Below are 1,153,433 nucleotides of genomic sequence, written 5' to 3' on the forward strand. Positions count from 1 at the left end.
GGCGTTTTATACATACCAGATCCCCAGTGAAGTGGACACCGATTGCACGAGTTCCGGGGTCACGTGGCATCATGATGTCATTATCCGGCTGCCACTGTCATGGTAACATACCACAACCGGCGCACATATGGCACGTCTCCTGCCATTCCCTCCGGTCAGAGGTTACACATTCTCAGGGCGTCATCATCTGTTCCAGGTTGTCATAACAACATAATGCCAACAGGATACAGATGACACGTCTCCTGCTGTCACCACCTGATCGCAACAATCGCACCCACATAACAATACATAAAATACATTACATGAAAAAACAAGAGTATATACAGCAACACGGATGAGTTAAGGGTGTACATTTAACATACAAGAAAAGGCAACATGTACAAATGCAAGAATAGGCACCGTGACTGGTTCGAATAAGCATATATATAATACACAATACCTAATTAATTGCTAAGCCAGCCCCCTAAACAGTTCAATCAATAATCGCAATCATGATACATGAGAAAAATATATGGTACTTGTTTCCTAGCACGGCGCCCGTCGGGTGCCATCGCATACCATAACTTAAGGAATGCGATGGGACGCGATCAGACCCGACCGACCCAATTTTTAACCTTCAAAGACATTTGCCGTACAATTAAAAAATGGGTCGCATCGCATGCCATTATAATGGCATGCAATGCGATGCGATGCGACCGACCTGATTTTGCCATTGGACCCAATGTTAAATTGTACCTGACACCCGATTTTACATTGGATCCAATGTTAAATGCACCCCAGACCCGATTTTTTATTTTATACCCATCCTAATGGTTAATTATTATGTCAAATGCCCCCCATTGTTAACGCCACGATGAACGCCAACCCGAAGCGTGGCGAGCGCAGCAAGCCCGCGAGGGGCGGCGGTACGCGTCCTCCGACCTTTTCATACCCCCCACTTTCCACGTCGGCGTGGAGTTGACTTTATATAGTGTGGCGTGTGCAGCGAGCCCTACGAGGGGACGCGTAATATGTGTGAAGTAATGCGCAACCCCTCCCGGGGCTCGCTGCGCTCGCCACGCTTCGGGATCGGTGGCTCGCTGCGCTCGCCACACTATTGGTTATGAACCATAAGTCTGTGAAGACGTAGTACGGCACTGGCACATGCGCAAAGTACCACGCATTGGTACTTTGTGTCCTATGTCCCTCTGCAATGTGATCTGAATCAGGCCTTCAATTTCATAGAAACATTTTGCACTGCTTTGCTATGATTGAAAGACTCGATGACGCCTAGTCAAAAAATATCAAGATCTTTAAATTACAAAGTCAACCTATTATTGTTGCTACAATATGCTTAGAATGGTGACTCAGAGTATATTTATATTATGATTATATACTATTTTATATTATACTGCTTTTAGTCATGATTTCTTTATCCTAATAATGGATGATTTCTAATGATGTCACAGCTCAGCAATTCTAATCCTTCCTTTCCATATATTTATATAAACTATAGTAGAGTCTTTGAATCCAGAAAAAAAGTCTATGGAGTGACTTATCTGCAAGCTTATCTAATGTGAAAGTTCAATCATTTCACGGATTCTTTAGTGTTCCCTTGTGAGACATAATATAGGGGAAGTGTTCTTCAGGAAACACATCTCCAGGGGTATTGCAAGTCTCAAGGAGAAATTCAAGACTTGTAAAAATTCTATACAGTACCTTTTAATGGACAGCGAGTGAAGTAAGACACAAAGAAATGAGGATCCCCCACACCACTGTGTCATTTACTACACTTCAGTTCCTTTCTGTCTTCAGCCATTGTCTTAAGGCACTGTGAATCACATCGTATTGTGTCAGATGCTTTGATGGACAGAATAGAGTATAATATACATCCCTGGTTACCAATGATGTTACAGTACACTGCTCTGCCTTTGTCGCTTTCCTTTATAACAGTGTTTCCCGACCTAAAGGCCCATACACACTGGGTGATTTTGAAATGAAAGCAGCCCAGTTTTGTCGTTTGAGCTGCTTTCAGCTCAAAACAAAGCCACCCAGTGAGTATGGGCCAGCGATCCATACCATAGCATCCTGTTATGGAAAGCATTTCACAGCTTTGAAAATCAATGGGCAGGGGGAAAATCACTCAGTGTGTAGGCACTGTGCAATTTTCAGCCCAGCGATTTCAGCGATGCTCACTGTGCATACACGCTGGGCAAAAGCGCCCAGTGTGTATGCGCCTTTAGTCTTCAAGGCACACAGATAGTCAAGATAGACTATCTTGGAGAGTGTACAAAGAAGGGCAACTAAAATGGTGCATGACCTACATCACAAAACTTACCTGGATAGACTAAAAGATCTTAACATGTATAGTTTGGAGCAGAGAAGGGAAAGGGGGGACATGATAGAAATCTTCAAATATATCAAAGGTTTTAACATAGTACAGGAGGGAAATTTTCTTCAAAGCAAAATAATAGAACACGAGGACATGCACTGAAACTGGAGGGAGGTAGGTTCAGGGGAAATGTTAGAACGAATTACTTCACAGAAAGGGTAGTGGATAAGTGGAATAGCCTCCCATCAGAGGTGGTAAAGGCTATGACAGTAGAACAATTTAAACATGCTTGGGATAGGCATATTCATATCCTTACAAAGAAATAAGGATTAAAAATGATTGAGATTACCTGAAGGGTAAAAAAAAGGGGCAGACTAGATGGGCCAAATGGTTCTTATCTGCCGTCAAATTCTATGTTTCTATGTTTCTATGACTGCACAGCAGGGTTGCCTACCCTCCCGGAATGGCCGTGAGTCTCCCGAAAATCGGGTCCCCTCCCGACCCCCCGGAAAGGTGGGCAACCCTCCCGGATTCAGGGGGACCCCCACTGCACCCCCCGATCGCGGCCATCTTATCCCTACCTCGGCATTTAAATGCCGCTATCCGTGGGTCTCAGAGGAGGGGGCGGAGCTAAAACGGCACAATCGCTTCTCCCGGAGAGGAGAATATAAAAGTCAGCAACCCTGCTGCACAATCATTTGTTCTATGTGATACTGACTAAACAGAGTTGATCATTGGCATCGAGCCGGCATCACATGCGGCTGTACACTGTGCGATTCAGACTTATTTTCTATTCGATTTTGTCTATATAGTTGAAATCAATATCCAGAATCTCACCATGTGTTCAAATCTTAACAGTCCAGGCTTTAAGACTAAGGACCAGATGTACTAAGCTTGAAAAGTGATAAAAAGGAGAGTGATAAACCATCAGCTCCTAAATGCCATATCACAGGCTAGGTTTGAAAAATGACAAATAAGAGCTGATTGGTTGGTGGTTTATCATTCTCTATTTTATCACTTTTCAAGGCTTAGTACATCTCAACCTAACAAAGATGATGAAATCTAAATAAATTATGTACTAATTACTTCACCTGTGCTCAAGAAGGGTTGAACTTAAAACCTGGACTGTAAATGCCTCCATACACTAACTCAACTTGGGCCAATTTCACCGGTTACCAACGGGTTGGGCCGAGAAATTGGCTCAAATCTGGTTAGTGTGGTGTTTCCCTCCAATGCGCGGTCCTGTGTGCATTGGACATGAGTCGTAGGTCGGACTAGCATGCAGGTCTGAGCTCGGACCTCCCTCCCGGTGGAGGGCCGAGTAGGGAACAGGGGTCGCATGTGATCAGTCACAAGTTAAACACCGTATGTGATGGATCACAAGCTACCCTGCCATCCATGAAGGTCCTTGGCGACTCTCAGGTGATCGGTTGGGCATACACTGCTGCAAGAAATGGCAGTAGTGTATGCTCAGTTTAAGTGTGTCTTGAGGACCACGATTAGGAAACAATGCAAAAGGTTAGGATAGTATTTATATTACCTTTCACACTATCTCATTTTGCAGCTATTTATCAGGTCGAGAAAAACTTTATTAAAAGATCACCGCTGGCAGCACCATGTCCAGCTTCAGTCTACCCCAGAGAAATGATTTGGCCGATATCTTTGCTTTGCAATTGAGAAGTATTTTCAGGTAAAATAATGCAAAAAGATCAGTGGCGGTTTTTACTTATGGGCTGCAGCTCCTCCAGGTAAAATCTGCCACTGTTCTCTTTCTAGTGAAGCCAGATGCAGGCTGTAAGACTGCTCTGGCTTCACTGTGACTGGCAGTGACTTCTCATTGGAAGTCCGACCTGCCAGTCAGCCAAGGCAGTCCCATTGAGAGATGTTCCCTCCCTCTAGGACGCCTCTATATGGGCTGCTGTGAGGCAGCCCATAAAAAACGGCGCATGTGCCAGACCCAGGACCCTGATTATGCCTCTGTGGGCTGCTGCAAAAGCAGCCCATAGAGACTGGGGGCCAGTGCATGTGCAGTACCACAGAAGCTACTGCGCATGCGCCAGCCCCAGCGGTCGGGAGCGGCAGCGGTGGGGACCAGAAGCGCAGCGGCGCAGAGATAGGAGCCTCCGCTGAAAAAGATGCATACTGTAGAGGCTTGTTGCATGACATCTACATGTCTGGAGAATTATCCAGTAAGGTCTGTTTTTCCCCCAGCAATGCCTGTGTGTCTGCAACTTCTTTTGAATTCTAGCAGCAGACACATTCCCATCTTAGGCTTGATTCAGACCTGTACATCGATCTGTTAAAAACACTATTTGGTGATTTTCACAGATCTGCGCATGCGTGCTCGTGGCAGCACGCATGCAACAGCTCTGAAACCACGATCAAAGGAGATCGCAGTTTCAGTGCTAGCCTGTGGGCAGCGATGCGGAGTTGCAGGGCATGGCATTTTGTGGGAGGGGTCTAGACAATGCAGGTGAGCCCAGGCCGCTCGAGAGGAGGGCCACGACGGCTACATGGTAACCAGGGCCGCCAACAGTGGGGTTCTGTGGGTACAGCTGTCCCGGGCTTCGGCCTCTGGAATGGCCCGGGCAGCTCATTTTGCCCACAGCAACCCTCTGCTTGGTTTCTTCAATGCAGGAAGCCGGCAGCCAATTAAAATGTTGCCCTGGCTTTTGAGCCAATCAGAGCTCGTGTATCGTTAGCTAATCAGAGTGACTGCCGGGACACAAGCTCTGATTGGTTCACTCGCTGGTGCTGCATTTTAATTGGCCACAAGCGTCTTGCATTGAAGAAGCCAGGCTGTGCTTCCGAACCTGCTGAGTCAGGCGATAATTGAAGTGAGGGGGGGGGGGGGGAGATGGGGGTCCGCGCTGGGGAGGGGGCTAGTGGGGCCTGGACTGAAAATCAGTCTCGGGCCCCAAAATTCCTGGTGGCAGCCCTGGTGGTATCACATGCAACTGCTGTGACCCAGAATATGGAGGGCATGCGCCTGGCTTTGCAGCTAGGCTGGAATATCTCAGGGCAGGACCCAGTGGGAACCTGCATGCAAGTTGGCCGTGCCCTGCGCTAGACTGCCCAAAAATTGGCAACACTGCAACTAACTGCGAATCAGCCCCTTAGATCATTATGATTACAAAAAGTGGTCTCTTTACAGCATCTGCATGGGGACATTCAACTAAAAAAGACTTGTGAATGTGTATCAGCGTATGGGCACAGGGATAAAATAGGTGCAGCTTATCACACGTCTCCAGGTATGCTTTGCATTTATTTCACCGAGTCAGAAAGTGCTGAGAACGAACTTCCTCAGACTTCTTACAACTCTCTGAACTGAAGCGAGCCACCGGTCATACATGCGACACGCCTCCCAGCCAAAAAAGGCTAATGCTAGGAAAAGATATTAAGAGATTACTCTAGCTGAACTTCAAACAGTTAGTTTAAGAGAAAAACCGTGTATAAGATTCCCACATGGCTGGGCAGGCTGAGTGAATAATCCTCAGTCATTTATTTGAAAAGCACAGCCAAGCCATTAAAATGCAAATTCCGAGGCTCTAATGTATTAGCTCTGGTATGGTAGAGTAAATGGTTTACTCTTGGCCTTCCTTCTTGTAGAATTTATTGAAGTTGCAGCAAAGGATTGCTGACAAAAATATTTCTCTTTTTTTCACCCTTAAGCGAGGATGGTAAGAGAGACACTATTTCCCAGCAGTAGCCGTAAGGATAATGTAATGAGGGATGGATAGATTCTCAGTTCCCCATCTAGACAAATGTTACAAATAAAGCAAACACTGCTGACCTCCCATTTCTAACACTGAGCAAGTTGCTCACTGATAGGGACACATATATCAAGCTTTAAAAGGTGATAAAATGGAAAGTGATAAACAACCAGCCAAGCAGCTACTAACTGCTATGTTACAAGCTGGGTTTGAAAAATGACAGGCAGGAGCTGATTGGCTGGCTGTTTATCTCTCCCCACTTTATCACTTTTTGAAGCTTGATACATCTGGCCCTAACTCCTATTTTGTGTAATTTGGAGGCTTTGCCACAGCAGGACTCCTATATAAAATATTTGCTTGCTATACATTATACAATGTTTTGAGAGCATAGGGGGAATTCAATTATCTGCGTAAATTATTGCAGCTAAATGATCAAAGGGGAATTCAGTTACACCTGAAAGCTGCCATTATTGGACAGTGCACATGGTTTTGTCCATTTGAGAAGGAATTTGCCTCTGAGCGTGAACCAGTATAAGGCCCTTTGTTTCACCTGCAAGAAGGCAGGAGAACTAAAGTCCCCAATAAGTGGTATCTTTTTGCTGCCAAGATTGCAAAAACACATGGATCCCAGTGTTTTCATGCAAAAACAAGTTACTTACTACATTAATAAAAAGGAGCCAAAATCGAATTGCCTGATACCACCTTTGGGCAATAAAAGGCAGTATATGTCCCTTTTCTATGTGCAGTAATTTACCGCGATCAATTGAATTCCTATGCCATGATAGTTTTTGCTATTAATTTGGGTGATAATATTGGTGACCTTACTAAGCCAACATAGTGTATAATACATACAAAGCCAAACACACACTAGAGACAATATATATTTAACAATATGAACAATAACAATATCATCAACTATATATTTTGTTCATATTGTCCATTGTGTACGCTCAATATTGTGAGCTATGTCTGCTCCCATGGGTTGTCAAGGAAATCTGAACATACAGCTCAATGGGGATGCAATTTAAATCCCGGCGGTCGGGATCCCGGCGTTGAAAATCCCAACGCCGGAATCCCGAACGCCGAAATCCCAACACTTTCTCCCCCCGTGGGTGTCCACGACACCCTCGGAGGGAGAATAAATTAGTGTGCTGAGCGTAGCGAGGCACCGGGCCCGCTGCGTGGTGAGCGCAGCGAGCCCGCAAGGGGGGGGGCGATCCACGTACCCCCCCTTGTCGGGATTTCGGCGTTCGGGATTCTGGCGTCGGGATTTTGAACGCCGGGATCCCGACCGCCGGCTTTTCATGCCGAATCCGCTCAATGTTGAGTTTATCGTCAATGACTGCATGTTTAGTGCCAGGCCAGGTGATGTAAGTGAACAATATTGTTAATGATATCATTCAGTGTGTACGCACTGGATCATTCATCGGGCAGCACTGCAGATATCATTAACGATATCACCGGTGACACAAATCGTCTAGTGCAGTGGTGGGGAACCTCAGGCCCGGGGGCCGTATGCGGCCCCCGGAGCTGGTCTGAGTGGCCCTCCTACTCACCCGGCAGCTTTGCCGGGAGTCTAGTACAGGGGACTTCTTGCGAGAGGTCGGTAGTTCTTGCGAGATTCCTCTTAATTAACAGCAACCAGAGACTGTCAGTCCTATTCAGCGGCAGCCGCCGGAGCGTGGGATGGCTGAAGCAGGACAATTTGTAAGAGACATTTTTACATATGGCCCCCGATGGATTTTTCCACCATACAATTGGCCCTTGGCACAAAAAAGGTTCCCCACTCCTGGTCTAGTGTGTACACAACTTAAGACATCTGTAGGTGACCTGATACAATACAATCTAGTGTTGATGGACAAATTAGTCAACTTTAATGTCAATAGCGCAGTTAAAGTCTAATGACCTTACAGGTTTTGCAGGTATTATAAATGTCTGCTATTGCAGATCAATACTGTAATTTATGTAATCACTTTAGTTTTATTTAGAATCTGTTTAAAATCAATCATAAAAACTATAAGATTGTAACGATTGTGTCTCAATTGTGATTTAAAACATTTGGACAGGATTCCCAATAGCAAAATGCAACAAAATATGTTGGTGCTGTAGAAATACTGTAAATGTTAATAAATAATACACCAGAATCAAAACATGCACACAGTGCTGTATGGCTACAGTTTGAGGCTCCAAGAACTGCAATAAGACAAAGAATAAATGCAATTTTCATCTTCAATGGGATATATTGAGTAAAAAAATAAAAATAAACCCACTCTGCCCTAGGATCGCTCTTGCTGCTGTTCCATGGATGTTGTGAATGAAGACGATTGGAGCATAATGGTGGCTTCTACGTTAGTACTTATTTTATTTAAGGTTGCAATAGTACTTTTTATGTAAGACTGAAATTATACTTCTTTTTATGTAAAGCTGAAATACTTTTGTCTTAAGTTGTGATAGCACTTTTATGTAAGAGTAGTCGTACATTTATGCTTATGCATTTCTTGTTCCACATACCCTTCCTAACCACAGCAGGGCAAAAGCTGCTGCAGCAGCCAGAGCATGTCTCCAACTATCCACCTACCCCACCCAATCACAGCAGAGCAGAAGCTGATGCAGTAGGCACAGCTAGTCTCCAACTATCTACCTTCCCTTCCCAACCACAGCAGGGCAGAAGCTGCTGATGTAGGCAGAGCAATTCTCAAACTCATGGGCGTAACTACACTAAGGCAGCCACCGCCACCGCTTGGGGGAGCGAGTGGCAGCGCTGTCTGTGTGGGCGCCGGCATCCAGCACTTTATACTGCCGCTGCCCACCCCGCCCGCCGCCCGCGCTGATGGCTGGCTGCACAGCCAGCCCACCCATATTGATGTGACGCGCTGGCGTCACACCGCGCTCCCCCTCCCTCTCCCCCGCCCTGCGCTGCCCTCCTCCCGAGTCCGTACAGAGCAGGGCTGGCGTCTAGGCTGAGGGAGCTGCAGCGCGCAGCTCCTCTCATCATCTCCCTTCCCATGGGGCTTAGCAGCAGATCCGGGGCTGGACGCGGCCAGAGGCAGAGCTGGGCTGGCTGGAGGAAGAGACGGGCTGGCTGGAGGAAGAGAGGGGCTGAACGGAGGCAGAGACAGGCTGGGCAGAGACATCCTCCTGACTGACAGCTGGTCTGAATAGCGGCTGGTGGTGGAGGAGCGCGGGCATCTTTAATCCTGGATGGGTGAGCTTAAAGTACATGTCGGCTGTGTGTACTGTAGTGTATGTATATTGTGTGAGTCTTTATGCTGCAGCTGTGTGTATGGATGTGTGCACCTGCTGTGTGTATGTATGCTAAAGTTTGTTTGTGCATGTGGGTGTCTCCTGTGTGTGTGTGCAGGGCCGGCCCTAGGCATAGGCATTAGGCATACTAGGCAATTGCCTAGGCCCTAGGGGCGGCAACGTCCTTTACTATTGGTGGCCAGGGCAACCTCTGCAAAGCAGGGAGGAGCAGTACTGAAGAGGCTCTCTCCCTGCTGTGATTATGATGCCCCCCCCCGGTAGGTACCTTGCGGGGATCGGTGCTGCGCTGGGTCCCTTTGGCGGATGTGAGGTCAGCAGTGAGGTCCCTGCGGCGGATGGGAATTGGGAACTACTAGTCCCCATCCGCCGCAGGGACCTCGCTGCGGACTTCACATCCACTGCAGGGACCGGGTGCCTATAACACAGGGCCGTATTTCTGCTGCTGGGTCTCCACCAGAAGACAGCCAGGGTCCCGGAGCTTGCTGACCGTGCCAGGAACCGGCCACGCATGGCGTCTCCTGAGGTTGCAGCGCGGAGCACCACTTCCTCCTGCACACTGTTTGGACCGGGTGTCAGCTCATCCAGTGCTCCCCAGACATCAGCAGCCTGCTGCGGGCCCCAGAGCATGGCCACCTGCGAGTACGTAGCTGGGATGCGACTGGCCGGGAGTGGGAGACGGACTGTTCAAATTGTCTAAGCAGGAGCCAGGGGATATCATAAGGTAGTGGTCTGAATGTGCCTTGACTTGTAGTGTGGTGGGATGTATATATGTATGTGTATGTATATATGTTTGAGAGCGCCAGTGTGTGTAGTATGAATGACAGCGGCAGTGTGTGTTGTATGTATGAATGACAGCGCCAGTGTGTGTAGTATGTATGAATGACAGCGGCAGTGTGTGTAGTATGTATGCATGACAGCGGCAGTGTGTGTAATATGTATGCATGACAGCGGCAGTGTGTGTAGTATGTATGCATGACAGCGGCAGTGTGTGTAGTATGTATGCATGACAGCGGCAGTGTGTGTAGTATGTATGCATGACAGCGGCAGTGTGTGTAGTATGTATGCATGACAGCGCCAGTGTGTGTAGTATGTATGAATGACAGCGGCAGTGTGTGTAGTATGTATGCATGACAGCGGCAGTGTGTGTAGTATGTATGAATGACAGCGCCAGTGTGTGTAGTACAGTATGTATGAATGACAGCGCCAGTGTGTGTAGTATGTATGCATGACAGCGGCAGTGTGTGTAGTATGTATGCATGACAGCGCCAGTGTGTGTAGTATGTATGCATGACAGCGCCAGTGTGTGTAGTATGTATGCATGACAGCGGCAGTGTGTGTAGTATGTATGCATGACAGCGCCAGTGTGTGTAGTATGTATGCATGTTAGCGGCAGTGTGTGTAGTATGTATGCATGACAGCGGCAGTGTGTGTAGTATGTATGCATGACAGCGTCGGTGTGTGTAGTATGTATGCATGACAGTGTCAGTGTGTGTAGTATGTATGCATGACAGTGTCAGTGTGTGTAGTATGTATGCATGACAGCGGCAGTGTGTGTAGTATGTATGCATGACAGCGCCAGTGTGTGTAGTATGTATGCATGTTAGCGGCAGTGTGTGTAGTATGTATGCATGACAGCGGCAGTGTGTGTAGTATGTATGCATGACAGCGTCGGTGTGTGTAGTATGTATGCATGACAGTGTCAGTGTGTGTAATATGTATGCATGACAGCGGCAGTGTGTGTAGTATGTATGTATGTATGAATGACAGCGGCAGTGTGTGTAGTATGTATGCATGACAGCGGCAGTGTGTGTAGTATGTATGTATGAATGACAGCGCCAGTGTGTGTAGTATGTATGAATGACAGCGGCAGTGTGTGTAGTATGTATGCATGACAGCGGCAGTGTGTGTAGTATGTATGTATGAATGACAGCGTCGGTGTGTGTAGTATGTATGAATGACAGTGCCAGTGTGTGTAGTATGTATGTATGACAGCGGCAGTGTGTGTAGTATGTATGCATGACAGCGGCAGTGTGTGCAGTATGTATGTATGAATGACAGCGGCAGTGTGTGTAGTATGTATGCATGACAGCGTCGGTGTGTGTAGTATGTATGCATGACAGTGTCAGTGTGTGTAGTATGTATGTATGTATGAATGACAGCGGCAGTGTGTGTAGTATGTATGCATGACAGTGTCAGTGTGTGTAGTATGTATGTATGAATGACAGCGGCAGTGTGTGTAGTATGTATGCATGACAGTGTCAGTGTGTGTAGTATGTATGAATGACAGCGGCAGTGTGTGTAGTATGTATGCATGACAGCGTCGGTGTGTGTAGTATGTATGAATGACAGTGCCAGTGTGTGTAGTATGTATGTATGACAGTGTCAGTGTGTGTAGTATGTATGTATGAATGACAGCGGCAGTGTGTGTAGTATGTATGTATGAATGACAGCGGCAGTGTGTGTAGTATGTATGCATGACAGCGTCGGTGTGTGTAGTATGTATGAATGACAGCGCCAGTGTGTGTAGTATGTATGAATGACAGCGGCAGTGTGTGTAGTATGTATGCATGACAGCGGCAGTGTGTGTAGTATGTATGCATGACAGTGTCAGTGTGTGTAGTATGTATGTATGAATGAATGACAGCGGCAGTGTGTGTAGTATGTATGCATGACAGTGTCAGTGTGTGTAGTATGTATGTATGAATGACAGCGCCAGTGTGTGTAGTATGTATGAATGACAGCGGCAGTGTGTGTAGTATGTATGCATGACAGCGGCAGTGTGTGTAGTATGTATGTATGAATGACAGCGTCGGTGTGTGTAGTATGTATGAATGACAGTGCCAGTGTGTGTAGTATGTATGTATGACAGCGGCAGTGTGTGTAGTATGTATGCATGACAGCGGCAGTGTGTGCAGTATGTATGTATGAATGACAGCGGCAGTGTGTGTAGTATGTATGCATGACAGCGTCGGTGTGTGTAGTATGTATGCATGACAGTGTCAGTGTGTGTAGTATGTATGTATGTATGAATGACAGCGGCAGTGTGTGTAGTATGTATGCATGACAGTGTCAGTGTGTGTAGTATGTATGTATGAATGACAGCGGCAGTGTGTGTAGTATGTATGCATAACAGTGTCAGTGTGTGTAGTATGTATGAATGACAGCGGCAGTGTGTGTAGTATGTATGCATGACAGCGTCGGTGTGTGTAGTATGTATGAATGACAGTGCCAGTGTGTGTAGTATGTATGTATGACAGTGTCAGTGTGTGTAGTATGTATGTATGAATGACAGCGGCAGTGTGTGTAGTATGTATGTATGTATGACAGCGGCAGTGTGTGTAGTATGTATGCATGACAGCGTCGGTGTGTGTAGTATGTATGAATGACAGTGCCAGTGTGTGTAGTATGTATGTATGACAGTGTCAGTGTGTGTAGTATGTATGTATGAATGACAGCGGCAGTGTGTGTAGTATGTATGTATGAATGACAGCGGCAGTGTGTGTAGTATGTATGCATGACAGGGTCGGTGTGTGTAGTATGTATGAATGACAGCGCCAGTGTGTGTAGTATGTATGAATGACAGCGGCAGTGTGTGTAGTATGTATGCATGACAGCGGCAGTGTGTGTAGTATGTATGCATGACAGTGTCAGTGTGTGTAGTATGTATGAATGACAGCGGCAGTGTGTGTAGTATGTATGCATGACAGCGTCGGTGTGTGTAGTATGTATGCATGACAGCGCCAGTGTGTGTAGTATCTGTGGTAGAAGATGGTGCTATCTGTGTCCTGGGGAGAGGGGATGTAAAATGGAGGTAGATTTTAACCTCCATTTTACATTTTAATTTGATTGCTCTGCATCAGATGAAAACATTCCAAAGTGCACTAGTGGATGGGGCCTTAACACTTGAAGAGACCCCCTCCCACCACATAACAGAATTTAGCATTATTCGTTGTGCTGTAATGTGAATTTTTGCTCAATCTGGGTGCCATAACGTGAATTTTGGATCATTTTGTATGGCATAACGTGAATTTTGACTCATTCCATGTGATTTTTGGCTTATTCTATGTGGCATAATATGAACTTTAGCACATTCAGTGTGGCATAATGTGACTTTTGGCTCAATCTGTGCGGCATAATATGTAAGGGGCAAGTATAAGGGGCCTGCTATTGTGTTGCATGATGTGTAAAAGGGGTATATGGTGTGCTACAATACATTGAAAGACTCTCTCTCTCTGCTGTCCTTATCTCTCTCTCTCTCTCTGCTGTCCTTATCTCTCTCTCTCTGCTGTCCTTATCTCTCTCTCTCTCTCTCTCTGCTGTCCTTATCTCTCTCTCTCTGCTGTCCTTATCTCTCTCTCTCTCTGCTGTCCTTATCTCTCTCTCTGCTGTCCTTATCTCTCTCTCTGCTGTCCTTATCTCTCTCTCTGCTGTCCTTATCTCTCTCTCTCTCTCTCTGCTGTCCTTATCTCTCTCTCTCTCTCTCTCTCTCTGCTCTTTCTGCTGTCCCGCTCTCCCATGTCTTTTCTCTTTCTGTTGTCCTTTTGTCTCTTTCCACTCTTAGTGAGTACATGCATCCTGGCAAAATATATATATATATATTTTTTTTTGTCTGTGGGAGGGGGGGGGGGGGGGGGGGGGGGGGCGCCACAAATTTTTTAGCAGGGGGGAGCAAAATTTATAGTTACGCCACTGCTCAAACTATCCACCTACTGGAACACAGCAGACCAGAACTTGTTGCAGCAGCCAGTGCCAAGTCTCCAACTATCCACCTTCCCTAACCAACCACAGCAGGGCAGAAGCTGTTGCAGCAGGCACAGCAAGTCTCCAACTATCCACCTGCCCGACAACAGCAGGGCAGAAGCTGCTGTACAGCCAGAGCAAGTCTCCAACTATCCACCTTCCCTTCCAAACCACAGCAGGGCAGGAGCTGCTGCAGCAGTCAGAGCAAGTCTCCAACTATCCACCTTCCCTTGCCAACCACAGCAGGGCAGGAGCTGCTGCAGCAGGTACAGGAGATCCCGAAAACCCTCAAGATAAGCAAATAATCAAGAGAAAAAACAAGTGACTGGGATCGATCTCACAACAATATCTACAGTGTTCGATTCACAGACCACTCTGCCGATGAGTCGCTTATTAATTTAATTTCAGTGTGTCGAAAGGTTTGTAAAGTGAAAATGTTTTTCATTTCATGGACCCTTATAGGCCTTTAAGGGTCAACTTAAGGGAGTCTGTTTATTGTGTTGTATTCAGAAAGTCATAAGCTTTCCAATGACATACCACAATGCATTAAAACAACAGGAATAGAATGGACCCTTATGACAGCAACTTTAAGGGCCAACTCAGGTATTGAGATACCTAATGGTAGAGCCGGGCCCTGAGAAGGAGAAGTGTAGGGCAGGGCCGTCTTAACAGCAGTGTGGGCCCCTGGGCAAAGCAATGCATTGGGGGCCCTTACCCATTCTCTCCTCCTAAGGGTGGGGGGTGCTATCAGCAGCAGCTTTGATGTTCCACAGGTGGCAGGGGGTGCTCTATCTTCCAATCAACATGTAGGACCTGGAGCAGTAACTTCTGCTAATTACTCCTTTACTGCACAGGAGGTGGGAGGGTGAACACTAGCGTGTGGAAGGGGGCACTGAGCTGAATGAAGGGTCCCTTTAAATTACTTCCAGGGAGGTAGGGGGTGTTTTATATGCAGGGGAGGGTTGGATAATGATGTGGGCTTAATATTCGGCATTTTCCGGTGGAAGGGCAGCATGTTTGACTGCAGATATCGCCATTATCTGGAAATAGATTTCTTAGCCTTCCAGAGTATAAAAACCTAGAGTTCCAACTTTCAGGAGGTGCTGGGAACTTAAGGATCAGAGATCAGGAGCCAGAACAATCCATTGTCAAAAATATAAAACTGTACACCAGACGTTTGTAGCTGGAGCAGGGACCGGCTGCTGGAAGGCTGATATCTCTAGTTCTGGGCATGATAGAGACAAGCCGCTAGTGTCGACAGAAAGGGTCTCCCAGCTTTTGGAATATACTCTCAAGTCAGAGGGAACCTGAGAAATATGACTGGGAATTGCAATTAACAGGTCGGATGTGGACTGCTTCTTTGAAGTTGGATATCTCCAGTTCCCCAGTGCCGATTTTCAAAATTCTGGTATCCCCGGAAAAAGGGGATTCTCGGCTATCAGCATAGGGCCCTTATACACCTGGGGCCCCTGGGCAAGTGCCCATTAAGCCCATACGAAAAGACAGCCCTAGTGTAGGGGAGTTGGAGCATTATTTGCTGAATAGGGCCAGATATTGAGCAGGCACATTATTATAGAAGGCAATCAGAGGAGTCGTCAGATGCAATATTATTCTTCTAAAGGATTGAAATATGTCCCTTCCTATTGCACTTGAGCAGAGAAACACATTGGCTGCTGCACTTAAATCACTGTAATAAAAATCTTCACATTTATAAAAGCCCCAAATGCAAAACCAGCTTGATTGTAACCTGGCTCTTTATATTTCATTTAATGACGATGTAAATGACATCTCTTGAGATGAACACACACAGCTATTATTTTATTTATTTATTTATTAACAGTTTCTTATATAGCGCACACATATTCCGCAGCGCTTTACAGAGAATATTTGAAAATTCACATCATTCCCTGCCCCAGTGGAGCTTACAGTCTATATTCCCTACAGCATGTACACGCACACAGACATTCTAGGGTTAATTTTGTTGGATGCCAATTGACCTAACTGTATATTTTTAAGGTAGCACTCCCCACTGGCTGAGTTTTTTAGGGGGAGCGCTACCTAAGAAAACCCACCACGCTGTTCCCCTGGGCCAGGCAGCGCGATGAACACTATGCCAGCCACTGCCCAGTCCTGTACTCCAGCGCTATGGCCCTGTTCCTGGCAACGCGGCGTGTCAGTAGCCGGTGCTGGAGGCTTCAATAGAAAAGCTGGGGGGGGGGCGGGGTGAGGAGGAGGCACGGCAGAGGAGAGGGAGCCAGCTCTCAACAGTGGTAATCCTGAGAATTTTCCGGGCTTGCCAGACTGGGCACTGAGGCACAGCCCAGAAAATTCTCGGGATTGCCACTGAAGGGGTTAATATGTTCTAAATTTCTCAATAATTAACTTTTGGTATATGGGTGCTATGAAAACAAGTCTTATACTCTAGCGTGCCATGACTGAAAAAAGTTTGCAAACCACTGACCTACAGATGGAGCTGGCCTCATGCTTGCGGGGGCTGGCAATAGAATCACCAGCCGTCAGGCCCCACCATCCGTCGGAAGGGGGCGTATGCGCACAAGACACTCCCCGGCGGTCCCTGCCACCCAGCCGTTGAGTGACTGAAACACACGTACGTGTGAGACGCTTGTGCGTCCCAGTCTAATGGAGTACCTTTCAGCCAGCGCTCGCCAGCGGGGACATTCTGGCGAGCACCGGCATTGAATGAGAGGGGCTCCACCTGTACACTAATGGATGTGTATGATAAAAAAAACAAGAAATGCAAATTATTTTTTTTAATATTAAGGAGTAGGTATGGCAGTATGGCAATCCACATAAAGAATGAGATGAGAGGAATTTGAGAGGGATTTGAGTTAATAAGAAAAATTTAAGAGAAAGTTGTAGAATATAGAAACATAACATTTGTGAATTCAACTTTCCGATTCTTGTTGATCCCTAAACTTATTATAACACACACTGGTAGACCAACAGTTACTGCAGAAGCTGAGAGGGCTTGAAAACCTTTTTTAAAAAAAAAGAACAAACTCCCACCAAACTAATAATATTTCCAAGCTTGGACCACAATCCTGCTGCCTCATGACGTGGTTTTGCAGAGCAGAGTACAAGCTACTGGTCAGCAGGGGAAATGAGAAACAAAAGAGAACTGTTACCAGTCAGTGGAGCTAAAGGCAGTCTGAATTGGTCCAGAGCATCCTGATTTATGGCAAGTGATAATGTGTTGTGAGACTTGCAACCCAGAGTGCTGTGCGGTGTGACCTGTAAAAATAAGTCTATTAACCCTAATCAATCTCCCATTATGCACTCTTGCCCTGCAATTTAACAACCAATGGGGGTTTCAAAGGCCTAACAGCTCACTCTGAACTAACTCCATTGTCTTTTCTAATCAGTGTCCATAAAAGCCAAGCAGCTTCTTCACAGCAGTAAAATTGCTGCTGGTGTTAAAAGAATCTTTTCATGTTTTAATGAGAAAAGTGGTGAATTGTTTTTATTCAGAATTGCTAAGAGCTAATTGAGGCCCTCGGGCATCCTGCTAGAGATGTAGGGACTGATCGTCTCACCGAGTCCTATGCCGCAATTTGTCCCAACAGTGGGGAGTTGTCCTGACTGACGTTTTTGTAAATTAAGAAATGGGACTTTTCACTTATTTTATGACAGTATAATAATGAGGCCAATGGCAGTTTTAGATTGCCATTTCAGGGTGGTTTTGTTGATCAGCTGGATGAGAAAGTTGTTTCACCATTTTTGTCAGTGTAATAATGGCTGAGAACAATGTGATTCCACCAGCTGCTTTAAATGTTTTACCACTTGCTTTCTGCAAAGCAGAACAGGCAGTCAAAAATGGTGCTGGATTTCACAGAACTTAGGTTTATGCAGTGCTAATTTTCATCAACCCTCTTTTCCTGAACTTCTCATTAATTGTGCCTAATATGTGGGCCACAAAAAAACAGTTTTTTTGCCCAAAGTTTATTTTAGGCAATTCAGTCCAAGCCTGTATTTCTCCCGGGTGTAGTATGGTGCTCCAATAGGGGGGATCCCAACGGTCAGTATCCCGACTGCTGGTGCTCCGACAGGGGTCGAGCGCAAAGAAGCCCTTTGCGGGTTCGCTAGCTTGCTACGCTCGCCACAGCTTCTGTTCTCCCACTATGGGGGTCGTGGACCCCCACAAAGGAGAATAGCCCCTGTTAGTCGGGATCCCCCCTGTTGGAGCACCAGCAGTCAGGATTCCGATGTCGGGATACTGACTGTTGGAATCCCCCTGTTGAAGCGATATCCGGCACCCATTTCTCCCCCCAATAGTCCGGTTTTCAAAAACACATAGGATACAGATAGCGACCATTCAAAACGGTCACTTGTCAGGGATTTCTTTAGTCACTGGGCTAGTGGATAAAATTGCTAATACTGTAGTTCTCTGTTTTGGTGCTATTTGAACAAACCCAAAGTTATCAACAAGCTAAAATAAATAACAGGGGAAAAATATGTATTTCTATAATAATTTATTATTTATAAGTTTTATTGTAAACATGTAAAGACCGTCTCTTCTAAAAACTGTGGGCAGTATTAAGACATTTCCGAAAATATCAACGGTATTGAAGCCCATGCAGATTTGGCTTTGAATCTGCATTGTTTAAAATGGCTGCTGGATAGTTAAATCTGCCCCCAGCAGTGGCGGAACTCCCGGAGGCAATGGAGTCATTTGCCGCCGGGCGCCAGCCTTAAAGGGGGCACTGACTCCATTGCCCCCCATGCCTGGCAGTATGCAGTCGTCGTCCCCCTCCCCCCGCCAAGTGTCAGCCGCCAACAGGAGCAGACCAGGACTCGCAGACTCCGCAGCCAGTGCGATACGGTGCCCCCCCCAGAAGAAAAGTATAGCTCCATAGCACACCATACGAGCTCCCGGCAACCTGGCGCAGCTGACAGCCACGCGTGGTGTCAGCGGCCGGGTGTCAGCCTGACCGGCCGCCCGTCACCAGCAGCCATTGAAGCCCCCCCCCCCCAGGGAGAAGCATACACGGGGAACCCCCAGCCTGCCGAGGCCGCTCCAAGCTCCTGCTCAGCCGGCCCGGAGCAGCGCGATCATCAGAATCCCGTGGAGCTGCAGCGCAGCAAGCCGGGGACAAGTAGAAGGTACCTTTCACCCCCTCATCCCTCCTGTCACCTCACACCCAGACAGCCCCTGCGTTGTGGCCCAGAAGGGATCAGCACCATGGGGCCTTGTGCTGGTCACATAGCATTGGTGCTGCCCACCTCCCACTCTAGTTCTGGGTGCCTGCATCCGGGCTGTAGCAGCACCAGGCTGGTACCCACAACTCTCATTTCTCTGCCTGAACCCCCCAGCCCCCATCCTCTCTCTCTCTGCCTGACACCTCTATCTCTCTCCCTCTTTCTGCCTGACACCCCTCTCTCTCTCTGCCTGACACCCCTCTCTCTCTCTGCCTGACACCCCTATCTCTCTCTGCCTGACACCTCTGTCTCTCTCTCTCTTTGAATGACCCCCCTAACCCTATCCCTTTCTCTGCCTGACCCCACTCTCACCCATCTCTCTTTTCCTGAACCAACTAACTGCTTGAATTCTGCTCTCATCCCCTTTCTCTTTACCTGACCCCCTCTCTCTTACCTATTCCTGACACTCTCGCTTTCCCCACACTTTCTATCCCTGACATTATATCTATCCCTGACACTATCTAGCTCTACCCTTTCTCTCTAGCTATCTATTTATGGGGGGGGGGGGGGGGGCACCAACTTTTTTCTTGCCTCCGGGCATCATAGAACAACTTACGCCACTGGCCCCCAGTTTTTGACAAAATTCATATGTATTTCAACTGTTCAATGTTTTCCGACAGTCGGAAGAATGATTTTTAGTCCTGAAAATCATTAAATTGTGCGAATTTGAGGACATGTGCGATTTTGAGTTAGAAAAAAAAAAAAAAAGGCATGGGGTCCCCCTCCTGAGCATAATCTTAATCTCAATGATCTGTGCATGGTCTGTCAAATTCACCTGTCAAAACCTGGTCTATTTCTTTGGCAATTTTTAGTAACATTTACCAAAAATCGCATCCCATTAAATTTGCTAATTGTATATTTTATATTCGGAAAACATCTAGATGCAAATTGAATTGTTACTTGCTGGGTTAGAATGTGAAAATTTGCAGAAAAAGTGTGATTTTTTTTCGCTCGCAAATCGCATCCTATAAAATGGGCGATTTTTGGAAAAAAGTGGATTTTGCTCCTTTTGCTAAAAAATACCCCCCCCCCCCACCCCCCCAAAAAAAATTGTATCCTATTAAATGTCACCCACAATTTTTTTTAATAGCTTCAGCCCCAGACCTGGCGTTTGTGAGACGATTGGTCAGGAAAAATACCTCTGGCTTCATTTATTTGGACCATTGAACCCATTTTGTCTGATGAAAACAATTATTATGAGCCCTATTTATCACAATCCACATTTTAATGCAGATGATAAATTATTTTCAGAATGGTGTTACCAATAGGAAATGGGTCCCAGGCACTTCACCGAGGTGTCTGTCTAATTGAGCAGCTGCTCGAGGAAAGGAAATAGTCAATTCTTTTCTAAGAATAGGCAACACATAAATACACATTTTACTGAAGCAGGCACTCAGAATAATTATTAAAATAATTTCAGTGGGATTGACTGAATAATCATTTAACAATTAAACATTTCTTAAATAAAAGTAATTAAATTAATATGTTCATAAAAGCATAAGTCACATCATAAAGTAACCAGGAATTCCGTATATTATTATTCGTCTTGATCCAATATTAGTTTTGCGGGATGTTGGTTAGGTATCAGCAGGAATCTACAGTGCATCTAGCCAAAATATCAAATGTTATACAGTAGTATGAATGATAGATTGACTTAGGTCGACCACTAACCACCTTCAAATGGTTGACATACTCAATGTCGACATTGGCAGAATGTCGACACAAGACATAGACATGGTCGACACTGAACAGTTCAACATGAATTTTTATTTCACGTTTTTTGTGTCTATGTCATCATGGTCACCGTATAAGTGTACAGCACGCTTGGCACACTATTCTATTCTTGCTCTATGTCCAATTAGATGGTAAACAATGAACCAACAGGGTCTAAACCAGGGCTGGGCAACACTGGCCCTCCAGATGTTAGTGAACTACACATCCCAGGATGCTTTGCATTAGTTTTGCTATGTGGCCATGCAGAAACTGCTGCAAGGCATGCTGGGATGTGTAGTTCACTAACATCTGGAGGGCCGGTGTTGCCCAGCCCTGGTCTAAACCAAAAAACATGAAACACTCGTGTCGACCTTTTCTGTGTCAACCATGTCTCTGTGGAAGTGTCATAGCTCTTACATTTATACAGTGGGAGTTTCCCACCATGGAAGTCATACCATATGGATAGTGTTAGATATGTATCTTCTGCAATCTGCTCAAATTGCTATTTGCGTAAATTACTTAAGACACATTTTTCTTCATATACAAAATCATGTAAGAAGCTTGCATCTGCATATTATGCAAATTGTATATTTTGGTTCTGTTATTGTGAAATGGTGGCTACATTAACTCATGGAGATGCAGTCTAAAAGAAGTTGTCCCTCAAATCCTATGCACAAACACGGAGCTGACAAAAGAGAATCCAACAATCTCTTTCAGGGAAATGCCAAGTTTGTAAAGTGAAACTGGAATCAAGGTGCACAAGTCAACTCTACGAAGGCCTCAGCATAATACTGGTCTGCACAGAAAGTTGTCCAAAAGCCCTTTACTTAATTTCAAGCATGTACTGTAAATGGAGGTGAGCGCTTGTGTTATCTCTTTGTAAGGTCCTGTTTCCATAGTAACCGAGCAACAGTAACTGCGAATGCACAACCTCAAACCAATGGACCTTCTATGCTCACACATCTTATTGCAGGTTGTTCATCCTCCATCCTCCAAGGGAATAGGACATGTTCATGAGTGTTCTTGTCTGTCACACCCTACAGACACGGTGATGCCCCTGCTTTTCATTGGGTTACCAAGGCTTGTGGAACTACAAGTCCTACTGCCAATGCTGAATGTATATTGGGCCTGATTCATATGTGATCGTTGCTGTTGGAATACTCACAACGACCAATTATGGACAGACTGCGCATGCGTACGGACCATAGTACACAGGCACTACTCTTTTTCCTTGACAGGAAGCCGGGGGTGCTAGCCTTTTAGTGGAAGTGTCAAGAAAAACATAAGTGTGCCAGGAAAAATGCAGGCATGCCCATGGAAAAGGCAGGCGTGCCAAATCATTTTAGAGGAGTGAGTGTGATGTTAGCTCGATCAGCAGTCTAAGGGCGGTATCACACACTCCGGCTCCTGCCGGACGGCGAAATCCCACACGGTCAGGAAGCCGTGCCGTGCACAGTAGTTGTGAATGGACACTATTGTGTCCATTCACATGGCCTGGCCGTCCGGTTGCAGCCGGATCCCGCCACTGGAAGGGATGGCTGCCGGGCTGTGGCCATCCCCTCCATTCTAAACTGCTGTGTGCAGCACGGCTTCCAGGCCGTGCGGGATTTAGCCGCCCAGCAGGAGCCGGAGCGTGTGAAATCGCCCTAATAAGTCCAGGGCTTCTCAGAGCCTGTGAACAGTGGTGGCCAGTAAGGAAACCATTTGATGGTGTGTAACTTAGAAATGGTTGTGGAAATATCTGCACGGCTGCGATTGCTTTGCATACACATCTATTCCCATGGCATGCACATGAATTCACAGGATGGGATTTCACTCTAGCGGGGCGGCGTTTACCTGATCACTTGCCGCTATAAATTAGCAAATATAGGTAGTTTCCACTTTGCGCTCTCCTATTGTGGTGTATGTAGTGTGACAAAGGAAAGATTGTGCAAATGTTTATCAGTGAAGGAATGTTTTTTTTAATATAAAAATACAATTGCTAACTAAATGTGCCTTTGATCCGAAAGATCTATGACAAGTCATGCGCAGTATCACTCTGTGCTGACCCTTTTGGAGTTAGGGGTGTCTTTTAGGGACTCCTTTTTCTATAGGTTCCTCACCTGGAACCTATGGTCAGCCAGAGGTCACTGTGGTGGACTATGAGTGCCTTTGTTCAATTGCAGGGGGAAAGAATGTAATAAGGTTGCTATAAGCAACTATCCAGATAATGTCTCAAGTCTCTAACAGGCAGCTGACAGTGGCCTTTAAAGTCTGAGTATTGACTGTATTAGCGGTGTCCCGCTATACAGTCTCTTAACCCACTCCGATGTCTCTGCAGCCTGTGCGGTATTAAGGTATTGTCACAGCCGACCAGCCGACCACGATGTCCGTATCACGGTCCACACTTATGGGCGGTCGATGTCTGTGTCGCTGCTCGTTTACCCAAAGCAGCTCAATACCGCTCGATGGGGATAACCTGGACACTCGCTGGTGTTATCGGGAGGTAGTGGAGGTGTCGAGCAGCGCACCCGTATTCTCATGCTTGCTGTGGGTTTCAAAGTCAATTTACGGTTACCGATGTCCTGGATGTGTCTCCAACACATTTCAGCCCTGCTTGGCCTTTATCAAGGATACCATAAGGTGCTTTAGATCATGTTTATATGGGTGTCCATATTTTATGGACACCTATATAACGCGTTGGAGACACATCCAGGACATCAGTAACTGCATATGGCCTTTAAAAGCCACAGCAAGCAGGAGAATACAGGCACGCTGCTCGACACCTCTGCTACCAGCGAGAGTCCAGGTTCTCCCCATAGTGTGGTATTGTGCTGCTCTGGGGAAACAAACAGCGATGGATTGTGGACTTCCTTACTGATAGAAAACAAGTTGTGAAAGCAGGGAAATTCAACTCCCAAGTGCAGTCAATCAGCACAGCAGAAACCATCTAGAGCTCAACCCACTCAAAACCGTCAAGATGGTAGTGGACTTTAGGAAGAAGTCTGTTGGTGTTCCTCCGCTAACAATTAATGACAGTGTGGTGTTGCTGGTGGACTCCTTCAAGTTCCTAGGAACCACAATCTCTCGGGACATTAAATGGGGACCCAACACTGATGCTATTGTTGGAAAAGCGCAGCAGAGGCTATTCTTCCTTAGGCAACTGAGGAATTTCAACATCCCACAGAAGCTTTTGCTCCTCTTCTACTCCGCAATTGTTGAGTCTGTACTGTGCTCCTCCATACTGGTCTGGTACGGCTCCAAACAAATGCAGACTCCAAAAGGTAGTCAGAACTGGGGAGAAGATCATCGGGTCAGACCTTCCCTCTGTCCAGGACTTGTACCTGTCCAGAGCAAAAAAGCGGGCAACGAAGATAGTTAAGGACCAACTACAGTACATTATGGCCAATATTTGTTTAACCTGCTGCCATCAGGCAGATGCTACAGGGCCATTCCCACCAGGTCCACCAGAAGCCTAAAAAATGTTCTTCCCTCAAACGGTTCTCCTGCTGACACGTGAACTCCTGAACATCTTACTGTCTAGTCACACCATAACCCTCTGCACATAATCTAACACTGTGTCCCCTCGGAATATCTTACTGTATCACTGTACATGTTCCCCCACCTGTTTATATTGTTTATTGTTTATAATGTATACTGTTTACTTGTTACCCTCCTGGCTGCTGCACAGCAAACCGAAAACAAATTCTTAGTATACGCAAGTATACCTGCCCAATAAAGCTAATTCTGATCTGATTCCAAGAGTAAAGCAAGTTGTCCGCTATCATGAATTTAATTTTTTTTGCCTTTAATGAGACAATTAGTTTCATTAGCAGAGGATAAAACCTGCATTTAAAACTGCTGGAGGAAATCAAATAATTTGAATTAAATCTGCTTTTCCCTGCCAAAAATAGAAGACTGCTACATAAATCATGTTTTTCACGGAAAGTTTTCAGTCGTTACTTCCAGATTCTTGGTGACTGTGGCTTCTTACATCATACTGAGAAACTTTAGATATTTTGTATCCAGCTGTCTAAGGGCATTAACTTGATAATTACCAGGTAGTGGAGTGGGGGCAGTACTGGCGCCCAAACAGCTTGAAAGATCTCCTTATGGATGAGATCTCCAATAGCCCTAAAGGCACTTTCAAGTAATGCTGAACTTATGTGAATTTATTATTGAACCTTTCTATAAAAGGCACTACACTGAAGCATTGCTTATTTAACAAATAGTGGATGTCATTTAGGAAGCACAAAATGGTAGCAGTGCAAAGTGTCTCTAATTGAAAAACTGCCTAGCCAGCTAGCAGAACATGTAGGTTTATGGTGATGTGCACAATTGAGAGTTCAATTTACCAAAACCATTTATTAGAATTAGTACAAAGAGTGGAGAGGGACTTGTCTTGCCATGTGAAGAGGGCTGCAGCCATTTTTATTCTACAAAAAATACTTAAAGCTTTTATTATAACTTATTTACAAAGTGCAGACATTATTTTTCATTTTAGGCTAATCTGGGCACAAGTGCGATGTTTGATTCAGAGGATGTGTGAAAATATGCTAATTTAACAGTTAACAGCCACCAGGATTTGTATACAGACACCCACTGGAGCCTTTTGAGCAAATGCTCAACTATCATTTGCTCCAATAAATTACCAGATTTTTGTTCAACCAGAGTGGACAATAAATCTTTAGGTGTATAGACAGCTTAACTCTTAGCATCCATGCATGTCCACGAAACACTGAGTTCAGTTTATGGTCACTTAGAATGACCACTGCAACTAATAATGTGTGCACACAGGCCAATTCGGCGGCCACCGATATTGATTCGATATCAGCGGCATTGAAATTGAGCAGCATGGCCCTCATTCCGAGGTAGTAGAAATAGACTGTGCTGAACAGTCTATTCTACTTTCAATTCATGGGGCGGCATATCGGGATTGAATTGCGATTGGGTATGCCAAAACACAGGGCCATTTGCACTAATTTGCTATTGATTTCAACTATATAGTCAAAATCAACATCCCAAATTGCACCATGTGTACACAGCTTAAGACACTATAGAAGCTAGTATTATTTATCTATATGCCACATTTCTCTCCCTGTTACCTCCCACAACACATTCACTCCCTAGTAATAAGTTGTGATTGAATCCTAACTGTGACTATCCTCGCAATTCACTTGCCTTGCATGAGCATTGTGGCATTGACGCATGTGCAGACCATGATAATTCTTTGATTGTGTGATCGTTAAAATAGTTTACAGTACAACTACAAATCAGGCCCATAGTACGCAGTTCTGTGCAAATAAGAAATAGTACAAATTAAAAGGACATAATACAAAGGTAAAGCTAGCCCTACCACAATTAATGAGGGGTGTAGAACACTTCACACATAAGGTTATGATACTAGTTTGCAGCAGTTCATAGTTGATGGACATCTAGTTGAGTATTTTTATTTTTCAATTTGCGTTTTAAAGTTCCTCTTGGTCTAGAAGATTATTAACTTCCTATCAGCAGATGTGAGATTGGATAATATCCCCACACATGAAATCGTAATTACTAATATAATGAACTTCTAACTTATCTAAATATAATGACAGGCAACTAAAATGCCAATAAAATCGTTCAACCATTATTTGTTTTATAACACTTTAAATATGTATGGTGGTGGAAGAAAGAACGGCCAGATGATAAGTGACATTACATCTTAAAGCTGATCTCATGTCCATGACATGCCTTTTAACCCCTTGACCAAGCCAATAGACAGCTAAGGCCCCAAATATCCCCCTAACACACCATAATATGGACGGCCAAACAGCCAGTTCCCCATACTCCTCCAGTAGGGAAGGTCCGACTGTATCAGTGTATTGGGAAATGAGTGCATTTCCGTAAAGTAACGCAATAGCCACTGCACTGCCATTCTTTCCCACCACGTACAGGTTGATAGACCCAAACCGGAAAAGACAAAGAAAAATGGGCAGGGAAAAGGTGGGGAATCTGGAAAAAAAAGGCAGATCCTAACTATCCCTAGTCACAAGATCCCTACAGCTTCACCCTAACCACTCCCCCTTAAACCTAATTGGTTAAACATTCCTAACTTGTTAACCACCAAACTCCTGTGTGAGACATCACCAATCTCTCACTCCCTATGAGTTTATATTTGCACTTGCTCATTCAAGCATTCACTCATCATTCCTAGTGTACTCCGAGCAATGTCAGTAAATGCAGTAAAGACAGAGAATGGGCGAGACAAACATTATCTTAGGAAAAATGAAAGGGGTATTGCTAAAGAAAGGATGGCAGATTTACGGAAGCTTCTGAACATACACTCGAAGGAGTTGCCCATAGCAACCAATTTAGATTTTGTCTAGAATGCATTATAGATATGATAGCCAACAAAACACCCTCCACTTTTTATTTTTAGGGCGGATTCCAAAGATACACAAAGGGAGCAAGTTGCTGTCACAACTGGGGGCCTGATTCAGACCTGATCGCTAGGCTGCGTATGTTCACAGCCTAGTGAACAGGTAAACGCCCACCAGCCGGATGCCTGCCTCTCTGTCACTAGCATGCAAGCAGATGTTTACGCTAACAACAATGGATCACCATCGAATGATTTCTCTTGCCTACACTAAGAAAAGTCAACCTGGACTGACTTTTCTAGCACCCGCTATACACTGAATTTGTGGTGGGTGCCTACCTTGTGTGACGTCTGCAGGGGTTTGCCCAGCATTTTTATGGGCACCCTGGAATTACCCAAATAAATGTATTCAAATACATATCGTAACAATAATTATAATTCATGTATAAACATTGGAGCTTGAGAGGTGCTGCAAAGAGGAATGGGTGAAACTGCCCAAAGATAGGTGTGCCAAGCTTGCGGCATCATATTCAAAAATATTTGAGGCTGTAATTGCTGCCACAGGTGCATCAACTAAATAATGAGCAAAGGCTGTGAATACTTATGTACATGTGATTTCTTCATTTTTTTATTTTAAATAAATTAGCAAAAATCTCCCAAAAGCTTTTTTCACATTGTCATTATAGATATTGTGTGTAGAATTTTGAGGGGAAAAAATGAATTTATTCCGTTGTGGAATAAGGCAGTAACATAACAAAATGTGGAAAAAGTGAAGCGCTGTGAATTCTTTCCGGATGTACTGTACAAGCGGCGGTGGAGTACCTGCTAATTAGAAACCTCCCATAGACTCTATGGTTGAATCATTGTTCTAGAACAGTTTATCAGTTGTGATGTCAAACTGGGTTCTAGTCCAGCTGTCTATAGAGGAACATACTATAATCCCCTTCTTGGCAATAGAGTGTGTATTATATGGTGTTTTGTCTCTTAGATGGATTAGGTTGTGGTCAGACTGGAAATATTACTTCACAATGTTATAGTACTCACTGGCTAGCTCCACAAACCCCAGAATTTTAACTTTGCTATAAAAGCAAATCTCCTAGATTGACCTACTTTTTATTTATTGGAATCTTGTAATTCACTTAAATAATGGCACAAATTAATGCAGAATGGAATATCTCATTTTCCTTCATTCTAGCTTTGTAAAATTACTTTACAAATTTGTGATTTTTTTTCCATTTTGTATATTAATTTTAATTTTTTTTAAATACTTCAATATATTTTTAGTTATTATACAGGATAAATTACTTTTCTACAATTGTTGATTAATTCACTTTTGAAAAGTTAAAATATTTGTATCTTATTTAAAGTGATCTTCACAATCTTCATAACATTACTTTCTTCTGAAATATATCATAAAAATTAGCATTTTAATGGTCTCGCCAATTTATCAGACAACAAAACAAGGTACTGTACTGTATGATGCCATGAGTCTTTGCATCGGACTTACTCACAATAAGTGGACAAAATAAGAGGATAAAACCTAATATTTATTCTTGAGAGCGAAAATATAGTATTTCCACTAAAAGCTTGTGGCAGCCATTTTGTGAGCCTTACAAATGCAGCTTATCCATTCACCAGCCATTTTGTGCCTCATACCTCAGTGATAACACAAGTAATTCTTAGTGAATTTATAAGAAACTATTGATTCATCTGACACAATGGCTGCCTCTACTGTGTATTTGATTTGCCTACTGTAATATGCATGAATTTGGGCATTAAACAGCAATGCAAACGATACAAGATTCCTCATGTTTTTTTTCCTGGAATTCCCAGACAAACAATATTGTGTGTATACACTGAGGATTTTATAAACAATATTGTCAGCGGCCACATCCAGAAGCATGCTGTTGTTGCCGATATCCTCAGATTGAGCTGCATGTACAAACGATGGCATCATGGATCATTACCGATATAGTTCATAGACACTAGACGATATACACAAAAATATCATTACGACTCGATGTAGTTGTGCATAGGTTTTAAACTGTCATCTAATGTGTACACACCTTTAGCCATTGACTATACAAATAAAAATAAAACATTTTGGCAAGCATTACAAAAATTCAATGTATAAATTTTATTTTGTTGCACATCTTTAAACTTAAATAAGAAAAAGCAGCAAGCAGAGAGGCAGTTATAATTTCATGTCAACATTGACCCCACATTTATTGATCTCCTGCAGATGGTAAGCAAGGCTCCATATCTCAATACTGTGCTCACAGTATAGCCTCAGAGAAACACATTCATTATCTCACTCTTCATTAGTGCATTGTATTGGATAATATTGGGCAATATGCTAATTGCCCTTTAATTATAGAGATATTAAGGATCCTCTAGGTATTCAAGGCAAGAGACAAACTGACATCTGCTACCGTCAATCTGGAAATGACAATAAAAGATAACTGTTCTGAACAATGAAGATCATTTATCAAAGGGAGCAGCTAACCCAACCCTACTACTTACACAAACTGCACATCTAGTGTTTCTCCATTGTGTTAGAGTCCATTTTAATTGTCAGTAATTGGGGGTTAGGAAAACCATATGCTGTATCTCTAGCAGATCCTCAGCACTGAGGTTGGCTTTTAACAAGTATGGTAAAAACAGTCACATGTGAGTACTTCTGTGAAAAGATTCCTAGTTTCAGTCATTGACCGAAAGAACTAGTCCCCAAAATCTTATTTACATGCTTTGTATAATAGTTTGTGTTTACGAGTTTAATGCAATATCCTCTACAAGTAATGCTTTGATCATCTAGACCAGGGCCGTTCTACTGGAAACTTACAATCCAACGAATGTAGCTAAACTAGAATATGAGCCCAGACGTGGTCTGAAACCTTCAAAGCTTCGGAAACATTTGCATTTGTAGAGTTTTTAAATGATGAAAAATATGTTTGTGTGGATTTTTTCTGTGGTAACTATCTTCTCACCTATGGTTGCTTTAAAAAGTGGCCTTTGTTTAAGAAATAATTTATTTCCAAAACATTGTGTCATTACTCCAACTTTTATTGCTTTTGTGACTCAACAAAGGAAAAAATAGACAAGGCGATACAAATGGTCCAGATTTACGGTCCGTATTACATACGGTATTACATAGTCTATGGTAATTTGCTGTCTGGGGGTAAAAAAGTATTTTATTGCGATAAAAACCCGATAGTCATGTTGGCTATCTTATCAGAGACCATTTTGTCATTTGGCAAATTATCCTGTATCGCACAAAAATATCCAAAGCATCTATGCTAACAACCAATGTAAATATATCAGAAATTAGCCAAAGTAAGGGCCTAATTCAGACCAGATCGCAACATACATTTGTTCTCTAAATAGGAAAAACCATGAGCCTGATACAGACCAGCTCACCAGGCAGCGTACACTCGTAGCCCACTGCCCCAACAAATGCCCACCACCTGAATCCCCTAGGTAGTATGCAAGAGGATGTGTTAACTAACACATCCCCTCGCATGTAGCCACTAGCAGGAGAAATCATTTGATGTTCTCTCACCATCGAATGATTTCTCCTGAATTCAGACAGCCACTGATTCCCAAAGATGGGGTGGGCATTGATGCCACGCCTGTGTTCCTAGGGGAACAACCAGTGTTTTCATGGGAGTATTCTACTGATGCTCCCCCCTGTCCATCCCCTCCCTCCACCATGGGAACGCCCTGGTGAGTGTGACGCTCACCGAAGGCATTTGCACAGGGGGACTGCACATGCGTTTTTTGCCCATAGGCATGCGCAGACCCGCAACATCGGCCCCTGGACCGAATTCACTCAAGCGGACCTGAATCGGGTGTGCACTGCAGGTGGGGAAAATGTCACATGTGCAGAGAGAGTTAATATAAGTCTGATTCCATTTAGAGAAGCAGCAGTTACGGACTCCATTCTGAAAATGGAGGTGTGTCACCAGGGGCGGGGGGAGGCCAGGATTGCCATCAGAGGATGGAGATTTCCTGGCCTCTTGCTTGCTGCTGCGATGACCAACATGCATGACCCCATGGGCAGCGATAGCTACTCCTTCCACATCTTAATCAGGCCCATAGTTTTGCATTGCTACTCCCCACCGCATCTTTAATTGCATTCAGACTTAATCCAGCCTTTATACCAAATAAGAATCTGCATGCCTTCTTTCAGTGGGTTCAATAAAGCTTTCTCTTCCTGGAAGACATTACTTCATTGCAGGGCTGTCCCTTCTTTGTGGATATTTAAAACAGATTCCACATGCTATACCCTTATCTTCAATTGAAACACATAGCAATTTCCATAACGAGCACTCACTTTCTTGCTACACTTTGCTGGACGATTACTAACAGTTATGTACAGAATTCTATTTGCTAACAGTTCGGACCACGGGTAAATATATGGAAACAAAACATGGGGAGATTTTGGTGAGCAGAGAACTACCAGAACAAATAACAACAATCTATATATCTGTAGGAATAAAGGAGAATGGAACCAAGGTGCACTACATATGGTAAATGGACCCAGCAAAAATTGCATCTGAAATTTTCAAATTTGTTGGGGACAGTCCAATGTTTTACCCTGTGCAGAGTGAGGTTCATTGTTTTATTTTTTATTTGACACATATTGCTCATACTGTACATTCCCATTTTTTCCAATATACACAAAGGCTAATTTGGCATATCTTAAATGCTTTAAAATGTCTAATGGCTCAAGGTTGTAAAAAATAATGATCCACTTTAAATGTCTGCCATAAATGAGAGTTTGTTCACAAAATAAAACTTATTATATGTATTATCAATTACTCTCCTGTTAGATTTTCTGGCTGAAATTCCGCAGAGCTCCTCCGTGCATTCTTTTTTGGCCTATAGTCTGGCTAAGTGCTGGCTTCTAGAGACATGGTAGATACACCAATCGTACCCTCATCAATCTAGTATTTGCTACTCATTTCACTGTGTCACTATTTTGCTTTAGGAGATTATTGGGGGAAATTTACTTAGATGTGAATTAAACTTCACATATGATGTTGCTATGGGCAACCAATCAGATCCTGTCTACTATCTTCTAGGGTGCAAAATAAATAAGAAGTAGCTTCTGATTGGTTGCCCATAGCAACATCACATGTGAAGTAGAATACACATCTTAGTAAATTTCCCACTATTTACTGTTATTGTGCATTTAGGTTTTTTTGTATTTAGTGTTCTAGATACAGCAGATACCCTTCCTGCCCCATCCCCACCACCATTGTGACTAAAGTGTTCACTTTGTGTTATACGGCCTACACACATGCCGATATTAAGGCATTTTCTAAGCGATTTTGCTTAGTTTTGCAAAGTCGCTTAGCAAATGCCCTCACATCGGTGTATGTGTGGGGGCTGTATCGGCATCGGTGCGCGTCCCCGCGCGTCTTTATCGGTGGCCGAGATTGACGGACAGTGTCCATCAATCTCGGCATCGGCAGTGTTCTCCCACCGGAGAACACTGGTGCTGTCCGCTCGCTTAGCACACAGAGCTGACAGCTCGCTCTGTGTGTGGGCTGTCAGCTCTGTGTGCTAGGCGATAGCTGCGCAGCACAGCCCGACCTAGCATAGCTAGGTAGCCCTGCACACATCGGTATGTGTGTAGGGCCCATTAGGATGGCTCAGCTGCTGACTGCTATTGATTATTACATACATTGTAAGTGAGACATCATTCATTTAATGCCACAATTAACTAGTTATGGTCATTTTGTTATTGACCTAAAACCTATTCTTTGTTGTTATAAAATTGTGACTATAAATAGTATTTTCTAACTCACTTTCCCCACTAATTCTAAATGGATTGTTTCATTAATTTTCAAATTGCATCACAGTATTCTGTGTTGTGTTGAACCAGTAGTATGCCCAAAGGTCATTAAAATTAGTTAGTGAATTATTTCCTTTCATACCGAAGCCATGTCATAGCAACTTAAAACCTGTTCACTTTGCAGACAGATCCTGGGTTCTTGCCACGGCATCTCCTCTGTCGGCACTGAGTTCATACTAGGGCACAATCTGAATAAAGTTTGTATATAGTTTGCATCTTCTCCCACAAACCTACCTTTTCCAGCAATGTACCCTATCATACATAAATGTTATTAGGGGAAATCATTTTATTTTTCATACAGTACATTGACCTTTGGTTTGGGTTTTGGAGTTTTAGCAATCATAGATGGGTAGCATCAGGAAATGACAGGGTCATCTGGCCATCTATGGTGCTTCTCTGTCCTGGACGTTTAACCTATCACTATGTTTTTGAACTTTGTAGGTAGGGATGGCAATCGTTGCCATTTCCATCGTTGGTTGCCATCAATGGCAATAGTGCAACTGGCCATCGATAGTGCTAAGCTATGCAATGGATGACCATCAATATTTTTACCTATCGATGGTCATCCATTGTGTTTGATTGGCCTGCGGGTCAATCAATCCGAGGGGGTGGAGCTTTGCAGGTGTCAGGGGTGGAGCTATGCTCCGTGCCCCGGCATTTTGAAAAAAAAACACATGTTCTGCTGTGCCATTGATGGAGGGAAACCATCTGGTTCTCCCCCATCGATGGCAAAAGTATTTGAAATCGGCGGTTTTGAAATCATCGATGGTCGATGGCCATCCCTATGTGTAGGTGGAAACCAGAGCATATATAATAAATCCACACAACACAAGGATAACATACATACTGTATTAGTGGGACTCAAGCTAGTGACTCCATTTTGAAAGGCATCAGTGCTAACCACCATGTCACCAAATTGCCTTTATAGGTAATAGTGCTCTTAAAAATCAATTTTAGATCCCAACTCATTTAATGTTTTATGTGTTTACATAACCTGCTACATTTTTACTACATATATTGCTTTATTTTTCTGCCATCCTATTGTGTATTGTTTTTTTTTTTGGATTATTTAAATACACCAAACAGAGCTGCTGTAGTTACCATTAAGCTATCCTTTGATTCTATTTTATTCAGTACTGCACTGAATCCAAGGCCAGGCTATGAAAAATAAAATGGTTTCCCCCGACCCACAGCAGCTTAATACCATTTATGTATTTCATAACAATTGTGTCTGTATAAAGACCCAGCCGCGATGTGCGGAGTTCACCTAACTGCTGCTCCCTGTGAGCGGTGAGCGGAGAGCGGGAGAATCTCTCCTGCACACAGCAGCCTTTCTCTGGCATTCCTCACACAATTCATGGATGAATGTAAAGAGACAGCATAGGTTATTTCCCTCTGTACAATCTGCCAAGGAAAACTTGGTCATTACAAGCTAGCAATTTACATTTTTGGCTTCTTAAGTTGAAGCCAATTAAGGTTCATTTTTAAGTCAATCCAGTCACAAACAAATACTAAAAATCCTTTTTACTGGTCTTACCACTTTATTATCACCTCATCTTTTGGTTTTCCCCAGTGCTAAACTCCAGTCTGCTGTGGCTGTGTCTTGAAAGCTTGGTTCTGGTTGATTAGTTGATGCATATTTGTAGGCTGGCCATGTAATATGACATCACAATTATCATGAATTGCATTACATGGGTCTAGGGGTTTTATGATGTTGTTGATCCAAGTTGGAAAGATTTATGATTAAATGCTGGCCTCTTTCACTTCATTTATTAAATCATTTTCTAAACATTATTAAAAGGGGCATGTAACCTACAGGCAGGCATTTTGTGAACTGAAACAATTTTCACCAGCAGATCTATAGCTAAATATTTTGTTCTCACATCTCTAGGTTTAAATTAGGCCATAAAGCTCTCAGGTGGCACAGTCCACTCACCTACCTTACCATATTATTTGCAAACGCCAATACACTTTCTCAAACATGAAGACACCTCAGAGGTACAATGGAGGTCACTTTGGTCTGCATGGGGGAGCAATGTTTTGCTATTGCGCATGCGCATTTCTGTGCATGTGCAGGCTCCATTTGCTTATTGCAATGTGTATGGGCACCTTTAGTGTTGCATGCTGGGTGTGACAAGGATAAGTATGTTTTTGTACATAAAAATTGGGGGCAGCGCGGACGGTGTAATGGTTAGCATTACTGCCTCACAGCACTAAGGTCATAGGTTCGATCCCCACCATGGCTCTAAATGTGCGGAGTTTGTATATTCTCCCTGTGCTTGCGTGGGTTTCCTCCGGGCACTCCGGTTTCCTCCCACAATCCAAAAATATACAGATAGGTTAATTGGCTTCCAACAAAAATTGACCCTAGAATGTCTGTGTGTGCGTGTACATGTGGTGGGGAATACAGATTGTAAGCTCCACTGGGGCAGGGACTGATGTGAATGTTCAAATATTCTCTGTAAAGCGCTGCGTAATATGTGTGCGCTATATAAGAAACTGTTAATAAATAAAAAATAAATAAAAACATTCCAGCCATTAATTTCAGCTCATATTAGACTTATGGGGCCAAATGTGAGAGTGAGAGTTTCAGAAAGTGAGAGATTTTGGGAGAGTTTCCCCATGTTTTTTAAAGCAGCAATCAATTGCACTGCAAAACCAGGTTGATTTTGCCATGTAATTGATTGCTGCTTTAAAAAACATGGGGAAACTCTCCCAAAATCTCTCACTTTCTGAAACTCTCACCCTATTACATTTGGCCCATGGTGTGTACACAAGGTGAGATGTGCCGTGCGATGCGATACCCAATGCGATACCCAATGCGATCGCATCATATTGCACGGCATGCATGCGATTGCATACAATTTTGACTATATAGTGCAGATTTGCACTATATAGTCAAGGCAGCCAAGTCTTTCTGCCGTGCGTTAAGGGAGCGCGCATCGGGATCTGCATGTGATCTGCGTGCGACACCGATGCAATTCTGATTCAGAATCGCAGGGTGATTGTACCCGTGTGTACACACCATTAAGCAGGTTTTTTTCTAAACCTACTGCTTAATGTGTATCAACCTCAAGACCTCATTACTGAACCTGTATGATACATTGACATCACTCCAACATTTAGGGCTTGACAATGCATGTGCGAACTCTACCACTTGACTGCTAAAATAATTAGCTACAATCTAATAGTGAATACAGATGCATGAACTGGCTGTGTCACTTCCAGAGCTCCATTTACAGCTCTCTCCATGAATAGCACCTTCAGCATTGGGGCAACACTTCATAATGCTTCAGTTGCTCTGAGAAACCTGTGCCAATGGATCAACGACAAATCCCAACACTTCGTTAAAATCCTCATGAATGGAAATAACACTCAGCAATATAGCCGATTATTACTGCTCATTAGCGCTTAAAGCCTCTAGAAAGTATATATTTCAGAATTTAGTTAACGTATTAAATAACTCCTTTCTTTTTCAAAGTTTCATATATGATTATGATGTAACTATAGTTGGTTATATTGGCATTTGAGTGTGGATTGCACAAACCACTTTAAAATGCTATATAAGGTGGTCAATAATGTATCACATTATTTAAATTAATGCAAATTAAATGAATTTGGAAAGTATCTCTGTACAGATAGAATAAATATAGAAAGTAGCAGTAGACAAGTGGAATGAATGCTGCAAGTCATGCCATATGATATGTATACATGTATGGAATGAACGCTGCAAGTCACACCATATGACATGCATACATGGTCACGTAAAGTAGAACGCCAATGGGGTAAATCTCGTAATCTGACTGATTTCCTCACACATAAGTCTATCTACTACTCCTACTGCAATACTTTGGACACTGCCAAACAAACGTACTTCCAATCTCTCATCTCTTCTCATGCCACCAACCCTAAGTGACTTTTTAACACATTTAAGTCTCTTATTTACCCTCCCCCTCCTCCCCCACCGGCTACCATCAGTGCACAAGAATTTGCCTCCTACTTTAAGGACAAGATTGATAACATCCGAGATGAAATGGTATGCTCTTCCACAACCTCTAACTCTCTTTCTTCCCCACCTGAATCACAAATGAAAAGGACTTTTCCACACTCTTCTTATCCTGCTACTCTACTACCTCTCCTCTTGATCCTATACCTGCACAAGTCATTAAAAATCTATCTCCTGTTCTGTCCTTAACTAAAATCTGCAATCTCTCTCTTGCTACTGGTACTTTTCCTTCTTTGTTCAAACATGTAGTGATCACTCCCATCCTGAAAAAACACAATTCTGACCCTAACTCTCTCTCTAACTATCGTCCTATCTCTCAGCACCCATGCCTCTCCAAGCTACTGGAGAGACTTGTCTACTCTCGCCTCACACACTTTCTTAACTCTCACACCCTATTAGACCTGCGTCAGTCAGGGTTTTGTTCCCAACACTCCACTGAGACAGCACTGACTAAAGTGGTGAATGATCTGGTAACTGCCAAGTCTAAAGCGTGCTCATTGAGAGGGAAGCTTGCATACTAAAGTGAAGCTTGATTACTTAAGTGAGTTGGAAACTGAAGCAGGTGAGTTAGAATACTGAAAAAGGTGAGTTTGAACACAGTCTAAATTTTCATATTCTGTTTTATTGTAATATATTCATCTTCTTTCTATCCTATTGTAACCTGTTGCTCAATGTTGACATTTAATTCATTGTATCTATATTTTTCCAACATTGTATTTCATTTTACTCATTCACTATTATTTTCTCTTATCTTTGCCACACATTTATTGCACTCACTTCTGACCTTCTCTGTTCCCTTCATCCTCTCACTTGTTGTTTCATACTTAATTGGATTACTCAATCAACCTGATTTTACCCACTGGTCTCCTCTCTGAAAGTAGTTCCTTGCCTGTTACCTTCTCTCTCACTCTGTTTTCTACCAAATCTACTACAGACGCTGTCTGTCCTCCCAAATCCCTCTGTCTGCTTTCACTAACCTACCCTCTCACCTTCGGTTCCTCATGGCTGTTAATCTCTCAACTTCACTTTCTCCAACTGCTCCTCCCCCCTCCCATCCCATACCTATCCTGACCACTCGCCCCCGCACCCCCACCCTCCCAATGACCCCCCCTCGCCTCTGCAATCCCAAAAACCTTATCCACATAAATACACAACCCACCTCCCCTCTTTCCTGTGCACTATGGAACGCCAGATCCATCTGCAACAAACTCCCTGCCATCCATGACCTATTCATCTCTAGAGCATTCCACCTCCTTGCTATCACCGAGACCTGGCTCTCCACCTCTGATTCTGTCTCTCCAGCTGCTCTCTCCCACGGTGGCCTCTCTTTCTCTCACACTCCCAGGCCTGACGGTCGCCAAGGTGGCGGTGTGGGTTTTCTCCTCTCAGCCTCATGCACCCACAGTGTCATTCACCCTGAACCCTCTCTCCTTTTCTCCTCCTTTGAGTCTCACTCTATCCGTCTATACTACCCCTACCACCTCCGTGTCGCTGCAATCTACCGCCCCCCTGGCCCTATCTCCCAATTTCTTGACAACTTTGCCGCCTGGCTTCCCCACTTCCTCTCCTCCGACCTGCCATCTGTCATTCTTGGTGACTTTAACATCCCCTTGGATAACCCCGCTGATCCTGGCACCTCCAAACTCCTCTCTCTCTGCTCCTCTCTTGGCCTATCTCAGTGGACTACCTCTCCCACCCACATCCAAGGACACTCCCTCGATCTCGTCTTCTCTCGCTCTTGTTCCCTTACTGACTACACTATCTCAGCTTTTCCTCTTTCTGACCATCACCTCATCTCCTTCTCCCTCACTGCTTCCCCCTCTCCCACCCCCCCTCCCAAGCGCATTGTCTCACGGCATAACGTCAACACACTTAATCTTGCTGCCTTCTCAAACACGCTGTGTCCTCTTCTCGCCCCAATCGCCCTCATGTCCTGCCCGAACCTCGCTGCCTCCCTCTATAATGACACCCTATCTTCGGCATTGGACTCTGCCTGCCCTCCCTCCTCTATCTCTCTTCGATGCTCCAACCCCCAACCGTGGCACTCACCTATCACCCGATTCCTTAAAAAGTGCTCTCGCACTGCTGAGCGCTTCTGGAAGAAATCACGCTCCCTTGCGGATTATCTCCATTTCAAATTCATTCTTTCCTCCTTCAGCTCTGCCCTTGCTCTGGCCAAGGAATCCTACTTTAAGTCCCTCATCCTTTCCCAATCATCCAATCCCCGCAGGCTCTTCGCCACCTTCAACTCCTTGCTCTCCCCCCCTCCTCCAGCTCTTCCGTCCTCCATCGTAGCCGCTGATTTTGCTACCTACTTTTCAACCAAAATCTCCTCTCTCAGGACTGCCATCACTGCTGCCATGACCTCACCCTCTCCCTCCTCCCCTCCTACATCTCCACTCCCCTCCTTTCAACCCCTGTCCTCATTTTACCCCACCACTGCTGCTGAAGTCCACTCTATCCTCCAATCCGCTTCTCCCTCCACCTCCCCGCTCGATCCTGTCCCCTCCAATATTATCCGTCGTCTCAGTCCATCAGTCTGCTCTCACCTGGCTCACCTCTTTAATCTTTCCCTATCCTCTGGGATCTTCCCTTCCTCCTTCAAACACGCTCTTGTCTCCCCAATTCTCAAAAAAACAAATCTGGACCCCAACTCTCCATCCAACTACAGGCCCATCTCCCTCCTCCCTTTTGCCTCCAAACTCCTAGAACGTCTGACCTATAATCGTCTCCTAAGCCACCTTACTGCTAACTCCATTCTAGACCCCCTCCAATCCGGGTTCCGCCCTTTACATTCCACTGAAACTGCCCTGACCAAAGTCACTAACGATCTACTATCGGCTAAATCCAAAGGCCTCTTCTCTATCCTCATCCAGCTTGATCTGTCGGCTGCCTTTGACACTGTTGACCACCCTCTCCTGCTCAACACCCTTCGCTCCTTTGGCATCACTGGCACGGTCTTCTCCTGGTTCACCTCATACCTCTCCGATCGCTCCTTCTCCGTCTCCACTCCGAGCTCCTCCTCTCCTACTACCCCCCAGCCAGTCGGTGTTCTCCAAGGGTCAGTCCTTGGCCCTCTCCTCTTCTCCCTCTACACCACCTCTCTGGGCACCCTCATCAGCTCCTATGGTTTTCATTACCACCTTTATGCTGATGATACCCTAATCTATCTCTCCTCCCCCGACTTATCCCCATCACTCCTGTCCAAGGTCTCCGAATGCCTCACGGCCATCTCAGCCTGGATGACCCAACGCTTCCTGAAACTAAACATGGCTAAAACTGAACTTCTAATCTTCCATCCCCCGAACATCCCCTCTTCTCCCACTATCTCCATCAGCATTGGTGAAACCGAGATCACGTCCACCGACCAAACGCGCTGCCTCGGTGTCATCATTGACTCCTCCCTCTCTTTCACCCCCCACATTCGTGCTCTCTCACAGTCTTGCCGCTTTCACCTACGCAACATCTCACGCATCAGACCATTCCTCTCCACTGACGCGACCAAAATTCTCATTCACTCTCTTGTCATCTCCCGCCTTGACTACTGCAACATCCTTCTCTCTGGGCTACCTCTCACCCGCCTCGCACCTCTCCAATCCATTCTTAACGCTGCTGCTAGGCTCATCTTCCTCTCCCGCCGCTCTACCTCCGCCTCCCCCCTCTGTTTATCTCTTCACTGGCTCCCCATTCCTTTCCGAGTTCTCTTTAAACTCCTCACCACCACCTACAAGGCTCTCTCCTCCTCCACAGCTCCCTACCTCTCTTCACTGATCTCTATCCACACTCCCTCCCGTCCTCTTCGCTCCATCGCTGACCGCCGACTGACCTCTCACCTAATCACCTCCTCCCACTCCCGTGTCCAAGATTTCTCTCGCGCTGCCCCCCTGCACTGGAACAACCTCCCGCCACCCATCAGGCTATCTGATTCCCTTACCTCCTTCAAGCGCTCCCTCAAAACCCACTTTTTTCGACTAGCCTATCCCTCCTCCTAACCTCTTTTGATCCTCCTATCCTGCCTCCGTTCCCCTCCGTTCCTACTTATCCTATTGTATTTCGTTCGTCCACCCACCTATTTTTAGTATGTTAACTCTTATGAGCAGGGCCCTCCTTCCTCACGTACTCACCCTACCTCATTACCTCACCTGTGCTCCTGTCCTGTTCTTCCCTTCCTCTACTTCATCTTCAGTCTCCTTGACAATTTTGACACCTACTTCTGAACTGATGCTGATTTTAGTTCTACCAGCTATACCCCTATTTATACTGTATCTTTCAACACACTCTGTACGTTACCTTGTAATTTGTTTTTTTGTTTGCTATGTACGGCGCTGCGGACACTTTGCGGCGCCTTATAAATAAACGTACTACTACTACTACTAAAGGTCATTACTCTCTACTTACTCTTCTAGATCTTTCTGCTGCATTTGACACTGTTGATCATACTCTTCTCATACAAACACTGTACTCCCTAGGTCTTAATGATACAGCCCATTCCTGGTTCACATCTTAACTATCTGATCGCTCTTTCAGTGTTCACTTCTCTGACTCTACTTCCTCTTCACTACCTCTGTCAGTTGGAGTTCCGCAAGGCTCAGTCTTAGGTCCTCTGCTTTTCTCAATTTATACCTCCTCTCTTGGCAAACTCGTCAGCTCTTTTGGATTTCAGTATCATTTATATGGGGATGATACTCAATTCTATCTATAACCCCAGAGTTGCCACCAGTGGTTTTGGGCTGAGTCTCTGAATGCCTCTCTGTCATCTCATCTTGGATGTCTTCTCACCACCTCAAACTCAATATTTCCAAAACGGAAATTCTTATATTCCTTCCAACTAAGAACAGTTACCTTCCTGATTTCTCCATCACTGTTGACAACTCAACAATCTACCCTACCCCACAAGCTCGTTGCCTAGGGGTCACCCTCAACTCTGAACTGTCCTTTGTTCCCCACATTCAATCTGTCTCCAAATCATGTTACATGCATCTAAAAAACATATCCAAAATACGACCCTATCTCACCCAAGACATTACCAAATCTAAACATTCATTCGCATGCCTGCGGGTAAAGTTGGCGAGCGGTAGGTGGGCGTTCGTAAAGGCGGTTTTAGTAGGATCACAAAGCTGTCAAATTCGCAATTTACGATTCAACCAGAATGACTCCCACAATGTAGAGTTCTTCAAAATTCAAAAGCAGGATATCTGCACTAGTTAGAACATATATGAGAATAATGAAATGTGCTGCTGGGGTTTAATTCCTCTGATTCATACATAACCCCTAATGACAGCATATAATTACAATGTATGTCCATTGTATCCCTGGACTAAACAGCCTAGGTTTGTGTTCATTTTCCCTACAAGGTGATTACAGTACTTGTCATCTGTTTAATGGGACACATTCATCACCGGCGTTCAGGATACCGACGCTGGAATATCGACAGCAGGCATCCTGAACGATGAGTATGCAGAGAGCAGGAGTGTTTGTCAAGGCGACATGGGTAATAGGGTCGACTCAATGAATGTCGGCATACATTAGGTCGACACCTGAAATAGGTCAACAATGCTAAGGTCGACATGGTTGGAAGGTCAACACAAGCATTAGGTCGACAGTGAGAAGGTTGACAGTCAAAAGGACGGCATGAGTTCTTAAAAAATGTTGGCCCATATGTTGACACAGTCGACATGGACACCATCTAAGTGTACCGCTGCGCTCGCGTTGCTTTGAGCAAGGTTATATTCTCCCGCCACACCATGGTGGATGGGAGGGTATGAAAAAGTTGGCTCCAAAAAATTTGAAAAACTCATGTTGACCTTACAACCCTGTCATACCTAGCTATATCAACCTTTTTCAGGTGTTGGCCTTAGCCCTGCCGACCTTCAGTGGTCAACCTAATGTATGTCGACTTTCATAGGGTCAACCTAGTGACCGTATCCTGGCAAGGGAAGGGGGTTTTATGTTTAGGTATTAGTGGGGGGGACTTAGGGTTAGGTTGCGGGAGGGTTAGGCTTAGGGGGGTAGGAGGACAGGGTTAGGGTGCTACAGAGCCATTCTCTGATTCGTGATGCCGGGATCGGTCTTTTGATTGCTGACATACTAAACACTAGGATATCGTATGATGACCCTGGTTAATGTGTACAATTCTACATACGGATTCACATAACACTGATATACAAAGTGGCTGAACCAGCTCTGCCCCGACAATGCCATAATATTATTCACAAGAGAAAATATTTAGTGTTTGTGGAGACTCCATTGCCAGGTTAGTCACATACTGATTCATGTCATCAGGTTTCTAGCTGACTGGTACAGTCCCAACTCATAGTGAAAAGCATTCTCCATTCAGTGTGTGGCTCGTGGAACTGAACCAAGAGAATCATGCTGGAGAGAGATACTCTAGATGTTAATTACCAAGAGTTTCAGGGCCCTGGCAGAACACCTGGGAGGCTGCTGGAAAAATGATCTAGATTCTGGAGAAATATGACTTCCCTGGGTTGTCTGCGGTATGTAAAGTGCAGTGAGGGTGGCCAGATAGCACAGGAAGATGGAGACATAGTTTAATATATTTGGACCCTGTCCTGGCACCGCAGTATGTAATAACAGAGGGGAGGGGGGGGGAATACTTATCCACAAACTAGGTGTTATCTAGGCAATAGCACTGGATACATTCTCTAATTCCTTTTTACTACACAATGCTTAAAGGGCCACTAAAACTCTAGATTCCCCAAATATCATAAACAGTGATAAGTACCTGAAAGTCAAGAGGTTTTATCTGACACTCTTGATGAGGCATCTGAAAATTTTTGTAACAATAGTTATAGCTATCTATTAGAGAGGTTCCTCAAATTCCTACCTTTGGGAATGGGCCAGTAGCCTACATTACATGAATAAGAAAAGGGGTGATTTTCTCCATCCATGGATGTAGGGAAACCATCTGGCTCTCCCACATCAATAGCAAAAGTATTCATCATCGGCCATAAACCATAGATAATTTCAAATCATCAATGGTCGATGGCCATCCCTATTTCTCCATAGCTGAACATTCACAGATTGAAGTAAGCCCATAGTAAAAAAGAGGGGGATGTTAGAGGTTGCGCTACTAACTGCAGCTGGTACTGGGGTTGTCCGCCCTAAATTGTAAAAAACCAAAAGGTGTACCAGCACTGGCTGTGAACCAAAATAAAGAATAGTAAAAATATGGAAATGTTTCTTCTAAAGTAAACAATTTTAATTAAACAATAAAAAATATTAAAACATATGGGGCGAAATGTAACGGGAGGCAATTTTTTTTTTTGCGTTTTTTCCGCAAAATATGCCGTTTTCGGGCATTTCCCGACAATCGCATATTTTATAGGGTGCGATTCGCTGCAAAAAATCACACTTTTTGCCGCGAAATCGCACATATTGAAGTGATGATTTTTAGTCACACTTCAATTCGCATCCAGATGTTTTCCCATTGGGAACTCTAACTCGCACATGTAATAGGGTGCGATTTTTGGTAAAGGTTACCAAAAATCGCCAAAAAATTAGACCAGGTTCTGGCTGGCGAGTTTGACAGAACCATGCACAGATCATTGTGATCTGTGCATGGTTCTGTCCAAAAAAAGGGTTAAAATTAAAAAATGGAAAAAAAATGCGTGGGGTCCCCCCTCCTGAGCATAACCAGCCCCGGGCTGAAAGAGCCGGACCTGGTTTCATAAAATCACAGAAACAAGCAAGTCGGGGTTCTGTGTATTTTATAAAACCAGCACCAGGCTCAAGGGCCGGTCCTGGTTCCCAAAATAGGGGGGACAAAATGAGTAGGGGTCCCCCGTATTTCAAGAACCAGCACCGGGCCCAACCAGCCAGCAGGGTAATGCCACAGCCGGGGGGAGACTTTTTATATAAGTCCCCCCGGCCAAAGGATTCACCCCCTGACCGGTCAGCATGGGCAGGGGTCCTGGGGAAGTGGGGACTCCCCCCCCCTCCAGAACTTACCTGCCCATGCTGAAGCCCGGGGCTGTCCTCGATGCCCCTGCGCGGTGGGCATCGAGCTGATACTGGTGTAAAAAAATAGATGAAAAACTATTATCTTATACCGTGGAACTATGAGTCCCAGCAAGCCTCCCCCGCATGCTGGGACTTGGAGAACCACAAGCCCCAGCATGCGGGGCATTAAAGGGTTCCATAAAAAGATTGAATAAATTAGATGTGAAATGTGCACGTATCCATAAATTCAAGCAATATTGCATTAAATAATTAGATTTCGACCATTGTTCAATAAATCAAATGATTATATGCATACTTTATGTACCACACCACGCAATGCGTGGGCCCGCTGGTCGAATATCGCGTCAAAAGATAGTATGTTCAGCACATAATATATATTAAATTGCATGAGCGATCGCATGTGGTTTTTAATCACATGCGATCGGTTGAATCAAATGGGCAGGTGGAAGGAACGCTGACCGCATCTATCGGAGTAGGGAAGCACTGTGAAGGAGTGCTGGTGGGCAGCAGGGGTCAGTGGCAGTGGCATAATTTCAAAAACAATTTAAAACACTGATCAGCGGCCACCTGTATGTGAGGCCTCTGATTGGCTCTCTCAGCCAATAAGAGGGCTGCCCAGTGTCATAATTTTTTTTTCAAATTCTGCCGCCGCCGCTGACCTCTGCTGCCCTCCAGCGCTATGCTACTCTGATGGACGCCGCCTGCCCTTTTCCAACACCTGATATGGAGTCGCAGTTGGCATCCCACATCGGGTGCTAGAAGAAGGCACTTTAGGCACCCTAAGATGCGACCAAATATGATGTGATGTCGCATTGCAATGACGCATCACATACAAATACATAAGTGTATGGGCACCATTAGTTCAACCTTGATCTTGTGAACCTTGATGATTTTGGGTTCCTCTTCAAGGTACAAAGAGTATATGAAGAAAATGTATTAAAACTTCTCAAGAGTGGAGAAGTAGCTGCTTGAAACCAATCAACTTCTACATATCATTTGCTAAATGTACTTGATGCTAGATAGAAGCTCATTGGTTAATATGGGCAACTTACAAACTTCTCCACTCTTTAGAAGTTTTGATACATTACCTTACATTACAATAGGGAAATATTTCTTACTAACAGTGAGCTTTGGGCCTTGTTCAGCATGCTGCGCAAATATAGGATCGTAAACAAGCAATTTTCGGAGTACCGTGCATGGTCTGAGGCCACACAGCGCATGCTTGGACTTCATAGTGTTATTACTTATAGGAAAGATGTGATCGCACTTTGATAGTGGTGGGCAGCGACATGGCATTTAGAGTGGTACACAGCATCTGCAACGAGCAAGATGGCAGCAGTGTGCCAACCTTCCTAGCCAGGCTGCACAGGTAGGGGTCAACCACAATCATTGCAATCACTATGATGTTTTTGGCAATTCCTGTGCAACAGCAGTTAGATTGTGATAGCATTGCTGGGTGACTCTTAACATGCTAACTGACCTTGCCTTATGCTTAGCGGCCCCCAGTATGCAATCCATAGCAGTAGCAGAATCTGACACTGAACCTGAGTAAGGCCCTTTGTATACAAATAATAAATAAATCAGATAAGATAAGATATATTGAAGCAGATTTATAAAAAAAAAAATTTTGTTACGCAGTATGCGATTTGGGCCAAATGGCATGTGTAGACATTCCTGCCGACCCGATACCCAGTCCCATGCGCATCGGATCTGAGTTGGCCGATCGGACCATTTGCACATAAGATTTGAAATCTTATGTGCAGCTGGAGCTGGAGCTGGGCAGGGGTCACAGAGAAGCGGCGGGTGGACCAGAGAGCTTTCAGCCAATCAGTGGCTTCCTATTCATTTGTATGGGCTTACTTTTTCTTGCAGCTTGGCTCCGTGCTCCACCTGCCAGGCTCTTTGATCCCCAAGCTGACTCTCTTATGTCCCCCTCCTGCCACCTCTGTGTACATTGCCCCCCTGCTCCCTCCACCTGCAACTCCCCGGGAGTTGCATGCGATTCATCACGTGCAAAACTTGGCACATTAAATGCCTAATCTTGTGTGACTGCTCACAATCAGGTCCAACTTGTCCTTAGGGCAGTGGTTCCCAAACTGTGTGCTGTGGCACCCTGGGGGACTTGCTGGGGTGTCCTGGGTTGGTGGTCCAGGACCAATTAAAGTTTTTCATGTCCATTATAATAGTCAAATTGTGCACAAATAGAAGGGAATCCTGTCCATTGCCACATAACTGATCCTAAGGATGAGATATAAACACAATTTATTTAACTTAATATTTGTTTCTGACTTTCTCAACGAGAAACCTTTAGCCTAAGGGTGCCGCGAGAATAATTCTGATGCTTTGAGGTGCCGTGATTCAAAAACTTTGAGAACCCCTGCCTTAGGGTGTTTATTTCTTGACTCCCAGTGACAGTATACAAAAATAATAGACAAAGTATAAAATACATTTAAAAAGTAGTATATTAGTACAGGTTGAGTATCCCGTATCCGAGTATCCGTTATCCGAATTATTCCGAAAACCATACATTTCCAGAAAGTGAATAAAAAATATTTTTTTTGCTAAAAACTCACTGGGGACATTTGTAACAGCACTACTGGTGACATGATATGTAACTGGCACTATATACTGTATGTGCAAGAAAATGATTGCTTGGCATTCAAATTTAATATCTGAGATAGTACACAAATTTTGTTTCATGTTTTGAAACCTTGTTTTTGAACAAATAAAATATTTTTGTGTGTATTTTAAGTGGTAATAAAATATATTTGTGTGTATTTTATGTGTTTATTCAGCATACATGCAAGATACTTCAAAATACATAATTAAAATATAAAAATATTCCGAAATACGGAATAATCCGTTATCCAAAATTCTCCTGGTCCCGAGCATTTTGGATACGGGATACTCAACCTGTAGTAGTGTTTTTCTCCAAACAAGTTTGTGAACTGTAGGCTTGTGCAATAAATATTTATTGACAAAAATAATTGAGATAAAGTGATATTTACTTATACAACAGCATAGTACTTAAAAAGAAAAACTATAGAATATTTTTTTTAATAATTATCCATAGAATATCATAAAAATAAAAGGCATATTGTTACTAATCCAAAGTTAGTCATTATTATTATTTTTATCGTTTATTTATATGGTGCCACAAGGGTTCCGCAGAGCCTGACAATACATAGATAAGCAAAAAAAAGCAATTTACAGTACAAATACAAATTAGTACATGGTAAATAAAAGACAGTTGCTGCAGCAGACACTGACACAATTATAAAAGTGTCAGAAAGAAATTCTTAGAAAAGCACGAGGAGAGAGGGCCCTGCTTGTGAGAGCTTACATTCTTCAGGCAGTGCAATTGTTTTTTTTTTGTAGATCATGACCAGCTTCCACAGGCAATGTTTTTTTTTTTTCTTTTAACAACATGTAAGTTTATTGAGTATATATCATCTGCACTCTCTAGCCTATTACTGTAATGTGTATTAATAATTTGCTATGTTAATAAAAAAATATATATATCTACACCTCCTATCAAATCCTAGCTCATCAAATCCTAGCTCATTCCCCAGCCCTTTGTAGCCATCAGAGCCCTTGTTCCCCACCACGGCCATCGCAGTGCTGAGTAGTCTTGGCTGCCAAGTAGTCCTGGCTTGAAAAGTCGTTCAACGGGGAATGGGTTTCTCCCTATGTGCACAGCTGCAAATGAAATTGCAGCTGTGCACATGGGCGGGATTTTGTCCCGGGTGGGGCAGGGTTTGTTGGGCTCCTAATATATGCAGCCTAGCGATCAGTTCTGAATCAGGCTACAAGAACAGAAATACACTGAATAAAATGGCCCACCCACTCCCACCCTCGGAATTCAAACCCTGCCCATTATGTAAATAGCCTTTTACAGGAAACATTTTCAGCAAAGTCTTTCACCTCCTGAAAATCTCTTGCTCTTTCGTAAAATAGCTCAGTGTGTACGCACTACTTTGGTGACAGATATATCTATCAGAGATTTTTGCAAAGTATTTTAAGATGAAAATCTCCTAGTGTGTATGGGCTTTAAGGGCTTAAAGTGAAAGTATATTTATCCTTACAGCACAGTTCCACATAGTTCTCTATGATTATATGTATGGTATTACGGATGAGGGACAGTGTGATCCTCTTGGTTTTCTTGGAACAGTCAGAGCTGTGTATGTAGAGAGGAGCAGTGAGTCGCTGTTCCAGGCATTGTGGAGACGGCGCATCTGACATTTTGGATATCGCTATCGTTTGATGGTGCATCATGTGTGATTCAGGACATTTCTCTCTGTGTTTCATCTTCAGATTGCAGACTGCTGTTTGTACATTGATATTTCTGGGCCCGTAGGTCACAGCATCTGATGAAAGATAAGTGACTGTTTAATCCCTGATGTACCTCCCTGAGATATCATTTAGTCAGGCCAAATTACAATGAAAGGTTACTCACATTCCAGCACAATTTAAGCCGCAGGCTTTATTTCTTAATGTCGTGACAAATACAGTATTGGAATTAATGGCTACTAAAGACTCCCTTGATGTCAACAGAATTATCTGCCTCTGGCTCCTGCCAGTGGGATTAAGAAAAGGCTCATAACCGGATTTTCCTTCCAATGTTCCCTGTTAAATATAATGCGGCGTAACTACATTATATCAAACAGACACTTCCAGGCAAACTGGGGTGAGTGTGCTCTGGTCATGGGAAAGACTTGAGCGCCCTCATGTGGATACTTCTCATAGCACATGCAACTCTTTTTTGCTACAGTAGCTTTAAATGAATAAGTACTGATTAGGAAAACACCTATACAGGCCTGATTAAGGGTTCCAGCTGTTCTATGGAAATACAGAAGTGGATGCCCCACCCCCCCCCCCACCCACACACACACACACACATACACACACAATTATCATTTTTTCTGATCATCATGATTTGTCAGCGTTTGACTTTTTTCTGATCACTCTATATCAGGGGTGGCCAACCCGCGGCTCTCGAGCCGCATGCGGCTCTCCCCCTGATCATGTGCGGCTCCTGCTCCCACTGGAACAGAAGCCGCAGCGCTGCCCGGCGATGCGGCTATATCTGGAAGGCAGCACTATCAGAGCTGCGCCGCCGCTGTCCTTAGCTTGGGGTATAGCCAAGTAGCAGGGCAGCGCTACCCCTGCAGCTTCCGCTCCAGTTTTTCTCCCAGCTTCCACCTCTCCTGCAGGAGTAGCAGCCCGCCCCCCGTTAAACATGTGGTGCTGGCGTGCTCCCCTGACGTCGAGGATCGTCATTCATGGCGCAACAATAGTGCGCGCAATATTTGAAATGTCCGCTGGAAGGGACACCAGAAGGGGAGCAGAAGAGTGCTCTGCTCCTCTCCCCATAGAAGCAGCTGCACCGCTCTCCACCTCTACCTACAGCAGTAGGGAAGGCTGGGATGGCCTGGCCCTCATATAAAAATTTACAGTAAGTGGCACTTTTGGGGGCATTGTTAAAAGGACACTACTAGTGGCAGTATGTGGGGGTATTAAGTATTGCATAATGTGTGGCATGTGTAAGGGGCATTACGGGGTGCAGCATCATGTGTAAAGGGCATTATGATGTGCAGCTTCAGTGTGCAGCATCATGTGTAATGGGTACTATGATGTGCGGCATTATGTGTAATGTATACTATGGTGTGCGGCATCATGTGTAATGGGTACTGTGGTGTGCGGCATCATGTGTAATGGGTATTATGGTATGCGGCATCATGTGTAATGGGTATTATGGTATGCGGCATCATGTGTAATGGGTACTATGGTGTGCGGCATCATGTGTAATTGGTACTATGGTGTGCGGCAGATCTTTTTTGGCTCTTTACCTCTGACCGATTGGCCACCCCTGATCTATATGTCTAGTGTCCTTGAGTCTCTGAAGCTACATCTCTTTCTCAAACATACACAAACACAGAAGGTAGCAGTGTAGCTTTCGAAGCTCTTGCTTCAAGCAGGCTTAAGGTGGCCATACATCTACAGATGGATTGTCAGATTGGGCTTGTTGGAACAAAAACCTGTTAATATCTGAATGACAGTTTGTGGCAGTTTTCCAACAATTCAAATCAAATGGTCAACTGTCATTTGCTCTCATCCACTACCAGGATTTTGTCCCAACCAGCCCATTCTGACAATCGATCTGTAGATGTATGGACAGCTTTACTAATAATACATGTCTATTCAAAACCCCAGTACTCAGCAGACTTAGCAGAGCCAGGGAACATGGGGCTGTGCTGAGGTTGGAGGGGGTGGGGCTTAGGAGGCTGCAGGAAAGGATTAGAAAGCTGGTATGCCCCCACAGTGCCAAAAAGCTGGTATGCCCCCAAAGTGCCACAAACTGCTATGCCCCCACAGTGCCACAAACTGCTATGCCCCCACAGTGTCACAAACTGCTATGCCCCCACAGTGCAAATTTCCCAGCAGCAGCACTCACCATTGTTGCTGCTGCTGCCAGGCAGGGAGAGGACAGTCTGGTGTCCCCCTGCAGTCCTCCTGTCATGTCACCGATGGGAGGAGAGCACAGCACACCATGCGTCTCCTTCCCCCTCACTTCCCTGTGACTGGGCTGTCCACCAATCAAAGCTCGCTGGCTGGCTCCTGATTGGCTGCTGGCCCGCAAGCTCTAATTGGCAGACGGCCCAGTCACAAGGATGCACAGTAAGGGGTAGGAGAGATGCGCGATGCGCACTCTCCTCCCCTCAGAAGGAGAAGGGATTCAGGGAACCGGCAGCAGGGGGGACTGGGACATACGGTGGGCAGCAGCGGGAGCAGGAGCCACACTTTACAAGGGGGAGAGCCGCATGAGGCTCAAGAGCCACAGGTTGGCCACCACTGCCCTATACTCATTATGCCAGGTATTATTATTATTATTATACATTTTTTATTATTATTATTATTATTATTATTATTATGCTTTATTTATATGACACCGCAAGGGATCCGCAGCGCCCAATTACAGAGTACATAAATGAATAAACAAAACAGTGACTTACATTTGAATATAATAGAGGACAAGTACAGGGGACATAACCACAGCTGCATCAGCAAAGGACACTGGGATAAGTACAGTATCAGCATGGCAGAAAATCGCAGCATTTGGTACCATCAAAGATGGTTAAGTAAGAGAAGGAAAAGCACATGAGAAAAGAGGGCCATGCTCATAAGAGCTTACATTCTAAAGGTAGAGCCCCTTTTAAACATTAAGCAAGGTAGAGCCTCTGTACCTCTATCCTCCTTATTCTTATAATTCCCCACCCTTACACAGGGTGCAGCGTCAGTGAATTGAGTTCAAGTCTGTGAGCTGGGTGTAGTTTAGTGTAGTGTCAGTGAGCAGAGAGTGTGTATGTGAGCAGTATGTGTGAGCAGAGTGTAGTGTCAGTGAGCAGCGTGTGTGTATGTGTGTGTGTGTGTGTCAGCAGTGTGTAGTATCAGAAAGTACTGTTTGTGTGTGTGTGTGTGTGTGTGTGTGTATGAGGGCAGGTGTAGTGTCAGTGAGCAGAGAAGGGCGTAGTGTTAGAGAGTAGATTGTGTGTGTGTGTGTGTGTATTTGTCTGTGAGAAGCCTTCTCTGAAGCACATGTGCTGAAGCTTACATTACTTGTCAAACACGGTTTACGCAGGAATCCCAATTTTGATAGAGACTTTGAAAGAAAGATTGAGTTAAATTGGAAGAAAAATAACCCTGAAAGTATAATTATGTATGCCTAGCTTAAGTCTGCTTTGCCCAACTCAGCCAAAAGAAAACATTTCTCTCAGACAATAAGAATTTTAATCAGCAGCTGCTCCTTCCTGTGAATAGAAAGGGGGCTGCTGCTGGCCACATATGCGCTGCGGATGACTGGCAGCTAGGACTACCAATAGGAAGTTGCTGCTAGTCATAGTCACAGGCTTTACTAATGGTGAGGATCTGGCGGTTTTTATGCAGCCCAATTACTCTTTCTGAGATACCCATCAGCTGTGAATACTGTATATAGTTTAACCAGTATGTATTCACATATTTACCCAATCAGTTACGGTGTGGAGTAGTTTTAGTTATGTCAGGTCCCAAACCTTACAGTATGTAATGTAGGGGGACATTTACCAAAATGGATTCGTAGAAAAAAGGTGTATTCGTAGGGAGAAATACACCTTTTTTTTACGAATTTGTATTTTCGGGATTTACAATCTCAAAAATACAACAATTCGTAGTCCTAAAGATGGAACATTCGTATTTGTAGTTACAAATACGAATGTCCTTCACCATCGATAGGATACGACAGAAATCACCATTCAAAAGAATGGTGGTTCCTGATGTACTAAGCAGCCGTACTGATAATACGGCTGCTAAGTGGTGTAAAACACCCACGCAAATACGACAGGAAAATAGAACACCATTTTCCTGTTCTATTTGCGTTTTAGCCTGCACGGATCAGTCAGATCCGTGCAGGCTGCAGTGTAAAAAAATAGAAAAAAAAATAAATATTAAAAAAAAAACGGCGTGGGGTCCCCCCCACAGCCATAACCAGCACCAGGCTGACAGAGCCTGGAGCCGGTAATTAAAAATCAGGGAACCCGACAAATAGGGGTTCCCCGATTTTTAACAACCAGCCCCAGGCTCCAGGTCCGGGGCTGGTTCCCAAAATACGGGGGACAAAATGACTAGGGGTCCCCCGTATTTCAAGAACCAGTCCCAGGCACAACCAGCCAGCAGGGTAATGTCACAGCCGGGGGACACTTATTATATAAGGTCCCGCGGCCCAAACATTAACCGTACCGACCAGTCAGCCTGGCCAGGGGCCCTGGGGGAGTGGGGACCCCCCCAATGAAGGGGTACCCCCCCTCCAGGACTTACCTGACCAGGCTGAAGCCTGGTACTGTCCCCGATGCCCCTGGGCGGTGGGCATCAGGCTGATTATGGTGTAAAAAAAAGATGAAACTATTGTTTTTTACTGTGGCACTACAAGTGCCAGCAAGCTGGGACTTGGAGAACCACAAGTCCCAGCCTGCTGGGCATTAAAGGGCCCGCTGGCACTTGTAGTTCCACAGTTAAAAAAATAGTACAATAAACACACTGACACAATGAAAATAAAAGTTTAATACACACATTACATACATACTGATACTTACCTTTCTTGATCCCGTAGGTAGCCCTGGTCCTGATGTCCTGTGTCATCCTCCAGGTCCATGTCGGCTGTCTGCGTCGTCCTCCAGGTCCATGTCGACGGTCTGTGTCGTCCTCCAGGTCCATGGCGGTGTCCGGGTCCAAAGAAATCCATGTTGGAGCTGTGGAAGGAAATCCTACTCACCTGGTCCTGCGCTGAAGAAGTCTTCTCTTGATCCGACGTAATCCAGGTAATGTTGAAGCTGTCGCCGGTCCCCGCTGTCTCTGCATCGCGCTGAGGAGAGATGCTGAGATATTTCATACTCGGCGCCTCTCCTCAGACTGAATTCTATTGGCCGCCTAGCTGCCAATCAGGAGCCGAGAAAGTCGGCTCCTGATTGGCCGCTAGGCGGCCAATAGAATTTAGTCTGAGGAGAGGCGCCGAGTATGAAATATCTCAGCATCTCTCCTCAGCGCGATGCAGAGACAGCGGAGACAGCGGGGACCGGCGACAGCTTCAACATTACCTGGATTACGTCGGATCAAGAGAAGACTTCTTCAGCGCAGGACCAGGTGAGTAGGATTTCCTTCCACAGCTCCAACATGGATTTCTTCGGACCCGGACACCGCCATGGACCTGGAGGACGACACGGACCGTCGACATGGACCTGGAGGACGACACAGGACATCAGGACAAGGGCTACCTACGGGATCAAGAAAGGTAAGTATCAGTATGTATGTAATGTGTGTATTAAACTTTTATTTTCATTGTGTCAGTGTGTTTATTGTACTATTTTTTTAACTGTGGAACTACAAGTGCCAGCGGGCCCTTTAATGCCCAGCAGGCAGGGACTTGTGGTTCTCCAAGTCCCAGCTTGCTGGGGAGGCTTGCTGGCACTTGTAGTGCCACAGTAAAAAACAATAGTTTCATCTTTTTTTTTACACCATAATCAGCCCGATGCCCACCGCCCAGGGGCATCGGGGACAGTACCAGGCTTCAGCCTGGTCAGGTAAGTCCTGGAGGGGGGGGGGACCCCTTCATTGGGGGTGTCCCCACTCCCCCAGGGCCCCTGGTCAGGCTGACCGGTCACAGGGATGAATGCTTTGGCCGGGGGGACTTGTATAAAAAGTCTCCCCCCGGCTGTGGCATTACCCTGCTGGCTGGTTTTGCCTGGGGCTGGTTCTTAAAATACGGGGGACCCCTACTCATTTTGTCCCCCGTATTTTGGGAACCAGCCCCAGAGCAGGAGCCTTGGGCTGGTTGTTAAAAATCGGGGAACCCCTATTTGTCGGGTTCCCTGATTTTTAATTACCGGCCCCGGCTCCTTCAGCCTGGTGCTGGTTTCGGCTGTGGGGGGGACCCCACGCCGGTTTTTTTTTTTATTTATTTAATTTTTCTATTTTTTTTTACACACTGCAGCCTGCACGGATCTGACTGATCCGTGCAGACTGCTAGAAATAATTTGTATTAGCAGCCGTATATACGGCCGTTAATACGAATCATTACACCATCGGAGGGTTACAAAGCAGTCGTATATGACTGCTTTGTAATTTCCCCTCCGGAACACGAGTTTGCATACGACTAAAACAGTCGTATGCAGCCGTAGGGGAAATACCAATACGAAAAACTAGGTTTTTCATATTGGTAAATTTCCCCCGTAGTGTCAATAAGATATCATGGTTCTATAATTATCACTAACTCCCATTCGCTATTACAGGACTTTCATCAGGCTTCCCCCACCCTACTGCATGTATTGCCCTGCCGCGCACAATAAGACTCTCCACAATAAGAGCCTCCAAACGTATTTATTTATTTACAGTTTCTTATATAGTGTAGCAGATTCCATTGCAATTTACAAGTGTAAACAGAGATAAAACAAACTGGGTAACAACAGACAGACTTGGAAGTAAGAGGGCCCTGCTGCAAGCTTACAATCTATAGGGGTATAGGAGGGAAACACAAGGACAGGCACCAGTAATAGCATAGCTTGTAGGTCCAAAAGTTAAGCTATATAATACATAAGTGCCTCAGAGGGTTATGCATATGGAAATTAAATATGATAGGCTTGCCTAAAGAGATGAGCTTTCAGGGAATGCTTGAAAGTTTGGAGACTAGTATAGAGTCTTATTGTGCATAGAAGGGCATTCCATAGGGTGGGAGCAGCCCAATGAAAGTCCTGTAATAGTGAATGGGAGCTAGTGATCCGTGCAAAAGAGACACGCAGATCTTGTGCAGAGCGGAGTGGTCGAGATGGGAGATATTTTGAGATAAGTAAAGAGATATATGCTGGTGCAGCATGGTTAATATCTTTATATGCTAGCGGAAGGGTTTTATAGTGAATACGGTAAAACACAGGTAACCAATGGAGGGACTGGCAGAGCGGATCAGCAGACGATGAGCGTCTTGCTAGGAAGATCAGCATAGCAGCAGCATTTAAAATGGATTGCAGTGGTGTGAGTCTGTTCTTGAAAAGACCAGTTAGGAGACTATTGCAATAATCAATGCTGGATATTATTAGTGCATGGATAAGAGATTTAGTTGTGTCTTGAGTGAGATAGGGTTGTATTTTGGATATGTTTTTTAGATGCATGTAACTTGATTTGGTGACAGATTGAATGTGGGGAACAAAGGACAGTTCAGAGTCGAGGATGACCCCTAGGCAACGAGCTTGTGGGGTAGGGTAGATTGGCGAGTTGTCAACAGTGATGGAGATACCAGGATGGTAACTGTTCTTAGCAAGTGGGAATATAAGTAATTCGTTTTGGAAATATTGAGTTTAAGGTGGCGAGAAGACATCCAAGATGAGATGGCAGAAAGGCATTCAGAGACTTGGCCCAAAACCACTGGTGACAACTCTAGGGTTGATAGATAGATTTGAGTATGATCTGCATATAAATTATACTGAAATCCGAAAGAGCTGATGAGTTTTCCAAGAGAGGAGGTATAGATTGAGAAAATCAGAGGACCTAAGACTGAGCCTTGCGGAACTCTGACTGACAGAGGTAGTGAAGAGGAAGTAGAGTCAGAGAAGCGAACACTGAAAGAGCGATCAGATAGGTAAGATGTGAACCAGGAGAGGGCTGTATCATTAAGACCTAGGGAGTACAGTGTTTGTATGAGAAGAGTATGATCAACAGTGCCAAACGCAGCAGAAAGATCTAGAAGAATAAGTAGAGATTAATGGCCTTTAGACTTGGCAGTTACCAGATCAATCACCACTTTAGTCAGTGCTGTCTCAGTGGAGTGTTGGGACTGAAGTGGGTCTAATAGGGTGTGAGAGTTAAGAAAGTGTGCGAGGCGAGAGTAGACAAGTCTCTCCAATAGCTTGGAGAGGCATTAGGAGCTGATAAAACGATAGTTAGAGAGAGAGAGAGAGTTAGGGTCAGAATTGTGTTTTTTCAGAATGGGAGTAATCACTGCATGTTTGAGCAAAGAAGGTATCAGTAGCAAGAGAGAGATTGCAGATTTTACTTAAGGAAGGAACAAGCACAGAAGACAGCGTTTTAATGACTTGTGCAGGTATAGGATCAAGAGGAGAGGTAGTAGAATAGGAGGATAAAAAGAGTGTGGAAACTTACTTTTCATTTGTGAGCCTAAATGAAGAGAAAGTGCCAGAGGGTTCAGGTGGGTAAGAAAGAGGGTTAGATGTTGTGGAAGAGCATACCAATTCATCTTGGATGTTATCAATCTTGTCCTTAAAATAGGAGGCAAGTTCTTGTGCACTGATGGTAGCCAGTGGGGGAGGAGAGGGAGGGTACAGAAGAGACTTAATTTGTTAAAAAGTCACTTAGGGTTGGTGGCATGAGAAGAGATGAGTAAGTATGTTTGTTTGGCAGTGTCCAAAGCATTGCAGCAGGAGTGGTAGATAGACTTATATATGAGGAAATCAGTCAGATTACGAGATTTACGCCATAGGCGTTCTACTTTACATGACTAAGTTCATAGTTGTCTTGTTATTTTGGCATCTAAACCTGCAGGGAGTGTAATGGGTAGTTGGCAATGCCGGTGCAAACGCCATGGTCATGGGTAGAGGAGTCGAACAACTGGGAGAGGCCGAGAGAGGAGGTAAGAGAGAAGAGTTTGGAAGCATGCAGAGATTGTGGACTGTTAATAGCAATATTGAAGTCACCCAGGATGATGGTGGATGTTACGAATTTCGGGTGTAAACCCACAGCCGGGACTGCTGTTTAGAACAGCCACAGCGGAACCCTATTCTGCCTCTGTTGACCCCCAAAGAGAGGTGACCGGTTTCCGCAGATACTAGGCTTCGCCTGTAGCCGCCACGTTTGAAAGGGCGAGTTAAGCCCGCCCAAGCTCCGGTGCAGCCAGGTGTTATGAGGTGACAGAAAACCGGGGACCCCCTAAGGGTACAGCCAAAAGGAGAACTAACTAAGAGACCTAACTGAAAATTAAGAAAAGGCAACTTGCCAGAAACTGGCTAACGCAGCTAATGCGCCAGCGACCTAGTCGCCAAACACCAGCGACAGCGTCGCATACACAAGGATAAATTACACCACACCAAAAGCACACTACACACTGAACAAACAACACGGAAGGCCTGAGACCGTCTTGATGGGACAAGAACCCCAACAAGACACGGCGGAACCCCGAAGTAACCTCTGACCCCTCCAGAGGTAAAGAACGCAAAGAGATCTTGCTCAGGAGAGCAACCAGAAGATAAGTAATAAAACAGACTCCCCAAAGGGGAACTTACGGCACCAGGGAGGACTGCCACAGATCCTCCAGGACCGACCCCAGGAACAGGCTGGGAACAGGACTGGGAACAGGTCAGGAACAGGTCAGGAACAGGCTGGGAACCGACCAAAACCAGTAGCAAGCAAGAGGGGCAGGTGAAGGCTAGCAAGACGCTATCACCGGCGTGGACATGAAGGACAACCTCCCTTAAAAGGGTAGTCCTGTCCAATCAAGAGGCAGGATGCCTGCCCAGCCTCCCATTATGTCTCCCCCCGGCGTGCTGCTCCGTTGCCAGGTTGCCGTGGCAACCGCCGGGCAGAGGAAGTGACGCTGAGCGCCACTCTCCTGCGTCCTCGCTGCCCGGCAGCTACGGGAGCCGCACGCTGCTGCCGCGCCCGACAGCTACCTCCCCCGGCGTCCTTGGTTGCTAAGCAACCAGCCCTAGCGACGCCGGAGAAGGAGGAGTGCACGGCCGGGAGCTGCTGCAGCCCCGGACCTTGCCGTGCACGTCCTCCGCGTGCAACAGTACCCCCCCCTTGAGGAGGGGTTGACAAACCCCTAGACCCGGGCTTGTGTGGAAAGTCCTGAAAGAATTTTCCCTTGAGTCTCGGGGCATGTAAATCTCTGTCAGAGACCCAGGATCTCTCCTCTGGTCCATATCCCTTCCAGTGGACAAGGAAACGAAGTGAGCCACGGGAAATCTTGGAATCCAGAATCCTCTCTACTAGAAACTCGGGTTGCCCATGGATCTCCACTGGAGGTCTGCCTTGAACCATCTTTCGAGGGAATTTCCTCGAAGAAATCACTGGTTTAAGGAGAGAGGAGTGAAATGTATTCGCAATTTTGAGAGACCTGGGAATTTGTAAGCGAAAGGCTACTGGGTTAACCTTTTTTATGATGAAGAATGGCCCAATGAATCTGGGACCAAACTTAGACGAAGGTTGCCGAAGTTTAATGTTACGAGTCGACAACCAGACTTTGTCACCCACCCTGAAATTACAAGGCCTCCTTGACCGATCTGAAAAGACTTTTTCACGAAAAGCAGCCTTTTTGAGGGCCAAATGCACCTCCCTCCAGATGACCCTTAAGCGAGAGGTTGATGAAGATGCCACCACTGGCCCTTCCGGACCAAGTGCATTGGCCTTGGGATGAAATCCGTAGACGGCAAAGAACGGTGACACCTTGGTAGATGAATGGTAAGAATTGTTGTAGGCAAACTCGGCAATGGGCAAAAAATCTGACCAATCATTCTGTGCCTTGGAAACAAAAATACGCAAGTACTGCTTCAGGGACTGGTTAAGCCGTTCTGTTTGACCATTAGACTGAGGATGGTAGGCAGAGGTCAAACTGAGCTTAATTTTCAGGGCGGCACAAAAGAGTCTCCAAAACCGTGCAATGAACTGAGGACCCCGGTCAGACACAATATCCTTGGGTAACCCATGGAGTCTAAAGATGTGTTGAAGAAAAATTTTGGCCAACTCCTTGGCCGACGGCAACTGTGGCAGAGGCACAAAATGAGCCATCTTACTAAAACGGTCTATAACGACCCAAATTACCTGAAAGCCAGAGGACACCGGCAGGTCGACCACAAAGTCCATGGCAATATGGGACCATGGCCTCGACGGTATGGCTAAGGGCAAAAGTAGACCAGTGGGCAGAGACCTTGGGACTTTGTGCCTAGCACAGTCTGGGCATGAAGAGACAAACTCTCTAGTGTCCTTAGAGATGTCAGGCCACCAGACACTACGGGAGAGAAGTTTTAACGTCTTCTCCACTCCAGGATGCCCTGCAATCCTGCTGTCATGAAACTCCGAAAACACCTTCCTTCTTAAGGGTTGCGGAACATAGAGACGACCGGTAGGCACTTGACTAGGAGCCTGATTCTGCACTGGACGGAGAAGCTCTTCCAAGGTCTGGGTGAGACCAGAATGTATGACTGAGGCAGGAAGAATGGGTTCCACAGGTAACTTCACCTCCTGTTTGGGAAGAAAGCAACGGGAAAGTGCATCTGCCCTGACGTTCTTTGACCCCGGCCTGAAGGAAATCAGAAAATTGAACCGGGTGAAAAATAGAGCCCAGCGGGCCTGCCGGGCATTCAGGCGTTTCGCTGACTCAATGTACTGTAAATTTTTGTGGTCAGTTACCACCAACACTTGATGGCGGGCCCCCTCCAGCCAGTGCCTCCATTCCTCGAAGGCCCATTTGATGGCAAGCAACTCCCGGTTGCCGACATCATAATTAACCTCCGCCGAGGAAAATTTCCTGGACATGTAGGCACAGGGGAATAAACACAAGGAAACAGGATCCTTCTGGGACAAGACAGCCCCTGCCCCTACCTCCGAGGCATCTACCTCAACGATAAAGGGCAGCTCAGGATCAGGGTGTCTAAGGATGGGCGCGGAAACAAAGGCCTGTTTGAGTGTTACAAATGCTTGTTCCGCCTGTGGTGACCAACTAGAGGGGTCAGCCCCTTTCTTAGTAAGAGCCACTATGGGCGCCACCAGGTCAGAAAATGAACGAATGAAGCGTCTATAATAATTGGCAAAGCCTAGAAATCTCTGAATGGCTTTCAGATTTGTAGGCTGCACCCAATCCAGAACGGCCTGCAGTTTCTTTGGTTCCATATAAAACCCTTCTGGCGAGATTATGTATCCTAAAAAAGATACCTTAGAAACCTCGAATTCGCATTTCTCTGGTTTGGCGAAAAGATTGTTTTCGCGGAGTTTCTGGAGAATCTGACGAACCTGGAGGCGATGCTCTTCTAGGTTCTCAGAAAAAATCAAAATGTCGTCTAAGTAGACAACCGCGAATCTTCCCAGGAATTCTCTCAATACATCATTTATAAAGTCCTGAAAAACTGCAGGCGCATTAGACAGACCAAATGGCATCACGAGGTATTCGTAATGCCCGGTTTGCGTACTAAAGGCCGTCTTCCACTCATCCCCAGATTTTATGCGGATGAGATTATAGGCCCCTCTGAGATCGATTTTGGAAAATACTTTGGCCGAGCGGAGCTGATCGAACAGCACGGAAATCAACGGTAAAGGATAGGTATTTTTTATAGTAATCTTGTTGAGAGCTCGGAAGTCAATGCACGGTCTGAGTGACCCATCTTTTTTAGAAACAAAGAAAAAACCAGCACTAAGAGGGGACTTGGATGGCCTAATAAACCCCTTTGCCAGGCTTTCTTGCACATAGTCCTGCATAGCCTTGGTCTCGGGGCCAGAGAGTGAATACAGTCGGGCTTTAGGGAGTGGTGCACCAGGAACTAACTCAATGGCACAGTCGTAAGGACGATGGGGTGGCAATACCTCGGCCTTACCCTTTGAAAACACATCCGCATAATCTGAGAAGCTGGGTGGTATGCTTTCTACAGAAACGGCGGCTAACACTACGGGGTTGAGGATACAATGCCCTGAGCACCAAGAACTCCAGCGAGTTATCTCGCCCGACTGCCAATCAATGGACGGATTATGGTTATGCAACCAAGGATGACCCAAAACTAAAGTAACGGCTGTGCAGGAAGTTAGGTAAAAGGAAATATTTTCTGAATGAAAGATACCAATTTGTAACCGTAATGGTGGAGTCTGGTGAGTAATCACCCCAGTAGAAAGAGGACTACCATCCAGACCTCGTAACGCAATGACGTTGTCAAGAGGAATTTGAGGAACACCAATCTCTTTGGCAAAAGAAGTGTCCAAAAAATTCCCTGCAGCCCCACTATCAATGAAGGCCGAAAGAGAGGTCTCAGTACCATTATAATGAAGCCTAGCCGGGACTAATACCGCATTACGAGAGGAGATCTGCTGCAGACCAAAGTGAACCTCCCCACCATTCACTTGGTCCGAGCATTTCCCGACCGATTGGGACAGTTGCGCAGCACATGGCCTTTGCTACTGCAGTAAAGACAAAGACCCCCACTTATCCTGCGGGCCCTCTCTTCCGGAGAGATTCTGAACACTCCGACTTGCATGGGTTCATCCACCTCCTCAGGGGGAGTGTAGACGCAGGTGGTAGGTCTAAAGGAGGAACCCCTCTCCGACCTCCGTTCCTGGAGACGCCTGTCAATCTTAATAGCCAATTCCATCAATTTATCAAGGGTTTCCGGCACCGGATATTGAATAAGGCTATCCTTAATGGCCTCGGATAACCCAAGTCTGAATTGGCTCCGTAAGGCTGAGTCGTTCCACCCACAGTCGTTTGACCATCGGCGAAACTCTGTGCAGTATCCCTCCACAGGATCTCTACCTTGTTTTAAGGCGCGCAAATGACTCTCCGCAGATGCTTCCCTATCGGGATCGTCGTACAACAGTCCAAGTGACTTAAAAAAGGCATCTACCGTAAGGAGCGCGGGGTCGTCTGGTTTCAAGCCAAAAGCCCAGGTTTGAGGATCTCCTTGTAACAAGGAAATGATCCACCCCACTTGCTGGGCCTCAGACCCTGATGATCTAGGTTTTAACTGAAAGTATAATTTACAACTCTCCCTGAAATTAAAGAAATCTTTGCGTCTTCCGGAAAACCGGTCTGGGAGATTCATCTTAGGTTCAGGAAGCATCGCAGCCGCTCCCCGAGCAACATCTTCCTGTGACTTGACCCGCAGAGATAAATCCTGAACCATTTGAGTAAGGTTCTGGAGCTGGTTGGCGAATGCCTGAGCGGGACTGGTAGGAGACGGGTTCATATTTAACTGCAGAAGTACACCAAAAATCCAGCAAACTGAAAGCAATCACAGGTACCCAGGAAAAGAAGAAAAATAATCCCCTACTCCTAAATCCTGTGACAAAAAAAAAATTATATATTTTTTTTTTTTATGAGGCCGGTGATAATGTTACGAATTTCGGGTGTAAACCCACAGCCGGGACTGCTGTTTAGAACAGCCACAGCGGAACCCTATTCTGCCTCTGTTGACCCCCAAAGAGAGGTGACCGGTTTCCGCAGATACTAGGCTTCGCCTGTAGCCGCCACGTTTGAAAGGGCGAGTTAAGCCCGCCCAAGCTCCGGTGCAGCCAGGTGTTATGAGGTGACAGAAAACCGGGGACCCCCTAAGGGTACAGCCAAAAGGAGAACTAACTAAGAGACCTAACTGAAAATTAAGAAAAGGCAACTTGCCAGAAACTGGCTAACGCAGCTAATGCGCCAGCGACCTAGTCGCCAAACACCAGCGACAGCGTCGCATACACAAGGATAAATTACACCACACCAAAAGCACACTACACACTGAACAAACAACACGGAAGGCCTGAGACCGTCTTGATGGGACAAGAACCCCAACAAGACACGGCGGAACCCCGAAGTAACCTCTGACCCCTCCAGAGGTAAAGAACGCAAAGAGATCTTGCTCAGGAGAGCAACCAGAAGATAAGTAATAAAACAGACTCCCCAAAGGGGAACTTACGGCACCAGGGAGGACTGCCACAGATCCTCCAGGACCGACCCCAGGAACAGGCTGGGAACAGGACTGGGAACAGGTCAGGAACAGGTCAGGAACAGGCTGGGAACCGACCAAAACCAGTAGCAAGCAAGAGGGGCAGGTGAAGGCTAGCAAGACGCTATCACCGGCGTGGACATGAAGGACAACCTCCCTTAAAAGGGTAGTCCTGTCCAATCAAGAGGCAGGATGCCTGCCCAGCCTCCCATTATGTCTCCCCCCGGCGTGCTGCTCCGTTGCCAGGTTGCCGTGGCAACCGCCGGGCAGAGGAAGTGACGCTGAGCGCCACTCTCCTGCGTCCTCGCTGCCCGGCAGCTACGGGAGCCGCACGCTGCTGCCGCGCCCGACAGCTACCTCCCCCGGCGTCCTTGGTTGCTAAGCAACCAGCCCTAGCGACGCCGGAGAAGGAGGAGTGCACGGCCGGGAGCTGCTGCAGCCCCGGACCTTGCCGTGCACGTCCTCCGCGTGCAACAGTGGAGATGTCAGAGGATAAGAAGTTGGGGAGCCAGGCAGAGAAATCTTCCAGAAATTGAGATCTGGGAAGCCCAGGTTAGGCGATAGATGGCAGCAACACGCAGAGAGAAAGGTGAAAAAATCCTAATAGAGTGAACTTCAAATGATGTGAATGTGAGTGATGGAACTGGTGGTAGAACTGAGTAATTGAAGGATTGTGACAGTAGTATACCTACCCAACCTCCTTTGCAGTTACCAGGCCTGGAGATGTAAGTGAAGTGGAAACCATCATGTGACAGTGCCACAGGCAAGGCTGTGTCTTACTTTCAAGCGTTCCCTAAAAACTTACCTCTTCAGGCAAGCCTATCATATTTAAGAACCACACACATAACCCTCTTAGGCACTTATGTATTATATAGCTTCCCTTCTGGACTTGCAAATTGGTGGGAATGCTATTACTTGTGCCTGTCCTTGTGTTTCCCTCCTATATCACTATAGATTGTAAGCTTGCAGCAGGGCCCTCTTACCTCCAAGTCTGTCTGTCATTACTCAGTTTGTTCTATCTTTGTATAATGTATAGAAATGGCTTTCCTGGTGTTCAGTGGAGACCTCAACACAACCAATCCATATTACCAGCCAACCTGTTTGTTTATGAAGACATAGGGCAGTATTCAATGAGAATTTTGACGATGTGCAGCGAATCCTGTTTAGGATTTGCTGCACATTCGCCACTGCCCGCCGCGTTCCGGAGCCTCGCCGGCTCCAGTATTCAACGAGTCAGGGGCTCACTGCCCCTGACCGGCGAATTTTAACTCCTGCGGCGATGCCGCAGGGAGCCTGAGGACGGCGGCAGGCAGGGAGATGGAAGTTTCCCTGCCTGCCCCAGAACGTTTGTGGGGGGGAGGTGGGCTCCCTGGGAGCCAGGCAGCACAGGCTGCCCCCCGGGATAGCCAACAGGGGAGACCGGTTATTCACTACACCCGATCGTGCATATGTAATGATTGGGTGCAGTGAATATATGAATATCTAATGAGCGGCTCAGCTCCCGGCCCCCTGCTGGCTGCTCTGTGTAAAAAAAAAAAAATATATATATATATATATATATATATATATATATATATATATATATATATATATATATATATATATATATTTTTTTTTTTTTTTTTTATTAAATATATATTCATGTGCTATAAGCACATGAATAAAAATAGCATGCCCCTCCTCAGAATAAAATTCCTGATTTTTTGACCCCAAATGTAAAAAACAAAACACTTTATTTTAAAAGTTCACATTCCACTTCACCATAAAAAGATAGCGATTGCTACTCGGCGATAAAAACCTTGAAATGTATTCGCCATCTGGTCATTGAATAGGGTGATTCACCGTTTTAGTCAAAAAAATCGCCTTACAGCTCGAAAATAGCACAAAATCGCCATAAAACATGGCAAATCAGCCTCATTGAATACTGCCCATTATGTTATAACATAATGTTGCATTTGAAAACATGCCAGTGGATAACGAAAAAGTATCTGAAATGTTTAATTTGGCTTGCCTTTAATCACCTAAACAATCTCTGCTTCAAATCCGTGGAGAAATTTTGTGCGAGATACATCCCTCCCAATACAAATGTTGCAGACGAATGGGCAGCACTCCAACAGACTTGTTTTTAAGTAAAAAAAAATAGCCTTTAATTAGAGTCGTCCTTAAAGACAGGTTTTACGGCCCTGAAACACCTTTCCATTATTAAAGGCTATTTTTTTTTTATTGAAAACAAGTCTATTGGAGTGTTGCCCGTTCCTCTGCAAAATGTCTACAGTATATATACATATAGTTCCTCTGCAAAATGTCTACAGTATACATATATATATATATATATATATATATATAAAGTCCAGTATAAAGAGCACTCACCAGTCTTCCAATCTCAATGCCAATAAAAGTTTAATACATCACCAAGTTTTCAAAGCAGGATGTCTATATATATATATGTATGGGAGTGAATGTCAGCACTCACACGGATTTCCAGAAAGAGACTCCAAACACAGAGTAGTGGTCAACGTTTCAGATTTTAATCTGTTTTCAAGACCTGACAAACCAACAGATAATCACACAAAACATACCTTTATACCGTGTCTGTCCTACATCTCCTCCTCTCTTTCCACCCACCATCAGCGTGTGCCAGAGTCCCCACTACTTCTGGGTTCACAGGTGTGTGCGTCATTCAATGACATCATCCCGCTACGTCTTGCACAGTATCTCGTTGCTACGGAAACTGGACAGACTGACAGCGGTATCCTGTTGCTCCGTAACAGAGCGGAGACACCTTAGGGTGATCTGTCCCCTTCTGCCAAGGCACACAGGCTGCCTGCAGTGTGTCGCTGTTTACACACATCCAGAGTGCTAGGGATCGCAGGATGGGGCATCAAGCTGCAATGCTGGCCGGGCCGCCGAGTGAGGCGTCCGGTTGCTAGGCACCTGTCTGATAGCTACGAGGAATAGGGGGAACTGGAGCTGTAACACAAAAAAAAATAACATAAAAAAAGCCCAAATGCATAAAACAACAAAAACAAGTGTGGGTCCTGCAAAGAAGGCACAAAAAAGGTATAATGACCGGGAGATGTGGAGACTCAAAGGAACAAATTAAGGGGGAGTTGTTCATTTAATCCTTTGGGGTTCATGCTTTCCAGTCTGAAAATCCAGTAGGCCTCAAGTTTGAGCAATTTTATAGCTCTGTCCCCGCCTCTGTCCAGAGGGACATGGTCGATGATTACATATTTTAAGTTCACCATAGAATGTTTTGCCGACACAAAGTGCCGGGCTACTGGTTGATCACGAAAAGTCTGAATCATTTTGCCCACTTAGACTAGGCCACATGGGCACGTAATCAGGTATACAACATGGGTACTGGTACACGTAACGGGATGTTTGATGGGCATCTGGTAACCTAAGTGTGGATGGGAAAAAGCTCTGGTGTTGCGCATCTCACTGCATGTGGTACATCCCATATATATATATATTCACAGTACGGATGGTGTAATGGTTAGCATTACTGCCTCACAGCGCTGAGGTCATGGGTTTGATTCACACCATGGCTCTAACTGTGCAGAGTTTGTATATATGTTCTTGCATGGGTTTCCTCCAGGTACTCCGGTTTCCTCCCACAATCCAAAAATATACTGGTAGGTTAATTGGCTCCCAACAAATTAACCCTAGAATGTCTGTGTGTGCGTGTACATGTGGTAGGGAACATAGATTGTAAGCTCCACTGGGGCAGGGACTGATGTGAATGTTCAACTATACTCTGTAAAGCGCTGCGGAATATGTATGCGCTATATAAGAAACTGTAAATAAATAAATAATAAAAACAAGGCACTGGGACACTGTATAATGTAGAAAAAAGGGATAAAGAGTGGGGTCCCTAGGGTAGAAGTCCTTTACTTGATAGAGCATGCAGGCTGTGTCCTGCTGGACATAACACATACAGAGGTCTGTCTGATAAGCAGAACATCTTCAGAATTAGGGACATCATTAACTCTCATGAATTGCAAAGTTCCTTTCATTAAAGGGCAGCCCCTTGTGCCTAGCACCATCTGTTCAGTATCACACACGTAGCCCCAGGCTGTAATATAAATGCCAATGTAGATCTCTTCATTAAAGACAAGGTGATTCAGCAGGTCTTCTTTATTGGAATCCACAATGGAGTTTGCGCAGATTGATCCCAAAACACTGATCCTCTATTGTTTGTTTAACAAATAAATGTTCTTTGCAGGATTTCTTGTGGGATTATAGTACATCTTAAATCCAATGTATTTGTCCACCTGCATTTTTCTTATTTACTGCTAATTTATGGCAGACATTGGTGCTGTGTTTATTTAATCTTTCAAGGTTTTATTAAATTGGTTATTGTGCTTTCTCTCCCATATCAGATGTTCCAGGGATGACTTAAAAGGCATTTAATTAAAGTAACAGAGACAAATCATCTCTACTGTATCTCAGAAGACATATCTCCTAGAAGTGCTGCTTGGTCACCTGCAATATACTATATAAGACTACTAACTGTGAGTTCTACCACCCTTGACATATTGTAATTTCTCATACTTCAGCACAAAATCCATCACATTGCTGCACCAAGCCCATCTTCCTCAAGCATGGCACCAGTAAACCTAAATTCTTCCATTAGGAAACACAATATTAATCCTCTGCTTTGCTGACATTGTACAATGGGTCAAATGTAAAAGGGTGGAAGAAAGCGGCAATCATTTACATGGCAAAATTAACCAGATTTTTCAGTGTAAATGATTGCCGTTTAAAAAACAATGGCCTAATGTGTGCATCCGGGGCACATCTGCACAATTACATAGTAATAGTCACAAAGGACATCAATGAAGAAAGTAACAACATTTGGGTTACTCCTTTGCATTTTGATGCTTTGTAAATGAACCCCCCTGAGTTATTTGTATTGACTGAGCCTTTGTATAGAAAGAAGTGTTTTTAACATGACAGAATTCCATTTGTGATTGACTGCAGACTGAGGGTAGTCCAAGAGACTCATTGGTTTGGTCATTGTGTTCTGTCATAGATTTTTCTATTTTAGTTTTTTTCCCCCTTCATTTTATTTCTTATTAGACTAGCATAGATCATTGAAGACACTCGGAGGCTGGACACATTTTTAAACCATATTTTATCCAAAAATCATGGTGCAAGAAAGCTCCAATGTTTCAGGGGCCAACAGAACCCCTTTATCAAGGTGTATATATATATATATATATATATATATATATCACGTCACTGCTTGGCCACGCCCATCGCATTTCATCACTCAGTTTGGACCCCTGACGAAGTCCAAACTGAGTGACGAAAAGCATTGGCTGTGGCCAAGAGGTGACATGATCCTTGATGTGCGGTATCCACTTCTCCCTACCACAGCGTGCAATGCTGTGCGGCTTGAGATGGCTGATGGAGGGATACGTGTGACTGCTAACTACCGTTGCTGGCAAGCTGTTCATTTTATGCTTATATGTATGTGAACTTTTTTATTATATAAATATATTTGGAATTATAGCTCATTGTGCACTCTTCTCAAAATTATTTTGCATATATATATATATATATATATATATATATATATATATATATATATATATATATATATATATATATATATATATATATATACACATACATCTATGCACAAGGACCGTCACACCGTTTCCAAAAAGGCAGTTACCGGGGTGCATCCGCCGGGAGGGAAATGGATAGACAGGAGGTAGCGGCACTCGCACGGATTCCACAATGAAATTCACAACCAGTCAGGTTTAGAGTTTAAGATAACGTTTCGGAGTATCAGTCCTTTATCAAATCAGAAACAACATAGAGTGACAAAGAAATAAGCTTACCTAAATAGAAGAACCAGCACCAGATCCGCCTGCGTGTGCAGCTGGGCGGGCGTCCACTGAGCCTCAACGTGCTTCCGGGTGTCGTGACGTTCACAGTGAACGTCCTCAGCGTGAAAGCTTCGTTGGTTGCCTGGCAACCCCCGCTCTGCCTCGCCGCCGGCTAATCCTGTGTGTACAAAACAAACAGTGTCAAAAACATTACATCACGCGTGTAAGTGGACATTTCCATATGTCTGGACCAGCAGAGTCCAATCACCATACTTTTCAATAGTAAATATATCGCATGGCATCTGTCAATAAAGAGTACTAAATCACGAAAATATACAAAAGAAAGACAAATACAATAAATGCAAAACTACAAAGAACGGGTCAGAGAAACATGTTAAGGGACCACTGTTCATTGAGACCTCTTGGCCACATTGTATCAAGGTTGTATATCCAGCGGCTCTCTAATTGGAGAAGTCTCTTGGCCCGATCACCTCCTCTCAAACTATAGGGCACCTGATCGATAATGGTATATCTCAGACTAGAGAGGGGATGTTTGGCCAGCATGAAATGGCGCGCCACTGGTTGGTCATGTTCTTGTTTCTTGATGGCTGCTCTAATTGCTGTCCTGTGATTGGCAATCCTTTCCCGTAAGGTCCTTACAGTTTTGCCAACATAACATTTGCCACATGGGCATTTGATAAGGTAGACAATGAAGGTGCTAGTGCACGTCAAGGGGTATTTGATGGAGAATTTAGTCCCTAAGAAGGGGTGGTAAAAAACCTTGGTGTTGGAGAGACCGCTGCAAGTAATGCATCCTGTGCACCTGTAGCACCCACCCACCCTGCTTTTGGTGTTGGGGGAGTTTCGAGTGGAAAGATCTGTGCGTACAACCCATTCGCGGATATTGCGCCCTCTTTTGTAGCACGGCATGAGATTTTTGTTCTTCAAGGATGTAAGGCTTCTGTCCTGTTGTACCACAGGCCACAAGGACCGGGATTCAGACGAGACAATCTGGTCAGCATCGGTAAAGTCCCTAACCCACCCTATTCTATTGTCTTTGGAGGGATCTTTTTTAACCCACATATACATATTTGAAATGTTAATTACATTATTCATTTAAGATGTGTTTTATTTATATAACTATTGTTCTGGGAATATCAGGCATATTCATTATCATATTGTTGGTGGAGGGTGGATCCGCACAGACTATTAATTATAACAATTAATTTATTAGAATCACGTTGAGACCAATATTTTAAACTATTTAAGAAAATTCTGTTAGGCATCAATTGGTGGTGCGCCCAAACATTCAGAAATTACAACTGAATAAGGGGATTGGCTTGAAAAGACGCAAGCCAGAAAGAGCAAATGTGCTTTTTGGGCGCACTTGTTACGGACTTGGGGGTTACCCACCGTGGAAATCCAGAGACAGTACGTGAGGATGCAGGAGGCAGGGAGCTGGAGATCAGGCGTGAGCCCGTAGCCGGGACCGCTGGTTAGAACGGCCACAGCGAAACCCTACACTGACTCTGTTGAGTCCCCCGGGCAGATGGAATACCCCTGCGGTAGTGCTAGGCTTCGCCTGTAGCCGCCGCGTTCGAAGGAGCCGGTTAAGCCTGCTCCGACCCCGATGCAGCCAGGTGTTATGTGGTGACAAGGGGTGAGCGATCGCCAGGGGGTATCTCAAAAGGCAGATCTAACTAACGGGCCTACCTGAAAAAACCCCTGACTAACCGGCACCAGGCCAAGGACGGGACAGCGCGACCGAGTCGCAAACACCAGAACAAAGCAACAATAGGGTGCCACCAAACCAAACACGCCAACATAAAAATAGTACTCTTAAAGTGACGGTACCCCAAAACAGACGTAAACCCACAGTTGTGGGCCTCTCCGAACCATGGAGAGCAGAACCAGGATAATAATGATTATAACTAAGGAGGAAGGGCCGCTTGCCCGTAGGAATAAAGAATAAGGAACCAGGCTCCACTGGAGCACTTACGTGACCGGCCCAAGACTGGACACTGACCGCAGCAATCGGGCGGCTGGATAACGGCTGGACTACGGCTGCACAGTGACCGCAGTGAGACGGCAGCTGGACAATGGCTGCACCACGGCTGGAGGTCCCTGGACTAGGACAGCAAGGGGACAATGATATTTGATCCAGACTGCAGCAGGATAGGACACTTGACTGGACCCAGACGACACAGGACAAGACTGTAAACAGGACCCAGACTGAAGTGAGAAGGACTCCGACAGAATCCAGACTGAATGGAACAGGAGCAGGACCTAGGACCAGAGAGCAGTATATCTGCAGCTAACAGCAAGCTATCACTGGCACAGATCCCCAGGAGAGCATGGTTTATAAAGGCCTCAGGTGATTGAAACAGCTGGTGAATCTCCAGGCTGCTCCTGATTAACGAGCTAATACCTCACAGCCTGTGAATAATAGCTCAAAGAACACAGGGCTGTAATGGCAACAGACCTACCACTGGAGGCCACCAGTGAGTCAAAAGCCAAACAGAAACAAAACAGATTGAACCATAAAACCTGGCTCCTGACAGTACCCCTTCCTTGAGGAGGGGTCAACAGACCCCAAATTCCAGACCTCCAAAAAATAATGAGCATCTGGACCCTGGAAAGAAGGGGCAAAAGCAAAACTAAAACAGACACAAGCTGTAACCACAGCTTTGACAGTGCCCTCCTGAGGGTGACCACAGGGCACAACAAAAAAAAAAAAAAGAAAAAAAAAAATGATGATCCTGGAGAAAGATTAATGTTTCTTTCTTCTCTTTTTCCTAGACTTCGAAGGAAAAAACAATTTCAGACCCCACACATTATCAGATCTGATGGTACCCTCTCCCAAGATACCGCTATGGGTTACCAAATCAGAATCAGAGTTGAAGTCTCGATCTGAGGAGATCATGAGAGTCTTTTTAACAGATGGAATCTCAGAAAGGGAAGAATGTCTTAATTGGCCATTGGCAGAACTCTTATTGGATTCCCTAGACCCAGAATTACAGGTACCAGATGTGTCCAAAAATTTTTTGTCAGGAGTCAGTGAGACAAAACCAATAGCTAAACTCCTGGATTCCGGACCAAGCGATGAGGCAGAAGAATGAACAAACAGAGACTGTGAGTCTCCAGAAGCCAGGTCCTTAAGCCCCGGCTTATGCTGGGCACCACATTTCCAGGAGCTGGTGGAACCCCATCCTTCTTTTTGGGACTGAACTTCTTAATAACCGCATCACAAAAAGAGGAGAGATTCTGAAGGCAAGGGTCACAACACTTGATCAGCTTGTAAGCCCATGTCTGAGGTCTACCCCTAAAGGCAGAAATGAGGAGGTATATAATATTAGTCCAAGTGACCCCTGAAGCTGGTCCTGATTCAAAAAGGGAAGTATAGTGTTTAACCAGGGCAATAAAATGGGCAAGATCTCCATCAAAAATGATGGACGTAGGGACATCCACCTCTGGGACCTCAGAACTGGAATTCTCTATGGGAACAACAACCTTTGGGTCTAAGATTTCTGAAGCCTCCCGAGAAGCTGGCAAGACAGAAATGCTCACTGGGTTTGCGGCCCTCAAGAGCCTCGCTGAGGCTGTAGTCTTTGGGACCTCAGACAAGGATATGGCCACCCCTTCCGGGGACACAGCTTCTATGATACCACTTGAGGCTAGATGGACTGAGCCCCCCTCAGGGCCCGGACTGACAGAGCCCCCCTCCGGGACCGGACTGGCAGAGTCCCCCTCAGGGACCGGACTGGCAGAGTCCCCCTCAGGGACCGGACTGGCAGAGTCCCCCTCAGGGACCGGACTGGCAGAGTCCCCCTCAGGGACCGGACTGGCAGAGTCCCCCTCACGGACCGGACTGGCAGAGTCCCCCTCACGGACCGGACTGGCAGAGTCCCCCTCAGGGACCAGACTGACTTGCCCCCCTTCTGGGGCGAAACAGACTTGCCCACCTTCTGGGGCGAAACAGACTTTTGGGCCCCCACTCGGGGCCTTTGGGCCCCCACTCGGGGCTACGGCCTTTGGGCCCCCACTCGGGGCTACGGCCTTTGGGCCCCCACTCGTGGCTACGGCCTTTGGGCCCCCACTCGGGGCTACGGCCTTTGGGCCCCCACTCGGGGCTACGGCCTTTGGGCCCCCACTCGGGGCTACGGCCTTTGGGCCCCAATCGCCCTTGCCGCTAGATGAGCCCCCGGCATCGGACTCGCCTAAGGAGACCGGGACTCCTGGATCCACAACCTCAGAGGCAACACCAAGAACCCCAAGATCGGGGAAGATGTCACTAGAAATCCCGGCTGAGACTGATGTCAGGGATTCTTTTTTCGGAGTTATGCCTCCCAAGGCCTCATCAGGAGCAATGACCTCCATAACTCCATGTGGGGTTAAGTTCCCCAAGACCCTCTTAGGGGCGACTGTTTCAAGGACCCCCTCTGGGATTATGCCACTTGAAGCCCCTTTTGAGGGAAAAACCTGAGACTCCTCTACAGGACTTAGCAACTCCAACATTGAAAGAACGTTGAACTCCCTGACTGGAAGACTAGCATCCAACGTCTTTCTGTCTGGAATCTTTGTGGATGAATTCCACATTCCCGTCTGATTCCGTACCACAACATGGGGCGCTCTAGTCCTAGGACCCCAGTTGTAAGTCGGAGCGCTACGTATGTGGGGAGTGTGGTCAGGTTCCTCCTGCTTAGAGGAGACAGGTATAGATGTAACCTCCTGATACCACTTGGATTGAGGAAAATCCTTCCCGGTACCACCACCAGGTCTGCGCAATTCGCAATACTGGAGAAAGTGGCCTGATTCCCCACAATACAGACATAGGTTAAAGTTTTTACGCCGTCGCCGCTCTTCTGGTGTGAGCCTTGGCCTTAAAAAACTTCTATGTCCCTTCTGAATCTCCTGATCTGAAGTTTGACTGACTACCCCCTTAGCCAGGGTCTCCCTAGGAGCTGGTTGAGCCCCAAAAACCTCAGACAGATCCAGGAAAATTTGGGTTAACAGATCTTGCAATTGCAGAAATGACTGCTGTAGACCCTTAACCCGCTCAGGTTTTAATTCTGTAAAGGCCGTATTTAAGGCCATCAAGGAAGCTTGCAAGGCCTGCATGATTAAGTACAGCAATGAAACAAACAGACAAGACCAACTGGGCAAGCTAAATAAAGCAAAACCCTGTAACGGGCAAAATGCGGGAAGAAAAAAAAAATCTTAATATGGACAAATCTATAAGTCCCGCAACCAATCAAAAACACCCAAATCACCTTGAAACAAAATTTTATATATGCATGTATACCTATGACTACTGTGAACACATGCATATATCGGTATGGCCAGTGATAATGTTACGGACTTGGGGGTTACCCACCGTGGAAATCCGGAGACAGTACGTGAGGATGCAGGAGGCAGGGAGCTGGAGATCAGGCGTGAGCCCGTAGCCGGGACCGCTGGTTAGAACGGCCACAGCGAAACCCTACACTGACTCTGTTGAGTCCCCCGGGCAGATGGAATACCCCTGCGGTAGTGCTAGGCTTCGCCTGTAGCCGCCGTGTTCGAAGGAGCCGGTTAAGCCTGCTCCGACCCCGATGCAGCCAGGTGTTATGTGGTGACAAGGGGTGAGCGATCGCCAGGGGGTATCTCAAAAGGCAGATCTAACTAACGGGCCTACCTGAAAAAACCCCTGACTAACCGGCACCAGGCCAAGGACGGGACAGCGCGACCGAGTCGCAAACACCAGAACAAAGCAACAATAGGGTGCCACCAAACCAAACACGCCAACATAAAAATAGTACTCTTAAAGTGACGGTACCCCAAAACAGACTTAAACCCACAGTTGTGGGCCTCTCCGAACCATGGAGAGCAGAACCAGGATAATAATGATTATAACTAAGGAGGAAGGGCCGCTTGCCCGTAGGAATAAAGAATAAGGAACCAGGCTCCACTGGAGCACTTACGTGACCGGCCCAAGACTGGACACTGACCGCAGCAATCGGGCGGCTGGATAACGGCTGGACTACGGCTGCACAGTGACCGCAGTGATACGGCAGCTGGACAATGGCTGCACCACGGCTGGAGGTCCCTGGACTAGGACAGCAAGGGGACAATGATATTTGATCCAGACTGCAGCAGGATAGGACACTTGACTGGACCCAGACGACACAGGACAAGACTGTAAACAGGACCCAGACTGAAGTGAGAAGGACTCCGACAGAATCCAGACTGAATGGAACAGGAGCAGGACCTAGGACCAGAGAGCAGTATATCTGCAGCTAACAGCAAGCTATCACTGGCACAGATCCCCAGGAGAGCATGGTTTATAAAGGCCTCAGGTGATTGAAACAGCTGGTGAATCTCCAGGCTGCTCCTGATTAACGAGCTAATACCTCACAGCCTGTGAATAATAGCTCAAAGAACACAGGGCTGTAATGGCAACAGACCTACCACTGGAGGCCACCAGTGAGTCAAAAGCCAAACAGAAACAAAACAGATTGAACCATAAAACCTGGCTCCTGACAGCACTCTTTATATGTATTTATGTAGTGTAATATTAGTTCATTAAAACGTAACTTTTATTGAGACTTATATTTCTAAAAGAAAGATGACTTTCTAGCTCTATTTATTTAAAAAAATTAAATAAAAGAGAAAAAGTTAAAAATGTCCGCAGGTGCCAGTCTTGCTCTGCTATGATTAAGTCAGAGTGTATACTGGTCAGGCGTGCAGTTAAACGTTACTTTCATGGGCATTCCTTGGTAACGCCGCCTGTTTCTTCAGGCTTTATGTAGCACTAAATCATCACTCCCTCTGATTATTTTTCAGGGCAGGTGCCGACAAAGTTTATTGTGACTATTGTTGGAATGAATTTCCTATTGTGGTCACTGTCAGATTACCCCTTATCCACACTTAGAATTGTTGTCTGGAGTCCAATCAATATTAGCACTTGGGAAGTTATCTACTTATTCGCTGTGCAGCAGATAGTTTAAATAGCCACGTGGGAGTATTGGCATGCATTCATTCTAAGGGAATCACACATACAGATGAAGCATACCCCTGCAGTAGGTTGTTCCTTGGCATCATGTCATTATTTTGATCAACCTTATGTGTACCATACCAGGTGTTCACCAGGGATTGGCCCTCTGATTACTGGTCTGGCCCTCTATATGTTCTATTGCTTATGAAGCCTTCTAGGGGTATACAGGTACACTATGTGTTGTTATCAAAATTCTATGATGTCTGGTTGACTGCTACGGGGAGAAGAACACTTCTGCTGTCGGGTCAGACGTATGACATCCCTGATACGTCTAGTAGTGCAGGGACAATGTCATAGAGTCTGGCCGGATGAGAGAGTGTTTGAAGATTAGAGTTTGCTGAAGTATAGTCGGGTAGTCTGGTTCCCACAGACTTCTGCTTTTGAGGATCTGTATTAATACATCGAACCCCCAATGAGAGAGCCTGTTGCTGGTCACCTACTATTCCCGGAAATTACTAGGTACTTTCAACCAGTCCACAGCAATCAATGAGCAATCATTCAATTGTAATCGCCTGATATGCTCTTTGTACTTGGAGACATAGTTGGATCATTTATTTCAATACAAATTGTCCCGTATTACAGTAATATATTACCACAGTGATGCTGATTCCCTAATTTAGCTGCTGTAGATCTCCTATATCAATAGTGTGTGATAACTATATTAATGTCACCACATTGCACAATAAATGATTAGCACCAATAACAGACCACACTATATGGAAAACTTTCTTGAACCGGTGCACTAAGAAGTGCTATAATTGAGCAAATATCTATGCGATATGTAAGTATTTCAGGCTGCACTATCACGTTGCCAGACAAGTGGTACCGCTATATCACACTATAATCAGTGATCCTATGTCATAAGCTGCGTATAAATATCCACAGCATTGATAAATTCAAACATAGAGCTCAATTGGTAACGGTGCGGGATAGTGCCCGTATTATCTGCATAGAACAAATGCTAAATATACATTGATATAGTATGCAGGTACTCCAGGCTGCTTTATATAAATAAATGTGCAGTTAATTATAGGTGTGTATACATAAATTGTACTGTCACCATGCGCCCACTGACTCGTGTAATCAGAGCTCAGTGGCGTTGGTACCTGACCCGTCAGGCTAGGTAGCCGTGTCGGGAGCAGTGGCGTAGCTAGCATGGAGCCACTGGAGCTCAAGCTCCAGGCGCCAGAGGTTGAAATGGCGCCGTGCACTGCTAACGGCACCTGCTCTGTCTTCTCTGCTGTGCCCCCGGCTCACAATATCAGCTGGAGCCACAGCCGGAAACAATGTTTCAATGTTTTTTTTTATTTAATTGCTGCAGAGACGAAGACAGCCTTGTCTCCGTCTCTGCACTTTCTGGGGCCACTCTGCTCAGAGCAGCTCAGCTGCTGAGGCTCCTCACAGAGAGCTCAAACAGCACACAGCAGAGCTCAGCTGACCGGATTACACAGACAGGAAGCATGTGCACTGTGCAGGCAGCAGCAGCATCAGCAGCTCCTCTCCCGGCCACTGTGACTGATGTCCTCCTCTTCTCCTCCTCAAAGGTGTTGGTTAGTGCTCCGTGGGTGTGGGGGGCCACTGGCAGTGTGTGCTGCAGTATATGTATGTTTGTAGGTTTATATGCTGTGTGTGTTTATGCATGCTGTATGTGTGTGTATGATATGCTGTGTGTGGGTTTTGTGTGTATGCATGCTATTTTTATGTTTGTAGGTATCCTGCATGTGTATGTATGCTGTATTTATGTATGTTGTGTGTCTGTGTATGTGTATATATGTATGCTGTGTGTATGACTTTATGCTGTATGTATGTATGTATGTATGTATGTATGTACTGCATGCTGTGTGTGTGTATCTATCTATCTCGTGTGTGTAGGTATGCTATGTGTGTGTGTATGCATACTGTACATGCTATTTGTGTTTGTGTGTGTGTATGTATGTAATGCAATAATGTAATAATTAATTATAGGAAAGTGGGGAGGCCTGCTAAAAATTAGGTGGTGCGGGGGGGGCACACACATACCCTTGCTCCGGGCACCATGTCACCTAGCTACACCGCTGGTCGGGAGGGGGTCCGTTGGATAGCCGGCTGTTCGGATCGTCTGAGGACTGTACAGGTCAACGAGTAGTGACGTCTGTGTGAGATGCCAAAGTAGGACTCCAATATTTCCAGCCGGTTATTCGATCCATCTAGATCAGTACAGACCAGGGGAGGTGATGCCTGCGGAAGACGCGGAAACAACGCGTCTTTTCAAGCCAATCCCCTTATTCAATATTCATTATCATGGCAGTGTAGGAGGTATTATGCTGTTTTCAAAGTGACCTGTGACATTGTGATCAATAGGATATTATTTGGTGGTCAACTAACATTACTAATGACCTGCCTTTGAAAACAAGCACTAAAAACCATAGAAACCACAGGGTGGTTGTTTCATGCTCGTTGCTCGAATCCACACTTTAGGGCAGTAACAAAGCAGAAGCCATCTATAAAGGGGGGCATGGTCTTTGTCTATCTGCTGACAGGGACGCCCCTGCAGTGCACATTTCCCCTGCCCTGCCCACTTGTACTTGCTCATGTACTCAGGCAGGCTCAGCATAGGAAAGAGGAGAGAGGGTTGGTGGTGCATCCTCCTCCTTGGCTCCTGGCTCCTGGCGCTAGTTCTCCACCAGAGCCATCCTCCCTATGCAGCCTTTGTTTACTCCATGTGCTCCGGTGTCTTCTCACAATCTAAAAATATACTGGTAGGTTACTTGGCTCCTTAGAATGTGTGTGCATTTACACGTACATGTGGTAGGGAATATAAAATGTAAGCTCTACAGGGGCAGGGGCTATGTGTGTGCTATAGAATAAAAGTGTTTGCCATGGACACTGCTGCTGCGTAGATGCATTGAAGCTTGTGATATGTGTTACTGAATTTCAGAACATTGCAGTCTGCATAGACAAGCCCATACCTGGACTTACATATACTGTAGGTATCTCCTAGTGATTAGATAATAAACCATTGGAGGTTCTTTCATTTTGAGGAATGGTAGTACCCGCATAATAGGGAAAGATATTGACACTTTGAAGCATTGGGTATTTGACACACTATTACATTAAAAAAATACTGTATATTGATGTAAGTATAATCGGTGGTGCGGGGTCACTCTACATTGTAACAAAACAGAGACGGTCAGTGCTTCCCAGTCACACATTGCATTACCTGCAGCGCTCTGTGAACCGCTGGTCATCATTGGATGTCCCTGCTGGTGTCCCGCTGTTGCCTCTGTGACATTCTGTCGGGCAACATTCTGTCCCAGAGGCCCAGCGTCCTGCTGCACATCCCTGCAGGTCAACCACGATGGCCTTGGTGCCATTCTCCTCCATGGGTAGTACCATGACACTTCCTGGTCATCTGGCCCTGACTTCAGGGCTGACTTCCCTGCAGGACTGACTTCCCTGCAGGAGTCAATCAGCTCCCTTAGTTAATCAGCTCACAGCAAGAGGTATAGAGCCCAGCTCGGGGAAAAGAACCCTGTCAGTGCTTTGTTGTCTATCAGCCTGTACTGAGCTCCTTCTTCTCTCTACTTTCAAGACACAGTGCAATTACCAGCCTCAGCACTCCCTGACTCCAGGTGTTCATTAAGGACAGCTTCTACCATTTTGAAGCTCCTTAAAGAGACAGTACAGTTCCATCTGCAGCTTCACCTGGCTTTAGGCAATCTTTCTGTCCTGACCTGCTTATGCTCCCAGCTTCAAGCACCTCTGCTTCCTGTATTATTGATGTCCCCAGCTTCAAGCAACATTGCTTCCTGTACTGCTGGTGTCCTCAGCACCGAGCAAGCCTGCACCCCTGCATTGCTGGTGTCCCCAGCTTTAAGCAAGCCTATGTTCCTGTATTGCTGGTGTACCCAGCTTCAAGCAACACTGCAATTGAACTGCTGGTGTCCCCAGCTTTGAGCAAGCCTGCACTCCTGCATTGCTGGTGTCCCCAGCTTCAAGCATCTCTGCTTTCTGTATTGCTTGTGTCCTTAGCTTCAAGCAAGCCCATGCTCCTGTACTGTTGGTCTCCCCAGCTTCAAGCAACACTGCTACCTGTACTGCTGGTGTCCTCAGCGCCAAGCAAGCCTTCACCCCTGTGTTGCTGGTGTCCCCAGCTTCAACCAAGCCCATACTCCTGTACTGCTAGTGTCCATAGATTCAAGCAACACTGCTACTATACTGCTGGTGTCCCCAGCATTGAGTAAGCCTGCATTCCTGCATCGCTGGTATCCCCTATTTGTGCAAGGAGAAAAGAAGGCTCTTTTTTGGGGCACACTTATTTTAAGCTATTTTAGGGTTCTGGGATATGTTTTGGTAACCTCCTCTCAAAATAAAGTAAAAAATAACTTTTATTAATATCCGTTTAAAAGATCAATATTGATAATAAAAGGTACACACAAACACACAGAAAAATAGTTGGTAATAGACAAATGACAGGCAGCCATCCAGACGTGCGACTGTGATGGCTCTGTTCAAGTCCCCAATACCATCTACTTATTTAAAAAACTAATTAAATATAGGTAATTTTTCTGAAAAGTACATTTGAATTATATAGACTCCCTTATGGCTGAAATTGCCTCTGAACCTCGGATCCAGGCTGAGAGAAAGAAGTTATATATACACATACAGTTAATTTCAGTGCTTCATATAGCATACATGATATCAGGGGCATATTCAGGAGAAAATGACAGGGGGAGGGGCACCATGATAGGAGAGGGTTTGGGAGGGGGAGGGTGTTAGTGGTGCCAGTGTACATGCTAAGGGAGCGGCGAGAGAGAGGAGAGCAGAGAGAGGGCGGGAATGGGATTAAAAATAGGCTCTGGCGTTTAAAGTACACCGGCCCACCTTGGCGACAAAATTGAAGGATGTAGTTGTGCGCGCGCCGAAGACGCGCTAGGGGGAAAGTGGGTGTGGCCACTCAAAAGGGGGCGTGTACCACACCATATACAACTTCTACACATTATGCAACAAAATACTAGACCCCATTATACTTGCCCCTTACACATGATGCCATATGGATTGAGCCAACATTCACATAATGCCACATGGATTGAACCGAAATTCATACTGTATAATGTTACATGGATTGTGCCACAATTCACATAATGCCACAAAGATTAAATCAAAATTTACAATATGCTTCATAAAAAGGGACATTGCCCGCCAAAGACGCGCATTAAAAATTTACACCATAATGCCCATTACATGTTAAGCCACGTATAATGCCATAATGCCTATTAAAAATTATGCTACATACTGTAAGTGCTGCTTACCTACATGCTCATTGCCAAGGGTTCCATTCTCATTGCCAGGGGTTCCATACTCATTGCCAAGGGTTCCATGCTCATTGCCAGGGGTTCCATGCTCGTTGCCATGTGTGATTACATGCTCATTGCCAGGGGGGAATATATGCTTGCGGTAACTGGAGGACAGCCACCGCCAGGCAGAATTGACAGCCATTGACAGCTAGGCAGAGAGCAGGGGGCTGCCCGGCTGTATTCAGAGCACTACAGGTCCCGACTATTTGAAATAATACCCCTTTCGCACTAGAAAATGCAGGGATTTACCAGGGAATATTGTCTCAGGATCATGCAGGGACATTCCTGGGTTGTCCCCTTTTACACCAGCCTAGTCCCTGCATTTTCTGTTTTTTCCCTTTAACCGGCTATCTCGTTTAACCGGCTATATCTTCGGAACCAACTGACCCATTTACATGAGACCAGTATCATATTGCAGAACTTTTAAGTGGGCTTTTTGGTCCCGTGAAACTGGAGTGCTTGGTTCCAGAGTAATCTGCCCTCAAAGAACAACCATGAAATTACATTTCAGGGAAAAAAAATCGGTTTACCCACAATATCTCCGGAACCAATTGACCAACTGGACCTGCCAGATATCACATTGAAGGCCCATCGATGTGGGTTCGAATGACATCAGCCACAAGTTTCTGTGATGCCGCGGGGTGAAATTGCAGCCGTCGGACCTGGGTGGGGGTCAGAATTATCGGGTCCCATGTTATCCTATGGGGAAAATGTTCTAGCTTTGTCTGGCGATATCTCTGGTTCCCAGGGGGCTAGCGACACGGGGCTGGGCTCGTTGGAAAGCCCCGGTCCTCAGCAAAATCACAAGGGGGGCACATGCCTGGGTTGTCATTTGACATTGCAAGGGGTCATGCTGTAATTTGGGGATGAAAGGGAGTGTGAAAGAAGATAAAAAGGTAGAATGGAAGTATTCTATATATAGTGTAGAGAAAAAGTAATGAGAGAGAGAGAGTGCAAATTGCTTAAATAGCACTTAAATTGTTCCTACACAGTTTTATCAATTAAAGTAATTGGAGGGTTACCTCCAGTCACTCTCTAGATAATGACCACTTGTTGGGGTAACAATAGGTTAATTGGTCTCCCTCACTATACACAGTTTTACTCAAATCATATGTGACTATGCAGGTATCTCCATTACCATACATGGAGTGATGCAGTAACGTTCATGGTTTATGAGTTTCCTTTCTCGCTTAATCACAATATATTCAAATATTCTGGATTTCTAAAAACAGCTCGTCACAAATCCCAGATTTAAATGGTATTAATGCCCAAATTATATCCAAATTCATATGGTTTGCAGGGGGAGATCCCCTGCTACCTGGTGTTGCACAACAGCTCTCCAAAGCCCAGAGCACACTGTGTTCATGCAGTACTGCGGAAAGGCTCTGAGCGGCGACTCTGCTGATAGCCATGTGTGCAGTGTCCGGGCAGCCCTCTCTGACTGAGCAGCCGGTCCGTGTCCTCTGGAAAACTAATTTCACCCTGTAATGGGCTTGTTCACCTTATTGGCAGTCCCCAGCTCCCCGCAAGTCTTCACTCCTGCATTCCTGTATCACTGGAATCCCATGCTCCAGGCAAGCCTGCACTCCTGCATCGCTGGTATCCCCAACAACTGCGTGTTGATGCAGTTCTCCCGGGTCTTCCCACACTCTCCACGTGGCTTCTCTCATCATGACGACCGCACGATGCTCGGGGCCTAGTTTTTAAAAACTGCCAAACAAACCAATTTCAGCCACAGTTATGGCACACCCTGTCGCTGGTGTTTGTCAATGGTTTGTTAAACTGTGTATATCCTGTTAATGTAGGAAAGTTTCATCTTGCACCTCTTTTTTGGTGGGGGTCCAAGCAAAGCAATTATTTCAGCACCAGTTGTGGCAGACCCTGTCACTGAAATTATTGGTTTGTTAAACTCTGCATGTCTACACATTGTCCTTGGGCCCTCCTACCCTTATGGGGGGGGGGGGTGCGGGGAGCCTACCCGGCCTGCTGAGACACACGGGATGATGCCCTGCGATGCCTAGTGATGCCTAGTGGTGGCTCCGGCCCTGTGCCCTGCTGCCCTTTCCTTGAAAGCCTGTATCGTCTTGCCGACGTAATGTCGGCCACATGGGCAGCTGATCAAGTAAACGACGAAATTGGAAGAACAAGTAACTCGCTGCCTGATCTTAAAGGGTTTTCCTGAAAAGGGGTGCCAAAATGTGTCCCCTGGCGTCATATAATTGCATTTTACACACCCTGGTTTGGGGGTCCCTAGAAAGAAAGATGGACTAGCCCACACTGCGTCAACCACATCATTCTTGACTAGGTAATCCTTTAGATTCCTACCCCTGGTGTAGGCACACATCAATTGCGAATTCTGTAATGATCGCAATGTTGGGTCAGTACGGCTGATGGGCCAATGAGATTTTGCCATCCTATTCATGGAACTACTTTTAGGATACAGTTGACCCCAAAAAATTGCTTCTTTTTTGTAGAAGCAGACAGGGCTTGTTCCCTGGATAGGGCTAAAGCTTTCTGTTTTGCCTTCATCAAATCTGTAAGATGATACCCCCATTCTATAAATGTATCCACCATCTTAGACAAAGCCACTTCCAGCTCTTCCTGGTCGCTTACAATGCAGTGGACCCGTAGCATCTGTGAAAATGGGAGTCCTGTTTTTAATGAAGTAGGGTGCATCCAGCCATCACCCTACTCCGGCAGCTGGGAGCAGTTTCTAGATGCATCTCCCTAGCAATTGGAGCGATGCGGAGACAGCTGGTGCAGTGGATGAGCTCACTTCTGGGGGCGAGTCCGATGCACGCCCGGCCGCCGGACGGACAAGCATGGTGCGAGATATAAGTACCGTATATATGTTTGTCCCCACATCATGTATTTATAAAAATGGCAGCAGGCATTGAAACGTCGGCTCTGTGATGTGCTTATGCATTGGTTTTACACATTATAAACTACATTGAACAGACTCCTGGAGTGACACCGTGTATTCCATTTCTAGTTTACTTCTATGGAAGGCACCGGGGGCACTTTTACTTTTTCATATTGAGGGTGCCGGCTCGACCTCTGCTGTATATATATATATATATATATATATATATATATATATATATATATATATATGGGTTAAATGATAAAATATGTTGGAATACTGTTACGTGATTGCTGAACAGTATGTCCATCATTGATTGCTGCCTTGTCATATATTGTTATATGTATGCATTTTCTCTGTGTTTTTCCTTTTTACATGTATTATGTCTCACATTGTTTTGTACAAGTGTTTGTTTGTTATGCATAATGTATTATGCTTTCTGTCCCCCTCTCTGCTTGTCTGCAGGGCCGCTGACGCCACCAGGAAGTATGGAGGGTGGCGATATGGACGCTGAGTGGAACGCAAGCGGTGCCGGTTGCCTAGCAACGGCGCCTCAGCGTACTCCCAGTCAGATGACGTCACTAAGCCCGGCTTCCGGCGGTGAGTGCGTGCGTCTCGTGCAATGGACGGCGGAGGGAGGAGAGACTTCGGTATCAGGTATTTATGTATGTTTGGTGTGGTGTTTCTTTGCTGTAGTGTATCCTGACGAAGGGGATCAAACCCCGAAAGCTTGGTTTCTTAAATACACGCTTTTTATATGTTGAATTCCTGCCTCCGGAGTGCCATTCTTGTTGGAGTTTGTATATATATATATATATATATATATATATATATATATATATAAATAAAATATATACATATATACACATATATACTGCAGGAGGGACCTGTCGCTCAGGACTTAATAGTATAGATGGTACTTTCTCCGGTGCCTCCTTGTGAGGGATAGCCACCCTCCCAATATATGCAGAAAGAAGAAGTGGCACTCGGAGGCTTAGGTAGTGGTGAAAACAGTGGATGCTTTTAATCAAAAACAATCTACGTTTCGGGGTTCGGCGAGCCCTTCATCAGGATTGTATCCTGATGAAGGGCTCGCCGAACCCCAAAACGTAGATCATTTTGGATTAAAAGCATCCACTGTTTTCACCACTACCTAATCCTCTGAGTGCCACATCTTCTATCTACACATATATACAGTACATATATATATATATATACACAACTCAGTCTGACTAACATCATAATACACTTAAGCTGGCTCCCTTACTTGTTTTTAGCCAGCAGTAGCACTGAAGAGGAGAGCCGATTCTGCTGTTCACTTTGCTGCTCCACATACGTGCTGCTAGGATGTCCCTCCTCCTACACAGCCTACGCGCTCAGCCATTGTGACTGAGCCACAGGCTGCCTTATTGGATAGCTGAGCCGTCACTCGGTTGCCATGTAATGCTACAGGCCACTGGCGCCCGGCGGCAGCTCAGCTGTCAATCAGCGATGTGGGGATGGGGAGGTAGTAGAGAGTCAGGCCAGACTTCGGAGTGCTGGCCAGCAGATAAGCAGCCTGGCACTACTAGCCCTATCGCTAGCACCAGTGACATGTTTGCCAGCTCAGTAGCATCATGGCAGCAGAGCCACCAGCAGACCTCGCCAGCGCTGGCTCCTCCAAGCCACGGCGGGATCTGTGGGACCATAGTTACGCCACTGAATATATTAATAAATGGCAAGAGATGATTCATATTGCTCTAAAATTGGCCAACAGCACTAAAAGACTGCTGTAATGCATACTTGCCTACTTTTCAAAACTAGTTTCAGGGAGATTATAGTTGGTGTGACGCTCCACCCAAAGGACGTGTGTAGTTCCATATATGGAGAGATTGTGAAAAGAGACTATAAACGTGGCAACTAGAAGTGTGGGTGTGTACTGCTACATCTGAGAGGAATCTTTTAAAATGACTTATATCCAAATGTAGATGAGCCCCCCTAAGCAGTTAGTAAGCGCTACTATACTTGGTAATGTGCTGGGAAATGGCGCTGATGATTCAATGTAAATGTATCTGTCTCTCCTTTTTCCCCAAAAAAATGTAACAGTGTAATGTGGGCTAGGTGACATAAGGGAGATTGCTAGACTAATGAGGGAGAGAGGGAGATTGCCGCTATGTCAGGGAGTCTCCTGCAGAATGCAGGTGGGGAGCTAACTATGATGTAACAGTGTAATGTGGACTAGGTGAAATAAGGGAGATTTCTAGACTAATGAGGGAGAGGGAGATTGCTGCTATGTCAGGAAGTCTCCTGCAGAATGCAGGAGGGTAGGAAACTATGATGTAACAGTGTAATGTGGGCTAGGTGACATGAGGGAGATTGCAAGACTAATGAGGGAGAGAGGGAGATTGCTGCTATTTCAGGGAGTCTCCTGCAGAATGCAGTAGGGAAGGCAGCTATGCTGTAATGCCATAAGAGGCTGCACAGCTGGTATAAGCCACTTACTGTATGCATACCTCCCAACATTATGGAACTCAGACTCCGTACTCAGACTCTGCATGACCCAGCCTTGTGTGCCTGGAAAATAGGTGTGACCTCGAATAAATGGGGTGTTGCTTCACAGAATGTCTCTGCTCACAAAGCCATGCCTCGTTTTCACTGCTGTTGGGGGCATGGGACTGTCCCGTGGCAAAACCAGACTCTGCTCCTGACGATCGAGCCCAGCAGCAAAATTATACAAACTATTCATTCATTAACTAGAGAAGCAATAAGCTACATAGATGCAAGAAGTGACTGTGCGTATGCAGAGGACTAACATAAAGCAAAATGTTTTATTGTCAGTCCTGTCTAAATTATAATTTTCTCTACTTTCCAAAATGATTTAAATTTGGTAATTGATTTTAATTCTCTATATTGTAGCTGCCAATTACTTTGGTACACAATCTTTGAAATGCAGTTACAACTCATACCATACCCATCACTTTTTTAAGCTGCTGTGCTATTCTACTTCCAGCAGAGGGCATACTTGCACATACACAAGATTACAAATAAATGCAGCAGTGGTACAATATGTACAGGGGTAAGACAAAAATATGGAAACACCTAGTAAAATAGTGATTTTATTTCTTAATAACATGTAGAACTGCCTTAAGGGGCTGATTTATGGGCAATGGCACCCTAGGCACCATAAAAATAGCAGACCTTCTCTACCTTATATTATTATTTTCATTAATTGGTTATATTATAAGCCCTTATTTCATGACTGAAAATGTAGTATAATAAATTTAAAAAGCCTTGAACTATGACATTTAATTGTATTTTTAATTATGTATGAATATTTACTAAGTTGGACAGTTTACAGGGGCTGTCCTCCCCATTTACATTCTACTTAATGTGCTGTATGGTACATTATAGTGGAAATGTTTTCCACCATAGGCGTGCGCAGCCTATTTTATTAGTGGGTGCACAATTGGAGGGGCATGTCTATCGCCGCCTACTGGGCGTGTCTATCACTGCCTACTGGGCGTGTCTATCACTGCCTACTGGGCGTGTCTATCACTGCCTACTGGGCGTGTCTATCAGCACCTACTGGGCATCAATGCAAACTAAGCAGTGATATCAGATAGCCCCATACACACTAGGCAACATTGGTCACAATATTGCTCAAAAAAGGTCTTTCTGAGCAATATTGTGACCAATATCGCCTAGTGTGTACACTGTACATCGTTAATGACCCTCTCCCTCATCCAAAATGGACAAGGATGACCGTCGCTCCCACCTGCCGTTGCCTCCCTTGTGGCCAGCATAGTCAAGTGTGTATTCACTTGCTGATGCTGGACCCCTCCCCCCCAATATTGGCATTGCCAGTGATCAGCAAATGTGAATAAGGTTTTAAAGCACCAACCAATTAAGCCTTAGTGCATCAAGCATTACGTTTGTTACAATATATTCCCCCCTTGGTCATCTCTCCCCTTACAGATGCCTGCAGCAGACACTCAGTGACTGCTGCAGCAGCTCCTACCCACCATAGTAAATTCAGTCAGTAGTACATTACACAGTGTGCTATGTCATTTGCATTTATTACTTACGATTCCATTACTGTTTTTACTTCTCACCAAGGAAATAGCAACATAGCTTGCTTCCACCTAGCAGCTCACGCTGGCTCCTGCTCGGACTGGAGGTGCCGAGTGACAGCGCAGTGGCATGCTGCTGGCTCTGAAAGGCTGCAGCAGGCGGAACGTGAGTGCGGATAAGAGGATGGTCCGGGTATACGCTGTGACATCACAGCATTGTGCACTGTGATATCTATAGGGGCAGGGCCGGGGGCTGACTTCAATGGAGCCCAGCCAGCTCCTCAGGTCCGCGCGCCGCAGCAGCAACACACGGCGCCGTGATCAGTTTGGGAGCGTGTGTGGGCGCAGGCTGGAGACCGGCGGCGACAGGCAAGTTATGCTGTCCTGACCGCCGCCGGCCACGAATCAGTTTTGTGTGCACTCATGTGGGGGATGCTGGCGATCATTAGGAGGTGCCTGTGCACCCCCGGCACCCCCCGTGCGCACGCCTATGTTTTCCACTCTAAATTCCCCACAAGACAGCGCAAATTCTTCTTGGAATGGACAAATATACATCCTGATCAACAATGGACTCTTAAACCATTTTTCATACCAAACTTGTGCAAGTTCCTGTAGTGATGTTGGATAACATGACGTAAACCTGTTCTTAAAAAATGACTGACCACATGGACTCCATGATATTGTGGTCTGTTGCTTGTGTATGTGGGGAAGGGGAGGGGGGGGGGGGGGTTGTATCAGGGAAGAAGAGACACCTCATGCTAAGTGTAATTTTTTTGCTCTTTTAAAACATGCAATTTTCATCTGAAAATTGCAAATGTACAAGGCTGGATTGAAAAGTAATGACTCAATGGCTTTAAGTTTTTTTATTTGTGAACAGATTTGAACACTTTTCTTTGTACATGATAACTCAGTATATCCTCTATGTAATGCACTATTCATTTTTCAACGTAGTCCCCATCCCTTTCCCATCATGTGCACCAACACTTGACAATTTGGGAAAACCAGTTGGAGAAGAAAGCTGATGATTGCTGTCGACACCAGGACCCACCTCTTATTTTCTCACACAAAACACATCTGAGAAATCCAATTATTTATGTTTTACCTAAAATCCCTAAAACATTAATTAATCCACCTGGGAGGCCCATTGCTTCCTACTTTGTCAGCCTTTGTCCCAGTTTATTGAGTTTTGGTTGCAATTTACTGTATAGAGCACCACTTATTATTTAAAAGACACCACTGACTTCATTAATAAATTAAAAGAATTAGGGCCATTACCACCTTCCTCTCTAATTGTTTCACTTGATGTCTCAAGTTTATACACACATATAAGGCATGGTGATGGATTGGTTGGTTTGGTTGTTGAGCTTGGTTTCTAATAGTCCAGATTGCAAGGGTCCCATCTTGTTACTGTTAATGAAAATTGCTTTGACAAAAAAAGTACTTCCAGGGAGGTAGGGGGTGTTTTATATGCAGAGGAGGCAGTGGCAAACGCAGGATTTTCAGAAGGGGGTTTCCAGAGGGGCGGAGCAAAGCACAGAGATGGACACTTAGGTGACCCAGAATATGCCGGGTCAGTTAAAGTACTATAGATAGACCAAATGTATATAAATAATAATATACAAAAAAAAGCAAAAAAAAAATATATATATATATATATATAGGTATAGCAATAAGAGGCGGCACTCCAAGGATTTTCAAAAACGATTTTTAGTGATGAGATGACACCAACGTTTCGGGGCACTGACGCCCCTTTGTCAAGGTGAAATAAATACAGTGAATGACAAGAGTATGCAAACTCTTACCTTAAATAGGGTGAACCACCGTCCCTCCCTCCATGCTGCTGGCGTGGATTCCCGTTTCCGCCTCTGCGTGTAGACGGAAGCTGCCATGCGACAACTTCCTGTGGCTGGAACGCAGGGTATGCACGGATGGAACGCACGTTGTGCGTGATGACCTGTTAACTGCGACCATTCCACTGGGTTGTTATGGTAACTACCCAAGCGCATGAGGCTATGTCAGGAGAGCCCGCCGTTGCAGGAGAAAAGAGAATATATTTATGTTAAAAAACAACACTGTGCAAATACATAAGTGAAGCAAGAAGACATGATATAAATACTATCATGATAAACAATAAGTGAGAGCAAACGGCCAGTGTGCAAACAGTAACATAATACAGTAGAAAAAGTGCTGGGATTTTAAAATACTTAGGTAATAAAAGGGACAGGTACTGAACGTATCGCATGAACTGGACTAGCAAATATGCATTACTATGTTATTAGTATTATTTATATGCAGAATCACTGCTAGATATCGCTGTTCCCCATTTAACGGCAGTGGGTTACAAGAACACTGACAACGGTAATTTGTCATTCAGGCCGAAGGGTTTGACTGCATTCAATCGGTGGATCCATGTTGTTTCTAGTCGTAGTAATTTGCCTTCCCTGTCACCTCTGCGGATGGAGGCTGGTACATGGTCTATGGCCATGTGTTTTAGGTCTGACAGTCTATGTTTGGCCAATGCAAAATGCTTGGCCACTGGAAGGTCGGTGTTTTTAGAATTCCCAGCAAGCGCTTTTTTAATTGAGGAGCGGTGATTGGCCATGCGATCCCGCATGGGTCTGTTTGTTTTGCCGACATATATGAGATGACACGGACATTGGATCACATACACAATGTATGCCGACATGCAATTCAAGACGTGATTGATATGGTAGCTCCTGTTGGTGATTGGATGTATAAACACAGGGCCTGTGAGCATATCAATACAGGTGGTACATTTAATACATTTGTAACATCCATTACTTTTGGTAAGTATGTTAGATATGGGGATTTTATTCCTCTGCTCAAAGCCAGTAATGTCGCCGTGTACCAACACGTCTTTTATATTGCGCCCCCTCTTGTAACATAACATTGGGCGTTTGTTATGGAAGCAAGGTAGATGTTTATCCGTCTTTATAATTGGCCAAAGTGCCCGTGTGGCTCTGGGTAGTACTTTGCTGGTGGGGGTAAGCTGGGTAACGAATGGAATCACTTCCTCAGGGGACTTGGAATCTTTCTTGGACTTGATGGTTAACAACATGGATCGGTCCATCTGCAGTACTTCCTCTTTTTGGGCTTGTAGTTGTTTTCTTGGGTAACCCCGGGTTTCGAATTTATCCACAAAGGTGTCCAAAACTTGGGGTAATAACTCTGGTTGGCTGGTTATTCTCGCTGCCCTAATCATCTGGGATTTAGCTAGAGATTTTTTGAGAGACAAGGGGTGGAAGCTGTTTGACCTTAGTGTAGTATTTCTGTCCGTGGGTTTTATAAACAGTTCTGTTTGGATGGACTGGTCTATGATTTTGACTTGTACGTCCAAAAAGTTGATGGAGTTACATGATTGTTGATATGTGAGTTTGATGGATGAAGGTCTCTGATTTATGTTGTCAATCAACTTGTGCAGTTCTTCTTCACTGCCCAGCCACACCATAAATAGATCGTCTATATATCTACTGTATGTAAGAATTTTATTGGCAGTTTCAATGTTGTTAAAGAACATCTCATGTTCTTGTTGAAACATGTAGATATTGGCAAAAGATGGCGATACTGGGCTCCCCATTGCGCACCCGGTTTTCTGGCGGAAGAATTTTCCTTCAAAAAGAAAGTAGTTTTTCGTCAATGTTAGCTCCATCAATTTCATGAATAGGTCCAATTGGATATCATTCATGTTATTGGACACAAGAAAGGACTTCATCACTGCTAGCCCGTGGTTTTGGGGGATGCTGGTGTAAAGGCTGGTCACATCCATTGTGACCAGCCGGGCCTCCTTTGGGATCAAAGAAATGTTGGAGAGGGTATTGAGGAAAGCAGTGGTGTCCTTAATGTACGATTTTTGGGATGAAATGATGGGTTGTACTATTGAGTCCAGAAACTGAGATATCGGTTGGTAGATGGAATCGGGTGCGCTAATGATTGGGCGGCCTGGGGGGTGCAGCAGGGACTTGTGGATTTTGGGAACTGTGTAGAAGATTGGAATACGCGGTGATTTTTGTGTTAGTGCAACACGTAGTTTTTCTGATATCAGGGCCTCCTCATGTGCTTTGGTTAAAATGCCATCAATTTCAGCTTTGTACTTGTCGGTTGGATCGTCTTTTAAGGGTTCATATACCTGTTCATCCAACAATTGTCGGTACGCTTCCTCCTTGTAATCCGCCAGATTCTGTATTACCAGGCCACCCCCTTTGTCCGCTGGCCTGAATACAACATCTGTGTATTCACCCATTTGTTTTAGGGTGGTTTGCTGGACTCTACTTAGATTTTGGTGCGTTGGATGGGGTGCCTGGGAATATCTGGATACAGATTCATCCAATAGCCGCAGATAAGAGTTTATAGAAGCATTGCTGGATGGCGGGTCGAAAGTAGACTTACTTCTATTTCTCAGGAAGTCTTGATACACTGGTGGAACAGTTGAAGGGGCAGGGGGCTGGTGTTGGAAATGTTCTTTTAAACGGAGATTTCTCCCTAGTCTGTATAGGTCTGTTTTCCATCCTAGCTCCCTGTGTTGGGTGGTCGGCACGAATGTCAGGCCGTGATTTAATATTTGCATTTCTGTGTCACTAAAAGTTCTGCTGGATAGGTTATACACTATGGATTCGGCGTGTTTGCTGCTTTTTTTGCCGCTCCGCGTGTGTTGGCCTCCCCGACGGGTGGTCGGCCGCTTGCCTTTCTGGAGGTGTTTTTCCTGCTTGTCGACGGGCCTAAAGGGTCACTTGCTTCTGGAGCATCAGATTCGACTTGAAAATCACTGTCGCTGTTAGACGAGTGAGGCGGATTTCTGGGGGCCGCACTCCGCGCCCGTCGGAAAGGTCTTGTTTTATTGCGGTTAAATGAGCGGTCAGTGGAGGTTCCTGTGAGCCATCTATACACCATGTTGTGCTCATAGTCCTCTTTGACTATGAGGTATTTATTGCGCTTGAATTGGATCAACTGTTTTTGGTACCCATCTATTTGAGTTTGTAATTTGCCGATCCAATCTTGGCTTGTGTCGGCAACAAGCTTGGGTTTGTGGTCCAATTCAAATGTGGCTGCTTGGTCCCTCGCAAGTAGCAGCTCCCTGCCGGATTCCTCCACCACAAGCACCATGAGATCATGGCTACACTTGTTGAGGATTCCTATCCATTTTCTACAAAAGTCGACATTATGTCGACCTATTGTTGGCGTGTTCCGGATTCTAAATCCGCGGGGGATCATACCTTCCCTTAGGTAGTCAGATAGTGACACGCCATGCAGTAAAAAATCCACTTCCCGTTTTTTAATTTTATGCCACTGGCGATAAAGATGTTCTGAGTTAGGACCTTCTTCTATGTTGGAAAGACTTTGCGTAAACAATGCCCTGGTTGAGTCCTCCTCTGAGTAACTGAAGTGTTCACGTTTGTCCAGGGTTAACCCCTGGAAGCCAGGTGTAATGGTAGACGGGGTCGACGCAGAGGCCGATAGAGAAGTCAGGTTCCTGTCCATTGTAGCCGATATATGGGGACTGGCTGAAAACATGCTGGTGGTTCCAGATAAATGCTGAATCAACGTGCAGGTCACTTGTGAGTCCCGTGGGTAGACGTGAATAGGTGAGGTGGGGGGGTGGGGTGAGTAATTCACCGTAATGTGGCAAGAAATTTGCCTGATGCACGGGGGTGCCCTGGCTCCGGGGAACTGCAAGGAGTTCAGTGGATACAGCTGGGTGCGGTCCGGCACTCTCCCCTCTTCATACACTGGACCTCGGTGCCCTCCAAGTAAACAGGGTAGGTATAGCAATAAGAGGCGGCACTCCAAGGATTTTCAAAAACGATTTTTAGTGATGAGATGACACCAACGTTTCGGGGCACTGACGCCCCTTTGTCAAGGTGAAATAAATACAGTGAATGACAAGAGTATGCAAACTCTTACCTTAAATAGGGTGAACCACCGTCCCTCCCTCCATGCTGCTGGCGTGGATTCCCGTTTCCGCCTCTGCGTGTAGACGGAAGCTGCCATGCGACAACTTCCTGTGGCTGGAACGCAGGGTATGCACGGATGGAACGCACGTTGTGCGTGATGACCTGTTAACTGCGACCAATGGTCGCAGTTAACAGGTCATCACGCACAACGTGCGTTCCATCCGTGCATACCCTGCGTTCCAGCCACAGGAAGTTGTCGCATGGCAGCTTCCGTCTACACGCAGAGGCGGAAACGGGAATCCACGCCAGCAGCATGGAGGGAGGGACGGTGGTTCACCCTATTTAAGGTAAGAGTTTGCATACTCTTGTCATTCACTGTATTTATTTCACCTTGACAAAGGGGCGTCAGTGCCCCGAAACGTTGGTGTCATCTCATCACTAAAAATCGTTTTTGAAAATCCTTGGAGTGCCGCCTCTTATTGCTATACCTACCCTGTTTACTTGGAGGGCACCGAGGTCCAGTGTATGAAGAGGGGAGAGTGCCGGACCGCACCCAGCTGTATCCACTGAACTCCTTGCAGTTCCCCGGAGCCAGGGCACCCCCGTGCATCAGGCAAATTTCTTGCCACATTACGGTGAATTACTCACCCCACCCCCCCACCTCACCTATTCACGTCTACCCACGGGACTCACAAGTGACCTGCACGTTGATTCAGCATTTATCTGGAACCACCAGCATGTTTTCAGCCAGTCCCCATATATCGGCTACAATGGACAGGAACCTGACTTCTCTATCGGCCTCTGCGTCGACCCTGTCTACCATTACACCTGGCTTCCAGGGGTTAACCCTGGACAAACGTGAACACTTCAGTTACTCAGAGGAGGACTCAACCAGGGCATTGTTTACGCAAAGTCTTTCCAACATAGAAGAAGGTCCTAACTCAGAACATCTTTATCGCCAGTGGCATAAAATTAAAAAACGGGAAGTGGATTTTTTACTGCATGGCGTGTCACTATCTGACTACCTAAGGGAAGGTATGATCCCCCGCGGATTTAGAATCCGGAACACGCCAACAATAGGTCGACATAATGTCGACTTTTGTAGAAAATGGATAGGAATCCTCAACAAGTGTAGCCATGATCTCATGGTGCTTGTGGTGGAGGAATCCGGCAGGGAGCTGCTACTTGCGAGGGACCAAGCAGCCACATTTGAATTGGACCACAAACCCAAGCTTGTTGCCGACACAAGCCAAGATTGGATCGGCAAATTACAAACTCAAATAGATGGGTACCAAAAACAGTTGATCCAATTCAAGCGCAATAAATACCTCATAGTCAAAGAGGACTATGAGCACAACATGGTGTATAGATGGCTCACAGGAACCTCCACTGACCGCTCATTTAACCGCAATAAAACAAGACCTTTCCGACGGGCGCGGAGTGCGGCCCCCAGAAATCCGCCTCACTCGTCTAACAGCGACAGTGATTTTCAAGTCGAATCTGATGCTCCAGAAGCAAGTGACCCTTTAGGCCCGTCGACAAGCAGGAAAAACACCTCCAGAAAGGCAAGCGGCCGACCACCCGTCGAGGAGGCCAACACACGCGGAGCGGCAAAAAAAGCAGCAAACACGCCGAATCCATAGTGTATAACCTATCCAGCAGAACTTTTAGTGACACAGAAATGCAAATATTAAATCACGGCCTGACATTCGTGCCGACCACCCAACACAGGGAGCTAGGATGGAAAACAGACCTATACAGACTAGGGAGAAATCTCCGTTTAAAAGAACATTTCCAACACCAGCCCCCTGCCCCTTCAACTGTTCCACCAGTGTATCAAGACTTCCTGAGAAATAGAAGTAAGTCTACTTTCGACCCGCCATCCAGCAATGCTTCTATAAACTCTTATCTGCGGCTATTGGATGAATCTGTATCCAGATATTCCCAGGCACCCCATCCAACGCACCAAAATCTAAGTAGAGTCCAGCAAACCACCCTAAAACAAATGGGTGAATACACAGATGTTGTATTCAGGCCAGCGGACAAAGGGGGTGGCCTGGTAATACAGAATCTGGCGGATTACAAGGAGGAAGCGTACCGACAATTGTTGGATGAACAGGTATATGAACCCTTAAAAGACGATCCAACCGACAAGTACAAAGCTGAAATTGATGGCATTTTAACCAAAGCACATGAGGAGGCCCTGATATCAGAAAAACTACGTGTTGCACTAACACAAAAATCACCGCGTATTCCAATCTTCTACACAGTTCCCAAAATCCACAAGTCCCTGCTGCACCCCCCAGGCCGCCCAATCATTAGCGCACCCGATTCCATCTACCAACCGATATCTCAGTTTCTGGACTCAATAGTACAACCCATCATTTCATCCCAAAAATCGTACATTAAGGACACCACTGCTTTCCTCAATACCCTCTCCAACATTTCTTTGATCCCAAAGGAGGCCCGGCTGGTCACAATGGATGTGACCAGCCTTTACACCAGCATCCCCCAAAACCACAGGCTAGCAGTGATGAAGTCCTTTCTTGTGTCCAATAACATGAATGATATCCAATTGGACCTATTCATGAAATTGATGGAGCTAACATTGACGAAAAACTACTTTCTTTTTGAAGGAAAATTCTTCCGCCAGAAAACCGGGTGCGCAATGGGGAGCCCAGTATCGCCATCTTTTGCCAATATCTACATGTTTCAACAAGAACATGAGATGTTCTTTAACAACATTGAAACTGCCAATAAAATTCTTACATACAGTAGATATATAGACGATCTATTTATGGTGTGGCTGGGCAGTGAAGAAGAACTGCACAAGTTGATTGACAACATAAATCAGAGACCTTCATCCATCAAACTCACATATCAACAATCATGTAACTCCATCAACTTTTTGGACGTACAAGTCAAAATCATAGACCAGTCCATCCAAACAGAACTGTTCATAAAACCCACGGACAGAAATACTACACTAAGGTCAAACAGCTTCCACCCCTTGTCTCTCAAAAAATCTCTAGCTAAATCCCAGATGATTAGGGCAGCGAGAATAACCAGCCAACCAGAGTTATTACCCCAAGTTTTGGACACCTTTGTGGATAAATTCGAAACCCGGGGTTACCCAAGAAAACAACTACAAGCCCAAAAAGAGGAAGTACTGCAGATGGACCGATCCATGTTGTTAACCATCAAGTCCAAGAAAGATTCCAAGTCCCCTGAGGAAGTGATTCCATTCGTTACCCAGCTTACCCCCACCAGCAAAGTACTACCCAGAGCCACACGGGCACTTTGGCCAATTATAAAGACGGATAAACATCTACCTTGCTTCCATAACAAACGCCCAATGTTATGTTACAAGAGGGGGCGCAATATAAAAGACGTGTTGGTACACGGCGACATTACTGGCTTTGAGCAGAGGAATAAAATCCCCATATCTAACATACTTACCAAAAGTAATGGATGTTACAAATGTATTAAATGTACCACCTGTATTGATATGCTCACAGGCCCTGTGTTTATACATCCAATCACCAACAGGAGCTACCATATCAATCACGTCTTGAATTGCATGTCGGCATACATTGTGTATGTGATCCAATGTCCGTGTCATCTCATATATGTCGGCAAAACGAACAGACCCATGCGGGATCGCATGGCCAATCACCGCTCCTCAATTAAAAAAGCGCTTGCTGGGAATTCTAAAAACACCGACCTTCCAGTGGCCAAGCATTTTGCATTGGCCAAACATAGACTGTCAGACCTAAAACACATGGCCATAGACCATGTACCAGCCTCCATCCGCAGAGGTGACAGGGAAGGCAAATTACTACGACTAGAAACAACATGGATCCACCGATTGAATGCAGTCAAACCCTTCGGCCTGAATGACAAATTACCGTTGTCAGTGTTCTTGTAACCCACTGCCGTTAAATGGGGAACAGCGATATCTAGCAGTGATTCTGCATATAAATAATACTAATAACATAGTAATGCATATTTGCTAGTCCAGTTCATGCGATACGTTCAGTACCTGTCCCTTTTATTACCTAAGTATTTTAAAATCCCAGCACTTTTTCTACTGTATTATGTTACTGTTTGCACACTGGCCGTTTGCTCTCACTTATTGTTTATCATGATAGTATTTATATCATGTCTTCTTGCTTCACTTATGTATTTGCACAGTGTTGTTTTTTAACATAAATATATTCTCTTTTCTCCTGCAGCGGCGGGCTCTCCTAACATAGCCTCATGCGCTTGGGTAGTTACCATAACAACCCAGTGGAATGGTCGCAGTTAACAGGTCATCACGCACAACGTGCGTTCCATCCGTGCATACCCTGCGTTCCAGCCACAGGAAGTTGTCGCATGGCAGCTTCCGTCTACACGCAGAGGCGGAAACGGGAATCCACGCCAGCAGCATGGAGGGAGGGACGGTGGTTCACCCTATTTAAGGTAAGAGTTTGCATACTCTTGTCATTCACTGTATTTATTTCACCTTGACAAAGGGGCGTCAGTGCCCCGAAACGTTGGTGTCATCTCATCACTAAAAATCGTTTTTGAAAATCCTTGGAGTGCCGCCTCTTATTGCTATACCTACCCTGTTTACTTGGAGGGCACCGAGGTCCAGTGTATGAAGAGGGGAGAGTGCCGGACCGCACCCAGCTGTATATATATATATATATATATATATATCGATAGGGAAGAACCGGCACTCACAACTCACGAATCCAACTGCTGGGGTGCCATATCCCAGGCTATAGTCCAACTGAAGAAGGGTTACAGCCAATATAGCAAAATGTTCAAAGTAGAGAGCACTCACCAGACTGTTGCTTGTAGATGCAATATAAAAAGTTTTAATACATCACCAGGGATTACAATCTGTACCTGTAATCCCTGGTGATGTATTAAAACTTTTTATATTGCATCTACAAGCAACAGTCTGGTGAGTGCTCTCTACTTTGAACATTTTGCTATATATATATATATATACTAGGGGATTCATCGCGCCCTACGGGCGCTCTTCACACCGTCGTAAGGGGCTGCGCCCCCTTAATTTGTGAACATTTGTATATGAGAAAGATGGTTAGAATTGTATGACAGATGCCTGTATTGCAACTTGAGTCAGTGACAGATTAAGCCTTCGGGGGGCCCGGGGTACTTTAGACAGGAGGGCCCCCTTGCACTTGTCATTACTGGCCGCAAACTGCATGGGAGAATATTACACTGTCAAAACAGAGTAAAGGCAGAATAAACTTGGTCAATCGGTAACTGCGGGGGAGATATATATATATATATATATATATATATATATACATGGAAAGGGCAAAAGGTACCTGAAACCGCGCCCTAATAACAGAAAGCAGCAACTCTGGTGAACATCCGGTCACCCTGCCATATTTTCTTGCCGATCCTTAATGTTAATACCTTTAAAAGGTGCGAGAAACAAAGTATATGGGGACATACCTTTTGTCAGTTAAACAAGTGTTCTGATATTTGGCGACATATATACTTCTACAAAGTTCTTGTTTGGGATATACAATTGTTCTATCAATTAGAGACACTTCAAGAAGTGCAATCGTACTTTTTTCAATCAACGCATCAAACGCCCCTGATGAAGTCACGGAGTTGACGAAACGCGTTGGGCCTGCCATTGTATTGGAATATTGCAAATTGTGGGAAATGACTCTGTAAAAAGACTGTATAACTCTGTATGTTCTTTAAGCCAAATTGGAGGTTTTTTTTATTAAATATTTGTATTTTTATATAAAAAAGAAAGTTGTATACTTCACCACAGCGCACTCTGATCTTCTCTGTATGTATATATATATATATATATATATATATATATATATATATATATATATATACATATACACACACACACATATACATACTGTTTACATACATAAGACATGAAAAGCCTGTGTTTGTCCCTCTGCACTTTACTCTGTAGGAGACCTCACAGTCCTAGTGCTGCCTCTTATTAAAAACCCTCCCATGACTAAGCTGCTGCTGCTGTTCTCCATGGGCCTGAGAAGCATGTAATGAGCTCCACCAATCAGAGCTCAGCACAAACCTGAGAGGTTTGACACTTTGCCCTCTGGTGCAAAGTGTCACGGGACTTAGTCAACTCCCAGTAATTCACAGCACACTTGTGCAATCAGTGTGCCTTGGCTCCCGATGCTCAGCACCATTAATCATTGTCACATTGGCAGATAGGTGAAGCTGCAGCACTACCCCACTCCCATGCACAAAACTTTTAGCTAAAAAAAAAAAAAATACATACATGCCAACCACAGGGGGCCCCTAGCTAGAGGGGGGCCCAGGGGCACTGACCCCTTGTGCCTCCATTATAATCCGGCCCTGACTTGAGTTATAGGTGAAATGTGTTAAATAGAGAGCATATGATGTGGAAGGGGTGTGTATTGTTTTGTTTAATTAAAAAGCGGTTACAGAGTAAGATGTACATTGATAGTGTGAATGGTACAGTGACATTTGTGGGTGTGGGGGGGGGGGCTGTGTGTGCATGTTGTTTAGGTGTGTGTGCAATAGTATAGTAGGGTGTTTTTGAGTCAGCGGCTCCCCACTGGCGGAGGTCACAACACAGGAAAACAGGAGGCTGGGTAGTGATAGGGGTGTGTGGGCATAAGGGGGACTAAAGAGGAGGGTGGGAGATACTGTGCAGCTTCTGCCAGTGGGTGAGGGTCCAGTGTGGCAGTACAGGAGTACAGGATGTCCCCTAAGTCAGTGTCTCCTCCTACTGGGTGGGAGTTAGTGTCCATGAGAGCAGGAGGCTGGGCTATGAGGCATGATAGGGGCATGTGGACAAAACAGCGTCAGCGACTCCCCAGTGATGGAAGTTACGGTTCAGGAGAGCAGGAAGCTGGGTAGTGATAGGGGTGTGTGAGTATACAGGGGACTAAAGAGGGGCTTAGGGGTGCTGTGAATTGTGGGAGGGGCGCGGGGGGTGCCGTGAATCAAGGGAGGGAGGGGGCGCAGGTGTCCGCGAATTGCGGGAGAGGGCGGGGGTCTGCAAAGCGTGGGAGGGGGCGTGAATTGCGGGAGGGGGGGTTGCGAATTGCGGGAGGGGGGGGGTGACGTGAATCGTGGGAGGGGGCGTGAATCGTGGGAGGGGGGGTGCGCGGGGGGTCCGTGAATTGCGGGAGAGGGGGGCACGGGGCGCGATGAATCACCTAGTTGGTTAGATATTCTTGTAGAAGGATGGTAGGATGTTGCTGTCATTCAGAATGCATTTACATAAACAGTAATAGTAGCAGTAAAAGATCTGACTTAAAACACCTACAGTAAAACAGAACAGGTGTTATATATTATACAAAGAATTGGTTGATGATGTGTAGGTTGAAAAAATCAACACAGAAAGGTCAACACATGTAAATGTTGACATAAGTGTGGCACTTCATTGGTGTCCTGTCCATGTCAACACATGAGAATGAATATGAAAACATAAAAAAAAAAAAATCTTCAAAAACTCATGTCAACCTTTTTCATTTTTGACCATTGCCATGTCAGTGTTTTGCATGTGCCATTTAATCCTGGGGTTGCCGTGAATCGGGTGGGGGGGAGGGAGGAGGTGAGAGGTGAGAGGTGTCCGCGAATCACGGGAGGAGGGGTCGTGGGTGGATGCCGTGAATTGCGGGAGGGGGGGTCGCGGGGGGGTGTGGGTGCCGTGAATCGTGGGAGGGGGGGACGCGGTGGGTTGCAGTGAATCGTGGGAGGGTGAGTCGCGGGGGCGGGGGTTTGCCGCAATGACAGGAGGGGGGGTCAGGGGGATCGCGGTAGGGGGGCTCGTGGGGGTGGGGGGTACCGCAAACCGCGGGAGGGGGGGCCCGGGGGGTTGGCGCAAATCGTGGGAGGGGGGGTCGGGGGGTGTCACGGGGTGGGGCCGCAAATCGCGGGAGTCGCCGCGAATTGCGGGGGGTGTGCTGCGAATCGCGGGAGGGGGGTCGCCGGGGGGTGCCGCGAATCGCCACAAGAAAAAATCAACATAGAAAGGTCAACACATGTAAATGTTGACATAAGTGTAGCACTTCATTGGTGTCCATGTCGACACATGAGAATGAATATGAAAACATTGAAAAAGTGAAAAATAAATCTTCAAAAACTCAACCTTTTTCATTGTCGACAATAGCCATGTCAGTGTTTTACATGTGCCATTTAATCGTGGGGTTGCCGTGAATGGGGGGGGAGGTGCATACCTCCCAACATGACTCTCTCCAGGAGGGATACATTGCTCTGTTTCTGGACTTTCTTCTTAATTTATGGATTACCATCACCTGTGCTTAAACACCTTTCTTATCAATTACCCTGTTTAAAACAGGTGATGACAATCATATATTAAGATGGAAGTCCACAAACAGAGCATTCTGTCCCTCCTGGAGAGGTTTATGTTGGGAGGTATGGAGGTGTGGGGCGCTCACCTGTTGTGTCTGGTGAGTAGCTGTGTCTTTGCTGTGTAACATGGAGAGGCAGAGGGTGTCCACTGTCTTGCACTGTGGTCTCACTGGGCTGGTTCTCAGTCATGTGAGTCAGTCATGTGAGTCAGAGGCTCCACCTAGCGTTACAGCTTCAGACACACTTTGAGTGACAGATGTAGCCAAATATATAAGAGATATATATAGTAGGAGAAGAACCTACTTTTCTGATGAAGGATTAAAATAAATCCGAAAGCTTAAAACTTATCGACCCTTGGTGTGGGCTGTTTATTGGCTGTATGAAATCCGCCGAGTGCCGCCATCATACCCTGCTATATATATATATATATATATATATATATATATATATACAGTATATATAAGCAGGGAAAGAACGGGCACTCAGGGTCTTGTTAGTAGTTGAAGCAGAGACTGTTTATTCAGTCAGAAGGTCCGTCTACATTTCGGGGTCTCCCCCTTCGTCAGGACAGGTAAGTGGTATTATAACAACAGAGTGCAATACATGTGAATTATATAAGCTCAGTGACTTACCCCCTCCTGCAGCTTGCGCTCACTCTCCGGGACCGCTGGGCTGACTTCCGGGTGCGATCGCGCCGTGATGACGTCACTGTGATTGACAGTGTCATCCCTCCGGCGCATCAGAGCGGGGCTGGCCTGCGGTCACGTGGGGCGGGCTGTGGGAGGCAAACAGAGCGTCATAGAGTACACAGTAAAATACATAGTAAATGCAAACAGTGACAATTCATAGTTCAGTGACATGTCTGTACTGTGAATGATAAATCCAGGACACAGCACCTAGAAAAATAAGCATGCAAAAATTAGTGATAACGCACTGCAAAATAGACAAAATAACTATAATTGAGGTGGTGCTGACATCTAGTGGTGGACATAGGTAATGGATGAAAAAAAGGGTAGTTTAAAAGCGAAGTAAGCTAAACATGGTACAGTAAATACCGGATTTCATGTATACCGTGTAACATGGGTGCTGGGTGTGTTCACAGCACTACCTGCAAGAGTATGACTGCCGTTTAGACTGACATGTGTCTGTAAAGGGGGGCAGAAATCGCCCGTGGGTACTGCATGTAACTCAGTTACCCCGTGTGCCAGCAGCGTCATGCATGGGGTGGCAAATTAGCAAATGACATGGCTAAACTACATGTGACCTGGAACAATGGCTCTGAGAGAAAGGGAATTTACAAAAAATTTACAAAAAATTGTGAAGCCCCAAGGACTCGTTGAGGCCCTTAGGGGCCAGTGTATCCAATTTGTAGATCCACTGTGACTCCAATTGGAGGAGTTTTTTGGATCTATCACCCCTGCGAATTGAAGCTGGAATGTGGTCTACAATTCTATAACGGAGCATGGCCATATTGTGTTTTGCTCGGGCAAAATGCCGAGCAACTGGTTGTTCGCTCTTGCCAGATACAAGCGCTGCCCTGATGACACTACGGTGTTGTGCCATACGGACCTTGAAGGCACAGTCGGTTTTGCCGACATAATTGAGCCCACACGGGCATTGGATGACATATATAACGTGACTGGGGGTACACGTTAGGGGCCACTTGATTTAAAATTTCTTACCAGAAAATGGGTGAGCTATCTCGGTGCAGGTGACAAGGTAGCTGCACGTTGTGCAACCCAAGCACCTAAAGCACCCTGTTCTCGTGGGCCTAGTGGTTCGGGTCTGTGCTTCAAAATTGGTGATTTCAGTCTTAATGAGAAGGTCACGTAAATTGGGCCCTCGCTTGTAACTGGGCATGAGCTTGGTATGTTTGAACATGGGCAGGTCAGGGTCACTTTTGACTATATCCCACCACTGTTTGGCTTTACGGGACGTGACCAAGCTGGTAGAACTGTAGTCATTGACCCAAGGGATGCTGGGTGGTTTGACCTTAGGACTACTTTTGGCGATCAAATCAATGCGGTTTTGTGCCAGTGCTTTTGATTTTGCCAGCAGCAGTTCGGTAGTGGGGTAGCCCCTCTGCTCAAATTTTCTGACCATAATGTCTAATTGTTTATGTGTCTCACTGATGGTATCAGTGATTCTACAGACCCTAAGAAACTGAGAGTATGGCAGACTTTCCACTGTGCCACGGGGGTGGAAACTGTCATGTCGCAGAAGGGTATTGCGGTCTGTGGGTTTCACAAATAAAGATGTATGGAGCTGGCCATCAGTGATGGAGATGGACAGGTCCAAAAATGAGATGGTACTTTGACTGGTGGTAAGAGTGAGCTTGATGGGGTGCGCAGAGCTGTTCTGGGTCTCTACCATGTCAGTAAGTGGGGCTAGAGGACCTCTCCATAACAAGAAGAGGTCATCTATGTAACATACATAAAGATCCATGTTGGAATGGATACCAGGGTTGTCGAGAAGTAAAGATTTCTCAACCTGCCACATATAGGCATTTGCAAAGGACGGAGCTACTGGGGAGCCCATAGCACACCCCGTCCTTTGCAAATAGTAGCCTCCATCGAAAAAGAAGTAGTTATGTGACAGTGTATGGCTCAACAATTTGATGAAAAAGTCGACTGGTGGTCCGTGGTACAGCAGGTTATTCTGGATAAGTGTGGCCACTGCTTGTACCCCCTCTGGGTGTGGGATACAAGTGTAAAGACTTGTGACATCTAGAGTCGCCAGTGAGATATCTGATATAATTCACATGTATTGCACTCTATTGTTGTTATACCATTTACCTGTCCTGACGAAGGGGGAGACCCCGAAACGTAGATGGACCTTCTGACTGAATAAACAGTCTCTGCTTCAACTACTAACAAGACCCTGAGTGCCCGTTCTTTCCCTGCTTATCTACAAGGGGCTGAAAGGTCCCTATCGCTGGCACCTGGGCACGTTTAACACCCTCTGGCTACCCTAAGTCCTGCTGTGCCGGATCCATTCTCTGTCTATATATATATATATATATATATATATATATATATATATATATATATATATATATATATATATTACACACATACATACATACATACATAGGCATCAACAGCAGTGTAGACCCCTGGGCATAGCAATGTATTGTGTCCCCTACCGATCCTCCAGCGGTAGGGGTGGAGGAAGCTTTGATGTTGAGGGGATATTATATCAACCGCTCAGCATGTAGGGCCTGGATCAGTAATTTTCACTAATTACCCCTTTACTGCACAGATGGTGGGAGATGAGGTGGGAGAAGGGGGCATTGGGCTGAATGAAGGGGCCCTAATACATTACTTCCAGGGTGGTAGAGGATGTTTAATATGCAGAGGAGGGGTGTATAGTGGAGTGGGCTTATTATTCATAATTTTCTGGTGGGAGGACAGCTTGCTTGACTGCAGATATCTCCAGTTTCCGGAAATAGATTTCTTAGATTTTAATTTAATTAAAAACTAGAGAATCCCACCTACCAAATGGTACTGGGGGCTGGGGGATCAGAGTTCAGGAGGCAGAGCAATCTGCCAACGAGAATATAATACTACATACCAGGTGTGTGGAGCTGGAGCAGTAACCAGCTACTGGAAGGCTGATATCTCTGGTTCTGGGAATAGAAGAGACAAGCTACTAGTGTCCATCAGAGAGGGAGAGTCCCAGCTTTTGGAATATACCCTCAGAAATATACCCTAAGTTCGACAGAATCTGAAATATCTGACTGGGAATAGCAATTAACAGGCTTGGATGGGGACCACTGCTTTGAAGTCAGATATCTCCGGTTCCCAAGGGCCGATTTTTAAAATTCTTGCACCCATGGAAAGAGGGGACCCTCAGCTTTCAGTCTAGGGCCCTTAGACTCCAGGGGGGGTTTCTGGGTACTCAGAAACCCCCCCTGCGTGCGCTACTGGGAGGGTTGGATAATGGAATGGGCTTAATATTCGTCATTTTCCGGTGGAAGGACAGCTTGTTTGACTACAGATATTGCCATTATATGGAAATAGATTTCTTAACCTTCAATAGTATAAAAACCTAGAGTCCCAACTTTCAGGAGGTGCTGGGAACATGGGGATCAGTGATCAGGAGCCAGAGCAATCCATTGACAAAAATATAAAACTGTACACCAGACGTTTGGAGCTGGAGTAGGGACCGGCTGCCGGAAGGCTGATATCTCTGGTTCTGGGCATGATAGCGACAAGCCGATTTTCAAAATTCTGGTATCCCTGGAAAAAGAGGATCCTCAGCTATCAGCATATACACCTGGGGCAACTGGGCAAGTACCCATTAAGCCCATATGAAAAGACGGTCCTGGAGCACTCACCAGTTAAACATCAGGTTTTTTAATTTTTACTTTTCAAAATAATAGTATCTTACTTTGTGGATCAGTGGATTCTGTAGGTCAACGTTTCGGCCACTGGAGGGCCTTTGTCAAGACAGCTCAATACTCACAACCTCACAGCTCAGGAATTGCATATATTATATTATATTTATGTTCTCAAATTGGCTAATACCATGTGCACTGCAGGTGGGGTAAATGTAACATGTGCACCTCACCCAATTCTGATCCTCTCTGCACGTTACATTTGCCCCACCTGCACTGCACATGGTATTGCCCATTTTAAAAACTAATTTTCCCCGCAATCAAGTCTGAATCAGGCCCATATTCCCGATTCGCCAATTTAATAAGTTGAAATATATATTTTAAAGACTATGTCACCAATATTTGGACCTTCCCAATACCTTACACCATCGATTTACCACTATCTAAAGCAGCCGTGAACAGGACACATTTCCCAATCCACAATAACTTAGTTAGAAGAACAGTTCCTCCTAAATAGGGATTGTAGGGAGGCATGCAGTAATGTAGGCAAACCTCACAACATCAACTTGTTTTCCATTTCCAATGGACAGATGCTCAGACATCCAGCAAATGAGTTACTCTGAATTTTATTTTTTGCTTCTTAGTGCACAGATATTTGGTACAAACAATGAAAAACATAAAGCAAAAAACTAGTGGGAACTTACGAGTCCAGATTAGTATCTTGTACAATTGGAGAGGGCTTTATATCTACTTACTAGACCTAGTCATTGTAAAAGTGCAAATGTATATAGTCTGCAGAAAAACATGTCCCGTCCAGCATGATCATCTTGAGTATGAAATATTGTAGAATTACTACTAACTTATTACTTGAGTATGGTGTTATTACCCTCTGTAATCATAATTATGTCAGACAGTAAAAGGATGTAGTACACAAAAGGGGCAGACATTTTGGATATAGGAAGTGGCCTTGGTGAATTGCAGGTGTGGTGGGACATGTTACGTGGCATTTAGAAAGGCACTTGTCTCCTACAAGCATGCAGAAACACACATAAACAGCCACGTTGTTGTTAGCTGAACCAGTTCTTCTGGAATAGAACATATGAATCAGTGACGTGCATTGAGGTCAATGGCTTGGGAGGCACTGGCTAGTATTACAGACAGATTTATACACACACATGAGACCGGTGGTTCATGCGGGCATTATACAATAGGGTGTTGCAAATTTGGGGAGTTTTGACTATAAAATTATGCAAATAGTACAAAGATTATCAATTATAAATATCTTGTTTGTATTAATCAAATCAATTTTAGTTAAACCCCTCGAGTATGCTGGAGTATGACAGATGAGGCTCAGTCTCTCTGCATCCCCTGTACGCATGTTACTGCTATGAATGCACAAGGAAGTTAGTGTCCCTATCTGAGCAATTTTCAGTGAATTATTAGGCTGCATTATAATGAAAATACTGAAAAACGGTTACCTTCACAGTTTTTGAGTAAGGGGGGCCCGTAAGTTTGATAATTCATCGTCAAAGAGGGCATATTTACCAATCTACTGATGTACAGTACCGTACATATGTATTTAGATGCGTCACTTTCACAACACAATCTGCCTCTTGTGAATTGAACCAGATCAGAGTCCAGTTCTTTCACTGAATCATGTGACCCTGACATCATCATCAGTATCCTCATCATCATCATGACATAACAGAGCTTACAATGATCACTTCACCAGTCTTCTAAGCAGCCATTTTTTTTTATTATTAAATATTCACATAGACCTCACTTTATAGAACTAGACAAGTTCAATGGTTTTATTCTCAAAATAACAAAACAGTAAAGAAAACTAAAAACATAAGATGTTACTGGGTCAAAAATTAGACAAATGTTAAAATACTGTATAAGGAATGGTCCAAAAAAATTGTCATAGCACCACTTTTTTTCTTTCATTTTAACCTACATGGTGAGAAACAACTTCTAATGTCTTTCAGTTAGATATCAGAAATGTTAGGTCAATTATCTAGAATGTTTTTTTAGAAGCGAAACATTTGGTAAAAATTTTGGCTACCTTGTTATATATATTTATATATTTATTTACGTATAATACATGCACATTGGTTAAAATAAAAAATAAACATATATTGTACTTTTCTTCAAACACTTCTAAATTTATTTGAGATATCCTTCTAGAGACAGGCATACATCCAGCTGGTAAAGTCCCTCTCACTTTCTGGCACTGCAAAAATTTGCAATCTCCACTGGCAGTGTAGGGTCAATTCAAAGAAGGCCTTTGCCCATTAATGAGAAGGCCATAATAACAAAACAGTACTTGAGAAAGCAATAACACATTGAAATGTTAAAGGATTTTGCTACAAGCCAACTGTGGTGTTTTTCAATGCCTCCACACATTGGTTTGAGAAAGAGATAATTACGTTATTGTTTTCAGTACAATGCCCAAAAAAGGTGAAATATAACAAGGCTTAATTGTCATATTCACACATGATAAACATCTTCCACAGTACTTTGGCGTGGCTTCAGTGCAAAAGTCAAATGGCATTTTGAAGAATGACCCTCCCGCTTGCTCAGCCTCATTGCCAATTCTGCTTTGGCTCACTGTCCGCGCACTACGGCCACTACCCCGTATAAGTTCCATCCAGGTCACAAGCCTCTCTCTCTGCATATGAACCAGGTGAACACTTACGGTAACTGCTATGGAGTATTAGCTTCAAAATGGCCTTTGTGCTATAAGCACCTCTCTTGCTCTAGCATCAGCCTTTTTGTATCTGGTAAGGAAGCCATGTTTTTAATGCCGGTAACTGCATTTTACTCCATATGGGGTAGCAATTGGTACAGGTTAAGACTGTTCATATCTTATTGTAAGGCACACAAATTGGATCTTTTGTTTTGGGGATGCTATCCACACACAAAAAATATATATTTTGTAGTAGACACTTTTTTTGTTGTTGTTTTTGGTTTTTAAGCTTACAGAAGCTAGAGGTCAAAATAAGCAAACAATACTATGTACATATATGTAAAAAGTGTTATAAATAGGTTTTTAAACCATAGATACTATTTACATCTTCAATTAACACAGGAACCTGCCCCCACCATACTCTCTCTCTCTCTGGTGAGGGGAGGTTGAAATTTTTGGTTTCACTTCTTTAGGATCCCCTTTAAACTTTGTATTGAGCTTTTTTTCCCCCAGATGTGGTGGTCTTCAGGTGTTTATTCGCGCTTCCTCAAGATGACATAAATTATGCCACTAATAGCGGCTAACGGGAAAGCCACCCAAGCCAAAATATAGGCAAATCCAAAGTTGGCCGCAGGGTCCTTATTCCATTCTGTGTGCCGCACAGTAAAGATGATAGCTCCAGCCATCACACACAGCCCTAAGAAAGATAAACAGGACATTAGAGTCAAATAGAAATATTTTCAGTCATTGAGCCATATATGAAACGTCCAGTGTTAAAAAACATTTTAATTGGCTACCTAAGTTGACATGGCTGTAGTTCAGCCCAAAATATAAACTATAGGTGAAGTGTATATATTGGTCATCTAAAAGTGCTGTTGTGTAGTACAGTGCGTTAGGTCTATTCCACAGTTTATTGACTTTAATGCAATATAACTTCATTATACCTTATAGAGTGTTAATGATGATAAACACTGCGCCCAAAATTTGTCCGTCTTTTTGCTGTCCAGTCAAAACCGATGTGTGTGAAATGGCCCTATGGCCATATAAGCATTCTACCGTCAAACTGCCCACTAGGGGCAGCACCCATTATTGTTAAAAATGAATTAACATTTACAGAATATATTGCTGAACATTTTTTTATTTGGAATAGCTGATTTCTCATCTGGCCTCTTTGTTCTTTATTTTCTATGAATTGTCTCATAGATTTTAGCTAATATTAATTTGCAGAAGCTCCTGTCATAACTAAAATATAGTTTAATGAAGATTTTAGAGCAAAATAGAAATAAATTCTCCTCCTAAATTGATTGAATTAAACCCCTATTCACTGCCACAATAACATGGGTTCATGCCATGTTTAACCAGGTTTCGGTTCAGTTGAAAAGGGATAACCTGGGTCCAGTGACCTGGGAATCCGACTCAGCTAGCTTGCAGGGTTAGTTCTGGTAAGGGGCCTGAGTTTCAGTGCAATGTAAATGGGTAAGCCAGGTCAAAGTGATTTATTCGCAACATACTGTAGGTATGGACAAGCCGTGGACAAATCCCCAAATGCAACCCATCATTTTAATCTAAAAGATGTATTGATGTATTAGCTAAACAATTGGCCAGTAAATCAGGAGTATGCTAATCCCAAGCGAGCATGCTAAGTGCTTTATTGAGCCGTGCTTCTTAACCAATGGCTGTCTCAGGAGTATGGCCGCAGGTCAGTATTGTAGTGTCATCCTATATTCTCAAAACTCTTGCAGCTGCTTAATGTACAATGCAATGGCGAGCTGCCATAGAATAAGCACACATGTTAAAGTATTTGTCACTGATCTCCAATCCCAACGTTTGTAAAAAAAAGTTCAGAGAAATCTTGTTTACAGATTAATTTAACAGCGCCAGGACCTTTTTGCTAAGTGGTCGGTCTTTTCCAACTTGTAAGAGCTGCATTGTTTGCTGCAGCAAATTCTGTGGCACCGGCCATTCCTTTATAATTGTATTCTAAACTGGCCGCAGGACACCTACATTCCTGGCTGGGGTGGCTCTGTCACAATGAGTGCTTTGTTCACGAAAATGCACAAGTGGGCATTTTGCAGGCCAGGTCATTTGACTCTAACAAGCCAAACCTCCCACTTGTGTGGCACCGACATTTAAAGAAAAGCAAGACTGTGTCAGTGGCATTTCCTGGAAGACTAGAATAATGTCCCTTAAAGATCAGGAAGAGGGCGGTGGCACAGAAAACTGCCTTGAACAATAAAAGAGCTGCTGCAAGTATTATTATGGACCTTCTGTGCATATTATACATAACTTAAACAAAGGAAAATTGTTACAATAGTTTGTGGCTCAAAATGTTAAAATAAAGAGAAATATACTTACCTTATACTGTATGCATGTTTCACTGGATCTACCAGGGTGACTTACGACTGCAATGGTCCCATAACGCACTCTTCCCTGCAATGCCAGTGGGCAGATTGCTGGGCAGGGCTGAGAGCTAAGCAGAGTGCAGCATGCAGTCATCAGTACCCTGGGAAATCCATCAATGGAGCATACAAGATACTTTGATTCTGCTTTTTATTTTCACAATATGAGCTAGTCTGTCTGTTTTTGTCTAGTATGCAATAGAGAAATTATTGCTATTTAGAACCTTTAGTAAATTTACCCCATAATACCTCTGGTTCTGTGATATAGGATCACCCATGTTTAAGTCGACAATGCACATACAGGGTGAAATTTAATAGGATGAGAGAATCAGAAAGTGAGAGATTTGGTAAGAAATCTCCAGTTTTTTAAAGTAGCAATTATTAACACTGCAAAATCAATCTGGTTTTGCAGTGTAAATGATTGCCGCTTTAAAAAAAAAACCTGGCAAATTCTTACCAAATCTCTCACTTTCTGAATCTCTCATCCTATTCAATTTCACCCATTGTGTCCAAGGGGACCCTTGTGACATTCGACACCAAAAAATTCCATGAAAAATACATCAACCCTGTTACAGTCAACCCTGTTCCTGTTGATCATTCAAAGGCGTCGATCTCCTGTCACTGTCACTGTCTATCTGGACATCGTTGACCAAGTTTAGGCGTCTAACTAGATGCCTTTGACCGCTAGTGGCATTCGCAGCAAACAGGTATTTATTTACCTATTGACATTCGTTCCCTCTCCTGCCACCTGGAGAAGGAAGACTAAGGTGCATTGCAACAGGGGTTTACATACTGCCCAGCACCTGGTTCTCACTAAGGAATCCGTGATCACACACAGGCTAGTGTGTTTATTCTTCACTGGCACCTGAACCTACCCAGCCCTGGCTCTAAACCAATTTTATGCGGACGTACACCACTGCACTTTATTGTCGGACATTATCTATCTCCAGAGGAGGTGAGCATAGCACCACTTTGATAAAGATTCTATAAACACAAATTATCTGTACCGGGACCTTGATTTGGCTGTTCACATTTTTAATCTATTGGAAATTATTTTTTATTATATTGTGACACCTGTGTTGATTTATGATTCTTCTATTTTATTTTTACATTTATATTACATATTTCAACTGTATCTGTGCTCTTTTTAATATTATTAATGTTTCACGATTTGCAGTGTAGGTCAGAAGAAGAACTACAGTACCATTGGTGCAGCAGGTGCAGTGCATTGGGGCTCCTGAAGACTAAGGGGCCCACTGCTGTTCCTGTCATCCTCTTCTTGTCACCCTCTGTTTTTTTCCTGTCACACTCTGCCATGTTGCAAATTGTGAACTTGGGTTGAGGTGGAGGTGCCCAAATTATATTTTGGGATCTGGGCCCACAACCCACAAGTTCCATCACTGGTGTAGGTACATTACTGCTAATAATTATATGTTATCCTCTTATTGTTAATATGTAACTGAAAGAAAAATGGAAGACATTTTGGACATTATGGGGTAGATGGGCAGGCCTCTATCACTATATTATATTCATTATTTTTATGCATGCTATTCTTTGTAGTATTTTATCAATATATTCTGTTTATATAATCACACTATATTGTGAAAATCTGTACAGTCAGAGATGAAGTTACAGTAACATACATGGAACAGAAGAGGAGATGGTTTTTCTCTCCAGAGCTTACAATCGTACATTATTTTTTATCTCAATTGTGCCCCTTCACTAATAAACTGGTGCAGTATGCACAAATCTGATGTAGCCCATTGAGGCAAATCAGGTGAAAGCTCCCAGCCATGTTTCTATTAAAGCACAGAATAAAAAAAAAGCACTTGCTCAGTGTTATGTAAATTTGTAAATGACACACCGGCTAATTAAATTAGCCTATTTGTATTTATTTGGTTTCTAAGGAGATATATATATACAAGATAGCAATGTAATGTTACAATAAGGTTATATGTGTTAGCATACCACTGACATTTTAGGTACCAATGCAACCATTAAGACCAGACAGCTGCCCAATTAATAACCCACAATGAGTCAGCGCCCAGCTATGTAACAGCATGGAAAGCTGATAATCCAGAGCTCAAATAGCCTACCCTACTGAATGAATGGATGAATAGTAATCTCTAGCCGGCATTTATATAAACTCTGCAGACTTTTCATCACACATGGTAACCGTATTTTTATAAATGCTGAACTTAAAAGACAACTGCATATAAAACTGAAATGTCCTTTTTTGGTTACCGTTCTATAAGTTAGCGATTTACACTGTATATTACTTATCTTGTGTTCTGCCTTAATCAGTTTTAAAGAAACCTACTGTATCACTATTGTGTGCTTTTGTTAACCATTTACAGCAGATGGAGTGCTTAACGCCTCTGCAATCTTCACCCATGATCCCAGCTCTTACTTAAACTTACGAAAGAGAATACTTGTTGACTAAGCTGAAGTGCTCTGTGCTGCTTTTAAATGAATGTTGCTATTGACTAAAAGTTTTAGCTTCGACCACTTAACCTACTGGATAGATATGTGTGACTTGCATTTAAAAAGTAATTACAGATGACCTGGCCCTGGTCAAATGTACCCACCATAACCCTAATGATGCGGTAGCCTGATATTATGTGTTTGCACCACTGCAAACTAGAACCTTTAAAAGCTGAAACCATTTTTGCTAACATGACAGTATCGCAGTATCACTTACCTGCAAGAATTTGAAAGATCCCAGTTAGGTAGAAGCGTCCACCTTTTGTGAGGGTGAACAGCTGGCAGAAGAAGAGAAACAGGGACAGAACGCTGAAGATTATAGATAGTATCATCATTGCTTGGACAGACTGGAGCCATTCTGTGAATGAACATAAACACAATTGTTACTTATTCATAATCTATAAACACAAAAGCACTTAAAATGTGTATGAAATGTAATTTTTATAGATTGTGAAGAACCTTAGGTTATTGTATGTAAGCATATCCATACTGTCAATTATCTAATCTTGGAATACCTTCCAGATGCTAAGTGAAGGATCAGTTATATTAGCCAGGATCTTTTAGACAGTCTTTTAGTACAAATGGAGATGAAGGCAATGAGAGTGGTAAGATATTGGCAGGTATTCAATGCCGGTGCGAGCGGCCTGCGAGGGGGTTAAACTGCGAGGATCACAGAAAACCAGTGATCCTCGCAGTTTAAGCCCCGCGCCGGCCGCTCGCACTATGCAACGTTCCGGGGGAATCCTCGCAGTCACAGAACGGCGAGGATTCCCCTAAACTGCGAGAGCCGCGGCTAGTGCAGCAAACTCGCTGTAATTAGTCTCAATTCTCGCAGTTTTTGGAGGCACATTCGCAAATTCCCCCTCGCTCAAAAAACGGAGCGAGGGGGAATTTGCGAATGAGGGGGGTCAGTTGAATACTGACAGGGTGAGCGGTGACTGCGAGCAAAAAGTCCTGCTCGCAGTCACCGCTCGCCCACGGCATTGAATATATGCCATTGAGTTGCATCTGTTATCATCACTTTGTGAAAGCATTGTACAGCCTGAATCAGTATCTGTGAGAATGCAGCCAATCAATTCTCTAGGATCTAGTGACATCAATGAGGCATGAACCTTGCAGCTTGTTAGTTCTCAATAAATTAAACATAAGGGGGTCAAAGGGAAAAGTTGCTGTTGCAACAGTTTAGATATGTGGGCGTGTGGCAACAGCAATGCAACTCATCTCATTTGTAGATGATCGCATGCCAGATTCTCTGATTTTGTATGCAGTCAATACAAATAAAAACCTGTGGATCCATAGGCACCATAAATACAGTACATAGCTGTTCTTATTCCCCCATGAGGGATCTCACGGCTGACAGAATTGACCCAAAAATGATTATAATTGTCAGATAGATCCACTTGCCGCTTGGAAGTTTTATTAGTTCTTAATCCATCTTAACAGTCATATATAACATATTTAGTCATATATATATATATATATATATATATATATATATATATATATATATATATATACACACACATACACACACACAGTATATGTTCATGAGCAGGGCCCTCCTACCTCCTTTTGACTGTCTGTAAATACCCTGTTTGTTGTATCACTGTCTCCTTTTGTAAAGCGCAACAGAATATGCTGCGCTATATAAGAAACTGTTAATTAATAAATAAATAAATAAATAAATGTACAGTCGTATCTGGCACAGATCCAGTCACAGCTGTATGGATTGTGTTTTATGTCTTTCCCAAAAAGACTTTCCACAGAACACTTCTCAAGCAACTGTAAAGGAACCCCATATCTTCAGGACACATCAATGGAGTTTGCTTTCCCACATTTACATCAAATCATCTAGAATGGACACTTCAGTGACTGCCTATGTAGATAGTGCTGCATTTCTTGATCTGGAAAGTCAATGTATTGCTGAACAAATAAAATAACACAAATTTTATGAGCACTGTCTTATTCCCAATGTATATTAAACAATACAATCAATCTCTCTGAGGGGAAACCTAGGCTCTTATAGTCTAAAAATGCGCTCTATGAGAGGCAGCCCCAGTATAACCACCAGGCTCTAATAGTCTAGTAATGCCGTATCTGAGGGGCAGCCCCAGTATAACCACCAGGCTCTAATAGTCTAGTAATGCCGTATCTGAGGGGCAGCCCCAGTATAACCACCAGGCTCTAATGGTCTAGTAATGTCGTATCTGAGGGGCAGCCCCAGTATAACCACCAGGCTCTAATGGTCTAGTAATGTCGTATCTGAGGGGCAGCCCCAGTATAACCACCAGGCTCTAATGGTCTAGTAATGCCGTATCTGAGGGGCAGCCCCAGTATAACCACCAGCTCTAATAGTCTAGTAATGCCGTATCTGAGGGGCAGCCCCAGTATAACCACCAGGCTCTAATGGTCTAGTAATGCTGTATCTGAGGGGCAGCCCCTGTATAACCACCAGGCTCTAATAGTCTAGTAATGCCGTATCTGAGGGGCAGCCCCAGTATAACCACCAGGCTCTAATAGTCTAGTAATGCCGTATCTGAGGGGCAGCCCCAGTATAACCACCAGGCTCTAATAGTCTAGTAATGCTGTATCTGAGGGGCAGCCCCAGTATAACCACCAGGCTGTAATAGTCTAGTAATGCCGTATCTGAGAGACAGCCCCAGTATAACCACCAGGCTGTAATAGTCTAGTAATGCCGTATCTTGATCTGGAAAGTCAATGTATTGCTGAACAAATAAAATAACACAAATTTTATGAGCACTGTCTTATTCCCAATGTATATTAAACAATACAATCAATCTCTCTGAGGGGAAACCTAGGCTCTTATAGTCTAAAAATGCGCTCTATGAGAGGCAGCCCCAGTATAACCACCAGGCTCTAATAGTCTAGTAATGCCGTATCTGAGGGGCAGCCCCAGTATAACCACCAGGCTCTAATAGTCTAGTAATGCCGTATCTGAGGGGCAGCCCCAGTATAACCACCAGGCTCTAATGGTCTAGTAATGTCGTATCTGAGGGGCAGCCCCAGTATAACCACCAGGCTCTAATGGTCTAGTAATGTCGTATCTGAGGGGCAGCCCCAGTATAACCACCAGGCTCTAATGGTCTAGTAATGCCGTATCTGAGGGGCAGCCCCAGTATAACCACCAGCTCTAATAGTCTAGTAATGCCGTATCTGAGGGGCAGCCCCAGTATAACCACCAGGCTCTAATGGTCTAGTAATGCCGTATCTGAGGGGCAGCCCCTGTATAACCACCAGGCTCTAATAGTCTAGTAATGCCGTATCTGAGGGGCAGCCCCAGTATAACCACCAGGCTCTAATAGTCTAGTAATGCCGTATCTGAGGGGCAGCCCCAGTATAACCACCAGGCTCTAATAGTCTAGTAATGCTGTATCTGAGGGGCAGCCCCAGTATAACCACCAGGCTGTAATAGTCTAGTAATGCCGTATCTGAGAGACAGCCCCAGTATAACCACCAGGCTGTAATAGTCTAGTAATGCCGTATCTGAGAGACAGCCCCAGTATAACCACCAGGCTCTAGTAGTCTAGTAATGCTGTATCTGAGGGGCAGCCCCAGTATAACCACCAGGTTTTAATAGTCTAGTAATGCCGTATCTGAGGGGCAGCCCCAGTATAACCACCAGGTTCTAATATTCTAGTAATACTCTCTTTGAGAGACAACCACAGTAACCAACCAGGCTCTAATAGTCTAGTAATGCTCTCTATAAGAGACAACCACAGTAACCAACCAGGCTCTAATAGTCTAATAATGAAGGACAAATTTAATAAAGCATAATGCTTTTATCGGAATAATCAAGCAGAATCTCTCTAGACAATAGGAACTCTTCTCCTGAATTATTTAGTATTTACACATGCACCAAATTACTAGAACATTTATATTCACTGGCAATGTTAAGGTATACCATCCATCAGTCAGAATGTGCTGGGCCTCTGTGCACTATTTCCTGTGGATGGACAATTACGTAAATATCTGATCTTTCCAGTTACAGTATCTACAAAATGTCTGGAACAGATCTAATGACTAACATGACCATTTTATCCTCAGCTCTGAGAGTCTCACTATTCCACTAACATTTCAAAGACTGCTGCATTTAGAACATTATTTTGCAACAAATATATATATATATATATATATATATATATATATATATATATATATATATATATATATATATACACAGTTCCACAAGAAAGAGGCACACGGACACCAGTCAGCAGTTTCAAATAGGATAATTGCCCAAGACGGGGTGGTGTCCCCGAAAGCGCTTGATAGTGCTATGCCCAATACATCTATTTGAAACTGCTGACTGGTGTCCGTGTGCCTCTTTCTTGTGGAACTGTATTTTATGTTTGGAGAGTGCACCGGATCAAGCTGTCTGGGAGTGCCGGCATATAAGGATTATATATATATATAAATAAAATAGCGCAAGATGGCGCATGCCATCAGATGTGATGAAGATGGACCTGGCGGGCATTGGTGGAAGAGAACACTCGGTGGGGTTTTAAGGTACGCCATTTTGCCTGTACAGTTGTGATCTTGATCACAGTGATAAACCGAAATGTCGATCTGACACACTGGGTGGTATTCAATTGTTAAACACCAGCATTTCAGCTCGCTATCACATGGAGGAGGTGAGCTGAGATGCACAAATGTGTTGCTAAACCTGACCATAATGAGCATGACACACACAACTGAATTTTGGCCCAAAAAATTATGTTAGATGGAAGAACGGGCGCAATATATCAATTGAATACCACCCACTGTGTCTTCTGTTTTCCCAACTGTTAATAAGTAACTGCGCCAGGTCCCATGCAATGGACATTTTTTTGCATCTTTTTACCTGAAAATGCATCTAATTCACAATGTGATGTCACTAAGGAGGTTATTCTGGTTGGAACGTAAATTTCCGAATTCTTTCGGAGCGGTCCGCACACCATGCTGTGCGGACATCGTACGAAGAAATGCCCACCGGTCCTCCGCATACGGACGGACTCACACTTTAAGAACAGGGTGTGTTTACGGACGACATCCAAACCTTGCGTGTGAGGTGGACACACACATATTCTGCACGGTCTTACAGCATTTGCACGGTCTTACCGCGTCAGAACGGACGGGAACCTGCCCGTACGCACGGATGTGTGCTGTTATTGGTGAATGTAAAAGTGACATATACATTTATATTAGTGATAGCAAGTTCTGTCCATTGCTTACAGTGTAAATGTGTGTAAAAAATGCAGCCGTGCTTTCAGCTTATATTTGTGTGTTTTGTGATGGTCCATTTAAGCTGCAATGGTTCCAATTGAAGCAATGAAAAGAGTGTAATTAATGAGTAATGAGTAAAGGAGTGGATTGTATTGTGTTCAGCTGACATTGGTTCAGGTGCGGCCGTACTGATTGGGCGTTCCGAATGCCTAGCGCATGACCGAGTGGTGTCCGCAAAGCAATATTTGCTTATGAAGACCGCATATTTCCTGCCTTTTTGTTCGTGTGCAGTCGGTGTGCTGTCCGAATGCACGCCTACAAGAATTAGTGCACTCCCTCGTGTACGCCCATGTTTACGCCCAGTTTAGCCCACTTTGAAACTACGCCCCTGTGTAGTTACGAATGAGGCCCATATTACGCCCATATTTCCCAAGTGAATACAGTGCACATTTCTGTACGGTATTAGTGAGAACGAGTACGGAGACCTTGCGTTGCCCACGCATGCACAGACGGCTAAAAAACGCATCGACCAGAATAAGGCCCTAAGAGGCACCAGGAGACTGTACTGAATAGTTCGATATGTATGTTAGGTGCTACGATGGAGCAGCTGTGACTTTTTCAAGTTCTGTTGTGCTTCATATACAGATCTAGAAGTGTCAACTATCAAATTAATCAGCACAGTCTCCAGGTGCATCCTAGACACATTGCATTGCAATATAAACTCTTTTTCCAAGAAAAAGATGCAAAAAAGATGTCTGACACTAGCAAAGTTACATGGGACGTGGTGGCTCGCTCCAGCCAGGTACATGGAATATTGAGACGTGTGGTATGAGGACACGTGTATAAAGATGACTTCAAACTATCTCTTTGTCAGTTGAACCTTTCAACCTGTATCAGTTGATTTTGATAAAAAAAGTGTCTGGGTTCTAACCCTAAGTCCCTTCTTCCTACCTTATTCATAATAACAACAAATTAGACAGATCTTTATTATTAGAACTATATTAGAATTTATTTGTTCATTGTTAAATAAATATCAGACCTCTCTCTAAAATACTTAGCTAAGATGCTTCATAAACGTAATAAGCTTGAATGGATCTAAATTTCTGCCAATGTCTTTTAGAAAATTTGATTAAGTTATTCCATCACCTTGTGATGCATTGGTCACATCTAACTGTGACATGCAATAACTTTCTATAGAATGAGACGTAACAAGGTAAACGCTAATGCAAGAGTAGCTATGATATTAATGTCCTTTACATTCCAGAGTCTTTGCTAATCACTAAATGGGGGAAACTGTCAAAGAAAGAAGGACGAATCCTCCCTCGAATGTACCAGCAGCTTGTTCATTATGCCAAGGCCCAAAATAACAGAACTGATCTGGCCCTGCATAATTTGCATACATCCCAACATATATATATATATATATATATATATATATATATATATATATATATACACAGGCAAAATATTAGAAAAATAAGCTAGGCTCCTGAACTGCACAGAGTACACCCCAGGTCATCACCACAGGGCCACTTCTACTTTGTGGCATGCTCATCTAAAAAAACTGGGATAGTCTCTGTTCCCCAGGTCTGCTGCCTGGATGTCATATTGTCTCCTCCCTCTCCTTCGCCCCATATTCAAACTTAATTAATAATGCCGCTTCCAGCTCCATAATATCACTCGCATCAGACCCTTCCTGTCCCAGGATGTAACCAAACTAAAAGCCCATTTGTCATCTCTTCTACTGCAACCTCCTCCATACTGACCTCTCCTGCTCTCATCACTTCCTCTCCGGTAATGCTCTACATCTGCCTCCCCTTTCCACCAAGTCCTGAACTGGCTCCCTTTTCCCTTCAAGGCTCTTGCTAAGTCCAGTGCTCTCTCTATCTCCAACGTTAACCACATACATGCCACCACCTGACCTTTCCAATCGCCAATGACCACCATATTTCCTCCTCTATGAACACTACATCTAGCCCCCGAATCCAAGATCCATGTGCTGCTCCTCAATGAGATAAAGTTTCTCATTCGATTAACTTCAATCCAGCCATGAAAACCCCCCTGTTCATAAAAACTCCTTAGTCCACCACCTCACCCTCTTGCCTCCTCCATCTCTCCCACTCTAACTTCCTGCCCTCGGCTCCCATAAAAGGACTTTCTCCTTGTGTAATCTCTGTCCCCACCCTTCCCATTAGGCTGTAAGACCCTATGAGCAGGGCTCTCCTGTTCTCACTACTTACATATCTGTGCTGGGACTACACTCCACATCTCCTACTTGGGCTCTTTGCCCCTGGACAGTGCGGCTGATTATTAATTACCCGGGCCCAGGTCTGATGGAGGGGCCCATTAGGCAAATCACAACACAGCACATGTTGCTGTGTGCTGGGCTTGAGCGTGGTACTTTAAGTGATATTTTGTCTGTATTTTATTCTAAGGGTGGTGACTACTCCTGTGATTGGTCTATGCCCCCTAAAAGTTTCTGGCCCCCGCCAGGCTCTCTGCTGCCCTGCCCCTGGACTCCACTATTTTGTTGGTTCGCTATGTGCCAAGCTATGGATACGCTAAATATTATTTTGAATATTCTCTTGTGTAGACTACATTTGAATTTCCTGTAGTGGTTAAGCACAAAAAAAAATTCTAATTATAGGGACTTCCAAGCTGCATGAAGAAAAAGGTAGGCATGTTGATTTTTAGAAAAGAACCTCTTTGGTGTATATTCAATCCTGTGAGCGAGCGGTGACAGCTTCCTGCACGCTGTCACCGCTCGCCCTGTCAGTATTCAACTGACCCCCCCTCATACGCTGATTCCCCCTCGCTCCCTTTTTTGAGCGAGGGGGAATCGGTGCATGTGACTGCAGAAGCAGTGAAACCCACGGCTAAATGCAGTGGGTTCGCTGCATTAACCGCTGGTCTCGCTGTTTGGGGGACATTGAATAGGGTGAGCGGCCGACGAGGGAGTTAAACAGCAAGGATCGCTCGTTTTCTTCAATCCTTGCTGTTTAACCCCCTCACCGGCCGAGGCAAGCGGCATTGAATACAGCACTTAAACTTTAATCGATGGTTTCTCCTTACAGCATTCCCAACAATAGAAATGGTTTCTCTGCACAGCATTACTGATATCACAGCACTTATGAGTCTCACGAGTTTACGGAAAAAATATTTTTTATGACAATCTACCCCCATAAAATAGTTTATCCAAAAAATAAATCAGAAGATACCACTTTACAAAACCCTTTACAAAAAATGACTGGCTTACATAATTTCTCAAATTCCCCATCCCCTCACAGCCAAAAAATGGTTTCTTTGTTTTTGTGCCAATAGCCTTCCATAATGCCCCTCCACTCCCTAAAATGTCATAGCAGAAAACGTTATCAGTCTGCCTAAAACATTTGTGGCTGTGGACGTTTCATTGTAAGAATAATCAAGTAAAAAAGTCATTTTATTTCATAGCAAAGTGACGCTACAGCTGTAGAATGTTGTGTGTGAGAATCATGGTCATTTGATCGGCAGCCAAATGACTCACAAGTTATTTTCCACCATATTAACGAGTGTGGATTCAACCATGAACAAGTGACTTACAGTGACACCAATCCACCACAAGAGGGCACTACAAGCAAAAAAAAAATCACAACACATTTCAGCTATGAGGTTGGAACTTCAGCTAGTTTGAAATTTGAGATTTAAGTAGAAGCAATGGTCTATAACTATTTTTATCCAAGTTGTAGCCAACCTATTTGAGAATCTGAAAGGGCAAAGCTCATAAATAACCTCCAAAGTGAATTATGGTTTGTTTAGTTAAAGTGTGGTCTGGCGTCCAGGTTTTTTTTAGAGACAGGTGTGTGATATTAGTATTAGGACTGTACTTTATTTATACAACAGGGGATCAGCAAAAATATTGCCTGTTTGTGTGTGTGTGTAAAATGGTATAGATATATCACAGATCTATACATAAACAGATATGTATTTTTTCACTATTGATTCAATGAAACTACATAGTCCATATCAATGTTTCAGGTCCACAGCAAATCGGCCGCCCCAAACAACTTTTTTGCTTAAAATCTTATTTTCATAATTAAGACACATACAGATATGTCCACATGTAGAAGTGACAAAACTACATAACTACTCTATATATTGTGTGACTGAGTCTGAATCTGCATGAAAAGTGCATTGATTTGAGGAGCCACAGATTTACCTATGTCAAATTCCATTGTGCTTTATCTGTGACTGTACCAATTCCTTTGCAGGTAAAGGGGGCTATTCAATCTGGGATCCCGACTGTTGGAACATCCCATTAGTTGGAATCCTGGGACGGTTTTTGCCCAGCTCGACTGAATCCCGACAGCCGGAATTCAATGTTCCGGCTGTCGAGTGACGGTAAGTGGGCGTGTCAGTGAAAATGGCCGTGGATTGTTGAGAAACGGCTGTGAATTTCCACGGCTTGTATTAAAGTTGGATCTGTTTTGTCGGAATCTGCCTTCGATGCTGTAGGAAATGGCAGCATTGAATAGACGGCGGTCGCTATTTCCCCTGTTGGAAATAGTGTCTGGCATTGAATACCCCCCAAAGTTGCCGCCTAGAGTGTCCGGTACACTGCTACTCCAAATGTCGGTAATATGCCCAGAAAGCGAGGGCACATCTATCTATCTATCTAGAAGCTGCCAGGAACATTATCCCACCCGATAGTGGAGTATTTACTATTGTACAATCATTATATTCATTCCCATTGATGCCTCACTCCTGCTGGTCGGACAGGTGTCCTGCCCTTCACCTGTTATTGACCAAAGTTCTACTCACCATTGTTTGAGGCGGTGAGGCAGTTCCATGTGCTGCTGGCCCCCTCACTGCAATTCTGCCACAGATCTGCCGAATAGCTGTTATTCACCAGCCAGCTCTGGTGAAGAAAGAAAAACATCCAAAGTGTTATAATAAAAAAGCAAATATAAGGCCCTTTAACTTTGCTGCACATTGCCATACTGACTACCATTCTTACATGATCACATACAATACAGACACTGTGGGCTCTAAAATTATAATGGTTACCCTTTTGTATGCGCAGTACCCACAAAATAATGTGTAACTGGGAGTGGCGTTAACATTGTTAAAGGCCAGGAGGAGGCGCTGTATATCTTGGCAGGTGACTATACCCCGTTCATTGACCTGCCCAGACTGTACTGGTTCTGTGGCCAACACCTTATGGAAAAGATGACATGATCTGAAAACATAACATAGTGCTCTGATCAAATGTAATTGTAAGGGAAAAGCCATCTCTTATGAGATACAGTACTACAGTCTCATGTTCTGCCTATTCCATGGCGATTTCATTCATTATTATCTACAGGGGTTGTTTGCGAATCATTAGTCGAAGTGCTGCCATGTCCAGTGCTTTATAGAGATTACACAATGTGCTGACAATGAAGCATCACTGATCGCCATACAGCCCTGATATGAACAGAGGGGGCAGTCTCTGACCAGGGCCCCTACACTGCTGCTAATGGTCCCCCTGTATGTGTTTAAGCAGATCTATTTAGCTTGGTGAAATGATAAAGTGACTGCTGATAACGCACCAGCCAGTCAGCTCCTAACTGCCATTTTTTAAACCCAGCCCGTAACATGGCAGTTAGAAAAAGCTGATTGGCTGCGTTATCAGCGGCCACTTTATAACATTACCAGGCTAAATAAATCTGCCCTATGGAATGTGTACAGAACCTATACAAAGGAAAGAAATGAAAGAATCATCAAGATATCCCATTACTTCATGCAGAACATAAACCAATATAAGACAATACATCCAGACATACGTCACGGAGAACAAACAAGATCATGGGTCAAATGCACCAGGATTTAAAAAGCGATAAAGTGGAAAGTGATAAACAACCAGCCAAGCAGCTCCTAACTATCATCATTCATACCCAGACTGTAACATGGCATTCAGGAGCTGATTGGCTGGTTGTTTATCATTCTAAACTTTATCACTTTTTTAAGCTTGGTGCATCTGGCCCATTGTCCCTAATATATAAATATACGTATGTAAAATGACATAAATAACATTTTATTTATCATGACATAAAGTATTCAATATGTATTGCTTAAGTACATACTTTTGAAAAATGTCATTTGTCTCAGAGAAAACCCCACACTTGTTCTAAAGCAACTAAACGGTCCTAGAAGTAGCTCTAATGAAATAACTTTGTAGCAATAAAAACTACAAAATCCAGAATGCTCCAAAAGGATCTGATCTGCTCCTGAAGCTGCAGCATTTCCCAACCGAGCATTGTGTCCTGTAGGCAGCCTGCATTGGGTGGTAGCCAGCCCTCGCAGCACGCAGGTAGGGGGGTTGGGGCTGCTTATAAACTAAACACACAACCACTACCAACCATAGTACCGGTGATGTGTACGTTTCTGGAGTAGGTAATCCCTAAAATACCAAGGACTCCAGCAAGGAAACACTCTGTCAACACTGTCTGGGTGACTATTAACCCTGAATCTCCCTGTTTCCAGATGGGAGAAGGCATCTACAGCGTTTCTCTAATAGAGGAAACTGATGTATGTCACTTTAATAGAACCCTGTATTGGTTTAGTCTGATCAAGAACACAATCTGAAACATCAGGCTATCTGCTTTTATTTCAATAATGTTCTTTTCATAGGAAGTGGAAATAAATCAACATGGTTAATTGTTTTTTTCAGCCCATCTGGTTGTAATTTTAAATCCAACCCCCAAAATCATCCGCCATGTGCAGCCTATTATTTTGGGTATGAGAAATTCTAGAACCAGTAACACCCCTCCTGATTTACAAGCTGTATATAGTATGTATATGGGAGTAGGCAGCTTCCAGCAGAGTCTCTCCGTGCATTTCACGCATCAAATTTCACATTTTCAATCCCTGTGCAAAATCCGCAGCCCTTTCCCTCCAAGAAGCACACAATGCACATTGTCTATATGAAGCCCCCCTCCCGTGCACATCTGGAGAACAGATTCTGTCCAGACTAGCTGAGACATCCTATATATTATTTACATCTAGTCACCTGACAAAGCCCACAATGAGAATACACAATGTTTATTTTTCTTTCCATATTTATAAATAATAGATTTACTGTATTGTTCCTTTTCAGTCACTAACGAGCCAGACACACACAGATTCATACAATCATTCCCTACCTTTTACAAAATAAACTGTCAATATATAAAACTCTCTTTTTATTACTATTTCTGGAAAGGCAAACTATAACTAGTTTCCATGATAGCAATAAGTAACAGACACAGTTGTATACGGTAAAAAATATGCAAGAATAAGTCTAACCCTGGACACGGGCTACGATTAATGTCTAGATTCCCCAGCCATATGTATACGGACACATATGTTTACAACTGTTATATTATCTGCGTACTAAAGTTGACATAAAAAGTTTGGGGTACTTACACTGACAATCGTGGACACAAATAACAACACCAGGACGGCAATATGCAGAAGAATGATCCCAAGCAGTAAAAGAAGCATTTTCAGTCAAGTATTCGGATTCCTGCAGAAAGAGAAAAACTTTGGTTTATTTCCACTGTCTCCCTCTGACTGATTCCCGTTACACTTCTTCCACCAGCAACAGCTCTCTGAAGCCACAGTGTGAGGGGGAATACTGCAGGGTATGATCCAGGCATGGGTGTGTCAATCTGTATCTATCCGTCCATTGGCCACCAGAGGGAGCTTGGGCATCACAACTCAATTTTTTTTTTTAATGGTGTGATTTGTTAGTATGGATTTTTCCCCCATTGAATCAAGTTGGACATAGCTTTAGTAGAACTTGTGTGTTTGCTTAGTCAGCAGCAATTAGTGATGATAAAATGTTGTACTGTTAATATTTACTTGCGTGCACTGTCATAGCACAAATACCATCCTTATTGGTACCACAAATCCTTCAATAGTTAGATGTTGTCCAGCTTTGGAAACAAAGAGTTAACCCCAAGGGTTTTCTTTTTCCTAACCAACACACCCAGAATTCCAAATTCTCCACATCTGTTTCCAAGTTCTTCCAGGGACCATGGGTTAGTATCCAAGATTTTATATTTATTTATTTTTGTGACTGACATATAGGATTAACAACAACAAAAAGTGTGGAATTTGGGGTTTCCTTCTCAAACTGAGCAGAATCTGGTTTCCTGAAAAGATACAGAAATCCAGTGCAGATATTCTACAGTACATAGAATTATAGCAGACACTTGATCGTTACTAGTGCAGGCAGGGCCATCTTAACAACAGTGTGGGCCCCTGGGCAAAGCAATGCACTGGGGCCCTTACCCATTCTCCCCTCCTAGGGGTGGGGGGGTGCTTGCAGCAGCAGCTTTGATGTCCCACGGGTGGCAGGAGGTGCTCTATCTTCCACTCAACATGTAGGACCTGGAGCAGTAACTTCTGCTAATTACTCCTTTACTGCACAGGTGGTGGGAGGGTGAACACTAACGTGTGGAAGGGGGCACTGAGCTGAATGAAGGGTCCCTTGTAAATGACTTCCAGGGAGGTAGGGGGTGTTTTATACGCAGGGGAAGGTTGGATAACGGAGTGGGCTTAATATTCGTCATTTTCCGGTGGAAGGGCAGGTTGTTGACTGCAGATATCGCCATTATCTGGAAATAGATTTCTTAGCCTTCACTAGTATAAAAACCTAGAGTCCCAACTTTCAGGAGGTTCTGGGGACTTGGGGATCAGAGATCAGGAGCCAGAGCAATCCATTGACAAAAATATAAAACTGTACACCAGACGTTTGGAGCTGGAGCAGGGACCGGCTGCTGGAAGGCTGATATCTCTGGTTCTGGGCATGCTAGTGTCTTCAGAAAGGGGAGAGTCCCAGGTTTTGGAATATACTCTCAGAAAAACTCTATGTCAGAGAAAACCTGAGAAATATAACAGGGAATTGTAATTAACAGGTCGGATGTGGACTGCTGCTTTGAAGTTGGATATCTCCAGTTCCCCAGGGCCGATTTTCAAAATTCTGGTATCCCTGGAAAAAGGGGATCCTCAGCTATCAGAATAGGGCCCTTATACACCTGGGGCCCCTGGGCAAGTGCCCATTAAGCCCATATGAAAAGACGGCCCTGAGTGCAGGTCCAGCAAGGACTTGCTGCATAACTGGCATTTGTTACATTTACATAGTGCCCAACACAATATCCCAGCTCCAAGGTTGCAGGGAGTGTCTGTCAGTGACTGGGATTATGACTGAAGGTTATTTAAAAAAAAAAAAAAAAACACTCTGTCAATGTGTAACAAATTAACAAACAAACAAATAAATAAATAAATAGATAAATATTAAAATAAGAGCCCTTTGTATCTGCCACTGTGTATTCATTTGTATTCATTTTTTTTTAATTTAAAATAAAACCTGAATATATTCTTCCTTAAATGTTCTGTATTGAACCTTAATATAAGTAAGGGATTTAGGAATATAATCACATCTTTATATCAGAACTTATTTTATTATACAGTTATGATTTACTATGCTTTTAAACAAAACTTATGCACATTACAGTAAAAATGTATAATAAAAAAAAAAAGGAAAAATGCTATTAAGTGTGAACAAATCCCATTGTATAACCTGTTACATAGAGGAGGGAAGGCAAGTGTGATGATATGGGTGTGTGTCCCGTTATATGCAATATCAGTACGATGACTCAAAGGCACACCCAACATCGTAATGCAAAGGCAGTATACCCGCACACAGCGATAACCCTAAGCCAAACTAATACATGCATGACACAATACACGATTACTGATAAGATAATAAACAAGGAGAAACGGCATTTAGGTCTGCATTAAAGTAGATGATGATATATATATATATATATATATAATAACATCACTGTATATGAAGACTTACCGAGTGCTAGATGTGAAGGTTAGTGGTTTCCACCCCAATGAGAAAGCAGCTGTAGGGAGAGCAGCCAGATGCAGCAGACCCAGGAGATGTGTGCTGTTTCCCCTTGGTGGTCAGACTGAGTTATTTGAGGTTAGATGCTGGAAGTGTGAGGATATAAGTTTCCCTATAACAGAATAGACGCCCAGTGACGTTGTATGGCGGGTGTGTCACTCGCAGACATCACCCCGAGCAGCAGAGATCGCGTTCTATAAATAAAGACTGGAGGAGGATACAGGGAGTGGGGAGGACATCAGAAGTGGCTTTACTCATTCTGTGCTGTGTGATGTCACCACGGAATGTGACATTTCTCACATGTACTGTACCCTTGTTTTGTACTCTGAACTTACTGCACAATTCGGTTGGCTTTGGCTTCCCAGTTGGTGTGGAACTACAAGTCTCATATACTGAAGCATAGCATGAAAACGCTGTTTGTAGGTCCCCCAAAAGCACAGAGGTCTTACTTTTGTCTAAAATACACCAAGGGCGGAATGCATCCCTTGCAATGCTTGGCGCCAGTCTCCACATGCATACCGGCATCTAGTACCGCCATATATGCATGAAGGACAGCTTTTTCAGTAAGAACCGTCCTTTGCGATGATTGGACTTCTGCGTTTTGGATCTGGAGTCCTATCTGCATGCGTTTCAGTAATGTGTGTACCGCCAGGGATGCTGGGCGGGATCTGGTAGGATCCATCACAGTAGGACAGTGGCAAGTGAGGAGTTTGACTGGGGCGGTACACCTGTCAAACCGTAACGCAGGTGTCCTAAGGGGAGCTCAGGGATGACAGAAACCTCCCGTGGAGCAGAAGGGCAGGTTTCTGTCCTCCCTGAGCTCACTTCAACGGCGATTCAAAAATGGCATTGCTCACCGGCGATTTTAAAATGGCATTGCTCACCGGCGAATTTAAAATGGCATTGCTCACCAGCTATTTAAAAATGGCATTGCTCACCGCATCCAAGCCTTGGTGCATATGCCAACTGCTGCCAAACCTTTTCAGAAGTTTGGCTGCATTTTTTACTTTCATGCATCTCGCCTTAAGTGAGTCTTAAGTGAGTCTTTGACACACTTGAATTTCTATCACATATAGGGGCAGATGTATTAAGCCTTAACAAGAGATAAATGCAAGGGTGATAAAGAGAGATAAACGTCCAACCAATCACATCCCAACTGCCATGTTACAGGCTGTGTTTGAAAAAGCCAAAGAGCTGATTGGCTGGACGTTTATCTCTCTTTATTACCCTTGCATTTATCTCTTGTTAAGGCTTAATACATCTGCCCCATAGTACCTTATTCTGGTTCATGCGCACCGTTGGGAATTTGCAATGGTGCGCAATGTTTTTGTACTGCGCATTTCTGCACATGTGCATGTACTGGGTGCAAGTGGCCATGGCGAACAGTGTTCGTTGGGCGCACGCACCCTCTCCTGAGGGTGGGGGCGGGTGGTCACGCCCATGGGAACGCCCAGCATTTCACGGGTGTTCCCATGCTTTTGATGTGGAGTCCACCAGCAGCAGTGGGAGCTGGAACTTGCGGACGGCTCCAGCTACACCCTCGCGGCAGCCAGCGCCTGTTGACGAGCTGCTGCTGTTGGAATCAGCAGGGATCGAGCTGTTTGTCACTGATTTCAATAGCAGCAGCCCGTCAACAGGTGCCGGCTGCCGTGCGGGTGTAGCTGTAGCCGTCCGCAAGTTCCGTCTCCCACCTGAGGGAGTGGAGACTCCCCTCCAAAGAGATTCCTCCGCCCTGGCTTCATTCATCCAGGGCTGAAGCCCCGGGCTTTCCCTGACATCCCAGGGTGATGGACTCCTGGCTCATGCATGTAAAAATTACAATTAAAAATATTGCTTTTTACAGTCAAACTACAAGTCCCAGCAGTCCTCTCCGCATGTTGGGTCTTGGTGAACCACAAGTTCAAACATGCTGGGCATTAATTGGCCCCCTTAGACTTCTAATTCACCTGACAAAAGAAGGTTACAATAAAAACACACACAAACACACCTAGAATGGTACAGCTTTATTACACACATTAGTTTTACACCAATATACATTACCATCTCTCGCTCTGGTGATGAACCTCTGCTGCCCCCATGTTATCATTTGTTCCGATGTTGTATGGTGCAAGACTGACGTAGTGGGCAGGGGACAGTGGATCCTGCTGGGTTGTTGCTCTGAGCACCACATTTGTCTGGTGGTTTCAGCTATGGCTTATCGGGAGATACGTCCTTGTTTCTCCAGTGGCTGGCTGATTCACATCTATGGGTCGCCAGTCACTTGTTACCTATTTCATTGAATTTTGAAATGATGCATTCTGTGTTTGGGTCTATCTCCGGATGATTATGGCACTCATTTGTTCCGTATTGGTGCTGCTACAGCTGCCGACAGCCGACAGTTGTGTGCTGTCCAGCATGCAGTACATTTCTTCTTTTCTCCCGGGCAGCGTGCAGGTTGATGTGTCCACAGCTGGCTTCAGGCTGCTGCTCCATATCCCAGCAGCACTATGGCAGCGGCTGTGGAAGTGACTGGGAGCACCAGCTTCAGTGGCAGCAGCGACATCTCCAGCACTGGGGAGGAGGAGAGGACCGGGCACTTCTTCCAGACCTGCAATTGGGACTATGACGGCTACATCAGCAGGTACAGGGGGAGGGGGGGGGGCACAATGTTGTGCAGCCTGTTACTTAAATCCGGCCCTGTGTAGGTGGAGGTCAGTTAATATTGGTTTGGTCTTGTGAATTTTTCCCTGAGGGACAGCTCCTTTAAAGAAAGCGTTTAGAGTTTTTAGTGCATAGGCGTGCGCAAGGGGGGTGCCGGAGGTGCACAGGCCCCTCCTAATGACCGACACCCCCAACATGATTGCAGCACATCCTAACAGGTTGCCGAGAGGGGGACGGGTATAGTTTACCCGGACGCCGGGTTATCTGTGTAGTTGCAGCGGCCCATCAGTCCCCTGCTGGGCCGCTGCTGCCATCGGCAGTTCTAATTAATAAAGACCTAGAAACTATGTCCTCTGTTGGACCGACTGCGCATGCGCAAAAGCTCTCGGTTAATGACAGCGGCCAGGCAGAGGAGTGGTGATGTGCAGCTGCTTAGGCGCCACTGGTACGGCTGACCAGCTTATTGCACACCACAGGCCATTGGCTTTAGCTTTACCTCTAGCGGAAAAAAAAAGCTGCATGCAGCCTTGATTTATAACAACAGAAGAAGGCACCTACTCAATTAAATCTATAAAGTGAGTAAACCACAGTGTATATAGAGTGCCTGAATGTGTATAAGAACATTTATTTTGATACTGTATGCATCTATGATATCTACATTTTTTACATATCATGATATATACATCGAGCATAAAAGCCCTGGCATCAAGCATGAAACCCCTAGAAATCACCATGTAGATAAGCGATACTTACAGTATGTTGCATTATATAAAATTGTTAGAACGGTGTGTGGTATCATATGTAATAGGCATTATGGCATGTGGCATAATGTGTAATGGTCATCACGTGTGTCAAATATTGTGTAATGGGCATCACAGGGTGTGGCATAATGTGTAATGGGCATCACGGTGTGGCAGAATGTGTAATGGGCATCACAGTGTGAGGTGTAATCAGCATCACGGTGTGAGGTGTAATGTGTAATAATGGGCATCACGGTGTGAGGCGTAATGTGTAATGGGCATCACGGTGTGAGGCATAATGTGTAATGGGCATCACGATGTGAGGCATAATGGGCATCACACTGTGAGGCGTAACATGTAAGGGGTATCACAGAGTGAGGCGTAATGGGCATCACAGTGTGAGGTACAACATGCAATGGGCATAACAATGTGAAGTGTAATGTTTAATGTGCATCACGGTTGTGAGGCAGCAATTATGGTGTGTGGCATAATGTGTAATGGGCATTACAGTGTGTGGCATAATGTGTAATGGGCATTACAGTGTGTGGTATAATGTGAAATGGGCATTACAGTGTGTGTGACATAATGTGTAATGGGCAGTATGGTGTGTGGCATTATGTGGAATGGGCATTACTGTATGTGTGGCATTATGTGTGATGGGCATTATGGTGTGTGGCATAATGTGTAATGGACATAATGTTGGGTGGCATTATATTGAACGGGCATTACGTTGTGTGGCATTAGGTGTAATGAGCATTACAGTGTGTGGCATTATGTGTAATGGACATTACAGTGTAAATTGTTGCAGTATGCCTTCGGCACGCACTGTCCCTGTTTCTAGTATATTTGGGGGGAATGATTAATTCTGAAGTGCAAATACATAAATAAGTCACCTTTTATTTAGTTTGCATTGATGCCCAGCAGGCTGTGATGGACACGCTCAGTATACAATGATGGACATGCCCCTCCAATAGTGCGCCCCCTAAGAAAATGGGCTGCGCATGCCTCTAGCCAAGTCCTCTAGGGACATCCCCAGACCAGGTGGGTCCCTAGATACACTTTAGTTGAGCTGTCTCTTGAGTTGATTAAGTAGGACGGTTGGTCCAAAACGCTGATTTAGAGTTATCCCCATTAGTGCAGGATGAAGAGTTCGGCACTACGAGTTTCTGATGGAAGTGGGGATGGAGGCAGTATCCAGCTGATCTATCATTTAATGCAACCGTTCTTCTCCCCGCCACCATTAGAGGGACATTTTTAATTGATATTTAATTTCAAATAGGCCTTCCTCACAGAATAAATAAGCTGACCCCTTTCACCACAATTACATTTTTTTGTGTCGTTATTTTAGTGCTAAGAATGGTGCATGGATGCTATATGACATGGAGAGTTTTGTAATTCGATGGTATGACATCATCAAGGGATTTCTCTTCCATTTGGCCGCATGCTAGCACGCAGGGGGGGGGTTTCGTGGAGCTCCATTTACCTGTCCATTAGGCTGTGATAAGCTATAAGCAGCCTAGCGAACAGGTCTGAATCAGGCTCTTTATTGGATGTGGTCATGTTCCTAACATTACTCAGTTATTGTTTGTGTTTTGAGTGCCATTGTATTTTACTATACTGTGTGTGGTTGTGCCGCTGTCAGCTGCTCTCCAAATAATAAAATAGCAACAACAAAAAATATTTGTGTCAATAAAAAATCTTTTAAAGTCTTTTTTTTTTTTAAATGCATGGAACAGGTAACAGTCCTTCATATCAATATATGTTCGTGTGGAAATATTATTACTGTCCTGGTATATAGAAATATACTGTATTGATTAGTTGAAGAACAAGAGCAACCAAGTGCTAGTCCCACAGTCATAGTTCTTTTTCAACATCTACTTTCAAGAAGATCTGAATGTATGACAAAGGCATAAGAAAGGGCACTCCAAATCTAAACAATGTTTGACAATCTTAAAGGAAACGTCTATGAAGAGGGTTACTTTTGAAAAATGCAAAAATGGCCAACATGCCATACACCGCATGCAGTAGCAAGGAAAAGCTCAGAGCATGGCATTTATTGCGAGTGGTAACCCTTTATGCACTAGAATTCCTATTGCGAAAGCCAGGGTTATTCACGCATTTTCTGTTATCTTGTATGTACCACCTTTTTGCTTTGACTATAGATGTTTCACCTTTAAATCAGTGCACAAAAAGAACACTAAGGTGTGCTCACAAACTTCACAGATCCCTGCCAACATTTTTATCAGATCGACCAATTGCTTTAAAACTTATGATGTCACCATAGGCGTGCGCAGCCCATTTTCTTAGGGGGTGCACCATTGGAGGGACGTGTCTATCACCGCCTACTGGGCATGTCCATCACGCCCACTGGGCATGTCCATCACGCCTACTGGGCGTGCCCATCACGCCTACTGGGCGTGTCTATCAACACCTTTTGGGCGTCAATACAAACTAAATAAAAGGTAACTTATTTATGTATTTGCACTTCAGAATGAATCATTCCCCTCAGCAAAAATTTACACCGTAATCCATAATAGACGTCACACACCCATTACTAGTAAGCCACATACCATAATGCCCATTACACATTATGCCACACACCGCAATGCCCGTTACTCCTCACACTGTGAAACCCATTACAGATTATGCCACACAGTGATGCCAGTTACCCATAATTTGATACACGTGATGCCCATTATACATTATGCCACACACCGTAATGCCTAATACATATAATGCCATATAAGTACAGCTTACCTATATGCTCGTTGCTAGGAGTTACATGCTTGATACCAGAGAATTCATGCTCATTGCGCAAGGGGGATTATATGCTCATTGCCCAGGGGGATTACATGCTCATTGCCCAGCAGGGGATTATGTGCTCAATGCCCAGCCTTGTGCCCCGGGAGACGTACTCGCAGACACAATCACAGCCATGGAACTATGTATCAGATGGGGATCATTTAAACAGGATGTGAAGGGATTATATCTGAGAAAGAGTTTGCTGGTGGCATAATCCAACCCTGAGCTGAATCAGCCCTAGGCATTTGCTAATGCCTAGGGCTGGCTTTATCCACTGTGAGACACCCTCCCCCCACCTCCTGACCCCCAGTGTATTTAGCGTCAACAAACGAGCAGGCTCCCTGGTGGCCATCCACGGCACACTCACCCTCCAGCAGCCACAGGAGCACCGTTCTGCACACCTCCACGGAGAGGGACAGCATGGCAGGCAAGTCTGACGCTCATAAGAAAATAGTGCACGTGTCCTCGCACGGCCCCCTGTAGATTGGTGTCCCGCTGCTGTTGAGCTCCTGCAGATCAACAGCAGCGGGACGCCAATCAACAGGGGGCCGTGCGCAGACATGAAGGAGGCTGCTGGACACTGGTGGGCAGGCTGCCTGCAGCGGGGACTACTAGAATATGCTGCCACAGCAGCACTGATCAGCAGCCAGCCCGGCCGAGCAGCATTGTCATTGCTGCTGCCGGTGAAAATGTGGTGCTGCAAACGTTGGGGATGCCGATCATTAGGAGGTGCCTGTGCACCCCTGGCACCCCCTGTGAGCACGCCTATGGATGTCACAGAAGTAGATAGACAGTGTCTGCCCATGTTTGTTTGTTTTTTATTTCAAATAATTAAATAAAAAACTTTTTGGCAAATACAAATAGTCATGGTTATGATTGGTTGTGACTGACTGCTATTGGATTCTGAAATATATAATCAAAAGACTTTGTGTGCAGCACTCAAAACTGGATAGATGACCCTTGAATTTGCCCACCATTGTGCCTTGAGATAACAGCCAAATTGTCTGAGTTTGCCAGCTCTCCCAGAATCACTCTCTGCTAACACATGGGGCAGTATTCAGGTGTGTTGTTTGATATTGAAGGATTTATGTTGTCAAATAAACCATACATGACATTAGACACTGCATTTTTTCTGTACCCCATTCTGAGTATCCTGGGGAACACCAAGAGCCACCAGCAGAAGCTGCAATCACCGTTGAGTAATGGTGCAATACAGGTATTATCCAAGAATTGGGAGAATATATCATATTGAGTGTATGTTTTTGGACTCACAAAGTGTAATTTCATAGTAAGAATAACCCACGCAAGTTGAGACTTAAGGTTGGAGAAGCACAGGAGCAACCCCATTAGATCCCACTATCTTTTTGGAATTTATTGTTGAGTTTCAAAGGTTAGAGCTGTACACTCATTTACAAATACAAATTTACCTTCACTTCTCATTGCCAGGGTATGTTGGCATTTAGGAAACCAATATTCCCTGGCATCCTGGGCCCATCTCGTAATGATAAATTGTCCTTTGTTCTTGGCTAAGAAAAAAATGAATGTAGAGAATGACATGTGGTAACTCCGTCATCATATACAGACATTGTGTCCTCAATGATTGTGCAGAGCATGAGAAACTCTACTCTGATTAGTTAAAGTCCACTGTTTGTAACCAATCTAAATGGTTTTTCTTATGCTTTATACCACTGGACAAATGTGATCATATTAACTGTTTATTGGGAGTTTTATGGATATTGTTTGCATCAGTAAGCAGCGGTTCAAAAGGTGCAGATCACCATGTGCAATGCCAAACATAGGAGTGGTGTAAAGCACACAAACAATGGTCTGAATCAGAGAAAATACATTCAGTGGAGAAACAAATCACACATCATCTGCCAGTCAGAAGGGCACATCTGGGTTTCACAGATGGCAGGAGAATGGTTGGTTCTGGACATATTAGATTGAGTGCAGATAACATCTACTCACCGCATCACACAATAGGGGGTGTACACACAGTGCGATTGCCTTGCTATTTTATCGGGATCAAATCAGGATCGAATCGCACAGCAAGCTTAATGCTATTTTTCTATTTGATTTCAAACCTTTGGAATGAAATGGAACTCTGACTGCAGCCAGGCTTTATCCAACCTCACTATTGTGTTTTGTGACTGAATGTTTTGTGACACAGCTATGTTCAAAAGTCAAGTTAGGGTGTAAGCTCTGTCAAGAGTTCATTGCCATTCACAGATTGATGGTATCTGTCACTGTCTGTCTGTGCTGCAGTATCCCGCCCCTAGGCCATCCTCCTCCTTTGTGTTCCATCCACAGGATGGGCATTACTGAATGAAATCAGTTACATGTTTGCTGTGCAAGAGCCTTATAGGGCATACATACGGGTCAGATTTGTCTAATTGTCTATTTAATTGTTCTTATACTCTATAAGCAAAATCGAGTCAAAATTGAATCAAAATCGAACACTTTAGATGCGTGGCCCCCGTGCATCAAAATCAAATAGAAAAATAGACTGTGCAGACAAGACTATATGGGGTATTTCTGATTCACTCGGAAAGGCACAATCACTCTCTAATGGACAAAACCATATGCAATGCAGGTGGGGCTGATGTAACATGTGCAGAGAGAGAATTAGATTTGGATGGGGTGTGTACTTCAAACTGACATCTCTATTGCAGTGTAAAATTAAAGTAACCAGTATTTACCCTGCACAGAAACAATAAAACACCCAAATATAACCCTCTCTGCACATGTTACATCAGCCCCACCTGCAGTGCACATGGTTTTGTCCATTAGAGAGGGATAGTGACTTTCCGAGTAAATCAGAAGTACAGGTCTGAGATATATATATTCAAAATCGAATGTGTACACAGTGCCGTGTGATTCAATCCCAATTTGATTGTCAAATAGGGGAAAACTAAAATGACCTTCTACGGATCAACAGGCACATTCGTCATATCCATTTTCTTTAGATATTTTTGCAATACATTTTTGTTAATGCATAAAGCAGATATAATTTGTTATGTTATGTTTAATATGACAAACTTTAGTTATTTAATGAAATTATTATATTGCTCGTGCACTTTAAGAATAGGATGAGGTGAGCTAAAGTGAACCATGTCCTGCTATTAACGATAGTATTGTAATAGGATTCATAAAATAGAATAGATATATATTAGAATTTAAGCTCTCACGAGCAGGACCCTCTTCCCTAATATGCTTTTCCTTATCAAACTTAAACCATCTATATTACTGACATGCTGATGCTTATTCCAGCATCTTGTGTTGTTGCAGCTATATTTATGTATCCTGTGCTTGTCCTCTACTGTATGTCACTGTTTTGGTTATTGATTTATGAACTCTCTTAATTGGGCGCTGCGGACACCTTGTGGCACCATATAAATAAAGGATAATAACATCATTATGCTACCAAAAAAATGCTGTTTTAGAGTGTGCTTTAAATTTTCCTGCTTCTTCTTGGGCATGAGGGGCCCCGAGGAATATATAGTTGCATAATGGGGTTCTGAGAGTTATATATAGGAACATGAGGTGGTTCTAAGGTCTCTGGGGCATTATATGTTTCTGAAGCATATAAAGAGGCATGAAAGGGCTCTTGAGTGACATTTTTATGGGGCTTAGACTGGGCTATTATAGAGAGCCATAAGAGGGGTTCTGAGGCATATCATGGGGCAAGAGATTATACCTAAAGTATAAAAAAGGGGCACTGGTTCTTTAAATTATATGTTTCTATGCAGAGCCAGATTAAGGTCTAAATGGGCCTGGAGCTGAAAATGATCAAGGGCCTATTATGCGCAATAATAGGGGTTGCGGCCCGCACCTAATAATGTGGGGGATGTGACCAGTGTTCTGTTTGGGTGGTCTGCTCATGGGTGTGTCTCTATTTGTGTAAATACTTTCAACTAATTATATATATACCTGGAAAATGCAGGGGGCTGGCATAAGAAAAATGCAGGGAGATATATTGGCGGGTGCACTCCAAAGGTGCACCCGCAGGACGCCGATGTCCTAAGATACTTGCGGGGTGAGGCGGCACTCCAGTTATAAAAAAATACTGAAAACCAAAACTTGGTAGACAGTATGTCAGCACCTTTTATGTGGTAACCTAAGTTTACCACACCATATACCCCTTATACAAATCATGCAACACAATAGTAACCCCCTTATACTGTACTTGCCTCTTACACATTATGCCACATGGAATTAGACAAAATTCACACCGATTCACACTATGGCACACAGATGGAGTCAAAATTCACGTTGTGCCACACAGATTAAGGCAACAGTCACATTTTGCCACATGGATTGAGCCAAAATACACACTATACCAGGCATGTCCAAACAGTGGCCCTCCAGCTGTTGTGAAACTACACGTCCCAGCATGCCTTGACATAGTTTTAGCATTCCCTAATTGCAAAACTGTGGCAATGCATGATGGGACTTGTAGTTTCACAGCTGGAGGGCCATAGTTTGGACATGCCTGCACGATACCAAACAGATTGAGCAATAATGCACGATATGCTTCATAAATAAGGCCATTGCGCGCCAAAGGCGCACAATAAAAATTTACACCATAATGTTCATTACATGTTAACCCTCACACCATAATCTCCATTACGTATTATGCCAAACACCATAATGCCTATTAAAAATGATGCTACATAAGTGTTACTTACCTACATGTTCATTGCCAGGGGTTCCATGTTCATTGCCAGGGGTTCCATGCTCATTGCCATGTGGGATTACATGCTCATTGCCAAGGGGAAATTCATGCTCGCGGAAACTGGGGGACAGTCTCCGCCGGGCAGAAATGACAGCCATTAACAGCCGGGCAGAGAGCAGGGGGCTGCCCTACTGTATTCAGAGCACTGCAGGTCCCGGCTATTTGAAAAAATACCCCTTTCATACCAGAAAATGCAGCGAATATGGTCCCAGGATCATGCAGGGACATTCTCGGACTGGCCCCTTTTACAGAACAACATGAACAGCCATGAAATTACATTTCAGAAATGAAAAAAAACACAGTTTTACCTGCAATATCTCTAGAACCAATGAACCCATATGGACCAGGTATCAGATTGAAGGCCCAGCGATTTGGGTTCGACTGAGATCAACCTCAAGTTTCTGTGATGCTGTAGGGGGAACTGGCAGCCGTTGGAACTGGGTGGAGGTCGGAATTAGCGGGTCCCATGTTATCTTATGGGGAAAACGTTCCAGGTTTTCCTGGCGGTATCTCCGGTTCCCGGGGGGCTAGCGACGCGGGGCTGGTCTCGTTGGAAAGCCCTGACCCTCAGCTACAAAATGGGCCTATTTGGAGAGTGGGCCTGGAGCTATAGCTCCATCAGGCTCATTGTTAATCCGGCTCTGTTTCTATGAGGGAACAGAGTTTTTAGATAATAGTCTGAATTCTGACAAATAAAGTGATTGTAATACAACTGAGGTTATTTCAGAAATCTAAAAATAAAAACCTAAAAACGATACTGGGAGTATACTTTTGGCTGGGATCGTCTGCTACATTATATTGGAGTCCATTTGGTCCTAATTTAAGCAGGATCATTATTGGTAACTATCCCTATTGAGCTGTCCACTATTCACAATAAGGAACACATTTCCTATTTAGCAGAATATTTCTTTTTAGTTAAAAGACTGGGTACTTGTGTACTAGCACGGTGCCCCGATAATTAGTTGGCCAATTTTTTAATCGAATCGCATCGCATGCCATACACCCGATGGCATGCGATGCGATGCGACGCGATTTTAACTCATATTCGTTATTAAATTGTATAAGCACCATAATGGGTGCTTTTAAGCACCCTAATGGGTGCATACAATGCTTAAATGCACCCCCACGCCACCCCCCCAAGTATAAAGACAGCGGTACGCGTCCTACGACCTTTTCATACCCCCACTATCCACGTCGGCGTGGAGTTGAGAATAGAAAGTGTGGCAAGTGCAGCAAGCCACCTAGCCCAAAGCGTGGCGAGCCCCGCGAGGGGACGCGGATACCTGTGAAGGCCGGGAGGGGACGCGGATACCTGTGAAGGTATCCGTGTCCGCTCGCCATGCTTCGGGCTCAGTGGCTCGCTGCGCTCGCCACACTTTCTATTCTCAACTCCACGCCGACGTGGATAGTGGGGATATGAAAAGGTCGTAGGACGCGTACCGCCGCCCCTCGCGGGCTCGCTGCGCTCGCCACCCTTCGGGTTCACGTTTATACTTGGGGGTGCCGTGGGGGTGCATTTAACCATTGTAAGCACCCATTAGGGTGCTTATACAATTTATAATCGCATCACATTGCATTGTATGGCATTGTATGCCATATACAATGGCATACAATTTTTAAACTGTATGCCATTGTACAACATCGGCCGATATCGGCCAATATCGCATCGCATACCATCGCATGCGATATGGTCTGTGATGCGATGGGCGCCGTGCTAGTACACAAGTACCAAAGACTGAGTATGACACTCTATTAATTTAAGAAATAAACTGAGACTTACATAGTCTCCATGGAACTCGCACAGGGGTACTGCATTTCTGGGCGTACCCACCAAAACACTGGTAGCACCCCAGAAAGACACTGGATGTCCCTATGCAAATGCGGGCATTTACCTGGCTTCCAGTTCTTGGACAAAACATTAATTCGCAGTGCGGCGGGGATATTCGTTGGGTGGCGGTGGATGGGCATTCGCACGGCTGGCGGGTGGCGTTTGAGGGATTGCTTATCAGCGAACTACTGCTGCTTAGCGAGCCAGCCAGAATGACCCCCTCGGTGTGATGTTTCAGGTGTCTATATACTTTTGCAGTGTAATAGTTAGTATTGTCTTTTTTCTGCCATGGAATTGTAATGAAATATATTATTTTGTCAAAGTCAAAAGTCAAAAATGTGCTTTGCTTTGTGTAACCCAGTATATTAATGTTTATTGGGATCTCCTAAAATACCATCCCCCTCCCCAGATCCTTTTGTAGCCAGATACATAGGGAAAGTCAGGGGTCTCGTAGTAACCTCTGTTTCCTCTCCTTGAAGCCTGTACACTGGTAACTTTCCCTAGACCTTGCCGCAGGCCTCTCTGTCACCAATGTGAAATAATAAGATCATTGTAGTGGATTTAGGGACAGAGGCCCAGTGAGGGGCTCGCAGCCTTCCTAGTAGCTACACAAAGTCGTGTGTTATGGGCATATGGAATCTGGAAAATGTATGACTTTTTGGCAGCTATGTTAGGAGGCAATTTATATGACTGAGTACCTGCAGTTTTCTGCACCAGATTTGTGCACAATATAAAAGTTTCTATCCCTGCTGGAAAATGTTTATTACTAATTCAATGATAATAGCAAGTACATAAAACCTTTACAGATGTACAGTATGTGTATATGTTGCTAATGTCCTCTTCCAAGATGGAACTGTCTCCTGCGCACAGTGTATTTGTAGATTTTCTTTTGTCTACAGTGGTGGTAGCAATTTATTTTACTGAGCCAATATCTTGCCTGCCAATTCACTACATCGCCTGAGGCACGAGGCACTAGTTCCTACTTCCTGGTAAGTGGGTGGCTGTGTTCTCACAAATAGCTTCATTCACTGTACTAGACAGGTCCATTCTACTTTATTTACTAATTAACCTCCCAGACAACAGCGCAACTAGTACTTTATGGGCTCCGTAGCAAAGTCTTCAAAGCCCCCCACCATCAACATTGTCACTACAGTGACCCAGTGGAGTAACTACTGTAAGGCAGCCCCAGCAGCCGCTTGGGGGAGCAAGCGGCAGCGGGGTCTGTGTGGGCGCCGGCACCCGCTCGACGCACTGCTGCTGCCTGCCGCTGCCTGCTGGCTGAGCACCGGAGGGGAGTCAGCCATGACAGAGATGACAAATCCAACCCACTGATTCAATTGACTGTACACAGAGCCGGCTATTGGCTACTGTGTACAGGATGGGCGTGCTGGGGCGGCCTCGGATGTGTCTGAGCCAGGGGAAGCAGAAGTGTCTGCTGGTCTCTCTGCCTCTCTTCTGTTTCAGCTTCTCCGCTGAGGAAACACGCTGGAGAGGAGACCAGGGGGCGCCACAACTTTTTGGCATGGGGGAGCAAAATTTATAGTTACGCCACTGCAATGACCCTATAGGGGGGGGGGCAGAAGAGAGAGCGATGGGATTGGGAGACAAAAATGTCGATGTAGTTCAGCTCACTGAGAATAGCACTGGAAGGGAGCTCCTGGGGCTATTCAAATCAACTTGCGGTTATGTTGGAGAATGCCGGTACTCGCAGGTGTTTATTCCAAGTATTGACATTCTCCAACTAAAGTTGGTATACACCATGCTAGGGCACAAAATACCATGGTTGAGATAGTTTTGTCAGATTTCCGCTCGCATCCCTCCTGGGATTTTTTGTTGTTGTTGTTCATTGACTCTATTTTGTATTTTTGTTTCTACAATCTGTTAAGTACCTTAAGTCCTATTTGAAAAATGAGTGCTTTATAAATAAAATCATTATCATGATAATTATTATTTTTTAGATACCAGTGGCTATATCAAATGTTAGTGCATACGGGCTGGTGCAAACACTAATACTAACTGTGTATGTTTGGCTGATTGTGAATTCATCTGAGAATCTGATACATGTGCCTGCCTGTTTCCTTTAATGGACATATATTATTTAAATATTTTCATTTTATTTACTTTTACTTTTAAATTGCTTTTTTTTCTGCCTTCACACATATTCAGTATGGAAAAGAAATCAGGTGTATTTACACACCGAGGGGGTTATTCTGGTTGAGCTGCTCGGATGCAAATTTGCATCCTTGCGAGTCAGACTAACCCCACTTTGCGAATACAAGGCGCGTTCCTTTGCATTGGTTGCGAATGGATGTGTTACATAAACATCCATCCGCAGCCTGCAGGGAAACACCCACATCATTCGATGGTTGTCGACTCAACCAGAATAACCCCCTCAGTGTGTAAATACACCTGTTTGATTTTCCATACTGAATATGTGTGAAAGCAGCAAAAAAAGTAATTTAAAAGTACACGAAAATATTTTAAATGTCCATTAAATGAAACAGGCAGGCACATGTAGCAGGTACATGCTCTGAGGCACCCTTACGTATGCGTGCACACAGAAGGAAGTGGGCGAGCAGCTGACATCTGGTTATGTCAGGTACCCGCCCCCGGCGCCCACATCATGGCCTCATTGGTATAGGAACGCCCATGAAACGCTGGGCATTCAAATATGCCTCCTGCCCGCAGTCTTGAGTGCATGCACCCAGCGATCTGACTATGCGCAGTGGGTGCACACACCCTGCATATGCACCAAAATGCGCTTGCGCAGTAACACATTATCAGTCCCCTTGTGAACGAATAGCCTTTGTGAATAGGGTGACCAACTCATCCCTTTAATCCGGGACACATATTAATTACACAGGTTCTGTGGCTGGCTTTCACCTGGTTTTAAACTGCCACACCTCAAGACTCCATTTCACCTGGTTTTAAACTGCCACAGAACCTGTGTAATTAATATGTGTCCCGGATTAAAGGGATGAGTTGGTCACCCTATTTGTGAACGGGCCTGAATAAGGTCCCGAGTCTACTCTTAACACAGTATGTGGTGCACGTCGCTAGTGAGCCACACTGAGCAGAGTAGTGTGGCTTACATGACTTCTTCTTCAAATGTTTTATCTTTTTTACATGGCGGGTGCAGCAAAACACCACTCGTGCTGTACCAGGTTGCAGATAAAGCACAGGTGTAGATGAATGAAGCAGTGATAAGGGATGAGAATTGAGCCAGTGGAGAAGTTGCCTATGGCAACCAATCAGCTGCTCTGTATAATTTTATATTATGCAAATTGTAGATGTTACTTCAGTGCTGATTGGTTGCCATGGGCCAATTCTCTTCTAGCTAACTTCTCCTTAATTATCACTGCTTCATACATCTACCAAGGGGAACTTGACATGAAAAAAAGTCATGGATGACCCACTATATAACTAGTATGGCATATCAAATTTATCAGTACAGTCTCCTGAAGTGGTTGTGTTGCATTCAATTGCTTGTGCATCAGTCGCACAGGACCTTGCATGCCAAGAAGGGCTTTTTGGCACAAATGCACCAAGAGTGTATGAGGACATATCACCTGCTTTTGACAGAGTAATGGGGATGGGGAGGGGCCAGTGCAGGGAGGTGTGATCAGCTCCCTTCCTCAGGAAGTATTGGTAATTGTGTGGCGCAAAGGAAGGGGGGTCGCCATCATGTGGGCTTCTGGAGGCAGGTGGGCACCAGCAGCCGATCGCTATTGAATGCAATATCCACAGGCACATCCAGTAGAGAGAGAGAGAACAATGACTGCTTCTGTAGCTGCCTCTTTCCCCAACGCAGAGCACAGCAATGTTTGTGCTGGACTGGGGAGAGGCTGCTGCTCAGTGCTCTCTCTCCCCATTGTAGACAGCAGGAGGGGAGATGGACCCCTCCCCCTCTCTTCACCACTGACAAAACTGTACTGCATAAATGTATTTGGGTTGGGTCAGTACTATATTTCTGGAAAAATAGGTCCAGGAACTCCAGGTCTGGGGGTGGATCAATTAAATAAAAATAGTGAGAGAGATGTATATATTGTATTTAGAAACAATGGCACTTACAGGTGACTTTAAAATAAAACGTATCTAATGGAAAGTACATTTTGGCCCAGAGCAGGTTCAGGAACCCAGTTCCTGATGATGTCATATTTAATTAGAGATTTAGGAACTCAGGGGTAGATGTTTGAAGCAGTGATAAGGGAGGAGAAGTGCTAGCTACATTATCACCGGCCAATCAGCTCCTGACTGTTAAGTTATAGGCTGGGTTTAAAAAGGGACAGTTAAGAGCTAATTGGCTGATGATAAAGTACCAGGCATTTTTATCACTTCTCCTCCTTATCACTACTTCATACATATACCCCTGAGTTCCTGCTGGTTCCTTCTGAAATATAGCACTGGGATGGGTATAGGTTACTGTTTCCCTTCCCTAAAACTCCCTACCCGCAACCTAACCCTCCCTTCCTGCAACCTAACCCTCCCTTCCCGCAACCTAACCCTAACTCTCCCCTTGCAGCCTAACCCAAACCATCTCCCTGCAGCCCAACACCCCAGTGGCAAATGCAGGGGGGGTTTCTGGTTGGCCAGAAATCCCCTGACAAAGGTTTTTTATTTTCCATCGGCTGCTGAGCGCTGACATCCTGCTGCTTCCGAGTGCCTGTCAGCTCCTGTGCAAAGTTCGCTGCGCATTGCAAAGCACAGCAGACAGCAAACGGGAGCACCAGGTACTGAATAGTGGTGGCCACTTAAAAGCAACAGTGGTAAGACAGCAGGCACTCTGCAATGGCCAGATGAGAATGAAGCGGTAGGGAAGTTGTCAGTCAGCCGCTGTAGGAGCAGCACTTACACGACCTCAGCATGAGAGAAGCAAGAGAGGTGGCCAATCACAGTGTACAGTCCAGGGACGGATACACAATACATACATGGGTTGCATGAAGGGTGGCCAATCCCGGGATCGTTGGGATCCTGGGATTTGGCCCCAAATTGGATACTCCAATCCTGGGATTTCGGGATTAGACTGCTCATGCGCTGTCTAATGCCGGGCAGTTTCTGAGCACCCGCTCAGAAGCTGCCCGGCTGTTCCCGACCCCGGCATGCGGCCTGCGCAGCGTGACCTCTGACCGTCACGCTGCGCAGGCCGCATCGTCTAGCAAAAGATGACTGCTCCTATCCTCCCCTCCTGCCCAGCTAGTGCTGCCGCTACCTGCCGGAGGCACCAGGCAAGCACCACGGCAGCGCTGCTGTCTGCCCCGCTCCTGCCCGCCTATGTAAGTAATTCTGCGGGGCGGCACCAATCACCCCCCCGCAGCGCTGCTCTGCCCCACTCCTGGCTGCTACGCACCCGCCCGCTCATGTAGGGGTGGACAGGGTGTGTTTTTCTTTTAGGGATGCCAATTCTGGGATCCCGAGAATCCTGGGATTGAGCATTTTTCAATTCCGGAATCGGGATTGAAAAAATGCCCCGGGATTGGCTTCCCTAGTTGCATGTACAGTATGTATGTATGTATGAAGTCTGTCCTGTCTGTCATTCCTACTATATATATATATATATATATATATATATATATACTGTATATATGTATATATATATATAGCTCACTCCCACGGCGGCACTCCAAGGACGAAATAAAGAGTCAACACACACCGTATGTTAATATATATATATATAATCCACTGACATTTATAGTACACAAATCCTGCGTTTGCCCCTGCACCCCCCATACTTGTGCTCTGGATTACAACTGTCAGGATTCCAGCATAGGCATTGTGACAGTTGCCGGAATTCCGGTGGTGATCTTCAGACCACCGTCATCTGGGCCATTGGGATACCAAGTACATCCCATGTATTTATGTGCATTTTCTATTTCCTGAGTTGAAACAATGATAAGCCAGTAAAACAATAGTCTTACTTTCCCTCGGCTAAATTATGAAATGTAATAAATGACTTTCAATATATTAGTGTTAGTCATTGTGGGTTGCCATGGTGGTGTTTTGTGCTTGTAAGGGATATACCTGTAGTAGAACACAGGAAGGAATGGGGGTGTGGCGGGGAGGGGGGTCCCTGTTAGAGTGTGACTGTGTCACATGGAATCTCACTGTGTGATTAACCTAAGCACAACTACAGTATATCAATCAGTTGGGAACGCTGTTCATGTGACTTCTGAAAGGGAATCCTGCATAGCAGTGGGGCTGTGGTTTTCCACTTGTTAGTGGGTTTTTTTTCAAAGCATCCCGCAAAATAACTTCACATTCTTACACAAAGGCTGTTTGGTGGGAAAATAGCATTTACAACTGTTGTTTCTCAGTCAGCTGCTTAAAGGAAAAATATTAGCAGTTAAGGATGAGAGTATTTTACATTCCATGGAGGGCGCAGGGGGAGTGGCACCTATGTAGTGTTGAGTGGAGTGGATTAATAATGAGGGGAGGTAGCTCCACCCCCTCTATGTGATATACAGTGTGATATTACACACAGCCGCCCACTTGGAGCTCCGTGCAGACATAGGAGGTTATTCTGTAAACGCCGCCCGCAAATGTCTGCCTGTCGCACACGCACACCCATTTCACCCATATGCATGCAAATGGATGTTTTGCATAGACATTCATTTGCAGCTGGCTTGCATGGATGAAATCATTCGATGGTCACTCTCCGGTGACATGCTGATATGCGGCGTCTTGTTACGGGAAGAGGGTGGACCATGGGTGCGGCGTCACGGGCGAATTACCATGGGAACGACCAGCGTTTTGTTGGAGATGCCCATGAAATGCTGGGCGTTCCCATAAGCATGACTGGTGTCTGCAGCCACATGCCCCAGCCCGCACTGATCGGTGTGAACGGGCTGGCGACTTGTATAGTGTCCGCTTGCACAGATGGCCTGCATCTGCCAATATGCGCATGCGCAGTCCATCAACATCGTGGAGGATGAATCAGTATGACCACCATACTGTAGAGCACCAGATTGAGATGTGCGCATGTGCAGTATTGGTCTGTGACATCAGATGCAGATGTCATTTGGGGGTGAGGAGGGGTGGCAATGGACTCTCATTTCCCAAAATGTTGGCGCATTGCCGCTGTTATGGCACAGTGACAATGCCAGGATCTCTGTTGGAAGACAGAGATTTCCTGGCCTCTTTGTTGGTACTGCGTGGCTGGCTAGTGCAACACAATGGGTCTCACAGCTGGCCAGTGGTATGGCAGATGATCCAGTGCTGCACTAATGCAAGTAGGAGGTGCAATGTCTCCTGGTCATCCTGCCGTTAATCATGGAAATATATGATCAATAACCAGGGATATGGTCAATAATCCCCCGCATACCATCACACTTTTCAATGTTATTGTTTAATAGTGTCATTTGCATTTTAGTCTTTTGACTTTTTATACACATCACAGCCGTGAGTATAACTGGATTTGCTCTGTCAAATGACACATACTTTCCACTGACCAGAATAACGGACAAGACGAATATGCCAACCCTGTAATAACTGAGACACCCTATTAATGGCTTCAGAATCCCGGTTGTGATCTCTGCCCCTTGCTGTGTTTAGTTTTATTTTCCATGAACACTGTGGCATCGGTGAAGGCAGGTGAAGGCATTTACTTATGTCATCTCTCAAAAGAAAAACAAATAAAAATACAACACGCTCCCAGTTAGCAGGAGGTTGAGCTGCTCAGTGGTGCAAGAAAGTGCGTAGTACATACTTAATAACCACTTTGTAATGCGAAGTAACCTGCAACAATCATTCAGGCATTTCACTCGCAGATAGCATTTGCCTTTCACTTGAATTTTGCTCCATTTTCAGCAAAAGGCATTATATTTTTAAAACTTATTTCTCGCTATAATTAAAGTGTAAAGCCCATACACACACTATGTGATTTTTAGCTAAAAGTGGCTCACTTTTGGTGTTTTGAGCTAAAAGCAGCTCATAATCCCAGCGTGTATGGTTCGATGATGAGCGCTGATGCGCACTCCTGCACCATCGCCGGCTGCCGCCAGGCTGATCTACCAGCCGAGTGAAACACTTTCCATAGTCCCCTAGTATGAAAAGTAGTACACCCCCGATGAAAATAGCTGGGATGGGCGAAAATTGCTCGGTGTGTATGCATTGATTTTGATTTTCCGCCCAGTGATTTTCACATCATTGCTCCACATACATGCTGGGCAAAAATGCCCCATGGTGTGTATGAGGCTTAACTGTCACATATAAATTGGCGTGGCAGCTATACTGAAGGTTAAACCAATATTCCCAAGAAGCAATGACGTTATCTTATCATTCGCATAATCTCTTCTTGTTTATCTACTTATCTATATCTTCTAAATGAGCTACAGTTTCGTAATCTCTCTTTTTTTTTTAGTTTTTACTTTTATTGTTCAAATATCACATTAAGGTGCATCATTGATTACACAGTAGAGATCCACCAAGGACAGAAGGAAATCATTTATTCAGCAAGGTTTGGATCATCAAAACATGTGACTGCGGACATGTGATCTATTTTTACTAACATGAATTGGTATCTATCTTTGTTATGATTAATTCATAATGGGACAGTTTTTTTTTCAGATGAGGTCCACAGTGGGGTAAGAGGGGAACAAAGCCAATTTCAAGTCATTTCTGGAGCAAAAAAACGGCAACAACTGAAGTTACTCATTTAAATTAGCAAAATGGATAATGTGCCCTGATTTAATTATTTAAGGCCCATACACACTAGAAGAATATTTTTCCTATCTGTCTGGTTGGAATGAAACTCTGGAAATTTTTGGTAGCAAATGACAATTGACCAATTGCTCCTAAACATGGAAAACAGACAAATTGGTCCTACAGAGAAATTGGTTAAATCAATTTATGCAGATGACTGCTTTTGTCCATTTTGCAGTGGTTTGGGAGCAAACGGTTGATTGTAATTTGTTCCCAGAAATGTCCAGTTTTTCATTCCATCCAGCCAGATTGGAAAGATAATCTTCTAGTGCGTATGGACCTTTACACCTTTAACCTGTCAATCCACAAGTACAGTAACTAGTGACTTGGGCTCAGCTCACAAAATGGCTGTTTTTGCCGGAAAAGTGTAAACAGTAACATACTGTTTTTTTGTTGGGAGCCAGTTTACCTAAAAGTATATTTTTGGATTGTGGGAGGAAAATGGAGTACCTGAAAGAAGGAAACTCACCCAGCAGGGGAGAACTCTACACAGTTAATGGGCCTACACACAGAAAGATTTGCTGAGCATTGTGAGTGTTTATAGCTCACTCAGAACACCCAGCAAGATCACTCAGCAAACAGCGATGTGTGAGTGACACTGTCAGAACACTGGCCCTGATTGGTGATTAAGTAGATTTATCCATGCGTGGGGCCATGCATTGCTATTGCTATGGCCCCTACACACGGAGCAATGTTGAGGCATTTTCTAAGAGATCTAGTGAGACACAATTGACCATTACACCACCCATACTGTTTCTTATTGATACTGTTAAATTAGTATAAAAACTGTAAGCAGTACTTAAAATCAGAGTGAATCAGAGACATCATTTGTGAGTGGCTGTTATATTTATTTTTAAAAAGTATTTTTTTTCTCTTCCCTTAATTTAGTTTTTCGTAATATAGTGAAATAATAGATCCCACATTCATTTGTGCTGTCCCTACACCATCTGAACAATGACCACTGTTTTCATTTTTTGCTAATGCTGTGTTATTAGTGCGGCATTTAACATGTTGTTACTGGAACCTGCAGGTTATTTTGGGTAAACTGTTATGGGTTATGGGCAAGATCCCAGCTCTGCCTCTGCTCATAACTTGGCAGGTGAATAGTGGATTGTAAAATGGCACAGCTGTAAACTCTCAATGCGTGACGTGTCTAAAATGGTGTGTCTACTGTAGTTCCAAATAAATGCTGTACTCCTGTACTCTAGAGGTGTCTCAGAACAAGAAGAATGCTGGCCTTAAAGATCATCTCTTGCCTATACACAGTGGAGGCAGCCATTTTGTGGGTGAAACCATACCGCTTAACATCTGGCTGAAAGGAGGCATGACTGAGTACTGTTAAGGTATGTGTCGGTGGAGGCATCAACTCTCAGTCATGCACTAGGTCACCAGAATACGCTTCCCAAAGATAATAGTTCAATGCCGCACTAATAAGTGGGACTTTAAAATGATATGAGTGGAACATACAGTACCTCTAATGTATCTTATTGTGAGACAGTACCCTTAATACAAGACTGCCCAACCTTAATTGGGGCAGTTGGAAATCTGGTCAAATTTAGCTTTCCATAATATCACTTTAATCTGGGGTTTTGGATTTCAGTGGGTTATTTAATCTAGGTGAAATGCAGGCTTGACTTTAGCCAGCCATGGAACCTGTGTAAATCATAGCTGTCCCAAATGAATGAGATATTATATCAAGCGTAGTTAAAGTAATATTATTGATTTATTAGGAAAGTATTACCTACATTATGAATTATAATATTGTGCATGATTAACCCCTTCAGTAGTGGGTTTTTGTTGTTGGGAGCGCTCCCCCCTGGGCAAGATTTTTATGGGAAGCACTCCCTAAAAAAAACCCACCACTGCCTCCCCAGGTCTGGGTAGTGCTGCTGAAGTGTCAATCAGCCGGCGCCGGAGACTTCAATACAAATGCCGGTGGGGAGGGGGGAGGAGGAGGGAGGAGGAGGCGCGGCAGAGGGAGCCGGGCAGCACTGAAGCTGCCTGAGTTCAGCGATTATTATTATTATTATTATAATTTTATTTATAAGGCGCCACAAGTGTTTCGCAGCGCCGTACAAAGGAACAATACAGGGAGACAAAGCTTGGCATAACAATGAATAAATAACAAAAATACAGTACAAATAAAGAGCGCCACAGATCAATACACATTACAGCTTAAATATAAGTAGTGAGGACTCAATCAACATACAACTAGAGGCTAGATGCCAATGATGGAGATGAGTATGCAGACGAAGATGGTCACTGAGTGTTAGATTATAGGAGAGCTGTGAGTGACATGTGAAGAGAAGTGGGCTTTGACAACAGGAGGGAAGAGGGCCCTGCTCAGAGGAGCTTACAATCTCGTAGGAAGGGGAGACAGACAGATTACAAGAGGTGCACGCGAGTGGGTGGTGGTTAGCTAGCAGGATGTAAAAGGGCAAGGGGTCGGAGAACCAGCTGGTTTATGCAGTGGAATGGTATGCTTTGATGAATAGGTGAGTTTTCAGTGCCCGTTTGAAGCTTTGGAAGGTTGGGGAGAGTCTAATGGAGCGAGGGAGTGCGTTCCACTGCAGGGGTGCAGCACGGGCAAAGTCCTGTACTCTAGCATGATTGAACTCAGCAGTGCTGCCAGGCTCTAAACAGTGGCAATCCCAAGAATTTTTCCGGGCTTGCCAGACTGGGAACTGAGGCACAGCCCGGAAAATTTTCGGGATTGCCACTGAAGGGGTTAATATTGAAGAGGCATTGGGCCAATTTCATACTCGTTGGAACCCCAATGCCACTAAAGGTCCACACACACTGGGCACTGGGCAACGGAATGATGTGGGTCCCAAACCATCAGTTATCACTTAGATGAAACTAGCAGAATTTCTGTGTTTGTTGGAATGTAGGCGGTAGGTACTGTATAATGCAATTTTAGACAACTTGGATAACCAAAGTATAGTCAAAGGGATTCAACATGTCTATTATTCAACATATATTATTGCATTTCTCAATAGAGAATAAAACGCTACTAGTCTGTGGAGCACATAAACTAAAGGGGATATCCAATTAGCTCTGGTACATTTTGGCCTATAAACATGGCCTGATATCATGATAAATGACTGATCATTATTATCGCAGTGTCCAACTAGAGGCAATTTTTATTGGCTGAAAATGGACTCACCATGACATGAAAACACATGGGACCCAGGATAAGTTCTGATCCCATGTGTTATTGCGGCTCCGGTTGCTGCTTATTGGGGATATATGTGAGTATTGGGGGGAAAGGACGCCGGTATCTGGGCAAATAGGATAGCTCCCTGCGAACCAGCTAACCCCTATAGTCCACAACAATACAATTATAATTAAATAATAAAAGGTGATGTTGAAAGATGGTGCTTCTCAAAAAAATACCCAATTTGAGGAGCACCATCTCCCCCTATGAGTCTATAGATCTAACTCAGTAGCCTAATGAACCTCCTGATTTATTAAATAATTTCTTTTTCTTTAGTTTTTTTGTGCATGGCGGGAGACGGGTTAGAGAGATCAGGGCGCATTGAGCAGAGGAGCATGCAGGATGGGCTCCTGTGTAAGACAGGCTTGATGGAAAAGATAACCCAATTATATATATTATATTAATGTACAACTCCTACATCATCACATTGTAGAGAGCACTTAATGTTTTCTGCTATGTAGCATTCAGTAAAATGTTCAGCAAATACTTAACTGCTTACCTTGAATAACACTAACTGAATATGCCGCTGTCTGAAGGAAATCTCTTTATGCCTTACTCAGCAATAAAAGCAGTATATGTATACTGTATATATAAATATATATATGTATATATATGTACATATATATATATAGATATGGAAAGGGGGTTGATAAAAAGTAACAGTGACCTTCGGTATCTACAAACAATGCAATCTAGTATAGTGAGTTTTATACTGGCGTGTATCAAAAACCGGTGGGAAGAGAAATGGCCATTTAATACACACCAGTATTATACTTTATACATTATACTAGATTGCATTAATCTACGTTAAGACACAGAAACCGTGAAAAGTTCATGGATTTGAGTGTAATCATGGTCTGGGCACCTGTTAACCCGCTAGTTTTCAGGAATTTTTTTTTACCCCCTGAGGCAGGGGAAAATAAACCCCCAATAACCCCTAGCTTTGGGGTTAATCAGATAGCCCCAGGGGAACAATAAGACAGTTGTAATCTACAGCAGATAATTTTATACCGTCCTTAGCCTTTTCTCCCCAGAAAAAAAAGCTAAATACTGTATGGATTCATTTTTAAAAAGATGTTGTTTGATAAGATAATGTTTCTCATGGGTTTGGCCTCAAAATTCAAAAAGTAGCGCTAATATTAGTGCGCAATCCTCCGCTTCATACATTTATCCCATCTCCTCTTCAGAGTTTTTCTAGATGTTACGTTTGATGGGGAAAATATTAGTATTAACAAATGGACCCCTCATTTTATGGGATTCGGTATGGAATACCGGCGGTCGGAATCCCGGCGGTCAAAATCCCGACGCCGGAATCCCAAACGCCGAAATCCCGGCGGTCGGGAAATTGACCACATCCCATTTTATGTTATAGAATTATGCTCTGCTAGAAGTGGTTTGGATATACTTATCTTATTGTCTTAATGAAAATGTGGCTTGTGATTTATTTAATTTTTAATGTGAGTGGAACTGGTCCACCATGCAAAATGCCTTACTCGTTTTCATTTTCTTTGTGGTTGGATTTATTTGGATTGTCCTCTTCTTGGTGCAATAACACTAGAAACAAATAGAAAACATCTTAAGAATAAAACTTGTAGGGCAAACTACACATTGCTCTATTATCTCAAGGGTGCAATAACCTTGTCTTGCCTGTGCTCAATGCTTGACATCCAATATGTGCCTCATCAGACTTTTGTGTTTGTGTACTGATTTCTTAATTCCAAACTCTTCTAATTTTTTGAAGGACAGGTCATAGGACAAAGCCTTTTTATATCCCGGTCTATTTTTATGCTTCATTTACTTTTGTATCAAATTAGCCATGCAGATCTCTTAAAGGGGCATATTTATTAAGTCTGGGTAATTGATAAAGTGGCTGGGGATAACACAACACCCAATTAGCTCCTAACTGTCAAGTTACAGACTGGGTTTGAAAAACAACAGTTAGGAGGCAGGGCCGTTATAACCGGCGACTTTATCACTTCACCAGGCTTAAGAGTTTAACATAAGTTGGCCATAGTTGCTCTCACACAAAGCTGGATTAAAGACCTGATTTCGGTAAGATGCGAAGCTCGCAGCTTACTGAATGCCAGAGAGCCCTCCCCACCGCCCCGCCGAAAGTCCCCCTTCCCTGCTGCCGATTCCTATTGCTACCATGCAGGGAATGTGCACCGAAGACACACCCCCTCGCATTTCTCGCTGCAGGAGAAATCATTCCATGGGCACCGACCCTGCCTATATCACACTGATACACCTACCTATCTATCTATCTATCTATCTATCTATCTATCTATCTATCTATCTATCTATCGGGCCTAATTTACATTGGCTCGAAAGCAGCGAATATAATGGCTTACTGAGGACTGAAACGCCACCCTGTTGAACGCCCCCCCACTCCCGCCAGCCTCCAAATCCCCTCAATAACATGCAAGGGGATGTGTTCGAGAACACCTCTGCTAGCAGGAGAACTCATTCGATGGTCGCCCACTATCTAATGATTTCTCCTTCATTCAGAAATAAAAGTCAGTCTAAATTAACTTTTATTTCCTCCGCAAATCTCTGAGAACGGGGTGTTCGCTGATGTCCTGTGACATCTCTCAGCAGGCATCGGTCCCTGCCGCGTACTCATGGGAACGCCCAGCGGCCCTCTTTCCCCACAACGAAGGGCCCGATTAGTGTGTAACTCACTGAAACTGTCCGTTGCTGTGGTCTTCGCACGCACTTGTGCATAAGCAGATGCCCAAATATCGGAATGGTGCCAAATTCGCCCTGTTCCGAGTGCATGTGAATCAGGGCCAAAGTGTTCATGTATCCACGAGTCTATGCAAGAATATATGATTTGTAAATATGGGTGGTATATTACTGTTTTGAGCACTTTTACGACACCGGTAAATACATTCTTAGTTATCATTACTGTAATGTGTCATTACACATTGTAAAACATCTAGTAAGCTATTAACAAAACCTGTGCCCTGTGAGGAAGAGTTGTGGTGATACCGTACTCAGCTTATTGTAGAAACTGTACTGAGTAAAGCAAATATTTGCAATTAGGACATTAGTTACAGTTGTGTTACAGAATAATACTTTCAGTAACATGACAACTATCTATACCTCACTTGTGTGCTATATGTACTATGCTCAATGCTGCACTTCACAGCCCTGTCATTCTCCCAACCGCAATCCCATGATGAAGAGCAGGAAGTTTAAGAGAAGATACGCTGAGCCCTTATTGGAAGAGCATAGCACATGACCCAGTGACCCCTGTGATCCTGAAAATACATACAGTACTACTGAGCAGGAAACTTATGAATCCTTTTTACCTCTTTCACATTGCAAATGCCGGGTTTCTGGGAGAGCATGATCTAGTGGTGTTTTTTGCCAGTGCCTACAATGCAGCCTATAATTCCAAATATACAGTAGGGCAGCATTTACCCTTCAGTTGTGAACACTGGTGCTATAACTACCCACAGTGCAGCCCAGAGCTCCTTATAGTAATATAGGACAGCATTAACCCTTTATTGCATTGGTAGCCAACTCCAATCCTCGAGAGCTACCAACAGTTCACAGTTTCCAGACAACCTAGCTGCTGCACAGGTGCACTCATTACTCACTGACACTTTTTCAAAGATCCACAGGTGGAGCTAATTACTTCACTTGTGATTCTGTGAGATGTGAGAAACATTAACTGTTGGTAGCTCTTTAATGGTTCTCAAAAGTTTTTGATGTTTGCTGCCATTACTAATACATACCTCCCAACTTAGCGCCCAAAAAGCCTCGGGGGCGTGGTGTATGCAATTGAGAGCGTGGCTTCTGCAAATGAGGCCGCGCCCCTATTTTCGTGCCACTGAGTATATGCTGTGCGCAAGTGCACAGCGTCTATTTTGTCAGATTGGGGGGACTCTCAACTGCCCCTCCCCCGCAGCGGGACACTGCCGGCCACGGCAGGGACACGGGAACGTTCCCAAAAACCAGGACGTTCCCACGTTAAGCGGGACAGTTGGGAGGTATGCTAATATAAGTGCAGTGATTTGGGTGTGTAAAAAAATGAATGTATAAAAAAAAAGTGTTTGTTCAGGGCAGGCAGTGGCACAGTGTTCCAATAATGCTCACTAGGTGCCATGCAACCACATTAATAATATTAATGCTCTGTGGGTGGCAGTGTGAAGTTGTTATCATTTGTTAAAATTTTTTTAAAAGTTCGTTTTTGCAAGTTTTCTTGTGTAAAAAAAATGTATGTATTAAAAAACATGTGTATGTTCAGGGTCAGGCAGTAGAACTGTGCTACAATAATGTTCATTAGGTGCCATGCCACCATGTTAATAATATAAGTGCTGTATGAGTCGCAGCATGTCAAAATGTATGTTAAAAAAAAAAAACTTAGTCAGTGCCATGCCCCCACGTTAATTGAGCATTAGAGACATCTTTACCATTAATTACAGTAACAATCCAGAGAATTGTGGAGGATTATTTTAACCATTTGCAGTCCAATTTTTTTATTTTTTTTGCAATTCAAACAGTCTGGTTTAAATGTTTAAATTAATTGTAAATTTTTCGGTACTTGTGTATTATCACGGCGCCCGTCGCGTTGCATTGCATACCACTAATTAAGGTATGCGATGGACCCGAATTGAGGCTTTTCCCGGGATGAGTGTACAATTTTAATATCGCGTCGCATCGCATTCCATTATAATGGCATGCGATGCGACCCGATTTTTAATTGTATCCCCACCCTGATGGGTAATGAAAATGTTAAATGCCCCCCCATTGTAAACCAGGGCCGGTGCTATGCCCCGCAGCGCCCCAGGCAGGGGGGGTGCCCCGCCACTCACCGAGAAGTGATGCAGCGCCCGCCGACGCCGAGCCTGGCTGTGGGGGGGTGAAGCAGGCGTGGGCACCACCTCCGAGTCAGCGAGTGGGGGTGGCGGTAGGAGCTTGATGCATCCACAGCTGAGTCTGACGGGGGGGGGGGGATGATGAGGACCTCAGTTGGGGGGGGGGGGGGTTTGCACCGGACACTGCTCATCTGGCTCCAATCGAGGGAGTAGAGCTGCTTCCAAATGCCTCCCTCCAGTGGCCGGCGCCCTAGGCAAATGCCTAAAGCTGCCTAGTGGTGGCGCCAGCCCTGTTGTTAACGCCACCCCACTATCAATGCCAACCCGAAGCGTGGCGAGCTCGCGAGGGGCGGCGGTACGCGTCCTCCGAACTTTTCATACCCCCACTATCCGCGTTGGCATGGAGTTGATTTTATACAGTGAGGCGAGCGCAGCGCAGCGAGCCCGCAAGGGGCGGCGGTACGCATCCTCTGACCTTTTCATACCCCCACTATCCACGTCGGCGTGGAGTTGACTTTATATAGTGTGGCTCGGTGGCTCGCTGCGCTCACCTCACTATATAAAATCAACTCCATGCCGACGTGGATAGTGGGGGTATGAAAAGGTCGGAGGACGCGTACCGCCGCCCCTCGCAGGCTCGCCACGCTTCAGGTTGGCGTTGATAGTGGGGTCGCGTTAACAATGGGGGGTCATTTGAACATAGTCATTACCCATCAGGGTGGGTGTACAATCTAAAATCGGGTCTGGGGGGCATTTAACATAGGAATCAGGCATGTGGGTGCCTGTACAATTAAAAATCGGGTATAATCATATGGCATGCGATGCGACGCGATTTTGTGGTTGTACAATGCCCTGCGATGGAAATCGGGGGTGCCGTGATAATACACAAGTACCAATTTTTCTTTTTTATTCAGAAATTGCCTACATTGAATGTTGAATGATGTTAATGTTCTCATTTTAAAGTGGTTCACCATTGGATCTGCTACTAGTGTTGGGGCTGTTGAGCCTGACTAAACATTGGATCTGAAAGGGTTAATGATAGTGTACAAAGGACCATGTCAGAAAGTCCTTTTGACTACTTGGAGGAAAAAAGGCTATTGAGAGCCCATTATACCAACTTGCAATGCATAACTTACAGTATTCTGCCAACCCTTCAGAGTGTACTTTGAAAGCGTTTTCAGCACAGTCGGGAAACTTGTGAGAGATCGGTATAGGAAAAACTTCAAAATATGGAAAAAATTATGGTCATAAATATAAACTACAAATTCCTTAGTGAAGACCATTCCTGACAATTATATCAAAGAAGAAAAGGACTAATATTTACTCATTTCTCTTGGAACCACTAATACCGAAGTCTTTAGGCCTAATTTAGATCTGATCGCAGAACAAACACGTGCAGAGAGAACAACAGGGTTTTTCCCATGTTGAAAACAAAGTTGTGCTGCGATCAGATCTGAATTAGGCCTAAAGACTTCTGTATTCGTGAATTCCATAAGGAAATAAATATTGGGTTTGCATTATTGCATTATCACGGCACCCAGTTTTCCTACGTACAGCACCGTAGGGAAATCGTATTGCATCGCATCACATGGGCCATTTTATGTAATTTATTTACTGCTCTCTCAGCCCCGGGGGATCGCATCGCATCTCCCGCAAAGTCGAATGCAATCGCATGCGATTTTATAGGGTGTGCGATGCCATGACATTAGCTATACCATAATATCAGTGTATGACATACAAAGATGTCTTAGCCCCCCCCCCCCCCCCCCCGTTCACTTCACCCTGAAGCGTGGCGAGCCCCCACTATCCACGTCGGCGTGGAGTTGATTTTATGTAGGGTGGCGAGCGCAGCGAGCTACCGAGCCCTGCGAGGAGATGCGGATTACTTTACATGTATTCCGCGTCCCCTCGCCGCGCTTCAGGCTCGTGGCTCGCTGCTTTCGCCACACTATATAAAATCAACTCCGACGTGGATAGTGGGGTAATGAAAACGTCGGAGGACACATTCCGCCGCCCCTCGCAGGGGCTGCACTCACTACGATTCAGGGTGGCGTGGATAGGGGGTGGGGGGCCTAAAACATCATTGTATGTCATACAATGATATTATGGTATAGCTAATGTCATGGCATCGCACACCCTATAAAATCGCATGCGATCGCATGCGATTTTGCTGGAGGTGCGATGCAATGCGATCCCCCGGGGATGAGAGAGCAGTGAATAAATTACATAGGAAAATTGCATCGCATCGTATGGCCCTTAAAATGGCCCATGCGATGCAATTTTCCTACGCAGAATAGCCCTCTAAGCAAATTGCTTAATGGGCGCCGTGATAATACACAAGTACCAAATATTGTGTGATAATGATGTTAACACTAATAAAGATCATTAACAAAACAACACTTTTAGCTGCCTTAACCATTTGAATGCAAATGTTGCTTTGAAAATCCTCAAAATGGGCCAGATTCTGGTTGAGTCGCTAAGCAGCGTAAATTTGCTGCTTAGCGAGGCATTTAGCGCTGCCCACTAGGCAAGCAAATGCCCAGACCCTGCTTACATTTGAATTTCCCCACTGCATTGCGAATGGATGTTTAGCATAAACATCCATTCGTAGGGGAACGTGCAGGGAAAAAATAATTTAGTGGTCGCTGAATATCGAACGATTTTTCCCCTATTCGCAAATAAAAGTTAGTCTGCCTGGGGATGCCCAGCGTTTTCCTGGGTGCACCCACTGGTTTTGTGGGCACGCCTAGGAAACGCTGAGTGTGACAGCCCCCTGCCCGCATTCATCACCTTCCAAGCCCCATGCAAACACCTCGGAGCTGTGTCTTTAATAGTGTCGCCTATTTCATTGGGGTGTGATATGTTATTCAAAATAGGAATATAAAACCAGGCCTGATTATCAGGGAGCTTTTTACAAAGATACTTTGTTGCAATACATTGAAACTTTGAATTGTAGCATTTCTCCACTGATTTTGATTCCAATATAAGAGAAATCCTATTCTAACTTCCAACTACTATACTGTATCTTGTAAAAGATATTAAGAGAGAGGACAGAGAAATAACCCCTCGATATATATTGTGATAAATCCCAGGAGTGACCTCATTATTATAGGCAAATACACATAGGTCCTAGACGGTTATTATCAGATGGCATCTTCAACTTTTATATTCCTATTTATGCGGATTACAAGGGAAAAATGCGGGAAAAAAGTGCGGTGTGCGGCGATATGGTGCGATTTTAAAAGGTGCGAAAAACTCACATTCTATTAAATGTCACCCAAAGTGTCTATAAAAAGATGCATGGATAAATGGAACCCAAACGTTGTGTCTTTGTGCATAAGTTATATTTTGGATTCTTAATTGTGTTACATTTATTCTATAGTACTTACAATGTCAAGTTTTCACGTGATAAATATCTAGAGTCTAACCATCTGTGTCAAATCTTCTTAAATGTAGGTAAATTATTCCTACTTAAATAAATATATTTTTCTTGTGATACTGTGTAATTAATCAGAGCTATCCATGCCGTTAATTCTGGACCATCCTTAGACAACCAGGTTCTAGCGATCAGCAATTTGGCCAGCGCACACATATTAAATACGTGTGCTTTATCAAACTTATCTACCGTTCTATTCAAACAGATACTTAATATGCAGCTTTTAGGGTCTAACACAGATTATGATATGCCGGTCTTAACCAGGGTCTTTGTCACCTTTCCCCAAAATGCCTTCAACACTGTGCATTCCCATATCAATTGCCAAAACGAACCCGTCTCTTTACTGCATTTAGGGCACAAAGAGGATGATCTACCCCCCATATTCACCAGCCTTGTTGTAGATAAATATGATCTGTGCAAGATGTATAGTTGCACCTGTTGAGGTTTTTGTTTTTTTTTGTCTTTCTTTTCTCTTTTTCTTAATGACAGACACAAGGTATTTACTATTTTTTAGTATTTACTAAAGGAAGGGTATAGGAAAAAAAATGTAGTCACTTAATAATTGGAATCACAGTTATCCAACCAGTCTATATGAATCACTGTGGACAAACCCAGCTGACAATAATGTCACAAAAGCTACAGTATAAAGTATACCCTGTATCGGAAGTGGCAGTGGTACTGTGTGTTAGGCCGGAAAAATTATTACGGGACATGAAAGGAGAGTGTACTTGCAAAATCGCACCTAAGCAGCAATTCCCCCCCATCCACCCCCACTAATGTACTGTAAAATCTAGGATTGTAGCATGGCGCCTCACTGTCTTCACAACATATGTATTGTATATTTTAAATAAGCAAAGTACTGTAAATGTCTACTTCTAAATGAGTATCTGTTATCTAGTACAACCAATCGGTAGTTAAACTATGTTGAAAAAAACATCAAAAAAACGTACTGGATATGTCTATATAAATGTCTATAATTGTTTTAAAATCAATAAAAATTCAATCATTAAAAAAAATGTCACCCAAAGTGTCAAAGTGGGAAACCTGGTTCACATATTGGTATAAAATAAGTTAGTAAGCCACCATTTATAAACACACCCTACCGTTACCTTGTATTCACTTGTTGATTCAAGTGTGTTTGTCATATTTCGCTAAGTTTTAACCATAAGAATAAAGGTTACATTTTAACTTACTAAAGACCGAACAGGTGCACCCTTTAAAAGACAATCTTTCTCTCTTTTGTTTATGATTAAACTGTGCATGCCATTTTTAATAACCAGCATAAGGGTTTGTGGGAGGACCCAAGGACAATTCCATCTAGCACCACTTTTCTTTTCTGTCACAGTTGTGTGGCAATGTTTCAAGCTACTGTGTTGTTACCGCTGCTCTGTCACTTAGTAATCAACCAGCTCGTTGCAGCTTTCGGCTAATATTGGTTAAAAGAATATTGCAAGCTGTAATATGGTCAAAATTGTCTGATAATTACTTGATATTAATGTTATTGAGGTTAATAATACCTTAAGCTGGGTACACATTAGCTTATAGTTGATGATAGGAACGATAACAATATCGATAAAGATATTTCTGTGCATATCAGTTGATATGTCCATACTATATTGTTAAAGCTGCTTGCTCCTGTGGGTCGTTATCGACCATCTTTCATCTGTACATGCAGTAAAGTCCTGACTATATCGTTAATGACAGCATGCTCCTGGATGTGGCCACTGAACTATATTGTTACTTATATTGTTTAATGTGTATGCAGTTTGTCAAGGAGTTCTAGACAGTTTAAGGGAAATCATTAGTGATGTTGTATCATTGGCACTGTTGTCTAATATACACCTAGTTTAAGGAACAAAAACAGGCCCAAAATACATGATTTTAGCTCAGTGCTTCCCAACTTTTTTGAATCACAGCGCAATATAGTGTCAGAATTTTATCCACGGCACCCCTAGGCCAAAAGTTTCTTATTGAGAAATTAAGAATATAATATAAATGAAATAAACTGTGTTCATGTCATCTTAAGGTTTAACGGACAATGCTTGCCTACATATATTATCAGAGGATTGTCCTGAATCAGTATTTCCATAGGGATCCAATGTTTTGTTTGTTTTTAAATCGCTTTGTATCTATGCCATTATCAGCTGACTGGACTGTGGAGTTCCCTGACCATACAAAAAACAGATGAAGCCATGTTGGGCCACCTTTATTATTTTCATTAAAATTTGTTTTTTTGCATTTTTCTATCTATTGTTGAACAAGTTATACATAGTCTCCTACGGCTTTATTGTAAAGCTGTCAAATTCTACCCATCTACTTGTATTTTCCATATTGCCACTTTTACATTGCACCTAGACCACTGTGTATATTTTATGTACTTGTGTAGCATGGAATGCTATGAGACAAGTCAATTGTGAAATCTTTATGTAAAACATTACACATTGTGTATCACACCCATAGACTGTTAAACCACCACACACTATAGAGCAACAATCATTAGCTTCAGATATAAAATGATTCTTTGATGCTCCACTGTTATGTAGCACACATGATTTTAGCATCCAGCCTATGTGTAGCCAACCAGTCGAGGTGTACTCGGGAAACTCTTCCTCATGCCCATACATTTCTCTTGGTCGATAAATAGAGAGTTGGCCTTGATGGACAGATCATGCTCAAGGTTGGTCTTTGTATGGACTAACATCTGTAGTGTGTCCTCAGCTTCCATAAGGCGTTTCTGTAAGGCTTGAATTGTATCATCAATTTCTTGAACCTCCTGGACAAGACTAAGGACAGAAAGATTGAGAAAGAAAGTGTATACATTTAATAGTTGATTAACAGGAAGTTAAATGTACACATGAATCAAGGAACCTTTGTGGTGCAAAGGAACCATGTCTTTCCTGGACTAAGTACTATACAGTACTAAAACTTGTCATACTCTATATTAATCAATCAGACTTTACATTTGGAAGGCCATAATGAGCAAATCCAAACTACATATGTCTTCATACACTGGTGGTGCAGTAGTGCCAAACATCCCTTTTGGTGGACCAGGTCCAGAGTGGCTCAACTTACGCAAAGCTATGTTTTGCTCAAATGTGCATTTTAGCACTTCATCTATGATACAACAGCTGCATCTTTTTTTCATACCTAGACCCATTGTGCTTTATATACAGATAGAGCGCCTCTCATTCAGCACAGGGAATCTCCAGATTCCCAGCACTGTCATACGCTGGCGGAGGCGCACACCATCCGATAGGGAGGCCCCGAGAGTCTCACACGCACACGCATCCCCGTCGTTCGGTGATGGGCAGCGGAAGCTCCACCTGTTTTCGCTTCAGAGAGATGGGCTGGGTTAAGGGGGTGGGGTGGAGGTGGCGGGGACCGGCAGAGAGCACCGTTGGAACGGGGCACGTGAGTGTCTCATGTGCACCCCCTTCTGACGGATAGCGGGGGCTGGTGGGGGCTGAATGAGCTGCACTCCCGGCTGAATGAGCTGTGCTCCATCTGTACGTACATGTGTTGTATCAAATTCAATAGTGTAGGCTCTGGAACCCATTTTTTGCATCTAAGATGTACATTTTATCAGGAAAGATGAGAATAAAAGGAGCAGCTTTCCATGTGGTACATTCGCAGCAGGCATCTCACTCTGCATGGTGTATGGAGGTTTGGGGAGTAGAATTATTAAAAAACAGGTTTAAAAACAGAGAGATGGTGCCCATAGCAACCAATCAGATTTTAGCTATTATCTTTTAGAAGGTTCTAGATAAATGTTGAGTAGAATCTGATTTGTTGCTATGGATGTGTCCTCATAAACCCATAGATAGAGTGAGGACACATCTGTAGCAGCATAAATTAATTCTGACTGGACGACTGTGGAAATCAGCTGCAGAAATTGATAAATTATGATTAACTTTCACATGAGTGAAATCGTGTAAATTCTAAGCCCAAATCTGCCTGTGTGGCATTTATAACACGCTGCTTCCAGACAAGTTATATTAGAAGAATTTTCAGGAGGAAGCAAAAGGAAAATTATTAAGTAGCTAAAAGGGGCCAAAAATACAGTACATTTAATAAGTAAATCAATACATTTCTAGAATGTGAACATTAACACAAAAAAGCGTTTACCGTAGTTGGGCAAGATCCCTGCAGAGTTCCACATTAGGACGCCTGGTGCGTTCATCAAGACGTGTCTGAGCGACTTTCAGTGGAGCCATTTTGTCTTTAATTGCCTTTTTAATAGCTTCTATGGTCATTTCAGTCTGGAAGATTTCTTGAAGTGTCTACAAAAAGGTAGTAGAAAAGTGTATGAAGTATTACTTTTATTTGTGTCTGTTTAACCTGTTTTAATGTTGTTCTGAAAACAGAAGAAATGAAGGTTCTGTGGTTATTTGGTCTAACTGCTGGGTCAGGCAAACACAAAACAACAACGAGAAGCGTACTTGTTTAAACTATGTTACACTTACACTATCTATACTTGCAAAGCATGTATTATCACTGAGGAAGAATTGCTTCTTTAATGTTCAATGTTAGCTCTAACAGGCAGCTCAGAAAGGCGTATAAATCTATTACCATGCCCATGGCGTAATCTAGTGAGACTGAAGTGTTGAGAAACACTCTTGATACTCTTGGCACGCACATGAATTCTGAGTAAAGGTTCACAGAATTTCATTCCCGTTGTCTGCTTGGCCATGGACTTGGAGTGTCTCATATCTGTGTGTTTTAGCTTTTCCAAGGAGGATGGTAAATATTAGACAATAATTGTACATACATTATTAATTGAAATTGATTTGTAGGCACATGAGCAAACAATAAATGATCTAAACATGCACCAATCACGTACACAATGATTCTGAGTTGTGAGCAAATCATAAAAAGCACGTAACTTTCTACCTGGAGGAATCATGTAGACTGCAGAGCATGGAAATGCATTGCATTATTATGCAGGGTAAACACTGGCAGCTTTTGCATGTAGCCCACAAATGCTGGGCAGCTTTATTTGAGCCCCTCTCAGGTATAAATCTGTGTTATGATGGACACCAAGTGGTACTAGGTGGAGCTATTGTGTTGCCCAGCAGTCCTTATAGCCTCGTGTCTGCTAAAACATCACCATTAACAGCCACTTTTCCCCAGTGGATTAGGTCCACCAGGTACTGCGGTGCCGCCAGGGCTTACTAGGGGACAAGGCTACTACAGGAGGCTGGGCAAGGCAAGTATGGAATTGGAGTCAGGTTGGGACACAAAGAAAGGACCAGACAGACAAGGAACAAGAATACACTACTGTGTGCGACTGCCACCGGACCACTGCGGCAGATGGTGCACGCTAGTGTCACTGTACTGCAGATGTTATCCTAAGTACAGGGTAGTGGACCACAATGGCAGGGTGAAGTGTAATGGTCGCTGAAAAATTGAAAATAAAATACAATATGAATGCAATAAAAAACATTGACCTTTGAAAAAGCTGCACATACGCAGTGAAACGCGTTAGGCTATCACCCCGCTCTCGAATTTTATCTCATTGGACCTATGGTTCGAACCAGTCCTGGATCTCTGTTTGCCCACTTACATTCAGCTGGACACATTCAACGCTACCCACTATCCTAAAGGAATCCATATAAGGACCCAAGCTAACTATTGTCTTGTGTGACGCCAACCCCAAGGAGGAAAGGCACGATACATTAGCCCCACGGCTATATACCCACAAAGGACCTATGGGCTCATCCATCTGAGAATCTCAATCAGGATTATTATACCCCTAGGACATTATAGTAATGAACTTTGGTAACTTCCATCTGGACTTACAGTACCTACAGTCGGGTGACTATACTGCTAATATTGCACTTTTTAAACGTTATTGGTTTTTATTGCATTCATATTGCATTTTTGTTTTGTAAAAGCTGCTTCACAAGGCAGCACATCACATAGCACCCTAGATATATCTATATATTTATTTTTCCTATAAGTACCAGTAACACACTGACAGAAAAAACAACTGGCTACAGAATCCATATGATAGTGGAATAGAAGATAGAGCGACACAGACCGGACAAGCAGCGGGACCAGACCGTGGGGCAGTACTGGTTACAAACAGGACACATGAATAATCCCAGGATACAAAAAGAAGCAAACTCTGGGAAACAGGATCCAGATACGGTAGGTGAACACAGAGCTGGACAGGGGGTGCCGGACGGGATCCCGACAGTCGGGATCCCGACAGGCATTTACCAGACGTTGGGATCCCGACTGTCAAAACACCGACAACCGGGTTCCGACAGACGGCCACCTGCTATTTTCCCTAGTGGGGCTCCATGACCCCCATAGAGGGAGAATAGAATAGGTGTCTCGCATAGCAAGCCACCGTGCTCGCAGCGTGGTGAGCGCAGCGAGCCCGCAAGGGGCTTAGTTGCGCTCGCCATGCTGTCTGGGTCCGGCCAGTCGGGATCCCGACGTCTGGATAATGACTGTCGGGATCCCGACTGTCGGACCCCTATACCTCACCCTGGACACCCTGGATAAGATCTGGTTGGTAACGCTGGATGTTAAAAGCCTGTATACCATCATCCCGCATACTGATGGTCTACAGGCTGTTGATCAGTTCTTGATCCAGCAAGCTGATTATGCAGGCCCTGATATAAAATTCTTGTTGGCTTTATTGAAGTTTATATTGACTAAGAATTATTTTCTGCATAACGGGAGGTTTTGGCTGCAGTTGAATGGATGTTCCTTGGGCTCTAACGCAGCTCCGGCGTATGCCAACATCTACATGTTTGCCATCGAGCAGGAACTATTCTTTAATCATCCTTCAATTGCATCCAAGATCTCCCTATATCTAGGATTTATTGATGATCTGCTTATTTTTTGGTCTGGTCCAATTGCTGAATTGATCAATCATGTGGAGAGACATAACAATAGTCACAGCCCGGTAAAACTGACCATTTCCTATGATCAGAACACAATTCACTTTCTGGATGTAGCAATCCATTTAAACAATGGTAATATATCCACTACATTATTCCAGAAAGACACAGATCAAAACAACTTGTTACATCATTCCAGTTCTCATCCTCCCAGGCTCATTGATGGTCTCCGATATTCGCAGATGCTACGCATCAAGCGAATAGTATCAGACCCTAGAGCCACCGAAACACAACTTGATTTGCTCAATACACGCTTTAGGGACAGGGGCTACCACCAGGATGCCCTCCCTCGGGCAAGGCAACGTGCATCTAATGTAACCCATGAGCAATTATTAGCTCCTAAAAATCCTAGCGCATCAGATAACATCCTCCCGTGGGTCACTAAATGTAATACCCAAAAGTCCCACCATTAATAAAACTTCCAAAAAATTATGGCCTATCGTTAAAAGTGACCATGATATTGGCCTAAAGGACACTACACTCGTCTGTTGTCATGTTACCGTAGAGCGCCTAATTTGAGAGATATATTGGTGAAGGCTGACATCACCAATTACCAACTCACCCCTAAATCACATCCTAGGGGTTGCATTAGATGCACGTGCACAGTATGTTCGTACATGATACCTGGTAATATTTTCTATCACCCCCACCGGGGTAATAAGTATGAGATTAAATTCACTTTGAGCTGCGAAACTAAATTTGTAGTATATCAGTTAATTTGTCCTTGCGGTCTCTCATACATAGGAAAAACTGAGAGAACCTTCAAGGAACGCACACCGCTCAACCAGTCCCCAAGCACTTCACATCATTGCGCTATCGCATGATAGACCATGTTCCACCTGACATTAGAGGTGGAATAGGGGACTGAAACTATTTAAATGTAAGACACTGTGGATACACCGTCTCGACATTTTAGCACCGCGCGGTCTTCATGAGAATCTGGGGTTCTCTTGTATGACCTGTTAATTGATATATTTCATCTTCACTGACACTACGCATAGTCATTTATTAATGTAATCAAGATATCTATGCTTCCTCATTTGCTTGCCCATTTGTTTGTCATAATTTAGAAGGTTGTATCTACAGCGCCTAATTATAAGTCTTCCTCCTCCGTCTATTTTAATACTTGCGGCGCTGACATCAAGGGCTATTTGAATGACCATATATATGTTTTCTTTTTTCCTGTGTCCTGTAATATCTGTTATTTAGGATCATTAATTTAATGAGCACCGACATTGATCATTATTTGTCGGTATTTACTTATTGTGTATTAACTCCAACTTTTACATATTGCCGAGATTTTAAATGTATGTCTTTGTATGTTGTTAGTTACTATGGTGATGGTACACAGACGCTAGAGCCGGCTGGCCTAGTGTGATGCAGGAACACCCGCAGACGTCACCGGTTCCTGCATCATTGGTGCACTGGGTGATAAAGGTATGTGTGTAAAGCATTTACTCCTTGAGCCTGATGAAAATGCCATATTAAAGCAGCATTGAAACTTTGCTAAAACTTTATCGATATCCTGACTGTTTATTGCTGAGAGTGCTGCCCTCCCCCCCTGTCGTTTTTATATATATATATATATATATATATATATATATATATATATATATATATACATATAAACACACACACACACACATATATATGCTTTATAGACAGTGAGGCGAGACCCCAAGCTGTACCTTTGCTAGGTGACTCTGGAGCTTGTTCTTGGCATCTGCTGTCTCTGAGATCCTGTTGGTAAACATGACATTCACCAAATTGAATTGGCTCCACATCTCATTGGAGGTGACGTTTAGAAGACTCTCCACTTCGTCCCGCACCTTGGCAGATGCCGCTTTTTCACTCTGTGACCTCAAGATGTTGTCATCGGTGTATCTGGCCCATGACTCTGGAATGGAGATACTAGTGGAAAATGATTAGATTATAGTCTCAGATAATTGTTTTAACATAGAAATAATAAAAAAGTAAAATGTGCAGTATATTTCTCTATTAATGTATATGTCACATTAATATTGGTGAAATAAAAAAAATATTTAACTAAAATACAACCATAGGATCCAGTGCAGCACAGCTGACAGTATCACTGCACTATCCCCTCATGCATTCTTCATGCATATTTATGTCTGATTGGTGAATTTGTGGCAGGGCTCGAAGTGTAGCAATACACCAATCAATAGTCAAATATATGGAGGCAAGAGAAGTATATTTGCTACTATTCCCCATTATTGATAACGGTGCTTGTGTAGTTTCACAGCGCCATACTTGTGTAGTTTCACGGCGCCATGCGTCTGAGTCCCCTTGCGGGGCTCGCTTCGCTCGCCCACACTGCGGGCTCGGTGGCTCGCTACGCTCGCCACACTATCTAAAGTCAACTCCATGCCAACATGGATAGTGGGGGTATGAACTATCCATGTTGGCATGGAGTTAAGTTACTTTATTTTAGATAGTTTGTGCCGAGCGTAGAGCCTGGAAGTAGTACGGCGACATGCTGGGGCCGTGAAACTACACAAGTACCTTGATAACAAAAATGTTCATTTTGTACTATTGTAATATATTGCAAATGAAATGTTCATATCATCATGTTCATGTTCAATAGTGCATATTCACAGATATGAAGTGCGCCTATTAACTGTCAGATTCTGTCATCTGATTTCAGACTGAATCAAACAAACCAATTCATTGCAAAGAATTTGTCAATAGAATTAAACACGCGCCTCAACAAGAAGTCAACAAGAAGTTCAATCATACCCATTAACGTTCTGAATGGATTTTGGACAGTAGGCAAATATTGTCTTCATACACAGAATATTGGGGTTTATTTATCAAGGAGTGCTAACTCGTTGTGAATGATAAAACTTATTGAGTATGAAAAATGGTGCCCCAGCCAAACTACCCATAAATGGCATGTATTCAGCTCATAACCATCATGTGTTTTAAAAAAGACAGTTATAATTTATCATATGCAACTAGGGATGCCAATCCCAGGGCATTTTTTCAATCGGAATTGAAAGATTAGGGTTGGATTGGTTTCTCTAAAAAAAAAAAAAATGCCCTGCACATTTACTTACATGTGCAGATATCGCCAGGAGCAGGGTGGGCGGTGCAGCCGGGAGAGGGGTTGTGGTCTGCGCAGTGTGACCTCTGAGCCACCCAGCCGGTGATGGGTGAAGCCATGCAGTATCTGAGCAGGTGCTCAGATGCTGACCAGCATTAGACTGCATTTGCGCAGTATAATCCCAAATCTCCCTTACATAGACTAATGAGCAGTGGCTGCTATCACCAGGTGGCATTGGCTAGTGGATAGCTGTACCATTATACACGCTGGAAACCCATGTTCGATTACAGTGTCAATTACTTTTTTTATTGAAACATTTATGAAAGTTATATGTAATAAAAGTAGGTACGCACACACAAAAACAAAAATGTTTTCATAAAAGCCTTTTTGTGTGACTCCATGCGCAAGAACCATAGAGCATGCTGTATAATGTTTAGTACTATGCCTTACGCACGGTGTCTGTATAGCGCCTTCCCCCAGCCAGATTGACTGAATCAGCCTCTTCCATTGCATTCTCTGAGAAAAGTCTCCCAGTGAAAGGAGGCGGGGGTTGGGGTGGGCTCAATACAGTATCTTCAACACAAATCCACAATGGGAGTGTCTGAGACACTGTAGCAACTCATGTTTCACGAATAGTGCTACGGCTGCATCTGAATGGGAGCACTCTTTTACATACTGTACACTAGGGTTACCACCTTTTTGTTGAGAGATTCCCAGACAGTGGCCCGCCCCTTGACACACCCACTGCCCTGCCCATGTCCCGCCCCCAGCTCCGCCATTTGACCCGCCTTGTGTTGATTTTTTTTTAACCTTTGCTTCAATTTCATTCTTGATTTTGCATACCATAATGCCAGTTACATGTTACATCATACACAGTAATGCCCATTACACGATATGCCAGAACTGTAAAAAGTTTTTTGGTAAGGAGGAACAATACAGACATAATGCTAATTACATGTCACACACCCATTACATAGTGTACAAAATGCCATAGTATACCACATGCCATAATGCCCATTACATGTTATGCCACACACAATGATGCCCATTACACATTATGCTTATTACTTGTTATGCCAGGACTCAATTTTTTCTGAAGATAGGGACAACACATACACCACTGCCACCTCATAAACAAGCGGAGGGAGCCGGGCGGCCGGGGCGGGCAGACGGGGGACTCATTCCCGGGCTATGTATAGTCCGGAGAAGCCACCCGTCCGGACTCCGGACGCCGGTCTAAATTACCAGACTGTCCGGAGTAATCCCGGACGGGTGGTAACCCTACACATGCCGCAGCCTAAACCTAACCCCTACCCTGCAGCCTAACTTTATCCCTACCTAATCTTAAACTCTCCCGACATCCCAAAACTGAAAATACTGACCCCTCTAAAAATCCTAAAATAACCCTAATCCCTAACCCGCCCGTCCTGACCCTAACCCCCCCCCCCCCCACACACACACACACATTCTAACCCTTACTCTCCCGCCCCTATAGCCTAACACTAACCCTCTGTGACAGCCTAAACCTAAATAGCAGGCAGGATTAAGGGCTCCCAAGTGACAAACATCAGATACAGATTATGCCTACCAGGGACAGCACATAAATAGCGCAGAGCAGGAAAAGGTCAGACTGTGTAAAATGGACTCATATTTACCTCTACCATGGACCTCCTATACCTGACAGCTGGGTGGGCGGGGCTTGTTCTCCTAATGCGGGCCGGTGCGGTATACATCAGTCAGTCAGCAAGCGTGTTGTGCACGGAAGTAGGGGAGGGCGGGGCTGACTGCAGTTGCTGCGCCCAGAGGCCGTGGCGCTATTTAAAAAATCGCGCCTGCCCTGCTCGCGGTCCAGCTGTCAATCAGGAGCTGCCGCACCCGATTGGCTGGCTGACCACGAGCAGGGCAGGCGCGATATTTGAAATAGTCACAGGCGGAACTGCTCGTCCTCCTCCTCACACAGTCACAGCGCTGCCGGTCTCTAGCTGACTGTCCCCGGCAGCGCTGTGCAGGATCTCCAGTCCGCTCTCCAGTTCCCGGACATTGTATAGTCCGGGAATGGCACCCATCCGGACTCCGGACACCCGGTCTAATTACCGGACTGTCCGGAGTAATCCCGGACGGGTGGTAACCCTACTGTACACTCATGAGCACTGGCTGGCTGCTATCACCATTCACACAGTACATTTTTAAAAAGCTGCACCTAATAATATTTTACAGACACACAAACAGCTGTTTCCATAACTAGCAGTCCGAGCGATTCAATACGCTAATATGCTTTCAAATAAAGTAACAGTAAAAACCAATGTAAATCCATTTCGTATGCAAGATGAACGGCATGTAACGCACGGCATAATGTACAGCGTGTGATGTAGGAAGCCGGTTTCACCATTTTGTGACAGTGCTATAGGCTACCTACAGTACATGCAACACAATGGCACAGCGCCCAACAGGCCCTCGGGATATCCCTACTCTACTCGGGAGTTAAGGCTCTTTGTTCGCTGGAGGGACGTGTCGCTCGTCCAGCAACAAGGAGAAAATCCTTAGCATACACTGTGGCACAGTAATGCACGCACCTCTGAATACAATCTGCCACAGTAATCACATGTAATCACCCCATGGCAACAAGTCGCAACAAGCAGGAAATCTCCCGTGGCAATGAGCATGTAATCAACCCATTGCAACAAGCAGAAAATCGCCCATGGTATAGTACAATACTTACTGCCCATTACGGACTGTCAGGGGTCCCGCTAGACAATGTCCATCATCTCTCTAGGGACCTCACTGTCCTCGTCCTGCGGAACCTCTCCCATATTGCACAGCTCGCTCTCTGGTAGGCCTCTAGTGTAGCCCTGTTACTGGGCAGTGGTCTGTCCCACCAGGCCACAAAGATTGAGCTCTCCGTGGCTGTAGGGGCGAGCATGTCTACCAGCCAGTATGACTGTGCTGTGACTATGGAAACACTCAAATGGCGCACCCACATGTGTCCTGCGCGGAGCAGGTTTCCAACAACATAGAAATCATGGAGACACACGGAAAGCTTTTTATATAACTTACCTAAATGTGTTAATAACATATAAAAAATCCCTTTATGAATCAAACTTGGGCCTACAACATGCAGAGCGGCACGCTTATTCACTAGCCTACAACACTTGGTGATAGCCAATGCTCCTATTCAGAAGCAGCTGTAGCGAAATGAGCCGCACGAGCATCTTAGATGTTCTTGAGTTGTTTTCACAGTAATCCGCTCTTTTCACAAAGAAGTAGGTTGGACAGCAGTGCCCTTACACCTGTGGAACCTACTGTATACCATTGCTACTATATCTTAATAGTTGTGGGCTCCCATGAAGCCTTGGCTTACCGGCAGCCATTTTGTTAACCTCCTCTGTGCTGGAGTCTGTCCTGCTCATACGGTACTGTACTGTATGTCATTCCTGCTGTAGCGTACTGTATATCTGTGGATCCTATACTGTACTGTACCTACAGTATGCTACAGGTACTGTAGATTCATACTGTACTTTACGGTTATTTTTTCACGTGCGCCTCACACGCACGTGCGCCACATTCTTGGCAAAGTATTAATTGTACCCTCAGTATTCGCTCACTTGTCCCATAGCCAGTTATAAAATAATGTAATGAGACACATCCATGCAATTGTATTTAGGTAATAAAAGTGTCTATCTAACTTACTGAACAGCACAGTAATGTACGGTAGTAGTAAAGTAGTTCCTGCGCTACAGAGCATTTTTATAGTCACTTCACGCACACGCAATCTGGATTACTTCACTAAAGCTTTGCAGTACACATCTTATGCATGCGCAGTGGAGATTTTAAAAAGCGACATCTGGTGGATGATAGCTGGTATTGTACTCATCTGGTACTGCCATAGCCAAACGCCACGCTGTGATACGTATTGCGCTGCCTTGCGACTAGGTTCGCTGTGGCGGGTTAGCGGTACAATCGCCATAGGAAGGCTAGCCGAGAGCGACTCTATCTGCATAAGGCAAATATTTGCTTATAAAATACTAGTGTCTGCATATTGAGTGCTTGTAAAATATTTACAGCCTCTCAAACTTCTAACAGTCAAGAGATAATTGAAATGAACATACCATGCATCCATGCGTTCCACTCCTCTGTAGTAGCCAATTCCATCTGATGTATTTCTCAGGTTCTGGCATTTATCATCGATACGGTAAGCTGTCTGCTTGTCACTGATGTCCCTTTCCAGCTCATGCTGAGCCGACCTGTTTGAACTGGAGAAAGAATTATGGTCACAGGACAGAAGACCAAGCCTCATCTGAGAGCTCAAAGTAGTTTTCTGTTACACAGTGTAGATAAATCCTTCCACTGTTAGATTACTGGTAGTTCTACAGTTACACATTATACCTTTAATACATCATGTGAAGCTCTCCTGGTTAATCCACCATTATACCGCATTACAACACCAAAAGAAAAAATCTTTACACCTATACATCTGGAACAAAAACATGGGATTTTTGGGGTAAGTCTCCATAAGACTCTTACTGCAAGCCTACCGAGGGAAGATTATATATATATATATATATATATATATATATATATATATACATACACACACACACATACATATGCATATACATACATACACACACATTTATAGATGATAGTTAGACAGATAAAACCACTAAGTTGCAGGTGACCACTCAGAGACTTAATAAGGTTCAGCCATGCATAGGTGCCGATTCTGTGGGTGCTTGAGGGCCCGAGCACCCACGGAAATTGATGAGCACCCACCCGCTCAGCAGCGGCCTACCCGCCCGTGTCCCACTGCACTCCCCCTCCCTCGTCGCTGGCACAGGTACTGTGTGGGCATTTATGTACCTGCACTGTGGGGGCATTTATGTATTTGGCACTGTGGGGGTATTTATGTATTTGGCACTGTTGCCATAATTTGAATATTGGAGACAACTGTGCTGCGTAATATAAATCAGTATTATTTTGTGGCCCCACCCCTTTCCCATAAAGCCACTCCCCTATATATTTGGCTTGAGCACCCACCAGCAAAAGCATAAATTGGCATCTATGCAGCCATGTGATTTAATAAGTGATCTACATTTCGGGGTCCACTGTCCCTTCTTCAGGATAAAAGCATATACGTATATATAAAAGAAGTGAACAAAAAGGCATCTCAAATCTTAAAGCTATATATCACATACTTCAGAATGATCACAATTTAAGTTGTAAGTTCTGGCTTGATCTTTGAAAATACCGCAAATATCTCTTTACAGAGAAGTATTCTAACCCATTTAAGCTTGTGATAAATCATTATTTTGTGCCACCTCTGCAGTTACCCTGTAAATCCTCTCAGACCAAGAAGGTAGCCATGGTTCTGACATTGTACTCTGTGATACTGCAGCTCTGTAGCTTTAGTTCTCTCCTCTCTTTAATCTGTAAGTTTTCATGGGCAGAATCATCCTCCAATTTATGTATATGAACAAAAAATTTTGAAAAATGAACATTTGTTTTAGACTTTCAGTGGCGTAACAATGCTGCCGCAGACTTGGGAAAGACAGTTGGCTTGGGAAAGCCAGCACAGGTGGGGCCTGCAGGGAGCAAAGGAAGTGCGGCAATGTTCCCTCTAATTGTACAAAGGCTGTGTGCGGCAAAAGATTTTGGCTGTGCAACTTTGGAAGGAAATTTAAAATTTTGTGCGTCACTTATATATAACTGGAAAATGACGTTCAGCATTTGTGTTAACTTTACTTCAAAATAGTTTTAAACATTTAAACATTCAAAACACAGCACACAATGTAATTAATGGGTGAAACACACATTAATTGAGTCCAAAACTGCAAAAAAGGACCACTGCTGCTTTGTGCGCTCTGTTCTAATGTCTGTGCGCACGCTCTTCGAGTTGTGTGCGCGCGCACGTGCGCACAGCTTAGAGGGAACACTGGCGGCAACCATGAGTACTGCTGGAGCCCGCACCTGGTTTGCAGTCCTGCCACCGCTGGAGGTCTAAACTGTGTGCGCTGTCACCTTGGATGTAAACTGCACAGCTGGGCCCATCCTTGCTGGGTCCTCCTCTCAGGTGGCCTGCCTTGATGGATGGCTGACATGGTGGCTCGGCCTAATGCTCCTCCCACTGCACTAGTGAAGCCTCTGTCCTGGCATCCCTGCAAGTTACACCCCGGCAAGCCACACCTGTTTCTATGGAGGCTGCTGCCTGAGACTCTGCCTCATTCACCACTGCCAGCCTCCGCAACTGCTGCTGCCAGGCTTCTCTCCCCTCTCCATAGCAGTCAGAGACCTGCTGCCGACAGTTCAAGTACAGTTCACTGGTTCAACACACACACACCATGGAGCTGGTCAGCGCCGCTAGTCCTCACTGCAGGAATCCCGCACTGCACACCGTCTCTTTTCAGTGCTGCTCCACCTCACCCAACACCTCAGCCTAGCTTCTAATGGCCTGTGGTTCCCCTATTTGTCACCTCTCAAGGGATCCCAGTATGTGACCCATCCAGTGAAGCCTTAAGCTGCTGGGTCCTAGTGTCCCCACATATGTCTGCTGACTAGGGCAATGGGGATCTCACTTATGATGTTTCACACTGTGTGTGTGTGTGTGTGTGGGGGGGGGGGGGGGGGTATATAATGGGGGTGGTGTATACTGTGTGTATGGGGGTATATAATGGGGGTGGTGTATACTGTGTGGGGGAGGGGTATACAGCATTATAGTGTGTGGCGTATATTGTAAGTGGCATTATGCTCTGTGGCGTATAGTTTAAGTGGCATTATGGTGTGTGTCATATAGTGCAAGTGACATAACGATGTATGGTGTCCACCACCATTGTCATTGCTGTCTTTCCAGATAAAACCTTATTCTATATATTTATTTTATAACTTCATAGTACAACACTGTTATCAATTGTATAAACAGAAGCACATAGGAACCACCATGGCTGTGTACTATGTGTTATCATGAATTCCATAGAAATGTATTTTACCAATGAGAGAACATACCGTAAACACAATAATAATGTCCCTTTAAGGCGTATGTTCAAGTGTCTATGAATCTCTTCCATCTCGTCATGCAATACCAACCTCTACTGTAAATGGGCACATTCCTATTGATAGCACAAGTTATAGAACAATGGCCCAAACATGTCTTACGCGAGCTGTGATGCAATCTTCTCTAGATGTCGTCTCATCTTCTCTTGGCAGGACTTGATGGTGTCTACTTCCTGTTTAAAGCAAATACAATATATAACAATAAAGGCAGTGTTGCAAGTAAGGGGGTACGGCGTGGTACGGAGTACCTGTAAGAAATATGTTGCAGGTACGCAGTACCACTTATTCCCTGACCCACTGTCAATTCTATTTTTATTGTAAGTCTAAATATAATGCATCCGCAGCCCGCCCACCCAGTGTTATGATTGGTGCTGTATGCAGCTACTGGCTACTGCTGATTTAGCCTGTCACACGGTGCCGACAGCATGAAGAGCAGGCTCCACAATTGTAAGTACAAGCTGCCCGGCTCTCCCCAAGCAAGAGCCAACCCACCCCCAGTCATTCCCTGTTTCTCATTCCCTGTCTCCCAATGCCATGCTACTATTGTCATTAATACCCCTTTTACACCAAGTGAGAAACCCAGGTTGGACACAGGTCAGTGTTGGTGTAAAAGGGGCCACCCTGGTCCAGTAACACTGGTTTCCTACCCAGGTCCTGACCGAAGTTAAACACTGGTTAGACCTGGGTCGTGGGTGGTGTAAATGGTCCCAACCCAGGTTCCACAGGGGAGCTCACATGGTTGATGCTGTACTTTTATACCGCTATGTGTCCTTGAGCACTGAATAAAACTTTTTGAAAAAATATTTAACAAAATAAACAAACCGACATTTTTCAATGCTAACTTTTCATGTCTTTTTTATTTTATTTTTTTAATCAATGACGGAAGGTTGACTGGAAGTTTATCAGTCCTAAAATGGACATTTTTTAATGTCATCCAAAGGGAAAAGCAGGGCTGACCCAGGTTCAGTATAAATGGCGCAGACCTGGGTCCGACCTGGGACATAGTGCTGTGTAAATGGGGTATAAAGCTGGGTTCAACCCTGGAAACTCCTGTGTACAAAGATCAGGTCTAACCAAGGATTTTGGTTTAAAGTGGGTATAAGTCACTCCCCTAGCTTTGTGTGACCATGCCCCCTCATGACACATGGCCACGCCCATTTTTGGTGGAAGCTATCAGTACCACCAAGAAAAAAATTCTACTTGCACCACTGGGGGTGGGGTGTCACAGGCATGTGCAGGAGAAAATGGTGGCAGGCTGTCACTTGCAGGGGGTTGCAGGCATGCTCAAAAGCCAGAGTGGAGGAAGCAGGCTGTCACTTGTGGTGTGGGGGGGGAAATCAGTGGGTACATGCAGGTAAGATAAGGGAGGCAGACTGTTGCAGGGAAGGGCTGTGCAGGCACACACACTTACTGGGGGGGGGGGGGGTACTTTCATCTTAGTGAGGGGGCAGGCTGTCACAGGGGGGGGGGGGGTGGCAGGCACATTCAGGTGAGAGGGTGGAAGCAGGTTGACACCTGCTGATGGGTCTATAGGCACGCGCAGGTGGGAGAGGGGGGCTGCTGTCACAGGGATATTCAGGTGAGAAGAAGGCAGCAGGCACAAAACGGCTTTTAAGTTTAAGGCACATATAATCCCCCCTCCCGTTACCTACTATTAGCTGAGCTTTATATCGCTGTCTCTCCGACGTCCCTGCGCTGTTAGCACGCCACAATCTCAGTGTGCAAACGCCCGGCAAATGGATGGGGCAGCTGCAGCGCCCTCTAGTCTGGCGCTAAACGCAGCCTGTCCTGTCCCAGCACCCGCCTCATTCCCGGATCTGACGGAAAAGGTAGCAGGCAGTGCTGTATCTATAGAGGATGCAGGGGATTGCCTGCTGCATCCTCGGGCCCCCCCAAGCCCTCGGGCCCCATAGCAGCTGCATCCCCTGCACCTTCTATAGTTACGCCACTGTATGGAAGCTATTTAATATATAGACTCATGCAAGCCTTCCCCTGGTGACACAAAGCAGCAGGAGGGGAGACACAGTCCAGAATACTGAAGGGATATGGTCGTTTGGTCGACCTAAAGATGGTCGACAGTCATTAGGTCGACATACTGGAAGGTCGGCAGGTGTCTAGGTTGATATGGCTCAAGGTCAACATGTGTTAGGTCAACACATGCAGAAAGTGGATGGGTGTGATAACTTAAAACAGGCGCCGGAAAGTAGGTTCAAAAGTCAAATTTATTACCTAAAAACAGTGTTATGTTGGCAAAAAAAAGATACTAAAATATAATTTCTAAAAAAGCAGGCATGAATCCTTACCCACATGCGTTAGGTTGACATGGGTTAGGTCGACAGTCAAAAGGTCGACATGGGGTTTTTCCACCGTTTTTTTTTTTAACCGACAGGCGGTATTTCTTTCCCTACCATCCACTAGGGTGTGGTGGGAGAATAACATAGTGTGCAGGAAGCATGGCGAGCACACTTAAACCTGTGTCCATGTCGACTGTGTCGACATTCGGGTAAACAAACCCCATGTTGACCTTTTGACTGTCGACATAATCCATGTCGACCTAGACCCCTTGAGGTATGTAGACCCAACGGTGTCGACCTAATGACTGTTGACCATCCTTAGGTTGACCCAATGATCCCATTCCCTACCAAATCCATAAATGGGACGACATTGTTGTATCTGCACACACTCCGATACAACGGACCATTATTTCATCCATCGGGCAAGGTTTACTGCTGTATACTAATACTTACTGTATACCATCCAACATCTACATTACTCATCTCCTCACCTACTTTTACAGCTCACAGCATCTATTCCATCATTACACACCTTCCTACACCACCCAACATCTACATAATCTCCTATCCTCACCACATCTGGTCCATCACGATAAGCTTTCCTGCTCTACCCAACATCTACATCATTTACTATCCTCACCACATCTGGTCCATCACTATAAAGGTGCCCACAGACGCATCGATCCCGGCGTGCGTTCTGTGCTTAACTAGCACGCATCGCATCGTATGCCTTGTGCATGCAATGTGCATGCGATGTGATGCGATGCGATAAAAAGCTAGTACAAAAAGTATGTGCAGCACATACTTTTTTGTACTGTGCGATGAGGTGCTGCGGGAGCGCGCACCCCATCGCACCGCCGGGATCGGTGCGTGTGTGGGCACCATTAGCCTTCCTACACCACCCAACATCTACATCAGGGCTGGGCAACACCGGCCCTCCAGATGTTGATGAACTACACATCCCAGCATGCCTTGCATCAGTTTCAGCATGGCCACATAGCAAAACTAATGCAAAGCATCCTGGGATGTGTAGTTCATCAACATCTGGAGGGCCGGTGTTGCCCAGCCCTGATCTACATCATCTCCTATCCACACCACATCTGGTCCATCACTATAAGCCTTCCTACACCACCCAACATCTACATAGGAATTAGGGAAATGTCATGGAGTGCATCTTTAACTCTCCAAATGCAAAATGAGTCTGACATCTCATGTGCACAGAGAGTTAGATTTGGGTTGGGTTTGTACTTCAATCTGACATCTATATTTCAGTGTAAAAATAAAGCAGCCAGTATTTATCCTGCACAGAAACAAAATAACGCACCCAAATCTAACTCTCTCTGCCCATGTTACATCTGCCCCACCTGCAGTGCACATGGTTTTGTCCATTAGAGAGAGATTTAGCTTCTGCAAGTGAACCAGAATCATCCCCATGGTTTTCTGATAGCAATTCTCCCCCACAAAGAAGAATCTACCCGGAAATCCCAGACTACAGTTAATTCCCAATTTAATTACCTCCAAATATCTCCTCACATGTTTAATAAAAGCATACTGTACAATCTAGGTGCATAGAACCCCTTGCTTTGATTTATCGGGTGTGGATTGTATTGTCGACCACACTTAGCTAGACAGTCATTAGGTCGACACCGTTGGGTCGACAGTTGGGAAGGTCGACAAGTGTCTAGGTTGACATAGGTGAAGGTCGACAGGTGGCAAGGTTGACATGGGACAATGTCGACATGGGTTTAGGTCGAAACAGCGTTTGGTCGACACGGGTTAGGTCGACAAGGTTTTTGCAGTCTTTTTACACGAATGTCGGCACAGTCGACATGGACACAGTTGGATGTAAACCGCAGCCCCTCGCATCGCTCACTTTGCTCCGGGCACACTATTTTATTCTCCCACCACGCCCTAGAGGTTGGTAGGGCATGAAATACCGCCTGTCGGCACATGTCAGCTCAAAAAAACAGTAAAAAAACATGTCGACCTTCCGACCTAACGTTATGTCGACCTAAACGCATGTCGACCTTCACCTATGTCGACCTAGACACCTGTTGACCCAACGGTGTCGACCTAATGACTGTCGACCTAAGTGTGGTCGACAATACGACCGTATCCCCTTCAATACAGCACCAATAAAGGCGTTGAAACAGGCTTCATGTGACATTACTTTCTATAACAAATGCATGATACACATGAGTGTAGCAGGAGTGACTGCATACATTTGGAGGCACCCAGCAAGATAATATAGTTACAAGTACCATATATACTCGAGTATAAGCCTACTTTTTCAGAACAGTTTTTATGTTGAAAAAGCCCACCTCGGCTTATACTCGAGTGAGGGCCCCACTTGAGTCAATAAGTTTTCCCAGTTTTTTTGTCGTAAAATTAGGTGCCTCTGCTTATATTCGGGTCGACTTATACTTGAGTATATACGGTAAGTGCAAGGATCAATACTGTGTTTTCAATACAGGTTGAGTATCCCGTATCCGAATATCCGTTATCCGAATTATTCCGAAAACCATACATTCCAGAAAGTGAAAAAAAAATATTTTTTTTTTGCTAAAAACTCACTGGGGACATTTGTAACAACATTACTGAGGGAATGATATGTAACTGCCATTATATATGTGCAAGACAATGATTGCTTGGCATTCAAATTCAATACCTGAGATAGTACACAAATTTTGTTTCATGTTTGAAACCTTGTTTTTTGAACAAATAAAATATATTTGTGTGTATTTCATGTGTTTGATGTGTTTATACAGCATAAATGCAAGATACTTCAAAATACATCATTGAAATATAAAAATATTCCGAAATACGGAATAATCCGTTATCCAAAATTCTCTTGGTCCCGAGCATTTTGGATACGGGATACTCGACCTGTATCTATTTTAGAATTCTGCTGCTGTCAACATTCTATTTTAGAATTCTGCTGCTGCCAACATTCTATTTTAGAATTCTGCTGCTGCCAACATTCTATTTTAGAATTCTGCTGCCGCCAACATTCTATTTTAGAATTCTGCAATGGCGAGCCTATAAATATAAGTGCCCAGAGTTACTGTCCTCATTCTGCTGCCACCTCTTGACAAGACAAGTCACACTTTAGAGAGCTGAAAGCAGAAGTCAGTTGTCATGCCTGCTGAACTGTCAGCAAAACAAAACCGGCCTCAGATTCGGCCTGTGGAACCCAAACATGGGCAGGTCTCTGTATTTTCAGATCTAACCCCAGCCAAGATCAAGCCGGTGACCCAGGGCAGGGCCAAGCCAGTGACCCAGGGCAGGGCCAAGCCAGTGACCCAGGGCAGGGCCAAGCCAGTGACCCAGGGCAGGGCCAAGCCGGCAGTCCCAACGATGCCGAAGCCGGCAGTCCCGGTGAAGCCGGCAGTCCCGGAGAAGCCGGCAGTCCCGGTGAAGCCGGCAGTCCCGGTGAAGCCGGCAGTCCCGGTGAAGCCGGCAGTCCCGGTGAAGCTGAAGATGGCAGTCCCGGTGAAGCTGAAGATGGCAGTCCCGGTGAAGCCGGAGGTGGGATTCCCGCTTACTGCCAAGAAGGGATACATGGTCCTGCCAAAGATATCAGACGAGGTCCTGCCCAAGCCAGCAGTCCCGGTCAAGCTGAAGATGGCAGTCCCGGTCAAGCCGGAGGCGGGATTCCCGCTTACTGCCAAGAAGGGATACATGGTCCTGCCAAAGATATCAGACGAGGTCCTGCCCAAGCCAGCAGTCCCAGTCAAGCTGAAGATGGCAGTCCCGGTCAAGCCGGAGGTGGGATTCCCACTTACTGCCAAGAAGGGATACATGGTCTTGCCCAAGATATCAGACGAGGTCCTGCACAAGCCATCAGTCATGCTCCTGCCAAAGCCATCAGTCATGCTTCTGCCAAAGCCATCAGTCATGCTTCTGCCAAAGCCATCAGTCATGCTTCTGCCAAAGCCATCAGTCATGCTTCTGCCAAAGCCATCAGTCATGCTTCTGCCAAAGCCATCAGTCATGGTCCTGCAAAAGCCGGAAGAGATGAAAACTGATGCTGCCGCATGCACACCTGATTCCCCAGCCGAGCAGATGAAACCTCGCTCGCTCAGGTTAAAGGTCTCCAAAATGATGAGACGTGCATGCTGTGGGAAGACAACTGACTCAGATTAACCCCCTTCCCCCCCTCCCCTCCCCCAACCAACTTGGTGAGACTACTATGATATTCTATGCTGTGCTTAGCTACGCTATGCTAAGAACATGTTCTTAGTACAGCTTAGCTAAGCACAGGATAGCATTGCATAGATAGATTTAGCTAAGATTATGTTAAGACTATGCTAATCTATGCTATGCTTAGTTATGCTATGCTAAGACCATGTTCTTAGTATAGCATAGCTAAGCACAGCATAGATTAGCATCTATGCTATGCTTAGTTATCCTATGCTAAAACCATGTTCTTAGTATAGCATAGCTAAGCACAGCATAGATTAGCATCTATGCTATGCTTAGTTATGCTATGCTAAGACCATGTTCTTAGTATAGCATAGCTAAGCACAGCATAGATTAGCATCTATGCTATGCTTAGTTATGCTATGCTAAGACCATGTTCTTAGTATAGCATAGCTAAGCACAGCATAGATTAGCATAGTTTCAACATAATCTTAGCTAAATCTATCTATGCTATTCTATGCTATGCTTAGCTATGCTATGCTAAGACTATGGTCTTAGTATAGCTTAGCTAAGCACAGCATAGAATAGCCTAGCACAGTCTCCCCCTCCTCCGAAAAAAATAAAAAAATTAAAAAAAAATTAAAAAAATTCAAAAAAAATAAAAAAAATTCCAAAAAAATAAAAAAAATTCAAAAAAATAAAAAAAATTCAAAAAAAATAAAAAGAATTAAAAAAAAAATTTAGAAAAAAAAAAAAACGCCCCTCCCCCCCACCTGATGAGGTCACCTTGACGTGGTAGGTGGGCTCACATTAATGTGCTAAGAACCTCAATGTCCCCCATGTTACTGTTATCGGTCTCTGTACTTCATGTGCATTTGCTTTCCTTTCTGGCTGAGCTCTGCTTTTAAACCCTCATGGTCTTAGTATAGCTTAGCTAAGCACAGCATAGAATAGCCTAGCACAATCTCACCATCCTCTCCTCCAAATAAAAAAAATCAAAACAAATAAAAAAACAAACAGAAAAACATTACAAAAAAATTTAAAAAATTGTAAAAAATCCCCTCCCCTCCACCCACCTGATGAGGTCACCTTGACGTGGTAGGCGGGCTCACATTATTGTGCTAAGAACCTCAATGTCCCCCATGTTGTTATTGGTCTCTCTACTTCATTTGCATTTTCTTTCTTATCTGGCTGAGCTCTGCTTTTAAACCCTCAGTGCCATTATTATGACATCATATGACTTCACAAATACCAGTGTGCCACACTATTCATTATATCATATGTTTGTCCATTGGGGGGCGGTGTACCCCCTTTTATGTTATAATGGGCAGCAGCCTCTTAATCAATTGCGCTCTCCATTCCACCACTACTGTTCATATCCATAGGAATTAGGTCATGGAGTGCATCTTTAACTCTCCAAATGCAAAATGAGTCTGACATCTCATGTGCACAGAGAGTTAGATTTGGGTGGGGTTTGTACTTCAATCTGACATCTATATTGCAGTGTAAAAATAAAGCAGCCAGTATTTATCCTGCACAGAAACAAAATAACGCACCAAAATCTAACTCTCTCTGCCCATGTTACATCTGCCCCACCTGCAGTGCACATGGTTTTGTCCATTAGAAAGAGATTTAGCTTTTGCACAGTTGGATGTAAACCGCCTCCCCTCGCATCGCTCACTTTGCTCGCGATGCTTCGGGAACACTATTTTATTCTCCCACCACGCCCTAGTGGATGGTAGGGAATGAAATACCGCCTGTCGGCACATGTCAGCTAAAAAAAACTGTAAAAAAAGCATGTCGACCTTCCGACCTAACCCATGTCAACCTAACGTTATGTCGACATAAATGCATGTCGACCTTGTCCCTTGTCGACCTTGCCACCTGCCGACCTTCACCTATGTCGACCTAGACAACTGTTGACCCAACGGTGTCGACCTAATGACTGTCGATCTAAGTGTGGTCGACAATATGACCGTATCCCCTTCAATACAGCACCAATAAAGGCGATGAAACAGGCTTCATGTGACATTACTTTCTATAACAAATGCATGATACACATGAGTGTAGCAGGAGTGACTGCATACATTTGGAGGCACCCAGCAAGATAATATAGTTACAAGTACCATATATACTCGAGTATAAGCCTACTTTTTCAGAACAGTTTTTATGCTGAAAAAGCCCACCTCGGCTTATACTCGAGTGAGGGCCCCACTTGAGTCAATAAGTTTTCCCACACCACATCTGGTCCATCACTATAAGCCTTCCTACACCACCCAACATCTACATCATCTCCTATCCTCACCACATCTGGTCCATCACTATAAGCCTTTCTACACCACCCAACATCTACATAATCTCCTGTCCTCACCACATGTTTTCCATCTCTATAAGCCTTCCTTCTCTACCCAACATCTACATCATCTCCTATCCTCACCACATTTGGTCCATCACTATAAGCCTTCCTACTCTACCCAACATCTACATCATCTCCTATCCTCACCACATTTGGTCCATCACTATAAGCCTTCCTACACTACCCAACATTTACATCATCTCCTATCCTCTCTACATCTGGTCCATCACTATAAGCCTTCCTACACTACCCAACATTTACATCATCTCCTATCCTCTCAGTTGTCACAGGAGTGGCACTCAGTGGTGCAGAAAGTAGGCCCATTTCTCTCCGTACAGCAATGCAAATACACAGGAAAGTGATGGAGGGGAGGGAGAAATTGACGGACGTGAACAAACGCAGCCTGAAACAACTTGATCGAGCCTGTCTTCCATCTGACTGCATAGCACAGTGGTGTAGTTTTAATGCAGTCTCCTGGCAGCATAAAACACTATAATCAGGCGTTTGTCATTAAAGGAGCAGCCACAAACAACTTGACCTTTGTATACTGAAGGACGCTGTCCCTCTGATCTCTTCAAATGATGTTGTTGCACCAGACGTTCATTATTTCGCATTGGCAGGATATTGTGCTGTGTATGAAGGTTTATACATGAATAAGTTCACTACTGTACGTGTAGGTGAGCAGGTACCCAACTACCTAACATTACACAGCCAGCATCTCTGTGATAACAATCTCCTGCCATTGTATGGAAGCAGGGGTGTAACTAGAACTTTATGGGCCCCATAGCAAAAATCTTTATAGGGCCCCCCCCCCCCCCCGAGACTGTATGGTGGCGAGAGTCTAATGGTGCGTACACACTGTGAGATGTGCCGTGCAATGCGATTCAAGATCGCATGGCATGGCGTGGCATGCATGCAATGGCATACAATTTTGACTATATAGTGTAGATCTGCACTATATAGTCAATGCAGCCAAGACTTTCTGCCTGCGATACGGGAGCAGGCACTGGGATCACAAGGGTTAAAACCCTTGCGATCTGCATGTTATGCCGACACGAAGTTGACTATATCGTCAACATTGGAAGGCAAATTGTACCGTGTGTACACACTAAAAGATAGAAATTGTCAGGGAAAGAGAGGAAGACAGTATCAGAGGGCAATAAAGAGAAATGTGTGTGTGTGTGTCAGGGTGAGAGAGAGGGAGATCAAGCTGGGAGGACATTACTGAGACAGGAAAAACAGGTGGGCATAGACAGATTGGGGGGCATGGACAGATAGAGTACCATACTAGAACACAGATATGTACAGACAGGTGAGAAGGGGCCATAGATGGACAGAGCACCATATTGGTGTGTAGCTGAATGGACATACAAGGGGGCATATGTGGACAAAGCAGGGCCAGATTGGTAACTTAAAGTATAGGTGGGATTGTATTTAGGAGAAAGTCAGAGAGAATGCGGGGAGGCTAACACATTGAGAGGTGCAAAGGGGGAGACTGCAACATACTGAGGAGAGAGGGGAAATGTGTAAAGAGAATAGAGGAGGAAAAGTGAAATCTGTCAGACACAGAGATGGTAGGAAGGTCTGACAGAAGGTTCAGGGGTGGGCAGTGTTGCAAGTAAGGGGGTACGGCGTGGTACGGAGTACCTGTAAGAAATATGTTGCAGGTACGCAGTACCACTTATTCCCTGACCCACTGTCAATTCTATTTTTATTGTAAGTCTAAATATAATGCATCCGCAGCCCGCCCACCCAGTGTTATGATTGGTGCTGTATGCAGCTACTGGCTACTGCTGATTTAGCCTGTCACACGGTGCCGACAGCATGAAGAGCAGGCTCCACAATTGTAAGTACAAGCTGCCCGGCTCTCCCCAAGCAAGAGCCAACCCACCCCCAGTCATTCCCTGTTTCTCATTCCCTGTCTCCCAATGCCATGCTACTATTGTCATTAATACCCCTTTTACACCAAGTGAGAAACCCAGGTTGGACACAGGTCAGTGTTGGTGTAAAAGGGGCCACCCTGGTCCAGTAACACTGGTTTCCTACCCAGGTCCTGACCGAAGTTAAACACTGGTTAGACCTGGGTCGTGGGTGGTGTAAATGGGCCCAACCCAGGTTCCACAGGGGAGCTCACATGGTTGATGCTGTACTTTTATACCGCTATGTGTCCTTGAGCACTGAATAAAACTTTTTGAAAAAATATTTAACAAAATAAACAAACCGACATTTTTCAATGCTAACTTTTCATGTCTTTTTTATTTTATTTTTTTAATCAATGACGGAAGGTTGACTGGAAGTTTATCAGTCCTAAAATGGACATTTTTTAATGTCATCCAAAGGGAAAAGCAGGGCTGACCCAGGTTCAGTATAAATGGCGCAGACCTGGGTCCGACCTGGGACATAGTGCTGTGTAAATGGGGTATAAAGCTGGGTTCAACCCTGGAAACTCCTGTGTACAAAGATCAGGTCTAACCAAGGATTTTGGTTTAAAGTGGGTATAAGTCACTCCCCTAGCTTTGTGTGACCATGCCCCCTCATGACACATGGCCACGCCCATTTTTGGTGGAAGCTATCAGTACCACCAAGAAAAAAATTCTACTTGCACCACTGAATAAAGGACAATAGTAGTTGGACGTGTATAAAAACACAAACTTTGGTACTTGTTTCCTAGCACGGCGCCTGCGATTTTGATTGTATCCATCGGGTCCTAAAAAATTGCGTTGATTGCATCGCATGCAACCAAATCGCATGCGATGCGATCGACGCGATTTTTACATCGGAACCAATGTAAAATGGTCCCTGAGACCCGATTTTACATTGTGCCCAATGTTAAATGCCCCCCAGACCACAATTTTCATTGTATACAACCCTGATGGGTGAAATGCCCCCCCATTGTTAATGCCACCCCACGATGAACGCAGACCACGAAGCGTGGCGAGCGCAGCGAGCCCGCGGGGGGGTCGGCGGTACGCATCCTCCGACCTTTTCACACCCCCACTATCCACGTTGGCGTGCAGTTGTTTTTATATAGTGTGGCGAGCACAGCGAGCCACCGAGCCCCGTGAGGGGACGCGCATTACTTCACAGGTATTACGCGTCCCCTCGCGGGGCTCGCTGCGCTCGCCACACTTCGGGCTCGGTGGCTCGCCACACTATATAAAATCAACTCCACGCCGACATGGATAGTGGGGGTATGAAAAGGTCGGAGGACGCGTACCGCCGCCCCTCGGGGGCTCACAGCGCTCACCACGCTTCGGGTTGGCGTTCATCGTGGGGTGGCGTTAACAATGGGGGACATTTGACATGTAAAATGCCCATAAGGGTGGGTATACAATGAAACATTTGGTCAATTGGCTCATTTAACATAGTTCCCTATGTAAAATCGCGTCCATCGCATCGGTCGCATCGCATGCCTTAACTTAAGGCATGCGATGGACGTGATTTTATAATTGTCGGGGAAAAGGCTAAAAATTGCCCTGATATCGCGTCGGTCGCGTCCATCGCATACCTTAAGTTAAAGTATGCGATCACCTGCGACGGGCACCATGCTAGGAAACAAGTACCCAAACTTTCATTTTAAGGTTAAGATGCCCATACACTGAGATTTTTCCGTGCGTTTTGAACTTTATTGCATTTGCATGCGATTTGCATACGATGTGATGCGATGTGATCAGAAGACAGTACAAGTATGTGCAGCACATACTTTTTGTACTGTGCGATGAGATGCCCGCAGGAGAACTCACCGCATCACACGGTGCAATGGCACCGTGTATAGGCACCTTAAGACATAGAACTATAGACTAAAGAACTGCCAAACAACATTTACATAAACAATAGGCCATTATTGAACAGAAATCCTAAAAGGGAATGCCAGCTTTAAATAATTTAGGAAATAAAGGAGAAATGAGTGAATTAATTACACGTTTGCAGTGATTTGTGTGAGATAGGTATGTATTTTGGAATTTTTTCTGTCACAATACTATACAATGGGTATTCAAGCTTTCTTGAATCTATCAACCAGTAGCAGATTTACTGCTATTGGGCCAAAGCAATCACTCAGGGCCCAGCTGATCTTAGAACAGGATTGAATCTGTTCCTGTTACTGGCCCCACTGTTCAATCTGACTAAGGAGCTGTCTAAGCGCCAAGGAGGTCACAGAGTTTAAGGGAGAAGCATTAGTTTTGTGCAAGATATTAGCCCAAAGTGTAGGCAGGGGGGATCCAATTTAAAAGGTGCCACATCCTTGACATCATTGGGCACATTACTGCAACTACAGGGCTGCCAGAAAGCTGCATGTCTGTCTGTCCATCAGTGAGGCTAATCATTGTGAATTTCGCAGCAGAGAGCCATGGAGACAGCTGTTTTGAGACCTGATAAGCAGAGCAGTCTCTTTCTTTCGGCAGCTCCCACTTGTGCTTGGATCTGAGGGGCAGCACTGAGGCTGCCTAGCACTCAGATTTAAGGATGACTGATGTCTACTCAATGGTGGCAGAATCTGTCTTTCAAGCCGTCTGCTTTTTACCATGTTGCTTTTCATGTCTATATCCAGGGAGATATAGAAGTGAGCATTGGCCTTTAGATTTGAGATCTGGATGAAGTGAAATTTTAAGAGATATTCTTGGGAAGAGTGCACCGAACACTGACAGCAAAGATTCGCCCCTGACCAAGTAAGGTAAGAAGTAGGTTCCCCCCACTTGCTGAAAAGAAACCCCCTCCCCTCCCCTTTCCTCTTTTCAGGCCACGCCCCTTTTCACTGGCGTTTTTGTATGGCTCATGTGATTACATTTCACATGAGTGACAGAAAATGAAGTGATAGGATTCTAAAGAATGTTAGTTCAGCTTTCAATATTTCTGTAAGAACTGTGTGAAGGTGACCAATATTTTATAAATAGGTTTTTAATATTGTATCTTTAACTTGAATATGTTGGTTGTAAGTCACTCCTCGCAATAGTTGTTTTCTATTTGGGATTACTAACACTGAGAGAAGTTGGGCAAGCCAAAATGCCCCTCAAACAGGGACTGTCCCACAGGAGTACAGGGTTAACCCCAGCGGGCCCAACTACCTGGGGCTCACCCCCTTCCTCTAGAATTCAGGATGCATATCTTGATAAAGGGATTAACCTCCCGAAACCTCGATACTAACTCCTTGAGTTGACTGCATTATTTTGCTACTATATACAAGTCTTCAGAGTGCTGCTATTTAAATCTTCACTATTTATCCCTGGAATCAGGGACGGAGGGCAACTGGAGCAGACGTGATTGGTTACACCGTGCTAGTGCCGGTTCCTTGGATCCATATATATATATATATATATATATATATATATATATATATATATATATATAACAAAAGAATGATTGGCGGCACTCAGAGGTCTTTTCAAATGTATATTTGAGCAGAAAAGCTTGACGTTTCGGAGCTTACGCTCCTTTTTCAAAAGCGTGTGGGTAAGATATATAATATATCAAGGGGCCCAGACCATGCACTAATGGATAGTCAAGGCTCTAAATATGGGCCCCCAATAGGACCTTCAGGACCTTAGTCCAACACTGCCAACAAAAATGTCATAGTTAAATAGTCCAAATGGTGCCAGGATAGAGGACTCATACCAAGAGACATTTTCTTGCTTTGCATACCCTCTGTTGCACTGATGTATCTCTCCCCACCTGGGGATGTGGTGAGTTTGTGGTCTTACCTGCAGAAGCTGTTTCTCCACATCATCGTGTACGAGGTCTATAGACATCCGCTTTTCTCTGTGATACAGACATTCCTGAGCTACCTATTAGAAAGTACAAACAATCAGACATTATAATTAAATGACCCTTTTGTAATGACAGCACTGTCAACTCAATAGACACACGCACAACACAACAATCTATGGAGAAAACAAATGCACAGTGATGCATAGTCTTTTCATATCTCTGTGTATAGTTACCTGCATGTAACTGGATACAGCAAATGGACAAAGACTGCAAACGTCAGGTCTGCTGCACTGGGTGCTATACATCAGCACTTTTACACCTGTTAGTAATTTATCCTCTGGCATTCTGACCTTGCAGAGATAATTAGTGGTTTTCTTTTATTCAAGTGCACAATTTGTAAGATCATTTACAAAGTGCAAATTCTTCTTTGAATGGTGTTCAAAGCCTTAATTTCTGCATGTATGCCATACCTACAGTTATAGAAGCTTAACTACAGTGAAGGCAGAGGCTGCCATTTCTATGGGGCCTGGAGGTTTAGGAGGCCACCTGCAGCCAGCCTCGCTGAGTTGCTCAAATCAAACGGAGACAATTTTTTTTATTTTTTACATTTATTGCCACTTTAAACTTACATATAAGGCCCTACAGACCTCTGAATAAAGAAAGCTGAATTCAGTATTAGAATGAATGACCAACAGCCATAAGATTCATTTTTAACAGTTAATGAATTTATTTTCATACAAACTCTACATCATTTTGGGTTTAGGGGGTATACAATATTTTCCAAGATTTACGGTGAAATTTACATTCAACCTATTCAATTAAAGTTCAGTTGGAAAACACACTGATCGGTGAATTAGTCGCCAATCCAAGTGTTTTAGTCGAAACTGTAGCCGCATTCTGCTGATGCATTTTAAACTTTTTACAACATGGAAGCTGCATCAGCAAAAAAATCGCCGCAATTGAATAGGGAAAGTCCATTTTTGGTGGGATAATTGAATACCGCACTTAGTATTTTGCTACTTGAGTAATGCGAGTGTCATACTTGGGAATACTCTATTGCTCCACTACTGCCAATTTTTAGCTATGCAATTGTATACCCCTCATGTCTATGAATGCATTCAGTGCTTCACTTATGCTTATTTGTCAGTAGTATACTTCTTATTGATGATATCAGTGCAATCCAAAATAGTGATCATGGATATGCTGCAAATGAGTCACTTGTACACAATAATGAAAGCTTATTATTTATTAGTACACAAAAGTTATGAACATAGAGGCTCATGGAGCACTGGCAAGTCCGGCATGGGGAATCCACAGCCAGAATAAAGCTTACATTCAATGATGCTGCCGGTATCTGCTCTCCAACTCAGTTTTTCATAGTACCTGAACCCTCTTTGTCTCATGAAAGAGAACACTTAGGATGATTTAGGATAGTTCTTCTCTAATCCAAACACTGGGGCACTGTAAAACTGTATACACACCTAAAGATTCATTTATCCAAACAATCTGGTGGGAACAAAAATCTGTTAATGTATGGGATTAAAGGAAAATTGAACATTTGCTCCCAAACACTGGAAAACCTACAATGTCATTCAGACAAATTGGCTAAATCCCTATGATTTAACAAATGTATCACAATGACTGCTTTTGTGCATTTTCCAGCATTTGGGAGCTAATGGTTGATTGTCATTTGCTCCCATACCAGGTTTTTGTTACCACCAGATGGGTTGGACAGATAAATCAGGGACGGCCGATCGCAGCGCTGGGGGCAAGCCCAGCACCAAGGTAAGCTGCTGGGCTGCCCCCAGTCACTGTGCACCTACCCGGCCCCATCTGCGAGGTGAATAGATGCCGCACACAGGCATCCATTCACCTCCTCCCAGCCTCCCAGAGTACAGCAGACAGCAGCACAGGCTGTTTACGTCTCCCGCCCAACCTCCATCTTGACCGCAGGATGCTGTGGTCCACAGGTTGGGCTTCCCCCATTGATGTAAACGGGTGCCGGGTCCGATGACCAGGCGTACCTGTTTACACTGCCCTCTACCCAGGTCCTTAGCCATGTTCAGCCCAGGTCAGGACCTGGGTAGAAGTCCCGTGTAAATGGACACGGGTTGACCCATTTACACCACAGCTGACCTGGGTCTGACCCACCGCTGACTCTGGTTTTTGGCGGCAGTGTAAAAGGGGTATAATACTATACACGTGTGCTCCACCAAGAAGATATAGAAAACATGCACTGTTAGTGTGTCCTGTGGACCTGTCTTGAGAGGCACTTATTCAGGGTATTAACACCAAGTGTGCTGTTAACTGTGTCATGTTATACTTTAAATTAATTTCTGTTAATCTATGTAATGTAAATTGTGTAACAGATTTACAATCTGTAACAATGTGACACAATCGTTTTACTGTTTGGCCTTTGAGTGTTACTTTAAAGAAAATAATTAAATCCAAAGACTAAGAATACTGTTGCAGTGTTTGTAGCAACTACTGTCTTCTTTGAAGCATCTATTGTTACCTGGCTGTGTCTAGGGTGCATTACAGTACGGCCTGGTTACACTGTTTACTCACTCCCAGGACTCAGCCTAGGGACATTTATGAAGAGACTCGTGCCACAACTTTAGTAATACATTATAAGCATTTGTGTGTATAAAAAGTATTCGGTTTAGAAAATAACTAATATTTAAAGAATATGCCCTTGTTTGGTTTATGTTCACCAAACAAACAAAGAATGGACCCTATAATCAGACACAGAATAGGACTATCAAGGCATGCTGGAACCATAGGTGCCGATTTATGTTTTTGCTGGTGGGTGCTCAAGCCAAAAATATAGGGGAGTGGCTTCATGGGAAAGGGGCGTGGCCACAAAATAATACTGATTTATATTACGCAGCACAGTTGTCTCCAATATTCAAATTATGGCAACAGTGCCAAATACATAAATGGGTACTTGTGTAGTTTCACGGCGCCAGCATGGCGCCGTGCTACTTCCGGGTTCTACACTCGCCACGAAATATGTCAAAAAAAGTAAATTAACTCCATGCCAACATGGATAGTTCATACCTCCACTATCCATGTTGGCATGGAGTTGATTTTAAATAGCGTGGCGAGCGTAGCGAGCCACCGAGCCCGCAGCATGGGCGAGCGAAGCGAGCCCCGCAAGGGGACTCAGACGCACGGCGCCATACTGGCGCCGTGAAACTACACAAGTACCCAAAAATGCCCCCACAGTGTCAAATACATAAATGCCCACACAGTGCAGGTACAAAAATCCAACCCACAGTGCCAAATACATAAATGCCCCCACAGTGCAGGTACAAAAATCCCCCCCACAGTGTCAAATACATAAATGCCCACACAGTGCAGGTGCATAAATGCCCACACAGTACCTGTGTCAGCGACGAGGGAGGGGGAGTGCAGTGGGACACGGGCAGGTGGGCAGCTGCTGAGCGGGTGGGTGCTCATCAATTTCCGTGGATGCTCGGCCCTCAAGCACCCACAGAATCGGCACCTATGCCTGGAACCATATACTGTATACTGCCCTGTGTTGAAAAGCTCTGTATCAGTAGCAGTTTATTGTGTTTTATTTTTTATTTTTATATTACTGAAGTCCCACAAGCTATGTAACAGTTGCATATTTCTCAATAAATATGTGTCCCTGTCCCTGGATGTGAACATTGACAGATGCAAGCAATCTTCAATTACTTACTGCTGCAATAAAAAAATATTATTGCTTTAAAACGCATTTTGCGATTCCAAATGCACCTTATGGTATGTACATACGGGTACAATACGCATGAGATTTTGATTATATAGTGTAGATCTGCAGTATATAATCCAAGTCGCATGTATGTCTGGTGGTTTGCCGTGCGATTCGATCCCGATGCGATCTGATTACATCGTGATCGAATAACAAGCCTAATCAACCGTGTGTACATTACTCTGAATAAGTGTTATATGTGATTATTCATATATAACAAAAATAAACTTTCATTTTAAGTCTCCAGGAAAAAAATCTCATCTTGACTTGTTTATCTGTATATTTCCATAAACATTAATTTGCGTTATAATGCGTGTTTATCCATGTGGAAACATCAGCCATAGATTTCAGTATACCAATTACCAAGTAGTTGCTTCCTATTCAAGTGCCATGGTTTATCCTGTAGTAAGATTTCAACTGTATACATGAAAATCACTGGGAAGCTATGCACCCTTACTGTATGTGTCACATACAAACATTGTGACATATTGGGGTCCGTTTTAAATAATAAAACAGATGAAAATGGCATAGACAAAAAGGATGTTTTATCATGTTGTTATCAGCAGGTATGGAAAAAAGGCTGCAAAGTAAAAATGCTTTAAAAAAAAAAAGTGTTAGTAGTTTATTTGCACAAAATGCAAAGTGAATAAACAGAATCAAAATCGAATTCAAATCAACATTTCGAGTATCAACCCTTTGCCTTCAAAACAGCATCCTCTAGGTACACTTGCACACAGTTTTTGAAGGAACTCAGTAGGGAGGTTTTTCGGTACTCTTTACCTAGAACGGCGCCCACGATTGAAATCGTGGTCATCGCGGGTAAAAATCGCGGTGATCGCGGTAATCGCGGGCATCGCGGGTAAAATTGGATGGTCGCGATGCCCGCGATGACCGCGATCACCGCGATTTTCCCATAGGGAACAATGTTAAAAAAGGCTGATTGACCGCGATTTCACTGTTAAATGGCTCAATTGACCCGATTTGGCCATATTAACCCTGAATTAGGCCCAATTAACCCTTAAATGTCCCCAACAATTTTTAACGCCACCCCACGATCCACGCCAACCCGAAGCGTGGCGAGCGCAGCGAGCCCGCGAGGGGCGGCGGTACGCGTCCTCCGACCTTTTCATGCCCTACTATCCACGTCGGCGTGGTGTGGGAATATAATAGTGTGGCGAGCGCAGCGAGCCACCGAGCCCGAAGCGTGGCGAGCGCAGCGAGCCCCGCGAGGGGACGCGGATACCTTCACAGGTAGACGCGTCCCCTCGCGGGCTTCACAGGTGTCCGGGTCGCCACGGACACCTGTGAAGCCCGCGAGGGGACGCGTATAACTGTGAAGGTATCCGCGTCCCCTCGCGGGGCTCGCTGCGCTCGCCACGCTTCGGGCTCGGTGGCTCGCTGCGCTCGCCACACTATTATATTCTCACACCACGCCGACGTGGATAGTAGGGCATGAAAAGGTCGTAGGACGCGTACCGCCGCCCCTCGCGGGCTCGCTGCGCTCGCCACGCTTCGGGTTCGCGTGGATCGTGGGGTGGCGTTAAAAATTTTTGGGGACATTTAAGGGTTAATGGGCTCTGTGGCCCATTTAACATTGATTCCTATGGCAAAATCGGGTTGATTGAGCCATTTAACACTAAAATCGGGTCCATCGCGACTTTTAACATTGTTCCCTATGGGAAATCGTGAGCATCGCGTCGCGGGCATCGCGGGTACGTTTATGGCCGGCCGCGACGCGACCGACGCGATTTTTCAGGTTTAACATGGTTTTCAATGGGAAAATCGCGGGCATCGCGTCGGTCGCGTCGCGGGCAGGCATAAATGTACCCGCGATGCCCGCGACGGGCGCCGTTCTAGGTAAAGAGTACCGTTTTTTCATATCTCAGAGAACCACAAATCTTTTGCCGATGTACAGTAGCTTGTTCAAATTCTTCGGTCTCTTCATTTAATCCCAGACAGACTCAACGTTAAGATCAGGACTCTGTGGGAGCCATATCATCACTTACATGTATTATTATTATTATTATTGAAAAACTTTTAGAAGCAAAATTACTAGAAATTAAGTCATCTGTGTAGCTCCCAGTGTGACTTCTGAACCTCTCAAAATAGTCGATTTGATGGTGTGTTTTCTCCAGAATGCATGTTTAGCCCCCTAGTTCAATAGGATTCAGATCAATGGTTACACAAGGCCAATTCATAACAGTTAAATGTTTTGGTACTTGTTTCCTAGCACGGCTACAACGATCTTGATCTAGGGCAACGCAGGTAAAAAAATTGCGTCGGTCGCATCGCATGCGGGCAAAAAAATCGCATGCGATGCGACCGACGCGATGCCCGTGATTTCCCATAGGGAACAGTGTAAAATCAATTTAACCAAATCAACATAGGGAACAATGTTAAATGGGCCAGAGACCCCCAAAAAAAACCCTGACCAGTGAAATGGCCCCCCAAAAATAGTTAAAACGCCACCCCACGATCAACGTGAACCCGAAGCGTGGCGAGCGCAGCGAGCCCGCAAGAGGCGGCGGAACGCGTCCTCCGACCTTTTCATACCCCCACTATCCACGTCGGCGTGGAGTTGAGAAAAGATTAGTGTGGCGAGCACAGCGAGCCCCGCGAGGGGACGCGGATACCTTCACAGGTAAACGCGTCCCTTCGCGGGCTTCACAGGTATCCGCGTGCGCTCGCCATGCTTCGGGCTCGGTGGCTCGCTGCGCTCGCCACACTAATCTATTCTCAACTCCACGCCGACGTGGATAGTGGGGGTATGAAAAGGTCGGAGGACGCGTACCACCGCCCCTCGCGGGCTCGCTGCGCTCGCCACGCTTCGGGTTCACGTTGATCGTGGGGTGGCGTTTACTATTTTTGCGGGGCCATTTCACTGGGGGGTTTTTTGGAGTCTCTGGCCCATTTAACATTGTTCCCTATGTTGATTTGGGTAAATTGAGGCATTTTACATTGTTCCCTATGGGAAATCGCGGGCTTATTTTGGCCGCATACGATGCGACCGACGCAAATTTGACTTTTTCAATGCATTTCAATGGGAAATCGCGGGCATCGCGTCGGTCGCATCGCAGACCATTAAAAATTACCCGCGATGCCCACGATTATGGCCGTGCTAGGAAACAAGTACCAATGTTTTATTATTGTCCTTTTGTATGTGCTTTTAGCTCTGAGTTTCGTGTCTTTTTCTTGTTGAAGGCCCAATGACCTGCAACTGAGACAGAGCATTCCGACACTGGACAGTATGCATGGTTCCAGAATGCCTCCATAGTCCTGAGATTCATAGTTCCCTGCATAGATTCAAGGCACCCATTGCAAGATGCAGCAAAGCAGCCCCAAATCATAATTGTCCCCCCCCCCCCCCCCATACACACACACACCACATGTTAAGTGCTTTTTTCATTTGAAAGCTTCATTTTTTTCATCTGTGAACATAGAGCTGCAGTGACCTGCCAAAAAGCTCTACTCTTGACTCCCCTGTCCAAAGGGTATTCTTCCAGAAACATTGTGATTTTTATATTCATTTCAGTCTTTTTTTTTGGTTTGTTTCTTTATAAGTGGCCTCCCCCTGGTACTTATTCTATGGAGCCCACTGTCACTCACAAAGACGACATACTATGAGTTGAGTTGAGTTCACTTTGTACTTCTCTGGAAGCTTTGCTTGGCTCTTTTCTCCCATTTTCACTATCTTTAGGTTTTAATCTGGGGTCAATATTCCTCTTGCAGCCATGTCCATGTAGGTTGCTACCATCCCTTGAGCTTTATACCTCTTAATAATATGTGCAACTGAAGTCACAGCAACATCAAGCTGCTTGGATATGGTCTTATAACCTTTACATTTAATATGCTCGTCTATAAGTTACATTGTGATCTACCCAGACAACTATCTCCTTTGATTTCTCTATACAGAGTGGAACACATGAGGATAATATTTTTTTGTCTATTTAAATAGGCTGAATGAATGATGAGAAGATTATAGACATGTGTGATACTAATTCAAGAAAGCAATTTGTTTGAATGATCAATATGGTCCAAATATTTATAATCTTTTCTAAAGGGTACAAATCTGTCCATGCTATTTTAGAAGATCTTTTAGAAAAAAGATGGACTCACTGATGTAGCTCTGTATATAGATATTAAATAGTAGTTCAAATTTATTTTTAACAGGACATTACCGCCTTTTGTACTGTATATGATTGTTTAAAACACTGGTGAGCCATTATAGGTTGGCAGTTCACACATGGGCCTTTGAGGAGTCATATGAGTCCCACTTTACATTAAAAATTGTTCCTCTTAGGTACTTTTAGCAATTATAATATAACAAATTGATCACATTGATACCCCTTTCAGACAGCAAAATTCAGGGTCCCACTGGGACTTTGAAATGGTTCAGTCCCGGTGAAACCCTGCATTTTGGTCCGTTCAGACAATATTGCTGGTTCGCTGACGTCATCAGGGGGCGCGGCAGAACGGCGGAGAATCATCAGAGGGCGCGAAAGGAGGCAGAGCTTAGAGTTGGTACTGCTCAAAGCACTGCCTCCTCCATTGGTGTGAACAGGCAACAGGTCGCTCGACCCTATTAACCCGTTCACACCGCAAAGCAACAAACCGGTAAGAACCCTTCTTTTTTACCGGTTCGTATTGCCATGTTGCTACCCGTTTGTGGGACCAGGTAACCCCTTTCACACCGCACCAATTACCGGGTCGAACTGGCAAGAAACCGGCATGAACCCGGTAATTAGGTGCGATGTGAAACAGGTTTGATGTGCACAGTTTATGTGGAAATCTGGGACTGGTCAGTGTTTTAACAGTGAGAACACAGAGGTCACATGTCTATGTAGCCAGTTAAGCCCAGTTTACACGGTGAGATATTGGCTGATGGCCAATTTTGACTAGGTGCACAAGAGATTTTGGCTAGATGCACCGGACATTTTGACTGATCTAGTCAAAATTGCTTTGCCTGCACAGTCATAGCATAGTAGGCAATATTGACTAAGCAGGAGAAAAACTTGGAGATTTTGGCTAACCTTCTTGGGGATGTTCAAAATCTCCTGCCAAAATCTCACCGTGTGTACACCAGTCTGTATTCGGATGTTGATGTCATAGACAGATCAGAGTGTAGTACTAAAGTCTATGCAAGCAGGATAGTCTGTGATTGTACTGTCAGAGTTAGGGCAGTACAGTTACATAGCCTGTGTAGTATTGTGGATTATATAGTGATTATTTCGTATTCTGTGAATGGATAGTACTGTTGCAGAGTGAGCAGGGTAGATTTTCATTTTACTAGGCCCAAGATAAAACATTTCTTGGATTGCTTCACTTGTAAATATTTTCTAGCTTACAGTATGCAGTACATGCAGCCACTATCATTAACCATATGCCTGGGTAGTTGCTTCAGCCTGGCCTGTCCCTGACATGGTCACATCTGATGCAACCAGTCAGAAATGACCATTCAGCATTTGATCTGGCAGCCTGCCCCCCCCCCCCCCCCACACACACACAGCTGCAGACAGTGGCAACAATAGGGCGAAATGCTAAATAAGCTGCCCTTACCTTCCCTATGTACACCAGAAGCTGCTAAGAGGAGCTGCCACCACAAAATGCAAGTTCACAAAAGTTGCACTGTTCCGTTCATCAATGGTTTAAATATTTACATCTCTTGACCATTGATGTCTAACGGTTAGTCCTGCTGGACTGACATGAAAAAAAAAAGATATGGAGGTGACTGCGCTAATGAACAAATTATGGTATGGTGCTCAAATCAATATTTAGGATATTTAATATACAATTTATAGAATACAATGTACAATAAAAAAAATTATTTAAAAAGATTTTGAATTTTCCTAAAAATGAGGGAGGGGAGGGGGAAAGAGGGAGGATATCAGGGGGTGACTTGACTGGTTTAATAGTCCATATGGTACCGTATTTTTGGGCCAGTTGGTTAAGTGGTAGTCCTTTTCCGTTTAGGGTAACACCTCACTGTTGTTTGGTGGAATTGGTGGCTCCGATTAACCCCGTGGGCTGTCCCAATGGAGGGTGCAAGATCTCCTGCAGATTCTGTAGCCCAATAGATGGTATGGGGTATCTCTGGGTGTTTGTAGATCCCAGGAGGAGTTTTGAGTCCAACAAGCCAAAATTTCTGCAGAGGTTAAACGGTTTTGTAGCGGAAGTGTAGAGGTGGATGCAGTCAGTCAGCCCCCTATAGGAGCGAAACGCATTCGTGAATCACCTGGGGCTGACTGACTGGATATCCTCCCTTTTTCCCCCTCCCCTCCCTCATTTTTAAGAAAATTCAAAATCTTTTTAAATCATTTTTTTATTGTACATTGTATGCTATAAATTGTATATTAAATATCCTTAATATTGATTAGAGCACCATACCATAATTTGTTCATTAGCGCAGTCACCTCCATATCTTTTTCTGTTTGTCTATATTGGGGAGTGACACCCCCATTTTTTGTACTGCCGCTTGACCACACAGCTCTATCTCCTGCGCCTCCACTAAGATAACCCAGTTATCTTATTTTCTTTCTTCACCTGTTGCCCATGAAAAACAAAATGTGGCTGCCAGTGCCAGCAGGCCGCTGCGGCTCCCCTGTGACATCGCTGTGGCATCCCAGGGAGCCACAGTGCACAGTTTGCGAACCACTGACCTACAGTATGTTCATTTAAAATATGATGGATATAATTTTAATAGATGTTATTGACGTAATACAATCATAAACACACTGAGAATTTGAGGTTTTTGGAAAAAATATTAGCTAGCTAAGTGGTTAAATTCCTGCATATGTACTCTGTGCATCCTAAAAGTCTAAATCTGCTCCTCACCTCCATAGTACCGGGAATAGGTGGTAGTGAGCTCTCTTCGGGCCCTGTCCATCACCACACAGCCTTATGCCTAGGGCCTATGGCAGTCTGACTGCAAAATCTCTCCCTAACCATACAGCAAAAACACAGTTGGGAGGAGTGCTGTTATCTAACAGGACAGCAAAAGGTGTGCGGAGTCCACGAGGCCCACTCTGTGTTCCGTACTAGCCAGGCAGATATCCCTGAGATGCTGTGGGCTCAAAGTTTCACAAAAGTTAATGAAAACTTCTATATACTCTGACATTGAGCGTCAGGGTAAAGATCAAAAATGTAAATTGGTTAGAAAATGTTGGGCCTTCCACAATTTAGAACAGTTTTTGGCTTTGTAGGGTGCTTTTTTATTCTTGGTAACAATGGGGGTTATTCTGGTTCTCACACTGTGAATTTGCATGCAAGTGTGATGTTTTATAAATGCGCATGCGCATTTCTGCGCATGGGCATGTGCCGGGCACGTGCAGTCATGGCGACAGAGTGTTTGCCGGGGAGATACCCACCCAAGACTGTGGGTGGGGTGAGGGGGGGGGGGGGGGGGGGCATTGGGCCAGGGGATTCGCCTAGCATTGGGTGATGGGTACGCCCAGCATTTCATGGGCGTTCCTATGAATATGCTGGGCGTTCCCATGGAAAATCGCCCAATGATGTGGGTGCGAGGGCGGGCAGCTTACATCATCGGATGCCCACCCAGTTTCTGTCAAGTGTGCACGCAAATCTAAGTGACTCGAGAGTCACTTAGATATGTGTGCACCTTCCACATCATTCGACAGCGACTATCTAATGATGTGGGTGTTTCCCCATAGGCAACGAATAGAGGTTTGTGTTAAACATCCATTCACAGCCATGCAGGGGAACCCGGCATGCGAGTGAGTGGGGGGGCGGTCAGACCTGCGAGTGGCAGGCTGCATCTGGGGGACTCGCAAGGCTGCAAATGTAGCAGCCTTGCACGTCAACCAGAATACGGGCCAATTTTCAAGATGGTGTTTCCATGAGAGACCAATAAATCTGGTATGAAGGCTATTAGCAATTCATTCAGTCTACCTTGTATTGCCTGTTTCTCTAGTAACACTTTAGAGATTACAATTGTATAAGTGGTATTTATTTGTCTGTCTTCTATACTCTTTCATAAAATGCAACTAATCCCAGGTTAAGCATTATGTTTAGTAATGGATTATGTACGTAATTACTTCTAGCAGACTTATTTATTATTTATTTATTTGCAGTTTCTTATATAGCGCAGCAGATTCCGTTGCGCTTTACAATAGTAAACAGTGATAAAACAAACTGGGTAACAACAGACAGACATGGAGGTAGGAGGGCCCTGCTGCAAGCTTACAATCTATAGGGATATAGGAGGGAAACACAAGGACAGGCACCAGTAATAGCATAGCAGTCCCACAAGGTTACAAGTCCAGAAGGGAAGCTATATAATACATAAGTGCCTCAGAGGGTTATGCGTGTAGAACTTAAATATGATAGGCTTGCCTGAAGAGGTGAGTTTTCAGGGAACGCTTGAAAGTTTGGAGGCTAGCGGAGAGTCTAATTGTGCATGGAAGGGCATTCCATAGGATGGGAGCAGCCCGATGAAAGTCCTGTAATAGTGAATGGGAGCTAGTGATCCGCTCAGATGAGAGACGCAAATCTTGTGCAGAGCGGAGTGGTCGAGATTTACAAACATAACACTCTCTTATTATATACAAAGCAGTCTATCATTGTTTATCCCCACTTGAATGTCACCATTCAGATGTAGAACTGTTAAGGGATGGTACCAGTCTTCTGTATACTCATTTTAGATTCTGATTTAAAATTAGCAGGTAATTATGCTGTTTTATTAATATAGAAGTGCCAAATACTGCTGTTCACTGCTGTTGGTAAGGTTAGTTATTTTACAACCTATTAAATGATAGTAATGGTAGTAATAAAATCAAAATTTCAATATCTTCAAACTAAAAAAATGCACATTACCTGTAGAGGTCCTTCTGTTTCTGCAAGTGCCCTTTCCAACCGTCTCTTCACCTCAGACAAGGCATTTGTTTCACCAATTATCTGGTCAATTTCATGATTGATCTCAGATCTCCAAAAAGCTATGTCATTAACTCGTTCTCCCAAATCTTTACTAGTGTCATTCTGGACCTTTCTTGTCTTCTGGTCCTTCTCTTGAATGAGTCGACTGGTGTCCACACGTAATCTTTCCGCACTACGCCTGGAAGATTCAGATTCTCTATAATTATTCTGACTTGATTTGTACCAGTCATCTGGAGTGTATCTAGTAAAAAGTGCTGTTCTGTTGGCAGGGAAAGAGAGGCTTTGCGCTGGTTTAAGACCTGGAGCACTCTTGGAGAGTGGAGCTAGTGTAGGCGTTGTAGATGCAACCTTATAATATGTACTTGGTCTCCATGGCAGACTCAAGCTATGGCTTAGAGTATAGTGTGGGAATCGGTTCTTGTAACTTGAAGCCATTGTAGATATGGCTGGTAGAAAATTAGCGGATGTTGGCCTAGGGCGAGCATAAGTTGCCGTTAAGGTGGAACCAAGAAGTTCCATGATGAACGCTGTTGCCTATACAGAAAAATAGATATTGTTTCAATTAAAATATGATCAATCTATAATTTCATCAGCTGCGTAATTACTACTTTGATTAATTAAGACATAGCATATACCAAAACCAACCATTAGCATAAGACAAATATCTACTCATCAGTATGACAAAGTATAAGCGATAAAATAATACTACTATTCAGTTATTTTATAAATATAGGGATGAAAATATTCTGAAAGAATGACAGCACTGCACATTGTGGCTGATTTATGCTCATGTATACCACAAAAAAAAAAAAAAAAAAAAAAAACAAGTGACTTTGTATCTGACATGCTGTAATTCAAGGGTAGGAAATACATTTATATTTTTCTGTGTAAAGGTAAATATTGACTGCTTTTGCATGTAGCCCATAAATGTTTAAGGCAGTCATCACAAAATTGTCAAATTGCCCCAATCCGTCACTGATGTGGGAAGCTTGAGTCTCTCTGCACTTTACATTTACCCCACCTGCAGCATGGTTTTGCCCAGTTGCTTGCTTTTTTACTTTACTTACGAACATGAATAAGGTCTATTATGCCCTCATTAAAAATGTTTCATTTTAGAATGCCATATGCAAGTGAATCCCAAGCTGTGTGCCTAGGCACCTTGGGGTGCCTTGAGACTCTTGTAGGGGTGCCTCAGGTTGGTGGACAAGACCAAATCAAACTATTTATGATCAAAGGGATAGGAAAAACCATTGCTGGTGGCTCCCAATCACAAACCATCAGAAACACAACTGTACACCATCACACGTAAAAGACCATGGGGATGACAAGTAGACAGAATTTTTAAAACATTTCTCAATGAACTTTCATCTTTGGGGTGCTATGAAAAAAATGCCTATACTCTCGGGTGCCGTGATTAAAAAAAATTATTCTGACTGACAGGATGCTGACTGTAAGTATGCTGGGGTGGGTTAGGCTGTCTAGGTTTAGGCACTAGGGGAGATGGCTTAGTGTAAGGCTGAGAGAACAATGAGTGATATCATTTAAAATATTACTAACTGTTTATGGGGCTTAAGGGGGGAATTCAATTAGATTTGCCCGGCCAGACGAAAGCCTGATTCGTCTAAAAGTGCTCGCTACCTATGGTGTAACGAGCACTTTTGACCAAGAGGTAGAGTGCTAAAAATGTGCGTCAGTGTCCTCCTGGCACTTGATTAAATTTCCGCCTAAATGTTAAATGAAAGGAGTTGAAATATAATTTGAAACATATATAAAGAGTAAAACTAGTTTTTTGGTGAGGCATAAACAACACAGGAACTTTGTACGCAATAAGTGGACCTAGAGCTGATGTGGAACCAAAAATACCAGCATGTCCTGCAACAGTTTTATCATGTCCAAATAGTAAATCTATGGCAGGGCATAGTGGGATTCGTAGTTCTACCGTAAACTTTAAACTAATGACTTCCTAAATCATAATAGACTGGGAAAAAAGAAATTTTAGTAAATGATAGCTACAATTACCCACTAATAAAGAGCATGTCAGCATTCATTAATTGTTTGCAACTCTCTGGCAATAAGAGCTCATGTTTCACCTCTACTTCTCTCTATTGTCTCCCTCTAGATTCAATAGCCACCCATGGGGATTAGTGTTCTCCCTGCATTTAAAACCCTGTAGCAAATACATTCTGAGAACAATAAACACTTCAATATTCTATAAATATTTCCTCACTAGTGCTACAACTGTAACTAATAGTAATATAGAGCCGTGGTTCTTAAACTCAGTATATATAGGAACTCAACCAGGTCACTCAGGAGGTGCACAGGTGTATTCATTACTCACTGACACCTTTAAATAGATCCACAGGTGGAGCTAATGTTTCATTTATGATTCTATGAGGCTTGCTGGAGGTTTCCCGTACTCATGTTGGGTCAGCTGCTCAAGGGGACATTGTCTTCCTTTGCAATGCTGCTGTGGGGGACAAATGTCCCCACTGTGGAAAAACTGCTACCCAAGGTGTGGTTACCAGCACCGCACAGCTGTTCTTATTTATTTATTTATTTTTGAGAGGGTGCAACCATGTCTCCTTGGCCTGGTGACACCTCCTTCAGTACCCAGGCTTATGGTTATTCTCAGTGGCCCTGCACAGATCTACAGTAACATGGTGCCCCCCCCCCCAAAAAAAAAGTAGAACGTTGAGACTAACTCCTGCAACCGTGAATATTCTTCACTTTCTAAACTAAATGACCCCACTTCCTCCTCAGATTATAGAGAAGGCCTATGCCTTTGCTTTTCTGTGTCTTCACAAACTTTTGTTGTCAGTCATTAAGGACTATGCTTTTAAATGACTTACAATATTTACAGAAAAGAGTTCATTGCCCCATATATATATATATATATATATATATATATATATATATATATATTATGGCCAGTAAATAGTAAAGTATTTTCATCTATAATGCATTTGCCTGGAATAGGAAACCTGTGGATCATCAACCGCTAAGGAACTATAAGTCCCAGTATGTGCTGGGAACTTCTGGCTGCCAGTTCATGCATAGAATTGTAGTGAAACTACAGCTGGAAAGCCAAATGTTGCCCTGTAATTAACAGGAGGATTATTTTTAGGCTTGCATTAATTATTAATACAGTAAAGTCATTATTTCCTATAGTGTACAGTATATGGCACTTAATGGCATTATTATATTGTGCACAAATAGAGTAATACAATTATCACTGTCGCTGTCAAGTAACATCTCTCAGCTATTGTGGTGTGTGTGTGTGTGTGTGTGTGTGTGTGTGTGTGTGTGAGTAAAATGACTTACAATTGTGGGCCTGCCATATGTCTGGTGCAAATTAGGTACTCTTTACCTAGAACAGCGCCCACGATTGAAATCGTGGTCATCGCGGGTAAAAATCGCGGTGATCGCGGTAATCGCGGGCATCGCGGGTAAAATTGGATGGTCGCGATGCCCGCGATGACCGCGATCACCGCGATTTTCCCATAGGGAACAATGTTAAAAAAGGCTGATTGACCGCGATTTCACTGTTAAATGGCTCAATTGACCCGATTTGGCCATATTAACCCTGAATTAGGCCCAATTAACCCTTAAATGTCCCCAACAATTTTTAACGCCACCCCACGATCCACGCCAACCCGAAGCGTGGCGAGCGCAGCGAGCCCGCGAGGGGCGGCGGTACGCGTCCTCCGACCTTTTCATGCCCTACTATCCACGTCGGCGTGGTGTGGGAATATAATAGTGTGGCGAGCGCAGCGAGCCACCGAGCCCGAAGCGTGGCGAGCGCAGCGAGCCCCGCGAGGGGACGCGGATACCTTCACAGGTAGACGCGTCCCCTCGCGGGCTTCACAGGTGTCCGGGTCGCCACGGACACCTGTGAAGCCCGCGAGGGGACGCGTATAACTGTGAAGGTATCCGCGTCCCCTCGCGGGGCTCGCTGCGCTCGCCACGCTTCGGGCTCGGTGGCTCGCTGCGCTCGCCACACTATTATATTCTCACACCACGCCGACGTGGATAGTAGGGCATGAAAAGGTCGTAGGACGCGTACCGCCGCCCCTCGCGGGCTCGCTGCGCTCGCCACGCTTCGGGTTCGCGTGGATCGTGGGGTGGCGTTAAAAATTTTTGGGGACATTTAAGGGTTAATGGGCTCTGTGGCCCATTTAACATTGATTCCTATGGCAAAATCGGGTTGATTGAGCCATTTAACACTAAAATCGGGTCCATCGCGACTTTTAACATTGTTCCCTATGGGAAATCGTGAGCATCGCGTCGCGGGCATCGCGGGTACGTTTATGGCCGGCCGCGACGCGACCGACGCGATTTTTCAGGTTTAACATGGTTTTCAATGGGAAAATCGCGGGCATCGCGTCGGTCGCGTCGCGGGCAGGCATAAATGTACCCGCGATGCCCGCGACGGGCGCCGTTCTAGGTAAAGAGTACCGCAAATTATACTGTATACTGCTGGAGGCATATGTGGTAAAGTGAAGTTCTTCCACTCATCTTGTGTTCTATCAATGTAAAATAATGACATACGTGTTTTCTAAAATGTAATATCTATTTGCTCATAAAGGCCCGTTTACTAAGGATCACATATAAAATGCAATCTGGTGGGGATCTTACAGTCCAGGATCGCATTGCAATATGCGATCATAACACCAAGACAGGGGCTTCTAAAGGAGTCCATCCCTGTGATATGTTGTGCTGGGTGTAGGGCTGGGTGTAGGGGAGTCTGCAGAAGCGCGGTTAATGCTGACCCCGCTCATAATACTGCCTTGCTGGCAATGCAGTAAGTAGACATAGGCTACAATGAGTTACCGCTGCAAAACCTTATGCAATGCTGCCAAAAAGATACTTATAGTGGATGCAGCTGCGAACGGGGGGGTTGGGGGGATCTCGATACCTGCTGCGGTCCCTCATCATACATTTCAGAAGTATTTCATATTTGCGTCTAAACCACAAAAAAGTGTGTTTTCGGGGAATAAGTCGCAAATATTAAATGATAAATGGGCCCCTAAACTTTTGTTTATGCTGAAAAAAAATAATAAAACAGAAAAGCACTTTATCCTGTTCTCATATTCATAAAAAAATGACAAGTTACTATTAAAGGTGCAGTCCCCTAATGGGCCCTACATGCGGCTGACGAGCGTTCTAAGCAATGCAGCTTCGAACGCAGAACGCTTGGTCTCAGCAGAGCGCTGTGTGCTGAGGGAGGTGTTGGGGTCAGTGTTCTCCGTTGAAAACCCTGCGTTTTCAGGCATTTTCTGAGTGATTTAGTAAAATCGCCCAGAAAATGCCTGAAAGTCAGCCAGTGTGTGGGGCCCATTACACAGAGGCCAGATCTCTCACATGTTAAACATACATGTTGGATGTACAGTACATGGAGTTAATGGATAGATCCTATAGGGAACATATACAATCAGATGGTCATCATCGGACTAAATTTACTAGACAATCATCCTGTTCAACATTGAATAATCATCTCATTTATTTATTTATAGTTATAGTTTATATAGTGCACACATAATTCCGAAGTAAATATTTGGTCAATAACATTATTTGCTGCAGTGGAGCTTGCAATCTATGAACCTAATTTAGATTTCAACGCAGCTTTTCTAAGCTCACATCTAAGCTGCGGCAGCCAGTTTGAGTAACCTGAAGGTTATGCAGATTGCCAATGGTCCCACAGAGTGATCAGATGCTGCATCGTCGGACGCAGCAGCGGATTACACATGCAGGCAGGATGCATCTATTTAAACCAGAGACCTTTGGCTGCAGGCTGCATAGCTTATGTTAGCCTCACTGCTGCATCCAAGGACGTGAATCAGAATCCAAATAACCTAACTGTACGTTATTGGATTGTGGTTGGAATCCGAGCACCACCGGATGGGGAAACAAAAACTCCACACAGATAAGGTCTTGCTGGGATCAACATGAGACCTCAGTGCTATGAGGCAGTAATGCTAACCATTACACCAATGGTGCTGCCCCAATTTATGTCTAATGCTACCTCATTCACATTTTTGGGGCAGATTTAAAGTATGAGGCAGCCGCACGTTTGTCTTTTGGCGGTCACTCATATGTAACTTTATGCAAATGCAACTACAAAGCCCATTCCGTGCATCCGAATGGGCAAGGATAAGACTCCTACTGTCAGCTTCTGTAGTCACAGAAATATCAATTTGTGCGCCTTAATTGCAGATGCAGTTTCTCCAAAGTGAACAACTGAGCATCTGAGTACACAAACACAGAGTGACACGCCTGAGGTACTACCACAACACTCACCTAAATTGGACCATCGCATTGTGATTGTTTTGCTACCTCTCAGTCACCGCCCAGGAAGCCTGCGCCGTGTGACATATGCACAGCCACAGAAGTAAAAGAAAAGCACTCCGCTGTGTCCCACATTGGCAAGGCAACTCCGAATCAGGCCCTATGTGTCTAGCAAATATTAAATCCAGCAATTATAAACTGGCAACAGCACATTGTTACAGTATGCAATATTAGTTGTAGGGCCAGACTGACTTGCCTCTGTACTACATGTCTCTGTACACCATGCCTCTGTATGGTTATAGTACAGGGGGTCAACAATAACTAGGCCGACAGTTACTAGGTCAACCACTAATTGTCAACATACCAGAGGTGGACAATGACAGAAGGTCGACAGAAGCTTAAAGTAGATATGGGCATGGTCAACGCAGTTTTTGTTGTATATGTCGACATGGACACATATAATCACACCGCGTCCCATCGCATGGCTCGCTGCGCTCGGCACACTATTATATTCTCACTCTATGCCACTTGGATAGTAAAGTATGAACCAAGTCGATCTAAACAAAAAAACATGAAAAACCCGTTTCAACCTTTTGAGTGTCGATCATGTCCCTGTCGATCTTAAACTTGTCGACCTTCTGTCATTGTTGACCGAAGGTATGTCAACCATTCTTAGGTGTCGACTTAGCCACTAGTGACCAATAGCAGTCCACCTAGTGACTGTCGATCCAGGGACCGAATTCTGTACATGCCCCAGTACTCAGGCTGGGCCGGGGGGCAGGGTGCCATTTCCCCCCGGGCCGCTTACCCAGTTAGTGCTGTGGGCCGTGACGCTGTCCATTGTATTCCTTCCTGCATTTAACACTTCTCCTGAGTGTCAACTGCTCCGCGGCTACAGAAAAATGGCAGCCGGCCCCCTGCACTGTGTCCTCAGTGCCGAACAACTGCCTTGACTGCCTCCAGCAACAGCCAAATATGAGTCAATCTGCACGTATGACCGAGGACGGAGGGGGAAGAGAGGAGATGGCAGGTTCAGACTCGGACACATGCTGCTTTAGCAAACTGCAGTTAGCAGCGTGAAGATAGGTGCAGGGCTGGGGAGGTCGGGTGTCTGTGCCTTGTTTTATTGTTTTAATAGGATGAGGTGCCTATATATATATATATATATATATATATATATATAGCTATGTATGTGTGAACCTGTGGAGTACTGTTGTTTTTATACATGGGAGCAGCCTGTGTTGTCCTCCTGTTCTTATGCAGGAGGAGCAGCCTGTGGTGTCCTTGTATTATGCAGATGGAGCTGCCTGTAGTGTCCTGTTTTTGTTGTTGTTATTATTATGCAGGTGTTTTTCCCAGCCCCAGTCCAGAGCACAGGCCCATAAGAACACCCCCCCACCCCCCCCCCCCCCCTGCACCATTTTTTTTTTGACCGATCACGCATTGCGATCGTAACTTCGGTGGGGTGGGGGTTCTTATGGGCCTGTGCTCTGGACTTGCCCCCTAGGCTAAAAGTTGCCAGTCAGCCCCTGCCTGTACTACATCTGGAATTAACCTCAACAAAATCAGGGTGAGAGATGTAGCACAATAATAAAATGACCAGAATGTAAATCTTACAACCTTTCATTTGTTACTAAAATAAGCTAAAGAAAAATAAGGATAATTAAAAGACCACATTCACCTTTGACACCATCGCAAACTGAATAAATTCTTTTAAAATCAATAAAATAAATACTAGTACCACTTACAGTACCTACATATTACATTCTTACAGAGTGGTATACTAATTCATAATGGTAAAATGACAAAATGATACAGTGACACCCTGCATTCCATCGCTTGATGAGCACATCACTGGGTTTGTAAATGAGACTGAAATTCAATAGTGTATATGTCTCTGCCATTTGCTGCACTTTTGAGAAATAAATATCACATATAATAATGAAGTGTACCAATACGCTGTATTCTGTATTACTGTCTCTGTAGATGTTTGTGTGTGTATATATTATAGAACTATATGATGATGATCTGATCTTACACATAAATTGCATTCGATACTAGTATTTATACATTGCCACCAGGACACACATTGGTTTTACAAATAGATGTATTTTTGTATAATGTGCTGTATGTATGTGTGCAGGCAGGGACTCACCTGCAGCAGGTGAGTAGACAGGTACTAGTGTACTCCTCTGGCTGCTCCTCCTGCTGACACCAGACCTCAGCATCACAGCAAAGCCGGCTCATACACATACACAGGCGTCGTGCTCCACCTTTATAAAGTTTCAGATTGACGCGCCAAGTGACCACTGTGCGTGCAGCATAGACAGAGCGGGGCGGGACGTAGCCAATAGCTGGCCAATAGCTTTGCCTGCAACGGGGCACTAGAGTTCCCATGGACGCCGCATTGTACCTAGCAACCGGAGTTAGTGATCTGGCTGAGAACTTGCTGGGGGGTGAGGAAGACATGACTGGGCAGGAATAGAGGGGTCTCTCATCCCTGGGCTTAGTTTGATAGATGATTACCATTCATCACAGCATTACTGTACGCTTATATATCTACAGTGTGTAGATCTAACTACAAATCATCTCAGTACATACATTATACAGTGTGCATGTAGAGGGAAGTAAGTAGAGAATTCTTTTTTATGCATGCTGAGCATAATGTGCATATTGCTATACAAGGAAAGTCTGTATTGTTACTAAATTAGCAATATGTATATAAATATACATGCACGTAAATACAAACTTTAGAGTCAGGACAGCTATAGTTAGTTACAAGTAGGTGTAGCTGTTTTTCTGTAAATGACACTGATAAAAGGCCTTATTTGCTATTCAGAAGCTTGAATAGGAAACCGTTCAATTGGGATTTGAGATGTTTGAAAATTCTATTTCAATTTTTTTTTTATTCACCTTTTCTTACTAAATCTGGGGTCAGCCGGACACTACAAGCTCAGGAATGCAGAGTTTGATGTCCGGTCCGGCATTCCAGGGTCTTGTTCGGGGCCTGGTGTTAACTTTTACCCATACCCGGGGATGGAGAGATTACAGCCTCCTGATATGGTCCAGGGATGAGATACTGTAATAACCAGAACGGTCAAAACCATTTATGGAGATTGTAATCTCTTCCTCCCAGCCTCCCCAATGACTGCTGTCACTTTTTGTTTTACATATCCTCCAACAGGACCCATTCCATTAGGAACAAAATACTCTGAATCTGGACTTCCATTTATTTATTTATTTATTAACAGTTTCTTATATAGCGCATACATATTCTGCAGCGCTTTACAGAGAATATTTGAACATTCACATCAGTCCCTGCCCCAGTGGAGCTTACAATCTATATTCCCTGCCACATGTACATGAACACACAGACATTGTAGGGTTAATTTATTGGGAGCCAATTAGCCTTCCAGTATATTTTTGGATTGTGGGAGGAACCCAAAGTACCCGGAGGAAACCCACGCAAATACGGAGAGAAAAAGGTGACAGGTCTCAGACAGGTTCCTGGAAAGACACCAACGCGTTTCGCTGTCACTTCAAGGGCAGCTTTTCCAAGGTTGAAAAAGCTGTCCTTGAAGTGACAGCGAAACGCGTTGATGTCTTTCCAGGGACCTGTCTGAGACCTGTCACCATCATCCTGCTATTTTATCTGGACTTGCACTTTATCCCCACCAAAATGAGATATTCATCTCCCAAACACAATAGCACTCTAGAGAGGATCCTCACTCCACTATAGTCCTCACGGACTGGGACACCTCCAGAGAGCCATACAGAGATTATGTATTGGAGCACCACTTCATAAACAAGCACAGCCGCACTTTAGAGAGGATCCCCAAAGCCATTCAGTCCTCGCAAAAGGACCGGGACACCTCCAGCTGCAAACTGGGATTACAAAATTGGACTCCACCTATCTCCCTTCTCCATTAGTGCCGGGACTTTGAGTGACCAGAGCAGGTTATATATTATATCCAGGGCCGGCGCCACCACTAGGCAAGTCTAGGCATTTGCCTAGGGCGCCGGCCACTGGAGGGCGGCATTTCGCCCCCCCATGCAACGGGTACCTGTTGTGCCATCTGGGGAGGAAGGGGTGTCTATTCCGGAATCTGACAGGAGCCCGCGCGGGTACCTGTCCTGCGACGCTTTGTGTATAAACCTGGCGGCGGCGGCGGGGGTCCCTGCAGTGAATAATAAATAACAAGCTCTATCCGGCGGCGCGGGAAGTGCTTCTATTTTGAAAACACTGGCCGCACGCTGATTCAGCCAATCAGCGTGCGGCAAGTGTTTATTCAAACTAGAAGCGCTTCCCGCCCGACCGCCGGATAGAGCTTGTTATTTATTATTCACTGCAGGGACCCCCGCCGCCTGGTTTATACACAAAGCGTCGCAGGACAGGTACCCGCGCGGGCTCCTGTCAGATTCCGGAATAGACACCCCTTCCTCCCCAGAAGGCGCAACAGGTACCTCCCCCCCCCCACACACACACACACACCATGGCACTGGGGCGCCCCCACCCCGACTCGCTCCGGTGCCTTGCGCCGGCCCTGATTATATCTCATACTTTTATTGACAGATCCATATGGTATATTCTTTTTTAATAACAATATTGCCACACAATATATTTGTATTTCTGTATTTTTATTTAATAAATATGTTTTGTATTACAATTTGATTGCATCATTAAAAGAGCGCTGCGTACCCTCCTCTTTTTTCATACCCCTACTATCCAACTACGCATGGAGTTGATTTTATATAGTGTGGTGAGTGCAGCGAGCCACCGTGCCCGAAGCGTGGCGAGCGCAGCGAGCCCCTCGAGGGGACGCGGTCTCATATGAAAAAAAACGGGAGTCCAGATATTACATAAGTACCCAAATATATATATAAACCAAAACCTTGACTCACTTTACCTATAATTACAGTTCGAATAAAAATGTTACTTTATTCAATTTCTGCGCCCCCCTGCATTATGCTCGTATCTGGCCTGCCACATCTGTCTGTGGTCACGGTCCCGTGTCTCCATGCGCCGACTCCTGCTGCTATAATGAAAAGTTACCGGCAGACAGCAGCGGGTAACTATAGCCCCGTACACCCCCCCGGCGCTCATGCTTTCTCTGCGCCTCCCCGCCACCGCGGGGGCTGCGGAGCTATAGTTACGCCACTGTACATAACCATAGCTCCATAAGCAGAGGGCACGCAAATATGTATTAGTGTGGCATAAAACCACATATTTGGTGCCATCAAAGATTAAGTAAGAGAAGGAAAAGTACATGAGGGAAGAGGGCCCTGCTTGTGAGAGCTTACATTATGATGCCTTCTCATAATTTTTTTTTCTAATGTAAGATCCTTTGGAGTACTATAGCATTCCAGGAGTATAGCAGGTGGTAGCAGTAAGAAGGGTGTGATGAATTTTTGGGGAGCTAATCTATAACCTACTGACAAGTATTTTAGATGCACTAACAGTAGCATCTCACATCAAGCATACTCAGGTGAGTCTGGTGCCTGCAATTGGATCGTAAAATTGAGATAGCCCTTAGATTCTAATATCATGATATTTCGGTGTTCAAAGGTGGCAAAATAGAGGGAAAGTAGTGATTTTGCAGAGTTGATTCTATGACACAGACCATTGTCACTTCTGTACTGGCAATGGATCTTTCAGGGTTCAGGGATATTTTCCTCTCCCATGATCTCCAAAGCTCTAAAGATCCTCTTCTTTAATGTAAATGGTTTATTACAATACTGGTATGTAATCAAATACCCTATATTGCTATTACACCTAGGCCGACCATCACCCAGGATCAACGTTTGTCTTCTCTAAAACATTTAAGTGCATTTAGCAAGTTACACAAGGTCACCTCATCATTGGGAGCAATTCGCTTTTAGTGTTAAAAGTTTTAAACTAGCCCATGTCAAATCTGTTCCCCCCTTCATGCAGATATATAAACACTACTCATGACTCCCAAATACTCCCAGGGGGGAATTTACTAAGATGGGAGTTCTATTTCACATAGGAAGTTGCTATGGGCAACCAATAAGAAGCTACTTATTTATTTAGCACCTTCTAGAAGATAATAAATAGTATCTGATTGGTTACCTATAGCAACATCCCATCTGAAATAGAACGCCCCCTCAATGTCTGACATAGCCACAGCTGTCGTACCACAGTAGTCCTTCCACCCTAAAGACCTCCACTAACACAGTGTTCTTATGGTGACCACACAAGGTGTGATTATAGATTTAGCACAAATAGCATTGTGTCTAGTTCAAAATGTGGCTTAGTTCAAATCGCATAGTGTGTACAGTCAAAATCATACAACTGTCTCGCTTTTCACGGGATCGTCCTGGTTTTCAGGGATATTCCCACATCCCGCCTGGGGTCAGCAGTTTCCCAACTTGATCTTTGAGAAAGCCACCGAGATACGCAGGTGGGGAAACGCATCAGTTCATACTCATTTCCTGCTCACTGACACTATTGCTGGCCGGCACCTTGGTAACCTGCTTCCCCCATGCAAGATAACTAGACGCGTGCGGACCTGTTGGAATACAAACACAAGTGTACAGGGGAGCCGGAGGAGAAATCCAGACCATTGAGAACACAAGAGTCACCGTAGCCTGTGACCCATCACAGGAGACCTTGCTCTCCCGGGAGTGGAAACTATGGCCCTTATTCAGATCTGATCGCAGTACAAATTTGTTCTCAAAATGGGCAAAACCATGTGCACTGCAGGTGGGGCAGATGTAACATGTGCAGAGAGAGTTACATTTGGGTGGGGTGTTTTGAAACTGAAATCTAAATTGCAGTGTAAAAATAATGCAGCCAGTATTTACCCTGCACAGAAACAAAATAACTCACCCAAATCGAACTCTCTCTGCACATGTTAAATCTGCCCCACCTGGAGGGCACATGGTTTTGCCCATTTTGAGAACAAATTTGTACTGCGATTAGATCTGAATAAGGGCCTATACCTCACATGTGTTACCCTATTGGTAACAAACTAATACTTTCCAAATGTTGAACCACTAACCCGATACCAATATACTAACACTATCAATGCTGGATGCTCCTATAACCCACGATCTGGTCTTATTGAACTAATCCAGTCAACCAATCAAGGTCTGCGATAGCAATAGTAGTATAAATATCTGCATAATACTCCTAACAAAGAGCAATTAACCCTTGATATGGACTCTTTGAATATTAATATTTGAAAGGATTAACATTTTATCTATAGTTGTATTTATATGTTTGCATGTATAATTGTATAACTGTATGTTGTCTTTTCCGTGTATAATATACCAGCTGGTAATTATATGTGTTCAATAGAAAATCTTCCCTTTTTCTATGGATTAAAATAAGATTTTTGGTATTTTTAAATTTCGATTGTTTATTAATGGCAAATTATATTCAGCACTCCTAGCACTGTCTAAGCTTTTGTATCAGTCTTTTCTTGCCCCCTTAAGATTGAGTAAATCACATCTAGACAGCAGCTGTAGTGACTGCCCTTCAGCGCTTAGAATAATTCCTTCTCTCTTTTGGTTTCTCGCGGTGGGTGCAGTTGAGATTCCCTCCCTGTCACCCATCTAGTCCTGCAGTCAGAGGTGCTGGGAGCATGGCCGTCAGCTTACAGAGCCTATACCCATGCCCCTACAGTGCCAAAAATGGGGTGTGGCCTCGCGGAGGGTCGTACACCTTGCCACTAGGCCACACCCCCAACATTTAGGGCACGCGCCAAAGCAGTGTCCCTCTTTTAATTCTACCAAAGTTGGGAGGCATGTGTATAGGCACCTAGCACACATCTTACCATGTGTGTGCACCATTAGTGCTGCAGCCTACAGCTCTTTAGTCTAACATTGCCACAGCAGCGCATGCAGCCCAATGGCCTTAACTGACACAGCTTTTCACAGTCTGCCCTAGCAGTGCTTAGTTGCACCCACAGGCTTTCACTGACAATGACTTATTTCTGTAGGCAGGGCTGGCTCTACCATTAGGCAGCCTTAGCCAAAAGCGCAGATCTCCAGAAAAATGGAGGGCCATGGGCATAGGGAAGGTGGAGCCGACGGAGTGTGAGCTCCAGCACTGAAGAGTAGCAGGGCACCTGGCACCACACTTGCTGCCCACCGGTCTGCCCTCCAGATGCCGACTGCCCATCCACTACCGAGGCACAGAGTCTCTGACAGCATTACAGAGACCCTGCGCCCCGGCCACCGCCACAGAGAAGACACACTAGAGGTACTCCTGTACCTCTACTGTCTGTCATACTGACAGATGCTAGGGGTGCAGGAGGACCTCTTTGCAGCAATGGCCATCTTTAGAGGGGCTGCGGCACAGGGTATCTATTGCTGTTAGAGACTCTGCGCCTCCGTGGAAAACCGGCAGTCGTCATCTGGCATGAGGAAGGGTGGGCAATAAACATTTATTTGCTCCTGGGCAATGCACATTTAGCTCCCCCTGGGAAACAAGCATATTCTCCCCTGGCTCAGAGCATGGAACTCCTGGCCACAAGCATGTAACCCTTATGGCAACGAGCATGTAATGCCCCTTGGCAACAAGCATGTATCCCCCCCCCCTTGGCAACAAACATGGAATCCCAGGCAATGAGCATATTACCCCTGACAATGAGCTTGAACCCCAGGCAATGAGCATTTTAGCCCTGACAACGAGCATGGAACCCCTGGTAACCAGCATGTGCGGCACTTCAGGGGGCATTATGTGTTTAAAAGGCACTAGTGGGGGCGTTATATGTGTATGCAGCATTAGTCGGGGCATTATGTTTGTAAGGCAGCGACACTAAAGGCGGCATTATTTTTGTTAACACTTGTGGGGGCATTATGTGTGTAAGGCAGTGGCACTAAAAAGGCCTTTTTCTATATATGACATAGTATAGAAAGACAATACAGAGATTTCCCTGCTGAATAAACAGAACCTCTGAATGACCCTAGTCTGTTTGTTTGTCTTTGAGAGATGGCCAGCACCAGCCATCAGCTTAAGGTGCCCACAGACGCATCAATTATCAAATGCGTTTTGTACTTTTTAAGTACAAAACGCATCTTATGTACAATTATCGGGTGGTGTTTATGGGCTTGTGCGACGCGATGCGCGTTCCCGGGAGCCCGATATTGTATGTCTAAAAAAGTACGTACTGCATGTACTTTTTAGACTACATCTGAAAATTAACAGTACAAACATGGGTTCATCGCATTGCATCGCATGCATCCAAGTGCAAAAGTTTTGCCCTGAAGAAGCGTTTAGCGAAATTGCGCGTTCGGCACCTTTAGCCGTGCGGGTGTTCCTAACTGTGTGTGTGCTATACTATATGCAAACTCTGTGTCAGTGACAGTGCTGCTATATCTCTAGCCCTTTTAAGGGCTACCGCTCGACTCTCTGTGCCGCTCAAACTTGTGCTGTATGACAACCCGCACAAGCAATACATGAGCAGCGGCTTAACTTTTTGACCCGCAGCTCTAAGAATAGTGTTAACCCCCCCCCCTTAACCCTGCCCATCTCCCTGAAGTGGAGACAGGCAGGGACCCACTGCAAAGCCGCTGAGAGACTAGGAGGCGCGTGCGCATGAGACACTTGCGCATCTCAGTTTAATGAAGTTCCTGTCCTCCGGCGCTCGCCAGAGGGGACGTTCTGGCGGGCGCCAAGCAAAGATGACAGGGGCTACATCTGTACACTACGTTTGTAAGTAGAAAAAAAGAATCATTATTCCTCTGAAATTATTGAGCAGAACATGGTGTGAAATTGTATGGCTATTCCATCAAAGACATTTTTAAGAATGTGTACAGATTCCTCTACTTCTATAGAATATCTCCCATTGTGCCACTGGTGTTTATCTCAGCACTGCGGGTTCTTCATGTCTAATGCCTGTTTGAAGAAGCAGCTCAAAGCTTTGATATTCTTGTCTACACTGTTATCAAGAGCTGAGCCCACTTAATGACAGAATAAGTCATCTTGTTGAAAGCTCCCTCTGACATGAAACAGTAGGTCATTATTATAAAAAGAGAGGATTGTTTTGAAACAGAGAGTCCCCTCTCTTCTCCTTGTACGTTAATAGCTACTGTATAACGTCAGTTACTAATTATTGTTATTTTTATTCCTACCTCAATATTTTTTCCTGTAGAAATTGATGTGATGACGTACCCTGCCATTGAGTGCCCACTATGAGTCTAGAACAATGTTTGTGCAGACAAATATGCATTAAATGTTTCATGTAAAGTGGACATTCTGACCATTGCAATGGTTTCTTTAGGCATAAAGGTGGGTTAAGAAATGCTGTCATCTTAAATTCTATAATTTATCAAACCTGTGTTTTTATAATGATACAGAATTGATATTTCTTTATTTGCATACTATTAAAAGGCATTAAAAGGATGAAGGCTGACTAAAAACAGAGAACTAATAAAAAACTACTCTTTCAAGCATATAATACTGTATGTACTGTTGATAATATACTACAACACATGAAAGTTGTAGAGCAGTGGTACCACACTTGCCTACTTTTTTGCCTCCTCCAGGGAGGGGCAGGCAAATCGGTATACAGGGGGTGTGTCCGGCACCCACTCAAGCTTGGTAAATGGATGGCTCAGTAAGGTGGGGGTTGCAGGTAATCCAGAGGGTTGCCTACCTTTTCTGTGGGCCAGTAGGGCCAACCAATTTTGAGCCTCCTGTCTGTTCCAAGAATATAAGCAATTATGAGTGGTACCCAAACACTTTTGAATCAAGGAGCATTAGAGTATCATTTTTTTTTCACGGGACATCTCGGTAAAAAGTTACATATTATGAAATTCAGAAAAAACATAAATTTAAGGAAAGTGTGTTTGGTACTTGTTTAGTTTCATGGCGGCAGCATGGCCGTGCATCTGAATACCCTTGCGGGGCTCGATACGCTCGCCACACTATCTAATATCAACTCTATGCCAATGTGGATAGTGGGGGTATGAACTATCTACGTTGGCATGGAGTTTATTTTGTTTATTTTATTCCGAACCCGGAAGTAGCACGCGGCCATGCTGCCGCCGTGAAACGAAACAAGTTCCGTGTGTTTTTATGTCATGTGGTGTAGGAAGGACTTGCTTCTGTTTGTCCACTTGTTTATGGAACCACGAGCACTATTTTGCCTATTACCATATATACTCGAGTATAAGTCGACCCGAATATAAGCCGAGGCACCTAATTTTACAACAAAAAACTGGGAAAACTTATTGATGCAAGTGGGACCCTCACTCGAGTATAAGCCGAAGGGGGCTTTTTCAGCATATAAAATGTTCTGAAAAAGTAGGCTTATACTCGAGTATATATGGTATATTGACCACAAATAATTTTAATTGATCCTGGATCCCAGTCCATAGCAGACCTGCAAGTGCCCTGAGGTACCAAAGGGTGCCACCGCACCAGGGTTTGGGAACAACTGCTGTTCAGTATTAACTATCTGAGTAACTTTGCTTATTCAGAGAAACCAGGCCTCACCAGCACACACCAATAGTAATATAAATGTCTGTCCCACCTCCCTGTTCTGCTAGCAGTAATATAGGGTATAACAGGTTTGGGTCATTAGCTCGACAGTGTCTAGGTCAACAGTCAAAAGGTCGACCACTACTGGTCAGCACATGAAAATGGTCAACATGCATTAGGTTGACACAAGCAAAAGGTTGACATGGGCAAAGGTCAACGTCAGTTTTTTTTTTTCACTTTTTTGGATGTCTATGTTGACATAGGGTGACATGGACACCTTATGAGTGTACCACGTCCCATTCAGGCACATTATTATATTCACCATTTATGCCCACTGGGATGGTAAACAATGAACAATTCGGTTTAGAAAAGATTCATGAAAAACTCATGTTGACCCATGTTCATGTTGACCATTTTCATGTCAACCTTTTGACCACGTCGATATTTTGACCACGTCGACCTAATGCACGTTGACCTTTTTTACATGCCAACCCTTTGACTGTTTACCAATATTGGTCGACCTTTTGACTGTCAACCTAGACACTGTCAACCTATTGGCCACATACCGGCATACCTTACTGTCTTGTTGTTATAGAAAAGTCAAATAAAAAAAGTATACAAAAGAAAATAACTTCTTTGATACAGTTTAGATCTGTGTACTTAGTGCAGAGCTGTTTGCTGTTGGCCTGGGTAGAGCCATATATTATATAAGCATATAAGGCATGTACCTAAGACAGATAAGAGTTAAAGCAAGTTGGAAACATGACCTGGACCCAGGCATAGGAAAGGCGATAGATTGCTCTGCCATGGGTTACATGCTTTGCCAGGGGTTAACATGCTCGTTGTCATGGAGTTACAGTACATGCTCTGCCAGGGGTTACATGCTGTTTTCCAGAGTTGGATCTCAGCCCCAACAGCAGGCAGGGAGGCAGCAGACACAGAGCAACCAGCCACCCACCTTCCACCTTGGAACACAGTGACCTGGACATTGGTGGGGAACCAGGTCTGGGACTGCTGGGCTGGAGACATGGCACTGGCACCTGTTGCTGCTGGTGGCAGCTGGGATGGGAATGTGGGGAGTGGGGTGGGGTGGATTCTGTGGAGTGGGTGGTACTCCCGTGGGAGGTGGCCTCTCTCTGACCCAGTTCCTCCTGGCACCCAGGGACTACCTACCCTAAGTATCCTCCTGTCGCTGAGCCACAGTAAACTCCCAAGTCACGTGGCTGGCTCTCAGCAGGTCCTGGAGTCAGAGAGTGGAATGATGCTCAAAAGGACCTCTGTGATGCTGCTGCCCCCATGCCAGCCCACATCCACCCAGGTCCGCACTCCCAATGCTGCCGCTTAACAGCTGACTCCGGCACACTCAGACCCACCAAATTAAAAAAAAACTGTGTGTCCAGACCAGGGCCCCCCTGACAGGCCTGGGCCCGGGTAAAGTGTACCTGCTCCCCCCCCGCCCCCCCCCCCCTCTCAGCACCCCTGGCTATGCTATTGCTGATGCTTGTCCTTGTGTTTACCTCCTATGTCCCTATAGATTGTAAGCTTGCACCAGGGCCCTCTTATCTCCTGGCTGTTGTTACCCAATTTGGTTTATCTCTGTATACAATTGTAAAGCACAACGTGATCTTCTGCGCTATATAAGAAACTGCAAATAAATAATTAATAAATTACAGAGTACATAAACGAATAAGCAAAACAATGACTTACAGTAGACTACAATAGAGGACAAGTGCAGGGTACATAAACACAGCTGCATCAGCAGAGGACAGTGGGATAAGTATCAGCATGGCAGAAATCCATAGGATTTGGTGCCATCAAAGAAGGCTTAAGCGCTGCAGAATAAATGTGTGCGCTATATAAGAAACTGTTAATAAACAAATAAGAGATGGAAAAGTGCACGAGGGAAGAGGGCCTGTGTGTCTAAAATGTAGTTGAACTCATATTCTAATAATCATGTATTTACTCTATTTAGGTATTTATCAGGAGAAACCCCCTTTATTATTTGCTTTAATGGATTCCGATACAATTGTCATAATGAAAGCAATGTTCCTCAAATATGTTTTTCATCATTTCTACAATTTTCAAGATAGACATTGTATACTAATACTATACATTGCCTCATTCTTTGGGGTAAAAGCCTAATATATATATTGTTTAACACATTTTAACTACGATGCTATGATATTTGTACATCACCAACTTTTTATAAGATTACAGGCCTACAGATTCCATGGCCTTACAATAAACCTAGAAAGCAGTAATATCTTTGGGTGCTATGTGGATAATAGTGTGTTTACTGGGCCCTCCTCCTCTATTTCCTTCCTGGATGCCAGACTCTGTTTGAAGAATCCAACCCCTCATTTGTGTGAATATTCTTAATACCACATCTGCTTAGAATCAGTAGTGAGGCCTAGAGAGGGGCTAGATCTCTCCTCAGTGTGTTCATTTGGAAACTAAAGACAATGTCTATACATGCTCAGTAGACATTCCAGCATGTGCCAGTTCCAAGGATCCCTGGAGAGCCCAAAATGTTACCTTCATTTAAATGTTGCAAGAGAGACTCTGACATTCCAGTCTGAGGTCAGGTGTCTGAATGAATGATGCACACTGCTGTATTATTTTGTAACTACTTTGAAACAAGTACTGTCATTTAAGAAGAACATTTTATCCAAGTACATATATCACTTCAAGGGGTCTAATCAATTCCTCATGAGTCATTATCATATGTGAAAAATAAAGAACGTTTAGGTCACTCAACTCAAAGCCAGTAGGGTTACCACCCGTCTGGGATTACTCCGGACAGTCCTGTAATTGAGACCAGCATCCGGAGTCCAGACGGATGGCTGCCCCGGACTATACAATGTCCGGGAATTCAGTGGTCACTGAGCCTCCCAGCGGAAGCTTCTGCCTGCAGCCCGGCGCTGACCTATTCTGATATGAGTGACACTCTGCACTGCAGCTTCCCTTCCTCACTAACTCCGCTGTGGTGCGCACATGTGCCCTCTGGCAGCAGCTCCCACTCCATGGCCGCTTCCCCTGCACCAACCAAGTCACAAATTCAGTGGTGACAGCCTGGGATACACAGAGGAGCAGCAGGGGCTGCAGACAGGGAGGATTTGACTCACTCTCTCTGTCTCTCAGCTTCTGCTGCGGCTGTGGCTGCCCAGTTCTCCCCGCCAAACTCAAAGGGTGAGCGATTCCATGCACCACACTATCGAGGGGGGATCCTGATGAAGGGACAGGGGAGCTGCCCGTCCCCTCTCATCTCAACCACAGAGAGCCTGTGGATGTCTGGAGTAGCGACACCAGTGTACAGCACAGTACACTGCGAATGGCGGGGGGCGTAGGCAGGGAGGCCCCAGTCCACTCTTCTGGACCAATGCAGTAAAATGAGTTAAAGAGACGGCCAGACCCCAGGAACGTAAGCGGGGAGAGAGCACCACTTAACCTGCCAGCTGCCCTGCCTGCACTCCTCTTCCTTGTCTGTTGCCTCAGAATCATACTTGCCTACCCTCCTGCATTCTGCAGGAGACTCCCTGAAATAGCAGCAATCTCCCTCTCTCCCTCATTAGTCTAGCAATCTCCTTCATTTCACCTGGCCCACATTACACTATTACATTTTTGGGGTAAAAACGGAATTAGAGACAGATATTTACATTGAATCATCAGCGCCATTTTCCAGTAGCTCTTACTAGCTGCTTTGGGGCTCATCTACATTTGGATATAAGTCATTTTAAAATATTCCTCTCAGATGTAGCAGTACACGCCCACGCTTCTAGGTGCCACGTTCACAATCTCTTCACAATCTCTCCTTATATGGAACTACACATGCCCTTTGGGTGGAGCCTGACACGCCCCCTCAATGGGGTGCTGTGCAAAATTCTCCTGCCAACTATAATCTCCCTGAAATTGTTTTTCAAAAGTAGGCAAGTATGCTCAGAATGCCGGCTGCCAGACCCCAGACACAGGTACCACCATACAAGGAGCAAGGTGAGTAGTCACCTCCCCCTAAAAATATGTGCTCTATGCCCCCACTCCCCCCTTTAACACCTGTGCCCCCACTACCCCTCACTATACACTGTGCCCCCATTCCCACCATCCTAGACAGTGCCCCTACTCCCCCACTATACACTGTGCCCCCACCCCACTATACACTGTGCCCCCACTCCCCCACTATACACTCTGCCCCCACTCCCCCACTATACACTGTGCCCCCACCCCCCCCCACTATGCACTCTGACCCCCCCCCCCCACACACACACACACTATATGGCACAATATGTAATAGCCATTACGGTGTGTGTGGTATATGTAATGGAAATTACAGTATGTGGCATAATGAGTAATTGGCATCCTTGTGTGTGGAGTAACATTTAATGGGTATTATGGTGTGTGGTGTAATGGGCATTATGGTGTTTGGCAGTAATAGAAGGGGTGTGGAGATCCACTCGTGGGCGCTCCCTGTGGTTCGGAAAATGAAAAAGGGGGGAGAAGTGGAGAAGGTTACTTCCCTTTGTCTTCCTCTCCTGTGTGGCTATTTTCTCCTGTGAATATTCTTGGGTTTGGATGTTCTTGATTCCAAGTATGTCTCGAAGATCATAGGAAAAGGATGAAATAAAAAATAGGAGAACCCACAATGAGAAGTATTCCTAAGATAAAAATGTTATTGGAATGTCACTTTGAGCTGCGGTGGCGTACCGAACTCACTTGTGACAACAAGGATGAAAGTGCATCAAGGTATCTTTTGAGTTAATAAGGAGGGTGGCGTACCCTTACTCACGTGTTGGGACGTAAATCAAAGCGCATCAAGGTTTCTTTAAATATCCATATTTTTATTGGACACATTTAAAACATCAGGGGAATAAAATGGGAAAGAAGGTGTAAAGAGGAAGGTGAGGTGCCTTACCATGTGGTGGTTGGGTGAAGTCAAACCGGATAACATACACCCAATTTCTCACAGGTTAGCTGGACTCACCTTCACAACTTTTTCTGCCTCCTGGGGGTACACTAGATCTGGGCCGACATGTTTCGAGATAACACTATCTCTTCTTCAGGATCCAGACTAGTGTAATCCTCGTGGCTCTATATATGTGATATAGAACTTCCGGTTCCGGGTTGTGTGACCCCGGAAGTGAAGGAACATCGTTTTTCTAAGTGCGAACAAAAACTTGCAGTTATAAGTATAAAATATAGGTGCAAGGTCCCCCTTGCTAGTGTCCCGTCTTATATCTCAAAACGAGATGTATTGCGGGTGTGGGATATAGTTAAAAAACTGCCTGTTTCGCGGCATCTGCGGAAGTTGTTAAGCCGCGACCGGAAGTTACTCCGGCGGGGCTTGTTCTATGTACACCCGGAAGTTCTGTAGTCCCGGGTGGCTTCACTGGTGGGCGGAAGTGACGCGGGCGGGTGTTCCGTAACCGGAAGTCCGTCCGCCTAGATTCCTCCTTTGTACACCCGGAAGTTCGTTTCACATCATTCCTCATTGGCTTCATTGGGTGTAGGAAGTGATGTGAACAGTGATTTGGATGTGATGATGCGCTGTCTTGTAACGCAGGATGAGATGAGCTTGTTAAGAGAGGATGATCTGGAATGAAAAAGGACTGTTAAGGAAACAAGATAGATAGGAAGAAGAGTATAAACAAGAATGAGAGCTGTGTAAAAGAATGGAAACCTAAAAGGATGAATAAGCAGGGGAAATAATATAAAATAGAATAAAATAAAAAATGAATAAATAAATATTTATTTATTTATTTATTCATTTTTTATTTTATTCTATTTTATATTATTTCCCCTGCTTATTCATCCTTTTAGGTTTCCATTCTTTTACACAGCTCTCATTCTTGTTTATACTCTTCTTCCTATCTATCTTGTTTCCTTAACAGTCCTTTTTCATTCCAGATCATCCTCTCTTAACAAGCTCATCTCATCCTGCGTTACAAGACAGCGCATCATCACATCCAAATCACTGTTCACATCACTTCCTACACCCAATGAAGCCAATGAGGAATGATGTGAAACGAACTTCCGGGTGTACAAAGGAGGAATCTAGGCGGACGGACTTCCGGTTACGGAACACCCGCCCGCGTCACTTCCGCCCACCAGTGAAGCCACCCGGGACTACAGAACTTCCGGGTGTACATAGAACAAGCCCCGCCGGAGTAACTTCCGGTCGCGGCTTAACAACTTCCGCAGATGCCGCGAAACAGACAGTTTTTTAACTATATCCCACACCCGCAATACATCTCGTTTTGAGATATAAGACGGGACACTAGCAAGGGGGACCTTGCACCTATATTTTATACTTATAACTGCAAGTTTTTGTTCGCACTTAGAAAAACGATGTTCCTTCACTTCCGGGGTCACACAACCCGGAACCGGAAGTTCTATATCACATATATAGAGCCACGAGGATTACACTAGTCTGGATCCTGAAGAAGAGATAGTGTTATCTCGAAACATGTCGGCCCAGATCTAGTGTACCCCCAGGAGGCAGAAAAAGTTGTGAAGGTGAGTCCAGCTAACCTGTGAGAAATTGGGTGTATGTTATCCGGTTTGACTTCACCCAACCACCACATGGTAAGGCACCTCACCTTCCTCTTTACACCTTCTTTCCCATTTTATTCCCCTGATGTTTTAAATGTGTCCAATAAAAATATGGATATTTAAAGAAACCTTGATGCGCTTTGATTTACGTCCCAACACGTGAGTAAGGGTACGCCACCCTCCTTATTAACTCAAAAGATACCTTGATGCACTTTCATCCTTGTTGTCACAAGTGAGTTCGGTACGCCACCGCAGCTCAAAGTGACATTCCAATAACATTTTTATCTTAGGAATACTTCTCATTGTGGGTTCTCCTATTTTTTATTTCATCCTTTTCCTATGATCTTCGAGACATACTTGGAATCAAGAACATCCAAACCCAAGAATATTCACAGGAGAAAATAGCCACACAGGAGAGGAAGACAAAGGGAAGTAACCTTCTCCACTTCTCCCCCCTTTTTCATTTTCCGAACCACAGGGAGCGCCCACGAGTGGATCTCCACACCCCTTCTATTACTGTCTTTATTCTGAGGTGAAATTGGGATACACCTTGAGAGATCCATCAGGCAGATCCCTCCAGATAGCGCCACGTTACCTTGCTCACTCTCCTTATCACTCCATTATGGTGTTTGGGACAACGTGTAATGGGCATTATGGCATGTGTTATACTATGTAATGGGTGTGTGACGTGTAATAGGCATTACGGTGTAATTTTTTGGCGCGCACTGTCCCTGGTTTCCCTATTAAAAAAAAAATTGTCCAGCCCTGGCATAACTTGTAATGAGCATCACGGTGTGTGGTGTAACATGTAATGGGCATCATGGTGTTTGGGAGAACGTGTAAATGGGCATTAGATTGTGTGTCATAATGTGTAATGGGCATTATGGCATGTGGTATACTATGTAATGGGTGTGTGATATGTAATAGGCATTATGGTGTATATTTTTGGTGCACACCTTCGGCGCCCACTGTTCCTGGTTTCCCTGTGTAGCATGTAATGGGCATCATGGTGTGTGACATAACATGTAATGGGCATTACGGTGTTCAAAATCAAGAACTGAATTGAAGAAAAGGTTAAAAAAAACATGATAAGGTGGGTCAAGGGGTGGGATTGGGGCGGTTCAGTGGGTGGGCCACTGTCCAGGAATCTCTCAACAACCCAGTGCTGGTTTCAAAATACGGGGGACCCCTAGATTTTTTGTCCCCCATATTTTTGGAACCAGGACCGGTCCAAGAGTCCAGGGCTGGTTTCAGAAATAAGGGGGACCCCTATGCTTTTTGTCCCCCGTATTTCTGGAATCAGGTCCGGCTCAATGAGCCCGGGGCTGGTTATGCACAGGAGGGGGGACCTCACGCCGTTCTTTTTTTATTTTTTTTATAAGCACAAATTCGCATATTACCTCAAAATCGCACATTTTCATGCCTAAAATTCGCACATTATCGCACTTAATCGCACCTCCCCCCCCCCCCCCCCCCCCCGGAATACGCACCTCATTAAATTTGCAGATAGTTTGGAAATGGGGTAAAAATTGCACCGTGTGTATGCACCTTAACTGTATATTTAACAGCTCACAAAAACAGCTCCAATTGTACCTACTCTATATACTGCAGATGGACTAAGTTGGCCATGGAAATGTTTCTCTTCTTTTTAAAACTTCTTTCTTAGGTCTATGCTATAGATACTGTATCTTGAACTGCTTCCTATCAAATAATCATTATAAGAGTGTAATTATATTCTCTTTATAGAGCATTGCACACGGCATACTGCAATTTGTAGTTCTACAAAGTCTAGAGATGCACTGGGGGCTTAGGCTTGGGGGGTCTTTTATAGAGGCGTAGGATCATATAGAGGAATCCTCATGTGAGGGGGACGAATCTGTTCTCCTCCACTTCCCAGGAATTCCAGTCAGGTACATAGTGGCACGAGGGCGATCTGTACATTTTTCTGCTGTTATATGTCTCAGATTTCAACTAGAAAAAAAAAGGCATACAAAATTTGAATATAACCAACATACTATAGAGCTAGCCCTTTGGATAATAATAATTATGATTTTAAATTTTGAAATGACAAAAGTCAGTGCATTTTGTAAAGATAAGTTCGCTTCTGCTTATGTTATGCCTCCCCCATGTAGGAAATAGTCAACAGAGCTTGCTGTTACCTGCACTCAGGAGCTCAGTATTGATGTAGAAACAGCTGCTATGGAATACATATCCATGATACTGATTTATTGTACATATACATTGTCCATGATACTGATTTATTGTACATATACATTGTCCATGATACTAATTTATTGTACATATACAGTGGCGGATTCAGGGGGGGGGGGGGGCACCCGGGCACGTAAAAACAGACGATAAAAAGTAGATTAAAAAACAAATTCACACATCGATGTGTGGGACCAAACTGCACTCTCTCCCTGCATCCGGAACAGGGTGAGATGAGCTGCCAGATGGAATATAGCAAAAGGTCTCACCATCAGATGTGCCGCCTTCTCCTCACCAACGCGTTTCGGGCTCAAGCTTCAGTCCTTTTTCAAGGTGTAAGGGGTCTATGGAATGGAGCGGTATTTATACCTGTCTCCCTGATAAATCCTAAATTCATCAATACTAAAACATGGGATGGAGTGAAAGGATGGTTCCATTTCATCACAACACCTAAATACCTGTCTAATACAACATTTCATGCTCTCTATACTTCTATACATATTGCACATAATCAAGGTGAAATATATCCAAATGCAGTAACATAAAGTCACATAAAAAGTCCAATCATGAAGAATCCCCTTCTGGGGTCATTTCCATACTTTACAGTGCTCCCTTGCACACCTGTGTATCTCCCTGTTGTTGCGCAGCGTCACTTCTGGTGCCACGATCGTTACTTCCGGTGTCCGGGTGAAACATGCTATTCAGTTATGTAGTTCCCCGCTTCACTGGGAGACATTCTCCTCTTCCTTCCGGTCTGTGAGACGCTGGCTTCCTGTGCTTGGAGCGCAGCACATAACTCTGTTAATCTGATGTATTGCGGCCGCCATTTTGTGTGATATATTTCCATAGAGATTGATGATAATGCTTTTTTGTCCTTTCTTTCCGTACCACCATATTGTAGCCTCACACGGAGATTACCCATCAATGTAACAGGACAAAACAACATAAAAGAGAGATATTAGTATATACCACATCATAGGAAACACTTAATTTCAAACCCTATATTAAGTCCCTTAGGTTCTATAGTTTTATGTGAGTAGATCTTTCTCATTTCTGTGCAGGCAAGCCGTTTTTCTCTATTATTAATCCTCCAGTTCTCCTTAACAATGTTTATTCCACAAAATAATAGTAGATGTTCCGTGTTACAGTTATGTATGTTTTTAAAGTGCATAGAGACATTGTGTGTCTCTGTTCCTTTCTTTATATTCCTCACATGCTCGGCCATATGGGTCTTCAGCATTCTTATGGTCTTACCAATATATTGCTTATTGCATGTGCACTCAATGATATAGATACAAAATTTACTGTTGCAGGTGATAAAATCCTCAATAGTGTGCCATTCATTGGTTTGTACTGATTTGTACTGATTTATTACCCTGCTATCACTTTTGCACACTCGGCACATTGAGCAGGTGGTGGGATTGACTGGTGTATTTAGTAATAAAATTAACACCCCTATTGCCACCATTTCTTTCTGGTTTGGGGGCCGCTGGTGTATTTCTGACAAAATTTTGTACTGACTCTCTACCCCAGTGTTTTTCAACCAGTGTGCCGTGGCACACTAGTGTGCCTTGAGTTGTTCTCAAGTGTGCCCCCACATCTAGAGAAGCCTAAACCTGTTTACAGCCACCACCAGTTCAAATGTTATTTACTGGTCTCTTCTTTTCATGTAAAGGGCCAATGTATTTTATTTTTGTTACCTGTGAGGACCAGTGTGATTGTTTTTAATGTGGGGGCCAATAGGTTTGTTTTTTTTCCTGTGGTGGCCAATGTGTTTTGCCCTGTGGGGATCTTAGAGTGTGCCTTGGCAATTTTAAAGTCTTATTTAGTGTGCCGCAAGGTAAAAAGGTTGAAAATCACTGCTCTACCCTTTTCTTTTGCCTTTGTGATGATACTTTGTTGGTAACCTTTACTTTGGAACTGTTTTTCCATTTTATCTGCATGGACCTCATATGTTTCTAATTCAGTGCAGTTCCTCCCTATTCTTTGAAACTGCCCATTAGGGATGCTGCGCATGTAGGACACACCCTTTGAGCACCCACCAGAAAACCATAAATCGGTGCCCCTGTACCCACTGGGGGGTTTCCAAAGGGGCATAGCAAAGCACGGAGATGGGCACTTAGGTGACCCAGTATATGCCGGGTCAGTTAAGGTATTATAGACCAAATGTATATAAATAATAATAATAAATATATATGTGTTCTTGATAAAAATCTGTCATAAGATTGAAACGTTGAACAGAACTACCTGTGTCCAGGCGTTATTCTTTATTTGAAAACCAGCGAGTGCCGCCCTAACCGTTCCTGTATATATATGGATACATATACACACACACACACATATATATATATACATATATACATACAGGGGCGTCAACAGCAGTGTAGACCCCTGGGCATAGAAATGTATTGGGGCCCCTACTGATCCTCTAGCGGTAGGGGCAGAGGCGTAGGGAGGGCGGAGCCACCGGAGCTCTTGCTCCGGGCGCCGATTGGTTGAATGGCGCCGCCGGCCCGCCCCCCCTCCGCAAATGATCCCTGCACAAGTTTAAAGTATCGGGCAGCGTGCGCCGGCGGCGGCCCTGCCCGGCGCCTGCCTCCTACCCTTCTCACCCGGTCCCTGCCGCCAAGCGTCACGGACGATGTGGCCGGGCGGCAGGCCGACACTCCTATGCCCTCTCTAAATTGCTGCTGCTGCTCGGTCCGGCTTCCGGGCAGAGCAGCGTAGCAGGACTACAGACTCCTTCCAGAGTCACCTGCCTCTGCTAGATGGTGTTCTGCTGCCGCCCGTGACGCCCTGTGTTAACCCATTATTCAAGGTGGATTTTTTTTTCTTTTACAGCTAATCAATGTTGTGAATAATGAACATAGTAATAACCTTGGGGTTTGGGGGATTTGTGGGGCCCGGGGGAGGGGAGGGGGGGGGAGTTGTTGAATCTCCCTGGCTTCTGCTGCTGCCCTGCTGTGCTATATAGATTTTTATCTGTGTATATATATTTATTTGTTTAGAGCTGTCAGCATCTTATATAGTGCAGCAGATTCCGTTACAGGGTCTTAAATAGCGCAGCGGATTTCCGTTACAGTGTCTTATATAGCGCAGCAGATTCCATTACAGTGTCTTATATAGCGCAGCAGATTCCGTTACAGTGTCTTATATAGCTCAGCAGATTCCGTTACAGCGTCTTATATAGCGCAGCAGATTCCGTTACAGCATCTTATATAGCGCAGCAGATTCCGTTACAGCGTCTTATATAGCGCAGCAGATTCCATTACAGCGTCTTATATAGCGCAGCAGATCCCGTTACAGCGTCTTATATAGCGCAGCAGATTCCATTACAGCGTCTTATATAGCACAGCAGATCCCGTTACAGCGTCTTATATAGCGCAGCAGATTCCGTTACAGTGTCTTATATAGCGCAGCAGATTCCGTTACAGTGTCTTATATAGCGCAGCAGATTCCGTTAATGTCTTATATAGCGCAGCAGATTCCGTTACAGTGTCTTATATAGCGCAGCAGGTCCCGTTACAGCGTCTTATATAGCGCAGCAGATTCCATTACAGCGTCTTATATAGCACAGCAGATCCCGTTATAGCATCTTATATAGCGCAGCAGATTCCATTACAGCGTCTTATATAGCACAGCAGATCCCGTTACAGCGTCTTATATAGCGCAGCAGATTCCGTTACAGTGTCTTATATAGCGCAGCAGATTCCGTTACAGTGTCTTATATAGCGCAGCAGATTCCGTTACAGCGTCTTATATAGCGCAGCAGATTCCATTACAGCGTCTTATATAGCACAGCAGATCCCGTTACAGCATCTTATATAGCGCAGCAGATTCCATTACAGCGTCTTATATAGCACAGCAGATCCCGTTACAGCGTCTTATATAGCGCAGCAGATTCCGTTACAGTGTCTTATATAGCGCAGCAGATTCCGTTACAGTGTCTTATATAGCGCAGCAGATTCCGTTAATGTCTTATATAGCGCAGCAGATTCCGTTACAGTGTCTTATATAGCGCAGCAGGTCCCGTTACAGTGTCTAATATAGCGCAGCAGATTCCGTTACAGGGTCTTATATAGCGCAGCGGATTCCGTTACAGTGTCTTATATAGCGCAGCGGATTCCGTTACAGTGTCTTATATAGCGCAGCGGATTCCGTTGCAGTCCGGATGCAGTTTAGGGCCCCACCCCCTATGTACTATATATTGTGTATTCATACACACTGGAAGGAACTAGAGACGCCTTCCTCCTTAACTTGCACCCCACCCACCTGTCCCGAATTGATTTTAATTAGGTTGGAGTCCCAACATTCAAGACTGCACACCTCAGTTTGGCACTATGAGGGTAAGTCCTACTATACATATATGCTGAGTGTTAGTCTGTGGGACTGTGTTTGGGGCGCAGGGCTCTTTGGGCTGCTGTTGCTGGGCTGCTCCATGGCATCATATCGTATACTTTCAATCACCCCTTTAGTTTGTTTAATATATATGTAGCACCCTTCACATTTATTATTACTTCTTACCTACTGTAGGTAAGTCCTATCACATATAATTTCCCCTATCCCTTTTACTATCACTTTAATTTCACACTAATGTGATGCCATGGGGTGGTTCTGCTGGGCTGACCTGGGGGGCCCTGTGCCCTGGACCTGTCCCAGAGTAGTGTTAGGGACTTGTCCTATTGAGGTAACCTGGACGCGGTGGACAAGCCGATACTAATGGATGCTAATAACCTCAAATGCAATATAGCAAGATATTAAAAGATCTAGCATATATATTTAGTGTGCACCTGCAATCTCCTCCTCCTGCTTGCTGCACTACAAGTCTCAGCAGGTAGCACCTCATATGTCCAGGGTGTGCAGTTTAGGGACCCTCCCCCTATGTCTTATACAGCGCAGCAGATTCCGTTACAGTGTCTTCTATAGCGCAGCAGATTCCGTTACAGTGTCTTATATAGCGCAGCAGATTCAGTTATAGGTTCTTATATAGCGCAGCAGATTCTGTTACATTGTCTTATATAGCGCAGCAGATTCCATTACAGCGTCTTATATAGCTCAGCAGATTCCGTTACAGCGTCTTATATAGTGCGGCAGATTCCGTTACAGCACCTTATATAGCGCAGCAGATTCCGTTACAGCGTCTTATATAGCTCAGCAGATTCCGTTACAGCGTCTTATATAGCGCAGCAGATTCGTCTAGTGTCTTATATATTTCAAATGTAACATGCCAACACATGTTAGCCACGCCCCCAATTAATTTCCGGGGGGGGGGGGGGGCGCGAAATATGCCCTTGCTCCGGGCACCATGGCACCTAGCTACACCGCTGGGTAGGGGTGGGGGAAGCTTTGATGTCCCGCGGGTGGGAGGGGGTATTATATCAATCGCTCAGCATGTAGGGCCTGGATCAGTAATTTCCACTAATTACCCCTTTACTGAACAGATGGTGGGAGATGGGGTGGGAGAAGGGGGCATTGGGCTGAATGAAGGGGCCCTGATACATAACTTCCAGGGTGGTAGAGGATGCTTAATACGCAGAGGAGGGTTGTATAGTGGAGTGGGCTTATTATTCATAATTTTCTGGTGGGAGGACAGCTTGCTTGACTGCAGATATCTCCAGTTCCCGGAAATAGATTTCTTAGATGTTAATGGAATTAAAAACTAGAGAATCCCTCCTACCAAATGGTATTGGGGACTAAGGGATCAGAGTTCAGGAGGCAGAGCAATCTGCCAACGAGTATATAAAACTACATACCAGGTGTGTGGAGCTGGAGCAGTGCTGGAATGCTGATATCTCTGGTTCTGGGAACAGTAGTGACAAGTGTCATTCAAAGGGAGAGAGTCCCAGCTTTTGGAATATATCCTCAGAAAAACTCTAAAGGCCCCCATACATTAGGCCGACTTGTCCTAGGGACAAGTCGGACCCAATTTACCTGCGAGACGCCCGGCAGCTCCCCGGGAGGCTCACATACAATTTGGCACTTGATGTGCCATTTTTACATGGGATAAATCGCATGCGATTTATCCCATGTAAAAAAAACCCCGGGGAGCTGCAGGGCGGTGAGCAGTAGTGGGGGCGGGCAGCGGCAGTAGTGGGGACGGGCAGCGGTGGTGGGGGCGGCCAGCGGCGGTGGCGGCGGGCAGCGGCGGTGGCGGTGGGGGGGGGGGGGGGGCGGTCAGCGGTAGCGGGCGGCGTTTGCGGTGAGCGCAGTGTACTTACACATAGCAGCAGCGGCGGGGACGGGACGCACAGTGGCGGCTATTATATTTTTAAAATACTTGTCAAATGACTGGCCGCTCTCTGATTGGCTGAGAGCCCTCCGGCCAATCAGAGAGCGGCCGGTCATTTGACAAGTATTTTAAAAATATAATAGCCGCCACTGCGCGTCCCGTCCCCGCCGCTGCTGCTATGTGTAAGTACACTGCGCTCACCGCACACGCCGCCCGTCCCCACCGCCGGTGCCCGCCCCCACCACCGCTGCCGCTGGCCGCCCCCACCACCGCTGCCGCTGGCCGCCCCCACTACTCCCCCGGTGTCTGTATGCATATGCCTGTCAGGTGGCAGGCATATGCATACAGGGAGGTCGGACGTGATCGTATGTACAGACCGTCCGACCTCCCTGATCCGGTCCGATGCGCACGGAACCACGCATCGGATCGGATCAAATGTCACATACCTACGATTTTGGGCCGATTTCATCCGATTATCGGCACAAAGTGCCGAAATCGGATGAAATCGTCCCAAAATCGCATAGTGTATGGGGGCCTTAAGTCAGACAAAACCTGAAATATCTGACTGGGAAGAGCAATTAACAGGCTTGGATTGCTTTGAATTCAGATACTGTATCTTCGGTTCTCAAGGGTCGATTTTTAAAATTCTTGTACCCATGGAAAGAGGGGACCCTCAGCTTTCAGTTTAGTTTCCTTAGACTCCCAGTAGTGTTTCTGGGTACCCAGAAACCCCCCCCCCTGTGTGCGCCACTGCTCCCCTAAGCGTAACTCTCTGTTCCATGCTGCCTCAGAGTCCCCGTATAATGATTCATTATATGCCTTAGAGTCCCTTTGTGCCCATATTTAGGCCTCAGAGTCCCCCTATACACATATTTTAATTTCCCTGAGATAATACAGCACAGTTGGCACAGTTGGTATCAATACACATGGCATTAGAGAGAGCTGTTCCTTATCCCAGGGGAATGTGACAGAGCAGTGTGGCAGGCATGCGCAGCAGCCACAGCGTTTGTGCATTAACTTTTAAAGTGTGATTGCATCCCAGAAGGATGCTATGACACTATTAATGACACAAGAAGGACAACGCAGGCGTGTAAGGACCGTTTTTGGGGAAGCTGCATGACATCCCAGGCTGTACAGGTAGGGGTTGACCCACACTTGCTGCGATGGCGGCTTTCTTGCAATGCACATGGTGGACCTTCTCATGCTGGGTGGCCATGCCCTGCTTTGGACCCCCAGCACCCATAAGTAATTTGTTGCATTTCTTTCCAATTTTATCAAAACTGAAACTGGTGCTTAATAAGCCCCAGAGTGTATGTTTCATATTGATAATAAAGGTTAAACATCCCCATATGAGTTCATGTTCTTAAATCTCACCAGGTGGGGTTTATATTAGAGATGATGCTAGATTACATCTGCTAAAATAACATTAATCACATAGGCTCATAAGTGAACGCTAGAGTAAATGTAGGAGGCAGTGATAAGAGTGGAGAAGTGAGCCAGTGGAGAAGTCGCCTATAGCAACCAATCAGCATTGAATAACATTTATTATTTGCATATCACAAAATTATAAAGCTGTCCCACTGGCTCACTTATCACCTCTTTATACATTTACCCTATAGCATACCTTCCAACTTTGAGAGGTCCCCAGTTGGCTGTGAGCTTTCCCAAAAATGGGTGGGGTTTAGCGCAGAAGGGCATGGATTTGCCAGGTGTCCGTGATTGTAGAACCACTCCCCCTTTTTTGACGTTGTGGAGGCAAGGCACTTCTGTGTGAGCTGCTGGCCATGCCCCCTGTCCCTCAGTCTCCCATAAATAGATACTGTCCCCGCTATTCCCCACTGCAATGAGCAGCAGAACAACGGGAAGCAGGCTGGACTCCCAACTGCCCCCGTCGCCCCACCGTGGGAACATCCTGAAAAACCGGGATGGTTCCATGAAAATCCAAACATTTGGGAGGTATGCCCATAGTCCTCATAGGCACCAACAGAAGTTGCGTTAGCAGGTTTTAGTGTCACACTTGCCGGTACTTGTGTAAGGCGCCCGATTTTGTTATTGGGTCGGAAAAATCGGGTCGATCGCATCGCATGCAACCAAATCGTACGCGGAATACATGTTAAGTAATCTGCGTGCGCACGCCACGCTTCGGGCTCGCCACACTATATAAGATCCACTTGGATAGTGGGGGTATGAACAGGGTGGGTATACAATAGAAAATGGGGGGTCTGGGGGGCATTTAACATTGGACCCATGTAAAATCGGGTCTCAGGGACCATTTAACATTGGATCTAATGTAAAAATCGGGTCCATCGCATCGCATTGCATGCGATTTGGTTGCAAAAAAACGGCTCCATCGCATCTGATTGTATGCCTTAAGTTAAGGCATACAATCAAAAAATTGGGAGCCCAGATAATACACAAGTACCCACTTGCCATATACCTAAAAACCATAATCTCTTGTTTCCATCATTTGACCCGACCCAGGGTGTAAGAAACGCCAAGGACACAGCACTACAATGGATAAACACTGCTCTGTGTACTATAAACAATTAATGAGCTACAGATAAGCACTCTAGAAAATAGGTTTATGTTACACAAGTTAATTAATCACTTTGCAGACAACATGGTTTAAAACATTACTTCAAGCAAAACTAAAAATATAGTTTTGAATGGACCAGAGTAAGTGACTATAGGAAAGAAAAGTGTAGTTCCTACCTACCTACCTAGAAGGATTCCTTTTGTTCCCAGGAAAGGAAGGATTATGGGTTAAATTATTATTGTAAAGCGATCTGGGCTAGATTTTAGCATCCACGATGCAGCTTGCAGTAATACAGGAGAAATGTATTATAGAGCAACCACAGGGAAGTCCCTGGGATGTACTCATACTGGAAGCGGGATTAATACGAATGTAAATTTACCCCTAGGACTCAATAGTATAGACCAGCGGTTCACAACCTTTTTTTTTCTCCCGCACTCCTTGATTAGGATTTTTTATTTATGAGTACCCCCGCCTCTCAGTTTTATTATCCACAGTATTTACGAGTGGAGTGGAAGTGAGCTGAATATGTGTCCTTATATAAAGGAGAAATGGAAGAGTAGTGTCGCACAGGAATCGGGTCCCTCTGTGTCTGGCCTCTGGCTATGTACTGTCTCTGGGGTTCCCGCCTGCAGGATAATGCCACTGCTTCCTCCCAGAGGCGTAACTACTTTTTTTGCGCAGATCTGTGTCGGGTGACGGGCGGTCCCCGGCTCCGGCTGCAGTGCTAATATAATAACAGACACTCGGAAAATGGCTGCCCCCATACAGCATTATGGGGGCAGCCATTTTCCGAGTGTCTCTTATTATATTAGCACTGCAGCCGGAGCCGGGGACCGCCTGTCACCCGACACAGATCTGCGTGTCGGGTTAGAGGCAGCGACGCCGGCTGCAATGGGGTAAGGAGGGGGAGGGCAGGAGTTGGGAGCCGGGACCAGGTGGTAACTATAGTCCCGCAGACCCCCAGGCGTCCACACCTGCCTAGCGCCTCCCCGCCACCACGGGGGCTGCGGGACTATAGTTACGCCACTGCTTCCTCCCCTCATCACAGTGCAGGGCAGATGATTGATGATGTTTGAGGGCAGCGCCGGTATCTCCCAGTGGATTGCTGGTCGGTCAATAGCACAAGGTGGCACTGCAGAAGGGACCGGAAGTGATGCAACATGGTTTGTCACCATGGCAATGGGAGACTTCTACCATCTGGAGACTTATTTTTCTTCCACCATTACTAAGTACCCCATCTGGTCTGCAGAGTACCCCCAGGGGTACTAGTACCCCAGGCTGGGAACCACTGGTATATAGATTATCTAAAGTGTGAACTCTTAATATTTTACTACATCATTATATGGAGACTAATGTAATCCATATAGTGGTGTACTACTGCTACATCACTATATGGAGACTAATGTAAACATACAGTATATGTACAGGGCCAATGCTAGGGTTTTGTGACATTCTCATAGACTCCAATGCTCTGCAAAGCATGGGGCTCAGATTGTGCACTTTGCATGAGGTAGACTATGGGTGAGATGCAATAGGGTGCGATTATTTAGGCATCTAAATTTTAGACAAAATTCTCACAGTAATGTAATAGGGTGTGATTTTTTTAGACCAAGCCAGTAATCACTTGCAATTTCTGGCAACTTTTTTTTAGTAACAGGAGGGTGCGATTTACTAGTAACATTCTAAAAAAAAAGCGTGGGATCTCCTCCCCCCCCCCCCCCTCCCCAGTATAACCAGCCCGTTGCTGGTTATTGAAATATAGGGGAACCCCAACACATTTGTCCCCAATTTTCTCTAACAAGGATCGGCTCAAAGAGCGAGGGGCTGGTTAAGCTTGGGGGGGGGGGAGGGGGAAGGGACCCCATTTTTTTTACATTAGAACACTTTTACAGACAGAACCATGCACAAATCTCACTAATCTATGCATGGTTCTGCCAAACTTGCCTGCCAGGAGCAGATCTATTTTTCGGACAATTTTCGGTCATGTTCGCGATTACATTTGCGATTTTGATGTTTTTATTGAGAATCTGGATGTGATTTTTTTGGTCACAACAAAAAGTAAAAGTGTGCGATTTGCGGTAAACGTGCAATTTTGCCCATTTGTTTTAACCAAAATATGATACGTTCTAAACAATCGCAACCTATTACATATCGCCCAATAACTTGATGCTTCTGCGTGCATTTATGCTCTCTTCTTGGGCTGGTAACAGTAGTTCTAAATCAAACATTTGGAAACCCAACTCTAGAAATCTTATGTTTGCCCTGCAAGGTTTCAAACTCCAGAAACAGAGAATGAACAGATTAGAAAAGGAGAACCCTGCAGCACTGGCACAGGGTAAGTGTACCAGGGTGGGGCTGGCCCCGGCACGTGCAAACCCTCCACAAAACTGTTCTGTATGCTAATGCCACCCTGAGGTTGACTGATGAGGTATTGCAGTTACATAGAATGACTTATACCACTTTCACATCGCAGACCCGTTTTAAAAACCGGTATTTTAAAACGGTAATTAAAACGGGTCAGAGCCTTAATAGTGGCCAGATTACCGTTTTAAATGCAGGTTAAGTGTCATTCACATTGCAGTTGAAACGTTTCATTCTGAACACGTTTCAAGGCAGAGTGTGACCATTGCCTGTCATTAAAAATGGCCCTTTTGTTCAGTGCATACTGGCCCACACCTATGACGTTTTAACAGCATAAAAAGGAGGGGGTGGGGGCTGCTCTGATCAGTGCAGCAATCATGGAGGACAGAGCACATGTCTCTGCTGTATTTGTGATAACATCAGCTGTACTGCTGCTGGATTCAGCCTGTGAGAGGCTGTTGCAGCTCCTGACATTGTGCTGCTTGCTTAACCGCAGATTGAGGAGGAGGAGGAGACTGCATTATTACTCAGAGAGTCAGAGGAACTTGCAGAATTATTTGCATGATACAAACCGATCCCAGCGAGAACACCACCGCAGGAGGCGGTCTTATTTAACTGCGATGATGCAGACCATCATACGGGTCAGTGTGTCGACCAACCGAAGTTTATGGTCGCATCAACGTCCAAGCGGTGAAGTCTTTATGCGAAGTGTGATGAACTTTGAAGATGTGCAGTGGAAGGCGCACTTCAGAATGTCGCGTGACACATTCTTATATCTTTTGGACCTGCTGACACCATCCCTAAGTCGATCTGCAACCAATTTTCGGCGAGCGATAGAGCCAAGCAGGAGGCTTGCAATAGCACTGTGGTGGTACGCCACTCCTGGCGAATATCGATCAATATCGTGTTTATTTGGAGTAGGCCTCTCTACAGTGTGCAATATTGTCCATGAAGTCACCCGTGCATTGCTGGACATCCTGTATGCTAGGTTTATTCACCTACCTCAAGGTGAACGCTTGGATGAGACCATTAATGGCTTTGTCTCTCGTGGATATCCCCAATGTGCCGGAGCTATAGATGGGACCCACATACCGATAATTGCGCCTCATGATAGTGCGGCGGATTACCATAATCGCAAGGGCTGGCATTCCATAATATTACAGGCAGTCGTGGATCATAAGTATTGGTAAGCATGTTTTTGGGTGTTTCGGTGGTTGTGGAAGGGGTGAAATGTTTTTGGCCTCTGCTGACTGTCTGACTTGCCTATGGTTCCTCTCCTTCCGGATGAATTTGCTCTGTTGGTGGAGGTCACTGGTAATGCTTGATTGCACTCACCTGTGTGGAGCAAGGTATTTCATAATGTTTCCACACAGGTGATGGCAATTATCCATTACCCGGGAAGTGACGCAAATGAGAATATTCATCTGGAAGGAGAGTGTAGTTCGCCAAGCATTCCAAACATGTTTAAATTTACAATAAATCGTTGTTTCTTTATAGCTTCACTGATGTATTCATTGGGTGGCCCGGACGATCACATGATGCCCGTGTTCTTGCCAACTCGGACCTATATCGTGTTGCTGAGGAGAAACAAGGCGGATGGCTTTTTCCTAGAGAGGTAAGTAAACTTGTACACTGCAAAGAAGAAAGGCAAAGGCTTTTCCGGAATATATATATATATATATATCGGAACAAAGAACAGGCGGCACTCGGAGGTCTTTAGCAAAAAAGTGTATTAGGGGGAACAAAGCTTTTGAAGAAGGAGCGCTGCTCCGAAACGTCAGCTTTGTTCACCCTAATACACTTTTTGGCTAAAGCCCTCTGAGTGCCGCCTGTTCTTTGTTCCGATACTTATATTGTGTGAAGGCACCGGGGCAGCTGTCATTGTGCGGAGAGTGCCAGGCCGCAACCCCACCAACTATATATATATATATAAGTTTCAGGTTCAAAGTGCGCCGCAGTATTGTCCTCAGCCGTGTGTTTGTACTTCTTTGTTCGTAGTTTTATACACAGCTAATGACAATAATGTAGGGCATGAGGGGGCGGGGCTTTGTCACCAGCTACTTGGTTGCCAGTAATTAGGTTACCATACATTTTGGACGACCTGCGCATTGAATAGAAATGAGTTTCAAGACAGGTGATGGCAATCATTAATGTTCCTTATCACATAAGTTATCTTAACGTGTCCAAGCACTTGCCTATGTTAAGGCTCGCTGTCTGCTGTATTGGATCTAGCACAGTCTTGTCTGTATATGAGCAATGAAATGCAACTGTGACCTGTGCTAGAAACTCCACATCACACACCAACCCGGAAGGCAACAGCAATAGGCGTAAGGGACAGTGTATATACATACCATGCCACTGTCCCTTACGGAACAGTGTGATGCTGTTCATTTCCCAAATTACCTATAATGACCCTCTTTTTCTTTTCTTTAGAAGTCTAAATTTGTGGATGGGATCGAAATTCCAGTGCATATAATTGGAGATGCAGCCTACCCCTTAAGACGCTGGCTCATGAAGGGCTACACCCAACATGCTACATTGACCCAAACCCAAATTGAGTATTCTCACACACTGAGCTCAGCGCGAATGGTAGTGGAGAATGCGTTTGGACGGCTGAAAGGACGATGGCGCTGTCTCATGAAGCGTAATGATGTTACCCTTGAAAATATCCCACAAATCGTTGCGGCCTGCTGTATCCTACACAATTTGTGTGAGTTCAAGAGGGAGGAATTCCTTCCTGAGTGGGCAAATGTGGACATCTCGTCCTATCCCGTACCTGACTGTGACTCTTACAACGGTGAACGTTCAGCCACAGCTGAGCAGATGAGGACAGCCATAGTTGCAAATATTGACGCTTTGCTGCATTGATTATTTTTTACCATTCCTGTTTTCTGTATTTTGTATTTCAATAAAACTTTTCAAATGTTTACGTGCATTCAGTATTTGCAATGATGTGGAGACAATAAATTTTATAGTAGTGAATTAAATTTTTTATCTAGTAACAATGTAGAAATCTGTGATTAACAGCAAAATCACATCTGAATAACAACTGGGTGAATATTAAATTTAACACTGGCTTCAAACTGCCGTAATATGCACACCGATAAACATCAAACAACTAACCCAAATGGGTCAAAATAGAATCCTGCGGGGGAGTTGTGTCATCATCCCGTGGAGGATGAATAGTTTCAGGGGGGGGGAGGGGGTGGGTTGGGGTAGGGTGGGAATGGGTATGATGCACAGATTCAGGTAGGGGTTGGTGATGCGGTGGGTATGATGGTGGAGCGTGACTATATGGCACAAACTGACCTGGGAAGTTAGGTGCATGACTAGGTTCATGCAAAGAGGGTTGGCCGTAATGGGAGAAGTGTGGAGGGGGCATGGTGTGTGAGCGGTCTGGTGCAGGCATAAAACGCTCTAAGGCTGAGACTATAAAGGATTGTAATTCTCTCCTTTCGGAGACTGCAAATGCCTGCATTTCACGTTGCTGATTGACAGAGAAATCCTGCATCTGCCTTAATAAATGCAGCTGGAATTGCTGATTTTGCCTTTCACTGTTCTCAGTATCATCATGCAACTGTGCGAGAAAGGCTTGGTTCAACTCCTGCTGAGCCGCCATACACCTATCAAGGCGCGCCTCCTCGCGCTCTGCCATGGCAGCATCCATGGCGTCAAGTCGCTCTGCCAGCATGGTCGTCATCACCCTGGCCGCTTGCTCTGTCCGATTTGGCCAGATTCTTCGTGGAGGAACGTTGTATACTGAGGGCACAAAATGATGACACAGTTGACATGACAAATTTGTACAGCAATCAGATCAGAATAAAGGGTACAATATCAATGCTCGGCCAGCCCTGTCCAAACTGTGGCCTTATGTATCCCTACATCTACATCTGCATCTACACAATACACAAGTCCCCCCTACACAATGGCTATTTGCTCACACTAAAAGCTTATCCAACAAAACCCAGGTTTTTTTTTTTTTGGTATGGTTTGGATATGTGCCGACATGGTACGTGTCAACCTATACACCTGTTGACCTTCTGGTATGGCAGACATGATGGTGTAACAAACAATACCAGTCCCCAAGGGCCTTGGTCGACACATGTAAAGTGGAGGATTTGAATATATTAAAAAACCTGATGACCCATTCACTTTGGGCATAACCCATGTCCACCGACTTAATGCATGTGTCGACTACTACCCATGTGAGCATCAACACTTGGTGAACTACAACACTATCAAACTTCCACTATGTCGACCAAATGATGTCGACCGAATGACTGACAATCATCTTTCTTGAACCAAGCAGTAATGAACAGTTGTACTTACAATTACCCCGTAGCGGAGTCGACTCCACGGGCACAACCGGAGGCTGCGATTCTTCCACATTTTCTGGAGTCTCAGGCACAATCGCTGGTGGAGGCGGGACTTGCTCATCATACATTGAGCTTGATGCCGGCGGTGACGGGATTGGCAGGACAGGTGCGGGTATGGGTGTTTGCGAAGAACACGGCTGAGAAAATTCTGACGCTGTCAGTGTCGACTCAGACTGTGAGCATTGTGCGCCTGCTGCTTGGCTGTGTTGTACCGCAGCCATACTGGAACACAATGCCACCGGGCTGGCAAGTGCCGAATGACCAAAGGCTGCCATGCATTGCTCCATGTAGCGCCAAGACATGCGAGCTGCACCACTGCGGTTACGGTTGTGGTCCATAACCTTGTGGTATTTTCTTTTAAGGGCCTTGACCTTATTAATAATTTGTGCGGTGGTCCGGACATAGCCTGCAGCTGCCAACAATTGTGCAATGTTTTTATAAATTTGGGTGTCCTTCACTGTACCCATTATTTGCTGGGCTATCTCCTCCTCACCTCTAATTCTCAGCAGCTCCCGCACCTCTGCATCGGTCCAATTAGACATTGCTTCCCAACACACAGGTGTAATCACTTCAATTCAGTTCACAGCACTTAAAAGCAGGTGTGCACGCTTCCAATTATCTCCCTACAGTTTACTTCCTGGTTCTGGGCAGTGACACCACGCAGGGGACAGCCTATCAGTGCTCTGTAGCTCTGTTCTAAGCCTAAAATACCGTTTCATTGAAACTGTACACATTCACATAGCAGAAAAAACGGCAAGGAACCGTGTAGGACTCTGCTTTTTACACGGTTCGAAATGCCAGTTAAATTGAAACGGTAAATCGGCTGTGGTGCATTCACAGTGCAGCCTTAAACGTTTTAAAAAGGGAAAAAAACGGCAATATACCGTTTTAAAAGTGCGATGTGAAAGGGGTATTAGAATGTTACACAGGTGACAATAAGCGGGAGTAATTCCACAGGTGATAATCAGAGCAATCATTTGAATGAAAAGTGGGATTGTTGCCATATTGGAAAATCTTAAATTGACAAACAGAAAAAGGTATGTCACTAAACCACAACTGGCCATGTGAGTTTTATGAGTGAGTAATGTTTTGTGTCCAAGGTTACACAGTGTGTGTGTGATAATAGCAACCTGTCTTGGTCTCAGTCACATTCATCAATTAAGCATTAAAAATCTCCAGTTGTTGACAGGTGTCTCCATGACAGCAGGTGGACATATGATGGCTGCCGGGAGAATAAGCACAGTGTAACCACTTCACTCCCATAGACTAATTATCATTTCAGTGCCAATATCCATAATTCAGATTATCTCATTTTTTATTTACAAGAAATGGTCCTGCCTGTTGAATCTGTATCAATATAATCCTTCGGGGAATATTTATTAATTATCAGATCAAAGACCCGATAATTATAATTTATTATCATAGCTATTCAGGGCAATAAGAAAACAAGATTCACCAAAATGTATTAAAAACAGTTGCAGGTCCAGGGACTGTAAAAGGAGCATATCCTTACAATGGTCCTTATTCAGATCTGATCGCAGTACAAATTTGTTTGGAAAATGGGCAAAACCATGTGCACTGCATAGAGAGAGTTAGATTTGTGTGAGTTATTTTGTTTCTGTGCAGGGTAAATACTGGCTGCATTATTTTTACACTGCAATTAAGATTTCACTTTCAACACACCCCACCCAAATTTAACTCTCTCTGCACGTTACATCTGCCCCACCTGTAGTGCACATGGTTTTGTCCATTTTCCCCAAAGAATTGCACTGCGATCAGATCTGAAAAAGGGCCAATGTGTAAAACCCATACACACTAAACGAATCCCCGGTAAACGACGACATTGGTGGCGGCGGGACATGGGGGTGCCGGCATCGGCAAGTGCATCGGCAATTGAGGGAAAAGGGAGTGACGGCAGTGCTGCAGCTTGGCTCTCATTAACAAGGACTCCCTCATCTGAACATGTGCAGACAAGGGAGTGGGTCGTTAATGTGCAGGAGCATGCATCGTTAACGATACTGAGTGTACACACTAGGCGACATTGTTAATATCGCTCAGAAAGCCCTTTCTGTGCGATATTGTGAACAATATCACCTAGTGTGTGTGGGGCTTAAGTGATCGCTACTGCACATGCAGAGTCTGCTAACCATGTGTTGCTGGAGAATGTTTCTTCTGGTGATTTATGTTTATAGGGTACAGCAGCTAACACATCTGAAGATGCTTTATATTCTGGACATTTCTAGATAACACCTATGGATGTTAAAGCTGCCCATATGCCCATTGTGCAAGGTACTGTATACAAAATTGTGGTTTACTGGTGACTATGACATGCATCTAAGGCATACTTGCCTACCTGACCCTCTCCATGCGGGAGAAAATGGTCTGCTCCTGGACTTCCCTAGTAATGTATGATTGCCATCCAGGGCCGTCTTAACATTAGGAAGGGCCCCTGGGCAACCTAGTTCACTGCCCCCCCCCCCAAATTAGTTTGCCCAGGAGCCCACAGTCACCTCCCCAACCCTCACCTCTCTGGCTCCGTGCGGCAGCCAGTCAGCTTCCGGCGGAGGGGATCCGATCATCTTCGCTGGGGGATCCGGGCAGCGGGATCAGGGCAGCGGCGGTAGCTAGGAGCCTGCCCTGAAGTGGCAAAGCGCTATTAACTGGCGGGGCGGGAAGCGCTGTTGCATTTGAAAAGACTGGCCAGACTCTGATTGGCTGAATTCAGCCAATCAGCGTTCGGCCAGTCTTTTCAAATGCAGCAGCGCTTCCCGCCCCACCGGCAAATAGCGCTAATGGGAAAGATGGTGGCCGGGTGGCGGGGATCCGACCATCCTCGCTGGGGAAGGGGATCAGGGCGGCGGTGGCGGTAGCTAGGAGCCCGAAGCGGCGAAGCACTATTTGTCGGCGGGGGCGGGAAGCGCTGTTGAATTTGAAAAGACTGGCCGGATGCTGATTGGCTGAATTCAGCCAATCAGCATTCAGCCCGTCATTTTAAATGCAGCAGCGCTTCTCGCTCCCCCCTGCCGGCAAATAGCGCTTCGCATAGTTTTAGCGATCCCTAATAGCAAAACTGTGGCAAGGCATGATGGGACTTGTATTTTCACAACAGCTGGAGGGCCGCAGGTTGGACATGCCTGATCTAAGGTGATGAATGTAATAGAGATGTGTCAGTTATGGCTGAGAATTTGCCCCAAAATACGGCATTTGCCAAGTAATCCCCATGCGCAGTGTTGCCAAACGACGCTGAGCACTACCAGCCCTTGGCTCAGATGCTCCTTGGCTGTGCTGCCTGCATGGCAGCAAGGTATATGGCACTTAAAATGTAGTGGTTTAAGGTACAAGCTTCAATTGGCTAAAGTTGAAATGCCACTGTTGCTGGCTGTGTCTCTATGGCTTCATGCCTAAGCCCCATGTAGTGGTATAGGGTGTATGGTGCAGTAAGTCAGGTACACACTCCCTATATCCAACCTGTGTTCCTCACATAATTACCTTCACAGCTCTATGCTCCCACCATCCCTCAATGTTCCCTGCACCATTCCTCACTGCTCCCTACTCACATCCTCCCTTACTTTTCAATACCCACCCTCCATCACTGCTCCCTACTCACATCCTCCCTTACCTTCCTATACCCACCCTCCTCACTGCTCTCTACACTGACATTCTTTCATTGCTCCCTACACCCACCCTCCCTCACTACTCCCTACAGCCGCACACTCTCTCACTGTTCCCTACACTCACCCTCACTTACTGCACCATATAGCCTTCCTCACTGCTTTTCATACCACTCTTCCTTCTCCCTAAATAAATCATTACTGCTCCCTATACCCTTCCATTCTGCTCCCCACACCCACTGTCACTGTTCCCTATGACTTGCAAATACAATTAAATCCAGTGAAACCCTTGTACATACAGTATTGTCAACGATACTAAATATTTTTTTTTACTACTGATCCCTTGATAACTGGTGCTTTCGGAGGATATCCTGGAAAAATGAATGGAACAAAACTTTGAATAGACAAAAATGGGTATTTTCACAGGTGATTGTACAATGCCAAAACAGAACCTATTCTTCAAATTGCACAGTACACCTCATTTAAATGTGTGTGTGTGTTTGTGTGTTGAGGTGGTGGGTGGAATTTGGGCACCTGTAAATCCCTAAGCTTGCCCTGGAATGTACAGTAAGATTAATTGAAAATACAAACACATTGTTCAGGTTTACCCTGAGGTTCTATTGCGTTTCAGTCAAGAATAAAGTGTGTTGAAATATTTCCTCCCCGACCTCACATCATCCATTGTTATTGGCACACAGTTTATTTAGCATTGCTTGTGACAGTACATAAATTACATAAATTCCATTTTTAATGTTCCCAGGAAGGTGGTTGTATCTGAACTGGAGATGTGTAGTACCAGTCACACAAACATTTCCAGACGTACATTTCCTCATTGGAAGTGGACCACATCTTTATTACCAACAATACAAAATTAGCCCTTGACCATGGGCAGCGAGCTACAGGGACCAAGATTGTTGGTGCTCATTTGTGACAAGCAAGTAGTAAAAGCAAGAATCTGATTGGTTGCGATGGGCAACATCTCCACTTCTAAAAACCTACACTCTAGTAAATATACCCCAAAGGCAGATTCAATTAGCCATAGGGCTTAACGTGTTGCTAAAGCTCTGCCTGGAGCAGTAGCGCACGCAGGGGGGGTTTCTGGGTACCCAGAAACCCCCCAGGAGTCTAAGGGACCTAGACTGAAAGCTGAGGGTCCCCTCTTTCCATGGGTACAAGAATTTTAAAAATCGTCCCTTGGGAACCGGAGATATCTGACTTCAAAGCAGTGGTCCCCATCCAAGCCTGTTAATTGCTATTCCAAGTCAGATACTTCAGGTTCTGTCTGACTCAGAGTTTCTCTGAGGATATATTCCAAAAGCTGGGACTCTTCCCCATTGGTGGACACTAGTAGCTTGTCTCTACTGTGCCCAGAACCAGAGATATCAGCCTTCCAGCAGCTGGTTACTGCTCCAGCTCCACACACCTGGTATGTAGTATTATATTCTCGTTGGCAGATTGCTCTGCCTCCTGAACTCTGATCCCCTAGTCCCCAATAACATTTGGTAGGTGGGATTCTCTAGTTTTTAAATCCATTAAAATCTAATAAATGTATTTCTGGGAACTGGAGATATCTGCAGTCAAGCAAGCTGTCTCCCACCAGAAAATTATGGATAATATGCCCACGCCACTATACACCCCTCCTCTGCATATTAAACATCCTCTACCACCCTGGAAGTTATGTATCAGGGCCCTTCATTCAGCCCAATGCCCCCTTCTCCCACCTCATCTCCCACCATCTGTGCAGTAAAGGGGTAATTAATGGAAATTACTGATCCAGGCCCTACATGCTGAGCAGTTGATATAATACCCCCTACCACCCGGGGGACATCAAAGCTTCTGCCAATCCCCTACCGCTGGAGGATCGGTAGGGGCCCAAATACATTGCTATGCCCAGGGGTCTACACTGCTGTTGACGCCCCTGTATGTTATATATTGGTCTATCTATAATACTTTAAATGAACCGGCATATACTGGGTCACATAAGTGTCCATCTCCGTGCTTTGCTCCGCCCCTCTGGAAACCCCCTTCTGAAAATCCTGCGTTTGCCACTGTGGAGGTATTTAATGCTGCTACCTAGGGTTGCCACCTCACATGGCATTGTTTCCTGGAGACCCCCAACTCACCCCAAAGGTGGCGATACCCTGCTATGCAGTGACCCGGCAGCCATATATTTATACATTAGAAAATGCGGTAAACTCCCCGAAAACAGGGGGGTTTACAGCATTTTTAGCTTAGTACATCCCGCCCACAGTAAGCCCCTTGGCTAATTGAATCAGCCTCTAAATATGTGCACTAATACTATGGGTGAGATTTAATAGGATGAGAGATTCAGAAAGTGAGAGATTTGGTAAGAAATCTCCAGGTTTTTTTAAAGCGGCAATCATTTACACTTCAAAATCAAACTGGTTTAAAAAACCTGGAGATTTCTTACCAAATCTCTCACTTCCTGAATCTCTAATCCTATTAAATCTCACCCAGTGTCTCCATGAAAACAGCTTAATATAATCAGGGCCCTTATTCAGATCTGACGCAGTACAAATTTGTTCTCAAAATGGGCAAAACCTTGTGCACTGCAGGTGGCGTTGATGTAACATGTATATAGAGAGTTAACTTTGGGTGGGGGGGTGTTGAAACTGAAATCCAAATTGCAATGTAAAAATAATGCAGCCAATATTTACCCTGCACTGAAACAAAATAACTCACACAAATCTAACTCTCTCTATGCATGTTACATTTTCCCCACCTGCAGTGCACATGGTTTTGTCCATTTAAAGAACAAATTTGTACTGCGATCAGATCTGAATAAGGGCCCAGGTGTGGCTATCAGCCTGACTGGGTGAGAGGAATCCCAGTGACTTATGTCAGTGTCAGGGAAGAGCTGCTTGTGAGAATACACACAATCTGCGCTTCTAGTCCGGGGTCCAGGTACTGTGCTTTGTTTTTTTAACCCATGAATACTACAGTAGAAGAGGACCGACCACCGTTGGAGCTGGTGGGAGGTGGGTATGTATGTATGTACAGATGGGTCAGTTCCCATCCTTGCTGGCGGGTCGCCATGGCGTCTGCGCTGGCGACCCGCCAGCAGCCACGCCAGCGAATGCACTGAGACGCGCGTGCATCTCACGCGCACGCGCGTCTCAGTCTCCGTCGTCAGCGCGACGGAAACCCTGTCCGTCTCCGCCTCAGGGAGACGGACAGGGTTAGGGGGGGTTAGGGGGGGATGCGGGCAGGCGGCGGGGACCCCGGGTTACCGCCGGCAAGCCGGCGGGGACCCGGGGGAACGGATGGAAGCGCCGTCGGAAGGGGACGCGCGCGCCTCTCGTGCGCGCGCGTCCCCTTCTCACCATCGCCATGGCGCTGGCAGGGGATGGCGGCTGGCGACGCCAGCGCCATCCCCTGCCAAGATGGGACAAGACCCATCTGTATGTATGTATGTATGTATGTATGTATGTATGTATGGGTGTGTGACTGTGTGTGTGCAGGAATGCTAATATAGCTATAATGTTCTGAGTGTTTCTGTGCAGTTATTGTAACCTTGGTCATGCTGGTGAACTACAAATCCAGCGGGCCCTTTAATGCCCTGCACGCTGAGACTTGTGGCTCTCCAAGTCCCAGCATACAGGGGAGGCTTGCTGGAACTTGTAGTTAACCAGCATCATCCAATGTTTTTTCTTTTGTTTACATCTAATTTTTTACACTAAAGGATCAGCCCACCACCCACCACCCAGGGGTGGCATGGACAGCCCCGGGCTTTAGCCTTGGACAGGGAAGCTTAGGGGGGTCCCCACGTCCCCAGGAACCCCATCCACTGTGGTATTACCCTACTGGCTGTAAAGCCCGGTGCTGGTTGCAAACTACATAAGACCCTTATTATTTTTGTCCCCTGTATTTTTGGAACCAGGACTGGTCCAAGAACCCGGTGCTGGTTTCTGAAATATGGGGGGGACTATAGCATTTTTGTCCCTTGTAATTATAAAACTAGGACCGACTCAAAGAGCTTGTGGCTGGTTATGCTTGGGGGGTGGTGGGGGGACATCCCTCGATGGTTTTTTTTATTCTACCAAAAATCGCACATTCTCGTTACTAAAAAAAATATCTCTGATTTCTAACTGCCCAAAAATTTGTACCCTATTAAATGTGCGATTTTCGGATGAAAATGTCACATGTGGCATGTGCTATATGGTGTGATTTTTCTTAGCACCTTATTAATTTTGTGTGAGTTTGTGTAGCGTGGCCTCTAATATTGATTTGTGTCATTGGACTGCCCATTCAAGCTAGTTATTGGGGAGTTTATACTGTAGCCATGGGAGTGTATGGTCACTGGGGAGATGGGTCCAATATTTTGCATCCTGGATGAAGCCAATATGATCTTCATGTCTGTTTGAGAATCTATGGAGCAACACTAGGAAGAACATTGTTAATTAATCCATATGCAGAAAAAGCTTAGAGCAACATGTATATTTTATACATTAATGGTTTCAAAATATTGTAATGGATCCATGTGGTTGCGGTTTCTGAACCCATATTTTACTATGTTTTTTGTACTGTCCTTCTTTTTCTTTCCATTCATATCCCCTTCTCCTTCTGCATACGTCATCCTGGTAACTGCCAGTACATATGAGTCTTTCCTGGAACTGGATGAGAAATGGAGTGTCTGAAGTCAGAGAACTGTAGTCTGCCCATGAGAGGATTCCTTCACAATTACCAAGAACGGGCAGAGTTCAGACACACCCTCACCTCCCTCTTCTATCCCAAAGACAAACAGTTTACACAAAGTTGTTACCTTGATTGGGGCTTAATTTAGACTATTTTTTTTACAAAAGCCCATCTCATCCCTCCTACACCCTTGTGAAGGAAATGCATGTATAAATTCATTTTTATTTTAGGAAACGCACGTTTCCTTTCTTAAAAAACCATGCCAGATTCTATTTATAGTGCAATTTAAGTCCTGTGGATGATTCAGATGTCTGTAATGACAGCTTGGTTTTTCATTGCAACCAGAGTCACAGAAAGGCTGAATCACGGTCCCCGGAGGAGCAACGGTAGATGACTCTTTAGATAATACTGTATGACATAACAAACCCACCATTGTACATTATCAGTGTAATAATGTATTGATTACCGGGCTCAACAAGGCTATGAGGAGCCATGCAGTAGTTCTGTGAGCCTATAAGGACACAGGGGAGCATGATAAGTACTTTTATACAGATAAGTAAATCCAGAATGATGCCTAATACCCCAATAATGAATAAGGGCTATATCATTAATGACATTTTATGTTATAGAAAAAAAATAACTCTGCATTATAACATTTAAAAAGTTGCCAACCTAAAATGTTCTCTGCTTAAATTGTGCCTCAGACAAGCTATTCCAGGATAGTCAATTACCAGGAGCCAAGCAGCCAATGCATCTAAAACATTACTGCTATTACTCAGGGGCGGATCCAGGATAAAATGACAGGGGGGGCACCATGATAAAAGATGGTTTAGGTGGGGGAGGGGCGGTGTTAGTGGTGCCAGTGTACATGCTAAGAGAGCGTCAGAGAGAGAGTGGGAATAGGATTAAAAATAGGCGCTGGCATTTAAAGTACGCAGGCCCACCATGGCGACAAAAGCGAAGGATGTAGTTGTACGTGCGGCGAAGGCGCGCTCCGGAAAAGGGGTGTGGCCACTCAACAAAGGTGTGTCCTTGAGTGTAGTCTACAACACCATATACAACTTCTACACATTATGCAACAAAATATTAGACCCCTTTATACTTCCCCCTTACACATGATGCCAAATGGAATGAAACTAAATTCACATAATTCCACATGGATTGAGCCAAAATTCAAATAATGCCAGATGGATTGTGTCAAAATTCACATAATGCCACACGGATTGAGCCAAAATTTACATAATAACACACGGATTTAGCCAAAATTCACATAATGCCAAATGGATTGAGCCAAAATTCACATAATGCCACATGGATTGTGTCAAAATTCACATAATGCCACATGGATTGAGCCAAAATTCACATAATGCCACACGGATTGAGCCAATATTCACATAATGCCACATGGATTGAGCCAAAATTCACATAATGCCACACAGATTGAGCCAAAATTCACATAATGCCAAATGGATTGAGCCAAAATTCACATAATGCCACATGGATTGAGCCAAAATTCACATAATGCCACATGGATTGAGCCAAAATTCACATAATGCCACATGGATTGAGCCAAAATTCACATAGTGCCACACGGATTGAGACAAAATTCACATAATGCCACATGGATTGAGCCAAAATTCACATAATGCCACATATATTGAGCCAAAAGTCACATAATGCCACACGGATTGAGCCAGAATTCACATAATGCCACACAGATTAAGCCAAAATTCACAATACGCTTCATAAACAGGGACATTGTCCACCAAAGGCACGCATTAAACATTTACACCATAATGTCCATTACACGTTAAGTTACACGCCATAATGTCCATTATGTATTATGCCAAACACCATAATGCCTATTAAAAATGATGCTACATAAGTGCTGCTTATCTTCCATGCTCATTGCCAGAGGTTCCATGCTTGTTGCCATGTGGGATTACATGTTCATTGCCAAGGGGGGATACATGCTCGCAGTAAATGGGGGACAGCCGCTGCCAGGCAGAAGTGATAGCCACTGACAGTGGCAGAGCCTGGCTGTATTCAGAGCACAGGTACCGGCTATTTGAAATAATACCCCTTTCACACCAGAAAATGCATTACCAGCCTAGTCCCTGCATTTTCTGGTGTGAGGGGGAGAGAACCCCCCCCCACCACCTCCCCTTTAACCAGTTATCTCATTTAACCGGCTATATCTTCGGAAGCAACTGAGCCATTTACATGAGTATCATATTAAAGAACTTTTGAGTGGGCTTTGAATGATTTTGGTCCAGTGAAACTGGAACGTTTGGTTCCAGAGTAATCTGCCCTTAAAGAACATGAACAGCCATGAAATTACATTTCAAAAATAAAAAAATCGGTTTACAAGCAATATCTCTGGAACCGATTGACCCATATGGACCAGCCTGGTATCATATTGAAGGCCCAGCGATTTGGAATTTAATGAGATCAACCACAAGCTTCTGTGATGCCAGGGCGGGAACTGGCAGCCGTCGGAACCGGGTGGGGGTCGGAATTGACGGGTCCCATATTATCCTATGGGGAAAAAATGTTACAGCTTTGCCAGGCGATATCTCCGGTTCCCTGGGGGCTAGAGACACGGGGCTGGGCTCGTTGGAAAGCCCTGGTCCTCAGCTACAAAATGAAATGACAGGGGGGGCACGTGCCCGGGTGCCCCCCCCCTGAATCCGCCACTGCTATTACTTGACTTCTGGGAGTCCATTCTATGGAGGTTAGTGGATACACTTTCCTACTTGTTCCTTAAACTGTTCTGCTTGCTCCTATATTTGACTGACAGATTCCTGCGTTCTTCATGGGTTTCCAGCACTATACTAAGTACAGCTTTATGTTTCCCCTCTGTACAGATTATCAGCAAACTGAGAGTGTTGTCAGCTACCTCTTTGCCTGCTCTCTGTCATATTTGTCTTCCTTTCTATAACTGACCATGTCCCCCACTGACACTATACTCCATTCCCGTGCGGTTAGACATATCCCATGCTTTGCTTATTGATGGGATAATCATGTCTCCCTAAAATTGATAGAGCTCCGATAGGAAATAACATGTATTCAAGGGAAGAGAAAGCAATAGAACAAAAAGAAACTGTAATAAATAGTAAACTCTTCAAGTATATCAACTAACACTATCATAGAAAAGTCATTTAACAAGATTATTTGAATAAAAAATTAAATATTTAAAATAGTGTTATATGGCCTTTATGTTCAGAATATTTTAAGTGTGAATAAAATATATAATAGAAATAATATAATAATAATCATCATCATCATCATCAACTATGACAAGCCCACTACACTTAAGGTTTCCATACACTAGGAAGACTTGTCCTATGGACACGTGGGACCTGATTTCGCTCGCAGCTCCCTGGGAGGCTCATTAACAATTTGGCACTTTATGTGCCATTCTTTACATGTGATAAATCACATGCGATTTATCGCATGTAACTCCCAGGGAGCTGCAAGTGGAGGGAGCATAGAGCTCCACGGAGGGTGCCGGGCTGCAGGAGAATACAAAAACCCATACAAATATATGGCCAGCAACTGATTGGCTCAGAGAGCTCTTTAAGCCAACCAGCAGCTGCCTATTCATTTGTATGATTTTTTTTCAAATGCGCCAGCCTCCCGGCTCCCCCTGCCCAGCTCTCTGTGTCCACCCGCCTGGCTCTTAGCGCCCCCCGCATCGGATGCGATACCATACTATTTTGTACTTCTGTGCTATTTTTGCATAAGATATATCACATGCCATTGATCAAGCCAATATATCTTATGGTGTACCGCTTCCTGCACAGGGCGCTTGCAAATGCAAGACCCCATAGAGGTGACTTACATCTGCAAATGTTGGAGAAATAATTTGATAGCTGCGAATAGATATTTATGCTAAACATCCATTCACAGCCGTGCGTGGGATCGTGGCTTGCATTGTTGCACATGGACCAGAATAAGGTCCATAGCATAGTCATAATAACCATAATTATTCATACGTTAAAATAGGTCCAAACACAGGTTATCTGGAAGTCAATGGAATCCACAATGTGTTGTGGCTCCAAATTAGAGCGGTGAATAATTTTTTTTCCCCAAGCTTGGGAATAGATTAAGTCCATGGTACATGTCTTCTGTATTTATGATATTTCAGGCTGGATAGAAGAATATACCCTTTTAGGATCTCCTTCTCTTCACTGGGCACTGTCTAGTATGAGTTTTGCTGTTGCTTGACATGACTAGCTATGATACGGTGGTGAGATAAAATAGCATGGAATAACACGCAGAAGTCAGTAGCACAGGCACAGATTCACAGCTAAAACAAGAGGAGTGTGGTCCATGGAAAAGGCTGATAGTAGATAGAAGTGCTACAGATAGCGTTCCTATCCAATCACATCCTCACTGTACAGGCCACACATATCATCTCTCCTGACTCCTCTCCAACTGCTGGGTCACCGAATCATACAGCATACTTGTGTATCAATGCCTATTTCCCTATAGATTGTTAGCTTGTGAGCAAAGCCCTCTTACCTTTGACTGTCTGTAAATACCCAGTTTGTTGTATTAAGGCCCCCTTACACTTGTCCAACTTGTCTAAGGAACAAGTTGGACCTGATTGACTTGAGATTTATCCTATGTATAGAAGGATCAGTTTCTTGGTTAGATCCAATGTGCATGGAAACGTGCCTCGGGTCCTACAGCATCAGGCACATCAAATTTTGTCAGACAGGCACATCAGATTTTGTCAGATAAATTGGCCCAATCCATCTGAATTGGGTCAAATCTGACAAAATCTCAGAAGTGTCTCCTGTTGTAAAGTGCAATGGAATATGCTGCACTATATAAGAAACTGTTAATAAATAATAAATACAGTTAGGAAAAGACAACCTAATACCTGATCAATGCTCAGAGTAGTTGATATTGTATATGCAAGACATGGTTTGAATTTGGCATCAGAAAAAAGTGACTATCTGGCAGCTGACTCTTTAAATCAGAGACATACATGCCACTGGCAACCAGGGAAATGGCAACCTGGAAGCAAAATGAACCCTGCCTTCGAGAGTAGCGTATGTCATAGGTGTGCGCACATTGAGTGTTAGGGGTGCACAGGCACCCCCTAATGCTGTGCCCTCCCTTATGAACACCTCACTGCTATCAGCTATACCAGCAATACCTTTTACTAAAGACTTTTGCTTTTTAAAATTGTATTCCATTAAAACAGGGGTGTCAAACACAAGGCCCGCGGGCGAAACCCGGCCCGCCAGACCTCTTCATGTGGCCCGTGCAGCCGCCGTCAACCTTTTATTCTCGATTTTTTTTTTAAACAAGAAAGCCGCCTCTTCAGTGCATGCGCGGCAGCCTACAAGCCAGAGAACGTCTGCCCTCTAGCGCAGTGCCGCCGGTCGTCAACCCCTCCTCCGCTCCCACCTGCTGTATAGGAGCCAGAGAGAGGAAAGAGCAGGTCCGTCGTGGTGAATGGTGCTGCTGCTGCTGTGCGCTCCAGGTCACTTACTGCTGAGTGTGCACTGCACAGTGACCGGGAGCACGCTGCCCCCCACTCCTGGATAGATAGTGCGAGGAGCGCTACTCACAGGAGGGAGGGGGTTTAATACCTGATCAATGCTCAGAGTAGTTGATATTGTATATGCAAGACATGGTTTGAATTTGGCATCAGAAAAAAGTGACTATCTGGCAGCTGACTCTTTAAATCAGAGACATACATGCCACTGGCAACCAGGGAAATGGCAACCTGGAAGCAAAATGAACCCTGCCTTCGAGAGTAGCGTATGTCATAGGTGTGCGCACATTGAGTGTTAGGGGTGCACAGGCACCCCCTAATGCTGTGCCCTCCCTTATGAACACCTCACTGCTATCAGCTATACCAGCAATACCTTTTACTAAAGACTTTTGCTTTTTAAAATTGTATTCCATTAAAACAGGGGTGTCAAACACAAGGCCCGCGGGCGAAACCCGGCCCGCCAGACCTCTTCATGTGGCCCGTGCAGCCGCCGTCAACCTTTTATTCTCGATTTTTTTTTTAAACAAGAAAGCCGCCTCTTCAGTGCATGCGCGGCAGCCTACAAGCCAGAGAACGTCTGCCCTCTAGCGCAGTGCCGCCGGTCGTCAACCCCTCCTCCGCTCCCACCTGCTGTATAGGAGCCAGAGAGAGGAAAGAGCAGGTCCGTCGTGGTGAATGGTGCTGCTGCTGCTGTGCGCTCCAGGTCACTTACTGCTGAGTGTGCACTGCACAGTGACCGGGAGCACGCTGCCCCCCACTCCTGGATAGATAGTGCGAGGAGCGCTACTCACAGGAGGGAGGGGGTTTAATACCTGATCAATGCTCAGAGTAGTTGATATTGTATATGCAAGACATGGTTTGAATTTGGCATCAGAAAAAAGTGACTATCTGGCAGCTGACTCTTTAAATCAGAGACATACATGCCACTGGCAACCAGGGAAATGGCAACCTGGAAGCAAAATGAACCCTGCCTTCGAGAGTAGCGTATGTCATAGGTGTGCGCACATTGAGTGTTAGGGGTGCACAGGCACCCCCTAATGCTGTGCCCTCCCTTATGAACACCTCACTGCTATCAGCTATACCAGCAATACCTTTTACCAAAGACTTTTGCTTTTTAAAATTGTATTCCATTAAAACAGGGGTGTCAAACACAAGGCCCGCGGGCGAAATCCGGCCCGCCAGACCTCTTCATGTGGCCCGTGCAGCCGCCGTCAACCTTTTATTCTCGATTTTTTTTTTAAACAAGAAAGCCGCCTCTTCAGCGCATGCGCGGCAGCCTACAAGCCAGAGAACGTCTGCCCTCTAGCGCAGTGCCGCCGGTCGTCAACCCCTCCTCCGCTCCCACCTGCTGTATAGGAGCCAGAGAGAGGAAAGAGCAGGTCCGTCGTGGTGAATGGTGCTGCTGCTGCTGTGCGCTCCAGGTCACTTACTGCTGAGTGTGCACTGCACAGTGACCGGGAGCACGCTGCCCCCCACTCCTGGATAGATAGTGCGAGGAGCGCTACTCACAGGAGGGAGGGGGTTTAATACCTGATCAATGCTCAGAGTAGTTGATATTGTATATGCAAGACATGGTTTGAATTTGGCATCAGAAAAAAGTGACTATCTGGCAGCTGACTCTTTAAATCAGAGACATACATGCCACTGGCAACCAGGGAAATGGCAACCTGGAAGCAAAATGAACCCTGCCTTCGAGAGTAGCGTATGTCATAGGTGTGCGCACATTGAGTGTTAGGGGTGCACAGGCACCCCCTAATGCTGTGCCCTCCCTTATGAACACCTCACTGCTATCAGCTATACCAGCAATACCTTTTACCAAAGACTTTTGCTTTTTAAAATTGTATTCCATTAAAACAGGGGTGTCAAACACAAGGCCCGCGGGCGAAATCCGGCCCGCCAGACCTCTTCATGTGGCCCGTGCAGCCGCCGTCAACCTTTTATTCTCGATTTTTTTTTTAAACAAGAAAGCCGCCTCTTCAGCGCATGCGCGGCAGCCTACAAGCCAGAGAACGTCTGCCCTCTAGCGCAGTGCCGCCGGTCGTCAACCCCTCCTCCGCTCCCACCTGCTGTATAGGAGCCAGAGAGAGGAAAGAGCAGGTCCGTTGTGGTGAATGGTGCTGCTGCTGCTGTGCGCTCCAGGTCACTTACTGCTGAGTGTGCACTGCACAGTGACCGGGAGCATGCTGCCCCCCACTCCTGGATAGATAGTGCGAGGAGCGCTACTCACAGGAGGGAGGGGGAAATGTGCCTGTGTGAGAGCGCAGCTGTGTCCTTGGTGGTGGAGCAGCTCAGACTGGAGTGGACGCATCAGAGCGGGTAAGTGTCAAACTCTCTGCCTATGTGTGTGTGTGTGCACTGGCACATTGCAGCCCATCATTAATTGCTGTGTCCCATGATAATAAGCAGGACATATGCCCTAAGAGTGCTGCCCCCCTGTGCAGGCAGCGTGTGCCCTAATGCACTGCAGTTCACAGCAATAGCAGGAGGGAAATGCTACTGCTGAGTATACAATAATTGAATGCAGTGACAATAATTTATGATAATAAAGAGTGGACACATAGTCCTACAGATACAACCGGCCCTTTGAGGGTGACCAAACTGCTGATGTGGCCCCCGATGAATTTGAGTTTGACACCCCTGCATTAAAAGAAGCGTCCATCAATCAATTATATGCGTTTTGCCTTGTTAAGTAGACCATTGTTATATCACTACATACCTGAGAGCAGTGTTGCAAAATTGCAGAGCAGAAGCATTATTACTATTGTACAGGGAATTATCCCATTTGATTCTAGCCAAGAAGAAGTCACTTCAGTTCATCCAGAAGGAGATGGCCTTCATACAGGTACAGACATTATCAGCATGCAGATGTTAAAGAACAAGAGAACCTGGACCAGAACAGAACCTTGCGGGGACAATAATTGTGAGGGAAAGTAGAAGTTGTGAAATCAACGTAAAATCAAGTGAAGCAAAAATTAAGAATTGACCTTAGGCTTTAGCCCTGAAGTGGTCATCATTTACTATGGTAGGGGCAGTTGTGGTGGACTCAGAGACCAGAGGCCAGATTGAAGTGGTTATAAAATGTAGAAGAAGGGGATGAGGTGGTTGGTACTGATGGCAGGATTAATAGCAGCAAGTGATTTATCATTGTGGAAACAGAAAACCTCAGCTGCATGTCATCCATGATCTCTATAACGAGTCCTTTCTAGGAGACACTACAGTATTCACAAGATCAAATGTTCCAGGATCCATACACCTCTGTGTAACCTTTTCTCACCAATGCACTTAAATGTATCCTAACTTGCTCCCATTGTATGATCAGAAATGATAACCCATGCCCCTATTCCACCCAAACTACTCCTCTATGTGCTCATACCATGCACATTTCAGTTTGCATCATATTCTGTCCATTTGGCTACTGTATGTTGGGACATTTCTGTATGAATCAGGAGGATTTGCACGTATGTCCACTTGTCTACATGTATTTTTCCTAGAAAGATGGAATGTTACACAAGGGGGATGAGACAGATACAATGATAATGTTTCCAAACATTTATATTACAGTACAAAAATGTAAGCATTAAGACACTGCTAGATCTGTGTATGGTTTACTACAGTCACAGAACTTGCTATATCTGGTATCTGGTATGGCTGTTTTATCTACTATGTAAACACTTGTGATTAGCACTTGTTACACATACCGTTACTGATAACACTCTGCTTTGCATGTGGAATGTACTGCCAATGTACAGTACCTAGCATTACTAGGAATTGTGATATGCCTCATTTGTAAGGAGAATCCTGTATCTCACACAACTTCACATGGAGTTTTTAAAAAGGATTACTCCCAAAGTGACATCCTCTAGAACAATACTCATTGTTTTCTTCTTTCTGTTTGTTATGTATGATTTTTACATAATGTCAGTCCTAGCAACAGCGGCAGGGGTAGTAGCACCAGGTGGAAATTACAAGTGCCCTCTCTCCCCTTTGAAGTGCCAGATTTAGTTGCATAGAATAAATTGTACAAAACTCACCCCTTTGTATAGACACTTACGAGAAACTTAGAAGTACTGTATTAAACGTAGAAGTGCATTTAATAATGTACATAATTAGTAGACACATTTGCGCTAAGGACAAAACTGTTCCAAAAAAGGTAGATGTTAAAATATATACACCACATTGATATATTTGTCATTTACAAATCAAAGCCACTTGAATATTTAGATAGTGCCAATATTGTCCACAGTGTTGTATAATCCAAAACTTTTATTTAAGCGTAGCAGTACTTGCCCGAATGGAGCCTACCAATGTTCTTTCCCTATAAAACCGCATGCACACAAAGGCTGTTTTAGTCAGAGGCCATTTCATTATCCAGTATGTTTTTGAGCACTGAAAGCAAACCACAGAAAGAACGCACAAACTCCACCAGACCTTTTCATGGATGGAATTCGAAACTCAGTCCAAAGCATTTTAAACACACAATTTACAGGAAAGTAAGAGCACTCCCTCCTAGCAGGCACTCAGTAGAAAGTGATAATAGTGGAGGGTCAGCTCTGTTGTCATGTATGGATACCTCCCAATATGACCCATGGATAAAATGCTTTCTCCCTAGATTTCCCTCTTAATATATGATTGGAGTCACCTGTGTTAGTAATATTAATTAATTTATATTTTATTTATATACTGTAGCATTATTTATCTATTAGTACTCAAGGTTCTTATTTAAAGAGTAGTATTGTAATATTTAATTGATAAAAGATTTTGGACAAGGGACAGAAAGAGCTACTAATCCATGTCCTGGTCTCATTTTTGTGCCATATTTAGCATAACATTCACAACAAGGGTCTATTCTTTTTTATGTTGTGGTTTTCCTGATCTTATTTGTAAAGTTGACTCTTAAGATCTAGGTTGGGTAGAAAACCATTTCCTATGAATATATATATTTGAATATGTTGACAGATTACTTGATCCTCTGGAATATCACAATATAGTGGCATTGCATCTCTTCTGTAAATCTTCAAACTAGTTGATTAAGTGAATGAATATTATAGGAATCTCGTTGGCAGTATCCACTGCTTTCATAGTAGAGGGATGCTTGGGTGTGCCGTCAGCAGTAAGATTAAACTGACTTCCATCAGGCAAAAGTGGAGATAGAGGATTTGTACTTGGACCTTGTTTTTTCTTAACCAAGTTGTTGCTAGAGCATTCATTGGGCGGTATTCAATGAGGCTGATTCGCCAGGTTTTTATGGCGATTTTGTGCTGTTTGGCGAATTTTTGACTAAAACGGTGAATCACCCTATTCAATGACCAGATGGCGAATACATTTCAAGGTTTTTTTCGCCATGATTCACCGAGTAGCAATCGCTATCTTTTTATGGTGAAGTGGAATGTGAACTTTTAAAATAAAGTGTTTTGTTTTTTACATTTGGTGTAAAAAAATCAGGAATTTTATTCTGAGGAGGGGCTGTGCTGCCTGGCTCCTGGGGAGCCCACCTCCCCCCCACAAACGTTCTGGGGCAGGCAGGGAGACTTCCATCTCCCTGCCTGCCGCTGTCCTCAGGCTCCCTGCGGCATCGCCGCAGGAGTTAAAATTCGCCGGTTAGGGGCAGCGAGCCCCTGACTCGTTGAATACTGGAGCCGGCGAGGCTCCGGAACACGCCGAGCAGTGGCGAATGTGCAGCGAATCCTAAACAGGATTCGCTGCACATCGCCAAAATGCTCATTGAATACTGCCCACTGTTTGGATTACTCTCCACCTCTGGGTCTCTCTGAACTCTGGGCGAGACTGCACACTAAAATGGTATTTAACCCACATCAATGACACTTAAATTCACTTCCCATTGATCATCAGGTGCAATATATACTATAATCTTTTTATTTTTATATTTTATACACTCTGCTCCAATGAAAACACCTTCACAGTACTGTATATTTCATTCATTTTTCTATTAGCTTCATTATAATTGGAAGCCCCTTACAGATTATCAGGGCAACATGGTTGACATAGTGATTAACATTGATGCCTCCAATCATTGAGATCTTATGGCGATTCTCAGCAAGATCCTATCTCTGTGGGGTTTGAGCATTCTCACTGTGCATGATTTTCCTCTGGGAGCCCCATTCGCCTATAAAAAAAGGCAATAAAATACTGGTATGTTAATTGTATAGTGACAAAAAAATGTGTACTATGGTGGTTATTCTGGTTGACACGCAGCGCTGTGAAGTTTGCAGTGCTGCGTGTGTTTTTAAGCCCGCCTAAAGCTCACTTTGCGAATTCACCTGCACGGCTGCGAAAGGATGTTTTGCATAAACATCTATTCGCAGCCTATGAGGCTACACCCAGATCATTCGATGGTTGCCGACTCCACTGGGTCAGATCTCCAACCATCACTGCTTCATACATATACCCCTCTTTTTACTCAGGGCTCAGCTGATGCCAACTGGCACTCATTCATTCCAAAGGTTAGAAAAATCATTCGATGGTGAGCGACCATCCAATGATTCCTCCCCCCTTCTGCTGCATGCGCGGGGACGTGTTCATGTACACATCCTCTCGTATGCTAGTGCGGGGTTTCGGCAGTGTGGGGGGTGTGGTCGGCAGGGCAGCAGACGGCACTACCCTGTTCGCTAGTCTGCGAGTATACGCAGCCTAGCGAACAGGTCTGAATCTGGCCCAATCTGTCTAGCAGTGGTATACCAGGCCATGACATCTGATTTTTTAACCCATCGATTGCATGTATGCTGCCAGAAGCATGAGAGATCATATAGAACCCATTGGGACACCACATGGTGACATGGAGTATACTCCAGACCAAACTCTCTGCCGCTGAGAAATGACTTGTACCATCTAAGGACTGACTGTGTCATCCAGTTAGGGTTAGTGACAGAATGACAGGAAGAAGAATATGGCCTGATATCAGTATCCACACGCTGAATGTCGGCTCGGTCATTGTGGAATGTCAAACAAATATTCCATACCCTTATATTATACTATTATTTTTGCTGGCTGTACAGTTGGGCATTTTGACCTTTGATGAATATGTTCCATAATGTTTTGAAAGGCTGAAATATTTAGTTCACAAAGATATTTGTTATTGGTTAATATGTATTTCTTCTTGATGAGAACTGTAAGTTTGACCAGTGTTCTAGCAAACACTGCCGAGTATTTTCCCAAGTGTCCCAGCGGTGTGTTAAAAGTCAAATCTAGACTCATTTTCCCACAACAGCTTATCCTGCAGTTCTAATTCCTGTGAATCCTCAGCAACTCTGCAGATAACTAGAAGTGGCGTGCTTGTTGAACATTGCTGTGAGCCATACATACTTGACAATTCCCTGAATGTCAGGGGGACTCCATGAATTACTAGAAATCTCTGTGACTCCCAGAAGAGTCTAAAAATCGCCCTAATTGAACCCTACCCAACCGATGTGGCAGGAAAGACACAGCTGGGAATTTACACCATATACACCATAGCATACCTCCAAAAAATGTATAATGCAGAATTGGGACACAGGGCTAATTCAGCTTGAGCTGGAGCTTTGCAAATAATCCCAAAACTACAACTCACGGTGGCAGCATTGCCCAGGCTGCCCCAAATGCCATGCTCACATGTTAAGGGTAACCCTCTGGCTGCCAGACGGTGGGCTGCCATCTTTGGGTTGCAGTGGCCCACCCTGCAAATGGTCCAGACATGCCTGCGTTGTCTGGGATGCGCCCCCACAACACCGCATCGCCGCCTCTCCTAATACATTAGACTGCATTGCATTTTCCTGCATGTAACTGCAGTTAAAGGGGTCGTGGATGTGTACTCCGGCATGCTTGCATTTGCCGGATATCAATTTTTGATAATCGATAATGTGGGCTAAATTAGCCACATCAGAAAAATACAAAAGAGGGAACACAACCTATCAGGCACTCAGAATCTTCAAAAATGCAAGACTTTCTCCCATACAATCGATACATGCAAAGGAATAAAGATGCAATATAATGGTGAAGTATGTTAAAACATTCACTTCATTTTAATAGCAAGCTTCATTAACAAACAATAAAATCACACAATCCATAAAAGCACTATGTATACAGTACAAAGTGATCAATCCTTAAAATGAGCAGAGACGAAAAATTACCGGATCGCAAGGAACTGATTAGTAGGCAGTTCCATGTAAGCATGTGTCACAGTCCCGCACTGGCACTAGCACCGGACCTCCTTGATCCTTGATGTGTTCCATATTTAGTTTTTTCTGTTGTTGGTGAAGGTTTGAGGGACCTACAGGAGCACGCACCTATTGGCAGCCATTGTTGTGCTATCTACCATTTCACTATTGTTGTTTCTAAATGATCCACATAGTAAGCACTGCCATGATCCACCCAAACCTGGCCATATACCATCAAAGCCCCTCCCACATTTACATTATCCACGTCCCTTTCAGAATAGGAATCTCAGCATAGCCCTGCAAAAGTAGGGAAAGTCAAAGGTGTACCATAGGGATCGGTAAGTTTATTAAACAGTGTATAATTTATGCACACTCTAGGGCCACATTTATAGTTGGGCATACTTTATGGGGGGTATTCAATCTGGGATCACGGCTGTTGATCCCGCCGACAGCCGTGATCCTGGCTCGTTTGTGGTCAGATTGATCGCATAACGACAGATGGGATTCAATGTCCCGCCTGCCAATGGGCGCAAAGGGGGCATGGCCGCGAAAATAGACATGGATTGTCGATCTGCAGCTCAGATAACGACAATCTACGGCCGTTATCGGCAGAACGGGCCCGACAGCTTCTGAAGTAGGGCCCATTCTGCCATGATCCCGCATCAATGCTGTCGTTAATGACAGCATTGAATAGGGAGCCGCCGCTATTTCCCACGTCAGAAATAGCGGCGGCACATTGCATACCCCCTATGTCTTGTTTTGTGGCATGTAATACAAATGACACCAATAAGTCTGTATCTACAAATGTACTACTTTCTATATTTGCATTTCCTTATAGTGTGACTGAAGAGGTGGTAAGGGCAGGGGCAAACGCAGGATTTTCAGAAGGGGGTTTCCAGAGGGGCAGAGCAAAGCCGGGTCAGTTAAAGTATTATAGATAGACCAAATGCATATAAATAATAATAATAATAATAATAACTATATATAGTGGAGTGGGCTTATTATTCATAATTTTATGGTGGGAGGACAGCTTGCTTGACTGCAGATATCTCCAGTTCCCGGAAATAGATTTCTTAGATTTTAATGGAATACCAAATGATACTGAGGACTATGGGATCAGATTTCAGGAGGCAGAGCAATCTGCCAACGAGTATATAATACTACATACCAGGTGTGTGGAGCTGGAGCAGTAACCAGCTGCTGGAAGGCTGATATCTCTGGTTCTGGGCACAGTAGAGACAAGCTTCTAGTGTCCCTCAAAGGGGAAGAGTCCCAGCTTTTGGAATATACCCTGAGAAAAACTCTAAGTCAGATAGAACCTGAAATATCTGACTGGGAAGAGCAATTAACAGGCTTGGATGGGAAGATATCTCTGGTTCCCAAGGGCCGATTTTAAAAACTGCTTTGAAGTCAGATATCTCTGGTTCCCAAGGGCCGATTTTAAAAATTATTGTACCCATGGAAAGAGGGGACCCTCAGCTTTCAGCCTAGGGCCCTTACACTCCTGGGGGGGTTTCTGGGTACTCAGAACCCCCCCCTGCGTGCGCTACTGAAGGGGCAGGCAATCTTAAAAGGCATGCAGTAAAGGCGTGTTCCACCTCAGAGATGCAACATAATGAGACAAGGATGTGGCCCCAGCTGATGATCTTTAGGAGTGTACCTAACTGGTGATAGAGGAATAGTCAAAGGTATGAAATTAAGTTGATGACGATGATCAGCAGCAGCAGTACTTTCAATCTTACTGCTACTAATGAGCGTTTGCATATTGACCTCTTCAGGTTATACTGTTTATCAGTAGATTCTAATACTGCAATCATAAATTTATATTGCCCCTTTTAGCAGCAATCAAAAATTACTTTATTCAAATAATAAATACATTTGTTCCATAGTTGAAGTTTATAAGTGAAGAGTCAATGTGTTATGATATCCCACCATTGGGGGTTAACTACTGCCTGTAACAGTGCTAGTGGCAGTGGGGAACCTTTGTTATACAGGACCAAACTACTGTAACTAAAGTACCTGCTTTAAAGAGCAGTATAGGCCCTTATTCTGATCGGTGCGGATATTCCCGCATTCTTACGGTGCGGTCCGCACGCCACGGTGTTTTGCCGCGTGCGGCCATCGTCCGTAGAAACGCCCACGTGTCCTCCGCATTCGGACGAACTCACTCTTTAAGAACAGGGCGTGTTTACGGACGACATACAAAGCATGCGTGTGCGGGAGAAACACTCCGATTCGGCACGGTATTACAGAGTATTACAGAGTATGCTCGGGAATACCGCATCCGAACGGGAGCCAAGCGGTGCTACCGCACGTAAGCGGAGTATTTACGCCAAACAACCCACTATGAAGTATCTTCTGCTATACATCACATGACCCACTTATTCAATTACCTATCCTCATAAAAAACTGCTTATTTGGAATTGGAATCAATTAGATTCCAATATATCCTTACAAGCATGCCTAACACATGCATTGCACACATTAACCCTTACAGCAATGTAAGTGCAATGGTTTGTATTACACCCTGTGTAAAAGATTATAACCAATCTACACATATACTATTTAAAGTGCAAATAAAACCAACAACTGTAAACTTGCATAAAGAATTTATTTAAACAGACAATTAACAGAAATAAAAAAATATAAAATTATAAATTAAATAAGCAGGTCTTTGAGGTCCTGCAGGTCTGCTTGAAGGAGCCGCAGATGGTGCTCCACTCGCAGGAGGGCCCCACGCACCCCCTCATCTGCCGGTGTGGTGTCATCTGTGGGCATGTCAAAGGGGCAAAAATTAGTCATGTTATTCTTGCATACATTTCACATACTGCGACATAAATTGCACAAATGCTAGGTGACATGTGTGTATATATATATATATATATATATATATATATCTATGCTAGGTGACATGTGTGTATATATATATATATATATATATATATATATATATCTATGTGAGAGATAGAGACACACATAGATAAATAGATATGACACATACATATATACATACATGCTAACTTATTGACTACATACTGTCTTTTTTGGCCTATACCCTTTACTCTGCAGAAGACATAACAGTCATATTGTTTCTTCTCAGTCACAACCCACCCATGACTAACCAATGACAAGCAGGTCATGGCCTCCGTCAATAAGAACTTGTCACAATCTGCTCAGTCTAAGTTCAGTGATGGTTCGTGGCATGGGAGTTATGCAAATGTCAGGAATGCACAGTACACATCCTCAAAATCATAATTCTGTCTAAACCAACCTACAATTCTGTGAGGGCAAAAAAACAATCAGAACTACAGGGGGTGTTTAGGTAGAGGAGGCTCCTGGGACACTGGCAACTTCTGACTCCATTCCAAGGTAGGCCGGGCCATACTCCATTTATAGCATACATCCTATAGTTTATAAATAACATTCACCAACAATATAGATTCCACTATTTGATGGGTCATAATCAACGCTTGCAGCAGGTGAATTTAATCCACAAATGATCCACTCATCCCTTTACTCCAGGATCCTGTTTAACTACAACGGTTATGTGGCAGTCAAAATGGAGCTCCAAGCCATCCCACAAACCTGTGTAATTCAGAGGTGTCCTGGATGAAAGGGATGCCTTGGACACCCCATCTAACCCGTACCTGTATCTGTAGCTACCCACTTTGGGGTCTATATGAATAGTATGGGACACAAAATTTTTATCACCAGTGCTACATAACAAATACCAGTACAACTACTTCATGAATGATGCATTATGTTAACATACCGATCTGCTGGTACTCCGGGGCCTGGCACGCCTCCTCCCCATCGTCATCCGACTCCTCCGGGGCAACCGTGGCCTCCTCAGCCCCCTCCTCCGCCAGCTCCTCTGCCACAACAACCTCCTCCTCCAACTCCTCCTCCACCTGCTCCTCCTCCTCCTCCACCACCACCACCTCCTCCTCCACCTCCTCCTCCGCCACCAACACCTCCTCCTCCGCAACCAACTCCGCAACCACATCCTCCTCCACCACCTCCTCACGCACCTCCTCCTCCTCCTCCTCCTCCTCCTCCTCCACCACCACCACCACCTCCTCCTCCACCTCCTCCTCCGCCACCAACACCTCCTCCTCCGCAACCAACTCCGCAACCACATCCTCCTCCACCACCTCCTCACGCACCTCCTCCTCCTCCACCACCATCTCCTCCTCCTCCACTTCCTCCTCCTCCACCCTTGCCGCCACCTCCTCCTCCGGGTCTTGGGCCTCCTCCTGTCCCAGGGCTGCCTCCGCCTCTTCACGGGCCTGTCGTGCTTGGGCTCGTGCTGTGTGGTAGAAAAAAACATCATGGTCAATGTGGGGTCATTGGGGCACATGTATTAATCCATAACAAGACATACATGGAAGGGTGATAATGATGGCAAACGATGCAGGAAAGTAGCTCCTTACTGTTAATGGATTCCAAATTGTGACATTTAAATTATTATGTGATTGGTAGTAATTTGTTCACACATTACAACCCAGGCATTTCTCAATGTGTAACACATATTAGATCTGGCACATTGTATGCATCAGAATCCTCAATGCTATGGCATTACATATAAAAGCCACATGACTGCATGTTAACCAGGAAGAAGCACACATAACAGTCTATGGACTTTTAAACCCATGGACACCCACTTATCATGAGACACATTTTATTGTTTATATATGCTATGTTGTAAGTGCGAAATTTCATAGCTAAAATACTCACAATCAGCAATTTCGCCCCTGAGTTGCTGGAGCAGCTGGGGCTGGCGCCTGCGGAGGTCCGACCACCGCCTCTCCAGCTGCCCGAGGGACCTCCGCACCCGAGTGCGGGCGTAAATTCGGCGCCCTGCCGCAGCATAGGCCCTCCGCTTATGCCGGTTTGTGATAAAGGGCCCTGCACGGCCCAGCCTTGTCTCCATGACGGAGACAAGAACCCTCAGCTCCGCATGTGTGAAGGGTTCTGCCCTTCGTGTCTCCGCCATGTTGACAATGGCATCTATCAACCAATCAGGTGGTGGCATTGGTTGATCACAGTTATTTGTGTTAATAACTTTATTGTTCATCTTTACATGAGCAGCGTCTCTGCGCCAACACAAATGGTGACAAATTCGCTTGCCTTCAAAACAGTAGTGTTGATGTATGGCAATGAACAAATCGGATATATATAAAACACAGTGTGTATGCACTTAGCAAATCCAATGACGCCTCGCTCCGCCAAGCAACGCGTGCTATAGCTTAGCAACGCATAGCTGTACTTAGCATTATTTACTCTATGCATCTATGTGTATGCGTACATTTATGTGTAAAAGACACATACACACACTTGCAGGTATCCTGAGACCAGCATTATACAACAGCCCTGCCTGCCTGGCTGCCTGCCTGCCTGCCTGCCTGCCTGCCTGCTCCTTGAAATGTTGAAACATGTGAATAAATTCTAATATCATATATATATATATATATATATATATATATCTGCAAACAAATCAGACATCAACACATGAAAAAATCCCAAACACATTACAGAATAAATCAATGTACTCACCAGTCATCAGGGATAGTATCAACTACAATAATGAAGATATAACAAACACATAAGATCCCTTTAACAAGGTATAATAATTAGCACCAATATTTAACTTCCCCCAAAACTAAGCACATATGATAAATATCTCCTATTTCTTTGCCATTAGGAGGGCAGGCTGGCTAATTTTCGTGTTGTAACACTGACAACTAACACACTGTACTTATTTGAAGGGGTGATTTGTACAATAATTGGTGTGTTCTGTCAACTCGATAACATGTACCTGAAGTATCTTTGCGCCACAGAGTCCCGCAGCTGGTATCCCCTCCGGCATTCAGGGGCGCGGGATGGGCGCATGGGCGGATCTTGCGGCTCAGATGGTACCTCCCACTCATCAAAGGGTATCTCACGCCGCACAGCAATGTTGTGGAAAAATATACACAGGCCCACGATCCTCGACACCATTTCAGGCGCATATTGTAAGTCACCACCAGTGCGGTGGAGCACTCTAAATCGACCTTTTAAAAGGCCAATTGAGCGCTCCACCACTTGCCTGGTGGCAACATGCGCCCGATTGAATGCCTCCTGTGGGCCCGGTGCTGGGTAGCTGTACGGCGTAAGTAGCCAGGGCGTACATGGGTAACCGGAGTCACCCAGAACCCACGCATCACGGCCTTCCAGCTCTTGTAGTCTTTGCCATATCCCGGTTTGTCGGATGACATGAGAGTCATGGGCACTTCCGGGAAACTTCGAGTTGAAGGCGAGAATCTCCATGGATGGGCCACATACCACCATCACGTTCAGTGAGTGGAACAATTTGCGGTTCCTATATATCTTCTCACTTCGAGATGGAGGCACAAATGGTACATGGGTGCCATCCACAGCCCCTATCACATTAGGGAAGCCAGCAATTTGATGGAAGGCCTGCTGGCTTCTGCGCAGGGTCTCGGTGGCAAATGTCATGGCCATGAAGTGCCCCTTGCGCCTGAACATGGCCGACGTCACACGCCTCAGGATTCGGCAGAAGGCCGGCTGAGATATTCCAGCAAGTACTGCCACTACTTGTTGGAATGATCCTGAGGCGCAGAAATGCAACACCGCCAGCAGCTGTGTGTGAGGCGGAATTGCTGTCGTGATCGCGTGTAGAGGGTCCAGATCGCTCTGAATTAAGGTGAGCAGATCCAGAATTACATGTGGCGGTAACCGGTACCTAGTAAGTACCTCATCATCGGGCATAGCAAACAGAGTCACCCGTGTGCGATAGATTCTAGCACGTCCTGGCCTCCTTGGGCGACGAGTGGGGAGAGCCGCAAGTGCCCTTAGCCTCCTCTCCATGTAGCGCATAATAGCTTCTGCAACCTATAAAGAAATGAACATAAATACTGATGCACCTATGCACATAATGGCCATATCCCACTACAAATAGATTTGTAGCCTTCAATACGTACAATAGATGGCCGCCCCGTGAAATCCCGCAGATCCATTTGACTCTCTAATGATGACACAATAATATGAACTCAATACACACCGTCCAAAACACACATATAAAGGTGTCAGCATTTTTTGCCGACATCATGTACTATGAGACATTTCATCTATTGCTGGGACATGTTGTCCTGCAATAGATGAACCCACACATGTTTAAGACCTGTGAGTGAAATAGTGAACATGTGACATGTTGCAATAATGATACACGCACTTTGCTGGCCCAACAATCTGTAGTCAGTGAGGCAATGGTGCATACATGCATACACTTACATTGTTAATGGATATCATATCTACAAGGAGCATGGAAGAGCTTACCTTAGACCCTGACAAGTCCAGATCTGGAGACAAATGATTCTAGCAGGAAGTCACTATTTATAGGGCTCTCACATGTGTGGTCTATAACAGTAGAGATGAGTATTGCATGACTTGTGGGCTGGATTCTCTAAGGGATTGGGCTACTTTTAGCTTGCACTAAAACGCCACAATACCACAGTAGTCATGAATGAAATGTCATGTCATGCTAGCAAATAGCATGTGTATTGTGCAATAGTCACAGGTGTATCAGAAGATTCTATGCAATGTTAGCATTGGTGACCAGTATTTCATGTAGAACTTTCGCCAGGTTTTACACAATGGAATTTCCGCCACCGTATGCGGCGCGAAAAAACAGCGACGTACGCTCACGCACGGAACGCAGCTGCCGCTGATGTCCGCCAAACAGATTACACAAACAGTATATAAAGGTGTATTAGAAGGTGACAATGTTGTTGCTAACATGTCTGGATCCCAACCAGAGGTGGACCCAGTGCTGCAGCAACTATTTGACCAGATGGACTCCAGCACCACCTATGTGCCACTGCACATGCGGCCAGTGGGTAATGAGGAGGCTGCTGCCCCTTCTACAGCAGGGGAACCTGCACCTGACCATTCTACAGCAGGGCAACCTACACCGGGCACTTCTGCAGCAGGCCAACCTGCAGCTGGCTCATATCCACCATCAGCAGAATTGTTTGGAACACAACAGGGGACTTCACAAGGTAGTACCATGGCCAGCACTTCAAGTGCAGCGACTGGTGCCAGGGGGCGTGGCCAGGGACGTGGCAAGGGGCGAGCCAGTGCAACAGCGGAACCACCCAAAAAAAATAAGGCATATGAAGCACAGGAGCTGGCCATCCTGGTTCCCCGAGCACGTGATTGGATAGAGTGTCCATCCGAGAAGCTGACACACACACGCAGATGGAAGATTTGGGAACAGATAACGGCAGAGATTAATGAAGTAGCGCCACAAGTTCGTGAGACGGACCATGTGAAGAAGAGGCAAGTTGTTTTGTGATACATGTGGCCAGTAATAGCCAAGTAATGATTGAATTGATGCTTAGATGCATTTAGCAAATGGGCCGTGAGGTTGTTACGATACACATACATTATTGCCATGTTATTTCGTTGAGAGTTAGAGTAGGGTGATTGTGAATGTGTATTGTAACGGTTGATATCATAGTTGCATGTAATATTATATATGGGACATTAATCACATGTTGTAATATGTAGCACAGAGCAATGGCTGCAACAGCTAACATTGGGAGTGACATGTATTAATATGTCAACTTACATTGCAGGTGGCAGGACTTCAAAACCAACCTGAAGAGGAAGATGACCAAGCGGTGGGACCACAGCCAGACATCTGGGGCCGGCCCCATGCCATCAGGGCTAGAGCTCACCCCCCTGGAGGTGATGGCCGAGAGCTGTATATCAGTTGAGGAGATCAGGGGGGTGAGCACGATGGATAGCGAGGCCCCAGCTGAAGTGTTTGCGTCTTTTCTGGAAGGTAAATATTGGTCATGCCATAAACTTGTGCAAGTAATTATCGTAGAATGTCTCCTAATTGTGTTTATCTTTTCCCACAGACACCCCACCGCTTGGTGACGACTCTGTTCAGGAGGTGGAGGAGTCCGTGCCACCTGGCCCCAGAGGTAGGCCTGTGCAGCAGCAGGCATCGGCCCAAGCCGATTTGGCCGCCTTGGCCGAGGTGCTTGGGGACATCAACCAGCAGGGAGACTTGGCATCAGAACGGGTGCGTAGGACCGAGGAGATCCTGGCGAGCTTGGTCAGCACCCAGCAGTCCATGGCTGCGAGCATGCAGGCCATGGCTGCAAGTGCTCAGGTGCTGGCCGAGCAAGCCACCCGCCAAAATGATCTCCTCCTCCACCATAATGAGCTTATGGTGGAGCTGGTTACCAGCAACAGGGTCCTAATGGCATCCGTTTCTGGTGCATTACCACCGGCAACACTCCCTGCTGGCAGGAGGGGTAGACCAGCCAACCCCTCCACATCATCTGCTCCACCTGCCCCAGCATCTGGCCGTCCCCGAAGAGCTGCTGCACAGGCCAAGGAGCCTACCAAGGCCAAACGTGGTCGGAAATGAACTTGTGGCTGCATTAATCTCCGCCGTTATGTGTTCCCAAATCTTCCATTGTGCTGTGTGTGTCAGCTTCTTGTGTCCAATCACGTGCTGAGGGTAACCAGCTGAGCCCTTGCTTCATATGTCCTTTGTGGTTCCCCTGTTGCCCTCTTTTGCCTGCCATTACTGTCAGCTGTACTTGAAGTGATGGCCATGGTACTATCTTGTGAAGTCCCCGGTTGTGTTCCAAATGATTCTGCTGATGGTGCATATGAGCCAGCTGCAGGTTGGCCTGCTGCAGAAGGGCCAGGTGTAGGGTGCCCTGCTGTTGAATGGTCAGGTGCAGCTTGCCCTGCTGTAGAAGGGCCAGCAGCCTCCTCATTTCCCACTGGCTGCATGTGCAGTGGCACATAGGAGGTGCTGGAGTCCATCTGTGTGCAATTATATTTGTTTTGTATTATTATTTATTTTGCGGCATTCCTGCCATGTTGTTTATTGTTTGTATGTATTATTTTATGGTCATTGCATCACACTGGCATTGACTGTGACATGAATATAAATAAATGTGTTTACTTTACCCAAAATGTGTGGTTTCATGAGTACATGTCAAATACACATGTGTATTGCTAGTATTAATATTCTGTCATGTCCATTGTTAGCAGTTTGAAAGTGTCTGACAAGTACAGCATATGTGGGGGACTAGTAAGGTTTCCTTGAAGCAGCAATGGTTTCAATTAAAGCACTGACAAGCGTCCTATTAGTGAGTAATGAGTAAAGGAGTAGATTCTATTGGGTTCAGGTGTTAATGGTTGTAGTCATTAGGCGTACGTTCGCCTAGCGCATGAACGAGTGGTGTCCGCAAAGCAATAGTACACTTGTGGACACCGCACATTTCTGCCCTTTTTGATCGCGTGCATTCGGAGTGGTTTCCGAATGTACGCCCCCCAACATAAGTGTACTCCCCCGTGTCCGCCCATGTTTCCGCCCCGTTTTGCCCACTTTGAAACTACGCCCATGTGTCATTCCGCATGACGCCCATATTACGCCCCTATTTCCCGAATGATAGCGGTGAACAGTTCTGGACGGGATCTGGCCGAACTGGTACCGAGTCAAGGCGTGGCACATGCGCGTTGCGTTCTCCACGCATGCGCAGACGCCGTAAACACGCGATCCGAAAGTATGCGGTAAAGTCTGCGTCAATCAGAATAAGGGCCTATATCTTTCCCTAGATAAATGTATTCCTATAAGCAGGGCCCTATTAAGGGCCCAGTGGGCCTGCACCTTATAATGTTCTGTGTCCTATTATCAAAAGTGGAGGAGGTGAGAACAATGCCATGTAGGCTTGTAGAACCCATACACTATAAGCCTTAGTGTCTCCCTAAATATATAAAAGTAAAAAAAAAATTGCATAAATACTTATGATTTATTGTGAACCATGTGGCCAGCTGGTGTCAGTTTGCTGATCATCATGCTGTCACAATGATGGGCATATTTGCAGGGTTTGACTGCCCATCTGTCACTTCTGGCAATTAAATGGAGGGCTGGTGGGATTATGGGCAGGTCAGGACCATAGGCGAATCTAGAACTATGGTAATGGGTGGTCCCAGATCCAGACACAACAGCAGGGGGATCTTTGCGCGGCACAGCCGCGCGGTGAAAAGGGGGCGTGGTCTCATGGGAAGGAGGCGTGGCATCACAAAAAGGGGTGTGGTATTACACGTTAGACCATACACAGTAATGCCCATCACACATTTTAGCAAACTCTGTAATACCCATTACACATAAAGCCACACGCCGTATTGCCAATTACACATAAGGCCACACACCATAATGACCATTACACATTGTGCCACACATCATGATGCCCATTACATACTATATAACAAACCGTAATGCCCATTACATACTTGCCACATAAGTGCTGCTTACCTACGTGCTCATTGCTAGGGGATTCTTGCTTGATGGCACCATAGTACCCATGACACATGATGCCGCACACCATAGTACCCATTACACATGATGCCGCAAATCCATAGTACCCATTACACATGATGCCGCACACCATAGTACCCATTACACATGATGCCACACACCACAGTACCCATTACACATGATGCCGCACACCATAGTACCCATTACACATGATGCCGCGCACCATAGTACCCATTACACATGATGCTGCACACATAATGTCCTTTACACATGACGCTGCACACATAATGCCGCTTACACATGATGCTGCACACCGTAATGCCCCTTACACATTAAGCCACACATTATGTGTAATGCCTCCACATACCGCCACTTGTAGCATCCCTTAAGCAATGCCCCCAAAAGTGCCACTTACTGTAAATTTTTATATGAGCCTTCTCTGCAGGGAGAGATGGAGAGCAGTGCAGCTGCTTCTATGGGGAGAGAAACAGAGCGCAGCGCAGAGCATGCTCCCACTCCCCTCCTGGTGTCCCCTCTAGCCGAGTGGACATTTGAAATATTGTGCGTGCTGTTGTTGTGCGTGATGTCGGGGGAGCACGCCGGGCGCCGGCACCACATGATTAAGGGGGGGGGGCGGCTGCGGGCTGAGGTGAAAGCGGGGAGAAGAATTGGAGCGGAAGCTGCAGGGGTGACAGTCATTGACAGCTGGGCAGATAGCAGGGGGCTGCACGGCTGTATTCAGAGCACTGCAGGTCACGGCTGTTTGAAATAATACCCCTTTCACAACAGAAGATGCAGGGATTTACCCGGGAATATGGTCCCAGGATCATGCAGGGGCATTCCCAGGCTGACCTCTTATACACCAGCCTAGTCCCTGCATTTTCTGGTGTGAGGGGGAGAAACAACCACTCCCCTCTCCCTACCCCCCTTTAACCAACCAGCTATATCTTCGGAACCAACTGACCCATTTACATGAGACCAGTATCATATTGAAGAACTTTTGAGTTGGCTTCAAATGATTTTGGCCCTGTGAAACTGGGCTGTTTGGTTCCAGAGAAATCTGCCCTCAAAGAACATAAACAGTCATGAAATTACATTTAAGGAAAAAAAAAAAAAAAAACGGTTTGACCTCAATATCCCTTCAACCAATTAACCCATATGGATCCAGCCTGTTATCAGATTGAAGGCCCAGCGATTTGGGTTCGACTGAGATCAACCTCGAGCTTCAGGGATGCCGAAGGGGGAACTGGCAGCCGTTGAACTGGGTGGGGGTCGGAATTAGCGGGTCCCATGTTATCCTATAGGGAAAACGTTCCAGCTTTGCCTGGCCGTATCTCTGGTTCCTAGGGGGCTAGAGACACGGGGCTGGGCTCGTTGGAAAGCCCCATCCCTCAGCTACAAAATGGGTGGTCCTGTGCACCCCCGGACCACCCCCTAGATTCGCCTATGGTCAGGACGCACAGAGAGACTGTTCTGGGTGAGCACTTCTGCCTTCCACCCAGTGGTGTAGCTAGGTACCACGGTGCCTGGAGCAAGTATATGTTTTACCACACACACACACACACACACACACACACACACATTTTAGCATACTTTGTAATACTCATTACACATAAAGCCACATGACATAATGCCAATTACACATAAGGCCACACATGATGCCCATTACATACTATATAACAAACCGCACTGCCCATTAGATACTATATAACAAACTGTAATGCCCATTAGATACTATATAACACACCGTGATGCCCAATACATACTATATAACACAGTGCAATGCCCATTACACATTTGACACATAAGTGCCACTTACCAACATGCTCATTTCTAGGAACTTCTAGGAACTTCATGCTCAATGCCAGGGGCTTCATGCTCGATGCCAAGGGGGACTGAAATTGCTCCTTGCCAAGGGGGACTGAAAGTGCTCGTTGCCAAGGGGGACTAAAATAGCTTGTTGCCAAGGGGGACTAAAAAGCTTGGGTACTTGTTTAGTTTCATGGCAGCAGCGCGCGCCGCTCTGTGTTTGAATCTTGGCACCTTGCCAGACTGCCTTAAGCTAGGTTATCAGTGTAGCGCCTGTTTGAATCCTGGCAGCTCACCAGCTACCTTACTTCTGTAATCTACATTATCAGCGTCCTACGCTGACTCCATGGCAGCCCAGCGCTGTGAGGTCATTGTGGCACTTGTAGTTCCACAGAGAAATAGACAGCCCGGCACACCGCTAACAAAGGGGGCATCTAAAGTAGACACCCCGGCACACCGGCTGCCTTACTTCTCTAAGCTACGTTATCAGCGTAGCACCGGCAGCAGTGCTACGCTGACTCCGCGGCAGCCCAGAGCTGACAGGTCATTGTGGCACTTGTAGTTCCACAGATAAATAGACAACCCGGCACACCGCTAACAAAGGGAGTGTCTAAAGTAGACACCCCGGCGAACTGCACTAAAAAAGGGATCGACAAAATTTAGACGCTGTAGCATCTTAATTTTTACGTTAAATTTAGATGCTAAATTTAGATGCTGCACCCGGCAAACCGCGCTAACAAAGGGGTCGTCAAAATTTAGACGCTGTAGCGTCTTAATTTTGATGCTAAATTTAGACACTGTAACGTCTTAATTAGGCGCTAAATTTAGACATTGCACCACAGCAAACCGCGCCAACAAAGGGCTCGTCAAAATTTAGATGCTATTTAGATGCTGATGATAAGTGTAGACGCTGTAGCGTCTTAATTTGATGCTAAATTTGGTGCATCTAAGGGTGCATCTAAATTTAGACGCTCTAGCATCTAAATTTAGACGCTCTAGCATCTAATTTTAGTTGGGTATAGGGGTACATTGGGGTGCAGTGTGCAAAACACTATTAAACCTGTTAACAATGACACTTGTCGACGTAACAGCTGTCAACCTTGTTTATTTCACTATCCACGCCAGCCCGAAGCGTGGCGAGCACAGCGAGCCCCGCGAAGGGACATGGAATACATGTGAAGTTATCCGCATCCCCTCGCGGGGCTCGTTGCGCTTCGGGCTCGGTGGCTCGCTGCGCTCGCCACACTATACATAATCAACTCCACGCCGACGTGGATAGTGAAAAGGTTGGTAGGACGCGTACAGCGTCCCCTCGCGGGGCTTGCTGTGCTCGCCACGCTTCGGGCTGGCAGCACAGCAATAGTGGGCAGCACAACTGATAGTGGGGTTGTTTCTGGAACACATTCACATCATTCAATATCATACACCAGAGACAGTAATGACGACATGTGTTAACTGTTTTTAATGAATAATAAAAAAGATGAATGAAGAAAAAATTATTAAATAACAATACAATTAATTTGAAGAAGAAAAAAAGACACCCAAAAAATTTAGAAAGAAGTCATTATTCAGAAACTGCAGCGCCATAATCAGCAATTGAAGACGACACAGCAGCTGAAGTCGACGCTGTTGCCTCTGGCTCTGCGGCGTCAACTTTGTCTGCCTGGGGGAGCAGGGTCAATGCGTGCAGGATGCGCAGGAAGGGGTCTTCTGCACCCAGCGTCTTCCTCCAGATGAATTCCTGGAGGTATGAGTCCAGCTGATGGCGCGCAGTCCCCCTGCGCCACTTGCAGGACCCCCACAGTCTTTCTATGTTCTAGGTGTGAACCCCGCTCTCCGGATGGCGTGATGATAGCCAGCCTGCTCAAGCTGCTCTGTTTGATACGCCCTCCAGCAGTTGCTGTAAATTGTGGTCCCCGGGAGCACGTGCCTCTCGATGGCAGCCATGAGGGTGCTGGCGTCCTGCCTCTCGACTCCCATCAAGAAACACTCTCCGGTCTGTCTCAGTTGCCCCTGAAGATCCACTGCTGGGACAGCGTGCGTCCAACATTGGTCTGACCTGCCAATTTGTTGCTGAGGCTGCGACCGGAGGTCAACAGCGCAGGCCTCCCGCATTAAAGTACTTTATTGCACAGTGGCAAAACTTGATGATGGTCATCTCCTCTGCCCAGCAGAAAACAAATCTTTTGAGGGTAACGAAGGTCAGGTGGCACCCTCTGAACCACTGTGCTGCCCTCAGACTGACCTTTTTGGCACAGCTGCGGATATGGCAGTGCCACATCCACTCCCTCAAACTGAGCCTCATCGGGTGCCCATTGGGGCAGGTCTGGGTCTCGGGTAGGACATTGTGGCCCTGCAAACAAGCCACCGCCTCCTCCTCAGTCTGAGGCAGATTGAAGATGGTCAGCTTCTCCATGACTGTATTAGATACGTCTGTCTCACGGAATCAAACAGCTGACTGACTACGCTACCTGCGTACCGCTCAATCTACCAGCTGACTGACTACGCAACAGCTGACTGACTACACTAACTGCGTACCGCTCAATCTACCAGCTGACTGACATAGCGCAAGAATTAGATGCTGTTTCTGACAGGGACAATAATTCTGACTGGTACTTATGTATTATCTGGGCTCCCATGTTAAATGCACCCCATTTTTTCATACCCCTACTATCCAACTACGCATGGAGTTGATTTTATATAGTGTGGCGAGCGCAGCGAGCCACCGTGCCCGAAGCGTGGCGAGCGGACGCGGTCTCATAAGAAAAACGGGAGCCCAGATATTACATAAGTACCTTCTGTCTCCGATGAGTATGCTAGAACTAGACGCTAGATGCTTTTCAGTAAATATGATGACTACGCTAGTCGTGAGAACAGTACTGACTACGCTGACTACGCTGAATACACTACGCTACTTCTGACTGTTTTGAACAGGAGCTTAGTAGATATTCATAAAACATAGCAAAAGTTTGTAAGGGCCCCCTATTTAGCAACTGATGGTGATAAATGGCAAACAAAGATTTTTCTGGATTAATTTTTGCGCTTGTAAGCTGCCTTAGGTCGTATCGGATAGTATGAATCACCTTACATACCACATATAAACACAGCTCTGGGTCCCATAGCAGCAGTACCCCTTGCAACTATGGTATTTACACCCTTGTTTTGGAAGATCCTTAGCAACTAACTAAGGGCCTTATTCTGATCGGAGCGGCCAAACGTGCGTACGTTCACTATTAACGTACGCTAGCCGTATGCGGCCGTTGGGGTTAAGTCCACCCACAAATCAGCCGCTTACGTACGGGCAGAAATAACGTAGAGGGGGAGTGGCGTACAAATGAGCGTACGGCAACGTACGCGGACGGCCCAGCCCTTGCACTCCGACAACAGGCGTACAACTGAGCGTACGGCGCCGTTTACGGACGTCTTTCGTCCGTCTTCCCACCGACTTCTTGCAGAGATCTGAGCGTACGCCAGCTTGCACGGACGGGTCCCTATTGTTTTCAATGGAAAACACAGCTTATGTCACCGCTCGTGAGAGTGAGCGTACGTCCGTGTACGCTGCCATACCCTTCACATATATGGACCTGCAAATCTTGCCTTTCAACTACAAATCTGACAATTGATTAATTAATCTATTTGTTATTCAATTATTGTTTTCTATTAACTCAATTGTCTACCTTAATAAAGACCTAATAAAACCACATTTGAACCCTCATTACATGTATATTTGTTATGTTCTAATGTGGCATTTTAATCACTATCTATGTGTCCCCATATTGCTGTTACTTTTACATCAAGTTATGTTGGTGTTTCTGTATATGTACTAAATTATGTCCATAATTACTTTGTCCACAATGTGTAACATGTATACCTACCCTGATGTTATGTGTGATGTTTTAATCTAACAACATTAAACATTCATGCATTTTCACTATGTGTTATTTTACTCAAAAACACACACATTCACACATCAATCATTACCCCTCACCTCAAATTACAAGTATAACTTACAGTACACATCTGTATGTACCTACCCTTACAAGCCCTCTAACATATTTATTAGTAAAAACACAGGCAATTTCGAACTGTACATAAACTTTTATTTAGGACAAAAATAATAAGGGGGGGGGGGGATAAAAAAAAATTAAATCCGGGCCTCCAGAAGTCCAAACAGGATCTGGAGGTACAGGAGGGTCAGTACAATCTCCCGCATTAGGGCTGCCACCTCCTCCTGCTGCTGTTCAGTGTCTGTAGTGAAGGGATAAAAAAAAAAAATTAATATATAACATACACAAATGTTTGTTGTATTTGTACATAATAAAAAGTTCAGAGTTATGTGTGAAGGCCACATACATTTTTAAACTACATTGAAGATGGGTCTGCTGTAAACACAGTACTAAAAAATAATATGTTAACACACACATACTGTACATAGTAAATAACATTAATTCAATTACTCCTTCATGGATGAATGTATGCTGTATCCCAATTGGTACTTTGGTTTTGGGGGACTGTCCTCTAACCTCACAATTAGGCTGTGCTATTTAAGGGTTATGACATTGTTGTGGTTTAAGCACTCCTTACTATTTTAAATTTCGGACATTGCTGTACAAATTATAGGCCTACAGCTATGTTTGTAAAGCATGCATCCGCATGGCCTCACACACTATTAACAAAACAATCTCTACATTTATGTTGCACCAGTGCCAGATTAAGCCTTCGGGGGGCCCGGGGTACTTTAGACCGGGGGCCCCCTTGCACTTGTCATTACTGGCCGCACACTGCATGGGAGAATATTATACTGTCAAAACACAGAGTAAAGGCAGAATAAACTTTGGTCAATGGTTAACTGCAGGGGATATATATATATATATATATTTATATATATATATATATATATACACACACACACACACACCACATGAAAAGCCTGTGTTTGTCCCTCTGCCCCTTACTCTGGAGGAGACCTCACAATCCTAGTGCTGCCTCTGATTAAAAACCCTCACATGACTAAGCTGCTGCTGCTGTTCTCCATGGACCTGAGAAGCATGTAATGAGCTCCACCAATCAGAGCTCAGCACAAACTTCTCAGCCTCTGTCCTCTGGTGCAAAGTGTCATGGGACTTAGTCAACTCCCAGAAATGCACTGCACACTTGTGCAATCAGTGTGCCTTGGCTCCCGATGCTCAGCACCATAAATCATTGTCACATTGGCAGATAGGTGAAGCTGCAGCACTACCCCACCCATGCACAAAACCTTTAGCTAAAAAAAACAAATAAAAACTTAAATATTTTTTTTTTTTTTAAATACATGACAACCACAGGGGGCCCCTAGCTAGAGGGGGGCCCAGGGGCACTGACCCCTTGTGCCTCCATTATAATCCGGCCCTGTGTTGCACATCATGCTGGGAACTGGAGTTACCCAACACCTGGAGCCACATAACTACCACACCACTAATGTCGGATATCTCATTGGATGTACTGTTATGTCAATTATTCAAGGGGTGAGGCATGGCCACACTCAAGGGGGTGGGGGGTGGGGAGGGGTTGGGGGTGGGGGTTGGGGAGGGGGTGGGGGTTGGGGAGGGGGTGGGGGAAGGGGATGGGGAAATTGTGTGGGCCCCAGCTTGAGCCATTGTCTCGGCCTCCTCTTCCTCCTCCTCCTCTTCCTCCTCCTCTTCTTCCTCCTCCTCCTCTTCCTCCTCCTCTTCTTCCTCCTCCTCTTCCTCCTTCTCTTCTTCCTCCTTCTCTTCTTCCTCCTCCTCCTCTTTCTCCTCCTCCTCTTCCTCCACCTCGTCTGGCTGCTCCAGGGCTGCCTGCTCGTGGGCTGCCTGGTCCCGGGCTGCCTGCTCCCGGGCTTCCATGCGTGCCCTTGCCCGTGCTGAAATGTTCATGTTGATGGCATAGAAATCGAAGATTGGGTTTCATAAAAAAGGGGGAAAGAAAAATTCACATTAGTCATGCTCATAACCTTCCAAATTATCATTGCTGTTATATTTCAGACATTTATCATGCAAACTAATTGATATGCTACACCCAAAAACTGAGCAAATACTTAAACCCCCCCTATACACCCCATATCCCCCCCATATACACCCCTATACACCCCATATCCCCCCCATATACACCCCCTATACACCCCATATCCCCCCCATATACACCCCATATCCCCCCCATATACACCCCATATCCCCCCCATATACACCCCCTATACACCCCATATCCCCCCCATATACACCCCATATCCCCCCCATATACACCCCCTATACACCCCATATCCCCCCCATATACACCCCCTATACACCCCATATCCCCCCATATACACCCCATATCCCCCCCATATACACCCCATATCCCCCCCATATACACCCCATATCCCCCCATATACACCCCATATCCCCCCCATATACCCCCCCTATACACCCCATCTACACCCATATACACCCACACACATTGCCCCAGGCTCTTGCGGACGCCGGTCGTCGAGTATATTAGGCGGCGGGCTGCAGTATACGCCCGCCGCTTGTCCATGTTGCTGACATATGGGCCCCTGGGCCCCAGGTGACGGTCCATTACGTCAACCAGGGCCAACAGCTCCTGGGTCGTAAACGGCCTAGCCCTGGTAGTAGTCATAGTGCCAATGGCGCAGTTAATAATTGCAGGTACATATATCACTTTTGGTGCTTGCTGATTGGTGTAAAAAATTGTTTGTTTGGTATTAACTTTATTAATCCCTCTTACATTAACAAACTGGATGCGAATAGAAACTTACGCGGACCGTTCCGATATACACACACCATAACCACCAGCATGCATTCAATGTATAGAGAGGAACTGTATATACCGTGTGCGGAAAATAATACACGCAACCCTCTACTGTAACTACGCTGCTTAAAGGGGGCACGATACACCGATTTCCATGGAGAGGAGTACTGTATTTACAGTGTGCGGAAAATAATACACGCAACCCTCTACTTATAACTACGCTGCTTAAAGGGCCACAATGCAACATGTTGCTGTATGACAATTTCATACACATTACATACAGTATGTAAGGAAAGCATTGTAACGTCATGTTTTGAAATGTGACTCACAAAGCATACACGAACTCCAACAGATACCAGCTGACAACACTCATCATTGGAATGACAGGTGCACACATTTCACGATGTAGCCCACAATGCTCCACAACCTGTGTATGTGCATATACAGGTGATTGATCAGGTGCGTGGAGACCTGCGTAATTTAAGCGGGAATTATCGGCGGGAAATATCGGCGTAAATGAGCAAATACATTGCGGGGAAAAATATACGCCCCCTTGTTCATGGCGGGAGATTAACATATAAATATTCAGTCAGATGCAGGCCACAATTGCTGCAAACATGTCTAGTTCAGACGATTCCGCAGCTGAGGACGCTCTCCAGAGAGCAAGAGCAGAATCCTTGCTGGAAAGGTTGAGGCAGAGGGAGCAGGAGAGGACAAGGAGGAGCCAAGACCAAGCGGGCCCCTCAGTAACAGGCCCTGTTCAACCTCCACCAGCTCCACAAGGGCCAAGCAACCAGCCAGAACAAGAGGTTGCATCTCTCCAAACAGGTGTGACCCAGCAGGTGCATGGTGAGAGAACTGGGGCCACCAGAAAACGAGCTGCAACATCTAGGGTGAGGACTGAGCAGGATACCACCACCAGAAAGAGAAACCCTGCATTTGTAGAGGCCGAAATGCGAATTCTAGTGCCCAGGGCACGCGAATGGATTGAATTGCCAACCAGGAAGCCGGGTGCCAGAGCAAGGAGAAACCTTTGGGAGAAGATCACAGAGGAAGTGAACCAGGTGGCACCAGTGGTCAGAAATTGGGACGCGGTGAAGAAAAGGTTAGTGTGTTTGTCAGGGCTATTTTTCAGCAGTCTCCAGCAGGAACTGAGGCCCTTATTCTAGTTCACTCTTTCTGGCCAAATATTTATTAGATGGACAAAACCATGTGCACTGCAGGTGAGGCAGGTGTTACTTGTGCAGAGATAATCAGATTTGGGTGGGGTTTTACACCTGCCTCACCTGCAGTGCACATGGTTTTGTCCATCAAAGAAATATTTGGGCAGAAAGAGTGAACTAGAATAAGGGCCTCAGTTCCTGCTGGAGACTGCTGAAAAATTGCCCTGGTCTTTGTCCCCCTGATGTCATATGTGTGTACATATGTTACATGTATGTTTTGAGACTAATAGAAAGGTGTGTTTGTAGATAGTGCTACACTTCAATGTCACATGTGAACACAACCATGTCTAATAACCCACATTGATATATGAAACATGCACCATTGGTGTGATGTGAGGTTATGGGCACAGTTCTGCTCATGTGAAGTATGTGATGGGACAAGAGAAAGTGTGTTTTTGAAAGAGTTGTTGTAACATGTTCCATATGATGCTACTGAAACAAGAATGACCAAACTGTGCACATGTAGCTGGTGAGAAACTACACATCCCAGTATGCCATTCCATAGTTAAATTACTCCATAATAACCACATTGTCAAGCTATGGTGGAATGTGTAGTTTCACACCAGGTGGAGGTGCATAATTTGGCCATGGATGATGTCATTTCTGCATAGTGATGTATGTATGTGCATTTAGTGGCCTAATGAATGAGATGAGACACTGAAATGCCTCCTAATTGAGACATGAATGTGTGTGTGGGACACATATGGCAAAAAAACATAAGATCACCCACACTAGGAAATGTCACGTAGCTAGGGGTACCACATAGTCCCTTTAATTCCGGACACATATTAATTACACAGGTTCTGTGGCTGGCTGACTTCAAGACTCCACTTCACCTAATTTTAAACTGCCACAGAACCTGTGTAATTAACATGTGTCCGGAATTTAAGGGACTAGGTGGTAACCCTACACGTAGCACAGTGGTGCACATATCTCATGGTGATATTTGTATTTTTAAACTTGTAGGTGGACTGACTTCAAAACGGCAATGAAGAGGAAGATGACTGACCGGTACAACCACAGCATGTCCACCGGGAGAGGTCCTATGCCCGACCATTTGGAGTATACCCCCCTGGAGCAGGACTCCTTGGACGTGATTGATGTGGGGGAGGTCAGGGGGATCTCCAATATGGACAGTGAGCTCCCGGCGGAGGTCTTTGCTGCTGCTTTTGATGGTAAGTCACAGTAATGCATTGTATTTAGAAAGATATTTTTTATTGCGTATGTGATGGTGACATTGTTTTCAATTCTTATCCTAGAAGAAGCAGAAATCCAGGATGTACCGGCAGCATCTTCCTCTGCAGAGCCACAGGTGAAGCAAGTGGTCCAGCCTCCACCAAGACGTCGCCCCCAGCCCCAGCCACAGGAGACATGGGATGAGAGCCTGTTGGTGACACTGGAGAGGATCGAGCAGCAAGGGGTGGATGCTGCGATCCGTCAGCAGCAGGTGGCGGAATTTCTGGCGGAGTGGAAGGCCACAAACAGGCTGCAGTGTGAGGCCTTGAACCGCATTAACGACACTCTGGCGGCTGGCATAGTAAGCATTGGCCAACACCTCAGCCGCCAGAATGAACTTCTTGCGGAGCAGCTGTCCACCGCCAGGTCCCTAAGGGACAATCCCCCATCTGCTGCCCCACCCCAAGCTGCTCCCCAACCTTCCACCTCTGCTGACCCTCCTGTGTCGACTAGGGGAAGACGCCGCAAGGCAGCTGAGCCAAAGGCCCCTGTCCCCAAGGCCCCATCTAAAAGGGGGAAAAAAGGGCCCAAATAATGAGACCTGGTTCACTTCCTCTGTGGTTGGACCCCAAATGTTTAAATTGCACTGGACATCCGCTTCCTGAGTTGGCCATCTATCCATTTGCGTGCCATGGGCATGAAAGTTCGTATTTTGACCTCTACAAATGCAGGATAAATTTGTGGTGGTGTGTATCTTGCTTAGTATTCACCCTGGTTGTTGCAGTACGTATTCTGGTGTCCCCATTTCTTTCACCATTGCATTTGCAGGGTAACACATGTTTGGAGATATGCAACCTCTTGTTCTGGCTGTTTTATTATTTGTGTGTCTATTTGATTTGTTTATTTGATTTCTTACATTAAAGTGTGAAATAAGCTGTGATGCTGAACAGCAAATAAATTTATTTTACAAATTAAATCAACATTGTGGTATGTGTCATTTCTTGTGTGAAAAAAATACTAGATTTATGTGTACTTACTGACCAGGGTATTTTTGAACATTTGTTGAAGTGTGGTCGAAGTTTCCCATGTGTAACCCTCTCCATGGCCATTCCCATGTTCCTATCCAACTTTTCCCTGCTAATTAGTTTGTGTCAGCACATGTGCAGAGCAACTTAATAGGTGAGAAAGCAGTTTGTGTGCAGGTGAGGTAGCTCCTACAGTAGTACAGTAGGTAAAAGCAGGTCCAGAACAATGCTTTCCTCATGGAGTGGGTGAGGCAGACAAACAAGGGTGAAAAGGTAAATTTGTGTAGGAATGCATATGTGTCCTCCCTAAAAAAAGATGTGTGAATGGGCCAAACATGATAAAATAGGTTGTGAACAAACATGCATAACTTTTTAAATATATATGATTTGACAGTGTCATAAGCAGATGTAGGAATCCTTTGTTAGAGAGATGAGAGTGCAATAATGTGATTGGTGGCATCTTACATCCAGAGTGTAGTCAAATCCAAATCATAGCAGATGAGATAGTGGTACAGGTCATTATTTTGGGTACTATACAAAGATTGTGTGCAAAATAGTGGTCATGGGCTTAAAACATTGCTGAAACATCCTTTGTAGGTGTTAGATGTGGTTTATGTTATTGTATCCTAAATACAAAACCTATGTTAGTATTAGAGTGAACACGTTGACACATGTCAACTTGTGTAGATTGAGTGTGCTACTGTGTAAAGTCTATGAAAGCACGTAGTGAATGTGTCTAACTGTTTAGCAAATAGCTACCTTAGCGTATATAAGCAGGTCTTAAAAAGATTCTTACCTTAAATTAAACAAACCTTTAAATGTGGAGAAGTATAGAAAGATAAGCTTCCAATGTGTTTGCGTGCTGTGTGTGGCTTGCAGGCAGTGAAATAATGGTTTGGACTTAATAGACTGCAGTATTGCTTATTACATTCAGGTGTATGTATTTGAGTAGTAATCAGCGTTAATTAGCAAACTCAGGCGCACGCTGGCATGCGGTATCTGTAGGGGTGGTCTGAGCTGGCGGTTGGCGGGCGCTTGTCTGGTGTCCGAAATGAACGGTGCTTTAGTCGATCGTGCGGTAGTAGCACCGCTCATTTTTTGTGCACACCCCCGTGTACGCCCATATTTACGCCCATTTTCCCTCATTATTTCGGCCGCTCCCCTCATCACGCCCCTATGCCGCCCCCAATGCCCGTACGCTCGCGTACAGGTTTTTTCGCACGTAGAGACCCGTCCGTAAGCGTTGTGGAGTGGTCGCGCCTGCGCATTAGCGAATTTACGCATGCGCAGATCATGAAAAACCCCGGGACGTACGCGTACGGCCCGGCCGCTCCAACCAGAATAAGGCCCCATATCTTAGATCAATGTTGTTGTCACACATTGTATTTTCCCATTTTAAAATATTTGAAAATATGGTTTCCTCATATCATATCAGGCACTTGGGTGCAATATGTCTTTGAAGATGCATTTTCTTCATTCTCACTTCGATTTTTTCCCAGTTAACTGCGGCTCGTTAGTGATGAACAAAGTGAACGTTTTCACCAGGATTTTCTGAGATGGAGAAGAGATACCAGGGGAAATGGAATGCTTCAATGCTAGCAGACTATTGTTGGACACTTGTCAGAGATAGTGCCCCGGAAATAGTGTACAAGTGACTTGCAAAACAAATGCTCCATTAAAAGTAATGATTTCTATTATTGCTGATGTTGCGTATATATTAAGCTATTTTGGGGGGAAACTACAAATGTGAAAAACTATAAAACGGCAAAAGACTTTCAATTTCATTGTCTTTTGCGTTTTCAACACCCTAAATTCTATTAATAAATACATGTAATTTTTAGGATCCAAATTTTTTTTTTCTAATTTGTTGCCCAGTGTTATTTGTCATTTCCATTTGAACACACTTGCCTATTTTCCTGGAATGGATGGGAGGCTCTCAAAAATCAGGTGGTGCTACCAACCAAGGCTGCAACAAGAAATCCTGGGACCCGGTACAACTTCATGGGACCCTCCTGGAGGAGGTGTGGCCCCAGCATGTTGCGGGCATAGCTTCACCTATTTGGTGGCATGTCTAGGACATCAGAATAACCCACTCACAGGAGCATGACATAACAGCTGTGCATGGTTGACAGAATGTGCCATGCACTACCGGCGCCGTTTGAGCATGTAGTCACAGGGCACTGCACCCAACCTGGGAATGGCGAGTGCAGTTGGTACCCTATTCCTAGGAAGGTGAGTGTGGTGGCATTCTGTATGTGAGCACCCCAGGTAAACTCATTTATCTTAAGCCTGTGACAGCTGCTTTCTTGGTGGTAATGCAGGAGTTGTGTTGGTGATTGTCTCACATTTAAAAGCTATGAGTTAGTTCGCAGGTGAGCTCTCAACCAGGAAACAAGCATACAGTATAACTCAGTTTGGCTATAATGAGACACCCCTGGCTCCAGGGCCGGGGCTGGTTCCCAAAATATGGGGGACAAAATGAGTAGGGGTCCCGCGTATTTTAAGAACCAGCCCCAGGCCAAACCAGTCAGCAGGGTAATGTCACAGCCGGGGGATACTTATTATATAAGTTCCTGCTGCCAAAACATTAACCCTACTGACCAGTCAGCCTGGCCAGGGGCCCTGGGGGAGTGGGGACTCCCCAATAAAGGCCCCCCTCCAGGACTTACCTGACCAGGCTGAAGCCTGGTGCTGTCCCCGGTGACCCTAGAGCGGTGGTCACCGGGCTGATGAAGTTGTGTAAAAAAAAGAATAAACTATTGTTTAATACTGTGGAACTATGAGTCCCAGCAAGCCTCCCCCGCAAGCTGGGAATTGAAGAACCACAAGTGCCAGCATGTTGGGCATTAAAGGGCCCGCTGGCACTTGTAGTTCCACAGTATTAAAAATAGTAAAATAAACACACTGACACCCAAGAAAAATAAAACTAATACATCCAAAGCCCACACATACTGATACTTACCTATCTTGAGCCCGTAGGTAGCCCTCGGTCTTGGTCCGGTGTCCTGGTCCTGGTCCGTGTCGGTGTCCGGGTCCGAAGCATACATAACAGATTATACCCCTTATTACATAAGTACCAAATTGGTCCGTAGCGCTTCTGATTAATGATTATCCGGTAAGTGGAATGCATATACGCGTCACTTCCGTTTTTTTGACACGCACGACCATACTAGATCTGGCGCCACTATGCGGAAGTGTTAGTGAGGCACCTTGAATGGATACCCGCGCTGATGGTGAGTCTTTTTTAAAAATGTACACCTGTAATATATTTGACTAATATGACTGCTATTTAAGGCGGCGCCCCAGGCTTACTCAGTTGATTTCTCATCTTGCTGCTACTTGTTATATATAATGCTAACATTAATATAATACAGCTGCTGACAGCACGAGAGTCACAGACTGTTTGCTTAACTCGCAGTCAAATCCCAGCAAGGAGACCAGACTTGCCCATTCTTATCACTGATGTTAGCTGTACCACAATCATTAGCCATGCCCAACCATCACCAGCATCCTGCTGCATCAACCTTCTCGCCCCCCACTCCATCGAGAGCTGGCTGCAGGCAAAGACTCGGGTGATAATGACATCATCATCCTGCAAGACCATCTCACTGCAAATGCATGACAATTGAGCTGGCTGAGCTATAAAAAAAACAAAACATAACAAAATATTATTACACAAAAAATGGCTATTGTGTGAGCTCCTGCACAGGGCCAGCTCTACAATTAGGCAGCTTTAGGCAACTGCCTAGGGCACCGGGATCCGGGTGGGCACCACCAAGTCTGCCTATCAAAAAATCAAGGATATCAAGGATCCTTGTGAGCACTTACTGAAAGTGGCAGCTGCAGAACTTCTAAGACCTCACCTTCATACTTTTCCTTGAGACATACTTCCCTACTTTTCTGCCCCCTCCTGTATTGTGGGTGGCAAATTGGAGGTGCAGGGAGCCTCCGGGTGAAGCAGGTACTCGCTTACCTTCCTGGGGAGGTTGAGAGGACCACTCAAATTTTGACAGCCCCGCAGTGTGTAGTGGGGTGTGCCCACGATGATGCATTTTTCAGGACACGCTCTACTTTCTGCCCTTACCCAGTGTCACTCCCTGAAGGGCGCAGATAGAATAGCAGCAAGTACTGTATGCAGGAAAGGTGTAAGTAATGAATATCTCTGAGTTTATATGGAATTATACATCACTTGGAAAATGTGACTCGTGTATATGGCAATTACATCTTTATATTTTATACAAATTCATACCTCCCAACTGTCCCGATTTTCACAAGTCCCATGTTTTGAAGACTGTCTTGCTGTCCCACCCACTGGCAATGCTAAGGATAAAAATAAAGTCTGAGAGAGTAAAACATTTTTTGAAGGGTTTGTCCTTTACAGTTACAGGCTAAATAATTTCCTTAGAAAATGGATCATAGAAATTAAAGTGCCTGAAGTGTTTCTAACACAGTAGATTCCATGACATTTTATGCTACAGGGACCAATTATTTCCAGGAAAACATTCCATGGATGTGTAGAAGCCACAAAAGCTAAAACAGACTGATAATACAATTGACAAATACTGTATATGTGTACCAGATCACATAGCCTGACAGAAATGAAAGGTCATCTATTTTATATACTGTAAATGCAGGGCAGCTTTAGGCATTTGCCTAGGGCGCCGGCCACCGGTACTGAGCCGCCGAAGAGAACAGGAAGTCAGAAGAAAGCTGCAGCAGCTGCCAAGTATGGACGTCGGGACACCCAGCAATCCCGTGCTGGACAGCAGCAATTTGCTACCCCCCCCCCCCCCCCTTTCCTGGAGCACAGTAATCCGTGGGCGGTGCCCACTGGCCCCCTGTGGCCCTGGTCGGAGCGGGAGAAGGGGGGGTGGGCAGGCAGGCTGGTGCCAGGGCTTGCATCGGCCCTGTGGAAATTCCATTACATGATATACTTTTACTGAATATCCATTTAATGTCAAATATGGCCGGGACCAGGCGTACGGCTAATTTACTCATTTACTATCAGCCGAATTTGGCTTATTGACATATTTATGTATGGCAAGCTCAGCCGAATTCAGGTGTATGAATAAGTACATCATCGATAGAACTGGGCTGTATATGACCATAGAGTTACATCTGATGGCAAAGCACTATCATTCGTATTGCTGAATTCGTCTGTGAACTCAGCAGAAAATAGAAATGGAAAATGCAACACATTCTTCCCATGGGCAGATAATCGTGCCCATGGGAACACCCAGTGTTTCATGGGTGTTCCAATGTAAACACTGGGCGTTCCCATGGTAATCTGGCCGTGATGTTGGTGGCAGTGGTGGGCAGCTGACATCACCATATGTCAGCTGCCCGCCCACTTCCTCCCAAGGGTGCACGCAAATCTAAGTGACCTGAGAATCACTTAGATTTGCGTGCATGTCCCACATCATTCGATGGTTGGTGACCATTAAGTCCCAGTCCTGGTAAACTTAACAGGACTGGAACTACTATTATTGGACTCAAGAATAGAAACAAGATCTGATATCGGCCTTTCCAAAATAATAATAAATCAATAATAGAACATGAAAAAAATAATATCCATTTAGTACAGTTGGAGGCACACTAATCGCGCGCCCCATTCCCGCCAATGAATGCTTGAGTGTGTGTCCACATGAGCACCTGGCATGCTGGAGGCAACAAGCATGGCTCCATCTGTACTATCATTGTCAGAGAAAGATAATGATTGTTCAATGTCAAACATAAAAATATTAGCCCCCATTGCACAACCGACCATCTCTATATAAAAACAATTATTGCATAGGAAATAGTGACTTTGTCATCTAAATGTTTAAGGACCTGACGATTGTATTTGTCAAAACCATGGACTACCAGCACACATATATATCCAAGTCCATTGGCAGGTATTCAGATCATCCCAGTAGTCATCAGGGGGGGAGGGGGGATTCAGAAACATGCATGCAGAGAAATAGTGGCACTCCTATGGATTTCACAAACAGCAGGTGACAGTACACAGCAATGTTGTAGTCAACGTTTTGGTACTTTTAATTAGTTTTTCAAGACAAAGTGCAACAAGAGGGGTGCATAACATGCTTACCTAAATATATTGTAAAGAAGAGGTCCTGCCTCTACGTGAGTTATCTGGCAGGCACTGGCATTCACCAGCCCCCGTGTTCCCAGAAGTTTGGGTCCGTCCGCTGACATCACTTCCACCCTTCCCTCACCCGAGCAGTATTGACAGGAAGTCGGCTGTCCTTCTGTTCCTCTCCTGTTTAACTCCAGTGTATCTCCAAAGTTATATTAATATCAAATACTTAACACTAAAAATACTTTACAGCTATGAATGATATGCAGCCTACAATACACTGATTAAACAGCAATCCACATGCTTGTAAACCCCCTCCAACTCCGCCCACAACAAATGGTTTGGTCAAAGGTGTGATCAATATCAGACCACTGCCCCCTCTACTACAAAGAGATTTCCTGCTTGGTTACAGACTGCAGAAGAAATTGCTAAACAAAAAAAGATTCTAAGTTCCATTTACCCAATAAAGTTCAATGGCCAGATTCGCCGTAGTTTACAGCAAATCTGGCATTTATCCGGGTTAACAGTGATTTTTTCCTCTGAAATAACGATTCTCCCTAGAGTGTATTCAATGCTCAAATGGAGAACAGCTCTCTCCAGTGATTTTCGCCATGATTCACCTTTTTGCATTCGTCATCTTTTTAAGGTAAACTGGAATGTGTTCTTTTAAAATAAAGGTTTTTTTGTTTCTTTGGTGTCAAAAAAATCAGATTTTTTTCTATGAAGGGGCATGCTATTTTTATTCTTTCATTTTTTTTATTTATTTATTTTTACACATTCGCCAGCAGGGGGCCGGGAGCCAGGAGCCGCTCGTTATCATATATTCACTGCACACTGGTCCCGATCAATAAATATGCAGGACCAGTGAGTGCAGCGGCTGAGGGCTCCCTATCTCAGTCCCCTGCCAGCTCTCCCAGGGCTCTCCCTGTGTCCCTGCTAGCCGTCCTTCACCCCCACAGTGTCCGTTGCAAGCAGGGAGGCTTCCATCTCCCTGCCTGCCGCCATCCCCCAGCTCCCTGCGGCATTCGCCAGGGGGTTAAAATTTGCCACCTGAGGCTTTGAATAGGGGGTGAGGGAGGGCTGGCAGCGAATGCACCAGCCCTCCGGAACCCGGCGATTGTGCAGCAAATCCAAAACAAGATTCGCTGCACAGGGAGAATTATGTCATTGAATACCTGCCAATAAGTGTGTAGAAAGGTGCAGTTTGCAGCTGAAAGTGTTCAATTCCGTTTACCCAATAAAGTTCAAGAAGTGTGTTGAATTTACAGCATAGAAAGGTGCAGTTTGCAGCTGAAAATGTTCCGTTCCTTTTACCCAATACCCAAAGTTCAAGTTAAAGTTAATAAAGTTTAGAACTGATAGGTCACACAGCCATCTAAAATTCAAAGAAAATCATACCAGCCTCTGTTGGAGCTTGATATGGGGACGGTTGATTCCATTCATCCTGTGGTACAGTCCGCAAGCATTGCACAGGTTTAGGCCTGTATCATCCCTCCTCCATAGAGGGATGGACATTGCTCCAAAGTTGATGTATTCTCGCCCTATGTTGAGTAAACCCTCTAGAAGCAGATGCTTCGAAAGCTAGTTGATGTTGTTTCACTTGCTGCCACACTCAGTTGGGAGGCTGTGGAGGCTTTCAAAGTCACCCGGTTTCCCAGAATCCAGGAGACTGCAAAAACGTCCTGGAGAGTTGCCACCAATTCAGGGAGAATCCAGGAAATCCTGGAGAGGTGGCAACCCTAGTCACAGCCCAATGTGAAAGTACATTGCAGAAGCCGTCATTTAGCTTTTAACAAGTAGATTCATATTGGTCCATGGAGTCTGGCTTTCTTAAGAGCTGTCCGAGAAGCCACTATACCAGGACCAGAGTTTCTTCTTGGTGGCCATAGTAAGCAGGAACATGTCACTTAAAATGTAAAAAATGTTTACTATAACTATTAGAGGGTATGTACAGTATGTTATTTTAATGAGAGTGGTAAAGGTTTAGTAACCTCAGATATCAGTAAGTGGTGTAATATACTTTGTAATATATTCAGCATTTTAGCAATTTTCTTATCCTTAGGAGATTCTGGGCCAGATGTACTAAGCTTGAAAAGTGATCAAATTGAGAGTGCTAAACCAACAGCCATTCAGCGCCTACGTGCTATGTCACAGGCTGTGTTTGAAAAATAACAGGTAGGAGCTGATTGGTTGGTGGTTTATCACTCTCAATTTTATCACTTTTCAAGGCTTAGTACATCTCGCCCTAAGGGAGTGGTTGCAGGTAATAAGCATGTGGTATGAATCAGACATGACTGCTTTCACTTACAGTACTGTATGTCCTGTACTTTGACCAGTGATTGACATTCCTCACTGGTACAGTGACATGTATAAAGCAACTACTTTATTACTGAGTGGGCTCAATTCTCCAGACTAATTACTAAATTTACTCTGAGTTTGGGTGACTAAGATCCTATGCTTAGAGTGAATGGTTACTTATTTATAATTACCAGTTAATAATAAAGGGAAATCCCTGCCTCCTGTCCCAAGCACCTCACCTCTTGCTCCTGTCCCAAGCACCTCACCTCTGCCTTCTGTGCCAAGCTCCTCACCTCTGTGTCCTGCCAACAGCACCTCACCTCTGCACCACTTATTCCTGTCCCTAGCCTCCAACCTCTGCCTCCTGTCCCCAGCACATCACCTCTGCTTCCTGTAACTGAGGGCCTTATTCTAGTTCACTCTTTCTGACAAAATCCTTCTTAGATGGACAAAACCATGTGCACTGCAGGGGGGCAGATGTAAAATGTGCAGAGAGAATTAGATTTGTGTGAGTTATGTTGTCTCTGTGCAGGGTAAATACTGGCTGCTTTATTTTTACACTGCAATATAGATCTCACTTTGAGGTAAAACCCCACCCAAATCTAATTATATCTGCACAAGTAACATCTGCCCCACCTGCAGTGCACATGGTTTTGTCAATCCAAGAAGGATTTTGTAAGAAAGAGTGAACTAGAATAAGGCCCTGAGTTCCCTGTAAAGGTAGGTGGAACCAGCTCCACTTCCACCAGGGACCTGCACAACAATTCTAACATCAATGTCAGCTCCACCACCCACATCAATTGATGATGCAGGCAGCACTAATCTCACTGACTGGTTGCAGCCATTTACCCCTTTGTCAGGTCTTCATGGTTATCCTTCACCCGTGGTCCGGCCCTGCTGGTACTCACACATGCTGTGTTTGTTGGATGGCGTTCATTTACACCTCAGGTCTAGAAGCTCCAGGGCGGTTCAAGGGAGATCTTATGCGACTTCTCCCTCCAAGAAGTTGCATAAGTACATGGCTGGCTTTAGAGGAACAGGCTCTGTGCTTGCTAAAGACAAGATGAGACAGGGCTGGATGGACACAGAGAGGTAGTGAAACTGCTGGAGGATCACTTGGTATGGAGCTGACAAAGGCAGAGCTGTGTATAAGGGGCACTACTGTGGGCATTATGTGTATAAGTGGCACTGCTGTGAGTGTTATTTATACAAGTGGGACTTTTGTGGGCATTATGTGTATAAGCTGCACTACTGTGGACATGATGTGTGAGCGGCACTACTATTGTGGGCATTTTGGGTAAGGGCACTTCTGCTGTGAGCATTATGTGTATAAGGGCACTACTAATGTGGGCATTGTCTATAAGGGACACTACTATGGTTATTGTGTATAAGGGACACTTATGTGTGACATAGCATGTACTGTATAAGGGGTACTATTGTGTAGTATAATGTGAAATAAGAGCCACTACTAAGTAATATAATGTGAATAAGTGTCATTACTGTGTGTCATAACAACATAAGTAATTATCTGCACATTTTACATCTGCCCCCCTGCAGTGCACATGGTTTTGTCCAGCTAAGAAGGATTTTGTCAGAAAGAGTGAACTAGAATAAGGCTCTATCTGCAGCATAATGTTAATAAGATTGTGCTACTTTGTGACTTAATTTGAGTTAGAGGATTTATTGTGTAACCATGTCCCTTCCTTCTGAGGGGACTGTCCCTTTATAAATGATGGGAGGTAGGGTAAAATCATAGTTTGCAGGTGTTTGCTAAATACTCCAAGACTTGCACTAATGGGGGAAGGGGTGGAAGGAGGTGGTAGGTGTAATGATTTCCACCCCCTCTGCAGGACCACTTTAAGCACTACCTGCCCCCATCACCTCACCTCTGTCTCATGTCCCCAGCACCCACCATTACCTTTTGCCCCCAGCACCACACATCTTCCTACTGCACCCATCACCTCACCTCTGCCTCCTGTCCCCAGCACCTCACTATTGCCTTCTGCTCCCGGCACCTCACCTGTGCCTCCTGTAACCAGCACCTCACCTCTGCCTTTTAATATGTGTGCTGCTCCATGGTGTGAGTGATAGCGGCAGCAGGCTATACTGGAAACAGGCTAGGCACAATGGCAGATCACTTCTATATAAACTCAGGGAACATCTCAATTGTGTGTTCTGCTCACAGGCATGAAAAGGAGTGGTGTTGCCCATAGCAACCAATCTATTATTTTCTAGGAAGCTGATTGGTTACTATGGGAAAATCACCTCTTCATTTTTACATACATCCCAACATGACCCTCTCCACAAGGTACACAATGCTCTGCTTCTGCACTTTCCTCTTAATGTATGACTGCTATCACCTGTTTTAAAGAGGTTAATTGATAAGAAAGATGTTTCTACACAGGTGATGGTAATCCTAAATTAAGCGTTAAATCCAGAAGTAGAGCAATGTGTCCCTCCTGGAGAGGGTCATGTTGGGAGGTATGTTTTTAGAAGCTTTAGTAAATATACCCCAAAAAGTTCAGGTGTTGGCAGGGATCCAACATACAGAAAAGCCATATGATCAGGAACAGCAAAGACAGGAGCTAGTCTAGGTACAACCTTACACTGACAAGGCAGTATATGCACTGAGTGCATTTACAGTATGTGGGTAACACCAAATCAACTGCTGGAATAAGATCATGTGAACAACCACAAGACCGCAGTTTTGACTTAAACAGCTGTTGAGAGCTATCAGTCAGGGCAGGTTCTACTTACTTACTGTTGAGCCAGAGTGGAAAGCAGTTGTCTAACAACACACAATCTCACTGAATATAGAATCACATAGAGAATTATCACATGATACATTCCACTGATTTTCTTCTTTTCTCCTTAGGTATACAGTATGTGCATAAGACATGAAAATGACTGACACTTGGGTTTTTACTGGATCACACCTTTCACAGCCACTGTAGGTGCACTCTTTTTAAGGTATACTGCCCAAAATCTTATCTCCAGGCCTGCATCACTTAACATAGTTTGTACTCTCTTAACAGTTGTGCCGTTTGCCTCTTTCCATTTACAGGTAGCCTGAGGAGATGGCCAGACAGGTTAGGGATCAGCAGGTAAGCAGAATAACAGGGTCCATTTCTTCTGTATTTTTGGGCAGTGATCAGCACTGCAGCGCTGCTTACTCTACCATTGCTTAGCACAACTGCCTTTCCCAGGGACCGTCCCCAGGACAACCTTAGTTTCCTGCTTTGGTTTGGTAGCACAGTCCTCTAATAAAGTCCTGTGCCCAGCACATAACCCTTCTGCCTCCAGGGCTCATCCCTACAGTTTAATGCAGTTTATAATAAAACTGCTACTGAAATGATAAGCTGAATTTTAGGAGATATAATTTATAACTTGAATACACTAATACTCTATATCCTGAGAAAAAGGAAACTAAAGCACAGCCTGAGGTTTTTGTCAGCTGGTGTGAAACATATCAGTTGGGCCAAGTTCTCTTATCTATTGTCACAGTCTGTGCTTCTAAGTAACTGTTAAGTATTTTATAAAGGAAATGGTGTCTCTGAAAACTGATAGATTTTTCCTGTCTCTAGCAATCTGCATCTGTGTCTTTACTCCAGCCAGGGTTGCCTAAGAAGGGGGATCTTGATGGAGGGGCCCAGCAAGGTCTCTGATCGGACACCACCCACCCCCTTACCTCATACTTGCCTACTTTCAATTTCACCTCTCCGGGAGAAGCCCGGAGAGGCAACACGTCAGGGGGGCGGGAGCAAGGCTGACATCACTTGGGGCTTAAATTACACGAAATGTCGCGATCGCATCACTTTAGCCCCGCCCCGTCTCCGCAGACCCGCCATTTCAGGTAATTAAACCAGCGGGCAAGGGGGAGCGGGGCCAATTACCAGAATGCGGGAGACTTGCCCACCTTCTCAGGGGGCCGTGAGGCGGACACAATTTCCGGGAGGCTCCCGGCCATTCCGGGAGGGTAGGCAAGCTATGCAACTTCTCCAAGGGGCGGTTGTATAGGATCCCAGCTTCCCAGGCAAACGTATTGTATGCGGGCCTTTTACATATGATGCATTGTATGGGATCCCAGTAAGGCCTGAGGGCAGGGCTGCCATCAGAAATTGTGGGGCCCAAGACTGACAAAATAGGCAGGGCCCCCCTTCCTACTGTGCCCATCGCACACATGGCTTGCGCATGCGTACCGTACACATGCGCGGTCATTATCGCCTGTGCGAATGTGTCTGTACCAGGTCCAATATCCCAATAGAACAGAGCATTTAATACATAGTGGACTCCAAATGGAAGAATAATTTTTAAAAGCCCAAAAGCGAGATAGATCAGTGGCCGGCTGGGAGGGCTGTTCTGGGTACTCAATACCCCCCCCCCCCCCTGCATGCTAATGCCACTTACAAGCTTAATGATAACATGGTGCCCAAGGCTTTGGCAACTTAGCATGTCTCTCTTTTATAACTAGGGGCCCATGTGTCGTTGCTTTCTCCTCAGGCCCCTGTGAGAGCCATGTCCCCCCTCCTCCCTGAATCAGTCCTGTCCTCTTCCCCTGTGTCAGCCATGTCCCTCTTTCCCAGTGTCAATCAATCCCCCATGTGTCAGCCATGTCCTCCTTCCCCTATGTCAGTCCTGTCCTCTTCCCTGTGTCAGCCTTGTCCCCATTCCCCCTGTGTCAGTCCTGTTCCCTTCCCCTGTGTCAGCCCTGATCCCCTTCCCCAATGTCAACCATATACCCCTTGCCCTGTGTCAGCCCTGTCCCCATTCCCCCTTTGTCAGTCTTGTCCCTTCCCCAGTGTCAGCCATGTTCCCCTTCCCCAGTGTCAGCCCCCCCCCCCTGTGTGATCCCCCTGTGTGATCCCCCCCGTGTGAGCCCTGGAAACTCCTCCCCCATGTAAGTGACAGCTTTGTTTGGTCACATACCGTATATTGTATTTGTTGGAGCACTATAGTGCCCACTGCTGTGCTTGCTGCTCTCCTGACTCCTTCTTCCATGTTCAGTGACAGAGTGCATCACACTCCTGCTGGCATTCTGCATGATGAAGCCCTGGTCAGCTCCTCAGTCAGTGCTGCCTGCTCCATTTCCTCCCAAGCAGAGGTGGAGGAGCGCCGATCAGAAGCTTCTCGATGCTCTCCTCTAGGTCACAGAGGAGAGCGCCGAGCTGCTGCTGATTGGCGTGCCTCAGCCTCTGCTTTGGACTGGAGTCAGTGGAGCAGGCAGTGGCACCCGGCATAGGTGAGGAGGTGTTAGGAGCTGCACGGGCAGCGCCTCCGCTCGCCCGGCAGTCTCCTCTATTGTCGTCCCGGCGGTTGCCGGGTTACCACGACGCCGTCGCGTCACCGGCCGGGAGCTTCCGGCGGACGCTGACGGGCGTCAGGCAGCCTGGGTGCAACCTCTTCCTCCCCTGCCACAGCGGTTGCCAAGGCGACGGGGGACGCCTGGCGGCCGCAGGGAGGAAGGGGTGTGCATGACGCCGCACGCAGCGTCAGGGTAGCGCTTGGCGCGCTATTTAAACTGCCTGGCCGGGACACTCAGACGCCGGCTATAGTTCTTGCTTTGGTGTCTTGAGTGTTCCCGGTTCCAGGCTCCTACTCAGCGTTGGTTCCTGTCCACAGTGGCCTGTTCCTAGCTGCCTCCAAGGATCCTTGTCTGCTTCTGCTGCAGATCCCTTCGTGGTTCAGATAAGTTGGGAGATTCCCTCTCTCTGTCCCCTAACTTGTTATTTCTTTATTGTGTCAGCATTACGTATTGAGTCCATCTTGTGTATTGTTACACCCGTCAGCATTTTCCCATTGTGTCAGCATACTGTGTATTGTTACACCCGTCAGCATTTTCTCATTGTGTCAACATACTGTGTATTGTTACACCTGTCAGCATTTTCTCATTGGGTCCATCTTGTGTATTGTTACACTTGTCAGTTTGGTTTGTTGGATCAGCTTTTGTGTATTGTTACACCCGTTTGGTAACAGCATTTGCCTAGGGGGTTCCAGCTTAGAGTGCTATCCACTGGCACCCTCCTCCGTAGGGCAGGGAAGTTCTCGCCTCTTGTTTGTAGTCAGCTTTCCCCTTGTTTACCTCTGGCCTTGACGGCTGCGTTGTCACTAGTAAGACCAGGTGGCATCGGGGTGGGAGCCTGACTAACGGGCTCCCACGAACGCGGCTATTATTGGTGAAGGTTAGCTTAGCACGCATCCGCCAACTCCAATAGGTGACAACGGAGTTAGGGTTGGCGAGATCTCCCGTGTTCCTAACATTATAGCCGGCCCATACTTCACCTAACTTTCAGTCTGCTGTCATGGATCCGGCCCAGCAGGCAGCTAGTCACGCTTTGGCGGGACAGATGCATACCCTGACACAAGAGCTCCAGAAATTGACCCTCCGGGTGAACTCACAAGAGGAACGGGTACAGGGGGTCTTATCCTCATCCAGAAACCCTGAACCCAAGTTGAGTCTCCCAGACCGGTTTTCCGGGGAGCGTTCCCAGTTTTTTAACTTTAGGGAGTCATGTAAGCTTTACTTCAAACTCCGCCCGGCCTCCTCCGGCTTGGAATCCCAGCGGGTGGGAATGGTTATCTCCCTGTTACAGGGGGACCCACAGACCTGGGCTTTCGGCCTTCCCGCAGGGTCCGAGGCCCTTACCTCTGTGAATGCTTTTTTCTCTGCCATGGGGTTGCTGTACGACGACCCGGACCGTGTTGCCTCAGCCGAAGCCAACCTGAGGGCACTACGGCAGGGTCAGGGTAATGCAGAGGCTTATTGTACCCAATTTAGGAGGTGGGCCATTGATTCAGGTTGGAATGACCCAGCACTCCGCAGCCAGTTTAGAATTGGTCTATCTGAAACTTTAAAGGATGCATTGGTTCACTATCCTACCCCGACCTCCCTTGATGAAATTATGGAATTAGCCATCAAGGTAGATCGGAGGTTCCGGGAACGCCAGAGGGAGAGGGAGTCCGGGATATTTCCCTCATCTTCACTGGGGGAAACCTCGGAGGTTGCTTGCGACGAACCCATGCAGATTGGGGCTACGCGTCTGTCAGCCGCAGAAAAAAAATCGCAGGAGACTGAAGGGTCTCTGTCTGTATTGTGGAGGTCAGGGTCACCGTGCGGTTGTCTGCCCGTTGAAGGCGGGAAAAGACAGGGCCTAAGTTTGTCTGGGGAAACTCACTTGGGCCTATCTTGTTTTTCTCCCCTAGACTCGATAATTATTCAGGTTTCTGTCTCCTGTAATAACTGCACTGTCGATACCACTGCCTTTGTTGATTGCAGCGCGGCCGGCAATTTTCCAGACAAGGGTCTGGTTCATTCGTTGGGGCTCGAGCCCATTCCCTTGGTCAATTCCTTGTCGGTTTGTGGCCTTGATGGTCAGTCACTCTCCAACGGCAGTGTTACCGCACGCACTCCTTCTCTTCAGCTTTCGGTGGGGGCTCTTCATTCGGAAGAGATTTCCTTCCTTTTGTTTCACTGTCCTCTCACGCCACTCGTCCTGGGGTTACCATGGCTTAGGAAGCACAATCCCAGTATTGATTGGACCACAGGAGAAATCACACGTTGGGGCTCCTCCTGTTCTGACCGTTGTCTCTCTCTTCCTCTTCGTCTTGTTCTTCCCGTTTTTTCTTCCATACCCTTACCCTACAGAGACTTTGCCGATGTGTTTTCCAAGAAGGAAGCAGATATGTTGCCCCCTCACCGTCCCTTTGATTGTGCCATAGATCTAGTCCCCAATGCCAGATTGCCCAAAGGTCGCCTATATGCCCTCTCAGCACCTGAATCCCAGGCCATGGATTCATACATAAGTGAGAGTCTTGAAAAAGGATTCATTCGTCCCTCTAAGTCTCCTGTAGGCGCAGGGGTTTTTTTTGTAGAAAAAAAAGATGGATCTTTACGTCCCTGTATAGACTATCGGGCCTTGAACAAGATTACCATAAAAAATTCCTACCCGTTACCACTCATCTCTGTTTTATTCGACCAAATCCGGGAGGCGATAGTCTTTTCCAAGATCGACCTCAGAGGAGCATATAACCTCATCAGGATTAGAAAAGGAGATGAGTGGAAGACTGCCTTTAATACGCACTCAGGCCACTACGAGTATCTTGTAATGCCGTTTGGCTTAGCCAATGCTCCTGCAGTCTTTCAGGACTTTATCAATGAGGTTCTCCGACCTTACCTGGGGGTATTTGCTGTAGTTTACTTAGACGACATTTAGATTTTTTCCAAGTCACTTTCTGAACATCGGCAACACGTCCGCCTGATCCTTCAGAAGTTGCGTGAGAATCAACTATACGCCAAACTCGAAAAGTGCGAATTCGAAATTTCTCAAGTCTCATTTCTGGGCTATGTCATCTCTCCCAAGGGTTTTTCCATGGACCCCAGTAAGGTTCAGGCCATCATGTCCTGGGCTCGCCCTACCAACCTTAAAGCTATCCAAAGATTTTTAGGATTCTCTAATTATTATCGGAGATTCATCCGGTCTTTCTCTGACATTGTTGCCCCCATTGTAGAGTTGACTCGCAAAGGAGCCAATCCAGAAGTTTGGTCCCCACAGGCCATCGAATCCTTTCATAAATTAAAGAAAGCCTTTTGTTCAGCTCCCGTCTTACATCACCCGGACCCCAGAATTCCTTTTCTTGTGGAGGTTGACGCCTCGGATGTAGGAGCTGGAGCTGTCCTTTCCCAGAAGAACATTCAGGATCAGAAGATTCATCCTTGCGCCTTCTTCTCCCGCAAGTTCTCCACAGCCGAAAGGAACTATGATGTCGGGAATCGCGAATTGTTGGCCATTAAGTGGGCTTTCGAGGAGTGGCGTCATTGGCTTGAAGGGGCCAAACACGTCATCACCGTGATCACTGACCATAAAAACTTAGCCTACATCGAGTCGGCCAAACGGCTAAACCCACGACAAGCCCGGTGGGCATTGTTCTTTACCCGGTTTCAGTTTATTATTACATTCAGACCCGGCCCCAAAAATGTCAAAGCTGATGCGTTATCTCGCAGTTTCCAGACTTGTCAGAGCGCTGAACTGGAGGATGCACCCATTGTCCCGTCTTCTGTCATTTTTGCGGGTCTGACTCAGGACTTGGCCTCCCGTGTTCTGGCTTCTCAGCCTTCAGCCCCTCAGGGGACTCCACATAATCGCCTGTTTATCCCGAAACATCTTAGAGAATTGGTCCTCAAGGACTTCCATGCCAGTAGGGTCACGGGACATCCTGGCGTTACCAAGACCCTTGAGCACTTGTCCAGAGCGGTTTGGTGGCCCACCATGAAACAAGATGTTACTCATTTTATCTCGTCTTGTCCTGTTTGTGCCCGACATAAGTCTTCCAGATTATCACCAGTGGGAACGCTACTGCCATTGTCCATTCCTGAAAGGCCATGGTCCCATATTTCTATGGACTTTATTGTCGACCTTCCTCCATCTACTCGTTTTACCACCATTTGGGTCACGGTCGACCGCTTTAGCAAGATGGCTCATTTTACACCCTTGCGTAAACTTCCCACTGCCAAAGAATTGGCACAGCTCTTCATCTCTCATATTTTCAGACTCCATGGCCTTCCCTTGGATATAGTTTCTGACAGAGGATCTCAGTTTGTGGCCAGGTTCTGGAGAAGTTTTTGTTCTGGGTTAGGAATACAGGTCAGTCTTTCTTCCGGGTATCACCCACAGTCCAACGGACAGACCGAAAGGGTCAATCAGGCCCTGGAACAATATTTACGTTGCTTTGTCTCCAAATGTCAGAGCAATTGGGCTGAGCTGGTACCTCTGGCCGAGTTTGCTTATAACAACTCCTATCATGTGGCTTCCAAGAGCTCGCCTTTTCTGTGTAATTTCGGGTTCCATCCCAAATGCAACTCCTTTTTTGTTCCCAGGGATTCCTCTCAGTCACCTGTCTCCACGGTTTCCCTCCTTAGGAAGTCATGGCAGAAGGTTCATTTAGCGCTGAGACAGTCTTCTGCACGTTCTAAGATTTTTTTCGACAAGCATAGGAGACCATGTTTATTCCGAGTGGGGCAAAAGGTGTGGTTGTCAACTCGCCACATCAAGCTTCGCCAGAGATGCCAAAAATTAGGACCCAGGTTCATCGGTCCATTCCTGATCACGGCTCAGGTCAACCCGGTGGCGTTTAGGTTGCAGCTTCCCAGAGCACTGCGTATTAATAATGTCTTTCATTGTTCTCTTCTCAAGCCAGCCTCGATGGCTCCCCAATCAGGGCGTGCTCTGAACCGTAGACCAGTCCTCGTTCAAGGGCACAAAGAATTCATAGTAGAGCAGATATTAGATTCCAAGGTCGTTCGGGGGAAACTTAAATTTTTGGTCCATTGGAAGGGGTTCGGAGAAGAGGAGAGGTCTTGGGTACCTGAGCGATTTTTACACGCACCCAGGCTCAAAGCAGAGTTCTTTAAGACCTTCCCGTTCAAACCTGGGTCTAAGGGTTCGGTGACCCCTCCTCAAGGGGGGGGTACTGTTAGGAGCTGCACGGGCAGCGCCTCCGCTCGCCCGGCAGTCTCCTCTATTGTCGTCCTGGCGGTTGCCGGGTTACCACGACGCCGTCGCGTCACCGGCCGGGAGCTTCCGGCGGACGCTGACGGGCGTCAGGCAGCCTGGGTGCAACCTCTTCCTCCCCTGCCGCAGCGGTTGCCAAGGCGACGGGGGACGCCTGGCGGCCGCAGGGAGGAAGGGGTGTGCATGACGCCGCACGCAGCGTCAGGGTAGCGCTTGGCGCGCTATTTAAACTGCCTGGCCGGGACACTCAGACGCCGGCTATAGTTCTTGCTTTGGTGTCTTGAGTGTTCCCGGTTCCAGGCTCCTACTCAGCGTTGGTTCCTGTCCACAGTGGCCTGTTCCTAGCTGCCTCCAAGGATCCTTGTCTGCTTCTGCTGCAGATCCCTTCGTGGTTCAGATAAGTTGGGAGATTCCCTCTCTCTGTCCCCTAACTTGTTATTTCTTTATTGTGTCAGCATTACGTATTGAGTCCATCTTGTGTATTGTTACACCCGTCAGCATTTTCCCATTGTGTCAGCATACTGTGTATTGTTACACCCGTCAGCATTTTCTCATTGTGTCAACATACTGTGTATTGTTACACCTGTCAGCATTTTCTCATTGGGTCCATCTTGTGTATTGTTACACTTGTCAGTTTGGTTTGTTGGATCAGCTTTTGTGTATTGTTACACCCGTTTGGTAACAGCATTTGCCTAGGGGGTTCCAGCTTAGAGTGCTATCCACTGGCACCCTCCTCCGTAGGGCAGGGAAGTTCTCGCCTCTTGTTTGTAGTCAGCTTTCCCCTTGTTTACCTCTGGCCTTGGCGGCTGCGTTGTCACTAGTAAGACCAGGTGGCATCGGGGTGGGAGCCTGACTAACGGGCTCCCACGAACGCGGCTATTATTGGTGAAGGTTAGCTTAGCACGCATCCGCCAACTCCAATAGGTGACAACGGAGTTAGGGTTGGCGAGATCTCCCGTGTTCCTAACAGGAGGGAGGAGTGGGAGCTGCGGCGTGCCCTCTCTCATTCTGGGCTCCCGGTGCTCATGATCCACTGGAGCCACCCTGAATCACCAGTAAAGGTGGGATGTGAAGGTGGGAGTTCCTTCCAAAACCCAGCATAGCTATGCCCATGTGACCAGTTCAAAGCCAATCCAAACGAGCAATCCACTCAGCTCATCACAGCAGCCAATCCCTGCTTTCCAGTAGGTATAAAAGGGTCAGTCCAGGAAGTCTCAAGCTGCCAGTGCTTTGTTGTCCTCAACTTTGCTACATGAATTTATTTTTTTGTTGAACCCAGTGCTTTTCCTACATCTGCACTCGCTGACTCCATCCAATTACCTGTGTCCTCAGTTCAGTCCAGTTATCTGTGCCATTGATTCAGTCTGATTACCTGTGCCATTAGTTCAGTCTGATTACCAGTGCCAGCTGGTCACTCTGACTACCTGTGCCTTTGGATCAGTCCAAATTCCTGTGCCATGGTATCATTTCCTGTTCAAGCACTTTCAACCTAGTTCATTACACAGATTCATTGCTTTACTTCATACTCTCTGCTACCATGTAATTTTACACAATCCAAGAACTATTTGGTGCTGGTTCTGGGTGACCAGAGAGAGGGACACAACCTGCTTGTTGGGAGCAGCAAGGACCAACCCCCAGAGCAGTGGTTCCTGGTGAAGACCCCCAGCATGTTAAACTCCATACTTCTGATCTGGTTCTACAGTATGTCAAATACCCAGCAGGAGGTCGACGTGGGTTTTTTCACTGTTTTTTTACCCAAATGTCGACACCGTCGACATGGACACAGTTGGAGGGGAACCGCAGCCCCTCGTATAGCTTGCTTCACTCGCAATGCTTCGGGCACGGTGCCTCGCTGCGCTCGGCACATGTCTGGTCAAAAAACAGTGCAAACACCCATGTCGACCTTGCGACCTGTCAACGGAAAGTCATGTTGACTGTTTCACCTGTACACTCTATATGTCAGTATTTTGACCCTGTCTGGATTTTATATGTCGAGATTTTGTCCTTGTCGGGATTTTGTCCTTGTCGGTATTATGACCCATTCGCGATTTTGACTGCATCCCATTCCACCACTGTGACACCTCCCACTGTCTGTTGCTGTTCTCAATGCTCTGCCACTGGGCCTGTGCTTGCATGGGTTTCCGCTGAGTACTGGTTTCCTCCAAAAATACACTAGTAGGTTAATTGGTTCCCAACAAAAATTAACCCTATTGTCTAAAAATGTGTATGTACATGGGCAGACAAGATGGTCCAATTGGTTCTTATTCTCCATTTAGGAATGCAGAGTCAATGTCCAGCTGATATAGCAGTAGATCATGTAGTATGGCAATGGTAATCACTAACCTCAAGGTGCTGTATGTTGCGACTGTTGAATAGATCTCTGTAATCAATTCCTGACTTTTGGGTATATCACTTGGCAACAAGGCGGGCTTTGTAATAAGCGATTATACCATCGGAATTTAACTTCTTGCAGAAGACCCACTTGATTATGATCATCTTAAGGTTGCTTGGTCTATCTACTATAGTCCATGTACTATTACCATCCAGTGCTGACAGCTGTGTATTAATTGCTGACTTCCACTCTGTTTAATCACTGCTTGACTTTGCTTGTTGAATGTTTTGAGGATCAGAGTAAGCTATATTTGCATACTCCTGGCTGTATTTCTTAGCGGGTATACCTTTGTTACTGTCCATGGAACTTCTGTTCTATGATTGGTTGTTTAATCTGACAGTCTCTGTTTCAGACACACTCTCTGCTGCCTGTACATCCAGCAGAAATCATTTTCTTCTTGTTCCACTGCCCCAGTTAAAGCCCTATTTCTTGGAACACCACATCTCTGGATTTTAAAAGGCGTTTATTTGTAATATTCCATAGTCTGTATCAGTTGCTTACCGCAGTAACCGAGCATTATGCATTGTATGGATTGTGGATCTATTTCTCTCCTTTAATCTTTGGGTACATGTATAAAAACTTCACTTTTGAAGACACAAAGATGACTGATACTTGGAATTTTCCCAGACCAGGCCTCCAGTGCCATTTTACCTTTAACAGCTACTGTAGGTGCACGATTCTTTAGAATACTGCTTCTGCCCAAAATTCTCTTTACCAGGCCAGCGTCACTTAACATAGTCCGTGCTCTTTTAAAAAATTGTGCGGTTTGCCTGCTCACTCATGCCATTCTGTTCTGGTGTGTAAGCAATTTTTAGTTGATGCTTTATGCCATATTTTTAAGGAATGCAGCTAATATTTTATTGTCATACTCTCTACCTTTCTCGGATCTCAGGATCTTCAGCTACAGACCAGTCTGAATCTCCACAAAATTTTTGTAATTCACAATTTTGCTGACTACTTTACTCTTCTCTTTACTGAAGTACACGTGTCATTCTTGTGGCGTCATCAATGAGAGTTCTAAAATATCTGTTTCCACTGATTGATTCCACCTCTATTGGGCCACACACGTCAATATGCACTAGAGCTAATGGTGTCTCTGCTCTACTGACTGACTTGGTAAATGGGGTTGCTTTCCTTTTATGCAGTTCTCACTACTATTGATGTAAGGCTCACTGGTCGATAGTTGCTTACCTCTTCCTTGCTTCCACTTTTGTGCAGTGGGACTACATTTGATGTGTTCCAGTCCTCTGGGATTAATCCAGTAGCTAGTGACTGGTTGAATAATTCCATTAATGGTTTTACCAGCTCCCCTTTAAACTCTTTTAGTATCCTTGGATGTGTCCCATCTGGCCCCATTGATTTATCCACTTTCAGTTTTGAGAGTTCTGTTAGGACTTTCTCCTCTGTAAATGTACTTGTTTCTCCCTCATTTTTTTTGACTATACTTGCAACTTAACTGTGGTCCCTTCCCCTCTTTTGGCAGTGAATACTTAATTAATAATATAATCTGCTATTACATTGTCCCCCTCATGAAGACTTCCACTCTCTGTCTTTAGTCTTATTACTCCACTTTTTGTTTTTCTCCTTTTACTCAGTGGTCGAAGTGGAAATTTTGAAGTGGGGGTATGGAAAAGTAAAGAGTGAATATAGTGCGCACCTTCGGACACCCCCCTGTCCATCAACGTCCCCTGCCAGACTGCCCCGTTGTACAGGGGTATTACAAAAGCACAATATGTGCTGCTGAGTGATCAGAGAGCATCCTGAGGGGGGAAAAAACTTTTTTTTTTTATCTTCAGATTAAAGTGGGGGTATGCCATACCCCCGTATACCGCCCCACTTCGACCACTGCTTTTACTTATATACCTAAAAAAAAGTTTTCCCCCCTTTACCCACTGACTGGGCCATTTTCTCCTCAGCCTGTGCTTTTGTACATCTGATTATTAGCCTCCTTCTGTCTAACAAGATACACCTCTTTGTCCTCATTCTTCTGCGTCTGCTTATATTTCTTAAAGGCCAACTTTTTTGCTTTCACAATACTTGCTACTTCTTTTGCAAACCACACTGGCTGCCTTTTCCTTGTGTTTTTCTTAACTCTTTTGACACAAAGTTCTGTTGCTTTTAGTATTGCACTTTTTAATTTTCCTACTTCTCCTGCACTCCTTCCAAGTTTCTCCACTCTGCCAAAGAACTGCTTACAGAGTTTCCCATCTCTACAGAAAACCCTATGGGCGCAGCCAGTCGTCGCCACCCCATGCCCTCCGCCCACACTACTAGGTGCGAAACTTAAATGCGGACTGCGAAACATAAATGCGCATGCGCAGACCCTAAACATCGCTCCTCGTGTGTCTGTTTGTTAAACTGCAGCATTTTTATTTCTACTTCAATAGGTGGTGAAATTAAATTCCACGTACCACTACAGTAAAGGGCCTTTTCCTAAATAGCCCCTACAATATTGCCACCCTTTTTCTGTGTAGTGTTGTGAAATGTGAATTTCTCACTTATGTGATTCTGTACAAATTGCTGGAGCCATGTATAATAAATAAAGCTGGTATTTTCAGATTTGTTGAAAGTTTTGGCAGATCGCAGACATTTCACTTGTTTTTAAGCTGCATGCAGCCATGTGGTCTCAAGGAATATAGGCTGCTTTTGTTCCAAGAGCAATTAATGCATTCCACCAGAGCCACCAGGCAGAGAGATTCCCTGCCCTGGTTGCGGCACCCTCTGGGAGTTTGTATGCCCCATTCAGAGAGAGATGCTCTGCTGCAATATATCTTTGCTCACAGAAAGTATGTAGAGAATGTGTGAGAACTGGGTGTCAGGTCACTGTTTGGCAGTACTTTATGGTTGACATTGGTTATCAGAAACACTATTTTATCTTCTTCCTCCTGTGGCGGATTTTAAGTATATTATTTAAGGGTGAACACAGGGAACTTAGAGGGTGATTCTAGTTGGCTCGGTAAGCGAAAATTAGCTGCTTAACGAGCCTTCTAACGCCACCTGCTGCCAAGGTCCGTACATCCCGCAGATTTGTGAATTGATGTTTTGCATTTGCTGACCATCAAATGATTGGGCTCGCTTACACTTGCGGCGTCCGGTCCAAGAATGGGGCAGGTGGCTGACATTCTGTGACGTCTGCCATCCACCTGGCAGGCATCTGCCTGCCTGTGTTCCCATGGGAACACCCAGCATTTTCATGGGTATGCCCAGGAAACGTTGGGTGTCCCCAAGCAAACGCCCCCTGTCTGCCTCCATCCTGCCCCCCATGCAAGCGCCACGATGACTATGCAAGTCGCCAAAGGTGCCTGCACAGAAGCCCTACACATGCACATATGCGCATGCACAGGGCAGAAACATTGGTTCCCGGTGTGAACACGCCGGGGACCAAAGGAATTAGAATCAGTGCCTTAGTCCCGATGATTTCGACTGAGCCCTGCATGTAATCAGAGAGACCATTAACTACATCCTGCCAGCCCCGGGAGCCGCAGCCAAATACACTGTGCAGGCGTCTAGTGAAAAATTTCTTGCTTGCACAGTCACATCACTATCAGGGCCGTCTTTCCCATTGGGCACGATGGGCAGTTGCCCGGGGGCCCTAGGACCTAGGGGCCCCCGGCCCAGCCCAATGGGAAAGATGGTGGCCGGGGTCCGGGAATCCGCTCACCCTCGCTGGGGGATCCGGGCAGGGGGATCAGGGCGGTGGCGGTAGCTAGAAGCCTGATTCGGCGAAGCTCTATTTGCCGGCGGGGCGGGAAGCGCTGTTGCATTTGAATAGACTGGCCGGACGCTGATTGGCTGAATTCAGAAAATCAGCATCCGGCCAGTCTTTGAAAAGGCAACAGCGCTTCCCACCCCGCCGGCAAATAGCGCTTCACCTCCTAGCTAGCAGTGAATTTAATTTCGGGGGTCCGTGTGCCGGGGTTCTGATCACCCTCATTGGGTGATCCGGCAGGGGGATCAGGGCATCGGTGGCGGTAGCTAGGAGCCCGAAGCGGCGAAGCGCTATTTGCCGGCAGGGGGGGCGAGAAGCGCTGCTGCATTTAAAATGACTGGCTGAATGCTGATTGGCTGAATTCAGCCAATCAGCATCCGGCCAGTCTTTTCAAATTCAACAGCGCTTCCCGCCCCCGCCGACAAATAGTGCTTCGCCGCTTCGGGCTCCTAGCTACCGCCACCGCCGCCCTGATCCCCTTCCCCAGCGAGGATGGTCGGATGCCCGCCACCCGGCCACCATCTTTCCCATTAGCGCTATTTGCCGGTGGGGCGGGAAGCGCTGCTGCATTTGAAAAGACTGGCCGAACGCTGATTGGCTGAATTCAGCCAATCAGCGTCTGGCCAGTCTTTTCAAATGCAACAGCGCTTCCCGCCCCGCCAGTTAATAGCGCTTTGCCACTTCAGGGCAGGCTCCTAGCTACCGCCGCTGCCCGGATCCCCCAGCGAAGATGATCGGATCCCCGGACGCCGGAAGCTGACTGGCTGCCGCACGGAGCCAGAGAGGTGAGGGTTGGGGAGGTGACTGTGGGCTCCTGGGCAAACTAATTTGGGGGGGGGGGTCCAGTGAACTAGGTTGCCCAGGGGCCCTTCCTAATGTTAAGACGGCCCTGATCACTATCGCCTACTGTGTACACATTGGCCGATTCTGTCAAACCTAGGCGATTTTGACAATCTAGTCAGAATCGCCCCTTGTGTACATGGCTTTAGGCTTCAATATCTGTGTGCACAATTTGTCTACAAATAGAACATACAGTATGTGATTTTTACATCCTTGCTGGCGGGTCGCCAGAACGTACGCGCTGGCGACCCGCCAGCAGCCTCGCCAGCGAGGAGACTGAGACATGCGTGCGTCTCACGCGCACGCGCGTCTCAGTCTCCGTCGCGCTAGCTCAGGGAGACGGACAGGGTTAGGGGGGGTTAGGGGGGGTGCGGGCAGGCGGCGGGGACCCCGGGTTACCGCCGGCAAGCCGGCGGGGACCCGGGGGAACGGATGGAAGCGCCGTCGGAAGGGGACGCGCGCGCCGCTCGTGCGCGCGCGTCCCCTTCTCACCATCGCCATGGCGCTGGCGGGGGATGGCGGCTGGCGACGCCAGCGCCATCCCCTGCAAAGATGGGACCTGACCCATCTGTATGGCATGCATCGTGATATGAAGCTTATCATTTTCGTATTACTTACATTTATTGGAGTTGAAACTGCAGTACCTTTATATTTTACAAAATGCATTGTTTTACCTGTCTATGGCCCTGATTCAGAGATGGACACAGAAGCATAGCCACTAAATCTGTGTACAACACACAGCAGCTGTGCTAAAATATGCTAAATATGTAGGAGGCCTCTTCTGCAAATAGACACCTCATGCTGGCTTCTGTGATCCTCCGCAAATCTGTGTCAGTATCACTCATCTGGGTAACCCCGAGCTTACTCATGATGACCAATGTTTTCACACTACGGAGCAGGGCCCGGATTGGCCATCTGGCACTTCTGGCAAATGCCAGAGGGGCCGATGGCCATGTGGGCCGATTTCTTCTTGCAAGGTGGAAGCTTAGCTTCCCGATCGGCGCACAGAGAGAACCACTGGAACTGTGGTGGGTGTGTCGGCTCTCTGTGTGCCGCTGAGGTCCAGGAGAGAGAGGGCATCACACGCCACTATTCCCCTCTCTCCTGCAAGCCAGGAGAGGCAGCGTGCGCATGCGCAGTGCATGCGCAGTGCATGTGTGTGCCGGTGTGTGTTCGTGCGCAACAAATGCCAGGGCCGATTCGGTGGCCCAGTCCGTCGCTGCTATGGAGGCAGTAAATCTGCATCCAAGGAGGCACCCACTGGGCTCGGCACATCCCAAAATGGGGCCAACATCATTCTATGTAATGCTGGCCATCCCCAAATGGAATTGAAAGCACTTAAGGCAGGCATGTCCAAACTGTGGCCCTCCAGCTTTTGTGAAACTACACATCCCAGCATTCCTTGCAATAGTTTTAGCATTCCCTAATAGCAAAACTGTGGCAAGTGAAGGCATGATGGGACTTCACAACCATAATTTGGACATGACTGACTTAAGGGATACTTTGACAATTGTGTAGTGATCACCTGCACAGCCTCTGTGCTCCATAAAGAAAAGAAAAAAAGTTGGTAAAAGACGCTTCTCATTCATCTCCTCACCTATGTCCCCCTCACCCAACTGTTACTACCACTCATCTCCCATGGTGTATGTGGGAAGAGTACATGAGGGGATGCTGTTAGGACAGGACTATACCCTTGTTTCAGCAGCAGCAGAAGCTCCCAGGTCTGACGATGGACCCTTCTCATGTGTGAGAGGGTCCTGGGATGGGGACTGCTGGCTGCAGGTGCTGACAGGAAGAAACGGTTCTGTACTAACAGCTCTAGTGTGAGAATACAGAAGTGAGGCTGTGTTTGGACGTTAGCCAGTGAGAAGGGTGGGGCATCTCTGTAGCTTTAGGAGATTGTGTAATGAAATTATACAATAGATTGCAGATGGCAATAGCAGACAAAATACACCTGAAGAAGGGACAACATATAGCCACTGCAATATAGCTCATAGTGATGTTCTAGAAGAAGTGTGTTGTTTTATATCTGTAAAGCAATTTGCTTGCATCTACACTGACCAATTATGGATGAATGAATGAACAGGTGCTGGACATTAGGGTCACATTTCATCCCAGAGGGCGAGACCGCAGATTTTTTATGTGGTACATGTGGCTTTGTCGCATGCCAAATGTTGTGTGCCAGTTCCATGCTACATCAAATGGGGCCGCACAATGCAACCTCTATCCTTTCCAGCAGTAAATTCTATCACCGTTGAGAATCACTTGCCTTAAAGTGATAGTACAGCTCATCTGCTAACACTGCATTTAGGTGCAACATTGTCACTGAGGGCCTTATTCTAGTTCACTCTTTCTGTCAAAATCCTTCTTAGATGGACAAAACCATGTGCACTGCAGGGGGGCAGATGTAAAATGTGCAGAGAGAATTAGATTTGGGTGAGTTATTTTGTTTCTGTGCAGGGTAAATACTGTCTGCTTTATTTTTACACTGCAATATAGATCTCACTTTGGGGGGAGATTCTCTAAGGTAAAAATGCGGTAAAAACCCCGCTATCGGGGTTTTTACCGCATTTTGGGATGCTGTAAGCATCCCCCGCCGGGTTACCGCGGCGGGGGGCATCGCCAGAAAAATCTGGCGATGCCCCATAGAAGCCAATGGGCTTCTATCGCAACCCCCGCCGCCCCGCGCCGACCCCCCGCCGTCCCGCATCGCCCCCTCCCCCCTCACCTGTGTCCTGGCAGCACAGCGCAGTGCTGCCCGGACCTGTGACCTCCTCCCTGCACTGATCCTCTTCTGGGTGCAGGGAGGAGGAGAGCCCGGCGCAGCAGCAGCAGCGCTGGGTGTGGGAGGGAGGGGAGAGCCGCCGGGACCTGCTGGGACCCGGCAACTCTCACCGCAAAAGGACAGCTCTTAACGCAAGAGCTGTCCTTTGCCTTAATTATCGCATATGTTACAGCATATGCGATAATTAAATATGCGATGGGTGGCGAAGGGGGGCGGAGATTCTTAGAGAATCTCCCCCTTTGAAGTAAAACCCCACCCAAATCTATTTCTCCCTGCACAAGTAACATCTGCCCCCCTGCAGTGCACATGGTTTTGTCCATCTAAGAAGGATTTTGTCAGAAAGAGTGAACCAGAACATATTTTAGCCGGCAAATATGGATGGTCTAAAGCAGTGGTTCTCAACCTCGGTCCTCACATACCCCCCAAAAGTTCACATTTTGCAGGTCTCCACACAGAATCACAGGTGAAATCATTAGGTCCATGTGTGATTTTTTTAAATGTTAGTGAATAATGAGTGCACCTGTGCACCTGCCGGGTGGCCTGGATAATGTGCACTGTTGGGGGTACTTGAGAACCGAGGTCGAGAGCCACTGGTCTAAAGCAAGTCAGGGTTGCCTACCCTCTGCATTTAGCGGGAGGCTCCCAATTTTTGAATGAGACTATTGCTGCCCCGCAAATCCTCCGTGTCCTCCCAGTATTAGTATATTGTTCCCTAAAAATTCGGAATGCCAGGGAGGGGGTTGGGGGGAGCAGCCCCTGCATCTCCGATGTCTTTACCTCGGGGTTGTGGGTAGTGTTGCATGCGACGGCCACCGCAGGGTTGTGAATAGCGGTAGCCGCAGTATACTATGGGAGCAGAGCTGAGACATTTCTTCATCCAGAGTGGCTGAGATACCAGCGGCAGGCAGCAGCATCGTGGCAGGGAGGTGCTACCAGCAGCAGGTGGGTGGATAGACAGGCAGCAGCATTACCCCAGGGAGGGGGCAGCAGCAACAGTGGTGTGCAAGTATGTAAGGAAATAAAACTATATAGATAAAAAGCACTAGTAAATAAAGAATAATTAATACGTGGCGCTGATAACAATAAAACATGTTTCTTGTTAATTTATTTTGTTTATCGAGATTAATTGCAGATATGTGCAACTCAAAGATGTGATCTGGATGTGAGGGTCGTGGCACTACCTATCCCTACCTTACTGGCATTGGCAAGTGTGTATGCCGCACACAAGGTGACAACCGCAGCGGGGGAAGGACGCATATGGTCGTCATCGACGATGTCCTTCCTCATCCAACATGTTTGGATGACAGAGGGGGTCGTTAAAGAGGCGCAGGTGCGCGCATAATTACCAATGCACAGTGTACACACTAGTTGATATTTGTCACAATATCGTCTAATTTGTATGGGCCCTAACCTTTTGCAGTCCAATTTATTTTTTTAAACTTCCAACAGTCTGGTTTCAATTAATTGTTAATTTTTTTTTTTATAAAAAAAATGGTCTACATTGAATGTTGAACAATGTTAATTCAAGAAGTCAAAAAGAAGGGATAAAAAGATACAGTAAGTTCGATATGTCCAACAAACACTGCACATGATGAATATATTGTTTATTTTGGTCTCGGACTGCTGCTCCAATAGGAACCAAAGTGCTGCTCTTTGGTTAATTACAAATACAAGTAACAACAAGAGAATTGGAGTGATATCTGTACCAAAATACTGGTTTTATAAAACCTACAATATGATATAAAGTTACATACATAAATTCCTATGAGTGAGGCAACAATTGTATCGATAAAATATACTAAAAAGATACATAATAACAATAAAGAAATACTTCTTCGCCCATTGTCGCACTTTTTAAAATCGCATTTTTTGGTACGAATTCGCATATTTAATGAGGTGCCTATTCCAGGTAAAAAAGTGCGATTAAGTGCAATAATGTGCAAATTTTAGTCATGCAAATGTGCGATTTTTAGGCATGAAAATGTGCTAATTTGAGGAAATGTTGTGAATTTGTGTTTTTTAAAAAAAATTGAGCATAACCATCCCCAGGCTCATTAAGCCGGACCTGGTTCCAAAAATACGGGGGACAAAAAATCTGGGGGTGTCATGCCACAGCCGAGGGACACTTTACACATAGGGTCCCCTGGCCGAAACATGAGCACCGTGGCTGGTCAGCCTTGGACGGGGTACCTGGAGGAGTGGGAACCCCCCCAATAATGGAGTCCATGCCCCCCAGGCTTCACCCATCCAGGGCTGAAGCCCGGGGCTGTCACCAGCGTCCGTGGCAAGTGGACGCCGGCCTGATAGGGTTAAATCACACAGTCCTAACATTGCTTTATGCAGGTGAACTACAAGTTCCAGCAGACCTCCCCCGCATGCTGGGACTTGGAGAACCACAAGTCCCAGCATGTAGGGCATTAATGGGCCCACTGTAGACCACCTGTAAAAAGAATGTTAAAATAAAACACACACACAGAAAAGCCCGGTTGGAGTTTCAAAATACGGGAAAACCCCAGATTTTTTGTCCCCTGTATTTTTGGAACCAGGACCGGTCCAAGAGTCTGGGGCTGGTTTTACAAACACGGGGGACCCCTACGCTTTTTGTCCCCAGTATTTTTGGAACCAGATCCGGCTCAATGAGCCCGGGGCTGGTTATGCTCAGAAGGGGGGACCCATTTAACCCCTTCCTGACAGAGCCAGTTTTTGCGTTCCTGACAGAGCCCTTTTTTTCAAATCTGACATGTCTCACTTAAGTGGGGATAACTTTTTTTTGCTTTTACTTATCCCAGTGATTTTGAGATTGTTTTTTCGTGACACATTGTACTTCAAGTTAGTGGTAAATTTGGGTCGATGCAGTCTGTGTTTTTTTGTGAAAAATACCAAAATGTCGTAAAAAAATGGAAAATTTAGCAATTTGCAAAATGTTAAATTTTCTGCTTGTGAGACAAATAATCATACCACTCAAAATAGTTAATAACTAACAAAGACCATATGTCTACTTTATGTTGACATCATTATTTCAACTTCCTTTTAATTTTTTGGGACACTAGGAGGCTTACAATATGAATAGCAAATTCTCAAATTTTCAAGAAAATTTCAAACACTGATTTTTTTAGGGACCAGTTCAGTTCTGATGTGACTTTGAGGGACTTGTATGTGAGACACCCCCATAAATGATGCCATTTCAAAAACTGCACCCCTCACAGTATTCAAAACAGCATTTTGGAAGTTTGTTAACCCTTTAGGTGTTTCACAGGAATTAAAACAAAGTGTAGGTGAAATTTCAAAATTTCTTTTTTTTTGCAGATTTGCAATTTTAATACATTTTTCTAAGGAACACAGTACATTTTACTAGAGAAATGTGACTGAAAATTGATTCCCCCAATTCTTTTGTTTTCATAAATATCCTATATGTGGCCCTAGTGTGCACGGTGACCAAACCACAGGCTTCATAATAGAAGGAGCACCTACTTGATTTTGGAGCCTCCTTTTTATGAGATTATTTTTTAGGCACCATGTAGGTTTCTAGGCACCATAAGATGCTAAAAGTTAGGAACCCCCCCACAAGTGACCCCATTTTGCAAACTACACCCCTCAGGGAATTCATCTAGGGGTATAGTGTACATTTCAAACCCCCAGGGGTTTCACCAATTTTGATACAAGTGGGCAGTGAAAATGAAAAATTACATTTTTTTACACAAAAATGCAGTTCTGGCTCCAAATTTGTCATTTTCAGAAGGTATGAAGGAGACAAAGCACCCCAAAATCTGTGCCCCAATTTCTCCCGAGTACGGCAATGCCTCACATGTGACCAAAAAATACCAGTTGGGTGCATGGCAGGACTCAGAAGGGAAGGAGTGATTTTTGGATTTTGCAGCACAGATTCTGGTGGAATGAATGGTGGGTGCTATGTTGCACCAATACAGTGGAACCCCCCCACAAGTCACCCCATTTTGCAAAGTACACCCCTCAGGGAATTCATCTAGGGGTATAGTGTACATTTCAAACCCCCAGGGGTTTTACCAATTTTGATACAAGTGGGCAGTGAAAATGAAAAATTACATTTTTTTACACAAAAATGCAGTTCTGGCTCAAAATTTTTCATTTTCAGAAGGTATGAAGGAGAAAAAGCACCCCAAAATATGTGCCCCAATTTCTCCCGAGTACGGCAATGCCTCACATGTGACCAAAAAATACCAGTTGGGTGCATGGCAGGACTCAGAACGGAAGGAGTGATTTTTGGATTTTGCGGCTCAGATTCTGGTGGAATTTTGGTGGGTGCTATGTCGCATTAGCAAGACCCCCCAAGCACCAATACAGTGGAACCCCCCCACAAGTGACCCCATTTTGCAAACTACACCCCTCAGGGAATTCATCTAGGGGTATAGTGTACATTTCAAACCCCCAGGGGTTTCACCAATTTTGATACAAGTGGGCAGTGAAAATGAAAAATTACATTTTTTACACAAAAATGCAGTTCTGGCTCAAAATTTTTCATTTTCAGAAGGTATGAAGGAGAAAAAGCACCCCAAAATCTGTGCCCCAATTTCTCCCGAGTACGGCAATGCCTCACATGTGACCAAAAAATACCAGTTGGGTGCATGGCAGGACTCAGAAGGGAAGGAGTGATTTTTGGATTTTGCGGCTCAGATTATGGTGGAATGAATGGTGGGTGGTATGTGGCATTAGCAAGACCCCCGAAGCACGGTGAAATTATGAACCTAATAATCCATAGATGTGTGGTATATTTTAAAACACTCCTTTATACATAGGCCGGGTTTGTCGGGGCAAGTGTCACACTGGAAAATAGTTTGCTTTCTTATTCCCTTTTTATAGCAAACTTTGCACCTTTTTTGTGTCCTGCCCTTTTTTCCAGTGGAGGGGATTTCATCAGGAAAATGCTGCCCTGGTACAATACGGGGGCCAGTACTAGAAGTACTGGGGCCCTCAGCCTGCTGGTTCCCAAATATTAGGCCCTTTATGACTTCCTCTTGAAAGTGCATAAATGTCCCCCTCTGGCCGGTAGAACGGAATAGCACGTAAGCGTTATACAGTGCCATCTGGATGATATACACGGCCAGCTTCTTGTACCAGATTTTTGTTTTCCGCAGGGCACTGTACGGCTTCAGTACCTGATCTGAAAGATCCACTCCGCCCATGTACCTATTGTAATCCAGGATACAATTAGGTTTTGAGGTGTGGGTACTGGTACCTCGTACAGGGACGGAGGTGGTACTGTCTCCGTGAATTGTTGTCAGTATAAGGACATCCCTCTTGTCCTTATATTTGACCAACAACATATTTTCGGTGCATATTCCCCTGCTTTCACCCCTTCTCATTACTTGGGCAATGTGCGTTTTTGGGAGGCCTCTTTGGTTCTTGCGCACAGTACCGCAAGCTGCTGTACCTCTTGAACCAAGGGCCTTAAACAGGGGGATGCTGGTGTAAAAGTTATCCACATAGAGGTGATAACCTTTATCCAGGAAGGGGTGCACTAAATCCCAGACAATTTTTCCACTAACACCTACGAGGGAGGGGGGGCATTCTGGCGGTTCAATTCTTGAATCCTTCCCTTCATATACCCTAAACCTGTGGGTGTACCCTGAGGTGCTTTCACACAACTTATACATTTTTATGCCATACCTTGCCCTCTTACTGGGAAGGTACTGGCGGAATTTAACCCTTCCTTTAAAATGTATAAGGGACTCGTCTATGCAAATGAATTTATCTGGGATGTACATGTCTTCAAATTTGGCACTGAAATGATCAATGACCGGCCTGACTTTGAATAGCCGGTCAAAGGTGGGATCATCTCTGGGTGGGCACTGTGCATTATCGTTGTAATGCAAAAATTTAAGGATCGTCTCAAATTGAGCCCGGGGCATGGCCATACGGTAAAATGGGGTGCTGTACAGAACATCTGTACTCCAATATTGCCTAATTTCTGGCTTTTTTACTATGCCCATATGAAACACCAGACCCCAAAACGTCATCATCTCTACTGCATCTACAGGGGTCCACCTAGCAAATGATGACGTGGGGTTTTGAGCAATAAACTGCTGGGCATATAAATTAGTTTGGTCCACCATTAAATTTATAAAATCATCAGAGAAAAATAATTTGAAAAAGTCAATTTCTCTGAGACCTGTGGAATCAAATTGGATTCCTGGCATGGCCAAAAACTCAGGAACCTGGGGCTCAAAATTGTCTGGTGGTGGGGTTCATACGAGATCAATTATTGGGGGGGGGGTCTCAGCTGCTCTACGGGGGCGTCTTTGAGGGGGTCCATCATCACCAGAGGAGGAAGAGGAGCTTAAGGCGAATCCTTCAAATTCCCCGCTTGCATCACTGGCTGTGTCAGAGTCAGAAGCAAGCAGGGCATATGCCTCCTCCGCTGAATACATTCTTCTGGATGACTGGGATGACATTTGGGATGACATTTGGGATGCCATTTTTATTTTTGTGTTACTGGTAGTGAAATGTTTCAACACGTGTATAGTGTAGGGGGGGGTACAAACTTTATTTCAACCCGGGGGGTATGTAGTGTGTAGTGTGTATGTAGTGTGCAGAAAAAAAAAATACTTTATACAAAAAAAAAAAATGGAGGGGTTAAAAAAAAAAAAAATTGAAGGGGTTAAAAAAAAAATTGAAGGGGTTAAAAAAAAAATTGAAGGGGTTAAAAAAAAAAAAAAAAAAAAGGTCCTGCGCCAAAAATTGAGCACAGATGTTGGTCAGTAACGTCCGTCACTGAACAGCGCTGAAAGGCAACAGGAATTTGATCAAAAAAAAAATAGATCAACCCTGTGCCGAAAAAGATGATCAGTGATGTACGTCACTGATCCGCGCACAGCGGCCACAGGACACCCACAAAATCACACTGTGTGTAAAAAAAAAAATTTAAAAAAGACCCCACAGCACACAAAAAAAAAAAAGGTGATCAGTGATGAGACACTGATTACCAGTGAGGGGCAGCAGGTGCAACTGACAGTGCAACTGGCAGGTATATATAAAAAAAAAAAAAAAAACCTCTGCACCCCTAAAAAGTTGCTGATCACCTCAGATATAGTGATCAGCACAAAAGGCGGGGGCAGCAGACACAAAATTTAGCACTCTCTATCACTCTCTGTCGCTATCTCTCTCTATCTCTCTATCTCTCACTATCTAACACTATATGACACTGCAGCAGCAGCAGTGACAGGTATATATATATATATATATATAAAAATACCCTGCGCCCCCAAAAAGTTGCTGATCAGTTAATTTATACTGATCAGCACAAAAGGGGGGGCAGCAGTCAGTTATATAAAAAATATATAGCACAATCTGTCACTATCTCTATCTCTCTCTCTCTATCTCTCTCTATCTCTCTCTATCTATCTATAACTATCACACTGCAGCAGCACAAAATATAGCACTCTCTGTCACTAGGCCTCTCTCTCTATCTCTCTCTATCTCTCTCTATATCTCTCTATCTCTCTCTATCTCTCTCTATCTCTCTCTCTAACTATATCACACTGCAGCAGCACAAAATACAGCACTCTCTGACACTATCTGACACTATCTCTCTCTATCTCTCTCTATCTAACTAACGCTATTACACTGCAGCAGCACAAGTTCACAGGAAGTCACAAGTAACAGGATCCAGGAAGCATCCAGCACACTACAAGCACAGATGAAGCAGCCAAGATATTTGCAAGGATCAGGTAAGTATTTTGCAAGGTTCTGGTCAGTATATCGCGGCAGATTGGCACGGTGACCGCACTGCACGCAATTCCAGACGGGAATGGCGTCTGCAGTGCAGTCACCGTTAGTTTAAACCCCCCTCCATGGCTGTGATTGGTCCGTCGGTCCGACGGACCAATCACGGCCTTTGGGGGCGGGCGGGGTGAGGTGGGGTGACACCAGTGTCACCCTTACACCCCGCGGTGATTGGTGCTGTACTTTACAGCACCAATCACCTCCGATCGCGTGTCACCGGCGAACGTTATTCGCCGGTGACACAGAAAACGCTGTAATTGGCTGTTCACACTGAACAGCCAATCACAGCGATCGCCGACGGGGGGGCGGCATCGCAGCCCCCCCTGGGCATGCACGGACATGTCTGCTGTCAGGGACAGCAGACATGTTGAAACTGTCACCGCGTCTATAGACGCGGTGACAGTTAAATGCCATGACGTACATTTACGCCATGTGTCGGGAAGTACTTCCCGACCATGACGTAAATGTACGTCAATTGTCGGGAAGGGGTTAATAAAAAATAAAAAAAACTTTTACACATTTTTTTTACACAGGACCATGCACAGATCTCAATAATCTGTGCAGGGTTCTGGTCAATTCGCCTGTCAGAACCTGGTCTACATATGTGTCGATTTTTTTTTTAAAGTGCGATTTGGCAATTTTTGGCGAAAAAATCGCACAAATCACATTTTCGCATCTCATTAAATGTCGCCCTCTGTATCAAAATGAGCACATTAGTATGATGGGCCTTGACTTATACACTATAAGAATTTTATATTGATTTGGCTCACAGCTTACAGACTATTACCCTCTGCATAGAAAGTAAATGGAGGAATATCACTGGCAATTTAAATACTTATACTGAGTACATTTATAACCAGTACAACTAAAAAAAAATCATCCACATGTCTGCTGCTGTGTAACAGGATTGAGCTGCATGCTAATCAAACACCAATAGAATAAATCCTTTTGTTGCTGGCCAATTGCACATCAAATATTTTTATTCTTTGTTTTTTTGCATGCTAAATTATCATCACTTTAACACAAAAGCTGCTCTGGTTATTGACTAACCTCTGAAATATCAGACAAAAATAGCCGCCTTACTAACATGCAAAAAAAGCCTGTCCTAAGGCCATTAGTGTAATTTACGTGCTCATTTTGATACAGTGTATTTCTTTATTGTTATTATGTATGACTATGTATCTTTTTAGTATATTTTATTGATACAATTGTTGCTTCGCTCACAGGAATTTATGTACAGTGTGCAATTCTGTATCATATTGTAGGTTTAATTAAACCCTTATTTTGGCACAGATAGCGCTCCATTTCTCTTGTTGTTTCCAGTCCAGAGCTCATCTGATCTGAGCCCCAATATTACAGGGGAGCTGTTTTGGGGTTGGCACTGGGTAGTTCTTCCATGCACTGTCATCTGGTTACTTGCATGACAATGTAACCCTAATACCCAGGTGCATAATTGTAGAGGTGCAGGGGGTGCAACTGCTATAGGGGGCCTAGCCAATTGGAGGTCCCCAAAGCTCAGCAAGCAATCCCACGGCATCCTTTTGAGTTTTTAATTATTTTAAATAGTAGGGCACTAAAAAAGGGAAGCAGACAAACAATAGGGACAATGGTGGGGGAATTAGACACACCCATAGGTGGAGTTAGACACGCCCTTTTGGTGGAGCATGGCACACACCCTCAGCGCTGCTGCACATTCTACTACCCGCTCAAATCTCCCTGAAAATAGTTTTCAAAAGTAGGCAAGTAGGATGTAATGGTCTGGAGGCATATTACAATCAGTTTGCTAGGACATATTAAATAGAACAGATACCATAATAATCAGTCCAGCTAATGACTCCTTCCATTTTCTATAGGTGACAGGTTTACTTTAAATAATAGTTTATTCCTTTTTTTTTTCATCCAGATGCTTATGGGGCATCCCGTTCCCAGAAATGGTAGATGTTCTGTGGCTGTTTAATTCAAGATGCTTTCTCTCTGGTGAAAATCTAGCATTAAGTCCCAAGACATCAACACAAATCGTTGCTAATAATCTTCTGCCTATGTTTCAACAGAGTGCAGATTTGGCAAGCGCTCAGCGAGAGCATTAGAAAATCATAGCCCAGCCCCTGATAGATCATCTTCTCACTATTAAAATAAGCTGAGCTACAGTACAGTGTCCCGATGCTGGATAATGCACGCACCCCACCCAAAGGCAGGAAGTGAACTGAACCGTCACAGGGAGATGGATGGGGAGCAGATGTGGGGCACTGTACAACGTTGGAATTTTGACTGCTCTGAAAGCTGCAGCAGGATGACAATACATAAAAGAGCGATGTTAAAGTGCCTATATGTTCTGTGCTTAATAATTGTGCCTAGTATCAAGGTAGTATATACACTATAGTTTTACACTATCCCTTTAGAGGCTACAAGCAAAGTTAGGTGTGTGTCTGCTCCTCTTCATGCTTTCCATTATGTTTTGGGGTCTTTCCAGATGACAGCATGGTTAGTTCATTTATTTTGACAGGGTGGGGGGGGGGGGTTGCTTGTTTTATTGTTTATTGTGAATGGAATAGTGGTGTGATGCACCATGGGAGTCCATGAATATTGCAGTTTAGGAGGCTACCACTATGTGGAGCCACAACCTGCACAAAAGGAGGCAAGTGAGCAGCAGGTATGCTGGAACAAAGACGCTAGGGAAAGGGACAATTCTGTCAAGTCATAACTTACAAATGTCTCTATTTCTGTGGAGGAGTCATGATTTTTGGTGACTCTCCTGTGTCCTTATCGGGGGTTGGCATTGTCCCACGGCAGGGGGGGGGGGGGCAGTTGAGAGTCCCCCCTGTCACAGCAGTGAATAGACTATTCACAGGAGATGGAGGGACAGGGGGCATGGGCAGAATCTCTCAGAGCACTGGCCATGCCCCCCAAGCAGTGCTGTCTTTCCCATTGGGCTTAATGGCCAGTTGCACAGGGGCCCAAGGATTCTGTGTTAGTATTGTGCACTCTGCTGGAGTGGTGCACTCTGCACCTGTCTCCTTGGCAAAAGCAGCTGTAACAGCCCTCTAGGCTGATGTGTCCCTCTGCGCCCCCTGTCCCGGCTAGTGGGTGTTCCCCCTGTCCCCGCTAGTGGGAGTTCCCCCTGTCCCCGCATGCAGTCACCAGTGAGTGACAGCACACTCAGCAAATGTACAGTCGCAGCCTTACTGTGAGAAGCCCGTGTGAGAAGACACTGACAGTGCACCTCATCAGTGTCTGTCAGTCAGAGCCCAGCCAGTGTCAGCACCATTTATTAGAGTGAGTGACAGCGCGCCCCCAGTTATAGTGACTGAGGAGAGCAGGACACCACTACCCTGCAGAGTGTCTCAGACCCTGGCAGCTATCCCTGCCACTGCTGGAGGGAGTGAGGCACAGTGGAAGGTGAGCGCCAGCTGGAGGGAAGGGGCCCCAGAGCAATGCTTTGCCCAGGGGCCTTCACTTCTGTTAAGACGGCCCTGCCCCCCCATTGGTGAAATGGGGGGGGGGGGGGTGGTTTCACTGTCACCGATATTTACATAAAGCCATGCCTGCTTTTCACAAGGAAGGGCCGTGTGGATGTCCTGATTCTCAACAGTTCAAAGTTGGGAGGCTGAATTTGTGTAAAGTCGTAATCAACACTGATTAGCCAATCATGGCTTGCTGGGGGACAGCTGAAGGGACAGCAGAATGAGGCTGAGAGATGGAGAAAGTAGGGTCAATTTACTGATAGGAATTCTACTGAAGATGGGATGTTGGCCATAGTAAATATCAGATTCTATTCCTTATTTATTTAAAACTTTCTAGAAGATAATAGATATCTATTATCTTCTAGAACTCCCATCTTAGTCAATTTACTCCTGTATTTCCGTTTCAAATTGATCTTTTGCACCCCTGCAAATAAGAAATTAAGGACTGCTGGAATGTAGAAGTATTAGAATTAAAGGACATACACTGACATTGGAGGGAGGTTGGTTCATCCGAAATTTAAGGATAAACTACCTCTCAGAATACAATTGTCCCGAATTTTGTGGGATAGTCCTGCATCCCACCCAGGACTGTCAGTGGCCCGCAGTGGGGGGGGGGGGGGGAGCAGTGGTGAATGCGCACAGCGTCTATTCAGAGACACAGAGGGACTGGGGGCATGTCCAGCAGCTCACAGAGCACTGGACATGACACCCACAGAGGGGGAAATGGGGGCGTGGCCTCACAGGAATACTACAATTGTAATCCATGTCCCCTGGTCTAGAGGCCATGCCCCCAAAATTTCCATATGTCCTGCTGCCGCCAATGAAAATGTTAGGAGGTATGCAGAAAGAGTAGTAGATAAGTGGAATAGCCTTCCATCGTAGATGGAAGAGGTTAAGAAAGTAGAGCAATTTAAACATGCTTGGGATAGGCATATAGATATCCTTACAAAGAGCTAAGCAAAAAGGGTTGAGATTACGTAAAGGATGAAAAATGGCATACTAGATGAGCCAAGTGGTTCTTGTCTATCATCACATTCTGTGTTTCTGCATAATAAAATGCCTAAGCAGGGACAGTCTGACGATATGTAAAAGTTAATTGTCTGCATTAGCACTCGCAACCATTCGCAAGGGTCCTCTCCTTTACTGTGCATGTGGGGTTTGATGACAGTGCATGTGAAAGTAGGAGAGGTAGGGTGGGATTCTCCCCTTTATGCAGAGTGACTGTAACCTATATGCTACAATGGCTTATGTTAGCTACTGTACTTGGGCCAAGCTCTGGAATGCAGTTTGGTAAAGACAACGGCTCTCATAGGATCCATACGCAACATGTAACCTGTACCTGCAGCCTTCTTTTTGATTTACAATAACAAGGGGATATCTTCCAAGTGTATGGACAGTTTTCTTCAGTTTCTAATATTCTGTGATCCTTATTTGATACTTAGCTGTAAGAAAATGTGTGCATTGGAATAGTAGGCATACGCAACTGAAAATGTGGGTGGATCCAATAGCAAGTGCCATAGAAAACGAATGTAGGCTGTGTATGTGCCACACTATGCATACACACATGCAGACGGGTACTGCCATTGCTGCAGGACTGATCCTTCTGTTGACGGAGAACTCCTTCTATGCATTGGCTGTTTATGGATAACCGTTACCACTTGTACACATTTCTCTTGTGTCGTGCTTGTTGGCAATGTACAGTCAGAAATGGGAAGCCTGCCTACGGATTCTCTGCACCCAGTGTAGGGTAAGTGCCAATACTACTGATGACCGTTAGATAGACCACCAGTGGATGGGCCAGCTGGAGCCATACAGAGGCATGGATGCTCAGCACGCATGGATACTCACATTACATAAGGTAGTGAGCAGGCCGCCGCAGCCCAATAAACATGTAGAGTGGATGGGTGGCTTTGTGTATGCTGACACAGAGATACTCAGTACACATTGGTGGATACTCACATTACTATAACATCCACCATGGCTGGATAGAAAAGGGTCCATAAAAAGCAGCAGCATCAGGCCCCCTATATGCTGGGAGAGAGCACATGGAGATATCACTGTATTTTGATGTTGAAGATAATGAATTGCTGGAATGAGCTGTGTTTATTTGTGTTTCTGAGACATTTCCTCGTCTGTTCACATGTCTTTGTTGGAAACCGCAAAGTGTCACTGCTGCGAGGAATGGATCACACAAGTCATATGATTTGTAGCAGTGGTAAAAGAGAAACTATTGGTGTTACTGACAGCCAGCGAGGTGTGATAGAAGTAGAACAGCAGAGTATACTATTTAAGCATTTACAAATGCAATACGGTCATTGGGTCACCAGTATGATGGTCGAGAGTCATTAGGTCGACATGGGTTAGGTCGACAGGGTCCCTAGGTCGACAGGGTGATTAGGTTGACAGTCAAAAGGTCAACATGGGGTTTTTCACTTTATTTTTGTGCCGACATGTGCCGACAGGCGGTACTCATGCCCTTCCATCCACTAGGGCATGGTGGGAGAGTAAAATAGTGTGCCAAGCGTAGCAAGGCAACGTGCCGGAAGCATGGTGAGCACAGCAAGCCATGCGCGGGGAAGCATTGCCACGTTTCAGTGTCCATGTTGACTGTGTCGACATTGGGGACAATTTTTTTTTAAAAACCCCATGTCGACCTTTTGACTATCGACCTAACCCATGTTGACCTAGCCTCATGTTGACCTTCCTGCATGTCGACCTAGATCCATGTCGACCTAAATGCTTGTCGATCTAATGGTGTCGACCTAATGACTGTCAACCAACGCCGGTGACAGCCCCATTGTCACCAGGGCTGTCACCAACGCCGGTGACAGCCCCGGGCTTCAGACCTGGACGGGTGAAGCTTGGGGGGGACCCCTTTATTGGGGGGGGTCCAAGGCTGACCATCCAAAGTGCTCATGGTACGCCCGGGGGATCTTATGTAAAAACTGTCCCCCGACTGTGGCATGACACTGCGGGCTGTTGGAGCCCGGTGCTAGTTTCAAAATACAGGGGACCCCCAGATTTTTTGTCCCCCAGATTTTTGGAACCAGAACCGGTCCAAGAGTCCGGGGCTGGTTTCAGAAATACGGGGGACCCCTACGCTTTTTTGTCCCCCGTATTTTTGGAATATGAGCCAGGGCTGGTTTTGCTCAGGAGGGTGGACCTCACGCCATTCATTTTTTTTTTAAACACAAATTTGCACATTTCCTCAAATTCGCATATTTCAATCACTAAAATCGCACATTTTCATCACTAAAAAATTGCACATTTTCATCACTAAAATCGCCCATTATCTAACTTTTTTGCCCGGAGCACGCAGCTCATTAAGGGGTGTATTCAAACTGGAGGTCACAGCAGTCGAGCTTGCTCGACCGCCGTGACCCTGTCCCGTTCTCGGTCAGCTCGAACATGCAGGCGGGATTCAATGTCCCGCCTGCAGCGGGATGAGAAGGGGGCGTGGCCGCGAGTTGCAGCCGGGAAGAGGCGAGCAGCAGCCGGCATCTCGTCACTTCCTGGCCGTTCTCGGCAGAACGAGCCCGACAGCTTGTGAAGTCCGGCTCGTTCTGCCGAGATACACTGCTCATGCTCAATGCTGTTGAGAAAGACAGCATGGAATAGGGCCCGGTGGCCATCTTCCCCGTGGGGAGATGGTCACCGGTGATTGAATACCCCCCTATATATGCAAATTCACTGCAAAAATGTTCTGCATAAGTAATCATTTTGCTAACCATGACCCTAGACTGCTTATTGTTGTTGTCTATATAGTGATCTAAGGGCATGATTCAGGTTGGATCATATATGCTAAGCATTTGCGATTGCTAAAACTACGATATGATCACAGTTCTAGATGAACATCGCAATCATTGATCATGATCTTCACCTGCGACTGCAAGCCTAAGTAAGCCTGATCTTTCTCAGACTTGCAGTTGCACAGGGCATTGGAGGTTATTCTAGTTGACACGCAGCACAGCAAAGTTTGCAGGGATGCGTGTCTTTATAAGCCGGCCCGCCTCTCGCACAGGCTGCTGCCCTCCTTCGCAGGGTGAATTTGCCCGCACGGCTGAAAATGGACGTTTTGCATAAAAATCCATTCGCAGCCTAAGGGGCCAAACCCGCATTATTCGATGGTCGCCGAACATCGAATAATGTGGAAAGTACACTCAAAACTAAGACACTCTCAGGTGACTTAGCTTTGTATGTGTTCTGAAGGGGAACATGGCGGGCAGCTGACATCCGGTGATATCAGCTGCCCACCCGAGTCACTGGGTCATTACCATGGGAACACCCAGCATTTTCACATGAACACCCATGAAACGATGGGCGTTACCATGGGCACGACTGTCGGCTGCTGCCTACTCTGGTGGGTGTGAGCCCCTGACAAACATTCTGTTCACCGTGGCCACTCGCACACGGTTATGCGCATGCGCAGAAATGTGCATGCGCAGTTAGGAAACATCGCTCCCCGTTGCGAATAAACTAGAATAAGGTCCATTGTGGGCCCAAAAAACTGCATATGTGACCCAGTCATTGGCCTAAATGTGTCTGGGAAATGAAGCCAACACGCCAAGTGTTTACCCAAATGGCAGCCACCTCCACCCCTCCGTGTGAACGCCTCTGCCTATCGATGCCAATATATGATTCCCATAGGGCTAAACGTTTTTCTACACTTCTTTCTTTATTTATTATTTCTGAACTAAATCCACATAAAAATCAAAATAATGTTATGTTAAAATGAAAGTATTTGTGCCTGGCATACCTCCCAACTGTTCCGCTTATCATGGGAACATCCAGTTTTTTGGGGGATGTTCCCGCGACCCTCCCTGGGCCGGCAGTGTCCCGCGGCATGGGAGGGAAGTTGGGAGTCCCCACCTGTCACCATGAATATTCCTACTGCCGGAGGGGCTGAGGGCAAAGCCAGCAGCTCACAGAGCTGCTGGGCATGCCCCCACAGCGGCAGAAATGGGGTGTGGCCTTTCAGCAGGTCCACGAGTATAGACTATGCCCCTTTCCTGCTACGCCACCACCCAAGATTTTCGGCAAGCGCCTGCAGCACGCGCACTGCCTAGACAGCCTAGTACAGTTGTTTTCCTGCCTACTGCAATCAGGGCTAATAAGAATTTCTTACACATTAGAAGAACGATGGGATATGATAAGTTTTTTTGTACATTTTCCCTTGCCCTTGCTCTTCAGGACATGTGATATCTTATGTACACTATATGACGTGACATAAGATTATAATATGTGCAAAGCACCCAATATCTCACAATCAAGCCTGCATGCACGATGTCTCATAAGGTGCACGGGTGTGCGCATCTTAGGACAGGTCTTATGTACACAGTATACAATATTGTACTAAACTGAACTAAATCGCTACAGTCATGTACAATATTGCATAATGTGCATGGGCGCTAAGAATTTATATTTTCATTGACTATTGCACTACATCATGATTTAGGTCAAGTCTGGTTAGAGGACCCACTGCCAGGACTGCCATAAGAAATTGTGGGGCCCAGGATGTAGAAAATAAGCAGGGCCCCCCTTCCCCTTCTGGAATATCCAGCGTGCCTGAGACCTCCGATGTCTGCAGCACTGGCCGCACTAATCAACTTCTACATTGCTTCAAGGGAACTATGTTTCTAACAAATTATACTTGATAGACTCCGGTTCTGGGCCCACTTTCTGTCTGTGCTCGGGACTGGAGTCCCCTCAATCCCCCCCCCCCCAGTAGCGCACGCAGGGGGGGTTTCTGAGTACCCAGAAACCCCCCCTAAGAGTCTTAGGGTCCTAGGCTGAAAGATGAGGGTCCCCTCTTTCCATGGGTACAAGAATTTTAAAAATCGGCCCTTGGAAACCAGAGATATCTGACTTCAAAGCAGTGATCCCCATCCAAGCCTGTTAATTGCTCTTCCCAGTCATATATTTAAGATTCTATCTGACATAGAGTTTTTCTGAGGGTATATTCCAAAAGCTGGGACTCTCCCCCTTTGAGGGACACTAGTAGCTTGTCTCTACTGTTTCCAGAACCAGAGATATCAGCCTTCAAGCAGCTGGTTACTGCTCCAGCTCTACACACCTGGTATGTAGTTTTATATACTCGTTGGCAGATTTCTCTGTCTCCTGAAATCTGATCCCCTAGTCCCCAATAACATTTGGTAGGTGGGATTCTCTAGTTTTTAATTCTTTTACAATCTAAGAAATCTATTACCGGGAACTGGAGATATCTGCAGTCAAGCAAGCTGTCCTCCCACCAGAAAATTATGAATAATAAGCCCACTCCACTATACACCCCTCCTCTGCATATTAAACATCCTCTACCACCCTGGAAGTTATGTATCAGGGCCACTTCATTCAGCCCAATGCCCCCTTCTCCCACCCCATCTCCCACCATCTGTGCAGTAAAGAGGTAATTAGTGGAAATTACTGATCCAGGCCCTACATGCTGAGCGGTTGATATAATACCCCCTACCACCCGCGGGACATCAAAGCTTCCCCCACCCCTACCGATGGAGGATCAGTAGGGGCCCCAATACATTGCTATGCCCAGGGGTCTACACTGCTGTTGACGCCCCTGTATGTATATGTATGTATATATTTTTTATTATTATTATTATTATTATTATTATTATTATTAGTTATATACATTTGGTCTATCTATAACACTTTAACTGATCCGGCATATACTGGGTCACCTAAGTGTCCATCTCCATGCTTTGCTCCGCCCCTATGGAAACCCCCTTCTGAAAATCCTGCGTTTGCCCCTGCCCCCGTACCCATACTGATGGCTGCCCTGCCCACAGCCCTGTGCTGACTGGTCTAGGGCTGCTTGGCTAGAGTTCCACCAGACCTGGCTGGGATGAGTCAAACTTTTCACCTCTGATTTTCCCAATAACCAAATAGGCAGAAGAGCGGGGATGGTTGCACATTTCGGGAGAAACTAAGTGGGCTTTTATCTGTTCATTATTTATATTATTTTCTATAAAAATGCTTTACCTGTTACTGCAACCGATCACACATTTTGGGGCAAATGTAATAGGGTGTGAGAATCAGAATTTTAGAGATTTTTCCTTTTTTTTTAAAGCAGCAATCATTTACTCTGGAAAAAAATGCAGTGTAAGAGATTTATTTTACATTTTCAAGATATGGGGCCAGATTCTCTAAGCTTCAAAAGTGATAAAATAGAGAGTGATAAACAGCCAACCAATCAGCTCCTGTCTGACATTTTTCAAACATAGTCTGTGACATGGCAGGTAGGAGCTGATTGGCTGGCTGTTTATCACTCTGGATTTTATCACTTTTGAAGCTTAGAGAATCTGGCCCTAATTCTTTATGTAAATAAGTGAGGGAGGTAGATTTTAGTTGCTGTGGCTCATAAAGGAAATTTGCCCTCTGGATATATAGCTAAACCCAATGCAGAGCACAGCAGATCTGTGTCATAACCAAGAGGCAATACAAATACACTTGTGGCTATCCCAAAACCACAGTAGGAAGTTAGAAGAAAAAAGTACAACTCTCTTTAATTGGCTGCCCAGTTGTAAATGCAATGCAGTCCTTTCTTCTGTAGAACTGCACCCGGCCACAAGCAGCAAAATATACACTGCTGCTGGTGTAAAGTGTAATTACATGTATGGTTTTCTCCAGAAAATATTCACAATGAAAAAGCAACATCTGGCTGTTGTAGCGGTCAGGAAGGTCACATTAAAGTGTTGGGGGCTGGGTGCATTAAGTCTGACCCTGGGAGGTCTCCTATTTCTGTTTATAATCAAATATAATCAGGAGTCTCTGAAATCTTTTTTGTGTTTATGCATATGCGAGACAAGCAAAGCCTGGTTCAAAGGTGACATTAATTATAACGTCTTGCAGATGACAGAATTATCCTAGTTGATTGACAGACTTCAGGCTCATTGCTTTTAAAGCCGATTCTCTGGCTCAATTTTCATGTCACCCAAGATTGAAAACAGACCGTCTTTCTGAATTAATTAGAAGTGTTGGTGCTCCTGCAAAAAATGTATTTCTGTCAATGACAACCCAATAAAAATTGCAGACATGCAAGCATGCAATGAATGACAAAGAGCGCAAAATGGCATTCTGCAAATTAGTGATAAAAACATGGGGCGATTTTTGCCTATTTTTGAAGCGATCTGTCTAGAAGCTTAGAAATTACGCACAAATCACTCCGTGTGTATAGACCATAGCGAAGGTAGTGCATGTTTCCACGCACCACCATCATCGGCTCAGATCTTTCGCACATGCAGGCAAAATCTACTTAGATCGTCCAACAAGTGCATACGAAACACTGGTTAGCAGAGATCACTTAGCACACCTCGCTATGTGTGTATGGGTGATCTAGACCCTGGGAAGCTTAAGGGAATTACCTAGTCTACAATGCTTCGCACAGATCACTAAGCACACATCACCACATGTATATGTCCATTAACAAGACTGTTTTGCTACAAAATTCTTCTTCAGCTTAATTTTTCACTGCCTACAGATGGAGCGCTCTCTTCCAGCGGGGGTCATTTGGTCGGATGACCAACCGCCAGCCCCCGACAGCCAGGCAAATCCCAGGGCTGGCTGAGAGGAGCACCATCTATAGAGATCATGAACTCCTGATCTACAGTAAATGACACAGTGATCATAATTTTATTGATAGACTGAGATAGATGAATATATTGCCCCCTTATCTTGTTCAGAAGCAGAGAGGCGCTGAGCACTGGACATGCAGTATAAGCAGAGTGGGATGCGGCGCCTCATTCATAGGCTGTCCACACACAGATTTGCCTCTGTTCTCTGTAGGCTGCTGGAATGCTGCTGATTTCTAAAGAGAATATCAGTGCTTATATACAGTGCCAGATCAGAGGGTGGCATTCCTTTTCTGAACCCAGAACTCCTGGATATCTGTTGAAGTTGACATTAAGTCAAGCAGCGAGGGGTGCTTCCCAAATTTACTTGTTGGTGCACGTTACAAAACCAATGAGGTCAGGCATTGCACTGTTGTTGGGGGACTGGTATATGGTACATAGGCCAGTGTTAAAAGTTAAGAATGGGGCATATATCAGTTATAAACAAACCTAAATATCTGCAGGTACAATTTCCAATAATGGAGAAGGCAGATACGATTATGGAAAAAGTAACCTCAAAGAAGAAATGGGTGGCGCTGTAACAGGCTGTATCATTAAGCTGCTGGTCTAGACAGGACAGTTAGTCCTGTGTAGTGACAAAAAAAAAAAAAAGAGTGACTCAGAGCTTTTACCAATAAAAATTACATAAATAATTGGAATATCTTTACAATCAAATATTTATTAAAAAATGAATAATAAAAACAATTAAACCCACTGATAGAAATAAAAATGTTGCAAATAAGCATAGATACTTGCTCTAATTGAAACCAATGCAGTATGTTCCTATAAAGCTCCCAGGACTCTTGAAATAAAGTTCATATGACCAGTATTATGGAAATAGTGTTTACCAATGATAGACGAGTGGTGATGACTAGCTGGCTGGAGCCTCCTGTTTGTCGTGGTATGGTACTCTGAAGAAGAGGATTTGTACCAATGTCCACTGGAGAAAGTATGCTGGTGGCCACAATGATCCAATTTGGCAGAGGCAAAGGTCCAAACACTGTCTTCCGGGTCAGTAAAGATTAGCGGTCCAGGGATGGTTCAGCCCCCAAATTGCAAATACGGTTTTCAGAGAAGCGTGTGGGAAATATAGCGGGGGGAGGCTGACGCATTTCACTGCGTATCCCCAGTCACTTTATCAAAGGTAACTATATTGACATCTGCCGGGTGAGCCAGTGTGTATGGTGCTTTATTCTGAGACCACTGCATTGATGCCTTGGCCAGCATGAAGATCCTGGGAGATAGACGAAGGATAACCAGGTTCATGTTCAAGGATATTCAAAATGCTTAAAAATGAACAAAAAAAAGGACTGAACCTTCAAAGTGAATTATTTATTTAATCCAGCCTAATGAAAAGGGAAATAAGAGGGAAATTCCTGTTTCTGTGGTGAAATGGTTCAGACTGACAGTTGTGAAGGACAAGAAAGGAAAGGACTGTAGTGATGCAGCATCCATGTAACATAATGCAGCATGTGTACTTCATATGTGGTAAGAGTAAATTTGTTGGCCTGCGAAGAAATTAAAATTCCATGATGCTCTTAGCAAGAGTATAATACTGCTGCCAATTCTCGTGTTCTTTGATGGTGTGTGTGATCACATGACCCTGTGTTAATGAACACCACATTCCCAGATGTAATGCCGCAACATATTGCAGGCAAACAGATTTCACTGTAAATAAATAATTTACTGTTATTTTGCTTTGAAATAGCTTAATGCAAGTTTGTATTTAATTACAACTCTGCCTCTTCCGTTAAATTTCCCACATACACCAGACTTGCCTACTCTCCTGGAATGTGCAGCAAGCTCCCAAATCTCGGATGGCAATGTCGACTGCAACTCCTGCCCATCACCGCCCACGTTCTTCATGAACTGGCCAGCCAATGATGCTGTGCTATAATAAATCCCCCCATCACCCATCTATGCCACGCCATGTTCTGCACTGTGCAGATTTGGAGTGGGCAGACATACAGCTGGCAAATATGATAATCACAATGTTATCCTCTTTTGAACCAGTGTTATGTCTCACCAGCACAGAACTAGCAAAAGACAGTTGTATGAATAAGGGTGGATAGGAAATGCTCCATGTAAACATTTGAAACTGGCCTCATGTAGGCAGGACCAAGTCACTAATATGTAATACAAGAGCAGCATATGCAAGCCTGCATTACAACACAAAGAGCAACCTACCGATATATAATACAGTGGGGCTTCTACAGTAGGTATTGCTAGGCAGTACACAGCATTCTAGTAGCATCTATACAGTGCATATATAAAATGCATTCTAATGCAGTGCAAAGTACATCCTAGTATTTGGGATACAATAGAGAGAGCTTTTATGGACAATCATACAATTCAGTCCAAATAAATACCATCCAATATTAAGAGTATCCCGGTGACATCCATGCAATATAGAAAACATCCTAATGACTGCCATACAATACAAAGGCCCTTATTCTGATTGACGCGGACTTTACCGCATACTTTCGGATCGCGTCTTTACGGCGTCTGCGCATGCGTGGAGAACGCAACGCGCATGTGCCACGCCTTGACTCGGTACCAGTTCGGCCAGATCCCGTCCAGAACTGTTCACCGCTATCATTCGGGAAATAGGGGCGTATTATGGGCGTCATGCGGAATGACACATGGGCGTAGTTTCAAAGTGGGCAAAACGGGGCGGAAACATGGGCGGACACGGGGGAGTACACTTATGTTGGGGGGCGTACATTCGGAAACCACTCCGAATGCACGCGATCAAAAAGGGCAGAAATGTGCGGTGTCCACAAGTGTACTATTGCTTTGCGGACACCACTCGTTCATGCGGTAGGCGAACGTACGCCTAATGACTACAACCATTAACACCTGAACCCAATAGAATCTACTCCTTTACTCATTACTCACTAATAGGACGCTTGTCAGTGCTTTAATTGAAACCATTGCACTTCAATTGCTGTAAGGGTTAATGTGTGCAATGCATGTGTTAGGCATGCTTGTAAGGATATATTGGCATCTAATTGATTCCAATTCAAAATAAGAAGTTTTTTATGAGGATAGGTAATTGAATAAGTGGGTCATGTGATGTATAGCAGAAGATACTTCATAGTGGGTTGTTTGGCGTAAATACTCCGCTTACGTGCGGTAGCACCGCTTGGCTCCCGTTCGGATGCGGTATTCCCGAGCATACTCTGTAATACTCTGTAATACCGTGCCGAATCGGAGTGTTTCTCCCGCACACGCATGGTTTGTATGTCGTCCGTAAACACGCCCTGTTCTTAAAGAGTGAGTCCGTCCGAATGCGGAGGACACGTGGGCGTTTCTACGGACGATGGCCGCATGCGGCAAAACACCGTTGCGTGCTGACCGCTCCGTAAGAATGCGGGAATTTCCGCACAGATCAGAATAAGGGCCAAAGCCATCTTTTGACAAATTTCCAATACAAAGAGAATCACAGTGATCATCATGCCCAAAGGAGAGCATTCAAGTGACCACCATGCAATACAGAAAACATTGAACAATCAGTTTCCATAATACAAAGAGAATATTAGTGAGTACCATACAGTACAGAGTGCATCCCAGTAACCACCACATAATATAGGGAGCACCCCAATGATATTTTCGCAATTCCATCGCAGGTGGTTTATTTTCGGTCCGGGTGGCGAATAACTACTCGCAATCATCTAGAAGTTTGCAGATGAGCAATCAGCTCTGGCCTATTAGGAGAACTGTGTACTGAAGAAGCATATCTAATCACTTCCTTCATAATCTCGTTATGGAGCTATACAGAGGCTACTGCAGAGCTATGATCTTCTATGACTACAATAGTGTTCTGAAGAGTTTTGACCAACTGGAATATGCTTTTTGGGAAAGAAGCACCATCCCTTACCACAGTGTAACAGTGGTTTGCATAATTTGGCATGGGAGACAGTTCCTTGGAGGACAAACAGTGCTGGGGCTGACCTGTTTTCACCTTCACTGAGGACAATGTTGCTGCCATGGGGGTCACAGTTGAGGTGGAAGCCAGGGTGAATATGACCCAGATAGAGAAGAAGTTTGACATCCGCTTGATCGAGCCATCCGCTTGATACTCCATGAAAAGCTCAGCCAGAGCAAGGTTTCCCCAACCTGGGTGTCCCAACTGACTCTAGAGCAGAAGGAGGCTCGGGTGACTTGATGCCACAACATGCTGGCCAGGTTTGATGGCAGTTGCTCACACTCTGTTTGGGAGATCATCAGTGGTGATGAATCCTTGATTTACAGTTTCGACTCTGAGACCAGACAACAGTGGACCCCAGTTGAAGGTGCACCACCACAGAAATTCTGACATGAACGCAGAGTGGCCAAGCAGATGGTGGCTGTTTTTGTGGCCAAGATTGGTCATGTATCTACCTTACTACTCATGCAGCAGTGCAGCATCACTGGGGACTGGTATGCCAAACAATGGCTGCCGCAAGTGCTGGAAGCTATTTCTGGACGATGTCCAAAAATTTGCACTCATGGCGTCCTTCCCCATTATGACAATGCAACTGCCCAGTTCAGAAAAGTGGTGAATTTTCTGGCCCATAAATTTATCCAGACCTTTCCCCCTACAACTTCTTTGTGTTCCCTCAAATCAAGCACAAGATGTGTGGGATTTGTTCTGAGTCCCCAGAAGTAGAAGTGGGGATATTCATCCACCATGTAGATGCCAGGGACACTTCTATTACACATGTGCAAATCACAGGAAAATGGCAGTGGTCAGGGACCAATGAAAAGATGAGTATAGTTAAATGGGTGATGGTGTGCGGTGTGTGGACCCCCTTGGACCCAGGGGCCTGTGTGCACTGCACACCTTGCACTGCAGTATAAACACTTCAGTGTGTCCATAGCAGGACAATTGGAAAGAGTGGTAACAGTAGTGTAGATGGGTGGGAAGCAAATGCTTTCCCAAACATAAATGGTACATCAGTGTGATCTGAAGGTAGTTAGAGTAATTATATCTGACGGATGGAGTGAATATTGATGTTAACAGGAGTGAGGGGATGTATTAATAGTATTCAAGAGATAATAATGTTATATGTGGGAAATAATGAAATTGTTTTAGTAATGTATGTTTTGTAGGGTAATCACCAATCCAGGATTCCTCAGGACAGTCTTCAAATCAGCATAAATCTGTATGAGTGGTGCCCAGGAGATCCAATGGTAAAGCACAGAATTAGTGTGCCACTGGTTAGCCCTCTATTCTGCTCCTGCTTATTTCTGTATTCCAGCTATGGTGGTAATAAATGACTTGGGGTGTGGCTGCCAGATGTCAACAGATGATGATACCGTACAGCATCATCTACATAAGTGGCCTCAGGCATTCTGTGCACAGGACAATGTCATTTGATTGGCAGTGCGAGGAATACCAGCAATCCTATGCAGGGAGTACTATAATGAATGCTAAATTTAAAGATGTCCGATGACACAAAAGGGCATGTGGTTATATGGTCCCTCCCCTCCTCAAAGCCAACTATGCCATTGGGTGTGATGGATATCGACCATCAGTGGCTAGCAACAATTGATGGTTTAGTACTGCTGGCTGCTTTCAATGCCACTGCTAGCATGACGGAAATACAATGATTATCTGCCATCCATGGTAAGAAGGCAGCAATGCTTTTGTTTTCTCTGCACAGGGGGCATTGTGCTTCGCTCTGTCCCCATCCTGCCACTCAGCTCAGCCCTCATTTCATGTAAAGGATACCCACTGATGGTCAAACCTTGATGGTTTCATACCATCAATTTTGATTACTAATGGCACCATCGATTCAGACCATCATTGACCATCCATATCCCACAACTCCGCTTAGCTCTGTCCCAACCATGCCACTCAGCTCAGCTCTCCTTCTATATTACACACCAAGGATGCCCACTGATGGGTTAAACATAGATAGGTTCATGCCATCAATCGCTAAAGGCATCATCAATGGAAATCATCAGCAGTCAATCATCTGTAATCATCTGTAACCCAAAGAATGCAAAGCAGAAAAAAAAATAGATTAAGAGCAGCCAACTTGGTTATGAAGGAGAATATTCCCCTGCCAGCCTCTTGCCTACCACTGTGAAAAGTTAAATTGTAGTAGAGAAATGGCAGGTACTGTAGAATCTCATTGCTCACAGTTACCCACATAGCAATTAAAAAAAAAAAAAAGTATTTCTCCATGTGCCCAGCTGTATTTTATAGGGCACATGATGTATCTATGTGGAATGTTGTGGTCCTAAAGCATTGGTTATTTTTGCTTGCATCTCATCAAGGTCCAATCAAAGGTAAGCATTGTTTACGGTACAGAAATGGATGCAACGTCGCATCACATGAGGCTCCTACGTGACTTCATGCTTGACTAGATCCTGTCTCAAATAAAACAGCTACTTAAAAAACAGGCGTTCAGTGCTAGGGTGGAACATTTATACGACCACTGTGCCAGTTGCAAGCAGCGGGACTTCTAAAGAGTATATGTCTTTCTAAAATTTTATTTATGACTAATGCAGGCGGTGAAAGCTATTCCTGTCTAAATATAACAACCCATTTGGCCACTTATCTAAAAGTAGGTGGAACTAATGCTGTAAGTGGTTCTCTGTAAGATCAGAGCAGATTAAATAAGATCCATGTGTGATGAGATCCAGTACATAGCTGTTTGAACTGCTTCAAATTGTATATGTGGTTGCTGTTTTCCCATACATCTAGAGAGCTGAGATGGTTAATAAGACGATTATAGCAATGCTACATGAGTACGCTATGTTACAAGCACAAATGCTCACGTTTGAAGAAGGGGGAGCATGTGGGTGAGGAATTCCTGGCATCTCACAACCCGGTGTCTGCTATCCAGTGCCCACTGAAATAGAACCGGTGACGACAGTGGACCAAAAACAGTTTCCCTTGGGGCATTTATGGATCAGCCTCAGTCCTAATTCAGGACACTTCTCTGTATTTGGGAGTAGTATTTGACAGCAGAGCCTTCTGCAGATGATCATTAGAGGCATGCATCTTGCCAACAACATCTTGTCATCGCCATTCTGTGGCTCTGTTTGGATGAGGTCCAATATCTCTGTGTAGTAAACAGAAGAAGCAAGAAGGATTTTTTTAGGCAGCTGAGGCATCAGGAACAGCCTGCAGTCTAGATGGGACTGTTTCATTGATGGAGTCTGCCAGAGATAGTACTCTAAGTGGTCATCACAGTGTCTTATTATAATGCCTTAGAAATGAGGCAGGAACACTCAGACCACAATCCTCCCACCCAAGTCCTGTATGTTTTTCCTTGACACTGCAGGGTCACATAAGCTTGCAAGGCAATCCAGGTTTCTGGGAGGTCATGCTGCAACACAGGAAACTTGTATACATTTCATAGACTTAACCACAAACACGTTTTACATCCAGACCACAAAGTTTTGTAAATTCTCATTTAGTAACCGCAACAGTCAGGCTATGAATGGACATATAGCAGCACTGCCACAGGAACCTGCATTTGAAAAAAAAACATTTAACATCTGACCTTTTGGTTTCCAAGTTCGTTAACATCCACATTGTGAACATTTAAGAAAAGGCTTTGCTAGATTCACTGTCAGAAAGGAATGATAGTGTATGAAAACATCACACGGTTCCCACTGCTGAGTTTCCAGCTACTGTTCTTATGGCAGAGTAACTTTATTTCTCTACATACTGAATTCATCGCAACAGAGGAGAAAAGAAAAAACATTCAGAAAGAATTAAAAAATGATAGCACCCAGCCCAAGCTGCCTTACCCCTTCTGCCAATGTACACATACAGTAGATGTACGCTTTTTTACTTGTTTGTGCCTGTGGCTTGTACGGGTAGCAGTCATTTTACTGACGGACGTTTTACTGACGGACATTTTACTGACACCTGTTGACCAACATTCATTATGGCGACATGTTCAATTGCCCGACATAGTCAAAATTGTTCATACTTTACCATCCCAGTGGACCTGGAGGGTGAATATAATAGAGTGCCGAGCACAGCAAGGCACAGCGCCCAAAGCATGGCGAGCCATGCCAGGGGACACGAAACAATTTGACGGTGTCCATATTTACCTACGTCGACATAAACATCAAAGAAACACAGAAAGGAATGTAAATACGTCCACATGTCGGCATTTGGACTATGTCGGTCAATTGAACATGTAAGCATAATGATTGTCGTGTATTGACTGTGTCTGTGTTTTGACAATTGGTCAATGGGTGTTGGTATAATGACCATCTGTAAAATGTCCGTTGAAATATCATACTGAACCCACTACATGCATCAAACTGTAGTGGACTGTACATAACAGTAATAGTTTGTGGATCCTCCTTCCGTTAGGGAGAGCAAACTAGCTGCTTATATACAGCAATGGCATTGCATTCAGTGGAATGTGATCAGGGTCAGAGTAAGAGCCACATGGGCATGAAGTTCAATATTATGAAGGGCCCATTGTGAGAAATAGGGAATAAAGAAGATAGGAATCACGAGTGCAACTACAGCTGCTGTATGGGGAGGGTGTAAAGCTCCCATATATATTAGAGATATTAAGAAAAAATAATACAGAACTTGGGTTTGACTGAATGATGTAATACTAACACAATGTCTAAAATTTTGTAAACATTTATTCAATAATAACAAACATGAGAATGGATAAAATAAATAGAGAATTCAGTACTTGTTTAGTTTCACGGCGGCTGATATATTGGATGCGATATCGGCAGATATATCGGCCGATATATCGGCCGATCCGAGGCGATCCGATGCAATTTTTTACCTGTTCATAACCCCACTATCCACTACGCAAGGAGTTGATTTTATATACTGTGGCGAGCCACCGAGCCCGAAGCGTGGTGAGCGTAGCCAGCCCCGTGAGGGGACGCAGATTACTGCGCTCGCCACACTATATAAAATCAACTCCATGCATAGTGGATAGTGGGGTTATGAACAGCTAAAAAATCGCATCGGATCGCATCAGATCGGCTGATATATCTGCCGATATCTCCTCTTTTAATTTTTAAAACTTTTAGTAAATATATCCCTTAGTGACAATGAAGCAATAACATTTAAGTAAATAACATGTTGCACAAAGACTTCTTAAACAGTACTCAAGCAAGCTGAAAAATTAGCATGGACATAGCTACAATGGGTGGCAGGGCCAGATGAAGGGCCACATGGGCCTGGGGCTGAAAATATCTGGTGGGCCTTTACTGAGAAAGGGAAGAGCTGTTGTCAGTGGTGTCTGGGTGTGGTCAATGCCATGTGGGTGTGGTCAGTGCCATGTGGGTGTGGTCAGTTCTGTGTGGGTGTGTACACCCCATACGCTATCAGATACACTGTTTCACAAAATACACTAAAATAGAAAAATTGCAGAATTTTGTAAGAAATCTAGAAATACAATTTAAACATTTATGATTTATAGCCCACCAGGTGGCCAGCTAGGTGGCTTATCATACTGTTATGATTATGGGCCTATTTGCATTTGGATGCCTGGAGTTATGGCCTCATCCTGCCCATTGTTGATATGGCCCTGGCTGCTGGGGGTGCTCTTGTCTACCAGATTTCTGGAATTGCCCACTTAGCAACTGGTTCTGATCCATTTTCCAGCCTGAAAAGGGAGACTCAATCTGGCCCTGTATATAACAATAACACTACATTATGTGTGTGTGTATATATATATATATATATATATATATATATATATATATATATATATATATATATATATATATATATATATATATATATAGGAACAGAGGTGCGGCACTCAGGACTTTCAAGTAAAATAACGACAATACAGTGTCATAAAGTCAACGTTTCAGTGCTCTTTTTATTGACGATAGTGCCAATAAAAAGAGCACTGAAACGTTGACTTTATGACACTGTATTGTCGTTATTTTACTTGAAAGTCCTGAGTGCCGCACCTCTGTTCCTGTATATCCTGCTTACCTTGAAGCTGTGAGGGCACCTGTGCAAGTAATCCTCTAATCAAGCTGGGAGTGCCGGTCCATCCTGCATATTGTATATATATATATATGGTACTCTTTACTTAGTACGGCGCCCGTCGCGGGCATCGCGGGTACATTTATGTATGGCCGCGACGCGACCGACGCGATGCCCGCGATTTCCCATTGAAATCAATGTAAAACATGAAAATCGTGTCGGTCGCGTCGCGGCCGGCCATAAACGTACCCGCGATGCCCGCGACGCGATGTTTCCGATTTCCCATAGGAAGCAATGTTAAAAGCCGCGATGGACCCGATTTTAGTGTTAAATGCCTCAATCCACCCGATTTGGCCATAGGAATCAATGTTAAATGGGCTACAGAGCCCATTAACCCTTAAATGTCCCCCCAAATTTTTAACGCCACCCCACGATCCACGCCAACCCGAAGCGTGGCGAGCGCAGCGAGCCCGCGAGGGGCGGCGGTACGCGTCCTCCGACCTTTTCATGCCCTACTATCCACGTCGGCGTGGTGTGAGAATAGAATAGTGTGGCGAGCGCAGCGAGCCACCGAGCCCGAAGCGTGGCGAGCGCAGCGAGCCCCGCGAGGGGACGCGGATACCTTCACAGTTATACGCGTCCCCTCGCGGGCTTCACAGGTGTCCGTGGCGACCCGGACACCTGTGAAGCCCGCGAGGGGACGCGTCTACCTGTGAAGGTATCCGCGTCCCCTCGCCACGCTTCGGGCTCGGTGGCTCGCTGCGCTCGCCACACTATTCTATTCTCACACCACGCCGACGTGGATAGTAGGGCATGAAAAGGTCGGAGGACGCGTACCGCCGCCCCTCGCGGGCTCGCTGCGCTCGCCACGCTTCGGGTTGGCGTGGATCGTGGGGTGGCGTCAAAAATTGGGGGGGACATTTAAGGGTTAATTGGGCCTAATTCAGGGTTAATATGGCCAAATCGGGTCAATTGAGCCATTTAACAGTGAAATCGCGGTCAATCAGCTTTTTTAACATTGTTCCCTATGGGAAAATCGCGGTGATCGCGGTCATCGCGGGCATCGCGACCATCCAATTTTACCCGCGATGCCCGCGATGACCGCGATCACCGCGATTTTTACCCGCGATGACCACGATTTTGATCGTTGGCGCCCTTCTAGGTAAAGAGTACCATATATATATATATATATATATATATATATATATAACAAGATATGGGGGGTCCCCTTTCTGCGCTCTAGAACTATGGAGCAGCACCTCTGAGGGATCTTCTGTTAGGTAAGATCCAGGGAATAGAAATGAAAAAAGAAAGTGGGGTTTCAGAGGGCGCTAATATATCACAACAATTTTGATAAAAATGGTATTTATTATAACCTCAGTAAAAATTGTCATAAAAAGCACCTCTTAGGGTATAATGTTTACACATAAACAATGAAAATAAAACTCTGGTGAGACATTATAAGTCGCAATTGGAACGATGACACTGGTGGTATAGTCAATTCAGAATGGAAGGCCCAACGCGTTTCGTCATATTCATGACTTCATCAGGGGCATTGAAACGACTGCAAATCATAATGCAAACAATAAATACATATGTAAATACCATTCAATAAGAATTTTTTTACAACAAGATACTTAAGGAGGCAAAAAAAAACAGGCTTCAGAGGAGGAGGAGGAGGAAAAAGGACAAAAATGGTCTAAACGTGAAGATGTCACCATTGAAACCCAAAATGGATGGAATCACCAATTCAAGGGAGGGTGAAATTATGTGAAAAAAATTTATAATAAAAACACATACCTATAATATTCAGAAATAAGTATCAAGTATCCAGAGTGAATTTCTCAGCAATTAGCCAGAATGATGGCACGATTATTCAATAAGAGCTATATGCAAATTTAACAGTACATAAGTATATGGCCATTTGAAACATGAATAAAACATATTAAAAATTGAGATCCTTTTACATACCCGATGGGTTTTGATTTTCTCCAGCAATACACGATACTGGGCTCAAATGAGAAAATAGCCCGTACAATCTAATGGTAGGATCAATAATTGGGTTTTAGCTAATTGCAAAATATATGGATATCAATAAATAGCATTCCAAAAAAAAAAAAAAATAATTCCATACACTCTAATTGTTAATCGACTCTAAATGTAATCAGTCTAACCAGGATTTATAAATCTAGCATGATTATCACCATAATTATAAAGGTGCATCCATTACAAAGTAACTGGTATAAACAACAAGGTATAAATAATATCAATTAAACAGAAGTCCAGGGGCAAATGGTCCCTGCTTGTATAATATGTAAGCTCAGTAAAAAAGGAATGGATCACAATCCCATAAATGCATTACTTACATTGGAGTTCTGTGAAGAGATGTACACCGCATGAATCCACCAGAGTGAATGATTAAGTCTCTGTTGATGCTGGCTTATATAGCACTAAGTGATGACATCACTTCCTGTAATCACGAATGGGTTTTTTTTTTTTTTTTTTTTCCTACAACTTTATTTAAATTTTTTTTTTTTTTTTTTTTTTTTTTTTCTTATTAATAGCAGCCATGGCTGCTATTAATAAGAAAAAAAAAAAAAAAATTTTTTAAATAAAGTTGTAGGGAAAAAAAAAAAAAAACCCATTCGTGATTACAGGAAGTGATGTCATCACTTAGTGCTATATAAGCCAGCATCAACAGAGACTTAATCATTCACTCTGGTGGATTCATGCGGTGTACATCTCTTCACAGAACTCCAATGTAAGTAATGCATTTATGGGATTGTGATCCATTCCTTTTTTACTGAGCTTACATATTATACAAGCAGGGACCATTTGCCCCTGGACTTCTGTTTAATTGATATTATTTATACCTTGTTGTTTATACCAGTTACTTTGTAATGGATGCACCTTTATAATTATGGTGATAATCATGCTAGATTTATAAATCCTGGTTAGACTGATTACATTTAGAGTCGATTAACAATTAGAGTGTATGGAATTATTTTTTTTTTTTTGGAATGCTATTTATTGATATCCATATATTTTGCAATTAGCTAAAACCCAATTATTGATCCTACCATTAGATTGTACGGGCTATTTTCTCATTTGAGCCCAGTATCGTGTATTGCTGGAGAAAATCAAAACCCATCGGGTATGTAAAAGGATCTCAATTTTTAATATGTTTTATTCATGTTTCAAATGGCCATATACTTATGTACTGTTAAATTTGCATATAGCTCTTATTGAATAATCGTGCCATCATTCTGGCTAATTGCTGAGAAATTCACTCTGGATACTTGATACTTATTTCTGAATATTATAGGTATGTGTTTTTATTATAAATTTTTTTCACATAATTTCACCCTCCCTTGAATTGGTGATTCCATCCATTTTGGGTTTCAATGGTGACATCTTCACGTTTAGACCATTTTTGTCCTTTTTCCTCCTCCTCCTCCTCTGAAGCCTGTTTTTTTTGCCTCCTTAAGTATCTTGTTGTAAAAAAATTCTTATTGAATGGTATTTACATATGTATTTATTGTTTGCATTATGATTTGCAGTCGTTTCAATTGTTTCACTGCCCCTGATGAAGTCATGAATATGACGAAACGCGTTGGGCCTTCCATTCTGAATTGACTATACCACCAGTGTCATCGTTCCAATTGCGACTTATAATGTCTCACCAGAGTTTTATTTTCATTGTTTATGTGTAAACATTATACCCTAAGAGGTGCTTTTTATGACAATTTTTACTGAGGTTATAATAAATACCATTTTTATCAAAATTGTTGTGATATATTAGCGCCCTCTGAAACCCCACTTTCTTTTTTCATTTCTATTCCCTGGATCTTACCTAACAGAAGATCCCTCAGAGGTGCTGCTCCATAGTTCTAGAGCGCAGAAAGGGGACCCCCCATATCTTGTTCTATCTATTCTGTTAGTTACCCCTTTCCGCTGCCTTGTCCAAAATGCCCTTATTTAAAGACAGATCCAAAAGGACTCTCAACGTTAAAAATATCTTCACGGAGGATGAACAGGTTTTCGAGATGGAGGAGGATGAGAATGATTATTATGGCTATCTGAACTCCTTGGAAAAATTAGCCACCAAGGAACTCAAGGGGTGGTACGACATCGTGACACTTGAAAAGTATTTGGAAGTGGGGAGAATCCCCAGAGGCCTCCGCCTACAAAAAACCCCCACATATGGCGGCGACAACGCCAATTTTCTAAAGCTGTGGAATTCCATTCTGGACGAGTGTTCGAACAAACTCATGAGCTTAATTATAAGTGAGAGGAAAAATGACTTAGTAAAAGTTGAGAATGAAATGGGGAAGATAGAATCATCACTTACCAAATTTGATGGGAGCGAGGAATTCAAGAGAGATATTGGAGACCTCCAAACTAAAATTGATAATCTTGAGAAAGAAATTATACAGCGGAAACAAAAAAAGTTTTCCCGTGACAAAAGGGATTATATAAGTGGTCAAATCCATACTTGGCCCAATGAATTAAGGACCCGAGCACAACCTTATAATAAATCCAATCAAGAACTTTACGGAAACACTTATAGGGAGAGTTTCCGCCCTCAAGAGAACAACTATCCAAGAAATAACACCTACCGTCCATACAATGAATCAAGACGCCCTTATAGTTATCAGGACAACCATAGAAGATACGAGTACAGAGGACATAGAGTTGGTTATCAATACCAAACTCAAGAATGGCGTAACCATAGAAACAGAATTCCCTCATATCGGGAAGACCATCGGAGAAACCGCTTCGATTCTTATCGATCACCATCTCCCCACAGGAAACAACAGCGCCATTTTTTAGACGAGCGACAGTATCCAGATCCACCCCATCGATCCACAAGGGAAGAACTCTATCCCCGTCTGGATTCTCCACACGGCCTAAAACGAAGGTTCAATGGCGAGGTAGAGGATCAAGGGGGGGCAAGCAAATCACCAAAAAAAATAAAACTACCCCTACCATCCCCTCTGGAACCGGCATCATCAACATTTCTGAGAAAGAATTATCTCCAGCCGAGGTCGCGTTACTAAACAAAGGGCTCAAATTCGCCCCTGATAACCATAGAAACTCCTTTGATCTTTTCATTGACCTCAATAAATATATACGTAATCTCACTGTCCAACGCCATTTCCTAAAAAATTCTTCAAATTCTAAAAGCGAGATGGAGGAGAAACCCCTCGTCTCCCTACCTTCACATTTCTACCCGGTTGAATCAAGGGGGAGTCATTTGGATGTCTTCTTTGAAGCAGTAAGAGAGGATTTTAGGAAGATAAAACCGAGGAAACACACTGTTAACAATTTAAGTTCCCAAGAAAATAAAGCATTAAAATCTTTGAGCAAAGACAGCAATACCGTTATAAGAACAGCGGACAAAGGCGGAGCAGTGGTTCTACAGGACCGAACAAACTACCTTTCTGAAGCAAACAAAATTTTGAATGACGAGACCACATACATCAAGCTGCCCAGCAACCCTACAAATGAATTCCAATTAGAACTAGAGAATCACTTATCCATTGGCCTTCAAAAAGGTGTCATCTGCAAAGAAGAATTTGACTATATGATGGTAAAATTTCCAACAATACCAATTTTTTATCATATTCCGAAGGTACACAAAGATTCCATGCATCCCCCGGGACGCCCTATAATTGCTGGGGTAAACTCTCTAACGGCTAATCTCTCGCATTACTTAGATTTGTGTTTGCAACCATATGTCCTACAGAACCGTTCTCACCTTAAAGACAGTACAGCTGTCTTACAGCTACTAAAAGGCAAGATTTGGTCATCTAACTACAGCTGGTTGACAGTTGATGTTCAAGGACTGTATTCTTCCATCCCCCACTCAAAGGGCCTCGAATCAATTCATAACATCCTGCTGAATGATCCCAATATGAGTCCACCTGAGATTACTTTTTTGACTACAAGCATTCAATTTATATTGAATCATAATTTTTTCGAATTTGAAGGCAACTTCTATCTCCAGCAACAAGGTACGGCAATGGGGACTAAATTTGCCCCTGCCTATGCAAATTTACATATGAGAGCTTGGGAGGATCAGCACATATATGGTACACAGTTTGAAGATAATATTGTCTTGTATGGAAGATACATCGACGATCTTCTGTTCATCTGGCAAGGGGATGAAGCCAGCATTACTGAGTTCATGGCCCAGATCCAAGTAAACGATTACAATCTCAAGTTTACGTATAAGTCTGATCGGAATAAAATCGAATTTTTAGACCTAGAACTTGAAGGCATCCCTGATGTAGAGATCTTTACCAGGACACACTTTAAAACTGTTGATGCCAACAGCTACATTCCTGCGGAAAGCTGCCACCATCCCACATGGAAAAATAGCGTACCTTATGCTCAGTTTTTAAGAATTAGGCGGAACTGCAGCAGTATTGAAGATTATTGGTCACAGTCGGAATTATTACATACAAGATTCCTGGAAAGGGGTTATAAAGAGGATTTCATCAATACAGCAAGAAATAATGCCTCAATCAAAGAAAGAGATGTGCTCCTTACACAGATGCAGAAACGTAAGAAAATCATGAACTGCAAGCCTTTCATCACACAATTCAACTGTGAAAACAGAATCATCAAAAGAATCCTCGAACAACATTGGGGCACTCTTTTGAGAGACCCCGTCCTTGGTCAACACCTACCCCCTAAGCCAAATGTTGTCTTCAGACGGGCGACAAACTTGAAATCCCTGCTAGCACCAAGTAAATTGAAGTCCACTGATTCTAGTAAACCTTGTGTCCAAAAGAACTTTTTGAGTAAAAAACCAGGAGTGATGGCCTGTAACAAATGTATTTGTTGTAAATTTCTTGATAGATCAGCGTTCAGTCATACCCTCGATAATGGAAGGACCTATTCCATTAAAGAGGCTGTGACTTGCAACTCCGACCACATTGTATATATGGTCACCTGCGGCTGCGGATTAAAATACATTGGAAAAACCATCAGACAAGCCAAGATTCGCATACAAGAACATATGCGCAATATCAAAAATAAAGTTAAAATACACAGCCTTCCTAGGCATTACCTGGAAAAACATGGGTCAACTGTAACTAAGGAAAATTTCTCATTCACCATCTTAGAGAAAGTGTCACCAAACCCTAGGGGTGGCAACAGAGGTTCAGAACTCATCAAGAGAGAAAGTTTCTGGATATACACTCTTAATTCCCTAACACCAAATGGTCTGAATGAGGGAATCGATGTTGTAGCATTCCTATAAATTCATTTCTAATCCTCCTTGTGCCAATCCATTTCCCACTTATCCTTCCTTACCAATTCATTTCCCACTTATCCTTCCTCATCAAGTTTATTTTTTCTATACAAAATTTGCGATAATGTATTGATGCAATATAAATGCAATTATTCTCTTTATTTGTGAATGTAAGTTCAGTAAAATTGTTACGCTCACAATCATAGTATGCACTAAATATATCACATAGCACATCCAATTAGTATGTAATAGTTAGCCCACGAGAAGTAAATATACACTAAATAATATACTCACAAAATTTTTTAATAATATATGGTTAGGTCTAATCAGTATATACAGAGCGATTTAATGGCTCTACATAAGGAATTTAACACCATTTTCACTATAGTTTCACTTAAATTGAATGTCACTTAAATTAAGATTATTATCATGGCTGCTATTAATAAGAAAAAAAAAAAAAAAAAAAAATTTAAATAAAGTTGTAGGAAAAAAAAAAAAAAAAAAAAACCCATTCGTGATTACAGGAAGTGATGTCATCACTTAGTGCTATATAAGCTAGCATCAACAGAGACTTAATCATTCACTCTGGTGGATTCATGCGGTGTACATCTCTTCACAGAACTCCAATGTAAGTAATGCATTTATGGGATTGTGATCCATTCCTTTTTTACTGAGCTTACATATTATACAAGCAGGGACCATTTGCCCCTGGACTTCTGTTTAATTGATATTATTTATACCTTGTTGTTTATACCAGTTACTTTGTAATGGATGCACCTTTATAATTATGGTGATAATCATGCTAGATTTATAAATCCTGGTTAGACTGATTACATTTAGAGTCGATTAACAATTAGAGTGTATGGAATTATTTTTTTTTTTTTGGAATGCTATTTATTGATATCCATATATTTTGCAATTAGCTAAAACCCAATTATTGATCCTACCATTAGATTGTACGGGCTATTTTCTCATTTGAGCCCAGTATCGTGTATTGCTGGAGAAAATCAAAACCCATCGGGTATGTAAAAGGATCTCAATTTTTAATATGTTTTATTCATGTTTCAAATGGCCATATACTTATGTACTGTTAAATTTGCATATAGCTCTTATTGAATAATCGTGCCATCATTCTGGCTAATTGCTGAGAAATTCACTCTGGATACTTGATACTTATTTCTGAATATTATAGGTATGTGTTTTTATTATAAATTTTTTTCACATAATTTCACCCTCCCTTGAATTGGTGATTCCATCCATTTTGGGTTTCAATGGTGACATCTTCACGTTTAGACCATTTTTGTCCTTTTTCCTCCTCCTCCTCCTCTGAAGCCTGTTTTTTTTGCCTCCTTAAGTATCTTGTTGTAAAAAAATTCTTATTGAATGGTATTTACATATGTATTTATTGTTTGCATTATGATTTGCAGTCGTTTCAATTGTTTCACTGCCCCTGATGAAGTCATGAATATGACGAAACGCGTTGGGCCTTCCATTCTGAATTGACTATACCACCAGTGTCATCGTTCCAATTGCGACTTATAATGTCTCACCAGAGTTTTATTTTCATTGTTTATGTGTAAACATTATACCCTAAGAGGTGCTTTTTATGACAATTTTTACTGAGGTTATAATAAATACCATTTTTATCAAAATTGTTGTGATATATTAGCGCCCTCTGAAACCCCACTTTCTTTTTTCATATATATATATATATATATATATATATATATATATATATATATATATATAGACAGGTACGGCGGCACCCGGAGGCTTAGTAGAAGAAATTACAACTGCAGTTTAAAGTGATCAAACGTTTTCGATGTTTATTCCATCGTCATCAGGATGACGATGGAATAAACATCGAAAACGTTTGATCACTTTAAACTGCAGTTGTAATTTCTTCTACTAAGCCTCCGGGTGCCGCCGTACCTGTCTATATTACTAGTGGGGTTCTTCCCTCCAGGAAGGCACCGGAGCCAGCTATATATCTTAGTGGACGTGCTGCTCTCCAAGAAACTTTGTATATATATATATATATATATTCAACACATCTCAAACGAGAACACCAGCACCAGTCCATGTAAGAATATCAATACAGGTTTATTAGTCCTAGCCAGGACATCTCAATGCTCAAATGGAGTGGATGACCCCTCTTGAGAAAGGTGCTTTGAGCACCGAAACGGCCGTCGAGGATCGTTATGAAGTCTGCTTAAAATGATGAGTATTCGCCTGTTTGGGTGTCATGTTTATACCTACTCCATTTGAGCATTGAGATGTCCTGGCTAGGACTAATAAACCTGTATTGATATTCTTACATGGACTGGTGCTGGTGTTCTCGTTTGAGATGTGTTGAATATTGATTTCTGACCGGGCACAGTCAACCAATTAACATAACAAGCGTTGTGCGATCACTTCTGTGGTCTATATATATATATATATATATATATATATATATATATATATATATATATATATATATATATATATATATAAACAAATGTGGGTAATCTGCACTCCGGATCAAACAGATGGATGCCGCGGTGCCTTCCAATAGAACAATTTAGCAAATACCACCCACAGGTACCCCCAATGTGCCGCCCTTTGGGGGTACCGGTGGGTGGTATTTGCTATATGTGTGTATATATATATATATATATATATATATATATATATATATATATATATCAGGGATTCGGCACTCCCAACAGTCTCTTGCAACCACCGTGGTGCCTTCCTTGAAGATATAGACAGGTAAGTATCAAAGATACAACGGGGCAGCACTCGAACGGATTATCACAGAAGTAACTGCAGACCTCAGCAGTTGTCGGTCTGCAGTTATTTCTGTGATAATCCGTTCGAGTGCCGCCCCGTTGTATCTTTGACACTTACCTGTCTATATATATATATATATATATATATATATATATATATATATATATAATCAGACGCGATGGGAGAGCACTCCTCAATCAAACAGCTGGTCTGGTGCCATCCAAGATCCCCTTACACGGAGGCCAATAATATCAAGCAGGTGATGGCGGCACTCAGAAATAAGGACATCTCAGGCAGGAATATAGTCAACATTTCGAAGTCTATTTAACAACTTCTTCTTCAGGGCTCCTGAAGAAGTTATTAAATAGACTTTGAAACGTTGACTATATTCCTGCCTGAGATGTCCTTATTTCTGAGTGCCGCCATCACCTGCTTGAGATAATATATATATATATATATATATATATATATATATATATATATATATATATATACACAGGGGGCCAAGCACTCACTACAACAATCTAACTCACCTTAACATTCAAATAATCAATTAAATAAATAATGGGGTTTTAGTTCATGAATTGATCAATGCATTTAAGCTTGCAGCCCATCGCCAAGGGACCCCATTTCACTGCAAGTCCTACCCTAACAACTGATTTTCGTGGGAACCCGGCAACTGTTTGCACATCATAGCTAAAATGAACATGTGTTATTTTCCTGGGTTAAAGCTCAACTGCCATGTCCTTATGGCTTTTAAAGGTGAGACCATCCCAAACACAGCACCTTAATTAGTATTAAAGGGGCAGCTGTCACAGGTTTCAGGTAAATGAGCTTATCTAGGGTGCATGAGAAAGCTATGATCACAGTAACAGAGGTTAATTAAAAATCAAACCAAATATATAGATACAGAAGTACCAACACACTCGCCATTCCTAGGAATGGGGTGCAAACAGCACCCAATTCCCAGGATGGGGTGCATTGGCCTGTGACCACACACAGTAGTATAAATACAACACACAGGGGGCCCAGCACTCACTACAACAAACTAACTTACCTTAACATTCAAATAATCAATTAAATAAATAATGGGGTATATATATATATATATATATATATATATATATATATATATATATATATTAACCCCTTGATGAAGTCTAAAGGACGAAACGCGTTGGGTACTGCCTGCTGACTCCTCCACTAGATAAATTATGTTTTTACTTTTTTAAGATTTTTTTTTCTTATATGGCGATTTCTCTTACAGTATATAGCAATTTTATAAAAGTCTTATTTCTTAAACTTCCCAATTTTTTATATGTAAAAAACTTTCACAATGTCTGTATATTGCTACTTTGCACATTTTTAAATAGATATTTTTATAGAAAAGCACTGTATCTTGTACAGGTATATTTAGTCGCTGAACCTCTATCCCTTGTTCTTTATCTTTTATTATACACCACTCACCAAGGTGTTAATTCTTAGAGGATAGCTGACACCTTGATAATTAAAGGAATACCTGCACGTTACTGTCACCTTTTTACACTTTAACCAGGGCCGAAACTAGGGTTTCCGGCGCCCGGGGCAAGGCAGTCTTTTGGTGCCCCCCCACCCATTGATGCTGCTGCGCGCCGGAGGCGTGCCGAAATTTTCGGGGGGGGGGGGTGGCCTAATTTGGGGGCGTGGCCTATAATCGCTGCTCCCACGCAAGGCCACGCCCCCATTTTGCCGCTATGGGGGCATGACCCAGAGGCTCTGTGAGCCTCTAGTCATGCCCCCAGCCCCCTGGCTGCGGGAGTAGACGCTGTGCGCATGCGCACAGCGTTTATTCCCCGCTGCTTAGTTAGCAGCTGACAGGGGGGACCGACCAAATGACGCCTTGTCCCTGGCGCCGGAGACCCCCCCCTCCCCGCACAGCCGGAGACCCCCCCCCCCTCCCCGCACAGTCCTCTCACCGTCCATCTCCTACTAGCGCGGCTGCAGGAAGCGCTGATGACTTCAAAAAGACTTGCCGGACGCTGATTGGCTGAATTCAGCCAATCAGCGTCCGGCAAGTCTTTTCGAAGTCATCAGAGCTTCCTGCAGCCGCGCTAGTAGGAGATGGACGGACTCCGTCCGGTGTATGTGGACGCTGTAGTGTAGCGGCGGGCATGTTACATGCCCGCCGCTACACTACAGCGTCCACATACACCGGACCTCACAGCGCCCCTCACCTCCAGCGCCCGGTGCGCGTGACCCCCCAGCCCCCCCCTAGTTACGGCCCTGCTTTAACCCATAAAAGGGACAGTCACCAGTTCAGGACACAAGTGGCGCCTTACATCTTTTTCTTTGGATATATATATCTACAGATAACCTTGTGTCATTGTTACATTATTATTATTTCACACACTGAGTCAATTACAATTATATAAATATACAGTATAAGAGGGTTTATTTCACAAAGGGGAGCCAAAATCTATGCCTGCTTACTAGAAGCCTGGGGTGGCTGTTGGTGTGCTTTGGTAGGCCCAGGCACAACTCCCTGCACAGTTTAGATGCCATTTACGTGTGCACGACATCTACTCATGGATCACTTGCACCTTTGCCATTGGGAATGTGACTGTGTACATTGGTAAATGTCATGGCCTGTTCTAGGCCAAAATCTCCTACTTGCTTTTGTTTGCTGTTACTTAGATTGTAGAGTGGTGCCTACATTTGAAGGTTAAATAAAACCCAGATTATATATAGTTAGGGCCGGACCACTTTCTTTCTGTGTGTTGGAGAAATAAGATATTCCAGTATCCTTATCATGATTTGTATAGAAGCTGTGGAGAAGAAACTTTCTTTGTGTACTATGGTATTTTATTTGGCATTGGATAAAAGCAAGCGATATGAATGAGCAGTACAATGAGTAAAAGGATTCTGGGTAACTCACCAGACACACACACACACACACACACACACACAAATTGATGTTTTTCCCAGAAAATCATATGATCTTCACAAGGAGGACATCTGCCAGGAAGGTGCGCTCACTTAGTTAAATTGTCTTTACAATGCCCTGTGATGCTGGCAGCACATTCACTGGCTATTTTAATTTCCATAGGATTTTAGTAATTTTTAAGGTTAAAGGAGCAGTGCACCCATTATGCCACATAGTATCCCCAACTCATATTGAGGGGGATGCTCTTACATCCGCACCCCCTTACCGCCCCTTATCGCCGGCTACCGCATTCATAATTATCGCATATGCACTAACATATGCGATAATAATGGCAAAGGACAGCTCTTGCGTTAAGAGCTGTCCTTGGGGTGAGAGTCAGCGGGTCCCATGGGGACCCGGCGGCTCTCCCCTCCCTCCCTTACCCGGCGCTGCTGCGCCGGGCTCTCCTCCCTGCACCCGGAAGAGGATCATAGTGCAGGGAGGAGGAGGTCACAGGTCCGGGCAGCACAGCTCTGTGCTGCCCGAACACAGGTGAGGGGGGGGGGGTCGGTGCGGGGCTGCGGGGGTCAATGCGGGGCTGCGGTGGGTCGGTGCGGGGCGGCGGGGGGTCGCGTTAGAAGCCCATAGGCTGAGCATCCCAAAATGCGGTAAAAACCCCAATAACTGGGTTTTTACTGCATTTTTCGTTTAGAGAATCTCCTCCATTATGTCATACAGTGTCCCCAGTTCATATTATGAGATATTAAAGTGCCCCCTGTTTTTACTGTAATACATTAGAGTACCCACAAGTACAAGTTATGCCAACTTACAGTCCCTCATTTCATATTATGCCCCAAACTATAGTGCATCCATATCATGCCACACTAAAGTGCCCCAATTCTCATTATGTGACATTTATTAATTTATTTACAGTTTCATATATAGCGCAACAAATTCCATTGCGCTTTACAATTGTAACATTATAGTGCAGGGCCGGACGGGGACCAAAAATCGGCTCTGGCATTTTGAGCACACAGGCCCACCTGCTATGGCCACACAGGCCCACCTGATTGTGACCTCCATTCATGATGTTGTGGCTCGCTGATGGGGTATTGTGGGTAGTCACTGGCGACTCTAGAAATATGGTAATGGATGGTCCCAGATCCAAATACTCCAGATGGCAAAAGGGGGTGTCGCCTAATGGAAAGGAGGAGTGGCTTCACAAAAAGGGGCATGGTATTACACATTACACTACACAACGTAATGCCCATTACACATATTAGCAAACTCCGTAATGCCAATTACACATAATGCCCTTTAGAGAATATGACAATCTGTTATGTCCATTACACTTTATGACACATACTGTAACACCCATTACCTATAAGGCTACACAATTTGTTATGCCCATTATACATTGGTGGCACACACTGTAATGCATGTCTATTAAACATTGTGACTTTGTGCATCTACAGTACTTAGGGTAATAATTCCTGGTTCGTCATGGATATATCCTTAATACACATGCGGGTCCTCCTGAATAACACTTTAGGGGACCACAGTCACTCTATAGAATTAAAAAAAAATTATCCCACTGCAGAACTACAAGTCCCATTAGTTCTGCCTAACAATGTACAAGATACCTAGCACAAGAAGAAGAAGTCTGGTACCGTGGTTTATCTAAAAAAAAGTAACTAATGCCAATCATTCCTGGCTGGGTGACAGTCACCCAGCCAGGATTGATTGCCATTAGTTAATTTAGTTAAACCATGGTACCAGACTGCTTCTTCTTGTGCTAGGGATCTTTTACACCAGTGGGTGTAAAACTGTAAATTTACCTCATGTGCTGAGTCCTCCTCTCCTCTGCACTCTGCAGTGCAGGCTGCAGCAGCCACAGCCAGCCAGCCAAGAGGGGAGGTCACACTGCAGTCAATCAGTTGGTCACACATCTCAAGCAGGTGCCGCTGCCGTGCATATAGACATCAGTCCACGCTGCACTGCGCTCGATGGCGCCTGCGCAGCCGCTCAGCTCTTGCACAGTTCGGGAACTTGGAAGGTGGGGGGCGAGCAGCAGTTGTGCCATGAAGTCAGACGGTCGGTCGTCCACAAATGCCAATCAGCTCTGCCCTCCCTCCGCACCCAACCCGGCGCCACTCAGACTAGAGGTACTTAGTTGCGGCGTCATGATTCAGCTGCGTCATGACTTTATATGCAATTTAAGTGGCCGTCCGCTTAGCACATGTTATAGTGACTTCCAAATGACAATGCGCATATAAGATTATGACACATTACAGAGTGCCCTCCAGTTCATATTGTGCCACATTATGGTGGTCTCCAGTTCAAATTATGCCACATTACAGTGCCCCCTTACCATTATAACATCCACAACACACTCCTCAGAATTCTGGCAGGTTAGGCAATGGATAAGACCCAACTGCTTAACAGGCTATTCTGGGATAATTGATATGCAGCTTTATAACCATGGTCCAGGATCTCTGGGCCCCATAGCAATGGCACCCCTTGCACCCACTATAGTTATGCCTATGGACAGGGCTCGTCACAGACTAGTAACTCCATGTGAGCTCATGGCAGCTTGAAGAATACAACAACCTTTGTCAGTGTCATAATGGTTTTCTGTCATATTTTCTAAGTAGGAAGCAATGCCTCTCTGTGATGTAATATATCATTATCCTGATTTGAATGTTAATGGGGGTGATTCTGCACACTCATTTTGCACATTAGTCATTTAAAAATCACATGTTTTAAATGAACACCAGGTTGCATTACAATTTGTACACCATGGAAGCTTTTCATTTTTAACCACTAAATTGTATAATTATTTCCCCAAATCTAGTTAATAATTGTTGGTGTTATTTTCATTAATATTTCTTTTAATGGATTTATAAAAAATCCCCAGGGAATGTCTCACAACCACCCATCTTCATTGGCCCCCACTGTAGTTGTACCTCAGTGACATGTAAGATGATGTAACAACTGCAGGCCCCATTGGTGTCCATAGCAACCAATCTGATTCTATCTATTATCTTCTAGAATGTATATTTTTACATGTTTAATATGCTTCAACCTCTGGGAGGTGGCGTGGCCATGTCCGTGAACAAAAAAAATAAACGAAAGGGAGAGAGAGGACAGGCTACCGCTGCAGCTGTCTCTCTCCCCAGCTCAGCACACAGCACTGAGCAGTGTGTGCTGAGCTGGGGCGAGAAGATGTGTTGTGGCGGCAGGCTGTCATCACTCTATAACCTGCCTGGCTCTCTGCAATGAGGTAAAAAGTACCCGCTGCCCACTCTCCTCTCGACACCACTGCTTAGAGCATCTTGTGAAGGGGGACATACTGAGCAAGCATATTGAATAATTGCTGTATGTGCAGGTTATTGGACATTACAATGTATAAGCCTAGTGAACATTTATTTGTGTAATATAGCGCCACCTTTCTGCAAATTTATGAAATAAACTTTTTTATTTAACAAATGACTAGCATATACAGTCATTTCAATTATCTGTAGTTTAAATGTTGTCTCATTTGGAGTGGTAGAACACACTCCAGTGCCCTCTGAGGTGGGTCACCTGTTTTTTGTTAACCCTGTCTAATCTACAGATACCGAAAGCTGGAAGGGGCGGATTCCATATAAAGGGGCATATACAGTGACCTGAGTGCATCCATTTTTTCTGTCTTTATTGGAGCAATAAGAAAAAGGCCTGACATCTGAAAACTAAAATGGCTCTTAAGCCGTGTACACATGAGACTCGGGCTGGAAATGCTGTAAAATCAAGATGCATCTAGCCGTCGGAGATTAGACGGCTAACTACATCTTGCCACCCCCATTTCCCTATAGATTGTAAGCTTGCGAGCAGGGCCCTCCTACCTTTTGACTGTCTATAAATACCCTGTTTGTTGTATCACTGTGTCCTTTGTAAAGCGCAACGGAATATGCTGCGCTATATAAGAAACTGTTAATAAATAAATAAATCCCCAGCTGCAGCCAAAAACACTGTGGGCGAGATTCAGCAAGCTGAAAATGCCGTAAAATCCCCGTTTTCGGGGTTTTTACCGCATTTTCATATGCAGCAAAGTCCCATTGCTGGGGCTTCGCTGCCGGGGGTTACGCCAGTTCCTATTTGGCGTAACCCCATGGAAGCCTATGGGCTTCCCTTCGCGTCCCCCGCCGCCCCGCGCGCCCCCGCCGATCAGCCCCGCACCACCCTCACCTGAGTCCGGGCAGCCTCCTGCTGTGCTGCCCGACCAGTTATTTTCTCCTGCCTGCACCACTTCTGAGTGCAGAGAGGAGGAACCGGAGCCCTTACAGCTGTGTAAGGGTTCCGGCAGGGAGGGGGGGACCCGGTGCACATCGCCGGGCATCGCTTTTGCGTTAATAATCGCATATGTTAGTGCATATGCGATTATTAACTATGCGAATGCCGGCGATGTGCACCGGGAATTATTAGTGAATCCCGCCCTGTGTGCGGTGTCTTAGTGAAATCTGCCTTGCCTAGGCAGTCTGTTTGGCTGGGCAATAGCGACCCCACGGGGCCGCGCATCACTATCACATGCAGTGTATACACAGGGCGATTCTGGCTAACCTTCTAGGCCAGGGGTCCTTTTGCTCTGGGACCCCATCAGACAATAAAATGAATTACAGGATCCCAGCAAGTTAGTGCAGAAGGTCATCACATCACATGTGTAGTCAGCAGACAACGCATGCATGGCAGCATTGTGAAGGCACAAAATAATGTGAGTCTATAATAACAGACAATTCAACAGATTTTTCAGAATCCTTGAATCACTGACTAAGTTTAGAAAAGTCATCAGCCTGATGGTCAGCAACATGGTCGCGACCCCATGCTGAGAAGTTCAGGACTCACTTTGGGGTCAAGACCTACAGTTTGAGAACCGCTGTTCTAGTCAATTTTGACTAGTCAAAATCGTCTGGCCAAATCACAACGTGTGTACCCTAATGCGGTTTTGCGCATGTTTCTGGTCACACCAGCTGTCTGGGAATCAAAAAATAAAGAGTAGTAACCCTACTACCCTATTGAAAAATATCTATATTGATAAAGTTTTTGAAATCCATATATAGGAAGAAATTAGAAAAGGGGCAATGTGTAATAATATTTCTAATCAGTTGAAATAGATGTAATTATAAACAATTATGATGAACTGTGTTAAAAAAGTATATACTGTAATAGTTTAGACACATGTTAAAATACAAATTTATAGGCACGTTCTCTTTACCTTGGAGACATTAGTAAGACATTTGTTAACTACTCAAAAACAGTTCAATTTAAATGGCCTATCTATGTCTGGGACCAGACATCATGATATTCCAAATGTGTGTATCTGTTAATCACTTGTAAACATAGGGACAATCCCACAGGGGTGCTGATTAAATGATGGAGATCAGCTGTCCTTGCTGTTAGCTTGGATTTTACTGTGCACAGTTATACCCGTTTCACACCAGAAAATGCAAGGATTTACCTGGGAATACGGTCCTGGGATCAAGCCAGGGCATTCCCAGGTTGCCCCTTTCATACCAGCCTAGATTCACAGATCGACCCAGGTCTAGTGCTGGTGTGAATGAGTCCCGGGCCAAAAATACCAGGACTTTGTCTAGGCATTTCAACCCTGCTAGCTAGGGTCCCAGCTCTTCCCAGTAGGGAATTCTCAAAACTGCATTGCACCTGAGGGGCATTCCATCATCTGCCGGTTTGTCTGATGTTCAGTGCCATCTTTCTCTACCCTGTGATCCTGCTCCCCGTGCTCACAGAGCCTATAGCCATCAATGTCTGCCTATTGCATACACCATGCCAGAGTCCCTTCCAAATCCAGCCATGGACACCGCCATGACAGTCTCTGTCAGCTGATGGCTCTGGATCCAATTGTCAGCTGGATTACAGTCAGGTGACCATCTCTTCCAATCAGCTTTTACCAGCACAGTCAAATCGCCAGTGCTGCTGATCTACTGAGTTACTTAACTTCCTTTTTTTATAAGAACATTAGAAAACAGAAATATGTAACCCAATGGTTGCTCAAAATGCCTGACGGAATTTAGCTGCCCTCTTCAGGAACTGGAACTGAATCTTACCCTGACAATGGCATTCCCTCGACATGCCCACCAAAGCCTCTAATATGCCTGCCACCACTCATGAACGCCTTATGGATCTCCATGCAATTTCGATCTGCATCCATTAACCCTAGCCATTGGGAAACACTGTGTCTTGGACGTTCTACATCTGCTTGCTTCTGAATCAGGCTCTCTGTTACCAAATGGTTGCATGACTCAAATGTTTTGTGGAACTGTATGGCAGCTATCTACAAAGGATGACAGATGAATGCATTGTCTGCAAAGAGACACTACATTCACTGCAATCTTTAGCTTAACTGCTGCCTACCAGAGACATACCATAAGATAATTAGCTCTATTGTGTATTGTCTTTTTTTATTTGCAAAGGCAATGAGTACCACATTTTAATGCTTTCTTAAGTCCATGACAATAACACGCTAGTATAATTTATTCTCTAGGATCGATAATCTGTACTAATAGTAAAATAAAAGGGATAGTACACATATACATTATTTATCTTAAACAATAAATGCTTTGTACAGTTATTGCTTATATAAGCATAGCTTATTATAGTCCGTCACATTTGTAGAGCCCCAGGCTGAAACTGTTTTTTTGTTTTTTTTTCCCAGGGATCTCCCACGTACCAAATCTTTTATACAGACCACCCTAAAATGGCTGCGGAGGACATGTGAGAGGCAGGACCAATAAGTAACAATGATAAAAAATGTATTGTCCCGCCTCTGCAGCTTGCAGCTTTAAAAAAGAACCTAATCACCAAACCCTGGTTCGCTTTGGGATGCAGAATAAGATGTTTGAGCAACAAAGTGCATCCAATTTATTTACCGTAGCTGACTTAAAACATCAGTTTATTTTCGGGAAGTGCATGAAATGAAAGTTTGACAAATGTTTTTCTCATTTCAACTGTTCCAGGCACAACTGTTCGAGGCACAAAAACCAGATGACAAAAACAAGAGAACACTTTATGCAAGAAAAAATAAATTTTCTCATACTGGGCATAGGGATGACAATACAGGCCTGTGTCTAGCCAGACAAAATGGATGCAGACTTTGAAAAAATCTGTGGGCAAAATTTAAACAAGTGCGTTGGAATGCCTACCAGGCCCCTACGCGATGAATTAGCAGCATTCCAGGCAGTTCCCACAGGCAGCATAACGTTTTTATCTTTTTTTAAATATTATTTATCATGAACACAGAAATAATAACATCTTATGCTCAATTTTAGTTGATATTAAAACAGATGTTGGTATCGTCAGATGGACTGCGTGAGTAGCTATTTCATACAACAGGTAAATGTGCAGATAAGTTGCTATACCCCTTAGGAAAATAATATAGATTTTCTGTTTTTATTGCTGAAAACATGAATAAAAAAATCACTTTATAAAGGAAAAAGCATCTACAGTAGTTAGAACGTAACCAAACTCTGAGCTAAAGAGCTAAACAAAACAGGACAGACAACTGCATCCAAGCAGACTGTTCCTTCCCTTGATAATAGGTCCAGACTCCCTTCCAAATCGGCCCACATCTCACTTAGATATAAACCTGCCTGGGGGCTTGGCCTTTTAACTATGGAAGCCACCTCCATCTGTTTCTCATAAAAAATATGTAACCCCTTCAGCACTGCATGGGTTGAAGGTTTTGGAATACATCAATCCATAAAACCCCCCACAAATGTGAGTAGCGCTCACAGCTACATTGTCCTAAACAGCTATTTGAGAAGAGTTGAAACTCACTGAGAAAATTCAAGCATCTGGATTTGAAATACTAGCTAACCAATGACGTAACAGCAGCAATCAAACACAGTAGAACCTTGAAATAGGTTACTTATATTTATGCTGCTGTATTATACTTTGTGTTGTTTCAACCAATAACGTCTCTTTTTACGTTAGCAATAGCTGTGTAGAATGATGTCCATATTGCCATAATAAAATAGCAAATGAAATATGTTTTTCTTGTTTATATGCAGTATGTGCAGGTTTCTTCAGATCTGACATTAAAAAGGCATGAATATACTGTTTTCCCAGAAAATTAGTTATGGTGAAGAAATGTGTTATATTTAGTTTTCCTTGAACTCACTTTAATATAGGAAGAAAGAAAATACTTGGCAAATTAAAATGATTATATACTGTATTATACTGTATTTTGAATGACATTTTGTGTATATCTTTCAGTGTGTATGCACTATATCGCTAATGATGTGTGCTCCCGTGTGTCATTATCGAGGTCATCTGTTGTCAGTACATGCAGCACGATTTCTACAATGTTGTTGATGACTAGGTTTGTATTGTCCAGTGTGTGCGCCAAGAAAACAAACGACAGGCTGAAACCCCCAAAATTTGGTAATATCGGACAACTCATGTTCGGTAAAATCACTTAATCTGTACGCACTATGCACCTGATTCAGAGCCCATAGGAGAAGTGCAGAAATCTCTATTCGGTGCATGCACGAGCACTAAAACTGTTGTCTCGCCATTACCGCAGTTTAAGTTGTGACGGGACAGCAACAACACAATGGGCGTGAAGAGCTTGCACTTTAGCATTGTGTTTTTTTACCGGCACATCGCTGGGCGAGACACAGCATGCAGGGCTGCCTTGCCCTGTGTTGGACGGACCCCTACAGTCTGTTAATGTTCCAGTGCTACAGAGGCTGATAGCTTCTTGGGCTTATGCGTCTCCATGGAGACGCATAGCTCAGCCAATCATGGCTGAGCTATGCATCTCCATGGAGACGCATCTGCCAATCACGCTATCAGACTCTGTAGTGCTGGGACAGTGCTACAGAAGGTGTTAGCTGAACAGTGCTGGGTGAGCTAGCTGTGCAGGAGACAGACCAGCATGGACCCTGGATTGGTAAGTATATTGGTGTAAAAGTGAGGTGTGTGTTTGTGTGTGAAATAAAGTTATACTTTTCTGTGTGTGTGTTTTTTCTTTTAACATTCTTTATACAGGTGGACTACAAGTCCCAGCAGGCCCATTAATGCTGGTCTGCTGGCACTTGTAGTTCTCCTGCATAAAGCAATGTTAGGAATGTGTGAATTAACCGGCCGGCGTCCACTGGCCACGGATGCCGGTGACAGCCCCGGGCTGACCAGCCACGGTGCTCATGTTTCGGCCGGGGGACCTTATGTAAAAAGTGTCCCCCAGCTCTGTTGGAGCCCAGTGCTGGTTTCAAAATACGGGGGGCCCCCAGATTTTTGGAACCAGGACCAGTCCAAGAGTTCGGGCTGGTTTCAGAAATACATGGGACCCCTATGCTTTTTGTCCACCATATTTTTAGAACCAGGTCTGGCTCAATGAGCCTGGGGCTGGTTATGCTCAGGAGGGGACCTCACTCCATTTACAAAAAAAAAAAAAACACTTTTACACATTTTTTACACAGGACCATGCACAGATCGCAATGATCTGTGCAGGGTTTTGCCCAATTCGCCTGTCAGAACCTGGTCTACATATGTGGTGAATTTTAGACATATTTTCCCGATTTCGGATCTCATTAAATATGCGAATTGTATATTTTTAACTGGAAAACATCTGGATGCGGGTTCCGGCGCGACTAAAAATCGCCCTTTCAGAATGTGAGATTTCGTGGCAAAAAAACTTTTTTTGCTGTTTTTCGCATCTCATTAAATATGTGAATTCAGGAAAAAGTGCGATTTCGGACGTTTTTGGCGAACAAATGACAAAAATCTAATTTTCTAATCTTATTAAATGTCACCCTATATATTTGCTGTCTATTAAAAACAAAATTTAACGTACTGTAGATAATAGCTATCGCTGCTGCTTCCTTGAAAGAAGTGATATCTATGTATGTAAATGCTGCAGGAGGAGTCTATTACAACAAGTAGACGCCTGCTGCAGTAGTGATCTGAGTTGCACCCTAGGAAGCAGCATTGGATCACTGTGACACCATCGGGAGGCTTGTGGCACCCGTGGGGTCGCGCAAGCTGCTTGATGCATAACTCCCAACAGTCCCGATTTCAGCGGGACAGTCCCGATTATCAGGGCCTGTCCCGCTGTCCCTCCCGCGGCCGACAGTGTCCCGTGGTGAGGGGGGCTGTTGGGAGTCCCCTCTGTCGGCTGCTAAGCAGCGGGGAATAAACGCTGTGCGCATGCGCACAGCGTCTATTCCCGCAGCCAGGGGGCTGGGGGCATGGCTAGAGGCCCACAGAGCCTCTGGGTCATGCCCCCATAGCGTCAAAATGGGGGCGTGGCCTCACGGGTGAGCCGCGAGTATATGCCACGCCCCCGAAATTAGGCCACATTTCCGGCGCGCCTACGGCGTGCAGCAACTACGTCCCGCCTCCAGCTCGGCCAAAGTTGGGAGGTATGTTGATGCAGACCCTCCTAATAGGCCCGGAAATCTCCATCCAACATCCAACAACATCCAGCAACACACCTTCATTTAAACAAACAGAGGTCCTCACATCAACGCAAAATCAGTAGCGCATGCAGGGGGGGGGGGTTCTGAGTACCCAGAAACCCCCTCAGGAGTCTAAGGGCCCTAGGCTGAAAGCTGAGGGTCCCCTCTTTCCATGGGTACAAGAATTTTTAAAATCGGCCCTTGGGAACCGGAGATATCTGACTTCAAAGCAGTGGTCCCCATCCAAGCCTGTTAATTGCTCTCCCCAGTCAGATATTTCAGGTTCTGGCTGACTTTGTTTTTCTGAGGGTATATTCCAAAAGCTGTGACTCTCCCCCTTTGATGGACACTAGTAGCTTGTCTCTACTGTTCCCAGAACCAGAGATATCAGCCTTCCAGCAGCTGGTTACTGCTCCAGCTCCACACACCTGGTATGTAGTTTTATATTCTCATTGGCAGATTGCTCTGCCTCCTGAACTCTGATCCCCTAGTCCCCAATGCCATTTGGTAGGTGGGATTCTCTAGTTTTTAATTCCATTAAAATCTAAGAAATCTATTTCTGGGAACTGGAGATATCTGCAGTCAAGCAAGCTGTCCTCCCACCAGAAAATTATGAATAATAAGCCCACTCCACTATACACCCCTCCTCTGCATATTAAACATCCTCTACCACCCTGGAAGTTATGTATCAGGGCCCCTTCATTCAGCCCAATGCCCCCATCTCACACCATCTGTGCAGTAAAGGGGTAATTAGTGGAAATTACTGATCCAGACCCTACATGCTGAGCGGTTGATATAATACCCCATCACCCGGGGGACATCAAAGCTTCCGCTCATAGCACCCCCCACCCCTACCGCTGGAGGATTGGTAAGGGCCCCAATACATTGCTATGCCTAGGTGTCTACACTGCTGTTGACGCCCCTGTATGTATATATGTGTATGTGTGTATGTATATATATATTTTTTTTATTATTTATATACATTTGGTCTATCTATAATACTTTAACTGACCCGGCATATACTGGGTCACCTAAGTGTCCATCTCCGTGCTTTGCTCCGCCCCTCTGGAAACCCCCTTCTGAAAATCCTGCGTTTGCCCCTGCCGCAAAATCACTGACAAAACGGGCCCTGCCCATATGCAAAGTACAGGACATTGATACTTGTGGATCAGGGTGCTGAATTAGCTTTTACTACCAATGTTAGTTAAAAATACACAATCTGAAATATGCAATTGTATCAAGAATTTGTTATATTTAAATCTTAGTTTTGCATTACAATGTATTTGATTCAACTTAAGAAGAAAAAAATGTATTGCATTTATAATCCTGTTATCTTTAGCATGCTTAACTATTTACACAATGCAACTTTGCTTGCTCTGCATCCTGCAATATAATATCAATAATTGTGGACATCAATATACATTAGCACTTCTCCTGCTCTGTATACTGAGTATCTCTCATACAGTAGCTTTTAATAGCAGAGTACTGCTTGTCATAGGCGTGCGCGCATTGAGTGTTAGGGGTGCACAGGCAGACCCTAATGCTGTGCACACCTCTCTGATGCTAGCAATACCAGCAATACCAAGATTTTTGCTTTTTAGAACTGTATCCATTAAAAGAAGCACCCATCAATCAATTCTGAGCATTTTGCATTGTTAATTGTGCTAGACCATTGTCATTTCACTTGAAAAAGGAAAAAAATCTCAATATATGAATATAGGCGCTTAAATACAGTATAAGAGGCTAATACTTCCATGTTCATATGAAGCCTGATGACTCTCTTCAATTCACATGGATATATGAAATGACAAGAAAGGGGAGATAGAGGGCAAATCTCCTTGTGTAATACTGTTTATCTATACAGCCACCAAGACAAATTCAAATAGACATTCGTTCTAAAAGTAAACTGATTTGAATGCAGTGGGGTAGACACCACTAATCAAATTACTCACGCAGAGCTGTAATTTTGATCGTATATATAGTGGGTCTTTCTCCTCACGTCCTTTCACTCTTCTTCAGAATACAATAGGGTGTTTTCCCATAAACAGAAAACAAAAATAAGGTATGGATACCGTGATATGATAAAAATAAAGTATCCTTTATTTTTAAACAAATAGTGAAAAGAAAACCGCAATGGAGCCAGTTAACTGTACAGGACCGGTCAGAACTGGAAACAATGATGTTAAATCAAGGAACAAAGGAAAATGGGGCCCCGTTTCTTTGTCCAAGTTGAATCCAGATCTTTTCCGTCCCACCAGTTGTTGGTCTCCACGGGTACAATAGTACAGAGAGAGTCTCCACCAACGCGTTTCGATCCTTTGTGGATCACACCTTGAGTAAGATCCACAAAGGATTGAAACGCGTTGGTGCAAACATATGAACATGGGAGTATAAGCCTCTTACATTTAAGGACCCATATTCATACATTGAGATTTTTTCTTTTTCAGGTGTCTTCAAAATTTAAGGGTTTCCACGTGGTACCCTTTATCGCATCAGGAATACAGGCTGCTATATTGCGCCGAAAAGTTTACCCCATTTTTTTTCAATTCCCAGCAGTCATATCAGTACATACAGTACCTGCGTCATCCATATATGTTTTTGATTTTATTTGCATGTACTGTTACACAGAGTAATTAGATGAAAACTGAAATAGGCAGGAGATTATGGTCGGGCTGAGAGATGCTTTATTTTGTAGTGAGTGCCAATAGATGATGGTAGACAAGGTGGTGTCCTAGGTGGTGCTAGACACGCCCCTTTGACGGTGCACCATCTATTAAAATGTGTTGCGCACGCCTATGTTGCTTGTACTGTATTATAAATCATAATCCATGGTCAATGTAAAAAAGTGTTATTGCATTGAAATGTAAACAGTATGAATGCCACCACTTATCACTGAGACATTAATTTAATAAATAGCCCCAATAGGAAAATAATTTGAATATTAGCTCATACAATTAACAACTAATAGCTCTAAAGGCATTACATTTGAAATCCTCTAGAATACTGCAAAGACACTATTTTATTGCTTTGTTTTCGGTGCTTCTAGGCTGCAGGCTATCAGATGATCTGATCATCTGATTCCACAACTACAAGCACCTTTCGCTGTTGTTGTTAACATTACATCACCAGTCAATCTGTATCTTATTCTCAGATGTTTTTGTGCTGGTAGACAGCTCTGCTTCTAAAGCCGTGTACACGCGGTACAATTTTGGCAGGCAGTTTTCACTAGTCAAAACTAGCGCATAACCACCATAGGTGCAAGGGCAGCTATTTGGCTCAGAGGTGAAGGGGCCCATCTTTACTGTGGACGTTATATGTGCTACTGTATATTGATTTGTCACCATTTGTTTGTACATAGGGGCCCTTACACACTTTTGCTATGGGGCCTACAAACATCTAGTTACTCCCCTGAGTCAAAATCACGTAGAACAGAAGGTTAGCCAAAATTGCACAGGTTTTAAACATGCAGCCAATCCCGTTGTGCGGCCCCGCTAAGTCAGAATCACCTAGCAAGAAATACACTGTGGATACAAGGCATATTTAACTAGATCACAGGTTTTCATAGTAGTGAATATAGACAAGATCACCAGTTCATCTAGTGAAAATTTCCCACTAGCAAAATCGCACCAATTACCATCTGCTTTCCTTTATCATTTGAATTATCTCTGTCAAAATCCAAGGATTTTCAGAGTCTGCATTCATTTATTGTGGGATACTGTGTGAATAAGCTACAGTAACGCCAACTCTTACTACCTGATTTGACATTTTACTTACAGCTGAAACCCAATAGATTTGTTTGACATCATCTCCTTTACAGAAAGGTCATTGCTGTCTTTGAAATTATAATTTCTTGGGACTCTATTTAGCAGCAGATTTTTAAAGTGTCTGATATTCTGCAGTTTTTCCCATTGAGTTTAAAATAATTAAAATGATGAATGCAAAACTATTGCATATTATATTTTTCATTCCTGATCGTGTGTGAAAACCATAAAATGCGCCTTATTCCGAGGTGGATGCAGAAGTGACTGCATCTTTTGGTATATGCGACTTCATACCTCCCAACTTCTGAACCATCTGAAGAGGGACAGTCGCACATGCCGAAAAGGGGGCATGCCCTATACAAATGGGGTGTGGTCTATGCAAATGAGGGCATCGTCTGGTCACATCCCCGCTTTTCGCCCTCTGCGCCGCTGAGTAGACACTGTGCGCATGTGCACAGCACCGATTTTCTTCAGGCTGAGGGGACTCCCAAATGCCCCCCCCCCCCCCCCCACACACACGGTGGGACACTGCCGGCCACGGGAGGGACCGTCCCCAATAAAAACGGGGTGGGCCCACGAAAAACAGGACAGTTATAAGGGAGGTATGCTGCTACAAAGTCCATCCCTGCTGTACAACCCTGCAGAGGTATAGCCAGAACTTTGTGGGCTCATAGCAACATTTTCATGGGGCCCATGTTCCAATGTTTCTATCTACAGAGACACCTCACCGCAGCAGTTGTTAAAGTTATGCCCCATAATAGTGACCTAGTTAATTTTTTAAACCATAGTCGTGCCTTAGTTTATCTCAAGCCCTATAGAAATGTCCTAGTTCACATTATGTCACATTCGCTACTCTGCAATATAGCTAACCATATCAGCGGTGCTCCCTGGCAAACCATATAGTGCATACACACTAAATGATATTGTTATTAATACCATCCTTTAAAACTAAGACCTTGATAAAGCTGGCACCTAGACCAGCGAAATGCGTTGGTGCTGTGCAGATCATTGACAAAAAAGTTGGACTTTTACCCTGCTTATAGTTCTGACCAGTGTTCCCTCTAAGCTGTGCGCGTGTGCGCGCGCACACAACTCGACGAGCGTGCGCACAGACATTACAACAGAGCGCACAAAGCAGCAGTGGTCTCTTTTTGCAGTTGTGGACTCAATTAATGTCTGTTTCATCCATTAACTACATTGTGTGCTGTGTTTTGAATGTTTAATATAATTTTGAAGTAAAGTTAACATAAATGCTGAGCGTCATTTTCCTGTTATATATAAGTGACGCACAAAAATTAAAATTTCCTTCCAAAGTTGCACAGCCAAAATCTTTTGCCGCACACAGCCTTCGTAAAATTAGAGGGAACATTGGTTCTGACCATCTTGTCCCACCTACTGGATGTCTTTGGCTTACTTCCCTGGATGAACTGGTCCTTTTACTACTGAGGTTACAGATTGTTCCTTTTTCCATCACGAGACTGATCCGTCCAGCGACTCCCAGGATCTTGTTGCCGTATGGACTCCTTCTATTCTGGACTGCTGCTATTGGTACAGTGCAGATTGTACATGCATCACAACTGGGCAATTTACAGATTTGCAATTGATCTGGATATATATATATATATATATATATATATATATACTTCACGGGGGTGAGAGCGGCACTCGCAGCATAAGAATAACACTTGTACAATAGGGTTCAAACCCTATTGTACAAGTGTTATTCTTATGCTGCGAGTGCCGCTCTCACCCCCGTGAAGTATCTACAAGTTGTGCAGGCACCTGGCGATTTCGTGACTTATGGCCGTGGATTGTGCCGGTCTTTTGGACTCTATATATATATATATATATATATATATATATATATATATATATATATATATATATATACTGTGTATATATATATATATATATATATATATATATTTGCTTTTATTGTCATTTTATATATTAAAATTGTTTATAATTGATTCACCTGGTAAAATGTATTCGATGTGCGCTGCTTTGCTTTTTCCTTTTGTGTAGTTCTTATACGTTATAAGCAAGCAACCCTTGATTAAAGTGCTCTAATTTTAACTTTTCATCCTTTAAAATGTAAGCTGCCACAAGCAGGACCCTCTATATATCTCTGATAATTGCTTCAATGCTGATGGAACTGACTTCATTTACCATGTAAGAGATGCATCAAGTACATTTTGCTGATGTAAGAAGTTATACAGTTTTTCAGTCAAACTGTTGTTTTCACAGAAAACCTTTCATCATGTTACCCAGCATTAGTGGGAACGTATCGGCCCCCAGGAATGTGTAGAGCTCTATTTATGCTGCACGACACACTCCTGTTACATAGAAGATGGCAATTTAGTATGAATATCAAATAACCCTTTGCAGAATCTATTCATTAACAAACTGTACAAAACTGGGTACTTGTTTCCTAGCACGGCGCCCAGATTTCCTAAGCAGGCACCGTAGGGAATTCGTATCGCATCACATGGTGCATTATAGCGGCATGCGATGCAATGCGATTTTTTTATGTCATGTGATGTGATGGCCCGGGGCTGAGAGAGCAGTTAATAAATTACATAGGAAAATCACATCACATCGCACATCGCATGGCCCTAAAATGGCCCATGCGATGCGATGCGATTTCCCTACGCAGAATAGCCCATTAAGCAAATTGCTTAGTGGGTGCCGTTCTAGGAAACAAGTACCCAAAATTGTAATCTGAAGTCAGAATTGTTTTTGAAAATTCTAGAATTCTGCCATTTTGTTTCCAGGAATATGGTGTAAAACACGGATGTGACAAGTTCTTCCTTCAATGCAGATGTTCTAAGTTACTTAAACCTACTCAAGTTTACATATATTTATATTTGTATGTATTCCCTATAAGCAGATTTAAGAGTTAGTAGGTGACATTTATTAGAGATCGATGTTGGGTTTTTGGCGATTTTTTTCCCAAATCGACTACTTAATGGGTGGCGATTTGCGGCATAAATCGCACTTTTTGCCGCGAAATCGCACTTTCTGAAAGTGCGATTTTTTTTTAACTCCGGAATTCGCATCCAGATGTTTTCCCAAATGAAAAATATACAATTCACATTTTTAATGAGATGCGAATTTGGAAATCGCCAAAAAAAATGGTCTAAAGTTCAAAAAAAAAAATAGACCTGATCCTGACTGGCGATTTTGTCAGAAACATGGCGATTATGTCAGAACCATGCACAGATCATTGTGATCTGTGTATGGTTCTTTGGTAAAATATGTGTAAAAGTAATAAAAAAAATTGCCGTGAGGTCCCCCCTCCTGTACATAACCAGCCACGGGCTCATTGAGCCGGACCTGGTTCCAAAAATACGGGGGACAAAAAATCTGGGGTCCCCCGTATTTTGAAACCAGCACCGGGCTCCAACAGCCCGCAGTGTCATGCCACAGCCGGGGGACACTTTTTACACCAGGTCCCCCGGCCGTACCATGAGCACCGTGGCTGGTCAGCCTTGGACGGGGTACCTGGAGGAGTGGGGACCCCCCCAATAAAGGGGTCCCCCCCCCTCCAGGCTTCACCCGTCTAGGGCTGAAGCCCGGGGCTGTCACCGGCGTCCCTGGCCATTGGACGCCGGCCTGATAGGGTTAAATTCACATTCCTAACATTGCTTAATACAGGAGAAATACAAGTGCCAGCAGACCTCCCCCGCATGCTGGGACTTGGAGAACCACAAGTCCCAGCATGCAGCTTCTGTCGCGTTGTCCCAGCGCGACACAGTCTGAGAGCATCTCCGGCTTATGTGTCTCCATGGAGACGCATCACCCAATCACGCTCTCAGCCTGTGTTGAGCTGGGACAGCGCGACAGAAGCTGTTAGCTGCATCGGAGAAAGCCGGTTCAGGCCGCTGTCAGTGCGGGCTGTCCGGCTCTGCTGCAGAGAGACCAGCGCTGGATCCTGGATCGGTATATATAGCGGTGTAAAAGTGAGGTGTGTGGATGTGTGTGTATGTAATAAAGTTTTACTTTTCTGTGTGTGTGCTTTATTTTAACATTCTTTTTACAGGTGGACTACAGGTTCTCCAATTCCCAGCATGCGGGGAGGTCTGCTGGCACTTGTATTTCTCCTGTATTAAGCAATGTTAGGAATGTGAATTTAACCCTATCAGGCCGGCGTCCAATGGCCAGGGACGCCGGTGACAGCCCCGGGCTTCAGCCCTGGACGGGTGAAGCCTGGGGTGGGGACCCCTTTATTGGGGGGGTCCCCACTCCTCCAGGTACCCCATCCAAGGCTGACCAGCCACGGTGCCCATGGTACGGCCGGGGGACCTTGTGTAAAAAGTGTCCCCCGGCTGTGGCATGACACTGCAGGCTGTTGGAGCCCGATGCTGGTTTCAAAATACGGGGGACCCCCAGATTTTTTGTCCCCCGTATTTTTGGAACCAGGACTGGTCCAAGAGTCCGGGGCTGGTTTCAGAAATACGGGGGACCCCTACGCTTTTTGTCCCCCGTATTTTTGGAAACAGGTCCGGCTCAATGAGCCCGGGGCTGGTTATGTACAGGAGGGGGGACCTCACGCCAATTATTATTATTTTTTTATCACAAAATCGCACATTTTAACAAAATCGCACCTTTTCATGACTAAAAAATCGCACTTTTCATCCTGAAAATCGCCCTACATCGCACTTTCTCGCACTTTTCATGCCGGAATACACACCTCATTAAATATGCGATTTCTGGAAAAAATGTGATTTAAAAAAACGGCGATACAGGGCGATTTGAGCAAAAATCGCATTTTCGGAAAAATGGTCAACACAATAAATCTCGCCCATAGTTTTTAACAGAATCCTTTCCCCCATGCCTTAAATAGCTACCTACTAGATAGTCATTGGGTCGACATATATTAGGTCACAGAAGGTCGACATGGCTTAAGCTCGAAACATGAAATAGTTTGACATGGCTAAAATCAACACGGTTAGAAAGTCGACGCAAGCATTAGGGCGACAATGGCTAGGTGGACAGTACAAAGGTCAACATGAGTTTTCACTTTTTTTTTGTCCCAAATGTCAACGTGGACATCGTCAAAGTGAACTGCATCTGCTTGGAATAGGAGAAGCATGATCTGCGCTCTCCTCACAGATGGAAAGAGCCAGCGGGGGCAGCATGAGCAGTAGAAGAAAAAGCAGAAAAGGACGTGGTGGTAAGTACTGAAGGAGGCACTATGGGGAGCATTCTGTATATGGCACTACTGGGGGCATTCTGCATATGGCACGACTGGGGACGTTTTACTTATGGCACTATGGAGGCGTTCTGCATATGGCACTAGGATGGGCATTCAGCACATGGCACTGTGAGGAGCATTCTGCATATGGTATTATGGGGGGCATTATGTGTAATCAGCACTAAAATGTCATGGGGGAATGGGGACACAAAAGTTATAGTTAACTTCACATACAGTGCACTACAGTGTTATCAGGAAGTGCCGGGAAAAAATGCAGAAAGCTGCATCTTCTGCCATGAATCTCCTGGCAACAATCATGAAACCAATGACAATGAGCAGGTCAGGCTTACTGTAAGACATGATTTTTAAGGGGCATTATTTTGGCTAGGTCATAAAATGGTGTCAGAGGCATAACTGTGTGTGGCATATTGTGTAATGGTCATTACAGTGCGTGGACCAATAACGCAACCCTCCCTGCCTGCTCCGCACCACTAATTCCACTACTCACGCCCTGCTCCGCACCACTATTCTAACCCTCCCTCCTCTGCACCACAACTCCCTCCCTGCTCCACATCACAACTCCCTCTCTACTCCGTACTACTATTTTCACCCTCCCTATCTACTCTGCACCACTATTCTCACCCTGCCTATCTGCTCTGCACCACAACTCCCTCCATGCTCTGCACCACTACTCTCATCCTCCCTCTCTTCTACACACCACTAAGCCCACCCTCCCTCTCTGCTCCACACTACTACTCCCACCCTACCTGTGCCACATCACTACTGTGCTTGAAGAGGAGGGGGGCCCCCAGAGATATCAGTGTATAGGGCCCCCCACTCTCCCAGGAACCTGGCCAGGGCTGATCTACCAGGGTGATCATGCTTATGTAAAAGGTTTCCCCAGCTGTGGCATGACACCACTGGCTGTTGGAGCCTGGTGCTGGCTATAACAATACAGGGGACCCCTATTTTTTTGTCCCTCAGAATATTTGTAACCAGGACCTGTCCAAAAACCCAGTGCTGGTTATAGAAATACAGGGGGCCCAATATTTTTCCCCCTGTATTTCTGCAATTTCACCAACTGTCTTTTCCACCTGTCCCAAAAGTTGTTTGCAAGGAAATTGTGTCCATTGATGTTTTTGAATAAGTTCTTCATGTTGAGTTCTCCAGAAGGAGAATGGATAGTCTTCTGAGTAAGAAAATAGATAGTAGTAAATAGAAGTGGATCTTCTCCATCACAAGAAACTAAATGCAGATTTCTGGCATTAACAGTCGCTGAGACTTAGCCACAGGGGCGGATTGGGGACTAAAAGTGGCCCTGGAAATTTCCTGGAAGTGGCCTCATGTAGGCGGTAACAAATCAATAATAGCTGGAGCCAGCATAACAGTAGGCGGCATTAGAGACATCGGTGACAGGCAAGACTAAAGCATCAATAGTGTCTGGAACTATACAGCATACATGACAGCACCCCTTGACTGATTTGGCACACTTACCAGCACCCTTGCAGTAGGAAAAAAAATATATTTATATACATATTTTTTCTTTTAATAAAAAAAAAAAAAAAGCCAGCTCCCCTGGACTGATACGGCACACATGGCGACGCCAGTGGAATTATACAGCACACATGGCAGAACCAGTCAGAAACCAAGAAATATGTTTAGGGATGCCGAAGAGCCAACATCATGTGGATCCATACATTTATACACCACCACCCTCATACATACAGTTATACACCACCACTGTCATACATACATTTATACGCCACCCTCATACATACATTTATACACCGCCACCATCATACATACATACATACTGTACATTTATACACCACCACCCTCATACATACAGTTATACACCACCACTGTCATACATACATTTATACGCCACCCTCATACATACATTTATACACCGCCACCATCATACATACTGTACATTTATACACCACCACCCTCATACATAGTTATACACCACCACTGTCATACATACATTTATACGCCACCCTCATACATACATTTATACACCGCCACCATCATACATACATACTGTACATTTATACACCACCACCCTCATACATACAGTTATACACCACCACTGTCATACATACATTTATACGCCACCCTCATACATACATTTATACACCGCCACCATCATCATACATACATACTGTACATTTATACACCACCACCCGCATACATACAGTTATACACCACCACTGTCATACATACATTTATACGCCCCCCTCATACATACATTTATACACCGCCACCATCATACATACATACTGTACATTTATACACCACCACCCTCATACATGCATACATTTATACACCACCACCATCATACATACATACATTTATACACCATCATACATACAAACATTTATACACCACCACCCTCATGCATGCATACATTTATATGCCACCCTCATACATACATACACCACCACCACACATTTACACCACCCTCATACATGCATTTATACACCGCCACCATCATACATACATACTGTACATTTATACACCACCACCCTCATACATGCATACATTTATACACCACCACCATCATACATACATACATACATACATTTATACACCATCATACATACAAACATTTATACACCACCACCCTCATGCATGCATACATTTATATGCCACCCTCATACATACATACATACATACATACACCACCACCACCACACATTTACACCACCCTCATACATGCATTTATACACCGCCACCCTCATACATACATACATTTATACGCTACCATCGTCATACATTAAGTACTTACACCACCACTCTCATCCATCCATCCATACACTGCCTCCTTCATACATGCATACAAATATCCATACATACACTGTCTCTCATATACATTCATCCACTGCCTCCACCAACACAACATAGTGCAGCTACATAGATATGCATCCCCCCCCCCCAACACAGCTTTCCTGCCGCTACATAGATGTTTAAAATTCTCCCCCCCCCCCCCTAACACAATCCCTGGTTGCCCCCAAACAAGGCCACCGTACCTTCCCCGGGTAACTTACTGAGTAGTTGACTGCACGCTGGGAGCCAGGCGTCCTCCAAATATGGAGACGGGGGAGGTGCTCCGCAGACCGCGGCCAGCCTGTTAAGCAGCCGATCAGTGTACCCAGGGCCGGTGCTAGGGTATTTGGTGCCCTCCTGCAAGCTATAAAATTGGTGCTTTCCCTACACAAAAACGGGTGTGGTATAGGGTTCCGACAGTTCGGGATCCTGACAGTCATTAGCCCGACGACGGGATCCTGTCGGCCCGGACTCAGACAGCTTGGTGGTGCAACAAAGCCCCTTGCGGGATCGCTGCACTCGCCACGCTGCGGGCACGGTGGCTCACTACGCTCACCACCTATTCTATTCTCCCTCTATGGGGGTTGTGGACCCCCACGAGGGAAAATAGCGGGTAGCCGTCGGGCACCTATATGTCGGCATCCCGTCCGGCACCCTACAAAAACTACATTATGGAACTGATTTAGAACTGATCGCTGCTGTGATCAGATAGCCGCCGCCCCGCCAGAGTAAAGGCCCGCCCTGTGCAAGTCTGCAAATTAATCACTGATCGCAAACCATCTGAAACTCACAGAAAACGTCTGGTTACCACTAACAAACACCAGCTTTCTGTCAGTCAAGTTGTGAAGGGATTGCGAAAAAGTAATCCGTTTTTCTTGTTTAACCTTGCACATGCGCACTATGATCCGTACGCATGTGTAGTCATTCAGTACTCGATCGGCTTGTGAATTCACACAGCGATCAGGTCTGAATAACCCCCTATCACTGCTACTCTGCTTCCCGAACACACTACACTACTGCCGCTACCCTGTACACACTACATTAGTGCATACCCTCCAACATCTGAAGGGCAGAAATCGGTACACATTCGGAAAGGGGGCATGGTCACATGGAAAGGGGTGTGACCACACCCTCTTACCGATTATGTACTGGTATTTTTTTTCCCTTTTTTATGGTTGCCTGTAGTGCACTATATAAAACACACAGCTGTTGGCAAAGCCATACCTGCTGAAGAGACACAATGGCATATATTCAATGCCGTGGGCGAGCGGTGACTGCGAGCAGGACTTTTTGCTCGCAGTCACCGCTCACCCTGTCAGTATTCAACTGACCCCCCCTCATTCGCAAATTCCCCCTCGCTCCGTTTTTTGAGCGAGGGGGAATTTGCGAATGTGCCTCCAAAAGCTGCGAGAGCCGAGGCTAATTACAGCGAGTTTTCTGCACTAGCCGCGGCTCTCGCAGTTTTGGGGAATCCTCGCAGTTCTGTGACTGCGAGGATTCCCCCGGAATGTTGCATAGTGCGTGCGGCCGGCGCGGGGGTTAAACTGCGAGGATCACTGGTTTTCTGTGATCCTCACAGTTTAACCCCCTCGCCGGCCGCTCGCACCGGCATTGAATACTGCACAATCTGTCCTCCAGTAACCTAAAAATGCAAACAGTATTGCTCATGTAAAGACCAGCTCCCGCCCCAGACTGTCCCTGGACAGTGACACATTTCCCACTATTTCCCCACTCACATCGTCTATATGAAGCTCCAACATCCCGATTCCTCCACCATCTCCTGAGGGCCGTAGAAACTGACAGTCATTGCCTCCTCTCTTCTGTGCAGCGCTAGTGCGCTGTGGCTACAATAGACATAGTCCTGGTGCCGGCGTGTGACGTCATGAAGCATCGCACGCTGGCCCAGGACCCGCAATGCACCCTTGGGAACCAGTGCTTGGCATGTGGAGCGCACTGTCAGCACAGTGACACAGCCTGGAGCCATGAGGACACCTGGAGTCTGGAGAGATTAAGAAATTCGGTACACATTTAATTTGCCGGTACAGACCGTAAAAAAACGGTACTGTACTGGCAAAATCGGTACAGTTGGAGGGTATGTTAGTGTTCATGCTAGGCTGTTTTAGCAGGGCGCCACATCCTGACGGAGGTTTAAAAGGTAAAAATATGCCCTGCTAGAACAGAAAAAAAAAAAAAATCAGTAATGTCATTTACTAATTCAGCATAACATATAGAACTAATAGAAGGGAGATAAATATTTGAAATGTGTGTTCTAATAATCAGAGACAAAAGGATGTGTGTGTGTGTGTGAGATAGATAGCTATATGTACAAACTGCTCAACAGTTGGGCAAAAAGTACATTCCACTGTTCATAAAACTTCAGCTAAGCAGTGATCTTTATGCTTGACCTGTCCTGTGAGTAATAGTGTGCCTCACCGCAATTCTGGAAGTTCGTCCCTGGTCTCTGGATGTGACACCCATATGTCTTCTCAGGGTGCGTGGGGGTATAGGAACAGTGGCAGCTCAGCGGTGTCCCGGCGTGCAGTAGTTTCAGGTCCAGTGGGGAGGGAGAGAGTGCGGAGGGCTGCGGTGCTGCCTGTCTGTCATCTATTCTGACAGGAGCAGCAGGGAGGAGGAAATCGGAGCCACACAGATTATGCTGCCTGCCTGCCATGAGAGCAGTATAACAGGCACACTACACTACTCATCACCGTGGATGCAAAGCAGGCCCTGAGTGTGTCCTGTCCACAGCTTCTGCAATGAGGGGGAGGGGCTGCATAGAGCCGGGCGGCCCCGCCTCCTCTGACTGGATAGAGTAGGGGTGACCAACCTGCGGCTCATTAAGCAGAGAGCCGCAGCTTGACCACCCCTGCTCTACGCAGTCAGAGGAGGAGGGGCCGCCCGGGGACACGGCCTTGGGCTGCCGTCTGCCACACTGCACAAACTGTAATGAGGGTCCCGGCCAGAATTCGGCCTCAAAGCAATCGGCCTCCCGGGAAACTTCCCGGTCAATTTAATGGCCAATCCGCCCCTGCTTAGCCATGAAGGTAGTTGTAACATTCTTGTGAGTAAGCCTTGTCAGTGGCGTAACAAGCACTCCGCAGCCCTAGCGGTGGCGGGGGGCGCCGGTGCTACAGGGGCACAGCAGCACGGGGAAGAACACTATACATGTATGCCCTGGACAGTCCTCTCATTCCTCCCTCTCCCTGCCAAGACGCCAGAAATGCGCCCCACCCCCCTACCCCCCAGATGCTGGAATTGTGCGCCCTGCTCGCCCCCCTAAACACCGGGGAAATGTCTCCCCCAGATGTTGGATATGCAGGGGAATGTCTGGGGACGGGGCTGCCGTGGACGGTGATCCTGGGAGCAGCTGTAGCAGCAGAACTAGGTTAGCGGCAGACACCGCACAGCACACAGACACTTCGCCGCCCCGGGACACCATCGCCGTCTGACATTGACTGGCAGGTGCAGGGGGGGGGGGGGGGGGGGGGAAGAATCTAACAAGTGGCCAACCTGTGGCTCTTGAGCCGCATGTGGCTCATAAAGAGATGTGGCTCCCTCACCAGCGGCATTGCTGCATACCTCCTCTGACTGTACACTACTTAGATGTGAGCCAGCTCCTGAACCCGCAGCATGGCCTTATTTCCTCTGACTTTGCGCTACTTTGCTGTGTGCTCAAAGTGATGTTATGACATCACATCGTGGGAGGGGCATGGTGTTCCCAGCATTAGGAGCTGGAACAGAGACCGCAAGGGTTGTGAGGCTGGGTGTGGCAGCTGGACAGCAGAGCAGGTGTGGCGGCTGGAGGGCAGATCAGGTATGCGGCTGCGGATTTGTGAGTCATTTTTTCAACACTGAGACATGTGAATTGAAACAATTGACCTGTTCTCACAGACACATGTGAGAAAGTAGCTTCACCCACATATGAGCCAGAATTTTTTAAAAATTGTGAAAAAAAGGATTGTCAAAAGTCCCAGTAATAAAAAATGACAGCAAAGTGAAACGCTAAGAAAACTTTTTGTATTGGGTAGATTACATACATTTTCATTGGGCTTATCTCACCCCCCGCCTAACAAAAAAACTCAGGTTTAACACAAGGTCATGCTTCAACAAATGTAATTTGAAAGATGCAAAAATAGGGCATGGTCTTGTGCCAGCTAGGCCACAACCCATTTAAAAATGGGGTATGACCTTGTGGAAGCTAGGCCATGCCCATTTTCTGCATTGTAGTGGCTCTTTGTCTTACCATAACATATTTTTGTCTCATTGCCTCTAAATCAGGGGTGGGGAACCTCAGGCCCTGGGGCCGTATGCGGCCCCCGTAGCCATTTGAGTGGCCCTCCCACCCACCAGGCAGCTTTGCCAGGAGTCAAGTACAGGGGAATTCCCGCAAGAGGTCAGTAGTTCTTGCAAGATTCCTCTTAATCAACAGCAGCCGGAAACTGTCAGTCCTATTCAGCGGCAGCCGCCGAAGCGTGGGACAGCTGCAGCAGGACAATTTGTAAGAGACATTGGGGCAGATGTATTAAGCCTGGAGAAGAGATAAACTGGAGATAAAGTGGAGATAACTTGGAAGAGTTAACGCACCAGCAAATCAGCTGTGTTTGAAATATGACAGTTGGGATCTGATTGGCTGGTGCGTTATCTCCTTCCACTTTATCTCCAGTTTATCTCTTCACCAGGCTTAATACATCTGCCCCATATTTACATATGGCCCCCGAAGGATTTTTTCCCCATACAAACGGCCCTTGGCACAAAAAAGGTTCCCCACCCCTGCTCTAAATGGTTGTACACCCCTGGTATAGATTGTAATCTCTTGTGGGCAGATTTCAACATCTGAGACTGTGTCTACTAGCTCAAAAGTATCACTTTCAAAACTGTTCCAATCTGCCGGAGCCAGGCTGTCTTTAAGGAAATTGGCTGAGACGGCTCTACTAGCATGGTCTGAAGTATTGTCAGAGGTAGATATATAGTGCCACTGTTATGTATTGGTGGATGTCCTGTTCCATAGCACATGATTGTTGACATAAACATGAATCACCTGGACTCATTGGAGAAGTTGCCTAATACTACTTTATTCTGAAAAAGACAGTTGGGGAAATTGCAGAAATACAGGGGGGAAAAATCTTGGGCCCCCTGTATTTCTATAACCAGCACTGGGTTTTTGGACAGGTCCTGGTAACAAAAATTCTGATTGAGTCTAGGGACAGCACTTGAAGCTGACAGCACTGCCTCCTCCATAGTGTAAACAGGACCCAGGTCACCCATTCACATTGCACTACAACCGGGGTCAGATACGCTTCAAGCCTGGTCGTGACCAGGGATGAAATCAAGGGTGGCTCAACCCAGGGTGGCACTTTCACCTGTACCCGGGTAACGACCCGGCAATAACTCGGGTTGAGAGTGCAGTCTGAAAGGGGTAATAGTATTTTTGAATGTACTTCTGTTGAAGGCATAGGAGCAAATGGATTAAGGCAGAGAGACTTTTTCCACTCTTTTCACAGATCCCTTTTCTGTGGAGGCAGTTAAATAAGCCATAGGTTAGGTTTCTGAGCAGGCTTTTAACTTATACTTTGAAGTCATACAAGCTGTTTATAGCAGAGAACACGCCTCTGCAAGTGAAGGGCCTTTCTTCATTGGAAGGTAAAGGAGACACATTTCAAGTCCCATAAGAGTGCAAGGCTAAGAATGAGCTTGTGGAGAATCAGTTTTAAAAATCAAATTCCTTAAATCATTGGTATGATCTTGAGAAGGGAAGGCTTCCATCACTTCTTGCTGTCTCATCTGTTGGCATAGACATTAAAAAGACATCTACCTGAAATATTTTTCTTCAAGTTGTTTTACATAAGACCCATACTGTAGCTGAATGTAGCAACTACAGGGGAATGGCTGTTATCAAAGATGTGCACCTTCTTGCTGTACTCTACAGTATCTTTAGAAGGATCTTTGTTTCCGAATCAAAGGAATCTTAGGTAATTCCTGTCATTTTCTCTCATGAGGAAGCAATAACCATTTGTTGTCGATGTTGGCTATGATGGCAATAGAGTTCTTTTGGAAATAGATACGCCATGGATTTGTTTTTATAAGGTCTTATCCTGTCAGGAGAACATCATTTAAGGAGATGTTCATTCTCAAATATTTTGCCCATGAAAGAAAATAAATCATCTCTTCATCCTGTGAAAGTTGCATTTAATTACTTCAACTGTGTGTCTTTTAGGGTAGAGGTGCAGCCAAGCTTTTGGCTCTATCTTTGAATGTTTCATTACACAATATTCCCTAGAATAGTTTGTCTGCTATAAACATTGCCACCTTTTGTGTTCTGAGAAAAACTCTGTACTCCAGATGATCTTGACAGTTGTCACAGACATGGTATTCTATGACAGTACAGTGTGGTCGTTTCTTTTATGAAGGAGTGATTGTGACATGGCTGGAAAAGAGAAGGGTGGTCATTTTCTAATGTAAATTTAAGCATGCTGTTGACAGAAAAAAGAGAAAGGAAACTGTGCTTTTGAGGAAGGATTAAGTTCCACACAACAATGAATAAAACTATATAGACATTTATGTTTGGTAATTAATCCTAATTAATGACATATGTGGCACCCCAGACTTTCCTTTTCCCAGCGCGGGACTTTAGGGGTTAATCCCCCGTGCAGTTAGGGCGCGAAGGAGCGTCCCCAGGCTGACTGACAGCTCTGGGGACGTATAGGGGCAGAGCGGAAGGACAAGAGGAAGGGCCTGGAGAAGGACGGGCTGGAGAGAGGAGCAGCGTGGAGGCAGGAGTGGAGAAGGAGGTACAGGGACGGAGCGGCGGCGCGGTAATGACCGCGTGACCCCCGCCGACCCCGAGACACCGGCTGGGAGTAGAGACGCGGCGCATGAAGCGCGCGACCCCCGCCGACCCCGAGATACACGCCGCAGAGACGCGACGCACGAGGCACGTGACCCCCGCCGACCCCGCTACCCACCAAGGAGGACAGAGAACGGCGTGGAGAAGCGGAGGACGGGAGAGATGCTGCCGTGCTGAGGACAGTACCAGAGCAGGAGCGGCGCATCTGAGTGTGGCAACGCTGCAACAGCAGCGCCCACACTAGAGTGCCCCTGCACAGAGAAGAAGCCAGCACCCGCCTGATGGATGGCCGTGGGACCAGTCGAGACGGGCAGGAGCCTGCACCTTGATCCAGCAACAGGTACCTTTCTCTGCAAGGGCCCCCAGGCTGGATCCCCAAGCTTCACTCCCTGCCACCACCGTAATTTGGGCTACCCCATAGGAGCCTACTACCCACTCCCTGGCACCAACGTTGATTTATGGCTGGGGTCTCAGGGATCCCCTGACAGACACTATTTGCCCCGTCACCTTCGGCCTGCCTGCCACTTCATGGAGTCTAAAGTGCACTTAATTGGGACATTCAGCCGACAAGCAGAAAAAGTCCTGCATTACGCTGTCAGCTTTGGATACACTGCCAACCTGTGGTAACCATTGATCACTACTGTGATTTGACTTTCCGTTGACTTTCCTTGCTGGATTATCCTTTCTCCTCAGGAACCCTTTCTGATATTCCCTCTGGTTACCTTAAATGTGTCTGGTTGAATGTTAGACGATAGGATGTAATCTGTATGTCGCTTGTAACGGTAAACACTCTGTGAATGTAAGCATTTGTTTGTAAAGTCTATCGACACCATTAGAGTAATAGTCCGCTAGGCGGCTATGACGTGTTATTTGTGAAATAAGTCACTATAGTACCATTCCAAGTTTGGCACACGCTAAGCTTGGATGTGAGATCTGCATTTAATAAAACGCAAACAGTTGTACCTGCTGAACGCCTTGCTTGAGTTTTTAGGGCGGCGCGGTCCCTGCAGTCGACAGAAGAAGAATCGGTGCGGAACCACGAGTATTCAGCAACTCAAGGTAAAACATCCACCCCTGCCGTTGGCGTGTCACATTTGGCGTCACGAACAGGATACGAGTCGGCTGAGAGAACAGTCAAGCAAGGAAGATGGAGCAGCAAGCCGCACAACCGGCGGTACAAGCACCGGCGCAACCAGCTGCGCCAGTACAAGGCGGAGGGATACCAGCGCCCGGAGGTGAACAACAAGGACAAGCCGTTACTGCACCAACCACCCCAATCACACTTCCGTACTATTTCGGGGCGTCATGGTTACCCAGCTACAGTGGAGACAAAAGGAAGGCGCCGGGAACCACATTCGAGGAATTCAAGAGGGGGATGGAGTCAACAAGCTTATTGTACACCCTACAAGAACAACAGAAGGTTCAGATTCTGATAGGACAACTAACGGGATCTGCTCTCCGAGAGGTCAGATCATGGGCACCCGAACACAGAATGACAGTAGCACAGATACTGAAGAAGCTATCCACCACCTTCGAGACGCGAAGCCTCCCAGAATTGAAATTGAAGTTGTACGGAAGGAAGCAACGAGCAGGCGAGACGTTGCGGGATTATGCTCTCAGTCTAATAGAATTAAGTAAGGCAATACAAGCCGTCGACCCGGAGGAAATGAGGAACGTGGACGAGACACTAATAGTCCAGCTGATCGAAGGGGCCAGGCAAGAGAACATACGGGCGCAACTGAGGTTGTTGCGAAGACAGATGGCGGGCGTAACCTTCGCCGACTTCAAAGATGCTGCTCTTGGGGTAGTCGGGACGCAAGAAGAAGAGGAAGAGGAAGAGGAATACCCCGAACTGTTGGGATTTCGTGAACAGCAGTACCCACGGAGAGCCTCCCCTACAAGCCCAGAAGGGGCAAAGAAGAATAGAGACACGGTCATGCAGGCTGCACAGAACCTGCCAGATGACCAGTTCAAGATGTTACAAAAACAAATCGAGAACCTCACAGTCGGCATGGCCGACATACAGAGGGAAATGCGCCAGCGACCCAGAACACCGGGAGTAGACCCAGACCCGGAGGATTGGTGGGCCCAATATGTAGGACAATGCCCGAGGACCAAGGTGTGGATCAATGGGATAGAAACAGTAGCCATGATCGACACCGGGTCACAAGTATCGATGATACAATTACCCACTCTTCAAAAATATTGGGGGAAAGAAGTACCATTTAGACCACCCCCCACGCAGGTGAAAGTGGTTGCTGCCAACGGCCGAGAGGTCATCTGCAACGGGGACTGGGAAGCCGACCTGAAGATCGGACGAACGCATTTACCCAAACAGGGGTTTTTGGTGATCACCTGCGGGGAAGGAAAGGTTGCCCCCATCATCCTGGGCATGAACATCCTAAGACATTGCCCGGAAGAGCTTATGGCGACGCTAAAGCAGGAACAGGTTAACCCGGATCAGGCTGAGGAGGTAACACTGCAGCACATCATCTGCGTCCAGAGGTGCCAGGTGGTGAAGAAGTTGCCAGCCACACGGGCACAAGGAACTGTCAAATGGTTTAATGTCCGAAGAGGATATGGCTTCATTGAACGGAATGACACGAAAGATGATGTTTTCGTCCATCGGACGGCCATAAAGAGAAACCACTCGCAGAGGTTCCTGCACAGTGTCAAAGATGGCGAGATGCTGGAATTCAATGTGGTAGAAGGAGAAAAGGGTGCCAGAGCGATAGATGTGACGGGCCCAGGTGGGGTACCCGTGAAAGGAAGCCGGTTTGATCCTGACAGGCGCCGTGGCCGCAGGCGTTTTCACCGGTGCCGAAGCGGGCGCAACCACACTGACCCCGATGCCCCCTCCCGCTTACCGCTACACCCGGAGGGAAAGGTGGAGGATAGCAGCGAACAGATAGAGACACCAACTTTCACCAGTCCAGTACCGCCCCGGGTACAAGAACGTCAACTCAGATTGGCTTCCACCAGAGCTTTGGGTAACCAAAAGTTGGCGCAAAGTAGAGACTACCAGAAGACCCACGCTGACCGCATACCAGCTGGGACCCCATTGTTCAAGAGAAACAATCGTTCCAAGAGTAAATTGGATGCGAGGTGGGAGGGTGCCCACTCACAGCGGACCAATTGCAACCGGATCGAACCGTATCCGACTCAAACCCCCGTCCTTTTCAAGTCGAGCAGCAAAGGGAGCCTGAATAACGATTATCCTGTCGCAAGATGGCTCCAAGACCCGATGGAACGGATGCTGAGTGTGGGATGGTCCATGCCGTCCACTCCGGATGTACCCCCGCATTCCAATCTGATGACCGATGAACCTGCTCCGGAGCTCGTTGAGATCGCGCCCCCGGGGACTGGAGTGAGGCGTTCAGTTAGGAGCACGAGAGGCGTGTTGCCTCTGCGGTACAGAGAGTAGTTCCGCCGCTCATCATGTCTTGCTTAAACGTTGTGTACTGTATATATTGTAGTTAAAACTGTAAAATTACTTACGTATGTGGCCCCCTCTCCGAGGACAGTAGACGTTTGGGCCCAAACTCAAACCAGAAAGGGTCTTCTGGAAACAATTCTCTTATCCAGTTTGATGCCCGAGGACGAGCATCCTTTAAGTGGGTGGATGTGTGGCACCCCAGACTTTCCTTTTCCCAGCGCGGGACTTTAGGGGTTAATCCCCCGTGCAGTTAGGGCGCGAAGGAGCGTCCCCAGGCTGACTGACAGCTCTGGGGACGTATAGGGGCAGAGCGGAAGGACAAGAGGAAGGGCCTGGAGAAGGACGGGCTGGAGAGAGGAGCAGCGTGGAGGCAGGAGTGGAGAAGGAGGTACAGGGACGGAGCGGCGGCGCGGTAATGACCGCGTGACCCCCGCCGACCCCGAGACACCGGCTGGGAGTAGAGACGCGGCGCATGAAGCGCGCGACCCCCGCCGACCCCGAGATACACGCCGCAGAGACGCGACGCACGAGGCACGTGACCCCCGCCGACCCCGCTACCCACCAAGGAGGACAGAGAACGGCGTGGAGAAGCGGAGGACGGGAGAGATGCTGCCGTGCTGAGGACAGTACCAGAGCAGGAGCGGCGCATCTGAGTGTGGCAACGCTGCAACAGCAGCGCCCACACTAGAGTGCCCCTGCACAGAGAAGAAGCCAGCACCCGCCTGATGGATGGCCGTGGGACCAGTCGAGACGGGCAGGAGCCTGCACCTTGATCCAGCAACAGGTACCTTTCTCTGCAAGGGCCCCCAGGCTGGATCCCCAAGCTTCACTCCCTGCCACCACCGTAATTTGGGCTACCCCATAGGAGCCTACTACCCACTCCCTGGCACCAACGTTGATTTATGGCTGGGGTCTCAGGGATCCCCTGACAGACACTATTTGCCCCGTCACCTTCGGCCTGCCTGCCACTTCATGGAGTCTAAAGTGCACTTAATTGGGACATTCAGCCGACAAGCAGAAAAAGTCCTGCATTACGCTGTCAGCTTTGGATACACTGCCAACCTGTGGTAACCATTGATCACTACTGTGATTTGACTTTCCGTTGACTTTCCTTGCTGGATTATCCTTTCTCCTCAGGAACCCTTTCTGATATTCCCTCTGGTTACCTTAAATGTGTCTGGTTGAATGTTAGACGATAGGATGTAATCTGTATGTCGCTTGTAACGGTAAACACTCTGTGAATGTAAGCATTTGTTTGTAAAGTCTATCGACACCATTAGAGTAATAGTCCGCTAGGCGGCTATGACGTGTTATTTGTGAAATAAGTCACTATAGTACCATTCCAAGTTTGGCACACGCTAAGCTTGGATGTGAGATCTGCATTTAATAAAACGCAAACAGTTGTACCTGCTGAACGCCTTGCTTGAGTTTTTAGGGCGGCGCGGTCCCTGCAGTCGACAGAAGAAGAATCGGTGCGGAACCACGAGTATTCAGCAACTCAAGGTAAAACATCCACCCCTGCCGTTGGCGTGTCACACATACATAAAATATAATAAAATGTAAATAAAGAAAAAAGTGATCTTTAGCTTTGCATTTGCATTGCAAGGGAATAGACACCCATAATTTCTCCTTTTAGATTTAAATAGACCTGTAGGTTTTTATACAGGTCTTGTGTTGTGACTGGTACCTCTCTTGAAATGGTGTTATTTGTGGACCAAAATAAAAGGGTAAGTCCTGATCCTTCAGAACTGTGAAGTCACTGATGTCCTTTTGGATTATCATTGGCTGCTATTTAAACAAATAATTGCATGAACCACTCTAGAATGGATCTTGCATCTTTAATGTTGGCAGATTCCTGATGTCCTATGGAGTGGTAGCAGCTACAAAGGACCTTTTTGGTGGCAATGGAGGTCCACAGTGGATGGAGGGTCCAGGTTAAATGTCCATGGGCATTTGTAATCCACACCAGAGCATTGGAGAGAGGGGTTCTCAGCTCTTTCAAAGGTCCTGTGAAAAAGCTGCGAAATGTGTCAGCGCCGGACACCCCAAATCGCAAATTCGCTGGTGTGGATTGCAAATGTCCATGAACACTGCAAAGCAACCTGCAAGTGTATTTAGTGATAATGGGGTCTATTCATGTCCATTCAGACATGGCTACCAGGAACTATCACTACACACTTGTGTGCACTTACACTGACAGCTGGTGTGAGGTAACAGACAAGGTCAAGAGCTGACCCAGCATATGGATAGAGTGGCAGAGCAAGTAAGCCATGGTTACATTGAGCAGTCAAAGGAGAGCCAGCCAGTGTCACCGAGAGGGATGGTGGTTATTTTTTGCCTGGGCTGTTGAAGGTGGTCCGGGTACTGCTGTCATCCCCTTCCCCGTTGTACAGCACCGCAGTGCAGAGTCAGAGGGAACTGACAGCTGCCGCATCCTGCGCTGGGGGTAGAAAGGCAGTTGCAGTAACAGCAACAATACCCTCCCCCCCCTATCAAATTCTGTTACAGTGTTTGGCTGGAAAACATTTTTGTATACAAATACAGTCGCAATTGCATACAAAATATTTGCTGCTTATTATTTTAATCAGCATGTGCATCTGATTCCAATGCCATTGTTAATAAGATGCAGTTCACGGGGAGAAAGTGCAAAAATGACATGTATAGTAGATTAGCTATTTTTACAGACCAAAGTATATTTTGGATTTTTAAGATCGATCAGATATCATTTCAAACTGTTTATTTGTTAAAAATGTGCTGTAATTGTGTACTTGTAAGTGCTTTTAAACATTGCCAAATACAACTCACCCATCAAAATCAGCTTTAATGTCTGACTTTGTAAAGCTGTTTTACGTCTTCCTTTCTAATTCTGCTTTTATACCAAATAACCGGGTCTCACCCGGGATTTTGTACCCGGCTCCAACCCAGGTGCGACCCTGCTTGTGACCCTTTCAGATTGCCTTCCCTAACGGCACAATGCCGGTCAGAGGCATCACTAGAGTTGGTGTCACCCGGTGTAGAAACCCATGGTGTCACCACCACAAACCCCCCCCCCCATGGACCTCCTTACAAGAGAGAGAGAGAAAAAAATATATATATAAAAAACACATACACACCGCTATAGCTGAGGACCAGTACCCGGAATCAAACTGAGACTCACTGAGCTGCTGTGTTACCCACATGACGGTATGTGTGAACTGTCAGTGGGGTGCGGGTGCTAATTGCTGGCCACGGGTTGTGCGAACCACGCATGTGGGGTGAGTGCGGCTCTTTCGGGTATAACCCCACTGAAGGGTGACACCCTGGTGTGGGCTGCACCCCCCCCCTCGCACCCGCCTAGTGACGCTACTGATGCAGGATGAGTTAAATCAGCAGAGGTCGGTAAGGCTTGCCTACCCTCCCGGAATTGCCTCGGGCCCCCCAGGAAGGTGGGCAATCCTCCCGCCTTTTCCAGGCAGCCCCCGCACCCCCTTCAATGCTGCATAAAATTACAGTTTTTCGCAGGTCTGCAGCGATGGGTGGGGCTAAAATGACGCAAATCGCGCAATTTCACATCACTTTAGCCCCTCCTCCAATTCATGGGCCTGCAAATTACAACGTTTGACTGCCATGGTGGCGAGGCTCGATGACATCTGGCCATCCCGCCCCCCTGACATGCTGCTGTCGGGTCTCCTCTCCGTGCTTATCCTGGAGAGGAGAAAAAAGAGTCGGCAAGTATGAGATAAATCCTGAGCTAGCTCTTGGAAATGAGATCATCTCATAGCGCTGATTTTTTCATTGCAGTGAACGAGTCCCATCGAATCAGGTTACCTGGTTACACTGCACACCAGAAACCGGGTTGAATCCATGTTCAACACTGCTCACTAGCCGGGTTGAAATCCCAGGTCGCTCAAACCGGTATACTGTATTTCAACTGGGTGCGTTTCAACTGCACAATAGGCCTAATTCAAACCAGATTGCAGGACAAATTTGTTCTAAAAAAGACAAAACCATGTGCGCTGCAGGTGGGGCAGATGTAACATGTTCAGAGAGAGATAGATTTGGGTGAGGTGTGTTCAAACTGAAATCTAAATTGCTGAGTAAAAATAATGCAGCCAGTATTTACCCTGCACAGGAAAAAAAATAACTCACCTAAATCTAACTCTCTCTGCATGTTACATCTGCCCCACCTGCAGTGCACATGGTATTGCCCATTTTAGGAGCAAATTTGTCCTGCGATCAGGTCTGACTTAGGTCTGACATAGGCAAAACATCTGGATCTGTCTTTTTATCTGGCCACTCTTATTCTATTCTGACTTTTAAGCAATTCTATTACATCATACAACTTTGCAAAATGTCTGACGTTTGCGTAAAAATCGGACATTTTACAAAATCTTACAGAAATCATCAGCTCTTTTTACATCCCACCCATTATCTGTGAAAATTTCAATAAAAACTGAAAAACATGGATGTTCTAAAAGTTTTTACCAGCAGTGTCTGTGGTATTCTTCCTTCTATGGAGCTGATTTCATAATGAGTTTCATCATGCACAACGCTCCAGCCAATCAGTCTGTGTTAGAAAATTGGTTGGGATCTGATTGGCTGGAGTGCCATTTATCATACGCAATGAGTTTAAAAAAAAACTTTGGGGGGAATTTACTAAGATGTGTATTGTACTTCACTTGTGATGTGGCTATGGGCAACCAATCAGATCTGTCTACTGTCTTCTAGGGTGCTAAATAAATAAGTTGATTCTGATTGGTTGCCCATAGCAACATCACATGTGAAGTAGAATATACATTTAAGTAAATTTCCCCCATTGCATATTATAAAATAAAGGTTACTTAGCAACATTTTTATATCCACAGCAGAGTAGATGAGACAGTGAATAACATTTCACAAACACTTGATTCATGTGTTTTCCTGCATATGTCTAAAGCCAAGGCCATGCCAAAGTCTAATTTTAGTAAGTAGGCTGTTATCTGAGATAACAATATTAATTTTTGTTGTTTCCTAAGGCGAGGAGGTAGGCTGCAGTCAGGGAAGAGAGGCAGTGAAGTGACAGCCCATTAGAACATAAACATTTTTAATAATACAATACAATGCATAAACACTCATTTTTGCTATAAGAAAAAAAGGTATGTTGCTCCTTGACATGCACATTAAGCAAATCTACTGCTGTTAATACTCATTTTGGGGCTGATTCTCAGTTGAGAGCCAAACAAGATCAGGGGACCCTGCCAATGGGGAAATGTAAACTGTGCAGAGAGGTTTCTATTTCAGAGGGGTGTTCCTAAACTCAAATGTAAATTGGAGTTTAAATATAACACTGTTCAGTATTTGTTGGCTTCACACAAAAGCAGCCAATATTTACACTGCATGCAAAAAAAAATCCCCAAAGATGTATTTTATAGCCCTTGCATTGCAGAATGGTTTGCTTCAGCCTTCATGCCTAAACAAGCTTTAGTCCCAACTCAGATGAGCCCCTTTATGAACTACAGATGTATCTTCATACACCTTGGAGGTTATTGTAATCTGTTTGCACCCCCGTGCATTTGCATGGGGGAGCGATGTTTGGCATCTGCGCATGCGCATTTATGCGCATGTGCAGACGCCTGGTGTGAGTAGGCACGGCAAACTGCCTGTTCACTGCCCTGTTCCCAACTACCAGTGTGGGCATTCCCATGGTAATTCAGCGAGGACGTGGGGGTGGGCAGCTGACATCAGCAAATGTAAGCTGCCAGCCCGCTTCCCGTACAGGGCGCCCGCGGTCCTAAAACACCATAAAGGTGTCTTAGGTCTGCCAGAGCTGTAGAAATCATTCAGTGGTCACTGACCATCAAATGATTTCCTTCCCATGCGGGTGAATTTGCCATGCGAATTCACCATGGCAAATTCACCCGCATGCGGGTGGCGGGCAGCATTTGAAGTCAACCAGAATAAGGTCCCTAATGTAGCATTTACATGCCATATGGTGTGAGACTGAGCTTCTCCCAGGAGTTTAGTGCACTGTGTTTTTCTTTACATAGATCCTGATTCAGACCTGCTCACTAGGCTGCTTATATTCACTGCCTAGCGAGCAGGTAAACACCGACCCGCCACCCCACCGAATGCATGCACGCCCCCCCACCACCGAGCGAATCCCCACATTAGCATGCAAGCGGATGTGTATGTTTACAGATGCCCTCGCATGCAGACACACAGAGGAGAAATCACTCGCAAAAGTCTATACTTACTATCCAGATGCTCGCTATCCCCCAAATTGGGGGCGGGCACTGATGTCATGTGATGTCATCCACCCCGAGGATGCATTTGCAGGGGTACACCCTGGTTTTATATATAAATATCATATGAATAGTATGCAGAAGGCGGTCTGCTACAATACTGACAGTAATGGCCCATACACACTGGGCGACTTTGAGCTAAAAGTCTCTCAAAACAGCATGTTTGAGCAGCTTTTAGCTCAAAGCCGCTCAGTGTGTATGGCCCGGCGATGAGCGGTGAGCACTGCTGCAATGGAAAATAATTGGTTGCAAATTATTGTGCTGCCAAAACCTGTGGACCTCCTGGGTGCTTATCCTCCTCTAGATGGAGCAGGACGTTGTGGAAGCTGGAGTACTAGAGACTTGAGCATGTCGTGGCAATGGTGGAGGAGGACAGGGCTGGTAGAATGTAAGTAATTTTTGATCTAATGAATCTAATTGGAAACTTCTAATTGCTTAAAATAATCATTAAGAGGAGGGGGGCGTCCAATAGATTCTGAAGTAGTGCCCCTACAATTTTAGATGAAAATAGATAGACCTTCTCTCGAGCTACAAAAAAAAAACCTCCCCCTTGTTTTCTACTCGTCAATCGCACCAGAAAACCTTGCTAGTGTTGGGAAAAGCCCAGGTACTTGTGTAATAGCATGGCGGCCAGCTACGCTATGTTTTTAGTGTAGGCTAAGCTACGCTGTCAGCGTAGTGACTCTGCGGCAGCCCAACGGCTGACTAGCGTAGTGACAGCCCGAAGGGCCTAGTTAGCGTACTGTCCCGGCATGAATGGCTCTGTCCCCGGTGTCCATGACAAGCCTAGTGAGCACCTCTCACCAGATCCTCTGCGCTGGCGGATGCCGACAGAGAGGGGATCATGCGGGCGCCGGCAGAGAGGTGCTCCCCAGGGCCGTCTTTTCGTATGGGCTTAATGGGCACTTGCCCAGGGGCCCCAAGTGTATAAAAGCCCTATATTGATAGTAGTAGTAGTAGTACGTTTATTTATAAGGCGCCGCAAAGTGTCCGCAGCGCCGTACATAGCAAACAAAAATCAAATGACAAGGTACTGTAACGTACAGGGTGTGTTAAAAAATACAGTATAAATAGGGGTGTAGCTGGTAGAAATAAAATCAGCATCAGTTCAGAAGTAGGTGTCAAAATTGTCGAGGAGACTGAAGATGAAGTAGAGGAAGGGAAGAACAGTAGAGGAAGGAGGACAGGTGAGGTAAAGAGGTAGGGTGAGTACGTGAGGCAGGAGGACCCTACTCATAAGAGTTAACATACTAAAAATAGGTGGGTGGACGAACAAAAAACAACAGTATAAGTAGGAACGGAGGGGAACGGAGGCAGGATAGGAGGATCAAAAGAGGTTAGGAGGAGGGATAGGCTAGTCGAAAAAAGTGGGTTTTGAGGGAGCGCTTGAAGGAGGTAAGGGAATCAGAAAGCCTGATGGGTGGCGGGAGCTTGTTCCAGTGCAGGGGGGCAGCGCGAGAGAAGTCTTGGACACGGGAGTGGGAGGAGGTGATTAGGTGAGAGGTCAGTCGGCGGTCAGCGATGGAGCGAAGAGGACGGGAGGGAGTGTGGATAGAGATCAGTGAAGAGAGGTAAGGAGTGGTGGAGGAGGAGAGAGCCTTGTAGGTGGTGGTGAGGAGTTTAAAGAGAACTCGGAAAGGAATGGGGAGCCAGTGAAGACACAGAGGGGGGAGGCGGAGGTAGAGCGGCGGGAGAGGAAGATGAACCTAGCAGCAGCGTTAAGAATGGTTTGGAGAGGTGCGAGGCGGGTAAGAGGTAGCCCAAAGAGAAGGATGTTGCAGTAGTCAAGGCGGGAGATGACAAGAGAGTGAATGAGAATTTTGGTCGCGTCAGTGGAGAGGAATGGTCTGATGCGTGAGATGTTGCGTAGGTGAAAGTGGCAAGACTGTGAGAGAGCACAAATGTGGGGGGTGAAAGAGAGGGAGGAGTCAATGATGACACCGAGGCAGCCTGTTTGGTCGGTGGAGGTGATCTCGGTTTCACCAATGCTGATGGAGATAGTGGGAGAAGAGGGGATGTTCGGGGGATGGAAGATTAGAAGTTCAGTTTTAGCCATGTTTAGTTTCAGGAAGCGTTGGGTCATCCAGGCTGAGATGGCCGTGAGGCATTCGGAGACCTTGGACAGGAGTGATGGGGATAGGTCGGGGGAGGAGAGATAGATTAGGGTCTAGTTAGCGTACTGTCCCGGCATGAATGGCTCTGTCCCCGGTGTCCATGACAAGCCTAGTGAGCACCTCTCACCAGATCCTCTGCGCTGGCGGATGCCGACAGAGAGGGGATCATGCGGGCGCCGGCAGAGAGGTGCTCCCCAGGGCCGTCTTTTCGTATGGGCTTAATGGGCACTTGCCCAGGGGCCCCAAGTGTATAAAAGCCCTATATTGATAGTAGTAGTAGTAGTACGTTTATTTATAAGGCGCCGCAAAGTGTCCGCAGCGCCGTACATAGCAAACAAAAATCAAATGACAAGGTACTGTAACGTACAGGGTGTGTTAAAAAATACAGTATAAATAGGGGTGTAGCTGGTAGAAATAAAATCAGCATCAGTTCAGAAGTAGGTGTCAAAATTGTCGAGGAGACTGAAGATGAAGTAGAGGAAGGGAAGAACAGTAGAGGAAGGAGGACAGGTGAGGTAAAGAGGTAGGGTGAGTACGTGAGGCAGGAGGACCCTACTCATAAGAGTTAACATACTAAAAATAGGTGGGTGGACGAACAAAAAACAACAGTATAAGTAGGAACGGAGGGGAACGGAGGCAGTATAGGAGGATCAAAAGAGGTTAGGAGGAGGGATAGGCTAGTCGAAAAAAGTGGGTTTTGAGGGAGCGCTTGAAGGAGGTAAGGGAATCAGAAAGCCTGATGGGTGGCGGGAGCTTGTTCCAGTGCAGGGGGGCAGCGCGAGAGAAGTCTTGGACACGGGAGTGGGAGGAGGTGATTAGGTGAGAGGTCAGTCGGCGGTCAGCGATGGAGCGAAGAGGACGGGAGGGAGTGTGGATAGAGATCAGTGAAGAGAGGTAAGGAGTGGTGGAGGAGGAGAGAGCCTTGTAGGTGGTGGTGAGGAGTTTAAAGAGAACTCGGAAAGGAATGGGGAGCCAGTGAAGAGACAGAGGGGGGAGGCGGAGGTAGAGCGGTGGGAGAGGAAGATGAACCTAGCAGCAGCGTTAAGAATGGTTTGGAGAGGTGCGAGGCGGGTAAGAGGTAGCCCAAAGAGAAGGATGTTGCAGTAGTCAAGGCGGGAGATGACAAGAGAGTGAATGAGAATTTTGGTCGCGTCAGTGGAGAGGAATGGTCTGATGCGTGAGATGTTGCGTAGGTGAAAGCGGCAAGACTGTGAGAGAGCACAAATGTGGGGGGTGAAAGAGAGGGAGGAGTCAATGATGACACCGAGGCAGCCTGTTTGGTCGGTGGAGGTGATCTCGGTTTCACCAATGCTGATGGAGATAGTGGGAGAAGAGGGGATGTTCGGGGGATGGAAGATTAGAAGTTCAGTTTTAGCCATGTTTAGTTTCAGGAAGCGTTGGGTCATCCAGGCTGAGATGGCCGTGAGGCATTCGGAGACCTTGGACAGGAGTGATGGGGATAGGTCGGGGGAGGAGAGATAGATTAGGGTATCATCAGCATAAAGGTGGTAATGAAAACCATAGGAGCTGATGAGGGTGCCCAGAGAGGTGGTGTAGAGGAGATGGCCAAGGACTGGGGGCTACATTGATAGCTGAGGATCCCCTTTTTCCAGGGATACCAGAATTTTGAAAATCAGCCCTGGGGAACTGGAGATATCCAACTTCAAAGCAGCAGTCCACATCTGACCTGTTAATTGCAATTCCCAGTCATATTTCTCAGGTTCTTTCTGAAAGTATATTCCAAAAGCTGGGACTCTCCCCTTTCTGTCGACACTAGCTTCTTGTCTCTACCATGCCCAGAACTAGAGATATCAGCCTTCCAGCAGATGGTCCCTGTTCCAGCTCCAAACGTCTGGTGTACAGTTTTACATTTTTGTCAATGGATTGCTCTGGCTCCTGATCTCTGATCCCCAAGTCCCCAGCACCTCCTGAAAGTTGGGACTCTAGGTTTTTATACTATTGAAAGCTAAGAAATCTATTTCCAGATAATGGCGATATCTGCAGTCAAACAAGCTGCCCTTCCACCGGAAAATGACGAATATTAAGCCGACTCCATTATCCAACCCTCCCCTGCGTATAAAACACCCCCTACCTCCCTGGAAGTCATTTACAAGGGACCCTTCATTCAGCTCAGTGCCCCCTTCCACACGTTAGTGTTCTCCCTCCCACCACCTGTGCAGTAAAGGAGTAATTATCAGAAGTTACTGCTCCAGGTCCTACATGTTGAATGGAAGATAGAGCACTCCCTGCCACCCATGGGACATCAAAGCTGCTGCTGATAGCACCCCCCACCCCTAGGAAGGAAAATGGGTAAGGGCCCCAGTGCATTGCTTTGCCCAGGGGCCCACACTGCTGTTAAGACAGCCCTGGGTTCTCCATCTGTCTGAGACGCAGGTGCATCTCAGACGCTCCTGCGTCTCAGTAATTATTGTGGCAGGGTACGGCAACCCTGCCCGTGTCCGCTTCAGGGAGATGGGGTTAGGGGTTTTAGTTGTTGCTCACAAAAAGATATGCTTGTGAGCTCCTCTGCCCATGAAAATATAAAACGAATGAGGGTAAGAAATGGGATATGACAGCCCGGAAACCAAGGTGCCACACAGAGACTGACCTTCTTTTGGCACGCTTTAATGTGGCAGCGCCACATTAATTCCATCATACTCAAGCGCATTGGGTGGCCATTAACACAGGTTTGTGTCAGTGGCATCAAATGGTGCTGTTGAAAAAATGCCACCGACTCCTCCTCTGTCTGTGGCAGGTTAAACATCGTGAGAGGTTCTGCAGCCATTCCTAATTAACAAGGAGCTTATACGAGCATCAGAAATAATACAGCCGCAGTCACACTATGTTGAATCTGACAGGGACGCTGACTACACTGGCCGCAGGAACACTACGCTACTTCTGACAGGGACGCTAAGCGGACGCGGGAACACTACGCTACTTCTGACAGGGACGCCAAGTGGCCGTGGGAACACTACGCTAATTCTGACTGACTATGCTAACTACGCTGGTCGCGTGAACACTGCGCTGATTCTGACAGGGACGCTACGCTAACTACGTAAAGAGCGCCGTGCTAATACACGCAATGTGCGCTGTCAGGTATTTTTGGTCCTACATCGCATCGTGTCTAGTTGAAATCGCTCCCTGAGTAAGGAATTACATGTGATAAGTCCAAACTGCATAGTACACATTGGACCTTATTCAGGTCCCTTCGGCAGTCCTTATGCGTTCACACGGGGGGCAATGTTTAGCATTTCTGCGCATGTGCAGACTCTGGGTGCGTGTCATGGTGAACATGCTTCTATGGTTGGCCACAATAGAATGATATGGGTGTTCCCCCACAGGCTTTGAATGGATGTTTAAGTAAAACAGCCATTCACAAGGCAGGGTTTGGTTGACTCGCAAGGATGCAAATTTACATCCGAATGAATCAACCAGCATAACCCCCATTGTATAGCTCAAATCACACCTAGCACACATCTCACTGCACCATGTGTGGGCACCTTTACTCTGTAATTCATTACAACAAAGATTCCCCAAGACTCAAATTAAAAAACAAGGAAAAAAAAAAAAGATCTGGCTGCAGAGTTAGATGAAAGAACTGACCCGGTCTGCACACATTTGGAGACGAGTGTAGTTTTGTGAAGCCCAAAGCTGTTGACATTAAGCCGTTCTGTGGGACTGAACAATCTCTGCCAAAGATTTCACAAAGACGTCTTTCTGTTGTCACAAAGCTTGTCAGATGCCAGTAATCCATGGACAGTAACCACATTGAGGGCGAAAGGACCTTGCAAAAATGAGGGGGCATCTTTCCTTGTCTTCACATTCTACAGGGCACTTTGCATTGGACCCTCCATAGTAGGGTTTGATGATCTGGGAGTAAATGTATTAGCCTTGGAGATGCAGGCATCGGCAAGTTCCCAGTGAGCCTGCTCGATGTTTTAAAGGGACATTTATTTAAAGGGAAAAACAAACCTGGTTTACCTTTTGAATGATTGCCTCTCTAAAACCTTGGGCAAACACACTTTATTTTGCAGCCAGGGGCGTAACAAGACCTTTGTGGACCCCTAAGCAAGATTTTTAAAAGGGCCCCCACAGTGGGTGGTGGTGTAAATAGCAATAGGAATATGATGGCACTCAGAGTCTTGTAGTTCTGTAAAACACATACTATGATTTATTAAATGCACAGAATTACAAGACCACATTATTTATTTATCACCAGTTTCTTATATAGCGCACACATATTCCGCAACGCTTTACAGAGAATATTTGAACATTCAAATCAGCCCTTGCACCAGTGGAGCTTACAATCTATTTTCCCTACCACAGGCACATCCATTCATTCTAGGGTTAATTTTGTTAGGAGCCAAATAACCTACCAGTATATTTTTGGAATGTGGGAGGAAACCGGAGTACCCTGAGGAAACCCACTCAAGGTACGTGGAGAATATAAAAACTCCGCACAGTTAGGGCCATGGTGTGAATCGAACCCATGACCTCAGTGCTATGGGGCAGTAATTCTAACCATTTCACCATCCATACATTATGCGCCACATAAGGTGCAATGTGCATTACTCCCCACACAATAAGGCCCTTTGTGCCACATTACTATACATGTAGTAATGCCAATTGCACCACATTACAACCCACTGGCACCTCAAATAAAAAATGCCCACTGCACCACATGTCTCACCACACAGTAATGCCCATTGTGCCACATTATGACCCAATGACACTTCTCAAAGAAATGCCCACTGTGTCACATTACTCCTGACACAGTAATGCCCATTGCACCACATTAATCCCCACGCAGTAATGCCCATTTCACCACATTACTCCCAGCACAGTATGCCCATTGGGCAGTATTCAATGAGGCTGATTCGCCAGGTTTATATGGCGATTTTGTGCTGTAAGGCGAATTTTTGACTAAAACGGTGAATCACCCTATTCAATGACCAGATGGCGAATAAATTTCAAGGCTTTTTTCGCCATGATTCACCGAGTAGCAAGCGCTATCTTTTTATGGTGAAGTGGAATGTGAACTTTTTAAATAAAGTGTTTTGTTTTTTACATTTGGTGTCCAAAAATCAGGAATTTTATTCTGAGGAGGGGCATGCTATTTTTATTCATGTGCTGTAAGCACATGAATATATATTTAATTTAAAAATATATATATATATTTTTTTTTACACAGACCAGCCAGCAGGGGGCCGGAGCCGAGCCGCTCATTAGATATTCATATATTCACTTCACCCGATCATTACATATGCATGTTCGGGTGTAGTGAATATACCCGGTCCCCTGCTGGCACCCCCGGGGGGCAGCCTGTGCTGCCTGGCACCCGGGGAGCCCACCACCCCCCCACAAACGTTCTGGGGCAGGCAGGGAGACTTCCATCTCCCTGCCTGCCGCCGTCCTCAGGCTCCCTGCGGCATTCGCCGCAGGAGTTAAAATTCCTACCAAATCTCTCACTTTCTGAATCTCTCATCCTATTAAATCTCACCCAATATGTATATATATATTAGTAGCAGAAGGACAACTTTTAAGAGTGTCATATTTCTTTGATGCCATTTTCTGAGCATACACCAAATTAAAGGTCTTGGCTCATAAATTTGAAGTAGTAGTGTTGAAATTGGTTGCTTCATTTTGGAGTGTATGTGGCAAAACATCCGTCTGCCATTTACAAAGCAGCACCATTGTACTCAGAAAAAGGTACTTGTGAGTTATCTGGACGCCCGATTTTTTGATTGTATGCCTTAAGTTAAGGCATACAATCAGATACGATGCGATGCGATATCGCATCGCATCGCATCGCATCGCATGCGACCATCGGATGAGATGACCCGATTTTTCCATAGGAATCAATGTTAAAATGATTCCTATGGAAAAAGGGGTCCTTTTCATACCCCTACTATCCAAGTGGGCATGGAGTTGGATATAAACCTGTGGCGAGCGTAGCGAGCCACCGAGCCCGAAGCGTGGCGAGCGAAGCGAGCCCCGCGAGGGGACGGTATTCCGTGTCCCCTCGCGGGGCTCGCTACGCTCGCCACGCTTCGGGCTCGGTGGCTCGCTACGCTCGCCACAGGTTTATATCCAACTCCATGCCCACTTGGATAGTAGGGGTATGAAAAGGACCCCTTTTTCCCATTGAATTCCATGTTAAAATGGACTCAGTCCATTTTAACATTGATTCCTATGGAAAAATCGGGTCATCGCATCGCATCGCATCCGATGGTCGCATGCGATGCGATGCGATGTGCCCGATCCGACCCGATTTTGAAATCGGGCGTCCGGATAACTCACAAGTACCCAGAAAAATGTAACAGTTGGTGAACTGTCCCTGTGCACCTGCTGGCTGGCCTGGGACATGTGACCTGCTGGGTGGTCTGAAAACTGTGGCCGTTATTTGCAGCCACCCACTAAGCAGGGTTTTTTCAAAATTGGACCACTAAGGTGTTGAAAAGGGGTAAAATATTGCGCCCAACAAACCTTAACTCATACTTGCCTACTTTTTTGTTGTCCTCTCTGGAAGAAGCTCTGAGAGGATAACGGTCAGGGGGTCGGGACGAGACTGACATCATCAAGGCTTGCCCCCATGGCAGTCAAATGCAGCAATTTGTGTTGTGGATTGAGGGAGGGGCTAAAATTATGTGATATATCGGGATTCGTGTCATTTTAGCCCCCCCCCCCCCCGCCACGGACCAGCGAAACACCCGCTGCACCAAATACAAGAAGGGGGTGTGGGGGCAATGTGGGAGACTTGCCCACTTTCTCAGGGGGCCAGGAGGGGGACACCATTTTCAGGAGCCTCCCATCCATCCGGGAGGGTAGGCAAATATGGCTCAGCTAGTTAATGATGTATTTCACTAAAATGTAGCTGATTTGAAAGTGACTAGATCCTTGTAACATTATTTTGGAGAGATATACAACCTATTCAAAACCATTTATTAAAAAAATTCTATCAGAGGTAGTTAAATCTATTTTTCCTGGAAGGGACTTGATAGTAAACAAAAGTGAACATGTTTTCTTTGGTTTACACCACATTTTATGTACAGCACATATACTGGGACATGTTTTGGAACCTGAGGCTGGATGTAGTGTGGTGTGTCCAGTGGCCATGCGAGATAGCAGTCAAACTCTGATGTTTTTTTAAAGGGTAAAACCATGCCTTGTAAATGAATGCCCCTTTAAAAATCATCAAAGTTCGGCCGCCAAACTCGCACTGCATGACATCCGGCCCCTGGGTTGGTCTCAGTAAATTGGGGTTGCAATCTTTTCATACCATATTCATAGGGCCTAATTCAATTCTTTCCGGTGGTATTTAATTTTTTCTGTAGCTCGCTATCCATGGGGATGGCGAACTGAAATGTGCAATAAAGTCACCTGTTTCCTCGTTCAAACGGGACTTTTTGTGTCACGCCCATTATATTTGTCTGGTTTAGGTGCTATTCATAGCTAAATATGACCTTAATGAGCGTGATATGTGCAAAAAAAAAAACATCAATTAAATATCGTCCAGTGTTCTCCCAGGAAGACGCGATCACACAATTGAATACGGCCCATAGAATAGCTTTAATGCATTGTTTACTAAACTTCTTTTCTTGGAACCCAGATTTCCTAGTGGGTGCACAGCAGTGTCCTGAGCAGGAGTGACTTTTTTTTTTTTCCAATCCGAAACATGCACAGGTGCATCCATTTCTGGCTGACACATTTTAAGAGTTCCTCAGGTGGTGCAAATTATCCACTTGTGAAAGTGTGGAGATCTGTAAAATATGCACTGTTCTTGGTCCCTGAGGATTGGAGTTTGGAAACACTGCTTTAATGGACTATAGATTTATAGTGCGAGGGAGAAGACACTCACAGTTCTTAGTTCACATTCAGATAAAAGGAGCGTACGTGTGAGCAGCTGGGAGGCCTCTGGCATGTTGCCTTCCTTCATGGCTTCCTGTTTCCTATCTGCCGTAGGCTGGATTCTGTTTCTACTCTGCCTGAGACAGGAGATGTGTGCTGGCTGCAGTTTAACCAGGAAGCCAGCCTAGGTAGTGCCATGAGAAATTCAAGCATCCACAGCTGCAAGATTAAATACATTGGGCCTTATTTTGGTTCACTCTTTCTGACAAAATCCTTCTTAGATGGACAAAACCATGTGCACTGCAGGGGATCATATGCAAAATGTGCAGAGAGAGTTAGATTTGGGTGGGGTTTTATTTCAAAGTGAGATCTATATTGAAGTGTAAAAATAAAGCAGCCAGTATTTTCCCTGCACAGAAACAAAATTACTCCCCCAAATCTAATTCTCTCTGCACATGTTACATCTGCCCCCCTGCAGTGCACATGGTTTTGTCCATCTAAGAAGTATTTTGTCAGAAAGAGTGAACCAAAATAAGGCCCATTATTATCGCTTCTGGGAAGTGGTATGCAGATCTTTAGATTGTCACACAGGACTATAATGTGCTTCACATCATTTCTGATTATCCTCAGAAAATGTGTCTTTTCAGGCACTATGTATTATTAAAAATATTTTTCAGTTGTAAATTTAATTTAGTACCATCAATATTTACCATTGCTTACGTCTCCAATGGGTTATCACTTGTTAATGCTTATAGGTTTTTTGTTACTAATACGGTTTGACGGCTTACCATAATATCCCTTTAAACCGGGAAACAAATGAACTACAGGTTCGTTGGCTGGCTGACTTTTTAAACCTACATATTATAGCAGCCAACTTCTGTAATTCATCAGTGTACTGGTTTAAAGCAGGCATTCTCAACCACGGTCCTCAAGGCACACCAACAGTGCAGGTTTTGTAGATATCCAGGCTTGAGCACAGGTGACTTAATTAGTAGCTGAGGGATTCTGATTAAACCATCTGTGCTGAAGCCTGGACAACACTAAAACCTGCACTGTTGGTGTGCCTTGAGGACCGTGGTTGGGAATGCCTGGTTTAAAGGGATAGTATGGCAGGGATGGTGCCGGGATCCTAGTGGTTGGGAGGCTGACAGTCAGAAGACCGACAGTGGCATCCAGATGGTTAGGACTGTAACACCTTTTAGGTATGTAACAAAATACAAGTAGATCTAAACAAGGCTGTATAGATCTACAAATCCACCATTTTGCAGCAGGATTATGGCGTTATCAGGGTTTAGTATCAGATGAGGATGAACGGCAGGTTCATTTTAGAAAAGTCAAAAAGAGCTGTAGCAAATACAGTGGTTTTTGGCCACTAACCTGCTGTCAATCCAATACAGATCTCGTTTGGTTTCCAAAGCCCTCAAAGCTTCTCCTTATTAAATATTAGCCATAGGATAGTATAAAATCATTGAATAAGTGCCCCCTATGCAGAAGGGGGAGATGGAACTAGGATATTACTTTGTCATAAATCCTTATGGATTTATAATCTTAAAACTGTTCCCCCTCTGAATAATTCCACAGATGGTACTAGAAATGAAACATTCTCCTTTATGTGGGAGCATCTTTGGGGAGGACATAACTGTGTCATAGGGCAGTCGTAGAACTTGTGTGTTGTGAGCCCAGGTGCAAAAATATAATTTGGGCCCTCCTCCTCCACCCCAACTCAAGTTCACATGGCAGAGGATGACAGCGAGAGGCAGAGTGTGACAGGGAAAACAGTGGGAAACAGGGGCAGCAATGGGCCCCCCTAGCCTTCAGGGGCCCCAGGGCACTGCACCTATGGTAGTTCCATCTTTGCTGTAGGGATTATGCAAATACACAGTTGGAAATTTTAACAATTTCAATCCTCCAGAGAAATCCACCCAAGTTAAAGTATGTCTAATGTACTAACATGTTTTCTGTCTATATTATAGTCACAGGATTTATTTAAAAATATACAGCAGTTATTGTAGATACAGGGGGGCTGTATTCAATTACTTTACTGTTTATGGCATAGAAAAGACGGTTTTACCCATAGAACCTGTTTTCTAACATTTTATAGTAAAGCTCATCTAATTAGTTGCTATGAAGAATTGGTTGCTATATACAGTACAGTTACATGTGGAACATTTTTCAGAATTGTCCTTCATAATGCCTAAAGTGGACTGATAAGGTAAGACCAGGTGAGAAATCATAAGGTGTAGGTGAGAGTTTCAGAAGTTTGTAGACTGAGAAAGATTCTGATCCTGGAAATATTGCACCACCACTAGGCAGCTTTAGGCAATTGCCTGTGGGTGCCGGCCACTGGGGGGCGGCACTGAGTTGGAAAGAAGCTGTGCGAGGAGCAGTTAAGCAGCCGCCAGACCATTAATAATCCAAGCCGGGGCATTATCTCCACACTACCAAGCACCCCCCCTTGTAGAGCAGTGCAGTGATAGTGCCCTCACCCCCTGGAACTGGTCAGCAGCGGCCAACACTCCCCCTGTAGAGTGGGTTAACGTGACGGCACCAACACCACGCGGAGCAGGTCAGCGGTGAAGGCACCCACACCCCGCAGAGCAGGTCAGCGGTGACGACACCCCCCACCCCTTGGACCAGGTCAATGCCCCCGTGGAGCAGTTCAGCGGCACCACCACCCCTGTGGAGCAGGTCAGTGCCCCCCCCCCCGGGCACAGCTCTTTGCCTGGGGTGCTCAAATGCCCTGCACCAGCCCTGGTCTTTGAGAGACTGATTCTGAGATGCTTTAATAGTGCTTAATGCATCATTAGACACTACTATACATCTGTCACACCATCAAATATTTGTACCAGCTCTTTGCTAGGTGCTCCCATTGTGAGCAATTAAGCATCTATGTATACAACCAATTTGTGACACTCTCATAACAGGAACATAAAGACAGACATTCTTGGTGCATCAGAATAATCACCTCCCAGTCACCACACATTTCCATTACATTTCTACCATGTGTCTCAATTACAATATACTGCGTACACATGTCAGTGCTGTCGCTAGCCTTCCCCAAAACACGAAGCAAAAGCAAATATCTGTTGCTAAGACCCATGGCCATTGCAGGTGTGACCACCTCTGCATCTACTGGTAGCACTGTGGAGGAAGTTGCAGAGGTGGGACTGCACCAATGTCCAAAATGGAAGCCCCACCTGCCAATGAGTCTCGGCTGTGGTGTTTTGGATGGCAGTTGGTGGGGCTCCCCTATCTGAATTTTGGACTGTGCTGCAACCAAGCATCTGCAACGGCCACTGACATGGAAGTCCAGGAACAGAGCATCTTGTCCCTCCTGAAATGGGTCATGTTGGGCGGTATGGACCCGGCACAATCACACTAAACCCGGTTTGCCTATTATACAAAGGGTGGGCCAGGGTTTAAACCTTCTTATAACCCTGGTCAAATTGCCGGGTTGGACAACTTGGGTTATAACCTGTGGTGCTTTCACCACCACCAACCTGGCAATAACCTGGGTCTGAGTGAGCTGCAAAGAAAAAGGGGAATATGTTGTCTACAGAGGGGGAAGATAGTTGATTTGGTGAGGGGCGGGGTGTTTGGTTACTTACAGTATGTAACTGAGGGGTGAATGCACTTAGGGGGAGCAGGAAACTGAAGGTAGAGAAGAGACTACAGATGGAGCCGGCCTCTTCCTTGCAGGGGCTGGCGCTTTCTCCGCTGCCTCCCCCGCCACCTTCCCCAGTGCCCCTCGCCGCCCTGCCGTCCCCCTATCCCTGCCGGTCTCCCTGAAGAGGAGATGGGCAGGATGCTGCCGCGGCGCCGTCCTGAAACTGGGACACGCTTGCGTGTGAGACGCACACGCATCCCAGTCAGATGGAGCGCCTCTGTGCCAGTGATCGTCAGTGCAGGCATGCTGGTGATCCCCTGGCAAGGTTTAGAGGCACTCTATCTGTATGTTGGTTGTAAAACTGGGAGGATACAAAATAATTATAAAGTGCTGAGTTGTATTAGGATATAATGAATTTAAAGAGGTGGAAGAAGACATTCAGCATTTGGAGAAAGCAGGTTGGATTGTAGTACCAAGGTTGTTGAGGAGAATTACTGTAGCCTAGTGGTGACAGCCAGTTATATGAGAAATTAGTCATTTGGTAATGGGTGGTCCTGGATCCAACTCCTTACTAGAATCTGTGTTACCTGGACAATCTGTCACTTTCTCTTGTGACCTTTAGTTGCACAAAAAGTTTTGTAGCTTCAACTCCATTCCCAGATTATGCTTTCTGCTCCAGGTTTCTTTTTTTTTCTTTTTTTTTTATAATTAATGATAACACCAAAGTCAACATAAAAAAAAAATCACTGTAATGCCGATATTATTGTGCATTATGATGTAGAACTAAATGCATTTTTTTTCTCCACTTTCATCTCCCAGATGTTAGGAGGTTAGCTATACGATTATTTACTGAGGATTCACAATGCAAGGTCACACTAGATGCCCTACATTAACCATCATAAATTCAACCCTGCAGCAACCCCAAAGTTTAACTTTTAAAAATGTGCAGTTAGATTAAGCGAAGGCTGCATAAACATGAGATTATTTAAGAGCCTTTGAAATTTGTGATTGGTTAATGAAAGATTGTTGCTAGATAGATTACCCATGAACCTTAAAGTTTTGTGTTTTGTGGGATAGCCAATTAGGTAGTTAGTGGGCGGAATCTTTTGTCAGGGTATATGAGGGGGATCTGAGTAATTCTACTTCCTCTTGAGTCCTGGAAGCAGATAAGGGGAGCCTCTCTTATTTTGCTGTCCATATACTTCTGATTCCCCTTTTACATTTCCTTTCTTGTCTCTTCCTTTTGCCTTCTCCCCATCTTACCTGCTTCTAGACACAAGATATCACGTCCTCGCCATTCAGCTCCCCCCTCGCTGGCTGGCAGATGCCACTTGCCCACTGATATTTGCCTCATGCTATCTGGACACCAGGCCTGATGACACCAGAACGTGTTACGGTACTTGTTTTATACGGGATATACCTAGAGGGATTAAAATGAAAACATTTGGCTGAACCACAAGGGCTCTAGCATCATGCCCATGGGTTTTAAGGATGTTGAGATCTGGTTGGAGGTCATCCTCCAAAGCCATCCCATTTGAAAATTGTATGCCATCGTACACTAACCAACGAAATCGCGTCGCATCGCATACCATCGCATGCGTAATGGTATGCGATGCGATGGGCGCCGCCAAAATACACAAGTACTGGCCTTTTTATCAAGGTGCAAAAGAGATAGTAAAACAGACAAACAAACAGATATAAATACCTTCAAAACCTGTTCACGTCTCCCACCGCATCCCTCTGGGCGTCTAATGATGACGTCACCGCGTTGGAGCGTCACAGGAGACGCAAAGCGATCCTGCACAGAGTGGAACAAAATTGACAAATCAGTGAAGAGCAACAGTAACCATAGTGATAACATGTACAACAACTATAACAAATTAAAATGGCGGTCTTGGATATACAGAAAATCATACTGCACATGCTGGTATAGCAACTCAATGAGTTAATGAAGTTACAGGCCGTATCTCTTTTGCTAACACGGCATCATAAATATCCCACAACGAGCACATATAATGAAAAGACTGTCAGATAAAAACGCATCCTTATGAATGCATCATGAAACTACAGACAACTCAATTACAAGTACACTCACAGAAAACAGGATAGACCAAGGTTTTCATTTAGACCCCTAGGGGCTAGGGTGTCCAAACGGTAGATCCATTTACACTCTGCACGTAATAATTGTAAAGACCTATCCCCGCCTCTTTTGAGAGGAGGGATATGGTCAATGATACGGTATCTAAGGGAGGTGAGTGTATGTCTAGCCTGGGCGAAATGTTGCGCCACAGGTTGCTCACTGGTCCCAGACACAATAGCTGCCTTGATGGCCGACCGATGGGATGCTGCCCTTTCTTTGAAGGTGCAGTCTGTCTTTCCGACATAATGTCAGCCACAAGAACAGCTAATGAGATAGATGACGAAACGAGTGTGACAAGAGACCTGGTGTCTAATTTGGAATTTTTTGCCCAAATACGGGTTGTAAAAGACGTCGCCTGGGGTCATAAAGCTGCAGGTGGTGCAACCACAGCACCTGTAGCACCCTGGTTTCGGTGTCCCTAAGAGGTGGCAGCTGGCGGAGGGCACACAACATAATTTTTCACCAAGAGGTCTCGCAAATTGCATCCTCTTGTATAAGCACACATAAACGATTTGTCATGTAGCGATGGAAGGGCAGCATCTGTGCTAACAATCGGCCAACGATTTCTGACACTACGGCTGATGTCAGAACTTTTCTGATGGAAAGAACTAACCCAAATAAGTTTGTCTTTATTTTTATTGGTTTTAGGTACCTGAATCAGATTGTGATCTGGGCTAGGTAAAGCTAAGATCTTCTGTTTGGTAATTTCAAGGTCATGAATAGCATAACCCCATTCAATAAATTTGTCACACATAACATCAAGAGCCTTTTCCAATTCATGACGTTCGCTGATAATCCTATGGACCCGCAGCATCTGAGAAAAAGGCAAGCCCTTTTTCAATGGGCCAGGTGATTGCTGGAGGCCAGTAACATATTGTTGCGGTCCGTTGGTTTTGAATAGAGTGATGTGACGAATCTACCCTCAATGATTTGTATATTAACGTCAAGGTATTGGACCTGGGTGGGATGAATGATGAACGTAAATTTGACAGGAGATGTGGTGGCATATACTGTATGTAATAAAAATAAAAATATTTACCTGTGCAACTTGTGATAATTTATATCAACTGACATGCATGCAGTGAATTGCAGATTGATGTATTACAGTGCTTCAGTATGTTCAAAATGTGTTATTTGATACAGTATATGATGCTTAGGGACACATTCAACTGGAAGTGTTAACTTTTTGTCCCATGGCGCTTGAATATTGTACTATTTATATAGCAATTATTGCATATTTTGGTACTTGTTTAGTTTCACGGCGGCCGATATATTGGATGCGATATCAGCCGATATATCGGCCGATCCGATGCGATTTTTAACCTGTTCATAACCCCACTATCCACTACGCATGGAGTTGATTTTATATAGTGTGGCGAGTGCAGTAATCCACGTCAGCTCACCACGCTTCGGGCACGGTGGCTCGCTGCGCTCGCCACACTATATAGAATCTACTCCATGGATAGTGGGGTTATGAACAGATAAAAAAATCGCATCTGATCGGATCGGCCAATATATCGTCCTATATCACATCCGATATATCGGCCGCCGTGAAACTAAACAAGTACCCAGATTTTTTCTTGCATGTCTGGAACAGGTACAAAGTCAAGAAATATAGGTAAATATAGGTAATTAATACCACTTTCAGACATGCGACCCAGCAATTACCCAGCATTTTGCTGAGTGCAGAATGAGCCTCTTTCACACTGAGCAGCAAATTACCTGGTTAAAAATGTCAACCCGGTAATTTGATGAATTACAGGGGTATTCCTTCTGTGTGGAAAAGGTCAACCCGGGTTGCAAATTTGGGACTGCAGCAGAGTTGAATGTATGATGGTTTAAGTAGGGCATCTAGTATGACCTTGCATACTTACCTCCCAACATCTGTGAGATGAAAGTAGAGACACTAAGAGCCAGATGTACTAAGCTTTAAAAGTGATAAAATGGAGAGTGATAAACTGTCCAATCGATCCTTACTGCCATGTCACGGCATGTTTGAAAAATGACAGGTAGCAGCTGATTGGTTGGTGATTTAGCCCTCACCATTTTGTCACTTTTCAGGTCTTAGTACATCTCACCCTAGGTGAGCTCCAAACGGGTGCAAGACTTTGTGGTAAGAGATGAGGTTTTGTGGCAAGCCTTTATTTTCATCACTTTGGGGGGCATGTGCAGTACTCTTGGCAATGTTGCTATACCACTAGGCTCTACCCCCAAAGCATCTATACACCCGCTGCTCTGCACGTGGGCGCAGAGGCTAGAAAAGCACTTCCCCAACTCTTCACCCCGTGGGACACTTCAGCTTTACAGGCAGGATGGCAGGACAGTGTCCCCAAAGGTAGGGACTGTCCAGCCCAAAATGAGACATTTGGGAGGTTTAGCAAATGCAACTCTCACCACTGTAGAGGTGGAAGTGAGATGAGAAGGGGGTTTCCACATCTGCACAGATCAGTGAGGGCGTGTTCATACAAATAAATGCCATACTGAGCAGCAAGTAAAAGAAAATACATATGTACTGACAGTACACACTGATGATAATGTAAGCAGCATCTGCCAAATCTCGTGATGTGTACATCTCTGCATATGGTTTAGTAGATACAGGAGTCTCTTGGGCAATGTATGCAAAATTACCTTTCAACACTGCATCAGCCCCGTTGTACTTATCTTTTCAAAAATCTAACTTTATTTAATGCCTCGCTGCAAAATCAATAGTAAGGAAAACAAATACATTGGTTAAATTTTAATAGGATAAGAGATTCAGAAAGTGAGAGATTTGGTAAGAAATTTCCAGTTTTTTTTAAAGCAGCAATCATTTACACAGTGTAAATGATTGCCGCTTTAAAAAAACTGGAGCTTTCTTACCAAATCTCTTACTTTCTGAATCGCTCATCCTATTATATTTCCCCCATTGTGTCTTTATAGCTGAACATAGCGATACTGGTAGAAGAAGAGGCCTAGGAATGCAATCTGAACTTTACGTACGAGTTAATGGGATCCGTTTTTAGTACACAGACACGGATAGGTCACCCCATCTGCTGGTCCTGCCAAAAATGTGGAGAGAGGAATGTTCAGAATCCCAGCCCAAGCAGGGGCTGAGAACAGAAATACTGACTCTGTGCAATTAATCCTCCCAGAGAAAATAAATCCCCAAGCACAGCATGCCTAGACCTCAATCACATGCATGCCAGGCCCCACGCCTGCCCCTGTCAAATACAGAGCATTGCCTGCAGTAGTAAAACATCTAACTTTATACACTGACACGGTGCAGCCTAGGCATGTGCCCAGGGCTGGAACCAGTAGGCAGGCAAGTAATACAATTACAGTCTGCGCGGTGGCTGCTGTTTGTAGTCTGGCTATAGGGATGGCTAATTGGGTATGCATACTGGAGTGGACAAATACCGTAGCCTGTACTTTGATACATACTGTACAATAGAATTATATATGGAAACCATGGACCTTATTCAGGTTGTTTTGCAAGGCTGCGCATTCACTTCCTTGCAAGTCCACCAAACCCTGCCTTGTGAATGGTGGCTGGCCCAGCTTTCCCATGGGCATGCCCATGAAACACTGGGCATTCCCATATAGCAGGGGCGGATTGGCCATTAAATTGACCGGGAAGTTTCCCGGGAGGCCGATTGCTTTGAGGCCGAATTCTGGCCGGGACCCTCATTACAGTTTGTGCAGTGTGGCAGACGGCAGCCCAAGGCCGTGTCCCCGGACGGCCCCTCCTCCTCTGACTGCGTAGAGCAGGGGTGGCCAAGCTGCGGCTCTCTGCTTAATGAGCCGCAGGTTGGTCACCCCTACTCTATCCAGTCAGAGGAGGCGGGGCCGCCCGGCTCTATGCAGCCCCTCCCCCTCATTGCAGAAGCTGTGGACAGGACACACTCAGGGCCTGCTTTGCATCCACGGTGATGAGTAGTGTAGTGTGCCTGTTATACTGCTCTCATGGCAGGCAGGCAGCATAATCTGTGTGGCTCCGATTTCCTCCTCCCTGCTGCTCCTGTCAGAATAGATGACAGACAGGCAGCACCGCAGCCCTCCGCACTCTCTCCCTCCCCACTGGACCTGAAACTACTGCACGCCGGGACACCGCTGAGCTGCCACTGTTCCCATACCCCCACGCACCCTGAGAAGACATATGGGTGTCACATCCAGAGACCAGGGACGAACTTCCAGAATTGCGGTGAGGCACACTATTACTCACAGGACAGGTCAAGCATAAAGATCACTGCTTAGCTGAAGTTTTATGAACAGTGGAATGTACTTTTTGCCCAACTGTTGAGCAGTTTGTACATATAGCTATCTATCTCACACACACACACACACATCCTTTTGTCTCTGATTATTAGAACACACATTTCAAATATTTATCTCCCTTCTATTAGTTCTATATGTTATGCTGAATTAGTAAATGACATTACTGATTTTTTTTTTTTTTCTGTTCTAGCAGGGCATATTTTTACCTTTTAAACCTCCGTCAGGATGTGGCGCCCTGCTAAAACAGCCTAGCATGAACACTAACATACCCTCCAACTGTACCGATTTTGCCAGTACAGTACCGTTTTTTTACGGTCTGTACCGGCAAATTAAATGTGTACCGAATTTCTTAATCTCTCCAGACTCCAGGTGTCCTCATGGCTCCAGGCTGTGTCACTGTGCTGACAGTGCGCTCCACATGCCAAGCACTGGTTCCCAAGGGTGCATTGCGGGTCCTGGGCCAGCGTGCGATGCTTCATGACGTCACACGCCGGCACCAGGACTATGTCTATTGTAGCCACAGCGCACTAGCGCTGCACAGAAGAGAGGAGGCAATGACTGTCAGTTTCTACGGCCCTCAGGAGATGGTGGAGGAATCGGGATGTTGGAGCTTCATATAGACGATGTGAGTGGGGAAATAGTGGGAAATGTGTCACTGTCCAGGGACAGTCTGGGGCGGGAGCTGGTCTTTACATGAGCAATACTGTTTGCATTTTTAGGTTACTGGAGGACAGATTGTGCAGTATTCAATGCCGGTGCGAGCGGCCGGCGAGGGGGTTAAACTGCGAGGATCACAGAAAACCAGTGATCCTCGCAGTTTAACCCCCGCGCCGGCCGCACGCACTATGCAACATTCCGGGGGAATCCTCGCAGTCACAGAACTGCGAGGATTCCCCAAAACTGCGAGAGCCGCGGCTAGTGCAGAAAACTCGCTGTAATTAGCCTCGGCTCTCGCAGCTTTTGGAGGCACATTCGCAAATTCCCCCTCGCTCAAAAAACGGAGCGAGGGGGAATTTGCGAATGAGGGGGGGTCAGTTGAATACTGACAGGGTGAGCGGTGACTGCGAGCAAAAAGTCCTGCTCGCAGTCACCGCTCGCCCACGGCATTGAATATATGCCATTGTGTCTCTTCAGCAGGTATGGCTTTGCCAACAGCTGTGTGTTTTATATAGTGCACTACAGGCAACCATAAAAAAGGGAAAAAAAATACCAGTACATAATCGGTAAGAGGGTGTGGTCACACCCCTTTCCATGTGACCATGCCCCCTTTCCGAATGTGTACCGATTTCTGCCCTTCAGATGTTGGAGGGTATGCACTAATGTAGTGTGTACAGGGTAGCGGCAGTAGTGTAGTGTGTTCGGGAAGCAGAGTAGCAGTGATAGGGGGTTATTCAGACCTGATCGCTGTGTGAATTCACAAGCCGATCGAGTACTGAATGACTACACATGCGTACGGATCATAGTGCGCATGTGCAAGGTTAAACAAGAAAAACGGATTACTTTTTCGCAATCCCTTCACAACTTGACTGACAGAAAGCTGGTGTTTGTTAGTGGTAACCAGACGTTTTCTGTGAGTTTCAGATGGTTTGCGATCAGTGATTAATTTGCAGACTTGCACAGGGCGGGCCTTTACTCTGGCGGGGCGGCGGCTATCTGATCACAGCAGCGATCAGTTCTAAATCAGTTCCATAATGTAGTTTTTGTAGGGTGCCGGACGGGATGCCGACATATAGGTGCCCGACGGCTACCCGCTATTTTCCCTCGTGGGGGTCCACAACCCCCATAGAGGGAGAATAGAATAGGTGGTGAGCGTAGTGAGCCACCGTGCCCGCAGCGTGGCGAGTGCAGCGATCCCGCAAGGGGCTTTGTTGCACCACCAAGCTGTCTGAGTCCGGGCCGACAGGATCCCGTCGTCGGGCTAATGACTGTCAGGATCCCGAACTGTCGGAACCCTATACCACACCCGTTTTTGTGTAGGGAAAGCACCAATTTTATAGCTTGCAGGAGGGCACCAAATACCCTAGCACCGGCCCTGGGTACACTGATCGGCTGCTTAACAGGCTGGCCGCGGTCTGCGGAGCACCTCCCCCGTCTCCATATTTGGAGGACGCCTGGCTCCCAGCGTGCAGTCAACTACTCAGTAAGTTACCCGGGGAAGGTACGGTGGCCTTGTTTGGGGGCAACCAGGGATTGTGTTAGGGGGGGGGGGGGGAGAATTTTAAACATCTATGTAGCGGCAGGAAAGCTGTGTTGGGGGGGGGGGATGCATATCTATGTAGCTGCACTATGTTGTGTTGGTGGAGGCAGTGGATGAATGTATATGAGAGACAGTGTATGTATGGATATTTGTATGCATGTATGAAGGAGGCAGTGTATGGATGGATGGATGAGAGTGGTGGTGTAAGTACTTAATGTATGACGATGGTAGCGTATAAATGTATGTATGTATGAGGGTGGCGGTGTATAAATGCATGTATGAGGGTGGTGTAAATGTGTGGTGGTGGTGGTGTATGTATGTATGTATGTATGTATGAGGGTGGCATATAAATGTATGCATGCATGAGGGTGGTGGTGTATAAATGTTTGTATGTATGATGGTGTATAAATGTATGTATGTATGTATGATGGTGGTGGTGTATAAATGTATGCATGTATGAGGGTGGTGGTGTATAAATGTACAGTATGTATGTATGTATGTATGATGGTGGCGGTGTATAAATGCATGTATGAGGGTGGTGTAAATGTGTGGTGGTGGTGTATGTATGTATGAGGGTGGCATATAAATGTATGCATGCATGAGGGTGGTGGTGTATAAATGTTTGTATGTATGATGGTGTATAAATGTATGTATGTATGATGGTGGTGGTGTATAAATGTATGCATGTATGAGGGTGGTGGTGTATAAATGTACAGTATGTATGTATGATGGTGGCGGTGTATAAATGTATGTATGAGGGGGGCGTATAAATGTATGTATGACAGTGGTGGTGTATAACTGTATGTATGCGGGTGGTGGTGTATAAATGTACAGTATGTATGTATGATGATGGTGGCGGTGTATAAATGTATGTATGAGGGTGGCGTATAAATGTATGTATGACAGTGGTGGTGTATAACTGTATGTATGAGGGTGGTGGTGTATAAATGTACAGTATGTATGTATGATGGTGGCGGTGTATAAATGTATGTATGAGGGTGGCGTATAAATGTATGTATGACAGTGGTGGTGTATAACTATGTATGAGGGTGGTGGTGTATAAATGTACAGTATGTATGATGGTGGCGGTGTATAAATGTATGTATGAGGGTGGCGTATAAATGTATGTATGACAGTGGTGGTGTATAACTGTATGTATGAGGGTGGTGGTGTATAAATGTACAGTATGTATGTATGTATGATGGTGGCGGTGTATAAATGTATGTATGAGGGTGGCGTATAAATGTATGTATGACAGTGGTGGTGTATAACTGTATGTATGAGGGTGGTGGTGTATAAATGTATGGATCCACATGATGTTGGCTCTTCGGCATCCCTAAACATATTTCTTGGTTTCTGACTGGTTCTGCCATGTGTGCTGTATAATTCCACTGGCGTCGCCATGTGTGCCGTATCAGTCCAGGGGAGCTGGCTTTTTTTTTTTTTTTATTAAAAGAAAAAATATGTATATAAATATATTTTTTTTCCTACTGCAAGGGTGCTGGTAAGTGTGCCAAATCAGTCAAGGGGTGCTGTCATGTATGCTGTATAGTTCCAGACACTATTGATGCTTTAGTCTTGCCTGTCACCGATGTCTCTAATGCCGCCTACTGTTATGCTGGCTCCAGCTATTATTGATTTGTTACCGCCTACATGAGGCCACTTCCAGGAAATTTCCAGGGCCACTTTTAGTCCCCAATCCGCCCCTGCCATAAAGTGATGGGGCAACCCACCGACCCACGCCCATCTCCGCCCGCAAGGTTACTTGCTTGCATTAGCCCGGCGAACAAGCGCATGCACATACACAAGCCTGTTCACGCCAAAAAGTCAGTGAAAAAGGAGGCGGACGCTGACATTGTGTGGCATCAGCCACCCACCCCGAGCAGGCATTGATCAGTCTGTTGAACAAATGGAAAAAGGGTTTTGAGATCCAGAAACGGTACACAGCCGTATTTAAGACTACATATAAAAAATAGTGTGGATATAAAGTGAACAAATCAATGTGCACAAAGACAAAATCAGGAGTACTTCCCTTCCGTATATTTCAATGGATGAAAGGTAAGTGTATCGATCCCTTTTTCAATGAATAAAAGAATTCTTTAGGATGTGAAGTCCGTGTTTTTCATACGTCTCTCAAAGAGGTCATAAAATTTTTTTTAAAAAATACATTGTGTAAACAGATGAAATACAATAATAAAGTGATAAAGTTCAAAAAATGCTTTGGAATTGAGGTGTTCTTATTTTGCGCGGGTATCTATGGGGAATTTGTTTCTCCCAGGTTATGTGTCTAGCAAGAAGTCTGCTCCAGGGGCGTACCTCCACTCACATAGACATTATATGTTGTAATCCCATAAAGGTATCTTTTTCAAGCCCCTTCTATTTCTGGCAGGAAGGATAGATAAGCGTACCCCCACTCACTGGTTACTAGGTGGGGTAACTCTCATCAAGGTATCTTTCGTAGAGGTTTTCTCAAAGTTATATTTCAGACAATAAATTTGTGTTGGCGTACCCCCACTCACATCCAAGATGGTAAATGGAAACACATAAAGGTATCTTTCTGTTATAAATTCAAGATGGCGATTTAAAAGGAATGGCGTACCACACTCACAGTGTTTTGGAATGGAGCCAGACGCATCAAGGTTTCTTTGTAATATCAGAAAAAGGCCTTTGTGTTTTTCAAAAAAAGGGTCTCTCAACGTAGATTATTTTAGGAACCCAAAAAACACGGAGTATAGTAGGTAGACTAGAAAGCTTTAATTTTACAAAATGTCCATAGTTGGACTATGAATACGTACAATGTAAATTCATGTATACAAAATTGGTAAAAACATTCAAGGTAAAAAATGACTTTAAAAAGAAAAATAAAAAAATGCAAAAAGGACCTGGTGACCCAGGAGGCAACGTGAAAGCTGCAACACAGTCACAAAAAAACAGTAGATGTTATACGTCCGGACAGAGTGAAAGGTTAAGGCGTCCAACGTTACCTCTTTAGGTCAGGCAGGTCCAAGATGCACAAAGTCCCCTAGTGTCAACGCGTTTCGGCTCTCTAAGAGCCTTTTTCTGTCTTGAATCGCCATCTTGAATTTATAACAGAAAGATACCTTTATGTGTTTCCATTTACCATCTTGGATGTGAGTGGGGGTACGCCAACACAAATGTATTGTCTGAAATATACCTTGATGAGAGTTACCCCACTGTCTACGAAAGATACCTTGATGAGAGTTACCCCACCTAGTAACCAGTGAGTGGGGGTACGCTTATCTATTCTTCCTCCCAGAAATAGAAGGGGCTTGAAAAAGATACCTTTATGGGATTACAACATAGAGGGGGAAATTTACTAAAGGAAATTTGTAAAAAAAATAGGTGTATTTGTATCCAGAAATACACTTATTTTTGACATTTACTATGCCGAAAATACGGCAATTGGTATTCGTAATGATGTGCTATCAATACGAATACGAATTGCCATATTTTCGGGATAGTAAATGTCAAAAATAAGTGAATTTCTGAATACAAATACATCTATTTTTTACAAATTTCCTTTAGTAAATTTCCCCCATAATGTCTATGTGAGTGGAGGTACGCCCCTGGAGCAGACTTCTTGCTAGACACATAACCTGGGAGAAACAAATTCCCCATAGATACCCGCGCAAAATAAGAACACCTCAATTCCAAAGCATTTTTTGAACTTTATCACTTTATTATTGTATTTCATCTGTTCACACAATGTCTTTTTTTCATTTTTTATGACCTCTTTGAGAGACGTATGAAAAACACGGACTTCACATCCTAAAGAATTCTTTTATTCATTGAAAAAGGGATCGATACACTTACCTTTCATCCATTGAAATATACGGAAGGGAAGTACTCCTGATTTTGTCTTTGTGCACATTGATTTGTTCACTTTTTATCCAAACTATTTTTTGTATTTAGTCTTAGCGCTGTGTACCGTTTCTGGATCTCAAAACCCTTTTTCCATTTGTTCAACTTTAAGGACCTTTGGTGTAGGTCCTATCGAGTTCCAGAGACTATTCATAGCTGCTTTTAGCGCAAATCTTCAGTCACACACAAAATGTTGTTTTGCATTGATCAGTCTGTGTTCCGAGGGGAAGCGCCCAGCATTTTCATTGGGGCGCCCATAAAACACTGAGAGTTCCCCTGCTACCACCCCCTGCCCGCCTCTTGCCCTCCCCTATCTGTGCGAACGTGGAGTCTGCCCATGTGCATACACAGCCCTGCATAATCAGAAACGGGGCCGAACATTCCCTCCAATAATTACCATTACACTTATATGTATGGTAACAGTTTAATAAAACGTGTGACGTTTGTAGACAATGCAAAAGATAGCTTGGGGTTTCTTTTTTTTTTTTTTGTGCTATACAAATATAGGACTTTATTCTGGTTGAATCACAAAGCTGCAAAATTCGCAGCTTTGCGCATCCACCAAACACCGCCCACCCGCGCGGCTGCCCCCCCCTCAAACGCAGAGTTCCCACCCACACGCATGTTTTGCATAAACATCCATTTGCAGCCTTGTGTGAGGGGACAAATCATTCGATGGTCGCCGTCCATCAAATGATTTTGAAAGCGCTCACAGATCTAAGACACCTCTGTGGTGTCAGATCTATGGGCACCTTCTACAGGATGTCTTCTGGCTGAACCCCCTCCCCTTCATTTGCATCACGGGCAGATTGGTAAGGGGACGCCCAGCATTTTCAAGGAAATGCCCGTGAAAAGCTGGGTGTTCCCATGGGCACAGCCCGTCTCCGCCACCTAACGACCCCCACCCGCACTGCTAGGTGTGAACGGGATTGCGAACAGCAGTTTGCCACACCCGCTCGCACCAAGCATCTGTACATGCACATAAATGCTCATGCGCAGATGTCAAACATCGCTCCCCCATGCGAACACATGGGGAGCGAACAAACCAGAATAATCCCCATAATGTGTGTTTATTACATAAATAGTCTAGTTTATATTTACAAACATTCAGAAGTCATTTATATTGTGTATGTACAGTATTTGTGTTTCTTGAGCCTAGCTGAATCTGTTACACCCAGTACAAATTAATAGTAGTAGATGAGATCAAAAGTTTACATTCATTGCAGAAGTCAACGACTACACCCACCCTTCCATCCCCCACTACTCGCCCTTCCAAATGATCAATGATTGGTGTATCCTCTCTCCTTGGCTTCTTTCCCATGTACACTACACAGCCTTTGCACAGGAAAAGTGTAGCGGTCTTTAGGGATAGCCCCACCCTGCTCCACACACACCCCCTGGAATGCTGTTTACACTATAAAGCAATGGGTACTAGTAACGGGCAGTTTGTGGGTTTGTTGCACATTTGCTTAACCCCTTCATGACAGAGCCAGTTTTTGCGTTCATGACAGAGCCCTTTTTTTCAAATCTGACATGTCTCACTTAAATGGGGATAACTTTTTTTTGCTTTTACTTATCCCAGTGATTTTGAGATTGTTTTCTCGTGACACATTGTACTTCAAGTTAGTGGTAAATTTGGGTCGATACAGTCTGTGTTTTTTTGTGAAAAATACCAAAATATCGTGAAAAAATGGAAAATTTAGCAATATGCAAAATGTTAAATTTTCTGCTTGTGAGACAAATAAACATACCACTCAAAATAGTTAATAACTAACATAGACCATATGTCTACTTTATGTTCCCATCATTATTTCAACTTCCTTTTAATTTTTTTGGACACTAGGAGGCTTACAATATGAATAGCAAATTCTCAAATTTTCAAGAAAATTTCAAACACTGATTTTTTTAGGGATCAGTTCTGTTCTGATGTGACTTTGAGGGACTTGTATGTGAGACACCCCCATAAATGATGCCATTTCAAAAACTGCACCCCTCACAGTATTCAAAACAGCATTTTGGAAGTTTGTTAACCCTTTAGGTGTTTCACAGGAATTAAAACAAAGTGTAGGTGAAATTTCAAAATTTCTTTTTTTTTTCAGAGTTTCAATTTTAATACATTTTTCTAACGAACACAGTAGATTTTACTAGAGAAATGTGACTAAAAATTGATTCCCCCAATTCTTTTGTTTTCAAAAATATCCTATATGTGGCCCTAGTGTGCACGTTGACCAAACCACAGGCTTCATAATAGAAGGAGCACCTACTTGATTTTGGAGCCTCCTTTTTATGAGATTTTTTTTTAGGCACCATGTAGGTTTCTAGGCACCATAAGATGCTAAAATTTAGGAACCCCCCCACAAGTGACCCCATTTTGCAAACTACACCCCTCAGGGAATTCATCTAGGGGTATAGTGTACATTTCAAACCCCCAGGGGTTTCACCAATTGTGGTACAACTGGGCAGTGAAAATGAAAAATTAAATTTTTTACACAAAAATGCAGTTCTGGCTCAAAATTTTTCATTTTCAGAAGGAATGAAGGAGACAAAGCACCCCAAAATCTGTGCCCCAATTTCTCCCGAGTACGGCAATGCCTCACATGTGACCAAAAAATACCAGTTGGGTGCATGGCAGGACTCAGAAGGGAAGGAGTGATTTTTGGATTTTGCAGCTCAGATTCTGGTGGAATTTTGGTGGGTGCTATGTCGCATTAGCAAGACCCCCCAAGCACCAATACAGTGGAACCCCCCCACAAGTGACCCCATTTTGCAAACTACACCCCTCAGGGAATTCATCTAGGGGTATAGTGTACATTTCAAACCCCCAGGGGTTTCACCAATTTTGATACAAGTGGGCAGTGAAAATGAAAAATTACATTTTTTTACACAAAAATGCAGTTCTGGCTCAAAATTTTTCATTTTCAGAAGGTATGAAGGAGAAAAAGCACCCCAAAATCTGTGCCCCAATTTCTCCCGAGTACGGCAATGCCTCACATGTGACCAAAAAATACCAGTTGGGTGCATGGCAGGACTCAGAAGGGAAGGAGTGATTTTTGGATTTTGCAGCACAGATTTTGGTGGAATGAATGGTGGGTGCTATGTTGCACCAATACAGTGGAACCCCCCCACAAGTCACCCCATTTTGCAAAGTACACCCCTCAGGGAATTCATCTAGGGGTATAGTGTACATTTCAAACCCCCAGGGGTTTCACCAATTTTGATACAAGTGGGCAGTGAACATGAAAAATTACATTTTTTTACACAAAAATGCAGTTCTGGCTCAAAATTTTTCATTTTCAGAAGGTATGAAGGAGAAAAAGCACCCCAAAATCTGTGCCCCAATTTCTCCCGAGTACGGCAATGCCTCACATGTGACCAAAAAATACCAGTTGGGTGCATGGCAGGACTCAGAACGGAAGGAGTGATTTTTTGGATTTTGCAGCTCAGATTCTGGTGGAATTTTGGTGGGTGCTATGTCGCATTAGCAAGACCCCCCAAGCACCAATGCAGTGGAACCCCCCCACAAGTCACCCCATTTTGCAAACTACACCCCTCAGGGAATTCATCTAGGGGTATAGTGTACATTTCAAACCCCCAGGGGTTTCACCAATTTTGATACAAGTGGGCAGTGAACATGAAAAATTACATTTTTTTACACAAAAATGCAGTTCTGGCTCAAAATTTTTAATTTTCAGAAGGTATGAAGGAGAAAAAGCACCCCAAAATCTGTGCCCCAATTTCTCCCGAGTACGGCAATGCCTCACATGTGACCAAAAAATACCAGTTGGGTGCATGGCAGGACTCAGAAGGGAAGGAGTGATTTTTGGATTTTGCAGCTCAGATTCTGGTGGAATTTTGGTGGGTGCTATGTCGCATTAGCAAGACCCCCCAAGCACCAATACAGTGGAACCCCCCCACAAGTCACCCCATTTTGCAAAGTACACCCCTCAGGGAATTCATCTAGGGGTATAGTGTACATTTCAAACCCCCAGGGGTTTCACCAATTTTGATACAAGTGGGCAGTGAACATGAAAAATTACATTTTTTTACACAAAAATGCAGTTCTGGCTCAAAATTTTTCATTTTCAGAAGGTATGAAGGAGAAAAAGCACCCCAAAATCTGTGCCCCAATTTCTCCCGAGTACGGCAATGCCTCACATGTGACCAAAAAATACCAGTTGGGTGCATGGCAGGACTCAGAACGGAAGGAGTGATTTTTTGGATTTTGCAGCTCAGATTCTGGTGGAATTTTGGTGGGTGCTATGTCGCATTAGCAAGACCCCCCAAGCACCAATGCAGTGGAACCCCCCCACAAGTCACCCCATTTTGCAAACTACACCCCTCAGGGAATTCATCTAGGGGTATAGTGTACATTTCAAACCCCCAGGGGTTTCACCAATTTTGATACAAGTGGGCAGTGAACATGAAAAATTACATTTTTTTACACAAAAATGCAGTTCTGGCTCAAAATTTTTAATTTTCAGAAGGTATGAAGGAGAAAAAGCACCCCAAAATCTGTGCCCCAATTTCTCCCGAGTACGGCAATGCCTCACATGTGACCAAAAAATACCAGTTGGGTGCATGGCAGGACTCAGAACGGAAGGAGTGATTTTTTGGATTTTGCAGCTCAGATTCTGGTGGAATTTTGGTGGGTGCTATGTCGCATTAGCAAGACCCCCCAAGCACCAATACAGTGGAACCCCCCCACAAGTCACCCCATTTTGCAAACTACACCCCTCAGGGAATTCATCTAGGGGTATAGTGTACATTTCAAACCCCCAGGGGTTTCACCAATTTTGATACAAGTGGGCAGTGAACATGAAAAATTACATTTTTTTACACAAAAATGCAGTTCTGGCTCAAAATTTTTCATTTTCAGAAGGTATGAAGGAGAAAAAGCACCACAAAATCTGTGCCCCAATTTCTCCCGAGTACGGCAATGCCTGACATGTGACCAAAAAATACCAGTTGGGTGCATGGCAGGACTCAGAACGGAAGGAGTGATTTTTTGGATTCTGCAGCTCAGATTCTGGTGGAATGAATGGTGGGTGCTATGTTGCACCAATACAGTGGAACCCCCCCACAAGTCACCCCATTTTGCGAAGTACACCCCTCAGGGAATTCATCTAGGGGTATAGTGTACATTTCAAACCCCCAGGGGTTTCACCAATTTTGATACAAGTGGGCAGTGAAAATGAAAAATTACATTTTTTTACACAAAAATGCAGTTCTGGCTCAAAATTTTTCATTTTCCGAAGGAATGAAGGAGACAAAGCACCCCAAAATCTGTGCCCCAATTTCTCCCGAGTACGCCAATGCCTCATGTGTGACCAAAAAGTGGCAGGACTCAGAAGGGAAGGAGTGATATTTGGATTTTGCAGCACAAATTCTGGTGGAATGATGGTGGGTGCTATGTCGCATTAGCAAGACCCCCAAAGCACCAATACAGTGGAACCCCCCCACAAGTGACCCCATTTTGCAAACTACACCCCTCAGGGAATTCATCTAGGGGTATAGTGTACATTTCAAACCCCCAGGGGTTTCACCAATTTTGATACAAGTGGGCAGTGAACATGAAAAATTACATTTTTTTACACAAAAATGCAGTTCTGGCTCAAAATTTTTCAATTTCACAAGGAATGAAGGAGAAAAAGCACCCCAAAATCTGTGCCCCAATTTCTCCCAAGTACGGCAATGCCTCACATGTGACCAAAAAATACCAGTTGGGTGCATGGCAGGACTCAGAAGGGAAGGAGTGATTTTTGGATTTTGCGGCTCAGATTCTGGTGGAATGAATGGTGGGTGCTATGTGGCATTAGCAAGACCCCCGAAGCACGGTGAAATTATGAACCTAATATTCCATCGATGTGTGGTATAATTTAAAACACTCCTTTATACATAGGCCGGGTTTGTCGGGGCAAGTGTCACACTGGAAAATAGTTTGCTTTCTTATTCCCTTTTTATAGCAAACTTTGCACCTTTTTTGTGTCCTGCCCTTTTTTCCAGTGGAGGGGATTTCATCAGGAAAATGCTGCCCTGGTACAATACGGGGGCCAGTACTAGAAGTACTGGGGCCCTCTGCCTGCTGGTTCCCAAATATTAGGCCCTTTATGACTTCCTCTTGAAAGTGCATAAATGTCCCCCTCTGGCCGGTAGAACGGAATAGCACGTAAGCGTTATACAGTGCCATCTGGATGATATACACGGCCACCTTCTTGTACCAGATTTTTGTTTTCCGCAGGGCACTGTACGGCTTCAGTACCTGATCTGAAAGATCGACTCCGCCCATGTACCTATTGTAATCCAGGATACAATTAGGTTTGGAGGTGTGGGTACTGGTACCTCGTACAGGGACGGAGGTGGTACTGTCTCCGTGAATTGTTGTCAGTATAAGGACATCCCTCTTGTCCTTATATTTGACCAACAACATATTTTCGGTGCATATTCCCCTGCTTTCACCCCTTCTCATTACTTGGGCAATGTGCGTTTTTGGGAGGCCTCTTTGGTTCTTGCGCACAGTACCGCAAGCTGCTGTACCTCTTGAACCAAGGGCCTTAAACAGGGGGATGCTGGTGTAAAAGTTATCCACATAGAGGTGATAACCTTTATCCAGGAAGGGGTGCACTAAAACCCAGACAATTTTCCCACTAACACCTACGAGGGAGGGGGGGCATTCTGGCGGTTCAATTCTTGAATCCTTCCCTTCATAAACCCTAAACCTGTGGGTGTACCCTGAGGTGCTTTCACACAGTTTATACATTTTTATGCCATACCTTGCCCTCTTACTGGGAAGGTACTGGCGGAATTTAACCCTTCCTTTAAAATGTATAAGGGACTCGTCGATACAAATAAATTTTTCAGGGATGTACACCTCTTCAAATTTGGCACTGAAATGATCAATGACCGGCCTGACTTTGAATAGCCGGTCAAAGGTGGGATCATCTCTGGGTGGGCACTGTGCATTATCGGTGTAATGCAAAAATTTAAGGATTGTCTCAAATCGAGCCCGGAGCATGGCCATACGGTACAATGGGGTGCTGTACAGAACATCTGTACTCCAATATTGCCTAATTTGTGGCTTTTTTACTATGCCCATATGAAACACCAGACCCCAAAACGTCATCATCTCTACTGCATCTACAGGGGTCCACCTAGCAAATGATGACGTGGGGTTTTGAGCAATAAACTGCTGGGCATATAAATTAGTTTGGTCCACCATTAAATTTATAAAATCATCAGAGAAAAATAATTTGAAAAAGTCAATTTCTCTGAGACCTGTGGAATCAAATTGGATTCCTGGCATGGCCAAAAACTCAGGAACCTGGGGCTCAAAATTGTCTGGTGGTGGGGTCCATACTAGATCAATTATTGGGGGGGGGAATCTCAGCTGATCTACGGGGGCGTCTTTGAGGGGGTCCCTCATCACCAGAGGAGGAAGAGGAGCTTAAGATGAATCCTTCAAATTCCCCGCTTGCCTCACTGGCTGTGTCAGAGTCAGAGGCAAGCATGGCATATGCCTCCTCCACTGAATACATTCTCCTGGATGACTGGGAGGACATTTGGGAGGACATTTGGGAGGACATTTGGGAGGACATTTGGGATGCCATTTTTATTTTTGTGTTACTGGTAGTGAAATGTTTCAACACGTGTATAGTGTAGGGGGGGGTACAAACTTTATTTCAACCCGGGGGGTATGTAGTGTGTAGTGTGTATGTAGTGCAGAAAAAAAAAAATACTTTATACCAATAAAAAAAAAAAAGAAGGGGTTAAAAATAAAAAATTGAAGGGGTTAAAAAAAAAAAAAAAAAAGGTCCTGCGCCAAAAATTGAGCACAGATGTTGGTCAGTAACGTCCGACACTGAACAGCGCTCAAAGGCAACAGGAATTTGATCAAAAAAAAATAAAAAATAGATCAACCCTGTGCCGAAAAAGCTGATCAGTGATGTACGTCACTGATCGGCGCACAGTGGCCACAGGACACCCACAAAATCACAGTGTGTGTAAAAAAAAAATTAAAAAAAGACCCCACAGCACTCACAAAAAAAAAAAGGTGATCAGTGATGCGACACTGATTACCAGTGAGGGACAGCAGGTGCACAACCTTTGGTGCAACTGACAGTGCAACTGGCAGCAACTGACAGGTATATATAAAAAAAAAAAACCCTGCGCCCCCAAAAAGTTGCTGATCAGCACAGATATACTGATCAGCACAAAAGGGGGGGTAGCAGACACAAAATATACACTCTCTATCACTCTCTGTCACTATCTCTCTATCTCTCACTATCTCTCACTATCTATCACTCTATGACACTGCAGCAGCAGCACTGACAGTTATATGTATAAAAAAAAACTGCACCCCCAAAAAGGGGGGGTAGCAGACACAAAATATACACTCTCTATCACTGTCTGTCACTATCTCTCTCTATCTCTCTATCTATCACTATCTATCACTATCTATCACTCTATGACACTGCAGCAGCAGCACTGACAGTTATATATATAAAATAAAACCCCTGCACCCCCAAAAAGGGGGGGTAGCAGACACAAATCTCTCTATCTCTCTACCTCTCACTATCTATCACTATCTATCACTATCTATCACTGTATGACACTGCAGCAGCAGCACTGACAGTTATTTATATATAGAAAACCCCTGCACCCCCAAAAAGGGGGGTAGCAGACACAAAATATAGCTCTCTCTGTCACTATCTCTCTATCTCTCTATATCTCTCTCTATCTCTCTCTCTATCTCTCTCTCTATCTCTCTATCTCTCTATCACACTGCAGCAGCAGCAGGAAGTCAGATCCAGGAAGCGTCCAGCACGCTACAAGCAGTGAGCAGGTGATCAGGTAAGGTATTTGCAAGGATCAGGTAAGTATTAGCAAGGATCAGGTCGGTATTCACGGCAGACAGGCACGGTGACCGTTCTGCACGCTATTCCAGACCGGAATGGCGTCTGCAGCGCAGTCACCGTCAGTTTAAATGTCGCGCCTTGGCTGTGATTGGTCCGTGGGTCCCACGGACCAATCACAGCCTTGGGGGCAGGTGGGGTGAGGGTGGGGTGAGGTGTCATCGTCACCGATGACCCCCCCATGCCCCCTGACGCCCGGCGGTGATTGACACCTGTGTTACCGAGCGTCTGATTCGCTGGTAACACAGGAAAACGCTGTGAATGGCTGTTCACACTGAACAGCCAATCACAGCGATCGCCGACGGGGGGGCGGCATCGCAGCCCCCCCTGGGCATGCAGGGACATGTCTGCTGTCAGGGACAGCAGACATCGTCCCTCTGTCACTGCGTCTCGAGACGCAGTGACAGTTTAAAGTCATGACGTACATTTATGCCATGTGTCGGGAAGTACCTCCCGGCCATGACGTAAATGTACGTCATATGTCGTGAAGGGGTTAACAGATGAAAACAGGCATCTCACTGGTAGAGGATGGGCTAGTCCTTGCTTTTTGTCTGCAGTTTAACCCTTCTATTGCTGACAGCACAAGTGTGCCTAATAATAACCACTGCCAGCAGCCTTTTGTGCCTCTTTCTTTGTATGTATTTTACATTTCACATACACTGGGGGTTTTCATGAACAAAGTTTAAAGTCATAGGGGGCAATTTGCAGTGGCGTGCGGTGGGGTGAGGCAGGTGAGGCCTCACCCCACAGCACGCCACTGCAAATTGCCCCCTATGACTTTAAACTTTATTCATGAAAACCCCCAGTGTATGTGAAATGTAAAATGTCATATCACAGGCCTTTCCTATGATATTAGGTTATACGCCAGAGTTTTGAATTTATAAAATATTATTTATTATTCTAATCATTTTTATAGCCAAAACTCTGGAGTAAAAAGTCAATGGCAGGTGAGGCAGTGCCTCACCTGGCTATCTTTTCTGCGCATCTATTATCAAAACTCATCGAATCTCCAGCAGTGTATACTGCTGCACATGTGTATAATGCTGGCATGTACCCCAGGGCTCATATATTGTGCGCAAATCTGGCTCTGGTACTTGCCGGGGACTCCTCAGCCATTTACCTCACCGCACGTCCCTAGCAATTTGTTACCATTTATCCTGCTGTGGCAACAAAAGTTTAATAAAAATTCTGATAAAATATCACTGCTGAGTATTAATCAATGTCCCAGGCATGGGGTGACTTGCGGGATCCTTGTAGATGCATTGGAAAATGGAATCTTCTTATTATTTACAGGTCAATACAAAATGGATATAAAATAAGTCACTGTAGTAGTTACTCTTTAATTCAATTGACACTGTACCAGGTAGTTTTGAAAATATGGGACATTTTCAGGAATGTCAAGGGGGATCTACCTCCCTAAAAATTGATATATTTCATTTTTAACCCAATATTTTACCCAAAAAGACTTTGATTTACCATCAGTAAGTATATACAGCAAGGAAAACGTTTTCTAGTTAGGTGCAAAAAACAAACCTCCGGTCAAGAAGAGGTTACTACTACTGCTTTATTCTGCATAAGACAATCTGTATTTATGTATCAGTCCTCTCAGAAAGGTGTGAGCAGGCCACAATGGAATATCATTGTATACAATGAATTGTACTGCGTACAATACAAAGTATCTCATACTTAAGGCCCCCATACACTATGCGATTTTGGGACGATTTCATCCGATTTCGACACTTTGGGCTGATAACCGGGTGAAATCAGCCCAAAATCGCAGTTGTGTGACATCTGATCCGATCCGATGCGCGGTCCCGTGCGCATCGGATCGGATCAGGGAAGTCGGACGGTCAGCACATAAGATCACGTCCGACCTCCCTGTATGCTATGCATATGCCTGCCCACCTGACAGGCATATGCATGCAGACTGACCGGGAGCAGCACGGCGGGCAACAGGTCCCTGAGCACTAGTACACACACTGACCTGGCCGGGCATGTGATCACAAATAGCAGCGCTGCGGGACGGGCAGTGCAGTGGCGGCTATTAGATTTTTAAAATACCTGTCAAATGACCGGCCGTTCTCTGATTAGCTGAGAGCTCTCTCAGCCAATCAGAGAACGGCCTGTCATTTGACAGGTATTTTGAAAATGTAATAGCCGCCACTGCACTGCCCGTCCCGCTGCTATTTGTGATCACAACATGCTGGGCCAGGTCAGAATCACTCGCCGCACCCGGCACCCGCCGGGAACTCATTTGAGAGCCGCCGCCCGCCCCCACTACCTTGCTCCTCATTGGCATCGCCGTTGCCCGCCCCACTACTCCTCACCGCCCTGCAGCTCCCCATTTGTTTTACATGTGATAAATCGCAAGCGATTTATCACATGTAAAAACTGGCTCATCAAGTCCCTTATTCTGGTTGCGGCGGCCAAACGTACGTATGTTCCGTATCAGCGTACGTTTACCGTATGCGGACGTTGAGCGAAAGTCCACCCACAAAATATCTGCATACGGACGGCCACAAACACCGACAAAGGGGAGTGGCGTACACTTGAGCGTACGCCACCGTACACGGACGGATCACCGCTTATACACCGACAACTGGCGTTCAACAGAGCGTACGCCACCGTTTACGGACGGGACTCTTCCATTTTCACACCGACATCTTACGGCTATCTGAGCGTTCGCCCCCTTGTACGGATGGGTCTCGCCTGTTTTCAATGGAAAACTCAGCGTATGTCACCGATCGTGAGAGTTAGCGTATGTCCGTGCACGCTGGCATACCCTTCACATATATGGCCCTCATAATCTAGCCTTTCAACTATGATTAAGACAATTAAATGATTTATTCTAATTGTTATTCAATTATTGTTTTATGTATTTTTATCAAAATGAAAAAAAAAATTGTTTGTATTAGAGTGAAAAGGTTGACACATGTCGACTTGTGTAGATTGAGTGTGCTGCTGTTTAAAGTATATGAAAACACTTACTGAATGTGTGTAAATGGTTACCAAATAACTACCTTGGCATATATAAGCAGGTCTTAAAAAGAATCTTAACTAAAATGAAACCAACCTTTACATGTAGAGAAGTGTAGAAAGATATGCTTCCAATGTGTTTGAGGGCTGTGTGTGGCTTGCAGGTAGTGAAATAATGGTTTGGACTTAATAGGCTGCAGCATTGCTTATTACATTCAGGTGTATGTGTTTCAGTAGTAATCAGCGTTAATTAGCAGACCCAGGCGTCCGCTCTCATGCGGTATCTGTAGGGGTGGTCTGGAGGTGGCGGCCGCCTGTTTTGTGTCCGAAATGCACGTTGCTTTGGCCGATCGAGCGGTTGTAGCAGCGTACATTTTTTGTGCACACCCCCGTGTACGCCCATGTTTACGCCCAGTTTTCCTCTTTATTTCGGCCGCTCCCCTCAACACGCCCCTATGCCGCCCACAATGACCGTACTCTTGAGGACAGGTTTTTTCGCACGGAAACAACCATACGTGAGCGTTGTGGAGTCGTCGCGCCTGCGCATTGCGGAAGGTACGCATGCGCAGATCAAAAAAAAACCCGGAACGTACGCTTACGGCCCAGCCGCCCGAACCAGAATAAACCCCCAAGTGCTAAATTGCATGTGAGCCTCCCGGGGAGCTGCCAGGCGGCTCACAGGAGAATTGGGTCCGACTTGTCCTAAGGACAAGTCGGCCTAATGTATGGGGGCCTTTAGAATCAGAGGGGTAGATGTACTGTATGAAGCAGAGATAAGGGAGAAGTGATAAAGTGCCTGGTACTTTATCACCAGCCAATCAGCTCCTAAACCCAGCCTGTAACTTAACAGTCAGGAGCTGATTGGCTAGTGATAATGTACCTGGCACTTTATCACTTCTCCTCCCTTATCACTGCTTCATACATCTACCCCAGAGTTTGGTCAGTGACAAGTGTTGTAGAACTACAAGCCCCAGAGTTTCTTAGCATCCTGTGGCAGGAGTCCAACAGATGCAAGGGGATCAGGTTACATATATTTAATACCATGCCAAGCTGCAGATTTTTGCCCCTTAATGCTGGGTACACACCAGGACGACTAGGGCCCGATCCCCACAATCTAGATCCAATTCCGATCAATTGGATGTAGATTGTGTGCTGATTGGGCCCTTTTCTGACCTGGTGTGGACCGATACCGATCCGATGCGTGGTCCCGCGGGTCGGTCGTTATTGAGATCCTACCTGCTGCAGGTAGGATCTCAATGACGACCATACAGCCGGGTGCGGGTCGCCATCGGATCGGACCCGCTCACGGTGCACATCGTGAGCGGGTCGTGCCCCCCCGCGTCACCGTGAGCGGGTCGGTCGTCCTGGTGTGTACCCTACATAACTGTTCTTCATAGTGAGGTGTGAGTTGAATTCAGCTTGTTATATGGCCTCATCGTATTTTGGTGCTGGGTGGGTTTCCTGCGAAACCTGTGGAATGTAAGTTTCTTCTAATTCCAGAGAAGGAAGCATAGAAAGTGTGTGACTTAGCGGTGACTCCACCCATCTCTTAAGTATTAAGGGATGAATTTGTGATTCAAAATGAGTGGTTCAAATCAGTGGTTCTTACAATAGAATAGGATGGCATTGTGTATAAGCACTGATAGGACTCTTTAACCCTATTTAAATACAGAAATAAAACTAGAGTCATAAAAGGCTATTTCACTATGCTGGCCATACACACTGTAATATACAGATGGAGCGGGTCTCTTCTTTGCAGGGGATGTCCCCTTTTGCAAGGTTCCGCCGGGTCCCCGCCGGCTTGTCGGCGGTCACCCGGGGTCCCCACCGCCTCCCTGCACCCCCCCCCCCCTAACCCTGTCCGTCTACCTGAAGCGGAGACGGACAGGGTCCCATCACCCCGCCGCACGGAAACTGAGACGCACGCGCGTCTCAGTCAGATGGAGAGCCGGGCTGCTGGCAGATCGCCAGCGGTGACGTTCTGGCGATTCGCCAGCAAGAGGGAGCCCGGCACCATCTGTAGGTGTGTGCCGGATGATGGCCCGACAGTCGGGATCTCGAAGTATACCGACATGGGAATCTATGAAATCCGACTGACAGGGGCTATTCTCCCACAAGGGGTCACAACCCCCACAGAGGGACAACAAAACTTGTTGCGAGCACAGCAAGCCACCAAGCCTACAAAGGGGCTTCTTTGCACTTGCAAATGGGTACGGCAGTCGGGATTCCGATGTTGGTATACTGTGTCGAGCCATCATGCCACACCCAATATAGACAACCATAGACTCACTTGTCCCAAGTGTGGCATCTGGGGTGTATTTACAAAGATGAAAGTTCTATTGAAGATGGGATGTTGCCCATAGCAACCAATCAGAATCTTCTTAATTATTTAGCACCTTTTAGAAGATAATAAATAGAATCTGATTGGTTGCCCATAGCAACATCCCATTTTCAATAGAACTGCCATCTTAGTAAATAACCCCCTCTGGGTCTGATTATATTCATAGGGACTATACAACCACATTTTTTTATGTGGATAATATTGAAAATTTATTTTTGCCTGAATTTTACAAAATCCTCTCCCTGGGATACAGGTTCTGACAAAAGCCCATAGAACGCCTGTCATACATCTTGTGGGTATTTTGCATGTACCGTGTAATAGTTAGCATCACTGCCTCCAGCACTGAGGCCATGGGTTCGATTCACACTAAGGGGGGTATTTTAACTGGAATCCGACTGTCAGAATAACAGCCATTTTTGCCGGCTTTCAACATCAACTCAACAGTCGGTATACAAAGTTGAGTGTCGTAGCGGCGTTGGCTTGGCAAAAACAGATGCGGATTTAACAATCCATGGTCGTTTCTGATCATACAGATGGGGCATCTGTAGCTGGCGAGTCCCAGCTGGGATTTCATACTGAACTGCCAATATTTCCCCCTGTTGGAAATATCGTCAGGGTTAGAATACCCCCCTATGGCCCTAACTGGGATTTCCTCCTGGTACTACAGTTTCCTCCCACAATCCAAAAATATACTGATGGGTTATTTTCTTTGTAGGGTGCTAATTAACCTTAGTGTTCATACATTTTAGAGAATGGGATGTGAGACTCTATCCACACCCCCATTTTCATCACTGTGGGAGCAGGCCCAGAGCTCTTTGTGCTGCTGGCATGTCCCAAGTCCATCTGTCTCTGGTGAATGGACGCTGTGCAGAGCAGCTATCCACCGCTGATAAGCAGAGCAGAAAGAAGAGCAGCAGGGCAGTCCCAAAAAAAGGGACTGTCCCACAGAAATCAGGACATTATTGAAGTATGTTAGTGTGATTTTATTTACATGGACAGATTTGATGGTTTATCTGCCATCAAATTCTGTTTCTTTTTACCTCAGAAAATTGTCTCTTTTCCAGGGATTTAAGTTTTTTTTTTTCATAAATATGCCCCATAGTCAATTAGGTTTCTAGACCCATAAGCAAAATAGGATGTATCCCTACATTTCACTGCATTATATATACTGTACCCTCCCAATCCAAAGTGACTTCCGATATTGATCTAATTTAATCACTCAATTAGAGTTACTGCACATTTGCACTTATTAAATAACCTACAGTGTTATACAGCCACAACTGCGCATTCCACTGCACATAAGTTTCAGCTCTGACTATGGAGCTTAGCACATTCGCAGTATGAAGATGCAGGCTTCCGGCAACACCACTTCAAGACTGAGCCCCTATCTCCTCACACCTTGCGCAGACCAAGGAAACAAGTGCTATATTCATTACTTGTCCACTGCACAGTCCTGTGCTTTGTCCTTCGCTGATGGTGGGCACTCAGGATCGCAGTGGCCTACCCACGCCTTGCCGCTCAGTGAAAACCCAGTAACCCTTTCCTGTGTCGTCTGCCACACCATGTGCAATAGATTAGAAATTCACTGTCCCTTACATCAGTATAAATGAGCACAAATAGAAACATTCAGTATTACTGTAGTTTGCAAAATAGTCCCCTCATTCCACAGTACATTTTTACACATTTTGCCATAGGAATATGGATGGCCCTGTGTTCCCAATACTACAACCCCTGCGCACCACATAGGATAATAAATTAACCATTTTTGTTACAGCTTCATTCAGAGTTGATGAATACTACAAAATGTGTATTTACAGATATAACAGAGGAAACATTAAGTGTTTGTACAGTGCTTCTGCAAATCGGCCTGTTCCACCATAGTTAGTGAAATTTCATTACTATTTTGCTTATCTTTAGGGTACAACAGATAAGGATCACTTGCCATTTTATATTATATTATATTTTGGATTAATGCCAAAGAGGGCCAAGTCCCATTGAGTCAAGCATTCCCTTCCAATTGGATACATGTTGTGATTTCCATCTCTGTCTTTCTTACCTCTGTACCTCATACTTACCCACTTTGGTGATTTGCTGTTCAGATCAGAAGAGGTGGTGTGTGGTGTGGCGTGTAGATTGTGTCATTCATGGCAGTTTTCCTACCCAATTGAAGTTTTCCCACAATTTCTACTATCACGTCATGGAAACTGGACCACCATGGCATGCTTTAATAGTAAATTTTATTCATGTTGAAACAACTGGCCACTAATTTTTCTTGACCCCTCTGCTGCTTATGACATTGTGGACCACCCTCTCATAATGCAAATCCTTTACTCCTTAGTTTACATACTGCCCTCTCCTGGCTGTCCTCCTATCTCTCTGACCATTCCTTCTGTATCTCCTTCCATGACTCCACTAACCCTCACTTCCACCAACAGTAAGTGTGCTCCAAGGTACTGTTCTTGGACCTATCCTATTCTTCCTCTATACGTCTTCTTAAGGTACCAGATATATCGAGCTTCAAAAAGTGCCCCATACAAACTAGAGGATGTAGCAAAAGGTATCTTGTGGTGTTAAATAGGGGGGGAAAGGGGGAATGTGTACTATTACAGGGGGCGCGGGCTGAGGGGGAATGTCTACTAAAACAGGGGGGTGAGTGGAAACATGTACTGTTACAGGGGGGGTGAGAGGGATTGTGTAATGTTAGGGGGAGACATGAACTGTTACGGGGGCATACCTCCCAAATTCTCTGTGACAGTTGGCGGGACGAATTCGGTTGTACAAATGATAACAATTATGATGCGTGCTCCCACATCATTATTGTTATCGTTGTACTGTTTGATTGTAGTTATCAATCTACTTTCTCATCTGCACATGCTTTCTAAGTTTGCCTATATCATTTATGATTAAGGGGCTAATTCAGACACGATCATACAGCCACAAATCCGCACATCGACCGATTATCGATACACTGCGCATGCGTACGGCCCTTTTCCTCATGCAAGGATAGCCTGCTATTTTTTCTATTCATAAGCCATTCACAAAGTGATTGACAGGAAGTAGGCATTTGGGGTGGTAACCGGCCATTTCATGGGAGTGCTACAATAAACACACAGATGCCCAGGAAGTCTCTGGCTACTCTGAGCCTGCGATGACGTGTGCCTAGTGTATAAATCAGTCGACAGTGAGCCTGTTCCGATGGGTTTTGGACATATTCCCTCAGCTGCAAATAGATGTGTAGCCTACACAACCATTCACAGTGAGCAAATTCATTCGCAAGGCGGGATATCACTCTAGTGGGGTGACGGCTTAACTGAACGCTAGCCGATGCGCATATGTGTACATGCAATCAGGTCTGAATTACCCCTAAGTGCATATAGTTCTGCGTGTATGAATGATAGAGATACATTTTTTATAAAACAGGTTAGTGGAAAACAAACAATTTATCTTTATTGTTTGGAATCGTTCGGTATGTTTGCACTATATCGTTCATTCTGCAGCTTCTGGGGGGGTTCAAGGGAAATCATTAGTGATCACTAAAGGTGGGTACACACTGGGTGTCACCAGTAAGTGGGGTGACACCAAAATCAGTCGTGCTGCCGCACACGCCATCGGTTCCATTCAGAGGAGGGAGAGAAGAGCGCATTGCGCGTCTCTCCTTCCCCTCATTATCCTCCTCCACCACCGCCACTTCAGAGGGGAGGGGAGGAGAGCACTCAGAGCAGGGCACATATCTCCTTCCCCTTCACTGTGTCCCTGTCTGGGCCGTCAGTCAATCAGAGCTTGCGGGCCGGCTCCTGATTAGCTGTGGGACCACAAGCCAATCAGAGCTCACGGGCTGGCAGCCAATCAAGAGCCAGCCTGCAAGATATGATTGGCTGACAGGGACAGACTCATAGACACAGTGAGGGAGAAGGAGATATGCGCCCTGCGCTGAGCGCTCCCTCCCCTCTGAAGCGGCAATGGAGGCAGAGGAGACACAGGACAGCAGGCCAGGGGGACACTGGACTGGGGTGAGGGCAGGAGGGACGTGTACTGCGCTCTCACCCCCACCCCACAACAGTAGCAGCAGATGGAGACAGCTACAATGGTGAGTTGCACTCTGCTGGTGGGAAATTCTGGCACTGTGGGTGCATATGTGTTTCTGGCACTGTGGGGGCATATCTGGCACTGTGGGGGCATATGTGTATTTGGCACTGTGGGGGCATATGTGTATCTGGCACTGTAGGGGCATACCTGGCACTGTGGGGGCTTATGTGTATCTGGCACTGTGGGGGCATACCTGGCACTGTGGGGGCATATGTGTATCTGGCACTGTGGGGGCATATGTTTAATGGGCATCACATTGTGCGGTGTAATGGGCATCATGGTATGGGGCGTAATGTGTAACTGGCATTACGGTGTGGGTAGCATTGGGTAATTGCCATCAAAGTGTGGGGTGTAATGGGCATCAAGGTGTGCGGCATAATGTGTAATTAGCATCACAGTGTGCGGCGTATTGTGTAATTAGCATTGCGGTGTTGGGCGTATTGTGTAAGTTGCATCAATGTGTGCGGCATAATGTGTAATTGGCATTACAGCATGTGCCTTTATGTGTAATGGGTATTACAAAGTTTGCTAAAATGTGTAATCTGCAGGTACACAATACAATCATGGTATAGGCCACGATTTTTCCAACGCACCTCCGGCGTGCACAAGCATGAGTTACTACACCGGATAACACCAACCCTAGTGACGCCACTGGTACACACTATATGATTTTCATTAGTATTATGCATGATAACAATATCGTTAACGATATCATCATGCATATCGTTCAGTGTGTACTCACTATATTGCATATCGTTCAGTGTGTACCCACTATATTGTTAACAATGCGTGCTCCACCAGATAGTTACTTATAACCCCTGTCGGCTGAACATGCAGTTATATCTGGCAATATTGTCAGTGACTAGATTTTCTGCAAAGGTCCAGCTAATGTCACTGAACAATATCGTTACGGATATCGTTCAGTTTTGAACTTGCAGATAATTCTTTTCCACAGATAACGGTGGTGCTAAATATCAGATAGGGCCTGATTCAGGTACGCTCGCTAAGCAGCATACATTTGCTGCTTAGCGAGCGGGTAAACGCAGCCCCCCCCTTCCGCGAATGTCCTTGCCAGCATGAAAATGGATGTGTACGTTTACACATCCATTCGCATACTAGCGTACGTGTGAATAATCATCCGATGGTCGTGATTTTTTTCCCCATTCACAAGTAAAATTCAGTCAAGACTGACTTTTATTTACGAAGGACGTGGTCGAATTCGGGGAGAGGGCTGATGTTATGTGACGTTAGCTGCCCGCCCCTAGCAGGCTTCCACATACCTGCATTTGCAGGGGGAAGCCCAGCATTTTTCTGGGTGCACCCATCATTTTGTTGGGCACACCCAGGAAACGCTGGGCATTCCCATGTGGCAACCCACTATCCGCCCCCTTCCCACGCCATCTGTGCAAACACCTCAACAGGTATGATACTCGCCGAAGGCTTTTGCACAGTGGGTCTGCACATGCGTGTTTTCGCCGATACACATGCGCAGACCTGCACCATCGGTCCCCAGACCTAATTCGCTATTAAGTGAATCAACATGAATCAGGCCCATAGTGTGTACGGGGCAGTAATGTGTATGCAGCTTTAGTGACTCTGGTTGGAAGGTGTTGTACTTCTAATGTAAAAGAATTGTACACCCCTGCCTTAACATCTGTATGTTTGTAGTCATTGGATTGTTATTTCATGACTAAATGTTATTTAGGTGTGTCCCACACACTTCCAATAATCCATCCAGGAACCACTCCCAGAGAAGGAAGCACAAAAGTTAAAAAGAAGAAAAATCCAGGCTCACGCAGGGCCCACAGAAAGTGCTTTCTTCCTCTCAGGAGTTCCCTATATCCGCTCCAGTTCCACTGAGTCTCCTCTGACCTTTTCCCTATCATTTCTCATTGCCACACTAGCTGGGTGTGAGTTTTGTCTAACTAAAACACAGGGATACTGGAGACCTATTGAGAAGCACTTGTGTGTGTCTGTTTCCTGATACAGTCCTTCAACTCAGAGACAGTAATACGTAAACATGGATCACAGCATCTACCAGAATCCATCACTCTGAAACTATAGATGTCTTTCAGTTACATTTTATGCACTGACGAAAGAATAACATACTCTACATTTCCTGTAGTGTAGGGAATGCAGAACAGAGTGAAATACACCTATGCTGACTCTGCATTACTTTTGAACAACATTTATGTTACTCTCCAGAAAGTTTAAGCGGAAATTTCCCAGGAACACCATTAGGAGGGGAGGGCTACAGGGAGTAATGGGATATGGAGAGGCCTGTACTAGCCATGGGGCCCAAGCTGCACCTGGACCTTACCAGAAGCCCGTCCACCTCCCCCACTCCAAGCTTGTAAGGAGAAACTATATTTTCAACAGGGCATGCGCACACCCACACACACTAAAAATGTTATGTAAAATATGCACTAATCACTTTAAAAACTTTAGTATTCACAGGATTATAGCAATATTTATGGCTCCCCATAGGGATTCAAAAAATCCACAGCAGATATCGGCGATATCCACTGTGTATCAGCTGTATAGCAAGTCTATAGGGCTTCGATGTTCCTATATGCATCAAGGTCTGAAAAAGGTAACTTTCTGGAACTTGTGCTCAATGAGAATTGTCACCTATAAATGGTATTGTCTATAGAAGCCTATGGATCAATGTCTATAGATTCTTATGGTAGTAAGGATGGTCATCAAAAATTAATGATTCGCAATCATGGATGGTCTATGAGCAATGGTGGGTACTTTTACCATTGATGGTGGAAAATCAAATGGTTTCCTGCCATTGATGTTACAGACCTAACAATTATTTTTTCTTCTCCAAGGTGTCCCGTGACACCCCTGAAGCCCTGCCACTGGGCTCTTTTTGGTTTGCAGCTTATTGAAAACTATAAAACAGGAGTGATCTTTGGTGGGTGAAACCATTGATGGTTCTCTTATTGATAGTTTGACACCATTAACCAGCAATGGTACTGTGATGTGACCATCGACATCTAGCCCAGTGATGGCCATCCCTACTTTGACACTGCTGGGATAGCTGGGAAAAGCACTGTCCAAGCAAGAAAAAGATGATGCATTTCAGGTGGACCTTACTGCAGATAAGTCGGCCAAGATGTCCATTAATGGTCGTATTATAAATGTAACCCTGGATCACCTTTTTTAAGTCCAACATGTCAGAAGGACAAATCTAAATATGCGTATGATCTATGTCGCTAACGATGCACGCGGTCATAAGTCTTTACCTACATCCTCCGTCATCAGTACACTCAATACGATGGAGCACATTGCAAGCAAGGGTCATGCTGACTTGTCAACTTAGACATTGTTTGTCAGCCATCCAGGTACCACTTTCTGTTTATTACAGACCCAGAACCTCATCAGGTCTTATTCATTTGTTTCTACTGGAATGATATTAGACTATATTATTATATTATACGGCACAGTCCTTCCTCCAATAATTCCCACACTTTTAGGGGATATCGAGTCACAATACATATCGTGCACTTACACTGAATTACAGATGTATGGATTTTTAAACTGACTCTACTCTGTATTTCTTCTTTTTAGTTTAGTCATTCTAAAATGTTGTCCTGTATACAGGGCCGGTGTTACCAGTGGGTAACCACCAATGTTTTGTAGCTTGCACCCTTATCTTCAGTATTCGGCCCTGTGGAGTCCTGCGGCAACAGCTCTGCACAAATGACCAGGAAAATGGCATGGCAGCCATTTTCTTAGCACAGCAGCCATGGTATAGTATGGATCCTGCAAACTGATAGTGTAAGTAAACTTCGGTCTGGGAAGCGATAGTAGTAATCGTCAGTCTGGAAACTGATTGTAGCAATCTTCCGTCTAGGAACCAATGGTGGATGGATCCTGTGCAGAGTAATCCTGCACTGTGCAACAGAGACACGCTGGAGATGGAAACAGTCGTAGTCGATCTGGCAGCAGAGGAAAATCCAGGAAGCAGGTAAGGTAGAATGCCACAGGTATCCAGAAGGCAGGTAACAAGCCTGGAGCCTTGGAAGCTGACACTGGAGATACTCGCAGACAATTGTTCAAGGCACTGGAGTATTCTGGGAGGCGTGCTTATATCAAGGAGGCTGTTTATTGATTGCTGACTGCAGCAGCAGTTTGGACAGAACCAGGAAGTGGAATTACCTGGTTTTACCTTGATCATGTGATCATTGCTGGAATTTGTGGATAGGTGAGCAGAAGTCAGCAGACATTGGGTGTCATGGCGATGCCCATGTTCCACATGCACTGCAGGAATTGCTGGGTGACAAGTGGCCACATGGGGAAGTGGCACAGGGACATCATGCCAATAGCTGCAGCCACTGCCAGCAGCCAATTTGCTGCACAGAATACCCCAGCGATCCCGTAAGTGGTGCACATGAGCACACAAGTACCGCGATTCCTGATAATGGTATTTTAATGAGAAAACATGAATATTGGGTGGATGGTACTTTTAATTTGACATATTTTTATAAGTAACTGTCCATTGAATGGGAGTTCCCTCGCTTACATAGACGGGTAATTCTATTGGAATTGTTCTAATAAGTACACCACACTGATGTAATTTCAGTTCTGTAGTGTGTCAATACATCTCATATATTTACAGGTTCACACAAACCCCAATAATTCACAAATTCTCAGTTAAATGTTGTTAATAATCATAGACTTTTTACCAAATACACAACTAAACTCATGTCCCTATAACTTGAATTCATTGCTGGTGTTAGTACCATATACTGCCCACATACTCTTCAGAGCAGAACATTCAGCATAACAGAATGTTTCATTGATAAGAGACCTATAACAAAGTGTTAACACTGCAGCGTCTGCTCATTTATCTCTGTCCAACAGCTTCCGAAGTCTTCTCCCTGGTGACAGTTCTGGTGACTTCCTGTATGACCACTCCCTAGGGGGGAAGAGCAGTATAAACTTATCTTCAGGAAGTGACAATTGTTTCTCGTGTGACTCCCGATTTATCCTGCCGACTTCTTGGAGTCAGCTAGTATGAACAAGTCACCTGCTGGAGGAATGTGGTTCCGGTATGTGACAGAAAGTTCCAAATCCTTTTTATTTCCTCTGTGGAAAAATAAAGACATTAGCACGAGACATGTGAAATATAGTAACTGCAGTGGTGGCTGTTTTCGTGTTTATGTAAAGAGCAGTGTGTAAGGATCTTGGTCTAAAATGGTGTAAAGGAGCCTAAAGGAGTAGGTCCATCCTTTGACGATGACAATTCACAGCTATCGGCCACAGAAGCAGCCAGAGTTATTGGATAAGAGGTTGTAATGTACCTTACAGGATGACTTTGAAATGCATGCAAAGTGGCTAACGTTGTGGGCAGCCCCAGAAGCCTTCTAGAAGTTAATGTTCTATGCCACTCATAGATTTTATCATTAGTATCTGCATTAGCACCAGCCGTGTGCTAGGTGCAAGAGATCTGTCAGAAACAGTTTTGCCTTTCCCATCACAAAGAGCTTTAGATACATACCCACAAACACTGACACAAGTCAGGGTGGTTATGTACGCTCTATTTGCTACTGCCCAGTATATACCCTGAAATGGAAAAAACATATTGTATCCCAATTGCACACTGAGTGAGAAATATACACATAATAATCAGATTATTATATGATTATAGTGTGCCATTGGGATACAATATGTTTATTTCCTAACCAAAATTACCCCTCCCTTTTGGCACCTGAGTGACATCACAATCTGATTGAGCAGCTTGCCAACAAATGTGTTGTATACACTGAAATGCACTGTTTCACAAAAAAAGACAAAACCAAGTTCTATCCTACTCAGAAAAAGACAGACATACTGTATACGCAAAGTCGCTTCAGCACAAGTGTATGCAAGAACTCACCATTTACTGTGAAGAGAGATCTGTGTGACTCAGAATCAGACCCTCAAAGGGAGGTCCTAACATGATGCTCACAGCTACTCATGTTCCACCCTCTACAACCTGGAACGCCTACTGCTCCAGTGTCTCATGGCCAATAGCCCTAAATCACCCTTGTCATCTACTTGTAAGAACTGTCCAGCATAGTTACATGCAAAACACACATCAAAAGAGGATAAGTATATAAAAGGTTGGCAAAGACATTTAAAATGCTGCACATTTACAGTACAAATGATATTAGGGACTGGCCATGTGGTCATATCAGACAATGACTACTTATATAGGCAAGAATGCCACATAACCCAAGAGAGGAGATTAATCTTGTCCATTTGGCCACCCCTTTCATGAATGAGCTACAGTACATAATGATCCTGTCTTGAAGATCCAAAAGCAGATTGGTGCTTGTGTGGACACTGCTAAAGAACATAGGTGCAAATGTATTTAAAATCAAATATCGTTCTTTAAGCTTCATTAACAGCTTCACTGTATTAAAAGGCGAAGCAGGTCCTCATATCAGTAGCATGCATTAACGATCTGATATGGGAGTCATTATCCAACCCTCCGAGGATACACGTCCTCCCATATCGTCTGAATTTTTCGTCCCAGTGCTGCCCCCCTGCCGGCTCACTGAGCATACACAAGATCTCGCGATTGTCACAAGATATCCTGCGCAGCTTAGAGCCGGCAGGCACCACAGCCCACAGGCAGGGACAGAGCTGATAGGGCATAGCCACTCTGCAGCTGTCCAAAATGATTCGCCCTGCATATCGGTGTGCTATCTTTTAGGGGTACATTTACCGAAAGCCAGCCCCTTCATACATGGGGAGATGGGCTGATTCTACTTCTTCCCATGCCGACCCTTCATAAATATCCCCCCCCCCCCCCCCAATAAATTCTAAGGTAAAATAACACTTTTAAAAATGAGACGTTTCCATAATGGGAAATGATTGATCTTTAAAAAATAATTGTAATTTTTTTGTGTTAAAAAAAAAAGGAAAAATGTTAGTGATTATTTTTCTTTTTATTTGTTAATTTTTTCCCCCCTTTGTTACACTATGAGACTATAGACTATTGTATTTCAACATAAAGGCCTCTGTAGACTGAATACATTTCCATGCACTTTGTGTAGAGTCAGTGCAATGGTAATCCTCGGAGTTCTTCTGGTCACTGGACAGGATAAAGTGTTACAAACACAGTTCCTGTATGAGACTGAGGCTTTCCAACTTCATGACTTCATTCTGGGCACGCAGTATGAACTGAAATCACTTTCCCATGTCATCCAAAATGACTGTCTCTGGCTAGCCCTAAGTGTTGGAAACTCTGATTTCTCAACAAATTCTCCCTGGCCCAGTTTTATATCTCCCCCCCACCCCCAGACCAGAACTCTATGGCCCTGCCTCCACATTCACACCCTCAAGTTGTATTAACATGATTATGGATGTTTTTTGAACATGTGCACAAAATATTACTTAGTAGATGTAAAAGTACAATAAAACAAAGATTGTGAGTTCCGAATTGTAGGCAGATGGAGTGAGAAAGATAAAAGGGTATCCTGAATTTCTGTTACCATATGCCCAAACCTGTGATGACACCCACAAATCCAAGAAAATGCCTGCTTGTAGTTAATGCTGGGGTAGTTAACGCATGCGTAGTCTAATGCCGGGCAGCGTCTGAGCACCCTCTCAGACACTGCCCGGCTGTTCCCGACCCGACATGAGGCCTGTGCAGCGTGATTAGGTCATAGGTCACGCTGCACAGACCGCAGCGCCGCACCTCCAGCGCCGGAACCCTCTCACCGCCTGACCGTTTCCGGCAGTATGCAGGGTCCCAAGTGCCTCTGGCCACCGCCGTCATACCCGCTGCCTCAGCACCGCTGCCGCCCCCGTCATACCCGCTGCAGCCCCCTCCCCTAATGTAAGTAAATGTGGGGCGCAGGGGCAGTTTTCTTTTAGGGATGCCAATCCCGGGATCCCGGGAATCCCGGGATTGAGCATTTTTCAATTTTCGATTCCCGGGATTGAAAAAATGCCCCGGGATTTGCATCCCTAGTTATACATTTACTTATATATAGTGCACACATATTCCGTAGTGCTTGCCTAGTGGAATACACTAGATTTAATTTATTTTTCAGCAGCAAATAAACCTATTAGCAATTTTTTGTAGAGGAAACCCATGCACAGACATGGAGAACATATAAACTCCACACTGGTCGGCTGTAACTGGGAATTTAACTTATTACTCAGGACTATTACTTTAACGTTACAAACTGAAGTCTTACATGAAAAACAAGTTTCAGCATTATTCCAAAATCTTGGATCCAGTTTTATAAGATTGAAAAATATTGTTAAAAGAAAATGGTTCCCCCACAAAGTTCCTTGCAGCCCTTTCCTTCCTCTTTCAGTTAAGCCCATGTTGACCTTTTGACTGTCGACCTTGCCCATGTCAACCTAATGCTTGTGTCGACCAAATGACCTGTCGACCTAACACATGTCGACCTTTATGCATGTGGACCTTCAGTGGCCGACCTAATGTATGTCTTTCCAATGATCCCATTCCCTATCATCAAACCCCATTTATTACTGTTCTAAAAAAGTATCCCTGTCCACAAAATGTGGTCACATTAGGATAAATGAAATGACAAAGTCAGAATCGGAGTCTTGGGTGGCTAGTTAGAGTGGTACAGTAAGTGGACTGTACAGAGTGTGAACAGCAATCTAGAACCACACAAACAGCAGCAATGCTGACTCGTGTTCCTGACAATGTGTGTGGACAGCAGGCAGAATGGATCTCTCTGCAGCTGGAAAGTTTCACATTTCACTGGGAAACATCTGACAAAAGCCAGCCAGGTTCCCGGGCCTTTAGAAATCATTATTGTTATTTCATTACATCCATCCCACAGGGTCTGTGACTGCCATACAATAGCCATTTAATATATAGAACACACACACATTATTATTATTATAGTTTGGCTGAGATCTACCCTCCCTCCTCAAGTGTACTGTTGCCTTCAGTCTGCTTCTTATTAGGTCCTCCGTCTGGCTTTCTCTAAAATGTAAAAAAAAAAAAAAAAACTGAGCTGATTTCGCCTTTCTTTCTGAAAATGAAAAAGGGGGGAATGTTCAAGGGATATTGCGAGCACAATATGTGGAGTCAGTAATGGCTTTATCTTGTATTGTATGCACATAATGAGTACAGTGATCACATAACATTTTACTACATGCATGTAGCTTTGCAAGTTAGACAATAAAATATCTAGGCATTTACATTAGTGCACATTTGTACTTTGTCAGCAAATGAAATCCCACTGAACTGGCATGGATGGATTAGGAATGTGTAACGTATTCAGTTTAGAGACTGTAAACATGATTTTGACTATACTATACTTTGTACACTTCTAGTCAAAATTATGCTGCTGTCTATTTTTTCTTGAGATACTGGCCGTGCAGGGGGGCATCGACACTGCAAGCTGTATATACACAATACCAATATGGGCGATATATTCCATATCGGTAGTTCATATCGCACCATGCATATGCCACATAACTCTTGGTTTACTGAATTTATTAAAGGTGGTAGTGTAGGCACTTCCCAACAGGTCTCATTGACTGCCAGGGGTCCCAATCATAAGTGGACCGATGAAGGATAGGTAGGGAACGGTTGGGGTTAATGAGCTAAGGTCATTAACCCTAGTGAAAGGGGTTAATGAGCTAAGTCAGTCTGGTTCAAGCAAACAAGAAGGTGACAGTAACTCAAAAGCAGAAGATCATATCTGAACCCACAGCAGCACGTCCAACCTTGAAGCAGCAGCAGATGATCACACTGAGTGCCTGTCCTGTCTGCTAAGATATGACACTAAGAAGACCATTAATATTTCACAAATATTAAGTTCCACTGAATTTAGAAGGGACCGCAGCAGTACACCGGTATCTAGAAGGGACTTCTAGACCCCTGTATCTAGAAGGGAGTGCAGCAGGAATCTCTAATCCCTGCTATGATGTCGCTGACAGCCTCACCCCTATGGCTAAGTACCTATATGGCTAGCCATCACTGGCTGTGATCGCAAGGATGGCTCACGCATGGGCACTGCGAACCATGTGCATGCACAGTCATTCTATAATCACTCCGGCTGCTAATTCACAGCCCAGTGAAATAAGTCTGATTTGGGCCCATAACAAGACAGGAGCATCGCTGAGCCCTCCCCGGTTGCAATGAGAAGGATGAGTTTTGCCCGCTATCTGCAGCCAGAATGCTGCACACTGGCCAACATGGATAGCTACAGCCCAGTGTAGGCAAGGTAAGGTAAAAAGTGTCCCCTCTGACCCTCTCTGTCGCCGGGCCTGGACGCACCAGCGATGTTTGCTGAGTGATCTTTCTTACTAGGAAAGACAGTGTATCTGTGTCTATCTGAGCAGGTGGTATAGGGTGTACACACGGACCGATCCGTGCTTACTTTCTAAGTGTTCCAGACAGCCCAAAATCACTACGTGTGTATGGGCCTTTAGATGCACTGCAGGAGGTGTATGATGCTGCTCTATTACTTCAGGTTTGGCAGCTGCTTCAGGTGTTTGCATTCTTGTCTTCTCCATATGGAAATGATTCTGAAACTACTTAGGCAGAAGGTAATGACAACTATTAATTTATTTTGCTCTACAGTTTATATTCAGTTTGCTTTTCGAAAAACAAGGATCTAATTTTAGGAAAACAGGGTAACTTTCTGCAGTCTTCGCACTAGGATTGCAGTTAAAAAAAGCCCAGCTACAAATACTTCATTATGTTGTACTGCCAGTGACACAGCAGCCATTTTAATGATGTGTTTCTGTGAACAGAGGTGTTTGGGCGCCCTCTAATGTTCACATTGCAGACTACAATGTATGCATACCTACTAGGTACTTGTACGGGAATCGGTACATCTGTCAGAATGAACTTAGGTCTACAGTCATTAGGTCGACCCCACTAGGTCGACTGACAGGAAGGTTGACATGATTTAAGGTCGACATGGGCCATGGTCGACATGACTTAAGGTCGAATTTGCATAAAGGTCGACACAAGGAAGGTCGACTGGTCATAAGGTCGACATGGGTTTTTCAGTTTTTTATCCGAATGTCGACACAGTCGACATGGACACAGTTGGCAATGAGAATCGGACCCTCGCATCGCTCGCAATGCTTCGGGCACAGTGGCTCGCTTCGCTCGCCACAGCTTTAATAACCTCCTCCACGCCCTAGTGGATGGTAGGGCATGAAATACCGCCTGTCGGCACATGTCGGCTCAAAAAACAGTGAAAAACCCCATGTCGACCTTATGACCAGTCAACCTTTTTCATGTCAACCTTTATGCAAATTCGACCTTGTCATGTCGACCTTGGCCCATGTCGACCTTAAGTCAGGTCGACCTTCCTGCCAGTCGACCTAGTGGGGTCGACCTAATGACTGTAGACCTAAGTTCATTCTAATAGATGACCGCTTCCCCTTGTATGGGGGTAATGATCCCCCAATTTAACTGTGACTTTTCTTTTTTTTTCTCTATAAGAGATTGTGCTGTGTATGGATGTTGGTTTGGGTCATGGGGGTGGGGATAGGAAGGGGGGGTAGAGGGGCGAGCAATTTAGTTATTTGTTGTTGTTTTTTTATGGGTGGGAAAGTTCTAATTCATGTATAATGCAACCTCTGTGAATGTCACTTGTATTAGTGAAGCTTTGTACTGTATCCTTATGCATTTTCATGTATGGTGTATTTTACAATATTCCCAGTTACATAATTTCCTTATGGGCTGCCAGAAACTATGCCAACATCAATTGGGTCTTTATTGTAGCATTCATTGCTTCAATAAAAACAGTTTTCACAAACAAGTATATACATACCTCCTATTTCAAGCTTTACTGGCACACATTTTCCCATCTTTTAATACGGGAACGCTTTAGTTATTTGTATTGCTACTTTATTGGTAGTAAGATTAGGTTACATGAGGACAGCAAGAGACAGCATATGATTGTGAATAAAATAAAGAAATAGTGGAGCACTCAATAAAAAACTACAAATATAAATAAAGCTGTTTCTTTAAGATAAGAAGATTAAGTTATCCAGAGAAGAAGATAAAAATAAAATAAAAAAGAAGATTAAGCAGGCAAATGTTATGCTACCATTTGAATAGTATTTTCAGGGGCATTTTAGGAGAGGAGATCTGTGTGCAGTCTTTGGGCCTAATTCAGGTACCATGCACAGGACTGGTCCTGAGATCACATTGTAGTTTTGAAAATGCCTTATCTGATTGACAGGCAGAGGTGTTCGGTGGGGAAACAGGGGTGAGGGTACAGCCGCAGAGGGGCTGTAGTCACAGATGACGATTCCTCTAGAACTGCAAAGTGATTGCAGTTTTAAGGGATTGCAAATGCAGACAGGAGGTGGTGTGCACCTCCTCCTGCATTTGTATTGTGATCTATTGCATATGGTAAGCCGCTGTATCTCATCTGTTCATATAGGTAGGGAAGACATTACGGGCAGCACCTGGCTCCTATCACAGTGTAGGAGCTGTCACTGCAGACTGACTGCATCTCCAGGACCAGCAGTCACAAAAGCTTCTCTTGCTGGCGTACGGGCGTATCTAATCTGCACTATTTTCCCATTTATTTCTCTACTGCACATGCACCAGTGCTAATTTCCCAGAGATGCGGCTACAGCATGGTGTGTATTAACCCTTTGAGTGCCAACATCTCTGTAAGAGATGTTCAAAATATGCACTAAAAATGCCAGCGTCACTTACATTTGTCATATAAATTGAACTAAAAAATGTTGCGTGAAAAAAAATATATTATATTACAGGTCATTTTGATGAATAAAATAGTTTTCTTGGCAATTTTCAGTTATTTAGAAAAATACACTTAGCACTCAAAGGGTTAAATGGGTGGAGGGTGTGGCACTGGTCTCCTTAACTCAGGAGCACTCATTAAAGTTACATCAGTGGTCTTTTTAATTAACATGACCACAAATGTCAATATCTTTTTGATTTTCGGTGATATTTTTTTTTTTTTGTGAGCCATAATTAATATGATTTCATTCTTATCCCATATAACATAATCCCTTACTCTGTCTTCAGATTATATTCAATGATAAGTCAATGTTGGAGCAGATTTCTCCCGGCATGAGCAGATTCCTGCCTCTGATCTGCAGGAACATTCCATACATGTCTGTGGCCTCTCCATGCTGGCAGAGACACTTCACAAGTTCTTTAGATAAACAGCTTGTGGGCAGTGAGAGGGTTCTCATGTGCAGGACACTCCCCATAATACTGACCAGCAGTGCTGACCTTTGTATGCCATACATCTGCACGTCATTATTGCCATCAGCAAATATATCTCCTAAGGCTAATAACCTGATCCATGAATCAAGTTGATTATTATGGCAATCACTGTTTCCGAGTGAAAAACTGTGCTGAGCTTTCTAACCATGGATCTACTGTACTACGTACTGTAAGTAAAAGTCGACTTTGAGGGACAACAACTCTGTTACAAGTACATATACTGACAACGGCACTGAAAAGTAAAAACAACCATGTTTATATATTTTTATTATCATCCATGTACTAATTAGCAGTATTGTTTGCACCTGCTGTTTTACAATTACAAATATAAATGTTAAAAACGGTACTTGTGTATTATCTGGGCGCCTGATTTTTTCATCGGGTCGGAAAAATCGGGTTGATCGCATCGCTTGCAACCAAATCGCATGCGATGGACGTGATTTTTACATTGGATCCAATGTTAAATGGTCCCTGAGACCCGATTTTACATTGGGTCCAATGTTAAATGCCCCCCAGACCCCATATTTAATTGTCTAAGCACCCTGGTGGTTAATTATGTGAAATGCCCCCACATTGTTAACGCCACGCCGCAATCAACGCCAACCCGAAGCGTGCCCGCGAGGGGCGGCGGTACGCGTCCTCTGACCTTTTCATACCCCCACTATCCACGTTCGCATGGAGTTGATTTTATATAGTGTGGCAAGCGGACGCGGAATACAAGCCCGAAGCGTGGCGAGTGGACTCAGAATACATGTTAAGTAATCCGTGTCACCTCGCCACGCTTCGGGCTCGTATGCCGCGTCCGCTCGACACACTATATAAGATCAACTCCACGCTGACGTGGATAGTGGGGGTATAAAAAGGTCGGAGGACGCGTACCGCCGCTGTGCTTCGGGTTGGCGTTGATTGTGGTGTGGCGTTAACAATGGAGGGGCATTATGGGGTCTGGGGGGCATTTAACATTGGACCCAATGCGAAATCGGGGCTCAGGGACCATTTAACATTGGATCCAATGTAAAAATCGCGTCCATCGCATCGCATGCGATTAATCCGGTCCATCGCATCTGATTGTATGCCTTAAGTTAAGGCATACAATCAATTTCACCTAACCCGGCAGCCTGTATATGCGCTAATTTCACGGGGTGGGCGGACATGGCTCAATACAGAGAAGCGATCCCATTACTCATAGTCATGTTCACAATATCTAAGAAATTGATATTAAAACACTGGACAACCAAGGCTAGCCCAAGGTTGGGAGATTTACACAGAATGGTGGTCCAACAAATGTATTATGACCGGAAACACCTGACCGAGTCGCCCCACACTAGTGCCTCCCGTTTCCACAGGAAATGGGGAAGATATGTTCACACGCTAGACCCAGACACCCAATCAAAGATTTACAGGTATGCAGAGTTTCAGTCATGGTCTATGGGCAGACAGACCACGGTAGTAGGTACAGATCAGAACGACTCAACAAACAACCCCAATAATGAGGGGACCTAATCGTCAAATCAGTATACGATTTCTCCGACCACTATCCACGACTGCGATAGATATGGCTCCCCTCAGAGCCTTCTATAAACCCTGAGGCACCTAAAAAGGGCCCGAACCAACCCAGGTTTTAGAAAATGTTGAAAGAAAGAAGACCCAGCAATCAATGTGTATTTCCCTCCCCCCCCCCCCTCTTTTCTTACTTATTTCTGCTTCCTTTCTGATTCCACAATGTAATGTAAATGCCGTCGATACTGCATGATAAGTTATAAGAGCGAGTGGGACGGCACACCTATACACCAGGGCGAGCCGTTTATACTGCCAAGGCTCATTGACCCACCCGGGCCAAATATCGGGACTGAAAGCTTGAGTAGTAAGCTCTTTATTCAAACTAGCGGAACAAGAAGACACCTGTGACCCGTGGATCGGGAATGTCCAAAATTTTTGTATACCTTGTACCCCCCCCCCCCCCCTGGACTCTGCTCCATCTGATAACACAAGTTGTCCCTCTTGAAGCATTGAAGCATAGGAGGCATTAGATATTGTTTATTGCTATCATTACTGTTCATGCATATCTGTGAATATGTACCCATTGAAACAATAAAATGTTTATAAAAAAAAAAGGCATACAATCAAAAAATCGGGCTTCCAGATAATACACAAGTACCTTAAAAACTAAATAAATTACATATACTAACATAAAAGAAGCAGAACTAAGCTAATCTACATAAGTCTGTTTGGAAAGATAAAGTGGTAGATGTATGAAGCAGTGATAAGGGAGAAGTGAGCCAGAGGAGAAGTGGCGGTCCTTGTGTAATATCTGGGCGGCCGATTTTTTCATTGCATTGCATCGCAATTCATGCGATGCGATTTTTCATTGTAAAGACCCAATTTAAAATTGTATAGTCACCCATGGGTGATTTCATATCCCCGCTATCCAACTAGGCATGGAGTTGATTTTATATAGTGTGGCGAGCGCAGCGAGACACCGAGCCCGAAGCGTGGCGAGCGGATGCAGAATACATGTAAAGTAATCCGCGTGCACTCGCCACGCTTCGGGCTCGGTGGTTTGCCACACTATATAAATTCAACTCCATGCGTAGTTGGATAGTGGGGGTATGGAATCACCCATGGGTGACTATACAATTAAAAATCTGGTCTTTACAATGAAAAATCGCATTGCATGCCTTAAGTAGTGGCATGCAATGATAAAATCGGGCGCCCAGATAATACACAAGTATCGAAGTGGGCCATGGCAACCAATCAGCACGGAGGTAACATCTATATTTTGCATAATATATACACAGCAGCTGATTGGTTGCCATAGGCCACTTCTCCTCTGGCTTACTTCTCCTCCCTTATCACTGCTTCATACATCTACCCCTAAGTCTGGCTTTCATAGCAGCAATTTTTTTAAATCAGAACTCAAGTGAATACAGTATAATATCCCACACCTATGTTAACACTGTATGGAGCCTGAAGACAAGGTAATTATCTAGAAACAATGTTTTGGCTTTTGAACTCAGATCAGTTTTCCCCTACCGCCACTGCCCCAGCCGCCAGTCACAGCAGTGATCTCAGGCGGCAGGCTCAGGAGGACTAGAGCGCCTGAAGTTGAACTCATGAGCACTCCCGAGTCCCCCCGAGCTGCCCTGAACATCCCTGAGCCTGCCGCCTACGACACTGCTGTAAAGTGAATTGCGTCTGGCGGCTGGGGAGGCAGCAGGGGTCAGGGGTGCTCTAGCGTAGATCGCCGGAGCGGAGGTGATGGGGGGGCTGGGGGGTGTGACCAGGGGTGGGGGGTGGGGCTCTAGAGGTGGTGCACACCTGGACACCACTGGTGCGCACCAATTCCATATTAGTGGTATGCCCGGACATTTTCCGGGACAGCTCGCCAGCTGAGCCTGGAAAATTTCCAGGCATACCACCCAAGGGGTTATATAACCAGGTGGAGACCAAGAGTATTACAGCCATGAGGGAAACCAACAGAACAATGTGATGATCTGTGCTGAAAACCTTTCATACCTGGGAAGAATATTTCCTCAGCAGATAGACCCATGGCCCCTGGAAATGGTCTCTTCATCTGTAAATCTTCCAGCATATTGTGAACAAGTGAGGTTAGCCAGATACTGACATGATTTCACATGACTCAAACGTTTCTCATACAAACCATGTCAATATGGAAATTTCATCTAATTTACCTGTTCCTTCAAGTAGTGATATGTCTGTGTTGAGCAAAAAGGATGACAAGATCTTGGTACACATATTTTACGTATGGTAGAAGGACCAGCATAGCATCATTTTCCAAAAATAGAACAGGATGCTGTTTTAACCTATATGTCATAGCTTATGTTGACCATTTCCCTAGATGATTAGAGACAGGTGTGTTGGTAACTGCTCACCTTTAAAGGGCCATATTTATTTGGACACGAACACAAATTTTGTCATTTTAGCTGTCTACCAAAACATATTCAAGATACAGGTATATAATGAAGACTATGTATAGTTCAGACTATCAGTTTTAATTTGAAGGTACAGATGGAGCAGCTGTTATTTGAGCTGCTCCTGGCAATAGCATCGCCAACCGCTGTGTTCTGCCATCCGAGAGAAGGGGGCGCGCGTACGAGATACTTGCACACCCCGTTCTGCCGGAGCCCGCTGCCGCCGCCCCCACTAGCCCTGCACGTAGAATAGAATAGAATAGAATCTTTATTTATCATAAAATGTCCACATACAATGAACATTAAACGAAAATAATTTGTGAACAATACAGATATACAAGCAAAGGTATTAAAAAAAAACAGTACATATGACTACAAGATTCATACATAGATCACGGTATTTTTAACCCTGGGTATTTAAAATATTTAAAGTGCGAACAGCCACTGGAAAAAAGCTCTCCCTATATCGTTTAGTTTTACATAGAACTGAACGATAACGCCTATTTGAGGGAAGCAAGGAAAAGAAATCATTATTTGGGTGGGTCGGATCTCTCAAAATATTATTAGTTTTAGAAAGAAGCCGCTTCTTAAAGATGTCATGTAAACTCGGCAAAACAACTCCTACTGCTTTACCTGCATTTGACACGACCCTCTGAAGGGACTTCCGGTCGGCTACTGAGCATGGGCCAAACCATGCAACAATGCCGTAAGTAAGAACACTCTCAATCACGCATGAGTAAAAGTTCACCAAAGTCTTCTCACTCATACCAGCCAAGCGCAGTTTCCTCAGAAAATACATACGCTGGTGGGCTTTTTTAATGATGATATTAATATGGGTGCTCCATGTCAGATCTTTGGATATATTAACACCCAGGAACTTAAAAGTGTCAACGGTCTCCACCTGTTGACCATTTAAAACCAGTGGAAGATACGTGGTCTTGTGAGACTTCCTGAAATCCACAATCATCTCTTTTGTCTTGCTCACATTCAGAATCAGACAATTCTCCCTGCTCCATGACTCCAGTTTAGATACCTCCAACCTATATTTTGACTCATCATCATCAGTGATGAGACCCAGTATGGCGATATCATCCGCAAATTTAATAAGCTGGACAGAATCAGAACTTGAAAAACAATCAAAAGTAAATAATGAGTATAGCAGGGGGCTCAAAACACACCCCTGAGGGACTCCAGTGTTAACTGTCAATTCGCCGGACACCTGATTTCCCATCTTAACGACCTGAGGCCTATTGGACAGGAAATCCAGAATCCATCTGCACATGGGCCCACTTAAACCATGACTGAGGAGTTTATTCACTAATGTTGTCGGAATCACGGTATTAAAAGCCGAACTGTAATCAGCAAACAAAATCCGAGCAGATGATCCCTTGGAATCCAGGTGGGCAGAAATCTTGTGAACTAACAAAACCACTGCATCATCCGTGGATCTATTAGCCTTATAGGCAAACTGAAAGGAGTCAAAGCCAGGGGGAATGCTTCCCTTAAGGTGAGCAAGAACCAGTCTCTCAAACGCCTTCATAATTAGAGACGTTAAGGCAATCGGTCGATAATCATTCAGACTATCGGCCTTCCCTTTTTTAGGGACCGGTGCAATGGATGTGGATTTCAAACACTTGGGTACGTAACAAGCAATAAGGGACAAGTTAAAAATAAAAGTAAAAATTCCCGCAAGCTGCGCGGCACATTTTTTCAAAACCTTCCCCTGGATCCCATCAGGGCCTGCGGCCTTTCCAACCTTAGTCCTAAGGAAACATATCCTAACAGACTCTTCATCTACTTCCAGACAGGCCCCATTCTCACAGTAGCTCTCTAAGAGAGGCGGAGAGGCGTCTCCCTAAAGCGGGAATCCACTCCCCACCATGGTACTGACAGGGATGCGCGAGTGTGTGAGATGCTCACACGTCCCCATCTGCACTGCCAGTCTGCACCAGCTCAGGAGAACTGGCGATTCCTCAGGCTGGCTAACAGGCGCTCCATCTGTATTCAGATCCAAACTAGGAAGAAGAGTTTAGGAATTACAGCCATTTAATATTTAGCCCCCTTTTACAAGGGGCCATAAGTACTTGGACAATTGATCAATCAGTTCCTAACGAGCCGGTTGGCTGTTAAATTATCTCGCCCCACTTTCTCTCTCCAAGCTCTGATAAATCTGTGTTCTGTGAAAGATTTCAGCCTTACCTTATGTATTAACTGGTGCTCTGTATAAGCCTCGTACTGGTTCTAACAAATCCATGCGACTTTACTACAGCCCCAGTTAAGTTACCCATGCTGGATTGACAACTTCACCACTACTTGTTTAAGGAGTGAGAAAACGTAGGACTACTCATTTTACTTGCAGATTTATCTGGTACTCGGTCACAGGCCAACGAATGGGAAATGAGCAAGCCACAGTGTTCCCTTTACTTGGGGAAATCACATGCCCATTCGTACACCAAACTTCCAAGTAGTGCAAACATCATATACAGCCAGGATTCTGAAATGTTAAAGTTCAGTGTGATTTCAAACTGGAGAAAAGTAACAAAAATAGTAATCCTAAAACCAATTAGGCATCAGATGGCAAACACGGCACATATGCCAATAACCAGAAAGAAATCTGAAGCATCTTATCCATGTTCCCAGGTAGGATTCATTTTGACTAACTACTTCACAAACAATTAATGTTTGGAAATAATCTTTATTTTCTTGACATAAATCTAGCATTTATAACATGTTTATAGATACATATTTACATTGGTTACCCTCAATCCATAATCATTGCCAGTGTGTTTGTTATATCAGAAATGTATTGCTTTAATAAAAAATCTAATGTAGTCTCTACTGTAATAACTCCATCATGTCCATCCGCCAGGAAATAAAATCAGCAAGTAAAGAAATACCCTTTCATAAACAACTGTATCCCCCATCCATTCTCCGGCAAAAAAACAAAATTCACTTGGTGTCTATATAGAAAGTAGGTTTAGGATTCTGCTTGGTTTTCCCTTGAAAATGTCTAGAATACAGGGAAAAAAATTACAATATATAAGATAAATTGCAGAAAATCAACATTACACTTTCAATTAACTGAATTTAAGGAAAAGAACTCAAGTGACAGTTTAGAAGAATAAGAACATTAGATTAGCACGCAAAATAACTTATGCTTAAATACAGTAGCTTTACATTATGGAAAAAGTTTGACCAACATTGTACAATTGCTGGTCAAACTGATTCCATAATCAGTTCCAAAAAAGTGTACCCGTTACTTATAAAAGGCAGACCATTTTGTGTACTAAACCAATATTTTTTATGAATCTGTTGATCTGCAGATCCCTAGTTTAAATATCAGGAACATTGGTATGCAACAATATGTTGGTGACGCCTACACTATAATGGCAATTTGATTTATTTACTGCATTATATACAAATACATTTTTTAAATGATTATATCTAAATTATGTTCTGAAATGAGGTAGTGAAATAGTGAAATAGACTAGCATGTGATTATAGGACAAGGAGATTACACAACTAATACATGAAAAGGAGGGAAAAGATAACAATCTACAACTAATACATGAACAGAGGGAAAAGATAAAAATCCATTTCTATTTTCTGTAAATACTTTCTACAGCTGTATTAAAAATGAAGTTATCTTATGTTCCCTTTCTATGTAAGCTCTTGTGGGCCCACTACACTTGTGTATCCTCCCCTTACCTATGACACCATCTCCTCCCACATGGAATTCTTTTCATCAGCAGTGACGTCTGCCGCACCATCAACTGTACTTCCAATTCTGGCAATGCAGATTTTCTAGCTACTACAATGTATTTATTACAACTTATTGTTCTGTTATGGTACTATTATGTTAGGTCGGAATTTTGTATTATCTTTATGTCCTGCATTGTGGACTTATTGTGGTGCCCTATATATAGGATAATGATAATAATGTGTTAATCTGTGCTGTAGGAACAATATTAGCACACTTGTCAGTCTGAGGGATACGGCCACCACATTCCCCTTATATTGTAAGGACAAATGTCACACTCACCTGTCTGAGGAATCGGCTGCCTAAATAACCAGTGGCAATGCTCGTCAAATTTTTTCGAGTGCCCACTTTACATTTTATATAGCCATATAAGTTTGCACCCTGAAGAGTGACTCCCATTATAACCACAGCCTAAAGGAGACAATGCATGTATATAATTATTATACAACATTTATAAAGCGGCAAAATATTAATTTCCATGTGAAGTAAAAGGGTATACAACAACTCAATTATAAAGGTTTAATGGTGCAGAAAAAGATACAGATCCCTCCCAGGACTTGTCAGGTTATACACGGTGTAGGAAGCAGTGCAACATGTAGCTAATTAGTTATTGGATTACTTTATTTGGGGGGGGGGGGATTACTGTAGACCACTTCTGTGTTTTCTGTTTAGTCCATAACAAATTAGCATGCAACAGAGGAAGCACTGACATTGCCCTCAGTGTAAACTTCCAGCTGTTGCAGAAACCAATCCCACATTACATATCTCCATTCGGTTTGATACGAAATCCCGGCTCCGGAATCCCGACCGCCGAAATCCAGACAATGGGGGGGATTGTGGACTGCGCCCACCCCCCTTGCGGGCTCGCTGCGCTCGCCACGCAGCGGTCCCGGTGCCTCGCTACACTCGGCACACTAATTTATTCTCCCTCTATGGGTGTCGTGGACACCTATAGAGGGAGAAAGTGTCGGGATTTCGGCGGTCGGGATTCCGAACGTCGGGATTATAACTGCATCCCCTCCAGTCACCTACAGGAAATGGTAATACAAATACAGGGTGTATTCTAATCAGTAAAGAAGAAACAGGATGGAAAAATACTAGGCGACACAATAATAAATCATGTACATATTGTTTTGTTTTTAGAGTTTTCACTGAAGATGGACACACTTTAAAGCAAGCCCTTCTAGCTAGTAAATTTCATGTAACTGGGTAGCCATTGTTTATAGTGTTGACATGCCCGCTACTGTTATAGGTGTTGTAACTTCATTCAGGTTTCCTAAATGTCATCAAGAAACAGCTGCAGTCGGTATTCAACCTGATATTTTACATATAATGAATCTGATTCTTCTGACAAGTCGAAACAATTGTTTACTTGGCTGGCTGTTGCAAGGACAAAGTGGCGCCGGTGAATGGCTGCCTGGGTGCTGTACAGCTCAGTAAATCTATGTTCCCCATGTCTGTGTCCCTCACCAGGATATGTGTAGTGCATATCTGTACGTGTGTTATATATCTGTACTGTCACTGTTTTACTTGTTCCTACCCTGGCTGTTGCACAGCTAACCAAATCTAATTCCTAGTATATACAAGTATACCTGGCCAATAAAGCTGATTCTGATTCTGTTGCAGTAGTTTAAGTTCTTATCTGCAGCACTGTGTAGCTACTGATCTGCCATTAGAAAATGCTGTCCGGTGCTGCAATGTTGATAGGAATGCATTGAGATGTCGACAGTTTGTTTAATATGGTGTCATGCTCTAATAGTTTAAGTGGCTAAACGACCAGATGCATTCCTTGCGTAAAAAACAAAGTTTCAAGTTGTTTGATGATATCCAATTTCTTCTGGGATCTTTACTGCTCTATGTACTGCAAACAGACCATACAATTCCCTTGCTGCATTTTCTGGATTGAATATGAAAAAGTATTTTCAGGTAATTATGATGCATACACAAAGACTATTGTCTCATTATGTCCTTACACTAAGCAAAATCAATAAACCAATTGGGTCATTCTATGTCAGAGCGACCAGGTGTGTCCACCACCTATATCAAATTTTTTTTTTTTTTCCAAAACTACTATTTCTGCAAAATATCTTGACTGTCTGACAAATAGTTTATTAAACATTGATTTATAAATGTATTAAATTATTTACTAATCGCAGATTCTTTATCCAGGTTATTAGGAATCAGTAGGAAATATGTACCCATAAAATGTAAGCTTTCCTCAAAAATCGAAATAAAAATGACTTTATCTGCCTTACAATTTGTGTTATGGCAAAACCGCACATTTAAAAATGCTAGGTTAAATGGACATAAAAGATATCCCAATTTTTTTTAAGGTGCTTCACAAAAAGGTATACATTACTACCACATACAAAAAAAAAAAAAGCATTGTTTAATAATGGAGAAAAAAAAATTAACCTGACGTTCAATAAATTTGTTAGGCACCTAAAAGTGTAGGATATCTGATGGCGATATCACCTAGCTTTTTAACTCTGTTAGAAAAACATGCATTCTGTTGTAATGCCAACTGAAAGGCAGATCAATTAATTTAGTTTTGATTTTTGGATAAAGGAGGAAAAGTTACCTTATGGATCCCTGAGGACGGGGAGATTTTCCCCGAAAACGTTCAGCTGAATACAGATTATGTCCAGTTGAATTGAATACCATGTCTGAGTGCCCCCTTCCTTGCTGGGTATATATATTTGACACACACACACACACACATCTATCATTACACACACACACACACACACACACACATCTATAATTTATCATTTTAAGCCTAAACAAAATTGATGGACCATTTTTATCTTACCAGCCATTTCACTTTGAATGAAAACAAAGCACTAAAGGCAAATATCACCCAAATGATAGGGCAGGTGACGAGACCCAGCCAGAAGATTCGTGACTCCGCCTCTGAGGAGCTTTTCTTTCCGGAGCCTGACTTAAAAAGCGAAATAACAAGGAATTAGTCCAATTTATACACAGCTCCACACTGACAGACAGAAGCTGAACAGCTCCTACCTTTCGGGATTCATAAACCCAATGACTCTTCCCATCATCGTCCACCTGGTTCCACCATCGCAGTCCCACCAATAACCTTCCAGTGATGTTCTAAAAACAGAAAAGAACAGCCTTACACAAAGCCCCATTGTGCCTATTTCTGGGAATACAGAAGATCTTTTCTCAGTGCCCTACAGGATCTGTATGAATAAAATATAATCAAATGATCATTTAGTCAACCATGATCAAACTTAAAAATTCTAGATTGAGTCAATTGTGCTCACTATAGAAAATTTTGTTCAATAAATATTTGTGGAGTTAAAATGATCTAAAAATATTTTTTTTTTATCAAAATGTAAAACGTTTATTCTTAAACATTTTTTTTTTGGGGGGGGGGGATAGTATTTCTGTAGGGTGTTCTTAACTAAGGGTGCCATCTGAACAGTTAAAGAAACAGTTTTATTCTGCATGAATCTGGACTAATCCATCTTTTTCTTGTCATCTAACAGGTATGTAACATCCACATCCACTGCACTACAGATCCCAGCCTAGCTTCAGCATAATCTTCTGGCATGTTTTTGCTTTAATTGTATGTAACATCCACATCCACTGCACTACAGATCCCAGCCTAGCTTCAGCATAATCTTCTGGCATGTTTTTGCTTTAAATGTATGTACATCAATAGATAATTGTATTTTGTTAGATGTATGTATACATTGGAAGGTTTTAAGCAAGCCAATATTAGCATACCTCTTGGTTGGCCAATCAGGCTAGTTTATGATCTCTGTACAATTAGCATTTCAATCAGGTGGGCAAATGGTCTGGCCTGACCTTGCCCTTAATTTGGGATGGTATTTCTGTAGGGTTAGAAGCAAGGCAGCTTGCTGACTTTCAGCTTGCTGTTTTAACAAAGGGTGTTCTTAACTAAGGGTGCCATCTGAACAGTTAAAGAAACAGTTGAACAACTACATAAAGAAATACCGGAGGAACACAGAAGGACATAAAATTAAACATCATCCACTGAAAATTCAGAATTCTGCAGTGCGTTACCTGACCCAGCATCACCTACAGTCTGCACAGCCAGGACAATGAACTCCATACTGAACCAATCTCTGTACCAGAGCCATGGTTCCTCAATCCTGTGCATTCCCTATTCACTCTGCATGCTTTCTGCCCCTAGCAGGGTGTGTTGTGGCATGGCCCACGGTGAAAAGCTGTTAGGGGTCAAGGGTGCAGGTGGAGGGGGAAGAGAAGGATAGTAGGAGAGAGAGGACTACTTTGTCCATTCTCTTTACCTGCTGCCTCGTGTCCTGACCATCCTTACTTCTTGCCTCAGGTCTCCTTACCTGCACCTCATGTCACCTGTCTGTCTCCCCCTCCCTCTAGATTGTAAGCTCCTTTAGAGCAGGGCCCTCCTCCCTCCTGTTCTCACGGCACTCTTCTTGTATTTCAACTACAGCTCTTACTCATCTACAATCTATACCTGCATCTATTCTCATTCACTTCCTATATCTCAGCTGTATTGTGTACTAAGAATTGTGCTTTAATTGTGTTATGTCTAGATCTGTGTACCCTGTACTGTTCTTTTGTGTTCTATATGTACAGTACTGGCTGGTGCAATCACCATGTGGCGCCACTGAATGGCTGCCTGGGTACTGCACAGCTCGGTAAATATGTTCCCCATGTTCGTGACCCTTATTAGAATTCGTCTTGTGCATTTCTGTATGTGTGATGTACATCTGTACTGCCATTGTTGCCTGTTCCTTGTACTGATAACCCTTTGTATTGCAGTATGTGCATTTTTATTTTTAATGTCTGTAAAGCGCCTTGAGTCCTGTTGGAGAAAGTGCGCTATATAAATAAAACTTACTTACATTTAGTAAAAAATGCATCAGGACAAACAAATCAAGTACAGAAATCCAATTGGGGAAAGAGCATATTATCCAAGGGGGAACACATAATAGAGATTCCAGAATGAGATATGGTCAGGGTCCTGGAAGTTATAATCCTTGCGGCCAGGATGCCATCAGTAACAGTCTGATGGTAAGGGCTGAAGTTAGATTTAGGCTTAAGGTTAGGCACTATTCTCCAGAATCACACCATGCTGTGACATTGGTGCTCAATGCAAAGCGGGAGAGCCAAATGCCATGTAAGTCGCAAGTGTTGAATGGCGTGGCATCAATGAGCTTGCCTACATCTGTATACCATCCCCTCAGAAATTAATGAGGCAATAAGCTGTAGGTAAGGATATGATGTATAGTACATAGGTTGGATGGTGGTCTGTCACTCACCTTCACTGCCCAAAAGTCACATGACAACAGCAGGATGATGGTCACCATACAGGCAATGAAGCTGTTAGAGATCAGTTCACACAGAAGGTATACAAGTATTGCACTCACTCGGAAGAATAGATGGAAAAATGAAGCGATGGGGTGCCTTTAAAAGAAATGGTTTATATTTACCAGGTGAATTAACAGAGTAAGAGACATTGGGCCTGATTCAGAGATGATCGCAAAATCTTTCTCAAATGGGCAAAACCATGTGCAGTGCAGGTGGTGCAAATGTAAAATGTATGTACAGAGAGAGTAAGATGTGTGGGGCGAGTTGAAATCTAAATTGCAGTGTAAAAAAAAAAAAAAACAGCCAGTATTTACCCTGCACAGAAACAAAATAACCTACCCAAATCTAACTCTCTCTGCACATGTTACATCTGCATTACCTGAAGTGCAACATGGTTTTGAAATAATCAAGCGCAGTTTTTATACAGTTTTTAATCTTATGGACATTTCTTCCATCCATCTATACTGCTTCTGTTATCAATTTAACATATTCACCTTTCTTCAATAATTGGCTCCCCGAATGTCACTGGACTGACCATCTACCAACTAAAGTGGGTAAGAGCATAAATGGAATAAAACTCTATTTTCCCCTCTGTTTTTTTCCACTAACTTTTTCTTTATGGACTTTGATTATGGATATTTAGGGAGTGATACCAATTGAATGAATAAATTGTGCAATATTACCTCATTGGTTTTAATTCATAATTGTATAGCTATTGTAATATAATTAAATTGTTATTTTTTGTAATTAAAATGTATTATGTGAACAATTCAGTGCGCTCTCTCAATTAATCCAACATGGTTTTGCCCATTTGAGAAAGATTTTGCAATTCTGACCAACTCTGAATCAGGCCCATAATTAGAACATCTGTTGTGTTTTCGGTTTAGTTTGACTAAAAAAAAGTATTTCATTTCTTTAAATAGCTTTACTTACATTTTTTGGAATACAAACCTCAAAAATAAATCAAAATCCCCCACTAAAATACACAAAAAATGTTAAGGGGCATACACACGGGGCGATTTCAGACCCAATTCTAAGCGATCTGTGTGTATGCCCTGCATGTCACAAGGATTCTGGTGGACAAAGAGGCTGTACAGTATGTGTCAGTTTATTGTCTGGACTTCTTTATAGAACACAGTTTACACTTCACACCAAAGTGTAACGCAAAGTTCCCAAATATTGCACTTCTTCAATTAATGGGTCTATCTTGAGGTTATATTCAAAAGACTATTTTAACGATTTGCACATGCTTCCGTCTGTATGGTCTAGCCAGCCCTTTTTTGAGGCGGTATATTGGTATATGTACCAAAGCTTGAAGAGAGAAAGTACCAACCAATCAGCTCATAACTGTCAGTTTACAGACTGTGGGGCAGATGTATTAAGCCTAGCGAAGAGATAAACTGGAGATAAAGTGGAAGAAGATGACACACCAGCCAATCAACTCCCAACTTTTATATTTCAAAAACAGCTGATTGGCTGGTGCATTATCTTCTTCCACTTTAACTCTTCGCCAGGCTAAATACATCTGCCCCTGTGTTTGATAGTTTGAAATGATTGATCGCTACATTATCTCTCCATGCTTTGATACATTGCCTCATACAGTACAATGTGACTATGAAGTGCAGTAAGCATTTAATGTAGAAGCACTTTCATTTTCAAGGTTCATACATTCTGAAAGAGATGTCATGCCTTTGGTTCGATCCTATTTAACAGACTCATGGGACTTTGAAAATATCTATATGTTATTGTTGATATTTGTATACAGTAAACATCAGAGATGGATTCTGTGCGTATATATGACTGCTTAAAGCCTATTCCACCCCCCCCCCCCCCCCCCCCCCCCCCAAAAAAAACACTGCCTGATTCTTAATAGGCTGCAAAGAGCAAACACACATTATCTGTCCCCTATCTCATGCACAGAAACCTAATTTTTACCTCATTTTTTTCTTTTTTGGGCTTCTTGAACTTTCTTCATCAGCATCAAAGAGGGAAACATCCTCCGACTCATCATTACTGTCCTATAAAGACATAGCAGTATAAATACCTTGTTGAAAGGGCCATTACACAGACAGATCACTTGCTTTCGCCACATGAGACACCACTTGCATGGCACATGCAAAGCTTTTAAATCTTTTGCACAGGTACGGTATATTTTCTCAAATAAAGATGAAAGGAGTATTTCTCTGAAAATATTTACATGGAGCCTAAAGCATAAAATGTGACACAAATACAAGATACTGGCAGTATTAATCAGTTTCAGTCCTCTATTTTGCTAATGTGTGACCTAGTATTTCATATTAGGGCTATTTAAACTATCAGTGTGCACTAAATGAAAACAATATAATGGCAGGCTTTCATTTGTATACATATACAGCGGAGAAAATGTGTTTGATTAAAATATCATATAATGGAGGAGACATACTAACATTGGGAGAGTGATAAAATTAAATGAAAAAGTAACAGCCAATCAGATAATAAATGCCATGTTAAAGACTGACCTGATTCAGCTTTGCTAACAAACCAAAAAAAGCACCCAAATGGGCAAGACCAGGTTACACTGCTGGTATGTTGCCGGTATCAACTGACGGGGAGGGATGGGATGGCGGGGGGAGGCTTTGCATTCTCTGACTAAAGTGCCCCGCCACAATGCTGTTTGCGCCACACTAGGGCACAAAACAGCATTATAACCTAGTTTTGTCAGATTTCTGCTCATGCTCAAGGAGGCGGGGAGCGGAAATCCACTATTCGTACTTAGCAGCACATTGATTTGAATAGTTCCGGAAGCTCCCTCCCATAAATGACTACCTAGTTAACAGGCCCAATTGAGGATATTTATGTCTTTCTAGAGTCTAGATCAGGGCTGCTCTCTGCCTGGGGTGTCGCTGAATTTCTTTTTGAATATATTGTCAAAACATTTATGTGGATTAATGTTTTTTAATGTCTAAACAATTATTTTGTTGCAGTTACCTATAAATATAATTGTCATTGTTTTAATAATTGACATTTTGGTACTTGTTTCCTAGCATGGCGCCCATCGGGTCCCATCGCATACCTTAACTTAAGGTATGCGATGGGACCCGACGGACCCGATTTTCAGGCTTTTTTTTGAGGTTTCCCGACAAATGTAAAATCGGGTCCATCGCATGTTATTATAATGGCATGCAATGCGACCGACACGAACGACCCTATTTTACATTGTAAGCATTGTATGTAATGTTAAATTCCTATCTAAAATCGGGTCCATTGTATGCCATTATAATGGCATACAATGCGACGTACCCGATTTTACATAGGAACCAATGTTAAATGGCCCCCCATACCCAATTTTTGATTGTATACCCACCCTAATGGGTAATTTCTATGTCAAATGCCCCCCCCCCCCCCCACCATGATGAACGCCAACCGGAAGTGTGGCGAGCGCAGCGAGCCTGCGAGGGGAGGCAGTACGCGTCCTCCGACCTTTTCATACCCCCACTATCCACGTCGGTGTGGAGTTGATTTTATATAATGTGGCGAGCGCAGCGATCCACCGAGCCCGAAGCCTGGCCAGCGCAGCGATCCACCGAGCCCGAAGCGTGGTGAGCGCAGCGAGCCCCGCGAGGGGACGTGTAATACGTCTGAAGTAATGCACGTCCGCTCGCCACGCTTCGGGCTCGGTGGCTCGCTACACTATATAAGTTCAACTCCCGCCGACGTGGATAGTGGGGGTATGAAAAGGTCGGACGACGCGAACCGCCGCCCCTCGCAGGCTTACTGCACTCACCACGCTTCGGGTTCACGTTGATCGTCGCGTGGTGTTAACAATGGGGGGGCATACAATGAAAAATGGGGTCTGGTTCGCATTTAACATTGGGGCCAATGTAAAATCGGGTCTCAGGGACCATTTAACATTGGTTCCAATGTAAAAAATCAAGTCGGTCGGGTCAATCGCATCGCATGCAATTTGGTTGCATGCGATGCGATTGATCCGATTGCATACAATTAAAATCGGTGGCGCCGTGCTCGGAAACAAGTACCGACATTTTTAATTTAATTGACATGGTTGAGTAGGTAGGGGCCCCACAGCACTGCTTTGCCCAAGAGCCCATAATGCTTTTAAGATGGCTCCTCTGCATTTGAAGAGACCAAACTATAATGTAATCAGGTCTCCCATTTGTTCATAATGATATGTTCTATTATTTGAATCTAATACTATAATTTTGTACTGTAACACTTTAATACATCTCATTGTGTAACGCTTCTAACACACAGATACACTGTATGTCAGACGTATAAACAGTTCAATTCTTGGAGCAAATCCGACACTAGGAAATGCTCTGACCTTCTTGAGTCTGCCAGCAGTTACCAATATGTTTTCCCTTTATTTTAAACAAAATAATTTGCCTAAGAATATCTTTGTATATTTTTTTTTTTTTTTTTTTTAACCTTCTTGCCATCACTGAAACCTGGCTGTCCGCATCTGACACTACCTCCCCTGCTGCCCTCTCTTATGGAGGCCTCTCCTTCACACACTCGGTCAGACCGGATGGCCGCCAGGGTGGAGGAGTGGGCATCCTCCTCTCCCCCAACTGCACCTTCCGCGCCATCCCACCTGAGCCCTCCCTCACATTCTCCACCTTTGAGGTACACACTATCCGCCTCTTCTACCCCATTCACCTCCTTGTGGCTGTAATCTACCGCCCCCCTGGCCCCTGCTCCCCTTTCCTTGATAACTTTGCTGCGTGGCTTCCACACTTTCTTGCCTCTGACCTCCCCTCTATCATCCTCGGTGACTTTAACATTCCTATTGACATCAATAATGCTGCCTCCTCTAACCTTCTTGACCTTACCACCTCCTTTGGACTTTCTCAATGGACCTCCACCCCCACTCATAATCTCGGACACTCCCTTGACCTAGTCTTCACCCACCATTGTAATCTCTCTGATTTCTCTAATTCTTCCTTCCCACTCTCTGACCACAATCTGCTCTCTTTCACCCTCTCATCCTCCCCTCTCCCCTCATTGCCCAGACCCACAGTCACCAGACGTAACCTCGGATCTCTTGACCCCACTGTCCTGTCTTCCCTGGAGACTTTCCTCTCTCCTCTCTCAACCATGACTTGCCCCAACCAGGCTGCCTCTTTCTATTATTCTTCTCTCACCTCTGCTCTCGACTCTGTAGCCCCCCTCCACACTGTTCCCCTTCGACGCTCTAAACCACAACCCTGGCACAACAAAATAACTAGATTCTTGCAAAAATGTGCACGCTCTGCTGAACGCCTCTGGAGAAAATCTCACTCTCTGGAAGACTTCCTCCATTTCAAGTTTATTCTCTCCTCCTACAGCGCTGCTCTCTCCTATACCAAACAATCTTTCTTCAAATCTCTCATCTCTTCCCATTCCTCCAATCCTCGACGTCTCTTTGATACTTTCAACACTCTACTTCGCCCTGCACCACCCCTCCTCCCTTCATCCCTCACTGCCACTGACTTTGCCTCCTTCTTCCTCTCTAAAATTGAGGTAATCCGACATGATATCTCCTTCCATACCCCCTCTGCAGCCCACCCACCCCAATCATCCTCCCCTACCAACTACCCCACTCTGTCATCCTTCTGCCCTACTACAGCTGAGGAAGTCCGCTCACTCATCTCATCCTCTCCCCCCTCTACCTGTCCCTTGGACCCTCTCCCCTCCCGTCTCCTCAGTTCCCTCTCCCCCACTGGCTGCTCCCACCTTGCTCACCTCTTTAACCTATCTCTTTCTACTGGCATCTTTCCCTCACCCTTCAAACACGCTCTGGTCTCGCCTATTCTTAAAAAACCTAACCTGGACCCTTTATCTCCCACAAGCTACCGCCCTATCTCTCTTCTCCCATTTGCCTCTAAAATACTAGAACGGCTGGTTTACAGGCGTCTCACAAGCTACCTGTCTGACCACTCCATCCTAGATCCCCTTCAATCTGGCTTTCGCCCACTTCACTCCACTGAGACTGCCCTAGTGAAAGTCACCAATGACCTGCTGTCAGCCAAATCCAAGGGTCACTTCTCCCTGCTTATCCTTTTGGACCTATCTGCTGCCTTTGACACTGTGGATCACCCTCTCCTCCTCCACACACTCCAAAACATTGGCCTCTCTGGCACAGTCTTCAACTGGTTTTCCTCTTACCTCTTCAACCGTTCCTTCTCAGTCTCTGCCTCTGGCTCTACCTCACCACCTTCTATCCTTCCTGTCGGGGTCCCTCAGGGTTCCGTCCTTGGCCCCATTCTGTTCTCTCTGTACACCTCCTCTCTGGGTGCACTCATTAACTCCTTTGGCTTCCAATATCACCTCTATGCAGATGACACCCAAATCTACCTCTCCTCTCCTGATCTGTCCCCCACTGTTTTCTCTCAAGTTTCCAACTGCCTCGCTGCCATCTCTACCTGGATGTCTGAGCGATTTCTGAAGCTGAATATGGACAAAACCGAACTTATTATCTTTCCCCCACCCAGAGCTATGCCCCCTACTAATATCTCTATCACTGTTAACAACACCATCATCTCCCCTGTTCCCCAACTCCGCTGCCTGGGTGTCACACTTGACTCCTCCCTCTCCTTTGCACCCCACATCCAAGCCCTGGCCCATTCTTGCCGGTTCCAGTTACGCAACATTGCTCGCATCAGGCCCTTTCTCTCACAGAGTGCAACTAAGCTGATCATCCACTCATTAGTCATCTCACGGCTTGACTACTGTAATGCTCTTCTCACTGGCCTCGCTCAATCCCAACTAGCTCCTCTCCAATCTGTCCTCAATGCTGCAGCTAGGCTTATCTTCCTCTCCCGCCGCTCTAACTCTGCTACTCCCCTTCAACAAAATCTGCACTGGCTTCCATTCCCCTACAGAATCCTCTTCAAACACCTCACACTCACATACAGGGCCATCTCTAATTCCATTGCTCCATATATCTCTAACCTCATCTCCATTCATACACCCTCCCGCCCTCTACGGTCAGCTGACGACTGTCGTCTCTCCTCCACCCTGATCACTGCTTCCCATGCTAGAGTACAGGACTTTGCCCGTGCTGCACCCCTTCAGTGGAACGCACTCCCTCGCTCCATTAGACTCTCCCCGACCTTGCAAAGCTTCAAACGGGCACTGAAAACTCACCTATTCATCAAAGCGTACCCTTCCACTGCATAAACCAGCTGGTTCTCCGACCCCTTGCCTGTTTCCTGTTTACATCCTGCTATCTAACCACCACCCCCTCGCTTGCACCTCTTGTAATCTGTCTGTCTCCCCTTCCTACTAGATTGTAAGCTCCTCCGAGTAGGGCCCTCTTCCCTCCTGTTGTCAAAGCCCACTTCTCTTCACATTTCACTCACAGCTCTCCTTTACTCCAACACTCAGTGACCATCTTCATACTCATCTCCATCATTGGCCTCAAGCCTCTAGTTGTATGTTGATTGGGTCCTCACTACTTACATTTAAGCTGTAATGTGTATTGAACTGTGGTGCTCTTTATTTGTACTGTATTTTTGTTATTTATTCAATGTTATGCCAAGTTTTTGTCTCCCTGTATTGTTCCTTTGTACGGCGCTGCGAAACACTTGTGGCGCCTTATAAATAAAATTATAATAATAATAATATATAATTTTTAATGTTTTGTGTATCTTTGAAGGGGATGCAGTCAGCACCCGGCAGTCGGGATACAGTAGGTGCCAGTGCTGGAATCCCAAATGCCGGTATCCTGATTGTCTGTATGCTCGGGTGGGTTAGGCTGCAGGTGATGAGGTTTAGGCACTAGGGCGCAGGTTATGTTTAGGTGCAGGGGTGGGGGGAGGGTAATGTAGGGTACACACCAGAACGATTAGGCCCAAAACGACCCAATTTAGATACAATCTCAACCAATTGTATGTAAATTGGGCATGTTTTGGGCTATTTCCGATCCGATTCCAATGCGTGGCCCCGTGGGTCGTTTAGTCGTTTTTCAGATCCTACCTGCAGCAGGTAGGATCTGGAAACAACCATTCAGCTGTGTACAGGTCGCAATCGGATTGCACTCAGATCGTATGCATAATTTGAGTGGGTTGTGAGCTCCACAGATCATGAGCGGGTCGTACAATCGTCTTACAACTTGCTCACGTTCTGCATCTTTCTGGTGTGTGCTCTGCATTAGACACTAAGGGTGAAATGTAATAGGGTGAGAGAATCAGAAAGAGATAGATTTGGTAAGAAAGCTCCAGTTTTTTAAAAGTAGCAATCATTTACACTGTAAATTCAAACTGGTTTTGCAGTGTAAATGATTGCCGCTTAAAAAAACCCTGAAGATTTCTCACCCTATTACATTTGACCCTATATGCCTGAAAATATCATAGTTATTGTGCATATTATTTAAAATATAGCCTAATGTGTACACGTCTTCACACTTCTTATGCTGGGATTTAGAAAACCATCTTTACAAAAAGAGGGATTTATTTATTATACTGATTACAAGGTATGAGATCATATTGTTTTCATATCAGATCCATCCCGAGGTGACTATGAAACAGCCACCATGTTGAGTGGCTGCAGAAGAGACTTCTGCCACCAGGAATTGTCTGAAGGGCTTTATTTATTAAGCAGCAGCCCCTTTAATAGAGCCATTTAGTGAAACATGGCATGCTCAGTAAACAAAGAACCAAATGTGAGCCTAGCAACAGCTGTTTTTACTGATACACCAGTAATTACTTATAGCAAGACAATTTTATATATATTTAAGGCATGCCACCTTAATAACCTTAATCTAATTATCACCAAATTCCTCATTCGCCTAGGGTGAAATTAAACATGCTGTGACTGTCATACAGCTATACCGCCCACCATCTTGAGACCCCCCACAACCATCATCTCCCAGCTGACTGTTATTACCTGTCGCATCATATCAGCCCCAACCAGCACCCAGCAGCTGCTTACTTCCGGGACACGAGTTACTTCCGGGATAGCCAGATAATGCGCGCCCACGTTATGCGTGCCCGCGCACAAATCACACGCAGTGTACTACACAGCTCCTCCTCAGCCCAGCACAGCCACATCCTAGTCCGACTCCCGGAGACGGAGAGTGCCTACTAGCGTTGCTGGTGTGGTGGCGGTGTGTGATGCCGGGAGAAGTAATTACACTCCGAAAGTCACAGTCGCTCAGTCTGAAACATGTAAAATAGCACGGTATGGGGAGAAAGATGACTGTGTGGTTGATGAATAAATAATAGTTTATAGTTCACATTTACTTTTACTGGTTTTATTTGAGATCCACTTGAAGAAACATCTCTAAAGAAAACTGCACATTCCACTATTGGTAATGGGGCATAATTATTAAAATTATTCAATACATATTTTAAAATTTAAATTTCCCTGAAGCTTCTGCAACAAGGGTATGGCTAATACTCGGAACCGGACAACACCACAGAATGCTGGACCTATGACACCAGTCACCAGGGAGAGATGGAGGGAGAGAATAAAAACTGCCTGTATGGTCCGGGCATGTAGAGAAAAACGGAAAAGTCCAGACCACACGGGGAGGCTGAAATCTCCCCTTCCCCATGTCCCTGATGAAAGCTATCGCAGGTATCCCCCCAGACAAGACACCCCCCGGAATGCAGAGTTTTATGTCCAGTCCGGCATTATCCGGTCAGTTCTTACTGTCAGTCCCTGCAACAAGAATCATATCTGCCGCTGCCCCTCCAATCATCTTCAATCACAGCAGCAGTCTCCATAATTTCTATACAAACTGCTAAACCGACACATTTATCAAACTCCAAACAGCTTGACCTTGATACCTATTTCTTTTTTAGATCCGATGTCCTAAACTAGCCACTTCTGTAATCTACTTGTTTTATCCTAAAGCAGTATTTCAGCATTTATGGTAAATAGTGGTATGCTTGTCTATTAAGTTATTTATTAACAGTTTCTTATATAGCACATACATATTCCGCAGCCCTTTACAGAGTATAGTTGAACATCTATATTCCCTACCACATATACATGCACACAGACATTCTAGGGTTAATTTTGTAGGACGCCAATTTAGCCTACCAGTATATTTTTGGATTGTGGGAGGAAACCAGAGTACCCGGAGGAAACCCACACAAGTACGGGGAGAATATACAAACTCTGCACAGTTAGAGCTATGGTGGGAATCGATCCCATGACCTCAGAACTGTGAGGCAGTAATGCTAACCATTACACCATCCGTACTGGTCTAACTTTCAACTGCTGGAGCTGGTAGCAATTCTATCCTATAAATAAAAAGGCTAACACTGCTTTTCACCTCTATGGGGGGTATTCAAGTGCTATGCAAGCCAGCAGCCACTAGATTGCAGATGTCAGCCCAATTCAAAAGTTTATCCATTGGGACTTGCCCAGGCTGACATTACTGTTATGTTCCATCATTTTGATGGAGAAATAGCTATAAAAGGAATGCAGGACAAATGAAGCATCAATTGCACTGTGTTGCTTGTGAAGAAATGGGCAAAAAAACGTGATTTAACTGAGTTTGCATGCAGGATAATTGTAGGCGCTCGAACCGTCGGAACCAGTATCAGCAAAACGGCTGCACTTGTGAAGTGTTCGAGAGCAGCAGTTATTAATGTTTACAGAAAGTGGACTACCAAGCAGAAAACCGGGTCTCAAGATCAGGCTTGTGGTCGTCACGGGCTACTGAATGCTCAATCTGAAAGGAGACTTGCCAGAGTTGTCCAGTCCAATAGAAGAGCAGCAGAACTTCAAATTGCACGGAATCTTAATCAAGGTCTCTGAACGAACTGTTTGCCGCACATTACACCGTATAGGCTATGGAAGCCGACGACCTGTTCAAAAGCCTCTACTGTCTGCCTTGAACAAGAGCAGATGTCTCCAGTTCGCAAAGGAGCACAAGGATTGGACAGTAGATGACTGGAAATGAGTCATGTGGTCCGATGAATCGTGTTTTCAATAACACTATGCAGATGACAGGGTGCGAATATGGAGAAAAGAGCATGAAAGCATGGACCCCAACTGCATTGCCACAACACTTCAAGCTGGTGGAGGCAATATTATGGTTTGGAGGATGATTTATTGGCATTGTATGGGTCCTTTGATTCCCGTGGAGTAATGTCTGAATGGCAAAAGGTATTTGAGTGTTATCACAGATCAAGTACATCCTGTTATGTTAATGGTGTACCCTGCCGGGGGTGGATACTTCCAGCAGGACAATGCTCCCTGACATAAAGCTGGCATTGCCTGCAGATGGTTCAAAGAGTATGACAGAGACTTTACCTTGCACAACAAAAAGAGTGGATTGGCTGGTAGAAGCGCCAGGTACACCCAACCGTGGTGACCCTACACCACAAAAAAATATACTAGAGCAAAAGGGGATGTGAGTGTTCCCTCCGATGGCGCCTAAAAACAAATAGGAGAAGGGATACAACCCTATCAGAAGGGGAGCGCTCCTCTTCTCCGTGTTCAGAAGATTGATTGTATAATGTCAAACAAATACCGCACATCCCTCCTGGCGAGATGGCGTCTCCTCTTCTCCAATCAACCGACACACAGTGCAATATCCTTAATACCGGATAATGATACCAATAGAGAATCCAGAATGTGGTCTCCGATGAGTACCCAAACAGTAAAATACAACTATATGGTGCAATACTGCTTTATTAAAACACACATATACACATATAGGACATAAGATAAAAACAATGGCCAATTATCCAGATGGTGGAGAACTGGGATGAGCAGCTCTCGTTTGCACTAAGTGAGGAGGTGATACCTGGGATGGACCTCCAAAATAAGGCAAAGCAGGTAACTGGTCCAAAATCTACCAAACGTCCCATCTGGAATGGACTAGAAGCTCCAAACGCGTTTTCGACTATCACCACAGTCTTTTTCTGGGTAATTGCCCATTGTTTTTATCTTATGTATATGTGTGTGCTTACGATAAAAGCTATGCCTCGTTTGCAGTGGAAGTTGTTGGACACAGAAGTTGCCTGCCACCATCCCCCTTTACGATGGAAGCTCTGGAAGCCACCAGACACACTTGCTGCTCTGTGATTCAGGGGAACTGCGCAGACTCCCTCTCAGCCAGGGGAGACCAAATCTCCCACACAGGTACATGCACTTGGGGTTCTAGCAGGAAAGGAAATAAATAATACTTAATACCGGAGTACTTAGAGTCTGAAGTAAACAGTGGAAGGAGGCTTTGGCAGACTACGTTGGATACAGTGTATGGGAGAAGTATAGATATACAAAACCAAGAAAAGAAAACAACAGCAACGTGGATAGCTACAAACTGTAGGTCCATTAGTATTGTGGAAGAATGTTCTTAGGATTGCAACGAATGACGGCATGAACAAGCCCTCCTCAAAACTCGCTATCACAAGAATACATTAGTTGTATGAAAAGGAGAGGACAACAAAACCAACAGGGATGCAAATCCTGGGGCATTTTTTCAATCCCAGTATTTGGGATTGAAAAATGCTCATCCCGATCCCGGGATTGGCCACCCTAGTTACAACATGCACCACATGTTGCTCTCCCTGGAGAATACCAAACATCACTGGGTAACAGTACTTACCTTGGAGTTACAGTGCCCTATATATTGATGAGAAGTGAGAGCTGCACTCACATGCTCTGACTAATGAAAACAAAAGAGAGACATTTTGCTGAAACATGCGTAGAACATTTTAATAATGTTGCACAGGAGTGGAACATTTCAAATAAAGTTGGCACATTTAGCACACATAGTGCAAGAACTATGATTGCTGCTGCAAGACATCTGCCTTTACAGTTCTGGAACTACATACTATTGACAGATGAGACAAAGATCAACTTTAACCAGAGTGATGGGAAGAGAAGTGTATGGAGAAGGAAAGGGGATGCAGTCAATTTCCCGGCGGTCGGAATCCCGGCGTTCAGAATCATGACGCTGGAATCCTGACCGCCGAAATCCCAAAACTTTCTCCCTCCGTGGGTGTCCATGACACCCATAGAGGGAGAAAAAATTAGCATGCCGAGCGTAGAGAGGCACTGGGCCCGCTGCGTGGCGAGCGCAGCGAGCCCGCAAGGGGGGGCACTCCACGTCCCCCCCTTGTCGGGATTTCGGCGGTCAGGATTTTGAACGCCGGGATTTCATACCGAATCCAAGGAAAGGTACTGCTCATGATCCAAAACATACCACATCATCAGTGAAGCATGGTGGAGGTAGTGTCATGGTGTGGGCATGTATGGCTGCCAATGGAACTAGTTCCCTAGTATTTGTTAACCTTTTCAGTGGCAGTCCCGAGAATTTTCCGGGCTGTGCCCCAGTGCCCAGTCTGGCAAGCCCGTAAAATTCTCGGAATTGCCACTGTTTAGACCCGAGCTTTAGTGCTGCCCGGCTCCCTCCCCTCTGCCGCGCCCCCTCCTCCCCCTCCCTCCGGCTTTTCTATAGAACACTCCGGCAGCGGCTTATGACAAGCCGGCTGCTGGGGGCGGGACACAGGGCCGGGCAGCGACTGATTGACAGTTTAGCGGCACTGCCCGGACCTGGGGAGGCAGTGGTGTGGTTTTTCTTTTAGGGAGCGCTCCCCATTAAAAACTTGCCCAGTGGGGAGTGCTCCCTAAAAAAAAAACAACTGAAGAGGTTAATAATGTGACTGCTGACTAAACCATCAGGATGAATTCTAAAGTGTTTTGGCCAATATTATCTGCTCATATTCAGTCAAATGCTTCAGAACTCATTGGACGACGCTTCACAGTGCAGATGGGCAATGACCCGAAGTATACTACAAAAGCAACCAAAGAGTTTTTTAAGGCAAATAAGTGGAATGTTATGCAATGGCCAAATCAATCACCTGACCTGAATCCAATTGAGCATGTATTTCACTTAATGAAGACAAAACTGAAGGGAAAATGGCCCAAGAACAAGCATTAGCTGAAGACATTTGCGGTAGAGGCCTGGCAGAGCATCATCAGGGATGAAACCCAGTGTTTGGTGATGTCTATAGCCCTGTACACACGGGGTGATTCTAGCAAGAATGAGCGGCCATATCACTGTGCATACAGGAAATTGTGGCCGGGAGCACACTCCTGCGACCAGCCCTGCAACGGTCACTTCGGCTTTCCCGGCAAACAGCTGTGTCACCCGCCGGCTTCCCCCGGCAGTATTTACTTTTCATCAGTGACCAAATCAAAGCTGAAAGTCTGCAGTTAAAGCACAACTTGTATAGAGCCCAAATTGTGTCGATTTCCCAATATTTATGGACCTGACTGTATATTTTATGTGCTGTATGTTGTATATTTAATTTTCTCACTGTCCTGTCTGTAAAAAATATAGCATGAATGGGAAATAGTTATGATGCTGGTGCTTGGAATACTGGCAGTCAAGATACTGCAGGGAGGGTTTCAGGATGCCACTGTAAGTCTACTTACCACAAGCATTCTCAGCCCCGGTCTCCCGGATAGGTATCCAAATACCTTTACTGAATCCCTGTACAATATGTCTCTTTGGATTCAGGCTTCAGGAGTCTCTATCATCCTATGTCTGTGTACAGTATATGTCAATAACCTCCTTACCCCGTCTCAAGTCAGAATAGCTCTCACATGGATGGGCCAAAATCCCTTATGGCCTGGGTGGCATTAGTAACACTAAACATTACAATGAGCGATTCATTTATGCCAAATGCAAATGCCCAGCTAAATAGGATAAGGTTTGGGGATTGTGGACAACTTCTCGTTATGCCCTTGAATATAATAGTGAAAGTACAATATGATATATTGTTTGGTCACTGGATGGGTGCTCTCAACACACTCCACTCTGCTCACACATGCTACTCTGCACTGACTTTATTGTTCTAATTCAGGGGTGGGCAAAAGGCCCTCCAGCTGCTGATGAACTACACATCCCAGCATGCCTTGCATCCGTTTAAGTATGACCAAATAGCAAAACTAAAGCAAGGCATGCTGGGATGTGTAGTTCATCAGCAGCTGGAGGGCCACTTATTGCCCACCCCTGGTCTAATTGTTAATATGTCAAACCTTTATATTTGTGCAATGTTCTACTTTTCTTAATGTTTGTTATACAGTATGTATCATTACTCAATTTACAGATATACAGGATTATTACTGCTTGATATACCACATGAGATACATCTGATATTATTGCACACTGTATAGTTTATTTTATTTTTCTATATGTGTTTTTGTGTTACTTTATGATTGAAAACAATAAAAAATACTTGTTTTAAAAAAAAATGCAAGGATTAAGCTGCTGAGGCAGCAAAACATGTTGGCCACTGGCGCTTGGACCCTCTGTTGCTGTGTACTCCATGTTTATTTATTTATTTAAAGTTTCTTAAATAGCACAGCAGATTCCGTTGCGCTTTACAAAAGTACACAGTGATAAAACAAACTGGGTAACAACAGACAGACTTGGAGGTTAGAGGGCCCTGCTGCAAGCTTACAATCTATAGGGATATAGGAGGGAAACACAAGGACAGGCATCAGTAATACTGTAGCATAGCAGTCCCACCAAGTTACAAGTCCAGAAGGGAAGCTATATAATACATAAGTGATAGGCTTTCCTGAAGAGGTGAGTTTTCAGGGAACACTTGAAAGTTTGGAGACTACCATCATCTTCCAGTAAGTGACCCAACCAGCCCGTCCTACTAAACATCTTGGACCCAGTCACTGCTATCTACAAATACTGGTCCCCCTTATCCGGCCATGATAGCATGTTATTATGGAGGAATGCCACCGCTCTAAAAGAAGCTGGACTAATACGGACATTATTTATAAACATCACAGTTTGGGGGAAAATATTCCACACATCCAGCTACAATAAATCATAGGCGTATCAGCTCCATCCTGGTACTGGACATTTCCACATCAGGCCACATAGGAAGGGACACAGGAAGATCTACCAGCCTGAGAGCTATATGGGTGACTATACATAAAAAACACTGGAAATACACAGCAACACATATTCTCGTAAATGTTATTTTAAGTATTGTCTATTTCATCCATTTAAAAAAATGTTATAATTTTTTTATTACAGGCAAACCTGAAATCTGACTTCACAGATAGTGAGTAGTGGTACGCCTTCTATATGTCAACCCATATCTCTTTCTGCTTAAGTGGTTACAGCTTTAAAGATACCCTTATATGTGGATTCATGCCTTATAAATTATGAGTGTGAGATACGCACCATTTTGAAGAAACCCAGATGTGATTAACCGTACCTGTCCTATTGTGAGTTCTAGTATGCAGAACAGTCTTATGAGAAAGATACATCTGTATGTGATTCCATTGTCTCAATGACTGATCTCTAGAGCTGGAGGTGCTTCCAGCTACATCTAATACACGTCCCCTTGAAAGAAAGCACATGGGGATTTTTTATTCATAAAGTATTTTTGAATGTACTACACATTGGTTGTTTTTACTTTGTTTACATGTACTACCTTCCTTGAACGCCGCTGAGAGGATCAAATTTAAATCTTGACAGATCCATCTCTCAAGGGAAGTAACTCTACTAGCGCTTATTGTTTGTTTGATTGTTTTTAATTTGTATTTACCTTCCATACAACACATACATGTAGACTTTAAACTGACAAAACAGACTGGAAAAAAAATAGTTTTATTCACATGAGTGATTCCGGATCTTATAAAAACTTAAACATCATTATACTGAATTCCTGTTGATCTTTTTCTCCTATAAAAATAAAACACACTTTTAGAAGTGTTCCTGAGCTGAGATAAAATACTTTACTGAAATGCCCATGCCAGTAATTGGGAACCGGCAGGCCGTTTTGCGCTCTCTCTCTCTCTCTCTCTCTCTCTCTCTCTCTCTCTCTCTCTCTCTCTCTGGAGTTTCACATCATTTGGGAGTCTTGAACATTCTGGGATAGTAGGCAAGGCAATTATTGTCACTAATCCCCTCGGTCGTACTAAGAGTAGATATTATTAGAAAGATACTTAAAATTGCTTGAGCCACAGTAAGGTTATTCACTTTGCATGCAAATGTGTTATGAAATTAATTTGCTGGATACTGCATAATCAAAGAAAGACATCTGGTCCAAATTCAGGCGCAGCTATCTTTCCGGCTTTGGTAAAATGATCTATGTTTTTTCCTTTCATTTTCATCAGCCATGCCTTTTTGCTTTCTTTGTTCCTTGTAACTTGCTCATCAGCATCTGCTGCTTTCTGCTGTAACAGCTTCTCAGCCTGAAAATCCTTTAGTTGCTTTATGGTTAGCAGTTGGAAGCCACTTCTCTCTCTATATGGATCTGTGGCAACAACTTGCTCAGGTATTATACGTTTTGGGACAGTTTTTTCATTCATTTTTCCCATTACCATTCTCAATGGTTGCACAGACTCACAGCTCCTATATAATCCTATTTGTTTCACGCCAGCTTCTACAGCTGAAGCTGATCTTCCATTCACAGTATTTCTCAGTCCCTTCTTCCTATAACTGCAACTTGTCTGTGGGCGGACAATACAAGGGGAAGGGATGGTGGATTGTATCTCTGGGTCATGCAAGGACTTTCTCATTTTTAGACCCAGCTTTCTCATTTCAAATGATGTCATAACAGCCCTCATCTCTACAGGGGCAGCTGAAGACTTTAGATATTGCAGAAATCCCGGAGGCTGAGCACTGTGACTTTCTGTAGTGTGAGACTGTGGAATGGTTGTCTTATGTTCTTTGTTGGACAGTGGAGCTCCCCAAGCATCCCTGATTCTTGAGTTGTACTCCAAATTCGATCCAATGATATCTGACTTCTGTAAATTCTGAATGGTACTAACTTTTAAGAGAATTTGATTAGGACTCATTAGCGTGTGAGGCCCACGACGTTTTATGCGTTGAAGTGTTGCATTCTCACTTATAGAAAGAGCAGATTTACGTCCTGGAGAGCCATAGCCTGATTCTCCATCTACAATTAAAATATAAACATAATTAATTTTGGGAGGTCCAAAATACATTTCAAACATAATCCGTATTGCTATTTAATATTATTTAGTTTTTCTTTTACTGTAGTTTTTGGTTTTAGTCAACCCTGGCTTACGTCCCATCCACCCAAAGTATCTGTACCATTTCCAACAAAAAAAAGTTTAAACTACTTTTGAATGACATGGTACAGTATACATTACTAACACGTTCATATCCCTTATGGATTAAAGCTAAAAGTCACGTTATAGGTACCAGAATCATCCTTTTCCTTCATTATAGGAGCTGAACTTGTACGGCTTGAAGCCTCTAGGCTGCTTCGTCCTGCTGTGTGAGGTCTGCAGGCCAAAGGAGGCTTCTTGTAGAACTCTGGTTGCAAATCAATGTATGCATAACTTCTACGGCAATTCCGTAACTCAGGCCAGGTTGTTGGTTTTAATGACTCTAGGTGTAGGTCTGCAGATAAAACAGATTATTGTTACTCCAGAATAAATAATATATAGCAATCTGTAGGTATGTTAAATTCAGGTTCACAATTTATATGACATTTAGTAGCCATTACACTGAAACATAATTCATTTTGCATCCCATGGTTTATATGACCAAAGACTATATTCATTTTTAATAAAAGGTTTCCTCTGTGTCTGAGAAATATTTTACAATTGTTACTGCTTTTAGCTATTTTAGACGTTAGATGTATTAATACTGTAGTAATAGTTGTACTTTACTTTTGCATTGTGATACCGTTCATTAAGATGCCGGGATGCCAAAGGTAAGTACAGTATGCGGGGAACGCTAGCATGAGTGTTATGTTTAGGCACTAGTAGGTGATTTAGGATTAGACAGGATAGCACTTTTGTTTGGCCACATATTTTATAATTAGCAGTCACTATCACTGATATTGCCTACAACTTTGACCATACATCATTTGAATTGGTCCTGGACACCAACCTAAGGCACCCATGAATATGCCTTATATCAACCAATTTAGGAACCAATGACTTATTTCCAGCTGGAAATGCATAGTCTTTGTAGTTCTGACAACTCCCTCGATAATTTCTCCTTGAGATAGACCCCATGAGTGAAGTAAATTCTATTTCCCAAGTAATATTTGTGTATAACCACAAATATTAAGTATCAACAATATCACCGATATCTGCTGTGTCCCCCTATTTAGGACAGCTGCTGCAGCTCCCATAAGTTTCTATGGCAGGGTTGCCGACCCTCCTGGAATTTGCGGGAGTCTCCCGAAAATCGGGTCCTTCCTCCCGGCCCCCGGAAGGGTGGGCAACCCTCCCGGAATCAGGGGGACCCCCACTGAGCCCCCCAATCGCGGCATTTATATGCCGCAATCCGCGGGTCTCAGGGGAGGGGGCGGAGCTAAAACGGCACAATCGTGACGTTTTAGCCCCGCCCCCTCCATGAAAAACTGTTATTTCGGCTATTTGCTGTAATGGGGGCGGGGCTTAATGAAGTCACAGTTAAGCCCCGCCCCCAAACCGCATAATGCAAGATTCCTCTCCGGGCTTCTCCCGGAGAGGATTTTTTGAAAGTCAGCAACCCTGTTCTATGGGGGCTACAAAGCTGCCAGATTCTCACTCAAGTGTTTTACCCTGCCAGAAAACTTCATCTGAAGATGGCAGTAGCCACTGAAGCCGGCGGCCTACATTTGACAAAATTTACCAAGAGACACTCACTAGCAATGGGCGCTGCACAGTAGTGTACCAGAGTTCCCCATTTAAGGGGGTATTCAATCAGTTAAATTTATTCTGCTAAGTAGATGCCCGACTATTCAATTGCGGCAATTTTGACCACTATTGAAGGCATTTGTTAGCCCATGCCTTCCTTTTTACTTTTGTCTGGATGAAAAGTGCCTTAAAAAGCAGAGAAAACTGACGCAATTGTGACAAAAACACATGAATCCATGTGAAACCTAGGTGGAAAATAGGCACCAAAATTGAATAGGGCAAACCTTTATTCCCCCTAAAAAAACTGAGAAAAGTGCACATTTTTTGCCTAGGCAAAAAAAATAAAAAATCAGCTTTAATTGAATACCTCCCAAAGTAGTAAAGTTACTGCTAATACAATCACTTGACTATTAAGACATCACAGCAACAGGCTTCTGCATGTGTTTTTTTCTTCATTTGGGCACTAAATAATTTCTTCTTACTACAATACATTACACTTATCGTGCCTAAAAAATGATATTTGATAAATATGCCCCTTTGAATGAACCTTGAAAAAGTAATACACTCACAAATACCAGCTATAATTTTTGCTCTTGAAAAAATTCCTAATACTCTGATCTATAGTGGTTAGCAGTTCTAAAAACACATGAGTTCATATTTTATACTGAGTCTTGCTAATATTAACATATTTTTGTGTAAACCTAGAAAAAGAAAAACTACATGATACCATGTGCTCTCTTCATGCTTCTTGCAGACAGACTGCGAGCATGATGCGACAGACGACCCTTAGGCTCCAAATCTTCCTCCTCTTCCAGTTGGTAAATCTTCCTATTGCTTGATCCAACGCGTTTCATTCTCTGTGCACGCACATAACTATAAGGCCGAATCTGAATTGGTGCTGACTTAAACCTCTCTTTCTCTTTTAGTGCATCCACTCGTTCTGAATTCTGTGAATAATCCCACAAAACATCCTCAAACTGGAAGATCATGATGCTTGTCAGAGCATTGATCACCATCCTGGGAATACAGGGAGACGAGGTTTGTTTTAATATTGTGACAAGGAATCACATTCACCGGGTAAAGTTCAAGTCTAAATCTTTATTCTCAGCCTGTTGACAGCATTCCAGGATAACAGATTGGCATTTCCTAAATTATAGCATGGCAGTTCTCAGGTTACAGCATTGGCAATTCTTACAATATAGCTACTTCCAGAGATTCCCTAACTTAATCCCCGATCCCCCACAAGTCTGTTGTCCAGGCACTAACTGCCATTGGGAACACCAACCTTCTGCCTTCAACACACACATACATACAGATAGTGGTAGATGCTCAAATTAGTTCAGTAAAACTTTTCAGGTGCATGCAAGGGAGGGGTTAATACTTAGTAAGTAACAAGACACATAACAGGAATCACCAGGTCCTGCTAATCAGCCAGTGATTCCCAATACATCCTAGGAAAACCTGGGTTGGATCTATCTAGCCCTGCTGCTGCTGTTTTAAATCCTGGACTGGATCTTCCAAATCACCCTTATTTGGAACTAAGCTGTCCCTGCCACAATATACTGACATAGACATAGGATATACATTAATCTTAAACTTATTTTTAAAATTATATTTCTGCATGGTCAGTGTAAGGCTTCTTAGCAGCCTAGGCAAAACTTCAACCTACTGTCTCCCCCACACTACCACCCACTTCCCAGCCCCTCAAGTGAAAGTGTGGAGGTGGTGAAGTTCCACAGCTCCCAACTGCAGCACAGTACACTGCAGGAGTATAAGGATGTGACTGACCTGACCCAAAACACCCTCTGCTTCACTGTGCCTGCTGAAAAGACCCCCATGGGCCTGCTGACCCTCTCACAAAAAAACGGTTAAGGTGGCTTGGCGGCCATCGTGGATAGACATGGATCTGGGCAGCTCCCACTTTAGAGGGTTTAATCGCAGTCTTCAGACTTTACAGTGCCCCAATCCTACCCTCCTTGCCTTCTGAATGTTAGCAGGGAGCTAGCTGGTTTGACAGATACAGTACTGTAACCTGCATGGATGAGACAAGGTTGTTTACTCAAAACTGGCCACACGTAACAATACGTAAAAGATGACACACAAATGATGTACCTAGAGTATGGTACAGAGATGTAGGTAATATTACTGATCTCGTAACAATACGAAGGATGGTATAAGTAGTGAATCTGATACTCCACCAGAGATGACAAAGATGAAATAATCACCCTGATGTATACAGATCCCTACTAAATAAATGTGTGGTGTTTTACACAGTATATAATCTGGAACACACCAGATGGAGTAGTGTGTTACCAGGTTTTGATGAGACCGACTGGAGGTACCAGAACCGATTGTGTCGGCAGAACCACCAGCTCGACTGAATCGCTCAGCTGCAGGTTTACCTGTACTGACACTAAGGAGTAATGGCAGGGAGAACACACCACTCCAAAGCTCACATACAGGTAAAGGCTGGAACTCTCTGCAGCTGTTACAATTCAGTGTTCTAGTCTCAGGCTGAAAATCCCTCTCAGAGAACAGACTAGCAGGATTAGTCTAACAATTTGTACACAGATAAACTGGCTGACTAGCTGACTAAAGTCTCACAAATTGCTTCTCTAATACTGCTAACTGAATGACTAGAGAAGATTTCAACTAAGTACAGGCTGACTAATTAATCACACAGGAATAATCACACAGGATAAGGCTGACTGACTACAGACAATTCTGACACCTACAGTAAGTGAAAGCAGGAAATATCAGCAGCACCTGTTTGCAGCAAAAGCCTCCCTGAAATACCCTGCCACCGCCCACACATTTCCTGGTCTGATGTCAGAGCAGGATGGTGGCCTGACCAGACCAAAGTTAGCTCCAGCATTGTGGTCGCATCTGGGTTGCCATAGCAACCTGATGTGACTGCCGACGGCAGCTAACAGTACCCCCCCCCCCCTTGACGAGGGGCAAAGGAGCCCCTAAATCCTGTTTTTTCTGGAAATTTAAGGAAGAAGAGGCGCTTAAGCTTTGGCGCATTGAGATCACCATCCGACACCCAAGATCTCTCCTCAGGGCCGTAACCTTTCCAGTGTACCAAAAAATATAAGCGACCCCGCGTAACCCTGGAATTCAAGATTTTTTCCACCACAAACTCCCTTCTGCCCTGCACCATGACTGGAGGCGGTTTCCGGAAAAAGGTGCTATGCTGTATGGCAGGCTTGAGGAGCGAACAGTGAAAAGTGTTGTTAATCTTCAAAGTTCGTGGTAACAGAAGACGGAATGCGACAGGGTTGACCACCTTGATAATGCGGAATGGACCAATAAAACGAGGACCCAATTTAAATGAAGGTTGTTTCAATTTGATATTTTTAGTCGATAGCCATACCAGATCTCCCAATTTAAAGGAACAAGGTCTCTTATTTCTGTCAAATATCTGCTTAGATTTTACTGATGCAGATGACAATGCCTGACCCACCCTTCTCCAAACATTCCTGAGATGAGTTGCAAAAGTCGAGCCACTGGGCTTAGACTCCGCAGCTTCAAAGGAACTGGCCTTCGGGTGACATCCATATAGGCAGAAAAAGGGTGAAACTCCCGTAGCTGAATGTGTGGCATTATTGTAGGCAAATTCAGCAAGAGGCAATTGGTCCACCCAATCATTTTGGCACTTCGCCACATAACATCTCAAGAACTGTTCCAGTGACTGGTTAACCCGCTCTGTCTGTCCATTTGACTGAGGATGATAACCCGAGGACAGACTGAGATTGATACGAAACACTGCACAGAAAGCTCTCCAGAATCGTGCTACAAACTGGGAACCCCGATCTGATACAATATCAACGGGGACCCCATGCAGACGAACCACATGCTGGAGAAAAATTTTCGCCAAAGTCTTGGCCGATGGAAGACTCGGTAAGGGGACAAAGTGAGCCATCTTACTGAACCTGTCCACTACCACCCAAATGACCGTCATACCTGCAGACCTGGGCAACTCCACAATAAAATCCATGGACAAGTGGGACCACGGTCTACTGGGAATGGACAGAGGATGCAGGGGACCCACCGAACGTCCTCTGAGTGTTTTATTTCTGGCGCAGACCTCACAAGCCTGAACCAGATTCTTCACATCTTTAGGCATAGATGGCCACCAAACAGACCTAGACATGAGTTCTAGTGTTCTGGCCACTCCAGGATGACCTGCCACTCTATGCTCATGGAATTCTGAAAAAACCCGTTTACGGAGCCGTAATGGAATAAAAAGTAATCCATCAGGATTGTCACTAGGAGCCTGATCCTGCGACCTTAAAACAAGTGATAATAAATCTTGTGTGATGCCAACTTTGATCTTGGTAACGGGAATTATAGGTTTTTCATGTTCCCTAGAGTCCTGAATTGGAGCAAAACTACGGAACAATGCATCCGCTTTGACATTCTTTGATCCCGGTCGAAAGGTGATTACAAAATTGAACCGGGTAAAAAATAAGGCCCACCGTGCCTGCCTGGCACTCAGGCGTCTGGCTGCCTGCAAATATGCCAGGTTCTTATGGTCGGTAAGAATCGTCACCTGAAACTTGGCTCCCTCCAACCAGTGTCTCCATTCCTCCAGAGCACACTTTATAGCCAACAACTCCCTGTTACCGACATCGTAATTGACCTCGGCTGGCAAAAATTTCTTCGAAAAGAAGGCACACGGGTGTAATTTTTTATCCAGAGTGTCTTCCTGAGACAACACTGCCCCAACACCAACCTCCGAAGCATCCACCTCAACCACAAAGGGAAGATCTGGGTTAGGATGTCGAAGGACTTTAGCAGAGATAAATGCCTTTTTAAGATTAGCAAAAGCATCCTTAGCTTCCTTGGACCAATTCGTGACTTCAACCCCCTTTTTGGTCAGCGCCACTATGGGAGCCACGATGGTAGAAAACCCTGGGATAAAACGACTGTAGAAATTTGCGAAACCAAGAAATCTTTGAATCGCTTTAAGGCTAGAGGGCTGCACCCAATCCACGACAGCCTGCACTTTAGAATTCTCCATGCTAAATCCTTTAGGGAGATGACATACCCCAAAAAGGATATTTGCTGTACCTCAAACTGGCATTTTTCCAATTTGGCAAACAGATTATGTTCTCTTAGCTTCTGAAGAACTGCCTTAACATGGGTTCTATGTTCTGAAATAGAACTAGAATAAATCAGGATGTCATCTAGATACACGACCAAGAACCTGTCCAGGAACTCCCGTAAAACATCATTGATGAAGTCCTGGAATACAGCAGGCGCATTGGACAACCCAAAAGGCATAACTAGGTACTCGTAATGCCCAGAGTGTGTATTAAATGCTGTCTTCCACTCATCTCCTTCTCTGATCCTCACAAGATTGTAAGCACCCCGCAAATCAATCTTGGAAAAGACTACTGCAGTACGCAGCTGATCAAAGAGAACAGAGATGAGTGGCAGCGGATAGAAGTTCTTAACAGTAATCCGGTTAAGCTCACGAAGGTCAATGCAAGGTCGCAATGACCCGTCCTTCTTGCCCACAAAGAAAAAACCTGATCCCACTGGGGACTGAGAAGGCCTAATGAATCCCTTTCTTAGACTTTCTTCGATATATTCTGTCATCGCCTGCGACTCAGGCAGCGACAAGGAATATAAACGACTCTTGGGCAATTTAGCTCCGGGAATCAAATCAATAGCGCAATCGTATTGCCGATGTGGAGGTAATATCTCAGACTCTTTTTTAGAGAAGATATCTGCAAATTCCTGATATGATGCTGGTAGCCCCTCTAATTGAGTCTGAGACATCCTAATAGGAAGACGACTGCAAGAAGATATACACTGATCTCCCCATCTGAGAATCTCCCCTGACACCCAATCGACCACAGGGTTATGTTGTTTGAGCCAAGGTAAACCCAAAACTACTGGTGCAAATGAACACTTAACTAAAAAGAATGACATTTTTTCAAAATGTGTAGCACCTACTGACAACTCAATGGAGGAGGTACAAGAGGAGATCTGACCCTGAGATAACGTCTCCCCATCAAGGCCACAGATGGTTATTTTATTGGGGAGTTTGATAATGGAAATTTTAGCCTGGTGAGCAAAACTGATGTCACTGTCCAAAAAAGCCTTGGTATTAATGCAGTGGCCCTCAAATGAAATCTGCACAGGAATTAAAATGGATTTATTGGGGACTATGGAAGATAGGCCTGACAGAATTCTCCCCGTCACTCTCAGACCTTGTAGTTTTTCCGCCTTCTCAGGGCAGGATCCCACTAAATGACCTCTTCCTCCACAATATAAACACAATCCCTGTGCAAGTCTTCTGTTTTTCTCCCTGGAAGACAGTCTGTTAGCCCCAATCTGCAGGGGTTCATCTGTTCCCCCTGCGTTCTCCTGACAGAAATGAAAGGAATGGACAGTGGAAACATCCCTCTCCTGACGCCGTTCCCTAAGGCGTCTGTCTATTCTAATGGCCAATTGCATTAAGTTGTCCAGAGTTGCGGGAGACGGATATTGCACCAAAATATCTTTTATATGGTCTGACAGCCCCACTCGGAATTGACTCCACAGTGCCGGGTCATTCCACTGAGTGTCATGTGCCAGCCGTCTGAATTCAGTACAATATACCTCTGCGGCTCTCTGCCCCTGTTTCAGGGGTCGCAACTGTGCCTCTGCAGAGGCTGTTCTGTCGGGGTCATCATACAACACCCCCAGTGCAGCAAAGAAAATGTCAAAATTTCTTAGTGTGGCACTATTGGGATCTAGGCCAAAAGCCCAAGTCTGTGGGTCACCCTGTAATAGGGAAATAACTAGGCCCACCCGCTGTTCCTCAGAACCAGAGGATCGTGGTCTCAGTCTAAAGTAAAGCTTACAGCTTTCCCTGAAGTTAAAAAACTTCAAGCGGTCCCCACAAAAGCGGTCGGGTAAATTAACCTTAGGTTCTTTTACTACAGTTAAACTGTCTCCAGCTGCCTCACCTACATCTACCTGGGCCTCTACTCGAAGAGATAGCTCCTGGAATTGTAGTATCAGGGCGTTAACCCTATCAACCACCTGCTGCATAGTGTTTGGTGGAGTCCCCTCCATAACAAACAAAACTACAGCACAGGAGTAAGTATTTGACGCTGCTGATAATGTTAGCAGGGAGCTAGCTGGTTTGACAGATACAGTACTGTAACCTGCATGGATGAGACAAGGTTGTTTACTCAAAACTGGCCACACGTAACAATACGTAAAAGATGACACACAAATGATGTACCTAGAGTATGGTACAGAGATGTAGGTAATATTACTGATCTCGTAACAATACGAAGGATGGTATAAGTAGTGAATCTGATACTCCACCAGAGATGACAAAGATGAAATAATCACCCTGATGTATACAGATCCCTACTAAATAAATGTGTGGTGTTTTACACAGTATATAATCTGGAACACACCAGATGGAGTAGTGTGTTACCAGGTTTTGATGAGACCGACTGGAGGTACCAGAACCGACTGTGTCGGCAGAACCACCAGCTCGACTGAATCGCTCAGCTGCAGGTTTACCTGTACTGACACTAAGGAGTAATGGCAGGGAGAACACACCACTCCAAAGCTCACATACAGGTAAAGGCTGGAACTCTCTGCAGCTGTTACAATTCAGTGTTCTAGTCTCAGGCTGAAAATCCCTCTCAGAGAACAGACTAGCAGGATTAGTCTAACAATTTGTACACAGATAAAATGGCTGACTAGCTGACTAAAGTCTCACAAATTGCTTCTCTAATACTGCTAACTGAATGACTAGAGAAGATTTCAACTAAGTACAGGCTGACTAATTAATCACACAGGAATAATCACACAGGATAAGGCTGACTGACTACAGACAATTCTGACACCTAAGTGAAAGCAGGAAATATCAGCAGCACCTGTTTGCAGCAAAAGCCTCCCTGAAATACCCTGCCACCGCCCACACATTTCCTGGTCTGATGTCAGAGCAGGATGGTGGCCTGACCAGACCAAAGTTAGCTCCAGCATTGTGGTCGCATCTGGGTTGCCATAGCAACCTGATGTGACTGCCGACGGCAGCTAACACTGACCCACTTTCCTATCCCGCAGTGTTGACCGGGGAGAGCCTCTTAGCTCTCCTGCAGGTTGCGGCCCGGCACGCTGGTGAAGCCGGGGACTGTATTTAGCCCGGACCTGAAGCGTTATATGTGTGCTACACTCACCGCTCCCCTCGGCCCTGCCAGATACAGTGCTGTGACACATCACTGGAACACCAGCCGCCTGAGCAGCCATATCCTGAGTGGCCGGGAGATAGTGGGAGAGGTGCCGCTTATCCGCTGCTGCAGCCTGCGCCCCACGGCGGAGTGCGGCCGCTTCACGGAAATCTCTGCGGCTGAGACCGGTGTGCGGCTGCTCCACCACGGGAGTCGTTCCTGGGTCTGCTCCTCATCTGTCCACTGGGGTTCAGACGGGTAAAGCTCTACACCCCACGTGAGCTTGATCCAGACTGCTTGGCACTACCAGCTGCTGCTGCTCCCTGACTCAGACCTCAGCCCAAAACCTGTGTGATGCAACAGACCCTGCTGAAGTTGGGAGGCCACCTCTCTCCAATTCACTTTGTGCACTGAATAACATCTTGTGGTTGCGCAGTCTGCAGCTAAATAACCATTCATCATATGCTGCCCCAATTCTCATACAGCTATCCCCAGACTCATTGCAGTGACACCACTCTGGTCCGCTGAATTACATTGATGTCCTCCCGTCCATCTCCACTCTTTCTGTACCATCTTTTTTGGACTGTAACCCACCTACAAGGCCTGTTGAAACCAATGGTTTCTCTACTTCTGAAACTCATAATGATATAATGCTGACCACGGCTGCCTAGGGTCGTGTGGGGGTGGATCCCATCCCAGTGTCCCATCCAACTTTAATTCCAAGATTATTCAATAATATCTGTGTCTCATTAACCTTTGGTCTGTGGGTAACCCTCAATAACTCTAACCCCCATGGTGAAAGGCAGGCGATCCAAACATAAACCCGACAAGACTCCGGGAAAGTCTACTGATCGCACACCTGATATGCAACAATATCTGAAGACCTCTTCTACAGACGCCACTCCTGAGAACACCTACTCCACTTCGCCTGCTTCTACTTCTTTGTCCATTTCATCGACACCATGTCGAATATTGGGGTGAAGTAACAACATCTCCCACCTCATTAGTGAGTAGAGAGATAAGCGAGATTTTAGCGCATATCAAATCACTACCCACAAAACAGGATTTCATGTCACTCAAAACTCGCTTGCTCTCCACCATTAAACAAGAAGTCTCCACGTTGCAAGCAGACGTGTCTGATCTAGACTCTCAAATTGACTTCCTAGAAGACCACGGTTTGACAACAGTACAAGCATTTAACCAACTTAAAGATGTGATCATCCATCAGGCCTCTGAAATACAAATTCTATGTACTAGTGTCGGAGACTTGGACAATCACGGCATACATAATAATATCAGCGTGAGAGGCTTGACAGAGGATATCCCGCAATCTAATCTGCCCAAAATATTTGGAGAACTACTAGATCTGGACCCCCAGGAGAGCATTCAATTTGATAGAGCTCATCATACTCTCAGACCCAGGGGCTCACCCTATGACAGACCACGGGATGTGATATGTCCCCTCCATTATTTCACGCAGAAAGAGGAAATCATGAGGAAAGCACATCAACTTGAAAGTATCGATTTTAATGACGATAAAATCCAACTCTTTCCAGATTTGGCTTAGTCCACTTTGCAGTAAAGAAGGACTCTAAAACCTTTCACTAATGCTCTACGCAAGCTAAATCTGAAGTATCAGTGGGGTTACCCGTTGAGCATTCAAGTAACACATAACGGAAAGACGATCACCTTAAACAAACCTACAGATCTTCCGCAATTCCTCTCCTCCTTGGATATGCAACCTATTCCTCTTCCCGACTGGGAGTCATATAACCTCACCCCGGCAATCCCCTCTTTGAACTTTCAAAAAGGTCTCTGGGACAAAGCCTCCCCTTCAAGACGCAGACCCAGACAATCCGCAGAAAAAGCTTCTTCCTATATTACTTGAATAGCTCCAGTCTACCACTACTGGTGAGTCTGATTTTGTCTAGATAAAATTTTTATTGTGTTTATCTGTTCCTGTTATTGGACGATTCATATTTATATCTCCTTTTTTGTATTGTTCACCACTGGCTACAACTAGCTCTATGTTATTACATACATGATAATGTACTCAGTTTTTATCATAGAGTTTATAGTTTGATTTGTGACGGTTTTCTCCTTACTCTCATAACGACGACACGTACATGTTACTTTGTTTATATCCATAGGGTTTGGGTGGCTGCTGCAGTCCACCCCTTTGTTCACCCCCCATATGCTGCACCTCTTGAGTTATTGGACAGGGAGTAGGCTGGTTTTCACTCCCTTTCCAATGCCAGCTACTTTTTTTTTTTATAATACTTTGTTATAGCTTGTCTCTTTCTTGCTTCTTTATCTCTTCCCCTCCCTTTCCCTTCTTCCTTTCGCCACTCTGCAAGGATACTTTATCCCGCTCTCTTCTTCCCTGGAAACACTATGACCATACAACTGATATTTGTACCGATATAGTAGTCTGCAGATACACTCTCCACACACTAAATATGTCCACTCCTGATAGTCTAAAAATTGCTACTTTTAACGTCAAAGGGTTAAATATTCCTGAAAAAAGGTCTAAACTACTTAATTGCTTATGCAATGACAGAGTAGACATAGCCTTTGTCCAAGAAACCCATTTTAAGACTGGACAGATAACCTCACTCAAAAGCCACTACTACCCACATGTCTTTATGGCAAACAACCCTGCTGGAAAGACACTGGGTGTTGCTATTCTTTTGGCCAGACACCTCCAACTTACCAATGTGTCAACACATAAACTAGTTAAGGGTAGAGGTCTTGCAATATATATAACCAACGTTTCTCTTTAATCAATGTATATACCCCAAACACTAAACAACCTTCTTTTCTGTCGACCACGCTTGAAAAAGCTGAACCCTTGCTAGAGGGATAGTAGTGATGGGAGGTGACTTGAACTGGACCCTCAATCCAGCCTGCGGCACCTCAAACAAATCCTCCCCAGTAAGTCAGAAAAGGAACATAGAAGAGTGAGATGCCTCCTTCTGGATCACTGTTAGGAGAAGGGGACCCCTGCCGGACCCTAACTCCGTTGCCTCAGACAGGAGTCGGCAGCTGTGTGCAGAGCTAGGCTTCGCCTGGGCCCGTCTCGGCTGGGGAGCGAGTTAGGCCCGCTCCGCTCCGCTACAGGCAGGTCTTAAGGGTGGACAACACCTGCTGCCGAGGCCAGGAGAGCGCAAGGGGATAACCTAACTAACCCTGAGATGGCAAGGGACCCTAATCCCACTGAGAACAATGGCTCAACTACGGGCGTAACAATACGCAAAGGTGTACCATAAATCCAAAGCAAGTGTAACAATACACAGAGGTGTCTCAGTATAACCAAAAGCACAGTAAAGGAGGTTTAGGGGAATACCCCACTTATCTGTGCGCAGCAGGACAGGTCAGCTGGAACCAAGGAGGGACAGGAGACTGCACACCGACACCGGAATGGCTGGATACTGGATACAGACACTGGGAACAAACTGGAAGCTGCTCATGGACACAAGGACGGGCTGGATACTGGATGCGGACTCAGGAACAAGCTGGAAGCTGCACACGGACACACAGATGGGCTAGATACTGGATGCGGACACTTGGAACAAACTGGAAGCTGCACATGGACACACAGATGGGCTAGATACTGGATGCGGACACTAGGAACAAACTGGAAGCTGCACATGGACACGAGGATAGGCTGGATACTGGACACGGACTCAGGAACAGGATGGGAGCACAGGAACACTTCTAGCAAAGACTGAAGCTATAGCCGGCAGGAAGTAATAGATGAGGAAGGTTTATATAGTGAACACCAGGAAGTGATCAACACACATAGCCTGCAGGTGAGCATAGCAAGCTAGCAGTTGATGAGAACACCTGAGCCCTAATCACACACCCACACAGACAGAGTGAGCTGCAATGGCCCAGGCTGACCACCGGAGGTCACCAACGAGCAAATACCAACACAGACAGGAAAATACACAGGGAGCCAACACACAGGGGAATGCGTGAATCTGCGCATAACACCGATCCGCTGGAGGCGGATCGTAACAATCACCAGCTTATTGACACCTGGAGACTATCTCATCCTGCAGATTTAGACTACTCATTTTTTTTCCTATGCCCACCAGGCCTATTCCAGACTAGACTACCTGTTCCTTAGCCACAGACACCTCCATCTCCTAACAGATGCCTCCATTGGCCCAATCACATGGTTAGACCATGCTCCTGTTTTTCTCTGCTTAAATATACCCCAACAAACTCGGAAACCCTGGTCATGGCGATTTAATGACACTCCTCCGTGAACAACATGCCACAACATTTATACATACTGTGAAAGACGAGAAAGGTCTTACACATAATGAAACACAGAAAATAGCGGAGACTTTTAAGAATTACTACAGCAAATTATACAATCTTTCCAAGAACATGGACGACACAGCCAAACGCTCCCTCTGAAACTCGGTCACAACTTATCTAAAGTCATAGATTACCCTACCCTCTCCCAAGATGACATAGATTCCCTAGAAAAACCTTTTCGAGTAGACGAGTTGTGAAGGTCATAGAAGCGAACCTCCTATGTAAAAGTCCGGGCCCCCACGGCTTCACTGCCTCCTATTACAAAACATTCAAAAAGAAGCTGGCTCCCCTCCTTACCCGAGCACTCAACTCTCTAACTGACAAAACACACTTCTCAAACACTGGGTCCGACTTGCCTCCATAGAATATTAGCTTTATATGACTCTCCTTCCACAAAAGTGAGAATAAACGGCTCGCTATCAGACTAATTCGATATTAAACTTGCCCTCTTTGCGGATGACTTACTAGCTCTAATTACTAACCCGATAATATCGATCTCAAATTTTGGTAATCTTTATAATTTTAGAATTAACTATTCAAAATCCGTTGCCATGAACCTAACTACTCCGCCCTCAGTAGTTAATTCACTGAGACTATCGTTCCCCTTCACCTGGAATGACACTAAATTGAAATAACTAGTAGTCCAGTTATCCAGAGATCTATTTAAACTCTTCTCCCTAAATTTTACACCACTTTTAAACTCTGTTCGCTCAGATTTCCAAAAGTGGAGATCACTACACCTATCTTGGTTTGGCAGAATAAACGTCGTCAAAATTAATTCTCTCCCCAAGATTCTGTATAGACTTCAAACCCTCCCCATACACATCCCTCAGGCATGGTTCCAGTCTATTAAAAAATGTATATGATCCTTTGTGTGGGGATCATCACCTTCCCGCATCAAACACAATATTCTATTTAGGCAGAAACACGACGGAGGTATGCAACTCCCACACATTCCCAGTTACTATCAAGCTGTTCTACTAAACCACGTATTAGACTGGACCCGTGCTAAAGACTCCAAATTATGGGTGTCTCTGGAGGAAAATTGTTTCCACACCTATATTGAGATTGTCCCATGGTTACCGAAAATTTCCACAGTGGAGCACACTACAGTCTCTCCCACCCTTAAGATGTGGAAAAGGAACCGCACATCTCTTCAGTTATCTCTTTCCCTCACCTCATTCATCTCTTACCATGGATTCTCCCCAGGTTTACACATGTCTTCCTTTAAAAACTGGACAGAGGCTGGGATCTTTAGACTCGGTCAGCTGGTGAGCCCAGAGGGGGTACGTACATTCTCAGATATCCAAAACTTATGGAATCTACCAAATGAGGAGTTCTGGAAATATCTTCAGCTCCGTCACTTTTTAATGTCATTCTTTAAACAATCAGAAATTACTAGGATCCTTACTCTTATACAACGCCTTTGTGTAGACCCACACTCCCCAACTTACACAATCTCACAACTTTATACTTTGATTATAGAGAATGCCTTCCCCCTCCCTACCTCATTCACCCTAGCTTGGGAAAAAGGAATTACAAGGGAGGGTTCAAGATATAGACTGGGAAGAAATTTTTCGTATCACTCAAACTAGCTCACTTAGTTTGGCCACTTTGGAAAACTTATATAATCTAATTTATAGATTTTATAGAGTCCCAGTGAGAGTTCACAAAATGTTTCCCACAACCTCCGATAAATGTTGGAGATGTCATTCTGCCCGAGGCACCTTCCTTCATATATGGTGGGACTGTACGATACTCAACCCCTTTTGGAACACTATCTTTCAATGCGCCGAGGTGATCCTAAAAGGAAAGGTTACCAAAGACCCTGGTTTCTGGATCCTCAACATTACAATGGCTAACACTAAAACTTATAAGCACTCACTCTTGAGACACCACATTAATGTGGCAAAGGCCATAATCCCCCGACACTGGAGATCTAACAAAGCACCCCACCCCACCCACCCCCACATTGCAGAATGGTTCAAGTAAATCGACTACTACAGTATATGGAAATAAAAGATTTATTATCCATCCCATCTGGAAATACTTCAAACTTTGACACAACTTGGCTGCCTTGGCTTGAATTTAAGGACTCCTCACTATATAAGTCCCTATTGAAATGTCCTTGAACAGTCTGCTTAGCACAGAGCCTAACTGTGAGATATAGCCCTCCCTTTAATGGCTCCAAGACACTACAGACTGACTACTATGGATAATTTGATTTGTCTCCTTAACCTACATTCCCCAACCCTCTGTCATCTTTCTTTCTCTTTCATTTCCTTCTTTCGCTTTCTTCACTCCCTCTTCTAATATACCTTTTTTATTTGTTTGTTCAGACATAGATTTCTTACTACTATGGATTGTACAATGTATTTTAAGTATTATCTAAGGTTACATCTACCATAATAACCTCCATTATTGAAGCCGACGTTTGATTGTATTTTCCTAAATAAGACGCTACAAACTATCTCAATGTAATTTCATTAAATTTATTGATGTCCATTCTGTTTTGTTCATGCTAATCTTAATAAAAACAGTTTTAACAAAAATAAATACAACAAGGATGTCTTCCTCATAGACAGCCTTCATTTTGAGATAGGCAGACTCGTTTGTTTCTCCCCAGATTCCAACATCCTAGGCAGCTGCCTAATGATATGATCAGCCCTGAAACTCGCTTATGCAACTTGCTAAAAATGTTACCTGTTGTTGTGAATGCACAATGCAGCTACTGGATCTGCTCTGCTGTTGGCTCTCATTACTCGTAGGCAGTCTCCATTCAGGAGATTAAATACACGTATTTTACCATCAGCACAACCGGTAACGACTCTGAGGAAGAGCAGTTCCAAACACATCACCTCCCTGAAAATAAAAGTAGGTTCTAAAATCAGTATCCATTTTTTCAACATTTACTCTATATACCATATACTTATTTTAAGACCACAGTGGAAATTATTAACCACTTTGGTGGTATGCCCGGAATTTTTCCAGGTAGAGCTATGCTGCAAGAGTGGGCTTGCCCGGAAAATTTCTGGGCATACCATCAACAAGGAGGTGTGCACCAGTGGTGCATTCAGCTGTGCACCACTAGTGCACCACCTAAAGGCCCCCCCCTTCCCTGGTCATCACTCCGAACTCCTTTTGCTCCCCACCCCCTGCTCCTTACCTCTGCGCTCCAGCGATCATACACAATAGCAGTGACCAGGCGGCAGGCACCGCTCGGGGAGGTTTGGGGCGACTAGGGGGGGACTCAGAAGTGCTCGGGAGTTCAGGTGCCTGAGTTTCTCTGAGCCGTCCGAACCCACCTGAACAGGGCCTGCCGCTTGGTCACTGCTGTGAATGGCAGTAGGGGAGCCCCGGGACTGGAGGGGGTGGGCCCTTGAGTGGTGAGTATTGCTAGGGCAGGACAAACCTGCCCTCGTAGGTTTGTCCTGCACCAGCAAAACCCACCACTCAAGGGGTTAATTCTGTCAGTAAATAGAATGAAGGTAATAAACATACAGTAACATATTAAACTTAAAAACTAAAACTAATTTGATGGACATAACTTGACTTAAAAGTAGTGAGCTGTTATTTTGTAGAGCTGTTATTGTATAAAATTACTTTTATGGAAAATAATTTCAATGCATATATATGGTAAGGTTTTCTTGTATTTCACATAGATGATAATGTGCCTCAATTGGTCTTGATACTTAAAGACATGGAAAACGAAAGTCAGATATAATTGTAATCAGCTGCTTTAACCAATGTGCTGTTTAAATAATATTTTCCAGGGATTTTCCTCATTGGTTAGTCTTTTATAATTCAATATAAGATAACTCAATAAGTGCAAAACTGTCTATCCTGTAAGCAATAACCAGAGGCGTACCTAGATGTTTGTAGGCCCCCTATTTAGCAAGTGATGGTGATAAATGTATGTAAAACATATTAGTAAGACAGCAAAGATGGGCCCCCTTCAGCTCTGGGCCCCATAGCAGCTGCACCCCTTGCACCTATGGTAGTTCCGCCCTTGGAAATAACTTAAGTTTCACCTTAACAATGGAATGACACTTTTCTCCTGTATGTTGCCGTATACTGTGTATACAGATGGAGCAGGTCCCATCCTGGCAGGGGATGGCGCTGGCGACGCCAGCCACCATCCCCCGCCAGCGCCATATCGATGGCGACAAGGGGGCGCGCACGTCCCCTTCCGACGGCGCTTCCATCCGCTCCCCGCCGGCTTATCGGCGGTAACCCGGGGTCCCTGCCGCCTGCCTGCACCGCCCCACCTAACCCTGTCCGTCTCCCTGAGGCGGAGACGGACAGGGTTTCCGTCGCCCCGACGACAGAGACGCGCGTGAGATGCACGCGCGTCTCAGTCTGATGGATGGCGAGGCTGCTGGCGGATCGCCAGCGGGGACGTTCTTCCGATCCGCCAGCCAGGATGTAGCCTGCCCCATCTGTATGTGTTGGCATAAACTGTAAAGGTGCATACACATGGTGAAATTTTGGCTGTGCACAATTTTGACTAAGCAATTTCCCTTGAACTCCCCGGACCCCAGAACTATACAATCTTGACTATAGTTACTTGAGATTTTGACACTGGCTTGCTTGCACAGTCTATTTCTTCTTGCAATGCCGATCCAACGGCTGTATACATATTGTGCGATTTGTGCTAACTTTTCTTCTGATTTTGACTATATACTGTAGTGAAATTGAATGCTCAAATTGCACTGTAAGCTTGGAATCTAGACAATGGGGAGGGCAGGGGCGTATTGACTGTGGAGGAACCTCCTCCGAGGAGGCCTGTGTGCAACCTGCGCAATCCACCTCCTCTCTAGCCATCAGTGGGGTAAAGTCAGAGTATTAGGGGCAAATGCTGTATTGCGCATATGCAGAACTCCAGATCAACATTACAGTGACATTTTTTTCTTGTGATTTGTCTAGATGTTCTGAGGCAGGGCACTCCGAAGAGGTGTGTATTGAAAAAATGGGTGAAGGGTGTGCGTTGTGGGCCTCCCTGGATTTAGGGGTCTGTGTGAATCCCACACTGTAAACCCATTATAGATATGCCAGTGGGCGATGGCTTCATATTTTCCTTAGGCAGTCTTATTTTAGTGCCTTACTTTGGATGCCTGAAGCTCATTAAATTCTTGTTAAAAGTTCCCATCATGCTCCAGGCAATGGCATATCCATCCGCACTTCCAGACACCAGGTGCCATTGGTCAAAGGAAAGGCACTTTATTGCTCCCTGGTGACCTGTTAATGTCTAATTAGAAAATAATGCAAATTATTAATGTATTTCAAAGTATACACCATTTGCAGAAATTACATTTAGATGCTTAAAATTAACAAAGAAGTGATAACCATTATAGAAAATATTTACACAGGACAGTCAGATAACTACTATTTCACATGTACATGCTTTTTACACATAGACGTTATTGGATATTTATGTTACATTTTGAAGACCCAGAGCTAAATTCTGGTCCTAATTCATGTTTCTATGCAATGACTAATTATCATGTAACACGTCAATTATCGGCAAACTGCGCATTTACCGCGATCACAATGCACATGTGTAAACATGCCACTGCGATCCCAATGAGGACTTCATGGAAAAGTGAGAGGAAGTGACCGTATGGAGGTGTAAATGGAGTGTTTAGGGGGAGCGGTTTGGAAAACGCAGGCGTGCACACCCTGCGTAGTGTAGTGCATCCTGGAGCTTTTGGGAAACTCTGTTCTTTCTCATGGGGGTGGCCCTTGTGTGACATCATGTGTTTGGAGAATGGGGGTAGCACAGGGTGGAAGTGTGCCCTGCTCTAGCTCTGCAGCCAATGAATGATTTCTCTCCCCTTCGGGCAGATGTGAGGGGATATGTTCCCAAACATCCCCTTGCATGGTACCGAGGGGATTCAGCAGCGAGGGGACGGATGGAATGAAGCCGCTCGCTATACAGCAAGGGACCGCTGCTTAGCAAGCGTTACTGAATCAGGCCCTACGTGTAGTGATACCCGTACCTAAATAAATATCCAGTCGCAGGGGAAGTAGCTTTTAGTAATTACTGAGGATAGAAGGCTGACTACAGCCATGGCTGATAATTGAAAGCTGACTATAGATATTTTGTCAGATATTAAAGTTGAAAGATTTTTTAAGTAGGGAGAAAACAGGGTACTTGTTTCCTAGCACGGCGCCCATCGTATGCCTTCACATACCACTTATTAAGGTATGCGATGGGACCCGATTTTTGGGTCCTAAGACCTGCACTGTACAATTTTAATATTGCGTCGCATCGCATGCCATTACAATGGCATACGATGCGATCAGACCCGATTTTTAATTGTACAGGCACCCTGATGGGTGATTACTATGTTAAATGCACCCCCATTGTTAACGTCACCCCCACTATCAACGCCAACCCGAAGCGTGGCGAGCGGCGACGGTACGCGTCCTCCGACCTTTTCAAACCCCCACTATCTACGTCGGCTTGGAGTTGATTTTATATAGTGTGGCGAGCGCAGCGAGCCACCAAGCCCAAAGCGTGGCGAGCGGCCGCGGAATACATGTGAAGTAATCAGCATCCCCTTGCGAGGCTCGCTGCGCTCGCCGCACTATATAAAATCAACTCCACGCTGATGTGGATAGTGGGGGTATGAAAAGGTCAGAGGACGCGTAGCGCCACCTCGCGCGGGCTCGTTGCGCTCGCCACACTTCGGGTTGGTGTTGATAGTGGGGGTGGCATTAACAATGGGGGTGCATTTGACATAGTAATCACCCATCAGGGTGCCTGTACAATAAAAAATTGGGTCTGATCGCATCGCATGCGATCGGGTCGCATGTGATCCGATCGATACGATGGCATAAGATGAAAATCGTGGGCGCCGTGCTAGGAAACAAGTACCGAAAACAGTTACATAACTTAAGCCTGGACTTAGCCTGGAACAACTGTGATGTAACGCCTGTCTTCTTCTTATTCATCTCATTACAGGTATTTAACTTTGTCATTGCCAGTATTGAGTCAGCATCACACTGCCTTGCATACTGCATTATCATAGGTAATTATGCAATTGTATTAAGATTTAAAACAAGTTAGTATTTATTAGTGTCCGGGATGGTATGTAACCTTTTACCATTTGTTTATCTTAGTTTAATTGCTAGTAGGAGAGGAGCACTGGCTGGGTGGGGGGTCTCAATCAATTAACTTACAAATAGCTTTTAGTACTTATTGAGGATAGAAGGCTGACTACAGCCATGGCTTACAATTGAAAGCTGACTATAGATATTTTGTCAGATTATAAAGTAGGAAGATTTTTAAGTAGAGAGAAAACTGTTACATAGGGGGAAATTTACTAATATGAAAAACCTAGTTTTTCGTATTAGTATTTTCCCTACGACTGCATACGACTGTTTCAGCCGTATGCACAGTTGTGTTCCGGAGGGGAATTTACGGTACTTATGTAGTATCTGGCCTGCCGATTTTGAAATCGGGTCCATCGCATCGCATACGACCATATCGCATGCGATGCGATGCAATGGACCCGATTTTTCCATAGGATTCAATGTTAAAATGGACTGAGTCCATTTTAACATGGAATTCAATGGGAAAAAGGGGTCCTTTTCATACCCCTACTATCCAAGTGGGCATGGAGTTGGATATAAACCTGTGGCGAGCGTAGCGAGCCACCGAGCCCGAAGCGTGGCGAGCGGACACAGAATATCGTCCCCTCGCGGGGCTCGCTTCGCTCGCCACGCTTCGGACTCGGTGGCTCGCTACGCTCGCCACAGGTTTATATCCAACTCCATGCCCACTTGGATAGTAGGGGTATGAAAAGGACCCCTTTTTCCCATTGAATTCCATGTTAAAATGGACTCAGTCCATTTTAACATTTAATCCTATGGAAAAATCGGGTCATCGCATCGCATGCGATATGGTCGCATGCGATGCGATGCGATATCGCATCGCACTGATTGTATGCCTTAAGTTAAGGCATACAATCAAAAAATCGGCAGCCCAGATACTACATAAGTACCGAATTTACAAAGCAGTCAAATACGACTGCTTTGTAACCCTCCGATGTCGTACTAATTCGTATTAGCTGGCCATATATACAGCCGCTAGTACTATTTTTATTACTGTGGAACTACAAGTGCCAGCTGGCCCTTTAATGCACCGCAGGCTGGGACTTGTGGTTCTCCAAGTCCCAGCTTGCAGGGGAGGTTTGCTGGGACTCATAGTTCCACAGTTTTAAACAATAGTTTTTCATCTATTCTTTTACCCAGAATCAGCCCGGTGGCCACCGCACAGGGCCACCGGGGACAGCACCAGGCTTCAGCCTGGTCAGGTAAGTCCTGGAGGGGGGGACCCCTTTATTGGGGGGTCCCCACTCCCCCAGGGCCCCTGGCCAGGCTGACTGGTCGGTAGGGTGAATGTTTTGGGACCTTATATAATAATTGTCCCCCGGCTGTGACATTACCCTGCTGGCTGGTTTGGCCTGGGGCTGGTTCTTAAAATACGGGGACCCATAGTCATTTTGTCCCCCGTATTTTGGGAACCAGCTCCAGACCTGGAGCCTGGGGCTTTTTGTTAAAAATCGGGGAACCCCTATTTGTCGGGTTCCCTGATTTTTAATTACCGGCCCCGGCTCTTTCAGCCTGGTGCTGGTTACAGCTGTGTGGGGGACCCCACGCTGTTTTTGTATTTATTTATTTTTCTATTTTTTTTTTACACTAAAGCCTGCACGGATCTGAGTGATCCATGCAGGCTTAAAGCAAATACGACAGGGAAATCAAGGTGTATTTTCCTGCCGTATTTTCGAGGCTGTTTCACGCCAATTAGCAGCCGTATTATCAATACGGCTGCTTAGTAAATCAGGAACCACCATTCATTTGAATGGTGATTCCTGTCATATTCTATCGATGGTGTAGACATTCGTATTTGTAAATACAAATACGAATGTCCCATCTTTTGGAATACAAATTGCTGTATTTTTGGGATAGTAAATCCCGAAAATACAAATGTGTAAAAAATAGGTGTATTTCTGCCTATCCCCGAATACACCTATTTTTTTTACAAATTCATATTAGTAAATTTCCCCCATAACTTCAACCTGGATTTAGCCTGGACAGAAACTGTCAACCAACTTGGTATCTTGGAATGCCATGGTCAGCATAATTGAAACATAACTGCAGCGTTATACCGGCGTAACACCAAAGTGAAACAGAAGGACAGAAAACAACAGCAACTCAGAAAACCAAAGGACTGCATTGAGCAAGCTCATTTCACTCACAACATAATACTCCTGGCTGCTTAATCTGGCTATTCATCCATAATATCACCATTTTTACATATGCTAAAACTTTGAATATCTGTTAATGCTTGTATTTGCACTGTCAGTTTTGAAAATGCACAGCTGTACATCTAATGACTTCATCTCTCCTGCTCTTTCATTGATAGTAGGTGTCCCCCAACATTTTATTCTTGGTCCTCTTCTTCTCTATCTCTACATGTCCTCTCTGGGCCTTATTCTGGTTTGAGCGGCCGGGCCGTACGCGTACGTCCCGGGGTTTTTCACGATCTGCGCATGTGCAGATACGCTAATGCGCCGGCGCGAACACTCCACAACGCTTACGGCCGGTGTCTCAACGTGCGAAAAAACCTGTACGCGAGTGTACGGGTAATGGGGCGGCATAGGGGCGTGTTGATGGGAGCGGCCGAAATAATGAGGGAAAATGGGCATAAATATGGGCGTACACGGGGGTGTGCACCAAAAATGAGCGGTGCTACTACCGCACGATCGACTAAGGCACCGTTCATTTCGGACACCAAACAGGCGGCCGCCAACCGCCAGCTCAAACCACCCCTACAGATACCGCATGCCAGCGTGCGCCTGAGTTGGCTAATTAACGCTGATTACTACTCAAACACATACACCTGAATGTAATAAGCAATGCTGCAGTCTATTAACTCCAAACCATGATTTCACTGCCTGCAAGCCACACATACAGCACGCAAACACATTGGAAGCTTATGTTTCTATACTTCTCCACATTTAAAGGTTTGTTTAATTTAAGGTAAGAATCTTTTTATACGCTAAGGTAGGTATTTGCTAAACAGTTAGACACATTCACTACCTGCTTTCATAGACTTTACGCAGTAGCACACTCAATCTACACAAGTCGACATGTGTCAACGTGTTCACTCTAATACTAACATAGGTTTTGTATTTAGGATACAATAACATAAACCACATCTAACACCTACAAAGGATGTTTCAGCAATGTTTTAAGCCCATGACCACTATTTTGCACACAATCTTTGTATAGTACCCAAAATAATGACCTGTACCACTATCTCATCTGCTATGATTTGGATTTGACTACACTCTGGATGTAAGATGCCACCAATCACATTATTGCACTCTCATCTCTCTAACAAAGGATTCCTACATCTGCTTATGACACTGTCAAATCATATATATTTAAAAAGTTATGCATGTTTGTTCACAAGCTAATTTATCATGTTTGGCCCATTCACACATCTTTTTTTAGGGAGGACACATATGCATTCCTACACAAATGTACCTTTTCACCCTTGTTTGTCTGCCTCACCCACTCCATGAGGAAAGCATTGTTCTGGACCTGCTTTTACCTACTACTGTAGGAGCTACCTCACCTGCACACAAACTGCTTTCTCACCTATTAAGTTGCTCTGCACATGTGCTGACACAAACTAATTAGCAGGGAAAAGTTGGATAGGAACATGGGAATGGCCATGGAGAGGGTTACACATGGGAAACTTCGACCACACTTCAACAAATGTTCAAAAATACCCTGGTCAGTAAGTACACATAAATCTAGTATTTGTTTCACACAAGAAATGACACATACCACAATTTAGATTTAATTTGTAAAATAAATTTATTTGCTGTTCAGCATCACAGCTTGACACTTTAATGTGAGAAATCAAATAAACAAATAAAATAGACACACAAATAATAAAACAGCCAGAACAAGAGGTTGCATATCTCCAAACATGTGTTACCCTGCAAATGCAATGGTGAAAGAAATGGGGACACCAGAATACGTACTGCAACAACCAGGGTGAATACTAAGCAAGATACACACCACCAAAAAAAAAAATCCTGCATTTGTAGAGGTCAAAATACGAACTTTCATGCCCATGGCACGCAAATGGATCGATGGCCAACTCAGGAAGCGGATGTCCAGTGCAATTTAAACCTTTGGCCTCCAACCACAGAGGAAGTGAACCAGGTCTCATTTGGGCCCTTTTTTGCCCCTTTTAGATGGGGCCTTGGGGACAGGGGCCTTTGGCTCAGCTGGCTTTCGGCGTCTTCCCCTAGTCGACACAGGAGGGTCAGCTGAGGTGGAAGGTTGGGGAGCAGCTTGGGGTGGGGCAGCAGATGGGGGATTGTCCCTTAGGGACCTGGCGGTGGACAGCTGCTCCGCAAGAAGTTCATTCTGGCGGCTGAGGTGTTGGCCAATGCTTAGCATGCCAGCCGCCAGAGTTTCATTAATGCGGTTCAAGGCCTCAACCTGCAGCTGGTTTGTGGCCTTCCACTCCGCCAGAAAATCCGCCACCTGCTGCTGACGGATCGCAGCATCCACCCCTTGCTGCTCGATCCTGTCCAGCGTCACCAACAGGCTCTCATTCCATGTCTCCTGTGGCTGGGGCTGGGGGCGACGTCTTGGTGGAGGCTGGACCACTTGCTCCACCTGTGGCTCTGCAGAGGAAGATGCTGCCGGTACATCCTGGCTTTCTGCTTCTGCTAGGATAAGAATTGAAAACAATGTCACCATCACATACGCAATAAAAAATATCTTTCTAAATACAATGCATTACTGTGACTTACCATCAAAAGCAGCAGCAAAGACCTCCGCCGGGAGCTCACTGTCCATATTGGAGATCCCCCTGATCTCCCCCACATCGATCACGTCACAGGAGTCCAGCTCCAGGGGGGTATACTCCAAATGGTCAGGCATAGGACCTCTCCCGGTGGACATGCTGTGGTTGTACCGGTCAGTCATCTTCCTCTTCAGTGCACTTTTGAAGTCAGTCCACCTACAAGTTTAAAAATACAAATATCACCATGAGATATGTGCACCACTGTGCTACGTGTAGGCTTACCACCTAGTCCCTTTAATTCCGGACACATGTTACTTACACAGGTTCTGTGGCAGTTTAAAATTAGGTGAAGTGGAGTCTTGAAGTCAGCCAGCCACAGAACCTGTGTAATTAATATGTGTCCGGAATTAAAGGGACTAGGTGGTACCCCTAGCTACGTGACATTTCCTAGTGTGGGTGATCTTATGTTTTTTTGCCATATGTGTCCCACACACACATTCATGTCTCAATTAGGAGGCATTTCAGTGTCTCATCTCATTCATTAGGCCACTAAATGCACATACATACATCACTATGCAGAAATGACATCATCCATGGCCAAATTAGGCACCTCCACCTGGTGTGAAACTACACATTCCACCATAGCTTGACAATGTGGTTATTATGGAGTAATTTAACTATGGAATGGCATACTGGGATGTGTAGTTTCTCACCAGCTACATGTGCACAGTTTGCTCATTCTTGTTTCAGTAGCATCATATGGAACATGTTACAACAACTCTTTCAAAAAAACACTTTCTCTTGTCCCATCACATACTTCACATGAGCAGAACTGTGCCCATAACCTCACATCACACCAATGGTGCATGTTTCATATATCAATGTGGGTTATTAGACATGGTTGTGTTCACATGGGACATTGAAGTGTAGCACTATCTACAAACACACCTTTCTATTAGTCTCAAAACATACATGTAACATATGTACACACATATGACATCAGGGGGACAAAGACCAGGGCAATTTTTCAGCAGTCTCCAGCAGGAACTGAGGCCCTTATTCTAGTTCACTCTTTCTGCCCAAATATTTCTTTGATGGACAAAACCATGTGCACTGCAGGTGAGGCAGGTGTAAAACCCCACCCAAATCTGATTATCTCTGCACAAGTAACACCTGCCTCACCTGCAGTGCACATGGTTTTGTCCATCTAAGAAATATTTGGTCAGAAAGAGTGAACTAGAATAAGGGCCTCAGTTACTGCTGGAGACTGCTGAAAAATTGCCCTGACAAACACACTAACCTTTTCTTCACCGCGTCCCAAGTTCTGACCACTGGTGACACCTGGTTCACTTCCTCTGTGATCTTGTCCCAAAGGTTTCGCCTTGCACTGGCACCCGGCTTCCTGGTTGCCAATTCAATCCATTCGCGTGCCCTGGGCACTAGAATTCGCATTTCGGCCTCTACAAATGCAGGGTTTCTCTTTCTGGTGGTGGTATCCTGCTCAGTCATCACCCTAGATGTTGCAGCACGTTTTCTGGTGGCCCCAGTTCTCTCACCATGCACCTGCTGGGTCACACCTGTTTGGAGAGATGCAACCTCTTGTTCTGGCTGGTTGCTTGGCCCTTGTGGAGCTGGTGGAGGTTCACCAGGGCCTGTTACTGAGGGGCCCGCTTGATCTTGCAGGCTACTCCTCTCTTGGGCCCTCCTTCTCCGCTCCTGTTCCCTCTTGTTCAGTGCATCAAGCAGGGATTGTGCTGTAGCTCTCTGCAGAGCGTCCTCTGCTGCTGAATCGTCAGAGTCAGACATGTTTGCAGCAATTGTGGCCTGCATCTGACTGAATATTTATATGTTAATTTCCCGCCATGAACAAGGGGGCGTATATTTTTCCACGCAATATAGATGCAAATTTACGCCGATATTTCCCGCCGATAATTCCCGCTTAAATTACGCAGGTCTCAACGCACCTGATCAAACACCTGTATATGCACATACACAGGTTGTGGAGCATTGTGCTACATCGTGAAATGTGGGCACCTGTCATTCCAATGACGAGTGTTGTCAGCTGGTATCTGTTGGAGTTCGTGTATGCTTTGTGAGTCACATTTCAAAACATCACGTTATAATGTTTTCCTTACATATGTAATGTGTATGAAATTGTCATACAGCAACATGTTGCATTGTGGCCCTTTAGGCAGCGTAGTTATAAGTAGAGGGTTGCGTGTATTATTTTGCGCCTACTGTATATACAGTACTCCTCTCCATGCATATCGGTGCATCATGCCCCCTTTAAGCAGCGTAGTTATAAGTAGAGGGTTGCGTGTATTATTTTCCGCACACTGTAAATACAGTACTTCTCTCTTCATTGAATTTATGCTGTTGGTTGTGGTGTGTGTATATCGGAACGGTCCGCGTAAGTTTCTATTCGCATCCAGTTTGTTACTGTAAGAGGGATTAATAAAGTTAATACCAAACAAACAATTTTTTACACCAATCAGCAAGCACCAAAAGTGATATATGTACCTGCAATTAATAACTGCGCCATTGCCAATATGACTTCCAACAGAGCTAGGCCATTTTCCACCCCTGAGCTGTTGGCCCTGGTCGACGTTATGGACCGTCACCTGGGGCCCAGGGGCCCATATGTTAGCAATGCCGACAAGCGGCGGGCGTATACTGCTGCCCGCCGCCTGATCTTCTCTACGACCGGCGTCCGCAGAAGCCTGGGGCAGGTTGAGCGGCGCTGGTCAGACCTGCGCCGGCGGCAGCCGGTTCTTCTCAGCAGCCTTCGCCGCCATATTGCCCGATGTAAGTTTTGATTACTAGTATGTCAGCGTTTTTTAGCAATGTTTTGTGTACTTTTTATAAATATGTTCCTGAGTATGGGGGTGTATGGGGGTGTATATGGGGGGTATATGGGGTGTATATGGGGGGTATATGGGGGTGTATATGGGTGTATGGGGGTGTATATGGGGGTGTATATGGGGGGTATATGGGGTGTATATGGGTGTATATGGGTGTATGGGGGTGTATATGGGGGGTATATGGGGTGTATATGGGTGTATATGGGTGTATATGGGTGTATGGGGGGTATATGGGGGGTATATGGGGGTGTATATGGGTGTATATGGGGGGTATATGGGGTGTATATGGGTGTATATGGGTGTATATGGGTGTATATGGGGGTATATGGGGGTATATGGGTGTATGGGGGTGTATATGGGGGGGTATATGGGGTGTATATGGGTGTATGGGGGTGTATATGGGGGGTATATGGGGTGTATATGGGGGTGTATATGGGTGTATATGGGTGTATGGGGGTGTATATGGGTGTATATGGGGGTATATGGGGGTATATGGGTGTATAGGGGGTGTATAGGGGGGGGGGGTTTAAGTAGTTGATCAGTTTTTGGGTGTAGGATATCAAATAGTTTGCATGATAAATGTCTGAAATATCACAGCAATGATAATTTTGAAGGTTATGAGCATGACTAATGTGAATTTTTCTTTCCCCCTTTTTTATGAAACCCAATCTTCGATTTCTATGCCATCAACATGAACATTTCAGCACGGGCAAGGGCACGTATGGAAGCCCGGGAGCAGGCAGCCCGGGACCAGGCAGCCCGGGACCAGGCAGCCCTGGAGGAGGAAGAGGAGGAGGAGGAAGAAGAGGAGGAGGAAGAGGAGGAGGAGGAGGAGAAGAAAGAGGAAGAGGAGGAGGAGGAAGAAGAGGAGGAGGAAGAAGAGGAGGAGGAAGAAGAGGAGACACTGGGTGCAGTTTGGACCCACACCATTTCCCCATCCCCTTCCCCCTCCACAACCCCCACCCCCTCCACAACCCCCACCCCCTCCACAACCCCCTCCCCAACCCACACCCCCTCCCCAACACTGGAGACAATGGGTGCAGTTTGGACCCACACCATTTCCCCATCCCCTTCCCCCTCCACAACCCCCACCCCCTCCACAACCCCCACCCCCTCCACAACCCCCACCCCCCCCCCCCTCCCCACCCCATTTCCTACCCCCCTACACCTCTCCACCACCCACCCCCAAACCTCTCCACTCCCCACTCACACCCACTACCTCGGGCCAAACTCCAGGACCATCCACCTTGCTCCTGACCCCCCCAACCACTGCACAGCCAACCAGCGGCAACCAGGATGGCTCAAGTAGCCGTAAGTAAATAATGTGTCTAATGTTGACCTACACATTTCTACACATAAACAATCACAACAACCACATATGTGTATCCAACATCAACATTAGTTGCAACATATCACTGCAGGCCGACCATGAGGTGTGTCCTGTCCTTCTCCAGGAACAAGGCTCCCCTTGGTGGTTTTTTTGAGTGTGGCCATGCCTCACCCCTTGAATAATTGACATAACAGTACATCCAATGAGATATCCGACATTAGTGGTGTGGTAGTTATGTGGCTCCAGGTGTTGGGTAACTCCAGTTCCCAGCATGATGTGCAACACAGGGCCGGATTATAATGGAGGCGCAAGGGGTCAGTGCCCCTGGGCCCCCCTCTAGCTAGGGGCCCCCTGTGGTTGTCATGTATTTTTTAAAAATAAAATGTTTAAGTTATGTTTTTTTTTTTTTAGCTAAATGTTTTGTGCATGGGTGGGGTAGTGCTGCAGCTTCACCTATCTGCCAATGTGACAATGATTTATGGTGCTGAGCATCGGGAGCCAAGGCACACTGATTGCACAAGTGTGCAGTGCATTTCTGGGAGTTGACTAAGTCCCATGACACTTTGCACCAGAGGACAGAGGCTGAGAAGTTTGTGCTGAGCTCTGATTGGTGGAGCTCATTACATGCTTCTCAGGTCCATGGAGAACAGCAGCAGCAGCTTAGTCATAGGAGGGTTTTTAATCAGAGGCAGCACTAGGACTGTGAGGTCTCCTCCAGAGTAAGGGGCAGAGGGACAAACACAGGCTTTTCATGTGGTGTGTGTATATATATATATATATGGGGTCTATTATTATTCCGAGTGCCGCCAACCCCCTGTCTATATATATATATATATATATATATATATATATATATATATATATATATATCCCCTGCAGGTAACCATTGACCAAGTTTATTCTGCCTTTACTCTATGTTTTGACAGTATAATATTCGCCCATGCAGTGTGCGGCCAGTAATGACAAGTGCAAGGGGGCCCCCCGCTCTAAAGTACCCCGGGCCCCCCAAAGGCTTAATCTGCCACTGGTGCAACTTAAATGTAGAGATTGTTTTGGTAATAGTGTGTGAGGCCATGCGGATGCATGCTTTACAAACATAGCTGTAGGCCTATAATTTGTACAGCAATGTCCTAAATTTAAAATACTAAGGAGTGCTTAAGCCACAACAATGTCATAACCCTTAAATAGCACAGGCTAATTGTGAGGTTAGAGGACAGTCCCCCAAAACCAAAGTAACAATTGGGATACAGCATACATTCATTGATGAAGGAGTAATTGAATTAATGTTATTTACTATGTACAGTATGTGTGTGTTAACATATTATTTTTTAGTACTGTGTTTACAGCAGACCCATCTTCAATGTAGTTTCTAAATGTATGTGCCCTTCACACATAACTCAGAACTTTTTATTATGTACAAATACAACAAACATTTGTGTATGTTATATATTAATTTTTTGTTTTATCCCTTCATTACAGACACTGAACAGCAGCAGGAGGAGGTGGCAGCCCTAATACGGGAGATCATGCTGACCCTCGTGTACCTCCAGCTCCTTTTTGGCCTTCTGGAGGCCCGCCTTTAATTTTTTATTTATCCCCCCCCCTTTTTATTTTTGTATAAAATAAAAGTTTGATTACAGTTCGAAATTGCCTGTGTTTTTAATAATAAATATGTTAGAGGGCGTGTAAGGGTAGGTACATACAGATGTGTACTGTAAGTTATACTTGTCATTTGAGGTGAGGGGTAATGATTGATGTGTGAATGTGTGTGTTTTTGAGTAAAATAACACATAGTGAAAATGCATGAATGTTTAATGTTGTTCGATTAAAACATCACACATAACATCAGGGTAGGTATACATGTTACACATTTTGGACAAACTAATTACGGACATAATTTAGTACATATACAGAAACACCAACATAACTTGATTTAAAAGTAACAGCAATATGGGGACACATAGATAGTGATTAAAATGCCACATTAGAACATAACAAATATACATGTAATGTGGGTTCAAATGTAGTTTTATTAGGTCTTTATTAAGGTAGACAATTGAGTTAATAGAAAACAATAATTGAATAACAAATAGATTAATTAATCAATTGTCAGATTAGTAGTTGAGAGGCAAGATTTGCAGGTCCATATATGTGAAGGGTATGCCAGCGTGCACGGACGTACGCTCACTCTCACGAGCGGTGACATAAGCTGAGTTTTCCATTGAAAACAATAGGGACCCGTCCGTGCAAACTGGCGTACGCTCAGATCTCCGCAAGAAGTCGGTGGGGAGACGGAGGAAAGACGGCCGTACACGGCGCCGTACGCTCAGTTGTACGCCTGTTGTCGGAGTGCAAGGGCTGGCCCGTCCGCGTACGTTGCCGTACGCTCATTTGTACGCCACTCCCCTTCTACGGTATTTCTGCCCGTACGTAAGCGGCTGATTTGTGGGTGGACTTAACCCCAACGGCCGCGTACGGCTAGCGTGCGGTAATAGTGAACGTACGCACGTTTGGCCGCTCCGATCAGAATAATGCCCCGGGTGAGCTCATTTGCTCACTCGACTTCCACTATCACATCTATGCCGATAACACTGAAATCTACCACTCCTTTCCTGATCTCTCTCCCTCTATCCTCACTCATATCTCCAATTGTATCTCTGCTGTCTACTCTTGGATGACCAAGCGCTTTTTCAGACTTAAAATATCAAAGACTAAGCTGTCCTCTTCCCACCCTCCTGCATAAAACCTGACATCTCTCATCCTAACCTACTGTTTATGCTCACTTCTTCCCCTTCTGTGTCACACCTGTCTGTCTAAACTTCCCCTTTAGAATGTAAGCTCTCACGAGCAGGGCCCTCTCTCCTCATGTGCCTTTCTTAGAATATATATACCACTGCCACCCTGATGATTGCTTCAGTGTCCTGTCCCCTGATGCAACTATTTATATTTACCCTGTTTTTCCCCCTCTTTGCAAATATGTCTTGACTGACCTATATTTGCAGCGAACGGGTCCAAGAATGGGGCGGGCAACTAACATCCAACTGTGTTTGCTTGAGGACGCCCACCGTTTTCCTGGGCGCACCCACCATTTTTGTTGGGCACGCCCAGGAAACACCCTCCTCTTTGGAACTTGCTCCTCTCCTGTTCTGCTTTGTCACCAGGCAGGTCCTTTTTCACTAGGAAATAGACCTATACTTTGGAGCAGTAATTTGCAACCTTTTTTTTCTGCCATGACACATTAAAGACATGCAGTACTGGACTGGCCATCAGGCAAATGCCAGCAAGGCCAAAAGCCTGGTCCTGCTATGCTGGTCTGACAACATACAGAGATGGGCTAGCCAAGCAGCTCCGTGTCCCAGCACTCTGCTTGGCCACCTGGGGGTGCTTGCCTGGTGTTATGATAGTGTTCAACAGACTGAGTATACATTTGTCATATTATTCAAAAATGAATGTGTCTAGTTGAATTGAAAAGTGTAAAGTAAAATGACTTAGCAGTCCTGCCCCTTAGTTACCTTGATTACAACTGCAGTTTCGAGGTGCCAAACTTTGACAAGACCTTTCTCACAGCCGCTCACCACCAACTTCTCTTTGAGTTTAACAGCCAGAACAGCGTCTTTGTGTTTAAATGTCCGCAGGCATTTTCCAGAAGTTACATTCCACACTGTCATCAAGAGAAACAAAGATGCCTTTATCAAATTTTTTTGGACATTTTTTTACAAGTATTTACATTTTATGCATGTTAGGTTTTTTTGACGGTAACAATTGTGACATTATAATAAAACATTGTAAAATTGATAAGTCAGAAATATAAAAACAACCGGAAAGGGTTATTTATGAGGTAAATGTAATAAAGGCCTTGACTGGAGTTTAGGGCCTGATTCTGGTTTGCTTGTTAAGCTGCGAACAGAGCAGCTTATCAAGCAACAGAGAATGGGCCACGCTAAATACCCGCCCCCTGCCGCCGATGATTCCCCTCGGAAACATGCGGGGGGATGTGTAACAAAAATATATTCCCATGCATGCCACCGCTGCAGGAGAAATCATTTGATGGTTGCCAACCATCGAATGATTTCTCCTGGCTTCGCAAATGAAAGACAGTCTGAACTGATTATTATTTGCCTGTGCCTGCCCAAAGACGGGGCAGGCAGCTGACTTCCTGTGACGCCAGCCGCCCACCCCCGGCAGGCATCGGCCCACCCGCATAGCCATGGAAAGCCCCAGAGTTTTCATGGGGACGCCCATGAAATGCTGGGTGTTCCCATGGACAATCCCTGCCCCCATCGCTCCCACCCCGCTGTGTAACTCGCCACAGCCATTTGCAGTCAGGGTTTGCACATGCTCAGAAATGCGCATGCATAAACCCCGACCATTGGTGTAGGGTCCAAATTCGGATCACTACGAGTGATCTAGAATCGGCCCCTTAGTCCGAGAATGGCCATATTGTAATTGTAATATTGTAATAATTTACAAGGCAACACCAGGTCGGTTTTGTTGCTTTTAAATATGGCATTGACCATACAGATAAATGGCCCAGACAGTCTTTGAGACTATGGCCCTGATTCTAATTCCCCTGAGTCTAATCGCTCCCCTGCACATACGCTCAGGATAGCAATGTTTAGCTACTGCGTATGCGTATAAACTTTGTGCGCACGGGTAGGGCAAACTGCCGGCCAGTTCACACATAGCAGTGCTGGTGTGGGGCATTGGGTGGTGGCCACGGGTAAGGCCCATGGGAACGCCTAGCGCTTCATGGGCATTCCCTTGAAAATGCCTGGCGTTCCCACGGAAATGAGCCGGGGATGGGCAGCGGACGTCACGGAATGTCAGCTGCATGCCCGCTTCCTGTACCAGAGAGTGTCTAAGATCTACGAGTGCTAGAGAAATCATTCGATGGTCGGCGGGTGGCGTTTTGCAGCTTTGCGGGTCAATCAGAATGAGGGCCTATGTATAGCTGTCATGAAATAACTATTATGGTCTCAAAAAAAATATTAAATCTTAGTAAAATACAATACAAGCAGTAACATAGAATCCAAAAAGTGAGCTTGTAGCATATTTGTACTGTATCAGTGCCAGGATAATCACTCTGCCAAATGAGAGCAGAGAGTGGGAAGTTCAAATAAGAGAACTCTAGAATTCCCCATGGCATCTGAAGCTCATGCAGGCTCTGCTCCTTCTTTCCACTTGGTCAACACATTTTAAGACAATGGGAGTCTCTTCCACAAGGCCTGGGCTCATAACTAGGCCTGGATGTCTGCTGCACAAGAGCAGAATAGGTCTTGTGTTGTCACACGTAGGGAGCCTAAGATGGAGAAGCCGCGGGCCGTTTGGGTGTGAGGAAGAGGCAGCGCTTCTAAAAATGTGGATGTGTTGTCCCTGTTTTCTGGGAGTGTCACAACCAGTGTCTGTATCTTCCGTTGTACAATTACAGGCCTTGCTCAATTGGCTGATGCTGCAATCATTGCGACAGCTGTCCATGATGCCAGCAGTAGGCGTTATTTGCCCTCAGATGTCTTCTGCAGCATTAGTATATTTTATCATGATGATTAGCGTCCATCTCTGAATCACCTTCAGTGTGACATTATCCTATCATACTCTTTATATTGTTCTCTAGTGTCCAGCTTCTGGCTTACCTTTTACATGTCCATCTCTTGCTCCAGAAACCAGTAAATCATCCTGTACATCCAAGCATGTTATGGTCTTCATGTGCCCATGAAAGATTCTGAGGCAGGCTCCAGTGTGAAGGTCCCACTGCCTGCAAGAAAGGAGTATATGAGATAATACGCTCCCTACTAATAAATATATAGCTGAGGCAGACCCCAGTGTGAAGGTCCCACCTCCTGCAAGACAGTAGTATATGAGATAATGCACTCCCTACTGAAAAATATATAGCTGTCACACAGGAGTTCCAAGCCCATATATAAACCAGAATGGGTGCCAGATGACGGCTCGACAGTCGGGAATCCAAAGGTCAATGTGTCACTGTGACGATCCACCGAGCCCACAAGGGGCTTCATTGCGCTAGTCCCCCTGTCGGAGTACCAGAGGTCGGGATTCCGATGTGGGCATACTGACCGTCGGAATCTCAACTGTCGTCTCGCCATACCACACCCAACCAGAACAGCCTTCTGTATTGTTTATAGAAGTTGCACGTTAAGACTTTCATGTTTCTTTGAAAGCTGAATAATTGTATTTAGTCGATAAAACAGCTCCACTATTATCTGCTGTACTGCACTTTCCCATTACAATGGGAAAAGTCTACTACTGTAAATTAGCCCTTAGTATGCACACATCAGTATTGCCAACTTCTTGAGAGCTAACAATCAACATGTGCTGAAATTAAAAGTAATTCACTAGGTTTGACGTGCAGCACATCAGAGGCATACATGATCACCTAATGTGGACATCCACTCTCCTGTTCCCTTGGACGGCTGATGGTATCCGGACCTGCCAGCTTATCCAGAGGGACATAAAGTTTGGAGACTCTTTACCCATTGTGGTGATATGCGATTTTAACTACTTTTATTGTGAGTGTATCTGTATAATAAATTGTTTATATTGCAAAAAGTGGAATTGACTATGTTCCATTCTTTTGAGTTCCCCAGAGCTATATTTGAACGTGAATAAGAGGAAAGAGCCTGGAGAGCATCTTTGGTCCTAAATGGATCTCAAAGCTTTATTTCTCCTACTGCATGTGAGTGCATAAAAGGAACTTAAAATATTGTAACTGAAAAAAAACGTTACTTTGCACCATGTCGGTTTATTTTGAGTTTTAGGAACATTGAAAAGTCTACCACCTGTCAAGCAGTGCAAAAAACAAAAGAGAAGTACTGCATGTATATGGAGGTGGAGGGATAACTTTTGGCAGCACCATTGTAACACACAAATTTTGTTGTTTATAGCACATCATTCCTGACAACATTGCATAAGACTGCTGCAGCACACATATGGAGCAACGTTGGCAATATGTTAGTCTGAACCACCCGTTACCCACGCATCAGATGACATATTGCTCGGTGTGTACCCAGCTTTAGAGTGTGCACCTGTATTTTCTCTTTTTTCTATGCAGACAGGAGGTACTTGATGACCGAGGTTGGGAACCACTGTTCTAAAAGAATCATTCTAATTGACTCAGTAAGCTGCGAAGCTCGCAGCTTACCTCGCAACCATGCAAGGAGATGTGTTAGGAAGACACATCCCCTCGCATGTGCCCACAGCAGGAGAAATTATTCGATGTTCAGCGACCATCTAACGATTTCCCCTTCCTTCGCAAATATAAATCAGTTGAGACTGAATTATATTTGTGGCCACTGGGAGGAAGACAGGGCGGGCGGCTGATGTCATGTGATGTCAGCCTCCCACCCCTGTCAGGCATCAGCCCGCCTGTTTACCAGTGTTTTCTTGAGGACACCCATGACACACTGGGCTTTCCCATGGCCCAGCACCACCACCGCCTCCGTCCATCCCTCCCTGCTGCGAATGGCCTGGTGACTGTGCAATTCACCACAGCAATTTGCAGTCAAGATTTGCACATGCGGAGAAATGCGCATGTGCAAACCCCAACCATTGGGGCAGGGGCTGAATTTTGGTTCACTGAGTGTGAACCAGAATCTTCCCCTTTATGACCATTTTGTAGAAATAAAAGTAAATCCAAAGGTTTGGCATACTCTTTCTTGCCACTGTACATAAAAAATTACTCATTTTTGTGCATTAGATAATTAGACTGTATAGGTGCAATCATCCTGATATTATAAAAATAAAAATACACTTCACAACTCTCCAGTTTTGCCACTACAAGTCCCAGCAAGCATTAACAGTATATTTCAACAGCAGGAGCACCACAGGATGCCTTCCTCTGTACATGTTTATAAAATTGGCAAATTACTTATTAATTGTACCTGATACTTAGATCAAATCCCCCACTGAACACAAAGCCTCTCTCCTCACACAGATGCACAACTCGGATGCTCCCAGCGTGTCCTTGAATAATGGGTGGGATTTGTGCCATCTCTGCCATATCAAATAGCTTCACTTTGCGGTCTGTAGAACCAACAGCAACCAATCGGCCTCCGTCAAAGTGGATAACTCTATGAGGATCTTCTCTAGAGGTGAAAATAATGGTTAGTATTTTCTGGAAATAAAATGACAAATTATACTTCTGGATATGTTTTGCAATTAAAGTGTGCTTGTTGCCTACACACAGTGGAGTAAGTTTCGACCTAGTGACCGTATCCCATTTTGTGATAGTGCATGTGAGTGGTTTGCTCAAAGTAAAATCAAGGTACAAACCTACAATCTGCACCATGTAAACAAGAAGTGCAACTACTGAAAAAATGTCTGACTAACCTATTACCACTTTATTACATACCTTACAATACATTAAAACATTTCAGTTTTTTTTTTAATACTGATCCATTTAGCTCATGCATGGTTACATTAAAAAAATATGGGAAGCTCAGTACAATCTTTAGTACATGTGGCAATTATGTCAAAAGTTATATTGCATTGTTCAAAGTGAGCACTATGTATGTATATACGTTTGTATGTATAAATTTTTAACCCCTATTTTTCGCTGCCAATCATAATTCCCATATAGTAAATTTGGGAATATTAAACGATAAAATAATAAAGGTTACGTTTTCTGATTCCTCATTTTTTTATAGTGCATTCCCTATATAGCAGTCCCTTTTCTCTCTTGTTCTAAAAATATTGTTCAAAGTGCGCCTAGAAATCTGAAAGTGCTACATGATGGTGAATAAGACGAGAAGACTACCAGGTATGAGCTGGTCTAAAATTCAAAATGGCTGTGTTCCTGTATACTGTATGGATTTGTTTATAATAATAATTAACTGGTGATAGAAATTATGTAATTACATCATTGCCATTCAGTGGTCTCAGGGCTGCTTAGCTTATTGCCGGTCTCTAATTAAATAGCTCCAGGTGCTTTACCCAGAGATCACACGACCCCACGGGTAATTTCATCTGCACATTAATGTCAGTTTTCTGTTGTCCTGGGATCCCAAATGACAGTTTGCCATGTTAATGGCAATCAGTTGGAATCAATAACATTTTCTGACCCACATATTTTGATTCTGTGAATTAGGTGATTTGCTGGCAAATGTAAGTTGAAAATAATTTATCTGCTGTGATTGTAGTGAAATTGTCACCATTAAGAAACAATTCAGTAGCATTTACCTGAACATCATAATGTGAAATGTTTTCTTTCACATAATTTTTCTTATAATGTACACTTGGCTGATGGAAGGTTAGTAAGCAAACTATAAGGTGGCTGGCAGAGATGGTGCATGTATGGTAATGGTAATGTCATTGTTGTGCGGTATCAATGCCACACTCTTACCGTATCGCTGAGAGCACTGAGAAGCAAACAGAAGTATCATAGCATAGTTTGTAGTTTGCATTTAAATATATATCATCTATATATACTGTATGTCTAGTGTCTGTGAGTCTCTGAAACACTGCCACCTGCTGACAGTTGGGGGGAGCAGGAGATCACAGCTGTTGTACTTTGCAGAGCAGTGGAGATCACTGAAAAGATGCCGTGACCCTGCGCACGGCATCTCATCACTGCAGGGAGGAGGGAAATAAGCTAGGGAGGGGGGCGGGGGCTGCCCAGACGCTATGAGAGCGCTGGGCACACCCCCCAAAAAATGGTAAAAATGGAAGTTGCTACACTGGGCCACACCTCCTTTAATCGATGTCCACCCACTCTCCCCTTAGCCTGCCCCCTTTTTCGAGACTGCAGGTCCTGATTTTCAGATTAGCATTGTTGGGAGGTATGGTATTGTGACTTACTGTCCTGTAAGAATGAGAACATTATATGATCCACAGAAGAGATTTCTTTCCTCCAGGAATACCCTCTCGGTTTCTATGTCAATGTATGCTGCTTCCAGACTCTCCCCAGGCTACAGAAAAAAAATAAGTGCCTCTAGTTATTTATATAAGTGTAAATCCACAATCTTTGGTAATTCTGCTTTCAAGTAACACATTTCAAGTGGCCCCTGAGGGCCAGATATAATTGAGCATAAAGGCCCTCATTCAAGACTGATTGCTGATCCCATCAGTCCTACAGTTTCCCAGCGGGTCCCGCATTGTAGATTTACGAATGCGTCTGCTAATTGACAGGCAGAGGTGGCCACCTTTTTCCAGGAGTGGCCAGGCCAATGACATTGCCTAGTGGCGCAGTTACCTTGGCCCAGCAAGCCACCATGTGATGACCAGTATGAGTAAGTTCGGACTTAATCAGGCTGCCTGTTGCAGAGGATCTTTGAAACGTTCCTCTAGATCTGCCCTGGCAAATGCTGTCAGGAGGTGGTATGCACATCCCCTTCATTTGCCTTAAAAAGTCTATGGAACTTAACAACTAACTGAGGGGTAGATTTATTAAGCTCGGTGAAGTGATAAAGTGTCTGGTCTTTATCACCGGCCAATCAGCTCCTACCTTTCATTTTTCAAACCAAGCCTGTAACTTCACAGTTAGGAGCTGATTGGCTGGTGATAAAGTACCAGCCACATTATCACTTCACCGAGCTTAATAAATCTGCCCCAACATCCAAGATTGGGTCCCCATTATTGCCTACCACTTTTCTGTGTCAATAGGGTTACTATAATGTTGTAAAAGGCAGATGGAAAGTGGTTCATAGGACCTGTACAGGGCAGCATATTATAGTTGGCTGCTGGGACCAGCTGTACACTTGATTTGTACCCCTAACGTAATCAGATACTACCTGCATTACTCGGATAATACTGTACACACAGACACATGTGTGTGATACAAAATGGAACAAACTAATTAACATTCAGTAAAATATTTATACACAGTACACCGGGATGCATATTTATTTCATTAAGAGGTTATACAACACACACATATCAAAGACACAGTCATTGTCAAATGATATACAGTATATAGAGTGATGTTGTAGGATGAGATTTTTTGACTTTTAGACAAAAAACTGACAAATTTGTCTGTTTTTTGTAATTCGCACATGTAATAGGATGTGAATTGCAGTATAAATCACACTTTTTGCGGCGGAATTTGCAAATTTTGACCTGTCCGTTTTTTCCCCCCACACTTTATTTCGCATCCAGATGTTTTCCCATTATAAAGTATACAATTCATAAATTTAATGGGGTGGGATTTTTGGTAAAAATTACAAAAAAATCGCAAACCAAATATACCAGTGAGATCTGTGCATGGTTCTGTCCAGAAAAATGTGTAAAATTAAAAATGGGGTGGCGTCAAAATCGTTCCAGAGCATAACCAGCCCTAGGCTCATTGAACCGGTCCTGGTTTTAGAAATCAGGGGACAGAAAGGGGGGGGGGGGGTCGGGGGGAGAGAGCACCCACCGAAAAAATATTAATTGGCGCCCCTGATAGCAGGTATAGATAATCACAGGGGTGTATATCGCTCCTTTCATTCAACACACATTTTATATAAGGAGAAAACATTAAAAGGTTGAAGTATTGGTCTCTGGTGCAAGTTTTTCACTTTAGCAGAATTTAATTTTATAATTTGTTTCTGCGGGTGGTAGGAACAGCAACACCAATGCCTTCCTCTGTATGTTACACATGGTATGCTGTAGATAGTCAGGGCAGATGAGCTGCCAGATTCTGTGCTTCTATGTTACCTCAACTACCAGCCAAAACATAAATACCTTTATTTCTGTGTAGTACTTCTGGACCCTTGGCAGAGCATTGCCATCTTCTCCGACTTTTGGCACAGGTACTGTTTTAATTTTTGCATAAGAAATGCTCACTCCTTTATAGGAAGTGCCCTTTAAGGAAAGCAAAACAATAAGAATGGTAAAAGGTGACATACCCTCAAATTATATGTGCCAGTATGACCAATGGAGGCCTTGTTCCAATCTTTGAAAGACATTACATTTTCCCCAGCTAAGTATAATATAGATGTCATCACTCCTATGTAGAGATGGAAATGCTCTATTTGCATGTAGATTACTGGCTACATAAAGTAGTACATAACTTGTCCCCATTAACCCTTTGAGTGCCAACGCTGCTACGAGAGATGTGCAAAATATCTGTTAAAACTGCCAGGAATATGAATCACTTTAGTTATTGCTGGCAAATGATCTGAAGTCAATTAATTGGCGTTTAATGAAAAATTGCGTCCAAAAAAAGCCTCGCTGTGAGCAAGGCTGGCATTTGTAGAGGATATTTTGCACATCTCTAACAGCAACGTTGGTACTCAAAGTGTTAAAACCCCTTTTTTCTAATCTAATAAAACATTGGGGCTGAAATGTAATAGGATGAGAGATTTGGTAAGAAATCTCCAGTTTTTTTAAAGCGGCAATCATTTACACTGCAGAACCAGTTTGATTTTGCAGTGTAAATGATTGCCGCTTTAAAATAACTGGAGATTTCTTACCAAATCTCTCACTTTCTGAATCTCTCGTCCTATTACATTTCACCCTTGGAGTCATCTCTGGATCACTGCAATGATACTCCTCCCAGGCTACCCAATATGAGACATTTAGTTTTACACAACAAGCACTGAATGGATGTCAGTGGAGCTCATGAAATAAACCCAGCTGTTCAATTACATAAAGGAGGTTATTCTGGTTGGTGCGTAATTTTCCAAATTCTTTCTGAGCGGTCCGCACGCTACGCTGTGCGGACATGGTACGAAGAAACGCCCAGCGGTCCTCCGCATTCGGACGGACTCACACTTTAAGAAGAGGGCGTGTTTATGGACGACATCCAAACCTTGCGTGTGTGGTGGACACACACATATTCTGCACGGTCTTACAGCATCTGCACGGTCTTACCGCGTCAGAACGGACGGGAACATGGCCGTACGCACCGATGCGGTGTATTTCCGCAAAACATACCACTATCTTTTGATCCCCAAATGTGTGCTGTTATTGGTAAATGTAAAAGTGACATGTATATTTATATTAGTGAAAGTAAATTCTGTCCATTGCTTGCAGTGTAAATGTGTGTAACAAATGCAGCCGTGCTTTCAGCATAGATTTGTGCGTTTAGTAATGGTCCATTTAAGCTGCAAGGTTTCCAATTGAAGCAATGAAAAGAGTGTAATTAATGAGTAGAGGAGTGGATTGTATTGTGTTCAGCTGACATTGGTTCAGGTGCGGGAGTACTAATTGGGCGATCCGAATGCCTAGCGCATGACCGAGTGGTGTCCGCAAAGAAATACTTGCTTATGGACACCGCATATTTCTTGCCTTTTGGTTCGTTTGCAGTCGGTGTTCAGTCCCAATGCACGCCTACCAGAATTAGTGCACTCCCTCGTGTACGCCCATGTTTACGCCCAGTTTAGCCCACTTTGAAACTACGCCCCTGTGTACTTCCGAATGACACCCATAATACGCCCATATCTCCTGAGTGAATGCGGTGCACATTTCTGTACGGTATTAGTGAGAACAAGTACGGAGACCTTGCGTGGCACATGCGCATAGCGTTGCCTACGCATGCGCAGACGGCTAAAAAACGCCATCCGAAAGAATTCGGAAATTTACGCATCGACCAGAATAAGGCCCAAAGTGACAACCTTTATTAAGTTGAGCATATTTCTTTGTTCATATGTACCTGCAAGATCATGGCTTCATTCCGCACCAGTTTCTCGGCATCGAGATCCAGGATGAGTTCCTTGGTCACGTAACACCAGTGATGAGACACAAACAAGCAAGTGAAAAGAGTCTTCTTCTTTAGGAATCCTACAAGTAAAACAGAGATGACAGAATGCGCATATAACCAATCTGTTGGGGACCATTTATCATGAAGTATTTGCAGATTTGTTTTTACCAAAATACTTTTTGGTGGGGCGCAACTGAAAATATTTAGTATGGAGGAGGGAACACAGCATATCTCTCCAAAATCTGCTGTAGTCCCTCCATTTAGGACAGCAGCTTCAGCTACTATTGGCTCCAGAATGCGAAAAATTCTTACACTTGGCACCTGCAGCATGTTCCTATGGGCTACACTTCACAAATCTTTATGGGATCCTTTATGACAGTGTCCCCCAGTAATGCTTGGACAGCTTACTGCACATGTGCAGGAGTCCTACTACTGCAGTGAACACAGGGATTTCCCTCTATGTGCTGCTTCATACTTGCCGCCAGTATAATCGCACCCTGCAATATGATTTTGAGTGCTAATATCTTATCCACATTGCTTTGCAAATCTGATTATTGGTAAATTGACCAATAATACCCCTTTCACATTGCAAATGCCGGGTTGCACCCGGGGTTTGGATCCAGGTCCGTCCCGGGAGCGTCCTGGCATTTGCGATATTTCATTCTCACAGCAACCTGGCTTATTGCCGGGTTGCTGATATCATCCGTGTAGGGGAGCAGGGTGATGATGCTGCCTCCTCCATAGAAGTGTACGGGGCCCAGGTCGCTTGACCCAGGTTACTCGTTCAGACTGCCCAGCAACCCAGGTCCGACCCAGGAATAACACTGCTTATATCCCAGGTCAGAATTGCCAGGTTGCTGGACCCAGGATATACAACATGGCCCTTTCACACCTCGCACCAACCCGGGTAGATCCGTCATCAACCCGGGTTATTTTTGCAGGCGTGAAAGAGGTATTAGTGATGTCAACAGGATTGCTTAAAGACAGTGATCACATTAAGCTCAGATTATTGTAATTGGGCTGACACAGGAAAGTAGGATGTGTTGGATTATAAAGTCATACCAAGTATCTTTTTAGAGAGATGCACGGGGAGGCAGCGGATGAAATCTTTGTACCTCCTGACACCTGATATAGACTGGAAAGAAGTGGGGACCACCATAAGTGCTGGGTCATCTTGTGTGGGGTTGTAGGGTTCCTCCAACTGACTTTGGTCATTATCCCCAAACATGTCCTTATGAGATCCTTGAATTCCATGAATATCTGTAGAAAAAGGTATGGACATGGTTCAGCTATTGAGGCTTATGGGTAATGTGATGTACAAGGAATGAATTGAAATTATAGACTTAAAAATGTTACAATACAAACCAAAATAATAACGTAGGACCTGTCCACACAAGCAAATTATCACCATGTGATTGAGCTACATCCTGCTCCAGTGCTCTCAGTCTCGGTCACATTTCATGTGTAGTCTGAGCACAGAGGATCAGATTGCAGGGCATAGAGGACTGATAATGTGTTATGCTCTAGTGGAACAAAACCTATAAGGTTTCTAGAAGAGATCTAAAAACAAAATGAACATGAATACATGTACTGATTTATGTAAATATCACCCTGATGCTTCCATGCAGTTGGAGACAGCTTTTATGAGCTCTGAAGAAATGTTTAACATATCAATTAACTTATGATATAATTAGTTCAGCCAAAAAAAGCTGTCTCTACCTTTTGGTAGATATTGGTTACATTTTACAAATCTGTATACTTATTTATTAGAAACATGTATGTACTGTATAGTGTGTGACCTATACAGAAGCGTTTAACGCTTGACTACAGATTCATGGATATTTTAACATCTCCACATGTATTTTGTAAATCTTTGACAAGTAGAGATTACTCCGGTGCACTTAAAAAATGACGATACTTGCCCTAATGGTCTAGCTATCGAACCACATATGAGGGATGTGCATCTATACTATATAATACAAATCACAAGTACCAAACAGTTATAGCTTATATTAGAGAATGTTTGAATGGTAGTCATGGGTATATATATATATATATATATATATATATATATATATATATATATATATATATACAAAAACAATACCACTGCGCAAAACCTCAGGAATAAAATGTGAATGTCTCCCACGTAGTGTGCAGCTATTCTCCAGGACTCAACCAGGGTCCGGCATAGAATTGTATGCAAAGAAAGGAGAAGCGCACCATGAGCAAAATGAAACACAGTTCTTTTACTGACAGTATATGCTCACATACATGTGGGTTAGGGTATAACAGCTTGCCAAGCTTGTAATGTGATGTTGGGATGGACGAGTTCACAGGACATGGTCAGAGGAGGTACTCGGTCTCAGGCAGCCTCTCACGCTGAAATGACGCCGGTCTCCACGCTCCGTCTCGATCTCCGTCTCCAAACACTCACACAGGGTGACGTTGCTGCGTCCACCGTATAGGCCACGACCAACGCGTTTCGACAGAGGTCTTCGTCAGGGGGTGTGTCAAGCCCCATGTCTGGCAGTCTTATAAAGCCGGCTAATTGCACGTCACAGCTGTTTCAATTTATCACAATACAAAGCATGTGAGCCACATCCAACTAGTAAGTAAACCACAGATAAATCTACACAGTATTAAAACCACATTACACATAAAACACAACTTACTATACAAAATCCAACTCACTATGACCAAATTTTATACATATATAGCTTATACGCTCTATCACAAAAAATACATATATATAAGAGAAATATATCAAATTCTCAATAAAAAAAAATCCGATATTATAAAAAACCAACATTTAATTATAAAAAATACATATGTAAAATATACATAAAAAATGCATATAGTATATTAATTAATTATGTAAATGCAATGCGTCAAAATCGTATTAGGAGAAAAACGAGAGAAAGAAGAAAAGAGATGTTAAAACCAATAAATTTGGCATACAGTACAATTCATACTTATAGTAAACCTGTCATTGCAGATGATATATATATATATATGTATATGTAGACCCAGAATTATCTACACATACATGGACCAAGTGTGAACAAAAGATTTACAACGTATATTAAAAGTTAGTGGCCCGGCGGGATTCAGAGGGTTGACAGTCACAAATGCATTAGTTGATTCCAGGCCACACCGTCTACTATGGACAGGTCCAAGGAGCTGCAACTCAACAACATGGAACTGCCAGCAGACAGGCAGACCCATTTAGAGGGTTCATGGGTTTGCCTGTCTGCTGGCAGTTCCATGTTGTTGAGTTGCGGCTCCTTGGACCTGTCCATAGTAGACGGTGTGGCCTGGAATCAACTAATGCATTTGTGACTATCAACCCTCTGAATCCCGCCGGGCCACTAACTTTTAATATACGTTGTAAATCTTTTGTTCACACTTGGTCCATGTATGTGTAGATAATTCTGTGTCTACATATATATATATATATATATATATATATATATATATATATCATTTGCATTGACAGGTGTACTATAAGTATGAATTGTACTGTATGCCAAATTTATTGGTTTTAACATCTCTTTTTTTCTTTCTCTCGTTTTTCTCCCCCTTATACGATTTTGACGCATTGCATTTACATAATTAATTAATATACTATATGCATTTTTTATGTATATTTTACATATGTTTTTTTTATAATTAAATGTTGGTTTTTTATAATATCGGATTTTTTTTTATTGAGAATTTGATATATTTCTCTTATATATATGTATTTTTTGTGATAGAGCGTATAAGCTATATATGTATAAAATTTGGTCATAGTGAGTTGGATTTTGTATAGTAAGTTGTGTTTTATGTATAATGTGATTTTAATACTGTGTAGATTTATCTGTATTTTACTTACTAGTTGGATGTGGCTCACATGCCTTGTATTGTGATAAATTGAAACAGCTGTGACGTGCAATTAGCCGGCTTTATAAGACTGCCAGACATGGGGCTTGACACACCCCCTGACGAAGACCTCTGTCGAAACGCGTTGGTCGTGGCCTATACGGTGGACGCAGCAACGTCACCCTGTGTGAGTGTTTGGAGACGGAGATCGAGACGGAGCATGGAGACCGGCGTCATTTCAGCGTGAGAGGCTGCCTGAGACCGAGTACCTCCTCTGACCGTGTCCTGTGAACTCGTCCATCCCAACATCACATTACAAGCTTGGCAAGCTGTTATACCTTAACCCACATGTATGTGAGCATATACTGTCAGTAAAAGAACTGTGTTTCATTTTGCTCATGGTGCGCTTCTCCTTTCTTTGCATATATATATATATATATAATCTATATATGTCTAGTGTCCGTTTGTGTGTCTCCAGAACACTGCCATCTGTTGGCAGCGAGTGAAACTACATCTATCTCTCTCTCACACACATGCACAAACACAGAGGCAATCACAAGGTAGCAGTCTAGCTTTTGAAGCATTTGCTTCGAGCAGGCTTACTAGTGTGTATATATATATATGGTATAATATTTGTACTTGATGATGCATTAAAAACAGAGTTTATTAATACCTGCCCTAATATTTGCCGTAATGATTATAACTTTATTAGTGACATTGTCACTTTTGCTTTAAATCATTAGATTATTGTGTTTGATAAAGTGATTAACACTGCCGTAGTCTTAATTATGCTATGTTAGGTATTGTATCGTTTTGTAAAAATATTCTGATATATGTATATTTATTTGCTGCATTGATGTTCTTCGGCTCAGCAGATATTGTTTTTAATTATGGTGATTTTGTTGCAATGCGATTTTGTTGCATTGTGATTTTTCCTTTCTTTTTTTGTGCAAAGATGACTCATTGATGTGAGACCAGCTGGCCGTAATCTACTCTCCCAGTGTGGCCTCTAAACCCACAGGTGAGGGGGTGCGGCTAATTGGGACACATCTCTGCTGATTGGTGAAGGGTCCAACTGTGATGTATTCATATGTGCACTTTGTATGCAGTTGTTTTATCCCTGACGACGGGAGGTTAAGCTCGCGAAACATGTTGGCAAAATAAAGCATTTATTCTACATGGAGGTCTGATGAATGCCGCTTACTATACCCTGTATATATATATATATATATATATATATATATATATATATATAGGTGAGGGAGGGCCTGGCACTCAGGACTTGAACTTGGATGCTGGCTGTAGCTGGCTCTGGTGCCTTCAATGTGAGGTACAAACCTCCAATGGATATCAATAGGAAGAAAGCGGCACTCAGAGACTTAAAGAGGGTGAAGAATCAAGGGATTTCTTTTAATCCATGTGCTAAAGTAATGTTTCGGAACGCGGAGACTCCGTTGTCAGACCAGTGCATTTAACTGGTCTGACGACGGAGCATCAAAAGTCGAAAAGCGCTAAATGATCTCTTCAACAAGAGATGACTTAAAAAGTTAATAACAGTCCATGACTTGAAATGTTGTAAAAATACTCAAAGTAATAAACGGTTTGTCCGATATCTTTATTTGATCGTGAAGTTTTTGTGCATAATACGGAAGTGACCGTGTTGTGTCGAGTGTGACACACTGTTTGGTAGACAGCTCCACAGGAGTTTGATTATTCTAGGTATAAGCTACTACGTGATTGTGGAAATCCTTGTTCCGTTACCTTTTATGATTCAGTCATATACCTAGAGGGCATTTTCTATCCCAAAAAAACTTGGTTTGACAATTCTGGAAAATACCAAATCAAACACAATTTTCTCTATTGGAAGACTAATACCCCTGATGAAGTCTTGATTGATACGATGAAACACGTTGGGTTACTTCCGTATTATGCACAAAAACTTCACGATCAAATAAAGATATCGGACAAACCGTTTATTACTTCGAGTATTTTTACAACATTTCAAGTCATTGACAGTTAGTAACTTATTAAGTCATCTCTTGTTGAAGAGATCATTTGGCGCTTTTCCACTTTTGTTGTTCATGTTTGCTATGGTATGATTGTCCACCTTCAGGGGATCTAAGTGGATCAGCGGCCTATCCTATTATATACTTTTTACTCATTTATAATATATAAAGTGTCATTTAGCGCGACTAGGGGTATTGTTGGAATAGTAAAACAAGACATTTTTTATTTTTTTTTATTTTTTTTATGCTTGGGGGCATAGCATACACCTGCGCAGGTATATGTAACCAATATCTCTGAATTCTATTATCATGTAGTGTTCTAGATTGGTTACTAGCATTGCTCAGTGTGTTGAGGGGAAAAAATGTCTTGTTTTACTTACCCAGTAATTAACCCCTCCCTCATGCACCTGGGTATTGCTACTGAACTAATTGAGCATCTACCACTATCTGTATGTATGTTGTTAGAGGCAGAAGGGAGCCCATATTAGGAGGAGATGTGGGTCCTGATATGCCACATGGAGTAGTCTGGGGTTGCTCCAAGGTAGGTAGCTCTTAGTTTGGATATATCAAGTAAGGAGCCATTATCATGTGGCTCCTTGCTGGTTAATCGTAGACCCAATTTAGGGTAACGGTGGTGTGGTGTGGGGTGCGGTGCTCCTGGACTGGATGGGCTGGGTGGCTTTAGTGCGGCATGCCTTTACATTTTATTAACACTTTTCCCTCACTAACACTATCTCTATCCTATTTTAATTACATTCATTTATCTCTCTCTTTTTATATAGCTTCGGCTTCCTATCACTAATTATTAACACTTAGTATATCACTGGCATGCCGCGCTGGGCTTCCCAGCTTATGATGGTTTTTTGGGGTGCCGCACCCTGCACCTAGATATAGCGCTAGGGACCCCCAATATACAGAGAAGCCTTGACGCGGCTTGGGGGCATAGCATACACCTGCGCAGGTATATGTAACCAATATCTCTGAATTCTATTATCATGTAGTGTTCTAGATTGGTTACTAGCATTGCTCAGTGTGTTGAGGGGAAAAAATGTCTTGTTTTACTTACCCAGTAATTAACCCCTCCCTCATGCACCTGGGTATTGCTACTGAACTAATTGAGCATCTACCACTATCTGTATGTATGTTGTTAGAGGCAGAAGGGAGCCCATATTAGGAGGAGATGTGGGTCCTGATATGCCACATGGAGTAGTCTGGGGTTGCTCCAAGGTAGGTAGCTCTTAGTTTGGATATATCAAGTAAGGAGCCATTATCATGTGGCTCCTTGCTGGTTAATCGTAGACCCAATTTAGGGTAACGGTGGTGTGGTGTGGGGTGCGGTGCTCCTGGACTGGATGGGCTGGGTGGCTTTAGTGCGGCATGCCTTTACATTTTATTAACACTTTTCCCTCACTAACACTATCTCTATCCTATTTTAATTACATTCATTTATCTCTCTCTTTTTATATAGCTTCGGCTTCCTATCACTAATTATTAACACTTAGTATATCACTGGCATGCCGCGCTGGGCTTCCCAGCTTATGATGGTTTTTTGGGGTGCCGCACCCTGCACCTAGATATAGCGCTAGGGACCCCCAATATACAGAGAAGCCTTGACGCGGCTTGGGGGCATAGCATACACCTGCGCAGGTATATGTAACCAATATCTCTGAATTCTATTATCATGTAGTGTTCTAGATTGGTTACTAGCATTGCTCAGTGTGTTGAGGGGAAAAAATGTCTTGTTTTACTTACCCAGTAATTAACCCCTCCCTCATGCACCTGGGTATTGCTACTGAACTAATTGAGCATCTACCACTATCTGTATGTATGTTGTTAGAGGCAGAAGGGAGCCCATATTAGGAGGAGATGTGGGTCCTGATATGCCACATGGAGTAGTCTGGGGTTGCTCCAAGGTAGGTAGCTCTTAGTTTGGATATATCAAGTAAGGAGCCATTATCATGTGGCTCCTTGCTGGTTAATCGTAGACCCAATTTAGGGTAACGGTGGTGTGGTGTGGGGTGCGGTGCTCCTGGACTGGATGGGCTGGGTGGCTTTAGTGCGGCATGCCTTTACATTTTATTAACACTTTTCCCTCACTAACACTATCTCTATCCTATTTTAATTACATTCATTTATCTCTCTCTTTTTATATAGCTTCGGCTTCCTATCACTAATTATTAACACTTAGTATATCACTGGCATGCCGCGCTGGGCTTCCCAGCTTATGATGGTTTTTTGGGGTGCCGCACCCTGCACCTAGATATAGCGCTAGGGACCCCCAATATACAGAGAAGCCTTGACGCGGCTTGGGGGCATAGCATACACCTGCGCAGGTATATGTAACCAATATCTCTGAATTCTATTATCATGTAGTGTTCTAGATTGGTTACTAGCATTGCTCAGTGTGTTGAGGGGAAAAAATGTCTTGTTTTACTTACCCAGTAATTAACCCCTCCCTCATGCACCTGGGTATTGCTACTGAACTAATTGAGCATCTACCACTATCTGTATGTGTATTGTTGGAATATATATAAATATATATATATTTGTAATGGAACAATAGACAACAAAATTAATGAGAGATGGGATATTCGCAGGACAGATGAGAAGTCTTCCTTGAATGTCAATCATATCATTAGGAAACTTATTAAAAATGTATGTAATAATTTCCTTGAGCACTAACAAACACAAAAACCTATAGGTCTCATGCAGACAAAATTATCACTTATGTTTCTCGAAAGACCTACAAGTATATATATACAGTAATAATATCCTTAGAGGTCAGTTCTTAAGATAAAGCCATAGTTAATACTTGTGTTCTTCAATCTAGTAACTACCTGTACTTGAGTTATAAATAGACAGAGATGTTGTCAAATCGGGATACGGTCATTTGGACTACAGTATGTTGGTCGACAAGCATTGGGTCAACACCATTAGGTCGACATGGTTCTAAGTTAACATGGGGGTACTTCTGTACTTTCACGGCTCCCATCGCATGCCATCGCACGCCATATGTAGTGGCATGCGAAGGCATGCGATGGGATGCGATTTTTGCAGTTTTTAAGCATTTTTTTACAAAATCGCATGCGATTTTTTACAGAAATGCATCCAAATGCAATGAAATTAGTATCAAACATGTTCAATGGCCCCCAAATGTCATTTTTCAGGCTGTACCACCCCCACTATCAACGCGAACCCGAAGCGTGGCGAGCGCAGCGGTACGCGTCCTACAACCTTTTCATACCCCCACTATCCACGTCGGCGTGGAGTTGAGAATAGAAAGTGTGGCGAGTGCAGCGAGCCACCGAGCCCGAAGTGAGGCGAGTGCACGCGGACACCTGTGAAGCCCGCGAGGGGACGCGTATACCTGTGAAGGTATCCGTGTCCGCTCGCCACGCTTCGGGCTCGGTGGCTCGCTGCGCTCGCCACACTTTCTATTCTCATCTCCACGCCGACGTGGATAGTGGGGGTATGAAAAGGTCGTAGGACGCATACCGCCACCCCTCGCGGGCTCGCTGCGCTCGCCACGCTTTGGGTTCGCGTTGATAGTGGGGGTGGTACAGCCTAAAAAATGGCATTTGGGGGCCATTGAACATGTTTGATACTAATTTCAATGCATTTCTGTTAAAAATCGCATGCGATCGCATGCGATGCGATTTTTTTGCTATGCGATGGACATCGTGGGAGCCGTGATTGTACACAAGTACCAACATGGGTTTAGGTCGACAGGTCATTTGGTCGACACAAGCATTAGGTCGACAGTGTCTAGGTCGACAGTCAAAATGTCGACATGGGTTTTTTCACTGTTTTTTTGAGCCAATATGTGCCGACAGGCGGTATTTCAGGCCCTACCATCCACTAGGGTGTGGTGGGAGAATAAAATAGTGTGCCGAGCACAGCGAGGCACTGTGCCCAAAGCATTGCGAGCAATGCTATGGGATGCGGTGCACTTCAAACTGTGACTGTGTCGACAGTCGGGTAAAAAAAACTGTGAAAAACCCCACGTTGACCTTTTGACTGTCGTAATGCTTGTGTCGACCTAATGTCCTGTCGACCTAAACCCATGTTGACCTTTCCCCATTTCGACCTAATGGTGTTGACCTAATGCATGTCGACCAACATACTGTAGACCAAATGATCCCAACCCTTAAAATCAATATCACTGCAAAGTCTACAAATCTATTATTAATCCGTTATTTTCAAAGAAAAAAAATCAGCTCTATTCCTGCTGCGAATCGTGCACCTAAATTACAGCTAAAACTCTGCAAACCAGCTATGGAGATGCAGCATTTGAGGAGGAGCCGAAGTTTACACAGGCTCAGGGGAGTTAATGAGGACTGAATGAAGGGCCTGATTCAGACCTGTTCGCTAGGCTGTGTGTAATTGGCCCGTCTTCGGTGAACTCCGATGGTAATAAAAGTCAGTTTAGACTGTTATTTCCAAAGGGGAGAGAAATCATTCGATGGTCGTCGACCATCGAATAATTTCTTTCCCCTTCGGCCGCATGCGAGGGTAATTGTTCACGTTCATCCCCTCGCATGTTTCCTAGGTGATTCAGCAGTGGGGAGTTCTGGTATGCGGCGTTAAGCTGCTCGATATGCAGCAAACGACCGCTGCTTAGCAAGTGGTACTGAGTTAGGCCCTAAGTGTGCGCTATAGTGTGCACTGGGCATATGTTCTAGATACACCAGTGCGACATCACGGAAATTTGGTGGGTATATTACGTTAAGTCACACTTGCCATCTCTTGAAAATGTATTTTTGGGATATTGTGAAAGCAACACCTATGCACGCTGCACTGAGGAGGATGTGTTCTGCTACTGCTGAGAGGTGTCTCATACAATTGCCCTATGTATTTCAAAGTTAACAGCAAGATAAAATTCATGCTTATCTTCTTTTTCCTGGAGAAGAGATTCAGGTGATCACTACAGATGTGGGACCTGGCTTTGTAATGACCTCACTGAGGAGGTTATTCTGATCGGAGCGGCCAAACGTGCGTACGTTCACTATTAACGTACGCTATCCGTACGCGGCCGTTGGGGTTAAGTCCACCCACAAATCAGCCGCATACGTACGGCCAGAAACAACGTCGAAGGGGAGTGGCGTACAATTGAGCGTACGCCAACGTACACGGACGGATCAGCCCCTAGACTCCGACAACTGGCGTACAACAGAGCGTACGCCACCGTTTACGGACGTCTCTCGTCCGTCTTCCCGCCGACTTCTTGCGCAAATCTGAGCGTACGCCAGCTTGCACGGACGGGTCGCTATTGTTTTCAATGGAAAACTCAGCTTATGTCACCGCTCGTGAGAGTGAGCGTACGTCCGTGTACGCTGGCATACCCTTCACATATATGGACCTGCAAATCTTGCCTTTCAACTATAATTCTGACAATTAATTAATTATTGTAATTGTTATTCAATTATTGTTTTCTATTAACTCAATTGAAGATTGTGTGCAAAATAGTGGGCATGGGCTTAAAACATTGCTGAAACATACTTTCCTCTACCTCCCCATGGCAGCTACCAATGGGTTAAGTCCTGCAGGGTAGTATTCTGGAAAGGAAACAAAGAGAACACTTGGCCCTACGTAAGCCCCTCCCTTCTAGGCCTCAGTGTCTTTTTTTCCTTTCCAGGGTAGTAGGAGCATGGCTTACCCTGAGCTGCTGCCCTCTCCACTACCTGGAGTAGATGGGGTTGAGGCCGGAGAGAAAAACGAACGGGTCTCCGCTGCCCAGAGCAGTAAGGGGTACCTAGGGGTCTGCTGAGTAGCCTGGAGGCATCCAAGCAGCGTGGAACTAGACGCTGGGATCTCCGGGCACAAGGAAGCCAGGATGCTGGCAGAACTGTCTGGGTTTCCAGAGTCCGGAAGGCAGCACCAGTAAAAGGGCCCAGACAAATGCACAAGAGACTGGGACTCAGCAGACCGGGTAAGACTCCTTGCAGTGAATGCTGGAGCAAAATCTTATGGCTTGCAAAACTTGTGATTACTAATGCTTATAGCTGAAAGCTGTTAAAGCAGATAGCGGCCATAATGGAGGAAGATAAAAAGCAGCAAAGGAAATCAGGGTAAGCCAGGAATGAGGAATAGAAATATTAGAGTGATTTGAAAGGATTGCAAATGGATAACAGTGGTGACTGTTTTTATTGTTTAGAAACACCAGGCTGCTAAATGCACTATGTGTGATTAACTGCTCCCAGACAAATGCATTGGAACCACCTGTGACATTCAGCAGGGTGGAACCCAGAATACACCATGCTGCTAAATGCACTATGTGTGATTAACTGCTCCCAGACAAATGCATTGGAACCACCTGTGACATTCAGCAGGGTGGAACCCAGAATACACCATGCTGCTAAATGCACTATGTGTGATTAACTGCTCCCAGACAAATGCATTGGAACCACCTGTGGGGTGGAACCCAGAATATGTCAGAACTAGTAATTCTGCTTGAAGCAGCAATAGCTGACACGTTTGTTACTAAAGAGGATATAACTAAAAGTATCATCTAAAAAGAGGAGCAGAGCAATATTATAAGACGAGTCTGCAGACTCTGAGGAACCTTTTGTAAAGGAGGCAGACTTAGAATAAGGTGAAATTAACCAAGATAAGGATGAATCAGATTTTAATCCAGTCTTGGTGAAAATCTTGCTGGAACTCATACGTAAGTCCCTGAATATAGGGTATTCCAAGGAGGAAGGAAAATTACAGGATCTTCTCTTCATGGATAAAAAAAAAAAAAAAAGGGGCTATCCCCTATCTAAAATCCTTAAAGAGATAGTAGAAGAAGAGTGGAAATACCCGGATAAAAAGGTGGGAATTCCACTTAAGGTTTCAAAGATGTATCCCTTTGCAGCGGATCAGGTCCATGAGTGGTAGGATGCCCTAAGGTAGATGCGGCCATAGCCAGAATCTCAAAAAAAAAAAAAAATTTAAATAAAAAAAAAAAAAAATTTAAATAAAAAAATAAATAATAAAAAAAAAAAAAATAATAAAAAAAAAAAAATAAAAAAATTTTTTTATATAAAAAAAAAAAAAAAATAATAAGTAAATTAAAAAAAAAATAATTTTTATAAAAAAAAAAAAATTAAAAAACACAATTAAATAATAAATTTGATAAAAAAAAAAAATTTAATAAAAACCCTTCCATTGGAGGATGCTAACATCTTTAAGGATGCGATGGAGAGAGAGATAGAGGTTGGCCAGAAAAATATAATAAATAAAAAAAAAAAAAATTTAAAAATAAATAAAAAAAATTTTTTTTTAAAAAAAACATGTTACCTCGGGGGCCTTTATGAATGCATCAGAAGCCATAGCGGTGACTGCAAGGGTGCTAAGGTCTTGGTGTCAAGACCTAGAGTCTGACACATTAGACGGTATCAAGAGATCAGAACTTGTCAAAGTATGCAAATATACAGATCGCAGTTGAGTTTCTGTGTGATACCTCCCTAGATGTCGTCAAATAAGCAGCCAGATCCATTGCGATACAGCGGTGACTAGGAGAGCCTTATGGCTCAAGCCGTGGGCAGCTGACACGCAATCTAACAGAAGCTGATCTCCCTGCCATTCCAGGGGAAGTACCTGTTTGGTAGCAAACTAGACGATATAATTACAAAGATTTCTGGAGGAAAATCGGTCTAGCTACCACAGGACATGGCAAAAAGAGGCACGCTCAACAGATCAGTCCGTTATTCAGCACCGGACTTTAAAGAAGCAAGGGCTTACAGGCCGGGCAGTAGCTTCAGGAGGTCCTGGTCGGCCAACAGAAGCTTTTTTCGTGGCCAAAGGGGCCAGAAAGGGAGGTTCTCCTCTAAACAGAACTACCAATGATGCCGAACAGGCAGACTGTACAGTACAGCCGGGTCTGGTCCTGTTTTGTCAAAGACAAATCGGGAAATTCTGACATCAGGGTACAAAATAGAGTTTGCAAAATACCCAGGGACGTGGCAGATCGATTCTACTGTCCCTCAAAACCGGACAGAGAAGGCAGCATTATTCACCAGGTTGGAGAAAATGATTGCACAAAAAGTAGTAGTGGGGTACAGAAGGATCAAGAAGAGGAAGGATCCTTCCCGACATCATACCTGGGGTTTTTCTGACTACAATAGACCTACAGGGTGCGTATCGGCACATACCCATATTTCCAGGTCACCACAAATTTTTAAGGTTCAGAATAAAAAAAGAGAAAAAAAAAAAAAAATGTGTTACATATGAGTTTGTCGCCCTGCCCTTTGGCCGGTCCACCTCTCCTTGGACATTCACGAAAGTACTGATCGTGTTGGTCGCAAATCTAAGAATGCAAGGAATTACCATATGGCCGTACTTAGACGACCTCCTTATTATGGCAAGATGCAGGTCAGAAGCAATAAACCACACAAAAAAGTGAAGGAGTACCTGGAGGAGCATGGTTAGATTATAAACATGGCAAAAAGTCACTTGAAACCGTGGCTCTCAAGGTTCTTTGTAGTAGAAAGGGGCATCCGGCGGATTCCGGATTCTGGATCTGAGAAGATTAAATTCATAAGTCCAGATAAATAAATTCAAAATGGAGTCACCGAATGGTGATTGGGCTGCTGTCAGCAGCACTAGAGGCAGTAACATGGGGGCGATTCCACATGAGGAGGTTACAAAATTGTTTCCTGACACAATGGAACGGGGACAGGAGAAACAAAAATCAAACAATCAAATTTATCAAAAGGTGCATATCAAGATCTCGACTGATGGTCTCAAGAGAAAAGACTGAATCAAGGAAGAAAAATTCCTAGTATCCAGTCAAGTAGTAGTAACAACCGACGCCAGCCAGACTGGCTGGGGAGCAGTATGCGGACACCACATGGTTCAGGGGGTCTGGACCCGAAAAATGAGCAGAAGTCATTCAAACCTCAGAGAGATAAGAGCAGTTCTGATTTTGTGTACCCACCTTCAGGATCACCTGCTAGGAAAAGATGTCGTAGGGAGGTCCGACAACCAGACAGTGGTGGCATACATGAACAAACAGGGGGGCACATGAAGCCTTACCCTTATGACAGAAGTGGCGAAAGTAATCGAGTGGGCAGAACACAGAGTAAACAGTCTATCGGCAGTATTTGTGGCCGGAAGCCAGAATCTGCAAGCAGACAGCCTAAGCAGGCATTAGATATTACCAGGAGAATGGGAGCTGTCAACAGAGGCAGTCCATACCCTGGTGAGCATGTGGGGCATGCCACAGATAGACCTAAAGGCCACGGCAAAGAATGCAAAGGTCAAAGTTTTTTCTCCAGACATTGGGATCAAGGTGCAGAGCAACTGGTTGCTCTAACAGCAGGGTGGAACGCGGAGCTTGTGTACGTATTTCCGCCGTTCCGATAATAGCCAGGCTTCTCGGGAAGATAAAGGAAGAGAAGGCTACAGTGATTGCAGTTATTCCATGCTGGCCAAGAAGGCCATGGTTTATGAAGCTGGTGAAGATGGCAATAGACGAGCCTTGGACGATACCCAATTACGACAGACTAATAGGTCAGAACAATCTGTGGCGAGCACAGCCGGAAGTTTGGAAGCTGACGGCGTGGCTACTGAGGTCCGGACACTAAAAGACAGAGGTTTTTTTCAGGTAAGGCGATTGAAACATTGCTTAAAGCCAGAAAGAGATCTACTTCAAGAACATACCATCAAGTCTGGAGGAAATATGTGATTTTCTATAAACGGGCAAAAAGAATGGTATCTGAGACTGCTACGATACTAGGCTTTCTTTAGACGGGGCTAGATAGAAACCTTTCTACGAGTTCTATCAAAGTACAGATATCAGCACTTTCCGCCATGCTAGATACTAAATTGGTAGAAGATAAATATATTCAGAGATTCGTGCAAGCAGCCAGGAGGATCAGGCCGGCCGTTCATTCCCCAGTCTCCCCATGGGACCTCAATTTAGTGTTGAATACATTAGTAGAAAGCCCATTCTAACCAATGGAAGAAATATCAATGAAATGGTTGATTATTAAAGTTGTCTTCTTAGTGGCCATCACATCGACCAGGAGAGTGTTTTGAATTACAGGCGCTGTGGGCAAAGCAACCGTTCATTAATTTCTTTAAAGATAAGGTAGTATTAAGAACTACTCCCCAATTTCTACCTAAGGTAGTATCAACCTTCCACATAAATCAAGAGATTGCGTTACCATCATTCTGCGCAAATCCGACCAACAGTAAAGAGGAAAGATTGCATAAATTGGACGTGGTGAGAGCACTGAAAATTTACCTTGACAAAAACTTTGTCCTCTAGGAATTCTGCTAGACTCTTTGTTATAACTTAGGTCAAGGAGCTGGCAAAATGACCATCTCCAGATGGATAAAAACATGTATAGTGGAAGCGTATAAGTTAGGAGGTCAACAACCTCCAGTAGGTATCAAAGCCCACTCTACAAGAGCAGTGTCTGCCTCCTGGGCAGGAAAAGAGAGGGCATCTATCGAAGAACTCTGCAAAGCTGCATGCTGGTCATCAGTGCATACATTTGCAAAGCACTACAGAGTGGACGTAACTTCTTCAGCTGATGCGAAGTTTGGCAGACAGGTTCTGAGCGCAGTTGTATGTATGAATTATTATTCATAAGAGAACAAGGTGAAGTAACCTATTATTATCATTATATTATATCCCTCCCATTATATTACTGCTTGGGTATAACCCATTGGTAGCTGCCATGGGGAGGTAGAGGAAAGAACAGATTCCTACCTGTTAATATGCTTTCCTCTACTCCACCATGGCAGCATAGTTCCCTTCCCATATGTATTTGTATTATAAGCTGTTTAACAAGACACTGAGGCCTAGAAGGGAGGGGCTTATGTAGGGCCAAGTGTTCTCTTTGTTTCCTTTCCAGAATACTACCCTGCAGGACTTAACCCATTGGTAGCTGCCATGGTGGAGTAGAGGAAAGCATATTAACAGGTAGGAATCTGTTCTTTGTAGGTGTTAGATGTGGTTTATGTTATGGTATCATAAATACAAAACCTATGTTTGTATTAGAGTGAACACGTTGACACATGTCGACTTGTGTAGATTGAGTGTGCTACTGTGTAAAGTCTATGAAAGCACGTAGTGAATGTGTATAACTTTAACAAATACCTACCTTAGCATATATAAGCAGGTCTTAAAAAGATTCTTACCTTAAATTAAACAAACCTTTAAATGTCGAGAAGTATAGAAAGATAAGCTTCCAATGTGTTTGAGTGCTGTGTGTGGCTTGCAGGTAGTGAAATCATGGTTTGGACTTAATAGACTGCAGCATTGCTTATTACATTCAGGTGTATGTGTTTGAGTAGTAATCTGCGTAAATTAGCAAACCCAGGCGCACGCTGGCATGCGGTATCTTTAGGGGTGGTCTGAGGTGGCGGTTGGCGGCCGCCTGTTTTGTGTCCGAAATGAACGGTGCTTTAGCCGATCGTGCGGTAGTAGCACCGTTCATTTTTGGTGCACACCCCCGTGTACTCCCATATTTACGCCCATTTTCCCTCATTATTTCGGCCGCTCCCCTCAACACGCCCCTATGCCGCCCCCAATGCCCGTACTCTCGCGTACAGGTTTTTTCGCACGGAGAGACCCGTCCGTAAGCGTTGTGGAGTGTTCGCGCCTGCGCATTGGCGATTGTACGCATGCGCAGATCATGAAAAACCCCGGAACGTACGCGTACGGCCCGGCCGCACCAACCAGAATAAGGCCCTGAATCACATCATATGGACCCACAATTCCACAAAGTGGTATTGCTGTACTAAATAAACAGTGTGCCGTGTTAAAATTAAAAGATTATTTAATTTAAATTTAAAAATAGACAAATGGTCATGACATTGATAATAAAAATGAATATAAATGAAAATGAGGTATGCATATATCTGTATTGATATTCACCCGCTATCCACAGTTGGAGAATTGGAGAGTTCTAAGAAACTCAGAAAACTGTGCAACAAAAGGAGGACACTTATTGCAACACTGGGTTAGAACTCTGGGAGGAACGCCACCTCTCTAAGAAACCTGAACCAATTCAGGTACCCCATTTTCTTGTGGAATTACAAATAACTCGCAATTCATCAAGGAGCTCATTGGGACAGACACTATTCCATTCTCCAACTGTGGATAGCGGGTAAATATCAATACAGATACAGTATATACACACCTCCTTTTCTTTTATAGTAATTTTTATCTTCAATGTCATGACCATTTGTCTATTTTTATAATAAATATTAATTACCTTTAATTTTAACACTGTGCACTGTTTATTTGGCGCAGCAATACCACTTCTTGTTTTGTTTCCGTATATGTGAGTCTGACCCCCCACCCACTTTTGCTGAAGCATGGACAAACAGCTCACAAAACAGCACCCCAAAAGATAGCTAGCTATCTCTCCCACAAAATTTACCAGGAACTGGGCAGCATGTGGAAGATCCATCCACTCTTCTGTACTCCGAAAGAGTAGGTAAGTTGGGATAGAGTGCTAATTAGGGTTGCCAATTCCAGGATAGGCTGGATCCCGGGATTTGGCCCCAAAAATTTTAGTGATTTCAATCCCAGGATTGATGTTTCCAATTCCGCGATTAGACTGCGCATACATTATTGCAATAAAAATAAACTGTTGATAGGCATTGCCTCTCATTACCTCCTTGCTGCCTTTCCTGTACAATGAGCACATGAATTAGATTAGCGGCACTGTGTATAAGGTGCGGACTGGACATCTGTAGCAATAGGAGGGCGTAATTTGCTTTGATCCAATAAGAGCCAGCTTTAAACCATTCCCACATCTCAACCATAAATTGCCTCAACAGGTGTTTGCTCAGTGACCTGTCCGAGCTGGAGATGCTGAAGTCCTGCGCCAGGCTTGGATTAATCCTTGACCTGCTGTATGTGAAGTCCTTGCCCAGTGCTGCTTGCAGAGCTTTCTCTGTATAAACCAGTAAGTCCAGGCTCCTCAATCGCCTAAGGACCCCAAACAGGAACTTCCTTTGGGAACTCTCTCCGGCTCTCAAAAACCATTCTTTGGTAGTGACAATTTTTGTGGCCAATGTGCACGTCTCACACACTTGGCAAAGAGGCACTCGAGAAGATTGGTTCTCACAGCGTAGATCTGGGGCATATTGCAGCTTGAATTCTGATATCTCCATGGTTTCCCTCTAACAGCAAACTGAACAGCTGCTGTATTTGATATTTGTAAAATTCCCTGGTCATTCAGCACACACACTGCCTTTTACTATGCCCTGCTCCATGCCAATATTGCCAGTAAATCAGAGTGCATGGCTTGCACTTGCTGTCAGAATAAATCCTAGTGCTGCTGCTGTTTGCTGAACTTTCTCCCTGTTGTTGTGAACTCCAAGGAAACGCAGAGAATGCCGTAATTCTTCTATAACAGGCACCCTAGCTGCAAACTACTGTAAGTATTCTATTAGAGTGGCAATTGTTTCACTTTCAAGTAGTCATAATCTATATTTGGACACAAAATGAAATCGTGGATACATTTAAAACTAATTCTGTGCAAAATTATTATTTTTTTATAAAAGAATACGGTCATATTTAAATATTTCCACAATATTCAACTTCCCCCCCTTTAAAACAAATACCACAATTTAACAGAGCATTTTAAAGAAAGGAACTGGGAAAATGCAAAAGGGATATTGTTGTGTTATGCATGCAAAAAAGGGGTGTGCCCTTGCTGCAAGGGGCGTGGTCTTCCAGGAAAAGATTACCTATACTCCATACATTGGCCAACGCATGAAGATCAGTGTACTATTTTATCTCAAATTCTTTAAAATTGTAAATTTTTTATCCCCTAGCATTGAAGAAGAAAGGTTGCTCCAACAATAAGGTGCCTGAACCAAAATAAGCCTACCATAAACACACAAACCAAAATAATGCTTACAATAAAAGAAGTCCAATTGGATGATTGGTTGTATTGAGTGGTGGGTGTTTAAATTTCCATAAAACAACAGCCCATTCGATTTAGTCTCCAATTGGAGGGTACCGGAAATGGAAGCACAGATAAAACTGCTGGTGCTTTACTTTTTGTACAGAAATAATTTTATTTACAAACGCATTCACAAATTTTAAAATAATAATGTCATTCGACTGTTCATCCTAGCAGTTCATCCTACTGTTTAGAGCCCTGGATCGCATCAGAGAACAGGTTTGAAAAGCTTTAGTCACTTCACTTTGGACCGGCTGCTGACAAGTTTTGACCTGCTGTGGAGGAACTTACCTGGGGGATCTTGGGAAGGACCTTCCCCTGTTTGGTCATCAGTTGGTAAACAGCCTGGACTTTGGATATTCTTCAGTATCACTCAACTGGTGGATATGCTTTCATTCTTTTTAAAATTGTGCAATTGTAAATAAAATGTTTCCGTATAAAAGGTAATGCACCAGCCGTTTTATCTGTGCTTCCCTTTTCCGGTACCCTCCACTTGGAGACTAAATCGAAGGGGTTGTCGTTTTATGGAAATTTGAACACCCATCATTCAATAAAACCAATTATCCATTGGACTTCTTTTATTGTAAGCATTATTTTGGTTTGTGTGTTTATGGTAGACTTATTTTGGTTCAGGCGCCTTATTATTGGAGCAACCTTTCTTCTTCAATATTATGTGTTGGTCTTGGTGAGACCTTTTTGTTCTTTCCTAGTGCTGCCAGTGGCTATTTATTGTGCAATTACATAGTTGCAAAAAGTTTTTACCAAAGTAAGGATTTCGAATGCTTTGCAGACAAGAGAACACTGTGGATGTTCAAAATGAATTCCATCTACCCAGACGGATTGAACGAGGCAGTGGAATTAAATAACATCAACTAATTAAACCAAGAATATCAACTAGGGGTAGTGGCTGTTTAAGATACATAGGAAAGGTTGGGGAGGAGGTATAACAGGTTGCAGTGATAATCATGTAACTCTTTAGAAATAAAAGGAAAAAGAAAAATGTTATAGTTTGATGTCATGTCTATTTCATTTCATTTTTATTTGTCCATTTGTATTCATTTGTCTACTTTCTGTCCATTATATCTATTATATTACTGTATCTATTGTAATATTGTATCTATTGGATTATCAACTATCATGGGATAAATCAGGTAATACTTCTAGACTGCTATGTATTTTTGTGATCATGTAAATGAGAATTCTGGAGGTTCATATCGTTATACAGAGATGTATATAATTATTTAGGGATGTATTACAGTAACTATATATATATATATATATATATATATATGATGTGGAGAGTCCTGGCACTCGCAGACAAAAATAAGACTCAGGTGCCTTTCCGTCCCGCAAGGGGAGAGATATATACAAACGATGTGGAGGCACTCAGGAGATTCCCATAGTACTGCACGGCGGCAGTCAAACGTAGTAACAAATGTAGACAAGACAGTCTATGTGCCAACGTTTCGGGTACAAACCCTTTATCAAGACATGATAAAGGGTTTGTACCCGAAACGTTGGCACATAGACCGTCTTGTCTACCTTTGTTACTACGTTTGACTGCCGCCGTGCAGTACTATGGGAATCTCCTGAGTGCCTCCACATCGTTTGTATGTATATATATATATATATGTATATGTGTAAACCTTTTGGGGTTACAGAGGCATATCAGCCGCACTTTAAATTTACATTTTTATTTTAACAACTGAGACCAGCAATAAAACAAATAGAGCTAGATACTAACGCTCTAATGGTGTGTACACACGGCAGATACTGCCATGAGATGCGAGTCCCGACGAGATCAGATCGCATCGGGACTCGCATCTCACGGCATGACAGAGGGGCACAATTTACAATATATAGTGCAGATCTGCACTATATAGTGTTGCCTGCCCTCTATCTAGCTGCCGATATGCGCTCACACGGGAGTGCGCATGGGCAGCGCATCGGGCTGGGAAGCCCTAAAAAAGCATGCGATTTGCATGCGATTTGGCTTCCGATGTTCCCTATATCGGGAACATCGGAAGCCAAATCTAACCGTGTGTACACACTATCAGTCTAGTAAAATAAGATAATTCATAGTTTGCGGAATCAAAGTTTGATACTTTATAATGCGGCTAATATGCTCTGCTTCTCTAATTAGGTCCGCTGTCTATCAATAGAATAGACAGCACGAATACCAATGGCAGTGCGTTCCGGGACCCGGAAGCACTGTTTACATTCCAAAGGGCGGATACGGGTCACTCTGAGCCCTGGATCCCGGAAGTACAGCGGAAACGCTGATCCTCCGATTCCAGAGGGATTCTTATGCATTTTCATTAATTTCCACCACTCGTTTTCATTACAATTTGAAAATGATCACATAAGGTTTGTCTTATGTTTATTTATTTATTCTTATAATCAACTTTTGTGGAAAATGTATGTTAACAATGGGATTGCCTGTCGCATGTGTGAGTAATCATAAAGTACATAGGGTATATAAACCCAAGATGGCCATACCATGCTATCACCTTAAAAAAGCTGACAGAGCTCAGTGAAACGCGTTGTGGCATTGGGCCTTATTCTAGTTCACTCTTTCTGACAAAATCCTTCTTAGATGGACAAAACCATGTGCACTGCAGGGGGGCAGATGTAAAATGTGCAGAGAGAATTAGATTTGGGTGAGTTATTTTGTTTCTGTGCAGGGTAAATACTGACTGCTTTATTTTTACACTGCAATATAGATCTCACTTTGAAGTAAAACCCCCACCCAGAAAGAGTGAACTAGAATAAGGCCCATTGTGAGCAGACCTTCAAGTGGATTTAATACTGGCACAAGATTCTAACCCTCTACAAGGCTAAAGCATCATCAATCACAGCAAACCTTTTCCACCATTGTTTGGGAAGCCCCACAAGGTCCTTGATCATCCTCCAGCGGCCCTTTATTAACATTGCACAACCGCATCCTAGTGAGGACCATCGGACCCAAGCCGGAAAAATCCCATAACAAACCAGTGGTGAGACTCTTTACAAAAATCAATAAGCTCTCAATTAAAGCCAGATATTCATTTTTGCTGATAAAAGTCTGCTCTATTAAATTGGTTTTATTAACTGTTTTTAACACTGATCATTTTTTAATAAATGTGTTACTGTATGTCTTCAGGCGGAAGCAGTACATCTGTCAGAATGAACTTAGGTCTACAGTCATTAGGTCGACCCCACTAGGTCGACTGGCAGGAAGGTCGACCTGACTTAAGGTCGACATGGGCCAAGGTCGACATGACTTAAGGTCGAATTTGCATAAAGGTCGACATGAGGAAGGTCGACTGGTCATAAGGTCGACATGGGTTTTTCACTGTTTTTTGATCCGAATGTCGACACAGTCGACATGAACACAGTTGGCAATGAGAATCGGACCCTCGCATCGCTCGCTTCGCTCGCGATGCTTCGGGCACGGTGCCTTGCTGCGCTCGGCACACTATTTTATTCTCCCACCACGCCCTAGTGGATGGTAGGGCATGAAATACCGCCTGTCGGCACATGTCGGCTCAAAAAACAGTGAAAAACCCATGTCGACCTTATGACCAGTCGACCTTCCTCATGTCGACCTTTATGCAAATTCAACCTTAAGTCATGTCGACCTTGGCCCATGTCGACCTTAAGTCAGGTCGACCTTCCTGCCAGTCGACCTAGTGGGGTCAACCTAATGACTGTAGACCTAAGTTCATTCTGACAGATGACCACTTCCCCTTCAGGCAATCCCATGCAATTGTGTTCAAATTTAATTCAGTAGCGCTGCTTTAAGTATATTTGTTCTTGGCAATTACATAATTTTTATTTATTTTTTTAAATCCCCTGACATTAACAGACCAATATCAGAGACACACACTGGTCTATGGTGTCCAGAGTGTTGACCTAAACATTGTCTATCAGCCCTCTGGATACCCACTTCATACAAAAACTCCAATGTGTATAGAAATGAAAGTTTTAATGTAAAAGGTTTAGTTTATTTGCATATATAAAAAGTTTTGTCACATTCATACATACAGTATCATAACATCATTTGTCTATATTAGAGAATAACCTTTATTTTAAAAAGTAATCCCTTCTCTACCTAGCACTACTACAAGCACCACCAGAGTGGATCTAGAAAATATTACAGTTTTTTTCTGTATAGGATCTATGGGGGTGATTCAGATTTTATTGTATGAATTCGGCCTTGTTCCGATAGTGGGTGGTCTGCGCATGCGCAGCAAGCGGGAGCGAACGGCTTCAGCAAGTTTCACACTCGCCGAGTCGTTGGGGTGGACATTGGGCCAGAGCAGGGGAATCCCCAGGATTGTACGGGTGTCCGCATGAAAATGCTGGGCTTTCCCCTGGGAACTCAGGCAGGCTGATGCCTGCTTGGGGCAGGCGGCTGACATTACATAACATTAGCGCCAGCACCCTTTTCGGAGAACAGGAGCGGAAATAAAAGTCATGGGTAGAGAAATCATTTGATGGTCTGTGACGGTGAATGATTTCCCTTCGGCCGCATGCGAGAGGATGTGTTCTTTGACACATGTTACCCTCACATGTTACTGAGGGGATGGGGGGGGGGGCGTTCGGTGGGACGGCGCTTACCCGCTCGCTAGGCAGCAAAAGAACGCTGCTTACCAAATGGGTCTGAATCAGGCCCTATGTGTGCTGTTTGATATTTGCATTTGTATAAAGTATTTGTAGTGCCATTTATAAAAGACAGTAGTGTCGTTTATTAAAAAAAAAAACATTAACTGAACCAAGGGTTGTCAGTGTTGGTAATAGAAAATCTTAATGTATGCTATTGTATATAGTTGATACTAATACAAACCCTTCTAAACTACTGTCTGACCGCCTATATTATACCAGAAAATCTAATACTTTAAACTGGAAACTGCAACAACAAACATCTGTATACAGTATACAATAATGGGTGCCTGACCTTTTATTTTTACATAGGGGGTTCCCTGATCTGTTAGATTAAAGAAGAATTAGATATTCTGGAATGTACTTGTATGGAAAATGTATCAAGCTGTTACAAGATTTGTCTAACGTACCCATTCATACTTCTGTGATTGCTTAGTTAATTACTCTTGAAGCCTGTATTATTTTACATGAATTGAAAATGTAAACAACTGGTTGAAGGAAAACATATCACAATCCTTTTGGGCAGCAGATAATAACAAGGGACTGTTTCTTATAGGCGCCATTCAGCACACATATTGAATGGTTTTGGATCCCTTGTGCCCCCAGCAATCAGGCCAATTGGTCCTTTTTCACCAGGGGGAAACTTCAGATTGAACTTCTGAAGGAAGCTGACAAAAAAGATGAAGATCTCGGTCTTTGCTAGAGCCTCACCGATACATGACCTTTTACCTGCCATCAATAAAAGACAATGTTATAAACAGCTGCAGTGCTCATAAATATAAAAACACATATTGCCATGCCTCCCAACTGTTCCGATTACAGTGGGACAGTCCTGCTAATTGAACACTGTCCCACGGGCAGGGTGGGGAACAGATACTGATGAGTTCAGGGAGGGAGTGGTGATGCAGCCGCTTCCGAGTCAGGGGAGGTGGGGTGATGCAGCCGCCACTGCTCCACGAGGGGGGACCAGCACCACCGTTACCCCCCGGTATGGCAGGGGGGGGGGGGGGGGACCTGTTCCCGAGTGCCGCCTTTCAGTGGCCGATGTCCCCAGGCAAATGCCTAAAGCTGCCTAGTGGTGGCGCTGGCCCTGGCTGCAGCACAGTTAAGATTCAAATAGGGGAGGCAAAGCAACTGCCACCAACTGTCATTCCACACCGACTCATTGACAGTTGGTGGCTCCCCTATTTGAGTTTTGGAATATGCTGCAGCCCCACCTCTGGCGGTGCCAGTGGATATAACAAAAGTTACATTTTATCATTCGTTAGCCAAAGTGGACACTTTTCTCTTTCTTTTTTGGTGTATATAATCAAAAACTGCTGTGATGGCATACTAATGTATTGTATATAAACAAATTAAGGGTTTTGTTTTTACCTGCTCCAAATGGTATGTGTGCTTCATTTTTCACAAACTTGCCATTTTCATCAAGGAAATGGTTGGGGTTGAATTGTTCTGGTTTGTCCCAGTATTTTTTATCATACAGAGCAGAGTGTAAAAATGTAATGATCTGGGTGTCCTGAAAAGAATGACAAAAATGGGCTATACAGTTTTGTGATTTACGACCTTCATCTATACTGTTAAATGTCATTGTTCAACCTTTTTGCCATTACTGAAAGCTGTTGCTCCCCGTGACTAGCAAGGTCTCAGCACTGATTTCCCTCTGATCCTTAATACCCTCCCTCTTCAGGAGAATTGGAATATGCCAAATAGGAATTTTGGCAGTACTTTCAAGTAAAACACTTGCAGAAACTCTTCCATGGGACCTCACTTCCCAAAGCTCTCTTTTAAGTCACAGTGTACCACTTTGTTGGCTCTAAGACATGTTCTCCCTGACAATTATGAATGGCTCGCTAAAATGCAGTTTGGCTTTCTTCCTACTTGCACCATAATTTGGCATAAGGAACTGGGGTGCTCTCTCAGGTGGACAGTGGAAACACATATTTCTGTACACCTAAGCTTCCTCATAAAACCTCTCAGTAGTTGAGATGCATCTTCAACTCATCACACAGTCCTATAGATGACTACATTTTCTCAACAGTATTGTCCCAGGCCTGTATAACTCCCGTTGGCACTATGGACAGATGCTGAGATCTCCCCTCCATATTTGGTTGGATGGCCCCAAAATTTACAAATTCTGGGACACAGCTATTCAGATCACTATGCCCGCCTCCCTTGACCACGCACCCATTATACGTATGGCAATGCGTGAGGTGTAATGACTTATTATCTTACCTTTGGTATAGTGTAGCCTTTAAAGTTGATGTCCTTTAAGGCTTCATGAGGTAGACCATTGGGGACAATGCTTGCATATCTCTGCACTTCATGGATCACTGCATCAGTGTAAGGCATAGAGACGCGGTGCTCCAAGGAGGGACATTTCTCAGAGCCAATAACATCATCTATCTCAGCCTGAACTTTCGCTGCAGAAAAAATATATATTTTTAGTAAATGAGTTTGCTGCAGAACCTGACAGATTGCTAGAAAATCAGTCAGTCATGAAATGATGTGAGATCACACTAGTGATGGGCTACCTGCAAGTTTTCAAGGGGCAGATGTATCAACTAGCGCTAAGTGCATATGCTGCAATTAGCGCTAGTTAAGTGGGGGGATTACGTTTTTTCGATATGTATTATCAGCGCACCTAACGTCCGCTAGGGACAGCCCACCCATTAACACCCGGTGGGGCTGTCCCTGTAATCCCCCCCAAGCAATTAGCGGCCATGTATTAACAGCCTTCAAGGCATTAAATCGCTCTGCCCGCTTCGCCAGCCCAGGGCTAGCGTTGTCCTATCCCCACTGCAGGGACAACACTAGCCCTGCTGCTGGGCTACGGGCTGCGCTTGAGATCTTGCGATAATAGCGAGATCTCACGCATGCCCAGAGAGCCGGACAGAGAAGGGGAGAAGGGTTATTTAAAATGCACAGGGGTGTGGGGGGCACCGATAAGGAGAGCCGCTGAGACAGGAAATAACGGCCTCCTAATACATTGGGGTGATATGGGTGCCCGCTTCTCCACGTTATGCAGAAGTGAGACCCATTATTTTTAAAACGCAAAGGGCTTTTTAATACATCTGCCCCCAAATGCTTTAAATACTATACTGACAGTCAGTTCTCTGTGATCTAGTGTATATATTCTGCAGAAGACCCCATAAGTTCAACATCATTTCAGCAGGGACTATCTTCCAAAAGCTTGGTTCCTGTTGTGACTAATTGCATTTCAGTAACAAGGGAACATTTCTGTTTTGTTTGTATAACTTACTCCAATTCCATACATACTACTGTTAGCTGTTACTAGTGATTAACAAATACGTCTTACTCTGAATTTCTGGATATTCCATCATAAATTTAATGGCCCAACGAATGGTGGAGGACGTTGTCCCAGTGCCAGCGATGAACAGATTGAAGGTGGTCATTGTCAGACTCTCCATGGTAAAATGTGAACCTGGATTATCAGCCTCCTAAAGACAATGTTCAACAGAATTTACACAACTGTTCATATGTCATAAATATGTAGGTTTACAAAAAGATATTAGAAGTTATATAATAGGCTGTGAGTTTAAAGAACCGGCATGTTTTCAGCGAGCTGGTTCTAAATATAAAGTAGCAAAAAGGCAAAACTCACGTAAGATACACCAGCTGCCCTGGCGAATGTAAGATGCTATACCTTGTTTAACACTGCCAGGTTCTGCAGTCTTTAAGAGCCAATGGGGCAGATGTATTAAGACTGGAGAAGAGATAAACTGGAGATAAAGTGAAAGGAGAGAAAGCACCAGCCAATAAACTGTGTTTGAAAATGACAGTTAGGAGTTGATTGGCTGGTGCTTTATCTCCTTTCACTTTATCTCCACTTTATCTCTTCTGCAGGTTTAATACCTCTGCTCCAATGGGAGCATAGGGATCCATTTTCACACTCTGATAGCTCCAGTTTTAATTTATATAAATTTGTATTGTCTTCTTTGTGAACTATTGCAGGTGGTAGCTATCGTTATTCTTAAATAGGGACAATTTTTTATCTCTTGTGAAAATGGATTTGACCTTTTTCCCCCCAAAATAATAGCCATTAGTCAATTGGAAAGTTTTTCAAAGTATTATTTTTAAAATGTAATTATTTTGAATCAAGATGTTTGGAAGGATCATGGAGACTAATGGTGTGTACACATGGTGCAAGCACCGCGCTATGCGATCCCGACACGATCAGATCGCATCGGGATCGCATCGCATGGCATGCAGGCGATCTGCATACAATTTTTACTATATGCTGTAGTGCAGATCTGCACTATATAGTCTATGCAGCCAAGACTTTCTGCTTGCGATACGGGAGCGTGCATCGGGAACGCAAGGGTTAAAAACCCATGCGATCTGCATGCGATCCCGATGAGATTTTGACTCTATAGTCAAAATCTCATGCAGATTGTACACGTGTGTACACACCAGGGGTTTAGTTATAAAATCTGACAATTCTGATTGTTTTTATGCCTGATATTCAAAAGGCAATACTTTCACTAGCCCTTTCCTGCTAGGGCATAAACCCAGTGAGAATAACTCTGTTTTATAACCCAACCTTTTATAAATAAAGCCCGTATTATTTTAAAAAATACAGATTAGTTTTACTGTAAATAGATTTTAGAAAGCTAGAGAAGTAGTTTATGCATTGAAATGTTTATGAATTTCTTATAAATGTCCGTTTTTAGGAGCTTTGGATTATGCCAGCTGTGTTTATGGTTCTGTTGTAAAACACATTTTTTTTATAGAATTGTGTATACTAATCCCCCCCCACCCCCTCCCATAAAATGTAATGTATTACCTCATCTATTTTATTTAAGAAGGAGTCTACAAAGTCTCGTGGACAATTGGTGTCTCGGGAGAGTACGTGATTCTCGATGAGACCTCTCAGAAACGACTGCAACATGGAACCGTTCAGGAAGATCTTGTTGTGCTCTCCCGGGAGCCATCTCAGGATATCAGGGAAAGCGTTGTACAGCTGCAGCATTAGAACACATCATCATCATTCACTTAACACTTGCTATGGGCAACCAATCAGATCCTGTCTACTATCTTCCAAAGTGTACTAAATAAATAAGAACTAGATTCTGATTGGTTGCCCATAGCAATATCACATGTGAAGTAGAGTACACATCTTAGTAAATTTCTCCCATATACATTTCCTATCTAATCACATCCCCACTGTAGTAAGCTGCACACATCCTCTCTCTCTCTTTCTTTTTCACACTTTCCATCTTCCTGAACCCTGACCAAACTGCTAGGTCACTATATCATACAGCATACCAGGAATATTTGCATTGAGGTGGACTTTATGCAATAAAGAACACCTATACTTGTGTATCAATGCCTATTGAAAGATTGTAGCTTGCCAGCAGGGCCCTCATACCTTTTGACTGTCTGTAAATACCCCGTTTGTTGTATCACTGTCTACTATTGTAAAGGAATATGCTGCACTATATAAGAAACTGTTAATAAATAAATAAAGTATATGTTAAAATGGGATAAAGGAAATGGAAACAGTAAATATCGAAAATGTACACAGGAAAACTGGGCACATCGGCTAGTGAAAAATAAGAATGCAGCAGTGTGTGGAAGTACATAGAAGGGGAACAGAGTTAAAATGGGCTTAATATAATTAAACATAAATGATAACATCAGTATTGTTATATAATAGTCACACTTGGTATTCTTGATTCCAGGTCCTCTTTAATTAGTTGGCACACATAAGCAGAGGGCAAGTTGCATATTATCATATACAGAGTGACGACCCTAGCTAAATCAAAAATGGTTCGCACCCCTCCAGACTGAACATAAAAAGTGCCCTGAAGGCCAGTGGTGTAGTTAGGTGCCACGGCGCCCGGAGCAAGGGCATGTTTTGCGCCCCCCCAATATGTCATAGGGGAGGCTCCTGCGCAGTGAAAAGTTGGTACGGACCAACATTATACCACACACCGTAATGCCCATTGCACATTTTAGTGAACTTTGTAATTCCAATTACACATAAGACCACACATGATGCCCATGACATACTATATAACACTCGGCAATGCCCATGACATACTATATAACACTCGGCAATGCCCATGACATACTATATAACACTCGGCAATGCCCATGACATACTATACAACACTCGGCAATGCCCATGACATACTATACAACACTCCGCAATGCCCATGACATACTATACAACACTCCGCAATGCCCATGACATACTATACAACACACCGCAATGCCCATGACATACTATATAACACACCGCAATGCCCATGACATACTATATAACACACCGCAATGCCCATGACATACTATATAACACTCTGCAATGCCCATGACATACTATATAACACACCGCAATGCCCATGACATACTATATAACACACCGCAATGCCCATGACATACTATATAACACACCGCAATGCCCATGACATACTATATAACACTCCGCAATGCCCATGACATACTATATAACACTCCGCAATGCCCATGACATACTATATAACACACCGCAATGCCCATGACATACTATATAACACACCGCAATGCCCATGACATACTATATAACACACCGCAATGCCCATGACATACTATATAACACACCGCAATGCCCATGACATACTATACAACACTACGCAATGCCCATGACATACTATACAACACTCCGCAATGCCCATGACATACTATACAACACACCGCAATGCCCATGACATACTATACAACACACCGCAATGCCCATGACATACTATATAACACTCCGCAATGCCCATGACATACTATATAACACACCGCAATGCCCATGACATACTATATAACACACCGCAATGCCCATGACATACTATATAACACACCGCAATGCCCATGACATACTATATAACACTCCGCAATGCCCATGACATACTATATAACACTCCGCAATGCCCATGACATACTATATAACACACCGCAATGCCCATGACATACTATATAACACACCGCAATGCCCATGACATACTATATAACACTACGCAATGCCCATGACATACTATATAACACACCGCAATGCCCATGACATACTAGATAACACTCCGCAATGCCCATGACATACTATAGAACACTCCGCAATGCCCATGACATACTATATAACACTCCGCAATGTCCATGACATACTATATAACACACCGCAATGCCCATGACATACTATATAACACTCCGCAATGCCCATGACATACTATATAACACTCCGCAATGTCCATGACATACTATATAACACACCATAATGCCCTTTACACATTTGACAAATAAGTGCAACTTACCAAGATGCTCAATGCAAGGGGCTTCATGCTCAATGCCAAGGGGCTTCATGCTCGATGCCAAGGGGGACTGAATTTGCTCGTTGCCCAGGGGTGCAGAACTGTGCAGCGGCCCGCTCCCGGCCGCTGTGCAGCAAGGTGGGAGGATGGGTGCAGCAGGGTGGTAGGGATCGGTGGGTGGGTGGGTGCAGCAGGCTGGGAGGGTTGGTTGGTGCCGCAGGGTGAGTGGGTGCAGCAGGGTGGGATGGTTGGTGGGTGCAGCAGGGTGGGTGGGTTTGTGCAGCAGGGTGGGTGGGTGGATTTGTGCAGCAGGGTGGGTGGGTGGCTGCGTTTGTGCAGCAGGGTGGGAGGGTGCACCTTACCTCACCCCTCCCCCTGCTGTGCTGTGCTGCGTCCACCCCTCCCCCTGCTGCGCTGCGCTGCGCTGCGTCGCGTCAACCCCTCCCTCCCCTCCTCCTGGCTCCCCGCTCCCCGCTGTGTCCGGGAGAGAGACACTGCTGCTATGTAAAATTTATATCTCCCGCTGGACCGCTAGCCAATAGGCGCTCGCGGTCCAGCAGCCACCAGTTGATTGGCTTCTGGACCGCAAGCGCCCATTGGCTAGCGGTCCAGCGTGCGGGAGACGTGTTGTGATAGCAGCAGCAGCACGTCTCTCGCGGGGGAGCGGGCAGGGCAACGGCGGAGGCGGGCGAGCGAGCTGGCGGTGCTGGCACAGCTCCGGCGCCAGGCTAGCATCCTGCGCCCGGAGCGTGTGCTCCGCCGTTTCCGGGCTCGCTACGCCTCTGCTGAAGGCACATCTTTTAAAACATAGGGGCGTGGTCTCACTAGTGCTCACATTTTAAATTATGCCACATAGTAATGCCCCTTACACATTTCGCTACACAGCAGTAGTGCTTCAAATACATTATATCACACACAAAAATGTCCCTTACGCATTTTTCCACTCACATAAATTCCCCTTACACACATTATAGGTCCACATACAGTAGGGTCCAGATAGTGGATAGGTGAATAACAGAAAACTACTGAATAACTGTTAGTGAGAGTAGCAGAGTCCCTTGCAAAACAGAGGAGTAATGTGAGTATCCTATAAAAAAAATTACGTGGATTGACCCAAAATTTGAAACTGTTTTGATACCAAAAGCCAACTATAGGGTGTTTTCAATTTCTGCATGAAACCTGACAAGAAGTGGCACATAGTAAATTTACCTCTTTGATGTCATACAATATACATGTATACGAGACATTAACTTCATGCATTGCTATTTGCTCAGAATCAAGTTGATTTTGAATAGGGAACTGACTCAGCGCTACATCTCAGTATTCTCACCTGAAATCCACGTTTTCCCAGAAAGGTGAGGTTTTCATTGATCATTCTGTGCAAGGTTTGGAAAGTTTTATCTTGTGTATCAAACCTATCTCCAAACACAATGGAACATATTACATTGGAAACAGCAGCAGTCACCTCAGGACCTGGATTGAAAGGTTTTCCTGGGAAAAACAAAACATGTAAAATATAGAACATTAATATTCTGCATTTTTCACATTTTTGTACAGGTGCTTTTTCCTTAAAATTACCAATCCAGAAGCATTTTGCAGCTATTGGGACTAATTCAGTATGAGTTACAGTTTTAGGAAACTTTGCAAAACTACAACTCCCGGTGGCAAGCTGCAGGGGGCCATCCAGCACAGGGCAATACTGCCCTGCACGTCGGGGTCTGCCCTTTGATGTGCTTCGCTATACAGTGATGTGACCGGGGAGGGAGTTGGGTCTCAGTTTTGCTACATTTGTGTCCCCATCTTGCTATTGTGACATGTGTTCCTTTGGCTTCATATTGTCTCTCTGTCTGGGGACTTCTACATGTGGTTGAACCACTAAAAATACTTTACCATTTCTTGCCTTGAAGATTTCCACCAGAAAATTGGCTTCCTCGGTCACTCTGTCTTCAATGCTCTTTTTTCCCATACCAAAATTTCGCAAGGTGGCTAAGGAGAACCTTCTTTGCTGATACCAGTGAGGTCCATTTGAGAACACCATTCCTAAAATATAGTACAGTCCTTAGATTCTCTGTGTTATTGGACAATATACATTTCTGAGTTGTAAAATGACTGGATGCACAGGACATTGATATGTCTATAAACCACAAATGAAATATTTATCTCACTCATAAACATTAAAAACCAAAATCATATACAATAATGTATTTTGGTATTTTGCTATTGGACAGATTTGAGGTAAAACAGAAGATTGTTTTGTGGAGGAGGTGTACACAGTGAAATTTTGCTGTTGATTTTGACAATATAATTAAAATCATATATGTCAAATTAGCCGAAATCGCACCGTGTTAAAGGGGGCTTGCTATATAATTGTGCGGTCGGTATCGCAATTAGAAATAAATTGTGCAGTACATCGCAGCAAGGGCCATGCTGCACAATGCAGCATGGCTAATGCTACCCCCATCCCCCTTCGCCGTCTTTTGGCACTCCACCGGGATCCTGCGGCCGCCGATATCGTTATCAATTTTGGCAGACGCCGATCACATTGTGTGTATATACACATTAAGAGTGGAAGGCATGCAGGGAAATGGTATTGTCAAAGGTGTACAATGGAGCAGTGAATTTGACAAGGTAGCAAGGGGAGGCATCTAAAGATGGTGCAGATACAACTAGTGTTGGTAGATTGTGAGGAGCTGAGTCAAAATCTCATCTGGATCTCATGCAGATTGTATGGGTTTTAACACTTGCGATCCCAATGCGCGCTCCCGTATCGCAGCCAGAAAGTCTTGGCTGCATAGACTATATGGTGCAGATCTGCACTATATAGTCTAAATTGTATGCAGATAGTCTAAATTGTATACATAGTCTAAATTGTATACATAGTCTAAATTGTACAAGTGTGTACACACCTTAACTAGTGTATGGCACCTTTAGACAGTTAAGATGAAAAAAATGGGGAGCTGTAGAATGGAGAGGATTAATCTGAAATGGAAAATGGCAGTAAAATGACAGGATCATTTTTGGAGACAGTGAGTTGGAGAGGAATACTACGATAAGGAGAGGGTTTCAATTAACATAGACTAATGGTGATGGCTGTAGAAGTGGTGTCAAGGACTGAGATAAGAACATGGTCATAGAGAGCAACAGCTTTGTCAGGACAGAAGAGGGTGGTATTGGGGGACAGAAAACAAAATGATAAGATGCTGGAAGTGTCAATTACTTTTGTTTTATCCTTATTTTTTGTTCTTTGATTTTGAAAGGTCATATGAAGAAATAATAAAGAATTGTGTATACTTACTAACAAAAAAATACAGGTGTGTTTTCTATTTAATACAGATTACAATCCACTACCATATTTACATTTATTACTTAGGTTTTATATCCAAACCACTCTGTCATTGATTCTACAAAGGACTTCCTCATCTATTATGATGATATTGTTTTTATATTCAGCTGCAACACAGAGTACACTCGTTTTTATTTTATTTGAAATACCATATATACTCGAGTATACGCCTACTTTTTCAGAACATTTTTTATGCTGAAAGAGCCCCCCTCTGCTTATACTCGAGTGAGGGTCCCTCTTGAGAAAATAAGTTTTCCCAGTTTTTTGTTGTAAAATTAGGTGCCTCGGCTTATATTCAGGTCAACTTATACTCGAGTATATACGGTAAGTTATTATCTCATTTAGCTCCCCTCTCCCTCCCACAGGTACAAGCCAATTACTAGCGAAAATTGCAGCTGCTGCCAAAAAAAAACAGTCTATAGCAATGGATTTCTTTAGATTCATTATCATTGACCCTTTTACAACCCAGTGTGTCTTATTTGTTTCCCATGGACTGGCTGGAAATGTCGATAATTAAGCATAAGAGGGCGGTTCAATTCTTTTGTTTTTTAATTTTCATTTAATGTGCTGAAGTGGACTCTTTATGTTGTTCTTATATTTGAATACTGTATAATGTTTTTGTATCATTTCACTGAGTTATTCTACCCATCGTCTGTATAAGTTTAATGTAAATTGAAGTCTTATAATAAAATGATAAAAAATATATATATATGTTATTATGCTACTGATTTGGATGAATGATCCACTTAAACACATAATCATATTTATTTTATACTGTATGTTCCTCTCACCTATGTAACAAAGTTTCCAGTTCACAAAAATGGTAACATTTTGTTTCCTAAGAACTCTACACACCCTGCAATCTGAAAATGGTCCAACTGAGGCAGTGACTGTGTGGCAATTTGGTGTTGCTGTGTGGGCAGCATCATAGATCTTGTTATCACCCTGCTGCCTTAATGGACATTTATGACAATGCTCCATCTGTGCATAATCCTATAAATGACTACTTTATTGTACAGTCACATGAGAGGCAGGTTGATAGGAGCCGTGTAGCCTGGAATAGCGCAGCTGTTGTCTGGGTTACCACCTTTCCCAGGATCTCACCATGCTTAGTATGGCCTCTTCTTGCTTTGCGGTGCTGCCTCTTCTCTGGTCTGTGGCTGATTTGCAGCCTTGAGAGCAGTCATGGCCTACTACTTAGGAGAGTTTACATGTGTGAGGCTTGCCCTTTTTCCCTAGCCAAATTACCACCCTTCACTCCATATTTGTTTGTCTTTGCAATAGCATTTGCATACTTTCCTATTTGATTTACTTATTTTACTATTACTCTCTCTGCTCCCTTCCTCTATTATTGATGTAAAGAGACGTAGTATAGTCATATTTTACAACAGGGGAGACCAAACCTCGAGATCTACTAACAGTTCACATTTTCCAGACCACCTAGCTGGTGCACATGTGTAGTCATTACTAACTGTCACATTTCAAACATGCTGCATTCATTCCTAAATGACACATTCTACAGCTCCATAGGTGGCCTGGAAAACATGGACCATTGGTAGATCTCGAGGGCCAGTTTGGCCACCACTGTAGCATAAGTTATAGAGGGATCAGTAATACTAATCACAAGTACTTAGTACTCTATTACTTAATTACAAAGCAAAATACAGGAAAAATATGCAATCTGGTTAAAAAAAAGGTTAGAGGTACGATACAAGTGACTCTCTTACTCCTTGAACCATGTATAATGTTAAAACTGAGATATTTTCATTTTTGGTATGGCGAGGGGCCACCAAGGTAAGTTTTGCCCTGGTCAGCACTATCTAGAACCAGCCAATGTCAACCAAATGACGCAGCCACCTATGAACACCTTAAAACTTAATAGCCTCTGAAAACATGCCACATACAGTACCAGCCTTTTCTGGGCTCACATTTTATTTACCTTTTCTTCTTGCAACCCTTTCAAAAACTGGAAGAATTGCTCTGCCGCTGAAATCATCTGCCTGTCCAATCAAAGCTTCCTTCAACGTATCATAGCTGTACAAAACCACGGTTGGTTTAAATCCAAAGTAGATTGTGTAGACATTTCCATACTTTTCCCCAAGCTGGCACACAGAGCAGAAAAAAATGTCAGATATCAACTGCCAGGAAGCTGGTTACTGATGTCCTATGATTAGTATAAATAAACACACACACACCTGTTACTATAACACAATGGATGCTTGCCAAAGGTTAAATTCTAATAGTTACAGGAGAAAGGGATCCCGCAGCTGTATAGTGTACATAGATGCAGCATTGGTCACCAATAATTCAATTGTCACAGTCCTTAGTAACTCTATGGTCATGTAGAATGGCCGTGGGAGCTAAAAAAGGATTGCAATGGCTTTTATAAAAAAACAAAAACGCTGTAATCTTGCCCAGTGCCCTGCCCAGTGCCTTGCAATTTACTGGGCAGGGCACTGGGACAGATTACAGCGTTTTTGTTTTTTTTTAAATCCATTGCAGGGCACTGGGCACAGCAGGCAGGGCAAGTCAATTTGCTGAAATCACAGTGAGTCACTGCACTTACATCCGCCGGGCACCCAGAGAGAGAGGAGTCAGGAGGAGCAATCTCTCCCAGACGGGACTGTCAATCCCCGCAGCCACCGCCGCATACCCCGGTCCCGGACCCTGGGCCTTATTTTGGTTTATTCTTTCTGACAAAATCCTTCTTAGATGGACAAAACCATGTGCACTGCAGGGGGGCAGATGTAACATGTGCAGAGAGAATTAGATTTGGGTGAGTAATTTTGTTTCTGTGCAGGGAAAATACTGACTGCTTTATTTTTACACTGCAATATAGATCTCACTTTGAAGTAAAACCCCACCCAAATCTAATTCTCTTTGCACATGTTACATCTGCCCCACCTGCAGTGCACATGGTTTTGCCCATCTAAGAAGGATTTTGTCAGAAAGAATGAACCAAAATAAGGCCCCCTGTGCTGGCTGCTGCGCGTGCACACACACACTCGCTAGCCCCCGCCGCAGCAGCAGCACATGGAGGAGGGTGGACGGGAAGGAGGACACAGAGAGAGCCACCCAAGTTCAGGTGTAAGCTCCGCAAAGTACCATGGGAGGAGCTGTGTGCAGTCGGGCATGCGCGCAGCCCTCCCGAGTCCCGTGGCCATGTTTTATGTATAAAATCCGGGCAGCGGCAGTCAGAATAAATATTTAAAGGTACAGACGCCGGGCAGTCTAATGGGTGGTCCGGTGCACCCCCGGACCACCCCCTAGATTCGCCTATGTCTGGCTAAGATTGCTGGGTCACCGTATCATACAGCTCAACAAGAGTTGGACTATATGCAATCGAGAACAGGTTTCCTTGTGAATCATTGCCTATTTCCCTATAGATTGTAAGCTTGTGAGCAGGGCCCTCCTACCTTTAATGGTCTGTTAATACTCAGTTTGTTGTATCACTGTTTCCAATTGTAAAGCGCATCGGAATATGCTGCGCTATATAAGAAACTGTTAATAAATAAATAAGACCTGGGACGGGTGTGGATCGTATTGTCGACCCGACTTAGGTCGACAATCATTAGGTTGACCGTTGGGTCGACAGGCAACTAAGTCGACAGGGTTCTAGGTCAACATGGGTGAAGGTCGACAGTAGCGTTAGGTCGACATGGGTTAGGTCAACAGGTCGCGAAGTCACCATGTTTTTTTTTACTGTTTTTTTACCCGAATGTCAACACAGTCGACATGTACACAGTTGGAAGTCAACCGCAGCCCTTGCATTGCTTCCTTCGCTCGCAATGCTTCGGGCACGGTGCCTCGCTGCGCTTGGCACACTATTTTATTCTCCCACCACGCCCTAGTGGATGGTAGGGTATGAAATACCGCCTGTCGGCACATGTTGGCTCAAAAAACAGTGAAAAACCCATGTCGACCTCGCGACCCGTCAACCTAAAACCATGTTGACATTGTCCCATGTCAACCTAGACACCTGTCGACCTAGAACCCTGTCAACCCAACAGGGTAAACCTAATGACTGTTGACTTAAGTCGGATCGACAATACGAACGCATACCCCTGGGACACCTACTTTCAGTGTACACACTTTCACCAGCCCTATGGAATTTGCAGTTTCTCTATACAACTATGTTTTCCCATGTGAGCGGCTGTGCATACAACCCCTTTCACAGACATGTCCAAAACATGCCTATAAGACTGACCATATTCGTGCCTGCGCCGATACCTCCCTGTCACCAACCTACATGCATGCCTCTGACACAATTGGGACCATGGGCCCGATTCAGACCTGATCTCTGGGTTGCGAGTTTTCAAAGCCCAGCAATCAGGTAAACGCCGCCCTATCGAACGCACTCTCCCTGCCCATGTGCACAGCTGCAAATGCATTCACAGCCATGCACATAAGGGGAAAAACATTCAAAATCACCCACCATCAAATGGTTTTCCCCTCTGATCGCAGCACCAGGTTAGCCAGGACTTACTCGGAGCTGCGATGGCCGTGGAGCAACAGCCGGAGAATGCCTGTGTTTTCTGGGGAACTCCCAGAAAACGCAGGGTTACCACCCCCAGAAGATGGCAGGGTATCAATCACGCTGCGAGCAGCCAGCAATTGCATACCGTGAGCCATGTGCGGTCTTTCAATAATTGCCCGTGCTGAATCAGACCCTATGTGCGATGCAAGTTAGATGTATTCGGAGTAGAAAGAGAAATCAGTCCACTATGTCTGACATCGGCAGTGCGTCCGCCTCTGCATCAAACCTAGAGAGTATCTCAGAAACTGCTGGACAGGGATTTCCACGCATATTTGTCCCTAATAGGAAAATGGTGCAGAAAACCAAAACCATCAAGTGAGTGGCAGGTGGGTGGATAAACATACCTTGTTAATGAGACAAGTCAGAGGAGCATGTCCAGATTGGTATAAACTGACAGAATAAGACAGTAACTCAAACAGCCATGCATTACAGCAGTGGAATGCAGAAGAGAATCTCTGAACTCACAGCATGACAATCCTTGAATCAGATGGTAACAGAAGACCACACCAGCTTTCACTCCTATTAGTTAGGTGGATGACGTATCTTGCCAGGAGCCCCATGGGATGTAAATTGAGTTCTGTATCACAAACGGTGCATCCGTCTGTCTAAGTGAGTATCAAAGGTTTAATGATGGAAAGTTCTGATGAGGGGTTAATGATGGCGCAAAAGGGGTCACTAGGGATTAATAATTAATGGAGGTGTAATAATGTAGGATGAGGGGTCAAGTATAAATGGAGGTTTAATGATGGTGGGCCAAATATAATAGGATGCATGTATATATTTGATTAAATTTTTTATTGATCTTTTTGCAATCATGTCTTCTCATTCACCCCAGTGTTGTTTATTTAATCCAACTTGTTTTGAAACTCTCCTAGGAGTTGTAGAGTGGATATGTTTTGTTACTGCCTCGCCTTTGAAAGCCAGTGTTCAGGTAAGTTTTATTGTAATGCAGCAGCAATTGCCATGTTTATCATTCTGAGTCATAGGTTGAAATGTAATAGGAAGAGAGATTCAGAAAGTGAGAGATTTGGTAAGAAATCTCCAGTATTTCTAAAGCGACAATCATTTACACTGCAAAACCAGTTTGATTTTGCAGTGTAAATGATTGCCGCTTTAAAAAATACTGGAGATTTCTTAAAAAAAATCTCTCACTTTCTGAATCTCTCAACCCTTGAAGTTTCCCCCATAGAGTAGTGCTGTTTTGTATACTTCAGTAAAGATAGAAAGATATTTACTACCCTTGCTGAAAGTAATATTTTCTCAGAGAGAATAGGAGCCTGCTCATAGAATAAAAAATGCCGAAATATTCCTTAAAGACAATGAAAAGAGGGAGGTGGGACTGTCGCATAAGAAACTCATTACTTATTTTTTTCATATGTTTTAAATCCACAAACATACAATGAAAAATGCATAAAAACAATTTAACAAGGTAGATCCTTACAGGTCATTAAAGTAGAATTAGAGATGACCAGTGTTGCTCCATGTCTTCACTCCAGGGTTGCCTACCCTCCCGCTTTCAGCGGGAGCCTCCCGTTTTTTGAAGGAGCCTCCTGCTGCCCTGTAAATCCTCCGGATTCTCCCGGTTTTACAGCATGGCTCCCCAATTTGGCCTGCGCATGTGCAAGTCCGGAATGCGGGGATGGCGCCTGAACTGGCAACGTCAGTACATTGCCGTAAAGCTATGCTAACAACCGCAGGGTTGTGAGAGGGGTAGCCTGCCTCAGCATCTGGGAGTGGTTTGGTAGTGCAGAGCGGCAGCAGTACCTTTCCAATGGCAAGAGGCACCGTGGGCGGACCAGCCGGCGGCAGTATTGGCAGCAGTAGACAGTAGCTATGATGTGGTGGGGGTCAGTAGCAGTGAGACAGATGGACCAGCCGGGGGCAGTACTGGTAGCAGCACGGATGCGGAGGGGACCAGCGGCAGTGAGAAGTGCGGATCAGCCGTCTGCAGTGGCAGGGAGGCAGTTGTCACCAGTATAGCCGACAAAGTAGTGGTGTACAAGTAAGTACATAATCTTTAATATGTTGCTCTGTACATCCCACTCTTTCTCTACCCCCTATCCCTCCGGTGTGCAGTCTATCTCTCTCTCCCTGGCACACTGTCTATCTCTGTGTCCCTAGTGCACAGTCTCTCTTCCTGTCCCCAGTGTGCAGTCTCTCTCTCTATACCTGGCACACTGTCTCCCCTTCCTCTTTCTCTCAAATGTGCTATTGCATATGGAAGAGTGAGAATCAGAACTCTAGAAGAATAGCTATGGGAGCAGGTGGTCTGAAGTGAATCCACCCCCTTATGGGAGCATTGTGGACATGCTTCTTAGTGCAATAGGTACACCTATAGGTGGAGGAAGACATGCCTTTTTTTCGAGGGGGGGGGGGGGGGGGGTATGCCATCTCAGCAGGGCGGCACATTCCTATTTCTACTACAAGCTAAAATCTCCCTGAAAACTGTTTTCAAAAGTGGACAAGTATGCAGTTCACTCACGTGCATGTCTGTTATTCTTCAGTGGAACTAACACATGCCGAGTGTAAAATGTACGGTGTTTGCTTTAATCCTCCTCTTCTGATCTCACAAGATAATACATACTGTAGCTTGGTTTCTTTCTAAGTCACTAGAAAGAAGATTATAAGTTCTTTCTAATGGTGAAAACGCAATTTCTCGAATAAGAAATATCTATGTACAGAGACACAACCTTTACAGTTGTATTATTTATATGTATAGATGACGTGCTGCCTAGTCTGTTCACACTAGTGCTACAGTCCTGTTCAGACTTGCGGACTGCTTTACAGGCTTCTGACTGGAAATATTATTGCATTCAAGGTACAAATCTACTGCACAGTGTAAACTGATCACAAATGTACTGCAGGACTACTATTTGCCTGCAGTGTTTACCTACTTCCTTTCTTAGTTCATTTAGTAACTTACCTTTGTTAAAGTCTCGTAAGGAGCCAATTTATCAATCTGATGTAAATTGCCAATGACTGGCCATGGAGCTGGCCCTGGGGGTAGGTTGCGCCTTTTCTTCCATGCATTTATGTAGAGAAAGACCAGAACAGCCAGAAAACCAGCAAGTAGAGCGGACAGCATGTTTGTTAAACTCAGTGAAGCACTCGCCCCTTAGAACTAGTTATTTAAAACAAGTCTGGGTAGTGGCTCCACCTACATGTATGAACTCTCCTCTGCTTCTGTTAACTGATGTAACACAGCAGTAAGGAGAGGCAGATGACTTATTCCAGCACTTCTTTTCACTTCTTTGTATACACTAGTCTCGGGCAACTTTCACACTGCAGCTCTTAAACGGTATATTGACTTTTTTTTTGCCTTTTAAAACATTTAGAGCTGCAGTGTGAAAGCTCCAGGGTGCTTTACCCATTTAAGAAATACCAGTATTTCTTAAACGGGTAAAAAGAAGTGTCCTACCCGCTTCAGACCCATTTTTTTGGCAGTGTGAACGGGTCTGAAATGTTATTTAGGACCCTGGCAGTAGTGATCACCCGGCTGCTGGCTGCAGGATTGAAGCACCTGATGCTCACAGTGTAGAGGAGGGAGGGGACAGGAGCTCCGGCAGCGCTAGTACAGTGACTCCTGCTGCGGAATGCTCTCACATTAGTGCTGTGGGAGTGGGGATAAGTGGCCCCTGGCTACACTTTTGCATTTACTTTGTACACATGGTCTGTGGCCGATTATAGGAAAAATACTTGCATGCTTGCGGTGTGAGGTTTCCGGATTTAGTTTTCCAGCTCCCTCCGGTGAGTGCGGACTTGTTGCAGCTTTCCTGCCTGCCAGCTGCTGGATATAAGGTACAGGGTAGCAATAACTCTACGGCACTGGGAGCAGCTATGCATTACGCCTCGTATCAGTGTCTTGTGATGCTGGCTTCTCCTTGCAGGAATCTGATCCCCCAGCGTGGCTGCACGCATTTAAGAATGGAATAAACGTGTCTCATGCTGTAATTCCACTGTGTCCCCAGAGCTGCTGCGGCCGGTGCTGGCAATGCTGCTGCTGGAGCACACGGCGCCGGCACACGCTGCAATCCGGGGAAGGGGAGGGAGGGGATGTTACTAGGTGCTGGCTGTGTGCTGCATTATGGGGTATTACTGGTTAATTACCGTGTACCTTTCACAACGGATTCAATGTGAAAGGTACAAAAATGGTAATTAACCAGTAATATATTGATTACAATATGCAGCGTGAAAGGGGTTAAACTTGCTCTGACCCGGTCAAAGAAACGTTAAACAAAAAACTGGTCAGACCAGCTTTTGCAGTGGGAAAGCAGCATTATCTGAGGCTTCACATCGCATCAAATTTCTCTTGAACTCCCCAGCAGCTTCCTACCTTCTGATTTAGTACTTGAGTGCTTTTATATGAGATATATCACATGCGATTTATCAAGCCATTGACAAATCGCATGTGACTTATCTTACTGCATACACATGCACCATACAATTTATCTGATAGGCTCTAATATGGCTATATAAATCTATATAGGAGAGGCTGGTGTCTACCCTACCTATCTTTGCACAGGCCTTGGGGTGTATCATCTCTGACACCTGCAAAGCCATCATCAAGATGCTGCATAACCAGTATTTTAAGGTAAGAAAAAGTCTTCACACAATATATCCCTGCATGCGGGGTTTTAGCAAGAACATTTGTTTTTGATTATTTTGCATTCAACACATTTGTTACTTAATTTAACCCCTTCATGACAGAGCCAGTTTGTGCCTTCATGACAGAGCCCTTTTTTTCAAATCTGACATGTCTCACTTAAGTGGGGATAACTTTTTTTTGCTTTTACTTATCCCAGTGATTTTGAGATTGTTTTCTCGTGACACATTGTACTTCAAGTTAGTGGTAAATTTTGGTCGATACAGTCTGTGTTTTTTTGTGAAAAATACCAAAATGTCGTGAAAAAATGGAAAATTTTGCAATTTGCAAAATGTCACATTTTCTGCTTGTGAGACAAATAAACATACCACTCAAAATAGTTAATAACTAACAAAGACCATATGTCTACTTTATGTTGCAATCATTATTTCAACCTCCTTTTCATTTTTTTGGACACTAGGAGGCTTCAAATATGAATAGCAAATTCTCAAATTTTCAAGAAAATTTCAAACACTGATTTTTTTAGGGACCAGGTCAGTTATGATGTGACTTTGAGTGACTTGTATGTGAGACACCCCCATAAATGATGCCATTTCAAAAACTGCACCCCTCACAGTATTCAAAACAGCATTTTGGAAGTTTGTTAACCCTTTAGGTGTTTCGCAGGAATTAAAAGAAAGTGTAGGTGAAATTTCAAAATTTCATTTTTTTTGCAGATTTGCAATTTTAATACATTTTTCTAAGGAACACAGTAGATTTTACTAGAGAAATGTGACTAAAAATTGATTCCCCCAATTCTTTGGTTTTCATAAATATCCTATATGTGGCCCTAGTGTGCACGGTGACCAAACCACCGGCTTCATAATAGAAGGAGCACCTACTTGATTTTGGAGCCTCCTTTTTATGAGATTATTTTTTAGGCACCATGTAGGTTTCTAGGCACCATAAGATGCTAAAAGTTAGGAACCCCCCCACAAGTGACCCCATTTTGCAAACTACACCCTTCAGGGAATTCATCTAGGGGTATAGTGTACATTTCAAACCCCCAGGGGTTTCACCAATTGTGGTACAACTGGGCAGTGAAAATGAAAAAAAATAATTTTTCATTTTCACAGCTCAGTTGTATCAAAATTGGTGAAACCCCTGGGGGTTTGAAATGTACACTATACCCCTTGATGAATTCCCTGAAGGGTGTAGTTTGCAAAATGGGGTCACTTGTGGGGGGGTTCCACTGTATGGGTGCTTCGGGGGTCATTCAACCAGAATCTGTGCTGCAAAATCCAAATATCACTCCTTCCCTTCTGAGTCCTGCCATGCACCCAACTGGTATTTTTTGGTCACATGTGAGGCATTGCCGTACTCGGGAGAAATTGGGGCACAGATTTTGGGGTGCTTTGTCTCCTTCATTCCTTGTGAAAATGAAAAATTTTGAGCCAGAACTGCATTTTTCTGTAAAAAAATGTAATTTTTTACAGAAAAATGTAGTTCTGGCTCAAAATTCTTCATTTTCACAAGGAATGAAGGAGACAAAGCACCCCAAAATCTGTGCCCCAATTTCTCCCGAGTACGGCAATGCCTCACATGTGACCAAAAAATACCAGTTGGGTGCATGGCAGGACTCAGAAGGGAAGGAGTGATATTTGGTGGTGGAATGAATGGTGGGTGCTATGTCGCATTAGCAAGACCCCCGAAGCACCAATACAGTGGAACCCCCCCACAAGTGACCCCATTTTAGTCACCAGCTTTGGGAGGGGGGCTGGCGCTGCGGCTGGCGGGGGGGTGGGAGGGGTGCTGGCGCTGCGGCAGCCGGGTGGGTGGGAGTGAGGGGGGCTGCCGGGTGGGAGGGGGGGGGGGGCTGGCGATCGGTGGTAATCGGTGCGGTATATACACACACACACATATATATATATATATGTGTGTATATATATATATATATATATATATATACATACACACACATATATATATATATATGTGTGTGTATATATATATATATATATATAAATATATTTTTTCAGTGCATATATTTAATTTTTAACTTTTTCTGCAGCTTGATGCTGCTGCTGCTGCTGCGGGGGGGAGGGGGGAGGAGGGCAGCGCTGCGTGCGCTCCAGACGCTCCGGGGGGAGCCGGGGGAGCTGCTGCTGCTGCCGGGTGAGTGCCCGGCGGGTTCGAGGGGGGGCTGCACATCGGTGGTGATCGGTGCTGTACTTGACAGCACCGATCACCACCGATCCCTGTGTTACCGAGCGGCTTAGCCGCCGGTAACACAGGAAACGCTGTGAATGGCTGTTCAGATTTGAACAGCCAATCACAGCGATCGCCGACCGGGGGAGGCATCCCTGCCCCCCCCGGGCGGCGAGGGGGGATGTCTGCTGTCGGGGCCAGCAGACATCGTCCCTCTGTCACTGCGTCTCTAGACGCAGTGACAGTTTGAAGTCATGACGTATATATACGTCATGTGTCGGGAAGTACTTCCCGACCATGACGTATATATACGTCAAATGTCGTGAAGGGGTTAATGTCCATTAGCACATGGTTTTATTGATTGTGTTTACAATTGTTTGTTTATGTTAACAGACTGTTCCCATGACAACAAACACCTGTCCGGTGACGTCACTTCTGGTTTCGACGGCGGGTCCATGACCAGCGCAGCGGTGTTTATGGGACTTTAATCCAGGTCTCCCGAATAAAGACAAAAGGCGGCACTCCACGTCAGGAGTCTGGGCAGCACCATTCGCGGGACTGTCAGGGACTTCCAGGTCACATGATGTCACAACCCGCACTGGTCCCGCAAAACAGGTGCCTGGAGGGCATCTAATTCTCCAAACATGAATATTATATACTAGTGCGCCCGCTCGAAGCAAAAGCTTTAAAAAGCTAGTCTGCTACCTTCTGTGTTTGTTCATGTGTGAGAAAGAGATGTAGGGTCACATTTAATGACATGCGAAATTCCCGAATTCGCATATTTAATGAGATGCAAAAATGGCAAAAAACGCTGATTTTGCAGCGAAATCGCACATTCTGAAAGTTTGCTTTTTAGTCGCGCCAGAACTCGCATCCAAATTTATTGAGATGTGAAATTGGGAACATGTGTCTAAAATTCGCCACACATGTAGACCAGGTTCTGACAGGCAAATTGGCCAGAACCCTGCACAGATCATTGCGATCTGTGCATGGTCCTGTGTTAAAAAATGTGTAAAAATGTTTTTGTTTTTTTAAATGGCGTGGGGTCCCCCCTCCTGAGCATAACCAGCCCCGGCTCATTGAGCCGGACCTGGTTCCAAAAATACGGGGGACAAAAAGCGTAGGGGTCCACAGATGCCGGTGACAGCCCCGGGCTTCAGCCCTGGACGGGTGAAGCCTGAAGGGGGGGACCCCTTTTTTGGGGGGGGTCCCCACTCCTCCAGGTACCCCTTCCAAGGCTGACCAGCCACGGTGCTCATGTTTCGGCCGGGGGACCTTATGTAAAAAGTGTCCCCCGGCTTTGGCATGACACAGCCGGTGCTGGTTCCAAAAATACGGGGGAAAAAAATCTGGGGGTCCCGCATACTTTTGGAACCAGGACCAGTCCAAGAGTCCGGGGCTGGTTTCATAAATACGGGGGACCCCTACGCTTTTTGTCCCCCCGTATTTTTGGAACCAGGTCTGGCTCAATGAGCCCAGGGCAGGTTATGCTCAGGAAGGGGGACCTCACGCCATTTTTTTTAACACAAATTCTCACATTTTTTCTCAAATTCGCACATTTTCATGCCTAAAAAACTCAATAGACACTAGTAAGTAATAAAAGTTATATTGAGCGTTTTCTCCAACAGAACTCAAGGCATATATAGATAGTAGGTTTACCATAATACAGGTTGAGTATCCCTTATCCAAAATGCTCGGGACCAGGAGAATTTTGGATAAGGGATTATTCCATATTTCAGAATATTTGAATATTTCAATAATGTATTTTGAAGTATCTTGCATTTATGCTGTATAAACAAATCAACCACATGAATCACACACAAATATATTTATTTGTTCAAAAATCAAGGTTTCAAAACATGAAACAAAATTTGTGTACTATCTTAGGCACTGAATTTGAATGCCAAGCAATCATTTTCTTGCACATATATAGTGCCAGTTACATATCATGTCCTCAGTAGTGCGGTTACAAATGTCCCCAGTAAGTTTTTAGCAAAAAATATATATATTTTTTCACTTTCTGGAATGTATGGTTTTCGGAATAATTCAGATAATGGATATTCGGATACAGGATACTCAACCTGTAACTCTTTAAACTGGGGCACTCATGAATTACTTATACCCCTTTTCCACTAGCAACCTGGGTCAGACCTGGTAATTTGTACCCGGATCGATATCGGGTTGGACCTGGGTTTAAGACACATTTCCACTACAGTGCTACCCGGTAAATTGCTGGATCAGCCCCGTTTACACTTAACCCAGGTAAAGCCTGTTTTTTTTCCTATAGAATACATAAGAAAAGGCCTTTTTTAAAGGGCTTTACCAAAGGGGAGGTCATAAAAAAGGGCCACCATTACCCAAAAGGGCCATCGTTAAAAAATACATTTTCTGATTAAAGAATAGACTAGAAATATTTATTTGAAAAAGTTTTGCTTTTATTTTACTCCCAAATATTCAATATGAAACCTTTTCAAAAGTGTATTCACACACGACACGCAAAACTATTGTGGAAACTATTGTTTGTAGTATACCTGAGCCATTGGTGCACCTAGACATGTAAAAAATTGCACATAATCATGTATAAAATGCACATAAACATACCCCAGAAGCTCCAATCATCGCTGTTTTTCAAATATACCTGGTTGGGAGCATTTCCACTAACCCTGAACCCAGGTGCAAACCGGGTGCTACCCTGATCATTACCTGGGTAGGATTGCCGGGGAATCCAAACTGGGTTATTTGTAAGGGAGCATTTCCACTAGCAGAAAAACCTGGGTAGATGCGCGTCCCCACAGAGATTACCGGGTTATTTCTGTTAGTAGAAAAGGGGTATTAGATTGCCATGGCTGATAACAATCAATTGAAATACAGGCTTCAATTCAGATCTGTGTCCCATTCAAAATCATTGCATAACATGAAATAGGTAAAGGTAAGCAGAACACTGCTGAAGGTTATTTTCAAAAAAGAGGTTTAAGATGACTGACTTCTGGTGGGCGGAGTGCACGGAGCAGCCGCGTTTTAGCAGTGCTCGTGTCAGCCCTGAAATAGCAGCAAGGCTTTGAGCGCTAGGGACAGGTGTGCTGTGATGTGTACAGATAGCTGCCCTCTGGTAGAGAGATGCCGCCCTCAATACAAAGTGCACAGAGGAAAAGAACCAATAGGCGCCTTCTGTACACGAAAAACAATACATTAACAAGTACCACAAAAAAACATAAAAAACATATGAATGAATAAACAATAAAACAGTAATGCATGCATGCACAAAACCACAATTATTTTAAAAAGCCATTTATATGCAAGTGCATAAGGTTGTAACTATAGTTACCAGTTCCTTTTTGAACAAGTGGAGCGTTGAAATTTGGCAAATATTTCCAACAGATCACACTCAGTGGTGGTGTGAGTAATAATTAAAGAAAGTCCTTTCCAGCAGGATTTATGGTATAAGTCCTTTCCTTAAATGCTGGAAGTATGATAGGAGTCAGTCTTTTATTTAGCAACGCAACCTCCTGTAACCATCTGACCTGTAGATTGCTCAGTGTGTATAATAGGTCACAGTACCTTTGTGTAGTTCAGCCCTAGCTACTCACTGGAGGTAGCGTGTGGCTGATGCATCTGCCGCTAGAAGGCAAGGAGAAGCCCGAGAAGTCCCAGAGTCGGGTCCAAGTGCGGACCAATAAGAAGACTGCAGCATATCCATAATGTGAAACCGCCCGGTGCCCTCTGCCAGCACCTAATAATAAAAACAGAACACTTCTGGTTAGTTGTATTATTGACAAAAACTTATCTTACACACAGAAAAGCAAATTACTGTGTTAAGCATTTGTACCTGGTCATTTTCTGTTCAACATGTGTCCTTTTTCTGTGTGAACGGGTCAATCCGACTCTGAAATCTCCGACCAGGAAAAAAAGCAGGGTCGGAGACACGGCAATTATGAACCAGGTTGACCCTTTCACGCAGAAGAAATGCCCCTGTTATTCAGCAAATTACTGCATACTTGCCTACTTTTGAAAAGTAGTTTCAGGGAGATTATGGTTGGTAGCAGAATTTTGCACAGCGCCCCATTGAGGGGGCGTGTCATACTCCACCCAAAGGGTGGAGATTGGGGGCTAAAAAGATTGTGAGGGTGGCCCCTAGAAGCATGGGTGTGTAATTTAAAATGACATATCCAATTGTAGATGAGCCCCAAAGCAGTTAGTAAGAAATACTATACTTGGTAAAGTGCTGGGAAATGGCGCTGGTGATTCAATGTAAATGTATCTATCTTTCATTCCTTTTTCCCCAAAAAATGTAACAGTGTAATGTGGGCTAGGTGAAATGAGGGAGATTGCTAGACTAATGACGGAGAGAGGGAGATTGCTGCTATTTCAGGGAGTCTCCTGCAGAATGCAGGAGGGTAGGCAGCTATGAATTACTGGGATCTGCAAAATAACTCTGCACTGAAAATGCAAACTAAAAACCTGGATTTTCTGTCTGAAAAGGGTATAATGCTTCAAGGATTTGCCACAGCTAACAAATATTGTATATTTATTAGACATGCTAATACACACACATAAAACCTTTATCATTTACATTGTCAATCACATAAAAATGGCACCTAAAGATGTAAAATGTATATAAATAAGAGTTTACTAGTGTAGACTTGTGACAACAATAATGTTATTTGTACTGGTAGAGGTCTTAAATATAAAGTCGATTAGTAGGTTAGTACAAGTCCATATAATCTATTAGAATTTATTAGTAGAGAGGATATATTCCCCAATGGTACAGACCGCTAAATTAGGATCTGCAAGCTCTAGGATTCAATTTGATGATGACAAGCTCTTTAAAGTTCCAAAGATATAATAGTCTGCTGAAATAACTGTTTTTGTCATTTGTTCCATCCAAGGATATTTGTATAACCTCTGTGATGGTCCTTATGTACGGAAAGAAAGGGCTCGATTCAGACCTGATTCCACAAACAGCCGGTTACCAATAGACTGCGCATGAGTATGGCCCATAGTATGCATGCGTGAGATTGTCCTTCCGTGAAAGCCTGGTACTTTTATTTGATTGCTGGCCATTTACAAGGTGATGGATAGGATGTAGGCGTCTGGAGGTGGTCACTGTTAGTTTCATGGGAGTGCCAAGAAAAACACTGCCATAAAAAATGCTGGGAGCATCAGGAAAATGCAGGCGTGACCAAGTGTTTTAGGTGAGGCTGTAAGACATCAGCAACAGGCAGGGGCGGATTGGGGACTAAAAGTGGCCCTGGAAATTTCCTGGAAGTGGCCTCATGTAGGCGGTAACAAATCAATAATAGCTGGAGCCAGCATAACAGTAGGCGGCATTAGAGACATCGGTGACAGGCAAGACTAAAGCATCAATAGTGTCTGGAACTATACAGCATACATGACAGCACCCCTTGACTGATTTGGCACACTTACCAGCACCCTTGCAGTAGGAAAAAAAATATATTTATATACATATTTTTTCTTTTAATAAAAAAAAAAAAAAAGCCAGCTCCCCTGGACTGATACGGCACACATGGCGACGCCAGTGGAATTATACAGCACACATGGCAGAACCAGTCAGAAACCAAGAAATATGTTTAGGGATGCCGAAGAGCCAACATCATGTGGATCCATACATTTATACACCACCACCCTCATACATACAGTTATACACCACCACTGTCATACATACATTTATACGCCACCCTCATACATACATTTATACACCGCCACCATCATACATACATACATACTGTACATTTATACACCACCACCCTCATACATACAGTTATACACCACCACTGTCATACATACATTTATACGCCACCCTCATACATACATTTATACACCGCCACCATCATACATACTGTACATTTATACACCACCACCCTCATACATAGTTATACACCACCACTGTCATACATACATTTATACGCCACCCTCATACATACATTTATACACCGCCACCATCATACATACATACTGTACATTTATACACCACCACCCTCATACATACAGTTATACACCACCACTGTCATACATACATTTATACGCCACCCTCATACATACATTTATACACCGCCACCATCATCATACATACATACTGTACATTTATACACCACCACCCGCATACATACAGTTATACACCACCACTGTCATACATACATTTATACGCCCCCCTCATACATACATTTATACACCGCCACCATCATACATACATACTGTACATTTATACACCACCACCCTCATACATGCATACATTTATACACCACCACCATCATACATACATACATTTATACACCATCATACATACAAACATTTATACACCACCACCCTCATGCATGCATACATTTATATGCCACCCTCATACATACATACACCACCACCACACATTTACACCACCCTCATACATGCATTTATACACCGCCACCATCATACATACATACTGTACATTTATACACCACCACCCTCATACATGCATACATTTATACACCACCACCATCATACATACATACATACATACATTTATACACCATCATACATACAAACATTTATACACCACCACCCTCATGCATGCATACATTTATATGCCACCCTCATACATACATACATACATACATACACCACCACCACCACACATTTACACCACCCTCATACATGCATTTATACACCGCCACCCTCATACATACATACATTTATACGCTACCATCGTCATACATTAAGTACTTACACCACCACTCTCATCCATCCATCCATACACTGCCTCCTTCATACATGCATACAAATATCCATACATACACTGTCTCTCATATACATTCATCCACTGCCTCCACCAACACAACATAGTGCAGCTACATAGATATGCATCCCCCCCCCCCAACACAGCTTTCCTGCCGCTACATAGATGTTTAAAATTCTCCCCCCCCCCCCCTAACACAATCCCTGGTTGCCCCCAAACAAGGCCACCGTACCTTCCCCGGGTAACTTACTGAGTAGTTGACTGCACGCTGGGAGCCAGGCGTCCTCCAAATATGGAGACGGGGGAGGTGCTCCGCAGACCGCGGCCAGCCTGTTAAGCAGCCGATCAGTGTACCCAGGGCCGGTGCTAGGGTATTTGGTGCCCTCCTGCAAGCTATAAAATTGGTGCTTTCCCTACACAAAAACGGGTGTGGTATAGGGTTCCGACAGTTCGGGATCCTGACAGTCATTAGCCCGACGACGGGATCCTGTCGGCCCGGACTCAGACAGCTTGGTGGTGCAACAAAGCCCCTTGCGGGATCGCTGCACTCGCCACGCTGCGGGCACGGTGGCTCACTACGCTCACCACCTATTCTATTCTCCCTCTATGGGGGTTGTGGACCCCCACGAGGGAAAATAGCGGGTAGCCGTCGGGCACCTATATGTCGGCATCCCGTCCGGCACCCTACAAAAACTACATTATGGAACTGATTTAGAACTGATCGCTGCTGTGATCAGATAGCCGCCGCCCCGCCAGAGTAAAGGCCCGCCCTGTGCAAGTCTGCAAATTAATCACTGATCGCAAACCATCTGAAACTCACAGAAAACGTCTGGTTACCACTAACAAACACCAGCTTTCTGTCAGTCAAGTTGTGAAGGGATTGCGAAAAAGTAATCCGTTTTTCTTGTTTAACCTTGCACATGCGCACTATGATCCGTACGCATGTGTAGTCATTCAGTACTCGATCGGCTTGTGAATTCACACAGCGATCAGGTCTGAATAACCCCCTATCACTGCTACTCTGCTTCCCGAACACACTACACTACTGCCGCTACCCTGTACACACTACATTAGTGCATACCCTCCAACATCTGAAGGGCAGAAATCGGTACACATTCGGAAAGGGGGCATGGTCACATGGAAAGGGGTGTGACCACACCCTCTTACCGATTATGTACTGGTATTTTTTTTCCCTTTTTTATGGTTGCCTGTAGTGCACTATATAAAACACACAGCTGTTGGCAAAGCCATACCTGCTGAAGAGACACAATGGCATATATTCAATGCCGTGGGCGAGCGGTGACTGCGAGCAGGACTTTTTGCTCGCAGTCACCGCTCACCCTGTCAGTATTCAACTGACCCCCCCTCATTCGCAAATTCCCCCTCGCTCCGTTTTTTGAGCGAGGGGGAATTTGCGAATGTGCCTCCAAAAGCTGCGAGAGCCGAGGCTAATTACAGCGAGTTTTCTGCACTAGCCGCGGCTCTCGCAGTTTTGGGGAATCCTCGCAGTTCTGTGACTGCGAGGATTCCCCCGGAATGTTGCATAGTGCGTGCGGCCGGCGCGGGGGTTAAACTGCGAGGATCACTGGTTTTCTGTGATCCTCACAGTTTAACCCCCTCGCCGGCCGCTCGCACCGGCATTGAATACTGCACAATCTGTCCTCCAGTAACCTAAAAATGCAAACAGTATTGCTCATGTAAAGACCAGCTCCCGCCCCAGACTGTCCCTGGACAGTGACACATTTCCCACTATTTCCCCACTCACATCGTCTATATGAAGCTCCAACATCCCGATTCCTCCACCATCTCCTGAGGGCCGTAGAAACTGACAGTCATTGCCTCCTCTCTTCTGTGCAGCGCTAGTGCGCTGTGGCTACAATAGACATAGTCCTGGTGCCGGCGTGTGACGTCATGAAGCATCGCACGCTGGCCCAGGACCCGCAATGCACCCTTGGGAACCAGTGCTTGGCATGTGGAGCGCACTGTCAGCACAGTGACACAGCCTGGAGCCATGAGGACACCTGGAGTCTGGAGAGATTAAGAAATTCGGTACACATTTAATTTGCCGGTACAGACCGTAAAAAAACGGTACTGTACTGGCAAAATCGGTACAGTTGGAGGGTATGTTAGTGTTCATGCTAGGCTGTTTTAGCAGGGCGCCACATCCTGACGGAGGTTTAAAAGGTAAAAATATGCCCTGCTAGAACAGAAAAAAAAAAAAATCAGTAATGTCATTTACTAATTCAGCATAACATATAGAACTAATAGAAGGGAGATAAATATTTGAAATGTGTGTTCTAATAATCAGAGACAAAAGGATGTGTGTGTGTGTGTGAGATAGATAGCTATATGTACAAACTGCTCAACAGTTGGGCAAAAAGTACATTCCACTGTTCATAAAACTTCAGCTAAGCAGTGATCTTTATGCTTGACCTGTCCTGTGAGTAATAGTGTGCCTCACCGCAATTCTGGAAGTTCGTCCCTGGTCTCTGGATGTGACACCCATATGTCTTCTCAGGGTGCGTGGGGGTATAGGAACAGTGGCAGCTCAGCGGTGTCCCGGCGTGCAGTAGTTTCAGGTCCAGTGGGGAGGGAGAGAGTGCGGAGGGCTGCGGTGCTGCCTGTCTGTCATCTATTCTGACAGGAGCAGCAGGGAGGAGGAAATCGGAGCCACACAGATTATGCTGCCTGCCTGCCATGAGAGCAGTATAACAGGCACACTACACTACTCATCACCGTGGATGCAAAGCAGGCCCTGAGTGTGTCCTGTCCACAGCTTCTGCAATGAGGGGGAGGGGCTGCATAGAGCCGGGCGGCCCCGCCTCCTCTGACTGGATAGAGTAGGGGTGACCAACCTGCGGCTCATTAAGCAGAGAGCCGCAGCTTGACCACCCCTGCTCTACGCAGTCAGAGGAGGAGGGGCCGCCCGGGGACACGGCCTTGGGCTGCCGTCTGCCACACTGCACAAACTGTAATGAGGGTCCCGGCCAGAATTCGGCCTCAAAGCAATCGGCCTCCCGGGAAACTTCCCGGTCAATTTAATGGCCAATCCGCCCCTGGCAACAGGCCAGATATGCCTGTATTAATCTCAGCCACCGAGTAAGTCTACGGCTACTCTGAGCCTCAGATGAGTGATGCCCAGTATAAAAATCATTAGATGGTGCGCGACTTACAAATGGTTTTGTACGTACAGCTATCAATAGCTTTGCAACCATAGACAGCTTTACGCACAGCAAACATATTTAAGCCCCATACACACTGGTCAATGGGAACCACGGCTAATATACTGTAGTTAACCATGCTGGCCACGGGTGGCAGATATTGTCTGTACACACTGAACGATTTATAGCCTTAACCCAGCTGTGTCAGGTGATTAGCCTGCCAGGTGCAAGAAACCCCAATCCCTTTGCGGGGTTCCCTGGAGAAGACCACTGGTGGCATTAGTCTTCCTCGTCCCTGTTCTCGGTCTAGTCAACTACCTGGTGCTAGAGTTAGAACCTGGTTATCTCTTCCTCTAGCCCAGAATTACTCACCTATTTTACAGGAATTACATTAAACCTTCAAGCTGATTTTTACACTCCAGGATCAGTGCATGCACACACCCATGAGACAGCTTTTTTTTGCGTACACTTCAGGGGCCCCCCTAGTTTACTTTTTTTTATGCAACTGGATATATTGGATCTTTTACCAGAGATATGGCATTACCAAGCCTCATCTGAACAGTGGCACAGCTGAGTACTGTACCTATAGAGAAATCTGTCCAGGGCAGGCAGAGGAATGATTCACTTTAACTGCTTGTCGGCTGCGGAATGGAAGCACCCGCAACAGTGCCACGCTATTCTGAGCTGCATGTTCTGCATAATTTTAGGGCCGGCTCTGCATACTGGGGACAAAAAAATAACCTATTAATGCTGATTATTGTGATTTTTATATAGCACCTGCAATATTACAGAGAGCTATAAAAAGGGTAGCTGTAGAGTTGTTAACTTCATTTTCACGCAAATAGTCTTCCATTCTTAAGTAGAGTCAGGTGCATTAAAATCAGAAATTGTGGTACCCAGGACTGACCAAATAAACAGGGCCCTGCACCAAAAAGATTCTGCCACACCGCTCCACCCCTATTTGACTTCACATAAATGTGGAGTGTTTCGGACCTGCAGAAACAATTCACAGAGGACCGATCCGCAGGGAAGGCTTCTTTGAAAAAGTCCTCCCTGTGCATCAGTCCGCTGTTTTTGCTCAGCCTTGTGCAGCTCTCTAGGTATTTGTGATAGGAGCCAGGGGTGGGCCCCCTCTCTGTCTGGGCCTGGGACTCCAGTACCCGCAGTTCCTCCCTGATGGCAGTCCTGCTTATGCCTCCACTTGCATACAGAGACAGAATGATGGGAAGGCAAAAGATAGCAAAGGTGTGCTCAAACATATTTGGCTCATGCAGACTAGAACAAAGGTATGTGCCTTTAATGAAGGTTCCTCATCTAGAAAGGTAAATGTAAAAGGGTGCAAGAAGCAGGAGGTGCTGGCAGAGCTGCCATCAGTGGAGGAATGCCAAGACTGCAGTACTGGTCCTGCACAGTGAGGGGCCCATCTTTGCAGCTGTGAACAAAGATCTGTTTAGAAATGTCTTAAAAAAAAAAAAAAAAGGACAATAGGGTGCCCGTAGTTGAGTGTAAGTGCTGACATTGGAGACACTCCTCCCTTGTTTGATCACTTGGAAGATTTTGGTCCCTGCATAGTAGCCCCCAGTTGTTGTATGATAAGTGAATCCTCAAGTTCCTGGACACAGAGCTGCCCATGGAGTTGATCTAAGCTGACATGCAGGACTCAGAGTTCAAGTTCACCGACACTCTCCCCAACCAGACCCAGAATTAGGGACATACCAAAGCCATCTTGTCGGACAGGTAGGTACCGTGCTTCTGGGATGTGACCAGGAGGGAGTGGCCTGACATATGTCACCTGTGCTCCCATGTAAGGAGGAGGAGAGTGCATTTACACCGGTGCCCAGTGTACTAACTGCTGTCCCCCAATGGCTCCAACGTGTAGTGATAACAAGCTACTGTCCCTGTGGCACATGTATAGCAGCACCAGCCTGCATGTTGCACAAGAAAGTAACATTTTATTGGAAACTTCTGGCCAGCTCTGCGCTTTATTCATGTGTCAGGATTTAAAATTCATTCCCCATGGTTTTTAGTGGATGATATTTTGCTTTAAGAACTAAAATGTATTCAAATGAATGAATGGTGTGTAAGATCTCATACAGTAAAAGTTATGGGGCTATGGGCCTGAACCATTTGTGATGTTTTAGAGGACTGCAGGTGCCAGGCATAGTCCTCTCTGTACATGCTGCTGACTTGTATACTATCTATCTATGGCCTATAATCCCGATGCTCCCGTGAGGCCACGCCCCCATTTTCGCTGTTGTGGGGCATGAATAGACGCTGATGCGCACAGCATCTATTCACGGATGACAGGGGGACTCCCAACTGCCCCCCCCCCCCCCCCACCATGGGAACATCCCCAAATACTGGGATGTTGCCACGGTAATGGGACAGTTGGGAGGTATGTGGCATGTCTATCGTATATCTTTCTAAATGCCCACACACTAGGCGATAGAGGCTGCGGCCAATATAATTAACAATATCAGTGGCAGTTCCCAATATGGTGCATACAAACTGAATAATATCTGTAATATATATCATTCAGTGAAATCATTGAACCCACTGAACATGCAGGTCATTTGTCTATATAGCCAAATTGACCTGCATGTCCAGAAGACTTCAGCCATCATTAATGATGCGCCGGAGCGTACATTGTTAAGGATAGTGTACACACTAGACAAGATAGTAAAAGATAGCGCTCAGAAGGGCCCTTTTTGCCATGTAAATGATTTCTACTTGTGAGCTTGGATGATCTCTCACACTTCCTCCTTTTCACACCTTATATTTAGCCCAAAGTATTTGATACAGCGTTCACATTTCCCTGGGTTGCCCTGTGTACAGTATAATGGATTTAACAGTCGGGTTGAATTTCCGGGTTGGTAGACCCAGGTTATTCAGTTTGGTGCTTGCACACTGCATCTTGACTCGGGTGGATCCAGCAAGAACCCAGCAATAACCTAGGTCATAGGTGCACTGCACTGTGAAAGGGGTATAAATGCGCTCCAACAGCATTAGGAGAATTATGCAATACCACAGTTTTACCATTAGATGGAAGCAAAACATAATTTCAGCATAAATGATATTTTAAAAACGAAATTACATCAGAGTAAGTAATGCACACTCAAACTTATGTACACTTACTGGGTGTCTAGTTATAAAATATAAATTGCAAGCATATCCCAGAATAACCAGAATAAACCAACATACCATAGTTGCAAAAATAGAAAAAGGTGTATTATCCCCTTCAGTGGTTTCCCTGGGCTGAGCTGCGCTGCTGGCACTTTCTACCCCGGAATATTTCCGTGCATGCCACTGATTCCTAAGTGTGTGCCAGTGGTGCCTTCAGTGGTTTACCATCTAGCAGCACCACCCACATGGCCGCACCCCCTACCCCATCCCTGCACAAGCATACATAATGGTGTGCATGATGCACAGAGGTCCCAGATGGGCCCACAAACGCACACTCTTACACACACACGTCCGTCAAAATATAGCTTCTGCTATGTACTTTCACTGTGAGCTGTGACAGTTTTTAGCCCACAAAATCTCCACCTTACCCCTATCTGATCCTACCTCCAATCTCTGTCTTCACTGTTCCCTCTCTCCATATACAGCAAGTTTGAATTAAATCAGTGTCCCTTTAGGAATTGCTTTCACTTTCTTCTATGACATCTTTCAGCACACAAAGAAGTAATTGGTCCGTCAAGTGGCCTCTAGTGGTCAGTGGCAGTACTTCACCCCAAAGAGATAAGGAGTAGTTAGCCTTTTATATGTATATATAACTATCGACCTGCCCCAGCTTCGCACAGGTAGCACTAATTATCTATAGCCAGATGACCTCGGATTTTTGTAGTTGGTTGTTAGATTTGGGAATACCTTGAATATTCCGTTGCATTTGACAGAAGTTCGGCGGGAACGAAATCTCATTCGTGGCTCGATCATCAATTAATCCCCCCCCCCCCCCCCCAAAAAAAATTCTGTTGATCCGATCACTACCAACTTCACAGAATCAGAGTCCATAGGGAACATGCACACATACATACATTGAGCTTACAATCTAGAGGGAGGGGGAAGAGATAGGAGAGTTCTAGAGAAAGCAAAATGTCCTGATGGCAGGACATGTAAGAGAGGCAGGGATGGCCAGGGCATGAGACAGGAGGTAGGTTAGGTAGGTAGAGTGGCCTCAAGACTAGGTAATGTGGAAGGGTACACTTTGATGAGCAGGTAGGTTTGAACATTTGAAGCTTTGCCAAGTCAGCAAGAGTATAAAAACTCCATATTTGTCCTGCGCCTAACATTATGCCAAACATTTTTTACACATGGGCAGTACGGATGGTGTAATGATCAGCATTATTGCCACACAGCACTGAGTTCATGGGTTCGATTCCCACATGGCCCTAACTGTATGGAGTTTGTATGTTCTCCACGTGCTTGCATGGGTTTCCTCCGGATACTCTGATTTCATTCCATAATCCAAATATATACAGGTAGGTTAATTGGCTCCCAACAAAAATTAACCCTGGAATGAATGTGCGTGCATGTACATGTGGTAGGGAATATAGATTGTAAGCTCCACAGGGACTGATGTGAATGTTCAAATATTCTCTGTAAAGTGCTACAAAATATGTGCGCGCCATATAAATAACTGGTAATAAATAATAAACATGGGCAGGAAGGTTACAACCTATACGCACAAGTCCCCAGCTTCTCATCAGTAAAACTGTGCATCTGACACAAACAGTGCTGCGAAGTCACTAATTATCATTTTCAATAAGTGTGTGAGGCTCAATCACCTGCCAAAATTTGCTATTGTGCTATTTACATTTTATTACTACAATATTACAGTCCTGAAATCTGATACTTTCGTTTCTCTTTGTTGCGACCCTTTAAGCTTTTCAGATGCTACAAATTGGGGTGCAGTGTTTTGATCCAATTTTTTAGTTCATACTTTTAAATGCCTCCATTTAAGATGCGGTAATTGACTCTATTGTTCTGCTCCCTGCGAGTGAGAAATACATGGCTTTTACCCTGCATTAAAATGCTGGGGACTGCAAAGACTGACCCCCTTTCTCACTGCAGGGCAAATTCCCGGGTGAAGAAGTTCTACCCGGTAATTTGCCTTTTAACACAGGTTTTTATGCACTGAGAATGGGTCAACCCGTGTCTGCATACCCGGATCTCAAACACGGGTAAAAAAAGGATTTTACCCAAGTATGAGATCTGGGTATGCGACCCGTTCACACTGCAAAAAAAAAACATGTTAAGAAGGCAAATTTCCAGGTTGACATGCTAGACCCGGGAATTTGCCTGCAGTGAGAACGGGGTATAATCAAAATCAACTTTATTGGCCATGTATACTTGTGTATACTTGGAATTTGAGTTGGATTGCTGTGCAACAGCAAGTAGGTATAGTTAAACAGTGACAGATGTACAAACACATATATGCTAGATAGAAGTACATTGGGGGATATAGACGCAAGGAGCACATACCCACTGAGCTGCACAACACCTAGGCAGCCATCAGCGGCGCCACTGGTCATTGCAGCAGCCAGGTTTGGCATACAGTATATCAAAAACTGTACTACAATCATACTTTTGTAAACACAATTACCTTTGATGCTACCTTTAAATCCCCCCATTAACTTTTGTAATTTGGCCTAGAGATGAGGGGGCTTGGTTCCTAGAGAACCGAACCCCTAAACTTACCTGATCCGATGCAGGCTCTCTCCTTCTCAACATTTTTCAGATCCAGGGGGAGAGTCTCTAAAACAGAAATGCAGTAAAAACCCTGTTATCAGGGTTTTTACCACATTTCTCTATGCTCTGTGCCCCCTCAAAAAGCTCACGATTCCCTGCAGAAGCCTATGGGCTTCTTACCGTAGCGATGTGTGAGGGATCCTTCACGGATCCCTCCTAGCATGCCCTGCGGCCGGCTCCGTGCTCTGCACATGCACAGATGGACTCCCGTGTCACAGACCCGGAAGTCCAGCACCGGCGCTGCATCGCAAGGGACAGCTCTTATCGCAAGAGCTGTCCCTTGCGTTAATGACCCGGCGAAGGGGGGGCGAACAGGGCTGCGGATGTTAGAACATCCCGCCCCCAGAATGAGGCCAAAAATCATCATCCTGCTGTTGGATTCTTGCGTTACCCGGAACCTATATAAGTTCTGGCGATCTGCACCATTTTCATTCGGACAGTGATTTCAACGACTATATGTACGCAATTACCAATAATCAGTCAGTGTGTATGCAGTATATCGTTATCCCAATGCAGATTAGTGACTTGGCGGGAGATTCTCTAAGCTAAAAATGCAGTAAAAACCCTGTTATCAGGGTTTTTACCGCATTTTGGGATGCACTCAGCATCCCCCGCTGGGTTACCGAGGCGGGGGCATCGATGCCCCATAGAAGCCTATGGGCTTCTAATGCAACCCCCCGCCGCCCCGCACCGACCCACCGCCACCCCGCATCGCCCCCTCACCTGTGTCCGGGCAGCACAGAGCTGCGGTGAGACCCGCTGACTCACCGCAAAGGACAGCTCTTAACGCAAGAACTGTCCTTTGCCATAATTATCACATATGTTACAGCATATGCGATAATTATGAATGCAGTAGCCGGCAAAAGGGGGCGGTAAGGGGTCGTGGATGTTAGAGCATCCCCCCTTGACGGAACCTGAGGGTCCCAATGAACTGTATTCCATGCTATATTTCCTTTGTCTTTCAGTATCGGAGGGGAGGAATGAGTTTCTGGGACAGATACAGTATAAACATTACATGGCTGAATTTCTAATAAAATGGATTTAAAAACATTTTATCTATACAGTAATATTTCATTTAAATATGCTGGAAATATGCGCATTACCACATGCTTAAAATATCAATATACAGTCATGCAGATTTAATACAAGTGAGAAATTACACATAATGAAATTAATATATATAGTAATGTATTTTATTGTACGTCATTCAGTTTTAATACTTGACTTTTACAGGGGGTTGAGGTCTGGCCTAGGGACCCAGCGAGATCCCAAAAGTTAGAGAGTTATGCTGAAAGTGAGATGGGAGTTTTCCAAGTCAACCCCTGCAGGACCGCTAGGAAAAATGGTGGAAGAGAGAATGTGACTTTGGCAAATGGACTATATTACGACATCAGTAAAATGGTGAGACAGCCCTCTTTGTGTTTATCACACCTTTCCGCTCCATGTGCATTTAGGTACTTGTTGGTACCAAGATTACAATAATATTACCAATAATAATAATATTAATAAAACAAATAAAAACTGTGGGAAATTCGATTATTGACTTCCTGGCAATGTAATATATATTTCTGTTGTCATTTCAGAGCAGAATGAATCTATGTAATTTATTCAGTATCCACAGACCATGTTCAGCACCTATATGGGCTTAGTGTTAATTTCAGGTTTAGCCTGATTACATAACTTTACTTCATTCATTATTTCAGGAATAATCGATGGGTCCTCGCTGCCAGTACAAACCTACAATACAAAACAAGATGCCATAAATAACATTATTGGTGAATTACTGTAAATGAGACCAGTTGCATAAACACAGTGGAAGCAGTCAGCTTGTGGACTGAACTTAGGAGCCGGTTCAGACCTGTTCACAAAGGTCCAAATTCGGCCCAAGTCCCGATAGTGGGGGACTGCGCATGCACATAGTCGCTCATGCACATACGCAAACCCCCCGGGCAGTGGCGTAACTACCTATTATGCGCACCCCCCCCCCGCTGCAAAATTTTCGGCACCCCCCCCTTGCCCTCCCCTCGGCACACTCCCCCATGCTCGTACCTGCCCGGCCGAATCTGCAGTCACGGTCCCGTCGCCGGCTCCTGCTGCTATAATGAAAACGGGCTCTTAGAAAATGGCTGCCCCCATACTGCAGACAGAAAACTGTCTGCGGTATGGGGGCAGCCATTTTCTAAGAGTCAGTTTTCATTATAGCAGCAGGAGCCGGTGCCGGGAGATGGAGAGACAGGACCATGAAGGCAGGCAAGACAGCAGCGGGTAACTATAGCCCCACAGACCCCCGGCGCCCACATGTTCTCTGCGCCTCCCCACCACCACTGGGGCTGCGGAGCTATAGCTACGCCACTGCCCCCGGGGTATGCGCAAACTCCTCCTCCCAGACCCATGGGAAGGTGTGCAAGTCTCCGGCACTCTCCCAGGAGCCCATTCACCCTATTTCATTGCTGAAACAATGGGGCTGGGGCTGGGTGGGGCTAAAATAGTGTACTTTCCCATTATTTTAACACCACCCCCTCTCAGCAGACCTGCAAATTGCGGCATTTGTGTGGAATGAGGGCGTTGCTTGGTGGTGTATGCAAGTAATAGCTTTCGTTAGTAATCCATGCTGCATCCTAGGTTGCTATATCATCAGCCGACTGCATAACCCATGGGGTTGCGCAAACTGTCCGAAGCAGTATTGGGGTCCATACCTTAATAGCCAGCTGGTGTGGCCCAATCAGAATGTTCATTGCAAAGGGGTTTGGCCTGCAGAGAAGGGGCAAGGTCTCAATAGTCAAAAGTGATCCCCACAAACTATACGAGAACAGTGATCCAAGGTCCTGATTAAGCTTGGTTCGCTGATGATTTCCGCTAATCTGCACATGCACACACACAGCAGAACACTGCAGCACACATTCTGGAAGTTGCAACTTCAGTGTAAGTGCTGGCAGGGGGTGGTGATGGGACGGTGATGTGGCATTGGGTGGGTGTGGACAACAGAGGCGTTTCCGGACCGGTTGCAGGGCGGTTTGCAGTGGGTGCATTCCATTGCACGCAGGTGCTGAGACCCAAAACATGGCTGCCCTGCTCCTGTGTTCACAACTAGGCTGCACAGGCAGGGGGCAATCTCTTTGCTGAATGGGCCCTATGCTGAGCACCCCCTGCTATTGGTAAGGGCCTCTCCTCTATGATAAATATCAAAAATCACAGAAGGAAATTGACAGTTATAATGAAAATCACCCAATTTCCCATTGAATGTCAGTGACCCATAGATCGCATTAGTGAACAAAAACACAAGTGGAAATAAACATTACTTCCTTGACTGTATTGAAAAATGTTAGGCTTGTACCTTACCTGTATATAAGAGACACTAAGATTGCCCCAGAGACAGGTCCCACCCAGTACACCCAGTGGTAGTCCCAATAATTGGCTACCACTGCTGGGCCCAGAGCCCGAGCTGGATTCAAACAGGACCCTGATATGGAACCTCTGCAAGAAAGGACAACACTGTGAGACCCCAGAAAGACAGAAACTGGCTCATCTGATAACCTAGAAGGATCTCGAATGTAGGAAACCTGACCTGAATAATATAAGAAAGATAATATACTGTATATTTGGGAATATGTAGCATTGATGCCAGCATTTTTAGTTAAAACATAAGATCACAATTTGCCAGCTCCACCAATCATCCAGAAACCCCAACAACTGGTCGGCATTTTAAGTGTTTTACTATAATACCTTATACAAACTTCCCAGTACTGTAGTCTAGAAACCCAAACCCAGTCTGCAGGACAGTCTGGTAGAGAGCAGTAAGTGGACTGCCTTATTCCGATTGTGCTTTGCTGCTACAGTTTTATAATATTTACTTTGCTTTTCATTATGAATAAGAGAGAATTGCAGTTATATGCCATGTAACTGTGTATAAAGATGAGAGACGCTTGTATGTACAAGAGTCATATGTGAAGTTTATATAGCAGACAAGGGTCAACTGTTTTTACATAGCTGACTTCATACCCATGCAATATTTAATAGTATTTGTAGTAGTGGTGCTGTATGCAGAGGCAAAACTCTAGGAGACAATGGAGTCATCTGCCGCCGGGCTCCTGTTCCCAAGGGGCCACCTCTCCTCCGCTGCAAGTTTGAATCAGTTAATTGAAAGCCCTCGATATCACTTCTGTGGCTGACTTCCCCTACTAGCAGGACCATAGACATTACACTTTTTTATATTTCAAACATAAAATACATATTGTAACATACATACATACATACATACACACATAAACACACACGCACACACACACACATGAATACATATACTTATATAAGGTGTGTGTGGGGGGGGGGGGGAGGTGGGGGGGCACCAATATATATCTTGCCTCCAGGCAACCTGGCTGTATGTGTGCAAATTAATGGAACTTAAAGCCTGATTCAGGTTTAAAAGTAAAGCAAAAAAGCAGCAGCTGGGATTGTTGCACTAAAGGTGGGGCAAATGTTACAGCCAGTATTTACCCTGTACATAAAAAAAACATTTGCTCACCTTGCATAACCACATGGTTTGTTCCAAGCACAAAGTTACTTGCTTTTTCGCTATACTTACAAGCATAATTCAGACCCTTAGTTATATAAGCTTTGATATGCATTTCACAGATATAGTTATATACTACTTAAAGAACACTTTACAAGTGTAAGCCCCTAGCAGGCAAGGGGTTAACCCTAGCCCCGCCCGACTGACAGGACCATAAGGGTCCCGATTGGAGGGGGACAGAGGAAGCGGTGGACCAGAAAGAGGGGAGGGGCGCTGGTGGGCGCTTCTAGAGGGAAGAGGAGAGCCGAGTGGCACCGAGAGAAGCGGGCGGCGTCAGGAGGTGACCCCCGCCAACCCTTGGAGGAGAGAGGAGGGAGCGCGACGGGCAACAGCCGGAGAGACGGAGCGGCTGAAGGCGGTGACCCCCGCTGACCCCCCAGACACGCTCCGGGAGCGAGAGACGGCGCGCAGAAGCGCGTGACCCCCCGCTGACCCCACAGCCGCAGGGTGAGGGAAGGAGACCCGCAGCAGCAGACTCCCACTGGCCGCATGTGCCGCCGGGCGCAGCAGTGACCCCAGCTGACCTGAGCACGCGGAGGGGTTCCGGGCAGCCAGGACGGGAGCACGCCACTAGCCAGCCGGGGCTAAGAGAGATCCCCTGGCTGGGAGAAGTGAACCTCCCAGGAAGAAAACAGCGACCCCAGAGGTCCCCTGTCTGGGAGAAAGCCAGAGAAGAATTGATGGCCGCCATCTTGGGATGTCCAGAGAGGCAGACACCCCAACTGTGAGTTTGCCCCTTGGGGCAACCTGGGAGCTAATCCTCCTGCACATTGCACCCTGTTAGTAACAGCCTTGTACACTAACTCACCCGCCCACTACCCCCACGCTCTGTCGGGTGCCCTGACCACCAGCCCTATAGACGTTTGCTGCATTAAGGGACTAGGGGTCGATATCCAGAGTAGACTGCTTATACTCCCAATAGCCCTCCCCACTTGCACAGACCAGGGGACAGTGATAGAACCCTGAGATTGGAGGAACTGCCGCTACCTGTAGGAGGGAATATTTATGGGGCCTACAGTCCCACCCCTCTATGTTCGCCGGTAAGGAAACGTAGCCACTATAAGGGCCCGGAGGCCTCCTTACCCCTTCGGCAAGACTTGTCTTGTGATATGGACCTTAGAAGTTAAGTTGCCTGTAATTGGCCATTTCACTTTGCTGGAGTAACATTGCCATCCAGTGGCTAAAGGATAAAAGTACAGAGACCCATGGACACAATTAAGTCCTATGCATAGGCTCCTGTAGAGGACTGACCGGTCTAAGGTAACAGAGGGTGCACCCAGGTATTCAGGTTAAATCGTAGGGAGTATTGTTGAGTAGTATGGTAAAACATTTCCCTAGGTGTATTGTGTCATAGTATAGTAAAACATTTCTTTCTGTGTATTGTCTAGTCGTGTAGTAGAACATTTATACACTGTTGCACGCTGTCCACTTGTTGTGAAAGTATCGTGAAGTATTAACTGAAAGAGGTTGATGTCCGCAGTGACCGCTTTGAAAATAAAAGGTCAACCTAACCCGATAGTTGAGTATTCTGTGTCCATTCTTGCATCCTGAGAAGACTCCCGACTGTGAGCCGGAGAGCGGGGAAGCACGGCCCTACTGCATCCATTAGGTAACGCCTTTTGGGTGTCTACAATTCAGTGGCGTCACGAACAGGATATAGTCGACGCGGAGTATAATCTAATCCCAGAATGGACGCACCACAGGCCGGGGGTGGGCAACCACCCGGTGTGCCCCCCAACGGCGACCAACAGGCTGCCCCGCCAGTGGCAGTGCCTGCTCCAGCAGCAGCTCCTCATGCTCCCGTCACACTACCCTACTACTTCGGGGCCCCATGGATGCTGACCTACAGTGGGGACTCCAACAAGGGCGCGACGTTCACGGCATTCAAATACCAGATGAAGTCCATGGCCCAGCTCTACGCCCCGAGCGAAGAGCAGAGGGTACAGATCTTAATTGGTCAACTCACGGGCTCTGCCCTCAGCGAGGTTGAATCGTGGGACGACGGCCAGAAGAAGGACACCGATCAGATCTTGACTCGGCTGGCCACGATCTTCGAGACCACCACCCTCCCGGAGTTGAAGATGCAGCTCTATGGTCGAAAACAATTACCTGGCGAAACCCTCCGTGATTTCGCCCTAAGCTTACAGAAGACCCTGAAGCTCATCCAAGCGGCTGACAAGGATGAGGTGCATAACGGCGACGAGGCACTCACTCTCCAGTTCGTAGAGGGAGCGGCAGACCCTAACATTAAAACCCAGCTGCGGATCCTAAAGATGCAGATGCCGGGGAAGCCCTTTGCCGACTTCAAGAATACTGCCATCCGAACCATTGGGAATCACACCAACCCCGAAATAGAATACCCGGAGATGACGGGGGCTCGAGGTCCCATAGCTACGAGCTCCGAACAAGTCGCACGGCCAAAGGATCGGCCCAATCAGGGTGGCCAACCACCAGCGGACAACTCAGATCAGGCCCTCCAACGTCAGGTAGAAGACCTGGCCCTCGGGATGGCAGCTATGCAACGGGACATACGCCAGCTGGCGCGACAAACTACATTGGGCAACGAAGAAGCCAGATGGAGGGCCGAAAGGCAGCCGTCAAACTGGAGGCAATGGGACCCACCCCGGGAATATGGGAGGCGAGCATCAGACCAATTCGACCATCAAGGCCGGCCCATCTGTCGACACTGTCAGGAGGCCGGGCACGTCGAGAGAAGCTGCCCCGCGTCTGACCATTTAAACTCCAATGCCCCGAGGGAGAGGGCCGAACCTCGGGGAGAACACCGGGAGTAGACTCAGACCCGGAAGAATGGTGGGCCCAATATGTAGGACAATGCCCGAGGATCCCAGTGGTGATCAACGGAATAGAGACAGTGGCCACGATCGATACCGGGTCACAGGTCTCCATGATCCAGTTACCCACTCTCCAAAAGCATTGGGGAAAAGAAGTCCCGCTTAGACAGCCCCCCACGCAAGTGACGGTGGTCGCTGCCAATGGCCGCGAGGTCACCTGCAACGGGTACTGGGAAGCCGATTTGCAGATTGGACGAACACGTTTACCCAGGCAGGGGTATTTGGTGATCACCTGTGGGGAAGGAAGAGTCGCCCCCATCATCCTGGGCATGAACATATTAAGACATTGCCCTGAGGAGCTGATTGCAGCGTTAAAGCAGGAACCAAGTAACCAAAACCAGGCAGGGGAAATCACCCAACAGTATATAATCTGCGTCCAGGGGAGCCAAGTGGGCGAGAGAGTGCTGACCCCGCGTATCCAAGGGACGGTCAAGTGGTTTAACGTTCGAAGGGGATATGGCTTCATCAACCGGAACGACACGAGGGATGATGTTTTTGTCCACCGGACAGCCCTAAGGAAGAGCCACTCGCGGAGACTTCTGCACAGCCTCAGAGAAGGCGAGACGGTGGAGTTCGACGTGGTAGAGGAGGAAAAGGGTGCCAAAGCGGTGGACGTGACTGGTCCAGGTGGGCTGCCAGCGAGAAGAAACCGGCCGGACCTTGACGGGCGTCCTTTCCGCAGGCGTGCCCATCGGTGTCAAAGTGGGCAGATGGCGGCGTCGATTCCCCTCAGGCCAGTCTCGTGGCATTCATTCTCAGAAGTGAACCTCGTCCCCGCCAGTAGAGGACAGAAGTCGGTCGCTGAAGAGGAGCGGAATTACCGCACCCCCATGGTTAACAGACGTCAACGGCGTAGAGTCCGCCATACCTGGGAGGCCGAGCCCTACATGGTCACCAAGAAACCGAGGGCAGGGGTCGAGGTCCACGGAAGCGGAAAACCAGACGAGATCCAACTGTGTTGTGGGTACACTACCAGCATGGTCCCAATAGTTAATTCCAAAGCCCTAGGGAACTATCAACCTTGTATATAAATGTGCCCTACTATTATGTGTAATGCCGTCCTAATGCTATGCAAAATATGTGTATATGTAGATTGTTTGTTTACAATGATACGGTTGTAACTAGTGGCAACTTGCTCGGTGAACCGAAGATATTTGGACTGTGAAAGAAGCTTTGGACTGTGAAAGAAGCTTTACTTATTCAGGACCTTGAACGGTTCGGACTTATGCTTCCGATAGTGTGGCGTGAGGACACGACCACAAAAAAGTAGGGATGGATGTAAGCCCCTAGCAGGCAAGGGGTTAACCCTAGCCCCGCCCGACTGACAGGACCATAAGGGTCCCGATTGGAGGGGGACAGAGGAAGCGGTGGACCAGAAAGAGGGGAGGGGCGCTGGTGGGCGCTTCTAGAGGGAAGAGGAGAGCCGAGTGGCACCGAGAGAAGCGGGCGGCGTCAGGAGGTGACCCCCGCCAACCCTTGGAGGAGAGAGGAGGGAGCGCGACGGGCAACAGCCGGAGAGACGGAGCGGCTGAAGGCGGTGACCCCCGCTGACCCCCCAGACACGCTCCGGGAGCGAGAGACGGCGCGCAGAAGCGCGTGACCCCCCGCTGACCCCACAGCCGCAGGGTGAGGGAAGGAGACCCGCAGCAGCAGACTCCCACTGGCCGCATGTGCCGCCGGGCGCAGCAGTGACCCCAGCTGACCTGAGCACGCGGAGGGGTTCCGGGCAGCCAGGACGGGAGCACGCCACTAGCCAGCCGGGGCTAAGAGAGATCCCCTGGCTGGGAGAAGTGAACCTCCCAGGAAGAAAACAGCGACCCCAGAGGTCCCCTGTCTGGGAGAAAGCCAGAGAAGAATTGATGGCCGCCATCTTGGGATGTCCAGAGAGGCAGACACCCTAACTGTGAGTTTGCCCCTTGGGGCAACCTGGGAGCTAATCCTCCTGCACATTGCACCCTGTTAGTAACAGCCTTGTACACTAACTCACCCGCCCACTACCCCCAAGCTCTGTCGGGTGCCCTGACCACCAGCCCTATAGACGTTTGCTGCATTAAGGGACTAGGGGTCGATATCCAGAGTAGACTGCTTATACTCCCAATAGCCCTCCCCACTTGCACAGACCAGGGGACAGTGATAGAACCCTGAGATTGGAGGAACTGCCGCTACCTGTAGGAGGGAATATTTATGGGGCCTACAGTCCCACCCCTCTATGTTCGCCGGTAAGGAAACGTAGCCACTATAAGGGCCCGGAGGCCTCCTTACCCCTTCGGCAAGACTTGTCTTGTGATATGGACCTTAGAAGTTAAGTTGCCTGTAATTGGCCATTTCACTTTGCTGGAGTAACATTGCCATCCAGTGGCTAAAGGATAAAAGTACAGAGACCCATGGACACAATTAAGTCCTATGCATAGGCTCCTGTAGAGGACTGACCGGTCTAAGGTAACAGAGGGTGCACCCAGGTATTCAGGTTAAATCGTAGGGAGTATTGTTGAGTAGTATGGTAAAACATTTCCCTAGGTGTATTGTGTCATAGTATAGTAAAACATTTCTTTCTGTGTATTGTCTAGTCGTGTAGTAGAACATTTATACACTGTTGCACGCTGTCCACTTGTTGTGAAAGTATCGTGAAGTATTAACTGAAAGAGGTTGATGTCCGCAGTGACCGCTTTGAAAATAAAAGGTCAACCTAACCCGATAGTTGAGTATTCTGTGTCCATTCTTGCATCCTGAGAAGACTCCCGACTGTGAGCCGGAGAGCGGGGAAGCACGGCCCTACTGCATCCATTAGGTAACGCCTTTTGGGTGTCTACACAAGCAATGATTGTACAACACCACCTCCAATGCACCAGTTGTACTTGATACTGTCATAGCCCCCAACTGTCCTGAATCCAGAGAAACATTCCCGCCATTTCAACACTGTACTGATGTCCCACTCCACGGATATGGAGGGGGGGGGGGCGCAGTTGGGGGTGCCTGTGATAACTGCTGTTCTGCTCTGCAAAGCAGTTGATGATCATTGAATATTGTTATTGTGCATGTGCACAGCATCTAACAGATTGGGAGGGTGAGCCAGGTTTGTTCAGCTACTTGGGAAGTGCTAGGCACGCCCCAGAAATGACGTCAACTAGGGGTTGTGCAGTGAGTCTCTGCTGCCTCGGTCCATTGCTCAGCCACCTGCAGCTAATGCCCTGATCTTATTTTCAGGATTGACATCTCCTAGTGTTGGGAGGTATGCATTTAGCATGGGGGAGGGGGGAGTATGCAAATATGAGGTAGCCACACCTTTTAAATCATCTATATACTTGTCTAGTGTCCATGAGTTTCCAAAACACTTCCATCTGCTGGCAGAGAGTGAAATTACATCTCTTTCTCACACATGCACATACACAGGTCATTCATTATACATAGCTAAAAGGTATAAAACTTTACAAATAGAAGCAATATAGCAGAAAGGTCTTTGATTTTACACATTAGGACTGAGAGACAGATGCACTTAGCTGCAAAAATGATAAAATGGAGAGTGATAAACAACCAACCAATCAGCTCCTGCCTGACATTTTTTTTATCATAGTCTGTGACATGGCAGGTAGGAGCTGATTGGCTGGTGGTTTATCACACTCTATTTTATCACTATTAAAGCTTAGTACATCTGGCCCATAATCTTAACTTAGAAGTCTCCACAGTAGCCATGTTTCATTATATTTCTTTTCTGTGCCCAATGTTGACAACTATGGTAATTAAAACAGTGCTAATTTCTGCTTGCACCCTTATGAAGTACTAACAAACAAGAGCAAAGATTATTAGGGGACCTTGTGACTGATTTTGCCTTAATGTGTTATTGTTCAACGTACTGTATAGGACATAATATCAATTAACTTTATTATTAGGGGGTTAAGGTTATTGAGATTCTTACCCTGCTATAATTCCAGTCAGAACAGTAAAACCAATAGAGTATGGAGCCAGGGAGGTCCTGCTTCTCTCATCCACTGCTCCCATCACTACAGTGAAAACCAAAAAGAAACTGAAGACTATTTCTACTCCGACTGCTTTGGCTAGTGGCGTTTCACTGTCCACCATGCAGGCTGCTCCGCTGCGATTCACAAAAGACAGATCATCTGCCAATCCCTTGAAGAAGCATATGATAAATGTTCACAGGAATTGTTAGCAAGAAAATTATCTATTACTCATGCCTGAACATGAGATGAAAGCTAAAAGGTAATTATGTGAGCTATAAGAGGACCAAACAGAGCATTTTCTTTTTATTAATGACATTGGTATAATATATGTGTGGTATACACATTTTATGTGCTAGTATAATCTACAAAGTATTTTGTTAAAGCTGAACTACAACCTAGTAAAATAATGTACCAGTGTGCCCAACCAACCCCTAGTTCCAGTGGTGTCTCTGTGTCTATTTCTCCTTTCCCTGTTCAATCCCAGTGGAAAATGGGGGGGGGGGGGGGGGTATGAAATTGCAGCTTGTGATTGGTTCTCCTGTTCAGTGCTCCCTTTTGACGTTTGAAGATAGAAAGCATACTGTAGATAGAGTTGGTTACCAACCATCGATGGTCTGATGGCTATAGTGACTAGTTTCACCAACAATGGTAGGCATGGATGGTAAACATCGGTGATGGAACCCCCATTATGGGTACTATGTACATACACTTTCTAGCCAAAGGTTTAAAACCATCTACCATTAATGGCAGAGCCACCAAAGGTCAATTCTAATGGGTAAATTTACTAAAGCTTCTAAAAATTCGGTGATGTTGCACATAGCAACCAATCAGATTTTGACTATCATTTTCTAGGATGCAATAGAGAACTGCTAGAAAGAAAGATTGTCAGCTTGCTAGCAGGGCCCTACCTTAGTTTATGCAGTTCAAATTTAGTACAGCTTTAAAATGTACAGTACATTTTGAATGAAAGAGCTCTGTATTGCCATCAGGTGGTAACATGTGGACTTGCATTTTCTCCCTCTCATCAGTTGATCTTGTATCTGGTGCACTGTTTGTTATATTATTCCAATAGCAGATGCAGATAAGCGGAGCATACATTAAATGAGATATCATGGGTGATATTTAATGGGATGAGATATCCCGACTTTTGCGATTTTTAGTCAAAACCCGTCCGAAACAGACCAGGTTCTGACAGATGAGTTTGACAGAACTATGCACAGATCAGTGCGATATGTGCATGGTTCTGTCCAAAAAAATGTGTAAAAGTTAAAAAATTCTAAATGGCGTGGCGTCCCCCACAAATTTGCATCCCACTAACTAGTACATTTAAAAAAAAAATATCCAGATTTCAGAAAATGTGATAATGTGCTCTTTCAGAACCTTACTAAAAATCTCATCCCATTAAATGTCACCCTTTATGTCAGTTTAAGTGTATATCACAAAAGGTGCGTACACACGGGTGAGATATATTGCTCAGTTTCTCCTTTTCATCAGCAACCAGAGATGGTACCAGAGAAAGGGAACCTCTGCCGGCGGTGCCGCAGAGATAATCAGCTGCTCCTGCGACCAGCGATTAGAACGGGGCTGAAAACGGGAGCGCGCACCCGGCGATTTATCCCCGGGGCACACTCCCATCACTGGCAATATGGTCGCCAGCGACCATATTTAGAGCAATTTCAGCCCCTATCGCCCCCGTGTGTACACAGCTATATACAACACATTAACTGATCTAGTGACTGACAGTGTTCATCACTAATTGATCACTTGTAAGAACAGAATATAATTTTATTTCGGATATTTTTTATATCTAGTGCTTTTGGAAAAAAGAATGATCCCTCTTGATAGTTTAACATACTAATTAATGAAGGAACACATTATTCCAACAAATATATTTTTGCTTTTTGACTAAGCAGTGGGTTTGCTGTGAATTGCAGACTGATGGTCATTGACATCAGATTACAGTATATACCAGAGGTTCCCAAACGTGGTCCTCAAGGCACCCCAATGTTTCATGTTTTAGCTTTATCCATGGCTCATCACAGATGTTTAATTATTTTGACTGACCTACTAATTAATTCACCTGTGGCTAAACATGAACATACAGGTTGAGTATCCCTTATCCAAAATGCTCGGGACCAGAAGAATTTTGGATAATGGATTATTCCGTATGTCAGAATATTTTTATATTGAATGCCACGCAATCATTGTCTTGCACATATTTAGTGCCAGTTACATATCATGCCCTCAGTAGTGCTGTTACAGATGTACCCAGTAGGTTTTTAGCAAAAAATTTTTTTCAAAATCACTTTCTGGAATGTATTGTTTTCGGAATAATTTGGATAACAGATATTTGGATAAGGGATACTCAACCTGTACTGTAATTAAAACCTGGACCATTGGGGTGCCTTGAGCACCATATTTGGGAAACTCTGGTATATACAATGCATCATTTGACTGTCATTTATAATCCATCCCTGGTGACTTTTAAACTCCTATTCTGCAAAATATCTGGAAATGGGTCCAAACAGTGGCATCAAGGGGGGTTTGAGCCGCACCCAGGTGTCACCTGCCGAAGTGTGACACCAAAATGCTGGCTCCTGCTTAGTGACAGGAGATGGGTGCTGCAGTGTGCATGCAGCACCCAGTTCCAGTGTCCATGCAGCACCTGGGTCCAGTGTACATGCAGCACCCAGCCCCTGTCATTGTATAGGTTCTGGCATTGCAACCACAGCAGTCTCTATGGGGCAGCTCACATCTCTCGGACTCCTCGATGTGAGAAGAAGGGGGGTCAGGATCTAAGCCATGTCTCTCCCATAATGCCACACCCATTCCCACACAAAATATACCCACTTATCAACTTGTGTGCCTATGGTGCATGGATGGACTCTGGAGAGCCACTCCTTGTGTTACTATAGTCAGTGATGCCTCTGGGTCCAAATGTTTTTATGTGGCATCTCCAGAGATGTGTATTATAGTAACATGAATATGCCATTGCTTTACTCAACTTATGCTTGCCAGTCCCTGTTCCTCCTCTCCAGGCACACACTGGTGCTTATGTGCAATATGGAAATGCTGACTGGGCAAGACTGGGCCTGAAGTAATACAGTACATGGGGAGCTAGAATAACACAAGGGAGAGCTGAATTGACCAATGTGGAGCTGGAATGACAGAAGGGACAGCTGGCACGACACAGGACAGAGTGGACTGACACATAGGGAGCTGGAGTGACATATGGGGGTTAGTGGTCTAGTGTAGGGTACAGATTGGTAAGTGTTGTAGTGCCAGAAAAAGAAGATTTAGTGGTACATCCATCATCCAAAATGCTTCTGGTCCCGAGCATTTTGGATAAGGGATACTCAGCCTGTATAGTGTAGGCCGATATAGGGGGGGGGGGGGTGGGAATGTAGTGGAAGATGTAAAATGGGCATTAATGCAGTGGTGAGTATAGAGGGGCCAGTAATGCAGTGTAGGGTATAAAGTGGCAGGTAACTTAGTGGTGGGTATAGGGTGCTCCACTTGGTCTAGAACTGACCCTGTAGGTGACATAGGAATACTCTGCATGGTAACATTACAGCATAGAGAAGTCTCTTCTTCTTTAAATAAATCAGCAGCTATGTACCTACCTTTGCCAATAGAGCTCCCAACATTCCCCCAGATAATTGGCACACCCAGTAGGGTATGAGCAGAATGGGAGTTAGACCACCAGAAATAACCACGCCCAGGGTGACAGCAGGATTGAAGTGTCCACCACTAGAGACAAGAAAGTCTAGATTACTATAAAATACTAAAAGCTATGACTTTCCCCAGTGTTGTAACTAGATATTTGGGTGCCTGGTGCCAGAAAGGGAATTGGTGACCCTCCCCCCATGCCAAAGGCACATGTAAAAAAACAGGGCCATGGCTTCATGAGGAAGGGGCATGACAACATAATAGTACCAATTAACATTACACCACACAGTGTCACTTGTACACATTGTGCCAGGTAGAGCGCTTATACACTTTGCGCAAAGTAGTACCCCTTAGGCACACTATACAAGGTGTAGCCCCTTTACATACTGCACCAGGTAGAGCCCCTTATACACACTGTGCCAGGTAGAGCCCCTAAATCAAGCTCTGTCTGCACATGTTACAGTACATCAGCCCCCCTGCAGTGCACATGGTTTTGTTCATTAGCACACAAAGTGCTTTGCGAGCCAACCTGAATCATCCCCATAATACCCACTGGAGTAGTGCCGCTTATGTATACAATGCCCTCAGGAGTAGCACCGATTACACAACCAATGCCCACAGGAATACTTACGAATGTAGTGCAGCTTACGTGCATAACAGTCACGAGAGTTGCAATGCTTATGCACATAGAGCCCACAGGAGTAGCAATGCTTACACATATGGCACCCACAAGAGTATTGACACTTATGTACATAGCACCCACGGGAGTAGCGACACTTACTCACATAGCACCCACAGGCGATGCAACGCTTACGCACATACCGCCCACAGTAGTAGTGCTGCTTATGCACATAGCGCCCAGACACAGACACTCTCAAGGCCTGATTAAAGGTTCCAGGTGCCCTAAGCTAATAATCATGCAGCACCCCCTGAAACGCTGTTAAACACACATACAGGTACAGGTACTCACCATTTATACTGCCCATGTGCATGTAACAAGGTTATTCTTCAGCATGCATGTAGGATCTAATGTTTTTGGCCAGTAAAGGAGGCTTTTGGGGTAATTCAGACCTGATCAAAGGCCACAAATTCGCAGCAGCCAGTGTTCAGGTAGATGCCGCCCCACTAAGTAAAATCCCACCTTGCGAATTCATAAATGAATGTGCAAGCTGTGCGAATATGTTCAAAACCCTTTGTCATAGGCTCATCATCATATGATTTTTACAATGGGCACAAGTCATTACAGGCTCAGAGAAGCCAGAGACATTCTCAGTCGCTACTAATAAAACAGGCATATCCGGCCTGTTACTGACGTCAGGCATTCCCCCCCCCCCCCCCCCTAAAATGCTTAGGCATGCCTGCATTTTCCTGGACACTCCCAGCATTTTTTCTGGCTTGCCTACTAATTGGCTCTCCCAAGAAACGTCTGGTTACCACCCCCAATTCTATCACCTTGTGAACAGCCTTACTGTTGCCTGACGGTGTGAGTGTGAAAACATACTTGTCAACACATATAAAGTTATTATACTAAATCTGCGTATTGGAAAAATCTGACCTACTGTCTGCCCGCTACAGTACAGTGCAATACTTGCCTTATATTGCCAAGGACAGAGATGACAACAGCCAGTGCCAGTCCATGTGCCACAGCTGGCAGCAAGGGACCAGCTCCATGTGGATTCTCCAACACTGAGAGGCAACCAATGGAGAAGAACAGTATACAGCCCAAAAGCTCTGCCACACATGGCTGCACATACTTCTCCAGGATACTTGGTTCGTTGTTCCCATTATCCAGTGTTGTCAGAGCCTCACTTGATGTTGAGCTCATGATCCGAAGTTCTGTCTCAGTAATGTCATGTTGACAATCAGATTTGGCCATCTAAGTTCCTTACTCCAGCTGGTGAGACAGTGATCGGAAACTAATGAGCAAATAAAGCTAGTTAGGCACAATTTGATGGCCACATACAAAACCAGATACAATAATAATTGTGCAACTGGATTGCTCACCCATCTCAAAATACAGCTGGCAACTAAAATCAGATGTATTTCTGGATCAACTGTCTTTTTGGTGGATACACATAATATAATTGTGGCTAATTACTTTTAGAAGAACCTAATGAGCTAACAAAATTGCAACATGTATGGTCATCATTAGTATAGATTGCTATATAATATTACAGAATTTGTGAGTATGGATTAATAGATTTTATTCCCAGTTTTAGACACTTTACAGGTATCCAAAACATTATATGAATGACATACAGCAACAATAATAGAACATATTAATTTTATATCCAGTGTACTTAACTCCTACAAGAAGTAGGGGTTACAGGGCTGTACCAAGCAGCAGGGGATCACGGCAGTGCAGGACAGAGCAGGAAAATGGGATGGAGCGGGCTGAGCCTGGGCATTGACGGTAGATTGAGGTGACCCAGGTCTCTTTACTAAGTACTTATATAATGACAAGGTATTGCGTTACTCCTTACAATTTAGGATAAAATTATTCGGTACTTGTTTCCTAGCACGGCCACAATCGTATGGATCGTGTACCTTTAAGTTAAGGTACACGATCCATACGATGGACCCGATTTCCTTTGAAATCAGGTCCATTTGGCCGGCTAGGACAAAATATCGGGGGCATCGCGTCGGTCGGGACCGTTAACAATGGTCCCGACGCGACCGACGCGATGCCCGCGATTTCCCCATAGGCTTCAATGTTAAAAAATATTTTAACATTGAAATCGTGTCGGGAAAGGTAAAATATCGGGGGCATCGCGTCGGTCGGGACCATTAACATAGGTCCCGACGCGATGCCCCCGATTTTTACATAGGCTTCAATGTTAAAAGATTTTTTAACATTGAAATCCTGAAAAAATGTGAAAAATGTGAAATGGGCCAATATGACCCATTTCACATTTTAGATGTCCCCGTCGTCACCCCACGATAGACGCCAATCCGAAGCGTGGCGAGCGCAGCGAGCCCGCGAGGGGCGGCGGTGCGCGTCCTCCGACCTTTTCATTCCCCTACTATCCACGTCGGCGTGGAGTTGAGAATAGAATAGTGTGGCGAGCGCAGCGAGCCACCGAGCCCGAAGCGTGGCGAGCGCAGCGAGCCCCGCGAGGGGACGCGGATACCTTCACAGTTATACGCGTCCCCTCGCGGGCTTCACAGGTGTCCGTGGCGTCGCGGACACCTGTGAAGTCCGCGAAGGGACGCGTTTACCTGTGAAGGTATCCGCGTCCCCTCGCGGGGCTCGCTGCGCTCGCCACGCTTCGGGCTCGGTGGCTCGCTGCGCTCGCCACACTATTCTATTCTCAACTCCACGCCGACGTGGATAGTAGGGTAATGAAAAGGTCGGAGGACGCGCACCGCCGCCCCTCGCGGGCTCGCTGCGCTCGCCACGCTGCGGGTTGGCGTCTATCGTGGGGTGGGGTGTACGCCGTGACATTTGGGGGGGTTGGGAATATTTTACATTGAATCCAATGTAAAATCGGGTCCCAGGGACCCGATTTACATTTCATTAAAAAAAAAAAATCGGGTCCAAAATCGGGCGGTCGCGTCGATCGCATCGCATGCGACCAAATCGCATGCGATGCGATCGACCCGATTTTTCCGACACGACCACCCCGATGTAAATCGGTGTGGCCGTGCTAGGAAACAAGTACCAATTATTCTAAACATTTAGAAGTTATTGTTTAATGGTACAGTGGTGCAACTTATACCCCTTTTACACTGTACTGTGAAGACAGCAGCGGAGGCAGGGAGGAGGTGAATGGATGTTTGCAGCATCCATTCACCTCGCTGACAGGGGCTAGGGGGGTGCACAGAGGCTGGGGGCAGCCCAGCAGCTTACCTTGGTGCGGGGCTTGCCCCTAGCATGGCAGTCCGGGGCCCCGGGACGGCGATCAGAATCCCGACGCCGGAATCCCGACCGCCGAAATGCCGACACATTCTCCCTCCTGGGGTGTCCACGACACCCCTGGAGGGAGAATAAATTAGTGTGCCGAGCGTAGCGAGGCACCGGAGCCGCTGCGTGGCGAGCGCAGCGAGCCCGCAAGGGGGGGCGATACACGTCCCCCCCTTGTCGGCATTTCGGCTGTCGGGATTCCGGCGTCGGGATTCTGAACGCCGGGATCCCGACCGCCGGGATTCAATACTGAATCCCCCATTTACACAGCGGGTTGGCACCGCAGTGTAAACTATGCAAATGCCAGAGCTGACTTGGCTTGGAACCATGTTCCAAATACCGGGTCAGATCCGGGTGTAAAAGGGGTATAACAGAGACATTGTAAGCAGTGGCCCACTGGGTTCTATCTGACAAAGGAGCCCCAAGAAACAGGACTACTTATCTAGGACAGATCTCTGTCCACTCATTTCAAGGAAATGCACTAATTATTATAATACAACTTTATTGGGGGGAGGTTGTTAGAGCTTGGAGAACGATAAGATTGTGAGAGATAATATTCCAATCAATGTGCCCCCAACTGTCATTTTTCAAATACAGCTTGTAACATGTAAATGCAGAAGCTGATTTACTGGCACTCTCTTCAAGCTGTATTTAAAAAAAACCTCAAGACTCTTTAGGAATCGTTATTTTCCCAGGTGTGCCATTGGTGAGTTAGTAGGATGCCAGTACATGTGCAAGCCAGAGCCCATGGGATGGTACCACCTTCTATTTAACCTCTGGATACATTGTATGAACTTACAGTACTGTATGTCACTGTTTAGTCAGGATCAGATATAATCTACTGTGGTGAAACAGGTTTAGTTTCACCAAAGAGTGATGTATTGCTTTGGTCACAACTTTCTTATAAAGGGTTAAGGAGCCGTCTAGCCTCAGAAAGAATGCTTTACAGCCAGGTAACAGAACCTGGTTCACTGCAAAGCCAGAAATGGTTCTCTGAGGTGTTTTGGGGAGAGATGAGTAGGTAAACAAACACACGGCTCCGGTCCAGGTTTTCAGACCTTTACAGCCACAGGTGGGAACTGGGCTAATTGCAGGAGAAGAGATTTTAACCCTGTGCAGTGTGCTGCTCATGGCGCTGATGCCCGATAGGGGCCAGTAAGTAGCAAGAAGTATTGTAACGCCAGGGACTAGGACTGTCAGTACTCAGACTCCAGAGGCACTGAGGCACCGTGCGAAAGGAGCGCTGCATTGACAAATACCCTGTGTTGTTTGTTTGTATGAAGAGTTTTTGCTGTAAAGTGGATTTGTAGCTTGTAGGACATTAAATATATGCACAAATACCGAAAACTGCCTGCTGTGTCCTATCTAAACGGTGAAGCGGTTACACTATGGGCAGTATGTACTAAGCCGTCTTCCGCACTGCACCCCCCTCCCCATCCTCTTTGCTGCTCCTCCTCCCCCAGCAGCATGTCACAGCCGGAGATGTCCTTCCGGCAGCAGGGAGGAGGAGGAAACGCTGGGGACCGCCGCAGAACCCAGGAGGTCAGGGCCGTCTTAGCATATGGGCTAGAAAGTGCAGTTGCCCTAGGGCCCAAAATGCTAAGGGCCCAAAGCCTGCCACCTCCGTCAGCAAGGGCCACCCCCATCACAGTACCCCCTGCATTGGTCCCAGCGCAGTCCGGCCGCCGCCTCCTCCGGCAGCTAAAAAGTCTTCCTGGCCGGGCCGCATGCATTGATGTCTGTAAGGCGATGGCCCCTCCAAAAAACCGCCTTAGAGGAGGCAGACACTAGAGGTAGTGCTATACCTCTAATGTCTGTCAGAGGATACCCGCAGGTCAGCGCTACCCGGAAGTGCGGATTGGGGTAGCGCTGGCACACTGTTTGAAAGTACAGAATGCACAATGCAGCCAATATTGAAGTGCTGTTCACAGAGTGCTCAGTGCTGCGATCCCGCACCCCTTCCCTCTGTTCTCCCGGGCTTTGAGCTGCACACTACAGTGGGACAGGATGATGAACAGCTGGCTTCACTGTCTGCTAGAGGGCTGCTGGACTCTGAACACTCCATTCCCTTCTTATACGTATTAACAGGTAATAGTTTCCTCCTGTCTGTTTTTCATTTATTTAAAAGATACACCTCTGTTACTGCCCATATCAGTCTCTCCCTACTTCCTATTCTCTGTCCCAGTATCTCTGCCCCACACCCATCCAGTTTCAGCACCTGCCTTTCTGACCTACCGACCTTTTTGCCACCCTCTTTTGCCACCCTCTGGTCGGGTTAAAATTTCTTTAGAAGAAAAACACTGTACACCTAGGTAAATGCCTAAGAAATTTGAACTTGACTGGAGTGATGCTGACTTCTGTCCTGTGCAGAGGCGTAGCTAGGGCGGAGCACACGCTCTGGGCGCTGAAATTTCACCGGGCACCGGAGCCGTGCACTCTGCCGCCGGCTCACCCGCCCTGCTTGCCCGCTCCCCGCTGTGCCCTGCATCAGTACCCCATACTGCCATAAAAACCCGGTGAGTGCTCTCACTGCGCATGTGCCGGTTTGGGACGCCAGTGCCAGGGATGCAGCGCCATGATGTCACAATGTCATGGCGCCACATCCCTAGCACCAGCATCCCTAGCCGGCGTATGCGCAGTGAAAGACCAGAGGGGAGATCCCGGGACAACGAAGAGCATCTGTGCGGGGCTGCATGTTCCCAGGGACAGCCTCCATCTCGGGAACCGTGAGACTGGCTGCAGCTCTGTCCCCGTCTTCTGGCTCTGCTGCTGCAGGGAGAACAATGGAGCCCATCCATGTGTGCCGGGCTGGTGCCAGTGACGGGGATGTCCCGGCTCTGCACCTTTCCTCACTACAAGAAGTGAGTGTGCACGCTATGCTGCGCATCATCCAGCAGCTGTCTGACCTGTCACGGCACGCTGATGGCATCTTATCCAGCATCTATGGGCAAGCGGTGGCCATGGGGGAGCGCGGTGCCTGCCTGCAGTGCCGCCTGGCTTCCCTGCATCACACGGTCTCCAACCTGGACCACAAAATAGTGCCAGTCCGTAAGTGCCCTCTCCCTATGTACATGGCAGGTTAGGCGCCTTTGTTAGTCATGGCACGGTCTGGCCGTCTGTAATCTCTGCTACTCACTGTCTGCTAGTGTTACTTCAACTGTGAGAGACAGAATGTGGGGGAAAAAGCAGGACATCACATTGTATGAGTTTTAAACAATTTATTTGTATATTCTTACGGAAAATAAATATTTGGACAATCAAAAAGTTAAACTCAATACTTTGTAATATAACCTCGGTTGGCAATTACAGAGGCCAAATGTTTAGTGCAGTTCTTCATCAGGTTTGCACAAACTCTATAGCAGGTATTTTGTCCCACTCTTCCATGCAGATCTACTCTTGACCTGTCATGATTTGGGGCTGTTGCCGGAATACACAGACTTTCAACTCTCTCCACAAATTTTCAATTGTGTTGAGGTCTGAAGACTGGCTAGGCCATGCCAGGATACGCATTTTGACACACGCGAGGCAGCTTTCTCAAATCAGGGATCCCTGATTTGAGAAAGCCGCCCTGTGTGTGGCGAAATGCATATCCATTGGGACCACCTACTGCAGGACACACAACTGGAGACTCCTTACATCTTCCTGGCCGTCTCTGTGTGCAAGGACTGATTCTTGGCCGCACACTTGCAGACACAGCAGGAGAGAGCCACCGTTACCGCTAATCCCAGCAGTCGGCTAACCGTAACAATCTCCCCAGTTGGCGGTAGAGCAGTCAAGCTGGTTTGAGATTACCGATACACGGCAGATACCCAGCGGTGCACCATATAGACAGTCCTGCCATTGCTTCTCCGCCGGATATCGTGTGATAATTGGAGCACAGGAATCTGTGATATATACCTGCAGGAGTACACTGTGCAGGACTTCACGTCTCCTAAAGGAGGTAATAATGGCCAATAAATTATTGTGGGCTTGTGTGAAATGAATTTACCTGCATTATTGCTGTGAAAGTTGGACATACCAATCCCCCAAAAAGGAGGACTATTGGAAACCCCAATGATCACCCATGGCTGAATATATGATTTATAACATGCTGGTATTCTTTATAACAGTCTCCCATACATAGAGGGTTTACAGTCTCTCCCCGGGAAGTGAATTTAATCTAATGTAGGGTACACACCAGGACGACCACCGTCGTTCACGACCGATAGACGACCATGGAACGATTTCCCTTGGACTTCCCGGGAGCTCCCAGGCAGTCCCCAGCAAACGATTAGCAAAAATTGTGGGTTTTTTTGCGGAACGATCTAGATCCGATCCCGATGTGCCCGCGATGGTCGTTAAGACGGTCGGATCGCTGGTTTTTGTTTTTTTTGCAAGAACACATGCGACCGTCGTCAGATGGGCCTTTGAAATTGTAATGAAGGGGCTGGACTAGCAGAGGGGGAGGACTAGCAGAGGGGGATAGGAATAGCAGCAGCCATTTTAAACCAGTGTATTTCTGCTTTGTTACTAGTGAGGCTTGGTTTATACCTGCTGGACATAGCTATTTACACATTACTTTGTTTTGCCTGCCATTACAAAGTGTCTTTTAACCCTGCACTATGGAGAATGCAGTGATGGGTAGTCACCAGCAACAGTACCTGCTCTATTATGCAGTTTTGAAGCTCAGGCGTCAGAGAGCCCAGCGCAGGAGAGAAAGATCATGCTGGACAAAGCAGTGGCTACTTCAGCGTCAGACTCGTTCGCACATGCCACTGCTCAGGGACATCAGGGAGAATAACCCAGACGATTTTCGTAACTTCTTGAGGATGGATGATGCCACATTCCAGGAATTGCTGCGTCTGGTGACTCCCCACATCGAGAAGCAGGATACCAAGTATCGCATGGCTATCCCTGCTGAGGAACGGCTGGTGGTGACCCTGAGGTTTCTGGCGACAGGACGGTCTCTTGCTGACCTAAAGTTTGGATCCCTCATCTCCCCGCAAGCTTTGGGCCTCATCATCCCGGAGACCTGCAAAGCCATTGTGAAGGTGCTGCAGTACCAGTATTGCAAGGTAAGGATGAAATATACACTGTACACTTTATTGTGCAAACAAAATATTTTTATTTATAATTTAGGCCTAGGACAGAAACAGGTTTTTTAGGCCTTTCATGGTTAAAACATGTAAAATAGTAAATAGATTGTGTCAACACAAATATATTATAATACCATATATAAAAGATATTGTACAAAAACACACACTATATATAAAGATTTAAGTATGTATGACCCAGTTTAAACTTTCCCAATAAGTACGGGCTACTGTGTGGCAGAGGATGTCTGCCGCAGATAAGTAAAGGCTGCGGCCCACATGGCGCATGGCGCAGATGCAATGGTCCCGGCCCCATTGATGTGCGCCATACGCCATGTGAGCAGTGGCCATCACATACCTGCAGCTGAGACCATGTCTGCCGCACAGTACCCCATACTATTGGCAAAGAAAAAAGGGCAATAAATGGAGTTTGCTATCCAGATTGAGGAGAATCCTGTTCTCCCTCTGGTAATGCAGGTACAGGTAGCAGCATATAAATAAACAAAAAAAACACACTCTGGTAACTTCTGGAACATGCCCTTACAACAGTAGGGATAAGGTACTGTGCGGCAGAGGATGTCTGCTGCTGATATGTAAAGGCTGCGGCCCACATGGCGCATGGCGCAGATGCAATGGTCCCGGCCCCATTGATGTGCGCCATACGCCATGTGAGCAGTGGCCATCACATACCTGCAGCTGAGACCATGTCTGCCGCACAGTACCCCATACTATTGGCAAAGAAAAAAGGGCAATAAATGGAGTTTGCTATCCAGATTGAGGAGAATCCTGTTCTCCCTCTGGTAATGCAGGTACAGGTAGCAGCATATAAATAAACAAAAAAAACACACTCTGGTAACTTCTGGAACATGCCCTTACAACAGTAGGGATAAGGTACTGTGCGGCAGAGGATGTCTGCTGCAGATATGTAAAGGCTGTGGCCCACATGGCGCATGGCGCAGATGCAATGGTCCCGGCCCCATTGATGTGCGCCATACGCCATGTGAGCAGTGGCCATCACATACCTGCAGCTGAGACCATGTCTGCCGCACAGTACCCCATACTATTGGCAAAGAAAAAAGGGCAATAAATGGAGTTTGCTATCCAGATTGAGGAGAATCCTGTTCTCCCTCTGGTAATGCAGGTACAGGTAGCAGCATATAAATAAACAAAAATACACACTGTGGCCCTTGTGTGGCAGAGGATGTCTGCTGCAGATATGTAAAGGCTGCGGCCCACATGGCGCATGGCGCAGATGCAATGGTCCCGGCCCCATTGATGTGCGCCATACGCCATGTGAGCAGTGGCCATCACATACCTGCAGCTGAGACCATGTCGATGGTAAATGATAAAGTAGCCTATTTTTTAAGACAGATCCTCAAAAACAGGACACTCTGGATCTTCTATCAGTAAAGAACTGTAGAATTGACGGTACTGGGGGGGTTGAGAAGGCTGTGTAGGTGTTGACTGGGTATGTGTTGGAATTGTGCTCGACTGGCCTGCTACGGTGGCAGGCGGAGTAGGCACTGGTGATTCTAATGACAGTGGTGTGTCTGGTGCACTACCAATGCCAACTATTTTAGTGCCACTGTTGAGATACCCTAAACTGCCATTATACACCAACTCCATGCATAACTTTTCAAAAGTAAGTTGCTGGTTAGGAGCCATGTTGCGAACACACTCTGCCACATAAGTGAAGTAGTTGTCATGTTTGTCCGGGTTTCTTTGCAGGACTTGATGTGCCCGCATCATAAATTCTTCATGTGCCGCTGCTTCTCCTTTTTTTCCTTTGCCACGCATTTTTTTGGCACGGGGGAGTGGTGGAGTGGGTTCCAGGGTGGGTGGCGGAGTGCGTGCCGGAGTAGGAACTTCGTTCGATGTGCATGCATTCTCAGATAGGACAGATAGGTCTGGGGTTGCAGGTGGGTAGTCACCAAGCTGTAAAAAAATTGAACATGTTTACTAATCAATTCTATTTACTTCTAATTTCAGTTCCCTACCAGCGTGAATGAATGGAAAGTCATCGCAGAGGAGTTTGAACAGCGATGGAACTTCCCAAATTGCGGTGGAGCCATTGATGGCAAACATGTCCGCATAGCCCAGCCTATCAATAGTGGTTCCTACTATTTTAATTACAAGGGCTATTTTAGCATTGTACTAATGGCTGTTGTTAATGCGAACTATGAGTTTATCTTCCTGGATGTAGGAAGGAATGGCCGTGCATCGGATGGTGGCACTTTCAAGGACACAAAGTTCTACGAAAGGCTCATAGCGAACACCCTTCACTTGCCGTCTGTCCAGGAAACTAAACAGGGGCTTAACTTTGTTTTTGTGGCTGACGAGGCTTTTGGCCTGCACGAGCATGTCATGAAGCCATATGCGCAAAGGGGGTTGAACCATGACAAAAGGATCTTTAACTACAGGCTATCCAGGGCACGGCGTGTTGTGGAAAATGCTTTTGGCATCCTGGCAAGCCGGTTTCGCATTTTCCACACTGCCATTAACCTGAGGGTGGACAAAATTGACTGGGTTGTCACGGCGTGCTGTGTCCTGCACAATTTGCTCCGCAGAAAAGCCACACAGCAAAGGGCTACAGGCACAGCACTCCAAGAAGACCAAGAACTGCCAGAGGAGGTAGTGCAGATATCCTCCTTGCAAACCCCAACACAACACTACACAGGGAGTGCACGAGCCAAACAGGTGAGGGAACAGTACATGGCCTACTTTAATGGGGAGGGCGCTGTGGATTGGCAGGAGGAATCAATTAGATAGCCAAAAAAAATAGACTCACCGATGCAGACTGCGAATTCTCCTCCTCCTCCTGCGCCGTGACTTCTTGGTTTTCATGTTCTACCATAAGGACTACTCCTGTCCTCATCGACTCCTGGCTGAGGGTGAATGTCAACCGGTCATAGTACCAGAGCGATGTTTGATACATCTCGTCGACTCCAGCACCAGACTTCTTTGCAGCCTCCACCTTCTTGTGTTCCTTTAAGAACACCGTGCGCAGATTCTGGATGCGTTTCCTCACCCATTCAACATTGGCCTCTGGGTGAAATGGAAGACTGTAGCGTGCCAAGTCCTCCAAGGCTTGGTTTCTTTTCATTTTGTTTGAATACTCCTTGGATTTGGTTCGCCACAGGCATTCGTGTGAACGATATTTTTCAATAAACCCTTCAAGAAACTCTTGTTCCTTTGCGTTGGACATTGGGACTGTAAAAAGATAAAACCATTTTAGTTGTTATAGTTATACCCATGTTTTGTTTCATATTTAAATTTTTATAGTTATAGTTACCAGTTTACCTAGTTCTTATGTTTTAAGTATTTAAAATGTTAATAAACTTTTATGAAAACCACTATACATTTTATTGTGCAGATTGCTATTCACACACACAGGTGAATGGGGCCTAGCAGAGAGGAGTGCATGGAATACTGCAATGGTGGACAATGGTTTATGTATATATATCTATATATACACAAACACACACACACAGGTGAATGGGGCCTAGCAGAGAGGAGTGCATGGAATACTGCAATGGTGGACAATGGTTTATGTATATATATCTATATATACACAAACACACACACACAGGTGAATGGGGCCTAGCAGAGAGGAGTGCATGGAATACTGCAATGGTGGACAATGGTTTATGTATATATATCTATATATACACAAACACACACACACAGGTGAATGGGGCCTAGCAGAGAGGAGTGCATGGAATACTGCAATGGTGGACAATGGTTTATGTATATATATCTATATATACACAAACACACACACACAGGTGAATGGGGCCTAGCAGAGAGGAGTGCATGGAATACTGCAATGGTGGACAATGGTTTATGTATATATATCTATATATACACAAACACACACACACAGGTGAATGGGGCCTAGCAGAGAGGAGTGCATGGAATACTGCAATGGTGGACAATGGTTTATGTATATATATCTATATATACACAAACACACACACACAGGTGAATGGGGCCTAGCAGAGAGGAGTGCATGGAATACTGCAATGGTGGACAATGGTTTATGTATATATATCTATATATACACAAACACACACACACAGGTGAATGGGGCCTAGCAGAGAGGAGTGCATGGAATACTGCAATGGTGGACAATGGTTTATGTATATATATCTATATATACACAAACACACACACACAGGTGAATGGGGCCTAGCAGAGAGGAGTGCATGGAATACTGCAATGGTGGACAATGGTTTATGTATATATATCTATATATACACAAACACACACACACACAGGTGAATGGGGCCTAGCAGAGAGGAGTGCTTGGAATACTGCAATGGTGGACATTGGTTATATGTATACACACACACATGGGGCCCACCCAAAAAAAACAGTGACATGGTCGGGTGCACGGTTGCCAAACCAGTGCTTTATACACACTATATACATTGGTGGCATCAGTGGGCATGCATAGAAGAGCATTGGGAGTGCAAACATACCAGGTTGTTGTTCTGGGAGATGAGACAAGAAGGAGAGTCCAACTGCTGCGCCAGCGCTGTTTGCTATGTGGAAAAACATGGCGCCGGGGGAGTGTTTAGGAAATGACACTCAAATAGGCTGGATCAAACGACGGACGCACCGACGGACGGACGACGGAGGCGGCAAAAAACACTCACGATCTGCATACGATTGACGGTCGGTCGGCCTGGGATTGACGGATCCTACCTGCAGCACGTAGGACCAAAGATGCGACCAAACGAGCGGCGTGAACGCGCATTGGATCGGAATCGGATCAAATAAATGTCAAAAACACATGATAGTACATACAATCTGCATACAACCGGTCGGAATTGGATCTAAATTGACAGAATCGGGCCCTAGTCGTCCTGGTGTGTACCCAGCATAAATGTTTCATGGTGTATGTCAGTATGTCTTTTTAAATTGATTTGCATATTTTATGATTTATGTTTATTGTTTAATAAATATTATTAATTATATATTGATTCATTCATTCTTCCACAGTGCTCTAAGTAGGAGAGCCAATTATTATTATTATAATTATTTTAATTTTATTTATAAGGCACCACAAGTGTTTCGCAGCACTGTACAAAGGAACAATACAGGGAAACAAAACTTGGCATAACACTGAATAAATAACAAAAACAGAGTACAAATAAAGAGCGCCACAGTTCAATACACATTACAGCTTAAACGTAAGTAGTGAGGACTCAATCAACATACAACTAGAGGCTCATGGCCAATGATGGAGATAGGTATGCAGACGAAGATGGTCACTGAGTGTTTGAGTATAGGAGAGCTGTGAGTGAAATGTGAAGAGAAGTGGGCTTTTGACAACAGGAGGGAAGAGGGCCCTGCTCAGAGGAGCTTACAATCTAGTAGGAAGGGGAGACAGACAGATTACAAGAGGTGCAAGCAAGTGGGTGGTGGCTAGATAGCAGGATGTAAACAGGCAAGGGGCCGGAGAACCAGCTAGTTTATGCATTGGAAAGGTACGCTTTGATGAATAGGTGAGTTTTCAGTGCCCGTTTGAAGCTTTGCAAGGTCGGGGAGAGTCTAATGGAGCGAGGGAGTGCGTTCCACTGAAGGGGTGCAGCACGGGCAAAGTCCTGTACTCTAGCATGGGAAGCAGTGATCAGGGAGGAGAGACGACAGTCGTCAGCCGAGCGTAGAGGGCGGGAGGGTGTATAAATGGAGATGAGGTTAGAGATATATGAAGCAATGGAATTAGAGATGGCCCTGTATGTGAGTGTGAGGTGTTTGAAGAGGATTCTGTATCCTTTCGATGTGTAAAAATCCCCAAAATCCGGGTCGCACCCTTCAGACAGCTGGCGATACGGTTTTTGGAATTAAGATCCGGAAAAAACCTTGATAAATTCCAGGGTCGAAGCCCTGGCATTTTAGATCCGGGTTGACCATTTCAGACACCAAAAAAAACGGATCTATCCTCCTGGACCAGGGTAATTCCCGGGTTTTATTTTCTGTGTGAAAGGGGTATTACTTACCTACTAGGGTTTTCTCCCATTCCCTTTCTTTCAGACCTTAATTGCCCGCCCTCACATTTTTAGATTCAATGTAATGGTATGAGTTGTCTTCTATCTTATAAGGTAGATGCAGCATATTCCAATTGTCTTATCATACCACTCTGCTCCTGCCTACACTGTTTTGTCATAATGTTTTTCTTTAACAACTTTTGTACGTACTATGCTTCCTCCTCCCATCTCCTCCCTATTTATATTTCTGTACCCCCTTTACCCCCTCAAAATTCTATACAGTTTCTATTTTTAAAATAGCAACTATAATGCCCACCTGCGCAGCAATCTCCTATAATCTCCACCTGCGCAGCAATCTACTAGAAGCTCTGCATTTGATGCAAGTAAAATAGATGCTAATGGGTAAAATAATATTCAACAGTATCTCTTTCATAGTTGTTTAATGTACATGAAATATTGGTTGTAACCCTATATGGTTTTCTGCTTCTGGATCATGTTTGTTAGCAAAGCAAAAAAACTCAAGAAAAAAATAGGAAAAATCATGTTGCGCTGCAGGTGGGGCAGATGTAACATGTGCGGAGAGAGTTAGATTTGGGTGGGATGTGTTCAAACTGAAATCTAAATTGCAGTGTAGGAATAAACATGTACAAAAAACAGCAAGGATTTACTCTGCACAGAAAAAAAAAATATGAATGTATCTTTTTTCCTTGCATTGCAACATGATTTGTTCCATACATAGTTACGGTATTTTCTTTCTTTGCTATATTTACAAACATGAATCATGCCACCTATTTTGTAATATATGCTAATCAATTGGCCGTTTATTATGGTAGCTTGTTTATATTTGAAGACTAAAACCACTAATGGTGCAAATATTACTTACCTGTATTATCGTTGCCCACTACCCCAGTTCAAGTATAGTCAGTTCTGACGGTCACTGATTTTCAATTTAGAGACTTCAGGCTTCCAAAGTTCAGTATATACTGCAAATGACCACAGTTATAGGGCAATGACCAGAGGGACCTGAAAATAAACTCCACGTAATATTTGAACCCTTACAGTTGTGACACCAGATGACGAGTGTGCTATGAATCTGCCTGGTGCAAGTTATGTACAGCATATCAAATAGGTTTTACATTACTCAGAATTACATGAAAAATAGCCAAGTTTCACAATTAATTCAGAAATAAAATTTTGCTTGTATTGTATTAAATCACCTGCCTTGCACTGTTTCAATAGTATCCCACAGCTTTTGTAACTTGACTGTAACATTGATGATAGGTACTGTAGGTACATTCAGGCTATGAACGCACCATAAATGTTGTGTCTGTCACCTCTCTGCCTGCTCTCTGTCATGTAGTCTTTTCTGTCCTCGCCTGGCCACACCACCATAGGTCCTGTAGTGCACTGTGGAGGGTGTTCTGGCTTCCCAGAAACCCCCCTGACAGCCCAAGTTTTTCTTTTCTGTGTATGTGAGCTGCTCATGTCGTACCACTGCTGCTTCTGGGTGCCTGGCAAAGTTGGAGCCAGCTTTTCACAGGCCTGCGGCTCTCTGTGCAGGGGAGCGGCAGGCTCTGAGCAGCAGCGGGCATCTGGAAGCAAATGGCGGCAGTGGCTGGGGTGCAAAGGGGGTCAGTACCCCTGGGTAAAGCTAAAGGATTAATGGTGCTGTGCACGGGAGCCAAGGCACACTGACTGCACAAGTGTGCTGTGCATTACTGGGAGTTGACTAAGTCACATGAGACTTTGCACAAGAGGGCAGAGGCTGAGAGGTTTGTGCTGAGCTCTGATTGGTGGAGCTCATTACATGCTTCTCAGGCCCATGGAGGACAGCAGCAGCAGTCTAGTCATGGGAGGGTTTTTAATCAGAGGCAGCAATGAGCCTGTGAGGTCTCCTACAGTCCTACAGAGTAAGGTGCAGAGGGACAAACACAGGCTTTTCATGTGGTATGTATGTACGTATGTACTCTGTGTTTTGACAGTGTAATATTCTATCATGCAGTTTGCGGCCAGTAACGACAAGTGCAAGGGGCCCCCCGAAGGCTTAATCTGGCACTGGCTGTGTGATCTAAGCAGCGGCTGCCACGACACTTGGCAGCAGTGGTTGGGGAGGGCAGCACAGCAGTCAGCTGTTACAGGAGTTCTGCAGCTCGGCGGCAGCAGCAGGTGGGACTGCAGAGGAAGCGTATTGTATGTATTACTACGTGCCCTTTTCTATATTAAAAAATATAGAAAAGGGCACATATATACCATATCTGCAAGGGATACATACACAAGGTGGTGAGGATGCTGGCGGTCAAAAGACCTACCCCGGCATCCCAACAGGGACCCTGCAAGTAAGTTAACCCCCTCCTTCTCCCCCCCTAACTTCTCCCTTGCAGCAGCCTAACACTCCCCACCTCCCCCGCAGCCTGACTCTAAAGGGGCATACAGTACACAAGGGGTGATTTTTAAACCCATTTCTAAGATAACTAGATTGCTTAGAAATGGAGCATGGATCGCTTCGTGTGTATGGCCCTGGGTGAAATCGATGCACGGTTCTGCGCGTCACTATCAGCCGCAGGGATAGACAGTGAAACCTCCTTATTGAGAAAGAAAGGTTTCTCAGATGCTGTTATCCAAACCATGCTCAGGGCTCGGAAGCCTGTGTCGGCAGCAAATTATCATAGAGTTTGGAAAATCTATATCAGGTGGTGTGACCGTCAGAAGGTACACACCTCTAGGTTCAAGGTCACTAGACTTTTGGAGTTTCTACAAGACGGTTTTTTAGCGGGCTAAGCCTGCAGTCTTTAAAGGTACAGCTGTCTGCTTTATCCATATTCTTTTAGGAAAGAGTGGCTCTGTTGTCAAAAGTACAGACCTTCTTACAGGGAGCTATGAGACTTAAACCTCCTTATAGGCAGCCGGTGGTGCCTTGGGATCTGTCTCTGGTGTTGTCGGTTCTACAGAAACTTCCATTTGAGCCTTTAGGGTCAGCTGATCTTAAATATCTTTCTTGGAAACTTACATTTCTGTTAGCCATAGCCTCGGCTAGGGGGGATTCAGAATTGAAGGCCTTGTCTTGCAAGTCCCCATTTCTGGTTTTTCATGATGACAGGGCTGTTCTTAGAACAGTGCATAAGTTTCTACCTAAGGTACAGTAGTATCAAATTTCCATTGAAACCAGGATATTGTGCTCCTGGTGTTTTGTCCTCCAGAGGAGGCGAGAAATAGGGACAAGCTGAAGAAATTGGACGTGGATTGTGCTCTGCACATCTATGTAGATAGAGTAAAGGATTTTCGCAAAACTGATTTGCTTTTGGTACTATATGACATGCATAAGAGAGGGCGGCCTGCTTCTAAGCAGACCATTGCTAGATGGTTAAGGTCGGTGATTGCTTTTGCATACACTAAGGTAGGCAGACCAATTCCCTCAAGGATTAATGCCAATACCACCAGGTCAGTTGCTTCCTCTTGGGCTGTGCGTCATGGGGCTACAGCGTAGCTGTTATGTAGGGCTGCCACCTGGTCCTCTGTTCATACCTTTACCAAATTCTACAGGTTTCATGAGTTCGCGTCGGAGGACACTTCATTTGGGCGAGCAGTGATGAGAACTGCAAGCCTGAGCGTACCCTCCCAAAGGACTGGCTCTTGAACGTCCCATGGTTAGCTGTGTCACCAGGATGGACAACAGAGAAAAGGGGATTTTTGTAAGAACTTACCGTTCAAGTCCCTTTCTCTGAGTCCATCCTGGTGACACAGCGATCCCTCCCTTACGCTCAGTAAGTTTATACCGTTCATGTATTGTCATGTTATATTAATATGTTCCGGCGTGCTGAGTAATTGTATCCTAGTGTGCTCTGGAAGTTGAACTGAGGAATGCTGGGATGCAGAAGGGAGGAGCCTGACTCTCAAAGAAGTTAGCATAGGTGACTTGCTCCTGCGGACCCTCCCACATCCCATGGTTAGCTGTGTCACCAGGATGGACTCAGAGAAAGGGATTTGAACGGTAAGTTCTTACAAAAATCCCCATATCTACTGAATGGTGAGTGGGCAGCATATACCTTGGTTGCTATTAGTCGTTAATATCTTCATTGTATACATTCACTTGCCCAATACTAGATGGAAAAGTAACACTTCCTAATGGGGTTATTTTCACTTACCTGCTGATCTGCATGTCCCTCCGTGAGCTTGCTATCATCTCATGCACATGAGAGCTCCTAATTACACTCACTTCTGCCTCTTTGCTCATAAGAATCAATGGGGCAGATATATCAAACCTTAACAAGAAATAAATGCAAGGGTGATAAACGTCCTATCACCTGCTACCTGCCATGTTACAGGCTGTGTTTGAAAAAAGTCAGTAAGGAGCTGATTGGCTGGAAATGTATCTTTCTTTATCACTCTTGCATCTGCCCCACTGTGCCCAAACTGTATAATCACATTTTCTGAGCATAATGTATGATTGCCATCACCTGTGGTGAAACACCTTTCTTATCAATTACCTAGCTCACCACAGGTGATAGCAATCATACATTACCAGGGAAGTCCAGGAACAGTGCATTTTCTCAGTGAAGGAGAGGGTCAGGTAGACAACCCTGGTTTGATTCTGCATCAGCTCCCTCATGTCTAAATTAAAAAGACAAAAAGCATCACAAGTTACAGATCTCCAGTAGTAAAATTCAGGCATGCCCTGGAAAAGTTAGGCATATGCATGCCCCAAGTGTTATTCAGACTGTTTGAGACAAATGGCCCGATTTGTATGAAATCTGCTGCTGTATGAATTAGCACTGCGGAAGATTATTGATAGAGTGCACACGCGTCTGGGCCGCTATGCATGTGCACTCCGCCGCCCAGTGATGAAATTCTAGCTGTTTGCAAGTTGATTGACAGGAAGCTGGCATCTGGGGGTGGTAACCAACCTTTTAATGGGCGAGCTAAAAAAACTTAGGCATGCCAGAATAAAAAAAGTGTGCCTACGGAAAATGCATAACCAAGCGTTTTAGGGGAGGCTGTGTGATGTCAGTTCTGTCCATGATTAGGCTGATTTCATTGCAGCCACCGAGTAAGCCCCTGGCTTCTTAGAGCTTGTGATCAGTAGTGACCAGTGGGGAAATCATTTGGGTACTTGTGTAGTTTCACGGCGCCAGCATGGTGCCGTGCGTCTGTGTCCAGCTGCGGGGCTGTAAACTCCATGCCAATGTGGATAGTTCATACCCCCACTATCCATGTTGGCATGGAGTTGATTTTAGATAGCGTGGCAAGGGTAGTGAGCCACCGAGCCCGTAGCTTGGGCGAGCGCAGCGAGCCCCGCAAGGGGACACAGACGCATGGCGCCGTGAAAGTACACAAGTACCAACATTTGATGGTGAGCAGCTTATGAATGGATTTGGACATATTTGCTCTGATGCAAATAGATTAGAAGCTTTACAGAAGCAGAACTACCATTGGTACAGCAGGTGTAGTGCACCCTCTCCCTGTCACCTACTGTTTTTCCTATCTTACTCTGCCTCCCCCGCCTCTCCCTGAAACCCACTGCCGTGTTGCATATTGAGCACTTGGCTTGGGGTGGAGGAGGGGGGCCCACATTGTATTTTTACACATGGGCCCGCAACCCACTGAAGCTGTACACATCTATTGGCACAGCAAGCACATTAATTTGCAAGGCAAGATTTCACTCTAGCGGTGAGGCGTTAACTTGATATCTGGCTGCAAATTCGCTGCCATACTATCAGGCCTGAATCGGGCCCAATATCTGCTTAGTTATTCTAGTAATACAGTTTTAAGGTCAATATTACACATTTTAATCAACAACGGCAGAATAAAAATGTTATTAATGACAGAAATAAAGTAGTAGGAAATAAAGTATTATTTAAATGTAAATGTTACCTTCTTTGATAAAACATATAATATGCTTCTGAAAGGAATATCCTTGCAGAGCAGTTACGACTGGGTTGTATCCAATTTCATGTAAAATTGTAATCTACATACTCCAAGTGGATCCTATATGCAAGTAGCTCTAGGGGTCTTGGACGTACAGGTTTCTACCTATTTGTAGGAGTGTGTGTCTTGGCATTTCACCCCAATCATTGTCATGTTTTTTCATAGTGGCCAACTGCAGCACTCAAGGGCAGGGTGCCCTCTGCATTGTCCCTGTTTTTTTTCATGTGCATAGTACAGATTGGCTCAGTGCCCAGCCCAGTGGTCTGTAAATATAGATATTCCGTTTGTACGGTACTTTACAGAGAGCAATCTGCAATATCTCCCAAGGCCTGGCCACAGCAACGGCCAAATTAAGACTTCCAGATCACACAGTAGCAGCTCATGGGAGCAGATGCTGGAACCCTGGGGGTCTTCAAATGATGTCAGTTCTGTTCCAGAGATCTGTGTAAAGTATTTTGCTTTGGAGATAAATATTAGTGTTAGCTTAAAATAAATGACAATAACTTCTGTGGAAAAACAATAAATTGATGAAACAGCATTTGGGAAACTAAATATAATTCTTGGTCCTCACACATGTTGCTCTGTCCCTACATTAAGATTTGCAAGCGACTGATGAGTTGCCAAGTAAAACAGATCCCCAAGCACTGTGTGGAAGAGACAGCCTTATAGGACAAACATGCAATTAATTAGCACATTGTAAACATTTAAATGAATGGCCTTGTTTAGGATTTGGATCAAATTTAGCTAAAGGGGCTGATGCAGAGTTAAGCACAAATCGTCTGTGATCATCCGCGCATTGCATGCATGGAGGAAATGCCGCAATTGTCTGTGTGCAAAGTTCAATCATTCTTTCTGGTTTAATGGCTCTCTCAGTGGGTCCCCCAGACAGATCCTCCTTTAGGTGCCCAGATCAAGGTTGACCGATGGGGTGATTGATATCAGTTGCTTACAGACACCAAAATCTGTTAGCCAAAATTTCCGGGCATATCATCAATATGAAGGTGTGTGCCAGTGGTGCCTGCAGCTGTGCACCACCGGTGCATCACATCTCCGGGGAACCCCCCCCCCCAGTGTTTGCTCTCCCCTACCCTCCTGTCGCTCCTCATTGTCCATCCACTCCAGAAAACATACGCCGGAGAGCCCCTGTCCCTGCCACCATCACCGCTTCTCCCGGTCCCCGCCTCAGGCGCTGCGTTCCCGGCACTTGTACTATGATGAAAGGCGCAGGGACTGGTGCATGCACAGTACAAACCTCTGTACTGCGCATGCGGACAGATTTTATGGGCTGCTTCAGCAACAGTCAATAGAAGGGGAATCACGGTGACTGCCAGTCACAGTGAAGCCATTGCAGTCTCAGTGACTGCATCTGGCTTCACTACAGTGGTGGTTTTTCCTCGGGGGGCTGCAGCCCATAGGTAACTGCTTGTGTCCATAGTACCAGGCTATGTAGATGAGGAACTGGTCACTTTAGGTTATAACACAATATTCTTCCTCGCACAATGAAAATTATCCCCTTGTGTACAGCGGAGTGTTATTTAAATAATAGATGAAAACTTGAAAGAGGAAAGTGTAAATAATTTATCTTCAAGAATAGAAGTATATTGGTGAACATCTTACTGCTGAATAGAATTCAGTCTCTTTATATTGGTAGAACAATTATATTCGGATCTGTGAAGTATTTGCAGGTTTGGGTGTTCTATGTCTGTATAGGCTCTGATTACGAAGTACAGATGTCTTATGGGGCCTACACACACAGGGTGATTTCAGGACATTATCAATGCGATCTAACTAGATAGCTTAAAAAATGCCCCTACATCGCTCTATGTGTACGGGCCAAAACCCCCCCCCCCCAATAAAGGGGTTCTCCCCCAGGGCACCCCCATCCCATACGGCACCCCTGAGAGGTGGGTGTCGGGCTGATCCGAATAAACGGTGAAATTTAATAGGATGAGAAATTCAGAAAGTGAGAGATTTGGTAAGAAATCTTGAGGTTTTTAAAGCGGCAATCATTTACACTGCAAAATCAGACTGGTAAATTTCCCCCAAAGTGTCAAATAAATAAGCATTTGGTTTTGTGCTGGAACTACAATTACCAGCAAGGCTCCCCGCATGCAGGGACTTGAAGAACCACAAGTCCCAGCATGAGTGACATTAGTGGGCCTACTGGGACTTGTAGTCTCACAATAGAATCAATACCCAAATAACACACACAAATAAGTATAACTTTATTACACACAACATACTTACCAATCTTGACATTGAGGTTCAGTCTACTTGTCCTGTAGAAATCTGAATGGGTACCAGTGAAAAAAATATATACTTAACAACTCCGGTGTACATCGGTCCTCTTCAGTCCAAAGTAAGCAATCAAGGTAAAAAACAACAAATCGCAGAATCCCAAACCAGAGCAATAACAAGGAAAAGGGGAATGGGTTTGTTAATCGCACAGGAGGTATGTTTAGGTAAACAATAAAGGCCCCTCATATATAGATTAGGAGTGTAACTCGATATGGTCAGGAGGGTGTTCTACCACTGGACATCTGATTGAGGCAGAAGTTAGTGGGGAAAGAGAAAGGGTGTCTCTGTGTGGTGCACTAGAAGAATTCGTAATAAAATGTAACTTTTATTTAATTGAAGGATAAAATATAGCGAAAATATGAGACACAAACACATTAAACACATAACATGTAATAAAAAAGGATATCTCTACCCTTACAACGTGGTACCCCCCGTTCCCTATTGGTGGTGTAATCACTTTAATTAGTGTTTTGATAAACTGTCCTTGGTAGAATTTATTGAGAATATCAGGTACAAACGTGGTCTTACTGTATCGAAACAAATATAATCACACTTAATAGTGTCAATAAAGTGATGACTGAAGGGCTCCAATGCACATATACTAGAGTCTCACTACGTGCTGCTGCGTGTCTGTCCCAAATCGAGAAGCTAGACAGCACGGAGTACAGTGAGGATGTGAAGGAGCTTCCGTCTGCTCACAGGTGAATACCCTTTGAAGCGCGGGTGGTGACCGGCTAAGGGTAGACATGTAAGTGGCACAAGAGCACAGTGCTCAGTACAGATTGAGCCATGCGGCCGGTTCAATCTGTACTGAGCAATGTGCTCTTGTGCCACTTACGTGTCTACCCTTAGCCGGTCACCACCCGCGCTTCAAAGGGTATTCACCTGTGAGCAGACGGAAGCTCCTTCACATCCTCACTGTACTCTGTGCTGTCTAGCTTCACGATTTGGGACACGATTTGGGACAGACACGCAGCAGCATGTAGTGAGACTCTAGTATATGTGCATTGGAGCCCTTCAGTCACCACTTTATTGACACTATTAAGTGTGATTATATTTGTTTCGATACAGTAAGACCACGTTTGTACCACGTTTGTACCTGATATTCTTAATAAATTCTACCAAGGACAGTTTATCAAAACACTAATTAAAGTGATTACACCACCAATGTTATGTGTTTAATGTCTTTGTGTCTGTCATATTTTCGCTATATTTTATACTTCAATTAAATAAAAGTTACATTTTATTACGAATTCTTCTGGTGCACCACACAGAGACACCCTTTCTCTTTCCCCACTAACAGAATCCCAAACCAAATGGACTGAGGAGCCGCTTGTTAACATAAGTAGCTCCTCCCTGAGAATGCAGGAAATCCCAATGACTGATGTCCAGGGGAGCACCACACCCCATATACAGTGCACTCCTCCATAGTTGCGCATGTTATGAATTTAACATGGGCGTCTATGGCTGGTTCCCACCATAGACAGTTATGTAAAAGTCTTAAGATAGGCATCTATGCTGGATACTGGCAATTCAGGCTGATTGCAAAGTCAATTGGGGTAAACCACAAAGATGACCACAGCTCCTCAGACCGTCTGGTTTGGGTTTCTGCAGGTTTTTTTTTTAATCCCTAGATTGCCTACTATGGACCTAAGAGGACCAATCTACACCAGAGGTGGTAAGGAGAATTTTTTTTTCAAGGTACCCATTTGAATTTCTACAGGACAACTGGGCCAAACTTATTTGTCAAAATAGGAAAGTATGTGTGGCTATTGTGTTATACTTTATTTGTGTGTGTATGTTAATTGAGTATTGGTTCTGTAGTGGAAATACAAGTCCCCGCATGTGGGGGAGGCTTGCTGGAAATTGTAGTTCCACTACAAAACCCAGTACTTACTTATTCTACACTTTAGTATCAACCCAGCACCCACCACCCAGGGGTGCCAAGGACAACCCCATGCTTCAACACTCCCACAGGGATCCAGCCAGAGCTGACCAGTGAGGGCTCTCATGCTTTGGCTGGAGGAACTTGTGTAAAAAGTTCCCCTGGCTGTGGAATGACACCTATTTTGTTTTTGTCCCCTGTATTTTTGTAACCAGGATGGATCCAAGAGCCTAGTGCTTTTTTGGGAAATACAGGGGGAACCCAGTTTTTTGTTCCCCTGTATTTCTACAATTAGCACCGGTTCAAAAATCCCAGGACTGGTTATACTCTTGGGGGGACCCCACATGTTTTTTTCCAATTATTTATTTCATTTTTTATTTTATTCAGGCTCTTCCATATGTGACTGCTGGGAAACTCGGCAGCCAAGTATGAATTACTTCACGATCAGAAAATAGAAATAGTACACTTTCCAGCATGTCCTGCTACATTTCAGATATTAGGCTATGCTAAATCAGTGACAGAACATGCTTGGAAGTGTAGTTCCATAACAGCTGCAGCGCCAAGGTTAAAGACTCCTGAGGTCATACATGATGGCCTTAAGAGAAACTAGTATTTTACACTGCAATACTGCAGCACTTTTCTGTTATGGCTAAAGTGGGTGTAATACCAGTGGCGTAAATATAGCGCCGCAGCGTCCGTGATGGTGGGGAAGCGCTGACAAAGTGTGGACGCTGGGGGGGTCTGCGGGCGCTTTTGTTACACCCCCAGCTCCCCCCTCCTTGCAAACCAACCAGAATCACCCCCATAGTGCCTAATTCAGCATGGATTGCTAATTAGAGAAAAAAGCAGTTGCCAGTTATTAAAAAGTCACCGCCCAGAAAGAAAGAATGAACGCTCCATGCAAAATTGAAAATGGATCGCATATGGTGATGCTATCACAGATAAATTCGCAAAAAGAGAAACACTGAAGAGTTTTTCCAATTGAGTAAACCTAAAGGCCACATACACTGGCCCCGATTTGTCCCAAGGACAAGTTGGACCAGTTTGTCCAGAGCCCTCCTGGCAGCTCCCCGGGAGGCTCACATGCAATCTGGCACTTGATGTGCCATGTTGCATGTAGTTCTCCAGGGGAGCTGCTGCTGTGGCAGGGGAGGGCAGTGGGGTCTGGCCAGCTGGTGGTGGTGGCGGGGAGCGGGCAGCAGGGTCCGTTCAATCGGCGGCGGCTGGGAGGCTGGAGCTTTTTTGCCGGGCGACGGGAGGCGGCTGCTGAATATTTTGAAATGATCGTTGATTGGCTGAGTCTCAGCCAATGCACGAGAAGGAGGTCGGGTATTCGGACGGCCACCTGCTCAAGTCCGATGCACACGGGACTGCGCATCGGACCTGAGGGGACCTCAAACTGAGCCGATTTGGGCCGCAATCGGCTCAAATCGGCTCGTGTATGGGCACCTTTAGGCTTCCACTAATCTGCTAAAGAACCAGGCTTGAAGTGGTCATTGCTGATGTCAGAGACACTCCCATAGAATGCCTGCATTTTCACAAACACACACACACAGAAAACACCATGTTTCCACGGCTTCCTGTCAATCAACAGCCGGCGCAATAGAACTGCTATGCATACAGATATTTATTTGCAATATACATGCGCAAATATGAACACTGTGCATGTGCAATCATTAGTTAATCATCCAGATTGCCAATTCTCTAAATAGTGATCCATGTTGAATTAGGCCAATAATGTGAAATAAGGCACTGCTATGCTTCATTTATTCATAAAGTACTGGCTATGCCTCTGGCACCATATGTGACTTACGAAACCTGCTGCCTCACCCAGCCGCCTTCTCGCATGCATTCTCCTCTTAAATTGAGTTGTTGCATGGTCTCACACATTTGCAGCGTAGCCATTATGTGTCATTTCATATTGCATTAGCACAAAGTATGTCACCACGACCTCTTCATGAAATCTGCACAATGTTAATGTTTGCTTAGGAAATGTTGACATGATCAGCTTGGTCAATATCGACATTTAGACATATTGACTGAACGAATGTTGATATAATATACAACACCCAAAGCGCCCTTTTTAGTGTAAATTGTGTGTCTGATAGCGCAAAGGGCTGTGACTCTTATTTTGGATCTGATTCAGAAGTGCATACAGGCACGGCTGTATCTTTGGCAGTCGCCTATCTGCAACTTTATGCACCATGAAAACTTGTAGGTTGTCCATCTGAGTATTGTCCGCAAATGATTGAGTGTTTGTGCAAGCAAACACTTCAGCGACACTCCCACAACACACCCATGGCATCTGTTTAGCCACCTCCCAGTCCAGTGGCAATACGATGTGTGGCAGATTAGCATATGGTCATGAAAACATGACCCATGTGACATGGCCCCTCTGTGCTGCCATGCACTGATGTCCACTTTCTGCTTCCTCTCTAGCCACCCACCTCCGCTTCACATCATTCTGAGGTGTACAGGCAGCACGATATGTTGGCTTGTCCAGGTACACACTGCTCTAGATTGTACCGAGTATTAGTGGTCAGGGCATTAAAAGTATGGAAGTCTCTTCCAGAAGAAGTGATGTCGACAGACACAATAAATACATTTAAATGAAGGTTGGACAAGCATTTATTGGATAAAAACATCCAGGGGTACAATCGATAAACCTAATTTAGCCCAAAGTGGAATCAAAGTAAAAAATTCAAAAGGGGATTTAACATCTAGACAACACCCTCTAATGGGTCCTGAAAAAGCTGAACTTCTTTCAACCTAAACTACTATGTTACTACTGAATGTACAGGATAATAGGGAGTAAATTAATTTTATGAACATCAGGTTTTTGGATTTTATTTATTTTTAATTAACCATGGAGTAAATGCATACTTGCGTACTTTTGAAAACTAGTTTCAGGGAGATTATAGTTGGTAATAAAATTTTGCGCAGCGCCACATTGTGGGGGCGTGTCATGCTCCGCCCAAAGGGCATGTCTACTTCCATATATTGAGAGACCTAGACATGTGGGTGTGTACTATTATATCTAAGAGGAATCTTTTGAAATTACTTATATCCAAATGTAGATGATCCCTAAAGCAGTAAAGATGGGTACACATATATACAATCCCTGTTTTCTTGCGACCGTTTGACAGACAATAGACGAGACGGACCGTCCACAAACACCTGCCGATACGCCCGTACACACCTGTACAATTTTACTTGCGACGTCCGATGTACTCCAAACAGTTGCAAGAAAAAGGTTGTACCACCATACACACTCTCTCGATTTGGGCTATTGACACAATATATATAAACAAAATGATCATAATGGGCTGGGTTAAGGGCATACCAAAACAAAGAGGCGTGAGTACAGAACCTAAACAAGTGATTTCATTTTTTACATCAGTACTGGTTGTGCAGAGAACAGCAGTCTATAAAGACGGGGTATGTGTCTACAGTCAGCCGGCAGGGTGACTATGGACAGATATGGCAAACTGCTAAAAAGATGGGGGAAAGCGTCTACAGTCAGCCGGCAGGGTGACTATGGACAGATATGGCAAACTGCTATAAAGACGGGGGAAAGTGTCTACAGTCAGCCGGCAGGGTGACTATGGACAGATACGGCAATCTGCTATAAAGACAGGGGAAAGTGTCTACAGTCAGCCAGCAGGGTGACTATGGACAGATACGGTGACCAGCTATAAAGATGGGGTGCATGTATATTATGATTATTTCTTTAAATATACATGGGGAGAGGTAAACGCTTCTTGTGCTGTAGGAGAGATCATTCTGCCCACAAGGGCGTTCCATCTTTGGCAGTATAACCACAAGAACAGCCAGCATATCGATCGAACGTGCGTACACACTGCACTTTTGTTCCGATATGGGCCCGTCCTGTCAGATGAATATTAAACAGCACTGAACCTTCGACCGACCAAGTATGGACGGACAAGATCATTTTTGGCAGTTTATCGATCGTACAGAGGGAGTCGAGACAACGTACACACCTATATAATCGAACAGCCGTTCGTCCCAGAACGGAAGAACGGCCCGACGATTGTATATATGTGTGCCCAGCTTTAGTAAGAGCTACTACAGTATACTTGCTAAAGAAAAGTCACTGATACGTGTCTGGGATTGTTCATCTATTGTGTTTTACACATTGTTCCATATAAATGTCCACAATAAATGCATGTAGCTGGAGGGATCATTGTGTTATATCACCAATGCTGGGAAATGGTGCTGATGATTCATTTTCCCCAAAAATGTAACAGCTACATAATATGTGCTAGGTCAGGGGTGGCCAACCGGTCAGAGGTAAAGAGCCGAAAAATATCGGTAGTCAAGCTAAAGAGCCGACATCATGCATGCGCCGAAGGCGCATGCGCCAAAAAAAGGTGCATACTCTATTTTGACCCCTTGGGTGGGTGTGATACAAATATGCCTCCAATAGTGCAGTGCCATATATACATATGCCCCCAATAGTGCCAGACACACATATGCCCCCCACGGTGCCAGGTAAGCACCACACGGTGCCGGGTATGCCCCCACAGTGCCAAAAAGCTGGTATGCCCCCACAGTGCTAAAAAGCTGGTATGTCCCCACAGTGCCACAAACTGCTATGCCCCCACAGTGCCACAAACTGCTATGCCCCCACAGTGCCACAAACTGATATGCCCCCACAGTGCCACAAACTGCTATGCCCCCACAGTGCAAATTTCCCAGCAGCAGCACTCACAATTGATGCTGCTGCTGCCAGGCAGGGAGAGGACAGTCTGGTGTCCCCCTGCAGTCCTCCTGTCATGTCACTGATGGGAGGAGAGCACAGCACAGCACACCGCGCGTCTCCTTCCCCCTCACTTCCCTGTGACTTGGCCTCCACCAATCAAAGCTCGCTGGCCGGCTCCTGATAGGCGGACGGCCCAGTCACAAGGATGCACAGTAAGGGGTAGGAGAGATGCACGATGCGCGCTCTCCTCCCCTCAGAAGGAGAAGGGATTCAGGGAACCGGCAGCAGGGGGGACTGGGACAGACAGTGGCCGGCGGGCAGCAGTGGGAGCAGGAGTTTTAAGAAACTCAGGAGCCCGAGGTGTGCTCCCTACCACCAGTGCTGTGCCTAAACACGTGCAAAGGGGGCCGTGCGATCGAATTGGGCCATCTCCCGAAGGAGAAGGGCCCCGTTTTTCCCCTAACCCCTCTCAACCATAAGGCCGAAGAGGGGAAAATAGGGAACGGTGGGTCCTCTTCGCCAAAGCTTAGAGAGACCCTCATTCCTCAACCCCTGGAAGGGTTAGGACGGTGGGTCCTCCGCACCCGAAGGTTTGGAGAGACCCTCAGTAGACTTCCCTCCGCCTTGCGGCTCGGGATCGTCCTCGGGGGACCGAAGCTCTCTCCAAAAGGCGAGAGCTTCAGCACATTGGGGAAATGGAAGGCCCGAAAGGGTCGACCACACTACCCAAAAAAACGTGACAAAACTACAAAAAACAAGGAACGTGAAAAGTGACGAACGTGAAAGGGGAAGAGAAATAAATAATAAATATACCTTAGCCAGAAGGCCAGGGTGGGGGTGTGAAAAATTGTCCTACCCCATCCAGAAGGACGAGGTAAGGACGTGAAGCGCTAACCTAGAGGGAAGTGCGCAGTGCTAGTGCTTACTAGTGCATGGTGATTTTGGGATCACCTGTGCATGTTCGGCACCCCCGAGTTTCCCCGGGGGCACAGTGCAGCCTCGGACTCCAAGCAGCCGACCGATCAGCGTCCGACCGAGTGTTTCTCTGCTCCCATCATAGGGCACTTTCCAGCCCCTGGCATGGGAATGGGTACTCCACTGGGCTTTTTGACCGACTCCCTTAGGGGCTGCGACCCCCTTGGAAGAGCAATCTACTCAGTCTCAGTGTTTCTCCGATCCCAAGGTTAAGGTACTAAGCTGGGCCTTTCGCAGTCTCCCCATCAGAGGCTGCGGACCTCTGGAACAGGAGCCATCTACTCAGTCCCAGCCTTTCTCCGCTCCTTGGGAATGGATACTAGACTGAGCCTTTCGCTGTCTCATCCCAAGAGAGTCAAACTACTAGGCCCAGTGTTTCCCCCCCCCTCTTACCAGTGGATTTACGGAAACAACACCTCCTACCAAAGGCAGAGGTGAAGGTACTCAGCCAGACTTTTCACCACTCCCAGGCAAAAAAGAGGGGTCCCACACCCTCCGCCCATCAGAGCAGCTACTCAGTCCAGCCTTTCTCTATTCTCTGCCAGAGGCCAGTCCATACCCACTGATAAGAACAGATACTACACTTGATCTTAGCCAAAAGGCAGAGAAGAGCAGGAGCCGCACTTTACAAGGGGGAGAGCCGCATGAGGCTCAAGAGCCACGGGTTGGCCACCACTGGGCCAGGTGAAATGAGGGACATTGCTAGACTAATAAGGGAGAGATGCTGCTATTTCAAGGAGTCTCCTGCAGAAATGTAACAGTCTGTGATTTTGCAAGCATCTGGGATATTCTAGCGAGTCTGTCCTCTGTTGTAAAGCGGCAATTATTTAATTGGTAAAACCAGAAAGGGCTTCCTCGCCAGAAACTCACTAATGCTGGCAAGTTGCAGGCTGTTACATTTACCCCTATGTGTCACACCCACATCAGGCAGGTTCAAGTGAATGCTGATCCTGACAAATTATTGACAGCAGTTGCAATCTCTTAAAACAGGGTTGTGACACATATCATTCAGCATATGAACCTACAGTAGTGTGTATTTACACCTGTCCTGTAGCAGGTGCAAAATATATCTCCCAACAGGTGTATGTATGCATAATCGCTGACCTGCATTTGCATGAACATGCCCTTACTGAAATCGGGGGTGGATTATTATATAGACATTGCCTAGATCAGTGAAGGCTAACCTTGACACTCCAGCTGTTGTTGAACTACACATCCCAGCATGCCCTGCAACAGTTTTAGCATGGCCAAATAGTAAAACTGTAGCAGGGAATACTGGGATGTGTAGTTCAACAACATCTGGAGTGTCAAGGTTAGCCATCACTGGCCTAGATAGACAGTCAATAGGTCTACCCCAAAAGGTTGACATGCAATAATTTGACAGGGTTAAATGTCGACCCACACATTATGGCAACTGTCGACATGGATCCCCAATTAGTTTGACGCGCACCGTCCCATGGCTCGCCATGCTTCAGCGCGGCACCTCGCTACGCTTGGCACACTATTATATTCTCCCTCTATGCCGACATAGAAAGTAAAGTAAAAACAAGCCATTTAAAAAAAAAGCTCATGAGAAATTCATGTCAACCTATTCATGTGTCTATCCTTTTTTCATGTCGACATTTTGACCCTGTAGACCTATTGCATGTCGACCTTTTGGGGTATCTATCCAAAATAAGCTACACAATATTCACTGCATCAGCCCAGAATTCACAAAACTGTGGCTCATAGCGCAAAAGCCGTTTTGTGGGACAATTGCCGTATACTCTAGAGCAGAGCACAAGCATAAAATAAATGCTTTTATTTTGGACAAATGTTACCTGCAAATAGATATGGCTATCGACCATTGATGGATTGCTACCAATGGATTTGCCATCGATGGCAAGGTCCAATACTATAATGCCTTCAATAGCAGAGATGCACCACTTAGCGCCACCACTTCCTTGAATGGCCATTAATGGCAGTGATGCCCATTAATGGTTCCAACAATGACTTCCTGCCTTCAATGATAAACCATATGTAGGCAATCCTTACCTTTAATAATTTAAAAAAACAAATGGTCACCATCTGTATCTACAGATACAATGTCCACATACACCTCTCCTCATATCGCAACAAATCGCGGTTTATCATCGCGGGACATCAGCCCTGGAGCCCAGGCCCCCGGACCAGCCCCGGAACCAGGACCAAGGCCCCGGAACCGGACTCTTCTGTCCAGGAGCCCCGGACCCAGGATCCAGGGACCAACCTACGGGCTCAAGGTAGGTAAGTATCAGTGTGTGTGTTATGTATGTATTAAACTTTTATTTTTCAGGGTGTGTGTATTTTATTTAACTATTTTTTGGACTGTAGAACTACAAGTGCCAGCGGGCCCTTTAATGCCTCGCATGCTGGGACTTGTGGTTCTCCAAGTCCCAGCATGCGGGGTAGGCTTGCTGGGACTCATAGTTCTACAGTAGAAAACAATAGTTTTTAATCTTTTTTTTACACTTTGCATCAGCCCGATGCCCACCGCCCAGGGGCATTGGGGACAGCCCCGGACTTTCACAATGGGCTGGTAAGTCCTGGAGGGGGGGGACCCCTTCATTGGGGGGGTCCCCACTTCCCCAGGACCCCTGCCCATGCTGACCAGCCAGGGGGATAATGCTTTGGCCGCGGGACCTTATATAATAAGTGTCCCCCGGCTGTGGCATTACCCTGCTGGCTGGTTGGGTCTGGTGCTGGTTCTTAAAATACGGGGGACCCCTAGTCATTTTGTCCCCCGTATTTCGGGAACCAGCGCCGGACCTTGAGCCTGGTGCTGGTTTCAATAAATCAAGGGGACCCCTATTTGTCGGGGACCGTGATTTTATGTCACCAGCACGGGCTCAATGAGCCCGGGGCTGGTTATGCTCTGGCGGGGGACCCCGCGCTGGTTTTTTTTTTTTTTTAATTGCGATTTCCTGCAAACGTGCGATTTTCACACCTGAAAATCGCACATTTTCAGGACTAAAGAAATCGCACCAAATCGAACCTATTCGCACTATTTGGCCCTATTTTTCGCATCTCATTAAATATGCGAAAAACGGGCCAATCTTGCGATTTTCAAAAGTGCGATTTGGTGCGATAAAAAACATGCAGATTTTACCGCATAGCATAGAATGTCACCCATTGAGGCTAGAGTTGTGGGAATTGCATCAGGTCATATGGCACAACAAGGTGTATGAGGAAACATCTGTGTTTCTGGATTGTAATGATGCTTATATTGCATACCTGATATCATGCAAAAGTATCTATTTAAATTGCGCTTAAATATTAATATTGGGACATGTAAAAGTCATCGTTGATAGCTTGCTTTAAGATCAAATAATAACAATAAAGCATGTGCAGTATACATAACATCCCTCGTCTCTGGACACATAATTGTCACATAATTATCGACTGTCTCGCTACTAACCCCACCCTGCTTCCCGTTCTCCCTGCCTTTATTGTATATCGGTATCTGTCTACATTGACGCCTTGGATACAAGAAAAACTACTATTCCCGGCATGCCTTGCACCCGCTATGCCGCGCATGCGTTCTGTCTGCCTGCTGTCCAGCCTGCAGTGTAATAGCTGCTGCTGAGAATCTCAAAGCAGAGCTGATGAACCACATAAAGGGGGGTGGATCTGGGAGTGCTTGGACCATGCAATAAAAAAAAGAAGAAAAGGGGGGTTCAAGGCTGCACCCCTCCATCCTGGACACCCCATCATCACCCATGGATTTATCCTGCGCCCTGGCACCTCTCGTGCACTGGAAGATGCTTTCTGCTGCAGCACCTCTATAACAGGGGACATGTAATTTGCTGCTACACTGGGGGGAGGGTCTATTTATTTATTTATTTTTCTGGATACTATAGAGAATCTGAAGAAATCTATATATATATTATACACATATATTTAACTATATATTGCAAAGATGAAAAAGCAGTTCAATCGGATGAGGCAGCTTGCCAACCAGACAGTAGGAAGGTAAGAGATCCCTTTTTATCTATTGTGTCACCTTTAAGGCTGACCTTACATGTAAATGACTGTATGTGACAGCCGTCCTGGAGGCACACCCCAGGTGGTATAGTGATGGCTCAGCAGACCTCTGACACCTAACCCCTGCAGTGTCAGCATGAATGGAGATGCAATCTTACAAATATACATGCAATACCTACATGGTATGTACCTAGACCATCCCTGTGGTAGTGCCAATTTGCTGAGGTTATATTGTTGGGTGTGCTCATACATTTATGCAGAGAGTGATACAATGTGCCAGACATCGGCACATCCCCACATTCCAGAAGAATATATCTATCTATATCCATTTTCATATATATATATATATATATATATATATATATATATATATATATATATTGGGTTTTTTCGCAGGATGATATCTTGGAGGATCAGTTACCCTTGATCAGATAATAGTGTCTTCCATTTTACCTAGACTCAGCCTCATTTTTGATCTCTATCAAGGAGAGAACCTGCTGGCAGAATTTGTTCAGCATATTGTATGATTTGGCATTGTACAGTATGTGTAGATAGAGACAGAATACAGGAGTTCGGTTACTTTTTCTTGTGCTTAGATCTAATGTATTTAGTGTTCTCTGTTCTCATTGTAGATTCTGTTCTGTTTAAAGATTTGACAGGTGTTATCATTTTATCAATGTGGAAATTGGATATTGACGCTTTGATTTGTTCGGTATTGTCAATGGCATAAAACATATGTTAAGTCTAAAATATGTTTTTCTTTTTTAAATTTTTTTGTATTCTAGGATTGTTTACATATTTTTACTTTATGATGTGCAGTGTCCTCATTACTCACTCCAGAGCTGGATTTATGCAGGCCGAGGGCATGTTATTGGCGGGACCACTGACAGGAAAATGTCACTTTCAAAAGTGTTTGCTGGACCCGCGTATGCACTTGTCTGTGCTCCCATCTAGTCTACACACACAGAACTTAGGGGGGGGGGGGGTGATTCTGATTGACTTGCTAAGCAGTGAAAATTCACTGCTTAGCGATCCATGTGATGCCTGCCGCCCGCTGGAATGCCCGTCCCCCTCAACCACCGTTGCCAGGGGATATATAACAAAGACACATCCCCTTGCATGCCACCGCAGCATCAGGAACTATTTGATGGTCGCCAACCTTCAATTGATTTCTAATGCCTTCACAAATAAAAGTCAGTCTGAACATTCACAAACCCTGACCATCGGGGCAGAGGCTGAAATCGGATCACTGCGTGTGATCTAGAATCGGGCCCTTATTGTCTGCAGTTAAGGCTGTCTGGCCTTGTCAGGACAGTGGGCCCAACCCAGCTCTCTGAGCAGCACATGTTGTGTTGCTGTAGAGCTGGAGCACTGTAGTGCTGTAGAGCACTCAGTTGCCCTGCCTATAATGCCTCTCTGTTGACTGTTGCGGCTCATATACAGGGCCGGCGCCACCACTAGGCAGGTCTAGGCATTTGCCTAGGGCACCGGCCACTGGAGGGTGGCAGTTCGCCTGTCGCCCCCCATGCAAAGGGGGTCTCTGCCAGCTTCTGACAGAAGCCTGCAGTGGTGTCCTTGCCGCGCGGGTACCTCCTGCGGCGCTGAGTATAAAGCTTAAGCTGGCGGCGGTGGGGGGTCCCTTCAGTGAGTAAGAAATCACTAGCGCTATGCGGCGGCGCGGGAAGCGCTTCTGTTTTGAAAACACTGGCTGCACGGCGCACGCTGATTGGCTGAGATTCAGCCAATCAGCGTGCGCCGTGCAGCCGGTGTTTTCAAAACAGAAGCGCTTCCCGCGCCGCCGCATAGCGCAAGTGATTTCTTATTCACTGAAGGGACCCCCCACCGCCGCCAGCTTTATACTCAGCGCCGCAGGAGACCACTGCAGGGCTGGCTCCTGTCAGACGCCAGCCTGGACCCCCCTGCCCGCTCCCCAGACGGCGCAACAGGTACCCCGGCACCGGGGAGCCCCCACCCCGACTCGCCTGGGGCGCTCCGGTGCCTTGCACCGGCCCTGCTCATATAGAGAACGGAAACATGAGACAGAGAATACTTTTCCAATTAAAAGTATCAAAGGTATTTTAAGAGGGATAATGATTTCTACTCTTTTATAGCTAAAATGTATAAAGCTGGGTACACATATGTACAATTTAATTTTTCTTGCGACCGTTCGATCGACCGAATACACGTTCGGCCGTCCGAAACATACGACCGATCTGCGCGTACACATATGTACAATTGTACTTGCGACGTCCGATGTACTCCCGTCCAAACAATCGCAAGAAAAAGATTGTACCACCGTACACACTCTCCCGTTCTGGCTATTCGCACGATAAAAATGTACACAACATTATCATAATGGGCTGGATTTAAAAGAGCATACCAAAACGAGGCGTGATCACGGAACAAAGAATCGTTCGTGTAGTACAGTGAATAGAGCCGTGACTATTCAGATCATTGCTAGCTGTACTGGATATACGTACGTTCGTTCGTCTATCGGTGCATTTGGGCCTTTTTAATCATGAGCTTGAGGAGAAGGAAGGCTCGTGCGTGCATTTTGGCTGCTATGGCCATTAGATTGCGGGCTATTAAAAAAAGAAAAAGGACCAAGAATCGGAGCTGCTGGACCAGAGACTGGCTTCTGAGGAGAGACACCTTCTCCCACATGCCATTGCTAAAGGAGATACGGGAGAACAATCCTGATGATTTCAGGAATTATCTCCGTATGGATGACGCTACCTTTATGGAGCTGCTGACACTGGTTACCCCTTTAATAGAGAGAGAGGACACCTATTTCAGGAGGCCCATTTCTGCAGAGCAGAGACTGGTGGCAACGCTGCGTTACCTGGCAACAGGCAGGACCCTTGCCGACCTGAGATTCACCACCGCAATCTCATCTCAAGCGCTGGGGTTGATAATACCAGACACCTGTGATGCCATCGTCCAAGTCCGATTGTACATATGTGTACCCAGCTTAAGTCTAAAGATTCTGCCAGCCAAACAGGCCTTAAGCTGGGTACACATATGTACAATCGTCGGGCCGTTCTTCCGATCTGCGGACGAACGGCCGTTCGATTGTATATATGTGTACGCTGTCCCGATCCCTTCGTTGCGATCGATAAACGGCCAAAAACGCTCTTGGCCGTCCACGGTCGGTCGGTCGCAGGTTCTTTGCTGCTTAATATTCTTCCGACAGGACGGCTCCATATCGAAAGAAAAGTGACATGTGTACGCACGTTCGATCGATATGCAGCCCGTTCCTGCGATCATTCCTCCCAAAAGCAGCACGCCCATGTGGGTGTTGACTAGCTGCGTCATCCCTCCATCAGCGCAGCATGTAAACAACAGGAAGTCTTCTCCCCCGTACTTTCCGCGCCATGCTGTTAAAGAATATTCGTTGTGTGTGCATTCCTTTTGAAATAAATAATCGTTGTGTGTGCATTCCTGACAGATATAGTTATAGAAGATAGATAGATAGATAGATAGATAGATAGATAGATAGATAGATAGATAGATATGTGATGTTCATTGTTCTGCATAAACACTTAACATTTATTAAGAAATACTGACAAAAAATACTGTGAACACTTTGTTTATTTGGGTGGTCGGACCTGAACAGAGTATATCACATACAGGTGCTTGCATTAAGGTGTAGCAGGAACGCCCACCCACCCAAAAAACATAAAAACACATTTGAACATGGTGGTGTATGTAGTGGAAAGCGGTCCCACGGCAGCAACGCATCACATGGGAACATCCCGGCCTGCTCACATGTGATGCGTTGCTGCCGTGGGACTGCTTGCCATGACATAAGTGCCACGTGTGAAGGTTTAGCAGGAAAGCCCACCCATCCAAAAAACATGCAGTATATCAGCTGTGGTACCTGCCAAAATCTAAATGTACAAATGGACATATTTTCTCTATACAGGTGCTTGCGTTAAGGTGTAGCAGGAACGCCCACCCACCCAAAAAACATAAAAACACATTTGAACATGGTGGTGTATGTAGTGGAAAGCGGTCCCACGGCAGCAACGCATCACATGGGAACATCCCGGCCTGCTCACATGTGATGCGTTGCTGCCGTGGGACTGCTTGCCATGACATAAGTGCCACGTGTGAAGGTTTAGCAGGAAAGCCCACCCATCCAAAAAACATAAAAACACATTTGAACATGGTGGTGTATGTAGTGGAAAGCGGTCCCACGGCAGCAACGCATCACATGGGAACATCCCGGCCTGCTCACATGTGATGCGTTGCTGCCGTGGGACTGCTTGCCATGACATAAGTGCCACGTGTGAAGGTTTAGCAGGAAAGCCCACCCATCCAAAAAACATAAAAACACATTTGAACATGGTGGTGTATGTAGTGGAAAGCGGTCCCACGGCAGCAACGCATCACATGGGAACATCCCGGCCTGCTCACATGGGATGCGTTGCTGCCGTGAGACTGCTTGCCACGACATGCACCATGCTTCTGGCCTCCAAATAAACAAGAAGGAGAAAAAAAGTTAAATAAAGTACACAAACTATTTTTTGACTTTACAATGCAAACCGTTATAAATTTTTTCGTATAAAGAGTGTACTACTGCTACGCCTTTTTGGATTTTTGAAATTTTTTGGGCTACGGTATGGACTTTCCCGCTAAGTTCTTGTAGACATTTATGGACTTGTGTCATGTTTTCTTGCATTGTGCTTTCGTCGCTGGACGTGTCAGGTGATGGTGTGTTCTTCTCCCCCTCTGCACTGACATCTGAAATCTCGATGATATCTATAATAAGTACAGATAAAGAAAGGTTTACCTTTCCACAAATGATACGTCACTATCCCATAAAGATGATTTGCAGTATACACTCACCATCTACACTGCTGGTGATCGCAATCACTTGGTGGCCCTCTGCGGTCCCTTCCATCGGCTGCGCAGCCTGGATATCATCTATAGTGACAAGGTAAAGTGACATATTACTACCCCTTGTTGTGTGTATAAAACATGTGTTCTGTTGGTGTGCTGGTACAAAACCTTACCTGTTGTACTCTCCTTCTTTATTTTTAGGTTGGAGGCCCTGTCTCTGCCTTCCTCATGTCTTCTCCTGGGATGGATTTCCTCTGAGTAAAAACAAGCAACATGTCAGCAAAACACACAAAATGTAATGGATCATGACAGTATATTAATAAAGCTACCTAGGGCATTGGACTCACTTCTTTTAATAATTCCACGAATTTTCTTGAGCTTGGCCTGCTCCTTGTGCTTCAGGTCCGACCACCGTTTTTGGAGCTGGTATTTGGACCTTCTTTTCCCAAACTTCTCCTTTATCTCCTTGCATACACGCTGCATAATAATTTCTTTTCTATAATTTGTCTTGGGGTATGTTTTTCTCGAACAATCGTAGTCCCTTCTATCCAGCATTTTGACCATCAGTTCCACCTCTGCAGATGACATGGCGGATGCGCGCGTCACTTTTTTCTCCTTGTTGTCAGCGATTTCTTTATCTGTTGTTATCAGTGCAGAATTGGAAAACAAAGGTTCTGTAGGTTCTGTACTGGCCTCCCCCATATGCGGTGGCGCCAGACCCTCCGACATGGCTCCTCGATGTCCCGTGTCTGTGTGACGCGAAGCACGTGCGTGGGGCGGAGATTCGTGTGCTCATCCAATCACTGTGTTTCAAGCCACGTTCAGCACGAAAGAATATTCCGTCGTTGCTGTTGGATTGATCGGAGCAGCGCAGCGAATTTTCCGGACTGTATCGACAATTATTTCGGTGAGTATTAACACAAAATGTGTAGTTTTCTATGACAGGGACTTCAATCTGTGGGCCATGGGTATGCTGGGGCTTGTAGTGACCGTGTATCCTATGTCCCACAGAGTTTCAACTCCTGTACTATAGCTACAGTATATCTAGTGTCCCACAGACTGAACACCTGTACATTAAATGGTTTATGGTGTAATAATATGCCTTTTTATTTTATTTTTTGGAACAGAAATTCAACCATGGCAGAAAAAAATGTCGAATTTATGAAGGACTTCATTGAGGCCTACAGGGATCAGAATTGTCTCTGGAATACCAAATCCAAAGACCATTCGAATCGGCAGAAGAGGCTATCTGCTCTGGAGGAGCTGGTGAGGGTGAGCCAGACCTACTACCCCACAGCAAATGTAGAGTGGGTCCGGACTCGGATCGCTAATATGAGGACCGTATTTAAAAAGGAACTAAATAAGGTGGAGTCCTCAAAGCGGTCTGGGGCAGGGGCAGACCAAGTCTATGTGCCCAGGCTGTGGTACTACGACCTGCTGGCCTTCACGGTGGACCAGGAGCTGCCCAGGGATTCGGTCAGCAACACTACAAGGAACCAGCCTGCCCCCTCCACCTCCGCGTGCAACCAAGAGCTTTCTGATGACACCATTTGCGGCACAGTAAGTAGACGTATTTTATTTTAAAAATTTTTTTTTAAACCAGATAAATATAACAGCAAGTACAGTATAAAAATTGTGAACATGTAAAATGAAAAGGGGGGGTATCGCCCCCTGCAACTGACCTCTCTGTTGGGCACAACAGAGAGGTCAGTTGCAGGGGGCGATACCCCCCCTTTTGGTTATACATCGTCAATTTGACCTTCTCTGTGGCCCTAATTCTGGTTCTTCTCAGTGGTGGAGGTATACTGTTATCCGCCTGAGAACACAGTGATCAATATTCAGACATCGCAAGTGCATTTACCACATTTTTTGTATTTGGAACTTTTGGTTGTCATTGGTAATCCCTGGTATCTACACTGTTGTAGTCTTTCTGGCGCGGATTATTGTAATATTTTTTGTTGTCTAAAATTAACGGAATAATATCATTCTGCCAATCCACAGCGCCAACACCAATAAAATACTGCATGTATTCATCCCTGTTAATTTAGCACGCATAGATGCATTTCTGGTGTTTAAATTAGTATTTGGTATGTCTGGTATCTAAATAATTAGTTTCCAGAGATGCCAGTCATAACGCCTCTTCAACTAGCTCACTTTCATCCATGGCAGCAACATGGTGGTGTATGGGCTGCGTTCTTCTGCGTAGATATAAAAATATATGGAAGTCTTAAAAATCGATAGTGATACATCATTGTCATCTTGTTTTGTTACAGCCATCGCTATTTGCCGAGGATGAATCTTCGGCATCGCTGGAGGTGGCATCACAGCTGCCTTCACCGGCCCTCTGCTCCACCCCCACACCAACCGCCACGACCAGCGCTGAACCGCAAACAAGCGCTCAACCTCCAGCAGAAGCGCCATCAAGAAGAGGGCGCAAAAGGCCGAGGCAGACTCCAGATGCTGCGGACGTGGCAACCACCAAGATCCTGGAGTCTGCCAACAGATTGATGACCATGGATGAGGATGATGCGGACCGGGTGGGGAGTGTATTAGCTGACAATTTGCGAAAGTTGGACCCGGCTACAAGGGTGGAGGTAGAGCGCATATTTTATGAGACGCTGTACCGGGCCCGTGTGGGGACTCTGTCCCGGCACACACGTCTCACCGATGAGACCCCTCTGCCTAGGGTTGAATTTCAACCCATCAGCCCAGCTCCTATACCCCAACAAGCGGTATTTCACCCGGTGCAATATCCGCAGTATCAACATTTACAGCCACCAACTGGGCAAAGGCAGCACCAACCGGCAACGTTGGCTAATACGCTCCCACCAGGTCCACCTGGTGGCCCCTTCCAGAGTTTATTGGAAAGTCCATCTCCCTCCCAACCACCGATGGATACAGGGGATTATGGGGTGGGACAAGTTTACCACCATATGTAAATATTTTATATAGTTTATTTAAGTGCATTATTGTTTTAAATATTTTTATGTTTAAGTATTTCTTTATTATTTATTTACTTGTTATTTATGTTATATTTTTTATAAGTTTATAAGTTAATAATTTATATAAAAATAAAAAATTCTGTAATCTAGTTGGTGTCCGTGTGAAAATATCATTTACCATGCAGGGTGACTATAGGGCACAGATATACATACGTACAAAGTACCAGGAGAAATTGGCATAGAAATAGGTGTGGTGGAGCAACTACTTGCTAGTACATAAACACCAGTACTGGGTACAGTCTGCACTCCAGGTGCCGTGGCATTGTGCCCTCCAGGAATGCCTGGCACCTGAGTACTACCACTCACTTGCCGTGATTCGGCCTCCACCTCCCCCTCCTTGCTGCAAGAAGACGCAGAGGACAACTTGTGCGGAACTGTGAGTATACAAATTTTATTGGCAAAATATGGATTATTACACACCAAAAAACAATATATTTACAATGACAAAAAGGTACATTTTTAAGCAATCATGTCATTCTGCCACTCCACAGCCCCAACACCATTGAAATAATTCAAGTACTCGTCTCTTGACAACTTTGCTTGCGTTGATGCATTTCTGGTGTTTAAATTAGTTGCCAAAGCTGTCAGACCAATAGGCTCGTCAACAACTTGGCTCTCATCCACTGTAGCCCCCAGTTGTTGTGTGTGCACCGCTTTTCTGCGCAGGTAGTTGTGCAGCACACAACAGGCCAGCACCACTTTGTCAATCTTATCTAGGCGCAGATTGATGGGACTGTGAAAAATTCTGAATTTATTACTCAGAATCCCAAACGCATTTTCAACCACTCGCCTGGCACGTGACAGGCGATAGTTAAAAATGCGTCGTTCCCTGTTCAGCGCCCTTTGTGGGTAGGGTTTAAGGACATTAGGGTGCAATGCAAAGGCCTCATCCGCCACAAAAACAAAGTTCAAACCGTGCTCATTTTCAGTCCGCTCTGGCAGATTCAGTTCATTTTTTTTCAGTTGGTCGTGGAAAAAGGTATTCTCCAGGGCTCCTCCATCTGAAACTCTACCATTTTTCCCAATGTCCACAAATACAAACTCGTATCGGGCATTAGCGATGGCCATTAGAACAATGCTGAAGAACCCCTTATAATTATAATAAAAAGATCCACTCTTTGCAGGGGGCATGATCCTGACGTGTTTGCCATCGATAGCTCCACCACAATTAGGGAAATTCCATAGATCACGGAAATCACGTGCAATATTTTGCCACTCCTCCTTGGTCGATGGAAACTGCAATATAAAAGTATATGCGTATTAATAATCTGTTTGGTTGATTTTAGACCCATCAGCCCTCCCCCATTGCAGCCTCAAAGCTATTACCCGCCTTATCAAAAAGACCCCCCACCCACTGGTGTAAAAGATTAAATCAACAGGCATTGTAAAGATATACATGTAGGGTACAGGTATGTGCACAGCTATACATATGGGGGACATGTATGTAATTTCCATATTTACCTTCATGTATTTGTCCTGAAGAACTTGGACGATGGCATCACAGGTGTCTGGTATTATCAACCCCAGCGCTTGAGATGAGATTGCGGTGGTGAATCTCAGGTCGGCAAGGGTCCTGCCTGTTGCCAGGTAACGCAGCGTTGCCACCAGTCTCTGCTCTGCAGAAATGGGCCTCCTGAAATAGGTGTCCTCTCTCTCTATTAAAGGGGTAACCAGTGTCAGCAGCTCCATAAAGGTAGCGTCATCCATACGGAGATAATTCCTGAAATCATCAGGATTGTTCTCCCGTATCTCCTTTAGCAATGGCATGTGGGAGAAGGTGTCTCTCCTCAGAAGCCAGTCTCTGGTCCAGCAGCTCCGATTCTTGGTCCTTTTTCTTTTTTTAATAGCCCGCAATCTAATGGCCATAGCAGCCAAAATGCACGCACGAGCCTTCCTTCTCCTCAAGCTCATGATTAAAAAGGCCCAAATGCACCGATAGACGAACGAACGTACGTATATCCAGTACAGCTAGCAATGATCTGAATAGTCACGGCTCTATTCACTGTACTACACGAACGATTCTTTGTTCCGTGATCACGCCTCGTTTTGGTATGCTCTTTTAAATCCAGCCCATTATGATAATGTTGTGTACATTTTTATCGTGCGAATAGCCAGAACGGGAGAGTGTGTACGGTGGTACAATCTTTTTCTTGCGATTGTTTGGACGGGAGTACATCGGACGTCGCAAGTACAATTGTACATATGTGTACGCGCAGATCGGTCGTATGTTTCGGACGGCCGAACGTGTATTCGGTCGATCGAACGGTCGCAAGAAAAATTAAATTGTACATATGTGTACCCAGCTTTACACTGGGCCATAAAACTTGCAAAGATTTCCAATATATAGTAAACCATTGAAGTTATTATCTAATGTACTGTTGCATAACCCCAGTAAGATTGGGTAATATGCATTTGTTTCATATGTTATGTGTGTGTAGCCATAATTTAAGATTAAGGGGTAATTTTACTAAAGCTTATAAAGCATACATATAAACGTATGCCCATAGCAACTACTCATATTATCTGTATACATTTTTTTTAAATAATGAAATAGAGAAATTATAGCAAAAATCTGATTGGTTGCTATGGGCAATGCCTACACTTTTCATTTGTATAAACTTATTTAAATAACCCCTAAAGTATTATATTTGCATGTTGTATTGATGTATCTCCAATTAGTGCTATGATGGCTCAAAATCTAGTTGAGCGATTTGCAGGCCAAACGCCTTACTCTGCGACCATTGTTGTACCCAAACAGGGTTGCTGCGAGATACCATTATTAGTAAATGTGTAAGTCACTATTCATGACTGCGGGTTAAGTATCCCTTATCCAAAATGCTTGGGACCAGATTCTTCTGTATTTTGGTATATTGTTATATTTCAGTGATGTATTTGGAGGTTCCATGTGTGAACACAAAATGCATTTATGTTGTACAAACACATCAAACACATGAAATACACACAAATATATTTTATTTGTGCATGAAACAAGGCTTCAAAACAGGAAAAAAAGTTTGTGTACTATCTCAGGCACGTAAATCGAATGCCAAGCAATCATTTTCTTGCACATATTTAGCGTCAGTTAGGGTGCATACACACTGTACAATTTTTTTGACCAATTTGGTTGAAAGACATTTCCATTGAACCCATTGTCCTGGACTAAAGATGTTGACGAAATATATTGACGACAGACGAAAGAAGAAAGATCTAGCTACAGTTTATAGGTTCTTTTTGAAAGATATTCAAATTGAGCTGCATGCACAGTTGACGAACAATCTTGATGAACAACTGGCGGGTATGCATATCATCATTCATCGTTTGTTTGTTGACAATATCTTTTGTCAACATCTTTCGTCCAGGACACTGGGTTCAATGGAAATGTCTTTCAACCAAATTGGTCAAAAAAATTGTACAGTGTGTATGCACCTTAACATATCACGTCCCAGTAATGCCAGTTACAGATGTCCCCAGTAGTGCCAGTTACACATCGTGTCCCCAGTAGTGCCAGTTACACATCGTGTCCCCAGTAGTGCCAGTTACACATCGTGTCCCCAGTAGTGCCAGTTACACATCATGTCCCCAGTAGTGCCTTAAGCAAAAAAAAAAGTACATTCCAGAAACTATGGTTTTCAGTATCATTTGGATAACAGATATCCAGATAAGGGTTACTCAAACCTGAGTTAACTACATACTTGCTTATGGTGAGTACACACGGCAGATATGCCGTGCTATGCGAGTCCCGATACGATCAGATCGGCATGCTGCAGGGGCACAATTTTGACTATATAGTGCAGATCTGCACTATATAGTCTTGCCTGCCCTCTTTATTTGGCTGCCGATTTGCGCTCACACTGGAGCGTGCATTGGCAGCGCATCGGGCTCGCAAGCCCTAAAAAAAACACACAATCAGCATGCGATATGGCTTCCGATGTTCATTATATCGGCAACATCGGAAGCCATATCGGCCCGTGTGTACACACCATACTCTACTAAAATGTCCTGGCCACTCACACAAATATGGAGCCAGATGCACTAAGCTTCAAAAAGTGATAAAATGGAGAGTGTTAAACAGTGAGCCAATCAGCTCCTACCTGTCATGTCACAGACTGTGTTTGAAAATGTCAGGCAGAAGCTGATTGGTTGATTGTTTATCACTCTCCATTTGATCAGTTTTTAAGCTTAGTGCATCCTGCCCTTGGAGAGTTCCACAGAATTTTGTCAGATTAGGTCACCTCTCGCATCCCGCCCACAAATGTGCATGATAGGTGATCCAGGGGTAGATTTATTAAGCTCGGTGAAGTGATAAGGTGTCTGGTTTTTATCACCGACCAATCAGCTCCTACCTGTCATTTTTCAAACCAAGCCTGTTACTTTATAAAAACCAGACACTTTATCACTTCACCGAGCTTAATAAATCCCCCCCCCCCCCCCCCCCCCCCCAATTCGCATTGATGAGAAATCCTGATCCTGATTCCTACAGAGTACAGGTGTATTTACCCACCCTCTACTTACAAGTCATTGTTTGGCTTACACAGTTCAGCATATTCTCTTCTGATTGCTTCCTTATTCCTGTGGTGATACTTGCACCAGAGGCTTAAGGGTAAGAACCTTTATTTCATGTACATTTTATAGAAATGTATATTTTAAGAACCAGAACTGATTGTTATTTTTGTTGTTCCGTGCTTTCAATTCAGTCGCATCTAGGGAGCCGAATTGTGTCATATTCCACGGCAGCAGAAGTAAACATCCCTGCCTTAGGATATTGTATATGATTAAACAGTTCAATAGTAAGCTAATGCATTGAATGTAAATTGCTGGAGGAATTGTACAAGTTATAACATTAAAGCAAATTGATTGTGGGTACTCCTTAATGTTTGGAGAAACAGCCACATCATGTCTATATTAAGCTATATAATCCATTCAAATCTTGTATTTGGAGTCTTTGATTGTGACGTGCTCTGCATTATTTTGCATCCAATGAAGTTGATACTTGCAGGTGTATGGGTGTTACATGCACAGATTTTTTTTCCCCTAGTGGAAAGGCATTCCCCTAATGACCTGAGGTAATTGTGTACATCTCCTGTAAATGTGTAGGAGATTTTCTAGCAAGGGAAATGTTTAGGTACAAAAATGTACTGATACTATTTCCGTCCTGTAACTCTGTCCTGCGGACCTAGAATACTGTAACCAGCTTCTCCTGGATGTAATTAGAGTGAGCATGTCATGCATTCCATACAAACATAAAAATGTGAGGCACTTGTTTACAGCAGGACTGGTTGGGAATCAGTATACAGTACTTCACTGCTAAATTACCAAAACGTCAAAAAGTGCTGGTTTTCAATGCTTCACGTAAGATCTTCGGTTCGGACCCCCTACTGGTGGCGGGAAATGTGGATTACATGCGATATATCACACGCAGAAGTACCGCAAGTGTTGTATCGCATGGGATCCTGTCACCCGGGAGGTGACAGGATTATAGCAACATACAGTAGCAGCTGATTCTGGCTGGTTCTTTCAGTACCTAAAACCCTATAGCTGAGGGCGGTTTGACTCGAGAAAACAAAAAATGTGTAAATTCCTGGAAATCAAGAAAAGGGGAAAGGACATGATAGATGTAAAGCATAAAATGATAGCGACCACAAAGGGAGTAGAGCATCACAGATACTGGGGAATAGATTGGAAAGCAAACACACTGGGCATAGAGCAGAGAGTCGGGAATCAACCATGGAGAAAGGCATCAAAGACAGACTCATTAAACAAAGTTACCCAAGGTCACCTTGCTACTGGTTACATATTCACAAAAGTTAGGATGTTCTTTTAACCAGCTAATGCTGAAAACTTTATAGGCTGATAATAATTTTAAACATCCAAAATAAACTCGATCCATCTCAATCTATTTTTTTTTTCAGGAAACATTTTTGGCAGTTGGCATTATTAAAGACTAGGGGCCAGATACAATAATCTTCAAAAGTGATAAAATTGAGAGTGATAAACAGCCAGCCAATCAGCTCCTACCTGCCATGTCACACACTGTGTTTGAAAAATGTCAGAAGCTGATTGGCTGGTTGTTTATCACTCTCCGTATTTTGAAGCTTAGTGCATCTGGCCCACAAAATGATACTCATAATAGTGTAGACAGTACATTCCTTCCAAATAGCTGACCTTCCTAGAGCCGGCCCTAGGCATAGGCAAACTAGGCAAATGCCTAGGGCATTTGGAATGCCTAGGGACACCAGCAGCTTCTGCTTATTAAAATGATATGCAGCATGCCTATATTCTGTGAGGCTGTATCTGCATATGAAATAGTGTATTCATGTAAATCACTGTAACATAACATTCTGTATGCAGGTACAGCCACAGTCGCACACAGAATATAGGCATGCCGCCTATCATTTTAATCATCGGAAGCTCCTTGTGTGTGCTGGTCATAACAATGCAAATAAGATGAATTTTCAGCAAAAAAGGCACCCAACATTAGCAGAACTGGCCAGGAGCTGCATGGCCTATTGAGACAAGATGTACGAGAAAAAATCTGTATCCAAGCAGAGGCAGAGGTCACAGTGTTAGCGGCTGTGCGAGTGCTGTCTGCGGGTGGGTTGGTTGTGCAATAGTGTTCGGCATATGCATAAGGGGCATCATGTGTGTCATTTATAAATGCATTAATAATGTGCGACATATGTGTAACAGGCATTATGTGTGTCATGTGCATAAGGGTATTAATAATGTGCAACATATGTGTAAGGGGCTTTATGTGTGTCATGTATAAATGCATTAATAATGTGCGACATATGAGAAACAGGCATTATGTGTGTCATGTGTATAAGGGCATTAATAATGTGCAACAGGCATTATGTGTGTCATGTGTATAAGGGCATTAATAATGTGCAACATATGTGTAAGGGGCATTATGTGTGTCATTATGTGTATGAAGGGCATTAATAAAGGTTGGCATAATGTATGTCATGTGTAAGGGGCAATACTGTGTGGTATTATCAGGGGTGTTGAGAGAAAGGGGTAGGGGTACAAATTACCCAGGCCAAAGTCTGATGGAAGGGCCCAGTGGGGGCCCGGGCCCCCTACCCTTAAGTGACAGCAGCAGCTGCAGCTCTTCTCCTCTGCCCAGCATGCACTGCTTTGTGCTGGGTTGCAGTGTGGCCATGGAGGTGCTTAAAATACAATATTTTCTCAGAATTGTTTTCTAAGGGTATAATGTAAATAATGTGAGGAGTAATGTATATAAGGTAAAGTGGTACTACTGTGTGATGTAACGTGAATAAGGGACACCATCGCATGATATAATGTGAATAAAGTTGCACTACTGTGTGGCATAATTTGAATTGGGGGTACTATTGTGTGGCCATGCCCCTTCCCAGCAAGAACACACCCCTGTTTGGGCTGTGCACCGAATGTGTGCACTGTTTCTATTTCAAATATTGCGGATAGGAGCACCAAAATGATGACTGCTATGATGAGGGTTGATGGTGCTGGGAAAGCGGAGCAGGGTCAGAGGCAGAACTAGTGGCGGTGCTAGGGGGCACCAGCCAATATCTTGCCTAGGGCGTCATTTAGGCTAGGGCCGGCTCTGGACCTTCCCCTCTTCACATCGCTCCTCATTCATAGTTAGGCGTGTGCCAAGTTATAATAACAGTTTTTATTTCTAGATTATAAAGAAAATACTGTAGCCAGCATTTACATTAGTACATGTAATAAAGAACCATTTAAACAATTACAGTATAAATGTATATCTTTTATATTATAATGATTCTAAAAGCCTATATCAATATGCAAATGAGAGGGATATGGTCGCTAGGTTGACTCTATGGGCAGTATTCAATGAGAATACTCTGCATGTGCAGCAAATCCTGTTTAGGATTCGCTGCACAGTCGCCGTGTTCCGGAGGGCCAGCCCTCCCTGTCACCGTATTTAATGCCGCAGGGGCTCGCTGCCCGGGACGGCAGCAGGCAGGCAGATGGAAGCCTCCCTGCCTGCGTCGGACACTGTGGGGCAGGAGCAGGGTTCCCAGGGACACAGGCAGCAGAAGCTGCCCCCAGGAGAGCTAGCAGGGGACGTGGGTAGGGAGCCGCTTGCACTGCTCCCGATCGTGCATATGTAATGATTGGGAGCAGTGAATGTATGAATATGTAATGAGTGGCTCTCTGCTCTTGGCCCCCTGCTGGCTGTTATGTGTAAAAAAATAATAATTTAAATTAAATATATATTCATGTGCTGTAAGTAAAAAGATTTGCCTTAGCTTAGAACATGAAAATAGCACACATTCGCCATCGAACATGAAAATAGCACACATTCCCCATAGAACATGAAAATAGCACACATTCCCCATAGAACATGAAAATAGCTCACATTCGCCATCGAACATGAAAATAGCACACATTCCCCATAGAACATGAAAATAGCACACATTCCCCATAGAACATGAAAATAGCTCACATTCGCCATAGAACATGAAAATAGCACACATTCGCCATAGAACCTGGCGAATCAGCCTCATTGAATACTGCCCTATGAAGGACAACATACTTTAGGTTTACCACAAAAGGTTTAGAGGATTTAGATTGACACATGAAATAGGTTGAAAGGATCGGAAGGTCGACACAAGCATTAGGTCGACATGACTTTTTCTTTTATTTATTTTTTTTAGCCGACTTGTGCGGACAGGCCGTATTTCATACCCTACCATCCGCTAGAGCATGCAGGGAGAATATAATAGTATGACGAGTGCCGCGAGGCACTGTGCCCGAACCATAGCAAACCATGTGAGGGGACGCTGGACACTGATACGGTGTCTATGTCGAAATGCGGAACAAAAAACATGAAAAACTCATGTCCACATTTTAACAGTCGACCTTCCCATTGTCGAACTAATGCTTGTGTCGACCTTCCAACCCTGTCAACCTTAGCCATGTCAACCTATTTTATATGTGGACCTATGCTCTGTCGACCTTTAATGGTTGAACCTAATGTATGTAGACTTTCATAGTTTCATAATGGGTAACCTAAGCCATGTAACGTAAGGAAGTAGGAAGTCATATATAGGGTGACATGTAATAGGGTGAGAGATTCAGAAAGTGAGAGATTTGGTGACCTCTTGTGAGCTGTAATATAGAGATGAGAGATGTTTGTAGCATCACTGTTGGTGGGGCATGACGTCATGTCACGGCAGGAATATAGTTAACACAAGATAAGGAAGAAAATATATCCAAGAATAAAAAAAAGAGATCTTGGAGTCAGCATAGAGGAGGAGTATAAGAGAGACAGGAGCTGGTAATTGGGGGGGAGCTGCAGTAGCTTGGGATGGAGATAGGATGCAGGAGCTCTGGTGACAGAAGAAAAAGATCTGGGGATGGATTATGGAGGTCATTCTGGTTGACCAACAAAGCAGCTTTGTGGGCCATCTAAATGCCGCCCGCACAAATGCCCGCTGCCCACCTGCAGATTATACCCGCATGCGAATGGGTGTTTTGCATGAATATCCATCTGCAGATTGTGTGCGGGGCAGAAACCATTTGATTTTCGCTGACCATCGAATGATTTCTCTAGCGCTCACAGATCTAAGACACTCTCTGGGATGCCCATGAAATGCTGGGTGTTCCCATGGGTGCGACTGCACTGTGCGGCCACCTGCCTGCACTGATCGGTGCAAACCGGCCGGTGGATAATCAATTTGCCGCACACGCTCGCAACAAAGCGGCTGCACATGCGCATAAATGCTTATGCACATGCGCAGTTGCAAAAGATTGCTCCCCTATCTGAACAAATCAGAATGAGGGCCTAAAGCTGCCCATACACGCCCCGATACGGGCGTGCGTTGTGGGCTTAAATATCACGGATCACATCACATTGCATTGCATGTGCATGCGTTGTGCATGCAATGCGATGCAATGCGATGAGAACTAAGTACAAAAAGTATGTGCAAGCACATACTTTTTGTACTGTGCGATGAGGTGCCGCGGGAGCGCGCATCTCAAAGCAAAGAATGCACAGCCCGGCATCGCAGCGTGTATGGGCTGCTTAAGTCCTGAGTATAGAATGTGTACTAGAGGAGGAAACCCAAGTGTATGGAAATGAGATGCGGTCAAAATCCTGGCAGCCGGGAGAATTCTCATGATAGGAGAAGACCGACAATGAATTCCAGACTGTCAGAATCCCAACAGATCCTGGAGGTATATAATGGAATTTAGGTTAAGGTTAAGCACAAGGGAGGCTTTGAGGTTAGGGTTAGAAACCAGCAGGGGAGATTAGGGCTAGGCTGTCAGATGGGTGGACTTAGGGGTAGAATAAAATACTTACCTGGTAGCTGTCAGGATTCAGTTGGGATACTCAAACCCCGAAACAGAGAATATAATCTGATCATTGAGAAGAGAGACAGGAACAGAAGTTGTGGTCAGGTTGTGAATGAGGAACATAAAATAAAGATGTAGGATGAGGATGCACGTGTCCAGCACGTGTCTAAAATATCTTAGAAGATAAATGGAGGAAACATATACAGGTAGCAGGTGAAATTCCTGTACTGGGTCACAGTCCTGAAGCTTGGTATGAGAAATGGGTGCCTAAAAGTAAATGTGGGGTCTGCCTGTGCTCGCTCATGAAAAATTGGATCTTTCAGTGCAGAAATTAAGCACTGTGCCTCTACACACTTCATAAAAGACATTTACAGAGTACATTCAGTAAAGAATCCCTATGTACAGTACATGTTAAGAAATGATTATGTGATTTTGAAAACAGTCGCAGGGGGTCATGTTAATGGTCAGAAAGGCCTCAAAATCTTCATTCCCTTCTTCTGCAACAAGCTTGTCCTCTGCTCAGCAGGAGACATTCTCAGTATGCTTGTGATGTGGAATTTCTGGCCTGTTTGGGAAGTAATAAAACATAGTTGCATTTTTTGTAGCTGTTGTTTTAAGGAAAGGTCTCATTAATCCAAGCTTCCTCTGCTGTGAGTGTCCAAACCACTTCTTTCTCTACAGTCATTTTTCCCCTGTAAAGCGGAAGAGGGCACAGAACATAAATCAAATCTTCAGCCCTCTGGGATTTTTGCCAGAAAAAAAGTTTATTATTTATTGCTGCATGAGTCTGAGCTATGTTGCAATTTCTGTTTATTGGTTGTAGAACTTAACCCAGTCAGCACCACATGTGCTCTGTCTTTCTGGTAAAACTGAGCATCTGCCAACTGCAGTCAGAGTTTTCTTATTGCATAAAATTACTGTCAAGTGGACCAGAAAATGTCTTCCTTCAGTTTGTGTAGGTGATAGTTCCATGTAAAGGCCCAACATATAGTACAAACAGAAAATACCCAATTGATAAGTACAGGGCCCCCAATAGGGGGTGCTGTGGGTACAGCTGTCCCAGGCCCCAGCAGCTAATTTTGCCCATCGCAACCTCCCCACGACTGCCTCCGCTGTGCTCAGTGCACTGAACAAAGCAGGTCCCAGAGTGGAGGCTTATTCAACCCAGATCGCCAGCGGCCAATTAAAATGCTGCATCGGCTTTTGTGCCTATCAGAGCTTGCGTACTGGCAGCCACTCAGAGCAGCTGCCGGTACATGAGCTCTGATTGGCTCATCAGCCGGTGCTACATTTTAATTGGCCACTGGCATCCTGAGTTGAAGAAGCCTGCGCTCTGAGTCCCGGGCCCCAACAATCCTGATGGCAGCCCTGGATAAGTAAGGTTTATGGGAAGCACGAACAGTGCAATGGTTAGCGTTAGCGTTACTGCCTCACAGTGCTGAGGTCATTGGTTTGATTCTAGTTTGATTCTAACCACAACCCTATCTGTGCAGAGTTTGTATATTCTCCCCTTGCTTTGTGGGTTTCCTCCGGGTACTCTGGTTTCCTCCCACAATCAAATATACTGGTAGTTTAACTGGCTCCACTGGGGCAGGGACTGATGTGAATGTTCAAATATTCTCTGTAAAGAACTGCGGAATATGTGTGCGCTATATAAATAACTGGTAATCAATGATATTTTCCTTTTTTTGAAAATATCCACACTTTTTAAATTAAAGGCTTTAATTTGGCATTTTATAGTCTGAAAAGAGGTAAACTGGAGAATTATGGTAGAGAGAGTAAATGGCACAATAGTTGCAGAGGCTGTATTACATAGCTGGGGATCAGAGACAGGAGATGGGACAGTGCTGAACAACTTCATTCAACCATGAGCATGAATCAATGCGGTTTCAAATTCGTTGGTGTTGCAAGTGAGCAATTATCGGTAGACTGCGCACATCGGTGTGTGCGCATCACGGTATCTTTGAGGAATCTGTTGTAGTGATTGACAGGAAGAGGCCAACTGCGATCTAGTATGAATAAAACAGGAGGAGAATCAGAGTTGCTGTTCCTCCATCTGAGTTGCTGTTGTGATGGAGTATGTAGATGCTGAGCATGTTATGATGGCTTTGGTGGGTGTCTCTGTTAACCTGTTGGTGGCTGCTATACTTGCAATGCCTTGCAGTTTTGTCATACTATCCCTAGACCTCCCCATGTGCCCTTTACATGGCCGTCAGACTTTCCCCACATTCCTGTGCCCCACCCCAGTAATGGTGCATGTGCTGTATGATGATCGCACATGCACAGTGGTACATCAGGCATCCCGCAGTAAAACACAAAGTAATGGCATCAGTGATCAGTTTGCTGTACACATCGCAGGGATGGCCACCTATCACATCCCACGTCCCTGGATCTGTTTTTTTAATACATCTGGGCGGTATAGGATATCATTTCTTATTGCTGCAAATAGCAGCATTAATAAATTATAATTATCAGTCCTAAAACCCAATAATTAATAAACATGCAAAAAGGGCCTTCTACCTTGTATATACGATGTATGGAAGCATGCAGTGAAAAGTTTCTGGGTAAACATGACTGTTCTATCATATAAATAAGTGTACATTTCAATTTTAAAGTATCCAAATATTTTGGATTTAGTACTGATACAGTGGGGGAAATTTACCAATATGAAAAACCTAGTTTTTCGTATTGGTTGTTTCCCTACGACTGCATACGACTGTTTAAGTCGTATGCAAAGTCGTGTTCCGGAGGGGGATTTACAAAGCAGTCAGATACGACTGCTTTGTAACCCTCCGATGGTGTAATGATTCGTATTAGCGGCCGTATATACGGCTGCTAATACGAATTATTTCTAGCAGTCTGCACGGATCAAGTCAGATCCGTGCAGGCTGCGGTGTGTAAAAAAAAATAGAAAAATAAATAAATAAAAAAAAAAACCGGCGTGGGGTCCCCCCCACATCTGTAACCAGCACCAGGCTGAAAGAGCCGGGGCCGGTAATTAAAAATCAGGGAACCCGACAAATAGGGGCTCCCCGATTTTTAACAACCAGCCCCAGGCTCCAGGTCCGGGGCTGGTTCCCAAAATACGGGGGACAAAATGACTAGGGGTCCCCCGTATTTCAAGAACCAGCCCCAGGCACAACCAGCCGGCAGGCTAATGCCACAGCCGGGGGGAGACTTTTTATGCAAGTCCCCCCGGCCAAAGCATTAACCCTACCGACCGCTGAAGCCTGGTACTGTCCCCGATGCCCCTGGGCGGTGGGCATCGGGCTGATTATGTTGTAAAAAAATAGATAAACCATTGTTTTTTACTGTGGCACTACAAGTGCCAGCAAGCCTCCCCAGCAAGCTGGGACTTGGAGAACCACAAGTCCCAGCCTGCTGGGCATTAAAGGGCCCGCTGGCACTTGTAGTTCTACAGTTAAAAAAATAGTGCACAAAACACACTGATACACTTTTAAAATAAAACTTTATTACATACAAAGCCCACACATACTAATACTTACCTATCTTCTCTCCGTAGGAAGCCCTGATGTCCTGTGTCGGCGTCTTCTGGTCCTGTGTCGTCTTCTTCCTCCATGTCGACCGTCGCTGTCGCCGTCCGGATCCGACGAAATCCATTTGGGAAGCTGTGGAAGGAAACCATACTCACCTGTCCCAGCGCGACGTAGTCCAGGTAAGGGTCTTTGCAAAAAAATAAACCGAACACCCCGAAACCAGACCGGACTGACGGAGACGCACGTGTGTTTGTTTACATCGTGCGGCTCCGCCTCCCGAATGCCGCTATTGGTCGCCCTGCGGCCTAGCGGCTCCTGATTGGCCGCTAGGCCGCAAGGCGGCCAATAGCGGCATTCGGGAGGCGGAGCCGCACGATGTAAACACCGTGCGTCTCCGTCAGTCCGGTCTGGTTTCGGGGTGTTCGGTTTATTTTTTTGCAAAGACCCTTACCTGGACTACGTCGCGCTGGGACAGGTGAGTATGGTTTCCTTCCACAGCTTCCCAAATGGATTTCGTCGGATCCGGACGGCGACAGCGACGGTCGACATGGAGGAAGAAGACGACACAGGACCAGAAGACGCCGACACAGGACATCAGGGCTACCTACGGAGAGAAGATAGGTAAGTATTAGTATGTGTGGGCTTTGTATGTAATAAAGTTTTATTTTAAAAGTGTATCAGTGTGTTTTGTGCACTATTTTTTTAACTGTAGAACTACAAGTGCCAGCGGGCCCTTTAATGCCCAGCAGGCTGGGACTTGTGGTTCTCCAAGTCCCAGCTTGCTGGGGAGGCTTGCTGGCACTTGTAGTGCCACAGTAAAAAACAATGGTTTATCTATTTTTTTACAACATAATCAGCCCGATGCCCACCGCCCAGGGGCATCGGGGACAGTACCAGGCTTCAGCCTGGTCAGGTAAGTCCTGGAGGGGGGGGACCCCTTTATTGGGGGGGTCCCCACTCCCCCAGGGCCCCTGGCCAGGCTGACTGGTCGGTAGGGTTAATGCTTTGGCCGGGGGGACTTGCATAAAAAGTCTCCCCCCGGCTGTGGCATTAGCCTGCCGGCTGGTTGTGCCTGGGGCTGGTTCTTGAAATACGGGGGACCCCTAGTCATTTTGTCCCCCGTATTTTGGGAACCAGCCCCGGACCTGGAGCCTGGGGCTGGTTGTTAAAAATCGGGGAGCCCCTATTTGTCGGGTTCCCTGATTTTTAATTACCGGCCCCGGCTCTTTCAGCCAGGTGCTGGTTACAGATGTGGGGGGGGACCCCACGCCGTTTTTTTTTTATTTATTTATTTTTCTATTTTTTTACACCGAAGCCTGCACGGATCTGACTGATCCGTGCAGGCTAAAACGCAAATAGAACAGGAAAATGGTGTTCTATTTTCCTGTCGTATTTGCGTGGGTGTTTCACACCACTAAGCAGCCGTATTGTCAGTACGGCTGCTTAGTAAATCAGAAACCACCATTCTTTTGAATGGTGATTTCTGTCGTATCCTATCGATGGTGTAGACATTCGTATTTGTAAATACAAATACGAATGTTCCATCTTTAGGACTACGAATTGTTGTATTTTTGGGATTGTAAATCCAGAAAATACAAATTCGTAAAAAAAAGGTGTATTTCTCCCTACGAATACACCTTTTTTCTACGAATCCATTTTGGTAAATTTCCCCCAGTATGTCAAATCTTTATATTACTATAAATAGACTATTATGTCACCTTATCCACTACTGCTCATCCCCACCTCATAAACTAACCTTGTCACTATACTGTATGTCTGCCATTCAATATAAACCCTGTGCATCTTTGTCATAACTGCATACCGTATATACTCGAGTATAAGTCGACCCGAATATAAGCCGAGGCACCTAATTTCACAACAAAAAACTGGGAAAACTTATTGACTCAAGTGGGACCCTCACTCGATTATGAGCCGAGGGGGAATTTTTCAGCATAAAAAAAAAGTAGGCTTATACTCGAGTATATATTGTTAATATTTATCCATCTTCCACTTTTATCTACTATTTGTCCCATACTCACTAGATGTTAAATTTCCCCCTGTGTATATTATGTCAGCTACACACTTATGCTGCTTTACCACTGCAGAAACGGGTAAAGACACCGTATTGTTAAATGGGACTTTAAAACGTGTCTAGCCTGAAACCCCTTTCCCACTGCATGTTGTAAACGGTTTAGGTACTTATGTAGTAACTGGGCTGCCGATTTCTAAATCGGGTCGGATCGGGAGATCGCATCGCATCGCATGCGACCATGCGATTCGATGCGATGCGATGCGATGACCCGATTTTTCCATAGGAATCAATGTTAAAATGGACTGAGTCCATTTTAACATGGAATTCAATGGGAAAAATGGGTCCTTTTCATACCCCTACTATCCAAGTGGGCATGGAGTTGGATATAAACCTGTGGCGAGCGTAGCGAGCCACCGAGCCCGAAGCGTGGCGAGCGAAGCGAGCCCCGCGAGGGGACGAATACCGTCCCCTCGCGGGGCTCGCTTCGCTCGCCACGCTTCGGGCTCGGTGGCTCGCTACGCTCGCCACAGGTTTATATCCAACTCCATGCCCACTTGGATAGTAGGGGTATGAAAAGGACCCATTTTTCCATAGGAATCATTTTAACATTGATTCCTATGGAAAAATCGGGTCATCGCATCCGATATCGCATCCGATATCGGATGCGATGCGATGCGATATCGCATCGCATCGCATCTGATTGTATGCCTTAACTTAAGGCATACAATCAAAAAATCGGCAGCCCAGATACTACATAAGTACCACGGTTTATTACTAGTTAATAACCGTTTTTGTACCATTCACATTAAACCCTTTTGAAAGGTACGAAAACGGTAATTCACCAGTAATATACTACGTGTCCCCTGGTACCTGTCCTGCCCCCCCCCCTGGTACCTGGCAGCTGGTACCCCCTGCTCCCCCCTCCCCTGGTACCTGCCAGCTGGTACCCCCGCTTCCTCCCCCCTGCCCTGGTACCTGTTACCCCCCTCCCCCCCCTGCCCTGGTACCCCCCTACCCTGGTACCCTGCTCCCCCCCCCCCTCCTCCCCTGGTACCTGGCAGCAATCCATCCGGGCAGCGGAGCAGTGCAGTAGGCAGCGGAATGCCAGGGCTCCTAGTCGGCAGGTCCCCCACTGATTCAGGAGCATTATTCAGGAGGAGGCTGCAGCTGGTGCACAGGCAGCGGGGGCACTGGAGATCCGGGCAGGTCCGTGCTCAGGAGGAGGAAGCAGAGGAAGGTCCATTAGGAGATTGTCGTTTCATCGGCAGGGGTTCCTGCCGTGAATGGGAGATAGCGGGCCCGAAGATTACATATGTGCATATCTAATGAGCCGCGAATTAAATATGCGCATATTTAATGAAAACAGTAAAGTAGTTATGTATGCCCTGCATCAGACTATGTGATAACAGTTACTCCCAGATCCTGTAAATGCAAATTTAGTGTGGCTCCTTCCTTCAGTAAAAGTGCCCATTTGGGCTGATTTCACCTGATGCAGACGGATTGGGCCAATATATCAGGAGAAATCGGCCCAAATCAGAGGTGCTTGACATGTGATCGGATCGATGCACGTTTCCATACACAGCCGCTGTTTGTGTCATGACATTTCTCCTCTATTGTTTACAGTAAACTGATTTACCTCAAATTACACATGATGTTGCCATATATCAATGATCTTTACACCTACTGTTAGGGTTGGCCATCGACCATCGATGGTTCATAATCATAGATGGATTATGGCCGATGCAGAATACTTTTGTCATTGATGGTAAAGAACCAGATATTTCCCTAAATTGATGCTGGGACACAAAGCTTACAGGTCCCCGGCCTTGTCCCCATGTTTTGAATGGCACACGGGCCAGTCAGCATGCCATGTCCACCCATCGGCATGGCCAGTTTCTTTTGAAGCACTGGAACTTTTGTCAACTTTGCAGTATTTTTTACCTACTGTATTTCCTAATGTACTACTGTATGCTCAGTTTGAAAAAGCTTTAAATGCCTGACTCAGACCTGTTCACAAAACTGCGTATGTTTTCAGCCTAGCGAACAGGTAAACGCTGGCTGGCCTAACGCCTGCCGCGTGAATCCCCACATTTGCATGCGAGGGCATGTGTATATTTACACACCCCCTCGCATGCAGCAGCACGAGTAAAAAAATCATCCGATGGTCGCTCACCATGATTCTTCACCTGTTCGCAAAGTCTATACGGACTTTTATTTCCAACAGAGATGGACAAATAATTCCCCTCCCTTCACAATACAAACACCTTGGTGAATGTGATACTTGACGAAGCCATTAGCAACGAGGGTCTGCACATTTGTATATTTGCACATTCGCAGACCTGCACCATCCAGTGGAGTGAATTCGGACTGGCCGACATGGTCTGAATCACCCCCTAAATTGCTACATGTAATAAGAACAATTGACGTGTTTTACTCAGGCCATAATGAGGCTAGAACCTCCTCCACTTTGTTTCTGCACACCTAGGCATGCCACTTTGCACAGGTCTCTCCTAAAAGTGGGTAGTAAATGGTGCCTTGTCTTGATGCTTCTGGTTTCCTTAGTTGAAAACCACAATATACTAAAAAAATGTATCAGTCTGTTGTTATCTTCTTCTGACAGTGAGATGTATGACACATACCATTAGTTACAAGTCCCATTGATACATTTTTTTATTCTTTATCTGGTGGGAATATTTCTGTTCCATCTCCTTGCAGGGCAACGTCCTAAAGGCCTTATTCTAATCCACTCGCTCCCCCGTGCATTTCACGAGGGAGCATTGTTTCTGTTTGCGCATTTCTGCACATGTGCAGATGCACGGCGAACTGCCGTTTATACCAACCAGTGCAGGCAGGTGGCGTGGGGCGGAGGCGGCGGGCAGCACCGATGGGAATGCCCAGCGTTTCCTGGGTGTTCCCATGCAAACGCTGGATGTTCCCATGCAAGTGTTGCCATGACGCAGGTGCTGGGGTTGGGCAGCTGACGTCACCGGATATCTGCTGCCTGCCCTCTTCCTGTACAGGGAGCATGCAAAGCTAAGGCACCAGAGAGTGTCTTAGTTTTGCGTGCACCTTCCAAATCATTCGATGGTCGGTGACCATCGAATGATCTGGCCCCCGCACCCAAGGCTGTGAATGAATGTTTATGCAAAACATCCGTTCGCAGCTGTGCGGGGGTAGTTTGCCGAATGGCTGGGGGGTAGAGGGGCGGCTGTTCGAACGGCGGAGTTTCATCCGCACGTAACTCTATGAATTGCTCAGTGTTGCGTGTGGACCAGAATAAGGTCCTAAGTTTTGAAGAGTGTGAAAGAGGAGAGAGAAAAAGTACCATCCAATCAGCATAGGCTGTGTTTAAAACATGGTAGTTAGGAGCTGATTGGCTGATGCTTTATCTCTTTCTCCACTTTATCACTCTTCAGGGCTCAGTACATCTGCCCCTCTACCTCACAGTTGTGCTACAGGATTGATTGCACCCAGTCATTTTAAGCGGTGAAAAGCTGCTCGGCCAAATACATTATATGATCAGCAGAGTCTGTTGTTTCCAGATAGGTGATCATTTAGGGATCATTTGTTTATTAAGAACACAATGCAGTCTTTGTTTAGAAAACAATGGTTTAGCAGAGAATACATTTTGAGGGGCCTATCACACCCCCCAAGAACAGCAGAGACATAGCCTGTGATCCTACTATGGTGAACCTAAAAACCTCTTTATACCAGTGTTGCCGACCCTCCCGGAATTACCGGGAGGATCCCGAAAATCGGGTCCTCCTCCCGGCCCCCCGGAAAGGTGGGCAACCCTCCCGGATTCCGGGGGACCCCCACGCCACCCCCCGATTGCGTCGTTTCCCCCATACTTTTGGATTGACATCCGTCAATCCGCGGGTCTCAGGAGGGGGCGGAGTTAAAATCGCGTCATTTTAGCCCCGCCCCCTCCACAAAGATCCGTGAATTAGGGGGTTTTACCATCCTGGGGGCGGGGCTTAATGATGTAAAGCTCAAGCCCCGCCCCCCGAACTGCAGCTGCAAGTCTCCTCTCCGGGCTTCTCCCGGAGAGGAGACAGAAAAAGTCGGCAACCCTGCTTTATACAATGTAAGCATATGCTAATTATTATCCCCTGTGGCTATTATTAATGTAAAAAATCTATTGAAGTGCAAGGCTACATCATCTCGCTGACACCTAATCTACAATAAAAGTGTATGCGTAACTCATAGGCACATAAATAACCCATGCGATAAACACAGTTATTGTAGTAACCTACAGTAGTAATACAATGTTAACATAGATGTGCGAGGCAAATTTTGTTAGGGGGTGCACCATCAAAGGGGTGTGCCTAGAACCACCTATTGGACATGTCTAAAACCACACATTGGGTGTGGCTAACACTGCCAATCAGGTGTGTCTACCTCATCTATTGGCGCTCACTACAATATAAAACGTCTCTCAGCCACCATAATCTCCTGCGTATTTCAGTTTTAATCTTCTAATTACTCTGTGTAACAGTACATGCAAATAAAGTCTAAAACCATATATGGATGACACAGGTATGTAGTGATATGACAATAATCTAGTACAAATAATAATGCAAAACACACATAATTGATTGATGGGTGTTTTTTTTAATGGAATACAGTTCTAAAAAGCAAAAGTCTTTGGTTAAAGGTATTGCTAGTGACAGGGAGGTTTTTATAAGGGTGGGAACAGCATTAGGGGGTGCCTGTGAACCCCTAACACTCAATGTGCGCATGCCTATGAATGTTGATATAAATTGATATGAAACTTAATTTTGCCTTGTAAATAATTGCTGCATTAAAAATAGTGGTATTCTTGCCCAAAGTCCCACACCCCATTGCATACATATATACATACATACACACAGATTGTGTTTTACCATGAGGTCAATTATTTTGGGGGGGTGGTGGGGAATTGAAATTTGACAGTCTAATGGTCCTTTAATGTCTAAAATTAATTAACACTAATACATATACAGGTACCACTACCTTCACTTGCTTCTGTACCATAGCTAGGCATTTAGTAAAAAACCCTCCCTGCTAAACAACATAGATGATAGCTGCGTATACTATAGCCAGGATGGCAATAATTTCACTACTATCATAATTGTGCTGGAGTCTCCAAGAGACAGACTCCAGAGACAGCAGGCAATTCTCCTGGAGATCTCTTATGCCCCTTTCAGACCGCACTTTAAAAACGGTATATTGCCGTTTTTTTACCGTTTTAAAACGGTAATGTGTGCGGTCTGAAAGGTGCAGGACCACTTAACCGGTTAGAAAAAAACGTTTTTTTCTAACCGGTTAAAATGCAGGGTCCTACCCGTTTCAGAACCGGTATTTTAGGCTCAAAATCGGTTCTGAAACGGTATTTAGGACCCAGCCAATGAGCTGGGTCCTAAATTCAGCACAGTGAATACTTAATGAGCGCTCATTAAGTATTCACAGCACTGGAGCCCCCCCCGCGCGCGCGTCGACACCCCCCGCGCGCGTGTCGACGCCCCCCCCGCGCGTGTCGGCGCCCCCCCCCGTGTCGACTTACCCCGTGCCGGTATCTCCGTTGTGGTTCCCGGCACTGCAGCTCAGTATGCTCGGAAAGCACTTATGAAAAAAGTGTCTTTCAGAAAATGGCTGCCCCCATACGAAAGACAGTTTTTTTAAACAGGGTTTCCTATGGGGCAGCCATTTTCTGGAAGACACTTTTTTCATAAGTGCTTTCCGAGCATACTGAGCTGCAGTGCCGGGATCCACAAAGGAGGTACCGGCACGGGGTAAGTCGACACGGGGGGGGGGGGGGGGGGGGGCGCGTCGACACAAGCGGGGGGCGTCGACATGCGCGGGGGGCGTCGACACGCTCTCGGTCGACACGCGCGAGGGGGGGGAGGAGGGGGGAGCTGCACGGAGGGGAGGGCTGAAGGCTGCACTGGCTTTGACCCTGTATTTGGAAAGTTTCCAAAAACGGGTCTGCCAGTGTAAAAAAATCGGCACTTAAACGGTAATATACCGTTTAAGTGCTGCGGTGTGAAAGGGGTTTTATCTGGCAGACCCGTTTTTGGAAACGTTTCCAAATACAGGGTCAAAGCCAGAGATGCGGTCTGAAAGCAGCATTACTTACCTATAGCAGGATAGTTCAGTACTTGCATGAACTGCGTCATCCAGCCTCACCCACCTCGGGTAACCGTTTTGTTTATGAATGCATGTAAAGTAACTGAGATGGAAAAGGCTTACTAGTGTCTTTGTCCTGGCACTTAATAACACATCCTTGATGCTGCTATGTAATAGAAAATATATGGGGATACGGTCACTTGGTCTACAGCAACTAGGTCAACGAGCATTGGGTCGCCACCACTAGGTCGACAGGCAGCAAAGTTGACATGGGTCTAGGTCGACATGGGTCAAGGTCGACAGGTCATTATGTCGACACAAGTATTAGGTCGACATGTGCAAGGTCGACAGTCAAAAGGTTGACTTGGGGTTTTTCACTGTTTTTTGAGCTGACATGTGCAGACAGGCGGTATTTCATGCCCTACCATCCACTAGAGGGTGGTGGGAGCATAAAATAGTGTGAGGCACCGTGCCTGAAGCATTGCAAGCAATGTGACGGGATGCAGTGCACTTCAAACTGTGTCCATGCCAACAGTGTCGACATTCGGATCAAAAAACAGTGCAAGATGTCTAGTTGCATCACACTGGAAAAGCCTGGACCCCCCTTCTGCTCAAACATTGTCAAATAACATATGGTTTGTGGTTTCAATGGAGAAGATAACAGCATTTCTACACAACAGATTCATAACATTTATTCAAATTTGGAATCCTTGGTTTGTTTATACACAATCTCTATATGGCGAAAAAAAACTTGTCCAACTTGAATTTTAATTGTGACCTCTTCGATTTTAATTATATTAAAAAAAAAAATCCAACACTAAACTGCTTTTTTCGCTATAAATTCCAGCGGGCAAATATTGTCTTTTAACTACTTTTCCCATATTTTTTTTTTTTTGCTTTTCTTTATTTTAGTTTTTTCTTTTTCCATCTATATTATCCATTAGATTAAATGTGTTTGTAATACTTTTGAAAGTTTCAGGAACATGTCTCAAAGGATAAAGTTTAGTATAACACTTGTGTCATTTTGCAAATTCAGGTTAGTAATTAAGTTTGAGTTAAGGCCCGTACACACTGGGAGATTTTGAGCTGAAAGTCGCTCAAAGCAGCAGGTTTGAGTGGCTTTCAGCTCAAAGCCGCCCAGTGTGTATGCCTGGGCGATGAGCGGTGAGCGGTGAGCTCTCCCGCAACATCGCCGGGAAAGCTGTTCATCTGGCCGTCCATACCACCCCCTCCGTCAGCGCCGGGCAGGGGGAAGGCCGCTCAGTGTGTATGCACTGAGCTGCTTTCCCCACGCATCATCGCTGTCCATACACGCTGGGCATAGTCGCCCAGTGTGTATGGACCTTAAGAATATAATTCGCCATGCACTTACTGTATCACTTGAATGTGACACAGTGTTCTTTGCAAAATTTGGAAGGTGATTATTCCGCTTTATATATGTATGTATTCCTTGAAACTCTTGAATATTATAAGTTGTGTATCAAAAGTTTAATAACATTTATTGATTAAAAAACAGTGAAAAACCCTGTCAACCTTTTGACTGTCAACCTTGCCCATGTTGACCTAGACTCATGTCAACCCTGTCCCATGTCGACCTAGACCCATGTCGATCTTGCTGCCTGTCGACCGAATGATCCCAGCCCAATATATGTATAAGTTGGTCACTACTAGATCCCATTAGTGGTATTCTATGGGGGGTGATTAAGTTCAGCGTTATGTTATGTTCACTAGATGTTTTTGCCCAGCGTATATGCACAGCGATGATCGCTAAAATCGCTAGGCTGAAAATCTCTGAGAGATTTTCCCCCTGGCCAGCGATTTTCACCACTGTGAATGGCTTTCCATAGCAAGACGCCATGGAAAGCCGTTCAGTCTGCTGGTAATGCCAGCAGATTAACGGCAGCTGTCGGCGATGGTGCAGCAGCGCTCATCAACGTTCGCCGATCATCACCTGCCCATACACACTAGGCGGCTTTTGAGCTGAAAGCAGCTCAAACATCAAAACTGAGCTGCTTTCAGCTCAAAATCAACCAGTGTGTATGGGCTTTAAGTCTTGTTAGAGACTCGTATGAGGACACTCAGCGGAATGTTATACGGCCCACACACATGCCAATATTCAGGCATTTTCTAAGCAACTTTGCTTAGTTTTGCAAAGTCGCTTAAAAAATGTCCCTACATTGGTGTGTCTGTAGGGGTTTTAGCGACAGCAATGTCCATCAATCTCACTGGTCGCCAGTGTTCTCCATCGCTATGTGTGTAGGGCCCATTACAGTTGGGAAACACTGCTTGCACTTCAAAGCAGGTGTTTTACTTCCCGTGCTACCCAGAAGTGTTTGCATTGGCCCTTTGTCTTGTGATGAATTGAATTTATCCCAGTGGGAGGAGTTCTGTTGAACACAATGTGCTGCCGTGCAGTCATATATGTAGCTAGTAAGCCTGCTCAAAGCAAATGCTTCGAAAGCTAGTCTGCTACCTTGTGGTTGCCTCTGTGTTTGTGCATGTGTGTGTGAGAGAAAGAGATTTAGTTTCACTCGCTGCCAACAGATGCCAGTTTTTCGGAGACACACAAATGGACACTAGACAGATATATAGATGATAGCATAAGACATCTTCATGAGTTTATGCTTACATTGCTTAGATCACCTTTGCAAATATCACTTTTGTCAATTATATAAATCTATATGCCATACAGTCTATGCACCAAATTCAGACCTGATTGCTAATTTTTGGAGCCCAGTGATCGATCAGGTAAACACCTCCAGGCCAGAGTGAAATTCCGCCCATGCAAGCCTGCAAATTGCTTAGCAGGGCTCGCCAAAATATTGCAAGCTTTCGAATAGCTGAAAATCCACTCACAAGCAGCTCGCCATCTGATGGTTTTTACACTGCGTGCAGTCTGTGCATAGCCCAGGACTTACTTGGTGGCTTTGATAGAAAGAGGCTGTTTAGGGCAGGAGCTGACATTGCACAACTTCCCCTTAAGTGCTTGGGCACGCCTCCATTTTCCCAGACACTCCCAGAAAAATACTGGTTACCACCCCCAAAGGCCAGCTTTCTGTCAATCACCTAATGAATGGCCATCAATAAAAAAAGTAGCAGGATTTTATCGCAGGATGGCCTCGAGCATGCGTACTATTGGCTGTCTGCATGCGCAGTCTATCGGTAACCGCCTGGCCTGCCAATTCTCAGTCAGACTTAAGCTGGCCATACATCTACAGATCGATTGTCAGATCGGGCTGGTTGGAACAAAAACCTGGTAATGGATGAGAGTAAATGACAGTTGACCATTTGCTTTGAGATGCTGGAAAACTGCCAAAAACTGTCACTCATCCATTACCAGGTTTTTGTTCCAACCAGCCCAATCTGACAATCGATCTGTAGATGTATGGCCAGCTTAGATTTGGTGCCCACGTTATACTTCAGTTGTTTCTGGTCAGGGATTTCATTCATGTTACTGAGACCAGTCCTTGTGATACTGTAAGCACAAAGTAATGCGCTGAACACATTTTGAGAGATTATATGTGGAAACAAACTTTTCACATTGAAAGAATGAATTTTTCATTCCAGCTTCTTGTTCCCAGTTACTCAGATGTTATTTCCACAGAGGCAATTGCCATGGGAAAGAAAGAGGCTGTCAGGGCTGGACTATAGACGAACATACAAATTCCACAATTGTTGCTGCCCACAACCTGTGAAAACCGCACTACATTGAACATGAATGGTCTGACAGATCAGTTACTACGGACACTAACAGCAAATTATTGTAATTATAGAAGCTTAAGCTAGTCCATTATATATAAACATAATGGGTGAAATGTAATAGGATGAGAGATTCAGAAAGTGAGAGATTTGGTAAGAAATCTCCAGGGTTTTTAAAGCGGTAATCATTTACACTGCAAAATCACACTGGTTTTGCAGTGATAAGCTGTGTACACACGGGTGCGATTTTAGCACATATCGCTGGAAATATGGTCGCTGAGCGACCATATTGCCAGTGATTTGTAAGTGCTGTTGGCGATAAATCGGCAGCCCCTGATGTTTACCCCCCGGCAGAGTCTCCTGTTCATCAGCAGACACTGAGCAATATATCTCCCCCGTGTGTACACAACTTAAATGATTGGTGTTTAAAAAACCCTGGAGATTTCTTAACAAATCTCTCACTTTCTGAATCTCTCACCCTAATAAATTCCCCCCCAAACCTGTGTATTGCTATGCTGAAAAATAGGGTACTTGTTTCCTAGCACGGCCACACCGATTTACATCGGGGTGGTCGTGTCGGAAAAATTGCGTCGATGGGGTGGGGTTTACGTCGTAAAATTTGGGGGTCTAGGGAATATTTGACATTGAATCCAATGTAAAATCGGGTCCCAGGGACGACCAAATCGCATGCGATGCGATCGACGCGACCGACCTGATTTTTTGATTGAATCAAATGTAAATCGGGTCCCTGGGACCCAATTTTACATTGGATTCAATGTAAAATATTCCCTAGACCCCCAAATTTTACGACGTAAACCCCACTCCATGATAGACGCCAACCCGAAGCGTGGTGAGCGCGGCGAGCTCGCGAGGGGCGGTGGTGCGCGTCCTCCGACCTTTTCATTCCCCTACTATCAACGTCGGCTTGGAGTTGAGAATATATAGTGTGGCGAGCGCAGCGAGCCCCGCGAGGGGACGCGTATAACTTCACAGGTATACGCGTCCCCTCGCGGGGCTTGCTGCGCTCGCCACGCTTCGGGCTCGGTGGCTCGCTGCGCTCGCCACACTATATATTCTCAACTCCACGCCGACGTGGATAGTAGGGGAATGAAAAGGTCGGAGGACGCGCACCACCGCCCCTCGCGGGCTCGCTGCGCTCGCCACGCTTCGGGTTGGCGTCTATCGTGGGGTGACAACGGGGACATCTATAATGTGAAATGGGTCATATTGGCCCATTTCACATTTTTCACATTTTTTTCAATGTGAGATGGACTTAATCAAGTCCATCTCATCTTGTGCCATTATAATGGCACAAGACCGACGCGATCCTCACGATTTCAATGTTAAAAAATATTTTAACATTGAAGCCTATGGCAAAATCGGGGGCATCGCGTCGGTCGCGTCGGGACCAATGTTAATGGTCCCGACCGACGCGATGCCCCCGATTTTGTACCTTTGCCGGCAAAATGGACCTGATTTCAAAGGAAATCGGGTCCATCGTGGGGATCATGTACCTTAACTTAAAGGTACACGATCCCCACGATTGTGGCCGTGCTAGGAAACAAGTACCAAAAATAGTGTGCATAGTATATCCAGTGTTAAATTGTGGGTCTGCATTGAGGGGCGGGGCTTAAATGACGCGGTCGCTGCATTTTGCACCATTTAAGCCCCACCCCCTGTACGCGGTCCATGAATCACTACGTTTTCCGGCATGGGGCGGGGCCAAGTGATGTCAGCCTTGCCCCCGCCCCCCTGACGTGTTGCCTCTCCGGGCTTCTCCCAAAGAGGTGAAATCTAAAGTAGGCAAGTATGGTTAACCTGTTCAACACAGATGAAGGTAATCATACATTAAGAAGAAAGTCTAGTAGCAGAGCATTGTGTCCCTCCTGGAGAGGGTCATGTTGGGAGGTATGTATATGGTCATCTCATGGCCTGCACTCATCTGAGTTTGCACCCCTGGACTATCCTTTACATTTTTAATAATGACTCTATCAGATGCATGTGGGATGGTTCTGCCATAAAGAAGGTCTGCAAAGTGCACGCATTATTTTTAAACTATGTCATGGTTGCCTACCTGACCCTCTCCATGAGGGAGAAAATGCTCTGTTCCTGGACTTCCCTGGTAATGTATGATTGCCATCACCTGTGGTGAGCTAGGTAATTGATAAGAAAGGTGTTTCACCACAGGTGATGGCAATCATACATTACCAGGGAAGTCCAGGAACAGAGCATTTTCTCCCTGAATGAGAAGGTCAGGTAGGCAACCATGATCTATGTGTTAAGTATGATGTTCTTTTAAATTATATTTTGTCCCACATGTGCTAGATCCAGGGCCGGATTAACAATGGGCCAGGCCCACTCTCCATATAGGCCCAATTTGTAGATGAGGACCAGGGCTTTCCAACGAGCCCAGCCCCATGTCGCTAGCCCCCCGGTAACCGGAGATACCGCCAAGCAAACCTGGAACATTTTCCCCATAGGATAACATGGGACCCGCTAATTCCGACGCCCACTCAGTTCTGACGGCTTCAGTTCCCCTCTCAAAGAAGCTCAAGGTTGTTCTCATTCGAACCCATATCGCTGTGCCTTCAATCTGTTACCAGGCTGGTTCATATGGGTTAATTGGTTCCAGAGATAATGCAGGTAAACCAATTTTTTTATTTCTGAAATGTAATTTTATGGCTGTCCATGTTCTTTGAGGGCAGATTTCTCTGGAACCAAATGGCTCAGTTTCAAAATCATTCGAAGCTAACTCAAAAGTTCTTCAATATGAGACTGGTCTCATGTAAATAGGACAGTTGGTTCTGAAGATATAGCCGGTTAAAGGGGGGGGGGGGGGGGGCAGAAGTGGGTAGTTTTCTCTCCCCTTCACACCAGAAAATGCAGGGACTAGGCTGGTATAAAAGGGGCCAACCTGGGAATGTTCCTGCACGATCCTGGGACCGTATTCCTGGTAAATCCCTGCATTTTCTGGGGTGAAAGGGGTATTATTTCAAATAGCCGGGCAGCCCCCTGTTCTGAATACAGCCGGGCAGCCCCCCGCTCTCTGCCCGGCTGTCAATGGCTGTCACTTCTGCCCGAAGGCGGCTGTCCCCAGTTACTGCGAACATGTATTCCCCCATGGCAATGAGCATGTAATCCCACATGGCGACAAGCATGGAACCCCTGGCAATGAGCATGGAACCCCTAGCAATGATCATGTAGGTAAGCAGCACTTATGTACTGTAGCATAATTTTTAATAGGTTATGGTGTTTGGCATAATACATATTGGGCATTATGGTTTGTGGCTTAACATGTAATGGGCATTATGGTGTAACATTTTTAATGAGCGTCTTTGGCGCGCAATGTCCCTGTTTGTGAAGCAAATTGTGAATTTTGTCTCAATCCGTTTGGTATAGTATGTATTTTACCTCAGTTCATGTGGCAAAATGTGAATTGTGCCTTAATCTGTGTGGCATTATGTGAATTTTGACTCAATCCTTGTGCCATAGTGTGAATTTTGGCTTATTACATGTGGCATAATGTGTAAGAGGCAAGTACAGTATAAGGGGGTTAATATTGTGTTGCATGATTTGGAAAAGGGGTATATGGTGTGGTAAACTTAGGTGACCACATAAAAGGTGCTGAAATGTTGTCTACCAAGCTTCGGCTTTCAGTATTTTTTTTATGACTGGAATGCTGCCTCACCCTGCAAGTATCTTAGGACATCGGCATCCTGCGGGTGCACCCTTTGGAGGGCAGCCGGCAATATATACTGTGTATATATATATATATATATATATATATATATATATATTCCAATCTGACCGGCACTCAGGTCTTAGAGACAGTAAGCCAGGGAATCCTTGCTCCGGTGCCCTCAGACAAGAGGGAATAAATCCTCTGAATATGTGCAGGGTAGAAATAAGCGGCACTCGAATACTGACGTGCTGCTGAAGAAGTGGAAGTTTTATTCCATGTGCCCAAATGAAAACGTTTCGGAGCTTGGGGGCCCCGTTGTCAGTTCAGGGAAGCACTGCTTCCCTGAACTGATGACGGGGCCCCCGAGCTCTGAAACGTTTTCATTTGGGCACATGGAATAAAACTTCCACTTCTTCACCAGCACGTCAGTCTCCGAGTGCCGCTTATTTCTACCCTGCATATATATATATATATATATATATATATATAATGACTATATATATATATATATATATATATATATATATATATATGTATGTATATATATATATAATTAGTTGAAAGTATTTCCACAAATAGAGCCACACTCATGAGCAGACCACCCAACCAGAACACTGTTCACCTCCCCCCCCCCGCCCCCCATTATTAGGTGCTGGCCACAACCACTGGCGCATAATAGGCCCTTGAAAATTCTCAGCTCCAGGCCCATTTAGACCTTAATCTGGCACTGGCTAGATCTTAGGGGTAAATTTACTAAAGCTTCTAAAAATGAAAAGAGGTGATGTTGCCCATAGCAGCCAATCAGAAACTGTCATTTTATATGACACGATAGAGAAATGATAGACATAATCTGATTGGTTGCTATGGGAAATCTCACCTTTTTTTCATACGCTTTAGTAAATATATCCCCTAGCTGGATCAGAATTCTCATGGATGGATAAAAAACGCCTGCTGTAAGCTCTAGTCTTCATTTCCTCTCTGTTGGGCTCCAGATTGTTTGTCCAATGAGCATTTTCTGATATTCGGCTGATTCTAAAATTTCTCTAAGTCAGTTCCAGCATCAGCTGGAAAGAAACATTGGGAGAGGCTACGTGCCCCTAGGGAATAATGGTGCTTAAATTACCATGAGACAGGCCTGATTTCACTCTGCGGAAGGGGGATTTAAATAGCTCTTCTGATGGGAGGTATGTCAGATTGAAGGGATGTCTGCAATACAGCCCACTCAGCACATTACATCACTGCATTAATTAGTATATGGAGCTGACCTTGTCTGCAGCTCACTTGTGAATGTGTTTACAAACACCGTGCACGCCACTGATTCTCTGATGCTAAATTGAATGCAGAGACGGCTAAATGCTTATACCCTGCAGTGAGTCATACCAGCATCTGAGGGTACATGGCGATAGACAGAATCACAATTTCCTGCTGCGGTAAACAGTATCATGAGGGTGAGAATACCAGGGATAGTGTGGAAATGACAAGGATATATCAGGCGCTACAGATTAAGGAACACCTAAATCCAGTTATTCCCCTTTCTTGTAATAAGTCTAATTATTAATATGTTTATTCTTTTTATGTTAATACCATCCTGGAAACTGAAAGTATATTTAATGAATGATATTTTAGCCTGATGGTATTTGCTGTCTTTTAAATGAAAATGATTTCTCATTTTAAACTAACTGAAACCAGCAGCGTTGTCTGGGTTAAGGGGGTTATTCAGCCCTTATTGCAAAGCTGCTTTTTTTCTTCAGTACACACCAGAGGTCATTCTGCTTTGCAGGTCATCTAAACGCCGCCCACCCCCCCTCGCACACCAGTTTCCACGCACGCATGCGAATAGATGTTTAGCATAATCATCCTTTTGCAGCTTGCGTGCGGGGGTGAAATCATGTGGTCGCCGACCATTGAATGATATTGCAAGTGCTCACTGATCTAAGTCAGCCTCTGCTGACGCCCCGCATCGCCCCCTCCCCCCTCACCTGTGTCCGGGCAGCACAGAGCTGTGCTTCCCGGACCTGTGACCTCCTCCCTGCACTGATCCTCTTCCGGGTGCAGGGAGGAGGAGAGCCCGGCGCAGCAGCAGCAGCGCCGGGTGTGTGAGGGAGGGCGGAGACGCCGGGCCCTGCTGGGACCCGGCGACTCTCACCGCAAAGTAAAGCTCTTAACGCAAGAGAGGTGCAGGAGGTGGGCAGCTGGCATAAGCGGATGTCAGCTGCCCACCTCCTGCACCCACGTCATGGGCGCATTAACATGGGAACGCTCAGCGGTTTCATTGGGATGCCCATGAAATACTGGGCTCTCCCATGGATGCAGCCCGTTGCCGCCACCCCCACCCCCTACCCTCACTGCTCCGTCTGAATGGGTCGGTGAATAATTAATTCACCATGCCCGCTCACACTAAGCAATTGTATATGCGCAGTTGTCCAACATCACTCCCCCGCGTAAACCACTGAGCGATATGACGAACGACCTAGGTAGACTCTAGCAATATGCAGCTCTTTGTGAATGATATTGTTGAAATTATCGCCCAGTTCTTTTGTTTCTGTGCAGGGTAAATACTGGCTGCTTTACTTTTACACTGCAATTTGGATTTCAGTTTGAACATGGATTTGGGTTATGGTTTCTGCGCTAAAAGAGAGCAGCTCTTATGAGGTTAGGTTGGAAAAAATGGTTAATAAAGAGCGCTTGGTATTATGAAGAATATGTGCAGAATAAGATGGTAAAAATTATATGTAATCGGGAAGGGGGAGAGGTGAGGAGCTTGAGTGGTACCTGTGGAATAAATAAGTTAATAATTTTAATGTTTACACCCTTTTGGGGAATATTTGGGCGATTGTTAAAAGTTGGTGTGACCAGCTTACTGTCCCTATAATTACCCTGACTCTCCTTCAATGTAGTATACTTCCTTTTAGTGCGGGGTGGAGGCAGCGTCCATTGTAGGGGCAGCCGCTTGTTGTTTCCTGTGGCTGAGGTGCTGGGCGTCTGCTCCCGCTGGGAACCGGAAGTTGCCGGAAGTGATGCCGCGGCCACTGGATGGGTGTCGAGTCAGCGTGCTGGTGTTCTGGCTTTTGTCCAACGCCTTTCATGTGACTAGCACACTTTTTACTAGCCGGCAGAGAGGCGCTCCATCTGTCTGAGACGCAGGAGCGTCTCAGTAAGTATTGCGGCAGGGTACTGCAACCCTGCCGACAGGGTTAGGGGTTTGGTAGCGTGTGCGTCTCCTGCACAATAAAGGAGGCATTTGCCAGTGCTCCATGTTACATACTGGCAAATACCTCCATTTGAAACCCCCACTATCAATGCCAGCCCAAAGCTTGGCGAGTGGACGCGTTACGCATCCTCCCAAATTTTTCATACCCCCACTATCCACGTCAGCGTGGAGTTGATTTTATAAAGTGTGTCGAGCGCAGTGAACCACCGAGCCCGAAGCATGGCGAGCGGACGTGGATTACTTTATATGTATTCCGCGTTCCCGCGCAGGGCTCGCTGCGCTCACCACGCTTTGGGCTTGGTGGCTCGCTGTGCTCGCCAAACTTTATAAAGTCAACTCCACGCCAACGTGGATAGTGGGTGTATGAAAAGGTCGGGAGGATGCGTAACACGTCAGCTCACCACGCTTCGGGCTGGCATGGATAGTGGGGGTGTTTCAGGAACACATTCACACCCGTCATGTCAGCCAGGTTATAATGGTCAGTGGTTCCCACACAATGTAATAAGCGCTGACTGACTACGCTAACTGCGTAACGCTGACTTACTACTCTAACTACGTAAGCTCTGGCTAGTCGCGAACGGGCGGGAACACTACGTTGGTCGCGGGAACACTACGCCTATTCTGACAGGGACGCTATGCTAACTGCATAACGGGCGCCGTGATAATACACAAGTACCCAGTCTTTTTCTACTTTCAATTCTAACGCAGCGGGGCTGCGCATTGGAATTGAATCGGGATCAGACATGGCTTAACACAGAGCAATTTGAACTAAGTAGCTATCGATTTTGACTACTGTATATAGACAAAATCGGAAGCCAAAATTGCACCTTGTGTACATACAATTACTTTCAGAGGGCCAGAAGTACAAAGCTTCAAAAGTGATAACATGGAGTGATGTAGGCGTGTCCAGAATAATGAGCAAAACTGGGCGTACACATGGGCGTTGATTACAAGTGCTGGGGTTTGGCTTTGCATGTGTGCAAGAGCGCTTGTACGCCTCAACCTTAAAAACATTTGCAAGGAAAAAGCAGTTTCTCTGCCCATCCTTTTCCCGGCTCAACATTCCCAACCCCAATCAACATTCACTAAATGGCTTAATCAATCTCACCTGCACACCATCTACACCCATACATCCCTCAATTTGTTAGGCAAGTAACTCACAACAACAACTCAATGCATACCCACGGCAAACACATTTGTGTAGGGATGTGCGTGCACTATCAGTCCACTCCCCTTTTGTTGTACTTGCGAACTAATGATTTTGCAACCACAATAGGCGTGATTATGCCGGATGCGTGCGTGTGTATTATTCTTGTAAGAATGCTTGCGAATGTGCATGCGAGCGACTGAATCTGAATGAGGGCCAATGTCATGAAATGACATGGCAGTCCTGTGCCATTTTTATTAGGAATACCATGTTCCTTTTTTCTTAGGTTTATAAAGGTTCATGCTTAACAGTACTGATAAAAAGGCTTTAATTAAATGTCTTTCAGTATAAGTAAAATCCAAGAGCTGGAAGAACTGGGCAGCGCATAAGTACCAGTAAGCAGAACATGTACCAGTAGGGTTAGGCAGCTCATATGTGCCAGCTGGTGGCATATGGAACTTATGACTCCCAAGTTGTAGAATATAGGGGCAATTCAGGTATCATCTGCAGCTATATCCTCATACCCCATAGAGGTGAGCAGCAAAAGATGCAGTATGGCTGTACCATAGTTATCAGTCATATGCACATTTGTATACAAGTCTCAGTCTTTGTGATTTAACAGAAGCCATGTGGTGCCAGCGCCTGCTGGTATTTGTTATTCAACAACAGCTGGAGAGCCAGAGCTTGCTTTAAATGTGGGGTAAAGCACCATCAATTTTACATATACAACCTTGCTTTGTGCAGGGGCATCATTTTTCTGTGTACATGTCAAAAGCAGATTTCCATTACACCCTCACAAACACACCATTCATAACCTTGCATCCGTGCTCCCACTTTCCACAATACAATATCTTATTACCTCCCACGATCATTCCTCACCTTCCTTGCCTCTGTTTGTCTGTCAGCATATTACCTGCAGCTCTCCACTTCACCTCTTACATCCCCCCCATTTACTGCATCAGTAGCTCTATTTCTAATGTAAAATTCATCAGTCTTTGTTTCCTCTCTCCCTCGTCACTCTCATCCCAGCAGGCAGCTTACTCTGCCTTTCCCTTTCTCTCTCCTGCTTGTGTCTCTCCATTTTTCTTAACCCTCCCCTCAAGGATCTCCTTGGATACCATACAGGCGGCTGATACAGCTTCCATGATGGGTTTCCGTGGAGACAAGAAGAAGGATGCTCTAACACTAAGTCATACTTAATAGGCCCCAATGATGGAAACTCTGTAATACTTTTAGTAAGGGTTACAGGACTTCCCTAGTGTTTCTGAATATTATAGCTTTTCACATGGCGATCACATAACATATTTCAGTATAAATATGGCTACACTATGGGGTAGATTCTGTTAGCTGTGAAGATTTTGAATGTGCGAATCATCGTGGCATTGGACACCCTTTACGGTGGCTTGGATTCACAGAAAAGTGCTCGCTGCCCAAAGCTTGGGAAAAGTGTGAAATCGTCCACCTTGCACCCTTTGACAACTAATAGGATCAACCCAACCCCTATGGGGTTTTCAGTAGATACTCTCGCCTGCCAATACTTCTTTTCTATTCGATTTTCACCACACGGGATCACGTATTGGGATCGAATCTGCATCGAATGCTAATAAAAGCATTCGATTTCAATTTGATTTCTATTCAATCTTGCTTCATTAAGCAAAATCAAATAGAATAATAATGCATATCTCACAGTGTGTACCCTCTATTCTCACAGTGTGTACCCTCTATAAGTGATAGCAATGTTTATTGGGTTGAGTGCAGGATAGGTATTTCTATAGCATCAAATTAGAATAAGTTGTTCATGGGTACTATAGAAAGCATTAAAATTAAAAATAGATTTTTTCCCACATTTGCTTTCACACAGTCGTCATATGAGAAACCAAATGATTAGATTAGATAAGAAAAGATGTGGTTTAAACCTCTAGGATGAAAGCTGGCATGGTTGCTATTACACTATTTTTAGTAGTCTATGACAGTGTAGGGGGTTGAGTGCTGTTAGTTATTTCTATAAAGGAGTGGTTTGCTAGGCCAAAACATCTTAGCTCCCAAGTTGGACGCCAATTAACCTACCAGTATAAAACCGGAGTACCCATAGGAAACCCAGGCAAGCACAGGGAGAATATACAAACTCAGTACAGTTTGGGCCATGATGGGAATCAAACCGGTGACCTCAGCTCTGTGAGGCAGTAATGCTAACCATTACACCATCCGTACTGCCCTATATATTAAACCTTCAAGATAAAGTGGAGGTAACCCATAGCAACCAATCAGCTTCGTTATTTAGCACAGTATATAATATGATGGGCAACTTCTCTGCTTTATCTCTCTTGAAGGCCCTGAAATCAGAGCATTCAGTATACATCGGAGAATACAATGGCCAGTATTCAATGCTCTTGATTTTTTTCGGTGAACTGGGCTGTTTTTCAGCGAAACTGTGAATTTTTTCTCTGAAAATGATATACGCTGTATTCAGTGTTCACCGAAAGTGAACAGTGAATGCCGGCCAGTTCTCCGTTTCATACTCGCTGCAGTTCCCTGGTGTATTTCAATGGGGTTTTGGCTCTAATTCGCAGAGAGTGTATTCAATGCTAGAATGGAGAACTGCTTTCACCGTGATTTTCGCCGAGTTTCATCATTTTGCATTCTACATCTTTTTTATGTGAACTGGAATGTGTTCTTTTATATTTTGGTGTCAAAAAATCAGTTATTTAATTATTTGAAGGGTCTTGCTATTTATTTATTTTTTTTAATTTGCAGCACATGAATATATTTACATTTTTTTTTTACACATGACGTCAGCAGGGGGCCGGGACCCACTTATTTAATATTCACTGCACTGGGTCCCGCTCATTACATATGCACAAGCGGGACCAGCGCAGTGCTCCCTGCAACTTCCTGCCTGCCCTGCCTGCCCTGTCTCCTCAGGGCCACAGCTTCTGCTGCCTGTCTCCCCACCAGACCTCCTTCTCCCCCCTGCTGCTGTGTGCAGCGTGCGTCGCCATCTCCCTGCCTTCCACTGTCCTCCTGGCTCTAGGCGGCATTCGCCGGGGGGGGGGGGGTGTTACAAATTCGCCGTCAGGACAAGTTGAATAGGGGGAGAGGGAGGGCTGGGCTGGCGGCGGACAGGGAGGACAGAGAATCACGGCGAGTGCACGGTGAATCCAAAACAGGATTCGCTGCCGCTCACCATGCAGTTGAATACCAACCAATGAATAGACTTTTGTGGGCACTATTAATTTATAAGTATATTTGAGTGCAACAATTAATTTTAATTTGATTGTGACAGTTTTTATTGTTAAATGGTATACAAAATGCATTTATTTTTTTAAGATGTTGGCGCCATTTGTAGAGTTATTAAACATTAAATGTTGCCCCATCATACTGTAAATCATTTTAGCATCAACTAACATTTGCTGAATATTACCCCTTTAGTATAATTGATAAATAATATTGCTCTCCTATGTCAATGAAACATTCTGTGAAAATGTTGCTGTTGTTGCAGGAAGTCAGGATAGCCTGATTTACTGCCTTTATGCTACAGTATATTGCAGTGGTTCTCAAACTCGGTCCTCAGGACCCCACACAGTTCACGTTTTCCAGGTTATCCAACAGGTGAAATCATTAAAATAGCCACAGGCAGAGCTAATTATTTCAATTGATTCTGTGATGACAAACATGAATGTGCGGGGGACCGATTAAATTAGAATAACAATGGTTGTTATCATGCACATAATTAACTATATCACTTAGTTTGTTTAGAGATTCAATCTCACAAACATGTACAGGTATCATATATCAAATTAAACAAAACAGTCTCATTTTGCGAATTAGTGACTGGTTATGTTGGGACTAATACACATTTATAACAGAAAAGAGCAAACAAGATGGCAGACTCTAGACCCTTATGCGACCTGGCATGTCAAGATGGGCTGTTCGACATGAGTGTAGCAAAGATGTATGAGGACACATCTGTATTGTGGTTTGAAAATGCCATCAAATTCAAATCCACCTTTAACAACATTTCCCCAAGGTGTGAAAGGAAAGGTGGGTGAGATACATATAAGCAGGGCAAGGTATATTGTGGTGCTAAATTCACCATCACTTGTTCTCATCCAGCTTTAGGATAGGAAAGCTCCTTACTCTCTCTCTCTCTCTCTCTCTCTCTCTCTCTCTCTCTCTCTCTCTCTCTCTCTCTCTCTCTCTCAAGCTTAGAAATGTTAACACTGATTCCATAGTTCCCCCAAAAATTTTTTAATCATGGTACCCAGATTTTTATTTACGGCACCCCTAGGCCAAAGGTTGCTTAAAGAGTAAAACAGGAAAACAATATTTAAATGGAGTAAATTGTTTTCTGTCATGCTTAGATGCAGTTATGTGGTGAGGGACAGATTTCTCATCTGTTTGTCTACATATTTCTTTAAAAAAATATTATTAGTGAAAAATCTTTATGTATATCAATTGCAATACTTGTATAGATAACAGCATCAATGAAGTTATCTTGATCCAAAAGTAATTGTAAATGTACAATCACTTACATGTTTGTGACAATATTCTCCGCTGTGCGTTACAATATTGTTCTATTACAATTTAAAGGCCACCAGAAATCTTTTCCATCAGGTCAAGATATCGGAAGTTTTATGATTCGACTCTATAACACCAATTAATTACATGTTCTTGAGTAGTTGAGCAGGTCTAAGGCAGGAAGACCAGGAAGACCGGGAAGCCAACTGTAAGAGCTCATGTCACAATATCTATTGGGGGATCCCCCTAAATTTCCCTAATACTACAATAATGTGTTTGTTTCAGAGAACCATGAATTTTACAACTAATATCCTGGCTCAAAGTTGTATTGCAGCTCTCCCAAGTTCCGAAAAATTGGCTATACATTATTACTTCTGTTGGCTTCAGTACAATCCATGTTGAAAACATGGTAACATTTATTTTAAAAATTTAATGGCAGCGTGGGAAGTAGTGTTCCTTCTAGAAATGCAAGCGTGCAGGGTGCCGGTGCACAGGGCAGCGCAAGCGGGGCGGACCAGGCCCGTCGTCGTCACAGTTGTGGGCGTTCCCGGGCCACCGACATCACAAAAGGGGCGTGCCCGGGCCGCAACGTCATGAAACAGGGCGGGCCCGGCTGCTGCCGTCACTAAAGGGGGCGGGCCCGGCCCCGTCGAAGTTGCCGTGCTGCCGGGGAAGCACCGGGAATCGCAGTCTAAGGCAGCGCTGCGCTTCCCCATGCACACGGTCGGGGAAGGCACCTGGCTGTTTTAGCGGGGCACTGCTAGCGGGGCAGGGCACATTTTGCCCTTTAAAAATCGGGCAGAGCGCAGCACCCTGCTAAAACAGCCTAGCGGAACACTAGGAAGTGTTGCATCATTCCATGTCTGTAGTATAGCTTTGTCTGCCACAATGCTTATAATTAGCAAGAGTCTCCTAAAGCTTTTTTCCACTCAGACCATCAATATTCCAAAAAATTGCCCATTTATCAGTGAATGGAATATAATTCATCAAATGTTCCAGGGTATATTTTCTGACCTGCAACCAAAATGTTCTTATAAGGGGACATCTCCAAAACGAATGAGATAGGTACGCCACAGGGAAGTGAGTCAAGGACAAGAGGCCGATGAGGTTATTACCACCAAGAACTGGAAATGTGGTGAAAAGTATGCTTCATGAAATATGTCCAAAACACCTCCTGGCTTCGAATTGCTGGCAGCAAGTTTCTAGACCGCTTTTAACATCATTTCACATGTTAGTGAGGGAATGAGCTGCGCCCATTTAGCCACACCCGAACGTACCTCCTCATGTTTTATAATTTGCCTCTCTGGATGTCTCCAGTATTGCATTTGGGAAGTTGATTACCTATATAGTCAATGGCAGATTTTGCCAATCTCCCTGGATATTGATGGCCCCATTGTGCAACATGTATCTATGGATCCAAATATAATGAAAGATTTAGACAAATTTATTGTATACCCCAAAATCTCACCATACGCCGTGAGTTTATTCACAATTTAAAGTAACAAAGTTAAAAAAGTCATCCACAATTGTGGATATTTTATCTTTATACCTTTTTAAACTTGGGCCATGATTGTAGAATACGAAATAAAAGGTCTATGTAGAGATTAAACAGGGTACACCCTTGACAGGGATAGGGAGCACCCATGACTGGGGCCCTTATTCTGATCGGTGCGGATATTCCCGCATTCTTACGGAGCGGTCCGTACGCCACGGTGTTTTGCCGCGTGCGGCCATCGTCCGTAGAAACGCCCACGTGTCCTCCGCATTCGGACGGACTCACTCTTTAAGAACAGGGCGTGTTTACGGACGACATACAAACCATGCGTGTGCGGGAGAAACACTCAGATTCTGCACGGTATTACAGAGTATTACAGAGTATGCTCGGGAATACCGCATCCGAACGGGAGCCAAGCGGTGCTACCGCACGTAAGCGGAGTATTTACGCCAAACAACCCACTATTATGTATCTTCTGCAATACATCACATGACCCACTTATTCAATTACCTATCCTCATAAAAAACTTCTTATTTGGAATTGGAATCAATTAGATGCCAATATATCCTTACAAGCATGCCTAACACATGCATTGCACACATTAACCCTTACAGCAATTGAAGCAGCAATGGTTTCAATTAAAGCACTGACAAGCGTCCTATTAGTGAGTAATGAGTAAAGGAGTCGATTCTATTGGGTTCAGGTGTTAATGCTTGTAGTCATTAGGCGGTACGTTCGCCTACCGCATGAACGAGTGGTGTCCGCAAAGCAATAGTACACTTGTGGACACCGCACATTTCTGCCCTTTTTGGTCGCGTGCATTCGGAGTGCTATCCGAATGTACGCCCCCCAACATAAGTGTACTCCCCCGTGTCCGCCCATGTTTCCGCCCCGTTTTGCCCACTTTGAAACTACGCCCATGTGTCATTCCGCATGACGCCCATAATACGCCCATATTTCCCGACTGATTGCGGTGCACAGTTTTGTACGGGATTTGCCCGAACAGGTACGGAGTCAATGCGTGGCACATGCGCGTTGCGTTCTCCACGCATGCGCAGACGCCGTAAAGACGCGATCCGAAAGTATGCGGTAAAGTACGCGTCAATCAGAATAAGGGCCTGGGAGAGGGGACATCCTTGACGGGTTCCTCTGTGTATGCATATTGGGTCTCCTCTCAACACCATTCACTAGAAGAGTTGTGATTGGTTAAGTGAAGAAATAATGAATCAACCAACCAAATGAATGACAATAAAACTCTAAAACTGAAAATAAGTGTGGCCAAGCCACAGTATCAAAGACCTTGTAAGTGGCTAAACTAAGAAACATTCTTTTTAGAACCTTGTGGTGCATTTCAGAAAGAACCACAGCAATAGTAGATGTTTGGCTCAGACCGAACGTCTCCTTTGAACAAAGCAGGACTGATGTGTGGTTAATAGTACGGATAAGATAGCTTGCATCCTGTTGGAAATAATTTTAGTCGATATTTTTATAAAGAGAGAGAAATTGGGGGGTAAGATCGTTGCCTGGCTTTGGTATGGGTGATCTGTAGGAGCCTGTAAAGGACAGATATATCTTTGTGTCCCTCAATATTTTAATATATAATTCCAATTAAAGTGGGTGTTATTCTTCTTCCACACCCTAGTGGATGGTAGAGCAGGAAATAAGTTTTAAGCGCTTATAATAAATACCCTGACCAAGTGCGCATAATTATTAATATTCTGTGTAACACTTCCTCTGATATATATTTAGATAAAATGTCCATTTGTTTCTGAGTTAAGCCTTTGAGTGCCAACATCTCTAAAGGCCCATACACACTAGACAATTTTCAGCTTAAAATCTCTAATTTTAGCCGTTTTGATGGATTTTCAGATGCAAAGCGCCTAGTGTGTAAGCCCCAGAGATTGCCAACTAGCGATGGTCTAGTAAGGTCCCTCGTCGGCTGGTTTTACCAGCATGTCTAGCGATGATGGATGGTTTTCTATCCATCATCGCTGTGTGTGTATGCAGCAGGCTGAAAGATTATCCACTTTCAGCCTGCTGTACCGCCGCCTCCCCCTGCTCCCTCCCCCCTCCCCCTGCTCGCCGCACAGAGACGGAGTGGGGGAAGATGCTCGCCGACCTGCCCGCAAATCGGTCCCCCTGTCACCCATCCTCCTCTGTCGGTAAGTGCTTCCAGTCGCCCGCCCGCTCCCAAGTCCCCCTGCTGCCGCAGCTCCACTGCCACCAATGATAAGGCTTCCCAGTTATATATATATATATATATATATATATATAATTGTGCAAAAACGCTGGCACTCAACTCCAGAAGGAAACTTTTTGCCCGGTGCCTTCAGTATAAGTACAGGCAATGCTGTCCCATGTAGATAATAGGAGAAGACTGCGTCACTCGGGACTGGTTCAATAACAAACAACTCATAGCCAGACAATGGTTAAGTTGACGTTTCAGCCCTCAGGCTTTTATCATGTAAGCTGTTTTGATAAAAGCCTGAGGGCTGAAACGTCAACTTAACCATTGTCTGGCTATGAGTTGTTTGTTATTGAACCAGTCCCGAGTGACGCAGTCTTCTCCTATTATATATATATATATATATTACACAACTGCCCACCAATTTATATTATGGCAGAAATGCAACACATACATTGTTGGCGCAGGCCGGCAATGTACGCGTTACTGCAGCCACTGCCCACAATGTATATTATGGCACCAACGGCCTGGGCGGCGTTTACCTGATCACTGGGCTCCGAATATACCCAGTCCAATGTTCAGTTCTGAATCAGGCCCCAAGAACAGAAATGCACTGAAATTAAAGTGCCGATGCTTCCACCCTTGGAATACAAACCCTGCCCATTATGTAAATATCCTTTTATAATGAAAGATTTTCATCAAAGTGTTTCGTCGCCTGAAAATCTCTCACTCTTTGGGGAAAATAGCTCAGTGTGTACGCACTACTTTGGTGACAGATATATCTTTCAGAGATTTTGGCAAAGTCTTTTGAAATTAAAATCTTTAAGTGTGTATGGGCCTTATGAGAGATGATCAAAATATCTGCTAATAATATCCTTATTTCCTATAAAAGCTAAACATTAACGGTCATTATGATGAGTAAAATGTTTGCTTAGCAGTTTTCATACCTATTTTGACAAATTTACTTGGCACTCAAAAATTATTATAAGGAGCTGCAGTCAAGAGACTTTCTTTCTGTGCTTTCTCTACCTGAAATCCCTGATAAAGAGTATTATAATACTTAGGACATTTTGAAAAGATAACCTTAGTGAAGATATAAAGTTCCACCATTTATAAAGTATTTTATAGCAGTGATGAACGTACATTTCACCCAGGGCCGAGACATGAGTGCCAGTTATTTTCTAGATTTATTGTCCCATTTGTAACACATTTGTTTAGTATAGTCCAGCCTGGTTCTAGGTTGTATAGTAAGGAATGTCTCCAGGAGCTTTTTGCTGCAAACAAATCTAGATCAGGGGTTCTCAAACTCAAGCTGCCCATACACGGAGCCGTTCGCCGGCATCCGTTCTGTACTATGCGATGCGCGCTCCCGCGCATCACATAGTACGGTACAAAAAGTATGTGCTGCACATACTTTTTGTACTAGGTACACATCATATCGGATCGCAGTGCATGCACACTGCATGCACTAGGGATGCAATCCGATGTGTGCTGTTTAAAGCTGGGTACACATATGTACAATTTCATTTTTCTTGCGACCGTTCAATCGACCGAATTCACGTTCGGCCGTCCGAAACATACGACTGATCTGCGCGTACACATATGTACAATTTTACTTGCGACGTCCGATGTACTCCCGTCCAAACAATCGCAAGAAAAAGATTGTACCACCGTACACACTCTCCCGTTCTGGCTATTGGCACGATAAAAATGCACACAACATTATCATAATGGGCTGGATTAAAAGAGCATACCAAAACGAGGCGTGATCACGGAACAAAGAATCGTTCGTGTAGTACAGTGAATAGAGCCGTGACTATTCAGATCATTGCTAGCTGTACAGGATATACGTACGTACGTTCGTCTTCATGTGGCACTTATGTCATGGCAAGCACCTGTATGTGACACTCTGTTCAGGTCCGACCACCGTTTTACCTCAAATAAACAAAGTGTTCACAGTATTTTTTGTCAGTATTTCTTAATAAATGTTAAGTGTTTATGCAGAACAATGAACATCAAATATCTATCTATCTATCTATCTATCTATCTTCTATAACTATATCTGTCAGGAATGCACACACAACGATTATTTATTTCAAAAGGAATGCACACACAACGAATATTCTTTAACAGCATGGCGCGGAAAGTACGGGGGAGAAGACTTCCTGTTGTTTACATGCTGCGCTGATGGAGGGATGACGCAGCTAGTCAACACCCACATGGGCGTGCTGCTTTTGGGAGGAATGATCGCAGGAACGGGCTGCATATCGATCGAACGTGCGTACACATGTCACTTTTCTTTCGATAAGGAGCCGTCCTGTCGGAAGAATATTAAGCAGCAAAGAACCTTCGACCGACCGACCGTGGACGGCCAAGAGCGTTTTTGGCCGTTTATCGATCGCAACGAAGGGATCGGGACAGCGTACACATATATACAATCGAACGGCCGTTCGTCCGCAGATCGGAAGAACGGCCCGACGATTGTACATATGTGTACCCAGCTTAAGTCCCAAACGGATCCGTTAAACGGACCGTGTATGGGCAGCTTCAGTCCTCACACACAGTTTTCCAGGTCACCCGGCAGGTGCACAGCTGCATTCATCACTCATTGACATATTTTAAAAGATCAACAGGTGGAGCAAATTATTTCACTTGTGATTCTGTGAGGAGACCTGCAAAACATGCACTGTTTGGTGTCCTGAGGACTGAGTTTGAGAACCTGTGTTTTATATTGGCGTTAGATTGGTTTGTCCACATATTTTATAATTAATAAAATATAATAAAAGCTACATGCACTGGTTTGGCCTGTAACATTGATCATAAATAATGTTACTGTATATGGTCCTGGATCCCCAAAACAGGGGACCCCTGCAAGTGTCCTAGTTTAAGAACCACTGCCCTAGTTCAAAAGCAGGCATTCCCAACCACGGTCCTCAAGGCACACCAACAGTGCAGGTTTTGTAGATATCCAGGCTTGAGCACAGGTGACTTAATTAGTATCTGAGGGATTCTGATTAAACCTGCGCTGAAGCCTGGATATCACAAAAACCTGCACTGTTGGTGGGCCTTGAGGACCGTGGTTGGGAATGCCTGTTCAAGAGCCTTCTGTTTCACCATTCCAATTCATGACTATTGCAAGGTCTATCTATACTCAGAGGGAGAGACATATTATAGTCTTAAATCATATTAATGGAATTGCAGTTTCAACCTGTGTTTTGAGGCACTTATACCCTGAATTTACCTACTCTTCAGTGCTCTCCATTAATAATTATTCCAGGCCTAGTCACTGTATCTTACCAGTTCCTGTGTTCTTATTAATGACTCTCCAGAGACACTGCTGTAGCCGGCTATGGGGTGGAATCTCGCCAGTGTCACTCTGGTTTTTCTCTGGAGTGGAATCTCACCAATGTCAATCTAGTGTTTTGGCAGCCAACACATCACTGTGTAAACAATTCACATTGTGTTTTTTTTTTAATAAGAAAGCAACATGAATTAATATATACCCAGTGTTAATGACCAGGAACAAAACACACAGATTTATTTGCTCATAAATACAAATCTGTAACTACAACAAACTGTAAATTTATGGCATGTAAATACAGTACAGTATATTGCTTTATCAGAGAGGCTTTTTCATTCAGTATTGAGACCAGCTACTCAGTGACAAGTATTTTTTTCATTTAACCAATTAAACATTGGTGGTACAAAAGCCTGCCCAAAGATGTTCGGATTCTTGCGGATTACAAGTGGAGGGTCCTTTAAAGTGTTTATTGCAGTAGATAAAATAATCTCGTTCTCAACCCTCCCATGTTAATTAAGAGATCGAGAAAATGACAAAATGACCCTCCTTCCCTAACTGATATTAGGTGTTTGCCTGGGATTCGGATAACATTCTGGTGGACGGAATGCCAACAGTCAGAATAATGACGCTGGCATTCTGACTTGCAGCCACAAGACCAGTGCCGGAATCCTGAAATTGATAATGATGCTGACATTAAATCCTGACTGCCGGCAACCCAAACGTAAATATGTGGGTCAATCTAGTGTTACAAGAGGTTCCGTCTATCGTGAGTCGGTATTCTGACCACCAACATCCCATTTGCTGGTCATCCGTATGTATTACATCTGTGTTATCGTAGTCTTAGATCTGAGATGCTGAAATAGTGGCTTGACACATCCCAAAGTGGGGTATCGGAATCTGTTCTCACCGGCCTTTATTAGCGAAGGCAGGATAAATCATTTGACGGTTGGCAATCATCGAATGATTTCTCCTGCAGCCGAGGCATGCAAGGGGATGTGTTTTCATTACACAACCCCTTGCATGTTACCAATGGGAACCGGGGGGGGGGGGGGGGTGCATTCGGATGGGCACCCAGTGCACCTTAGGCACTCATTAAGCTGCGATTTTCACAGCTTACCAAGCAAACCGGAAAGATTTTTCCCATATTTATATGAATTTGCACATGATGTGTTGCAATCTTTGTGGGGAATATTAAAGAGCAAGAGGTTTAGCGAGGTAAAAACCATTGCGCACCTAGCCCCCAATTTTGGATTACCATGGGTATGCTTGCTCCCAATATTCATGATTAAAGAAAACAAAAAAATAACCTGATATTTACCTGCTCATTGGTATCTTGTGGTCTCCTGGGCTCCAGATGGTCCCTCTTCCATCTTACCACTGGTAAGGGGGCTGCTGGGAGGCTCTGGGATGCTATAGAGCACCAGGCTGCTGGGATAAATAGTTCCTCCAGTGGGCAGCTTCGGGAGGGGGGGTGGGGGTGCACTACTAGTGTGGTGGAGGTGGTGGGGGCACAAACATATCCTCATGCACACTTACACACTCGCACACATTTCACATACTCACCATTCCACAGAAGACCCAAATTCCAACGCTGGATGGGCTTCTGCTAATGGGTATGAATCAGATCCATATTGCCACAACAACAGAAATGGACACTGTTGTAAATAATGCTGGTAATAATAAGTTATAGCAACGTAAATAAGTATAAAAATGATCATTGAAACATACCTGGGATGGCATGTAAGTTTTTAATGTCCAACTGGAGCATGCTACTTTCATAAGTTTATCCCAATGTATTTTCTAGCTATATGCACAGTGAACCCTAGAAACTAATGTAGGTAAAAGGGCTTACAGTAACATGACAGTAAACTTCCTTGCATGCGGCAGCAATTATATTTTCCTATCTATGTGCGCAGCTGGGAAGAGGGCCTACAGTACAATTCAAGATACAGCTGTGTCTTTTCTGCATGGCCCAGCAAATTGTAATAGCAGACACCGAATCTTTTCCTTCTTTTTTAACCGTGTCCTAATTCAATTAAATTCAATTAAAATTGTACTTTGTATTTATAATGGCTTAAGATTTCTGCATCTTGTTCAGCCGTCTTGAGAAAGTCTCCACGTTACTAAGGAGACGAAACGCGTTGACGTCACAATAGGATGTTGGGGCTGACCGCTGTTGCCTACAGACACGCTGTATCTACAGCTTCCCAGCGCTCTACTAGGACCTGCGCCCAGCATTCACCATTACCGCTTGTGCATCCGGGATGCTCCCCCTCTCCCTGAGAAGGATCCACTAGCTGCCGGCACCCAGGAGGTGACCCACAGAGGAAAACTACCGGCCGCATCCCTCTCTCCACGAACGGAGCAACCGAGCAAGTGTTACTGATTGCTACAAACGGGGTGAGATAAAATCTAAAAACCCTGTCCCAGATCACTGAATATTAACCGCTATATGTGTGGAGTCCGGTCTTAATCCATCCCAAAGGCGTGTTCCTATACATGCTAAAAGACTGTTGACCCTATACTATACTAATGTACCTACAATAACTGTTCTTTGGACTTACAATTCATTGATCAATACTAACAATATATGGATAACAGAAATTTCTGCTAGATGCTTACTAACCAACTGGCTTCTAAATATCAGTGTGGCTTACTAACAGCGGAGCACCCCAAGCACTCGTCCAGCCCTAGTTCTATTCAGAACTATTTACCCTTAGGCTCTGTATCTACAGCATATATTTTTCCCTAATTAATTCACGTAATACAGATACAGTGTATTGCTTTTTATTTTTATTGTATTTATTTATTTTTTGTTTTTCTTATATATTGTAATTCTATGTAGCATTTGATGCTTTTTTAATATAAAAATGTATACTGTACAAGCAGTGTGTCCGTGTCATTCACTTTCTGCACACTGGTCATTTGTTCGGAGTATATTCTTTAAACTTATATATATCCAGCAGCGCAAAACACACCAATCCCTTTTTCTTTTCTTTTCATCGTGTTGAATATTTGTGGGTAAAGGCAAACCCACAGGTGTTGTTTGCAGCAGCTGATATATATTTGATAAATCTCACCAATTGGTTTAAAAACACTTAATTCTAAAAACCTTAAGTGCTGGGGTTCCTGCTAGCAGCAAGTTGGCTCATTACCAACCGTGCAGCCTGTAAGGAATTTTTTCTGTAAAAATGTTCAGCCGGAATGTTATCTTTATTTTGATTGTAAAGCTGTGTACATACTGTGCAATTTGAATAGTCAAAATCGCTTACAAGGTTCATGGCATCTTCAACGGCGACCCTGGCCACCATCAATATAGTTAATAATATACACGCAGAATGGTATTGGTAAATTATATCTTTCAGTGACGTCACTGGGACCCACTGAACATTCGGGTCGTTTGGCTATATAGCCAAATTTATCTGCATGTTCTTCTGATGGCAGGTCTTGTTAATGATGCACTGTTAATACTATGGTAATTATTATCTCTAAAAAACAATTGTTAATCAGCATTTTTAGACCGAGTTGTGCCGCAAAAATTATCCAGAGCTGCGCTTCATAACTCTACCCCCGATCTTCAACCTTTAGGTAGTCACTAAAAATATAATATAATATATATATATATATATATATATATATATATATATATACTTTGAACGGCACTCCATGTACTGTCAAAACAATAACCGGGGTGCTCACACAGAGAAGTAGATAGACGTGGGTAACAGTGGCACACACTCGGGTTTACACAAAGAGCAGTCAGACTACAGCAGTAGTATATATATATATATATATATATATATATGATGTGGGCGACCCGGCACTTCCATTACCAGAATTCAAATACCTGGGCGCCTTTGCAGGAATGTGTAGACGTGGTGTAGATAAAAATCCAAGGGGGTTAGAGCATCGCACGGCACTCCAGGGTTTAGTGAAGAAAGTTACATTTATTTTAGCAACAGTTTCGAGGCTAACAGCCCCTTCGTCAGGCTTACAGCAGGAATTCCTGCTGTAAGCCTGACAAAGGGGCTGTTAGGGCTGACAAAGGGGCATTCTGGGATCACGGCTGTCAATCTCCGCCGACAGCCGTGATCCTGGCCTATTTGCGGTCAGATTGACCACATAAAGACAGATTCAATGTCCCGCCTGCCGCTCGGCGCAAAGGGGGCTTGGCCACGAAACCGGCCGTGGATTGTCGATCTGCGGCTGGGATTGCAACAATCCACGGCCATTATCGGCAGAACGGGCCCGACAGCTTCTGAAGTAAGGCCCGTTCTGCCGTGATCCCGCTCAATGCTGTCGTTAAAGACAGCATTGAATAGGGAGCCGCCACTATTTCCCAAGTCGGAAATAGAGGCGGCACAATGCATATTACCCACAGATTGGTTAGTTGGCAAGAAACAACATTGTGTTAGTGGCTAATTTCAGACAGATGTTCTGTACATTTTTGAATGTAATTGACATCTTTACTTTACAGTTTAGGATAAAATATCAGTGCTTCATAGCATACCTCGCAGTCACATTCCGATATCCAAAATCAGGATTTTTCCTGAAAAAGGGTGTGGCCCCTGGCAAGAGGGCATTACTTCTTGGGAATGACCATGCCGCCACTCCCTCCCTTTCTCCTAGTAAATAGATGCTGGGCGCAATGCCCACAGCATCTATTCACCGCTGCTTGAGAGATGGACAACCCCCCTTCCTCTCTCACCGGGGGACATTGCAGTCCTTGGGGGGGGGGGGGGGGGGGGCAGGGACAGTCATAAAAAAATTATTTAATTATTCTGTATTTGTGGACATTTATATGCATTTAGCGGGCCACGGAAGAGACGATTGTATGGCTACTGGCTCTTGACTGGGATTAATAAATAAATAAATTATTATTTTGCGGTATTATTTATTCATGAAAGGGTACTGAGAACATATGTTTCTAATACCTCTTAGTCACCGCAAATTTGGTCAGGGTTATTGCCACATTAACACAGTGCAGAGCTCAGTGTGTAAAAATCGGCAAAAAAGAAAAACTGCTAACGTCTGGCGGCTTTTGAAGAAAATACTTATATCTTATTCGCATTGCTATGTGAATAGGACGCACAAGGAACACACTGGGCCAGATGTACTACGCTTGAAAAATTATAAAATGGAGAGTGATAAACAGCCAGCTAGTCAGTTTCTAACTGTCATGTCACAGGATGGATTTTAAAAAATTACAGGGGCTGATTGGTGGTTTATCACTCTTCATTTTATCACTTTTCGAGGCTTAGCACATCTCGCCCACTGTAACATAGTATTTTGTATGCAGATAAAACCATAATCACACACCGACCATAAGCATCCTATTTGTACAGCGATACAAAAAAGATGCATTTTAGCGGAAAAGTTGCACGGAAAAGCATTCAGCACTACTGAGACACTACATTGAAGTAATGTTTAACGTTATTGTAATTGCTGTGTTGTTTGTTCTTTACTATGATCTTCCACTTCCTTTAATGTACTGTTACTCTTCCCTTTTTGAATTCTGTATTCCACATGTTTGATAAAAATTTAATGAAAATATTGAAGTAAGAAAAAAAGGCATCTGCTTTGAATTTCCTATTAACGCAAGAAGCAGTTTCACAGGAGAGTGTTATCATGCTGAGCAGTAAGAGGAGAAGCGGGGTCAGCATGGGGCCGTCACATGTGGATAAGTGGATTCGGCTAACTGCATGTTCAATGTACAGGTTTTTATATATACAGGTTGAGTATCCAAATATCCGTTATCCAAATTATTCCAAAAACCATAGTCTCCAAAATGTACTTTTATTTTTGCTAAAAACCTACTGGGTACTTCTGTAACTGGCACTCCTGGGAAAATAACATGTAACGGGCACTAAATATTTGCAAGGACATGATTGCTTGACATTCACATTCAGTGCCTGAGATAGTACACAAACTTTCTTTCATGTTCTAACCTTATTTCATGCACAAATAAAATATATTAGAAACATAGAAACATAGAATTTGACGGCAGATAAGAACCATTTGGCCCATCTAGTCTGCCCCTTTTTTTACCCTTCAGGTAAACTCAACCCTTTTTAATCCTTATTTCTTTGTAAGGATATTCATATGCCTATCCCAAGCATGTTTAAATTGTTCTACTGTCTTAGCCTCTACCACCTCTGATGGGAGGCTATTCCACTTATCCACTACCCTTTCTGTAAAGTAATTCTTTCTAACATTTCCCCTGAACCTACCTCCCTCCAGTTTCAGTGCATGTCCTCGTGTTTTATTACTTGTTTTCCTTTGAAGAAAATTTCCCACCTGTACTATGTTAAAACCCTTGATATATTTGAAGATTTCTATCATGTCCCCCCTTTCCCTTCTCTGCTCCAAACTATACATGTTAAGCAGTGGTGCAAGTAGAATTTTTTTCTTGGTGGTACTGATAGCCTCCACCAAACATGGGCATGGTCATGTGTCATCAGGGGGCGTGGTCACACAAAGCTAGAGGAGTGACTAAATGACAATAGAGGTGTGGACCCAGGAGACAGGGAATGAGAAACATGGAATGACTGGGGGTGGGTTGGCTCTTGCTTGGGGGAGAGCCAGGCAGCTTGTGCTTACAATAGTGGAGCCTGCTCTTCATGCTGTCGGCACTGCTGATGCCTGTCAGTGTGACAGGCTAAATCAGCAGTAGCCGGTAGCTGCATACAGCACCAATCATAACGCTGGGTGGGCGGGCTGCGGATGCATTATATTTAGACTTAAAATTAAAATAGAAATGACAGTGGATCAGGGGTAAGTGGTACTGCGTACCTGCAACATATTTCTTACAGGTACTCCGTACCACTCCGTACCCCCTTACTTGCAACACTGATGTTAAGATCTTTTAGTCTATCCAGGTAAGTTTTGTAATGTAGGCCATGAACCATTTTAGTTGCCCTTCTTTGTACACTCTCCAATGTATTTATATCCTTCTGAAGATATGGTCTCCAGAACTGGACACAGTATTCCAGATGAGGTCGTACCAATGACCTATAAAGTGGCATAGGGGTTTTTTTTTTTTTGCAAATAGTTTTTATTAAGATTTTCAAACAAAGACATATCACATCAGAAACAGAGTGATCAAGTATTAAGCGATGCAGAACGCTTCACACTCTCTGTTACAAAATGAACCGGAGAACAAAAATATCATGAATAATTCAAATGTTGTTAGATACTGAGGCGAAAATCTCCTTGTTTCTCAATTCAGAGAGAAGAAGAAGGAAAGTTGTAGGGTTGTATAAGGGAAGAAAGAAGAGGTGGAGGAAAGAAGGATTGGGTGTCGGTGCGACTCTCATGCTTTGTTTTGTGTAATTTGGAAGATATTTTGGTAGTAAGATTTTTTTTTTTTTTTTTTGTTTATTTCCAGTTTTATTAAAAAGTTTTATTAAAAAGACCCCGGAGTATATCATTTTAATGTTTTGTAGTGGTCTGATTCCTTGTATACTAACCATGGGAGCCAAATTGCGTTAAATGTTTGGTCTTTGGAGGTTATGGAATGTACGAGGTCGTCCATTGCCATATATTGCTCTATCCGGTTGCACCAGTCTGCCATTGAGGGGATAGTAGTGGACTTCCAATACACTGGGATCACCGCTTTTGATGCGCTAAGAATATGTCGTACTAGGGATTTTTTATAATTGGATTGGGGTCTGTGTATAAGATTGAGTAGCCAGAAGCTAGGGGTGGTGGCATAGGGGTTTATTCTAGTTCATTCTTTCTGACAAAATCCTTCTTAGATGGACAAAACCATGTGCACTGCAGGGGGGCAGATGTAACATGTGCAGATAGAATTAGATTTGGGTGAGTTATTTTGTTTCCGTGCAGGGTAAATACTGACTGCTTTATTTTACACTGCAATATAGATCTCACTTTGAAGTAAAACCCCACCCAAATCTAATTATATCTGCACAAGTAACATCTGCCCCACCTGCAGTGCACATGGTTTTGTCCATCTAAGTAGGATTTTGTCAGAAAGAATGAACTAGAATAACCCCCATTATTACGTCTTTTTTTCTGCTACTGATTCCTCTCCCTATGCAACCAAGCATCTGACTAGCCTTCCTCATTGCTTTGTTACATTGCCTCCCTGCCTTTAAGTCACTTGAATTAGTGACTCCTAGATCTCTTTCCTCCTCAGTAGTTTCCATTATAGTACCCTTGATACTATATTGAGCCTTTGGGTTTTTGAGTCCCAAGTGCATAATTTTGCATTTTTTAGCATTAAACTGTAGTTGCCATTCTCTTGACCAATTCTCAAGTTTACTTAGATCATCAGTCATTTGATTTACCCCTCCTGGTGTGTCTACTCTGTTTCATATCTTTGTATCATCTGCAAAAATGCATACTTTCCCTTCAATACCATTTGCAATGTCACTAACAAAGATATTAAAGAGCACTGGTCCAAGTACAGATCCCTGGGGTACTCCACTGGTAACATGTCCCTCCATAGAATGCACTCCATTTACGACAACTGTCTGTTTCCTATCCTGCAACCAGGTTCTTATCCATTTAATTGTTTTATAATCCAATCCCACACTTTCAAGTTTATTTAGCAGCCTGGGATGTGGGACAGTGTCAAATGCCTTACTAAAGTCTAGATATGCCACATCTACAGCCCCCCCTTCATCTAGTATTTTGGTCACGGAGTCAAAAAAGTCAATGAGACTTGTTTGGCATGATCTCCCTGCAGTAAAACCATGCTGTTTTGGATCCTGTAAGTTGTTTAATTTAAGATATTCCACTATTCTTTCTTTTAATAGTGTTTCCATTATTTTCCCTACTACTGATGTAAGGCTCACTGGTCTGTAGTTACTTGCTTCTTCTTTGCTTCCGCTTTTGTGCAGTGGAACTACATTTGCTTTTCTCCAGTCCTCTGGAACTGCACCTGTATCTAGTGACTGGTTGAATAAATCTGTTAATGGCGCTACCAACACATCTTTTAGTTCTTTTAGTATCCTTGGATGCACTCCGTCTGGCCCCATTGATTTATCCACTTTCAGTCTTGAAAGTTCTGTTAGGACTTTCTCCCTAGTAAATAAACCTCCATCTACCTTATTTTTATGAATGTCCTTGCAACTTAACTGTGGTCCCTTCCCTTCTCCTTCTATAGTAAATACAGAGCAAAAGTAATTATTTAGATGATCTGCAATTGCTTTGTCTCCCTCCACCAAATTCTCAGTGTCTGTCCGCAGTCTTATTATTCCTCCATTTGATTTTCTCCTTTCACTTATATACTTAAAAAAAGTTTTGTTTCCCTTATCTACCGACTGAGCCATTTTCTCCTCAGCTTGTACCTTGGCACGCCTGATGACTTTCTTAGCCTCTTTGCGTCTGGCAAGATACACTTCTTTGGCATTATTATTTTGAGTCTGCTTGTATGTCCTAAAGGCCATCTTTTTTGCTTTTACACTCGTTGATACCTCTTTAGTAAACCACACTGGCTTTCTTTTCCTGGTACTTTTCTTAACCCTTTTGATACAAAGGTCCGTTGCCTTTAGTATTGCACTTTTTAATTTTCTCCACCTCTCCTGCACTCCTTTCAAGTTCATCCAATCCGCTAATGAGTCGCTGAAACATCTCCCCATTTTTGCAAAGTCAGCCTTCCTAAAATCCAACACCTTAGTTTTTGTGTGACTGGAGTTGAACCCTGCCTTGATACTAAACCATACTGCTTGATGATCACTGGATCCCAGGTTCTCCCCCACATATATGTCTGATATCCTGTCACCATTTGTGAGTATTAAATCTAATATTGAGTCTTTGCGAGTAGGCTCCCTCACCAATTGCTTGAGAGAGGCTCCCTGTAGGGAATTTAGAAATTTGCCACTTGTAGATGATCTTGCAAAAGACTCCTCCCAATTCACATCAGGTAGATTAAAGTCTCCCATGATTATGACTTCTCCCTTTAAAGCCATTTTATTGACATCAAGCAATAGGCTCCTGTCCAAATCCTGCCCCTGGCCTGGTGGCCTATAGATGACCCCAGTACGAATAATATCCTTCTCCCCCATTTCTATGGTCACCCAAAGGGCCTCAGTTTTCTCTTCAATGTTTTGTATTAAAGTAGCATTTATGTTTTTCTTTACATACATTGCTACCCCTCCTCCGATTCTTCCCATTCTGTCCTTCCTAAATAAATTGTATCCTGGTATAGCTACGTCCCAGCCATGGTTCTCATTACACCATGTCTCTGTGATAGCCACAATGTCTAGGTCATCCCTTGTCATTATTGCAATTAGATCAGGAATTTTGTCTCCTAGGCTTCTAGCGTTTGCACACATAGTTTTAAAAATTTTGCCTGTGCATCTGTTATTCCTAGCCATGTTCATACAGTACAAAATCGAAATCTAAAGTTGAAATTACCTGTTTGATGATGTTGTTCAATGTCTGTTTTTATTTTTAACTGTTCAGAAAAGCTGCAGGTCACTAATTCTAAGAATATAGTGAGTCTGTTCAGGTCAGGCTACACCTGAACACTAACGGCCAAATGGTCAAAGGAGATAATTTGCACTGTGTTTGAGTAGACATCAGGCAGAATGCAACACTAAACTATGCTTCACTGAACAACTTCACCAAACAAGTAATAACAATTACAAACAATTCATCACATCAGAACTTGTTTCCTAGCACGGCCACAATTGCGGGCATCGTGTGCCTTAACTTTAAGGCACACGATGCCCGCGATGCCCGCGATTTCCTTTGAAAAAAGCACAACTCGGGTACATCGCGTCGGTCGTGTGCCTTAAGAAGGCACACGACGCGATGCCCACGATTTCACCATAGGCTTCAATGTTAAAATATTTAACATTGAAGCCTATGCGATGGACCCGATTTGTCCATAGGCTTCAATGTTAAAATATTTTAACATTGAAACTGAGTCCATTTAACATAGGAAAAAATGGGAAAAGGCCCAATATGGGCCATTTCTATGGCCCCGTCATGTATGTAAAAAAATAATGGCCCCCCCATTGTGGCCGCCACCCCCACGATTGACGCGAACCCAAAGCGTGGCGAGCCCGCGAGGGGCGGCGGTGCGCGTCCTCCGACCTTTTCATTCCCCTACTATCCACGTCGGCGTGGAGTTGAGAATAGATTAGTGTGGTGAGCGCAGCGAGCCACGGAGCCCGAAGCGTGGCGAGCGGATGCGGATACCTGTCAAGCCGGCGAGGGGCATCCCTCGCGGCCTTGACATGTATCCACGTCCCCTCGCTGCGCTTGCCACGCTTCGGGCTCGGTGGCTCGCTGCGCTCGCCACACTAATCTATTCTCAACTCCACGCCGACGTGGATAGTAAGGGAATTAAAAGGTCGGAGGACGCGCACCGCCGCCCCTCGAGGGCTCGCTGTGCTCGCCACGCTTCGGGTTCGCGTCAATTGTGGGGGTGGCGGCCACAATGGGGGGCCATTATTTTTTACACACATGCCGGGGCCATACCCAATGAGAAATGGCCCATATTGGCCCTTTTCCCATTTTTTCCTATGTTAAATGGACTCAGTTTCAATTTTAAAATAATTTAACATTGAACCCTATGGACACGATGGACCCGATTTCTCCATAGGCTTCCATGTTAAATTATTTTAACATGGAAGCCTATGGAGAAATCGGGTACATCGCGTCGGTCGCGTTGTGTGCGTATTTGGTATGCACCCGACGCGACCGACACGATTTTTTCCGACACGACCACCACGATAGAAATCGTTGTGGCCGTGCTAGGAAACAAGTACCAATATATTTGTGTGTATTTCATGTGTGTGATGTGTTTCTACAACATTAATGCAAGATACCTCAGCACACCTCATTCATATATAAAAAAATTCTAAAATATGGAATAATCTGTTATCCGAAATTCTTCTTGTCCTGAGCATTTTGGATAAGGGATACTCAACCTGTATATATGTATGTGTGTGTGTATAAATATACGTGGCTACAGGTCCCCGCCGCCTCCCCCAGTGACCCTCGCTGCCCCGCCGTCACCCCTATCCCTGCCCATCTCCCTGAAGTGGAGACGGGCAGGGACCTGCAGCGGCGCCGTCCTGAAACTGGGACATGTCAGGTGGAGCGCCTCTGTGCCGGTGATCGCCAGCGAGGACATTCTGGCGATCCCCGGCCAAAGAAGAGAGGTGCTCCATCTGTAAAACAGACCCTATTGAGTACTTTTTCTTCAATCAGGGTTAAAGTATAAGAAGAAAAATTCACTACTATGTTTTTTTGCCCCATGGGTTTTTTTTTGCCACCACTGGTCGATTCTATGGTATTGGCCACCACGGCAGGTACGTGGGCGTTTAGATCTGGGATTTTTGACCAGGTCACTGTGCCTAAAGGAAATGTCTTTTGTTTGGATGCCAGATTATTAGTAGCTCCTCGAAATCACTGTTGCTGGTAGATGCTCCGTCAGTGTATGCCTCCCTGTGCATACCTGTACCACTATTGCAGCGTTAAAAAGTTTTTCTTTGATCTTTGAGTCTCGGATTAGTCCACTGATACATTGAATGCAATTCATAGTCCGTCTCCACTTTACTGAATCTTTCTTGTTTGAATTTAATTAAATATTTTTTTGTATGTCTGAATCTGGGTTTGAAGTTTTGTTAGCTAGTCTGAGTCAGGGTCATTCTTGAGTGTGTCCTAATGCGCAAAGGTCAGGGTCATATCTGAGCGACTAGAAACTAGATAAACTCATTAAAATGTCCTGATAAAGAAGCATATCTAAATAAAGCTTCGAAACTTTGACTACTATGGCCGCCTGAGCTTCCATGATTTGAGAGTGCGGCCTATCATGCTTGATATATTGGCTCCTTTGCCGAGGAGTTTTGTGGAAGGCACCCTGTGATATTATTCTGTTTAAGGAGTGCTGTTCCTGTACCCACAACTATAGTTGTAGCTTTGAATTGCTTTCATCGTTCATTTTCTAAAATCATGCCAGTGTTCTATATTTGGGGATGCTTTTAATGCAACTAAAGCTTCCTAAGCAAATATTTCCAATTTATTTTGTATTTAGACAACCGACTAATGTCTTTTGTTTGTGCGTCTCATGTTTGGGTGGTTAATACAGCACGCTCACGATTCCAGCTGCCTTGAATCCTTACAGAAAGGCATTCGTAAATAAATGTCCCAGCAACAAAATGCTCAGTTTTGGGGCCAATTAATTAGAAGAAAACTGCCATAAATATGCTTGGCTGCGACTTGCCCAATAATTAATTGAACTGAAGTTCATTTCTGTTGGCTCTGCTGACTCTGTCACTTCCAGAGACTGAGAACAGATCTTCAAATGAACTGTTCTATTTCTATTCTGCATTTGATTATTTAGTAATGAATGCAATCAGTGTCACCAAATTATTATAAACAGTTTCTGAAAACTGGGATGGATTTGTAATGAATAAATAAACTGGGTTTGCGTTGACAGTCAGTGTAACGAACGTTGAACATGCAAATCAGTTCAGTCAGCAGCAGGCCTAGGACGGAACCCGTTTCTAAAGTCTGTAAAGGTATTTTTTAAATAAATGTTTTGGGGAGTAGTTAAAGGACATTATCGGTTGAGCTGCGCAGTTACTTCATTTTGGAGTGTGAATGTTTCACATAAAATAAAGCAGGAAACATGGATCTTGGTGTTGCGTATTAAATATCCAAGGGCATATGACTACAGTAGAACCAAGCTGCAAGGGTCTACTTTTCTGTGTATGTGGTCATAATTGATACCACCAACAGCAATAAATCCAGAAGTGATAGAACCGCTCTCCTTTAGTCACGAACTGTGTATCTCATCAGCATTGTCCCCCAGTGTGTTCAGCCAAATGGAACAGTGGACTGTTCGCTTGTCTCTGGTCTGTTCCAGTATTAGTTGTTATGTGATCAAGATGAGCTAAAGACTGCACTGTTATGGTGCAGCACCCAATACAGAGTCAATCCCAATGTGCGGCCCCGCAGCATTGGAATCGAATGTAGAAAAAGACTGTTTCTACTATCTCTAAATGATTGTCATGCTGCTCAATTCAGCATGGCCCCCACTCCCCCCACCGCCCGATCCCTCCCTCCCAGCCAGCCGATGCCGGTATCGAAATGATGTCGGCAGCCGCCAGAACCTCCCTCTAGTAGTTTCCATTTTAGCCTTTGGATTTTTAAGACCTAATAAATGCTTTTGCATATTTTGGCATTAAACTGTAATTGCCATGCGCTTGATCATTCTTCTAGTCTACTTAGATAATCAACCATTTGTTTTACTCCTTCCGGTGTGTCTACTCCATTGCATACCTTTGTGTCATCTTCAAAAAGGCATACATTCCCTTCAATGGGCAGTATTCAATGCTCCCGATTCACCAGGGGTTTTTTTTTCGGCGAATCGGGCTGTTTTCTCTCTCTGCAGTCAATCTTTTTCAATGAAAATCTGATTCACCCTATTCAATGTTCTCTGTTCACCGAAAGCGAACGTTTCATGCCTGCTGCAATTCGCTGGTGTATTTCAAAGGGGTTTTCACTGTGATTCGCCAAGAGTGTATTCAATGCTAGGATGGAGAACTGCTTTCACCATGATTTTCGCCATGATTCACCACCAGCCCTCTTTTCCCCCACAGTGTCCGGCGCAGGCAGGGAGGCTTCCATCTCCCTGCCTTTCGCTGTCCCTCCATCTCCCTGAGGCATCCAGGAGCAGCGAGCCCCTGAGGCGTTGAATAGGGGCAGAGGGAGGGCTGGCATTGAATGCTCCAGCCCTCCGGAACCCTGCGAATGTGCGGCGAATCCTAAACAGGATTCACTGCACATCGTGAAACAAATCATTGAATACTGGCCAATGTCTGCAATAAAGATATTAAAAAGCACTGGTCCAAGTATAGATCTCTGGGATACTCTTCTAGTAACATTACCATCCAGTGAATGCACTCCATTCACTACCACCAAGATCTTATCCATTTAACCATCTTAAAGGCCCTACACACAAAGGCCCTTATTCTGATTGACGCGGACTTTACCGCGTACTTACGGATCGCGTCTTTATGGCGTCTGCGCATGCGTGGAGAACGCTACGCGCATGTGCCACGCCTTGACTCGGTACCAGTTCGGGCAAATCCCGTCCAAAACTGTTCACCGCTATCAGTCGGGAAATAGGGGCGTATTATGGGCGTCATGCGGAATGACACATGGGCGTAGTTTCAAAGTGGGCAAAACGGGGCGGAAACATGGGCGGACACGGGGGAGTACACTTATGTTGGGGGGCGTACATTCGGAAACCACTCCGAATGCACGCGATCAAAAAGGGCAGAAATGTGCGGTGTCCACAAGTGTACTATTGCTTTGCGGACACCACTCGTTCATGCGGTAGGCGAACGTACGCCTAATGACTACAACCATTAACACCTGAACCCAATAGAATCGACTCCTTTACTCATTACTCACTAATAGGACGCTTGTCAGTGCTTTAATTGAAACCATTGCTGCTTCAAGGAACCCGTACTAAACACCCACATATGCTGTACTTGTCAGACACTTTCAAACTGCTAACAATGGACATGACAGAATATTAATACTAGCAATACACATGTGTATTTGACATGTACTCATGAAACCACACATTTTGGGTAAAGTAAACACATTTATTTATATTCATGTCACAGTCAATGCCAGTGTGATGCAATGACCATAAAATAATACATACAAACAATAAACAACATGGCAGGAATGCCGCAAAATAAATAATAATACAAAACAAATATAATTGCACACAGATGGACTCCAGCACCTCCTATGTGCCACTGCACATGCAGCCAGTGGGAAATGAGGAGGCTGCTGGCCCTTCTACAGCAGGGCAAGCTGCACCTGACCATTCAACAGCAGGGCACCCTACACCTGGCCCTTCTGCAGCAGGCCAACCTGCAGCTGGCTCATATGCACCATCAGCAGAATCATTTGGAACACAACCGGGGACTTCACAAGATAGTACCATGGCCATCACTTCAAGTACAGCTGACAGTAATGGCAGGCAAAAGAGGGCAACAGGGGAACCACAAAGGACATATGAAGCAAGGGCTCAGCTGGTTCCCCTCAGCACGTGATTGGACACAAGAAGCTGACACACACAGCACAATGGAAGATTTGGGAACACATAACGGCGGAGATTAATGCAGCCACAAGTTCATTTCCGACCACGTTTGGCCTTGGTAGGCTCCTTGGCCTGTGCAGCAGCTCTTCGGGGACGGCCAGATGCTGGGGCAGGTGGAGCAGATGATGTGGAGGGGTTGGCTGGTCTACCCCTCCTGCCAGCAGGGAGTGTTGCCGCTGGTAATGCACCAGAAACGGATGCCATTAGGACCCTGTTGCTGGTAACCAGCTCCACCATAAGCTCATTATGGTGGAGGAGGAGATCATTTTGGCGGGTGGCTTGCTCGGCCAGCACCTGAGCACTTGCAGCCATGGCCTGCATGCTCGCAGCCATGGACTGCTGGGTGCTGACCAAGCTCGCCAGGATCTCCTCGGTCCTACGCACCCGTTCTGATGCCAAGTCTCCCTGCTGGTTGATGTCCCCAAGCACCTCGGCCAAGGCGGCCAAATCGGCTTGGCCCGATGCCTGCTGCTGCACAGGCCTACCTCTGGGGCCAGGTGGCACGGACTCCTCCACCTCCTGAACAGAGTCGTCACCAAGCGGTGGGGTGTCTGTGGGAAAAGATAAACACAATTAGGAGACATTCTACGATAATTACTTGCACAAGTTTATGGCATGACCAATATTTACCTTCCAGAAAAGACGCAAACACTTCAGCTGGGGCCTCGCTATCCATCGTGCTCACCCCCCTGATCTCCTCAACTGATATACAGCTCTCGGCCATCACCTCCAGGGGGGTGAGCTCTAGCCCTGATGGCATGGGGCCGGCCCCAGATGTCTGGCTGTGGTCCCACCGCTTGGTCAGCTTCCTCTTCAGGTTGGTTTTGAAGTCCTGCCACCTGCAATGTAAGTTGACATATTAATACATGTCACTCCCAATGTTAGCTGTTGCAGCCATTGCTCTGTGCTACATATTACAACATGTGATTAATGTCCCATATATAATATTACATGCAACTAGGATATCAACCGTTACAATACACATTCACAATCACCCTACTCTAACTCTCAACGAAATAACATGGCAATAATGTATGTGTATCGTAACAACCTCACGGCCCATTTGCTAAATGCATCTAAGCATCAATTCAATCATTACTTGGCTATTACTGGCCACATGTATCACAAAACAACTTGCCTCTTCTTCACATGGTCCGTCTCACGAACTTGTGGCGCTACTTCATTAATCTCTGCCGTTATCTGTTCCCAAATCTTCCATCTGCGTGTGTGTGTCAGCTTCTCGGATGGACACTCTATCCAATCACGTGCTCGGGGAACCAGGATGGCCAGCTCCTGTGCTTCATATGCCTTATTTTTTTTGGGTGGTTCCGCTGTTGCACTGGCTCGCCCCTTGCCACGTCCCTGGCCACGCCCCCTGGCACCAGTCGCTGCACTTGAAGTGCTGGCCATGGTACTACCTTGTGAAGTCCCCTGTTGTGTTCCAAACAATTCTGCTGATGGTGGATATGAGCCAGCTGCAGGTTGGCCTGCTGCAGAAGGGCCAGGTGTAGGTTGCCCTGCTGTAGAATGGTCAGGTGCAGGTTCCCCTGCTGTAGAAGGGGCAGCAGCCTCCTCATTACCCACTGGCCGCATGTGCAGTGGCACATAGGTGGTGCTGGAGTCCATCTGGTCAAATAGTTGCTGCAGCACTGGGTCCACCTCTGGTTGGGATCCAGCCATGTTAGCAACAACATTGTCACCTTCTAATACACCTTTATATACTGTTTGTGTAATCTGTTTGGCGGACATCAGCGGCAGCTGCGTTCCGTGCGTGAGCGTACGTCGCTGTTTTTTCGCGCCGCATACGGTGGCGGAAATTCCATTGTGTAAAACCTGGCGAAAGTTCTACATGAAATACTGGTCACCAATGCTAACATTGCATAGAATCTTCTGATACACCTGTGACTATTGCACAATACACATGCTATTTGCTAGCATGACATGACATTTCATTCATGACTACTGTGGTATTGTGGCGTTTTAGTGCAAGCTAAAAGTAGCCCAATCCCTTAGAGAATCCAGCCCACAAGTCATGCAATACTCATCTCTACTGTTATAGACCACACATGTGAGAGCCCTATAAATAGTGACTTCCTGCTAGAATCATTTGTCTCCAGATCTGGACTTGTCAGGGTCTAAGGTAAGCTCTTCCATGCTCCTTGTAGATATGATATCCATTAACAATGTAAGTGTATGAATGTATGCACCATTGCCTCACTGACTACAGATTGTTGGGCCAGCAAAGTGGTGTATCATTATTGCAACATGTCACATGTTCACTATTTCACTCACAGGTCTTCAACCTGTGTGGGTTCATCTATTGCAGGACAACATGTCCCAGCAATAGATGAAATGTGTCATAGTACATGATGTCGGCAAAAAATGCTGACACCTTTATCTGTGTGTTTTGGACGGTGTGTATTGAGTTCATATTATTGTGTCATCATTAGAGAGTCAAATGGATCTGCGGGATTTCACGGGGCGGCCATCTATTGTACGTATTGAAGGCTACAAATCTATTTGTAGTGGGATATGGCCATTATGTGCATAGGTGCATCAGTATTTATGTTCATTTCTTTATAGGTTGCTGAAGCTATTATGCGCTACATGGAGAGGAGGCTAAGGGCACTTGCGGCTCTCCCCACTCGTCGGCCAAGGAGGCCAGGACGTGCTAGAATCTATCGCACACGGGTGACTCTGTTTGCTATGCCCGATGATGAGGTACTTACTAGGTACCGGTTACCGCCACATGTCATTCTGGATCTGCTCACCTTAATTCAGAGCGATCTGGAACCTCTACACGGGATCACGACAGCAATTCCGCCTCACACACAGCTGCTGGCGGTGTTGCATTTCTGCGCCTCAGGATCATTCCAACAAGTAGTGGCAGTACTTGCTGGAATATCTCAGCCGGCCTTCTGCCGAATCCTGAGGCGTGTGACGTCGGCCATGTTCAGGCGCAAGGGGCACTTCATGGCCATGACATTTGCCACCGAGACCCTGCGCAGAAGCCAGCAGGCCTTCCATCAAATTGCTGGCTTCCCTAATGTGATAGGGGCTGTGGATGGCACCCATGTACCATTTGTGCCTCCATCTCGAAGTGAGAAGATATATAGGAACCGCAAATTGTTCCACTCACTGAACGTGATGGTGGTATGTGGCCCATCCATGGAGATTCTCGCCTTCAACTCGAAGTTTCCCGGAAGTGCCCATGACTCTCATGTCATCCGACAAACCGGGATATGGCATAGACTCCAAGAGCTGGAAGGCCGTGATGCGTGGGTTCTGGGTGACTCCGGTTACCCATGTACGCCCTGGCTACTTACGCCGTACAGCTACCCAGCACCGGGCCCACAGGAGGCATTCAATCGGGCGCATGTTGCCACCAGGCAAGTGGTGGAGCGCTCAATTGGCCTTTTAAAAGGTCGATTTAGAGTGCTCCACCGCACTGGTGGTGACTTACAATATGCGCCTGAAATGGTGTCGAGGATCGTGGGCCTGTGTATATTTTTCCACAACATTGCTGTGCGGCGTGAGATACCCTTTGATGAGTGGGAGGTACCATCTGAGCCGCAAGATCCGCCCATGCGCCCATCCCGCGCCCCTGAATGCCGGAGGGGATACCAGCTGCGGGACTCTGTGGCGCAAAGATACTTCAGGTACATGTTATCGAGTGGACAGAACACACCAATTATTGTACAAATCACCCCTTCAAATAAGTACAGTGTGTTAGTTGTCAGTGTTACAACACGAAAATTAGCCAGCCTGCCCTCCTAATGGCAAAGAAATAGGAGATATTTATCATATGTGCTTAGTTTTGGGGGAAGTTAAATATTGGTGCTAATTATTATACCTTGTTAAAGGGATCTTATGTGTTTGTTATATCTTCATTATTGTAGTTGATACTATCCCTGATGACTGGTGAGTACATTGATTTATTCTGTAATGTGTTTGGGATTTTTTCATGTGTTGATGTCTGATTTGTTTGCAGATATATATATATATATATATATATATATATATATATATATATATATCTATATATATGATATTAGAATTTATTCACATGTTTCAACATTTCAAGGAGCAGGCAGCCAGGCAGGCAGGCAGGCAGGCAGGCAGGCAGGCAGGGCTGTTGTATAATGCTGGTCTCAGGATACCTGCAAGTGTGTGTATGTGTCTTTTACACATAAATGTACGCATACACATAGATGCATAGAGTAAATAATGCTAAGTACAGCTATGCGTTGCTAAGCTATAGCACGCGTTGCTTGGCGGAGCGAGGCGTAATTGGATTTGCTAAGTGCATACACACTGTGTTTTATATATATCAGATTTGTTCATTGCCATACATCAACACTACTGTTTTGAAGGCAAGCGAATTTGTCACCATTTGTGTTGGCGCAGAGACGCTGTTCATGTAAAGATGAACAATAAAGTTATTAACACAAATAACTGTGATCAACCAATGCCACCACCTGATTGGTTGATTGATGCCATTGTCAACATGGCGGAGACACGAAGGGCAGAACCCTTCACACATGCGGAGCTGAGGGTTCTTGTCTCCGTCATGGAGACAAGGCTGGGCCGTGCAGGGCCCTTTATCACGAACCGGCATAAGCGGAGGGCCTATGCTGCGGCAGGGCGCCGAATTTACGCCCGCACTCGGGTGCGTAGGTCCCTCGGCCAGCTGGAGAGGCGGTGGTCGGACCTCCGCAGGCGCCAGCCCCAGCTGCTCCAGCAACTCAGGGGCAAAATTGCTGATTGTGAGTATTTTAGCTATGAAATTTCGCACTTACAACATAGCATATATAAACAATAAAATGTGTCTCATGATAAGTGGGTGTCCATGGGTTTAAAAGTCCATAGACTGTTATGTGTGCTTCTTCCTGGTTAACATGCAGTCATGTGGCTTTTATATGTAATGCCATAGCATTGAGGATTATGATGCATACAATGTGCCAGATCTAATATGTGTTACACATTGATAAATGCCTGGGTTGTAATGTGTGAACAAATTACTACCAATCACATACTAATTTAAATGTCACAATTTGGAATCCATTAACAGTAAGGAGCTACTTTCTTGCATCGTTTGCCATCATTATCACCCTTCCATGTATGTCTTGTTATGGATTAATACATGTGCCCCAATGACCCCACATTGACCATGATGTTTTTTTCTACCACACAGCACGAGCCCAAGCACGACAGGCCCGTGAAGAGGCGGAGGCAGCCCTGGGCCAGGAGGAGGCACAAGACCCGGAGGAGGAGGTTGCGGCAAGGGTGGAGGAGGAGGAAGTGGAGGAGGAGGAGATGGTGGTGGAGGAGGAGGAAGTGGAGGAGGAGGAGCTGGTGGTGGAGGAGGAGGAGGTGCGTGAGGAGGTGGTGGAGGAGGATGTGGAAGCGGAGTTGGTTGCGGAGGAGGAGGTGTTGGTGGCGGAGGAGGAGGTGGAGGAGGAGGTGGTGGTGGTGGTGGAGGAGGAGGAGGAGGAGGAGGAGGTGGAGGAGGAGTTGGAGGAGGAGGTTGTTGTTGCAGAGGAGCTGGCGGAGGAGGGGGCTGAGGAGGCCACGGTTGCCCCGGAGGAGTCGGATGACGATGGGGAGGAGGCGTGCCAGGCCCCGGAATACCAGCAGATCGGTATGTTAACATAATGCATCATTCATGAAGTAGTTGTACTGGTATTTGTTATGTTGCACTGGTGATAAAAAATTTTTTGACCCATACTATTCATATAGACCCCAAAGTGGGTAGCTACAGATACAGGTACGGGTTAGATGGGGTGTCCAAGGCATCCCTTTCATCCAGGACACCTCTGAATTACACCGGTTTGTGGGATGGGTTGGAGCTCCATTTTGACTGCCACATAACCGTTGTAGTTAAACAGGATCCTGGAGTAAAGGGATGAGTGGATCATTTGTGGATTAAATTCACCTGCTGCAAGCGTTGATTATGACCCATCAAATAGTGGAATCTATATTGTTGGTGAATGTTATTTATAAACTTATAGGATGTATGCTATAAATGGAGTATGGCCCGGCCTACCTTGGAATGGAGTCAGAAGTTGCCAGTGTCCCAGGAGCCTCCTCTACCTAAACACCCCCTGTAGTTCTGATTGTTTTTTTGCCCTCACAGAATTGTAGGTTGGTTTAGACAGAATTATGATTTTGAGGATGTGTACTGTGCATTCCTGACATTTGCATAACTCCCATGCCACGAACCATCACTGAACTTAGACTGAGCAGATTGTGACAAGTTCTTATTGACGGAGGCCATGACCTGGTTGTCATTGGTTAGTCATGGGTGGGTTGTGACTGAGAAGAAACAATATGACTGTTATGTCTTCTGCAGAGTAAAGGGTATAGGCCAAAAAATACAGTATGTAGTAAATAAGTTAGCATGTATGTATATATGTATGTGTCATATCTATTTATCTATGTGTGTCTCTATCTCTCTACATCATGGGTCCTCAAACTGCGGCCCTCCAGATGTTGTGAAACTACAAATCCCGCCATGCCTTGCCACAGTTTTAACACTTCCTTATAGCAAAACTGTGGCAAGGCATGCTGGGATTTGTAGTTTCACAACATCTGGAGGGCCGCAGTTTGAGGACCCATGCTCTACATAGATATATATATATATATATACACACATGTCACCTAGCATTTGTGCAATTTATGTCGCAGTATGTGAAATGTATGCAAGAATAACATGACTAATTTTTGCCCCTTTGACATGCCCACAGATGACACCACACCGGCAGATGAGGGGGTGCGTGGGGCCCTCCTGCGAGCGGAGCACCATCTGCGGCTCCTTCAAGCAGACCTGCAGGACCTCAAAGACCTGCTTATTTAATTTATAATTTTATATTTTTTATTTCTGTTAATTGTCTGTTTAAATAAATTCTTTATGCAAGTTTACAGTTGTTGGTTTTATTTGCACTTTAAATAGTATATGTGTAGATTGGTTATAATCTTTTACACAGGGTGTAATACAAACCATTGCACTTCAATTGCTGTAAGGGTTAATGTGTGCAATGCATGTGTTAGGCATGCTTGTAAGGATATATTGGAATCTAATTGATTCCAATTCCAAATAAGCATTTTTTTATGAGGATAGGTAATTGAATAAGTGGGTCATGTGATGTATAGCAGAAGATACTTCATAGTGGGTTGTTTGGCGTAAATACTCCGCTTACGTGCGGTAGCACCGCTTGGCTCCCGTTCGGATGCGGTATTCCCGAGCATACTCTGTAATACTCTGTAATACCGTGCCGAATCGGAGTGTTTCTCCCGCACACGCATGCTTTGTATGTCGTCCGTAAACACGCCCTGTTCTTAAAGAGTGAGTCCGTCCGAATGCGGAGGACCCGTGGGCGTTTCTACGGACGATGGCCGCACGCGGCAAAACACCGTGGCGTGCGGACCGCACCGTAAGAATGCGGGAATATCCGCACCGATCAGAATAAGGGCCAAAGAGAGATTTTTGCCAGATATTCATTATGGGAGAATCAGCATGAGAGATTTAAAATCTCTCACAGAAAGTGTTTAGGTGACTTCAGGGCAATAAAAAAATGTAAATAATGGGTTGGAATAAAACTTGGGGGAGTGTTATCTTTGTCTATAATAGAAAAATAAATAATGTAAAAAAAATGGCAATGGTATGCCCGGGGCATGACCAGCCCCGTGCTCTTGAGGTAATAATGCAGCAGCCAATCAGCTCCTACTTGTTTTATTTTACTGTATATACCCGAATATAAGTCGACCCGAATATAAGCCGAGGCACCTAATTTTACAACCAATAACTGTGAAAACTTATTGACTCAAGTGGGACCCTCACTCGAGTATAAGCCGAGGGGGGCTTTTTCAGCATAAAAAATGTTCTGAAAAAGTAGGCTTATACTCGAGTATATATGGTAATTACAGCCTGTAACATGACAGTTAAGAGCTGATTGGCTGGTACTTTATTTCAATACACTTAATCTCTCTCCAAGGCTTAGTACAGATACCCTGCAGCATTAGAAAAATTACAGTTAGGAGCTGATAGGCTGGTACTTTATCTTCCTCAACTTTATCTCTCTCCAATGTTTAATACATAGACCCCTGAGTGCTTTAACCCCTTGGGTGGTATTCCCGGAAATTTTCCGAGCTCAGCTGCGCTGCCGCAGCGGGCTGTCCCGGCATACCACTAATGTGGAATAGGTGCGCGCCAGTGGTGTCCAGGTGTGCACCACCTCTAGAGCCCCCCCCAGTCACTCCCCCCAACCCCCCCCATCACCTTTGCTCCGGCGATCGTATGCCGGAGCTCCGCTGACTCCAGCTTCCCCAGCCACCATGCAGTTTACAGCAGTGACGTAGGCGGCAGGCTCTGGGATGTTCGGGGTGACTCGGGAGAGTTCAGGCGCCCGAGTCCTCCCGAGCCCGCCGCCTGAGGTCACTGCTGTGACTGGCAGCTGGGGCAGCGGCGGCAGGGGATGACAGCCTCCGGCGTACTAACACCGGAGCCAAGGTTAGGTGGGGCTGGGGGAGGGGCTCCTACAATCTGTGGTGGGTTTTGCTGGGGCTTCAGCTCCATACTGCACACATAGTGACCCACCACACAAGCCTTTTTGGTGTAGGCCGACTTGGTTCATACTTTACTATACATGTGGGCATAGAGTGCGCGAGCCATGCGAAGTGACGCATTACACTTATACGGTGTCTGTGTCGACATAGACACAAAATAACCTGCAACAAACTTGTGTCGACCCGTTGAGGGTCGACCATGCCCATGTTGACCTTAAGCACGTGTCGACCTTATGGCAATGTTGACCTATGGTATGTCTACCATTTTCAGGTGTCGAGTCCACCTAGTGACTGTCGACCTGTCGACATTGTCTACCCACTTTACCGTAACCTGTGTAGGTAGCAGATGTAGGCCAGGGGTAGGGGACATTTCTTTCATTGTCTTTCAACCAGTGCAGATAGCCTTGCTGATTATCATGATCAGTGTGACTATATGCTCCAGCCTCAGGCACCCGCAGCAGACTGGCAAGTGGGTTTCTGCAAAGCTACAGCTAACTACATTTTCCTTAGTTCGCTCGGGCAGAATGAGAATGTGTAGACCTCCCCCTTTCCTCTTCTCTGGTCATAAGGCGTCTGTGTTCCAGTTATGTGCCTGTACTTTATGAATATGCACACTGCAAGATCATCCAAAATGCTCACTCTGTATTTGGCCATTGATGTCTGGCACATCCCACAGTAGAGTCACCCGACAAGCCACAAAAAGCACCGCAAATGTGCACTCTTCATTGCATACTTGGGGTTTCCATTAATAATATTAGTAACAATTATTATATGTTAACGCAGGATATTAATTTGATATAATGTTGGAAGCATTAAGAATACATATAAGCCTTCCTGTTTATTGTGTATTGTTTTAAATTGCTGTATGGTATGCATTATGTTTCATAATAAAATGTTATAAAAAAAAAAAAGGAAAAACATATACCGTAAATATGATGCAATAGGGGTTAAATGGACCAAAATTAGGTGTCACAGCCCTTTTTCTGTGGCCTTCATAATTTCTTGGTGGAGCCTTCAGGTTTAATGCTGTGGATTAAGTGGTCCAGGGTGAGATCTTAGAAGGTTGGAATTGCAGCCTAAAAGGCCAATTTTTAAATCAAGAATGCAGGAAGGGGCAGCATTGCAAGAACTATAGCAAAGGCTGTGGTTTATTCCTGTATTGCGTTTTTGTCCAGGTGTAGCTTTTTGTGGTTTAAAAATAATTAAAAATATGTACAAATATTACATGTTAGAGATCATTTTATTTTTTTAAAAAGCCGGTGTGCCTGGGACTTTAAAGTCTGGTGTTTGCTTGACTGAATTGCAATATGAAGCTGCAATTTTTTTTATATAAAAGATTTGTTTGCTTGCACAGATTTGATTCTGATCTCACTTTCAGTAAAATTCTAAAAAAACTGTAATTTTGCAGTGCTAACATGCCAAAAAAGGCCAAGTAGATCTCCCGGAAAAACTGCAGTGTCTTCCTGCTCCTCAGGCCATCTAAAAATTATTGCACAAAACACAGTGTGATGACATCCTGTCCTACTAACTTAGCCTCATACAGGGCAGCAGCTACATACTTCTCTTCCCAGAATCCTCCATTCTCCTGCAGGCACCAGAGCACACAGCAAGGAGCTTGCCATACATACACTGTGCAGTCTTTGGCATCACAACCGAACAAGCTGATTCAATGTGACAAGGGAGAGTCGGAAGAATCATTGGCTGTAATTGTGAAGGAAAGCTGGATGGCTATAGTGAAATTTCCTCCTACGTGCACACACAGACATCACATGTTGCGGCAGATGAAGGGAAAAACCTTTTTTAAGCTTATGCAAAATAGCCTTTTCAATTGATTCAACCTCACACATTAAACATTATTGAATTTCTCTGTGTTCTCTTCATGAAAAGGTAATGACTGTAAAGTTATTATTAAATATTTTCTCAATGAAATCTTATAAGCAGAGACATCTATTTGTAGACTATTCTACAAATGTAACCTTTGTCCTAAATCCAATATTTGCTTAGACTCGGGTCCTCAAGGACCCTTTACATTTCATGTTTTCCTGGTCTCACAGAATGAATACACCTTCGGGAAACAATAACAGGGGAAATGGAGGGGGGGATACCTTGTGCACACTAAAGGAATGTGCACTACTGGAAATGTGGGTATGGCCTCATAACAAAGGGGTGGGTTGAAAACAAGGGGCGTGACCACAAAAGGAATGCCGTACCGATATGACAGGGAGAGGGTGATACCTTGGAGAGGCAGAGGATGACCATAGAAGAATGGTATTAGGGATATAGGGACACAGGTGAAAGGCAGAGGGTGAGGCAATTGGTGATGTGGAGAGACAGTTGGAGATGAAGAGGCAGCAGGTGCCGCTTAATGGTGAAGGGTGACAATGAGAGGAAGTGGGTGATGCCAGAGAAAGGGCAACAGGAGAAAGAAGTGGTTGACATCAGGGGGAGGCAGTAATGGGTGATGGGGAGTGGCAGTGGATCATAAGGAGAGGGAGGCAGAGAGACTGTAGGCTATGGGTAGAAGCAGATGGTTTCTGTAGGAGTAATAAGATATAAAGGAGGTACATTGGGTTGAAAGGTTTACTGAGACATGAAGGGAAAATATCAGTGGGGGAGACCAGCAGAAAGAAAAAAACATGGGGTCTTAACATGATAGAGCATATACTCTGGCCTCCCCCTCCCTCTGAGCTGAGTGACCAAGTCACCTATTCCTGTGCATGCAGAGAACACAGCTGACACAGTAGGGGCAAAGCTTAATGAGTTCCCTCCTCTGGTTTTCACACTTTGGCTGGTCACGAGATCGTGATATTGAAGCAATGACAGAACTTTTGAATGGTGGTCCTAGGTGCAAAAATATGCTTTGGGCCCCTCTCCTCCACCACACCACAAGTTCACAATATGGTACATGACAGTGGTGATGGGTAAAGAGAGGGTGACAAGCAGTTGGTCACAGGGAGAGGCAGAGGGTAATGGAGATTGGGTGACAGTGATAAAAAGGGAGATGCGGTGTGACATGGAGAGGGTCACAAGGATAGAGAAAGAGGGTAACTGGGAGTGGGTGATGGGGAGAAACCGGTGGTGACGGAGTGGATGAAATTGAGAGACAGTGAGGGACGAGGAGATGGTGTTAAGCAGAGGGTGACTAGAAAATAATGGGGTGCTCCCCACACAACTCCCCTGGATTTGCCATTGAGGGCACCTGCTGAGTGACCTGAAAAACAAGAACTGTTAGTGTTCCCCGATGACAGAGATTGGGAACCCCTGGATTAGATGCACTCTCTGGCAGAATGTGTGTAACTCGCAGTTTTTATAACATATTTCTGCAAGATGGCCAAACTCATCAACCAGAACTGCCATAACAAATTGTGAGGCCCGGGACTGACAAAATAGGCAGGGCCTCTTGAACCCCCAGTTTGCCTTTTGAGACCTCCGATGTCCGCAGCACTGGCCGCAAGACTTAATCTCTCCATTGCTTCAAGGATAATGTGAACTTTGTTTATGACAAATTATACTTGAGAGTCTCTGGTCCTTTCTGTGGACTTGAGTCCCTTCAGACCCCCCCTGATGGCTTCCCTGAACTTCAAGTGCTACTGAGCCCACATATCAGCAGCCTGTTAGGCATGACCCGTCATACCTTTCACAGTGCAGCTGAACTGGGTCAGGCCCAGAAATAACCCTAGTTGCGACCCATGGAACATGGGATGTGTGACCCAGGTAGTGGACCCACAATGCACCCTTTCACACAGAGTTGGGACCTGGATCACGCCTGCTTGCTCCTGTAATAAATCAGGTTCTGAGCTCAGTATGATAGGGGTATTATGTAGTGCTGGGTCTTCATGCTGCCACCATTGTCACTTGTCTGTAGCTTGAATTTACTAACACATACATTTTTTTAGCTATACACTTCAGAACTGAATATATTGAATATTTGATTCATATTCCTGGGATCTTCAGACGGTGTACAATATTATCTTAGCATAGAGTTGGACCCACCAGATAAACCAATGGTTCAAGACTACATAATAGCATCAGTTGCACTAGTCCATGAAGAGGAATGACAAGCCTGACCATGGTGAGACAGCTGTATTTACTGTATGTAGTTCTAGTGTTATACTTATACTGTATTACAGGCCATAACACATTAAGGGGCAGGCACAGGCTTGGAAGTAAAATAAAAGTAAGTTGCTCAAAAGAAAAATGTTTCCGACTTATTCAACTCTGCCTAAGTATTAAACCGTAAAATTAATGGATAATTTGTTTTGTTTTATGGATTTATATATAATGGATATAGAATCAGAATGGAGGTCACAAATCAGAAATCATGGCCACACGAATCTCACTGATGATTGACTGGGTCTCACTGCAGCTACAGGGGTTGTCATTCTGGTACAAGAAGGTACCTCAAACTGTGTGAGTGATACAGGAGGACCTGGGATAGGTGCTGTGTCTGATCTTCTTCCTGCCTGTCTTCTATAATTGTAGATGGAGGGCCACAGTGGAAATCTTGCAGTTTAAATCCCCATACACATTGGGCAATAGGAGGTTTGTGCTAAGCAATCTAGCTAAGCACAGATCTGCCACTGCCTGTGTTCTCAATAGAGAGAACACGGGCGATGAGTAGATTTTGACTGCATGCTTTCACCGGGGGGTCATACACACGGAGCGATCCGTGCTTCGTCTCTAAGCAATCTAGTCAGATCTCTTAGAAATGGGGCTGAAATGCTGAGAAAAAATCCACCCGCAAACTATTGATGATATTGTTTCTCAGTGTATTTTGCCTGTGGGTTAGACCAGATATTGCCTAAGGGTTGAGGGGCCTACACAAGGGGCGACTGTGTTGAGCATCTGAGCGATGCTGGATCGCTCAGCAAGATCGCTTGGCACACAGCGCTGCACAGGGATGTGTGCTGGGCGATCTCTCAGGGCCAGTGTTCTCCAATGAGAGCACTGGCCCTGACTGGCAATCTCACTAGTTGTATCCTGCATGCAGGATATTAATCGCCCAGCGATAGCAATGCGCAGGGTCATGCATAACTATCCCTATGGCCCCTACATATGGAGCAATGTAGGGTCAGTTTTCCAAGCGATCTGATGTTATAGAGATGACCCCAGTTACATTTTAGGGTTAAGACAAATCTTTATCTTTCCATCACTAGTTTTTCTGTGATGTGGCTTGTGTCTTTGTTTTGTAATAGTTGCATGTATGAGGTTATAATAAATGTATCCGTTATTAGACAAGCTGAGGCAAATACTTGTCTGGCACTGGATGCCTGGGTTGCTGCCAGTGATGACAGTAAACATTCTAGTTGTTACAAAGGATTGACCTCTCTTTTAGGTTTGTGTTTGAATATAAAATACAGTGTGATGATTGATTAAAGAGCTGTTGCTCATTGTGTTTTTAAGAAATGTGAGATCCAAGTGTCCTCATGGTGGAAAGCATCCCAGCTTCACACTTGCATTTTATATAAATGTACAAATGTGTCCAATTACACTGTTGTTGTGTATAGATGTGCACTCAAGTGGCACCGCGATGCATAGATATCACTGCATGCCACATCCTGCTGGCTGCCCCATATAAATGTACAATGGGAGCAACGCAACAAATCTATACAAGGACAAAGTGCATCAGCTGATGACCCAAAGAGGTCACCAAGTGACATAGAAGTGGACAGTGTTACAGTTGGTATTGGCAGCTTGTAATGTGACAACTGTATAACACTTGCGGACAGCTATGAAAGCCAATACACAGAGCTTATGCTCTTTAACTTTCATGATTCCTCCATTGTGATTTATACAATGCACCACATATTGCATAGTTGATGACCGTTCAGATTGCCCATACTTACCCCATCCACTGCCAAAGTGCATATTATGGGCACTTTTGGGTCAGAACTAGACCATGAAGCAATGGAAGAAGTTGGCCTGATCTGAGGAATCATGTTTTCTTTTACATCATGTGGATGCCCGGTTGCGTCTCCTACTTGGGAAAGAGATGGCATCACGATGCACTATGGGAAGATGGCAATCCTTAGAAGGCAGGTTGATGCTCCCGGCATTGTACTGTTAGGATGTGGATGTTACTTTGACACATACCACCTACAGTACCTAAATATTGTTGCAGTACATCGCTTCATGGCAGTGGTATTCCCTGATGGCAGTGGCCTCTGTCAGCAGTATAATGTGCTCTGCCACACTGCATAAATGTTCCGGAATGGTTCGAGGAATATGACAGAGTTCATGGTTTTGTCTTAGCCTATAAATTCCCCAGATTTCAGTCACTGGGCATTTGTGGGTTGTGCTGGAAGTGTCCAAACCATGGGGGCTTCACCTCTCAATGTACACAACTTAAAGGCTCTGCTGACCATGACTTGGTACCACAGGGGGGACCTGCAAAATATTAAGCAGACAGTTTAATGTTATCACTGATCAATGTAAATAATAAAAAATCTAAGGTGCATTATGGCTGACAATGGAGCTAGCTATGTCATAGTAGATGTAAGCAGTCATTATCATTGTTCTGTCTATAAGGACTACAAATATAGTACAGCATAACATTTGTAAAACATGCAAAGATTCTACTATAGTATATTTGTACATAGTCTTGGATGACATTTAGCATGTAGCACGTTGAAACAGACCGTGGTGAAATGAGGGCAAGCTATTTTGTCAGCTTGCAGAGAATGGCTGCACATACTTGTTGACATTGAACAGAGGGAGGTGTTACTAATATTGCCTAGAGGAGCAAATCTGAAATACAGCTGTAGCAGCCAATAACACATTTGCTTTCATTGTTGCATTTTCACTAGACATGTTAAAGCTATTGATGGGTATAGCATAGTGTTGCCCCATTGAGCAACATTTTTATACAACCCTCACTTTTCCATTTATTCATGGCATGCTGCTTACCACATTATGCTATTGTGAGTATCTGCCCATGTATTCCAATTAGGAGATCTGACAGTTAGGGGCCTGACTCAACATTGATCGCAAAAGCAAAACCTTTTCCCTGCACAGAAACAAAATAACTCCCCACCTGCAGAGCACATGGTTTTGGCCATTCAAGAAAGAATATTGGTATTGTGATCCATCCTGAATCAGGCCCTAATCATAGTAAAAGTGCTAGATGCCTTATTAATAAATATCACTGTGGTCGCCTTCAAAGTACTCCCCTTGGGAAGGTGTGCACCAATGTAAGCACCTTCAAAACTATTTTGGAACAGGTTTTGTGGAGTGGCCTTCAGAGCTATCTGCGTATTACTCTTGATGTCATCCATATCATCAAATGCCTTCCTTTCAATCTTTCCTTTATCTTCAGGATCATTCGGGGATAGATTTGTGAATAAGGAGGGTGTATTCAAACCCAGTTATTTGTACACTAGCTAAGAACACCCTTACAGATAGTGCTGTGTGAGCAGGTGCATTGTCGTGACGCAAGTTGTAGGCAAAAATGTTTTGTCTTTTCCGTCCCTTTTTCACACACCATTTTCAGTTTTTCCAAATAGCAAACTCGGTTGACTAATTGTCCAGTTGGTACAAACTCATATTGAACAAACTCTCTAATCAAAAAAGTTATCAACATTGTTTTTGACTTGAATACGGGATGTATTGGAGTCCGAGACAACCATACATGCTGGATACCGGTTGATCTCGGACATTCTTTTAAAGGGGCAATCATTTACAAGGCAAAACCATGCTTTGTAAATGTTTGCTTCTTTAAATAAAATGTACTAAATCGGCCAGCATCGTTAACCTCAGACTCCATTACATCCTGCTCGTTATTTGGACTGACGGAATTTTATGGTCATGAAGAATTGTCAGTCTTCTTTTGTGCACTCTGGCATTTTGTTTCTGGGTCGTATTGGTAGTTCCATCACTTGTATTGATATGGACCCTAATGTCATCTTGCCTCTCCAAAAGGTATTGGCAAATGTTTGCTCTTCTTTGCTTTTGTACTCACTTTCCTCATGTCTAAGGGCTAAATAAAGCTTATTTTTCTTTTTTTCTTTTAACATTAGGCTTTTATCTGTAAAAGTAAAATTGAAATTCAGTTAGTCCCATTTAACAGGGATGTCTTTTGGGGTCTGAACAAACTCCCAAAAAAAATCCTGATAAATATCCTTTTCTAAGGTGCTTGCACACAAGTTAACACATCGTTCCGAACATTTACCCTAGATTCTGTGGGTTAATGCCTAAAAACAGATTCATTTAATGGGCGATAAAAAGGAAACTTTTCACCTCCGTTAAATTGCAATTATTGAATTCCCCCTTTTCCCTAATAAAATATTTCACTACTCAGAATAAAATATTGAACAAACAACATCAAATTCCTTATGGGGCCTACACAAGTAGCGTTTTAGGGGCATTTTCGAAGCGATCTCGCTAGATCGCTTCGAAAATGCCCCTACATTGCTCTGTGTGTAGGGGCAATGGAGATAGCGATGCGTCACTATTGTCTGGCGATTAATATACAGCATGCTGGATATTAATCAGTCAGGGCCAGTGTTCTAACTGAAGGGACACTGGCCCTGACAGATCGCTCAGCACACAGCGCTGACACATCGCTGTGTGCTGAGCGTTCTGAGTGATCTAGCATCACTCAGAACACTTGGCAAATCTCTACGTGTGTAGGCCCCTTAATCTGTTCTTCTGAAAATGCTGCTATCTTCATTTACAAACCCTTGCATCTTAGAATCTTGCATACTTGGTGAAATCTAAACAGCACAACACTGTATGTAACACAGTGGTTAGCATTGCCAACTCACACGGAATTGGAGAACATAGGTTCAAATTATATAAGGGCCCTGACTGTATGGAGTCTCTGTAAAGTGGTATATGTATATATATATATATGTGTATATATATATATATATATATATATATATTTTTTTTTTTGGAAAAGGAATATAGGACCATGCGCTTAGAAACAGTCCTCAAACACCAGTTGTCCGAACACCCTATTCAGGGTATCAAGTGACACCAAACCACCAGTATCAGTAGTGCAGCACTTTTTCTGAGAGTCAGGGAAAGGGATCGGGAAGCCCCTGGAATCCACAAAGGCAGCAAAATCTAAGAAAAATGTAGAAAAAGGCGCTTCATGGTGCAGTAACGTAAAACAAATTTATTAGGAGTAAGGTTTGAACTCCACGGTAAAAAGAGTCAAAGACCCGTACCATAAAATACAACTCTGTGGACTGGGTACCACATGATATGATTTAAAACCATAGGTAAGACTGCTCACGCTGAACCAGGACCGGACATCCAGAGACGTTTATCAGGTAACCACAGGGCTGGTTTGCTCTGCCGCAATCGAGGACGTCACAGAGATATATATGTAAGCACAATTACACGAAGTGTTAATAAAGAAAATTGATGAATTTAAGCAGCACCCACAACACTTTCTGCATCTTAAATGACATCCACTATGTTCAGAGCACAATATATATTAATGGTAGCTCTATTTGTATATAAAGTGCATCTCAGCCTGTATTGCATATTACTTCCATAAATGAATGAATGAATCCGAGTTTTCCCAGAGGGAAAAAGCTATTAGCAGTCGGTGCAGCATTCCTAGCCATGCCATAGCTGGAGCACAGACAGTTTGGATCTTTGCTTCAGTGTCCAGGGAGAGGGGGGTAGAAATCATCTTTTTCCCCCTACATTTTGACATTTATAACATGTTGTATGGAAGTGCCTGCAGCCAGCTCCGCTGGGAAGCACTGTACAATTTATCCTATACTTTGCAGCGAAGCATTGATATTTCCTAATTTGTTCTAATTACCAGCCATGGTGAGATTTCTAAATAGTGACACCAGGCAAACGCCTGGAGACAGTTGTAGGCTGAGGGCCTCTGTACTGCGCTGACAATGCTCATCTCATTATTTCATTCAAAAAATGTGACAGCACTGTATTGTCACTAGCTAGTATGGATTTTGTGAATGGATTAATGCAACGGTCAAATATGTAAAATAATATTGTGCAGGTATATTAATTCTCCGTACAGCGTTTACAAATGGACTTGATTTATGTAAGGGGGAGCGTGTGAAACTGGATGGGGGGTTAAATTGGCAAGTACTGTACTTGCCAGTTCTGTAAAGCTAAGCGCTCTTCTGGTCAGTGCTACCAACATAATAGATGGGTTCGGAGTGCGACTATGAAGGTGTACTGAAATGCTAAGGTATTTGATGTGACAGTTTCAGCATATCTCCCCACTGTGCTGATTAATGGATAAAAAGTGTGTGGATCAGTGCATAGTTGGTGGGTGATGGTGGAATAACGTTGGATTTTGTTATGTGGTTAGGTGTGCCAAGGGTGTTTAGGGCCAAGGGTGTGTAGGGGGGGGCATTACTTACCCAGGCTAGGTGAGGGGCCCAGGTAAGTTGCACATTGGGCGCTGCAGGGAGAGAGAGAGACAGCAGCCTCCTTCCCCAGCCCTGTAATTGTACTGATGTCCCACGTCCTTGGATCCGCCACTGGCAGAGAGGGACAAATGCTCCATCTTTGTTCAGCACATGATCTCTCCCACTGAGTACAAACTCCAGGACTTCCTGCTTATTTGCAGTAAACCAGCATTGGCCTACTGTAGTTCATTTATATAAATGGTGTTGATAACTCAGCTGACTATCACAAGAATGAAGTTCAGGTTCAGAGAGTGAAAATGTTTTAGAAAGACTGAAATCTTCATGTGACAGGGCAGTGTCATGGTGTGAGAAAGGCAATGGAGATAAATAATAAAAACTTGAGCTTTCACACATACACAAAAAGTCCCTTTCATGTGCAAAAAACCTGGGATTTTTGTGCTAGTGTGAAACGGGTAGTGGAATTTGTACTTGTACTAGTTAGTAGTAAAAGCTAACTTCTGATTGGTTGTTACAACACAGTTGTGCACCAAGCTGTATTTTATTACATAAACCAATATGTTGTATGCTGGCTGTGTGCATTATGTAGTGTTGGTGTTAAGGTGTAATATGGGAGTGTACTGCACTACAGAAAGTTCTAAATTGCGTGTAAACTCTCCCTGCATTCATAGCTGACACAAATTATCCAGCAGGGTGACTGAACCATTGTGTGTTTACACCTGCACATTGATGAGATTTTCATTACTCTTCATCTCATCATATTTCCACTGCTACAGCAACAATTACTGGAAATGTTCTATTTCCTGTCTCAGCTACCAGGGTAGTGGATGGCTGGGGAGCTCGGCTGGCTGCTGCTGCTACACACATCTTGTGGCAGACCTATGCTCATAGTTACCTACCCTCCTGTATTCTGCAGGAGACTCCCTGAAATAGCAGCAATCTCCCTCTCTCCCTCATTAGTCTACCAATCTTCCTCATTTCACCTTCTCCACATTACACTGTTACATTTTTTTGGGGAAAAAGGAATGAGAGATAGATACATTTACATTGAATCATCAGCGCCATTTCCCAGCTCTTTACCAAGTACAGTATTTCTTACTAACTGCTTTGGGGCTCATCTACATGTGGATATAAGTAATTTTACAAGATTCCTCTCAGATGTAGCAGTACACACCCACGCTTCTAGGTGCCACGTTCACAATCTCTTTTCACAATCTCTCCATATATGGGACTAGACACGCCCTTTGGGTGGAGCATGACACGCCCCCTCAATGGGGCGCTGTGCAAAATTCTGCTACCAACTATAATCTCCCTGAAACTAGTTTTCAAAAGTAGGCAAGTATGCCTATGCTGCCACCTGCCAGCAGGGGAAGTTGACTATGAACTGTTCTCTAGATCTTGGATAAAATCATTTCTATTGAGATGCAGCCGGTGCAGCAAGAGTGGTGTAACTCCCTCATTATTGCTCACAGAATTGTCACGCCTTTACAGAGTATTAATGTTGTGAGCCTCTCATAGGTTGTGTATACACTGGGACACATATTGAATCCTGGGTACACAGTAAACCAGTGATGGCTAACCTTTTCAACTTGGTGTGTCGAGAATCGTAAAAAGGTATAGCCTTCCTCGAGTCGCATGTAACTTCAAGAAATATCAATAATTTGGTGATATTTGCAGCCATAATAAAGATCAGCCATAATAAAGAGTTATACTTTCAATATCCCCCATCACACCAGCCCCACACTGTAGTGTTCCCATCACACAAGCCCCATGCTGTCCCCATCACACCAGCCCCACACTGTATTGTCCCCCATCACATCAGCCCCACTCTGTAGTGTCCCCCATCACAACAGCCCCACACTGCCCCCCATCACAACAGCCCCACACCGTTTCCATTGCACCTTGTTGTTTCTGTCCCCCTGTCCCTTTCAGAACATATAATACAAGTACAAACAATATATACTCAGCAGGGGGGGGGGGGGGGGGGGGAGAGATGTGCACTGCTCCCTGTCTTTTGCTGCAGATCCGTTATGGCTGCCGCAACCCACCCTTACACAGTGGAGGGGTGCTGCATTACCAAACGGGCAGGGTTGGGGCAGCGGCAGTGTGCAGAGCAGGGCAGGTGGCAGCAGCGTGCAGAGCGGAGCGGGCAGCAACTGCTGCAGTGGGGACTGGAGGACAAACATTTGAGCCAGCAGAGCTCTACACAGACCCCGCTGCCAGCCCTGTACACTCACCAGGGCAGTCCCAGCTCCAAGGCTGCTGGCACTCCGTCTCCCGTGACCTGGCTGACGGCTTTGGCATCTCCTGTTGGAAGGCGGGAAGGCTAGCTCTGCTCCTTCCAGCGGACAGTTGACGCCCCCCTGGCTTAGCCCCTTCCCTTGCGCACTTCCCAAATTGGGCCAAAATTACATATTGGACTAATATCGGCCCAGTGTGTACCTCTTTAAAACAGGATTGCCTACTCACCCGGATTGGCTGGGAGGGTCACGGAAATCGAATCCCGCCCCCGCCGGGTGGGCAATCCTCCCGAATTCCGCCGGACCCCCACCTTGTGCGTCTCCCTTCGCTCGCGATGCTTCAGGCACGGTGCCTCGCTACCCTCAGCACACTATTTTATTCTCCCACCACGCCCTAGTGGATGGTAGGGCATGAAATACCGCCTGTCGGCACCTGTCGGCTCAAAAAAAAAGTGAAAAACGCATGTCGACCTAATTACTGTCGACCTAAACCCATGTCGACCTTAATTCAGGTCGACATTGACCCATGTTGACCTTTAACCCTGTCGACCTTGGGGCCAGTCGACCTTCCGGGGTCGCCCTAATGACTGTCGACCTAAGTGTGGTCTGACAGATGACCGATGCGATCTGATGCAATGAGACATGTCGCATCACATCTGATTGCATACAGTTAGTATATGGGCACCATAAGTTTGATATGAAAAACAAAGCTGCCCAGTATTTTTAGAAGTATGCAAACGCAGTCAAAAACATCCCTGAATTAACAAAAATAAATAAATTTGCATCCCTTACACAGTGCAACAACAACATGTGTTTTTTTTTTTTTTTTTTCGTTTTTCTTTAATGAGCTCCTTACTTTGCATAAGCTGTTTAATGTCTAATGGTTTGGCTCTTACTTTGTTAAGATCCGTTATATTAATTATTTTATCTTTTTCAGGGCCGAGAAGACAGAGGTCCTGAGTGATGATCTTTTGCAGGTAAGTGTCACTTTAAAAAACTAAAAGAGCCATATCTTGGAAATGACCTGGGTAATTCCGCAATGAATTAATGTGATCTGTTGTCTGTGAGCGCTGAGCTTGGCCTTGTTGCAATAGGTGAGCTGCATCTTGCCACTAGCCTCTGTCTTCTACCGCACCTGTCCTGAAAATATCACACTCAAAAATGACAGCAAACACACCATCAAAAAATGTACAGCTGTATACATTTCTTAGGAGAGATATATCTGGGTGTTATTCAACCAGAATATGAAATCAGCTACTGAACATAGATATGGGAGGCTGTTGCTTTCCCTGTCAGATATAGCCACAAGATCTCCTGCAGTAGCCGCTTCTGATATCTTGACTTGGGAGCTTGAATCATTGTAAGGGTCTACTCTCCCTTTTATACTTCCCACCTCCCATCACTGATTACCTAGACGTATCACCTTCTCCTCTTGCTTCATGATTGTTTGTCATTATTCAGGTGCCAGATTCTGTTGGCTGGTTGATAGATATATATAATGCCTAGTTCAAGATGGATAAATATATTAAAATCCTAAAATCATTATCAAGGGATGGGGATAGGTGATACGGTCACAAGGTCGACCACTGAAGGTCGACATGGAGTTAGATCGACATCGGGGAGGTCGTTAGAGTCATTAGGTCGACACAAGCATTGTTCCAACAAGCAGTATTTCATGCCCTACCATCCACTAGGGCGTGGTGGGAGAATAAAATAGTGTGCCGAGCATAGCAAGTGCAGCAAGCCATGTGAGAGAATGCAGTGCTACATTATGGTGTCCATGTTGACTGTCGACATTTGGTAAAAAAAACTGAAAAAAAAAAACATGTCAGCCTTTTGACCGTCTACCTAATTTTTGTGTCGACCTAACCCCATGTCGGCCTTCAGTTATGTCAACCTTCATGCATTTCGACCTTCATAGATCGTCCTAATGCTTGTCTATCCTGTGATCCATACCCAAGGGATGCTAATGGTGCCCTGTATCATATGATGGATGGATGAAATCATGAATAGATGTACATATTGTAACTTATGCCAACGTGTTTGAAATATCTGATTATTTACTGCTCCAAATTATCCAAAGCCAGCAGACATGCAAAGATAAAACCTCTGATGAAGTATTTGCATTGAGTGGCCTTCTACGCTCTCCTCCAGGTGATCTCACTTGGCAATAGGAGAAAAAAATGAAAGAGATGAGGAGGGAAGAGATTGGGTAAAAAGTGTACTATGTGAAATAACCATAAAACCCAGTGGCCAGCACCTTGGATAAAATATGCTCTATATCAGAAATATAAACAACTAATGAGGACAAAAATAGGTACTGTAGAACTCTGACATTAATACCAAAGCAATAAATAAACAAGAAAACCGGAAAAGGAGACCGTTAGTGGCTCAGAAGATGAATCCCAGGCTTCTAGCACTCTGGCTCAGTACCACAGCATATAAGATAAATGGCAAAGGTGGAAAAACTTGCATAATGGTAAAGAAATGGACAAACCTAGGTGGCTACAAGGAGACACCAGAGGTCATCACAGGCATAACCTCAAGGCCAAGTTGAGCAATTCAAATTCTCAAATAAGGAAATTTGACAAAATTGGTGGGAAAATTGCCAAGCAAACATTTTTATTCATCATAACGACCTGTAATGTTTACCTTATATAGGAAATATCTTTTTTTACACAACATTTTGAACCCAATATTTTGCACACCTCTCATGTTGGCACTCAAAGAGTTAAGCTTGAACAGTCACCTCTGTCTCTTGCTATGCGAAGATCATTCAGCACACATACCAGGGCTGTTCTGGTGCTATGTCTTCTGATCCTGACTGAAAGGGATCATAAATATCATGGTTTGACAGGCAAGTTTCTAGTTGATTTGCGACCTTTGCTAGAAAAGGAAGGTTTGAAACTGGTCTGTAGTTCATCCTGCAGTCGTGGGTGTAATGGTAGAAGACCCCCTCCTCGCCCGTATTATGGACTACTCCGGCCCTTTAACTCCATCCAGTACTTTTTACTTACCTCAAACCACCATGTGAGCCATGGTGGAGGAGGTTCTCCATAATGTGGCAGAGGGGGGAAGTCCCATAGTGGAACACAGGACTCTGCTTCCGCACATGCCTGTTAGTGTCTATAATATATAGTGCAAAGCTTCCATGATATGTATAACAACATACCTTCCAACATGACCCTCTCCAGGAGGGGCCTGCTGTCTGGTCATTACTGTGAATGGCAGTGGGGGGCAGCAGCTCCGGTGTATGGTCGTGGGAGCAGAGCTGAGCACTGGGGGGGGGGGGGCGCGACGGGGAGTGCCCCTAGTGGTGGTGCGCCAGTGGTGCACAGCTGGAGGCACCACTGGTTAAAGATCATTTACTCTGAAATCATCTGTACTACATTTAGGTCATTAATATTCACTTGTTCTGAAATTAAGGAGGGCATTACCAAATGTGGGTGTCACACTCAAATCAATGCTCTTCTGAAATAAAGGCATGTTATTTTTTAAAGCATTTTAAGTACTTTTTCTTGATCGAAAATAAAGCCCTGTGCGAACATTTTTTTCAGATAAAGGCTCATAATACATTTGTCTAACTGACCTGTTTATAAAGAAATATATAATGGTGGAGCTCTGGAAGTATTACGGATCAATTAGGAATTCCAATATTCATAACTCTTTATTAATTAAAAATGTGTGCACGAAACATTCAAATATATATATATATATATATATATATATATATATATATATATATATATATATATATATATAGTAATAAAAATGAAAAAAAAATATAACAATGCAATTAATAATAACAAGTGTACTATAGATATTGGAGTAATACTAATGTAACAATTAAAGGTTGTATGGAGTCCCGCATGTTCTTATATAGCTCCTTGCAGAATCAGAGGCTCACTTCCCCACTGGGTATGTGCGTTCCACCGGACTTTTAGCTGCTGTGGCATGCAGGAAGTACAGATGGAGCCCCTCTCATTAATCCCCAGCACCCGCCAGAATGTCCCTGCTGACGAGTGCTCAAACATCCGGAAGAGGGGCGCTGTTCAGAAAAAGTGATCTCCCAAGCCGGGCGTTTGTACCTATCATGTTAAATACATGTTTTATTAGTATATATGGGTCTGCCTCCCACTAATATATAAGTACAGTATATACACTTTTAATCATTAAACACACTCTAAGTATATGTATCAATCAGGTAAATGAACCAATTATGTAAAGTGTATTTCTGTTTAGGGGTATAAAAACCCAGAGGCTAGATAGGATGCTACACCTTTGATAATGTCGTCTGTGAACGCCAAAACATGTCAGGCAGCATCGGCACTTTTAACTAGGTATTGGACTCAATTGGTTGTATTGGACTTCCTGTTACCAGTAGCTCCACAACGCTCACCCCACAGTCCGGAATATCTCCTGCACTTTACCATTATCTTGGGGCACTACCACCTGCTATTGCGGATTACAAATACCGCAACATCGTGAGGATGCCTCTTTAACCTGAGGACTGCAATTACCCTCCAGCGATATTTAATTCTGCAAGGTTTATGGACTCCCTAAATTTGTCATCCTAAACGGATACCCAGTGAGGAAGGGGTGTGGTATAGGGTTCCGACAGTCGGGATCCCGACAGTCATTAGCCCGACGGTGGGATCCCGACTGGCTGGACTCAGACAGCATGGCTAGCGCAACAAAGACCCTTGCGGGCTCGCTGCGCTCACCACGCTGCTGGCACGGTGGCTTGCTACACTCGCCACCTATTCTATTCTCCCTCGTGGGGGTCCTGGACCCCCACGAGGGAGAATAGCCGGTGTCCGTCGGTTACCCGTCTGCCAGTGTTTTAACAGTCAGGATCTCGACGTCGGGTAAATGACTGTCGGGACCCCTACTGTCAGGACCCCGTCCGGCACCCGTAGGGAATTGAGCCTCTGCAAGGAGCTACAGTATATAAGAACAAGTGGGACTCCATTTCAAATAAGTATACACCCTTTAATTGTTACATTAGTATTCCTCCAATATCTATAGTACACTTGTTATTATTAATTGCATTTTTATTATTTTTTTTCATTATTATTAATTTTATATATATTTTTAATTGAATGTTTCATGCACACTTATTTAATTAATAAAGTGTTATGAATATTGTAATACCTAATTGATCCGTAATACTTCCAGCACTCCACCATTATATATTTGTTTGTACCTATTATAGGGGATTTGACATTCCCCTGTGGGAGCAGCTTGGCATACCACTCCAGTAGGCCCCTGTTTTATTTATAGGGCCATAAAGGAGCCCATACACGGTCCGTTGTGTATGGCTCCGTTCTGTACTATGCGATGCGCGCTCCCACGCATCACATACCGGTAGTACGGTACAAAAAGTATGTGCTGCACATACTTTTTGTACTAGGTACACATCGGATCGGATCGCAGTGCATGCACACTGCATGCACTAGGGATCCAATCCGATGTGTGCTAATTAAGGCCCTTATTCTGATTGACGCGGACTTTACCGCATACTTTCGGATCGCGTCTTTTCGGCGTCTGCGCATGCGTGGAGAACGCAACGCGCATGTGCCACGCCTTGACTCCGTACCAGTTAGGCCAAATCCCGTCCAAAACTGTTGCCCGCAATCAGTCGGGAAATATGGGCGTATTATGGGCGTCATGCGGAATGACACATGGGCGTAGTTTCAAAGTGGGCAAAACGGGGCGGAAACATGGGCGGACACGGGGGAGTACACTTATGTTGGGGGGCGTACATTCGGATACCACTCCGAATGCACGCGATCAAAAAGGGAAGAAATGTGCGGTGTCCACAAGTGTACTATTGCTTTGCGGACACCACTCGTTCATGCGGTAGGCGAACGTACGCCTAATGACTACAAGCATTAACACCTGAACCCAATAGAATCGACTCCTTTACTCATTACTCACTAATAGGACGCTTGTCAGTGCTTTAATTGAAACCATTGCACTTCAATTGCTGTAAGGGTTAATGTGTGCAATGCATGTGTTAGGCATGCTTGTAAGGATATATTGGCATCTAATTGATTCCAATTCCAAATAAGCAGTTTTTTATGAGGATAGGTAATTGAATAAGTGGGTCATGTGATGTATTGCAGAAGATACTTAATAGTGGGTTGTTTGGCGTAAATACTCCGCTTACGGGCGGTAGCACCGCTTGGCTCCCGGTCGGATGCGGTATTTCCGAGCATACTCTGTAATACTCTGTAATACCGTGCAGAATCGGAGTGTTTCTCCCGCACACGCATGGTTTGTATGTCGTCCGTAAACACGCCCTGTTCTTAAAGAGTGAGTCCGTCCGAATGCGGAGGACCCGTGGGCGTTTCTACGGACGATGGCCGCACGCGGCAGAACACCGTGGCGTGCGGACCGCTCCGTAAGAATGCGGGAATATCCGCACCAACCAGAATAAGGGCCTAAGTCCCAAACGGATCCGTTAAACGGAACGTGTATGGGCTGCTTAAGGCTCATAAATATATATTATTCTCTGACCTGTTTATAAATTACTAAATTCACCCATCAATGGTAAACCATCCACTCTGCACCCTACTTATGTTTTATCTAACCCTTCACTCCTGTGTAAAATTGTACATATTAGTCCATTGGACAAGCAGCGGAGATGGTCCATGTGTCTGTCAGTCCTATGTAACATTGGTGCATCTTCCTGTACTCTTGCAGGTGGAGAAACGTCTGGAGCTAGTTAAACAGGTCGCCCACAGCACCCATAAGAAACTTACAGCATGTTTACAAGGACAACAAGGAACAGACACTGATAAAAGATCGGTAAGATCATTTCCATTAATTAAACCATTGTGGTCTTTCCTAGAGAGCTAATATCACCAAAATTATATTCTCCCAAATGTCCTTTTATTCAGCTATGCAGCTTTTTCATATATTTGCCTAATGCCATTAACATTCATATGCAGATGAACGGGAGGAAACAGGTTCTGCAGCATTCTAGAAGTTAAAGTACATTAGAAGTGTATTCATGTACAGGTTGAGTATCCCTTATCCAAAATGCTCAGGACCAGAAGCTGTATTTTGGAATATTTTTATATCTAAATGAGGTATCTTGCATTTATGTGGTGTATACACAGCAAACACGTGAAATACACACAAATATATTTTATTTGTGCATGAAACAAGGTTTTAAAACCTGGAACAAAGTTTGTATACAATCTCAGATACTGAATTTAAATGGCAAGCAATCATTTTCTTGCACATACAGTATTAAGTGCCAGTTACATATCATGCCACCAGTAGTGCCAGTTACATATCATGCCACCAGTAGTGCCAGTTACATATAATGTCCCCAGTAGTTCCAGTTACATATCATTCCACCAGTAGTGCCAGTTACTTATAATGTCCCCAGTAGTGCCAGTTACATATCATGCCACCAGTAGTGCCAGTTACATATAATGTCCCCAGTAGTACCAGTTACATATAATGTCCCCAGTAGTGCCAGTTACATATCATGCCACCAGTAGTGCCAGTTACATATAATGTCCCCAGTAGTACCAGTTACATATAATGTCCCCAGTAGTGCCAGTTACATATCATGCCACCAGTAGTGCCAGTTACATATAATGTCCCCAGTAGTGCCAGTTACATATCATGACCCCAGTAGTGCCAGTTACATATCATGCCATCAGTAGTGCCAGTTACATATAATGTCCCCAGTAGTGCCAGTTACATATCATGCCACCAGTAGTGCCAGTTACTTATAATGTCCCCAGTAGTGCCAGTTACATATCATGCCACCAGTAGTGCCAGTTACATATAATGTCCCCAGTAGTACCAGTTACATATAATGTCCCCAGTAGTGCCAGTTACATATCATGCCACCAGTAGTGCCAGTTACATATAATGTCCCCAGTAGTACCAGTTACATATAATGTCCCCAGTAGTGCCAGTTACATATCATGCCACCAGTAGTGCCAGTTACATATAATGTCCCCAGTAGTGCCAGTTACATATCATGACCCCAGTAGTGCCAGTTACTGACATTTTAAATAAAATAAATGCAGATGTAAAATGAAAAGAGAGCAAGGTTATGAAGGAGTCTTCACATCTTGTAGGCACAAAGGGAGCTCAGTGCAGAGATTGGAACAGCAGCATGAGTCTACAAGTGGGTGTGGGCCAGGCTGTACTAAGGTGGTTTATGGGCATCCTGCTAAAGAGGTGGGGTATGGACATGCTGCCAAAGAGGTGGGGTATGGACATGCTGCTAAAGAGGTGGGGTATAGGCATGCTGCTAAAGAGGTGGGGTATAGGCATGCTGCTAAATACGTGGGGTATGGACATGCTACTAAATAGGTGGCTTATGGACATGCCGCTAAAGAGGTGGCTTATGGGCATGCTGCTAAAGAGGTGGGGTATGGGCATTTTGTAATTTGTATTCCACAAGTAATGGAGGCCCTTAAACTGAATCGAATGTTGTGTTCATAAATTTAAAATGGCCTTTCTTATAGTGTTAGAATCTAACCATTGTCTTCTTAGTAGTTATAGAGATTTAGGGGGAAATTTACTAATATGAAAAACCTAGTTTTTCGTATTAGTATTTTCCCTACGACTGCATACGACTGTTTCAGTCGTATGCAAAGTCGTGTTCCGGAGGGGGATTTACAAAGCAGTCGTATACGACTGCTTTGTAACCCTCCGATGTCGTAGGAATTCGTATTAGCAGCCGTATATACGGCTGCTAATACGAATTATTTGTAGGCAGTCTGCACGGATCAATCAGATCCGTGCAGGCTGCAAGGTGTAAAAAAAAATTAAATAAATAAATTAAAAAAAATAAACCGGCGTGGGGTCCCCCACAGCCGAAACCAGCACCAGGCTGACAGAGCCTGGAGCCGGTAATTAAAAATCAGGGAACCCGACAAATAGGGGTTCCCTGATTTTTAACAACCAGCCCCAGGCTCCTGCTCTGGGGCTGGTTCCCAAAATACGGGGGACAAAATGACTAGGGGTCCCCCGTATTTTAAGAACCAGCCCCAGGCAAAACCAGCCAGCAGGGTAATGCCACAGCCGGGGGGAGACTTTTTATGCAAGTCCCCCCGGCCAAAGCATTAACCCTACCGACCAGTCAGCCTGGCCAGGGGCCCTGGGGGAGTGGGGACCCCCCCAATAAAGGGGTCCCCCCCCTCCAGGACTTACCTGACCAGGCTGAAGCCTGGTGCTGTCCTCGATGCCCCTGGGCGGTGGGCATCGAGCTGATAGCGGTGTAAAAAATAGAACAAACGATTGTTTTTTACTGTGGCACTACAAGTGCCAGCAAGCCTCCCCAGCAAGCTGGGACTTGGAGAACCACAAGTCCCAGCCTGCTGGGCATTAAAGGGCCCGCTGGGTCTTGTAGTGCCACAGTAAAAAAAATAGTTAAATAAAACACACTGACACCCATTTTAAATAAAAGTTTAATACACACATTACATACATACTGATACTTACCTATCTTGATCCCGTTGGTAGGTCGCTGGCTCCGGTGTCGGCGGCTCCGTGTCGGCGGCTCCGGGGACGGCGTCCTGTCCGAGGATAATCCATGTTGGACCTGTGGAAGGAAATCCTACTCACCCAGGTCCTGCATGGATGGTCTTCTTTCTTCATCTGTCGACATCCAGGTCTTCTGACAGCTGCTGGCGACTTCCAGCAGCTGTCGGCATCTTCCGCGATGCTCCCCGGCTTTCAGAGCCGGAGAGAACCTTCCTCTTCGGTGTCTGGGCTCAGAATGAATTCTGGCCAATTCCTAGCCGCCTAGCGGCCAATCAGGAAAGACCTTTCCTGATTGGCCGCTAGGCGGCTAGGCAGCTCCTGATTGGCCAGAATTCATTCTGAGCCCAGACACCGAAGAGGAAGGTTCTCTCCGGCTCTGAAAGCCGGGGAGCGTCACGGAAGATGCCGACAGCTGCTGGAAGTCGCCAGCAGCTGTCAGAAGACCTGGATGTCGACAGATGAAGAAAGAAGACCATCCATGCAGGACCTGGGTGAGTAGGATTTCCTTCCACAGGTCCAACATGGATTATCCTCGGACAGGACGCCGACACGGAGCCGCCGACACGGAGCCGCCGACACCGGAGCCGCCGACACCGGAGCCAGCGACCTACCAACGGGATCAAGATAGGTAAGTATCAGTATGTGTGTAATGTGTGTATTAAACTTTTATTTAAAATGGGTGTCAGTGTGTTTTATTTAACTATTTTGTTTACTGTGGCACTACAAGACCCAGCGGGCCCTTTAATGCCCAGCAGGCTGGGACTTGTGGTTCTCCAAGTCCCAGCTTGCTGGGGAGGCTTGCTGGCACTTGTAGTGCCACAGTAAAAAACAATCGTTTGTTCTATTTTTTACACCGCTATCAGCTCGATGCCCACCGCCCAGGGGCATCGAGGACAGCACCAGGCTTCAGCCTGGTCAGGTAAGTCCTGGAGGGGGGGGACCCCTTTATTGGGGGGGTCCCCACTCCCCCAGGGCCCCTGGCCAGGCTGACTGGTCGGTAGGGTTAATGCTTTGGCCGGGGGGACTTGCATAAAAAGTCTCCCCCCGGCTGTGGCATTACCCTGCTGGCTGGTTTTGCCTGGGGCTGGTTCTTAAAATACGGGGGACCCCTAGTCATTTTGTCCCCTGTATTTTGGGAACCAGCCCCAGAGCAGGAGCCTGGGGCTGGTTGTTAAAAATCATGGAACCCCTATTTGTTGGGTTCCCTGATTTTTAATTACCGGCTCCAGGCTCTGTCAGCCTGGTGCTGGTTTCGGCTGTGGGGGGGACCCCACGCCGTTTTTTTATTTATTTATTTAATTTTTCTATTTTTTTACACTGAAGCCTGCACGGATCTGACTGATCCAAATAGAACAGGAAAATGGTGTTCTATTTTCCTGTCGTATTTGCGTGGGTGTTTTACACCACTAGTATTATCAGTACGGCTGCTTAGTAAATCAGAAACCACCATTCTTTTGAATGGTGATTTCTGTCGTATCCTATCGATGGTGTAGACATTCGTATTTGTAAATACAAATACGAATGTTCCATCTTTAGGACTACGAATTGTTGTATTTTTGGGATTGTAAATCCCGAAAATACAAATTCGTAAAAAAAAGGTGTATTTCTCCCTACGAATACACCTTTTTTCTACGAATCCATTTTGGTAAATGTCCCCCTTAATGTGATCCTTATAATTATCTCTGTTTCATACTTATTTAAACTTGTAGTTCAACTTCTGTATGGAGCAAATGTGTATGAGGAGGGGGAGATTTACAAACTGATACCAGACTTGTAGCAGCTTTCATACACTGTCGAAAGATGCTCATTTTATTAATTTCTTAAATTATTTCAATCATGTCTTCCTCTTTTTTGGATCTAGTTATAAAAATGGAACATGTTAAAATAAAAAAAAAAAAGAGAACACCTGGCACCACGTACCAATACGACAGGAAAATAACACTGAGCAAAAATACAATTTGGCATTTTCTCTGGGATGTGCTAAGTACCCAAATTTGAACCACACCTATGTTAATCCCATTGACATTTGCCACCTACTGTATTTGCTGTGCATTGGTTCTCAAACAGCTCACATTTTCCTGGCAATCCAACAGGTGCACACTGGGTACTGACTGACACATTTTAAAAGACCCACAGGTGGACCTATTATTTCACTTGCTATTCTGTAAGGAGACCTGGAAAACATGAACTGTTTGGGGTTCTGAGAAGTTTGGAAACCTATTTGCTATGAGTTTGTGAATGTTTGCAAAAATACTGTTTAAACAAGTCTATTTTAATTCTTTAACAGACAACACATGAAGAAATACACTTGATATTGGTATCCAGACAGACAATGTTTAGGTTGACAGTCATTAATTTGACATCATATGGTTGACATGGTCAATGGGTCGCATGGCAGCGGTTGACAAATGAAACGGTCGTCATGACTTTTTGTGGATTTGTTTCCGGCGTTGTTAACCTTTTTCATCCACGTGGATGTGTGTTGAGCGCAGCCGTTCCATAGGGGATGTGGTACAATGGGGGGTATTCAAATGTTTACTTTTGGGCGTAATTTTTTCCCACCTTATAAATTCACAGATTCGCACTTCTTTTAAAGTGATGGACAGGTGTGCTATTCAAATGTTTTTTCTTTAGATGTCTAATCTGCTGTAGGTGTCTTAATTATCATGACTACTTATTCCCTTTTTTTTAATCTCACGGCCATTTTAACCCTTTTTTTAATAATACGGATTGCATATATTTTATTTGCACGCCATTTTATTGGTCCATTGATGGTTTTGACGTTAACACTATAAAAAAGGGAAAAATGCATCTCAACCTTTTGATGTGTCAGTCATTTCTTTTTCTAGTGTGGCCTTGTGCATGTTGATGTTTTGGGGTTGACCTTTTGACTGTTGACCTAGACATTGTCTGTGAGCTACAGTACAGCACACCTCTTTATATGCTTTACCTTATTTACTTTTTACTTTTCTCTAATAGTGTTTGCATTAAAGAATACTCTTACTATTTCTGCCAAAATTGTTACTAGCCATCTATGTCTTTGTATTCTCCCATAGAAAAAGTTGCCTCTTATAACCCTGGCTCAATGCCTCATGGAAGGATCTGCTGTCTTAGGGGATGACACCTTGCTTGGGTGAGAATTGGGTACAGCTGTTACTGTTCTTTACGTTGATAGAAAAATATGTATCTCTGCACTAAATCAAAGGTCATTTACAAATAAGTAAGAATGAGGACACGCAGAGGTTAATGCAGAGTTGGCTGTTCTTGCTCCCATATTACATGTATGGAATTAAATGCACATACTGTATATCTGGTATGCAGAGTTGTTCAGATTTGTCTGGATGTTTTATTTCAGGACAGGCCAACCTGTGGCTCTCCATATGTTGTGAAACTACAAATCCCAGCATGCCTTGCCACAGTTTTAACACTCCCTTATAGCAAAACTGTGGCAAGGCATTATGGGATTTGTAGTTTGACAACATGCTCTTACTGACTCAGCCTGCATGAAATGACCCCTTTACAGCTCAGTTGAACCTACTCAGCTGCAAGTGTAGATGCGTATGAGATGTGTACATCTCCCATTCGCCCAATGTGTGCACGTAGTTCCAGAGCATTCATGGTTATCTATTTAACTGTTGTGTATATATAATTTGTATTATTCTTTATTTATATGGTGCCTTAAGGCATACCTCCCAACTTTCCTGCTTTCCGTGAGATTGTCCCATTTTTTTTGGGACATGCCCGGGGCCAGCAGTGTCCCGCAGCAGTGGTGGTTGCAGTTGGGAATCCCCACTGGCACCCACTGGGCAGTATTGAATAGATGCTGTGTGCATGTGCACAGCGTCTATTGCCTACAGGTAGAGGGGCAGCAGCGGCAAAATGGGTGTGTGGCCTTGTGTGAGTGACGCAATTTGAAGGTCATGCCTCTCACCACCACACACCCCAATCTTCGACATGATAGAAGTTGGGAGGTATGCTTAAGGGGGCTGCAGTGCCTTACAAAGTATAGAAACAGAAACAAAATGAACAGAACATGATAAGGTGACGTTCAGTACAGAACATTGGAGAACATCTGTGAAGTTTATAAACCATGGCTGCATCAGCAGTCATATATTTAACAGCAGGGCATCAGAAGCAGATAGGTGACGATGTAAGCAGTGGGGTGGAGATAATGGTATATACGCAATGGTATATTCGGAAAAAGTGACTTTGTGCATGGCAGAAGTGCGCATTCAGCAAATTTAGATCTATCAGCATTTAGTCTGCCTCTTTAATAATTAATTTAATTGCTGATTGAAACCATTTTAGGGGATAATACAGTTTAGTGCAATAAATTGACTGTTTTTGATCTGCCCTAATTCTGGAGATAGCTCCCAATTTAATGTGAGCTGGATATCAGTAAAACAGAGGAACCAGCAGTGGTGTCATAGTGATAACCAGAAGAAGGCTGGTCTGCCTGGCTGGTCTTTATGAGGAATGCAAGTAGCAAAGAAAATCGGTACTTGTTTCCTAGCACGGCGCCAGCGATGGAAATTGTATCCATTGGGTCCCAAAAAATCGCGTCCATCCAACCAAATCACATGCGATGCGATCTACGCGATTTTTACATTGGAACCAATGTAAAATGGTCTCTGAGACCTGATTTTACATTGGCCCCAATGTTAAATGCCCCCCAGACCCCAATTTCCATTGTTTCCCCACCCTGATGGGTCAAATGGCCCCCCATTGTTAACACCACCCCACGATGAACGCCAACCCGAAGCGTGGCGAGCGACGGTGGTACGCATCCTCCGCCCTTTTCATACCCCCACTATCCACATCGGCGTGGAGTTTGTTTTATATAGTGTGGCGAGCGCAGCGAGCCACCGAGCCCGAAGCGTGGCGAGCGGACGCGCATTACTTCACAGGTATTACGTGTCCCTTCGTCACTCTTCGGGCTCAGTGGCTCGCTGCGCTCGCCACACTATATAAAACAAACTCCACGCCGATGTGGATAGTGGGGGTATGAAAAGGTCGGAGGACGCGTACCACTGCCCCTCGCGGGCTCGCCACGCTTCGGGTTGACGTTGATAGTGGGGGTGGTGCACTATGAAAAATGGCATTTGGGGGCATTTCACTAGTTTAATACACATTTCAATGCATTCTGATGCATTTCAGTGCAAAATCGGGTGCCACTGAGCCCGAAGAGTGAAGAGGGGACACGTAATACCTGTGAAGTAATGCGCGTCCGCTCGCCACGCTTCGGGCTCGGTGGCTCGCTGCGCTCGCCACACTATATAAATTCAACTCCACGCCGACGTGGATAGTGGGGGTATGAAAAGGGCGGAGGATGCGTACCACCGCCGCTCGCCACGCTTAGGGTTGGCGTTCATCGTGGGGTGGCGTTAACAATGGGGGGGCATTTGTCATGTAAATTACCCATCAGGGTGGGTATACAATGAAAAATCTGGTCCATTGGCCCATTTAACATTGTTCCCTATGTAAAATCGGGTCCATCGCATCGGTCGCATTGTATGCCATTATAATGGCATACAATGCACCCGATTTTACATAGGAATTTAACATTGAATACAATGCATTCATTGTTAAATCGCGTTGGTCGCGTCGGTCGCATCGCATGCCTTAACTTAAGGCATGCGATGGACGCGATTTTTTAATTGTCGGGGAAAAGGCCTAAAATCGCGTTGGTCGCATCCATCGCATACCTTAAGTTAAGGTATGCGATCACCCACGACGGGCGCCGTGCTAGGAAACAAGTATCAGAAAATCATTGTGCCTTCGCCCAGAGATTAATACCACTATACGGAAAAGCGATGACTCCTCTCTCTCACTCTCCATATGGGCATTAGGGGTTGGGGCAATGATGGAAATGATGATACTGGAATTATTGAGGAATGTTTGTCATTGTCATAATTGCTTTCCCTTGCTGTTCTCTAGGAAGATGCTGAAGTTGTGCGGAGAGGCTGAGGACAAACTAGCCCAGGAGCTGATCCTCTTTGAGCAGGAAATGGAAAGAGATGTGGCGGAGCCACTGTTTGTGCTGTCGGAGGTATAGAAGAATTTCTATGTATCCAGAGGTGTTGCTTACAGGGGTATAATACTATTCAGTGTTCATTCTAGCACCCGCCATATTTGAAAACCCATGCAGTTCCTCTTCTCTGCCTGGGGTGTTGCTGTCTGCTATGGTGTTTCTAGCACAGGTCTGGTTTGCATATCAGTGCTGATATACAGACCACACTGTGCTAGAAGCACTACAGCAGACAGCGACACCCCAGGCAGGGAAGAGGAACTGCATGGGTTTTCACATATGACAGGTGCTAGAATGAACACTACTTTTACAGACACTAACACTTAAAGGTGTTAAGACTATGACTTGTATCAGTAGGGAGAACTGAAACATGAAGTAACACAATGGTACTGAATGGGAAAGACTGCGACAACATTATTTTGCCAGACAGAGGTAATAAACATTTATGTTTCAAATATGTGTTCTGAAAACTAGTGATAGCTTAGTGTACTTTATATAATATTATGGATTTGCGGTGTTTGAAAAAAATCGATATACTATGTTTGGTCTATCAAAACATTCTAACATATACAAGTGTGGTATTGCTTGTGTAACTTGCTAAGCCACAAGTACAATATCTGAAATTGTTTTAGCTATTGTTATTAACAGATTGTAATAAAATGTGTCTTACATCTAACATATGGGTGGACATTTAGTAGGATGAGAGATTCAGAAAGTTAGAGATTTGGTAAGAAATCTCCAGTTTTTTTAATGCAGCAATCATTTACACTGCAAAACCAGTTTGATTTTGCAGTGTAAATGATTGCCGCTTCAATGCTAAAACTGATGCAGGGCATGTTTGCTTCCCCTTATGTATTTAAATGCAGTGTATATTACACAATATATATGTGTTGATCTACTGTTTCATCTATACTTGCACGTTATTTTCATATGGTATACGTTCATGTCAGCATTCAGAAATGTTTTGACGACTTTAAGCGTTAGGCTGCCGTTAGGCTCTAGTTAGGCTTTGGTTAAGCTGCAGTTAGGCTTAGGGTGTGGTCAGATGTAGGCAACAGTTAAGGTAAGGCTGTGGTTAAGCTGTAGATAGGGTTAGGTGGTGGTTAGAGCAGTGTTAGCCAACTCCAGTCCTTGAGAGCTACCAACAGTTAACATTTTCCGGGTCTCCTCACAGAATCACAAGTTAAGTAATTATCTCTACCTATGGATCTTTTGTCATTTGTCAGTGAGTAAAGAGTGCACCTGTGCACCTGCGAGGTGGTCTGAAAAACATGAACTGTTGGTAGCTCTCGAGGACTGGAATTGGCTACCCCTGGTTTAGAGTATAGTGATTCAGATGTAGCCACCTGTACACATCACGGAAAAGCAATTGCGAAAAGTGTGATTGCGAATAGCTGTGCATATGCACATGCATGGTCAAAAGCAATATATTCAGCAGACAAATTACCTGGTCAAGCATTTCTACCCGGTAATTTGCCTTTCAACACGGGTCCTTTTCTAGTGTGAAAGGGTCTTCGACTTGGGAGTAGAGCTGGGTTGCCGACACGGGTTGATCATTTCACAATAGAAAAAAGACCTGTGTTGAAAAGCCGAAGAAGCCCATAGAACCTGGGGTATGCACATGTGCAGTACCTAGGCTGATATTGCGCATGCGCCATTCCCGGTGCCTGTCATCTGCATTGTACTGTCAGCGGGGATGGGGAGCAGCTAGCGGGTGAGTGGTAGTGGGACGGGGGATTTGTGCTAGCATCGCGGCTAGTGTCAGACCCTCTCCTACAATCAGGTAGGAGATGCCTCCCACTACACCTCATATTAGTCATACTGTCCCGACACCTGTTGTAAAATTGCGTGGCTGGCAGAAACATGGTGAAACACCAAGGTGCGTAGTCTATAGGGCACATCAGCAACTGAAATGAATCGCAGGTGTACATTGATAAACTTATTATATTTTTATTTTAAAATCATGATAACTGTATTAGTGAATACTATATAAATAGTACTATAACTGCTATATACTGTAGTTTAGTTAAGGTCACGTTGCATACCACTATTCCCTATGTAATGCACTGCTGTAGTTATAGGAGTTATTAACGATAGTGAATACTAATGACTTGCGTATAGTGATGGAGCAGGTAATCATAGACTTAAAAACATATTTACACACTTTTAATACTATAACATCCTCAGTAATAGGAACCATGGCTTTATTGAGATACATTACAATATGTGATGGGAGTACAAATGCGCCAATGTAGAGAATACAATGAAGCAGGTTCTTGCAGCCTTGATGTTTGGGAATGAAAGCAAATAGAATCAAAGCAGCCTAAACTGTCACACAAAGAACAAGTACCATAAATTCAAAATATAAATGCAATATCTGTTTCAATCTACAGCACTTACAGCCCACAAGAATAGTGTTATAAAACATTTTAATATTGTGAATATTTGAAATATATATAATGTTAATTTCTTCAGTCTGGCAACATTACTGCCACAATACAGATGCCTTCTCTCCCATTCCGTATTATAGTGCTGCTTCATATTCCAGTTCTCTCTGCTGTTTCTTGTTTCTAGACATACAGATGGGTCCTCATACATCTAGCCTCAGTACATCACTCAGTTGCCTGATGTGAATGAGCTGCCAGGTCCTGTGCAACTCTGCCAGCACCGGGCGGCTTAGTTGCAGTGTTGCTAGGACGTACCAGGAAACTGTGCGCACTCATTCGCTATGCGGGAGCTAGTAGTGTAGTGATAATAGTGGCACTATCTATCTCTCCCTTCATGTAGGGGTTATTCATACTTGATCGCTGCTGGGCAATTTAGTAGAGACCTGCAATCCGATAGTCGCCAGAGTGAAATCCTGCCCTGTGCAACGGCTTGCAAAAATCACGCAGATCGGTGTCTAGCTTCAAATCCATACGCAATTCACTCACCATTGAATGGTTTTCCTATAGGGGTGCCGCGGATTACATTCTGATAAAGGGTGCCTTTATTCAATAACGTTTGGGAACCATTGAAATAGGTGGAAGTTGATCTTGTTTCCAAAATTGAGAGATATTTATTTTAGTAGCAATAAAAGTACAGTATGTCCTAAAACATATCTAAAAGATACACTTCTATCTGAGGATATAGAAGATGTACCAGTTCAGGAGTTATTTGAATCTTAGGGGGAAATTTACTAAAGGAAATTTGTAAAAAAAAATAGGTGTATTTGTATCCAGAAATACACTTATTTTTGACATTTTGGGGGAAATTTACTAAAGGAAATTTGTAAAAAAAATTAGGTGTATTCGTATCCAGAAATACACTTATTTTTGACATTTACTATCCCGAAAATACGGCAATTCGTAGTCGCATTAATGTGCTATCAATACGAATACGAATTGCCGTGTTTTCGGGATAGTAAATGTCAAAAATAAGAGTATTTCTGGATACAAATACACCTATTTTTTACAAATTTCCTTTAGTAAATATCCCCCTTAATGTCAAAAACCTGGTAAATAAGCCTTTCTATTCCAGTTCGTAATCAGCAAACTTTTCATTTGTAAAGTACTATAAGATTTTTTTGGACTTTGTGCAAATAGAGATGCTATGTACATACAGTACTCATTTGTTTTTTTGGTTTGTTTTTGTAATTTTGAGTAATAGGACACCTGCAAATTATATACTTGATACTATACAAAGCTTAGTAGTGCAATAACAGTTGAAATGAATATTTTTGGGTTCACGTTCTTTACTTAGATAAGGCACACACTATGCAAGATATCGTCAGTACAGATGACAGATGATACATCGCATAAGTGCATCACTTTATGTGTAGAGCCGTTTTGTGTGTGAACGATATGAGGGCATTCCTGCCGAAATATCATGCAGATATATTGGTTCATCTGCCAGTGTGTACAGGTGGCCCTCCAACTAAACAGTATAAAGGTTACAGAGTGCATTTACTATAACCTCACAATTGGCAGAATATTCAAATGTGTTTTCTTTTGGAGCATTGATAAGTGTGTATGCACCATATAGTTTCTGCATAAACCTTACCAATTGTTACGGGTAATGTAGACAGCTGGTCCATCTGCAATTCTCCTAGCAACAGAAAACAAATGGAGCTTAATGCATAGACCCTACGGCACTCTTGGATAATACATCGGCTGCATATACAAATGAAATGACATACACCGCCAAATGTAATAGTGGGCCACATAAATTACCTGTCATATCACCTATTGAATTGGATGAACATTGTTGTTACCACAAAAAGGCATAATACACCCACTACTGTATATTATTGTAGATAAAAGAACAATGGTTAATGGTGAATTCTAATTTATACAGTATATCATTTACAGCACTGAGGGCATAAAGTTATTCCATTTTTTGTTTTGTTATTAGTTTATTGGGTACTTGTTTCCTAGCACGGCCACACCGATTTACATCGGGGTGGTCGTGTCGGAAAAATCGGGTCGATCTCATCGCATGCGATTTGGTCGCATGCGATGCGACCGACCCGATTTTTTGATTGAATGAAATGTAAATCGGGTCCCTGGGACCCGATTTTACATTGGATTCAATGTAAAATATTCCCAACCCCCCCAAATTTAACGGCGTAAACCCCACCCCACGATAGACGCCAACCCGAAGCGTGGCGAGCGCAGCGAGCCCGCGAGGGGCGGCGGTGCGCGTCCTCCGACCTTTTCATTCCCCTACTATCCACGTCGGCGTGGAGTTGAGAATAGAATAGTGTGGCGAGCGCAGCGAGCCACCGAGCCCGAAGCGTGGCGAGTGCAGCGAGCCCCGCGAGGGTACGTGTATACCTGTGAAGTTATACGCGTCCCCTCGCGGGGCTCGCTGCGCTCGCCACGCTTCGGGCTCGGTGGCTCGCTGTGCTCGCCACACTATTCTGTTCTCAACTCCACGCCGACGTGGATAGTAGGGGAATGAAAAGGTCGGAGGACGCGCACCGCCGCCCCTCGCGGGCTCGCTGCGCTCGCCACGCTTCGGGTTGGCGTCTATCGTGGGGTGACGACGGGGACATCTATAATGTGAAATGGGTCATATTGGCCCATTTCACATTTTTCACATTTTCTCACGATTTCAATGTTAAAAAATATTTTAACATTGAAGCCTATGGAAAAATCGGGGGCATCGCGTCGGGACCAATGTTAATGGTCCCGACCGACGCGATGCCCCCGATATTTTACCTTTCCCGACACGATTTCAATGTTAAAATATTTTTTAACATTGAAGCCTATGGAAAAATCGGGGGCATCGCGTCGGTCGCGTCGGGACCAATGTTAATGGTCCCGACCGACGCGATGCCCCCGATATTGTGTCTTAGCCGGCCAAATGGACCTGATTTCAAAGGAAATTGGGTCCATCGTGTGGATCGTGTACCTTAACTTAAAGGTACACGATCCATAAGATTGTGGCCGTGCTAGGAAACAAGTACCGTTTATTGTGCGGTCTCTGGCCTCACTGATTTACCCAGATGCCATCTGTCTAATACTGTGATGTTGTTCACACTGATTTCCACACATTTCATTGATGTACAGCGGTGATATTAATGCATCATCTTAGTCTGTCTGACCATGTTGTCTGCTATTTAGGCCCATAGTAGTGTGATATAACAAGTTTAATGACAGGAAATGTACTGTCCATAAGGGAGAAACCTACCCCCATGATTATTTCTTCTCTCAAACAACTTTTTTTTTTGTTCTGATAGTGTCTTGAAACCAAAATATTTGTCAGTGTTACAAATAGACTTTAATATTCATTAAATAATAATGGTATTAACTATAATTATGTCTAGTGGATTAAATCATTGGGCTTATGTCTAACTATCATAGAGTCTATAGCTCTTTGTCATCCATGATATCTCTGTGAATTTCCAAGTTTTAATTTTCATCTCCACTTCTCTTAGGTGGAAATCCCCAACATCCAAAAACAGAGGAAGCACTTAGCCAAATTAGTCCTGGACATGGATTCATCTAGAGCGAGGTGAATTAAGATACTCTGAATCAGGGGTGGCCAATCCGGTCCACGAGATCTACCAACAGTTCACATTTTCCAAACCACATAGCTGGTGCACAGGTGTAGTCATTACTAATTGTCACATTTTCAACCATGTGCTGCATTTTTTCCTAACCAACTACAGATCCACAGGTGGCCTGGAAATGATGAACTGATGGTAGATCTTGAGGACCTGTTTGGCTTCCCCTGTTTTCAATAAATGTTCTAAATTGACCTCAAAATACCCACTGTATAGCTACATGTGACATATATGTATTCATTATTAATTGAAAGGAGACAAATATATTTCAGGGTTGCCGACTTTTACAGTCTCCTCTCTGGGAGAGGAGACTGTCAGCATCACTTCTGGGGGCGGAGCCTGATGGAGACATCATCAGTCCCTGCCCCCAGTGATGCAAATCCCGCAATATGTGGGTCTCCGATGAGGGGCGGAGCTAAAAATGCCCAATTTGCATTTTTAGCCCCACCCCTTCTGACAAAATGCCACGAATCGCGGCAATTTCACGTTTCTGCCCGCAGGTAAATGAGGGAGGGGGGGGGAGGGGACCGCCGGAATCCGGGAGGGTTGCCCACCTTTCCGGGGGGCCAGGAGGGGGAGTACTGTTGGGCAGCTACTGTATATTTATTAATGAAAGGTGGTACAAAGTGGTTTTATTAAACTATCGGAAGCCTCAATTCCTTCCTGGTGCCCACTGGCAAGAGGTACCCAGAATGGGCTAGTGCTACTTTGCATCGGTAAGAGTGTCCCTGAGTGAATATGTTTGGGGACACTACAGGAAGCCAGCTGTCTGATTATCGCTGCCCGGACTGGCAGCCCTGGAGTCCCAATGGGACTACCTGTCCTGCGGGAGACTGGCAGGTAGGACTTCCAATAGGAAGTCACTGCCAGTCACACTAAAGCCAGTGCAGCCTAAAGGTGCCCACACACGCACCGATCCCGGCGGTGCGATGCTATACGATGGGGTGCGCGCTCCTGCGGCACCTCATCGCACAGTACAAAAAGTATGTGCTGCACATACTTTTTGTACTAGCTTTTTCTAGCATAGCATTGCATCGCATGCACATCGTATGCACAAGGCATACGATGCGATGCTATGTTTGCAAGTTAAGCCCACAACGCACGCCGGGATCGGTGCGTGTGTGGGCACCTTTACAGACTGCATCTGGTTTCACTAAGACTGAGCAAGGTGGCAGATTTTACTGGGGGGAGGGGCCCTGCAGCCCATAGGTAAAATCTGTCACTGGACAGAAATATGTTCATGACACCAGTGATTTACCTTTATAAACATCTGGTTGTGAAGGTAAAGCGCCTATTGCATGCACAAGAATTATATTTTTGTGCTTCTGTTTTAATATATCTGTTAGCTTCTAAATTTCTAACAATCACATCAATAAGCCAAACCCCTGATGTTTTCCCCCCCTTAGTGCTACAGTACATTGAAGCTGATCATTTCAATTCTTGGTTTCAAGGAAAGCATCAGAGCGATTAATTATAGTTGTTAATCGTCTTAGTTGGAAGATGTGAATTTTGTGTGCTGAAGAATGTGAGAATTATTGTGTGTCTCCTAGCCAGTAATCACAGGCAGTGTCATCATTATCCTGTACTAATGGTGATGAGCCGCAAAGGCCTGCTGAACAGTAGGTGAGCATGACATAGCCCCCGCTTTGTCCCTTTCCCTGTGAATCTGTTACTCACTTGCTGTAGTTAGCCAGCCAGACTTGTGTGACTCATTGTCTCAGGAGATCTTTTGGAAATTAAACGGCCTTATACATTGATGTTCCAGAGCCAAAATGAGTCACTCTTCGTACAGGGAGCATGAGCGCTCTGCGTAAATGGGAACAAGCAGGTAGGAGAATATCATCTGAAGACAATGACAGAAAACAAAGGAAGAGGAATTAGGGTGGGTGGGGGTTTATGAATGAATCTCTGTTAAGCTTACATTTTCTTAGACATCTCTGTGGTTCTAAAACACTCAGAAAGTGATACATTCATCACTTTATTGTGTGGTTTGATTATTCTAATTTGTTGCTGAACAGGTGGCATCAGTCTGCTAAATCTTCCGGGATTTCCAGCAACCTGCAACCTTCTGGAGCGAAGGCTGACGCACTCAGGGAAGAAATGGAAGAGGCAGCGAACCGCGTGGAGATCTGTAGGGTAAGATGAGAGCGTCCTATCAGGTGGAACGATGTATTTCTCAGCCTTGGCTAACTAGCTTTTGGTCTTTTCCACAGAAAGGGAAAAATAGCAACATTTTTTTTTTTTTTTTTTTACTTTTTGAAATCTAGAATAATAAAAAACTCAGGAAGGAAATTACTCCAAAATCAATCAAACTGGAATGCAGCATGATAAAGCCACTGGGGAAATACTGTATTCATGGCACAGAGGTTATATTGTGTTTCCATGGTCACCTTGACCGAAAATGGGGGACATTCCACAGGTAACAATGCAGGGTGGGTAAATCATAGCTAATCTATATACTCTATGGTCTGCACATGTGCCGTGATCGCATTGTGCATCAATCAAAATGATGCTGCAATCTCGCTTTCAATGAGGATTTATTTGCAAAGTCACTGACTGAAAGTGACCATTTGTGTGAGGTAATGGTGAGTGGATACAAAAACACAGGTGTGTCTTAGCAGGTTTTGGGGTGTGTATCTGATGTCAGCTATGAGCTGTTACTGGCGGAAACATGGCACCTATGTTGCTACTGCCTTATCCACTGTGCATATCCATAGATCTAGTCTTAAGCCCAATGTTATTGCATATACTGGGGGTAATTCTGATGTGGAAAGAGGTGCTTTGTCCATCACAAAGTACCTATTCATGGTGATGCACAAAATGGATCCAGGGATGATGGATGCACTATGGTATTAGACTGCCAGGGATTGATGGGTGGTGGCGAGGCAGGTTACCGCCATTGAAGGGGACGGAAGAGAGGACTGAGATTTCATGACCTCTAGGTAGCAGCTCCATAAATCAGCTTGCGCAACCTCATTAGTTATGCATGGACGGGGTCGGAGAGGCAGTCCGATGATGGTAGAGGAGTGTTGAAGAGCTCCTGGAGAATAGAAGACAGCGTGGAAGTCCTGGATGGGCAGCGGCCATGCAAAAGCACTTAAAGGTGTCCCGCCACCAGGTTAAAAGAAAACTCTGTGGAAGTCATGGATGGACATTAACCATACAAAAGAGCTTAAAGGTTGACGCTCACCAGGTGAAGAGATGACTATGTGAAAGCAGTGGTCATGCAAAAGAGGTTTAAGGCTACCATCGCCGGATGAAAAATGAAGACAACGCCCTAAATCTCTCTCTCTCTTTGGTATAGGGGGTGGCCAATAATGCTGTGCATAGGGGCATCCTGACTCTTAAACCCACCACTGATATTTGTTTCTTTGTACAAAAAAGTACACGTACAGATGTTTCCTCATACATTGTGGTTTCAGTCAAGCCAAATAACCCCTCTAAGTGTTCCATATCCTGAGCGAATCTGTCTTTTTTGTTGAAAATGTGCATCTTATTCACAAACGCAGAAAAAATGTAAGTGACAAAACTACTTTATTACGTTGCACTGATCATTTTGATGTGCAACATTTATATATATGTGTGTAAATGAGTCCTAAGCCTTGTACACACGGGGCAATTCTTCTAAGCGATTTTGAGTACATCATCAAAAGTGATTGGAATGTTTGCCTGAATTGCCCCGTGTGTACAGAGCAGGTCTGGCGATGCACAGCCCCACGCCTGGCCGATTAGACACTGCAGGCAAGAATATTTTGTCTAGACCTGCAGTGTCTGTTTGGCTAAATGCACGGACTGCTGCTGCTGGGGATGGCCGCCAGCTTATCTCCAGCAGCGACATGGAGATTATTACTGAGCAAAATCGCTTAGTCAAAATTACCCAGCGTCGAGCCCGTTAGAGGAAATGATGCTCGAAGAGCGAGAGAAAGTACCAACCAATCAGATTTTAACTTTCATTTTAAAGACTGTCGGGAACTTCCCATTTTATCACTCTCAATGCTTGATACATCTCTTTAATTTGCATGCAAAGCAATACAGTGGCTGCAGCCTCTTCTCTGACTTTGTATGAAAGTTGTTGCAGCACAGCATCTTTAGTGCACAGGTAGCTGCCCAGCCGTGGTGGGCATCTGACACTTCGGGGGAAATTTACTAAGATTACGATAGAAAAAATTTGTATTCGTATTTCTGATTCTTACGTGTACGAATGATTACGACTTGTGATGTTGTAGAAACAGTTGTGTTCCGGAGGGTCATTTATGATGGTGTTGTGTTTTTTTAAATCGTATTAATCGATGGTGTAATATTTCGTAGAATCGGGGGTTACGTTTAGTCGTATTTTCGTATATTGGATCCTCGAATGTTGTCCGAATATTCATGAAGTCGTGAAATAAAATACAAAAATTCGTAAATAATTACACATGCGTCACTACGAAAATTAAAGTACATTACTGATTGGTGTTTGTTCAGTTGGGAGGGTTCTCAGACCCATATATAATTCGTGAACGCGCCAAATTTCCTTGTGGGTGTAGTTTGGAGTGTGGAGGAGAGAGTTGGAGTTGGTCTGGAGAGTGGTTTGTGGAAGAGAGTTTTTTGGAGATTGCTGAGTGTGTATTGTTGTGTAAGTAGTCTTGTGTTTCTGTGAGTCTTGACTATTTATAAGTTTGCCTCATTATAGTCTTGTGGGTTTTTTTTGTCCCAAAGTCTATATTTGTGTGTGCTTGTGTGTGTTTGTGAGGGAAGGAGTAGGAGTGTGTTTTGTGTTGTTTGTGTTTAATGTCTTTGTTGTGTTGTTACTGTTTTGTGATGTCTGAGAGTGGTGGGAGTGTTGTGCAGCTGGGTGAGGTACATGGACAGTGTGGCCTGAGATATGGCACTGTCTCTGCCAGTGATGTGTTTAAAAGTGCCGTACAGCAGAAACTACAACACAGACAACAGTTTGTGCAAGTGTGAAACTGCACATGAGCGTACAGTTGCAGGATCTAGATCCAGTGTAATGAGACTATACAGAGGGAGAATGTTGTAACAATTAAGGCAGATCGTCTATCTAACCACATCATCCAGCCATGCATCTATGCAGAAACACACAATACAAAATCAAGACCTAAGCACCCTCTGGGATACCTGCTGTACCTGGTGAACATGATTATTTTAATGACGCCAGCATCTTCTTTGTTGCCAGTGACAGGACATAGGTGTCTGAAAGCACACATTGCAAGACTGTGATATTGTTAAAAATATGCCATGCTAAAGTGTGAAGTGTTTTTAGGTGCTGTTTGTAATTGTCTAAGGCACACATTTGTTTTTTAAATTGTTTGTGCTGTAATTTTTTACTGTACACACGTGTTCCACTTAATTTGGTATAATGAACATCAAAATACACCTTAAAATTAAAGTGTATTTTTTTTACACATTTTGGTACGATTCGTAGGTATTTACGACTTGTAAATGCCTGTTTCACGAATACGACTTGTTAGTAAATGAAGTAAATACGGTTGGCCAATGAAAAAATCACCTGGATTCTATCGATGGTGTAGACATTCGTAGCGATTCGGATTTGGGTGGAAAAATACGAAAACCTCATCAAAAACACAAGATTACGACAGTACGCCAAATACGAATTTGAACGTTTGTAAATGATGAAAATACGAATACGACTAAAAAATACAACTTTTCATGTACGAATACAACTTTTTTGTACAACATCATCTTCATGTAGCACATTCAGGCTGGAGACAGTTTTATGTACTTATGCTGAGTTATAGAGGGGTGATGTGTGCAGACACAGTCCATGTAAAATAATAGGATGATCATATAATTGCTGTAGAGGTAGACACGATATACGTTAGAAGCCTTGTCGCTTTTTGGTAAGTAAAGGTTGTGCAGATAGATACTGCTGATGGTAAGCACTACCAAGCTGCTTCTGATGGCAGATTTACTGTACCTCGGGAGTGAGGTGCATATGGTATCTGCCCACATTATGATATACAGTATATTCCTAGAGCTTAGCATTTGTGCATTATTGCTTTTGTTCCTACAGATTGCATGTTAGCCTCAAGCGATTTTATATCATCTATACAATTTGGGCACTGAAAGCCTGGTAAGCTGTGCAGTAGAGCGAAAGCTTCTGTTTTAAATGGAAGGCCACTACAGATAAAAGTGCCACTAGATACCCAGAAGGTTGCCCTGCTCTGCAGCAGTGTTTTATATATCTAACTGTACATAACTTCCTATGTCTCTCCTAGGACCAGCTGTCGGCAGATATGTACAGCTTTGTGGCCAAAGAAATAGACTATGCAAACTACTTTCAGACAGTAAGTGCAGAGTGTGTACTTGTGCATGTGTTTATTGTACATATTTCCATTGAGTGTGCATACTGTTTTTTTTGTTTTTTATTGTTCTTTTGCTGCAGTCTAGCAGTTGAACATGTATAGTTAGACATACCTGTAGCCTATCAGTTCATTATAATATTCACAGATCTAAATGGCCCGGCATCCAATCATATCATTAAGATATTTGCAGATGTATATTGACCAAACTCCAATCTGAGCAATAGATTATTCACAGGGGTAAACGTTCCTGTAAATAATCTCAGCATTAGACCATTCGATGGTAAGACCAATCAGCAGCCATTTATGGCATTAGGATACGCACTGCTTTATACGGGCCTCAAGCCAAGTTTTGCTTTAGGGTATTAACTGGGGTAAACCTACCTATAACTGATATCCACACATTTTTCACTTGCTGCTCACTATCTCTGGAGTTCTCTACCTCTCCCTATCAGTCTCTCTACAAACTAACTGGGCTCTCAAGACACATGTATTCAGCAAACCCAGCCAATTCTCATCCGTCCTAAACCAGTGTTACATGCTCACTGTCTACCCCATCTTGTCACCCCTGTCTGTCCCTCCCCTTTAGTAGGTAAGCTTTCAGGAAGGGTCCTCTTTCCTTGTGTACCCTTCCTTCTCTTACTTATGTTTTCTGTAACTGGGGACTTCGGATCGCTAGTAGCGCTATAAAAATAAAGGTTAATTGTAATAATAATCATAATTAAAATAATGTGGTTTTATGTGGGAATGTCTGATACACCATATTACTCTGAATAACTTAAGTATGTGACATTTTTATTTATTAATAATTTTTAACTTAGATTTTTCACCAGAAGCGGAGAACTTAATCTTTTAAATGGTACCTCATTTATTGATTTTGGTTAAGTATGTAAGGAGAAAAGGGTATTGTCACCAAAAATCACCTTCTAGAAATTATATATATCTAAATATATATATATATATATGTGTGTGTGTGTGTGTGTGTGTGTGTGTATATATGTGTGTGTGTGTGTATATATATAATATTTGATTATTATTATTATAATAACAGTTTCTTATATAGTGCAGCAAATTCCGTTGCACTTTTCAATCGGAGACAACAGTGCTAATATAAAACTGGTAATATCAGACAGACACAGAGGTAGGAAGGCTCTGCCGCAAGCTTACACTGTATAGGGAAATATTAGATTAGATTAGATTCATTTATTGTTATTGCCCCTATTAGGACAACAAAATTCAGTTTTTACATCCAATCGTAATCCAGCACATAGACAATACATAATACATACACAATTATACAATATGTATTTATAGACAAGGATCGGTGTTATCTATTGCATAATGGTCCACCAGATTGCAAATGTTCTTGGTGGGCTGTAAGGTTTGGTCACCCTGCAATGATGACCTGGGGTAAGGAGGATGGAAAAATGAGGAAAGAGGAAATAATTGTGGCTATGTTTGGATTATACAGTGGGGATGTAATTGGATAGGAAAGGTTTATGCAGGCTATGGGTAATGGGCTGATTCAAGCATTCCCTAATTGCCCAGTGTACTTACAGTGTATTGAATTGTTCATAGATGGTTTTATTTATGTTTATTTTTTTATTTTTTTCTCTCTCTCACAGTTAATAGAAGTACAGGCCGAATACCACAGAAAGTCTCTTGCTTTATTGCAAGCTGTCCTGCCACAAATCAAAGCCCAACAGGGTAAGCATTTAGCTGTAGTTTGTCATTTTAAATGTGACTATAATCCTATTAATCAGATTATTTACACCATATTGTACTTCAACTTTTTATTGGATGACGGCCTTTACAAATTCAGGAATAACATCAGAATTGTCAGCAGCTCAGTTTTATGTAAACAAAAAAGACTCAATACGCTAGGTACTTTTAGAAGTTTTTATAACTTTTATAACTCCTGATGATTGAAATAGAATCGCTGTCAGTACATTTCTGTGGAAATTATAGACATATTCTGCTGCGGCCATCTGAACTACATTATCTTTGGTTAGAAACTTTAGTTGTTTTAATGTATGTTCTTTACTACTGTACCTCTTTGCCATTCTAGCAGCAACGATGCTATAATGGCATTTGTTTTCAACATGATTTCAGTCAGAACTTCAATTACAACATTTATTTCAGCTTCCAAGCTCAGTATTTATCTCAAGGTCATAAATGTTAAAGTCACAATAAAACTGCACATAGCACATAAATCAAAATGCAACTTCTTGGGAACATCTATCATGGTTGCTGCAAGTTGTTTTCTGTGTTTCAATTCACCACTTCTGAAAACTAGGGGGTAAACTTACTAAAAGCTTCTAAAAATGGAAAGAGGTGATGTTTTCCATAGCAACCAATCAGATTCTGCCTATCATTTTTCTATTGCATCCTAGAAAATAAGACCACATGTGATTGGTTATTCTGGGCAACATCACCTCTTTTTTTATTTTTAGAAATGTTAGTATGTTTGCCCCTATATTTATAAATATAATATTGGTAGGTTTTTATCTGTGCATTTTGTTTTGTTACATTTGCATTTCCATGTGTGTTTTTTAATGCGCTGTACGAACATTTCTAATGGAGGTTCTTGCTAGATCACTGATATTTGAGTTGGCACATTTGACATTAGCAACTTCCATGTTTACCCCAAATATATAGTTAATAGTCACTAAGGCACTCAGGCTTATTTGGTGCTGAAACCAGACGTGACCACATCTTTTGCCTTATGCTAATGCAGCTACTAAGTTCTTTCTTATGTATATCTGTGTGTTTGTACAAGTGTCCAAATGTGCAGTGACTTAGACATAGCATCGGTCTCACCGTTGAAACTTGCAAAAGCCCTGGCATGTCCAAGCTATGGCCCTCCAGCTGTTGTGAAACTACAAGTACCATCATGCCTTGCCACAATTTCACTATTAGGGAATGCTAAAACTAGGGCAAGACATGCTGGGATGTGTAGGTTCACAACAGCTGGAGGGCCTAGGGCAACAAGTGCAGCTTATCCCTCTAACTATGGCCTCCTATGTGAGCTGCTCTAAGTCTCAGTTTGGTAGTATACTGTACCAACATTTTTTGCTACTGCTCATGCGTTTGTCACACTGAGGATGTGCCATGATAGTCTTAGTCGCAGTGGGGGTTTATACGCATATAAGTGAGTGAGAGGTAGGGAACATTTGTGGGAGGTAACTTGGTGTGTTGCATACCTCCCAACTTCTGTTCTTCTGAAGTAGGGACACTCGAGCGGCGTCCGAAAAGGGGGCATGGCCAATGCTAATGAGCGTGTTGCATATGCAAATTAGCCGCAATTAGGTCACGCCCCCATTTTCCCGTCTGCGGCGCTGAATAGACGCTGTGCGCATGCGCACAGCATCTATTCATTAGGCTGCGGGGACTCGCAACTGCCCCCCCCCCCCCCCCATGCCGCGGGACACTGCCGGCCCTGGGAGGGACGCAGGACCATCCCAAATAAGTGGGACGGTACCGCGAAAAACGGGACAGTTGGGAGGTATGCAGTGTTGCAACTCAAGCACAGGCATCTATTGACATGTCGTATTCTGAACTGTGATCCTGTATGCAGATAAAATGGCTGCAGCATCTTATTTCTGACTGCCATGATGCGCAACCACAGTGTCACCCAGGTTGATTGTTGACCAGTGTGAGGTTTGATCTTGTACACAAGTGATTGATCTCTGACACCTGCAAGCTTTTATAGACCTTTATTGAAAATGAACCTTGCTCCTGTAACCCGTAATGGGAGCCACATTACTTGTGCATCACAGATATCACTGTTTCCCAGTGAATGTATTGTTCAGGCCACAAATTGGCTTCAGCTACATCGGTTTGTCACAATTATTATTATTATTTATTTCAATCTTTGTAATGTTTCTTATCTTTGTATCTATTCTGTTACTGAGCCTCAGTGTGTCTCTCCTTCCAGAGGCCTGGATTGAAAAGCCATCATATGGGAAGTCCTTAGATGAACATTTGACAGTCAGTGGCCGGGATATCGCATTCCCCATTGAGGCATGTGTCACAATGCTCCTGGAATGTGGAATGCAGGAGGAGGTAGGACGGAACTTCTCACATCTGCTGCGTACTAGACTGCCTTCTACTTCCTCCATGTAGCCTTAACTAGACACTTGTGTGCTTCAAGGTTCAGCTCTGCCTGCAGCATATGACCCTTTTCTACAGCTTTATTGTAAAATCTACCAGTTTATTATACTCCTATTAATAGCACCTTTCCCCAAATATTTGTAGTCACTATGGAGTCTATTTAAAAATCAAGGGGAAAATTAGCTTTTCACTTTTTTGTCCTATTTATGTCTTTTTAAATTACTACATACTTTACAGTAAAAAGCTGTTGAGGAGCTTTTGCTGTGCACTCACTGATCAGTCCGTGATGTCACAACAACGCTGATCGGCATACTGTAGCTGGGCAGGGGTAGAAGCTACGAGTGAGCCAGAGGGACGGTGGGGTTGGTGGCGGAGCAGAAATAAATGCATGAAAAGAATGCTTCTTCCATGCTTTTGTCTGTTCTTGCAGGTAAATACACAGAGCGCCATCTAGAGATGCAGTATATAATGCAAGCCTAGTCTTGCGGATCCTACAGGAGATCGCCCTTCCACTGTCGGCCCACTTTCTAGTGAAGTGGGCAGAATAAGGACATACATTGAGTAACACTGATGTTCCAGTGAAGGAGACAGGGCCTAATAATGTGATTCTATGCTAATTGTGTCATTTTATCCCCTCTTCTATGCGAACGGCATTTCTCCATTGAGGGGATGGACCTAATGGTGTAATTAGCCAGGCCCCATTGCCATCCACATGCTCTGGGCATGCAATATACAGTAGGAGCAAGTTTCATCTTTTCTCCTTTGGGCAGGGCTAGCCATGGCTAGCCATGGCTAATCTATTGTTCTCAACTGCAATACAATACGTATTGCAGCTGAGAACAATAGAATAGCCATGGCTAGCCATGGCCAAAGGAGCAAAGATGAAACTTGCTCCTACTGTATACTGTACTATATAAATACCACTTCTGCACAGCCTCCATTTCATACAGTTGGGGCTGGTGGAATGTGACAGGATTAATGTAGTGGCAGTGAAATCAGGGCTTTCGCAGCACTTTTCATGTAACTGAGAGCAGAGAAAACATAAAGTAGCTTTCTTTGGCTAAAAATGCTGGAGAAAAGCCCTATGTATGTTCATTAATTAGAACCCGTAATTCGTAACAGATTGTATTTGTGCTGAGATTTACATAGTGACAGCATTTTGGGATATCATGGAATCAGGGCACCATGTAATACAGTATGCTGTTTTCTCAATCCAAACTCTCAACGATGGCTTAAGACCGAGGTTTCCCCTTCATTGACTGTGACAAAAGAGTTCGGGGCAGAGAGTATATGGTGTTTATAGGAAGTTGATATTTGTGTTGTGGTTTAAAAAAAATTCCACCTAAAAATAATTTATGGTAATGTTTTGACAGAAGCACAAATAAAACAGCCACTTGCAGATTCTGAGGTAAACAATTAAAAACAAGTGTAAACACTCAAATCTGAAGTGCCATCTTGGAAGCAAACATCCCTATGTGATGCAGACTCCTGTTCTGGATTCAGCCGAAGGCACAGAAATAACTGTAAATGTCGTCCAAGTCTCAGAAGCCCATGATTTCATAATAAAACATACATTTTTTAAGACCAAAACCATTGACTTTGAGAAACAGGAGCATGAGGGACATTCTGGTCACATGACCGAGAGCTGTGAAGCTGACCCCATGCATCTCACTTGTTACTCGCTCATCAGGGCATACATTTATAAACAGGGACTTTGGATGGGGTGGAGAGCAGGCATATAGGGTTGCCAAGTCCCTCTTGGCTCTGTCGCTGCCACAACTGCTGCAGTCCTGACACTGACAGGAAGTCTACTGCGCATTAAACAATTTAGAGCAATTTTTACATTTATTATTTATTACCCTGTAGCCCAAGTTCCTTGAACATTTAGGGCCCGCATCCACTAGAGTGCATGCAATACCCTGCCAACTCGCCCGGGAGCTGCCAGGCAGTACTATTGCATATTGTACATTGTAGTCTGTAAAATTACTTATTAGAGACCATGCTTTTTTAAAGGGGATGTAGGGAGTAATTGACACTCATGTCAGTAGATGCAGTCTATAGGCATTGGTTGAGAAGAAATGTATACAGATGAATGATAGATGGTACAAATTGCAGGTAGATGCAGACCCCCTAACATACCAGAAAATCTATTTTCCATTACTGACCCAGTATCCTACACCTTCTCCCATCAGCACGCATCAGAATGCACATTGTCCCTGTTTTTTTTAGAGTTCATGAAATATATTTCCAATTGAATATAAGGTCAGAGGAAATAGAGAGGACATTAATGGTAATGCTGGTACTTTGAAACACAGCAGCTGGAATTCATTTCCACTTCCCGTGGGGTAGCAGCTAACATTCCTTGCAACGTTTCATCTTCTGTGTACTCTGTTAGCAGCTATAGGGGTTAAACTGCACACTAACCGAAATCATTCAAAGGAGAAGCATCTGGCAGACGTTGCAAAACAGGAAAAAAATTTGCAGTTCTCTCCTAAAAAAATATTGCTGTCACACCATGGATATTATTTTGTTATAGTACAAAAAAAGTTTTTACAGTATATGCACTCTACATTGCTAAAGCATTTACTAAGAGCAGCGCAGTGCAACATGCACTTGTGTGGTGCTGTACATACTGTACATTTCCCCAATGGAAGTTGCAAATGGATGATTTGCATAATCATCCACTTGCAGCCTTGGGTGCGGGGAGAAATCATTCGATGCATGTACTGTAAACCATTGAATGATTTCTCCAGCGCTCGCATTCCCATGGGCTGAACCCCCTACCGCCACCCCACGCCTGCACGGGTAGTTGTGAGCGGGACAGTGAACATGTAGTTTGCAGTGACCGAACGCGAGGGGGGACCAATTAATTTAGAATGCCCGCCCTCTGTCTCATTCTGCCTCAATTCGAGTATATATCGCTGGCCGCTGGCGCATAGTGCATTGTGCACAAGCGGCCAGCAATTTTTAGCCATAATCGCAAATGTGACCTTAATGACCAGCGGCCATTAAGGGCTGGCTGCGGGTGCACGCTGATTTATTGTCCACAAAACAAAAACACTGGTGATAGGGTCAATCAGCTGCCATTTAGCCACCAATAATGGCTTAAATTGCCCCATGTGTATGGCTCTACATCAGGCATGTCCAACGTTGGCCCTCCAGATGTTTTGAAAGTACACATCCCAGCATGCTTTGCCACAGTTTTTCTATTAGAGAATGCTAAAACTATTGCAAAGCATGCTGGGATGTGTAGTTTCAAAACATCTGGAGGGCCAACGTTGGACATGTCTGCTCTACATTGTTTACTTGTTCTTTAATGAAATTCTGTCATTTAAAAAAAAAAGCGAACAAAAGTGTGCCTGATGCACCTACGTGCAATATTAAGTGTAGGTGTGTGTGTGTGTGTGTCGGGGGGTGTCTGGTGCACCATAGAGGTAAGGAGCAGCGTTGGGCCTTTAATATATAGGATTGCTTTTCTGTATATACTAGGGTATCTGGTCATTAGGTGGACAATGTCGAGGTCGATAGTCACTAACAACTACTTATGGTCGACAGGCAGAAGGTTGACACTTGAAAAAGGTCGACATGTGTTAGGTTGCCATGGTCAAAATGTCAACACATTAAAAATGTGGACATGGAACCAAATTTTGCCTATGTGGTTTATGACTAGGTGCATATCGTTCAGTGGGTACAAAAGATAAACGCAAATCTTTCATTTTTCATTTTGTAGTTCCTGGGAGTTCAAGGGAAATTGGTAATGATATTTTGGCTGGCTTTATGGCATAGTGTGTATGCATCTTTATTGTCTGAATAAAATCATGTAGTCAAGATCTAGTCAGACGATAGGGATCGCGCATCACCGTTGCTATGGCCTGTACACACGGAGTGATCTGTTCTTACTCTCTAAGTTATCTAGACAGATTGCTTAGAAAATAGCCCTAAATCGCCCTGTGTGTATGGGCCTTTAATGCAGAAAGAAATAAATTATGCAAGTTGCTGTACCCTTTGCACAGGGACCCTGCACATGCGCATAAACCATTATGCACATGCACAGCAAAAAAACATCGGCCCCCCGTGTGAACACACAGGGGGCCGAAGCAGTTAGAATGCCCCCCATTTCAAAGTGACCTAAGCTCCAGCTGTATGGCCACTACAGCAGGGGCAACCAATAGCCACCACCATCATCAGGAAATGGCATGCTGCGCTTGTCATGTTATAATAGAGAATCCCACAGTGTGACAGAAGACATGAACAAGCCAATAAATGAAAGGTATCTGGGGGAGGAAAGCCTGCTAAGGGGCTAGGCAACACAGGTCGTTTTTACTTGCTCACTCTCGATATAAACCACAAAAAGGAGATTACTAATTTTTTAAGTGATTGGTCCTAGCTGTCTTGGTATCCAGGTGGTATATAATTGCTTTGTGGTGGAATCATTTCCTAGCCACCCAGTGCCTCAACAAATCTCCTTGCATAGTCTAATGCTGGGGTAGCCAACCCTAGTCCTCGAGAGCTACCAACAGTGCATGTTTTGCAGGTCTCCTCACAGAATCGCAAGTGAGCTAATTAGCTCCATCTGTGTATCTTTTAAAATGTGTCAGTGATTAATGAGTGCAGCTGTGCAGCAGCTAGGTTGTCTGGAAAATGTGAACTGTTAGCTCTCGAGGGCTAGGGTTGGCTATCACTGGTCTAATGCCATTAGTATTGTAAAGTTTACCTGAGTGTTTAATCACTCTCTATTGAGATTTGTAGTCCCTCTGGGCAAGCCACGGCCACAGCAAGGCGTTTCTTGCCTTTGGGTGATTAATCACATGCAGTTGCATTATATTTCCTTAAAAGACTAATCTCTTATATTCCCTGAGACTGAAAATCACCATTGTACCATTGCACCATTGTCTTATTCAGTAACGGTTGTACTCCTTTGCTGTGGCTGGTATCCGGACTCATGATAGATTGACTCTAGGTCGACAGTGAAAAGGTCGAAAGGTCGACAGGGTCAAAAATTCAGCATTAAAAAGGTTGACATTCATTTTTTTACAAAATTATGAGCCGACATATGCCGACAGGCAGTATTTCATACCCTACCATCCACTACGGCATGGAGGGAGTGTATATTGGTGTGCCAAGAGCAGTGAAGCACCGAGCCCAAAGCATGGAGAGTGCAGCGGTACACCATGACGACCTTTGTCGATATAGACACCAGAAAAACCTGAAAACCCCATGTCAACATTTCCATATCGACCTTTTGACCATGTAGACCTTTTTCACTGTCGAACTTTGTACCCTGTCAAACTTTTTAGCTGTTGATCTTTGGACCCTGTTGACCTTTTCACTGTCGACCTTTTCACTGTTTATCATTGGATCCTGTCGACCTTATGACCCTGTCGACCATTTGACTGTTGACCATTAGTGGTCGACCATATGACTGCAGAACTAGAAATTGTGTGACTGCAGAAGTGGCTGTAGTATATCAGGTCAACAATGTCTCGACCATCAATGGTTGACAGTGGGAAAAGGCTGGCACAAGCAAAATGTTGACTCATGCAAAGGTCTACATGAATTATTCACTTTTTTGAGTGTTAAAGCTGCCACCTGAGCCCATGGACCCCGCGTCCCCTGGCATGGCTCTCTTCCCTGGCCATGCTTTGGGCCAGGTGCCTCGCTCCGCTCTGCACTCATCGCACTTTACGATTACCAAATGGAGTCCATGTGGATGGTAAAGTATGAAAAAAAAAACATTTTAAAAAATCAACATTCGTGTGTCGACCATAGCCTTGTCAGCATCTGTATGTATTTTATGTATTACACACACAGTCTATTTGTGACATTAATGAATATTGTGTTGAAATATTCCTGAACCTAAAGTCAAGACATTGAAACAAGGGCAACACCCATGTGCTTCACTATAGACATGGATAATGCTGCTGAGTGCTCTGTGTTTCTTGGCATGTTTGATAGATTGCTGCCATTTCAGTCCACCACAGATAGCAACATCAACAGTCTCTTCCTCTCTCGCTCTCCAGGGTTTGTTCCGAGTTGCTCCATCAGCCTCCAAGTTGAAGAAGTTAAAAGCTGCCCTGGACTGCTGTGTGGTGGACGTGGCTGAGTACTCAGCTGACCCTCACGCCATTGCAGGTCAGCGCTCTCCTTGCCTTTTTATACCCACTGGCAGCATGAATGCTTGTGTAGATGCAGTTGGTCGAACTCATCCATTTGTATGTGAAGGATTGCTGGCAGTATGTAGAGATGTGTCCGCACACACCTTTGCTGCAGTCACTCCAAACAGCCCCTATAAGCTTAGCATGTCCCTTCATCTTTTTTTTTGCTTCATTCTTTGCCAAGAAAAAAGTGCATGATCATCTTATTAGCAACACTTGGATAATACTTAATCACAACAGTGTGACTAGGATGCACAGACATTGTGCTGATTCATTTGATATATGACACTGGTGCGTGCTAGTCACATTGCAATTAAGACACATTTTCAGCAAAACATTAGCAGGGCTGGCTAGATGTATGAGGACTACACCTGTAGTAGTCCACAGAACAGGACTTTCTCTCGGATCACATCCATTACCATCTGTTATGGAGGGTAACATTGGCATGATGTCTGCACATAACTCACAAGTACGGCATCCATTACTCCACCGCATGACCAAGCATTGGCCCTTATTCAGATCTGATCGCAGTACAAATTTGTTCTCAAAATGAGCAGAACCATGTGCACTGCAGGTGGGGCAGATGTAACATGTGCAGAGAGAGTTACATTTGGGTGGGGTGTGTTGAAACTAAAATCTAAGTTGCAGTGTAAAAATAATGCAGGCGGTATTTACCTTGCACAGAAACTAAATAACACCCAAATCTAACTCTCTGCACATGTTACATCTGCCCCACCTGCAGTGCACATGGTTTTGCCCATTTCCAGAACAAATTTGTATTGCGATCAGATCTGAATCAGGGCCTTTGTGTGTGAAAAGTTGGATTTATAAATCAATAAACCTGATAATAATCTAAATTTGGAGAGCATGTTGCTGTGTCAGAGAGGACACAGACTTCATGTAAATGTGGCTATAAATCCCTTCCCTGGGGTACATTCATGCATCTAACAGTATTGGCACCCAATGTGGTTCCTTCATTAGGCACTCACAGACAAACACACCCAGTATGCCCCAGTACCTCCCCCACTATGCACCCACAGCCCCCATATGCTACAAAGTGCCCCCAAGAACGGACTAAATGTATCATCCGTTGCTAATGAGGGGACTAGTGAGACACCCTGCACTGTCACAGAGTCACAACAGACTCCCACAGTGCTCCTAGTCTCCCACTTATGTGTGCCCACTGGAGTCTAGATTGATGGAGCATGAGACTATCTGGGAGTGATACAGACAGACTCAACTGCATAATCCCACTGTGCAGCAGCTACTGTAGACATTATGGACAATAAAGCTACATCCGCATTGCTGCAGAGCTCTGATCAGGGCCTGTGTCTCTTGTTTTAGGAGCATTAAAGTCGTACCTTCGAGAGCTTCCCGAACCCCTCATGACATTTGAACTTTATGATGAATGGATCCAAGCTTCCAAGTGAGTTTGTTTTTCTTCTTTAACCTGTAATTATTTTTGTCATTATATCTGTTATTGTAAGGTACCACATACTGTATTTGTCCTGATTCAGACCTGAGTGCTAATCAGCGACTTTGCAATTATATATTGACTGCGCTTCAGCCGACTGGTGCATGCGCTGCAACAATTAGCTACAAAACTCCTGACTGCTATGTAGTCGCAGTTTGATTGCAGTACTCGCAGTTTGATGGACAGGAAGCAAGCATCTGGGGGAGGAAACCTGCCATTTTCTGGCTGTGTTTGAAAAACGTCAGACATGACCACTTCCACCCTACTCCGTCACAGATTAGTGGAAGCCTCAGACCTACTCATATTTGCACAGAAGCCATTAATTGTTTGATTTTCCATGAATTGCGTCATGATTTGCTAGTGAATAGCGATTTTAATTTTCTGTCTGGGCGGCTGCTTTCTCCTCACAGTCCACTGTGACTTCTCAGATTAATGTTCAGGTCTGAATCACAACCATTGTCTGTAGCAAGGTACAGGGAGTAACAGTGTCTCTTGTTCTCCTGCAGTATCCAAGACCAGGACAAGAGACTGCAGGCTCTATGGAATGCCATTGAGAAGCTTCCTAAACCGAATTACAATAACTTCAAGTAAGTATGAAACAAATGCATGGCTTAAAACAGCTGTTCTTAAACTGTGGTCCTGACCCCAAAAAGTGGGTTGCGACCATCTAAGCATAGGGTCGGGACTCCATGTTGCTGACCATCAGGCTGATGACCTCTAATCTCAGTCAGTGATCCAAGGAGTATGAGAATTTAGTTGAATTGTCAGATTCCTCACATCATTTTGTGCCTCAACAATGTTTTCATGCATGTATGGTCTACTGACCACACATGTGTGGCGGCCTTTTTGCGGTAAATTGCTGGGTTCCTGTAACAATTTTTATTGTCTGATGGGTACCAGAGCAAAGTATTTTGAGAACCCCTGCCTTCAGCGGCGTAACTGTAGCATCGCAGCCCCCGCCACCGCGGGGGGCGCTGTGCATGTGGGGGAGCCGGGAGCTGCGGTGCTATAGATAAACCCCCCCAATCCCCCGCAGACTTACCTATCTCGCTGGTCCCGGCGGCTCCGTTCTTCTGCTGAGGACCACCACAAAATGGCCGCCCCCATATAGCACACAGTTCTCTGAAACTGTCTGCTGTATGGGGGCGGACATTTTCTAGTGGTCCTCAGCAGAAGAACGGAGCCGCCGGGACCAGCGCGATAGGTAAGGCTGTGGGGGATTGAGGGGGTGTTTGCATGGGCGGCGGGGTAGGGGTGCTTGGCTACGCCACTGCCTGCCTTAGAGACATCTTGTACTTTCTATGGAGAGAGGGGTGGTCCAGATTCATAATTTTGCACCGTAGCCTAGAATCTTGGAATGGAGAATGGTGCAGTGATTTTGGTGTGTGGTAAAAAAATGTTAGTTATATGTTATAATATGTTATTTATATTGTGGTAGATGTATGAAGCAGTGATAAGGGAGGAGAAGTGAGCCAGTGGAGAATTGTCCCTTGGCAACCAATCAGCACTAAATTAACATCTATAATTTGCATAATATAATATTATACTGATTATACAGAGCAGCTGATAGGTTGCCACGAGCCACGTCTCTGCTGGCTCACTTCTCTTACCTTATCACTGCTTCATACATGTGAGGAGGAAAATTCACAAAATCCCATGTGGGCTATTGGTAAAATATAGCTGTTTCCAGCTGATTAAGTTTTATGAATGAAAAATCAACAATAATTTGTGTTTTCTCTCAGTATTCAGTAGTTAGGAGTTGTGTTACAGTCCTATGTCTGCCAAGTTGTTTGTAATTTACTTTCAGGTATGTAGTCAAGTTTCTAGCCAAGTTAACAGAGTTTCAGGATGCAAACAAGATGACTCCCAGCAATATGGCGATCGTGCTGGGGCCTAATCTCCTCTGGCCACAGGCGGAAGGGTAAGTGAGGCCAGCTTCCTGTGAACTCTATATTGTTATTATAACCCTGAGCTGCTGAAGAATGAGGTCTCATCCCAGAACTTGACCCTCTTTGACAAAGTTTGTGGCAAAAAGTCAATTTTTTATAGTAGGTATTGCTAAACAGTCAAACAACAGATATGATCTGGGCAAATAGCAGACACACTTCATGTTTCTAAATGACATTTACCATAATGATGTTAGAAGGTTTTATACTAGTGATCTGATATGCTTCTGGGTCAGGCTTTGACTGATTTATAAAAGAGCCACACATAACCCATAGCTTCAGTAGTACTAACCAATACATTTAATTCCAGAAATAGATGTATCCAAATACATCTATCCTCCATGCGATACAAGCTGCTTTACACATAATGCATGTAACTTGTAGCGCAGAGCATCTTTGTGTGAAACGTTTTCCATTACAATGCATCTTGGGCCTGATTCAGACCTGATCTTAAAAGCACATTTTTTTCTCAAATGCACAAAACCATGTGTACTGCAGATGGGGCAAATGTAACATGTGCAGAGAGATTTAGATTTGGGTGTCTGGACCACTTAGGGGAGGGCTGTGGCAGCTGCATAAAGTCACATGACCCAAAACATGACCAGCAATTAGGCTTTGCAGCCATTAATGTGCAAGGGCGATCTTCATTGAAAAAAGTGACAGCCTTTTATGTGCAAGGGCTAGCATCATTGAAACAAGTGATCAAACTTTCAGGGCCAGTGGGGGGGCTGGCTCTGACACTATGATCACTTGTTTCAGGGCTCGTGCATGCGCACTCCGGTGCGCATGCATTCTCAGAAATGCAGAGATTGATGAACACTGATTTCTGCCCTCTTCGTATAGGTGTGAATCAGGCCCAGAACCTGTCTAGTAGGGTCAAACAAATACATTTATGTGTATAAGATTTCAGTAACCAACATACATTATTAAAACCCTGTGATGGAGTACGTTTGTGATGTGCCCAAGAGTCAAAACAGGTAACATTAACAGCTTACAGAGAGCATGGCAGACTCTTGTGTTGGGGCACTTATTCATTTTATTAAACAAATAAAATATAACATTTATTGAAATGTATCAAAAAAGGTCCCATTATACCAGCCTTTAACAGGATATGCAACATGAATAGCAATAGACAATTACAAGAGAAAAAATAAGAGTCCGTATTTCAGTGGTTGCAATAATTATGGATAGTAACCTGTCCTGCAAACCACCATTGTAGAATTTCTAATACACTATACACTATTCTGTACTGTGACTCCATATTGTTGACACACATACAGTATGCAGGACACCCCTATACTGTATCTATGTATTAAAGAAGTAGTACATGCACTCATACACTCAGATATTCGCTGGATTATGACATCACATCACAGTTATACTGCCCCTGTGCACTTGTCTACTTGACAATAGCACTGGTTTTACCTATCAATTTGTCATATTTGGTACTTTTGCGGAACGTTAGATGAATTCCTCCCGTTTATATTTTTCAGTTTGTAAATGACTTTTAATAACCCTTTTGTTACATTCCACCTTTTTCGTATTTTGTTATAGCAATATTACAGAAATGATGACAACGGTGTCCCTACAGATAGTAGGGATTATTGAGCCCATAATCCAACACGCGGACTGGTTCTTTCCAGGTGGTAAGTATACCTGTGCAGACTGCACATTATGCTAACACATTGTCATTCCTGATGCTGCTGTATATGAAAGTTGAATGTTTATGAGCTTTATTCCCAATGCTTGGTAACAAAAAAGACACATTATGCACCAAATTGATGTATTACAGGACATAAACATATAAAGTGTTCCAAGTAAAGTACAGGGAATATACATACAGTATACACACATATATATATATATATATATATATATATATATCATATATTTGGCTACATGTGTCACTCAAAGTTTGTGAGTGTGTGTATAACGCTGGGTGGAGCCTCTGACTCACATGACAGAGAACCAGCCCAGTGAGCCCACAGACAGTGCCAGACACCCTCTGCCTCCCCATGTTGCCCAGCACTGTTACTCCACAGCCACCAGGTGAGCGCCCCCCGCGACTCCCGCGATTCGCGGCAAAAACTCCCCCGCGACCCCCCCTCCCGCGATTCGTGTCAAAAACACACACCCACGTGATCCCCCTCCCGCTATTCGCGGCAAAAAGAACCCCCCCCGCGACCCCCCCTCCCGCGATTCGCGGCAAACACCACCCCCCGTGACCCCCCTTCCGTGAATCGCACCAAAAACACCCCCTCTCCCCCCCCCCCCCCGGAATTCACAGCAGCCCCAGGATTAAATGGCACTTGCAAAACACTGACATGGCTATGGTCGACAATGAAAAAGGTTGACATGAGTTTTTGAAGATTTATTTTTCATTTTTTTAATGTTTTCATATTCATTGTCATGTGTCGAAATGGACACCAATAAAGTGCCACACTTATGTCAACATTCACATGTGTTGACCTTTCTGTGTTGATTTTTTTTCCTGTGGCGATCCGCGTCACCCCCCCCCCCCCGCAACCCCCCCTCCCATGATTCGCGGCACCCCCCGCGACCCCCCCCCTCCCACAATTCGCGGCAACCCCCCATCGGAACCCCCCGTGAACCCCGCCCTCCCGCGATTCGCGGCACCCGCGACCGCCCCTCCCGCAATTCGCGCCCCCCCCCCCCCCCCGTGATTCGCGGCAATCTCAGGATTAAATGGCACATGCAAAACACTGACATGGCTATGGCCGACAATGAAAAAGGTTGACATGAGTTTTTGAAGATTTATTCATTTTTTTAATGTTTTCATATTCATTCTCGTGTGTCGACATGGACACCAATGAAGTGTCACACTTATGTCAACATTAACATGTGTTGACCTTTCTGTGTTGATTTTTTCTTGTGGCGATTCGCGCCACACCCCCACCCCCACAACCCCCACTCCCGTGATTCACGGCACACACACACACCCAGCGACCCCCCCCCCCCTCCCGAGATTCTCGGCACCCCACCCCGTGACCCCCCCTCCCGCGATTTGCGGCAACCCCCCGCCACCCCCTTCCCGCGATTCTCTGCAACCCCTCCCGCGATTCGCAGCAACCACCCCCCGCAACCACCCCTCCCGCAATTCGCAGCACCCCTCGCGACCCCCCCCCTCCCGCAATTTGCAGCACCCCCTGCGCCCCCCCTCCCGCGATTCGCGGACATCCAAGTTGCAATACAGGGCATCTTTCGTACAATTCTAACCATATTTCTCATATACAAACGTTCACAAATTAAGGGGGCGCAGCCCCTTACGACGGTGTGAAGAGCACCCGTAGGGCGCGATGAATCACCTAGTGTGTGTATATATATATGTGAGACGCCGACCGCGGACGTGGGGGACGGGCTCCCGCCTTAGCCTTCTCGAAGCCTATTTAGGTAAGAGATCTTACTTACACCACTGTTGTTTTTCTGCACCTTGAAAACGGGGTACATCCCCGAAACGTCGGTTATTTGCACCTATGTTGATTGGATAAATTGATTTTCTTCACCAAGTCTACGAGTGCCGCCATTATTTCTTCCATATCCATTACATGTATCGGAAGGCACCGCAGCACCTACACAGCAAGGAATTGAGTGCCGGTCCGCCCCCAACCTATATCTATATATATATATATATATATATACAATTTCTCATATAGAGCCGCATGCACTCGCCACTTTATCAAAGTATCTCTTTGATAAAGTGGCGAGTGCATGCGGCTCTATATGAGAAATTGGATATACATTGGAGTACGGAGTAATCTCTGGACCCCTTCTCATGCATCCCACCACTGTCCTAGTGCCCTAAGTGTGAGTGCGGTCTATTTCTGGGGAAAAAAAAAAAGTATATATATATATACAGTGAATCCGCACACAATTCAATTTAGTCATCCAGGTGTTGCTCGCTCCAAGGCACAAGACCACAAAACACTATTATTGAAGGAGGGCACTCACCATTTCGCAGATAAAAACACGACTTTTATTTAATCCATTAAAATAGTCGTGTTTTTATCTGCGAAATGGTGAGTGCCCTCCTTCAAAAATAGTATATATATATATATATATATATATATATACATACACATACATATATACACACACATACATATATACGCACACATTTTATTATTATTCTGCTCAAGGGGACAAAGGACATTTCTCTAATGGTTTTCACTATGCACTTGTTAAAGGTGATGTCTGTCTTTTTTTTTATTTTTTATATTTAACTTCTATAGTACAATCAACAAAAATCCTTGGATGAGCTGATCACTGAAATAGACATACTGGGGGAAATTTACTAAAGGAAATTTGTAAAAAAAATAGGTGTATTTGTATCCAGAAATACACTCATTTTTGACATTTACTATCCCGAAAATACGGCAATTCGTAGTCGTATTGATGTGTTATCAATACGAATACGAATTGCCGTATTTTTGGGATAGTAAATGTCAAAAATAAGTGTATTTCTGGATACAAATACACCTATTTTTTTTTACAAATTTCCCCCACTGTATCAGCCCTGAGCCATGAATTTATAGACCACAAAAATCTAAAATTCTATTATTACTGTTGTCTAAGGGTTATGGACCTTATTCTGGTCCACACGCAATGCTGCGAAATTCACAGCGTTGTGTGTTTATGTTCGCCATGCCCTCTCGCACCCAGCACATGCGCATAAATGCCCATGTGCAGACACTCAACGTCGCTCCCCTGCATGTAAATTAGAATAACCCCCTATGTTCAACCTGAAATAATCAAGTCTTATAACAAATAGCAATGGGTTTCAGCAGATTTCCTTGCACACTGACCCGTTTCTCATAATATTATTTTCCATCTTTCACAGACATAGAGTTCAATGTGACGGGTAACTATGGCAGCCCTGTACACATCAACCACAATGCTAACTACAGCTCCATGCCCTCACCAGACATGGACCACTCAGACCGCAAGCAGCATGACCAAGCCAGGAGACCGCTCAGTGTGGCCACCGATAACATGATGCTGGAGTTCTACAAGAAGGATGGGTATAACATTTTATATCAATACCCTTAGTTTCGAGAGAGCAATGTTTGTGTTGGTTATGCTTTTTTGTGAAGACTGTAGTAAATGAAATGTCTTTATAAAATCAGATTTCAGCTTTCATTAGCTTTTTACATAGCATACTAAGTAAAGCGGAGATATAATTTAATAGTAACTAGCCGTATGAATACAGCACAGAGCAAAGCAGAGGATATGAGAGGGATCTGGAAACCGTATAGGGCAATGTAGGTTATATTTACTAACATAGGGCATACAGTATGTGCAGTAAACCACAGCAATCAGCTTATTTTGATCTGATGCCAGTGACACCATTAAAGCGAATGTATGGTTGGTTATTATGGGTTTCTGCAGTGTTGACTGAACCAGGGCTACAGATAACTGAGCTTATTTGTGATGTGCTAAACTCTGCTTTATTTTCTTGTGATACTTTTTGTTTTGCACTGGTTTTGGCAAGAGGTTCAGTTAGAGATCATGGTAAGTCCCAGCCCTATACCATGTAGATAAATGTGCCATGTACTGAACGACAAATGAAATATATACTGTATATCTTGCTGCATCTGTCTGAATGTGCCCACCTCAAGTGTTTGTCATTAGCAATGTTTACTTATCCTATTCAGTAAATCTGTAACCTACATCATACAGTACTTGCAGTAGCTAAGCAACATTTCAGTATCTTATCCACACTCCAGGTCAAACTCACCGCTTTGTAATCACTAATCATTGTCTCTGCGCCAATCCATAGGCACTATGCCAAGGCATACAGATTTCTACACAGTGAGAAAAGACCTGCCCTATTTAATAATTCACACATTACAGCTTGGCAAACCATACAGTTATTGATCTTCAGTAAAAATATTTCATATATATATATATATAGATGGGTGACGACCGGCACTTGGTACATTGAATATCAGCGAGGAGGTGCCTTCCACAATAATAATATAGCAACGGTTTTCAAATAAATGAAGACTGGAGGCGGCACTCTCAGTGAAAAAATGGCAAACTTGTATTCAAATCATAGTGAAAAAAATCACAGCAAAGACAATGTCAGCATTGGTATGTCGACAGTTTCGAGGCTTGCGCCCATTCCTCAGGACTGCTGACTGTGCAACATGGTTAAGTAGCAAAAACGGTGAGGTGCACATATATATATGTAGTATATGAAGAAGTGGCACTCAGAGACTTGAGTAGTGTGTTAGTGGGACCAAACTTTAATCCGTGGTCAAGGTTTCTGGGCCACACCACCCGTGATCAGGACAATGGTATCAACATTCTGGTCAGGACATGTTGGTCAGGACACCCAGCTGAACAGGCACTTGAATTTGTTTGCCCAGCTACCAGATGTGCCGATATAGCTGTATCTGATACATCGTAAATAGATACTATGGGGGACATTTACCAAAATGGATTCGTAGAAAAAAGGTGTATTCGTAGGGAGAAATACACCTTTTTTTTACGAATTTGTATTTTCGGGATTTACAATCCCAAAAATACAACAATTCGTAGTCCTAAAGATGGAACATTCGTATTTGTAGTTACAAATACGAATGTCTACACCATCGATAGAATACGACAGAAATCACCATTCAAAAGAATGGTGGTTTCTGATTTACTAAGCAGCCGTACTGACAATACGGCTGCTTAGTGGTGTGAAACACCCACGCAAATACGACAGGAAAATAGAACACCATTTTCCTGTTCTATTTGCGTTTTAGCCTGCACGGATCAGTCAGATCCGTGCAGGCTGCAGTGTAAAAAATAGAAAAAAAATTAAATATTAAAAAAAAAAACGGCGTGGGGTCCCCCCCACAGCCGAAACCAGCACCAGGCTGAAGGAGCCGGGGCCGGTTATTAAAAATCAGGGAACCCGACAAATAGGGGATCCCCGATTTTTAACAACCAGCCCCAGGCTCCAGGTCCGGGGCTGGTTCCCAAAATACGGGGGACAAAATGAGTAGGGGTCCCCCGTATTTTAAGAACCAGCCCCAGGCACAACCAGCCGGCAGGGTAATGTCACAGCCGGGGGACACTTATAATATAAGGTCCCGCGGCCAAAACATTCTCCCTACCGACCAGTCAGCCTGGCCAGGGGCCCTGGGGGAGTGGGGACCCCCCCCATGAAGGGGTCCCCCCCCTCCAGGACTTACCTGACCAGGCTGAAGCCTGGTGCTGTCCTCGATGCCCCTGGGCGGTGGGCATCGAGCTGATAAATGGTGTAAAAAAAAGATGAACCTATTGTTTTTTACTGTGGCACTACAAGTGCCAGCAAGCCTCCCCAGCAAGCTGGGACTTGGAGAACCACAAGTCCCAGCCTGCTGGGCATTAAAGGGCCCGCTGGCACTTGTAGTTCTACAGTTAAAAAAATAGTGCACAAAACACACTGATACACTTTTAAAATAAAACTTTATTACACACAAAGCCCACACATACTAATACTTACCTATCTTCTTCCCATAGGTCGCCCTGGTCCTGTGTCGGCGTCTTCTGGTCCTGTGTCGTCTTCTTCCTCCATGTCGACCGTCGCTGTCGCCGTCCGGATCCGACGAAATCCATGTGGAGCTGTGGAAGGAAACCATACTCACCTGTCCCAGCGCGACGTAGTCCAGGTAAGGGTCTTTGCAAAAAAACAAAACGAACACCCCGAAACCAGACCGGACTGACGGAGACGCACGGTGTTTACATCGTGCGGCTCCGCCTCCCGAATGCCGCTATTGGCCGCCTTGCGGCCTAGCGGCCAATCAGGAGCCGCTAGGCCGCAAGGCGGCCAATAGCGGCATTCGGGAGACGGAGCCGCACGATGTAAACAAACACACGTGCGTCTCCGTCAGTCCGGTCTGGTTTCGGGGTGTCGGTTTGTTTTTTTGCAAAGACCCTTACCTGGACTACGTCGCGCTGGGACAGGTGAGTATGGTTTCCTTCCACAGCTTCCCAAATGGATTTCGTCGGATCCGGACGGCGACAGCGACGGTCGACATGGAGGAAGAAGACGACACAGGACCAGAAGACGCCGACACAGGACCAGGGCGACCTATGGGAAGAAGATAGGTAAGTATTAGTATGTGTGGGCTTTGTGTGTAATAAAGTTTTATTTTAAAAGTGTATCAGTGTGTTTTGTGCACTATTTTTTTAACTGTAGCACTACAAGTGCCAGCGGGCCCTTTAATGCCCAGCAGGCTGGGACTTGTGGTTCTCCAAGTCCCAGCTTGCTGGGGAGGCTTGCTGGCACTTGTAGTGCCACAGTAAAAAACAATAGGTTCATCTTTTTTTTACACCATTTATCAGCTCGATGCCCACCGCCCAGGGGCATCGAGGACAGCACCAGGCTTCAGCCTGGTCAGGTAAGTCCTGGAGGGGGGGGACCCCTTCATTGGGGGGGTCCCCACTCCCCCAGGGCCCCTGGCCAGGCTGACTGGTCGGTAGGGAGAATGTTTTGGCCGCGGGACCTTATATTATAAGTGTCCCCCAGCTGTGACATTACCCTGCCGGCTGGTTGTGCCTGGGGCTGGTTCTTAAAATAGGGGGACCCCTACTCATTTTGTCCCCCGTATTTTGGGAACCAGCCCCGGACCTGGAGCCTGGGGCTGGTTGTTAAAAATCGGGGAACCCCTATTTGTCGGGTTCCCTGATTTTTAATTACCGGCCCCGGCTCCTTTAGCCTGGTGCTGGTTTCGGCTGTGGGGGGGACCCCACGCCGTTTTTTTATTTATTTATTTATTTTTTCTATTTTTTTTTACACCATGCAGCCTGCACGGATCTGACTGATCCGTGCAGACTGCTAGAAATAATTCGTATTAGCGGCCGTATATACGGCCGCTAATACGAATCATTACACCATCGGAGGGTTACAAAGCAGTCGTATATGACTGCTTTGTAACTGATCCTCCGGAACACGACTTTGCATACGACTTAAACAGTCGTATGCAGTCGTAGGGAAAATACCAATACGAAAAACTAGGTTTTTCATATTGGTAAATTTCCCCCTATATATCAGGGGTACACACCTGCCAACAGGCTTGCTCTATGTTGCCTAGTGTGTAACCAGCTTAAGACTGCTCAGAATGCTCATCTCAGCCTGCTGCCAAGGCCATTAAGTCTGTGTTGAAAAATGCAGACAGACATTGGCATGTCTCGAAAAAATGAGGCCGGCACACACTAGCTTTTAAGAACTCAGCCCGCCACCACCCTGTCCCAGCCCAAAAACATCTGCAGCATGTCAGTTCAGCTCGTGAGGCACTGTGACCACTGTTGCATCCACATGTGTAGATCAAAAAGCATTGTATGTATATATATATATATATATATATATATAATTTATTTATTTTACATCTCTGTACATTTCCAGCCTCTATTCCCAATTCTGCTGATCGCTAATATGTTTCAATGATTGCCGATCCATCAGAGGTTCAGGGAAAAACAATATGTTAAAAATCCCAGACTTGCGAGTTCCAACCTTTTTTTGTTCACCCAAATTAATTAAAGGGATGGAGTCCTTAAACTACAAAGAGAGATTAGCCAAATTTGGATTATTTACCTTTGAAAAAAAGACGCTAAGAGGTGACATGATCAACATGTACAAATATATCAGGGGCAATACAGGGATTTGTCAGGCACCCTCTTCAGCTTGTGGGCTGAGTTCAGGACTAGAGGACATCCCCATAGACTTGAGGAGACGATTTTGCACACTACAAAGGAAGGGGTTCTTTACGGTACGGGCAGTGAAAGTCGGGAACTCACTGCCAGAGGAGGTAGTGCTGGCACTAACTATGAACATATTTAAATAGGGGCTTGAAAAATTTCTAGAGGCAAACAACTTACAGGGTTACAACCCTTCTATTAGGGTTTAGCAGAAGGATGATTGATCAAAGCATGGACATTATAACAACTAGATGCCTTAGTTTATAATCAAATTATTAAAACTAATGCGGGGTACACACCAGGACGACCCGCTCACGATGCACATCGTGAGCGGGTCGTCAGTGTCTCGTCCGACCCGCTCACGATGACGCGGGGGGGCACGACCCGCTCACGATGTGCACCGTGAGCGGGTCCGATCCGATGGCGACCCGCACCCGGCTGTATGGTCGTCATTGAGATCCTACCTGCAGCAGGTAGGATCTCAATAACGACCGACCGACCCGCGGGACCGCGCATCGGATCGGTATCGGTCCACACCAGGTCAGAAAAGGGCCCAATCAGCACACAATCTACATCCAATTGATCGGAATTGGATCTAGATTGTGGGGATCGGGCCCTAGTCGTCCTGGTGTGTACCCAGCATTAGTTGGGAAAATCAAATCTTTATGCAATCTATTATTAAACACATTGAACTCGAAGGACGAATGTCTTTATTCAACCTTACACACTGTGTAACGAACTATGTAAGAGTCATCAGAGTCAGAGAAATACAGCATGTTGGATTCCTCTATCCTTCGACCCAGCTTTGGTAGAACGGGGAATTGCCCCGATTTCTGTCTGATGTATGGGCCCTATAACTCCTATGTTGTTTTTTCTGCTTTTCACTTATATTGGAATTGACGGGTACATGTATTATACTCGCACATATCGCGTGGGTATAACGCTTCCTGATATGTTTTTTTACCGAGGCAAAGCAGGAAGCCACACCGTCAAGATGCATTCAAATCTTGCCTGCCGGAGTGGGGAAGTGAAAACTCCCCCCTCTGGCGATCCCCACTCAAGCGCACAATGTATCAGCTGATGCCTTTTGTCTTACCCCTCAGTATTATTGCAAAATCTCATGTGCCGCCTGGTGACGGCAGCAGCTGCCGCTATTGACATTGCTGTCCTTGCTGTGGAGATAGGACAACGACACCTGCAGCTGTCAAAATCAATATTTATTATTTATTTTTTTATTATCAGTTTCTTATACAGCGCAGCATATTCCGTTGCGCTTCACAATAGGCAACATTGATACAACAAGCTGGGCATTTACAGACGGTCAAATGTATGAGGCCCCTGCTCGCAAGCTTACAATCTATAGGGAAATAGGCATTAATTCCACCAGAATGCAAGGTTCCTGTATGATATGGTGACCCAGCAGTTTGGCCAGGGGTCAGGAGGAGGTGAAAAAGAAAGAGAGTGGATATGTGTGGACTGTACAGTGGGGATGTGATAGGATAGGAACAGTATATGAAGGTTAAGGGGGAAATTTACTAAAGGAAATTTGTAAAAAATAGGTGTATTTGTATCCAGAAATACACTTATTTTTGACATTTACTATCCCGAAAATACGGCAATTCGTATTCATAGCACATCAATACGAATACGAATTGTCGTATTTTCGGGGTTGTAAATGTCAAAAATAAGTGTCTTTCTGGATACAAATACACCTATTTTTTACAAATTTCCTTTAGTAAATTTCCCCCTAAGTGTCTCGTTCTGGAATTTGATAAGCTGCAGGTGTTGGAATGGCCAGTGCTAGTGACCGTTACTACATTGTCCAGTTATGCACCCTTGTCATTGGGCTTGAGTGAGAAATGGTATCTGCGCACATACCAGCGCTGAGACCTCTTCTCCCCTATAGCGAGCCCTCTGAAATCTCACCTTAGTGTGATGTGGTCCCATACTAATTTGAAGAAACTCAGTTTGCAGTATAATATCATGGCACCAAGGGGACATTTACTAAGCTACACTTTCCCAAGCTTCTGCGTCTTCTGTGGTTTCAGCCACTTGATTTAAAAGGTCAATAATATAAAATACACCAGCAGCTGAAACTGTGAAAGAGACGACAGAGGGTACTTATGTAATATCTGGACTCCCGTTTTTCTTATGAGACCGCGTCCCCTCGCGGGGCTCGCTGCGCTCACCACGCTTCGGGCACGGTGGCTCGCTGCGCTCGCCACACTATATAAAATCAACTCCATGCGTAGTTGGATAGTAGGGGTATGAAAAAATGGGGTTCATTTAACATGGGACTCCAGATAATACATAAGTACCCGACAGAGCTTTGTAAAATTACCCCCAAGGTTTGCGCAATTTATTCTGTTTTCTGTAACTGACTTTGGGGGAGATTCTCTAAGCTAAAAATGCGGTAAAAACCCCGTTATCTGGGTTTTTACAGCATTTTGGGATGCACTAAGCATCCCCCGCCGGGTTACAGAAAAAACTGGCGATGCCCCATAGAAGCCAATGGGCTTCTACCGCATCCCACCGCCGTCCCGCAATGAATATATATATATATATATATATATATATATATATATATATATGGTCCAGTCACCGGTGTGTCAAGGTTGAACTCACTCTTGTGGGCGCTTCAGGTCAACCCTTGGACAGTGAGCACTGATGCAGCCCTGGCATAGTTGGCAGCTAATGCCAGCTATAGAGATCAGAGGACATGTTTCCAGGGGCATGTATGTTGCGTGTGTACTTGAAAAAGAGAACATGGCACATGGTCTCCTGGCACTCACCCCAGCATTGACACCGCTCATGTAGGCTAGTGCAGGAGTTTGTGATGCACAGGGCATGTGACAGAAACCCCTGAATGGAAGGGAGATGCCCTCACACACCTGCCCCCTCCCCCACCACTCATTCAGCAGGCTCCTTCGTGCAGTAAATGGATATGTGGAGTGTGGCGCTAGTTTTGACCTTCCACACTGACGTGACTGCTGTGACGTGTTGACTACAGCACTCATACTCCTTGGCGGAGAAAGTGCCAGTGTCTGCGGCGGAGCTGGCTATCTACGTGCGTGGGTCTCCCACAGTAGCTGCAGCAGCTCTATGGTCCCTGGGATTACTGCACTTTATCTCTGTGGTTGTGGGATTCCGCTGTCATATGGTGATTACTAGCCCCACGGAGCATCGGCGCTTTGCTCACACCTGTACAGGGATCACATGCTGAAGGATGATTGTCATTTTTGAGCCGTATAATGAGAGAGAAAATGGCATATTTATAATTTGTGGTTTTGTTTATTTTACCATTTTCGTGGATGGACAGTGACATTTGTAAAACCCATTCTTCACAAACACCTAGGACCTAAGGAGAAGCTACCTGCCAAGTGTCACGATTGTGGGCCTTGTGGTTTAAGAGATTCCGTGATTAGTTAATTCATGAGTCAATCTTGTTTTTTGCCTTTTAAATATATATATTTGCTAATCCATGATTAAATGTTTGCATTTCTCACATTTTATAGCTTTTTATTAGAACATTCTAAGTTTTCACATCTGTGGCTGGTTTATCTTTCATGACTTTTATGACATATACAAGAAATCATTCATTTTTAAAGCAACAGTATGACCATGTAAACTTTTGGTTGCATTGTACTTCTTTTTTACAATATTTTTTACATTTGCCTTAGATCTATCATATTTGATCTATCCGCATGCTCACACTGATTTACCATTAACTACTGTAGATCAATGAATTAACCTTCTCCTTACTGAGAACAAAATGAACAAAAACAAAATGTATTTTCTGGTTCAGTATTACAGAATTGGATGAACTAAGACAAATATATCTGTAACTGTAAGCTACAGGGTTTCATAGAGGGGAAGTAAAATGTATTGAGTAGCTACAAATGCAGTTTTAAATGCTGCAATTTATTACATTTTGGCAGGTGCTAGTTGACGACCCAACAGTCGGGATCCTGACTGTTCAAATGCCCAACAGTCGGGATGCTAACTGACAGGGGCTATTCTCCCTCGTGGGGGTACATGACCCCCATGTATGGAGAACAGAACCTGTGGCGAACCACCGAGCACACAGGGTGGGCTTATTTGCGCTTGACCCCCGGTCGAAGTACCGGCGGTCGGAATCCCGACTGTCCTATCACACCCCATTTGAACATGCACAGCCAAATTATCATGAAGAGCGCCTCATTAATTTGACCTCCTACTAGCAGAGGAATGCACTCCTTTCCGAGTTCTCTTTAAACTCCTCACCACCACCTACAAGGCTCTCTCCTCCTCCACCGCTCCTTACCTCTCTTCACTGATCTCTATCCACACTCCCTCCCGTCCTCTTCGCTCCATCGCTGACCGCCGACTGACCTCTCACCTAATCACCTCCTCCCACTCCCGTGTCCAAGACTTCTCTCGCGCTGCCCCCCTGCACTGGAACAACCTCCCGCCACCCATCAGGCTTTCTGATTCCCTTACCTCCTTCAAGCTCTCCCTCAAAACCTACTTTTTTCGACTAGCCTATCCCTCCTCCTAACCTCTTTTAATCCTCCTATCCTGCCTCCGTTCCCCTCCGTTCCTACTTATCCTATTGTTTTTCGTTCGTCCACCCACCTATTTTTAGTATGTTAACTCTTATGAGTAGGGTCCTCCTTCCTCACGTACTCACCCTACCTCTTTACCTCACCTGTGCTCCTGTCCTGTTCTTCCCTTCCTCTACTTCATCTTCAGTCTCCTCGACAATTTTCACACCTACATCAGAACTGTTGCTGATTGTAGTTCTACCAGCTATACCCCTATTCATACTGTATTTTTCAACACACCCTGTACGTTACCTTGTAATTTGTTTTTTGTTTGCTATGTACGGCGCTGCGGACACTTTGTGACGCCTTATAAATAAACGTACTACTACTACTACTAGTCCAAAAGTTAACATTGGAAGTTTTGCACCAATACCTGAGGTTTTATGCCACATTGATGTTTCCGAAAGCTAGTAATGCCACACATGTTGATGTTATTCATAAGCACATTTATTTGTACATTACCTATTTATGTTGCTCCTTTACCAAAGACATGAATTAATACTTTACACCTTTTAATAATCATCTCTCTATATATACAGTATGTCTAGTGTCTGTGCATCACTGAAACACTGCCATCTGTTGGCAGCAAATGAAACGACATCTATTTCTCTCTCACACAGAGGCAATCATTTATTTATTTTTTATTTATTTACAGTTTCTTATATAGAGCAGCATATTCCGTCGCGCTTTACAATTGTGTACAATTAGCTGCCTTACGGTGCCCGGTACTTATGTAGCATCTGGGCTGCCGATTTTCTGATTGTATGCCTTACCTTAAGGCATACAATCAGATGCGATTCAACGCGATTTTCGGCAAAATCTCATCGAATCACATCCGATACCGCATGCAATATTGCATGCGATGCGATTTTGCATAGGATTCAATGTTAACAAGGTCCTGTTCATTTCCCCACTATCCAAGTGGGCATAGAGTTGATTTTATAAAGCGTGGCGAGCCACCGAGCCCAAAGCGTGGCGATCGGACGCAGAAAACATTTTCCATAATCCGCGGCCGCTCGCCACGCTTCGGGCTCGGTGGCTCGCTGCGCTCGCCACGCTGTATAAAATCAACTATATGCCCGCTTGGATAGTGGGGAAATGAACAGGACTATGTCAAATCGCATCAGATCGCATGCGATATCGGATGTGATTCGATGCGATTCGATGCGATTTTTCCGACCCGATTTTAAAATCGGGCGCCCAGATACTACATAAGTACCCGGTGCCCATACACGGTGCGATGAACTCCGTGCTTATAGTAATAAATTGCATAGCATACAATAAGCTACAGCACTGTGCTTTTTGTACTACATACGATGCAATCTAGTACTAAAAGCACGGGCTGCACAGACTTTATGTGCTGTGCGATGGGATGTGCACGGGAGCGCGCATCTCAACGCACTGACCTGTCGCACCGTGTATGGGCCCCTTTACTAGCTTTCAAAGCATTTGCTTCAATAAGGTCTATGCTGCTGGTGTAGTCTGAAGTCAGGCATGATGTCGCTCCTGCATAGAGGTCAAAGATCAAAAATGGAACTTTGATAAGAACCAGTACAACCATTCGTTTTCTTATTTAACAAGCTTCATCTAAAACAGTGGTTCTCAAAGTCAGTCCTCTAGGCCCCACACAGTTTGAGAACCATTGATCTATAAACATTTCGTCAGGACAGATACGATATTCATAAAATCAGTGACAGTCAATTTCTTTCTTTTAAAAAAAACCTGTGGCCCCAGTTGATTGAATTGTGTTGTTTTCCAGTCCCAAAAGTGTCAGCTTCCCACAGAATCTTTATAATTAGGCTGTGTTCTTTATTAGAAAGTGTGGGGTAAAAACATCCCTCAGGGTTACAGTGATAAATGAGCAAAGTTACCATGTGATCATTTGTTTGTACGGTATGTCTAGGGAAAGCTTAATAAATGGCTTTCATTTTCATAATAAAAGATCCCTTAATATACAAAGTTCCAGTTTTATAGAGTTTAGAACCACAGATAATGTTACATTGAAGCCCACCAGAGCACTCAAAAATGTGACATTTAATGTATACCCGCTCAAACCCCTTAAAACCCCTTCCTAAACAGTGAATGGGAGCCAGGGAAGATGGACTGCCCTTTTTTCGAGTATTCACCCACACTAACATTATTTGTGTTCTTGTCCATGCAGCCTTAGGAAAATTCAAAGGTAAGATGTACCTGCCAGGCTACTTTCCAAACAGTGCGTTGTGTCATTCCAATCACATTCCATCGCCTTTTTTGTCAGTCATAGACTTGTGTGTTTCCTGTAGAATCTCTGCGCTTCCAATTTCTAAGGCCAAAAAACACACTACAGCACAATTGGAGCTGTAAAATCAACCATCAAACTCCAGTGGAACTCTGCCCCCCAGTGGTCTAATTATTATTAACAAGGATAGAATTCTTTTTCAGACATGGAAATTTTGCATTCACAACTGTCTACTACTCCATGTGCAGACTGTCACAGGGGAACACATTTGCCGGAACTGCACTTAAAAGCCGAATTTATATGTACACTGAACCTCTCTGTGGGGAATTCAAGTAGCTGCGGAACATACAGTGGGTTTTTAGCTACCTGGTTTAGTACCTGGATCTATTCTGTTATATCTTGCAGTAAGCACCAAATCATACGGTGAGCTCCACAGCTAACGCACTGTAAGGTATAGAATCCTGATTAAGGCCCTTATTCAGATCTGTTTGTTCTCAAAATGGGCAAAACCATGTGCACTACAGGTGGGGCAGATCTAACAGAGTGTGCAGAGAGTTAAATTTGGGTGGGATATGTTGAAACTGAAATCTAAATTGCAGTGTAAAAATAACACAGCCAGTATTTACCCTGCACAGAAACAAAATAACTCACACAAATGTAACTCTCTCTCTGCACATGTTACATCTGCCCCACCTGCAGTGCACATGGCTTTGCCCATTTTGTGAACAAATTTGTACTGCGATCAGATCTGAATAAGGGCCTAAGTGCACGGAGCTATGCAATTACCGCACACGGTAAGCCCAGAGAATGCCAGAATGCATAGGTTCTGATCCAACCCTAGACAGGGCTTGCTATGGGCAGTAATTGAATAGCTACGGGCTCTTAACCGGGGAGCTAAAAGCCTGTGGTAAGTACTGCATCAAAATGCTACTGCTACATGCATGCTTTAAGGGGGTTATTCTGGTTGGTTTGCAAAAGCAAAACTCCTTCTTTAATGGACAAAACCATGTGCATGTGCAGAGTGTTACATTTGGGTGTGTTATTTTGTTAAGTAGCCTAGTGAATATGTTGCTTGTACTCTAATAACTGCATAACGGCCTAGAAATGACTTCACACGTAGACACTTATCTAAAATAAAGACGCGACACCAAAAGCTTAGATTAAACTGTCATACTTATTTATTTAAGAAGTGGTATGACCCCCGATAAAGGGGATGGCAAAGACCAGGCACCTGAGACCAGAGACCGTTCAGGGGTGTTGCCCCGGGCAACGACCAGGTCGTTCCCAAATTCCTACACACCCCTTACCAAAGGCACAGCCCGCCCTGCGTGGACATCCCCCCGCCTCTAAGGCCTGACGCGAACATATCCGCCTAAATGTTCGTCGCCCCACCGCGCTGAGTCGAGGCCCGTCCGCCCTCCTGGCAAGGAGAGGGGTAATACCACGCAGGGACCACCTGACGCCCTTCTAGAATCCTGGTCGAGGGTGCTGTCCCGCCAATTTTAAACTTATAATAGCCAATTGATTCAAATTTTTGTGAGGCAAAGCCTTTAGAAGGAAGGGAAGGGAGGGTGGGGATCAAAGAATCAAAGAGGGCGCATACCCTTGCTGCCCTAACCTATATACCCTTGACCTGGGGTGCAACCCCCTTTGCCCCCCATTGGTGGGGGCTTCCCGCCCTGGGTTAACCCCTCCTTCTATGCCCTATCACTATCACTGAACTTTATTTACACAGCCCAATTCACAGGCTCTTAACTGCACTTGGGCTTATTCAGCCCTCGTTTAAACTAAGTAGCCTAGTGAATATGTTGCTTGTACTCTAATAACTGCATAACGGCCTAGAAATGACTTCACACGTAGACACTTATCTAAAATAAAGACGCGACACCAAAAGCTTAGATTAAACTGTCATACTTATTTATTTAAGAAGTGGTATGACCCCCGATAAAGGGGATGGCAAAGACCAGGCACCTGAGACCAGAGACCGTTCAGGGGTGTTGCCCCGGGCAACGACCAGGTCGTTCCCAAATTCCTACACACCCCTTACCAAAGGCACAGCCCGCCCTGCGTGGACATCCCCCCGCCTCTAAGGCCTGACGCGAACATATCCGCCTAAATGTTCGTCGCCCCACCGCGCTGAGTCGAGGCCCGTCCGCCCTCCTGGCAAGGAGAGGGGTAATACCACGCAGGGACCACCTGACGCCCTTCTAGAATCCTGGTCGAGGGTGCTGTCCCGCCACAGCAATGGTACTTCTCTACTGCCCTGAGCACCTAGTACCAATGCCCCGCCATACCCCACAGTAGTGACACCCACTAACATAACTGTTTAAAAATATCTTCCAGAAAAACTGCCATGCCCTCCTCTGAGAGGTGCACCCCGTCTGGCCTGTACAAGCCTGGTTTCTCCGTCACAATGCCCGGGTGTCTGACTGCCCTTCCCCCTTGCCTTAAGACAAATCTAGTCACAGCGTGATTCAGCTTTTTCCTAGCCTTCTCAATTGCCACTAGGTTTTTGGCGCCTCTCCATGAAAAACGTGGTACAATGTCTGACCACACCAACTTCAAGCCGTTCCACTTGCGCAACAAAACCAACAGATCCTTCTCCATTTTTATCCTTAGAGCAATGCCTGTAGTTTTAGCCAGGTCGTTGCCCCCCAGATGTATAATTAAGGTATCTGGCTTGACAAAACCGCTGCTCTTCTTTTCCAAAAACCCCAACAAGTCCTTCCATAACATGCCTCTAACACCTAACCACCTCACCGATTTTGCCTTTGCTAAAACTGGCGCTGTTCTGGCTAGGATATTTCTTTCTGCCCAGAAAACGTATGAGTGACCTACAAACCAAATCACCCCCGTGGGGCCAAGGGGAAGGGGAAGGGCTGAAAAGAAAGCAGAACCTAATGATTAGTAACCATACTTATGCTCTATAGTAACAATTAACTGGTTTAGACTGAGGTCCAAGTGGAGGTGAAAAACTCAAAAACCTCTAGAGGGCTTCTTTGTTTGGGGCCAGATTGAATTGAGCACCTCTTAGAGGAAAAATAAAAAATTCACTCCACACCGACGATTGCGGAACGCTAGCCGTTCCCCAACCGTTTGTAAACGATACGTTTTTGGACCCGCGCAACAGGCGCATGCTATACTTAGCTTATAATGAACTTATATTACTGTACTTAACTTATGATTAACTTATACTTATATTTATAACTAAAGCATTTCAACTCTAACGTATTTCCTAAAGCTGTTGGATTTCCACCTGCCCACGGCCTTGATTGCGCTTTGTGGCAAGCCCGCCACAGCTGCTGACGTAGCTGCGCCAATCCTGAACGAATGCGTTCCGAAATCCTCAGGCCTTAGCCCTATCGCTGCTAAGCCCTTTTTCATCACTGCAGTGAATTGAAACTTAGTTAGCGGCGATCCGTCAGCGTGCGCTAAGAATTGTGCGGCTGCACCCTGTCTCAATGCCACATACTCCCCAGTTAGAGTGACTGGGCAAATACTTTTCACCAGGTGGGGTCTTAGCGTGATCCAGGTGCCCCTGCCTAGCTGGTCTGTCTTAGACCTCTTCAGCTTGCATAGCACCTGATCCTTGCCAACCACCACATCCTCCCAAAGTATTCCTGAGTGTACCTTCTTATTGCGCGCGGTTAGCTCACTAACCCTAAATGCGCCATGGAAAGCCCAGGCGTAAGCCACTCTAAAAAGTGCCAGCTCCGTGGCATTTTCTGCCACCGATGCCAAGCCCTGTAATAGCTCTACCAACTTCGCCTCGTCCAATGGGCGTCTAGTATCCGGTTGAACTGGCTGTACCCTAGACCAACCCTTCATCGCTTTACTTAGGATAAAAGACTTCGTTGGGTCTGGCATGTTAAATAAACGGCAATGAAAAGCTATTCCCGCCAATGTCGCCGCCATAGCCGACTTGGACCTGCCATTATTGTAGTTGCCCCAAACGAAAGCCAGGAGGCAGTCGTCAACAGACTTACCCCTAGCCTCCGGCAGCTGCTGGTATCTACACCAATCCTCCCAGGCTTTTTCGTATGCCCTACGAGTCGCCGGCGCCAGTGACCGAAATGCCAATTCTGTCATGCCGGCTCTATCACCTGCCAGACAGAATTTGGACAACTTAGGCCGGTCTCGGCTGCTGTTGGAGCTAGGGCGCGGAATCTAGTGAACTGAAATCTAGATAAAGCGTCTGCCACTTCATTGTCCACCCCTGGTACATGCTCAGCCCTGAAATTGATGTTGTTCTTTAAACAAACAAGGACAAGGTGCCTCAGCAATCTCAATGCTTCCGGCGCTGTTGCCCTTTGATTGTTCACCGCGTGAACAACCCCTAAATTATCGCACCAGAAGATGATGTTTCTGTTTGCTAGCTGGCCAGCCCATAGCTCTACTGCGACTATAATAGGGAAGAGTTCCAGTAATAACATGTTCACCGTGAACCCTCTGTCAATCCAGGATTGGGGCCACTTCTCACAGCACCACTCCCCCTGAAAGAAAGCCCCAAAACCAGATGATCCCGCAGCGTCCGTAAAGAGCTGCAGGTCCCAGCTTGAGGCCGCCTCAGACTGCCACATTAGACGCCTGTTAAAGTCTACCAAGAATTCGGACCATGTCCTCAAATCCTCCTTGATTTCCTTTCCCAAGCGAATTGTGTGGTGCGGGTCCCTGACCCCTGCCGTGGCCCTTTCCAATTTCCTACAGAAAACCCTGCCCATGGGTATGACCCTACAGGCAAAATTTAAAGAACCCAGTAGGGACTGGACCGTTCGTAGCTGGACCCTCTTTCTAACCTCGCAATCGTCTATCAGCTCCCGCAGCTTGTGGACCTTGTCCGCTGGCAGCCTACAGCAACCTTCCCCGGTATCTATTTCAATGCCGAGGTACGCCAGGACCGTCACCGGTCCCTCTGTTTTGTCGTGGGCTATGGGAACTCCTAAAGAACTGAAAACTCTTAAAGCTACTTGCAATGTCTCCCCACATTCTGCTCGACCTGCTGGTCCTGCTATGAGGAAATCATCCAGATAGTGGGCCACCCCTCTGGAGCCAGCCTCCCTCTGGATGCACCATTGAAGAAAAGTACTAAATTTTTCAAAATATGAGCAAGATATCGAGCACCCCATGGGGAGACATTTATCTATGTAATAGGCCCCTTGCAACTTAAAGCCCATAAATCTGAACGATTCCGGGTGCAGTGGAAGCAGCCTAAAAGCAGATTCTATGTCCAACTTGGCCATAAGGGCCCCTGGGCCGAAACTTTTAACCAAACTAAGAACTTCCTCAAATAACTGGTAGCGAACGCTTGCCAATTCCTCTGGAATGGCATCGTTGACGGAATTGCCGGGTGGGTGGGACAGGTGCTGTATCAGGCGAAATTTGCCTGGCGTTTTCTTGGGCACCACACCCAGCGGTGATATGCATAGGTCAGGTATGGGGAGTACCTCAAATGGTCCCTCCATCCTGCCCAGCTTGACCTCATTTAGCACCTTGTCCCTAACCACCTCCGGCAATTCCCTGGCCGACTTTAAATTCTTATTTGTGGATGTGTAAAAACTTTTTGGGATGGGTAATGAAAAACCATGAACAAAACCCTCCAACAAAAACTCTGCATCGGGCTTATTGGGGTATTCCTTTAAGTAAAGGGCCAACTGTCTTATGATTATAGGGGATTCCGCCTTATTTAGAGCTAGCCGCTCCCTCTCCGGTGTCCCCCGACTTACCACCCCCTTTGCATGACTTGGCAGGGTGGCCTGCTCCACAGATCTTACATTCGTGCTTAAAACGGCACTTGGCCCCTCTGTCGCATTTACCGTCGTTGTAAGCGAAACAACGCCCTTTCCCCCCTGATTTTCCCGATGCTTTTCCCCCCTGAAAGGACTTCTTCCCGGCGGGTTCTGTCATGGGCTGGCTTTTTCCTATAACCTCCCACCAGATCTCGACATGCTTAGAGCCCATGGGCATGATGGGGGTGCCCTCGTGACATAACCTGAACTTCTCATCATATTCCCTCCACGCCGGGCCCTTATAACTTATAAAAGTCTCATTTATGAGATGCAAGTATCTAATCACGTTCAAGTATTCGGTGGGTCTTAGTGTTAAGTAACATGACGAGAAGGCCAGGAAACCCCTTAACCAGTTATGGAAACCCTTAAAGGCAGCCTCGCCGTTGGGCGTGGCCTTCTTTGCTTTATCGAATTCCTTCTTCATTTCTGTTGTTATGGTGAAGAAATCGATAAATTTCCCTTTGCGGATTTTTTCCCTAACTCCCTTCCTGAGCCCTCGAGCTACCGCCGTATTAGAGCAGTGCGATGCCTCAGTGTCCGCTGGCGCTGCTGGTGTGCTACGCTTCCTCTTGCGCTTTTTTCCCTGCACCTCCTTTGCCACTTGTTTCGCGACTAGCTTTGCTAGCTTGCGCGGGCGTTTGGTAGCGCCTGATTCATCACTACCCCCTGACGATGCTGAAGACCCTGACTCACCCGAAGACGACCCTTCTTCTTCACCATCTCCCTCTTGCGACGTGTTCTCGTCAACTTCAACCACTGATTCGCTCGCCGGTGCTTCCTTTGCGGCCGAGGATTCTCCTGCTTTCCTGGGTGCCTTGACAGTTGATGCTTTCTCCCCCAGAGTCGACCGCGGAGTAACTGTACGTGTTGACCCCTCACGAGACCTTGACCCCAAAGACGGCACCGGTGAAGTTGGACGTGCTTCAGAGGCTGAAATAGAAGGGGCGTCAATGACTGTGCGACTGGGTGAAGGCGCAGCCAGATCTAAAACTTCCGCTGGCGCTATGTCTACCTGCACTGCCGGCCCGCGAGCGCTAGACCTATGCATTTCTGCCGCAACCTCCCCCTGCCTCAGGTGACTGTCCGTGTTCCCCGCGAAATGGCCCCTTGGCGGCGGCGCCCAGCCCCCGTACGGCTGCATTTGATATCCCGGGTACCCATATCCCCCTTGCTGGATGTAAGGGTTGTATGCTGGCATGCCTATATTGACAGAGTGGCCGGGCCCAGAACCCCAGTAGGGGAACTGAGGCCCGCCGTAACTCCCAAATGTCTGGTACTGCATGGGCCATTGCCCCTGCCCCTGTTGCCCCATGAATTGCTGAGGTGAAAAATGTGTTGGGCCTCCCTGGGCCCTGTTAAATTGTGGGCCTGACTCATAATTGTGTTGAATATGGGTCCCATAATCCCTTAAACCTGGAGCCACACTTCCCTGGGGATGCTGAAAGCCTGTTCCCCGACCCTGTTCCTCATAAAACATCTCCGTGGCCGGGGGGTGTGCTGCACCCTGCCCGTAATGTCCTCCCGCCAATGGGGGTTGCATACGCCAAAACCTGGGCCTCGGTGCATTAAAATGCCCTGGTATGGGGCCACCTGTGATGACCATCGTGGGGCTAGGCCCCCTGCCCGGGCGACCCTCCCCCACTTCCACTAAGCCAGCTTGGCTGCTGGCACCCTGTGAGCCTGCATCCCTGGCCTCCCTTCCTGGCTGTTCATATTCCTGTGCCTGCGCTTCTGCGGCCTGGCCAGCAGGTGGAGCTTCTGCCCTTATGCTGCCGCTATATCCAGGGGAGCCAGCAGGGGGAGCTGCTGTCCCCCTGTCTCCTGACTGAGGCACCGAGACCGCGCAGGGAGCCGCGCGGTCTCCGTCCCCGCTGACACTCCCCTCCCTCCCTGCTGCTTGACGCGAGGGGGAAGCCAGGCTGCCGCCGTCTCCGGCGTGCAGAAGAGAGCCGGGTGAGCGCGAGGGGACAGCTGACGCGCCTCCCGGCTCTCCCTCCCTGCAGACCGCGGCCGCCATTCCGGACGCACCGGCATCCCCGCCGCCCGCCGCCATTACGCTCCCAGGACCCTGGGACTGCAAACCACCCGCGGAGGGAGCAGGAGGGGGAGTCCCTGCGCCCGACCCGCTTCCACCTTGAGCGGCGGGTGACACAGGCCGCGAACCACCGCCTCCAGCTACCAGCACCACCGGGCGGCCACTCACATCCCCACGCCCAGGGACATGGCTGAGCGGGCGCGCGGCGTCCGCCAGCCAGCGCGGCGGTGGGGCATTCCTTCTGGGTCTGTTAGACATGTTTGAGGTAAGATGCTGCAAGCTTTTACTTATCTTTATTCTCCGTGACGCTGATCCCTGCAGATCAAAGAATCAAAGAGGGCGCATACCCTTGCTGCCCTAACCTATATACCCTTGACCTGGGGTGCAACCCCCTTTGCCCCCCATTGGTGGGGGCTTCCCGCCCTGGGTTAACCCCTCCTTCTATGCCCTATCACTATCACTGAACTTTATTTACACAGCCCAATTCACAGGCTCTTAACTGCACTTGGGCTTATTCAGCCCTCGTTTAAACTTCTGTGCAGTACTGGCACAGAAACAAAATAAAGTAATAGAAGCAAAGTAAATACTGGCTGCTTTATTCTTACACTGCTATTTAGATTTCAGTTTGAACACACACCATCAAAATGTAACTCTCTCTGCAAATGTTACCTCAGCCCCACCTGCAGTGCACATGCTTTTGTCCATTAAAGAAGGAATTTGCTTTTGCAAATCAAACAGAATAACCCCCTAAATGTGTATACGTTTCTCATTTTATTGTTCAATGTGCCGAAGTGTTAGTGTTCGGAAACACAAAAGTATTTTCTTACACTGTATCGCAGTAAGGGAGATTAAAACAAAAAATGGCTCATCAGAAGAAACAAATAAGATACTGGCTTTTATATTCTAAAGTAAAAATAGACATTTACAGGTTGCTATGTATTAAATCACCATAGCGGGTAGCTCTTCACCAGTTTTCACAAATGGTTTTTGAAATGATGTAACACTGTTGCCAAAAGAATGTGTATTTAAAGGTCAGTTACCTAGCTTGTGTGGGATGGAAACCTTGATTGCTGTTTGCACCGCAAAGATCTGCAACCAGAGCAAGGTTTACCTCCCATAATTACCCTCAATGTGTACATCTGCACATCACATAGAACCTCATGATTAAGTTAATTGGATCTACCCCAATTAGCATGGGAAGCTCAAAAGACAGGTTGAGTATCCCTTATCTAAAATGCTCTGGACCAGAAGCATTTTGGATAGCGGATTATTCCGTATTTTGGAATATTTTTATCTTTCAATAAGGTATCTTGCATTTATGTTGTATAAACACATGAAACACATGAAATGCACACAAATATATTTTATTTGTACGTAAAACAAGTTTTAAAAACATGAAACAAAGTTTGTGTACTATCTCAGGCACTGAATGTAAATGCCAAGCATTTTCTTGCACATATTTAGTGCCAGTTACAGATCATATCCCCAGTAGTGCCAGTTACAGATGTACCCAGTAGTGCTTTTAGCAACAACAAAAAAGGACATTATGGAAACTATGGTTTTTGGAATAATTTGGATAAGGGATATTTGGATAAGAGATACTCAACCTGCATCTTAATTTTGATCCCTGTACTTATACAGCAATAAATCTCCGTGTGACGAAATCAGGCCTACCTGGAATATTACCCATGTTACCTTTGTATATCTTCATGTGATTAGGCTGGGAAAGTAACGCAATAATTGTGTGTGTGTGTTTGTGCACGTGTATGTGTATGTGTAATACAAATATAATGTTTCCCTTGTGTAAATTTCATGGTGCCATTTTTATTTACAATGTGTAATCTGCAGTACACAACTGACACTGTCAATACCCATTAATGACCTGTCCTTTTGTCTTATGTTACTGCTTTTGTTTACTGTTGTTACTGATATTGTCCTGTTGGACAAGGTATCACATCTGAAAGGTTGGCTTTATATAATTATTGCCGATTATCGGACAATCGGCCAAAAAATCGTTCTAGTGTGTGGCGGCCTTTAGGTATAACACTTGTTCTAGCTGGATGTATTAAGAGACAATTGGGGAGCTAGACTGCAAATATGTGTGATGAATAAATAAATAATCCCTCTGCCGTGCAAATGCCCATAAGCATTGGTCTGGTGTAATTACCAGATTCCTGGCAGGGATTTTCTATAATAAATGATCTGTTATTGATATATTTAATGGTGTGTTTCACTATACAGTAGCTATACATGTCAGGCTGAGAATGTGCTTTGTTGTCTTCTGCTTTATTTTAACCTTTTTGTTTTCCTGTTTTCCATTCCCCTCTATGGGGAGTATGTTTTACACTGTTATCGGCTCAGTCTCTTTCTCTTTCTCTAACCTCTTTGTAGAGATGGTAAGCAGATGTCTTTGTATTCCCCCATAGCATGGGCGTCAGGGTGATGGATACTACTTGGGTTGCCCGGCGCGGATCTTCCTTAGTCCGCAAAGGCCCCTCTACCCCGCCCGCCATGCAGCCCCCTGCTCCTCCGTTTGATACCGCAGCCACACCTCAGTCACCAAATCCTGACCTATCTGTAGAAACTCCTTCCCCTACTCCTCCCAGTAGCGGCTCCCAGCCAGGTCCTGAGAGGACAAGGTAAGCTCTCAAGCACCATCAACACAGCTTTGCTTCAAGCCACCCGGACTTTCCAAACAATGGTTCTCTCTTTCCCAAGACCGCTTTTAGGTTTTCTTTTTCATTTTATGGCCCGGTTGTTTGACCCTTCAATCATTTTCAAACAGCAATTGGGTATGACTACTTTTTTCCCCAATACAGGGTAAATGATAGCTGTTATATATACTAAATATCCTTGCCAAGCATATGCCATGCTGGTAATCATATCATGGGCATGTTTAGGATAGTAGGTAGTGGTCCCAGAGCTTCAATGGTCAATACAAGTAAAATACCCAACAGAACCTTGATTTCAGGGAAAATAAATAGAAAGGTTCTAAAGTCACAGCAATTATCTGCTTTCCACCTACCCAAGAGTCTGGGTGCTACAGCACTACATGACGGCAGTGGCGTAGCTACATATGTGGCAGACCAAGCAGGGGCTTGGGGAGTGGGGTCTGTGGTGGGCGCCGCTGGCTGAGCTGGTCATGACCTGTATATATCTAATGAGCGGGGTCCCAGTGCAGTGCATATTGAATGAGCGGGTCCCTGCCCTGTGCATATGTAATGAGCGGGTCCCACGTGGCGGGGACCCTCTCATTAAATATACACTGCTCTGGTTCCCCGCTTATTAGATATGCACGGATCGGGACCAGCTCAGCGCTCACTACTGCCTGGGTCACCTGCCAGGCGATTTTTTTTTTTTGGGCAGGGGGGAGAAAAATTTCTAGCTATGCCATTGCATGACGGCCTACAGATTCTCTAAGAGAAGTCTTTGCATAATATATGTCAGATGGAAGAAGCTTTTGCTAGCATAGAGAAGTCCAAAATGTATCACACATTGGGCCAATTACAAGTTGATTTGTAGTTTTACGAAATTACTTGTGGTGCTACAAAGTTTGCAATCACATCGGAATGCTTTGTTGCACAGTTGCCCACATGCTAAGGGTAGCCCCTTGTCTGCACAGCCGAGCTGCGAAGCCAGACAATGGGCCACCATCTTTTCTGTCACAGCTGATGCATTGTCCGGACCTTGGCCCCGCAACACCACATTGACAGCCCGCAACAAAGTGTTGGCACTCCATCATCCCATGGACTGTGGTTGCAATTTCCTGAATGCAACCACAATTTCAGGGGTCTCGCATGCACACGTTGGCCTGTGCACATGTACAGATTAGCAAAAATCAACAAATAGAAATTTTTTGCTAATCTACGTTTGAAACTGAATTAGACCCCTAGTTTGGTATAAAAAGGTTTGTCGGTTTTCATTCCTGCAACTTTTACTAAATACATGATTTTATTGATAGCTTCAATGTATGCATTACCGCTATATCTTCCTGTTATAAAACAGAGTGGTGATTTTCCTTACATTTGACTTTCTAGCTGCCTTTACTCCAAATGCTAAATTCGGCCCAATGTATATGGTAATGGTTGTGTGGAAGCATGTACAGAGCAGCGCATTTAAGGGGTTATTCTGGTTGATTCAAATCCCCTGGGTGTTCGCACAGGGGACCGATGTTGTGCATCTGTGCAGACGCATTTCTGCACATGTGCAGATGCAGAGTGCATGCTGCCATGGGAACAGGGTGTTAAGCCCCTGTGAACGCCCAGCATTTCATGGGTGTTCCCATGCAAGCGCTGGGCACTTCCATGGACGTGGGTGCTGGGTGCGGGCAGCTGACATCACCGGATGTCATCTGCCCGCCCACTTCCTCTCGAGTGTGCATGCAAATCTAAGTGACTTGAGAGTTGGCAACCATGGAATGATGTGGTTGTTTATACATAGCCTGCAATGGATGTTTATGTTAAACATCCATTCGTAGCCTGTGCGAGAGAACGTGGTGGGTGGACCAGCATTCGGCGGGCAGCCTCTGAGGGACTCGCAAGGCTGTGAATTTGCAGCCTTACAAATCAACCAGAATAACATCCTAAATTCATCTGAAGGTGGAACCCTCATTTATTCTGTGCTGTCCAGTTTTTCCATCCCCATTACTAGTATTAGCAGGGAGAGCTAGTAGGAAGCCCTGTGTGTGGGTGGTACCTGCATTTTCTAGTAAGTAACCAGGAAAGAGTTCACTGTATTTTCTTTTTTTATTGTGCATACATTTCCATTGTCCCTGACCTAATGGCATTATAACTACAATATGGCTATATGACGTAGATGGCAGCCATTTTGTTTGGCTGTAGATTTTAAACCTAGTCCCTTAATAAATTGTCAAATTCATGACCTAAAAGCGGCCTGCCCATAACACATACAGCTTACCCCATTCTGCTTTGGCATGTGTGTGGCTCCTACTCTGTGCCTGGCTCATCTGCTTCATGGCCACCTCCTGGTCTACTACTGCTATTTGGCATTCTAACAAAAGATTTATATATATATATATATATATATATATATGTCACTTCATTTTTATGTACACTTGTGTACAATCTGATATCAGGGTGTATTTTATGAGTTTTTTTACTTTCAGGTGGAGTTTGTTCCTGTCTCTTTTTTTCTAATAAATATACCTAATGATTACAGAAATGTATGCAGGCAATAGTATTATAATGTCAATCTGAATGGAAGGGGTTAATTATAACAAAGTAATTTATTAAAACGTATACAGTCTTATTCTGAATCCAATATCAGTTTATCCACTATGGAAAATGAAGGTATTGTTTAGCTAGTTGTACAATGCAGGCAATTGCCAGCTATACTTGTCCATAAATGGCTTCCTGCTAGGACTTCCAGTTGTCTTTTGACAGATCATTTTGATTTTCTGGATGGATATGTTTCCTTTGCAGAATAAATATCTTAAATGGTGTTTACACCTATAAATGACTTGTATTGGATTTGCTACATCCCTATACAAGCAGGCTGCGTGGCCTAGGATACAGCAAAGCTCTCCTGTCTTCATTGGAGGGCAGCTTTGTCTTGTGCCCCAGGGCAGCATTCATAAATACATCTACCTGGTTATAGTAATATTAGAAAGAAATGGGAGTAATGGCGCTGAATGGGTTGTATAAAAATATTATAATTTATTAACAGCTTTAGTCATATGGCAGCAATATTATATTGGCTTTCCCTTTAGGTTGATCTATTTACATGATTGTCAAAATATATTAGGTTTATCCATTCTTTATTGAATTTGGCTAGTTCATTTATATTTAACGTAATCAATTTATTTACTGCTTACTAAGTTATTCTTGGTTTCTGTGTAATCAGAGACTTGTCTATCCAAGATTACAGTAGTAATGAAGAAGCTGCTAGCCAGGCTAGTTACATAGCCAACAAATCCTGCAAATGTTTTGTAAATTGTCATCTGTAGATGAAATTGCACGTTTTGTGCCCCATTTGTGTCTGTGTTTGTTTGTGCTCGTGTGTTGCTGACATTTAAATAAAATCTTCTGCACTCAAGCTCTCTGTGTCACACACAGCAAACGGCTTTCATGCAGATTGTTTTCCCCTAAGCCTATGCGTTTCGCTTTTCATGTCCACTCTTTATTGTGTTGTTGGAATCTTCCTTGTACAAATATTTTTGCTCTTGTTTTTTGTTTCTATTTTTTGTTGTTCCTGTGTTTCTTTCCCTCCGCACCCCTCCATCGATTACAGTGGAGATGAGATTTCGCCCCAGTGGTCGGATTCCTGTTACAACTATCCCTCCCCTGAAGAAGAAAGACCCCTCTCCTACCCATGCTTACATCACCCTACCCTCCTCCATCCTCACCCTCCAAAAGCTCTGCCATCTGCTAGGCCTGATGCCACCTCTACCTTTCGATGGGCTGGATACAGCCAAACTTTACCTCCTTCTCCTCCAAAGCTTGACATAAACTCAAACCCAAAACCTTGCTTTTTACACCTCACTAAGCAAAGCTCCCTCACTGAACCTCACGCTTCTGAGCCTAATGTATCACCCCTCTACATCAAAACCCCACTCGTCCTAACCAAACCCGACCCATCTGGTACCGCTAACCTTCCCACAATGTCAGCCTCACCCCCATGGCTCAGCTGTTCCTGCGCTCGAGACAAGGGAACCAAGCTGACTAGGTAATTAAAAAAAGGTTTGCTGAATGTGACTGTAAAACTGCCACGACATGGGAAGGAACGGGAGTTCAAGGGCTTTCTAGAAAAAAAATTAAATGTACACGTTGCCAGGTAATCATCCAGCAGCTGAGATAAAGTCTTCAGTATTTTGGTGGCTTCATGATAAAGCTGCTGTAAATTCCCTTAGGGGCTTCAGAAGCTTAAAATATTCACCAGAGTCTGAAGGAAACAAATTCAAGTCCATTTTATTTGCTAGTGGTACAACATGACTCATCTGCGTGAGTCAGCCCTGTAAAGAAGTCTGTAAGCTTACTGTAATAAAAAAGAAAATCCGGCTTCAGAAGGAGAATGAAGGTAAAATTAATGAGTACTGTAGCAACAGGAGTTTGTGTGAGTCTTTTGAACATGTTCCCTTTTTAACAATATGGCTTTAATACAAATGTAGCTATATTGTTAGTTACATATCTGAGTTATTTCGTTTTGTAGCAGGGATAAAATCATTAAAAGCAAGTGGAGTGTCCACATTATTTACCTCATCACAAACCTAAAATCATCATTGTTTGTCTTTATTAGAAGAATACATTTCAAGATTTTTGATTTGAATAGTCCAAGTTACATGCATCATATCACAACTGTAAGGTCTTACGGCCAGATGCACTAACCTCCAAAAAGTGATCTAGTGGAGAGTAATAAACCACCAGCCAACCAGCTTCTAACTGCCATGTTACAGACGGGGTTTGAAAAATGACAGTTGGGAGCAGATTGGCTGTTTGTTTATTACTCTCCATGTTATCACTGTTTGAAGCTTATTGCATCTGGTCTTTAGGCCGGGCACACATTAGGCGATAAATTAGACGACATATTGTTCTAAAGTGAATTGGAACAGTACAGTATATCGTCCATTTCACTAAATGTGTATGCTCAGTTGCGCATTCATGTTCCTTCTTCAGCTGGGTCGTCCCATATAATGTTGTGCATGTTAGGTGGCCCGACATCATCGCTGACCACATGCAGGTGAATGTGGGATGTGCCGATATATCACGCAGTCATACAACGTACAGCGCAGGGGAAGAACTATGCATTAGGTGCTTCCCCAGCTGCCTCCTCTAGCCATTTTGGAGGGACATTTTTGACGGGGGTAGGCACAACGGGACTTCAGCATTAATGGTTGAGTGTGTATGGTCGCAGGATATATCAGTACATAAGTCATGCCGTCTGCTGAAATACACATCGTCCTGATGTGTTCCCCACCATAGAACATGAATATCAACAACCCATTGTGCTTGGTGGCCACATACAGTATAAGAGTATTACTTTAAAAGTGCAATGTATTTAATTCTGTTGACACTCATAATATTTAAGTGAATGCCAAAGGTGTCTTTTCATGGTTTGCTTGGTTGTGATTGGGGTTCTAAGCTCAGGAAGTTGTACTCCTTGAAAAGTTTTATGGGGAGGAACATAAATCAAACATTATAAAGAGGACAGGTGTAGAGGTTGCCTGTGTTATCCAATCAGATACCTATCACTTATAAAGTATTCTAGATATGGTTATGGATTGATAGAACTACAGTGTCTAAATAGACAGTCAGTAGGTTGACAGCAGAAGGTCGACATGCAAAATGTCAACATGGTCACAAAGTCGGCAATCAATATTTCAACATTCAAAAAGTTGACAGACGGTTTTCAAATTTGTTGGTGTTAATGTCGACACCTGTTGACAAGGACCCTCAAGTAGTGTAATGTGTACCCTCGCATGGCCATATAAGTATATTTTTTCTATATACCAACATGGATGGTGAAGTATGAAAAAGTCACAAAAATGTGTAAAAAATCATGTCGACCTTTTGACTGTCGACTTTTTTGACCCTGTTAACTTGATGCATGCGACCTTTTGACTGTCGACTTTTTGACCCTGTTAATTTGATGCATGCGACCTTTTGTTGCCAACCTATTGTTTTTATATATATAGACACTGTAGATCTATCATCTGAATACCACTAGATATAGGGGGCACCTTGCAAGTGACAGCCATGGATTAAAATTAAGGCCTCATTTATTCCATGATACTTAGCTATCAGGTGGCTGTGATGGAACTGATGGAACCATTACTTTATGTACATTGTGCTACAGCACCAGCTGGGCAGCCTAAAGCCAAAGTCTCTTTCCCATGCCACAAGCATTAGATCCTCCATGCCAGTTATATAACCTTCCTTACATGCACATGAACAGTATGACTGGCGAGTCCCTGAGTGCCCATACATGTATGTTTAGCCGCATTACAAGGAGAGCTACTCTACATCTATTTTAGCCTAGGGCACCATTAACATTTATTCAGGCCTAGTTTGTTGCTATGGGAAACTGCCCCAGTTGTCCTCTTTAGTATGTTTTTTTTTACAACTTCCCCTTATGCTGATGCCACTTGCACAGGTATAGGACCCCTTTGAAATGGCTTTTGTTGACTGCAAATCCATAGATGATCTAAAATATACTCTGACAAAGTGTTAGTTCTTCGATGCCCTAGCTGGAAACCTGATTCTAAACCAACCGAAAATATGTTTGGTACAATAAGGGCTGCGGTACTTATTAGCAATTAGTGTAAGTGATAAACTGAGGATGCTTGATGGCTAAAAGAGACACATCACTTGATGTTGTTTTCTTTGTCCAGTATAGAAGTAATTGGTGTAACTCTGGGTATCTCTTTTTACGAAGCTCGCAATTTCTTTTGCAGTACGTTAAAAGGGAAAGAGCTTTCTCCTGTTTCCGGACCAAAGGGAAGTCCCAGCACTGGCCACATGGTGTCTGCAGGTGGAATGGGGCTGAACCAACTGTCAACTGAACAAAGTCCTCATTCTCTTAGGAAAGGTACATCTGAGATCCAGCCTGGTAGATGGCACCAGAGGATGACACAAGGTGGCCAAGCGTTTATTTCCATTATAAACATGGGTTTCTCGCAGTTAAGCAACATATATGAAAATTGATTAACTGAGGAGAGCTTAAGCGTGACTGTTAGATTTTTAGATGCGTTCAGCTTTGGGCCCTATCTACATGCAAAAAAATGGAATCTGATGCCATATTAATGACCCAAAATTTTCTCATACTTGGTCTTACATTAAATCTTTTTTTTTCTTTTCAGTGTCCAAGAAACTAGCACCCATTCCTCCCAAGATCACGTACACCCAGTCAGGAGCAGTGTCAGACCAATCAACAGGTCAACCCTCCCCTGTCAGTCTTTCCCCGACTCCTCCTAGCACCCCTTCACCCTATGGACTCAGCTATCAAGGGTCGCTTGCTTTGACGCCAAGCTTGGCATCCCCCCCACCAGTGACCAGCACTTTAACAAAATCCCGTCCTACTCCTAAGCCACGACAGAGACCCTCACTTCCCCCTCCTCAGCCTCCTACAAGTCAGTCTGCTTCCAGCCCACTGTCTACAGAGAACAGTATCCTAGATGGCCTGTCTCCTGGAGATAGTATGTCTACAGGTAAGGTATTCATCGTCTGCATTTCCATCTGATATATGCAACACACATTTATATTATTACAAAAAAGTAACACTTTGAATAAAATGAATCTTATCATGGAAGAATTGATGGTTTATTTTATATTGCAAAAAAAAAGTTAATGAAGACACAAACAGAGAGACACTTATTATTTATGTAGAATCTTGAATTTAGTAGTTAGAAGCAGTTCTTATTAAATGAAACATCAGGTCAACTTTTTAAAACCTAATGAGAATGTCTCAGGAAAATTATTTTAAAACCAAAGAAACATCTACTCTAATGTCAAAGACAAAATGCCCATTTTTTTTCACTGTCCATCTCCCACAATTAGCACTAAGCGTTTTGTTTTTGTTTTTTTTGTTGTGTTCCCTCTGTCTCCCTTCGTTCTCCCTTCCCGTTTCCTCGCAGCCGTTTGACGTGAGTGGCGCTGTGTTGGATATGTGTGAGGGGGAATCTCCTGGTAAGCTGGAGCTCCAACCGTTTCACACCCACTTTGTCCATCCACTATGAGTAGTGTTGAGCAACCAAAAAGGGTCTGTTGAGCAGATGCATACCCTATAGTGTAATATCTCTCCAGCACATGCAACTTAACATTCATGGTTCTATATTACAGTATTTTCCCCATGCAAATTTGCATTCCTACTTCCTGATACATGTACCCTACAGTAAGTGTCCTTAGCAAGACATATCTAATAAAGAATCTCCTACCATTGAAGACACAAATGTCTAGTTAAGATCATCTTATTTTTTGTCATTTGGGAACCCTGCTAGTGTGGTGCTTGTGAATATGATGGATTTGCAGGAGTAACCTGCTGTTCCTTAACTGAGGTTGGTTGCCCACCACTGCTACACTACTTCCTATTTTATGTTTTTGGTCCAGTTCCAATCAATGCTTCTACGCATAGCTGTCATTGTGAAAGTCTCTATGTCAACACTTACTAAAAAGCAGCATTTCATTCTGTGAGACTCTTGAAGAATGAACATACAAATCGCTGAACATCTCTACACATTTATTGCCCCCTTGTAAGATCACAGTCATACCTTTCACTGCTTAATATTGCAGTATGTTCATTTTCAAGAGTGCTTCCAAACATTGTCCAGTTTATAGTTTAGTCTTGCCTTTATTGAACAGGACCCAGTTAAAGTATCTGGGATCAGTAACGTTGTGAATGTTGAGATGGACTTCCGCTGAGATACCTGACAGCTATGTGTACGACCCCAGCACTAACTCTCCCTCGGCAGCAGCCTTCGCATGAGTCTGCAGCCACAACGCATGGCTTAGCCTCTTAACGCTTGACAAGCAAGTCCACCAACACAAGGGTATAAGTGGGAGGTTGTGCAATGTTGTACCTTGTGTTTCTAGTTGAAGTTTTGTTGCCTGTTTGAAGCAGTGTTTTCATTGCAGATTCAGTTTAATCCATTTTAACCTGTGTCGGTGAGACAGATGTCGGGGTCCTGTGTACTGTCCTATGAATTTTAGGTATTTTGTGTTGTTGGTATAGTAGAACCCTGTAAACTGTTCAATGGAACATGGTTTGTCAATGGTTTTGATCACTGTCCCAACACTATGTGTATATATATATGCAAATTAGCTTGAGTTGAAAAAAAATGTAAAGAGAAAATCCCTTAACTCTGGAATTCAGGCTATCCACACAGGACACAATCCTGACACTACACAAATATAATTAAACCCTGCTGTTTGGGCTCAGTGATCCAGATCACTTATGGTGATGCTGGAGCTTATTAATGTAGTCAGAACATGATTAAACTTACAGTCCCTCATTCAGGTTCCCTCGTGATGTTTCGCAACTGCGCATAAACATTTATGCTCATGTGCAGCCGCTTGGTGTGAGCGGCCACGGTGAATTGAGTTATTTGCTGACCGCTCACACACAGCAGTGCGGGTGGGGGGCGTGGGGCGGCGGGCCTTTTGTCGTACCCATGGAAACGCCCAGAGCTTCATGAGCATTCCCATGAAAATGCTGGGCGTTCCCATGGAAATTTGCCCGTGACGCGGGGGGGGGGGCAGGCAGCTGACGTCAGTGGATGTCAGCTGCCTGCCCTCTTCCCATATAGGAAGCCCACAGAGCTAACACACCAGAGAGGTGTCTTAGATCTGTGAGCGCTGTCGAAATCATTTGATGGGTGCAATTTGCGTGCGGGTGGCGTTTAGACTACCCGCAAAGCTTCAAATTTTGTGAAAGCGTGAGGGGCCAATATGACTGGAATGGCTGCGGGTTCTAGGTGGGAGATGGGGACATGAGACGTGAGATGGTTCAGGGTGTTAGTTAGGGAGAGAATGTGGGAAACACTGGGTTGGGAGGTTTATTAGTATGATGGTGGGGGACACTGGGCTGGAGAATAGGGAGACACTGGGATGGTGGAGATAAGTGAGATAGGGAGGCAACTGGGCTGGTGGAAGAGGAGGGCACTGGGCTATGGAGATGCAAACATCTACCTATAGCTGCTGCTGCAGGTAATAGCATTCCTCCTTAACAGCCCCTCAACCTCCATCTCTCTGCTCGAGCTAATGTGCCAGACCCATCAGTGAGGCACCTTTTAACTGCTGCCTCCTCTGGTCCTTTTACTGCATTGTTTTTGGCTGTGGCCCCACCCCAGCCAAACTGTTTCTGACCATCATGGGATGCTTAGCTCTCCCTGTTTTTGCAGCAGATCACAGCAAATATATATTGTTTTGATTTAAAAAATAATTAGAATAACACAAAGAAGATACTTTATAAGTTTTAAGGTGCCCACACACGCACCGATCCCGGCGGTGCAATGCTGTACGATGGGGTGCGCGCTCCCGCGGCACCTCATCGTACAGTACAAAAAGTATGTGCTGCACATACTTTTTGTACTAGCTTTTTCTAGCATAGCATCGCATCGCATGCACATCGTACACACAAGTCATACGATGCTATGTGTGCTAGTTAAGCCCACAACGCACGCCGGGATCTTTAGAAATAACTGCTTTGTATTATTTTAATCATTTTTATAGTCAAAACTCTTGGTGTGAGACAGTTTTGCCTACTTGGACTGCACATCACTGACACAGCCATAAGAGGCAAATTGTGATAGCATGGAAGGAAAATAGCAAGCTGTCTACGATACACTCAGGCCCTTATTCTGATCGCTTCGCATGGACCCGTGCACGGGCCGAAGCGAATGGTCCAAACCCCCCTAGTGAATGGATCGCCCGCGCCGCCCATTCTTACGCCAGATTCAGATGGTCGGTATGCGAATGGATGTTTTTTGTGAACATCCATTAGTATGCCTGTGGGAACCTCCCCCATCAATCAATGGTCAGCGACCATCGAATGATGTGGAAAGTGCTCGCCCATGCAGACCCTTATTCTGATCCTTTTGCTCAGACTCGAATTCGGCCAGAGCACCATTTCAGCAAGAAGTCCGGTCACCGAGTGCTCGCTCGTAGCCTTCCGAGCAGGGGGTGGAAAGGGGCGCTGCGGCCTGATCAGGGTCATTACCATAAGCGTACTCCCTGCGTTTCATAGGCGTTCCCATGAAAATGCAGGGTGTGCGTATGGAAATGCGGTTGTGTCATGTCAGCTTCCCGCCCATATCCTTGCTTTTCTTCGCTCAAATGTATCGCGCAAGGTAGAGCGCTTTTCACATGATTCGTTGGTCGCTGACCATCAACTAATTAGGGAGTTTCCCACAGGCAAATAAATGGATGTTTACAAATAACATCCGTTCGCATACCGACCATCCGAATTCGGCATGCGAATGGGTGGCACCGGCGATCCATTCACTAGGCGGGGTTTGGATCATTCGCTATGGCCCGTGCATGGTTCCGAGCGAAGCAATCAGAATAAGGGCCTCAGTGCCTGATGTAGTGTTGGAGTTTATATAATAATAGTAGTAATTATTTTATTTATATAGCGCTCTCTCTCCAATAGGACTTAAGGCGCTTAACAGAATGAATGCAATACAGTAGAGGAGCAATGAAGTACTGAAAAGCTTTTCATAAACAATACTTAAGGGATTATGGGAATGCTTGAGTAAACAGTAAAGTCTTGAGTCTGTTTTTGAAAGATTCTAGAGTGGTGGCCTCTCGAACTGTGTGGGGAAGTGAGTTCCACAGAGTCGGAGCCCCATGGTTAAAAGCTCAACCCCCAGATAAATTATGGGAGATTCTAGGTACGGCTAAAAATTCCTTCATCTACAGAATGCAGTAATCGGGTGGGACAGTATGGTCATGTAGGGCTTTGAAACTCAGTAAATTAAACTTAAAGGTTATTCGCCATAATATAGGCAGTTAGTTGGCTAGAACAGCTAGTTGGTTAACAGCCTGGCAGCTGTAATTGGTGCAATTATTTTGCGGGGAGACCAAGGTAGCGGGCATTGTTATAATCGAACGGGATGATACAAATGCATGTATGACTGTTGGCAGGTCTTCAGAGGGTGTCTGGCAATGTTCCTCAGATAAAATAATGAGGATTTGATTGCAGCTGATATCTGATGTTTAAGTGTCAAGCCACCATCTAGCACAACGCCAAGATTCCGCATATGATCCGCAAATGATCAGAGTTTAGCAATTCTGTACCCCAAATGTCAATCCAGTTGGTTGGCTATGCTGCAGTCTTGTCTTTTGTTGTTGAGGCCCTATCATAAGGACTTCTGTTTTATCAGGATTATAAAAGATACATCGTAAACATGCGTTTTGTACAGTATGCCAAGGGTACGTCTTCAACTGCATGTTCCAAGTTTATGACGAATAATCCGTAGAATACAGTATGTGCTTGGTAAATGCTGGGAGCTGTAACTTGACAGTGTTAGTAGTAAATGCTTACAATATTCAATTTGCACAGAAACATGTGTGATATGACAGTCAAAGTGACAGGCAATGTGGATATGCAGTAATTTTATGGAAACTTTGGATGCCATGGATATTCTGGATGTCAAACATAGACCCAGTGATTTGGAGGATTAACAAGCATACTGCTAGTGATGTGTGATGGGTTTAAAACCCACAGATTTTGAATCTGTATCCAGCACTAGCGCTCAAAGCCTAGTATGGTAGCACCAAAATCAAAGAGAAAACAGCATAGGATCCTCTTCAAAAGAGCCACTACCAACAATAATCTTTGGCAGGCTAGGCTAAGGACGCTATAGCAGGGTAACACACAGCATGGAATTTTGCCGCCATAATGTCTTCCAGCACTATCCTGGCACAGGGCTGAATTCTATAAGAGAAGTTAGTCCTCACACACACCCTTCATTGGAATTTATTCTGATTATTGATTTTCTTTTATGAGATAGTGATCTTTATATTTCTTACAATATTCATATTAATTATAAGGAGGAAGAGTTATTTGTCATGGACCAAATAGGATTAATGAATTAGATGCTATTAGCTTGTAGTTCAGTCTGTAAAAAAGTCTTAATGTATTGGTGGTTTTTGCCAGGGATCTATGTAAGGAGGTTTGGAATTCACTCTGCCCAGTACCCAGGTCGCAGTCCTCTGCACTGACCACTATCATGGTAGTTAGAGGCAATGAGGACTACAGCCTGAAAACCAGGGTCTGGTTACATGTTCATATAAATCACTGCATAAATAAATAGTCAGCCAAATAACGCCACTGTCACTGATGTTACTAGGATGTTACTAGGATGTTACTATAGCCACAAAATAATGCAGAAGGATAGGGCTTGAAATAAAATGGCTCATATATTGGAGCATACAAAAGAATCACATTAATGTCTGAGCTAGGTAGTAAGTCAAATATTCTGGCCAATTCCTTTAGCAAGAATGCAGTTTAAATAGGTAGCCTGTAACAGTAGTGATCACCAGACTGCAAGCACAAATGCCAGAAAGTTCTGCTCTTCCTTTGCTGTAGTGGGTCCCGACAGTCGGGATCCCGACAGTCATTAGCCCGACGTCGGAATCCCGACAGTCATTAGCCCGACGTCGGAATCCCGACTGCCCGGACTCAGACAGCATGGTGAGCGCAACAAAGCCCCTTGCGGGTTCGCAGCGCTCGCCACCTATTCTATTCTCCCTCTATGGGGGTCGTGTACTACCACGAGGGAAAATAGTGGGTGGCACCCGTCTGTCAGCATTTTGACAGTCAGGATCCTGACGTCGGGTAAATGACTGTCGGGATCCCGACTGTCGGGACCGCGTCCGGCACCCGCTGTAGTACAGGAAATAGTGACAAAACTCATAATTAGCATAATGCACACTTCAAATGAGGTAAAGAATTCCTCATGTCAAATTTTGAAGCATGAGGTGTTTGCTGACTAATGCTCATCACTTGGCAGAATTTCCGAAAGGAGGACTCCACACTCTCTTGAAACTTTTCTACTTGCTGTTCAACTTGCTTTTCTACTTGCTGTTCAACAAATATCACAGCGGGTGTACTTACTGTGATGGAGACTCAGTTGTTGACAAGTGGCTTGGGTAGAGAAGATTTCAAGGTAATTTTAGCCTGAAGCCAACCAGATTCATTTCTTGTAAAAATCCAAGAGCCCGATGAAATCAGGTACATACTTCATCCTGGGAACCCTTAATTAACAGGCAAAAGTTACCACCTAGACCCAACTTTGGAACCATGTGCCTGCTTTTTTTTTTTTTTTTTTTCAGAAAAAACTTTTACAACTAACTAAAGCCTATGGAATAATTTACTTTTACTACAGATTTTGGAGACATCGGGGATCATTCTAAAATCAATTGGTCGGGGAACCGATTGTTTGCGACTGCACCATGCAGGTTTGTTGGGTCTAAAGACAAAGAGGTCTTTTCAGTCTTTGAATGCTCAGAGAATGGCTTCTACAAGCCCAAAGTCTGTGACATCTTTTCATTGGCCACCAGTAATGATAAGATAACAGAACTATGGTCTTAGTGATTGCAGCCTGATCTGCAAAAAACAGTGACATGGGTCCAGTGGATTAATTTAGACTCCAACATTACAGGAGCTATTGAACACACTGGAGGAGGAATATGACAAATAGGTAAGTGCAACCACACAGGAAGAATTAATAATAGGTTTATTTTAATTCAAAACTTCATGATCCTCTGACTCAAAAGACAGGACGTCAGCTTTTTTATTAGTGTTTCCTGGGAATGAGATTGAATCATCAGCAAAGAAAAACAAAGACCATCTGGCTTGTCTTGGATTGAAGCACTGGACATTTTGAAGACCAACAAGGTTTTCTAAACCATGGCAGGTAGCTTGGCTCCTTCCAGTAATTATCTCTCTAATTCAGATACTCTTCTAATGCCAAATTGATGGCCAATAATTTTTTGTAGCCAATAGCATAATTTTTTCTACAGGCAAGAACTTTTTGGGAGAAGAAACCACATATATAGCATAACAGAATGTAGTTCAAGGAAGAAAGCCACAAAAGATCTGCTTGTTTCAAAGTTGGTGCGAATATTCAGACCTTGCATTGGAAAGATCTTTGTGTCATTGCTGTAATATGCAACCCTACTGTTTGATCGTTTATAATAAATGAACGGTAATAAATGGTTATAATGGTTAAACTGAAATCTCTTCTTAGCCTTGGCATCAGTTATCTGAGGCTTGAAAATAATATGGATCCCTTTGTATACCCAATCTTGGTAAAGTGTACTCAAGAAAAGGTCATCTACTTTTTTCTAAAATACATTTCTCAAATTTGATAAACAGATTGTTCTCCCATGGGCTGGTGAGATCTTATACCCCATGTTTCTGATGAGTAATCAGATCTTTAGAGAAAAATTAGACTTTGTTAGAGTAATGTACTACAACTAGATGTAGAAAGTCACAGAGTATTGATTAATACATTCTGAAACACTGCTGGTGGACAATTCAAGCCAAAGATCATCAACAAATATTCAGAATGACAATCTCTGTTGTCAAATGCTGACTTTCATTTGGCCCCGTCTCTTATTCTGATGGCATTGTATGATCATTTTACAGTCCAACATAATTAATATAGGAGCTCCTTTTAACCTCTGAAATAATTCCAAGACCGGTATACGGTATTTGTCTTTTATTGTGATAGCAATGAATCCAAGGTTGTCAAAAGAAGCACACACACTGCACTATTTATCATACACGATGTGCACAATATATTGTTAACGATGTTCGCTCCCACCAGATGTTGACAATATATATATTGGCAACGACAGCATGTTCGGAGCTGTGTTCGGATGACGTCACTAAACAGGACTGTCAGGACTGTAGTACCAGGCCCAGATAGAGAGCGGGTCCTCCTCTGCAGCTGTATAAACTGGTCCTTAACAACACTTCGGCAACCATGGAGGAGACAAAGAAAATAACAATATGGATGAACACCTAAAGCAAGCATCTAGACCAAATAGGACACTGCTACAGTAGCAGGGCTTTAAGGTGTACATACACAGTGCATTTTTGTCTCCCATGCACATCACATTGTAAAGTACAAAAAGTATGTGCAGTCCTTAATTTTGTACTAGATTGCATCACATCTAGTACAAAATGCATCCTTTTGTAGCATATTACATGTGTTTTGAACTAGATGTGATGAGATCTAGTACAAAATGCACGGAGCACATCACACCGTGTGTGGGCACCTCAAGGTATCTATATGTGTGAGAGGAAGGTGACTTGGCTATATCTGTGTGAGAGCGGGGAGATGGGGAAGGGCTGGGGATATGTGAGAGAAGGAGTTGGGTAGGGCAGGGATTTGTATACTGTATGTGTGTGTGAGAGTACAGTGAAGCTGCCTCAAGGGTATATATATGTATAATTCTGAGGTGATTGTGGAAGGGCTATATGTGTGAGGGGAAGGTTTCTGGGGCAAGGCTGGGTATATATATTTGGGAAATAGGTAGCTGGGATATATGTGTGTTAGAGGGAAGTGTCGGGCAGGTCTGGGTATATGTGTGTGAGGTAATTGGCTAGGGTATATGTGTGTGAGAGGAAGGTGACTGGGCTATATCTGTGTGAGAGCGGGGAGATGGGGAAGGGCTGGGGATATGTGTGAGAAGGAGTTTGGTAGGGCAGGGATTTGTATATGTGTGTGTGAGAGTATGGCTTACATCCCAACATGACCCTCTCCAGGAGGGACACATTGCTCTGCTCCTGCACTTTCCTCTTAATGTATGATTACCATCACCTGTGTTGAAGCAACTTTCTTATCAATTAACCTGTTTAAGGTAATCATACATTAAGAGGAAAGTCCAGGAGCAGACCAATGTGTCCCTCCTGGAGAGGGTCATGTTGGGAGGTATGGTATGGTGAAGCTGCCATGAGGGTATATACAGGTTGAGTATCCCTTATCTAAATGCTCGGGACCAGGAGAATTTTGGATAATGGATAATTCCGTATTTCGGTATATTTTAATATTTCAATGTTGTACATACACATCAAACACTTGAAATAAACACAAATATATTTTATTTGTGCTTAAAACAAGGTTTCAAAACATGAAAGAAAGTTTGTGTACAATCTCAGGCACTGAATTTAAATGCCAAGCAATCATTGTCTTGCACATATATAATGGCAGTTACATATCATTCCCTCAGTAGTGCTGTTACAGATGTCCACAGTAAGTTTACTTTTTAAATTTTTGCTCACTTTCTGGAATGTATGGTTTTCGGATAACGGATATTCGGATACAGGATACTCAACCTGTCTATGTATCATTCTGAGGTGGTTGAGGCAGGGCAATATGTGTGAGGGGAAGGTTGCTGGGGCAGGGCTGGGTATATATGTATATAGGTTGCTGGGACAGATCTGGGTATATATGTGTGTGTGAGGTAATTGGCTAGGGCAGGAGTAGCCAACTCCAGTCCTCGAGAGCTACCAACAGTTAACGTTTTCCATGTCTCCTCACACAATCACAAGTGAAGTATTTAGCTCCACCTGTGGATCTTTTAAAATGTGTCAGGCGGTAATGAGTGCACCTGGGTACCTGTGAGGGGAGCTGGAAAACATGAATTGTTGGTAGCTCTCGAGGACTGGAGTTGGCTACGTTATATGTGTGTGAGAGGAAGGTGGTTGAAGTGTGTGTGTGTGGGGGGGGTGGAGCTGCTATGAGGGTATTTATGTATCATACCGAGGTGGCTAGGGTATCATTATTTGTATGATTGATTGATATGCTATAACAACATCTACCCCTACAGCCTAAACTTTGAAAATTTGTTTTTTAAAAACTGGTTTACTCACCAATAGATGCCTCTCCCCCTCTGTAGCTCCACCCACATTAGCCACAGCTACACCCGCTGAGGGAAAACTATTTATTTGGTCATCTCCGAGCCCCACGATGGTAGCCCTGGAAGGTGTTGCAGGCCAGAGGCACCTCTGTTACTTAGTGATTTATCTATTTGCTTTCTAATCACCTGTTGGCATACTATTACATACCACTTTTTGTGTGGTTTTCTGGCTATTTTTCTGGGATGTGCAGTTTGACAGATAATCAGAGTCTTTGCCAATGTGCAGACCATTCCATTCCACTTTCCGGGCCTGATTCTGTGTGGATCGCATATTTATCATATGCAGTAGCTAAGCATATGCTATCGATATGCTATCGATAGAAATGCAAATGCAGGAGGAAGTGCATACCACCCCCTCCCTGCATTTGCCATTTCTTAAAACTGCTATGCAATCACACTTTTAGAAAAATATCCTGATCATTGGTCATGATGCTCCTATGCAGCTGGAGCCTGAGTAACTTACTAAGGCTGCCTGTCACAGGGTTGTAACTCATTGTGCAGTTCTCGGCCTTGCCACTCCTGGAAAATGGGCAACAAGCTCCTATTTCGTTAAATGCTGCCTGCCCCCATCGTTTCCCCCTAACGCCTGTGTCTGTCAATCAGGTATTTGCAAAATTACAATGCGATCGGAGGACCCATCATGTACATGCGCAAAATGAGTCATGGGCATTTTCCCGTCCATCGGGAAACTGCATGATTGATCTCTATTGCGATCGGTCCTGAATCAGGCTCTCTGACTGATGAAGGTGATTAGGACATAATAAGTCACTTGTATCAAGTAAAATACATTTATACACAAATAGAAGTACTAATTTATTTCAAATAAACACATACATCCACTGTCTTCTCTTTAGAAATCAGTTGGGATTGTTTCCTGCCGCAGACAGAATACACATATTTATATGATGTGACTAGACTGCAGCCACAATAATTAGATATTATTAAAGAGTTCAAGACAGTCGGCCAACAGGCTGCTACTAATTTTTATCATCCGTATTTTAAACCATGTGTTGAGCACCAGCGAAATAAATAGTTCCCGACAATCACATATCTATTTTTTGAGCTATCTAAGTCATGAGGACGGAGGAAGTCTTGTGCAGAAGACACAATTTAATCTGCATAATGATGGAAGTCTAAAACTAATTGTGCTCGTGCACAGTACAAAAATATGTGTATATCCCATTCTATTTTAGGCCCCAACTGTGTGCCTGATAACTAACAAATATAATTTGGGCTCTCCCTTTACCCCATCCCAAAAAAGGCATTTTAGTGTCTGTAACCGTATTCTCAAGAGTTCAATAAAACCTTTCTATGAATAATAAACCTGCAAAACGTGACTTGCTACAACACAGTTGTCACATGATACAAATATATGGCCATGTGATGACACAAACTCTAGAACTGGGGTAGCCAACCCTAGTCCTCGAGAGCTACCAACAGTGCATGTTTTGCAGGTCTCCTCAAAGAATCACAAGTGAGCTAATTAGCTCCATCTGTGTATCTTTTAAAATGTGTCAGTGATTAATGAGTGCAGCTGTGCAGCAGCTAGGTTGTCTGGAAAATGTGAACTGTTGGTAGCTCTCGAGGGCTAGGGTTGGCTACCACTGCTCTAGAACAACTCGGACATAAATATTAATGTCTTACATTATCTCTTATATATTTAGCCAGATCTGTCACTCAACCCCTGTGGAGAACGTTCCTGTGTAGAACAGTTTCACTTTCATGTGTCTGACGTTCCACCCCCTTGACATCACCTCCCCCCGCCCAGCCAGGGCTACAGTACATGCCCACCATCCACCATTACTCCACAGCCACCATCCACCATTACTCCTGCACATCCCTACCCTCTGCCAGGACCCCCGCGACCCCCCCTCCCGCGATTCGCGGGACCCCCCCGCGACCCCCCCTCCCGCGATTCGCGGGACTCCCGCGAATCGCGCGACCCCCCCCCTCCCGCGATTCGCGGGACCCCCGCGACCCCCCCTCCCGCGATTTGCGGAACCCCTGTGACCCCCCCTCCCGCCATTCGCAGGACCCCGCACCCCCCCTCCCGCGATTCGCGGGACCCCCGCTTTCCACCCTCCCGCAAGTCGCGGGACCCCCGCGACCCCCCTCCCGTGATTCACGGAACCCCCGCGAACCCCCCCTCCCGCGATTTGCGGGACCCCCGCGACCCCCCTCCCGCGATTCGCGGGACCCCCGCGACCACCCCGGTATCCGGACTATTGTTAGACAGCACTTACATCGACAGCCATTACATCGACACCATTAGTTCGACACCTCAATAGGTCGACATACCATTAGGTCGACATGTCATTATGTCGACAGCTCATTAGGTCGACAACTCATTAGGTCGACAGCTCATTAGGTCGACATGTTTTTAGGTCGACACTGCCATTAGGTCGACAGTGTCTATGTCGACACTGCCATTAGGTCGACAGTGTCTATGTCGACAGTAAAAAGGTCGACATGGGTTTTTTCACTGTTTATTGAGCCGACATGTGCCGACAGGCGGTATTTCATGCCCTACTATCCACTAGGGCGTGGTGGGAGAATAAAATAGTGTGCCGAGCGCAGCGAGGCACCGTGCCCGAAGCATAGCGAGCGGCTGCGGTACACTTCAAACTGTGTCGACATTTCGGCCAAAAAACAGCGAAAAAACCCATGTCGACCTTTTGACTGTCGACATAGACTGTCGACATGTATATGCCTAATGGCAGTGTCGACCTAAAAACATGTCGACCTAATGAGCTGTCGACATAATGACATGTCAACCTAATGGTATGTCGACCTAAAACCATGTCGACCTATTGAGCTGTCGAACTAATGGTGTCGATGTAATGGCTGTCGATGTAAGTGCTGTCTAATATCCGTCCCAGACCCGACCACCCCCTCCCGCGATTCGCTGGACCTCCGCGACCACCCCCTCCCGCGAAACGCGGGACCCCCGCGACCCTCCCGCAAATCGCGGGACCCCAGCGACCCCTCCCTCCCGCGAGCCCCCTCCCGCGATTCGCAGGACCCCTGCATCCTCCCCTCCCGCGATTCGCGGGACCCCTGCGACCCCCCCTCCCGGCATTAAAAGGGCCCCCCGCGACCCCCCCTCCCGTGATTCACGGCACCCCCCCCTACTGTGATTTGCGACCCCCCTCCCGCAATTCGCGCCGCCCCCTCCCGCGATTCACAGAACCCCCCGTAGAAGCCCCCCTCCCGCGATTTGCGGGCCCCCTCGGCACTTCTCGCGATTTGCGACCGCCCCCTAATTCACACATTCGGGGACCCCACCTCCCGCGATTCATGCCCCCCTCACGCAATTCACGGCACCCCCCACACCCCCCTTCCTGCGATTCGCAACCCCTCACGACCCCAACTCCCGCGATTCACGAAACCCCCCGTAGCGCCCCCCTCCCGCGATTTGCGGGCCCCCTCGGCACCTCTCGCGATTTGCGACCGCCCCGTAATTCACACATTCGGGGACCCCCCCTCCCGCGATTCATGCCCCCCTCACGCAATTCACGGCACCCCCCATACCCCCCTTCCTGCGATTCGGAACCCCCCACGACCCCCCCTCCCGCGATTCATGCCCCCTCCCGCGATTCACGGACCCCCGCACCACTCCCCTGCGCCCACCCTCCCTTGATTCACGCCCCCCTCATGCAATTCACGGCAACCCCCCACACCCCCCCTCCTGCGATTCGCAGCCCCCCCATGACCCCCGCCTCCTGCGATTCATGACCCCTCCCGTGACTCACGGACCCCCGCACCACCCCCCCTTGACTCACGGCACCCCACGCGCCCCTCCCGCAATTCAGGGACCTCCGCAACCCCCCCTCCCGCAATTCACTAACCCCGACAACCCCCCTCCCGCAATTTGCGGACCCCCCTTCCCACGATTCAAGCCCCCCGTGCCCCCGCCCACGATTTGCGGACCCCCGCCCCCTCCCGCTAACCGCGGATCCCCACACACCACCCCCCCTCCCGCAATTTGCAGACCCCCCAGACCCCCTTCCGGCAATTCCACCCCCCAGCGGACCACCGCGGCCCCCGCTCCCGCATTTCACGTACCCCCGTGACAATGGGGGATCCTGTACCACCACAAGCAGGTACCGCCCCTAGGTGGCAAATCCGGCCCTGGCTGCCGCACTGCAGGTTTCCCCACTGTCCTCTGCACCAGCGCCACAACTTTTATCAATGTCTTGCCCACATACCACTATTATACAGCCTCCTGCTCTCATGCACGCTCACTCCCTCCCAGTGGGAGGAGACGCTCACCCACTGCCGGGAGCTGCATACTGTCCCCCACCCTCCTCCAGTTCTAGGGATGCCCATCGACCATCAATGATTTTCAAATAATCGATGGTTTATGGCCGATGTTGAATACTTTTGCCATCAATGTGGGAGGACACTGCCCTGCCTCCTGTTCTCCTGCCCCGTAACTTCCGCCAGTGGAGACCCGCTAACCCTGTGTTGCCCACATTCCCCTATCATGCTTTACCGCCCAGCCTCCTGCTCTCATGCACCCTAACTCCCACCCAGTCGGAGGAGACACTGACTCCTGTATTTCTGTGCTGCCACGCTGGACCCTCACCCACTGGCAGAAGCTGCACAGTGTCCACCACCCTCTTTAGTCCCCCGTATGCCCACACACCCCTATCACTACCCAGCTTCCTGCTCTCCTGAACCGTAACTTCCACCACTGGGTAATCGCTGACGCTGTGTTGCCCACATACCCCTATCATGCCTCATATCCCAGCCTCCTGCTCTCATGCACCCTAACTCCCACCCAGTAGGAGGAGACACTGACTCAGGGCCACCGTCCGGTACTCCTGTGCTGCCACGCTGGACCCTCACCCACTGCCAGAAGCTGCAATACAGGGCATCTTTCATACAATTCTAACCATATTTCTCACAATACAAATGTTCACAAATTAAGGGGCGTAGCCCCTTACGCCGGTTTGAAGAGCGCCCGTAGGGCGCGATGAATCACCTAGTTATTATTATTTTCCGTGATTCCTATAAATAATGTCATGTGATTTAGCTTTCTGAGTGATTGTCACAGATTGGGGAAAGCATACACTACACACTGTTAAAATGCCATGGAAAGACATTAAAGAATATTTTTTTTAAATGGCAGTTGTCAAAACACGCAGCAACAATATCAGAGAAATTGCCTTTCACTTCTGCTTAGCTTTGATCACAGATGAATTATACATACCTTTATGTGGCATCCTCTGTAAGTAAGGCCACATATACATTACCTGATTTTTTAATAGATATCGCTCAGAAGGACCCTTCTGAGAGACATCAATTAAAAAAAGGGTAGTTTGTACCCTCAATATAATTAACAGTGGCCGCTCCCCTGTATTTTTAACAACACCCCCTGCCGGCTGAACATGCAGGTCAATTCTGACTATATAGTCAAAGACTTACATGTTCAGCAGGCCCTGGTGAATGCTCAATTTGTTCACCTGTGGCTGCAGCCGATATCAGGGAGTCGTCTAGTGTGTATGGGGTTAAAGTTATTTTGGTTTGATATTATTGCATGTGCCTGTTGGATCAATTTTATGTAGCCATACATTCAAAATAGTCAATGGGTTTATAAAGAAAAAACTATTTCTCCTGAAAAAGCTGTAGGTGCTCTTAATCATTTTTATTATTTTATTATGTTTTTTTTTAACTACTGTATATTTGTGAGGTTGAGTTTTCCATCAATTTAAATCTGTTTGTTTGTCAAATGAAATACAACTTGGAGGATTAACGATTTTAGTTTATACATAGCTTCGTGTCCACAGTGTGGTTCATGCCTTGTCAACTTTCTATTGACTCATCAAGATAACATTGATATGGACCAGGACACCTCGCAATATGATCTTTACCTAATATATCTACTGTATGGTGGCCACAGGCAGAAATATATTCTATATATTTCAAGCCTAAAAAAGCTTTTCTTCTTGGAGACAGGTGTAGAAACATCTTAGTTGACCATAAGCACTTATTTCAGGGGAGAATTCTGGTGAGATAATATTTTGGAGATTTCTAATATCTTTCTTTTCATCCTTGTTTCCAGATAGCATCCATTTTGACATTCCATCTATCCTCATTGAGATCGACACTGCCTTGAAACGTGATGCCATGATACAAGAACAACAGAGACGTTCCGCAGAAGGCAGGACAGAATCAGATGAAGAGACAGAGAGCACCGCCCTCTGACATTAGCCACACTTTGTGCCCACCATGATCAACAGCCAAACGTGTGCCAATTTCTGTAAATGATCCCCACTGTCCTATTAACAGGGGGTGCCTTTATTGAAGGATTTTATTTTCCAAAATAGGCCTTTCCACGCCAGTGGATTCAATTAGTCACCTACCCACTAAAAAAGGGAACTTACTTCATAAATCATTCTGTGTTTCTTTTTTTACTTCCTCCATTTTAAATCTATGTCTACTTCTACCGAACAATTGAGTCAGGTAACAAGGTGTCAAAATCCACATTTAGTTTAATAGTAACCTGGGCGCAATGTCAGCCATTTTAAAAGTAGTCAGTGCTGCTTATCCTAGCAATTTGACATTTCAGGTACTGTACAAGATCAAAGTCCCTTATAAATTAGAAAATGGAAGTCTATGATGTTGCTCTGCATCAATGTCAAGTCTTTATTATGCACAAAGCACCCTCTCTGACGTGGCATGTGTTATCCTGCTCCTACAGGCCTCTGGGTAGCACCAAGCTCTGCCACTTCTAGAAAGTAAATACTACTGTACAATAGTGGTAATTATTATTATAGACCTTAAATGAGAATATACCACCCAAAGAAATCCTGCAACTCAAGGCCTGGTATTTGAGTATTAATTTTGGTTCTTGGTACGGTTCCATTTCCCAGAGCGAACCCCTTTATTTTTCTATTACTGACTATACGCATTATGAGGGCTCAGAATTTGGAGGTCGGTTCAATGAACACATAAATACTTTGTACAGATCATCCCTATTGTTAATAAGCCAATTGAAAAAAATCAATCTTTAAGAAATATATGGCAACACACAAATAAAACTGATAACTGATGTTTGTATTAGATGCCATTCTGAAAAATCTATACCATGTCGCCTGGTTCTTCAATGTCTGGTGAATGGACACCATTAAAGATATTGGCAGTGAACTGTTTAAAATAAGTTACATTTCTTGTTTACAAATATATATTTATTACTCTTTGAAGTCACCGTTAGAGAGGATGGATTCTCGTCCGTTCCATAAATGTGTAATTTATTTTCTAAATGTATATTTTTTTTGTGTTTCAGTTTTATATTTCAGGAACGTGTCAGCAAGTCCAATGGCAGAACTATCATTTAAAACTATTCGATAAATTGAGGTATTATTCCAAATTGACATTTTCTTATATTTGTGCAGAAATCACAAGAAAAGCTAACACCATTTTTTGCACTAGTGAAACTGAATCACAAAAAATTCTACTACAAAATACTGGCAATGATAAAGCAAAATAATGTCAAAAGTTGTTCAATTAGGGAACGTGGGGGAAAATGTTGCAATAATACATGCTTCCGTTTCATCTGATTGAATAACTATCAAACTTATTCTGCCATTGCACAGTGGCTAAAGGGAGCACATATTTATTTTTTTACAGTATCATAGTTTTAGAAAGAATATCTTTTTGTTTGATTTAGGATTTTTTTTTATTTTAACCCAGTCCTCTCATTTCAAAGTGAAAACCATTATAACTTTCCCCTCTGTCAGACTAAGAGAAAATGTTGACTGTATGTTCTTCAATCAAGTGAGCTTGTCTGTGGGATATATATTCCTTGTGGCTAGCACTCACACCAAGGTATTCATAATGCTGGATAGATACCCAGATATGAGCCACAAATAGTCCAGATATAACAAAGTAAAAGGTATTCCATCTCTCTCTCTCTCTCTCTCTCTCTTTATATCTTTATATCTTTATATATATATATATATATATACATATATATATATTTATATACATAGGAGGAACGGGAGAAGAACCGTCACTCAGGTCTAACTTTAGCTGCAGGTGTATGTGGCTTGCTCTGTTGCCATATGCCAGGAGGCTGCAACAAGTGCAGCCAGCAATGTAGACAGTGGAAAAACAAAGGCACTCGGAGGCTTCTTGGATGAATCAAGGTGGACCAATTTAATCCATACAGTGCAAAAAAGCCTGTCTACGTTTCGGGGGTCAAGCCCCCGTCGTCAGGACAATAAGGCTGGTAAATTTACCAGCCTTATTGTCCTGACGACGGGGGCGACGATGGGGGCTTGACCCCCGAAACGTAGACAGGCTTTTTTGCACTGTATGGATTAAATTGGTCCACCTTGATTCATCCAAGAAGCCTCCGAGTGCCTTTGTTTTTCCACTGTCTATATATATATATATATATATATATATATACATATATATATATATACATATATATATATACATACAGTATACATCTATAGATATATAGACACACACAATAGTGCAATATGTTTCAACTAGTAAGCCCGCTCAAAGCAAATGCTTCGAAACCTAGTAGATGTAATTTGACTTACTGCTAACAGATGGCAGTGTTTCAGAGTCAGACGGACACTAGAAATATATAGATGATTAGTGTAATTCCTATTATCAACATTATGCAACCTTCAAAGTCAAGGAGTACCATTGCGGGTGGTGTAAAACCACTCTGAATATCGCAAATAGGTCATCCAATCTCTGGTCTCAGAAAACAGCTTCTCCAAGCAACTTTCAGAAATGCTCAAAAGGTTTAAAAAAATGTTCTTTATGCATACTGGAAAATATGATGCAGTCAAGTGAAAACTGATGGAACCTTGATTTTGAATTTGAATCATATAGCAATCCATCAGGACATATTTTTTTTTACTTTTTGACCATTGCTGAAGTTGCTTGGAGATGCTGTCTTCCGTGACCAGATTGGGTTTACTTATCTGTGATATTCATAGTGGGTTTACACCACCTTAACCTAAAAGTGTGCATGGGAATTTACCAAGATTGAAACATATTACACTATCAGGCGCTATTTTCCACGTTCTCTATAGATACTTTATCGACCATATGGAACAAAGGCCCTTTGGAAAAAATAAGCAGTCATTTCTACACACACAATATTCAAAGACAATTGCTTAACATTATAAATTACTGTTTGACAATTTGCTACAAACAAATTAGTAATATAGAATTCGCAATGCGCAAGAAAGGGCTAGTCTCTTATTCTGCTGTAGAACTACAAGTTCCAGTGGTGTGCAGCCCAGGGGAAAAGATCTTCCTGTCATTGTTTTCTAATCACCTCACCTGAAGCGCTCAATCTCGTTCCTTTACAATATATATGTATATATGTGTGTATGTATATATATATATATATATATATATATATATATATATGTGTATAATATATACTGTGTATATATATATATGTGTGTGTATATATATATATATATATTTACACTTACCCAACCATGCCAGATGAGTAAAGTACCAGCACAACGTTTCATGAAGATAAAAATTGTAGATGTTTGGCAAATATAAGGATTGTCAGGGTGCCCTTCTTGTTAGTACATATTGAGCAGTCCTCTTTATATTGCTTTCTTTTCAGTTTTTGTTTTTTTGTTTGTGTATGTGTGAGTGAGTGAGGTCTTAACGGTGTATTATATCGAAGAACAAGAATCTAATGTCATTGAATACTGTATATATGTATTTGTTCATAAAACTATATGCGACCCTGATGTACAATTGTAAAGAAAAAAATACTGCTTGAGTGAGCTGTATCTTTAAAAAAAATGTACATAATAGAATTATTACTTGTTCAGAGTCCCTCCTCTCATCTTTTATATATATATATTTTTCCTGTCACACTGAAATGTCTATATTTTATTGCAAGTAATGGTTGACCAATTCCCCAATATTCAGATCTGTCGTGAGAACACAATGTGTATTTATTTTTAAAATGTCCATTAACAAAATTGCCAAAATCTAGTTAAACTTGTTTTAACAGTTAAGCATGCTTTAATGTGTATTTACTTCCCACCTATTTTATCAAATGATTATTGGAGTTAAGGCCCACACACACTAGAAGATTATCTATCCAATCAGGCTGGTTGGAATGAAAATCTGGAAATTTTTGGGAGAAAATGACAATTGACCATTTGCTCCTAAACATGGAAAACTGACTAAAATTGGTCCTACAGACAAATTGGTCAATTTAAGGCCCATACACTCTAGAAGATATGAAATACGAAAGATATTGGTGAACAATTTCTCTTGAGCTGATCATGAAAGTTATTGCGCATCCACACTGAACACTGGGTGCAAATGGCATGACCTGCATGTCCGGAAGATGTCAATATCTTTAACAATGAGCGGAGGCATACACACTAGAAGATATTGGCATCAATATCATTCAGAAGCCCCATTCTGACAGAGATTGATGCCAATATCTTCAAGTGTGTATGGGCCTTTATGCAGATAACTGCTTTTGTCCATTTCCAGCATTTGGTAGAAAGTAGATTGTAATTTATTTCCAGAAATTTCCAGATTTTCATTCCAACCAGCCAGATTAGAACGATAATCTTCTAGTGTATCGGGGCCTGAAGAAAGATGCAGTCACAATTGATGGTTGAAATTCTCCAATATTGTGTCCAGCTGGCACAACTTTAGCGACCATCCTCCGGCTGCATTTCCCAGAGTGGATTAACACTAGAGGGAAAACTGAATGATCTCTTCCCGTCCTAACACTGTCCTTGGCCTCTCCATTACTCAGGTTGCGGACAGTATTATTGTGGAAACTATTAAGAATTTGCAATGATAATCATTTGAACGGAGTCCAATATTGTGTTTGGAGAAATTGATTTTTGGAAGCCACTGGTCACCGCGATTACAGGAAAATTATATAGATCTTAAACATTGGCTTACAGCTGTCAGGTTTCCGTGAACAAAAAAATAATTTAATGTTTTGCAATTTAACTATTTTCCCGCTCTGTACTTGTTACCTATGGAGATTCCTATGCACAGTTTTCACCTCAGTGGCACAATGTTTAACTGTGTAAAGCAATTGTATTGTTGTACAGCAACACTAGCCAAGTATGCAGCCTGTCAATAAACACTGAATGCTCTGTTACAGTACAAAGAACAGGTTATGTACAGCTGAAAAGATGACATCGACTTTCTAGTATTTCAGCGTGTATGCTCTTTTATCAAGTTTATGGATTTCACGCGGGGTGAATCCCTTCTATTGTGTCTGAACATGTGATAAACCTGCAGATAATTATCTTGTATCAGTGCGTGCACATCTGTGTTAACACCAACAGGCCCGAACCATAGCTTTTCCCAAGAGCCAACTCTCTCAAAATGTTTTTTTTTTATAAAATAAAAAAAATATATATAGAAAATCATTTTAAAAAGTCTCAGCATGTGGTTATTATTTCATGTGTATGAAAATATGTTTAATATATATATATATATGTGTGTGTGTGTATGTATGTATGTATGTTTGGTATGAATGAAAGTCTTTTTTTCCTGTTAATGAACCTAATGGTTGAGTCATAGGGTCGACGGTAATTAGGTCGACCACTATTGGTCGATAGGCAAAAGGACGACACGTGAAATAGGTCGACATGGATTATGTCGGCATGGTCAAAAGATCGACACAAGCAGTATGCCAACATGGAAAATGTTGACTTGGGAAAGGTCAACATGAGATTTTTGGGGTGTCTATGTCGACAGAAGTGTTTGTTTTTAGGATGAGTTTTAATTGGCAATGTTTCAATTAACTTACAAGTAGAAAATTAGTGCACATTTGTAATAAACATTTAAAATTATTTCTAACCCTAAAAATGCTAAATATTCTTTGATTTGTCAAAATAGCTCATGTACTGTATATTTATTTGTTTACCCTTAAATGCATGTTATGCACATCGGGACCCTAACTATGGGGTTTATTCTAGTTCATTCTTTGTGACAAAATCCTTCTTAGATGGACAAAACCATGTGCACTGCAGGGGGGCAGATGTAACATGTGCAGAGAGAATTAGATTTGGGTGAGTTATTTTGTTTCTGTGCAGGGAAAATACTGACTGCATGATTTTACACTTCAATATAGATCTCACTTTGAAGAAAAACCCCACCCAAATCTAATTCTCTCTGCACAAGTTACATCTGCCCCACCCGCAGTGCACATGGTTTTGTCCATCTAAGAAGGATTTTGTCAGAAAGAATGGACTAGAATAACCCCCTAGATGCAGAAGCAGTTTTTTTGCAGATTAATATGATATCCTTCGTGTCTGAGTCCTTCGTACTTTTCAAAATGCAGAAAAAAAACAGAAATTGTGAGGTTTACCACATTTTTGGCTTTAATTCACCCCACTCTTATGTTGTGTACACACGGCGCAATTTACCCTTCGATTTTGACTATATAGTCAAAATCGAATCGGTATTGTATAGACATCGAATGGAGATAGAAAGTGTTTTTAAGCTTTCTATCCCAATTCGATGCCAATGCGCGCTCCCATTCAGCTGAAATTTAAAGTAAAATAAACAGTGCAGCAATGACTATATAGTGCAAATTGAATGTAGTATAGTATGAATTGTATGTAAATAGCACAAGAGTTAGCAAAGATTGCAGAGCAATCAAATCTTAGTCGAATAGCAAAGGAATCTCACCATGTGTACACACCATTAGTCTTTTACTGTAAATAAGGGGTGGGGAACCTCAGGCCTGGGGTCTGTATGCGGCCCCCGTGGCCGGTCTGAGTGGCCCACCCGCCTGGCGGCTTTGCTGGGAGTCTGAGTACAGGGGAATTCTCGCAAGAGATTGGTAGTTCTTGCGAGATTCAACAGCAGCCGGAGACTGTCATCTCTATTCAGCGGCAGCCACCGGACAGCTGCAGCAGGACATTTTGTAAGATACATTTTTACATATAACCGCAAAGGATTTTTTTCCCTTACAAACGGCCCTTGGCACAAAAAAGGTTCCCCGACCCTGCTATAAATTGTGAAACCAAAACCGATAAGTAGCTTCATTGACTTTGGCCTTTAATATTTGTAGGAAAACAAAATTATTGTATTATAATACTTTGACTTAAATAATCCCTAAATTTTGTGTTGTACTGCTGCCTCTGACATCTGAGCATAGAAGAATGTTCCTCTCACTGAAGTGGTCTTGTCTTCAGGGGTGTTAAGTGAACAGGGGTGGGCCACACACAATCTGTAAAAAAAACACAAGAACATTATACTGGAAAATGTAAGACCGTTTTAGAGGGTTTTTTACTTTCATATGAAAAAAAAAAAACGTATGATGTGAGATGATGCAAGGAACTTGCCATAGCTAAAGTAACTGTATGTTACCTCAGCTTGGCAAATGACAAGTATGTGGCACCAAATGTACCTTTCTTGCAGATGTACTATCCTTCATGCACACCGTATTATAAATGTAAGACATTTAAATCTGAGCTGATCTTCAAGAGGTCATAGAGAACTTAGGTAGACATTAGGTTGACTACTATGAGTCAACAGCCACTAGGTCAACACATGAAATTGGTCGATGTGGTCATTACGTCCACATGGAAAAGGTCAATGTGAAAAATGGATGTTTTTTTTGTGTCTGTCGACATGGACACCATATATATGTATACCGCTTACCCTTGCATGGCTCTCTTCACTATTATATTCTCACTCTATGCCCACTTGGATTGTAGAGTATAAAAAAACCTACCTTTTTCTAAAGAAAAAAACATTAAAACTCAACCCTTTTCATGTAGACCTTTTTCGTGTTGTCTAATGCTTGCTTCGACCCAATGCATGTCAACCTATTTCATGTGTGGACCTAGTGACTGTAGACCTATAATGGTTGACCTAATGCTTGTAGACCTAGTGACTGCATTCCCTTCCAGAGACCAGTCTATAGGCCCCCATACATTAGGCTGACTTGTCCTAAGGACAAGTGGGACCTAATTCTCCTGTGAGCCACCCGGTAGCTCCCCGGGAGGCTCACATACAATTTGGCACTTGATGTGCCATTTTTTACATGTGATAAATTGCATGAGATTTATCACATGTAACCAGGGAGCTGTAGTGGGCAGTGGGGAGCCATGGGCAGGCGGCGGGTGCTGATCTGCAGTGGGTGGTGAGGCGCAGTGGGCCAGGCAGTGATCAGCAGGATGGGCATGCCGGGCAGGTATTAGAATTTTTAAAAATCATGTCAAATGACTGGCCGGCCTCTGATTGGCTGAGAGAGAGCACTCTCAACTGATTTGCTGCCTCATTTCCAGCTAGTCATTTGACACTTTTTAAAAAAAAATTCTAATATTCTAAAGCCCGCCCACTGCTCCTCACCACCCGGTAAAGATCAGAATTAGAAAGGTGTGTGCCAGCAGTGCAGGACCGCTGGCACGCACCTCGGAATTGGACCGAATGCATCTAGGGTGCTAAAAAGCACCCGAGATGTTCCACTGATGGGTCCAAACCGACAAATTAAACCTGCAGAAGGTTCAATCTGTAGGGTCTGACCCAATGCGCACGGGACCACACATTGGGTCAGAACAGGTGTCAAACTCATCTGATTTGGGCCTAATTCTCGGCAAGATCCATCAGAATCGGGCAAAATCATCCCAAATCTGATAAGTGTATGGGTGCCTTAAGGTTAGTAGATGAAGGAATATGATGGTGAGGTAGCTAATGAACTGAGCGGCATGCTGGGACAACAGACTGTAACAATGCTACTGTACCTTCTCCATGGATTTCAGGAACCTACACCATGGTCTGGTTTAAACTCCCAAATACCTGTCCTTTTACCAGATAAATAAGTTGAGAAAAAAATCTTATTATATTCCTACTCCAAAGTTTATTTAACTGTTTACTTTTACTTGAATTATGCCATTTGAAGAGCAGTGGTTGCAGCCATTTTGTAAACCAACCCAATAACCATGGTAATTATCTTTTTCAATTTCAAAAGAACTAGTGATGTTATTGAGGTAAGGTGAAAAAACTATTTTATAAGGTGAACCTATATTCAGCAGAATGTTTTAGACTGCCTTAATATTATCTTACAGCTCAAATAGTAGGCCTACTAAAAACCTGAATAAATAAGCTTCAGTGACAAGAGCAAGGTCCCAGGATACTCCTGCGGTCAACTGCATGCCTCAACAATGTATTGAAAGGTTGCCTTGTATGAATTCTGGATTAGTAAAAATGGCTACCTCTTCTGCATAAGTCACAGGTACATTTCAATGGATTATTAAAGTCTAGGGGGCAGATTCATTACAAGTAATAAATGGTGCTCCAGCCAATCAGCTGTCATAAAGTATTTCAAATACATGACAGTTATGAGCTAATTGACGGAAGCATAATTTACCATGTGTAATGAGTGATGACAAGAATATCACTTGTTGTTAAATCAGCCCCTAACTTTAAATCGACCTTCATCTCTGTGGCTATGACTGGCACTGATGTGTTGTAATGTTATGTAAGACTGTGAAGTAGAACCTTTACTTCTTTAGGACCTCATGCGTCACTGTGCAATTGCTCCAAATCAAGTGGTTTGCAGCAGAATGCAAAGAATCTATAACAAAGGACCCTAACAGTATAATAAGACACTACATTTTCAGTTTAAGCCATTAGCACATAACCATAAAATACAGTAATATGCAGTGCTACTCCAATACAGTATAATGTCAACCTTCATTACCAATAGCTTAATATTTCTCTCCAAAGGGTTATTAGAAATGTATGTAAAAGAAAGAGAATAACTTGTGGATCCCCAGATAATGGTATACAATTCAAATCATGTGAATTACTTTACACATTTACTTAAATGCCTAGGAATAACTAAATTAATAAACAATTATTTCATAATGTAAAACTGTTTTTATATGGTAAAACCGATGTAATGTATAACAGAATACACTCAGACCTCTTGGCACAAATGATGAACGTGACATGGATCACAGGGCCATCTTTATGTATGGGCTAAGTTGACAGTTACACAGGGCACTACGATCTATGGCCTGTCATTCATATTTTTTCTATCTACATATGCAACCAAGGGGGTGTAACCAGTGCTACGTTTCTTACTCCTCCACACAGAGCTACTGTTCTTGGAAGAAGATGATGACAACTGTGACGGACCCTGCCAGTGCTTCAACAGTCTTACTAGAATCTACAGGGTTAACGCCATCATTTATTCCTTCACAAGGGCTTCCACTTCCTCCCTTTAATGGGCACTGTGTGTGTGATGTCACAACTTCTTATTTTCTGGGCATAAGGGACTTAGGGAATTGCCTTGAATGACCTAGCCTCAATGGGGACCTAGTATCAAATCACATCTGAATGACCCCCATAGACATAGGCGCACACTTGTGCAAGTGCTGATGCAAAAATTAAACTCCCAAACATGATATTCCCATTGTCCAATGTCCCTTCTGCCAGTAAGAAGCCTGTGATGCTTAGAGACCTACCAGAGTCCAGGATAACATGGAGCGGGGTGTCGTAAGCCTGCAGGAACTGTTCAGGTGTAAAGAGATCTTTGCATTGCAGAAGATGCAGGATGGAAGATTGAGGTACAATTAATTCTGGCACCTTCTCAAACACAGAATCCGGGATGTTTTTGGAGCCCTGTAGATGGAGACAAATGTAAGTAAAATAAGAGCTAAATGATCATTTAAGGTAACAGGGTCACTTCAAGAAAGCTGCTATTGCTGGTAGTCCATATATGGTAAACAAAATAGATATTAGTTAATAAGCATTTAGTAACTATTTACAGTATCTTTGTAATTGCAGATGACACAAAAGGTATGCAACAGGGTAGACACACCAGGAGGGGTAAAACAAATGATTGAGGATCTAGGTAGATTAGAGGAATGGTCAAGAGCATGGCAACTACAGTTTAATGCCAAAAAATGCAAAATCATGCACTTGGGTCTCAAAAATACAAAGACTAAATACAGTATAGTATAAATGGCACTGTAATGGAAACTACTGAGAAGAGAGGAATCTAGGTGTCACTATTTCAGGGGACTTAAAGGCAGGTAGGTAATGTAACAAAGCAATGAAGAAGGCAAGTCGGATGCTTGGTTGCATAGGGAGAGGTATCCGCAGTAGAAAGAAGTAATAATGCCACTGTATAGGTTATTGGTACCACCTAATTTGCAGACTGTACAAAGAAGGGCAACTAAAATGGTGCATGGCCTAAATCACTAAACGTACCAGGAAAGACTAAAATATCTTAATATGTATAGTTTAGAGCAGAGAAGGGAAAGGGAAGACATGATAGAACATTTTAAATATATCAAGGGTTTTAACAGGGTACAGGTGGGAGACATTCTTCACAGGAAGAGGAGCAACAGAACACAACAGAATCATGCCTATATGCCTATCCCAATCATGCTTGGGATAGGCATATTGATATCCTTACAAAAAAAATAAGGATCAAATATGGTTTTAGGTATCATGTTCAAAAAAGGGCAGACTAGCTGGACCAAGTGGTTCTTATCTGCCATCCAATTCTATGTTTCTAATTCAATTTATGACTTGATATTTCCTAGTTTTGGTATTTCCCTATATTCTCCACTTCACAGACCTTAGGGTATTTAGTGAGATGCTTCCCAATCTTCAGTATCTTGGTCAGACACTCATTGATGATACCATCAGTGGCCTCCTCACTGTACTTATCTCCTAAGTGCTGTCCCGGAACATTCAGGACTTTGTAGCACCACTGGCTGAACAGTCGATTGGGGATGTTATGAGATATTACCACAATCTTGGGGTCCAGAAGTAGAGCCCTAAAAAACAGAATAATGTGACCTACAGTATAAATAAATCTTCTAAATAATAAAATAAAAAAACAAACATGTTATTTGACAGGTAAACAGAAGGCCATCTTCTAGAAAAAAAAGTGGTGCCTTATTTATGAAAAGTTAATAAAAAAATGTGACTATACCACATTTTTTAAAAACAAGCTTCACCATTTTGTAATTTGTCTTTGCTTTAAACAGAGCATTAAAAGAATGTCCTCAAAGGATCAATCAGAGATTTCATTTTTATTTCGATAGATGGTATGAGTATAGAGAGATTATATAGCTGTTGTTGTTGGTGAAAAATCAAAATTATATATGTGATAGCTTTAAAATTTGTTTAAAACCCTTTCCTGCGACTTCCGGTTATGGACTCATTTAAGCAACCACTGGTTCTATGGAGCTCCAGCATGGCGGGGGATACGGGGAGCCACTTTGATTCCGTTATGGACTTCCAAACTACCAGATATATCTCCAATGCTTTGTTTCAATTCTATAGCCATGGGAACAGACAATTAAAAAGTTGAAGCTGCTGAAGGCCCCTGGACCAAATGGGTTTTGAGGGGAATTCTACAAGATTTTGGTGGACAAGATTGGTGGTCCCTTCTCGGAGCCATTTAATGCTTTATTAAAGGGATCTCCACTGCCTTTGTACTTTGCCTCGACCATTGTTAAGGTGTGTCCAAAACATGGTCATGACATGGAGGATCCTGGGTCATATAGACCTATATCCTTTCTTAACAGTGATTACAAGCTTTTGACTGAGATTTTGTTGAAGAGACTTAAGTTCATTTTACCAACGGTAGTTTCTGCTTATCAAATGGGTTTTATTTATGGCCGCTACTCTGTGGTGAATGTGCATAAGGTCTTGGCAGTGATCCAGTGCTTGGAGCGGATGGGTAGTTCTGGAGACCATGTAATTATGTCAATGGATGCTGAAAAAGCTTTTGACTTGGTCACCTGGAACAACCTGTTCTAATCCCTAAATCGCTTTGGATTTTCCCAAAATTTGTCCATCTATTTGTCTTGCCGCAATTACTTAATAAAAATGAAATAAAAATTGTGTTGGAAGAAAATAAAACCCTTTCCTGCATGAATTACAATAATTTAATGCACGATTTCAGATATATGAAAACACAAAAACTGTTTGAAATGTTATAAATTATAAAATTAAAGACATGTGTCCACTTGAATGGACAAGAAGCATCTGCATCATAAAAAAATGCCCTACAGTATTATCATGGAAAAAGGAAAGGTAAAAAAAATGTTGTTTAAAAATATGTTTTTTTCCAGAAACAGTATGGATCTTTGTATTGCATGACGTCCATTTACCATATTTTGACCTAGATGTAACTTTCTTTGAATTTATTTATTTTACCGGCATTGCTATCTTAGATTTTACATAAATCACTTAATCGGTCAGTGCTGGTGAACCTTTCACTGCCATTGTATTTTGCCCTTATTGTTTTTATAGGAACTAATAACTGCCACTAGATGGCATACCTTCAAATTTTAGGTATCGATCCTAAGGAGAGGACACAATGCATCAGTCAAAAAGGTTTCTATAGAAGAAAATGATTTTAAAAACAGCTGCGCACTGTAATGATTTCTACGCATAAAATGGTTAATATTCTAGGTATATATTAAAATAAACTGCACAGAAAATACACAATGTAGCAAATAAAATACTGCTGAGCAAATACAAATGCATACTTTCCAACATGACCCTCTCCAGGAGGGACACATTGCTCTGTTTCTGGACTTTCCCCTTAATGTGTGATTACAATCACCTGTGGTAAAACACCTTTTTTATCAATTAACCTGTTTGAAACAGGTGATGATAATCAGATATTAAGAGGGAAGTCCAGGAGCAGAGCATTCTGTCCCTCCTGGAGAGGGTCATGTTGGGAGGTATGCAAATGTTACAAATCAAGTGCAGTATCTCTATATTTTACTAAGGAGTACACTGCATATAATACATTTTCATCACTCCTGTGAAAAAGGGCCAGACCAAGCTTCAAAAAGTGATAAAGAAGAGAGTGATAAACATTCAGCCAATCAGCTTCTACCTGTCATTTTTCAAACCTAGCCTGTAACATGGCAGCTAGTAGCTGATTGGCTGTCTGTTTATCACTCTCCATTTTATCACTTTTTGAAGCTTGATACATCTGGCACATAATCTGAAACAATTGGTCTGATCCAGAGTTGCATGCTAAATGTGATTTTCTTCATCTAGAGGCTGTGCAAATATAGGCTAATTGGAGTTTGTATAGCGAAGTCCTACACCACCTGTACTTTACTTTATTCCTGTGCCTGGTTACAGCTGTTAGTTGTTGTTATTGCAGAGTCGACCTTCCTGTCTGTGGTAGTAGCTGGTCTGGCTGTTCCATCTGTGCAGAGGGTTAACTTTTGTAACCTCACTTTACTTAAGGCAATAGATGTCTGAGTGTGGACCCTTGTACTGTGCCAATTATGGATTTTCTGCTGAGACCCTTTTATTGCCACAGAATGAATTTAGTTGGGTGAAGGTGAACTTGCCAAGCAGTTGGCCATATGAGAGCTGTTCTTCCCCACTAGGATTAGACCACCCATCCTCAGTGCTCAGAAATACCCTTTATTAATTATTTCCAAAGAAAGTCATTACATTATACCGAGAATTAATATCCATGGAAGCATTGTTCAAGTTTATGCAAAGCAAACCACTGTTGAAGAGCTGTAACCAAACTAAAAATGTGCAAAATGTTGGATTGTAGTGATCTTCACTGTCTCCACTACACCCTGTACTGTCAGAGTCACATCACAGCATGACCTCCAACCCTGTGCTACTGAGCATACATGTCCTGTAAGTACAGATGCCCATTGGTAGGTCACCATGGATGGTACCATTGGTGATTAAAATCAATTGTATAAGATTATCAAAAGGGGAACCATTATTCAAGGGGTGTGCAAGAAGTTTCCAGATACACCACAAGAATTTTATTTACAAAGTGAACATTACATTTTATCAAAGTATTCACCAGAAAAGTCTATGCAAACCCCTTGGCAAAGCAGCTGGGCTAGTCTAAAGTAGGTATGTTTTCCAGATGCCGGATGAAGGTCTCCACTGCAGCTTCCGGGTACTCAATATGAATCCTACACATCTTGTACTTGATTTGTGGGAACATGAAGAAGTTGCAGGGAGCTGGGCCTGGACTGTACAGCAGATGACCAAGCTCTACAATGCATTCATGGACCAGGAGATTCTTCCATTTCCTGTCCATTTTGTGGCAGGTGCATTGTCATGATTGAGAAGGGCATTATGAGTGAGAGTACTTGGACAATGTCTGGAAACGGCATTCTAGCACTTGCAGGCAGCATTTTTTGGCATACCAGGTGGGAATTTACTAAGATCAATAGGGTACGAATGCACCTGTCACAGACCTTCAGTCTTCTCAATTCACTTACCCTATCTGGGATCATTGGTGCATTGGGCAATGGCGGCAGGACCCTGGGCTGACATCTGTGTCGCTGTTGACTCGGAGTCTGCATGGCTTTGAGGCCTTCTGCAGTGCTAGGGCCGCAGTCGGCGGCAAGGCTGCGTGTTCGGCAGTCAGCATCCCCTCCGGCGTCTGAGTCACACGGGTGGAAATGGCAGACATGCAGTCCCTTAAGGCGCGCATGCTTCCCCTGAGACACATTTATGCCTTCAGTACCCAAGAGCGTCGGTGATGCACAGCGTTAGTGATGCAGGAGTGTTGGTGTTGCAGGGGCGTCAGTGACGCATCAAGAACCAATAAAATGCACTTCCTGATGGGCAATCAACGCCAGAGAATAGGTTCACTGACCTGCTCCTGTGTTCCTTGTGCTACTTTGATATTTCTACTACCTGTGATTGACCTCAGCTTGCTTTACTAACTTGTTTATGGCCTGACCTTGGACTTCCTATTGCCTTATCCTTTGGTACCTGCTTTGCCCGTTTGATCTCCACCCAGCTAGATGACCATGAATGCTCTATATCCTGTTTCCCAATATACACAAGCTCTAAAGGGGAACCTGAGCAAGGGACCGTGACCGGTGTGTCAGGCTAGGAAAAAGCCCAAATCCTGCTTGGAAGGGTCACTGGCAGAAAACCCTCCAACATGGTAAGACTCCACACCCTTGCATCAGGTCACACCAATCCCTGAGCTGGTAAGCTTCAGCTACTTAAAGTTTGTGATAGCACCCAATTATACCCATTCAATCTTAATTACTATCAGATAGGCAATTTTACTATCATTCATAAATGAATTCAGCAGAAAGTACAAATAGAAAATGCAACACATTTTCCATATGTATTTTGATGAAGCCATCAGATCAATGCAGGCTTCTATGTGTAAAGAAGCAGGTAAGCGGGGTTAGCATTGGGAAGGGGGGGGCAGCTCACCTACGCTGTCTATCCCCTGCTGCCAGTTGCTCCCCTCTGCCGGTTCCCGTGATCCCCAGCCACTGTTTTTTGCCGGTTCCCGTGATCCCCAGCCACTCAACGATCATGTGATCACCCCATGACAACAAGCATGAAAGCCCCATGGTAACAAGCATGTTATCCCCCCTGGGCTATGAGGATGAAATCACCCATGGCAACAAGCATGAAACCCCTGTTATCGAGCATGTAACTCCTGTAGGCAAGTGGCAGTTATGTGGCATAATGTGTAATGGCATTACATTGTGTGTGGTGTAATGGGCATAATGGTGTGCGGTAGGTATAATATGTAATGGGCATTAGAATGTGTGGAATAATGTGAAGTGAGCATTACAGTGTGGGGCATAATGTTGAGTGGGCATTATGGTGTGGGTCATAATGTGTAATGGGTATCGCAGTGTGCAGAATAATGTGTGATGGGCAATACGTTGTGTGGGAATAATGTGTAATGGATATTACGGTGTGGGGTATAATGTGAAATGGGCATTACGTTGTGGGGCATAATATGTAATGGGTATAACTGTGTATGGTGGGTATAATATGTAATGGGCATTAGAGTGCGGTATAATGTGAAGTGGGCATTACAGTGTGGGGTATAATGGGCATCACAGTGTGCAGCATAATGTGTAAAGGACATTACATGTGGGGCATAATGTGAAATGGGCATAATGGTGTGGGGCATTATATGTAATAGGCATTATGGTGTGGGGCATAATGTACAATGGGCATTACTGTGTGAGGTATATTGTGTAATGAGCATTACGGTGGTGGCATAATGTGTAATGTGCATCACAGTGTGCAGCATAATGTGTAATGGGCATTTACAGTGTGGGGCATAATGTGTAATAGGCATCATGGTGTGTGGCATAATGTGTAATAAGCATTACAGATAAACTGTGTATAGTGATTTAAGTAACCTGTCACAGTTTGGGCTTGGGGGTTATCTGTGTGGCCTACTGGGTCACTGTGTGGGCCTTCATGTTTATATGCCACTGTGTGGCCTTTAGCAAGCCAACTTAAGTGAGGGAGCACAACAACCATTTCTGTGGTAAACAATGTCTGGTCATGCCAGTTGCAAAAGTGGGCTGTAAGGTTATTGTTTTCCTGCTAGACCACACTCTTTATAATTAGACCACGCCCCTTATAATTAGGCTGCAAATTATGTAGGGGGTGCATTTTTAACTGTTCGCACTGGGAGACAAATTGTCTAGAAACAGCCCTATATGGTGTAAGTAAGATATAATCCTCAAAGCTCTCAGATCTTCAGCCTACTGTCCCTGCATATTTAAACTGAATGCGGAAGATTACAGGTTTGGTTAAATAAACACTACTGTACAGTTTGTTTACATCTTTAAGTTGATAATAACAGACTTGGCTCTGCAATGTCTGTTAGTGAGGTACTCCTAGAGTAGTAATCTTTACATTTTGTAATTTAATCACATTGCAGAAGCAGCAAAAAGCAGCTGGCAGTGTGCTAAAGATACAAGGCTATGGGTCAGATCACTCACAAATAAAAACAGGGCCAAAAGTAGGGGTGTACAAGTGTGGTTCTACCTAGCGGCAAGTAAGCAGCACTTTCCTTATACAACTGAATCCCCCACAGTGCCCTATAATGTACACCATTGTTATTTACCTTATTTATCTGCATATACTGTAGGTATTATTTAATATGAACACATTATGGAAAACTTGTATGTGGACCAGTAAAGGATGTGCTCGCTTGTGCTTGTTTGTATTTTAATAATAGGAACAATTATCTCATGTGATGTGTTTGACTTGGGGTAAAGTTACAATATGGTTCTGAATTTGATATTAATATCCTTTTAAATCCGAAGGTGAAAACCACTGTAGATGCATTGACTTTCAAAAACCCTGTATAGTACATGCTGCAACCCATTGTGTTTAGAAAATGGGAATAGAGAACATCAATGCTTTTCATAGCTCTGTACAGACCTACATGTCAAATTTGACCTTTAAGTGGACAAAGAGCATATACAAGAGGACAAGAGGCTGCACTGTGTATTTATATTGCAGCCTTTCCGATGTTCAGGCTCTGATGATATGCAATGGACAGCACATCACATCGGATCTGATGTCAAACACATGCGATTTTGACACTTTTTATCCGATTTCTTGCCCGATCCATCAGAATCGAATGAAATAGGTGTATGGGCACCTTTATATTCTTTACATTTTGATTTGTTGGTTACATTTGTGGTCTAGATTACCTAGGTACGATAAGCAATGTCATAATACAATCATAGCACACTCACCGGTCTCCTTGTTTTTTCATTTTTTTAAGATCCCTCAGAACACAATACAGGACATCCCCACTAGACTGAAATACAAAGGATGTCAGATATTAATCCTACATCCTCCTGTTAGGGGTCACAGTTCTTCACAGTGCACCCACTTATATACATTAAGATCAGCTGCTTTATAAGCTCCTTGTGAGAATGCAGCATATGAGCTCATCAGCAGCCGTTGACATCACTGACACATGAATTTATATCAGTTTACAAAATGTCCACTGATGGTGGATTGGGGACTGTTTGTTATAGGGTCACAACCTTAAGGTGTGAACACACTGTGCGATTCAGGTTCAATAGATTGCTTAGAAATTGAGCACGGATCGCTCCGTGTGTATGCCCCCCAGCAATGGCTGTGCACAGCCCCCCAGCATCTTCAGTGCAAACAGGGAAAGACAGTGCATTTTAATTAAATATAGTTAGGGCCGGAAAGGGGTAGCTCGTTTTTGTGTGATGTTAAGAATATATTGCAGGAAGAAAAGAGAGACAGATGTGTGTAATTTACCTCAAGAACATGGATGGTGTAGGCAGGATACAGAAGCAGGAGACCAGTAACATTTTCACCCTGGGGATACCGTTGAAACTGCTGCTCCCAGTATTCTGGAGGAGAGAATAAGCATTATAGTTTCTTGTCTCTTCCAGATGGAGATGTACTTTGTCTTGGAAAGAGCTAAAGTAGAGTCATACAGCTACTAACATTTGTTACAGGCTGTGTTTGAAAAAGTAGAGCTAGGAGCAGATTGGTTGGTAATTTATCTTGTTATCTCGCTCAACTTTATCACTCTCCAAGACTTAGTACATCTACCCCAAAAGTAACAAATTAATTTTAATTATAGTGTAACAATAGCATACCTCCAAACATTGATAGTTGTTGGAGTGGGACCCTGCATGCGCCAAAGGTGTGTGCGCAGCAGGGAGGGGTGAAGAGCATAAAGTAAAGGGGCAGAGCTTTGTGTCACCCTCATTCTATCGCTCTGAAATGCATGCTTGATGTCATTATATTATGGCCCTTGTTGTTTATTGTTTGATCTTTCTATGTTATAGTATAACATAGCAGGTTCATATTGCATAGCTAACTAATGTGCGTGTTGTATTTTCATGATGCAGTGTACTACAATAAAAGAAAAAGAAAAAAAGATATCTGCCACACATTTTACCCACTTAAAATATATTATTACTACATCTAGATAACTTGTAGGGGCTTGTTATTCCCATTTGGAAGTTCAGACATCAGAAAAATATTCATCCAATGCTGTATTAAAAGATTTTTATATTCAGTATATACATTGTTATTATAAAAAAATATTTATCATACACATTGTGTACATACCTATAACGTACTCTGAACCTTTCTTTCCTTCATATATATATATATATATATATATATATATATATATATATATATATATGTATGTATGTATGTATGTATGTATATGTGTGTGTGTGTGTGTGTGTGTGTGTGTGTGTGTGTGTGTGTGTGTGTGTGTGTGTTTTTACGTATGTATATTCCAACATGACTATGGAATACCTGGAGCAATTTACACCAAACTTGGAACACATATGACTTACAATCTGGAAACAAATACTGTAGGGTTAAGACACCCCTAGCAGCACCTTGGGGGCCCAAAAAGGGGTCTGTCCCCTACACAAAGTAGGTCAGGGAAGCAATATATGGCAAAGTTGGGGGGTAGAGGACATTGGGTCCAGAATAGGTTCAAACCCACTAACACCCACAATTCTGACACCGCCGGGGGCCCAAAAAGGGGTCTAGCCACTACACAAAGTGGGTCAGTGATGCAAGATATGGCAGAGTTACACAACATAAAGGGGGTAGAGGACATGGGGTTTAAGAAAATAAAACTGTAATCGGATCTGGGAGCCCACCACAGAGAGGTGTATGCCGGTCACACCATGGGCAGGGCGAGCGGTTAAGCTTAAAACATAAGAAGGATAAAGATCAAGTAATGCCAATTGGACAACCAAACTTCGGTACCTCAGCTAGTATATCAATAAAATATCTCAGCTGCCGCTGGTTTTGTGAGCTAAGGGTTACCTTACTGGTAATGGCAGACCACTGTGAAAATCCACATGCAGTACATGATTCAGCTGGCATGCACAATGGAACTGAAATACTAGACTTCGACATTTAGTTCTTTTAATGAAAAATATAGGATTAATCTCAAATTACTAACCATTGCTAAAAATATTTATTTAAATAATAGAGCATTTTCCCCATCATATTATGCTGCTATAGCCAGAGGCAAATTCCTCATTAGGCGTGTGCCTAATGGATGCTTTTGTACCATAGGACATCTTGAATGGAGTAAAAATGAGTAGGACATGCCCCTTTAAGCTGTCTTAATTAGTAAATATGTGTACATGATTAAAACAGAAGAATGTCATAGTTTGTGGCTTTTTTTTCAATTGTTTTATTAAATTGGCTATCTTTAAATGAGGGCTTATAAAAAAGCAATGAAAATAATAAAATTAGAAAAAAAGGGAGTTTACTGTTCTACATAGGGGTGTCCTCAACCGTAAATTTGGCCCTGGTTATAGCTATCCATTTCCCAGACGATTGTGCTTTTTACCTTTTGCTGATAACTGCCCTAATGGATGGAATGTTCCGCTCAGCCCTGCTGGATTAAAGGGGTAGTGCACCAGATTTGCCTATTATAAACAACTTAACCAAAATATATTTATGGTAAAATAGTATAAAAAAAAAAAATAAGTAATAAAAATATATGAAGATGTTCCATTTGAGGTTCCATTTGTTTTTTTTCTGAAAACAAATCTAATGACTTTACTTGCAGCTGTTTGGGTTGGTTTTCTGTTGGGCAAGGGTATCTTACAGGGTGTCCCTAAATACAATATTTGAAACCAGAAATTTGAAAACCAAAAGGTGGAAATATTGTCTGTTTTCAACAAGAATAGGTCAAAGTTACACTCAACCTACTCAATGTCATGTCCATTTTTCTGACAGTCAAAAAGCCCACGGATCAGCAAAAATGGCTGCCGATTCTCGATTTGACAATGCAGATTCGCCTTGGCCAGGATTGAATACGGATGGCCGATATTTCCACCTGTCAAAAATATCGGCTGGGATTGAATACCCCCCTTAGAACAAGTAAAGACATTTTCACAATAGGAAAACTTTGCAAGCCCCAAGTTCTGCACTTTGTAAACAGCGGTCACTGTGTCATAGGCAAAATGTATTATGGAATCGTATTACTGCACCTCCAAGGTCTCGCTTATCCGCCAACTCTGGGGAAATCTTAGACACAAAGATCAGCCGATGAAGAAGCGATTTCTAAACAAAAATAGTTTTACTTCAGTGGAAAAAACAACAACTTTATCTTAAGATTTAGGTCTTTAAAAGCGATAATTTGTAGGAAATATGTGTTATTTTCATTTGTACATGAAAAGTAAGAACATACCTATTCAACATGGAGGGTTTTTATTTCATTCAAGCCTAATGGTGAATGTGTTTTTTGCTATCAAACCCTGTTTGGGTGTAACTCTGGGCACATACTATGGGGTTGATTCTGGTTGACACGCAATGCTGCGAAATTCTCAGCTTTGCGGGTTCTCTAAATGCCACCCAGCGCCCGCACGAATGCCCGCTCCCCCCCTTGCATGACGATTTCCTCGCAGTCGAATGGATGTTTAGCATTAACATCCATTCGCAGCCTTGCGTGCGGGAGAAAAATCATTCGATGGTAGCCGACCATTAAATCATTTTGAAAATGCTTGCAGATGTAAAACATCTCTTTGGTAGTCTTTAAAAATCGCTTCCCTTGGGAGGTATTCAGTTTGTCCCATTATTTAATTTTTGATCCCTGTGTATTCCATTGCAGACGCCTTCCCCCGTTTTTAATTCTTTTTTTGCCATTGCAGTTTCATGTTTTTTTTTACAAAACTGCATCAGTGCGATGGTCAGATTAATTTTTAACTTTTTAGTACAAAAAGTATGTGCAGCCTGTACTAGATCGCATTGCATCTATTTCAAATCGATGGGATTAAAGGCCCACATACACATGCAATTTGGGCTCTTTCAATGCAATTGCAGCAATCACATGAAAAGCATCCAAATTGCATGTGATTGACAGCAATGCGATGCAAGGTCCCATGCACATCACTCTGGAGCCTGCGAGTCTCACCAGCTGCAGAAGCAATCTGTTGGATTGCTTCTGAGCTGAGCAGGATTGGCTGGGATCACATGCGATATGTCGCATGCAAAAGACCTGCATGTGATCCTAGACTGTAGTCTAGGAAGGTCCTAGATGACTTAAGGGGTCGGGCGACTTCTAGAGGAGAAGTCGCCCTAGTGTGACCAACTTTACACACAGCAGCACTACATTGCATAACTCAGCATTGTGTGCATCTCAGAATAAGTCCCTATACTGTGTCTCTATACAAATCTGAACAATATAGCAATACACAAAGTAGGCTTACCATGTCATCCCTGGAGTTTAACACCATCCGCTTGTTAAGCAACTGGTGAAATAAACTTGTTCCTACTTTCTCTGTAGTTGCTTCAGACTTCACTGACTGATTCCTGGATTTCGCGGCCTCCATTTCTTAATCCTGGTTTTGGATAGATGAAAGCAATTAGCTGGAGGAACTAAGTAGTTTGGAAAGGAGGAATAGCAATAAAAAAAAAAAAGGCTAAATTGAAAAAGGCAGCTTAAAAGTACTTTAAAAACATGTATATAAACATGTATATAAAAGTAAATGTTTCAGAGAAAAGTATAATCTATTTACACTCTGTATATTTACGTCTGTGGTATCTTAGTAACAGGGCTTGCCTCCTGCTCTGATTTTACTTTTGCTTCTTTGTCTAGTTTGTTGGCATTTTGTATTACCTTCTAGGCAGCCTCCTGTTGCCAAGTAACTCTTCAAATACATACTAATTAGCTTCATTCTAATACCCTGCGTGTTCCCCTAGCAGTTCTGCGTTTGTGTTCTATTCTGTTTAAGCTATTCTCAAACCATACAGTTGGCATACTACACATTCTTAAAATCTTGAAATGTCCAAAGATCAAATTATTTACTACCTCATTATGCATCAATATGTTAATATGGATGTAATGATGTCTGGCTATGACCAGATGAAAGGTTTGATTTAAAAGCACTTACCAATTATGAAAAATGAGCCTGGAATGGTCTGCAGTGGTGCCATGTATATATCCCTATATTGCATTAATAGCAGACTGCTCTGTATAGATACTTTGTGTTTATTTTACCCATTCTCACTACTATTGTAATTTCCTTATTTTTACATTTGAATAAATATCAGCATTTAGGGGGGGATTCAATCTTTGCTAATATTACCAACAGGTGCTGCCATTTCTGGAAGCATTGCAGGCTGGCTGGTTTTGAATAGGTTTTGTCGGAAAGGGGCGTGGATTGTTGAATTTTTAATACTGTATTATTATAGCAAGTCAAGGGTTAATAGCTCTGCTTAGTATCCAGCAATCGGCCTCACACATTTATGGGCCCTACACACATAGCGATTTGCACCAATGGTTTAGCATGGGCGATTGCCCTTAAGCTTCCTGGATTCTAGATCGCTCAGAAAGTGTCAGCAATGTCCACCGGCGATTTTGCTAAGCGATCAAGCATGGGTATAAGAACAATAGCGAATGAGTGACACACTTTATTGATCACAGAAGAAGGGATACTAAATAACAATTTGTTGTATCAGTTTTTCTTAGATTCACACTTCCATAATAGAGCTGTCACATAGGGCCTTATTCTGGTCTGTGCGGACGGAGCCGAATATGCGGCCAGGACCGTGCGTCCTAAACCCCGCCTTTCGTACGGATCGCTCACTCCGTCCGAATGCGGTAAGAAGCTGTCCGAACGGACCGCAAGTGTATTTCTCATGAATACACCTCCTCCATCTCAGGGAACCTCCCCCATCATTCGATGGTCGCAGACCATCGAATGCAGGACCGAGTGGTCAGGCAGCTCCCGCAACCTCAGATCACTCGGGCATTTCTCCGTGCAAAAGCAGGGATCTGGGCGGGCAGCTGACATCCGGCAATGTCATATGTCCGCCCCCTACACGTGCGTCACGACCGCATTACCATACGTACGCCCAGCGTTTTCATGGGAACGCCCATGAAACGCGGGGTGTAAACATATGGTAATGAGCCCAAACAGCCCTTCACGCCCCTCTCCACCCCCTGTTCGTAGTGTACACATTTCATGCGGAATTTGGACGTGCGTCCCGTTCGAACATGCGCAGAGACGCCTCTGCACATGCACAGACACAAAACATCGGCGGACATTACCGCACCAACCAGAATAAGGGCCATAGAGACTCATTCATGTGCGGTTACAAAGTGGCTGTTGTATGCACATCAGCCTATGTTTTCTTACTACACATGCATCTTAGCCACCATGTACACTAACAGCAAGTGAATTGTGGTTGCACTGAAGAATTATATAAACAACAGGGTTTTAAGAACTGAAGGAAGAAGGGGCGCCTGATAGGTTGTAATTCCAACTTCTGTTGTATGTGCACTGGAGAATTAGTTGCAAAGTGAGTGACAGAAAGTCAGAATTCGAGGGTGGGATCGGGGAGTGGGCAAGCAATTGTAGGAGTGTCACGGCCATTCTTATACTGTGGCTCAATGGGTCCCTCTGAAAGCAGCTTGAGAGCTGATATTTGCTTGCTCTATCCATTTATTCCTACCACTCCAACTATCCCCTCCTGTCTCTCATTCTCTCCATCCCCTCCTGTCTCTCATTCTCTCCATCTGCTCCTGTCTACACATTCTATTCATCCGCTCCTGTCTCTCATTCTCTCCATCCCCTCCTGTCTCTCATTCTCTCCACCCTCTCCTGTCTCTCATTCACTTCATCACCTCCTGTCTCTCATTCTATCCATCCCCTTCTATCTCTCATTCTCTCCATCCTTGCCTGTCTCTCATTCTATCCATCCCCACTGGTCTCTAATTTTCTCCATCTCCTCCTGTCTCTCATTCTCTCCATCCCCTCCTGTCTAACATTCTCTCCATCCCCTCCTGTCCCTCATTCTCTCCATCCCCTCCTGTCCCTTGTTCTCTCCATCCCCTCCTGTCTCTCATTCTCTCCATCCCCTCCTGTCTCTCATTCTCTCCATCCCCTCCTGTCTCTCATTCTCTCCATCCCCTCCTGTCTCATTCTCTCCATCCCCTCCTGTCTCTCATTCTATCCATCCCCTCCTGTCTCTCATTCTCTCCATCCCCTCCTGTCTCTCATTCTATCCATCCTCTCCTGTCTCTCATTCTCTCCATCCCCTCCTGTCTCTCATGCTATCCATCCCCTTCTATTTCTCATTCTCTCCATCCTTGCCTGTCTCTCATTCTCTCCATCCCATCTCTCATTCTCTCCATCCCCTGCTGACTCTCATCCTAACCAACCCCCCCCCGGTGACTTATTCTAACCATCCCCTCCTGTCTCTCACTCAATCCATCCGTTCCCCTCCTGTCTCTTTATATCAATCCCCTCCTGACTCTCATCCTATACACCCCCCTGTCACCCATTCTATCTACCCCTCCCATCTATCATTCTATCCATCCCCACCTGTCTCTCATTCTTTCAATCCACTCCTATCTCTCATTCTATCAATCCACTCCTATCTCTCATTCTCTCTATCCCCTCCTGATTCTCATCCTATCCCCCCCATAACTCATTCTAACTATCCCCTCCTGTCTCTCATTCTATCCATCCCTTCCCCTCGTCTCTCATTATATCCATCCCCTCCTGACTTTCATCCTATCTACCCTCGCCAGTCACTCATTCTATCCATCCTCTCCCATCTCTCATTCTATCCATCCACTCCTCTCCATATCAACTCTTAAAATGTGCAGTAGCGTTTTTCGATGTTTGCAAGGTGTTGGAGTGAAGTCCTTGGTCACTGTTTCTGCCATACAGATTAGTGTCTCTCTGTATGCGTGGACTGAAATCAGAACATGCTACATTCAAAAATAATTGGAAAATATGATAAATGTAATTTTTTGTTAGTAAATGTATTTAAGACTTTGTTGGAAAAGCACACTAGGCTCATCTACCATGTTGAGTAGGTATTCAAATGTATAATATCACAATGCAATATGAACTGATAAATGTTGAAACTCTATTAAAATTGTTGAGCAATAGGCCCCTAAAATATTTTCCTTTAGCCAATGGCTTCAGGTGCTTCCTGCTGAAGCATGTCATATGGTGGCATCCTAAATATGGGGCAGCCATCACAGACTGTTACTCCATGGGCTGTTTCCTGCTTGGTAGCCACCTTTTGATGTAGTCCATTACTGCGCAGACCACTTGTTTATGCTGAATGATGGCACATTTTTATCTCTGGTTTCTTTGGAAGCTGCAATTTGTTTAGTAACGTGTACTTCTGTTTACATATTTTTTGCTCTACTCAGCAGTTCATTAATTTACTGTGTGTTAAGTGACATTTTCTAGCTTCCTGATGATTTTTGGTAGTACTTATAATATACTTGATTAATGATTACTTTTTTAGCATGTAATCATTCTTTTCTATGCAGTTTCTTTGGAACAAGTATATATTTCCCACGTGTTCCTCGTCAGTACTAAGGATGCTACACTGCCAGTAAGTAAGAAAGACATTTTTACCTACTTGGAGAGGATTTTTTTTATCTGTAAATCTCTCAGATTTAGAGCATACATTTTACAACATGTTCTGATGCTTTTAATAAGTGTTTGCTCATTTACTGTACACAGCATTTTACTGCATTACTCCACATACCGCTGACAAAGAAGAACCAAAACTTAAAGTCAGATAAGGTTAAAATAAATATCAACATCGTGCAAAAAATGTGCATTTATTGTACAGAAATCTTACAGTGTATCTGTCATCTACAGATATGTCTGTCACAAATCAGGCAGCCATTTTGTGGCTTAAAGCAATATTTATCATAGAGTGACATAACAAGATATTCCTCAGTGATGTCACAGATTCCATCAAAAGCAGTTATTTTATAATTGGACCCAATATCAGTTACCCCCTTTGTGCGATGACACATGCCCCAGCTCCCAGTGCACACACCACACATGTTAGGTGTAAAGTACAAGCGCACACTGCAGTGGCAAGGCAGAAGAAAATCAGGAAGTGGCAAGTAAAGCTAGCTAGCGGGAAATATTTTCAGAATTTCCGGAATAATAGGTATCCTAACAGGGTGAACAAGGGAGGTCCTTTACCCTAAAAAACATTTGAGAGGCAAGAGTCATTGGACCGGGTTGTGGGGGCAGTGCAGGGTTACCATGAGCGGCACCCATATGTTGTTGATAAAAGTCATGAAGACTAAAATGTTGTCTAAAAATACAGTTTGTCAACTGAATTCTATATTGGAGGACATGTGAGTGCCGCCATGCATTTCTACGGAGGGTACCAGGGTAAATACTTTGAAGTGACTGTGGAGTGCCTGGTAGTTGCTATTTCTTATGCAAGCTAAGGTGCCCGGTTTCCTTTTACCCCTTTTCACCCCATTAGAAGTAAAAAAAATCCATGCTGAAAATAACTGTCACAGTTTCCGTTTCTAGACCACCCAGCAGGAGCACATGGAGAGTTCATCATCTGTCCTGTTTCCAAAGTACAATGTGATGCATTGTAAATTGTAGGCGGAAGTTTTGCCACATAACTCCGAAAACAAGCAACCAATTGCAATGTTATTATAATTCTTCAAATCTATGGACCGAGAGCGCTAATTTGGTATAAGACCTAATAAAACAATGGGATTATAGAAGTTGCTCATAAAAGTATATCATCTATATATGTCTAGTGCCCATTTGTGTGTCTCCGAAACACTGCCATCTGTTGGCAGCGAGTGAAACTACATCTCTTTCTCTCTTTCTCTCTTACACATGCAAAAACATAGACTTGGGAATGATGTGAGTGCCTGCCACCAGGATATATATATATAGATATATATATATATATATATATATATATATATGCACACACACCAAAAAATGTAATTACATCTTGCCCCTTTCCCCTAAACACATTCCCTGTTAAGAATACCCACACACACTGCAGAGGCAGAACAGTGCAGGTAGCCCAGGTCCATTTACTAGTACTTGATAAATAGGCTAATAGTAACAGTAACAGCCATTATAGATATGGTTATCAGTGGCATCATTAGCCGGGGGGGGGGGGGGGGTGTGAGGCCCGCAACCAGATGTCACCCTCAAAAGGTGTAACACCAAAGTGCTGGCTCTTCTGCAGTGACAGGAGGAGGGTGCTGCATTGTGCTCTCCTGTATCACCTGGCTCCTATCACAGGTAAAGAGTCGATGCTGAACACACCCCTGGAGTGAAGAAAAAAGGGTCCCTGAGGCCATTGCTAATTAAATGAACCAACACCATGAAACAGACACTTGGCCACTTTATTCTTTTAATTAAGAAACAGATAAAATAGAAATGCTGATACAAAAAAACTAAAATAAAAAACAATGAAGAATGAATTATTGCATAGCAGTTCATGATAAAAATATATGACAGTTTGTCTCTTACCAAAATAGCTTCCACTACGAGGCTTGTAGTCATAGCGTGTATATATATATATTCTATTTATATATATAAAACCATCCACTTTTTACAGGCTTAATAAATACATTATACTTCACTCCCAAATTGTGGGAGATTTGTGTTGTAGTTTTGGGACATAAGAAAATGCAGTACACACAAACATGGATACTAAGCACAGTAGGCTCATTTGCATTGTGTTTTTTCCCATAATCCTTCATCTCTAGAGAACATTAAGGTGCACCCAATACCTGACCACAGAATAGACAACCAATCTGTGGGGTGAATGATATTCACATGAATACAGTCTATCAATTCACTGGAAACCAATAAGCTCATTTGCAAACATTTCCCTGGGGATTTCCCAGCCTGTGACTTTTCAGCTGTTGTGACACATCCCAGCATGCACTGCCACAGTTTTAATATTACCTAACAGCAAAACTGTGGCAGGCCATGCTGGGACTTGTAGTTTCACAACAGCTGAAAAGTCACAGGTTGGCCACATCTGCTTTATTGGATGAGAATCAGAATGAAAACATTAAATACAGGTAAATTGCAGGTTGAGGATTTGTATATACAACTGACATGACGTTCCTCGTGAATCGATAGGCTGCATTTTCATTCATTTGATTTAGATGCACTTCTAAACAACAATTAAAAATACATTTTAATAATAGTTCTCCTTAAAATCCTTCTTTTAAGAGGATTAATCCACTTTATACAGTGCAAACATAAATATAATCATGAGTATAAGAGAAAACAACAGTTAAAAAACGGTTTAGCTCAAAAACTATTCTGGCACCTGAGGGGATGAAGAATTAATGTGTGTGCAAAATCTGTACATTCACCTCCAAACACTAGTACACCCTGGAGATAGTGGGTTGGGATTCCGGCATTCACTGTACAGATGCCGCCTTCCCGACTGCCGGGATGCCAAATGTAAGTATACGGGGCATGTTAGGGTCAAGCGGGGAAGGGGGGATTTGGGTTTAGGCACATGGGAAAGGTGGGTATTAGGCACTTAAAAGGGGGTGGGTTAGGCTGGGTATGGGGGGGGGCAGAGGGTTAGGCACTAGCAGGGAGGGTTAGGGCCATGTTGCAGGGGGGGGGGGGGGGGTGTTAGGCTGCAGGGAGGGATGCCGGTGATCATTTGCATGTGTCCCATATATCTATAGGCATCTGAAGGAAATGGTTTTCTTTCCTTAGCAATCGGAACATGACACTTTTTATTCTGCCATTTTCACCTGTCCATCCAGTAGTAACTATATTTGCTTATAAATGGTTACTGGCCGCCCACACAGAGGAGCGAATGCAAATGTGGATGGAGTAACTATCGCTTTTGCTTCCATCAGTTCATTGCAACACCATCGTTCAGCTTGCGGCACCCATCGCAAATGCATGGAGATCCGTCTCTTACCTCACCTAAATGGTGGCAACATGCCTTCATTTTCACAAACGGAGGCCTTCGGCACACCCAAATGGTATCAGACTGCCTGCGGGACCGCTTCCGACATCACAGGACCTGTTTAGTTGCATTTGTGAATAACTGGCCCTGAACATGTGCAAAGTATGGATAATCGGAACTTTAGGCCTTATTCTAGTTCACTCTGACAAAATCCTTCTTAGATGGACAAAACCATGTGCACTGCAGGGGGGCAGATGTAAAATGTGCAAAGAGAATTAGATTTGGGTTAGTTATTTTGTTTCTGTGCAGGGTAAATGCTGACTGCTTTATTTCTACACTGCAATATAGATCTCACTTTGAAGTAAAACCCCACCCAAATCTAATTCTCTCTTCACAAGTAACATCTGCCCCACCTGCAGTGCACACGGTTTTGTCCATCTAAGAAGGATTTTGTCAGAAAGAGTGAACTAGAATAAGGCCCATAGTGAGGAAATAATGATTGCACTTAAATGTACTTGAATTCTTTACTATTTCTTATAGAAGATGTATAGTACTTAAGTCATAATGGCATAAGCTGTTATAAGTAACTAAAAAAGGAAACACTGCATATAATCTTTTGAGGGGTCTTTTTTCTAAGCCTTGGGGAGTAATAAAGTGGAGAGAGAGAGAGAGAAAGAATCTGCTGCCATGTTACAAGCCAATTTTCAAAAATGACAGTTAGGAGCAGATTGGCTGGTACTTTATTGTTCTCCAAGGCTTATTAAATAGACTCCTATTCTTTCTAAACTTTTATAGTAATGTTACAAGATTTCTATTACATAATACCATTTAAGTTTGCAGTTAAAGTATCCTAACTACTAGTCATTAGTAGCAAGTACTGGAGTTGTCAGTGACAATGGGCCCAGACATGATCGCTGTTGAGCTAATTAGCAGCAGCCAGCGATCAGTTAGACGCCAACCCGCTATAGTGAAATCCCAACTTATGAATTGATTTGCAAGCTTAGTGAATGGATGTGTACGGCTAGCGAAAAATTCTCAGCCCAGTGAAAATGTCCAAAAACTGTCGCAAGCCGTTCACTGTCAAATGATTTTTCCACTGGGCACCAGTCATCTCAAGCTAGGAGTAGCCAGGGACTTACTCGGCAGATGTGATGAATACAGGCTTATCCGTCCTGGAGCGGACGTCACACACCCTCCCCTAAAATGCCTGCATTTTTCCTGACACTCCCAGCATGTTTTCTGGCACGCCTGCACTCCCACTAAACAGCTGGTCACCACCTCTAGATACCACCCATAGATGTCTACTTCCTGTCATTCACCTTGTGAACGGCTAGCAGAAGAAAAAAGTAGCAGGATTCCTCCGCTAGCAGGTCTCGCACACAGGCATTACATCCCATACGCATGCTCAGAAGCGATCAGGTGCGAAATAGGGCTAAAGCCATGTCAACATATTCTTTTCTCTCAGAGGCAAAAAGGCAGACTATTACATAAACTAAAAGTACAGTAAGTGCTTATTTCAATTGTTTTCTACATCAAATATCAATGATGCTTAATCCCATTCCATCCATATACTAGCATGTTTGTAGAGGCTGCTGATTTGGGATCCATACCATTCTCTGTATTTAATAAGGTTCCAGCACTTAAGTATGGACAAGATCTCTGTCAATTACAGATGGAGTCACTCTCATTAGAGAGGCTCCTGGCGATCTGATCACCAAAAAATGTATTTGGACATCAAGCCTAGTTTCTAAATAGCTTACTAGGTGGCAATGTTACAATAGCCATATGTAGTCCTGTCAATAATGTAAGTTTGGACCCTGTTAAAAAGGTGCATTATAGAGAGCATCAGTTTAGGTAATATTCAACCCTGGACCTCAGCTTTAGTTATGGCCATATTTATTTTTCCATCTCTTACCCATCAGTAATTAAAATTGATGTTAAAGGGTTTATTTACTAAGATAGGAGTTCTATTTCAGATCGGATGATGCTATGGCAACCAATCAGATTCTATCTCTTATATTTTAGAAGGTCCTAAATAAATAAGTAAATTCTGATTGCCTTTAGCAACATCCCATCTGATATAGAAGTCCCATTTTTAGTAAATCTAGGTATGGTATTTTCATAATGTCCAGTACATGATTGACTTTTGTTATGGTGAGATCTTCACCAAGAGGTATCTTATCTATATATGGCACTTGTGTAAAATCTGATACCAAAACCCAGATACCATCATCTGAATTTTTGTAGTCTAACAGTGGTAGTCTTCTACTTCAAAAATATACATATTAAAAAATAATTCTAAGAGTCAAGGCTATGGGTTATAAGATCCATGCTAGAAGCTAGACTCCGGCACAGTTTTCTTTCTGCCTAGTGAGGAAGTTTGGTATTTTGTTCTTTGCTGTGCACTGGAAGATGCCTTTTCTGCTGCTATCTGCCTGGCGGGTTGGTGGGATACATTTCCATTCTTATATAGGGAAGCAGACCTCTTCAAAGTCCACTCTGCTTTATTCTGGACATTGGATGAGCTATGAGCTCGTCTAATGTCCATTGGAGATTTGTTGTTTTTGGGGTCCTCTTTTTGGCGACGTGGTATTGTGCCACTAGTCCTCACATCAACCAAAACCCCATTGGATAAAGATGTCCGTGAAATGCCATTGTGGAGCTCAGAAGTGCTGCAGTTCTCAGAACCAGTCTGTTTTCTAGGTTCTTTCTTCAACTTTGTTGATTTTCCCTCCTGCTGTCCCTCTTCAGAAGATCTCTTCGTATGCTCTCCATCTTTTGTAAGAGTTTTTTGGTTGTGGTCTTCCTTTTTTCCAGATGATGCTTTAACTCTTTCAATATTGTCAGCAGACGATGGCATTATTTTGGTTGTGCCATCTCCACTTGACATCCTCCCTTTGTGTTTTGACTGTATAAGTCCATCTTCTTTTCTTGAGGATACAGTGGTTTCCTGAAGATTCATCTTCTCCTTTGGCTTACCACGTAAGCTGTCTGTCTTTGAGGAACCTTTTGAATGACCACTTGTAGAACTATTTCCATTGGCACCATGGACATTTATATGATTAAGCTTTGGCAAGGGCCCACTGGGTGACTTTTCTGAACTGGTGACGCTAGTCATTAATGGCACAATGGACTCGCTAGTGTACTTCGGACGACGACCTGATTCCAAATATTCTACTAGCTCACCAGTCTCACGTTTCGGTCTATCCTTTGAGCCAAATGACCACCGGAGAGGCATTGCCTTACTTATACTTAGCTTCAGCTTAGAAGCTGAGGACACTTTCATACTCGCACTTCGCCCCTTTGCTCCACGGACAAAAGATTTTGAACCATTGTCACCTATAGGAAGCAAAACAAATAATTTTAAACCAGGGGTTTTCAGGACAGGAACTGCTATGGGATGGAAAGTATTATCATTATCATCATCCTTTATTTATATGGCACCACAAGGGAAATATTGTGCCTTACAAAATACAGAATCAAAAGGAAAGTGACTAACAGTACAGAACATTGCAGGACACGGACATGGTGTATTAATATTGCGGCATCGGCAGTCATAATACCCAATAAGCAACAGGGCATCAGAATCCAAGGGTTAGGGGTCTGAAGGGAGTGGGTAGCAAATGAGGGTATAAGCAAGGGAACAAAAAGCACCATTGGTTCATGTTTGTGAGTCTTTATAGAAATATGTGTAAAGAAAGCATCAGCAAAGGATTATCAAAAAAATACCTCTATAGAAACCTAGATACCCCATAACATAGTGTTTCTAAGGCAAACCAACCTGTACACATACTTTTTTGTGGGTTCAGCTTCTTATCTAGGAAGACTGGGGAGTCCAGTGCTTGTGGTAGAGGGGTGCAGGTGGTGGTTGCACGAGACACCAGGCTTTCTCTCTTACTTCCATTCAGCCTGAGAACCCAATGATCAGATATAGATGAACTTGTGGAACCTGAATTTACACCAGAAGAGAAACGGGTCAAGAATGTCTATGAATATATATATATATATATATATATATATATATATATATATATATATATATATATATATATATATATATATATATATATATTTCTAAATAATAAATATTACCACTAGACTGAATCACTAAAGAATAAACTTGGCTAATGAAGTATTTTAGATGTGTATATACTGCTTTCTTAATTACATATGCTAACTATATCAGTTTCATATAAATTCCTGGTAGGGAATACACAAATTGCAATATAACATTACGCCAGATCTTTTTTAGAGGACAATTCTTTGCCATCTATATTATTTTTCTTCTCTAATTTGCATTTATGTTAATACTTGTTTTGATCATAGACATGTAGATTTTAGTAGGCTGGAATAGCAAAGGTAAATTGCCAAATCCCTTTTTTTAAATTGGTTGGAATTATTACATAATTAAACTTTCCTTTGTAAATCTGGCTTAGTGTGTATACACGTTATGTAACAGAGTGCAAGAGACTAGCCTGTTAGTCTTCTCGGCTTACAGACAATAGTCAGGTGGTACATAATAAAACTTTTCCTCATCAGCTCATCTATAATTTCCTAAAAACAAAATGTCAGGCTGTATCAGGATTTATTTAATAACTTTACCTTTAACTGAGCTGCTTGCTGACCAGGCTGGAATCACATTTCGCTTCTGGTAAAACAGGAGATAGGCCCCTCGGGTGCAGACTTCATCCTCAAGAACATGTTCCACGTTACTGTCATCATAGCTGTACCATCGGGCATCAATAGAGTTCCTGCAGTAAGCTAGAGGCATAGTAGAGAACATTATCATCAACAGAGGCGGATTATGGGGAGGGCACAGGAGGCATGTTACCCTGGCCCCCTTATATCAGGGGGCCCACTGACCACTAATTACAGTTGCAGTGCACTGCACAGCAAGTCTTCAAGTTGTAGAAGAGGAGATGGAAAGGAAGGAGGATTCAAAGCAGGGGGCACAGCTCTACAGTACTGAGTGTCCAATCATTGTGCAGCATATGGCAGTATTGCAGCATGGTAAAGAAAGGATGAGGAAGGAAGGAGCTTCTACAAACAGTATACCCTGTAAAGTGAGAAGAGGGTGGACCATATTGTTTGTATGTGTGTAACCATACCCTCCAACTGTACCGATTTTGCCGGTACAGTACCGTTTTTTAACGGTCTGTACCGGCAAAATCATTTTGTACCGAATGTACCGGTTTTTCTCAGTGTGCGTGCGGTGCCCGGATCTTCCTTCCCAGGTTCCATTCCCATGAGTGCTTTGCGGCGCCGGCGGGCATTGCAAGACGTCATGACGTCACGTGCCGCACCAGCGCCGTACACAGTCAGTGCACTCGGGACTCATGAGACTAGTTATAGTCTCCCCCGCATGCGCAGACACTGAGGGCGGCGGGCGCGAAAGAGTGATCATTATGTAAGGCAGAGCAGGGCAGACTGTCACTGCGGTGGCCAGCCGGGGCGCGCAGGGGGGATCTGACCGGGCCCGGAGCCGCTGCCTTCAAGCTAGCTGCAGCAAAGCCTGAGAGCGATCATCTCAGATGATCCTCCAGAGAGGCGTCTCACTGTGAGTCACACATATGTAAATAAAATATAAGTATCCAGCCTGGCCATATCATGTGTTCCACCTTCTGCAGTGTCTGACATGGTGGCTTAGTTTTATAAGTGGGCTGCTGGCATATTATATCAGTATATTATATTTAATATACTTTAAAAAAAATAAGTATATTAAATATATGCTGATTTAATATGCCAGCAGCCCACTAACTTAAGCCACCATGTGAGACAGTCTAAGTCACAGTGACTGTCTCAGACTCACATGGTGGCTTAGTACTAAGGTGTATTGGTATTAATGCTCAGCTCCCTTTCACCCTTGTTTATATCTGCCAGTGCTCACATTCGGAAAGGGGTGACCACGCCCCCTTTTGCCCGTGACCACACCCCCATTTGCATGTGACCACGCCCCTTTCTGGGGTGTACCGATTTCTGCCCTTCAAATGTTGGAGGGTATGGTGTAACTGTTTGTATAGATGTGTCCACATAAGTCTTTGCTTCAGTCACGCTAAAAACAGCCCCTATTGGCACGTAGGTCGTCTGAGAATCTTCTAGCATTGAGCAACTTTTGCATTTCTTTTGCTAAAAATGTGTCTTAATTTGCAATGCATTGTGACTAGAACATAAAAGGAGACTTTGATCAATTTATATATCTGTGTGCATCCGAGTCTGAAACTGTACACAAAATACTGCAATGCAGAAGCCGCAGCTTTTTGCATTAATCAGCACAGTCACCTTGTGTGTTATAGCCTCATTGTATAGGAATAACATGCGTTTTCAGCAAAAAGGAAAGACGCTTGAAGTTAGCAGAGTTGTATGGGACCTGACAGCTCACTTGGGACATCTTCTTCTGTATGGCATACTGAGGATAAGGGGGGTAGTCAATCCTGTCTGGTTCATCTTGTTTATGAGTCCATTTCCGCTGATGCCATTTAACTGGGTGGGCCAGGTGAAAAATCAGCTCTGGGATTGAATGGGGCGAGTTGAACTTGCCCAAAAAATGGGGGAAAATTGTAGTTTTTCACCTGTCAGAAGATTCAACTGGTATTGAATACCCCCCTAAATGTATAAGTATATATATACATATACATCTGTATGCATATGTGCGATTGTATGTGTACAGTATATGTTGTGTCAGACGGCCCTGTCTGACACAACATATACTGTAGACATATAATCACACATATGCTGTACACATATAATCACACATCTAGCAGAATATAGCTGCAGGGATCCATGCCAGTCACCAGTCTTAGGGTACTGCTTAACCAAGTAACTAACCCACTAATAGAATGACAATATATTATTCAATTGCGCCATCTGGAACCAGATCCATAAGGTAGAAGGAGGGGCCTTCAGGCACTGCAGCTGGGGAATGCGATTCACTCACACCCAGTGTTACATTACATGGGGCTGTGAGGTGTTGCCATGCCACTCCATTGTTTATGTGCACACCAATGGCTTTTTCTATGTATTTGCAACAAATATTATTAAGCTACCTTAAGTAATTTGGCTGAAATGCATTTTGTGCTTACAACTCCTTAAGCTAAATGGGATTGGAATGGGTGTAAGAGCAGCAAATGTAGTAAGAGTATGAGACTCTTCGCGAATTCTTCGTTCCAGTGACAGAAGCGCAAGTGACCAATTCTGAGGCAGATTAATTACGGGTACTTAACTTATGGTGCAAAGAGCTAAATGTTCATGATCAGTGACTACTTCTGATTGGCTGAATGCATAAGAATACCTCCAATATTAATTGGTCTGCAACAATAACGCATATTTCCATTTCATTTTTTGGGATGTTACCATTGTACTGTATGTATTTATACTAAAATTAATTAATAAAACTTTAATTTTGTCTTTGTTTCCTGGTCTGATTCATTTTACATGGTAAATGTGACTTTATTAGTTATTAATAACATTATTTAATCATGTATGTGAATTGTACTGTATTTTTAGCTATTTCTACTACTTTCACTGTGAAGCCACATCTCCTGGTGTAAACCAAGGGTATAACTATTATTGTCTCCAGAGTAAAACAATATGCTACACTCACAGAGCTGGACATTGTGGTGCACTGCCATTAGGACGCACACCCTTCCCATCTGAGGAGAAGATGACACATGGCCATTTTCCAAGAGGTTTCTATACTGCATATGCCCAAAACGCAGGGAAAATGTCATGGTGTCCTGAGGAGAGGTGTTGCTGTGATGGGGTACTTCGGAGAGGTGAGTATTGAAAAATGGTTGCAGGGTGTATGATGTTTGGGTCCCCTTGGGTTCAGGGGCTGTTGTGCACCACACACACTGTACCCATTGTAGATACATCACTGCTTCCATGATATTTATGGCTCCATCCACATTAATAAAGGTTATTGTAAGTTGCATACTTAAGCCCCATACAAGAGATTTTGACTATGTGATTTTGGCTAACTAATGATAGTCTATGATCTAGTCAAACCTGCCTTGCCTGCACAGTCTATCTATGCTAAGAGATACTCACTTTGCGTCGGTATTTAATCAGGAGAAAAACTGATTTTGGCTAACTTTCGAGGAGATGTTGACTATCTATTCAAAATCCCCTGCCAAAATCTTACTATGTGTACACGCCTTTAGGGCAGCTAATACAGATGCTTGGCTGAAGACATTAAACTTGAAAAAAAGGTGATGTAGGAAGACAATAAATGACCGTAATGGTAATCTGCCTTAGCCAGTGAAATGACTTTACTGTACACAGATTCCTGAATGAAACATGCTGTTTTATATAGCAGAATCAAGTGACAGATCTGAGTCATTGTAAAGGTCCAGACACGCTCATTTAATCTTGTTTTTCACACTTTAGGGGGTCACACTTTTTAGTTGGGCAGCACGAATGGTGTAATAGTTAACATGCTGAGTGCTGAGGTCATGGGTTCGATTCCTACCATGGCCCTAACTGTGCGGAGTTTCTCCTTTGCTTGCAAGGGTTTCCTCCAGGTACTCCGGTTTCCCCCCACAATCCCAAAATTATACTGGTAGGCTAATTGGCTCACAACAAAATTAACCCTAGAATGAATGTGTGTGCGTGTACATGTGGTAGGGAATATAGGGCCATATTCTAGTTCACTCTTTCTGACAAAATCCTTTTAGTTGGACAAAACCATGTGCACTGCAGGGGGGCAGATGTAAAATGTGCAGAGAGAATTAGACTTGGTGAGTTATTTGATTTCTGTGCAGGGTAAATACTGACTGCTTTATTTTTACACTGCAATATAGATCTCACTTTGAAGTAAAACCCCACCCAAATCTAATTCTCTCTGCACAAGTTACATCTGCCCCACCTGCAGTGCACATGGTTTTGTCCATCTAAGAAGGATTTTGGCAGAAAGAGTGAACTAGAATAAGGCCCATAGATTGTAAGCTCCACTGGTAAGCTTCTCTGTAAAGTGCTGCAGAATATGTGTGTGCTATATAAAGAACTGTTAATTAATAAATAAATAAATAAATAAATGTCAGGTTATTTTAGCATTAGGCCCCCTCACCTGTGTAATGTCCTCCTTGCAAACTGCCATGATGATTGCACACAGCATATAAATCATACAAGGCATCCAGCTGCCTATTTTCCAGCTGGTAAGATGGCTGCTTCCATGATGACCACTGTCCTAAAGGACCTCCCTTGACCACATGGGGAGCCATGTCCATCCCAGCCAGCGGGACCCTGACCAGTGTGGACAATTTGTTCCTGCGGCCACCAACTTGCCGAAACCTTTTAAGATGGATGATGAGAATGTCCGGGAGAGTCCACAGGCTCAGCTTGACCATTCCTTGCTGCAACACTTTACAATGAGGGCACCTCCAGGCATCATCTGGAGCCAACTGAGACAGACACAATTAACAAGTAAGCTTGGTTACTGAAACAAGTGCATACATTGCGTTCTATAGTTTTCAAAACAAAGGTCAATTGTGCTTATAGTGTTTGGACTCTGAGCTGTGGAACGAAACTAAGAAAGAGCTAAAATATCTCAATTTAAACCTCATTCGTGCACTGATTAGTAAGTTGAACTTGGGGTGAGGGCACACTTCTATGAACTATTGTTGCTGTTTCAAATCACTTAATATGGGGTTACCCATGTATAGTTATTCACTTGGGGATGAGGGGTTGATTGAATGTCTATGTCTGTTTTAATGGAAGATAAAGCATTTAATAAGTAGGTGGAGATGGCCTCCATGGTTTTAGAACAGCTTAGACTAGTGGTTCCCATACTTTTTTGAATCACGGCACCCTAGAGCATCAGAATGTTTTTCATGAAACCTCTAAGATAAAAGTTTCTTACTGAGAAATCTAGAGAAAAATGTTATTAAATAAATTGTGTTTATATGTCATCCTTAAATTCAGTTATGTGGTGAGTGACAGGACTCACTTTTGTTTTTCCACATAGTTTACAAATGGCAGCCACCAGCACTGGTTTTGCCTATCACAATGACCATAAATAATTGGCACACCGTTTGGGAACCATTGGCCTAGACTGATAGCATATGTACAGTATGCCAATGTTACACAAGCAGGCATTTTTCACAAGCACACTCTAGTGTTCTGATCACCTTTTAACTTTATTTTATTTAATTATTTTATTAAATTTACATAACATGTCGAATTCTAAGAGATCACATAAAATAAAATATACAAAAAAGATACGAAAGGTACGTAATTTTTTTTTCCTATTCCTTTTGTAAGATTTAAAGAAAATCAGTAATCACCACACATTATGACTTCAGGTTATACAGTAGACCATGGGTCTTCAACCTAGGGCCCTCCAGATGTTGTGAAACTAGATGTTCCAACATGCATTGCCACATTTTTTCCTATAACAGCATGCCAAAACTGTCAGGGAATGCTGGGACATGTAGTTCCACAACATCTGGAGGGCCACAGGTTGAAGACCTGTGCAGTAGACTTTTCGGCCATCTATTTACTTACCCTGGGATATGACACTACTCAGCTGGACTCTCTGCATGGGATGTCATTTCACCCAAGCAGCCAATGTGTGTCAAATCCCAGTCAATAAAGTCCCAGGATAGAAATATATGACTGAAAAGCACAGATGTAAGTAATAACTATAAAGTCATGTAGTTCTTAATTGTTTCAAGGTGAAATGACCAAGCCATTGAATTAAAATGATCTGAAGCCGTAAGCTCTTAATATATGCCATCTTTCCATACACCCAAAGGGAAAAAAATGGCCTTCCTTATCTGATAATCCATCCAGCCCCCAAACGCTTGTGTGTTACCTACCTGTTCTTCCTTGGTGTACAGCTGAAAGCACTCATCCAGTGTACAGCTTTGCTGCTGGTGGTCAAGTTGCTGATTCCTCACAGATTCATCATCCTGCACAACTTCTTCATGTATATTCCCAAACAGTCTTAAAGAGGAGTGATATATTTCAGTAAAAATAGCAATAGAAAAGAGAAATGTTGCAGTACGAGAGACAACCGTTAGGTAGCAAGTAATAAAGAGAGAGGCTATGGAAAAAAAACGTTCACTTCAATTACATTCTCTGGGGTCGATCCTATTAGATGTGATAAATCATCGCAGCAGAGCTGCACTTTACGGCAGCTATAATTAGCACAAAAGTACTCACTGCGCCATGGCAATTTTGAGCCTGCGAAGGGAGCGAAATTAAGTGCTGATGCTGTTTTTTAAATGCAGTGGCAAATGCACCTCGCACCCTCTGCAAATAATAGTATCAACCCCTCCGATTGCTCTCTAAAGAGTAAAAAAGAATACTGTATCTAAGAGCAAGAAAGTACTTTCTGAAACATTCACTGATCTCCTCATATCATTTCAATCATGGAGTAGAAATGAATGGCCTTACTTACCGCTCCTTTGTTTTAGGGTCCCATTCTATAGCCAGCTTTACATGTGGTGGCCCTCCTGTTCCACAAAGTTGCAGAGCCCTATTTAAAAGTGAGGACATATATAACAATTACAAATGCTGTCAATAGAACATGCAAAAGGTAGACAGAACAAAAGGTCAACAGGGTCAACACACAAATGGTAGACAACATTTTTTCTATATTTTTGAATATTTAACTATATCTAAGCTGAATTAGTGGAAAGAGAGATAGAAGTACCATGGTGCAGCACGTGCAGTTCACCGGGGCCCCTGAGGACTAAGGGGCCCACTGCTGCCCCTGTCCCCCACTCCCTGCCACCCACTGCCATGCTGCATATTGCAAACTTGGGTTGGGGTGGGGGCCCAAGTTATATTTTTGCACCTGGGCTCACTATGCACAAGTTCTGCCACTGAGCGGAAACATGTTCCCTCACGGGTACCTTCGCTTGCCATTCTTCAGGCAAGATAGCTTGCTGCACTTGTCAGAGGTAACTATTCCGAATCGTGGATGGTAAATGATAGAACAGGTGAAAAAATTAAGAAAAAAGAAAAACTTGTGCTGACATTATATGTGTCGACCACTGTTATGTCAGCCCTTTGACCCTGTCAACCTTTTAGCTGTCACTAAGAACTAAGCAAGGTGTGGCACTGTGATCATTACAATGCGCATAATATTTCCCTAAGATCCTAAACACAGGCAGAACTCATCAGCCAATGTTTATCAGAATACACAATCAAAGACATCACTATGTAATTATTACAGTCATAGCCACGTTTAGATTTGATACAGTTTATATGTTGCTTCCTGACTATTTCTAACAAGTGTCTAGTTGCCCTGGAGAAAATACAGCCATGATTACAACGCAAATAGGGTTCTGTATCTGCACACTTGTATGGAGAAATTGTGGAGCATTTGACTGAAAGTACACAACTTTGTTATTTATTCAATGTTATGCCAAGCTTTGTCTCCCTGTATTGTTCCTTTGTACGGCGCTGCGAAACACTTGTGGCGCCTTATAAATAAAATTATAATAATAATAACTTACGAAATGTAGCTCACAAAATAAGAACATTGCAGTACCTAAAATATCCATTAGGTGTCAGACACTGAATGGAGAGAATGCAAATATAACTGCTCAATTCAACAACAAACCTAAATGATCATTGTATTAATATAACAACATGAAAGCACAGTTCGAAATATTTGTTGGTCTCTAAAAGGACAGTTATCAAATCATGGCAAGAGATAAAGCACTAGCCAATCAGCTCCTAGCTGTCAGTTTTCAACCAGACAGTAAAATGAGTTAGAAGTTGGTTGATTAATGCATTATCACTCCCCATGCTTTGAAAAATACCCCCTTAATTCTGATAATAGCCAATACACTACTTTGGCATTCTGGCTCAGCTATATTGTGATGTAGGTGGTATAGAGACAATTCACTAACCTGCCCACAGCTGGATGCTGGAGAGGACGTGCATCTTTGGCTGACAAATAGCAGCTACTCACTGGAGCCCCCACAACTCGAATATTGAAGAAAACTCCTCCATTCTGCAGAGAGACAATAGCTAAAACATCCCCATGAAATGATAACAGGCAGCAATGACTTATATTTCCCCATTCTCTAATCATAACATGAACTCTCCTCCCCTTATTTATTAACAGTTTCTTAGATAGCGCACACATATAGATACAGTATATATCAGAATATTTGAACATTCACATCAGTCCCTGTCCCAGTGGAGCTTACAATCTGTATTCCCTAACACATGCACACGCACACACAGACATGCTAGGGTTAATTTTGTTGGGAGCCAATTAACCTACCAGTATATTTTTGGATTGTGGGAAAAAAACGGAGTACCTGGAGTAAACCCACGCAAACACGGGGAGAATATACAAACTCTGCACAGTTAGAGCCATGGTGGGAATCGAACCCATGACCTCAGCACTGTGAGGCAGTAACGCTAACCATTACACCGTCTGTGCAGCTGGCAGCATCCACCTGTTCATATGGTGGTCACTGCATGATGTGGAGATAAGAATCATAAAAACAGAAATCTGGAACACCTGTGTGACATAACATAATACACTCAGGAGTTCATACCGGCCTGCGTGTTCCCACAGGGGAGCCATGTTTTGTATCTACATAGTCACCAGCCCGTTCGCACGGAGCAGTGCGGGCAGGGGGTGGCGGGCACGGGTCCCCTGGGAACGCCCCGGAATTTCATGGGTGTCCCCAGGGTAATTCAGCTGTGACATGGGTGCTGGGGGATGGGCAGCTGATGTCACCGGATGTCTGCTGCCCACCCTGTTCACGTACCAGGTTGCTGCAAATCTGAGTCTCCACAGAGTGACTTAGATTTGCGAGCGCTTTATAAATTATTCGATGGTCGGCAACCATGGAATGATTTCAGCCCTGCATTCTAGGCTGCGAATGGATGTTTATGCAAAACATTAATTTGCATGCGTGCAGGGACATTCGCCGTGTGAGCTGGGGGGGGCGGGGTTTGGGCGTTCATGCGGGACATTCGCCGTGTGAGCTGGGGGGGCGGGGTTTGGGAGTTCATGCGGGCAGCAGGGGTGACATTTAGTTGGCTCACAAAGCTGTGAAGTTCGCACAATACAACAGACACATGCAGAGTTAGAGCATGATAGAATATTTATCTTCCATCAGCACTTGAAACATCTAATTCACTAGTGATGGGAATGGGGTGAATTCATCCCAGTTCCCATGTTTGGGGGGGTCTGTGCATGTGTTTTTTAGTTTAGTTCTTTTAATATTGCTTGCAACCAGTTGAGCCTCACCTCAATAAACTGTTTAAAATGTAATTAATATCCACACACAACTGCTACAGAGCAGTAATGTAATGACTGACAGCAAAAATCCTCTCAGACTAAAAAATATCTGTGTCTATATTTAAACCAGCTCTTGCAGGTACTGTTCTCCTCCCCTCCCCCTCCACACACACTTAAAAGCAGATCTACTACACACTATTTCGTACTGTTTTATGTCAGAAAATTCCTTTAAACAATATTATCTCCTGCTCAGTGGCGTAACTATAAATTTTGCTCCCCCCTGCCATAAAATTTTGTGGCGCCCCCCCCCCCCATATAAAAAATACAGTGCACTCCGAAAGAGAGAGATGTCATCTCACAAGGAATGGGCATGGTCACACAATAGTAATCCCATTCCAAATTACACCACACAGTAGCACAACAGAACCAGTGGCGTAACTAGCCATTTGGTACCTTGAGCCAGAAAGGGAATTGGTGAGTGCCCCACCACCACAAGTAAAACAGGATAGTGCGCGCCGAAGGCGCGCGGCAAAATGTAGGAGTGATGCTTTATGTATTATGCCACACAGCGTAATGCTCATTACACAATATGCCACACACCATAATGCCCATATATTACGACACACATTATGCTTCACGCAATGCCCCGAGTACACCTACATACGACTACATAATGCACAGAATTACCGACAGTAGTAGCGCTGCATATATATATATATATATATATATATATATATAAAATGCACACAGTTACTGACAGTAGCAGCGCAACTCATACTGTATATATTGATCACACCAGTTGCCGATAGTAGTAGTATCATAACTTATATATAATGCCCACACCAGTTGCCAACACTAGTATCGCTGCCTATACATATGCCCACACCAGTTGCAGATAGTAGTAGTGCTGCCTATACATATGCCCACACAAGTTGCAGACAGTAGTACTGCTGCCTATACATATGTCCACACCAGTTGCAGACAGCAGTAGCACTGCCTATACATATGCCCACACCAGTTGCCGACACGAGTAGCGATGCCTATACATATGCCAACGCCAGTTGCCAACATGAGTAGTGCTGCCTATACATAACACCTACACCAGTTGTTGACAATAGTAGTGTTGCCAATACGTAACACCCACACCAGTTCCAACAGTAGCAGTGTTGCCCATACATATGCCTACACCAGTTGCCGACACTAGTAGCGCTGCCTGTACATATGTCCACACCAGTTGCCGACACTAGTAGCACTGCCTGTACATATGCCCACACCAGTTGCCAACGCTAGTAGCGCTGCCTGTACATATGTCCACACCAGTTGCCGACACTAGTAGCACTGCCTGTACATATGTCCACACCAGTTGCCGACACTAGTAGCACTGCCTGTACATATGTCCACACCAGACGCAGTACAGTCACATTTTACTCAAGTAGATCAGGGCACTTCAGGCTGGCAGCTCATCCTGTCCTTCTTTTTTCCATTAGACGCTGGGACTTGTCAGAACTCCCCCACTAGCGAGCGGGCGCTCCATCTAACTGGGACGCGCGAGCGTCCCACACGCACGCACGTCCCTTTTTCCTGGTGGCAGGGGACTTGAACCCTGCCCGTCTCGGCTTCACGGAGTCGGGCAGGTTTAGGGGGGAGTGGAAAGGTGGGATCAGGCGGCATGGAGCACCGTAGTAAGGGGACGCATGCGCATCTGTTGCGCACACGTTCCCTTGCGGGGGATGGCGGCTGGCAAATCTACCACCAGCCCCTGCAAGAATGACGGGCACTCCATCTATATATATAGAGCAGCTATATATATATATATATATATATATATATATATATATATATAGACATACATACATACATACATATACTACACACACACATACAGATGGAGTGCCCGTCATTCTTTCAGGGGCTGGCGGTAGATTCGCCAGCCGCCAGCACCCGGAAGGGAACGTGCGCGCACGAGATGCGCGTGCGTCCCCTTACTACGATGCTCCATGCCGCCTGATCCCACCTATACAGTATAATTATATATATATATAGATATATATATATCTATATATATATATATAGATTTTTTTTTAACTAGTACTGGTGTAAAAAAAAAACACACACACCTCTGTTATTAACAAGCGCTCTCTCAGCGCTCCCTCTCCTGCTGGCTTTCCGGCTCCTCCGGCATCACCAGGCTCCAGCGTGTGACGTCACACGCATAGGAGCAGCTGAGGCAGGGACCAGCAGACACTGTTGCTTCCCCTGCCTCAGTCTGACTGACATTACAAGGCCGCGCCCCCGGCCGCCCACCCTCCCTCCCATTGGATATTTTTCCTGAACTCCCTCCCTCCCATTGGGCAACCCACCCGTCCGTCAAAAAAATTTTTTTTTCTTATGACAGATCCACTGTCATGGCCGCGCCCGTGCCGACTCGCTTGTGATCAGCGAGCGCACGGGCAGCGGCAGGCGGCGGTGGGCGGCCGCATACTGTGTAGTGTGTGTGCCGGACACTCACTTGTCCGGCGCCCCCGCTCCCACTGAGTGTAGTGTGACAGACTCTCTGTCTGTCACACTCACTTATCCAGCACCCGGCGCCCACGCAGCCCCCGCTCCCCCAAGCAGCAGCGGGGGCTGCCTTACGCTATTTCCGCCAGTGCTCCTGCTGTTAAAAGGTAAAGTGACTGTGTCTAGGCCAGAAATAGAACATCAAATACAAATGAAACAGAGGTCAGGTTTGGGTCTTTATTTATGACTATCATATTAGCAGCAGTTCTATGCACATTCCTTCCTATGGGGCATGACCCATTTGGCAAATCTGGCACTGATGCCAAGAAACGTAACTGACAAATTAAATATGTATTGTATGTATGATTAATACATGTCATAAAATCTATTTTGACATCATATTTTAAATGTCTGACATATTTTTATATATATATATATATATATATATATATATATATATATATAATTTTTATTTTTTTTAAATGGCATGGTATAATGACAGAAAATTCATTAACATGACTGGACACATGAGATCACACAAGCAGGAGTGTCTCTTCCTTTGGGTCCTATATCTGTTATTACCCGGTCTTGTTTTATTCCCAATTGTCTCATGAGAACAGATGGGATAAACTGGTGCTATATAAGTAAATGTTAATAACGGTACTTGTTCCCTAGCACGGCGCCCGTCGCATCACAGACCATAAGGAATATGATGGTATGCGATGCGATGTTACGCGATGGCAGGTGATACAATTTTAATTTGTATACCATCGCATTGTATGGCATTGTATGCCATTGTGTCGCATATACAATGGTATGCGATTTAAAATAGTATAAGCACCCTAATGGGTTTTTCAATGTTAAAAGTGCCCCCTATAAGATAATTAACCGTGATGGATGCTTAGTATATTAAAAGCACCCCCACTATCAACGCCAACCCGAAGCGTGGCAAGCGCAGCGAGCCCGCGAGGGGCCGCAGTACGCGTCCTCCGACCTTTTCATACCCCCACTATCCACGTCGGCGTGGAGTGATTTTTATATAGTGTGGTGAGGTCGAAGCGTGGCGAGCCCCGCAAGGGGGCGCGGAATACATGTAAAGTAATACGCGTCCCCTCGCGGGGCTCGCTTCGCTCGCCACGCTTCCGGCTCGGTGGCTCTCTGCGCTCGCCACACTATATAAAATCAATTCCACGTGGATAGTGGGGGTATGAAAAGGTCGGAGGACACGTACCGCCGCCCCTCGCGGGCTCGCTGTGCTCGCCACGCTTCGGGTTGGCTTTCATAGTGGGGGTGGCGTGGGGGTATATTTAACATTGTAAGCCCCCATTAGGGTGCTTATACAATTAAAAATCGTATAGGGAGCTTATACAATTTAAAATCGCATCGGGTGTATGGCATGCGATGGCATACGATGCGTTGCGATTATATGTCGTACGACTTAATATCCTTGGCGTCGTGCTAGGAAACAAGTACCTTAATAATTATACATCCTACATTTTAAACCCCATTTAATATCGTTCAGTGAGGGCATACCGACCCCTGCTGGAGATTGAGCAGCATGTACAGTGACAAAGGGTGCCGTTAACGACCAGCGGGAATGCGCATCGTTAACTATATTGAGTGTACACACTAGATGATATTACAAACGTTATCGCCCAGAAGAGCCAAAATAAGCAATATCATTTGCAATAGTATGTACCACCTTTAATGTATGATTACAGTGACTAACTAGTGTAATTGATGATGGTGCTTCAACACAGGCACCTATAATTGGAATCATATATTACACGGTTAGCCCAGGAGCAGAGAATTTGGTACTTGTGTATTATAGCGGCGCCCCCGATTTCCATCGCGCGATGTATTAATCGCGTCGCATCACATGCCATGCACCCGATGGCATGCGATGCGATGTGATGCAACGCGATTTTTGGCCCCTATACGATGAAAGATTGTATAAGCACCTGTGAAGCCCGCGAGGGCTCGGTGGCTCGCTGCACTCGCCACACTTTCTATTCTCAACTCCACGCAGATAGCGGGGGTATGAAAAGGTCAGAGGACGCGTACCGCCGCTCGCCACGCTTCAGGTTCACGTTTATAGTGGGGGGGGGGGTGGCGGGGGGGTGCATTTAACATTGTAAGCACCCATTAGGGTGCTTATACAATGTTTAATCACATCGCATCGCATTGTATGGCATTGTATGCCATAAACAATGTCATACAATTTTAAAATTGTATGGCATTGTACAATATCGCGCGATATTGCGTCGCATCGCATACCATCGTATGCCTTATGGTATGCAATGCGATACACAAGTACGATACACAAGTACCGAGAATTTTGTACCAGGTGAAAGGGTTCATATTGGAGGAGAAACATCGGAATCCCCTAGCAAATTTGTAAATAATTGCAACCAGGCAGAAGCACATTGAATGTTTTATTTTGTGTTTCTACATTTTTTTTTCTTTGGAAGCTGCCTGGCGGCTAACCCAGGCACTCTGTAATTGGTCCAGACAAGCAAGGGTCCAGCTTTGGCATTAGTGAAAATTTAAGCTTGTTAATGACACATTATTTTAATATTAAAATGTAGAATTCATTATAGTTGCCTTTAGAGAGCATGAGGTAGCTTGTATGACTCAAGTAGGGATGGCCATCGACGATTAGAAATCATCGACGGTTTATGGCCAATGTCTAATAGTTTTGCCATTGATGGGGAGAACCAGATGGTTTCCCACCATCGATGTCAAGCTTAACTGAATAGTTTTGTTTTGCTGCTTTCCCCAAAGGGCCGGGACACAGAGCACAGCTCTGCCCCTGACACCCATGAAGCCCCACCCACATATTTTGATTGACCCACAGACCAATCTATCAAAGAAAATGGATGACCATCGATATGTAAAAATATTGATGGTCACCCATTGCATAGTAATGCACTATCGATGGCCAGATTCACTTTTGCCATTGATGACAAAGGCAATGATGGCCATCCCTAGGCTCAAGAGAACTCCACCCTGGTGATAACAACAGCAGGAATCACTGTGTTGTATCAAAAAAGGTCAATATGGATTCCTGTGAAAAATATATTAAACGGTGCAACCAGTACATTCCCAAATATGTCAGAGAAAAGCGTACTGTTGCTAACTCAGTTCAAGTAATAATTCCATAGATAGCATAGAAAGTAGCATATACCAAAATATTCATTAAATACTCACCATAGGATGGGTATTGTTCCTCAGCAAATATCGAATCTTTCCAATGATGCTTTGCTCTAGTTGATCCCAAGACATTGTCCTATCTTCCCTCAACACCATTGGGGGACCAAACCTGCACAGTTTAAAATGTCAGCTTAACACTTCATTTGTCTATATTATAAATATTAGTGTCCAGTGCTTACAGCGCAGTATGCGGTGTTTAGGGAAAGTGAGTTTACCTATTGGCCTGCTGACCTACACCATCCAAGTTGCAAAAAAGCAGCAGCAATTTAGAGCTGGGAGCCAGGAACTCTGAAGACACAGATCCTCCTCCAGGTAACCTTGGTGCTTCTGGATCAAAGCAGCGTGGGGAAGAAGGAAGGCTGTGTGGATACCCTGTGCCTGACACAAAAAAAACACACACATTCTTTACATTTTAAAAAGCATTGTGCTAAACTATTTAATCCAGTCACAAGAAAACATTCACACATTGCTCTTGAAAGTTTTGGCTTATAACTCAATTCCTTACACTTTCTAAAAACGTTATTGCTCTGAATGGTTTGTATAGCACAACACAACTGGCAAAAGCAACATACGCAAACAACAGGTCAAGAGGATAAGCTGTGCTCTATATTTGTTTGGCTTAGTCATAAATAAATCTGATTTATTAAAGTCACACAGGAGGGATTTGCAGAGTAGAAAACTACAGAGCAGAAAGTTATGCCCCTTTCAGACCGCACTTTGTAAACGGTATATTGCCGTTTTTTTACCGTTTTAAAACAGTAATCTGTGCGGTCTGAAAGGTGCAGGACCACTTAACCGGTTAGAAAATACCGTTTTTTCTAACCGGTTAAAATGCAGGGTCCTACTCGTTTCAGAACCGGTATTTTAGGCTCAAAATCAGCTCTGAAACAGTATTTAGGACCCAGCCAATGAGCTGGGTCCTAAATTCAGCGCAGTGAATTTTTAATGAGCGCTCATTAAATATTCACAGCACTGGAGCCGCCACGCGCCCCCCGCGCGTGTCGACACCCCTCCCCCCGCGCGTGTCGACGCCCCCCCCCCCCTGTCGACCTACCCCCCGTGCAGCCGGTACCTCCGTTGTGGATCCCGGCACTGCAGTTGAGTATGGTCGGAAGCACTTATGAAAAAAAGTGTCTTTCAGAAAATGGCTGCCCCATAGGAAAACCTGTTTAAAAAAACTGTCTTTTGTATGGGGGCAGCCATTTTCCAAAAGTCACTTTTCTTATAAGAAAAGTGACTTTTGGAAAATGGCTGCCCCATACGAAAGACAGTTTTTTTAAACAGGTTTTCCTATGGGGCAGCCATTTTCTGAAAGACACTTTTTTTCATAAGTGCTTCCGACCATACTCAACTGCAGTGCCGGGATCCACAACGGAGGTACCGGCTGCACGGGGGGTAGGTCGACAGGGGGGCGTCGACACGTTCGGGGGGAGGGGAGTCGACACGCGCGGGGGTGTCGACACGCGCGGGGTCGACACGCGCGCGGGAGGGAGGAGGGAGCTGCACGGAGGGGAGGGCTGAAGGCTGCACTGGCTTTGACCCTGTATTTGGAAAGTTTCCAAAAACGGGTCTGCCAGTGTCATATACCGTTTAAGAGCTGCGGTGTGAAAGGGGTTTTATCTGGCAGACCCATTTTTGGAAACGTTTTCAAATACAGGGTCAAAGCCAGTTATGCGGTCTGAAAGCAGCATTAGCTACCAGCTAGCAAGAAACCTGCAGGAATAACACGGCCAGAGAGACAAAGCAGATTTCCAGCAGTTGGTTAAGTGCTCGTGTGACAAGTGCGGGAGAGACAACACAGACTCTGACACTAGTTAGTGGTTTTGCTGTTGGACTGAAACACTGCTCCCATCTTTACAATAGATGTCAGAGCAGTCACCCTATGGGGTGATTTGGGTTGGTTTGCAAAAGCAAACTCCTTCTTTAATGGACAAAACCATGTGTACTGCAGGCGGGGCTGATGTAACATGTGCAGAGAGAGTTACATTTGTGATCAAACTAAAATCTAAACACTGTATACAACATATGTTGCCTATTACTTTTTTTGTTATATATTTATTTTATTGAAGCGTTTAAGTAAATAACAAAAACATTCTTTGCGTGTTTAAACTACAAATCATAAATACATAAACAAGCTATTAGAGTCCAATATGTGTATTATACCCCTTTCACATCGCACTTTTAAAACGGTATATTGCCGTTTTTTTCCCTTTTTAAAACGTTTAAGGCTGCACTGTGAATGCACCACAGCCGATTTACCGTTTTAAGTTAACTGGCATTTCGAACCGTGTAAAAAGCAGAGTCCTACACGGTTCCTTGCCGTTTTTTGTGCAATGTGAATGTGTACAGTTTGTCTGAAACGGTATTTCAGGCAAACAACACAAGCACAAGCACTGATATCCTGTGTGATAACACTCACTCACTCGGCACTTACTTCCCAGTGATGAACTGACTCCTGGAGGGGGAGCAGATCGGCTGCACATAGTAGTTCTCCAGCTTTACTCCCTGCGCAGCTAATCTATCCAGTGTCGGGGTCCTGATCTCAGATCCGTGGTACCCAATGTCACGGTATCCCTGATCTTCAGCCAGTATGAATATAATGTGAGGCTGGTGCCCCACTCCCCGGACTTCATCCACATCTTCCATCAGATCTCCATACAAGGACTGCTGGTGTCCCAGACGCGGCTCACCTTTGTCCCAGCACAGGTATCCGTAGGTCACATAATGACAGGCAATGGTCACACTCTGCCTTGAAACGTGTTCAGAATGAAACGTTTCAACTGCAATGTGAATGACACTTAACCTGCATTTAAAACGGTAATCTGGCCACTATTAAGGCTCTGACCCGTTTTAATTACCGTTTTAAAATACCGGTTTTTAAAACGGGTCTGCGATGTGAAAGTGGTATTAGAGTATCATAATACATTCCATCACTACATTTATCCATTAATTTCCTCTGTATACAAAAGTAAATAAGGACACTCAAAAAGTGGTCTGGTGGGTCCGGATCTACATCAGATTCAATTTCCCCCATCTAAGGTATCCAAATTAGAATCTAAGGTATTCAATTTGTGGTATATCAAAGAAAAGTTGGTGGATCCTGTACACTCATACGTGTTTCATACAGTGACCATCTTCTTCCGCTTACTCCTCTCCATCATTGGCCTCAAGCCTCTTATAGTATGTTGATTGAGTCTGTACTACTTATATTTAAGCTGCAATCTGTATTGAACTGTGGCGCTCTTTATTTGTACTCTATTTTTGTTATTTATTCAATGTTATGTCAAGCTTTGTCTCCCTGTATTGTTCCTTTGTACGGCGCTGCAAAACACTTGTGGCGCCTTATAAATAAAATTATAATAATATCAAATTGTGTTCTATATCTGATCTTTTACCCCATGTGATTGAGTATCAATATAACTTTCCCATGTACTGTATTAAACATTTTTTCAGTAGATCTATCTTTTTGCAAGGAAGCTTCCAGCCACTCCAATTTGAAAATATAATGTAGTTTATTAAGGAAAAGAGAGAATGGGGGTGCTGTAGTATGCAATATTGCATATGTAAATTGCAATATTTTATAATTCTTTTAGGAATTGCTGATATAATAATCAAAAGTTTGCATACTTCCCAAGTAATCCGAGTGTTTGTATTATATTAAATATTGCCCATTTCGGAGTTAATAATAACGCAGAAATTAAAAATTGTGTAGTATATCTCCATATTTGGACCCAAAAGCTCTGTATAACCTGACATCTCCACAAGAAATGAAATAACTCAGCTCCTTCTACGCCACGTCGAAGACAAATGGTCAGGTAGTAATCCCATCAAGTACCGTTGATGCGTGTTGCCTATTACTTATTAAATAGTCAAATGCAGTCTTGGCCATGGGCATTTTATCCATGTGGAAGCATATGCAGTACTGAAATTCACTTATCTCCCCCAACAAGATCCTATCCTTCATTCTTTCTGCCAGTCCATTCAAATGAATGAACAGTGTGACAATATTTCTCCGCTCTTCCTCAAACAGTCTCGATAAGGAGGAAAGGGGACGGTTACCACTCCTTAGGTCGACAGGCAGAAGGTTGACAGGGTCCTTAGGTCGACCGGTGGAAGGTCAACAATGCAGAAGGTTGACACAGGGGGTGAAATGTAATAGGATGAGAGATTCAGAAAGTGAGAGATTTGGTGAGAAATCTCCAAGTTGTTTAAAGTGGCAATCATTTACACTGCAAAGCAAACAGGTTTTGCAGTGTAAATGATTGCCGCTTTAAAAAACTGGAGATTTCTTTCCAAATCTCTCACTTTCTGAATCTCTCATCCTATTACATTTCACCCAGGGCATACCTCCCAACAGTCCCGATTTTATCGGGACAGTCCCGATTGTCAGGGCCTGTCCCGCTGTCCCACCCGCGGGCGGCAGTGTCCCGCGGTGTGGGGGGGGCTGTTGGGAGTCCCCCCTGTCAGCTGCTAAGCAGGGGGGAATAAACGCTGTGCGCATGCGCACAGCGTCTATTCCCGCAGCCAGGGGGCTGGGGGCATGGCTAGAGGCTCACAGAGCCTCTGGGTCATGCCCCCATAGCGGCAAAATGGGGACGTGGCCTCGCGGGGAGCCGAGAGTATAGGCCACGCCCCCAAATGAGGCCACGCCCCCGAAAATTTTCAACGCGCCTACAGCGCGCGGCAGCAGCGTCCCGACTGCTCAACATCCAAAGTTGGGAGGTATGCCAGGGTGTTTTATGTTTTCCCCACTGTGGTTCCAGAACAGGCAGTATTTCATGCCCTACCATCCACTAGGGTAGTGATGGCTAACCTTGACACTCCAGCTGTGGTTGAACTACACATCCCAGCATGCCCTGCATCAGTTTTAGCAGGGCCAAATAGTAAAACTGTAGCAGGGCATGCTGGAATGTGTAGTTCAACAACAGCTGGAGTGTCAAGGTTAGCCATCACTGCACTAGGGCATGGAGGGAGAATATAATAGTGTGCCAAGCGTAGCGAGGCACCGTGCATGAAGCACTGCGAGGGCAGCGAGCATTGCAAGGGTCCGACATTCACTTAGACAGAGTCCAGGACTAGGTCTACAGTTAGACGTCTAAAAAATAACAAAAAACAATCACAAAAAACACATCGACCTTCTGAATTGTCGACCCCGTCGAGCTTCCAGTGTTGACCTAAGGAGTGTAAACATTTCTTGGGTCGATATAATGACCCATAATATACGACGAAAAAAAAACAAATCAGTTTCTTGCGACACACTCCTCATTCACAACGTCTTGAATTACTTAAAAATAATTGTATAACTTTAATTAATGTTTAGAATATTTTTTATATTTTTATGTTATTTTTATCTCACTTACAGACCATCATTTTAAATGATCTTTAATTTTTATTAATCGTGTTTTGACCCGATGATCTGTTTCCCTGTATCAGGGATTACAGTGGTGAAAATATATTAAAAAAGAGGTAATAGATATAGAGAAAAAAGAAAGTTTTGAAAGATTAAAATCAATCTCTGCTAACCGTTATAGGTACCTTAGTAACTTTTATTTATGAATCCCGCTTATGATGCAGGTAATTCTTGTATGTTTTTGTCAGTACAAATGTATCTAATAAATGGTTTGAATACCTGTCTTAGGTCATGTGTCTTCTGGTGTTTATGTATTTTTATTTTATTCTTGTTCAGCAATCTCCTCCCATTTGGAGGATTCTTTGTTGCTGCTATCTGCGCATTAGATGTATACAGTAACTGCAACAGTTTAATATATGTTGTTGTTCTTAATAATGTACATTGTAATTGTTACACATAAGTATCTTGCAGTCTTACTGCTGTGTGTAGCGTATATCCACACCAACTGTGAGCAAATCCTAGCACCTGTGTAGATTTAAATCAAGTGGGGCTATTCACACAATCTGTAATGTGTGGGAATAGGTTGGCAATAGTCACCCCCTAATCTAATTGGGGACTACATGTTATATTCACATATATGTTTTAATCCCATTGCAGACTTAGCCCTATGTGTGTAAATGCATATGGGCAGTAGCCTACCGTATAGCCCAGCAAACTGCCTTTAAATGCAGATCCTATATATTGGATACACACTCACATACACATTGTGCAAGTTGGTTAGGTAGTGTTGTTATATATATAGATGGTAGTGCCCTTTATAGATTGTCGGGCATACTACTGTATGTGCAAACCGTTAATATCAGGATCAACGCCTCTTAATGATACTTTGTACAGTTGGTAGTGCTATTACACCTATATAGATCTGCGCTTATGCACATAGGCGCCGATATATTACTATAGTGCTTAGTCAGACTGAATAACAAAGGCAATGTCAGGGATCTTAATCCTCCCTCTCATATGTGCAATGATGCCTTTTTTGTAATACTTTATATGATTGGTAGTGCTTTATACATATCTCTATCTGCGCTGAATAGCGCTAGCTACATTTGGAGAGCACATACCAATATCACATTCAAATGCACCAATGTATTCATACAGCGCTAGTAAGACTAAATAGCACACAGAAATGTAAGGGATCTATCTCCCTCTCGTATATACAATGATACTTTCTACCAGAACAGGCAATCTTTAAGATTCACGCCTTTAACATACAGGCGCCGGAGCGTTATAGAAGATTGACCCGGCTGGTAGCACACGCTATAGAAGATTGACCCGGCTGGCAGTACACGCTGTCAGGGATCTGATCCCTGCACTGTGCGTTCGTCTCAGCGCCTTTGATCCTTATGGTATCCTCTGAACCAACCACAGCTTCCATGAGCAGTTACATTATTCCCCTGCCTCTCTGCAGTACAAATCCCTTGATTCAATCCTGGACGCTACTGTGGTCATGTGCTCAGTTAGCCAATCACCAGATACTTGTGGGGATATAAGGAGAGCTCCCACAAGTATCCAGTGCCTTGAAAAATGGTGTCTTTCCTGAGACTTCTCAGAGGCTTGTTCTAGGCTCCAGGGCTATACCCATTACATGTGTCTCCTGTGTCTAGTCCTGTTGCTGATCTCTGCTAGCTGCTGTTGCCAGATTCTCTCCCTCTGTTACGGTCTCCGGCATTCTTCTGCTCAGTTCAGGATCCCACAGCACAGGCTTGAAATATCACTATCAGTTCCCAGACTGACCATCGGATCCCAGCTCGATCCAAGTCACCATCTTTCCCAGGTTGATCCAAGTCACCATCGGTTCACAGACCAACCATCAGTTCCCAGGCTGATCCAATTCATCCTCAGTTCCCAGACTGGCCATCGGTTTCCAGGACGATCCAACTTGCCATCAGTTACCAGAATGATCATCGGTTTCCAGGCTGATCCAACTTGCCCTTGGTTCCAAGACCGATCTAACACACCCTCAGTTCCATGGCCCATCCAACTGGCCATCGGTCCACAGGATTATCTAATTCGACATTGGTTCACATCGGTTCCTAGGCCACACCAACTCGCCATCGGTTCCCACACTGACGATCGATTTCCAAGCAGATCCAACTCTCCATCAATTCCAGGCCGATCCAACCCACCATTGGTTCCCAGACCGACCACCAGTTCCCAGAACAATAACCTACTGACCATTGGTGCACATAGGCGCCGATATATTACTATAGTGCTTAGTCAGACTGAATAACAAAGGCAATGTCAGGGATCTTAATCCTCCCTCTCATATGTGCAATGATGCCTTTTTTGTAATACTTTATATGATTGGTAGTGCTTTATACATATCTCTATCTGCGCTGAATAGCGCTAGCTACATTTGGAGAGCACATACCAATATCACATTCAAATGCACCAATGTATTCATACAGCGCTAGTAAGACTAAATAGCACACAGAAATGTAAGGGATCTATCTCCCTCTCGTATATACAATGATACTTTCTACCAGAACAGGCAATCTTTAAGATTCACGCCTTTAACATACAGGCGCCGGAGCGTTATAGAAGATTGACCCGGCTGGTAGCACACGCTATAGAAGATTGACCCGGCTGGCAGTACACGCTGTCAGGGATCTGATCCCTGCACTGTGCGTTCGTCTCAGCGCCTTTGATCCTTATGGTATCCTCTGAACCAACCACAGCTTCCATGAGCAGTTACATTATTCCCCTGCCTCTCTGCAGTACAAATCCCTTGATTCAATCCTGGACGCTACTGTGGTCATGTGCTCAGTTAGCCAATCACCAGATACTTGTGGGGATATAAGGAGAGCTCCCACAAGTATCCAGTGCCTTGAAAAATGGTGTCTTTCCTGAGACTTCTCAGAGGCTTGTTCTAGGCTCCAGGGCTATACCCATTACATGTGTCTCCTGTGTCTAGTCCTGTTGCTGATCTCTGCTAGCTGCTGTTGCCAGATTCTCTCCCTCTGTTACGGTCTCCGGCATTCTTCTGCTCAGTTCAGGATCCCACAGCACAGGCTTGAAATATCACTATCAGTTCCCAGACTGACCATCGGATCCCAGCTCGATCCAAGTCACCATCTTTCCCAGGTTGATCCAAGTCACCATCGGTTCACAGACCAACCATCAGTTCCCAGGCTGATCCAATTCATCCTCAGTTCCCAGACTGGCCATCGGTTTCCAGGACGATCCAACTTGCCATCAGTTACCAGAATGATCATCGGTTTCCAGGCTGATCCAACTTGCCCTTGGTTCCAAGACCGATCTAACACACCCTCAGTTCCATGGCCCATCCAACTGGCCATCGGTCCACAGGATTATCTGATTCGACATTGGTTCACATCGGTTCCTAGGCCACACCAACTCGCCATCGGTTCCCACACTGACGATCGATTTCCAAGCAGATCCAACTCTCCATCAATTCCAGGCCGATCCAACCCACCATTGGTTCCCAGACCGACCACCAGTTCCCAGAACAATAACCTACTGACCATTGGTTCCCAGGCCAATATCCTACTGACCATCGGTTCCCAGGCCCGATACCAGCTCACCACTGGATTCCAATCTGACCCTTGGTTCCCAGGCCGATACAAGTTTACCATCAGCATTCAGCCAACACTGCCATGCTTTCACCTCCATCTCCTGCATTTCTCTGAGACCCTTGCACTTACAGCTTGGTACTAGGAGACCCAGACAGAGGGCCGCAACCTGCCTGTCGGTTGCAGAGAATTCCAAATTCCCTTGAGGGGTTCCGTGGAGAAAACCGCCGGTGGGTTAGGAGGTTGGCGGATACCCATGCCTCCGTTCTGGGTATCCGCCAACCTCCTTGTACTAGCTGTGCTCTCCGTGACTACTCTACTAATCTCCAGTACAGTGCATACAACCTCATTATATCAGACTCATTTCACTTCTCTGCTTTCACCACTGGCCCACTACGGTCACAGCCGGGAAAACAAAACCCCCAGGACCTGACAGTTGCTCAATCATTATTTGTCTCTAAGAGAAAGTCACACTTTTTTCACGTCGGTCAAGCAGAAGAAAAGCAAATATACAGTACTGTAAAGTCAGTGCATGAAACACATGTTTGCAAAGCTTATAAAAAATAGTATGTTCTATACCTAAACAGAAACAAACAAAAAAAATACCCGGTACCATCGTATGGCATCGTATGCCATATGTAGTGGCATACGATGGCATACGATGCGATGCGATGTTTTACCGATTTTTGACCATTTTTGCTCAAAAATCGTATGCCATCGCATGGCATCGTATGCCATATGTAGTGGCATACGATGGCATACGATGCGATACGATGTTTTACCTATTTTTGAGCATTTTAGCTCAAAAATCGTATGCGATCGCATCGGATGCCATACGATGGCATCCGATGCGATGCGATGGCACCCGATTGTGCACTGAAATGCATCAGAATGCATTGAAATGTGTATTAAAGTAGTGAAATGCCCCCAAATGCCATTTTTCATAGTGCACCACCCCCACTATCAACGTCAACCCGAAGCGTGGCGGCGGTACGCGTCCTACGACCTTTTCATACCCCCACTATCCACGTCGGCGTGGAGTTGAGAATAGAATAGTGTGGCGAGCGCAGCGAGCCACCGAGCCCGAAGCGTGGCGAGGGGACGCGGATACCTGTGAAGCCCGCGAGGGGACGCGTATAGCTGTGAAGGTATCCGCGTCCCCTAGCGGGGCTCGCTGCGCTCGCCACGCTTCGGGCTCGGTGGCTCACTGCGCTCGCCACACTATTCTATTCTCAATTCCACGCCGACATGGATAGTGGGGGTATGAAAAGGTCGTAGGACGCGTACCGCCGCCCCTCGCAGGCTCGCTGCGCTCGCCACGCTTCGGGTTGACGTTGATAAGGGGGTTGGGGCAAGTTTAATACACATTTCAATGCATTCTGATGCATTTCAATGCAAAATCGGGTGCGATCACATCGCATCGCATGCCATCGTATGGCATCCGATGCGATTGCATACGATTTTTGCGCTAAAATGCTCAAAAATCTGTAAAACATCGTATCGCATTGTATGCCACTACATATGGCATACGATGCCATGCGATGGCATACGATTTTTGAGCAAAAATGGTCAAAAATCGGTAAAACATCGCATCACATCGTATGCCATCGTATGCCACATGCGATGCAATGCGATGCGATTTTTAGCATACGATCTGCATACGATGCAGGTCGTGGGAGCCGTGATACTCCACAAGTACCAAATACCCTAATATCTCAGGAAAACTTGCCTGGTACATCACATGAGTAACCAGGCCTTTCATACTCAGACACTCACCTGTTCTACAAGTGCCAGATACTTTGGGTAATGGCAGTTGAGCCTGGAAGGCATAGACTGGATCTCCTTCAGCAATTGTGTTCAGGTCTTCATCATCTGAGAAAGATCTTTGGAATCCACTGGAATATAACTCCGCCAGTATCACCTTTAGGCACAAAGTCAACAAAGAAGTAATTAATACATGCTGTACGCATGGTTATAATCCAGGCCCCCTTGCTTTTTTTTATTAATTATTTGAATTTTTTTTTATTTTAAATATGATTGGAATACAGGAAAAAATAAAAAAGTGACAGCGACAATAGGGGTTTACATTACTCAATTAATTAGTGAATATATATATATATATATATATATATATATATATAGCTATATAATAGATTGTACTAATTCAGTAACCAACAGTTATTCTATAGAACGCCTGTATAATAATGCAAGGCCTCTTATACATCTAGCATGAGCCCTAAAGCAGGAACCCGAGATAAATATTGAGAAGAGAGAGCATGCTACATGGCCGTATGCTTGTGTACAGTTGTTGCATAATTCAGCCAGCTATACCTAATAATCAGGGGTGATGAGAGTCATGTAGAGTAGAGGCATCCTATATTCTCCAATTCAAAGCTACTATCATTGTGACCACATCTAATACAAGTGGTACATATTGTTTTGAAGATTTGCCTATGGGCACTTTTGTGGCTATGAGAGTGTGGTAAAAAAAAAATGGATTGCAGACTCTCACCACTGCGATCCATTTTAAATGCTGCTGCGAGGCTGATCTTCCTAGCAAGACACTCATCGTCTGCTGATCCGATTTGCCTGTCCCTCCATTGGTTGCCTGTATTTTACCGTATTCAATAAAAAATACTTCTACTCACATACAGTATAAAGCTATTAACCATACTGCACCAGCATATATCTCTTTACTTATCACAAAATATCTCCCACCTCGACCACTCCGCTCTGCACAAGATCTGCATCTCTCTTCTGCACAAATGACTAGCTCCCATTCCGTTCAACGGACTGCTCCCACCATATGGAATGCCCTTCTATGCACAATAAGACTCTCCACTAGCCTCCAAACCTTCAAGCGTTCCCTGAAAACTCACCTCTTCAGGCAAGCCTATCATATTTAAGTCCCACACGCATAACCCTCTGAGGCACTTTTGTATTATACAGCTTCCCTTCTGGACTTGTAACTTGGTGGGACTGCTATGCTATTACTGGGCCTGTCCTTGGCCCTTATTCTGATCTGTGCGGAAATTCCCGCATTCTTACGGAGCGGTCAGCACGCAACGGTGTTTTGCCGCATGCGGCCATCGTCCGTAGAAACGCCCACGTGTCCTCCGCATTCGGACGGACTCACTCTTTAAGAACAGGGCGTGTTTACGGACGACATACAAACCATGCGTGTGCGGGAGAAACACTCCGATTCGGCACGGTATTACAGAGTATTACAGAGTATGCTCGGGAATACCGCATCCGAACGGGAGCCAAGCGGTGCTACCGCACGTAAGCGGAGTATTTACGCCAAACAACCCACTATGAAGTATCTTCTGCAATACATCACATGACCCACTTATTCAATTACCTATCCTCATAAAAAACTGCTTATTTGGAATTGGAATCAATTAGATTCCAATATATCCTTACAAGCATGCCTAACACATGCATTGCACACATTAACCCTTACAGCAATGTAAGTGCAATGGTTTGTATTACACCCTGTGTAAAAGATTATAACCAATCTACACATATACTATTTAAAGTGCAAATAAAACCAACAACTGTGAACTTGCATAAAGAATTTATTTAACCAGACAATTAACATCAATAAAAAAATATAAAATGTGTGGTTTCATGAGTACATGTCAAATACACATGTGTATTGCTAGTATTAATATTCTGTCATGTCCATTGTTAGCAGTTTGAAAGTGTCTGACAAGTACAGCATATGTGGGGGACTAGTAAGGTTTCCTTGAAGCAGCAATGGTTTCAATTAAAGCACTGACAAGCGGCCTATTAGTGAGTAATGAGTAAAGGAGTAGATTCTATTGGGTTCAGGTGTTAATGGTTGTAGTCATTAGGCGGTCCGTTCGCCTACCGCATGAACGAGTGGTGTCCGCAAAGCAATAGTACACTTGTGGACACCGCACATTTCTGCCCTTTTTGATCGCGTGCATTCGGAGTGGTTTCCGAATGTACGCCCCCCAACATAAGTGTACTCCCCCGTGTCCGCCCATGTTTCCGCCCCGTTTTGCCCACTTTGAAACTACGCCCATGTGTCATTCCGCATGACGCCCATAATACGCCCCTATTTCCCGAATGATAGCGGTGAACAGTTCTGGACGGGATCTGGCCGAACTGGTACCGAGTCAATGCGTGGCACATGCGCGTTGCGTTCTCCACGCATGCGCAGACGCCGTAAAGACGCGATCCGAAAGTATGCGGTAAAGTCCGCGTCAATCAGAATAAGGGCCCTTGTGTTTCCCTCCAATGTCCATATAGCTTATAAGCTTGCAGCAGGGCCTTCCTACCTCCAAGTTTGTCTGTTGTTACTCAGTTTGTTTTATCACGGTCTACAATTGTAAAGCGCAACGGAATCTGCTGCACTATGTAAGAAACTGTAAATAAATAAAAATAAATATCTATGTTGGGAAGTACAGTCTATGTATAGTGGGAAGTATATTTATAAATGCTGTTTATAAATGTAAAGAGCAACCTCCGGATTTGGGAGATGGGACAGATGTTTCCACATACATCTTTCTTCCATGCACTGCAAGTCCCCAGAGCTCCGTGTAATTTGGTAGCACTGAGCATCTTTGCATGCTGGAGGACTCACTGGCAGTCGGGATTCCGTCAGTCATTACCCCGATGTCGGAATCCTGACTGTTTAAAGCCCGACACATGGGCAGCGGCTATTCTCCCTCGTGGGGGTCCATGACCCCCATAGAGGGAGAATAAAATAGGTGGGGAGCACAGCAAGCCACTGTGCCCGCAAGGGGCTTCGTTGTGCTCCTCCCGCAGTTGGGAATCCAATGTCAGGCTAATGAATGTCAGAATCCTGACTGTTTGGGTGTTATACCACATCCCTTCCATGCCCTTTTCCTTTAAAATGCATCTTAATTACAAAGCGATGCACTACTGAGTCATGACATTGTACGACCAGAAGGGCTGTTTAATGTACAAGTAGGTTAGATGTACTGTATGTGGACACATCTGTAGCTCCCAGAACTCCAATTGAATACTGGATAATCCCAGACTACATGTGTTATATCTCCAATCTGTCCTCTGTTACACCAGCAAGATTTTCGGTACTTGTGTATTTTGGCGGCGCCCATCGCATCGCATACCATAACGCATACGATGGTATGCGATGCGACGCGATATCGTACGATAGTGCACGATGGCATACAATTTTGAAATTGTATGCCATTGTACATGGCATACAATGCCATACGATACGATGCGATGCGATGCGATTAAACATTGTATAAGCACCCTAATGGGTGCTTATACAATGTTAAGCACCCAAATGGGTGCTTACAATGTTAAATGCACCCCCACGCCACCCCCCCACTATAAACGTGAACCCGAAGCGTGGCGAGCGCAGCGAGCCCGCGAGGGGCGGCGGTATGCGTCCTACGACCTTTTCATACCCCCACTATCCACGTCGGCGTGGAGTTGAGAATAGAATAGTGTGGCGAGCGCAGCGAGCCACCGAGCGCGAAGCGTGGCGAGCGCAGTGAGCACCGCGAGGGGACACGGATACCTTCACAGGTAAACGCGTCCCTTCGCGGGCTTCACAGGTAAACGCGTCCCTTCGCGGGCTTCACAGGTATCCGCGTCCCCTCGCGGGGCTCGCTGCGCTCGCCACGCTTCGGGCTCGGTGGCTCGCTGCGCTCGCCACACTATTCTATTCTCAACTCCACGCCGACGTGGATAGTGGGGGTATGAAAAGGTCGTAGGACGCGTACCGCCGCCCCTCGCGGGCTCGCTGCGCTCACCACGCTTCGGGTTCACGTTTATAGTGGGGGGGTGGCGTGGGGGTGCATTTAACATTGTAAGCACCCATCTGGGTGCTCAAAAGCACCCTTTAGGGTGCTTATACGATTTTTGGTCGTATAGAGGGTCAAAATCGCGTTGCATCGCATGCCATCGGGTGCATGGCATGCGATGCGATGCGATCTGTTCGTCGTACGACGGACATCGGGGGCGCCGCCAAAATACACAAGTACCAGATTTTCTTTATAATGGTCAATGTTGTTTTGCCAGGTAAGAACATTATGTGTTACAGTGTGACAAACACCTTTGCAGATGTGTCCTCATACATCTTTACTGCAGTCACGCCAAACAGCACCTACTGGCACGCCATGTCACGTGAGAACCCTCTTGCTTTGGGTGTCTTTTTTGCTAGAAATACATCTGAATTGCAATACAATGTGACTAGGAAGCTGGAGGAGACTGTCCTGATTAGTTTTCTATCTGTGTAACGGAGTGTCTGAATCCAGGGACAAAGCGCCACCACTTAGAGATCTGTTTTAATACAAATCTGTTCTGCTCCGTATACAGAATCAGTCACACTCATATACAAGCTGCGATTTTCAGCAAATAATGGCAGAGCTGAACAGGACTGAATGCTCACTTATAAAAGTACACAGATTTAGTAAAGCAATTGAAAAAAAGACGCAGCTTACAACACTGAACATTATGGAAACAGGTCTCATGGGGATGACAAATTACAGCCTGTACTGTGACATCAGTCCTAGTGCTGAAAGGATATGTGGATTAGTAGCCACATACACAAACATTTTATGTGCTGTGTTTCCTAAATGTATAGCTTAATTCCTACTGTGTTTGTACCTTCTCAAAACCACAGCAATTCCACTGTAGATGATTCATGGGGAATAAGTGACAGTATTCTAGAAAATTAAAAACCTGTTTTCATTAGTGGTGGACAAAACTAAATTACCTGATCGGAAGGCACCTTTCCCTCATCAGCCACCATCTGACGTAGAGACGCAACTGTACCGAACAGGGGCACAGCAAGGCCGATGCGCAGGAACCGTTGCTTCTTGGTTTGGAAAACTAAAGTGACATTTAGGGCCCTGGAAACAAAAGTAAAGCATTTGTGTAGATTAGCTAGTTTGTACAGAGGATTCCAGTAAACCATTTATACAGCCTGGCAGGAGCCGGGTAATAGTAAGAATATACTTGTACACATTCCAGCTGCCTATACTGTGTTGCCGTGAGGAAGCGGGAAGCGAAACGCGCACGCTGGCAGCACCAGCCGTGTGGGTCACTCTCGTGTGTGTGTCCTGTCAACTGTATTGAATCAGCGATCAAATGTATTTAGTCCTTGTAAGGGCTCTAACGTACTAAATTACTTGTATGACGCAGGTCTAGGTCCTTAGTGGTGTCTTGGCACATGCTGAAACTTTCAGCTTACATCGGCACTTACCAACACCGCTCGGACTGCCTCAGTCATTCATTGACTGTTGCAAACATTAGTTTATCACAGTGGTTGCGGCCGCACCACACAGATGCGATATATCTTACTTATATGATTCACGTATAATCACCATTTTGCAGCAACAGTTTAGGTCAGAATAAATATGTATATAGCATATGTATTATTGATTTGAAACCAAAGTCTCATCCTTTTGAAAAAACGAATTGGTAACTATAACAGTTATTTGTACATGAAAAATTCTGCACGCAGTAGTGACATTCCTTAAAATGATTAGAAGACTCCAAATATGGCGTATATAACCTGTCACTGATGTTTTAGCAGGACCTGCTTATCCTAACCACAGTTACTAAACAACACAGAATGATAGATATAAGCAGGTTGCAACATTGTCTCACTCTGAGCACAATATTGCTTCATAATGTTACCAGTACACCAACTTGGTAACCCTGGTAACCCTGCATACGCTGTTTCCCCCTTGCTCCGTTTTTGTAGTGAGGAGGTAACGGCGTATGCAGCCGCTGAAACAGCGAGACTCACGGCAAAATGCAGCGGGCTCCATGCATTATCCGCAAGCCTCGCTGTTTGGAGGAATCCTTGCGGTCCTCTGACAGTGAGGATTTCCCTGCGTGGTTGAATACAGTGAGCGGCCGGCAGGGGGGTGGGGGGTTTAAACAGAGAGGATTGCTTCTTTTCTGTGATGCCCACCGTTTAACCCCTTCACCTTTAATTGGGAGCAACTGAAGCACGGTAAGCGAAGTGAGCCATGCGAGGGGTCGTGGGGCCCAATTCAGGTTGGCTCTGTAAGCTGCAAACATGGCAGCTTACCGAGCGCCTGAGACACAGCCCGCCTGAAATCCCACACCCCATCCCTTCTATCGCTGATTCCCCTTGGTAACATGCGAGGGGATGTGTAAAGAAAACACACCCCCTCGCATGCCTCCGCTGCAGGAGAAGTCATTTATTGGTTGCCGACCATAGAATGATATCTCCTGCCTTCGCAAATAGAAATCAGTGAAAACCGACTTTTATTTGCGTGCGCGTGGACGAAGATGTAATGTGACATCAGCCCCCCACCCCGGGCAGGTATCAGCCCATCCGCATACCCATGGGAACGCACAGCATTTTCATGGGGACACCCACAAAATGTTGGGCATTCCCATGGGCGTGACCCATTCCTGCCGCCGTCCGCCCCTGGCACTCCCCCCAACAACGAACGCCCCGGCAAGATCTGCACATGTTCATTGCCCCATTATGAATTAACCAGAATCAGGCTCTTGCATGTTAACCCTACTATATAAACCATATACCTACAGATACAATATGAATTAGAATGTTAATTATTATTATTATTATTAATAATAATGAGTAATTAGTTGCCTATATTTCACTGTAAAATATTTGATAATGTACAAACTAAATGTAAATCCACAGATCCTACAGTTCACACCTTCATCTCTTAGGGTGACAGTGAGACGTGAGTGGGAGTCAGTTACTTGTTGTGGTATTATAAGCATAAGCACACTGTAATTAACACATCCATTTCTCTCTCTCTCTCTTGTATAATTTTCTTTTGTTGTTCTAATTACAGACCACCTACCCACTTGGCATGAATTCTCATCATGCACTCTTATTTCATGAAATTTTCTATCCACTACTTTACACTTCTAGCTAATTAAAACTTGATTAGTAAAATGTATGTTTTACTAAAAGCAGTACTAACTCTGATCGCATAAATATTAATTCCTGAGAGTTCATTTTCCTACTATTTTACATTATCCACTTACTACTACAAATTATTTATTTATTACAAGCCAACCATATTCTGCACATGCACACACAAACGGCGATCGTGATCTACCTCTAGCTCGCGGACCTCTCACCGGTAGATCGCGACTAGCTCTTGCAGTTGTAGCTTATAATTAACCTCTGAATTGAGCAAGGGCTTTTCAGCATTCCCAGTGCCACAGTGCCTGGGTAACGTCCTGACATCACCTGCGCACTGCATGTGAGGTGCCTGTTGGATCAAGCTTGATCCACATAGCGCTGGAGAATGGCAAATGGGCCAGCAGCGGAGCGGGAAGATGCCTCAAACGGCCCGGCTATGCTGGCTTCAGCATTTGGACGTGCCCAGAGTCACCTCTTTGTAGGGCTCCGCAACGGGTACATCATTGACAGTGTGGATGGGAGCTAGTGGAGACATGCTGCAGCGGCTCCATACAGGTGCTATCAACACTGTATGATTGCCCGGCCCTGCTGCAAGCCACTCACCACAGCCTGACTTTGCAGGCCATTTATCCACATTGCGCGTAGGGTACTTTGCTATATCTACCTTTTTGGGAAGGGGCACTCTGCACTGCACTGTGCTGCTGGTGGCATAATTGCCTTTGCTGCTACAGTATGGTGTAACACTGTTCTGTGCTGGTGCAGTGCAGTGTAACCCTATGGCTGGTATTCATTGCCTTCGGTGAGGGGGTTTGTACGGCGAGGATGGCTTTTCCTCGTTGAAAATAAGCCATCCTCGCCGTCAAATACCCTTGCTGTCCCCTCACTGTATTTAATGTACGGTCCAAATCCTTGCCGTGAGAGGATGCCGAGGATCCCCATAAACAGCAAGGTTCACCGTAAATGCAGTGATTCCGCCGCATTTTGTGACAAGCCCCACAGTTTTAATGAACACACTTGCCGTTTCCACCTCACCTCTGAGAACAAGCGAGGTGGAAACAGGGAAGGGGAGCGAGTTGAATATACTGGTGGCGAGCTTCTCGCTATCGATAGTTCGCCATCAGGGCATTGAATATACCCCGAGGTGTATGTGTTGGTGTAGTGCAGTGCAGTGTAACCCAGGGCCTTATTCTGGTTCACTCTTAGAGGTAAATTCCTACTCAAATGGACAAAACCATGTGCACTGCAGGTGGGGCAGAGAAAGTTAGATTTGGGTGGGGTTTTAGTTAAATGTGAGATCTGTGATCAGTGTAAAAATAAAACAGTCAGTATTTTCCCTGCACAGAAACAAAATAACCTACCAAAATCTAATTCTATCTGCAAAAGTTACATATGCCCCCCCCCCCTACTGTGCACATGGTTTTGTCCATTTGAGAAGGAATTTGCCTCTAAGAGTGAACCAGAATAAGACCCCCAGTGTACATGCTGGTGCAGTGCTGTGTAGTAACCCTGCATGTGCAGGACAATGTGTGGTGTAACCATGTGCTTGTGTATTACTGTGGAGGGTGCTGGGGGGGTGAGGGGGTATTGTGCATGGAGGGAATTGCTTTGGAGGGGGGGTGTTATGCACTGGGAGGGGAAGAATTGCACAGTGGTAGGTGCGGGTAGATCACTGGTAAGTAGTGTGTAAGAAGTAGATCCCGGGTTACAAAAGTGCGGCCACCCCTGCCTTATATCATAATCTAGTTCATCGGTTCTCAAACTGTGGGTCCTGACCCCAAAATGGGTCCCGACCTTCTCAGCATGGGGTCATGGCTCCACAATGCTGCCATGTATGTGCTGTCTGCTGACTACACATGTGATGTGATGATCGTCTGCAGTAACTTGCTGGGGTCCTGTCATTATTTTTATTGTCTGATGAGGTCCCAGAGCAACATAGTTTGAGGACCCCTGATAGTTTATCTGGCTGTAAATTTGCACACCAAGTTGGATTTGCTCCCAAATATAAATGAGTGTCTTTATTGAGTTATATATCAGCTACTAGGTAGCATTTCTGAGATTCATTCTTTAAAAATAAATATAGGAATCACCATTAAAAGAAAAACAAATACATCCTGAAAATGAATCATTAAGACAGTGAGAACAAAGGCACCAAGTTTATATTCCTCCACCTTTCATTTCACACAACTCTCACTCTCGGTCATGATAAAAGTGTGTACCTTTGTCTGAGGTAGCACTGTATTTTACACTATTACATGAGACAGAATTTGAGGAGTTAATTCCTCCAGTAGGTCAGCAGAAAGCAAGGATGAGGTAAGAATAGAACTTTAAGATAAAGGTTTGTTTCATTTTTCTCCTGTGTGTCTCCTGCTCCTCTTTATCTACAAAATGTGTTTGAAGTTCTGCAGCCAGAGCAATGCTTTTCTTTCCCCACTGAGCAATATATAGATATATAACAGAATATTTGGTACTTGTTTCCTAGCACGGCCACAATCGTTGGGATCGTGTACCTTTAAGTTAAGGTACACGATCCTAACGATGGACCCGATTTCCTTTGAAATCAGGTCCATTTTGCCGGCAAAGGTAAAAAATCAGGGGCATCTCGTCGGTCGGGACCATTAACATTGGTCCCGACGCGACCGACGCGATGCCCCCGGTTTTGCCAAAGGCTTCAATGTTAAAATATTTTTTAACATTGAAATCATGAGCATCGCGTCGGTCTTGTGTCATTATAATGGCACATAGGGGGAGGGGCCCTAAACTGCACACCCTGGACATATGAGGTGCTACCTGCTGAGACTTGTAGTGCAGCAAGCAGGAGGAGGAGTTTGCAGGTGCACACTAAATATATATGCTAGACCTTTTAATATCTTGCTATATTGCATTTGAGGTTATTAGCATAGTAATGGCCATTAGTATGGGCTTGTCCACCGCATCCAGGTTACCTCATTAGGACAAGTCCCTAACACTACTCTGGGACAGGTCCAGGGCACAGGGCCCCCCAGGCCAGCCCAGCAGAACCACCCCATGCAGTGGCGGGCTGGGCCGGGGGGCAGGGTGCCATGTGCCCCCCAGGCCGCTTTATTAATTACTGCCGTGGGCCACCTTAAATGATAAAAAAGGGCCCTGGTGGTCCAGTGTATTTAGGATTGCCTAGCGCCAAAGCTTCTGCCCGGCCGCAACCCGACCGCGCTGGGTGGAGGAGGAGGAGGAAGGAGAGTGTGTGTCATTCGCACTACCCTCGGCCACTCCGACTCCAGCAGTGCTGTGTGATGTGAAAGCCACGGGCGCGCCGCGGAGACTACGGCACTCCGTCACACAGTCGCACCCCCCACGTGTGTCCTGGCCGGCAGCGCCCAGACCCTAGCATCGCTCCCCTGGGGGAGCGATGCCAATGTCAGCCCCGCACCCCCCCCCCCCACAGTGTGCTATGGCTGGGAGTGTTGAGGCCCCAGCATCACCACACCAGGAGGTAGAGCAGGCAAAGACAGCCCCGCACCCCCACAGTGTGCCCTGGCCAGCAGCACCCATGCCCCAGTGACTGTCCCAGGCCGCTGCCCTGTCCCAGGACTCCCAAGAGGCAGAGCAGCCAGCGACAGTCCTTGACCCCCCACTGTGTGCCCTGGCTGGGAGTGCCGAGGCCCCAGCATCACCCTCCCAGGATGTAGAGCAGCCAAAGACAGCCCTGCACCCCTACAGTGTGCCCTGGCCAGCAGTGTCCATGCCCCAGTGACTGTCCTTGGCCGCTGCCCTGTCTCAGGACTCCCAAGAGGCAGAGCAGCCAGCGACAGTCCTTGACCCCCCAACCGTGTGCCCTGGCCAGTGGGGACAGGACAGTCAAAGGAGATTGTCATTCGGTGCCCTCACAGCAGCATGCAGCTCAGCAAGAGGAGAGGGAGACTTAGTGGCATTCCATGATGTAACCCCTGGTGTTAAAGCATGCAAACCCTGGCATCAAACAAAAAAACCGGAGCAACGAGCATGTAGGTAAGTGGCACTGATGTGTCATAAAATTTAATAGGCATTACCGCATGTGGTATTATATGTAATGGGCATTACAGTGTGGCATAATGTGTAATGGGCATTACAGTGTTTGGTATAACATGTAATGGGCATTATGGTTTTTGGTATAATGTAATGGGCGTTATGGTGTTTGGTATAACGTAATGTGCATTACAGTGTGGCAAAATGTGTAATGGCCAAGACGGTGTTTGGTATAACATGTAATGGGCATTACGGTGTTTGGTATAATGTAATGGGCGTTACAGTGTTTGGTATAATGTGTAATGGGCATTACGGTGTTTGGTATAATGTAATGGGCGTTACAGTGTTTGGTATAATGTGTAATCGGCATCACGATGTTGGGCATTATGGCATGTGGTATAATATGTAATGGGTGTTTGACATGTAATAGGCATTACGGTGTAAATTTTTGGCGCGCACTGTCCCATTTTTTCGTTTGCCTGCCTCTTACACTTTTATCCTGGCTCCAACAGTATAACCTGTAATGGGCATTATGGTGTCTGGCTTAACATGTAATGGGCATCAAGGTGTGTGGCGTAACATTTAATGAGCATCATGGTGTGTGGCGTAATGGGCATCACGGTGTGTGGTATAACGTGTAATGGGCATCAGTGTGTGGTATAATGTTTAATGGACATTACGTTGTACTGCCAGAGTCAAATGTGCGATAAAGTGTGCGATAAGCCTCTGAAAATTTCACAGTCCTGCAATTATCTGAAAATCCCTTTGCAATTACTTACCATTATATGATTTTTCTAGTGTGTGCAGTCTGTGTAGCCCAAGACTTATTCTGCTGCAGCGTATCGGGCCAGAGCTGACATCACAGTCTGTGACTGTTACTTATGGGCCAGTGCTCTGGACTTGCCCCCCAGGCTAAAAGTTGCCAGCCAGCCCCTGACCCCATGGCATCACATTAGTGTGAAATTAAAGTGATAGTAAAAGGGATAGGGGAAATTATATGTGATAGGACTTACCTAGGTAAGAAGTAATAATAAATGTGAAGGGTGCTACATATATATTAAACAAGCCCATACTAATGGCCATTACTATGCTAATAACCTCAAATGCAATATAGCAAGATATTAAAAGGTCTAGCATATATATTTAGTGTGCACCTGCAAACTCCTCCTCCTGCTTGCTGCACTACAAGTCTCAGCAGGTAGCACCTCATATGTCCAGGGTGTGCAGTTTAGGGCCCCTCCCCCTATGTACTATATATTGTGTATTCATGCACACTGGAAGGAACTAGAGACGCCTTCCTCCTTAACTAGCACCCCACCCACCTGTCCCATATTGCTTTTAATTAGGTTGGTGTCCCAACATTCAAGACTGCACACCTCAGCTTGGCACTATGAGGGTAAGTCCTACTATACATATATGCTGAGTGTTAGTCTGTGGGACTGTGTTTGGGGCGCTGGGCTCTTTGGGCTGCTGTTGCTGGGCTGCTCCATGGCATCATATCGTACACTTTCAATCACCCCTTTAGTTTGTTTAATATATATGTAGCACCCTTCACATTTATTATTACTTCTTACCTATGTAAGTCCTATCACATATAATTTCCCCTATCCCTTTTACTATCACTTTAATTTCACACTAATGTGATGCCATGGGGTGGTTCTGCTGGGCTGGCCTGGGGGGCCCTGCGCCCTGGACCTGTCCCAGAGTAGTGTTAGGGACTTGTCCTAATGAGGTAACCTGGATGCGGTGGACAAGCCCATACTAATGGCCATTACTATGCTAATAACCTCAAATGCAATATAGCAAGATATTAAAAGGTCTAGCATATATATTTAGTGTGCACCTGCAAACTCCTCCTCCTGCTTGCTGCACTACAAGTCTCAGCAGGTAGCACCTCATATGTCCAGGGTGTGCAGTTTAGGGCCCCTCCCCCTATGTACTATATATTGTGTATTCATACACACTGGAAGGAACTAGAGACGCCTTCCTCCTTAACTAGCACCCCACCCACCTGTCCCATATTGCTTTTAATTAGGTTGGTGTCCCAACATTCAAGACTGCACACCTCAGCTTGGCACTATGAGGGTAAGTCCTACTATACATATATGCTGAGTGTTAGTCTGTGGGACTGTGTTTGGGGCGCTGGGCTCTTTGGGCTGCTGTTGCTGGGCTGCTCCATGGCATCATATCGTACACTTTCAATCACCCCTTTAGTTTGTTTAATATATATGTAGCACCCTTCACATTTATTATTACTTCTTACCTAGGTAAGTCCTATCACATATAATTTCCCCTATCCCTTTTACTATCACTTTAATTTCACACTAATGTGATGCCATGGGGTGGTTCTGCTGGGCTGGCCTGGGGGGCCCTGTGCCCTGGACCTGTCCCAGAGTAGTGTTAGGGACTTGTCCTAATGAGGTAACCTGGATGCGGTGGACAAGCCCATACTAATGGCCATTACTATGCTAATAACCTCAAATGCAATATAGCAAGATATTAAAAGGTCTAGCATATATATTTAGTGTGCACCTGCAAACTCCTCCTCCTGCTTGTCATTATAATGGCACAAGATGAGATGGACTTGATTAAGTCCATCTTACATTGAAAAAAATGTGAAAAATGTGAAATGGGCCTCCGACCTTTTCATTCCCCTACTATCCACGTCGGCATGGAGTTGAGAATATATAGGGTGGCGAGCGCAGCGAGCCCCGCGAGGGGACGCATATAACTTCACAGGTATACGCATCCCCTCGTGGGGCTCGCCACGCTTCGGGCTCGGTGGCTCGCTGCGCTCGCCACACTATGGGCCTTATTTTGGTTCATTCTTTCTGACAAAATCCTTCTTAGATGGGCAAAACCATGTGCACTGCAGGGGGGGCAGATGTAACATGTGCAGAGAGAATTAGATTTGGGTGAGTAATTTTGTTTCTGTGCAGGGAAAATACTGGCTGCTTTATTTTTACACTGCAATATAGATCTCACTTTGAAGTAAAACCCCACCCAAATCTAATTCTCTCTGCACATGTTACATCTGCCCCACCTGCAGTGCACATGGTTTTGCCCATCTAAGAAGGATTTTGTCAGAAAGAATTAACCAAAATAAGGCCCTATATATTCTCAACTCCACGCCGACGTGGATAGTAGGGGAATGAAAAGGTCGGAGGACGCGCACAGCCACCCCTCGCGGGCTCGCTGCGCTCGCCACGCTTCGGGTTGGTGTCTATCGTGGGGTGGGGTTTACGTTGTAAAATTTGGGGGTCTAGGGAATATTTTACATTGAATCCAATGTCAAATCGGGTCCCAGGGACCCGATTCACATTTGATTCAATCAAAAAATCGGGTCGGTCGTGTCGATCGCATCGCATGCGACCAAATCGCATGTGATGCGATCGACGTGATTTTTCCGACACGACCACCCCGATGTAAATCAGGGTGGCCGTGCTAGGAAACAAGTACCGAATATTTCAGGAGCATGACAAACAAGAAAAGTAATACCACAGAATAAGTAGTTTAGAAACCCATGCTTCAAAGGTGGGTGCTGCTTGATCTATTGAGAGTAGTGACTAGTCAAGTAGAAATGCTATACAAAAAGGGGTTGTTAGATCAAGCACTCCCTGATGGGAACCTCTACGGTATATAGAGAGGTACGTGGGAAATAAGTCAAGTTCTACGAAAAGGTTCCCCCTTTTTCTATAGATATACAGGTTGAGTATCCCTTATCCAAAATTCTCTGGACCAGAAGCATTTTGGATAACGGATTATTCTGTATTTTGGAATATTTTTATATTTCAAAAGGTACCTTGCATTTATGTTCTATAAAACATCAAACACATTTATTTAAAACATGAAACAAAAAGTTTGTGTACTATCTCAGGCACTGAATTTGAATGCCAAGCAATCATTTTCTTGCACATATTTAGTGCCAGTTACATATCATGTCCCCAGTAGGGCCAGTAGGGCCAAAAGTACATTTTGGAGACTATGGTTTTCGGAATAATTTGGATTACGGATATTTGAGTAAGGGATACTCAACCTCTACCACAGAAAAGCCCTTAAATCCAGACTTTTACTAGGCATTTGAGTTGTTTTGCAGGTCCCAATTGACCACCCTTTCACACAGAAAAGCAAATTACCGGGTTAAACATTTCTACATGGTAGTTTGCTGAATAACACAGGTATTTCTTGTGTGAAAGGGTCAACCCGGGTCTAAATTCCAAGGTCTTAGACCCGGGTTCAACCTTTCACACAAGAAAAGGACCGATGTTGAACAACAAATTACCTGGTAGAAATCTTTAACCCAGAAATTAGGCTTTTCTCTGTGAAATAGTTATAAGCTGCAGTGATGAAGAATCATAGAATTCTTGGGGGGAAATACTTAGAGCAACCATTTTACAATGATATTGCTGGGTCTGATTGCTCAGCCTTACTGTACAAATATTTATATCATGTTCCCAAATTGGGTATAGAACATTTAAGAACCATTTACCTGGTCTGTCGCAGTGGGATGGGCAAGGAAACACAAAGAAAAGGGTCAAACGTGTCACTCTGCTTGTGACAGTGTGGACAGGTTAGCGAAGATCTGAAAGTACACATAAAACAATTAACGCTGACAATCCTAGGTGCAGTATGTATTTATGCACACAAGAACACAAACAGACAACACTATATTTAGAGGATATGGAGGCAGACAAGGTGTCTGGTGATGGGTAATTACAGTTGTGTCATCTTGTTACCCACTGTGGGGGCAAGGTCTGACTCACCATTTTTCCTGCTTTGACAGCATTATCCATTACATTGCTGTATGGGAAATGTATTAACTGCATGACATACTGTACACATTCACAGACGCAAATAATAAACAAAATGGATTTAAAAATGTGAATTTGTATTACAAAAATCTCAAAATATGATTTTACAGTTTGAGAACAGGATGAACAAGTTTAAATAACATTCAGAAAGTAAAATAACACTCTTAGGACTTGTTTTACACCAAAATATTGCTTGAAGAGATTCTGTGTAATTTAAGTGCACTTATTGTCATCATCACACCATGAAGGCAGCCACTTTATCGGCTGAGCCAATAATCACGAGAATGCAGCCTGTCAATTTACAGTACTTGCCAGCAGTATAATTCCTGAAGAATATAGTAATATCTTTAGCCAGAATTTTAGGTACTTGTTTCCTAGAACGGCAGCCCATGATATTGATCTTAGGCATCGCAAACCAAAAAATTGCGTCGGTCGCATCGCATGCGGCCAAAAAATCGCATGCGATGCGACCGACGCGATTACCGCGATTTTACATAGGGAACAATGTTAAATGGCCCAATTGACCCGATTTCACATAGGGAACAATGTTTAATGGCCCACAGACCCCAAATACCCACCCTGAAGTGTGAAATGGTCCCCCAATTGTTAACGCCACCCCACCATCAACGTCAACCCGAAGCGTGGCGAGCGCAGCGAGCCCGCGAGGGGCGGCGGTACGCGTCCTCCGACCTTTTCATACCCCCACTATCCACTTCGGCGTGGAGTTGAGAATAGAAAGTGTGGTGTGCGCAGCGAGCCACCGAGCCTGAAGCGTGGCGAGCGTAGCGAGCCCCGCGAGGCGACGCGGAACACACTCCCGAAGCGTGGCGAGCGCAGCGAGCCCCGTGAGGGGACACGGATTACTTAACATGTATTCCGCGTCCGCTCGCCACGCTTCGGGCTCGTATTACGCGTCCGCTCGCCACGCTTCGGGCTCGGTGGCTCGCTGCGCTCGCCACACTTTCTATTCTTAACTCCACGCCGACGTGGATAGTGGGGGTATGAAAAGGTCGGAGGACGTGTGGCGTTAACAATTGGGGGGGCCATTTCACACTTCAGGGTGGCTATTTGGGGTCTGTGGGCCATTTAACATTGTTCCCTATGTAAAATCGGGTCAATTGGGCCATTTAACATTGTTCCCTATGTAAAATCGGTAATCGCGTCGGTCGCATCGCATGCAATTTTTTAGCCGCATGCCATGCGACCGACGCGATTTACATTTTACCATGCATTTCTATGTAAAATCGCGGGCATCGCATCGGTCGCATCGCATGCCATTATAATGGCATGCGATGTACATGCGATGCCCGCGATGGGCGCCGTTCTAGGAAACGAGTACCGAATTTTATTTAGTCAGTTTTCGCTTTTTCTTTTTTTTTATTGACATGAAGCGACTGCAGGATCTGCTGATGAGCATAATCACTTAATGATCGCCCACTCATTATGTCATCCTCATATTACAGCTTGGTGAGCATTTGAATTTGCCTGTCCATCTGTAACATCAGTCCTTGCAGCATCGTACACATACAGCCAGAAGTGAAAACATGCGGTGCATCGGCAGGAAAAATACGTTTTGTCTGTGAACAACACCGTTCACAGACACATCGGATGGACAAACCTGCCGACTCGCTAGTTATGTATCGGACAGCTGATACACCGCTTAGTGTGTATCCAGCCTAACATTACCAAAACATGTGCTTAAATGTCAGGCACACTGCTAAGAATTTAGAGACATTTGACAGATAGTTGACTAGGCTGCTGTTTGGGGCAATAAAATAAAAATAACTTGTGAATGTGTCTTGAAAAAGTACTGACTTCTGATCCATACTGTCAGTTGGCATGCATAAATATACTGTACTCAATGGGCTTTCCATTCTGTTAACATATAATTTGGTCAATTCAACTCCTTATGATGTAAACAGTGCTGGTAAGTAGATCCCAGAGCAATTGAAATGATCGTGCTGTTATGCCTCACCAGAAGATTCCTCCTCACACCCCTCCTGGAGTGCGAACAGATATCTAGCTAATCTTGTGCCGCAATTTTGTTTTCTGCCTTTAGCCCAGTGCAAACAGCATTGCGGCAGGCACCTATAACGCAGCATGCTGGTTCTTGTGACTAAACATGCGGCTTAAGTGCAGATAACTGTCACTTTCCAACCTCTTTTCTTGCGCAATTGATACCACACTGAATTGAAATAGCCTCAATGAGAGGAAATTAGAGTCGGATTACACAGAAAACTACAAATTCGACATAGATTGTATATTTCATTAAGTGTTTGTTTATTAATTAATTAATATATATACATACACACACACACACACACACACACACACACACACTCTTTCCTTTAAATTATACTTTTTTTTAGATAATTTATTGCCAAATGACACAGACCTTTTTTGTGAATGAGGCATTTATTTCACCCAGATACCAATGCCCAATAATTATGTCTCTAATTACCAGCTGTACCTGTACTTGGCTTGAAAGTGCTCTTGTACAAAGCTGTGTTCCCCGTCTGTCTGTGAGGAGGGCGAGGAGTTTGTTGTACTGTGATCAGTAACGGAAGGCTGCAGGCACAAGACAAATTACATATTAATAATTATTGGGGGAAATGCATTTAAATGTAAATTCTGCAAGCTCGGCCACCTTATACAAACATATAAGACTGATATCAGAACAGACAACATATGAACTCCGGATTTTTTGACATTATCAAACCCAGGGCAGAAGCTCTGGGGTGAAATGTAATAGGAAGAGAGATTCAGAAAGTGAGAGATTTGGTAAGAAATCTCCAGTTTTTTTAAAGTGGCAATCATTTACACAGCAAAACCAGTGTGATTTTGCTGTGTCAATGATTGCCACTTTAAAAAAACAGGAGATTTCTTACCAAATCTCTCACTTTCTGAATCTCTCATCCTATTACATTTCACCCCTGATCTTCGTCACCTGAGGCAAGGCAGTAAAATTTGGCTGGACTTCATCTGCCCCCTCCTGCATGCACATATGGGTATCATATGCAGCACCCCAGGCATGCGACCCCTTAGACCCCCTCTAGTTGTGGCCCTGTATTCAAGCAGTATTCATGTAAAGAGGGACACACATATATTACAAATATGTAGCCCACTATATCAAAATCCAGGAGGATTCTCGACTGGCACATAGGGCGAGATGTACTAAGCCTGGAAAGTGATAACATGGAGAGTGATAAACCACCAACCAATCTGCTCCTACCTGTTATTTTTGAAACACAGCCTGTGACATGACAGTTACGAGCTGATTGGCTGGTAGTTTATCATTCTCCTTTTTATCACTTTTCAAGCTTAGTACATCTGGCCTTTATTGTGGTATTAAGATGATGCCCTCTAGCGGCAGTTTATCAGTAGCGCAGCTCAGTTGCACCGCTGTAATGGTTTGCGGATTTGAGCATGTTTCAGTCATTGATGTGCGGATTAGGTTTTTTAAAATGACTCCCAGTGACTTTTTTTTCCTACAGCTGACAAGTGTATAGAAAAACGACAGTGCATTAAAGCATTTGTCCTGAAAATAAAATATATAATTAATTTGCTTATACTGTAGCTCTGTTGAAAATAAATAAATGAAAAAGGATTATGTAAAAAATGTTGATGACTTGTTAATTTTAAGCTGCTACTTAAAAACTGAAGCACTGGCAATATTTAAGTTGAAAGAGGACATGGCTAAGTGTACTCTCACTGATGTGTAGAATACATTTGGCTGCAATACATTTTTATACTGAATTAATGTAAAAATTCTGTGCAGCCAGCCGTGGTCAGGAGAGTAAGCTGCCTTCATAGGATTAGGTGCTTTAAATCCACAGGGTATTGTGTATAATTGAGTGAATATGATCACCAGAAGGATAACACCCACACAGGTTTATGTGGAAGTACAACGGCAGGCAGCCCTCCTCCCTAAGGAATGAAACTCTTTTCCGATAACAGGAAGCCGGGATGCCAGCCGGTCCCTGGTAACAGCTTCCGGGGAGAAGTTGGCAGCAGTCAGCCTAAGAATGACTAGTTCTAGATCAAATCATTTGGTATGAAAATGGTTAAAAACCACCAATCAGCGTGAGAGATAATAGTACATTTGTATTTTGAGACAAGAAAATAAAATGTGATGACATAATGTATATGTTCAAAAAACTGCGTATTTCAAGCAATTGATGAAGGGACAGATGTGATTTAATGGGGGCTTGTAAGAGGATTGTTAAGAAAGCATTGCAGTTCCGCTAATGAGAGTTCTGCCAAGTAGAGTCTGCTACACAGACTGTGAAGTATAAACCACTTATCCATCTGTTTTGCACTATGTATTTCTAACACACGAGTGCAGTAAATCACTTCTCATGGCCACAGCAGGCTGCTGCCAGCTGAGAATTATTGAGGTGGGTTAAGAGTAAACAAACAAAAAAAGTCAAGGAACAATAACAGACAATAACTTCTTGTACTTATGGCAGTGGTTCCCAAACTGTGTGCCGCGGCTCCCTGGGGTGCCTCGGGACACATGCAGGGGTGCCGCGGGTTGGTGGTCCAGGACCAACTCAAATTATTAATGGTTAATTATTTATGAGCAAAACCAGTGCTGGTGGCTGCCAATCATACAATGTGTACAAACAGAAGCAAATCCTGCCCTTTACCACATAACTGCCGCTAAGAATCGCATATAAACCCAATCTACTTAATTTTTTTGGGACCTAGGGGTGCCGTGAAAAAAATTCTGATTCTCTAGGGTGCCGTGAATCAAAAAAGATTGGGAACCCCTGACTTATGGTATCAATTATATGCTTCTACTATAAAATATCTGTTTATTGAACAGTGGTTGGAAAGTGCACCAGGTGGAATGAAGAAATCACAGATCACTATATCGTGACACAGCATAGATCAAGTATTATTTAATGTACAACCACAGTGTAGATGTAATTGAAGGCCAGTAAAAGTGATTATTGTACCCTTTGCAGGATAACCATTCAATGTAATGCCGTTTTCTTCACAGTTCCAAACAGGGCTAACATTTCAACATAAACAGTACATGTTTTTTTCAGTTTTCACTCTCTAGGCCAGGCATGTCCAAAGTCAGGCCCGGGGGCCAATTGCGGCCCGTGCTGTCATTTCAAGCGGCCCGCAGCCTCCAGCTGGAAGCAGGCAGAGCATCAGATGTGGGAAGCACATCACAGGACACTAAAGGTGGGGCCCCGGCGAGCGCGCCTTTATCTTGCTGTCTGCTGAAGTGAGGAGGTGCCGGCCGCCACAGTCAGATGTGTTTGGCGTCCTACCCCTGCTGCTACAATTGTATATCACCCTACTCCACAATCACAGTGACAGCAGTGTTTGGGGAGGGGGGCAGCAAGGGGGAAGCTTGCTCCCATAACATGCAGAGTGGAGGAGGTCAGCAGCGGGAGCCCAAGCATCTCCTGTCCTTGCAGTGGCTGCTTTGCCTCTCCGTCTTCTGGCTCACACAAGGGGCTGGGAAACATACAGAGAAGAGAGGGGGCAGAGTGGGGGAAATACAGTGAAGGAGGGTCAGGCTGGGGGACATACAGTGAATGGAGGCAGTGATGGCCATTCAGAGAAGGGGGAGCAGGGGCAGGCTGGGGGACATACAGTGAATGGGGGCAGAGTGGGGTACATAGTGAATGGGAGTCATACTGTGAATGGGAGTCAGGCTTGGGGACATACAATGAATGAAGGCACTGATGGACATTAAGAGAAGGGGGGAAGGCTGGGGGACAGAGTGAATGGGTGCAAAGTGGGGAACATACAGTGAATGGGGGACATACAGTGAATGGGGGCAGGCTGGGGGAAATACAGTGAAGGGGCAGGCTGGGGGACATACAGTGAATAGGGGCAGAGTGGGGGACCACTTCACCAAATCTGGCCCTCGTCACAAAAAGTTTGGACACCCCTGCTCTAGGCCTTGTACGATAATACATACTGCATATGTAAAATGAGGAAAAGTATATTATTATCAGTTCCATTAACTGCCACATGCCTGAATATATCCACAGAGCCTGGCCTGATTCAGAGGTAAATAGTCAACCTTGGAAGGACACAGGCAGCGGTGTACCATACATAACATCCAGGTTGCCCTCTGTGCATTCATTCCTTCCTTGCTTGTATAATTACGCACACACTAATTAATGGATTCACCCCCAGCTACCCCAATACATGTGTGGTTTTCAGGAGGAGTATGGAAATAAGCAGTGGTAGAACTTGTGGGTTGTGAGCCCAGGTGCAAAAATATAATTTGGGCCCCCCTCCTCCACCCCAACCCAAATACACAATATGTAACATGGCAGTTGGTGACAGGGATGATAGAAGGTGACAGGGAAAGGCAGAAGGTGACAGGGGGAGGCAGAGTTGTGACAGGGGAAAAACAGCAGGTGACAGAAAATTCACACTCTCCATCTACACTCCATAGACATACTCAGCTGAATCAAAACCTTATTCAGTTATCTCAATCCACCACCCCTGTAGCAGTGGAGTTAGTGTGGGGCAACTGTGGAATATTGAAGAGGAATCTTAACCCCTTTGCTGGTAATCTTAACCCCTTTGCTACCTTCAGCGCTGCCCTAGAAGCAGATACCTAACTGATGGAGCCATATACTCCTGCATAGGAAGCATGCAAAGTATAGTGCATTTACTACACTACATAGCTCTGTCTAACAGTTAATAGTTTTGAACTAACAATTATACATAGTCAGAATCTGCAGAATCTGCATACTTAAGGTCCATACACACTGGGCGACTATGCCCAGCGTGCATAGACAGCGATGATGCCAATCATCGCTGAGGGGAAAGCCGCTCAGTGCATACACACTGAGCAGCTTTCCCCCTGCCTGGCGCCGACGTAGGGGGGAGGACGACGTTGCATAGCGGAGCACTATGCAAAGCCACCCTGAAAGCCGCTCATCTGTTGGTATAACCAGCAGATGAACGGCTTTCCTGGTGATGATGTGGGAGAGCGCAGCAGCGTTCACGGCCGGGGCATACACACTGGGTGGCTTTGAGCTGAAAGCCGCTCAAACTGGGTGTTTTGAGCGACTTTCAGCTCAAAGTCGCCCAGTGTGTATGGGCCTTTACTGTGCAGGAGCAAGTAGCTCTATCAATAAGGTGTGTGTCTCCAGTGAGATAGGTCACAAGTTGTACTCCTAGGTGTGACGCTAACCAATGTGTTTGTTTAAAATAAATGATAATATAAATAAATGTGGTGCAATGTAACAAGAGTTATAAGAATTTTTTCTGGATTTTTCTTTTACTTATATATGATGGTGTGTGCGTGTGCGTGTGCATGTGTGTGTTTGTTAACCAAAGCACCGGCTTATGGTAGTGCCAGACATTTTCTTGGTTACACCCAAGTAAAGGCATATGGGCATATTCAATTGCATTAGAAACTGCCATCTTGTCGAAAAGACGTCAGTTTCCGACTTTAATAGGGGTTCTGACCTATTTAATAAGGCTATTTTTTTCCAAATCAACAGATTTGGCTGCTGATTGAATAGGGAATGTCGGATCCATTCCAACAAATGAATGTCAGAATGGATCCGACTTTAACTGAATATACCCAATAGTTGGCAACTCTGATAATACCCAGGATAATCCCAAGATTCACAGGGGCTTCCCCTGACTCCCGAGGGCGTAGACCAGTGTCCCATATGCAACCACCTTCCAGAAGAAAGATTTGAGGATGAAATTCACATTGAAATGTCATCCCACTGTAAATTACCATGACTTATGGTTATTAGTCACATAGGAGGGGGAACAATAAGGCACCATCTCAGACACTGATGTCTCCTCTGTACTGTCCAAGAGGAAGACTTTTTTTTATTTATTTGGTAAGTATAAATAAAAGAAGTGTTTAACTGGGCTGAAAATGCAGTATCCATATTATTCTCTGTCTCCAAATAAATGTATAGGCTGCATTTTCATGAATAGTTGATCAGTCTACATAACGGCTGCATGCACCATGTGTAGGTGACAGGTACACTTCAACTGTCACTTCCAACTGCCTGTACTAATTACCAGAAAAGATAACATTCACCAGCAAAATATCATAAATAATTCATGTTAGCAACTTAATCACTCATGCTCCAGGCAGGCAATTGCTATCAAAATTCAATATTGAAACTCAAACCCATAGATTTAATCCCAATATACATTAGACTAGAAAGTAAAAAATATCACTCAGAAGGGCCCTTCTAAATGATATCTTACTTACTTACTTGTGTACACTCAATATTGGTAACGATGCGAATCATTAACGACCCACTACCTCGTCTGTTCTGTACAGACGAGGTAGGACCATGTCTGCAGCATCACCCCCACAGCAACACACCCATCAGCATTGTCAAGTGTAAATGTACTTTCTGATGCTGGCACCCCGCTGGATCCCTCCCTGCTGCCAATATAACTGGGTACACACAACACGTAGGGGGGACCAGGCTTAAAGCCTCAATGTATCTGTATTGTGCAAACACCAGAAATTAAAGTGCTATGCCCAGAACACACTATATAGTAAAAATGAATCAAAATCGAATGGTTTTCAGCCCCATGCCATCCCGATTCGATGTCAAATCAGTTTATATCATTCAGAAAAATAGATTGTGCAGGCAAGACTATATTGTACAGATATGGTACAGATATGTACTATATAGTCAAAATCGAATGGGTACACCGATCGAATCGCAATTGAATAGAAAAAGGAAATTGAACCATGTGTAGACCATTTAAGTTTTGAAGTCTACTGAGTGATGCACTTATCCCAGAGCATTCAGTACTGAGCTAGTTAAAGGCATCTCAATAAGGCGGCTTCTGCAATGTACTTCACTTTGAGCTGTGACCATTTTTACTTTTACTTTGAGCCGTGACAGTATTGCCTACAAGTGTTCCAGCCCACCCCCAGTCTCTGTCTTTAAAGTTCCCTCACTCCATATCCAGCAAATTTGAAACAGGTCAGTGTCCTTGCAAAAAAAATTGCTTTATCTTTCTTTTAAGACATCTTTTAGAAAACATAGGAGTAATTTGGTCATCGAGAGGCACCTAGTGGTCACTGGTGGTACTTCACCTCATAGAGGCGAGGAGTAGTAAGCTTTATAAACATATATATATATATATATATATATATATATATATATACATACATATATGCACATTAATTAATAATAATGTTCAAAAAATGTTCTAGTTGTAACAATACACAGCTTGGACTGGACATGTGGTTCTTTACCTGCCCACAATAGTTGGAAGGATGTGGTATTTGTATGTAATTATAGGCCCAAGAATGAGTTGGTCATCACTTGGCTGTGATATCTAAAGATGGTGGAACATGGCAAAAAATCTCCTGACTGAATAATTTCAAAAATTGTACAAATTCCGTAATTTAGTGAACACAATTTATAGAAGACCTGTTACTGGGAGATTATTTAGCAAACAGTCTTCTTGCAAAGTGTGACTGTATGCATGAATGCAGAACAATGGCTGCAGAGACACTTCTTGAATAATAAGTGGATGGTAGTGATGCAACTTCCTGGCCTCTACATTTAAGCAAAGCAGCATACGTCTACATTTCCTTCCTGGCCAGGCTAAATGCACATCAGGAGGACTGTGACGTGAAGAATAATCAAGCAATTAAACTAGAGCTACGGTCTGTCATCCTGATTCGCCAATTGTATGTTTCTTCAATCCCATAGTGGTGCACAGAAAACCTGTGATGTTGGGGTAATTATCACTGATGTGTGGAGTTAAACATTGTTAGAAAATGGTATCACAGCTTTCAGAAAAGTTTGAAATCTTTGAGCGAAGCTTCCATCCTTGCTCCCTGAGTACTTTCTCTGTACATTATAGTTCTTCTGCTGTGCAAACTGAATGCAACTTGTCCAAGTGACAAAGCACTTTGGCATTGGAGTATTTATAATGGGTGGAGGGTCTATAATGCGCCCATGCACCTTTGCCCAGGGGTACCATACTGCACAAGAGTCATCCATACATAATACTTACCTGTAAAGTTCTCTGCATATGTAGGAGTTCAGAGCACAATTAGCTACTGTACTCTCTTGGCCTACTCTCTGAAAGAAGCCTGGTGAGGATACTCCGCAGGTATCTTCAGGGGGTACGAGCCATAATGCAGTGTTTTCTCCTTCCCATGTGATCAGGAGCTCTTCCTGGATCCCTTTTGTTATTGAGGGTCCTTTTTTGGACGATAACCATGGCCTCTCATTGGATACTGCTATAATGACCAATTGCTCATAAATCACAATATCAGACCATTTTTTTTATTTTATTTATCTTTTATTGACAGAAAAAGACAAACTTATACAAAATACAATATATCAGGCCATTTTTATCACCGTAAAACGGATCACATCTAATTGGATACCCTTCAATATGTGGTAGGTGATGAAATGAGACAGTCCAAGCCACAAAGCGGTACAGTAAATGGTTAATCTAAAACTCCCAAAGCCTTCTTGCTGGTGTGTGTGACCTATACCCTGTGAGGAAGTGACCTAAAGCTAGGTGACAGCTATAGTGTGATTCCATGTTATATGCATGGCAGAATCTCTATTAGACTGATCCTCTTCTATAATCCCAGGGTCAGCCTCTCTGGCATGGGTGTGTGTTTGTGTGTTAGTGTGTATGTGCCTGAAGGGCTTAGTTTGACACTACTGAGCTGGAAGCCTCCTTTTCACTGGGTAAGGTCTGCATTATTCTTCCAGTGAATGGAACTAAAACATAATAAAATGCTATGAATGAGGTTATAGAATGGTCGCACCTCCCAGTTTGCCATTTACGGCTTGTTGCTGAAATGACAGACCCTGTTTAATGCATAAACCTTAGTATAGATTATAGTGATCCTTCATAATGACATTACCAATTATCAACCCTACTCTGGCTGTTCATTCAAAATGTATTGATTGTAAATCACAGTATTTATGATGCTACCTGTTATAGAGGGGGACATTTAATAGCATGCGATTTTTTTGCACTTTCAAAATCACCCATTATCGCACTTTTTTAATATCGCATTTTTGCAGCGAATTTGCATATTTAATGAGGTGCGTATTCCGGGAAGAATAGTGCGATTAAGTGCAAAATGGGCGATTTTTAGGCATGAAAATGTGCGAATTTTAGGCATGAAAATGTGCGATTTTGTGTTTTGAAAACTTTTTTTCAAAAACGGCGTGAGGTCCCCCCTCCTGAGCATAACCAGCCCCGGGCTCATTGAGCCGGACCTGGTTCCAAAAATACTGGGGACAAAAAGCACAGGGGTCCCCCGTATTTCTGAAACCAGCTCCGGACTCTTGGACCGGTCCAGCTTCCAAAAATACGGGGGACAAAAAATCTGGGGGTCCCCCGTATTTTGAAACCAGCACCGGGCTCCAACACTGGGCGGTGTCATGCCACACTTTTTATATAAGGTCCCCCGGCCAAAACATGAGCACTGTGGCTGGTCAGCCTTGGACGGGGTACCTGGAGGAGTGGGGACCCCCCCAATAAAGGGGTCCCCCCCAGGCTTCACCCGTCCAGATAGTGTTAAATCTCACATACGTAACATTGCTTTATGCAGGAGAACTAGAAGTGCCAGCAGACCTCCCCCGCATGCTGGGACTTGGAGAACCACAAGTCCCAGCATGCGGGGCATTAATGAGCCTGCTGGCACTTGTAGTCCACCTGTAAAAAGAATGGGGACCCCTGTGCTTTTTGTCCCCTGTATTTTTGGAACCGGGTCCAGTTCAATGAGCCCGGGGCTGGTTATGCTCAGGAAGGGGGGACCCCACGCCATTTTTTCCCCCAAAAAACACTTTAACACATTTTTTAACACAGGACCATGCACATATCACAATGATCTGTGCAGAGTTCTGGGCAATTCGCCTGTCAGAACCTGGTCTAAATGTTTTGCGATTTTTAGACACATTTTCCCGAATTCGCATCTCATTAAATATGCGAATTGTATACTTTTCAATGGGAAAACATCTGGATGCGAGTTCCGGCGTGACTAAAAATCGCACTTTCAGAAAGTGAGATTTCGCAGCAAAATCGCATTTTTTTCCGTTTTTCGCATCTCATTAAATATGCGAATTTGGGAAAAATGGCTATTTCGGCCGTTTTACCGAATAAAATCACAAAAATCACATTTTTGCATCTCATTAAATCCCGCCCAGAATATCCTAACCATCAGGGAACCATTGTTTTGGAACACCAAAAATGCTGATCTCAATAGAATATATAACATATTTGGCAGACCAGTAGCAAGGGAGCTCTTTAATGGAATCTAGAACCCAGACCCATGGGGCATTATTCTGGTCGATGCGTAAATTTCCGAATTCTTTCGGTTGGCGTTTATTAGCCGTCTGCGCATGCGTGGGCAACGCTATGCGCATGTGCCACGCACGGTCTCCGTACTCGTTCTCACTAATACCGTACAGAAATGTGCACCGCATTCACTCGTGAAATATGGGCGTAATATGGGCGTCATTCGGAACTACACAGGGGCGTAGTTTCAAAGTGGGCTAAACTGGGCGTAAACATGGGCGTAAACGAGGGAGTGCACTAATTCTGGTAGGTGTGCATTTGGATAGAACACCGACTGCAAACAAACCAACAGCCAGGAAATATGCGGTCTTCATAAGCAAGTTTCACTTTGCGGACACTACTCGGCCGTGCGCTAGGCATTCGGATCGCCCAATTAGTACGACCGCACCTGAACCACAGTCAGCTGAACACAATACAATCCACTCCTCTACTCATTACTCATTAATTACACTCTTTTCATTGCTTCAATTGGAACCATTGCAGCCTAAATGGACCATTACTAAACACACAAATATATGCTGAAAGATAATAGTCGTGAGTTTTGCGTTAATACACCGCATCGGTGCGTACGGCCAGCTTTCCGTCCGTTCTGACGCTGTAAGCCCATGCAGACGCTGTAAGACCGTGCAGAATATGTGTGTGTCCACCGCACGCACACGGTTTGGATGTTGTCCGTAAACACGACCTCTTCTTAAAGAGTGAGTCCGTCCGAATGCGAAGGACCGGTGGGCGTTTCTTCGTACGATGTCCGCACAGCGTGGCGTGCGGTCCGCTCCGAAAGAATTCGGAAATTTACGCACCAACCCGAATAACCTCCATAGTTACATAGCTACAGTATGAGCTACAAGACAGAGGCTAAAACATAATTTCATGCCCGGGAGGTGGGTATAGCCTACAGTTTTTGGATAACCACAATAAATTGTGGACGTAAAACAAACAATGCCAACACAGGTTAACTAGGACTCTCCAAAAACTTGGAATTGTTACAACCCTTGATGCCTGTCTACTACAAGGACTGTTTTTTACAGGCATTTTATCTGTGTGTCTACATCTCATAATAATGATATATTTACTACATGAATAAAGCCTGTAACTTGGCAATTGTGTTTTCACAGCACATCTTTCACACGTAATACATCTGTCTACACTCCTGATATTACTGAATGACTTCAAATTGGGAGAGTTTCGTGGTCACCTGAGAGTACAGGAACCTCCAGCATCCCACCTTCTTTTCCAAATATGTTGCAAAAGGTTTTCGGCCATGATGCTGTATTATCATCATGCTGACAATATGACACCAGACATCGGGTAACAGAGAGAAGTAATGTGTGACTTGGAGAAGGTGACACAGAGAGGTAGTGGGTGACTGGCACACCCTGCTCCCAGCACTGGGCCAGTCCTCTGAAATTGATCAAATTGCTTGGTCAGCAGGCCAGCAGAAAACTCATTGCTGGTCTGGGCAGCTGTGGGCCCTAGTCCAAAGAGGCTGTGCTGTGAATGGTATAGTGGCCAAGGGGCCTCTACACTGTGTCAAACGACATTGCCCAGGTTGCATTCTTGTGGGTTATCTCCAAGTAGTATAACAGCCATGAATGATGTTTATCTTTTAAGACAGAGACAACTTTGGCTGACTATTGAAGCCCTGTCCCCTCATGGGCATAATGCTGAGATTTGAGGGTGTATTGGGAAGAGGGTGGGGCCTAATGCAATAAAGCGTTCTCACCCACAGCAGCTCAGCTGTAACAGGTACAGTAGTGTCTTTATCTTGCTGCTCCATTCTCTCTTTTTCCACATCTCTCTCCTGCTTTCTCCCCTTCCTCACTCTCTTCCTCTCGCTCCTCTCTCTCTGCACCTTTCCCTGACACCCTTTCCCCTGCTTACTCATCCCTCATCTTTCTATCCATGACACCCTCTCTCTCTGTCTTTCTCTTCAAATCTCCCGACACCCTCTCACTCTCTCTCCATCTCTTGCGCCCCTCTCTCATTCTGACACTCTCTGAGACCCTTTCTCTCCCCGACACTTTCCCCCTCTCTTCCCAACAGCCTCTCTCTCTTTTTCGCTCCCCTTTCTATCTCTCTCTCTGACCCCATCTTTCCCACTTTCAACTCCCCCTCTCTCTCCCTGCAATCCTCTGTCTCTCTCACTCTTTCTAGTAGTGTCAGTGGCAGATGGAAGAAAATTTTATTGTTGGGGTTCCACATAGCTTAGTTGTCCCATTGCCCCCACTAGCCTTAATCTGGCCCTGTGGTTCCCTACATTTTGACCTTAAGTAACCCTGGGAACTTACATGCAGGCTATGCAGAGTTGTTTCCAGATCTTTTGCACTATGGATAGGACTGGTGGAAGTACACACTGATAATGATGATGGCTATAACACCAAGTATACAGATGAGTGTTGCTAACTTTATGGCTGTCACCTCTGGTGAGGTGGCAGCAAGGTGGTGCAGTGCATGGAGGATCGTGGGGCATGGCTCAATATAGGGGTGGTTGGAGGGCATCTTGTCACATGTGATGTCACCCAAATGCAGCGTGAAGGCATGGTTGCACAAAGTTGTCATCTAGGCCACACCCCTACTTTACAATTAACTTTGTGGATAGCTGTAGAGGGGAGCAGACACTGGGGCAAGATCTGGGAGATTTTCCCACTCTTCCAGGGGCATGAGGGCTACTTTATTTTCTGAAGTTTTTTTGGGATATTGTAGGAAGTAGGTACATATGATACAGATAGGGGCTTTCTGGCCAGGCAGAGTGAGTACAACTCTGCCTATGGCCAAATATACTAATTCAGTTCCGTATATATTCAATGCAGAAGCCCATTACAAGGACTGCCATCAGAAATTGTGGGGCCCAGGACTGATAAAATAGGCAGGGTCCCCTTTACCCTTCTTGAACCCGGGCTGGCCTGGTGAGACCTCCGGTGTAGGCAGCAAATACCAAACTACTCAACCTCTCCATTGCTTCAAGGGAAATGTGAACTTCGTTTATGACAATTTATGCTTGATGGACTCCAGTCCTGGGCCCCCTTTTTGTCTGGGCCCGGAACTGTAGTCCCCCAGATTCCACCCAGCCCCCCTGATGGCTGCCCTGCCCATTACTCCCAACTTATCACCTATAGTCACCTATAACAGCTGGATGGCATTGGTTGATTAAAATAAGAGGGGCAGATACTTTAACATTTCTTTATTAAAACTGACCAGGATCAATCTGCTAGCAAAAGTCATTATTTATTTTACAGCAATCAAACAACATTCTACTCCAGTGGTTCCCAACCTGGGGTACGCTGTAGACCGGTTGGGGGTACTGACACGGGTGGAGGCAGCAGCGGCATTAACACTACAGGTATTAGTGGGAACCCCAGGGACAGTACACTGCCAGCGGCCAGACACAGAGGGACCCGATTTCTGACCACACACTACTCTTCCGCTACTCCTTAATATAAGGACATGCATAAGGATACCCATTCGCTCCCTTTCACTCTAGTCGTAAGTACAGTACTGTGGATATTTTAAATTGAGAGGAGGGGGTATTCATAAATGAAAAGCCTAATCAAGGGGTTTGGGAGAGAATAAAGGATGAGAACCGTTGGTCTACTCACTGCAGAGTGTCTCACTGTCTGTGTATCAAGTTAAATCTACTAGAAGCAGACAATGACAGGCACGTTAGCAAACAGACTGATCGTGCGTGATGGGTGCCACCAGACAGACACGTGTTACTACTGAATCAGCCTATGTCTTTACACATGTCCCTCAGTACAGAACCGACTCTAAAACAGCTATTCAGAGCGGAAAAGAAACAAGAGATGATATTCAGGATAAAGGAGAGCGATATGCCAGATTTAATAACTCTAAAGTTATCAAGGCAGAATAAGTGTATGTTAGGCCAGCTCCCTAGTGTATGGCCAGCTCCCTGGAACAACACAACAGAACATTAAATAATTTAAGCTGTATATTTAAGTGTTAACCACTGCAAAGCCAAGCAGGGTGCAAGCAGCAGCTTTGACTGAAACTATACCATATGTCAAGATAAAGTGCTAAGCAGCTTTTCGCATCTCTACAGCAAGGACGTCTAACGGGCAGCGTACAGAGACTTGCTGCCCGTTTCACAGCCCAATGATGAATTGAAGCTTTTATACTTGTGTGGGATGAGTTTTTCTTTTTTTTTTGGGGGGGGGGGGGGCTTTATTATAAATTTCAGTAAAACAATTAATATAAATTTTAGTCCACTTGATGTGATAGACCACATTTGTAATCTAGTAAAAAGAGTGATACTGGTGATCATTTAATAATGAAATTAGACTGATGATAGTTTCATACACATAAGGTACATAATACTGTACCAGTGATGGGCAAAAAATGCTGGGCTATACTTTATTTAGATTAGTGAAAGGGAATATTTCTTAAAAAGTTAGCGCATACGTTTGTATCATGGCTCCTCAGCTTCCTCTTGTGAATATAAAGTAGGGAATGACCCCCTCTCAACAACAGACATTTATAAACCTCTATTTTCCTGACCAATTATCAGATTTGGCTGACTGGATTTGGAGGCTTCAGTTACTGTACAATGGATTTAGATCATCACAATGTATAATTAAGGGAGGATTAGGATTTGTAAACTCCATACACTGGAAGACGGAGGAAAAAAATGGTTATTTAAGACTTCAAATAAAGACAACAAGATGAACAAGGGCTTATACTCACCTTTCCACTGTCTGAGTAGTATAGCACAGTGTTGTGGTTCTACATTATTACTGTAGTGTATATTTTAATGTACTCCAGTTGGTGAACCTAAGTCATTCAGAGCTACGACACGACTGAATCCGTATTTAAGCTAGGGTCGGTAGGTCCTCAAAAATTCATGCAATTCATAGGACCCGGGCCCCAGAGACAGACAAAGCCTTTTGGCTCTAGCTTAGCTGTGAATGGGTTAAACCCACCATAGAGAAGAATTTATTTGAAGTCAGTATTTTTGTTCATTGTGAAACGGTTCTCAGATTATCAGCCAGGAAAACAGCAGGAGGTATTAGGATCCTTCTGTCACACACACAGGTCTGTGCTGAACTGTAGTACGCAGTCTTTGATGTGTGACACATGTCAGCTAGTGACACAGATGGAGTCATGACGGGCAAATGACCCCTCTACAAAGGGCAGGTTGATGGGACTGTGGATAAGTAGATGGGAAAGGAACCAGGTAACTGATGATCATCTACACTGATTCACTATGTATCCTACATGTGATAAAAGGGTCCATCACAAGTAAGGCTGGAAATATTGACAGTTGCATAATAGACCTCATTCAGGTTCGCTTGTAGTTGCACTCTGATGCGTACCGATGTTCAGTGCTTTGTGCATGTGCCGGAACTATCATTTAAGGGGAGGGAAGAGGCTGGTGATCTCCATTGTTGCACATAGATTTCCTGGCAGGGACAATTTAAGAGAGGAGAAAATCCATGTGTAGCCTCCTTCATCCAGGTCCCCTCCTCTCTGCCAGGAGCAGCGTCACACAGGGCTATAGAGTCTGAGCTCTAGAGGGCCCAGCCTCCAATACACATGTACAGATCTCTGAATAATGGTGCTGCAGTCACTGTGGAGGCAAGTATTCAAAAAATGGGTTCCGCATGTGTAGTGTGGGCCCCCTGGACTCAGGGGCCTGTGTGCACCCATTATAAATATGCCACCTCCCTGGCTTCTGCGATGGACAGCTTGCTCGTCCCCACAGGGGTTGCAAGCAGCCCAATGTTGCTGGGGAAGATCTAAAACCATGTTTTAGGATCAGTTCAGATCACTAATACAAGCAGAAGTCGTGACACCTCCTGCTGCATTACCATATTAGTGCTATTGCTGTGGCTTCTGTTAGCAGTAGGGGTATGGTTCATTGGGGCGACAGTAAAAAGATTGACAGTGTCTAGTCCAACCACAAAAGGTTGCAGGAGGTTGACATGAGGGAAAAAGTCAACACAAGCAAAAGGTCAAAATGAAATGAGGGTGGGGGGGGGGGGGGGGGGGGATTTTGTACTTTCAGCACATGGACCCCCAATTAGTGTACTTTTTCACTCTCCATGTTTCTGCCAGGTTACCATTCCCAATCGTAGTCCACTTGGATGTTAAATTATGAAATCTTTTGACCATGTTGACCTTTTGACCATGTCGACCAATAGAGGATGACCTATTGAATGTCGACATTATAACTGCAGTCCTAAGAATCAAATACCAATCAGATGCAACAGCAACGCCAATCACATCTGAATCAGACCTCTATGTACATAAATATGTAGCAATATCTGGTGACCGTTAAATATGTAGCTAATATACTAATCTGCAGTATCATTTAAGCCTTTTGACAGGCAACTAAATATGCATTAATGGCACTGATATTTCCACCGAATACAAGCTTTAATCACAACTCTCTTTAGATTTATTTGGTGTTTCTAAACGGGAAGGGAAAAAAAGCACTTTAACAATACCACATAATATAAGGTGGGGAAGTGGGGTTTAAAAAAAAAGGGTGAGCCTTATATTTAGGTATGTACTGTTCTAACTACGGAGAGAAAATGCAGTTACTGTAGGTGTAAAAGGACAAATATCTGGACTTATTAGCCTGCACAATGGAACTGGAAAGCCCCAGACAGACTCTGGCTTTTTAAACTAGACTTATAAATTGTGGTAAAACAATGCAATTGAAAACAAGCAACAATAATGGTACTTGTTTCCTATCACGGCCACAATCACAGGCATCGTGTACCTTAAAGTTAAGGTACACGATGCCCGCGATTTCCATTTTGCCGGCAAAGGCAAAATCGCGGGCATCGCGTCGTCGCGGCCATTAATATTGCCCCCGACGCGACCGACGCGATGCCCGTGATTTTGCCATAGGCTTCAATGTTAAAATAGTTTTTAACATTGAAATCGGGAGCATCGCGTCGGTCTTGTGCCATTATAATGGCACAAGATGAGATGGACTTGATTCAGTCCATCTCACATAGGAAACAATGTGAAATGGGCCAATATGACCCATTTCACATTGTATATGGCCCCGTCGTCACCCCACGATTGACGCAAACCCGAAGCGTGGCGAGCGCAGCGAGCCCGCGAGGGGCGGCGGTGCGCGTCCTCCGACCTTTTCCTACCCCTACTATCCACGTCGGCATGGAGTTGAGAATATAAAGTGTGGCGAGCGCAGCGAGCCACCGAGCCTGAAGCGTGGAGTACCTGTGAAGTTATACCCGTCCCCTCGCGGGGCTCGCTGCGCTCGCCACACTTTATATTCTCAACTCCACGCCGACGTGGATAGTAGGGGTATGAAAAGGTCGGAGGACGCACACCGCCGCCCCTCGCGGGCTCGCTGCGCTCGCCACGCTTCAGGTTGGCGTCAATCGTGGGGTGGCGTTGAGGGTGTAAAATTGGGGGTCATGGGAATATTTTACATTGAATCCAATGTAAAATCAGGTCCCAGGGACCCTATTCACATTTGATTCAATTAAAAAATCGCGTAGATCGCGTCGGTCGCATGGCATGCGATTTGGTCGCATGCGATGCGCCCGACGCAATTTTTCCGACACGACCACCCCGATGCAATCGGGGTGGCCGTGCTAGGAAACAAGTACCACAATAATTAGTAATTTGAAGTAATAATAATAACAACAAAAATTAGTAATAATAATACGACAACAATAATACTTTTTTTTTTGGCACCCTATGATGGCATCATGATGAACCATGTTGTTATTTATTATTTTTAATAAAACAATAGAAGAATATAAAAAGATTGGTGCCAAAACACATAAACAACAGGAGCTTTCACCAGGGGAGGTGGGTTTCATTGATATTCAATATTTTATAAAATATGTCTCAATATTATTCAACATGTGGGTATCCCAATAGTTATGCGTACCTCACTTACTTAAAAAGTAAGCAAGTGAAAGAACATCTGGGTTTCTTTTTAACAGGCTTTCATAATGACCCCACCTAACTTACATCAAGCTAGGTAGTTATACTGTACTTTAGATGTATCAAGGTTTCTTTTGTAAAAAGGATGGCGTACCAGTACTCACTGCAATTCCTGTGATGTTGCTTCTATAAAAGGTATCTTTTTACTCCCGTAGCAGATAAAATTGTTTTTTTTTAGTTGGTACATACAGTACATTTTTTTTTCAAAATTGATAATAAAAACTGTTAATAAAAAACAAGAAGGGTTTTAGTACCAGTTTTTATAATCAATTTAAAAAAATTGTATGTCCAATTAAAAAACTCTTTATCTGCTATGGGAGTAAAAATATACCTTTATAGGAGCAGCATAGATACTGCTAGGTATGGTTATTCTGAAAAATGAAAAAAAAAAAAAAAAAATTTTACTCAAATTTCTTTATTTCAATTTATAACATATGTGAGCAATGCTGGAATTTTAACAGATATTTTAACAGATATTTGGCACAAGGAGTAAATTTACTAAGATATGAGTTCTATTTCAGATGGGCTATTGCTATGTGCAACCAATCAGAGAAGATTCTAAATAAAGACAACGTAGATTCTGATTGGAAAAGAAAATAGTGCCAGCGCTGGCTGAAGGATAAAAAAATGGTTCTCTTATAGAATATTTTTAATATTATGGATGTCAATAATTTAATAGATACCACAATAAAATGTTATAGTCAACATGATAAAATAAAAATAAAAAGCCTGAAAAACTAATTCAGCTGCACTTGTAATACCCCTTTCACACCAGAAATGCAGAGACAAACCCGGGAATTACATTCCCGGGACAAGCAGGGACATTCCCGGGTTGGGACCCATTCACACATGCTTTTGAAGCAGGGACAACCCGGGTCGGCACCTTTCACACTGAACCCGGGATGACCCTGCATTTCTATGAGGCAGTCCTCTGCCTGGGCAGTTCTCTAAGTTAGAAATCTCCTAAGTGAGAAATTACAAAGTGATATTACTTTTAAAGAACAGTTAAAAAAACAGTTATCCTGTTATCCCTGAATATGGATTGATTATTTGTTTCTCTCTTCTCACAGGTATGTGAATTTTCATTTGTCCGCACTACAAATACCAGCGCTCTGCATCTACTCCTATTGAGGTCTTGCAGTAATTATTCCATGTATGTGAATTTTCATTTGTCCGCACTACAAATACCAGCGCTCTGCATCTACTCCTATTGAGGTCTTGCAGTAATTATTCCATGTATGTGAATTTTCATTTGTCCGCACTACAAATACCAGCGCTCTGCATCTACTCCTATTGAGGTCTTGCAGTAATTATTCCATGTATGTGAATTTTCATTTGTCTACTTAAATCACTTTTAACTGCTAATCTGAATTATGGCAATTGCAGAACTAGTGTTGTATTGTTAAGGATGTTTCTAGCCTTTGCATAACCTGTTTGAAGCTGTTGTCAGTGAGGCCTAATTTATTGGGGTATATATTTTTGGCTAGTGTTTATTTAAAACAAGCTAATTGATGTCCTTTGATTAGCTGGTCATGTGCCCTCAGCTGTAGCCTCTTCTAATCAGACTTGGTATATATCTTCACTTATTAGGCAGTCCTCTGCCTGGGCAGTTCTCTAAGTTAGAAATCTCCTAAGTGAGAAATTACAAAGTGATATTACTTTTAAAGAACAGTTAAAAAAACAGTTGAAAAACATTGAACAACATCAAGCAAGGTAAATACAATATACATTATTACATCATGCTTACCAAACTGCTACTTCTCATTTCATTACATGGAGTTTTCTCCAAACTTCACTCATCCTGTAATCTCCCTGACACTCACCACTCTGTGCACATTGCCTCTTCTATTATTCACTCCCCTCTTCTAAACACTCATGAGCTCTTTACTTACTTCTCTACTTGTACTTTCACATCCACATCCCACCACCAATACAAAAAAACACAAACATCCACCTTTATCTATCTCTCCTTTCTAATCTTATTAGCTGGTGACATATCACCAAACCCAGGCCCAAACCACCTGTCCCACTCAGAGTTTACTGGTTGTATGCCTAGAAATTCGGCTAACCTCATAAATATCACATGCCTCCCACCACACTCCAAACAACTTAAATGTGCCCTATTGAATGCACGCTCTGTTTGCAATAAATTAACATCCATCCATGACCTCTTTATCTCTCACAAATTCAACCTGCTGGCAGTTACAGAAACCTGGCTCACACAATCAGACACGGCCTCGCCTGCAGCACTGTCACATGGTGGTTTCCACTTCACTCACACCCCCAGGCCTGGTAACTGTAAAGGAGGTGGGGTTGGTATATTACTGTCACAAGACTTCACATACTCAGTTCTACCATCTGCTCCTTCACTCACATTTACATCATTTGAAGTTCACTCTATTAGGATTTTTTCCCCTTTCTCTCTGCGTGTTGCTGCGATCTATCGCCCACCTGGGCTTCCCAAAACTCAATTTCTAGAAGATTTCTCTGCCTGGCTCCCCCATTTCTTATCCTCTGACATCTCCACTGTCATCCTGGGTGACTTCAATATTGCTATTGACAGTCCACCATCTTTGCATGCTTCCAAACTCCTCTCTCTAACCTCCTCTCTCGGCCTCTCCCAGTGGTCTGACTCCTCTACTCATGAGGAAGGCCACTGCCTTGACCTTGTTTTCACCAGGCTGTGCTCAGTCTCTGATTTTACTAACACTCCCTTCCCTCTCTCTGATCACAATCTCATTACCCTCTCACTCTCTTCCATTACCCCAAGCTCACTGACACTGAAATCATGCAAGCCTACTTTAACCCGTAGAAATACTAATGCAATTAATTTTCCACAACTTACCACCTCCCTGCAACAACAGCTCTCACTAATTTCTACATTTACCTCTCCTGACTCTGCTGTTTCCCACCTCTACCAGACTCTTGAAACAGCCCTTGATGACGTGGCTCCAGCTACCCATTACACCCCACGTAGGCTTAGATGCCAACCGTGGCACACCAAAACAACAAGACAACTACGAAATCAGTCACGTAAAGTAGAACGCCAATGGCGCAAATCTCGTAGTACGACTGATTTCCTCGCATATAAAACTAGCTACTACTCCTACAGCAATGCTTTGGACACTGCCAAACAAACATACTACCAATCTCTCATCTCTTCTCATGCCACCAACCCTAAGCGACTTTTTAACACCTTTAAGTCTCTTCTGTACCCTTCCCCTCCTCCCCCACCGGCTACCATCAGTGCACAAGAACTTGCCTCCTACTTTAAGGACAAGATTGATAACATCCGAGATGAAATGGTATGCTCTTCCACAACCTCTAACCCTCTTTCTTTCCCACCTGAACCCTCTGGCACTTTCTCTTCATTTGAGCCCACAAATGAAAAGGAAGTATCCGCACTCTTCTTATCCTCTTACTCTACTACCTCTCCTCTCGATCCTATACCTGCGCAAGTCATTAAAAATATATCTCCTGTGATTATTCCAACCTTAACTAAAATCTGTAATCTCTCTCTTACTACTGGTACTTTTCCTTCTCTGCTCAAACATGCAGTGATAACTCCTATTCTAAAAAAACAGAATTCTGACCCTAACTCTCTCTCTAACTATCGTCCTATATCTCAGCTCCCATGCCTCTCCAAGCTACTGGAGAGACTTGTCTACTCTCGCCTCACAAACTTTCTTAACTCTAACACCCTATTAGACCCACTTCAGTCAGGTTTTCGCTCTCAACACTCCACTGAGACAGCACTGACTAAAGTGGTGAATGATCTGGTAACGGCTAAGTCTAAAGGCCATTACTCACTACTTATTCTTCTTGATCTTTCTGCTGCCTTTGACACCGTCGATCACTCTCTTCTCTTACAAACACTACACTCCCTAGGTCTTAATGATACAGCCCTTTCCTGGTTCACATCTTACCTATCTGATCGCTCTTTCAGTGTTCGCTTCTCTAACTCTACTTCCTCTTCATTACCTCTGTTAGTCGGAGTTCCGCAAGGTTCAGTCTTAGGTCCTCTGCTCTTCTCAATCTATACCTCCTCTCTTGGCAAACTAATCAGCTCTTTCGGATTTCAGTATCACTTGTATGCTGATGATACTCAAATCTATCTATCAACCCCAGAGTTGTCACCAGTGGTTTTGGGTCGAGTTTCTGATTGTCTCTCTGCCATCTCATCTTGGATGTCTTGTCGCCAACTCAAACTCAATATTTCCAAAACGGAATTACTTATATTCCCGCCAAATAAGAACAGTTACCATCCTGACATCTCCATCGCTGTTGACAACTCGATAATCTACCCTACCCCACAAGCTCGTTGCTTGGGGGTCATCCTCGACTCTGAACTGTCCTTTCTTCCCCACATTCAATCTGTCTCCAAATCATGTTACATGCATCTAAAAAACATATCCAAAATACGACCCTATCTCACACAAGACACTACCAAATCTCTTATCCATGCACTCATTATATCCCGCATTGATTATTGCAATAGTCTCCTAACTGGTCTTCCCAAGAACAGACTCTCACCACTGCAATCAATTTTAAATGCTGCTGCTAGGCTGATCTTCCTTGCAAGACGCTCATCGTCTGCTGATCCGCTCTGCCAGTCCCTCCATTGGTTGCCTGTATATTACCGTATTCAATATAAAACACTTCTACTTGCTTATAAAGCTATTAACCATACTGCACCAGCATATATCTCTGCACTTATCACAAAATATCTCCCATCTCGACCACTACGCTCTACACAAGATCTGCGTCTCTCTTCTGCACGGATCACTAGCTCCCATTCATTATTACAGGACTTTTATCGGGCTGCTCCCATCCTATGGAATGCCCTTCCACGCACATTAAGACTCTCCACCAGTCTCCAAACTTTCAAGCGTTCCCTGAAAACTCACCTCTTCAGGCAAGCCTATCATATTTAAGTTCTACATGCATAACCCTCCGAGGCACTTATGTATTATATAGCATCCCTTCTGGACTTATAACTGCTATGCTATTACTGGTGCCTGTCCTTATGTTTCCCCCCTATATCCCTATAGATTGTAAGCTTGCAGCAGGGCCCTCCTACCTCCGAGTCTGTCTGTTGTTACCCAGTTTGTCTTATCACTGTCTACTATTGTAAAGCGCAACGGAATCTGCTGCGCTATATAAGAAACTGTAAATAAATAAATAAATGAGAATAGCATTGAAAATGGCCTTTTTTAGGCTCACATTAGATTGTTGATTATTAATAATTAAGACACAAAACATTTGTAGTGTTTCAGCCTCTGTTTACTTGTGTAAAACAAATTAAAAGGCTTATGAAAGCATCTTCACCTCTAATGATTAATAGCTCTCTCACCTCCTCATTTGTCCAAGACATGGCACACATTGCAGGCTTTCAGGGGTTAAAATGCACTTCTGGGGTCTGTGGTGCCACAGAACATGCACACTGTCTCCCTGCACGCTGTGTGCTGCCTCTGAGCATGTCTGTGAGCGTCACCACAACAGGAAGTTGCCCTGCTAGCAAATCAGCACTAGCAGAGGCAACACGGGAAGCAGGGACATGTCCCTGCACCTTTCACTCCAGCCAGTAACCCTGGAAGGACCCGGGAGCAACCCTGCTACCTAGCAGGGTTGAATTGCCGGCAAATTAACCCGGGAATTTGTCCCTGGAACCTTTAACACCAGAGCTAGTCCCGGGTTGTTCCCGGACTCAACCCGGGAATTTAGGCTGGTGTGAAAGGGGTATTATAAAATCACATATGGTCACACCACTTAGAACTGGAAGATGGATTGATATTACCACACATATGCTGATGTAGTTCACAGAGGATGGAATGATGGCAATATCCCACATATGAATGCGTGCCTTTTATAGATTCTGATTGGTTGTCCATAGCAACATCGGCAACCATAGCAACATCACATGTGAAATAGAAGGGTTACTACTATCTATTGGGGCAGAGGCACCAAGCTAAATGTCCATACACACTGGACGACTATGCCCAGTGTGTATGGACAGCGATGATCGTGTTCATTGCTGGGGGGAAAGCCGTTCAGTGCATACATACTGAGCGGCTTTCCCCCTTACCGGCACTATCAGCGGGGGGAGGGCGGCTTTGCATAGTGCAGTGCTATGCAAAGCCGTCCTCAAAGCTGCTCATCTGCTGGTATTACCAGCAGATGAACAGCTTTCCCGGCGATGATGAAATACTTAAAAATGTTCAACTAAAATGTATTAGTTAAATCATGCACATAAAATAAACTTTCACTTTTTTTTAGTTGAAAAGCTCCCATTTGACATTACCCAGAAGAACATAATCTCATGGATTCAATTTGGTGAACAGGGGATTCAATTTGGTGAACAGGGGAGAATTACATCTACTGTACAATGCACCAACCTTGGCTGAGGTCTTCGACTTCTGGGGAGAAGATGAGTTGAGGTCTTCATGGACTCTGTCCAGCAGCCATAAAAGAAACTCTAAGGCATCGTGTTGAGAATTCCCTCGAAACTGGGAGCCAAACTTGGAGACAGCGTTCTGAAATAGAAAAGAGAAGTGGCCAGTGATTAGTAAAAAATTATTCTTAAATTGTCTCACTTATAGCTTAAACATTCTTCCTTTGAGAAAATTCCTCTGCCCCCTATTCCTTAAATTAGGTTATTGCTGTGTGGTAGGTGTTATATACAGTAAAATAATGAAATAAGTAAATATTATTCAAAGTTTAATTTAACTTGCTGTGCCCAATTTCTCTCATTTATTATGCCTTACTATTTCCCAGACACTGTCCCCACATCCACATGAAATGGTGCCTCTCCAGAACATAAATCCCAGGAGAATGCTATTGCCATAGACTACACAGTGCAAACAGAATGGTGAACTAAAAAAGAGCGCAAGTATTCAGATGTGCATCTATTAGAACCCAACTAGTGTTTGTCCAACCACTACAAACATAAATATGTGCAAAGAAAGTTTGTGACTGATTAGTAATGTCTGAAAGTGTTCCGGTGGAAGTAACAGCAATGCACCCTCCAGTCACCGTTTGGAGCCCACTTCCGGTAAACCATGTGCTCTGGCGGCCATCTTTCACACATGTGCTATAATTTCTTCATTTGTTTGGGGGGTTATAAGGAGACTGTCTGCCCACTTGTACCACACTTCTGAAGGACCAGTGCATCCGAAACACGTTAAGTGGTGGCAATTACCTTCATAGCCCGAGACTTTCCTGCCAACTGTTCTGGTTTCCTTGTGCCTGAGGAGGGGGATCCTTATACCGGTTTTGTGAATCCCCTTCTTCCATTGATGTCATCAAAGAGACCTGGATCCAGTAAAAGTCAACCATGTTGCAGTATCGCCATTGGGAGTTTGATGCATGCAAATTTTAAAATCTATCTATTGTGAGTTTCATGTGTAAATTAAAATTTGTCTTTTTACCATAAATAATAAACATGATGTTTTTTTTGCGTCTTACCCCACCTGCGATACCCAATTTTGGGTTAGGGGTGTTTCATTTATTTTGTCATTACAGGTCAATTCTGTCTTTCCCATTGATGGATATATATCTTATCATCTAAGATATGTATATTTTGCCTCTTGTCACATAAAGGTGTTTTATTTTGCATGTAAACACTTTCAGACAGAGCTAAACAGCCACAAACTTTCTTTGCACATAGACTACACAGTGTAAATATACCAATACAGCTTACTGAAGGGCTGCCACCAAGAGACATCAAAAATTTAAAATCTGGCATTAAAATATTCAGCCCAATTTTTTTATGGGACAGAGGTGCCCGCTTCTTACAAACCCAGGATATTACCGCAACTTGTTTCCTAACTCAGCTACCCTCGCAATAACTCTTTTCTTGCATTGACATACTCAACACACTATGATCTCATATTCTGCTACTCATGTTGTGAAACTTGTTTATCTGTGACATATGCTTCCCTGCTACAAATCGCTGTGCCAATGATTGAATAGCAGCATGCCTGAGATGCCACAATGATAGGTCAGTAGAGGACAGCTATGGATTGTAAGCACAGTTTCTGCATATTCCAGCCCTCTGACTCATCTAGGCATACACACTAGTGACTAGGTCACGGCTCATCTGGTGATACTATTACAATTATAATGGGAAACTGATGGGTTCTAATATTAATTTTAAGTTGCTTACAGCAACCTCTAGGAACAGGAGAGGATAAATAAAAGCTCATGTCTAAAGTATACTTGCAGGGAATTACTGCGCCCATCTCAGCTATGCAGAAATAGACTGTGAGCTCCTCAGGTTAGTCATGGACTCAAACTTTTAGGATTAATTTGACCTTATGCAAACAATGTATTTAAAATAATATTTGATTTAAATAAAATATATCACCCATTTTTGGAATTTTAGAAAATTATGGACAATCTGTAAAAAAATATTGAACTCAAATTTCTGAGTATTAACGTGTCAGTGTAAGACAATGGATGTTGCTATTTTATGACTGAAACCAATATTATTTATCCCGAACTCTCACGTGGTGCCTAATGGAGGGTGGTTTGGGGATTTGAATCATGGCTTTGAGTATCAGGTACAGTGTCTTGACCTGTCATGTAGTTGCATGCACTAGGGTTCTCCCCAAGAAGGGTTTATAGCTGTTACCGGGTATGCCATCCATCCACCAGAAACTGACATCACTGAGAACTCTGCCTAGCAATCCTCTAGGAACTATGACTTTCCTAGAATTACCATGTGTTAGGAAGTAGTGACATTGCCAATAATGATGGCTACCACCGAATGGGGGTTATTCTGGGCTACCCACTCGCATGCAAATTCGCAGGTGAGCGCAATTATTTTTAAATGTGCATTTCTGTGCATGTGCAAAATGTTCACCGGGCGCACACACCAAAGACTGCAGGTGGGGGGAGGCAGGTCGTGGGATCCTCCCATAGGAACACCCAGAGTTTCATGGGTGTTCCCATGAAAACACCCGGGTGCGGGGGGTGGGCAGCTGACATCACCGGATATCAGCTGCCCACCCTTTTCCTATCAAGGGTGCATGCAAACCTAAGGGGCCTGAGAGTCACTTGGCCATCGAATGATGTGGGTGTTGCCGCACAGGCTGTGAATGGATGTTTTGCCAAAACATCCATTCGCAGCCGCTCAGGCAACCCGAGAGTGCAGGGGGGGGGGGGGGTATATATATTGAACAGAAAGGTTTTCATTTAGCTTACAGTGGCTGATTTGACATACACAGCATAGTTCAGTTCCTGGGGAAAGCTGGTAACAGGGGGTATGACTTTAAGGGAATGACCCCATATATTATATGTATGTAGATAGATATTGTCCAGGAATCCGGAGTATAGACAAATATGGGGTTATGGGGTGCTCCCCTAGGGAAGAGAAACTTTCCAAAAATAGCAGTAGGTCCGATTTTTAGGCCAGAGAGGGCACTCACCAACACAGCAGGTAAAATTGCTTTTTAATCAGACATTGCAGACAGGCATGGCTTGCTGTGGTGACACACTGAAATTCTGTAGCTGTCTTGAAAACGGCCCTCTGGGGTTGAAACGTTGACCATGCCTGTCTGCAATGTCTGATTAAAAAGCAATTTTACCTGCTGTGTTGGTGAGTGCCCTCTCTGGCCTAAAAACCGGACCTACTGCTATGTAGATAGATAGATAGATAGATAGATAGATAGATAGATAGATAGATAGATAGATAGATAGATAGTGGACACGTCTGGCCCCTTCCATCCCAGTGCTATGCTCCGCCATGTAGCAGTTAGTTGCGGGACGATAGTGTACTGCTGGTGTGAGCTGCTGTGTACTTCAGACTAAGGGTCAGATGTATCAAGCTTCAAAAGTGATAAAGTTGAGACTGATAAACAACCAGCCAATCAGTACATACCTGACATTTGACATGACAGTTAGGAGCTGCTTGGCTGGCTGTTTATCACTCTCCACTTTATCACTTTTGAAGCTTGATACATCTGGCCCTGAATAACTCAACATCTGGAGTCTGGAGGACTCCAACTACAGGGAGGGAATTTAAATGACTAGAGAGAGTGTATGGTAAACTTAGCAATTTCTACCATGAAGTTCATTTAAGATATTTTCAGATTTTAGGCTACAGAAGGAAGGGACCCCAAACATAAATACTGTTTAAAAGACACATTTGCAATAATTGAAAATACAACACACTCAACCTTGTTAAAGGCAGAACCATTATTCCTAATTATATGTGTACTTGGCTGTTTGTAAATAGCAGCAGCCCCAGACACATAAACAGGTGACTTCTGACCTGAGCACTTCCTACTCATCTAAACTTTATTGTTATTTTAAATAATTAACCTTCTGGATGAACCAGTTCCCTCAGCCACAAAGGCATCCTGAGGCAGGTTCTATGCCCGAGTATCAGGGGGAAAAGAATCCAGCCAACGTAATGAAAATATCCACACTAGCCAGTCCTGTTGTGGCACAGAGAGCCATTGTGTGAGGGAAACCGGTTTATCAGCAATCACTTCCCACTCAGGAGCAGAGTGCAACACAATAACCCCTGCCCTGCTGGATTATAATGCTGCACGAAAACAAAATGCTATTCACAGTGATACAATTATCTGATCCTATTTTCCATATTCATTTTGCAATTTCAATAACAAAGGCTGAATCAATTAGTACATTTTCTTTTAAAAAAAAAGAACCTTTAATTTGAGTTTAAGTTTAGTAGAGGCATACTTGCCTACTTTTAAAAACTAGTTTCAGGGAGATTATAGTTGGTAATAGAATTTTGTACAGCGCCCTATTGATGGGACGTGTCATGCTCCACCCACAGGGCGTGTCTTATTCCATATATGGAGAGATTGTGAACGTGGCACCTAGAAGCGTGGGTGTGTACTACTACATTTGAGTGGAATCTTTTAACATGACTTATATCCAACTGTAGATGAGCCCCAAAGCAGTTAGTAAGAGATAATATACTTGCTAAAGTGCTGGAAAATGGTGCTGATGATGCAATGTAAATGTATCTGTCTCTTATTTCTTTTTTTCCCTAAAAATGTAACAGTGTAATGTGGGCTAGGTAAATGAGGGAGTTTGTTAGACTAATGAGGGAGTCTCCTACAGAATGCAGGAGGGTAGGCAGCTATGAGTAGAGGTTGCAAATTAAAAACGGACTAGAAAAACAGAATATGGTTTATTGGTTTATTGGGTGAAGTGGGCCATAAGTAAACAGCATCACTTGTTTCAGGTGTGGTACATCAGGTCAACAATGTTTAGGTCGACTCCAAAGAGTCTACATGCACAAAGTCTACAGTGACAAAAAGTTAAAATAAGTAAACAGTTGAAACAGAATAGGATGACACATCAAAAAGGTCAACATGTGTTTTTCCATATTTTTTTTGTGTAATTGAGAGTCTGATGCCCTTTGTAGGCAGGGAAGGGGATGCAACATCCTCCCTTTGTGGAAAGTGGGAGGGAAGAGGCCAGGGTTCTCAGTCATTGCTCCACTACAACAAACGGCTTGCGTGTCCCCATGGCTGTCGTTGGGGGTCAGATGCTTTCCTTTACGTCTACTACACACTTTATTAATACCCCTTTCACACCAAAATCCTGGATCCAACATGGTATTTGGAACAAGGATCCAATACAGGTCGGTTCCGGGATTTCTCCTGTTTACTCTGCAGTGCTGACCCAGGGGCAGTGGAGATGACATCATCTACAAGCGCCTGGACAGCCACTCACCCTGCCGGGACTGCCGATTGCCATGCTACAGCAGACAGCAGCGGAGGCTGTGTGTGCCCCAACCTCCAATCCAACCTCCATACTGACTGCAGGAGGTTATGGTCTGGAGGTTGGGCTTCCCAACCTTCAGGTTGGAGGTTGGGAAGCCGGGTCGGATGACCCGGCATACCCGTTTACATTTCCCCTCACCCAGGTCCTCCACGTGTTCCACTCTGGTCAGGACCAGGGTTTTTTCAGCTACCCCTTTTACACCAACGCTGACCTGGGTCCACGATGCAAATACCTGTGTTTTTGCCTTAGGGGTTTATTCTAGTTCATTCTTTCTGACAAAATCCTTCTTAAATGGACAAAACCATGTGCACTGCAGGGGGGCAGATGTAACATGTGCAGATAGAATTAGATTTGGGTGAGTTATTTTGTTTCTGTGCAGGGAAAATACTGACTGCTTTATTTTACACTGCAATATAGATCTCACTTTGTAGAAAAACCCCACCCAAATCTAATTCTCTCTGCACAAGTTACATCTGCCCCACCCGCAGTGCACATGGTTTTGTCCATCTAAGAAGGATTTTGTCAGAAAGAATGAACTAGAATAACCCCCTTAGTGTAAAATGGGTATTTCAGAGCAGCACGTACAGTAGGTTTATAATAAGTCATCCTAAGTACACTATGTTAAAGCATCCTGATGGGAGATAGACAGTAATGGGTAAATTTACTAAGATGGGAGTTCTATTGAAAATGGGATGTTGTCCATAGCAACCAATCAGATTCTTCTTATTATTTATTTAGCACCTTCTGGAAGATAATAGATAGAATTAACATCCCATCTTCAATAGAACTCCCATCTTAGTAAATGTATCCTTAAATTTACAGTTAATAGGTCACAACCAGATGGTCGACAGTCAATAGGTCACCAGGTCCACAATGTCGAAGGGGTCAAAATGTGGAAGTGGACTTTTATTGACAGGGACAAAAGGTCTACAGGGTCAAAAAGGTTGATGTACAAGTTTTGACACACAAAAACCTGTGAGACGTTTTTCATAATTTTTTGGAGTTAGGGGTTAGGCATTATGGGGGGTGGGGTTTAGGGTTAAATAACACAGAAAACATGTATCAACCTTATTTTGTGTCACACATTTGCATAGCAACCATTCAACTGTCAACCTTTTGACCCAGTGGACCATCTGGTGTCAACCTATTGACTGTCTATCAAGACACTGTTGGTCTTTTAATCTACACCCATTTGTTACAGGAGCTAGGAACTTACTCAGAGGAGATGTCTTGATGTTGGCAGTTGAGCAGATATATTTTACATAATCCAATACAGCAGGAGTGTTGTCCAAATTTAAATAAATATACTAGGGACAATCATTGGCAGCTCTGACCAATAGTTTTATAGTGAAAATAAAGGTATACCTGTAACATGAGGCATAGGCGCTGATTGTGTGGGTGCTCCCGGGCCTGCGCACCCACAGAAAATGATGAGCACCCATGGACGGTTCCAGCGGGTACCAAGGGGCCCGTGTATAGGCCCCAGAAAATCCGTCCCTCGCCCTCACACAAGGAGGTCGCATTCCCAGAGGTGCATTGCAGGTCCGACGTGCAATGCGCCATGATGTCACGCAGCTCTGCGGACCCGCCCCCACTCAGAGAACAACCTGTGCAGACATGGCTGGCAGGGTTGGACTGCCAGAGCTGTGACAGCCAACCCCAGTAGCCCTTTGGCCATGCACACAGCTGGGATGGACCACCAGCATGGCAGCAAAGACCGGTAGGCGGCGGCCCTCTTTCCCCTAACAACCATCCCGGGGCCCCGGCTACACCCCCCTACATTGTTGGCTTTGACAACCTGCTCCTTAGTAAATATCCTGGTGTGTCAAATTACTGATTAATATTGTATTGATTTACAGTGCCAACAGGCACAGAAATTCTAAGTATGCCCATAACTAGTAGCACAAAGGTGTCGTGCTCTGAAAAAGTAACCTTGTATTCAAATGATACAGAAAAGGCTGAGGTTCCCTATTAGATTGCAAGCTCAAGAGCAGGGATACAATTGGCAGTTATGTTTTTGTTGCACTTTTGTTGGTACTGATCTCTGGAATTAATTTTTACTATGTTAAAAAAAGACGAAATAAAACATAAAGATAAAAATTTGTCGCAATATTAAGTAACTGAGTGAGGATTCTTTAGTTGCCACAAACTATATACTACAAAAAACTTGGGACAGATGAAATGTATAGGAGCCAAAAGGGGCATACACATGGCGTGATTTTAGCCTAACCTGACTAGATCGCTTTGAAATTAATCACTGATAGCTCCGTGTGTGTGCTCCCCAAGCAAGGGCGATGCGCAGTCCCCCAGGTCACCACCGCCTGACTAGATCTTGACTACATGAAGTCAAGTTCTACTCAAATTTCTCGCCTTTGCTGAGCAGAACACTGGTTAGCAGGGGCGTTCAAAAAAAGTCGTCCTTCCCTAGAACGCTCATCACGGAGGGGCATGCACATCTCAACATGTGTAGGCCCCTTAAGTTAGTGAGTCACCCCAATGCTGGTAGTAGCATTTCTGGATTTTGCTTTCCATAGTCTAGGCTAGTAGCATGAGTATAATTTTTTTTTACCATCTATTGGACACAAGCATGGACATGTAACAGAGAATGGACCACCAAACATAAATTCAGGACCCACACACAGACACAGACCACCACCTACCCCATCATGTCCCAATTTTGGTGGGATAGTCCCACTTTTTCCAGAATTGTAGTCATCCCACCCACAGACTTGGGGTGTGAATCAATGTCGACTTCCAGGAATGCTGTGTAAGATCAAAACACAGGGTTTCGTGATTCACCTGGCATTTATTTAATTCTCTTGTTCAGATATTTCCTATACAATTAAAGGCTAACTATGCTAATCAGCTCTATGTGGGGGATTCAAGTATTTTGCTTTGACAGCGGCTACTAGATGGCATCCTCCTGAGCAATTCGAATTTTGCTCCATTTAGGCACTTACAGTGACCAATGCTGACAGTACTTACTGGTAATGGTTACTGGGCTGGTAACTAGTTGTATTAAAGTTATCTTAAAATGCCATTGTATCTTTCCTGTTGTCTGATCTGTACAATCTAGGGGCTCATTTATCACATAGTGATTGCGGCTAATTCCCCGAAAACGGGTATAAGCCGCAAATATTAAGTATTCCCCGAATGTATCTAGTAGGGACCACAGCAGGAATCTCCAATCGCAGCTGCTTCCCCCATAGGTTTCTATGGAAGCTATGCTAGCCGCCATTCGCAGATGGTGGTAGCACATTGTAGCCAATGCACTACAGACTTCACTGCTATTGTGGCAGTGCAGACAGCACGGGTCATCGCAAACCGCACATGCGCAGACCTCTGGCACCCGGCGAAGGAGATAGCAGGGATGGGCTCCCTAATGAGACCCTGTCCCTACACCTGCAGGTAGATCTCACCCAGATTGCATTGCATATTCGTTCCAGTAGTAAATGGGCCCCATCAAACTTAAGGTACCCCAGTTCACTTAGGGGCCCATCTTGGGCCCATTTAACAATGTGGTGCAATTCTACTAGATATTGCCCCCCAGATAACATTGCAAATGTGATCATTAATAATCGGACTCCCTAGTGAGTTATAACGCTAACACCCAGGTGCCGCACAATCTTCAGCAGCAATCTAATGCAGTTTTACGCTGATCATTTTAGTCAAGTTGCGCCTAGTATATCAGAGGCTTGTAGTAAACTGAAAGGCTGTATTTTCCATTTGCCATCTTTCACCTCAGTATCGTAACCAATTCCCAGTAAATTATTAGTATACATTCCCATGAATATTAGTTTAGCCACTTTATACCTAAGTGATGTCACTAGTTTCTAGTAAACCGATAGCATGAATTTTGTGTAGGCGACAGATCCACTTCAATAATATAATGCTGAAAGAAAGCTATTGAATATTTAGTATAATACAAAATAAACAACTGTGGAATAAAATGAACAGGACATATTTTCCACAAGAGATAATGCATATTTTATGAACTCTTAGCAGAAGGAATAACCATGTACTGTCATGGACAGAAGCACAGAATCATAGAAGCACAAGGTGTGACAGCGACAGGAGTGTTACACATGAGTGATAGTAGTACACACTGTATCTAGTGTAGGAGAAGGCGGTGTTGTCTTACTACATGACTTCAGGGGTTTACAGCAGCCAACACACTTGACTCTCATGACGCAAGAGAATTGTGCACTGGAGCTACACAAGTGCTCATTTATTGAGACACATACACACATATTCCATAGCTGTAAGTGCTCATTCACATATGCTTTGAAAATTGGCATATATATATATATATGTATATATATATATATATATAGATTCTGTGGTGGGCGGCACTCTGCTTAATAATAAAGAAATACAGGAGACCTTGTGGTTGTTCCCGACGTTTCAAGCCTTTGCAGGCTTTTTATCAAGGTGCACTCTTGCACCTTGATAAAAAGCCTGCAAAGGCTTGAAACGTCGGGAACAACCACAAGGTCTCCTGTATTTCTTTATTATTAAGCAGAGTGCCGCCCACCACAGAATCTATTTACACAGCCTGGGTCTACAAGCTGATTATCCGGGAGGGCACCTATTTTCTCTCACTTCTAAGGCTCAATTGGAGTGCTGCCTATATGCAATTTCATATATATATATATATATATATATATATATATATATAGTCTCGTAGGAAGGAACAGACAGCGGCACTCCAAGGGTTTTCAAAAGCGTGTATTAAAGCAAACCAACAAGGGGTATCATTCACCCCCTTGTCAAGGTTTATTGCACTTAAACCTTGACAAAGGGGTGAATGATACCCCAAAACGTTGGTTTGCTTTAATACACGCTGTTGAAAACCCTTGGAGTGCCGCTGTCTGTTCCTTCCTACGAGACTACCTGTTTGTTCCAGAAGGCACCCAGGTACTGAATCCCAGCTGAGGGAGTGCCAGGCCGTCTACCTCTCTCTCTCTCTCTCTCTATATATATATATATATTTCACCCTGACGAAAGTTTAATAAACTGAAACGTTGATCACAGCTGTGGCGTCCCACGCCTGAATTCTTATCTTTCCAAGTCCGTTGAGTGCCTCTGATATTCGTTTATATCATTGAACACCACAGAGTATTTTTTAGGCATTCACCAGGGTCAGTTGTCAACAGGAGGGTTTGAGTGCGATTTTGGTGGCATATTTGAATTAAATGTTATTACCATTTGCACTCAGCATAACATAATTGCCATATTTCTTTGATTTTGGTTATCTGGAGAAGCTCTTTTCCAGAGAAAACACCACAGAAATGAACTATCACCACTTGATAAAAAGACCCATTTCTGTTTTCCCTACGTATATGTACCAATGGTATATGTACCAAAGAGCACTCATCACCATATGTTATTGTCCACATGTGTTGATAGTTGAGGTAAGGTAATATGCTGAAGTGTAGCTAGATGCATAGAAGGATCCTATGACATTTCACCATACAGTGTTTTTTTAGCTGCTTTCATAAAAGACAAAATATACATCAAAATCATTGCTAACACTTGTTGGACCATGTGAAACCATGGAAACAAATCTTGTCCTCCAGAGGGAGCAAAAAACAGTTTCAGAAATGTGTAAATTAAAACGTAATATTAGATGATATATGTAAGAGTTGGTTCTAAATTGAATACATCCTGTTTTTCCTTCAGCTGCAACATCCACTTTCCAATCCTCTAAAGCAGGAATTTTCAAATAGTTTTGCTCTCGGAGCCCGTCTGACAATAAAAATTATTACACAACCCCATTAAGTCATGATTGCCTACGTTCTGCCAAAAATCAGGTCAGCCTCCCAGCTCCTCAGGAAGGCGGACAAGTCTCCGGTATCCCCCCGCACCCGCCAGAGCCTATGAAACAAATTATGTCATTTGGGGCTCTTTGAGGAGGGGGCAGGACGAAAATGGTGCGAACCATGTCATTTTGCGTAATTTTAGCCCGCAAATTGCGGAGTTTGAGTGGAATGGGGGTGGAGTCTGCTGACGTCAGCATTGTCCCCTTCCCCTGGCCTGCAGCATTTGGTCTCCTCTCTGGGCTTCTCGCGGAGAGGCACAATTAAAATTCGGCAACCCTGCATTAAGTTACTGCAGAATGGCACCATACATACATGGTCGACAGACATACACAGTACATACCTTCCAACATCCACGAGATGCAAATTGGGACTGCTGCAGAGGTGGATTTAGATCCCATGGGACCCTAGAAAAGAAATCAGGTTGGCCCCCTCCTCCCTAAAATGATCCATGGCACTATATTTTGCTGCTGACTGTAGGCGGCATCGATAGAGTACCTTAGCGCATCCACAGTCTACTGATAAATTTTTAATTGCGTAAACATCAGCATTGCGTACAAATGTGAATCAGGATCTAGTTCTTTTGGAAGGAGGCTTAAAATATAACATGTTCCACATTTAAATGATTGCCCACATACAGTGGATGAAACCATGTTATGTGTCCTAGCATTTTATATCCCATCAAAGAACATTAAAGGGTCATGACATCACACGGCAGTCGCGTAATGCTTCTCCGGATACATTTTTGACAGCGGGGATATCTTTATGGGGCCCCCTAAGATGTGCTGGGCCCTAGGCAGGTGCCTAGGTTGTCTTGTGGAATATACTCCTCTGAACTGCTGTGGGGAGTGACCTATGTAAAAGAGGGCCATGCTTCCTGTTTTGTCACTGTTGGGGGCATGCCCAGCATTCTGTGAGCTGCTGGACATGCCCCCAGCCCTTCTGTCTATCATGAAGAAATGCTGTGCGCCAGGGGCGTAACTACCATAGGTGCAGGGGGTGCAGCTGCTATGGGGCCCAGAGCTGAAGGGGGCCCATCTTTGCTGTCAAACTAATATGTCTTGCATACATTTATAACCATCCATTGCTAAATAGGGAGCCCTTACAAACTTTTGCTATGGGGCCTACGAATATCTAGTTACGCTTCTGCTGTGCGCACAGTGTCAATTTACTGCAGCAAGTGACAGGGCGGTTTCCAGCTGATCCCCCACCCGCATGGGACATTGCCACCCTCAGATGGGACAGTCCCCCCAAAAAATGGACTGTCCCGTGAAAATAAGGACAGTTTGGAGGTATGACAGTGGAGGCACGAAACTGAAATGAATTGACTGCTAATGTGATTACTTCATTTCTTACACATTGCAGGGGCAAGCTCCTTTTGGGGACCCTGCATGTGTTTTTTAATAAATTCATGGGACTGTTACATTTATACCCCAGTACAGCTTAAGGGGGTGACAGGCTGTGCTGGGACATACCTGTTCCACAGCCATGCCTACTTCCAGCATCAGTGAGGACAGAGCACAGGCAATGGGAAATGGTGGGCTAGATGCAGGGAGAGAAACCTGCACCTACTGTAGTTACATCCTCGCACCTGAACACATACCGATATTTGAGAATCCCATTACTTAATTTTTTATTTTTTTTAGCTATGGAGATGTATAGTTACACCAGTGGTTCCCAGACTGTGTGCCAAGGAACCCTAGGTTGCTTGGGTTGATGGTCCAAGTCAAATTCCAATTTTTTATGGTCAATGTATAGAAATAGGCAAAAAACTTGTGGCTTCCAATAATAACATATGTGGACAAACAGAAAAGAATCATGTCACTCACCACAAAATTGAACCTAAGGATGACAAATATATACGATTTACTGATTATAATACTACCTCATTTTTATAAGAGGACAAGCGGTTCACTGCTTCAAAGTCATGATTACTCCCTAAAGCAATGAGTGGAAGAGGGGGGGGGGTCGCATTTTCCCTATGGGTTGCAGATTTCAGTGAAGCCCTTGACAAATGTTCTTCTTCCCTAAATTCAGTTGATATAAAGAATTATTTCTAACTCCTTCAAGGATACAGTAAAAGTTTTGGATACAGTAAACTTTAGATAAGATGAGAACACTGAACATAGAACATAATTTATTTGTTAGATTTTGAGCAATGTGGTTGACTAGTAGAATTTGTAAGCTACAGTGGTGTAGCTACTGTGCAGCAGACACCGCGTGGCGGCTTGGGGGAGCGATGCCAGCGGGGTCTGTGGGGGGTGCCGGCACACACACATTCGGCTGGCTGGCTAAGCTGACAGTGACTGACAGGCGGGTTAAAGTGGGCTGGAACGGGCCTTCCATCAGTTCATTTAGGAGAAGCCTCCACCAGCCCTCCTTTCCCGGCTCCTGGCAATATAGTGATGCCACTGACTCCGCACTGATGGCAGTGACAAACTATTGGCTGCATCCAGTACTGAGGAGGATATGGGGACAGGTAGGGGGTGGGACTACATAACCCTCCGTGCGCTGATGGTCATGTGTCTTGGCGCCTAGCAGTCGGCTTATGACAGAGCTGCACTACTCAGCAGCCACATGTGCCGGGCCCGGAGCCAGCCATCCCTGGTGTCTGCCTCCCATATTAGAGCAGACCATACTGCAGCATTGCAGGGAGTAGAAACAGGGCCACCGTGCTAAATATGGAAGCCTTGACTTCCTGAGCCACAACACTGCCTAAAGTTGGGGCCTCACACATCATCACTTTTGCACATTTGGCGGCACCCCGATGCTGCTCCATGGACAACCGCAAGGACTCATCATCTGAGGGGCAGAGGAGTGGTGGATAGCCAGATTTCTGGAGAGGGCCTGCGGAGTCTATACCTGGACAAGGCCTGAAACTATCTCAGAGATGAGACTGCTGCTCTCCAGGCCCCGGAGGAACCCCACACACGGAACACTTCATCACGGTGCAGCCAGACCTGCAGGAGAGGAAGGGAGGCAACCTCCAGGAAACCGCTATACCAGGACATAAGGAGAAGTAAATGGGGAGTGCAGAGAAGAGCCGGGAACTGGAAGCCAGCAGACTGAGGGAGCACTAGCAAGCCACAGTCATCTGTTACAAAATAAATGTAATCCTCAGATTATATATATAGAGGTGCATTCATTCTCTGTTGTGCCTGACTAGCACTGATTATCATAATAAAAAATAAATATATATATATATATATTTATGTATATATATTTTATTTTCATTTGTTGTCTTACCAAATTGCAATGGGGTGCGGGGGGTCGGGCACAAACTTTTTGGCAGGGGGGAGCAAAATTTATAGTTATGCCACTGGTAAGCTAGCTCTAATATTAAACTGTTTTAAGTCTCCCTGACTTTTAGGGCACATGTTGAGCTCTGGTGCACTGTACGTACAGCCAGGGCCGGATTAACAATGGGCCCGATGGAGCTAAAGCTCCAGGCCCACTCTCCAAATAGGCCAAATTTGTAGCTGATGGTTAGGGCTTTCCAATGAGCCCGGCCCTGCATCGCTAGCCTCCTGGGAATCGGAGATACCACCAGGCAAACTTTTTCCCCATAGGATAACATGGGACCTGCTAATTCCGACCCCCACCCGGTTCCAGTGGCTGCCAGTTCCCCCTCTGGCATTACAGAAGCTTGGAGTCGAACCCAAATTGCTGGGCCTTCAATCTGATACCAGGCTGGTCCATATGGACTCATTGGTTAAAGAGATATTGCGGGTAAACCAATTTTTTTCATTTCTGAAATGTAATTTCATGGCTGTTCATGTTGATTGAGGGCAGATTTCTCTGGAACCAAATGGACAAAATCATTCGAAGCCCACTCAAAAGTTCCTCAATATGATACTGGTCTCATGTAATTAGCTGGTTGGTTAAAGGGGGTGGTTTTTCTTCTCTCCCCCCCCCCCCCCCACCCCCTCACACCAGAAAATGCAGGGACTAGGCTGGTGTAAAAGGGCCCAGCCCGGGAATGTCCCTGCATGATCCTGGGTCCATATTCCCAGGTAAGTCCCTGCATTTTCTGGTGTGAAAGGGGTATTTTTTCAAATAGCCAGGTCCTGCAGTGAATACAGCCGGGCAGCCCCCTGCTCTCTGCCCGGCTGTCAATGGCTGTCATTTCTGCCCGGCGGCTGTCCCCGTTACAGCCCCCTGCCTTTTCCAGGCATATATAATTAGTTGAAAGTATTTACACAAATAGAGACACACCCATGAGTAGACCACCCCCCCCCCCCCCCCATTATTAGGTGCTGGCCACAACCATTATTATTAGGGCCCTTGATAATTTTCAGCTCCAGGCCCATTTATACCTTCATCTGGCACTGCATACAGCCTGGTTTAACTATATGCACAATGCCCTAAAGTTATTGCAGCTATTGGGATCCCTGGTCCATATTCCAGCCCTCCATCTTAGGGATGGCCATCGTTGCCATTGCCATCGATGGTTGCCATCGATGGCAATTCTGCAACTGGCCATTGATAGTGCTAAACTATGCTATGGATGACCATCAATATTTTTACATATCGATGGTCATCCATTGTGTTTGTTTGATTGGTCTGTGGGCCAATCAAAACACGGGCGCGGGGCTTCGCGGGTGTCGGGGGGCGGAGCTATGCTCCGTGTCCCGACACTTAAAAAAAAACAAAAAAAAAAAACATTGTTTTGCTGTTCCATCGATGGAGGGAAACCATCTGGTTCTCCCCCATCGATGGCTAAATTATTCGACATTGGCCATGAACCATCGATGATTTTGAATCATCGATGGTCGATGGCCATCCCTACTCCATCTTAATTCACACTTTAATATACAGTAAAGCAGTGTTTTTCAACCACTGTGCCGTGGCACACTAGTGTGTCTTGAACTGTTTTCAAGTGTGCCCCCAGATCTAGAGATGCCCGATCCAGTTTACAACCACCACCAGTTTATCTGTTATTTACTGGTCTCTTCTTTTTATTTAAAGGGCCAATGTATTTTATTTGTGTTACCAGTGGGGACCAGTGGGATTGTTTTTTATATGGGGGCCAATAAGTTTGTTTGTTTTTACTGTGGGGGCCAATGTGTTTTGCCCTGTGGGGATCTCATGGTGTGCCTTGGCAATTTTAAAATCTTATTTAGTGTGCCGCAAGGTAAACAGGTTGAAAATCACTGCAGTAAAGCAACTATCTTAATTTCCACCGTCCAAGGATTTTAGAAGCAATGGGCTGAAAACTGCATAGATGAATCAGGGTGTGGTTGGTTGTATCAATAGTCTGGCCCGTCTTATTCCAAATTTTCAGACAGTAGTGGTGTGAGTTGGGAGCAGAAGCGGTGTGAGTCCTGTAAAATACTTGCCTTCTTTGCTGACATGTGCTGACAGGCGGTATTTCATGCCCTCCCATCCACTAGAGCGTGGTGAGAGAATAAAATAGTGTGCCGAGCGCAGCGAGGCACCGTGCCCGATGCATGGCGAGTGTAGCGAGTGTTTTAGTGTTTATGTTGACTGTGTTGACGTTCCAGTTAAAAAAAAACACGTTGACTATTTCAATGTGGACCTTACCCATGTCGACCTAATGACCATGTTGACCTTATCCATGTCAACCTAATGTCATAAAGACCTTCCTGCATGTCGACATTAACCCATGTCGACCGAAATGCATGTCGACCCTAATGCTGGTGACCAGAGGCGTACCTAGATATTCGTAGGCCCCATAGCAAAAGTTTGTAAGGGCCCCCTATTTAGCAACTGATGGTGATAAATCTATGCAAAACATATTACTTAGATGGCAAAGATGGGCCCCTTTCAGCTTTGGGCCCCATAGCAGCTGCACCCCTTGCACCTATGGTAGTTACGCCCTTGCTGGTGACCTAATGATCCATACCCGTATAAATTGTGGCTACTCTACTACTTAACATTGATTATTTCACTGTACACATTTGACCCTTTTAAGTAACTTTTACAGAATGGCCCTGCAAACCAAATCTGGATTTCTCCAGTGTCACCAGTCTTATACTTATCTATTTTATTCCAAACTAAAATTAGATGTGTTTTGTTTTTACTTCAACTTGTTGTTTTTTTTACAATCTTAATGTTCAATATGTCCCTGACCTCCTCCATGTCACCTCAGTCACCCTGCCTTCCTGTAGGAAATCTCCAAGCACAGTTCCCTGCATTGTTTGCTCCACAATTCTTAATTGCCCTATAGCTTGGAAACTTGGTTCAAAGGTTTATGTCACCATGAGAGCAATCATAAATAAAACAGCCGTGCGGCAATGGGCTGGGAACGGCTGCTAAATAAATACATGCACAATGCGGACAGACCTGTTTGTGTATCTACCTGCAGCAGGAGGCGAAAATATGAACATTCTAAATATTTATTCTATTACAAGAACCGCAGCAGACAGCTAATATTACACAGCAGGTAGCTGCCTACACAGAGATATGAGTGGATATCTGTGTTCTACCTTACCTGCTGGAAGATATCACCTCGCCATAGATGACAGCATTCGAATGCAATTTCATTGGACACGTTACTGAGAGTACATCTCCCCCATACTCTTGGGAGTTGCTGTGATACAGTACTTATGCTGGGCCTGCAGGAGACTGGACCCAGCAGGGTAGCTGGTGTCGGCAATTGCATACACACTTGCCGATGTCAGCAGAGACGGAGCGTTGGTCACGCAATGATGTGCCTCATGTGTCAATCTGATCCACTGGATCAGACGACATATCATCTAGTGTATTGGAGAGTGATAAAATAGAGAGAGAAACTACCAAATCTGACCCTAACTGCCAGCTTTTAAAAACAAGTTGAAAAAAGGCAGTTAGTATCGGAATGGTTGGTAGTTTATCACTTTCATAGTACATCTCTTTCTGAATCAGAAACAGACAATCAGCTCATATACCATTTTACAGTTTGTGTTTGAAAAATGGCAATTAGGGGCTGACTGGTGAGTTAGTTATCGCTCATTACTTAACCCTTTGAGTGCCAAAATCTCTGTGATATATGCAAAATATCCGCTAAAAATGCCAGCATTGCTCACATTTGTTATATAAATTCAAAGAAAAAAATGTGTAAAAAAATATATTTCCTATATAATATAAACATTACAGGCCATTATGATGAATAAAATGTTTATTTGGCAGTTTTCACACCTATATTGAAAATTAATTTCACACTCAAAGGGTTGATCACTATCCAAGACTTAGTACATCTGCCCATATGAGCAATAAGCACATCGCCTTTCCTGCAAACTGGTTACCTGCTTCCATTCCTTCCTCTGAGATTTTGAGTGTTGTGTTCCTTATCTCTGGAATTCTCTACCTCTCCTTATCAGACTCTTCACCTCCGTACAAAACTTTGAACAGGTTCTCAAGACCCATTTCTTCATTAAACTCATCCATCTCCCATCCTAACCCCGTTTATGCTCACTTCTACCCCTTCTAACTATTTCTGCACATGTTACATCTGCCTCACCTGAAGTGCAATATAGTTTTGTCCATTAGAAAGAAAAAATGTGCTTTGCAATCAAGTCTGAATTAGGCCCAAATGCCCCAAATTATTGCACCACTTGGCTCTACATGCTTAAGGGACTTTAGCATTCCAATCAGAGTACATGTGGATGGTCAAGTATGAAAAAGGTCAAAAATATAAAAAACCTTGTCAACCTTTTCATGTGTCAATGATTACCATGTCAACCATTTGACCATGTCAACCATATGTGCCCATGTGGTGTCAACCTATTGACTGCTGACCTAGACACTGTCAGCCTATTGGCCTGATACCATTGCAGGTAAGATAAGAGAACAATGACTAAATCTGGAATACAGAAAAATGGGTACTTGTTTCCTAGCACGGCGCCCATCCCATTGCATACCATAAGGCATACGATGGTATGCGATGCGATGTTAGCAGTTGTTATACAATTTTAAATTGTATACCATCGAATTGTATGCCATTGTATGACATATACAATGGTATGCGATTTAAAATTGCATAAGCACCCTAATGGGTGTTTTCAATGTTAAATGTGCCCCCTATAAGATAAATAATTGTATAAGCACTGTAATAGGTGCTTACAATGTTAAAAGCACCCCCACGCCACCCGTACTATCAATGCCAACCCGAAGCGTGGCGAGCGTAGCGAGCCCGCGAGGGGCGGCGGTACGCGTCCTCCGACCTTTTCATACCCCCACTATCCACGTTGGCGTGGAGTTGATCTTATGTGTGGTGAGCGCAGCGAGCCCCCGAGCCTAAAGCGTGGCGAGCAAAGCGAGCCCCTCGAGGGGACACGGAATACATGTGAAGTAATGCGTGTCCCCCCGCGGGGCTCGCTGCGCTCACCACGCTTCAGGCTCAGTGGCTCGCTGCGCTCACCACACTATATAGAATCAACTCCACGCCGACGTGGATAGTGGGGGTATGGAATAGGTCGAAGGACGCGTACTGCTGCCCCTCGCGGGCTCGCTGCGCTCGCCATGCTTCGGGTTGGCGTTGATAGTGGCGGTGGCGTGGGGGTGCATTTAACATTGTAAGCACCTATTAAGGTGCTTATACAATTAAAAATCGTATAGGGGGACCATTTCACATTGAAAAAACCCATTAGGGTGCTTATACAATTTAAAATCGCATCGCATTGCATTGTATGCCATTGTATGCCATATACAATGGTATACAATTTTAAATTGAATACAATGCCATACGACTGAATATCGTGGGCGCTGTGCTAGGAAACAAGTACCGAAAAATGCATTCGTTCAGATTAAGAACAGAGCAGGAGAATTACTTCTAGCATACAGATCAAGGGATGCTATGAGTAAAAATACCTAGAGTACCAAGCAGCACTGAACACGCTACATGGTACTGTGCTTATACTGTACATACAGAAACTGAACCTACTGTATACCAAGAATTACAACAAGCATGCACAACAGTTAAGGGGAAGTGTATCCAACCTTCTAAAGAGTGGAGAAGTGGACATCTAAAGAAGTTGTTCAAAGCAACCAATCAGTTCTATCTATAATTTTATAGCATGTTTTTGAGAAAAGTTAGCTAGAATCTGGTTGGTTGTAAAGGACAACACACATACATTACACTGCATATTTCTATTGGTATCCTGACAGATCATAGACTGACTCATGATAGACAGTCATATGGTCGACCACTAATGGTTGACAGGGTCAAAAGGTAGACAGTCAAAAGCTCGACAGGGTTTAAAGCTTGACACACAATAGGTCGACAGGGTCAAAAGGTCGACAGGGTCAAAATGTCGACATGGAAAATTCCAGCCGACATGTGCCGACAGGCTGTATTTTATGCCCTACCATCCACTAGACTCGAGCGTGGAGGGAGAATAAAATAGTGTACCCAGCCCCAAGCAGGCGAGCGTAGCGAGCCATGCGAGTGGATGCGGTACACTTAGACAGTGTTAATGTTGACCTATGTCAACCTAGACACCCTAAAAACAGTAAAAACCCACGTCAACCTTTTGTCTGTCGACCTTTTGACCATGGATGGGGTCCTGGGGTGCACACCAATTGAGAGGTGCGACCATGCACAGACCTTTCAGTAGTACTGCATACAAAGTCAAGGTTGCAGGTGCACAAATCAAACTCAAAATTTATTAATAATAAAAATTGCAATAAAAATGTTTATTCTTAGCGAGGTTCTTCACAGTTATGGCCATAAATAGCGGCTTGCCCACCGCATCCAGGTGACCTCATTAGTCGGGCAAGTCCCTAACATTTGTCCCTAACAAAAAGGTTGCCCTTTTTCATGTCGACCTTTTACCTGTCAACCTTTTGACCCTGGTGACCTTGTGACTGTCGACCATTAGATGTCGACCATATGTCTGTCTATCATAAGTCAGTCTATGTTTTATACCAGTGGTTCCCAACCTGGGGTACTAGTACCCCTGGGGGTACTCTGCACACCAGTTGGGGGTACTTGCAAATAATATTGGTAATGGCGGAAGAAGAAAAAGTCTCCCAATTGCAAAAGAAGTCTACCATTGCAGGGGCAAACGCAGGATTTTCAGAAGGGGGTTTCCAAAGGGGCGGAGCAAAGCACGGAGATGGACACTTAGGCGACCCAGTATATGCCGGGTCAGTTAAAGTATTATAGATAGACCAAATGTATATAAATAATAATAAAATATATATATATATATATATACATATACATACATATATATAAAGTACATACAGGGGGGTCAACAGCAGTGTAGACCCATGGGCAATGTATTGGGGCCCCTACCGATCCTCTAGCGGGTGGTAGGGGGTATTATATCAACCGCTCAGCATGTAGGGCCTGGATCTGTAATTTCCACTAATTACCCCTTTACTACACAGATGGGGTGGGAGATGGGGTGGGAGAAGGGGGCATTGGGCTGAATGAAGGGGCCCTGATACATAACTTCCAGGGTGGTAGAAGATGTTTAATATGCAGAGGAGTGGTGTATAGTGGAGTGGGCTTATTATTCATAATTTTCTGGTGGGAGGATAGCTTGCTTGACTGCAGATATCTCCAGTTCCCAGAAATAGATTTCTTAGCTTTTAATGGAATTAAAAACTAGAGAATCCCTCCTACCAAATGGTATTGGGGACTAGGGGATGAGAATATAAAACTACATACCAGTTGTGTGGAGCTGGAGCAGTAACCAGATGCTGGAAGGCTGATATCTCTGGTTATGTAGTAGAGACAAGCTAAGTCAGACAGAACCTGAAATATCTGACTGGGAAAAGCAATTAACAGGCTTGGATGGGGACCACTGCTTTGAAGTCAGATATCTCCGGTTTCCAAGGGCCGATTTTTAAAATTCTTGTACCCATGGAAAGAGGGGACCCTCAGCTTCCAGAGTAGTGCTCTTAGACTCCTGGGGGGGGGGGGGGGGTTCTGGGTACTCAGAAACCCCCCTGCGTGCGCCACTGCATTGACATGGAAACAAGCCACGTTGTGTCATTTCCAGTTCCATCTGCAGCGTCATCAGCGTCTACTCGTGCTTTTGCCCAACCAGCATTCACTGAGAGCTACCTGTGAACATCTGCCCCGCACTGACATGGGTGGAAGATGCATTAATCCTATAGGCGTTAGCGGGAACTCTGGAGACGATACACAGCCAGACAAAGACGGACCTGATTCCTGACCGTATACTAGTCCATGGCTACTCCTTAATATTAGGACACGCATACTGCTCACTTCCACTCATAAGTACTGTGGAAATTTCAAATTGAGAGGAGAGGTACTTATAAATGGAAAGCCTAATCAAGGGGGTACGGGAGAGAAAAATGGTTGGAAACCACTGTTTTATACCATAACCATTTCTATTAGGATACATTCTGCAACAGTGCTACAGTCCTACTGAATGCTCTCACTCACCCTATCACTACCCAATATCATTGTTCTTCAGGACACCTAGCCACATTATTCTGATTTATACCTATAGGCTATAATCAGTCTCTGTTCACTGCAAACACTACCTGTACATATTACTCTTGCAGCCTTGAAGGCTCATACAATCAGTACTTCTAATCATTTGATTATATAACATCCAGTTTATTAATTTGTTCGATAAATCCTAGGGGATTTTAGGATTTGCACCAGGCCTCTCACGTTTCTTTATCTCACGTTTCTTCCTGTATTGTACTGTAGTCTGAAACTAATGTTTGTTTGATCAGTCCATTGTAAAGTGTTGGTGCTTTTTATAAATTGGCTTACCATACTTTACTTTTAAACCTGGACACCTATGAATGACATAAATTCTGTAGCTGACTTCAAACATGCATTTCACCTGGTTTACCGGTAATCAGCCACAGAACCTGTGTAATCCATGAATGTCCTGGTTGAAAGAGTGGTACATTGCCCATATACACAAAATTAGGATAAAAGTGAGAATTACAGCCAAACAATACATAGTAAGTTGCACTGTCTCCAGACTGAATAACATGATACTTGAATGACGTGAATAGCGCCGGAAGCTCTATTTTACTCAGCTCGCTGCAAAGTTGGAGAATGCCGGTACTCGCCTGTGTTTAGTTGCGAGAACTGGTATTCTCCGACTCAAGCACCCGGCGACAATGCTGTTTGCGCCATGCAAAGGGAACAAAACAGCAGCGCGTCTAGTTTTGTCCGATTTCTGCTTGCACCCCAGGATGGGTGCGAACAGAAATCCACTAGTTGGGGTTGGCAACGAGGTGATTAGAATTCACATCATTCAGAATTGACCACTTAGAAATGAAAAAATTAGAGCCATTCCACAGATCAAACTGAAAAGTGAGCAACTACAGTATGCAAAACCCTAAGTTCTTATAGAAAGGGGGTGGGGGTGACTGCATCATTGTAAAAGTAAAGGGGATCGGGGGCAATAGTGCTGAAGTATCACTTAAAACAGATAATATAGTATAGCCCTGGCACCATTCCTACCACATATGAACTCTCCATCTACATGTGAAACTGCTGAATGCGTAACAGGAGTGCATTAGAGTGACACGCGTAGCTGATCCCATATTTGACTTATATATATAGTTATACAACTGTCAAAAACAAAAATTGTTCTTCATTACTTTCATAAGTAGTGTATATTTAATTAATGAATTCTACAACTCAACCATTTTTTATTTATTGTGACTTGAGCTTAAAAAACACAATTGACCATGTTTTCAGTTGTGTTTGACAGGGCTGATTCAGTAAGGATTGCATATGTTTAGCTGCTCACAGCAACTTAACATATGCGATCCTTAGCAATGCAAATGCAGGAGGTGCATAATACTTGCTGAATGCATTTGCGATTGCAGTTTTAATGCGAGTTGCAATGCCTCGCTGCTACTGCAGCCTCGGCTGTTGTTTGTTGACGGTCCGACGCATCTACGGTCGGTCGAATGGTCACAAGAAAACAGGGATTGTATAGTTGTGTACCCAGCTTAAGTCTAACTCAGGTTGCATGTCGCACAGCAGCTTGGGAGGCCAAGAAAACGGCACCTCGCGGCATAGACCACTCCTGGACACTCCCCCTTTCCAGAAATGCCACAAACACCTCTGCTTATCAATCTGGCAGAGGAAATTGCATTTTTGCTATGCGATTGTAGGACCCATCCAGCACCTGCGCAACCTCCCAACCATCAGTAAACTGTGCTGTGATCCATAGTGAATTAGGCCCAACGTGCGGTAGGAACCAGCAATCGTGACTGTGCTTAATTGAGAAGATTTTCTTTGCCTCCACTGTGTTATTCCCATGGATGTAAGTAAATAAGCAGTGTCCAAAAAGGTGCTGCCATAACTTCAAACTAAAAGGGTACGAGGACAATGGTACAAGCAAGTTCCATTAATTTACAAGATTATACATGGGTGTACATTCCACACACTCACCAGGAGGCAGGTTGTAATTAGGTGCCCCCCCCCCAAAAAATGGTAAAACAAATATGGTGTGTGTGAATGTGTATACATATAAAGTAATATGTGTGCATGTATATATATATCACACACAATTTAGAGAATTATATAATTATATAGATAGCGCTCGAAGACGGTCTACAGCACGGGTGTCAAACACAAGACCTGCGGGCCAAATCCGGCCCGACAGACCTCGTCATGTGGCCTGCGCAGCCGCCGCCAGCCTTCACCTTTTATTCTCTTTTTTTAGATCTTTTTTGAAAGGTTTTTTTTGCACTGCCGGCGGCCATGTTCCTGTGGTCTTTTAAGATGTCTGCGGCCACAGGAACATGGCCGCCGGCCTCCACGGCTACGTGGAGGAGGGCCCAGCAGCCTGTTCCCTCTTATCGAGGCAGTGGCAGACGCTGGGTGGGGACGTCATGACGATGACGACTTCCACCCACGCGTCTGCAGAGAGGAAGGAAGGCAGGCCGAGTCGGGGGGCCGCAGTAGGACAGGCCGCGGCGCAGAGAGTGGAATTGAAATTACTGGAGCCGCAGCAGCAGTAAAGGAGTCTGAGGGATAAAATACAGTAAGTTACATAAAAAAACAATATATCTGGTGGTGGTGTCATGGCATTACTTTTATATTATACAGGGGGAGCAGCCTGTGGTGTCATTGCATTATTATTATACAGCGGCCCTTTGAGATTGACCTAACTGCTGATGCGGCCCCCGATGAATTTGAGTTTGACACCCCTGGTCTACAGGGACCAAAGCCCATAGTGAATTTACAGTGCTAAGCTTTGCTGATGTGACAAAGACTGGGTCACATGAATTGTTGGTCAGGGTAAGAATCATGAGGGTTTCTTCCCCTCAGTTATATGGGTAACAGACTGATAAAATGCTAGGAAAACGTTATCACAGGGAGAGTAGCAAATCTTCTCCAGCCACTAAGTGGTTAAGCAAGCCTGCCTATGGATACTGTGCAGTCACCACAAATCATCACACACAGCACAGCCTGGAAAACTCTCTCGCTGCTGAAAAAAGGATCCTCTCTGGGGATGCAAACGCTTTTAAATTAATTGTACACCACATGTACCAATTGGATAAGTTCCTTGGTTTGACTTTTAAGTTGACACCGGAGATCAGTCACCTTGGTGCTGATCACATAGATGCTCAGAAGATGTGAAGTGTCATATAGACTTGTCAGGTACTGAAAATGGCAACAGCCCAAGACCAGGCCACTTATCCAAACATTGTAGTAATTAATTCACACGCTTGTGATGTAGTCATGGTCAAAAAAAGGTTTTCTTTCTATAACTATGTAAGAGTTGTCAGTAAATTTGACTGTCAGAAAAAAAAAATTATCCTGATGAACGCATTTAGGAACCTCTGCATTCTGTAATACAAATGTATAAGACTAAGGACCAATGATAGATGGTAATTCCAATTACTTCATTCCCTTATCCATTCCCTAAAAAAAAAAAAACAGTGCCAGTACAGTAACACACTGTATAGGTAAATTGTTCTCAAGTGATGGCAATTCAGTCCTTGGATGAATATTTGGAAAGTTACAGTACTACTGCCTGTGCAATCTCTCACTGCCATGAGCAATACTACCGTGTGCTCCATGTGATGGTGACATTAAAACTAATGCTGAGTGGCATGTGCAGGACGTGCAATTTATCTCATCATCATAGCCCATACATACACATGCCGTCCCTGCCTGTGCATGGCAGCAAGAGATCTCACACCATGCAATGGTAACATAGAGGCAAGCATTTGCAGTGTGTAAGGGCACAGGCCAGCAACACTCACCTTAAACTCCACAGAGAGCTGAGGGGTGTACTCTAACGTCCAGAGCCCCCTGACCAGGGATGCCAGTCTCTCAGTGACCTCCCCCCTGCCAGCAGCAGCCGAGGTCTCTCCCGCTGATTCCCTCTGCACAACTTCATGCTCCTTAGTCCTGCTCAGTTCTGCTCTGTACTGCTCCATCCCCAGGTACTCTGCCAGCAGGTCCGTGTTACTCAGGCACTGGACCACAGCATTCATGAAGCAGGTATTCCCGTGGTTCTTCAGCCCCTGGACACCAGGGACCTTCTCGTCCGGGTTCCAGGAGCACCTCTCCTGACACCTGGCCGGCACCTGCGCCTTACCCAGGTTGTTGTTGCTGTCGCCCCCTTGGACAAACCTATATTCCTCCTGTGTGGACCCCTTCCTATCTGCGGGGTGGGTTTGACGCTTGAAACCCCCATCATCGTCCTCCAAGTCCTGATTGCCTCTCTCTCCATCCCCAAGGTGGGACAGACTGCTCAAAGTTCTCAGTATCCTCTGCATGAAATGTCCCACAGACTTCAGAGACCTGCTCCTGAAGAGCTTTTTGGAACCCTGAGGCTTGTCTTTGGTTGGCTGGTGTTTCTCCATGGCTTCACCTGGATGTGCAGGCTCTGCTCTACCTGCTGGGCTGTGCACAGCTCTATTCCTGGTGGGAACTGGCCAGGAAGAAGGAAGGAGCTGGGATGGCTATTCTAAGCCTCCCTCAAATGACCAGCCTCCCCATGCTGTCAGGGGGTGCACTGTCACCCCGATATCCCCAAGCACATCCTACCTAGCAGGGAGAGGTGTGTGTGCCATGATTCTGCCCCTCAGATCCCAGGTAGCAGTGCTGCTGCTGCTGCTGGCTGCTGTGTGTGTATATGTGTTCCTGCTGCTGCTGCTGCTGGCTCTGCAGCTCCGCCTCCCCGCTCTGAATCTTATTATCCTTGCTTTACTTTCAGAGAAGACAAGGGAAGGGGAGAGAATAGTCACAGACAGGTTGTGCAGGGGGTGGGGGCAGAGGCTGCTGGATAAGGCAGCTGACAAATTCCACACACACTGTGTCATTCAGCCACTGAGCTGCTAATCGCCTATTGATAATAACTGCTTGACTGACAGTCGCTGTGTCTCCTAAAGCCTCTGCCCTACGCTGCAATCTACCCACATAACATGCAATAGCTAATGTTACCATGGGTCACTCAGCTTCTGCGTACTGCTGACATTTCAATGCAAACTCAACATAAAATACATGATATGTTCGATATAGAACAAATGACTGCATTTCGTCTCATTGACATGTATCCTGCACACAATAACCAGAATAAACCGCAAACAATATTGGTGGCAACATTTTAAATGTTTAAAAGTTTCCAGCAAATTAACTCTTAATGTGGTGTTTCTGGTACTGATAAGTGCATCTAGCAACCTGACCAGGGGGAGGAACATTAGGCAGGGATTGGAAATGTGCAACAATTACTGGGGGAAAAAAACATATTGTATTTTAGACTATGTAACGTTTTGTGTTTTATCACAAGTTGCAACAACTTTATTTATCCCAAATTCTTTGTGGTGTGCAATGACATTTCCAGACTGAGGGGTACATTTACTAAGAGCAGAGGCAGAACTACATTTGGGACCTTATTTGCGCGTTCACACAGGGGAGCGATATTTCCGTAATGCGCATTTCTGCGCATGTGCATACGCTGGGTGCGAACGGGCACGATTAACTGCAAGTTTGCGGTCTCGTTCTCACCCACCAGTGGGGGCGTGGGTCAGCAGCGAGGGGATGCGCCCATGGGAACGCCCAGCATTTCATGGGTGTACCCATGAAAACGCTGGATGTTACCGTGGAAATTAGTCAGTGACACGGCTGCCAGGGGCGGGCAGCTGACATCACAGGATCTCAGCTGCCCACCCTCTTCCCGTACAGGGACACGAAAAGAAGTAACCTGAAAGTGTCTTAGTTTTGCGTGTACGTACTAAATCATTCGGCAAACATCAAATGATTTGGTCCCTGCACCCAAGGCTGCGAGTGGATATTTATGCAAAACATCCATTTGTGGTCCTTGGTGTAGCAGGTGCAGTGCATCGGTCCCCTGAGAAATAGTGGGAGCCCATTGCTGCCTATGTCACAATCTTCCTGTCACCCACTGTTTTCCCTGCCACACTCTGCCTCTTCCTGTTACCCTCTGCCTCTCCCTGCCACCCACTGCCATGTTGCATCTTGTGAGCTTGGATTGGGTTGAGAAGGGCACCCCAAATTAGAAATTACAGCTTGCCCACAATTCAGAAACTGACTAAGATGGAGGTACTAGCCTTGAGTCTTGTTGGGGAAAGTGCACTATATAAAACGTACTTACTTATACCTCTTTCACACCACGGAAATAACCCGGGTCCGACTCGGGTTATTACCGGGTCAACCTTGGTCACTGTCCGGTGTGAAAGGGCCTTTGGAAAATTACCGGGTCCAGCAACCCGGCAATTCAACCCGGGTAGAAAGAATGGTTCTACCCATGTCCGGCCCAGTTTGCTGGGCAGTGTGAACGTGTAACTCGGGTCAAGCGACCCAGTGCTGCCTCCTCCCCCAGTGCTGCCTCCTCCCCCACCCCCGCCTAACATGCCACCACTCCGCCACACCCCCAGATGACGTCAGCGATCCAGCAATAAGCCAGGTCGCTATGAGTCCCAGTCAGCGCAAATGCCGAGCCGCTCCCGGGACGGACCCATGTCCAAATCCTGATATGACCTGGAATTTGCGATGTGAAAGCAGCATTACTATTGAAGATGAGAGTTTGCCCACAGTAACCTAACCAAACAGATTCTATCTATTATGAAATTTCCCACATATTTTTTTCTCTTTTTGAAATGTAGCTCTATTATCTTCATGAAAGTGCCAAATAAATTAAAATTAAAGGCCCCCATAAACTATGCGATTTTGGGCCGATTTCATACGATACCCAGGTGAAATCGGTCCAAAATCGCAGGTGTGTGACATTTGATCCGATGCGCGGTCCCGTACGCATCGGACCAGATTAGGGAGGTCGAAGCTTCAGCACATAAGATCACGTCCGACCTCCCTGTATATTTGCCTGACCGGGGGAGCAGTGGGGCGGGCTGTGATCATCATCTGCGGGACGCCGGGGCGTGCAGTGGGCGGCGAGTGCTTTCACTAGCGGGCGGCGAGTGCTGACCTGGACAGGCAGTGATCGCAGATATCATCAGCGGGACGGGCAGTGCAGTGGAGGGTATTACATTTTTAAAATAACCTGTCAAATGACTGGCCGTTCTCTGATTGGCTGAGAGAGCTTTCAGCCAGGTGAATATTGATAAACTGCGCATGTGTACGGCTCACAATAGGCATGTGCAAGGCCTTCCTGTTGACATGAAGCCGGCATTTGGGGTGGTAACTGGCTGTTTTTTCGGAGTGTCAGGGAAAACGCAGTCGGACTCGTGCCCAGGCATTTATTCTCCTTTTTTAATCTCACACCCATTTCACCCCCTTTTTTCATGTCACAGATTGCATATATTTTATTTGCGCACCATATTATTCCCCCTTTTTTTATTCCGTATTTTGTTCCACTCTGTTTAAGTCTGCCCACTGTGTTTAGCCCCGCCCTGCTAGTCTATTTAGCTGCCTGTATATGGTCATTAGGTTTGACACTATTAAGGTCGACGTGCATTAAGGTCGACCACTGAACAGGGCTTAGGTCGACACATGGAAAAGGTTGACACAAGCATTAGGCTGATAATGGGAAGGTCGACAGTCAAAATGTTGACATGGGGTTTTTCACAGGTTTTTTTTTAGCCGACATGTGCCCACGGGTGATATTTCATGCCCTACCATCCACTAGAGCGTGGAGGGAGAATAGAATAGTGAGGCACCGAGTCGCAGGGGACACAGTGCACTTTTTGTTGTCCATATTCACTAGCGGGCGGCGAGTGCTGACCTGGACAGGCAGTGATCGCAGATATCATCAGCGGGATGGGCAGTGCAGTGGAGGGTATTACATTTTTAAAATAACCTGTCAAATGACTGGCCGTTCTCTGATTGGCTGAGAGAGCTTTCAGCCAGGTGAATATTGATAAACTGCGCATGTGTACGGCTCACAATAGGCATGTGCAAGGCCTTCCTGTTGACATGAAGCCGGCATTTGGGGTGGTAACTGGCTGTTTTTTCGGAGTGTCAGGGAAAACGCAGTCGGACTCGTGCCCAGGCATTGGAAGGGGAGTTCTTTGATGTCAGCTCCATTCCTGATTAGCCTGTTTCTATCACAGCCACCTAGTAAGTCCTGGGTTGTGCACAGACTGCACACAGTGTAAAAATCAATCGATGTCTGCAGCTTGCAAATCGATTCGCAACTAATCGCTGATTTAGCTAATTTTCACAAATTGCAATAATCGCCCCATGTGTACGCACCTATAGATAGAGTACCTAGCATCGGAGTATCACTGCACTGTGCTGACAGGTGTGCTCTATTTGCATACTTTAAACATCTTGTTAATTGGAGCAGGCTGGGCTATTTGTTTATTGTTAAGCTTGAGGTTCTATGTGGTTGAGGGAATCTGGGGTAAGCAGTAATGGTTGGGGAACATGAGTAGTAAAATGTTTAGGGTTAGTAGTTAATAACATTTTTCAGTATGTTAAATGTGGACAGGTTGCTGAACGCTATGTGGAGTATTCCAATTTTTACTTTAGGGCGTCATTTTTTTCCCACCTTTCAGATACACACATCTGACATCGTTTGAAGTGATTGTTGGGTGCTATATTCAATAGTTTTTTTTCTTCAGACGTCTAATCTGCAGTAGTTGGACTTAATTATCACACCCATTTATTCTCCTTTTTAAATCTCACATCCATTTCACCCCCTTTTTTCATGTCACAGATTGCATATATTTTATTTGCGCACCATATTATTCCCCTTTTTTTTATTCCGTATTTTGTTCCACTCTGTTTAAGTCACTGCCCACCGTGTTTAGCCCCGCCCTGCTAGTCTATTTAGCTGCCTGTATATGGTCATTAGGTTTGACACTATTAAGGTCGACATGCATTAAGGTCGACCACTGAACAGGGCTTAGGTCGACACATGGAAAAGGTTGACACAAGCATTAGGCTGATAATGGGAAGGTCGACAGTCAAAATGTTGACATGGGGTTTTTCACAGGTTTTTTTTTAGCCGACATGTGCCCACGGGTGATATTTCATGCCCTACCATCCACTAGAGCGTGGAGGGAGAATAGAATAGTGAGGCACCGAGTCGCAGGGGACACAGTGCACTTTTTGTTGTCCATATTGACGGTGTCGAAATTCAGGACAAAAAAAAAAGGGAAAACCCATGTTGACACTTTGACTGTTGACCTTCCCATTGGCGGCCTAATGCTTGTGTCGACCTTTTGACCCTGTCGACCTAAGCCCTGTTGACCTTCAGTGGTCGACCTAATGACCCATACCCGTTTTGCTGGTGTGCATACACTCTATGTGGGGGGTGTGCATATATTCTATGGGGGGATGTGTACCTATACTCTATGGGTGGGATGTGATCCTATACTCTATGGGGGGGATGTGTGCATATACACTATTGTATTTTTTTATTTTTTAAGTTTATCCTTAACCTTTTATAAAAAAAAAAAAAACACATTAAATTAACAAATATTTAAAAAAAATATAAAAATACAAAAAATTACATTTTTATCACAACCCAACATCCAGGTGAATAAAAAGTTGAGAAAATGTTTATTACAAAGTGTGAAAATTATCACCAAACATTTGAATAGGAATACCATTGAAAATGACTAAGAAGTAAAAGATGTTCAAGAAACTGCCATCTTTCAAAAGCCAGGGAGGAATATAGGGTGAAATTTAATAGGATGAGAGAATCAGAAAGTGATAGATTTGGTCAGAAATCTCTAGTTATTTTTAAAAGCGGCAATTATTTATACTGCAAAACCAGTTTGATTTTGAAGTGTAAATGATTGGTGCTTTACAAAAACTCTTACCAAATCTCTCACTTTCTGATTCTCTCAGCCTATTACATTTCATTCGGAATATCACACTAATATCACGACATATAAAAGTTGTGAAAAAAAGTGAGAATAGGCGTGAAAAAAGGGAACAAAGCAACAATTGAATACCCCCTTTATGTTAATTTACTTGCAATTGTACCGGTTTGTAGGCTCACCTGTTGTAGACAGAGATTTGGGGGTCTTTATGTTGGGTGGGTACCTCATGTGCAATGCAATGGTATTCCCCAGACGATAATTGACACTACAAACCTTTATCTTTCTTTTAGGTGCATGCTTAAATGATGTTTAATTTGCTATTTAAAGGAAAGAAAATAACACTTACATGTACTAGAGTGGTTCAGTAATTACTTTAAGATAAATTTGTTCAACTCGTACATATAAGTATAATCAATAGTATGGACTCAGGGCCTGATTCAGACCCAGTTTCAAAATTTAGCAAAAGTACAACTGCGGTAGTCTGCGGTGAGACCACCCAGTGAGCATCCCGCCCGCTTCCCGTACAGGGCGCCCGCAGATCAGAGACACCACGGAGGTGTCTCAGATCTGCAAGCGCTGGAGAAATCATTCCATGGTCGCCTGCACCCAAGGCTGCGAATGAATGTTTATGCTAAGGGGTGAGGGGAGCAGACAGCCCTGGGTGCGGCATCTGGGGGACTCGCAAGGCTGTGAAATTTGCAGCCTTGCGAGTCAACCAGAATATGGTCCATAGTCGGCTGCGAAAATCACCTTCTACAACGGGTTTCTTTAATGGTCCAAAGCTTTAAATCACTCAGTGCCAGTTTAGGGCTGTAGGGTGGATGGTCCAGTATCTACCAATGGTAATGCCGTAACAAGTCACAGTTGGCTTAGAGTGGCCTGGCATTAATGTGCAGCAATACAACACCTGTTCGCAGCAACCCAGGGCATTTTAGATGGCTTGCTCCCTGTAATCGGCTCTGTCACAATAGCAGTCAGCATTCACAGTATCTCCCTGTGTGAGGAAATCAACAAGAAGCACACCCCTGTGGTCCCAAAACATGATCTCCATGACCTTCTATGCTGATGGAGTTGTTTTGAATGTCTTTTAAGGAGGGAGGATGCTTGTGTCCATGTCATGGATGCTTATTTCATCTCTGGTGTCACATGATTCCCCTATGTTTCATTGACTGTAACAATGCGCTGCAGGAATTGCCCTTCCTTCTCATGGTATCAAGTCAAGTACACGAAAGACAATGCCATCGTTTAGGTTTTGTAAAGTTGCTTCAGTACCCAGCGTAAACACTTTTTCTTGTACCCCAGTGGCTCATGAATGTGCATAGTACCCATTAAAATGTTCCGCTTGCCAGTAACATCACTAACTAATGCTTTTCTATTCCTAAATCAGGTGTGGAATTAATTGTCATCTGTGGTGGAAGTACTTGGCCAGCGGGAACACAAACTGGTTTCTGTGACATGTCGTTATCACTGTACACCTTGACAAGATGGCAATGAATTGCAGTTGCTGATATGCCATTTATATACAGAAATCTGATCACACTACGCACCTCAATGTTTGACCATGTTTCCTCGGGCCATGCCATCTTATACCTGATGTTGGGGCAGAATGACTAATAAGAGGCACAGTGTAATGGCCGTGAGGGGTAGCAGTTGTGTACTTTCTCTGGACTGGCAGGAAATTACAATGAAATAGAGAACATTACACACACATGAGAGGTATTGTTATCTTATTGAACCACCCTTGCAGGATTTCTTAACCATAATAGATGGAATTGTACTCTGTATTTAGTTAGTGCCACAAAATGTAGACTGTATAGAGTGTTATTTTCTTCCACATCAGTTGATACCAAATGTCAGCTGGTCTCCAATATGTCATCTAATGACTGATACCCTCCCCTCCCTCAATCATAAAATGACACCAACCCTTAGTAATTAATAATAAAGACATTGATGCACACAAGGCAAACAGATATCACAGTTCCTTTTAATCAACACATTAAAAGTGACACAATGAAACTGTGACAGCAGAAGCTTGATGAGTCTTAGTGTCATCATAAACATTACCTCACACACGTTATACAGATGCCATCATTAAGACAAGCTCAACTCTTCATACATTCCCTCTGTATGTTCTGGATGATAGGTGGTGGTAATACAGCAGATCATGGAATTTAGGATGGATTAAATTGGGAACTTGTGAGTGACAGAAATGCCATATACTGTATATATTCCCCCTACAATGTAAGCTTCTAGGAGCGGGGCCCTCTTGTTCTCACTGTCCGTTTTTCACGAGTCCTTCCGAAGTTCTGTTTATTTTGTTTTGTTATTCAAGTAGGGAAAAAGGTTACAGACAGATGACAATAACATCAAAATATAACATTCAACAGTTGTACAATGAGAAAATAAAAGACCATACAGGCATATATATTCAGCGGTAAAGAATACTGTCTTCATTTAAATGATGGTCATATACAGTGGCGTAAGTTTGTCCCAGTAGCCCGGAGGCAGGATAAATATTGGTGCCCCCCAAATAGCTCAATCAGTAAGGTGTCTGTCTCCAGTTAGACAGGTCATAGGTTTTAATACAGAGTGTGACACTTGCAAAAATGATGTTAGGAGGGGGAGTCAGCCACAGAAGTGATATCAAAAGCTTTCAAATGACGGATTCAAACTTGCAGCGGAGGAGAGGTGCCCCCTTGGGAGCAGGAGCCTGGCGGCAGATGACACCATTGCCTCCCAGAGTTACGCCTCTGGTCGTATAGTACCACAAATAAAATTAAGAAGTAACCCAATAAAATCAAAGTAGTAGTAGATAAAAATTGTCTAAACCAACATGGGGACATAACATGGGGGGTGGATTGGGGGCGGTAGGGTGGCAACATTGCAGTTAGGGATGCCAATCCTGGAAATGTTTTCAATCCTGGGAATCGGGATTGAAAAATGCTCAATCCCGGGATTGGCATCCCTACTTGGGAGCTAGGTGCAGACAAGCACTTTTGGGAAGGAAAATAACTGGGCATAAAATAAACACCCCCCTCTCTCCCACATTGCCTTACTTTGAGAGGGGCAAGCGGCAGCAGAATGGAAGCAGGCTGCTGGTGTGACTCGCCGGTATGTCACTGGACTGTGCAGCCGGGAGAAGTCGGGCGGCCAGCGGGTTCAGTACTGCAGCCTGCGCACCATGGGTCACTCTGCGCAGGCCGCAGCGCTACACCTCCGGTGTCACAACTTGCTCGCTGCCCGACCTCTCCCGGCCACACACAGTCACAGCTAATCTGGTCACAGCGGCCTCCGGTAGTAGGGAGCGGCAGTGCAGGGGCCTGTTCAGTTGGCTGCACAGTGTGACGCGCAGCGTGACCTCTGACCACATCACGCTGCGCGTCTGAGCTGTGCATCGGGGACAGAAGCAGCCAGGAAGCGTCTGAGCGAGTGCTCAGACGCTGCCCAGCATTAGACTAGTCTAATCCCGAAATCCTGGGATTGGAATCTCCAATTCCGGGATTCAAATCCCGGTAATTTTGGGGCCAAATCCCAGGATCCCGCCAATCTCGGGATTGGCCACCCTAATTGCAGTGTAAGGGCTGTTTCACACGCTCCGGTAACATCGGATGGCGAAACCCCGCACGGCCAAAAGCCGTGCCGTACACAGTAGTTAACAATGGACAGGATTGTGCGTGTGAAACAGCCCTAAGTGATAGAAAAGTAAGGGAATCATGACCAGGCAGAGCGTTAGGACGTAATCAAAAATTATACATAAATAAAGGCATCCAAGCCTAGAACTTACTTTAAATAAATTCCAAGTGACATTTCACATGCTCAGTGTGTGTGGACAGCGATGATATTGCTCATCGCTGAGGGGAAAGCCGCTCAGTGCATACACAATGAGCAACTTTTCCCCTGCCCGGCGCCAACGGAGGGGGGAGGACGGCGTTGCATAGCAGAGCGCTCTGCAAAGCCGTCCTGAAAGCCGCTCATCTGCTGGTATAACCAGCAGATGAACTGCTTTCCCGGCGATGTTGCGAGAGCGCGCAGCAGCGCTCACTGCTCATCGCCGGGCCATACACACTGGGCGGCTTTGAGCTGCAAGCCGCTCAAATAGGCTGTTTTGAGCGACTTTTTAGCTCAAAGTTGCCCAGTGTGTATGGGCCTTTAGGGTGACCAGCCTCACTAGAAATACAAACAACGGGGGTTATTCAGACCTGGTCAGTGGGTTACTAAATAAGAAGAGCCCCCTCCCCCCCCCACACACACACACACTTCTAATAGCTGCAAATTCATAGTGCAATCACTCACCATCAAATGATTTTTCACGTGTGTGCAGTCTGTGCGTAGCCCAGGACCTACTCCGTGTCTGCAAATCCAACAGGCTGTTTGGGGATGTAGCTTGTGTCACGCACCCAGAAAATGCCTGGGCATTCCTTGATACTCCCATTAAATGGCCGGTTTGTCACCCTCAAATTTCAACTGGCAGTCAACTTGCGTATGGCCAGTGAATAAAAAAATGCAGGACTTTATTGATGAAAAGTCCTGCGCTTGCATGCTACAATCCGTGCTCATGCGCATCGATAATCGGACAGTCTACAAATTCCCAGCCACCCGATCAGGTCTGAATAACCCTAATATACTTAATGAGTACCCCAAGCAATTTTAGTGCTTAGGTAAGAAGGTATAATTGTAGTTTCATACTTATTCATACTTATACATGTATACATACATGAGTACCTGTGAGGGTGCAGCTACTGTTATCCTGTGCCAGAGTTCAGTAGGGGGGCAGAGGTCCCCACGGGTGATTGGGGATTCAGGGTCAGTGATTGCAGGGAGGGCTGCTGTCAGTGTGTACGCGGGGGGAGGGCGGGCGAGGGATGCTGCTGTCAGTGATCCCAGGGGAGGAATTTGTGGTCCGGACTGGCGCTGCTGTCAGAGAATGCTGGGGGTTCACTTGAATATCCCCAGCAGAACAGTGAGCCGGGGACCAGGTAGTGGAAGATCAGCAGAAAGCCGTCTGCAGACGCTAAAGGGTGAGAGGCTAGAAGCATCACGGATCTCATGTATACTAAATACCAGTTCTGAGCCATTCACACTGCACAATAAACAGCTCAGAACCGTGTAGGATCCTTCTTTTTAACCGTTTTGAAATACCGGTTTTCTGGAACCGGTAAATTATTTATTTATTTATTTATTAACAGTTTCTTATATAGCTCAGCATATTCCGTTGCACTTTACAAAGGGGACAGTGATACATCAAAACAGGGTATTTACAGACAGTCAAAATGTAAATTCACTCCGGAGCTTTCACACTGCAGCTATAACCGTTTCAAAACATTTTAAAAATGGCAATATACCGTGTTATAGATATATAGGGTATCAGTCAGATATTTCATATGTATTCCGTACATTTCCTTATATCTGTGTCTAGTATAAAAAACAAAAAAATTACATATGTATCATGTATGATTGCCAAAATGTAGTTGCCAGGTATGAAAATTAAATTTAACATATTAATGATGTTTAGACTTCCAAACTTCCGTACATGTGATACACGTCTCAGACTTCCGTACATGCGATACACATACCTCCCAACTTCTGTGCTGGTGAAATAGGGACACTCGCGCGGCATATGTAAATGAGGGCGCGGCTTATGCTAATTAACCGCAACCTCATTTTCATACGAGAATAGACGCTGTGCGCATGCGCACAGCGTCTATTCTATTAGATTGGGGGGTCTCCCAACTGCCACCCCCCGCAGCGGGACAATGCCTGCCGCGGGTGGGACAGCGGGACAGGACCTGAAAATCGGGACTGTCCCACTGTAATCGTGACAGTTGGGAGGTATGGATACATGTCTCAGACTTCCGTACATTTGATACACAAAGCAGTGTCATGCACATATCAAAGTGAGTAGTCCGTGCTTCTGAGGTGTTGGGCTGTCTCTGTATCATTCCCGTCTTGTAATGCAGTACTCCTTTCCTGCGGCTCATATACTCTTGGTTTATATTTCTAAATCAGGACAGTTGGGAGGTATGCACTCTATGGAATAGAATGTTAGACCAATTATAATATTAAACTCAAGACTCAACCCTTCATTGTACTCAGTGAGTACAAACAAATGAATACTTACTTTACATTTTTTACTCTTTTAGAGGGTAATAATCTGTCCCTATTTTGCAATTATTCCATACTGGACAGGTTAGACCTCTCCTCGTGCAACTGCTATTACTATTCAATGAGCCATTGTTTTGAAATCGTGAGGCCCAACCACTTCCTCCCACTGTGTGACATCACCAGGAAATCTCTGTTAATGGTTTGGGAAATTAGCGGAAAGCCTTGTACAACAGGATCCCGACTGAGCTGTTAACACCTGCACTGCCAGGTTGTTTGTCAAGTTGAAAGCGTATGCAAAACACAAATTGGTATTCGTATAGGCATTATTCTATGCTACTGGAATGCTGTTGTCTCCTCTGTCTCACAAGTATGCTAAGTGGCAGTACCAAGGTGAACAAGGACATTTTTTCTACTACAGCTTATCCTGACAATAATAACATGACCTATGTATTGCTCAGATGTTCCAGCGATACTAGTCTTGTGCAATAAAGAATACTTTGGCACAGCAGTGTCTGTCATTGTGCACATATGTGTGCTGAATTGCAGATTCTATCAAGGAGACATTTATTTTTACATCATATGCTCTTCAGCCTGAACATTTTCAGTAATTACTCCTGATACTGGTCAATTTTTCCACATTTGTGCCCACTGTTTGTTTCTTCTATCCAATCTAGTATACACACTTACCAATCTGCTGCTCAATGTGTCGGTCAGGACCAGTGGCGCAGAGACAGGGGAGGGGGTTGGGTACTTTTTAGCTGGGCCCGAGTTGGTAGAAGAACGCAAGACCCTGCTCAGTTCTGTGTGCTGATCTGGGGAGAGAGGTAGCTGCAGTAACAACCTGTGCTCTCTCTCTCCTTGCACAGGTGTGCAATCACACCTGCATCCATCTGCCCTACCACAGGTACCTGCACAACAAAAGGCATTCCAAACCTATACCCCCCCCCCCCCCCCAGCATGTGAATCAATGCTGTGTTATTTGCCCATACCTCCCAACTTCTGCGCTGAGGAAATAGGGCGTATGCAAATGAGGGCGCTGCTTATGCTAATTAGCCGCAACCTCATTTTCATACGAGAATAGACGCGTCTATTCTATTAGATTGGGGGGTCTCCCAACTGCCACCCCCCGTAGCGGGACAATGCCTGCCGCAGGTGGGACAGCGGGACAGGAACCGAAAATCGGGACTGTCCCGCTGTAATCGTGACAGTTGGGAGGTATGTTTGCCCGATCCAAACACTTGGGGGACGCCATTTCACAGGCCCTTGAGAGGTGCAAGATAAGTACAAGATACTGCTTCTTATTCACTTTTAAGACTGATATTTTTCAAGTATACTAACATAGGGCCTTATTTTGGTTCACTCTTTCTGACAAAATCCTTCTTAGATGGACAAAACCATGTGCACTGCAGGGGAGCATATGCAAAATGTGCAGAGAGAGTTAGATTTAGGTGGGGTTTTACTTAAAAGTGAGATCTATATTGCAGTGTAAAAATAATGCAGCCAGTATTTTCCCTGCACAGAAACAAAATTACTCACCCAAATCTAATTCTCTCTGCACATGTTACATCTGCCCCCCTGCAGTGCACATGGTTTTGTCCATCTAAGAAGTATTTTGTCAGAAAGAGTGAACCAAAATAAGGCCCTCAGTGACTGCCACTAATTATTCATGCTTTCTACTAATTGGTTGTAAAAATGGATTTCTAACACCTACCATAAAGCAATCTATAAAAATACAAAAGCTGCTAACCAAACAAATAATCTGGTTATTCTACGTTGGTCTGTCTATTTTGTGTATTATCACTTTTTAATATTTTCACTGGCCAGTGATATATTATTATTATTATTATTATTATTATTATTATTATTATTATTATTATTTTTATTGTTTTATTTATAAGGCACCACAAGTGTTTTGCAGCGCCGTACAAAGGAACAGTACAGGGAGTATAGGAGAGCTGTGAGTGAAATGTGAAGAGAGGAGGGCTTAGACGACAGGACGGAAGAGGGCCCTGCTCTGAGGAGCTTACAATCTAGTAGGAAGGGGCAACAGACAGATTACATGCAGTGCATACAGGTAGGAGGTGGGTTGAAGCTTTGCATGCTTGAATCTTGATTAAATAATAAATTCAAAGTACATTAAGCTGTTCTCAGTGCAGTTTTTATATGTTTGTCTGTCATATTGTTGTTTTTAAGGATTGAGCATTCCTTTGTAAAAACACTGCAGGGGACTACTATTTTGACTATAGGGTACTTATAATATATTATTACTTATAAGCGCAAGTCCATTGTTTTGTTTTTTCATGATAAACAAGATATCCTCACCTTCCTTGTTGTCCTCATAAGTCTCTTTACCTTTTCCAAAGGATTCTCCTTTATTCCTCACATCCAGTCTGTTTCTCATACCTGTTACTTCCACCTTTTCTTAGTATTGGGGCAAGATTCAATTGTCATATTGTGCCCATCAGCACATCACAGGGAGGTTGGGCTATGCTATACTCAGACAGCACATCACATGGAGGTTGGGCTATGCTATACTCAGACAGCACATCACATGGAGGTTGGGCTATGCTATACTCAGACAGCACATCACATGGAGGTTGGGCTATGCTATACTCAGACAGCACATCACATGGAGGTTGGGCTATGCTATACTCAGACAGCACATCACATGGAGGTTGGGCTATGCTATACTCAGACAGCACATCACATGGAGGTTGGGCTATGCTATACTCAGACAGCACATCACATGGAGGTTGGGCTATGCTATTCTCAGACAGCACATCACATGGAGGTTGGGCTATGCTATTCTCAGACAGCACATTACATGGAGGTTGGGCTATGCTATACTCAGACAGCACATCACATGGAGGTTGGGCTATGCTATACTCAGACAGCACATCACATGGAGGTTGGGCTATGCTATACTCAGACAGCACATCACATGGAGGTTGGGCTATGCTACACTCAGACAGCACATTACATAAAGGTTGGGCTATGCTACACTGAGACAGCACATCACATGGAGGTTGGGCTATGCTATACTCAGACAGCACATCACATGGAGGTTGGGCTATGCTACACTCAGACAGCACATCACATGGAGGTTGGGCTATGCTACACTCAGACAGCACATCACATGGAGGTTGGGCTATGCTATACTCAGACAGCACATCACATGGAGGTTGGGCTATGCTATACTCAGACAGCACATCACATGGAGGTTGGGCTATGCTACACTCAGACAGCACATCACATGGAGGTTGGGCTATGCTACACTCAGACAGCACATCACATGGAGGTTGGGCTATGCTACACTCAGACAGCACATCACATGGAGGTTGGGCTATGCTACACTGAGACAGCACATCACATGGAGGTTGGGCTATGCTATACTCAGACAGCACATCACATGGAGGTTGGGCTATGCTATACTCAGACAGCACATCACATGGAGGTTGGGCTATGCTACACTCAGACAGCACATCACATGGAGGTTGGGCTATGCTACACTGAGACAGCACATCACATGGAGGTTGGGCTATGCTACACTCAGACAGCACATCACATGGAGGTTGGGCTTGCTATCTTGGACCTATCTCGCCAATAGAACTGGACCGTGGACACAAGGAGCTGATTCCTGTAACCACAGTAGTGGTAAGCTTCCTTTTCGGACCTTAGTGCACTGATATTCTTACTATGTTGGGTTATGGAGTAATGTGACTACTTTTTAGAAGACCCCATCTCCCGCCTAAGCAATACTGTGAATAGGACTGTCTGGTGCAGCACTGCCTTCATGTTGTTTGGGGCTGCTGGACTCCACAAGAGAATATCCCCTCTTCATTGGTTCTGATTCAGGTTAAATGACCATCTCTACACTCAATTTATGCTCAACTTGAATTCTCTATAATCATGTCTGAATATATCCTACAAGGCCTCACATCTTGCCTCTACTTTCCCTAACATACTACCCTGCACCTTTCCCATTGCTTCTGTCCAAAACTTCTACCCTCCTGTTACTGTCACTGAACAGTCTTATCCTTGTCAGTTCTTGAGTCTATTGTCCCCCTCCAACTAATGTATGTTATCCCTCCTTCTATATTTGAAATGTTTGTGGCTGTATCCTCAGTAATATGATCTATATATATATATATAGCACCAATGGCCAAGTTCTTATCATAATATGCATGATGGGGGGCGGAGGGAGGGCATCAAGTCCTTCACTTTGCCAGGGCATCTGGACTTCATGTCACTTCTTCCTACTGCTAACAAATGCCTCAAGGGCCTGCTGATATTCTGTATGATACTTATACCATGCAAATTAAGTATTATGTATTATTGTTTCATTTCTTGCTATTCTTATGCGGGGTACACACCAGGACGACCCGCTCACGATGCACATCGTGAGCGGGTCGTCAGTGTCTCGTCCGACCCGCTCACGATGACGCGGGAGGGCACGACCCGCTCACGATGTGCACCGTGAGCGGGTCCGATCCGATGGCGACCCGCACCCGGTTCTATGGTCGTCATTGAGATCCTACCTGCAGCAGGTAGGATCTCAATAACGACCGACCGACCCGCGGGACCGCGCATCGGATCGGAATCGCTCCACACCAGGTCAGAAAAGGGCCCAATCAGCACACAATCTACATCCGATTGATCGGAATTGGATCTAGATTGTGCTGATCGGGCCCTAGTCGTCCTGGTGTGTACCTAGCATAACATTTTGTAATGCTTTCTAATTTAAAGTTCTGCATTTTACCTGTGCTTAGGTCTGCTAGAAATTGAAGGGCCCAGGATTTACAAAATAAGCAGGATCCCTTCTGTCTCAGCAGCCAGCTCCTTTTCTGTCCCATCAGCCATCCTCCCATATAACTCTCAAGCCAGACCCCTTCTTTTGTTCCAGCTCCAGTAAGAGCTGAACAGACAACAAAAGCTGTCTCTCCAGCTCCCAACCCCCTTCTGTATATCCAGCCAGCTATCCTTCTGTCTCACCAAAGAGCTTGCCTCCCCTATTCACTATCAAGATCCCTTCTTCTGTATCTAATGCTCCAGTGACCCCCCCCCCCCAGCTCCTCTCCAGCGTGTGACGTGATGATGTCACACGGATAACGGAGAAGCTGAAGCAGGAGAGAGGCAGAGAGACCAGCAGACACTGTTGCTTCACTTGGCTCCAACGCATCCCAGGCCAGACTGTACACAGTAGCCAATAGCCGGCTCTGTGTACAGTCAATTGAATCAGGGGGGGGATTTGTTGTCTCTGACATGGCCGCACCAATGCTGCGGCTGACTTGCATCAGGTGCTCAGCCAGTGGGCAGTGGCAGGCAGCAGCATGTCAGTGCGTTGAGCAGGTGCCGGCACCCACACAGAACCCGCTTCCACTTGCTCCCCCAAGCGGAAGCTGGGGCTGCCTTACAGTAGTTACGCCACTGCTTTGTCTCTCTCAAGCCCCCTTCTCTCTAATAAACAACCCTTCTTCTGTCTCTCAAACTCCAGACCCTTCTGTCTCTCTAAACAGAGCCAGCCCCCTTCTGTCTCTTCAGCATCTTTTGTGTCAGTACCTTCTGTGTCTCCAGCCAGCCCTGTTTTGTCTCTCCAGCCAGCCAGCCAGCCCTGACTGTGTCTCCAGCTCCTGCTTCCCTTCTCTTTCTTCTTCTTCTTCTTAATAACTTTTTATTGACTCAATAAGATACTTCAGTGGCAAACGCAGGATTTTCAGAAGGGGGTTTCCAGAGGGCGGAGCAAAGCACGGAGATGGACACTTAGGTGACCCAGTATATGCCGGGTCAGTTAAAGTATTATAGATAGACCAAATGTATATAAATAATATATATATATATATATATATATATATATATATATACACATACAGGGGCGTCAACAGCAGTGTAGACCCCTGGGCATAGCAATGTATTGGGGCACCTACCAATCCTCCAGCGATAGGGGTGGAGGAAGCTTTGATGTCCCGCGGGTGGTAGGGGGTATTATATCAACCGCTCAGCATGTAGGGCCTGGATCAGTAATTTCCACTAATTACTCCTTTACTGCACAGATGATGGGAGATGTGGTGGGAGAAGGGGACATTGGGCTGAATGAAGGGGCCCTGATACATAACTTTCAGGGTGGTAAAGGATGTTTAATATGCAGAGGAGGGGTATAAAGTGGAGTGGCCTTATTATTCATAATTTTCTGGTGGGAGGACAGCTTGCTTGACTGCAGATATCTCCAGTTCCAAGAAATAGATTTCTTAGATTTTAATGGAATTAAAAACTAGAGAATCCCACCTACCAAATGGTATTGGGTACTAGGGGATGAGAGTTCAGGAGGCAGAGCAATCTGCCAACGAGAATATAAAACTACATACCAGGTGTGTGGAGCTGGAGCAGTAACCAGCTGCTGGAAGGCTGATATCTCTGGTTCTGGAAAGAGTAGAGACAAGCTACTAGTGTCCATCAAAGGGGGTGAGTCCCAGCTTTTGGAATATATTCTCAGAAAAACTCTAAGTCAGACAGAACCTGAAATATCTGACTGGGAAGAACAATTAACAGGCTTGGATGGGGACCACTGTTTTGAAGTCAGATATCTCCGGTTCCTAAGGGCCGATTTTTAAAATTCTTGTACCTGTGGAAAGAGGGGACCCTCTGCTTTCAGCTGGGGGGGGGGGGTTGGGTACTCAGAAACCCCCCCTGCGTGCGCTACTGTACTTCATATAAATCATTCATTACAAATCATGTTATACCATCATAAGCATATGGAGAAATGAAGAATAATGTATTCAGATAAGTACACACATCATAATGATATCAAACACTCTTTGCAACAAAACAGGAGTTACTTTATATGATTAATACATTTGTTAACAGAGTTTCAGACTTATGTGGAGGTTGCCCCACCACCACTCCCTCATCCCTTTTCTTTTTTTCACTCTTCTTTGTCATTCTCCTTTTTCTATTTTTATATTACTACATCTTCTGCCTTCTCATCTCTCTCATTGCATTACTCCTTTTAACGGTTCGCCACGCCACCATTGTTGCGAGCTTCTTTTCTTTCTCTTTTGCTCTTACAAAACTGGATCGCTTTATTGTAATCTCACTTAACGTGAGTTTGTTATTGCTACTGTATTTTGTCCTCAATTTTATTGTTATTCATTCAGTAAATTGTGTTTAAAAAAAAAAATTCATTTGTTAACAGAGAGTAAATGATTAGGGAAACATTTGGAATCAGAAGGGTATACTGCCATATAGAACCTTTAATATGTACCATGACATTAGGGGAAAACAATGCCTAAAGGGGTGCACACACAGGCTCGGGCTGGGCAATTCTGACTAAGCGACTTGACTTGACAAAATCAAGATGTAGTTAATGGTGATTGGAGACAGATTGCTGCAACCCCAGCCACTTAAGTAGTGTGTACAGCTAAATACACTCCTGCACTGTCACACGCAGTGTATACACAGGGCATATCTGGCTAACCTTCTAGGTGATCTTGACTATTTAGTAAAAATGGTGTGCAGTACTGCCCACTGCACACCATTATGGTGCAGGCAGCACCCTGCATACCATTATTTTGCCCCACTTAAAGCTGCTGGCCGCACCCTGCCCACCATTATGCTAGACCATGTGCACACCATTATGTTGCCCCACTGCCCACCATTATGCTGCCCCACTGCCCACTGCACACTATTATGCTGCAGCACCCTGCATACCATTATTTTGCCCCACTGCAAGCTGCTGGACGCGCCCTGTCCACCATTATGAAGGCCCATGTGCACACCATTATGCAGGCCCAGTGCACATCATTATGCTGCACCACTGCCCATCATTAAGCTGCAGCACCCTGCATACCATTATTTTGCCCGACTGCAAGCTGCTGGCCGTGCCCTGTCCACCATTATGCAGGCCCATGTCCACACCATTATGCTGCCCCACTGCCCACCATTTCGCAGCACCCTGCACATCAATGTATTATCAAAAAAAACATTTCACCAAATTCACAGCAGTATCTACAAAACAAACTTTATTTAACAAGAAAAATGCAACCAGGAAACAAACTTTATTTAACAACAATAATGCAACTAGAAACCAAACATTATTTAACAACAATAAAGCAACTAGAAAACAAACTTTATTTACCAACAATAATGCAACTTTTCCCTTGTTTATTAAGAGTTTTTGAGAGTTTTTATACAGCTTTATTAGCCTATACCGGGAGGAGGAGTGTTTGTGGCTGACGTCATCCTCTGACTATAGCAACAAACAGTAGAGGGAGGCTACCTATAACCACCTGGTGGAGTACTCCAAGCCAACCTACTTTGCTGCCTCGGTGGCCTAGGTGTGCAAGAAAATCGCCAATATATGGACAGTCTTCGTAAAAGAAAACCGTAAGATTGAGGAGTCCAAGAGGTCGGTGGCCGGTGCAGACAAGGTCTACGTGCCACAGCTGTGGTATTTCAAAGTACTGAACTTGCTCTTGGAGAAGCGATCACCAAAGGAGTCACTAGTCGTGATGGCAGAGTCTGAGGAGTGAAGTCAGTATTTGGAGGAGGACAATGGGGTAAGTTTTTTTTTTAATGTTTTTTTATCTGATGGCTTCCTCGTGCCATGTCATAGCTCCCTCCCCATTGAAAAAAATGCATTGTATGTAGCTTTTGTACTGCAGGAGCTGACAGCGAGGAAATCTAAACTAAATCTATTGGCTGCTTTGGATCTTCTGGTCCTGCTAGGAGCAAAGGCATTCTGCTGGAGGCCTTGTGACGTAGCATGTTGTGCAGTATACAGCATGCTGTTACTTCATAGTTATTTTTGTCCAGCCTCATGTTGATGGTCGGTGGAAGATCCTGAATCGGTTCCTGAGAATGCCAAATGCATTCTCAACATCCCAACAGGCCCTAGAAAGGCGGTAGTTGAAGATGCACTTATCGTGGCTCAGGACTCTTTGTGGGTAGGTTTTCATTATGTGTTTGTGCAGTGCGAAGGCCTTGTCTGCCTCAAACACAAATCCCAGGCCATTATTTGTCTGCTCAGCAGACGGCAGATGATTGGAGTTGGTGGTGAGCCTATCGTAGAACTGGATATTCCTTAGTGACCCACCATCTGAGCCTCTGCCTTTTTTCCCAAAATCCAGGAAAATAAATTCATAGTTTCCTACCCCAAGCTGTATGTGTGCATTGCACCTCTGAAAGTGATGACATTAAACGCCATAGCAGCAGAATGCACCACATCTGTTGGTATTTTGAATTGCTGTTGCACTTGGTACATATTGCAATAGTTCTGCTGCACTGTGATATATGGCATTTCAGTGTCATTACTTACTTACAGCAATTCAAAATACCAGCAGATGTGGTGCATTCTGCTGCTATGGCATTTAGTGTCTCTGCTTTCAGGTGGACAATGCACACATGCAGCAAGCGACAGGTAGATGGTAGTGGGGGACTCATCTTCCTACCCTAAGCTGCATGTGTGCATTGCACCCCTGAAAGCAGAGACACTAAATGCCATAGCAGCAGAATGCACCACATCTGCTGGTATTTTGAATTGCTGTTGCACTTGGTACATATTGCCATAGTTCTGCTGCACTGTGATATATGGCATTTCAGTGTCATCGCTTGCAGGTGGACAATGCACACATGCAGCAAGGGACAGGTAGATGTGGTATCGGGGAACCATCTTTCTACCACAAGCTGTATGTGTGCATTGCGCCCCTGAAAGCGAAGTCACTCCAAAAACACGTCTATTATAGTGCACCAATTTTACAAGGAAAATTCACATTTAAAGATACAGTACTGTAAAGTTTATAGTATAAAGTTCGGCCTTGTTGACCGCATATTTTGATAAAAAATATCCTTTGAGATATATGTATCATATTTTATATGGTTCAGAAATGCATGCCCTGATATATTGCAGCAGATGTACTGCATTCTGCTACTATGGGATTGAGGGTCCCCGCTCTGACTGCCCAGAAACCCCCCTCCTCTTGGCAAGTGCCTTAAATTATGACAACAGTAGCCATGTATTTAATATGATTAATAGAGCTGCCACCACATTGTGCAGTTTAAGAGACAGAGGGGAGCTGATGCAGTGTACCAGCTTCTTCTACCACATTTACTGTGTGTGTGTGTGTGTGTGTGTATGTGTGTGTGTGTGTGTTTGTGTGTTTGTGTGAATCTGAGCTCTCAAACATAGCAATGGACCAGAGAGCAGCTGTCAGGAGGAAGAGACAGGAGCCTTACCATGAAGTGAGAGATTGTGAGCTTAGAAAGTGCAGTACTGGTTCTATTATTTTTGTTTATTTATTATTATTATTATTATTATTATTATTATTATTATTATTATTATTATGTTTAACATTTTCCTGACCACATATCTTATTTAAATGTCTTCACCTATACTATAGACCAGGGGTTCTCAAACTATTTGCTCTGGGATCCCCTCAGACAATAAATATTTATTACAGGACCCCAGCAAGTTACCAAAGAATGGCCACCACATGTGTGGTCAGTGAAGTGAAGTGGCCGCTATTGTGACAGGGAGGCAGTGGGTACGGAGGGGATGGGAAAGGGGGATAGAAGAGGGAAGCAGTGGGTGTTTACTTAATGAGTTATCCCCTGTCCCCCCTCAACAAACACATTAGTCTTATGGCCAGCAACATGGAGTCGTGACCCCATGCTGAGGTGGTCGGGACCCACTCTGGGGTCAGGATCCACAGTTTTAAAACCGCTGCTATAGACCATCTGTACTGTTAAATAGTAATACTTTATTCCATACAGTATCAAGTGTATTATAAAGACCAATTTTCAGGGCTGTTACCACTCCCCAGACTCCCATACTTACTCCAAGTGCTGCAGAGTGGGAGAGTTTGGATTATATTTGAAAACCCCCCTCTAAAAATCCTGCGTTTGCCACTGCCACTACCAAGGGCACAATGCACACATGCAGCAAGGGACGGGTTGATGGTATTGGGGACCAATCTACCTACCTACCTACCCCAAGCTGCATATGTGCATTGCGGTCATGTCTGCGAGGCCACTCAACGTTATAGTAGCAGAATGCGCCACATCTGTTGTTATATTGTTTGCTAAAGTTCAGCCATGTTGGCCACATATTATTAAGAAGGTGATGTTTTAAAATAAAAAATTTAAAAAATTTCTACAAAATGCAGTTTTAAAATAAAACATTTTGTTAAAATGACAAGCAATGTGTGGTGTAAGTTTCTTACCTTACAATATTTGTACTGAAGCATCTTGATAATGGCGTTGCAGGTTTCAGATATAATGTGTCCCAAAGCCTGTGCAGAGATGTGTGTCCCATACCTGAGGTCCTCAAACGACTGCCCAGTAGCCAAGTACTGCAGGGTAGCCACAAGCCTCTCCTGAGCAGAGATAGAAACCCACCATTTGGTCTCCTGCTTCTCAGAAAAGGGGGTCACCAGCAACTCCTGGAAGGTGTCATTATCCATGCGCAGGAAGTTTCGGAAATCATCTGGGTTATTTTATTTTTGTGTATATGAGCCAGGAGGGGCATGTAGGAGCGATTAGGCCTTTGAAGTAACCAGGCCCTCATCCAGCATGATCCCTCTCTCCTCCTTAGCTGTGCTCTCCCCCTGTCTCCCCTCACCTTGAGCACAGTGTAGCACATCAGAGTACGATAGTGGGCAGAATCCATTTCTACACACAGCAGGATAGAAGCACTATGGAATGACAATTTTATACTATGCTCTAATTTTCCCCTTTATGGCAATATGGAATTTTGTGGCACCATACAAATAAATATATATGGTCGACATACAAAAAGGTTGACCACTGAAGGTCGACAGGGCTTAGGTCAACACATGAAAAAGGTCGACAGGGACATTAGGTCGACACAAGCCATACCTCCCAACTGTCCCACTAAAGGCAGGAAGTGTTCTGCTGTGGGGGGGGGGGGGGGCAGTTGGGAATTACCCCCAATCTGACAGCATAGATGCTGTGAGAATGCGCACAGCATCTATTCAGCGGGAGAAAACGGGGATGTGGCCTAATTTGCATAGTTCACGTCCTAATTTGCATATACCATGCCCCCTTTCCAGGAGCTCGCGGGGTGAGTGTCCCTATTCTTCAATTGCAAAAGTTGGGAGGTATGCACAAGCATTGGGTCTACATTAGCACGGTCAACATGGGTTTTTCACATTTTTATGAGCTAACATGTGCCAACAGGCGGTATTTCGACCTTAATTTGCTCCACCCAATGACCCATACCCACAAATAAAAATATTATTTATCCAAATGGATTAAAAAGTAAAACCAATAGTTTTTAAAGCTCTCCTACCCATTGGTGTTTTCACTAACATTCAGGTGCGTTATATTTGCATGTGTTCTTCAGTATCTTGTCTTTTATCCTAATTTACAGGGACAACCCTAAACCGCATTTAGAGGTGGAAGTTAATTATGCAACATAGGTAACAGATATTACACTAACAACACCATCTTGTATCCATGGAAACAAGAAATGTCAAAGTGAATACTACAAGGAGATATATATAATGTAAATTAAAACAAGTAGTTCATAATGTTAACTGTATTATGTAGCTAAACAATACGTGATATTTTATTTAAGTGGTCTTAAGATCACTTTTTGCTGATGAAGAGCAACCTTGATCCTGTCTGCCAAAGTAGGCCATTCTTAGCTGTATTATATACTGATAAAAAGTGTAATAACAGAAACTACTGTCTATGTGCCCCAAAATACTGTAGATATATTGGCCAAAATTTACTAAGAATACGAATGTCTTAGTCATATTTTGTATACAACTGAATACGACTGTTATCGATGGAGTATTTCATTTGCACATTCGTATTCCGGAGCATCATTTACAAAGATGCCGTATTTTTGAGATTCAGATTTTTGATGGAGTCAGACTTTTTTGGGTGCATTTTTTTACAACTTCTACCAGAATACGCCTAGTATATACATGTTAAAAAGTCTGATATTGTGAAATACTGTACACCTGTAAATTAAGGTGTATTTTTTTGGAGTATTTTTTTACAACTTGTAGTAGAATACGCCTAGTATACGTTCGTATTTTGAATCTTGATAGTAAATTTCAAAATGTAAAATTCAAGGTGTATTCTTTTGATGGCGTATTGATTCTTATTTCTGTAAAAATATGAATACTATAGGATGTTATGGTTGTAAAATACAATATACTAACATTATTTCACATTAGTAAATGACAAGAATACGAATACATGCCCGAATACGAATACGACTGAATACGAATATGCCAATTCCTACCGTATTTTGCTCAGTAAATTTCCCCCATTGGGTAGTAAAGAAAACCAAGACAGCAAGGCACAAAAATAAAGGTATCATTGCCATCTTGTGGTCAAAAATATATATGCTGAACATGTAAAAATTATATCAAATGTATAGAGTTTCAGAAATATATGGGCACAATCGTGTTTATAACTGGTATAAGGCGCTTGAAACTAAAAGAATTTATGTAAGCTAACACAAATCCAAGGTGACTTCTAATATTTATAATACATTTCAGTCTGTGTGCATTATTCTTTATTAGAAAGCTTTTTCTTCTGATCAATGAAAATGCTTAGATTATAAGCAGTTGCATCAAAAGTCACAGTTTATACAGACATTTAAAGCATGGTATAAATCTTTTAATAAATAACTTGTATGCAGTTTAGTTATTTATAACCAAAAATTATAGCTAATGCATTAAAAAGCATCGATTATAATACCTGTCTCATGCCCGTCAATATAGATGAGAAATAGGAGTGGACAATAAACATATAATGGCCCTCATTCTGGTTGACTTGCAAAGCTGCAGATTTCGCAGCTTTGCGAGGCAACCAAACGCCACCCTCCACCCGCACGTCCATCCATTTGCAGATTACATCCGGTGTCTAAATCATTCGATGGTCGCTGACCATCGAATGAATTCTACAGCGCTGGTGACTTAGGTTTGCGGCACCCTTGAACGGAAAGTGGGCAGGCAGCTGACATCACGGCCATATTACCATGGGAATGCGAGTAATCAATTTTCCATGTCCGCTTCTTGATGAGTACCCACTGTCGAGTAATCAATTTGCCGTGCCCGCTCATACAAAGCAGCTGCACACGCGCAGAAAAGTTTATGCGCATGCGCAGTTGCACAACATTGCTCCCCTGTGCGAATGTGCAGGGTAGGAAACCAATCGGAATGAGGGCCAATGTCCTTTGACAACAGACAAGATGCGCGCAAAACAGAACCACGTGAAATGGGTGGGCATCCCATGTTACCAACTACAATACAGTAGTACAAAAATCCTGTTTTATCTAACATCTGCAAGGTCAGTTCCGGTAGAAGATTGAAAAGTTACATGAGTAATCCATCTGCCAACTGTTTGATTAGTAGCTGGACAACCTGTCTTTTGTGCATCATATAAGAGGGGCAGATTTATTAAGCTTGGAGAAGAGATAAACTGGAGATAAAGCAGAGAAAAGGTAAAAGGAGATAAAGCACCAGCCAATCAGCTGTGTTTTAACCCCTTCCCGACATTTGACGTATATATACGTCATGGCCAGGATGTACTTCCCGACACATGACGTATATATACGTCATGACTTTAAACTGTCCCCGCGTCTATAGACGCGGTGACAGTTTAAACATGTCTGCTGTCCCTGACAGCAGACATGTCCCTGCATGCCCAGGGGGGGTGGCGATGCCTCCCCCCCGTCGGCGATCGCTGTGATTGGCTGTTCAATGTGAACAGCCAGTCGCAGCGTTTTCCTGTGTTACCGGCGAATCAGACGCTCGGTAACACAGGTGTCAATCACCGCCGGGTGTGAGGGGGCATGAGGGGGTCACCGGTGATGACCACACCTCACCCCACCTCACCCCACCTGCTCCCAAGGCTGTGATTGGTCCGTCGGACTGACGGACCAATCACAGCCAAGGCGCGTCATTTAAACTAACGGTGACTGCGCTACAGACGCCATTCCGGTCTGGAATTGCGTGCAGAGCGGTCACCGGCCACTCTGTCGTGCTATACATACCTGAACCTTGCCTGATACTTACCTGATCACCGCTGATCACCGCTGGTAGCGTGCTGCCAGCAGCTGGATGCTTCCTGGATCTTGTGACTTCCTGTGTCCTGCTGCTGCAGTGTCATAGAGTCACAGATCGTGAGAGATAGTGACAGATAGTGACAGAGAGTGACAGAGAGTGATAGAGAGTGATAGAGAGTGATAGAGAGTGCTATATTTTGTGTCTGCTGCACCCCTTTTGTGCTGATCAGTATATCTGTGCTGATCAGCAACTTTTTGGGTTTTTTTTTTTTTATATATATACCTGTCAGTTGCACCAAAGGTTGTGCTGCCTGTGCAACTGACTGCTGCCCCCCTTTTGTGCTGATCAGTTTAAATTAATTAACTGATCAGCAACTTTTTGGGGGTCCAGGTTTTTTTTTTTTATATATACCCTGTCAGGTTGCACCCACAGTTGTCTGCCTGCTGCCCCTCACTGCTAATCAGTGTTGCATCACTGCATCACTGATCTGCAGTTTTTTTTTTTGTTGGGGGGATTGCAGTGGGGTTTTGTTTTTACACCCACGTTGCTTTTGTGGGTGTCCTGTGGCCGCTGATCAGTGACGTACATCACTGAACAGCATTTTTGGCACAGGGTTGATATCATTTTTTTTCTGCAGTTTTTTTAAATTGTTTTTATTTTTGGAGAGTGCTGTGGTTTATTACACCCACGTTGCTTTTGTGGGTGTCCTCTGGCCGCTGATCACTGACGTACATCACTGAACAGCATTTTTGGCACAGGGTTGATATAATTTTTTTTCTGCAGTTTTTTTGAATTGTTTTTTTTTTTGGAGAGTGCTGTGGTTTATTACACCCACGTTGCTTTTGTGGGTGTCCTGTGGCCGCTGATCAGTGACGTACATCACTGAACAGCATTTTTGGCACAGGGTTGATATAATTTTTTTTCTGCAGTTTTTTTAAATTGTTTTTTTTTTGGAGAGTGCTGTGGTATTTTTTTTTTTTTATTGTTTTTACACCCACGTTGCTTTTGTGGGTGTCCTGTTGCCTTTGAGCGCTGTTCAGTGACGGACGTTACTGACCAACATCTGTGCTCAATTTTTGGCGCAGGACCTTTTTTTTTTTTTTTTTTAACCCCTTCAATTTTTTTTTTTTTTATTGGGATCAAATTCCTGTATAAAGTATTTTTTTTTCTGCACTACATACACACTACACACTACATACCCCCCGTGTTGAAATAAAGTTTGTACCCCCCCTACACTATACACGTGTTGAAACATTACACTTACAGAAACACAAAAATAAAAATGGCATCCCAAATGTCATCCCAAATGTCATCCCAGTCATCCAGAAGAATGTATTCTGCGGAGGAGGCATATGCCATGCTTGCCTCTGACTCTGACACAGCCAGTGATGCAAGCGGGGAATTTGAAGGATTCGTCTTAAGCTCCTCTTCCTCCTCTAGTGATGAGGGACCCCCTCAAAGACGCCCCCGTAGAGCAGCTGAGACCCCCCCCCCAAATGATTGATCCCGTATGGACCCCACCACCAGACAATTTTGAGCCCCAGGTTCCTGAGATTTTGGCCATCCCAGGAATCCAATTTGATTCAACAGGTCTCAGAGAAATTGACTTTTTCAAATTATTTTTCTCTGATGATTTTATAAATTTAATGGTGGACCAAAGTAATTTATATGCCCAGCAGTTTATTGCTCAAAACCCCACGTCATCATTTGCTAGGTGGACCCCTGTAGATGCAGTAGAGATGATGACGTTTTGGGGTCTGGTGTTATGGACATATGGGCATAGTAAAAAAGCCAGAAATTAGGCAATATTGGAGTACAGATGTTCTGTACAGCAGCCCATTTTACCGTATGGCCATGACTCTGACTCGTTTTGAGACAATCCTTAAATTTTTACATTACACCGATAATGCACAGTGCCCACCCAGAGATGATCCCACCTTTGACCGGCTATTCAAAGTCAGGCCGGTCATTGATCATTTCAGTGCCAAATTTGCAGAGATGTACATCCCTGAAAAATTTATTTGTATCGACGAGTCCCTTATACATTTTAAAGGAAGGGTTAAATTCCGCCAGTACCTTCCCAGTAAGAGGGCAAGGTATGGCATAAAAATGTATAAACTGTGTGAAAGCACCTCAGGGTACACCCACAGGTTTAGGGTATATGAAGGGAAGGATTCAAGAATTGAACCGCCAGAATGCCCCCCCTCCCTCGTAGGTGTTAGTGGAAAAATTGTCTGGGATTTAGTGCACCCCTTCCTGGATAAAGGTTATCACCTCTATGTGGATAACTTTTACACTAGCATCCCCCTGTTTAAGGCCCTTGGTTCAAGAGGTACAGCAGCTTGCGGTACTGTGCGCAAGAACCAAAGAGGCCTCCCAAAAACGCACATTGCCCAAGTACTGAGAAGGGGTGAAAGCAGGGCACAATCCACCGAAAATATGTTGTTGGTCAAATATAAGGACAAGAGGGATGTCCTTATACTGACAACAATTCATGGAGACAGTACCACCTCCATCCCTGTACGAGGTACCAGTACCCACACCTCAAAACCTAATTGTATCCTAGATTACAATAAGTACATGGGCGGAGTGGATCTTTCAGATCAGGTACTGAAGCCGTACAGTCCCCTGCGGAAAACAAAAATCTGGTACAAGAAGCTGGCCGTGTATATCATCCAGATGGCACTGTATAACGCTTACGTGCTATTCCGTTCTACCAGCCAGAGGGGGACATTTATGCACTTTCAAGAGGAAGTCATAAAGGGCCTAATATTTGGGAACCAGCAGGCAGAGGGCCCCAGTACTTCTAGTACTGGCCCCTGTATTGTACCAGGGCAGCATTTTCCTAACGAAATCCCCTCCACTGCAAGAAAGGGCAGGACACAAAAAAGGCGCAAAGTTTGCTATAAAAAGGGAATAAGAAAGGATACCATTTTCCACTGTGAAACTTGCCCCGACAAACCCGGCCTATGTATAAAGGAGTGTTTTAAAATATACCACACATCTATGGATTATTAGGTTCATCATTTCACCGTGCTTCGGGGGTCTTGCTAATGCCACATAGCACCCACCATTCATTCCACCAGAATCTGAGCTGCAAAATCCAAAAATCACTCCTTCCCTTCTGAGTCCTGCCATGCACCCAACTGGTATTTTTTGGTCACATGTGAGGCATTGCCATACTCGGGAGAAATTGGGGCACAGATTTTGGGGTGCTTTGTCTCCTTCATTCCTTGTGAAAATGAAAAATTTTGAGCCAGAACTGCATTTTTGTGTAAAAAATTAATTTTTCATTTGCACAGCCCAGTTGTATCAAAATTTGTGAAACCACTGGGGGTTTGAAATGTACACTATACCCCTAGATGAATTCCCTGAGGGGTGTAGTTTGCAAAATGGGGTCACTTGTGGGGGGGTTCCACTGTATTGGTGCTTCGGGGGTCTTGCTAATGCGACATAGCACCCACCAACATTCCACCAGAATCTGTGCTGCAAAATCCAAATATCACTCCTTCCCTTCTGAGTCCTGCCATTTTTTGGTCACACATGAGGCATTGTCGTACTCGGGAGAAATTGGGGCACAGATTTTGGGGTGCTTTGTCTCCTTCATTCCTTGTGAAAATGAAAAATTTGGAGCCAGAACTGCATTTTTGTGTAAAAAATGTAATTTTTCATTTGCACAGCCCAGTTGTATCAAAATTGGTGAAACCCCTGGGGGTTTGAAATGTACACTATACCCCTAGATGAATTCCCTCAGGGGTGTAGTTTGCAAAATGGGGTCACTTGTGGGGGGGTTCCACTGTATTGGTGCTTCGGGGGTCTTGCTAATGCGACATAGCACCCACCAACATTCCACCAGAATCTGAGCTGCAAAATCCAAAAATCACTCCTTCCCTTCTGAGTCCTGCCATGCACCCAAATGGTATTTTTTGGTCACATGTGAGGCATTGTCGTACTCGGGAGAAATTGGGGCACAGATTTTGGGGTGCTTTGTCTCCTTCATTCCTTGTGAAAATGAAAAATTTGGAGCCAGAACTGCATTTTTGTGTAAAAAATGTAATTTTTCATTTGCACAGCCCAGTTGTATCAAAATTGGTGAAACCCCTGGGGGTTTGAAATGTACACTATACCCCTAGATGAATTCCCTGAGGGGTGTAGTTTGCAAAATGGGGTCACTTGTGGGGGGGTTCCACTGTATTGGTGCTTCGGGGGTCTTGCTAATGCGACATAGCACCCACCAACATTCCACCAGAATCTGTGCTGCAAAATCCAAATATCACTCCTTCCCTTCTGAGTCCTGCCATTTTTTGGTCACACATGAGGCATTGTCGTACTCGGGAGAAATTGGGGCACAGATTTTGGGGTGCTTTGTCTCCTTCATTCCTTGTGAAAATGAAAAATTTGGAGCCAGAACTGCATTTTTGTGTAAAAAATTTAATTTTTCATTTGCACAGCCCAGTTGTATCAAAATTGGTGAAACCCCTGGGGGTTTGAAATGTACACTATACCCCTAGATGAATTCCCTGAGGGGTGTAGTTTGCAAAATGGGGTCACTTGTGGGGGGGTTCCACTGTATTGGTGCTTCGGGGGTCTTGCTAATGCGACATAGCACCCACCAACATTCCACCAGAATCTGAGCTGCAAAATCCAAAAATCACTCCTTCCCTTCTGAGTCCTGCCATGCACCCAAATGGTATTTTTTGGTCACATGTGAGGCATTGCCGTACTCGGGAGAAATTGGGGCACAGATTTTGGGGTGCTTTGTCTCCTTCATTCCTTGTGAAAATGAAAAATTTGGAGCCAGAACTGCATTTTTGTGTAAAAAATGTAATTTTTCATTTGCACAGCCCAGTTGTATCAAAATTGGTGAAACCCCTGGGGGTTTGAAATGTACACTATACCCCTAGATGAATTCCCTGAGGGGTGTAGTTTGCAAAATGGGGTCACTTGTGGGGGGGTTCCACTGTATTGGTGCTTCGGGGGTCTTGCTAATGCGACATAGCACCCACCAACATTCCACCAGAATCTGAGCTGCAAAATCCAAAAATCACTCCTTCCCTTCTGAGTCCTGCCATGCACCCAAATGGTATTTTTTGGTCACATGTGAGGCATTGCCGTACTCGGGAGAAATTGGGGCACAGATTTTGGGGTGCTTTGTCTCCTTCATTCCTTGTGAAAATGAAAAATTTGGAGCCAGAACTGCATTTTTGTGTAAAAAATGTAATTTTTCATTTGCACAGCCCAGTTGTATCAAAATTGGTGAAACCCCTGGGGGTTTGAAATGTACACTATACCCCTAGATGAATTCCCTGAGGGGTGTAGTTTGCAAAATGGGGTCACTTGTGGGGGGGTTCCACTGTATTGGTGCTTCGGGGGTCTTGCTAATGCGACATAGCACCCACCAACATTCCACCAGAATCTGAGCTGCAAAATCCAAAAATCACTCCTTCCCTTCTGAGTCCTGCCATGCACCCAAATGGTATTTGTTGGTCACATGTGAGGCATTGCCATACTCGGGAGAAATTGGGGCACAGATTTTGGGGTGCTTTGTCTCCTTCATTCCTTGTGAAAATGAAAAATTTGGAGCCAGAACTGCATTTTTGTGTAAAAAATGTAATTTTTCATTTGCACAGCCCAGTTGTATCAAAATTGGTGAAACCCCTGGGGGATTGAAATGTACACTATACCCCTAGATGAATTCCCTGAGGGGTGTAGTTTGCAAAATGGGGTCACTTGTGGGGGGGTTCCACTGTATTGGTGCTTCGGGGGTCTTGCTAATGCGACATAGCACCCACCAACATTCCACCACAATCTGAGCTGCAAAATCCAAAAATCACTCCTTCCCTTCTGAGTCCTGCCATGCACCCAAATGGTATTTTTTGGTCACATGTGAGGCATTGCCGTACTCGGGAGAAATTGGGGCACAGATTTTGGGGTGCTTTGTCTCCTTCATTCCTTGTGAAAATGAAAAATTTGGAGCCAGAACTGCATTTTTGTGTAAAAAATGTAATTTTTCATTTGCACAGCCCAGTTGTATCAAAATTGGTGAAACCCCTGGGGGTTTGAAATGTACACTATACCCCTAGATGAATTCCCTGAGGGGTGTAGTTTGCAAAATGGGGCCACTTGTGGGGGGGTTCCACTGTATTGGTGCTTCGGGGGTCTTGCTAATGCGACATAGCACCCACCAACATTCCACCAGAATCTGAGCTGCATAATCCAAAAATCACTCCTTCCCTTCTGAGTCCTGCCATGCACCCAAATGGTATTTTTTGGTCACATGTGAGGCATTGCCGTACTCGGGAGAAATTGGGGCACAGATTTTGGGGTGCTTTGTCTCCTTCATTCCTTGTGAAAATGAAAAATTTGGAGCCAGAACTGCATTTTTGTGTAAAAAATGTAATTTTTTATTTGCACAGCCCAGTTGTATCAAAATTGGTGAAACCCCTGGGGGTTTGAAATGTACACTATACCCCTAGATGAATTCCCTCAGGGGTGTAGTTTGCAAAATGGGGTCACTTGTGGGGAGGTTCCACTGTATTGGTGCTTCGGGGGTCTTGCTAATGCGACATAGCACCCACCAACATTCCACCAGAATCTGAGCTGCAAAATCCAAAAATCACTCCTTCCCTTCTGAGTCCTGCCATGCACCCAAATGGTATTTTTTGGTCACATGTGAGGCATTGCCATACTCGGGAGAAATTGGGGCACAGATTTTGGGGTGCTTTGTCTCCTTCATTCCTTGTGAAAATGAAAAATTTGGAGCCAGAACTGCATTTTTGTGTAAAAAATGTAATTTTTCATTTGCACAGCCCAGTTGTATCAAAATTGGTGAAACCCCTGGGGGATTGAAATGTACACTATACCCCTAGATGAATTCCCTGAGGGGTGTAGTTTGCAAAATGGGGTCACTTGTGGGGGGGTTCCACTGTATTGGTGCTTCGGGGGTCTTGCTAATGCGACATAGCACCCACCAACATTCCACCAGAATCTGAGCTGCAAAATCCAAAAATCACTCCTTCCCTTCTGAGTCCTGCCATGCACCCAAATGGTATTTTTTGGTCACATGTGAGGCATTGCCGTACTCGGGAGAAATTGGGGCACAGATTTTGGGGTGCTTTGTCTCCTTCATTCCTTGTGAAAATGAAAAATTTGGAGCCAGAACTGCATTTTTGTGTAAAAAATGTAATTTTTCATTTGCACAGCCCAGTTGTATCAAAATTGGTGAAACCCCTGGGGGTTTGAAATGTACACTATACCCCTAGATGAATTCCCTGAGGGGTGTAGTTTGCAAAATGGGGTCACTTGTGGGGGGGTTTCACTGTATTGGTGCTTCGGGTGTCTTGCTAATGCGACATAGCACCCACCAACATTCCACCAGAATCTGAGCTGCAAAATCCAAAAATCACTCCTTCCCTTCTGAGTCCTGCCATGCACCCAAATGGTATTTTTTGGTCACATGTGAGGCATTGCCGTACTCGGGAGAAATTGGGGCACAGATTTTGGGGTGCTTTGTCTCCTTCATTCCTTGTGAAAATGAAAAATTTGGAGCCAGAACTGCATTTTTGTGTAAAAAATGTAATTTTTCATTTGCACAGCCCAGTTGTATCAAAATTGGTGAAACCCCTGGGGGTTTGAAATGTACACTATACCCCTAGATGAATTCCCTGAGGGGTGTAGTTTGCAAAATGGGGTCACTTGTGGGGGGGTTCCACTGTATTGGTGCTTCGGGGGTCTTGCTAATGCGACATAGCACCCACCAACATTCCACCAGAATCTGTGCTGCAAAATCCAAATATCACTCCTTCCCTTCTGAGTCCTGCCATTTTTTGGTCACACATGAGGCATTGTCGTACTCGGGAGAAATTGGGGCACAGATTTTGGGGTGCTTTGTCTCCTTCATTCCTTGTGAAAATGAAAAATTTGGAGCCAGAACTGCATTTTTGTGTAAAAAATGTAATTTTTCATTTGCACAGCCCAGTTGTATCAAAATTGGTGAAACCCCTGGGGGTTTGAAATGTACACTATACCCCTAGATGAATTCCCTGAGGGGTGTAGTTTGCAAAATGGGGTCACTTGTGGGGGGGTTCCACTGTATTGGTGCTTCGGGGGTCTTGCTAATGCGACATAGCACCCACCAACATTCCACCAGAATCTGAGCTGCAAAATCCAAAAATCACTCCTTCCCTTCTGAGTCCTGCCATGCACCCAAATGGTATTTTTTGGTCACATGTGAGGCATTGCCGTACTCGGGAGAAATTGGGGCACAGATTTTGGGGTGCTTTGTCTCCTTCATTCCTTGTGAAAATGAAAAATTTGGAGCCAGAACTGCATTTTTGTGTAAAAAATGTAATTTTTCATTTGCACAGCCCAGTTGTATCAAAATTGGTGAAACCCCTGGGGGTTTGAAATGTACACTATACCCCTAGATGAATTCCCTGAGGGGTGTAGTTTGCAAAATGGGGTCACTTGTGGGGGGTTCCACTGTATTGGTGCTTCGGGGGTCTTGCTAATGCGACATAGCACCCACCAACATTCCACCAGAATCTGAGCTGCAAAATCCAAAAATCACTTCTTCCCTTCTGAGTCCTGCCATGCACCCAAATGATATTTTTTGGTCACATGTGAGGCATTGCCGTACTCGGGAGAAATTGGGGCACAGATTTTGGGGTGCTTTGTCTCCTTCATTCCTTGTGAAAATGAAAAATTTGGAGCCAGAACTGCATTTTTGTGTAAAAAATGTAATTTTTCATTTGCACAGCCCAGTTGTATCAAAATTGGTGAAACCCCTGGGGGTTTGAAATGTACACTATACCCCTAGATGAATTCCCTGAGGGGTGTAGTTTGCAAAATGGGGTCACTTGTGGGGGGTTCCACTGTATTGGTGCTTCGGGGGTCTTGCTAATGCGACATAGCACCCACCAACATTCCACCAGAATCTGTGCTGCAAAATCCAAATATCACTCCTTCCCTTCTGAGTCCTGCCATTTTTTGGTCACACATGAGGCATTGTCGTACTCGGGAGAAATTGGGGCACAGATTTTGGGGTGCTTTGTCTCCTTCATTCCTTGTGAAAATGAAAAATTTGGAGCCAGAACTGCATTTTTGTGTAAAAAATGTAATTTTTCATTTGCACAGCCCAGTTGTATCAAAATTGGTGAAACCCCTGGGGGTTTGAAATGTACACTATACCCCTAGATGAATTCCCTGAGGGGTGTAGTTTGCAAAATGGGGTCACTTGTGGGGGGGTTCCACTGTATTGGTGCTTCGGGGGTCTTGCTAATGCGACATAGCACCCACCAACATTCCACCAGAATCTGAGCTGCAAAATCCAAAAATCACTCCTTCCCTTCTGAGTCCTGCCATGCACCCAAATGGTATTTTTTGGTCACATGTGAGGCATTGCCGTACTCGGGAGAAATTGGGGCACAGATTTTGGGGTGCTTTGTCTCCTTCATTCCTTGTGAAAATGAAAAATTTGTAACCAGAACTGCATTTTTGTGTAAAAAATGTAATTTTTCATTTGCACAGCCCAGTTGTATCAAAATTGGTGAAACCCCTGGGGGATTGAAATGTACACTATACCCCTAGATGAATTCCCTGAGGGGTGTAGTTTGCAAAATGGGGTCACTTGTGGGGGGGTTCCACTGTATTGGTGCTTCGGGGGTCTTGCTAATGCGACATAGCACCCACCAACATTCCACCAGAATCTGAGCTGCAAAATCCAAAAATCACTCCTTCCCTTCTGAGTCCTGCCATGCACCCAAATGGTATTTTTTGGTCACATGTGAGGCATTGCCGTACTCGGGAGAAATTGGGGCACAGATTTTGGGGTGCTTTGTCTCCTTCATTCCTTGTGAAAATGAAAAATTTGGAGCCAGAACTGCATTTTTGTGTAAAAAATGTAATTTTTCATTTGCACAGCCCAGTTGTATCAAAATTGGTGAAACCCCTGGGGGTTTGAAATGTACACTATACCCCTAGATGAATTCCCTGAGGGGTGTAGTTTGCAAAATGGGGTCACTTGTGGGGGGGTTCCACTGTATTGGTGCTTCGGGGGTCTTGCTAATGCGACATAGCACCCACCAACATTCCACCAGAATCTGTGCTGCAAAATCCAAATATCACTCCTTCCCTTCTGAGTCCTGCCATTTTTTGGTCACACATGAGGCATTGTCGTACTCGGGAGAAATTGGGGCACAGATTTTGGGGTGCTTTGTCTCCTTCATTCCTTGTGAAAATGAAAAATTTGGAGCCAGAACTGCATTTTTGTGTAAAAAATGTAATTTTTCATTTGCACAGCCCAGTTGTATCAAAATTGGTGAAACCCCTGGGGGTTTGAAATGTACACTATACCCCTAGATGAATTCCCTGAGGGGTTTAGTTTGCAAAATGGGGTCACTTGTGGGGGGGTTCCACTGTATTGGTGCTTCGGGGGTCTTGCTAATGCGACATAGCACCCACCAACATTCCACCAGAATCTGAGCTGCAAAATCCAAAAATCACTCCTTCCCTTCTGAGTCCTGCCATGCACCCAAATGGTATTTTTTGGTCACATGTGAGGCATTGCCGTACTCGGGAGAAATTGGGGCACAGATTTTGGGGTGCTTTGTCTCCTTCATTCCTTGTGAAAATGAAAAATTTGGAGCCAGAACTGCATTTTTGTGTAAAAAATGTAATTTTTCATTTGCACAGCCCAGTTGTATCAAAATTGGTGAAACCCCTGGGGGATTGAAATGTACACTATACCCCTAGATGAATTCCCTGAGGGGTGTAGTTTGAAAAATGGGGTCACTTGTGGGGGGGTTCCACTGTATTGGTGCTTCGGGGGTCTTGCTAATGCGGCATAGCACCCACCAACATTCCACCAGAATCTGAGCTGCAAAATCCAAAAATCACTCCTTCCCTTCTGAGTCCTGCCATGCACCCAAATGGTATTTTTTGGTCACATGTGAGGCATTGCCGTACTCGGGAGAAATTGGGGCACAGATTTTGGGGTGCTTTGTCTCCTTCATTCCTTGTGAAAATGAAAAATTTGGAGCCAGAACTGCATTTTTGTGTAAAAAATGTAATTTTTCATTTGCACAGCCCAGTTGTATCAAAATTGGTGAAACCCCTGGGGGTTTGAAATGTACACTATACCCCTAGATGAATTCCCTGAGGGGTGTAGTTTGCAAAATGGGGTCACTTGTGGGGGGGTTCCACTGTATTGGTGCTTCGGGGGTCTTGCTAATGCGACATAGCACCCACCAACATTCCACCAGAATCTGAGCTGCAAAATCCAAAAATCACTCCTTCCCTTCTGAGTCCTGCCATGCACCCAAATGGTATTTTTTGGTCACATGTGAGGCATTGCCGTACTCGGGAGAAATTGGGGCACAGATTTTGGGGTGCTTTGTCTCCTTCATTCCTTGTGAAAATGAAAAATTTGGAGCCAGAACTGCATTTTTGTGTAAAAAATGTAATTTTTCATTTGCACAGCCCAGTTGTATCAAAATTGGTGAAACCCCTGGGGGTTTGAAATGTACACTATACCCCTAGATGAATTCCCTGAGGGGTGTAGTTTGCAAAATGGGGTCACTTGTGGGGGGGTTCCACTGTATTGGTGCTTCGGGGGTCTTGCTAATGCGACATAGCACCCACCAACATTCCACCAGAATCTGTGCTGCAAAATCCAAATATCACTCCTTCCCTTCTGAGTCCTGCCATTTTTTGGTCACACATGAGGCATTGTCGTACTCGGGAGAAATTGGGGCACAGATTTTGGGGTGCTTTGTCTCCTTCATTCCTTGTGAAAATGAAAAATTTGGAGCCAGAACTGCATTTTTGTGTAAAAAATGTAATTTTTCATTTGCACAGCCCAGTTGTATCAAAATTGGTGAAACCCCTGGGGGTTTGAAATGTACACTATACCCCTAGATGAATTCCCTCAGGGGTGTAGTTTGCAAAATGGGGTCACTTGTGGGGGGGTTCCACTGTATTGGTGCTTCGGGGGTCTTGCTAATGCGACATAGCACCCACCAACATTCCACCAGAATCTGAGCTGCAAAATCCAAAAATCACTCCTTCCCTTCTGAGTCCTGCCATGCACCCAAATGGTATTTTTTGGTCACATGTGAGGCATTGTCGTACTCGGGAGAAATTGGGGCACAGATTTTGGGGTGCTTTGTCTCCTTCATTCCTTGTGAAAATGAAAAATTTGGAGCCAGAACTGCATTTTTGTGTAAAAAATGTAATTTTTCATTTGCACAGCCCAGTTGTATCAAAATTGGTGAAACCCCTGGGGGTTTGAAATGTACACTATACCCCTAGATGAATTCCCTGAGGGGTGTAGTTTGCAAAATGGGGTCACTTGTGGGGGGGTTCCACTGTATTGGTGCTTCGGGGGTCTTGCTAATGCGACATAGCACCCACCAACATTCCACCAGAATCTGTGCTGCAAAATCCAAATATCACTCCTTCCCTTCTAAGTCCTGCCATTTTTTGGTCACACATGAGGCATTGTCGTACTCGGGAGAAATTGGGGCACAGATTTTGGGGTGCTTTGTCTCCTTCATTCCTTGTGAAAATGAAAAATTTGGAGCCAGAACTGCATTTTTGTGTAAAAAATGTAATTTTTCATTTGCACAGCCCAGTTGTATCAAAATTGGTGAAACCCCTGGGGGTTTGAAATGTACACTATACCCCTAGATGAATTCCCTGAGGGGTGTAGTTTGCAAAATGGGGTCACTTGTGGGGGGGTTCCACTGTATTGGTGCTTCGGGGGTCTTGCTAATGCGACATAGCACCCACCAACATTCCACCAGAATCTGAGCTGCAAAATCCAAAAATCACTCCTTCCCTTCTGAGTCCTGCCATGCACCCAAATGGTATTTTTTGGTCACATGTGAGGCATTGCCGTACTCGGGAGAAATTGGGGCACAGATTTTGGGGTGCTTTGTCTCCTTCATTCCTTGTGAAAATGAAAAATTTGGAGCCAGAACTGCATTTTTGTGTAAAAAATGTAATTTTTCATTTGCACAGCCCAGTTGTATCAAAATTGGTGAAACCCCTGGGGGTTTGAAATGTACACTATACCCCTAGATGAATTCCCTCAGGGGTGTAGTTTGCAAAATGGGGTCACTTGTGGGGAGGTTCCACTGTATTGGTGCTTCGGGGGTCTTGCTAATGCGACATAGCACCCACCAACATTCCACCAGAATCTGAGCTGCAAAATCCAAAAATCACTCCTTCCCTTCTGAGTCCTGCCATGCACCCAAATGGTATTTTTTGGTCACATGTGAGGCATTGCCATACTCGGGAGAAATTGGGGCACAGATTTTGGGGTGCTTTGTCTCCTTCATTCCTTGTGAAAATGAAAAATTTGGAGCCAGAACTGCATTTTTGTGTAAAAAATGTAATTTTTCATTTGCACAGCCCAGTTGTATCAAAATTGGTGAAACCCCTGGGGGATTGAAATGTACACTATACCCCTAGATGAATTCCCTGAGGGGTGTAGTTTGCAAAATGGGGTCACTTGTGGGGGGGTTCCACTGTATTGGTGCTTCGGGGGTCTTGCTAATGCGACATAGCACCCACCAACATTCCACCAGAATCTGAGCTGCAAAATCCAAAAATCACTCCTTCCCTTCTGAGTCCTGCCATGCACCCAAATGGTATTTTTTGGTCACATGTGAGGCATTGCCGTACTCGGGAGAAATTGGGGCACAGATTTTGGGGTGCTTTGTCTCCTTCATTCCTTGTGAAAATGAAAAATTTGGAGCCAGAACTGCATTTTTGTGTAAAAAATGTAATTTTTCATTTGCACAGCCCAGTTGTATCAAAATTGGTGAAACCCCTGGGGGTTTGAAATGTACACTATACCCCTAGATGAATTCCCTGAGGGGTGTAGTTTGCAAAATGGGGTCACTTGTGGGGGGGTTCCACTGTATTGGTGCTTCGGGGGTCTTGCTAATGCGACATAGCACCCACCAACATTCCACCAGAATCTGAGCTGCAAAATCCAAAAATCACTCCTTCCCTTCTGAGTCCTGCCATGCACCCAAATGGTATTTTTTGGTCACATGTGAGGCATTGCCATACTCGGGAGAAATTGGGGCACAGATTTTGGGGTGCTTTGTCTCCTTCATTCCTTGTGAAAATGAAAAATTTGGAGCCAGAACTGCATTTTTGTGTAAAAAATGTAATTTTTCATTTGCACAGCCCAGTTGTATCAAAATTGGTGAAACCCCTGGGGGATTGAAATGTACACTATACCCCTAGATGAATTCCCTGAGGGGTGTAGTTTGCAAAATGGGGTCACTTGTGGGGGGGTTCCACTGTATTGGTGCTTCGGGGGTCTTGCTAATGCGACATAGCACCCACCAACATTCCACCAGAATCTGAGCTGCAAAATCCAAAAATCACTCCTTCCCTTCTGAGTCCTGCCATGCACCCAAATGGTATTTTTTGGTCACATGTGAGGCATTGCCGTACTCGGGAGAAATTGGGGCACAGATTTTGGGGTGCTTTGTCTCCTTCATTCCTTGTGAAAATGAAAAATTTGGAGCCAGAACTGCATTTTTGTGTAAAAAATGTAATTTTTCATTTGCACAGCCCAGTTGTATCAAAATTGGTGAAACCCCTGGGGGTTTGAAATGTACACTATACCCCTAGATGAATTCCCTGAGGGGTGTAGTTTGCAAAATGGGGTCACTTGTGGGGGGGTTCCACTGTATTGGTGCTTCGGGGGTCTTGCTAATGCGACATAGCACCCACCAACATTCCACCAGAATCTGAGCTGCAAAATCCAAAAATCACTCCTTCCCTTCTGAGTCCTGCCATGCACCCAAATGGTATTTTTTGGTCACATGTGAGGCATTGCCGTACTCGGGAGAAATTGGGGCACAGATTTTGGGGTGCTTTGTCTCCTTCATTCCTTGTGAAAATGAAAAATTTGGAGCCAGAACTGCATTTTTGTGTAAAAAATGTAATTTTTCATTTGCACAGCCCAGTTGTATCAAAATTGGTGAAACCCCTGGGGGTTTGAAATGTACACTATACCCCTAGATGAATTCCCTGAGGGGTGTAGTTTGCAAAATGGGGTCACTTGTGGGGGGGTTCCACTGTATTGGTGCTTCGGGGGTCTTGCTAATGCGACATAGCACCCACCAACATTCCACCAGAATCTGAGCTGCAAAATCCAAAAATCACTCCTTCCCTTCTGAGTCCTGCCATGCACCCAAATGGTATTTTTTGGTCACATGTGAGGCATTGCCGTACTCGGGAGAAATTGGGGCACAGATTTTGGGGTGCTTTGTCTCCTTCATTCCTTGTGAAAATGAAAAATTTGGAGCCAGAACTGCATTTTTGTGTAAAAAATGTAATTTTTCATTTGCACAGCCCAGTTGTATCAAAATTGGTGAAACCCCTGGGGGTTTGAAATGTACACTATACCCCTAGATGAATTCCCTCAGGGGTGTAGTTTGCAAAATGGGGTCACTTGTGGGGAGGTTCCACTGTATTGGTGCTTCGGGGGTCTTGCTAATGCGACATAGCACCCACCAACATTCCACCAGAATCTGAGCTGCAAAATCCAAAAATCACTCCTTCCCTTCTGAGTCCTGCCATGCACCCAAATGGTATTTTTTGGTCACATGTGAGGCATTGCCATACTCGGGAGAAATTGGGGCACAGATTTTGGGGTGCTTTGTCTCCTTCATTCCTTGTGAAAATGAAAAATTTGGAGCCAGAACTGCATTTTTGTGTAAAAAATGTAATTTTTCATTTGCACAGCCCAGTTGTATCAAAATTGGTGAAACCCCTGGGGGATTGAAATGTACACTATACCCCTAGATGAATTCCCTGAGGGGTGTAGTTTGCAAAATGGGGTCACTTGTGGGGGGGTTCCACTGTATTGGTGCTTCGGGGGTCTTGCTAATGCGACATAGCACCCACCAACATTCCACCAGAATCTGAGCTGCAAAATCCAAAAATCACTCCTTCCCTTCTGAGTCCTGCCATGCACCCAAATGGTATTTTTTGGTCACATGTGAGGCATTGCCGTACTCGGGAGAAATTGGGGCACAGATTTTGGGGTGCTTTGTCTCCTTCATTCCTTGTGAAAATGAAAAATTTGGAGCCAGAACTGCATTTTTGTGTAAAAAATGTAATTTTTCATTTGCACAGCCCAGTTGTATCAAAATTGGTGAAACCCCTGGGGGTTTGAAATGTACACTATACCCCTAGATGAATTCCCTGAGGGGTGTAGTTTGCAAAATGGGGTCACTTGTGGGGGGGTTCCACTGTATTGGTGCTTCGGGGGTCTTGCTAATGCGACATAGCACCCACCAACATTCCACCAGAATCTGTGCTGCAAAATCCAAATATCACTCCTTCCCTTCTGAGTCCTGCCATTTTTTGGTCACACATGAGGCATTGTCGTACTCGGGAGAAATTGGGGCACAGATTTTGGGGTGCTTTGTCTCCTTCATTCCTTGTGAAAATGAAAAATTTGGAGCCAGAACTGCATTTTTGTGTAAAAAATGTAATTTTTCATTTGCACAGCCCAGTTGTATCAAAATTGGTGAAACCCCTGGGGGTTTGAAATGTACACTATACCCCTAGATGAATTCCCTCAGGGGTGTAGTTTGCAAAATGGGGTCACTTGTGGGGGGGTTCCACTGTATTGGTGCTTCGGGGGTCTTGCTAATGCGACATAGCACCCACCAACATTCCACCAGAATCTGAGCTGCAAAATCCAAAAATCACTCCTTCCCTTCTGAGTCCTGCCATGCACCCAAATGGTATTTTTTGGTCACATGTGAGGCATTGTCGTACTCGGGAGAAATTGGGGCACAGATTTTGGGGTGCTTTGTCTCCTTCATTCCTTGTGAAAATGAAAAATTTGGAGCCAGAACTGCATTTTTGTGTAAAAAATGTAATTTTTCATTTGCACAGCCCAGTTGTATCAAAATTGGTGAAACCCCTGGGGGTTTGAAATGTACACTATACCCCTAGATGAATTCCCTGAGGGGTGTAGTTTGCAAAATGGGGTCACTTGTGGGGGGGTTCCACTGTATTGGTGCTTCGGGGGTCTTGCTAATGCGACATAGCACCCACCAACATTCCACCAGAATCTGTGCTGCAAAATCCAAATATCACTCCTTCCCTTCTAAGTCCTGCCATTTTTTGGTCACACATGAGGCATTGTCGTACTCGGGAGAAATTGGGGCACAGATTTTGGGGTGCTTTGTCTCCTTCATTCCTTGTGAAAATGAAAAATTTGGAGCCAGAACTGCATTTTTGTGTAAAAAATGTAATTTTTCATTTGCACAGCCCAGTTGTATAAAAATTGGTGAAACCCCTGGGGGTTTGAAATGTACACTATACCCCTAGATGAATTCCCTGAGGGGTGTAGTTTGCAAAATGGGGTCACTTGTGGGGGGGTTCCACTGTATTGGTGCTTCGGGGGTCTTGCTAATGCGACATAGCACCCACCAACATTCCACCAGAATCTGAGCTGCAAAATCCAAAAATCACTCCTTCCCTTCTGAGTCCTGCCATGCACCCAAATGGTATTTTTTGGTCACATGTGAGGCATTGCCGTACTCGGGAGAAATTGGGGCACAGATTTTAAGGTGCTTTGTCTCCTTCATTCCTTGTGAAAATGAAAAATTTGGAGCCAGAACTGCATTTTTGTGTAAAAAATGTAATTTTTCATTTGCACAGCCCAGTTGTATCAAAATTGGTGAAACCCCTGGGGGTTTGAAATGTACACTATACCCCTAGATGAATTCCCTCAGGGGTGTAGTTTGCAAAATGGGGTCACTTGTGGGGAGGTTCCACTGTATTGGTGCTTCGGGGGTCTTGCTAATGCGACATAGCACCCACCAACATTCCACCAGAATCTGAGCTGCAAAATCCAAAAATCACTCCTTCCCTTCTGAGTCCTGCCATGCACCCAAATGGTATTTTTTGGTCACATGTGAGGCATTGCCATACTCGGGAGAAATTGGGGCACAGATTTTGGGGTGCTTTGTCTCCTTCATTCCTTGTGAAAATGAAAAATTTGGAGCCAGAACTGCATTTTTGTGTAAAAAATGTAATTTTTCATTTGCACAGCCCAGTTGTATCAAAATTGGTGAAACCCCTGGGGGATTGAAATGTACACTATACCCCTAGATGAATTCCCTGAGGGGTGTAGTTTGCAAAATGGGGTCACTTGTGGGGGGGTTCCACTGTATTGGTGCTTCGGGGGTCTTGCTAATGCGACATAGCACCCACCAACATTCCACCAGAATCTGAGCTGCAAAATCCAAAAATCACTCCTTCCCTTCTGAGTCCTGCCATGCACCCAAATGGTATTTTTTGGTCACATGTGAGGCATTGCCGTACTCGGGAGAAATTGGGGCACAGATTTTGGGGTGCTTTGTCTCCTTCATTCCTTGTGAAAATGAAAAATTTGGAGCCAGAACTGCATTTTTGTGTAAAAAATGTAATTTTTCATTTGCACAGCCCAGTTGTATCAAAATTGGTGAAACCCCTGGGGGTTTGAAATGTACACTATACCCCTAGATGAATTCCCTGAGGGGTGTAGTTTGCAAAATGGGGTCACTTGTGGGGGGGTTCCACTGTATTGGTGCTTCGGGGGTCTTGCTAATGCGACATAGCACCCACCAACATTCCACCAGAATCTGAGCTGCAAAATCCAAAAATCACTCCTTCCCTTCTGAGTCCTGCCATGCACCCAAATGGTATTTTTTGGTCACATGTGAGGCATTGCCGTACTCGGGAGAAATTGGGGCACAGATTTTGGGGTGCTTTGTCTCCTTCATTCCTTGTGAAAATGAAAAATTTGGAGCCAGAACTGCATTTTTGTGTAAAAAATGTAATTTTTCATTTGCACAGCCCAGTTGTATCAAAATTGGTGAAACCCCTGGGGGTTTGAAATGTACACTATACCCCTAGATGAATTCCCTCAGGGGTGTAGTTTGCAAAATGGGGTCACTTGTGGGGAGGTTCCACTGTATTGGTGCTTCGGGGGTCTTGCTAATGCGACATAGCACCCACCAACATTCCACCAGAATCTGAGCTGCAAAATCCAAAAATCACTCCTTCCCTTCTGAGTCCTGCCATGCACCCAAATGGTATTTTTTGGTCACATGTGAGGCATTGCCATACTCGGGAGAAATTGGGGCACAGATTTTGGGGTGCTTTGTCTCCTTCATTCCTTGTGAAAATGAAAAATTTGGAGCCAGAACTGCATTTTTGTGTAAAAAATGTAATTTTTCATTTGCACAGCCCAGTTGTATCAAAATTGGTGAAACCCCTGGGGGATTGAAATGTACACTATACCCCTAGATGAATTCCCTGAGGGGTGTAGTTTGCAAAATGGGGTCACTTGTGGGGGGGTTCCACTGTATTGGTGCTTCGGGGGTCTTGCTAATGCGACATAGCACCCACCAACATTCCACCAGAATCTGAGCTGCAAAATCCAAAAATCACTCCTTCCCTTCTGAGTCCTGCCATGCACCCAAATGGTATTTTTTGGTCACATGTGAGGCATTGCCGTACTCGGGAGAAATTGGGGCACAGATTTTGGGGTGCTTTGTCTCCTTCATTCCTTGTGAAAATGAAAAATTTGGAGCCAGAACTGCATTTTTGTGTAAAAAATGTAATTTTTCATTTGCACAGCCCAGTTGTATCAAAATTGGTGAAACCCCTGGGGGTTTGAAATGTACACTATACCCCTAGATGAATTCCCTGAGGGGTGTAGTTTGCAAAATGGGGTCACTTGTGGGGGGGTTCCACTGTATTGGTGCTTCGGGGGTCTTGCTAATGCGACATAGCACCCACCAACATTCCACCAGAATCTGTGCTGCAAAATCCAAATATCACTCCTTCCCTTCTGAGTCCTGCCATTTTTTGGTCACACATGAGGCATTGTCGTACTCGGGAGAAATTGGGGCACAGATTTTGGGGTGCTTTGTCTCCTTCATTCCTTGTGAAAATGAAAAATTTGGAGCCAGAACTGCATTTTTGTGTAAAAAATGTAATTTTTCATTTGCACAGCCCAGTTGTATCAAAATTGGTGAAACCCCTGGGGGTTTGAAATGTACACTATACCCCTAGATGAATTCCCTCAGGGGTGTAGTTTGCAAAATGGGGTCACTTGTGAGGGGGTTCCACTGTATTGGTGCTTCGGGGGTCTTGCTAATGCGACATAGCACCCACCAACATTCCACCAGAATCTGAGCTGCAAAATCCAAAAATCACTCCTTCCCTTCTGAGTCCTGCCATGCACCCAAATGGTATTTTTTGGTCACATGTGAGGCATTGTCGTACTCGGGAGAAATTGGGGCACAGATTTTGGGGTGCTTTGTCTCCTTCATTCCTTGTGAAAATGAAAAATTTGGAGCCAGAACTGCATTTTTGTGTAAAAAATGTAATTTTTCATTTGCACAGCCCAGTTGTATCAAAATTGGTGAAACCCCTGGGGGTTTGAAATGTACACTATACCCCTAGATGAATTCCCTGAGGGGTGTAGTTTGCAAAATGGGGTCACTTGTGGGGGGGTTCCACTGTATTGGTGCTTCGGGGGTCTTGCTAATGCGACATAGCACCCACCAACATTCCACCAGAATCTGTGCTGCAAAATCCAAATATCACTCCTTCCCTTCTAAGTCCTGCCATTTTTTGGTCACACATGAGGCATTGTCGTACTCGGGAGAAATTGGGGCACAGATTTTGGGGTGCTTTGTCTCCTTCATTCCTTGTGAAAATGAAAAATTTGGAGCCAGAACTGCATTTTTGTGTAAAAAATGTAATTTTTCATTTGCACAGCCCAGTTGTATAAAAATTGGTGAAACCCCTGGGGGTTTGAAATGTACACTATACCCCTAGATGAATTCCCTGAGGGGTGTAGTTTGCAAAATGGGGTCACTTGTGGGGGGGTTCCACTGTATTGGTGCTTCGGGGGTCTTGCTAATGCGACATAGCACCCACCAACATTCCACCAGAATCTGAGCTGCAAAATCCAAAAATCACTCCTTCCCTTCTGAGTCCTGCCATGCACCCAAATGGTATTTTTTGGTCACATGTGAGGCATTGCCGTACTCGGGAGAAATTGGGGCACAGATTTTAAGGTGCTTTGTCTCCTTCATTCCTTGTGAAAATGAAAAATTTGGAGCCAGAACTGCATTTTTGTGTAAAAAATGTAATTTTTCATTTGCACAGCCCAGTTGTATCAAAATTGGTGAAACCCCTGGGGGTTTGAAATGTACACTATACCCCTAGATGAATTCCCTCAGGGGTGTAGTTTGCAAAATGGGGTCACTTGTGGGGAGGTTCCACTGTATTGGTGCTTCGGGGGTCTTGCTAATGCGACATAGCACCCACCAACATTCCACCAGAATCTGAGCTGCAAAATCCAAAAATCACTCCTTCCCTTCTGAGTCCTGCCATGCACCCAAATGGTATTTTTTGGTCACATGTGAGGCATTGCCATACTCGGGAGAAATTGGGGCACAGATTTTGGGGTGCTTTGTCTCCTTCATTCCTTGTGAAAATGAAAAATTTGGAGCCAGAACTGCATTTTTGTGTAAAAAATGTAATTTTTCATTTGCACAGCCCAGTTGTATCAAAATTGGTGAAACCCCTGGGGGATTGAAATGTACACTATACCCCTAGATGAATTCCCTGAGGGGTGTAGTTTGCAAAATGGGGTCACTTGTGGGGGGGTTCCACTGTATTGGTGCTTCGGGGGTCTTGCTAATGCGACATAGCACCCACCAACATTCCACCAGAATCTGAGCTGCAAAATCCAAAAATCACTCCTTCCCTTCTGAGTCCTGCCATGCACCCAAATGGTATTTTTTGGTCACATGTGAGGCATTGCCGTACTCGGGAGAAATTGGGGCACAGATTTTGGGGTGCTTTGTCTCCTTCATTCCTTGTGAAAATGAAAAATTTGGAGCCAGAACTGCATTTTTGTGTAAAAAATGTAATTTTTCATTTGCACAGCCCAGTTGTATCAAAATTGGTGAAACCCCTGGGGGATTGAAATGTACACTATACCCCTAGATGAATTCCCTGAGGGGTGTAGTTTGCAAAATGGGGTCACTTGTGGGGGGGTTCCACTGTATTGGTGCTTCGGGGGTCTTGCTAATGCGACATAGCACCCACCAACATTCCACCAGAATCTGAGCTGCAAAATCCAAAAATCACTCCTTCCCTTCTGAGTCCTGCCATGCACCCAAATGGTATTTTTTGGTCACATGTGAGGCATTGCCGTACTCGGGAGAAATTGGGGCACAGATTTTGGGGTGCTTTGTCTCCTTCATTCCTTGTGAAAATGAAAAATTTGGAGCCAGAACTGCATTTTTGTGTAAAAAATGTAATTTTTCATTTGCACAGCCCAGTTGTATCAAAATTGGTGAAACCCCTGGGGGTTTGAAATGTACACTATACCCCTAGATGAATTCCCTGAGGGGTGTAGTTTGCAAAATGGGGTCACTTGTGGGGGGGTTCCACTGTATTGGTGCTTCGGGGGTCTTGCTAATGCGACATAGCACCCACCAACATTCCACCAGAATCTGAGCTGCAAAATCCAAAAATCACTCCTTCCCTTCTGAGTCCTGCCATGCACCCAAATGGTATTTTTTGGTCACATGTGAGGCATTGCCGTACTCGGGAGAAATTGGGGCACAGATTTTAAGGTGCTTTGTCTCCTTCATTCCTTGTGAAAATGAAAAATTTGGAGCCAGAACTGCATTTTTGTGTAAAAAATGTAATTTTTCATTTGCACAGCCCAGTTGTATCAAAATTGGTGAAACCCCTGGGGGTTTGAAATGTACACTATACCCCTAGATGAATTCCCTCAGGGGTGTAGTTTGCAAAATGGGGTCACTTGTGGGGAGGTTCCACTGTATTGGTGCTTCGGGGGTCTTGCTAATGCGACATAGCACCCACCAACATTCCACCAGAATCTGAGCTGCAAAATCCAAAAATCACTCCTTCCCTTCTGAGTCCTGCCATGCACCCAAATGGTATTTTTTGGTCACATGTGAGGCATTGCCATACTCGGGAGAAATTGGGGCACAGATTTTGGGGTGCTTTGTCTCCTTCATTCCTTGTGAAAATGAAAAATTTGGAGCCAGAACTGCATTTTTGTGTAAAAAATGTAATTTTTCATTTGCACAGCCCAGTTGTATCAAAATTGGTGAAACCCCTGGGGGATTGAAATGTACACTATACCCCTAGATGAATTCCCTGAGGGGTGTAGTTTGCAAAATGGGGTCACTTGTGGGGGGGTTCCACTGTATTGGTGCTTCGGGGGTCTTGCTAATGCGACATAGCACCCACCAACATTCCACCAGAATCTGAGCTGCAAAATCCAAAAATCACTCCTTCCCTTCTGAGTCCTGCCATGCACCCAAATGGTATTTTTTGGTCACATGTGAGGCATTGCCGTACTCGGGAGAAATTGGGGCACAGATTTTGGGGTGCTTTGTCTCCTTCATTCCTTGTGAAAATGAAAAATTTGGAGCCAGAACTGCATTTTTGTGTAAAAAATGTAATTTTTCATTTGCACAGCCCAGTTGTATCAAAATTGGTGAAACCCCTGGGGGATTGAAATGTACACTATACCCCTAGATGAATTCCCTGAGGGGTGTAGTTTGCAAAATGGGGTCACTTGTGGGGGGGTTCCACTGTATTGGTGCTTCGGGGGTCTTGCTAATGCGACATAGCACCCACCAACATTCCACCAGAATCTGAGCTGCAAAATCCAAAAATCACTCCTTCCCTTCTGAGTCCTGCCATGCACCCAAATGGTATTTTTTGGTCACATGTGAGGCATTGCCGTACTCGGGAGAAATTGGGGCACAGATTTTGGGGTGCTTTGTCTCCTTCATTCCTTGTGAAAATGAAAAATTTGGAGCCAGAACTGCATTTTTGTGTAAAAAATGTAATTTTTCATTTGCACAGCCCAGTTGTATCAAAATTGGTGAAACCCCTGGGGGTTTGAAATGTACACTATACCCCTAGATGAATTCCCTGAGGGGTGTAGTTTGCAAAATGGGGTCACTTGTGGGGGGGTTCCACTGTATTGGTGCTTCGGGGGTCTTGCTAATGCGACATAGCACCCACCAACATTCCACCAGAATCTGAGCTGCAAAATCCAAAAATCACTCCTTCCCTTCTGAGTCCTGCCATGCACCCAAATGGTATTTTTTGGTCACATGTGAGGCATTGCCGTACTCGGGAGAAATTGGGGCACAGATTTTAAGGTGCTTTGTCTCCTTCATTCCTTGTGAAAATGAAAAATTTGGAGCCAGAACTGCATTTTTGTGTAAAAAATGTAATTTTTCATTTGCACAGCCCAGTTGTATCAAAATTGGTGAAACCCCTGGGGGTTTGAAATGTACACTATACCCCTAGATGAATTCCCTCAGGGGTGTAGTTTGCAAAATGGGGTCACTTGTGGGGAGGTTCCACTGTATTGGTGCTTCGGGGGTCTTGCTAATGCGACATAGCACCCACCAACATTCCACCAGAATCTGAGCTGCAAAATCCAAAAATCACTCCTTCCCTTCTGAGTCCTGCCATGCACCCAAATGGTATTTTTTGGTCACATGTGAGGCATTGCCATACTCGGGAGAAATTGGGGCACAGATTTTGGGGTGCTTTGTCTCCTTCATTCCTTGTGAAAATGAAAAATTTGGAGCCAGAACTGCATTTTTGTGTAAAAAATGTAATTTTTCATTTGCACAGCCCAGTTGTATCAAAATTGGTGAAACCCCTGGGGGATTGAAATGTACACTATACCCCTAGATGAATTCCCTGAGGGGTGTAGTTTGCAAAATGGGGTCACTTGTGGGGGGGTTCCACTGTATTGGTGCTTCGGGGGTCTTGCTAATGCGACATAGCACCCACCAACATTCCACCAGAATCTGAGCTGCAAAATCCAAAAATCACTCCTTCCCTTCTGAGTCCTGCCATGCACCCAAATGGTATTTTTTGGTCACATGTGAGGCATTGCCGTACTCGGGAGAAATTGGGGCACAGATTTTGGGGTGCTTTGTCTCCTTCATTCCTTGTGAAAATGAAAAATTTGGAGCCAGAACTGCATTTTTGTGTAAAAAATGTAATTTTTCATTTGCACAGCCCAGTTGTATCAAAATTGGTGAAACCCCTGGGGGATTGAAATGTACACTATACCCCTAGATGAATTCCCTGAGGGGTGTAGTTTGCAAAATGGGGTCACTTGTGGGGGGGTTCCACTGTATTGGTGCTTCGGGGGTCTTGCTAATGCGACATAGCACCCACCAACATTCCACCAGAATCTGAGCTGCAAAATCCAAAAATCACTCCTTCCCTTCTGAGTCCTGCCATGCACCCAAATGGTATTTTTTGGTCACATGTGAGGCATTGCCGTACTCGGGAGAAATTGGGGCACAGATTTTGGGGTGCTTTGTCTCCTTCATTCCTTGTGAAAATGAAAAATTTGGAGCCAGAACTGCATTTTTGTGTAAAAAATGTAATTTTTCATTTGCACAGCCCAGTTGTATCAAAATTGGTGAAACCCCTGGGGGTTTGAAATGTACACTATACCCCTAGATGAATTCCCTGAGGGGTGTAGTTTGCAAAATGGGGTCACTTGTGGGGGGGTTCCACTGTATTGGTGCTTCGGGGGTCTTGCTAATGCGACATAGCACCCACCAACATTCCACCAGAATCTGAGCTGCAAAATCCAAAAATCACTCCTTCCCTTCTGAGTCCTGCCATGCACCCAAATGGTATTTTTTGGTCACATGTGAGGCATTGCCGTACTCGGGAGAAATTGGGGCACAGATTTTGGGGTGCTTTGTCTCCTTCATTCCTTGTGAAAATGAAAAATTTGGAGCCAGAACTGCATTTTTGTGTAAAAAATGTAATTTTTCATTTGCACAGCCCAGTTGTATCAAAATTGGTGAAACCCCTGGGGGTTTGAAATGTACACTATACCCCTAGATGAATTCCTTTAGGGGTGTAGTTTGCAAAATGGGGTCACTTGTGGGGAGGTTCCACTGTATTGGTGCTTCGGGGGTCTTGCTAATGCGACATAGCACCCACCAACATTCCACCAGAATCTGAGCTGCAAAATCCAAAAATCACTCCTTCCCTTCTGAGTCCTGCCATGCACCCAAATGGTATTTTTTGGTCACATGTGAGGCATTGCCGTACTCGGGAGAAATTGGGGCACAGATTTTGGGGTGCTTTGTCTCCTTCATTCCTTGTGAAAATGAAAAATTTGAGCCAGAACTGCATTTTTGTGTAAAAAATGTAATTTTTCATTTGCACAGCCCAGTTGTATCAAAATTGGTGAAACCCCTGGGGGTTTGAAATGTACACTATACCCCTAGATGAATTCCCTGAGGGGTGTAGTTTGCAAAATGGGGTCACTTGTGGGGGGGTTCCACTGTATTGGTGCTTCGGGGGTCTTGCTAATGCGACATAGCACCCACCAACATTCCACCAGAATCTGAGCTGCAAAATCCAAAAATCACTCCTTCCCTTCTGAGTCCTGCCATGCACCCAAATGGTATTTTTTGGTCACATGTGAGGCATTGCCGTACTCGGGAGAAATTGGGGCACAGATTTTGGGGTGCTTTGTCTCCTTCATTCCTTGTGAAAATGAAAAATTTGGAGCCAGAACTGCATTTTTGTGTAAAAAATGTAATTTTTCATTTGCACAGCCCAGTTGTATCAAAATTGGTGAAACCCCTGGGGGTTTGAAATGTACACTATACCCCTAGATGAATTCCCTCAGGGGTGTAGTTTGCAAAATGGGGTCACTTGTGGGGAGGTTCCACTGTATTGGTGCTTCGGGGGTCTTGCTAATGCGACATAGCACCCACCAACATTCCACCAGAATCTGAGCTGCAAAATCCAAAAATCACTCCTTCCCTTCTGAGTCCTGCCATGCACCCAAATGGTATTTTTTGGTCACATGTGAGGCATTGCCATACTCGGGAGAAATTGGGGCACAGATTTTGGGGTGCTTTGTCTCCTTCATTCCTTGTGAAAATGAAAAATTTGGAGCCAGAACTGCATTTTTGTGTAAAAAATGTAATTTTTCATTTGCACAGCCCAGTTGTATCAAAATTGGTGAAACCCCTGGGGGATTGAAATGTACACTATACCCCTAGATGAATTCCCTGAGGGGTGTAGTTTGCAAAATGGGGTCACTTGTGGGGGGGTTCCACTGTATTGGTGCTTCGGGGGTCTTGCTAATGCGACATAGCACCCACCAACATTCCACCAGAATCTGAGCTGCAAAATCCAAAAATCACTCCTTCCCTTCTGAGTCCTGCCATGCACCCAAATGGTATTTTTTGGTCACATGTGAGGCATTGCCGTACTCGGGAGAAATTGGGGCACAGATTTTGGGGTGCTTTGTCTCCTTCATTCCTTGTGAAAATGAAAAATTTGGAGCCAGAACTGCATTTTTGTGTAAAAAATGTAATTTTTCATTTGCACAGCCCAGTTGTATCAAAATTGGTGAAACCCCTGGGGGATTGAAATGTACACTATACCCCTAGATGAATTCCCTGAGGGGTGTAGTTTGCAAAATGGGGTCACTTGTGGGGGGGTTCCACTGTATTGGTGCTTCGGGGGTCTTGCTAATGCGACATAGCACCCACCAACATTCCACCAGAATCTGAGCTGCAAAATCCAAAAATCACTCCTTCCCTTCTGAGTCCTGCCATGCACCCAAATGGTATTTTTTGGTCACATGTGAGGCATTGCCGTACTCGGGAGAAATTGGGGCACAGATTTTGGGGTGCTTTGTCTCCTTCATTCCTTGTGAAAATGAAAAATTTGGAGCCAGAACTGCATTTTTGTGTAAAAAATGTAATTTTTCATTTGCACAGCCCAGTTGTATCAAAATTGGTGAAACCCCTGGGGGTTTGAAATGTACACTATACCCCTAGATGAATTCCCTGAGGGGTGTAGTTTGCAAAATGGGGTCACTTGTGGGGGGGTTCCACTGTATTGGTGCTTCGGGGGTCTTGCTAATGCGACATAGCACCCACCAACATTCCACCAGAATCTGAGCTGCAAAATCCAAAAATCACTCCTTCCCTTCTGAGTCCTGCCATGCACCCAAATGGTATTTTTTGGTCACATGTGAGGCATTGCCGTACTCGGGAGAAATTGGGGCACAGATTTTGGGGTGCTTTGTCTCCTTCATTCCTTGTGAAAATGAAAAATTTGGAGCCAGAACTGCATTTTTGTGTAAAAAATGTAATTTTTCATTTGCACAGCCCAGTTGTATCAAAATTGGTGAAACCCCTGGGGGTTTGAAATGTACACTATACCCCTAGATGAATTCCCTGAGGGGTGTAGTTTGCAAAATGGGGTCACTTGTGGGGGGGTTCCACTGTATTGGTGCTTCGGGGGTCTTGCTAATGCGACATAGCACCCACCAACATTCCACCAGAATCTGAGCTGCAAAATCCAAAAATCACTCCTTCCCTTCTGAGTCCTGCCATGCACCCAAATGGTATTTTTTGGTCACATGTGAGGCATTGCCGTACTCGGGAGAAATTGGGGCACAGATTTTGGGGTGCTTTGTCTCCTTCATTCCTTGTGAAAATGAAAAATTTGGAGCCAGAACTGCATTTTTGTGTAAAAAATGTAATTTTTCATTTGCACAGCCCAGTTGTATCAAAATTGGTGAAACCCCTGGGGGTTTGAAATGTACACTATACCCCTAGATGAATTCCCTCAGGGGTGTAGTTTGCAAAATGGGGTCACTTGTGGGGAGGTTCCACTGTATTGGTGCTTCGGGGGTCTTGCTAATGCGACATAGCACCCACCAACATTCCACCAGAATCTGAGCTGCAAAATCCAAAAATCACTCCTTCCCTTCTGAGTCCTGCCATGCACCCAAATGGTATTTTTTGGTCACATGTGAGGCATTGCCATACTCGGGAGAAATTGGGGCACAGATTTTGGGGTGCTTTGTCTCCTTCATTCCTTGTGAAAATGAAAAATTTGGAGCCAGAACTGCATTTTTGTGTAAAAAATGTAATTTTTCATTTGCACAGCCCAGTTGTATCAAAATTGGTGAAACCCCTGGGGGATTGAAATGTACACTATACCCCTAGATGAATTCCCTGAGGGGTGTAGTTTGCAAAATGGGGTCACTTGTGGGGGGGTTCCACTGTATTGGTGCTTCGGGGGTCTTGCTAATGCGACATAGCACCCACCAACATTCCACCAGAATCTGAGCTGCAAAATCCAAAAATCACTCCTTCCCTTCTGAGTCCTGCCATGCACCCAAATGGTATTTTTTGGTCACATGTGAGGCATTGCCGTACTCGGGAGAAATTGGGGCACAGATTTTGGGGTGCTTTGTCTCCTTCATTCCTTGTGAAAATGAAAAATTTGGAGCCAGAACTGCATTTTTGTGTAAAAAATGTAATTTTTCATTTGCACAGCCCAGTTGTATCAAAATTGGTGAAACCCCTGGGGGTTTGAAATGTACACTATACCCCTAGATGAATTCCCTGAGGGGTGTAGTTTGCAAAATGGGGTCACTTGTGGGGGGGTTCCACTGTATTGGTGCTTCGGGGGTCTTGCTAATGCGACATAGCACCCACCAACATTCCACCAGAATCTGTGCTGCAAAATCCAAATATCACTCCTTCCCTTCTGAGTCCTGCCATTTTTTGGTCACACATGAGGCATTGTCGTACTCGGGAGAAATTGGGGCACAGATTTTGGGGTGCTTTGTCTCCTTCATTCCTTGTGAAAATGAAAAATTTGGAGCCAGAACTGCATTTTTGTGTAAAAAATGTAATTTTTCATTTGCACAGCCCAGTTGTATCAAAATTGGTGAAACCCCTGGGGGTTTGAAATGTACACTATACCCCTAGATGAATTCCCTCAGGGGTGTAGTTTGCAAAATGGGGTCACTTGTGGGGGGGTTCCACTGTATTGGTGCTTCGGGGGTCTTGCTAATGCGACATAGCACCCACCAACATTCCACCAGAATCTGAGCTGCAAAATCCAAAAATCACTCCTTCCCTTCTGAGTCCTGCCATGCACCCAAATGGTATTTTTTGGTCACATGTGAGGCATTGTCGTACTCGGGAGAAATTGGGGCACAGATTTTGGGGTGCTTTGTCTCCTTCATTCCTTGTGAAAATGAAAAATTTGGAGCCAGAACTGCATTTTTGTGTAAAAAATGTAATTTTTCATTTGCACAGCCCAGTTGTATCAAAATTGGTGAAACCCCTGGGGGTTTGAAATGTACACTATACCCCTAGATGAATTCCCTGAGGGGTGTAGTTTGCAAAATGGGGTCACTTGTGGGGGGGTTCCACTGTATTGGTGCTTCGGGGGTCTTGCTAATGCGACATAGCACCCACCAACATTCCACCAGAATCTGTGCTGCAAAATCCAAATATCACTCCTTCCCTTCTAAGTCCTGCCATTTTTTGGTCACACATGAGGCATTGTCGTACTCGGGAGAAATTGGGGCACAGATTTTGGGGTGCTTTGTCTCCTTCATTCCTTGTGAAAATGAAAAATTTGGAGCCAGAACTGCATTTTTGTGTAAAAAATGTAATTTTTCATTTGCACAGCCCAGTTGTATCAAAATTGGTGAAACCCCTGGGGGTTTGAAATGTACACTATACCCCTAGATGAATTCCCTGAGGGGTGTAGTTTGCAAAATGGGGTCACTTGTGGGGGGGTTCCACTGTATTGGTGCTTCGGGGGTCTTGCTAATGCGACATAGCACCCACCAACATTCCACCAGAATCTGAGCTGCAAAATCCAAAAATCACTCCTTCCCTTCTGAGTCCTGCCATGCACCCAAATGGTATTTTTTGGTCACATGTGAGGCATTGCCGTACTCGGGAGAAATTGGGGCACAGATTTTAAGGTGCTTTGTCTCCTTCATTCCTTGTGAAAATGAAAAATTTGGAGCCAGAACTGCATTTTTGTGTAAAAAATGTAATTTTTCATTTGCACAGCCCAGTTGTATCAAAATTGGTGAAACCCCTGGGGGTTTGAAATGTACACTATACCCCTAGATGAATTCCCTCAGGGGTGTAGTTTGCAAAATGGGGTCACTTGTGGGGAGGTTCCACTGTATTGGTGCTTCGGGGGTCTTGCTAATGCGACATAGCACCCACCAACATTCCACCAGAATCTGAGCTGCAAAATCCAAAAATCACTCCTTCCCTTCTGAGTCCTGCCATGCACCCAAATGGTATTTTTTGGTCACATGTGAGGCATTGCCATACTCGGGAGAAATTGGGGCACAGATTTTGGGGTGCTTTGTCTCCTTCATTCCTTGTGAAAATGAAAAATTTGGAGCCAGAACTGCATTTTTGTGTAAAAAATGTAATTTTTCATTTGCACAGCCCAGTTGTATCAAAATTGGTGAAACCCCTGGGGGATTGAAATGTACACTATACCCCTAGATGAATTCCCTGAGGGGTGTAGTTTGCAAAATGGGGTCACTTGTGGGGGGGTTCCACTGTATTGGTGCTTCGGGGGTCTTGCTAATGCGACATAGCACCCACCAACATTCCACCAGAATCTGAGCTGCAAAATCCAAAAATCACTCCTTCCCTTCTGAGTCCTGCCATGCACCCAAATGGTATTTTTTGGTCACATGTGAGGCATTGCCGTACTCGGGAGAAATTGGGGCACAGATTTTGGGGTGCTTTGTCTCCTTCATTCCTTGTGAAAATGAAAAATTTGGAGCCAGAACTGCATTTTTGTGTAAAAAATGTAATTTTTCATTTGCACAGCCCAGTTGTATCAAAATTGGTGAAACCCCTGGGGGATTGAAATGTACACTATACCCCTAGATGAATTCCCTGAGGGGTGTAGTTTGCAAAATGGGGTCACTTGTGGGGGTTTCCACTGTATTGGTGCTTCGGGGGTCTTGCTAATGCGACATAGCACCCACCAACATTCCACCAGAATCTGAGCTGCAAAATCCAAAAATCACTCCTTCCCTTCTGAGTCCTGCCATGCACCCAAATGGTATTTTTTGGTCACATGTGAGGCATTGCCGTACTCGGGAGAAATTGGGGCACAGATTTTGGGGTGCTTTGTCTCCTTCATTCCTTGTGAAAATGAAAAATTTGGAGCCAGAACTGCATTTTTGTGTAAAAAATGTAATTTTTCATTTGCACAGCCCAGTTGTATCAAAATTGGTGAAACCCCTGGGGGTTTGAAATGTACACTATACCCCTAGATGAATTCCCTGAGGGGTGTAGTTTGCAAAATGGGGTCACTTGTGGGGGGGTTCCACTGTATTGGTGCTTCGGGGGTCTTGCTATTGCGACATAGCACCCACCAACATTCCACCAGAATCTGAGCTGCAAAATCCAAAAATCACTCCTTCCCTTCTGAGTCCTGCCATGCACCCAAATGGTATTTTTTGGTCACATGTGAGGCATTGCCGTACTCGGGAGAAATTGGGGCACAGATTTTGGGGTGCTTTGTCTCCTTCATTCCTTGTGAAAATGAAAAATTTGGAGCCAGAACTGCATTTTTGTGTAAAAAATGTAATTTTTCATTTGCACAGCCCAGTTGTATCAAAATTGGTGAAACCCCTGGGGGTTTGAAATGTACACTATACCCCTAGATGAATTCCCTCAGGGGTGTAGTTTGCAAAATGGGGTCACTTGTGGGGAGGTTCCACTGTATTGGTGCTTCGGGGGTCTTGCTAATGCGACATAGCACCCACCAACATTCCACCAGAATCTGAGCTGCAAAATCCAAAAATCACTCCTTCCCTTCTGAGTCCTGCCATGCACCCAAATGGTATTTTTTGGTCACATGTGAGGCATTGCCGTACTCGGGAGAAATTGGGGCACAGATTTTGGGGTGCTTTGTCTCCTTCATTCCTTGTGAAAATGAAAAATTTGGAGCCAGAACTGCATTTTTGTGTAAAAAATGTAATTTTTCATTTGCACAGCCCAGTTGTATCAAAATTGGTGAAACCCCTGGGGGTTTGAAATGTACACTATACCCCTAGATGAATTCCCTGAGGGGTGTAGTTTGCAAAATGGGGTCACTTGTGGGGGGGTTCCACTGTATTGGTGCTTCGGGGGTCTTGCTAATGCGACATAGCACCCACCAACATTCCACCAGAATCTGAGCTGCAAAATCCAAAAATCACTCCTTCCCTTCTGAGTCCTGCCATGCACCCAAATGGTATTTTTTGGTCACATGTGAGGCATTGCCGTACTCGGGAGAAATTGGGGCACAGATTTTGGGGTGCTTTGTCTCCTTCATTCCTTGTGAAAATGAAAAATTTGGAGCCAGAACTGCATTTTTGTGTAAAAAATGTAATTTTTCATTTGCACAGCCCAGTTGTATCAAAATTGGTGAAACCCCTGGGGGTTTGAAATGTACACTATACCCCTAGATGAATTCCCTCAGGGGTGTAGTTTGCAAAATGGGGTCACTTGTGGGGAGGTTCCACTGTATTGGTGCTTCGGGGGTCTTGCTAATGCGACATAGCACCCACCAACATTCCACCAGAATCTGAGCTGCAAAATCCAAAAATCACTCCTTCCCTTCTGAGTCCTGCCATGCACCCAAATGGTATTTTTTGGTCACATGTGAGGCATTGCCATACTCGGGAGAAATTGGGGCACAGATTTTGGGGTGCTTTGTCTCCTTCATTCCTTGTGAAAATAAAAAAATTTGGAGCCAGAACTGCATTTTTGTGTAAAAAATGTAATTTTTCATTTGCACAGCCCAGTTGTATCAAAATTGGTGAAACCCCTGGGGGATTGAAATGTACACTATACCCCTAGATGAATTCCCTGAGGGGTGTAGTTTGCAAAATGGGGTCACTTGTGGGGGGGTTCCACTGTATTGGTGCTTCGGGGGTCTTGCTAATGCGACATAGCACCCACCAACATTCCACCAGAATCTGAGCTGCAAAATCCAAAAATCACTCCTTCCCTTCTGAGTCCTGCCATGCACCCAAATGGTATTTTTTGGTCACATGTGAGGCATTGCCGTACTCGGGAGAAATTGGGGCACAGATTTTGGGGTGCTTTGTCTCCTTCATTCCTTGTGAAAATGAAAAATTTGGAGCCAGAACTGCATTTTTGTGTAAAAAATGTAATTTTTCATTTGCACAGCCCAGTTGTATCAAAATTGGTGAAACCCCTGGGGGTTTGAAATGTACACTATACCCCTAGATGAATTCCCTGAGGGGTGTAGTTTGCAAAATGGGGTCACTTGTGGGGGGGTTTCACTGTATTGGTGCTTCGGGGGTCTTGCTAATGCGACATAGCACCCACCAACATTCCACCAGAATCTGAGCTGCAAAATCCAAAAATCACTCCTTCCCTTCTGAGTCCTGCCATGCACCCAAATGGTATTTTTTGGTCACATGTGAGGCATTGCCGTACTCGGGAGAAATTGGGGCACAGATTTTGGGGTGCTTTGTCTCCTTCATTCCTTGTGAAAATGAAAAATTTGGAGCCAGAACTGCATTTTTGTGTAAAAAATGTAATTTTTCATTTGCACAGCCCAGTTGTATCAAAATTGGTGAAACCCCTGGGGGTTTGAAATGTACACTATACCCCTAGATGAATTCCCTGAGGGGTGTAGTTTGCAAAATGGGGTCACTTGTGGGGGGGTTCCACTGTATTGGTGCTTCGGGGGTCTTGCTAATGCGACATAGCACCCACCAACATTCCACCAGAATCTGTGCTGCAAAATCCAAATATCACTCCTTCCCTTCTGAGTCCTGCCATTTTTTGGTCACACATGAGGCATTGTCGTACTCGGGAGAAATTGGGGCACAGATTTTGGGGTGCTTTGTCTCCTTCATTCCTTGTGAAAATGAAAAATTTGGAGCCAGAACTGCATTTTTGTGTAAAAAATGTAATTTTTCATTTGCACAGCCCAGTTGTATCAAAATTGGTGAAACCCCTGGGGGTTTGAAATGTACACTATACCCCTAGATGAATTCCCTGAGGGGTGTAGTTTGCAAAATGGGGTCACTTGTGGGGGGGTTCCACTGTATTGGTGCTTCGGGGGTCTTGCTAATGCGACATAGCACCCACCAACATTCCACCAGAATCTGAGCTGCAAAATCCAAAAATCACTCCTTCCCTTCTGAGTCCTGCCATGCACCCAAATGGTATTTTTTGGTCACATGTGAGGCATTGCCGTACTCGGGAGAAATTGGGGCACAGATTTTGGGGTGCTTTGTCTCCTTCATTCCTTGTGAAAATGAAAAATTTGGAGCCAGAACTGCATTTTTGTGTAAAAAATGTAATTTTTCATTTGCACAGCCCAGTTGTATCAAAATTGGTGAAACCCCTGGGGGTTTGAAATGTACACTATACCCCTAGATGAATTCCCTGAGGGGTGTAGTTTGCAAAATGGGGTCACCTGTGGGGGGGTTTCACTGTATTGGTGCTTCGGGGGTCTTGCTAATGCGACATAGCACCCACCAACATTCCACCAGAATCTGAGCTGCAAAATCCAAAAATCACTCCTTCCCTTCTGAGTCCTGCCATGCACCCAAATGGTATTTTTTGGTCACATGTGAGGCATTGCCGTACTCGGGAGAAATTGGGGCACAGATTTTGGGGTGCTTTGTCTCCTTCATTCCTTGTGAAAATGAAAAATTTGGAGCCAGAACTGCATTTTTGTGTAAAAAATGTAATTTTTCATTTGCACAGCCCAGTTGTATCAAAATTGGTGAAACCCCTGGGGGTTTGAAATGTACACTATACCCCTAGATGAATTCCCTGAGGGGTGTAGTTTGCAAAATGGGGTCACTTGTGGGGGGGTTCCACTGTATTGGTGCTTCGGGGGTCTTGCTAATGCGACATAGCACCCACCAACATTCCACCAGAATCTGTGCTGCAAAATCCAAATATCACTCCTTCCCTTCTGAGTCCTGCCATTTTTTGGTCACACATGAGGCATTGTCGTACTCGGGAGAAATTGGGGCACAGATTTTGGGGTGCTTTGTCTCCTTCATTCCTTGTGAAAATGAAAAATTTGGAGCCAGAACTGCATTTTTGTGTAAAAAATGTAATTTTTCATTTGCACAGCCCAGTTGTATCAAAATTGGTGAAACCCCTGGGGGTTTGAAATGTACACTATACCCCTAGATGAATTCCCTGAGGGGTGTAGTTTGCAAAATGGGGTCACTTGTGGGGGGGTTCCACTGTATTGGTGCTTCGGGGGTCTTGCTAATGCGACATAGCACCCACCAACATTCCACCAGAATCTGAGCTGCAAAATCCAAAAATCACTCCTTCCCTTCTGAGTCCTGCCATGCACCCAAATGGTATTTTTTGGTCACATGTGAGGCATTGCCGTACTCGGGAGAAATTGGGGCACAGATTTTGGGGTGCTTTGTCTCCTTCATTCCTTGTGAAAATGAAAAATTTGGAGCCAGAACTGCATTTTTGTGTAAAAAATTTAATTTTTCATTTGCACAGCCCAGTTGTATCAAAATTGGTGAAACCCCTGGGGGTTTGAAATGTACACTATACCCCTAGATGAATTCCCTGAGGGGTGTAGTTTGCAAAATGGGGTCACTTGTGGGGGGGTTCCACTGTATTGGTGCTTCGGGGGTCTTGCTAATGCGACATAGCACCCACCAACATTCCACCAGAATCTGAGCTGCAAAATCCAAAAATCACTCCTTCCCTTCTGAGTCCTGCCATGCACCCAAATGGTATTTTTTGGTCACATGTGAGGCATTGCCGTACTCGGGAGAAAATGGGGCACAGATTTTGGGGTGCTTTGTCTCCTTCATTCCTTGTGAAAATGAAAAATTTGGAGCCAGAACTGCATTTTTGTGTAAAAAATGTAATTTTTCATTTGCACAGCCCAGTTGTATCAAAATTGGTGAAACCCCTGGGGGTTTGAAATGTACACTATACCCCTAGATGAATTCCCTGAGGGGTGTAGTTTGCAAAATGGGGTCACTTGTGGGGGGGTTCCACTGTATTGGTGCTTCGGGGGTCTTGCTAATGCGACATAGCACCCACCAACATTCCACCAGAATCTGTGCTGCAAAATCCAAATATCACTCCTTCCCTTCTGAGTCCTGCCATTTTTTGGTCACACATGAGGCATTGTCGTACTCGGGAGAAATTGGGGCACAGATTTTGGGGTGCTTTGTCTCCTTCATTCCTTGTGAAAATGAAAAATTTGGAGCCAGAACTGCATTTTTGTGTAAAAAATGTAATTTTTCATTTGCACAGCCCAGTTGTATCAAAATTGGTGAAACCCCTGGGGGTTTGAAATGTACACTATACCCCTAGATGAATTCCCTGAGGGGTGTAGTTTGCAAAATGGGGTCACTTGTGGGGGGGTTCCACTGTATTGGTGCTTCGGGGGTCTTGCTAATGCGACATACCACTCACCAACATTCCACCAGAATCTGAGCTGCAAAATCCAAAAATCACTCCTTCCCTTCTGAGTCCTGCCATGCACCCAAATGGTATTTTTTGGTCACATGTGAGGCATTGCCGTACTCGGGAGAAATTGGGGCACAGATTTTGGGGTGCTTTGTCTCCTTCATTCCTTGTGAAAATGAAAAATTTGGAGCCAGAACTGCATTTTTGTGTAAAAAATGTAATTTTTCATTTGCACAGCCCAGTTGTATCAAAATTGGTGAAACCCCTGGGGGTTTGAAATGTACACTATACCCCTAGATGAATTCCCTCAGGGGTGTAGTTTGCAAAATGGGGTCACTTGTGGGGGGTTCCACTGTATTGGTGCTTCGGGGGTCTTGCTAATGCGGCATAGCACCCACCAACATTCCACCAGAATCTGAGCTGCAAAATCCAAAAATCACTCCTTCCCTTCTGAGTCCTGCCATGCACCCAAATGGTATTTTTTGGTCACATGTGAGGCATTGCCGTACTCGGGAGAAATTGGGGCACAGATTTTGGGGTGCTTTGTCTCCTTCATTCCTTGTGAAAATGAAAAATTTGGAGCCAGAACTGCATTTTTGTGTAAAAAAAAATAATTTTTCATTTTCACTGCCCAGTTGTACCACAATTAACTCAGTATTCGATCTGGGTAATCTAAACATCGAAACAGACCAAACCACGACGGATATTGACTTACAAAATGTCTTCAGGAAATTAGAAAAACTATTAATCAAAGAAAGTAAAATGTGGTGGGAAACCGTTACTTTAGAAAAATATGTGGCGGATCAAATCATACCCAAGGGGTTAAAAATACACAAAGTATGTTCATCAAATAATGTTAGTGAAAAATTCACTACGGAATGGCAAAAAATTCTTGATACTTGCTCCTTCTCCCTTATGGATTTGATAATTAAGGAAAGAAGGCAAAATTTAATTAATGTAGAAAAAAAGATTACTGAGGTAGGAGAAGATATTGATCCATTTAGAAAACTAAAAGAATGCGAGGAATTGGAAAGAGATCTAGAAAGCAAAATAATACAGGTAGAAAAAGATCTTATCAGTAGAAAACAGAGGAAATATATCAGAGATAGAAAGGACTGTTTCAAAGATAGAGAAATCGAGGAGATCTATGAAGATGAAGATGAGGGGAGTATCTTAAGTGAAAAATCACCATGCCCAATCCATCAAACTCCTATTATAAATAAAAAACTAAGATGGGATAAAAAAGTATACGAGAAAGGAAGAGAGTACAATGATTCCAGAAACCACTATAATAGAGATAGATATAGGATGGTTAACCATAGAAACTATGATAATAGGTATAGAGAACACAGAGAAAAAAACTACTATGAATCCCCATATAGAAACTATAGGAGTAACTTTAGAAGGAATGATTATCGTAGATATCACAGTGATCAAAATCAAAGTTGGAGAAATGAGAGAGAAAAAACAAATAGGAGAAGGAACTTTGATGCTGATCATCGTTCCCCACCCATCACACTACGAAACCGGTATGAAATCCTTGGGAGAGAAGATTTTTTAGGGAACAGCTACAGGAGAAAACATCCACAATAGAAAGTACGCACAAAAGAAAAAAAAGGGGAAAAAGAGGAAAGGGAATGGGAAAAAAATTATCTAATCAAATGAAAAAACATTCAGAGGATCCAAATCAGAAAACTAAAATATTTAATTTAAGTTCACACCAGTTGGATAAAAATGAAATACAGATTCTAGAAAAAGGACTTAAGTTTGCCCCGAATAGCAATCTGAACAAATTCGACACATATATTAATATACAAAAATTTGTTAGAAATTTAAGCTTAAAAAGGTACTTTTTAGGACAAAAACAAGTTGAGAACCAGATAGAAGAAAGACAGACAAGTATCTTTAGACCAAAGTCCACGTTCAATCCTACATTTAGTAGAGGCCATCTAGTGGAAAGTTTTAATAAAATTGTCTGTGCCGAAATTAATCGTCTAAACCCCCAGAAACATCTCAAATCTAATATCAATAAAGAAGAAAAAGAGGCAATCACTAGAATGGAGAAAAACAGAGACCTAACGATAAAGCCAGCCGACAAAGGGGGGTCAGTGGTAGTCATGGACACAGAAAAGTATAATCAAGAGGTCCTACGACTCCTCAGTGATAAAGAAACATATAAATTACTAAGAGGAAACCCTACGGAAAAAATTGAAAAAAGATTAATAGATTTGGTGGAATTACACTTAAAAACGGGAGCAATTACAGAACAACAAAGTAAATATATTATTAAAAATAATCCTGTATTACCCGTGATGTATATTCTGCCAAAAATTCACAAGAATGCCCAAAACCCGCCTGGACGCCCAATTATTGCAGGGACTGACTCCGTTTCAGCTAATCTGAGCCATTTCGTAGATTCATTTTTACAACCAGAAGTGGTGAAACTAAAATCCTATGTAAAAGATACGATAGACGTCATCAGTAAACTAAAAAATTTAGTTTTACCCACAAATTGCACTTTAGTGACAGCGGACGTCACGTCCTTATATACTATCATTAAGCACGAAACCGGTATTGCTGCTACAGAGCACTTTTTAATAGAAGGGGGAAGTCAAGATTTATCTAAAATTAATTTTATCAAAGAATCTATCAATTTTATTTTGAATAATAATTATTTCTGGTTTAATGGGCAATTTTATATGCAAATACAAGGTACGGCTATGGGGACGTGTTTCGCCCCCTCCTATGCTAATTTATTTATGGGGTGGTGGGAAAAGATGAACATCTGGCAAGACAATCCCTATTTTAATGAAATTCTTTTATGGATCCGTTTTATTGATGACATATTTTTTATATGGAAGGGAAGTGAATCAGATTTAGATATTTTTTGTACTATGCTCAACACCAATCCCTATAATATTAACCTCACTTTTAATCAAGATAAAAATGAAGTCAATTTTTTAGATTTATATATTTACATTGATGGGACGAATGTGAAAACCAGAAACTACAGCAAGCCCACTGACAGCAACTCCTATATAAGTACCAACAGCCACCACCATCCAAAATGGCTGTCCAATATACCTAAGGGTCAGATACAACGTATAAGAAGGAATTGCTCCGATAAAAACACCTTTAGGGAACAAGTAGTAGAGACAAAGAATAAATTTGTAAACAAAGGATATGATCCCCTGGAATTAGATGGACTGATTAAAGAATTTGAGGATATACCGCAAGAAGATCTTCTGAAATACAAAAACAAGAATGATGTTGAAATAAAAAAAACCACATTACCATTCATATCTACCTTTAACAGTGAATATAAAAAAGTTGAAAAAATCTTCCAGAAACACTGGTATTTATTAAAAGAAGACCCTATCTTAAAAGATATTATTCCAGCAAAACCTACATTTGTATATAGGAGGGCGGCGAACCTCAAGAACCGGTTAGTTAAAAGTGCTGTAGCAGAAAAAAGATCAGACAGAATTAAAACGAAAGGGTTCCATCGCTGTGTGGACTGTCTGATCTGCCGCTCACATAAAAAAACTCCAACAAAAACTGAAGGATTCTGCTCAAATACGAATGGTTTAAGTTTCAAAATATCAAAATTCATCACTTGTAATAGCAATAATTGTGTATATATTCTAGAATGTACATGTAACCTACAATATATAGGTCGCACCAGTAGGAAATTAAAAGACAGGTGGGGTGAGCATCTCAGAAATATTAAGAAGGGATATGAAAACCACTCTGTATCTAAGCACTTTAAAGAAAAACACAACTGTTCAGTGGAAGGGATAAAAACCCTAATAGGAATAAAAAAGGTAGAAGGTAACTGGAGGGTCAAAGGAAGTGAGGAAGCTTTGGCAAAAAGTGAAATGAAGTTAATTTACGAGGTCGGCACTTTAGAACCAAACGGTTTAAATGCTGACTTCGAGATTAAGTGGTTTTTATGATCTTTTATTCTGTATATCCAATCATTAATAAGAATGTGTGTTCTTATACCTCCCTATTTCCACATTCCCCTCTTCTTTATTTCCTCAAATAAGTATCTCCCTTTTATGCACCCCCCGTTTTTATATTCACTTCTGTTTTTTTATATTCACTTCTGTAATTTTATAGTTATTTTACCTCCAAAAAAGTTTTTTAATTTTCTTATTAGGAGATAAGCGTGTGGAACGCATAACCAACACAATTCCGGGCTGAGGGAGGTAGTTGGAACGCATGACGTCACCATCTAAACGGAGTGAATCTCCGTTTTTCAAACATAATATTTTATGCGGCGATTCCATCACTCCCACTAGGAGAATGAAGTGTCTGTGCTCCCAGCTCATTACATCGCTGCGGGGACACTATTTGTTCTCCTACTTAGACGGAGGATGATTCTTTAAACAGAAGGCGGAAGCTCCATGCGTTCCAATGGCATGGAACGCATGACAACTTCCGGTCTTCCGGACTATGCATAGCTCCCGAGCGGTTTGCTCCGCTCTGAGAAGCTCTTATATATCGGAAATAGCGCTTCTGATACAGCGCTTATTCTAGTACCTAAGGGAATAAATAACCAATTACAAAGCCATAAAGGTTATTGCATCTAAGGAGGCGGAAGTACCATGCGTTCCAGAGCTATGGAACGCATGACAACTTCCGGTTTTCTCGTGGATCTATGTTATAGATGGTTTAATATATATAAACGTGAAAGTTTTATGGAGAGAAATTGTTTAACTCACTTAGAGTATATGAATTGTTAAGTTTTTAACTGTGTTTTAATAGAATCTGTCAAGCAAACAAATTTTGGTCACGCCCAAACAGGAACAGGAAGTCAAGGGGCTGACCCACTACTAGTATAAATATGGGAACTAGCAGAGCACCTCCACACACCCTGAGGAAGACTTGGAAAGTCGAAACGCGTTGGTGAACTGGAGGTACCTGGGATCCCTATCTGGACCTGTTATTGAGACTGCTCTGCGGAGACTACGTGCGGTGGTCCACCCGGGTCTTATCATCTGACCCCACACTAAGCTCCAAATTTAGCCTTTTTATAAGGCCAGATACGGTACCAGGCATTTTATTAAGAGTGATTTTATGTTTATGTATGTGGATTGATTAAAAAAGTTACTTTTTACGCTATGAGTCTTTTCCCCTCTGTATTTCTATCTCTGAGGGAAGTGGAAGGATCTGACATTCTGGTCTAAAAATTGTGTGTGACCCCTGATCTACGTGCATTGTTTGGCCTAAGAGGAGGCCCTTATACGGTACGGGCATCTCACCATTATAAAAAGTGGAATTTAACCTTTACCATTTATTCTACACCATGAGATGTCTTTCTGTTTTTTCCTGAGGTCAAAATTATTTTAAAGAAGAAAACCTCATATCCAGAGGATAAGGAACATCTTCCCCAATAGGAAGCGCAGGCCCCTATCTCTGTTTTTTCTGTATTCTTTGTAGTAGGTGATACTACCAGGGACCGTGTCGCATCCAAGTGGAAGCGCAGAATCTTACCTTCTTTTCACAATTGGTGAAACCCCTGGGGGTTTGAAATGTACATTATACCCCTAGATGAATTCCCTGAGGGGTGTAGTTTGCAAAATGGGGTCACTTGTGGGGGGGTTCCTAACTTTTAGCATCTTATGGTGCCTAGAAACCTACATGGTGCCTAAAAAATAATCTCATAAAAAGGAGGCTCCAAAATCAAGTAGGTGCTCCTTCTATTATGAAGCCTGTGGTTTGGTCAACGTGCACACTAGGGCCACATATAGGATATTTATGAAAACAAAAGAATTGGGGGAATCAATTTTTAGTCACATTTCTCTAGTAAAATCTACTGTGTTCCTTAGAAAAATGTATTAAAATTGCAAATCTGCAAAAAAAATGAAATTTTGAAATTTCACCTACACTTTTTTTAATTCCTGTGAAACACCTAAAGGGTTAACAAACTTCCAAAATGCTGTTTTGAATACTGTGAGGAGTGCAGTTTTTGAAATGGCATCATTTATGGGGGTGTCTCACATACAAGTCCCTCAAAGTCACATCAGAACTGAACTGGTCCCTAAAAAAATCAGTGTTTGAAATTTTCTTGAAAATTTGAGAATTTGCTATTCATATTTTAAGCCTCCTAGTGTCCAAAAAAATTAAAAGGAGGCTGAAATAATGATGGAAACATAAAGTAGACATATGGTCTATGTTAGTTATTAACTATTTTGAGTGGTATGATTATTTGTCTCACAAGCAGAAAATTTTCCATTTTTTTACGACATTTTGGTATTTTTCACAAAAAAACACAGACTGTATCGACCCAAATTTACCACTAACTTGAAGTACAATGTGTCACGAGAAAACAATCTCAAATCACTGGGATAAGTAAAAGCAAAAAAAAGTTATCCACACTTAAGTGATACATGTCAGATTTGAAAAAAAGGGCTCTGTCAGGAAGGCAAAAACATGCTGCGTCAGGAAGGGGTTAAAAAGACAGTTGGGAGTTGATTGGCTGGTGCTTTATCACCTTTTACCTTTTCTCCAGTTTATCTCTTCTCCAAGCTTATTAAATCTGCCCCTAAATGTTGATGATATACTATTTTACATTTATTAGCAGAACTTCAAATAAATCGTAAGGGCTCCGACTACTGTACATCAAGAAGAACTGGAATTCAGGCTTGCTATGGGCCTGATTCAGAGGTGGGGGCAGATGTAGCAGTGGCTGTGTCTGTTGGTGGTCTCCCCCCTGCCACTACAAAGTCCTTCCCTGGTGTTTAGCTGTGCATATGAAACAGCAAGGCCACTATCGGTCACACTATGGAAACTTGCATCAGCCCTATGGTACATGCAGATTATCCTTTTCACTATGGCCTCCTATGTGATCACAATTGCATTTACCGTATGTACGCAAATAATTCAGCAACACTCTCATAAGATTTACCATTTTTGTCATAATGAACTATACCTGGTGCTAGAGATCTGTCTGAAATCAACTGAATCTCTGCATACATACAACTCCCAATACAGTAGCCCAATGGACCACTATGCAGGGTCTTCTAACTATTATGGGTGGGGGTTTACCAGATGTTGGTGATTTGGAACGCCTGTAGGAAAGTTATTTTATTACCAAAGGAACCCTTGGTTCTCCGGATAAACCTGGGTCTCAGGTGCTCCAAAATGTCTAGCTCAGGATTCCTCCTTCCCATAGAAGACACACTCCTGCCTCCTGCAACGCGTATCGGGAACTGCTTGTCCCTTCGTCAGGCAGTAAACTGGAAGTAGGTCCTATCTTTCTATATATACCTAACCCCTGTTTTATTTCTGGGTCAGGGGGGTCACATATTATTTTACATTTTAAAATCCTTCTTACAAACCATGTACAAACACCATGTCCCCTCCTAGCTTAACCGCTATTAGAACTAATGTCTGCATTGTAAATAAACACATTTCAGGTTGTTCTTAGAGTTGTAACCGCAGATCACGGCCTTTGGAAGGCAAACAGCCGCCTCCTGTGTACCGCATACCCATTTTGCCGGAAGCCGGAAGTCTCTCACACTTCCTCCGCCGCCTGTAGATCATAGTGGAACGCACCTCCATGTTTAATCTGTATAGTCACACCACCATTATTATTATACGCTTAAAGTCCGGATCTGATATTTTTTTAATGGATAACTTCTGTTCTTCCGCATATAGCGGGTGGAACGCACCGCCATTGTTTATATAAAATTTACTGTCCGGATTTGATATGATTTGTAGTGTAAGCCTCCTGTTCTAAAAAGGAACAATTTTGATTAGTGGCTTATTTATATACATATTCATACCATATATTAAAAGTCTATTATATTTAAATAAATTAAAATAAAAGTGCGTAATGGTAACTATATATCCACGATACCCATAGAGGGAGAATAAATTAGTGTGCCGAGCGTAGCGAGCGCAGTGAGCCCGCAAGGGCGGTCGATCCACGCCCCCTCCTCTTGTCAGGATTTCGGCGGTCGGGATTTTGATTGCCGGGGTTCCGACCGCCAGGATTTTGTACCGATCCCCATTAAATATATTGGCCGCAGAAATACAATTTCATATCGCACAGCAATTCGTATTTGTATTCTGAATACAATGCATAACAATGTTATCGGTGTCGTATTTCATTTACAAATTTGTATTCCGGAGGGAAATTTACAAAGCAGTCGTTTTTGACTGATTCGTATTTTCCGATGTTGTATGGATTAGTATTTAGCAGCTGTATATATGGCCGCTAAATACGAATTGTTATTGGCAACCTGTACAGATCAGTCAGATCCGTGCAGGCTGCAGTGTAAAAAAAAAAAAAAATGCATGGGGTCCCCTCCATGGGCTTAACCAGCCCAAAGAGCCGGTCCTGGTTTAAAAAAAAATCAAGGAACCAAACAAATAGGTGTTCCACATATTTTTTTAAACCAGCACCAAGCTCAAGGGCCGGTCCTGGTTCCCGAAATATGGGGGACAAAACAAATAGGGGTCACCAATATTTTGTGAACCAGCACCAGGCCCAACCAGCCAGCAGGGTAATGCCACAGCCGGGGGACACTTATTATATAAAGTCCCGCTGTCCCTGGTTTCCCCCGGAGTGTGGGTACCGGGCTGATAGTGGTGTAAAAGAAAGAATAATCTTTTGTATATTGCTGTGGAACTATGAGTCCCCACAAGCCTCCTCATGCGGATCATTAAAGGGCATGCTGGAACATAAAGTTCCACAGCAATCCAAATAGTAAAATAAACACACTGACACAATTAAAGTAAAACTTTATTACACCCAGAGCCCACACATACAGATACTTACCTACCTTGACACCATACATAGGCCTCTGTCCATCTGTCCGATGATCCTGAAGAAATCCAAGCATGTTTCAGATTCTGCATTAATTTTTTACATGGGGAGACACTGGGGAGCTGGAGAGACAGAAAGGGTTTGCTACAGCTGAGGAGACACAGTGGAGGAGAAAGGCTAGAGAAACACTGGGGGCTGGAGAGATTCTGGTGACTGGAGAGACAGAAAAGGACTGGCTGGATCTGAAAAGACACTAGGCGGCTGGAGAGACAAAAGGGGACTGGCTGGGGGCTAGATCGAAGGAAGGTGGTTGGTGGGAGCTGAGAAGACACTTTGGGGCTGTAGTGATAGAATGGGACTAGCTGGAGCGATACTGGGGGGGGGGCTGGAGAGACACTGTGGGCCTGGAGCAACACTTTAGGGAGCTTGCAAGTCACGGTATAACCAGAGCTGTGTAAACACAAAGGAATAATGCCCCTCAAACTTTGTTTCTTCACTGACACAACCCTAATCCACTAGGTGGTTATATGGTTGTGTTGGCGGGTGGCAGTAGCACTATATATTCGTCTCTAGGCACCTGGTATGAACATATGCCATTTAAGATTATTCACATGGTAGAATAAGTGCTTTCCCTTGCTAGCATAGTCCGCCTCATGTCTCACTTTGTAGATCACAGCGTGGGAGAACTCAATCTGTTCTAGTAATCTTCATTAAAACTGAATTGAAGCTGTATGCTGAAGAGGAATGAACTCTTTGAGCGCACAATATATTCTGCTGGCCTCAGAATTCAGATAATGGAAAAGGAGAGACCTCAAACAGGCAGGATTGTGTGAAACTGTATATGCTCTTTACATCAAATGAAACCTTTTAAAATAACATCAAATTAAAAATGTATACTAAAAGGTAAAATGTATTTCTAAACATAGTAGTTTATATCAGTTTAACATACACTTTTCCTAGAGTAACTCACTGTGAGGCTGATGTACAGTAGTGTTGAATGCAAGCCTATAATATGTGGGAAATAAACCTGTACATACAAGTAAATATTGGGTAACAGTATAAATGTCTATTCCACTATTAAAGAAAACTTATTTGAGCTGGTAAAATGTTTAAAATGGCGTATTATTGCATTTATTAATAAAAAGTGCAAAAAAGATGAAAAGCTATATTTTTTCTTTGAAATAAATAAAAAAATAATTAAATACATTTCAGTTCATAAAAAAGTAAAAAAAATGTATAAAAACAAACAAACAACACAGTAAATCATACCGGCACGGCTTATAACCAATTATTCTGCACTTTGCAGAATTCACCCCAATAATGATCAATTGGCCTAACTACGATAACTGTAAAGTTGCCTAATTTATCATGGGGGGGGGGGGGGGTGTGTATGTATCCAAGGGGTTATGAACCAAGACCTGTAAAATCCTTGCGGCTGCCAAGTCGTCAAGAACTGCAAAAAGCTTCTTCCCGATAGCTATTCAGCTATTGAATAATGTACTCTAAGATACTGCTAATCTAAACACCTAACTGCTCTATCTAACCTTGCAAATCATAACATGTGAATTGTCATTTGTATGCACAACTGATGCAATGTATGTATGTCCTGTTATCCCTCTTGTACCATGCTTGAAGCTGCACTGTATCCACAAAAAATTCCTAGTATGCGAGAGTATACATGGCCAATAAAGTGATTCTGATTCTGATGCTTAATGTATGATTGCATCAGAGGCGTAAATCTGGGAGGCAAAGGAGTGAACTACCACCGGGCTCCTGCTCCGAAGGGGGCACCACTCCTCCCCTGCAAGTTTGAATCCGTTAATTAAAAGCCTTCTATATTGCTTCTTTGACTGACTTCCCACCTAGCAGGAACATAGATGCCACACTCTCTTTATTTCAAACATAATATACATAACAAACTGTACATACACACAAACACATATATTTATATTAGAGATGAGCGGGTCCGGATCGCTGGGATCCGGCAGATCCGAATATGGTGATCTGAGTCAGGATCCGAGTCGGCTCGGGAGTTCCCGCCTGAATTCCGGACCGAGAAAGAGGCAAAACTTCGGATTCTCGCGGGATCTGGATTCTAAATAAGACGCACGCGCGCCCCGCCATCTTTACTCCAGCATAGGAGAGGGAAGAGGGTGGTTGTGCTCTGTGCTCTGTGCTATGCTATAATAATAATATATTATTTTGCTGCTGCTCACTCGATTAGGGTCTGCAGGGGCTGCTGTACACAAGTCCAGTGTACAGGGGCTGCAGTGGCCAGTGTACAAGGGGCGGTACAGGGGCTGTGTTCAGTGTGACAGGGCTTGTGTCCAGTGTGACAGGGCCTGTGTACAGTGTGACAGGGTCTGTGTCCAGTGTACAGGGTTTGTGTCCAGTGTACAGGAGTTGTGTCCAGTGTACAGGGGCTGTGTCCAGTGTACAGGGGCTGTGTACAGGGGCTGTGTCCAGTGTACAGGGGTTGTGTCCAGTGTACAGGGGCTGTGTACAGAGGTTTTCTCCAGTGTACAGGGGCTGTGTCCAGTGTACAGGGGCTGTGTCCAGTGTACAGGGGTTGTGTCCAGTGTACAGGGGTTGTGTCCAGTGTGACAGGGCCTGTGCCCAGCTTGACAGGGGCTGTGTCCAGTGTACAGGGGTTGTGTCCGGTGTACAGGGGCTGTGTACAGGGGTTGTGTCCAGTGTACAGGGGCTGTGTCCATTGTCCAGGGGCTGTGTCCAGGGGCTGTGTCCAGGGTGATGGGCTGTGTCCAGTGTCCAGGGGCTGTGTCCAGGGGCTGTGTCCAGGGGCAGTGTCCAGTGTCCAAGGGGCTGTGTCCAGTGTGACAGGCTGTGTCCAGTGTAAAGTAAGAAAAATAAATAAAAGTAATAAATAAAATAAAAACACATTTTTGGAAGATGATGGAGGAGGAAATAGTGGGAGATCAGCAACCTGATAGAAGTGCTGAAGCTTCTACCACCAGTCATGACAAGGCCGATACCTCTTTGTATTTTTTGCTCTTTGGAGCATTTCTCTTTTTTTGGGGTAGTTTATTAAACTGCCACCCTGTCTGCCCCTGGAGTGCCGCTCTGCTTCCAAGATGTGCCAGGTTGGTAGTGTAAGGTCCACATGTATGTGATGCCCACTGCTGTCGCTTAGCTCAGTCATCCAGATACCTCGGTATACCCTTTTGGCCCAACTACAGTAAATGAAAACAATTTTGTGAGCTGTGAAGTGATCAAAATTTACTAAAAATGAGTGGAAACTAATGTTATTGAGGCTAATAATACTTTAAGGGCAAAAACAGGCCCAAATTCTGTTATTTTAGCAATTTTTTGCATTTTTCCAAAAAAATCCAGATCCAAAACCAAAACCAAAACCCGCAAGGGTGGTTTTGCCAAAACTAATCCAGATCCAAAACACGAAGGGAGATCCAGATCTTAAACCAAAACCCGAAAAAGTGGCCGCTGCACATCTCTAATTTATATATATTTATTTATATAAGGTGCTGTGTGTTTGTGTGTGTGTGTGTGGGGGGGGGGGGGGGGTAGGCACCAATATTTATCTTGCCTCCAGGTAATTGGGATGAATTTATGCCACTGGATTGCAGTCCCCTGTGTTAGTACACTCTACGTCAGGCATGTCCAAACTGTGGCCCTCCAGCTGTTGTGAAACTACACATCCCAGCATGCCTTGCCAGAGTTTGTATTCCCTAATAGCAAAACTGTGGAAAGGCATGCTGGGACTTGTATTTTCACAATAGCTGGAGGGCCATAGTTTGGACATGCTTGCTCTACGTAGTTATCAGTTAATCAATTTAAAACAAGTGATTATACATTAAGTGGAGATTACAGTTGCACCTGGTGAAAATAGTCATGATGGGAGGCCTGACATCATTGATGTTTGATGTGGGCTTGATGTTATTAGTGTTGAAGGCAGTTTCAGAAAGGACAGAAATATGGCTGCCATGAAACACAGAATTTATTTTATTATTTATTTGCAGTTTCTTATATAGCGCAGCAGATTCCGTTGCGCTTTACAATAGTAAACAGTGATAAAACAAACTGGGTAACAACAGACAGACTTGGTGGTTAGAGGGCCCTGCTGCAAGCTTACAATCTATAGGGATATAGGAGGGAAACACAAGGACAGGCATCAGTAATAGCATAGCAGTCCCAACAAGTTACAAGTCCAGAAGGGAAGCTATATAATACATAAGTGCCTAGAAGGATCAAACTCAATTTTACTCATAGAAAAAATATGTACCAAGGTATAATTCAGGTGCTGTCACGAGGGTGTGTTGCAAAGCAGCCACCACAGATAGGATTGTCAGTCCCATAAGTACAATGTAGAGAAGAGGGTAAAAAAATATAGGCGATAATCCTTATAGCTGTATTAAGGTTCGTTATAGTTACCACAGAATATTCCACTACAGGATTTAGTCCTGTATCAAGAAGCACACATGTTAGTTCTGCTAGAGGAATTATCCAGTATCTGGAAGCACACAGGCAGTGGTCCTCAACTAGTTGGCAGATGATTATTTCTAATGTATGCTAATGCACCTCCAATGGTTTGGATAAGTAAGTGGCTGGCAGGAACAAGTGGTATTGAGCCGTTGGAGACGTGGAGACCTTGTTGCATTTCGCTCTATATACAACTAACAGCTTTTACTAAATCTTTTGAATAAAATTAGTTGTATACAGCAGAATGCATCAAATTTCAAATGGCAGCAACCTCGCTTCCCCTGGATATATCCCTGGCTGAATCTATCCTTGGCTCTATTCCCTGAGTATTTTTCAGTGCTTATTTTTGCTTCCATATTACTCCCTCCTGGCCCACTCTACAATCTGTAACATCATATTGAAAAACTGCCATTGGCCCAGTCTTTATATCAGTTCCAAAATTAGCAAACTTTTGATTTTTTTTTAAAGAATTTTATACTCTTGTACAAGACCAGGTGAGCGCCACAGCTTTACCTTAATGTAAATTTGTGAAGCATCGTAATTTGGAATGGGACATGTATGACTATTCTGAATAAGTGTGATCTTTGTATATTGATTTCTATATTGATTCCTGTTAAATGCAGTTAATTGAAGATTTTGCCACACTCTTCAAACTCAAGGTGATGTGGAACCAGCTACTGTAGACAGAGGCGGATCCAGGAGAAAATGACAGGGGGGGGGGGCACCATGATAGGAGAGGGTTTGGGAGGGGGAGGGGGGGTGTTAGTGGTGCCAGTGTACATGCTAAGAGAGCGGTCAGAGAGAGGAGAGCAGAGAGAGGGCGGGAATGGGATTAAAACTAGGCTCTGGTGCTTAAAGTACACAGGCCCACCTTGGCGACAAAAGTGAAGGATGTAGTTATGTGTGCGCCGAAGGCGCGCCCCGGAGAATGGGTGTGGCCACTCAAAAGGGGGCGTGCCCTTGAGTGTAGTGTACCACACCATATACAACTTCTACACATTATGCAACAAAATACTAGACCCCATTATACTTGCAAAGAAAGAAGAAAAAGACTCTTTTTTGTTGGGGAACTTTTATGGAAATTATATAACGTAATTTCTAATTTATGAGAAATAAATGGAGGTAGGTAGGACAACGCGAAAGACTCAATCTATCAATGCCCCTGATTCAGCAGTCAATGCTAGTATCACAACATAAGGGAATGGGCATGTGTTAGGATAAGAGTGAAGTGTATTAAGAATTAACTTTTATTATTATCTCTAAAATTGGTACTAGTCAGACATATATATTAAACACACAAAAGTTAAATATAAATCAAAAACACTTGTTACGTTGGTATGCCGCAAATATAGGGTTCTAAGTGGTTCTGCCTCCAATCTCTATGCTAATATTAAGTTATTAGCTAGAGAGAGAAAAAATTTTTCTCATAGGTGTCTGGTTCAGCCTAGAGCAGTGTTTTTCAACCACTGTGCCGTGGCACATTAGTGTGCCTTGAGCTGTTCTCAAGTGTGCCCCCAGATCTAGAGATGCCAACACCAGTTTATAGGCACCACCAGTTCAACTGTTATTTACCAGTCTCTAAAGGGCCAAGGTATTCTATTTTTGTTACCTGTGGGGACCAGCGTGATTGTTTTTATATGGGGGCCAATAGGTTGGGGTTTTTTTTCTGGTGGGGGCCAATGTGTTTTGCCCTGTGGGGATCTCATGGTGTGCCTTGGCAATTTTTAAATCTTATTTAGTGTGCCGCAAGTTAAAAAGGTTGAAAATCACTGGCCTAGAGGAATGTAACAAATGTAACACCAAATCAGTTTTTCACAAGGTATGAATAACAAATGTATCAAACAGTGACTACCACAGAGTTTATTGTGAAGAAACACTGGGCCAAATGTAATAGGGTGAGAGTTTCAGAAAGTGAGAGATTTTGGGAGAGTTTTCCCCTTTTTTTTAAAGCAGCAATCAATTACACTGCAAAACCAGGTTGATTTTGCCATGTAATTGATTGCTGCTTTAAAAAACATGGGAAAACTCTCCCAAAATCTCTCACTTTCTGAAACTCTCACCCTATTACATTTGGCCCACAGTGTCTGATGAGAGATAAAACTCCAGCCTGTTGTTTGAATTTAATGAGGCAAAGAAAATATATTATTTAGATGTGTTTAGACGTATTTAGAGCAATAATTAAGCACAAAGTATACTTTAACCCTATATGCAGCGGTATCTACAGTTGACCACGTTTAGTTCAATTGAGACAGGTTTAATGTCTATGGCTCTTAAAATATGCCATTGTTCCGCAGCAGAGGATAATCAAATAATTTATATGAAAACCATTTTTAAAGAATCTTGGTGCAGGTACAGGTATATAAAACTTGAATAATTCTAAAATCATAAAGTAAGGCTTGCTCTTCCTCTTCCCCTCAAGACGGAAAAAAAAAAAGAGAAAAAGGAGGCCACAGAGAGAAAAAGGAGAAGAAAAGAGAGAGTGGGAGAGAGATAGTACGGGAGAGAGATAAAGTATAGGTTGAAATATCCCCATTGGTCGTGGAGGTGTGTTTTCTGTCCTAAATTATATACCTATGGCAAGAATGGGTTATTTGATGTATTACAAGGAAGTCCCTTGTCTGTTTCTTTAGTCAAATACCCTTAATAAGACTTGCCGGCTTCCACTGTCAATCAGTGGGCTTCTGAGGTATTGTGGGAAAACACATTTTATTTAGGATTTTGGGGGATATGAAAGGAAAAAAAACTCCTGTTCTTCCCTAATAGAGCTGCTACTGCCCAACTATATATACCTGTTACAAAAAGTAGGGGATTAGCATTCCATCTTAGAGAGGTCACCCTTCTCAATTATCATGCAAGTCCCACGATTTATCAGCTGCCATCAAAATAATTTGGTGGGCTCTTATAGGTATTGTGGGTGAGCGTGCTCTATTTGCAGGGCGAATTATTAGGAGTGCAGGGTAGGTTTGCACAGATCAGAGTGGATGAGTGTTTCCAAATAGCAAAGCTTAAATAGTGCAGGTACAGCCCTTTTGGTGGTCAAATGTGCGCTGCTGTCCTCCACATACAACAAAGTTGTAGTGGTTGGGGATGAGCGGCACACGGCCAGCAGCCCGGCGGTGAAGGAGAACAGGGACAGTGGAGTATGCAGGATAGATCAAGGTTAGTGCCCGTCCTTAAAGGAGTGGCAAACAGCAGCTGGGGGGAGAGAGCGGGGAGGAGAAGCAGAAGTGTACCTGGCCGTCCAGCCACGGATGGAGCCTGAGGCTTTCACCAGAATCCCGCTGCGAAGGATGCCGAGAGACTACATCTGGACTGCGACGCACACCTTGAGAAAGCCTCTTCCGGTGAAACGATCGTCAGTGAAGTCCAGATGCAGTCTCTCGGCAAAATTCATATAATGCCACACGGATTTTGCCAAAATTCACATAATGCTACATGGATAGAGCCAAAATTCACATATTGCCACACAGATTAAGTGATTAATTAAGTGAATTAAGTTAAGCAGAAGTGACAGCCATTGATAGCCGGGCAGAGTTCGGGAGGCTGCCCAGTTGTATTCAGAGCACTACAGGTCCCGGCTATTTGAAATAATTTCACACCAGAAAATGCAGGGATTTACCTGGGAATATGGTCCCAGCATCATTCCCGGGTTGGCCCCTTTCACACAGCCTAGTCCCTGCATTTTCTGGTGTATAGTGGAGAGAAAACCACCCCCCTCTCCCCCGCCCCTTTAACCGGCTATATTGTTTAACCGGCTATATCTTCGGAACCAACTGATCCATTTACATGAGAACAGTGTTATATTGAAGAATTTTTGAGTGGCCTTTGAATGATCTTGGTCCCGTGAAACTGGTCCATTTGGTTCCACAGTAATCTGCTCTCAAAGAACATGAACAGCCATGAAATTACATTTCAGAAATAAAACAATCGGTTTAACCGCAATCGGTTTACCCGGCGCTCTCCACACTATATAAAACCAACTCCACGCCGACGTGGATAGTGGGGATATGAAAAAGTCGGAGGACGAGTACCGCCGTCCCTCGCTGGCTAGCTGCGCTCGTCACGCTTCGGGTTGGCATTAATAGTGGCGGTGCCGTTAACAATGGGGGTGCATATAACATACTAATCACCCATCAGGGTGATTGTACAATGAAATCGCATGTTTTGATCGCATCTCTTCGCATGCGATCTGGTCGCATGCGATGCGATCGATGCGATAAAAACAATGTAATAAGATTAAAATCGTGGGGGCTGTGCTAGGAAACAAGTGCCGAGATATTAGTAGGGGATGTGACTCTGAGTGGGGGAAAGATGAGGAGTTCAGTTTTGTCCATATTGAGCTTCAGAGAGCACTCACACATCCAGGAGGAGATAGATTTCATTACAGCACCTTATATAGCGCAGCAGATTCCGTTACAGCGTCTTATATAGCGCAGCAGATTCCATTACAGTGTCTTATATAGCGCAGCAGATTCCGTTACAGCTGCTTATATAGCACAGCAGATTCCGTTACAGCACCTTATATAGTGCAGCAGATTCCGTGACATAATGTGGGTGTGCGGCGGGATGGGGGGCTCTGCATAAGCATCATCGACCGGGACAAAAAAATAAATTTCACAAATGACAACGAGCATGGAATACCACATGGCAATGAGCATGGAATCCCACATGGCAACAAGCATGGAATCTCACATGGCACCAAGCATGGACCCCCTGGCAACAAGTATGGAACCCCTGGCAATGAGCATGAAGGTAAGCAGCACTTATGTAGAATAATTTGTAATTGGCATTATGGTGTTTGGCAAAATACATAATGGACATTATGATGTGTGGCTTAATGTGTAATGGTGCACATTTTTGACGCAATGTCCTTATTTATGGAGCATGTTGTGAATATTGGCGCAATCTGTGTAGCATTATGTGAATTTTAGCTCAATCCATGTGGTATTATGTGAAATTTGGCTCAATCCATGTGGCATTATGTGAATTTTGGATCAATCTATGTTGCATCATGTGTATGGGGCGTGTATAATGGGGTCTACTATTTTGTTGCATAATGTGTAGAAGTGGTATATGGGGTGGTACACTACACTCAAGACCACGCCCCCTTTTGAGTGGTCCCATCCCCTTTTTTGGAGCGCGCCTTCGGCGCGTGCACAACTACATCCTTCACTATTGACGCCAAGGTGCGCCTGTGTACTTTCAGTGCCAGGGCCTAATTTTAATCCCATTCCCACCCTCTCTCTGCTTTCCTCCTCTCCCTCTCTGCTCTCTGAGTATTCACATTGTCACCACTAACACACACACACACACACACACACACACACACACCCCCTCCCCTATCTTGGTCCACCCCTGCTTGGGTCTCCCAGCAAAAGAATTGCACCGCTCGCAGCTGGTAAAAATGCAGCCGCCAGACTATTAACTAACCAGCCCCGCTCCTGCCACATAACTCCCATTCTCTACTCCCTTCACTGGTTACCTGTAAAATGGCGAATCATTTTCAAGATTGGTTTACTCACTTTCAAGGTCCTACATGACCAGGGCCCAATGTACCTACAGCAGCTTCTGATTCCTTACTGTCCTACTCGATTACAACGATCCGTTGAAGAAAGACTACTAACAGTACCCAGAATCTCCCTGAATTCATCTGGGGGTCGACTCAACTAAAGACGTACTTATTTACTCAAGCATTTCACTGACATCCACTGTTAAGCTTGTTTTGTATTTTGAGCTGTAAAGACAATGGTAAAGCACTTTGAGTCCTATTGGGAGAAAAGTGCTATATAAATATCATTATTATTATTATTTGAAATAAATATCCAATTTATATTTCATATTTTTGTACATCTGTTTTAAGAAACTATAATCAGTTTTATCTCTGCTATTGTTACCAGATCCATAGCCTATATATTTGCAAGAACACGCCACATATATTTGTTACAAATTATTGCTTGATTAAGAATAATTAGATTGACTTTGAATTAGTAGAGAGAACTTAAGAGCTTCCTAGTGGAATGTGAGAGTCCTGAAATTTTCCTTAGTGGTGGCAGATTTTGGAATAGTAATCATGAGTAGGAACTGATGCTGTTTGAGTGTATCCATTGTGTAAACAACAAGGAGGTTGCTTTAAATAACTGAATTATAACCCCATCCTGCAGGCTCAAATGAGTGCTCACATTAAATAACGTCGCTGACAGTGGTTTCAGATTGCGGTGTCTGGGGACAAGCTGGTCATGACAGTCTCTTAGCAATTGAAGCACTTACTACATTCCCTGCTGCTCCCACATCCACAAACTTAAAATGATCAGATGACTTGTTGTGCAGACCTAAGGATACCCAGGTAGTAAACAGAGTGATGGAAAATTGCAGTTTCCTCATTTCTTTGGGCATTCAACATCAAAAGATCCGAGCACAAGCAGATGTGTCATATTAATAGAAATGGGGAGGTGGGCTCTTTACTGGTCATGTGCAAAACAGTTTTACATATACAGTATGACACTACTTAAGCTGGTTTGGATCGTACTATACAACCACATGTACAATAATTACACATAAAAAGCAAAAGATTGAAATTTCTATTTATTCAAAGTAAAAGGGTGGTAAAACAATCCAGATATTTTATCTTCGGCAATAAATAGAGAGACTCCGCTACTATTGAAGGTCTCTACTATCATTGTATTGCCAGATTTAGAAATGGTAGATGGGAAAAGCAACCTTAAGTCTGCAGTATTGGTCTATGGAATGGTTCTTCTGTGAAATGTCCTTGGTGTCGCTTCCATATATACTGAAACTGAAATTTTTATGTTTCAGATTGAACGTGACTATGTTGTATTCTTAGAGAAATAATTATTAATGAAGCAGTTGTTCTTGTTCTACAACAGGAATCAGTTTGCATCTATTTAGGCTGTGTAGGGGTACTTCCAGCGCAAAATTGCCCCATCCTTGCTCACGCTTATGATGTACTTGGAGAGAGGGCAGATCTTTAGCCGGCTAATGCTGCCACTGTGTCCAATCCCTACTTGGGTCACTTCACCCTCATTGTAATCCCAAACTTTTACCAGTTTATCATCCCCACCTGGTAGAAGAAAACTGAGGTTACTGCGGCACAAATAAGAGAATTGCAATCAAGGTATAAGGAATATGATTGATGAGACCAGTGGTTCCTAAATATAATTGATGAGACCAGTGGTTCCTAAACTTACTAGGATAAAAATAATAATTGAGAAATTGTTTTAAAAATATATTCTGTAAATTGGGCCTACCTGTCATTCTTAGGTTCAGTTATGTGGTGGTGTACAGCTGAGCTTCTGATTGCCCACATGTTTTATGATTGGCAGCCACTAGCTCTAGTTTGGCCTATCACTCACTTTCACCATAATTACAGATGTGTCCTCATACATCTAGCCTCAATACACCATGCAGTGCAATATGCCTGCCATGCAATAGCTGCCGTTGTTGGCAGAAAAGGGCATAATAGTCACAATGGAGACTGTGGCAATACATTTGGGTACTTATGTAGTATCTGGGCGTCCGATTTTGTGATTGTATGCCTTACCTTAAGGCATACAATCAGATGCGATGCAATGCGATTTTGCATTCAATGTTAAGAAGGTCCTGTTCATTTCCCCACTATCCAAGTGGGCATAGAGTTGATTTTATATAGCGTGGCGAGCGCAGCGAGCCACCGAGCCCGAAGCGTGGCGAGCGAATCGAGCCCCGCGAGGGGACGCATATTTCTTAAAAAGTATTCTGTGTCCCCTCGCGGGGCTCGCTACGCTCGCCACGCTTCGGGGTCGGTGGCTCGCTACGCTCGCCACAGGTTAATATCCAACTCCATGCCCACTTGGATAGTGGGGAAAGGAAAAGGACCCCTTTTTCCCATTGAATTCTATGTTAAAATGGACTCAGACCATTTTAACATTGAATCCTATGGAAAAATCTTGACCATCGCATCGCATACGATTTGGTCGCATGCAATGCGATGCGATCCGATCCGATTTCTAAATCGGACGCCCAGATACTACATAAGTACCTACATTTGATATGAGATGCTTGCATATTGTGTGTGTCTCTGTATACAGAGCAGAACATGTATTGAATAAAGCTGCAAATGTCCATTGTAGCACTTTGTATACAGATTCAGAGAATCAATTGCACAGATATACAAGTGTCATATTTTATTCAGCGCAGTCTTCTCGTGTGTACGAGTCACACTGACACCACCAAGAGGGGCTGTTTAGCGTGACTGCAGCAAAAACTTAACAAGGACACATCTGTAATGTGACTTGGTCCTGAACCACCAACCCGAGGCACCCCTGCAAGATCTTTGTGGTGCCCCAAGGTGGCTAGACACACAGTTTTGGAACAACTGGATTAGACAAAAACAAATGAAACAGTACATTTTCTATATATGCATATAATAAACACACAGGTGTGGCTTATGAATTGTGCCATTGGGTGCAGCTATTTTTTGGCCATATATGATACTGCAATAACTTTTTCATAACATTCTTTGAGCAATGTACTATTAAAAAAAAAAATTTCAATTAAAACAACAGTGACTGAAAACATTAATAGTAACATAGCAGTAACATAGCAATTGAGGTTGAAAAAAGACTTTGGTCCATCATGTTCAACCTATATATGATCTCTTGCAATGTAAATGATCTGGATGGGGTTTCTGCCTATCTGATTTAAACTATAATCCCTGACAACCCAAAATGGCTGTCCAATGTATTACTGGTCCACTCTAGTTCATTATGATTAATTGTTATAACCCTGTATACTTATTTTCTGCTAAAGATGTGTCCTTTTTTAAATGTATCAATTAAGTCTGCCATCACATCCTTCACTGGCAGAGTATTTCATATCGTAACTGCCCTTACTGTAAAGAAATCTTTCCATTGCTGGGTGAGGAACTTCATCTCCTCTAAGCCTAGGGGGTGACCACGTGTCCTTTGTACAGTCCTTGCGGTAAACAGATCAACTGATAGTTCTCTATATTGGCCATTTATCTATTTATATGTATATTAATCATATCGGTACTCTTTACCTAGAAAGGCGCCCATGATTTTGATCGTGGGCATCGTTAGTAAAAAAAAATTACGTCGGTCGCATCGCATGCAACCAAAAAATCGCATGCGATGCGACCGACGTGATGCCCGCGATTTCCCATAGGGAACAATGTTAAATGTCCCAATTGACCCGATTTTCCTGTTCAATGTCTCAATAGACCCGATTTTCCATAGGAAACAATGTTAAATGGGCCACAGAGGCCAAATAGGCACCCTGAAGTGTGAAATGACCCCCACAATTGTTAACGCCACCCCACGATCAACGTGAACCCGAAGCGTGGCGAGCGCAGCGAGCCCACGAGGGGCGGCGGTACGCGTCCTACGACCTTTTCATACCCCCACTATCCACGTCGGCATGGAGTTGAGAATAGAAAGTGTGGCGAGCGCAACGAGCCACCGAGCCCGAAGCGGGGGGACGCGGACAGCTGTGAAGCCCGCAAGGGGACGCGGATACCTGTGAAGGTATCCGCGTCCCCTCGCGGGGCACGCTGCGCTCGCCACGCTTCGGGCTCGCCACACTTTCTATTCTCAACTCCACGCCGACGTGGATAGTGGGGGTATGAAAAGGTCGTAGGACGCGTACCGCCGCCCCTCGCAGGCTCGCTGCGCTCGCCACGCTTCGGGTTCACGTTGATCGTGGGGTGTCGTTAACAATTGTGGGGGCCATTTCCCACTTCAGGGTGCCTATTTGGCCTCTGTGGGCCATTTAACATTGTTTCCTATGGAAAAATCGGGTCAATTGAGACATTGAACAGGAAAATCGGGTCAATTGGGACATTTAACATTGTTCCCTATGGGAAATCGTGGGCATCGCGTCGGTCGCATCGCATGCGATTTTTTAGTGCATGCGATGCCCGCGATGGGCGCCCTTCTAGGTAAAGAGTACCATCATATCCTCTCTTAACTACCTATTTTCTAATGTAAACACACCTAACCTGGCTAACCTTTCCTCACAACCCAATGAGTCTAAACCCTTAATCAATCTTTTCAAGTTCCAACATGTCTTTTTTATGGACAGGTGCCTAGAACTGTACACTGTATTCTGGATGAGGCAGTACCAATGACTTTTACATTGGCATGATTACATTGTCTTCCCTTACCTCTTTGCTTCGTTTTATGCATGATAACACCATATTTGCCTTTGCTGTTGCTCTTTGACATTGAGCACTGCAACTGAGTCTACTGTCGATGAGCACCCCCAAATCCTTCCCCATTATCGATTCCCTAGGTTGTCTCCATTTAAATTATAGATTGCACGTATGTTTCTGGTCCCAAAATGCATAAACTTATATTTATTTTGCTGCCCAGTCCTCCAGTTTATCTAAGTTGCTGTGTAGAAAGATGACATCCTGATCTTATTTTATTACATTACACAGTTTAGTGTCATCTGCAGAAATGAACACTTTGCTCATTAGGCCATCACCAAAGTCATTACTAAATATATTAAAAAGAAGTTGTCCCAACACAGGACCTTGAGGTACACCACTTAGAACTTTTGGCCAATTTGAAAATGTTCTATTTACCACAACTTTCTGTTCCCTATTTTCCAGCAAATTTTTGTCCAAAGTACAAATGTTGCTTCCTAGATCCAGCTCCCATATTTTGTACATCAACCTCCTGTGGGGCACTGTATCAAAGGCATTAGCAAATTCTAAGTAGACTACATCTACTGTGTTCCCCTGGTCCAAATTTCCACTCACTTCCTCATAGAAGCTAATTAAGTTAGTTTGACCTGACCTATACTGTACTCCTGAATGCTTTACTTTAATATTCCCTCCATTAACTTTCCTACTATTGATGTCAGACTTATGGGTCTATAATTTCCTGTATTTGTTTTACTTCCCTTTTTTAAATAATGGCACTACATCTACTATTTGCCAGTCCCTAGGTAACCGAGTCTGATGAAATTGAAGCTACTTCTGAGCTCAGCTCCATTAGAACCCTAGGGTGTATGGCGCTGGAAATGTATTTATCTTAATTTAGCATAGTTGCTTACGGACTTCTTCCTCGTTTAAACAAGTATTAAGTAACAGGATGTTATCATTTCTATTGTTTTGTAATATTCCCACAATTTGTTCCTCTCTAGTAAACTCTGATAAAAAGGAAGTGTTTAATTCCTCTGCTTTTTCCTTAACATCATTAAACAATCTGCCTTCCTTAATTTACAGCAATGATTACCTGTGACAAAGTGACTTCCACTGTTACTTATGTCCATGCCATTTATGGCACCAGACATGGATCCATCCAGTGCTCTGATAGCTGAACCATCAAATACTTCCCAGCAGCCGATCTACAGGGTCACATCAGAAAGGTGGTTAATATATACTATATTACTAAAAGAAAGTAACGTGAAAAAGGAGAAGAAAACAACAAGACATATGTTTGAAGCTTGATGGTCTATATCTGATTATTTAAAATGAAGACATTTCCACACTTTTTGTTTTTCTTGGTAATGGGAAGTAATTCCCTGTACTTCATCAGCCAGTAGATGGTGCTATAAGCTTTGCCATTTATAACAGGCATCTTTTCTGCAGCATCTGGAGTATTTCCCAAAGGCTACACAACATTAACATTACAACATTAACATTAAAATAGCATTACTTTCTAACGAAGTTACACTTACAGTACTATAATAGTAATAGTAAAGTTTGCAAACAAATCTGACGCAAGATGTATATAGTATATGCTTACAGCAGCCATATGCTCTCTGTATTCTTTATGCACCAATGAGCTGCAACATCCATCACAGCTTGTTCCTCCCCAATAAATCCTGCTGCTCACAATAATGCACACAATAATGACTGTTTTAAAAGTAAACCACATAATAGAATACAGTGAATGCAGTCTTATGGAGCCCCTGTCAGGATTCTCTGTATCGGGATGCCTGGATTGGTCTTTTGACCATTGGCATCTCCATTGCCGGGAAATTGTATATAACCCCTGGTGACATCCCAATGCTAATGGTGCCCATACACGGTACAATTGCTGGGTGCAGGGGCGTAACTAATAATTCTGCGCCCCCCTGCCAAAAATGCAGGGGGGCGCCCCACCTAGGGTAAACAACCCCCGCCACCCCCCGTGCTGCCGTTACCTCCGCCGTGATAGTGCTGCCAGTAGAGGGGAGCCGGGGTGCGTGGAGGGGAGTCGGGTGGGGGTTACCTCCTACCGCATCCGTCTGCGCCTGGTCCCGGCTCTCCCAGCTACTGCTGCTACTGAAAAGTGACACTTGGAAAATGGCTGCCCCCATGCTGGAGACGAAAAACTGTCTGCAGTATGGGGGCAGCCATTTTCTGAGTGTCACTTTTTGTATTAGCAGCGCTGCTGCAGCAGTAGCCGGGAGAGCTGGGACCCGGCACAGTCGCTGACAGCAGAAGGCAGTGAGTAGTAATAATAGTCCCACAGCCCCCCGGGGCCCACACCCCCTTAGCGCCTCCCCGCCACTGCGGGGGCTGCAGGGCTATAGTTATGCCACTGGCTGGGTGCGATGAGATGCGCGCTCCCGTCACACATCTCATCGCACAGCTCAAAAAGTATGTGCTGCACATACTTTTTGTACTAGATCTCATTGCATCTCATTGCATTGCAAAACTTATTTGATGCGATGCTCTCTAGTCCAAAATGTATGCAATAGTTGTACCGTGTATGGGCACCTTAACAACCATTTGAATCCCCAGACCTTATAAATTCCCAATCCAGATTTTCTTATTTTAATGCTATGTAAAGCAAAGGGGTTCTCAAGCTATTTTGCTTTGGGACCCCGTCAGACAATAAAAATGATTACAGGACCTCAGCACGTTACCACAGAATGGTCGCCAAACATGTGTGGTCAGAACCTGTTGATGACAGCCTTTCCTTCTTATGCCTGTTAGACAACATTGCAAATAATACAATGTTGTTCATGATTTAGCTTGAACTCCTTGAAAACTCAAAGATCTTCAAAGATATCTTCAGTGGCCACATCCAATAGTAGTCGTTGAATATATACAGGCGCACACGCAGGGGGGTTTTCCGAGTACCCCGAAACCCGCCCTGCCCGCAGAGCTGTCCAATTTTTAACACAGCCTATGGCAACTGTCTCTCTTGGAGGCAGGGCAGGCTGCCGCTGGGCTAACAGCAGGGGGAGCTAAATGCAGTGGCAGCGTGCAGCTCCTCCTAGTCAGTCAGTGCTCCGTGTGGCTGTGTGAAAGCAGACAGGGGGAGGCAGGGATTTGTCCCGAGCAGCTAAACAGGTACACTCCTCTGATGTTTGAGGGACTGAGTGACAGGGGTTGTTTGTTGTGTGTGTGTTTTTGTGGATATAGTGTATGTGTGTATGTATGTTGTGGATGTTGTGGATGTGTGTGTATGTATGTACAGAATGCTATGTATGTGTCTGTGTACTTGATGTGTGTGTGCTATTTGTGTGAATGTATGCTAAGTGTATTTTTGTCTGCAGTATGTATGCATGCTATATATGTGTGTACGTACAGAAGAATGTGTGTGTATGTGTGTGTGTGTGTGTGTGTGTGTAACGGGACCCCCCCCCCCCTCACCATGAAAATATTGTGTTTGCCCCTGATATAGTCAGGATTGAGTTACATATACAGATGACAAAGAATATCACTACTGACCAATGGGACCTTTTGTCTTGTAGGGTTTTACCCAGAGTTAAAAATGTTATGATTTCACAAGTAACCAGCCCCTTACAGTTAGCAAAGCCCCTATCAAGGAGGACTACACTTTAAACGTAGCAGACCTTTCTGTCAGTTCCGCTGGTGATGATTTGGAACTCCTCAGCATGATAGCAGACACAGCGAAACAGTGTGTTGGACAAGATCATTTGTTTTCGTACAAACCGCCTGGAACGAGAGAACAGTTGCAGTAATAACAGGAAAAGTGAAGTATTTACTACACACTATTAATAAGCAAGGTGTAATTTCCGATTATTCATCTATGGCGGTTCTAGGTAAAATCTGGAAATAATTTCTTTCTGCTACTTTGCATATCTGTATTGCAAATTTAGAATTTTAACATCCCATTAATTATTCACATTCTCACTGTACTTGTACAATTTAATAAAAAAAAAAAATAAGGTAACACGTTGCTCTACGTTTCAAGTATGCATTTGTATGATGCTCAGGAAAAATACAGCTTCAAACATTGGGCCTTATTCTGATCGGTGCGGCCCGATCAGAATATGCGGCCGCGACCGTGCAGGCGAATCCCCGCCTTCCATACGGATCGCCACCTGCCGTCCGTACGCGGATATGTGGCGATCCGCATGAAATTGGACGGGGATACGCCTCCTCCGTCTTGGGAGCTGCCCCTGCATTCGATGGTCGCCGAACATCGAATGCAGGGCCGCACGCTCCACCAGGTCCCGCAACACAAGACCACACGGACACTTGTCCGTGTGAAAACATGTATGGGGGCGGGCAGCAGACATCCGGCGATGTCATATGCCCGCCCCGTACCCACGCGTCACGGCCTCATTACCATGCATACGCCCCGCGTTTGCATGGGAACGCCCATGAAACGGGGGGCGTATGCATAGGGTAATGAGGCTAAGTAGCCCCTCACGCCCCTCTACGCCCCCTGTGCGGCGTATAAAGAATCCGTGCGGCGAAATCGCCTGCACATGCGCAGAGTGACCTCTGCACATGCGCAGACGATCAACATCGGCGGGCCGTCCGCATGCGGGAATATCCGCACCGATCAGAATAAGGGCCCTTGTGAGACAGCAAACTACCTGTGCGAGATGAAATTTGCAACACCGTTTTGGCATAGTCCAAGATCAATGTTCCCTCACTACTTTTAAGTCACATGATTCACTTTTTACAGTTTTTACCCCCCACCCTGATCCCCAGAAGTGGGTAGGTGATGACTTGAAGAAAATAATGTAAAGAGAAATACATTTGAGCGCATAACAACTGTGGTGTCACCCTCACAGCAGGCACCTCCTATTTACACCACTGGGAAAAGATCTGCTTGTAAAATATTCTCCAAAGAAGCCATCCAGCCCTGAAATTTGACAAGTATGGAGGAAAGGAATTGCTAAACTAATTTCCCGATCTGTAATATCTGAGTCAAGGTATTCATTTTAAGCTGGGCAAGTTGGCCTCTTTAACCAAAGCATCTGGTGAAACTGCACGCAAGGGCACAGTAGACTGTAAATCACAGTAGTAGCTATGAAAAGAAGCAGATATATCAGAAGTCTCATAGCTCGTCTTAATAGATACTATTTGATTTCTGTAACAGTAGGTTTTGGTTAACGAGACCAGTAAGCCCGGGTACCCCACCAGTACTATTGATCTTTTGTATAATCCATCTGAAACTGAGCCTAGGAAATAAAAATAAAAAAACATTCATAAGAGATTTGGGTAAGAGGTGAGCGCTGCTGACTGGGACCTGCCACTAACCAAGAAACCAATGCGTGACTCATCAGAGAGGTCAGCAAGGAGCAGGGACAATGCACTGCTGAGTGGGAGACTGCTGACGTGGCTTGATGGCAAGCATGGGGCTCTGGTGGAAAGCTGCTTACTCCATCAATGCCATGGCCATGTCCCATCCATAATAGATTTAGTATAGTTATAAGCAACAAACTTCTCAGTAGGTTCAGCAACATATGCAGAAAAATTAGTTTCTAGCACAATATGAATAGAGTTATATTGCTCTTTTTGCACTTTGTTGAGTCTGGATACGTAATAATAGGACTACACATCACAGTTTTCTAGGCTTCCCAAAAAGAACAGGATTGTGTCAGTGAGCAATGTTATTATCAACTTAATCAAGCCCATGGTATCTGACATACTGCCGGAAATGTTCTGAAAAAAATATGATATTTGCAATTGAAAAGAAAATTCTATGGGTGTATTGTCTAACTATTATTTTCTAGAATGCACTAGATAAGTGAGAGCTAGAATCTGGTTGATAAGGGCACCGCCTCCAGTTGTTCTCTTTACATGATTTGAAAAATATCCCCCAACACATAAGACCTGATTGTTGGATGCGCTGTTGATGTCTGACGCAGTTAAGCCATTTTTTTTTTATTTGCTTGCATCTGAAGGTGCCCATACACTACTACGATTTGGGCCAATTTCCCCCTATCCCGATTTATCGGCCCAAATCGGATGTGTTTGTTGTACTGCTACCAACTCAGAATCAGGCCCTCATGTTCCCTGACATGTTACAGTGACAAGTGGGTAATGTCTATAAAATACTGACACAATATCCCATATGATACAGGTTCCATCAGTGCTAGAAGTTACACATTCTTGGTCATTGCCTTTCACTTTGATACAAGACACTGATGACTTGTGCTCTTTCATGGATTCCACAAGTCGCTGACTTTCTTTTCCAATCTCCCACACTCTGACCTGTAACACAAAATACAATTGTGACCTACTTTGTCAAGCTCTTAATTTTTGCAAAAAATAGAAACTCAATTCATAGTTGTTACAAACCTGGCCTTCTCCTCCTCCACTCACGACCCTCTTACAACTGTTAGTTGTCGCAATGGCTGTTACACCCATGCTGTGCGCATTTTCAATCTGGTACATAAGTCGGCCGCTTTCAGGAGTGAATGCTCGGATCTTGCCATCATTCCAGGCTGAAGAAATAATTATTTGTCAGGCATAGGATTGCACCCAATTGCAAATTATGAAAGACAGAGATTGTGGGGCAGATTTATTAAGCCTGGTGAAGAGATAAAGTGGTGATAAAGTGGAAGGTGATAACGCACCAGCCAATCAACTCCTAAGTGTCATTTTTCAGCATAGCTCATTGGCTGTTGCTTTATCACCCTTTGGGCCAGGTGCACTAAACTTCAAAAGTGATAAAATGGAGAGTGATAAACAGCCAGCCAATCAGCTATTACCTGCCAAGTCACAGACTGTGTTTGAAAAATGTCAGGCAGGAGCTGATTGGCTGGTGGCATATCACTCTACATTTTATCGCTTTTGAAGTTTAGTGCATCTGGCCCTTTATCTCTACTTTATCTCTTCATCAGGCTTAATACCTCTGCCTCTGTATGCTGTGCCACCTCACCAAGCAGGTGGCACATTGTAGACAGATAGCTCATCCATTCCTTAGTAAGGTACCAGGTAATAGGATGCTGGCAGTTGGGAGGAGAGAGTCCTGGTCAGTACTGCTGGACCAGACCTGTCCTAGCTGAGCAAGGAGTCAGGATATAGGTGTGTGGTAAACAAGTTTCTGAATACTTATCAGTTTTAACTATTTAAATGTTAAACTGTTATTTAAATATCCAATCTCTTCCTCTGTTTGGCTGAAGATCCTCTCAGGCTATATAAAGAGCCACAATCTGGCACTACCACTGTGGTTGCACTGAGCTGATGTACCTAGCTAGCAGCCACTTTATACACAATCAACAGCAGCATTCAGAGATAACACAAAGCTACAACTACTGTAACAATAAAATGAAGAAATAAATAAGACAAAACAAAAAGTAAGAATAATTGAATAGCATCGGAAACATAGGGTGAAATTTACAAAGATGTGAAATACACTTCACAGGTCATGTTGCTATGGGCAACCAATCAGAAGCTACTTCTTATTTATTTAGCAACCTCTAGAAGATAGTAGACAGGATGTGACTGGCTGCCATAGCAACATGGCCTGTGAAGTGTATTTCACATCTTAGTAAATTTCACCCATAATGTATACCGTTACTTCTAAATGTAACAACAAGTGGAAGCTGGCATTTCCCCCTGTGGAAGTTAAGGCACTCACCACATAAGTAGGTCATGCTTCTTACCTGATAGTATACTTTTGCCATCTCTCATGAATTCAATCCCATTACATGTGATGTTGGGTACGGTAATGCGTAGCAATTCTTTGTGGCTGGTTGTGTGCCAAACACGGATGTCATTTTTTGAACATGTAGCAAACAGTTCAGAAGTACCACTTTAAAAAAAACAAAAAACATATTAATCAACCCAATTTTATAACAAGGGGTGATATGCAATAATGGGCTCTAAACCCTAGCGACCCTTAAGATTCAGCCAGATATTAATGCAGTTACCCAGCCCCTGTCGGGATTTTCATTATCGTGATGTCGCTGTCGGTCTTCTGACCGCTGGCATCCTGACTGCCGATCACACAAGCATATTCCAGGCAAAGTAATGGCTGTTTTTGCATGTAGCACACAAATGTTAAGTAGCATTAATTTTGCACTTTAGATTTCACTTAGGACACACCAACTGGCGTATATATAATGGGTGCTCCAGGGGGGCCCACACCACACACCCTGCATTGATTTCTTTGAATATTTACCCCCTTGGAGTCCCATGTTGGTGGAAGCGGAGCTACACAAATCACTGGGAAAGTGAAGCGAATGCAATTTTCCTGGCATTTTGCACATGCGTAATAAGAAAATGACAGGGAAAATGGTCGCTGTGCCATTTTGCTGGAGACCTTCTCATGTGAGAGGAAGGAACACATAAGACTGCACATGGACCTTCTCTTTTCTGAAGATGTGCCTGAACATACCCAGCCCAAACCTAACGCTACATCTTACTCATCTGCAGTGAAACATGGTTTTGTCCATTTGTGCTTTACTTTCAAACATGACTCGTGGCCAGAAGTCCTTTACCAGACCCTAAACGCAGAAAGGTGCCATTTGGCCAGTTTTGGAAAAGGATGGGTCCCTCCTTTCTTTAGACTTCATAATACTTATAACAAAAGAGTACCTAAAAGTTATAGCCCATAAATTAGCCAATACTTTCACTGAACTACCTAATAGTGTTCTCTCAGTCCTTCTAGGGCAGATGAGAAGTGTTTTTTAGGCCTCTCACCTACAATTTACAACAACCATTTTCTCTTTGCTGCATTAATCCATGCTCAGATACAAGAAAAGGTAAGAGGATTGAGACAGTGGGTGAAGAACGGTGGTGGTGGAGGAAGGGGGGGGGAATGGGGCTGTGGTAGAGAGAGGTACTCTGTTTAAGAGCAGAGTACACTAATCTAAGTAATTCCCACCACCCTGTTCCACATTGTATGTAATCATAAGCCTGAGTGTACAGTTTGAAGTTAATATGGTTTAGTCATAGTTCTAGCTCTTGTTTTACCTGCAGATGCCTCACAGTTAAGACCAAAGATACTGCGGACGAGTTGCCTTAGCATTGAGACTAAGTGAACACTAAGATACAAAGTTGAGATTTCCAAACTGTATAAGGCGCAGAAAGATCCTGATGATGTTCGGACCGACAAGTTTTTCAACAAGTTTCTCCGTGTGTGTGAATTCTCTCCGTGTATATTTTTGAAAACATAAACCAGAGAAACCAGCAATTAGTTTAAGTCCAGACACATGGATAAATTTTACAGATGGAGCGAACAGAAAGAACTGAGGGTGAGCGTACCCCTACTCACTCTGTGAGTGGCACTGTATGTGCACGTAGCGTGTACTTTCTCCTGTTGGAATTAATCTTCTCTATTCTCTCTCCTCGCTCCAAATGATGTTTATATCATGAAAAAAATAATAAATAATACTGTGTAAACCCGTTTTTTACTGGGTATATATAGATTTTTCAATAGAAAAAGTGATTCTAGGGCGCACCTCACTCACCCGATCTCAGGGGGAGGCACACATATAAAGGTATCTTTAAATATAGTGAACTTGTGACTCAATTCAATGGTGAAAAAATGGGCGTACCCCACTCACGGTAAATGTAGATGGTGTAAATGCCCGTACCAGGTTCTTTTAAGTTTTTTTCTTTCTTATCCAGTAGGATCCTCTTCATTTTTCTCCAAAATGTGAACATGAAATATAAATAAAACAATACAATGTGTAGTTTCGTCCTGACTGATCAGTATTTAACCAGGGAACCACAAAGTGGTGTGTGCTGAATCGTACCAGGACTCACTCGTTAGAGATTTTTATAAAGTGTATAAAGGTATCTTTGTGGGATGTGAATTATATAGAAGATTCCTCCACCAAGACCAGAAGTGTAGAAATTTTTTTTCTCTTTACCCAGAGATAGCAGGGTTTTAGATGAAGAATGATGGCGTACCAGACTTACGGATTCGTAAGGCTTTATGTTCTCATAGCGTTTTCTTTGTTGGGCTTATGTGTTTAAACCATACTGGACGATGCTTCATCCAGCCATGTACACCAATTGGTGCAGGGTAAGACAAAAAAAAAGGGGATATTTTTGTCTCAGTGTTTTGTGTTCAAAAACAGAGAAGGGTTATCTGCTCATTCCTTATTGACTATAAATAAATTTGTTTCCTTTGTCTCTCTTTTTTAAAATTTATTTAGACAATTAAGGTAAAAAAATCAATCACCCTTTGATGGTCACACACCATACAACAGGGCGAACACAATACAAAAGGACCCACACGGTCATATAGAAAAGGCAGAACTATTTAAAAACCACAACAATAGGCATCAAAAAAGTAAAAAACATAGAAAAATTGGTAAAAAAATACATACATCCAATGAAGATTCATGGAAACGCGTCGGAAGTTGGTGTGGAGTGTGAGCAGCCATCACCCCCCCCCCTTTTTTATCACGAATCTTCATTGGATGTATGTATTTTTTTACCAATTTTTCTATGTTTTTTACTTTTTTGATGCCTATTGTTGTGGTTTTTAAATAGTTCTGCCTTTTCTATATGACCGTGTGGGTCCTTTTGTATTGTGTTCGCCCTGTTGTATGGTGTGTGACCATCAAAGGGTGATTGATTTTTTTACCTTAATTGTCTAAATAAATTTTAAAAAAGAGAGACAAAGGAAACAAATTTATTTATAGTCAATAAGGAATGAGCAGATAACCCTTCTCTGTTTTTGAACACAAAACACTGAGACAAAAATATCCCCTTTTTTTGTCTTACCCTGCACCAATTGGTGTACATGGCTGGATGAAGCATCGTCCAGTATGGTTTAAACACATAAGCCCAACAAAGAAAACGCTATGAGAACATAAAGCCTTACGAATCCGTAAGTCTGGTACGCCATCATTCTTCATCTAAAACCCTGCTATCTCTGGGTAAAGAGAAAAAAAATTTCTACACTTCTGGTCTTGGTGGAGGAATCTTCTATATAATTCACATCCCACAAAGATACCTTTATACACTTTATAAAATTCTCTAACGAGTGAGTCCTGGTACGATTCAGCACACACCACTTTGTGGTTCCCTGGTTAAATACTGATCAGTCAGGACGAAACTACACATTGTATTGTTTTATTTATATTTTATGTTCACATTTTGGAGAAAAATTAAGAGGATCCTACTGGATAAGAAAGAAAAAAACTTAAAAGAACCTGCTACGGGCATTTACACCATCTACATTTACCGTGAGTGGGGTACGCCCATTTTTTCACCATTGAATTGAGTCACAAGTTCACTATATTTAAAGATACCTTTATATGTGTGCCTCCCCCTGAGATCGGGTGAGTGAGGTGCGCCCTAGAATCACTTTTTCTATTGAAAAATCTATATATACCCAGTAAAAAACGGGTTTACACAGTATTATTTATTATTTTTTTCATGATATAAACATCATTTGGAGCGAGGAGAGAGAATAGAGAAGATTAATTCCAACAGGAGAAAGTACACGCTACGTGCACATACAGTGCCACTCACAGAGTGAGTAGGGGTACGCTCACCCTCAGTTCTTTCTGTTCGCTCCATCTGTAAAATTTATCCATGTGTCTGGACTTAAACTAATTGCTGGTTTCTCTGGTTTATGTTTTCAAAAATATACACGGAGAGAATTCACACACACGGAGAAACTTGTTGAAAAACTTGTCGGTCCGAACATCATCAGGATCTTTCTGCGCCTTATACAGTTTGGAAATCTCAACTTTGTATCATATTGTATCTTGTTTGGTTGTTGGGTGATAACCACGAGTTAGTACGAATTGAGGGCAGCAAAGCGCCAAGTAGGGGTCTTATTCTATATCGTCTATTGTTTCTATATAAGTGAACACTAAGGCTAAAGTGCTAAACTATAGTTACATGCTGTCAGTCTTCTACGTATCACAATTACTATGAACAGATTGGCATAATCCAAAAAATATTAATGGCCAGTGAGATCACTGAAGTATAAATAACTGCAGTTTGAGATTTTTCTCTATTATCATCACTCTTGCAGTCTTTGTCAAAAGGCCCCATCTACCACGCATGCGATACCCCGCCAACTCACCTGGCAGCTGCCGGGCAGCAGGATCGCATGCAATACATTGTATGTGGTTCTTTTACATACAATGTATCGTATGCAGTGCCAGCAAGGGCTACGGGCTGCGATAAATACTTATAGGATCTGCAATGCGAATTGCTAGGGAACACGCCTCGCAATCACAGTAAAATGACATGCGATGGATGTGTCACTTTTCTTGTGATCCATTGTAGCAATGTGTCGGAATTGCATAACAAAGTGGCCATATCGCATTAGTGGATGGTGGCATTAACAGAAGTGATTATATTTTTGCCACATGTGATGGATGAGATGGATCGGTATATTCCAGTGCACTTTGCTTTGGCCCTAAGCTAAGTAAAAAAAAAAACATGTATACAGCCCAGCTCATGTCATAGGAGAAAATGTCAGTTTGGTCCTAGCTGTCCTTACATGGCTTTCCATGTAGACATTTATGCGGTTAATGACAGTCCATTACAAGAATTATACACACAAATAAAAGAGAATCAGTAACATACAATGGGAAGACAATGTCGTTGATGGCTTCGCTATGGCAGGTAGCAATGATTTCATCTTTAAATTCAGGAAAGTTAAAACGATAGATCTGTGCATGTCCAGTGCCCACATAGAATTGGTGTCCCTGGCCTCTGAGTGTGATGGAAGTGACAGGTCCTTGCAGCTTAACACTCCTATGAGATAAAGAAGATAAACAGATATAAAGCAGAACTACTGTACTGACAAAATAGATTTACAATTTTAATTAGTTGCAATTATATATTAAAGTTACAAATTGCTTAATAATTAACAAATTGCTTAAAGATTGTAAAGATTTCATTATTCTCCAGTGCACATTGCCTATAAGTTTCCACCTATAAGTGACTGTAAGAGACTAGTATATATACATAGTAGAAAAAGGGGGGGGGAAGAACCACAGACACAGCCAAAGCTGCTGTACAGGGAGTGTGTAAGTCTCCCGATAATTGATATGCAAAAAGAAGGAGTGGTGTACAGCGCTAGGTTTAACTGAAAGAAATGTACACTACCACATGTACATAATTATAAAGCATTTATTAATACAAAAACACTAGTAATGAAATGAGAGCTCTCATAAAAACATATGTAATAAAATTATATGATAAAAACAATGATAAGACAGAGGCTCTCTGATGAGAATATAACTCCACAGTGTATGCACCAGCACATTAATAGATACCAGGGGGAGACAAGAGGATGTGAACGGTCTCCTTGGTGATGTAACTGCATGAGATATGTCCCAATCCGGATAAAATGCCCAGTTGAGTCCAGGTGTCAGATAGAGGTTGAGTAGGCAGTCCTTATGGTATAGGTATACCAAGCATGATTTTTGCAAATGGCTGCTGGAAGGTGGACGTCCTGGAGTAAATTCAAAAAAACTGGTCCGGAAATAAAGTGCGGGATCTTAGTGCAGTCTTGGTCTGGTGCAAAGGAGCAATAAAGTGCAGTGGAGTGGTGCTGGAAGCTGCTCAACGCGTTTCGACGCTGTCTCGCGTCTTCATCAGGAGCTGGGGTATGAGGTCTTGTCCAGGGACCTTATATTTATACCCTGAATTGATTGTTCTCATGTTTGCAGATGTGGAAGCTGGGATAATCATTACGTTAAATATTATTAAAAACATACATCAAATACATTCAGAATAAACAATGTGGTAGGTATGCACAGGAGGAATGTGCAGAAAACTAATATTGTACACAATAAAGACAAAAAAATGATTTAAAAAAACAGTGTGATAGTCATATGACCCTGTCACATGATCGGGGCCGATCACATGGTCCCGGAGATGATATTGATATTCATTCTTAATTGGGTTCAATACTATAAAGCAAATAGCGTTATATATAGGGATAGGCAGCGTTATAGACAAGGATGTGGTCAGTATCCATTAAACAAATTTTGCCAAATAGATTATACTTATAATCTGCACTCCGTGGTTTATGGAGGCATGCGAACCCCGTACTTCCGGTTGGCGGCAGTACGTATGATTGGCGGAAGTGTCTGAGTGAAGTCAGACTCAACCTCCGTGGTCAGCGGAGGTGTCCGGCTTCCGTACTTCCGGCTGGCTGAGATACATATGGTTGGCGGAAGTGATTTGCCTGGATAGCTCTGATTGGAGTCAGAGGTATCGCAGGTCTTATAGCGCAGTGGTGGGTGTTTTCACATCAGTATTGGCCGAAAATGACGTCTTTGGATGGCGAAAGTTCCAATACATTATATGTATTGGTTGGCATTATGATTCGAAAGAGAGTAAAAGCTTAATGATTTTTTGCATACAGAAATAAATACATTATAAAACGATAATAATAATAAAGGAAAAGAAAGAAGGGAGAGGTATTGTTAAGCAAAAATATATAGAAAAAAAAAAAAAAGTATATAGAAAAAAAAGGGGTATATATAAAAAAATAATAATAATAACAATAATGGACCTGGGTATACATAAATAATCATATACTAAGGATATTAGTACTATTAGTTTATTTGTTCATTTATTTATAAGGAGAGAGTATAATAGGTAAAAAGACATTACAAAGGATGAGAGACCTATCCTATATGTATAATGTATGATATATATAGAGAAACATAGTGAGTTCAATATAAATTTGTCTACAAATGTAGAACAAGGAGGTGCATAGTGCCATTCCTGGCTTATTGATACATATTTTTAAAAATATTTCAATGTGTATAGATAAGATTATCTCGAGGGGTTCTCCACAATTGTGATATATTCAATATGTGACCTATGCAATTAAGCATCATGCACATAAATAAGATGAATTGTGGTGAGAGACCTGAGTAATAAGATGGTATATAAAATCCTATGTGACGCAGAATGTTAATTATTCGGAGTGAATATGGTCCGTAGAAGAAAAAATGAGTGGGATAGGGGAAGGGATGGCAAGAAGTGGAGAGGCTAGGTAGTGATCATATTACACTATTTAACTCCAAAGCCTCATTGAGGCCATCCGGATGTAAACTATTTAGTTTAAAGGTCCAAAAGACCTCTTGACGGCAAAGGGTCTTGTACCTATCCCCTCCCCTCAAGGAGGGGGGGATATGTTCAAGGCCGATAAGTTGTAAACCTTTGGGGTTATTTTTATGAAACTGGAGGAAATGTCTAGAGAGACTGTGATTGGTTATGCCCTTAATGATATTGCGACGATGCTCCATGAAGCGAATTTTTAGTGGGCGTGTGGTCCACCCCACATATTTCAAGTTACATGGGCAAATTAATAGAGATATGGTAAATTTGGTCTCACAATTGATAAAATTTCTTATTAAGATCGGTTCATCTTCAGTTGGTACCTGTAGAGTTCTATTAGCGGAAAGATCACATGTAGTACAGCGATTCTTGCCACATTTATAGAACCCCGCAGGTCTAGAGATCAACCATGAGTCAGTGCTCAGGTTCTCTGTTTTTTCTTCACCTGTTGTCTTTAGATATCTAGGAGCCAATATAGTTTTTAAAGACTTGTTTTTTTTATAAATGATGGTGGGTTTATTGGGCAGAAGGTCTTTAAGAATCCTATCATGTTTCAATATACCATAGTTCTTATTGATTATTTGTCTAATTTGATAGTGTGCCGTGTTATATTTACAGATGAATGCCATTTCATAGGATTGATCCTGTTGTTTTTTGATTCTAGGGACTAGGAGGTCCTCTCTTCTCATTTTGCAGACCTCGTTGAGGGCTTCTTGTAGGAGGGGGTCTGGGTATCCTCTTTCTTTAAAAGAGGTAATGATGTCTATAGCTTGTTCATTGAACAAGTCTAGAGTTGAACAATTGTGGCGGATCCGCATTAATTGTCCCTTGGGGATATTAATCTTCCAAGGTTTATGGTGGGAGCTTTTGTAATGTAGATATGAATGCGTATCTACAGTTTTGGTGTAATTTGAAGTAGTAATGATAGAGTTGACTATGCTCAGGGATATGTCCAAAAACTCAATGTGGGTGGGATTAAAGTGTGAAGTGAAAGATAGATTGAATTTATTGTGGTTAAGTGAAGTGACAAAGAGTTGTGCTGCTTGATAGTCCCCATCCCAAATTATAAAAAGATCATCTATATAACGGCCATAGAACACCAGGTTCGCACCGAACTCGCCGCCCCACACATGGGTGTCCTCGAACTCGCCCATGTATAGGTTGGCATAGCTCGGCGCAAACCTGGTGCCCATGGCCGTCCCCATTACCTGTAAATAATGTGTATTAGAAAACAGAAAATAATTGTGAGTGAGAATAAAAGAAATCGATGAAATGATGAAAGACTGTTGTTCCTGTGTCAGGTCGCTATCTCTCTCTAATTTATTGGCAAGATGGAAAATGCCAAGGTCGTGTGGTATATTAGTGTATAAGGCCTTGACATCCAAGGTCATAAAGGCATAGGACTCCTTCCAGGTGATGGTTTGAATTTTTTGAAGGAAATGAGTTGTGTCCTTGAGATGCGACCTGAGCACAGGAACAAGAGGTTGTAAGAAGAAATCCACATAGTGTGACAAATTAGTGGTGAGGGACCCAATACCTGAAATTATAGGACGACCAGGGGGTGAAGTGAGTGATTTGTGAATTTTGGGAAGGTGGTAATAAGTGGGTGTGATAGGGTGGGTAGTAAACAAAAAATGCCATGTTTCTTTGGTGATGATATTCTGGGCTAAAGCCTCATCTAATATATTTTTAAGCTCTATTTGGAAAATATCAGTAGGATCTGTTTTTAGTTTTTTATAAAATTCCTGATTATTAAGTTGGGAAAATGCCTCCTGAACATAGTCTTTCATATCTTGGACAACCAGACCCCCCTCCTTTATCTGCCTCCTTTATAATGATTGATGTGTCTCTAGTAAGGGATTTTAAGGCTCTTTTCTCTTCTCTTGTCAGGTTGGAATTGTGGGTATTTTCTTTCCCCGATTCCAGTCTGCAGAGGTTCTTAAAGTCTTCCAATGTTACTTTATAAAAAGTTTCTATATTGGCACTTTTTGGGGTGATGGGAAAGAATTCTGATTTCCGTTTAAATACCTTGGATTTGGTATCATATATTTTAATTGGCAATCCATCATCTGATTCAGATTGGTTTTCTTGTAATAGTTCCTGTAAAGTCACCAATGCAGGGTCGTCAGATGCATCAGGCCGTTATATAGATATAGATGATCTTTTTATAATTTGGGATGGGGACTATCAAGCAGAACAACTCTTTGTCACTTCACTTAACCACAATAAATTCAATCTATCTTTCACTTCACACTTTAATCCCACCCACATTGAGTTTTTGGACATATCCCTGAGCATAGTCAACTCTATCATTACTACTTCAAATTACACCAAAACTGTAGATACGCATTCATATCTACATTACAAAAGCTCCCACCATAAACCTTGGAAGATTAATATCCCCAAGGGACAATTAATGCGGATCCGCCGCAATTGTTCAACTCTAGACTTGTTCAATGAACAAGCTATAGACATCATTACCTCTTTTAAAGAAAGAGGATACCCAGACCCCCTCCTACAAGAAGCCCTCAACGAGGTCCGCAAAATGAGAAGAGAGGACCTCCTAGTCCCTAGAATCAAAAAACAACAGGATCAATCCTATGAAATGGCATTCATCTGTAAATATAACACGGCACACTATCAAATTAGACAAATAATCAATAAGAACTATGGTATATTGAAACATGATAGGATTCTTAAAGACCTTCTGCCCAATAAACCCACCATCATTTATAAAAAAAACAAGTCTTTAAAAACTATATTGGCTCCTAGATATCTAAAGACAACAGGTGAAGAAAAAACAGAGAACCTGAGCACTGACTCATGGTTGATCTCTAGACCTGCGGGGTTCTATAAATGTGGCAAGAATCGCTGTACTACATGTGATTTTTCCGCTAATAGAACTCTACAGGTACCAACTGAAGATGAACCGATCTTAATAAGAAATTTTATCAATTGTGAGACCAAATTTACCATATGGGAAGGGGGGGTGTTGGAGTAGATTGCGCTGCTGTTATTAAACAATTGATTTAAACTATAGACACATTAATGGGTGGCATAAGATTGAATGAGTAATGGACACACTGTTTAAATTTAAATTATTTTATATGAAAAATAGAAAAAAGATATACAAATTAACATTTATAGACATAAAATTAAAAACAATTTCATAATTAGGTGTAGTTATATGTATAAACAATACACCATTGGTGGTATCCGATTGAATAAAAATTAATAGAGATCGTTAGCAGCAGACACTTGGTAAATTACTAAGCTACAATAAATTTGTAGAATATTCACTTAGTATAGTGAAGAAATGTCCAGGACTGAGAGTCTTAATTATGGACAGTAGCAATAGTGAAAATAAGAACACAGGTAATTTCACATATGCTCACCCTTGGATGTATAGAGTTTAGAATTGGAGTTACTCCAGCACTTTAGTTGTCAGGTGTTACGTTATAGCTCTTCACAAATGTAAAGCTTTAGGTGCTCCTCTCAGCATATGCCAGTATATCCAGCCAATGGTTAGGTATAGAATTTACCTTCGCTTGCCACAATGGGGAGGAGATATTGTATAGTGTGGATGTCCAGAATCTCTAGTGCAGAGTGGGCACACTGGGTGAGACAGCTGATGGCCGGCAGCGTGGGGGGGTCCGCTGCACTTCAGCTGATAGATGGAGATGGGAGGCGATGGTGCGGCGGCAGGTAATACCTGTGCTGGTGACGGAGCCGCTTGTCAGCGCCGCGTACCTGCGGCTGGAGATGATGCCGGTGTATGGCTGCAAAGCCGCCCGTGGTATATGCTGGCTGAGCGGGTGCTGTAGTAGCAGCTGGCAGAGTCCGGTGGTGAGCGGGAACGCCGCACTGATGCCGGCTTGATGGTAGAAGTGCACGGCAATATCGAGCTCCAAGGAGATGTTGGAAACAGCGTGTAGCGGCAAAAGAGCAGCAGCGTGTAGAGAGCTGCGCTTCAGTTTGTGGGTTGACAGGTGTCTGCTTGCGTGGATCAAGTGGGTATGACGTCAACGCGTTTCGTCCCCTTCAGTCAAGTGGGAACTTTTTCCGTCTTGAAAAAGTTCCCACTTGACTGAAGGGGACGAAACGCGTTGACGTCATACCCACTTGATCCACGCAAGCAGACACCTGTCAACCCACAAACTGAAGCGCAGCTCTCTACACGCTGCTGCTCTTTTGCCGCTACACGCTGTTTCCAACATCTCCTTGGAGCTCGATATTGCCGTGCACTTCTACCATCAAGCCGGCATCAGTGCGGCGTTCCCGCTCACCACCGGACTCTGCCAGCTGCTACTACAGCACCCGCTCAGCCAGCATATACCACGGGCGGCTTTGCAGCCATACACCGGCATCATCTCCAGCCGCAGGTACGCGGCGCTGACAAGCGGCTCCGTCACCAGCACAGGTATTACCTGCCGCCGCACCATCGCCTCCCATCTCCATCTATCAGCTGAAGTGCAGCGGATCCCCCCACGCTGCCGGCCATCAGCTGTCTCACCCAGTGTGCCCACTCTGCACTAGAGATTCTGGACATCCACACTATACAATATCTCCTCCCCATTGTGGCAAGCGAAGGTAAATTCTATACCTAACCATTGGCTGGATATACTGGCATATGCTGAGAGGAGCACCTAAAGCTTTACATTTGTGAAGAGCTATAACGTAACACCTGACAACTAAAGTGCTGGAGTAACTCCAATTCTAAACTCTATACATCCAAGGGTGAGCATATGTGAAATTACCTGTGTTCTTATTTTCACTATTGCTACTGTCCATAATTAAGACTCTCAGTCCTGGACATTTCTTCACTATACTAAGTGAATATTCTACAAATTTATTGTAGCTTAGTAATTTACCAAGTGTCTGCTGCTAACGATCTCTATTAATTTTTATTCAATCGGATACCACCAATGGTGTATTGTTTATACATATAACTACACCTAATTATGAAATTGTTTTTAATTTTATGTCTATAAATGTTAATTTGTATATCTTTTTTCTATTTTTCATATAAAATAATTTAAATTTAAACAGTGTGTCCATTACTCATTCAATCTTATGCCACCCATTAATGTGTCTATAGTTTAAATCAATTGTTTAATAACAGCAGCGCAATCTACTCCAACACCCCCCCTTCCCATTTCTTTATCTGTGTGAGTCAGGACAGACTCACAGGAGTGTATGCTGCAGCTGTACTAACCTGATTATACACTATATATTATAATTCATTCTATATTGCCTAGCGCCGGGAAGTGTGTTTTAGGGTGCTCCCAGTTTTGGGTCTCCCTGCTACATACCCACCCCCCAGTTGTTTCAAATTTACCATATATCTATTAATTTGCCCATGTAACTTGAAATATGTGGGGCGGACCACACGCCCACTAAAAATTCGCTTCATGGAGCATCGTCGCAATATCATTAAGGGCATAACCAATCACAGTCTCTCTAGACATTTCCTCCAGTTTCATAAAAATAACCCCAAAGGTTTACAACCTATCGGCCTTGAACATATCCCCCCCTCCTTGAGGGGAGGGGATAGGTACAAGACCCTTTGCCGTCAAGAGGTCTTTTGGACCTTTAAACTAAATAGTTTACATCCGGATGGCCTCAATGAGGCTTTGGAGTTAAATAGTGTAATATGATCACTACCTAGGATTTTATATACCATCTTATTACTCAGGTCTCTCACCACAATTCATCTTATTTATGTGCATGATGCTTAATTGCATAGGTCACATATTGAATATATCACCATTGTGGAGAACCCCTCGAGATAATCTTATCTATACACATTGAAATATTTTTAAAAATATGTATCAATAAGCCAGGAATGGCACTATGCACCTCCTTGTTCTACATTTGTAGACAAATTTATATTGAACTCACTATGTTTCTCTATATATATCATACATTATACATATAGGATAGGTCTCTCATCCTTTGTAATGTCTTTTTACCTATTATACTCTCTCCTTATAAATAAATGAACAAATAAACTAATAGTACTAGTATCCTTAGTATATGATTATTTATGTATACCCAGGTCCATTATTGTTATTATTATTATTTTTTTATATTATACTTTTTTTTTTTTTCTATATATTTTTGCTTAACAATACCTCTCCCTTCTTTCTTTTCCTTTATCATTATTATCGTTTTATAATGTATTTATTTCTGTATGCAAAAAATCATTAAGCTTTTACTCTCTTTCGAATCATAATGCCAACCAATACATATAATGTATTGGAACTTTCGCCATCCAAAGACGTCATTTTCGGCCAATACTGATGTGAAAACACCCAACATTGCGCTATAAGACCTGCGATACCTCTGACTCCAATCAGAGCTATCCAGGCAAATCACTTCCGCCAACCATATGTATCTCAGCCAGCCGGAAGTACGGAAGCCGGACACCTCCGCTGACCACGGAGGTTGAGTCTGACTTCACTCAGACACTTCCGCCAACCATACGTACTGCCGCCAACCGGAAGTACGGGGGTCGCATGCCTCCATGAACCACGGAGTGCAGATTATAAGTATAATATATTTGGCAAAATTTGTTTAATGAATACTGACCACATCCTTGTCTATAACGCTGCCTATCCCTATATATAACGCTATTTGCTTTATAGTATTGAACCCAATTAAGAATGAATATCAATATCATCTCCGGGACCATGTGATCGGCCCCGATCATGTGACAGGGTCATATGACTATCACACTGTTTTTTAAAATCATTTTTTTGTCTTTATTGTGTACAATATTAGTTTTCTGCACATTCCTCCTGTGCATACCTACCACATTGTTTATTCTGAATGTATTTGATGTATGTTTTTAATAATATTTAACGTAATGATTATCCCAGCTTCCACATCTGCAAACATGAGAACAATCAATTCAGGGTATAAATATAAGGTCCCTGGACAAGACCTCATACCCCAGCTCCTGATGAAGACGCGAGACAGCGTCGAAACGCGTTGAGCAGCTTCCAGCACCACTCCACTGCACTTTATTGCTCCTTTGCACCAGACCAAGACTGCACTAAGATCCCGCACTTTATTTCCGGACCAGTTTTTTTGAATTTACTCCAGGACGTCCACCTTCCAGCAGCCATTTGCAAAAATCATGCTTGGTATACCTATACCATAAGGACTGCCTACTCAACCTCTATCTGACACCTGGACTCAACTGGGCATTTTATCCGGATTGGTACATATCTCATGCAGTTACATCACCAAGGAGACCGTTCACATCCTCTTGTCTCCCCCTGGTAACTATTAATGTGCTGGTGCATACACTGTGGAGTTATATTCTCATCAGAGAGCCTCTGTCTTATCATTGTTTTTATCATATAATTTTATTACATATGTTTTTATGAGAGCTCTCATTTCATTACTAGTGTTTTTGTATTAATAAATGCTTTATAATTATGTACATGTGGTAGTGTACATTTCTTTCAGTTAAACCTAGCGCTGTACACCACTCCTTCTTTTAGTATATATACATACCAGCGGGTGCCCGCAATACACCAACAGCATTTACACAACAAGAAAAGACTGCAGCACTCACTAAAGATATTCTACAAAAATGCTGGAGTGCTGCAGTCTTTTCTTGTTGTTTTATATATATATATATATATATATATATATATATATATATATATATATATATAGGTACTTATGTAGTATCTGGGCTGCCGATTTTTTGATTGTATGCCTTAAGTTAAGGCATACAATCAGATGCGATGCGATATCGCATCGCATGCGACCATCGGATGCGATGACCCGATTTTTCCGTAGGAATCAATGTTAAAATGGACTGAGTCCATTTTAACATGGAATTCAATGGGAAAAAGGTGTCCTTTTCATACCCCTACTATCCAAGTGGGCATGGAGTTGGATATAAACCTGTGGCGAGCGTAGCGAGCCACCGAGCCCGAAGCGTGGCGAGCAAAGCGTGGCGAGCGAAGCGTGGCGAGCGAAGCGAGCCCCGCGAGGGGACGGTATTCTGTGTCCCCTCGCGGGGCTCGCTACGCTCGCCACGCTTCGGGCTCGGTGGCTCGCTACGCTCGCCACAGGTTTATATCCAACTCCATGCCCACTTGGATAGTAGGGGTATGAAAAGGACCCCTTTTTCCCATTGAATTCCATGTTAAAATGGACTCAGTCCATTTTAACATTGATTCCTATGGAAAAATCGGGTCATCGCATCGCATCCGATGGTCGCATGCGATGCGATGTACCCGATTTAGAAATCGGCAGCCCAGATACTACATAAGTACCTATATATATATATATATATATATATATATATATAAATCCAAAGAAGGAGGCACTCCAGTATTAGTAAGCAAATCCTTCTTTGGATTTTTATTGATTGATGCGGAGTGCACCTGGTTTCATCCCTACAAACAAGTGCCGACCAGCAGTGGAGTTTATATATATATATATATATATATATATATATATATATATATATATATGAAATTTCAGTTTGTTTATATACAAATCTTCCAATATCTAAAAGACCCAATTAGCAAAGTGGCAGTCCAATGAATGGCCAGTAGACAAGTCCAAGAGTGAGAAGACACCTTATCTCCTGATCTTTTGGATCACTACCCAAACAGGGAGATTTACCAGGGGACTCACACCGGCCCTTGATCTGTTATTGCCATTTGGATGCCCCTGGGATAAACCCAGCAGATGTAACCTACCATCATTGTAACAAATACCTAAACAGAGAATACCACCTTCTCCTTGTTGTCCCACCGTGTTTCCTCCAGCGGCCACAGGGGGCACCGCACCACCAGAGAGGACCTTTGGGATGTTTGGGATTTGACATCGGGACCCTTGCACAGTTACCTCCAGCGGCACCATATCAGGAGACCGTGATACTAGAGAGGACCTGTGTTACCTTCCTTATCTCCAAAAACACCTTGGACAGTGACCAACCATCTACATCTTTGGTAATGTGCACATACCTCATAACTGCCCCACTGAGCCAGTGACATTTGACATTATATATAATATATTATATATCCAAGAGTGAGCAATTCAATCAGTTTTTATACATTTTGACCTTTATTTTTTATTTCATTTGTATTTTATCTATAATTGTACTAATGTGTTTTTCATATAAATATTAACAATCTTAATTGCATTTGTGTTATTCATTGTGGTAAAAAGTGCTGCTCTCTCAAACACCCCATCTATCTTTCTTTTGATATCATAAGTAGGATTCTTATCAAGTTTAACTATGCGAGAGATCCCCCTGACTTCCTGACCAGGTTACAGTCCTTGGGGCCAATTCCTGATAATGCCTGGTTCTTATAGATGTATCTTCAATATATACAGTGATCACCCATGAAGGGGTATTGAATCACTGAGAAGGGCATTAAGTGGTGAACCCACACAAAACCATATTTGTTATTGAGGAAAATTCTACCTTAAAAACGGGGTACCGCCATGGGGTCCAACTTGGAATATTCATATGTAAACCTTTATATGCAACAATATGAACATGAATACATTTTTCTTAGATTTGGCGGTCATATCACTAGTTATATGAGATATATATAGACAACATATTTATTGTCTGGACTGGCACTGAGTTGGAGCTACTTGATATGATCCAGTACCTTCATTTGCTTACATCACCCATTAGATTTATGTCTCACTTTGCGCTAAATGAGATGAACTTCTTAGATGTCCCTGTCTTCAAGAATGAGATTGGACTTGGCTATACACTTTTCAGAAAAGAGACTAATAGAAACACCCTTTTATTTGCTTTGATTCATCATTCAGAAAAACTCAAAGAAAGTCTCCCCATTTCCCAATTTCTTTGCATTCTTCACAATAATTTGGATATCGATACAGCGGAGAGACAGATTGGCTAGATGGCTCAGCGTTTCATCAATGTGGGTACACTACTATTGTGGTCAAATGTCTTGAGAAGGCTAGATTTACAGTAGATTTCTTGAAAAAAATCAAAAACCGCCTTTTGATTTAAAAAAGATGATTTATAATTTGACATTTACCACTGCATCCCACAAACTCAAAAAGTTGATAAAAAGACATTGGCCATTAATAACTACAGATCCTGCTTTCAATAACCTGAAAAAGGGGTCCGAATCTTAAGCAGTTCCTAATGAGACCAAATTTAAATAGTGATAACTCCTGGATTCCAGTTGCTAGATTGGGCTGCTTTCATTGGAAGTTATTCTGGTTGACTCGAAAGGCTGTGAATTTCAAGTTCACCAGATGCCACCCATATGGCTACCCCCCTCGCATGCCGCAATCCACAGCATCGCTGTGAATGGATGTTTAGCATAAAGCGGATGGGCAGCTGAAATCCACTGACTTGCCGTTTAAACACAGATAGCTTACCCACGGTTGTCTGCTGTACATAGTGTCCTTTCTCACTTCCTCCACCAATTGTAACAAGGATCACACACACGGAGACTCAGATGAAGACTTTTTTTTAGTTTTCAATGCAGGTCACAGCATACCAGATTAAATCCAAAGGCAAGTGTGGCTACAGGCAGTTGCATTGAGGTAATCCAAGCTTCATGGTCCCTACCATAGCCTACACCCCGTCCTATCGCTTGGGCGGCTAATCCACCAACAAGAGCAAGATCACTCTGCCCTGGAAACCCTTACATCAGGAAATCACAAGCTGTAATTATTTACTTACAAATAGTAAAACACTACATTGTGGGCACATGTTCCTTAGGCCCCTTTCAGACCGCACTTTTTACCTGTTATTTTGCCGGTTTTTTTTACCGTTTCAAAACGATAATTTGTGCAGTCTGAAAGGTGCAGAGTGAATTTACTGGTTCTATAAAACTGGTATTTCTAAACGGTAATAAAGCAGGGTCCTACCCGTTTTAGACCCTTTTTATTTACATCCACTTTTTACCTGTTATTTTGCCGGTTTTTTTTACCGTTTCAAAACGATAATTTGTGCAGTCTGAAAGGTGCAGAGTGAATTTACTGGTTCTATAAAACTGGTATTTCTAAACGGTAATAAAGCAGGGTCCTACCCGTTTTAGACCCTTTTTATTTACATCCACTGTTTTCTATGGGTTTAAACGGGTTCAGTGTTGTGAAGGGACAAAAACTACATTGAAATACCATTTAAGGACAAAAACGGCACTGAAATACCGTTTAAAGACATGCGGCATGAAAGGGGTTTTAGCTGGCAGACCTGTTTTTAGAAACATTTTAAAATACCTGGTCAAAGCCAGTTTTGCAGTCTGAAAGCAGCATTATACAGTGAACACCAGTTTTAAAGGAGGCACTGCTTCCCCTGTGTAACCCCCATCCTCCCCCAATCCCCTCTTTCTGCACTGTACCTCCCTCATTTCCATATGTTGTTAACTTAAAGGCTGTACACTGTCTGCAATACAGTAGAGCAACATTCATACATACTATAGCGAGAGAGGTACTAGCATGCATTGTAGACAGATTACATTTGGATAAAGCACTGATTCCAATTGGATACATACATAGAGAGGGCAAAGCAGGTATCAGCTAAATATAAAGCAAATAAAGAACTGTGCCTGGAAGATATAAAAGTCTTGTGGAAAAGCACAGACTGATGTGCATTATGGATTATTATAACAACAGCCAGTAGGCGTGAACACAGAAATACGTTACCTGACTTATTATACTGATTTTAAAAACATACTACATCAGTTTACCCAACAACAATCCATTAAGTTATTATTAAAGCATCGGTTGTAGTCATATATAAATGAATATTAACTGTTACAGGTACACAGGGTGCCATAAGGTGGACACTCACTTTACAGCTTTGTAGTTTGGCCCTTTGCAGAGGGACAATTTTCCATCCCCGGAACCAATCAAAAATTCTCCGGTCTTCAGCATGGTCAGCGAGGTCACTCCCTGTTTATAGAGAAGCGGACATGATCTGTCGTCAGCATAACTGGGAAATGGGTGAACACCTGAGAAATACCACTAAACATCTTATTGTTATACTTGAGTACAGTGAGACTCATTTTACCATATCACCATGCATGTTCTGGTTAATTGATAATTGGATAATTGATCAAAAGCAAAAAAGTTGCATACACATGATCAAACAATGTAAGTTAAGGCGCCCATCCACTAGTGCCATATGGCCACTTTTTATGTGATTGTGACGCATTGCTGCGATGGATCGCATAAAAAGTGGCCCATCGCATGTAATTTACCTGCGATTGCGATGTGAGGTGCATTCCCATGTGCCTCACATCGCAGTCGCAGATCCTACAGGCTGCCATGAATATTTGTCTCAGCCCATAGCCCCTGCTAAGATCCCATACAATACATTGTATGCAAAAGGACCGCATACAATGTATAATATGCAATGCTGTACCACATATGCGATTCTGCACCCCAGGAGCAACCGTGTGAGCCTTCGGGGATGGCAGGGTATTGCATGCGAGGTACCGCAGTGGACGGCATCATTCGCAGACATATCACGTTGGCTATGCCACACAGCTGATGGCCACTATATCTGAAGATGTATCGGCACATCTGGTGGTTTTTCATGCAGTCCGCTGGTCACCAGTATTCTTGTTGCAGAGATAACTGTGCAGAGAACATTATAATGCCCGCCCAGCTGGGTGTAATGACTGGCATATGAAGCAGTCAATTGATTAGTGTGTATACTTGCCACTTTGCTGGTACTAAAGTGGGTCCACCAACCTGTTGCTCTGTGTTTATCTAGCCCGACTGCACATGCTCTATTTAAGTACACCATGAAACTGAAAGCAGACTTTTCAACTAGGTATTTTGGACTGGACCAGAGTTTTAAAATCTCCGCCAGTACAGTCCATATTTTAGGAAGATACACGCTTTGGCACCGGTGCTATAGATCAGTGCCAAGTGAATTTGTAAAAATAGATGTGAAAATTGCCAAGCAAACATTTTTATTCATCATAATGACCTGTAATGTTTACCTTATCTAGGAAAAATAATCTTTTTTACACAACTTTTTTATTTTAATTTATATAACAAATGTGAGTGACGCTGCAATTTTTAGTGGATCTTCTGCACATCTTTCACAGAGATGTTGCCACTTAAAGGGTTAATTAGTACCTTATTCAATTTGATTTAACCATCTGGACTCAAGGATGAACACCTATAAAATATGGAGTGAAACTAGGAAAATGATCTATAGCATATTATATTTTTCAGTATTGTTTTGATTACACTTGGGCAAGGGTAGGACATGTTCCCTAAAATTACTCTTGAAACTTTTACACTGTAGTGCTTCACACTTACACAGAGTCCCTATAGAGAGATGTATTAAAATATATTTCATAGAGACCAACTTGTCCCTAAAAATGGTTATTAAGGGCTGTTCCAAAGTATGGCTGTCATGAAGTGTCCCTTGGCTGTGGGATCTGGAGAGAATAACAACCATTTGCTCATAATTAATTGGTGACAGCCCACTATAGTTGTGGTTGAGCATAACGATAGTTCATTGAAACCAAAGTTGCCTACACACTAGATGATTATAGTTAATGATATGCATGATAACAACATCGTTAACGATATTAACATGCATATTGTCTAGTGTGTGTGTGCATCTACTATAACATTAGCGATGTGCATTCATTTGGGTCGCTAACGATGTCTACCATAATCCTGCATGTACAGATGAGGGAGGACATTGTTATCAAGGGACGAATACAGAAAATCACATAATAGCGATATTCAGTAATCAGAGTCTCATGGTGAATGAGGGCCTATGACTTTATTCCAATAAAGAAGAAGTCTGAAATAAGACAAATGCAGCAAACTGGGGGAAAGAATGACAGTTCCTGACAAAAAAGTTGCACAGGAAAGATGTTCTGGTAAACGTAAGAGAAGCTTAAGGTGCCCATACACTTGAACGATTTTTTTGCCGATTGTCTGATGTTTACCGATAATCGGTCAAAAATCGGCCAATATCGGTCTGATGCATGCTCCCGTGGATCTTTTGCTAAATCTGATCTTACGTTGCTGCACAAAAGATCAGAAGATTTAACAAAAGATCCATAGGAAAGCACATGGGATCTTAAGAAAAATCTTTGGTAAAGAGGTGTGCATGCCTGAAATCTTTTGGCCAGACAAAAGATTTGAAGGCTAATTTATGCGCACATCTTAAGATCACAGATCTTTCTAGTGTGTGGGCACCTTAAATCTGTTTAAATGTACAACCAATTCTTGTGCAATCTGTATCTGTGACTTCCCTGCCGGTGTGTTTGCTAATGTGTGTTAAAAATGGACATTTATCTCACCAGGTTGAATCTGTCCTTCGGCGGCCCACAGCTGTTCAGTAATTTATTCCTTGCGTTAATTTTCAGGATGTCTCCAGTGGAGGTGCCGCAGTAAAAGCAGCTGTCATCTTCTGCCACCTGGTGTGGTAATGTGGTTAGTAGATAGTAGACAGTGGGATCTATCACATAAACATGCATTATAACAGAGGATAAATGTTTCCTTCATTCTCCTGCTCCACATTTGGCACTCATTCACCAATTGCAGAGCCGGCCCTAGCCTAAATGACGCCCTAGGCAAGATTTTGGCTGGTGCCCCCTAGCACCGCCACTAGTTCCGCCTCTGACCCTGCTCCCCTTTCCCAGCACCATCAACCCTCATCATAGCAGTCATCATTTTGGTGCTCCTACCCACAATATTTTAAGTAGAAACAGTGCACACATTCGGTGCGCAGCCCAAACAGGGGTGTGTTCTTGCTGGGAGGGGGCATGGCCACCCATTAGTACCCCCAATTCAAATTATGCCACACAGTAGTGCAACTTTATTCACATTATATCATGCGATGGTGTCCCTTATTCACGTTACATCACACAGTAGTACCACTTTACCTTATGTACATTACTCCTCACATTATTCACATTATACCCTTAGAAAAAAATCCTGAGAAAATATTGTATTTTAAGCACCTCCATGGCCACACTGCAAACCAGCACAAAGCAGTGTGTGCTGGGCAGAGGAGAAGAGCTGCAGCTGCTGCTGTCACTTAAGGGGAGGGGGCCCGGGGCCCCCACTGGGCCCCCACTGGGCACTTCCATCAGACTTTGGCCTGGGTAATTTGTAGCCCCTACCCCTTTCTCTTGGCACCCCTGATAATACCACACAGTAATGCCCCTTACACATGACACACATTATTAATGTCCTTATAACCATAATGCCCCTTACACATTATACCTTTATTAATGCCCTTCATACACATAATGACACACATAATGCCCCTTACACATATGTTGCACATTATTAATGCCCTTATAGACATGACACACATAATGCCCATTACACATATGTTGCACATTATTAATGCCATTATACACATGACACACATAATGCCTGTTACACATGTCGCACATTACTAATGTACACATAATTATTAGTGACACACATAATGCCCCTTACACATATGCCCAACACTATTGCACAACCTACCCACCCACAGACAGCACTGGCACAGCCGCTAACACTGTGACCTCTGCCTCTCTTTGGATACAGATGTTTCCTCATACATCTTGACTCAATAAGCCATGCAGCTCCTGGCCAGTTCTGCTAACGTTGGGAGCATTTTTTGCTGATAATTCGTCTTATTTGCATTGTTATGACAAGCACACACAAGGAGCTTCCGTTGATTAAAATGATATGTGGCATGAATATATTCTGTGTGCAACTGTGGCTGTACCTGCATACAGATTGCTATGTTACAGTGATTTCCATGAATACACTATTTCATATGCAGATACAGCCTCACTCACACACAGAATATAGGCATGCTGCATATAATTTTAATCAGCAGAAGCTGCTGATGCTCCTAGGCATTACAAATGCCCTAGGCAATTGCCTAGTTTGCCTATGCCTAAGGCCGGCTCTGACCAATAGGCAAAACAATTAGATTGCCAGTTAAAATGGGAGTCTTTGATAGCAAAAGAGACTTAATTTTTTGTGCTATTATATTTACAGCAAGTTGCTTAGGTGTGATTTAAATAGGGACCTGATCTTGGGAATGGACTTTGCTACCAGTCTGTGTAATGGACACATTACACAGATTGGTAGCAGCCATGCTCTTCTCTACCACTTGCCTCAAGGCCAGTACATATGTAGGCTTGTTGCTTAATAATTACAACCACGGTATCTAGATGTCTAAAAGACAATGAAATGAAAATGAAAAAAGGTTGACACAAGCAAAAAATTGACATGGGAAAGATTGACACAGATTGAGTTTTTAGGGTTAAAGTCATGGGTTTGCATTCCTGGCTGTTCACACGTGCCCCTTTCCTACTATTATATATTTATCTACAGTTTTTTATATAGCATAGCAAATTCGGTACTTGTGTATTATCTGGGAGCCCGAATTTTTCATCTTATGTCATTGTACAACCAAAAATCGGTCACATCGCATGCGATCAGATCGCATGAGACACGATTGGACCCGATTTTTAATTGTACAGGCACCCAGATGCCTGATTTCTATGTTAAATGCCCCCCCAGACCCGATTTTTGATTGTACACCCACCCTGATGGGTAATGACTATGTCAAATGCCCCCCATTGTTAACGCCACACCCCACGATCAACACCAACCCAAAGCGTGGCGAGCGGCAGCGGTACGCGTCCTCCAACCTTTTCATACCCCCACTATCCACGTCGGCGTGGAGTTGATTTTATATAGTGTGGCGAGCGCAGCGAGGGGACGCGTATTACTTCACATGTATTTCGCGTCCCCTCGCGGGGCTCGCTGCGCTCACCACGCTTCGGGCACGGTGGCTCGCTGCACTCACCACACTATATAAAATCAACTCCATGCCGACGTGGATAGTGGGGGTATGAAAAGGACGGAGGACGACCCCTTGCGGGCTCGCTGCATTCGCCATGCTTCGGGTTTGCGTTTATCGTGGGGTTGCGTTAACAATGGGGGGGGGGGGCATTTTACCTAATAATTAACCATCATGGTGGGTATACAATTAAAAACCGGGTCTGGGGGGCCATTTAACATTGGGTACAATGTAAAAATCGGGTCGGTCACGTCGCATCGCATGCCATTGTAATTTTTACATTGTGAAAGGAACGTCTAAAAAGCCAGAAAATCGGGTACCATCGTGTGGCATGCGATCAGCGCCCAGATATTACACAAGTGCCGTAAATTCCGTTGCACTTTACAAAAGGAAACAGTGATAAAACATACTGGGTAGTAACTGACATAGAGGTAGGAGGACCCTGCTCGCAAGCTTGCTATCAATAGGCATAAAAATGTCCCTCCTGAAATCGCTGCCACTTCCTTCAGCATACCTAATAACTGTTTCCTCTGAGGCAGCAGCCATTTTGGGGGTTTATTTCTCCCACAGTGCTGTTCCTCAGACCAAAGGCTCCTATCTGCTGCAGGTGGGCCAAGACAGTTCCCCACAGTATCCCTTGTGCCCACAAGCAACCCAGCTCCTCCAAGCCATCGCAGGGTCTGCAGGGACTGTTCTGTTGATATGCCACTGACTGTTTATATTTACTAAACAATGTATAAAATGACAGGCGCTGCATTATTGCACCCATACTCGATAGAAGGGGGGGGGGGGCTGGTTTGTGTGGTATAGCTCACAGTCAATGTCCAGGTCGACAGCCACTAGGCAAACAACAAAAGGTTGACATTGACAAAACGTTGACCAGGAATATGTCAACACATAAAAAGGTCTACACATAAGCATGTGGACCACCGATTAGTGTATATTTTTTTAAATGATTATTTATTATCGACATGCACAATGTTGACACTGGAAAAAAGATTGACACAGGCAAAAGGTCGACACAGGAAGGTCAATGCTCGGCACACTTTAACGTTCCCGATCGTATTGCAGTCTACATGGATAATAAAGTATGAAAAAGTCCAAACAGTGAAATAAACTCATGTCAACCTTTTATGTGTCAGCCATTGCTTGTGTTGATTTTTCAACCCTGTCGACCGTATAGTGTCATCCTATTGACTGTCGAAAACACAGTCAGCCAATCAGATACCAGGTATGTCCAAAAAGTAGGCACTCATCAATAACATACAGAGTGAGTTAGATATCGAAGTTTCACAAATTTGCAAACACTCATATCCCAGTGACATACACGGTCTCTATAGCATTATGTCTGTAGAGAGAGCTCAATGGACCGTGACATGATTTACACAGCATGTTACTTACAGTCAGGCAGGTAACCACTCTCTTCAGCTGCCCCGTCTGACACTCAGTGGGGTGTATTTTCCTGTTCGGCAAATCCACTTCCCACACACGCAGGGTCCCGCTAGAAAAAAAAAGGTCACACTCTATTTCCATTTAATAGCCCATTAACTTTAATGTATTTGTCATTTTCTGTGTCATTTAAGATAACACTACAACAACAACAAAAATCACTTGTCTTTCTCCAGTTTCATGTATGTTACTCTAAAATAACTGTCAAGATGCACTGTAAGGCTTGGGCCGCAAGCAGGCTGTGTGTGGTGGTCATACACAGCAGTGTAGCCAGATCCTGCAAAACAGGACCAGATTTCTAGTGTTTCACATTGAATTGTATGTTTTCTTCCCAAAATCTGGCTTTCCCACCACCCTGTGGCCCCAACCCTGTGTGCAGGCCAAGCGGGTCCCGCTGAACGGTAGGACCGGACATCACATTATGTAACACTAGAAATACGGTCTGCTGTGTTACACCGCTCTGACCCCTTCTTGCACTATGGCATGTATTCAATGCTTTTCGCGAGTCAGGCTCACTGTTCGCTCCTGCATGTCACCGTGACCTCGCTGAAGCACTCACCACTTTTAATCATCTCCTCCTTTCTGTCTGTCTCCTTATTCAACGCTTCTGCAGCTCACCATCCCTTTTTGCGAACTCTGCATAATTATGCGAGGGGAAAAGGGTGAGCTGTAGCAGGAGAGATCAGGTTTCTCCTGCTCTCCATGGCCCTTATTCTGATCGGTGCGGAAATTCCCGCTTGCGTACGGGCCGCCGATGTTTATCTTCTGCGCATGTGCAGAGGTCACTCTGCGCATGTGCAGGCGATTTCGCCGCAAGGATTCTCTATACGCCGCACAGGGGGCGTAGAGGGGCGTGAGGGTCTACTTATCCTCATTACCCTATGCATACGCCCAGCGTTTCATGGGCGTTCCCATGCAAACGCGGGGCGTATGCATGGTAATGAGGCCGTGACGCGTGGGTACGGGGCGGGCATCTGACATCGCCGGATGTCAGCTGCCCGCCCCCATACAAGATTTCACACGGACAAGTGTCCGTGTGGTCTTGTGTTGCGGGACCTGGTGGAGCGTGCGGCCCTGCATTCGATGTTCGGCGACCATCGAATGCAGGGGCTGCTCCCACCATGGAGGAGGCGTATCCCCGTCCAATTTCATGCGGATCGCCACATATCCGCGTACGGACGGCCGTGGCGATCCGTATGGAAGGCGGGGATTCGCCTGGTGCGTTGGAGCCGCATATGCGGCTCCGGCCGCACCAACCAGAATAAGGGCCCATGTGAGGTGTGCAGACTTGTGTTTGAGCAGCGTGTTCGGGGGATCTGTGGATTTTGGCTTCTGAACAGGTTTAAGGTTAGTGTTTTGTGCAATGTTTTTATTACAACACATGGCTGTGTGACAATTTTAATTGGGTTTGTGGCTGCAGACTGGTGCTGTGTATTTTGTCCTCATTTATTCTTATTATTGTGTTGTGCTTTGGCCTTTCAGTGCCCTGGGTTTTTATTTTATTTATTTTGTAATTGTTAGCGTTTTTAAATGCCTTTTTGGGGGCTTTGGTTTAGTTTTTTTTTTTAATACACCCCTAAATTGTGGTTTTATGTTAGGTGGGGTCTCCCTGAGCTTCCCTGCCTGCTGCATGCTGTTTTATGTTAGGGGGGGTCTAACTAGGAGCATTACTGATTTCTTATTGGATACCATTAAAATAACTTATTAAATTCCAAATAAATTAATATAGAAGTACAGCATTATGGCACTTGCAATAAATACATTAGAGTACATTTTTTTTAATTTATAAACCATAAAAAACAAAAAAAATAACAACTTTAACAAAGATAGCCCTACAGTTCACCTAAAAAAGATGCCGAGGGAAAAATGGAGAACTGCTCTAAAAAAAGAAACCAGCAGGACTCGCAATTTGTGCATTGAATACACTTTTGGAGAGAGACACTAAAATCCCCATTGAACAGAAATGGTGAGAAGTGCAGGGTGAACTGAGTTAGCTTCGCAAAATATTTTTGGAGAAGCAACAGAGCTGAATAGAGGGAAGCACAAAATAGGAGAGAAAAGTTCACCACTCTCCAAAAAACATGCACTCTCACCGTTTTTTACGGCGACATAGGAGCATTGAATACATGCCTATGTGTTGCCCAGCACTAACAGGGTTCCAGAGTGTCCTGTGCTGGCCCCGCCCCCTTAGTTCATGATGTCCTATCATTGAACAGAGAGATCATTGTAAGGATGCTCTGGAGGCTGCACAGTTGTCCTTGTGAGTGCCTGGAGTTTTGATAATGCTTGGCACTCTGCTTGCCACAAGCAAGGGCAAGAGCAGTGATGGTCCTGGTTTTGGTCCTGCTGTCAAGCACGAGAACCAATTACAACTCATGATGATCAGGACCAGTATTCCATACCACCTGTACATACAGTCATGCTAGGATTCATTTTTTTGAATTGAGGACGGAAACCCACACATGCATATATTTCCTGCAGTGATAGGGCCATGGTGGGAATTGAACCCATGACCTCAGTGCTGTGAGGCAGTAATGCTAACCATTACACCGTCCATGCTGCTTTAAGATTACTCACAACTCCAATATCAAATGCTCTTTGACAGATGCTGTGTCTCTGCATACAGATGCTGACATTTGGGAGGCCACCGGTGTGCGTCTTAACACATTTAAAGGTGGATACAGAATTAGCATATTGTTGCACATCAGCTGTGTACAAATTTGCAGCTGTGAATGCATTAGGGTACATTTCTGTCTCAAGCCCAAGGTATTGGTATTAAATAAAGGCATGCATTCATCAACATCATCCTTTCAAACATTCATCTTTCATAAAAGATGACCAAAGGGTTATCTTTTATAGTCCAAATACTGTATAAGGACTACTTACTTTCCTCCTGTCATAAAGATGTCATCACTGTTGTTGGCAAAGGACACGGTCAGGACGTGTCCTACGGTAAGAGACGAGGCCGGACTGCCACAGATGGCTTCTCTTGTTGCCACATTCCAAAGGACAATACTGTGAAATAAACACAGTTCAAGTGGTGGAGAGAACAGGCATGCTGCTTTCTGTAAGTATGACATGTCATTCATCTATATCTTATATCATCACATCATATATATGTGAAATGTGTAAAGAATGTAGGACAAGCATTACAAATGAATGGACTTACAGTGAAGGCAGCCATTCTGTAGGCTAAAGAAATGACTGCAAGGATGCAGACTATAAATGGGTATCTGTGTGATAGGTCGACTCAAATTAGGTCAACAGTAAAAAGGTCAACCACAAATATGGTCAAAACACATATATTGGTTCAACAGGTTCAAAAAGATCAACATGGTCATTTGGTTGTCTAGTAAAAGGTCGACTGTGTCTAAGGTTGACAAGTACAAAATGGTCGGCAGGTGCAAATGGCAGACAGGACAATGGTCGATATACATATGATTGATTAAAGGTTTTTAATTTATTTGACTTTTTTTATACTCTACCATCCTCATGGCCTACAATTGGGAATAGCAACTTGTGGTACCATGCCTGAAGCATGGTGAGTAAAGCAAGGCACATGAGGGGATGGGGTACACTTATTGGGGTGTTAAAGAGTGTGAAAAATGATGTTTAAAGAATTACAAAAATAGCTGTCAACCTTTTTTTGTGGACCATTTTCATGTCGACTTTTTTGTTCTGACAATCTTATGTCAATCATACATCCTAATGACCTTTGTCAACCTACCCACCCTGTGGACCTTTTGACCCTGTCAACCATGTTCACATCAACCATATGGGGTCAACCTATTGATCAACTAAAGATATTTGTGATATTGCTGATGTCTAAATCAATTCATAAGTAGGTTTTACCTCTCATGTTTCATCTTAGTTCAGCCAACAAAACAATTGTCTTTGATTCGGGTAGCACTTAGGTGCACTTGAAAGTTCAAAAGAGGTATCAGGGGTGTAGGCAAAGTAAAGGGCAAATCTCATTTGTACTACATAAATGGATTACGTACCTGCCATCATCCTGCCCTCCGACTGACACCAAGTATCGATCATTAGGTGAGAAGGCTATTGCTTCCACCTTGACTTTGTGTAGGCTCAACTTGCCACATGACTCTTTCTTAGCATAGTCCCACAAAAAAATGTCTGCCTAAAATAAACAGCATGAGATATCATTATTTACAAGGTGAAATATCTTAAAAAGAAAGTGACATATTTTCCAAATATTCAGCCAGAGATTGGGAGTCACCATAGTGTCTGACAGAGACAGAACATCCATTGGTTCAGCAGGTGCAGTGCACCAGGGTCCCTTAGGACTAAGGGGCGCACTGCTGCCCCTGACATCCTCTTCCTGTCAGCCACTGTTTTTCTCTGTGGCACTCTGCCTCCCCCTACATCTCCCTGTCACCCACTGATGTGTTGCATATTGTGAACTTGGGTTGGGGTGGAGGAAGAAGAATCTAATTATATTTGAGCACCTGGGCTTACCTCCCACAAGTTCCACCACTGGTGTCTGCTGTCTCAGATATCATGATTAAGTAGAATCCAAGTGGTAAAAGTATTATTTTAGTTGGTAAGACAGATCTAGACCACAGAGCAGATACACACAGAGTTAAGATGGCCATACACACACAGATTTATCTTCAGATCTGGCTGGTTGGAACAATACCATTGGTTATAGAAGAAAGCAAATGACAGTTGACCATTTGCTTGGAAATGCTGGAAAACTGACAAACTGTCACTCATCCATAACCATGTTTTTGTTCCAACCAGCCAGATCTGAAGATGAATCTTACTAGTGTATGGGCACCTTTATACACATATTTTTACTCCTAATGTGCATAATAATAAACATTTGTGGGAAGAACTGAAATATGACAGGCATTATAGTGCACTGACCTTGAATCCCATATATGTGACTTGCCCCGATGCTATGTATTTCCCAGTCCTGGAGACAGCCACGCAGGATACATTGTTAGTGTGGCCATGAAGGAATTGTTGCTTATGCTTATTAAGACTCTCAATGATCACTGTGCATCCCAAAGGGTAAATGAGATGTTCCTTGTCCGGGTGGCTGATGAGTCCAGATGACACATGTCCTAAGGAAAAATATTCAAAAGTTACAAAAGACTCCCCAAAGCGCACTGGCACCTTACTAACAAAAATAGCATTGCCGGGGGCTTATGTGCTCATTGCCAGGGGGTTTACTTGCTCATTGCCAGGGGGGTTGATGTGCTCCTTGCCAAGGGGGTTTACTTGCTCCTTGCCAGGGGGGGTTACTTGCTCATTGCCACCTGCTTGATGGGCTCTGAAAACTCGCAGCCCAGTGAGCAGGTCTGGCCCATGGTGCCTATTCATTTAATCATTGAATGTGACTACATCTGCATCACTGACTACTAAAATTGGGTTCACACCTATACAATTGTCCGTCAGATCACTCAATATCGGCCGATCACACCAACACTTCTATAGCTGCGCAGGCAAAGGCATATCATAGTAATTGCAACTGCATTGCAAGGAGGGACTGGACATTCTGGGCGGCTTTGCCCCGTGCTGGCTTTGTCCCATACCAGCATGTTACAGAAAGCAGTAGCAGTTTTTCTTTTTTAGCAAAGCTACGAGCCCGATTAAGACCTGATCGCACAGCCGCAAATGTGCAAGGCCAACGTTCAGTCAAGATGAAGCCCCGTTAGAGTGAAAATCTGCCTTGCAAATTAATGTGCTCACTGTGCAAATGTATGTGTATGGCTGCACATCTATTCGCAGCCGTATGAATGTCCATCTGTTTTTTACACTGGACACAAATGATCACAGGCGCAGCGTAGCCCTGTACTTACTCGTCTGTGTGATAGAAAAAGGCATATCCGACTAGAGCTGACATCGCACGCTCTCCACTAAAATGTTTAGGCACACCTAGGGCTAGATTCTCTAAGCTTCAAAAGATAAACTGGAGAGTGATAAACAGCCAGTCAATCAGCTCCTACCTGCCATGTCACAGACTGGGTTTGAAAAATGTCAGACAGGAGCTGATTGGCTGGCTGTTTATCACTCTCCATTTTATCACTTTTGAAGCTTAGAGAATCTAGCCCCTAGTGTTTTCCGGACACTCCCAACATTTTTTTTGGCAGAACTGCATTTTTCTTAGCACTCCCACTAAATGGTCGGTTTCCATTCCCAGACACCTACTTGCTGTCAATCCCCTTGCAAACGGCATGCGTATAAAAATAGTTGTATTTCATCGCAGGATGGCCTTGCGTATGCATACTGTGAACCGTACGCATGCGCAGTGTATCTATAATCGCCCACCAAGCAAATTTGCAGCTGTACGAACAGGTCTGAATCGGGCCCTGTGACTGAACCTGAATAAAGCCCAATGTACATAATATTGGGTGTATGGGGAAGGGGGTCTTGTACTGCACACCTGTGCAGGTCTAGGTCGACATACAGGAAGGTTAACATGAGTCTAGATCGACATGGGTTAGGTCGACAGGGTCATGGTGTCGACAGGGTCATTAGGTCGACATGGGTTAGGTCGACGGTCAAAAGGTCGACATGGGGTTTTTCACATTTTTTACCTGAATGTCGACACAGTTGTCCACGTACTACCAGGAGTGGGTTACCGTTGGAAGAAATGAATGATTATGAATGAGAAGAGAGATGAGTATAGACAGAGAGAGAATTGTAATTGAAGTGGGAGAGAAGAGGGCTGTGGAAACAGGAGGAAAGAGGGCCCTGCTCCAAGGAGCTTACAATCTAGAACAGTGGTCTCCAACCTTTTTTGGGGCGTGAGCTACTTGAGACAAAATAAACTGGCTGAAGAGCTACTAAAATAAAAAAAGAAATCTGCATAAAAATCTAAAAATGCCATTTACACATGCCAAACACTGTAATGCCCCTGACACATTATGCCACATACAGCAATGCCCCAGATGCAATGTGCCACAAAATGCAATTTCCGATATACTGCATATATACCCAGGGTCGAATTTAGGGGTCAGGCCGCCCCTAGGCACAACATTTTTGTCCCCCCCCCCATTTTCATGTAATCATATGTATATACATTGTTATTTATATATTTCATTAAAATTTAACTGTAGCCCACCTTAATCTTTTTTTAAGCACTCTGGACTGCTCACTGCATGGAGGACCCGGAGGGAGGCACTTATTAGTACAGTGATTAGCACAGTGTCTCCGTCAGTCTCTCTCCAGCTCACACACTGTGACTAACAACTGAGCGCAGGGGGGATCTGTGTGCCACTCAGCTCAGCTGTTGGATACACAGCAGCCAATAGACTGTGTGTGTGTGTGTGTGTGTGTGTGTGTAGAGTAGCCAATGGGCAGGAGCCGGCAGCAGTGAGCCTGAGCCATTTCTGGAAGCGCAGGGGGACCGTCGGACCCAGCCACTAAGCAGTGATGTAATGTGCATGGCAGAATGGGTGGGCAGTGGCGAGTGACGAGCGGCGCTGCCGCCGACATATGATAATTCATGTCTGCGGCGGCGGCGCTCGTCACTCGCCGCTGCCCTCCTGCTGTGCCATGCTGCTATTTAACTGAATGTCAGCCTGCCTGCCGCCCTTAATTGGTGCCGCCCTGAGGCCGGTGCCTCATGGGCCTAGGCACAAATCCGGCCCTGTATATACCTCCCAACACTGGAGGCAGAGAAGAAGGGACATCTGAAATTAGGGGGAATTACTTATTATTGTGGCACTCCTGCAAGGCCATATCTGCCTTTTTTTCTGCTATGGGGGCATGGCCAGCAGCTCCCAGCCTCTCTGAACAGACGCTGTGCCATATTTACACATGCCACCAGCAGTGCAAATTACGCAATGCCCCCAATACCCATGATACACATATGCAGTGGAAGATACACATATGCCCCCAATAGTGCCAGATACACATATGCCCCCAATAGTGCCAGATACACATATGCTCTCACAGTGCCACGTATGCCTCCACACTGCCAGAAACAAGTATGCCCCCACGTTGCCAGGTATGCCCCCACAGTGCCAGATACTTCTCCACAGTGCCAGGTATGTCCCCACAGTGCCAGGTACTTCCCCACAGTGCCAGGTACTTACCCACAGTGCCAGAAACTGTTATTCCCCACAGTGCCAGAAACTGGAATGCCCCACAGTGCCAGGTACTTCCCCACAGTGCCAGAAACTGGAATGCCTCACAGTGCCAGAAAAAGGTATGCTCCACAGTGCCAGGTACTTCCCCACAGTGACAGGTATGCTCCCACAGTGCTGGGTATGCCCCCACAGTGCCAGTTTCTCAGCAGCAGCACAACTCACCGTTGTTGTTGCTGCTGCTGCCGGGGAAAGGACAGTACGTCGTTCCCCTGCAGTGCTTTCACTCTCTGTGTCTCCATCGCCGCCTCCCTTTTGAGGGGAGGAGAGCACAGCACACCGCGCGTCTCTCCTTCTTCCCTCACTTCCCTGTGACTGGGCCATCCGCCAATCAAAGCTCAAGGGTCTGCTCCTGATTGGCTGCCGGCCCACGAGCTCTGATTGGCGGACGGCCCAGTCACAGGGATGCACACTGAGGGGTAGGAGAGATGCGCAATGCACTCTCCTCCCCTCAGAGGGAGAAGGGAATCTGTGGCGGTTAATTTAGGGGTGGGTGGTGAGCAAAGGGTAATGGATGGGCGAGCGGCAGGTGGCTGCAGAGTGGTCGAGCAACCTGTGTGGCCGCGAGCTACTGGGTTGGCGACCACTAATCTAGAGGTAGAGGGACAAGTGACATGAGGTGCAGGCAGATGGAATCCCCGACAGAGGGGAGGGGAAGGTTCAGTTCTGGAGGCCATATCTCCAGAAGGATATACATACATTAGAGACTGTACAAAGAAGGGCAACTAAAATGGTGCATGGCCTACATCCAGTGGCGGATTCAGGGGGGGGCACTCGGGCACGTGCCCCCCTGTCATTTATTTTGTAGCTGAGGACCAGGGCTTTCCAACGAGCCCAGCCCCGTGTCTCTAGCCCCCCGGGAACCGGAGATATCGCCTGGCAAACCTGTAATGCTTTTTCCCCATAGGATAATATGGGACCCGTCAATTCCGACCCCCACCCGGTTCCGACGGCTGCCAGTTCCCGCCCTGGCATCACAGAAACTTGTGGTTGATTTCATTCAATTCCAAATCGCTGGGACTTCAATATGATACCAGGCTGGTCCCAATCGGTCAGGTTCGAGAGATATTGCATGTAAACCGATTGTTTTATTTTTTAAATGTAATTTCATGGCTGATCATGTTCTTTGAGGGCAGATTACTCTGGAACCAGTTTCACTGGACCAAAATCATTCAAAGCCCACTCAAAAGTTCTTCAATATGGTACTTGTCTCATGTAAATGGGTCAGTTGGTTCAATGAGATAACTGGTTAAAGGGGGGAGGGGTGGTTTTCTCTCCCCCTCCCACCAGAAAATGCAGGGACTAGGCTGGTGTAAAAGGGGCCAACCTGGGAATGCCTTTTCTGTTGTGGGTATTATTTCAAATAGCCGGGACCTACAGTGCTCTGAATACAGCCAGGCTCTGCCACTGTCAGTGGCTATCACTTCTGCCTGGCGGCGGCTGTCCCCCATTTACCACGAGCATGTATTCCCCCTTGGCAATGAGCATGTAATCCCACATGGCAACGAGCATGGAACCTCTGGCAATGAGCATGGAACCCTTGGCAATGAGCATGTAGAGAAGCACTTATGTAGCATAATTTTTAATAGGCATTATGGTGTTTGGCATAACACATAATGGACATAATAGCGTGTAACTTAACGTGTAATGGACATTATGGTGTAAATGTTTAATGCACACCTTTGGTGGACAATGTCCCTGTTTATGAAGTGTATTGTGAATTTTGGCTTAATCTGTGTGTCATTATGTGAATTCTGGCTCAATCCATGTGGCATTATGTGAATTTTGTCTCAATCCGTGTGGCATTATGTGAATTTTGGCTCAATCCATGTGGCATTATGTTAATTTTGGCTCATTCCATTTGGCATCATGTGTAAGGGGCAAGTATAATGGGGTCTAGTATTTTGTTGCATAATGTGTAGAAGTTGTATATGGTGTTGACACGCCCCCTGTTGAGTGGCCACACACCCTTTCCGGAGCGCGCCTTTGGAGCGCGCACAACTACATCCTTCACTTTTGTCGCCATGGTGGGCCTGTGTACTTTAAATGCCAGGGCCTATTTTTAATTCCATTCCCACCCTCTCCTGCCGCTCTCTTAGCATGTACACTGGCACCACTAACACCTCCACTCCCCTACCCAAACCCTTTTTTTTCATGGTGCCCCCCCTGTCATTTTATCCTGGATCCGCCCCTGCCTACATCACAAAACGCACCAGGAAAGACTAAAAGAACTTAATATGTATAATTTGGAGCAGAGAAGGGAAAGGGGGGGCATGATAGAAACTTTTAAATATATCAAGGGTTTTAACAAGGTACAGGTGGGAGACATTCTTCACAGGAAGAGGAGCAGCAGAACACGATTACATGCACTGAAACTAGAGGGAGGAAGATTCAGGGGAAATTTGAGAAGAAGAATTACTTCACAGAAATAGTAGTAGATAAGTGGAATAGCCTACCATCAGAGGTGGTAGAGGCAAATACAGTAGTACAATTTAAACATGCTTGGGATAGGCATATTGATATCCTTACAAAAAAATAAGGATCAAATATGGTTTGAGGTAACATGTTTAAAAAAGGGACAGACTAGATGGGCCAAGTGGTTCTTATCTGCCATCAAATTCTATGTTTCTATGTCAGGAGAGAAGAGGTACTGTATAGTTGTGTGTCATTGGCATAGAGGTGGCATTGAAGGCCAAAAGAACTTATGAGTGCACTCCAGAACGAGGTGTACAGGAAGAAGAGAAGGGGGTCTAGGACAGAACCCTAGAGACACTACAGGCAGGGAAGATGGAATGGGGTGGGGAGGAACCAGAGACATTAACTAAGAAGGAGTGGTAAGCAAAGTAAGAGGTGAACCAGGCCAGAATAGTGGTAGAGAGGCTTATGGCTTAGAGCAGGTCCTCGAGATCTACCAACGGTCCACATTTTCCAAATCCCCTAACTGGTGCACAGCTGTAGCAGTATGAAGCATATATGTACAGTATGTATGGTGCAGTGTAAGCAGGGCTTAAAGTGGTCCTGATCAGGTAGTGGAACACAGGGGTAGATGCAGTGGTGTAGCTAGGTGCTCCGGAGCCCGGAGCAAGGGCATGTTTTGCGCCCCCCCCCCCCCCCCCGATTTGTATTAGCCCCCCCCCCCATTTGTGGTAGGCGGAGCTCTTGCACAGCAAAAAGGGGCCCTTCAACATTTACAATAAATCTTTTTACCCGGCGTCCTATATCTTCAGCCTTAAGTGGGCAGGAGTATCAATGCGTGCAGGGGGAGTGACAGCGCTCCCTACACGATTTGATGGACGCCCGGTAAGTCTCTCACCCGGCACCACTGCAGACCAAATCTCCCCGTCCCCCTTGTGCTGCCGGAGGAGGAGTGTGGGTATGTGGGGAAGAAGCGCAGCAGGTATCCAGCGCCTTCTTCCTCGGACCTTGTCCGTGTATGGGTCCGTCCCTGGTTGATGACATCACCGTTACACAGTGACAGCCAGGCACAGGCAGCCAGGGGCAGGATCTGCTGCACTCTCTCTCTCACTGACTGTGCTGCACACGTGCACAGTAACGCGGGGAGCGGGCGTGCTGGGGGGAGCAGGCGAGCAGGCCGTGGGAGCCGGCGGCAAAGTGCACGGCTCTGGCACCTGGTGACATCTTGGGGCCCGTAGCTTGTGCTCCACCCGCTCCGCCCTAGCTACGCCTCTGGGTAGATGTATGAAGCAGTGATAAGGGGGAAGTGAAAAAGTGCCTGGTACTTTATCACCGGTCAATTGGCTCTTAACTGTCCTTTTTTAAACCCAGCCAGTAACTTAGCATTCTGGAGCTGACTGGTCAGTGATAAAGTAGCAGACACTGTATCACTTCTCCTCCCTTATCACTGCTTCATACATCTACCCTTTATTTCCCTATGGCACCCTCTTACACTCATTGTTTGTGTTATAAAATATGTAAATACTGTATGGCAGGGGAGGATTGGACCACTCTAAAGGTGCGTACACACGTACATATTTTTCTGTCTGATCTATCTGGTGGGAACAAAAAACTGGAAATGTATGGGAGCATATGAAAATCAAACATTTCCACCCAAATGCGAGAAAACAGAAAAAAATATATGCTTTGATAAATTTGTTCTATCAGAATGATTTAAACAATTTGACTGACTGATCACTTTCTGTTTTCAAGCGTTTGGGAACAATTTTTGGTACTTGTTTCCTAGAACGGCCACAATCGTGAGTGATCGTGGCTCTTAATTAAGGGACACGATCCTCACGATGTGGCCGATTTTTTACAATTTTTTCCCTTTGAATGACAGAAATCGGGTCAATCGGTCGGTCGCGACCAATTAAAATCGGCCGCGATGCGACCGACCGAATGACCCGATTTTTCCATAGACTTCAATGTTAAAAAATCTTTTAACATTGAAATCGGGAGGATCGCGTCGGTCTTGTGCCATTATAATGGCACAAGATGAGATGGACTTGATTAAGTCCATCTTACATAGGGTAAAATGATAAAAAAGGTGAAATGGCCCATTATGACCCATTTCACATTTTTTATGTGCCCGCCATGACCCCACGATAGACGTCAACCCGAAGCGTGGCGAGCGCAGCGAGCGCAGCGAGCCCGCGAGGGGCGGCGGTGCGCGTCCTCCGACCTTTTCATTCCCCTACTATCCACTAGGGCGTGGAGTGAGAATAGAATAGTGTGGCGAGCGCAGCGAGCCACCGAGCCCGAAGCGTGGCGAGCGCAGCGAGCCCCGCGAGGGGACGCGTATACCTGTGAAGTTAGACGCGTCCCCTCGCGGGGCTCGCTGCGCTCGCCACGCTTCGGGCTCGGTGGCTCGCTGCGCTCGCCACACTATTCTATTCTCACTCCACGCCCTAGTGGATAGTAGGGGAATGAAAAGGTCGGAGGACGCGCACCGCCGCCCCTCGCGGGCTCGCCACGCTTCGGGTTCACGTCTATCGTGGGGTCTAGCCCACTTAGTAACATTTGGGGGGGCAATTGAAAATAATCAGGTGAAAAAAAAAAAAATCGGGTGAAAAATCGGTCGGTCGGATTGGTCGCATCGCATGCGACCAAATCGCATGCGATGCGATCGATCCGATTTTTTATCTTCCGACCACAACGATCTAAATCGTTGTGGCCGTGCTAGGAAACAAGTACCCAATTTTTTGATTGTCATTTGCTCCCATACAGTTCCAGGTTTTTGTTCCCACCAGATAGGTCAGACAGAAAGGGGTGCCGGGCAGTTTCCTGACAGTCGGGATACCGACAGTCATTACCCCGACGTCGGGATCCCGACAGTCAAAACCCCGACATTCGGAGTCCCGACGGCCACCGGCTATTCTCCCTCGTGGGGGTCCACAACCCTCATAGAGGGAGAATAGAATAGGTGGCTCGCATAGCGAGCCACTGTACCTGCAGCGTGGCGAGCACAACGAGCCCGCAAGGGGCTTTGTTGCGCTCGCCATGCTGTCTGAGTCCGGCCAGTCGGATCCCGAGGTCGGGCTAATGACTGTCGGGATCTCGACTGTCGGGATCATATACCACACCCGACAGAAATATCGGTACTTATGAGTTATCCGGGCGTCCGATTTTTAAATCGGGTCGGATCGGGACATCGCATCGCATCGCATGCGACCATCGGATGCGATGCGATGCGATGCGATGACCCGATTTTTCCATAGGAATCAATGTTAAAATGGACTGAGTCCATTTTAACATGGAATTCAATGGGAAAATCGGGTCCTTTTCATACCCCTACTATCCAAGTGGGCATGGAGTTGGATATAAACCTGTGGCAAGCGTAGCGAGCCACCGAGCCCGAAGCGTGGCGAGCGTAGCGAGCCCCGCGAGGGGACACGGAATACCGTCCCCTCGCGGGGCTCGCTTCGCTCGCCACGCTTCGGGCTCGGTGGCTCGCTACGCTCGCCACAGATTTATATCCAACTCCATGCCCACTTGGATAGTAGGGGTATGAAAAGGACCCCTTTTTCCCATTGAATTCCATGTTAAAATGGACTCAGTCCATTTTAACATTGATTCCTATGGAAAAATCGGGTCATCGCATCCGATGGTCGGATGCGATGCGATGCGATATCGCATCGCATCGCATCTGATTGTATGCCTTAACTTAAGGCATACAATCAAAAAATCGGGAGCCCGGATAACTCACAAGTACCGAAATATCTGTACTTGTGTTCGCACCTTCAGAACAGGACATCAGACCCCCTCTGCCCCCGGTGGAATGGTCTGATCACACAAAGGGGTTTGGGATCTGATGGTATATAAAAAGCCATGCGGGGCTGTGTTATTGACCACACCCCTAACTCACTGAAGCCCTTGGGCCAGATTCTCTAAGCTTCAAAAGTGATAAAATGGAGAGTGATAAACAGCCAACCAATCAGCTCCTGCCTGCCATGTCACCAACTGTGTTTGAAAAATGTCAGGCAAGAGCTGATTGGATGGCTGTTTATCACTCTCCATTTTATCACTTTTGAAGCTTAGAGAATCTGGCCCCGTCTGGTAACATAATTTTATAAAAACATCTAATTCCCTTACAAAAATAAAAGAACTGGGCTTTACTCAGTGATGCTCCAGTATATATTTCTATGGTTGCTAGTCACATCAGATCACAGCTTCTTAGTCCGGGCATGTGTAGGGAACTGCAGTCCTAGCTGTTGGAGCAAAGGTAGATCTTTTTGATCATTGGCTACTATTTTAAACTTTTTAGTGCAGCAGCTGTGGCAAGGCAAATGGCATACAAATTGAAGTGGCTTCTGTAATGTATTTGCTGTTGAAAAAAGAAATCCACAAGCATCTAACACCCTCAGACCTAAGAATCATACTTTGTAAATAAAGTGTGAAACATGGCTGAAATAGTGGAATGTATAACCATACTTTCTAGCTGAAGAATATACAGTAGTTTTTAGTTTTAGTTGTGTAAACAGTGGTGAGAGCTGCTCAATCAAAATAGTAATGCCCCCCAGGTGCTGCAAGGGAGGGGAATTTAAGTTTTAGATGTGTGCCGTCGACGTGTGTGTTGTATTACATATTGGCTCTACTGCTCTTGCACTTACTGCATATTAGTCTATACTAGCCTGCAGCATGGGGATTATGGAGCCCAATAGCTTCCCCAACCCTTCTCACCGTTAAATCCGATGACTGCCTCTAGTTCCAGTTGCATTTCGTCGTCCTCGGTGTGTGATGCCATGTTACCCTGTACTGCTGCTTCTCTCTGCAGCTTCCTCCCGTCTCCCAGCAACCGACTTGAAGCTCTGTGTGTTTACCTGTTGCTATGGTCACGGCGCCAATCACGTGTGCCACGTTTATGTTTCACCTGGCGCATGCGCGCTGAGAACAGCCGGCCATGAGTGAGCCAGCTACCACGCGTGCGCGAAGGTTGTCGCCCTTTCACCACTAAAATACAATGTTTTTCTCAAGGTCCAGCTGTCAGCGGCTCATAATGTTTCACCTGTTTATAGGTTATAATTATAAATATGACTTCTTTCCAGCCACGCAGTAAGCAACTCTATTTTAGTGCTTGGATACTAGTGAACAGTTTATTTGTTATTTTTAATGGAATAGGGTACTATAAATCGTAGTACAGTACAGAGCCTTTTTTTGAACAAAATGCATAAACTACATATGGTATGGTCCACATAATATTGTTAGCTTAAAGGCCAATTTAAGACAATTGGATAAAAATATTTATAAATATGTTCTTAGTTTGTCATATTTTCTGATACAATTTAGATTAAACATGTATAAGTTGCCATAGATCTAGGAACAATGTTTATCTACAGAGAACTAGAATACAAAAGCAGATGCTTTACAGGTGCTAGTAAGATCTTTGCCCAATATGGCTGACCCATTAGTGTACTAGCTGCGCTCAGCATACTTTACCTTTCCCGGTCAGACTCCATGTAAGTATGAAAAAGTTTAAAATATGAAAATAAAAATCCCCCCCCCCCAAAAGAAAAAAAAAAACCTCATGTTTAACCTTTCATTTATCGACCTTTTCCATGTCAACCTTTTTGTGGACATTTTGTCAATGTCGGCAGTACCCCAGCACACAGCAGCGATCACTGGGTTTAGTAGAGGAGCTGCTGCAGCTTCTGCTTCCAGGTAATGGGGGGAGGATCAGGGCCCCACTGGGCCCCTCCATCAGACCTGGGCCAGGTATTTGTGATATTCAGGGGATTATAGTAATGCATAGTTGCCTACCCTTCTGCATTCTGCAGGAGACTCCCTGAAATAACAGCAATCTCCCTCTCTCCCTCATTAGTCTACTAATCTCCCTCATTTCATCTAGCCCACATTACACTGATATATTTTTGGGGAAAAAAGGAATGAGAGATAGATACATTTTCATTGTGACGTCAGCACCATTTCCCAGCAATATACCAAGTATAGTAGCTCTTACTAACTGCTTTGGGGCTCATTTACAGTTGGATATAAGTCATTTTAAAAGATTCCTCTCAGATGTAGCAGTACGCACCCACGCTTCTAGGTGCCACGTTCACAATCTCTTTTCACAATCTCTCTATATATTGAACTAGACACGCCCTGTGGGTGGAGCATGACACTCCCTCTCAATGAAGCGCTGTGCAAAATTCTACTACCTCACTATAATCTCCCTGAAACTAGTTTTCAAAAGTAGGCAAGTATGTGGTAATGAGTTGTTTGTCTGCTTGATGGAGGTTTTGGGGTCTGCATTCAGGCTTATTTGGCAGAGGTGAGGTATCATGTGAAACGTGAAGGTCTGCACATGCGTATTAGCACAGTCCCCTCCATTTTGGAAAACTACAAAGTACAAAAGTATACACGCAGAACAAGCAATAAGTGGAAATATAATGCAGAGAATCAACATTTGTACATACTGGGAACACACAGATGTATCCAGTTACTTTGTTGCTGTAATGTGTATGTGAGTTGTGGGACTTTGAGGGCATGGGTGCACTCGCACCCAACACACATCCGCAATGAATGGGAAACCCGAAGCCAGGTATTTCCCAGTGGTGCTGCAATGTGTATGCCCGTGTGTACACATGATGGAAAAGTCGCAAATGAACATATCTGTGCAACATAAAACATAAGGCTAAACCAAGCTCCTTTTTTTAATAATATTGAATAGTTTCTTTAAATAAAATAGGTGGTGGGTCATTCCATGATAACAAATTTTACATTTTGACTAAAAAGATCATGTGAAATATATATTTTTGAGCTTATGTTTTCAATATTTTGTGTGAAGTAAATGTTGTGTGTGTGGTACATGATATGCTTTAATTTTGAAGCAAAGATTGTCATGAAAACTGGTAACAAGCGTTACATGAAAAGACCATTTTCATGGAATGATTCTTGTTCTAAAGTAGTAAAAGGTGCTACTTTGCTGAGACATTTGCTCACAGCGCTTCAGGTTCTTCCAGCGCTCCTAGTTGCATGAGATACATAGTACATACACAGTAAGCATACACATTGATGTGCTATGGGAAGACATCTATATAGCAGTACAAAATCAAAGCATTCAGCATAAGTTTGCTATGTTTAAAAAACAGATATCCAAAACAATATGGGGGGCAAATCCAGGGCTTGGACACAAATCTCCCAAATCCTCCCATAAAGTTTTAAAAATAAAACAAACATGGACAGTCACACTCATCTTCTCCTGTGCTGAGTGACTGGGCGCCTATTGGCCAATTATGCTACACTCATTAATAATGCTGCGGCGGATGTGGGCGCTGGGCAACTTTCATTCCACCTTATGAGAGGCGGATACACACTGCAAAAGTTTGGCCAGAAGCAGCCCAGAGTCAGACTGCATACACAGCCTGCTCGTCCGACTTTATGTAGCTGTGCATTATGTAAAAGAGAGGGATGGGGCACAATGCACAAATATAGGGAGAGGGCAGAGTCTGAGAGATGCATATGGGCAAAGGGCAGATTTAAGGCAGAGCTGCTATCAGAAATTGTGAGGCCCGGGAGTGACCCCAAACATCCTCCTACCCAGTTCTTCACATAGCTCAACTTTCTCATTCACTGGCCATTGTTCCCAGTATGCCTGGTGAAGCCTCTGGGTTCAGGATCCACCACTGGTTACAGCCCACACACTGGCAAGCAGCCACGGTTAGACAGTGCCAGGAGGGATTTTTATGTAGTGTAGCCCGCAAGCCATTTGGGGATTACAGCCGGCAGCCAATCAGGAGTCGCTGCCAGTGCCAGATTCAAAATGCAGCTGGTTCTGTTTATCGACTATGGCTGCCTGCTGGTGCACTACCTGTAACCTCTCTCTCTGTTTCTCAGGACAATCTAGTGCATGTAGTGCTCTTCGATAATGAGCTCCATAACAGTTTTTTACATCTGGAGAGTCAGGAATTTTGGCAGCCCCAAACCTCTAGGTGCTGTATTTGAAAGTTTTCTTTGCATAGTGGAGGATTGTCAAATGTTTCACAATGCTCTGTCCTGCCATTATTAAGGTCAGCATCAATGTTCAAGGCTTGTCCTCCTCCTCCACCTGAAATGACACATCACATAACCATTTAGTGTTGCCTTATAATAAAGTGACCCCATTTCAATTGTGATAGAAAATGTAAACAAAAGGAGAGAGTATATTTGTGTTTTATCCCCCGAAGGCTGCCCAAAAATATTAAGGATGCCTTGGATTTAAGAAGTAGAGTCTGCAGCAGATATTTGCTATATCTTTCGTGGTTCTTCCATTTTTAATGCAAAGCAGCCCCGTAGATTGCTATGGGGGCTGCTCAGCTGTTGGGGCTGCTAATTCTATTCAGCATTTTGGCATTCACATTCATTTGAATTTGGGGACAACATATACATATACCAAAATATAATGCAATAAAATGTCAGAACAGTGGAAAAAAACATAGTTATCCTTACTTGTACAAACCAGAGGTACAAAGGGGCACACAGGGAAACACATGTCCTAAAGTAATACTAATATCTAGTCCCAAAGTAAAAGCCAGGGCCTATACCAATGCTATGTCCCAGAAATACCAACTTATTTATAGACTAATGTCCTTAGGGCAGTGGTTCCCAATCTGTGTGCCATTGCACCCTAGGGTGCCTTGGGACACTTGCAGGGGTGCCTCAGGTTTGTGGTCCAGGACCAATTAAAATGAATTATGGTCAATGTAATAAAAATACAGTGCTAGTGGCTGCCAGTCATAAAATATGTGGAGAAACAGAATACACTACATAGTTAAACCTATAGATGGTATTTAGGGGGAAATTTACTAAGATGTGTATTCTACTTCACATGTGATGTTGCTATGGGCAACCAATCAGAATCTACTTCTTATTTATTTAGCACCCTCTAGAAGATAGTAGACAGGATCTGATTGGTTGCCCATAGCAACATCACATGTGCCAGCATCTCATCCCCTCACAGCCATGGGTATCATAAGTGTGGCATATAGGCGCATTTACTTGTCCTGATAGTTGACTCGCAGGTAATAGGATCGACCGCTAGGTGTCAACGAGTTAACCACAGCATAGACCAGTATTATGCTTTCAAAGCCCAGGATTAAGTACACAGTCTTTCCCGCAGGTATATTCTCCAGCATATGAGTGGTATATTTGCTTATTGTCCATAAGGAATAGATTAAAGACCTTGACTAAAAGACCTGCACAAATATACTGCTGCTAGTCAGTTAATCTGATATGAGCTGTAAACAGTCATTACCCCGAAATGGTGATCTCTGTTGACTGCACTATAGCAAATTCCTTCTGGGTTCTGTTTACAAATACTAATCCAGGATGATACATTGGAGAGAACGTCATTGACTGATGTGAACATGTTATACAGTAATATGATTCGCATATGGCAGAATTACCGATTATGTATACACTTAACACTCCTTTAGATTTATGAAATGCCCCTAAATTCTGTTGTTAAAAAATGTATAATATTGGTTCCTGTTGATATCCCTGAGGCTTATATTCTATTGGTCTTACCTATTATAAAACCTTGGTTGGTTCCAGACATGAACATAGAGGCAGTATTAGATGGCAGCTGAAAGTGACGCACTGAAAGGAATGGTGATAAACGGTTTGGAGTTCCTTCCATTGGTACAGTCAGAAAGTTGGAGAAGTTTGGTGGACTGCTGGGAGCTGAAGATAATGTAGGGGATGATGGGCGCTGAGGAACTGGCGGGAGGCGGGCACCATGAGAGTATGAACGGGGTCTTGAGCGTGGGGACGGTGGAGCTGTTTTCACCATATCTGGTTTCTTCACCACGACCCACTCGTACCTTTCCATATCTGGACGCAGCTTCAGAAGACACATAAAACACTAATTGAATGGTTTTGTTCATGCATTGACACAAGGCACACTCTAGTGGGTGTCACAGGGATATCATAACCAATAAAATTTCCATACTCCTCAAAAGTAAATGAAATTAGATACAATCGTACTTAGAAAATAGTTATCTTGGTACTTGTTTCCTAGCACGGCCACCACGATTTCTATCGTGGTGGTCGTGTCGGAAAAAATCGTGTCGGTCGCGTCGGGTGCATACCAAAATGCACACGACGCGACCGACGCGATGTACCCAATTTCTCCATAGGCTTCAATGTTAAAATAATTTAACATTGAAGCCTATGGAGAAATCGGGGGTACTCTTTACCTAGAAGGGCGCCCGCGATTGAAATCGCGGGCGTCGGGGGTAAAAATCGCGGTCATCGCGGGCATCGCGGGTAAATCGCGGTTACATAAAAATCTGCTACCCGCGATGACCGCGATTTTCCCATAGGGAACAATGTTAAAAAGGCTGATTGAGCGCGATTTTGATGTAAAATGCCTCAATGCCCGCGATTTGGCCATAGGAATCAATGTTAAATGGGCCACAGAGCCCAAATAGCCACAATTAACCCTTAAATGTTCCCCCAAATTTTTAACGCCACCCCACGATCCACGGCAACCCGAAGCGTGGCGAGCGCAGCGGTACGCGTCCTCCGACCTTTTCATGCCCTACTATCCACTAGGGCGTGGAGTGAGAATAGAATAGTGTGGCGAGCGCAGCGAGCCACCGAGCCCGAAGCGTGGCGAGCGCAGCGAGCCCCCCGAGGGGACGCGGATACCTTCACAGGTAGACGCGTCCCCTCGCGGGCTTCACAGGTCTCCGCGTCGCCACGGACACCTGTGAAGCCCGCGAGGGGACGCGTATAACTGTGAAGGTATCCGCGTCCCCTCGCGGGGCTCGCTGCGCTCGCCACGCTTCGGGCTCGGTGGCTCGCTGCGCTCGCCACACTATTCTATTCTCACTCCACGCCCTAGTGGATAGTAGGGCATGAAAAGGTCGGAGGACGCGTACCGCCGCCCCTCGCGGGCTCGCTGCGCTCGCCACGCTTCGGGTTGGCGTGGATCGTGGGGTGGCGTTAAAAATTTGGGGGGACATTTAAGGGTTAATTGTGCTTATTTGGGCTCTGTGGCCCATTTAACATTGATTCCTATGGCCAAATCGGGTCCATTGAGGCATTTAACAGTAAAATCGTGTCCATCGGGCCTTTTAACATTGATTCCTATGGCAAATCGGGAGCATCGCGTCGCGGGCATCGCGGGTACATTTATGGCCGGCCGCGACGCGACCGACACGATTTCCATGTTTAACATGGGTTTCAATGGGAAATCGCGGGCATCGCGTCGGTCGCGTCGCGGCCAGACATAAATGTACCCGCGATGCCCGCGACGGGCGCCCAACTAAGTAAAGAGTACCAAATCGGGTACATCGTGTCCATAGGCTTCAATGTTAAATTATTTTAACATTGAAGCCTATGGAGAAATCGGGTCCATCGTGTCCATAGGCTTCAATGTTAAATTATTTTAACATTGAAACTGAGTCCATTTAACATAGTAAAAAATGGTAAAAGGGCCAATATGGGCCATTTCTCATTGGGTATGGCCCCGTCATGTGTGTAAAAAATAATGGCACCCCATTGTGGCCGCCACCCCCATGATTGACGCAAACCCGAAGCGTGGCGAGCGCAGCAAGCCCGCGAGGGGCGGCGGTGCGCGTCCTCCGACCTTTTCATTCCCCTACTATCCACGTCGGCGTGGAGTTGAGAATAGATTAGTGTGGCGAGCGCAGCGAGCCACCGAGCCCCGCGAGGGGACGCTGATACCTTCACAGATCCCTGCGTCCCCTCGCGGGCTTCACAGGTATCAGCGTCCCCTCGCGGGGCTCGCTGCGCTCGCCACACTAATCTATTCTCAACTCCACGCCGACGTGGATAGCAGGGGAATGAAACGGTCGGCGGACGCGCACCGCCGCCCCTCGCGGGCTCGCTGCGCTCACCACGCTTCGGGTTCGCGTTAATCGTGGGGGTGGCGGCCACAATGGGGGGCCATTATTTTTTACACACATGACGGCGCCATAGCCAATGAGAAATGGCCCTTATTCGGCCTTTTCCCATTTTTTACTATGTTAAATTGACTCAGTTTCAATGTTAAAATAATTTAACATTGAAGCCTATGGACAAATCGGGTCCATCGCATAGGCTTCAATGTTAAATATTTTAACATTGAAGCCTATGGAGAAATCGGGGGCATCGCGTCGGGCGCGCATAGGCTTCAATGTTAAAATATTTTAACATTGAAGCCTATGGGGAAATCGTGGGCATCGCATCGGTCGCGTTGTGTGCCTTCTTAAGGCACACGACCGACGCAATGTACCCGAGTACTGTTTTTTCAAAGGAAATCGCGGGGATCGCGGGCATCGTGTGCCTTAAAGTTAAGGCACACGATGCCCACAATTGTGGCCGTGATAAGAAACAAGTACCTTTATCTTTAATGCGAGCCTTTAGGTTAGGTTGTTATAACTATAGAGTGCAAACAAAATACCCAAAATGATATTACCCCTGAAGAAGTCTGAGCTATAAGACAGCTGTCATAATCAAATGTGCTGATTATATGCTGCTTTGCTGTCTGAATTTCAGATAACGGCAATATTAGTTTATTCATTGTATGTGGATTATTGTATGTTTGTATTGGCATGTTTTTGGTACTTTTTTATTTTCACTGGCTATTACACTCCTATTTGTCTTTTCACATTTTAAAAATTGGACAGTTTAGGTATGAATTCTGATGAGGAACATTGCCATCCAATATATGTGGATTGCTTTATGCACTTATTTGACACTATTTTTTCTAGATACTGGAATTATATATTGATTTCACTTTTGGTCACACATTTGGACATTTATTTTTACTGTGTACATGTTTGTAATGTTTGCAATTATTTTTGTTGTTTTATATGGTACATTCAGGGAATCCTTAATACATAAATAGTCTACAATTCAGCAAGTATCAGCAAGGAAGGGAGAAATTCCCTCAATAAGATCAGTATCACAATTGTCACACTGGTCAATGTTTGTGGATCTGACTCCGGCTTAGAACTCAAAGCAGCTCTGTAGGGTGTAGAAAGTAGCTGTAGTCCCTACTCCCTACTCATAAACTGAGCTAGAGTCGGTAGTTGACAAGGATCCTGAAGCAGAGGCACTGCGTTTAACTTGCGAGAGAAACCGTTCTTTTGAATGGTTCCTTTAAAAGAGCGAGGGAGCTGTTACTCACTAAAAGGGAAATGGTCATTCTTCAGTTCAGTTTCGGTTTCGTACAATTTATTTGCCTGAGCACAACAGTGCCACACATGGTAGCTTACAGGAACTGTACTGACTGACTCATTAGGGCTGTAGTTCATCCAGCTCCACAGAGTCCAATCCACACCATGTCTGAGCTCAGCACTGCCACCTGTGGCAGCTGAGATGTACTAACTCCAGAGAGTATTGCATTGGAGCTGCTGAGTAACAGGGCTGCTGCAGAACTTGAAGCACCACAGGTCCCAGCAGAGGATTTGGTACAACTGTAGTCTGCTCACAGGAGTGTACCCAGTACTAGAAGCAGCAAGACAGTGCTTGGACATCTTCTGGACTAATAGCATAGTATCACAGATAAGTGAGTAGCATGACCACACATTGTCACTTACAGACACACAGACTTTGGAAAGGCAGTGCACATGGTTTGATGGGCTGTGTAGTACTTTTCATTTTCATTTTACAGCACCAGATTCATGAACAGAGCCGGCGCTACCCACTCAGCAAGGTATGCAAAGCAGGGAGGCGCCAGACTTGAGAGGTGCTCTCAAGCCTGGTCTGCACCCTGCTGATCTGCAGTGTAGTGTTGCTGCTACACAATCTGCGTTGCGCTTGTACACTATTACAAAGCATCAGCGCTGGCAGCCAGCTTAAAAAATCCTATAGAAGTCTAGCATGATCACTTGTGCCCTCCCCTTCCCTATCCTCCCTGCGCCTCCTGACCTGTCAATCAACATAACACACAGGGGGCAGCAGCACCGCGGCCACCGCCCTCCCATCAGTGGCATATTTATGTTCTCACTGCAGACGCTGGGCAGCTCCTCCCAATGCTCTGCTGAGTTTGCTTCCTGCTTAGGCAGGAAAAGGAAGTCACATGACTGTACACACGCTGGAGGAGCCAGCATGCATGAGAGGACTGAGGAGCAGCCCAGCTACTAGTGTGACAGCCTGCAGCATCCTCAACAGCTGCAGACAGGGGAGCAGCGTCTCAGGTAAGTTCTCCTGCAGATAAAAGAGGGGATGGGGTCATTGTGCAATTCCCCCCCCCCCCCCCCCCCCCACAGCCAATGTGGGGCTGTGTGTGTATGTGTGTGTGGTGGGGTGAGGGGGATGGGTTGGTGGGTTGTGCTGACATAATGACAATGTATGCTGGAGGGGAGTGTTACTGGCATGTCACTGGGGATAGTCCTACTGTATGTTATCAATGCTCGTGGGGGTGGGGTGGTATTTCCATGTTAATAATGTGTGCTGGATGGGAGGAGGCAGCTAGTTTCATGGCAGCAATGTGAAGCTTGGGGTGGGGGTAGTATCATATTAACAAAGTTATGCTACTATTTTTTTTTTCTTATTAATGCTTTGGCTGTCACTCACTGCCTCTTCCTGGCTGTCACTTCTGTATCCTGTCACTCGCTGACCCCCTCCCTCTCACCTGTCACATCTCTCTCCTGTCACCCGCTGACTCCCTCCCTCTCACCTGTCACATCTCTCTCCTGTCACCCGCTGACTCCCTCCCTCTCACCTGTCACATCTCTCTCCTGTCACCTGCTGACTCTCTCCCTCTCCCCATCCCATCTCTCTCCTGTCACCCACTGAATCTCACCCTGTCCAAGTTGCCCTTTCTAGCATTTTACATTTTCAAACTATAAAACAGTAAAGACACATATCAAGAGGACATTCAGATATGTTCCTTGTCAGCTTAAAAGCTTATTGCAGCAAATGTGACTCATTTGCCACAATAAGCGTTCCTATAAGATCGCATGGTGAATATGCTCCCACAAACAGGCTATGGCTAGTTGCAAGCATTATGCAGCTACTTGTTGGTAGGGGTAGGATGAGCGGGACCACATCTGTAGAAGGGCGCAAAATTTACAGTTTGCAGGAGGGCGCCGGACACCCTAGCACCGGCCTTGTTCATGAAGCTAAGATCCAGTGAGCTGGGCTCTATCTGTCTGTGTCTCCCACTTGCTTTACTTCCTGGGGTAGAACACCTCTATTACACCAGTGGACCACTAACAGCCATGTGCTACATCATTGTCTGGTATCAAACGGTCCCCCCTGTCTGGCTTAATTTACACACTTGTCTCTGTGGTGTTGAACACATTGAGGCTTGACGCTGTGGAGATAATCATTTTAGAGGCTTTATCGGACAAGTGGGTCCGGTGGCATATGGGATCATATAGGTGTTCAGCAGGATAAATAGAAAATAAGTGAAAATAACCACCTGTGAGAGTAATGTACGAAATTTGCTTTATATTATGTACTAGAATCAATTGAAATGTAAATAAAACGAACAGATGCTACACTTAGTACACTCAAACCATAAATAACAATTCTTTTTTTTTTTTTTTTCAAAGTGAGCTAGTGAGCTGCCCAAAAGAACTGGATCTTTTCACTGAACAATCAACCGATCTCCGCTCTCTTTGCCCATTTCTATCATAGAGGATATCCTGCAGAAAGCTTTTATATGCTTAGAAGAAGTGTAATTGGTTAAGCTTGTCAGCTGATCTATACTAGGAGCCCATTGGTCCCAAACTTGTCAGGTGACAAAGGCAAGATGGCTGCGCCCATCTCTGGGAGCCAGCATAAAGGATCCCGCAGGACCCTCCGGAAGACAAGCACGCACCCGTGATCCCTACCTGCCCAACACCCCCAGCCAGAAGCCCACTGGAGTACCCGGACAGGTAAGTATGGCCACTTCTGCTTGAGCGTGACAAAAATGGTCTCTTTATGCACAAAGCACACCTTTTATAAGCCCTATTGTATACACTGATGTGTTAAAATAAAGGCTTAAGGTGGCCAAATAAAACTGAGGCAAAATACATTTCAGCCAAATTCACCATAAGAACAGCAATGTGTGTGTGTGTTTAAATAAACAATGCAACTTACAGTGAACACAAAACATTCCCCAGTTCCAAAAAAAGTGGCCACTTGCCCACAACATTTTCTCCTTTCACTCCAGTCGGATGAGAGATAGGCCCCACATACCTGAGGAAGTAGAGAGATGTGATTTTATACATTTTGCTGTTGTAATGAAAGTCTTCACTGTAGGTAGAAGGATATATATATATATATATATATATATACTGTGGGTGAGATTTAATAGGATGAGAGATTCAGAAAGTGAGAGATTTGGTAAGAAATCTCCAGTTTATTTAAAGCAGCAATCATTTACACTGCTAAACCAGTTTGATTCGGAAGTGTAAATGATTGCCGCTTTAAAAAAACTGGAGATTTGTCACCAAATCTCTCACTTTCTGAATCTCTCATCCGATTAAATCTCACCCTGTATGTCTAGTGCCCCTGAGTCTCCGAAACACTGCCATCTGCTGGCAGAGAGTGAAACTACATCTCTTTATCACACATGCACAAACACATAAGATAGAGGACTACCTTTCAAATGGTGCACAGAAAACACCACGCCACGCTTCGGGCTCGGTGGCTCGCTGTGCTCGCCACACTATATAAAATCAACTCCATGCCGGAATGGCTAGTGGGGGGTATGAGCGTACTAACTATAGTGGGCACCCAACTAACATATAAGCACCTCTAACTGTAAATGGAACATTATTTCTTACAATAAATTATTTTATTTTGATTAATACCCCTTTCACAGCGCAAATGCCGGGTCGCACCCAGGATTTGGACACGGGTGCGTCCTGGGAGTGATCCAGCATTTGCGCTGTTTGCTGCTCCCATTCACACTGCCCAGCAACCCGGATCTGACCCGGGAATAACACGGCTATTATCCCGGTTTGGGTTTCTGGACCTGGGATATTCAACATGGCCCTTTCACATTGCACAACGACCCATGTCGACTAGGCAACAACCCGGGATTGGTGTGAAAAATGTGTAAGATAGTAAGCTTTGCTAGATCTTAAGGAAGTGTCAGAATTATTAATTATGCTTATTTTGTATTTCTTGTAGAGTATACAAAGGTCTGTGGTAGTGAAAATCACCTGGGCATGAGGTTCTCCATCAGCATCCTTAGGGCTAGATCTATCAAGCTTCAACAAGTGATAAAATGGAGAGTAATAAACAACCAGCCTACCTGTCAGCTACTACCTGTCATTTTTCAAACCCAGGATGTAGCATGGCAGTTAGGAGCTGATTGACTGGTTGTTTATAACTATTTTATCAATTTATCATAATTAATGAAGTCCTGCCACAAAATAAAGAGATATTAAGGGTAAAATTACTAAAGCTTCTAAAAATCAGATTCGGCCTATCATTTCTCTATTGCATCCTAGAAAATTGTAAGTATAATCTAATTGGTTGCTATGGGCAACAGCACCTCTTTTCATGTTTAGATCTTTTAGTAAATTTACCACTAAAAGTATAATGGGAATTCTGCTAAAATTGTAACACTTTAAAGTTGAAAGCTGGACTTTAGTGAAAAAGAAGATGTGTATTACATAGAATAATGCATGCCTCTTTGTATATTCCACAGATACTAGTAGGCCCACTCGAAGCAAATGCATCCAAAGCTAGTAGCTGTAGTTTCACTCGCTGTCAACAGATGGCAGTGTTTCGGAGCCACACGGACACTAGACATATATATATAGATCAAGGATGGCCAAACCAGTCCTCGAGATCTACCAAAGGTCCATATTTTTCAGGCAACCTGTAGGAATGAATGCAGCAGGTTTACAAATGTGACAGTTAGTAATGACTACACCTGTGCACCAGCTAGGTGATTTGGAAAATGTGGACCGTTGGTAGATCTTGGGGACCAGTTTGGCCAGCCCTGATATAGATGATTTGAAGTCAAAAGTACAGAGTCTCTTATGGGTGGTGAAATTCAATAACACTTCATTGAACTGGCTTCAAATGTATTACAATTTCATCACAATTATGGATGAATGGTTCTGATATCACCGTGGTAAAAAGGAATACCACAGCTTGAAATTTAAATGTGAAAAGATTGCATATACCTGTTTCTCACTTTCAGATGCAACAGCTAATTGAATCAGGCCCAAACTTTCTTTACTGTGTTCTTTATTAACCCAAATTAATTTGGCAAAATAGGTGTGAAAATTGGCAAGCAAGCATTTTTATTCATCATGATGACCTATAATGTTTTATACTTATATAGGAAATATAATCTTTTTTGGTACTTATAAGTTAGTTGGGCACTATAGTTAGTACGCTCATACCCCCACTATCCATGTCCGCATTGGGTCGACACCACTAGGTCGACATGCAGCAAGGTCGACATGGGTCAAGGTCGACATGGGTCAAGGTCGACATGGGTCTAGGTCAACATGACATTAGGTCGACACAAGCATTAGGTCAACATGGGCTAGGTTGACAGTCAAAAGGTCGACATGGGGTTTTTCACTGTTTTTTTGAGCCGACATGTGCCGACAGGCGGTATTTTATGCCCTACCATCCACTAGGGCGTGGTGGGAGAATAAAATAGTGTGCCGAGTGTAGCGAGGCACCCTGCCCGAAGCATTGCGAGCGATGCGACGGGATGCGGTGCACTTCAAACTGTGTCCATGTCGACTGTGTCGACATTCGGGTTGAAAAACGGTGAAAAACCCCATGTCGACCTTTTGACTGTCGACCTAGCCCATGTCAGCCTAATGTCATGTCGACCTCAACACAGATCCATGTCGACCTTGACCCATGTCGACCTTGACCCATGTCGACCTAGTGGTGTCGACCCAATGCTTGTCGACCTAGTTGTTGTAGACCAAATGATCCTCACCCTTTACTTGTACCCCATAGGGCTACATACAAAAATTAGCAAGGTTTTCCATAATATAATTAGCTACAATTAAATATTGTGCTTAACTGAATCTACCCTCAAATGTTGGACTTGACAATATAAGTAAAATCACATATTAATGCTTATTACCTCGTTTGAAGTTGTTTTGATGAGTAAGAGTGTAGGCTCAGACCCTTCACAATGTGAATAAAATCTGCAATCAGAAGGAATGTTATGAATGGATGTACACATCTCTAAAAATATTGTCTTTGCAGTCCAAGGGCCAGATTCTCTAAACTTTAAAAGTGATCAAATAGAAAGTGATAAACAGCCAGCCAATTAGCTCCTCCCTGACATTTTTCAAACACAGTCTGTGACATGGCAGGTAGGAGCTGATTGGCTGGTGGTTTATCACTCTGGATTTTATCACTTTTGAAGTTTAGAGAATCTGGCCCCAAGTCCCTGGGCCAAATGTAATAGGGTGTGAGATTTAGAAAGTGAGAGATTTTGGGAGGGTTTTCCCATTTTATTAAAGTGGCAATCATTTACATTGAAAAACCAGGTTGATTTTGTCAAGTCATTGAATGATGCTTTAAAAAAATGGGAAAATTCTCCCAAGAGAGAGATATATATATCTTACTTTCTGATTCTCACACCCTGTTACATGATAGATAGATAGATAGATAGATAGATAGATAGATAGATAGATAGATAGATTTAATATCTAACCATTCAATAGTTCCTAGTGACACTTCTGAGATGTAAGATATGAAGGGTGAAATTTAATGGGATGAGAGATTCAGAAAAGTGAGAGATTTGTTAAGAAATCTCCAGTTTTTTAAAGCGGCAATCATTAACAATTCAAAATCAACCTGGTTTTGCAGTGTAAATGATTGCCGTTTTAAAAAAACTGGAGATTTCTTACCAAATCTCTCTCTGAATCTCTCATCCTATTCAATTTCACCCATTGTGCCTCAGTATTGGAATGGTTAGGTACACATCCTCTTTAGTACATTTTCCACCACATAGAGCTTTCAGCTCTCTGATAGATACCAGTAATTTAGTATTTATTCATCTGTTTTCTTTCAAGTTTGACCCTTGTAACTTTGTATGAAAAATATCAGGGGCGAAATGTAATAGGGTGCGATTTTTTTAGACATGTGTGATTTTTGGTCAAAAACGGCCGAAATCGCACATTTTCCGAAAATCGCACATTTAATAGGTTGAAAATCGCTGTAAAAATCGCACTTTTTACCGCGAAATCGCACTTTTGAAAGTGGCGATTTTTAGTCACATTTCAAATCGCATCCAGATATTTTCCCATTATAAAGTATACAACTCGCAAATGTAATAGGGTGCGATTTTTGGTAAATGTTACCAAAAATCGCAAAAAAAAATAGACCAGGTTCTGACAGGCGAATTTGACAGAATCATGCACAGATCATTGAGATCTGTGCATGGTCCTGTTAATAAAAATGTGTAAAAGTGTTTTTATTTAAAAAAAAAACGGCGTGGGGTCCCCCCTCCTAAGCATAACCAGCCCCGGGCTCATTAAGCTGGACCTGGTTCCAAAAATACGGGGGACAAAAAGCATAGGGGTCCCCCGTATTTCTGAAACCAGCCCCGGACTCTTGGACCGGTCCTGGTTCCAAAAATACGGGGGGGAAAAAAATCTGAGGGTCCCCCGTATTTTGAAACCAGCACCGGGCTCCAACAGCCCGCGGTGTCATGCCACAGCCGGGGGACACTTTTTATACAATTGGCCGATACGTCTCCATGGAGACGCATAGCTCAGTCCTGATTGGCTGAGCTATGCGTCACCATGGAGACGCATAGCTCAGCCAATCGCGCTCTCAGCCTGTGTAGCACTGGGACAGCGCTACAGAAGCTGTTAGAGGCAACGGAGAAAGCCGGTTCTCCCCGCTGCCTGTCAGTGCGGGGGGAGCCGGCTGTGAAGCAGCCAGACCAGCGCTGGATCCAGGAATGGTAAGTATGCTGGTGTAAAAGTGAGGTGTGTGTGTGTGTGCGTAATAAACTTTTACTTCTCTGTGTGTGTGTTTTTTATAAACATTCTTTTTACAGGTGGACTACAAGTCCCAGCGGGCCCATTAATGCCCCAAATGCTGGGACTTGTGGTTCTCCAAGCCCCAGCATGCGGGGGAGGTCTGCTGGCACTTGTAGTTCTCCGGTATAAAGCAATGTAACGTATGATCGATTTAACCCTATCAGGCCGGCGTCCACTGGCCACGGACGCCGGTGACAGCCCCGGGCTTCAGCCCTGGACGGGTGAAGCCTGTTCGGGGGGAACCCCTTGGGGGGGTCCCCACTCCTCCAGGTACCCCGTCCAAGGCTGACCAGCCACGGTGCTCATGTTTTGGCCGGGGGACCTTGTATAAAAAGTGTCCCCCGGCTGTGGCATGACACCGCGGGCTGTTGGAGCCCGGTGCTGGTTTCAAAATATGGGGGACCCCCAGATTTTTTGTCCCCCGTATTTTTGGAACCAGGACCGGTCCAAGAGTCCGGGGCTGGTTTCAGAAATACGGGGGACCCCTATGCTTTTTTCCCCCGTATTTTTGGAACCAGGTCCGGCTCAATGAGCCCGGGGCTGGTTATGCTTAGGAGGGGGGACCCCACGCCGTTTATTTTAAAACTTTTTTTTTAGCACAAAATCGCATTTATGAAAATGCGCACATTTTCATGACTAAAAATCGCCCGAAATCGCGGCAAATCGCATTTTTTTGCCGCAAATTCGCATCTCATTACATATGCGAATTCGCGGCAAAAAATGTGATTTTTAAAGGTGCGATTTGGTGCGATTTTTTTTTTAGTCTAAAAAATCGCACCCTATTACATTTCGCCCCAGATGTCTTTGTATGGGAGAGCAAAAGTACAGCTACTGTACTGCCCCCCAATGGAACAGTATGAAATGACAATACCTAAGGAAACATTTCATGCAGATTTCAAAAAGCTCAAAACAGTATTATGTAAATGTGCAAATTCTTTCCCCCCTCTGTAGTAATAAATATATATTTTGTGTTTTTCATGATTGGCATTTGTCAGGACATTTAGGGGTAGATGTATGAAGCAGTGATAAGGGAAAAGTGAGCCAGAGGAGAAGTGGCCCATGGCGACCAATCAGCACTGAAGTAAAATCTATAATTTACATAATATAAAATTATACAGAACAGCTGATTGGTTGCCATGGGCTATTTCCCCTCTAGCTCACTTCTCCTTATCACTGCTTCATACATCTACCCCTTACTGTCAGTACACTATTACTCCCGTCCCATGTTCATCCAGAGATGAAATAAAACTCCATTCAATACTAGTTACAATATGACACTACAGTACACATGCTTTCACTATAGCAATGGGTATGTATGTGAAGAAGGGTTACAAACTTATTTATTTCAAACCTATATTCATTTTATTTTCAAGAGGCTACTACACCCAGTTTTTGTTAGAACACTGTACACCATTTAGAGTTGCATAAATACAGTATGTGTCAGTATTGTCACACCACATATTGCCTTTAATAAATTGCCTTAAGGCCTATACACACTGACGATTTTCGCCCATTTAAGTGAAAGCCAACCACCCTGTCGGCAATCTGCTGGTAATACCAGCAGATGAGCGGCAGCCAGTGTTGATGCGGGAGCACATTTCAGCCAGCCAGCCACCGCCTGGTGGAAAGGTGGAAAGCCAGCCACCGCCACTCATCTTCTGGGAAAATCAGCCCAGCGGTTTTCCTCATCATTGCTGTACATACACTGTGGGCAAAAATGCCCAGTGTGTATTCACCTTTAGCATACCAGCAAAATCAGCAACATATGGTGATTTTGATACATTACTATTTGATAACCCTAATACATAGTTCCATAGATTACAAGTTAGAGACTTTACCTCTGCAAACTATAGCCATGCTCCATTGAAGAGAACAAAATGACAGGAGGGTACAGCGAGAACCGTTCTGGAATCCAGGACCACACCGTCCTCATTTCTTGGGCTGTGACAATTTCAGAACTGAAAGTTGTTATGTCTACGGACATGTGAGCCAGGTGCCTGTGAGGATACATAAGGTGTTTATCACAGCAAGTTTACATAGCCATACTGATAGCGGACTGTGGTAAAACTGATTAATAATGCCATCTTGCTGGCATTTCAAGAGTAGCGGCAGTCACTAGATTTTACTAAACCCACTTTTGTCAGATTAACATGGCAGATAACATCACACTTGGACCTACAGATTGATTTATGCACAATCATGAGCTGATGTCTGTACTTTATAATTGAGTTAAATTGAGTTACAGTATTTGAGTTACAGTAAATCAATGAACAGTCAGACCATTATTTGCAGAAAAATAAAATGACACCTTTTCAAGTGTTTTCCATTAGTTGAATCCTTTTCTTATTTGCTATCATTATTAGACAGAGATTCTATCTATCTTAAAATGGCTGCGGATTACAAATTCAGCAGTATATATAGATCGACAGACAATAGGCCGACAGCATGAAAAGGACAACGAGATCAAAAGGTCTGCATTTTAACCTACCCAAAAGATGCATACACACTAGACAATATTTTAGATGATGAAGAAATAAATGTCCCAAAAAGATCTCCACTTTTTCTTCCCAATCGATGGTTCGAAATATGCAAGAGAAAAGAGAACAAACACACTTTTGTAGTTTATAACAATATGGGGAGATCCTTCTCCAAATGTGTATGGGGGAATAATTTAGAAGATGGTGCTCCCAAAGTTCCCAGATAATCCCAGGGTCATAAAGGTCACCTCACTCGTGTGTATAAGCAGAAGCTTACATGTATGCTTACATGCATGTGATTAGACGACTCTTATAAAGGTATCTTTCTTGGTGAAAAACAATCCCTCAGAATTCTTCCATAACAAATTCTGGTACTTGTGTATTTTGGCGGCGCCCATCGCATCGCATACCATAAGGCATACGATGGTATGCGATGCGACGCGATATCGCGCGATATTGTACAATGGCATACAATTTTAAAATTGTATGCCATTGTATATGGCATACAATGCCATACAATGCGATGCGATTAAACATTGTATAAGCACCCTAATGGGTGCTTACACTGTTAAATGCACCCCCACGCCACCCCCCCACTATAAACGTGAACCCGAAGCGTGGCGAGCGCAGAAAACCCGCGCGGGGCGGCGGTACGCGTCCTCCGACCTTTTCATACCTCTACTATCCACGTCGGCGTGGGGTTGAGAATAGAAAGTGTGGCGAGCCACCGAGCCCAAAGCGTGGCGAGCGCAGCGAGCCCCGCGAGGGGACGCGTACACCTGTGAAGCCCGCGAGGGGACGCAGATACCTGTGAAGGTATCCGCGTCCCCTCGCGGGGCTCGCTGCATTTGCCTCGCTGCGCTCGCTACACTTTCTATTCTCAACTCCACGCTGACGTGGATAGTGGGGGTATGAAAAGGTCGGAGGACGCGTTCCGCCGCCCCGCGCGGGTTTGCTGCGCTCGCCACGCTTCGGGTTCACGTTTATAGTGGGGGGGTGGCGTGGGTGTGCATTTAACATTGTAAGCACCCATTAGGGTGCTTAAAAGCACCCTTTAGGGTGCTTATACAATCTTTAATCGAATAGGGGGCAAAAATCGCATCGCATGCCATCGGGTGCATGGCATGCGATGCGACGCGATGTACTCATCGCGCGATGGAGATCGGGGGCGCTGCCAAAATACACAAGTACCCAAATTCTCTATTCCAATAAAACACAGAGCAGGATCACAATATTCACAGCAACAAACTGTCACACTAGTTGGAACCCGGGTAAAGTGTGGACAATCCAAAACTGCACAAAGTGATCCTGTACTTCCAAACGTATTTAAAAAATGGACACTGATATCAACGCGTTTCGGCACGCTGCGGTGCCTTTATCAAGATGTGTGTCTAAATAAATATGAATAAAAACATTTCATACAACCTGTTTTCATAAGCATACCAAGTATTTACATTGCCAAATGCCTGCTTCATACGACCATATCCATTGGAGGACCTGTGGCTGGTATGTTTTATTCATTATTATGTAGCAGGCATTTGGCAATGTAAATACTTGGTATGCTTATGAAAACAGGTTGTATGAAATGTTTTTATTCATATTTATTTAGACACATATCTTGATAAAGGCACCGCAGCGTGCCGAAACGCGTTGATATCAGTGTCCATTTTTTAAATACGTTTGAAAGTACAGGATCACTTTGTGCAGTTTTGGATTGTCTACACTCTACCCGGGTTCCAACTAGTGTGACAGTTTGTTGCTGTGAATATTGTGATCCTGCTCTGTGTTTTATTGGAATAAAGAATTTGTTATGGAAGAATTCTGAGGGATTCTTTTTCTCCAAGAAAGATACCTTTATAAGAGTCGTCCAATCACATGCATGTAAGCATACATGTAAGCTTCTGCTTATACACACGAGTGAGGTGACCTTTATGACCCTGGGATCATCTGGGAACTTTGGTAGCACCATCTTCTAAATTATTCCCCCATACACATTTGGAGAAGGATCTCCCCATATTGTTATAAACTACAAAAGTGTGTTTGTTCTCTTTTCTCTTGCATATTTCGAACCATCGATTGGGAAGAAAAAGTGGAGATCTTTTTGGGACATTTATTTCTTCAGCGCAAGTAGACTAATTTTTTTATTTTGTTGTTGTCCTTTTGGATGGTCCGGTGACCATCATCATTAGTCTCCTGCAGCTGGAAATCACAGCGCCAGAGGTTGAATTGTTTCTTTTCTTGTTGCATTTTAATATTTTAGATGATATGTACGATAACGTTGATCGTTAACAATTCATGCATATTGTTTAGTGTGTATGCACTATGAGCTTAATTCAGACAAATGTATTCTCAATTTGGGCAAAACATGTGCACTGCAGGTGGGGCAAATGTAATAGTTATGGTTTAAGTGATAGATAATGTCTAGGTCAGTGGTTCCCAAACGGTGTCCTGTGACACCCTGGCGTGCCTTGGGGAACTTTCAGGGGTGACGGGGTGATGGTTCGTGACTAATTCAAAATTTTTATGGTCAATGTAATAGGCAAAACTAGTGCTGTTGGATAAGAATATTTAAATATGTGGGCAAACAGAAGCAAATCCTGCCCCTCACCTCATAATTAAACCTAAGGATGACATTTCAACCCAATTTACTTTATTTAATATTGTTTTTTTTCACTTTCTCAATAAGAAACTTTTGGATACTCGGGTGTCATTATTTCAAAAAGTTTGGGAACCACAGGTATAGGTTGACAGTCACTAGGTCGACCACTAATGGGGGAGAGTGACTTGGTCGACACCTTGAAATGTTCAACATACCATAGGTCAACATTGACAATGGGTTGACACAAGCTTAAGGCTGACATTCAGATTTTTGGGTGTAAATGTCGACATGGGCACCGTATAAGTGTGCCGCGTTCATCAAATGATAAGCCAGGATATTATACTGCATGATGATGGCCGAAATGGGGGCGGATGCTGATGTCATGTGGAGCAGGCATGGGCATGCCTGTGTTCTCATGGTTCAGCCAGCATTTCGGACATGCCCACTGTTTTCGTGGGCATGCCCAGCAACCTCCCCCTGACTTTCAAACATTTTGCGAATGCCCAGGTGATAGAAAAACTCACTGAAGGCGTTTGTGCCAGGGGTTTGCACAGGAGCAGACCCTTACTATTGGGGATGAATTTGGACCTGTGCTAACAGGACTGAATTGGCCCCTAAGTTTCCTCTAAGTGCCTGCTTACCTTGGCTGCATAACAGTGATCCCACTCTGGGACAATGCTTTTCTATTGGCCATCTTTAGAAGCCAGATCTCCTTGTGGGAAAAGAGTCTTATACTAAACGCTTTCTCCAACAGCTTCTCCACACAGACATGCTTGGAAATATTTTTCATAAAGTCCTGAATGTCAGTTCTAACATCTTGTCCTTCAAACTCCACATGGATTTTGTACTGCTTGAGCAGAGCTAAAGCAACCCGGTACAACACTTTGTTGCCTTCAAGAAGGTAGACATCAAAGACCCTGATCACATATTCAAAAGGCAAATCTCCAAAGATCCACATCAACCAGTCCGAAAACACCTCAGCAGAATTTTCACAGTGCATGGTGATGAACTTGTGGCCTGCTTGGCAATACTTCTTGGCCAAGTCACCAAAGGTCATACTAGAAGCTTCATAGGACAAGAAGCTTTGGTCAATGTAACATTTGTGTGGTTCTGTGCATGAAATGAGGCGGCAGACCCGTTCAAAGCACTCTGCCTCATCTTCACTGAAATGCATTAAGAGGGCCACCACTGCAGGCAACGATGGGCAATAAGTGATGTCTGGATACTGATCCCCAATGCATATGAGTATTTTCTTCACAGCTGTTTCTCCTCGAGTACTCAGGCAATACATGGGCATGAGACAACCATCCAAAAATTCTGGCAATGGGTAATCACTAAGTCCACCATGTCCGAATAACCTTTCAGACATATTGTGGTAAACGGTTGCATTAGGTGTAAATATTTGACAATTAATATTTTTGATGATCTGGTTGTAGGCCTCTGCCCGCAAGGTATGATTGCCACCCCATGTGCCATCTCTTGCCATCTTTTTAAGGTCCTTCTGTGAAAGGGAAATATCTATATGCGAGTGGCTTAACTGTTCAACCTTAGTGGGAAATTGGTCCCAGTCCACATAGTGGCCACAGACAGCATGTGAGGTGGTGTCAATATCCCATACATCTGTGTCTGTAGTGAGGATCACAGGAGGCACCAAAGAAATGCTCATTTCTATCAATAAGAAAAAAAAAAATTAAAAAAAATAACAATCAGCAATATATATATATTTATATTTAATTCACAGGATAAATGAATAACGTAAATAAACAACAATGTAATATGTAAACTTTAACATTTGAATCTCAATATAAAAATCAATGATCAGTAATACCCAGACATGCCTTTGCAATGTTGTCAAACACTTGGGGGCCCATTTATCATTTTATAGTTGCTGCTATTTTCCTGATAAGAGATGTTTTCAGGGGAGTTAGCCACAAGTACTGTATAAAGTCTCCCTGGAATGTATAAAGGAGGGACCACTAATACCTACTGTGATACCTCCCATTCTGCCCGGGGTTGCCATGCTGCACGATTCACCAATATGTGGAATGCAAAGCATATTACTTACAGAAATGAGTGTTGCCTTCCACATCAATGAATGACAAGTAGGTATAACTAGGCTTACCATACTATCCCTTTAAACTGGGATGCTCATGAACTACACAGGTTCTTTGGTTGATTGAAACCATGTGAAATACAGACTTGAAGTCAGCCAGCCACACAATTTGGGCACTTTCCGTCTGATTCCGATGGATTGATCCGAGAAATCAGATGAAAAGTGTCAGATCACAGCACGTTTCAGCTCCGATTTTAATCCGATGCACAGTCCCGCGCGCATCGGAGCAAGTACTGCGCTATAGATTTATCGGATCCCACAGGCCTTGCTGGGATCACATAAGATACAATGTATGCAAAAGAACCACATTCAGACTTGTGCGCAGGGTAAATTTGTCCTGAATTAGGCCCATTGGACCTAATTCAAACTTGGCTACAGGGCAAATTTGTTCTCAAAATGGGAAAACCATGGGACTTATTCACTCTCAGAGGCAAATTCCTTCTCAAATGGACAAAACCATGTGCACTCCAGAGGGAGCAGATGTAACATGTGCAGAGAGAATTAGATTTGGGTGAGTTATTTTGGGTGACATTTATTAGAGATCGATGTTGGGTTTTTGACGATTTTTATAGCAAAAACGGCAGTTTTTTCATTTTTTTCCCAAATCGACTACTTAATGGGTGGCGATTTGCGGCATAAATCGCACTTTTTGCCGCGAAATCGCACTTTCTGAGAGTGTGATTTTTTTTAACTCCGGAATTCGCATCCAGATGTTTTCCCCATTGAAAAATATACAATTCGCATTTTTAATGAGATGCGAATTTGGAAATCGCCACCAAAAATGGTCTAAAGTTCAAAAAAAAAAATAGACCTGATCCTGACTGGCGATTTTGTCAGAAACATGGCGATTTTGTCAGAATCATCATTGTGATCTGTGTATGTTCTTTGGTAAAATATGTGTAAAAGTAATAAAAAAAATTGGCGTGAGGTCCCCCCTCCTGTACATAATCAGCCCCGGGCTCATTGAGCCGGACCTGGTTCCAAAAATACGGGGAACAAAAAAATCTGGGGGTCCCCCGTATTTTGAAACCAGCACCGGGCTCCAACAGCCCCCAGTGTCATGCCACAGCCGGGGGGACACTTTTAACACAAGGTCCCCCGGCCGTACCATGAGCTCCGTGGCTGGCCTTGGACGGGGTACCTGGAGGAGTGGGGACCCCCTCCAATAAAGGGGTCCCCCCCCCAGGCTTCACCCGTCCAGGGCTGAAGCCCGGGGCTGTCACCGGCGTCCCTGGCCATTGGACGCCGGCCTGATATGGTTAAATTCACATTCCTAACATTGCTTAATACAGGAGAACTACAAGTGCCAGCAGACCTCCCCCGCATGCTGGGACTTGGAGAACCACAAGTCCCAGCATGCGGGGCATTAATGGGCCCGCTGGGACTTGTAGTCCACCTGTAAAAAGAATGTTAAATAAAACACACACACAGAAAAGTAAAACTTTATTACATACACACACATCCACACACCTCACTTTTACACCGCTATACATACCGATCCAGGACCTCACGCCAATTTTTTTTTTTTTATCACAAAATCGCACATTTTAACAAAATCGCACCTTTTCATGACTAAAAAATCGCACTTTTCATCCCGAAAATCGCCCTACATCGCACTTTTCATGCCGGAATACACACCTCATTCAATACGCGATTTCTGGAAAAAAATGCGATTTCAAAAAATGGCGATGCAGGGCGATTTGAGCAAAAATCGCATTTTCGGAAAAACGGTAAACACAATAAATCTCGCCCTTTGTTTCTGTGCAGAGAAAATGCTGCTTTATTTTTACAATGCAATATAGATCTCACTTTGAAGAAAAACCCCACCCAAATCTAATTCTCTCTGCACATGTTATATCTGCCCCACCTGCAGTGCACATGGTTTTGTCCATTTGAGAAGGAATTTGCCTCTGAGAGTTAATCAGAATAAGGCCCTATGGGGCAAAGGAGGACTGTGCACACATGCTTCGATTTTTGGCTATTTTCAATTCGATTTTGCTTATAGAAGCCAAATCGAATCCACATTGAATGGTTTTTGAGGACACTTTCAATCTGCATTTGATTCGATGCGCGCTCCCATTTTCTCAAAATCGAAAAGAAATATCTACTGTGCAGGCAAGGAAATATCGAATTAGATCCAGTAAATCGAATGTGTACAATGTACCATAAATGTCAATCGAATTCGATATCTAATGCAAAAGTACAGATCTAATGCCAAATTGAATGGGAAGTTCTAATGCCAGAGCTAATAGAAAATCGAATCTAAAGCAAATCGAAGCGTGTGTACATAGCTATACAATGATCAGTACATTAACCCCTTGAGTGGTGGGTTTCCCTGGGGCACGACAAACCTACCAGGGTAGGTTTGTCCTGCCCCAGAAATACACACCACTCCAGCTGCTGGTCTTTTGCAGCAGCCCCTCTTCCCCTGGCTGGCTGTTTCCGGCCGCAAAGTTCATGAAACGCTCGGGGTTAGGGTGGGCTCAGGCACGCTCGGGTGTTCAGGCACTTGGGAATTCATGTGTTCAAGTGCCTGAACACGAACAACCGAGGGCTCCCGGACGGCCTGAGCAGGCTTGGCATTGGTGCAGCATGAAAGGGGGTGGTATGCACCAGGGGCGGGGAGTGACACAGGGGTCATGTGTGCCCCTAGAGGGGGTGTGCCAGTGATGCACAGCTGGAAGCACCACTGGTGCACACCTACTTATCAGTGGCAGGCCCACTCCTGAAGCGCAGCTAGGCCCAAGACATTTCCGGTCATACCACCAAAGTGGTTAAAGCTTGCAATGCACATCACAGGTCTCCCTTTCTCTGCAAGTCCTAATCTTTCACTTACAGTTTTTAACCTGGTAAAGGCAGGTAAGTAATGTAACAAAGCAATGAGGAAGGTAAGTCAGATTTTTGTTTGCATAGGGACAGTAGCAGAGGTGTAGCTACTTGAGATGGGGGCCGATTCAGACATGTTCGCACAGGGCCAAATTCAGCCCCTCTGTCAATGATGGCTCACTGCACATGCACATAGTCTGTAATGCGCATGTGCAGGCCACAGCTGGCAGCACCTTTGGCAAATTTTCCCTTTGCTGAGGCACTTGCAACCTAATTGACAGCGTTACGGGGTGGACACCCGGCGTTCCCCTGCCTTTTGTATAAATACAAGCATACTCCTGGGTCACGCGGCGGCTGCGCGCACCAGGCGGCAGAATAAAAATCCATTGATGGTAAGTAATGGGAGAGTTATCCCATATTTTTTTTAAAGCGACAATCATTTATACTGAAATACCAGGTTGATTTTGCCATGTAAATGATTGCTGCTTTAAATAATGGGAATACTCTCCCAAAATCTCTCACTTTCTTATTCTCACACCCTATTACATTTGGCCCTAGTGTCTGCCCCCACGGACGGAGACTGTGATGTCGGCTCCCCAGTGTCCTCTGCCTCCTGTTGTTCGACGCAACACAGAAGGAGAAGGGGCCGCAAGCGCATCAACTCTCCTTTTTGAGCTGTGTCCACATGGTGCAATATTGCTGGCAATATGGTCGCTGAGCGACCATATTGCCAGCGATTTGTTTGTGCTGCAGCGATAAATCGCTGGGTGCACGCTCCCGTGTTCAGTCTCCTAATGGTCGCTGGTCACAGGAGCTTGCTCCTGTGATCAGCTGGTTCCCTCTGCAGCTCCCCCGGCAGAGTCTCCTGTTCATCATCGACCACTCTGGTGGCTGATGAAAAGGAGACACTGAGCAATATATTGCACCGTGTGTACACAGCTTATGCCTCTGGAGAGGCGTCAGTAGCAGAAACAAAGAAGTAATATTTTCACTGTTAGCAATACTTGCCTACTTTTATATTGTCCTCTCGGGCAAAAGACTAAATAGAGACGGTTTGCCATGCTATGTACAAGGAGTAAAGATCCGTCATCCCAAACCTATTTTATCTTGAAGGAGGGAGAATGGTGTAGCTCTCAGAATAAACTCAATAAGCATAGAAGAAATTTTGTTTCAACACAGCATGCAAACATTGTTCTACTGGTTCTTCTCACACAAAGCATATATTGCTGAATTTCAAGTCACATTCTGTCCTAGTTATACAGACTGAACTGTGTTTAGAGTAAATAATATAGCTACCATGCTTTTATATTTTTATAGTTGCTTAGAGAACATCTAAACTAACCTGTTTTTCTTCCATTAGGGACTACATTATTCCTTGTATTACACAAGTTTTAAATTGAAGCAAAGCTCATTGTATGAGGTAATGTAGGTTTGCGTTACCTGCATCAATAATTATACATTTCATTATGGGGTACTTGTGAGTTATCCGGGCTCCCGATTTTTTGATTGTATGCCTTAAGTTAAGGCATACAATCCGATGCGATGCGATACGATATCGCATCGCATCGCATCGCATCGCATCCGACCATCGGATGCGATGACCCGATTTTTCCATAGGAATCAATGTTAAAATGATTCCTATGGAAAAAGGGGTCCTTTTCATACCCCTACTATCCAAGTGGGCATGGAGTTGGATATAAACCTGTGGCGAGCGTAGCGAGCCACCGAGCCCGAAGCGTGGCGAGCGAAGCGAGCCCCGCGAGGGGACGGTATTCCGTGTCCCCTCGCGGGGCTCGCTACGCTCGCCACGCTTCGGGCTCGGTGGCTCGCTACGCTCGCCACAGGTTTATATCCAACTCCATGCCCACTTGGATAGTAGGGGTATGAAAAGGACCCCTTTTTCCCATTGAATTCCATGTTAAAATGGACTCAGTCCATTTTAACATTGATTCCTATGGAAAAATCGGGTCATCGCATCGCATCGCATCCGATGGTCGCATGCGATGCGATGCGATGTCCCGATCCGACCCGATTTTAAAATCGGACGCCCGGATAACTCACAAGTACCCATTATGGTACCAAATTTTGCAACTGTGCTCAGGTTTTATAATATTATAATAATATACACAGATTACTATCCCATTCACAGACCAGCGATCCTGTGACCTAAGGGCCACAAAATTCTAGTCATTTTGGTACCGTCTGACAGTGAATCATGTGATAAGTCACTGCTCTACAAATATACTTAGGCCTGGTACACACCAGAACGATCCTGATTGTTAGTAGATTGTTAGCAGATTGTGTGATGTTCGCACGATCTGTTGGAGCACATGATCTGCTAACGATCTGTGTGCATCGGATCCTGGAGACCTTATGTGCAGCACATAAGATAAATCGGAATCTGACCATCAGCGGCGCATCGGGGTGCTTTTTAGCACCTGCGATATATTGCATCAGATTTCCCTTGAACTCCCCTGGCAGCTTCCCAGAAGTCCTTTTACATGCGATAATGATTTATCGCATGTAAAAAATGGCACATTAAGTGCCAAGTAGGATGGAGAGCCTCTGGGGAGCTGTCGGGGAAGTTCAAGGGAAAACAGGTCCGACTTGTGCCACAGACAAGTCAGACCTGTGTATGGGCACCTTTACAGATGTGATACAACTACATTACTAACTAAATTAATTAATATATATTTCATACATCAATGAACAATATCTGATTCGGTACTTGTGTATTTTGGCGGCGCCCATCGCATCGCATACCATAACACATTCGATGGTATGCGATGCGACGCGATATCGTACGATAGTGCACGATGGCATACAATTTTGAAATTGTATGCCATTGTACATGGCATACGATGCCATAGGATGCGATGCGATTAAACATTGTATAAGCACCCTAATGGGTGCTTATACTATGTTAATCACCCAAATGGGTGCTTACAATGTTAAATGCACCCCCACGCCACCCCCCACTATAAACGTGGCGTGGCGAGCGCAGCGAGCCCGCGAGGGGCGGCGGTACGCGTCCTACGACCTTTTCATACCCCCACTATCCACGTCGGCGTGGAGTTGAGAATAGAATAGTGTGGCGAGCGCAGCGAGCCACCGAGCCCGAAGCGTGGCGAGCGCAGCGAGCCCCGCGTGGGGACGCGGATACCTTCACAGGTAAACGCGTCCCCTCGCGGGCTTCACAGGTGTCCGCGTCGCTCGCCACGCTTCGGGTTCACGTTTATAGTGGGGGGTGGCGTGGGGGTGCATTTAACATTGTCAGCACCCATTTGGGTGCTCAAAAGCACCCTTTAGGGTGCTTATACGATTTTTGGTCGTATAGGGGGTCAAAATCGCGTCGCATCGCATCGCATGCCATCGGGTGCATGGCATGCGATGCGATCTGTTCGTCGTACGACGGACATCGGGGGCGCCGCCAAAATACACAAGTACCTCTGATTCTGTCAGAAGTCATTGGTCCCTAATCTTTAGGGATGTTCACAGTTTTTGTAAATGTTATGCACCTGTGATTGCATCTATTTATTGAATACAAAACTGCTGCTGCTGCTCTGTTCATTTTGTCTTGATGAATGCAGTTTTCACAATGTATTCATAAGGTGCCCACACACAACACAATTTTATGAACAATCCAACCTGTCACCCAATTTCCCTTGAAATCCAGAACACTCAGAGGATTAAATGGGTCGTTTCCCGATTGCAAATAATCTAAACACCTCATTAGTACATACTGTAATTCACCATGACTACACACTGAACGATGTGTGCCACACAAAAGTTTTATTGGGCTGCAGCCTGGAGCGCTGGGTCCTGGAGGGGCTCAGCACCAGCACAATAAACGCTGCGGCTGTACCTACTACTGGAAGCCGGGGGGGGGGGGGAACAACCTCCCAGAAATACAAAAAACAACCTCCCCGAAATGGCTGCCGCCTTGTAGGAGACAGATACTAGCATCTGTAAGGGGAAGGCAGCGTGCCCAGTGCTACCAGAAAGTGTGCATTCTGTGAGCACTCTGGTGCACTCTAAGCAGTGCTCCTACACTATCTGCTGCTTCAATATATATAGAGTTTGGTAACATAGGGATGCTATTATTAGTTATTGCTGCTGGGAGGGAACATCTGTGCAGATATGGAGCAGAGGGAAAATGTGTTGTCGGAACAGCATGGGAAAACACATGGCAAATCTCTTCATTGCCAAATGGGTGTGTACAGTAAAATGAACAATGTTAAGCTGCCTTATATATTGTTCAAGTGCGCAGCCACACACTGTATCCCATAATTGCTCTCAAATAAATACTCGCCACAGGGGTAAATTGCAGTGGCAAATGGGTTAATCTGGCTCCAGAGACTCAGGAATCAAACCCATATACCCTGTCAGGGTTGGTCCTGGATTAAGGGGTATTCAATCCCGGCCGCTATTTCCGCTGGTGTAAATATCGGCCCTCGCCTATTCAATGCTGCCGTTACCGTCAGCTTTGAAGGCAGTTTCCGACAAAACATATTCAACTTTTAAACAAGTCGGATCTGTTTTGTTTTTTTTGAAAACGGCTGCAAATTGTCGAATTCATGACCGTTTTCCATCAATCCGCGGCCGTTTACGCCAATCCTTGGACTTTATGACACCCGACAACCGGAACATTGAATTCCGGCTATCGAGTTACAGTCAAGAGAAACAAAAAAGGTCCTGGGACGGAACCATGGTGGAAATGGGACTCTCCCAGGTTTGGCCCAGTTTTGAACTGTGTTCCCAATCTCGGGTCAGACCCGGAACTTTGATGCAAAAGTGGTATTATAGGGCCCCTTTACTGTCTTTTCACTAAGGTGACTTACTTACATTGACCCATTAACAATTAGCTTATATCAATAAAGTGAATGTAAACAGTGAAAGCAATTGTATAATTGGTCATTTTTATTATGCAGGAATCAGGATCTATTGCAATGTTGAAACTGTAAAAAAAAATTCTTTACAAATCACTAAATTACAATATAAATATCAAAATAAAAAAAATTCTTTACAAATCACTAAATTACAATATAAATATCTCGATAATAAATATGCCTTCTAGATAAATAACCCAAAGTTAAAACAAGAATATGTAATATATAAATAATGAGATCACTAAGCAATGCTATTTCTTGTAAGTTGATAAAAAAAACAGCAACAAAAAAATACACATATTCCCTTACCTAAAATGATGTTCCAGTTCAGGCTGTGAACAGTCAGTCAGTGTTCAAGTCTGTGATCAGCACCTGTCATTTGTAAGTTATAAGCTACTGTGTCACACCTCCAAGGGCAGACATTTCTACCCACATCTCCCTGCACAGCCCAACCAGATGACTAGGCCCTGTTTATATTATTGTTTAAGATCTGTTGTGAGATAGTACATTGGAGAACAGCTTGTTTTCATGCCTGGAAATTAGAGTCAATTCTCAAGGACAAAATACTTTTGGTGAGATGTATCAAAACTTCTAGAGTGAATAAGTGGATATGTTGCATACCCTCCAACTGTACCGATTTAGCCGGTACAGTACCGTTTTTTAACGGTCTGTACCGACTAAATCAAAGTTTACCGATTGTACCGTTTTTTGAGGGGTTTGAGTGACTCCTCGCTTCCTTTCCCCTTGACAGGCAATAGGAATCGATTAGGACTGGCGCAGATAGAAAAAAGAATGTATTCAGCCTATTCTGGGGCTTCTGGACCCGTTCCCAGGGATGCAATGCGGCAGGTCCCAGGGTGCAGTGCTGCACGTCATGACATCAGGCAGCCAGAGACTCCCGGGCTGAGAGCCGCTGGTGGAGGTGCATATTCTCCATAGTCTGGACGCAGCTGTGACAGGACCGTGAGGGGAGCACTCAGCTGCCAAAGTGTATGTATATATGACCTGACAGTGCTGGTCTGCGACGGCTCTAGTGCACTGCTCTTTTGGGTATGCCTGTATCATACAGACATACCCAAAAGTGCAGCGCACTAGAGCCATAGCAGACCAGCACTGTCAGGTCAGGCTGTATGTGCCCAATGCCCAGGCTGTATGTGCCCAGTTAAATAATGTTAAATGTACTGTGCTGGGCACATAATACTGTACATAACAATAAAAGTGTTTAAAATGCAGTTAAAGTTCACATATGTATAATTAGGATAAAAAATGCCCTGTACATATTCGGAAAGGGGGCGTGGACACGCCCCCTTTACTCATGACAACACGCTCTTTGCCATTGGCCACGCCCCCTTCCCGAATGTGTACCGATTTCTAAACTGCAGATGTTGGAGGGTATGATGTTGCCCAAAGCAAACATTCAGGGGGAAATTTACCAATATGAAAAACCTAGTTTTTTGTATTAGTATTTTCCCTACGACTGCATACGACTGTTTCAGTCGTATGCAAAGTCGTGTTCCGGAGGGGAATGTACAAAGCAGTCAGATACGACTGCTTTGTAACCCTCCGATGTCGTATTAGCTGGCCATATATACGGCCGCTAATACAAATGTTTCTAGCAGTCTGCACGGATCAGTCAGATCCGTGCAGGCTGCAAGGTGTAAAAAAAATAGAAAAATTAAATAAATAAATTAAAAAAACGGCTTGGGGTCCCCCCCCACAGCTGTAACCAGCACCAGGCTGAAGGAGCCGGGGCCGGTAATTAAAAATCAGGGAACCCGACAAATAGGGGTTCCCCGATTTTTAACAACCAGCCCCAGGCTCCAGGTCCGGGGCTGGTTCCCAAAATACGGGGGACAAAATGACTAGGGGTCCCCCGTATTTTAAGAACCAGCCCCAGGCCAAACCAGCCAGCAGGGTAATGTCACAGCCGGGGGACACTTATTATATAAGGTCCCGCGGCCAAAACATTAACCCTACTGACCAGTCAGCCTGGCCAGGGGCCCTGGGGGAGTGGTGACCCCCCCAATGAAGGGGTCCCCCCCTCCAGGACTTACCTGACCAGGCTGAAGCCTGGTGCTGTCCCCGGTGACCCTGGGCTGTGGTCACTGGGCTGATAGTGGTGTAAAAAAAAGAATAAACTATTGTTTAATACTGGTGATCTATGAGTCCCAGCAAGCCTCCCCCGCAAGCTGGGACTTGGAGAACCACAAGTCCCAGCCTGCGGGGCATTAAAGGGCCCGCTGGCACTTGTAGTTCCACAGTAAAAAAAATAGTAAAATAAAACACACTGACACACACTTAAAATAAAACTTAAATACATCCAAAGCTCTTACATACTGATACTTACCTATCTTCATCCCGTAGGTAGCCCTGGTCCTGATGTCCTGGTCTTCTGGTCCTGTGTCGTCTTCTGGCTCCATGTCGACCGTTCGTTGTCGCCGTTGCCGTCCGGGTCCGACGAAATCCATGGAGGAAGCTGTGGAAGGAAACCATACTCACCTGTCCCAGGGCGACGTAGTCCAGGTAAGGGGTCTTTGCAAAAAAACAAACCGAGTACGCGAACCAAGCGAACAGCTGAGCCGCACGGTACTCTGTGTACATCGTGCGGCTCCGCCTCCCGAATGCCGCTATTGGCTGCCTTGCGGCTCCTGATTGGCCGCTAGGCCGCAAGGCGGCCAATAGCGGCATTCGGGAGGCGGAGCCGCACGATGTACACAAACACCGTGCGGCTCAGCTGTTCGCTTGGTTTGCGTACTCGGCTTGTTTTTTTGCAAAGACCCCTTACCTGGACTACGTCGCCCTGGGACAGGTGAGTATGGTTTCCTTCCACAGCTTCCTCCATGGATTTCATTGGACTCCGGACGCCATCACCGACAGGGATGCCGACATGGATCCAGAAGACGACACAGGACCAGAAGACCAGGACATCAGGACCAGGGCTACCTACGGGATGAAGATAGGTAAGTATCAGTATGTAAGGGCTTTGGATGTATTAAAGTTTTATTTTAAGTGTGTGTCAGTGTGTTTTATTTTACTATTTTTTTTACTGTGGAACTACAAGTGCCAGCGGGCCCTTTAATGCCCCGCAGGCTGGGACTTGTGGTTCTCCAAGTCCCAGCTTGCGGGGGAGGCTTGATAGGACTCATAGTTCACCAGTATTAAACAATAGTTTATTCTTTTTTTTACACCACTATCAGCCCAGTGACCACAGCCCAGGGTCACCGGGGACAGCACCAGGCTTCAGCCTGGTCAGGTAAGTCCTGGAGGGGGGGGACCCCTTCATTGGGGGGTCCCCACTCCCCCAGGGCCCCTGGCCAGGCTGACTGGTCGGTAGGGTTAATGTTTTGGCCAAGGGACCTTATATAATAAGTGTCCCCCGGCTGTGACATAACCCTGTGGCTGGTTTGGCCTGGGGCTGGTTCTTAAAATACGGGGGACCCCTAGTCATTTTGTCCCCCGTATTTTGGGATCCAGCCCCGGACCTGGAGCCTGGGGCTGGTTGTTAAAAATCGGGGAACCCCTATTTGTCGGGTTCACTGATTTTTAATTACCGGCCCCGGCTCCTTCAGCCTGTTTTTTTTATTTATTTATTTAATTTTTCTATTTTTTTTACACTGCAGCCTGCACGGATCTGACTGATCCGTGCAGGCTAAAGCCAAATACGACAGGAACATCAGGGTGTATTTTCCTGTCGTATTTTGGTGCCTGTTTTACACCAAGTAGCAGCCGTATTATCAGTACGGCTGCTTAGTAAATCAGGAACCACCATTCTTTTGAATGGTGATTTCTGTCGTATCCTATCGATGGTGTAGACATTCGTATTTGTAAAAACAAATACGAATGTCCCATCTTTAGGACTACGAATTGTTGTATTTTCGGGATTGTAAATCCCGAAAATACAAATGTGTAAAAAATAGGTGTATTTCTGCCTACGAATACACCTATTTTTTTTACGAATCCATTTTGGTAAATTTCCCCCTCAATGTATACATATCATTGTAGATAATCTGTAAATAATTATAGATAAATGCAAAATATAAAGTGAAATATTTTGTGGATGAAAAGTTCCATCTGTTTTAATCTAAATATTTATATAGGTATGCCATTCACAAGGTGATTGACAGGAAGTAGACATCTTGGGGTGGAAACTTAGAAGGAGTGCCCAAAGAAACGTAGACATGTCAAAGAAAAAGCTGGGAGTGTCAGGGAAAATGCTAGGCATGCATGAGCATTCTAGGGGAGGGTGTGTGATATCAGCTCCAGCCCGGCTATGTCTTTTTCTTCTACGATCCCCATGGCAGCCAATACCTAGGGATTTTATCCCACATCCTTGAGTTTAGACAGGTTACTTTTTTCCTCAGGAACCTCCCCCTCTGGTATAAATCCCAGCTCCTCCCTTTCCTGAACTGTCTTTTTTTTCCTGTCTCCTTGTTAGTTTGAGATAGGTAGTGTTACTTTGTTTTTCTGGCTTACCTCTGTAGAAGGGGTCACTCTGGGGGAAGCTGCATGGAAGCGTGACCCTGTCTGGGGTAACTGTTCATGTATATCCAAGGGAAGCATGCTGTGTCTGTAAGTCTTCTAGTAAGTGTGGAAGCCTTAGGGCGCAGGGATGCACTGGTGGAGCCTCATTTCTGGGCGGAGAGCGCTGTTACCGACAGCGTGGGTTCTGGACTACATTCCCCAGGAGGTAGCGCGTGCTGGGACTTCCGGATGCGGCTGGACGGAGACAGAGCCAGCAGACGGCGCGCGTCTAGTTAGAACTACGCCGTGACGTCACTTCCGCCCGGGAAGACGGGCGTCGGAACTACAGATCCCGGCAGCCTGTGCGGCGGGCGCCGAGGGATGACACGCTGCCGGGAGAGCGCTCTGCAAGGAAAGCGGCTATTTAAGCCGGCTTTAAATGAAAGGAGAGTGGGGAGCGTTCAGTGCAGCGGTCATCACAGCGGTGTGTTGCAGCTAAACCCTGAGACTAGTCTGCGCATCTGAAAAAGACGGTAAGACCTCCAGTTGGAGGCAGATTTACTGTGACTATATGGATTGGCAATAGCTTAATGCTGTCAGTGTGGTTATTGTACACGCTTAGTGACTATGTTATGTGCTTATCTAGGATTCTGTGTTATGGATCTGCCTTCCCCCCCTGAAGGTGATAGTGCCCCTGTGAGGTGAGCCATATTCTTTTTGTGTATATGCGAAGAGTAGCATTTATTTTTAGTAAGTGATAGGATCCTTTTCTTTCTTCTTAGTGTGCCCATAGTAGTCCCTAAGAAGAAAACAGCTAAGAAGAAGCATGCTAACTTTAAGTGTATAGCGTGCGATAAAGTGTTCAGTGGATCACAGGAGAAAACATTATGCGAGAGTTGTGATATCCAACCTACACCTGTGGAGAGTCAAAACAAAATGTTGAAGGATCTTATGGATTGGATGAGGCAGTCGTTTGTATCCAAGGAGGAATACAGTCAGGGCCAGAAGAGGTCTAGGACACAAGCAGAGTTTGAGACGGTGTCTTCTGAGGAAGAATTTGAGGCTGAAGAGGGTTCGGAGGAAGAACCAGGAGAAGTTAAGGAAGAGAGTAGAGTATTTAACTTCGAGACGGTGAAAAATGTCTTAAAAAATATTTATAAAACTATGAACTATAAGGAGACTGTGGTTCAAACTGAAGGTGAAGACTTATTGTTTGAAGATAGGTCTAAGAAAACAAGGTTTTTTCCGGTACATCAGGTCATGAAGACGCTCATATCTAAAGAATGGGTGAATGTGGAAAAGAAACAAGGGAAGCTGTTTCACATTGAGAAAATGTACCCCGTGAAAGATGAGTTGTTCCTACAATGGTGTGGCCTACCAAAAGTGGATGCCGCGGTGGCCGAGATTACTTCCCGTACGACCATTCCACTGGAGGATGGGGCCTCATTCAGGGATCTGATGGATAGAAGAATGGAGGGGTCGCTGAGAAAGTTACACTTGGCCGCAGCGGTGTCCTTAAAGTCAAGTATTTCCATTGCGTCAGTGACCAGAGCCCTAAGACTGTGGTGTTCCACATTGCATGCGGATATAGAAGAGCGTATCTCCAGACAGTATATGCTGAAGAAGTTAGAAGACATACAGAAGGCTGTAGAATTTCTATGTGAAGCTTCGCTTGATGTCACATCGTTTTCTGCCAGATCCATGGCAGCTGGAGTAGCTACCAGAAGGGCCCTCTGGTTGAGATCGTGGTCGGCAGATATCTCACTCTAAAAATAGACTGGTGTCACTTCCCTTTGAGGGATCCTACCTATTCGGTTCTAAACTGGATGCACTTATACATCGCATAATGGGTGGAAAGTCGCTAAAACTACCACAGGAGAAGAAGTTTAAATATCCAGTATCTTCCTTTTCTGCGAAACAAGCATATAGAGATTCAAAGGCATACAGACCAGGAAGACCGTTCACACAGAGGGGAGCGTTTGGCACGTCTAGAAGATTTTTTCGCTCCAATTCCAGAAGAGGTGCAAGACAATGACAACCAGTGCCACCCATCAGTAGGAGCACGACTTCTTCAATTTTCCAGCATTTGGGAGCGCTCAATACAGGACAGATGGGTGAAGAATATAGTTTGAGAGGGATACACTCTAGAATTTGCACAAGTCCCAAGAAGGGATCATTTTATTCGGTCCAGGATGCCCATAACGGGGCGGGAAAGAAAGGAACTGTTAAAAATTGTGAAACAACTCTTAGAGATCAGGGCTGTAGAAAGAGTACCACTTCACCAGCAAAAGAAGGGATTTTGGGCCTTATTCTGGTTGGAGCGGCCGGGCCGTACGCGTACGTCCCGGTGTTTTTCATGATCTGCGCATGTGCAGATACGCTAATGCGCCGGCGCGAACACTCCACAACGCTTACGGCCGGGGTCTCAACGTGCGAAAAAACCTGTACGCGAGTGTACGGGTAATGGGGGCGGCATAGGGGCGTGTTGATGGGAGCGGCCGAAATAATGAGGGAAAATGGGCGTAAATATGGGCGTACACGGGGGTGTGCACCAAAAATGAGCGGTGCTACTACCGCACGATCGCCTAAAGCACCGTTCATTTCGGACACCAGACAGGCGCCCGGCAACCGCCAGCTCAGACCACCCCTACAGATACCGCATGCCAGCGTGCGCCTGGGATTGCTAATTAACGCTGATTACTACTCAAACACATACACCTGAATGTTATAAGCAATGCTGCAGTCTATTAAGTCCAAAGCATGATTTCACTACCTGCAAGCCACACACACAGCATGCAAACACATTGGTAGCTTCTCTTTCTATACTTCTCCACATTTAGGCCCTTATTCTGATCTGTGCGGAAATTCCCGCATTCTTACGGAGCGGTCAGCACGCAACGGTGTTTTGCCGCATGCGGCCATCGTCCGTAGAAACGCCCACGTGTCCTCCGCATTCGGACGGACTCACTCTTTAAGAACAGGGCGTGTTTACGGACGACATACAAACCATGCGTGTGCGGGAGAAACACTCCGATTCGGCACGGTATTACAGAGTATTACAGAGTATGCTCGGGAATACCGCATCCGAACGGGAGCCAAGCGGTGCTACCGCACGTAAGCGGAGTATTTACGCCAAACAACCCACTATGAAGTATCTTCTGCTATACATCACATGACCCACTTATTCAATTACCTATCCTCATAAAAAACTTCTTATTTTGAATTGGAATCAATTAGATGCCAATATATCCTTACAAGCATGCCTAACACATGCATTGCACACATTAACCCTTACAGCAATTGAAGTGCAATGGTTTCAATTAAAGCACTGACAAGCGTCCTATTAGTGAGTAATGAGTAAAGGAGTAGATTCTATTGGGTTCAGGTGTTAATGGTTGTAGTCATTAGGCGTACGTTCGCCTACCGCATGAACGAGTGGTGTCCGCAAAGCAATAGTACACTTGTGGACACCGCACATTTCTGCCCTTTTTGATCGCGTGCATTCGGAGTGGTTTCCGAATGTACGCCCCCCAACATAAGTGTACTCCCCCGTGTCCGCCCATGTTTCCGCCCCGTTTTGCCCACTTTGAAACTACGCCCATGTGTCATTCCGCATGACGCCCATAATACGCCCCTATTTCCCGAATGATAGCGGTGAACAGTTCTGGACGGGATCTGGCCGAACTGGTACCGAGTCAAGGCGTGGCACATGCGCGTTGCGTTCTCCACGCATGCGCAGACGCCGTAAAGACGCGATCCGAAAGTATGCGGTAAAGTCCGCGTCAATCAGAATAAGGGCCTTAAACGTTTGTTTAATTTAAGGTAAGAATCTTTTTAAGACCTGCTTATATACGCTAAGGTAGGGATTTGCTAAACAGTTAGACACATTCACTACGTGCTTTCATAGACTTTACACAGTAGCACACTCAATCTACACAAGTCGACATGTGTCAACGTGTTCACTCTAATACAAACATAGGTTTTCTATTTAGGATACAATAACATAAACCACATCTAACACCTACAAAGGATGTTTCAGCAATGTTTGAAGGCCATGACCACTATTTTGCACACAATCTTTGTATAGTACCCAAAATACTGACCTGTACCACTATCTTATCTGCTATGAATTGGATTTGACTACACTCTGGATGTAAGATGCCACCAATCAGATTATTGCACTCACATCTCTCTAACAAAGGATTCCTACATCTGCTTATGACACTGTCAAATCATATATATTTAAAAAGTTATGCATGTTTGTTCACAAGCTATTTTATCATGTTTGGCCCATTCACACATCTTTTTTTAGGGAGGACACATATGCATTCCTACACAAATGTACCTTTTCACCCTTGTTTGTCTGCCTCACCCACTCCATGAGGAAAGCATTGTTCTGGACCTGCTTTTACCTACTACTGTAGGAGCTACCTCACCTGCACACAAACTGCTTTCTCACCTATGAAGTTGCTCTGCACATGTGCTGACACAAACTAATTAGCTGGGAAAAGTTGGATAGGAACATGGGAATGGCCATGGAGAGGGTTACACATGGGAAACTTCTACCACACTTCATCAAATGTTCAAAAATACCCTGGTCAGTAAGTACACATAAATCTAGTATTTGTTTCACACAAGAAATTACACAGACCACAATTTTGATTTAATTGGGAAAAGAAATTTATTTGCTGTTCAGCATCACAGCTTATTTCACACTTTAATGTAAGAAATCAAATAAACAAATAAAATAGACACAAAAATAAAAAAACTGCCAGAACAAGAGGTTGCATATCTCCAAACATGTGTTACCCTGCAAATGCAATGGTGAAAGAAATGGGGACACCAGAATACGTACTGCAACAACCAGGGTGAATACTAAGCAAGATACACACCACCAAAAAAAAATATCCTGCATTTGTAGAGGTCAAAATACGAACTTTCATGCCCATGGCACGCAAATGGATCGATGGCCAACTCAGGAAGCGGATGTCCAGTGCAATTTAAACCTTTGGGCTCCAACCACAGAGGAAGTGAACCAGGTCTCATTTGGGCCCTTTTTTGCCCCTTTTAGATGGGGCCTTGGGGACAGGGGCCTTTGGCTCAGCTGGCTTTCGGCATCTTCCCCTAGTCGACACAGGAGGGTCAGCAGAGGTGGAAGGTTGGGGAGCAGCTTGGGGTGGGGCAGCAGATGGGGGATTGTCCCTTAGGGACCTGGCGGTGGACAGCTGCTCCGCAAGAAGTTCATTCTGGCGGCTGAGGTGTTGGCCAATGCTTACTATGCCAGCCGCCAGAGTTTCATTAATGCGGTTCAAGCCCTCAACCTGCAGCTTGTTTGTGGCCTTCCACTCCGCCAGAAAATCCGCCACCTGCTGTTGACGGATCGCAGCATCCACCCCTTGCTGCTCGATCCTCTCCAGCGTCACCAACAGGCTCTCATCCCATGTCTCCTGTGGCTGGGGCTGGGGGCGACGTCTTGGTGGAGGCTGGACCACTTGCTCCACCTGTGGCTCTGCAGAGGAAGATGCTGCCGGTACATCCTGGGTTTCTGCTTCTGCTAGGATAAGAATTGAAAACAATGTCACCATCACATACGCAATAAAAAATATCTTTCTAAATACAATGCATTACTGTGACTTACCATCAAAAGCAGCATCAAAGACCTCCGCCGGGAGCTCACTGTCCATATTGGAGATCCCCCTGATCTCCCCCACATCAATCACGTCCAAGGAGTCCTGCTCCAGGGGGGTATACTCCAAATGGTCAGGCATAGGACCTCTCCCGGTGTACATGCTGTGGTTGTACCGGTCAGTCATCTTCCTCTTCAGTGTACTTTTGAAGTCAGTCCACCTACAAGTTTAAAAATACAAATATCACCATGAGATATGTGCACCACTGTGCTACATGTAGGGTTACCACCTAGTCCCTTAAATTCCGGACACATGTTAATTACACAGGTTCTGTGGCAGTTTAAAATTAGGTGAAGTGGAGTCTTGAAGTCAGCCAGCCACAGAACCTGTGTAATTAATATGTGTCCGGAATTAAAGAGACTATGTGGTACCCCTAGCTACGTGACATTTCCTAGTGTGGGTGCTCTTATGTTTTTTTTGCCATATGTGTCCCACACACACATTCATGTCTAAATTAGGAGGCATTTCAGTGTCTCATCTCATTCATTAGGCCACTAAATGCACATACATACATCACTATGCAGAAATGACATCATCCATGGCCAAATTAGGCACCTCCACCTGGTGTGAAACTACACATTCCACCATAGCTTGACAATGTGGTTATTATGGAGTAATTTAACTATGGAATGGCATACTGGGATGTGTAGTTTCTCACCAGCTACATGTGCACAGTTTGGTCATTCTTGTTTCAGTAGCATCATATGGAACATGTTACAACAACTCTTTCAAAAACACACTTTCTCTTGTCCCATCACATACTTCACATGAGCAGAACTGTGCCCATAACCTCACATCACACCAATGGTGCATGTTTCATATATCAATGTGGGTTATTAGACATGGTTGTGTTCACATGTGACATTGAAGTGTAGCACTATCTACAAACACACCTTTCTATTAGTCTCAAAACATACATGTAACATATGTACACACATATGACATCAGGGGGACAAAGACCAGGGCAATTCTCCAGCAGGAACTGAGGCCCTTATTCTAGTTCACTCTTTCTGCCCAAATATTTCTTTGATGGACAAAACCATGTGCACTGCAGGTGAGGCAGGTGTAAAAGCCCACCCAAATCTGATTATCTCTGCACAAGTAACACCTGCCTCACCTGCAGTGCACATGGTTTTGTCCATCTAAGAAATATTTGGGCAGAAAGAGTGAACTAGAATAAGGGCCTCAGTTCCTGCTGGAGACTGCTGAAAAATTGCCCTGACAAACACACTAACCTTTTCTTCACCGCGTCCCAATTTCTGACCACTGGTGCCACCTGGTTCACTTCCTCTGTGATCTTCTCCCAAAGGTTTCTCCTTGCACTGGCACTAGGCTTCCTGGTTGCCAATTCAATCCATTCGCGTGCCCTGGGCACTAGAATTCGCATTTCGGCCTCTACAAATGCAGGGTTTCTCTTTCTGGTGGTGGTATCCTGCTCAGTCCTCACCCTAGATGTTGCAGCACGTTTTCTGGTGGCCCCAGTTCTCTCACCATGCACCTGCTGGGTCACACCTGTTTGGAGAGATGCAACCTCTTGTTCTGGCTGGTTGCTTGGCCCTTGTGGAGCTGGTGGAGGTTCAACAGGGCCTGTTACTGAGGGGCCCGCTTGATCTTGCAGGCTACTCCTCTCTTGGGCCCTCCTTCTCCGCTCCTGTTCCCTCTTGTTCAGTGCATCAAGCAGGGATTGTGCTGTAGCTCTCTGCAGAGCGTCCTCAGCTGCGGAATCGTCTGAGTCAGACATGTTTGCAGCAATTGTGGGCTGCATCTGACTGAATATTTATATGTTAATCTCCCGCCATGAACAAGGGGGCGTATATTTTTCCACGCAATGTAGATGCAAATTTACGCCGATATTTCCCGCCGATAATTCCCGCTTACATTACGCAGGTCTCAACGCACCTGATCAATCACCTGTATATGCACATACACAGGTTGTGGAGCATTGTGGGCTACAGCGTGAAATGTGTGCACCTGTCATTCCAATGATGAGTGTTGTCAGCTGGTATCTGTTGGAGTTCGTGTATGCTTTGTGAGTCACATTTCAAAACATCACGTTACAATGCTTTCCTTACATATGTAATGTGTATGAAATTGTCATACAGCAACATGTCGCATTGTGGCCCTTTAAGCAGCGTAGTTATAAGTAGAGGGTTGCGTGTATTATTTTCCGCACACTGTAAATACAGTACTCCTCTCCATGGAAATCGGTGTATCGTGCCCCCTTTAAGCAGCGTAGTTATAAGTAGAGGGTTGCGTGTATTATTTTCCGCACACTGTATATACAGTTCATCTCTACATTGAATGCATGCTGTTGGTTGTGGTGTGTGTATATCGGAACGGTCCGCGTAAGTTTCTATTCGCATCCAGTTTGTTAATGTAAGAGGGATTAATAAAGTTAATACCAAACAAACAATTTTTTCGACCAATCAGCAAGCACCAAAAGTGATATATGTACCTGCAATTAATAACTGCGCCATTGCCACTATGACTTGTAATCGAGCTAGGCCCTTTTCCACCCCTGAGCTGTTGGCCCTGGTCGACGTTATGGACCGTCACCTGGGGCCCAGGGGCCCATATGTTAGCAATGCGGACAAGCGGCGGGCGTATACTGCTGCCCGCCGCCTGATCTTCTCGACGACCGGCGTCCGCAGAAGCCTGGGGCAGGTTGAGCGGCGCTGGTCAGACCTGCGCCGGCGGCAGCCAGTTTTTCTCAGCAGCCTTCGCCGCCATATTGCCCGATGTAAGTTTTGATTACTAGTATGTCAGCGTTTTTTAGCAATGTTTTGTGTACTTTTTATAAATATGTTCCTGAGTATGGGGGTGTATATGGGGGTGTATATGGGGGGTATATGGGGGGGATATGGGGGTATATGGGGGGTATATGGGGGGTATATGGGGGTATATGGGTGTATAGGGGGTGTATAGGGGGGGGGTTTAAGTAGTTGCTCAGGTTTTGGGTGTAGGATATCAATTAGTTTGCATGATAAATGTCTGAAATATCACAGCAATGATAATTTTGAAGGTTATGAGCATGACTAATGTGAATTTTTCTTTCCCCCTTTTTTATGAAACCCAATCTTCGATTTCTATGCCATCAACATGAACATTTCAGCACGGGCAAGAGCCCGCAGAGAAGCCCGGGAGCAGGCACGCCGGGACCAGGCAGCCCAGGAGCAGCCGGAAGAGGAGGAGGAAGAGGAGGAGGAAGAAGAGGAGGAAGAAGAGGAGGAAGAAGAGGAGGAAGAGGAGAAGGAAGAGGAGGAGGAAGAGGAGAAGGAAGAGGAGGAGGAAGAGGAGGAGGAAGAAGAGGAGGAGGAAGAAGAGGAGACACTGGCTGTAGCTGGGGCCCACACCATTTCTCCATCCCCTTCCCCCTCCCCAACCCCCACCCCCTCCCCAACCCCCACCCCCTCCCCAACCCCCACCCCCACCCCCTCCCCCTCCCCAACACTGGAGACACTGGCTGTAGCTGGGGCCCACACCATTTCTCCATCCCCTTCCCCCTCCCCAACCCCCACCCCCACCCCCTCCCCAACCCCCACCCCCACCCCCACCCCCTCCCCAACACTGGAGACACTGGCTGTAGCTGGGGCCCACACCATTTCTCCATCCCCTTCCCCCTCCCCAACCCCCACCCCCACCCCCACCCCCTCCCCCTCCCCAACACTGGAGACACTGGCTGTAGCTGGGGCCCACACCATTTCTCCATCCCCTTCCCCCTCCCCAACCCCCACCCCCACCCCCTCCCCAACCCCCACCCCCACCCCCACCCCCTCCCCCACCCCCACCCCCTCCCCAACCCCCACCCCCACCCCCTCCCCCACCCCCACCCCCTCCCCAACACTGGAGACACTGGCTGTAGCTGGGGCCCACACCATTTCTCCATCCCCTTCCCCCTCCCCAACCCCCACCCCCACCCCCTCCCCAACCCCCACCCCCTCCCCAACCCCCACCCCCACCCCTGAACAGCAGCAGGAGGAGGTGGCAGCCCTAATGAGGGAGATTGTATTGACCCTCCTGTACCTCCAGATCCTGTTTGGACTTCTGGAGGCCCGGATTTAATTTTTTTTTATCCCCCCCCCCCTTATTATTGTTGTCCGAAATAAAAGTTTATGTACAGTTCGAACTTGCCTGTGTTTTTACTAATAAATATGTTAGAGGGCTTGTAAGGGTAGGTACATACAGATGTGTACTGTAAGTTATACTTGTAATTTGAGGTGAGGGGTAATGATTGATGTGTGAATGTGTGTGTTTTTGAGTAAAATAACACATAGTGAAAATGCATGAATGTTTAATGTTGTTCGATTAAAACATCACACATAACATCAGGGTAGGTATACATGTTACACATTTTGGACAAACTAATTATGGACATAATTTAGTACATATACAGAAACACCAACATAACTTGATTTAAAAGTAACAGCAATATGGGGACACATAGATAGTGATTAAAATGCCACATTAGAACATAACAAATATACATGTAATGAGGGTTCAAATGTTGGTTTATTAGGTCTTTATTAAGGTAGACAATTGAGTTAATAGAAAACAATAATTGAATAACAAATAGATTAATTAATCAATTGTCAGATTAGTAGTTGAGAGGCAAGATTTGCAGGTCCATATATGTGAAGGGTATGGCAGCGTACACGGACGTACGCTCACTCTCACGAGCGGTGACATAACCTGTGTTTTCCATTGAAAACAATAGGGACCCGTCCGTGCAAACTGGCGTACGCTCAGATCTCCGCAAGAAGTCGGTGGGGAGACGGAGGAAAGACGTCCGTAAACGGCGCCGTACGCTCAGTTGTACGCCTGTTGTCGGAGTGCAAGGGCTGGGCCGTCCGCGTACGTTGCCGTATGCTCATTTGTACGCCACTCCCCTTCTACGGTATTTCTGCCCGTACGTAAGCGGCTGATTTGTGGGTGGACCTAACCCTAACGGCCGCGTACGGCTAGCGTACGTTAATGGCGAACGTACGCACGTTTGGCCGCTCCGATCAGAATAACCTCCTTTATTCCAGTCTGTTTTTGGTGGAAAAAGCTACAGGCGGGTACAGAACGATAATAGACTTGAGAAAATTGAATCAATTCATAGAGTCAAAGAAGTTCCGTATGGAAACATTGAAGACTATCACAGCAGGTATCAAACAAGGAAGTTACATGGTCTCGCTGGACCTGAAGGATGCGTATTATCATATCCCGATTCACAAAGATCATCGTCGATTTCTCAGGTTCTGCATCCAAGGGGAACATCTCCAGTTCACCTGTTTGCCCTTCGGGCTGACAACGTCACCGAGAGTATTTACAAAGGTGCTGGTAACACTTGTAGCAAATCTAAGAAAAAGTGGGATTCAAATTTGGCCATACCTCGACGATATTTTAATAGCAGCTCCGTCGATAAGAGAAGTTCTGAGAGACTTGAATATCGTGATGAGGTCACTTCGGGACCACGGGTGGCTAATAAACCTTCCCAAGAGTCAGCTAATACCATCCCAAAAGATAAAATTCTTGGGAGTAATAATCGATTCAGAGAACTTCAAGCTTCTGTTGTCCAGGGAGAGATGCACGAAGATTGCGACTCTAGCGAAGGTCTTAAGTCAAAAGACAGTTGCTCCTCTAAGAGAGTGCCAACAACTACTTGGGATGATGTCCTCCACGATTGGTGTGGTCCCCTGGGCACAATGGAAGATGCGAGAACTACAGTGGAGTGTCCTACCCTATATAAGGGGAAGAAATTCCAAGAAGGGTTGTGTGAGGTTGGAGCCTGCAGTGAAAGGTTCCCTGTCTTGGTGGATGGATGCAGCTTTGGAGCACAAGGCGATGTCCCTGTTTTTACCTCGGTTTCAAGTCATTACAACAGACGCAAGTCAGAGTGGCTGGGGGGCCCACTTCAAGGAGTACACCATTCAAGGTCTGTGGATGAACTCCGAAAGTGCAAAGTCGTCAAACTGGAGAGAGGCAGAGGCCGTCTGGAGAGCGATAACAAGATTCAGTGGCAAGATCAGACATTCAGACGTAAGAATATTCTCGGACAATACGACAGTCATTGCCTATATAAATCATCAAGGCGGCACCAGGAGCAAGGACCTGATGATGGTGATAGCCAAGATACTCTGCTGGGCAGAAGAGAATCTAAGTTCACTAACAGCAGTTTTTGTCCCAGGGAAGGAGAATGTTCTGGCCGACATGCTCAGTCGAAACAGGATACTTCCGGGGGAATGGGAGTTGAATGGCGACACCTTCAAGGAAATAGTAAAGAGATTCGGAAGGCCAGACGTGGACCTCATGGCGACCCACACCAACAGAAAGGTGAAGAAATTCTTTTCAAGGTACTGTTTACCTCACACTTCGGCGGTGGATGCATTTTCGATCAAATGGAATTGCAGACTGGGATATGTGTTTCCCCCCAAAGCAGAGGTAATAATGATACTTCCTTATTGGCCCAGAAGAGCATGGTTTGCGACCGTACTCAGTCTAGTGGTGCGAGGACCATGGACTCTGCCAGTAGTTCCAGACCTATTATTCCAAGGACAGCAGAGACATCCGGATCCATCAGCATTGGCGTTGACGGTGTGGAGATTGAGAGGGAGTTGTTAAGACAAAGGGGTCTGGGAGACCAAGTTATCTCAGTGCTGTTACATGCGAGGAAGAAAGTTTCGTCTCTGGTCTATTACAAAATTTGGAAAGCATTCATAAATTGGAGAGGCTCTAAAGTGGGGTTGCAGGAAGCGTCTACAGGAGAAGTGTTACAATTCTTGTGTAAAGGATATTTCGATGGCTTAGCAACTGCTACTTTAAAGGTCCAAATATCGGCTTTGAGTGTTCTGCTGAACAGAAGATTAGCTGAGGACGATCTTGGCCCTTATTCTGATTGACGCGGACTTTACCGCATACTTTCGGATCGCGTGTTTACGGCGTCTGCGCATGCGTGGAGAACGCAACGCGCATGTGCCACGCCTTGACTCGGTACCAGTTCGGCCAGATCCCGTCCAGAACTGTTCACCGCTATCATTCGGGAAATAGGGGCGTATTATGGGCGTCATGCGGAATGACACATGGGCGTAGTTTCAAAGTGGGCAAAACGGGGAGGAAACATGGGCGGACACGGGGGAGTACACTTATGTTGGGGGGCGTACATTCGGAAACCACTCCGAATGCACGCGATCAAAAAGGGCAGAAATGTGCGGTGTCCACAAGTGTACTATTGCTTTGCGGACACCACTCGTTCATGCGCTAGGCGAACGTACGCCTAATGACTACAACCATTAACACCTGAACCCAATAGAATCTACTCCTTTACTCATTACTCACTAATAGGCCGCTTGTCAGTGCTTTAATTGAAACCATTGCTGCTTCAAGGAACCCTTCCTAAACACCCACATATCCTGTACTTGTCAGACACTTTAAAACTGCTAACAATGGACATGACAGAATATTAATACTAGCAATACACATGTGTATTTGACATGTACTCATGAAACCACACATTTTGGGTAAAGTAAACACATTTATTTATATTCATGTCACAGTCAATGCCAGTGTGATGCAATGACCATAAAATAATACATACAAACAATAAACAACATGGCAGGAATGCCGCAAAATATCAGATGCGGTATTCCCGAGCATACTCTGTAATACTCTGTAATACCGTGCCGAATCGGAGTGTTTCTCCCGCACACGCATGCTTTGTATGTCGTCCGTAAACACGCCCTGTTCTTAAAGAGTGAGTCCGTCCGAATGCGGAGGACACGTGGGCGTTTCTACGGACGATGGCCGCACGCGGCAAAACACCGTGGCGTGCGGACCGCACCGTAAGAATGCGGGAATATCCGCACCGATCAGAATAAGGGCCCTTATTATTAGATTTAGTAATGCAATTAAGAGACTGAGGCCATCAGTGAAGGCGTTGGTAGCACCCTGGGATCTGAACATGATTCTAAAAGCTCTGGTAAAAGAACCATTTGAGCCCTTGGCTGAGGTTCCACTGAAGCTGTTAACCTGGAAAATAGTGTTCCTGGTGGCCATTACCTCAGCCAGGAGGGTTAGTGAGATCCAAGCCCTCTGGGCGGAAGACCCTTATTTGAAAATAATGCCTGATCGGATTGTATTAAGAACAAATCCTCACTTTTTACCTAAAGTTGTCTCGTCCTTCCATCTCAACCAAGAAATTACATTACCCTCTTTTTTCCCAAATCCTGAAAATAAGGAGGAGGAGTTATGGCACAATTTAGATGTGGTAAGAGGGATTACCACATATTTGGACAGATCTAAGGAGATAAGAAGGTCCAAAAACTTATTTGTGATTCCAGAGGGGGCAAGACGTGGTTTACCCCCAACGAAACAAACCATCTCTAGATGGATAAGAGAACTTATAACCTTTGTGTATAAAGAAGAACGTAAAGAAGTACCAGCCATTATTAGGGCACACTCCACCAGGGCACTGGCAACGTCTTGGGCCTGGAAGGCGAAGACGTCTATCAAGGACATATGTGATGCAGCAACATGGTCTTCGGTACACACGTTTACTAGGCATTATGAGCTAAATGTGTCTTGACCTCAGTTTGGGGCACAAGTTCTGCGTGGAGTCATGTGTGATTAAAAAATTATATTGCATTATAAACTTGGGTCCCTCCCTTATTGATTATTTGCTTTGGTATTTCCCTAGGTGTTGGCTGCCATGGGGATCATAGAAGAAAACATCGTATTATGCTTACCGATAATTCCTTTTCTTCTTAGAGATCCCATGGCAGCCATCAATTTGCCCTCCCTTGTTGTCTCTTTCTTCCTAGGAACCTGATGAAGGAGACACTCGAAAAGACAGTTCAGGAAAGGGAGGAGCTGGGATTTATACCAGAGGGGGAGGTTCCTGAGGAAAAAAGTAACCTGTCTAAACTCAAGGATGTGGGATGAAATCCCTAGGTATTGGCTGCCATGGGATCTCTAAGAAGAAAAGGAATTATCGGTAAGCATAATCCGATGTTTTCCATTGCACCGCAGAGTCCAGGGCTATGCGGCGTCCAGGATGACTTGTGTCCAGTATACAAATCCGGTGAACCTGTTACGATGGATTTTGGACATATTCGCATGGCTACGAATGGATGTGTAGCCGTTCAATAGGATGTGAACAAAATATTAGAGGATCAACTACTCTTCTCCTCCATGTGACTCCCCAGAAATTCAGAAGTCACCCAGACAATCCTGGAGTGTAGAAAAGTGTAAGCTAAGGATGACCATCATCCATCGATAATTTACAATCATTGGTGGTTTATGACTGGCGTTCAATACTTTTATTGTTGTTGGGAGAGAACCAGATGTTTTCCTCCATCAATGGCACAGAATAAACAAAATATTTTGTTTTGCAAGTTGGCGGGACTCTGAGCATAGCTCCACCTCTGACCTCAAAGCCCTGCCCCGAGGTGGTGACTGGCCCCTGGGCCATTTGCTGAAAGAACAGGTATGACCATTGATAAGTAAAACCTTGAATTGTCTCCCATAGTGCAGCTGATGATCATCGATGGACACTCACAGTTTCTCCATCAATGGTAACCATCGATGATGAGCCCACCAATGGCCAACCCTAGTGTGATCCTAGGTCTGCCTAACCCACACCCCTGAGTTTCCAAACCACAACCAGACCATGTAAATCACTACCATATTCTCACACCCACACCCACATTCTATGCCATGTTCATGGTAAGAGCATTGGGACAATTGAGAAGTATGGGTTTCATAAAGCAATAAACTTTCATAAAATAAATTCTAAATAATTGACATTTGTGTGAAAAAAAACCATGTCGACCTTGTGACCTGTTGACCTAACCCATGATGTCTAGCGCATTTGTTGACCTAAACCAATGTCGACATTGTCCCATGTCGACCTTGTCCCATGTCGACCTTCACCCATGTCACCTTGAACCCTGTCGACCTAAGTCGGGTCGACAATACGACCGTATCCCGTATGCTGGTCACTGTCAATTATGATGTACAGTAAGAAAATTAAACCTACTAAAACCCAGAATCACTTGGTGTCTAAAGAAGAGGTTGTAAGCTATTTTGGGTATGTTGTGGGCAAGTTTAGTTTGTCATATTTTCACAGACATTAAAAAATAGTGTTAGGGCTACTGCTGGACATTAGATGGGTTTCTAGAACAGGGGTTCTCAAACTATTTTGCTCTGGGACCCTGTCAGACAATAAATATTATTACAGGACCGCAGCAGTTTACTGTAGAATGGTCACCAACCGCAGATGAACACCCCGCATAACCATGCTGCACTTACAAGAGGATCTTCATAATCTCAGAATTCTAGGCTGCTGGCTTCCTGTTTCACCTGCAACTTTCCTACAACTCAGAAGCCGCAGGACCCAGGTGTGCGTCTGTGTGCCCCCTGTGGATTTCTGCATTTAAAGGCTCCAGCAGTGCTGCCTGTTAGTGGCAGTTACAGAAGCAGCAGCTGCTGGGTGGGACAGGAGAGGCAGAGCACTGGATTGGAGGCGGAACTGCCTGATGATTCCTCGGATCTCTAAGCCAGTGATCCATGGAGTCTGAAGTACCAGACAATACAAATAATTGTTCACTCCTTGGATCACTCACTGAGGGATTAGAGAAGTCATTAGCCTGATGTTCAGAAACAGGAAGCTGTGGCCCCATGCTATGATGGTCGCAACCTACTCTGAGTTGAGGACCCACAGTTTGAGAACCGCTGTCCTAGAACAACAATCTAGAAGGTCTTCACATACAGACACCATTACCACAGAGCACATAATTTATTCAGGTAGTGAATGAAAGAACACTAGATAGACTGCAGGCAGGTACACCAGTATAAAGAGGCTGATGGTGAGTATGAGAATGACCAAGAACAGGCAAATGGTCAATACTGGTAGCAGAGAGCATATTGCAATAAACATAATAAAGATAAAAACAGGTAGCAAGCCATAAGCAATGCAGATATCCAGCAGCATTTTACGAGTAATGTTGATAATAGCATGACAATACTATAAGTAGTAGTGTGGCATTTACACTCCCTGCATTTTAAACCTCAAAGAGCGAATCAGAATAATAGGAGAAAAGTTCGAGCATATTTATAAGATCTTTAGTAAACCTGGATGTGAAATCATTTAGTAACTGGCAGCTGTGAAGTAGGGAAAGATGGAGGCAATAGGCTCTACTGCTGATATAATGAATGAGATCGGCGGTAATCGTGGGTGAGGGACACACATACAAACTGAACGATATTGTTAACTATATAAATCAGTGACACCCATCTCCCGCTGCTACATGCCTCATTGACGATATAGTCAACATTGGGCATGCAGCACAGACCAGGAGGGGGGTCATTAACGATGTGTGGGAGCACGCGCATCTTTAATGATACTGAGCATACACACTAAGTTTTGTTTTAATAATTATATATTGCTCAGAAGGGCAAACATTTAAAATATCACATCTATTGTGTATGTGGCTTAAGAAAAACCAATAGGAGCTACGGTTCATGACAAAATCTCTCATGTATATGCACACAGAGTCAAACGACAGATCTAGTCTTGTTTTAATTCTCAATACACATAATATTTTCAGTGTCCCAGTATTGTGAAACCAATCCAAGAAAGACTTATGTGTACCATTTGCAATCAATTATCACACAATATATACTGAACTTTAGCTAATTCTTGTTAACAATTATTTAATTGTCTGTGAATTTCCCGACTGCATTCTAGACAAGGATCTCTGCTTTGTACTAATTCCTGAACACAATGCAGCTATTGTTCATTGCATTAATTACATTGATTCTGTTTCCTCACGGATGGGATAATGGAAAACAAGACTGGCACACAGCACAAACATTGCTAATACTGCTTTCACATTGCAGAAACGGGTATTGACCCTGTATTCTTAAATGGGACTTTAAAACGGGTCTGAACCTTAAGACCTTACACATTGCAGGTGAAAACCGTTTTAAAAAGCATTTAATACCATTCACACATTCAACCTGTTTAACCCCCAAGGGACACGTTTCAAGCCATAGAAATAGAGCCATTCACACTGCCTAAAAAACGGCTTTGAAACGTGTAGGACTCTGCTTTTTAACCGTGTTGAAATACCAGTTAACTTTAACCGATAAATCAACTCTGGCACCTTCACACTGCAGCCTTAAACGTTTTAAAATGGAAAAAAAAACTGCAATATACCGTTTTAAAAGTGCAGTGTGAAAGGGGTATAAATTTTGTCACTTATTAGAAACAGCAATTTTTATTTTATGATCTGTTTTATCACTGTACACTGCCTGGCATAGCTTAATCAACTGCTGAGGGCATTTCTGTCAGATTTCCCCCCACACACACAAGGATCAAATCTAAGGATCTGGACATTTGGCACTTTGTCGCACTCCAGCCACCTGGAAAAGTGGTTAAGTCTCCCAGCTGACCCTTTTCTGGACCCCTGCTCATGGAGGCAAAGTTGGTGGGACAATGCTGCAATTTGGGTTAAATCAAGTTGTTGTAGCCCCTCCCCACTATGATGTAGGCATTTTAAAGTGGGGGAGGGGCCATGTTCCCAGTTCTGTGCCCTGGCTGCTCTCCCAGAGGAACTGGGAGCAACAGTAGAGTAGGCAAGTATGCATCATTAGCTAAATTAGCAAATTGGAGAATGGATTTAAAATAACAAATATTCATTGATCTCTTGTACACCAAATGTGAAGGATTGGTAATTGAAATAGATATAAAAGCAATGGCATCATGATCCAGATTAATGGATTAATGTGACATCATGGTCTGCGTTTCTCATGTGTTTTTTTTCTGTAGCAGTATTCATAGAAACATAGAAACATAGAATTTGACGGCAGATAAGAACCACTTGGCCCATCTAGTCTGCCCCTTTTTTTAAACATGTTAATCAAACCATATTTGATCCTTATTTTTTTGTAAGGATATCAATATGCTTATCCCAAGCATGTTTAAATTGTACTACTGTATTTGCGTCTACCACCTCTGTTGGGAGGCTATTCCACTTATCTACTACTCTTTCTGTGAAAAAATTCTTCCTCGCATTTCCCCTGAATCTTCCTCCCTCTAGTTTCAGTGCATGTCCTCGTGTTCTGTTGCTCCTCTTCCTGTGAAGAATGTCTCCCACCTGTACCTTGTTAAAGCCCTTGATATATTTGAAAGTTTCTATCATGTCCTCCCTTTCCCTTCTCTGCTCTAAAGTAAACATATTAAGATCTTTTAGTCTTTCCTGGTACGTTTTGTGATGTAGGCCATGCACCATTTTAGTTGCTCTCTTGTACAGTTTCTAATGTATTTATATCCTTCTGGAGATATGGCCTCCAGAACTGAACACAATACTCTAGGTGAGGTCGTACCAATGACCTATACAGTGGCATTATTACTTCTTTCTTTCTACTGCTGATACCGCTCCCTATGCAACCAAGCATCTGACTTGCCTTCTTCATTGCTTTGTTACATTG

At 44.4% G+C, this 1,153,433-nt stretch overlaps 12 protein-coding genes, 2 long non-coding RNA genes and 1 pseudogene across 25 annotated transcripts in view; 4 read left to right on the plus strand and 11 right to left on the minus strand.

The window, feature by feature from the left end:
- Positions 1–108,707: 108,707 nt before the first annotated feature.
- Positions 108,708–131,293, minus strand: PMP22 (peripheral myelin protein 22). Its single transcript, XM_083148378.1, has 5 exons — positions 130,758–131,293; positions 128,315–128,414; positions 125,690–125,786; positions 115,887–116,027; positions 108,708–111,483 (listed from the first exon to the last, which is right to left on the minus strand). Exons 2-5 carry the CDS (start codon positions 128,390–128,392, stop codon positions 111,320–111,322), a joined length of 480 nt encoding a protein of 159 aa, XP_083004504.1. The 5' UTR covers positions 128,393–128,414; positions 130,758–131,293; the 3' UTR covers positions 108,708–111,319.
- Positions 131,294–166,136: 34,843 nt separating this feature from the next.
- TEKT3 (tektin 3) lies at positions 166,137–216,457 on the minus strand. The gene is made up of 8 exons (XM_083145533.1): positions 216,334–216,457; positions 207,834–208,427; positions 195,241–195,324; positions 180,854–180,924; positions 177,814–177,957; positions 172,332–172,554; positions 167,855–168,009; positions 166,137–166,512 (listed from the first exon to the last, which is right to left on the minus strand). Exons 2-8 carry the CDS (start codon positions 208,410–208,412, stop codon positions 166,296–166,298), a joined length of 1,473 nt encoding a protein of 490 aa, XP_083001659.1. The 5' UTR covers positions 208,413–208,427; positions 216,334–216,457; the 3' UTR covers positions 166,137–166,295.
- A 252,981-nt stretch (positions 216,458–469,438) lies between these two features.
- LOC146008744 (Golgi apparatus membrane protein TVP23 homolog B-like) lies at positions 469,439–484,873 on the minus strand. The gene is made up of 7 exons (XM_083148379.1): positions 484,729–484,873; positions 477,799–477,881; positions 475,815–475,959; positions 473,545–473,634; positions 473,336–473,464; positions 470,806–470,934; positions 469,439–469,773 (listed from the first exon to the last, which is right to left on the minus strand). Exons 1-7 carry the CDS (start codon positions 484,738–484,740, stop codon positions 469,741–469,743), a joined length of 621 nt encoding a protein of 206 aa, XP_083004505.1. The 5' UTR covers positions 484,741–484,873; the 3' UTR covers positions 469,439–469,740.
- Positions 484,874–485,609: 736 nt separating this feature from the next.
- Positions 485,610–496,545, plus strand: LOC146008747 (uncharacterized). Its single transcript, XR_014444558.1, has 5 exons — positions 485,610–485,719; positions 491,870–491,897; positions 494,039–494,141; positions 496,199–496,262; positions 496,371–496,545. It is a non-coding gene; the product is annotated as an uncharacterized LOC146008747 (long non-coding RNA).
- On the minus strand, positions 491,026–556,812 carry LOC146008746 (F-box and WD repeat domain containing protein 10B-like). The gene is made up of 13 exons (XM_083148380.1): positions 556,116–556,812; positions 538,691–538,888; positions 537,581–537,708; positions 535,669–535,788; positions 533,806–533,915; positions 531,891–532,094; positions 529,626–529,747; positions 527,508–527,656; positions 513,068–513,210; positions 510,666–510,824; positions 496,172–496,461; positions 494,012–494,212; positions 491,026–493,742 (listed from the first exon to the last, which is right to left on the minus strand). Exons 1-13 carry the CDS (start codon positions 556,615–556,617, stop codon positions 492,868–492,870), a joined length of 3,201 nt encoding a protein of 1,066 aa, XP_083004506.1. The 5' UTR covers positions 556,618–556,812; the 3' UTR covers positions 491,026–492,867.
- Positions 556,813–561,374: 4,562 nt separating this feature from the next.
- Positions 561,375–580,353, minus strand: LOC146008748 (cytochrome P450 2F3-like). Its single transcript, XM_083148381.1, has 9 exons — positions 580,154–580,353; positions 574,633–574,795; positions 571,241–571,390; positions 570,681–570,841; positions 566,863–567,039; positions 565,375–565,516; positions 564,291–564,478; positions 563,433–563,574; positions 561,375–562,787 (listed from the first exon to the last, which is right to left on the minus strand). Exons 1-9 carry the CDS (start codon positions 580,313–580,315, stop codon positions 562,609–562,611), a joined length of 1,464 nt encoding a protein of 487 aa, XP_083004507.1. The 5' UTR covers positions 580,316–580,353; the 3' UTR covers positions 561,375–562,608.
- LOC146008749 (uncharacterized) lies at positions 579,186–585,065 on the plus strand. Of its 2 annotated transcripts, none has more exons than XR_014444559.1 (3): positions 579,186–579,232; positions 581,717–581,821; positions 584,414–585,065. It is a non-coding gene; the product is annotated as an uncharacterized LOC146008749 (long non-coding RNA). The 2 variants fall into 2 exon arrangements; XR_014444560.1 differs by lacking the exon at positions 579,186–579,232 and adding an exon at positions 580,710–581,028.
- A 15,776-nt stretch (positions 585,066–600,841) lies between these two features.
- Positions 600,842–630,706, minus strand: LOC146007165 (aquaporin-8-like). 2 transcript variants are annotated; one of them, XM_083145534.1, is made up of 6 exons: positions 630,562–630,706; positions 616,302–616,625; positions 614,664–614,790; positions 610,998–611,209; positions 603,002–603,136; positions 600,842–601,399 (listed from the first exon to the last, which is right to left on the minus strand). In XM_083145534.1, exons 2-6 carry the CDS (start codon positions 616,583–616,585, stop codon positions 601,357–601,359), a joined length of 801 nt encoding a protein of 266 aa, XP_083001660.1. In that variant the 5' UTR covers positions 616,586–616,625; positions 630,562–630,706; the 3' UTR covers positions 600,842–601,356. The 2 variants fall into 2 exon arrangements, with proteins under 2 accessions (XP_083001660.1, XP_083001662.1); XM_083145536.1 differs by having other exon boundaries at positions 616,302–616,603; positions 630,562–630,693.
- A 15,169-nt stretch (positions 630,707–645,875) lies between these two features.
- LOC146012770 (U2 spliceosomal RNA) lies at positions 645,876–646,095 on the minus strand (annotated as a pseudogene).
- A 2,949-nt stretch (positions 646,096–649,044) lies between these two features.
- On the plus strand, positions 649,045–834,231 carry ARHGAP44 (Rho GTPase activating protein 44). 5 transcript variants are annotated; one of them, XM_083148385.1, is made up of 23 exons: positions 649,045–649,471; positions 740,710–740,749; positions 746,481–746,585; positions 752,351–752,427; positions 755,232–755,343; positions 761,243–761,319; positions 763,390–763,507; positions 767,611–767,679; positions 769,320–769,401; positions 771,632–771,759; positions 777,828–777,939; positions 779,307–779,388; positions 779,943–780,023; positions 781,244–781,357; positions 782,937–783,028; positions 786,241–786,421; positions 797,817–797,834; positions 808,121–808,333; positions 811,944–812,378; positions 815,104–815,237; positions 815,509–815,856; positions 816,283–816,334; positions 832,146–832,284. In XM_083148385.1, the coding sequence occupies exons 1-22, from the start codon at positions 649,419–649,421 to the stop codon at positions 816,288–816,290; spliced, it is 2,679 nt and encodes an 892-aa protein (XP_083004511.1). In that variant the 5' UTR covers positions 649,045–649,418; the 3' UTR covers positions 816,291–816,334; positions 832,146–832,284. The 5 variants fall into 5 exon arrangements, with proteins under 5 accessions (XP_083004511.1, XP_083004509.1, XP_083004510.1 ...); XM_083148383.1 differs by lacking the exon at positions 816,283–816,334 and having other exon boundaries at positions 832,146–834,231; XM_083148384.1 differs by lacking the exons at positions 797,817–797,834; positions 816,283–816,334 and having other exon boundaries at positions 832,146–834,231.
- Positions 834,232–838,330: 4,099 nt separating this feature from the next.
- LOC146008751 (testis-expressed protein 47-like) lies at positions 838,331–855,488 on the minus strand. Of its 4 annotated transcripts, XM_083148390.1 has the most exons (9): positions 855,394–855,487; positions 855,085–855,216; positions 853,867–853,939; positions 851,138–851,232; positions 850,597–850,661; positions 843,672–843,873; positions 842,551–842,707; positions 840,823–840,882; positions 838,331–839,303 (listed from the first exon to the last, which is right to left on the minus strand). In XM_083148390.1, exons 2-8 carry the CDS (start codon positions 855,205–855,207, stop codon positions 840,845–840,847), a joined length of 753 nt encoding a protein of 250 aa, XP_083004516.1. In that variant the 5' UTR covers positions 855,208–855,216; positions 855,394–855,487; the 3' UTR covers positions 838,331–839,303; positions 840,823–840,844. The 4 variants fall into 4 exon arrangements, with proteins under 4 accessions (XP_083004516.1, XP_083004515.1, XP_083004514.1 ...); XM_083148389.1 differs by lacking the exon at positions 840,823–840,882 and having other exon boundaries at positions 855,409–855,488; XM_083148388.1 differs by lacking the exon at positions 840,823–840,882.
- A 6,800-nt stretch (positions 855,489–862,288) lies between these two features.
- On the minus strand, positions 862,289–963,054 carry USP43 (ubiquitin specific peptidase 43). 2 transcript variants are annotated; one of them, XM_083148394.1, is made up of 15 exons: positions 962,159–963,054; positions 935,801–935,938; positions 911,614–911,711; positions 908,822–908,914; positions 898,186–898,321; positions 893,220–893,364; positions 882,716–882,878; positions 882,498–882,609; positions 875,437–875,540; positions 873,975–874,052; positions 873,391–873,517; positions 871,641–871,974; positions 867,179–867,337; positions 866,370–866,525; positions 862,289–865,915 (listed from the first exon to the last, which is right to left on the minus strand). In XM_083148394.1, the coding sequence occupies exons 1-15, from the start codon at positions 962,762–962,764 to the stop codon at positions 864,909–864,911; spliced, it is 3,456 nt and encodes a 1,151-aa protein (XP_083004520.1). In that variant the 5' UTR covers positions 962,765–963,054; the 3' UTR covers positions 862,289–864,908. The 2 variants fall into 2 exon arrangements, with proteins under 2 accessions (XP_083004520.1, XP_083004519.1); XM_083148393.1 differs by having other exon boundaries at positions 866,358–866,525.
- Positions 963,055–1,046,497: 83,443 nt separating this feature from the next.
- CFAP52 (cilia and flagella associated protein 52) lies at positions 1,046,498–1,098,848 on the minus strand. The gene is made up of 14 exons (XM_083145537.1): positions 1,098,683–1,098,848; positions 1,088,316–1,088,515; positions 1,087,430–1,087,566; positions 1,086,315–1,086,443; positions 1,083,381–1,083,480; positions 1,079,464–1,079,580; positions 1,076,979–1,077,079; positions 1,062,662–1,062,832; positions 1,057,762–1,057,910; positions 1,056,452–1,056,597; positions 1,056,213–1,056,364; positions 1,053,745–1,053,847; positions 1,051,188–1,051,299; positions 1,046,498–1,047,010 (listed from the first exon to the last, which is right to left on the minus strand). The coding sequence occupies exons 1-14, from the start codon at positions 1,098,744–1,098,746 to the stop codon at positions 1,046,835–1,046,837; spliced, it is 1,857 nt and encodes a 618-aa protein (XP_083001663.1). The 5' UTR covers positions 1,098,747–1,098,848; the 3' UTR covers positions 1,046,498–1,046,834.
- A 97-nt stretch (positions 1,098,849–1,098,945) lies between these two features.
- The window catches only part of STX8 (syntaxin 8), a 272,833-nt gene continuing 218,345 nt past the window's right edge, over positions 1,098,946–1,153,433 (plus strand). Inside the window, exons 1-2 of one of the 2 annotated variants that reach the window (XM_083148397.1) lie at positions 1,098,946–1,099,017; positions 1,109,491–1,109,817. The gene's annotated coding sequence lies outside the window, so the exon portion shown is untranslated. Of the gene's footprint in view, positions 1,099,018–1,108,018; positions 1,108,129–1,109,490; positions 1,109,818–1,153,433 lie in introns of those variants that run through there. The other variant, XM_083148396.1, reaches the window with a different exon arrangement.
- Positions 1,100,582–1,121,653, minus strand: LOC146008754 (TBC1 domain family member 24-like). The gene is made up of 6 exons (XM_083148399.1): positions 1,120,629–1,121,653; positions 1,116,750–1,116,908; positions 1,112,997–1,113,060; positions 1,110,023–1,110,121; positions 1,103,504–1,103,819; positions 1,100,582–1,102,046 (listed from the first exon to the last, which is right to left on the minus strand). Exons 1-6 carry the CDS (start codon positions 1,121,651–1,121,653, stop codon positions 1,101,901–1,101,903), a joined length of 1,809 nt encoding a protein of 602 aa, XP_083004525.1. The 3' UTR covers positions 1,100,582–1,101,900.

The sequence above is a fragment of the Crinia signifera genome, chromosome 6, assembly GCF_055691185.1.
Source record: "Crinia signifera chromosome 6, ASM5569118v1, whole genome shotgun sequence".
NCBI lineage: Eukaryota > Metazoa > Chordata > Amphibia > Anura > Myobatrachidae > Crinia > Crinia signifera.

Coding starts and splice junctions, on each gene's coding strand:
- PMP22 (XM_083148378.1), bottom strand. CDS start 128,392: ATGCTTCTTTTACTGCTTGGGATCATTCTTCTGCATATTGCCGTCCTG. Junction 116,028..125,689: donor CCTCACCGCCTCAAACAATG/GTGAGTAGAACT, acceptor GTTCATTCACAG/AATGGCTCCAGTCTGTCCAA. Junction 111,484..115,886: donor GATCTTTCAAATTCTTGCAG/GTAAGTGATACT, acceptor TATCTTTCTTAG/GGCTGTGTGTGATGGCTGGA.
- TEKT3 (XM_083145533.1), bottom strand. CDS start 208,412: ATGGAACTTCTTGGTTCCACCTTAACGGCAACTTATGCTCGCCCTAGG. Junction 195,325..207,833: donor AAACAGAAGGACCTCTACAG/GTAATGTGCATT, acceptor ACTTTCTAATAG/GTAGCTCAGGAATGTCTGTA. Junction 172,555..177,813: donor GTGGAACGCATGGATGCATG/GTATGTTCATTT, acceptor ATTTTCCACTAG/TATCTCCATTCCAGAGTCAT.
- LOC146008744 (XM_083148379.1), bottom strand. Junction 473,465..473,544: donor GGGTTTATGAATCCCGAAAG/GTAGGAGCTGTT, acceptor TCGCTTTTTAAG/TCAGGCTCCGGAAAGAAAAG. Junction 470,935..473,335: donor CATTCAAAGTGAAATGGCTG/GTAAGATAAAAA, acceptor TGTCTCCTTTAG/GCTGTGGTTATAATGGGAGT.
- LOC146008746 (XM_083148380.1), bottom strand. CDS start 556,617: ATGGAGATATCAGAATTCAAGCTGCAATATGCCCCAGATCTACGCTGT. Junction 532,095..533,805: donor GTTCTCATTCTTACAGGACA/GTAAGTCACAAT, acceptor TTTCACCTCTAG/AGAAGATCCTCATAGAGTTA. Junction 527,657..529,625: donor AAGAGATGGACATGTAAAAG/GTAAGCCAGAAG, acceptor TCTTGATGACAG/TGTGGAATGTAACTTCTGGA.
- LOC146008748 (XM_083148381.1), bottom strand. CDS start 580,315: ATGCTGTCCGCTCTACTTGCTGGTTTTCTGGCTGTTCTGGTCTTTCTC. Junction 574,796..580,153: donor CTTACGAGACTTTAACAAAG/GTAAGTTACTAA, acceptor TCTGTGTGCCAG/CTTGGGGAAAAGTATGGAAA. Junction 564,479..565,374: donor GGAATATCCAGAAATTCAGA/GTAAGACGTATT, acceptor TTTTTTCTGCAG/CGAAAGTTCAGGCTGAGATA.
- LOC146007165 (XM_083145534.1), bottom strand. CDS start 616,585: ATGGCCAAATCTGATTGTCAACATGACATTACTGAGACAGAACTTCGG. Junction 614,791..616,301: donor TCTGTCCTTGGCAATATAAG/GCAAGTATTGCA, acceptor TCTTGTCTCTAG/TGGTGGACACTTCAATCCTG. Junction 603,137..610,997: donor CTGACTGGAATTATAGCAGG/GTAAGAATCTCA, acceptor CCTTTCTTGCAG/AGGTTCCATATCAGGGTCCT.
- ARHGAP44 (XM_083148383.1), top strand. CDS start 649,419: ATGAAAAAGCAGTTCAATCGGATGAGGCAGCTTGCCAACCAGACAGTA. Junction 752,428..755,231: donor GGGGATGACACCTTGCTTGG/GTGAGAATTGGG, acceptor GCTGTTCTCTAG/GAAGATGCTGAAGTTGTGCG. Junction 771,760..777,827: donor AATGTGGAATGCAGGAGGAG/GTAGGACGGAAC, acceptor CTCGCTCTCCAG/GGTTTGTTCCGAGTTGCTCC.
- LOC146008751 (XM_083148389.1), bottom strand. CDS start 855,207: ATGGAGGCCGCGAAATCCAGGAATCAGTCAGTGAAGTCTGAAGCAACT. Junction 850,662..851,137: donor ACACCATCCATGTTCTTGAG/GTAAATTACACA, acceptor TTTGTATTTCAG/TCTAGTGGGGATGTCCTGTA. Junction 843,874..850,596: donor ATGAAAAAACAAGGAGACCG/GTGAGTGTGCTA, acceptor TCTGTTTTTTAG/GGCTCTACTTCTGGACCCCA.
- USP43 (XM_083148393.1), bottom strand. CDS start 962,764: ATGGAGAAACACCAGCCAACCAAAGACAAGCCTCAGGGTTCCAAAAAG. Junction 874,053..875,436: donor CAGCATCCAGCTGTGGGCAG/GTTAGTGAATTG, acceptor ACTTTTAAATAG/GGCTCTGCAACTTTGTGGAA. Junction 867,338..871,640: donor GCAAGGAGGACATTACACAG/GTGAGGGGGCCT, acceptor CTATGCCTCTAG/CTTACTGCAGGAACTCTATT.
- CFAP52 (XM_083145537.1), bottom strand. CDS start 1,098,746: ATGGCATCACACACCGAGGACGACGAAATGCAACTGGAACTAGAGGCA. Junction 1,086,444..1,087,429: donor GGAGGGCAGGATGATGGCAG/GTACGTAATCCA, acceptor TTTATTTCACAG/TATTGTCCTTTGGAATGTGG. Junction 1,083,481..1,086,314: donor ATCTTTATGACAGGAGGAAA/GTAAGTAGTCCT, acceptor TTTTTTTTCTAG/CGGGACCCTGCGTGTGTGGG.
- LOC146008754 (XM_083148399.1), bottom strand. CDS start 1,121,653: ATGAGCATTTCTTTGGTGCCTCCTGTGATCCTCACTACAGACACAGAT. Junction 1,110,122..1,112,996: donor TCAAAACAACTTCAAACGAG/GTAATAAGCATT, acceptor CTACTTCCTCAG/GTATGTGGGGCCTATCTCTC. Junction 1,103,820..1,110,022: donor GGGAATGTTTTGTGTTCACT/GTAAGTTGCATT, acceptor TGTCTTCTGAAG/CTGCGTCCAGATATGGAAAG.